Below are 848,783 nucleotides of genomic sequence, written 5' to 3' on the forward strand. Positions count from 1 at the left end.
CATGAGCGAAAAAGGGCGCAGGGGATTTGCAAGACCGCTGGGTAGCGTATACGCAGTAGTAGTGGTACCTGAGGTACGGGGTTCACCTCGGGGCTTGTTTGTTCCATGGATAGATGGATGGATTCATGACATCTAGGCAGCGCCGACACCTCCAAATCAAGGTCACGTTGCCGGTATCCCATCCCGTTTGCCATTCCTTTTTTTTTTCTTTTTCCTTCTTCCACCGTGCGGTGCGGCGTACGACGCAGCGAGTACTACTGCGTACTGCGTACTGCGTATACACAGGAGCATCTGGTTGTAAAGGTTCCATGGATGCATGGATAAGCATCGCGGCAGAAAAGGGAGGGGGCTGTTGCTTTGATAAAAAAAAAAATAAATAAAAACCCCGTCGGAGTGTTTGTTTGATTTGTTTTGGCGGCAGAGAGGTTTGACTCGAGAAAGCCCGGCGCGGGCGTGAGGGATTTCGCCTCACCGCTGGTTTCGGTTGCTGAGCTGAATCGTGTTGACCATGGGGGCGGGAAGGGGGTCCGGCAAACACCCTGGTGGATGGATGGCGAGAGGGGAAAGGCTCTGACGGAATCATGGCGGCGCGACTCCGACAAGACCAAGGCTGATTTTGATTCCGCCTTGTTGGAGTGGGAGCGGATGGATGGGGGGGACGTTCAGCGCGCCGCCATGGCCAACGAAGAGAAGGAAGTGCACATGCATGCTCCTTTCTTTTTTTTCTCTTTTTTTCTGTCACTCGGGTTGTTGTCCCTTGCGATACTTTTGTTTTTCGGGTCACCGTCCCGGAAAGACGGTTTTCGGTACCTGGATGTCCAGGCATAACTCCCCGATTTGGACGCCATCTGGAACATGCGATGCACCCAGGCGGGCTCGATATGCGTCGCAGGGACCAACCAACGTTTGTCGCAAGCCAGCGTTCGCATTCAAGGCCAAGCCTCCTCCCCCCCACCCATGGATATCAGACTTTGTTTGAGCCTCGCCTAGCTGCCCTGAGGAGAAGCTCAGCTGGCAAGACGAAAGGCGCAGGCGACCTACCTAGCGTATAATAGCGCGAACGTGCTAGCCTTGTGAGTGCGGTTGTGCACCCGCGCCACTTGACGAGGGCGCGACGGCGAAGAAGACCTGCCAGCCCGGCATCGTGGACTCGGCCTGGAACCCGCCGGCGGGTCCGGGACGATCCTTTAACGTTGGGGGAAAGAGAAGAAGTCATGTAAGGCTATAGACGTCCAGGGCTCGGTGGATCATGACGTGAAACCCTTCCTACCAACAAAAAAGACAGAGCGCAGCCATGCAAGATACTATGTACTACGCAGTATTAGTGCAGAGAGTACCGAGCAACGGCTCTCTCTCTCGATCTTTCTGCGTGTGTGATCGGGAAGACGACCGGCTGCCTCATGCGGCTGGGGGCTTGGGCTGAAAGAGAAGACATGGATGCCTCTCAGCTACGCAGCACGGCGTGGTGGTAAGGAAGGGATGCTGGCAAATGGTGGCGGCGGTGGTGGTGAAGTGCGGGATGGCCGTTTTTGTCTTCAGCTTTCGAGCCCGTCGGCGGCGATTGGGTGGGAAGCAGGAGGGCCTCGACTGGTCTAACCGAAGCCACAAGATGCCAAGACGCATCAGCACCCAAGACGATGGCAGACACGACCTAGCTACCGAAGCAGAGGGAGGTAGGTAGGTAGGTAGGTAGGTAGCCATCGTGATCCGTGTGTACTCGGTAGGTTGTTTTTGAGAAAGGTCGGGTTGCGGCTGGTTAGTTTGTTTTGCCGGGCCTCTCATATGGAAGGAACTGAGCCGCGGCGCTCGCTGCGGGGAGAGCGAGAGCGACCCGACGCAGGGCGGAGCCAGTGCAGCGCAGCGCCTGCCAACCCGTCCCCCAGACCCGGAACCTGTGGCCCCATGTGCAATCGACGCATTTGGGTTTCGCCGCCGGCCTGTGATTGGCCGGAGAGACCGCAGGGTGGACTGGGTGGATTGCATTTTGTTCCCACTTCACTCTCTGGCGAACTTCCTTCTCAATCTCTAACTCCGAATTCCCCATCCCCGTTCAGTCGTGTGACATGCCAGATGGCTGGTTGTTTTCAACCCACAGTCTCTGCACTCCTTTCCATCCCGAACCCATCTCCGGCCACGTCCCCCTCCGCCACCACATCCACCTTCACAACCGCACCCACGCCCGTTCTGGTTCCATCCTCGCTCGTTCCCGTGTCATTGCCAGGCCAGCATCATCTGCCCGGAATGCCGCAGCATCACCCACCGCAGTCCCGTTCCTACTAACCCTCCCCCCCACCGTTCGCTTTCTTTTTGTCCTGTCTTGACTCCAGCGTCTTGACGCCGCCGCCGCCGCCGCCCCCCCCCGTCTTCGCGTGGGTAGCCGAGGCCACTTCCTTTCGTCGAGCCTTGTCCTCGCCACCGTCGGCCTCGCGATCCCGCGGCATGGACGGGAACGCCCGCGCCAACTCCCGAGAAGCCCTGCGGGACCGGATCGAGACCATCGAGTTGCAGAGCCAGACTTCGGCCAGTCCCTCCCAAGCCACGCCATCGTCATCATCATCATTATCACCGCTTCCACCAGCACCACCAACCCCTGCCCACGATGGCGACCCCCATGTAACGCAGGCCCGCCCGAGGCTGTCCCTCCACCTGGCCCGGGATGGCGAATACCTGCGATCTCGCAGCTACGACGGCGGCACGCGCTCCTCCGCCTCGCGCCGCTTCCAGCCGTCCCCGTCCTTCGGCGCCGGCGATCTCCGCGGGTCCGGCTCGGCGAATCGCACCCCGTCGCCCAGGAAGGACGGGCCCTCGACGCCGGCCGCCGCCCGCCTCCGCCGCGAGGCCGAACCTCGAGTCTCTCTAACCCTGCCGCGCCAGACCTTTGACGAGCGCCGCGACAGCACCGTGCTCATCGCCGACCCCGTCGAAAAGTCGGAAGCGGTCTTGCCGGCGCCCCTTGGCGGCCTTGCGCGCCGCAAGAGCAGCCGAGCGTGGCTCCCCGCCGAAAAGTGGGACAAGCTCCAAGCGTCGGCCCAGGGTGCCTACAAGCGCTTCATCATCGAAGGCCTGCTGCGCCAGAAGCCGTTGCCGCCCAGCCAGGACGGCAGGCACATACCGCTGAAGCCCGGGCTGGTGCGCCGGAAACCCCTCAAGGATGAGCGCACCGGCCACCCCTACGTGTCCAACTTCATCCGCTCGAGCCGCTACACCCTCTGGAACTTCCTCCCGAAGCAGCTCTTCTTCCAGTTCAGCAAGCTGGCCAACTTTTACTTTCTCGTCATCGGTATCCTGCAGATGATACCGGGCCTGAGCACCACGGGCACCTACACCACCATCGGCCCGCTCATCTTTTTTGTGGCCCTCAGCATGGCCAAGGAAGGCTACGACGACTACCGCCGCTACCGGCTCGACAAGCTCGAGAACCGAAGCCTGGTCTCGGTGCTGGACCCGGAGGGCACGGTGAAGCGCGCCCCGGGCGAGGGCCGCCGACGCGCCCGGTCCATGTTCGGCCGAGAAAAGCCGCCCGTGGGCGACCAGGCCACCGAGATGGGGCAGGTGGGCGGGGCGGGCATCGTCGAGGACGCCCGGTGGGCCAAGGTGGAGTGGCAGGACCTGAGGGTGGGCGACATCATCCGCCTGGAGCGCGACGAGAACGTCCCCGCCGACATCATCCTGCTCCACGCCACGGGGCTCAACGGCGTCGCCTACATCGAGACCATGGCGCTCGACGGCGAGACCAACCTCAAGAGCAAGCAGGCCTGCCCCCTGCTGGCCAAGCGGTGCGCCTCGATCGAGACCATGGCGGCGTGCGATGCCGAGGTCGTGTCGGAGGATCCCAACATCGACCTGTACAACTACGAGGGCAGGGCCACCGTCAACGGCGAGACCATGCCCCTGACCCTCAACGAGATCGTCTACCGCGGCTCCATCCTGCGCAACACGACACACGCCGTCGGCCTGGTCGTCAACACGGGCGAGGAGTGCAAGATCCGCATGAACGCCAACAAGAACGTGCGCGCCAAGGCCCCCGAGATGCAGTACGCCGTCAACCGCATCGTCGTCATGCTCGTCTTCTTCGTCGTCATCCTCAGCGTCGGCTGCACGGTCGGCTACATCATCTGGCGCGGCCGGTACGAATCGCGCGCCTGGTACCTGTACCGCGGCAGTGTGACCCTCACCCAGATCTTCGTCGCCTTCATCATCGCCTACAACACCCTGATCCCCCTGTCCCTCTACGTCAGCCTCGAGATCGTCAAGCTCGGCCAGCTGTACCTGCTCAACGACGTCGAGATGTACGACCCGGACACCGACACCAAGTTCGTCGCCAACACCACCACCATCCTCGAAAACCTCGGCCAGGTGAGCTACGTCTTTTCCGACAAGACGGGCACCCTGACCGAGAACATGATGAAGTTTCGCAAGATGACGGTGGCCGGCACCGCCTTCCTGCACGACATGGACCTCCAGCGCGAGGCCGCCAAGAAGGGGGAGCCGGATCCGACCGCCAAGCACGCGGCTTCGGCGGCCGCCGCCGCCACCCGCGCCGCCGATCCCGAAACGAAGGAGGAGCCTCTGGTCGGAGCGCACCCGGTCGACGCCGGCCACCGCGCGCCGAGGGCGAGCACGGCGTCGAGGTGGAAGTCGCCGGTCCATCCCACGCGCCCCCAGCTCGAGCTCAAGACCGAAGACCTCCTCCGCTACCTCGCCAACCACCCGCACTCCAACTTCACGCGCAAGACGCGCCAGTTCATCATGTGCATGGCCCTGTGCCACACGTGCCTTCCCGAGGTTCGCGGCGACGGCGAGATGTCCTTCCAGGCGGCCTCGCCCGACGAGCTGGCGCTGGTCGAGGCCGCCCGGGACCTGGGCTACCTGCTGGTCGAGCGCTCCGCCCAGTCCATGACGCTGCAGACGCGCGCCGCCAACGGCGCGACCATCACCGAGGTGTACGAGATCCTCGACGTCATCGAGTTCAGCAGCAAGCGCAAGCGCATGTCCATCGTCCTCCGCATGCCCGACGGCCGCATCTGCATCTTCATCAAGGGCGCCGACAGCGTCATCCTGCCGCGCCTCAAGCAGAAGCAGCTCGCCCTCCAGACCGCCTCGGCCGTCGAGCGCCGCGCCAGCATGCGCCGGAGCGTCGAGCAGGAGAAGGCCCTCCGCCGGCTGAGCCTGCAGAGCCCCAAGCGCGACAGCATGACGCTCCGCCGGGCCCTCGAGCGCAAGGACAACGGCTTCCGCCGGTCCATGGCCCTGACGGACGAGGTGGACCAGTGGCTCTCGCGCCGCGAGGCCGACGTGCTGGGGGAGCAGGCCGACGACCCCGACGCCTACCTGGCGGCGCCCCGCCGCTCCATGGCCGGCGGGGGCCGGTCGCTCGAGCTCGCGCGCCTCGCCGATCCGGTCGAGGCCGCCGTGGACGAGTCGCACTCGCTCGGCGAGGCGGCCCTCTTCGAGCGCTGCTTCCAGCACGTCGAGGAGTTCGCCACCGAGGGCCTGCGCACGCTCATCTTTGCCTACCGCCACCTGGACGAGGACGAGTACCGCCGGTGGAAGGAGATCTACCTCAAGGCGACGACGAGCCTGGTAAAGCGCCAGGAGCGCATCGAGGAGGCGGCCGAGCTGATCGAGCAGGACTTTGACCTCGCGGGCGCCACGGCCATCGAAGACAAGCTGCAAGCGGGCGTGCCCGAGACCATCGACAAGCTGCGGCGGGCCAACATCAAGGTGTGGATGCTCACGGGCGACAAGCGCGAGACGGCCATCAACGTGGCGCACTCGGCGCGCATCTGCAAGCCGTTTTCCGAGGTGTACATCTTGGACGTGACGCTCGGCGACCTGCGCGACCGCCTGGCCATGACCCTGACCGACATCTGCCGGGGGATGGTGCCGCACTCGGTCGCCGTCATCGACGGCCATACGCTCGCCGTCGTCGAGGGCGACGAGACGCTCCGCGTCCTCTTCTTCGACCTGGTCGCCAGGGTCGACTCGGTCATTTGCTGCCGCGCGTCGCCCTCGCAAAAGGCCAACCTTGTCCGCTGCATCCGCAAGCAGGTGCCCTCGGCCGTCACGCTCGCCATCGGCGACGGCGCCAACGACATCTCGATGATCCAGACGGCCCACGTGGGCGTCGGCATCTCGGGCCGCGAAGGCCTGCAGGCGGCTCGCATCTCGGACTACTCGATCGCCCAGTTCCGCTTCCTGCAGCGCCTGCTGTTCGTCCACGGCCGCTGGAACTATATCCGCAGCGGCAAGTACATCTTGGGCACCTTTTGGAAGGAGGTGGTCTTCTACCTCGTCCAGGCCCACTACCAGCGCTACAACGGCTACACGGGCACCTCGCTGTACGAGTCGACCGCGCTGACCGTCTTCAACACCATCTTCACGTCGCTGCCCGTCATCATCCCGGGCATCTTCGAGCGCGACCTGTCGGCCGAGACCCTGCTGGCCGTGCCCGAGCTGTACGCCTTCGGCCAAAAGAACCGCGGGTTTCACTTTTTGCAGTATCTGGGGTGGATGTTTATGGGTGTTGTCGAATCGGGGCTCATCTTTTATCTCGTCTACTACATCTACGCCGCCACCTCGCACTTCCCCGTCCCGACGGACCTCTACGCCGTCGGCACCCTGGCCTTCTCCCTGGCCGTGGTCTTCATCAACATCAAGCTCATGTTCTTGGAGGTGCACGACCGCACGGCCATCATCCTCGGCGCCATGTTCCTCTCGCTGCTGGGCTGGTGGCTGTGGAACATCCTCATCAGCCTCTTGTACCCGGCCCGGCTGGGGCTGTACGTCATCCACGAGACGTTCCTCAAGGAGTTCGGCCGGGCACCCATGTGGTGGCTGGTGCATATCGTGGTGCTGTCGGCGCTGATCGTGTTCGAGCTGGGGGTCACGGCGGCGAGGAAGAGCCTCTGGCCCACGGATCGGGATCTCATGCAGGAGATGGAGCACATCCAGGGGGTGAAGGAGGTGCTGAGGGAGCACGCCAAGGGCGGCGGCGGCGGCGGCAACGTTTTCCTTGACCTCGAGGCCGCCGCGGAGGGCGCTGGTAACGCGAACGGCGAGACGGGCGCCGCCGCCGCCGCCGCCGCCGCCGGCGGCGGGACGACGGGAAGAAACCGCGGCGCAGGGGACGCCGCGTCGCTCAAGACGGTCACGTCGGCGTCAGCGTCCACGTCGGCGGCCGCTCCGCTACCGGGATGGCAGCGGTGGGAAAGCAGCAGCGCCGCTGCCGCCGCCACCAACAACGGCAATCTCTCGCCGTATGGTCACGGGTCGGGGTCCGTCACGCCGAGGCGGTTAACGTCGGAGTATCCGCGGCATCGGCCTTTTACGCCGCCCGAGGAGGAGAGGGAGAAGGATGGAGCGGAAGGGGAGGAGGATCACGACAAGAACGCCAAGAGCGGCAACGGCGTTGACGAGATCCCCGGGGAGCAAAAGAGTGCGGTGGAGGTGACGATCAAGGGGATCGCGCCCTCGGGGGGATCATGAAGCGAAATGGGTCATGTCTGTATTTGCTGTAGATATGGGAGAAGGGGGGCATTTATAAGGGCACACGCATGATGGCGCAACGGAGTTTTGGGTGGAGAGGAAACGGTTTGTTGCTTTGCTTTGCTTTGCTTTTTTTTTTTTTTTTTTTTTTTTTTTTTTTTTTGTCGGGGCGGGTTGGTTGCTTTGTGCCCGGATTGAATGGGTCAACGCTGCGGGCTGGGTTTCACACACTCTCTTGTTTCTTCACATATATATAACTACACGCAGACGCGCACACGTATACGCACCACGCACACACACGCACACACGCACACGCACGCACAGACACGCATATGGTTTTGCATAGATACGGAGGTGGATTGGGAAGCTTTGGGTGCCGACTACCTACCTACCTAGCTTTGGGTACAAAAAGAAATACAATTTCAGTGTTGCACCCCAGACGTTGATGGATACCGGTTTCAGGAGAGGGTTGGTCTTGTGCGAATCCGATCGCCACGCTCAACCGCCATGCATGCCTCTTGACTTTGTTCTCGCCTACAAGGTGCCTTCGATCCGCTGCTTGACAGCGTCAGGCCAGAGCTACCGCATTTGGCGAGTTATGCCGGCGAGCAACCAATAAATGGATCAAGGCCCGCCCTTGGGCCAACTCGGGGACGGACGGTTGATGCGTAAAAAGAAAATAAGAAAAATAAAAAAAAGAGAATCCAATCATGGGAGACACGAGGCGCGCAAAAAAAGAAAATGAATAAATAATAAAGAAATAAATCAAAAAAGGCCGAAGGGTATTACGACAGTGTGGGCTAAACGCATCGCTATCTGACAGGGCCAACGCTCTTTTTTCTCTCTTTTTTCGCTCTAGCTTCACCGCGTACCACCACCACCACCACCAGTAGCTAGCAAGCACGACTTGGACATCCGTGGGGGGCCTCAGCTCGAAGCGGCCGCGTTCTGGGCCGGAGCCGACGGCGTCGGCTCGACCTTGAGCTGGGCCATCTTCTCATCCACCTCGGAGACCTCGGCGTCGGTCGCCGCGGCCGAGTCGCCTGCCGTTGCCTTTGTCGTGGTCGCCGTCGTTGCCGGCGGCTCCGCGGCCGGAGCGGGGGCTTCGGAAGCCGGGGCCGGGCCGGGGCCGGGCCGGGGCCGGAGCGGGCGCGAGCGGGCCGGCGACGCCGACCTCGGTGGCGCCGGCCAGGTAATCCTCGGACTCGCCGACGTGGCCTCCGGCGGCGAGCCAGCGCTTCCAGCGGGACTCGCGGCGCTCCTCGCACAGCTTGTGCAGGGCGGGCCAGTAGACGGCGTGGTCGTACTCAAAGTCGAGCCTTCCGCTGCTGAACTCGGACCACATCTGCTCCTGGGGCACGTAGTTGGCCATGTCCTCGTTGAACTTGAGCTTCTCGCGGGTGAGGGGGTCGATGAAGGGGGTGATGAGCTTGAAGAAGCCCGTGACGATCCAGGGCATGTTGATGATGAGGGCGCGGCCGAGGCGCTCCGGGTAGTGGTGCTGCAGGATGTGGAGCACCTCGCGGGCGATGCCGATGCCGGGGGCCGTGTTGGAGCGCGACTTGCTCTGCTTGAAGTTGATGAGCAGGGCGAGGGTCTCCTGCCCGGGGGGCATGAGGTCGATGACGCGCTCGACCATGTAGACGAGGTGCTGGACCTGGCGCGGGGACGGGTCCGTGTTTTGGCGGCCCGGGTTGAGGTAGTGGCAGACGCGGCACTCCTTGTCGTAGCCGAGGATGATTTGCTTGCCCGTCTCGTTCTCGGGGGAGATGTGGTCGGCGGTGAGCTGGTCGACGCCGTACTCGCGGCGCCAGGCCAGGGTCTCGAGGAGGCGGGCCTCGGCGTCCTTTTCGTGCCACTTGGTGGCGCGCAGGTAGCGGAACAGGCACTCGCGGGTGAGCCAGAACTTTTCGCGCTCCGTGAGGGGGCCGGCGTGGCCCTTGGCCGAGGGCACCTCGGGCCAGCCCTTGGCCTGGGCGAGCAGCCAGTCGTACTTTTGCTGCTGCTCAGGGGTCAAGACGGGGCGGTCCTTGGGGCGGCTATCCGCGGTGGGAGAAGGCAGAGGCACCTTGAGCACGCCGGCCCCGGGTTGAGCAGCAGCAGCAGCAGCAGCAGGAGTTGGTGTTGACATGTTTTCTTTTTTGGATGGCTCCCGTGAGAAGGGTGGTTGGGGGGTTGTATCTTTAGAGGAGGAGGAGGAGGAGGAGGCGGAAGAGGAGGGGCAGGTTAGCACGATGGGGTGGGTGGATGCAGAGAGATTTACTTTGATAGAGTTTTGGGTTGTTTGGTTACAAAGAAGGGGGGGAAGGGGGTGAATGGGTGAGAGTGAAGCCTTACCCTTGGCTGTGTTTTGTGTGTTTGTCCCGTCAAGGTACGAAGTGGAACTCGATGTTGAGCCCAGAGAGTGAAAGAAGGAAAGAAAGGAGAAAAAGAAAGAGAGCGAGAGAGAGAGAGAGTGTGTGTGTGTGTACTGCGTATGTGTATGTGTATGTGTGTATGTGTGTGTTTAAGGAGAGATTCAACCAGGAGGAACGTCGTTGGTTGGAATCCAAAGAAATCCCAAGAAGTCCAGCGGCAGATAAGACACACGCCCAACCAACCAAGATGAATCAATACCTCAAGGTAGAGAGATAGATAGATAGATAAACTAGATGGATACTTTCACCGCGTAGCTCTCTGGCTCCTCGGCGCTCCTCTGGGTACGCAATGCCCGCTGTTATCCTCTTTTTTCCAGGGGGCGGGAATCCAAGGGTTCCAAGAGACCGAATGGCATTTGGCATGTTGGGGGGGGGATTGGGGAGGGAGGGGGGGAAAACAGCGCTGAGCGACCGCATCCAGCTCGGCGGATCTGCGCGCTAGTCCTGATACGGCTTGGCGTTAACAGGCACGAAAAGAGGGAGGGAGGCTATTGGACAGTCGAGAACCCACCCGGGCGGATCCTTTTTTGGCAAGGAGGGAAGAAGTCTTGGCGCGATGGCCCGCGTATAGTAAAGTGCAAGTGCCGTGGGGCTTTTGGTTTTCTCGTTAGGCGCGTCTCACGCGTCGTCGCTGTCGTTGTCGTTCCCGTCACAAAGCGAAAGATTCCTGTTTCCCAGTTTCCCATGACATCCCATGACATGTAATTTACACCTCCAACTAGGACCATTCTCCTTCTTCCAAACATCCTCTCCAAGTCCTCTGGCCTCATCTTCGCTTGTTCCCCCCCAAAACTTCACTTACACTCGACGCAAATGCAGACCTGAACCGACCAACGACGACAACCGACCGACGTCATGGCCGCCGAATCCAACGAAACCCTCGCCGAGCTCAGGCAGCGCTTCGCCCCGGCCTCGGGCCAGCTCGAGCCCGACGTCGCCGCCGAGCTCCAGTCCATCATGCGCATGCACCAGCTCTCGGTCCAGGACCTCTACTTCAAGTGGGAGTCGTACGGCATCAAGATGGGCATGGACGACTTCAAGGCCTCCATCGACACCCTCCGCGCCTTCAAGCAGACCCTCCAGGACGATCTCGAGAGGTCCGCCCGCTCCCACCCCGCCGTCAAGTCGGAAAGGCGCTCCGCCCCGACCCCGCGCGTCGCAAAGTCCGGCGGCGATGTCTTTGGCATGCTCGACGGCCTCACCACCCCCGGCCCCGGCCGCGGCGCCAGGCCCGGCCCCAAAAAGACCCCCGCCTCCCGCGCCCGCGTCGGCGTCGGCGTCGGCGCCGAACCTCCCAGCTCCTCCCCCATGAAGGTCGAGGACCACTTGAACGCCATGGGCGCCATCCCGTACGCCTTCTCTACCCTCTCCTCTCTCTCTCTCTCTCTCTCTCGCTGCATGCTGACGCTTGCTTCCAACTTGCTTCTTCTTCTAGTCCTTCCTCCTTCGCCGACAGAGCCAACCCGGGCGAGGTCCTCGAGGTCTTCAACGAGAAGCTCGACCCCGCCGAACCTCCCATCGCCCCCTTCCCCGAGCCCCGCATCAAGCTTACCGCCACCTCGGACCAGAGGAAGCTCGCCTACAAGGGCCTCGCCATGAAGCTCTCGGAAGCCTCCGAGATCCTCGACGACCGGATAGACGACTTCACGGCCCTCGTGGCCCAGCACCACAAGCTCGACGACTCGGCCTTTGGCAACCCCGCCAGCCAGGGCACCACCGAGATCGTCGCCGTCGGCCGCATCGCCTCCGACTCCCCCGAGGGCAAGCTCAACGCCGCCTCCCTGGTCCTCGAGACCTCCCGCGCCACGGGCAACGGCCTGCGCGTGCCCCTGAACCTGTCCCGCCTCCCGACCTACCACTTCTTCCCCGGCCAGATGGTGGCCCTGCGCGGCGTCAACTCGTCCGGCCGCGACTTCACCGTCCACCAGATCCTCCAGGTCCCGCCCCTCCCCTGCGCCGCCTCGCCTCCGGACGTGCTCGCTTCCCACCTCGAGCGCCTGCGCGGCGGGCCGGACGTCATGGACGACGACGACGCCCCCCCGCCCGCCCCGCTGACCCTCCTCTTCGCCTCGGGCCCCTACACCGCCGACGACAACCTCGACTTTGAGCCCCTGCACGCCCTCTGCAGCGACGCCGCCGACCAGCTCGTCGACGTGCTCGTTCTCGCGGGGCCCTTCCTCGACGCCGAGCACCCCCTGCTCGCCTCGGGCGACTTCGACCTGCCCCCCGACGCCGTCCACGACCCGGACACGGCCACCATGGCCACCGTGTTCCGCCACCTCGTGGCGCCCGCCCTGCAGCGCGTCGCCGCCGCCAACCCGGCCGCCACCATCCTCCTCGTGCCCTCGGTGCGCGACCTCGTCGACAAGCACGTCGCCTGGCCCCAGGACGTGTTCCCCCGCAAGGAGCTCGGCCTGCCCCGCTCCGCCCGCGTCGTCGGCAACCCCATGACCCTCAACATCAACGAGATGGTGCTCGGCGTCAGCGCGCAGGACGCGCTGTGGGAGCTGCGCCACGAGGAGCTGGTCGGCGGCGGCGTCGGCGGCGCCGACGCGCTCACCCGCGTGAGCCGCTACCTCATCGAGCAGCGGCATTACTTCCCGCTGTTCCCGCCCACGGACCGGAGGAAGCTGCCCAAGACGGGCGTGGCCGCCGAGATTGGCGGCGGCGGCGTCCCGCCGGGCGCCATGCTCGACGTGAGCTACCTCAAGCTAGGCGAGATGGTGAACGTGAGGCCGGACGTGTTGGTGGTGCCGAGCGCGTTACCACCGTTTGCCAAGGTGAGCTTTTTCTCTCTTTCTCTCTCTCTCTCTTTCTCTCTCTTTCTCTCTCTTTCTCTCTCTCTCTCTCTCTCTCTCTCCCTTTTTATTTCTTCCTCACCGCCCTCTCCCCCCTCCCTGGGGAACACGTGCTGTGTTGCGTGGGACTCTGCAAGCTGACGCGGCGAGGATTCAGGTCGTCGACAGCGTCCTGGTCATCAACCCGGGCTACCTCTCCAAACGAAAGGCCGCGGGGACGTACGCCAAGATGACGTTGTATCCGCCGTCGCAGGAGGCTCTCGCCAAGGTGGAAGAAGGCATGGTGGCGCACAGGATATTCGACAGGGCAAGGGTCGAGATTACGAGGATTTAACTAGTCAAGAGGTTTCATGATGATGAAAATGGATAATGCAGGAAAGAAGAGGAGGGGGGCTGGAAATCCACGTCACGTCACGTCATCGGGTCGGATCGGCCAACAAAGAACGAAACACGTTGGGTATGCAGGTGTGTATGCGCGTGTACCTATGTTGTGCGCATTGGAGGGGAGGCCGCCGGCCGCAGGTCCTTTCCTATCATCTGGCGTCCACCCGCCGCCGCTTGTCGCCCTCGTACCCATGCCCATCTCCTCCTCCGCGCTCCCGGGACGGAGACCGTTTCCGCCGGTCCGAGCGCGGCGACCGAGACCGGGAGCGCGACCTTCTTGGCCTGTCGCGGCCGTCGTCGCGCCGCCGGTACGAGGCGTCGTCCCTGCGCCCGTCCCGGCTCCGGCTGCCGTCTCTGTGCCGATCCCTGTCTCTGTCCCTGTCCCTCCGCTCCCCCAGCGGTATGGCGTTGGCCCCCTTGGCGCCATCGCCTCCCTCCCGCCGGCGCCGGAAATCGTCGTCGGGCCGGAACCGCTCGTCCACGTCCCTCGGGGCCCTGTCCCACCCGCCGCCGCCGCTTCTCCTGCCGTCCGCCAGGCCGCCCCACTGGCCCGTGTCCTCGCTCTTGAGATCGCGATACTTGGTGGCGCCCTTCTTGCCAATCTTGGACAGGTCGCGCATCTGGAGGGCCTTGGGCAGCAGGGAGCGGTCGACGTCGTCGGCGAAGCGGGCGCCGACGACGTCGCGCTTGTCGAGCCCCATCTCGGCGGCCTGGTCCGTGTAGAAGGCGCCGCGGTGGAAGTACCGCTGCATGTAGGCCATCTTGCCGCGGCCCTCCTTCTCGTCGCGCTGGGCGGCGAGGCGGGCCTCGTCCTCGGCGCGGCGCTCCTCCTCGGTCAGGCCCCGGCGGCGCTCCAGCTCGGCGCGCTCCCGCTCGCGCGCCTCGATGGCGTCGCGCTCGCGCCGCAGCCGCTTGAGCTCGCGCAGCTTCCACGCCGCGTGCTCGGCCTCGGGGTCGACGTCATCCGTGTCGTCCACCTCGGCCTCGGCGTCGGACCCGGACGCCGACGACGACTCCCAGTGCTTTTTCCCGGAGCGGCGCGCCGCCAGGTCCTTGCGGATCTGCTCCTCGACGAGCTCGTCGGCGGCGCGGCGGCGGGCTTCCGTGTCCTCGGCGCCGCCGGCGGGTTGGGCCGAGGAATGGACGGTCGGGGCGACAGCGGCGGCGGTGGCAGGAGTAGTAGTAGTAGTAGAAGCGGCGGTGCCGGCGCCGCCGGCTTGGGCTTGGGCTTGTCGCTGGCTTTTGGGGATGAACTTGGGTCGCATCATCAACCGACGGGGGGCTTCTTCTTCTTCCGATTCGGACTCGTCGGACTCGGACTCTTGTTCGGACCCGCTTCCCGACGCTTCGCTCCCGTCCTCTTCCTCGTCGTCGTCGTCGTCGTCGTCTTCCTCCGTCACGAACCCCTCCTCCCTCGCTTTCCGCTCGGCCTCTTCCCTCGCTTTCCTCGCCGCCTGCCGTCGCGCCTCGTCGTCGGCCCGGTCCGTCCCTCCCAGCCCGACGCCGGCCAGGTTGATCTTGGCCCCGTCGCCGCGGGAAATCACGCGTCCCGGTCCCGCCGAGGTGGCGAATCGCGGCGGCGGCGCGGCCCGGCGCGGAGGCGCCTTTTTCGTCTCTTCGCGGTCCGAGGCGGCGTTGTCGTCGTTGTCGTCGTCGGAATCGGAGTCGGAGGAGGATTCGGGGCCGACCGCCTTGCCGGCGCGGTGGCGGGCGGGACGGGCCGGATTGGCCGTCATGCGTTTTTGGGTGGGAGGCGGTGGCATGTTGGATATCTGGGGGGGAGGAGGAGGAGGAGGAGGAGGAGGAGGAGGATGAGGATGAAAGGAAGAAAGTTTCCTCGCGGGTTTGTTTTTTTTTTTTTTTGTCGGTGATGAAATGGCCTGGAAGAAGTCCAAGTGCAGGAATAAGCCAAGAAATGCTGTTGACATGGGGGATGCGGTCATGGGGCTTGGCACGAGACAACGTCCGCCTTTCGCCTCCCTCTCTCTCTCTCTCCCTCCCTCTCTCGGGTACGGTACCTGAGCGAGAGGGCCGGCATTTCTTTGTCATTAACGGAAACGTGGGGTAGAACAGAGCTGCTGGTTCCCTGAGAGTGTGTTTGTAGCATTACATAGGCTGTTATTCTTTGTTGTTGAAGGTCCTGCTCTATACGACCGCCCTCCATGGATGCTTGACAACTCGTCCATCTACTTGGACACAGCTTGGACACACGCAAAACACGCCAACCAAAAAAACGGGCGCTGAGCATGTCGAGACATCGGGTCGCTCTGCTTGTCGGGTATCCTCCCATCCTTCTATCCAACCTCTCTCCTCCTTCCCCCACCGCCTTGGCGCATCACGACGCCTTGGAACCCCCCAGCTGCAACCCCCCAAACGCCCTGTCCAGCTGCTCCCCCGTGTCCGGCGCCTCCATCTCGCTCAGCCCCGACGTTGCATCCCCGTAGCCGTTCCCCGTTGACCATCCCTGCACCAGCTGATGCTGCTCGCCGGCGCCGACCCCCAACCCCAACCCCAACCCCAACCCCACGCCCGATCCCGATCCCGACCCCGATCCCGACCCCGATCCCGACCCCGATCCCGACCCGGCTGCTCCCGTCGCCGTCGCGCTCCCCGCTGGCCTCTCGGGCTCCAGCAGCCTCGCGTCGCTGTCCAGCCACCCCGGCGCGACCCGCCGCTTCTCGGCCAGCTCCCGGGCGCGGATGCGCTCGTCGGCGGCGGTCAGGTCGCGCTCGGCCTGGGCGACGAGGCGGGCGACGTGCTCGTGCAGGGCGCGGCACGAGGCGAGAATGTCGTCCGGGTGGGCGGCCTGGCCCGAGGGAGAGGTGACGTATCTGGGCTTGTTGCTCGGCGCGCCGTTGCCTCCGTTGCCTGCAGCAGCGGCGGCAGCGGCGGTGAGAGGGTCGGCGGGGTTGGTGATGGTGGTGGTGGTGGTGGTGGAAGAAGAGGCTTGGGTGTCTGCGTCTGCGACGACGGCGGAGAAACTGCCGAGGATGGATGGCGGGAGGGTGGAGGGCATGGGCTTGTAACGGTAGGGGAGGGTGGTGGCGGTGGGCAGGTTGACAAAGGGGGAGACGGTCAGGGGGATTTGTTGGAGGAAGGGATGAGTGCCTGGGAACGACGGCAGGTTAGTTCGGGATCTGGAGAGGGCGCAAAAAGACGGAGCTGGTGCTTACGGTCGTCGTGCATTGTGTCGGCGATCGAGCGGCAGTGGCAGAGGGTTCGGTGATTGTCGGGAGGGAAAAGAATAGGGAGGAATCCCGGTGACAGGATGCCATCGAGGTTGGGACCGTTCGTGGTACGGAATACCGTGGATCTTGTTCCGGCCCGTTTCCCAGCGTCGCGGGCCTATAACGTTAGTACATAATTAACTACCTAGGTGGTAGGTACCTTATCTACTGCGTAGTTACGGTGTACGGTGCACTAGTGAACCATGTACCATGAGCCGCGAGCAAGCGGGGGGAGGGGGGTTGGCGATAAGATAAAACTCTGCCCCACATCCGTTTACGACAGCAATACGCAGTAGGTAATTATACTGTGTAGTAGCTAGCTAGCAGGCGCAAGCTCCTCCTGGTCAGGTCCTCTGCTCTCCAGGTGGAAGCTGCAGGCTGCAAGGGTCCCCACGTCGATTCTGCTTCTTTCCTCAGGTCCAGCCAAAAACAGTCGAAACAGTTGCTCGACGTTCCCATTTCTGTTCTCCCTCCTCCAACACTTGTGCGCATCATTGTCGCCTGGGTCACCCCGATCCGACCAGACAGCATCTCCCTGCCAAAGATGAGCCTCCAAACCGTCCGGCGCCCCTTCGCCGTCGACGACTACACCCCTCTCTCCCAGCACCTGGAGCAGACCCCCGAGAGCTTCTTCGACGGCAAGCCCGTTCTCTTCTACCATGCCGCCGGCGCCAAGGCCTGGATTCCCAAGTCGCAGCGCGACAAGCTGCCCTTCTTCCCCGCCGACCTCTCGTCCGAGCCCACCGCCCCAGAAAGCTCGGCCCTCGCCGACCAGGCCGAGGAGCCCGTGGAGCAAAACGTCGACGTGTTTGTCAACTCTCGGTAAGCTTCTTCTTCTTCTTCTTCTTTTACCTTTTGGCTCACCTTTCCTCTTCTCCCTTAGCGACCTCTCCCTCTTCTCCCCCGCGGCCGAATGCGGCGTCTCGATCCCCTACCAGCAAATCACCATCCACGCCATCAAGAAGCTCCGCAGCTCCGACGGCGGCGTCGTCTTCCCCGCCGTATACCTCCAGCTGGACCTCGCCGACGGGGGCGCCGGCGACGACGACTTTGACACCATCGAGCTGACGCTGATCCCGCCGGCCCCAGCGACCAACACCACCACCGCTGCTGCCAACGGTGCCAACGGTGCTAACGGTGCTGGCGCTGCTGGCGCTGCCACCGCCGCCGCCGCCTCCGCCTCCGCAACAACAGACGGCGACGACGCCAGGTCCGCGGAAGCGACGCGTCTCTTCGAGGCCATCTCGGAGTGTTCCAACCTGAACCCGGACCCCGTGCAGGACGGCGAGGACGCGGACGACGCCGGCGACGCGCAGATTCTGTTCGAGGGCGATTACGAGCCCATCGAGGGCCTGCCCGGCGCGTTTGCGGGGTCGGGGACCGGGGGGTTACCGCCGCCGTTGCCGGGCAGCGGGGGGTGGATTACGGCGGAGAACGTGCACGAGTACTTTGACGAAGAAGGGAACTGGATCGGCGGGGACGGAGAGGAAGAAGAAGAAGCGCAGGAGGGGGCGGTGAGCGGAGAGTTGGGGGAGGGTGCCGGCGCGGTGCACCCCCGGGAAGAGGACGGCAAGGAGCCGAATGGGACAGGAGAGGAGGTGGAGGTCAAGAGGCCGAGGAGGGAATGATAAGAGGGAACCTACCTACTAAGTTCCCTAGCTAGGCAGGCACCTTGGATGCAGGTGCGTAAAAGGACGGGAACAGCCACAGCAACAGCAACAGCAGGACAGCCCAGCCCGAGCCATGGCTCGAGGTCCCATGTGGTGTTGATGTTGATGTCGGATGCATGAGTGGACCATCCACCCTAACCCTACAGTGGACGCTTTGGGGGCCTCGGATAACCATGTAGAAGACGAGGTGCGAGAGCCTGGCACCCTGATATACCTACCACCTGGCCAGGGGCTTCGAATGTAGAACCCAAGCCACCCGCCCTTTTCCTGCAGCCATGGCTGGATCCAGGGAAAAGACGCTGTTTGTCTAGACATTTCTTTGGGAGTCCTATTGTGAGGTGAGGCCCCATGATGCGGAGGTGCCTGTGTGGATGACCGTTACGTAACATTTCGTTACGTGACCTGCTGTTGTTACACAACCCGACGCTCGCTGGATAACTACGATTACGCTGGACCACAAAGCTTCGCTAGCTTGGTGGCTGGCCGAAGACCCCCCAATTCCCCCCCTGACCGCCAACCGCCGACCTCCTACCGCTGGCCACTGACCACCGACCATGGACACGGCCGCCGAGACCTCAGGTACCTGAGTGGATCAACCAACCCCAACCCCAACCCCCCTAACCCCCGGGTCGGGCGGTCTTGCATTCATCAACCACCCCCAGAGATCCAGTCACAGCTCGACCTACCAGGTCAACCCCCCCCCCCCCCCAAAAAAAAAAAAAAAAAAAAAAAAAATCGAGGTTTCTTTTCCCTTCCACACCACCTCCATCTTCACCGGCCGTCGGAACCGCCATGACCGCCACATCCATCGACTGGAACCGCGTGGGCATGGGCCCCCAGCCGGCGCGCCTCCGGCCGCGAAGCCGCAGGAAACTACGGTGGCTCCCGGGCCGGCCGGCGGTGGGTCTCGGCTTGGCGGCGGCGGTCGTGCTGCTGCTCTGGGCCTTGCTGCCCTACGACAACACGCTGCGCCTCGCCGTTTGGTGGAACGCGAAGCGGCTCCGCGAGGCCCTGCTGCCGGCGCCGAGCGAGCGCTGGGCCCACGACGACGCGCCGCCGCGCCACCCGCTCGACGTCGGCCGCGACGTCCTCGTCATCGTCAAGACGGGCTACGGCACCCGCGACCGGGTCCCGGCCTGGCTCGAGGCCCTGCCCGAGGCGAGCCGGTTCCGCGACATCATGGTCATCGCCGACTCGGAAGGGGACGTCATGTTCGCGGCGCCGGGCGCCCCCGAGGAGCAAAAGCTCCACGTGTACGACGCCGTCGGGCACTCGATCCGCCAGCACCTCGCCGCGTTCCGCGGGCACCCTCGCGTCCGCAAGTACCAGCAGCTGGCCGAGGCCATCTACCGCGGAGACGAGGCCCTGGCGCTGCAGCACTGCCGCGCGTTTGGGTGGGAGCTGGACGCCATGAAGGTACGTAGTTTTCCTCTCTCCCTCTCCCTCTTTCTCTCTTTTTTTCCCCCCCCTCGGGTGAGCCCGTCCTAGAGCTTTTTGTTTTCCTTCTCTTTCTCGTCCCTAGTTCCTCTCGGGCCTCGAAATGGCCTACCAAAAGTACCCGGACAAGCAGTGGTACCTGCTGGTCGACGACGACACGTACCTGGTGCAGCCGACGCTCTTCCGGCTGCTGCAGCACCTCGACCCGCGGCGGCCGCGGTACCTGGGCAACCCGGTCGGCGACTTCCGCGCCCGGTTCGCGCACGGCGGCTCGGGCATCGCGCTGTCGCGGGCCGCCGTGGCGCGGCTCGTGGGCGACCGGCGCGGGCTCGCGGCGCTCCACGCCGCCTCGCTCGACGAGACGTGGGGCGACCGCCTGCTGGCCCGCGCCCTCCTGCGCCTCGGCGTCCACCTCGACGAGACGTACGCCCGCTGGTTCAACGGCGAGCCCCCGGCCCTCGCCCGCGTCCGCGCCGACCGCGTGTGCGCGCCCCTCGCGTCGTTCCACAAGTTCCCGTCCCCGGACGCCATGCGCGACGTCGGCCGCCGGTTCCGGGACCTGCCCGTCGACGGCGAGGCTCTGGTGTGGGGCCGGCTGTGGGAGATGCACGGCCGGCCGGCGCCGTGGGCGGTCCCCGACGGCGAAGCGGCCGACGGGTGGGACTACGTGGGCCTGCCGGACGAGTCGATGCTCACGCTCGGGGGCGTCGGCGCCGCCGCCGCGTGCCGGCGGCACTGCGAGCGGCGGTCGCGGGCGTGCATGGCGTGGTCGTGGGACGCGGCGGCCGGCCTGTGCCACGTCAGCGCGTGGATGACGGTGGGCGAGCCGGCCCCGGGGAAGGTGTCCGGGGTGAACGTGCCGAGGGCGAAGCGGCTGGCGGCCGAGTGCGGGCTGTGAAGGAGGAGGGCCACCAGCACGTACCGAGGCACATTGTTGTGTGGGGTGGAGGGGGTATTGAGAGGCTGGGTGTGCGTAGGGGCCATTTACAAGACAAGTGCTTGCGGATCGAACAACGGGATGGATGGGCAGAGGGTAATTCACTTGTTTTCACCTCGAATGTAGGAGGATCATTTTTTGGGTGTATTAGACCTGGATAGAGATGGGATGTTTTGCTGTTCCTCTCGGGTACTGCGTATGTAGGGTCGGATCTACTGAGTTACACGGACATTCTTCAAGAGATGGATGGTCCTCATCTTTGTCCCTTTTTTTGGGGGGGTTTGTTCTTAAGAACAGCTCCTAGATGACCTGCTGAGGACAGCAAGCAGTCAGTGTACCGAGTATGTAATAGCTCATTAGCAGACGTGCAACGGCACTCGGAGTCGAGCAGGTCCCCGGTCTCCGATGTCCCCCTTGCATGCCAAGGATTTCCGACCGGGAATGCCCGTGGCGCGTAAGCTATCTTCGTTAGCGTATCGAAGCCCGAGTGAACTTCCAACACCCACGTCACCTCTCGGCTTCTGGTTGCACGCTGCGCATAAGAATCAACGTTCTCATCGGCCCCGTCCGAGCTGCCCATCAGCTCCCCCCCGCCGGTCGAGCCTACCGCCAGCCGCACTTGGTGAGACCTGTCCCGCCTGTGGGCGTCGGAGCTGCGAGCTTATACGACGACGTCCATTATTCCGGCTGTGCCGCCCGATGAGTATGATGACGTAGTGTAACGTTATTTTTTTTTATGCGCACATCTCCCTGTTAACGGTAACGAACCGCGCGTGCTGTTTGGATGCCACGTGAGGGACAAAAGCAACGCGTCGGGGAGGTTGGCGCAAGCTGGCGAGCGGGAGGGCCGGTCTGAAAGACGGCAATTCATGAACTCGCCTTGCCCTGCCAAGCACCGACCGTATTGCACCTGGCCTACCTAAGATGCCAAGGTGAGTAGGAAACGATCAGGCCATTCGGTCCGTGTCGGGGCTCCGGTTGTCTCCCGTCTTCCGTCTTTTGGAATTTGCTGCTCTTTCTCTCGCCCAGAGCTTCCCGTTCCCGTCGATGAGGGCCCTACAGGCAGCCATGACAGGAACGATCCGGGTTCCTACCTACCTACGTACCTGAGGCAAGATAGGTTGTCTGGTTCAGGCATCCACGGCAGGTACAGTGCTTGCCGAATCCAGTCACGTCTACACCGTATTACCTGTGTAACGCTGTATACACGGTACGAACGCGCGTCCAAGCGGGAAAGACCAAGGCGCCGCCTACCCAGCGCAAAAAGGAAGCTCCACGCGCCCCAGTAGTTCGGAGGGAAACAAGGGCCCGAATTGTTGCCCACCGCTTCGTTTCGTCAGGCGGGACGGACCCCAACCCGAAGCCCCACTTGGACAGCCCGCCCCGGGGCAGTGACGTGCCACAAGCCTGTCTCATCGTTAATACTGCGTAGTTGCGTATGGAAGGCGGCCTTGTCGGTACGCGGCCTTGGAATGCTGGCTTGCTCCCAGGTGGCTCTTCCGATCCATAACTACGGTACCAAGGTACCCGGACGTACGTGGAACCCTTGTCCAGCAACAAAAGACGGCACACCGTCCTCGGCATCTTTCCGTCTCACGTTTCCTTTGCCTCCCCCCCACCAACACACACACACACACACACACAGGGAGAGAGAGAGAGAGAGAGAGAGAGAGAGAGAGAGAGACCTACCTCTTGTAAAGGTCATAACCATCTCCAGGCAACCGGCCATGAGGATCCCCTTGCGGATAGCGTCATCGCTGGCCGTGGGCGGCATCGCGCTGCTGGCGCTGCTCGCCCACGTCATTTCGAGGCTGCTCTTCTTCCGGAACCTCTTCTACGACCACGCCGGCATACGGCTCACCCAGCCCGAGATCGCCGCCGCCTTTGCCGAGAATGTTGCCCGCAACCGCACCCAGCACGTCCCCAAGATCGTCCACCACGTCTTCCACAACTGGCGCCAGCCCGGCAACGACACGCTCCCTGCCGACTGGGCCGCTCTTCGCGCCGAGTGCATCGACTTGAACCCGGACTTTGAGTTCAAGGTGGGTCCCCTTCTCGATCGATACCTCCCGTCCGTCAGGCCGTGTCGTAAAGAACCAAAGCTCATAGGCCTTGCCACCCCGCTCTCCCGTCCTCTCCGCGTAGCTCTGGGGTGAAAAGGCGTCTCGAGACTTCATCGAAACAGAGTACCCCTGGTTCCTCCGCACCTACGACGGCTACAAGTACCCCGTCCAGCGCGTCGACGCCGTCCGGTACTTTTTGATGCTTCACTACGGCGGCATCTACATGGACCTCGACAACGTAAGCACGCATCTTCTTCCCTCCTTCCCCCCGCCCGACGCACCGCTCTCCCATCTCCAACGTCTGTACAACGCATCTGCCGACACGTTCCACATCAGGGCTGCAAAACCTCGCTCGCTCCGCTCCTCTACTACCCCGTCTGGCTCACGGACGGCGGCCGCGGCGCGCTGAGCAACAACATACTCGCCGCCCGCCCCCACCACCCCTTTTGGCAGCACCTCACGCTGGCCCTGCTGCGCTACGACTGGCGCTGGCCCCTGCCCTACGCGCGCATCATGTACGCGAGCGGGCAGTGGTTCGTGACGGCCGCCTGGGAGGAGTACCACGCGCTGCTGCCCCCGCCCCCGCCCCCGCCGGCGTCCGGAGAGGGACACGAGGAAAAGCACGAGCACGAGCACCGCCTCTACCGCGTCATGATGGACGGGCGGCCCGGCGCCGACGAGTGGACGTTTTTCAGCGACCAGCCCGGCGGCGGCGGCACGTGGAACAACTGGGACAACCGCCTGTTCGACGCCATCGGGGAGCACCTGGTATTGTTTCTCTTGGTCCTGGCCGGGGGGTCGGCGCTGGCGGCGTGGACGGCCTCGCGGTGCGTGCAGAGGTGCTGCCGAAAGGGCGCCGGCGGGTACAAGTACCGGGCGCTCGAGACGAGGGTGGTGTAGTGTACCTCCGGAAGAAGAGGGGGGAGGGGGGGGGGGGGGGGGGGTGTGTGATGTTGGCCGTTTGCTTGTTTGAGTTGGGCCAGGACGTACAGTATCGGTTGCTACGTTGGTGTTTGGCGTTAAGGGGGGATTGGGCTGGTTTGATTTCATCGGGGTGGGTGGGCTCAGGAAGAAGGCATCATTGTGTATTGGTGCCCCGTCGTCCATAACAGAGCAAAAGAGCCATCACGGAGTTGCAGACCGGGGTGCTGATGAGCTCGTGAGGTGAGATGGAACATGGCTCCCATTTGGAACTCTCTCATGGAACGATCAAACGCGACATGCGCACTCTCCTTGCCATGGACCCGGAACGCTGAATGCCATGCCTCCACCCTGTGCCTCGTTGCTTCTTGGCCTTTTGCTTGCTCTTGTCGCGGCGCATGCGGTGGCGGAGCCGCGGTCTTCCGACGTGCCGTTCGCGTTCACCCTTCCAGACCCGACCGGGCGCCTTGGCTACCTAGCCGGTCCAAACCGGCGGGCCCGGCATCCTGTACTCGTCGTTCTTTCCGACGTAGGCGTTCCACCACAGGCCCGTGTGGTTCTTGGAATACCCCTGGTTGATGTCGAAGCGCTGCGGCGGCGCCGCCGTCCCGGACCCGGCGACCTCGAGCTGCGCGCAGCTCGGGTAGAACTCGGGCCCGCGGCCCGGGCCGGGCCTGTCGGCCATGTGCAGCGCGATGATCTCCTGGCGCACGAGGTAGCGGCCGGGCCTCAGCGGCGCGGGGAGCGCAAACTCGACCCAGCCGCCGCCGGCGATGAGCGTGCGGCGCGTGGCCCACCCCCGCGGGCCGCGTCCCAGCCGTCCTCGTGGATCTTTGTCCACCGCGCCCCCGCGCCGGGCCCGTCCGTGTAGGCCGCGATCCAGGTGACGAGGACGCCGAGGTGCGACGGGTCGAGCCCCGCGTGCGCGTCCCGCGCCGGGTCCGGGTCCGCGTGGTACCACCGAAAGGCGACGCGGTCGCCGGCGGCGGCGCGCGCGAACGCCGGCGCCGGCGGGGTCGGGCGGCCGCGCATCTGGTTGCAGACGAGCTCCGGCCGGCCGACCTGCGACCACCGCACGGGGGCGTTGGTCTCGGGCGAGCGCAGGTACCGGAAGCGCCCGTCGCCCTGGTGCCGGCCGTTGATGCGCAGGCCGAAGACCTGGGCGTGCGCCGACGCGGCGCCGGCGAGGGCGAGCGCCGCGGCGGCGATGCCGAGGAGGGTCATCCAGAAAAGCAACCGGCGGCGGTTAGGCGGTGAGGTTTGCTGAAACGTGCGTCGGGGGGGCTCTACGAGTTGAGGTTTGTTGACGGAGAACAGGACGAGGACGCTGGAATGCCAAGGCCTCGAGGGAAGCGTGCGACGACCAGAGGTGGGAGGGGCGAGGTCGGTATTATAAGCCATTCAAGGGAGACCAAGCATGAGAAATGTGCTGCATTCGAAAAGTCTCACGGCGAGCTCTGGAACGCGTTGGGAATCCGTCGCGCCACCGGCCGCGACCTTCGGGCCTCCCTTTTCATTCCGGTTCAAGACCTTGGGAGGGGTAAGGTCGGGGAGGAGGAGGAGGGAGGTGGACGGCCCAGCGACGGTTCCCAGAGGCCTTTCCTACGTGAAGCATGCGGGGTGCGTCGGACGTAGGTACCCGGCAAACGATGCAGGCGATGGCGTCGCCCGGCCGGCCGGTGACCACCCCGAGCCCCTCGCGGGCAAACGACCGCCGGTCGGTGCGGGGCCGCGGGTTTCGGCCGGCGACCCGGGACCCGGCTCCGGGTGGGGCCGCTGAGCCAAACGCCAAACCAAGAAGCCGGCCGGCGCCCGGTCTTGCGGCCCAGCGGGGGCTTGACAAAGCTCCCGCGTCGCATCAGCCATGGAAAAGCGTCCAGCCTCGCCGGCCGCCTTTTGGCGCATCGTCGCCGCAAGCACGGCGATTCGCCGAACGTCGAGGCATGGGCGCTCGTCCACCATTCCCTTGTATACTTCATTACAAATGCCCAGACTCTCCATGCCCCGAGATGCCTTTGGGTGCGCTTCCCCTCTCTCCAGGCCACCATGGCAAGGCCAGGCCCGGACGATTCAAACCCGTCTCGGGTGTTTGAAGGTACGAGTAGACGGGATCATCGGATGCAGACCCTCTATGGTCTCTCCCGGCCTTGGAGCCAACACACCAGACCTGCCGACCTACCTACACAGTAGGCTGCTCTGGTTACCCCTTGGCGGCGTTGGCTTGCGAGGAAAGCATGCCTCCACGTTGTCTCGGCGCCAAGATCCGGGGAGCAGGGAGAAGAGCGAAGGGCCCGGCCGCCTCCCTTCCGAGCCTCCTCCAACAGGACGCTGGCCGTGGATAACGCAAACGTTGTCCCTCCATGACAGCGGCCCGGGGTTCTGGGATCCGAGCTGCTTGGCGTCAATAGTGAGCTTCGTCCCCACGAACCGTTCGGGATGCCCGGAGAGCCTTTCCGCCACCAGAGAAGTACTGTGTATGTGTGCGTGTGTGCGCGCGCGTGTGTGTGTGGCTATGCGCATGTCTCTGGAGCCATGATCTTCTGGCATGCTATGCGCATTTCAGGATCGTCCAAACGTAAACGTAATGCATCAAACAGAAAAAAAAAAAAAGAAAAAAAAAATAGGCGATCCCAGGCATGGCTTGTGCCGTGGCCCTGACAATCTCGTTGACGGCCCAACGCTGTGCCTTTTTTCCTTGTTTGGGGTGCCATGTGATTCAGGTTGGTGGAGTTGGGCCTTGCTCGTTTGGGCTCGTTTGGGCTCGTTGGGGCTCGCTGGGGCTCGTTCAGGTCTCTTTTCGGCACCGCCGCCATGGTCGTTGCTGGCCTTGGCAAGCGACGCCCTGAAGCAGATGACGGCACGTGAGCGATTCGGCCACGACCTGCAAGGTTTGTCGTGCCGACTTTCCGACACACCCTCCTTCCATGTCACCGCACAGATCTCCTGGAGCAAGAGCCCGTGGGCGTTGGGCGTTGGGCGTTGAGCTAGTGTAAGGGGTTTGTCAGCACTGGAGAAACGGCGACGGCGCTTCCTTCCCCTTTCGAGCATCAGAACCATGAGGGGGGAAGGACCAACCCACGTGCTGCTGTGGAGGATCAGCACCTGCGCCTGCGCTTGCGCCCGGGCCCCTGCCAAATCTGCAGCGTTCCTTTCCCCTTGGAGTCTTATGCTTCTTTTTTTTTTTTCCCGTTGGCGGTCGTCGTCATGTCGATCCCAACCGAGCCATGTACCGGTAGAGTGCCTACATGCTACGCTCACCTATGTACATACGCTAGTCTCCTTGCCCTCCCCCCTTCAAGTCACACTCGGATCCCCAACCGAGCCGCATTCCTCATCCACCCTCAATGCCGAACCGCTGCACGACGGCCTTCGCATGAACAAGCGACCTCGGTGACAGCTCGCCATCCTCGGTGTCGGGTCGCCCTAAATGCGATCTTCATCTACGCAGGGCTCGCCGGCGCTCGCGGGGAGCAGGCCTTGCGAGTCGACTCACGGGCTTTGACAAGTTTTGCCTGAAATGCCGCGTTGCATCGCGGCCATGGCCGGCCTCGTCGGGCTCCAGCATGGAAGGGGCCTCCGTTGCCTCAACGTTGCATTTCCCCACAAGCCCGCCGGCGCATTGCCCAAGCCAGATCGGAAGAGGCTCCGTGTTGCCCGATGCGGCATGGCCTCGTCTGGGGGGACCCCCGGATGCCACAACGGCTTGGTCCTGGCCTGACCCCGGACTTTCCAAGACGCACCAAGACGGGAGCGAGGCCGACGCCGCCGGCTCGGCCTCGCTCGTGGATCTCCGGATGCGAAGCACTGCCCTCCACGCCAAAGAATGGAAGCTTTTGGAAAGGCTTGGCCCTGGGTCCTGGGTCAGATGCGTCGCTTGGAACTCGCCCCTGGGCCCGTCTTGAGGAAATCACGTCGTCTTCTCCACACTTTGGACGTTGCATGCCGAGACGGACTCACGGTCCTGAAGGGCTCCCTCCATGGAGCAACTCACCCTCCTTCATGCTTGCCAACCCCCACACCCCCTCCCCCTAGGCCTAGGGGGAGGGGACCATCACCATGGATCATCGAGCCAGGGAACCGCCAGTGACCAAGAAAGGACTCCGTCCTGTCACCTCTCGGCACCCTCCCTCGAAGGATATATAAGAGCATCGTCGATCCCAACCTCTCCGTCCCATCTCTCCCCAGAGTCGACAAGCCTCTGACCTCGCCAGCCAACTTGACAGGACAGCCGCTTCTCTTGCTCGCCATTCCTTCTTTTTGATCTTGTTCACCACCATGGCTCCCAAGACCTCGTCGTTCCTTGCCCTCACGGGCGCCGCTCTCGTGGCCGCCCACGGCCATGTCAGCCACATCATTGTCAACGGCGTCCAGTACCGCAACTACATCCCCACGACCGACTTCTACTCGCCCAACCCCCCGGTCGTCATGGGCTGGTCGGCTCTGAACCAGGACAACGGCTTCGTCGAGCCCAACGACTTCGGCACCAGCGACATCATCTGCCACAAGTCGGCCAAGCCCGGCGGCGCCCACGTCACCGTTGCCGCCGGTGACAAGGTCACCTTCTTCTGGAACGACTGGCCCGAGTCCCACGTCGGCCCGGTCATCGACTACCTCGCCGCCTGCAACGGCAACTGCGAGACGGTCAACCCGGGCTCGCTCCGCTTCTTCAAGATCAGCGGCGCCGGCTACGACCAGGCCGCCCGCCAGTGGGCCGCCGACGTCCTGCGCGCCAACGGCAACAGCTGGACCGTCCAGATCCCCAGCGACCTCAAGGCGGGCAACTACGTCCTCCGCCACGAGATCATCGCCCTCCACGGCGCCGCCAACCCCAACGGCGCCCAGGCCTACCCCCAGTGCATCAACATCCGCGTCACCGGCGGTGGCAACAACCTCCCCAGCGGTGTCGCCGGCACCCAGCTCTACAGGGCCAACGACGCCGGCATCCTCTTCAACCCCCACGTTGGCAACCCCAACTACCCCGTCCCCGGCCCTGCCCTCATCCCCGGCGCCGTGAGCTCCGTCCCCCAGAGCCGCGTCACCGCCACGGCCACGGGCACCGCCACCCGCCCCGGCAACGACGTTGACGTCCCCGCCCCCACTCCTACCGCGGCCCCGTCGTCGTCGTCGTCGACCCGCCCCGCCGTCACCACCACCTTCCAGACCGCCACCACCGCCAACCCGCCCCCGTCGGCTGCCACCCAGAGCAAGTACGGCCAGTGCGGCGGCAACGGCTACACCGGCCCTACCCTCTGCGCTGCCGGCTCCAGCTGCTCGCGCCTCAACGAGTGGTACTCTCAGTGCCTCTAAGCGCATGAGCAGTGGCGTCCAGGGGTGGAACGAGATGTACGATGACACGATCAATGGTCATGACGGCTAGCATGGCATGTGTGTCGGAGTGGCATCTCTGGAGACATTTTTCGCTGTATATATAGTTGGTATTTTTGGGACTTTTTGTTCCTGTGAATACTTTGATACCATTTGGCATCTTTCTCACGTTTTGGCTCCTCCCCCGTGACTCTTGGTGAAAGTGATTTTGAAGTATCATGTGGAGGTTGGGTTCCTGTCCTACATGCTCCCGTAGACCATGGGATTCTTTTGCCCATCCCGCGCTCCTACACGAAAAAAAACAAGTCCAGATGCCCGCGCGAGCTTGATGTCGTCCTCCCTTCTTGGCTTCTGCTTGGATCTATCGGAACCTTTTCCCCGCCCGACATCTTTCGTCTTCTTCCACCGCCGTCTCTCCTGCGTATGAGTTGGGACCACAGAATCAACGGTGGTCATTGAATTGATCTAGGCGAACACCATCCGGGCCCGGAGAGACTTTGGGCTGTGCTTTTCACGGGGCACGCGTGAACCCAATGATTGACCAGAGGGATACGACATCTGGAACGTTGGGCATGGGTTGGGTTGTCGGAGAGGCCCCCTTCCGAATATCGCCTCCTCTCGCTTTTTTCTCATTTCTTTCTTTCTTTTTTTTTTTTTATTTTTTTTCCTGTCTCCGTATTGAAACAAAACGCCGTTTGTCCCTCCCACCCCCCTAAATGACGTCTCACCCACCAAGACATTGGAACGCTCTATAATTACCTTCGTGGTAAGGAAGCGTGTTGGGACGGATGAGCGGACCATGCACGCCTGGAAAAGAAGAGGCCTTGTTCGCAAGCCTACATGGTTTGTATGTATACCTATCTATTAGGATGGTACCCAAGAGAGGGGGAGAGAGAGCATCTTTCATACATCATGAGCGGGGAATCTCGGAGCGAAAAGAAACGGGGGAGGCTGAGAAAAGAACAAGAAAAAAAACAAAAAAGATGTCCCCGCACCACCGAACCAACAAACGCCCAAAAGAATCTTTTTGTTGTACGTGTTCAACCCCCTTTTGCCCTCTCCTGTCCGTCCCATCCACGTCGAGACCACGAGAGCCCTTTGCTTTTTTTTGGTTTCTTCCCCAGAGGGGAGACCCAGCGACACAAAACGATTCACCGTTTTTGTGCTTTTATGCAAGTATCGTACGCCGGTCAATCCGGGCCCGCCCCGTCTCTCACCCTCACCGCCACGGGTGGGAACGGAAACCCTCGTGCAGCCTGCGCATATGTGCATTCGCAAGCCGCACACTCTCCATATCCCCACGCTCGCTTGCTCAACGCCCGACCGAGCGGCTTGTCGTCTCTACCCTCTCGGCGCCGCGAGAGGTGACGCAAGACGGCCAGGTTGGCGGGAATGAGGCTTGTTGAGGGGAACAGCGGCGGAGGAGAGAGAGACTGACCGACTGGTCTTGGCCACTCTCAAAACTCGCCATCGCCGCCTCCTCCCACCACGCCGGCAGCCCACAACCCGACCAAGCCCCACCAGCTCACCTTCCAGCCCCTCCACAGGCCATCCCAGCCCTGACCTCGGCGGTACACCGTCTCCGCGACGCCGGCGCGGTCGGCGCCGCGGTCGGCGCCGGCACCTTTTCCTTTCCGCCCCGCCGACGAACCGGCGGTTTTGGCGGGAGCGGCGGCGCGAGGCGGGTGAGGAACGGCGTGGGACCCCTCCTCGTTGACGATGCTGTACATGGTCCCAAACAGCCCCCGGTACCGGCCCAGAGGCACGATGGTCTCGAGCTGCGGGGCCTTGTCCGCCTCCGCCTCCTCGGCCGACGCTTCCGCCGACTCTTCCTCGTCCGAGTCGAACGGGTACCGCCGGCCGCCGTGCCGCGGCCTGTGCTGCGGCTTCTGCTGCTGCTTCGAAGGGGCGGCGGCTCCCTCGATGGCGCGCGCGTACTCGGGGCTGGCGAGCACCGCGGCCTGACCCCTGCGCAGGACGGTCTCGAGGGGCAGCTTGACGAACAGCGCGACGGTGGACGAGAAGAAGCGGGCGAGGGAGAAGGTGGTCGGGGCCATGTCGCGGTCAATCATGAACTGGGTGCGGAGGACGAGGGGCGCCGAGAGGGTCAGGAGCGGGTGCACGAGCGAGTGCAGGATGGTGGGGAGGACGAGGGGCGCGGGGCAGAAGTAGGACGGGAGGCTGCGGAGGGTGGAGAGGGTGCGGCGCGCGTGGGAGGCGGTGGAGGTGATGATCAATCTTGGTTCTCGGGTTAGCGCAACGTGGCATGGGGTCGGAGGGAGCAAAAGACGAACCGTGTGCGGACCAGGTCCAGCGGTGACAGGGTCAGGCCGGTGATGACGGCGGCGGCGGCGGCGACGAAGAGCGAAGCCCACGGGTAGGGGGAGGCGATGTCGACGAGGCGATCCATGTCGCTCTTGACGCCAATGTCGGGCACGTTGAACAGGGCGCTGAGGAGGCTCCGCGACCAGTTTTCGAGCAGCGACTGCAGCACCGAGTAGACAAAGGTGGCGTGGGAGCCCTTCCACACGCCCCAGGTGCCCTCCTTGTGCCACAGCTGGGCGATGACCTCGAGGACCGAGTCCGGGGTGCGGATGGCGAGCTGATGCGGCAGCACGGGCCTGGCCGCTGCTGCTGCTGCTGTTGCTGGAGCGGCCGATGACCTGGGCGACTGATGTCCCGAGCGCTTGGGCGGCCGCGAGACGACAGGCGAGGATGACCGCGGCGTGTGGGCGGTGGTGAAGAGAACCGACTCGTCATCCGAATCTACTTCGGAATGCACCTCCTGGGGAGAGAGAGAGAGGTGAATTAGCGCATGTCTGATATGAGAGCCAAGGAAAAAAAAAAAAAAGTACCTGGTCCTGCATTTGTATCCTCTGGCTCTCACGCCTCTGCCTGGCCTCCTCGGCAGCGGCGGCGGCGGCCTCGAGGCCACCCGGGTCGTCCTGGGCGCGGATCTGCATGATGGTCTTGGCCACCTCGAAGGGCTGGGCCATGAGGACCGACATGTACTTCCATAGCAGGTCGTCGAGCAGCTCCTTGACGGTCTGCACGACCGAGGGCGAGGGCTCGGCAATGTAGTCCTTGTAGTCGAGGTCGGAGAAGATGTCGCGGGCCTTGGTGGCGTAGCGGCCGGCGGGGGGTGGTTGGGCGGCGAAGGGTTTGGGCCCGGGGGTGGGGAGGGGTTCGGGAGCTTCGCGGATGGAAGGGGGGATGTAGTAAGGGCGAAGGGGATTGACCCCGTCGCTGGTGTGGTGAGCCATCACGTCGGTGCGAGGGGCTGGACCATGGCACGCTGGCGGCGGTAGGGAGGTGAGCGAGGAAGAAAGTTGAGGGGAGGGGATTGTAAGCTACCCGACCCAGGCAAGAAAGAGGTTCTTCAGGGACGGGGATGGTGGGGCAGGCGCAGGTGCAGGTGGGCTGCGGACCCGCATCAGAGATAACGACGATTTTGAGAAGCTAGCGCCATGTGCAAACAATCAACGGCGGCCCTGTTGCCCTGTGGCCCTGCTGGAACCTGGTGCTGCGTACTGTGCATGTGTAACGAGTACGCTGTAGTTATACTGTGTACTACTGTGGCGCTCGGCGTGACGCTCTTGGCAACCCGAACCCAGCCGAGCATCGTTGAATCGGGTACTTTTGGACTGGTGTTTCGTCAACTATTCTTGTACTGCGTATGCAATACCGACATCCCCAAAGAGCACCACCACCAAAAGTTTCCCCCATCGCTCACGCCTGCGCATTGCGCATTGGAGAGAGGCCCCGAACCGCTGCACATTCACCGCAGTGCAGACCATCCCCTGCACCAGGTCCCGGCCATTGGGAGCAGCTCGAGAGGGGTGCGCTGACTACTTTCCTGGGGTCCTGCCCGTTCTTCTCTTTTTTTTTTTTTTTCTGCTTTCTTTTTTTTTTTTTTTCGCATCTTTGTTCGCTTTCTCTTCTCCCTCCTCGCTCGGCCCTCGGCGCTTCTTCAACAATTCTCCCCTTCTACCGCCCACCTCCGACCCAAGCCACCGCGATGCTTCCGAGGTTGCTGCCCACGGCGACACGCTCGGTCCGCCTGGCCGGCCAGTCCGTCCGGCGATACACCAAGCCTAGCGCTGCGGCCCCGCTGCTCCGGGCGGCTCGGAGCCGATCCGGCCCGGCCCCCGCCCGCTCGACAACCAAGCCCGCCGTTCCCCAGGCCCAGACCCGGTCGTTTTCCGCCACGGCCGCCGTCTCCCACGGCCACATTGATCCCCCCAAGCCTGGCGAAGAGTACTGGACCTCCCCCCCTCTCTCCTTTCTCTCTCTCTCTCTCCCTCTCTCTCTCTAACCGGCCATCGCGTAGGCTCTACGTAACCTTCATCGACAAGGAAGGCGGCGAGCACAAGCTGGCCGTCTCCAAGGGGGACAATCTCCTCGACATCGCGCAGGCGCACGACCTCGAGATGGAGGGCGCCTGCGGCGGGTCCTGCGCCTGCTCGACCTGCCACGTCATCGTGCTCGACCAGGAGTACTACGACCGCATGCCCGAGCCCGACGACGACGAGAACGACATGCTCGACCTGGCCTTTGGCCTGCAGGAGACGAGCCGCCTGGGGTGCCAGGTCGCCATGACGCCCGAGCTGGACGGGTTGCGGGTCAAGCTGCCGAGCATGACAAGGAACCTGCAGTCGAAAGACTTTAACTGAGAGGGGAGAAGGGGAGACGAGCCTCTTCTTTTTTTGCCCAAAAAAAAAAAAAAAAAGAAACACAAAAAAGAGGACGTGATGTTGGGCGTTATCTTCTTTGATGCATGGCGCGTGGACATGCAGGCCGGCCGGTCGGCACGCCGGCAGGTAGGCAGGCAGGCAGGCTGGTGGGTATGGAAAGCGCGCGCTGTTTGAGATACCAACAGGATGATGATGATGACGACGACGACGATGACGGGGAGCATCAAACACGTCCAGGTCAGCACGGCGACAGCTTGAACCAACTTGAAACACGGCATGCTGGATATGGCGGCTTGTGGGTGGTATGCCCCTCGTGGTTGGTTCCGCCAACCCTGGCGACAACAGGTAGTCTGTATATGTACTTGTATCTGTACAAATAGTGGGCACCTCAAGAAACAAAGAGATTCGGTGCCGTATAGATAGACCGCCACAACAAACAACCCCAAGGGGGTATTTCTTTTCCTCTCGAGGCGACACAAACAAGACACATACACATATGCACACAAGAAGAAACAAGAGAGACACAGCTCCTCCCATGCGACCGAATCCTCCTTGGACATAAACCCCCCCCCCCCCCAACCCCTACCCGCCCAACGCTAGGCCTCCTCCAGCCCGCCCTTCTTCAACCCGCCGCCGCCGCTCGCAATCAGATCCAGGAACCCCTTCCGGCTCATCTCGGTCACCTTTTCCTCCTTGCGCTTCATGCCGACGATGCCCTCCCTCCGCGCCGCGCGCTCGGCCTCGTGCGCCTTGACCTGGGCCGCCCGCACCGCGTTGAAGAGCTTGACCACGCCCCGCTGCGCCACCTTGCGCAGCCGCTTCTCCTGGGCCAGGATCTCGGCCGTCGTCGCCGGCTCCCCGCCGCGCGCCGCCTCCTCGTCGGGCACCTCGACGACCTCGCCCGTCTCGAGGTTCAGCGTGCGCCGCGTGCTCGCCACGAGCACGTCGCGCACCCGGCCCTTTTCCAGGGCCAGCCGCCGCTGCTCGCGCAGCCGCTTGCGCGCCTTGGCCTCGAGCGCCGAGTCGGCCGCCTGCCGCGCGCGCTCGGCCGCCGCGGCGCTGCGCGCCACGATGGGGTCGGCGCGCCGCGAGGCGGGGAGCTTGGACGAGAGCATCTTGGACATGGACTCGGCAAAGGCCGAAGGGTCGTTGCGTTTCGACTTGGGCGGGCGCCGCGGGCGGTCGCCGTCGCCGTCGCCGCTCGCGGCGTCGGAGAGGTAGTTGTCGTCGTCGTCGTCGTCGTCGTCGGCATCGTCGGCATCGTCGTCGTCGTCGTCGGCGGAGGAGGCGTCGGACGAAGAGTCGGGCGCGTCCTTGGCGACAAAGGGTTTCGGGGTTTGTTTTTGCGCTTGCTTCTTCTTGTCGGATGGCTGGGGCGGCTTCGGACGCGTTGGCCTGGCGGGCTCGGACGCGGAGCCCGAGTCCGAGTCGGAGCCGGATCCGGACTCGGCGGTGGATGCGCCGTCGTCAACCTCGATGTTGTCGAGGTCCTCATCGTCGGAATCGAGCAGGTTGGCAGGAATGGGAGCTCCCCCGTCGTCGTCATCGTTGTCGCTGCTGGCCGAGCCGTCGGAGCTGCTGTGGTACTCGACCACTCTCCGGGGCTTCTTGGCCGGCCGGCCGGCGCGGCCCTTGGGGGCGTCGCTGAAGGAGCGCTTCTTTATTGATGAGCCCATGGCGATGCGTGGTTGCGTGGGTGGGAATGCAAGTCGCACAAAAGGTTGCTCGGAACGGACGGAGCCTCTTTGGCAGCTTGCAGCAGGACGGCATGGAACGTCGTCTGGACCCGAAATTTTTGGCGGTGAGAGCCGGCAGTTCCCAGGGCCCCGCTATTATGCCGATTTGGCATCCGGCGAACGAACCCTAACCCGATCGTCCTGAGTAGGTGCCGGGTCCCGTACACAGTACACCCGCCGGCCGAGTGGGGCCGCCGTCGGGCCGGCCTCCTGCGGATTGCGTATGTACATGCGTAACTTACACAGTACACCGTATGAATAAGGCGGGAGGGAATGCCTTGCTTGGCAGGGTTGCCATGTCAGCCCTCTGCCATGAACCGCCATCGTCTTGCCGAGCTGGAGGAACCTCACGGGCAGGCGGTCGGTGAGCCTCGCGGATGCGCTGAATCCCTGTTCTTGGTTCGGCGAAACGAGAATGCTTCTCATATGCTAACCAAGTACCTGCGTACAGCTATGGTGGAATAGGTGATCAAGGCATTGGTAGTAGCATCTTGGGTCTGGCTCGGAGTGCTTCTGGTTGCATAGGATGCTTGATGGATTCAACCTGGAATTCATGGCGGCTAGGTAGGCTCGGCAGTTGGATTTTTGTTTCATCCGGCAGCGAGCGTGCCTTGCGGAGAGGATGTCGTCATCTTCTTGGTGATGGTCTCGAAGGAGATAGGCCTGCAGAGGATACGATACGTCCGTGTACCTAAGCAGTCGGAACCACTCCACGACACTCAACCACTGCGTCTCCGATATATCTCGTCAACCCAAGGGACACAAGACGGCAAATCTCCGACTGGCTCTCTCTCCCCTGGCAATGTATCAAGAGTGTGTGCTTGCCCGGCCGCTCTCACAACCGCGACTTTACCCACCGCAAAAGCCCGGCAGTTCCAGGGGCAGCAATTACAGCGAAACGCGCACGCCGTCCCGGCAAAAGACGCATAGCATGCAATCTCCATCATCAGCAGGCCCATCGGCCGTGAAGAACATGCAGTGACGATATATTCGGCCGTCTCCGCCGAGCCACCCCCACCTTCTCCCTCGTCTTCCGCGACCTTGCAGCGTTCGGTACGGACCTGAGTTGCTTCGCCGCCGTGATTGAACCCTTGGCCACGATGCCGCCCTTCACCAGGACCGTGGCCGCCGCCCTTCTGCTGGCCGGCCTGGCCGCCGCCCAGACGCCCCCCGGCTTCGTGCCTGAGGTCAACGAGAAGCTCGAGATCGTCTTTGGGGACAAGGTGGTTCAGACGCCCGGCGAGAGCCTCGCCAGAGCGGGTACGCCGCCACGGGCCGCCGCGGGCCGCAAGGCCAGCCAGCCAGGCCTTTCCCCCGGGCTTGCAGGAGCCGAGCAAAACGCTGACGCCGTCCTTGGCCGCCGCCCTCAGAAACCGCCAGACAGCCTACGCTCGGCACCCGCGATGCGCCCCTGGCCGGCGAGTCGTACCTCTGGGTCATGATCGGTGAGCTACCATCCCGCGAGCCTTGCAACCTCGGCTCAAGAAGCCAAACACCAGCACGGACGCTGACGCCATGAAACCATGCAGATCTTGACGTGTAAGCCCCGCTGCTCCTCACCCCCCTTCACCCTGTCCATCATCCCTCCCACCAGCCTCTCACTCACTCACTCATTCACTCACTCACTCACCGACGAACAAATAATTAAATCAATAAAAAGGCCAGGCAACTTCCAAAACCCCTCCTCGGCGCCGCGCCGCACCAACCTCCACGCCCTCATCACCGGCCTCGTCCCCTCCGCCGCCGCCCACCCCGACGCCAACGGCATCTACCCGCTCGTGCCGGCCTCCCCCTCGCCCGGCCCCGTCGCCTACGTCGGCCCGGGCCCGCCGCCCGAGACCCCGCCGCACCCGCACAAGTACGTCAGCCTGCTCTACGAGACGGCGCCCGGGTTCGCCGTGACGCGCGAGCAGGTGGGCCCGACGTTCGGGTTCGACCTGGCGGCGTTTGTCGAGCGGGTCGGCATCGCGGAGGCGCCGGTGAGGGCGGGATACTTTAACGTGACGGGCTGACCCATAATAATCATCACGATCATGATGATGCTGGTAATGTTGAGGGCGGTGGGATAAGCTCGGTGACAGGTGCAAGCGGAACTTCTTTTTGTCTTTGGTACCTTGGCCTGGAGGACGCAAGGAACCCCATGCCCCCCAAGGCCAAGGCAACAAAAACATGTCACTTATCAAAGGCTATCCAAGAGACGTCCATACCCATCTCACAATGCTCGAGTGTCAAAAAGAGACCGCAGAATCCAAACCCCTGGCGGTGGGAGTAGTAGCGGTAGTGGTAGTGGTAGTGGTAGTGGTAGTAGTAGGGGTAGTAGTAATAATAATAGAGGAGGTGTACCGAGTCCAAGTCGATGGAGATGCCTAGGTAGCAAAACAAGCACCAAAAAAAAAAATAAAAAATAAAACAAGACCCAACCCCGCCGCCGCCATTCCGCTAGAGATCACACAAAGCAAAAACTCCCAGACTCCCTCCCATCCCAAAGATAGTAACCAATGATAACCCAATTGGCCCTCATAAACACATGTGTTTCAGAACAAGCTTCTCGCCGCAGCCGCCCCCCCCCCCCCCCTTTCCCTGTCTTGCTCTCCTTGTTTTTGTTTCTTTTTTTTTTTTTCCTCCACTGCATCTCATTTCGCCTTGGATCCGTCCAGAACACCCTTTCCTCCCCCATGTTCCCATGCTGACAAACGCCATCGAACCGCCGCCGCACCCAGGACACATGGGACGCATACGCATACCTTCAAGGCCATACGCTCGGTCCGAACGTCTCGCCGGGAGGCAGGCGGATTTGCACCGCGTCGGCCTTCATGTCGAGCGTCTGCAGGACCTGGTCGTTGCCGAACCACGAGGGGCCCTTGTTCCCGCCCATGTACAGGGCGAAGAAGATGACAAGGGTCGAGAGGATGAGGCCGCAGTCGAGGGCCGACGAGGTGACGTAGTTGTAGTGCAGCCACCAGCCCGTGCGGCGGCGGCGGATAAAGTAGTTGAAGATGGTGCCGACGATGCCCCAGCAGTAGTATATGAAGGGCGTCGCGGGCGGGAGCATGCCGCACCCGCCAAAGACGAGGGGCATGTTGACGTAGCGCCAAAAGCCCCGGCGGTACCTGCGGGCGATGAGCCAGGTGGCGACGGGGGCGAGGGCGCCGACGAGCCAGAACCACTGCAGCGAGCTGTAGAGGGCCTCGCCCGAGAACATGCGGGCGGGTCCGATGGCGCCCCAGATGATGGAGGCCGTGTAAAAGACGCGGGCGCCGGGGCAGTTCCAGAGGTGCTCCTGGGTCTCGGAGCAGACGTCCGGGATGACGGCGAGGGCCCAGTTCATGACGGCGATCTGGACGACGGCCGACCAGAGGGAGGCGATGAGCTGCGACCAAAACATGGTGCGCGGCGGCACCTTCATGTAGTGGCCGAGCTTGAGGTCCTGGACGAAGTAGAGGGCCTGCGACATGCACATGTAGCCGTAGTTTTTGAACATCATCATGGCGATGGGGCGGCCGGGGAGCATGTAGCCGACAATGTACTCGGTCAGGACGTTGAGGCCGAGCTGCTGGTTCGTGATGGCCTGGACGATGCCGATGGGGACGGTCCAGATGACGGGGATCAGGATGCACACGATGTAGGCCCACCAGGTGAGGGTGGTGGGCCAGGCGCAGACCACAACGAACGACAGGCCGACCATGACGGCGAAGAGCAGCGCGTACCACCAGTCCGGGGCGTCGCGGTACTTCTTCATGAGGCGCATGTGCACGTCGTCCTCCTGGGAGCGGGCGAGCTTCCACTGGGCCCAGATCTCGGGGCCGTGGTAGAGGAGGACGTGGGTGATGACGGCGGCGACGGCGGCGAACGACAGGCCGTACGAGAGGGCGAACTGGGTCGGCAGGTAGAGCGGCGAGTAGGCGTGGTACTTGGCCTCGTCGAACTGCAGGTCGTCGCCCAGGATGGCCGTCACGTTGTAGATGTGGCCCCTGTTGTCGTAGGCGTGGGCGTTGCTGACGGGCAGGTAGTCGGCGTACCATGTTCCCGAGTAGTGAACGCCGATGGAGACGATGACGAAGAAGATGGTCAAGCCGCTGACGACGTTGGCGATGGCGTGGAACGGCGGGATGAGCGGCGACAGGAGGTAGCCCGTGATGATGCTCCAGTCCTGCGGCGGGGGGGCGTCAGCCAAGAGCACGAGGAGGAGAGAGAGAGAGAGCGTGCGGGGAGCGGGCAACGGGAGGGCTTACAAAGGTCATGGGGAACAAGCCGTAGCCGCTGTAACCGCCAAAGAGCTGGTTGACAATGACGTTGTCGGGCCAGATCCACGTGATCCAGCAGAACCACGACAGGCCCTGGAACAGGTAGCCGGGGAACCAGTACCACAAGAAGGAGCCGGCAAAGACGAGCAAGAACCACTTGTAGCGGCTGATGCTCCAGCCGTTGGCGCGGGACGGGTCGGTGGGCGAGTGGTCGTGGAGGGTGTAGAAGAGGGCGCAGTTGACGAGGTCCGTGGGCCAGATCATGGCGGCGGGCCAGACGAGGAAGCGGCGCACCAGGCCGGCCAGGCCGTAGCCGGTACACATGGTGGTGATGCCAAACAGCAGCTGCCACAGCCAGCCAAAGTTTTGGTTGTACCACATGCGCTGGGAGATGATGACGTCGGTGGCGTAGAGGGCGCCGCCGCCATACGCCGCCTGGATGCCCCCCCGGAGAGGGGGGGAGGTCGTCAGCGATACGCAAGAGCCGGTTGGGGGACGCACGAGGGGAGGCAGCAACCCACGTTGGACATGACCACGATGACGACGTGCTCCTTGAAGTTGAAGGGCCCCGGCTTCAAGTTGAACTTGACGCCCCAGACGTTGAACTCGCGGTCCGGGAACACCCTGTCCCAGAGGAGCCCCAAGGGATAGGCGATGAGCTGAATCACAAAGGTGGTGAGCAAGATGCTCGGGTTCCGGAGCGAGAGGATCATGTTGACGGCGGAGCCGATGGTGCACAGGAGCATGCCGATGGTCCAGGCGCGGATGGTGTTGACGGGCATGTCGACGTCAAAGTTTCGGACGGTGGCGCGCACCTCGGGGTAGGGCGAGTTGTCCTCGGCGAGGATCTGCTCGATCTCTGCGCTCTTTGCGGGATCCGACGTGTTGAGGGCGACGTCGACCTCTTCGAGCTCGTCGAGCGGCAGGTTCGGATCGAAGCGGTGCATCTTTTCGAACTGCTTGAGCGACGCGAACCCCGTCGAGTCCCCCTCCATCGACGCCGTCGACCCTTCCACGTCCGCCATCACGTCGTCATCCTTGCGTCGCCGGAGCGACCTCTTCAGGTGCCCCCGCACCATTCTCCCGGCGGTGCGCACCCCAGTCGCCGGGGCGCTCTGAGGGGCTGGGTGGGTTTGTATTCGCACGTGTCGTCGCCGTCGTCGTCGTCGTCGCGGCGGCGAGGCCGGGAGGGCGTAGAGAGGCTCAGCGTCCCGGCACCCTCTGAACCGCCGAAAGCGCTGCTCGGTCGTGTGTCGTGTGTCGTGTGCCGTGCGTCGAGTGCTCTCTCTTTGTCAAACTCACCACAAAGGAGGAAGAGAGAGGGAGAGAGAGAGGGAGGGAGGAGCGAGGAAAGGAGGTGAGAGCGTGTGTAAGTGAGTGAGCGAGCGAAGGAGTGTGTGTATGTGTGTGTGCGTGTATGTGTGTGTATGCGTGCGTGAGAGATGGTTCCCGGGCCGAATCGGAGGAGAGAGGAGGGTGTCAACGAGGCACAGGCGCCGGCAGCCACAGGCACTGGCACTGGCAATGGGAGGCAAGGCAAGGCAAGGCAAGGCGCAGCTAAGACGATGCCGGGGAATGTCTGCTGAAGGGAGGAGTCATTGCTGGCCGTGTCGAGGTTGGGAAGACAGGCGGTTCCAACTCGGCCGCTGAGAGCCACGCAATCCGTGAGGGATTGGAATGCAGATGGCAAGATGCGGTTGGAGGAATGGTGGTTTGTGGTGGTGATGTGTGTGTGGCAGCAAGACAGAGAGAGAGAGTCTCCAGAGAACAGACACACCCTCGTCGCTGCTCGGCTGCGGACTTTTGGGACCTGGGACAACCCGGCAGGAGCGAACCTTAACGGTTTTGCCGACTTGACGGTCTTGACGGTCTTGACGGGGTCGGACGGTCTTGACGGACTCAGGGTAGAAGGGGGTTCCAAGCAACGACCGTCGCGGGCCCTGGGAGTGACACCAAACGCTGGCTCGCTTTTCTCGGCCGCTCTGCGGAGAGTGGAGGGTGGAGGTGCCGGTCCTGACAGTAACGGACGGTGGTAGGTAGGGAGGTAGGTCTTTTGGCAGGGTCGCGTCAAGTGAACTCTGCCAGAGGGAACATCATTTCTTCCGGGGGGGGGGGGGGGATGAGGAGAGATGCCCTGTTCCCCCCCAGTCCCGGCCGGGTCCCAGACCCATCCAACCCTTCCAACCCACCTGGCCAAACCTCCATTCCATGGCCACAATCACACGCTGAGCCACCCTTTTCCCCTATGAGGCCGGGCCAGACAGATCACGGAACATGCCTTGCAGCTCGCATCAAAAAACGTTAAATTATCGACCTGCCTAAATTGGTCTGACGACTTGGCTGCAGCGGGTGGGGACCCGGCCCTCCGTTCCCATCCGTGGGCAGGGGCAAAAAGCGGGGGCTAACCCCGTTGAAAAGTGGAGCCGCAGGCACGCGACCGTTTGCGTGCCTGGGGGCTAAGCTGGCCGATAAGCGATGCGGTAGGCTCTCTCTCTCCCCCCCCAGGGCTGATGCGGGCCTAGCGCCTGGGCAGCGCCCGATATCTCGGACGGGACGGCGCCTTAATCGGTCGGCGAGACGGGAAACCACCTAACGCCCACCGTGTGCACACACGTTAGGTCGGGTCCCCTGTCGCAAGGCATGATGAGCCCATCAACATGCAAAAAAACAGAAAAAAAAAAGAGTGAAAATTTGGTTCACTGAAGGAACTGCTTTCTGGAAGCCCCATGGAATCAACACACAACACAACACACACAAGCAGCCCAGGCATGACGGTGGACGGACCGAATGGACGGCTGCGCCCTGAGCTCAGCAGCCGCAAACGGAGGCGGCGGCCAACACCGTCGCTCCCCACAAGGCCTGTTACGTTGTTGCGATCGCTGGGTCGGGTCGCTGGGTCGCTGAGCCCCGTCGCTGAGTCCCGTTGCTGAGTCGCCGGGTCGCGCTGAGTCGCTGAGCCGTCGCCGCCAAGCGTACGGCCGTCGTGATCGGGACGCCTGCATGACAATGTCTCGGCGCCATCGACGAGCCACCATGGATGCTTCCAGCCTGTGTGCCTCCCCGAGCCCTCTCCGATTCCTGGTTCTTGAATCAAGTCTCAACACTGCTTGGGTCAAAAGGAAACCCACCACACACAGCCGGAATGCGTCTAGAGGAACCCAGAGAAACTGCAGACAACTTGTCTTCAGCGTGGGTTAACGATCAGGACCCAAAGACCAATCCCCCCCCCCCCCTCCGGGATGTCGTCCTCCATGAGCTACTTAAGCAAGGACTAGCTGGCTTTCGGAGCAGAAATGCCCGAAAAAGAAACGCCACACCGTTACGTAACGGACGGGAAGCCAGGGAGAGGGGATACCTGCTATACTGAGGGACCGGTGTGGGCCGGCGCCAACGTCTGGGCTTCCAGAGCTACTGAAGCTGCTCATCTCTCAAGAATCCACACTCTTATCAACGTCAACTGAAGATGCGCAATTCCATGAGAAAGAGGGAGAAACACAGTTGCCATGTGACAATCGTTCCCGGCCTCCCCCCTCCCTCCCACCCCCCGGCCCCTGGCTTCCAATGTTCCAAAGACTCTTGAGTCTCTTTTGCATCCTTCAACTAGGTAGTTCGCTCTTGAACCCCCGGAACAGCGATTGTCAATGATTGGTCTTGCAGACAGGACCTGTCATTATCACCCCGACTCTGGCGCAACGTCGGATCAATGCAACCCCAGACTTTTGTCTAGCGAATGGCATCGCTGATGGCTGACCGAGACAAAAGAGGTTTAGCTGGCCAAGCTTACAGTACCTATACTATAGCAGAGCACACACAAACACAATCCCCCCCCCCCCTCTCTCTCTCTCTCTCTCTTTTCTCTCGCAACCCCAGACAAGAACTGGCTCAGAAGCTTCCAAGACTCTCGAGCAGGCCTTTCGACCATGGTATCACACCATCCCTTGCATCTGCGATCGACCATGCTTCGCACGCCTGCGTCGGACATGCATCCTTTCTTGGTTGCCCAGACCTGCCTAGAAGCCTTGGGAGGTGGGCGGGCTGCGAGCTGGCATCCACGCATGGACAGCCAAGTCTGCCCGTTGTCTCAAGGAGGGTGAAGAATGGTGGCTTGTGGGCAACGAAAAAAAATAATGGGAAGAGACAAGGCAAACGAGATGTGGAAAGACGAGGATTCTATCTGGTCTCGAGCCATCGGTAAGCAGACGAGGGTGCATCTTCCCGGGGTTCCCAAGCCTACCATACATACGCCCACGCTAAAGGCTCGCTCGACCGCTTCCCTCACAAGGCCTCGAATTATCGACATCCCCGTAGAGATCGTATCCGTATGTCTTCTGCCTAGGTACATACACGCAAGAGCTCTGCTGCCGCGGTACACAGGCGGCTTCCAGCAGGGGAATTCGTCCTCACGGGAGCCAGCCATACCGGCATGTGCTGTTATGCCACGGGAACTCACACCAATACATACTCGGTACTTACTGTGCACGCAGGATGTATTATACTGCGTAGTCAGGTAGGCTCATTCAGCGTGTCTTTGCGGTCGCGGAATGGAAGATGGAACAAAAGAAACAAACCAAAAAAAAAGACAAAAAGCAATACGAAACAGCGTGACGGCGATTTTTGACATGAGCACAGCGGGCGGTAACCCTTCCGTCTCCGTATCGTCAAAGAGTCTCTCTCTCCCTTTCCCATCTGGGAAACGGACCCGGAACGACAAAATCCTGGATCCCCACCAAAATAGCAGCGCATAGATTAGGTCACCTCCCGGCTATTTGCGCGATACAAGCTTGGCCCGCTACGAGGCTCTCACCTCACACCACCCCATCCAGTAGCACCACCGGTTTCGCGCCCACATAACACAACATGGACGCCATGACCAGACGTGCGGGAACAGAGCAGAGGCGCAAGGGAACAACAACCGCCCCTCTCCCCCCCCCCCCCCCCCCCAAAAAAGCCGGGTCCGACAAGGGGAGGGCTTCGCAGCTGTAGCGTATGTACTATACACAGTAACACTACTGTGTGATTAGTGCACATACGTATCGCCCGCAGAACAAATCGAAAAAAAAAAAAAAAAAAAAAACAAGGCCTTCAATAGAACCTTATCATGGGCTGGAGCAAGGATGCTAACTTGGCCGTGCTGCGCGAGAGAGAGAGGGGGAGAGAAAGGGAGAGAAGAGAGAGAGGGAGAGAGAGAGAGAGAGAGAGAGACCGGGGAGCCGATCGGGTCATTCCCGACCCCAGGTCCAAACAGTCGTGAAGGGCTAGTTTGAGGCGCCGGCCTCGCTTGGAAACGATCTGCAGCCAAGACAAGATCCCTCCCATCGCTCGCGCTCGCGAACACACACACACACACACACACACACACACACTCTCTCTCTCTCTCTCTCTCTCTCTCTAGTGTATTTCTCACTCACTTCCAGCGTTGGAAATGAGTCGCTTTGCTCCCTGCGGGGTGGGTGGGTTGGATGGTACTGTATGTATGAGGGTTTCCAATAACGTTTGCGCCCAGGACGTCTGCATCCCGTAAGGCTCGCGGGACGGTGCTCAGGGTGGACTGAGGAGGCGTTGTCGGCCGTTGTTTTTCTTGGGGGTTTTTTTATTTTTTTTTTTTTCCTGATGGACTTGATTAAAAAAAAAAAAAGGAATTCCACCTCGGCGACGTCAATGGGGACATCGGATGACCCTGCAAAGAACGAACTTCAGCTCCAAGTCAAGAAGAAAGAGAACAAAAATAGAAACAAAGAAGGGGCCAACGCAGGTAAAGAGTCAGGCAAAGACAAGGAACACTGTCGATCAACAGCCCCCGCCCAAAAAAAAAAAAAAAAGAAACGAAGGGGGGGGACAAAAATGCAAAAGAGAAACGGAACGTGGAGGGGCTTGGCCGGGGATCGAACCCGGGACCTCTCGCAGGAGATGTTCAGGGTGAGCCCTAAGCGAGAATCATACCACTAGACCACCAAGCCAATCAGGTGTTATCTGACCGATTCCAAGCCAAGCGTTATCACGAGCCTGACCGAGCATCACCAACATCTGCTGAATATGGGTTCCTAGGGCTGGTGGTGAGAGCAACAAAAACACCGAACCCCATCGGTTCTTCAACAGAGGTTGCTACGTATGTATGTTGTATGTATGTATGTATGGATGAATGGATTTATGGATGGATGGATGTATGCGTATACACCGTATGTACTTCTTTCCTCCATCAAAACGCCATGTACAAATCGCTCACTTTCGTTGCTTCACACTTCACCTCCCCTGCCCCTCCACCCCAGGCACCGCCTTCTCCCACCCCTCCCTCCTCAGCGCCCACCTCACCGCGGCGACGACGTCGTCCGCGATGGTGCGCGGCGCGAACTCGCCGCGGAGCGCCTTCTCCCCGCCGTGCCAGCCCTCGCTCCACACCCCCGTCCGCACCAGCACCGACACCCACTCGGTCCCGTGCTCGCTGGTGTGCCCGTTGGCGCCCGCGATGTCGCTCTCCGGGTTGTCGCCGACCATGTAGACGGTGCGGAGCGGCGCCACGGCCCCGGGCTCGTGCTGCCGCGGCGCCTGGCCGCTCTCCCCGGTCCTGCCCTGCGCCATCCGCCGCAGCACCTCGTGCCGGTGCGAGGCCAGCACGCGCTCCGCGAACCGGTACGTCTCGCCGTAGGGCTTGCCGATGCACGTCCTGCGCAGCTCGTGGCCCCCCGTGATGCGGCGCCACAGGCCCGCGAGGGCGGCCTGAAACGCGCCCTGCCCGAGGCGCGGGAGCGGGTAGTTGGCGCTCCAAAATAGGTCGGCGTTGCTGAAGTAGAGGGGTGGCTGCCCGCCTTCCTGCCAGCCGCAGTTGGGCAGGGCCGGGTCGCCGTTGCGCGGCGAGTAGGTGCCCGGGTGGCCGCCCTCGCTCAGGAGCAGGTCCGTCATGATCTGTACGTCGAGGGCCCAGTCGCGCGGGTCGTTGAGCACGAACATGGCGTCGACCTTGAAGTGCGTCGGCAGCGGGGCGGGGACGCCGGCGGTGGCGGGGTTGAAGAGCGGCTTGGGGAGCGGGCGGGACGGCGCCTTGTAGGACGCGGCGGCCTGGAAGGGGAAGATGGTGGGGTCGGCGGCGTAGATGTCGGCGGGGGTGACGACGTGGTTGAAGCCGTAGCTGCGAGCCGGGTGAGCATCGCTGTCACAGCAGAGCGCGTACGAGCCGCCTTTTTTTCCAAAAAAAAAAAAAAAAAAAAATTAGAGGGAGGGCCTACTGTCCAAAAATCTGCCGGCACTTCTCATAGTCCGATCCCGTCACCAGCACCGTCTTGTCACGCAGGCTGTCGGGGCCCTCAAGGAGCTCGCGGAACGGCGTGTGCGACTGGACAAAGTTGTCCGTCGACAAGGGTACGCCCAGCCGCTCCGAGAGGTCTCGGACGCGCTCCGTCTCGGGCTTGCCGCCGCCGTTGGTGAGCAGGATAAAGGGGATGTTGTGGTCGTTGAGGAATTTCAGAACCTGCGGCGCCCCAGGGATCGGCTTGGCCACGTGCAGGAGGACGCCGTCGATGCTGGAGGAGCGTTGCGCGGTTAACAAACCTCGTCTCTCTGGATGATGATGATGTCTCGATGGCGGGGTGGGCGGGGGCAGAGGATGGAAGCTCACTCGAAAGCGAAGGCGAACGAAGGCGGCTCCGGTCCTAGCTCTGACCTCAGGCCTGCCAAATCCTGCGAGAAGAATCTTGCCTGGCCATATTTGCAGAGCCTTCTCCGCAGCTCGTAACTGCTGCTGCTGCTGCCGCCGCCGCCGCCGCCGTCGCCATGACCAAGAACCCGAGCTCGCCTCGGCTCGAAAGGCACGGCATTTGCAAAGGAGGATAGGCACCTCGACGTCCCGAACGCCGCCTGGCGAGCCGAAGCCCTGGCTGCTGCAAGTCTCACTCCCAAAGGGGCCCGCAAAGCTGCGAGAGAAGTCCTATGGGAACGCGTCAGTGAAACATTCCAGCCCTTCCCCGAGGGTGGGTATCAGCGATGGCCGGTGCCTCACCTGCACATCAACGCCGTAACGCCAGCCATTTTCTCCGATGGACCGCTCCTCTGCTCCTCTCTCTCTCTCTCTCTCTCTCTCTACTGCTTCCTCTTGTTGTTTTCGGCTTCCGGTTCCCTGCCTCGCTCTCCGTGTCAATACGTTGGATCAAAGATGCCAAAGGCCAAAGGCCAAAGCTGGCTGCGAGGTTTGCCACGTCCAAAGTTGCATCGTTTCCTCCAAGGATAAGAGGCTTAACGAGAAAACAAGCCAAGGTTGAGAAAATAACCGACCTCTTGAAGAATCAAGCAAGCGGCTGAGTTTCACCCAGTGCCCGTTTCTTATGGTAGGTTGGTGCAGCGAAAGGTGTTGCAACGCAGCGAGGTTTGTGCCTGGTATGAGTTGTGTGTTGGTCGTTGCCAAGAGGAATCATCCGCTGGGGGTCAAGGTCGCTCCCGAGTCATTCAAACAAGCGGGCCGCGCGAGGAAACGGGCTGGCTCCGTCAACTCATCATCGTCATCGTCTTCATCATTATTCAAGATGACCCATTGCATGACAAAAAAAAAAAAGGAAGTTAGGAACGTACAGACACAACCCCCTGCTTATTCGAGTGCAACAAGGCTTCTACGAGCAGTCGCAGAGTTCTAGCATGTTTCCACTCCCTCGGCGCTTTTTTTTCCAAGCATCTCGGCATTCGGGTCACCCATTCGCACCGTGCACACAGCATTGGCCTCTCAGCTTTCACACCTGTCGCTCACGCTAGAATACTCTCCCACACCATCACATCAAACAAGTCAAGAGCGCTAACGAAGCCGCCAGCTGGAATGTGGCAAACACGCCGATGAGGGCAACCAACCTCTGCAAATCAGGTAAAGATCGTATATTTCTCCCGTATGCTTCATTCCAAAACACCTCCCCTACAATTACAAAAAGGACATCCCCTCTCTCCCGCCCGTCTGGCACACACGCTCACAAACACCCACCCACCCACCACCCACCACCCTGAACTTCACACCAACTTGCTTCCCTCATCTCCCTCGCTTGCGAAGAATGCTCGAAGCCCGGCCCTCCTCATTACGATTACCACCTGGCACCTCTCCTTCCGCCCCCTCCTTTGCCAAGGCCAGCGCTTCATCGCTCGCGAAGAAGAGAGGTAAAGGGGCAAAGGATGCATGCCTCCCGTCCGGTCAGGGAAACAAAGTCGCTTGCCAGATGGGGAGCGGTGTGTGTGCCGGTGTAAGTGAGCGTGCGCGGGTTCCGAGAGGTGGGATGCGAAGAAAAACAAATGTAAGGACATGCCAAACGCTCTGCCGTAAACCGAGATTCGTCTATCGCCATTAACGTCCCAGTCATGAAAATGAAACAAGAACAAAAACAAAAAACGCAACGACTTCACCTGCCATGACCCTCCCCTGTTGACAAAAACCACAACAAAATCCATGCCGAACATGCAACAGATATTCTTTTTCAAAACCCATCTCCCTGGCTCCCTGGCGGCCGAGTCTCAACAACATGAAGCCCTCCCGCAAGGAGGAGCCCAAACCAAGCGGGGGCTTGATGCCAGCAAACAGATCGACGCCGGGGGGGAGCCAGGCAAGATGGATCAAGATCGAGAAGGAAGGGCAAAAATAAACAAGAGTAAGCGAAATGCTTCCTCCTCCCGGTTTCCAACCCCTTTCTTTTTCTCTTGACGGAGAGACAACAGAGAGATGCTCGAACCAGGGAGAGGGATTGATCAGAGGCAAAAGTACCATGCCGCGAGAAAAAAATGCGTCGAAATCGTATCCACAGAAAGCGTCGTCGTCCGTCGTTTTCATCTTTGTCATGCGCGTCGCGTCGTCTCCGAGATGTGGTCGTGGGGGTGGGGGGCGGTTGGGTGAGCGTTCCCCATGCGATGGTCGTTCCAAAAGCCGCTTGTCGTTGAAAATGTCATGCCATGGAAGGCGGGAATGCAGCGGAGGGCGGGGACGCCATGAGGGAAGATCAGGTGAGTCGTGACCAACGGCATCCTTGGTCTGTTGTTGTCACGCACCCCGGGGCTGACGATCGGGGGGGAGGGACCGCAGCCGGAGTTTTGCTCAGACTCGGCTCACCGAGGCCCGGCTCCTCTCATCTTCCTCCATCACATCGCTCAACCGCGTCGGATGGTGATGTCTTGGCATGGTCTCCCACCCAGGCGCCGTGTAGCTTTGACCGCCGCCGTACTCAGCAGCGCTTCCGCCCGTGGTGGTCGTATATCCCCCCCCTCCTCCTCCTCCTGCTCCGGCTGTCGCCCACTGGGAGCTCGACGGCGGGTAGCTGGTGGCGGGCACCTGCGATGACGATGCAGGATTGTCGTAGTCGTCTAGCGCGAAATCGTCAGCCCGTCGTCCTCGCGTCGTGCGGCTCGGCGAAGCGGAGGGGCTGTGGAACGGGATGCGGTTCCCGTCCTCGTCCCTCAGGTAGTTTCCTCGGCTATCGACCATGTACTCACCATCGCTGTTGTACCCGGCCTCGGAACCGCGGCGGTGGTCGCCGGCGCCGGAAGCGGGGTCTTCAGGTTGTTGGCGGTAGTACCCAGGGCCCGGGTCTCCCGGTGGGTTGGTTGACGATGTCGAAGGACCGGCGGCTGACCCGTAGGCGGAAGCGTAGGGGCTTGGCTGCGCGGCTACGTACTCGGACGTGTCGACGGCGTGGCTTTGCGACCGCTGGTGCCGACCGGCGCCGCGCGCCGCGGCGCTGTGAGCCATCGGGACGACCTGGACGCCGCCGACCAGCGTCGGCTGGCCCTGCTGCAGCGACAGGGTGCGGTCGCGCTCTTCCTGCTCGCGGCGGCCCAGCTCCTCCCACGCGCGGCGGGCTTCCTCCTTGGAGATGAGCAGCTCGCGACGCATCTCGGTCACCATCTTTTGAAGCTTGGCGTTCTCGGCCTCCTGCTGCGCGGCCTTGCGGGCGGCATCGGCTCTCGCCTGCCGTTCTTGTTCGAGCTGGGCCTCCAGCATGGCGTTGACCTCTTGGTGCCGCTCGAGTTCGGATCGCGTCTCGAAGAACCACCGCTGGAACTTGCGCTCCGAGCTCGCGCGGAGGCGCTGCAGCTCGACGACGGCGTGGAAGAGGTTCGCTCCGGCCGCCGACAGGTCGGCGACCTGCCGCGAGAGCTGGGTGGATATCGGGTTGCGCTCGGCCTCGTCCGTGTTTTCTTGCAGCCGCCGCAGCCAGAAGCTCGTCATGCCTTCCCAGTGCGCCGAAAGAGCCTCCCACCGCTCGAAGGCGTGCGGGAAGGTATTCCTGAGGCGCGTGGCGCCGGAAGCACCCTGGGCCGACGTCTCCCCCCCTGTCTGGGACGGCGCGCAGGCGGGGATGTTGGCGCCGGACGGGGCGCTCGTGATGAGGCTTTGGCTTGCGGGCTGAACGCGCCCGGTGCGCAAGGGCAGCACGTTCGCCGACGGCTGCGGCGTGGAAGCGCTGCCGGGGACGCGGGAAGACGAGGCCTGGGCTTCCTGGGCGCGTTGCTGGCGGCGCTGGGTGGCCGGGTCCGAAGGCGGCGCGTCGGCGGCCGGGGTGGCCGACGGCTGCCTCTGCTCGAGGAGGCGAGCCTCTTCTTCGGCGCGGGCGCGCTCCATCTGCTCGCGCTCCGCTCGCTGCCGGGCCTCTCGCTCGGCACGCTCGCGCATGATCATGCGGGGGCCCCGGATGACTTGCTGCGGGGACCCCGCCTGGGCCGGCGAGGCGGTAGGCCGGGACGACGATGCGACGTTGCCATTGGTGGTGGCGGGGCCGCCGGCGAGGAGGTCCGCCATGGGAGCGTTCTCCTCGATGAGGTCGGGAGAAAAGGGATGGGGTTTTCGGAGTGCCTCCTCGAGCGCCCAGAGGATGGCGCTCCTTGTATGCTTGGAAACGCGGACGGCGGGATGCGGCGGGGGCGGCCTGGGAGGAGAGCGAGAGAGCGGGCCGTCTTGGCGGAAGGTCTCGCGGCTGCTTGCGGCCGAAGGCTCTTCGTCCTCGTCGTCGGTGACGTCGTTGCTGTTGCTCAGCTCCTGGGAGAGGTGGTGCCGGAAGGACCCGTAGACGTGTCTGGCCGGTCGGGGCTGGCTGGCGTCCTCTGGAACGGAGGGGATGGGCCGCGGGATGTGACCCAGGGAGGCTGACAGGCGCGACGGGGTGATGGAGAAGACGCGGGGGCTGGGGCTGGGGCCGGCACCGGGAACCGGGCTGGGGGTGGCGGAGAAGCGGGGGGTGCGGCGGAGGGTCCGGTGGGAAGAGGCGGTGGGGGGGCGGTCTTCTTGCGGGGGGGTAAAGCGGTGGTGGTCCGGCGATCCAAGGGTGGACCGCAGGCGCAGCGGAGTTGGGATCGGGGACGGGGTGCGCGACTTGTTCTCGTACAACTCGCTGGGGAATCGAGGGGACGCTTCTTGACTGCCAGCAGCAACGCCTCCCAAAACACCAGCGGGAACTGGTGTGGTCGACAAGGCGAACAGGTCACCACTGGGCGTGGTGACGAGCCTCTGCTGCTAAAGGACGGGTGCTGTATTTCATGCAGGTCTCAGTTAGCAGCCGTTGTCGCAGCCAGCCGGCACGCACTGTGGAGGGTGAGGGGGCCGGGGGGGGGGGGGGGGTTGGTTGGGACGGAAAGACGGTGTGGATGAGTGGGAAGGTGTGGAAAGGGGGAGTGAGTAACTATGGAACCGTGGCGATGTGTGTAGGGTAGGTGTGTGTGTGTGTGTGTGTGTAGGGTAGGTGTGTGTGTGTGTGTGTGTGTGTGTGTGTGTGTGCAGGCTGCCATGCACGCAGCGACATGGACACGGCACGGAAAAGGGAGCAACAAGCAGCACGGTGTTTTGCATGGGGGACCGACTCACCCTGGGAGGAGATGGAGGGGCGGAAGGATCCAGGGAAAGGAACTCTGAGAGGTGCCTCAGAGCAGAGGAAGCAATGGCTGCGAAAAAGAGCGAAAGAAGGGAAAAAGAGAAGAGCCGGCTCTTGAGCATGGGCCGGAGGGCATCCGACAGCCAACGGCTTGGAAGGGGGCCAGCTAGCTGTGCTGGAAGCGCCCGGCGTGGCTGGCAGCGATGGGGTTTGGCGGAAAATGCGGGAGGCGGGTGAAGTCGAAAAGTGCGTGGCTGGCAACCCGGCGCATGCAGCAACAGCGCGGGGAGGTCGGCGGATCGGAATTGAAAACGGGCTAGCACCGCCGCTGGAGCAGCATTCGATTGCCAGTCAATCAAAAAAAAAAATTAGGATTAAAACGAGCCGTCTCTCCCGTTCCCTTTTGATCCTGCAGATTTGGGCATCCAGCACCCGAGAGCAAAGATAAAAAACGAGGGTGAGCGTCGGTGGTTGACCTGACGGTGGTGTATGGTGTTTGTTGTCTAGGTAAGGGAGGTCTTTTTTTCTTTCCCCAGGGGGGGGTCGAGTCTTGTGGTCAGCAATGACACGGCCTGCTGGTTGTGGTATTTTGGCTGCTGCCCGACCAGTTTTGGCGGCCATGCGAGGCTGCAGAAGCCCCAAGCAAGCCGAGCCCGAAGCTCTCAAAAATCTGGAGGGAGACACCCAGTGCGTTGCGTCGCAGGTAGGTCAGGTACACTCACCGCTCTCACAAGACCGCGACCGAGTCTGTTTGCTGGCGGCAAAAACGAAGGGCGTGGACTCTAGGAGCCGTCTCCTGGCAAGACAGAGCAGCTCGGAATCCAATGGCTGGGTAACGAGTGTGCAATTAGGTTGGCCCGTTGAGGTGGGGGGCGGGGTATCAACAGGTTTGCTGGCGCTGTTGAGGTTGGAGCGAATGAGTGAGTGACTTGACTGCCGTCAAATGAGCGTATGGGTCGGGTCGGTCTCTGATGTTGTGTTTTGGGGGGGTGGACGGGAGCGGGAAGCGAGAGTTTGAGAGGAAGAGAGCGTGACGGAAGATCGGGATCGCCTGAAGAGTCAAGAAGCGAAAGGGCGGATTGTAGCTGCCCGGACAGGGGAAACAAGCTAAGCTTAGCGGGGTGCACGGGCCAAAAAGAGGTGAGTTGTTTCCCGTTTTGGGCTTTTTCCCCAGAGGTCGGTGAAGCGTGTTTGTGCTGTTTGGGCAGGAGCGATGTTGTGTTGTTCTCTCTCTTTTTTTCCTCTTCTTGTGGTTCTCAATGTTTGTTGATTTCCCTTCCTGGGATGCTTCGTCCAAGCACAGCAACAGAAGCCCACCACAAAGGGTTTCAAATTGCGTGCCTATGAGAGAGAGAGAGAGAGAGAGAGGAACAGAGCCCAAAATGCATTTGGCCGGCCGCTTTCGATACATATACATACATAGTACATAGGTAGGCACACAGCGCTGAACTAGTTCGTTTCCTGCTGCCGCTTGCATAACTTGTTCCCCTCGACCGCCCTGGCCGCTGGGCAGATAGGGGGGGGGGGGGGGAAGATATGCAAGTCAGGGCCTCACCGACGGCCGTCTCCCCTCGACGATGCAGGCCGCGTCAGGGAAATAACGCGATCATAGGACCTTGCAATCTTGCATGCGTCGTCGATTGATGCTCAACAGCCCAATCGAACCCTTCGGCTTCTTGGGAGCACCCTCGGCGTCAGCTCCGGCGGGTTCCCGTTACGGTGCGGCTCCACATGGTTGCTGCCCTCGGTGGATCGTCTCCCCAACCTCAATCCTTACCTCCACGAATCGATCAGCGCCGGTCCCCTGGGCCGACCAGCACACGAAGCTCGCGGACGGGGACGGCGGATGCCATGGCATTCCAGTAGCGCACGCCGTCGCGCCAACCCTTGGGCTCTAAGATGAGGGGTAGCTCTGAGCTGGCAGCGTCGTGCGGCCACGAGGACGGCCGCGCCGACCGCTTTTCCGGCCAACCGACGGCCCAAAGCCCGAAAGCCACCCATCCCGAGGGGATGGCTTTGACCGATTGCCTGGCGCACACACCCATCTTCTGATGCTTTCTTTGTAAGTGCATGTACATAGTAGTCTGTACGAGGCGCATACTACTACTAGCACACAGCAGAGGCGGGGGGCTGGAGGAACGAGGCGAGTGTCAGCCCCAGCCACATCAGCTGCCTTTACGCTTCCTGGGCATCGTCTGTCGATCACGTTGCAACATACAAGAAAGAGGATAATACTGTGTATTACTGCGTAGTTATGGGATAAAAATACACCGCTGAATAGGAACCCCCGCTGGCCGAGCCAGGTAGAATTATCCACGGAATCCAAGGATAACCCTGCGGATGAATCCAGCCATCCATCACCCTTCCCCAGCCCTGGATTCCCATCAGGGACGATGGAGATTCCATCGTACTGTGTGCCGCAGTATGCCGCAACTCGCCTCTGGCAGGAGAAGGAAAAACATCGCTGCCATGCAACCTGGCAGTTTCTGGTGCCGTTTCCCAGCATTCCGGTTCCCAGACCCGATGCCACAGAGATGATCAGTCTCTTGCAGGGCAGGGGGGGGAGGGGAGGGGCCCTCAGCCAGCCATCACAGTTTCGCAAGCCACCTCCGTAGGTACACAGGGTACATACACAGTAGTACATAGCACCCAGGGATGGAGGCTCCTAGTACGGCTTGCTGTGTATGGCTATAACAAGGGGGGTGGTGCTGTACAATGCTGCCGATCACCAGCCAGTTGCTCCATGTCGCTGGGTCGAACAGTCGTCACCCTGGACAGCCAACAGCCATCATTCTTCCCACCTCTTTGCCCCCAATGCGGCAATTGATCCGTTTACAGCCAGCAAAATGGTCAATGCGTGTGTTCAGCTCCGTGTAGAACCTCCCCCCAGGCAGCAAGCCCAGCGAAGTGCGGCGATCGACCGGGCTTCACGGAACCGGAGGCTTAGATCCGGAGGAATGCTTGCTCGGCTTCTTCCAACCATCGAACCAACGGAGGGCTGTCCTCCCCCTCCATCCAGGTCTTCACGGTAAGGTGTCGATATTCCTTGCTACGTACCCCGTGCCTGCGGACAAACCCTGTCGATGAGCCCCCTTCCCACTTCGCCGTGCTCTAGGCTACGCAAGCGCGCATCTGAGCCAGAAGAGAGAACGAGCGTATGGCCCGGGGACCAGCCACGATTTCAACGCATGCTTCAAGTAACAAGAGAAAGCAAAACTAGGCGCAGCGACGCGAAGTTGACGAACCACAAAAAAAGAAAGAAAAAAAGAGGCATCATGGAGGTGGTGACAAAGCAAGCCAGGGTGAGAGACGGTCGTTGTAACAGTTCTCTCCCTCTCCCTCTCCCTCTGCCTCTCCCTCTTACTCTCATCCTACCTCTACCTCTTGTTACACTCTCGTCTTCTTCGATTGGCCTACGCTCGTTCGTTCACTCTACCACCTCTGTCATTACCTAACCGTCATCACAGCTCGCCGTTCTTTGAGGAAAAAGAAAAAAAAAAAATGACAAACTAGGGGGAACTGTGCACTGCATCAAGTCGGCCCATAATAATATATCCTATCCAACCCACCGTTCCTCAGGCCAACATGGGAAAGAAGACAACAAGGAAAGCAAAAGCGCCATGGGACATACATCCCTGCCGAGCACCGGCATGCGATCGCTGTCGTGGACCCGTTCGGCCGAGCCCCTGACTGCAGGTACCGGGCGTGCGTTGGGTCTCGTCATCGTCTCGTTCGGAAATGTCTCCAGCCATCGTGGCATGCGTCCTGCGCCGATACGCCGCGCGCATGCCGCCAGGGCTCCGTCTCAGCAAGCGAGCTGGAGAGAGACACGAAAAGATCTCCCCGTCGCTGCTCTTCCTCCAGCGGCCGCCCGAGCGCGCACGCAACCCGGCTGCTGCGTCCTATGGTATAGTATACACGGCACGTACACGGTTGGTGTTGGGAAGGGCCGGTGGCTTCCGTGCGGATGCGCGGCATGTCCTCCTCGCTCTCTCTCTCTCTCTCTCTCTCTCCCCTCCGGGCGTCTGCAACGTCGTTGACGAACGTACTGGCGTTGGCAGCACCTTTGCTGGCGGCCCTCCCGACTCTACCTACTTTCTACGTTGTCCGCGCCCGATTTCCCCCTTCCGCCTCGAAGTCGACGGACCATCATTACCCCTCCCACCCTGCCCATGGAGCCGTGGTCGCTCGGCCGCCTTTTTGGTTTCCCCCGTGTCTTGGAGACCATGGGCATTCACCGCCCGTACAGACCTTTTATGACCCCGACCTGGAGGTTGGGAGGGGGCGGGAGAGGGGGAAAAGGGGGGGGGGTGTCATTGAAACCAAGATCCCCCGTGGTTGTAACGGCCGAAGCCGCCGGGGCGGGCTTCCCGCGTCCGTCGTCCGCGACCAGCTCTGGACCCAATCCCGCGAGTGGAATTCCTGTGCGGCGGGAGGGAGAGGAGAGGAGGGGAGGCACCGGGTGGTTGGCACGCTCGCAACGACGCCCGGGCGGACGAAAGCAGAAAGTAGAATCAGACCACGATGCTGGATCATGATGGCTCATGATGGATCATGATGGCGATGGCCACCCACGGGGGCCGCGTGGCGCGCCGAGAGGAGCACCACGCACGCGCATAGAGGGTCGCTCTCCGAGGCGAATATGCTCGTTGTCCTGAAAATAGAACCGAGCGTGGGAGAACAAGGAGGCCGCGGCGGATGCGGCGGATACGGCGGAAACGGCGGTACCCAGGAGGTGGCCTGCCTTTGTTTGCCTTTGACCCGACCTGTCCTGCCTCAACCCGAGCTGTCCAGATCCGACCTGGACGGACTGACCAGCAGACCCGACCTGACCGCAGCTGACTTGACCTGAGGCAACGGGTGGTTTGGAAGCGTTACACAACAGGGAATCTTCCGCAGGTACGTCGGCCTGGTGTAACGGAACCTCTCGACTGGCTCTGTTTCCAGTAGAACATGCAGAATCGGCACCGTCATGTATCACGCACCATGGTTCCAACGCGATTCGACGTGATTCGGTGGGGAGGGAGGGAGGGAGGGGGGGATGTTCGCAGCTGTTGCGACGTTGCACTGAGAGGGTGTGCACTGTGTACGCAGTACGCACGACGGCGGCGCGCCTACATGCCTGGGACTCTTCTCACCTGACGATGCGCATACGCGAACGCGGCTGACAGGGAGCTGCGCACACAGCCTGAGACGAGGGTGTTCTGGGGAGACCAGGGGAGGGAGACCGGGGGGGGGGGGGGGGGGGAGGGAGGAGGCAAGACCGCGAGGCGGGGATATGAGTCCAATTTCCCGCCATCTGGCCGGCGGGCGTGGCCTTCGGGGCGAAGAGGGAGCTGCAGCATGGCGCAAGGGACTACTGGTATAGTACATAGCATGTATAGTAGAAGAGCGCCGGCGGTTCCGGAGCCAGCGCCGTACATGAAAGAAAGTCGGCGACGCGTTGCTGGGCCTCGAGACCCGGAGACGCGGTGAGGGCAGCGCATGCGAAGAAGAGCGGTCAGCGTCCCGGCTTTCACCCAGGGAACGATCACCACTCCACCTTGTGGGGGAGCCTCTGAGCTGAAAAAAGCCGTAGGTAGCGTACCCGAAGCCAAAAAGCCACACGAGATGCATCGGAACCCTGAAGAGCTCATTTCTTTTGAAGGATTCCGGAAGAACTCCGTAAGGCTCCGTGGGTTTCTTGGATCCAGAGACAGGCATCGAAAACCCAGAGACGTCTTATGCGCCTCTTTCTTTTCGTCGTGCATCTCGGCGTCATTGGCTTTGCCCCCCCCCCTGGAGGGAGAGTCTCGGTCTTGAGAAGGCGAGTTCGTCATTGATCCATGGGCGACATAGGAAGGCAGACACATGGCATTGGTTTCAGTTTCGAGAGACAGACAGCGAAACAGACAGCCACGCAGATATAGCTAATTCCATCCAGGTAGACAGACAGATGGACGGTCTGTCAGTCGGTTGGTCCGTCCGCCAGTCGCTCAGAAAGACAGACAGGCACGCAGAGAGAGACACGAGACGCACGGACACGCGCACCAACCGGCAGATCTACATAGCTAGGGAGAGAGAGAGAGAGACACGCAGACAGGCAAACAGATAGACAGACACACGCACATACACAGGTACGTAGACAGATTCTATGGACAGGTGGTTAGACAGACAAAAGAATCTTGACCCTTCGCCCCCGTCCACATGGAACAGAGCAGCCATGCGTCCTGGGGCAGGCGGCCGAGCTTGTTGTACTAATATAGTAAAGCGCTGTTGTCAAAAGGTAGCCGCCCGGGAGAATAATAACTTAGACGGCACTATACTGCGTAATAGACGGTAAGCCTCCCACCTGAACCGCCATGGACGATATATCCCGGCGCAACGGGTCCCACATGGGACCGACAGGACTCGGGGCGCTCTGTAAGCCAATGGCCTGCCGCGTACTGCGTACACGTCGCCCGGCACGGCACGCGTGCATCCGCGGGGGGGGGGGGGGGCCCACGTTTCGGCTTCTGCGCCCTTGTCCCACCGCGCTGATGAGATCCGATTGGCGACGTGCAGATCCGCCTCTTGGCCCTGCCGAAGCCCTTTTGCAGGGACCCGGCGGAAATCGAGATGGGAGAGATGGGAATGCAGGCGACAGACATACAGACAGACAGACAGACAGAGAGAGAGAGAGAGGGAGAGAGAGACAGACAGACAGGCAGGTAGACAGACAGACAGACACACACACACACACACACACACACACAGAGAGAGAGAGAGAGAGAGAGAGAGAGAGAGAGAGAGAGAGAGACAGAGAAACCCGCCCGCCCTGGCAGGCCTGCCCTGGGCTGCAGGGACCACCACAGCCAGGGGCTCTTTTTTTTTCCCGGGTTTGGACAACCCAGGGACCCGAAGAGATCTCGATTCTTCTTCCCTTTTGTCCCCCCCCCCCCCCCTCCCACCCTGCCTGCCACACCCACCCCCCCCTTGTCTCGGGCATTTGGGACCGCTCCCGCGGACGAGCTGCTGTTGAAGGAAAAGGTCATGATGAATGCTCCCTTGGATGCCGATTTGGCTGTTCCCCCTTCGTTCTCGTGGGGCCCATCCCTAGGTATCCCCCCCCCCCCTGGGAGGGTTCTCTCTGTCTTCTGCCCTCCGCCCTCCGCCCTGCGGTGGTTGGGCCTCCCTCCCTGCGTTCGTTCTACCTTACACCCCGAGGATGCTTTGAGCCTTTGCGTCCGACAGCAGGAGCAGCAGCAGCAGGAGCAGCGGCGGCGGCGGCGGCGGCGGCGTCTTTTCATCCAAGGCGCTAGTTAGTTGCCTTACATATCTCATTGCATACGCATGCAGGAACGGAGCTCCTGGCCCTCCCTCCGCTCAGCTTCTGGCTGGCTGGCTGGCGGATCTCGGTGCCTCGTTGCGCTGCGCGCCCTCGGCGTTGAGCCCTCCACCCCGGTTCGGCGGCGCGCTCCTCGGGTGAGGATTGGAGCGAGCCGTTGTTGCTTTTGGCAGGCCAACGAAGCCATCGGGAGTGGGTTGCGCCCCGGCGGCTCTGATACGTCATTGCCAGCCCTTGGCAGCTTGCTGCGTACTGGTCCCCCCCAGCAAAGTAGTGTAGTACTGCGTAGTACGCAGCATGTACAACATGCCCATGTGGAAGGTTGGGGTCCTCGTGCACGCTACGCGAAGCACACATCTTGCGGCCACGGCTGTCCCCGACATGACGATGGTTGGGAGCAAGGCCACATGTTCCAGGGCCGGCAATCTCGGTGCTTTACGAAAGCATGCCTGCCCGCCCGCCAGCCTGCCTGCCAGCCCGCCAGTCTGGAGAGATCGTCGATCGATCCCATCCCCCTCCATCTCGTCCTCTCCCCTTCCACCCCCCCCCCCTCCCCCTCCTTTTCGCCGCTCGATGGCCACCCCCCCTCCGTTTCAGGAGCACATGGGAAAGGGCGGAGAGGGCTGCACCACGGATAGAGGCTGATGGACGCAGCGCTCCATACGGAGCCCTTGGTGCGGATCACATAAATATAGCGTGTCGGTGACGCTGCGCTCAGCGCGCATATTTGGCTGCCCTCCCCTCCCCCGTGCCGCCTTTCATCGGCTCGCTTCTTTTAAGAAAAAGGGCCTTTCTGGCACATCAGGTCCCTAGACCTTTTTTCGACAGCTCCTTACTTCTTCCCGGCTCTTCAAACGCACCGTTCCTCATTGGACACATTGTCTTGCCGCAATGTGGACGAAGAAAGGGCGCGCGGCGGGAACCGATCCCGAGGCGGCCCAGCTCCAGTGCGACGCCGCCGCCGCCGCCGCCGCCGCCGCCTCTGCAGCAACAGGACTATCTCAGCAGGTGGCTAACTTTTCCTATCCCCGGACCGACTTTGTGCATCTGTATCAGGACCGGGAACGGCCGTCGACCCGGGACTCGGACGCCTCGGAATACTCCACCCCGGACGTGATGGAATACTGCGGGTCCGACGTCTCGTTGGACGAGGATCGCCTCTACGTCCCTTCGCAAGCCACCCCCCCGAGGGAGACGTCTCGCGGGAAGCGCCTCGGCGAGGTCATGGCGAGCAGGTTTGATACCCCGGAGCGCCGAGACGTGTCCGAGTCGGAGGTTTCCCTGGCCTGGGACGACTGGCCCGTCACGGACCTCTCGTCCGCTTCGGCAGGGCAGCCCGTCCAAGCGGCCGCCGAGGCCGCGCAAAGCCGGCGAGGGGTCGTCTCGCCCGCCGAGCCGTCTCCTCCCGGCTTCCCCAAGCTGCCCCCCAAGGCCTCCTACTCCCTCTTCCCGCCGGCCCGCGCCCGGCAGCCGTCGCCTCTGCCCCGCACGACACCGCCGACGCTACCATCGCTGCCGTCGCTGCCGTCGCTACCGTCGCTGCCGTCGCTACCGTCGCTGCCGTCGCTATCGTCGCTGCAGCAGCAGCGCGGCCCTCTGGCCTCGGCGCCGGCCTTGTCTTTGTCGAGGCGCATGTCCAAGAAGTCGTCCAGCCAGCTCAGGGTCTCGGTCAGCTGGCAGACGAGCAGCTCCCAGGACCAGGACCCCTCGGCCGGCTCGCCCAGCGCCGCCGCCGCGCCTTCGGCGTGGGACAGCTCCCTGGCCGCCAGCTCGACCGACTCCCTCCCCTCCTTTCTCCGGAGCCCCGCCTCGACGCCCCCGGACTCCCCCCCCAGCTCGTCAGGCTCGTTGCCCGCCGCTCGGTTGCCCCTCGCGTCGCCTCCTCAAGAAAGCGAGCGAGACCTCTGCGCCGGGATGCCAACGTTCCCGCCTCCTCCTCCTCCGCCGCCGCCGCCGCCGCCCGCCCCCAAAGGAACCACGACGACGCCGGCGGCCACCCCCGGCCACCTGGCGCCGCCGCCGGCGATGCCGCTTCCGCCCGTGCCGGCGTCCCTGCTCATCCGCCCTCCCGCGCCGCTTTGCAAGCCCGCCGCCCGGCGGCCCTCGTCCCCGACGCTGCCCCCCCTCATGTCCGTGTTCGAGGTCGACTCGGACAGCGAGGAAGGCCCCAGCAAGATCCGCCGCCAAGGCACCAAGGCGTCCCCCGGCGGCGGCACGGACCGGCGGCGGAGCCTTGTGCGCCGCTTCCTGCACAGCTTTGCCCGCCCCTATCTGTACCGCCACGATCAGCAGCAGCAGCAGCAGCAGCAAAAGCCCATCGAGGAGAAGCATCGCGGACGCGAACGAGCAGCAGCGGCGGGAGAAGAAGAAGGAGGAGGGAGAGGAGGAAGCGAAGCCCCAACCGCGGGAAGCGCGGACGGGAAGCAGGACCAGCACAAGCGCAGCGTCAGCGACCAATGCCCGCCGGTGGTGAGAGCCCGCGGCGGCGGCAAGGGCGGCATGGTGCGGACGCTCAACGCCGCGTCGCGGCACCCTTGCACCCCCTGGTGGCGCGAGGGTCGGAGCCACGACGACGACGACGAGGAGCCCGTGCTGGCGCGGGTCGTCGTCAGCATGGAGTGGCCTCGCTACACGGGGCTGCTGCGGGAGCAGATGCGGGGCACGGTGCGCGAGGAAGAAGGGTCGGGGTGGTTGGGCCGGCTGAGGAAGAAGAGCTGAGCCTTTCTCTCCCCCGTCTCTCCCGTCTCTCTCTCTCTCTCTCTCTCTGTCTCTCTCTGCCATGCTCGCTTTCTATATCCTCCTTATATGCTTTTCCACACACTGTCATGTGAACGGATTTCCTTTGTCAGGGGGGAATGAACACGGTTATGACTAGGGGTATGACGTTTATGATTCTTCTTTTTTCCTTCCTTCTTTTTCCTTTTTCCGTTTTCTCTTCTTCACTACATAAAAGGGTATGATGGCTGGGTGCAATGAAAAACGAAAAAATGCTACTGGTATATGGGATACAACCAAAAACATGATTACCGGGATAGAGCGGCTGGGGGTTGTATTACAGGAGAGGGGGTGGGGGGGGGGGCACGTCAGAAAAGGGTTCACGATGGTTTGCATGACGGCGGGAAACGGGGCTTATACATCCAGAAGAGAGAGATAGAAAGACGATCTGGAAGGGAGGGGGGGGTGGTTGGGAAGGGGGAGGGGGGAACGGGCACATGGTCATGATCAGGAGCCCTGACGAGTGCCAGGTATTGAATCCCTTGGCCCCCCTCCCTCCCCCTCCCAGTGTTACGCCGAGATGCAGTGGCAAAGAAGAGGGGAGAGAGAGAGAGAGAAGCTTTGCCCTTTTGCTTTTCAGGAAAACCCCAACCTGTGGCTGGCCCACGGAACTTTGATCCATGCTCCCCGGGGCTTTTGAGGGTCTTTTTTCGCATGAAGCACCACGTCTGTACGTATTGGTACCCAGCTACCCGCTCATGTTCTCCTTTGAATGTGTCTAGGCTGTCGTTTAAGTCATTATTGCGTAGCCATGCGTCTTATAGACCTGGTATGGTATCCAATCCATGCCAGCCAAAGTTTGTTGAGCCTGCCGGTGAAGGACCCTTCTTCCTCTCTATGAGACTGCTGAGCTGCTGAGCATCAAACTATATAGGTACGTACGACAAGCCTGCCTATCTTTTGTATTCGTTGCCGCTTCAGTCCAGGCTCAGCATCATCCGATGGTTCACGGATCACAAACCAAAGATGGCCAGCCAGCCCAGGAAGAGGAGAGGGGGGGATCGGAATAATGTGTTGGTTTTCTTTCTCCGGTTGTATGCTTTATGTATTGTAATCATTTGGGTTTCGCCGTTTTCATCCCAAACATAGCAAGACCTAGGAGTAGTTAGCTAGCTACATACTACATTGACATACATGCACACAATGTCCATCATATCCCTCCTCAACTTCCACGCCCGACACAAACCACCGCCATCCCCTTGCCCCTTGACCTAACCATGCCACGATGCCCATTACTTCATCTTTGGTGAGATGCTTGAGAGGGAAAAAAACAAAAAAAAACCAGGACGCCTCTTTTCAACTCCAGAGCCCATGGCAACGCAATACATGGTAACACGCCAGCAAAACAGAGAACACGGCAAACTCCCCTCCAACCCCTCCCCCCCCCATTTCTTTGTTTTTCTCCTCCCATAGTCAACAAACATCAAGATACCAATACACCGTTATTTGGTAATCATCATCTCATCATCGTCATCAACATCATCATCATCGCCGTCATCAATCACCGACCTCATCCCAGCTTCGGCCTCATGATCTGGCTCTTCCTCACCCTCTCGGTAAACCTCCGGACCCTCCTCACCCCAAGCTCCATATCCCCGACCCCCACCTCTCCGCTCGGCCTCCCGCCGGCGCCGGCGGCGCCGCCGGCCGTCGCCCCGTCCCCGAACCCAAACGCCCACCAGCTCTGCGACTCGGCCGGCAGGCCCTTGCCGACGCCGAGGCGCGCCGTCATCTCGGAGCGGGCGACGCAGCGCTTGAAGGCCGGCTCCTCGCGCATCTCGGCGGCGACCAGGTACCCGACCACCTCGGCCAGGCAGGTGACGGGGTGGGGCATGCGCAGGGCGGCGCGGCGCGGCAGCAGGGCGGCGAGGCCGAGGGCGTAGAGGACGAGCAGCCCGAGCAGGATCCCGTAGGCCGGCATGTTGGCGTACATGCGCACCTCCTCCTCCTCCTGGCCAGCGGCGGCGGTGGTGGTGACGGTAACGGTCAGGGCCATGAAGCAGCCGCCGGCGAGGACGGGGATGAGAACAAACAGGGCGGCCAGCAGCGAGACGGCGGCGGCGCGCCAGTGGCGGCGGCGCAGGGCGCTCAGGGCGGCCTGGCCCGGGGCGCAGGCGGCGTAGTCGGCCAGGAGGGAGCGGTCGGCGGGGGCGCCGCGCGGGTCCGAGAGGGCGGCCCAGGGCTGGAGGACGCGCAGGTGCAGGTCGAGGGACTGGAAGGCGAGGAAGGCGAGGACGCCGGCGAGGGAGGGGGCGAAGCTGTAGACAAAGTCGGCGGGCGAGAAGGCGCCCGGCCGCGGGGCCGAGGGGATGCCGGGGCGGAAGCCGTCGGCCAGGCGGGTCGCCGGGTGGAAGGTGACGACGAAGAGGGCGACGACGAGGGCGAGGGCGACGAGGACGAACCAGAGCAGCGGCGAGGTGCGCAGGGGGAAGGGGAGGTAGGGCGGGGCGCGCGGGCGGCGTGCTCGAGGTCGTGGTCCGGGTCGCGGCCGTGGTCGGCGTCCGGGGGGCTGTGGAGCAGGGGCACCCCCGCGGGGCCGGCCTTGCTGCTCTTGTCGTCGAGGCGCTGCATGCGCTCGCCGCCGGCGGCCGTCAGGCCGCGGAGCGGCATCAGGTTGGGCTCGTCCATGGGGCTGCCGAGCGCGTGCCAGACGCCCGGGCGGCCGTCCTTCCAGGTCCAGTAGCCCAGGCGGTCGGCGGCGCGGCGGCGCAGGGCGAAGCGGATGCCGTCGCGGCTGCGGGCGAGCTGGGTGCCGCGGTAGTCCTCGGCCGCGTTGGTCTCGGAGACGAGGGCGGCCGCGTCGGCGAGCGACCGCGGGTCCCAGGCCAGGCCCGTGCGCTCCAGGCCCGCCCAGAACCGCCACACCAGCACGGTCGAGGCCAGCAGGGCGAGGTACAGGGCCACGAGCGTCCAGGCGACGCCCTGCACCGTGGCCCACGTCCACGTGCGCCCGTCGACCAGGATGACGGAGAAGAGGGAGCTCTGCAGCGGGATGGTGAAGGCCGTGAGCCAGGTGACGACGGCGGGCACCCACGCCTTCCAGGGGCCGATGAGGCGCGGCCAGAGGAAGGACGGGTACATGTCCTGGAAGAGGGCGCCCTCGCGGTCCTCGCGCGCCTCGGCGGCCAGGCGGGCGAAGGGGAGCGTGCGCAGCATGGTGGCCAAGACGAACTGCGCGTAGAGCAGGATGCCGGCGGCGACGAGCTGCGGCAGGAAGCGAAAGGCAAAGTAGCGGCCGCCGTAGAGGCCGTTCCACGGGACCAAGCCCTGGCGGAGGTGCGAAAAGACGGCCGAGAAGGCGAGGGCGGCGATCATGAGCACGCAGGCGGCCATGAGGCCGAACAGCGGGCCCGGGCGCAGGGGCCACGGCCGGAAGGTCAAGGGCGGCAGGGCGCGGCCGTCGGCGACGAGCTCGTCGTCGCCGACCGGCCTCCACTCGTGCGGCAGAGGGCGCGGGCCCTTCTTGAGCAGGGTCTCGGCGAGCGAGTGGGCCGACTCCCGGGGGCCCGGGATGACGCCGGGCAGCGGGAGAGGCTGGCCGGCGGGAGGATGCTGTTGTTGTGATTGTTGTTGTTGCTGTTGCTGCTGCTGCTGCTGCTGCTGCTGCTGCTGCGATGGGTCCGCCGGCCTTCGTTGGGAACCTGCGGCGGCGGATGATGATGACGAGGGGTCCATGGCGGGGTTGGGATTCAGGAGGAGGCCGGAGGAGGGGCCCCCGGTGCCGGAGGCGGGGGCCGGGAGGCCCGAGTCGGCATCGCGGCCGCGGGTGAGAGCCTCGATGGCGTACTGGATATAGGGGGTGTTGTCGACGCCCGGGGTGATGACGCCGTCGAGACGGGCCAGCTCGTCCCGGAAGTCGGTGGCCATGGCCGGGTTCATGGCGGAGAGGCGCCAATCGGGCTCGGAGAGGGCGGCGGCGGGCCACGAGGGAACGTCCGAGACGCGGCGCAACGGGCCCTCGACGATGACGGAAGGCCCGTGGGAGCGGGCCGCCGAGGCCGGGGCTACGCTGAGGGGCTGGGGGATGTCCGGATCCGGATCGTCGGACGGCGCAGGGGAGTAGGAATGGGAGAAGCGATGGTGAGGAGGAGGAGGGTGGCGGCTCGCGTTGTTCATGCTTCCGGGACCCAACAAAACCGGGCGAAGGGGGAGGCGGGATGACGACGACGCAGGAACCCAGGCCGTAGCCGGTACCTACTCTAGGGAAGCACAGCGAGCTGGACGACTACTGGACCGCCTTGCAGGACCGCTCCACCGCTCTCAAGCAAAGAATGGTCACAACGCTCGGCCGACGGCCCAAACCGATCTCAGAGCGCAACCAAAGAAGGAGGAGGAGGAGGAGGATGCATGAAGGATGCAGGCGGCATGCGGCCGTCGTTTGGTGGGGGGCACATCCAGGTTGGGAATGAATGAAATACGGACGAACCAAGGGGGGGGGAGGGGGGATCACCGAGGGAGGGAGGGAGGGAGGTTGGGAAATAGCCGGTTCTGCAGCTCTGCAGCTCTGCTGTTCTGCTGTTCTGCTGTTCTGCGGTTCTGCGGTGTGGTTTGCGTTGTGTTGTGTGCTGGGCGTGCGTGGTTGGTAGCTTCGCCCAGCCACCGCTTTTTTGTTGACTTGCAGACGGATGTTTGGTCGTTGCCCCTGATTTGCTCCAACAAATGGCCGGGCAACCCAGACGGTGGTTCGCAGCACCGCCGGATGGATGGCGCCAACGCACCCAAACTAGAGACAAAACAAAGGCACGAGCTGGCTGTCCACCTATTGACGGTCCTCCGACCATGGAGATAGGAACGCTCTTTTTTTCTTTTCTTTTTTTTTTTTTGGGGGGGGGGGGTTGGTGGGGGGGCATCAATCAACACGGCCGGGAAAAAACAGAGGAGTCCCGGAGAGGAGGGACTTGCACGGTACAAGCAGACGCCACCCACCACCCGCCACCGGGGAGCGTGGGGCCGGAATGCGGGGCTTCGGAGCTCTGTTCGCTGCTGTGCGCTCTCAAGTTCAGCGGGCACGGACCACTCCGCCTCGCCGACGAGGTTCAGGATTGCTTCCGCTGCCTTGCTTCCGCTGCTTTGCTCGCGCTGCTTTGCTCGCGCTGTACGGTGCACCATTGCCTCCGCTGCAGAGCGTTGGCTCTTGGCTTTTCCAGCGCAATGTCTCGGCGTCGGCTTCAGGAGACACACCTCCTCCCTCCCAAGTATAGTAAACACGCACGTTTCCGAGACAACGCCTGGACGGTGGAGTTACCCAACCGCCGTGCCCGCACACGCATGCAGACCGATCGAACGGCACCCGAGACGACTGTCGCAGCCCTTCATTCGATAATACTGTGCTATTACTATACAGAGGCATTCGCAGAGGTCACGGCCATGGTTTGAGTCGCTGACGACCCCCCCCCCCCCTGGTTGACCACCCAGCCAGCGGGGCTCTGGCGGCCGCTTCGGCCGGACAGGTGGAAAGATAGCTAGGTCACGAATACCTAGGATGCTGAGCGAAGTGCCATAGATAATTACACCACACCGGGTTCAAGGTGGACCACCATGCCTTCTCAGGGGCCACCGGCCCCAGGCAGCCTCTACATACGTACATATAGTACACGCAATACACAGACAGACATGTCAGCATGTCAGGATCTACTCGTCTATTCCCATATTCCCATGATGCATGCATATCTATCTAAGGTCCTCCATCCATGATAGCTCAGCATCACCAACGAGAGAGACGCCGCGAGGGTATCAATGTGAAGAACCCAAATATGCAATCTGCTGACCCAAACCCGCCCCCCAAACTCCCGCACCGACATGACGAACCCAGTCTCTCACTGCCATTCCTTCTCCTCGGCCAAAAAAAAAAAAAGAAAAAAAAAAAAAAAAAAACCTCCACGGCTTTGCTGTTCGTTATGGAAACCTAACCCTCCACCCACCTGTCTCAGCCTCAGCACTCGACATACTTCAGATGCTTCCTCACCCCCTCCCCAAGCTCCTCCTCCGTAACCAACCCCAGAAGCACGCAATCCCCCAGGAAAAAGTACGCCCTCTCCTGCGCGTACGAGAGGTAGTCAAACTCTTCTTCTTCTTCTTCTTCCACTTCCTCCTCGGCGGCCTCTTCACGCTCCTTCTCCTCCTTCCTTCCCACCATCCCGGGCACCTTGGCCTGCACGATCCCCCAGGCAATCCACTGCGCGCTGTTGGCCGTCCGCCACAGCCGCGCCTCGTCCGCAAGCGCCTTGATGCGGCGCTCCACCTCCTCCGCGCGCCGCTGCTCGGCTTCCTTCCACCCGCCCGGCGGCGGCGGCGCGTCCAGGTCAAACTCGCCGGCGACGGCGCTGCTTGGCACTGGTTCGTCACCGTTCTTGGGCGCCAGCCCGACGGTCGCCGCTGCTGATGATGATGCCGCCTCGGAACCGTTCGCCGGCGTGCCGGGCGCCGTCGCGGGATTCGACGCGCCCGCGGAGACGTACGGGACCTGCGGCCGGTGCTCGACGTACGCGCGAAGGAAGCGGTGCTGTTCCTCGGGCGTGGGGTAGCGGGACGTGTCGCAGGCGTAGGACCGGACCGGGTCGTGGTAGTTGTAGGTCCACTCGGAGAAGTGGTTGGCGAACTCGAGCCCGCGGACGTTGGCGCCGGCGTACTCAAAGTCGATGACGACGAGCTGCTTGTGCTCGTTGGACGGGTGAAGAAGCGGGGATTTGTGGTCGTCGGGCCGGAAACGTAGGATGTTGCCGTATTGAGTCTATGAGCTCTCGGTTAGACGGAGGTAGGGAGGTAGGTAGATCGGTGAGGGGGGCGGGAAGGGAGAGGAGAGAGAGAGAGAGAGAGAGGGCAAAAGGAATGCTCACATCATTGTGAGCAAAGACCAAGCTGTCGCGAATGGCCTTTGCGTCGCCGTAAGAAGCGCGGAGGTGCTCGCGGTACTTTTCGACGAGCGCCTTAAAGACCGACCAGGGCACGCCGCAGACGTAGCCGCGGGCCTTCCAGGCCCCGCCGGGCAGCGCCTGAGGCCGGGCCAACACCTCCTTGTCGAGGTATTGAACCGTCTTCTCGACCTGGACGAGCCATCTGTCCCAGTTCTTCCACACGGCGGGGCCCTGCTCCCGTTCCTCCGCGAGCAGCTCGACGCCGTCGTGCAGCTCGCGCATGCGCTTGGCGATCTGCTTCGAGGTGGTGGGATCCCGCATCAACGTCGGGGTCAGCGGCGTCGCGTTCAGGTACTGCTCGAACCGGCCGTTGAGGAACGTTCCCAGAAGGCGGGGCCCGATCTTCTTCCGGGCGAGCCGACAGAGCACGTTCAGCTCGTTCTCCCGGTCGATCAGGTGCTCCACCTGAGGCCCGTAGATGCGCAGCAGCACCTTGGACGGATGGCTCTTGCCGCGCTCCCGGGGCAGCACCGACTCGGGCGGCGGCGACACGACGTAGACGGCGTTGGTGAGCGCGCCGCTGAGGCGCTCGACCGAGATGGTGTCGCCGCTGTTGAGAGGCACGCGCCGCCAGCCCTTGAGGCGCAGGGTGTGGGCCATGCGAATGATTTCGTTCTTGAAGGCGAGCCAGTTCTGCCTGTCCTTGTCTCGGCGGCCGGGGGCGGGTGCCGCCGGGTCGTCGGCGCCCGACTGGCCGCCCGCGTAGGCGAGCGCCTTGGAGTTGTCGAGGACGGCCTCGCAGCTGGGCACCACGACGTCGTCGTCCACCCATTCCGTGTCGGACGAGGCGGCCCTGGCGTGGTTCTTGAGCGACCTCTTGCTGCGCTTGCGGGCGAGCTGGGGTCCGGCGCCGGGCTTCAGGCCGAGCGTGGCCATGTTGTCGTCGAGGATCTTTTGGAGCCGGTCGAGGGATACGCCGCTCGAGGCCGAGGCGACCGAGTCGGCCGAGTCGCCGCTGGTCCGGGCGGCGTCGGGAGGAGACCCGGGCTGGCCGTTGCCGGCCGGGTCTTGTCGCGAGCGAGGCTGATGCCGAGGCTTCCTGCGGTCCTTCTTGGCCTTCTCGCGCTGCAGCCAGTCGGACACCTGGGCCAAGATCCTCTCGGCGGCGCGGGGGAGGTAGCGGGGATGGCTCTGCGAGGCGTAGGATCCTTCGGAGAGGCCGCTCGGCGTGGCGCTGGTCGAGTCGAGAGGGCCGTCCATGCTGGACTGGCTGAGGGTCGAAGGCCGCGACGGCGTGACGGAGGGAGGCGGGCGCGCGATCAGTCGGCGACCCAGGCCGGCTGAAAAACGCTTCCTCACGGGCGGCTCATCCGGGCCGGGAGACTCGGGCTCGGCGATCTGCACAGCTTCGAGGGCTTGTTAGATGGAGCAGGCGCAAAAAAAAAAAAAAAAAAAAAAAAAAAAAAAAAAAAGAAAAGAAAAACAGCCTCTGGGCCAAGCCGATGACGCGTCTCCCCCCCTCTTCTCTCCCTCTCCTCCCTCCCTCTCGGGCTGTTCTGACCGTGGCTTGCAGCCCTCAAGCAGCACAAGCCAACGTGGGCTGCATGAGGAGGGAGGGGGGGGGGGGGGGGACGAAAACGGCGGCGACCCGCCCGACGACCTGGGGATGGAAAGCACGGTACCTTTGGCGGGCGCGCTCGCGAGAGTGTTTTTCTCGCTTTCGCCGTCCGTCTTCAACGCGGAGCGCCTCGGGGTAGGGGTTTCGGAATCCGGGGTAGGCATCGTGGCAAACGAGAAGGATGCTGTTTGTGGTTGGGGGAGGGGATCGATCTCTTTGTACTCTGGATGGGTACTGCGCCTCTCGGGCCCCTGGCTCTTGAAAGATAACAGCAGCCAAGCTCAAGGTCTCCAACAACGGGGTGTGAGGTCAGGAGGACGGTTCGAGGAGACAGGGTCGAGGGGGGACAAGGTCGAGGGAGGACAAGGTCGAGGGGGGGGACAGGGTCGAGGGTTCCCCTCCGCGTGATCAACGTTAGTCCACGATAAGGGTTCGATGAGGAGGCGACGCGGGCGGCGTGGGAGTTGGTTGAGGTTGATTAATAGAGGACAGAGGGGGGGGGGGGGAATGCGATGGTGGCGAGAGGCAGGAGAAAAGAAGACAACAAAAAAAAAGCGGGAAACTAGACAGTGTCTAGAGAGGTACAAAAGATAGCATCAAACAGTGACGTGATTGATCACCAACGTTGTTGACAAGAGCTGGCAGTCATTCCATGTCTCAGCTTGGAAAATGGGACGGGGGACACGTGCAAATGAGACGAAGCTTCCGCCAGTTTCGTTCCGAGCGCTCGGCTCTTCTTTGGTGGGGGTGGGGCCGCCCGCGGCGGTTCCAGGGTTTCAGTGGAGGGTTCCCGTGGAGGGTTCCCGTGGAGAGATCCAGTGGAGGGTTCCGGTTCCCTACGGAACTCGCAGCGAACGGTGGGGCTGGCGACGGCTTCTCCAGGGTGGCCCAGCGCCCGGCGGATGACGTAGGTTCGCTTCCCAAGCATCCAGGGAGGTCGGATCTGGATCGCCCGGCTGCAGCACGACTTAGGTCTACCCCGGGTCCCAACCTAATGCCCCCAAAGTGGGCCGCGGTTGACGTCGGTCTGCAGATCAACAAGAGGTGGATTTTCCACATGCTGCTGCTTGTTCATGGCAAACCCCTCGTGATGCGATAGCCAAGGTCCCCAGGACGGCTTCCCGGCCCCCCTGCATGGCCCTGGTTCGCCGGTCCGCCCGTGCATACCGTGCATACGAACAAGCGCTGAACATCCCGGGTCCGGTTCATCATCACCAACGGCCGGAGGCCATGAGCAGCGGAGAATAGGTGCCTATGATACATGGTTTCGCTGTGTGTTGCTGTTGCTGTTGCTGTTGATTTTTTGTTGTGTACACGGTACATGAGGCATCAGCCACCTTCTTTTTTTTTCCCTTCTTTTCTTTCGGGTCCACGCGGCGAGACCTCACGTCCTCGGCCCTCAGTTCGCCGTCCTCCACTTCCCCCGCCAGTCTTTCATGTGGTCCAGGATGATCTTGGCACCCTGCTCCGGCGAGTGCTGCCGCCCGAGGGCCTCGACAAAGTCGCCCTCCGGGTCCATCAGGTAGAAATATATGCTGTGGTCCACCAGGTAGTCCTGGCCCGGTTTCACGTGGCTCGGCGTGCTGAAGTAGACCCGGTACGCCTTGCACATGGCCTTGATCTGCTCGTACGTGCCCGTCAGGCCCAAGAACTTGGGATGGAACTCGACCAGGTAGTCCTTGAGCTCCTGGGGCCCGTCGCGCGCCGGGTCGCACGTGACAAACACCGGCGTCAGGGCGCCCCGCCGCTGCGCCTCCACCAGGTCGAACATGCGCGCCATCTTGTCCAGCTCGTCGGGGCAGATGTCGGGGCAGTGCGTGAAGCCAAAGTAGACCTGTTCGCGCCGCATCGTCAGCACACAAGGAACGCATGGCGCGGCCGCAAACGGGGAGAATCCATCCGCCGGGGCCAACCCACCAGCGAATACCGTCCCTTCAGATCCTGCTCCGTCACCTTGTTGCCGTTCTGGTCCATCAGCTCAAACGGCCCGCCCACCTTGGGCTTGCCCACGCCCTTGGTCGACTCGGCGACGCGCTTCCGCTGCATCCGCTTCTTCTCGTTCTCAAAGTACCACACGAGCCCGCAGCCCGTCAAGACGAAGAGGATGCCGGCTTTCCACGAAAAGGGCTGCGCGTGGCGTGATCCCACGTGCCGTTAGCGAAGCTCTCACGAGAACAAAAGAAGCGGTCCAGCAACCACGGGGTTGCTCTCGCCGGCGGCGCAACATACCCCTGACCGATACCTGCTCTTGGCCTCCTCGACCGTCTTGAAGCCTCGCGCCTGCACCAGCGGCCGCGGCCGGCATGCTTGTGAGAGCGGAGGGGCCGCCGGCCTCTTGGGCAGTCCGCCCCGCGCTGTCGAGAGGGACCGAGCGCATGGGCGGGGCGCCGTCCTGGCAAGGGCGTTGAGCGCAACGCGCGCTGTCGCAAGAGATTGTGACATGGTGCCGTGGCGTAGGCGTTTCGAGATGGAAGAGGGCTTCCAAGTCGCGACCTGGGACGCTCGGTGGGTGGGTAGGTGGGTATGTCCGGAAAGCTCTAGGTCGAGCCTGTAGCCGAAGCTCAAACGATAAAATCGCGATAATGATCCGATGCATGCTTATCGGCAGAAACGCTGTCTGCAATACCGTGTACATGCATGCCAAGCCCCGAGGAAGTGTGGGGCTCGGCGCTCTCTCCATTCTCTTTCTCTCTCTCTGGGCTCCCGTCGTGTTCCCTTCGGCAACAACCTGGACCTGGAGACGCGTCGACCAACCCTCCGACACGGCAAACATAACAAGACCCGGCGTGCAATCCGTGCTGGCGCGGCGCTTGGAGGGACAAGAATTGTGCCATGTGCCCTTGCATACCTCCACCACAGCGCAACGCGGGCCCGGCCTGTCACGGATGATGGCCTTCTCGTCGTCCTTGTTCGTCCCGGACTTGGCAGCGGACGCCTCTGCAGCCACGGCTCCGGCTTCCAAGAAGGATTCGCCCAACTCGCAAACGCACCACCCAGAGGCCAACGGCGCTGCATCGCTTGCCAGCATGTCTCAGGCCGAGTCAGCTCCATCCGCCCCCGACGCGACCGCCATGGATCACGACATGGCCGACGACGTCAGCGTCAACGGGACCACGACCCCGTCCGCCTCCAAAGCTTCGGCCGCCTCGGCCGCGTCCAAGAAAAAAAAGGGAACGGCGTCCGCCGTCAAGCCCACCCCGAAGCGCACCCGTCCCGGCCCCGGCGGCGCGAAAAAGACCAAGAGCGGCCCGTCCAAAAGGACGAGACCCTCCGGCGCGACCAGGCCGAACGGCGACCCCGACGGCGGAAACTCGACCGACTCGGACAACGGCCCCTACTGCCTCTGCCGCGGGCCCGACGACCACCGCTTCATGATCGCCTGCGACCGCTGCGAGGACTGGTTCCACGGCGAGTGCATCGGCATGGACAAGCACACGGGCGAGAACCTGGTGCAGCGGTACATCTGCCCCAACTGCTCCGAGGGGGGCCGCTACACCACCCGCTACAAAAAGATGTGCTCGCTCGCCGGCTGCATGAACCCCGCGCGCATCTACGACCCCGTCCGCCCCAGCATCTTTTGCTCGCCCGACCACTGCCAGGCCTGGTGGGAGCAGCTCATCGCGACGCTGCCGCGGACCAAGGACGCCGCGCCCCCCGACGTCTCCGACTGGCTCACGCAGGACGAGCTCATCGGCCTCCTCGACGCTCCCGCCCAACCGCCCCCCGCCAAGGACGAGCACGACCTCCCTCCGACCACCCCCTGGCGCCTCGGCCAGAAACCCTTCGCCACGCCTCCCGACTTTTGGGACTCCCCCGCCTCCGCGCGCGCCTTGACGGCCGAGGAGCACGAGCTCCTCACCACCTCGGCCGCGGCCCGCCACCGGCTCGGCGAGGAGATCGTCCTCTGCAAGAAGATGCTCCAGCTCATCGACATGGCCCTGAAGCAGCGCGAGGCCGCCATCGCCGCGGGCAAGGGCACCGCCAAGGACCTGTGTGGCTACGACTCGCGGCTCGACACGGTCGGCGCCACCCACCAGTTCGCCCGGTTCCTTCAGTCCCCGCAGGCCGAAGCCATCTTTGCGGCCGGCCGTCTCGACGGGCCTCTTCTTGTTCCTCCTCCGCCAACCGGCACCGAGACCGGGACCGAGCCTGCCATCCACGGAACCAACGGGACCAACGGGACCAACGGGACGCACGGAACCTCTCCTCCTCTTCCTCCTGACGGCGACGGCGCAGGCGCGGGCGCAGGCGCAGGCGCGGCGAACGGGACCCTGGGCGACCCCCCCGACGACACCTTTCCGCACATGTGCACCAAGAAGAAGTGCAAGCCGCACAACGGCTGGAGCGCCATCCTGACCAAGGCCGTTCGGCACGACATGAAGGAGCTGGCGGCGCAGGCCAAGGAGATGCTCGACGCCGAGCAGCGCGTGCGCGACGGCGCGGCGGGGCGGTTCCAGCGGCGCCTCAAGGAGAGGAACCGCGTCGTCGTCGTGGGTGCGCCGGCCGCTGCGGAGGCGGAGGCGAAGGCGGGGGCGGGTGTGCTCGGGGTATGATCACGGGAGCGATGCGGAGGGAACCTTTTTTTTTTTTTTTTTTTTTGCTGTGAGGAGAAGGGGAAGGGGAAAGTATTCGTGGAGTTTGTTGCGGTAGGTGGATGGTTAGTTTTCAAGATCTTTTTTGGAAGGGAGTTTTGGTGTTCGGCTTGGGACTTTTCGGGTACACTGCTTTCTTCGCTGCCACCAGAGAGGGTAGAGGCAGGAACTGGCATAGAGAAACAGCAATCAAGAGGCAATAATACCTAGGTTCTTGCTCCAAGGGGAGCATCACGGCACGCATCCCGTAGGAGTCCCGCCCTGGCAAGCTGGAGAAAACGATGGCGGCCGGTCCTATCAACACGCCGCTCCTTACGGAGAGAAACCCCTTCCATTCGTCCTCCAAACAGGGAAGAGGGAATGTGCCGTCAGGAGCACAGATGCTTCCTCGAGCCTCTCGGATTGCACACCATCATTGGAAACGTAGCCAACTCTGCTTCCCCCACGTATATAGAGGCATCGGTCATGTCAAGGGAAACAAGGAGAAAACATCAGAGACAACAAACATGTCTGACAGAGCCATGGTAAAAACGTATAACACAAAACATGGGGGATTCATGGATCCCGGAGAAACAAGACGGAACCCCCCTGAGCGAGACCAAGCCGTACAACAAACAACTCCTTCCATCCATTTAAAAAAAAGAAAAAAAAAAAAAAAAAAAAGTGAAATACTCCATCGATTGAGGCCGCGAGGCCAGTTGTGTCTTACTTGCTGGTTTTGTTGCCGGTGTCTTGGCGCCGCGAGGCTCATGAAACCCTTTTTACCCAGAGACGTCATGGTATCGTCACGGTCGTTGGAATCGTCCAGCCCTTTTTCTGGCCGGTCCATCATTAAGTGAAGTTTGTACCGAGCTCGGGTCGGTGGCCGAAAAGCATGTTCGAAATGTCATGGTATCGCGTCCCGGACCGGACCGGACCGGGCCCGTGATTCTCCGAGGTTGCCGTTCCCCACGTCGGTGAGGAAGCCTGCCATCCTCTTGCACATATTTCTTGCGCGTATGCCGGTTCCGTCTCCCCGGCGCGCGCGCGCGTGTGTTTTCCAAGGGCTTGCGGTTTCCTAGGCCGGAGAGAACCGTCGGCTCGCTTCTCCGCCCCGGCGACGCTCACCGGCGTCTCCCGGACCCGCTCGAGTGGCCGTGGCTCCGGCGCGACGAGTGGCCGTGCCGCTCCCTTCTCGACGAGCTCCCACCGCCGGAGCGCTCCAGCTCGCGCTCCAGCTCCTCGGCCCGCTGGCGGAAGCCGCGAACAATGTCGCGGATGGCGGCGATGCGGTCAAAATCGAGCTCGAGCTCGTCGATCTGGGCCATGATGTCGTGGTAGCGGGCAATCTCGGCGTCGGCGTTGTCAATGAGGTTCCCCGCGCGGTCGTAGATGCTGAGCGTCACGATCTGCGACTGCTGCATCAGGTGCTCGAGGCGCTGCTGGATCGACTGCATGACGCGGTCAAAGTGGCGGCCCAGCGCCGTCAGCGACGAGCTGTCCATCAGCAGCAGGCCCTGGGAGGAGGCCCGGCTCGCGGCGCGCGACGAGCTCGACCCGGGCGCCGCCGCCGCCGCCGCCGCCGCCACGGCTTGCTGTCCATGGCGCAGGAGCTGGATCTGATCCTCGGTCAGGCCGAGCTCCGTGTCCGGGACGGCGTTCTCGGTCGCGTCGGGCCCCTGCTGCCCCTGCGACGACGACGGCAACGACATGGCGGGCGTCGCGCGAAACGGGGGCCCTTGCGAGGGCTCCTGCGGACCTCAGAGGCTGTTCGGGCGGGTTGGGCCGCGAGAGGATGTGGTGAGGCGACGGGCGGCGGGAGGAAACGGTGGCGACACGGGTAGCTCGAACGTCTGTGACGTCGTGGGCTCGTACGGCGTCATTGTTCCGCTGCAGTGCTGATCACTGCCGTGGTGCCATGGCAGGTCGGCAAGCAAAAGGATGGGCGCAATCGTGGCGGTCGTGAGGGCGGCGGTGCACGAGGTCAGCAGCGAGGGGGAGCCGTGGCTGGAGTGCTCGCAAAGGATGGAGACGGCGTCCGCGACGGTTGGACGCGCCGGTGTGATCCGTCCGTGGAAAGTATCGGGTCTGGAATCGCATTCATCGAGGCACGGTCCCTCCGCCGTCCGTACGCGGGTTGTGTTTGGTGGTGTCTTGTCGAGACTCTTGACGTGTGTCCCCTCTGTGTCTTTTTGGTGGTTTGTGCGATCCCCCTCTCCTCTCGCCTTCCGTGGCCCAAAGGTTCTTGGACTCTCCCCAACCTCGGGGAAGCAGTTATCGTGTCTGAGGTGTGTCGCGCATTCCGATTCGAAAGCGGGAAGATCAACGGCCGACAAAGGTCCCTGGGGAGGGCAGGTGCGGGCTGCTCTGACCGCCTTTCCGCGTCGGGAAAGAAGGACGTCGTGTAACCTTATCGGGTATCGGGTAACTGCGTTTTTGTTTGGATCTTGCACCCTTTCCGTAACTAATTACATAGTATATTCGTCCTCAGTAACTACGGGACGTTGTTAGGACTACGAATCGAGCCATTGACCTCAAAAAACAATTCGAATCCTTTGTTTTTTCTATTTTTCTGTCTTTCCTTGGCGCAACCCAGGGGATCCTCCACCATCAAACCTGCAAAGTGTGCATGATAACCCCCTGATCTTGCACAATCCTCAAAGTTGCATGCAGCGCCGTTACCAGCGTCGTCTCTGATGGACTTGGCACGATGCCCCACCACCACCGGCTCGGGACGGTCTTGAGGGCTCTTATAACGCGGCCAGCTGTGATTCTTTTGATCAGTGCCCACCCAGCACGGCTGCAGCCCGGGCCCTGGGGACGCATCGGACAGCGGAATGGTTTCTTCCGCACAGCAAGGGGAGGAAGCGGGAGGGCAGCCACGCCAACATCCATCCACCGGCCCGGCAGCGTTACGTCTTCCAGCAGGTCGTCTGCGGAGCGGCGTTCGGCTTCTCGTCTGTTCCTGCGTCCTCGGGGGGTTGCTGCAGCATCGCTGCAATGTCAACCCGCCCAAGTCGGTGGGCTCTCTCGTTGCGCAGTTTTCGCACCAATCGAGATGAAAACAGCCTTTCTAGGATACAATGCCATCAAGTCCTGCCCCCAGTCCGAGGCTCAAGATTGCCCCCTCGCCTCGCCCAGGTGCCATTGGCGAGAATATCCCGCAGTGCCGTCCTGGCGCCTGGAAATGCGGGATGAAACGCATCGAAGATCCATCTATATCCGTACCATGACGATAGCAGTATAAAAGAGTCGCTAGCCACGGCCAGGTTTCACTCCAATCTCCGGTCGGCAGTCCCCGTGCCTCAACCTCGGACGCAGTGTCTCAGACGCCGTGTCACCTCCACCATGCCGTCGCTGTTGAGCCTGGCCGCTCTTGGCCTCGCCTTCGTCTCTCCGGCTGCGGCCGTCATCCTGCAGAACGGCCAGGTCAGGGAGACAAACTTCCCTAACACGCGCATTGACCCGTCGGCCTACACGTTCAAGACATATCCGGCCGATGCGCCAGAAATCTCGTACAAGGGACGGTGGGATTCGAAGCACGTCTCATGGTGGTCGTAAGGAACCTATCCGTCGGCATAGCTCGTGGACCCTAGCCACCCCTTCCTGACGAGGTTGTGCTGTGCATATTAGAGCCCCCGGCATCAAGTTTGGCTACACGGGCCAAACCGTAGCCATCACCTTCGGCAACCTGACCAGCGATGGCGTCTTGGTCGGCTACCGCATCGGCGGGCTCGACTGGATGTTTACCAACATCACCGCCGGCGCCACCCACCTGCTCGTGAGCCCGGACACCCCTGGGGCCAACCTGACGGGACCCATCTACCCGTGGACCTTTGAGCTGCGCGTCACCAACTGGGCCTACGGCGTTCAGATACGCTCCGTCCACGTGGCTGCCGGCGAAAGGCTTGTCAAGATCCCCGACTACCCCCGCCGCATCGAGGTGATCGGTGACAGCCTCGCCGCAGGCATGTACACAAGCTATGAAGGGTTGTCCAGTTGGGCCTAGTACGTGGTCATGTCTTGTCCCCTCCCTCCTTCCCTCTCTCTTGTTTCTTTCCGGCCTTGTTTTCAACGCAATGGAGCGAGGCTCACACGAGAATGTACCTAGCGGGCTCGGCGCCGGTCTGGGTGATACCGAGTACTCCATCACGGCATACCCGGGCATCTGCGTTGCGGACCAGGACTGCTGGGGGAACCCCCGGGGACAGGTCCATCAGTGGTTCTACACGTCGGACACGAGCTACCGCGCCTCGGTGATCCACGGAGGTGGGTGAAGCTTCCCGTCTGCTTGGGCCGCGACGTTGTTGGGGCGGGTTGCCATCGCTGACGACGTACGGCGCAGACAATCCTGAGCCCTGGGACTTTAGCAAGCATCCGCCTGCAGACATTGTCGTTATCAACATCGGAACCAACGACAACAACGAGCACAACAATGTCTCAACAGAAGCGTACATCGATGCCTACACCAAGCTCATCCAGGGCGTCCACGGCAAGTGGCCCAAAGCTCAGGTGATTGTCATGGTAGGCTCCCCCCGAGGGGTCCTTCATTCCTGGTCCGCGAGGATGCTGACCGAGCTACAGTCCCTCTGGCTGGGCTTCTACCAGTCGGGCAATACCTACCTCCCCGGTGCTCCAGGAGGCTGGGTAAAGGAGATCTACGACATGGTTCAGTGGTGCGTAGCCATGCTTCTCCCGCCTCCTTCTCACCTCCTTCCCCCAAGGGGGTGGTACAACCCACCGCTAACACCCGCTCCTCTCCGTCGGGATATCCCCAGGTTCAACTCGGACGCCTACCTTCGCAACCCCACCGTCTACGACGGCGTGACCAAGAAGACCGCCCGGACAGGTCGCCGCGCGAAGCCCTTCGTCCACTACTTCAACACGACCGGCATCCTCCAGCACAACGACATCGCCCCGCAGTGGCACCCCACCGACGTCGGCGCCATCAAGGTCGCCAGCCACCTGCAGCAGTACATCCGCCTCAAGCTGGGCTGGGATCTTGCGGCGACGGGGCCCGAGTAAGCTGCCCTCTTGTTCCGTCTTTGCTACGCTCCAAGCTGATGTGACGGCGGTCAGGGTGTATCACGAGACGCTGTACTGGAATGACGAGTCCGGGTACTAGGCCGGGCGACGCATGGTATGACCGGAACCCCGGCCTGGACCTCCTCCTCCTCCTCTCGGACGTATCGCCCGTACAACAACACGGGCATCAGATGCATGTGGTAATACCTGAGAGGTCAAGGCGCTGAAGAAACCCGTCGTGCACGACCCGCCGCGCTGTCCGGTTCATGTTTTCCCTTGGCTTTGCCAGCCGTAGCGTTTCTGTTAGTCAATACGCTCTTGACCAACGCTATCGATGGCGACAGCACGCTGGAATATGGGTCCGCCCATCGCCAGCCCTTTTTTTTTTTTTTTTTTTTCTTTTCTTCTGTAGCACTTAGCGTGGCCGTGCGTGCGCTCTGGGCATCCACGGGGGGTGACGAAGCGCTACGCTCAGGACGACAGGACTCAAGGGAGATCCCAACTAGCTTTGGTGGACACCGTACAAAGTTGCTTCGAGCAGCTCTGAAGGAATGCTCGACAGTGCCAGGGTCTCTAGGCATCATACCATCTCGCTCAGACCCCCGCCAGGAGCGACTGGATGCTCAAGGGCTAAACAAACAGGGCAGCGGGGTCGCAAAGGGCCTGCAGTGTTCGCCCGCCTCCTTGCTGATGACATGCGATTCGCATCGGCCCTGCGTTTGTTGTTCCCACGGGGGACCGAGGCTGGACCGCACACGCATCACAAGGCGGCCCCGTCCAGGCTGGCGCGCCTGAACCCAAGGAAATGAGATCGGCAAAACGACAAGGTCGCGGGCTCGCCGTCGGCTTGCTGAGCTGACGATACGCCCACCGCTTGGTACATGGATTATATTAACTACACGCATCGGAGCCGCCGTGGATTTGTCTGTCCACCCTCCATGGTCCAGCATGTACATTCGCGCATGCAGCTGCAAAGGGCAGGTAGCGAGGTAGTTTAGCTCATAGCCTCTTGGCTCTTCCATGCGCGCCGCGCAGGGCTGACGAGCTTTGACATGCAAACGTTTATGCGTGCCCCTGGGCCCTGAGCCTGCGGGCGTTGGCGATCTTTGCTGGGGCGCATAACGAGACGGCAATCGCAGGCTCGCGTCTCGGGGAGTTCCGGAGCAGCAGGGATGCATTTCACGTGTCTCGGCTGCCAGAGCGCGCGCGCGCCGCGGAGGCTGTCTGCGTGTCTCTCTGCGTGTCTCTCTTTCTCTACACTGTACCAAGCAGTCATGTACTAGTAAGCGTGCGACATGCTGGACCGAGGCCTCTCACGTAGAATACACAGTAACTATCAGCATGTACACACCACGAGGGTCCCGCCTCTCCATGAGGTACGCAGCCGGCAAGAGGAACTTTTGCTGCATCGTTAGCGAAGACGGCATAACTAGGTCGTTATCGGACACCCGAAGGGATAGCAGCCGCGCCGCGTTTGCCCCTGTTGTTTGCTCGAGCTCTCGTCACCCGGCCCTCGAGGCGGAACCGGCGCGTCAAAGACAAACCGTTTTGGCTTGGCCATGCATCCTCTGAAACGCTCAGCCCGGCGCCTCCCCAATCCTGCCATCTTCTAAAAAAAAGAGAAAAAGAAAAAAAAAAAAAAAGAGAGAGAGACAGAGAGAGAGACGGCTGCGCAGCCGAACTGTTTCTCGCACCCTGGCGCACACGGGAACTTTTCTACTGTACACCGTACACACCTAGCCGGCCCAGAAGCATCCCCCCCCCCTCCCCCAACGGCCGTGCGTGCAACAAAAAAGCAAGCACCGGTTCTCGACCGACGTTAGTTGGTTAGTGAGCATACAAGTAACTACACAAAGCGGAGGGCCAACCAAAAGCAGCGTAGAACGAGGCTACCAGCTAGCCTCGCCAAGAGGGAGAGGCGCACGGAGAGAGCCGGGCTCGCTTCCTAAGAGGCAAGGTGAGACATCAAGGGGGGGGGGGGGGGGGGGGGAGTGGAGGGGAGGGGAAGGGAGGAATGAACTTTGCGTCTCCTCCTCCTCCCCCTCCCCCTTCCACCCCCCTTCCATCATCGGAACCTCTGCTATCCGGTCTACCGAGGCAAGCTAGAGCGCTGGCGAGGACATTTGTTGAACCCGGGCAAAGCGCAGGCATCCTGCTCAATTTCCACACCCGTCGGTGGCATCACAATGTGGCTGGTGTGACGATGCGGCTAGGGAGGGGACATCCCGGGGGGGAACCCCTCGGTGTATTTGCGTTTTTATTTTTTATTTTGTGTCTTGTTGTATTGTTGTATATAGTAGTAGGTACCTAGGTACCTTGGTCGGAGGAAAGAGAACCAACAAAAGGCGATCGGATGTTGGTTGGGGGGGGATTGCCGTTTGCCGTGGTGGTTTGCGAGACCGAGTGAGGCTTTTGAAGCGGCTGGCGTTCCAAGCCATGCAAAAAGGCGGCTCAAGCAGCAAGCCACAACAGGCAAGCCGGGCCCAATTTTCGTCATGTAGGTCTCAGATGGACATGCAGCCGCATGCATGCAGGCGACGAGGGAACACCGTTCTCCTCGCTGAGGAGCGGGGCGTTTCTGTGCGACCAACGAAGCCAGCACAGAAACGCCTTCCCGAACCCTCGTTTCCTTGGCCGGCCTGCCCCGATCGCCAGCTTGCACACGCAAAGCATGAATCGTTATCATTATTGTATCATCCTCATTATAGTTATTATAAAAATCTCAACGTCCGAGCCCGAGCACGGGGTGGGCTGGTGGGTTTGGCTGGGCCCGCTGGTCAAGATCTGGATCCGTCGGGGTTGCTCCGGCATTTGTGAGGAGATGACAGAGACAAAACAAAACAAAAGGATGGATGACACGCCGTTCGAGAAAGGAGGCTGTGGTGGTGCTTGTTCAGGGTTGAACGTTGAACCCAAGAGACCCGACGATACGGATCCAAGTGCCTTATCCCAACGTTAGCCTTGCAGCACGCGACCGGACGGGAGATTGCCGTCGGTGCGCGTGCTGATCAATACCGCAGCAGAACAGGAGTTCGCTTGCCCCAGCGGAAGGTTGGGGTGGGGTGAGAAGGACGAGGACGAGGACGAGGAGGACCTAGGAGGAGGAAAGGTGGGGTGGGGAGGGGGGGTCAAGGCGACGCTAAGGACGAGCTAGCGTCATGATCTGCGCCCAGCCATTCAGCGCCACGCGAAACGCCGTGGTTTCAGCCCCTGTTGCGACCCCGCTGGTACACCCCCCAGGGCCCCCCCTTGCCGAAGATCCCTGACGAGATGCCAGATGCGGGTGATCGCGAGATCTTCCCGGGGTGGTGGGAGAGAAGAAAAAAGTTGGGGAGCTGTCCCCTTTCCCCTCCCCCTCTGTTTGGTAACTACAGCACAGCACGCTAGCGTATGTATGTACTGAGTACACTTTCAACCATCATCCGTCAGAAGCAAAAGAGCGTGGCGCTGCGCTATCACATCCCGGGGTGATGGGGGCTTGCTTGCGGGTTTTCTTTTGCTCCCGTTAGCGTCCCGGACGACGACGAGGACCCTGGTGGCTCGGTCGGATCGTTGCGAGGAGGCGGATGGGGCCGGTGGGCCCGCGTCTGGGGACCTGTTGACATCGGAAAAGGAGACAAACAAGAAATTTGCAAGAGGAAATCCCATGTTTGTCTCCTTTCTTTTCGACCGGCGGCCTGGATGGGCACCCTGGCGCAAGCCCATCCGATCCATCAGGCCCAGCCAGCAAGCAACCAAAGCAACCAAGCAAAACGGCAGGCCCCCCCAAAGCCGCCTTGCTTCGACGGCAGATGCCGCGGCAGTTCATGAGCTGCGCCACGTGTGAGCGCCTCGCCACGTTCCGTCCGGCTGGGTTGCGCGTGCGTGCGTGCCTGCCTGCCTGCGCGCGCGCGTACGTCTCCGGATTCCCTCCGCGGTGTCGAGTCGTGGCCCCCCCCCCCCCCCCGAGTCGGGGCCGTCGTCCTATGCATACTGTGTATAGTAGGTGTTCATCCCGCCCCGTCCCTCGGGTGGACAAGACAAAGACCTGCTATATGCGATTGCCCACGCCGACGGAATACCGGATTTGTCCAACGTGACACAAAATGTGCATGGTGCCCGGCACGCATCTGTGCATGTACATACGCGGTACATACGCGAGGCGACCTCTGAAACAAATACTTTGGAAGCTATGGTGCGCCACGGCGTCATGGGGGCTGGCCCGATGGCCTGATGTCTGCAGCTCGCTGCCGAGAGCGTGGTACTAACTAGTACATACACAGTAGTTAACCCAACACGGTGGGCGGGCGGGCCGTCGTTGTAATGCCCCAGAGAAACAAAGAAAAAAAAGCAACAAGGAGCAACAAGGTAGCAGCAGCAGCGTGCTGTATCATATACATACTTACACAGTAACAGTAGTGAGTAGGTTTGAGATGCCGATGGCCCGCTCGGCTTTGCGTTTCTGTTGTGCGGCTAGGTTGTCCAGGATGCGATGAGCCTCCGTAAGGATTCCTCGAGACATGGCGGAGCCAGGCCTGGAGCCAAGTCGGAGCTTTTGCGCGAGCTGCGCTGAACCGGCGCGAGAGCGGGCGTGCGCGGGAGGCGATCACTCCGCGGAAATCGGAAAACCACAGTGCGGGCAGGGCAGTTCGTGGCCCTTCCGCCGTGGACAGCCCCCCAACATGAACCCCCCCCTTCTCTCCCCCCCGGAAGCGGATCGACAAACCTCCAAAAAAATAATGGCCAGGGGAACCGACGGGCGGGATGGATCGGCGTAGGATCTCACCGCCTGCCGAATGGGACTCCAACTCATCACTGTGCTGGATGCACGCACACCAGTGAATACGCCCGAGTGGACGCTGCTAAGCCACGGCCGGATTAGACGGGAGGCGGGCTAAACCTGACTGGGAGCTAGCGTTGGCGAAGAACCGACATCTTGTCAGCTCCAGCTTAGCGAAGGAGAGGGTAAACGCCAGAAGCGCGCTAGAAGCTTTCGATCCATTGGGAAGGGGGAGGGGGCACAGGCCGGCCTGGATTCCTGGGATGGCAGGACGTGCGAAGATCCTCATTCCAGGTTGCGATAGGCGTTGGCCTCATGGTTCCCGATGATCAGGACAATCAGCATCAAGGTATGGAGGAGACTAGCGGGAGACAGTAACGTTCATGTTGAGACACGTATCCCTGGGCTGATGATAGCGCGAAGAGAGAGCCAGGGCTTGGCTTCCAGATGCATCCAAAGTTCCAGCCAGTCGCATCGACGAGGACTGGGATCATCTATGTACATAGCATTGCTCCAAGCTATCTTTGTCGTCTACAAAGTCCCAGGCCGAGTTGACCTAAGAGGCTGTATTATGTATTGTACTTGGGTACATAGGTGCATAACTATGTGGTACATCTACTAGTATGTACTCAGTATGTACTGCGTAGTCGGCGAGGTGTGCAGCCAGCCTTCCATGTGAAAGAAGGAAAAAAAAAAAAAAATAACCAAAAAAGGCGGCGGTCAAGGCGCCAAGCTCCTGTGGGGTCCCGAACGCCCCACAGTTCTCCGGCTCGGTTCTCCGGGGATCTGCGATGATCCCTGTCCGGTCAAGGGGGGGTGCCCGGATTGGTCGCCCGTCGCACCACGGGAGTCCGTACGGTTCGGTCGGTGGCCCGAGTGCTGGACTAGCGAGCCAAAAAGTCGTGACGTGACCCTGCGGCACCCCGCGCAGAAAGTTTAAACAACAAATGCCAAGCGGGCGACGAACATCGCTACGTGACCAGACCGGTTGAGGAATGCGTGGGCGGCCCGGGCAAAAGGCGGTCTGGCGGGGGACGGCGGGATTCCATGCTCTGCCTAGTGTATGTAGGTCCCAAGCCTACCTTACCTAGGTCGGTACGCTGCGAGACGACCAACAAACTAACGAGAGGAGGCGTCCCTGGGCAGGAAATATGCTGTTGCTAAAAGAGACGTTGGGCATCCCTACGCCCTCTAAAAGATGGACAGAAAAAAAAAAACTGGCTACCTAACCTGGTCGATCCTTGAAAAAAAAAAAGAGAGGCCCATGGATCACCGATTCATCATGTCGTTGTAGCACAGACATCTGCAGGGCAGCTCCTGGGAGGTGGATGGGAGCGGGATGTCCGTGCCAGGCACCGATGCGCAGAGCACTCCAGCTCCCACGTGTGCTGCTGCTGTGTACGCATGAAACGCTAATTTACCTCAGCCTAAACATCCATCGCCCGCTGCGCGGCAGAGAAACACACGACAGGGACCGCCTGGCCAGCCAGCGAACACCTGGACGTTCTGGAACGATGCCAATCGCTTCTGCGCTCCGGCAGTCTGGAACAGGGAGCAAGGAATCTTTGGACAGCTCACCGCCATGGAAGCTTGCAGGATAGCGCATGCCTACGTACACCACCGTTCATGCTTCGTGTATTCTTGAGCTCTTTAGCGCAAACTCCGCCGCGCTTGGTGTGGGCATGACTCTTGTCCGCCTCCTCGTCGCGCCACCCGCTTTTCCCCCCACCAAAGTGGCTACCAACAACACCTGCTAGTCCAGTGTACGTAGTTGTCCTGCATGTGCATACCACTCGGCGTTAGGTTGTTGGTAACCCCCATCCATGTGTGGGACAACAACAACAACGCTGACCCGAGACACCTCGACATAACACACATCCAACGCACATCCTCTGCGAATCACGTAGGGAAGGGAAGGGGAAAAAACGCCCGTGTAAATGCTTCATGTTACTGCCTGTCCTAAACCACCCCGCCCCCCTCCCCTAGGAAAAAACCGCTCACTCCCCATGGATATCAAGAGGGTATCAATGTCCCCAGTGATTTTGCCCTTCAGACCTCCGACCACCGTTGTTGTTCCCCATGCGCCAAAAGCCCTTGCAGATGATCCGCCCGCCGCCAATCCGTAAACTCCGCCCCGTAACCCGTTCCCCAAGCAGCCATCCCGAAGTGGATGGGAGGAAAAATGATTAAGAACTAAAAAATACCGATTTGCTGAGTCCGTCATGGGTCGCATAATAAAAAAAAAAAAACCGTACCGCCAGGGTGCCGGATTGAGCTGTTGATGCTGTGTGTGGGGGGTATCGGTCTATCGGTGGGTTGTTATTGTTGTTGCGATGGTAAGTCGACATTAAGAGTGCAAACACTAGTGTTGTTTTATTTATGCGTGTGCGCGCCTGAGAGACTAGACCAGGGGCCGGCTCGGTCCAGTGCTCGTCGTGGTGGTGGTGGTAGCGGCAGCGGGGGCAGGGGTGCCGCTGGCGCTAGAGCTGTCGTAGTTGTGGCAGCCGCGCTCGTGACGCTTCATGTTGCTGCGGACGCTGAAGGCCTTGCCGCAGCCGGGGAACGGGCACTTGAAAGGCTTCTCGCCCGTGTGCGAGTGCGTGTGGATGCGGAGAGAGCTGGGCCGGGAAAAGGCCTTGTGGCACGTTTTGCAGATGTACCGGTCCTGGCTCTGGGGGAAGGAAGTCGACGCCGACGGCGCGATGTAGTGGTGGTGCTGCCAAGGGTTGCCAGCCGCCGGCGGCATGCCGACCGACAGAGACATGGGAGGGAAGACCTGCTGCATGGTTAGGAACCGTCGTGTTCGCTTCCGCATCCGTCTTCGTCCTCCTAGGAGAGGCTCGCGACTCACCTGAGGGAGCGGCCGCTGGTAGTAGAGACCCGACACCTGGGGCTGCGTCGCGGCGGCGGTCTGCATGGGAGGGTAATACGACGACATGGACGGCGGGCTCATGTATGCCGAGCTGCCGAATTGAGGCGGGTAGGTTGAGGCGTTTTGGACGGGGACCCGCGGGACGGCGCTCGAGGCGTTCATCGGCCGCGAGTCCTCGACCTGGAGCGGCGGCGTGGACTCATAGTAGTAGTTGGAGCCGTTGGAGACCTGGCTCAGCGGCCGGCTCGGCGGCGAGTTGAACCCCTCGAACGACGCCTCCGATGTCGTGGGCGGGCTGGGCGGCAGGCCCCCCCGGATCAGCGCGGGGTTGGTGTTGTACTGAGAGTCGGACCGCGAGTCGGGCTTGTAGGAGGGTGCTAGGGCTGGGTTAGTATTCTTTCCGTATCCGAGGTCCAACCAAGAGTCGGTCATACATTGTTGCTGCGACTGCTGCTGCTGCTGCTGCTGCTGCTGTGACTGAGGAGATGTCTCCGAAGTAGGTGACCCTTGATCCGCCAGGCCGAGGAGGTTCGAGATGGACGGGAGCGAGCACTTTGTTGTCTCATCCATGGGCGGTGATGGTGGCGGCATGTAGCCGTAATGTTGAGGAGTGTAGTGGGTGGTGACCATTGTGGATGCCATAGCGTGGCCGTTGTGGTGGTGTGTGTTTCGAACACCGAGGAGTGGATTGGGCGGTGTTGTTATCGTTGTCTTGTCTGACTGTCAGATTCAGATACAGCCCCTGTCTTGTCTCTGCGCGTATGCGTATGTATGTGTATTGTGTGTGGTGTTGTACTGTCTTGCTGTCTGAGTCTTTTTTGCGGGGGGATCCGGGCTGTCTGAGGAATGGAGATACGTCAAGAGCGAAGCTTCGTCGGCTTTCAGACGATCTGGGTGGGAGAACCGGGGCGTTTTGTACCATCAGATCTACCCGACGAGCATCCTTGAAGGAGATGTGGGTGATCAAAGCGGAAACCCACTAAGAACCCACAGTGCTGATCCCCGGGACCAAGCCGGCCGGGCAAGTGATGTCGCAAATTGAGGTGGGTCTGACCAGTGATGTGGTTTGGGGGTTGACCCGAGGACCCATGGCCGGGGGTGAGGCGTGTGGGTTTCCAGGTCGCCTACGGTACACCCCCTTACCTACTGAGTAGGTAGGTACCTACACAGTAGGTCTCTCCGCGCCCCCCCACCCACCCCTCCCCTCCTCCCTGCTTGGGCACCCCTCCTTAGGTGCCTCCCACCCTTCTCATCTGTCTCCATCCATCATTACGCCTCGCATGTGTACATACAACCATACAACCATACAACCGCACTCTTAGCACGTCGCCCCCTGCCAGTGTTCGAGGCACTGTTCGCAGGACGCACATACTATAGCTTATAACCTGACACCTCGACGTGCACATACATACGGTCCACGACTTGACGCCTCCGCACCGTCAGAGAATTACGTCCTGATTTGACGCTCCAGCCCGGGGCCCAGACCCACGGCCACCTCGAGCCGATGTCACAGAGATATGGGTACGTAGATGTCCTTTGCTATGTGCAGTGTGGCCGGACTTTCCCCAGGCCGGGCACCCGGCCAGCAGGAACTCGGCAGTGGGCACCCATGAGTGGTCCGCCCCTCACGGGTCGCTGTTATGATCGCCATGGATCTGCCGAGTCCAAAACGCCTGTGAGGCTCTTATGACAGCATTGACATGTCGGCTTTGACAAGCGTCAAACTTCCGATGCAAAACTCGACGGGCCGGCGCCGCCATCGTTGTCGCCGGTGAGACAGAAGGCTTCTGCAATGCGGGGCAGAAGACGAGGCTGCCGCCGGGCCAAATGGACGCTAGAACACACAATCAGAGCGATGGAGGAGGCGCCTCGCCTCCGCGCTAGCTCGCCCTCGGTGACACACATGCCCTGCAGTTTTGGTCGCTGCCGGTTTGCTGGGATCCTCGTAGCCACACGGGCCACTTACCCAAAACAGGGGGTTCGCCGGCCCGTGGCTTGGCCGGCGTGGCTCCCGTCAACAGGATGATCAGTGTCGAGGGTCGAGGGAGCGGGAGGGGGGCCATCATTGAATCACTGGAGCAGTTACGTACCCAGCCCGCTGCAACCTTGGGGTGCATCAAGGCACAAAACGTCGACATGCTTGCCACGGCACGCAGCACGCTTTGGGGCATTCCCTCCGGCATGGGAGACCCCTGAGCCGGACACACAGACACACGGACTTGCAAACTTGAGACGAGCATCGAAACCGCCAGGCGCCCCCCCCCCCCCCCCTCGCAGCATGTCACTGCTTGGATCGACAACAGGTGACAAGGTCGCCAAGGGGCTCGTGCTGCGACCGGATCGCAAAGCTGATCTCATGCCGTGCATCGCGCCAACATGCAAACGGTCATATCCGGGCAACGACTGCCACAAGCTAGTGTGTATAGTAGTTAGTCTACTCTCTTTGACAAGCTCACCGAACCGCCTACATACCCGGCAGTGGATCTTAGCTCCCTCCCTCCCTCTCTCTCTCTTTCTCTGACTCCCTTGGGCAGGTTGGGATATCGGCGCATAGCATGATCGTGCGATTCTCCCGGATGTACGACGGGGCCGCCGCATCTCTCGCGCATCCCCGTCCATCACATCGATTCAGCACCCGGGAAAGCTCGCACCCTCCCCCGTAACGCACGAATATCTGGAGCGAGCGTGCGCACGGAGTCGTGGATAAAAGAGAGCCTGGTGGTTCCAGGCACCTGGGAACATGCAGGGGGTTGGGCCAGAGCAACACCAGACGCCGTAAACGACACTTCGGACATTTCTCCCTTCAGCACGGCGCTACCACATTCGGACAGCACAGGCCGGCATTTGCGCAGGTTGGGTCAGCGTTCTCTCCCGGAAAGGTAAACAGGATCGCTGCTGGCATCACATCGCGCACCGGCTGGAACGTGATGGGAAGGCTCCCGTACGGCTTCGCCTCATCATTTCCCTCCTCCCCCCCCCCGGTGCGTTGTTTCGTCGCATGGTGGTCGTCGGAACAATCCTACCGTTACGATCGCTTAGTAGCTCCTTGACGCCCTAGGTCTGGGCGTCCTTACCGGAACTGATTCTCGCCGGCGGCTCCTGCCACCCCTCCAAGGGACCAGGGGGGGAAACTCGACAATGGGACAGAGCCCGTGGCATGACGGGGTCAGTTAGTCAGCGTTGAGTGATGGTCTTGGCTCTGCCCCAGCAAGGCCGCGCGATGTCACCTCACCGTTCCAACGACAAACGATAGGGCCTGGCCCTGGCGCAGGGGAGCTTCATGCGTCGGCAGGGCTGTTGCCGCTCCAGAAGCGTCGCCCGTGCTTCTCCAGCCAAGCGGGATGCGCGACGAAGGAAACAAACCTGGCGGTGTGGGAGGGGCAAATCTCGGAAACAACGGCTAAATACCAAGAGATCAGCTCGGTGCTGCCTCTTTGATCAACAGCAAGCGAGAGGGCTCTCTTGTCGATGGGCGCGCGCAGGGGGGGGGGTTTCCTTGATCGTCCGGCGATGCGTGAACATCTTGTCGTTGGCCCCCCTCTCTCTGCCCTCCTCGTCGTCGAATCCGGGCCTCGCGGCCCAGCTGTCTACTGTAGTATCTTCCCTTGAGCCCTGCGTTTGATGTGCGGCAGGGGCCGGCGGGAAGAGATCTCGCAAATCCGGAGGCCCGTACGGGTGACGGATGATGCGCTCTGCCACCTACCCCCCCAAAGCACACCCTTTTGGCCCGTGGAGGACGGCAGAGCGACGCAGGCGAGCATCGTAGGTGGTAAGGAGGACGGCAGATGGGCCTTGCTGTGCCGCATCCGTGCCACACACGCCCTGCTGTCCGTTCCCCAGGCCATCGGGGTCGAGATCTTGGGACCAGCGAGGCGGGGTGCAGTCGCGTGTCTCAGGAGAGAGAATCCTCCAGCATCGTCCATCATCATCATCATCGTCGTCGTTGAGCATCACCAGCCCTACGAGGCAGACGACGGCATGACACACAAACAACCGGGCAAATGGATTCGCCAACTTCCCGTTTTCCTCGCTTCCGCTGGCCCGGGCCATGTCTACTTGTAACAACTTGAGATGAATCAGAGATCCGTGCGGACCTTGGGTACCTAGGTCCCTTAGCTACTAGTACCTCTGTTCGGGTCCTAGGCCCCAAGGCTGTCGCAAGCTGGCCCGAGAGCTAGCTACCTAGACACAGTGTGAAGGCGATGCCTCCGGAAACAACCGCTGAAACATGCGAATCCTGCTTCACCATGGTGTTCGCCACTTGCTCGTGGCCTGCTAGCAGTTGGTTACCCGGGCGCCGAACACTGAGAGGCAAACAAACGAGCGCATGCTTGGGGCTTGATCGGAACCTGAAGCCTGCAACGTATCGTCCGAGTTCCGACCTCTGCGGACCACCCGGAAGCGGCCGGTGGCTGATGCACCTTGAAGCTTGGAAGATGCTTACCCATTGCTGACGTATTCTTGTCCTCCCGGCGTAGAGATGACCGCATAATCCAGGCAAAACGGAGCCACACCTTGCTACGCCTGGAGAGGTGCTTGCCGATCGACGTCGATATCATGCTGGGCAAGCGAAAACCCGGCAGCGCAGCTCTTGGAAAAGAAAAGCCGGGATTCGCGTCGGGGACTCGTCCGCTCTTTGCCTCTCAACGATGCGCCACCATCTTGTACATCGCTCGCTCCCAAACTCCGATACCTCGCTGTGCGTTTCAATTTCTGGCGATCAGGATAACTATCCACCAACCACCCACCCGGAGGTCCGCCATCGCCTCATACCGCAAATCCAAACCTATGGCTCTGTTTTTTTTCCCCTTCTCTCTTCGTTGTCGTGTCCCGGCTACCTCCGGCCCCCACCGCCTCCGAGCACCCCTGCCGCTTTCCACCCGGGCCCCGACCACTCGGTCGGCGGACCGGCCGGGTCCCCGCTCCGGGCCAGAACCCCGCGGAAATTCCGTTCCGCACGGCGGCCGAAAGGCAGCGCACCGCACCACGTATCTCCGCACCGTGCTCGTAGATGCGCCACGCCGTCGGCAGCCCAAGGCAAGCCGACGTTCCAGGCCTCTTTGCCCGGCCAACTCTGCGGCAACCTGCGGCGCAGCCGCTTGGCTCTTTTGCCGGGGAACCGCGTTGCCAAGTGCAAGTGCAAGACGCAACAGGGGAGAATGACGCATCATGCAGTTTTTTGCCCACCAAATATCACCGGCCCGGCCAGGACCGGCGCGCCGAAAAGAGCACACGGTTGCAGCCATCTCCGATGGCGTGCGGCTCCGTCACAATCCAAACCACCGGTCACGCCAAAAAGCAACAGAATGCAACGCCCAGCGGTCTCCCAGGGCTTGTTTGGGGCTGGCATTCCAAACCAAGTGCCGGGGGACTGAGTGGTCGGCTGTCGCCTGCCTACATACCGTGGTACATCAAACAAGAAAAAGCGTTCGACGGGGTTGGCGAATGATTCATGGCTCGTCCTCGCTGCTGGCCCATGGTTCTGATCCCCAGCGACCTTTTCTTCTCTGGTCGTGTACTACACTGTGTATGCGTGTGCCGCCGCCACCGCCACCACCACCACCACCACCACAGCACAGAGACACCACTGCCACAGACACCGTACAGTACTGTGTGTGGTAACCATGCGCTCATACACATACATACATACATACACAGTACGTACACGCCACACTCCCACCGGTGCTGCACGCGCGCGCGGGTTGGCAGCGGCTGTATCTCGGAGTCTCTCTGATTGCCATCTATAACAAGGGCTCTTATACCCTCCCCCTTCCCCCTTCCCACCCCAGCGGCCGGCTCCCCCCTCCTTGGCTGGCACACAGACGTATCCTGCTTCTGGGCTCTGCCACAGCGTCGCATTCGAGCATTTCGTGGTTGCCCGCCGCCCTCCATCTTCTTCCCCTGGACCCGGGCGGCGACGGCGGCGGCGGCGGCGGCGGCGGTGGGTGGTGGTGGTAGCGTGGTGGCAGGCAATACCGGGACTTCCCAAAGGGTGATTGCCCACGCCCGCATGCGATCGACGTGGCGTTGGGCTAGCGGCGATTCGCTTAGCTTTTAACGTTAGAGCCCCGACCACACCCAAGGGGATTGGTTCCTGTTCTGGAATGGTTCGTGGATCGTCGACCGTTTTCACGTCGCGTCTGGTTGGGGTTCGGGAAATATTCTACGCTACGACACGACGCTACCCTGTGGCCCCCCCCCCCCCCCCATCCCCTTCTGGGTTCCGTCAAAGTGTCATCCGCCCATCCAAGCAGGTCCGGCACCTTCTTCTTTGGGATAGTTAGTTAAGTGACCCTTCGCTCGGCGGATGATGAGACGTGCATCGTTCGCCCGACCCGTTCCGTAGCGTGGTGGTTTGTGCGGGCGGTGCGCTGTGCGAGAGCTAGCTCGTTACCTTACTTAGTGCAGTGTCATCGGCGGGAAGACATCGCAGGATCGTATCTAGGACGCTTGACAGATTGCAAACGCAGGCCGCGGAGCCCGATGCCCGTTGAGCGTTTCCCCCGGGCTCGTGGCCCGGTTTTCTTTTCTTTTTTTTTTTTTTTTTTTTCCTTCTTTCTTTCATATGAAACCGAGGGGACGTCGCGTGCAGGGGTAATTACGCTAGACTAGGGAATAGTTACACGGCACAATCGCATGAGACGGCGCGAAATACCCAAACAGGACACCTGAGAGGAATCAAGCTCAATCTTTTGCCAGCAGCGACACGAGCGTGGCCGGCCACGGTCTCATTTGCCAGCCTGGCGGGTTCCCTTTTTGGCGGCATTGACCAAGAAAAAGAAGAAAGTCATGCTTCCATCTCGCGGGTCTGATGTAACCCACGGCCCTGGCAGAGCCAATCCCAAAGAAAATTGACGCACCAGCGCGGCAGCAGAGAGGCCCAGACAGGACAAGGCCAAGGCCAGCAGACAAGGGAGGGGGGGGGGGAGGGAACTGCCACCCCCGGCCCCAGCAGATCCAATGCAACCAAGGTGATCTTCGCGCATGAGCAAAGAGGAATAGAGTTGTGTGGACCACGCCGATCTGCGCAGCAGCGGCGATCTCTCTTGCTGGTTGGTTGTCGCGTGGCCTCGCTCGTTGATAGTTACGGCTTGGGAGCCAGGTGGTGGTGGTGGTGGTGGTGGTGGTGGTGGTGGTGGTGGTGGTGGTGGTGATGATGATGATGTCCTGTTTGCCGGTCCGGTCGAACAAGGAAAAAAAAAAACCATGCCCAACTCGTTAACTATACGTCAGGTTGCCACCGCGGCGCGCATGGCACCGGTGCTCGAGGACGGCTTGCACAATTTTGCCTTGCTTAACGTTCATATTCGGAGCCCCCCATCACTAACGTTCTGGTCCTGCTAGCGGAACGCTGCCCCAGCGACTATCGCAATGTGACATCGTCCGGCGTTATTCCGTCCACGGGATACGCAGGGCATGGCGGCATCTCAAACGAAATTGGTCTCAACTGCTGCGTCCCCGCAAGACGTGTTAACACGCCTCTTCTGGTTTGCTGGCCCCTCAAGGGAAGATCAGAAAGAAAAAAAAAAAAAAAAAAACCCGTATGCTCGTCGAGAGGCTGTCTCTCGGGTTGTATCTATCCCCTTCTCGTATTGTTCAGTTCAGGTGGGGGGAGGAGGGGGGGAGCCCATTTCAGCACAGCCTACTACTACCACAGTAGTGTTTTTGCCCAGACAGTGGGAGGACGACCTCATGTCGATACGAGCCTTGGTATCCTGCCTGTTACGCGTTTCGAACCGGGTGCCGTACGTCCTGCTCCTCCTCCTCCTCCTCCTCCTTGTCGTCGTCGCCAGGCTTTTTTGCCCATGTATGTACACAGTACGTACAAGTACATACTAACTAGTTACTGCGTACGCGTCCGCCGCTGCCTCCTCCTCCTCATCATTACCCAACCGCCAGGCACAGCCCCGATTCGGCCTGGGCAGCGACCGCTACCGGCCAGCAGGGTGCCATTATCGACGCTGGTTCCGGCGCTCTGGCTTCCTGGCTTCCCCCCAGTGTAACGCTCCCGCCACTACTGACTTGCGCTAGCGGAATGTGGCGAGCGCACATCCGACGCGCTGGACAAGTCATTTTTTGGGCTGAACGACCGACCCGTTCGTGGTAGTTATGTGTGTGTGTGTGTGTGGAGCTTGGTGATGATGATGAAAGACGGGGCGTGCATACACCACCGGGCGGCATGCCGGCTTGGTAAGTTCTCGGGTCTCGCAGCGAGCCTATCCTGTTTGACCACCTGGTAACCGACCCGGCTGGTCGGTGGCGTTTTGCTCGTGATGGGTCATGCTAGGCGCGGCGTGGGGAGGATCGCAGGCGAAGTCATTTGGTCATCACATGAGGGTTCGGTTCCAACAAGGGGGGGGGGGGGGGGAAGGGGGTTCGGTTCTCGGAATTCAGCCGTTGGGGCCCGTTGCGCCCGCTGGAGTCTGGAGTCTGCTGTTTGACTATTGAAGAGCGCTACTACTATACTCAAGCAAAAGAAAAAAAAAGCAATGGACGGGCCGAAAGCAGTTCAGCTGTGACCAGCGAGGAGATGAGCTTGTGTTGTCCGTTAGATGATGAGAACGCGAGGGCCATCGGCGCCGGAGAGGCGACGATCGGTCGGGTCCAGGACGCAATACCATCAGCAAGCACGGCAATGTTGTTGCCATGATCGATCAGGGCCTCCGTAACGTGTGGGAAGCCCCTATTCGGAACCAGGGATTCCACACACGTTTTGTAAACCCGTGGACCACGCGGGCCGGATCAGGAAGCTGGTAAAGAAGAACCTTTCCAGGGCATGGCAAACACTGGCTCACAATGTCCGAACGAGCTCACCGACCGTCGCTACACGGCGCTTGACCGCGAAGCACAGGCGGCATTGCATAACGTTGTGAGAGGTTTGTGGGGGGGGGGGGGGGGGATGTGCTGTGTAGATGCCTGAGCCGGCCGCGGAATGACGCCTTGGAGTAGCGGCAAAAGAAAAAAGGAGGGTGGCCAACGGGAGTGTTCACGCGGCCCGCCAGATCCTTCTTCAGGGGGCGGAGGGGGAGGGAGGGGGGGGAGAAGGGGCATTGCACAGTAGATGAACACGCCATGGGTGGCAGTGCAGCGGAAACTCGAGTGTTGCCTTTTTGATTGCCATCCATCCATCTCGCCGGGAGCAACGTCGCCCGGAATTCTAGAGGGAATCCTGTCCAGTCCTGCATTGGCTTGCCACCCTACATGGGCAGGTTTTATGAAGGGCGGGGGACGAATGGCGATCATTGACGCCGGAAGCAAGGTTGCTTCCAAGGCTGACTGCCGGCGCTGTGTGTCTGCCCACGGCCTTGGGGACCTGTCATCGCTGAGTGACCTTTCAAGTTTGCGGGGCTCCGGATGATCATGGCACGCTGGAGTTGCAGCCAAGACTGGGTGCTGACAACCCGGCCGTCCTCGCTGGCGGGACGGGAATCTTGGACATCCACGTAGCTCAGGAACGAGCGCATTCGGCTTGACAATTCTTGCGTGCGCCATGGTGAGCGTGACCAGCAGGGGAAAAGCGGCCGAGATGTGTCTGGCTGGTGGTGGGTAGGATCCGTCGACGGCGTTGAGATCAGAATATGGAAACTGAGCCGGCCGTGATGTTCCATCCCTTTCCAGAAGAAAAAAAAAAAAAAAAGAAAAAGTTCCTGGATGGCCGGCGTCGCGGACGAGAAGCTCGGGCAAAGAAAACACCGTGCTGGTCCTTTCAGCTTCTCAGGTCCCAGCCTTCTCGGATGCTCGATGCCGATAACTAGGCCAGCGTGACGAGGAAGGGGATGCTGGTGCTTCTCATGCCAGACGTGTCTCCCTCCCGTTCCTTTTGCCAGTGAGCGCCCTTCCCGTCGTTGGGCTCACCTCGAAGGTGGAACCTATCGCGACCGTCTGAAGGAAACATGGGCACATGGTGGAGGTTATGACGGGCAAGCATCTCGAACGCTCATTCATAGCTGGCCTCGGCGTTCGCTGCACGCACGGATGTACGCCCTGCAGGTCCGGAACCGCACGGGGCCGGCATCGGCACCTCCCCATAGCAGCCATGGCAACCTGGGAGACTGTCCAGGGCATCTCGTCAGGAGTTGAGACCTTCTGCGGGTGTTGAAACCCATTCCCGTTCGCAAACATTCGCCGCCACAGAGTTCCCCGCGCGCCAGAAACCCATCCAACAGACAGGCCCGAGCCGACGTTGACTTGTACATTGCTTCAAAGACGACAACAGTGTTAACCCCGTGCCTTCAAGCCCTCAACGATCATGATCATGATGGTCGTAGCGGTGGTTGTGTTGACGACGGAACCGACGACGTTCCGACACCTCAGCCTCTAACCATCCTCTCAGCGCCACCCCGGTTTTCATTGGACAAGGCATCGCCCCCGTTTCGCGACCGTTGTGACAATGTCTCACCTTATTTTCAAGCGCTTTTCCGCACTGGTAAGCTGGTAAGCGAGACGATACAGTCGCTGGGCTGACATCCCTGTCCTGTCAACAATGGCTACTGCGTACACGGTATGTATGTAGTTACACGTGAGCGCCGTGGCCATGCGCCGGTGGACGGCAGCATGGTGTGTGTTCTCGCATGGCTTGCGCCTTGGCGTCAAGCGTGTCGCCAATTTCACCGGGCGCGTGCATACAAGCACATACGGAGCAACTAATATAGTACAGTATTGTCGCGTACCGTGTGTGTGGATGTGTGTGTGTGTGTGTGTGTGTGTGTGTGTGTGTGTGCAACTCTTCTGATTGTCGAGTCCCCAGAAGAGACCGGGCCTGGTCGCGATCTCAAACCCCCCCCCCCTCGGTGGCGCTCGCGCTAAACCGCCAACGTGAACGCCACAGCCGAGAATCGTTCGATAAATGCAGGTTGCTGGGGGCCTTCCAAGGCTTTCTGAAATCCCAGCCAAGCAAAAGGCGTGCGCCGCACCAATCAAGCCACACGTCACATCCGCTCTTCGCCGTTGATGGCCGAGGGTTGACGCAACCGTCCAGCCCTTCCGAGCTCCCCGAGACGGCCAGCGATCAGAAACTTGAGATCGCAACCGAGACGCGGAGGAAGATTGTGATTCCCAAGAAGAATCCTGGGACCGGAGCTCTGGCGGGGTCGCAGCTCGGCTGAACGACGGCATCCCAAGCTGACGGCATGTCCATGTGTACTGTGTACCAGGAATCCACGGGTCGAAGCGATCCAGGGGTAGCAGCAGCATCTGCCATAGTATAGTTCTGAATGGATCACGGACTCGGACCGCCCCAGCCTGCCCTGCAGCCCGGCGCCGGCACCACCTCCGGAACGGGGGGATACCCCTCGCACCGGAGGGACATTTTATCCCGATTTGACCTCCTTCGAGTCTGCCAGCGTGGCGCTCTCGAGAGGCCTTGCTTTTGCTTATTTTCGTCTTGACTCTTACGCATGTCGTGGATGCTATGCAGCTCCTGGTCGCATCTCAAGACAAAACGATCCTGCTGGGCATGTATCCCGCCTGCCGTTGGCGATCCGCAAAAGGCCGGATTTACCAACGGCCATGCTGCCTTGAGGAACCAGCTCGCCGTGGCGGCGCTTGTGCCAAGCGATCAGAATCCCGGGCGCAGACGGTCCAGGCACGCAAGCAAGCAGACGAAAGGACCAAATCACCAGGAGGGAGACGCCCGCATCCGAGTCACGATGGCGGCGCTAACTATATCTCGGGACGAAACTCGGGGCACGCGGCAGATCGACGGAAGCTTCCCCGCTGGCTGACAGCGAGGCCGCGACAGTGACAAATCGGCGAGAGAAAAACGCCATCACGCATGGATCGGAAGAGGGGGGAGGAGAAGGAAGTCGGTAGCATGTACGTACTGTGGTATGTGCGGCTTCAACAAATAACATCCATGACTGTGTATCACAGCAGCATGCAGAGGCCAAACCCCTACACTGCTCGCCAGCATGTTGCAACAAGCCATTACTGGGTCTTCATATGTACTGTGTAGGAGAAAGCTGGGTAACTTGGAGGGGGGGGGGCGGAAGGGGCGCAAGGAGGGGTCAATGACAACACCCTTACACCCTTCGCGTGTTGTCAACAAGCCCTCTCATCCGCTCTGGCGGGCCACCACTCCCGCGGAACGTACGTACGTGCTGTGTAGTAGTACATATACATGCGCTAGTTATCCCCCACACACATCACGTCCCCATGCTGCTGTTCTCCGCGTTAACGTTATCCCCATCCATCCATCCATCCCCCCCTTCCCCCTCTTCGCTGCCGGGGTCGATGATCAGAAAGCTTGGGCCCTCCCTCGCTTGGACCCGACCTATCGGGTTCCGGATCCACCCATCCGAAACCATGGTTGAGGGATGGAAACAAGGGGGGGGGGGGGGCGATCGTAATCGGGACCATAACGATGTGAGCACCAAGACCGCCAGCTTGCAGAAGGAGGCGTCTGCAGGCGTCTGACTAGCCAACCATCACCCCACGATGCGTAACCATATCCTCGTTCGCACCAGACAGCACCGCAAACAGTGCACATATGGGCTGCGTAGTGAGGGCGGTCCTACTGTGAGTCTCGTGTATCAGCCCCGGGGGGATGGGGGATGTGCCAGAGTACATTAGTTACCTGGCGGTGTGAGCATAACGAATCGGACGTGCATAGAGTAGTCAGAGAGTGTTCTCGGGTCCATTGCAGAGTATTAGTATGTAGTGTCCGTACGGATCGCAACGTGTACATACACACGTGCACACGCCGTAGCTACACAGCACCATTCGTTCGGTGTGATACTGTACCTCATGCTTGGTTTGGTACCCCGGGGACCGGTCAAGGAGGGCAGACAGGCAGACCGATGAACCATCCTGGGCCGCTCCGCCGTTGGCAAGGGCGCGGGTGTTCTTCTCGGTGAGCCAGCTGACAGCGCTGACAGCACAACATGCATTCCGCGGGCTAATTCCGCCTCGCCCTTGGATGGCGCAAGGCTGGGGGATACCGATGAGAGCATCCTGGTCATCGTCACCTCCACAGCACTACCCCACGTCGGTTTGTGCCTGAGAGAGCGAAATCTGATGCTTGGCCGGCAAGACAAGACCTTGTCTAGCCCCCTTTGACCGAGATGGCGGCCCTCAAGATGGAGATGGTCTCTGCCTCCGAGGCATCGCATCGGAGGGGTAGGACACGTCATTGGCTTCCAGTCAGGAGAAGCCGACCAGCCTGGTAAATATCCATCAGCAACTTTCGGTCAGGAGGAGCCAACCAGCCACATAAATCAATCAGACAAGAGCAGAGAGACGCATCACCTAAGAGGTGACAACACACCACACACCATAGACACACACCACCACCAACTCCCCCAGGGGGAAAGAAAAAAAAAGGAAAAAAGATCAGGCGATATGCTATTATAATAAACCAAACAAAAAGCCTACAGCAGGACGTGAAGAAAAAAACAAGCAACAAAGCACCGTCCATCCAGTCGCCTACCCGTTCATACCGAAAAGTAGCCCTCTCCCCTCCCCCCCCCTGACCCGAACGCCTCGAACCCCACAGCGCCGACCCTCCGTGTCTTTGCTCTCTCCCCCTTGTCCATCCGTACGTCCGATATGTGTTCGACAAAGGAAAGAAATCTCCCTTGCTCTCTTTCTCTCTCGGGTGTCTTCGCCAAGAAAGGAGCGAGCGGGGAGTTTTGTTTTTTGATTCCGAGATGGGGGTGGTGATGATGATGACGACGACGATGATGGAGTCGATGATGGCGATTATGAAGAGATGAAGGAGAGCTTGTAGTGGTAGTGGTAGTAGTTGTTGTTGTTGCTGTTGTGGGTGATGGCGATGGTGGATGCCTCCGTCCTCCCCTCGTCTTCGTAGCCAGAGAACGAGAGAAGTCAGGGTCGGTCCCCAGGAGAGCCAGAGCCGATGTCGAGGGGAGAACCGTGAGCGGTGAAAGGCCGTAAATAACCATCCAAACAACCAGAGCTTTTTCCACCTGTCCATCCATATTCTTTCTCGGTTGGCCTTCCTCCGCTGCTGCTCCCTCTCCAAGCTCACAAGGCCATCCATCAGCCGACTGGCGGTCGGGCTGCTTCCCTCCGCTGGCCTGGGTCATATATATCATGAAGAAAAACAGAACCAACCCCCCTCCCAAACAGACCAGAACAAAACAAAACAAAACAAAAACAGACACAAAGGAAAACCTCGAACAAAGGAAAGGTGTAGTGTAACCAAACGAGTGGCACCCCAAACAATGCATCCGAATGGGTATCGTGTGTCGTCATGGTGATCATCATCATCATCATCATCATCAGCCATTGTTCTTTCTCCATCCAGCCATACGTCCATCCAACATGCTCAAATCTTCTTCACCTCCTCAAGCGCTCCCCCTGTCCACCCCCCGCATCCCGACGGCAAGCCCCATCTCGATCTGCTTGGACCTGATCAGGAACGGGCTCGGCATCTCGTCCTTGGTCGGGTCGTAGCGGGCCGGGTCGCCGTACGCCGCCGAGACGTAGCCGCGGTTCGCGGCGGTGGCGTGCTCGCGGAAGGTGCGCACGGGACTAGCGTTGCCGCTGGCGAGCCCCGAGGCGACCGCCTGGTGGTGGGCGTGGTTGTAGTCGCTGGCGTAGACGTTGCTCAGCGGCCGCTGCCCGCCGGTGACGCCGGCGCGCTCCTGCTGGAGCTCGACGAGGGTGCGGCCGCGGATGTTGCTGTTGCTCTTGAACTTGGCGGCGGCGGCGGCGAGCTGCTGCTGCTGGGCCGTCAGCTCTGGCTGCGCCAGGCCGTCGCTGCTCGAGTCCTTCTTGGATGGCTTGCGGCTCAGGGCTTGCTGAGACGAGATCGAGTCGCTGCTCGCGGCGGTGCCGTTGGTCTTCAGGTTGACGCTCGAAGGCATCTTGCTGAGCAAGCGCCGGCTGGGGCTGCTGCTGCGCTCCTGGAGGGCGCTGCTGCTGGGGTTGGAGCGAAGAGCCGCGGCGCCCTGAAGATCGGGGGTCGAGGCGGCGACGCCGATGGTCTTGCCCTGTTGCTGCTGCTGCTGCTGCTGCTGCTGCTGCTGTTGTTGTTGTTGTTGCAGCGCCTGGGATTGCTTAGATTGCAGGCGGTGCGTGGTGGGCAGGGACTTTTGGGCGTGCAGCTGGGGACGGCCCTTGGCGTGGAAAGGGTTCTTGCGAGAAGACTTGACCATGCGCGTCGGGGACGGGCAGTCGGGCACGGGGAGGTCGTCGTCGCTGTCGAGCTCGAAATCCTTCTCCGGGTCGAAGACGCGGGACTCCTGGGAGGCGTTGGCGGCGAAGATGTTGCCGTGGTGCAGGGTAGGCGGCTTCGAGATGACGTTGCGGCGCGGCGAGAGCGAGAGGGACGCGATGGTCATCGGGGACGGCGACGCCATCTCGATATCCATGGGCGTGCCGGCCGGCACCATGGCGAACATGGTCTGCGCGCGGGCGAAGGGGGTGCGGGCCGTCTTCTTGAGCGGGTGCATCGACGCGTCGGGCGACTCGACAGACAGCTCCGTCATGTCGGTCATGGAGGTCATGGACGAAAGCTCGCCGGCCTCGTGGCTGCCGACCGACGAGCCGGGGAAGTCCGACTTGGTGCTGGTCGTGGCCGACGACGCCAGGTCGATGCGCGACGACTCTTCCTCCTCGCGCCGCCGCTGGAGCTCCGCCTCCACGCGCAGCTGCACCTCCTGCTCGAACTTTCTCCGCAGCTGCTCGATCTCCACCGCCACCAGCCTGTCGATCTCGAGGCGGGCCTTGACTTCCCACTCCCGCCGCAGCTGGGCGTCGATCTCCTGGCGCATCGCCTGCCTCTCGGCCTCGAGGGCGGCCGCCTTTTGCTCCAGCTCGCGCACCTTGCGGCTGAGCGACTCCTCCTTCTGCTTGAGCGACTTGTGGAAGTCCGACACCTCCTTCTCCTTGCGCATCAGACGCACCACGGGCAGGTTCAAGAGCATGGCCGTGTCGGGCCGCTTATCCGGGTTGACGCGCAGGCAATCCTTGATGATAGCAAAGAGCTCTGCCGAGTAGATGGGCGGCAGCGGTGCGATCTTGCCCTCCTTGATCTTTTGGACGAGCTGGTAGTGCGACTTGGCGTTGAACGGGGGCTCGCGCGTGCAGAGCTCGTAGATGATGCAGCCGAGGGACCAGATGTCGGACTTGAGCGTGTACTTTTCGGCGGCGCAAATCTCGGGCGACATGTAGAAGGGAGTGCCGACGTAGGTGGACGCGAAGTCGTGCGATTGCATGACCTTGGAGAGGCCAAAGTCGCCCAGCTTGACCGAGTTGTCCTCGCCGAGGAACACTGGTAGGAAGGGCTTGGTTAGCCTCATCATCATCATCATCATATCTAGAAACAGAGGGCAGGCACAGCAACCTACCATTCTCGGGCTTGAGGTCGCGGTGGAGGATGGTCATGCCGCCCGGGGGTGGCTTCGGCTTCGCGGTAGAGCCCAACCCCAGGACGGACTTGCCAACCTCGGGGGGGTCGACGCCATAGTGACACCGGTACAGGGCCGTGACCAGCTGGGCAAAGATGCTCCAAACGAACGACTCCTCGGCGTACTGGTTCTTGTCGGCGAGGTTCCGGATCACGCGGCCGAGATCGCCGTTGCCGCAGTACTCCATGTAGAGGTGAAGGTCCTGGGTCGCCTTGAGGTGCTCGCGGTGGTAGTAGCCGACGATGTTGGGGTGCCGGAGGGTGGAGAGGATCTGGAACTCGGCGTGGAGCTGCTCGCGCTCCTTTTGGGACATCTTGAGGTAGCTGATCTCTTTCCGGCAGAGGATCATGCCGTCGGCCTTGCGGCGGACTTTGCGGATGACGCCAAACGAGCCATGGCCTGTATGCACACAAGACGTGGGCGGTTAGCCAGGAAAGGCGGGTCCGGCACGAGGACGATCCCCCCCGACGGGTGGACGCAGGGCACGGAGGAGGCGTACCGATCTTCTCTAGCACTTCGTACTTGTCGCTTTCCGACATGGTGGTGGTCGTGTCGAAATGCACTTAGGGAGATGAGGGAGGACTTAGTAGGAAACGGCACGCTCCATAAGCAACGGTCGCTGGGCAAAGTTTAGCGGATTCCAAGGGGATGATGGTCGTGGTTGTGGGTGTTAGTGTCGGTGTAGCGGTGTGCTGCTGCTAGCTGCTTCTGCTGCTGCCGCCGCCGCTGCTGCTGCTGCTGCTGCTGAGGGTTAGTTAGTAGTACAGATCTCGGACCGCCCCGGGTGGTTGGAGAAATGTGCAGGATCTGGAAGCAGGGAGGGTTAAAAAGGATTGACAAAACAAGGACGGCGTGCAGGTTTGCTGCAGGTGAAGCGAGTGCATGTTCCATGAGCGGAGGAAGCGTGGCCGCCTCTGAAGGGGGGAGAAGCTGGTTCGTCCGTCAACAAACCATTCGCTGCCTGGGCAACCGTCCCGATTGGGATGGGCCGGCCCCACTCTGGGATTCCGACCCAAGGCTTGGCAGGCCCAGAATGGAATTCTCGAGAACGGGGTTTCAAGATGGAGGAGCATGATGAGAATGATGGCCTGTGCTTCCTTGATGACAGACGATGCCGACCAAAACCAGAGGTGACCATCGGTACGGAGTGCAAAGCAGCCACTGCATCCACTCATCAACTCGTTCACTGGTGGGTGTGGTGCGCCGAGGACCGAACGACGACCTGAGGACGGACGGCGACGAGACGAGACTTGGCACTGTGCGTCCATCCGTATCCATCTCCGATCTTGACCCATCCCGGCCGAACGCCACTTGATGAGTTTGAGATCCTCACGACAGCGTTTGACACTCCTTTTAGAAATCGACTTGTTCATCCGTCCTCGCCGTAGATTTGCATGTTTGTTGGAAGCGCATCGCATCTTTATGAATCTCTTCAGGAGCCTGGTTCTTGTTTCGAGTCTTCGTTGTTTTGTTTCTCGGCATCGGGTTGTGAAACATGGTCATCCGCAAGTTTGAGCTCGAGGCCAAGCTCAAGGATGAGAACCAACGCATCCGCGCAGGGCAGCTCCGAAACGACCACCCCCTGGACTCGTCTCCCGAGTTCACCGAGTTCCTCGAGGCATGCCGTCGCGGCGATCTTGCCCGCTGTCAAGAGCTGATATCGGCAGGCGTCAACATCAACGCCAAAGATCGGTTCGATTATACCCCGCTTGTCGTGGTGAGTGGCTGCTCCATGCCTCCATGCTAGGGCATCATCAACCCCCCGCCTCCCCTCTCCTCCTCCGGCAAAGGCATGCCTCATGGCTGACACGACGACAGGCGAGCTTGTGTGGCCACTTTGAGCTGGTCCAGCTCCTCCTTGATTCGGGTGCGTTTTGGGCTCTGCGCCGGACCCTAACCTCAACGCTCGCTTGCCCCTTGCTGACCGGCCTCAGGGGCCCTGGCCGATCCCGACTCGTTCGAACGGGAACGTGCCGTCTACAACGCCCTCAACAACAAGATCCGGAACCTGCTGCTGTCGTACGACTATACCAAGGCCGCCGACCCCTTGCAGCCATGGTCCTCCCACATCACCTCGCTGCTGGTCCGCGACCGGCCGCCAACCTCAGACATTATCCTCTCGGCTCCGAGCGAGGACTACCACCTGCACAAGTTCCTGCTGTCGGCTAGGTCGCCGTACTTTATGCGCAAGCTCGCCGAAGCCCCGGAGACGGTGACGTGGAGGCTGCCGCACGCCATCCCGGTCGAGGCCTTCCACATCGTGCTGCGCTACCTCTACCTCGGCAACCTTCCCCACGACCTTGTGCGCCCGGGCGGCGACGCGACCGAGGAAGAAGTCTTTCACGGCATCGACAAGCTGTGCCGGCAGCTCGAGCTGGACCGCTTGTGGGAGGCCGTCTTGTCCATCAACGACCGTCGCCTGGCCCGCCAGCGCCAGCAGGACGAGGTGCAGCGCGCCCAGGCGGAGATCGAGGCCTTCTTCCGAGACACCGTGCTCAAGCATCGCGTCGAGATCGAGACGAACAAGGTCGATGAGGTGAAGTGGCCGCGCTACAACGCCATCTTTGCAGACTGTCTGCTCCGGGCGGACGAGGAGGTGCCGGACGACGAAGCCGCGTCCCGGCCCAACGGCAACGGCGGTCCCAACGGCAGCCGCAGACGCTCCGTCCTGTTCCCGGCGCACAAGCTCTTCCTCATCCGCAGCCCCTACTTCGAGACCATGTTCTCGTCCGAGTTCCTCGAGGCGCGCGACGCCGAACATTTGCACGTCATCAAAATGGACTGCACCCCCGCGGTCCTGCAGCTGGTGCTGCGCTTTCTCTACACGGAGAAGGTCGACTGCCCGCTCGAACATGCCCTGGATCTGCTCTACACAGCCGACATGTTGCTGCTCGAAAAGCTCAAGACCAAGGCCGCCGTCGCCATCTCGACGCTGGGAAGCGGAACCAGCAACGCGCTCGTCGACCGCACCCACCGGGCAGCACGGAACAAACAAAAGAAGCAAGCGCCATCACCGTCGTCATCATCATCATCATCATCATCATCTCCACCACCGGCAGCAGAATCAACACCCGCCTCCTCTTCCACCCCATCATCATCATCATCATCATCATCATCATCATCGTCACCGCCGCCGCCGCCACTACCGACAGAACCAAACACAAGGACAGAAACCGACGATGCCGACGACGACGAAGAGCCCGAAGTGGAGCCCATCAACGTCTACGACGTGATCCACGCAGCTTGGGACCTCAAGATCCAACGGCTCGAGGAGTTCGCGGCGCGGTACCTGGCCGGCCGGCTGGAGGATTACATTGACGACGACGAGTTCGCCGAGCTGATCCGCGAGAGCGCGTCGCGGGTGCGCGACCGCCACGAGATCGACACCATCGAGCTGCTCGACGACATCCGGTACTACCTCGGGGAGCGGTTCAAGTTCCGGTTCGAGGGCAGCGGGCTCGACGAGCTGTTGCGCACCGGGGAGGTGGGAGGCGGGGACAAGGAAGGAGGAGGAGCGGGGGAGGGGGCTGCATCTCCTTCTTCTTCTTCTTCGTCTTTCTCTGGGGAAGAGGGTGGCGGGCTCAAGACGCTGGATGGGCAGATCGCGGAGGACGAGTTCTCGTCGGATGCGGTCAACTATCACGTGTTGATGGACAAGATTGATCGCATGCTGGAGAGGTTGAAGCTGAATGCATGATGGTCGGTCAAGAGACATATATGCTTAGAGACGGGGCTGATGGTTTGGCTCAGAGGTTTGCATTTTTATACACTGCATGCATGCTACACCACCACCCTCCGATGACGGCGCGATGCTGCTCGCTCCCTCCAGATACCTGCTTCGTATCGGCCGACGTAGCCCGTCCGACCCTCCCAGAGCGACACCGAACGGAACAGAGGATACACGGCTGGAAAAAAAAAAACGCAAACGCTCCTCCCACACACAAAACATTAGCTTTGCTGCGCCAACAAACCCTACGCCAGCTCGACCTCGTTCTGCCTCCCGTGCACAAGCAGCCCGCCGCCCCTCGCCTTCTCCTTGGCAAACCCAACCTCCTCCAAAGGCAGCGCGGGCGCCGCCTCCTTGGCGACCTCGCCCGCGGCCTCGCCGAGGAGGTACCGCCGGTGCCACGGCCCGACAAACAAGCCGTCGGGATCCACCTCGTCCCGCACGCGGCGGAACTCGCGCCAGCTCTCGCCGTACCACGCCTCAAACTCGGCCGGCGACACCTCGAACGACTTGGCCCAGTGCGGCTTCCCGCCCAGGTCGCGCATCAGCCACTCAAAGGCCTTGTAGTAGCGCTCCGTCGCCTCGCGGGACGGGTCGCGGTAGTAGGGGCGGTACATGGTCGCGTTGAGGTACAGGGCCGGGCCGTCGGCGGGGGTGGGGTCGAGGAACGGGCGGGTGCCCTCCTCGGCGCTGGTGCGCACCGTCGCGTCGCTGACCCGCACCTCGACGGGGGAGTGCACCCACAGCCCCTCGGCGCTGAAGGGGATGCCGTGGTCGACGTAGCCCGGGTCCCCCGGCTGGAGGCGGTGCAGCCAGGCGGCGAGCCGCCGGAGCGCCTCGGGGCCGCGGTGCAGGGGGATGGCCCACTCGTTGACGAACTGGCTGTAGAGGCAGTTGAGGAGAAAGGCGCGGTGCGACGCGTCGCAGCCGCTGACGCGCGTGGCCTCGCCGTTCTTGAAGCCGTAGTTGAGGCCAAAGACGAACCACTCGATCCACGGGGTGATGCGGGGCACCCAGCGGGCCAGGGCGAGGAGGTTGTGGTAGAGGAAGTAGCCGAGGCCCGTGTCGAGGAAGGCCGGGCGGGCGGGCCCGCCGTACTGGCGGGTCGAGGCCTCGGTGCTGGGGACCTTGTGGGCGCTCCAGACCACGGCGCGGCGCATGTAGGGGAACCACCAGACGCGGACGAACTCGGCCTGCGTCCACAGCGGGCCGTCCCAGGCCTCGAGGAGGCGCGAGTCCGCGTCGATGGTCTGCGACCAGGCCAGCGAGAAGGCGGGCACGGCGCGCAGCGTCACCTCGGCGACCACGCCCACGGCGCCGAGGGAGAGCAGGGCGGCGCGGAACAGGTCCGGGCGCTCGGCGGCGGAGCACTCGTACGTCTTGCCGTCGGCGAGGGTGATCTTGATGGCCACGATGGACTCGCTCACGAGGCCGTGGCGCAGGCTGCTGCCGTGGGTTCCCGTGGAGATGGCGCCGGCGATGCTCTGCTCGTTGATGCTCCCGAGGCTGGGCAGGGCGAGGCCGGCCGCGTCGAGGGCGGCGCTGAGCTGGTGCAGGCGGATGCCGGCCTCGACGGTGGTCAGCCCGGTGGCCGGGTCGCAGGCGAGGACGCGGGAGAAGCGGTCGAGGTTGAGCATCCAGGAAGAGGTGCAGGTGAGGTCCGAGGGGGAATGGCCCGAGCCGACCGTGACGAGGCGGCGGCGGCAGCGGCGGGCCAGGGTCACGACCTTTTCGATCTCGGCCAGGGACTCGGGCTGGATGAAGAGCTCCGGCAGCGAGCTGTAGGTCCGGGCCCACGTGCGGTGGGTGTAGCCGGCGCGCGCCCGGAAGGGGATGCCGTCGGCATGGGCGGCGATGGTCGTCCGCACGTGGGCCGGGAGGGTTGGTGGGAGTTCTGTCTCCGCCATCGCTGCCTTATGTCATGCGCTGCCGACGGTGTTCCCGGTCGTTCATGGAATGACACAGCCCAAGACTGAGGACAGGACGGATGACGGAGCCGTCGGCAAAGATGGCCCCCGAGGAGGTTGCGGGCAATGAAGAGATGATCAGGTCCTCGAGAGGGGGTTTCCTGATCATGGGAGCCACTCCCCCTTGACGCCAGACAAAACGTCACCTCTGGCTGGGAGGTGTAGACGCTACTATGTAGCCCGGAGATGGGTTAGGCACTGATGTTGGATCTCGCCTCGACTTGTGTCTGTACGAGACGCGGAGGGTTGGGGGTGGGGCTGGGCGGATGTCCATGGCGGGGCATATCGATAACGTCGGATCGAGACGTGGGATCGAGACATGATTGGTCAATTCCCCTTGCAGGGAACCCCACAGCCCCTCCATGGCCTGGGAACCCCGGGCAGTCGGCCCAAGATCCGTTTGTTATCCCCCTGTCGCTTCTTCAACACCCAAACATCACGTCATCTGGCCGACCGATGCCGACTTCACTGCGCATCTGGATCCATCCAACGCCGCGCGTGGAGGGACTGTGTGCACCTCCGTAGATTCGTCAGCCTCGTAACCTCACATGAACGGCTGCCGTCCGTTGCATGTCTTGTGGACCGACCGTATTGTCTCTCGAGGCTGGCCTCTAGGGGATCTAGTGCACGGGAACCAAGACATGGAGATGGCTGCCCGCTGCAAGCTAGAGATCCCGGAATGGTGCATCGGATTCAAATGGCTCGGAGGCTTGCTGACCTGCAAACGGCTCGAGTCCCGGGTTCGTGCTGGGGTCTTGCCAGCGGGCTTCCCGTTTGGCCCATCGTTTTGTGGTGTTTTCTACCCCTGAATGTGTCAATCACCCGAGGAAGAAGCTGGAGAAGCTCCCAAAGGTCCTGGAAGATCTTGTTCAGAATATCCGTCATCGAAGGGTTCCAAAGAGAACTGGGGAGCCAGCCAAGGAACAGGAGAAGAGTCAAGCTAATATCGAAATCAAAAGCACTTACAGCTTGAGTCTGGGCGGCCAGGGGGTCAAGTGAGGAATGCAGTTATATGTTTAGATTGTGAGGAAGGTTGACTTTGAAAAAGTCCCTTGAGTTCAAGAGTGTTGTTTCTGTGTCTTATCTAACTGTAATAGTTATAAAACAAAAGAACGAGCCCTGAGAAAGTGCAGTCGACCTGGCTCGCCCCCGCCTGCCCTCGAGAAGGTCTTGTAACCTGTAAGATGGATTGGCGGCGTTTCTTCACTAAAAAAGAGAAAGAAAAAAAAAAAGGCCAACGTACTCCCAACCTTTCAAGTCCAGGCCGCTACCTAATTCCTCCCATCTCCCTCATCTTTTCTCTTCCAACATTTTCCTTCCGTGTCAACGCCGAATTTCTCGTCGACACCTCCGCCACCACTCGACAACCTTCAGCCAAAGAACCTCCAACTCTCGACAACCCATAACCCCCTCCCACAGGCAACCCCTGAACTCCTCAATATTCTTCACTCTGTTCTCATGTTGAAGGCTCAAACGGCACTCCAATCTATTGTTCCCCCCCATCTTACCCCTATGTGATCGAATCATCGTCATCACTCCCCAAGTTGGCCATCATTTCTGGACAAACGCCATGTTCTACAGCCACGAAAGCATGTTGGGCCCGTCTCCCACCAGCCTTGAAACACGATTCTGACAAGGCCGTTTAGTTCTTACAAGTCAGGCGTACGGCGTGTCCACCGTCTGGTAAGACAGATCTTGTGTTTCCGACGACAACGCTCAAGCATGTCGCTGACCGATCTCCGTACAGGCTCGTCTCTACCATCGGCCTCAGATCAAGCACCAAGAAGATATCACGAAAGGCCATTCAAGAGGTGAACGTTCAGAAGGCATGCGAGACCATCCTGCAGCCGGGGGCTCCGATGGCCCTGCGTCTGCAGGGCACTCTGCTTTACGGCCTCTCGAGGGTCTATTCACAGCAGTGCCACTACGTCCTCACGGATGCCGAGAGGGTTCAGGCTCACATGCGAGCCGTCTACAATGCGTTGGGTGGTAGCAACAATGCTCTCGATCCGCAGGCAGGAAAGGCAAAGCATGTTGCCTTATAGATGAATGGGCTCAAACGTTTCCATGGTCATCGAGGTGCTGACCTTCAACCTTTGCAGGCCCAAGGACTTGATCCTGGAAGACGACCCCGAATTTGACCTCAATCCTGACCTTCCTGTTTTCCACATCGACGACGACGGCAACTTGGCTGTGCCCCAGGTTTTCAGCCAGACCTCGCGCAAGACCTCGTCTCAACTCTCCCCTCTGCAACCGGACTTGTCCGTCTCCAGCTCCAATCGATCAATTCTCGCCGCCTTCGACCTCTCGCAGTCGCCGTTTGGCAGCAGGCGCTCGGCCATTCCAGAGGCGTTCGGCATCGGGACCATGACTCCCAGCAAGAACGATCTCAATTTTCTGCACACCGGGGACGAGGAGAGGGAGTTGCAAGCCCTCGATGACTGGGGAATTGAGATCGACGCCGATGGAAATATCATCACGGGCGCGCAGGAGCCTCGGCTGCCTCAACTCCCACAGGCCAAGGACCCTAGCTTCGTGAACCCCGCTGATGGAGAGCCTGCGTTGCAATTTGATGCGGACGGCGACGTGTTCATGAGCGGTGCTCTTCCCGTTTTTCACTCCGACCCGCCGGCCCCTTTCGGGCAGCAGCAGGAAATCCGGAATCCGCCGGAGCACGAGGAAGAACAGCCGCACGAAAATCCAGAAGACAAGGAAGTGATGAGAGAACCCAAAGACAGCGCTGGGCAAGCCCCCGTGCGTGCCCAGCGCAAACGGCGCCGTGCCACCGTGGTCCCCGACAACCAAACCAGAGTCTCCCGGCAAGAATTGAAGTCCTGGGTTACCAACTACCTCGTCAACGCCGGGCGCGCAACTCGCCCCCGCCATGGCACCACGCTGGCCGAGGCACGCAAAAACGCCTTCAACCTCGTCTTCGGCTGCGGCGTTGCCGGCGTCGGGCTCCCCACCGGCCTTCCGGGCTTCCCTCACCCTCTCGCGTCCGAGTTCGCCGGCGAAGGCCTCCAGGCTCGTCTACTCGGAATCGTCATCACGCCTCGGGATCAACCCTCCCGCGGCCGTCGCCGCACCGCCCTCGAAGCTATCGAGCTTGAGCAAGACGGCGCCGAGCGCCGCGTCCGCCGCCGCATCGGCGAAGAGAACGAAGACCATCAAGACGCCCAGCCGAAGCTCCCGCTTCACGACGACGGCGATGACGCCGACCTCCCTCCCGTCGAAGTCGGTCGCCGCGCGGGATCCGCCCTCCCCGATATCCCTTCGGACGCCCCCTGGAACCGCCCCTCCTCTCAGATCCCCAGCTCCTCCATCAAGGCCGGCGGCAGCAAGCCGCCTAGCCGTCACGTTAGCGCCAGCCCGCTGCACGGCCGCGGCCATCTCGCGCTGCCGGGCCCGGAGATCGAGCGCTTCAGCGACAACCAGCCCGTCCTCGGCTCTGACAGCGTTTTTGGATCAGAGGGCTTTGCCCTTCTCCCTTATTCCCAAGGCGGTGGCGGCGGCAGCTGCATCAGCGGCAGCGGCGGCATCAAGGACTCGCCGCCCCTCCCCGGCGTCGACACGCAGTCCACCTCGCAGCTCATGCAGGCCGCGCTTGACCGCGAAGGGCGCAACTTCTTGAGCTATGTGCTGTCTGTCGCCGAAGAAAAGGGGTACCATCGCCACCCCGGTCCTGCCCGCCGTGCCAACCCGCCGGACAACGAGACGACCGCGGCGCGCTGGGTGGATTTCGACATGCTCTTCGGCGCCGAGGATCAGAGCCGCGCCATCGTGGCCCAGGCCTTTTATCACGTCCTGTCCCTCGCAACGAAGAACGTGATTCGCGTCGCGCAGGATGGGCAGGGCACGGCGCAGCCGCACGGAACGATTCGGATCGGGGTTAGCGGGACCTTGGTCGTTTGAAAAGAGGCTGGCTTCCTGATAGCTACAAGGAAACGGATGGAGCGGAGAGATGCATACGCGGCGAGCGACATAGAGACGAACCACGTGAGAGAAGGATGGAAGGCGACAGGAGGCGATAGGAGATGGTGGTTGCAATCGGGAAGATCAGAACACACAAGTAGAGAACGGCGTGGCTAGGCTCCCGAGGAACGCATCGGCTGGCTCGACGGCGTTGCTCAAAATGTCCCATTCAACGGAGGATGGCAGTCGGGGACCTGACATGTGTGCCTGTCCACGGAGACAGCGCACTATTGGCTGGCACTTCTTTCATCGGGAAAATGGGAGTTGAACGGGACTTGGTGGAGGGAGAGAAAACGGGCACAGCATGTCACACATGGAACGGCGATCTTGCCTGCCACACACGTCTTAGCACATTCATGGAACTCGATTCGTATTTGATGAACCTGCTATCTGCATGCCTAGGCACGTTCACGTCAGATCATAAGTCATGTCTGTTACTGCTCATAAACATCATCATCATCGTCCGCAGCACCCTCTCGGTCAGAAAAGGTCAGATATTCGTCATCGACGGCTTCATCACCAAGAATCTTCTTCCAAGCGCTACGGATGGGATCCAGGACGGAGTCGCTGAACGCGATGGAAGGGGTTGTGGCTTGGAAGGTCAAGATGGGACCTTGGGTGATCAAAACGGAGCTGCCACCTGAGCCTTGTTCATACTCGAGCTTCGTCAGAACGCGCACCTCCTGTTGAGCCGAAGGTTTTGCCGCGTCCAGGAAGGCATCTAGAGCTCGACCGAGCAGTTCCTGAGCATCGGGTGATGCGTTGGTTGTCAAGTACAGCACGCCTGTTTGCCACGGGTTAGCCCAGAGTTTTGTCATGCCAGCGTAAGAACAAAAGCGCATGCAGAGAGGGCAAGAGCATCAGACTGTCAGAGGTATGGTTACGTCAAAGCCGTAGCTCAGACAATGTAGATAAGTATTCGTATGGAAATCATCATGTGCTCTGTGGGGGGGGGGATGTTGAAAAAGAAACTCCAGGTGGACTTACTCTGACCAGCAGGGCACTCTCCGGTTTCGCTGGAATGAGCAGACAGATAGACCGGGTGCTCGGATGCCTTTCCGGCGGCGGTGGAGAGCGAGCCTGCCGGGTAGGCGATGATGGCGACGGCAGGCCTGGGAGCCCCCTCGACGGCGGGCTCGAACAAAGAGTCAAACGACGAGTTTGTCACGGCAACCAGGCGTCGGATGACCGGCATGCCGCTGGCTGCGTCCTCGCTGGCGCGTACGAGCAGGCGCGTCCGGATGGCGTCGCCACTCGTCAGCTCGAGCTTGACGCCACCCTCGACAACTTCCGTGCTCTGAATGCCCGTCCCGAGCATGTAGACGCCGCCGCCGACGGCACAGGCGCGGCACGAGACCTGGGCGATCTCGGAAAGGCCGCCCCACTTGGGGTAGATGGCAGCAAAGCCGGGGCCGTAGACTCCCATGGACGAGATATGGCGACGGATAACAGCCAGCCCGTCCTTGGTGTTGATTCCGGGGTTTAGCGAGAGGGTGAGGGTGTAGATCAACTTCTGCAGCTCCTCGCCCATGTTGAACGCTTCACTCAAGAGCGCCGACAGAGGCTTCTCGGCATAGGGGTGCCACGTCTCCTGCTGCGGCGAGCTGTCGTGATCCAGGACAAACTTGAGGAACTTCATGAGCAGCCTCTTTTCCTTGGTCGAGACGGCCGTGGTAGAGAAGACCTCCTCGCGAGTGGATGGGATGCGGACCAGGGCGGCTGGCTGCGTTGGCTCGGAGGCGGGCTTGAAAACGTACGAGGACCCGACGGCCAGGAACTCGACCTGGCGGTAGGCGCGCGAGGAGACCAGCTGCTCCAGCAGACGCGAGCGAGCGTGGACCACCTGAGGCGCGAGGGCCAGGTAATACTGCCGAGACGCCGCCAGGCCGGTAGAATCCTCGGGCCGCCAAATGGCCGCGGACTTTAAGAGGCCGCCGCCGCCGCCGGCCTCGATACGAGACACCCAAGACGCCGCATCTTGCAACCCGAGAGATGCCTCGGTGCCGCCGTAGAAGTCGTTGGAGTCTATGTGGAGGATCTTCTTGCCGGAGCGAGAAAGCGCTCTTCAAGGTGAAAAGAAGCTAAGTCAGTCAGACGGGCAAGGCGATGATGACGCGTCGGGGTCGGGTGAAAGCTTACAGGGCAAGAAGCGACTGTTGCAAACCGGTACCGCTGATGACGACATCCCAATGGATGTCGCTCAGAGACTCCATGTTTACATGGAGGAAGGCAGGCTCCTGCGTCGAGCGCGGGAAGCCAATGGGGGGAGGGGAGGGGGGATGGTGTTGAAGAGGTGATTGGGTTGAGAAGCAAGGGGGAAAAAAATGTCGAGGAAGCAGGAAGCAAAAAATTTGGAGCAGCTTGGGGTTGGGCTTGAGGTCCACCGCAGCTGCTGGAGCTTGAGGTGGGGCCGGAGGTGGAGCATCGCACGGACCACCCGACGGGGAGCCCAAAAACCTCTCTGCCTGCTGGCGAAATTTTGGCGGTTTCCCTTTTGAAACCCCAGCGCTCAACAGCCACGCAACTGCTGCTTTGCACCAAGGCATTGCGAACGGTCAAGGGACCTTTCATTAGGACCTCTTACGTTGAGCGACAGATCAAACTCTGTCCTCCCGTATCTACCGCTTTGGAATTCACCTGTAAAAGCGGTTCGAAGGGTGTGATACATGCCTACGCCTGCGTCTGCCGTCCAGACAGGCCCATGAAAGAGAGATGCTTGCCCGCAGCGAGCGGCGCCCTTGGATGACCATGATCAACCGATGATGGGAACAAGATAGAGAGGACCTGAGATGAGATTGTGCCATGGAGGTGACCTTGATGTGCTGGCGATGAAGAGATGCCAGCCCATACGACGTTTGAGGTCCGCCGGCCGCTGGAGCCCGCCTCGCGAGGCGGTACCAGATTGGAGGTTTTGCGTTGTGCCTTGTGACTCGCAGCAGACCGGAGATATCCAAGAAGCCTCCGCTTGAGCTACGGGTATCGAAGAGATGGCGAGCTTGCCAGGCCAACAGGCCGGGGTTCCGTCTTGGAGAGCGTTCCCTCCCGCCACCAACCTTCGTCCCATGGCCGGCGAGCACCTCTCTGCTCTGTTCTCGTGCGTGACGACAAGGGGGCGCCCTGGCCAAGTGGGTAGCGTCCAAGAAAGTTGGTTTGCTATGTCCAGCTCCTTGCAGCCCCGATCCAGGCCCGCCGGATATCTAGGTAGCAAGCGTCCATTGCTTCAATGTTCCAAGATGATGCCGGGCCGGCCGCTCCAGCCCTCTCGGGCCTTGCGATCCCCCACCCCGTGACCCTACATCGGGTATCACAATCCTCCCTTTTTTTTTCCCCTCATGCCTTCAACACCTCCTTGACCTCCCTCCACCTCTTCTCGGCGACTCCCACAAACCCGCGCATCAGCTCTCTCCCAATGACCGTCCCGCCGTGCTTCTCGATGCTCTTGATTCTCGTCTCGCCATCGCTGCAGTCCACAACCACCGTAACCACCTCCCGGCACAGGGTCTCCTCCGACCGGTCCGGATCCATGAGCAGCCAGTGCCTCCCCTCGGCGGCATCCGCTCCGGACTCGCTCAGCTCCTTCTCCAGGAACACGGCCGCGCTGCACGCGACGGGCAGGCCGCGTATGTTCAGCCGCCGCTTGTCAGCGGGCGAGCACACCAGGATCTCCCGGTCCGGATCCCACCGCGCGGCAGGCAGCTGCGTGTCCCGGAGCGCCGCCACCACGGCCGCCCACGCCGCGTCGAACGGGTTCCCGTCAAACGACACGAACAGCAGGTCGATGTAGAGCACCCAGTACGCCACCACCCGCTCCGGCTCCTCTTCCTGTCCTTCCGCGTCGTGCGCCCCTTCCGTCGTCATCGTCACGTCGCCATCGCCGCTGCTGTCGCCGCCGCCGGCCCCGCCGGGCTTGTACCACACCCGCAGGTCCTCCACGTCCACCATCCTCGTCGAGTGCAGCAGCGAGCACACCCGCGTCGAGAGGGTCTGCGCCAGCGTCGTGGGCGGCACGCCGGGGAGGAACTGCGGCGCGGAGCCCGTCGCGAGCTCGATGTTGGGGACGAGCAGGTCGTAGTCCTTGAGCTCGCCGCGTCCGATCGCCGCCCCCCCCGCGGCGGCCGCTGCGTCGGGTATCGTCTGCGGCCCGTCATCTCCCGTTGCCGCGGCGGCCGTGGCAGATCGCGGCGGGAGCGGTCGGAACTGGGGGATGCGATCGACGGGCAGCAGCTCTCCGCGCACGCCGCAGACGACGGTGGTGTCGCCGGCGCGGACGAGGGCGCTGCCGTGGGCGTGGGAGAGGGAAGAAGGGTTGGCGCGGAGGGGCCGCGTCTCGGCGGGGGTGCGGCCGTTGGTGCGTAGAGGCTTCGCGCCGGGCTCGCTCGGGCGGAGGGTGCGGAGGAGGAAGGGGTGCGGGGTGAGTTTGGCGAAGATGGGTGCCGAGAGGGAGACGGTCGGCGGTGTTGGCGCTGACATTATTATTTTGTTTTTTTGGTAGACCGTTCTCGGAAGGCTTGCAAAGTTCTAGGGTGATTGACCCTGTCGTGGGTCACCGTCTCGGGTGAGAACCGGGTGTTGTGGTGGTGACGAAAGGTACTAATGGTGGTTGCTGGCGACGTTGGAAGATGGATGCCCTGCAGTCGATAGGTTTTCTTTTCTCAGCCTTGCAGAAGGCTCAAGTTGCGCTAGTCAGGGCCACCAATGGGGTTCTTTAGCAGCCTGGCGCGGCTCTTGCGGTGGGCCTGCAGGGGGGGGGGGGGGCCTGGAAGTGCCTAGGCAGGCTGTCACGCCCGGTTAGGCCATGAAGACCTAGCATACCTAGGTACCTGGTACCATACCTAGGTACTTCGTAGTACCAGCTCTCCTTGGAATAAGAGAAGAGCTTCAGGTACCTACTAGGTACCGTATGTCGTACTATCATCATTCATTTCCCCTTCATCTGCCAATTTTCACTCGTCTACGAACCAGTGACCACCTAGAACGAGTATGCCTTGTTTTTCCTCCCTTTAGGTATTACAACAACCAATCATGAGGTACATACTATGAACCAGGCGTCGCAGCCTCATGAAGCAGCGCCTTCGCCTTGCGTTCGCTTCCAAAATGCCGACACGACGCGCGCAATGTCCTCGGCCTTGGTCATGACCAGCTCATGGCCGGCGTCCAGCACCACGGCCTCGAAGCCGTCCTCGCCGAGCACGGCCGTGGCGTCGTGTATCAGCTCCTCCTTCAACACCACGGGATCCGATTCCCCCAAAATCACGAGGATCTTGCCTCCCCTCAGCCCCGGCAGCTCCGGCCTCTCTCTCCTCTCGCTGAGATGCTGCCCCAGCGCCAGCCAGTCCTCGGTCTGCTCGTAGATGGGCGCGTGCCGGATGCTGCTCACAAACGCCGGGATGAACCCCTCGTGATGCCGCAGCTGCCAGTCCATCACCGACGACACGGTGTGCTCCGGCCGCCGCGCCAGGAGCACGGCGTTGTCAAAGTCATTGCCGCCGCTCACGTCGGCGTTCTTGTGCCAGCACCCCTTCCCCGCCCCGTTGACGTTGCCGCTGCCCACCACCTCGGCCGCCATCTTCGTCTCCGTCTTCCCGCCGCCGCCGCCGCCGCCGCCGCCATCTGCCCCTCCCCCGGGAGGCATCAGCCTCCTGCGGACCAGCCAATGCACCAGCCCGTCCGGCAGCCACCCCTTCTTCCCGTACAGCATCCTGCTCCGCCACCCGACGTGGTGCTTCCTCACCAGCCCCCCGCCGGCGATCACCACGACCGACCTCACCATCCGCGCAAAGTAGCGCGCGAACCCCACCGCCAGCCCCCCGCCGAGCGAGTACCCGACCAGGTGGAACGCGTCGTCCCCCGTCCACGCCGCGGGGCTCGACGCCAGCGCCAGCAGGATCTGCGCCGCGTACAGGCGCAGGTCGTAGTCGACCTCGGCCGGCGGCGGCGCGTCCGAGTACCCGCGGCCAAACAGGTCAAAGAGCATGACGCGGCACCCGCGCGCCGCGAGCGCCTCGGCGAGCGAGGCGAGGGAGATGCAGGGCGTGCTGATGCCGGGCAGGAGCAGGACCTTGGGCCCGCCGAGGGGGCCGAGCTCGAAGACGTGGATCGTGCCGTACGGGGTGGGCACGGAGCGCGCCCCGGGGAGGACGTCGGGCGGGTAGGGCAGGGCGGAGCGCTCCGAGGGTGCGAGGTGGGGGAGGTGGGTGGTCAGTGGGGAGGGGATGGCGCCGGCCGGCGTCTTTGCTCGTCGCGTCTTCTTGTGCTTCTTCTTTCCGGCCCTGGCGCCGTAGGTGTTGTGATCACCATCGTCGTCGTCGTTGATCGTGCTGAGGATGAGCGCGGCCGACGCGCCCAGCGTCGCGGCGCCCAGGGCGAGGCACCAGAGGGGTGTCGGTGAAGGCCCGCCGGGGCCCGGCGGCTGCAGCCGAAGAGCCCAGAACGACATTGAGCGGCCGTGGACAAGCGTGATGGAAGGCCTACGCTGGGCTGGGTCGGTGTGTTTCTTTTGGCTTCACGGGAGACAGCCGGGAGGGGCCGAGGTCCCATGACAGTAGCACTCACCCTCCCCTCCCTCGGGCGCCGCACCTGAAGTTCGCGGACGGCGGGGCCCCGGAAATTGTAAATGCGGTGGCAGCCCCACTTCGGCAATCTCGGCGGTCAGCGTCTAGGGAGCCGCCGCAACCATGTGGCTCGGACGTAGGGGTCCGGAGCCGTTGACGATGGGTGAAGCTTGGTGTTGTCATGCAGCACGCATCACGGTGATGGTTGGAGGTGGGCTATGTATCGTCCGGTTCTTGCTGGCTGTCCCCCTTTGTAGCGAATATTGCGTCTCTCCCCCGCTTGGTCCAGGGAGAGAGCGCCTGGAAAGCGTTCTTTGTTCCTGAATAGGATCTGTCGTGTAAGACGATGGATGGTCCCCCTACTGGATCCCAGGACCCTCCCAATCGATTCCGTCCTTGGTGCGATCTAAGTTACACAGCACGGTACATGGCTGCCATTGTGCCTATTTCCCACGCTTCACAGCACTCGTCTCAGCAAAGCTTGAGTCCAGACGTGCCATCCCGACGACGCAAAAGCCCGAATGTCCTCGGGTACAGGGCCGAACGGCAGTTGCATAGCTGCAAAACGAGATGCATGGACGGTTGAGCCTCGCTCCCATGTATAGGCGTGATGGTGTCGTATGCACGTCCGGGCCAAGCAGAGCGTTGATTCATACGGTGACGCTTTGTTCCATCCTTGGCCGGGGAAATCGGCGTTGATCTTTATCGTGCAGCATTGGTGGACGACCCGCAATGGTATCATATCCTCGTCGCGTGGACGCTGCAGTTATCGCGGATGCTGATGTGGATGGGGATCCGGTTCATCGATCTTCCGTGTGGGAGGGGTCGGCAGGTCGACTGGATGCGGGCTTGGCACACGTCGGTTCCTGGGTAACCCGCACCTCGGCCCTTCTCCCGCGGCGGACTCGGGAGCGAAGGCTGGTTCATCGGCGGAACGCGACGGTGGGCTTGTCTTTCCCAGTCGTCAAGTCGAGTTCGAGGATGTACTATAGCAGCTTGGACCGTAGCGAAGGCGTTTCGTCGCGGCTCATCATCCCCGGATCAGAGCTTGGGCCAACCCCACGTTCCCCCCGCGACGCCGTCACTTCTCTTTCCGATAGAGCTCCTTGAGCCTCGCAATCTGCCGCCTCACGATCCCACCCGCCTTGCCCCCTTCTGTATCGCTGCCGTCCGACAGCTCGAAGGAAAAGGAGGGCCGCCCCGCGCCGTTCATGCTGCTGTCCTTGTCCTTGACCAGCTTCCGCGGCGGGGGCCTGTCGGGTCCGGTCCATGAGGGATGGCGCTCTGCTGCGTTCCACCACGGGCGAGCATGGTAGGGGTCCACGACGAAGGCGGCGGCAGTCTCGGGAGAGCTTAGCTGTCGGGTTTCGGCTTGATCGTCATCGCCGGGCTCGTGGTATTCCTGCTCTTCTGCTGCAAGGGTGGTGGGGCCGAGGAGCGATGAGTACCCTGACGGGTCAAACGGGCGTTTGGGCGCGGAATACCGGCGGCTGCGAAATATTTTGGACATGGTTTACCTGAGAGAATGCTGGACAATCCAATCCAGATCGAGTGTTTGCGGAATTCAAATAGGTTTTCGGGAGGCGAGGGGGAGCCCAGGCGGTCAGCAGCGAACGTGGTTCACCTGTTCAACCCGGGGCTCTTGAATGGCGGCTACGGTGAAAAGAGGGTTAGGGTGTGGCGTGGCAAAGCGTCTTTGTTTGCCCAATTGCCCGTTCTTGGGAGGCTGATACAAACATGGCCGCCCGCTCAGGGAGCCAATAAGTGCCCAAGATCCAAGGATATTCACCTAGCGCAGAGCCCCGTGATTGCCATCGATTGGCGTCCGTGTCACGATGCTCCCTTGACACGAAAATGGCCGATCTTGGCTTGTCCAGTCGCACCCCCTCTTCGGCTCGATGTTGGGAACGGAGGATAGGAGCATTGCGATCCTAACAGGGCAAAGGCTGACGCCCTCGCTTTCAATCCACAGGTGCGCAAAACTTTGCAATGAGTCCAGGCCGGCATTGGAACGGTGAAGGTTGGGCGGATCTGTAGCGATGTTTGGGCCGTAGGTATGTACAGCTTCTTCCCTGTGAACACGCCGCTTCGCCCACAGGGGCACCAAGCCTCTCCGCTCCGTCCCTTCTTACTCCTTGACCAGCTTCGTTACCGCGTCCTCGATCTGCTTGTCGGACAGCCCTAAGACACAGCCATCAATCAGCCTTTCGCTCCCGTCGGAAGTCCTCGGACGCCGCCGCCTACCTTCTAATGATTCGCTCTTCTCCTTGCCAAACTCTGCCGTGGACATCAGCACGCCTGCGACCAAAGCTCGTGTATCCTGAGGACGGAGATCACCGACCATAACGGGCGTAGACCTTGGGGAGGGTGCCCTGCGCTTCGCGCAGCAGGATGGGGATCGCGGGGTTGTTCTTCTTCATGATCGGGTAGGCGCGCGTGAGGAACGACCTGTCACACCCACCAAAAAACCCTTGTTAGCACGGGGGACATTCTGCCGCTCGTCCGAGCAGCTGAGGAGGGGCGTGCGGGATGGACAGACCTCGTGGCGGCGCTGTGGTCGCCCGTCTGGCAGAAAAGGAAGCGAAGCTCCTTCAGCCCTTTGGCGAACGCATATCGGCCAGACATGATGGCTGTTCGTCGACAAGCTCGGCCGGCGAGGGAGGGGGGGGAGGTGGTGGTCAATGGGTCGTCGACGACGTCGTTGCGTGGGACCGAGGGGAATTCGAGATGGAGCTTGGCTTGCTCACAACGGCCGCACCTGAGGCTGATGAAATGGATTGCGGCTGGAGCAGAGGCTTGACCGGCTGTAGCGTTAACCCTGGAACTCCTCTTCCCCCCCGAACCCTGAGAATGCATCGGCCCGCACGGACCACCGGGCCGTAATCTGTGCTTCCCAAGCCCAGTTACACAGTATATGTACTAGTTAGTTATCGGGCTTCAGGTCATCCCGTCAAAACCAAGAAAGACCCACCACTCCCCTGCACATCGATTCTCCCAACGTCTGTGAAAAGCGTCATCTTTGGAAACCATCCTCAGAGCAGATTTGGCGGTTCTTGGCAGCATCGCAGATTTCTACCAGCAGGAATCCCGTCGCAACCACGAGGCTCTGCGTCATCTCATTGTACGTTCTCTGTCCCAAAATTTTTTCCCACCGGTTCAAGCGCCGACTCTTTTATCCAAAGGTCTTTTCCTCCTCCGTCCTGAAGCTGCCGTGCCCTGCTCGGGGTGTCCGACAACCGGAGCTCTCGTAGCCTTTCCCTCGCCAAAATCCTGAGCACAGTGGTCGCATAGCCATCTCTCTCCCAACCGACCAAGAACCCCCTCTCCATACCCACCGCTCAAGCAGCCATGTCGCCAGCCAGCAACCTCTTCCGCGCGGCTCGCCCGGCCTTCCGCGCCCGTGCCTTCTTCCGTCCCAAGCCGCAGACCGGCGCCCGCTTCCAGAGCACCGCCGCCAACGGCCCGGCGTCCGAGTCGTGGTTCAAGCGCATGTGGGACAGCCCGGTCGGTCTGAAGACGGTGCATTTCTGGTAAGGAAACCCGCCCTCCGATAGACCCTCCGGCACGGTCTCTATCCAAAGAATCAAAAGGAGGAGGAAGGAGAAGAAGGAAGCGGCCGTTCCGCCGGGGCTGACTCCGAGCTTCTCCAGGGCTCCCTGCATGAAGTGGGCTCTCGTGCTCGCCGGCATCTCCGACTTTGCGCGCCCCGCCGAGAAGCTCTCCGCCACGCAGAACGGCGCCCTGACCGCCACCGGCCTGATCTGGACGCGGTGGTGCCTCATCATCAAGCCCAAGAACTACTTGTACGTGGCCCCCTCCCCTCTGCCTCACCCTCCCGTTTGCAACGGAGGCACGCGAACGCTAACAAGCCGCCTCCTCTTCCCGCAAACAGCCTCGCCGCGGTCAACTTCTTCCTCGGCATGGTCGGCATCGTCCAGGTCTCCCGCATCGCCCTGTACCACCAGAAGCAAAAACGCCTGGCCGCCGAGGCCAACGCCGAGGCCGTCAAGCAATAAGCTGCCCGCACCTTGCTCGGGTAGCATCCATGCCTACCTAGGCAGCCGCCTGCCCCGTACCTGATTTGGCTATTTTTTTTAGAGCGCGGTTCGATGGCGACTACGGGGATAGGGGATCCAATGGTGTGTGAGGGGAACAAAATTGAACATATCTGGGAAAGGCCGAGGATCCATTGGGACGCCGTGCTGTGTGTCTCATTGCCTCGCCTTCCTCTCGACACTCATACGCGGTGATTTTGGACGGAGACGCAAGCAGACTGAGGTGGGTTGGGGAGTGGGCACGCGGGGTATAAGCATTGGGTTGGGGGCCTGAGAATGGATGAAGGGGGAGGGGGGGTCGGGGAAACGATTCGGGTTTTGGCGTATATCGGTTTTAATTCGTGCTGTTGTTGCAATTGTCCCGTTTTCACACACACTTGATGTCTGATCTCCGATGCATACGATACCTACCTTTGTTGAGGGCGCCAACGTCTCACAAGCAAACATGCAAGCCAAGCAACGAGAGCAAGCGCGAGAAGGGGAGTTGTACGGTTGGTCATGACATTGGTTGGCCAAGGTGAAGAAGAGGAATATGCTGCACTTGTCTTCCATAACATGCTACTCCCAGATGTACACCTGCCAACAACAACCCGCAAGATACGCCGCGCCCATTCTCAACCTCACAAATGCTCAATGGGGACCTGATCAGGCATAAAGTGCAAGTGAAGTGATATCAATGCTTTGCGGCCAAGCTTCTAAACCGGAATCTATCCAGCAAAGTGGTATCCATGAAAACCAAAACGTCAGAGAAACCAAGGCAAAAATCAACAGAAAGCCACCGCTTTACCGTGAAATGCTTCCGCTGACAAAAAGAGAACAAGATCAACGCACATGCCCACGAAAAAAAAAAAAAAAAAAAAGAAAAAGCACTCCCCAAAACCGTCCGAAATGAAGCGTGGAGAAGAAAAGAGGAATGCGACCAAGAATCCGGCAAGCCAAGGCTGCATGCACCACCATCACCACCACCAACCCAAAACAAGAGAGCAAACGCCAGCCAACATCGCTCGCTACTCGGCCCCGGAAGCCCCATTTACCAAAGGCTTCTTCACCTCGAGTGAGGTGTCAACGGGAGCCGCCGCCGCCGCTGCCGCCGCCGAGGCAGCAGCATCGGACTCCTTCCCCGCCCTCCCGGCACGCATCCTCAGCTCAAAGGGGACCATCTCGTCAAAGCTGCCCCTGCGCCCCCAGTTCTTGGGCTGCCTCTTGAGGAAGGCCCCCACGGCGCCTAGGTAGCCCTCGTGGCGCAGGAAGTAGGCCTGCTTGGCGCCCTTGGACCAGAACTTGATGGCGTAGCTGAGCGTGTTCATGGTGCGCGGGTGGCCGCGGATGAAGGAGCCGCCAAAGTAGATGTGCGAGAGGTTGTGGATCTGGCTCTGCAGGAAGGCGATCTGACCAATGTTGTTGGAAATGGCGTACAGGAGGGAGACGGAGATGTCGGCGGCGGTGAAGGGGCGGGGTTCCTCGTGGGGGAACGCATCGTCGCAGTGGCTGTCGCCCACCGAGGACGCGGCGGGGGAGGGCAGCGGGCCGTCCTCCAGCTGGCCCGAGCGACGGCGGTGGTCCAGGGGATCGTACTGGTGGTCCTTGTGCCGCTGTCCGCCCGTGTCTTCGGCCTCCTGCTCGGCCTTGCGCATGGTCCGAAACACCTTGCCGAAAGAGCTGGCGATGGTGGTGCTCTTGAGGCCGATCTTGTTGTAGTCGGTGCCGTAGATGTCGCCGACGAGCATGTCCACCTTGGCGTTGTCGCCGTGCGACGCCAGCTCCAGCATCTCGTCGTAGGTGCGCGCGCCCGTGAGCAGCGTGAGCAGGCCCCAGAGGGTGCCGCCGCCCAGGGAGGTGCCGCCAACGCGCTCGTACTGCCGCGGCCCAGAGACCTTGAGGAAGGAGACGCCAGAGCCGATGTTGACGAGAAGATAGGGGTAGGCGTTTTCCGAGGGTTCGACAAAGTGCATGGGGTCCGTCTCGGAGTAGGTAAAGACCTCGCGAGGAATCTCGGTGATGAAGAAATCGATGCCGATGATGAGGCACTCCATCTCGTCTTCCTTGATCACGTCGACGCCGAGGGCGTCGCGGATCTTGTCGTAGAACCTGTACGCTCCTCCGCCCGTCGCCATGACGCACAGGTCGCTGCTCGACCGGGCGGACGAGCCGCGGCCGTTGGGGGACCCGGTGAGCTCTTCGTGCTTGTGCTTGAGACGGCGCATAAACTCGAGGCATTCCTCGATGCGTTCCGTCTCAAACGTGACAAAGTTGAGCCGGCCGCCCGGTTCTGTTGAGTGCGCTTCCCGGGAGAAGTAGACAAGCTTGGCAAGGGAACCACCAATCTGCAGGGTGAGGTCAGCACGCAGCGCCGCAACGGGTAACGGCACGATGACATCATCGGCCGAGCGAGCACAGAGCCGCGGCAAGGGGAAATGGGGACTGCATACGTCAATCGCGATGTGGCTGACCACGGCCGTGTGGTATGGCAGGCGAATATCCGTCGTTTCGTGGCGTCCGGGCGAGCTGCTGCGCTCGTCGGGGGTGCTGGGTGTCGAGGCATCCTGGTCGACGATGAAGGCACCCTTGACGTTGATGCGGACCGCGCCCGGATGGCTCAAGGCCTCGTCAATCTCGGCCGTGTCGGCGCCGGCGCGCAGGCGGCCATTGACGGGCTGGGGCCGGGAGGAACCCAACTCCGAAGGCCGGCGGCCCCGAGGGTGGTGCTCCCGAGCCTCCTCCGGCAGAGGCCGGTGCGTAGGCTCGGCGGTGGGCATGTCACTCGGCATGGGGTCGGGGAATCCGGGGTCTGGGGTAGGGGTTATGGGGGAGGCAAATCAAAGCAATCCGGGGCAGGTGAGCTCGCTGATGCTTGGCTCATGGAGGTCTCGTAGAAATGTCCATTAGGGGTGGAGACTCGGCCTTTCGTCAGCCGAGTGCACGTCGACCCTTATAAAAACTGGGAATGCTCAGATTTACATTGTAGAACTCATCCCGAGTCAGGATGCGGTTTCCTCAAGCGGCGGAAATGGGGCGAAACCAGGGCCCCAAAGAGAGCCAAGTGCAGCGCCAGCCGGTTATCGATAAGTAGCCGTGGTCCGAGGTTGGACGTATTGTGTGACCCACCGCAGCCCTCCGACAGCCATCGGCTGACTCAGTCTTGACATCCGCTGACAAAGTCGGGCTCTTTCCACTGCGTCGTCGGGGGGCTTGTGAGGGCACGACACTTTGTTAGACGAGGCATGCATCGAGCAGGAGACAACAAATACTCGAAAAAAAAGACATGTCACGTTAAGGTCGGGTCTTTTTTTCATGAGAACATCATCCGGTCTCCTTTGACTCGTGGAGGCTGCGCTTGTTGCCGTACAGCCGATGCTGCTCCGGTCGAGGCTCCGGCGCAGCAAAGCCGAGGAAGGCCTCCGGCAGATGCGGCCAATTGCGGACTTTTTCTCAATGCAGCCGGGCAAGCGCATTTATTAGACGAGACACGGCCTGCCTCTAACACGTTGGCCTGGGTTGAGCAAGCAAGCGGCCCTCAGCACTCTGCGAAAGGTCTGATGGAATATCCTGTTCTAATCCGGCAGACCCGGGCATCCTCCCGGACGGGTGTTTTTATTGCCTCGCCGGGGCTCCGCGTCCGTCCCCGGATCGGCGCTGAGCCCCACCGGTTGATGGCCGGCCAAGGTCAGGATGGGTATCTGCTGGCCGCCGTCCACGGGTGTCTTGTCTCCAGCAGTTCTCCACCCAGTGTTTCTAAAGTTACCTCCCGAATGGCCTGCTGAATAAGCTTTCTGACTTGGTCAATGTCAGCGAAGGGCGCGCTCTCCGCGTCATTCGAGCGGAGCCGGTCCGAGTCACCGCTTTCTGCGTCTTGATGATTGTGCTGCCTCAATTGATATATCCCATCTCCGTACACCTTGTGTTTTTTCGGGGGTTCAAGAGTAGCTTGCACCAGAGGAACCATGACGACGGAATCAAAGCCCCCCTTTCCCCCCTTCACGTGGGAGACGGCCCTATCCAAGGTCAAGACCGCACAGGCTGCCTGGAACTCCAAGTCAGTATCTAGACGATTCTTTGTGGCATCGCCGAGTGCTTTGGTCTGGGTTGCTCTTGGGTTCTGACGATGCGCCAGGGATCCTGAGCTTGTCAAGTTCGCTTACACTCCAGATTCGATCTGGAGGAACCGCGACACCTTCCTCCAGGGCCGCGACGAGATTGTCCAGTTCCTCCGGCAAAAATGGGCCAAAGAGAATGACTACCGCTTGCGAAAAGAACTTTTTGCATTCACGGATAACAAGGTCGGTCTACCAAGCACTGATCCAAAAACAAGAATGAGACGCACGGTCGGGGGGAGGGCGAAGAGCCGGCCTCCTGGGGTTGTGGAAAGCGTCCGCTTGGACGGCAACCCCACAACAAACGGCCTAGGTCGCTTATGGTCCCCGTATCTTTCCAATCGCAGTTGCACGTTTCCAAGAACATCAACCGCTCAACCAACCCTCCCCCCAAGTCCACCCATCATTGGATCTGCCCCCGCTTTCGAAGGCGTTGCCTTTGGTTCCCAAAGCGACCGTCTGATAGAAAGGAGAGAGAGGCTGACAATCCGACACAGATCGCGGTGCAATTCTGGTACGAATGGCGTGACGAGACGGGCCAGTGGTGGCGGACGTACGGGCTTGAAGACTGGACGTTTGCGGAAAACGGATTGATGAAGAAGCGGCAGATGAGCGCCAACGATGTCAAGATTGAGGAAGGCGAGCGGTGGTTCAAGGACGGGGTGGATGTTGACTCGGTGGACATCAGCGAGAGACATTGGTAGTCCCGGGCAGGAGGAGAAGAAACCAATGCGGTCCGCCAATCCTCGGGTCTCCGACTCCCTAGGGCCGCGCCCGGAGCCGGCCGGGGGGTTCGGAAGCCGTGGTGGGCGGTGGGTGGGGGCCAGCTCCGGGCCACCCTCGTGGCTCGGAGGCCGGAGGACACGGAACCTTCCTCCCCACCCATCACATCGCAGCCAGCCACAATAGCCACGAGAGATCGAAGCAGCACACAGAACAGATAGACCGAAACGGCCTCTCGCGATGACAAATCGCAGGCTGAGCAATGGAAAGAGTTACATTCTCAAGACAAGAGACCAAGGATGAAGCGATTCGAGCCAGCTTGCTCGGAGTTACTCATCTTGGCGATGGATGGCGCAATGCACAATTTACACTCAACACCGAGCTTTATCTCCGGGTTCGCGCTGAGCTTGGCCTGTCTAGATGGTGTCGCTCAGCCTCTCATATGACTGACCCGACCCTGGAGGGTTCTAGTTTGTCAATGCGTGTACCTTCGTGCAGCAACGCGCAAATGGTGCTCCGCTGCGAGGCGAGAGGCTGGATTCCATGTCCAGTCGACCAGTCCGAGCGAGAGCGGACGGGGATCCACCTGAAGCAACCCCTCAACGGGGGGCGAGCACACACCCCGCGCTATAAACAGCTCGTTCCCCGAGCATCACGACATTGGTTGGAAGAGCTGATCCAACGTGCCATATCCATATCGCTCTGGTCAAAACAAACCCACACCACCACCAAACCCCTCCCCAAACAATGGCCCCTCTCACCCCCGGCTCCGACTTCCCCCAGGGAGTCACCTTCACTTACATCGCCCCGACGGGCTCCCTCGACCTGACGGCCTGCGGCCTGCCCATCCAGTACGACGCCAGCAAGGGTATGTCATTAGCTCCCCCCTCCCGCCCCCTTTTCGCTCCAACCGATACCCTCAAGCTCCTGGATCCCTTCTCGCTGACATTGGCTCGCCTCGCCTTGCCTCGCCCGACCCAAGAGTTCCAAACCGGCAAGACCGTCCTGGTCGCCGTGCCGGGCGCCTTCACGCCGACCTGCCAGGAGAAGCACATCACCTCGTACCTGGCCAGCCTGGAGCAGCTGCGCGCCAAGGGCGTCGCTCGCGTCATCTTCATCGCGTCCAACGACGCCTTTGTCATGTCGGCCTGGGGCAAGGCCAACGGCGTCAAGGATGAGTCGATTGTGCGTTGTCACCCCCCGGGAGCTAGCGAGGAGGAGGAAGGAGACGGAGGAGGGGAACCCCCACCCTTGCTAACGGACCTACAGCTCTTCATGTCTGATCCCAAGGCCCAATTCAGCCACAGCATTGGCTGGGCCAACGATGACAGGACGGGCAGGTATGCCATTGTCGTCGACAACGGCAAGGTCGTCTACGCCGCGGCCGACACGGTGCGCGGCAGCATCGACAACTCGGGGGCCGCGGGGGTTCTGGCCAAGCTCTAAAAGCACCATCTTTTGCATTGGACGGGGAGAGAGAGAGAAAGAGAGAAAGCAAGGAACGACATCCACGTGGAGGGGGTATGGGGTTCAGGGAAGAAAGTCATTGGAATTGGTTGTAGTACCGCTGGAGTTGGGTGGTGGTAGACGAGGAGGGCTGCTCTTCCATCATCAACCAGGCAGACGAAAAAAAAAAGACGTCAGTCAGGTCGTTTGACGGTCCGCACCGGTTTCCCCAGTTCTCGCCCTGTGGTGTGCTCTCTGGCATGCTGCTCTGCATTCCCATGAGCTACCTACCTACCCATGCAAACCGTCCCATCATGCCCGCGTCGTAGTTGTGTCACCCAGGATTCCACGCACCACCGGTTCCCCTCAGACGACAAGTGTTTTTTTTGGTCTTGTCCACTTGTTTTCGAGAGTCAGAACTCCCTCTCCTATCAAGAGAGTTGAGCAGGCGAGAAAAAGAGAAACCGAGTTACCGACCGACCGACTCCAGCGATGTTCCCTTCCGGCCAACAGGCGAGACCCCGAAAAGATAAAACCCATTTCATCTATGGCGTTCCTCTCATGTGTGAGATCTCGAGCCTCCCGCTGCCTCCGAAAGAAGAATGTGCGAATCCCCGACTTGCATCCCTTTGCACTCCCAACCCGCGCGACCGCCGAACCCAAAAAGACACGGAATTTAACGGCTCTTGGCAGCCACCTTGACCGGCGCGCCCTTCGCCCCCTGCTTGCCAACGATGCGTCCCTGGGCCTGGCCCTTGGCCGCGGCGGCGGCGCTCTTAGCCTTCTCGGCCTTCTTGGCCGCCTGGGCGGCAGCCTTCTTCTCCTTGCTCTCCTTGATGGCGGCGAGGCGGGCGGCGCTCCGGGCCTCAGGGCGCATCGAGCGGCGCTCCTTGATCACCTCGAGGGACGCACCGACGATGGCACGCTGCGACTTGACGGTGCGGCGGGTGCGCTTCTTGGCGACTTCCTGTGAGGGGAGTCAGCAACGCCGTTTCCTGGCTCGAGTGTGTGTGCGCATGTGCGTGCCCCGTTCCAAATGCCATCCTCTCTCCTCCTCTCCTCCGGAGTGTCGTCATCTTCCCCAATCCCCTTCTCTTCTCCGTCCCTTCCTCCCCGTCCTCGTCCTCCTCCTCTTGTCCTCGTTTCCGGCTCCCCAGGGTGCGCGGCAAGAAAGCGGAGAATATCGTACCTCGGAGATACCCTTGCGGTGTTGCCTCCGGTAGAGGACAGTCCAGGCGATGCGGCGGGGGTTCTTGCGCTGGAGGAAGAGCGACTCGGACTTGCCGTTCTGGAAGCGGAAGAACTTGCTGTCGCCGCGGACGAACAGCTTACCCTGTGATGGAAGACTCGGTCAGAATCGTTTGTCTTCCGGTCGAATCAAACTCCCGCATTGTCCAGTCTATCGTCCCATCGACGAATCCCCCACCCCGGTCCTCGTCGGCGGTCGTTCAACTCGGAGAGCCGCTGTCGCGTCGTCGGTTTCGGGGACTCGGGAGGTGGGGAATTCGTCGTCGGTTCGTTCTCGCAAAAAGGGTTCAGGTGCGTACCTTGCCGGGGTAAATCCGCTGGCCGGAGAAGGAATCGTCGTAGGTCCTCATTTTGGCGGTGGTTGTCGATTGTCGTTGTCGGGGGTTGGTTTCCGCTGAGGTTCGAGGTTGGTTCCCGGCTCGATTTTGGCCAAATTCTTTGGTGCAGTTGTGGGATAGGGCTGCAATGTGATAGGCTGCGGGAGAGAGGTGGGGCGTCTTTTTCCAGATGTGGCGGTGCTGAATCGCGTCACAGCCGTGGCGCGTTCGTTGCACAAGCCACATTCCAGGACTTCGGGGCTCTCAGCGCGGTGGGAGCTTTCCCTTTCAACCTGGGAAAGACGCCGAAATTTGGTCCGAGAGAAGAGACACATTCGTAGGTCACCTGAGAGCATGGACGTATAAGCCATACATCATCCGTTGTAGGTACCGTAAACAGACGCCCTTGCTCGCCCACGGCGAGCATGTATGTAGATGTCACGGACATGGTCAACCCTAACCCTAGCTATCGGACCAACATCCCCTCTCTCATTCTCCTCTCCCTGAGACCGTTGTTCCTCAGGTCTGGCGCGTGAAAGTCGGCGAGAGATTGAGGGAGAGCTGTACCATGGCGAGCGAAGCAGACGACATAGCCCAGGCCGTCCTGGATCAGTTCCGAAAGCTCCCGGCCAAGCGCAAGCCGGCGGTTCGGGACAATGGCCTCCGGGAGTGGGTGCCCCTGAGCGGCATCGTGGTCAGAGGTACACGCAGCGGCCCAAGTTCCGTTCCATTCTGTTGTCCTCAAGACCATCCTGACCGCGTGATCCGACTTTAGGCCCGAACTTTTTCAAATGCGTAGCCCTGGCGTGAGTGGTGAGCCTTACGCTCTTTACGGACACCCCTCGCTGACGCCCGTCGTACGTAGAACTGGCATGAAATGCCTCCCGGCCGCGAAGCTCTCCCAGGCCAACGGCGTCGCGATTCACGACTGGCATGCCGAGGTGCTCGTGATTCGCGCCTTCAACCGTTTTCTGCTCGACGAGTGCCGCCGCCTGGCCCAGGATCCGGCCGCCGAGTCTGAGTTCCTCCGCCGCCGGGTCGCGGCCGAGCTTTCTCCAACAATCTCGGCTGCTGAGCCGTGGCACGGCCAGCCCTTTGCGTGGCGCGACGAGCTTACCTTGCACATGTACTGCTCTGAGGCTCCATGTACGTTCGCCCCCCATTTTGATGACAACATCGACTTTTCCTGGAGTAAGTTCCCGCGGGAGCACTAACACATGATCCAGGCGGCGACGCCTCCATGGAGCTGATCATGTCCTCCCAAGAGGATGCCACGCCGTGGGAAAATCCTCCCACTTTTTCATCACCGTCACCTTCTCCCCACCACCACCACCATCAACAACAACAACAACCACTACAGCAGCAGCAGCAGCAGCAGCAGCAGCAGGGACAACGACCATCTCAAGAGGAAGAGGCCCACCTCCTTCTCGGCCGGGGTTACTTTTCCCACCTGGGCATCGTCCGGCGCAAGCCCGCCCGCGCCGACGCCCCTCCAACCCTCTCCAAGTCCTGCAGCGACAAGCTTGCCCTACGGCAGTGCGTCTCGCTGCTTTCGAGCCCCACCGCGCTGCTCGTCTCGCCCCGCGGCGTCTACTTGTCGACGCTGGTGCTGCCTGCGTCGCAGCATGTGGAGGGGGCTTGCGTGAGGTGCTTCTCCGGGAACGATGGCGGCGGTGGCGAAAGCAGTGGCGGGAGCGGGAGCGGCAGCGACGGGAGGATAGCGGGACGGATGGCCCCCCTCCGGGGCAAGACGTGGCAAGGCACAGGCTACGAGTTTCGCGAGATGAGCATCTCGGCCACCGAGAGGGAGTTTGAGTACTCCCGGCGGAGGATCCTCGCGGCGGCGGCGGCCGCCGCCGCCGCCACCGGCGGAGAAGAAGAAGAGGCCGTAGCCAAGGTCAAGCTAGCGGCGAGCAACCTCGCGGTGGCCTGGACCAAGGACGGGGAGGTCGACGAAGGGCTGGTCGGCGGGGTTCTGCAGGGCCGCAAGGCGTTTGACCTGCGGGGGGCGAGCGCAGCGTCGCGAAGGCGGCTGTGGAGCAGGGCGGCCGAGGTGGCGGCGCTGTTGGGGCCGGAGCACGCCGAGATACGCGGCGCGCTGGCCAAGGCAACGTATGGCGAGGTGAAGGAGAGCGAAGCGCTGGAGGGGAGGAGGAGGGTGAAGGAGGAGGTGAGACGGGAGGCCCTGAAGGGGTGGGTGAGAAACACGGGGGATGAGGGGTTCTCTTTGGTCAATCAGGCAGCATCTGCCGTGTGTGGCAGGCATTCCCTGACAGCCCGGCATCGGCACGACCGTGAGTCTCAGCAAGCGGCGTAACGTCTTGGGATTCCATGTGTTTCCTCTCGTCACTCTCCGCGGGCGGTCGGTCTGGATTGCGGCCGTATGACAAGAACATGAATAATAGAAAGACCTCTCTGTTTTGTTCCGTTCGTCCCGATAACGAACAGCCCGTTTTATGTCTCCGTCCTCACGTTGACCCCTTACAACACACCAAAGGGAAACCACAATGACGGTTATGATGATGATGAGGAGGAGGAGGAGGAGGACAACGACTGACAACAAAAATCAAGAGCCTGGTTTGCGGCACAAGTTGTATTTTCCAGAGGTTCAAGCTGTTTACTCGGCCTTCTCCTCGGCCTTCTCCTCAGCCTTCTCCTCAGCCTTCTCCTCGGTCTTCTTCTCCTCGGCCTTCTCGGCCTTCTCCTCGAAGTTCTCGCCGGCAACGAGGTCAGGGATATCATCATCGTCCGCCTCCTTCTCACCCTTCTGCATGTTCTGGTAGCTCTCGGCCAGCTTGCGGAGCGAGGCAAGCGAGTCGGGGCCGAGCTGGTTCAGGATGCCGGGGACGAGCTCGGTCAGCTCCTTCTCCTCGCCGTTGCCGTAGATGGCAAAGGTGTTGGCCGGGACGGCGGCGTGGACTAGAGGGTTTCGTTCCGTCAGCAAGCCTGTCACTCCCTTTCTTTTCACCGTCTTTCACCCCTTCCTTTTCTTCCTCCTCTTCCTCCTTCTTCCTTCTCCATAAAAGCCGCGCGGGAAAAAAAAAGGACATGATACGCACCCTTGGGGGCGGCGAAGTGGATGACATTGCCATCGCTCTTGAACATGTTGACCTCCTCGATGGCCTGGATGGGCTGGACATTGAGCTTCTTCAGGGTCTGCTGAAGCTTCTTGTCATCGCCGGCGGACCGCGCCGGGGCGCGCTTGACCTTCCTCCGGGGAGTACCCTTGCCGCTGTTGGTCGACACCCAGTTAGACACGGAAACGCAAAGGCCGGTCGGCCTGGGAGAAGGTTGTCGTCGTCGTGCATCGTCTCGAGGTCAACGAATCACAAACGTACCCTGTAGGCACAAGGTGGGTTAGTCTTTGGGCGGGTTCTCAGGTGCGGGGAAGCGACCGCGACCAAGGGGGGGAAACGGCGGCGACGTACCAATGCGAGCAGAAGCGCCGAGCTTCTTGAGCCTTTCCTGAACGTCCGCCATGGTGGGCTGTGTTGGAGGTTGTTGTAAGAAGATTGTTCGGCGGAGAGGGGGGGGGGGGGGGGTCTAGAGGCTTGAGGTCGGGGAGGCGACTTCGGTGAGGTCTCGAGCTTCGGTTGGTTCGATGCGTCAGCCTAGGGCAGCTTCGGTGGATTGCACACACGCACACACGCACAACACGCAATAAACACCCTGAACAGAGAGACGGTTGAGACACTGCAGCCCCCTGCTTGCGACTGCAAACACGGCCACTGCGGACAGAAAACAACAGAGAGAAACGTACTCTATCAATTGACGATTATTTCGGTCGCGAAATCACCTGGAGGATCGGGATAAGCCCGCGATGTCGGATCCGTAACGTTCAATGGTGGGAGAAATTGTGTGCGCCTAGGCCCTGATTTTTTTCGCGGGTTTACCCCACTTTCACAGAGCCACACCGAGACTCACCGAGGGTTTACCGTGATCAGCGATTTCCCCCCCCCCCTCCCCCGCCCCTCTTTGGACGGGACGCCGGGTTCAGCGGGCTGACCGACGGATTCCCGTCCCGTCCGCCCAACGTCAGCCAAGACGGAGCCACAAACCATCCATGGAGATGAAGAAGAGCCAGTTGACACACTTACAAAAAAATGATACAGCATGAGCCTAACAGTTGACACTTTTTTTTCCCTCCAGATCCCACCTGGTTTGTGTTTGTGCCGGCCTGTGCTGGCCCTGAACCATTGCAATGACATCAATGAACCCATGACCATGAATCCTCCGTCCCCTCGGATGGCACTCCTTCTCTCGTCGAGACCGCTGTAGTTTTCGTACATGCACATATATATCCTACAACCACGCAGGATGGCCGCCGAGAGCTTTGCGCGTCTTGTTGGCTTCCCCGCTACCGGCTCCCCTCCGAGTCGACCGGCAGCCCGGCCTCCTTCCGGAGAGCATCCCTCCTGGCCTTGACCTCCTCGGCCAGCTTGAGCGCCTCCTCTGCCTTTTTTTTCCTGGCCTTTTCCTTTTCGGCCTCTTCCATCACGATCCATACTGTTCAGAGCAAAGGATTTGGCGTCAGCATGTCCCCTCTTGCAATTTCCTGCCCCCTTGTCTAGCACAAGCCGTGACGGACTCCTCCTCCTCCTCGACGCCCCCCCGGAGACGACGGGTACTACATACTTGGCTTGTCCGATTTGGAGTACTCCTTCAGCTTCGTCACAAAGTCGTCAAACTCTTGCGCCCGCTGCGCGCGGCCCTCGAGGCTCCGCTTCTGCAGCTCCGGGTTGTAGCGCTGGAAGAGCTCCTCCTCGGTGGGCATGACGTAGCGGACGAGGGCCGGTCCGCCCCAAATGATGCCGCCGCCACTAGCGTTGGTTGGGCACGAGCGTCAGCGAGGGGATTCGTCGGTCGTGTGGGTTTGGGAACGGAGGCATCGGCTCTTTCTTACACGGCGAGCATCTTGGTCCACAACCACCAGTTGAAGGGTTTTTTGGGCATGGTGAGAACTGCTTAGGAGGCAATGGGGTACCGCAGATACACGGTAAGGGTATCTTCCGGACGATTCAGCGTCGGTATGAGGCCGGCTTTTTGAGACTGAAGCCGAGTTGCTCTTTTTTTTTTTTTTCCTTTATTTCTCTCGAGCGTTCTCATACATGATCCTGACCTTTCTTTCCACACGTTTTGCTGGCGAGCCGAGTGCGATGAGGTCAGTCTGTTTGGAGCGGACGGAAGAGCGCTGACAAACGGGGGCCGGCTGGCCACAGCTGTCATGGCCCGTTTCACCTCGGGCGCGAGGTAACGTACCTGTGGTACTGTACTTGGGTAATGTTACGCGCGCCGGTTGCCGAGGATCCATTCATGCAGCCCTGGGGGGCTGGCTCCACCGGACCGTTGACCACTCCAGGTCTTCAACGGCTCAGACCTAGCTTCTACCTCTCGACCTGACTGGGTACCTACCTACCTCCAGGTATGGAGAGCAAATGCCTGGGGCGACCGGGAATCCGAGTTTCGCTTTGTTGCGCTTTCTTTGGGTGCCCTTTTCGGACCAAGGTCCAATGGATTTGAGTTTACCCACGCTCTTGGAGTGGCTGACGCGACGCTCAGCCTGGTGGCGCTCAGCGCCCCAACCAAGCACTGCCTGGACACTTTGGGGGTGATCAACACAACGTGGCCCTCAAAGTCATATTTTTGCTCGTCAGAGTTTGCGGACTTGATCCGCCCAGGTCTTTCTTCGTCTGAAAAAGCCCGGCATCGAGTCAAGCCAAGCTTCGGCGCACAGTCATGCCGAGTTCCCCGATGTGCTGATGACGTGCTTACGCGGTGATGCGTTCTCGCTCGACCAAGGCAGGATCGGAGGAGCGGCTGTTTCCGCCGAGGCTGCAGCTGAAGGGGATGCATGTCACGGGAGGGCATTTCTCCGAGCGTTTTTCCCCTGGATGGGATGGGTGGTGCGTGGGCTGTCAATTGCTGCGGTGCAACACTGCGACCATGTTTCTGGCGCCCGCCAACAACAACAGCAACAACAGCAACAACAACAGCAACAGCACAAGCAGCACCGGCATCGCTGGCACGGCCTGGGAGCCGGCCAAAGCCAATGGGTTGGAGGCCGAGCCTGTCTTCTGATACATGCACCCCATGACCAGAGGACAACACCGAGGGCCCCGCCTGACCGGGGCTGGGAACTGAAGACATGCTCTGCGACTCGAAAGAAGCCTGGGTGTTCCTGTTCCGGAAGCCTTCCATAGGCGCATCGTTCCAAACAGACGCCGGGCAGAAAGCAGCCGAGGTTCATAGACGGGACAAGGTCTGCCTGAGGTGCCTTGCAGTGGCGGATCATGGAATAGTACAGTACGCAGTATGCACTGGGGTGGTGCAAGTACCTGACATGGACAGACATCAGGGGGTGTGTAACGTGTGATGGATTTCCTTTTGGCATGGAATTATAGCCTAGTTGGCGTGTATGTACGCAGCACAGCAACTATTACCTGCACAGTATGTAGAGAGCTTCCAGGAAGACATGTATCCATCCAGCCCTTCATCCGCTAAGGCCTCCCATTCGCATCCCATGGCATCCCTCCCATAAGTGCCACCTGATCGCATGCCAGGCTCCCAGGCTCCCAGGCTCCCTGAGAGATGCCGTCATTGTTACGTTACAGGCCCAAGCCGCCCAAAGGCCCTGTGTCCGGGCTCCATGGTGTGTGTCAGCCAAGGCTTGGCATTTCACGCTGGGTGGTAAACCGGTGCCGCCCCCCCCTGCGCTGTGTAACGCCCCTAAAAAGGATTCCTTGGACCCCTGACCACCTAGGCTCACCCCTCGCCCACTCCCCCCCCAACCAAACCAAATCCGAACCCAAACCCAAACCTAAACCCACCCATTGACGATTGACGGCCGGCGTCCCCCCCCCTTCTCCCCGTCAAATTCGAGCATAGCATCGGCTGCATCGGCCGCAGAAGCACCCGCAAAAAAAAAAAGACACAATGCTCCCCTAGGCCCCGGCGGCTTGTCCTTTTTTTGTTTTTTTTTGTTTATTTTATATTTTCTTCTACTTTTCCTCCTTATCCTCTCAGCCCCTGCACGGCTTCGTCGTCGAAATCTAAATTCCCACTATTACCCGCGCTCTTTTTTGCGACCACGGGGCACGCCCAATAACTAGGTACCTCGCCTGTAATTCTTCTCTGCAACCCCTCTTTCTTTTCACCCAGCGAGCAAGGAGCAAGCCTGCGCCAGCGCCACCCCGAGGCAACCGCCCGAAACCCTGCCTACGCGCCCGAGACCCCGACCCGCGACCCCGACCCGCGACCCTGCATTCTCGGCCAAGGCTGCGAACTCGAACTCGACTCCGGCACGCAGATAGGCCATGCAGCAAACCTAAGCTCTCCGCCTTGATATCATCACCTCCACGAGGCCAACAGAGAGCGCTTGGTGAGGGAGTGGGAACCGACGGTGGAAAAAACAAAATCGCCGTTTGTTCACAGGGATAGAAGAGGAAGAAACCCGGCGAGAAGCGACATCGACGATACAGGAACCCATCGTCCCTCGGGGACCTCGGCAGGAAGGACCTGGCATCATGGCATACAACGGGCAGTACGATGCCGGCCCCGGCCCGCGCCCCTACGGCGGAGGACCCGGTCCCGGACCCGGCCCCCAGCGCCCGCCTCCCCAACGAGTGTACACGCCTGGCCCCGGAGGTCCTCCGCGCTCGTACAACAGCCCCCCTCCGCCCCAGCAGTACAACCAGGGGTACGGCGGCTATGACGGTTACGACAACGGCTACGGCAACGGCTACGATCAAGGCTACGATCAAGGCTACGGCGCACCCGCGCCCGGACCTGGACCCTACGACGACAGGGGCTACGGCCGAGGCGGCCCGCCGCAGGACTACTACGACCCGGGCCCAAACGGCCCTCCTGGCAGAGGTGGAGGAGGGCCCATGCCCATGAGACCGCCCCCCGGCGATGCCGGCCGCGGAGGTCCGTACCCTCCGCGCGGCGGAGGCTATCCGCAAGGCCCCGGCGGCGGTCGGGGTTACCCGCCTGCAGGCCGCGGCGGGAGACCGGGTCCTCCCGAACGCACGGCGACCATGGATCCAGGCAGTGAGTCGGTCAGCGTTTGTGAGGCTCTCTCCGTGCATGCTAAGACTTTCCAGTGAATCGGCCTCCCATGGCGCAAGGTCCCGGCCAAGGCTACGGCGGCCCGTTCCCCGCGTTCCCCGGCGCCCACCACAGGTCGGATCTAGAACAGGAGCACGAGATTACGGCGCAGATGGCGGGCATGGACATTGGAGGCCAGAGGCCTGGTCCGCCAAGGGGCCCGCCCAACGGTCCGCCCAACGGTCCGCTGCCGCAGCGCGGCCCGCCGATGCGCCCTCCTCCGAACGGCTACGGCGGACCGGGAGGACCGGGAGGACCTGGAGGCCCCGGCCCCATGGGTCCTCCGCGCGGCCCGCCCCAGCCTTACTTCGATCCGAGACGCGGCCCTCCTCCTCCTCCGCCTCCCGACCAACAAGGGTACGACCCGCATGGCGGATATCCCGAGGAGAACTTCGGCCCTCCCTCGAGAAGCATGACGATGCCGGCGAGAGACCAACCGGACATGGCCCCTCCTCCTCTTCCCGGCGCTCTCCAGCGCAGCGATAGCGCTCCCTACAACGGCCCCATCGGCCGCGCGATGCCCCCGAGACCGGCCACGGCGCAGGGCATGCGTCAGCCCCCGCCGAGGATCCAACCTCCGAACAACGGCAACAACGGGCCCCCTCCCCCGGTCGAGGAATACCAGCCACCTCCGCAGAGCAACGAATCCGACCCGGCCAACCCGCAGGATCGTCGGTCGTCCATTGACAACTTCTACGACTACTACAGCACGAACGACAGCTATCCGGCCGAGAATCCCCCGTCGGCCGCATCCGAGCTCCCCGACTTCGACGCCGTGGCGTCCAGGCGGCCGCGAGACTCGTTCGACGCTCACATGCAGGCCGGCCCGCCGGCGGAGCAGGCTCATCGCGGCCCCGGCCGCTACCCCGAGGTCAGCAAGGCCAAGTCGCAGCCGAACCTGCGCAACTCGGAGACGGCCGTCTTCGAAATGGCAGGCGACATCCCCCCGATGCCAACGCAGCAGCCCGGCCAGCCAACCTACGGCAACGGCCCACCGCAACCCTACCCAGGCCAGGGCCCACCGGACGGGCCCCCTCGGGGGCCTGGATTGCCTGCCGGGCCCGCGCCGTACCGGCCTGGCATGCAATCCCCGCCCCACGCCGGTCCTGGCCCCGGCCCGGGACCCAACTCCGACAACCTCCCTTCTCACCCTGCGCCGGTGCGTCCCGGCCTCATGCCTGGCTCGCTCGTCAACCTCAACGACCGCCCGCCGCCCGTGCGGAACTACAGCGGCGGCCCGCCCATGGCCGGAGGACCTGGCGGCTACGGACAGCAAGGCCCTCCTCCGCCGGGCCCTCAGCAGCCAATGGGCGGCGCCCCTGGCGGTCCGCAACAGCAGCCGCCCCCGCCCGAGGCCCCCGTCACCGTCGAAGAGCTCGAGCAGCTGCGCGCCATCATCAAAAACGACCCCAACGACCAAGCCAGCGCCCTCCAGCTCGCCAAGCGCCTCGTCGAAGCCTCCGACGTGCTCGTCCCCAACGTCCCCGACCCCAAGGCGCGCGCGAGATCCCGCGAACGCTACCTCGTCGACGCCCACAAGATCCTGCGCAAGCTCGAGAAGGCGGCGAACCCGGATGCCATGTTCTTCCTGGCCGACTGCCTCGGGAGGGGCCTGTTCGGGTCGGAGCCGGATCACGCCCACGCCTTTTCGCTGTACCAGTCCGCGGCCAAGCTGGGCCACGCCGCCGCCGCGTACAGAACGGCCGTGTGCTGCGAGATTGGCAACGACGAGGGCGGCGGGACGAGGAAGGACCCGCTCAAGGCGATGCAGTGGTACAAGCGCGCCGCCACGCTGGGGGACACGCCGGCCATGTACAAGGTCGGCATGATACTGCTCAAGGGCCTGCTGGGCCAGCCGAGGAACCCCCGCGAGGCCATCAGCTGGCTCAAGCGCGCCGCCGAGCGGGCCACGGCGGAGAACCCGCACGCCCTGCACGAGCTGGCGCTGCTCTACGAGTCGGCCGAGCCCAACGACGTCATCATCCGCGACGAGGCGTACGCGTTCCAGCTGTTCAAGCAGGCGGCGGAGCTGGGCTACAAGTTCAGCCAGTTCCGCCTCGGGTGCTGCTACGAGTACGGCCTGCTCGGGTGCCCCATCGATCCGCGGCTGTCCATCATGTGGTACAGCCGCGCCGCCATGCAGGAGGAGCACCAGAGCGAGCTGGCGCTCTCGGGCTGGTATCTGACGGGCAGCGAGGGCGTCCTGCAGCAGAGCGACACCGAGGCGTACCTCTGGGCGAGGAAGGCGGCCATGGCGGGGCTGAGCAAGGCCGAGTATGCCATGGGCTACTTCACCGAGGTAGGAATCGGCGTGCCGGCCGATTTGGAGGCGGCCAAGAGGTGGTATTGGAGAGCTGCCGGTAAGCCGTCTTTTTTTTTTTTTTTTGTGGTCTTTGGTCATGTTTTTCTTTTTCCACGCCTGGATGACGGACAGCGTTCTAACCCATCTCCATCAACAGCCCAGGACTTCCCCAAGGCGAGAGAACGCCTCGAAGAGCTCAAGCGCTCCGGCAAGAGCGGGCCGCGCACCCGCGAGAGGATATCCCGCAGCAAGGTCGGGAAGCAGCAGGAGGGCGAGTGCTTGGTCATGTAAGCGGAAATGTCATGGACGATCTCTCTATGATGGGCATGGGATGGGAGAAGGCTTTTTGGGCAACGTGTGGAAACAAATAAGGACCTGGCGCCAAAATAGAAGCATCTTGGCACGGAGCTCGAGGGCCTGGAGGCGAAGCAACTCAGCTACGCCCGGTCATAATGATGTCTTTATTTATTTTATTTTTTTCTTTTTTTGCGTTGCGCAGCTCGGGCAGGACACCGGCTGGACGGGAGACGACAAGATGATGGTCATGGATAATGGGGTCCAAGGGAGCGAATACGGAGGGGGAAATCCAGGACTGTTTCATGGGGCAGGATACTTGTTTTGCGCGTGCTATTGGTGTGTTGGTATATATACTGTTGACGCTTCGGTTGTCCGTAGAACCATCTGTCGAAGGAGGGAGGGAGGGAGACCGGTGAGGCAGACAACGAACAGACCGCGGTAGAATCAGTCCTTCACCTGCGTGACCTCTGGCTGAGGGAGATCGACGATGCACAAAGCACCTCGACAGAGTGAACCCTCCGAGGAGAAGGAACGCGAAGAAGGCTGCGACGAAGAGAGACCTCCGGCCTGGTTCTTGGTTATCCCATCTCAAACACCGGGCCACGACAGCTAGGATAATGTGCTCTGAGGCGTCCGAGCGCGGTGATGAGAGCGATAACGACTGTGCGGCAACCATGGCGGGCAAAGCTTCTGAATTGATCCTGTCCTTACTCTGCTTCTGATTCTGCTTCTGCTTCTGCTGGTTCTTACTGTTCTTGCAAGCCTAGCTCTGCTCCTCTTGGGGCTGCTTCTGCCCGGCCTGCGCTACCAGAACATGCCAGCCACGCCATTACCATCCAACGCTCCTTGCCCCTGCTCTCCCCTCTCTCAGTCCCTTCCTCCCTACAAGAAGCAGCAGTTACATTATCACCACATCGTATCTCAGCATCAGATCATCAGATCCAACCTCCGCCCCGGGCCGTGACCCTCCCCCCGTTCAATTCTCCCCTCTTCCCAACCCAAACTCATCAAGGCCCTACTCCTGCGCCCTGTTCTGGCCCACGTCTCGCCTTGTTTGCGTGTCTGCCAGCACCACCCCCAATCGCCGGCGTAAGCTCCAGCACGTCCTTCACCTCCCGCCATCACGTCCGATCCCAAACACATCCCGCACGTCAGGCCTCGGCTGCCGGACGCCAATCACAAAACCAGGGCCACCGCCCCCGGCACCGCCGCCTCGACGGCGGTTGCGAGGGATGCGGAGCGACCCACCCGCGTTGGCGCGGTAGCCGGTGCTGCGGGTATTGTTGGGCACGGGGCGGGCGGCGGCGGTGGCTGTGTCGAAGCGGTTGCCGTCCGCATTGTCGGCATTGCGACAAGCCCCGGCGCCGCCGGGGCATGGCAGGACCGGCCGCGGGCGCGGCGGCGGCGGCGGTATTCCTGCCTGCCTTGTCCCCGGCGGGCGCAGCGGCAGCCGACTCCGAAGCCGGAGAGGGGTCGAGGCTGCTCTCGGCGCCGATGCCGTTCGCGTTTCTCTCTTCGCCGCCGCCAACGCTGCGGATCTTGCTGTTGCGCTTGCGTCCGTCGCAGCCGCGAGCTTTCTAAGTCACAGCGCGGTCGGAAGACGCCGAGGCGGACACGGGCGCGGGCGCCGTTTCGTACGGAGGTGCGCTCTTCGGAGCCGGCGCAGTCGGCGCGTGCTCCGGCGCTTTGCCCTTCTTGTGTTTTTTGTTGCCCCTGCGGTGCTTGGGATGAGCATCCTGACCCAGGCCATCCTTGCCGTCGTCTTGCTCCTGGCGACGGTCATGGCTCCCTGTTTTACCATCGAGCACAACACCAGCAGGACGCCCGCGATGCCGAGGCTCCGCGGCCGCCTGCTTCAGGGTCTCGTCGCGGTCCTTCCGGTTCCTCGGTGGGCTTGAATTGTAGAGATCGTCCCAGCTCATCGATTCGCGGCCGATCGTGACAGATGACGTGGTCGCCGGGGTCCCGGGAGCAGCAGTTACTCCATCGTCTGCGGGCGCAGCCAGCTGGGGAGCAGCAGCCTCCGGGCGCGGGTCGGAATTGTAGCCAGCGCCGTTATTGACGATAATCGGCTCGGCCTGTGCAATAGACGTCGCAGGCCGGGATCCTCCCTTGTTCCCGTTCCTGCCCTTGTCAGCCTTTCTCATCCTGCACCGCTCCCCACCGGACGGTGGCTGAACGGTTCCTCCGGGCAGGCCATGCCCAGGAGGAAACTCGGGCGGTGAAACCCTGTGGCCCGGGAAGGGTCCCATAGGGACCGAGACCCTATAGCCGTTCCATCCATGGGCCGGTAAGAACCGGTCCCATGGCTGCTGTTGAGAGGTGGGCAGGCCGTGAGGTGGGAACCACTGTCCCGGCCCCTCGGCGCCCTTCCCGTGCTGTCCCTGCGACGGGAAGGAGAACCAGCCGCCCCTGGCCGGCTGCCACGCGCCCGAACCCAAGTTTGAGGCCGAAGCCCCATTGCTGCTGCGGCTGCCGTGGCTGCCGTGGCTGTCGTTGCTGTCCCGACGCTCACCGCCGGCCCAGGGGACACGGCCATGCTGGGGCCGGGGACGGCGACGGATGACGGTGCCATGAAACTCGGGCTCCAGCCGGACGTCCCCAGAGATCCGACGACTTGCGATCTGGTCGAGCTGCCAGCTAAAGGCGTCCTGCTCCGGCGGCGTCCTGCTTTCGTCCGAATCGACATGAGCCGCCGTTCCCGCGTCAGGCGCGTAGCCGTCCGATGCGTTCTGCGGCGGAGTCGCGCGCTGCTCTCCGCCGTTGGCGGCGGCATCGGATGAAGCATGCCCCGGTGAGACTGCAGGCTTCACAATCACCGGAGGGTGCGCGACGATGTTGGCGGGCTTCTTGTCGATGGGCTGAACGACGGGGGTGGCGGCCGGGGATTCGTGCTCCTGGGCAACAAAGTCCCCAAACGTGATGCGGCGGACGGGGCTGTGTATGGGAATGCTGCTGTGCACGGGGAGCTGGACCTGGGCCGCCAGTGTCACGGTCGGCAAACGAACGCGGATGGTTGCGCCGGCCTCGGGGCTGCCTGTGATGGACGACGACACCTTGCAGGCACCGTTGAAAATGGACTCATCGGCAGGCGGCTTGGTCTGGGCTGGCGACTCGAGCGGGCGGGCGTCATTCCCAGTCGCGCTATCATTGCGAACGCCATCGTGAACGGCTGCCGGGGCCGCCGCAGCAGACTCTGTGAATGCTGGAGCTGCCTGAGGCCCCTGAGCCGGCGTCGGAACGGGCGGCGGCACACCAGGGCAAGCCGAGAAAGCGTGGCGATTCACGGTCGGAGGATTCACGGCGGGAGGGAGGAAGTACCGGGCACCTTGGTGCGGTGCGTTGATGCTCGGATGGAAATGCCCAGGCGCGGGAATCCGTGCTGGAAGAAACGGGGGCGGCGGCATCATGGGGAAGTTCATCGCGGGGCAGCCGCCCATTGGGAATCGGGCACCCCAGTGCATGGGACCAGGAGGCGGACCCATAGGCTTGTTCCGAGAGGGTGACGCATGATTCCAAGGCATGGGGTGAGCCATGCTCTGAGCCATGCTCTGAGCCCGGGGGTGCGGAGGGGCTGAGGTGTAAAGCCGTTGCGAGCGTGCCGAGCCTGGGCGAGGTTGCTTGCTCGGAGACATGCGAGGAGGGCCACGGGGCGTGAAAGGAGGCTGTCTAACCTCCGCCGCCCGGCCATCGCGACTTGCACAACTGCTGGAGGTCTGGCCCGAGCTCCCACTTCCCGATGACGGGCGGCTGATGTCACTCCCACGGCGAGCAGTGGGCGGTTTCTGAGCCATGTGCCTCGAGAAGGAGGCGTGGCAGACGCTCGCACCGACCAAGAGGGGATGCTGAGCCCTCTTGGAGTTCCTGATAACACCCCTGATCGCCGCTGGGGGGGCCTCGGTGCTTGCAAAGCGGATCAGAGCGTTGTGGTAACGGTTGTTGGACCTCTTGACTTCACAGCTCTGGACATAGCCCCACTGGGAAAAGTAGTCGACCAGGATCTTCTCTGCCTCGGTCGTAGAAACAAACAAGGTGATGCGGGAAATGTGGACGGAGCGGGTCTGCCGCTCGCAGCGGTCGCAGTAGCAAAGCTCATAAGGCCCGCGTGGAATGCCGGGGTTGATGTGGCTGTTCCGGCACGGATAACGAGGGCGGTGGTTCTGGTACGTCCAGGCCTGATCCGCAGCCCGCCTGGATGGTGTGTTAGGCTTGAAAGGAGGCCCGGCCGGGGCGGTATGGAGCATGTTCTGCCGGTGCGCCGCATGAGGACGGAACGGCATGGCTGTAGCAGACATGCCTGACGTCTGGTAAGGGAGGGGGGGAAGACGAGAGGGACCTGGCCCGTAGACACCAGGGGCACCGGGAACAAAGGACCTGCTGATGGGAATCACGTGGGCAGGGCCGGGCCTGGGAGGCTGGTGCTTTTTCCACGCCGTGTTGTTGTCGGCTTGTTGCCTCTTTCCACCCGCCCGCTTTTCCGCCATGTACTGTTCAAGCGAGAACTTGAACCGGCTGTTCGCGTTGTAGTTGGTGCCGTTGACGATGATGATGGCAGGGTTGGCTTTGTACACGAAGGGCTCCTCGGCGGCTTCGGCCTTGGTTACGAGCGAGGGATCCGTCGGCAGCGACGTGGAATGGCGTCGTCGGGCACAGCCATGAAGGCCCTGAAGGGGAAGGCCAGCTAGAGCGAAAACGGGCTCTAGGTTGTCCGGGATACCATGGTCTGCCAGACAAGTCAACCAATGCACTGCACACGAGCAGGGGCAGAAAAGTAAACGAGTCAAAAACGCTTACCATCCAAGGTACGAATGGGTGGCGGAAGCTGGACGTCTGGGCCGATGTACCCTTCATCGTTGCCGGTGTCCTTGCCAAGGAAGTCAACGGGCGATGAATCCTTTTCCTTGACTTCGTCGTACCGCTTGGACAGCTCGAATCGAAGAATGGCCAGGGCTTGAACGGGCGACCCGGCCAGATTCTCCCGGTCCTTGGCCGACATGAGCGTCAAGATGTCCGATTTCCGGTTCCAGGCGCGGAGCTTGCTACGGTTCTCGGGATCCGTGCACCAGGCGTAGGCCCAGCTCATGACCTCGTAGGTGTAATCGGGGTCCAAGTGAAAGGGAGGGGGGCTGGCCGCGTTCTCATCGCACATGAGGTGGATGAGACGCCAGAGGTTCCATGCGCCACGGGTCCACAGATCCACGGCGTCGAAGTACCGGTAGAGGTCCTCCCAGATCCGCGGGCGAACCATGGACCTGGTCTTGTCGCCGTGGAGGCGGCGAAGGATGGTGCTGGTAGCACGGAGGTGGTCGTCATGCCACGCAAAGTGACGGCGCGGCGGCACATCCAATCGGCTATACGTACGAGGCGCCGTGACGCTGCCGTGAAGGGACAAGACGCACGGCGCATCGGCCGGCATTCTCCAGTAGAAGACCATGTTGGGCTGGGGCATCCTTTTCCGGTTGGCAGCCATGCCAAACTGCCAGGCGATGGCCGACTTGGCTGGCAGAGGTGCCTCCTTGATGGGCTCCTTGGCAGCCTCCATCGTGACCTCTTGCACCATTTGGCTATACTAAGTCACGGTTCGCTTGTCAGCTTTCCAAGAAACTTCAGCTTGTGTCATGTTGCGGACGGTACCGCTGACCGGCTCGTCCTTGAGGGTCAGAGGTTGACTCACCTTGGGAGGCAAACAATGAGACTATAGCTGGGGTGTTGACAATGAGGTGCCAATGTCTGAATAATGCCTGGAGGGATTTCACAAAGTAAGAGATCGGCCTCTGCGACAGAGAACGAAATCGGTCTCAACAACGTGACGGGGAATCGGTCGTGGCGACCAGATGAGAGATGAGGGCGGGAGATCGATCTGAACACCGCGTTAAGAGAGCGGTCTCAACGAGTTTCCGAGGAATCGATTTGAGTAACACCGCAATTGGGGTGAGAAATTGTTCTTGGTGGCGCAGTGAGAAAGCGGTCTCAACGACGTGGAGAGAAGTCGAGGTGAGAAATCGATCTCGGCTGTGCTAGAGAGCCTTGATCGAAAAAGAAAGTCCTCGCTCAGAGAGCGAGCAATGACAAAATACGCCAGCAGCGAAACCTGGCGGAAGTAGAAAGGAAGTGTTTTGCAGAATATGACGCGTGAAGAAGGTGTTTGAAGGGGAAGTCGGTAGGTTTCTGTTTACCAAAGGGAAGAAGAGTATGTGGGTTTTGACGGAGAAGGGAAAAAGAGCTTTGTGTGCATACGTGCAACCGAATGTTTGTTTTGGTTGAAAGAGTGTATGGGAGTGAGGGTTCGGAAAGAAAAGAATGTGGGCGAGAAAAAGAACAGCCCTGTGGGAGGATTTAATGTTTGTGTCGTGATGGGAGTGAATGGGACAAGGGCGACGAGGTCAGATGAAAGCCCTTATTGACGGTACACTAGAAGAAAGGGGACCAGTCAACGGTATTCTCAACCCGCGACGAAACAAGAATCAGGAAGAAAAGAAACCTGAAAAGAAAAAGGACAATGGGATGGAGGGGTCGAAAAGACCCGAGGAAGAAAACAACAGCCCACCGATGCGTACCAGTCTTCGTTGAGCTGACCAAAGGAACATGTAAACAAGCCTTGCTTCATGCCCTATACCGAATTCCCAAGAGAAAGAGGGAGAATACAGTGAGTACGAAGGCATCAAGAGGCCTCAGAAAGCGTAGGGGAGGAGTCATGTTGACGATTGCCAGGGGAGAGTCGAGTGTTTCCCTGCCATACAGCCGACGCGAAGACAATGCCGATGGCAATGCTAGACTTCAGCTCCCAGATTTCCTTGACAAAACCCTCTTGTGGCGCTTCTAAGACCCCTATTCACGGCTCGTTTCATCCCAGTCATCTCCGTAATCCCACAAGCTCGTTGATCCGATCGATGGAAATCCTTGAATACAGGGTGACAAGAGGGTATTTACAAAATGTGCTTCCCGGCCAGGTCATGACAGCGGTGGAAACAAGCATAGATAATACGCACAAAAGAAATCAGAATCATCTACAAAAGAAGAAACATGGTCGTAGGTAATGTAGGTAATAGTACAGAGAGTGGTGATGCTGCAGTGGCAAAGGTAGCCCCATGTTGTTGTTTTTATTGTCTTTTTTCCGCTTTCGGGAAAGAAACATTCAGGAGGACTGCAGAACGATTATTTCGGCAGGGCATTGAGCATCTTGAGAATCTCAGACTCATTCTCCCCAGCGACCGCCTTGCCGTTGTTCCAGTCGACGACCTGGGCCAGCAGTTAGTAAATGGGCACGGGGTAAAATCGTGAGTCAGAGACCGACGGATGACAGATCCGAGCAAGCGCGCAATTGAACCCTCAAAAAAACAAGGCAAGCCAGCCAAAGCACCGCAACAGAGAACAGCTCCAACGACAAAAGCAACCAAGAAAAAGGAAAGCCTAGGCAAAACATACCACCGGCCGCTGGAAGTTCTCCACATTCTCCTTAAACTTCTTCATGGCTTCGGCCTCGTCGCTGGCACCCTTGACGACCGACGGAATCTTTTGGCGGCCGATGTAGCCCAGGATGATCTGCAGCTGGTCTGGGGTGGGGGGTTCCTCGGTGATGTCGAGCTTGAACTCGGCCGCGCTGCCCTTGTTGGCGGCGGCGGCTTCTGCGGCGGCGGTCGACGCCTTTTGCAGCGCGGCGGCCACCCTCACCGAGGCGGGCGAGCTGGCCTTGTGGAAGAGGGTGATGATGTCGAGAGACTTGTTCTGTGGGTAAGAAGGGAGGGGTTAGGAGGTTGACGTCGTAAGGTTGCTGTGAACAAAGGTTTGGTGATGAAGGGGAGAGAGGTGTAGTTAAGTGCTAAGTTTGGGGTGCTGGATGGCGTACAAAACGGAACATCTTGATCGCTTGGTATCCTTGCGAGAAGAACAACAGTTTCTTGAGGCTTGGGGCTTCTTGAAAAGCTGGTGGTGATCTTTTGGATCTTTTGTTTTCCTGTCAAGGTAGTTGTGAGTTTCTAATGAAAAGTGACAGCATTCTCGGCCGAATGATGGGCCCAGGGTTAAGCGCCAAGATGAGTGAGGACAGTGAGGACGACCCAGTGAAGTTGCTGTTTGGCGGGAATTTCCGAAGCTCGTTGCAGGGAGCGTACATGATTGGCTGACGGGGAACTGGAGAGGAGAGCAGAGAACGAGGCCCGAGGGAGCTTGGGCCAACAACGGTGCTGTCCCAACATGCCTACCTAATGCGAGTTACTTCGTACTGCCAGCAAGCAGCTCCAGCTACAAAACCCCCACCTTAACCCGCCCTTCCCCTACCAATCCACCTCACCCTGTTCTCTGACACACTGTAATTCTCATATGACGGGATTCTCAGTGAGTTGGCTCCAATGAACTGTATGCTGCCTCTTGTATCGGTGATATAGCTACTTGCCTATGTGCCTGCTCTTGCTTTCTCTTCCCCGTCCAGATCTTGCCATGTGACACGGCAGAACCCGCAGCCTACGAGGCTCAACGCAACTCGACGGCTTCTTGGATACGCTCACCGCTTGACGCGTTTCACTTCTTTATATTGGCCAACACGGGACCCGAGCCGTAGCCGCAAGGATCATTCAGGCATGATTTCTTGGGTGCCACGAATCGGCCGCGGCACTGGCCATCAAGGTGCATGCCGAGACCACAGCATCCAGACCCGCCAAACATAACAACACAGCCTGATTTTCTCTGATGAAGCAGTCCGGACCCAAAGCTGCCATGCCCTGATTCGCTATTTTGAGACATTGATCTGCAAGAGAGACTCTCAACGTCATTCCATACCTACCTGACCTTGGACGCCCGGTTGCTGCTAGATCCGATGACGGCCAAACGACTACGCCTGCTTCAAGACCACCAACAACAAGAACAAAAACAACCAGGGCTGCCGATGAATATCCCACGGGCATCGGCGGAGCTTGTTGCTGATGGCAAAGAAGATTCCGACTCCTCGCCAGACTCCCAGGATACACCCCGATCCCTTACCCCCTCCATCGACGACGGAAACCCAGCCATGACCTTCTTCGTGCACACCTCCCTCCTGTTCGACCCCAAGGGAAAGGTCTTTCTGAGCAACGTTTCTATCGAGGTCAACCCCCAGACCGGCGCCATCGTTCGTCTGCACCCCCGCAAGAGCCCCGAGCTCGACGGGCCCTCGCGGCCAGGCGACATCGACCTCCGCGGAAAGGTGGTTCTCCCAGGCCTGGTGGATGCCCACACCCACATCTTTCTGCACTCAGACAGGTCTGTCATCATGGCCCGGCCCCTCTCCGAGAAGGCCTGCTCATCCCGAGACACAGAGAGCGTTTCCACTCCCACCAGATGCGCGATGAGTCGCACGTCGAGCGTATCGTCCGCGCCACCAACCACGCCCGCGCCGCCTTGCTGGCCGGCTACACGACGTACCGCGACCTGGGCACCGAGGCCCTCGGCTGCGCCGACGCCAGCCTGCGCGACTGCATCAACCGCGGCCTGACCCCCGGCCCGCGCCTCTTCGTCGCCACCGAGGCCCTCGCTTCCACGGGCGGCTACGAGCTGCGCTCCGAGAACCGCCTGGCCCGCGCCGGCGCCCCGGCCCTGAACCCCACCCTCCCCCGCGCCTCCGACGCGGCCGACGGCGTCGTCGGCGTCACGGCCGCCGTGCGCAGGCGCGTCGCCGACGGCGCGGACGTCATCAAAATCTACGCCGACTACCGCCGCCGCGCCCTGCGTTTCCCCACCGACGTGCCCGGGCCCGGCGGCACCATGCTGTTCCCGCCCGACCGGCGGCCGCGGAACCAGGTGACGCTGCTCTTCTCGCCGGCCGAGCTGGAGGCCATCGTTGCGGAGGCGAAGAGGGCCGGCATGCCCGTGGCGGCGCACGCGGGGGAGGCGAGCACGGCGCTCCTGGCGGCGCGCGCCGGGGTCACCACCGTGGAGCACGTGTTTGAGGACTCGGCAGGCGTCATGCAGGACCTGGTGGACGAGATGGGCCGCCGCGGGACGATCTGGGTGCCAACCCTGGCGACGGCCGAAGAGTATTTTGACGAGGAAAAGTACGCGCGGTGCAAGGCGGCCGTCAAGGCGGCGTTCGACCGGGGCGTGCGCATCGCGGCCGGCGGCGATACCGGCGTGTTCAACCACGGCGGCAATGCCAGGGAGGTGGAGATTCTGATCGAAGCAGGCATCCCCGTCGTTGATGCCCTGGTTTCGGCCACCTTGTTCGGGTGGATGGCCTGCGGAGGCGATGATTGCGGATACCGGTTCGGCTGGTGGGACGAGGGGAACCGGGCAGATATTACCGCGCTGGATGCGGATCCTCGCGTCGACCCGAAGGCGCTACGCAAGGTGAATTTCGTAATGAAGGACGGGCGCGTGTGGAAGCGCGACGGTCAGCCTGTGGGCATGGTCCACGTGGAAGGCTGGTCGGGAGCAGCGGGACAGAGTCAATAACAACATGTCAACACGGCTATTCTATTCGCTCTTCAGCGTGTCCCTGAGAGGCCCAAGCGTGTCATCCAGGACGGCACAGCAAGCTCAATGGACCGTCTGGAAGACTGATGACGTCAATATATTGTGCTGAATTGGGAGCTGCCTGCCTAGCCATATATGAGTTTACCTAGGTAGCCTGCCTTTGAGAAAGTTGATCAAGATGTTGTCAGGCCGTCGTTGCTGCTGAGAAATGCTCTGTATCCTTGGACCATGTACATGCACTCGGTGCAGGACCAGAAAAAAAGACTGAGAGAAACACAAAAACATACAGCACCCGGCATTCGCTGGTCGTCACCGACCCAACTACTACTCGGGCCCTCACAAGCTTAACTAGGGGAGAGCGGACGGGATCCCGTGCTTTCTTGTGGGTATGGCCGTATGTACTAGGCATCTCGGACGCAGAGTCCTCTTGAATGCAAAAACTCTGATCCCAGAGGGCGGTGCTTGCGCCATCTAGCTCGGGCTCTCTTCTAGACCCGGCTTCTGGTCTGGCCAGGTCGGCCCCCCTTTTCACTTCTCTGACCAGTCCCCTAAGTTATCTTCTCCCCGCAAAACCGTCGCTCGCTATGGAGCTCGTTTCTCAACATATCCAAAGGGCCCGCTTTCTTGGGATCTAATTTTGGTCCTCCCCACCACCCTCATCGGCCTCGGAGTAACATTTTCCTCCTTTCGACCTTTGTCCCCTTGCTGCTAGCCAACCACACGCCAGCACAGATCCACAACATCACCGACCCTACCTATAATCGCCGTCTTCTAAAAATGACCCCTGGAGTTTCTCAAGCCCACCGACATACCCCCCCCCCCTCCCTCAACAAAACCCACATCGCCTGGGGCAACTGCTCCATCTTCTTCCGACCGAGCGCTCCATACTCTTCAGCGTAGAGGCCCACATTCTGCGTTGGGTGGCGCGCTTGAGAAGATGCGCTCGGCGGGGCTGAGCGCTGTATCCTTGAAGACCGCGCAAAGAAGATTTGCCTGAGGGTGCGCTGGACGCGTTTCTGTTTGAGAAAGAAGCTGAAAGATCATGTTCTTGCATCATCACATGCTAGGCGCCTGAACGAGTTTTTCTTGTATCTATGCGTTCTTGCTTTTCTTTGTCTATTGCGCACAATGAAAGCCATAGAGGTTTTGTCTAGGTTCTATAGTTATACGGCGGTACTCCGTTTCTTGTGTGAATGAATGGCTGGCATACTAGTGGCTGTATCCCGCCTCCTATGTATAGTAGGTGTAGTTCCACCCAATGTCTCAGGCTACGCTGCCACAACAATCTCATACGATACCCAAGAGAAATTGCATGATGGGAGTGCATCGGGGCGTTTTTGGCTCCCCGCAAACCGTGGCTGCATCTGCAGCACGACCGCCGCCGCCATCACCAGCCCCGAAAAGCAAACGGAGACGACAAATGTCCGGCTCGGGCCCGACCGGAGCAAGCCACAAGGCTCTCGGCTTCCCAGTTTCATCGGCCGCATTAGGCCCACACACGTCGTTTCCGGTGCCCGAAAGCATCCTCCACTGCCGCGGCGCAACGCCATCGCCGCCGCTCTCTGGCCAACATTGTAGCTCGATGGAGCACGCCTCCTGCGGCTGTCTCCCTCATTCAGTACCAGCACATCCGTTCTGGCCAGCCGGTGCCCGGTAGGTACGACGAACCAAAGTCGATGTGCTGGCGAAGGCCGAGATGAAGGTGGGGTATGCGTATCCGCATTGGTCAGGTCGCTCGGAGCTCCTCTTGGCCGGGTTTTCATCGTTTGTTGACCTTCACGTTGCCGGTGTTACGTTAACGCTTCTAGGCTAGCGCTGGTGGATGACTTTGCTGCTTGCTCCGGCTACAAGCCCCCACACCCGTGCCTGAGCCAGCGCTCAGCGTGGTGAGGGGATTTTCATCCATCCCGTGCCCTAAGAGAGGAACAGGGCTAGCTGCCGCCTCTGTCACCCTCCGCAGCCGGTCTTTTGCGGTCACTTGACCCTCCTCACGTCTCATAGCCTGGGCTCGTCACTTTTTTTCGACGTCATCACGACCCCCCCCTCGCCCCTGGGTACCGGTCCTTCGGAACTCGTGTTTCGGCACGCCTCGTCAATGGGTCGTAGTGGGTGGCTTGTCTGTACGCCTGACCTTGTGTGATGATGAGTCGAAACGTTCCATGGTCTTTTTGTTCCATGGGGTGGTCAGCTGCAGCGTGGCATTTGTCATCTTCCTCTCAGCAAATGCCGAAGCCGCCGGGGTAACGCGTGGTCTAGTGTAGACAGGGGGGGGGGGTGGGTGTTCAGCCTGCCTGGCCAGGCTCGGAGAGACTCGGTGACAAGTTTGGGTGAACAAACGCCACGCGAGCTATGATTGACCGCCCTCTGCAGGTGCGGGATCAACAAAAAGCGTCCCGCAACAACAAGATGAGATGATTACTTTTGATGGTTGTCTCGGGGCGTTCAGCGAAGAAAGAAGCTTTGGGGGCTGAGGCTGATGAACAAAATTAGATGATGAACCGAATCGCTGGGTTGTGTGGCTCCGAACCGGTTCGCCCTGTGTTCCTGTTTCACTCCTCGGTCTCACCGCCAAACCTATTGTTAGCTGAACCCAAAGGGCTGGATGCAACCCTGGCCCAGAGTTGGATGGGGCTGCAGGACTCCAACAGGGTTTGAGATTTTGACAGTGTGATGCACGCGTTTGGCTGAAGATTCCTCAGCTTCTAGCATATCAACCGAAGCCTCTTCTTTAGGCATGCTATCGAAGTATGTAAAACAAACACCTCATCGGGGAAGGAGTTGGCCAAGAGGATGGACTGCAAATGCTTCCGGCGCTGGCGCTGGCGATGACAATAACGAGCAGCAATCCTTCTCTCAGCAAGGCTGGGTGCGCCACGACTCATGCTTGTTCGTAATTTCGCAAACGTGTCGCTCGTGACCATGCTCCCCAGGTTTCTCTGGAAAATGCAACGTGATGACGAAAGGATTACCAGAGGAGAGCAAGGGCACCGCAAGGGATGGGAATGCGGACCTGAATGCCACGTGGGTGTGGGTCCGATCGGCTTGGCTAGATTGGGAAATTCCGATTTCCGGGCCTTTCCTCTCCGGGGTTTCTGGTCGTGAGAAAAGAGGCGCCGTATCCAGAGCTGGACCGAATTCGGAAACAGGAACACCATGTTAGGCACGGATGCAAGCAGCTCAGGCAGTGTCCCAAGGTCAACTGGGACACCAAGCCTCCCCTGTCTGGAAGGGGCATGGATTGGCGATCACTGCAGAGAGTCAGGCGCAGAGGGGAAAAACGGCCTGAAATGCGGGGAGAAAAATGAGGGGCGGGAGTAGACGGCCCGGTGAAAATGTCAAGGCTGGATGGAGCCCAAAGTACAGTCCACCCTAGACGAGAGTTATCGAGTCATCTGAATGACATACGGGTTAACATCGCACGGTGAAGGAATGATGCGGGTGGGCTTCCAAGGCTATGAATATTCACACTTCATCACCAACCATAAGTTATTTAAATGCACTTCAAGTGAGCTCCAAATCCATGGCTTGATTTTCTTGCTGCGGATACTATATGAAAGCTCTTCATCGCCGGACCGTGTTGGCCCAGGCTAGTCCATTGAGGGTATTTCCATCTCCATCCCGAGTGTTTCCCAAGACAACCAGAACTCCATCGATATGCTGATCCCATGACAAAAGAAATATGTGTCTGTCTGTGTCTGTGTGTGTGTGTGTGCATGTTGCACAGTTGCGCCCATTTTGCCCGTGTTTTTTCCTGCCCATTCCCACCCAGCCCAGCCGCGAAAATGAAAACGCCGTGACCATGATGATGATGTTCCAACGCCGGCTATGCAAATGCCGTGCAACCGCACCAGCATCCCCATGAGGGTCCGTCCCTCCCTTGCCCGATTGAATGATTAAAAAAGAACCCATAAGAAGAAATACGAGTCAAGAAGGGAAAGTAAAGAGCGATGGTAACTCAAAACTCAAACGTCTCTTCCTCGTCCGCGAGCTTGTACTCGGCGGGGGTAACAAAGACGATCCCGCGCCTCTTCCACGCGCCGCGGCGGAGGAAGTACTCAGCATCATCCTCCTTGAGGCCGGCAGCCGACGGGCGAGGCCGAGGCCGGGGCCGGGGGGTTGGGGCGGGAGCAAGCCCGACCGGCTCCTGATCATCGGCGTACTCATCGATCAAGGACGAGTCATACGACAACCCGCTGAGCGCGAGGCTGCATTCGCTGCTGGCGTCGCTCGGGGCCGGCGATGGTGCCCGGTAGGCGGAGGTAGCCGACGCGGCGGGGGCGAGGTGGGCGGTAGGCGTGGCCGTGCGGCTGAGAACTGGTGTTGGGGTGTGGCTGTGACTGAAGCCAAAGTCGAAGCCGCCGTAGATGATGGTGTTGGTCGGGGCTTTTTGCCGCGGTGGGTGAGTGGGGAAGGATGCCGACATTGGGGTTGGTGGCATGCTGTAAAGGGTGATGCCGGAGGGCGACTGCGGGGGCGTCGGGAAGTGCTCTGAGAGCCTCTCGGTCATGGCGGGGTCCGGGAGAGGAGGTGCCGGTCCTTGGGTGTTGGATGGGTGAAGACGTAGAGGGTCCCAGTCGATTGACATGGTGGACTTGATGCTGCTGGTCGAGGGTCGGCGGCCCGAGTCCACCTGCACCGGCTCGGAGCTCTTGCTGGGGCGCTTGCGGCACATGGCGTCTTGGTTGCTGTCGGCGAGGTTCTTGTGATTCCAGAGGCGAGGAATGCCACAAAGCATGTTCTGTAAAATGCTGATCAAGCTTAGGTACGCGCGTCCGAGGTTGAGTCGGAAGATAGTGGAGAGGAGAGCATGGGCCTGACGGGAATGCTCCGTGATCGATGATGTCCAAGTTGGATATGGCGAGACCCAGACAGCAGGGAGGGGGGAAGGAGGGGAATTATAAGCATCACAAGCCCCCAAAACGCACAGGGTCCCGGGGGCTGGATGGATCTCCATCGCCAAGCCAGGACACCTCGGACATGTTAGCGAACCTGTGGGGTACCCGTTCATGTTGATAAATCGACTAGGTAGCGGGACAAACCAGCCACCCAAGCTCCAGAGCTTGGCGTCAAACCACGTCGCTTATATACTCAGGTCTCTCGATGCGCAGAGAAGGGAGAAACAAAAAGTTGAACAAAAAGGAACCGGAAAAAAAAGAGAGAAAATTAGAACCGATGAGACAAGGGAAGGGAAGAGGAGAAGCAAAACGAAAAGAGGTCGAACAGGAAGAAGGGAGGGTTCCCAAAAAAAAAAAAAAAAAAGGTAAAATCGATGGAGGCAAGACAGAGGTGAGGTGGGACTCAAGACAGTAGTTACTGTGTAGACTTGTCAAGATGCATAGTCCATTTATTAACGTTAGTGCCCGGACTTGCGCGAGGCAAAGGATCCCTGACCAGCTGGTCGCCTCTGAGGGCTTCCGGCTGTCTTTGCTCGTTCAGGCAAAGCGCAGATCGGAAAGCGAGCGACCTAGCCGACGGCTCATCACGATCAGCGTGAACCAGTGAACAGATCCCTCTACACAGTGAACGCTGAAAAACTTAGCAGAGGAAAAACACACCCCACCCCCGTGGATCGCCGGGTGCTCAGATTCAACGGGCGCCGGTCGAGATCTCAGGAGAGCACTGCACTACGTAGGGCGCCAGCCAGCGCCCGCCCGGACCTGTCCGATTACCGAGTGTTCGCAAGCGTGCCTCTCAAAAGGACCGCTTCCGTCGGTCCCGATACCGTTCAGTTCCCGTAGGCTCCCGTCGTGTATGTACATGCTCCGTACGTACCGAGTTCATCGGTGCACACCCCTCACCGCTGCCAGTCACCGCCAGTCTCAAACCCAAGTTGATAACAACCTAGTGAACAGTCTGCCTGCATCAGGAGCGTTTGCACCATCTTCCTAGACTCCCGCAAAGGGGCAAAACACACCACCAACGGTGCAAAAGTTGCGTGGCATCTGCTCATGGGATCCCACGTCCAAGCTAAGCCCCCCCTTCTCTGCCCCGATATGCACAACATGAGCCATCTTGTAGCCATGATTGGGCCAAAGTTTGGCTGACCCAAAGTTTGGCGGTCAGCCGAATGCAGCCCTTCGCAACGCTAACGTTACGTAGTTGATCAACGCATACTATACACCTACCACCCCTACCCCCCCCTGCTGGTACCAGCTGCGCGGGTGCGGTTGATCAACAAGACGATTTGCCCTGGTGCCCGCCCTCCACCCCGCCCAGGCAAAACCTGCTTGGGAGTTCGCTTGGCAGGGCCGATTTTTTGGGGTTTGTGGAGCCATGTCAAAGTTGAGCTCCGCGGCACACCGAGAGCCAAGCCGCCGTCAGGCGCAGCTCATCGCGCTGCTCTCAGCAGGGCGCAGGGCACGGCCCTCCTAGACACAATAGTGCTCAGCATCGCCGTCGCCGTCGCTGTCGCCGTCGCCGTCACCGTCGGGCACCGGGATTCGTGTTGCCCGAAATCCGGTGCCTGAGCTGCGTGCGGCTGGAAAAATACGGGAGACTGGCATGCGAGTTTCGGAGCACAGCTCCATGGAAAAACAAACCCTTCATCACCACCGCAGCAGACGGTACCTCTCCCGTTGCCTCCCAGCGGTCGCCCGCCGTCGTGGGGTCTCTGGGGCCTTTGACAACCCTATGCGATGCTGTGTGACACACATTTATCTGCAACGCATCGGCTCTCCGCCCACTGTCAGCAGCAGTTTCGGGAGCCCAACTATGTGCAGCGGAGCCGCAGATGGAGAAGCTCGGTCTCAGATTGATACGGACACACCCATCACAACACAACCCCTCCACTCCCATCAGAACTAGGCCTTGATGCCGTGGTAGGTATTGTGGGAGATCGGAATCATAGCAATGGCATGGGCTTCGGAGAGAAAAAAGCCTGGACCGACATTAAACCGGGTCTTTCGGGATGCTCGCCACTCGGGCGAGAGAACGGCTAGGATCCAAGTTTCAGCGCCGCCAATCACCGCGCTCGGACGGCCGGTCACTTGGATGTAAATCCTCTCAGGGAAAAGGCATCAACGCTGTGAACCGACGCGGAGCACATTGACGCTTGCCACAGCGTCAAATGCTAGGCCGTTTGGAGACGTCGGTAACCCGAGGATCGGGATCACATCCACGGGCAAAAAAAGACATCTCTGGAGGGCCCCCGGAGGGCCCCTGGACATGTGCTTAAACACTTTGAGTCAGTTCACACGTTTCCAAGCTCTAGCGCTGACATTGATATGCTCATCTTTTCGTCTCTTGTTCTGCATCGTCTGATCTACCATCTCATCATGTAACATGGGTAATGAAAGCATTAGTTAGTGAATGAGTCGAACATTGTGTCAAGATGCCACCATGGCCCGAGAAATGAGGTGTCTTGTCCTCGGATCGCCCCGATACCGACCGTTGTAAGCCCGAGCCAAGATTGAAGGAGATGTCCCAAAGGTTGTGTGTGACATCTCGCTGATAGCAACGTCGTCGAGGCCGTTGAAGCCGTTGAGACGTTGTACATGAGCTCTCCACATCCGCCCCCCCCCCCCCCTCTATCTAGCGGAACCATCCCGCATCCCAGAAGTTGCCTCGCTGCACCCACCAGCCGGTTCATAGCTTCGTGTCCACTGCGGCGACTAATCTCATCCCCACGCAGCGTTGACGACGTCGCGCAGGGAAGAGGGGTAGGGTGAAAGGCGATTGCCATCACCCATTTGATTGGGCTACGCAGCGCGTGAGTTGCGTCGATCTTGCATCGGTAGACATCGAGTCATCCAAGGAGCTGGGAAGCTGCTCTAAGGGGTCCCCTTGGGGCTCACAGCCTTGATCCTTGGAGGAGGCGTAGAGACCGAGCGGTCTCCGTAGGGACCAGGACGACACGGAACCGGACGGACGGCACCTGCACACAAATGGCGGGGTAGTAGGGCGGCAAATATGATCTGGAATGCGGTACTTCGCCAGCTCATGATATTTGCCTTCGAGCATCGGAATCTTAGAGAATCCCATCGGACTCGCCCTTGAGGCGCTTGACTCGCTTCTGCTCCCAGTTGTCGAGATCTTTGGCGGCCAGTCTCTGTTGGATATCCACAGGTTAGCGGCCCGAAAAGGATGGGGAAGGAAAAAAAAAATTCATTACATGGCCCACGCCGATGGGGTAGCCCAGGGTGAAAGCATCTGCCAAAGGGGGGAGGGGAGGGAGGGGGGACAGGAACGAGTTGTCACAAAACGGAACAGATACTTGACAGGCAAAGAGGCAAAACAGCAAGCCAAGCAGGGGGGAAACGCACGTAGTACTCCTCCCGGATATCAACTTTTCTCCCAGACTTGCCCACGCCCAGCTCCTCGTCGCGCGTCATCTGGCGCACCTTCCGGTCATGCCGCTCGTACCGGATCGCCGTGGCCGGCGTCAACACGAATGACGCGCCCACGATGACGCTCATGAACGGCAAGCCGAAGAGCAGAAATGGGCGTTTGGCCAGGAGTGCACGGTACCGCGCCCCGAACGTGTTGGCCGCCGCCGCGGACCGGTACTTCTTGCTTTGGAAGACAGCCATGATGGCGGTTCTCGGGGGGGGGGGCTGCCTGTCTGTCCCTCTGCGCGTTTAGACGGCTGCGATGCAGTGGACAAGTTGATTGACCGTATTGGCTGAGGTAATCGTGGGGCAGCCGAGAGAGCTTCTCTGCGGGCTTATGGTGTTGTAAGGTGCGCTGGTAAAGTGAGGTAAGGTGAGGTTTACCATGAGGTGATGCATTCATCAATGTTTGCCGGTGACGAGAAGTTCCGGAGTGAGCTGAGTCAGGGTTAGGGTTGAAGTCATTTGAATCCAGGGGTTAGGGTTCTACTGTGTATAACCCAACCTCAGGGGCAGCGAGCAAATCATCCAGTCTCCCATGATAACAAGTTGTACTGCCAGCCGTTTTATGCCAAGAGCATGACTTTTGGGGCTTTACGGAATTCTTAATTGATCTCTGATGGATTGAGGAATGGAAGAGATTGACAGAGTGACGCAGTGAGAGAAGGGGAGCACAGGATTTGTGGTTGCCGTACTTGAGATCCAGATCTGGAAGAGAGATTGAGCTGGGCAGCTAGGGAAACCGTTGAAGCTGAAATGTAGCATGTAACAATTCATAGCATGCTGTTATTTGTCCCATGAAACGCAATGCTGGCTTTCGCGCCATGGTGCCCATGGCCAGGTGCGGTGTGATGTCGGACCTAATGGTCTCAGAAGACTTTGGCTGGCTCCCTATTTCGATATCTGGTATCCATATTGATGTGGTTACGGACAAGTCTTGAAGCCTCTATGCTCTCAAACGCAGCTTCTGATGAGATGTCGCAAGTACCTGGCATTTACAGAAACCCATTGCCCTCTGCAACATCGTGACCATGGCTACTTCTTGAACGATTAAGCATGTATGCTGCTCCTAGTGCTAGGGAATGGTGGCCAACGAGCCTGGCAACCGAGCATAGCGGATGTTATGCTTAGAATATTTCTGCGAATCACCACAGATGCTGAAGACTTGCGTTTATCGAACAAACTACGAGCGAATTGCAGATGGCTCCCACACCAGGACAACCTGAGATACCATGACAGCAACCCCCCTTGTTTTTCTCGGCCAGATATCTCACAACGACCTGAACTTGGCAACCTTCACCTCCGTACGAGAATCCGAAGGTACCAAACATCAACAAGAGGGCCATGGAGATTTGTTTGCCTGAAACGGCACATCGGGCAGCCGGCCTCCCCCACCCAGCCGAGGCACTGTACAGACCAACTGGGGTGTGGCAAGGCTTTGTTGGTGCCTCTGGGATCCTCTGAAAAAGGTCGTTGGCCATCCATCGAGCGCGGGACCAACGGCTTGAACCAAACTGGTGCTGAAGAGCGCACACAAGAGCGACAATACCGCGAGAAACTTATCTCCATGAAGTGGTGAATCCGGCTAGGCGACACTTCAGTCCTCATGACAGCCTCAGAACATCAAGATCACGCTGGTAGTCTAGAATTGATCCTCTCCATGAAACAAGGCGACGGAAAAGATATTCAGGTTTCTGAACAACGAGCAGGATGAGACACCCATTATCGTGCTGCTTACGCACCCTATTCCCTGTATGCGAACAGGTGCACAACTCCCGAACACAAAATACTACCGGCCTCAACAAGAGAAAGGTAGAAAGCCACCAAGGTTCACAAGAAATGTACCGAGGAGTTCTCTTGCCCCATGCCCACCAACCTTGCGGAAGTTACTCGAGAGCGAGCGGACATGGGGCCTTCTATCTCGGACAAAGTCCCAAAGGACAAAGTTGATCTTCCAACGTTCCGTTAAGAGACATTCCCTGGGCTGGGTCAATGCTCCTGCTGTCGTAAGTGACAGCATCGTTGGGTGGGTGAGCGGCAGTGTAAAAAGCACCGCGCCAGATACGAACCCACGAGGCCAAAGGAAGTGAATGGGCCACGGGAAGGTTCCGGGGCAGCCTCTTCGGCATGCCGCACGAAACGGCGGGAAAACGCCGATGAGGCAGAAGTCGCAGACCCAACGGGATGCCAGAACCGACGACTGATTGAGACCGATTGGTATTCTCCCCAGCTGCGAAGGACCGCCCCCCGCCTTTTTAGCGCTCGGGCTATCTACAATGCTAGAGTACAGGAAGGAAAACCGGGTAGCCCGTGGCAGCGTAAGAAATCGTTTATAGCACCGAGAGATCGCCGAACCTCTCCTGTAAGCCACATTGTCAGCAAGAACCGCCCAGCCATGGCAAAAACGGCTCCGAGTGGGGGCCACGAGACGACGCACCTTGTACCCCGGCACGGACCAGCGGCCCTTGGAAACGAGCTTGGAGGTCTTCTCGTCGATGCTCGGCTCGGCAGCGGCGACGTCGTCGACGGTGAGCTCGTCGAAGGGGCGAGCCTCCTCGATGTTGCGCAGGGTCTTCTCGAGGTCCTTGAGCTCGAGGTCGACCTTCTCCTTGGTGGCCTCGGCGTTCTTGACGGCCTCAACCTCGAAGGCCTCGATGGCCTTGAGCTGGCGGTTCAGGTCGTAGGTGGCGGGCTGGAAGGCGTTGAAGCGCTTCTCGATCTCGTCGACGATGGCCTGGTTCTTGAGCACCGAGCGGTAGTGGGCGAAGTCGACCGTCGTCGGCTGCTCCGACAGCAGCTGCAGCTTGCGGCGCACGTTGTCGTTGCGCTGCTTGAAGGCCTGAAGGCTGGCCGCCGTCTGGCCGCGCAGGCCGAGCGACGTGGTGATCTTGGCCCAGTCGATCTTAAGAGCTGCGCTTCGCTGTTGATTTTTGCGGACGAGGGCGGACGCGCGGGCATGAAATTAGCTCAGCTGTTCTCAACCCCAAACCATTCCTGCGGCATCGGCGCTTCGCGCCGCGCCCCAATCCCACCAGAAATCATCCCCTAGCCAGCAAAGACATCCATTCCAAGAGGGGAAACTTACTGCGGCCATTTTTGCTGTGGTTGTGAGGTGGTCGGGGGAGTGGGGAGTTCAATGATTGCCGGGGCTCGAGTTTGCCGGCTCCAAGCAATACCGGCGTGGACCTCAGTCACGTGACTCACGGAATGAACCGGCCCTGAAATGGCTTGCTGGCCCCGGTCTTGGCCCCGGGAATGCTTTACAGCGTCAACATCACAGCTCTTCGCGCGTTCCAACAAATTGAACCTCTCAGATGGGGATGTCGCTGCTTGCTTTGATCAGGATATCGGTGCCCTACAATAGAAGCGTTCTAACGAGGGCTCCCGATTCCTCCCGATGTCCTCTTCACATGGAGAGACGACAAGACGACAAACGGTCACAAGCAAGCCACGACAGAAGCGTCATGGATTACAATTTCAGCCACGCGTTTGCAACGGAGGATGCCATTCAACCAGCAACGGCGGACGACGCCTGAATTCTGGTGGTCTTTGTTTTGCAGGGACTGTGCTTCTCTGTGCACTGTGTACTCGAAAAAACCATAACCTCCCCCTTCACAGCCTAGCGCTCAACCCGCGGCGAAAGCTAGACACTCAATGCCATGATTGAGTTGACTATGTCGTTGTCGTTCTCTTTGAGCGCCTTGATCGCCTTCTTCCGGGAGACGTTGGCCTGGGTCATGACAAGCTCGATATCCTTGTCCTCGATGCCGGTAGCATCGACCTCCTCGCCGTCGTCCTCCTCTTCCTCCTCCTTGGCCGCCTCGTGCTTGTGGTCGTGGGCGTGGCCGGCGTGGTCGTGCTCAGCCTGCTGGCTGGCGAGCTGCTGAGCAGCGGCAGCCTGGGCGGTGGCGTTGAGGTCCTCAATCTTGGCCTCGCCGAACACGCTGTGGAGGAGGGGTTAGCTTCCGGGACCGCTCTGGAGCGTCGGGACCAAGCCGCAGCAGAATGGCACCTACATGTACGTGTTGCTGTTGGGGGACTTGTAGACCTCGGGGTTGTTGATGACGAAGAGGATCTGTGCGGCCGGTCAGCATGCTGGTCCCTCCCGAGGAAACCCCGTGCCCCGATAACCCCTCCATGCCCCGCACCGCCGCCGGTCCTCCCCCGGCCCCTCCGTTCCCCTTCCCTTCCCCTTCCTTTCCTTTGGTGGTCGCACTCACGTTCTTGGGACGGCGCAGCGTGACGCGGGTAATGCCCTGCACGCGGGTGAGGTGCAGCTTCTCGAGAGCCTTGCGGGCCTTCTTCTCGTTGCGCGAGTGGATCACGGCAGTCGAGCCAACGGGGACGCTGGTCTCGCCGGCCTCAGCCTCGGACTCGGAGCTGGAGGAATCATCGAGATCCTCGACGGTCGGCTTCTGGTTCTCCTGAGGAGCGTCTTCAACACGGGTCTCGGCCATCTTGACAAAAGCTGCGACGCAAAACGTGACATGGGTCAGCGCCCCGCCACCACACACACACACGCACACAAGATGCAATTGCTTGGTCCATTGCTGGTGCTGCAACCGCAACGAGGGGGGTTCCCCCGGCGAAAAACACAGCGGTCAGGATGACAAAATGGACAATGCTTGGGCAATACTCACATTGAGGTTAGAACTGCCACGAAGATCGATATGCGGGGATTCGAAGGAGCTCGGATGGACCGTGGTGGGAGAAATGTTCGGGGTCCAAATTTCAGGTAGGGCTTGTTCCACCACCACAAAGGTTCATGCGCTAAACCCAATTAGGCAATCACCGGCTCTCACCTCACCCATCGCCATCCATCGCAGCGTCTCTCAGGAACGGCCAAGGGAGGGGGGGCCTTTCTGAAGGTACTAAACGATCCAGAGGACAAGTCTCAACTCATTCACCAGTGGCCCATGCGTGTTCTTTCAGAGAGACGTAGATTAGAGCGGAAGGATTTGCCGTCACGGCGCTTCCAGAGGTTGGTAGGGTATTTCTGACGCTCATGCATCCAGTGCCTGCGCTCCATGGCGCTGAGCCGGCGGCATGGGCAACAGCCCGTCGGGTATTGACTGTTTTTTTTGGCTCAATTTCGCATTTTCCTTATGACGCCGGTCACCTTGATGATGTGACATACAGGCCTTCCGAAAGCGACGCAAATAGAAACCCCAGCATCCCGATTGCTGTGTTCATGCAAACCCTTCCAGAATACCCTTCCTTCGCCCCTCCGGTGAAAGCCATGCCCAACCCAGCACTCCCCCCGTTCTAAAGCAGCAACTCTCCCCCTTCTCCGTTCTCTTTACGCCGAAGCCTTGATCTTGGCCAGAGCCTTGCGCTCCTCAAAACGCCTCTGCTTCTTCAGGCGCATAACCTTGAACCGGTCGAAGTCGGTAAGGGAAGCGCGGCGCTCCTGGATGAGCTGCTTCTTGGCCCAGTTGGTCTCGGCCCACTTGGCATCGACGCCGGCGGCCTCCCACGCCTTCTTGACGGCGGGTGTCCGCGCGCCGCGGGGGAGCTTGGGGATGACGATCGAGGTGAGGAGCGACCGGGACAGCTGGGCGATGCCGCGGGGGGTGGCGAGCTTCGGGTCGGAGGACGGGCCGTCGACGAGAACCTGATCCCAACGGTTTAGTTTCTGCCTTCAGACATTTTTGTCTCGCGATCTCCAGAGCGGTCTCGGCAGGCTTCAGGTCGCACGTACACGCTTGTGGTCAATGATCTCGACGATGGCGGCCAGGGAACCGCTCTCGAGGCGGATCACACGGCCGACCTCGACGCGCCGCCACTTTGTCGCACCGATATCGATCGAAGCCATCTTTGATCGAGGTTCTGGAGGTTCGGCGTGTTAGTGATGGGGTCAAGCGGGGCGTCGAGGACGTCGAGGTCGTCAAGCAAGGCGGATGGCGGAAAGAAAGGCGTCTTCGTCGTTTGGGGATTGCAGGAGGGAGAGTGGGAAACCCGGGGATGGGTCGGCGTACCTTTGATGCTGTTTGATGCCGTCAAAGAATCCGTGTCACTGCCGTTCACCGAAATCGAGATCGATTTTGTGCGCGTCTTGGTAATTGGCAGGGCACGGCCAAAATTTGCGGAATGGCTGGCCCCGGTTCCGGGTTTGGCGCGGCCCAGCCACGTGCGAGGCTGGAAAAGCGGGGCTTTTTGTGGCTGGTGACGGCTCGAAGGAAAGGCCCCGCAGAGGACTTCGAAACCTAACTGGATCCGGCTCCATTTCTCCAGATCACCCAAGGACCTAACCCCCGGGCCGTCAAACTCCACCTCAAGCCGTGCCTCGTTTCAAACTGCTCGCGCCCCATTTAGTATGCAAGGTAGCTGGAGTCTTTGATCCAGCAGGCATCACAACATCACCACCGCCAGCTTCCGTTCCCAGTGGCTTCGTGGAGCCCTCCCTCTATCGGACGCTCGCCAGCATCCTCCACACGGCCAAGGACCGACAAGATCACATGATACTGCGGTTTGATGAAGCCATTGGAGACCCGGGACCAGCTACACCCGTGGGGGGCGGCCTTGCAGGTTTCCCTACTTTACGCTACGTAATGCCCTGCCCTGGTATTGGTACGCTGTAGTGGGCTGAGCAGGAGCCGAAGCATGTAGGACCGAAATCAACACATTGGAATGCATCCAAAAGTCCTCCAGCCTCGTCTGCTGCCCAGCCAGCCTCAGAAGCCAGCATGGAGGCTCGGCCGGCCTTCGTAAATATGGCGCTATCCCATTCATCGTGAAAGCGAACGAACAACCAGCTCCAAATCATGCCACAGGCGGACCAACGCCCCAAGATCGTCTGACAATCAGTCTTGTTGCTTGCGTGGACCTAACTTTGCTGCCTCGATCGATCCATGGCTATTGCGTTCCCTGTCTTACCTGTCCACGGACCGAGTCTCTAGCGGGACCCGAGAAGGTGCTGGAATCTCCAAACAAAATAACCGGAAACCATCAACCAACTCTCCATCCCATCCACAATGCCCATGTATATTGTAGGAGGCCAAGGGGTTCTCTCAGGGTCCACTCGGTTTCTTACATCTGCACCCCCACCCCACATCTTGGGTTCCCCCTTTGAGAGCCCAACCTCAAACCAGCAAGGTGAAACTACTCCTCGACTGCTGAACGCGACAAACGTTCAGGGAGCGTCGACCGAAATGGCACAACCCCTAGGACTTACCGCTTCGGACGTGGTCTTTGACGAGGCCACGCCCGAGCAGCGGCTCCTGGCATGGGAGCTCTGCGCCCAGAGCTGGGCCAAGCCCATGTCGGTGGCCGACTACATCGAGCGAGAGCGCCGGCTGGCGGAGCACGACCTGAACCGAGACGGCGGCTGCCGGCACTGGGTGCTGTACCTGAAGGGCTACCCTAGGCTTCTCATCGCCAGCTGCGAGAGCACGCGGAGGCCGGTGCTCATCTCCGACGGCTCTGGGAAGCCGTGCCGCGAGGCCTACGGGTACGCCGTGACCAACGTGTACACGGCGCCGAGCTACCGCCGGCAGGGCTACGCCGCCTACCTTTTGCGCTGCATACAGAAGCGCATGGACGCCGAGGGCGAGTTCAGCGTGCTCTACAGCGACAGCGGTAGGAGATATTACGCCGGGCTCGGCTGGATCCCCTTCGCCGCTCGCCAGGCCACCATCACGCTCCTCACGCCGCAATCCCCCCCGCAGCTGCAGGTCCCAGGACGCCTCTTTGCCCCCGTGAGAGTGAAAACCCGGCCGCTCCAAGCGGAGGAGCTACCCGCGCTCTGCGAAGCAGACTGCCGCCATCTCGCCGCCAAAGCCTTCTCCCCCCTCGGCGCAGCCGCCGGCAGCAATGACGATAGGATCCGCATCGCCTTCCTGCCCACCCACGCCCTCGTCTCCTGGCACCTCGCCAGCGCCGAGTTCGACGCAGCGAAAATGTTCCCCGCTCCCTCGCCCGCGTCCAAGCCCGTCCCGGGCGCCATCGTCACCCCGAGCCACCGGGCGTGGGCCTGCTGGGCGCACGACTGGCGAGGGAGACGGCTGCGGGTGCTGCGGATCGCGCACGCCGCTGCCGCCGCCGCCGACGATCCCGGGTCCGACGAAGGCGGTTCTCCGCCGCGGACAGCCGGAGGAGCGACCGCAACGGCCACGGCCGTGGCCGACGTGGCGGCGCTGCTGGAGGCGGCGGTCGACGAGGCGAGGCGATGCGGGCTGCGCAGCGTGACGGTGTGGAACCCCGACGACGTGGTGCGCGCGGGGTGTAAGGGTGTGGGCAATGCGCTTGAGGGCGAGGTCAAGGTGGTGTTTGAAGAACGGGTGGATGGAGGGATCCCCAGCTTAAGGTGGAAGGGTGGAGTGAGGGTGAGGGGAGTGGTGTGGGAGGAGCATTTTGGGTACTGCTGGTGTTAAGGGTAGAGGAGTTGGGGGTGTTTCTTTCTTTCTTTTTTTGGATGTGATTACGTCGTTTACTCGTCTCCATACCCATTTCTTGTTCCTATCTATCGTGCTTATAATGTTGGGGTATGCTGCGTGTGAGCTAAGGCCTGGGTGTGTGAGGTTGGTCTGGGAGCATTTCAAGGCATGTCAAGCTTGGGCAACCTGGAACGATATTCTATGTGGTGAGGGTGTAGCCAAAGTAAAGAAATTCGGGGCGAGATCATGTGCAACAATTGTATCTTTGATTGCTCTTCGCATCCTTGTTGCTGTGGCATTATGTTGGGTTTTGCTACATACATCAGTGTTGGGTGTATGTATATAATACTCTGTGACTTGTAACGAGATTTCTATCTTGGCAACAATTGTCCTCACTTTGATCGCCGATTCTCGCATTGGCTTGTCGGAAGAGCAGAGCCGACCCGGACCCACCAATCATATGCCGGCGACGCTGGGGCCGTTCCCGGGGTAGGTTGTTATCGCAGACCCCCCGTCGTCAATCAACGTCAGCGGCCTGACTCTGGCAATCCACCACCAACTCTCCCTGCCCTTCTCGCGGTCCGATCGTTCTTCTGAAATGGTGGACTAACAGTTCCACCACAAAGAGGCTTCGAGAACCCGTCGTCCACCCAACGAGCGGCCGGAAACGCCAAAAACATCATGCCTCCTCTCCAGCCGCTGACGATACACACGCCCGCCGGGGCCGGGGGTCGCCCAGATCCCTCCGCGCTCCTCTCGCCGGCCGAGTACGACGCCGATGCCATCTCGATTCGGAGCGACCAGGATACCGATAGCGAGGACGATGAGCGCCAGCTGCGCGCCCGCAACAGCCGCGAGCTCCGCGCCCACGACCGACTTGTGCTGATGGAAGAGGAGGAGCTCGAGGAGATGGTCGCCGAGGCCCGCCGGAAGCAGGAGCGCCAGCGTAGGGGATCCGGCCTGCCAATACCCAACCCTCTACGCCTATTGACGAGGCGCCTGAGCGATGCCTCGCCGCTGCCGTCGCCTTCGACATCGCGGAGTCCGTCGGCGCATCTTCGCTCGTCGGATGAGGATCTCGTGCTGGAAAAGAGGCGCGCGCGGCGAGAGAGGAGGCGGAGGAAGCGGGACCGGTTGCTGGCCGAAGCGCAGCATGGCGAGGACGGCGAGCTGATGTACGAGATGGAGGAGGGTGGCATGAAGTCCGGCAGTTCGACGGGCGAGAGCAGCGAGCGCGACGACAGCGACGAAGTTGACCGGAAACACCTGCTCCATGTCACGGCTCTCGAGGCCAAGAGGAAGCGCAGCTGTAGGCGGTGGACGCTGATCTACGGCGGCATTGCTATTGCGTTTGCGATCCTTGCAGGGGTGGCATGGAAGTTGTCACAGAACCGGGGAAGCTCGAGGCACGCCAACCAGGCGCTGGTCAGCAACGGCACTGCCTTGTTTGCTCCAACCACCATCATCATCAGCCTGGACGGTTTCCGCGCGGACTTCCTCAACATGGGTCTGACGCCGAGGCTCAGCGCCATGATCAAGGAAGGAGTGTCGCCGCTCTACATGCGGCCCTCGTTCCCTAGCGTCACGTTTCCCAATCACCACACGATCGCGACCGGGCTGTACCCAGAGTCTCATGGCATCGTGGGGAACGCATTTTTCGACCCGGCGCTGCAAGACTTGTTTACCTACGGCCAGCCGGCCAAGGCTATGGATCCCAAGTGGTGGCAAGGCGAGCCGTTTTGGGTTACGGCCCAGAAGCAAGGCCTCAAGACGGCCATTCATATGTGGCCCGGCAGCGAAGCCCACATTCTCGGCATAACCCCTACGTACATTGATAATTACAACGGCAAGGAGCTGTTGACCAACAAGGTTGACCGGATCCTTGGCTTCCTCGACATGCCCGACGACCATCGCCCGCAAATCATCGCCGCCTACGTGCCGAACGTCGACTCCGACGGGCACAACTACGGCCCGAACAGCACCGAAGTCCGATTCACGATCCAAAAGGTGGACAAGATGCTCGACCTCATGTTTACGGGCTTGGACAAGCGGAACCTCACGAATCTTGTCAACGTCATCGTGGTGTCAGATCACGGCATGGCTACCACCGATGTCACTCGGCTGATCCAGCTGGAGGATCTCGTGGACCTTGACAAGATCGAGCATACGGACGGTTGGCCGCTGATCGGGTTGCGGCCGAAGAACCCCAACGACCTCGAGGACATCTACCGGGGGGTGCTCGAAAAGACCAAGGGAAATGCGAACGTCGAGGTCTACCTCCGCGATGTGAACATGCCCGAGCGCTACCATTTCTCCAAGAACCCGCGCATCGCCCCGTTGTGGATCATCCCCAAGGCCGGCTGGGCCATCGTCAAGAAGGACGAGATGGATGTTAAGAAGGCGCAGGCGGAGGGTGCCGTCTACAGCCCGCGCGGCCTGCACGGTTACGATCATGAACATCCCTTGATGCGGGCGATCTTCATCGCCCGCGGCCCGGCCTTCCAGCATCCGCCCAATAGCCGACTTGAGGTCTTCCGTAAGTCGGCCAAGCTCAGCCCCAATCGCGGACCGAAATCGTGTGCTAACTAGACGGCGCCAGAAAACATCGAGGTGTACAACCTTCTCTGCGACTCCGTGGGCATCACGCCCGCCCCCAACAACGGCACCCTCCGGCTGCCGCTCAAAACGATCGGAATTCACAATGACCCGGCCGACACGCCGGCGGACCCTCCAGAAAGCCACGTGCTGTCCGCAACCTCCTCGAGCTCGAGCTCGCCAACGCCCAAGCCGACGCCAACAACGACGAAGCATGTCCAGGTCAACCCCGTCACGACGAGCAGCAGCAGCAGCAGCAGCGCGACGACAGCGCCGACGAATTCTATCGGCGTCGACGAGCCGGCACCGCCGCCGCCGCCGGGATCTGGCGATGGCGACGATGGCGATAGCGATGGTGATGGCGATGGCTCGACCCTCGACAAGATCGGGTCAGGAGTCAAGGACTTCTGGGACTGGTTCAGCGGCAAGGTGAATGAATGGTGGGGGAAGGTGACGGGACATGGTAAGGGGAAGGGCGAAGAGGGGAGTGAGGCTGGTGACGGCGAGGTGGGGAATTCTCCGGCGTAGGAATCGATACAGAGGAGGACCTAAGACTGGATACTGATTCGCCTGTCTTTGATGGGGGCTTGCACGGAACTTCTTTTTTTTTTTTTTTTTTCGTTTTTTTTTTTTTTTTTTGTTCTTGGTATTCTTTGTAACTTATTAGGCGGCGAGGCGTCTTGGGCTGTGTCAAAGGGTTTCGATTTCGAGCATTGGGTACAGAGTATCAGGAACAAGAATACTGCTTTTGCCTCCTTTTCCATGCAGCCAGGGATCTTCCATTGTTGGTGTTAAAGAGTTCCATCTCGCCCTTGGGTGGGGATGGATACCGCTTCAATGCGCGTTTGGTCCATCGGATGTTGAGGTTGTGGGGCGCTGACGACAGTCGGGCGTCATGCTACTGTGTAGACAGGGGCGACAAAAAAGGTGTTGTTGCACATTCCGGTCGGAGTAAAGCTTGTTTACCGGTGAACATCGTGAATGGTTTCACCGAGTACAAAAGCCAAACCTAGTATTTGTATCCGTTGCTGTAGGCCTCAATTCCCGGACCGTGCCTCTTACTCAGGCCCTGGAGTGACGTCCAGCAGGACACCAAAGCGAGACCTGAGCCGGTCGGTGTCGTTTCAGCGTTGACGGGAATCTGACCAATCTGAGCTGCAGCCTTGCCAAGAAGTCGCCCGCCCTGCTTCGGTACCGCGTGCCTGGACCGGGGTGGGGCTGAGGTTGCCCGATTGAGAAACAGCGTTTAGCTTTTGGGACCCAGGGATGACCCACTCTCATCTCCTTCCAGAGTCTCGACCTACGCGTTCCAACCAAACAAGCGCCAAAGGGCCAAAAGCCAGGGTTTGTATGGATATTATTCTATTTTTCTTCGGCAGCGGCATCTCGACACGGCCGGAGTACTCAATTCAATTTTCCCCCCTCCTCCGATGACAGCGGAGCTGTAAACTGGACCGATTGCGGTTGCGGTTGATGAGCGCGCAACCTAGGCTTTGTTTCACCCGTCGTCGGGCTCTGAAGCCAACGCAATGGAGTCACCCAGCTCAGCCTCGTCGGGCGGTCCTGCCAACAGGCTTTCCGCAGCCGACGTTGAACAGCTCGAGGACGAGCTAATCACCCAGCGCGCAATCCTGGCCTCCCTCCACGACCTACCCTACTCTGTCTCCCGAGACGAAGAGATCAAATCAGTGAGACTCGGCATCCTCAAGATCCATCGCCAGCTCGCCCAAGCGAAGAATAAAGGTGGGGCTCACCTTTGGCTGCCTACCTACTTAATCCCACTTCCGGATCGCCGTCGTCCTCGTCTATGATTCCTGCTGACACGACTTTCGCTTCCCCCCCTCCGATCAGGCCCCTCTATGAGTGCCAGTATGGACAGGAACCGGGATGATCGGCCCGGAGGCGCGTCATCGTTCGCCTCCTCCAGCAGCGGGACGTCTCGGCCCAACAGCTCAACAACAACTCCAGGTGGAGACCGGGGCTCGTTGGGTTCCTTGGGACAGCGGAAGCGGTACCTCGAGGATGCGCATCTGAACTCCAACGCATCGAGCCGCGGCACCAGCAAGTCACGGCGCGCCTCGCCGAGCTCGGGCATCGGGACTCCCGGTTCCGCCTCTCACAACACGTTCGACAACGCCATGGCCGTCGAGGTGATTGATCTGACCGGGTAGGAAGCCTTCCCCTCCTGGCCTTCCGTTTGCCAAAACCCCTGGGGCTGATGCCCTGTTTCCGGTGCTGACCATGCATGCAGTGATGATGACGAGGAATGGCAAGCTACGCTGAGGAGGCAGCACGAGGCCATGGCCGAAGCGGCCCGCCGCAAGGCTGCCCAAGACAGAGATGCGGCTTTGGCCAGGCAGCTGGAAGGCCGCGGCTCGCTGTCCCCTGACGGACCAGCTTCTCACTCATCTTCTCAGTCGGCTCCGAGCATTGACAGGACCTTGGGTCATTGGCGAAACCCCGTTGCCTCGAGGCCGCCGTCGACTTCGTCTCAGCCTGGTCCAACGTCGCTTTCGGGGGATCCTTCCCAGGCTAGAATTGTTGGACCGCCGTCCTCGCACAGACGTGTTGGATTGCCGTTGCCGGGCAGGGGTAGTAAACAACCGTTGTCGGTACCGTTGTCCTCATCAGCGTCGCCGTCGCCGTCGCCGTCGTCCTCGTCGTGGCAGCCCACCCTTCCCAGCTTTTCCCGCCTTTCGGGAATATCAGGCACCAAGTCGGAAGTCGAGCCAAAGGTAGAGAAGCCCTGGCCGCGTATACCAGGCCTCTTTGATAACCTTCTTGATCAGGTCGAACCGTTAGAGCCCGCTCCCCGCCAAACCTTGCCTTCTCCGGAGCCTTGGTGGGCCACTCCGTCTTCTTCGGATCCCTTGTTCCCTTCGCTTCCAACGACGAGCTCGCGACCCTTCCAACCAGCTCTACCGCTTCCGGTGCCCCACAACACGCCGCCGGCATCTGGTTGCATTGGCCCTCTCCCCCCGCCGAGATTCGGCGTCTCTAGCTGGCCCAACCCTCCCCCAGCACACAACCCTGGATATTCCGGCAGCTGGTCCAGCAGGATGTCGCAAGGACCAGGCCAGGTGTTGCAGGGCCCAAGCCAGCCAGGCTACGTGACAAACGGAAGCTACTATTCCCCACCTTCAAGGCCTGCTGGACTAGGCACATCAAGTCTCGCCGAGACCATTCGTCGTGTCAGCGGGTATAACTTTGACTTCATGCTGGACCAGAACGGGGATTCATTCAATCCGCGCCTCCGCAGCTTCCTCTCCGGCAACTTGGACGACGACCCCGTAGACACCAAGGAAGAAATCAAACAGCTCCTGTCGAACATCCGCCCCGACATGGATGTTCCCGAAATGGAGCGTGGCGAGACCCCCGAAGCCATCAAGTACCCGCTCTATCCCCACCAGCAGCTCGCCCTGAAGTGGATGACGGATATGGAGGAGGGTACCAACAAGGGCGGCATCCTAGCCGACGAGATGGGCCTTGGAAAGACCATTTCAACCCTTTCTCTCGTGGTATCCCGGCAGGCTCCGAGCGGCGTGAAGGTGCGTGACGCTTCTCGACTGCAATGGGTGGCAATCGATGCTGACAACCGACAGACCAACCTCATCATTGGCCCTGTTGCTCTCATCAAGCAGTGGGAGCTTGAAATCAAGGGCAAGATAAAACCTTCCCATAGCCTGAAAGTCCTCCTCCTGCACTCCAAGAAGAGAACCTACAGCGAGCTCAAGGAGTTCGATGTCGTGCTCACCACGTACGGGCAGCTTGCTTCGGAGTGGCGGCGCTACCAAAATCACGTCGAACAACGGAAGGAGTCGGCTTGGTACATGGAAGAAGAGGATGCAGAACTCGCCGACAAATGCCCTCTGATACACCCGCGCAGCAAGTTCCATCGCATCATCCTCGATGAGGCTCAGTGCATCAACAACAAGGACACCCAGGCTTCCAAGGCAGCGCACCAGATCAATGCTACCTACCGGTGGTGCCTCACCGGCACCCCAATGATGAACGGCGTGTCTGAACTCTTCTCCCTGATTCGATTTCTGAGGATTCGGCCGTACAACAACTTTACCAAGTTTCAACAGGTAGGTCTCCTTTCTCCGGGGCCGCTCCTCTGAGGCGCGCCACCGCTAAACAAGCCCCTTAGGACTTTCGGTGCTTGAGCCCGAGGAGCAACAAGAACGATTCGGTCCGCAGTACTGCCATGCGCAAGCTCCAGGCTGTCCTAAAGGCCATCATGCTGCGGCGGACAAAGACCTCGACGATTGACGGCCAACCCATTCTGCGGCTTCCTCCCAAGACGGAAGAGTCGACAAGCGTTGTCTTCTCCGACGATGAGCGGGCGTTTTACCGAGCCCTCGAGTCGCGGTACCAGGTCCTGTTCAACAAGTACGTTCGTGCGGGCACGGTCGGCAAGCATTACTCCAGCATCCTTGTCCTCTTGTTGCGCCTCCGGCAGACCTGCTGCCATCCCCACCTGACCGAGTTCGACGCGACGGCTGCAGATTCCATGTCGGACGACCACATGATCGACCTGGCCAAGTCTCTGGACCCCGGGGTGGTCGAACGCATCAAAGCCATCGAGGCGTTTGAGTGCCCCATCTGCTACGATGGAGTGCAGGATCCTGTCCTCGCCATTCCCTGCGGCCACGACACGTGCACAGAGTGTTTCGCCTCGCTCACGGAGACCAGCGCCCAGAGGAACTTTGGCGACGAGGGCCGCACCCTCGCCAAGTGTCCGGTGTGCCGCGGGCCCGTGGATCCTGCCAAGGTGATCACGCTGACGGCCTTCCGGAAGGCGCATGCCCCGGAATTGATCGAGAAAGCCGACGGTGGCGCGGCGGAGGGACCGGAGGATGACTCAGGCACTGATGGGTCCTCGACGTATGAAGAGACGGAAGGCGAGGAGTCTGACGCGGACAACGACGGGAATCTGGCCGGCTTCGTGGTGCCAGACGATGCGGGCGACAATAGCCTTGATGACGACGCTATCGACGCCGAAATCGCCGCGGCGCGTCGGGCCCTTGCCGCAAAGAAATCTCGGAACCCTGAAGGATCCAGCAAGCCCATCAAGCAGGACAAGAGGGAGAAGAAAGACGAAAAGAAGCGCGACAAAAAGGGCAAGTCCCGACAGAAGCTCAAGGCCACCACCCCGGCCAACCTCAAGGCCCTCCGTGCAGAGGCGGACAAAAGCAAGGACGCCCGTCGCGCCTACATGCGCTACCTCCGTGACAACTGGCAAGACTCGGCCAAGGTCACCGAGGCCATCAAGCTCCTCCGTGAGGTCCGCGACGACACGGACGAGAAGGTCATTGTGTTCTCTCAATGGACCGGCCTCCTTGACCTCATCGAGTGCCAGATCAAGGACAAGCTCCCCGGGCTCCACTACTGCCGCTACACGGGCAAGATGTCGCGCACCCAGCGCGACGAGGCGATCCAAGCCTTCACCACCGATGCGCGCGCCAGAGTCCTGCTCGTGTCGCTGCGGGCCGGGAACGCGGGCTTGAACCTGACGGCGGCGAGCCGGGTCATCATTTGCGACCCCTCGTGGAACCCCTTCATCGAGGCCCAGGCCGTGGATCGGGCGCACCGGATTGGGCAGCGTCGCGAGGTCAAGGTCCACCGGCTCCTGGTGGAGGATACCGTGGAGGACCGGATCCTGGCGCTGCAGGAGAGGAAGCGCGAGCTCGTGGAGGCGGCGCTGGACGAAGGCGGCAGCAAGAGCGTCGGCCGGCTTAGCGTGCGCGAGCTGGCGTACTTGTTTGGCGTTGAGCCCGAGCCGAACGGGTCGAGACCTGGCGGATCTGGGTCGAATGGGAGGTAAGTTTGGGGGGGGAGGTGGAGTGCTTGTGAGAGTTGTGGGTGGGCGTACAGTAGTACCCAAGGCGCTCTTTTGGTTGGTGTCGGGTGGTTTTGCTGTTCTGTTTCTGTTGCCTTTTTTTTTTTTTTTTTTTTTTTTTTTTTTTTTTTTTTTTTGTGGTTTGGTGGTTTCCGGGCCGGGAGATGTGATGATAATGATGATGATGGCGATGATGGTATACCTGATGGCATGAGGGATGGGGGATGCTATGGGACCTGGGATCTGAGTCTGTGTCATGGGTATGGGTTCTGCTCGCTGTCGTACTTCTCTTTCGAGGGGGCTTGGCTAGATCGGCGTCTGCTTTGCTGCTTGGGCTTGTTGTGGGTATGGCTGAGGAATCTTCAAAAAGCAGTTCCCCTGGCCGGCGGTGGGCATGGAGCAAGGGCGAAGGCATCGGCTGATGCACAAGAGAGATCGCAGCTGTTCGGTCTCCCGGCTTTCGCGATGGTCAGAATAGCCGCGGGCATCCGGGTGATCAGCGTGTTGGACCTGCTGAGAAGCTATAGCACGAGAATAGAACGAGAGCACCTCATCGAACAAAAACACTCGCATTCGGATGAATTGTGGAGGGGGTATATGACGATAATCCATTACGAGCATGACGCTCATTCTCCCGATCCCAACTCCCATCACACACACACACTCTCTCTCCCTTGCCTCGTGTCTTGTTCCTCTTCTCATGGCTTCCCCGGCGACTTCTCTTGCTCGGCCCTCTCCCCCCCGTGCCCTGGCTGCTGTGGCTGTCCCTGCTGCTTCGGGCCATCCGCCACCAGCTCATGCAAGCGCTCGTTCCCAGGCAGCTCGTAAATCGGCTTGGGGGTGCAGTCCAGCTCGGACCGCGGGTTCGAGTCGAGCTGGTGGCTGAGCGGTTCCGTCGGCAGCTGGCTCGGCTTGTCGTCGGGCGTCCAGCCCTGGGCGGACGCGCCGTACGCCTGGTACGGGGTGCCGGCTTCGAGGGTGGTGGATCCGTCGGCCGGGTACGGGTCGGAGGGGGGCTGGTGTTCTTGTTCGGCGAGGGCCTTCTCCTTCTTCTTGCGGTGGAGGAGGACGAGCACGGCGATGATGGCGCCGATGGAGATGGCGCCGAGGGAGACGCCGATGCCGATGCCCACCTTGGCGCCGGTGGAGAGGCCGCTGTCCTCGCCGGCGCCGTCGGGGGTCGGCGCGGTGGTGGCGATCGGGTCCGGGGCCTCGACGACCGAGTATGGCTTCCACTCGTCGTCCTGGTAACGGACCTCGGCGAGCTTGCCCTTGACGAAGTAGTAGATGCGAACCACGCTGCTGTCGATGAGGTGGGTGACGGCGAGGTCGGCGTTGGGCTTGTCGGCCTTGGGCCAGAATTCCTCGGTTTGGTTCTCGCGTATGCCCCACGTCCAGTTCATGTTGGTGACCAGGTGGAGGTTGCTGTCGTGGCCGATGTACCAGATGTGGCGCGTGTAGTCAGCATTGATGCTGGCACCGAGGGAGCGGGCCATGCCGTCCCAGGCGGGCAGGGTAAAGTTATAAGGGGCCGTGCTGTTCACGGTGATATTTTGCCTATCCACCTCCTTGGTCGTGTACCCGCCTTCGAGCGGGCGGGGCATGGAAGCTGTGGCGGACGTCAGCATCTCGAGAAACGAAGGGGTCGCCGTCGACGATGGGCATAGAAACGTACTGTGAAACCATGTCTCATCCTTGTTCCACCGCGTCACGCCGATGGTTTCTGCATCGCGGGCCGCGACGACGGTGATGTTTTCGGCGTTGCTGAAGGCGGCTCCGAGGGCGGGCGGGGAGCCGATGTCCTTGGAGATGGGGCCCCGGTACCTCCACAGGTTGTTGTAGTAGGCAAGCTCATTGACGGCGCCGTCCTCATCGTGGTAGTAGACGCGGTAACCGGCCTCTGCTCCGAGGTTCAACACGGCGAGCCCCGAGCTGTTATGGATGCTGGGAACGTCATCGCTCACGATCCAGTTGCCCTGCGGCAGGAAGAAGCCGGTGGTCATGTTGCAATGGAAGATGGCATTGGCGATCCTGTTGCTCTCGGTGATGTAGAAGACGGAAGCACTTGGGAGGTGGCTTGTTAGCGAAGCGCGATCTCGAAGCCTTGGGGGGGGGATGGGACGGCATACATGGTGGTGATCTCATTCCACCAGCCGGACCCGGCCAAGGGCGTCCCATTCTTGGGCTTGTAGGTGAGCGATAAAACGTTGGGATCGGTGTAGGAGTACCGGGCCTCATCGTATGTGTTGCAGGCGCTGTAGCGTAGATGGCCTGTTGTCTCATTCTGGAGGACGATCTGGGGCCCGTTCTCAGTCGACCAAGCAGCGATGGCAGCCCTCGCCGGGCCGACAACAGCTCCGAGGAGGACGAAACTTGACCAAGCTAAGCCGACCATGGTCGCGTCCTATGTAGACAGGTGCACACGTCGTCGCCCCAGAGTGAGTTCCGACACTTCCAGCTCCCTCGGCGACGTCGCCTAGTAGCGGCAGCTGGACAGCTAGGCCCCGCGGTAGGTGGAGCGACTTGAGGGACGGGGGGACGGGGGGGAGGGTTCGGTATCCGTCTAAGACGGAGTCGGAGCGTGCTGTCCAGGCGTGTTATCCACCGTCGTTGACGTGGTGTAGTTACAGCCGATGGTTGAAAAAAAAAAGAGACAAGAAGAGGAACCAACAACAGCAGGGACCCCTACGGGTGCGTGCGCGAAGTGAATTACAAGCACGTGGGAGAGAGACAGACAAGGCCGGGGGAGAGGATGAAAAGAGGCCGATCGGCTTGGGCCGGGGAAAGCCGCGGGAAAGGTCTCATCTCCTCTTCGCCAACGCCATGGTGCTCACTCTTCTGGGCGCCGGCGAGGGTGGGTGTCCAGGGCATGCAGTGTGTCTCACGTAGGTACGTTGCCATATCCCACCATGACGCTGCATGGGGGGGGGAGGGTGCTGCGCTACCGGGATTGCGGCCACCCGGGGGGAGGGGGGTCCCCAATGGACGGTTGCAAGGTTTCATTGGGACAGGTCGCCAATTTTTTCTCTCCCGTCTGACGGACATCCAGACGCCCAACGAGGCAGAGGAAACAAAGATGGTGAACATAGACGACGCTCTCGACCCGCGACAAGAACGAGCAGGGGATGGGCCGTGGAAAGCTCCGTTGAAGGTGGCTTGGCGGGAGAAGAAAGCAGGGTTGCGGAAGAAAAAAAAAGCCACAATTGACGACCCCTCCTTCCCTCCCATGAACCGGCAGCCTGCCAGCTTTCTCCACCATTGCCCAATGTGGTGCAGCCCAAGGTTGCTCTCGCCAATTGGGAGCTTATGGCGGTCTGCAGGGAAGGAGGGCGTCCCGAACGCCATTCGTTAGCATACCGACTGACTTGCCTTGGTGCTGGGGGCATACTATGTACAGTATTGGTTGTATTACACAGTACATTACGCCACATGAACACCTCAGGTACCTTAGGCAGCACTTCTCATGCTTATGCGCTTCAGCCAGTCCAATCTCCGGTGTGGAAAAAGCGGCAGTTTCCATCTCATATGCCGTCAGGTTGTTGTCACCAAAGCCCCTCTCGTCCCATAAGCCTGAGCTCTCGAGGCCCTACACTACCGAACGTTTATTCGTTCGTTACCTGACGTTAGTTATACCAAACGTCACACAAAGCCCATAGCGTTGGTGCCTGGAACATGGGAGCGCCCCTGACAACTAGCGTAGCCACCAGCTTTCCCCAGCAGGTGAGCTAGTTAGCTCGCCAAGGCCACCCGCTGGCGGCTGATGCCCGATGCCCGACTTGGCTGAGGTCCCCTTGCTGTTCCTGGGCTTCCGAGATAAGTTACCCTTCGTTACAGAGTACGAGAATGCCTATCACAGAAAACCCCCAAACACAGAAGAATGTCCTTCCGTCATCTCGTCCGCGCCGCTTCGTGGGATCGGTCTCTCCCGCTGACAGCGTTTCATTGATCGGTATTTCCGTCATCCTCCTCTCCGGGATGCCACGCGGCTGCGTTTGAGGTTGGAACATCGTACCACGCGCGCCATAGGACATGGGCATGCCGCCGTACCGACAACAGGCAAGGCGTTGTTTCTTCGACCGCCCACCGACCTGGCCTGCATAAGATGCCAAGCCTGTCGCTTACTGAGCGCCGCCTGCCATTTTCAAAGAAAAAAAATAAAAACAAACACACATGGGAGAGTCAGAAGAGAGGTGAGAAAAAGGGCTCGTTGCGCTGACCGACTCCCAAATGAGAGAAGAACGCCCTGCCAATCATTCGCTAGTCAGCTTCCAGGAACAAGCCCGGAACGAATGGGCGAGGTCGTCGACGCCAGCCCTGTGGGTTGGATTGCAGGCTGGGCCGGAAGTGGAACAAAAAGGCCGCCGCTGTTGCATAGTACAGTACGCAGTAGGTACTGGGTAGTTGTGGTGGCCAGATAACCACCTGATTGCCCAGCGGCGATGGTTCATTGGCGTGGGAGTGTTCTACTATGATACTTGTAGTTCCACCAAACACTCATGGTGTACAAGCAGAACGAACCCCTTGGGGGGGTCTCCTCGTAAGGCTGACCAACGAAACATCCCCAACCAACATCCACAGTCCCGCAACATCGGCAGAGAACCGCGCCAGTGCCGCCGCACAGCATCGACTTTTTTTTTCCTCCTGTGATACAAGACGCGACGTGGGCGCAATGCAGTGGCAATGGATCGGGTGCGGAATAAGACAATGTGGGACATCGCCGAGGGCAACAAGGCTTGGTGCTACGCACCTTCTATCTAGCCTCACCCCCCCCCCCAAATCCCATCCCCATCCGCCGACCCCTTTGTCCTGGATGGTTCTGAGATCTCGGGACCTCGATCAAGGGCGATAGTGTGATGGGTATGGGGCTGTTAAGCTGTCAAGGAGGGCCCGTGAAAAAGGGGCCACGCAGGTCCCGTAAAGCGGTGTAGGTACACAAACGCACGGATCTACCCGTAGACGCTCTGAACCTTGAGGGGAGGGATCCCCATAGGGAGGACAGACGAGGCCGCAGATCTCTATCCCACGTCATCTTCGGAGGCCCCTCCGGGCAAATTGAAATGACTTGATGCTCTAGGAGAAAAAAAAAGAATCCGATTCGACGCAATCCGAGTTGCAAATCAGCAAAGAGAAAAAAAAATCTCCCTGATCCCTCTCGCCCTCTTCCATCTTGCTCTCATATCTCATATCCCGACCTGGGATGCTTCTACCGTTCTCGTTGACTCTGACACTTGCAATGTGCGGTACCGTGGCATCCACTTGAACAAAAAAAAAAAAAAAAAAAAAAAAAAAAAAAAAAAAAGACCAACATGCCCGTCCCTCTCATCCATGAGACGGCGCCCGCCTGGCAACGACACTGCGAGGGGAAGAAGAGTAGCAAAAACAGAGCATAGCGCAGAAAACGAAAAAGAACAAAAACCCACGCAAAGAACCGGGACCAAGGCAGCAAAACAGCATGATAACTCTACCAGGGACCCAGGACAAAAAGCCAATCAAAAAAGACAACAAAGTATGACATAGCCTCCCTGGACCAAGAGGAGGGAGGATTCACCCGCCATGCGTGTCCCGAAACACCATCTCCGTCGATCTAGAAAAAAGATCCCACACCTCACCCACACTCCCCGGGGAACCCCCCTTGCCTTTTTTTTTCTTTCTTAGGAAAAAGAAAAAGAAAGCCTCTCTTCTTTCCAGGACCCGGAGCCCGTTTAGTCGTAATCCTCAATTCCCCTCTTCACATCCTTCGCCTTCCTCCCCGTCAGCAACGGCTCCTGCGGCACGAACTTGGGCCTTGCGGACAAGATGTTCACAATGTCCTTCATGCCCACCCAGAAGGCCGACTTGGGCCTCCGGTTGGGCCAGTCCGTCTCCTCCTCTTCCACCTTCTGCACGGGCGAAAAGACCACGCTGGCGCCCTTGATGCCAATGACGGTCGCGCTCATGGGGTCGTTCTTGACGCGGTTGGGCACGCCGCGGCCGTACTGCTCCAGGTGCTGGATGCAACGGATCGCGAGCCGGACGGCGCGGCAGCGGTCCATGGGGGAGGGGACGCCGCCCTGCTGCATGTGGCCGGGGATGCCCTCGCGGCTCTCGAAGCGGCCGTGGGCCTCCTCGCGGAGGATCTCGGCGATCAGGCGCGCGTTGTACACCTTGCTGGCGCGCTCGTTGATGAGGATCAGCCTGCCGGCGCGGGACTGGCCCTTGTCCCGGGCGAAAACCTCCTTGAGGTGGCGCACGTCGGCCGCGAGCATGTCGAGCGTGACGCCCTCCTCCGGGGTGTAGACGGCCGAGGCGCCGACGCTGAGGCCGCCGAGCGTGGCCACGTAGCCCGAGCGGCCGCCCTGGGTCTCGACGACGAACACGCGGCGGCGCGTGGCCGAGGCGGATTGCTTGATCTTGTCGCAGTACTCAACCAGCTCGTTGAGGCACGTGTCGGAGCCCAGGGAGTACTCGGTTCCCGGCACGTTGTTGGAGATGGTGGCGGGCAAGAGGGTCATGGGGATGCAGAGCGACGGGTATTGGTCGCGGGCCTTGCGCAGCTGGCAGACGGCGTGGAAGGCCTCGAACCCGCCGACGAGGAAGAGGGCGTCGAACTTGTACGTTTCGATCAGGTTGGCGATGTGCTCCATGCCGGACTCGCTGGGCAGCTCGCGGTTCGTGCCTATCTCCGACCCGCCCTTGCTCGCCCACCCGTCCACCTCGAGCCAGTCGAAAGGCCGCACCGCGCCCAGCGGCGCGTCACCGTGGTGACGCGCGAAGCCGGCAAAGCCGTTGTAGATGGCGACGGGCTCGTGGCCGCGCGACAGGCAGTAAGCCACGCCCGCGCGGACCGCCGCGTTCATCCCGCCGGCCGGGGCACCGACGTTGATGAAGCCGATCCTCATGCGCTGGGAACGTTGTCAGCGCCCGTTTTTTTATGGAGCCGCCAGGGTTTCGCGGTCGTCAGCACGTACCTCTCTCTCGGGAAGCAGCATCTCGTGGTTGATCTGCACCGCCGTGGTCATGAGGAACGACTTGTACTGCTCCGAGAACTCGGTATCACGCAGCGCCATGGCCTCGTCCCAGTCCTGGCGTTTGATGGCCTGGGCCACCTTCTTGGTGGCCTGGACGGCCTCCATGAGCGGCTTCCGGACGATCTTGTTCTCGTTGATGGTGATGACCCAGGTGGGGGTGTCGGGAGTCGCCTCCAGCACGGCCTTGACGGCCTCGACGCCCTGCAGGGTCGCGAGCATGCGGTCGTAGGCAACGGCCGTGCCTCCGCGCTGGACGTGGCCGAGCGTGGTGATGCGCGTGTCGAGGCCGAGGCCCTTCGGGTCGGCGAGCAGGTCCTTGACCATCTCCGGGGAAATCCGGTTGCCCTGCCGGTCGATGGCGCCCTCGGCGAGAATGACGATGGTCTTGCGCTTTCCCAGCTTCCGGTGCTGTTGCGGGCGCGGTCAGCCAGCCGTACGCAGGAGCTCGGCATGCCGGAGAAGCAAGGCGTGCCACCTACATGTTCGACGACGCTGCACATCTCTTCCCTCCAGTTATCGGGCCTGGGCCTTTCGGGAATGAAGATGAAATCGGCGCCCGTGGCCACGCCGGCCATCAGAGCCAGCCAGCCGCAGTGCCTCCCCATGACCTCGACGACGAAGGCACGCGAGTGGGAGTAGGCGGTCGCCTCGATGAGATCGATGCACTGGCAGATGCGGGCGAGAGCCGAGTAGCAGCCAATGGTAGCATCCGTGCCCGAGAGGTCGTTGTCAATGGAGCCCACCAGGCCCACGATGTTGAGGTGGCGGTAGGGCTCGAGCTGGGCCGCGGTGAACTCGCCGTTCTCCTCGAGCTCCTTGAGCAGGGACGGCCATTCGGCGCGGAAGCGGTCGGCGCCCGTGAGCGAGCCATCGCCGCCGCAGATAATCACGGCGTCGATGCCCTGGGCGACCAGGTTCCGGGCGGCGGCCAGGCGACCGGAACGCTCGTAGAAGGCCATGCAGCGGGCGGTGCCGATGAGGGTGCCGCCCTCGGACAGCCAGCCGCGCACGTCCTGCCACTCCATCTTGCGTATCAGGTCCCCACCGCGGACCAGGCCCTCGTAGCCCTCGTAGATGCAGTAGGCGTCACAGCCCAGGTGGATGGCCATGCGAACGCAAGCGCGGACGACGCCGTTCATGCCGGGCGAGTCGCCGCCCGAGGTCATGATGGCAATCTTCTTTTTGGTCGCCATTTTGCCGGTTGCTTTGCGCGACTGGGGGGTCGAGGAGGCGTGCAAGGCGAGCAATCGGGAGGTGGTACGGTAGAGAAGAGTGGTGACGGGGATCGACAGCAGGACAAAGGCGACGAGGACCCGGAACGGAGAGGCGAGGGCGGAAGCAGGCCGTAGGGTGAAGTTGAGGCCGGCCAATGGCATACTCTGGCGAAAGCGGCCTCGGTGGAAGGAGGATCACGCCGAAGACCGATGCAGAGGAGGGGGAGAGGGGAGGGGAGGGGGGTTGTTGGTACCTAGGTAGCGAAGGGAAGTTGGAAGATCGGGGCCAGGAGAGTGTCCCCTCTACGAAGGAATTGGCTTTCACTTGACAAAAGCTGAAATAAAAGGAAAAACCGGAAGTCGAGTCGAGTCGAGCCGAGTGTGCAAGGGAAAGGGCCGCGCATCGGCCTCCCCACTGCCCGCGTCTCGAGGTGGGAGGGATGGAGCTCTTATCTTATCGAGCAGCGCGGGGCTCAAGGTCGACAGCCGGACGTTGGATGGCCGAAAATGAGCCCCAAGAAATGTGCAGTCGCCGTGTCGTTCGATACGCCGCGGGCTTGGTTCTGGCACGGCCAAGTCGGCCCAATTATGGTCAGACGGTGGGTTGCTTTCCCCCCATGAGCTTCTTGAGCCATTGCAGGTCTGGCGAACCCCAGAAAAAAAATAAAAAAAAAAAATTCTACTGAGCCGTCCGGATGCAGAACCAGGCCGGCAGCGGTGTTGACAGCAGTGGGGATTGGCGTTGGCGTTGAGGGGTTTTTTACGGAGCCAGCACGCCCGATAGAGCTCGCAGCCGGGTTGTGTACTGTAATGACATTCAGCGATGGATATGTCATCGTGGGGACTCGGGTGGACCGGGCGCATCGCGGCGTGTCATTCGCGAAGGCGGCTTCTGTCAGACGGTTGAGGCCGAGAAGGGTTTCCATCAGGCCATTGGTTGGATCATATGAGGCTTGATGGGTAGTTATAGGACCTATGCGTTGGCTGCCCCTTTCTTTCTTGAAGATGCATTCCTAGGTATATCGACCGAGTCTCTTTCTGAAGTGGGTAGGTGTGTTTACATGTTTTCTGAGGTCTCCCGTCAACCCCACCTTTCCCTCCTGCCTCCCACTTTCAATCACGTCGCTTGCCAGCCCCCCGCCCTTTCCCTCTTCTCTACCCGCCGACCTGCCCCCCACTGCAGCTTAAAAAGTGGAGCTCTCCGACCCGAGCAAGCTACTGTGTAGGTCCGGCCCCACTCCGATCCGCAACGTAAAAAGTGGAGACCTGGGACCTGCAGGCGGGGATACGTTGACTTCCATCCCGATCTCCAATTGGAATCTCTGGCTGCTCTTCATCCCACCCGACCGACCAACCGACCGACCAACCGACCGACCAACCAACCGACCGATCGCCCGCCTGCCACAACGCTCCCTCTTGTGCCTTGCTCGCGACAAGCCGCCATGGATGACCGGCCGTTTTCTCTCCAGCTGCAGTCGGCTAGGCGCCAGGGGCCGCAGTCCATCTCCGAGTTCATTCGACGCGTCAACGCCGAGCCGGGCGGTTTCCGCGGCCTCAACGCTGCCGACCTTCGCCGCCAAGTCGATGCCCAAGCCAACGGCGGCCAGGCCGACCCGAACGACCAAGATGTCGACATGACGGCCGATGCCTCCGACTCTGGCGTCGACGAGGCCGATGCCCAAGACATTGCTGCTGCTCGCGAGGGGCTTCTCCGCGCCATCTTCCAGACCCACCAGACGTCCATGTTCGCCCTCGACTTCGTGTCCCTGCTGCTGTCCAAGGAGAATCCGGCCCAGGCCGTCACCACCTTCAGCCCCGGTCTTCGCGACATGGTCGGCGTCGGCACCCTCGGCGCCACGATGCTCGACGCGCCCACCACGCTCGCCCGCAGCCGCATCCCCGACAACAGAATGGTCGCCATCGGGAAGCGTCTGATGGATCTCAACAAGGCCGCCGACGCCGCCCTCGCGGCATCGAAGCGGCTCAACAAGGAAATCGACTTTGAGACCCAGTACTGGTCCGAGGTGCTGGGCGTCGGCGAGGCCGGCTGGCAGACCTTCCGCCTGCCTCACGAGCCCCAGACCCTGGCCGTCCAGTTTGGCTTCTCCAACACCTCCCCCGCCTTTAAGAACAGCGGCATCGCCTCCTTGCGTAGGGCCAAGGACGGCTCCGTCAACCTGGAGCACGGCGACATGAGCGGCGGCTCCAAGCGCCTGCAGGTTCGCATCGTCGAGAACGGAAAGGTCGTCGGCGCCTCGACGCTGCCCAAGCCTCTGCCCTCCGACGCCCCCCTGCAAGACCGCGTCAAGGAGGCCCGCGACACCGTGTTCTCCCGGGAGCTCTGGCACGAGATCAACCGCGAAGCCCGCACCGAGCTCGATCACGTCGTCCGCATCTCCGCCTCCGCCGTCGCCTACGACCTGGACGCTACGAGGAGCGTCTCGCTCCACCTCGTCACTCCTGGCAGCGAGGACTCCGTCGCGGCCGACCAGCCCGGCATCCTTGACGACATCGCCGACGAGGTGTGCGCGCTGATCAGCCTGCTGTTGATGAATGCCCACCGCGAGAATGCCGTCCGGCGCTCGGAGCCCACTACCGCCAAGAGCGCCCTCCCTCCGTACTCCCTGCTGCGACCCATGATCGCCTACACCACCTACCACGGCACCATCCAGCAGTGCGCCCGCTCGCTCGAGACGGTCGCGTCGGTCCTCCGCTCTGCCGGCCTGCCCTCGGCCGTGGTCATGAAGGAGCCCGTGCTCCCCACCACCCTGCCCGGCGCGCGCACCGCCCCCTCCAGCGCCATGGCCAACCTCTTCATCCACCCTCCCCCCGTCGAGTTCGACCTGACCATCACCCCGACCTCGCGTCTGCGCGTCCTGCTCAAACCAACCGCCCGCCTGCCCGGCGCCGCCTACTCGGTCACCTTCCTCCCGCCGTTGGAGAGCACCACCCCGCATCCGATCCCCCACATCTCGTACGTCCCCCCCGGCGCCGCCAACCCGCTCGTCGCCCTCTGCCCGCCGGCCGCCGACGGCTACGCCACCCTCGACGACCTGCTCGCCTACCTCTGCGGCGCCGTCCCCATCGCCGTGACGGCCGCGTTCGCCGACCTGGCGCGCACGTTCCCCCTCGCCGGACCGCCCGCGCAGATGGCGACGATGCCGCTGCCGAACGCCGGCAGCAAGGACGGCGAGCCCGACCAGGACGCCGACGGCAACGGCGCCGGCAACCCGTGGGCCGTCGCCGCCGACCTGCGCAGCCTCGTCGACCGCGACACGGGCGGCGAGTACGGCGCGCGGTTCGACCTCGTGCGCGACGCCGCGGCGGGCACGCTGGAGCTGGTGCTCACGGGCGACTACCTCGGGGGTGAGGAAGGGGGCGGCGCGAAGGAGGAGCACGACAGCGGCGACGAGGACGAGGACGAGGACGAGGAGATGGCGGACGGCGCCGGCGGCAACCACGGCCCTAAGGGGGCGGACGGCCAGAGGAAGAAGAAGGTCCATCGGGTCTGGAAGTGGCCTGGCGAGCAGGATGCCGATGTCGTCATGGCGGTGAGCTACATCCTCGGCCACGGACCCGGCTCCGTTTGAGCTACGTTTCCGCGAGGGGAGGGCGAGCTAGGACGTGGAAGCCGAACGGGGGTTTCCTTCATGTCATTGTGAATGGGAAGTGGGGGGAGGCACGAATTTGTCTGGTTGTCTGCATGGTTTTTTTTTTTTTTTTTTCTTCCTTTCCGAGCATACATGGGAAAAGTGCGGGTTACGGATGGCGTTCATGGGCCCTGGATCATGGCGGCGATGATGAGATACCCACACCCGATTTGTTTGCATTGGGACGTTGTTGGGCAGATCATGGGCATGGATGGATGAATGGATGGGTGGATGGATGGATGGTGGGAAGATGCATTGTTCTGGACCTGGGTCTTGTTCGACGGACATGGCGAGTCTTGTGTAGGGATAGGTCGTTTCTCGGCTTGGGGTTTTGCACACGAGCCTAGAGGGCTTGAGGAGGGGGATTTTCTGGTTGCCTTCTCTCGGGCCGGGATCGGGAAGACGCTGCTTGCGGGGAAGCACCAAGCCAGGCGTCATGCCGTCTCCCTCGAGGAGGGAACTGGGGGATCAGCCCGGTCGCGGCGACGCGGAGTATCACCGCGATATTACATGTCTGTCCAATTGAATGCCTGTCAGGCTCTGTATTCAGGAACCGTCCCATTCTTGCTTGCCAACCATGACTCTGGCGGGTAAGGGATGGGTCTCGGGGTGTCCAAGGGATGGCTGAGCCATCAAGAACAGAGCAAACAGCTCTGACAGATGAGCACAAACCTCAATGAAACGGTTCGCTCAGCAATCATTATCATCAACCACCGTAACTGTCACAAAAAAAGAAAGCAAACAGACATCCGGCGCTTCACATTTTGTATATATGTCATCAACGGTCGTGAGAGGAACATGACAGAGAACATGGAAACAAACATAGCCTGATCCAAATCCAACCCCTCCTCCACCCATGCCATGGACCCAAGGGGAGTGACAATAGGCTCATTAGAGAGAAGACATGAGAATAAGAACCAGACCAAGAACCAAAGGAAAAAAGAAAAACCAAGATCAAAAACGAACAAAATAAATGCAAAACAATCCATCACATCATCATCGTCGTCGTCGTCGTCATCCCGTTCCCCCTCCCCGATCTCAACATGATGCGGTAGGTTCCAGTCTAAACAAGCAGATACACATCGGCCGCCATCACATTATAACCTTGAGAAAGCAGACGCGGTAATCGATCGCGCAAGCAAACGGCACAAAGCCGGGCATCCAACAGGCCGAGCCGTGCTCAAGAAAGCAGAGGACGAAGGCCAGAGAGGGCAGAGGGCAAGCAGGTGGAGCTCCGTCGGGGCCTCTCAGTACCGGGGATCGTGGCTCCTCTTCTCCCAGGTCACCTCGTGCTCCACCACGCGGTTGTCGCTCGCGTAATCCACCCCGAAGCGGTGGCGGCTGCGGCTGCGGTGTTGATGGTGGTGGTCGTGGTAGTCGCGCCATTCGCGCTCGTAGGCGAGCTCGCGGGCGCGGTGGGCGCGGGCGGAGCGGTGGGCGCGGATGCGGTCCGAGAGGTCGACAAGGCGGACGACGTCCTCCTGGAAAGCGAAAGGAAAGAGGGCGTGTTAACCACCGCAAATGTCCGTGATTACGATGCGGAGGGGGGGGGGGGGGGGGAAGGAAGCTTACATGGCTCAAATACTCGACAATGTAGTAAAACCACTCCGTCTCCTCGTACTCGTACCCGAGCTGCTCGATCGCCTCGCGGCAGACCAGGTCCTTGGTGATCTCGGTCCACGTCTCGGCCGTGCGGCGGGCGGGGCTCCGGCCACGCTCCTCCTTCACGACGTGCACGCTGAGCCTTCTTTCGCGCTCGGCCGGCGGGCGCAGGTCGGACAGGCTTGTCGAGGCGCTGGTCGTCACGGTGCTCGCCCTGTCGTCCCGGTCGGGGATGAACTTTGTGCGGCGCACGCCGCTGTACTTCTGCCACGTCACCTCGGCCGCCGCGCCGCCGGCGCCGTCCATGCGCACCCGCTCCGTTCCGGGGGGCACGTCGACGATGGTCCAGTCGCGGGTGGCGCCGTTGCGGGCCTCGCCCATGCGGCCGCGAGAGTCGATGGTCGTGGTGATGTACTCGGCCTCGGAGTCGTCGTAGTCAGTGGCCGGCGGAGCCGCCGAGTGGGCGCGGCGGCCCGTCACCTGGGAGACGCTCCGCCGCCGGCCGGCGGTGATGTCGACGTGCAAGTGCTTGCGGTCGTTCTGGACAACCACGTCGTCGTCGTAGCTGTAGACGGGGCGGCGGACGGGGCGCTCACGAGAGACGGAGCGGACGCGGTCGCGGCGAACATCAACCTCGGTGCGGCCGCGGGAGGTGTAGATGTCGATCTCCGTGTCGCGCTGGCGGGCAGGCGGAGGAGAGGGGGGACGGGCCGGGACCGTGCCTGGAAGAATCGGGTTAGGGGTTTTGGTCCAACAGGGGGAACCGGGCCGGGAATGGTACCGAGACCGAGACTCACCATGGTCGATGCTCCGGTAGTGCGTGATGACCTCCCGCTCAATGGTCGGGCCCTTGATGACCTTGGGGGTCGGAGGGCGCGGGGCCGGGCTCGGGACGCGCTCCTCCTTCCTCTGAACGATGCGGATCCGGTCTATGTCAGGAGAGGACGAGCGGGAGCGGGAGCGAGAGCGAGAGCGAGAGCGGGCACGGGGAGCGACGATGCGAACGCCGGCCGGGGGACGGCTGGAATCCCGGACATGGACCCTCCTCGGCGGGGGGCTGGGGCTCCTGCGCTCTTCCCGGAAGATGCGAACCTGGCTGGGAGACCTCGGGACCGGCACTCTCTCGACCGTCTCGAGCTCTCGTGATCGGAGCACCAGCTCTCTTCCCTCGCCGACCCGGGACCTGTCCTCACGCACCCACAAGGGCGCGTTCCCGCGTTCCCGCGAACGCTCGCGGATGCGAACGTCAACGTCATCGTACTCTCGACCGCGACGGTCTTCGTACTCGAACCTTCTTGCCATGTTGGGGAGATGAGAAGGAGATGTGTGAGGCGGTTCTGGTGGTGCCCAGAGACCCTAGGTAGCAACACGTCCAAAGGGTAGGCCCAAGGAGGGAAGGGTTTGAAGCGTCGCAGAGCAGAGCAGAGAAGAGCAGAGCAGAGCAAAGCAGAGCAAGATCGGCGCAGCGTAGATCAAAGGCGGGCGCAAGACTTGGGGGGGAGAGGGAGAGCAAAGAAGGCAAGACGGGATGGTCTTGAGGGAGGTCCTCTATAGCCGGAGGGCAGGCTCTGGAGAGTGGATGTTGGCGGGGAGCAGAAAATTCGCGGCAGAGGGAGGGGGGAGGGGGAAAACCAAGTGTAACTTCAGCCTGGCCGGCCTGGCCCGGTTGGATGACCTGGAAAGAAGAGGGAGGGGTCTGACGGAGGGGCTAGGGGTGGCAGTGACGTTGGTCAGGTCGGCGCATGCAGGTCGTGAGCGGGAGCCAAGGCGGGGCAAAGCCAATGTGACCAACGGACCACGGCAGCCTCCTACCGCAGCGCTCCAGCCGGGCGGATGCCGGCCTCGCTTGTTGCTGCGCGCGCTCTCTGGTTTCTTGGAAGAGGGTCGAATCGTCTCGGTATGTCCGTTGGCGTTCAGAAGGCCCGTCATGGGCAAGTCAAGAAGGAACCTGAGAGAGGCACCGGGGAGGATCCCGGCCAGCCGGGACAAGGGCATGTTGGCCAGCCCTGGGGAGGGGGGGAGGTTGGCGATACGCTGAAGAGCACGTCTTGAGGGTTCTGGAAACCCGCAGCAGGTTTCATCATCATGCTGGAGCGCAGGGTGGACCAATTGTTCTTCGCCATCGTCATGGTGAGCTGGAACCCACGCCGCAATCCTGCCGCCGCCGCCGCCGCCGCTGCCGCCTCGCTTGCGGGCCGCGCTTCAGAGCCCCCTACACGCTACACAGCAAGCAGTGTACTATAGCCCGGCTCCGGTGCCTGCAAAGAGGTGCGGTGTCGTGTCCTGATCACGCTTAGTCCTTCTGACTGTTGGCTCGTGCCCTGCCCTCATAGCGTCGGACGAACAAAAGAAAACCAGGCCATGAGATGGATCCATCCGGGGGGGGGGGAATGGGATGAACTGTGCTACTGCGTAGAGCCAAGAGGTCCCGTTCTGCAACAAAAACATGGTGGGCAGGCTACGAGTGGAGCTTGCTCAAGGCAGCAGCGCCGAATGTGGAATGACGGCACCGTGCGAGCCGACCGGCTGTTGGGTGCTTTGCTCGGGGTTCTGCACTGTCTTCCCACTGTCCTCACCCTCCAAAGGCCTGGAAAGCAAGCACAGAGCAAGCCTTGCAACCAAGTGGGCGAGTGAGGTGAAGAGAGAGAGACAGAGAGAGAGAGGGTGGCAGGTGACGGTTCGAGATGAGCAACCTGACCCGGGCAAACATGAACAGCGACGGCCTTGTGCGACATCCATCAGCTGGACGGAGGCTTGACGCCAAAATCAAAACAAAAAAAATAAACACGCTAGCATCCAGCATCCAGTTGTTGCGTCTTTAAGACAAGCGGGGTCTTTTCTTCCTTTTCCTCGAGCTCTCATCGCCTCCCTCAAGCTGAGACCTAGTACATGGTCTAAGGTAGTTACTATTAGTATCTGTTGTTATTTTTTATTACTTTTTTTTGGTTCCATTTCCTAGACGACTCTGCGGTTCTAAAATGGATGGGAATTACATCATCGTTGTTCTCTCGCCGGCATGGCCAGCCTCGTAAACTTGTTCAGGCCGCTGCGCAAAGAATGCCGCTGGTAGGATGACGCTGCCACCCGATGCCGGCGAACCGTCGTTTGGTTGCATTCTCGGGTCTTGCTCGGCATGCGAAGTCCAAGAGGCTTTGTCATTTGAAACAGCTTTGTCAGTTGGGCGCTCGCTGGTGCCGCTCAAGGCGCGTGTGCGCATCCCTTGGCCAAGACCAATGAGCGGCACCAAAAGCTGTCGTCGCCATCGGGTGCTCGAGGCGTGCGGTGGGTTGCTCATGTTGATTTCACGACCCGCGGATAGGGGTTGATACACCTGCCATAACCCCTTCTTCAGAACCTAGACCTCTGGGTGGCTTGGCCGGCTTGACCAAACCAGCCTCGACAACCCGAGGCTCAGATCACCAGGCCGCCTGCTGGCAGGCGAGAAAGAAGCCGGAGATCTGGTGCTGCCTACGCCCCGGCTGTATCCGCGCATCACCAGTCACTCGGGAACCTGCGAGATGCCGTCGCCTGCTTGCAGCCTCGTCGGCACTTGTTGTCCCTGCGTCCCACAAGAACAGCAGGGATGAAGTCATGGCTTCGGAGCTACGCGAGCCCAAGAAAGCAGCCCGGGCCCCAAGCGACCCCGGTGACGCAATCGTGCATAGAAGGCTCGAGAGTCTCCGCCGAACCCGAAGACTCGAGGACGTCGACGGAGCTTCCATGGACTGTCCTTCTTCACCGTGTTCCAAACACCGAGCAGCGGCTGGGAAGCCCTCCGAGGCGCTCTCTTCCGCTCGACAGGCTCTGACTCGGGCATCCACCAAGCCACACAGCCAGACCGAGAGGATGAAAACCGACCAGGTCAGGTCAACAACACAGGTCAACGCAAAACAAACGAAGCCCATCCTCCCTTCCCCATATTTTCTGCTGCTGCTGCTGCGGCTGTTGTTGTTGTTGTGAGACGTGCCGCCTTCGCCGCTGTTGCCACCACGCCAGCGTGTGCTACCAAGTACCAGCCCAGCCACGGCCAACAATGGGCGGGCGGCACAGAAATGACCGGATAGCACAGGAATCGATCGATCGAATCCATCAAACCAATTCCCCGGGTCGCTACCCACCGTCCCGGGTCAACACGTTCTCCTGATCACCTATGTTGAGTAGGTGGCTTCAAGAGCCAACTCGGAAGAGACCCCTGGGAGCCAGCGCCTCTCTCACGTATGGCCTTCGCGGCCCTGTTTCTTTTCCCCCGATACGCAGGCAGGGGCCGAGGTATGGTATCGAGGGCGAAGCAAAGCCTGGTGGGTGTGTTTGGCTCGCTCTTCCAGCCCCTCTTCATGCCAACGAGTCGTAGAAACCCCCTTTGTGGTATTTGAGCGCCAAAAATAGGGCGAAAGGGTTTGTGAGCAGTCATGCACCTGTGCTGCGTATGTAGAGCAAGGACATCATCGCGGCTCAAGTGGCCGGAAATCTCAGATAGGCGTCCATGTCAAAGGATCTAACAGCACGGCGGCTCCGCTGCGGGCAGCTTGGAAGAAGCAAGCAGCTGCCGCCGTACTTCTACACCGGCTCCGTCAATCCCCTGGATCTCTATCCATCATGGTGGATGTCTTGCTCCTTAGGTCTCCTCCTCCTCGCGGCCACATTCTGGCCAGATTAGGTCCCATAGTATGTACACGGGGACAGCTTTCCCGGGAAACCGAGCGCCAACAGCGGGACAGAAACTCTGCAAAACACAGTAATAATGAACACACTGGAACCTTGGAGAAATTCAAGACCACGCCCCAAGGGCCATGAGCTCGAGCGAGCGGGAGAAAGATAGAGCAGACAAAAGGGCCTATCGTGGAAGGACCAGGCACTTCCTGTTTCTCAAACCCTCCCCGCACCTTCGGGCGGGCCGGGATACCCGTTGCTTAGGCAGCCCTAGAGTCACCAACCTAGTCACCGCATCTCCCTCCAACCCGACTTGCAAAGAGCACTTACGCCTTCCGGCCCCGACCCTTCGTAGCGGTCTTGCCAGGCTTGCTCGCTGCCGCAGCCTTGCGACCCTTCTTGGGCTTGGGAGCGGGCTCCTCCTCCTCCTTCTCCTCCTCGTCATCCTCGGCCTCGGCTTCCGACTTCGCCTCGGACTCGGGCTCCGGAGACGGCTCCTTCTTCGCCTTCTTTGCCCGCGCGGCCTTCTTCTTGGGGACCTCGGGGGCCGTAATGGCTGCCTCGTCGTCGGACTCTGCCTTCTTGGCGGCGGAGGCCTTGGCGTCGCGCTTGCCTGCGGCTGCCTTCTTGGGCTTCTCCGGAGCCTGCTCCGGCTCGGGCTCGGACTCGGGCTCGGACTGGGGCTCAGCCTCCTTGACCTTGTGGTTGTTCTCTTCCTCCTTGACGGTGGCGGCCTTCTTTTTTCCCTGCTTGGCCTTGGGCTTGACCTCGGGCTGGGGCTCTTCGGCGGCGGCAGCCTTCTTGCCACGCCGGCCCTTGGCAGGGGCGGGCCTGAGCTGCTCGTCGTCGCTCTCGTTCTTGACGTCCTCGACAGCAGCCGCCTTCTTGCCGCGCTTGCCCTTGGCCAGGGCGGGTTTGGCCTCCTCAGCCTCGGGCTCAGGCTCTGCCTTGACCTTCGTGCCGCGCTTGGTTTTCTTCGCGGGCGGCTCTGCATCGTCGGCCGCCTTCTTTCCGCGGCCACGCTTGCCCTTGGCTTTCCTGGACGTCTCCTCTTCATCAGACACGTCTTTGGCTGCGACCTTGGTCGCCCTCTCCTCGTCCGACTCGTCTTCGGCTGCCGCATCGGCCGCGAGCTTCTCTTTCTCGAGCTTCGCCTTGGCGCCCTTGGAGAGACGGATGCCCCTTTGGCCGGGTATGTTCATTTCAGGGTCCTAGAGGACATGAGGGTCAGCGAATGCGTCCTTCACACACGGCGGCACGTCGTCGGAGACCGAACGAGTCAAAACAAGGGGTAACCCACGCCATTAAAATCCTCCGGGTCGATGTGGCCCTGGATGATGACTCGCTTGATCTTGTCCTGGATTTCGGGGAAATCCCTTCAAGACCACCTCCGTCAGCGCCATGTTCAACCGACACGAAGAGCAAGCCAGCCAACCAGCTAGCCAAAGGTTCTGCACTCACTCCAGGTCCTCCCACCCGTCGATCCAATCCCACTCGTACTGGCCATCCGCCGACTTGCTGAGCTTGTCCTGCCAGTGGGAGATTGTTTCGCCAGAAACGCAGCCCCTGTGAGCGGCACGCCGAAGACGAGCGTCGTGTCAGCAAGCAGACTCCATCGCGCCGATGGGGAGGCGAAGCCAAGGAGGTACGTACCAGTGTCTCCAGCGCCATGCCTGGCGGTCCTCGCCGAAGGCGAGCCATACGCCGAACCGCAGCTCTCCCTGCTTGATCTTCTGCTTCTCCTTCTTGCAGACGCTATCTTGGCAGATGGCCCTGCTGGTGGGCGAGATCTCTGCGAAAGAGGTGCGTGAGCCAAGATGTCTGGACAGGTGAGGAACTTTGGCAAGAAAGATAGATATAGGCGGTCGCGTGGAAAGGCCCCGGGCCAAGCTCTCCAACCGCCCCAGCGCGAAGGCCCGAGGTCTGAAGACAAAACAAAACAAGTGTCCATCCAGGGTTGCCAATCAATTGACTTACCAACGCGATAGTCGGGCATGGTGACGTAGAATTCTGTCAAGACTTGGCTCGTGATAAGGTCCAACGAACAATAAGGATTGAAGTGAGTGACGTCGAAGCTGTTTTGGTATGACCGTGTCAGTCGGCGCAAGCCTCGCAGCAGCCCAGGGTTGTTGCGAGGCTGGAGTGGAGGCTGTGGCGCGTCGCGTGGTCGGGGAAGTTCTTCACAAGTTCCCTTGAACGATGTGGTCAGTCGGAAACAGTGCAGATGTCAATTGACTTTTGAGGTTTTACTCATTCAATCGGAAGAAAAAAAAGGCAGCAGCCGAAACTTTTAGTGAAAAAAAAAAAAAAAAAAAAAAGCTGGCGGGTGAGATGAGAGGGAGTAATACTGTAATACCTAGAGTTAGGCAGGGGGCCAGGTGGTTGAACCAAAGTCCAATTTCCAAAACCGGACTCCCTGAATTTCAGTGGATGTCGCTGGCTTTGTCCCAGGGGAGGGGGAGGGCCTTCAGCGCTGCTGGTGTCCCAGCCATTCCCAGCAATCAGTTAAATATCAACTTCGTTGTTGCTCCAACATAAGGTTCTCTATCAACAGGAAGAAGAGGACGCATCGCCAATTTTCAATAAAACAAGTTACCGTTCATTCAAAGGAAACAGACCTGCAGGACATTGTCGTCTCGTCAATACAATTCGGGGGGTTATATTCAGACTCTACGGTGCCTACTAGTACCTACCTTCGGTACCTATCTTCAGGGATCTTTCAGTGTTAAGATGCATAACCTATATTAACTAAACAACCTGACCTACATACCAACAGCGCCCATGTCCATCTCCAGAAACAGATACCTTTACACCATCAGGTAGGTACTCCAGCACCGCCCAACTCCCCGGCCACCAACCCAGACTCCTGATTCCCTCAAAAAGTCCATCCATCCCCCCTCCTTTTACAAGAACGGACACCATCCAATGTACATGGCCGCCAGGTTCTTGGGGTTCACCGCCTGCTTGATCAGCTCCTCCACCTGCCCCTCCACCCCGAGCGGGATGCTCTCGTCCGGCAGCAGACCCCTCACCTTCCTCCGGATGCTCTCCACCACGCTCGCCGGGTCCAGCTTCACCGCCTCGTTGCGCCGCTTCTTGCCCTGCAGGTCCAGCGTCGGGTCGTAGATGAAGGCCTCGAGGATGCTCATGAGCGTCTCCTCCTGCTGCCGCAGCACCCGCAGCGTCAGCTCGCTGCAGTGCCGAAAGGGCCCCTCGTAGCCGTAGATGCCCATGGCGGCCACCATGTTGTGCGTCAGCCGGAACGGCACGCGCTCGGGCAGCTGGAAGGTGAGGCCCTTGTCGAACAAGCAGTTGAAATCGACGTGGAAGACGCCGCCGTTGCCCTCCTCGACGAGCACGTTCTCGCCGTGGCGGTCGCCCAGCCCGAGGATGGTCCCGACCATGGACATGACGGCGCAGGACCGGGCCCAGCGCAGCCGCGCCGCGAACCACGCCGACGGGTTCGGGAACTGCGCCATGAACCAGGCCGGCAGCACGGGCGGGAACTGCGCGAGCACCTCGTCGGTGAAGATGCGCGTGTTGGCGTCCGACTGGCAGGCCAGCTTCATGAGCCGCGCCACCTCGTGGTAGTTGGGCACGATGCCGTGCTGGTGCTTGTAGATGTTGAGCAGTATGTCGCGCAGCGTCTTGAGGCCGTCGACCCACTCGATGATGCCGCACTCCTCGTTGAGCGGCGTCACGGCGTACGTGCGCACGTACAGCTGGCGCCGGGACGCCTCGGCGTCGCGCTTGAGCGAGCGGTTGATGAGCCCGTTGAACTCCATCAGCCGCTGGTCCGTCCGCAGGTCGTCCTTGGGCTTGACCAGCAGGCCGTACAGCCGGCCGTCGGACCCGCGCGCCGTCAGCTTGCGCGGCTTGGCCAGCGAGTTGAGCACCAGCACCTGGTCGAGGAAGGAATGGATGGTGATGACGTCGCGCGAGAAGGCCTTGTGCTTGCGCACGTTGTCGGTGAGCGTCGGCAGCGTCGCCGTCAGGCACGCCTCGACGGGCACCACCAGCGGGCAGGGCGTGCACTTGTGGTTGAAGCAGAGATCGCGCGTGATGCTGGCGTACGTGGTGCGGTTGCTCTGGAAGTTGCCGTTGTTGCAGGCCACGAGCAGCTGCTCGGCCAGCTTCTCGCCCATGCGCAGCAGCTGCCGCAGCTCGAGCCCGCCGGCGGCAGGCTTGTTGATGCCGCGTACCGACTGGAGCACCATGGCCCCTCGGGCCCGCCGCTCGGGCGACACCTTGGTCGCCGTCATGAGCGGGAAAAGGCACCAGATGGCTTGCTGGGGGTGAGCCTCCACCACCTTCATGATCATCTGCTCCAGGATCTTGAACACGTCCAGGTTGGGGTGCGCGATCCTCGCCACGATCTGGGGCAGCACCGTGTACCAGATGTAGGCCGGCAGCCGCTGGAGATGCTTTTGGAAGTGCCTGTAGATTTCGTGAAGAATGTACTTTCGGCGGTCGTGCAGCTCTCGGGACAGCGAGACCTTGCCGCTGGGCGGCTTGTCGACCTGGGCGCCGAGCTCGAGGAACAGCGTGAGGATGCGAGGCAGCGTCTGCGACAGGTACTTGGTCCCAAAGTTGAGCGACCGCAGGTAGTTCTCGATCACCAGCTTGGCCGTCTCGCCCGTCAGGTACTCGTCCGACTGGTCATCCGGGCTGAGCGCCTTCTCCGACTCGAGGACCTTCTTGTAGTGACGGCCGAGGTAGTAGTGACCCTTCTCCCACTGCGGGTCGATCTTGGCCGCCAGCTGGAACTGCGACCGGAGCGCGCTGGCGTGCGTCTGACCCGTGGAGTCGAGCCACTTGGCCAGGAGGAGGTGAGCCCGCGCCGTCAGCTGCGCGCGCTGCGCCTCGGGCCCCTTGCTGGACGTGGGCGGGACGCCCATGGTGACCGAGCCGTCGCCGATGAACGAGTTGGTGGCGATGGCGAACTGCAGCGTTTGGATCGCCTTGCGATGGTGCCCGTCCTTGTACAGCAGCCTGGCGTTCTCGATGAGCGCCGTGCCGTCCCCGAGCCGCTGAGCATGCAGCACGGCGTTGAAGGACTGGTGCGTGGACCCGTACTTTCTGGCGAGCCGCGCGCTCGACAGCCACTGCGAAGAGATGTCTTCGTTGCCAAACTTGGGCCTGAGCAAGGGTCAGCACGCATTGGCAACAAACATGGCATGACGCAGCAGCTCGGGGGAGTGAAAACCTACCGCATGAGCTCCATCGCCGCCCGCCGGATTCCGAGGAGGTACTGCTTGTCGCCGACGTAGGCGCCCAGCACCTCGAGGCGTCGGTGAAGCGTTCTGAGGATGCCCTGTTGCTGGTCGCCGCTCTCGCCTCTGGCCTTCTCGTCCGCGATCATCTCCAGCTCGCTCAACACGTGGCACTTGAGCATGGCGTCGTGAGACGCGCGGAGCGACGACGTCGTGGAGTACGTCATGGAGCTGGCCACCTTCTCGCGCAGCATGCGGACGTGCTCCTTAAACTTCTCCACGTTGCCGTCGCGGAGGCAGAGCAGCGCCTGCCCCACGCCGAGGTTAAACACCTCGGAGACGTCCCCGGCGTTGTACATGCGGAGGTGCTTCTCGAGGGTTTGCCACCGGCCCGTGGCCCACGACGCCTCCACGGCGAAGGGCGCGATCCGGTTGGCCGTGCTGGGGGTCATCCCCTCGACGTAGTTAAGCAGGACATCTGAAGAAACCCGTCAGCATCCCATCGCGACGCCGCCCGAGAACCGAGAAGCATCACTCACCATGCTGCCCAGACTCCTTCAAGCACGTCAGGAGATCGATCTGAATGTCCGCGTCGTCGGGACACTCGGCGAGGCGAATCTCGTACCACGTCTGCGCGGCGGTCCAGCGGCCCGCCTTGCGGTGGTTGAGCGCCTGCTGGTCCAGCGTGACGTGCTGCAGGTGTGCCGAGACGCCCTCCAGGCCGTCCGGGTCGTCGACCTGGGTGTAGATGCTCTGCAGCGATTGCAGCAGCCGGTCCTTCTCCTCCTTGTCGGCCTTCTTTTCCCGGCTCTGGATGTGCGGCTCCAGAAAAAACAGCGCCCGCGCGTACTCGTTGCAGTCCACGGCTCGCTGGGAGATGAGCTCGGGATCCAGAGAGCTGATGAGCCCCTCGACCCACCGGATCCATTTCAGGTCTCTTTCTTTCAGCCCTTGCTGCGACCGCTTGACCTGAAGCCAGCGCATGCAGTAGTCGATGATGCGGAACACGGCCTGAGCCGCCGATCAGCCGTCGTCTTGGTGCAATCCAAAGGAGAGAGAGGGAGAGAGAGATGCCTTACCTGGTAGAACTGCTTCGCCTCTTCCTTTTCGATATACGAGGCGGTCTCCGCGGGCTGGTACTTGATGATGGCCGCCAGCTCGGCCGAGATCTTGGTCCTGAACTCGTCCTTCTGCTCCTGGCCCACGACGACGTGCAGCACCGCGTAGGGCAGCAGGAACTCGGCCACCGACAAATCCTTGACCTTGATCAGCCTGCACAGCGGCTCAAATATGGCCTCGCTAAACATGTTCTGGCCGTGCCGGAGGAGATCAAAGACGAGCGTCTTGAGCCAGATGGCGTAGGACCGGCCCGGCCTGAACACCGGGTATTCCGTCTTTTGCGGCGGCATGGGCGCAACGATGAAGCGCGAAGACAGGAACGGCGTCAGCACCTCGCGCGTGTTGTCCGAGAAGGCGAGCCACTTGCGGTAGATGGCCTCGTGGTCGCGCTGGCCCTGCTCGGTGCAGGCGAACTTGAAGTCGGTCCTCTCCAGCAGCTCCTGCATGGCGTACGACAGGAAGCCCAGGAACTTGGTGTCGGTGGTCGACAGGAAGGCCTTGACCAGCACGTTTTCGAGGATGAAGGCGACGAAGTCGGTCGTCTCGGAGGCGTCTTCAAAGTTCTTGACCACCACGAACTGCTTCTCCTCGCGCACCGTCTCGATGCGGTTCGAGTCCAAGCACCCGATGAGGCCGATGGCCTGGGCGCAGAGGCGGGCGACGTCGCCGTGCCAGCCGTTGTACTTGGCCGAGCAGTCGAGCAAGGCGCGCATGAGCCGGGCCACCACCGAGTCCGGGTGCTCGCTGATGGCCGACGTCTGGATGTAGTCCTGGTTTTGGTCGAGGTACGCGTTGAGCTCGACCAGGGCCTGCTCGACGACGCCCGGGTTCTCGTGGCCCAGGCGCTCGGAAAACACGGCAAACGTCTCTCGGTGGTCCAACGGGCGCTTGAGAGCGTCCACGGCTTGACACACGGGCGCCAGGTCAGGCACGTGGCCGAGGGACGGCAGCTTGTGGGCGTACAGCTTGAGGATGGGCTCGTGGTCCTTGAACAACGTCCCCAGCAGGCTCGCCGCCTTGTCCCTGGTCGCGTGATCGAATCCGCCCCAGTAGCACCCGATGAGGAAGAAGGTCGTCTCGATGAGCGCCTCCACGTCCGCCTCCTCCATGTGGGTGAGCATGGCTTCCCAGCAGGAGAAGGCCGCGGGGCGCAGCTCGTCGGACGCCAGGGCCGAGATGAGACAGGCCGAGATCTGGGGGCGCGCGATGCACACGTACGAGTTGCAGATGCGAATCATCTCCTCCATGGCGCCGAGGCATCGCTTCTGTTCCGAAACCGGGGGGCGGAGCAGCCAGGGGTCGGTGATGACCTCGCTCAGCTGCGCCGTCAGGCCGAGCGCGTACTGCTGAAGCCAGCGACCCACGACGTTGGCCTTCTTGATCTTCTTGTCCTTTTGATCTGCGAGGAGAAGGGTGGCCATGGTCGTGAGCGCCGCGCGCACCCTCGCCCTGCGTTGCTCGTTCCCCTCGGCGGCCGCCTTGAACAGCTCCAGGGCGATGCTGATGGGATCCGTCCGCAGCAGATCGGCCAGGTTGAACCTGTCCATCCGCTCCGAGACGTGGCCCAGCAGCGACATGGCATGCGAGGGGATGTCCGGGGCCTCCTGCAGGAGCAGAAGCGCCAGGATCGACGGCAGGTTGGCCGTGTCCATGCAGGCCTCCCACATTTCGGCGTCGCCGCGCGCCTCGGCGATCTTCTTGATCACGTCGCGCTTCTTGGTCAGGACGAGCCAGGGCAGCGCGTGCTTTTGCAGCCTCAGCAAGAGATCCGGCACGCCGATCTGCATCAGGTCGGCGACCAGACGGGCGGTCTGCGGCTTGGACACCAGGTCCTTGACGACGGAGAAGGCGAGGTTGGCCCAGAAGGGCTGGAACAGCTGCGCCGGCGTCTCGCCCCGGGACTCGGCCAGGTTGAGGATCTCGTTGAACGCGAAGCTCGACACCATCATGCTGCGATGCCCCAGATACTCGACGAGCTTGATGACGACCAGGTTGAGCCCGTCCTCCGAAACGGCCTTGCCCACCTGCGCCCACGCCATGATGCACGTCTCGTAAAGGTTCGGGGCGCCTTTGTCTGACAAGGACTTCAGCAGGCTCAGGACGGTGCTTCGGTTCTTCTTGAGGACCTCGGGATCGAAGCCCGGCGCCGGGGGCTCCGCAACGAAGACGGCGAGCGCCCGGCCCGCGGCGATGCGGAGCTCTCGGACGGAGCTTTGGAGGGATTGGAGACACCACTGCCCAGGGCCGGACTTCTCCAGGTCCCAGAGCTCCTGGGCGGTCGAGTGTCTCGCGATACGCCGAAGGGCCATCATGGCCACCACGCGGGTACGCCTCGACTCCAAGAAGCTGGGGAGCTTGATGATGCTGCCAAACATGGAGATCCCTCGGCTCTTGTTCTCCTCGTTGCATGGCTGAGACGGCAGGCCGTTTGGCTTCGCATCGGAGCAAACGCTGCACCGGAACTGCGACGTGGACGACCTCGGCTCCAGCTTCAGCGTATGATCCGATGTGCACACGATACGAGAAATGAGATCGATCAGGAGGCACCGCTCCTGCTCCGTCATGTGGGGAAAACGCTCGCTGGTACACGGATTAGTCTCTTCTTCTCTCGCACGCCGCCTGAATTTCAACGTACATGGCACGAGGCTCCAGTTCGTCGATGGGGCTAGAGAGATGGGCTCCGATCACACGGCATAGTCGGTTCGCCAGCTCCAGTGAAGCTGCGTCATCGTCATCGTTGTCATCATCATCATCATCATCATCATGATCATTATCCTCTTTCTCAGCATTGAGCCTCCTACGCTTCCCCTCTCGGGCCTTCACCCGGTTTAACGCGAGGCGGCCCATCAACTTCTGGGCCTGGCGGAGCAGCTTGGCATCGGCGAACGCGGCCGGCTCTATCTCCTCCCTCGGGACTTCCTGCGGATTCGAAGCCACCTCTGCCAAGAGACGCGCTGCTTTCTATGCGAACGTCAGCCAGAGATTCGGAATGCAGAGCTCGGTGGAGGTTGAGCCCGTCCTACCCAAACATCCGTCCCCTCCCCGACCACGGAATTCTCGGCGACCAGCCGCTGGACGAGCGGACCGATCGCGGAGGTGACCATGTTGCACGTGGGAGCGTGGTTCGCCGACGCTTCGGCGAGCTGGACCAAGGCCGTGGCGAGAGCCTGCCTGAGCGAAACGCCATCCTCGTCCTCGGCCAGGAGCGGCTGGGGGTGGTGCAGGAATTCGGAGCACACCAAAGCCAGAGCGATGCTGGGCTTGTCGGCAACGGCTGGGTTGGGGACAGGCAATCGGGCCCGAGCAGCGGCCACGTCAACGGCTATTTGCAAAGCTGGTACCAGACCAGCAGCGCCGAGGGGGGTCGGCCAAGTGACGGCGACAGAGCTCAAGAAAGGCAGCGTATCCAGGAGCCAGACGAGATGCTGGCCGTAGAACGATGCGACCTGCGCATCCTCCCCTCCCACCACCACGCCCTTTATGATCGACGCCATGCTAAGCGCGTGTCGGAGCGCGTGCTCCTCCTCTGTGATGGTAAACGAGCATCCGCGGGGAGGGCCGTCCGGGAGCGATTCGAGAAGCGTCCTCGGCGGCAGCTTGAGGTCGACCGGCCGGTCTCGCGAGGCCGGAGGGCTCGACTTGAAGCGCGCAAGAATGGCTGCCACACGGGGACGTCGAGTCAGCGAACCCGCCCCGCGCATCGTTCGCGACGGCCGATGGGACGGCCAACCGTTCAGGGCACACACTCACCGGCCAGGTTGGCCCTGAAATACTCCATCACCGCCCTCCCCAGATCCCACAGCGCCGGGTTCCCCGCGGCCAGCCGCAGCACGAGGCGGCACAGCTCCTCGATCTCGCCCGAGATGGTCAGGCAGCGCCGATGGCCCAGCATGCGCAACAGCCGCGGCAGGATCCAGGCCCACAGCGGCTCGGGGCCCCGCGCGAGAAACGTCTTGCCGTCCGTCGTGCGCTCGAGCACGGTCGGGGTCTCGGTGATGGTGACGCGCAAAAAGTTGACCGCCTTCAGCGCGTCCGCGCGCAGCTTGTCGCGGTCCGCAAAGGCGTCGTCCAGCTTGAGGCTGTCGAGGAACACGCCGCCGCAGACGTAGATGAGCAGGTGGTTGTGCTCGACCCGCTCTGCGTCGGTTTTGAGGCATGCCGGGTCGTTCTTGACGCGCTCTATGGCGGCGAAGAGGCGCTTGAGCTCGGTCGTCTCGTCCGGGCGCGACGATTTCTGGGCCGAGGGGGAGATGGTCTGGACGAGCTGGGCAGCGAGGGTGGAGGGGGGTGCCATGTTGGAGGCGTCAGCAGTCGAAGCAGCAGTAGCAGCAGCGATGTGGGCCTGTTGGCCGAGACGGCCATGTTTGGCGTGCAAGTCGGACGCCATTGGGTGCTCGCATCGTCGGGATGGCGACAGGGAGCGAAAGAGAGGGGAGAGGGGAGAGTGGAGGGGGGGGGGGTGGGTTGACAAACGCGAGAACCAGCCAAAAAGGCTGTGAAGCCAGGACGTGACGCGCTTCGCGGGGCCAGAACCAGGAACAAGTGGCACGAGTGCACGTGAGCCATTTCGCCAGCTGCCAAGGAGGTAAACCCTAACCCTGACAACAAAGGGTAAACGAAACCTGCCCCTGATTTGCCTTTGGAGAGCTACACAGTAAGTATCCCGCCCTAGCCAAGGAGCCCCCCCCCACCCCCAAAGCATATGGGTTAGGTAGTCGGTCACGAATATCAATAATAAAAGGCTTGTCGAGAAGAATGGCGAGAGAGCTCATCACCGTTGTCATATGTTCGCATTACGTAGAATCCAACAGCTATCCTGAGCGTCCAACCCCCTATGTATCAGTCTATCCCTATGTCTCGTGATCGCCCCCCCCCCCGCTGTCCCATTACGCGCTGCTCAGCAGCTTCTCAACCGCCCACTTGACCGAAAAGTTCCTCAGGTCCGAGTAGTGCTGGCCAACGCCGACGAACAAGACGGGCACGTTGGTGGCATGCACGATGCTGACCAGCGTGCCGACCATGTCGCCCACCGTGTCGCACTTGGAGATGATGAAGCCGTCCAGCGACCGGCCTGACCCAAAGGCCGCGTTGAAGTTGCGGGCCTGGGCAACCGAGTCGGTGCCGACGAGCGCCTGTTCCCGGGGTTAGCACGCGCACGGCCTAGGCACGCCGGAGCCCTCGGCGCGGGGAGAGGAGAGGAGGGGCTCCGGGAAACGAAAAGGGCGAACGAGAGAAAGCGGCATACCTCGCCAACCATCAGGATCTTGTCGGGCTGGGCAAACTTGGCAAACTTTTCGAGCGACGACATGAGGCGCTGGTCATTGTGCCTGCGGCCGGCCGTGTCGATCAGCACCACGTCAAAGTCTTCCTGCACGGCGAACGCCACGGCGTCCTTGGCGACCGCCGCCGCATCCTTGCCGTAGCCCTTTTGGTACAGCTCGACGCGGCCGCCCTCGCGGGCCGTCAGCTCCTTGAGGTTGCGCACGTGCACGGCAAGCTGCTCGACGGCGCCGGAGCGGAACGTGTCGCCGGCGGCGATGAGCACCTTGTACTGGTTCTGCAGGAGGAAGTAGCAGATCTTGGACAGGTTGGTGGACTTGCCGACGCCGTTGACGCCGACGATGGAGATGACGTAGGGGCGGCGCCGGCGCAGCGAGGTGGCGGGCGGCGACGTGACGGCGTCGATCTCGCGGAGGAGGTCGAGCGACGAGGTCGGGGTGAGCATCTTGGTGAGGGAGGCTTCCATGGCTTTTTGTATCCTCGCGTTGATGCCTGGCGGCCGTCACGTTAGCATCCCAGGCGACGTCAGACAAAGGAGGAGAACCACCCACTTTCGAAGCTGCCCGTCTTGACGCCGATCAGCTCCTTCTCCACGCCCTCGCAGAGCCGCAGCGCAGCCTCGCGCGCGACGTTCTTCTTGAGGAGGTGCTCTTCCATGCCCTTCATGGCCTTGTCGAGGTCCTCCTTGGTCAGCACCTTCCCGCCGACCACGTTCCTGAACAACCCCCCGATGGCGCCGAGGCTGGACCCGAGGAGGCCCGTCGACGAGGATCCGGCCTTGGCCGCGGCGGCCTGCTTCTTGGCCTCGGCGTCGGCCAGGATCGAATGGACCTCGTCGCCCAGGTCCTTGAGCACGAACTTGCCCTTGGTCCTGGAGCCCCACGTCGACGCGTCCACCTCTTCGACCGACCCCCGCTTCTCGGCCTCGCTGTCGCTCGTCGCGGCGGGGGCCGAATAGTCCAGCTGGACGTCGTCGCTCTCGTCGGCCAGCCCGTCGGCGTCCCATTTCCTCCCGCGCTTCACCTGCTTGCCCTGCCTCCCCTTCTTCGCCGGGCCCTCGTCGCCCGAGGAGGGCGGCGCCGAGCTGCTGTTCTGGAGCTTCCTTGCGCGCCTGGACATCCGGCCGCCAGGTCCCGTCTTGGCGGCCAGCAGATGACCCGCGCTGGGGGTGGACGGCCGCGAGACATTGGGGCTCGGGACGGGCGACGACTCGGGCGACGACTTGGCCGGGGCCTTTTCGACGAGAACCGACGGCACGGGGGGCGGCTCCTGGGTGTCGTTTCCGAAGGCGCGTGCCTCGGCCCGCGCGCCGCCCTGCTCGAGCTCGTGCAGCTGTTGGTCAAAGTACTCGTCGAAGCTGATGCACTCGATAAGGGTGGTGTTGGGCTTCTTGAGCTGGTCTCCGTAGAGGCTGACAAAGATGGCCTTGATGTTGTCGACGAGCTTGTCGATCCAGGGCAGGTGGAGGAGGGACCGGTAGACGGCGACGAAGATGATGCCGAGCTCCTTGCTCAACGTCCATCGGAGGCTGTGCTGGTCGTGCTTGTAGGGGGGGTTCACGGAAGCGGAGGCGCCGTCCTTGGCGCCCGCGGCGGCGCTCTTTTCCTCGATGAAGACATCCGAGATGAAGCTGTTGATGACCGAGGGGCTGACGGCAGCGTACGTCCTGGACCAGAGGACCACCCCGGAGGTGCTGATGATTTCAAAGGCGTCCAGCATCGTGGGGTATCGGTCGCACGCCGGTAAGATGTGGATGGCGACCGGTGGGTGAGCGACAAAGCCTTCGGTGCGCGGGTGGTTTGGCCAGATCCAGATTTCGGCCTGGAACCTTGGAAGAAAATCGCCTTGTTGTACTGTGTAAGGGTTGGTAGTTTCCAAGTGAAGGGAGGCCCCCTTGTCCGAGGACCCAGCGGGACGGCGCCACTGATGCGCGGCCCCGTCGCTGACCCAGGGAATGGCGGCCCGTCATTGGCTGGCGCAGCTGTCGCAACTCTGGCTTGTTCCTCGCCTACCGAACTTGCGCAGGGCAGTTGGGGGGGGAGGATGGAATTGAACCAAGCATCTGAGAACACACCTAGCTAAGCTAGTAGTGATCCCCAAATCCATCTAACCAGCTACTGTACACTCCCGTGCACTACACACCGTTGCCATAATCTCTTGGATTTACTGGGCCACCCAGCTCCGAACCGACCTCCACACCGGCCTTGGCGATACCGTTCGCGTCCATACCCCTTCTCCTACGCCTTTGACCCCATCGATCGGTTCATCCTCCCAACGCCGCTCACCCGCCCATCCACGATGCAGCGAACAGCGTACGGCCGCACCCCTCCCCTTCACCATCCGGTGCCCCAGCACGTCTCGACCGTCCCCCAGCTCCGTTCCCCCCCGCCTCCGGCCTCCCAACCACAGAGCGGCTACGATGGCAGCCCGTATCCGCAGCAGCCGCCCGTCGGCGCGCAGGCGGGAATGCACAACATGTTCGGCCCCTACGGCAACTTCATCAACGACCCGGCCGCGCAGCTCGCGACCCAGTTCGGCCAGACGGCCTTCCGCCAGGGCCAAGAATACATCGAGCAGAACGTAAGGGCGGCCGCAGCCTCGTGTCCTCCGGTCGTGAGGCGAAAACAGACCAAGAGACCGCCGCTGACATGACCGCTTTTTGTTGTTCTTTTGCCTCCCAGGTCAACCGCTTCGTCAACGTCTCCGCCCTCAAGCACTACTTCATCGTCACCAACTCCTACGTAATAAACAAGCTCTTCCTGGTCCTCTTCCCCTGGCGGCACAAGCCGTGGACGCGGCGGCAGGCGACGGGCCCCAACGGGCAGGACGCCTGGTATCTCCCTCCGCGCGACGACGTCAACAGCCCGGACATGTACATCCCCGTCATGTCGTTCGTGACGTACATCTTCCTCCAGGCGCTCATCTCGGGCCTCAAGGGCCAGTTCCAGCCCGAGCTGTTTGGCTACATCGCGACCATCGCCCTGGTGGCGGTGGTGGTTGAGATCCTGGGCCTGAAGCTCGGCTGCTACCTGCTGAGCATCTCCAACGAGTCGCAGCTGCTGGACCTGGTCGCCTACTCCGGCTACAAGTTCGTGGGCGTCATTGTCACCATCAGCGTCGCCGAGATCGTGAACGGGGGCAAGGGCACCGGCGGCTGGATCGGCTGGGCCGTGTTTATCTACACCTTCCTGGCCAACTCGCTGTTTCTGGTCAGTGATACAAACACCGCTCTCGTTGGCCCGGTTGTTTTGAGACGGAGCTTGGAGCTGACCATGATGCCCGCCGCAGATGCGCTCGCTCAAATACGTGCTCCTGCCCGAGAACAACAACGACAGCCGCGGGCCCATGCAGACCATGCACCCGCTGGACTCGCGGGCCAAGAGGAACCAGCGCACCCAGTTCCTCTTCTTTTACTCGTATCCCGTTCAGCTCTTCTTCATGTGGCTCCTTTGCCGGTCATAAACGGCTGCCTTTTGTGTTTCCTTTGGCTCGGCCTGGGGGGAAGGGGGGGCGAGGGGGGTTGTCCAAACGGAGGGAAGCCGACCATGTGACGGAGCCTGCAGAAGAGCGAGCGCAGCAAGGTGGACGAGGTCGGCCAGCGATTGGCATGTTGGGAGTTGGCATGTACTACAACGGTTCGGAAAAACACAGGAGCTGTCCCTTGGTGCGATTCTGATCATCCGCCCGAGGTCACATACAGAGGACATGTGGCCATTGTTCTGCGTAGTGTGTAGCCCACCACCCGGTGGTGAGCCCCGGCTCGCTTCTCCCGCCGCCGCCTCTCTCAGGATGTTCTGCTCCTGCCACAGCAGTCGGTGTAGCCGGCAGGAGATCCGGGAAACCCAGGTACTCCATGGGCCCGTCGTGCACGTCCGAGAGATTCTTCCCTCTTTCAGCGAAGCGCACACCCGCTACCAGGGGAACCGGTTGCCAACGCGGGGGTGAAAGTGGGCCCTCCCGCGGGCTTGCATGCTCGTGAACCCGATACGCTGGCACCACCGGTTTGAAGAAAATATAAACACTAATACTTTGGCCCTCCTCTCACACAGCTGGTTCCGAATTTTTGCTCTTGCTTTTATATCGGTGTTACAAGACGTGGGTTGTCCTGTTTTTGGAGGGTTGTATCTTGACCGTTTGCGTCACTTTCGTCTCAACCATGGCGCCGCCTATCGTGACGGCCACGGTGCAAGCCACCATCCTCTCCATCATCTCCAACCTTCTCGCCCAGGCCATCACGGCTCACCAGTCCAATGTACTTCCAACCTTCTCCGTGACTTTTTTTTTTTTTCTCAATTTTCTCTTTACCCGCATATTCATTCCTATCCCCCCTTTCCCGAGATGCTACCCCGGCTAACCTCCCACGCCAGACCCCCTTGACCATCGACTGGATCACCGTCTTCCAGTACTCCTTCTTCGCCGCCCTCTCCACGCCCCCCAACTTCGCCTGGCAGGGATTCCTCGAGTCCACGTTCCCCGCCTTCCCGACCCCGCCTCCCCCGTCTTCCAAGCCCAACGGCGGCGGCGCCGACGGGGACGCCGCCAAACCCGCCAAGCAGGAGGAGCCCCGCCTCAGCAAGCGCAACACCGCCCTCAAGCTCCTCCTCGACCAGACCGCCGGCGCCACCTTCAACACGGTCGCCTTCAGCCTGTTCATCCACTCGTTCCGCCAGGCCACGGCGCATCTTTACTCCCCTGCCGCCGCCTCGGCGGGGCTCTTCCGCCCCGGCGCCGTCGCGTGGGCCCCGACCTGGGCCGCGGCGCGCGCCGAGTTCTGGCCCCTCGTCCGCGCCGGGTGGCGCTTTTGGCCGTGGGTCGCCCTGGGCAACTACGTGTTCCTGACGAGCGTCGAGGCGAGGACCTTGGCCGGCGCGCTGGCCGGGTTGGCTTGGGGCGTCTACATCAGCTTGGCAACGGCGGCCAAGTGATGGTTGTGAGACGGCGAGGAGGACTGGAGAGGAGGGGATGCGGGGGTCTCGGAGTAAGGGAGGCGTCTAGGAGTTGAGTTCGTTTGTGCGCGTTTGTAGAGCAAGATGTGTGATGTGTGTACAGGTTGACGGGGTAGGCCTTCGCAGGCCAATCAAGATCGTCTTGGTTAGATGTCCTATTGGGGTTGAGTCCAACATCTGCTACGCGCCTATCGTTGACAAATGGAGACGGGCAAATGACATATCATACCCCACGAACTCGTTATGCTCTTGGGAATCGTTTGAGTTTCACTCTGGGCCAAGTGGCTTCGAAGACTGTTGACGAGGGGATCTCAAACTCCCCTCTGGGTACATCACAGCCTCCTAGGCATGTCATGCCCAGCACCCTCAAGAACGTGTCAATTTTGAAGAAGGGTTGGAGTGTTCACCGAGCACGCGCACAACAAGCATCATCTCTCATTCAGCGACATCGGTCTAACACTACAAAGTACAGCCAAAATGCTCTCGAGGACCACAGGCCCCAAAGAGCGAGAAAGAATAGGTAATAACAACAAGAAAAGAAGAAGAAGAAAAAGAAGAAGAAGAAAAAAAGAAGATAGACAGCGATCAAACAACCTCATAACCAAAATCCTATCCGATTCCAAGTATGACTTGCTTATTCGCAAGTCCCCTTCGCCCCTCCACCTCCTCCTACATCCCCCCCTTTCTTGCCCACTCTTCCCAGACACCTGAAATAAAGTAAACGAACCAATCAACGAACCAACGAACCAACCAAACCAAACCAAACCACGAGAAAACATACCCCCTAAGCGTATCTGATGGTCAAGGAAACGAACCAAGAGGAACGAGTATAGCGTAATGACAAGCTCAGTCAGTCCAAGGTACTGCGCACTGCTGCTTCTGGCACTGCCCGTTGACACCTTTCCCTGCTTACATTGCGTTTTCTATCACCTTTCCATTGCATCCAGACATCTGAGCGACCAAAAACAACAAGCCTGCGAAGAACGCACGGGGTAAACCCGGCCACTTGAGAGAAGACGGAAACGTTGAAAGAAAACTGACATCATCAACGCGGGGCAGTTTGGCCAGGAGTAGTGAACAAGACAAAGAGAATACGAAAAAAAAAAAAAAAAAAAAAAAAAGATCATCTCCACAACCCACAACAAGAATCGAAAACCCTGGCCGTCCAGAAGACGCACGTAAAAAATAAGACATTACAGAAAAAGAGCCCTCCGCTTCATTACCATCACTTCCCCTTCCTCCATCCGTCTCTCTCTCCACTCGCGGGTATACCAAAAAAGGGGGAATAAAATCATCAATCCAAACCCAACCGGCCCTCACCACCCTACCCTTGTATTCCCACATATCATTTCCCAGAAGCGCCGCCGTCCGCCCCCCTCTCATCCATCTTCTTCCTCCAATCCGCCAGGCTCTCGCTCAGCCCGGCAGCGGCCCCCTCGTCCTTCTTGCCTAGGATGGCGGGCGACGCCGCCGGGTTGGTGTCGAAATCAAACGTCGTGCTGAGCCGGTAGTTCTTGTTGGTCGCCTCCCACTGGCTGCGCAGCGTCTCGAGCTCGTTGGCCAGGCTGTCCAGCGCGGCGCTGTCGCGAGCGTTGCCGCCGAACGCGCCGCCGCCCACGGTAAGGCTGTCCCTAGCCGTGGCGCCCACGGTAAGGCTGTCCCTAGCCGTGGCGCCCACGCCGTACAGGCTCTCCGAGTCGCTCGCGGCGGACCCCTGTCGCATGTGCCCTGGGATGAGCTGGCCGTTGCCGCCCGCAGCGCCGGCGCCGTTGGGACCCGCCGGGAGCGGGCTGGCGAGGTTGAGCGATTCCGAGACCATGCTGGGAACCTGGTGGCGGGAGCGGCGGCGGTAGTTGTCGACCGACATCTCGACTTGGTCGAGGAGGGTGCTGACCTTCTGCTCGGCATCCTGGGCGCGGCGCTCGAGCAGCGCGTTTTCGGCCTGCAGCTGCTCGAGGTCGCTGCGGAGGGTGTTGAGGCGGGCGTTGGTTTCTTCGGAGGTCTTGCGAGCCAGGTCGCGCTCCTGTTGGGTTTCTGCGAGATCCTGCCGAACGGCCTTGACCTGCTGTTCGAGGCTAGAGGCGGTTTCGCGTAGCTCGGCCTGCAGGCGGTCGACCTCGGCCTGGAGGGACTTCTGCCGGGCCTCCCAATCGCTCGGGGCCTGCTGCGGCTGGTCCTTGGACGCCGCGTCGCCCGCCTCGGCGACCTTGTCCTCCAGCTCGACCACCTGTTCCTTGAGCCGCGTGTTCTCGGTCTTGTACTTTGTCAGCTGCTCCTTGAGCTGCTTGAGCATCTTCTCGGTGCCCTTGACGTAGTGCACGGCCGACTGGTAGTCGTTCTCGAGCTGTGCGAGCTTCTCACGGTACGCCGACTCGGACTCCTGGGCCTTCTGGGCGGCCTGCGACCTCGTCTCCTCGAGCGCCGCCTGGGCAGCGGTGAGCTGCTGCTCCAGCTCGCGCAGCCGCAGCTGCTCCGGAGAGCCGCCGCGAGGGCTGCTGCGCGGGCTGCTCCGAGGGCGGGAGGAGGCCGATGTCGGCGAGATGCCCCGCTCGCTGAGAATGTCCTTGAGGGCGTTGTGCTGAACGAGCAGAGCGTTGGCCTCGAGCTGCTGCCTTTCGAGCTGCTGCTTAAGCTCCGAGTTGGCCGCCTGAAGCGATTGCGTCTCGCGGAGCGCGTTTTGCAGCTGGCGGCGGATGGACACGCCCTCGCGGCTCGCTTGCTCTTGGTACGCCTCGAGGCCGGCGATGCGCTCCTCGGCGCCCCGCAGCCTGTCGGCCGCGCTGTCGGCCTCCTGCTGATACTTGCGGACGAGGGCGTTGGCGGCGTCCACCTGCGCCTGGAGGGCGCGGACCCGCTCGCTCTCGTTCTTGTCCGACTTGGAAGCGTCCCGGAGCGAGATCTTTTCGAGACCTGCCAGTACAGCTTCGCGGTGCAGGCGCGCCTCGTTGGCGTGCTGCTCGGCAAGCTCCTCGGCATCCCGGAGGCGCTGCGTGGTGGTGACGAGCTCGGCGGTGCGCGCCTCGTGCTCGGCCTTGAGCTTGTTGAGCTTCGTCTCGACCGTTTCTCGGAGAGCCCTTTCCTCGTCCAGCTTCCGTTCGAGCAGCGCCTTGGTCTCGATGGAGGCGGCCACGGCCTTCTGCAGGCTCTCGAACGTCGCGCTGTGCTCGTCGGAGCTCGACAAGGCCTCGGCGTACTTCTTCTCCAGCTCCTCCTTCTCGGCACGGAGCATCTGGGCCGCCGAGGCGGCTTCCGTCGCAGCGACCAACTTCTCCCGCGCCTCGCGCTGGGCCATGTGCAGCTCCGCCTTGAGCTGTTCGAGCTCCGAGGCGCTCTGTTGCTTGTAGGTCTCGAGCTCTGTCATCCGCTTCTGAGCAGCATTGGCCGTATCGTCGGCGAGCTTGCGGGCCTTCCTCTCCGCCTCGTACTCGGCGCTGAGCCGGTCCAGTTGATCCCGGAGCTCCTTTTGGGCGTTCAGCGCGTACGCGAGCTTCTTTCCAATCTCGGACGACCGATCATCCGCGTCCCTGTCGCTGTCCAGCTGCGGCGTGCTGCTGGTGCTCCCTGCAGCCCGCGCCGCGAGCTTGGCCTTGGCGTAGACGGCTTCCTGAATGGCGGCGTCGCGTTGCTTCTCGGCCGCGGCGATCTGCTTCGCCGCGATCACGGCCTGCTTGTCGATGGACGCTTGGACGTTGGCGAGCTCGGCGCGCATGGCCAGCAGGGCCTCGATGAGCGGCTTGTCATCTTCATCGAACGCATCCATGGCCTGGCCGGACAAGACCGGGCTGAGCGATGCGCTGGGGACGTAACCCGCCCGGCGGGCTAGCTCCAGCTCCGACGCGTACCAAGCGTTGCGGTTCCGGGCGGCGTCGAGCTCCTTCAGGAGGGCGACGGTTTGCGAGTTCCGCATGGACGACCGCCTGGTGACAGGGTTGCTGCTTTGCTTCGTCGGGGGCGGAGGCGAGGACGGCCGGGTGCTGGTCTGCGGCTGCGTAAGCGACGCTTCTGTCGCGCTGTCGACCGGCTCCTGACTCTTTCCTTGCTTGACCGGCTTCGACCTGGGCGTGTCAGTAGGCTGCGACTCGGCCTGCCTCGAAGCCGAGCGCGGCGGGTTTTGCGTTGGCGGGGTGCGCCTCCCGTTGGCAGCGAGGCTTTCCGCTTCCTTCAGAGCCGCCACTTGCTGCGGCACCGGCGACGTGACCCCTCTGGGGGAGTTGAGAGGTTGTTCTTGCCGTTCCAGCGACGCGGTCCGCGAGCGCGGCGGAGCGTTGTTGAGCGACGGCTTAGGGGCCTGTCCTTGGGGAGGCGGGCCGGAGGGCCCCGTTGGACCCGCCGGCCGTGGCGCCCGAGCCGCGCCGGGCTGATTGTTGGGAGCCCCGGGCTCGTTGGTCGGCGAACGGTAGCCGTTCGCTTGGGCGGGAGGCTGCCCCCTGCCATCGGACGGGCCTCTCGAGCCGTCGCGCGTCGGGGCGTTGCGTGCGGAGTTGCTCTGCGTCACATCGCTGGGCCGCCGGCTCCGCGAGCTGTTGGCGCCGGAGTCGTTCGGGTATCGGATCTTGGTCGTATCCAGGCAGTAAACGAGCGCCAGGTCGTTGACGGCGGTAGCGGCCGAGCTGGGCTCGCCACCGAGCACCACGATGGTTTTGCCGACGGAGGTCATGCTGTGCCCCGAGCGGGGCGAGGGCGACGGGCCCATGTTCTGAAAGGTGTACCAACGCCGGGTGGTGATCCTAAAGGCCGCCAGGTCGCCGAGGTCGCTGCCGTCCTCCTTGCGGCCGCCAAAAACGTACATGACGTCGTCCACGAGGGCCGCGGCGTGTCCTTCGCGCGGCGACGGAATGTAGCCGATGCAGTCCAGCTGAGTCCAGGCATTCGTCACGGGGTCATAACTCCAAACATCATTAAACCACTGGAAGCCGTTCGTGCCACCGAACCTGTGCTGCGTGTCAGCGCCGGGGGATCGCGCTTCCCCGTGATTTGGCAGCTACTCACAGGTACAGCTTGTCGTTAAACGTCACCATCGTATGGTTCGTTCGCGCGGCGGGCAGCCTCCCCTGGGGCGGGGTGGAGCCGTCGCTGCCGGGAGTGAGAATCTCCCAGCGGTTGTTGGGCATCTGCAGCTGGTTCAGGTCAAAGGCGCACAAGTCGTTCATGAAATAGCCCTCCACCTGACCACCAAACACGTAGAGCTTGGAGCCCAGGATGTTCAGGGTATGGCCGTAGCGGCCCGTAGGCCGCGGGCCTGCCGGCAGCGCTCGAGACCATTGCCGGGTCGCTGATCCCTGCGTTAGCGCACCATCGCGAAGGGGAGCAAAACCAGGGCCGGCTCACAGGTATTCAGCAGATAGAGGGTCTCGTCGAGCACGTCCGTCTCTTCGATCTTGGTGTCTCCGCCAAACACGATGAAGGCGTTCCCGACGAGCAAGCTCGCATGGCCCACCCTTGCGCCAGGCCCTTCGGCCGTGGTGGCGAGCGGGTAGCAGGCCATGTTCGCGCCGGCCTCGATCAGCCACAGGTCACCCTTGACGGTCGAGCTGTTGATCAAGCCGCCCATGACGTAAATGTCGCCCTCCTTGGAGGAGACGGCGTTGACCGCGGCGCCATACCGCGGAAAAGGAGGCGGTTGGGACGAGGTATAGGTCAGCCTCCGCTGCGACCAGGGGTACAGCGAGGCGTTGGGGTTGTTCGTCATTGGTGCTGAGGCGCCATTTCGATACTGGGTGGGCTACTATTAGCGGGTCAAGCCAACGCGGCGGCGTGCGACGAGGGACCGAGGAGGCCACGTAGTGGCGAGGGGATCGGATGGAGGATGCCTACCGGCTGTTCGGACGAATACTGGGCTGGAGGAGAGGACTGGTCTAGGCTCTGGCCGCGCTGGCGGGGATACGTCTGCTCTGGGCTGCCGTCGTTATCGATGGAATGAAGGCTACCGGTGGGCGTGGAGCGGGTGCCCTTCTCGTCCCTCATGCGGCCGGCGGCGCTCCCTATGGGCGCCGGGCCCTGCGATCCATCCCGACTCGGAAGGCCGCGGTCCTGGTGCTTCTTTGACTTGAAGAGAAATGCCATGACGATGTCGCGGGCGGTGTCGCCCTCTGATGAACCCCGCTCGGATGGAGATCGAACACGGAGGCGACTCGGGGGGGTTGATGATGTATCGCCGCGTATTTGGGGGGGGATGAGCGTGTCTGGATCCAGGAGACCGACGTCGTGAGGCGCAGACGGGAGGCTGCAGCGGCCAATGGCGACGTCGGCGGGGGAAGAAACCAGAGGTGGCGGCTACAAGAACCGAGAGGCACGTGTACACGTAGGGGAATCGGGTGTTGGAGTCGAAGCTCGAGAGACCCGATGGCTCGAGGGCATCTGTTTGACGGTGGAGTCGTCGAAGCAACCTAGGCAGTTCGGGTTTTGGTGTTGGACCTCCTGCTTTCTTTGATGAGAAGGGGTTCCCCTGGTCAGCAACCCGCCTGCTCCCCTCCCCGAAACGGATAGCGGCTTTGATGGAGGCTCTGGAGGAACCCAGGAGCAAATCATACCTGGATACCTGGCTGGCTGACTATGATGCCGCAATGTTATGGTGGGAATGCGGATACCGTGTAACGTTTCGACGCCGGGGAGGGAGGGCGAGGAACGGCGATCATGTACTCTCGGTACAGATACAAAACAACGTCAAGGGGAACGTAACTGTGCAAGCGAAGGCAACGAAGAGCAACAGAAGAAAGAAAAAAAAGGGTTCAATGCGGGCAGCCCTGGCCAAGCTGGGCTGGGGGAGGGAACGGGAAGAGGTGGACGCGCGAAGACGCTAAGCAGGCTGATGAACCCCAGAGGTATGGGTGCAGTGGGAACTCGGGACAGGGACATGGACGTGGAAACGGCAAAAGAGATCCATCCGTCATTTTTTTGCCTGGGGCCTGCGAGAAAACTGGCAGCGCCGTCGAGCCCCACCCACCACAGCACTTCGCGCAGCGCGCCTCGCAGAGACGGGCCCCCACCGGCCAATCATGTGGCTCGGCCTGCCCTCCCTTTCCAAGTTTGGGAACCCCCCCTGGCACTGCGGAAAAGGGGAAAGAGCGCATTCAGGGGGCGCCGTTCCAGCGACCGACGCACATCTCTCCAGTTCGCAACGCACCTCTCAGACACGGCCAGCTCGCTGCAAAGCAACGAAGCGGCGCTGACGAGAGAAATCTGACGGCTGTGACCCGGGACAGCTCCGCTTGTGACCACACCTGCAATCACACTTTCTTGTGGTGGCACACTCCAGCGCGCAGCCAAGGTAAAGGTAGGCGGCAAGCCGAGAAAAGCCTCATGTACTATACACCTATACGAAGCATGGACTTCTTCGGCCTTGGTGAAGAGCCAGTGATCGGCGTGCGGACGCTCGGGGCATCTCTGGCAGCCTGGCCTGCATGTGGGAGAGCCCGAGATCTGCGTCGACATACGCTACCCACTAGTTACCGAATAGGTAGTGTCGGGTACGAGACCTTCTTCTCCCTGTACGTACGGCCGGTGCCTCTACATAGTATACGCAGCCAAAAAGGCGCCGGGTCCATATGCCAGACATGTTCAGGGCAAGCGACCTGAACGCTGCAGCCGAACGCCGCCCTTTCTTCATCTGAACGGCATGCGTTGCCATGCCACTGCGCAGGCGAAGTGATCCAGGATGGGCTCTGGGGTGGTATGCAGACGGGAATGGGTCCACAGCATGCAAATCATCACCGGGCAGCCCTGAAGGCCCTGAGAAATTCCACCCCGACCCATGGACCCATGGGCTGGGGAATCTGAAGCCGGCGGGGCAGGGCAGTCCGAAAAAGGATGCTGATTGTGCTTGGGGCACGATTCCAGGGAAAATGCACATGGCTACGGAGTACTGCGTACGTAGTTACTGCGTATGTAGAAACTTGGACCATCAAGCGGTCCGGCCCGTTCTCGAGGTGTTCACAACAAACATCCATCGACATGCAATACCTACCTGTTTTCCTCTGAAACCGCGTGGGTGGAAACTCAAGCCGGCATCGATCGGCTCGCCTCATTACCCTCCCATGCACCTCTGCATCGTGTTCCGAGCAAGGTGGCATCGAGCACTCTCGACCCCCAGCTTGCCATGTTTCATGTTTTTTTCTTGGCGACACAGGCTGTTTTGCCTGGTTGGCGATGTCACGCGGCGCGATGACGCCCGCCTTCTTCCATGGGAGTTCCTGCGACGCTACGTATCGAGAAATACGGGGTGCATACTATGTAGGTAGTACATTAATAGTACATGTACTTGTAGACTCTGTGCCTAGTGTGGTAGGCATGGACAGCAAAGACCGCCACGCGTAGCGTTGGGGGATTCAGTTATGGATACACATAAATCATGTGCCTTGGTCGGCCTTCTGAGCATTTCCTTGGCTTATTTGGGGGGGGGGGGGACTACCAAACGGTACCATGGGAGAATCTGACCGGGCGGCTTCTCGGCCTCGCAGGCGGGGGCAAGCTGGCCGTCCCCCAAGCTCGATTGAACAGTAGGTACCTTACCTTCAGTGCCTTGGACATCAACTCTCTCCCCAGCGGTAGAGTGGATGATGACAACAAATCGCACATCCTTGACGGGGATCGACCCTGTAGACTCCAAAGTATTGCTTGTGGGAAGTTGTCTTGCAATTCCGAGTCCACACCTGAGCGAGGAGAGCTCCACGTGTTTTCGTTTTGTGGGCGTCAATCACGAGCCTGGGATGCCCAGAGGCTGCTGGTGGTGGATGAGGTGGACTGTTCCAGGCTCCAGGCTCCAAGCTCCATGCTTCAGGTTGCTGCGCATTCGACTGCCACGCCTCCTGTCCCCTCTTTTTTGTTGTCTTCTTCAGAGCTTCAGCTTCTCAGGGAGGTGCTGTAGAGAATACCTAACACTAGATACCTCGCATGTGAATCTTCCATCTGCACATGTATGTCCAGTGCTCCGTGCTCCGTGCTCAACCTGAAAGTGCTCCATCGTAGGCAGATGCAGTTCTTGTGATGCTGGCACGATTCAAACCAATAGGAAAGGTCGGTCGCGTGGGATGCGTACGTCCAGGCCGGTGATTCGATGAAAGCACAACAGACGTAACAGACGTACCACGTATGATTCCAGGTTCGGATTCGGACAGTGAAGGTGGGCGAAGCCGAAGCTGAGGCTCCTCCTGCCTCTGCCGTGTGCTGTGTACGCAGTACGCAGTAGTTATACACAGTACGCTTGGTAGGTGCGGTACGCTAGCCGGCCGTCCGAACTCTTGCCCACCCGACTCAGTGGCGGGAACAGCCCGCCAGCCGGTCTAGAGCCCGCCCCACATGTTCCAAGCCTGACGGCTGACGGACGGCTTACCCGGGCGGCTGCAGGGTGCCAAGATCCGTCGCGCACGGCTGCCAGTCCTCGTGGCCGACCAGTTCCACCGGCACCTCAACGACGTCAAACTAAACGTTATCGACGGTTTCCAAGCCGACCAAGCCATCTCCCAAATCCCGAGAAACACGCCACGCCACCCTTTGCGATCCTGTTCCCGGGCTTGGAAAAGGCCGGGCTTCCTTCGAAGCGGCGCAGCCACTCCAGCCATTCTTTTCTCGCCTTGCTTCGCCCTCCATCTTCGCAGCGATTCGCGACGACATTCCTCGCTCGTGTTGAACGACCGTGGTCGCAAACCCAAGGCCGCCGGCATCTGACGTCCCCAAGGCCGACCTCAACTCATCCGCGCAAACCTTTCAGCCGGGCCGCCGAGTTCAAGACACGCGAGTCCACCCCCCACCATCGTGTCTGCTTCGTTTTGAAGCAAGGATCATGCACAAGCCCTCGGTCTAGCCCACCATGACGGCAATTTCTCTCGACGTGCCGCCGTCTTCCCAGTCCGGCCGACACCAGGTCTCGGCTCAGTTCGCCCGGAACGCCGCTCTCGCCGGCCCATCCATCGCCGCTTCTCCTCTGCGCCATCCCGGCTCCTTCGCCCGCCAAACGACCCACGCCGTATCGCATCTCCAGGCGCAGTACGCCGAGGTGTCGGGGGCCGCGGCAGCCCAAACGCATGGGTTTGCTACCGCGCAACCAACGTGGAACCCGCCGCTGCACCAACAATGGCCCCAGCGACAAGAACAGAACCGCGAGGCCAACCAGCAAAGCTCACTACCTCACGCCCCTCCGGCACGGCGTCCGTCGAGCGCCCCCGACCCCGAACGAACCGCCGCCGCGGCGAGTCAGTCCGTTGGTGAGGAGACGGATGAGGACGGTCTTGCCATCGTCGCCGCGCCCAAAAGGCCGCCCTTGACGCGGCCGAGGAGCGAACGGGGAGCACGCAATGCCGACGAAGACTACGACATGGGTGCCCGCCATGGCTTTGACGACCACTACCTGTCCGAGGACGTCATCGCCCACCTGGCGAATGTGAGTGGCTCCTGGTGAACGCGGGTGCTCACGTCAAAGGTCTCTCTTATGCTAACCCTTGCAGAACTGGTACATGTACTTTACCGACAAGCGCCACGAAACCTCCGGAAAGCCCAAGACGCCCGCCTTCGAGCTCCAGGACTGGCGCATGCGCGACCGGCTCAAGACCGTCTCGGCTGCCATCGCCGTGTGCCTCAACATAGGCGTTGAGCCACCGGACCAGCTGCGCACGACCCCCGGAGCCAAGCTCGAGGCATGGCAAGATCCGAACGTGCCCCCCGTTGGCAAGGCCCTCGAGAACATCGGCAAGGCGCTCGAGGCTCAGTATGTGACGCTCGCTCTGCGTACACGTTACAAGCAGTACCTGGACCCGTCCATCGAAGAGACCAAAAAGTTTTGCGTTTCCCTGCGCCGAAATGCAAAGGACGAGCGCGTGCTCTTCCACTACAATGGCCACGGCGTCCCCAAGCCGACGGCGTCGGGCGAGATCTGGGTGTTCAACAAAAACTACACGCAATACATCCCCGTGTCGCTGTACGACCTGCAACAGTGGCTCCAGGCGCCCACCATCTTCGTCTGGGACTGCTCCGAGGCTGGAAACATCCTCAAGAACTACGGCAAGTTCGTCGAGAAGCATGAGATCGAAGAGGAGGAGCAGGCCGCCCAGGATCCCAATCACGAAAAGGTCAACTTTCGGCCCTACATTCATCTGGCCGCCTGCGACTCCAAGCAGAACCTCCCGACGAACCCCCAACTCCCGGCCGATCTCTTCACCTGCTGCCTGACCACCCCGATCGAGATGGCCCTCTGGTTCTTTGTCCTGCAGAATCCTCTGCATTCAGACATCACCCCCGAGAGGGCGAGGAAGCTCCCCGGCCGCCTTCAGGAGCGGCGCACCCCCCTGGGAGAGCTGAACTGGATCTTTACCGCCATCACCGACACCATCGCCTGGACCACGCTCCCGAGGCCGCTCTTCCGGAAGTTCTTCCGGCAGGACTTGATGGGTAGGTTGCTTTTTTCCCCCTCACCGGTGCCTGGGGGTTTTTTTTTTTTTTTTTTTCTGACGCAAACGACAAGACATGCTGACATTGTGTCCAGTGGCGGCTTTGTTTCGCAATTTCCTCCTTGCTCAACGCATCATGCCCGTCTACGGATGCACGCCCATGTCATACCCCGAGCTGCCCGACACCCGGCGGCATCCCCTTTGGGAGAGCTGGGATCTTGCCGTCGACATGGCCCTGGCCCAGCTCCCCATGCTCGAGAAGCGGGAGACCGAAGGCATCCCCTACGAATACCAACCCTCCACCTTCTTCACGGAGCAGCTCACGGCCTTTGAGATCTACCTCACCAGGGGTGACGCCGCCTCGCAAAAGCCTCCTGAGCAGCTCCCTGTGGTTCTTCAAGTGCTCCTGAGCCAGCAGCACCGGCTCCGGGCTCTCATCCTCCTGGGCAGGTTCCTGGATCTCGGCCCGTGGGCCGTGCAGCTGGCCCTCAGCATCGGCATCTTCCCTTATGTGTTGAAGCTGCTGCAGTCCGCCGCCCAGGAGCTGAAGCCCATCATGGTCTTCATCTGGACGCGCGTGCTGGCCGTCGACATCTCGTGCCAGCAGGACCTGATCAAGGACAACGGCTACACATACTTCGCTTCCATCATGAAGCCGCAGGAGATCTTCCCGGTCGTCGCCCCCTGGGTCCTCGACGAGCACAAGGCCATGTGCGCCTTCATCCTGGCCATGCTGTGCAAGGGCTTCAAGCCCGGCCAGATCGTCTGCAACTCGACGGACATCATGACGTACTGCCTGCACCACATCGAGCATCCCGAGAACCCCCTGCTGCGCCAGTGGTCGGCCCTCTGCATCAGCCAGCTGTGGAGCGAGCTCCCGGACGCCAAGTGGAGAGGCATCCGCGAGAATGCCCACCACAAGCTGGCCTACCTCATCAAGGATCCCTGCCCCGAGGTGCGCGCGGCCGTGGCCCATGCCATGACCACGTTCCTCGGCATTCCCGACCTCACGGACGAGGTGGCCCGGATCGAAGAGAGCATCGCCTGGGCCACGCTGGAGCTGGCCACGGACGGCAGCCCGATCGTGCGCAAGGAGCTCCTGGTCTTCCTCTCTCACTTTGCCCTGCGCTACGAGAACAAGTTCCTCGTGGCCGCCTACGAGCACCTCCTGGAGGAGAGGGAATACGAGCTGTTCCCTCCCCCCGAAGACGGCCTGGACCACAAGATGGGGCTGCACTACGCGAGGAGCGAGAACCGCGAGAAGGACGGCACCATCAAGCCGTCGGTGTTTGGCGTGGCGCACGACTCGGTGTTCGCGGCGTGCTGGAAGCGCATCAACATCATGAGCGTCGATCCGCACCCGGAGGTCCAGCGGGACGCGACCGTCATCCTCGACTACGTCCACCACGCGCTTCTGCACTCCCCCGTCGGCGCCCAGGCGCAGTCGCTCATGGACGAGATCCTGCGACGCTCCAGAAAGGTGTCGCGGGGCGACATGAGCCAGCGCACGAGCGTTGCCGGCACCCGCACGGCCGCCGCGCAGCCCATGCCATCGCCCGGCCTGCTGAAGCGCACGGCCAGCTACCTCTTTGGCCCGCTGCTCGGGACGCTGGATCCTTCGTCGGCCGCGCCGTCTCCCCCGCTGACGCCGAGCGGGTCGCAGAGGACGCTTTCGCAGCGGAGCCGGAAGCTGCCGGGCCTAGAGAACGCGCCGCCGGAGCAGCACGACCAGAGCGCGCCGCCGTCCGATTATCACGTCGCCAACGAGCCTTCGTGCCCGGGCTACAAGGAGCGGAATCCCAAGGAGGTGCCGACGCTGCCTTTGGTCAGCACCTTCTTGGACTACTCGACCGAGTACTTCCGCGAGCCCCAGATGAAGGCGCCCGAGGCCGAGGAGCCCGGCAGCGACGAGTACAACAAGCGCTTGTGGCGGCGGTCGCGCAACGAGGCCGTCCTCCGGGAGACGCAGCCGCAAAAGGCGTACTCGCGCATGCACAAGTGGAACGTGCCCGCGGGGGTCATCGTCACGGGCTCCCAGCCGGCCAAGATGACGTTTCACCAGTTCGAGAACCACATGGCCGTCGCCGACGACGGCAACACGGTCACGGTCTGGGACTGGAAGACCAACACGCGCCTGAGCCGCTTCTCCAACGGCAACCCGGAGGGGTCCAAGATCTCGGACATGCGCTTCATCAACGAGGACGACCAGGCGCTGCTCATGACGGGGTCCTCGGACGGCGTGATCCGCATCTACCACCGCTACGACAGCGGCTTGGACGTGGAGCTCGCCTCGTCCTGGCGCGCCCTGACGCACATGGTGCCGAGCAACGTCAACTCGGGCATGGTGTTTGAGTGGCAGCAGGTCAACGGCCAGGTGCTCGTGGCGGGCGACGAGCGCGTCATCCGCATCTGGAACGCGGGGCAGGAGATGTGCACGCACGAGATCCCCGCGCGCTCCGGGTCGTGCGTCACGTCGCTGACGTCGGACCAGCTGACGGGCAACATCTTCGTGGCCGGGTTCGGCGACGGCGCCGTGCGCGTCTTTGACACGCGCGTCCGGCCGCAGGAGAGCATGGTGCGCAAGTGGAAGGACGAGTCGCGCCAGTGGGTGCGTTCGGTGCACATGCAGCGCGGCGGCCAGCGCGAGCTCCTGAGCGCGAGCCGCAACGGCCGCGTCCACCTCTGGGACATTCGCATGGACCAGCCGCTCAAGACGTTCCAGACGACGAGAGACGTGCTGAGGACGGCGAGCACGCATGAGCATTTGCCCGTGTTTGCGGTGTAAGTTTTTTTTTTTTTTTTTCTATCTTGGTTTGATCGTGATGTGATAGGATTGCTGACCCTCCTCTCCCTCCTTCGCAGCGGCACCTCGGCCCATCTGGTCAAGGTCTTTGACTTTGACGGCCACGAAATCACCCGCCTCGAGCCGTACTCGGGCTTCTCCCTTCAGGGCAAGGCCACCACCCCGCTGGCCTCGACCGCGTTCCACCCGCACCGTATGCTCCTGGGATGTGCCGCGCGGGGCGACCACCAGGTGAGCCTATTTACGTGCGGCAACGAGAGGGTCGGCTCGTAAGGCTTCGAACGGAGCGGCGAGGCTCGTTTCGTGGCGCGTGAGGGACGGTTTCGTCCTGAGATTGGCATGCATGGGTGGTTTCACCCCTTCTTCTTCTTCTTTTTTCTTCTTCTCGCTGTCCCTTGTCTTTCGTATTGTTTATTTTCCCTCTCGCATTTCCAAGTATTGCTTCGCACGGCGTTTGATTTGGCTGTGGTTTTTCGTTTTGGTCGCGAACGGTACATCTGGATGGAGGGAGGAGGTATTTTATGGGCGGTACGTTATAGCGTAGCCAGGAGGCGGGTGAAATAGGCGATGGATATAGTAGCCTTTGCAGCTTTCTTCACTGCTCGTACGGACGTTGGAGGACGGGTCGTTATTCCCGGGAAGATCGAGGCGCGTCGGCGGTCACGAGGGCGCTTCTTAGAGTAATCTAATCCAATACTCCAATACCCCCCCTTGATGAGTTCCAGGCTACCTTGGGTCTGGAACCTTGTTGGTCAGGTACGCCGAGGTGGTTCTCTTTGCATGTTTCATGTCCGTGTCAACGCCGTTGGTGGAACTTGTTGGGTCGTTTGCAACAAGATATCATCAGAGCGAAGCACCGCAGCATTGAAACCGAACTTGATCATCCTGAACTCTCGCCAGTCTTGCCACGGAAAAGCCGGTATTCGATACGCTTGGGATGTTGAGGTTTCCATATATCTATATGACTTTGCAGCTATCTTGAGTCTAGTACGGGGTAGCGTCATCCACTTCGTATGTATATACATTTGTCTACCTAAGACATATATATGCCTGACGCGACCTCGGTCGGTAGGGAGGCACAGGGAGGCATACCGGCATGCGGTAGAAGTATCCTTCCTTTGTTCTCTGATGGCCCATCTGGCGAGCACTCAAAGCCCCGTTCACCTCGCCCCCCCGGGTGGCCAGAAAGGCCGCTTGATACCCCTGGCATCTCCATCGCCTGGACCATTGCGGTTCGTCAACGATGGCGCGATGGGTGGGTTGAAGATATGTTCCTCGGGCAGGGCTTCACGCATCGGCCTCCGACGTTATCATTTCCCCTTAGGGGTGCTGACCGTGGCAGAGAGGCGTCCCCGCCCCCTCCCCCGCTTCCAAGATTCCCACGGGTTCGGTGTGACATCACCATCTTCTCATGGTGACGCGGTGTTGTTGGGCACACGCCGCCGGGGGGAGGGGTAGGGGGGAGGGGGCAACGCCGCACCGGCCGAATGACTCACTCAACGCGTCTCGCCGCATGACATGCCCGACCCGGCCGCTGCCTCAGTCCCAATCGTCATCGTCCTCGTCCTGCTTGCCCCGGCCCGCCTTCCCGCTCTTCACGCTCACGCGAATGCCGCTGGCCGGCTTCTCCTCCTCGGCGTCCTCAGCCTCGCGCCTCCGCTTGAGCACGCGCATGTCGTTGTCCTTGACGGCCCCCACCTCCACCAGGATCTTATCCAGGTCGAGCATGCTCATGCGCACGCCGCCCACGAGCGCCAGCGTCACCACCTGCTTCACGATGTCGCCCTTGCTATAAACAAGAATGGTGGGGCAGTTCTTCTCCGGGTACCCCTCGATGGCCTGGTCGGCGCGCATCTCGCAGAACTTGACGTCGGCGTACTCGCGGGCGGCCTGGCGCCAGAGCGCCGACAGGACGCGGGACTCGACGTTGCCGGCCTGGGACGAGGTCAGGTTGACGAGCACGGGCCCGGCCTGGGACGCCTCGGTCACCTCGCGGGCCCACTCGGGCTTGGAGATGGGGTAGACGGAGCCGTGGGCGGAGCGCTCGCGCAGGGCGGCGAGCTCGCGGAGGCGCTTCTGGCGGTACTGCTCGAGGAAGGCCTCGTCCTCGTCGTCTTCGAGCTCGTCGAGGTCCGAGAGGTCCTTGCCCTCGAGGCGGTTCTCGTGGGCGATGCGCCGCGCCTCGAGCATCGCCTCCTCGATGAGGGGCGTGGGCGAGGGGGGCTTCTCAGGGATGATGCCGTGCTTGCGGAGTATGTCGTTCCATTCCGTGTCGGCGTTGGGGTCGTCGATGGGGACCGCGATTCGTTGGTCGGCCGGGGCGGCCATTTTGGCTGAAAGGAGGGGAGGACCAGGGGCTGGGGGGCGTCAGGATGTTCCCGTAGGACTTGGTTGTTCTCTCAAGTGCAAGCCTCAGGGAGGTAGGGAAGATAGAGCGTGACTGTTTGGCTTTTTTTTTTGGTACGCGCTCAACAAAAGTGCAAGCCAGGTCGTGCGTCGCCGGTGTGCCTGGTGAGATGCTGATGGCATCCAATGCTCCGTCAGGTTGTCTTGTCGATACCAGGTCCAACCAAGGTGGGCGCCCGATGGCTCATTCGGGGAGATGCGATCCTCCACTGGGAGTTGCTAGTACACGTAAGGTACGCTGTATAGTACCTACTGTGTAACGATTACCCCACCCCACATTACGTAGCAACCTGGAACCCCGCGGCGGCCAAGCCGAAGTCGAACCTGCCTTAAGCCCGGGCCAACTGCAGCCCCACCCGACCTTGGAATCTCCGGGCCCTGATTGGCCGCACAGGCAAGCCCTAAGAGTCGCCCGAATTTTCGCCTTTTGCTCCTCACAGACCCCGAAACAGATTTTGCCTTCTTGGAACGCTTTTGAGGTTTCCGCCGGTTCACATCACCCAAGGCCATCCACGAGCAAGAATCTGCCCTCAACGTCATCCAGATTTCATCCACCAAACGACTGCTCGTCCTTGTCACTATTCGATATAGTCGATCAAGATGGTAAGCAGCCGAACCTATGCCACTTTTCGTGCACGCCCCGCCCGACAACGTCCGCACCGTCCGATCGATCGAGTTTTGCGCATCGTCCTGCCATCTGTCATCCCCGCCCGATTGAACGACGTGGAATTGTGGAGGCTTGCTCGAAGCAACGCATGGGGGTCGTCCGAGCGGTTTGGAATCGATGTGCAGATGCAGGGCTCGACTCTACGGGACGAACATGATGATGCTGGGAGGCGGCGTCGGGCGGGCAGCAACGCACGAAAAGGAGAACGAAAAAAAAAATAAACAAAGCGACGGCGATAAGGAAGGCAAATGCTGACTGATGGTTTTCAAGGTTCTCGCCGTTGACCTCCTCAACCCCAGCCCGGCCACTGAGGCCCGCAAGCACAAGCTCAAGGTACGCCGAGATATGATGATTCTTGAGCCTCCTGGCCTCAACGACAACGACGACGACGCTGACAGATGCCCCCTGGCAGACCCTTGTGCCTGCTCCCCGCTCCTTCTTCATGGACGTCAAGTGCCCCGGCTGCTTCACCATCACCACCGTCTTCTCCCACGCCCAGACCGTCGTCGTCTGCCCCGGCTGCGCGACCTTCCTCTGCCAGCCCACTGGTGGCAAGGCCCGTCTGACCGAGGGCTGCTCGTTCCGGAGGAAGTAAACAGCACAACGGTGTGACTGTGTTTGTTTCTTTCGGTTTTCTGGGCATCATGGGGTGGTAATGGGATCATCATGGCATCTTGGTCACCGGTTCGGGCTGGCGTCTAGACATCCCTCTGGGTCGCCAAAAATACATCTGCGGATAGAGGATGGATTCGCCAAAAATCATCCCGCGCAAGTCTGGGAGGGCGTTTGGGGTCCGGATATCTAGCATCATCGTCGACTTCTCTCTCTCACGACCGTTTCCCTCGACCTCTCTCTCTCTCTTTCTCTTTTGGACCACCCGATTGAGATTTCTCTTGTGCATTGCTGGGGAGCGAGGAGTTTTGCTGGCGGAGGCGCGTTCACGAGCGACGGGCTGCTTTGCCATTAGGCGGGTGGCAAGGCCTCTCTCTCAACTGCGAGGACGTGGATGGCCGAGGAACGCCGAGGGTAGATGATGTGCAATGGAAAACGGAAGAACGGTGTTTACGACAAATTGAGATCCCATCGCCGCATCCCAAACGTGCGCCCTGTTCTGTGCAATGCGGCGCAGCTGTGCTGTTGATTTCTGTCGGATTCCAGGCAGGTCCTTTGCAAAGGACGGCATGGCATGGAACGGAGCCGTCGGACGGATGGCTGTGACAAGCGTGACAAGCAATGGGCGACGAGTGCTCCACAACGCACGTCATGGATATTGGAAAGTTGACACACGATCACCTACCTTGTTGGGCTCCTGACAAGTGGTTGTTTCGCATGACTTGAGGCCAACACCCGGCCAACCTCCTCCGCTGATGCTTGCTGACAGGTGCGTGACACGGCAGGGAGCCTCTGTGCCGTAGGCCATCCGAGTTCATGTTTCAAGCAGACACCCCCGAAGGAGTTTTGGACCACTGACAGAGAGGCATGTTTCTCTCATATTGACCCCAACCACAAGAATACAAGGAAAACGCCCGATGGGGAGTTTGTTTCAGCATGATCTGGAGAGCAGAGGTAAAGCAAGCATGGAAAATGATGGAAAATGATCCATAGAAAGGTGGAAATGTACCCTGCTGCGTCCACAGTAGGGGCCTACTATAGCGCGAGTTCCCTGGATTCACGTGATTTCGCCGTTCTCCACGACGGCCGGCGTCCATTTAAACTCAAACGCGTCAAGACACGCTTGGCGCGACCACTTCGCGACATCCAAGTTCCCCACATATAATTGCCCGAACCGGAGGGCTCGGTCCAGACCCCTTTGGGCAACTCATCTTACAGGGCAGCGCTGCAACCCCAGCCTTTCTTTTCTTTTGTTCCTCTCCCCCCCCCCAATTGCGCTTTCAAGTCCCCCCCGTCCATCCCGTCCATCCCCTCCATCCACATACCACCATCTGCATCGTCCGCACGCCCGCTGCATCCCGCCGAAACAAAAGTCTAAGACACGGAGAATTCCAAAAAAGTAAACACGATGAGGGGCCCTCGCACCAAGCGCCAGTTCGCCGGCGCCGCCAGCGATCCGTCGCAGCGTTCTATCACCTCCTTCTTCAAGACCACGTCGTCCACTTCCGCCTGCGATGCTGCTGCGCTCAAGCCTTCCAAGCCGGCCGCCCTCAACGGCCCGGCCCTCCCCCCGCAGGTCCAAACCGACCTCCTGACCGTCGGCATGCGCGTGCGCAAAGCCGTTCCGGAAGGCTACAAGACGGGCAGCACCTACAGCGGCTTCGCCCTCTGGTCCGAGGAGAACCACCACCACCACCGCGGCCACCACAAGAACACCGCCACCACCGCGGCCAACAGCAACGACTGGCGCGCGACCGCGCCCGTCCCGGCGGCGAGGACGTGCTCGTCGGTGCGCGAGCTCGAGCCGTTCTGCGGCATCAACAAGATCGGCGGCCTCGCCTTCCAGCCGGCCCACCCTCCCAGCGACGCGCACGGCGGCCGCTACAACAACAGCGACGACGACGACGATCTGCCTCTGGACATGCTGGACGCCGTCCCCGGCCTGACGAGCAGCCAGGATACCGTCGCCAGCGCCGCCTCGCTCGCCTCCCTCCCCCAGGGGACAGCGGCGACCGGAACGACGACGCGCAAGCGCGGCTTCGACACCGAGGAAGAAGACCCCGAAGGGTCCGCCGCGGCGGCGTCCTTCCTGGCGCCCCTTCCGTACCGCGGGCCCGTCCGCCGCGCCGGCGACAGCCCCGAGAGCTGGCTCGTCGACGAGATCTCGCCGTGCAGCCTGGGCCCGCCGGCCGGGCTGTGGGAGAACGCGCGCGTGCTGGCCGTGCCCCGCCGGCCCAAGTCGTCGATGCCCAAGGCGGCGTTCGCGCCCTCGTCGGTCGGGTCGTTGGCGGCCGGCCAGGAGGAGAACGTCATGGTGGCGCCCGCCCGCGGGATCGACGGGAACGACTTTGAGGAGGCGAGCTTTCTGGATTACGGGCTCGTCGGCGGGGAGTCCAGGATGGAGATGGACTGAGTGGATTGATGGATAGATGGAGGGAGGGAGGGAGGGTCCGAGAAAGGGTGAATATGGTAGCTGACGTTGTGGAGCCATCAAAAAGGCAACATGCGGGCACGCGGGAGAGGGAGGGAGGTAACCGTGGTGGGAAACATTCTTGAACTCTTGATCCACGGTGTTTATGGCGTTTATGGGTATGGGAAGCATCATATGGGCAGGCGACAATGCCCTTATACCATGAGTATGGGATTGGGAGGCTAGTGTTTTTAGGGTTTTTTTTTTTTTTTTTTTTTTTTTTTTTTTTTTTTGGGCTGGGGGGTTTCCGGGGACTGTACATCATTTACATTCTGGCGTCTTTAGCACCAGGTTCCTTTTCGTTTCCTCCCGGGAAGGGAGGATCCCAGAGGGGGATGGGAGGAGGTCTAGAAGACACACGTTGTCTTGTCCCAAGCACAGCATCAATATATTGTGATTAGCAGCAGCGACTCGAGACGAGGCCAAGTTGATCCTGGTCGGGTTGCTCCGGCTATGGGCGCAAAAAGTCATCTCTGCATGTTGCGCGTCGACCATCGGCTTTTGTCCCGTGAGCCCCTTTCGCCTTTCTATCGAGTGATTCCGTAAATAGAAAACTCCCATCTTGCATCCTCGCCATGGGCACTCAGAGACATGCTGCTTCTCCCGAGAAGCAGCACTTGTAGCTTGGGTTTACTCAATACAAGAGGAGAGAGAGAGAGCCGCTGACATGCCCGACCGCAGGATGCGAATTACTTTACATCCAAGTAGGTACTAGAAGACGACAACTATCTGATTACAAACTAAAGTGTCTCTCTCGAGGTCTCCGGGATTCGTCTTACATGATGACGATGCCTTCCTATCGACGATGCACAACGTAGCTTACCTGTCTTAGCTCCCGACAGATCCTTATACACACTGTCTCTCGCTGTTCGCCTCGCTCAGGCGGCAGGGAAGGGGTCGCGAAACTCCAGCAGGTCTCTCTGCCCGTAGAACTCACCGGCGACGGTCAGGATCATATTGAGCGTGGCTCGCATGTTGATGCGCGCTCTCTCCTCGGCGGACATGGCTGCCGCCTTTCCTTCCCCCCGTGACCCGCCAGCGTTGTCTCCAGGAGACTGTGCATCCTCGAGCTGCGCTAGCAGTCGGGCCTTGGCCGCGGCGAGGTCCGCAGCCGCAGCTGCGGCGGCGGCATCTTTGCCGTTCGCGGTAGCGGGCATGCTGTCCTCATCGGTGATCTCTCCATCGTCAATGTCCATGTCCATCTCTCCTCCGTCTTCATCAACGGCCGAGGACGTCGGTTCGGAGGCAGGGGCATTCGCTGAGCGTGGCTGCGTGGTGGCCTCCTCGATGGGCTGTCCGGCTTCCACGCCCTTCGGCGCCGCAGCAAAAACACCCGTCTCATCCTCGTCAACAGCCACATCCTCATCCTGCCCGGCCCCTTCCCCTCCGTCGTCCTCTGCACAGCCTTCCTCTCCCTCGTCCTCAACCACATCCCCCTCCAAGCCATCCACCTCCTCCCTCAACGCGTCCATCTGCGCCATGCTCACCATCATCAGCACCGCCCTCTTTCCCAGCTCTCTCACCCAACCCACCTCCGCATAATCCAGCTCTCCCCGGTCGGGCAACCGCGCGAGCAGAGCCCACAGCCAGCGGCTCGTGCGCTCGCGCAGCTCGCACCCGCGCCTCAGGAACTTCCCGCCGAGAATCACGCGCAGCACGCGCAGCACCGCGTGGCGGTCCATGGCGGCCACTTGCGCCGGCAAGGGGTCCGTGGTGCGGAGGCGGCGCGACCAAATCCGGAAGGTGGAGGAGTTCTGGCCGAAGGGGGGAACGCAGGCGTCATGCGTCGAGGGAAGGGCGTCGACGGCGGGCTGTGGAGGGGTCTTGTGGAGGAGGGAGCGGAGGCGCTCGAAGCGGGCGGTCAGAGAGGCGTAGTAGGCACGTCGCAAGGCGGCGTTGCGCAAGGCGACCCGGTCGGGGGAGGTCAGGTCGCCGGAGTCGTCATAGTCGACCTCGGCGCCGTCGATGGACGAGGCAGCGGAGAAGGCGTCCGGGTCGGGAGCGGCGGTGTACGCGCCATCGTGGTAATATCCGCGCGAGTCGCCGACGCCGTCGTCGTAAATGGACCGGTCGAGGCCGGCGGAATCGGGATCGCTGGGCTGCAGGTGGGCGGGCAGCTGGGGCCCGGCCTTGGGAGCGACGAGGACGTGCGGGACACTGTGGGCTTCTTGTCTGTCACGCACTTACCATTAGCTTACCATGTCTTTGTTTGCGTGCACGTGTGGAATGTGTGTGTCTGTGTCTGTGTCGTGGTTCAGGGCCGGCTGGGGAAGTGGGAGGACAGGTTTTAGCAGCTGTTGGGCCATGGTGGATGGAGGGAGATGGCTCGGGGAATGAAAAGGGCAGGCTTACCGGACAGCTCTGAGATAGGCTAAGGCGTCGGCAGACTCCTCAAACTCCAGGTCATCGTCCAGAGGCACGGGATCGTCGCCGTCGAGGCCTGGAAAAGCGGCTCGCTGGCCGTAGGTGGGATCGGGCTTGGGTGCCTCGACGGGCTGCTCACGCCGCCGCTTGTGGGATGTTGCGACAGGCTCATCATAGTCATCAACCGCCAGGGCATCGCAGTTCCGCTTCGCCATGATGCTCGAGGTCTGCCGAACGCGTTCGGGTTGGAAGAGACGCGATTGAAGAAAGCTGCAGTGGAGACGCTTGGATCAGCTCCAAGACCCGTTCATCAACAAGCGACAGGGTGCTTCGATAACGCTAACCGCGATAACTAGTTCATTATCAATTCTTGAATCGGGACTTTGCTTTTTTCGGGGGACGCTTCCGCTTCCGCTTCCGTGTTCATGGGTGATGTATTCTCAGGAGCCCACGCCAGGGGCTTCCCTCTCTGAACTTTTGCCGCTCCAAGAAAATTTCATCATCATCATTATCCTCCTCCTCCCAGATCTTCCGGGGTCATTTGGGGTTAGGATGAACCATCACGAGTTTGAAAGGGTTGGATCCAGGGTTAGGGTCCATGAAACAAGGTGTGGGGTGACACCGGCGACACCCGATAAGAAACAGGATCCAATTGCCCCTCCATTGCCCCGCCGAAAAGATGTTGCATGTTCCTGAACGTCCCGTGAGTCAGGATCAGAACACAAGCCGTTGCCTAGAAACGCCAGCCTCGCCCGAGGGATTGGAAGCCTGATCGTCCTCCATTCCATCTCACAGCAGCAGAGCTCCTTTCCCAACACCATCCCATACTCGCTCCCTAGCTCCATCAACATGTCCGAGCCCTCGAACCCTGCCCCGCCTCCTGCCGAAGCTCCGGCTGAGGCTCCCGCCGCGGGTGCCGCTGCCCCGGCCGGCGAGGGCACCGTCTCCAAGAAGGCGGCCAAGAAGGCCGAGGCCAAGGCCAAGAAGGAAGCCGAGAAGGCTCGTCGCGCCGCCGAGCAGGCTGCTGCCCAGGCTGCCGCCGCGAAGGCAGCGGAAGCCGAAGATCTCGCCCGCGACAACTACGGCGCGGAAACCCACGAGACCAAGTTCTCGGACGACGCCATCGATGTCAGCCTCAAGAACCTGACCGATGAGCACGTGGGCAAGAAGATTCAGCTGCGCGCTTGGATCCAGAACGCCCGCATGCAGGGCGCCAAGATGGCCTTCGTCGAGCTGCGCGAGGAGGGTACCTGGTCCATCCAGGGCGTCGTTGCCGCCAATCCCGAGGGCACCCCCGTCAGCCGGCCCATGGTCAAGTGGGTTGGCGCCATCAACCCGGAAAGCTTCGTCGTTGTCGAGGGCACCATCGAGAAGCCTGCCGTTCCCGTCAAGAGCTGCCGCGTCTCCAACTACGAGCTGCACATCACCAAGTGCTTCCTCCACGCCGCCGCCCCGACCGTCTTGGGCATGACCCTCGCCGCCGCGAACCGCCCGATCGCCAACTTCAGCGATGAGGAGCCCCCGGTGGAGCAGGCTGTCGAGAAGCTCAGCGTCGCCGAGACGGCCGCCACTCCGGCCGCCACCATGCTCACCCACCTCGACAACATCGTCATGCACAAGCGCTCGTTCGTGCAGCAGGCCATTGCCGACATCCGCGCCGAGATGAAGGAGCTGTATCGGTCATACCTTCGGGCCCACGGCTTCAAGGAGTTTGAGCCGCCGTGCCTGATCGGCGCGGCGTCTGAGGGTGGCGCCAACGTGTTCCGCCTTCCTTACTTCGAGAAGGAGGCCTTCCTTGCGCAGTCGCCGCAGTTCTACAAGCAGATCGAGATCGCCGGTGGCCGCAAGCGCGTGTACAGCGCCGGCCCCGTGTTCCGCGCTGAGAACTCCAACACCCCGAGGCACATGACCGAGTTCACGGGTCTCGATCTGGAGATGGAGATCAAGAGGGACTACCACGAGGTTCTGGTACGTAATCCCCCCCGATGCACCCCCCATTGACATTTATGTCGTTTTCTGACCGCTTCTAGGACATCCTCGAGGGCGTCCTGCTGCATATCTTCCGCAACATCCGGGAGCGTTGCGCCGACGAGATCGCCCTCGTCCGCTCCGTGTACCCCTGCGAAGAGTTCCTCCTTCCCGAGCCCGGCAAGGAGGTGCGCCTGACCTTTGCCGAAGGCCAGAAGCTTCTCCGTGAGGAGGGGCCGGAGGAATTCCGCAACGTCAGCGACGACGAGGACATGAGCACCCCTCAAGAAAAGGCTCTCGGCGCCATCATTCGCAAGAAGTACGGCACCGACTTTTACGTCCTCGACAAGTTCCCCGAGTCGGCCCGTCCCTTCTACGCCAAGGAGGACCCCACCAACCCCAAGGTCACCAACGCTTATGACCTGTTCATGCGCGGCCAGGAGATTTGCTCGGGTGGCCAGCGTATCCACGACCCTGTCGAGCTCGAGGCTCGCATTCGCAAGAAGGGCATCGACCCTGCCAGCCCGGGCATCAAGGAGTACGTGGATATCTTCAAGCAGGCCGGTGTTCCTGCTCATGGTGGCGGTGGTATCGGTCTGGACCGTGTTGTCGCGTGGTATCTCAACCTGCCGAGCGTGCATCTCGCGGCATTCTACCCCAGGACGCCCAGGAGGCTGTTGCCGTAAGGGAGAAGCCGGCGGGATGGTTGAAAAAAAAGGGGGTCATGGGAACCGCTCTGTTGTTGGGTTTCTGGTTGCGGTTTAGCGTTCTCGATAGAAGATTTCAATAGAATCTTGCGTGCTGTGTAATGACGGTCAGTCTTCTTTGACTCAGCATCAGCATGAAGTACTCCAGAACTTTCTCATTGTCTTTGCTGCGCGAGACTGTTTCAGGGAGAGTTATGTCAAGGCCTGCCCATCGGCGTGATCATCTTGTGTCTGGCTGCATAGTAATAAGTCCCCTCATCAAGTGGTGCCTCTACCTCCTCACTGAGCATCCGCAAACCATCAACCCGTTACCCCTGAATAGCTGGGTCCCTGGTGAAGCGTCTCCTTTCAAGGAGATATGGCCTTAAAAACTATTCCTCTCCGTATCTGGTGAGTTGGACTTTGGGGTTCCGGGGAGACGGGCCCCGAGGATTCATCTCGAACCCGGGCTGGTCCGATCCTGCTCGGTGCTTCCGGCCTGGAGTTAAGTTGCTGAATCGGCGACATTCGGCCTCAAAAGTCGTCCATCAGTGGTTTTCCTGCCAGTGTAGATTTATCATTTTTTTTTTCATCCGGTCCTCTCTTTGGGTAGCGTCCTTGTTCTCCTTGAGCAACAGCTACACAACCACCAGGAATCCACCTCACCAGCCACAACCACAAGTACAGCGTTTGGGGTGAAAGCCCACTCGATGGCTCCTCGCAAAATGGGGAGTAATTGTACAATGGAAAAAAAATATTATCTTCTTCTCTGGGTGTCATCTTGCGTTTTGCTTTAAAGATTTTCATTCCCGACATCTCATGGTGGCGAGTCTTTCCTCTCTCCTTTCTTTCGTTCTTCACCCTTCTACCCCTTTATCTTTTCTTCGCTAGGCTCTCTCTACACCTACCTGATATTTTCCCTGCCCATTCAACAGCCTTTCCAGTCCCCAGCCCATGGCTGATGGCCTCGGCGTGCCTGATCTCCCATGTTCGACGGCCTGGATTAAGGTTTGATATCATATGCGCGCCTTCAAAATTTCCTTCTTCCCGGAAACAAGTTCGAGTGTCAATATTTCGGCCTCGGAAGTTTTTTTCGAGAAGAAAACATTTCTTCCTAAACAATCACTTTCAACCAACGCTTTACATTCTCCAAGAATAGCCGAGGCTTTCAACGACTATTTCTTTCGCAATATACACGACATCATAGCCAACCGGCGGACTCTTTCTTTAGAGATGCCGAAAGAGATGACTCCTTCGACCACCAGCAGACTGGTTGATCCCAAGAACTCAGTCAACAGAGCTGTTGACAAGAGGAAAGACGATAAGAAGAATGATGACAAGGAGAATAAAGGGGAGAGGCCTCGGCTTCCAAACAAGGTCCCAGATCTGATACCTGCTCCTTCCAGCCGTCCTAGCCATCATCGCGGTCGTCCCAAGACAATAGCACCTGGGGATGGGTCAACCATGTACAAATATGGACAATGCCCCAAGTGCGGCGTAGGTCACCGCGTTCGGGCCTTCAGCGTGGTGAACAAGAGACTCGGCACTCGGAAATTCAGGTTCCTCTGCAGCCGTCGGCGCGATGACACGAGATGTGATTACGTCGAACACCTGGCTTCGGACCCTGCCGACGGTCCCGCACTACATCAGCCCATGGGCTTTGACGAGGACGAGAGCAACCCTCATCCAGACGATGACACCGACCCGGATGGTGAGGATGAAGATGACATCGGCCGCCGGGTCCCTGTCCACGCCAGGGGCGGTCGCAACAGGCCCAAGCCAACCTATACTCAGCTTGCGCCCATGAGATCAACGAAGACAAAGCCCGCGGCAGCCACGCCAACGCAGAGCAACACCAAGCCTAACGATGCGCCGCAGAGGCGTGGTTGTCCGAAGTGCCTGACTGGGCGGCTGGAGAAGAAGACGCATCCGTTTCATCCAGACAAGTGGTGTCTGGTCTGCGCAGGAGTCGATGAACAAAACAGCAAGAGCCCAGGCTGCGGATATTTGTTGAACCTCGATGATGACACGGCGCCGTTTTCGGAGGACGGTGGATCGGATGCCGTTCTTCAGACCCGCACCGGACCGGCCCGCTACCCGGCTCCTCACCCGGCCTCCGGGCTTGGCAGCTTCGGGGGACCTCACCCGCCGGCACCGGCTTCCGGCTTCTTCCCCATCCACGGCAATTTGCATGGTCACGGGTGCGGCACGTATGGTGCTGGGCCTGTCCGCGGGCCGGACCACATCCCGAGGTTCCACGCCCCGTCATCGTTCTTTGGTCCTTTCGTTCAAGGGCCCGGGGTCTACACCCACCCTGCCGGCCCCAGTTATCCGCCTGGCCCCGGATTTGCTCCTTCGTTTTCTCATCCGCATGGGTACGGTTTCGGTCCTGCTCACTACTCGAGCTTTGGCCCGGCTCATCCCATGGGCCACCCTGGCGCCAACCCTGACCTCGTCGCGAAACCTGCGGCCATGACCGCCATCGAGGCGAATATGACAAAGAGGGCAGTGGTCGACCTCACAGACGGGAGGGATGATGAGCCGGTCTACCAGAAGCTTGAGGGATCGCCGTCCTCGGCGGCCACAATTGCCTCCGTCCCGCCTCCCGACGCCCTCGTCGCCTCCGCCGCTCCCACCAGCGCGGTCGGCGGGCACTCCGTGGCGCCAGTCGTGGTCCTGGAGGAAAGCGACGATGACGGCGAGGGGTCTGCTGCCGCTGGCTCCATAGCCGCTGCCGTTCGGGGTGTTCGCGCCGCCCGCCCTGCTGCCTCCACCGCCGCCGCTGGCAAAAAGCGCGCCGCGTCCCCGTCGCCCGCTGCTCCTCGCGGGGAGGCCAAGAAGCAAAAGCAGGGTTCTCACGACACCAGGAACCACGAGGAGCTCAACTCGAGCGAGGAGCGCGAGCTGATGAATCTCGCTGACCAGGTGAGCTCGCAGATCAGCAGCTCCCAGGCGCAGACACAGCAAGAGCAGGATCTGCAGCACCGGCAGACGGAGCAGCAGAAGCAACAGCGGACCGCTCGGCGCCGTCCTGCCGGTCGTAACAACAACCATAGCGGCAAAACTACCACCGCCGCAGACAAAGGTTTGCGCTTGAGGCGGCGTTAGACATTGCAGGCTCAAGATCGGGAGATGGCTGAAGAGAGGACGGAACGAACGCGTCAGGGACATTTGGTTCTCCGCTTCTACTGATGATGAAGTGTTTCCTAAAGGACAGGGGAGGTTATGCTGACGTTGGGAGGAGCGGGGTGGGATAGGGTGGTTCGTCTTTGTGGTTTTGGGAGGGTTTAGACGGACCAGGAAGTTCACTGATCGCTAGGGCGAGGGCATATAGTCACAAAGAACCTGGCCTCTTTCTTTTTCTTTGGGCTCTGGTGGCTAGATCGGATGGGCTCACGCGACGGAGCCGATCGCATGTAGGGAAATATAATAATTATTATACTTCAGGTCAGTCTGGTCACAGACGGCTTTGATGGATTCGTGGCTAGCATCTCTTGCATGGGAGCCTGTCCATCATCCGTCTTGCTAAATCCCAGCCAGCGTTCTTTGAATGGACTTGGGTTTGTAGCCACCCATGCTGCCTTCTTGCTTCATTCCCAGCATGCGAGGCATAGTTTCACTCATGAGACAAGAATTTCTGATTCTGCCCCAGACCGGAAGATCCATGTCTCCTTCGATTCTGGTCATAAAAGTATCACCGCCGCCATTGTTATCGTGTTGGGCCATCGGAGAATCTCTGTGCTTCACCAACATCTTGGTACTCTTCATCGCCATGCTTCCAAATCGGGAAACTCTGCAAACTTGCAGACAAACAGACCGGGGACAGCTCAACCCCAGTTTCTCATATAGTTTCTATCAAAAGAGCAGATACTCATCCTGTATTCTCATGCTGCCTTTCATTGCTTTCATCGCCATTTTCTATTTGGTTTGGATCGATAAGAAACAGGAGCTGGTTCTTCTTGAAGAGGCCAAGCCTCGAGCATCGCAACAAGTTGTTACGGAGTTCGGGTATTCCCAGCAGTCTGGAACCCGGAACCCCGATCCGGATCACGTGGAGTCCCAGAGCCTATCACGTCCATTTGTGGGGTTCAGAGACACGCTAAGATCAATTCGGCAGGGGACCAGGGGCTCGGGTGGGTCGCTTGACGAAATCGGTGGGGTACGCGTTTGGACTTGGAGGGGGGGGGGGACGCGATCCGACGACGACGCGTGTAACACACATCTCTCGGGTCTCTTACAACGTACTGTCACTCTTGTTTTTGTTCTCCCATCTTTCCACCGTGCCGCTGGTTTTCGTCAACTCTGTCATCTAAGCCGTCATCATTTCGAAATTGAATCACATTCAGAGTCATTTTCCGCCCCGAGCGTGGCGTGGTCCCGGACGCAAACAGTGACGCACGACGGATGTGGCGTGCCCGGCCGTAACATAAAAAAAGCTCTCGTCACCCCTTGGGGCCTCTCGTTTCTTTTCCCACCCAACATCCATTGCCATCGCAGCTGCGTGAGGGGTAGACTTCCGGCTCGTCCCCAGAATTTCCCAGAATTTCCCAGAATTTCCCAGGATATCATCAAATAGCATCGCGCGGTCAGTCATGGATGAACCCACGTTGCCCGAGATCCCTGCAGGCCGCATGGCGGCCACGCGCAAGCGTGCCCGAGACATTGCGCCCCCGCCTGAGCATTCTTCGACCTCGAGTGACCCCGCGGTTTTCTCGAGTGACGATGATCCTGCCCTCGACAACTACCAGGGCCACACCCGTCGTAAGCGGCGTTACGTGGGCGCCTGGTTTGATCAGCACCCTGCATCCTCCGACTCGGCTTTCGAGGACGACTCGTCTCCGCGCTTCCTGCAGCCCCGTCGCGTCCGCGGCCCCCATGCCCAGCAACCCGGGCAGAAGCGCGAGTTCAAGCGCCACCTCGACAGCGGCGTCTGGATGGGCACCGACGGCTCCCTGACGGACAGCGATGACGTGTTCGAGCTGGAGCCGGCCACCGCAAAGCTGCCGCTCCCGCCACCCCAGCTTCCGCCGTTGATTCCGTTACCACCGGCACGCCCACGGCTCACGCCGGGGGAGCTGGAGGTGCAGAGCATGATTCGCCAGTGCGTAGAGAATGGCACCGAGCGGGTCGATCTTAGGTAAGAAACGCACGCACCCCATGGGCTCCCCTTGTCGGAGCGGCGCGGATCCTGACCCTCGTGCAGTGGGCTCGACCTGGAGACGATCTCTGACGGGCTGCTCGACCCGATTTCCGACATCGAGCCCATTCCCAACGTGGCCAAGGATGTCGAATTTGAGAAGAGGGACCCGCGCCTTCAAGTCTTTCTGTTCAACAACCGTCTCCGGAGCTTCCCCGCCTCCCTCTTCAATGCCGAGCACCTCACGGTGCTCAGCCTGCGAGCGAACCAGCTCACCACGATCCCGCCCGCCATCGGAAAGCTCAAGAACCTCGAAGCCCTCAACGTTGCCCAAAATTACCTCAACTACCTCCCCGGCGAGCTGCTTCACCTCCTTCACAAGGGCAAGCTCCGCTCCTTCAACTTCCAGCCCAACCGGTTCTGGAAGCCCGACACGGCCTCCTTCCCGCCCACCATGCCCGGCGCCCCCGAAAAGTATGAGCTCCTCACCTTTGGGAACCCTTCCGCCGCCGACCGCCAGCCTGGCTGGATGGGGCTTACCACCAAGCTCCGCTTCCGCAGCCCCGTCCAGTTCTCGGACGGGGCGCGGAACACCTACTCGGCCTTCAAGCTGCCCCCGGTCAGCAGGCACCCGCAGGAGCCGGCGCGCGAGGGCGACGACAACGTCGAGGTCGAGCTGGAGCCCTTTACCCAGGTCGCCATGCCCAAGGAGGTCACCCGCGAGCTCTCCTCGGCACGGCTCCCCACCAGCCTTATGGCCGCCCCCAGGGGGGCGAGGTCCCTCTTCGAGCTCGCCCTCCGCGCGTGCGCCACGTCGGCCCAGGCGGACCGCATCGCCGGCTGGCTGCGCGAGGACGCGGCCGAGTTCCCCTGGCCGGCACACCTGGCGCCGGCGGTGGAGAGGGCCGTCGAGACGCATCGCGAAGGCGGCCTGTGGTGCTCGGTGTGCGGCAGGGAGACGCTGTTGCCGCTCGCGCAGTGGCTCGAGTTCAGGCACGTTCGGCTGCAGTACGTGATGGAGGGGGTTGAGTCGGATGTGGCGGAGCTGGGACAGGAGCCGGTGCCGTTCCTCAGGGTAGGGTGCTCGTGGAAGTGCGTGCCGGCGAAGGTGGAGGCGGAGGGGGAGGAGAAGGAGGAGGGGAAAGAGGAGGAGTGAGGGTGAGGGGATGAGGTGGACGGTGATGGGAGCGGTGCATGGAGGAAACACAAACGAAGAATATTGTCGGCGGTGTCCGATTTTGGAATCATGGAAGCACAGGCAAGCCCGGTTTGATACCCGAACGGAGGATCTGGCGTCTGTTTGGCGGCAATCGTGGTGGTGAACAAAAGAAGGGGGGGAAGGGGAAAATCTGTACATGAAGCTCTTGATGGAATGGATCCATGTAGCCGAAGAGATGCAAACAGAGCAGGAGAGGAAAAGAATGCACAAGGAGAGAGGGTGCTGGTACCCCGCCCTCGTTGGTGTCTGTATGGTGCCCAATTTGCCTAAGCTGCTTCGTTTCATGTTGAGTTGTTCGTGGCGCTGGACGTTGAGGTTGATTCCTTCATGTCGACAGCATGTAATAACCAACCATTACATAGTTACAACAATGCAGCGAGGTTCCCAATGCCAAGATTTTGCAGACAGGGGCCCAGAGGTAGGTAACTCTACTAGTATGTACTGTGTACCATGGTACACAGTACCTGAACCTGAGTAGCTAGTGCAGCTCAGGGATGTGGGTCCAACTGGTTTCCAGCTTGTCCCATCCCAAAACGTCACCTCCAGGCCCAAGCTCCCATCGCAACCATTCCCACACTTCACAACACCTCACCGAGCTCTCGTTCCCATTTCCATACCTCGGCGGGAGAACAAACGCCTCGACAAGAGGTCCACTAGGCTTTACGACCCAAGGTTCCCTATTTGCTCAACTTCACCAATGGACCGCATCTAGTCGACGTTGCAACAAAACGGCCTAGGTGAACCGACCCCCAACGCGACCCGTCCTTCGACAACCGGGCGCCGTGCCCCTCGCGCCGGCACGATCCTCCTTTTCAACCCCCGAAACAAGATACGTATAAGAAAGAGGAGGAATTTCTCAGGACCCCAAACAAAATGCACACACCAAGCACGGTCCTCCGCACCGTCCTCCCGTCCCTCCTCCTCCTCCCCCTCCTCCCCTCCCCCGCCGCCGCCGTCTTCCGCGACGAGGTCGGCCACATCGACTACCACCACCGTCTCCTCGGCCTCCCCCAGCGCGAGACCACCTTCTTCCACCGCCCGCGCCGCGATGACCGCGCCAGCCTGCTCTACACCCTCACCGACGCCGCCGTCGTTGGCGCCGTCAACCCGGGCACCGGGGAGGTGGTGTGGCGCCAGCCGCTGACGGCCTTCTCGTCCTCGGGGAACGCCTCGGCTGCCGGGGCCGGCGATGGCGCCGGGGGGTTCTTGAGAGCGGCGGAGGGCGAGGGGTGGGTTGTCAGCGCGTACGGAGACGCGGTGCACGCGTGGGACGCCATCAGCGGGAGGAGCCGGTTCCAGTCGGCGCTGGGCGGCACGGGAGGGCGCGTGGTGGATCTGGAGGTGATGGAAATGACGGAGAGCGGGGAGGCGAGGAAGGACGTGCTGGCGCTGTTTGAGGAGGCGGCGGCGGCGGCGGGGTCGACGGTGCTGCGGCGGCTGAGCGCCGCGGACGGCTCGGTCGTGTGGGAGTTCCGCGAGGTCACCCGCGACGTGCCGCTGCAGGTGAGCACCAACCTGGACAAGGTGTTCCTGGTCAGCCTCCGGGGCACGCCGGGGGCGTATAGCCTCAAGGTGGGCATCTTGGATCCCGTGACGGGCAAGAAGGTGGACGAGGTGGTGCTCGGCGGCAAGGGCGAGGATCTGGCCGGCAAGGAGGATGTGGTGCTGGTCGGGGCCAACTCGGCGGCTCCCATCGTCGGGTGGACCGACGCCGCCAAGAAGACGCTCTGGGTCAACGTCCTCGGCTCCAAGACGCGGCACCCGTTCCCCCTGGCCGACGACACCGTCTCCGTCGAGATCCACGCGCCGCACCTCGTCCAGTCGCGCCCGCACTTCCTGGTCCACACCCGCACGGCCACCGGCCACCGCGGCCAGGTCTTCCACATCGACCTCAAGACGCACACCGTGACCCAGGCGTACGGCCTTCCGCACCTCGCCGGCCCGGGGGCGTTCTCCACCAGCTCCGACGGCGCCAACGTCTACTTCACGCGCATCACCGAGGACGAGGTGATCCTGCTCTCGTCGCAGTCCCACGGCGTGCTCGCCCGCTGGCCGCTCAAGGCGAAAGGGGACGCCGCCCTGCACGGCGTTTCCGAGGTGCTCAGGAAGCCCGGCGCCGAGGACAGCTACGCGGTGCGGGCGGCGGCCGTCACGGACGCCGACGACTGGGTCCTGATCCGCAACGGCGAGACGGCGTGGACGCGCCCCGAGGGGCTGTCGGGCGCCGTGGCCGCCGCCTTTGCCGAGATCCCCGAGGACGAAGACCTCGCCAGGTCGCTCGAGCACGAGGCGCACGGCAACCCCTGGGAGGCGTACCTCCACCGCGTGCGGCGCCACCTCAACGACCTCCGGTACCTGCCGGCCTGGCTCGAAAGCATCCCCGCGAGGTTCATGAGCAGCGTGCTGGGCGCCGACGTGGCCCCGGCCGCTGCCGGCGGCAAGCTCGTGCGCGACAGCTTTGGCTTCCGCAAGCTGGCCATCCTCGCCACGCGCCGCGGCATGGTCTACGGGCTCGACGTCGGCAACAAGGGCGGGATCCTGTGGCGCACGCGGGCCTTCAAGATGCCGCGCGGCCTCCGGTGGGATGTGAAGGGCATTCAGGTTCACGACGGCACGGCCCGGGCCACCCTCCTCGGCGCCCACAACGACTTCGTCGTGCTGCGGGTTGACACAGGCGAGATCCTCGAAGCCAAGGGGCCGAGCCCCCAGGCGACGACCCAGGCGACGGCGCTCGTCAACACCGCCTCGGGCACACGGCTGATCCGGATCGGCCGCGGCGGAAAGATCGGCGAGCTCCCCGCCGACCAGGCTCCGCGCCAAACCGTCGTCACGCGCGGGCCGGACGGAGAGCTGCGCGGCGTGGTGTTCGTCGCCGACGGCGCCACCGCCCGCGAGACGACGTCCTGGACCTTCTCCCCTCCCGCGGGCTACCGCATCGTCCACGTTGCCACCCGCTCGGCGCACGAGGCCGTCGCGTCCATCGGGCGCGTGCTCGGCGACCGCACCGTGCTGTACAAGTACCTCAACCCCAACACGCTGGTTGCCGCGGCCGTCAACGACGCCACCCGCACCCTCGCCGTCTACCTGCTCGACACGGTGTCGGGCCAGATCCTCGCCTCGGCCCGCCACCCCGGCGTCGACCCCTCCAAGGCCATCGAGTGCGCCCTGTCCGAGAACTGGTTCGCCTGCACCTTCTTCGGCCGCTACCCGCTCCGCGACGACCCGGCCCAGTCCCTGCAGGGCTACCAGATCGTCGTGTCGGACCTGTACGAGAGCGACGTGCCCAACGACCGCGGCCCGCTCGGCGACCCGGCCTCGTCCCGATCCGCCGGCTACTCCGCCGTCGGCCCCGTCGACGACCCGACCGGCCGCGTGCCCCTCCCCGCCGTCGTGTCGCAGGCGTACATCCTCAGCGCCCCCCTCGCCGCCCTCCAGACCACCCAGACCCGCCAGGGCATCGCCTCGCGCCAGCTCCTGGCGTACCTGCCCGAGACGCGCGGCCTGGCGGCGATCCCCCGCGTGGTGCTCGACCCGCGCAGGCCCGTGGGACGCGACCCGACCCCGGCCGAGGTGGAGGAAGGGCTGATCAGGTACCACCCGGCGCTCGAGATCGATCCCCGCAGCGTGGTGTCGCACGAGTGGGACGTGCTGGGGGTGGACAAGATCGAGACGGTGCCGGCCGTGGTGGAAAGCACGTGCCTCGTGCTGGCGTACGGCAGCGTGGATGTCTTTGGGACGAGGGTGACGCCGAGCTTCCTGTTCGATATCCTGGGCAAGGGGTTCAACAAGGCGAGCTTGGTGACGACGGTGGCGGCGTTGGGCGTGGGCGTGGTGCTGCTTGCTCCGATGGTAGGCGATCTCCTCCGTCTGCATCTCTCATCTCTTTTCAACGATTCAAAACAGGGATTTGCTAACCGCGTCTGTGCTACAGGTCAGGAGGAAGCAGATCAATATGCGCTGGAAGGCGCCCTTGTAATCATGGCACGGATGCTACGATATGCGCGGTGTTTTTTTTGTTTCTACGTATCTAGATAGAGCATTGGAATTCCATGTCGTCCTGGTCTCTCATCGTAGTTCTTGGTCATGTCATTGTCGTTACTACTGCTGGCGAATGCCTGGTGGCAACGAAGTGAGCGAAGGTATGCACCTCCGTTCACGACCCCTGATCCAAAGCCCCCAACGAAAGGCCTTGGGTTAACTTTGAGCCTCGCTGGTTCAGCCTGGCAAACGCATCCTGCTAATAGGGAGCCAATGAGTCTCGGCTATATCTTCCTTGTCAGAAACGAAGCAGTAGTTATAGGAGTCGGACGGGGGTCGGGGGGTTCACCGAGCCCGACCCGGAACCCTCCCCCGCCCCCGGCCCCCCGGCCCCCAAACCCGTCTCCACAATTCATCAGCTAACTCGTTAGTTCATAACAACTAACTTCCGAGCCCGCTCGGAGGCCAAGACTCTCTCGCCTCCCCGCTCTTCCGTTCGCGTCGGAGACTCTACATATCCTCTCCACAAGGTCCCGGGCAGGTTCAGCTTTGCTTCGCCGCCAGACCGGCCCTCGTTGGGCTCATTCGCTGCACCTGAACCTTTTCGACTTTTGCTTGCTCCTACGACTCCTCCCTACCTACCTACCAAGGAGGGAGGGGTGGGGGGCCGGCTGATGCGGCGCGGCTTTGCGCTAGCTACCTCGACCGTCCGGTCTTTTGCGAGACACGACAGACCAACCCGCTCTTCTCATTCAGACACGAGGCCCAAGGTACCGGCGTGATGAACCCGACAGAGCCGCCACCTTCCACCGCCGGGGCAATCGCCGGGGCAATCGCCGGGGCCCCCAACCCTCGAGCCCCGCGGGTCACCAACGCGTGCGAGGCCTGCAGAGCGGCCAAGGTGAAGTGCCAGACGAGCAGGCAGCTCGGGATATGCAAGAGGTATGGTGTAAACTATGTGGGGGTGTGGGTGTATATGTGTGTGCGTGTGTGTGTGTATGTATGTATGTGTGTGTGTGTGTGTGTGTGTGTGTGTATGTGTGTGTGCCGTGTCTCTGGGGGCGATTTCCTGCGTCCTGGGACCTACCTACTGCAGGACAGCGTAGCCATGCTACGAGGACCTGCAGCCCCAGGTTGGGAACCGGGCTCGGGGAGGAAGGCTTGTTGTGGCTGGCAAGGGGGATATTCGATTCCCCGTGAAGACTCGGCCACACTGCGGGCACCGTGGATGCCCACCTCCCCCTTGTGCCCTTGTGGTCACCCGTGCCGGCGCGATTGTGCTCTTACACGCTCTATTGACTCGCTCACACCCTTCTTGACAGATGTCTCGAATCCAAGCGAGAGTGCATTTTCAAGACAGGCCCTCGCACCCGACGGCGCCGACAGCCGAGGCGGTAAGAAACCTAGGTTGATCATTGTTCTCACGGATGCTCTGCCCGTTCCGTCATCTATTTATGCCCCTCGTCTCTCCTACCCCCCCATCCTCTCGTGCCAGGCGCCGGCGTTTCCGTCCTCGTATGTTGACCTGGCCACCGTCCCTCGAAGAAATCTCAACACAGCCACCTCCACCACACCAGCCTCTGGCTCTCCTTCGTCCTCCAACCTGCAACCACCCAACCCTCGCCACAACTGCCCGCCTCCGCCGGGCCCTTCCAAAACCTTCACCATCGACATTCCCATGGCCGCCGGGGATGACTACGACACCGACCTGGCGGGTCCTCTCGAGGCCCTGCGACTGACGCACGAGCGCACCCTGGACCTGATCGTGCCGCACGTTTCCGAGGGGGAGGAGGACTGGGAGGTGGAGAACGGGGAAAGGGATGAGGCGATGGGGGAAGAGGAGGAGGAGGAGGAGGAGGAGGAGGCCGAAGACGATGGCGAGGGGGCCGACCAAGCTTCGGCCTCGTGCGCGGGCTCGTCGACGCACTCGCACGCCTCGTCCCTGCCGGTGGGCGCCTCGGCGCTGTCGACGCCGCCGAGCGGGCTCGGCTTGATGGCGGCGGCGGCGGCGGCGACGGGGCCCTCTGCGACGGGGGCCGGCAGCGGCGCCCGCCCGACGAGGATGCTGGCCTCGATGCGTCTGCAGCCGCAGTTCAACCTGGACTCGGCGCAGGAACTGCTCAGGCGGTTCCGCGAGGCCATGCTGGGCCACTTTCACTGCGTCGTGGTGGGCGAGGAGGACACCGTCTCGTCCATGGCGCGCGAGCGGCCGTTTGTGCTGCTGGCCGTGCTGGCCGCCGCCAGCGGGAGCGCCACGCTGCAGGGGCATAGCCTGTACGACGAGGAGTTCCGCAAGGTGCTGGGCCTAAAGTTCGTGGCCGGGGGCGAGAGGACCAAGGAGCTGTTGCAAGGCCTGGTGATTTACGTTTCATGGTGGGTGCTTTTGTTCTTGTTGGGGTTCGTGGGCTGAGAGCGCTGAGATCATCGCGGGGTTCAGGTATCCGTTCCATCTCCGACCCAAGAACCGGCAGGCGGTGCAGTACATCCGCATGGTCGTCGACATCCTGACGGACCTGGAGCTGGACCAGGACCCGGGCACCGACTCGATGGACGTGCCGACGACCCCGGAACGCCTCGACGAAATCCGGCTGTATCTGGCAAGCTACCACCTCGCGTCCTAGTACGTGCCATCGCCGTTCGCTCCGGGCGTGTGTTTCTCGCTCTGATCTGACAAGCCACAGCTTCGCGTCCACCTGGAGCCGCACGCCAGCGCTCACCTTTACCGAGTACACTTCGCGGTGCTGCGACCTCGTGCAGCGGCACAGCCCTCTGCACGGCGACCGCGTCTTGGCTTGGCAGCTGCGGCTTCAGCGGCTGATTGAGGAAACCAGCGAGCTCCGTCGCACCCAGCGCGGCCACTCCCAGAGCGAGTACCAGACCGAGCTGATGGTCCGCGGCATGGAAACCCAGCTCGCCGAGTGGGAGGCGCGTTTGGACCCGGTCATTTCCGCCGCCGTCCCGATCCGCATCGCCGTCCGCTTCGCCCGCGTGTTCCTGTCGGGGGCGCCGCTGCTCAAGTTCCCGTCCGCCAAGCTGAAGCCGCGCTCGACGCCCGACGCGGCGAGCAGTATGCTCCGCGCCGATGCGCAACGCCTCGTCTCGGCGATCCCCGCCCTGCACGACCTGTACGAGCTGTTCCTGTCTCTCGGCCCGGCCGACATCAACGCCTTCTCCGGGGCCGAGTGGAGCGTGCTCATCTTGTCCATCATCCTCGGATTTCGCATGTCCTTCCCGCTCGTGGCCTGTCCGGACTGGGACGACGTCGCGGCGCGGTCCGCGGTGCGATTTGGCGACTACATTGAGCGGTTCTGTCGTATGGGAGGAGCGGGGAGCCAACACGCGGCGGACATCCGCGCGAGCCTGGCCTCGGCAGCGACGGCGAGCAAGGACGGCGCCGCGCAAAAGCAGCCGCCCAGGAGCATGGACGTGCTCAGCGCGAGCAAGGTCGTTCTCGAGATGGTCAAGACGAAGTTCTGGAGGCGGGTGGCCCGGCTGGAAGGGGGCAGTGCAAGCGAGGCCCAGAGACGATATCAGGCGCAGCAAGAGCAGCAGCAGCAGCAGCAACAACAACGACGACAACCATATCCCCAACAAACATACCAGTATCCAGTAGACCTACACGGAGCTACAGCAATAACAACAACAACAACAACACCAGCTGCCGCTTACCCACCACCCATGACCTCCATTATCGCTCCCTGGTCGACCGTACCACTACCAACGCCGCCGCCGCCGCCTCCTTCTACATGTCCGAGCTACCTCGACCGCTCCAGCACCGGCTGTCCCATGATGGACGGCAGCCTCGAGAGTTTCTTCCCTTACTGGGATGAGACCTTTACGAGCCACCACCCCGCCGGAACCGGGAAAGGAGCCCGAGGGCCCGAGCCCGGAGTCATGTTCGGCGGGAGTAGTGGTGGTGGTGGTGGTGGTGGTAGCGGGTACGAGAACCAGATGGGATCCTCTGGCTCGGCATGGTGGGGCCTGCCGCCCAATGATCTATGGGCGGCTATGACGATGGGGTGGGCACAGGGCAGCGCTGGTGGTGATGACGGAGGCAGGCTTGGGGCGTCATCGTCGTCGTCGTCGCCGCCGCCGCCGCCAGGGGCTCCAGGGGCTCCAGGGGCTGGCTGAGGGGCCGCAGCTTGCAAAAGGAGAAAAAGACGATGACACAACTCTGTCGTCATGGAGCGGCAGGCCAACGATCCACTTTTCCCCGTCATTCTACGCTGGTGGGATGGAGACGACCACGCCACGGCGTCCAGGAACGGGACGCAGGGCCCCTCGTCGCCCGCGAGATGGGATCGCCAGGCAAGGTTACCTACGGCGTAGGCAGGTCTACTATAGGTGTTTAGATACCTATCTTCGTCATGCACCGCGGGCTCGGATGCTACCGTCTGTTTTTCTCGTCTCATTATGAGCGTGGTCTCATATGACGGGTACCGTCGGGTGACCGACCGACGGGGACGGCGGCCGTCTTGTGATGGTGCGGCTGGGCCCGTCAACCCCGGGGCTAGTCCGACGCTGGTCTGTAACGTCAAAAGCTCGAGAGGGCACACCGCGGTCTCCACCGTAAGAGCCGTAAGAGACCGAGCAATATACCTAGCACATAGGATCATAATTTCTGAGAAGCGCGGCCGACCGGCCCCTTGCGCCCCCTCCCCCCCCTCCCCCCTCCCAGCCGAGAGATCCAAACACGACGTTGTCTGAATGTGGTGTTTGTTGGTGGTGGCTTTGGGAACGGACGAGAATGACTCCATCGCGAACGACGCTGATTGGCTGAGAAAAACGGCCAATCACGATAACCATCCGCACGCGGAAAGCGGGGGGGCAAGCCAAGCTCTGAGCGGATCCGCTGGTGCACGGTGGGGCCAGCCCGGAAGCTCCGCGGTGCGATGGGACTGGTGGACTCGACGGCAGGGAGCATCCCTGCGCGGCGCGTTTCGCACCGTCTTTCTTTTCTGTTTCTTCCCTGCGGCCTTCGGCGCTGGTGCATCGAGGGATGAAGGAGCCTACTATAAGGTACCTGCTGCGTGCTATTATAGAGAGGTACTCCGTGGCAGCCGTCATGAGGCCCGAGGTTCTTGCATTTTGCTGTATCTGTGCACGCAGCATGCGCCGTATAGCATGCGGCTGTTTGGCTCTCAAAGCGGGCCTTGGGCCCTTGGGGGCACAACTGGTGGTCGATGCAGTAGTACGCAGTACACGACGAACCCATCGCTGCTAGGATGCTAGCGGAGCACCCGGTTGTTGGAGACGATTCCAGCCTTCGATGGGGAGGAAGCCGTACCCGGGGGCCGACCTACGGAGGCGACAAGCATCCCAAAAGCTCACACGAAATGGATCCGGACCAGGAACCTCGCAAACGCAACGCGTTTAGGGGTTGGGGTTGTGACAAATACTCTGGGAATCGCGACGCCGCATTTACGCAGTACGGCTTTGCGAAGCTGATTTCAACGCCCGGGAGACGATCAAGCAGGAGTCAGCGGTCTCGCCGAGCACACAAGCCCGTGTCCAGATTTAGATACCTACCACCTCCCAGAGCAGGTACCCAGGGCGCATGCATGGGAAGGAAACGGGATCTTTGGGCGGCAAACTGCAATTCTCATCCGGGCTTTCGTTTCCCCCATCCTCGACGGCACCTGTGGCCGTGTGTGTCTGTGTGTGTGTGTGTGTGTGGCATTGGTGCCCCCCTCCCTTCAGGGGTGTCTTTCGAACGGTTATGCAGGCTTCCAAATGCCGGGACCAGAGAGAGGCGGCGATCTCCCTCCTCGTTGGTCGATATCGAATGTGATGTGCGCGGCCGTGCAGCTGCTTGCACCAACCTGGATCATCAAGATCATGTGATGCGCAGGTTTGAGGGATGATGGCCCTTTCGTCGAAGGATCTAGGCCTCGATACCCATCTTTGGAGGGAGGGAGGAGAGTGTAGAGTATACGCAGTAGTAGAGCAGCTCATCCTCCAGTTGGCTTGGATAGCTGGATAGCAAACCCTCTTCCCCACCCACGGATCGTCGGCGCGTGATCAAAAGGATGACGATGATGGTTTGCCATCAGGCAGCACGGCAAATGTTGATCCAAAGTGGCTGCCGTGCACGGCTCCTTTACGGTGCGGGCTCTGTGTCATTGGCGGTTGAGCCGGGCGGCGCTGGGCTGCCTTGAGGGATGGAGATCTTCGAGTCATCCATGGCAGTTTCGGGGGGGGGTGCAGGACACCCGAGGGTAGGTACTACTAGGTAGGTAGATACTGTGTACTGTGGTAGGTAGGTTGGTGCGGGTTGCGTGTGACCATCAGACCTGCGGGTACGACAAGCCGGCAAGGCTACGTAGCCAGAGACCACCCCTGAGGTAGACGTTACTGTGTAGAGAGGAATGAGACAAAGAGGCAGCCGACTGCAACACAACCAACGGGCCTCTTGTTCTTGACTTGCGGCCGGGGGAGTGACGGAGAGAACGAATGCAAAACGGTTCCCAGCCCGGATCCTGTTTCAGAAGGTCCATTGGGGGGAGGGGACGGCAAGCGGTTGAGATGGCCCCCCCATCGAATCATCAAAAGGTCGATCCGTTGTCTGGCACCGAGGGTTTCCGCCTAATCTGGCGGCCCTTGGAATTCCGGGCTCCGTTCGGATCGAGCGATCCTGATTCTGCCGGGTGTTGCATGGAAGCGTCGTAGCCAAGGATGCGATGCGTTGAATCGTGACAAGATAACCTAAGGCGATACTTTGTACATACACCCACCCCCCGTAACCAAACGCAAGGCAAAGATGGGAATTTTTCAATGACGTGCGAACGGGCGAGGTAGGTTCATGCGCCGGCCGTCCGCGGCCTGGGGTTGGTCGTGTGCAAGATAAGATGAACTCTTCAAACGGGAGGGGCACGACAGCTACTGTGTACCTCGGGTTCTGTAATAATGGAAGTCAACACGAACCAACGTCTTCACGAGGTAACAGCGTTGATCATTTATGCTGGAAAGACATGTCCACCCAAGCTTCTAGACCCCTTCTCTCCGACGTCTAGCGTGTCGCCGAGAGCTGGTGGCCGTCGGCGTTGGTGTTTCGGATCAGCACCACGCCGCTCCAACCGACAAAGAGCGACTCGATCCCTCCCCCCCCCCCCCCTTGCAGGCCCAGCACCCAGAGCTGCGGGATTTGACAAACGGACAGCAGGGTCACATAGCGCACGCGATTGCATGGCCATGGGGGACTCAAGAGCCTTCGAGAGCCTTTCCGCCAGCATCGGCGTGCTGCGTGTCCCGCCCGCCGCCGCCGCTGCCGCCGCCGCTGGTCGGTTGAGCCCAGCCCCGGCACCACTTGAGGGAATCACGCTTCCTGCAGGTTTTCTCCGGCGGAGCCAATGGCCCATGTTCTCAGGACACCCCCTTCCCCCGGCGGCAGATGCAGCCGGGCTCGACGCACTCCCTTCTCCCGGCTTCTCGACTTTTACATACTCGAGGCCGCGTTGGTGGGTGGGCGGCCGAAGGGGGGGGGGGGTTGTGTTGGGTTGGTGAGCAACGGGCTCTCTGCGCCCTGTTCAGGGCCGTTCACCGGTCCCCCCGCCTTGGGAATGCCTCGAGCACACCACTACGCAGTATGTACCCCTCTCCGGCCGTATCTCTCGCCTTTCCCCGTGAACGCAAAAGTCGGTGGTTATCATCGGAGACTAGGATGCGCCTTTCTCCCCCTCCCCCTCTTTCCCCCCCCGGGCGTCCCTCGCACTCACACCACTCCCTCGCGCGTTTGCGCGGCGCCAAGAGAGGACGCAGCCCTCCCGGACTGCAAGGAAGGCTGCAAGATTGGCTGCGTTTCCTGACGGAGCCAAAAAATCTGTTGTGTCTGGACAAGGGCCGAGACACATGCAGGCTGATCAGAAACATTGGACGCGACAGGGGGGGTGGTGTGGTGTGGTGGTGTTCGATGACGGACGGTGTGGGTTGCATTGGGTGGGCGTCCGGGTGAAAGCGAGATGCCCTTGGTCCCTCTTGGTCCGGTTTCCCCATCCTTCGAGGGTTGCGCCAACTGCAACCGGTGAGCCTCCTGCTCATTTGGCCTGCATAAACCCCGGAGACAGCCCTTTACGGCGATGGTTTTGGTTAGGTAGCGATGATGGTGCTGCTGCTGCTGCTGTGGTGGTGGTGGTGGTGGTGGTGGTGGTGGTAGTGATGATGATGGTGAGCCGCCAACGATGGTACGGCACGGGACTCGATGGCTTCGAGGTGGTTGATAACAGCAGCCGTGGTCATGTTTGCTGCCCCGTCAAAGCTGGAACACAACGCTCTTACAGTGTAGCGTAGTTCACTTTAGTTATTTGTTACCTTACCTTACCGAGCTAGGAAGGGGAGCTCAGGGAAGAGATTTTCTGACTCGGCTGCGGCGGGGCAGGGAAACGTGCGAACGTGCGATGCTGAGATGGACACTGTGGGGGAGCCCCGCTCTGCTACGTCCCTCTTAGGACTAGCCTCACCAGCCTTGCAAGCTGAGGTGCGAGCCGCGTTGCAGGTACCTGGCCCCGGCGTGTTTTTGTCGGGCGCTGCCGCACGGCAGTCACGGAAAAATACCGGACCTGATCGTTACTGTACGCGGTGCGCGCCGCGTGTGAGCAAGGGGGACCAACAAAAAATTCCTCGGCGGGTTTCACTTCAGATGGTCATTTGTCGTGCAAGACGCCTGAAAAATAATGTCTCTGGTGCCTTTGGCATGGACCCATGGACCCGGCAAGGCCCTCTGTAGAAGGGACTTTGGGGTGCCTTGTCAAGCAAGCAAGCTGAGGGCTGGATGGGGATGGGAGTCTGGAAAAAAAGAGGCATGTTTCCGCCTAACGTTATCTTTTTTCCCACCGGGTGCAGTGCCCAGAGGCTGGATACCTACACAGTCGGTAGGGGGGCGGGTCATCAGCCAAGGTTTTTTTTTTTTTTTCTGCGGCGGCGCAGAGGATGACGGCGCTGCACTGGCCGTCTGCCCCCCCAGAAGTACACTATGTACACCATGTTCACAACCTCACCCCCAAGGGAAAAAAAAGAAGGCAGAAAAAACACCTGACTCGGCATCCGAAGTCGAGCAGCTTTCCCATCGGTGATGTTGACAGCTCGCTCCGATTAAGGTAGACGATCATGCCCAGGTTCAGAGCACGCGAATCCGGGGAACGGACGACAACCGTTCCTTACACTGTACTGACACCGTAGCGTATAAAGGGATGTGACACAACCCCGGCCTGTCCCTTGGGGCGCCCGCCCTTCGTTCCCTCGTTCTTTATCTCTCACCATCCACGTTCCAAACCACCGCTCGGCTCGGCCACCGAAGCAGCACACCACCTTCGAATCCCATCCTGGGCCATCTTGATCCATCCAGAACCCCACGACCCCGCAGCCCCGTGGCCAGGCCAGCTCCCCAGCCCTTCGGCGCTCAGAGGTAAGCAGTTCCTTGCATTCTTTCTTCCTTTGCGTTTCCTCGGCGGATCAAGCGAAATATTGGCCTGCAGTGGTCGGGTTCTGGGCTGGAGCCAAGGCTTCCAAGGCTTTGGAGGAAGAGGAGGGGGGGCGGGGCAGGGGAGGGAGGGATCCCGAACTGCGGGCATCCTCGTCGCTCCGTGTACGGTACCATTGACCAGGGCGCGTCAGGTTCTAGGCTCCTTTCGCAAGCAGCGAATGGTGCGGAAGGGAAGTGACAGCCAATACGGTACCTTACATGGTGCGTACAGTATCCCACACTGCGCAGCCGGACGCTGTTTTTCCCCATGGAAATGCCCCAATGATGAGGTGCTCTGGGAAGCTTCCCATTGATTGGCAAATACCAATCCCAAGGGCCCGAGGCTCTTCCCCCTTCCCCCCCAGGCCCCCCCCCCCCGGGCCAGGCAGCCCCCCCAGAGCGCCAGCAGCTTTCCCTTGGTTTTGCTCACCAGAGCCGATCCCGCGTCTCTCTCTCGTCGCAACTTTTTCGCGTCCGCGGTCGGGGTTTTCGCTCCTGCGCTGCAGTGGCGCACTGCTCAAGCCTTCCAGCTCTTTCGCTCCTCCGGGCCCCTCCCCTCCAGCTCTCTCTCTTTCTCTCGTTCTCGTTCTCTCTCTCCCTCTCCCTCCCTCTCTCTCTCTCGCGTCATCCCTCCCGTCTCGTCTTCCATTTCCAAGTGCCAAGTGCCTCTTTCAAACTTAACCTACCCACCCCGAATCTTCCGCTCCCGCCCCCCTTCGGGACCCCCCCGACCCCCAACTTTTCTCCCCCTCCAACCCTCCAACCCTCCAACCCTCCAACCCTCCAACCCTCCAACCCTCCAACCCTCCAACCCTCCAACCCTCCAACCCTCCAACCCTCCAACCCTCCAACCCTCCAACCCTCCAACCCCCCCGGGTCGGCCTTGTCGCTCGTCGTCGCAGCCGCCATAATCTGTACCTGCACCTCACTCACCCTTCCGCTGTCTTATTGCACACACCCTCGGCGCTGTCATTTCTGACCATTTTTTCCCCCAACTTTTGTCAACCCCCAAGTGGTTGTCGCGCGTCTCGTTTTTGACTCGAACAAAACACCACCACCATCACCAAAACCACCACCGCCTTGCGGCTCCAAATCGCAAAGCAGTTTGCACAAGCCAACTTTCGCACACAAATCGCATCGCATAGCATAGCATCGCATCGCATCGCATCGCATCGCATCGCGTCTCAGTACCGTCTTGTACTCGTACCTGACCACTTCTCCACTAGCCGTCGCTCGCGCACCCCGTAACCCTGTGCGCCTGCCAACCCCTTCTCGCCACCCGACGAGGAGCGCGCCAACCGTCGCCCTTGGCCCTTTTCACGTCTTGCTTTTCCTGCGTCGCAACGTTGCACACCTAGGTACATTGCGAGGCATGACCGGCAGCCCTGATACTTCGAGTTCGCCTTCTGGCGCTTCCGCCAGCAGCGCCTTTTCCAGCCTTCCCACGACCCGCCCCGGCCCCTTTCCTGCGACCACGACCGCCGCCACGACCCAGGCCACCATGACCGCCGCCCGCGCCTACGTCTCCTCGCGCTCCGGTTACCGGCCGGTCGCCACCTCCCAGCCCGGCTTTGCGTCGCCCGTCCCCGCCGCGACGTCTTCGTTCGATCGCGACACCCAGAAGCCGATCGGCACGCCGTCGTCCACGACGCCGCCCACCCTGTCGTCGGCGCGCATTCGCAACCTCCCGCTGAACACATCGGAGGAGTCGCTGCGCCTCATGCTGGTCTTCTCCGAAGACCTGGTGGATGTCGAGGTGCTTCCCGCCGAGCAGTCTCCCGACAAGGGCTTCCGGTCGGCCATTCTCAAGTTCAAGACCCCGGCCGGCGCGCTGGAAGCGAAGAGGATCCTCCACGGCAAGTCCAACATCTCCAACGACGCGGAGCTGATGGTCGAGATCCTGGGAAACTCGAGCCCCACGGCCCGCAGCGCGTTTCCCGGCGACTCCATCCTTTCGGGAGGCGCGTCGGGCGCGTCCGTCACCGCGGCTCCCTCGGCCCTGTCGTCAAGGTCCACGTCGCGATTCAACGGGACGTTCCAGAGCCTCGACAAGATCTCGCCCCCGCTCAACGGCAGCCCGTACGGGGACCGGGCCGCCCAGGACGCGGGCCCGTCCTTCCAGACCCTGTTCGGGCCGCAGTCGCCCATCGGAAACCGCCTCGCAAACGGCGCCACCAAGGTCACGAGCAAGACTCTCATCGACGCTATGGAAGACGACGAGACCAAAGAGCTCCTGAAGGACCCCGTCGGCTTCGCCGAAAACGGCCTCCAGCGGCGCCAGACCGCACCCCAGCTGCCCATCGCGCGCATGGCAGGCCTGTCGCTGAACACGTCTCCGAGCGCCGCCGGCGTGCCCGCTCCGATGCCGTACTACGCCCACACGCCCACGCCTTCGCTGTCGGGTCTGCCCAACGCCATGTCGCCGACCTCGATGCCCGGCCCCGCCGCCGTCTACAGCTCGCCCATGCCCCGGATGCACCATTACCCGCCGGCCAACCCGGCCGACCAGAACCCGCCGTGCAACACGCTCTACGTCGGCAACCTGCCCATCGACACGAGCGAGGAGGAGCTCAAGGCCATGTTCTCGAAGCAGCGCGGCTACAAGCGCCTGTGCTTCCGGACCAAGCAGAACGGGCCCATGTGCTTTGTCGAGTTTGAGGACATCACCGCCGCCACCCGCGCCCTGAAGGAGCTCTACGGCCAGCCGCTCCACAACAGCACCAAGGGCGGCATCCGCCTCAGCTTCTCCAAGAACCCGCTCGGCGTGCGCTCCAACCAAAACCAGCAAACCGGCGCCATGGCCAACGGCATGCACTCCAACTCGGGCTTCACCACGGCCAGCGGACCCCCGCCAGGACTGGCTCCCCCGGGCCTCGGTGCTGGCCGCGGCATGATGATGGCCCCGCCGGGTCTTGGCGGCAGCGCGAACGGCATGAACGGCGTCTATGCGTCCGGCGGCCCTTCCATGAATCCGTGGGGTGGCATGTACAACGGCGCCGGTTACATGACGGCCGGCACTCCCTCGTCCTACCCTGCTTATATGATGGGCCGCTAATTGGTGTACTGCGTGACCCATCATCATCATCATCATCATCATCATCAACATCCATCTTTTCTTGATTTTTGTTTTTTTTTCTTTTACGTTTTCTTATATTTTATTCCCCCTTTTGCTCATTCCTGCTTGAAATCCGTTTTCTGTTGGCCAACCTTGGGCGTTCGGGGCGCAGCGAACGGGCTCCGTGTGTGCGGGCACCTCTCTCGGCTCAGGAGTCCCTCGGATCTCTTCCCCGGTCATCTCGGATGCCTCTGGTGGAGCGCTTCCCAGGCTTCCGTTGTGGCACCACGCCCTGTTCGCATGCTTCCCTGATCGTCAGCAGGTTGAGCAGTTGATGCCGTTCACAATGATTCCCCGGGATTATGATGTTTTGTTGGGTTTCGGATGTTGCATTGGTCGGCCGCCTGGCTGGGTTCTTTTTTTTTTTTTTTTTTTTTTTTTTTTTTTTTTGCGGCTAGCAGGAATTTTTTTTCCTTTTGTTAGATCGGGCTTTGGATCTCTCTCTGGGCGTTGGGGGAGAACACTCACTTCCGGTGTCTGGGACCAAATGGAGGAACCATGTTTGGGTTTACGCACATACACGTCATGGCAAGAATGGGCGCAAGGCATGTGGAAGAGGCGAAAAGGGGGGCGTGCGGGGATGGGAAATCATGTCGGGCTCATGACGCCGCATCGGATCGACATCGTCTTGACATCATTAACGGGATACCCGAGCGAGCATCAGGGCAACGAAAGGGCGTCACTTTTTCCGGGGTATAACGAGGTTCATAGGAGTTTCGGAAGAGGCAGGCGCCACGGTTTTCCAACGGGCTGATCATGGGCTGGACCGGGAGGAGTTTATTGTTGTTGTTGTTGCTGCTGCTGCTGCTGCTGCGAGATCGCGGATGAGCACGCTCACGGGTTCGCTGGCGTTTTTGGAAGAGACGAAGCACGCCTGCGAAGGCAAACAGTGCCTGTCCGGCCTCGACCCGACTTCTCCGATGCGCTACGCTATCGGCGGACTTCCAGACAGCAAAAAGAAGGTCGGGACTACTCTCAAGCACACAGGCTCAACATCATGGAAACGGTCTTACACCATACACCTGGGATACCAAGGACTTTTGGAATTGGGAAAGGAGGGGGATTTGATACACCGCATCGACGCTCCGCGCACGCACGAACACGTACACGCACGCACACCATTTGGGATTGGGATTGCATATCATATGGCACACGTGAATCGGATTTTTTTTAATTGTTCTGCTTTTTTCACTGGATTTGGAATGGCTTCGCATTTGGACGCTCGTCTACACACCTTTCTGTGTCGTCGTCATTCTTTTTTTACCCATTCTTTCTGCCACCAAACGCGTTGCTTTCTCTGCCGCTGCACGTCACCTTCCTCTCGAGGTGGTGGTAGTATTTTGCTTTTTTTTTTCTCTTCCCCCTCCAGCGTCGACCTGATGATTTTCCAACACTCGTTGATACAGGCCTGTCTTTGGCAAAGCAGAGATGGCTCGGGCCGACCGACTTATCTATCACCTGCGCCGTCAGCAAGACCGCTTCTGGGGGTTTTATTTTCTTGGGTCCCGTCCACTGGTGACCCCTGGCCGGGTCCGTTTTTTTTCTTGTGGCCTGGCATGTCATTCCTTCGTTGTGGCTGTTGTGGACGAGGTTTCTTTTTCATAAAAACGGGGTCAAGGATTGGTTCGGGATACGATACCTCTGGGACGTTGGAGCTGTTTGGTGTTGGGGGGGACATGTCTGCAGCGGGTTCTTGTTTTGTTTTTGTCCTTGGGAGGAGGAAAGGGAGTCGGAGTTGCTTGGTTTTGCTGGGCTTCTATTTCTTGGTGCTTACTCGTGCTCACCTGTTTCCCGCCTGTGGACAATATCTGGTGACCTTTTATATCTCCTTGGCGTGGTCTCTGGCGATGCTGTTTTGAGGATCGAGACGGCGGGGAAAGGTTGGTCCGATACCTACACGGTATGTTATTTAGTTAGATAGATTTCGAAGGGATATGTTGTTGAAACCCTTCTCTCTCTCTGTCTCTCTCTCTGTCTCTCTCTCTGTCTCACTCTCTCTCGGGTCCTGTCTGGCTGGCTCTGGAGATCACCCTCAAGGAATAGATCTGTCATTTGTGGTTCGATTTTATTTTCCATTCTCTATACGAAAAAGAAAAAAAAAAAAAAAAGGCAGACGAAGGTTTTCTCTTTCTCTCAAACAGCACAGGGTATTATTATTGCCTGGCTGGCTTCTCGGCGCATGGCGTAACATTAGGTATCCGGGATACATGGTAGAACGGCCGCTTCAATGCCTGGCACTGTGTCTATTCTGTGCCCTTCTCATCGCTGCCTAGATTGAGCGCACACCTGCCGTACTCTCCACGCGTCATCAAACCGTTCCGTTATCCTACGAGAAGAGAAACCCCCGAGTCGGAGTAGGGATGAACCATAGCTGGCCTGTGTAACGCGACGGATCCCTGCTCGCCTCTACCTACTCGGACGTTATGGAAACGGAGTGGCTGACTTTCGAGATATTGCAAAAGAGCCTCCCATCTATCTATCCGTATCTATCCAATACCTCCGTTCTTTGTCTTTTTTTTTTTTTTTCTTCGTTTTCTTCTACCCCCGCCGGCTCCCCGCCCCTCCAAAACAGATGCCCAAAATATCCTTCACAATCCCGACCCAACCCCTCAGCCCGGACATGAGATTCAACGCGGCAAGGTAGCGCCAGATAAAGGCCTCGACGCGCTGATAGTCGTGCCCGTACACCTCCCAGACCGCCTGCCTCCGCTCCGGCCTCCCCGGCACGGCGGGCTCGCCCTCCACGATGCGGACCGTCTCGCCGTACTCGTCGCCCTCGGTCACGTCCACGACGCGCATCTTGGGCCCGACGACCAGCGCGCGGCCCCGGATCCCGTCGTCGGCCATGAGCCGCGTCGCCGCGTCCACCACGTCCTCGACCTCGCCGAGGGCCGCGCCCGCGAGGAGCGCCTTGGTGGCGGCCGTGAGGATCGGGGTCGCGACGAAGTACGGGCAGAGCACGTTGACGCGGAGCGGCACGTCCTCGTCGTCGTCGTTGTCGCCGCCGCCGCCGCTGCCGGCGGCCTTGGACGCCGGGCGGTTGAAGAGCCCCGCGGCGGCCCGCAGGGCACGGAACACGCCCATGACGGCGTGCTTCGAGGCCGTGTACTCGGTCTGGCCCGGGAGGCCGTGGAGGCCGGCGATGGAGGAGATGAGGAGGAGGTGCCTGTCCCTCTTGGCGCTGCCGGCGGCGGGCTTGTCCTGAGCGAGGTAGTGCAGGGCGAGGTGGGTCGTGTACATGACGCCGGTGAGGTTGACGCCGAGGACGCGGAGGGGCGGCGGGGGCGGGATGGCGGACTCGTCGTCGAGGTTCTGGGGCTTGTCGAACGAGGCGGTGGCGTCGGCGATGCCGGCGCCCGCGACCACGGCGTCGATCCGCTTGGTCGGGGAGCCGGCGGCGGCGGCGCGGAAGAGGCGGACCTGGTCCGCCCACGAGGTCACGTCGCAGCGCTGGTACGCGATGAACTGGTCCGGGCGGGCGGTGGGGGAGGTCCGCAGCTCGGCGACCAGGGCCTCGCCCAGGGCGTCGTTGACGTCGCCGACGACGATGTGGGCGCCGTGGGCCGCCCAGTGGCGGGCAAAGGCTGCGCCGAAGCCGGACGCGCCGCCCGTGATGAGGATGGTTTTGCCGGCGAGGGAAGCCGGGTCGTAGGTCTTGGAGAGGTCGACGGGGCCCGAGAGGTTGGTCATGTGGACGATGCTCCACGGATCGTCGATGGACGGCGCGGACATGGCGGGCAGGGAGATGGCCGTCTGAGGTGCTGCGTTAGCCTGGGAGTGGAGGGGCGTATTTCTTGGGGGGGAAGATGGTGGAATGGATGAGAGGGGAGACGAGAGGCAAGTCCATCGTAAAGCTTGGGTGTATATGCAGGCGCGGGACGTCGCGCCGTTGGTTCTCCGCACACGAATCGGTGCTCTTGGCTGGCCCGGCTGTTTTCATCATCCCCATCTGCCGCCCTCCTGCGTACCAAGTTGTTGTCTGTATGAAACGGTGACTTGAAACCTCGATTCCACAGCAACACTCACCGGGTCAAACTGAAAGGCACAAGAACAAAACACGATTCGGCTCGAACGATACAATAAAAAGAATTGACGCAGCAGACCAAGGAGCTGCCGTTGTAGATGCAGGCCAGCGTTTCACCAAGAACCAAGGAGGAAGAAAAAAAAGATCACGAAGCCTCTGGGCGCCAGAGTTTGTTGGGCTGCGGGCAGTATCTCTTCATGAACCATGTGAAGATCCCTGCCTACATCTATCGGGCCTGGCTGCCAGGGGCTCCAGCTGAAAGGCGTGTTGCATTGGGCGCTTTGGCGGGCGGACGATTGAGACGCCACGGCGCTGCTTGACAAGAGCGTCTCCTGGAACGCGAGATGCGGGACAAGAAGAAGAAGAAGACGAGGGACGATGGGGAGATTGGCTTCCTATCCATTGACCGTCGGGGACAGTTCATTGTCTGCACATGCACCAGGCCCTATACGGAGGTCTTCAAAGACTGACAGAAACCCCCGCCGGCCTGGGAGAAAATCGAAGTTTTTACCGAGTCCTCCCAAGATTGCCGGGTCATAAAGAAGGGGAAAAAAAAAGAAGGGTACACGTTGGCACTTGGTTCCAATGGCTGGCTTGGCTTGGCGGTTGGAAGCATGTGTTTTACACGACTCGTCAAAAAAAGATGACGGTTAAGCGATGGGGAAGCTGATGAAACCAAAGCGAAGGATAAAAGCCCATGGCCCGGGCAGCCGATCGGTAGGTACCTCGTAGATGTTGTGAGCTCGTGGCCAACCCAAGGTAACTAGCAGCGTCGCTGGATGCACTCTCCGAGCAAGTACCTATGTCATGTAGTACTAAAGTACCTAAGACAGGTAACTAGGTGTCTCCGGTAGGTAGCCATGTATGGCTCAGGTCGCTTTCTTCACCAAGCTCCCCACATCCCCACGTCGTCATGTCCGCTGCTTCTTTTCCCACCAGCCCTATGAGATGTCACATCCTGCCCCTCATCTCTACGAGTGTGAAAAGCGGTGGAGTCTGGTGATGGAGTGGAGCTTGTCATGTCATCCCGGTTCCCGGCATGCGAGACCCCACGGTCCACGGCTCCGATCTCCTGTCTCCGGTTGCGGGGCACGGCGGGGCAATTGGGCGCATTCATTCGATGGCGAACAAAAAAAAGTTGTTAAATGTTCAACCGGCCGGCAGCACCGTCACGAGATTGACTCACCTTGGTTACCTTACCGGGCCATTTCATTTGCTTCAAGTCGGCCGTCCCCATTTCCCCCTCCACGAGCCCCTGGAACTTTGCTCTGTGAGTGAGTCCCAAGACACCACACACGCACACACACACGCACACGCACACACGCACACGCACACACGCCCGGCACATCATGTCTCAACTACCCACAAGGAACGTCGGTACGTTTCCCTGCCCCTCTTTGCCCTTTTCATGGACTCGAAGCACCTCGGAACCCAGAGCCAAACGCATGCGTGGATCCGGCCAGATACGGCAGCTAACCAAGCCTCTCTCCAGGCGTCCTGGGCTGCACCGGATCGGTCGGCCAGCGCTTCATCCTCCTCCTCCAGGACCACCCCTCCCTCCGCCTCGTGGCCGTGGGCGCCTCGTCGCGGTCGGCCGGCAAGAAATACCGCGATGCCGTGCGGTGGAAGCAGGCCAAGCCCATAAAGCCCGAGGTGGCCGAGCTGGTCGTGCGCGAGTGCAAGGCCAGCGAGTTCGCCGACTGCGACATTGTCTTTAGCGGCCTGGACGCCGACGTGGCCGGCGACATCGAGAAGGAGTTCCAGCTCGCCGACAAGGCCGTCTTCAGCAACGCCAAAAACTACCGCCGCGACCCGCTGGTCCCCCTCGTCGTGCCCACCGTCAACCTCGACCACTTTGCGCTCATCCCGCACCAGCGCCGCACGCAGAACCTCGGCAAGGGCTTCCTCGTCTGCAACAGCAACTGCGCCGTCATCGGCCTCGTCATCCCCTTCGCCGCCCTGCAGGCCCGCTTCGGCCCCATCGACGCCGTCTCCGTCGTCACCATGCAGGCCGTCTCGGGCGCCGGCTACCCGGGCGTCAGCAGCATGGACATCGTCGACAACGTGGTCCCCTACATCGCCGGCGAGGAGGACAAGCTCGAGTGGGAGGCGCAAAAGATCCTGGGCACCGTCAACGCCGACGCCACGGGCTTCGAGCTGCAGAGCACCCTGCGCGTCTCGGCGGCCTGCAACCGCGTGCCCGTCCTGGACGGCCACACGGCGTGCGTGTCGCTGCGCTTCGCCAAGCGGCCGCCGCCGTCGGCCGACGAGGTCAAGGACGCCCTGAGGCAGTACGTGTCGGAGGCGCAGAAGCTCGGATGCCCCTCGGCGCCCAACCCCCCCATCCTCGTCTTTGACGAGCCCGACAGGCCCCAGCCCCGGCTGGATCGGGAGCTGTCCAACGGCTACACGGTCAGCGTCGGCCGCGTGCGCGCCGACGAGAGCGGCATCTTTGACATCAAGTTTGTTGCGCTGAGCCATAATAGTGAGTTTCTCTCTCGGCTGCTCTGCTGCCCCTTCTGACCCATGCTAACCACGGCCGCAGCCGTCATCGGAGCCGCCGGCTCTTCCATCCTCAATGCCGAAGCCGCCATCCTCAAGGGCCTCATCTAAGAAGCAGCAGCTAGCTCCGTAGGCGGGCCTTGTTGGCGGGAGCGGGCGAGGCAAACGGTCTGGCGGGGATGAAGCGTCCCAGCGTCCCAGCGGCCCAGCGGCCACTCCCCTGGGTGGCGGAGAAGGCCAGGAAAGAAAAAAAAAAAAATCTAATCTATTATACCCACATCTTACCAGGGATGGTTCGGTCAGAGACATCGTCATGTGTGGCATGCACAAATGCATCCGTTCCGTGACCTTGCTCGTTCGAGGAGGAGAATGTGAGGACCTGACCTGCAGAGAACGGGCAGGCCGAGGGACAAGGCTGAGGTCAAGAAGGAAAGCCGGTTTTTCATGGCATGTGCGGTTGACCTCGGAGCTTGCCCCTGAACCCATCCTTCTTTACGGCAACTCGTAGTTGGGGGTAAGGGGGGGGGGGGTGTGGTGGTGGGGGGTATGTCATCCACGGGGCCGCAACCGCCTAGCTTCGGCTGTCAAAAGACGACGCGAGTGCTTGATCGACATCCGGGGGTGACCACGTAAAACCGGGATGCAGATGTGGCCGGCCACGGGAACCCAACAAAGTCCATTCATTCTTCTCATCTGCCCCGAGAGGGGGAAATTTGGATGGAAAGCTGGCGGTTTGCCGTTGGAGCGCGGATGCGTGCCCCCTGTTTGCCTTGTGATGCGATGCGTGCAGTGCCAATGCCTCCTGCGCGGAACGCCAACCATGCGATGCGTGACCGCACCCCCCTGCGGGGGGGTTCCTCTCTGCTGGTCTCAGCCATGCCGCCCATGTTTTACATACGACATGTTCTTTGAAGCGGCTTGCTGAGTTCGGTACGTATAGTATAGTAGAAGCTTGGACTCGCTCGGGGGGGAATTGGCAGCACGAGGGGATCGTCTGTGCGGTGGTGGGATGAAATGGGATCCATTGCAGCGTTGGGAGATGTTTGGATATGGTAGGCACAGAGATGGAAACGAACAGGTGGAAAGCGTCCAAGTGTTCGTTTCCATGTTTTTTTCCTTGTTCTTTTTGTTCCTGACGTTCCCCCTTCTGGCAAATTCAGGTGTCCAGATTCTTGGGACTTTCCCTGCTGCTGCTGCTGCGCTTGGTTGGAATCCCGTCTCCCCTCCCCTCCTTCCGCTTCGCCTCCCCATGCCGCGCGGCCCCACGCCCCCGGGATTGGCCGCGCTAACTTGACGGTCCCTCCCCCCCCAACTCCATGTAAACTAACCAACGTCTGTACCAAACACCATCACCACTCCCTCCCCCCCTCCTCGCCGGAAGTCTATGTTGCCTGCGTCCGCGTCCGTCCATTCCCACGTAGACCCTTTCGCCAGCTCGCATCGAACCCCCCGATCCTCGCAGGACTCCCGCCAGATATCAGCGCCGGCCGTTTGACATCCCGCCATCATGGCGACGGCAGACACAACGGCTCCCCCGCCGGAGCATGGAGCCGTGCAACCATCGAGACCGAGCGACGAAGTCCGAAGCCAGGTCCAAGATGTCCTCTCGTCAGAGGTGCGCACATGTCGCCATTCGCCTTCTCCACCCCCTTCGACTCCGCGCATGTGCTGATGTACCGCTAGATTGGCATTCCGGTGATGCTCAACCGGCTCAAACAGAGCATCGCTTCGGCCAAGGCAAGCCATCGGAACCTCGCCTCCTCCCCCTTTTCATGGTCGTGTGTTAACCACCTCCGCCCCCGCCCCAGGAATTTGCCCAATTCCTCAAGAAGCGCTCGATTCTCGAAGATGAACACGCAAACTCGCTCAAAAAGCTTTGCCGGTCGTCGTCCGAGAACATGCAGCGGCCTGAACACCGCGGCGGCACCTTCGGCCGGGCCTACGAGGAGATGATGCTGGTCCACGAGCGCATGGCCGACAACGGCCTCCAATTTGCCATGTCGCTGCAGCAGATGGCCGAGGACCTGGCCGAGCTCGTGGCCATCGCCGACAAGTCGCGCAAGGGCTGGAAGCAGAGCGGCCTGGCCGCGGAGCAACGCGTCGCCGAGCTCGAGGCGGCCATGCGCAAGTCCAAGGCCAAGTACGACGGCCTCGCCGAGGAGTACGACCGCGCACGCACCGGAGACACCACCGGCCGCCAGGGCGGCAAGATGTTCGGCTTCAAGGGCCACAAGACGGGCGCCGCCCACGAGGAGGATCTGCTCCGCAAGGCCCAGGTCGCCGATCAGGACTACCAGGGCAAGGTCCAGGCCGCCTCTGCCGAGAGGACCGAGCTGGAGACCAAGACCAGGCCAGAGACCGTCCAAGCCCTGCAGGACATTGTGAGGGAGTGCGACTCCGGGCTGGCGCTGCAGATGCAAAAGTTTGGTACGTCGTTGCGCTCGGGAGGGCGGGAGAGGCTCTGGCGCGGACGGTGGGATGGCTGACACGAACGCGCAGCTTCCTTCAACGAAAAGCTGGTGCTGAGCAACGGCCTAAGCCTCAGCCCGCTCAAGCAGACCCCCGAGTCCCGGAGCCTGCGCGAGACGGTTCTCTCCATCGACAACGAGAAGGACCTGAGCGACTACCTGTGCGGCCAGTACGTCAAGCTTCCTCCGAGGACAGGGCCCCCCAAATACGAGCGGAATCACGTATGTACCTGCATTGCCTCCGTACCAGGGGAGCTGTTTGATCTGACGTGCGCAGCTCCTCGAGCCTGCCAACCGGGCACCAGCAGCAGCCGCGCCACCGCCCCAGCCCCAGCAACCACCCCAACCACTTGCCCAGCAACCTCCTCCGCCGCCGCCTGCCGTCTTCTCTTCAAACGCCCGCTCCAACACCTTCACGGAACCGGTCTCGTCGCCGCAACACCAACCCCCCATGGGCCACAGCTACAACCAAAGCATGGGCTCCCTGCCGCTGCTCGGCGGCCCTCCGCCGCCGCCGTCTCAACCGCAGCACGAACGGAGCTTCAGCCACGGAAGCGCCGTCGCTCAAACAGGCCCGACGGGCCAACCCTTCTGGGGGCCGAATCAGCAGCAGCACCCGCCGCAGCCATCCGGCCCGCGCTTTACGCCGGCCAGCGCCCAAGGCCCGCCGCAGCTCGGCGCCCTGCCGTTCCAGTCCGCACCCTCCCAGCCGTCACAGCCTGCGCCATATGCACCGCTGCCGCCGCCGGCTGCTGCTGCCGGCCCTGCGACGACGCCGGCCAGCAAGCAGCTGCCGCCAACCGCGCCGCAGCTCGCCCCGTCGCGGCCGGTGTTCGGCGTCAGCCTGCAGAAGCTCTACGAGCGCGACGGCCTGGCCGTGCCCATGGTGGTCTACCAGTGCATCCAGGCGGTGGATCTTTTCGGGCTGAACGTCGAGGGCATCTACCGCTTGTCCGGGTCGCTACCCCACGTCAACAAGCTCAAGAATCTGTTCGACACAGACTCTTCGTCGGGCAACCTCGACTTCCGCAACCCCGAGAACTTTTTCCACGACGTCAACAGCGTCGCCGGGCTGCTCAAGCAGTTCTTCCGCGACCTGCCTGATCCCCTCATGACGCGGGACAATTATTCCGCGTTTATCGAGGCAGCCAGTACGTGCTCCCCGCGCCCCCTCCCTCCCCTCTCCGTGGGGAATGGTTATCATTGCATGGAGCTAACCGTTCTCCCTGTAGAAAACGAAGATGATATCGTACGGCGCGACTCGCTGCACGCCATCATCAACAACTTGCCCGATCCCAACTACGCCACCCTCCGCGCCTTGACCTTGCACCTGCACCGCGTCATCGAGAACTCGTCGTCCAACCGCATGAGCTCGCAGAACCTGGCCATTGTGTTTGGGCCCACCTTGATGGGCACGGCGCCAGGTTCCAACATCTCAGATGCGGGGTGGCAGGTTCGGGTTGTCGACACGATTTTGCAGAATACGTACCAGATTTTTGACGATGATGATTGAACGGGTGTTGGGTGATGGGGTTGGCTTTCGGGGTTCGGTTGGTTTCTGTGTGTGTTATATACCGAGCACGCGGGGAGTTGGGTGGGAAAATGCGCGCCATCAAAGATTCGAGAAAGATGTTCCTCAAAGGAGGTGGTTTGCGGCCTTGGGATTCTTCATTGTCCAAAGAACTGTTTCGGTACCTCTCTGTATTGTATATATATCATGTTGCACCATGCATAGCAAGCGGTCGAAATCAATCGGGTCTTTCCCCCTCGGACGACGGTCGAGGTTTGTTTTCACCATGGCTCTCTCTCCCATCTCTCGGTCCAATGTTGTGAATATCGATGCGACGATGGTTTTTGTTGTGCACCTGCCGAGCAAAAAAAAAAAAAAAAAAATATGACTCCCAGGGAAAACCATTTCTTATGGGAACGCATGCATAGGGAAAAATGTCAAAAAGATGCTCCTCCAGGAAGGCTCGAACTTCCAACCTCCTGATTGCTTCCTTTGGTAACAGTCAGACGCGCTAGCCAATTGCGCCATGGAGGATTTGTTCCCATGGGACGATGCTCGGTTGGCCCCACAGCGGCATTATCATCGTCGCACCTGTGGGTCGTTCCGATCCCCCCACAGCGGCTTGGACCGGAGCAAGACGGGACCGCGGGAAGATAATTCTGAGAATGCTGAACCATCAACGGCAAGAGATTGGAAATGTTGTGTCGTTTGGTTTGGTTTATACGGGTGCAGGACGGCTTCGACAACGACGTTTGGTTCACCGCGAAGACGCCGAGACAGGGCAGGGTGTGGTGTGGTGCGTTGCTTGTTGTAGTTGGTTAGTCATCACCCTGTCAAACAAGCCAACAGTGATCCAAGTTCCACACGGCTTTCCATAACTATTATATATCAAATGCTATACACGGCCAAGAGAACACACGCTGTTCCTACCAACATAACCCGCTTGACATTCGTCTCGAACAAAGCCAGGGCACAGCCCCAAGCCTCATTCATGAGCTCGTGTCCATCTTGCCGCTTATACAACCCGTCAAACCCCCACCAAGGAGCAAGTGAGCTACAAGAGAAACTCACAAGCACACGGAGTCAAAAACCCAGTGAGCCAAACATCAACGGTGCATCCGTCTTTCTCCAATCCAAGCATCAAGTCATCATGTTCTCAGCGCGCCAACCTCCCACGATGGCCCCTTTCCCACGGCCCCCGCGTTTCAAGAGTCCTTTTCCTCCGCGAACCTGACCACCTCGCAAAGCGCCCGGATCAGCACGTCCTTCACTCCGTCCTCCTCCTCTTCCTCTTCCTCCTCCTCCTCCTCTTCCTCCTCCTTCTCTTCCTTCTCTGCCCCGGCGCCTCCCTTGTCCAGGGTCTCCTCCTTGGCGAGGGCCGCCGAGAGCAGCACCGAGAACAGCTCCTCCTCGGCGTCGTCCCCGCCGTACCCGCAGTCCCGCCCCGCCGCCAGGCCGTCCTCCGCCATCCCCCGCGCCATCGTCGCCGCGCGGATCAGGATCGCGATGCACCGCGCCAGCCCGGCGCGCAGGTCCTGCCACGACGAGAGCGGGCCGTCGGCGGGGACGGCGCCGCCGGCGGGCGCCGCGTCGTTGGTCGGGGGGGACTTGAGAGGGGCCTCGTCGCCTTCGTCGCCATCCATGCTGCTGTTACTGTTGCTTCTGCTTCTGCTGCTTCTGCTTCTGCTTCTGCTTCTGCTTCTGCTTCTGCTGCTGCTGCTGCTGCCGCCGCTGCTGCTGCTGCTGATCGTATCGACCTGGTTCATCCCGGCCGCGTCGTTGCTGGGGGGCGCGGGGGGCGGACGCGACGGCGGCGAGGGGCGCTCCGCAGAGGGGAGCGGGAAGGCGGCGCCTGCGCGGGTGGCGGCTCCAGGAGGGCCGGCGTGGAGGCGGAGGGATGCGGCTTGCCGCTCGTGGGCTTCTCGAGCTGGGTGCTGGACAGGGGGGCAGGCAGCCTATTGTTGTTGCGCTGCTGGGCAGGCGGGCGCGAAGGGTCGATTTTGCCGAGGAGGTTGCGGAGGTGTGTCTGGATCTTCCGGCAGCTTGGATCCGGCGGTTGCTTGCCGTGGCGCGCTGCGTGGATGGGCAAGGGCTTGTCCATGGCGTCCGCGACGATGCCCAGGAACATGGCGGCCTTGGTGGGCACGTGGGACATCGGCGTGCCTGGCCGGCGAGCGTTGGCCGCGACGTCGTCGTCTGCCTCCCCGCTGTCGTTTGGCTGTCCCTCTGCAGGGTCGGGCCTCGCCGTCCGCGTCGCTTCGGGGGAGGGCTGCTGATGGTCCTGGAGCAGAGAGAGTCGCCGGTGCCGAAGCGGCGGGTTCTTGGCTTGCGGCGTTCCGAGCAGCTGATGTTCCCCGGAAGGCCGCGGCCCTGAAGGGCAGTGCGAGCAGACGTAGTTGTACGCGAGCAGGTGTGCGTAGAGCGCATCGCAGAGGCGTGCCGGCGCGGACGGGAAGACGTTGGCGACGGCGGCCCAGGGGGACGGGGTCTTCAGCCACGACGGCATACGGCCCGTGATGGGGCACTGGAGAACCCGCGAGAGCTTGACGTGGGAAAGAGACTTGGCCAGGCGGGTGGCATGCGACCATTGCTGGACTTGCTGCTGCTGCTGTTTTTCGGCGGCCATGTTGTTGCAGCGCCGGGAGGGGTCGAACCAATCGGCCATGTTCCACCGCCTCGAATGCTTCGGGGAGCTCGACGAGTAGGCCGAGTCGGTATCGGACTCGGGGTCTCGGAACTGGCGGTCCATGAGGCTCCGGCGCCGGAGCTTCTTGGAGTAGGCACGGATGGTCTCGATGGAGAGGCTCGAGGTGAGCAGCATCGTCTCGGGGAAGCACGAGATGGATGCCCTCAGAGACTCGATTACGTTGGGGGGCAGCGGGAGGCTGGCGAGCGAGCTATTCGTCGGGTACCGGGTCAGATGTGAATGAGCAGGAGCCAGGGCGTCCGGGAAAGCGTCCGGGCAGGCGTCCGGGCAAGCGTCGGCCTCGAGCGAGCGCTTGGTGACGGAAGGCTTCGGATCCGCCAGGTCTGCGGAGGGGGCCTTCTCCAATTCCAGCGCTTCTGAGATCCCGTCCTCTTCATCAGAGCCCTCGCTGTCGTCGTCTTGGCTTCGCCCCGCCAGAGGAATGCACGGGGGCGTGGATACGTCGATGATGGTTCGGCCGTTAACGAGCTCCAGCAACGACGGTCCCGTGCCCAGCTCTCCTGACAGGTTGCTTTCGGTGGACAGTTGCCTCCGATGCCTCACCATGCCGACAGAGCCGGCCGACGCCGAGGATGCCGCGCGATCCCGGGCGTTTGCGGGACCAAGCTCTGGCGAAACCCGGCTGGGATGTGAAGGGAGCGCTTTGCCCTTGCCCGCGGCAGGTGGCGGGATTTCGATGATACGCGGCTTTTCGAAATGCACGGGGAGCGGCACGGAGAATTGCTTGCTCAGCGGGGCGAGGTCTAACGGGGAATTTGGTGCAGCAGCCTTGTCGTCGGCCGGGTCCCGCGTTTCGTCCAGGCCTCCCAGGGTTGCGAGCGAAGTCCTTGCCGTAAAGATGTAGTTCTCGGTTCCCTCTTGGGGTGTCTCGGGCTCATCGTCGAACCATGTGCCGTCCAGGCTGTCTTCTCGATTGGATGAGCACGGCGTGAGGTCAAGCAAGGCGGGCAGAGGCATGCTGCTCAAGGAGGGCGAAGAAGAGCTGGGCGACACTGGCGTAGCCTCGGTGATGATGGCGGAGAGCTGGTCGGTTCGGACAGAAACAAGACCGTCAGCCAGCTTCTGGGAAGCGGATAGCAGGTCGGGAGAGCTTCTCCCGGACCCTGACGGTCCGTTCTCATAGCCATGCGTCTTCTCAACCTCCTCCAACCACGGCCCCTTATCGAGGCCGCTGGCCATGCTGAGGACCCCGTTGGGCTCAGGCGCAGCAAGGCCTGGGCACGGGGAACCGGCCGTCATGTCTTTGGACAAAAAGATATCTCTTGATCGTTCCAGGTCCCTCGCCAGCAGCTCGGGAAAGGTGCAGTCGACAAGAAGGTTTTCGTAGCTCAGCGTATCGCCCAGAGAGGGCGCGAAGTCAGCCCGGGAGGCCATAACAGGCATATAAGATACCTGGTGGCAACGACAGGGTCGAAATAATCACGTCCTCGTCTGACTCGGGTGGCGAGCGATCCTAGGGTAGATCGTGCCAAGTAAACGATGTCTTTCTGGGGCTAACTAGTTGGACGCAGAAGAGACGATATGCTATAACAGGGCTTCTGGGCGCGATTCCGGGGCGATAAGAGCACAGAACAAGGAGTAGCGAGGCGGCAAACAGCTCACGGATAAGCAACAGAGCACAAGCCGTTGAACGTGAAGGAGGGCTAGGCCATGCCGATGAAGGGCAGAGGGGCCAGGGGCTTGAATAAGTCCCTTGTTCCTTGATGACCTTCTCCAAGGCATCGGAACAGAAGCAGGGATGCCGAACACGCGGCACGACTGTCTCTCATGTTGTGACGCCTCGATTTGGCAACGCTGCTCGGCGGAAAGGGAGGGGCGCTTGTGCTTCCCAAGAGCCCATATGCCTTGTGCGCCACAAGGATACACAGCTGGCAGAGAGACCCCGTCAAGCCACCAGGCCGGGAGCGAGGCGACTGATTCAAGATGCCGGGATCACGGAAGGATGCTGGAACGCGTCGTGCCGCACCCTGGGCTGGGATGCCGACGGTCTCTTGTTTCTCTGCTCGAGATCCACGACGGCAGGGTTTCGAAACAACAAGGCCGGGTTGAACGCTAGAGGAGCGTCCATTGTATGGCCGGTCGACTTGGCCTACCTAGGCTCTCGTGTCGGGGACGCAAGGGATCCGGGAGGACGGATAGGTGCATTGCGGTACCGGTACACACAAGTGAGCTTACGAATGAAGCTCGCCGTGGCCGCGAAAGCCGCGCAGCCGACGAGGCAAGGTCATGCCGGAGGAACAGGGGGGGAGGGGAAAGTCCTCGGTGTATGTAGTAGTATTATTAGTGACGGGCCAACGTTTTTTTGTTTTGACCGGGAAGGTCAGCCGGTGTGCCCCCCTGAGCCCTGCACAGGACTGCTGCGGAAATCCGATGTGACTGCTTGAACTTTGCCCGCCTCCGAGAGCCGGTTGCTGCGAGGAACCGTGGACGTGCACGGTACGCCTGAACACCTGCGTCTCGGACAAGCCCCGAGGTCGAGGTTGAGAGGGTTGCATGGGGACACCCGAATCCGTGATAGCGGGTTGGACTGCAAAAACCGAGAGGTGACAGAGCTGCGGCCTCTTCATGCATGACAGAGCACTACGCCGTCCACCGTGGGATGGAACGGGTGTGACGTGGAAGAATCGTGCAGCCGGACGATCCAAATGGATTGGATTGGCGCGTCGTGCGGTAAGATGCTAGGGATGAACTCGAATGAAGAAGCTCGGCGCCGTTCCAAACCCTGGGAGCATGAACACGGCAGTCAGCGAGCCATTAACGTTGAGGTGAGGGTTGGCTTGACGTCGGGGTCTGGCCTTGTCCTGGGTGGCGTGGGGGTGGGGCAGCTGAGCCGCTTTTGGGGTCTTTTGGGGGGAGCGCTATCCGGACCTGCAGGGATGGGCCAAGAAGCGCCGAGGGAGAGGTGGACCCCGAAAGTTGCCTTCCCGCTGGGATTGAGGTGGCATCGGACTCGAGACCCGCCCCGGCCGTTGGCGCTCCAAACGCAGCCAATCACGGGCGCTGTCGTGCAGGAAAAGGGAAAGAAAACTTTCTCCCCAGCTTTGTTGCATTGTTCGGACGCTACGCTCCCTCACTCACTTCACGGTCTTGCACAAAACGAACACACCTGACAACCCGTTCACCTTCACTTTGGTCATCTCGCCACAAGTTCTCACCATTTGACACCACCGCCGCAGGAACGCGCTAGCTCCCTCAACCCAACGCCGCCATTTGTTCAGCCACCTGCCGGCCTCGGTCGGGATTGGACTTTTTTTTGCGACCAGCGGATCAGAAACGGGTCCCTAACCGCGTGCTGTGATTGGCGGCGAGTCGGCATCCTGTGTCGACGGCATCAACGCAAGGGAGAGGGGGAGAGGGAGAGAGGGAGAGAGAGGGAGAGGGGGCAACAGCCTGGTCGGGTCAGATAACACGGCTCGCTGCGGGGGTTTTCGCAGCTCCCAACGGCCAACCATGCTCTCCGAGGAGTTCATGTCGGCCATCTGTGGGCCACCCCTCAGTTCCAACACGGCGATCGCCAAAGATGTGGGCATCTACTGCCACAGCCTCAGTCCCGCTTACTCAGTCAAGTCGACCTTCAAGAAGAGCTCGGCCCCGCCCAGCTGCCTGGCGGTGAGCGAGGCCCACGTCTTTGCTGCCCAGCAGGACAAAGCCTACGTGCACGTCTATTCCAGGCTGCGCGGGAACCAGGAGGCGTTTGTGGCGTTCCCGGAGAGGATACGCTGCGTGGCGCTCGTCGAGGATGTCCTCGTCTTGGGCACGGTCGAGGGCCGGCTGATGCTATGGGAGGTGAGATGAGATGCTACGGGGAGGATGGACTTGGGGCCCCGGTGTTTCTTCTGCGCACCCACAAAGCGCTCACATTCCGTCGCAGACATGCACAGGCCGCCTCCTATCGACCCCGGCTCGCCACGTCCAGGCCGTGTCATGCGTCGCTGCCACGCCGTACCACATCCTCACGGGGTCGGACGACTCAGACATCCACGTGTGGTCCCTGCCCCAGCTGCTCGAGCTGGACACGCCGGCCGGCGCCGAGTTCGAGCCGCAGCGGAGCCTCTCTAACCATCGCGCCGCCATCACCGGCCTCGCCGTCAGCCCCAGCGTCAGCAGCGACACCAGCTTTTGCGTGTCCGCCAGCAAGGACAAGTCGTGCATCATCTGGAACTATCAGACCGGCGACGCCCTGCGCACCCTGCTCTTCCCGAGCGCTCCGTTATGCGTCTCCCTCGAGCCGGCCGCCCGGGCCTTTTGCGTCTCATGCGAGGACGGCTCGCTGCAGCTGGCGGAGCTGTACGGGCCCAAGCCCCTGCTGGGCCCCGGGTCCGAAGACCCCGCGACGGCGGTGCAGGCGCCGTCGGTGCCGTTTGGCTCCGCCCATGCCGACGCCGGCCCGGCGACGTGCGTCGCCTGGAGCTACGACGGTACGATGCTCCTGACGGGCCACCCCCGGGGCCAGATCCTGCGGTGGGACGTTGCCGAGAACAAGTCTCCTGTCGAGCTGGCCAACCTGAACGCCGCCGTCACCAACGTCGTCTTTGTCTCGCCCTTCCCCGAGAGGAAGCCTACCAAGACGGTCAACATTGTCAAGCCGTCGCAAGCCGAGCGCTCGTACACGTTTGCCGCGCAGTTTGAGCAGCTGCCCGAGGCGACGGCCGGCTCGGCCACGTTCGACTCGCTGCTGGCTACGCCTGGGTTTCCGCAGGACACCATGGAGGCGGCCATCGCTGCGTTCTACCAGCCCGTGGGCGGCGGCGATTCGGCCGGAGATGCGGAGCTGCAGAGGCAGAACGAGGAGCTGTGGGAGCTCATCAATGAGCAGAGGGCTCTGCAAAAGGAAACGCTGCAGCGTTATGTTCAAGCCAAGTCGAGCCAGTAATTGAGGTATCGGGGGACTTGGATACGGTTGATTTGTCGCCATTTCCCGCAATTCTACCCACGTAAAAAGGCTTGTGAAGAGGCTTGACAACTCGAGTTGGATTACGGACGTTAGTAGCATATACCCAGGAACTTAGAGCAACCATTGTAGGTTGGTAGGGATGTGATCAAAAAAAGAATAGAAATGTACCGGCCTGTTCTTTCTACTTCTTTTTTGGGTTTGTTTCTAAGAACATGCATCATTATCGCTTCCGGTCCGCTATGAGTGCCTTTGAGAATCTCATGATTGTATGACCTCACCTTGTTCGGTTGTTGGATAACTCGTGAGGCTATGGCTAAGCCAATTCCTGGACTTGTCTGCTCGTGGAGATAAGGTAGTACATAGTAAGATAATGTAGTTTTTCTTTTCTCCCGTTATGTTTCTACTCTTTTTTCTGTCAATTCATTTTGATTGAGATGCTCTTGTTTTTGGCATTTCTTTTTTTTTTTTCTCCCTCGCTCATGACCTCATTTCTCAGTGTCCCAAGAGGTCCTGGGTATCCATTGTGGGACGATGACGATGCCAAGATCTCGGTTGCCGCTAGTTAGGTCCATCGTAGGCCATGAGGTCCAGTGATGGACGGGGGGGCGGGAGCTCCAATTCGTGCGGGGCGCCAAGGCCAGCTTCTGCACTGGCGCATCTCTTTTTCAACGTCGAGGGGGCTCCGCGGCGACCTCGAGCTCGATATCGTCATCGCCACCCCTCCGCTTCCCTGGGCGGAAAACGAGCCCTTCAGCATTGCAAAAACCGCCAACGCACCTGTCCATTAGCGATATGACTTCCACACTGGCACGCTTGCAGATGCAAATGCGCTGAGCTCCCACATCGCCTGCGTTCTGGCCCCTCAGCAGCCCCTCAGCTCGCCATGCGGTCACGTCTCCTTCTCGTCCGGCGCGCCGGACACTTGAAGCTGCAGCGCAGCTTCACTCAGAGCACCGTCGCTCGCATCGACTTTGGCGGCCGGCCGCGTCTTCCCTTCCTCGCCGTTCCGACCACTCACGCCGGCCTCGTCCGCTACCTCACCACCGACCGCACCGCCAGGCTCAAGTACGAAATCAAGACCGGCATCAAGTACACAGGCTATGTCTGGATCGCCGGCATCTCCCTTCTCGCCGCCTACTTTGCCATCGCTCAGGAGAGCCTTGAGCGCAGCTATCCGACCCCTCATGAATGGTCCTTCAGGACCCGCATGAACTTCCGCGGCGGCAACTGCGCGCGCTACGAGCCGCCCGAAGGCAAAGTCACCGACTGGCTGCAGGTTGCGTGGTGGTTCGAGCAGACCATCAACCGCCTTCACGATGCCGCCATTGATGGAAAGGACGTCAAGGACGCCGGACACGAGTACCCGCCGGGGACCAAGGACGTCACGGCGAAATCCGAGGAGTGGCGGAGGGGGTATTTCATGACCCTGATGGGCTACGCCAAGGCCGTCGAGCACATGGATGGCTGGGTGCTGGACAAGTCGAGAAACATCTGCTTCCCGCCGGGGACCATGATCGGCCCCTCGAACCCCTACCCCAAACCCCTTCCGCCAGGATTCAAGGGCGCTCCCCGCGAAGAGGACTGCGTGCCGCGCTTCGAATCGCCCGACGACATCTACATGCGCATCCTGTCCACGCCGGGCTTCACCAACCGCCAGCGCATCGAGGCCGGCCTCGCCTACGCCTCCTGGCTCGAGTACAAAGGCATCGCCGGCCCGGCCGGCATCGTGTTCGAGGACGCCGTGCGCCTGGCGGCGGCGGAGCGGCCCGGCCTCCCTGCGGCGCCCCTCGACGGCAGGACCTACGTCCTCAACGACGCCGCCGGCCCGCCGTCCGAGAACCTCCTCACCACCCTCACCGCCTACGCCACCTTCCGCGCCCGCCAAGGCGACGTCTCCTCCGCCCTCCCCATCCTCGTCTCCCTGCTCAAGGCCCGCCGCGCCCTCCCCGCCGCGCCGCCCGTCTCCCTCGCCGCCTCCCTGGCCTCCGACAAGCCCAAGAACGAAGGGCCCTTCGCCAAGCTCGCCGGCTTCCTCGCCCCGCCCCCCTACCCCCGCCCCCGCCGGACGGCACCGCCCCGCCGGCCGGCAACGACGCCCTCAACGCGTGCCAGCAGGCCGCCCTGTCCATGCACATCGGCGAGATCATGTTCGCCACGGCGCGCGGCAACCGCGAGGACGGCCTCGCCTGGACGCGCGACGCCGTCGACGTGGCCGAGGAGCTGCTCCACGGCCTCCCGCAGGCGGCCCGCGCCGCGCTCGACGACCCGGCGCGCGTCGCGTGCAAGGAGTGCCTTGCGGCGGGGCTGGGGAACTGGCAGGCCATGGTGGCGAAGCTCGCGAGAGAGGAGGAGGAGAGGCGGACGAAGCAGCAGCGGACCAGCGAGGCGAGGAGCGGGTGGCTGAGCGGGCTGTGGAGCCGCGCCGCGCCGCACGACGAGGAGGTGAATCGGTGGGCGGCGGAGCAAAAGGTGATTGAAGAGAGGCAGAGGAGGGCAAGGGATTTGCTAGAGGACATGAGACCGCCGTCGAGGGGGATCTTGTCGTTCGTTCAGGCGTGAGCGAGCCGGATGGGCGATGCGGACGGGGTGGCGGGATGGCGGGATGGCGGATGGCGAAAGGCTGTTTTGTATTGTAAGGGGTGCTTGGGATGGCTGCATTGATCCCCGATAGCTGGATCAGATGCACAGCATGTGTGTGTATGTCCCTCTGATGGTGTATACGAAAGCAGATCGTGGTACTGTACAATATGTATGGAAAGGGCGGATACGGGGAAGGGCGACATGGTCGGAATAGATAACACTTCTGAAACCGGGCTTGAAACAACAAAATAGTTAGGTATGCACGGCACCAAAGAAACGAGGCACGCCAAGAGAACCATAAAATTGAGAAACCATGCTTTAAGTTTGGCAGGATGCGATGTGTCACCCTTGTTGAAGAAATCCCCCGTGTCACGACCGACCTTCGGGGGGGCTGCTTGTCCTACCACCAGCGCCAGCAAGAACGGTCCGTCCATCGACCACCTAGCTCGCAACCGATACCATCGCACCAACTGCCCTGGCTAATGCTCGATCTTGAGATTTTCCACCTCCTCCACCAGTTCTTTCATCTCCTCAGCGCCCGGACCATCGCCCACCGAGACATTCTCCAACCTTGCCTCTCCAGCCGTTTCACCTGTGCTGGGAGGCTTACTGTTCTCCACGGGCCTTACCGTAGCGCCGTTGGTCTTGCCAGCGTTGTCATTCGGGTCTTCAGCAGTCGGCTTAGGTCCAGACTTCTCAACGCTGTTCTCAACTGCATCTTGGAGCGAGTCAGTCGTAGCATGCGCCGTACCAACGGTTCGCTTGCACTCTTCCATAGCCTTCTTGCGTAGATACGAATCCCAGGTGCCGTCATCCTCTTCGGCCTCGCCGATAATTTCGACATCTTCGTTCCTGTAAGCATCTCCCCTCGCCGCCACCTTCTGGGTCCAGTCCAAGATTGCCGACTGTGCTTCGATCAGCATCGTTTCGACGTAGCGCGCATTGGGACCGGCGCTGTACACCGGACATCCGTATGACGTGAAACCCCCCGCAGCCGGATTCCCCGATGGCCCGGCCACGATGCTATCCAGGGGTGTGTCATGCAGGATGTATGCGCGGCCCCGCTGGAAGTTGTCAGTATTGGGGACTGTTGAACCGGGGCAGGCAGGACTCAATCTCGAGCGCTTACCTCTTTCACGAACTGCCTGAAGCGCTCCGTTTTGAAGTCGTTCGAGCTGTAGGTCCCTCCAACGATCACAATGGAGCTGAGCCGGCCGCCGAACCGGTCCAGCACAGCGTCATCATCGAGGTACTTCTCTACCGCCTCGGCGGTATCCCCCACGACGATGATATCCACCTTGGCATCCTCCTTGACGAACCCCTTCCCAAGGACCACGCTCTCGAAGACGCTCCTCACATGCTCGTCCACGTTCCTGTTGCCCGGGATCTCGTTCACCTGCGGTACATGATAACGCGCATGGACTGCGCTGGACATGGGGATGCGGTGGCGATCAGTCTGAGTCAGGCCGCGCTGGCCCTCAGGCCACCACCATAGCTCACCTGGATTGGCAATTATGAGACCTGGCGGGGCTGGATCGATGGTGGAGCAGCGCTGTTGCTGTGTCGACTTGATGAAGCTGAGCACCGAGCCGCGGTTGACGCCACCGCGGCCGCTAATAACGCGGTTCGCAAAACGCCCAAGGGCCTGGCATGTTTCGCCAAACAAGACGATCACGCGGCCTGCGATTGCGGCGTTGGCGGAGGTGAGGATAGGCACGTGAGGTTCCGTGGTCGGTAGTCCCAGAGGCAAAGGAACGGTGGTGAAACCGGCATCGGCGAGACGGGATTTGAGGACCTTCTGGATGGCTTCTGGAGGGACGAGTTAGCAAGTTGAAGGTGAAGGTGGTTCGAATGGCGAGAGCACCTTGGGAGGGACGTACGATGGAAAGCAAACCCATGACGCTCGTTCCACCGTGTGTTCTTGCTGATGAAGTATTTGAAGTAGTAGTCGGGGTCTTCGATGGAACGAATCTCGTCGACGTCGTTGATAAAATACCTTGTTCTCGAGCTCAGTATACTGGTGAACATGCGCAAAGACAATTTGTTGGCAACAGAATACCTACCCAAGACCCTTCAAGTCGTCGGGAAACGTTGGATCGGCCGGGAGGCCGGACCAGTGCCGACGAAACATGTTGTTCTTGGAGAGGAGTGTCAAGAAGCCAGGCGATGAGAATGTCTGTCAGGCAAGATCTTTGTACGATTCCAACTAGGTGAGTTGGAAGTTAACTCGAGAAGATCAAAGATTGTAGGCTCCTAGTTTCTGACCCAAGAACATAGACGAAAAAGCCCAAGGGAACAAAGAAACCGAATCTTACGTTCGTTCTTCGGGCGAGCTTCCCTTCTCTGTCTCGCGAGCCGGGAGAACAGCTTGTCGATGGAAAGATGAAATGGCCAACCTAGGTCGAAAGGGAAGGAAGGCGTTGCTCTTCCGGATGCCAGGTAAGGTATGTGGAATTTGACAGAGGCCAGGAAGCACAGGAAGCTCACGACGTTGCTCGTCAACCCTTACAACCCAAACTGCTGGTTTGAAGTCTGTCTGCGTTTGCTTAGAGATGGGCTGGTGTTTGCCAGGGACGGCCTCGCCCAGATGCTTCTGCAGCTTCCCGATCATTTCCGTACCGATATCCAAAGTATCAAGTGGACGAGAATAACACAGCAAACATGATCACCACAGGACCTTCTGTACATTACCCAGACAAGAAAAGAATCTACCTTAGTTCATACATGTTCGGTTTATCGTCCTTCCGCGAGCTCAATGGCCCAAGCTGGGGCATTCAAATGCTTGTCCTCGATGGCCCCAACTGATAGAATAAAACAAGCTCGAGTTGCTGGCAGTGTGGCATATATTTATTTGTATTGGCTGACCTGCAGGAAGCAAGGCAGCTGCCAAGCTTCTCGTTGTAAGTCGTGGATGGTGGTGATCGACGACTTGTGATCGAACCCGTGATCCGTCGAGGACAAACCAAGAAACCCTGTCATGGAGAACGCTTCAGCCCTGACATCCTTCCCTCGTTCTTCACACGCTCACAGAAGAGCGCCAAGATGAGCTTGGTTGGAATAGAAGTTGTAGGATGGCGAACTTTGGGGTTGTCGGCTTGGAAAGTACCAGACTAGAAAACTAGCGGCATCGACCTTCGGTCACCAGGGCACGACGACGACAGTATGACGACGCGGTGAGCAGTTTTCGGCTGATCAGATAGGAACGAGGTTCATATTCATTTATCCGCCAGGCTCTCCTGCTGTCGCCAGAATGTTGATACGCGAAATGCCAACGTGCGGTTTGGGCAGCAGCCAACGCGAAAGGTGGGCAAGCAGGCTGCCCAACTCGGCGACAGAATCGCTCAAAGTCCACGCACAAAGCAGAAAACAGGGCCGCCGTCATCACATCACGTTCTTCCAACAGGTCTTCTTCGTCACATCCAGAGCAAGCCCCAGACTGCAATGAAAAAGGTGTTCGCGTCGTCCGGAGGCAGTGTAATACCGGAGACACTAGCCCAGCGACATGGACAAGTCCAGAGGTCGACCGGGCGGTGACAAAAATTGATTTAATCCATAAATCTACTCCGTAGAGTAGTTTCAGAGATTAAACTGAAAAGAACAGATACTACACTTGATCTAAGCCAAAAGGCAAAGAGAGCTGGAAAAGAAAGAAGAAAAAGATTCTAAAATTCTGGGAGGCTCAGGCAGGTTTTATAGGAAGCAAACTGGCCTGTGCACACATGCAGGTGGCCCGTGCATGAATGAGGACTGTCGTGGGTCCGCTCCAACGCTTCAGCCCCAATCCCAATCGACGCCACACCTCCATTTCCACCTCTCAGAGTTGGCGTGTGGCGCGTGGCCGATTGGCGGGGGCCCACAGGACCCGCAACGCCGGGAGAAAGATCTCAAATCCACTCTGCAAGTGGGAGACGACGACGACGACGACACCTCGAGGAGATCGCCGAACCGCCACACCGCCAAGATGTCGATGTTTAGGGCAAAGAAGCTCGATCTCGGGTGCTTCACCAACGTCCGGATCCTCCGCGACCACTCCAAGCGCAAGGCCTTCGAAGCCGCGGAGCCCGAGAGGTAACCATCCTCCCCCTCTGTCGAGCCTCCGACTGGCGAACCCCGAACCCGAGGCGACCTCGAAATTTCCTCTAGATCTACGTGGCCTGCAAGGTACCAGCGGGATGGCGCTAACACGGTGGTTTCTTCCGCTCATAGGCAAGCCCTCCGCTACATCATCCGCAACACCTTGCTCCCCGCCCGCACGCGCGCCATTGCCCAGCTCCAGCTCACCCAGATGCACTGCTACACCCGCCCGACGCAGATCCGGAACCGGTGTATTCTCGGCGGCAAGGGGCGGGGTATCCTGCGGGACTTCAAGATGTCGCGGGTGCGTGGTCCTCCCCTACAAGTTTCCCTCGTGATGGCAACCAGGAGCGCTGACAGCCGGCGCAGTACAACTTCCGCATGCAAGCGCTGGAGGGAAATCTTCCAGGTGTCAAGAAGGCGAGTTGGTAGGCGAGGTCTGCGGCGTTGGGCTGGTGGCAGCGGTGGCGGTGGTGGTTGTGGCTGGGATGTCTCTGGGAGACAAACAAAGAGATTCATTTTACAACGGCACGGCGTGGGGGGTCTCTCGGCTGCAAGGGGCCTCGTATGCCGAATGGATCTCCATGTACAATCTTGTCATATTACAGTGTAAATGCATCATGATAGAATACCCCCTCCAGAAACGCCCTCCTCCGGTGATGATGTGAACGCCCAACCCGAGTCTATACCGCGTGAATGGGGTGTGAAACGCCATCCCTACAATGTTGAACCCGCCTTGCCAACCAGCGAACCAAACCAATCCTCGTCAGTCCACCCATCACCTCACTGAGACGAACCGCTTGTCTCGGCGGTGGTTGAAATCGCCGGGCCGAGGTTCTGGGTTGATATGGCGGCCGCCTTCTCGCTGGCCCGCTTCCGGAGAACGTTCTCAATGAACGCCTCGCCGGCCTTGTACGACGAGCGAACCAACGGCCCGCTGGCGCAGTACAGGAAACCCATGTCGAGAGCACGCTGCCGCCATACATCGAACTCAGCGGGCGTGACATAGCGCTCGACCTTGAGATGCCACTTGGTCGGCTGCATGTATTGACCAAACGTGACGACGTCGACGTCGGCCTTTCTCAGCTCTGCGGGAGGGTCAGCGGCTGCTTTGGATGAGGCAGGACGACCAAAAAAAAGTGACAACGTACCCTTTAGAGCATCCCAGATCTCCTCTTCCTGCTCACCCAGACCCAGCATGAGGCTCGTCTTGGTGATGATGCCTTCCTTCCCCTTCACCGCCTTCACATGCTCCAGCACCTTGAGGCTCTGCCGGAACGTCGCGCGGCGGTCGCGCACGTACGGCGTCAACGCCTCCACCGTCTCAACGTTGTGCGCGTACACGTCCAGCCCGCTCTCGGCCACGATCTTCACGCAGTCCAAATCCCCCGCAAAGTCCCCCGTCAGCGCCTCGACGAGCATGGTCGGCTTCTTCGCCTTGATCCGCCTGATCGTCTCGGCAAAGTGCCTCGCCCCGCCGTCCGCCAGGTCGTCCCGGTCGACGCTCGTCAGGACCACGTACCCCAAGCCCCACCGCGCCAACGCCTCCGCCGTGTTCTCGGGCTCGTGCGGGTCCAGCGGCGGCGGCCTCCGGCTCGTCTTGACGCTGCAGAACCTGCACCCGCGCGTGCACGTGTCGCCCATGAGCATGATGGTGGCGGTGGCCGCCGCGCGGCTCGAGCCGCCCCAGCACTCGCCGATGTTGGGGCAGCGGGCCTCCTCGCAGACCGTGTGCAGGCCGAGGCCGCGGAGATCGGACTTGATGCGGCCGTAGTTGGGGTTGGCTCCGGGGGCCGGGATGGGCGTTTTGAGCCATTCCGGGAGGCGGGTGATGGTGCGCTTGCGGCCCTCGGGCCCGACGACGGCGGTGCGTGGCGTGTATTCTTCGTTGGAAGGGAGGAAGTCGGAGAGGGAGCCAAGAGTGGTGTTTTTGAAGTAGGTCGGGCGTGGCTTCGGGGTGGACGGCGACTCGCCCGTTGGCTGCTGCTCCTGTTGCGCCTGGGTTTGCGCCGGATGATCGACGGCCGATCCGGTCGGCACGGTGGCGTAGGCACGGGACGGGAGGACGGCGGTGCGTGCCAGGGACCGCCGTAGCGGTGCCTGTATCCTTTGGAGCGGCATCGCGGAGGCCATTGCTGGTGGTGATGCCGTCTTCTCTTGGAGACGGGATCTGTTGGGGAGCTCAAAAATTGTTGTCGGCTACAGGCGGCGGTTGACGCAAAACGGAGCGATCCGGCAAAGGCCGAAGGGTTTGCCTCGCGGCGTCATTGTTGTTAGGGTTGGGGTTGGAGGTGAAGATGGAGATGGCCATTCATGGTCATGCGCATCGGACACCCACCAATGTACTGCGTACTGTGTACACTGGGTTCGAGCTGTCGTCAAGTAACCAAGGTACACTTTGAACCCTTGCCATCTTCAAGTCTCCTTTCGCAGGGGTTGCCAGAACCGAAGACGTGGTTGTGCAGAGCATCCGACAGCATTCGACATCTTGGCGTGCGAAACATCCTCGTCCCTCCAGGGAGGTTCTTTCATCTCGCAATCCGCAACCGAACTTGGTATGCAGCGTAGGCCTGCGGGAGCTTGCACAGCAGTGATTGCATGACACAGCCGAATTGCCAGCTCTTAGTTCCCGAGAGGGGGATGGTCGGATCATGGAATGCGCCCCTTTCAGGTCCTGCTTTGTGCACGTAGTGCAATCTGTCCCTCACTTCCCGCCCGGTTGTTCGGTAGGAGGTGTGGCTTCATGAAACGAACCTGTAACGAGCCCACGGATGTTCTCCCATGCCTTCGGTAGCATTATGGAGCGAGAGGCCTGGAGATCCAAAGTGCCGCATCTTCCTGCCCAAATCTGCGGCTGTGCCCGTTTTTGGTTGGCCTCCGTTTTCATGTGGCAACGGGAAGAGCGGCTTGGCAGGTTGGGAAGCAGCAGCAGCCTGACGGACGGACGGACGGGGTTCGCTGGGGTGACCTTTGTGGGCATGTGGATGGAGTGGGGTCTCACATAGTGCACTAACTGGGAAACAAGAAACTATGGCGGTAGATAGTTAAGAGGCTAACGGTAACGGTCTCCAGTTTCTGTTGACCGACTGACGTTAGCCATCTCCAGGGTCCCCTGGCTCGTGCTGACCGTCTGCTGGCGTGTGTGGTCGGCCGCAGCACAAAACAGGTTGCTGGGCCACAGCCTCTTTCAAGCGCGACAACATCGCTTGTTCGCATTTGCATCTCCACCATCTTCGACAACACCACACCACATCTCCATCGCTCTAACCCACACGCTGAAAGTCCAAGTCGATCCGGTTGATCCGCTTCGCATTCCGAACTCTTTCGCTTTCCTTTCAACCGACATCTCCAGCTTCTGCTCGAGCGACCGCCGCTGTTGGACGGCAACGTCATCATGGCTACCGAACCGTACGATCCCTACGTGCCGAGCTCGAAGAACTCGCCGTATGCCCCCAACGACACACCCTATGCCGGCGGCCCTAGCGGCAGCCCGGGCGCATCGCGTCCCGGCCAGGGCTCGACGACGGAGGCGATCCAAGAGGTGGGTCGATTGTTTTCCTCCCTTCGGGCGCAAGCTGCTGTGTCGCATCGCCCGGCCAACCAACCTTCTGCACGGGGTTTTGCACGGGATTCATCAAAGGAGCGCCACGGGAAGTCCTATATGGGTTGAGTCTCTCGGGGAGCGCAGCTGTCGGTGAGGGGGAGGGGGAGGGGGTAACAGGCTGAGAGACGAAGGACGGCATTCGTTGATGCCTGCGCGGCGCGGGGGAAAGGAATCACACGCTGACAGACCATCGCAGAACCTGAACAAGGCCTTTGAGGCCATGGAGGACAATGTCCGCATGGTGCAGCAGCGTGGTGTCCGCTTGGAAGACCTCCAAAACAAGACAGACGACCTGGCCACATCAGCCCAGGGCTTCCGTCGCGGCGCCAACCAGGTTCGCAAGAAGATGTGGTGGAAGGTAAGAAAGCACTACCGGAGCCTCATTCTTACGGCCCCGCGATGCATGCTGACGGTTTGCCGCAGGACATGAAGATGAAGATCTGGATCGCCATCGGTATCATAGTTCTGCTCTGCATCATCATCATTCCACCAGGTATGTTGGTCTGGCAAGGCTCTTGGTTTGAGACACACACTAACAAAGCCGCAGTCGTCACGTCGCAAAAGTAATTGGTTACTTGCTTCAACAACAGCGATGATGGCATCATGCACGACGAGGCCGCCGAGCGCTCTAGAGGCATCCGCCACCGATCAAAGATGCGTCAGGAACGGGACATGTGGTTTTTATTTTGGACGTTTGTTATTATGGGTGCTTGTTTTTCTTCTGATTTGCGGTCCCGTGGCTTGTCCACGAACCGCTCGGCGTTGTTGGGATTCACCCAGGGGCGATGAACACTCCCGATCGAGCCTATAGTTACGATGATTGCAAGGGCTCGGTCCCTAGATACGGTTAATCGACATGGTAGCCATGATCCTTGTACCGCGTAGACTTGTCAGCCCAGACCGCGCGGTGTCGCGGTTGGCTGCTGGCTATCGAATCCTACCCGTGACGGCCTCATGAGGTCAAAGAGTGCAGACTCTGGAGCTCGACCCGACCTCCGTGTGACATGATCTGAATGACGTTGGACTCACTCAAATATGTACTTGGGTCACTTCCCCATAGCTCTTGCATGCATGATCCGAATTCCGCGTGCCCATTCTGCAGGACGAGAAATCATGGCATGCGTTATTTCGCGGGCCCATCTCTTTGGAGAGTTGGAGTTGAACTGCCCGCTGCCTGCCCGTATGAGCCATCGGGCCGGGTAGGGGAGGGAGGGAGCACCTGATTCCCGCAGTCCCAACGGTAAGCCGTTCCCGCAGTTGCATTGGACCTTGGAAATTGGTTGAGTTGCAGCCGAAGTCGCTCCACTATCGGTTGCCACCCCCGTCTCAAACTGGAAGAAGCGGCATCAATTGGCACCCCTCAGCAGCGGTTTCGGTCGCAATTTTTTTCCCCAGTGCCCCTCCACGACGCCATCCTTGGTTAACACTTGGCACGCAAACATAAAAAAATAAAAATAAAAACAAGTCACCACCCTTCCTTGGGACCCGGACAGCCCCGATTCCGGCTTCTTTCCTTTCCGGCCTCGACCTCGTGCTGTCACCATCCCGGTGTCGACCCTCGTTCCCGTGCTCGCCTGACTTCTCCCCAGTTGTCAAGGGTCGGTGGTGCACACTCAATTGACTCATCCGAGGTCTTGTTGGCGACCTGCCCAAGCCAAGTCCCTTTCCTTGCGAGCCAGTATCCCCAGTGGAGGTCACCACCGCCTTCTTCCTTGCACGTTCTCGGTTGTGCCGGTCACCCAGGTTCAAGGGGAAATCCCTCCTTCCACGCGTCCGTTCCCCGTCTGGACTGCTTTCGTCTTCCTGACAACCGCGCCGTTTTCGTTTTGCCCATCCGGCCACGAGCCTTCGTCCGTCTCTTTTCCCTCCTTCGACAATGCTCTCCGCGTGCCCTGTCGCCCTCCGGGCCGGCGCCCGCCGCGTCATCCGCCGGCTTCCTGTCCGGTCTCGCGCCGTCGCCGTCCCCCCCGCCCTGCGCCGTGCCCGCCCCTTCTCGTCGTCCGCCTCCCGCCGCACCGATCTCAGCACCCGGGGCATGATCGTGCAGACCCTCTCGTCGGTCGGCTCCAAGCGTGAGGTCCAACAGTACCTCTCGCTCTTCACTTCCGTCTCCTCGCAGCGCTTCGCCGTCATCAAGGTCGGCGGCGCCATCCTGACCGACTACCTCGAGGAGCTGTGCTCCAGCCTTGCCTTCCTCTATACCGTTGGCCTTTACCCCGTCATTGTCCATGGCGCCGGGCCGCAGCTCAATAACCTGCTCGAGCAGGCGGGCGTCGAGCCTCAGTTTGAGGAGGGCATCCGTGTGACGGACGCCAAGACCCTCCGGGTCGCCCGCGATCTGTTCCTCCAGGAGAACCTCAAGCTGGTCAACAAGCTCGAGGAGAAGGGCGTCCACGCGCAGCCGCTGACCACCGGCATGTTCCGCGCCGAGTACCTTAACAAGGACAAGTGGGGTCTCGTTGGCAAGATCACGGCCGTCAACAAGCAGCCCATCGAGAGCGCCATCAACAATGGCTACCTGCCAATCCTCACCTCTATGGCCGAGACCGAGGACGGCCAGATCCTCAACGTCAACGCCGACGTCGCTGCCGCCGAGTTGGCCCGCGCCCTCGAGCCCCTGAAGGTCGTGTACCTGTCCGAGAAGGGCGGGCTTTTCGACGCTGCCGGCCAGAAGATCTCGGCCATCAACCTGGATCAGGAGTACGACCACCTCATGTCCCAGGAGTGGGTCAGGTACGGCACCAGGTTAAAGATCAAGGAGATCAAGGAGCTGCTCGACACGCTGCCGCGTGCCACCAGCGTCGCCATCATCCACCCTGGCGACCTCCAGAAGGAGCTGTTCACGGACTCGGGCGCCGGCACCCTCATCCGTCGTGGCAACAAGCTCCTCTCGGCCACCAGCCTGTCCGAGTTCAAGGACCTCGATGCCCTCAAGTCGGCGCTCATCCGGGACCGCGAGGGCCCCGACGCCGAAGCCACCGTCGACAAGTATCTCGAGTTCCTCGGCCAGAACAAGTTCAAGGCTTACTACGACGAGCCCATGAACGCCCTTGCCATCGTCCTGCCGGAGAGCAACGGCCCGGAGACTCTTACGACCCTCACAATCACCAGGTCGGGGTGGCTTACCAACGTTGCCGACAACATCTTCACCACCCTCCGCAAGGAGCATCCCAAGCTCGTCTGGACCGTCCGCGAGGATGACGAGAACCTCGGCTGGTTCTTCGACAAGGCCGAGGGCAGCTTGACGCGGAACGGCAGCGTCTTGTTCTGGTACGGCATCGAGGACAGCCAGGAGGTGTCGAAGTTGATGAAGGACTTCAGCGAGAACAGCAGGGCCACGTTGCGCAACTCCAACCTGGAGTCGCGCCTCTACCCCGCCGCGAAGACCGCGCCGCGGTTCGCGGCTCAGCAGGCCCGTGGCTTCTCGACCCTGGCTCGCCGCCCGGTTCTCCCCGAGTTTTCCATCAAGCGGGCCAGCTCAAGGACCTACGTCACCCAGACGAACCCGAACCCTCCGGTCGGCAAGAGGAACGCGTCGAACTCGCAGCCTGCCAGGGTAGCGCTCATCGGCGCCCGTGGCTTCACGGGCCAGGAGCTCATCCGCCTGCTCGACGCCCACCCCAACATGGATCTGTGCCACGTCTCGTCCCGCGAGCTTGCGGGAACCAAGCTGGAAGGCTACACCAAGCGCGAGGTCATCTATGAGAACCTCAGCCCTGAGGACGTCCGGGACATGGAGCGTCGGGGCGAGATCGACTGCTGGGTCATGGCCCTGCCCAACGGCGTGTGCAAGCCCTTCGTCGAGGCTGTCTACGAAGGCCGCAAGGCGTCCAGCCACAAGAGCGTCATCGTCGACCTCTCGGCCGACTACCGATTCGACAGCGCGTGGACCTATGGTCTTCCCGAGCTGGTCCCCCGGTCCAACATCATCCAGGCCACCGAGATCGCCAACCCTGGCTGCTATGCCACGGCCGCGCAGCTCGGTATCGCCCCGTTGGTCGAGCACCTCGGCGGCATGCCGCACGTGTTTGGCGTGTCGGGCTACTCGGGCGCGGGAACCAAGCCGTCGCCCAAGAACGACGTCAGCCTGCTCACCGACAATATCATGCCCTACAGCCTGACGGGCCACATCCACGAGCGCGAGGTCAGCACGCAGCTGGGCGCCCAGGTCGCCTTCATTCCGCACGTCGCCGTTTGGTTCCGCGGCATCCACCACACCATCTCCATCCCGCTCAACAAGACCATGACCTCGCGTGATATTCGCCAGATCTACCAGGACCGGTATGCCGGTGAGAAGCTGGTCAAGGTGGTCGGCGAGGCTCCCCTGGTGAAGAACATCAGCGGCAAGCATGGTGTTGAGATCGGTGGGTTCGAGGTTGACAAGGCCGGCCGCCGTGTGGTTGTTTGCGCCACGATCGATAACCTGCTCAAGGGCGCTGCCACCCAATGCCTGCGTAAGCTTCCTCTCGTTTTTTTCTTGGGTCTTGCCTGCGTCGTGGGGTTTGGAACTAACGTTGATGACAGAGAACATGAACCTCGCCCTGGGCTATGCCGAGTACGAGGGCATCCCCGTCATGTAAACGCTCCTAGACTGTGCGGAACGACACGGAGTATGTCACGCCGGGCGCCGGTCCATCGGCTTGTGCATACGCCACATCTAGCCGTGGACTCGGTTCAATCATGTCAGACAGGTCTGGGCTCGGGATATGTTCTAGATTTATCCTTCGTCTTATTCTTTTCCATTCATTGGTTCTCATCTAAGGAGTTTGGCCGGGATACTTTGCTTCAGAAAACAAAAACTGGTCTCATATCGGGACGCGCGGAGAAACTGGGATGGACGACATCAATGGAAGGATGGGTGGTTTCTTTTGTATATACGCTATGCGGGAGGTACAGAAGGATGATCGGGTGGATCGCGCTAGATACGATGAGTTGTAGACATGCTCGCGGTCGGCTGCTTCTCATGGTATCTCTTGCTATTCATGTCACATGCATTTTCTCCCTTGCTGTTTTGTGTTCGGAAGGGGGGAGGTGGGGGGGAGGGGGGATCGATCTCGATGGACAGTATCAAGGCGAGGAGAAGGGCTGTTCAAGACAACCGCCAGTGGTTGATCACGACAGAATGTTCATGGTAACCCCCTCCCCCGGCGTGAAGAGGTGTACTATGGAAGTAAACTCGCTAGCGAGAGGGTTGGGATATGGCGGTGGATATCAAGTCCGTCGGCAGGAAACGCACGCGCTCATTCCACGGAATCCGCCAGAGGAAGAGATGAGATCGGTTTGGAGGGAGGGGAGGGAGGGGGTTAATCATTTTTTCATGTCTTCTATTTCGTCTCCAGGATGTGTGTACCACCTCCCCTTCCCGGTTCCGTCTCTTTTCGGGGAACTTTTCTCAGGGCAATGTAGGGGGCGGGTTCTGGGTCATGTGGAAATACTTCACGTCTATAATTGTGTAATGTTAATATGTAAGAGTGCTGATCCGTAACTGTGCTCTTTGGTCGTTGCGTTGTCACAGGGCGATTTCTAGCCAGCTTTGGGTACCTAAGGTGGTTGATAGGGAGGAAACCATCTCTGGCGACTTTGGATAATCTAGGTTCCATCCCCATCACTTCTGCTCCACGGCCACTACATCCGTTATTGGCATCACTTCTCTTTTTTTTTTTTTTTTCTCCTTAGTCATAGTACTTCCCAGCTCTGTCCTAGTTTTCACCTTTTCTGTTTCCTCTGGGTTTCATTTCTCTCTCTTCGTGGCTACTGTCTGTTCAGTAATGGTACCCTCCAACAGCCCAACCTCAAATATCCAAAACATCCCACAAACCCTGGATATCCAACGCCATCCTTCCCTTCTATTCGGCACCTGGCTAGCCAGAGTCGACCGCCTCGCCAAACATGCTGAACTGCGCACCGGCACCGACCCAAACGATGCGCCTATCCGCGATCGCCCTGTGCACCAGCATGGTTGGGTCCCTGACCTCCTCGCTCCTCTGGCCGATCTGCTTTGTCAGATTGAGACCCCACGTGTAGACCTCCCCGTCAGCCGTGACGGCAAGGCTGTGCTCACTTGCAGCCGACACGCCAGAGACAGGAGGGAGATCTCTGAGGATCGTTGGAACGACGAGCGAGCTCGGTTTCCCTCGCGAATCGAAGGTGACGGATGTGGGAGGCAGACCGCTGACTCTGTGGCCCGTGGCGAAGGAGCAGAGGCGGCCCCAGGCAAAAACGTGGCCGTCGATGGTCACGGCGAGGCTGTGGAAGTCGCCGCCCGTGATGTGCTTGATGCGCGGGAGGTCTGACAGACCCTCGACGAGGCGGGGGAGGGGGATGGCCACGTCGAAGCCGTCAGGTTCGATGGGCTTTTCGGGGAGGCTGATGACGCCCGTTTGGCCGGCGTTGTTGAAGCCCCAGGAATAGACCCTGCCGGCGCGGTCAATGGCGAAGGAGTGGTTGGCGCCGGTGCCGATTTCGACAATGTCCTTCAGCCCGGCCGCCTTCTGGGGGATCAGGCCGTCCTTGAGCAAGCTCGCCACGCGGGGGGAATGGCGGCGACCGAGCTGTCCTTCGGTACCCCTGCCCCATGTGTAGACGCTGTGGTCAGCCGCGAGGGCCACAACGTGGTTGCTTCCGCAACAGATCTTTGCGACGTTCTTGATGGGCGCAATGAGGGCTGGTCTGGATTGCACGCTGACGGCCGGGGAAAAGGAGAGATTTCCATCCTCAGACTGCGTGAGGTGGTTAGCATGTCACGAGACGGCGCTTATCACAACCATCATAGCTGCACTCGCGTGCTCACCTTGAATGCTCCCCATCCGTACACCCGGCCGGTGCTCGTCAAGACAAATGTGGCATTGTCCGTGGCCGCAACCTGAGTAAACTCGGTGTCTGCGGGTGCCAAACTCATGTCCACCGGTAATGGAACGCATTCGTGGGGATTCAGCCGGGCACCGTCGTCGTCGTGGCTGTCGGCAGCGTCGATATCGACAAAGCTGCCTTCCCAGGACGTGTCGCGGCCCAAGGCGCCGTGGTCGTTCACGCCCCAGGTGAGGATCTGATTGTCAGCAGTCAGGGCGACGCCATGCATGGCGCCGAGCGAGACCTGGACGACGCCGACGCTGCCAGAGAGATAGGGGTTCAGGCGAGACCTGCCCACGGTGCCGGATTTGACGTCGGGACCAAGACCTAGCTCGCCGCCGCTGTTGGCACCAACAACATAGACATTGAGGCGCTGGGTAGGCCGTCTACTGAGCGGAACGAGGGCTTTCGATACGGATGCGGCTTTCTTTGGGCGCTTGGTTGCGGCATCGTGAGTTGAATCGGTATCACGCATCCGCTTGGCCGGCGCTGGTCTTCTCGGGGCCATGGCGTCGAAGAGTGAGTTTCCATCAGTTGGTCATGGGCCACTTGGAATTATGAATTGGTGCAGTATATGTCTCCCGATGGCTCTTAATGACGAGCCCGGTTTTCCGTGAGGCATGGCTAGAGTCTTGCATTGTGAGATGTTGAGATGTGGTCTTTGTATGTTGACTACCTTGGCCATCCTCCCTCTCTGCTGCCTTGGACGTTCCAAGGGGTTGTTTCTATGCTTGCGAGAAGCCTTTGATGTGTCCTCTATCAAGATTGAAAGTAGGATTGTCGAAGCTGCCCTCCAAGTTTCACAATGGGAATGCTCAAACGAGAGACCAGAGCCAGGTTGAGGACATTCCCGGTTGCAAGCGGTGTATGCGGAGGATGTCTGCGTAACGAAGGTACGTAACGTTACTGTAAATACATCCAGTCTCCACTCTCCACCCGAGCAGCACATGCTCCTCAAATTTGCCCCTCGTCTCCGTCCCGTCCCAGCCCCGGGCCGAGCTACCCCGCCACCGGGCCGTCAGGATGCGTCACAAACCGCCGCAGTCGACGCTCGCCCTCAAAGGCGCAATGACACGACCGTGACACAACGGCAGGAAGGAAACGTCGTTCGTTCAACCCGTCAGCCATTGAGCTCCCCCTCAACCGCCAACCATGATTGAGCTCCCCCTGGACCACGGCTCGCTGGAGCATCTGCTTCCCGTGTCGTGGAAGACCCAAATCACAGCCTGGCTCGCCGAGGACACACCATCCTTTGACGTGGGCGGTTTCGTCGTGGGCGACCACCCGCGCACCGCTACGCTCTGGGGCAAGCAGTCGGGCATCCTGGCCGGCGTGCCCTTCTTCAACGAGGTCTTCGCCCAGTGCGGCTGCACCGTGGAGTGGCACGTTCGCGAGGGCTCGCACGTCGAGACGCACGGCGGCAAGACGGCGCTGGCCACCGTCTCCGGCCCGGCGCGAGGCCTGCTTGAGGGCGAGCGCGTCGCGCTTAACATCCTCGCCCGTTGCTCCGGCATCGCCAGCACCACCCGCCGCCTGCTCGTCAACCTGCGCAGCGCCGGCTACCGCGGCACTCTGGCCGGCACCCGCAAGACCACCCCGGGCTTCCGGCTTGTCGAGAAGTACGGCATGCTGGTCGGCGGCGCCGACACCCACCGGATGGACCTGAGCACCATGACGATGCTCAAGGACAACCACGTCTGGAGCCGCGGGAGCATCACCCAGGCCGTCCGCGCTGCCAAGGCTGCCGGGGGGTTCAGCCTCAAGGTTGAGGTGGAGGTGCAAAGCGAAGAGGAGGCGGACGAGGCCATCGCTGCCGGCGCCGACGTCATTATGCTTGACAACTTCACCGGCGAGGGCGTCAAGGTCGCGTCGCGCAGCCTCAAGGAAAAGTGGAAGGGCAAGCGCGAGTTCCTGCTCGAGGTCTCGGGCGGTCTCACAGAGGAGAACGCAGCAACCTATATCTGCAACGGTAGGTCTCTTTTATTTATCTTTTTTTTTATTTACCTCTATCCCATAAGGCAGGGAGAGCTAACGAGGTTCCAGATGTGGATATCCTTTCAACAAGCTCGATTCATCAGGGCGTCCGGCACGTTGACTTTTCGCTCAAGATCAATGTCGAGAAGGGGACCGGGGCCGAGGGGTCAAGTTGAGCCGGGCAAGGAGGGGAGTGGGCGAACCACATTCTCGGGAAATAGGAACTCGGAAAATGAGGGGGCAGCGAGAGCAAGGAGAGAATATCAGAGTCGTTCGCATACCGCGAGCGCTCATCCAGCAGGTTTGACTGCGTGTTGGCGAGTCCCTCTCTCTGCTCACAAGTTTCTGGAGGTGGCGGCCAGGGTGTGGTATCCATGTCACTCAACAGGTGTAATTAACCCGAACTGCATCCTCCTGGTCGTCGCTTCGTTTCTTATTCTCGCCATCACCATCGCAATGAGCACGGTAACAGTGAACCGCCAGCCGGGAAGCTCACCGGACCATCCAGCAACGATTCTACGCACAAGAAACCAAGTTGGGATCCTGGTGGCGATCCTAAGATGGGCCTCACTAGGTAGGGACTTTGACATGGCGCTGTACGAACTGCTAACGCTCGGCTCCCCTCGCAGCAAGATCATCACTCCGTCGAATGAACACAACATGATCTCCAAGCATGGCGTTCTTGACCGTGAAGGAGATTTTGCCGAGCCTGGCCTGCACAAGCACCGTGACCTTTGACTGCCTGGAGGTGGTCGACATCGGGAAGCTTCGCGGCCTCCTCATTGCTGACCCGTTCGACCCTGGGAGACCCTTTCAACACTCATGAGCCAATTGTCACCGGAAGGCTGGACTTCATAGTTCCAAGCCCTGACCCCTACGCCAATGTAGAGACGAGTATCGATGGCTGAGGTACTCAGCGTGCCATTGATCGGTTTTCAATCCCATGGTTTAGCATCCTCAAGTTCATTTACCTCTAGACGTACACAAGAGCCTCTTTTCCTTTGAGGGGGGTTCAAAATCGAACCACCGTAACGGCCGGTTTGCGACTTTCTCCTTCGTTTACTTTTTCCTCTTGTTCTCCTTTTACACCAACCGCAGTATAGTCTCGGCATGAAGCGAGCGAGGAGTTAACAGGGAACCAGTTGGCAAAGGCTCGCCCTTGCTACCTGTTGGTCGTCTGGATGTCATGGGTCTGGGGATATCGAACCTTGGATGCCCACGTTGGCGCAGACCCCTGTTTAACCCCTTTGGTCGCCTGTGCACAGGCCTTTTGGTTCTCGGGACTTTGTTTCAAACCCCAATAGCGCTGCAGATGCATGGTCATGCTGATGTCCTCGAGGTTGCCGTCAAAAAGGAACCATGACCCTCCGGGACGGCCCAGTCAGCAGTTACGGCATCTGCGCCAGACCCTGTCTCTGTCTTGCTTGCATGACGATTCCTCGCGGCTTCACAGCCCAACGTGAGGCCCTCGCGGTTGGGTCCCACGAGTTGGGAAAATCTTACGCGCCACTTCTTGCAGGGTTCTTTTTACGGTATCCGCCAATCTCGACGTACCCGAGGAATACTGCGTAGTGTCAGGAACGCATGCGAGAGCTGGGCCCGGGCCGCAGGGAACATGGGCCCCATGCTGTTTGCGGGCGAGTGATGTGCTGGATATGAACACCAGTCGGGCCCGCGCCTGAATGGCATCCGGAACCCAGGAGCCGTGTCGATCATCGCTCCCACGCGGCAATGTGGCCGTTGGAACCAGAGTCAAACCATGCGCAGCGGCCGCTCGGACCTGGACGGTGACGGAAGTGGGGGAGAGCGCCAGGGGGTGACCGCCGTTTGTCGTGAGATAAGCCGACCCAATTCCTTGGACAAGACGAGTGTTTGAACGGCCAGCAATGGTAGCTAGGCAGTCACTACGTCTTCATTCATTGTTTTCTTGTCCTTCTCTTCTATTTTCTTTCTTTTCTGTGCCTTTTTTTGGGGGGGGGTATTTCCTTTGTTCCATCCCACTAGGATGGGATGCGAGCTGTGAGGCGCCAAGACAATCGGCTTGTCAACAAACAGTTCGTGGACGGTCAGCTTATCGCCATCGGTTTTGATCGCCATTCCCACGTGGCAGCCTTGTTAGTCACCTAGCGCGCACGCGGGAATGGCAGGGGGGACAGGAGACGCCGCTCGGACTCGGCCAGGCCGTCCCCAGCCGGGGTGACGTGCACGAATCCACATCGATGAGCGGAACGCCAGCCTGATCCCCAATCCATTGTTGTCCTCCGCCTGGGTGAAAGCTGAAGCACGCCATAGAGCGGTCTCGGTTGCGAAGCATGCTGACAGGCAACACTCCAACCAGCATGCCTTCGCAGGGACTTACAAGCCTCAAGTTACCATGCATACGACCTCGAGAAAGGGCGGGCCTGTAAAAGTAAGGCTCAAATTGAGTACGATCGGCCGCAAATGTTGAGATGAAGCCATCACAAGTTTCAGGTGGCATCTGAACGGAGCTGTCTGTGCTGTCCATGTGTTGTCGAGCAGATGGCGACCGGCAATGCTAGCTCCCCTTCGCTACCTAGGCACCTTACCAATCCAGGGCAGCATCCGAGAAGTACGGAACATCTCCTCTCAATGAATTGCTGCTCGTTTCATACCCCTCCCGCACATATATGCAAGTCCTTCACCCTGCCCCGCCCCCCGCTGCTGGCTGTTGTAGAGGAACATGAGGCGCAACGTCGCCTCAGCCTCCTTACCAACTGGGCATGCATACTGACCGCATCCCAAGGAATCTGCTTGTTTGGGATACGCCCGCTTCACTCGGGTGTCTACGTAAGATGCGTGCTCTGGACAGACAAGCTGTAACGCCTCCTTTAATCCAGATAAGGTAGCTCTGAACGAAAAAGAAGGGTTTTGGCATATTTGCTGGACGTCAATGCCGATCTCAGCTGAGGCGGTGAGTTTCAGATCATTTCCAGGCTCAAGACATCAGAACGATTATTTCTTTCTCTGTGCAGTACCGAGTATTCTTTACCTGACTGACCTGGCCGTCGGGGATTGCCGTGGGAACAGCCATCCCGCTCGCAAGTTCGGGGAGCGGGGCGCACGAGAGCCAGACAGATGTCCGGACGGGACCTCAGGGATGGCAGGACGCGGGATGTGCATGGAGAAGGTGGGCCAGAGTCTTCCATTAACTATTGGCAGAAAGTGTGGTCCCCGGGCATCAACAGATTCGCAGGCGTGGCAACGCAACAACAAATCTTTGATAAAACAGGCGATTGATTCTTAGAAGAAAAGGTCCTCGAAGAGAACGCAGTGCAAGGTCCTATAAATACAGGGGTCCTGCAGTATGACTAAGCCAATGCTTCCTGACGCTACTGCCCATTATCTTCCTGATGCTCCTGCCATACCATCTTCCTGGCGGTCTTGCCAGACCATTGGCTGCGGGCAGGGTTTGATCACGCATCTATCCCTGTGCCATGTGGCCGACAGGGATCAGGAGAGCCAGGTCAAGAACGCCACCCAGCCTTGCAGATATCCTCTATTCCCTATTCAATCTCTTCGACGCGTCTTGAGCCGCAAGCTGCCGTGCATGAATACCGGGGGCGGTGGGTGTGTGCAACAAGCAAGACGTTTCGAAGCTAGTCGCTCGCTACCCATGACCCATCAAGAGCCGCACAGAAGACTACCGCAGCAGATTGGTTCGTGTCTAGGAACGGCTTCCTAAATTGAACTGCAGGCAGGTGAGGCATCAGGCCGGCAGGCCCGCAAACTGGCTTTCCGCCCAAACCCCCGGCCATGATAGCCCATCGGGACTGCTTAGATTGGTCGGGGGCCAATCCAAGACGGAGCGCCCCTGTCGCTGCTTTGCACCCTCGTGGACTTACGAGCACGTTTCCCGGCCGTGTCTCGCGGTGAGGTGCGAGGCGCGGGACACGGGAAGAGACTTGATGGCAACGGTGCTTTCTCCGTCACAACAACGGGCCCCAGCCTGGCTGCAGGAGGCAGGGCGGTTGTATATCGCCAGATACAAATAGAGATGCATGCCCCCAGAACATTGCGTATCCTGTCTGCCTCAATCACGCACAGTCTGACAATCACTTGTGGGCTCCTTAAGCTGGCCTGAGCACACTGCCTCGCCGATCTCTCTTGTTTACCCCCTCTCCAGCTCGCTCCCACCAGGACTGGATACCCAACCTCGCTCGTTACACGCCTGCCCTGGTTACGTATCGTTGTTCGCGGTCTTGTCGTTCAGCCTCGCCAATGTCCGACGAGCACGTCGTTGGAAGAGTGGATCGGCTCTTCTCCTTTGTCGAGGCTGCTCAAGCCGACAGGGAGCGGCGTGAGAACCACACAGAGGACGTATGGCGCGCGGTATGCCAATACACGGCCGCCGCAGATCGCAAGATCGCCGACGCCCTCGGGGCCGAGGCGGACTCGTTGCTCCCGAACTCCAGGAGTAGGACCGGGTCGTTGACAACGACGCAACAACGAAGACCAACACATCGCCCAGAGTCTCAAGCCCGCTAGTCTTGCTTAGCTACTGCTGCAGGAGGTTTGCGTCGGGGAGGGGGAAGGGTGGAGTCACCGGGCTTTTGGTTGTACGATACAGTAAGTAATCTTTTCTTTTCCATCCGGAGATAGTCGTTCGGTTTCATTTGGTTTAAAGGTGTTGCTGACTTGTTGATGTCGTCAAGGGTCGTCATATATACTATACGATAAAAGAGAAATGGCATGCCACCTCGGCTGAGGACGTGGACTAGGACGGTCGCTGGGCATTGACCATGGGTCATGGGCTGGTGTTTCCCCGTTAGAACACTTCGAAAAGCAGTACAAAAACACATTCAAATGTTCCTATCAATAGACGACCACGTCGACTCTTTATGAAGGCAACAAGGCTTTTGTGAAACGTCATCCACCTACCTGTCCCCTCAAGGATCTACCTCCTATGACATATCAAAGCACAAAAGTGCGAGCCCCGCAAGTACTGACTTCGGGTTCCTCGTAGATAGAGCTAGCTTATCGAACCGGATACCCAAACCGAGCTCCCACCGACCAAGGCGTCATACCACCATGTCAAACTCCACAAGGGCAGGCCGAAGAGCACCACCACCCCATGGGGATCGGCAGCTAGCCGCATCACATTGCAGCAGCCATGAGGCGGTGTGTCTGGGGCACCTGGCAGACTTCACTTTCACTTTGAACGCCCTCAACGTCATGACCAAATCTGATATGTGACATTAGGCCCAAGGGGTCACGGACGAGGCGTGATTGGACTCGAAAACATCGGGTGCTTGCAGGAGCCGGTGAGCTGGTCCTGCCACCTGTCACTTGGATCGGTTTTATCATTCTTTGGGGTTTGAGGAGTAGCCGCTGCATTTGAGGGTGACCCGGAAATGCGGGTGATGGTTGCTACATTGTCATTGTGCTCGTGGAGCTTGGTGATGTTGGATTGGTATACATCCAACGGAAATCTGGACGGGAGGAATGGAATTTCCGGTTGCCGGACTACAGCACCATGCACGCTTCACATCGCACGTCTAGATTTTCAGCTCCTTCGAATATCACCACTGTCTCCAATGTCTACCAACAATGCTCTTGTTGCCGGATGTATCGCGCGAGCCTTGAGGTGTGAAGACTATTCCGGCCCTGCTCTCGGCCGACATGTCGCTCCGGGGGCATTTCTGCGAAACCGGTGTGCTTTTCTTTCATGCAGGTTTCCTGGCGGTAGGCGGCCGCAAACGCTGACGCGGGGTCCGAGTGTCAATGATAGGGACCTTTGGAGGACCTTCCATGAGTTGTATGTCTAGCCCATCTCTAGGAGAAGAAGCCGAGGGGTACAAGTAAGGCACCGAATCCAAATCCACCGCAGGAACAATGGCAGATAGTTCTCCTTGATACAACACCCGGAGTGTAAAACGGCACCGAGGCGACCAGCGTGGACCATTTTTGTTCAAATTGTTCCCTTGCCGACCATTATGACGCCCTCCCACAACCCGGCCGCAGACGGGTCCATCCATCAAGGCGGCCCCTCCAAAGAACCCCAGAAATCCACCTTTGAGGAAACGTCCGCATCCATGAATGAGGATGCAAGCACCACATCGTGTGGCCTGCGCGACGTCCTGGGTCTGGATCCAAACCAGACGTACACCACCAACGCGAAATCCCCTCCCATTCTCACTGACCTCTCAGCCGGGGACTCTGAAGATCCGATCTATATCTTCATCCCTTCCAAGTGCGCCACCCTCTTTTCTTTTCGCTTGGCATGCTGACACCCCGCCGGTGGACGGTCCACGCTCTCTTTGTCAAGGTAGCTTGATGGTGCACTAACCAGCGACATCACCACCAGTGCTACGGCGACCCATGACACTCACCATACCAACCGGACCGATCGCCATCACAAGCGCGCAAAGCCAGACTGTGCAGCGTCTATTCCCCGTGGAGGCTGCAAACCCTGGGAAGAGGAGGGAGTGGGCAGATGGAACCCCAGGGGTCCCCACCGTTGGTTCTGGGGCGGCGAGGAGGCTGCGTATGCTCCGTACCCGCTGCCAGCGAGTAGGCACAATCCATTGAGGGATTCCCAGTCCAGGCCTAGGTCTGGATCGGGCTAGGGATCCAGAGTTGCTACGAGGAATGGGACAGAGCTGCTTCCAGGATGTTACCTCCCCAGGGAGGCTGTCTGAGAGCGTTCTGGGTTTGGCTGTTGGGATTGGATTGCCGGTTGAGGATTGATGGACAGCTGTGAGCAAGGCTTAGTAGGACTTTGTGATGTTTGGCGTGGTTGTCGGTCAGCGACAGCTTTCTTATCTGGAATCTGCCTGGAACACTCGGCATCCCATCTCCTACCGACTCTTGTTGTGCACCGACATGTTTGTATGCTGACCAGCGGTACCCCTGCAAGTGCAAACCAAGAATGCCTGATCCGGTAAATCATCTGCGCTGCAGTTAGCCATGCACCCGAGGTGATGAAATTCAATGATGCACTGTGGATCAGATCTGGCATCCTCAGCTTGGCTCAGGCTGGTGGTTGGCTGTCCGGGTCATCCGCCGCGTGACTCAAACGCCGATCGTCAGCTGCAGCTGCAGGCCGTTACGAGAGAAACGGTCAACGAGAATTGCCAGGCATAATTACAATGTGAGAGCATTGACTTCATGGGCACGGGTATACCTGCCCGCTGGCATTCTGAGTGCCAACTTTAAAATCTCCCGTCCCCGTTAACCACTTAGCACGTAATACTCAAAAGCCAGCTCACCAGGCAAACTGATGTCGAAACAAACAAGAGAAACCTAAGAGAAATCTCGACTCCCTGAACAGAGGAGAGCCTTGGTCATTCCTTTCTGGGCTTTGTAAGCTGCACTTGGTTGTTCGGTGGCTATTCGCTACGTTCTTCTAGCTAGACCAACCCTGACCGTGCTGGCCTCACACGTCGTACCTGCCTGTTTACTTTTAGATTCCTCGACCTGTGCACTCTCACACACTCTCAAATCTCAACCAAACACGGCTCTCAGCAAAAGCCCTTTTCCCACTCCAACCTTGGACTTCTTGGAAGACAAAGTCGCATAAGATTACAATTTTCACAACCGACCAACTGTACCGACCTCTAGGTAAGGGTTCGATATGCCCGCCTGCACCTTTCCGTGCACGATCTTTAATACGAGTCGCGTTTGCCTGCTTACGCACAGTCTCGATAATAGTTAGTGCCAGGAGATCCAAGCAACCCAGCCCAGGCGCGGTGTCCTCGCACAAAAGTCGCATCATGAGAAGAAATACACAGCCCACGATGCAAAGAAAGAAGACGCCCATCATCGAACTGGACGGCCAAACAGGCGAAGGCGGCGGGCAACTGGTGCGGATTGCCTGTGCTCTCGCCGCCGTCGCGACCCAGCCAGTTCGTATCATAAATGTGCGGGGCAACCGTGGTGACGGTCCTCGAGGCGGAGGTATGTACCGCGTCTCCATTCACTTCTAGATATCTTTCTCATGACGCTACCTCGTTCACCGAACAACCCTTCCTCACCATCTTACACCGAGATGCTCGCTGTTCACCCCGCTCACAAAAGCCCAACCCAAACCAGGGCTCAAATCCCAACACGTCACCGCCATCGACTACCTCGCCAAAGCCACAGGTGCCGACGTAGACGGCCTTTCCATCGGCAGCCGAACCCTCGAGTTCCGCCCTCAGCTTCGTCCGTCCTCCCTCGCAGGCGGCCGCAATATCAAGATCGCCGCCGACTCGCCCGCCGCGTCAACCATGCTCATCTTCCAGGCCCTGTTCCCCTTCCTCCTCTTCGCAGGGAACGACAAGAACGAGCCCATCACCCTCGACATCTCGGGCGGCACCAACGTGTCCTTTTCCCTTTCCTACGAGTACCTGGACCAGGTCTTGCTGCCGGCGCTCCAGGACGGGTTTGGGGTTCAGGTCGAGCGCAAGCTGCTCGCCCGCGGCTGGAGCCTCGGAAGGCAACAGCGGGGGCGCGTGCAGTTCAAATTCAAGCCGCTTAAGCCGGGGGAGGCTTTGACGCCGCGGGAGGGGTACGCTTTCGCAAGAGAGGGCCCGGTGCCCGTGGTGGAGGACGTGGAGCGGATCGACGTGTCCATGATCGTGCCGGGGCATATGCTCGACCTGATGCGCGACGCGTTGGTTGGGGATCTGGACCAGCTCTTCCCGGAGGTGGACGTCGAGTTCAAGGTTGAGGAGGACAGCGGGGCCGAGTCGCGCATCTACGTGCTCCTGGTGGCTCATGCGGGAAATGTCAGGTGGGGGAGGGATGTGTTGACATCAAGGTCCAAGAAGCCGGCGTCGAGGAAGGGCGGAAGCGGCGGGGCGCAAACGGCCATTTCGTTGTGTGCCACCCTGTCACGGAAGTTGGTCAAGGAGTTGTATGAGGAGATTTCGACGGGCGGAGTGGTCGATGAACACCTCCAGGATCAGCTCGTCGTGTTCCAGGCCCTGGCCGAGGGGCGGACATCGTTTCCTCGAGGTGACGCTAAGGACGGCCTTGAGTTCAAGATGGAGAGGCTGGACATCGCCGGGAATGGAAACGGGACGATGCGCAAGGAAAAGGCCGATAAGCCGTTCGGGGATGGAAGCATGCACACCACAACGGCTCGGTGGGTGACGGCGCAGGTGCTGCCCGCCGGCGTCGCGTGGTATAATAAGGGTGCCATCTGCGAAGGGGTCGGGATGCGCATGGAGAAGGAAGCGTGAATGAAGCGGCAGGCCAGGGCAGAGAGGCGATGCGCTGTATTATGGAAGGCTGCACTCTTTCCTTTTTTAGTTTCGTCTTCTTTTATTTTTCGGACTGGCCGACATGGGGCTATTTATTGGGCCAAGGGATACTCGGCGTATGAGGTATAAGACTCTGCTTCGGAAATGTTAGCTACTGATACCCGGCGGACAGCATGGGAATAGAAAGACAATCGATGCGATGCTCAGACGAGGAGTGACGGCGTCCAGGAGAAGATAAGCTCATATCGATGGCCTTGGACAACAATGGATCCTGGGGACTCACAAACATGTACAAGTACGCAGGATCTGGAGGTCAGGGACACACATGGTTACCGAAAGCGCTCATATGCCTCGGCCTCCTTCTGGTACGCCTCAACCCGCTCGATCACTTCCTGGGCGTAGAGGTCCTCGAGCTTCTTGTCGCCATGAAGCACCTCCTTCTGGTGCCTCACGGCCTCCTCCTTGGTCATGCACACGAGGTCGCGCAGGCGGAGGTCGGACGACTTTTGCTCATCCTTGCTGCCCTGCTCGCCGACGCGCACCAGCGTCGACCGCTCGGGCTTCTTCCACCGGATCAGCATCAGCTTGGTCGGGATGCCCGTCACAGCGCTCCGCCCACGGAACGCCTCCTCGACCACGAAAGCAATGTCGCCAGGCGTGATGGGGACCTTGAGCCCGATGCACACGTCCGTGGGCCCGCCCTCGAACATGCGAATCAGCTTCTCTTCCGAGGCCTGGACGTAGGCGAGGATGGATTCGTACATCTTGTCGCGCGCCTTGGCGGGCTGGTAGTCCATCGGGTAGCCTGCTGGGGTGTTAGCATGCAGCGTTCGCCCGTTTCAGAGGCAGCAACGAACCTGTCAGCTTGAGAATGACGTGGTTTGCCACCGTGTAGCCAAACACGGCAGGCATGGTACCCAGGACAGGAAGAATGCGCACGCGGAAATCCGGGAGCACGCCCAGCTCGCCGACGGCGCCCTTCTGGAACTCCTCCTCGGGCAGCGGCAGCAGCGCGGCCTTGCCCTCGGTCATCTTCTCGGTGGAGTAGACGACGGGAATGCCGCTGCTCACGCCCTGCAGCTTGAGCCGCCGCCGCGTGGCCCGCGACAGCGGATCCTCGAAGCTCGCTCCGATGTCCCCCACCATGACCCGCGTCGGGTCGCTCTTGGTCCCAGCCCCCATGGCGGAGATGACGGGAAGCCCGTGGTCATGGCAGTACTTGAGCAGCTCGACCTTGCTTTCAATGTTGTCAATGGCGTCAATGACAAAGTCGGGCCGCCGACGGGCGGACTCGCCCTCCTCCAGCCAGTCCCCCAGCAGGTCGTCGGCCACGGACCCGTCAAACTTTTGCAGGCGAAGGTCGAAGCGTACCCAAGGCGTGACGGCCATGAGGCGGCGCTGCAGGCACTGGACCTTGGGCAAGCCGACGTCGGCAAGGGTGGCGACGGCATGCCGGTTCAAGCTGCTGAGGGTCACCTGGTCAAAGTCGATGAGGCGCAGACGGCTCACGCCTGAGCGGGCGAGCGCGGCGCATGCGTGCGAGCCCACCCCGCCGCAGCCGACGACGATGATGAAGGCCTCACGCAGCTTGGCCAGGCCGGCGTCGCTCAGGAACACGCGGTTGCGCGCCAGCTGTTCGAGGATCAGCTCGTCGTCGAAGTCGCCGTTTTGCGCGCGGTGGGCGAGGGCTTGGTTGTGCTCATCCTCCTTGTCGGGGCGCGGGAGCGGGCCCACGCGAGTCACGGACTGCAGCGCAAGATCATCGCCCAGGGAGTTGGAGGTAGGTGTAGATTGCTTGCGGCGGGAAGGGCGGTCGTCTTGCTGCAGACGTTGGAGGGTGAGGACGGCCCCGGCAGCCACGGCGGCGGAGACGACGGCGGTGGCGGCGAGTTGAAGCTTGGGATGAGAGGTAATGGATGCCATGTCGGGCGAACAAAGTCTATGGGAAGGGTATTACAAAGCTGTTATACAGACCCTACGGCCGCATCGTTCCACCTCTGCCGCGCAATGGAGTCGTGATGCAGGCCGACAAGGTCAATGAGATCCAACCAACAAAATCCGGAAGTTTTGGTGCGGCCTTGCCACCACCGGGCAGGGGTAGCTACCAACGCCTTATTACCTGTTACGGATTAGCGCGGGGCAATCCTTAACCCCCCCCCCCCCTCCCCCCACTTCTCCATAACGTACGTTACTTTACGCTAGTGACCTCTGGGACCCCGCTATTATTCCCTGGCTTCACGCCTGGCCTCGCCTCGCGATGCGTCAGGTGGCGGGTCGTTCCACTGAAAATTGTGTACCTTTCTCTCGGCGGCGCCCGGCACGCACAACCCGGGTAGCCTGATCTTGGGACGAACCTAGCCACCAACAGGAGATCCTCGAGCGGATTCGCGTTGACAATTGCGTCTCGCATCCGAACCTCTGGAAAGCCGGCCAGAGTCAATGGATATAATATGGTGACTGAAGCGAAAGCGTGCCAAGAATAGCTCCTACGAACAAACGCCGCCCCGCTTCTTCCAGCTGTTAGCCATCCTCTGCGTCTCAATAAGCAGCGAAGATGCGGTTACACATGTCCATATGTTAAGCCATTGGAACTTTGGTTCGCATTTGTGTTCGAGATTCAACCCGAATCCGAGTCATCCGCCCCCGGAGCTCGCATTCGGACATGGCCTGCCAGTTCTATTCCTGTTGCTGGACCCATGTTGCACCAGCGTCTATGCTACCCCACAACACGAGTGTTCGTTGAACCCACGTTGACCCGGGGCTCGGTGGACACCTTTTATACGCGGTGTCTCCCGGCCTCGCCAGTCCCCGATGGATTCCTCTCAGACTTGGGAGCAGACCTACCAGCCATATAATAATTGCTAAAGCCGTCCTCCGCAGGGCAGCATCCAGCGAGAACGAACACCCGGCAGCTCAACTGCGATACTCCACCCTCGTCTCCAACATGGGCAAGACGGTTCTCGTGACCGGCGCCGCTGGCGGCCTCGGCAAGGCCATCGCCACCGCCTTTCTCGACGCCGGCGACAACGTCGTCATCTGCGATGTGAACCCGGAGCGGATCGCTTCGGTCGAGGACGAGTGGGCCAAGCCTTACGCCGGCCGCTTCCTCACCAAGCAGGCCGACGTGACGGATGAGGCGTCCGTGCAGAGCCTCATCGAGGCTGCCGCGTCCCAGTTCGGCCGCCTTGACGTGCTCGTCAACAACGCCGGCATAATGGACGGTTTCGAGCCGGTTGGTGCTGTCTCCAAGGAGAAGTGGGACCGCGTGCTCAACGTCAACCTCAACGGGCCCTTCTTGACCACCCGTGCCGCTGTCGCCCAGTTTGAGAAGCAGGAGCCGGCCGGTGGCGTTATCATCAACATTGGTTCCATTGCCAGCATCCATGGCTTCAATAGCGGCGTTGCCTACGCCGCGTCCAAGGCTGCCCTGGTCGCCTTGACAAAGAACACGGCCGGCTATTACGGCGACAAGGGCATTTACTGCATGGCCCTGCTGCTGGGCGGTAAGTCGATGTCGGGCATGCTTGTGAACAATTGGCGCGCTAACAATCGGCCAAAGGCATGGAGACCAACATCATGGATGCCTTCGCCCAGGGATTGCACATGGAAATGTTCCAAAAGGTCCAGGCATCGCACACGCCCTTCACGCCGGAGCGCAACGTCCCTGTCGCGTCGGTAGCCAAGTACTGCCAGTTCCTGACCGACCCGGACATTGCACCATCGGCCAACGGCTCATGCATCCTCTTCAACAAGAACTGGCCAGAAGCGTAACGGGGAGAGGAACAGATGCTCGGTCGAAACCTGGACTTGGATATGCCGGGATGTGATTGTAGAGGCCAGTTCAATACATAGTACCAGCAGTGTCACCGATACCCCGGCGTGTAATAGAAAAGCACCAATTAGCTTCCGGCATCCCCTGCCCGTCCATTCGCTTGCTTCCGCGACCACCGCTAACTAGTTAACTACCTTGCGTACTTGCATGATCTACCGACCTCCGGCTGGAGATGTGGAGACCTCAAGTACAATAACTACCGAGTCGAGAAGGGAAGCTACCAAGAGATGGTGAGGCGGAGGCCAGCCAGCCAACCCAAGCAAACCCCACGTAATAACCAAAAACATCGAACCACTCCCACAAAAGCAATCTGTAGAGAGACAAGACAAAGGAGACCAGAGAAAAAGAAATATCTGGAAACGGGGGCCCTTCCTCCTCTTGTCGTAACGCAAGACATTGTCCGGTATTGTCAAGCCCTATTTCGTGCCGTTCCGTTCTCCTGCCCCCTGGTCCCGAGCGTCTCCAATCATTGAACCACTTTGCGCAGAAGAACGGATGCTCTCTCTCTCTCTCTCCACTGCCCCCCCTCCGCTGCTGCTTAGATGCAGTAAGGGCTGCCGTTGTAGTGGTTGAAGCGGCACCAGGTGCCCGAGGGGCAGCTGCCAGCCCACTATAGGTACCCAAGCTCGTCAGCATCTATCACGGGGCGTCACGGAGATGTTCTTGCACGTCATGCTTACCACCCAGTTGCCAAATGTGTCACAGACACGCCAGCCCTTGTAGTTGCTGGTGCATGAGTAAGCACCCGGCGTGCAGCGCGGCGGCGGCGGCGGCGGCGGCGGGGGAGGAGGAGGCGGCGGCGGAGGAGGCGGCGGCGGAGGGGAGGGTGAGGGGATGAGGGTGGAAATGAGCATGAGGCGGATCAGGGTTACGGGCTTCGATGCGAGCGTCCACCTCCTTGCGTGCGGCGTGCTCGACGGGGGCCACGGCGGCGAGGGCGGCCGTCGCGAGGGCGACGATGCTGAGGAGCTTCATGGTCGCTTTGGCGGAGGCTCGCTTGCAGATGATGGATGGTGTATTGTTCACTTGCTCGCTTGTTGAGCTAGGAGATATTATGAGAGAGAGAGGGGTGGAGATGGCTGTGAGAGTGTGCTCTGGGGAGAGAGCAAGTCCGACAGGTTCTGGCGGATGAGGGACGTCCTTTATAGCGTTTGTCGGCTCACAGATGAGGTATATTCAGGGAGCTTTGAGGGCAAAACGTCGTCATTGTTGTTGTTGTACCTGTCAACTATGGAGTCCATCCCTTCATTCCTCATCGGGGTCGTTGCGGCCTAGTGATGGCCAGGGCGTTGGCACTCGCGGTGTCTTAGATGCCCTTGGGCCAAGCGAACCGCCCTCGCTTCATGCCTCGTTACGCATCCAAAGCTGACGAGCTACATTGCAGAGAAGAAAGGGCCGCTGGGAGGAAACGCGGTGTCGAGTCATCAGATGAATGTCCATCATGCCATCGGGCCTTTGAACCCAGACGAGGTATGCCGAGGGGGGCTCCCAAGCTATGTTCTGTGGGACGATGTCAAACACATCATTCCGATAATCGCTATGCCTCCGATGCTGGCTCGTTCAGATCCAAGAACGCACAACGCCGTAACCGCCTAACCAACTTCCCCCCTTTCCACCAACTCCTTCGCCAAAACCCGCAGCTTGAACTTCTGAATCTTCCCGCTCGCCGTCTTGGGGTACTCCGAAGTAAACCACACGTGCTTGGGCACGAGGTGGTTGGAGAGGTTCTTGCGTACCCATTCCCTTATGCTCTCCCTGGTCAGCACCTCGTCCCCTTTGGCATTCTCCCCGCTCTCCGTCGCCACGTCGGCACGCGCAATGACGAACACCCCGACACTCTCCCCGTACCTCTCATCCGGCACTCCAACCACGCTCGCCTCGGCCACCAACGGATGCTTGAACAGGCAGTTCTCAATCTCCAACGGGTGAATATTCTCCCCGCCACGAATGATCAAGTCCTTGATCCGCCCGGTAATCGAAACATACCCCTCCTCATCCATCACCGCCTCATCTCCGGTATACATCCACACCGTCTCCCCCTTTCCGTCCTCATCCGGCTCCGACCTCCTCACCTCTAGCGTCCGCTCCTCATCCCCCCAATACCCCTTCATGATCAAGTACCCCGCCGAAGCTAGTTCTCCCCTCTCCCCTCTCGGCACAATTCTTGTCCTGTCGGCCGGGTCGACGATCTTCACCTTGGTATGCGGCATTGCCTTTCCGACGCTTCCCACGCGCTTCTCCAGCGGGTCGGTGGGGGAGGTCATGCAGCTGACGGGGCTGGTCTCGGTCATGCCGTAGCAGATGACGAGGTTGCTGAGGCCGAGGGAGGCGTGGACGCGGCGCATGAGCTCGATGGGGACGCAGCTTCCGGCGGCGATGCCTTTGCGCAGGTGAGCGGGGAGAGCCGCGGCCTCGGTTGGGGACAGCACTGGCGGTGGATGCGCGGGAGCGCTGCTGGAGCCGGCATGATGGCCGGGGCCGTGGAGGAGCTCGAGCATCGACACAAACATGGTGCTGACGCCGTAGAGGCCCGTGGCGCGATGGTCGGCGGCCATGCGTAAAGTAGCGCGGGGGTCGAAGGCGGGAGAGGGGAAGAGAATCGCAGCGCCCGTCGTGGCGGTGGCCATGTACCCGAGGACGGAGCCGAAGCAGTGGAACAGCGGGGGCGGGCAGACGATGAGGTCGGCAGGGGTCAGGCACATGCGGTGGGCGATGAGTGCTCCGTTGTTGAGGATGTTTGTGTGCGAGAGCATGGCGGCTTTGGGGTGGCTCGTTGTGCCGCTGGTAAATTGGATGTTGATCTGGGGGCGGTTAGCTGGGCTTGGTAACGCTCTGCGTAGAAGCTGCAAGGAATGGCAAGAAGCTAACCGTCTCATCTGGTGACAGCGGCGAGTCAGGGACTACAGATGGCGCAGCGTGGTCCCTGAGACCGACCAAATCCGGCACCAGCGAGCTAAAGGGGATCAACGAGCGCAGCTCATCCAACCTTGGAAACCCACTCCCCGGATGGCTCGCCGAGTTATCCACCACCACCACTTTCCTCAACGACGGAACCTCGGGGGACTCCACTCTCCCCGATCGCAGGTCCGGCACGAGATGCTCCAGCAACGGCAAGTTACTCCGCCCCCGACAAGGCTTGTACGCGAGATCCGTAACCGCCCCAACGATGAGCAACTCCACCGCGAGGTGGTTCAGCGCAGCGCTGACCTGGGAGGCGTTGAAGCCAGGGTTCAGAGGGACCAGGATAGCGCCCAGCTTGAAGCTGGCATAGGTCAGCGCGGCGAACTCGGCCGTGTTGCCCAGGCTGACGGCCACGCGGTCACCCTTCTTGACGCCGAGCGACTGCAGAGAACGGGCGAGGGCATTGGAGGCGAGGTCAAGCTGGGAGTAGCTCAGCAATATCTCAGAGGCCGACGGGCCGGTGGTGATGCCGGCGAAAAGGTCACGGGGAAAGGCGTCTTTGCTGGCCGTTGGCGTCCGACAGATGACGGCGGGTCGGTCACCGTACCGGGAGACAACTGAGGCGAAGTGCTCGGGTATGGTGTTGGGGAGGAGCAATGGCTGTCCGGTTCTTGAGGGTTAGCATTGTGACGTTTGTGTGGTCCGGTTTGTCTTTACCTCAAAGGGTCCTTGAGAAATGCTCCGAGACGAGGTGCCGAGTCCTCTCCTGGCTGAACCTGCTTGTCTCCTGTAATCATTTCCAAGAGGTTTCCATGTCCAACAACGTGCTGAGATTGGGGGCTTCCTATGACGGGGTCCATATGTGTGGCATAGGGAGCCCGCAGCCAGCGTTGCTGACGGCACATGTGACCGCATCATCACAATGAGCTCTGGGGTTGTCAGCACACCGAACAAATGCAGTACAGATCAGCTTGAAGGGCGCTGTTGTCATCACTGTGCATGTGCATGCCCTCGTCAGATCAAAGGTTCTTTGGTGGGTGAAGTGTCACGAGAAAGACTCCTGCCCAGCCCCCCCCCCCCCCCCCCCCCTCCCTTTGGCTACCATACCGCGTCCCTTGCCCGGTCCGCATGTCGATCCCGAGGCATCTCGATCAACAAGGCAGGTCAGTCATGGGGAACATGTCCTTGGCATTTGGGGAAATGCGGGGTGTGGTGGACCGTCCGGAGGTCCCCCGCAATTCAGTAAGTCAGGGATGCCAGGCCTCCCTCCACCGAGATGTTGGAGTGCCTTGGAAGTTGTACTCCGTACGAAGTATGTATAGTAAACGTCTTATCGACTTGAAAACATCTATTCACTCAACCACCGACATCCAGCTGGCGGGAACTCTGTTTTATTTCATTGACCCCTCATGATCTTGTGCATGAGATCAAGGTTTCAGGAACCCAAGTGTTCGGCGATATCTTCTCTGCTGGGGTTCCATCCCTCCGTATACTATACTACACAGTAGTAGCTGTGGGCATGGTCACCGCCGTTCTCCACCCCCCATGCAACTCACGATATCGGTGAGCAAACTGTTTCAGGCAACTTGTGGACACGATGGCGTTCGGGGTTTCGCATGACGGGCGCTGTGCACAACAGGGCCGTGGCCGTACTCTGGGTATGTACCATCGAAAGAAGAGAAATGGATGGCTTAGCTCTCGCCTCAGGTATCCTTCGCTGTTCCCCGGACGACGTTCTTGCTGCCCTGCCGCGCTGTATGGCCTCCCTCCACTAGCGACTGATGCAGAATTAAGCATTCCTATAGCTCGTCATCTATGATCCCCGCCAGGCTTTCGTGAAGAGGGCCAAGAAACCTACACGTTTGAAGACGTATACCTCCAGCCGCTGACCGTGTCACCGTCCAAATTCTCACAACGCCTCCTGGGGTATTTCACAGCCTTTCCCTGACCCACCTTATAAACGCCGAAACCTGCACAAGGTAGGAAAGCAAATCAAGAAAAACTACAACAAGGCACCAGTCATAGCGGTGGAACTAAGCGCCGCAGCAAGGGAAGGCAGAAATGAAGCGAAGATAAAAAAAAAAAAAAAAAAAAAAGGGACCAAGACCGTCATGACGCATCCTCCTTGCCGATATGTCGTTCGTTCTGAGGTTTCCACGACCCTGGGCCAGGGGTCAGCATTTGACACGATTGATGAATGCACGAAAAGTCCCTTGTGAACATACCTTCAAAATTGTGCTGAACAAATGCCATCGGGTCATCGGTGTCCTTGGCACCCATTTGCCGCACGCCGGGCGAGAAACTCGTGATGGGCAGCACGATCACATCGCCAACCCGGCGCGGGGTCTCCATGCCCGTAAAATTACGCCAATCGATGGGGCCCACGGAGCGTGACAAGTCAAAGAATCGCGGATCGTTAAAATAGTCAAAGATGGCATCCGTCCAGGGCGCCGGACCCGTAAACTCGATCACGGCGCCGTCATTGATCGCAGCCAGGGACCCGGCCCTCTTCAGCCGCAAAGCATGCTCGGTAATCCGCGTCACCACGTCGCGCAACACCGGGTGGCCCGGCTTGGCCTGGATCGTCCACTGGCAGAACTGGATGCGGCGGCTGTACCAGTCCTGCCAGTCCGGGCGGTCCGGGTCGGCTTCGATGCCGATGACGAGGCCGACCTCGTCGCGGGGCACCGAGGAGGGGATCCATTCCAGAGCGCTGCGGATCGCCGACGTATCGATATCGGCGTAGATGCCGCCGCGAGCCAGAAGGATCAGGTAGCGAAAGAAGTCGGCCTTCAGCACGGGCAGCGGCAGCGCGTCGTAGGCCTCGACTATTTCCGGGGTCGCAGGGCCATACAGCATGCGCACGAACTGGGACGCGACCGTGTCGGTGACGACCTCATGGACGAAACCAGGGTGCAGCTCGGTCCAGGATGCCTCTTGCTCGCGGAAATTGAACTCGCCGTGGGCTGGGGTCCATTTCCAGGTCTGCCAGATGTAGGCGGGAAACTTGGCTTCGACGTCGTAGGGGTATTGGCGGGCGAGGCGGTCGTATAGAGGGAGCGTCAGAAACTTGCCCTGCATCGGATGTTGGTGGTGCTGTCCATGCGGGCCCGGTCGGCCCCGCACCCCGGTGCCGTCGCTACCACCCACCGCGGCATTGAGATCGGGCTGGGTTGTATCGGGCTCGGCCTGAGCCTTGGCATACTCGGCGGCCAGGGTCTCGGAGGGTGGTGAGGTTGACCAGGTAATGAAGAAGAGCACGGTGATGAAAAGAGCCGCGGCGACGAGGGCGCGGCGGAAGTTAAGCATCTTTCTGGATTCGGCCCGGGCTCGTCCCGATGATGCTGATTCCTCAGGTGATGTTGGCTACTGAAGGGGGATGCCGCCGAGAATAATAGCGCTTTGGGAATCCCCGGGTTGCAAGGTTCGGGCTGGGCAGCGGGGCTCGAAGGTCAATCTAAGCCAAGGAGGATCGCGAAAGGTTGGATGCGAACGAATGAGGGCGAGATTAGACGCTGGTTGGAGGGCAAAGTGCTTGAAATGGCCCAACAAGAAGATAGATAAAAAGGTAAAAGAAGGTGGTTGTATCAGGGCATCCCAATCAACAGACTGCTGACGCTTCGGCGGTGTTTGGCGAATCGACGGCCTTGCGCGAGGAAAAGCAGATCTAGTGGTGAGGAGGGAGGCAGATCCCGTCTGTCTGTTTGGTGATGAGTTCTCCCTTTGCGAAACAAAACGTGAGAGGAGGGATGGACTGTGAAGACGGAGGGCTGGGAGAAGAGAAAAGCCAAGAACCTTCTCGTGGTCGAGGGATGCCGTCCCATCGATCCCTGTCCGGTTCATTCACCGTCGCCCCAAACACAGTGCGGCCATGAGGTACCTTATGCACAAACACATCGTCCCATCTTCTTATTTGGAGCACCTTAAGCCCCGAAGAGACCTTCCCCTTTTCCAAGCATGACCCCCAAGTCATAGATCTCAAGAAACACAACATGTGAGACCAGATACGCGTTAATATGGGGGCATGACGCTAGGTCAACGTGCTCCGCTAAGATTGTGGGCCCAGTGCGGGAGCGCGATGTGGGGCCAAGTCAAGTCCCGTCGCTCCCTCCAAGATGCGCCGTAAACAATGACATTGGGTAACGTCGTCACGTAACGATCCTATTTCTTTGATCCTTCAGCAAGTGCATAATTAGGTTTCGGGCTGAGCATGGCCAGTAGAAAGCCCGGGATTACTTCTCGATCCCAGAATCAAGAAAATGTTCGTTTTATATAACACCACATTCAAGGAGCTGCTCCGTTTCTTAGAGAATAAACACCGACCCGACATTCCCGGGTAGTGAATGGGCATCTTGATGCTACCATGTACATAGTCTTATAGTTACTAAAGGTACTTTGTTGCTACTATTATAAGTTTAGTTAAGTAAACAAGTGGGAGAAACTTGACAGCGCCCTAAGGATAGCTCTATGTTATATACCTGAGTTAGAGCAAGAATGTTACCGAAATAAATGCTGTGTAAACACTACGCTATCATTACAGTGAGTTGCTGGACTGTCTGGTGGTGGGTGGTACTGTCCAAGACCATCTCACCAGGGGCCGCATCTGAGAAGGATACTGACACGACATGCTGACAACCTTCCCGAAACTTTGCGTTACACCGCCGTCTCGTCCAACTTATAAATGTGCACCGTTGCACACAGTTTCTGGGTACATGAGACGCGATTTCTTCTATCCAGGCATCCCTGGAACCACCCATGACGGTCCGGTATCTGGCAGATGCGATTGGGCTCATTAGTACACAGTAGCAGCTCATGTTTTGCTGGAAACCCTGTGTTTGAGTAGTGCCGATGTCTTTCCATCAAAGAAAGCCATCAAGTGAGATAAAACTTGGCCAAGCATCCCTTGTGCAGTCGAGTATCGTAGGGAGGGCGAGGGCGAGCATTGACCCAGTGTCACCGAGCAGAACAGTTGCCGATTGACTTTGGTTGTCGCGGTTACAAGCGGGTCACAAGGCATCTGATATTACCCCTGATGTAGACTGGCCGGAGCTCAGAAGGCGGGTTGCGATGCAGTAACTCCGGGCCTTGTATTGGTGTACAGGTCTTACTCTCTGACGAATTGCTCAAACGGAGCAGGTCGAGCCTACATGCTTTAAACCCCCCTATCAGCGTTTGGAAGCATGCGCGCTTGTGAAAGAGTGTGATCCCTCCTTGCCACCTATACACTCTCCTAGCAGTAGGACCTTGTCCGGAATGCCTAATGTCAGGTATTCGGGGGTGTTTGTATATGAACACCGTCTATGGGATGTAACACTGGACCCATGGATATGTGCCCAAAGGAGGCGGGCAAAGAGAACGGGTCGGATTGGGTGTTGGTGACATGGTCGAATTATACTATGCCGAAATCCTTCTTGGAACGCTCGCAGCGGCACCATAGTGGAGGGAACGGATTCTGTATGTGCCTGGAAATCGACACTTGCATATGGCCCACGATACAACCCAACCTGGGACGAGCGTCAAACAATGAACGAACCAAGTGCCTTGTGTCACGGTGGCACAGCTGGCTGCTAGAAGACCCGAACCAGCCCCCGTGCTTTAGCAAGGTGTCAAGAAACGGCATGTTGTCCCAGCATACTTTATGCAGGTGAGGGGGAAAGGGACGACATGTCCTGCACAAGATAAGAGAGATGGGGTATCTAACTTAGGTCGACCCCGCCTCATTTGGGGCTAGGTCATTTCATTAACTTTTTTTTCAATTTTTTTGTGTTTCTAATTTATTTTGAGGAAGGGGGGGCCGAAAAAACAACAACAGATATAGCTTGGGACATGAGAGCCTCAAAAGCAGAATGATGAAAGCGAGATACCATCTAGGTACCAGAAGGTAGGAGATAGGACGGGCTACCTCAGGTACCCGGGGCAGAAATTAAGGAAGTGGCAAAGAAAACCCAAACTACCTAAGGAAAAGAGGTGACTGCAGCCAGATATGAGTTTGAGGCGGTGAGAATTAAGATATGAGGAAAAGTCAGCCGACACTTGCAGAGTGGCAAAATTGAAATCAAAACAGGGGGCACGCAAACAACAAGTGCCAATCGAGATTAATACAGATAACCAGCTTGCAACCAAGGCTCTGTCCCTATAACATTCATGTCTCGTTCACCATTCGGTCGACTAGCAAAGAAAACGACAAAGGAGAATGGGCCGCACTTCCTACCTCACGACAGCACCTCATCTCGGGATCTTTCCGCCCTCCGCTCTCCACCTAGGATGGCGTAGCAGGATCGCTCATCGACCACACCTATCTCCTATGGCCATGACGATGATGCCTCTTTCAATGCGACCTGTGCCATCGGTCGTTGCTCCTTTCGTCGCGCCGTTCGGGCGAGGCTTCGAGGCCTGCCGAACCCTCCAGGTCGCGAGGCGCAATTTCTGGGTTGTATGGGTAATCAACCCCCGGCTGGCCGAGCGGAGATCCGTCGGGAGAAATGCCGTGGTAGCCGCCACCGCCATCACCATGGTGTCCATGGTAATGTTGATCCATTTCATATGTCGTTCTCTCCCCACGCTCCATACCGGAAACTTCCGTGGCCGGCGGGATATCGCCACGCGTGTCAGAAACCGACTCTTCGCGCCAGTCCAACGTCTCAGAGGCATCTGCCGGGCCTGATCTCCTGTTGGTGTGATAGAAGAAGACAAAAGTCAGCGATGCTCACCTGAAGAAAGTTGTTGCCAGTGAGTACCGGCAGCAGACGGATCCGGATTGACATTTGCTGTACTTACGGCCGGGCAGTTGACTCCGATATTGCCTGCGTGGCTGTTTCGTCTTCGGAGATTGTGGGTGGTCTCTGGGGCACTTCCACATGCGTGGACCACGACATGCTGGGGTCGCTGTGTTGTTGGGACATCCCAACATCCGTGGGCCGCGACATGCTGGGGCCGCTGTGTGGTTGGGACATCCCAACATCCGTGGGCGGCATGTGGTGTTGAAGGTCCAGTTGCTCAGGCCTGGCACGGCGCGGGGTCTGGCCGACAAAGCGTACGTTGGCAGGAACCTCTGGGTCGTGATAGTCACCGGCTCTGCCACGGTTAGCATCTTGATACCTCGTGGCCTGGGCTGGATGTTCCTACTCTGCATCAGAGGCCGACCCAAACGAGAGGACCTCAGAGCCCCAGTCAGAACCGAAGCTGGCGTTGCTCGGGACATTGTAGTAGGATTCGGTCTCGCTGACCGATCTATCCGATTGCGACCCTTGAGGGGGATAAAAGGAGCTGTTGTTTTCCATTCCCGGCGCGATAGAGCAACTTGTCAGAGTTGTTTCGATGATACTGGGTGAGTTGGGATGAAGGTTGACAAGGAGAACAATGGTGGAAATGGGCAGGAGAGAGAGAGGGGCGAGAGGAAGGGCGAGGGCTCATTTACCTTACCAAGATGAGGCTCTGCAACGACACGATCGGGATCCGTCCTGGAGTGGATCATCCCCGGGCGGTGAGAAGGAACTCTGTCTATCCCCTGGCTCTCTCAAGGAACTGCTGGGCCTGTTCCACAAGACGCTGATTCTAAAAGCACAGGGTTCATGGTCGTCGCGGTCGTCTTGGCCTTTCTGGGTCGGAATACGACTGAAGGGATCTCCAGCCATGTTGGCTGTCAGAGAGCCATGTGGCAGCTCCAAGTCCTATCAATTCAGCCCTTTGAAGCCATCCTCGTCGGGCCTTATGCCCAGCATGTTGTCAGCGGCGGAATTCGGCCCGCCTCGGCGAGAGGCGGGCCTGCCAGCGCATAGGCCGAGGGGTACGGGACAAAACGTCCCCTGCGATCGACAGAGTGGAGGTTGGAGTGCGATACCTAAAAGGGGTTTTGAAGCCACCGTGCGGCAGGTTTCTCCGTCTAAATGAACTAGCTCGTCTCGAGGAAGCAACGACTTGTCTTGTAAGATTTGGGATGTGGGTGTCTGGGGAGGGAAGCGGGGGAATGGAACCGGGCAGACGGTAGACTTGGAAAGGGCTGGGGCTTGGGTTGATAGGTATGACGGGAGCCTCAGCACATAAGGAGAGTCATCCTCTTCCCCGCGCACACGAGAGACCTGCGTGACGCAGTCTGGTTGATGGAAGTGCCGATGCATGTTGCACACGCCGATGGTCGCTGAGTACCGTGTTCGGAGTGGGAGGCGCAAACGCGTTTGATCTCTAATGTCACTCAGGTTGAACAGCCCGGGCCTATTCCAAAATGACTCGAGCCGGGGGATCTACCATCCTTGCTGCGGTCAAAACGCTGTTTGTCGGTGGTGGTAAATAGTGGCTGCCTCTCGGCAAAATTGACAAAGTGGCCATCCATGTACCGGTACCTGTGTAGGTACTTCAGGTGGGCACGGAAAGGATCCTGTTGGCAGATACAATCCTTGACAGATACTTGTTACCTACGGTAGGTACCTTACAGTACCGATGGAGCTACTACGAGGTCTTTTCATTGTTTACTAGCTGCGGCCTGCTGTCGACTATGTGTTGGCACGACCGCGTCCCCACCTCTGTGGCGTGTATGCCGGCGTAATGCAGAGCACACAAGATTCTCCTGTATGTCCTGTGACGACTCCCGACTCTGGGATGCACTTTAGGATCCATAGTGCCACATTTGAGCCACCTCACTTTTGATTGCGTTACAAAGCTCGAATACGTAGCATGGGAGAAACTCTAAACATCGCAGAGCCGCCCGCTGGAAGGCTCCGTTTGTGTCTGCCTGGACGTTTACAATCATTAACCAATACCCCTGTTCTTTGAATCAGTCCTCACAGCGTAGAAACCGGGGCAAAGTTTCCACGAGTTTATGCCATGAAGCTTGCTGCCAAGGTACGAATTCCATCCAGATGCGACAGAAGGTTGCTACATTCTAGCCGTGCATCCACTACCTTCGCGTTCATTTCCCCGCTGGCAGGATGCCCAGCCCGTCGAATTTTCACGCCGCGCATACAGAGCCTGGTTGAATTTGAAAACGCGCGTTTGCCGCCGAGCTGTGTGCCGCTCTGATGTGCAGCCGGCCGTCTTTGGATCTGGCGTTGGCACCCTTCCAGACGCCACTAACGACGCGGCGTCAAAGCGGCGCCGCCGGACCCTCACTCGGCGCTACAGCGGCCTTTCCCTGACGTTAGGAGTAACATTTTCCTCCATTAGGTATCATGGAAAACCACTGGCGGGAGCGGGCTTGATGATGCGATCAAAAAGCCCAACCTCAGCTGCCTCTCTAAGAAAGTCAAGAGGGTTGCTATGGTGTTCTCGGATGAATGGTGCCACTGCTTCGATATCAAGGAGTTGGTGGAGAGCTGCACGATGCCATGCCCGGGGGGGGGGGGGGGGGGGTATGATGGAGGGGCTCAGACCTTGGCGCTGTTCGTGTGACATGAGTTGATGTGAGGCAGCCTCGTGCCTTCCCACCACGGCCAGAGCTTCAGCCCAACGCCAAATATATAAGCCTCCTCCCCTACCCCCCCCCCCCCCCGGCCCCCATTTAGTCTACAGTCTAACACAGGAAAGATCTCACCTGGATGTTGTTTTATCAAGCAACTGAGCACCATCTTATTTGCTTGTTCTTGTCAGGTACGCCCATTTTTTTGGTGCCACTTGGCCTTCTATCGATCTTACTGATCACTGGTTGGAAAACAGGCCCTCCCCAAGAAAGCGTTCGGAGGCGAAGAAACCCAACGCCACCCCGCTGCTAGTGTGGATAATTTAACCCGACAATCTCGTTCGCACTTTGCCCACCGCGAGACCACGATGGCAAATAGCTATAGACTTCGACCATCAAGACTATACGCCGCAGTTGACGGGACGGAATAAGAACAGTCGTCTTGCGAGAAGGCTGGTGGCGACGTTGACTGGTCTGCTAACCCTGACGTTACAAGGGAAAATTTCGCGTGACGAACGTCAATCTCGGCCTATGCCCGACCGGGTCTGAGAAGCTTGGGAGTCACGGCATTAATTTCCCCAAGCGTCGAGAAAGGCGATTTGATTCGAGGTGGCGGTGTGCGACGAATTCAGTCCCTTCCCCATCCCCCAAGCACGGCCCAGTCAGCAGCGGAGTTAAGTTGGGGTGAAGTCAAATTAAGCATTGGCATTACCTCAGACAGATCCACCATGTGCGGTGGAGAACGGGACGGCCCGCGAGGATCGCATCGCGAGCCGTCCTACCTTGGATCGTGGCAACCGCCCCCTTCAAAAGGCCGATGCGTTGACGCCTTGGCTCGGCCTCTAGCCCTAGTGGCGAGCCGACAGGGCCGACTCAGGACCGAAGCCTTGATGCCATAGGAATGAGCGAATGGGGCTTGGACGGGCACAGGGGTGTAAGTACGCGTGGGGTGAGCTGCCGCATGCATCAAGCAGGGCCCCAACGCACCTACGCAGATTGTGAGTTTACGGCGAACATGCTTCGGTTGGCTGGAACCAGGCGCGATCATCAATTGGAGGAAGAGAGTGAGTCAGAGAGCAAGCCGTCCCGAGATTTGAGCATCGGACTGTCTCTGCTGACAGCCGATCGAAGCCAATGGCTCGACAAGACTGTCGTTTCGCATAAGATTTAGCCTTCCACTATGCCCGAAGCATCACAGCCGCCCCCGACGCCCAAAGTTCCAATTCTTTACACCATCGTCCGATACAATCGACATTAGTGGTTGGGGGATGACGGATGTTGCAGATAAGCACAGGCCAAAGGCTGCCGACATCATGGAAGTAGGCGAGCTGCTCTGGATTGCTGTCAAACCCGGAGCGGTGGATTGGCTAGGTGTGGCCAGAAAGCGCACATTAGGCCGGGTAAGTTGGCCATAGATTACATCCATCGACGGTGGACGTATATCTTCCATCTGTCCATTCTCTGTTACAGTCATGTTTTTATTTTCTTCATGTCTTTCATCTCTTGTGAAAAAAAAAAAAAAAAGAAAAAGGAAAAAAAAAGGAAAGAAAAGTGGGTCGACCCACTCTGAACCAGCGTAGGTTCCGTTGGTCCGGGTCCACCAGACCAGAGCCTTGGGTTCCCTGCAAACTGGTATGGTCCTCCCAACCACCACATAAACACGACAGTAAGGTAAGGGGATACGGTGCCTGAAAGCAGAAACTCACTGGACCTGTGGGCAAGGTACCTATTGAAGTGCCCAATCTGTGAAACCAATAGTCACGCAAGAGTATCTTCACAGCAAGGTCCTTGAAGGCATCTCGGTCTTCCATTACCAAGACGGTTTTCGAGGGAGCATTCCCAACGTCGTCTTCACTTTCACTGACAATAGTAAGCAGCGAAAGACATGTTATACCAAAGGAGGAAATTTCCAATCTGACTGGGTACAAAATAGCGGAGTCCTGGGGTTTGGATGGATGGACTATTACCATCACGACTCTATCTCCACACCGGCGGCTGCGTCAGGCGGAGACAGTACCAGGACTAACAAAATGACAGCAAAACTTCCAGAGAGTAGCATATGAAACTTGAAGTACCGCGCCAGAGACATGCGGCTCTGTCACCGTGTATAACTAACGTATTCCGTCAACTGCCAGTGCATCACACGGCAGATCTCATCGGCTCCTCCGCCAATCATAATGAGGACGACCCCCCCTCTTCCCCTAACGGATTCAAGACATTGACTGCCGATCTTAGGCTGGGAGATCCGCGGCCTGGTCGGGTACCTGAGCCATGAGAACGTAAGTCGGTGAATGTGGCTGCTGGCTCTTTCGTTCCGTTGGGTTGGAGGAAGGTTAGGCGTGGAGGGCGAGTCCAGGATCAGCGCGAGAAGGGGGCATTGAAGCGTCTTTGACCATTCCACGGACCGGTGCCGTAGCACTGGTCCTTGACCCAGGTCTCGGTCTGGCAACGAGGCGGGGTGTCATCGCTAGGACCGGTGTTGCCGCTGTCGCTCCTGTTGTTTGGTTGGGCAAGTGAATCCGTTACCTTCTGGTCAAGAGCTTGGTACGGTATGATGAAGGGTATTGAAGGTATGCGGTGATTCATGTTTCTTGCTTTCCCTGCGTGCATCTGTGCTTTGGCTAAGACGAAGAAAGAAAAACGACTTACGTGTTGAACATTCTGGGAGGGAGCGACGGCGAATCGGCAGAGCGAACGCCAGGTCTATCGCCTTTGTCGGCTCTGGTCTCCTTCTTGTGGTCGATGCCAATGCCGTGGCTGCGATAGTAAACTGGGTCGGTGCTCTTGGGAAGGACGTCATGACCGGCATTGTAATCATCGCCGTGGATCAAGATGCCGAAGTCCGGCATGATGGTGTGGTGATGCATCTGGTTGCCGTCATTACCCATGCCCGAAAGGGCGAGCTGGGAACCGATGCCGTATATTTCATGGCCTGGGAGGGTCAAGTCGGCATGGATGACGCTGAACCCAGTATCGTGAATCTGATCGGCATGGTCGGTCATGGAGGCATGGGAGATGTCGGAACCGCGGTTGTTGTCGGGCGTGGGGGTGACTCGGGAGCTGGTGCTGGCCATAGCTCCAGTGGCGGAGACAGAGTTAGGCAGAATAGGAGAAGGCTGTCCGTTGACCTCTGCAGCGACTGTTGGCTCCCAGCTTGAAGGGCGCAAGGGAGCAGGAGTGTCACGGAGCAAAGCAAAAGGAGTGTGAAATTCTAACGGGGTAGATCAGGGGATGCTTCGCCTTTTAGCTTATGGCACAGGTGCGCTTCGTGATGACCCGAGCAGCACACCGCAGCTTTCCGGGGTATGTCCAGTGTGCGTGGGGGGAGGAGTGTGGTGTGGCAAACCTCTCCTCGCCTGGAGACGGGACTGATGCAACTGCAGCCCTAAACCGGCGGTGTTCCGAGGCAGCGGATCGCCTATCGATCTGGGAACGCATGGCATGATTCTATCTGATCACTACGTAACTGAGATATAGACGACCAGGATGTTGTGGGATGTGCATTGAGCCCGGCGTTGCATGTGGCTTAGCAGGGAATTTTGCTTCGCTGGTAACGGAAATACAGCTCGGCTTGAATTGAGCATCCGGCGAACACATTTCACAGCCGAACACTGCAGGTCGGAACGCCTCTGGAGACCTGGGGATCTTTGGCCTGTTCCGTGTTGACATTCGGCACGGGCGCCATGGGCATCACTGGTGACGGGACATTGGGCGCCCTCGCGCCGTGGACTACAGCAACATTCCAAGTCCATAGCCTCTTGACAAGCCTGGAGGCGTATGCATCATGTTTTGTACACTTCCCACCCCTGACTTGTGCTGCGTCTTATTGCCGCCTCAAGCCGCTCAGCAGAGATTGGAGGTCATGTCTGATGGTTCCGAGTGGGAGTCTCATGCCCGCCCGTGCTGAACAAGAAAACCGATTCAATCTTGGCTCCAACCCTTCATTGATGCGAGTCTCTTGTGTGAAAGCATAACTGACCGCACCTACCTGTACAACTTTTCGGTCACTAACGACCTTCCACTCCACTTTCTGTTCGCAAACTGACACGCATTAGCTGCGACAAGACGTTGACTGCACACCGCAAGTAGCTCCTATTCTGAGGGACACCTCCAAGCTGGCACATGGTTTCCAGAGGCAACTCAGGTACCACCTCTTGCCTACCTAAGCAATCCGGCATCTAGTTTCCAGCGCTTCGGCAGCCCATTGTTTTACCCGTGATTCCGCTTGTCGGTTCGTTGTTGTTTTTCTTGGGCTCATGTGACTTGCGTTCGCTGCAATGCGGGTGGTGGCATCGATCCGGCAGCAGTCAGCCCATAAAAGTGAGGCCTGTGGTGGGAGTGTATCTAGCGTTGCAAGCCTTTCCCGGATTGCGGGAGGGATGCACGTTTCGCCGTCATATCGCGTTGTACTAGGTACGCCATTGGAACCTTCTCGACCCAGGAGAGTAGACCCCGGTGCCAGGCCGAATGACTCTTCGCGTCCATCACAGGTACATACTCGAATAATACCGCGGCAGTGACAGGTCATTCTGATCAGCTGAAGTTACATCCACGCGCCTCATTCCTGCTGGTATATATTCGATATCTCCTAATGCCGTTCATTGTTCGATGCGGAAAACTCTTAAACGTGTAGGAAATTGCATGCAATAGAAAGTTGGCAGTATTATCCTGTAATTTTGCCCTCATTTCAGTCACAGGCGACTCTGTATGTCCATCTCACCCCTGTCAAGTTGGGAATTGTGTTCCTGAAAGTGCGGATTGCTTCTACTGTGTAGGCCCCTGAACATAACATACCGCCCAGGCAACATTCCACTGATAACACACACCACGCAGGAGCACGGCAGACGCATTGACGAAACTGGATGAGAGAATCGAAAGTGCATAGTCTGCTCCACCAGAAACACATAGCTCCAAGATATCTCCACCCCCTAGCGAGCCACGACCGTTCGTGCATCCACCTCCTTGCTTCTCTTGACCAGCCCCGACCCCTTTGATGCCTTGTCACAGTCAACACGGTCAAGTACATGGCAACCGGCGCCCAATGAATTGGCGACAAGGCGACGACTTGAGCAGGCGACCGGGTTCAAGGACATCAGGACAGGGTATGGTGGTGAGGGGTTCGGGGAAGAGTGAGGTGGATGACGTCAGTACATAATGGCCAAGGGGTGCCATTATTTGGTCAGCCGGATTGCAGGCCAGCTGCGACAAAGCAAGCCGAGTCGGCTTGACGCACATCCAGAGACAGTCCTGTTCGCTAGCCCACCCCTTGCTACCGTCAGCGAAGGTCCTCCAAGAAGCGGTCCAGATGCGAACTGCTTGGTTGCCTGAACTTGCCTCGGAATTCAGTTCGCGAATCACAGGCTTGCAGGACCGGCGCCTCATCCCGTGAGGTTTCCATAATCCGGCGTTTTCTGTGACCACGGGGTCCGAGCCTGGTGCCCAACTTCAACCCAATCACAAATCAATGACAGAGGACCTGGGCCGTCGGAGAGAGAAATGATGCGATAACCTTCCGAGCGAACACGTAAGGGGAAGGTATACAACCTGAAGCTGAAAGGGGAACAGAGTAGACGCAGGCATCAGGCCTGCTCCTGACAAGAAACCGTACTCGCACAAAGAGTCACAGCCATATTCGGCTAAGGGAACCAAGCAAAACGCGTCAACAGGTCTTGGATTTCAAGGAATTATTACCAAGTGGTCTTGAGTTTACCAGATCTCACAGCTTCGGTGTAACTAGAGACCCTGGACGGGGTGCAGTAGGCTGTAGGTCCCGGTCAGAATTCGCGGTCTCTGTCAAACCAGAAGTTACGGTACCTGCTTTAGATAGTTACAGGAGTCATCGAATGGAGACCGACTCGCCGACCTACCCAGCTGGAAGGTCGAGATATCCTGAGCGCAACAAGGAAAAAACATGTCAGGGGCTAGCACGCTAAGAACACTCTCTACCATGAGATCTCGGATGACGTATTGTAAATCCCTCGGAAGATATTGCGCGAAAGGTTGTTGATTGAGGCACGGCACAAAGGATGAAATTTCCTCGGTGAATTGAGGAAAGGAGACCCAAACCGTTGCGGGTATCTTATACAATCGTAAATCGGCATTAGACGCACCTTTCGCGACCTAAAAGTTCCCACACATCCATATGGCGAGACTCCTCAGCACCATCAGGAACCTGAAACCTTGACTAACCTTGTCTTGTAATTAATTCGGGCATTGGTCAGCATTATCCCTCTCCCCCCATCTCACTTGTTTGACAACCTTCGCCGCATTTTCAATGCCACCCGAAAGAATGGACGACAGCTTACCAGGGCGCGAGGCGTTCCACAACGGGGCTCAAGTCGGAATCGAGGTTGCATGGTCGCCAAAGCACTGGTCCCCTAGTTGCCTTGGATCGTTACCCGGTTGGCGAGGACATGAGAGAAAGTGCAAAAGCTTTGTTGTCATCAATGCCATCGGGCATGCGGCCGATGCTGCCCAAGGGATATGATGTCGGTCTGGAACGTTCGGTTTGGCGCAGAGAAAAGGGTACTTTTGAAGGCAACCTTTGCCTTCAGGGCAAAGATCCATTCCCTGCATGAAAGCCGCCGAATCAACTAGGCTGGCTTGACCGAAAAGCAGCAAAGTGACAAGGACCCATGGGTGAGCGGTGAGCGACAAGCAGTCGTCCTGTGTGCGACAGTTGCAACGCAACGGGCAGGTGAACTTGAAAGCGACTCGGCCTTGTGGTCGGCAGACGTGCTGCTGGCCATTTCTCCACACAGTCCAGCGCCCTGAAGGACAGTGCTGGCGGCTCGCGCTCTTTGTTTTTTTTTTTTTTTTTTTTTTTTTTTTAGGAGGGGGAGGCGGCACACTTCTGCAGCACTGCATCAGCCTCGAGGGAAAGACGGGCATTTGCCCCAACGATTGGCCCACTGGAAGGCCAGAGCCGCAGTCTGCTGGCAAGGCAACTAGCGCTAATCCTGTTAATACGAGGAGCCGACGCTGGGGCGCGGAGCGGCGGGCCTGACCTGCCCGGCCTTACAGGGCCAAACATTCCATACTACTACAAGTCGCTGCGGGCTGATTAAAAATCGAAGCGAAGCCGCGTTTCGCTTCGATTATGCTGTTGAATTTTCAATCAGATGATAATAACGACAGGGTACAAAGATGTAAAGAGCCACAAACAGATGCTTTTTGTTGGTTTCAACCAGACGGTCTAACTCATTCATTGGCAACCGAAGTGTTGTTGCCGGAATGTGGCAGCGAATGTAGAATGTAATTAGATACGGAACCTTGCTCGAACCGCTGGGCGTATTAAACTGACCAGGAGCTGGTCAGAACGCCTGGAATTGGTACCTCCAACTAGGCAGGACAGCCTCACGATATGAGGTTCACGAGATATGGCCTCAGATCTCACCACACAACCTTCGCTGTCCACATAATAGCACTTCAACGGCGGCCATGGCTTTTGGTTTCTTATCGCACAGCTGTGACAGGGCTATGGGATTGAGCCTGGTCCTGGGCACCCGTATGCGGGCGGTGTGCCTGCTTTCCTGGGTTCTCATCAAACGTTATATTAAGCACTCCCCAGAAAGGGCCATTGTCATTTTTCTTCTTCCAGCACACAAACTGTTCCGGACCACCCTGACCTTCTCTACCTACTCTCATTTTATACTCGGTTTGTCAGGACAGCATTAGACCCAGCGGTGGTATGGCAGGCAACGAAGATCTTGGGTGTGTTGGTTGCCTCAACTACTGGGTATCAATCTAAGGTGGAGTTTCTTCTGCTCGAGACAGCACAGACACGGGAGGAAGAGGTTACCAAATCTTTACCCAAAGGGCTTCCAAGTGTGAGCATTCTGATGCCGAGGGCCCAGGACAAGATACCTGAAGGGATCTAAGGTAGGAGGAACATTTCACCACTTTACCCAAGCTTCACTATACATGATAGATCTGCCATCTAGAGGCATTACTTTCGTCCTTGCACGCCTTATGCCGTGCTCGTGTATAAATCCTCACCGCAGACGTCTAGGCTGGCGACGATACCATGCGATACAAGGCCCCAACAGCAACACGTCTACCACCATGAATGCATTCAAGCAGACAGAAACACATCTTCCTAGCAGACAAAACAGCGGCATGAACGCCGCATAGCAATGGTGGATGACTTCAAGAAGTCAGCTTAAGGCTTTTGAGATGGCTCTTAAACGCCCGAAGGATCTTTTAGTCAACAAGTTGCTGTGTTATAGCTCTTGAGTTGGCAGAGATACTTACCCACCACGTTCGACGTGTACCTATGACATATATGCGGCGCCTACAAGAAGATACCTCCTCTAAGCGCCCCCTGAGATGATGCACAAAGTCCCTTGGCTTGCGCAGAGCTAGAGCATAAAAGTTGGTGACGTCTGTTCGGCTCCCATATATTTGCCCACGCATGAAGACTCTTTCAATCTTGACACTTGGATCAAAACCTGCCCACGAAGCTACGTACGACTGGCGTTGACTGGTCCGCCTGGACAGGGAACCTCCTCATCTTTCTGGCCAAATCAAATCTATCCCCTTCATCTTTCCCCCGGCTTTCCTTTACCCACCCCATATCCTCTACTCAACACCCAACAAGAGACCACGCTCACACAACCAACGAAAAGTGACACCCCTTGTGACCCACCTAGGGAGCATAGCCCTTGCTCCCGGTCTGGGTAGCACCTCGGCCTTTACAGCTTCTCTAACCACTGTTTACTTGTGCTGCGCATAGCGAGTCATCCCTAGCAACAGGCACCAGCAGCTAATATCGCTCTGCCGTGGAAGAGGGGCCCAAGCCTGACCGGTTCGTCATCCTCGACCACGCGTGTACCACCCTGGCCAGCGACGTTGGGAAAGACAAGAAACGGAAGTCGTACAAGGTTGAGAAGAGTGGGTGGCAGAGGCATGTTGGTTCGGGGCCGCATATGAGTATGCTTTCTCTCCTTGCAAGATTCATAATCTAGCCCCCTGAAATTTTGCTATATGCTATTTTGCCCTGAGGGTATCTCTATGTTCCCCAAGCTGCACGCCGTTCGCCGCCCAACCCGTATACGCCAGCCACATCATAACACCGACCATGCCCCAAGCCTGAGTAGGTAACCAAACATCCCACGCCGAGTAAATGACCGAAGATCCAGACCCAAGTATGTGAAAGAAACCCACGAGCAGTCAGAAGCACCGCAGCCTTCCCCTCCCCCTTACCCCAAGCCTATTCCTCCATCGCATCCCCCCGATGCTGAACCTGGATGCCCTGCGCCTCAAGAATCTTAACCATGTTCCCCATAGCCCGCTTCCACAACTCGGCCTCGAAGTCCTTCTCTACCGTGCTGCTGGCCAAGTTCAGTTGTCCAACCTCAAGCTGACCGTACCGGCCCATTCCATCCGGCTCCAACGTGACCGGCAGGGTAGGGGCAGCAGCGCCTTTGGTCTGCTGTTGCTGCGGTTGCTGAAGCGGGAGCGCCTCCGCCCCCGTCGCCTGAGGCTGTTGCTCAGTGGCATTGCGCAGCGTCACAATTCCCGCCTCCTCGAGCGCCAGGATCTGACGGGTGAGCTGCTTGTCGATGCGGTCGACGGTGGTGAAGAAGGCAGACTGGGCAGTCTGGAAGGCCTCGAGCGGGGGGAGCACCTCGGCGTCCGGAATCTCGACGTCGTTGCTGTCGTCCGGGTAGATGCTGCGTGCGGCAGGCTGGACGGAGGTTGAAGGAGGTGTCGCGAGGGCGCGTAGCGCGGAAGAGAGATGGATGAGGAGAGAAGCGATGTCCTGTTGGTGAAGGGTGAGGCGACGGTTAGTAGATCGGTTGGTTGGGATGCAGGATTAAGGAATGCGTGGCGATCGGCTTGTGTCGTTCGAGACGAAGTTGTGAGTTGAGAAAAATAAAACACACCTTGTCAACGGCGCTGAGTTGTTGGATTCGCTGACCCCGGGTGAAGGGCTCGTGGATGTCGATTCTGCCGGTCGTCGGGGAGGGGGTATTTTGGTCGGGGGGCAGCATCGGGGCGTCCATGGTGGTAGATGTCTGTTTTGGAATGGCCCGCAGAGGGATGCGGTTGACGCAGCACACAACGAGTCGTGCCAATCTGTGGCGATGGATTTGAGGTTGGAGAGTCTCGCGACTCGACAAGATTGCAAGTTGAACCCTCGCAAGTGGCAAGTTTCTGTAGTAGGGACGCTCCGCTTGTGATGACGCCGTGATTGGGGAGGTAGGAGGGTTTTGCGTCAAGTGAGGTTGGTGCCCCGCGGTCAGGGCGACGTTGACATGAAGTTGGTCGCGACGGTCAAGCTCGAGCTCCACTGCTCTGTTGACCAAACGAGCGGGCAGCTTGAGGCTTGAGGAAGTGGGGCTACCGGGGAACGGGACAGGGGTACGCGGCAAGTTGAGGTCGAGGCACTCCCATCGGAAAACTCCGTCATCTGCCATCATCGTTTTGATCCATCTCATCAACTTCCAGGATGCATCCTGTCTGTTCGATGCCGTCCATCCTTTCCATCAACGAAACATCATCGAACTCATTCGCATCTTCTCCGTCTTGTGCTGTCGAGGAACACTGATCATCGTGGCAACCTCTCTTGGTCACCGTTTCGCAGCCTGGGATATACAGCATTCACACACGCGTGTCCACACACGCTTGAGCTGGACTCAAAGTTGAGTGTGAACATCAGGAGACACGCGCTGGATTGAATCTTCCACTTCCCGCGACAAACGGCGGAGACTGTCACACGCTTGCACGACAAAAAGAGTACCCATACCCGATCCGACGCGCACGAGCTCCAGCATGTCGAATCAGGCTCCTCAAGGTGCCGTCCCAATGTCATCGGGGGGCTATGGCCAACCCCCAGCGGCGGCTGGTGTAGGAAACACGGCACCGCCGCCGACAACGACGACGAACAATCCGCCATCGGCGCAGAATCTTAACCAGATTGTAAGTCCATCTGTTTCCATGCTCCCGCCCATCGTTTTTGTTCCTGTCAATTGCTTGCGCCTCGAGTTGGACTTTCATGGACAACCCGCCCCGTCCTCCTCCCCCAATCCATGGCCACGCAACAAACGTTCTTGGGGTTGTTATGACACGTCTTCTGCTGCTGCTACTTTGAGCTACCCACCATGTTCATTCCCATACACCCAGGATTCATGGGTTGAAATTACATCACATGGCTTTCTCACACCCGGAGCTGCCCTCATTTAGCCACCCATTTGTTTTCTTTTCCAATGACAGGCTGTCTGCCTTCCCTATCCTCACAATCGCATTCCCACAACAACCAATGTTCCATCATGTCGTCTCGGCCTCGACCCTTCGTTCCGGCTTTTCCGCGGCCGCTGCGGTCCGCCTTTTCGAATGGTAACTTACGCATCATTTCCAGGTCACCGATTATCTTAAGAAGAAAGGATTCACTAAGACAGAGGCAGTCTTCCGGCAAGAAACGGCCTACCTGGGTCCCGACGGGCGGCCTGCTCATCGCAATGATGATCCTGGTCCAAAGAAGTACCTGAAGGCCTTTCTGCTGCTGAAGACGTGGATTGAGAACAATCTTGACATCTACAAAGTGAGCAGTTTCCCGACTCGGCATTGTGGTGCAGCCCGCTAATTTCCCCCAAAGTTCGAACTCAAAAAGCTGGTCTGGCCGGTGTTTGTATACTCGTACCTCGAGCTGGTCGCCCAAGGCTATACGGATGATGCCAAACACTTCCTAGAGACGCTGCGACCACATCTGGACGCCGCCTACCAAGAGGCTCTCGGGGTGCTGGCCACTGTCACTCTGCCTCAGCACGTCAAGGAGAACCAAACTGCCCAGCTCTACCGCGGGAACAAATACCGAATCCCGCTGAACCAGTCGCTGTCAGGCAACCTCTTCCACTTTCTAGAGCGCGAGGCCGATGAGGGCGGATCCACCATCACGTACATCCTCCAGACGCACTGCATCGTCGAGACAAGCGCCCGCGGGCCTATCGAACCATACAGCTTCGAGGCCATCTACCGGCGCGCCCAGAACTTGGATTTGGACGAGGTTGATGCGCAGGAGGGCATTCCGGGCGTTTTCACGGGCGTGACCAACCGCGATGTTCTCGACACGAGCGCCAAGCTCAAGCTCGGCCCGCTGCCCATGGAGCCGGAATTGAAGGAGGACGTGCGAGCCGAGCTGGAGGAAGAGGATCAAAGGTACCCGCCGGCGGATGGTCGGCCGACGCTGGTCGAGGAGTTTGACAGGCGCATCAAGCGTGAGGAGAGCGCCGACGCGCCATCTCGGGCTGACCTACCCCTCCCCCCCTCGCGCGCCAGAGATGTGGTCATGGAGATGCAAAAGGTCCGCGAGAACCGAGACAGATTCGTCATCGAGGGTCGTACTGGTGGCATTGGCATCCCGGTATCCGCTTGCATGTTCACGTTGCACAATACCCTGGGAAGGTATGCTCCCTCCTGGTTTGCCTCTTGTGGTCCGGCCTTGTCTAACCACTGTCTTTAGCGTTTCGTGCATGGACTTCTCGAACGATCACCAGCTCGTAGCTGTCGGCACGATGGACTCATACATCCGGGTCTGGTCTCTGGACGGAAAGCCGCTCAAGACCAGCCTGGAGAACGAGAAGGATCTCAAGGTGAACAACCGTAAGCTCATTGGGCATTCGGGCCCCGTCTACGGCGTTTCCTTTTCGGACTCCATTACCAACCTCAACCGCAACATTTACGGCGAAGGAAGCGATAAGAAGCCTGACACGAGCACCAAGCTGCTGCTGTCCTGCTCGGCCGACGGCCAGGTTCGGCTGTGGTCCCTCGACGTTTGGGCATGCTTGTGCATCTACAAGGCTCACGACGGGCCGGTGTTCCGCGTGCTCTGGGGCCCTCACGGGCACTACTTCGCCACGGCGGGGTGGGACAAGACGGTGCGTGTCTTTACGCAGGACCACGCCTCGGCCCAGCGGCTCCTGGTGGGTCACGACACGAGCATCTCGGCCCTCGCGTGGCACCCCAACGGCACCTACGTTTTCTCGGCGTCGGATGAGATGGACAAGTCGATCCGCATGTGGTCCATCATCACGGGCAACTGCGTGCGCATCTTCACCGGACATACCCACTACATCAGCGCGCTTCAGTGTGCTGGCAACGGCCGCATCCTCGCCAGCGCCGACGCCGGCGGAAACATCTTCCTGTGGGACATTGAGAAGGGCACGCGCATTAAGCGAATGCGTGGCCACGGCAAGGGGGGCATCCCGTCGCTAAGCTTCAGCGCCGAGTCCAACGTGCTCGTGTCGGGCGGCCTGGACGGCACAGTGCGTGTCTGGGACGTGGAGCTGCCGGCGGATCCAAGCAAGGCAAACCCGCTTGCCAGCGTGGCGGCCCAGACAGGCCAGGGAGGAGATGGTGCCGGTGCGGCCGGTGACACCATCGCCGTGGCGGGCTCCTCCGACGGCCGTAGCATCACGGTCGGGGGACAGGCGGCGCAGGGAGCGGGCGCGACGAGCGCCTCGGGAGCGACCGTTGGCACATCAGGGACGGGCGGCGGAAAAAAGAAGACCAAGGAGGTGCAGGTCACGCCAGACCAGATCAGCGCGTTTGCCACCAAGAAGACGCCCGTCATGAAGGTGCAATTCACGCGGATGAACCTGATTGTGGCTGGTGGCTGTTACGACCCCGAGCGCTAGGCGTGTGAGGGGTCTACCAACACCACCTTGGCTGGATTTTGCACGGAGGGCCCAGTTTCGAGGAAGAGAATGACGAAGGAGGTTCCTGCGGCGAGGAAGAAGAGGAAGTACACGAGGAAACAACGGGGGTGAGGTCTGATGGAATGGTTGGTGCATGGCTTCCGCGGCGTTGGAGGGGGGCAAGGGAGTTTGGCATGGTCATAGGTAGTTACTGCAAACAGCGGAGCGTGTAATCGGCTAGATATCCAAGCCGTAATTAGGTACGCTTGCTTTAATTTTTGGAGTTTACCTATCTTTGCTGTAAATCCAACCCTGAACGCAATGATGGTGATCGCCTTTGGAGGGGTCCTGTGCTCCTGAGATTCGTGGTCGAGCTCAACCCCACAAGCGCCAAGAACGGCTTAGCTGAGCCAGCACCGGCCGACGCTGGCGGTACGTAACGCCAGGCGCAGCAGCAAGCAACCGGGACCTCCTTACTGCTCCTCCCATTCTTGCGACATCCCCTCTTTCTTCCCAAGAGCCGAGGCCGAGTAGTCACAGCGCGGGACTGCAAAATCATCAAATCACTGCCTCTGGACCATTGAACCGACACACGGTGCTCAACTCCTCCTTTCAAGCCCCTTCTCAAAATGGAAGATCCGTGGGCCGACTCGGCCCCAAGCTCCAACCCTCTCGGCTCCTCGCAGCAGGGCGCCGATGACGATGACGCCACCACCGCCCTTCTCTCTACGACCACCGCTGCTGCGGCGGCCCCATCCGGTGCCGGTTCTTCTGCCGCTGGAGCCTCCGCCGCCCCATCGTCGTCATCCTCCGCGCGCCCCTCCCGCATCACCCCGCGCCGCATCGTCGCCCAGCCCACCCGCCTCGAGGCCGTCGAGGACGACCCGCTGGGCCGCTCGGCGCGCCCACACCCGCCGCCAGCAGCGATGCCGCTTCGGCGTCAGACGGGCCGCCCGTGCCGCCGCTCAAGGAACCCTCGTCGCATTCCCTCCCTCTGCGAACCACCATGCCGCCTGCGCCGGGTCGGAAACAGATAGCGGGGCCGCCGGATCCGCATCGGATCCTTGATGATGAGGACGATACCGACGTTGGGGGGTTGAGGAGGGCGAGGCCGCCGCCACCTGTCCAGCCGGCGCTGCCGAGCCCGGTGCAGACCACGACGCATCCGAGCGTGAGTCTGGAACAGGCGGCCAGGCCGAGCTTTCACATCACGGTCGGCGATCCGTGTAAGGTGGGGGATTTGACGAGCAGCCACATTGTGTATTCGGTGAGGACCAAGGTATGCACTTCCCGCTCTTGTTGCAGGGGTTTGGTTGGGAATGAATGCCCGAGATGGAGCCATGGCGCTGACAATGACGCGCCAACCAGACGACGTCCAAGGCCTACAAGCAGCCCGAGTTCGAAGTCCGCCGGCGCTACCGCGACTTCCTGTGGCTGTATAACACGCTGCATGCCAACAATCCGGGTGTGGTGGTGCCGCCGCCGCCCGAGAAGCAGGCGGTGGGCCGCTTCGAGAGCAACTTTGTCGAGTCGCGCCGCGCGGCCCTCGAGAAGATGCTCAACAAGATTGCCGCCCACCCGACTCTGCAGCTGGATGCCGACCTTAAGCTGTTTCTTGAGAGCGAGGCGTTCAATGTCGACGTCAAGCACAAAGAGAGGAAAGAGCCGAATCTGGGGGAGAGCAAGAGTGTGCTGGGATCGCTGGGGTTCGGAGTGGGCGGAGGGAACAAGTTTGTTGAGCACGATGATGTGAGCTGTTGTCCTTCGGTGTTATGCTGCACCCGGATGGCGTTCGTACTGACCTTTTCAGTGGTTCCATGACCGCAGGGTATACCTCGACGCGCTCGAGAACCAGCTCAAGGCCCTGTACAAGGCCATGGAGAGCATGGTGGCGCAGCGCAAGGCCATGGCTGAGGCTGCGGCCGACTTCTCGGCCTCTCTTCACGCCTTGTCCACCGTGGAGCTGTCCCCGACGCTGTCCGGCCCGCTCGACGCACTCTCCGAGCTTCAGCTCACCATCCGCGATGTGTACGAGCGCCAGGCCCAACAAGACATCCTCACCTTCGGCATCATCATCGACGAGTACATCCGGCTCATCGGCAGCGTGAAGCAGGCCTTCCAGCAGCGCCAAAAGGCCTTCCATAGCTGGCACGCAGCCGAGTCGGAGCTCGCCAAGCGCAAAGCCGCCCAGGACAAGCTGCTGCGCCAGGGCCGGAGCCAGCAGGACCGGCTGAACCAGGTCAATGCCGAGGTGATGGACGCGGAGCGCAAGGTGCATCAGACCCGGCTGTTGTTTGAGGACATGGGTCGCTTGATGCGCGCCGAGCTGGACCGGTTTGAGAAGGAGAAGGTGGAGGATTTCAAATCCGGCGTCGAGACATTCTTGGAGAGCGCCGTGGAGGCGCAGAAGGAGGTATGCATTCCCGCTCTATCCCGCTTCCGCTCTTGCAGAGGCTAACCACACCGTCTCCGCGCAGTTGATCGAGAAGTGGGAGACATTCCTCATGCAGCTCGACGCTGAGGATGACGAGACGGTGTTTTACCGCCCGCCCGTCGTGCAGACAAACAAGCCGGCGGGCAACACGGCCGTCGACCGGGCCCGAGCCACGATCCATGAGGACTCGGACTAGATGTTTGCAAACCGAGATGGGTCTTGTGATTGGTTGTAAGGGCTAGGAGGATGGCTGTCAAAGGGGAAGGGTTCGCGCCGATATTCGGACGGCCAGATTTCTATAGGGCTTTATCGTTTCCCCCCCCTCCTCCTGCTCCTCCTCCTCCTCCTCCTCCTCCTCGTCCCCCTCCTCCTCCGCGATTGTATTATTACAAGACCGCGCTCATTTCTGATGGCGGGCGATGACTGTCTCCCGTTTTCCGTGCCTCCCTTCTTTGTTGTCTTAGAGAGGGACAGGCTTGCCGGTCTGAAGGCGACGTCCAAGCACAACGGGGTTTCTTTTTTCTTTTCTATGATACAGAATACAAGTGCCCCTGACATTGGCATCTCTTTTCCCGAGATCGATCAAGGCTCCTCGTTTCATCCGTCCGCTTCTTCCAACCGCACCCGCCCACCCTCGTACGTGCCGGCCTTTTATCTCCGCTTGCCGCTCTTGTCCAGCTTCGCCTGGGCCTTCGCGCTGATGCCACCCTTCACGCTGTTATCCACCGTCGCAAACGCGCTGATAAGATCAACCAGCGAGTCGTGCTGCTCTTCCTCCGCGGGGGCGGCGGCGTCCTTGGCATCTCCCTTCTGGGCCGCCGCATCCTTGTCGCCGCCGGCAGGAGCCGCCGCCTTTCCGCCAGCCCCGCCGTCCAAGTCCCACGCGGTACCGTACCGTTCGCGGAAGGCAGCCAGCTTTCCGGCCTCGTCCACCTCGACGTTGCGCAGTGACGCCTCGCTCGGGTTCCAGAGGATGTGGTTGCGGCTGTCCTTGTCGGAGCGGTAGAGGGCTTGCGGGGACGTGGTACGCACCGTAAAGGTGGAGCCGTCGCTGAGCTGGACGAGCTGGGTGAACTGGTAGGGACGGCGGTGGCGGGGGATGAAGGTGGCGTGGCGGACTTGTGTTGGCCTTAATGTGGGCAGCGGTGTTGTGCTGGTGGCGGCGGGTGATGGTATTGACGGCGCGAGAGGCGTGTGTGTGAAACCGGGCGAGGTCGTGGGGAGGCGGCCGGTCAGGCAGGGCCGCCGGAGGAGCGTCGAGGGGAGTTTCCCCATGGTGTACGGCGTCTTGGGTAGGAGGTTGTTGGCGTTTCAATAAGCTCGTTCGGGTTCACCACTCGGAAGTGGGCGGAACGGACCCGGGGGGGGGGGGGGGGTCCGGTGTCGTCGTCAAAGCCGCCGGGGAAAAAATTCTAAGAGCAATTGGAGAGCCTGAGGCTTTCGCACGCTCCGTCGCGACGTCGTGGTTGAGACGCTGGGAGTGTCTTGCCGAGGGGCTGTCGTTCGTCGCCGAGATCGAATCGTCGAAATTTTGGAAGAGAATGACCGCGGGCCTAACCCTGGCGCCCGGTGGTGTTGCGCAAAGCTCAGGGTTCTTATCGTTGGTTATCGCGGTCCCGGTTGCACCCACCGTCGCTTCCGGACCGGTTCTGGGTCGCAACAAAAGTTATCGACCGCTGGAAGCCGATCCCCCCCTGTCCGAACGCTAGATTCAGCACCCCGATTACCGCTTTCACCAGCTGGCCGGCTTTCTTTTGCAGGCCATTGGCATCTATGGACTTGAGATGAGCAGCCCCCGCGCTCTGGTGGGTTTGGCCGCCAAACGCGCCCTTCCCCGTCCATTCGCCATCCGGCATCACCTTCGCCATGCCGCCGCCCTCTCGGTCCTCGCCGGGAGGCGCCCGGTAATCAACTCGACGCTGTCGCAGGGGCCAATCTTCCGCAGGGAACTCTCCCACGGGAACCGTACGTCTGGGCGCTAGCACTCTTGCGATTATGACTACCTTCCCTAATCCTCCAACCAGTCTCCGACTCCTGTCGCCTCCTCCACACCACTTCGCGAGCTTCGCGCGATCCCCAGCAGCAGCAGCAGCAGCAGCCGTCAAAACCAAAGCGCCCTCGCCGACCGCGAACCTTCCACCTCACCCCGCCTCAGCCCCCTTCCGTCCACCCCCACTCCTCCACCGAGCCCACCACGACGCTCCCGCTCTCAGAACAGCTCCGCACCGTCATGCGCCTGCTCAGCCATTCGGTGGTCGTCTGCACGGCCACCCACCCCGGCGCGGGCGAGAGCACGGCACCGGCAATTCAACACTCAGCCGCCTCCTCCTCCTCCTCCTCCGCTTCTCCCTCCCTTCCAAGCCACCCGACGCCCCGCGCAATGACAATGTCCTCCTTCACCTCGCTCGCCCTCGCACCGACCCCGCTCGTCAGCTTCAACATCGCCGTGCCAAGCCGCACGCTCGACGCCGTGGCGACGAGCAAGAGGTTCAACGTGCATGTGCTGGCAGACGATGCGGCGGGGGCAAGCCTGGCGGACTGGTTTGCTGGGGGCAACGCCGATCCAGATACGGATCCGGACCTGGACGTTGCTGGCAACATGGACGGTGCTGGCGCGGGGCCCAGGAGAAAGCTAGGTGTGTTTGACAGGTTGGTTATGGAAGGCGCAGTGCGGGTTGTGAATGGTTGCGGGGCTTCCAAGTCGGAAGGGGATCCCTCAGCAGCAGCCGCGCCCATCTTGGAAGGGGACGGAGTGCTGTATGTCTTGCGATGTCGTTTGCTCGAGGACGGGCCGAGTGGGGGCTTGGTGAGGGTGAGGGACCATGTGATTGTGCTGGGGGAGGTTCTCGAAATCATTGAGGGGACGGGGGCACATAAGGAAACAGACAAGTTCGGGCTGCTGTATGCGGATAGACGGTACCGACAACTGGGCCAGTGTATTGCACCTAAAACGGAATGAAGGTTCGAAAGCTCTAGACCGGCGCTGGTATCGCTCAGGATTCCTACGGCAATGACGTTGTGCGAGACGGTTTACAAGGCATATAGAAAGATCCGTGGACAATTCACAAACGTGGTACTCTTGGGGTGCATCAGAGATGTGAACGATCACGTCGTGTATTGGGGTTTCGATGAACCCTCCCGAGTCCGAGTCCTTCAAGTCCTCCGATGGAGCGCGTTCACCTCACTCATGGCAACCCAATCGCATCCCGCTTTCGAATCCCCCCGTTGCTTCCACCAGCTTAGTTGATGGACACCAGCTCCGTCTCGAAGAAGAGAACGCAGTTGGGCGGGATGACGCCGCCGGCACCGCGGGAGCCGTAGCCAAGGTGCGGTTGGATGATCAGCTTGCGCTTCTCGCCGATCTTCATGCCAAGAAGGCCCTCATCCCAGCCCTTGATGACCTGGCCGGCGCCAACCTGGAACTTGAGCGGATTGCCGCGGTCCAAGCTCGAATCGAACTTCGTGCCGTCGAGGAACGTGCCGGTGTAGTGCACGTTGATGCTATCGCCTGTTTGAGAAGGAAATCCGTTAGCTAGGTTCATCAAAGGCCAGGACATGTGCGGTGGGAAAGGTAGGTGGGAAGTCGTAGATAGAAGAGCTGGCTTCGCGGGGTGCCTGCAGTGTAGCCGTGCAAGGGCGGGGTAATTTCGAGAGCAAACTCACCCCGCTGGGTCTCGCGGGACCCGGTACCCTCGCGGAGCACCTCGATCTGAAGACCGTCAAGTTGGGGAATGGTCATCTTGGCGATTGTATTGAGGTATTTGGCGGCAAGCCGAGGTCAATTGATCGGTTTGTAGCGAAGGTGGTTGATCTGTGTGTTGCAAGAGGGAGGGGTTTGGGAGAGAGAGCAGAGCTGAGGGCGAAGCTTCTTAAGTGTGGGGCCGGGGAATGTGACGCAATCGGAAAGAGGGGATCAGGAACATCAACTTCCCGCGCTACCTGACTCTGTTGACCCAGTCGTCCAATGAACGAGAGCACATGTATTCAGGGCTGCCCCTTTTTTAGGGAAGGAACCCGGGTACGTGGTCCTCTCCTGGCAATTGATTGGCATTGAGAATGCAGTTGTGAAACAAAGATTGCGTGGCCTTTGTCTACTCGATGTTGCGGTCTGTGTGCAAAGGAGCACAATGATGAGTGGGAATCGCATGGAACCATGGGTCTTGTTCAAGTGAGCGTGCTGTGGAATTGGGAGTGCGAGCCGACCTTGGTCCTCCAGATGCCCTTTGTCTGAGGGGACGTTCCAATTGAAGATGGTTCAGGCTGGGCCTAGACAGCTTCCAAGTTGGTTTCCAATTAGCTACTGGTCCATGCCACCCGTCCAGATTCCGGGGTATGCGTGGGCTCAGTTCCTACGATATCTTTTCAATGACCCCCAGATGCCACGGACAGTAGCGAGATCGATGCAGGCAAACGGCTCTAGCCGTGCTGGGGAGTGTAAAAGCTGCCCTGGAAGATCCGAGTCCCGTCATGGATGCGTTCGCAGTGACGGATTCCACACTTTGCATTGTCCCGTCTCGAAGCTGTCGACGCCGAGACATCGCGTATTTACACAGACGAGGCCTCTCCTGGTTCTCTGATCCCTGGGATAGTATTCCAGAGCCCTGTTGACTTCTGGGAATACCTAAGCAAAGACCATTCGTTCTTCCCGCCTGCATCCGCGCGAAAGAGACGAGGTGATCAGCGTGGGGCATGACTCTGCTAGGTCCGGCTTCAACAGCAGGACTGAAAAACTACCGCATGAACAATCGGTTATCGGTGAAAGTTCAAAGAGTCGAATGGCTAGCTAGGAATTATCATATGCCCTCAGTTCCAAACAGGTATTTAATACCCAAGCCTAGGGCGCCGTCGATGTTGATCCTTCATCTTTTGTAAGGCGTTGACCACGACTGGCCGAGGTGGGGAAGGTCGCAGCCTGCCCCGCGCTATCTCATGGCAGCCCGACAACACAAGGCAGGGCGACACCGCACTCGGCCTGATTGAGTCCTGAGGCCCCTCATCATAGACTACCTTAACTACGGCGCTTAAGGGCCTGAGTGGAGGATTCTTCAAATTAAACTTCGGTTCCATGCCTCAGCCACATTTTATTATTGCAAGATGCAACACCAATGCATTCCCAACATTTGGGACCAAGTTTTTGCCTTCGAGAAAGTCTCTGCAAAGCGGTCTTCGCCGTCGCCACCGCCAACTGCGGGGCACCCTGGCAAGGGGCAGCCTCGTTTCAGCCTCGCAGGCGGGGTGTTGAGTAGGTTCTCCATGGTCCAGACGCCTCGACGCTTCCAGAAAGCTGGTCTGTGGCCTCTGCCTCCTCGGGGACAAACTGCATCTGAATCTTGGCAGAAGGCTCTACCTCTACGCTACTGAGGACAGTATTCCTGATCTACCTAGGGTTCTAGGGAATCCAAGCTTCGCTGAAGCTTCTGGCATAATCCGCCCCTCTGGCTCTTTGGCGGGGAGCTGCGATCGCAGCCTCAGGTGGGTCTCTGCCTGGCAAAGCCTGGCCAAACCGGCCAATTATAGCGCCTCGTTGGTTGCTGTGGAGGCGGGGCAGAATCCATTCAGCAGAACGCCGTAGAATTTTGGGCGATAGAAACCCGTGGAAGCTCTCAGGGCACTGGCAAGAGCGCAGCCTGGAAAGCCATTTTAGCTCCCACGGCTCCTCCCTCAACCTGAACCTTCTTCTCTCCTCCATCTTTCAACCAACTCAATCCTCGAACCACCCACTCCCTCCCTTTCTCAGAATCTCTCCAGGGCTTCCGAGCTGCAGTCAATCGGCAACCCCCCATACCCGTCTTCCTTTTGGTAAGCCTTGCCCCGCAGCGAACCGACTTGGACGCTCTTCCTCAGCCTCGCCCATTCATTGTTCTCTGTGCCCAATTTCCTGGCAACCGGCCTCCATCAGGGGTTTTCGCAGACTCGGACAAAATCGCCAATCACCAGCTCAAGTGGTGGACTGGTTGCTTTTGTCGATTCCGCCCCTCTTGTGACGCCACAACCCACCCCGCATTCTGCCCCGCGCCAGCTGATCTTCCACGCCACTCCCGCCTGGCAGACACATACTGACCGCAACCATCAGATACCCCATCCGCCACATAGATACCCTCAAGATGTCTGAGACGTTCGAGTTCCAGGCTGAGATTTCTCAGCTTCTCTCGCTCATTATCAACACCGTCTACTCCAACAAGGAGATCTTCCTGCGCGAGCTTGTCTCCAACGCCTCCGATGCCCTTGACAAGATCCGCTATGAGTCCCTGTCGGCTCCTGAGAAGCTCGACACGGGCAAGGACCTGCGCATCGACATCATTCCCGACAAGGAGAGCAAGACGCTCACCATCCGGGATACCGGTATCGGCATGACCAAGGCTGTAAGTCTTCTTTTGCCCGCTTCAGTGCCGACCCGTGTCAAAATGGCCCCCGGCTAACATGATGCCAGGACCTTGTCAACAACCTCGGCACCATCGCCCGCTCCGGCACCAAGCAGTTCATGGAGGCCCTCACGGCCGGCGCCGACATCTCCATGATCGGCCAGTTCGGTGTTGGTTTCTACTCGGCCTACCTGGTCGCCGACAAGGTCACTGTTGTCTCCAAGAACAACGATGACGAGCAGTACATTTGGGAGTCGAGCGCCGGCGGTACCTTCTCCATCACCCCCGATACCGAGGGCGAGCCTCTTGGCCGCGGTACCAAGATCATCCTCCACCTCAAGGACGAGCAGCAGGATTACCTCAACGAGAGCCGCATCAAGGAGGTGATCAAGAAGCACTCCGAGTTCATCTCATACCCCATCTACCTTCACGTCAAGAAGGAGACCGAGAAGGAGGTGCCTGACGAGGAGGCCGAGGTCGAGGAGGTCAAGGAGGAGGGTGACGACAAGAAGCCCAAGATCGAGGAGGTGGATGAGGAGGAGGAGAAGAAGAAGGAGGAGAAGAAGAAGACCAAGAAGATCAAGGAGACCAAGATTGAGGAGGAGGAGCTCAACAAGCAGAAGCCCATCTGGACCCGCAACCCGCAGGACATCACCCAGGAGGAGTACGCTTCCTTCTACAAGTCGCTCTCGAACGACTGGGAGGACCACCTCGCCGTCAAGCACTTCTCGGTGGAGGGTCAGCTCGAGTTCCGCGCCATCCTCTTCGTCCCTAAGCGCGCCCCGTTCGACCTCTTCGAGACCAAGAAGACCAAGAACAACATCAAGCTTTACGTCCGCCGCGTCTTCATCACCGACGATGCCACCGACCTCGTCCCCGAGTGGCTTGGCTTCATCAAGGGCGTGGTCGACTCGGAGGACCTGCCGCTCAACCTGTCGCGTGAGACGCTCCAGCAGAACAAGATCATGAAGGTGATCAAGAAGAACATCGTCAAGAAGTCCCTGGAGCTCTTCCAGGAGATCGCCGAGGACAAGGAGCAGTTCGACAAGTTCTACAGCGCCTTTTCCAAGAACATCAAGCTCGGCATCCACGAGGACTCGCAGAACCGCGCCACCCTTGCCAAGCTGCTGCGCTTCAACTCGACCAAGTCGGGCGATGAGATGACCTCTCTCACCGACTACGTCACCCGCATGCCCGAGCACCAGAAGAACATCTACTACATCACGGGCGAGTCCATCAAGGCTGTCGCCAAGTCTCCGTTCCTCGACTCGCTCAAGGAGAAGGGCTTCGAGGTGCTCTTCCTGGTCGATCCCATTGACGAGTATGCCATGACGCAGCTCAAGGAGTTCGAGAACAAGAAGCTCGTTGATATCACCAAGGACTTCGAGCTGGAGGAGACCGAGGAGGAGAAGAAGCAGCGCGAGGCTGAGGAGAAGGAGTATGAGGGTCTCGCCAAGGCCCTCAAGAACGTCCTCGGCGACAAGGTCGAGAAGGTGGTTGTCAGCCACAAGCTGGTTGGCTCGCCCTGCGCCATCCGCACCGGCCAGTTCGGCTGGTCTGCCAACATGGAGCGTATCATGAAGGCCCAGGCCCTCCGTGACACCTCCATGAGCAGCTACATGGCCTCCAAGAAGACCTTCGAGATCTCGCCCAAGAGCCCCATCATCCGCGAGCTCAAGAAGAAGGTCGAGGCTGACGGCGAGAACGACAAGACTGTCAAGTCGATTGTCCAGCTGCTCTTTGAGACCTCGCTGCTTGTCTCTGGCTTCACCATCGAGGAGCCCGCCAGCTTCGCTGAGCGCATCCACAAGCTCGTCTCGCTCGGCCTCAACCTCGACGAGGAGCCCGAGGCTGCCGCGGACGCCCCGGCCGCTGATGCCGGCGCCGCCGCCGCCGAGACCGGCGACAGCGCCATGGAGGAGGTCGACTAAACGAGTCATGACGTGGTAAAAGGGGGAAAAAGAGGACACAACGGTCTTGGTAAATCGGAGTTGGACGGGTTTGCTTTTTTTCTTTCTTTAGTCGCCCCATCTGCACATCAGTTTCTGGGCCTCGGCCTACTGCCAGCCTTGCTGCTCTGTAACACTTAGTCTCGGATGAGGATGCGGGTCATGATTGTGACGTAGACATGAAATACACTGTTTAGATGGACAACTTGCGGGTTCCCTTTGCGTGTGTGCCTGTGATGTGTGATGAGTTTTGTCTTGATGCGGTGGATATCGTTGAATGAGGCTTGCGTGCGGCCTCTCATCCATCTTATGAGTCTTGTTCACCCCTCGATCCTCCTCTCATGAGCCGACCTCGGATTTCAACGGCAACATTTGGAATTGGCCCATTGGCGGATGTTTCCTCGACTGGATCACGGCTGTGCTTCTCGTCGTCTGTGGAACTTCATTCCGACTAACAAAAGGCAATCCCCGAGAGATATGCTCATTACCACACACTGTAAACAACCATTTGCTGTGAGTTACCATAGCCAATGGCATGTAAAACAACACACATCCGCAAGGATGAACGATACTTACCTTGTTTCCAGGCGTCTTGGTATTTTAACGTCCGCTGCTCTCTTTTTTCCTCTTTTTTTGGTTTTTTTTTTGTTAAAAAAAAGGTCTCTTGTTGTATCGGTTCTTTCTGTACCTAGGTAACGTGCTGGAGCACGTCGGAAGTAGGTTGGCGAGACAAAGACATCAACCAGCTGCGCAAAACAATCGTCTTTGTACATGCATTCCCTCCCCCTCCCATCATCCATCCGCCCAACCAACAAAACCGACCGCCCCAAGATCCCAGCCATTCCTTGCAAAACAAACCTCGTGCGAGGAAAAGAAAAAAAAAAAAAAACGACAGCCCGTTCTTGATCGCGCCGTTTCCCGTAACACGCCAATGCTAAGTAAAAGATAAAGGATGATAAGTTCACAGAGACGTTACCCCTCTTCCTTCCGACATCGATCCATTCGTCTCCACCATACCCATCGGCATGTCCTCTCCTTCCCATGACTGCCTTTTCTATCCGTGAATCAATGAAAAATGATCGGTCGACAGGACGATTTCGTCGCCCTTCCACCCCATCAACCCATCGCATCATATCCATACGTAGGTAGATGCTATAATAGCCTCGTCCATGCACTGGCGCTTGCTGCTGTCTCCTTGGCAGAGACATGAGACAGGCGGCGGCTCGCAGACAACGCAACCCACCTCCACGACCCAAAGCCTGCGCCAGCCAGTCCGCGGTATGATCAAAGAGGGGAGAATGAAGAAGAAAAAAAAAAAGACGAGAAGAGAGCGCGGCGGCAAGAAGAAAAAGCTTGCGGGCACACCCATCCCCGAAAATGCGCCCCTGGCCCGGCCCTGATCACACCTCTTCCCCCTCCTCCTCGTCCCTGAACCGTATCCCCCCGGCAACCGCTATCCCCTTCTGGACCCATTCCAACTCTGCCACTCTGACCAGCGGCCACCTGCTTCTCGCGCGCTTGAGCAAGGCCTCCACAGCCTCCATGGCACCGAGCAAGCCCTTCTCGCCAAACTTTTTCGGATCCGCCTCGTGGTCGCCCTCCCCTTCTTGCCCCTCCGCCGCTCCGTACTCGTACCAGCGCCACTCGACGCGTGCAATGCGATGGCTCGTCCGGCTGCGCATGCGCATCTGCATGGCGTGATCCAGACCTTGGGGGCCCGGGCAGGGAGGCGGGTCGAAGGGGAGGCGGGACTCGAGCAACGCGTAAAGCAGGACGCCAAGGGACCAGGCGTCGGTGGCGCGGCCGTCGTATGGTTGACCCATGATGACCTCGGGGGCGGCGTAGTCGTCGGAGCCGCAGCGCGTCTCGAGCTTCTCGTCCGGCGCAACGCGCCGTGAGAGGCCGAGATCGGTGAGGGTTGTGACCGAGTGCGGGTAGGCGGTCCAATCGATGTCGGACGAGAGCTCCGAGGGCGGGAGGTTGACGAGGACGTCTGATGGACGGGAGGGGTTAGAGGGACAAATGGGCAGAAGCAGCAGCAGCAAGCAAGCACGGCTCGGGACCTACTCTCGAGCTTAATGTCCCGGTGGACAATGTTTTGGCCGTGCAGATACGTGACGGCGCCGACAAGCTCCGAGAACATGCGGCGTATGAGAGCGGGGGTGAGGAGGGGGCGGTGGCGGGTTGCCACGTCGAACAGATCTCCGCCGGGGCAATAGCTGAGGACGAGGATGGCGCGGGTTTGCTCGATGCTCCAGGCCTTAAGGTTCACAATCGAGGGGTGCCGCACCGAACGCATGATCTCGAGCTCCCGCTTCAGGCTCATCTCAATGCGCTCCTCGGATGCACCACCGCGGGGCCCGTGCTCGCAGATCTTGACGGCCACGAGGGATCGGCGATCGTGTGCTGACTCGGAGCTCGGAGGGCGAGCGCCTGGGCTGTCGTCGTCCTCGTCGGAAGACGGCGTGCTGAGCTGACTCGTGGCCAAGTGCACTTTGCTGAAAGTGCCCTGGCCCAGCACCCTCACGGCCCGCCAGCGACGCCGCTTCTGGTCGTGGCGGCCGTACGCTTCAAAGAAGACGGCATTGGATGGCGGCTTCCTGCCTATGCGACCCCCGGGCGCGGCGGTCAGGGACAGGTCCGTGGTGCTGAGGGATGACTCGCTCGGAGGCGGGGTCGGAGGCTTCTCGATGGGCGTGATGCCTCTTGCTTCGGAAAGATGGCGTTCTCGGCGCAGGTGCTGTCCGTCGATGGCGGCCCGCGGCTCGGGCTTTGTGCGTATGCCGGAAACCGTCGACATGCGCTTCGGGATTAACATGGGGTCCGGAATGTACTCGCTGATGCTTCGATTCCTAGTGTGCTGCGTCGGCGGCTGGGCAAGCCGGGCCGCATGGTCGGTAGGCGCGGGGCATTGCGTGAGCCCCTCGTAGGGCTTCCTCTCTCTCTTGGGCAAAGGGGTCGAGGGGTCGTTGGCGTCGACGGACTCGGGAACCGGCGGGAAGCTGACCGAATCATGCGACGCTCGCGAAAGCAGCTGCTTCCAGGGCCCTGGCGAGCCGTTCGCCATCAGCGGCGAAGGAAGAGGTGTGAGGTCGCCCATAGCGGATATGACGGGGCTTGCGACGGTAGAGCTGGCGGCCGAGGCGGATCCGAAAGCGCCGTAGGCGCCGGCCCTGAGACTCGGCGTCCTCGAGACGGGCCGGAGCGATTGGGCCGAGGGCTGGCTTCTGAGGGACCGGCCTGAGCGGCGACCCGGACGGACTGGGGTTGTGCAGTGCGAGGAAGACGGGACGTCTGTCTGCGGATGCAATGCCGACGGCTCGAGAGCCTGAGGGAGGTGTTCGGGAGAGTGGGCGAGAAGGCTCGAATCGTCCACCAGAACCAGGGCTGCGGACGACGAGGCCGCCTCGGGCCGGTGCGCAGAGCCCGATATGGGTGGCGACGGAGCAATGGTGTAGGAGCGGAACTGGATGGGGTGTGCAGGCGTTGTAACGCTTGGTGCGCCGGGCGTGTCAGACGCCGGGAGGGTAGCAGCTTCGCGGGCGAGGCCGGGGGCGGCGGCGGCAGCGGCGGCAGCGGCGGCAGCGGCGGCAGCAGCGGTGGCAAGAGGAACCCGGCGATCGGAGCCTTCTTGTATGGCTATCGACGGATCCAAAGATTGCGCATTATCACCACTTGACTCATCGGGCGAGGCATCCGAAGAAGAAAGCGGTTCCGGAGGGGTGGGAGACATGGATTGCGTGGGCAAGCCCAGCGATCAACGGGCGTGGGAAAACTAGGTGGGAAGCCGCAGAGGTGACGAGGGAGGGCGCGTTGGCCAAGGATGCGGGAATCCGTATCGCAGTTCCAGGGTGGTGTTGAGGGGCGGCGGGGATGAAGCGGCGTGCAGAGGGTTGTGGTGGTGGTTGTGGTGGGTGGGACGGGAGACGGGATGTGTGCGGGTGGGCACGACGCCCACTGAACGCACTGGTTGCGGGACACTGAGCATTTCAGTCAGTGGATAAGATCAGCGATGCTTCTGCGCCGTGAAAGTGGGTCGGGGGCTCCCGCTCAGGGCAGTTGGAGGTGCTCGTCCGGTGGCCGAGGCTGCTGAGACTCGTGGACGGGGCGGGGGCGGCACTGTGGGCGGCAAGTGGGGCCAGCCGGGGCAAAAAGTTGGGTGGTCATGCCTACTGTTCACGAGCCCACCCACCCATGGATGGCGGCGTCATGTTGCTGCGCTTGCAGGGGCCAGAAATGGACATCCAACCTCTCGTGCCGCGCCCTGGGATGGATACCAATGCTGCAATAAATTGGCCCGTTGCTGGGTCCCGTACATACGACGACATCCTGGCGAGAAGAAGAAAGCACACGGCGGCTCGATCGGCGTCGCCTGGAATGCACGGCTAGGTTCTGGGCTCGCTTGAATCCCGCATGGACAGGAACAGAGAAGGCCGGAAAAAGAAGACGACGCCGGGCTTCGGCAGAGCCCACGCCATTTGGCGAACCATGGAAGCTTGGAACGGGCCGTTGAATGGGGCAGCAGCAAGGGGGGGAAAAACAAGCCCAACCCACGATTGGTGGTGCGATAACGTGCAATCGGAGAGCCGGAGAGAACAAACAGAAAAAGGAGACGCTGGTATCTCTTGCCTGAACGTTGCCCGATAAGCGAAGCGGCACGACCTGTGGTGCAGCTCCGATGGTTGGGTGCTGGAAGAGCGGCCAAGCACAGGACCGAAGTCGGCTTGATATCGACGCGAGCAGCGAGACCAAGAGGATGGGAGATAGGAATCAAAATTAGGAGGCTGACTTTTGCTGCAGCAATGTTTCAAGCTTTCAAGGTTCTGCATGCAGGACGGACCAGCCTTGTCAAATCCAGCCTGCGACGGACCGGCTGGGGACCAGGGACGTGGTTCACGACCGGGGTGCTGTCAGCGTCGCACGCTGTCGAAGTGACCGTGGCTGGTTGCGTGTCAGTCGTGATGTCGAATGTTAGGTGGCTCGACCACAGCGTGGGATCGGCAGAGATCTAGTGGGTGGGCCTGCGCCGCATTCTTGTGTCGAAAGAGGGCCTTAGGGTGGATTGGGTGGGTGACAAGAGGATTTCGGAATGCAATAGTGAGAGGATTCGAAGTGGGACAATGGGGATCATGGAAACGGCATCTACAAAAGATGGACGATCGACGTCACCGTCACCACGCTTCGTGAGACGTCGTTGGTGAAACAACACGCCAAGAGTCAAGCAGGAACAAAAACGACATGGATCCTGGCGGGACATTCTCCCATCACGCGTCAATAAATCGACCGCAATGCTGACACAGCAACCTGGCCGCATCACGTGGGGACAAAAGATCCGGCAAAAGAAACAAGAGAAAAGACGAAAACGAACAAGAAGAGAAAAAAGAAAATGTCAAGGAAAGCAAGGTGAGGGGGAAAGGGCGAAGAAAAGAGAAGAACGGTAAAAAAAAAAAAAAAAAAAAAACCAGATGACAAAAAAGACAGAGAAAGAGAGGGAATCAAGACAAAAGACAAAAGACAAGGTATTAGGCCAGCGAGAATGCGACGAGGCCCCAAGGGTGTATTACTGCGTATGGTTTGAACACATATCAGATGTGTGTGTACCCAGGGGTTAGGGTTGGTACGGCAAAGGGGAAGCGCCAGGGCCTGGAGTCCAGATGAACCACCGCCTCCAGGAACCACGACAGTGCCCATCTATATTATACGAAGCGCTGGTATACACAGTATGTTATGAATGCCAAGACGATAAAACGTTTCGTCAAAGTATCATTTCTGGTCGATCCTCTTCGCGTCATGTTTAGATAGACGCGCCGAAGCCCAGCAGAAGCAGAGTGATTGTAGATGGAGGATGCGCTGGGCCTGGGCACCTCGGATTGATCCTCTGTTTGCAACTCGAAGCATTGGAGCTTAGCAGGCAGTTACGCTTGACGTCTTGGCTTGGTGTTGGTAGCCCACAGCCACAATGAGAATTGCAGTCCAGGGCATGTCGGGCATCCTCGGCTCATGCAAGACACCATATAATAATAGGTGGTTTCCCATCGGTTGCAGATGGCTATCCTTTGACCCGCCGATTCCGTCAATGGCTCCCGGGCTCTAGGCAACAGAACAAAGAACCATCCGGGGGCCTGTCGGGTGACGTAACGCCGGGCGTTGGTGCTGCGAGGGGCAGCTTGGCACTCGATGGTCTGCCAATGGAGGCCAGCGGTCGCTCACTTTGGCGTTTTGCGCAGCCTTTGGATGGGTCTCGACCACGGAGCGGGCCCCGGGCCGCCCGGGAGCTACGGTGCAATTAACGAACTATAGTACGTGGACGTGGGTAGCCAGGACATGGTCTTGGAGCCGTTGAAGATAGGAATGGGGATTGAACCTTGCACAACAGAGGAGACGAAGAAGCGTCAAAAGGTCCATGACTCTGCGACAAGCGGGTGAGACGGACGATGTATTGCTTGCTGAAAACGCCGACGGTAAAGTCTCCCTTGCCTTGTCCAACCCGCTCGGTCTCGCTCTCCTGTGCTGCGCCTCGTTCAAGGTAACCAAAGAGCCGGACCGCTCATCCGCGCAGCGTCGACGATGGATCGATGGACATGGAACTCGCAGTATTGAAGGAGCGAATCTTTGCGGTCCCTAGTCCAGATCTTGTTCTCTATTTCCATGTGGTCGTCCTCGTAAAGGTTGACCGGTGGCTCCCCCATGTGAGAAGCACATCCCTTGACGCTGGGGAACATGCAGAGGGATGTTCCATCCATGCGATATAGATGTGACCTACCTCCTATAATAAGGCGGGGACGGAAACTGTCAGCGTCAGCAATCCCAATTTCAGGATCCGCCGTTCCTGTGCAAATACCCCTCGTTCGCTCAGCTACTTCATCTGCCGTGCTCGCATCGAAAGCGTGGGGTCCGGTCCCTTCAACCACGCTCGTTGAGCACACGCTCGTTTTTCCTCACCTCAGTCGCTCGTTTCACACCGCTTGATCAAGCATGCGCCTTTTTCGATACGGGGCCGGCGCCCTCGCAGGGGCTGCCGTGGCGAACGCCGCGTACAGCATCAAAACAACCGGTGCGTTCCATGATCCTCCCTCGCGGCTCTTCCTGGCTGACGACGCTGCGCGCAGCCGATATCAAAACGACAGCCGCAACGGTCGCCTGGGACCTCATGCAATACTACCGTGGCAACGAGACCGGACAAACGCCCGGCATCCTGCCGGGCCCTCCTCCCGCGGGGGACTACTACTGGTGGGAGGCCGGCGCCATGTGGGGGACGTTGATCGAGTACTGGAAGTATACGGGCGACGACTCGTACAACGCCGTCATCACTCAAGCCATGCTGCACCAGGTCGGCCCCAACCGCGACTACATGCCGCCTAACGTGTCGGCCTCGCTCGGCAACGACGATCAAGGCTTCTGGGGCATGTCGGCCATGCTGGCCGCCGAGCTGGGCTTCCCGGACCCGCCCGAGGAGGAGCCGCAGTGGCTGGCTCTTGCTCAGGCCGTCTTCAACACGCAGGCCAGCCCAGACCGTCACGATGAAACGTGCAACGGGGGCTTGAGATGGCAGATCCCCTGGTCGAATAACGGATATGACTACAAGAACAGTGAGCCAGGGCCTCCTGTACCTCGGGGCTGGAGATAGGGGTTGCTGACAAGCACCAGCCATCGCCAACGGCTGCTTCTTCAATCTCGGTGCCCGCCTGGCCCGCTACACCAACAACAAGACGTACGCCGAGTGGGCCGAGAAGACGTGGGATTGGGTGGAGGGCGTTGGTTACATCGCCGACAACTACAACGTCTACGACGGAGGGCATGTGCAGCACAACTGTACCGACACCAACACCGCTCAATTCTCGTACAACAGCGCCATATTCCTCCTCGGGTCCGCCTACATGTACAACTATGTATGCAGGCCCCCGGCCCCTCCCCCGGACCCTGCTTGGACACGGATGCGCTAACCTTTCCGCCCCGCGCTGTCAGACCAACGGCAGCACCAAGTGGCGCGACCGCGTCGACGGCCTCGTCGACGCCACGATCCGAAACTTCTTCCCGGGCGGCGTGGCCTACGAGGTACCCTGCGAGAAGCACATGACGTGCACGACCGACATGCTCAGCTTCAAGGGGTACCTGCACCGGTGGATGGCGACGGCGACGCAGGTGGCGCCCTTCATCGCGCCCAAGGTGCTGCCCGTCCTGCGGAGCTCGGCCGAGGCGGCCATCGCCACGTGCACGGGCGAGGAGGACGGGCGGACCTGCGGGTTCCGCTGGTCGCTGAGAAGGTACGACGGGAGCAAGGGCGCGGGCCAGCAGATGAACGTTCTCGGGGCCGTGTCGTCGCTGCTGGTCGAGCATGTGCCGCCGCCGCTCACGAACGAGACGGGGGGGACGAGCAAAGGAGATCCGAATGCGGGCTCAAAGTCGGACACCTTCCGGCATGATCCGAAGCCCATTACGGCGGGGGATAAGGCCGGCGCAAGCATTGCCACCGCGTTCATCGTGCTCTCGGCGGTGGGTGCGTTTGTGTGGATGAGCGCTGGACAAGAATAACAAGGAGGTGTATTGGTGTATTTTCGGGCGAAAAAAAGGGTGCAAAGAACGAAGGTCGGGTGGGTTGGGTTCTTTCGGAGCAAGGTATCCTGGCGTTGGTGTATTAGGGGCTGGAGTTTCCTAAGAGGGCATCTCGATGCTGCTCACCTGTTTCTATGACTCTTGAAGATGGTATCGTCGACCCTCGGTCTACGCCGGCGTTGGTCTTCAGCTGGCGGCTCACGGCCAGATGGAGCGGATCGCCTTGATGACCTTGCAGTCGGCCTTGTGACCATCGTTCCACGCCTTGATCTGGCATTCCTATCCCCGGTGTAAGCCATCATCGTCACCGTCGACAACCCCGAAGCGATCTTCAAGGGGTTTACCAGAGCATAAACCCACCTTGGAGCAATACTCGACTTCCCCACACCCTGTACATTTCTTCAGCCCCTTCGCCTCTTCGTTTTGTTCGTGACAGCTCTCGCACTTCTTCCCCCTCCCCTCTGCCCGCTGCAGATCCCTGCCGCTCAACCACCCCCCCAAAGCCACGACCTTGTCCAACCCCGCCGGGATGGCCCGCACCCTTCCCTCCTCCACCCGCGAGACCACCACGTGGCCTTGCTTCCCGCTGCTTTCCCCCTCCCCCTCTTTCGAAGGAGGCAATCCGCGCCTCGCGCCTCGCAGGCAAAGCGTCGCGCCAGGCTTGAGGCCCATGCTCCGCAGGTTGAGCGTTTCGGGCCCGGCGCCGGGGCGGGAGTCAAAGACCAGCGCGAAGGTGGCGGAGGTGGAGTCGGTGAGGATGAGGGTGGGCTTGGTAAGGGTCATGTCTTGGGAGATTTGGGCCAGGAGGTAGTAGTCATCAGCGCCGCCATCGTTGCTTTCTTTGCTGCTTGATTTGAAGGGGAGCGCGGCGAAAGGGGGGAAGGTAGTAGAGGAGGTGAAGTCTGGGAGGGGCATCTTCTCTTTCTTTGCACCTCTTTTTATCGTTAGGGTGATACTGGAGGGTGGTGGCGAATAGTGAATGGTGAAGGTTGGAAATGGGAGGTGAGGAGAGGTTGGAGATGTATGTATGTACGTGGTGTTTAGCTTCATGTTGGAGACTGAATGGGCACTGGGGCGCCCCGCTTGGCTTGGCAACGCTCCAAGGCCAGCAGGCATTTCTTGAGCTTGGTTCATCGAGGATGGGGAGAGGAATTGAGTGATTACACTCCGCATATAGTCAGTTGGCGATCCCTTCAAATATCCCACTGACGAAGAAGGTGAACTGGAACATTCGAGTCTTGATTTCTCGTGGTATCATATACTGATCCATCCTCCGCTCAACTCCTCGATCGTTGTCACTCATCCTCGTCGTCGTCATCATCCTCCTTCTCACGTTTACTTTTATCCAACATGTCTCTGTACTCGTACAAAATGTCTGTACGAACGCTGTACTTGATCCCCTTCAACACGGGGTCACCAGAGTGCAGAATATTTCGATGCTGGAAGATGAGCACGCGCCCGGCCTTGGGATGGATGTCGATCTTGCGCGCCTCGTCGAACGAGAAGAACGTCGTTGCGCCGCCAACCAACTGTGCATCCGGGACCTCCGCTTTGGAGTCGTTGAGGTACAGATGAATGGTGAAGATGGTGTGCAGCGTCTTGCTCGGATCCGTCGTGTCGGCGTACACCGCGTCGCAGTGGGCTGCTGGGAGTCAGCTCTCTGTCTGTCCACGAATAATCCATCGCGCCCCGAGAAAGAAGGGGAAAGAAAAAACTCACGTTTAAAGAAGCCACCCTTGCCATACTTCAAGAACCTCATTCTCTCATTTACCCTGTCAAACACCCATCTATCCGCCGGCCTCTCCCCCCTCACTCTGTGAACCACATTCGTCTCCTGACTCCCCACCTCGGCCAGCCGCCTCTTCATCGTTGTGGCCGGCCCATCTTCCCCATCATCCGGCACGCTCATCATCCTCGCCCACAACCGAGCCACCACCTCCCGCTGGTCCCAAATAATCCTATCGCTCCGTCGATACTGAGGATCCAGCACCTCGTAACCCCCGCCGATGTTGACAAGCGCCGGGCCCCAGGGATCGTGCTCGCTGTTCCGCGGCACGATGGCCACGTCCGGGCCGTTCGCCGCGGCGGTGTCCGGCGGCGGGGGAGGAGGCACGCTCGCCTCCGCCAGGCGCAGCAGCTCGGCGCATTCGGACGGGGAGAGCACGTGGTCGAGCACGACGGCGTAGCGGCCGTGGTACTCGGGAAGAACGGTTTTGCGGAAGTCGATGGGGTTGACGATGATGGGGCGGGCATCTGGAGGCGAGGTGACGAGGAATCCCTCCGGGATGGGCACGTCGACGGAGTGGTAAGCTGTACGGATGGGCCTGTTCGGGGGGGCCTTTGGGACGGCACCAAAGGTGACCGGGGTGGGGGAGGAGTCGGAGACTTTAGCCTTGAGATCGGCAAGGAGGCGAGCAAAAACGTTGGACATTTTTGAGGTTCAGTTGGCTCCGCTCGGTTTGGGTTGTTTGTTTTGAAGTGAGGAGGCCGGGGGTGAACAGCGGTGAGGTGAGATAGCAACGCGGGGTGATGGGGACGCCGGGAGTCGGGAGGCTTAAGCATGAAGACGCAGGCCTGGCGAGTCCGGACATAGAAGCCATGAAATGAAATAATCGTCGTGTTCACAAGGTGGAAAATGGACCCGTGTCATTCTTGAGTCCTCCAGCGGACAGGGGGTGCGCGTCGACGAATGGGGGGGGCGGTGCCCGGCTGCTGTTGACGCGCAAGGCTGACGAGTTGATGCGCTAGCATCGCCGTCATTGGCCGCCAAGAAGTGCCTAGCCGCAGGCATCAACACTGCCATCCCCTGGCGGCGGCTTTTGGTGGTCCGCCCCCCAGAACCAAGGCAGGGGTGCCAACGGCAGCCCCAAGAGGGCATCTCTCGCGAAAAAGTTGAATTCCTGGGTCATGAGCTCAACGCCAAAGACGCTCAGGTGTCTATCTCTCTATGACAACCCGCCCAGTTCTATGCGAAAGCCAAACAGACGCCGGATGCGGATCCACAGCTCAAACAATTCCAGCTTGATGCCCACCCGCAGATACCCAATCCAGGCCCTGAGCGCATACACAGCATTGGGCGGCCACAGCATCGACCCGCGACGGCGGATCTCGTCGAGCTGCTCATAAAAGACCGTCCGCATGCAATAGCGGGCGAGGATCATAAACTGGCGGGCCGGCCCCTGGCGCGTCTGGAGGCTCTCGTCGAGGCTCCGGGTGAGGTCGTTGGTCTTCAGGATGAGCAGGATGATGCGCGGCACCTGGCCGAGCATCTGGACCAGGTCGACGAGCAGGCCCTCCTGCAGCGCGTCGCTCAGGAGCTTCTGCTCGGTATCCTCGCGAGGCGTCGTGATGGAGGAGCTGACGACGCTGAAGTCGCGGCCCGTGATGGCTGATGCGAACAGCGGGAACTTGTCCTCGCCGACTCCCGCCACTTCGTTCACGTACTTCTTCATGCGCTCCACGTCGCCGTCCATGATGGCGAGCCACATTTTGGCGTATGACCGCCGCAGCGACTGCGGGATGTCGCGATACAGCCCGTGGTCGTACAGGACGAGGTCGAAGTTGGCACCGCCGCGCCGCGCATGGTTCGGGCGGATGGCGATGTTGCCGCCGTGGGGATCGCAGTGAAGCGGGGCGCCGTCGCCAAAGATCATCTCGTTGAAGATGCGGGCCAGCGTTGCCGACACCTCGTCCCGGTCGATGCCGTTGGCGTCGAGGTAGGCAAGGTCGTCGAGGCGACGGCCCGTCTCGCACGCCATGACGATGATGCGTTTCTTGGCCCACAGGACGTCCGGGATCACGAGAGGCAGCTCGGGAATGCGCGCAAAGTACTCCTTGGTGCGCTGCGCATTGGCCGCCTCGCACTGGAAATTCAGCTCGATGGGCAGCGACACCTCGATCTCGGACGACAGCCACTCGAGGTCGTACTCTGGGAAAAAGCGCTTCAGCGTCGAAAAGGTGAAGCTCGTGAGCGACATGTCTAGCTTGGCCCACTGCTCCAGGCTCGGGTGCTGGACCTTGACCGCCACCTTCTGTCCCGTCTCTTTGACCGTCGCCAGGTGAACCTGAGCGAGCGACGCGGCGCCGATGGGCTCGGGCGAGAATTCGGAGAAATAATCCCACAGCTCCTGCCCCGTGTCTTTCTTGAACATCTCCTGGATCGATTCGAACGAGGACACGGGGCACTTGTCTTGGAGCGGTATGAAGGTTGTCGTCCACTCGGGGGGGAGGAGGTAGTTCATGGCGCTCTGGGGGGGTTGATCTTGTCAGAAGGGGAAATCTCTCCAGAAAACATCGGCAGGGGACGTACCAGATGCTGTCCAAGCTTGATGAAGATGCCGCCATTCTTCTCGAGCACCTTCAGTGTCCTAACCGCGCACCGCTTATGGCAAGCCTTCAGGAGTTCTTCCCTCACTTGTGGGTCGTCGAGCTTGTCCCGCTGGTTCAGCGTGGTCCGGTAGCTGTTGCCGTCTCAGCATCCCCTCGAAACGCTTAGCCCGGAGAGGTGCGCTCACTCGTTGATGCATAGAATCAGGGTCGACGCCACGCGCCCTGTCCGCTCCATCGCTTCGTAAGTCCCCTTGATGTCGTCCCCGACCGAAAGGAGCATGGCCGTGGCCCCTCCTCCGGCAGTTGCCAGGAGTATGGCCGTACGGCGCCTCGGCCTAGCCTTTGCTTTTGGCTGCGGGAAAGATCGAGGAAAGCTTCCATACTGGCGGGTGAAGGGGGCGGCGACGGCATGGTCCGGTCTCGGGAGCCGGTTGCGACAGCGCGCGCAGGTCCACCCTGCGCCGCCGAGTCGCTTCGCAAAGAGCGACGAAAAAGTTGATTTCAGCATCGCGCTCGGCCGGCCTGGATCATCGCGGGGTGTGGATTGACATGGCAGTAGGACAACAAGTGATTCTGGCGCCGAAGCCGAGAGTCGTCGGTGAAGGCAAGGAGCAACGAACCGCCGACTTTGGCCGACTTTGGACCCTCCACCCCCCCTTGCCAGAAAAATCAAGTTTCCTCGGCGCGCTGCTGAAGATTCCGGCTCGGGGCGGCCCGGAGGTCAGGGGGTGGCGTGAAGGGTTAGGGTTAGAACTGACGCGCCACGATCGAAGCGACCATGACAATGGCATGATGTTGCGCATGACCAGAGCATTTCTCGTGGCCTGTTCCGACTTCCGGACACCATGTCTGCGTCATAAAGAAGTATATGCTGCGTAACTACCAGTTCCTTCATGCTTTGGCAGGGGCCTCCATTGTAGAGAACCAATCCATCAGAACGTTTTGCTGAGCTGTTCCCAATAACTGGCATGGACAACTCGTTGACCCACTCATTTGGGACCCCAGGTGGTCCTACATGACAAAGAACGTGCTAAATCCCATTATTACGGGTGCGTGTTGGCTGTTGACATAGCCATTGGAGGGGGCTTCATCTGACTATTTCTTTGCACTCTGGCACGTACGTGTAAGGCACTGCAGTCTGCCAACCTGGAGGGCCTGATGACGTGAAGGACACGCCCGCCAACGACTCCAACAGAGATGCCGTGATGCACAGAGGTGAGTGCGTTGAGGATAAGTATAAAAGCCTGGTGGCCCCTGGGTTACCACTCACGGCTTTCCAAGCACTCGTCACCTTCTTCATTACCAATACCTTTGCACGAACGGCAGCTTAATCACACCAACAACTCGCAAAATAAAGTCAAGCATTCAGCAACAGTGCTCTCAACACCCATCCAGTGAGCCTCTTCCTTCTGCCTCAGGTTCCGGCTGCAAAGTGCTAAGCCAATCAGACATGTCGGACGCTCCCAAGGATACCAAACCCGTCGTGGGCCCTGCTCCTCCCACCCATCCTGACGAGTCCAAGAAGAAGGGTTCCAAGGAGTCTAAGGACATTGAAGAGCCCAAGGATGCCACGGAAACCACGGAAACCAAGGAGTCGAAGTAAACAGCATCAGCTGTCAGGGGCAAAGATGGGCTAGCAGGACGAGGCATCTTGGAATATCACAGCGATAGTTGCAAGGGAGTTGATGGAGCCAGGAATGCAACGCGTTCATAATCACAAAGTCGGCTTCAACAACCAGCGTCGCTTTTTGTCCACCAGGCAAACAAGGGCCGTGCTGTGCAGACGCTATGCACTAATTAGATAGTCGTAGATAGAAACAATGTCGTGTTGACTTAGCATTCTTATGGTGTCGAGGGTCATGTGTATTATTCCTTGCAAAATGCGGGTTCCTGCGACTATCGAGAAGCTTTTGCTCGGGATTCGCTCGGGCCGCACCCTCAACAGGAAGATGTGTCTGACAACAGCTGGGGCGCAATTCTCTCCGTCTTCCAAAACAGAGTCAAGCTTGACTCCAGAACAAAATTATAAAAAAGATCCTTTGCTCTTTGATTGCTTGTCAGGCGATCTGCCTGGCCTGGTTCTTCGCTAGGTACCCAGGCGGTGCGTGTAAGTGACCAGGCACGGATGCGCACGGACCATATCAAATTACCCCTGGACAAAGTAACGCTACCCCTGAATCCACGGCGGAAGTAAACAAACGACCCGTCTAAGGACACTACAGAGCAACAGTTGTCTGTCACTATTATTCCTACTAAGGAATCAGATTTCTTGTGAAAGATGCTTCTTTTGATTGCAGTAGCGGAAATTGGATGGTAAAGATTCGTAATCTTCGTATGCAACTCCACGAGTGGTGTTCCCTCTTCAACCTAGGCCATGCGCCCAAGGGCCGTCACCGTCCTCAGAGCTTCTGTGATGAATTCATCTAGTCTGCCCTGGCTCTATAGTTTCATTTTTGAAGCTTTGTGAGGCCGTGCCGCATTCTCCACGCCTCCTGCAGAGAAACATATCCTCATCGTCATTCCTTCCTTCGCCTCACCCTTCCCCCCGAAGCTCAGGCCGCAGGGCACCGCTTTACAGACCCCTCTCCGCATCTCGCGGAGAAACAACTACCAGTAGAAACTCAAGTTCAAATGGCCCACGTTCTGGGTCCATCTTGTCTGCGGGTGGATGCGATTTCTGTTTTCAAAGCTGACATGGGGAACGTGGAGAACTTCCCCTTCCTCCTGTTCTTCCTCCTCGTCTTCCTCCTTCTCTTTTCCCACCTCAACTCGAGCTTCTAAACCACATTTCTGCATTCCGAATCTTCCAAGACCGCCACAATATTCAAAAAAGAAACTTGGCCTTGATGCTTACCCAAAATCCGTCAACTGCTGCTTCCCGGTCTCAGGGCGTTGTGGAGAGCCTGACTTGACCTGGAGCACTGGAAAAGGTACCTTACTTTCTTCCTTCCTCTTGTTTTTTTTCAGTTTTCTACACCTGACCACAAATCAACCGATTTCGTCCATTTCGATCCTTTTCTTTTTCCATCCTTTTCCGCCTCAAAGACTTCTTTCTGACTGTGTCCTTCAGCCTCGAAAGTCATCGCGGCCATTATTCAAATCTCCCACCAAACCCACCTTCTCTACTATATCTTGGTAGGTTTCCGTTGTTGGTTTCCGGTTTCTCTCTTCCTCCTCACCAGATTTCGGAATACCAGTTGGGCTCTGAATCACGTCGCACCAGGTTGGCGAGAGCTGCTTGCTGCACCATTCTTACCACAGCCCACATCCTGACGGGATGTATCAAAGGGGATCCTGACCTTGAAGATCTACCCTAGCTTCCCGCAGATGACGATTGTCTCTTTCTTCTGAGAAATCCAGATGGTCCAGCCCTTCCTTCATCTTTCATTCGGGTCCTATTAGTCATTTTTCCTCAGCGCTGACAGGCACTTACTTGCCACAGCCTTTCAAGCTCCCCTCTTAGCATCAGTCAGAAAGCTCTCTCCCAGTACCCGACTTCGGGGCAATTCCATCTCGACAGGGCATCTCTCTAATCTCCATCCATCCAAGCCTTGTTCTGGAGATCACCATGCCTGACGCCAACCAGCCGGCCCATCGATTGGGCACGACGGAGAACCTTGACCCTGTCTTGGCAGCCATGCTGGTAGGTTCCCACGGTGGGCCATCTACCGACAAGACTTCACTGACAGCACCAGGATGACTTGGGCATTGGCCGTGTCGACCAGCTGCCTCTTAATGAAAGTCACTCTGGAGGGAGAAAGAGCCATCATGGACCTGCCAGCTCCCACAACGATCGCCATTCCAGTGCGGTTGGTAATCGCATGGCTAGTACCGCTGCCCCTGGTCTTTGGTCTGCCTGGAATGGTGCGTTCTGCTGCACGATATAGTACACGCACGATACTATGCTGACTCTGCTGGGTCGTACTAGATGCCGTTGCCGCTGGAGAGTTCAACGACGACGACGCAGAGGCAGTCAAAGGCCTAGATGACCTTGGTGGTGGCCGCATCTATCAAAACACCACTACTCAGGTCGCTGCCAAGACGTTCAAAATTCTGAATCACCAGAAGAAGTCCGTTGCTTCCCTAACCGAGTGGCGCGAACAAATGCTGACTTTGAAAAAGATCCCGTGGAAAACAGCCAAAGCAACTTGCGCCGACCAACAATGTTCCCGCGAGCTCACCTCATGTTCCTAGGAAGCTTGCATCGCCCAGGCCGTCTGCCAGCTTGCCATCCAACATCTCCCGGTCCCAAAAGAGCACTTCCATTGTCGCCAAGGGTCCTGCGGGCAGCGTGACCGAGTTGAAGACCATCACCAAATCGCCCACTCAACCCGTTCAGAATGGCGCGTCGAAAAGAGTCAAGGAAACCAAGCCGAAGCAGCAACCGGCTCGCACAAGCTTTGCTTCTTCATGGGCGCCTACGAACGTTCCCGAGGCCTTGCAACTTCTACCAGCTGAGGAAAGGGTTGATGACCTGCGATTCAAAGTGGAACACATCGTGTTCAACCCTCTGATCGCAGTCCAGGCGCTGCTTGTGAAGCAAGGTCTGACCCCCCTGGCCGGGATTATCGCCGTCAACACGGGATTGTTTGCGTTTTCTGCGTACAACAAGACGTTCTGCAAGTATCCCGTCTCTGAATGGGATGATTACTTCACGGAAAACAGTAATGTCCTCCATTTGACTTTCATGAATGGAGAGAACGTCGTCCGCGGATACGAATTCATCCTCCGGCATGAGACCGATGTGGAGTCAGTCATTTCAACGCTCTCATCGCTTTGCCAGGACAAAAGCTCGGCTCTGAAGCCAACCACGCCAACAAGACTCTTGGGGCATTCAGTTCCTCAACTCATGCAGGCCGCAGAGACCGGCGCCAGTCAGGCCAGTGTGCTTATCGACATCGACGGTTCTGAACAAGACAGAGCCAGTCCGGTCGGTGCGCCTATCGACGTCGACGGCTTGGAACCGATCAGCGAGGCCAGTGGCGAACTTGCGTCCGAGACTGCTGGTCAGCTGTCGACACTCGAGCCCTGGGGGACAACGACCAGGGTCAGTGACAAGGGCACTATGTCCATGTCCCCGGAGGAGGTCCTTCTCATGGCACGCAGTTTGTTCCAGTTTTTCTTCTTCGAGGGGGCCAGTAGCAACGCCATGACGGCCCTTCAATTGGATCAGACAGCCGATGGAGTCAAGCAAGGCTTGCTAGCTCACATTATCAGTGAGGCTAAAGCCAACGGCCACGGCAATGAGGTCGTCGAAAATATCAAGAACAAGTTCAAGAGCTTGTTCGACTCCGAGGTTAAGCAGCAGTTGGCCGCCAAATGTGGCCAGACAGAGGACCAAGTCAAGTTGCATGGTCATGTCCAGTACACCGCGGACGAGCTGCTAGCTCTGAGAAATGCTGCAGCTCCTCCGCCCGCCTTTGAGAATCACGGGCTGGTCCCGAAGCCTGGCGACCGCACATCATACACAGGCACTCGAAATCAGATGACCCAGTCTCAGGTTCAGAAGTCTGCAAGGGCCATCAAATGGGTGATGGGCGAGACGGATGATCTGGGTTTCGGCTCGGCGAAGCCTGGCCAGGATGCCGGGTTGCAGAGCTCTCGTTGGGCCTCTGGCACGCCAGAGATCAAGAACATCAACTTCTTCACTGGACCGAGATACGAGAAGGCCTGGTCCAAGCTGCAGTATCTGCAGGAGCTCCCGGCACTGGATCCCGACACCAAGGTGGATGTGGGAGCCGAAGACCTGACGGACTTCTACTTTCCCATGTCGGGCGCCAACAGGCCCCGTCGTGAGTCTCCATCCACCACCCAGACTGCGGCTGCTTCTAAGCCAGCGACTGCTCGCAATGTCAACCTGTCTGCTACAACCACTCTTTGTCGGGATCAGATGGAACGTCTGAGCACTGACATGGCTCGTCTCGCCATTTCGCGCAAATCGGAGAAGACGGCACATCAGGCCCAGATCTCGTCGCAACCTCGCCTCAAGGTGCGTGGCCTGGGAGCGTCGAGGCATAGTTCCGGCACTGGCCCGTCAAGCGCGGGACACTTCGACTTCCACCTTCCTCGGTCTGCTCATACGTGACTGAGCGACCGCCGTTTCTCCTGATGCAGCTGCCTGTTGGCAGGCGGCTGTTTGGTGATTGAGTGTTGCAAAGCAGGTACACCAGAATCCGGGCGTTTGTTTCCGGGTTGTGAACGTATCCTGGTTTAGGGAGTGGCGAGGATCTTGGCCTTGATGGAGAGGTCGGATGGACATCTATCGGATCTCTCAAGCGGCGATCTTGGGCTATTTTCTGTTTGTTTCCGTTCGGGGTGGTTGCTGGTTCTCTGGCTTTGGAAGTTGACATGACGGTGGAGGTTTCGGTTATGGCCCTTCTCGCAGCCTCTTGACACTTGGTTGGAGACACTGGTTAGAGTGCTTCATGGCATTATGAATGGCTGTGACAGAACGAGGGACGCCGGGAGTGATTGATGCAGGATGTACTGGACTGAGAGGAAATGTGGTTGTTAGAGTAGGACATCATAGGAGATAGACAGCCTTTCTCCTCTAAATTTCTCCGTCGTTCTTCTCAAACATGACCCATGACGGCGGCGAAGCTCTGGTTACGGGGGTCACGAGGGAGTAGGCATCATCTGAACGCGAATCGAGCCAGCCTCATGGCGACCAGGCCTGGGATGAAGACCACGGCCGAGCCGAACAGGCAAGAAGCCGGCAAACCCCACGCTGGGGGTGGCCGTCCGAAGGTAGCCGAGATGGTTCATGTCAGCTTTGGGAGGATGTGATGTGATGGGCGGTGAAAAACGCCCGAGAATGACGGAGGTGACCGAGTGCGAGGCGGCGGTGGCGTTTGATAAGCAACGTGGGACGCAGCGATGCTGTGAATTGGTGGAAGTTTTACCTCGGTGGTTGATTAATTCAAACATTAGAGATCTTGGGTGCATTGGTCAACCCAACCTCTCGGGCGGTCGCCGCGTATGGCAACTCCATCCCACATGATGGCTGGGCGAGGTCTCAATCCTGGCAGCCGTGCGGCGTCTCTCAGGTCTTCGTGGGGGGCGAGGGTATTGATGTTGATTTTATCATGGCCTTCTTATCCAATTCAAATCAATTGATTCACGTCGACGAAGCAGCTCATTAGTAATGACCCAGCAGCAAACCCTTGGGCAGCCAACGCATCGTCAACATCACGGGACGTCCTTGTGCACTTTGAGGATTTCCCCCCGGGGCGGGATCTCGGGTCTAGCCTCTCACAGAACGCGTCGCGCCCCCCATGCCCCCACACGCATCCCTCGTCGCCGTTAAGGTTTTCTTGACGATCAGAAGGCCCTGTTGCAGACCGAGACTGCATCGACATGTCTCACGTGCCCACGTCAAACGACGTCACAGCCCTTCACCCCAGACGGCTGGCTGGCTGCAGCTGTCCCTTTTCTGCTTCTAGCTCCTTGTCCTCCCCCCCCGTTTAGGCAAAGCTTGGTGTGGGGAATCGCAACGTTGGAACACCAATCAGCCCGGACCCCGACATCGGAATGCGCAGGGACAGGACACCTTTGTCGAGTGTCTGCGCCTACGGCGTACGGGTACGTACTGGGCATCCCGCAAGGTACGATGGCGGGCGTCCGGTGCAAGTAACCACTACGTACCTTGCCTTCCCCCGCAAAAAAAAAATCCGCGCCCGTATCAAAGAGACATGCAGATCCAGGAAAGGTATCAGATCAGTTCCCATCCCCCTGGAGGCGAAACGCGATTTCAGCGCGGCGGGCCAACAGGTGCAAGGCGATAGGCCATCAAAGACTTATAAAATAATGACCCCTTGGGCCTTGTTCCTGGGGTCATGCCGACCATCCCAACCCTGAGGATCCCCGAGTCAAAAGTTTCCAAATTTTGCCGCCGTCGGGGGTTCCTGGGGACGGAGCCTCCATCCGACGTTTTGACCGTGCCGAGAAATCGGCCGCCTCACAAAATTTCCAGTTTGAGACGTGTGACTCCTACTGTCTTCCCTGGTCGGAGAGCCCTAGTCGGGGAGTTCAAAAAGCGAAATCTCCTTCTCCTCTTCTCCTCCTTGCTCCGTCTTCCTTACCTGCGAGCCACCGTGTCGTCGTTTTTGGGGCGTTTTTTTTTCCCGTGGAGTATTGCGCTGTCGCTTCGTGCACCCCGCGCCACGCCGAGCGTTGAGACGTCCGAACCCCCCTGCTTGTCCGGCTCCGGAACTCCGCTGTGTCTTGCGCCCGCGACGCCATCTTCCCTCGACTGCTTGACTCATTTCCTTCCACCTACTTCGCCCATACCACGGTCAATTCGCCCTACGACCCCCCCGAGGAAGCCATCAAGATGTGTGGCATTTTCGCCTGCCATAAGTGAGTTGCGCTTCTGGCTTGTCCAATTCCTCCCAAGGCGCGGGGCGCCAAAAAAGCACATGCGCCGGATCCCTTGGGATGGAGGGGCAAAACTCGATTGCCCCGCTATCGCAACCGCCACGATAACTTTTTTTTTGTCGAGAGCCTTTGAGGCATACGGCTAACCCGGCATACGCAGCCACCCCGATGTGGTCAAGTTCAAGCCGACGGCCTTGAAGCTGTCCAAGGCGTACGTATCCCGAAATTAATTCCTGTCGAGATCTACAAATCGACGCCGAGACTGACCTCGCTTATCTGACAGCATTCGGCACCGCGGTCCCGATTGGAGTACGTCCTTGTGTCCCTCCGTCTCGACGCCTTCGAGTCGCACGGGCGGATAGTGGCTGACACACGACACCCGCACAGGCGGCAGCATCATTAGCCACAACACAAGTAAGAAGCCGCGGGAAGGGGTGACAACAGTTCATGGATACGGCCTTGCTAACACGAGCCCGCAGTTCTTTGCCACGAACGTCTCAGCATCGTCGGCGTGGGTGCGTCTGGATACCCCGCAACAACAGCACCGCTCAGGGTGATTGTGAGGTCTAACGGGAGAATAGAGAGCGGAGCTCAGCCACTTACCAATGCCGATGAGAGCATTATCCTGGCCGTCAACGGCGAGATCTATAACCACCGTCTCATTAGGAAGACCCTGAAGGAGCCCTATCACTTCAAGACCACGTCCGACTGCGAGGTCGTCATTCCTCTGGTGAGTGCGGCTGGACCATTGGGGGGAGGGGGGGGGGGAAGGGGCTCAGATGAGCGGGCGCGAGGCTAATGGGTGACCGACAGTACATGCAATATGGCCTCGACGCGCCCAAGCACCTCGACGGTATGTTCTCGTGGGTCCTGTACGACAAGAACCAGGACCGCATCGTCGCTGCTCGCGACCCCATTGGCATCACGACCCTGTACCAGGGCTGGTCCTCCAAGGAGCCCGGAACCGTCTACTTCGCGTCGGAGCTCAAGTCCCTGCACCCCGTCTGCGACAAGATCGAGTCGTTCCCTCCTGGGCACATCTATGACAGCAAGACCGGCGAGCGGACCCGGTACTTCCAGCCGACGTGGTGGGATGGCTCAAGGATCCCTGAGAAGCCGGTGGACCTGAAGCTGCTGCGCGAGACGCTCGAGAAGTCTGTCAGGAAACGCCTCATGGCCGAGGTCCCCTACGGCGTGCTCCTCTCGGGAGGTCTGGACTCCAGCCTGGTCGCGTCCATCGCCCAGCGGGAAACCCTGCGCCTGAAGAAGCTGGCCGAGGCCAACAGCGTCGCCTCGGATTCGGTCAACCCGGACACGGGCGATGGCCTCGTCGGCATCGACGACGAGAACAGGCTTTCGACCATGACCTTCCTTCCGCAGCTCAACTCCTTCTCGATTGGTCTCCCCGGGGCTCCGGACAACCAGGCCGCGCTGGAAGTGGCCAAGTTCCTGGGCACCAAGCACCACGTCATGACCTTCACCATCGAGGACGGCCTCAACGCGCTGTCGGACGTCATCTACCACCTTGAGACGTACGACGTGACCACGATCCGCGCCTCGACCCCCATGTACCTGCTCTCGCGTAAGATCAAGGCCATGGGCATCAAGATGGTGCTCAGCGGCGAGGGTTCCGACGAAATCTTTGGCGGCTACCTGTACTTCCACGGCGCCCCCGACAAGGCCGCCTTCCACGAGGAGTGCGTGCGCCGCGTCAAGAACCTGCACCTTGCCGACTGCCTGCGCGCCAACAAGTCGACCTCGGCTTGGGGTCTCGAGGCGCGCGTGCCGTTCCTGGACAAGGAGGTGAGCTGCCGGCCTGTTCCCGAGACGTTGCAAGCTCCGCTAACCCGTGGCCGTGCTAGTTCCTCGAGGTCGCCATGAACATCGACCCTCAGGAGAAGATGATCAAGGGCGAGCGGATCGAAAAGTACATCCTCCGCAAGGCGTTCGACACGAGCGACGAGCCCGAGACAGAGCCGTACCTGCCCGACAACATACTCTGGCGCCAGAAGGAGCAGTTCTCGGACGGCGTCGGCTACGGCTGGATCGACGCGCTCAAGGACACCGCCGAGAAGCACGTCACGGACGAGATGATGAAGAACCCCAAGCCCGAGTGGGGCGATGATATCCCGGATACCAAGGAGGCGTATGTTGAACCTCGTTGCCCACGGGCCGCGGGCGGTGATGGAGGCTGACAACTGCGAATACAGGTACTGGTACCGCCTCATGTTCGACGAGCACTTCCCGCCGTCGTGCGCCTCGACCGTCATGCGGTGGACGCCCAAGTGGTCCAAGCAAACCGACCCCAGCGGCAGGTGAGTGGGCTTTGTTTGGGATTTCTTGCGGAGCTCGAGACATATTGCTGACACTGGATGCGCAGGGCGATTGCGATCCACAAGGCCAAGTACCAGGACGCTTGAAGGAAAAGAAAAAAAAAAGAAAACCGGCCGTCACTGTATATAGATGGGCAGCCCGGATGTTTGCGTCATCTTGGGTGTCTTTTCTTTTTCCGTCCTATGCTTGAAATTACACGGGGCTTTTGAATCGAATTTCGTTGAGCTGGTGCAGTGCGTGGTGTTGCCGGATCCTTTTTCCCGGTCGTGACCAGTCCCATTCAGGGTCATGGTTTATGCGTGGGGATGTTGTTGACTGCACTGCAGACAGCAGCAGCCCTGGCCGTTCTTGGGCTCGGCATTGGTGTGTAGCTATTAGTGGAAACAGAAACAGTCAGGTAGGGCTGAGCCGGCAGTCATCCGTTTTGATAGGGCGGAAAGTCGAAATAAGACATGGGGTTCTGGTTGTCGGCGTGAGACGATCTTTGTTCCAGATGGATGGTCGTCAGCGTTGAAGATCGCCGTCTTGAAGGTCTTGAAGGCGTTGAAGATTGAGAAACAAAAAGAGAAACACCAAACCTCACTCAACAAGCAGCTAGTTAGTTACCTAAGACAGGGTTAGGGAACGGTATGCGATCTTGGCACGGGCGCACCTGACCATGGACGTTTCAAGATCCATTGAAATGGCCGGAGCCGTGCAGGGACAACGGTTGCCGAGGCGCCAATCAGAAGAGCTCGAGGAAATTCTCGTTGCATTCCATGCTGGTCCCTCCCGGACCTTGCCCTGCCCGCCTTCCCAACAAAACCCTCGGGAGAACCGCTTTAAGTACCTAAGCTAGCCTTCGCTTTGGGACGGCTTCTTCTCCGTCTTTCCACCACCCACCTTTGCACCACCATCCCACCTCAGAGCTCCCCCTCGCCAAAACAAACCATCACCATGGGCGTCCCGGCTTTCTCGGACATCGCCAAGGCGGCGAACGATGTAGGTCGACATGCGATGCTGCGATGCTGCGATGCTGGCGGGCTCGGGACGAGCGGCATTTCTCTGGATTCCCTCCCCTCCCGGCCCGTGCTTGCAGCCCGATGCTTGGTGGTGACGGCGGCGGTGATGCGGATGGGCTGACAACCACGTCTGCAGCTCCTGAACAAGGACTTCTACCACCTCTCGGCCGGCACCATCGAGGTCAAGAGCAACACCCCGAACAATGTCGCCTTCAAGGTGACGGGCAAGAGCACCCACGACAAGGCCACCAGCGGCACGGTAAGTCTGGAGCTCCGGAACCTACGGACGCGGCAAGAGGGGACAGCGCTGACACGGCCCGACGCGGCTCCAGATCGAGGGGAAATACTCTGACAAGCCCAATGGTGAATCCGCCCGCTCCTCCTGCCGCAGCGCGCGCAAGCCATCGCCCCAAGCCGCGCAGCCGGCCGGGCTCAGCTTCGACATGTCGCTGGGCCGCATCCGGGGCCCGACGCTGCTCAACGCCCCCGCCTAGCTAGCGGTGGCGACGCGCGTGCCCGGGCCAGCAGCACTGATACTAATGCGATGGAGTCGCGCAGGCCTGACCCTCACCCAGACGTGGAACACGGCCAACACCCTCGAGACCAAGGTCGAGATGGCCGACAACATCGCCAAGGGCCTCAAGGCCGAGGGTATCTTCAGCTTCCTGCCCGCCACCCAGGCCTACGGCACCAAGTTCAACCTGCACTTCCAGCAGTCCAACTTCCACGGCCGCGCCTTCTTCGACCTGCTCAAGGGCCCCACCGCCAGCATCGACGCCATCGTCGGCCGCGACGGCTTCCTCGCCGGCGCCTCGGCCGGCTACGACGTTGCCAAGGCCAAGATCACCGGCTACAGCGCCGCCATCGGCTACCACGCCCCGACCTACCGCGCCGCCATCACCGCCACCGACAACCTCAGCGTCTTCGCGGCCAGCTACTACCACAAGGTCAACAGCCAGGTCGAGGCCGGCTCCAAGGCCACCTGGAACTCCAAGAGCGGCAACGCCGTCGGCCTCGAGGTCGCCGCCAAGTACCGCCTGGACCCCGTCTCGTTCGTCAAGGTGCGTAGGGGGCGGGCTCGGCCTGGCGCTCGCGCGTTGAGGATGCTGACCTCTGCCCCAGGCCAAGATCAACGACCGCGGCGTCGCCGCCGTCGCCTACAACGTCCTCCTCCGCGAGGGCGTCACTCTCGGCGTCGGCGCTTCGTTCGACACCCAGAAGCTCGACCAGGCCACCCACAAGGTGAGATGGCTTTTCTGCTCGGCCCATCCGGCGGAATCCGCAACCAGATGCTAACCCCGCATGGCAGGTCGGCACCAGCTTCACCTTCGAGTCGTAAGCATGTCCCGCAATGCTGGGAGGCACCCGGACGTAGCCCTGGACCACCGAGCTTGTTGTCCTCACAAGTCTCGGTGCGCTATGTGTATGTACCCACCGAGAAGTGCGCTGCTTGCTGCACATGCAGTCGGAATACCGGCGTTGTTCGGCATGTGCCAGGCGTATCAAGCACTGCTTGCTTGCGAATATACAACAAAAAATCATTGTGATTTCGTCGCCGCTCGTCATCGTATCATTAAGACCGTCTACGTAGACAACGTCCTGTCCTGTCCATCTTTCTGCGTCGGGGCGGGGGCTGAAAGCAACGCGATGTTACAGCCCGCCGGGTGTTTGTCCGTTCCCCATGGTAGTTTTGATTCTTCCTCGCCAAGCTCTCTAGGTTTCCTTGCCCGTCCCGTGCTGCCCGTTCGCCGCGGGCGTGCTCGTCTTGGGCGGCGTCCCGTTCGCGCCCGGCCCCGGCCCGGCCCCCTTCTTTGTCCGTTGCGAAGGCGGGGCTCGGTCCGCCAGCCAAAACGTCGCAAACACCACGATGGAGAGGATGCCCGCCATGCCAAAAAAGCTGAGGTTCGTCGGCGTGTCGTACGCGTCAATGTTGACCCCGCGCTGCTGCGCCATGCGGTGCGCCCGCCGCGAGTCGCTGCGTCGCTGCGCTCGCTCGTGCGCCTCCCGGTCAAAGTGGGGCACCTCCCGGTCGTGGAAGGGGTCTTGGCCGGGCCCATGCCCCCCGTGCCCCAGCCGCCTCCCGCCGCACCGCCGGGGTGTTGAAGCCGCCTCCGGGCGGCGCGCCGTCGGCGGTGCCGCCGCTGCCGCCGCTGCCGTGCGGCGCGTGCGTCCCGAACCCGGCCCCCATCCCCGTGCTCTCCTCGTGCGCGGCCCTCCGCTTGGCCGCGTGGGCGCCCCATCCGCCGGAGCGGTAGAAGCTGGGCGGCGGGCCCTGGTAGGTGCCTCGGCGGCGGCTGAGGCCCGAGGCGGGGCGGCCGCCGGCGGGGCCGGTGCTGTGGTAGGACGCGCCGCTCGTGGTGGCGCTGCCGGCGGTGGAAGAGTGGTGGCCGCCGCGACGGGAGAAGTAGCGGCTCATGACGTCGCGGTCGTAGCGGGCGCGCTTTTCGGCGTGGGACAGGGTGGCGTAGGCCTCGCTGATGCGCATGAAGCGGGCCGGCGCGTGGGGGTCGGAGGGGTTGACGTCGGGGTGGTGGCGCTTGGAGAGGAGGTAGAAGGATCTGGCGTGCTCGTGCATTCATTCATTAACCGTTGTCCTCGGAGCGGGGCAAGGGGGGGCAATGGCGGCGACGGACTTTTTGATCTCGGCCAGCGAGGCGTCTGGCGGCACGTTGAGCGTCTCGTAGTGGTTGGAACCGCCGCCGTGGTGGGCATCAAGCCGGTGCCGGGGCGGCGAGGCATGGAAGAAGCGGCAACCGCTCCATGACGCCGTCGCGCGAGCGGTCAAATGGGCGGCGGATCGCGCCGCGCCGGTGGGATTGTAATATAGCGGCATACCGCATCCTAGTTTGGGCCGTCATATATTCCGGGGGGAGGCGGGGTGGGAGGAGGAGGAGGATGGAGCGGAGCGATGGGGCTCTGTGTCCGCCAGGGATCAAGGCGACGGGATCGGCGTCCCAGACCAAGGCGGGCGGGACATGTCGGAGGGGTCCACTTTTCGATGGAGCCCCTCGTGCTTGGTGATGAAAGCGGGAAAAAAAAAGGTTGTTGCAGCCTCCTGCTCAGCCACACGTGCCGCCCCCCTTCATCTCTAACTAACCCCCACCCCTGTTCGTGTGGCAATCGGGAAGCTCTCCCGTTTGGGCCCCCCATTCCGTCATGGCCGCTCCAATGCCAGCCCCGCGCCGCAAAAAAAGTTCCAAAAGGCTGCATGCGGCGGGGCAAAAGGGAACCATAAGGGATCCCGTCCGGACCATCAAAAGAAATCCAACGGCGGCTCAACCCGCACCGTCCCTTCGTTTCCACCGCATCTCCAAACCTGTTCAAGATGGCGGCGCAAGCACCTACAGAAGACCTCAGCAAGCCGGCTGGTATGGGCCTTGGAGCTGTTCGTGGAGGGACCATCTTCATGGCTAACGGTTACAGTCCAGGACGCCGGCGCCAAGCCGGATGCCCCGGCCGCCAACAACATCAAGGACGAGGACGGCGACGACTCCGAGGATGACGCCGAGGGGGCTGCGCCCGCCGCTGGCACGGGCGCGGCCAAGAAGAAGAAGAAGAGAAAGCCCAAGAAGAAGAAAAAGAACCCGACGCAGCAGTCCGACCCGCCGCGCGTCCTCCTCTCGCAGCTGTTCCCGGACAAGAAGTACCCCAAGGGCGAGGAGGTCGAGTACGTGGATGAGAACCGGTACCGCACGACCAGCGAGGAGAAGCGCCACCTCGACAACCTCAAGAGCGAATGGCTCAACGACTACCGCCACGGCGCCGAGGTGCACCGGCAGGTGCGGCAGTGGGCGCAAAAGACGATCAAGCCGGGCATGGCGCTGACGGACATCGCCAACGGCATCGAGGACTCGGTGCGCGCCCTCGTCGGGCACCCGGGCCTCGAGGAGGGCGACGCGCTCGTCGCCGGCATGGGCTTCCCGACCGGCCTGAGCATCAACCACTGCGCGGCGCATTACACGCCCAACGCGGGCAACAAGATGGTGCTGCAGGAGGACGACGTCCTCAAGGTCGACTTTGGCGTGCACGTCAACGGCAACATCGTCGACAGCGCCTTCACCATGGCGTGGAACCCGCGCTACGACCCGCTGCTCGAGGCCGTCAAGGCGGCGACCAACGCGGGCATCAAGGAGGCCGGCATCGACGCCCGCCTCGGCGAGGTCGGCGGGGTCATCCAGGAGGTCATGGAGAGCTACGAGGTGGAAATCAACGGCACCACGTACCCGGTCAAGTCGATCCGCAACCTCAACGGGCACACCATCCTGCCCTACAGCATCCACGGCACCAAGAGCGTGCCCATCGTCAAGACCAACGACCAGACAAAGATGGAGGAGGGCGACGTGTTCGCCATCGAGACGTTCGGCAGCACCGGCCAAGGCTACGTGCATGAGGACGGCGAGGTGTCTCACTACGCCAAGCGCGGCGACGCCAACAAGGTCGACCTGCGCCTGTCCTCGGCCAAGTCGCTCCTCAACGTCATCAACAAGAACTTTGGCACCCTACCGTTTTGCAGGCGGTACCTGGACCGCCTGGGCCAGGAGAAGTACCTGTTGGGGGTCAGTCGCCTTTCTAATTTTTTTTTTTTTTTTTTTTGTTGTCTTGGTTACATTGGACGCCCCGTCGCTGACAAGTCCAATAGCTGAACTCGCTTGTTGCCAACGGCATCGTCGAGGACTACCCGCCGCTGGTTGATAAGAAGGGCTCTTACACCGCCCAGTTCGAGCATGTGAGTATCCGGCGCCGATCCTGGAACACACGTTACACGAGCGTCATGCTGACGTTGGACAGACGATCCTCATCCGGCCTACCGTAAAGGAGGTGATCAGCCGGGGAGACGACTATTAAGAGGAAAATCAAGGCTGCTCAGTCGCCAACGTCACTGGAAACCCTGTGAACTGTAACGAGGCCGGGCTGTCCCCCGCCCCCCCAGATCCTCGGCTCGCGCTTGGCATTAGATGACGATTCGGTTGTGTTGCTTGTCACAAGCTTGGAAGAGTGATGTAGAGAAGAGGGGCCCCACGTCCGAGAGCCGGGACCCAGTCCGACCGAGCGCCGAGGCGGCCGGGAAGCGCAAGACGGTGCTTTCGGGCGGGGGATTGGGGCCGACGCCGAGCCTCCAGCTGCTTCGCTCTCAGGGACCCGGGTAGGCCGTGATGTGTGGCAATAAAGAACAATAAAAAATAAAAAAAGGTTCGCTGCTCCGAACAAGAGATGACTCCTTGCAAGGTCCGGGGGTCAAAGAAGGATTTCGCGGGGTTGGGTTGGGGGGGATTGCGGTGAAGTGAAGGCCAGATCCATGGGCGATGGCGAAAGCGTTTGCGGGACGCAGGTTTCACCAGCCTTCGGCGGGCTTCTCGGCCTGCCATTGGGCGGTTGGGTCCATGGCGTTCCCGACTCCTGATTCTTCCGACCGGCGCCCCACATAATTGTCCGCCTTGGGAGGGCCGTGCCGGGGTTGGCAAGCGCAGACAGTGACGCCCAAAGTGGCGACCCGCCCGCTAACTTGTTAGATAAGACCCCTCGCAGAAAAAAAAAAAAAAAGTCTCATCTGAAAATCCCAGCTCAAGTCCCCCCTCGGCGCCCAAAGGCAGCTTTGGCTTGCATCGCTTTGCATGTGCACGGCGAGTTGATATTCGCTCACTTTCCCTTAGCATTTGTGTTTTGTTTCCACCACCACATTCGACAACGCGAAGGACGATTGTCGACGGCGAGGACCCAACTTGCTGGATTGCAGATTCGGTTTGAACTGGGCATCTTTTCTTTTCGACTTGCCCATCCCTTCCCAATTTCTTGCTCCTCGGTTGGCACGTGCCCGCAACACGGAGATCCGGACGACCGGTTTTCTTCAACCACCACCACCACCACCACCACCTTCCCCCCCCCCCCCCCCCCTTCAAATCCTCCCCGGACACATCACACCTGCACGTCGTGTCACCCGCGCCCGTCAGTCACCATGAAGGTCTTTTCCAACACCGAGACGTTCAACTACTCCTGGGAGGAGGTGTCGACGGCCAACTGGCGCAAGTACTGCCCATGGAACCAAAAGTCGACGCACGTCGTGGCCGTCGACACCCTCAGCCGCACCGTCGACCCGGAGACGGGCATCCTGCGGACCGAACGCCTCATCACCTGCCGGCAGAGCGCCCCCGACTGGCTCAAGAAGATGATCGGCGGCAACATTGAGGACTCGCACGTCTTTGAGACGTCCTACGTCGACCCGCGCTCCAAGACGGTCACCATGGTGTCGAGCAACCTCACCTGGAACAACCTCATCAGCGTGCAGGAGACGGTCGTCTACCGCCCCTTCAACGAGCACCAGACGCGCTTCGAGCAGACCGCCCAGATCACGGCCCTCTGCGGCGGCTGGCAGCGCATCAAGAGCAGCATCGAGGACACCCTCGTCAAGCGCTTCCACGAGAACGCCGTCAAGGGCAAGGAGGGCTTCGAGGCCGTCCTCGCCATGAGCCGCCGCGTCTTCGCCGAGGAGCGCGAGCGCGAGAAGATGATGATGCTCCAGTCCCAGGCCGCCAACATCCGCCTGGCCGCCTAGGCAGCGTGAGGTGACCATATCCTTGGGTGCCCCCATGGCGGGATCCCCAAAAGGGCCGCGACCCCACAGCAACAACGACAAATACGACAACAACACCCCAACGTTGCGAGTCATAACAGACTGGAGGACAAAAGAATCCTTGCTGAGAACGCACAACGACAACGAATGTTGGGCGCTCCTTGTCCCGACATAACCGGGCCCTGCAGCAACGACGGGCGCATCGCCATGATGCATGCCCCCCTCTCTCTCTTTCTCTCTACATCAACGAACCACAATTTCAACACGGTTTAGTTTCATGTTTTTTTTTTTTTTTTTTTTTTTTCGGACGGGCCGGCCTGCACGCGCCGAAACGCCCCGCAGGGCCGGACAAGGGACAAAAAAAGGGGAACCGGGTTCATCGAAAACGGCGGCATAGAAAAAGGGCGGCGGCGTATCGGATCATAGCATGGCGTCACGGTTGGCTTTTTTTTTTCGGCGTTTTTTTCTTCTTTTCTTCATCCGTCGTTTGCCGCGTCCAAACATGGCAGTCGAATTCATTGCGTGGAGTCTGGGAGATTTATACCCCATAGATAGATAGGTACCGAGGGGGACGCGCACCGTTGTGACAACCTTGGCGGCCCTCTCGGCCGGTCTGCTGCATTTAAGAGAGGCTGATAGACGAGGAAAGACGGGGGGCGGCTACCTGGTCTTGGTGGCGTATGGCCTCGGGGTCTGAGGGGTCGTGGCTACTTTCCCGCCAGCTAGCAGGAGGTAGCTACAGCGGTTCATGGAGGCTAGATGTAATCCTACAGAGCACCCACTCCACTGCACAACTCGGCGATCCATTTCTCCCGGCGCGTTTTGTGCTTGTTGCCCTGGCTTGTGACCGTTGTGTTCCTTGTCTGCCCTGTGCAGGGATCGGCCCCCCCCCCCCCCCCCCCGACGATCCCCACACGGCTCGGTGATCCAACTCAATCTCCAACTCGGCAAGGTACGACGACTCCCTAGCAACAGCTCACTTCTCTCTGTGGCCCATCTGGCGCTTCCCTCGCCCGTGCCAGGCACCGCCGCAGGTAATACCGCAGCAGCCTCCTCGTCTCAGCGTCGATGGTCGAGCTTGGTTCCTTCTTCCCGGTTGCACGCTCCCTGTCGTCCTGCACCCCGTCACCATCACCATTCCCGCTAGCACCGCGATCCCTTTTGCCTCCCCCTGCGCCTGGCCCCTCGTTGGTGTCCTTCTTTGGGCCACTTTCGAGACCGTCCTCCCCCTCTTCCTGCCCAAGAACGCCCCGCAGAAACTCCACCGCAGCTTCGTACCGCTTGAAGAAGTACAGCTCCTCAACAGCGTGCAGCAGGGCTTGGGCTTCGGGTTTGGTAAGGGGGGTGGCTGTTGTTGTCGTTGTTGTTGTTGTAGCTGTTGTTGATGATGATGATGCTCCTGCTGCGGATGCCGATGCTGATTCTGGGTTATGAGTGTTGTAATGGAGCGGAAGGGGAACGGATTGGTAGAGCTGGGCTTGTCAACGCGGGGTCTGCTCGCCAGGAGCACAAACGTCCCAACGAGGAAAGAAAGAAGAAAAAAAAGGCCACAACATCGTGGGGGTACCTACATCGCCATTCTCAACCTTTGGCCGGTACGTCCGTTTCAGCTCCTGAAAAGCCTCTTCGGACAAGGCGGTCCGCTCGGCGCGGGTAAGCGAGGCGGAGCCTGAGGCGGCCGTGGCTGGCGCGGCGGCTTCGTCGGGCTCCGAGTCAGAGAGGTTGAGCGAGAGTAGGAGGAGGTTTGGGTCGCTGGCCTCGAGATCCATGGTTGTCATAGTGTTGTCGGCAGTGAAGCGGGTTGGGGCTGTGAGGTTTACGAGGAGGGCCGGGGCAAGAGGGGTTGCGAAAATGTTTGTCCCTAGCTCTCTCTAGACGAAAGCACACAAAGGAAAATGCGCTAGTGCCCTGGTCCAGCAGATGAGAGACTTCTAACGACCCAGAGATTCTTGGATATTAACTCAGCTTGGAGCCGTGTTTTGTGTTTGATGTTGCCTTCAGGACGTTAAAAAGGGTGCGGTCGTCAAGTGTGGTGGGTCCGATAGCCGGCCCCACCTCTCGGCCCTCCCCCGTCTCCGCTCCGTCCCCCGCTCCGTCCCCGACGGTTGGTAGCACCCCGGCCATCTACATACCAAAATGGCCGTGAAGGAAGGTTTGATTGTTTCAGCTTGGAGGCGCTAGCACAACCTCCTCAGCCCCTGCGCCGCTTCGCTCATTTACTTGAACAGCCGGCCCTCCTCAAACGAGCCGCCTTTCCTTTCAGTCGTGGTATCACTTGTTTGACCTTGGACCACTAGTCTTGAAAGTTTCCGACCCCCAGCCATAATGGATAACACCCTGAACAACCTGGTCGACAAGATCTGGACCAGATTTCTTGCTGCCCCTCAGGACCGACGCTTCTGTAAGTCAACATCCTGTACCGGCCACAAATAGGGCATGATGGCTTAGCTGAACCGACGCCACCCGCAGTAATCGCTATCGCTGGCATCCCCGGCTCTGGTACGTCTTGATCCCTTCATGAGGCGGCTAACCCTTCCCCTGGCCCTGCCCCTGACATTCAAGCCCCTAGGCAAAACGACGCTGTCCCAACGCCTCACCGCCGCCCTCAACGCCCGCCATGCCGCCTCCGGCCCAGATGCAGCAGCCAACCCAGCACGGCCCCTGGCTATCTTTGTCCCGATGGACGGGTTCCACCTCACGCGAGCGCAACTCGACCGCATGCCGGACCCGGTCCTGGCTCACGCACGGCGGGGAGCCGAGTGGACGTTTGACGGCGCGGGTTTCTCGCGGTTGGTCGAGCGGCTCGCCGCGCCCGCGCAGGGCGCGTTTCCGGCCGTCTCGGCGCCCTCGTTCGATCACGCCCTCAAGGACCCAAAGGACGATGATATCGTCGTGGAGGAGTGGCATCGAATCGTCGTGCTGGAGGGCAATTGTGAGCGCCCACGCCTCCCTAAGCGTTCCCAAGCTTCTTATAAGCGTTAACGAATAGGCAGACCTCCTCCTCTCCACCCCTCCCTGGTCGAGCTGCATCCCTCACTACTCGCACAAAGTCTTTGTCCGCTGCCCGCCGCCGACCGCCCGGGTACGCCTTGCAGCGAGGCACCTGGCGGCGGGCATCGTGGACACTCCGGAAGAGGCGGACCGCCGCGCGGTTGAGAATGACCTGCCCAACGGCGATGAGGTGCTGCGGCTGCTAAGGGAGCAGGATGTGGATGACGTTGTTGAAAGCGTGGAGGATGGTGGGTGGAGAGTTTTGTAGCTCATCTGTTTGGCGTCTTAGAGCATCCGAGAAAAACTTGTGTTCGTTCTCTCTGAAATCCTAGGCATTTTCTTTGCCTGCGTTGACTAGTTCCGTAATAGTGCAGAGTCAGTACTCTGTCCGTTTGGTTCAAGCTTGTGGTGCTGGCATATTTGCCGTGAAACAGGATGGAACAAGAAAAGAAAGGAAAAGAAAGAAACGAAACGTGGAGGGCACAAAAACATGAAGAAGGCAAAGAAGAAAGAAAACAGGGAACAGAACCGGAGAAAAATGGCAAAGGCGGAAAAAGAACAAAGACAAGGAAAATAAACCCGCTGGGTCAGGATAGATGTTTTTGGCATAATTACGCCAGGGGATATCAGCCAACATTTTCCGACGCACCATATAAACTAGTTAGCAGTGTAGCCACGAATACGTTCATGCCTCAGCTCATCAAACGGCCTTATTGCAAGGACAATGGCATAGGATATGGCACCCATGGCCTCATATCTCTCAATTTGCGACTACGAATGTTCCAAGCACCCAACATCATGCTAGCATCCATGCAATCAAAAGGCTCAACCGCACCTCATCCGTCTGATTAGAAATAGTCGAGGCAAACGCGGCGTCGACAAGTAACGTCATCTCTCACGTTCCGTTTGGCACCGCCACCAGCAGCCGGCTCATCGCATCCACCGTGAATCTCTTGCTCACGCCGTAACTTATCCCTGAAATAGAATCAAATCATCAGAGGGTATCTTACAAAAGGTTGAGCAACCTAACGGCGGTGATTGTCGAATCTATTGGGTCATAGAAGGCTGCGCTAGACTTCTGTACGCGATGGCCGAGGGCCAATATACGGTTGACTCCGTGGGCGCCAACCTAATCGTATTCCAGATTTTCCTAGGAATTGCCCTTTCGCAGGTGTAGAGAACAAGGAGAACATGAAAACCCATGGAAGATCAAGTCAAAACCCCGTGGGTACCGTCACGTTGGGGCCTTACGAGATTCCAAACAGATGCCCCACACTCCTGTCATCATGTATTATGCAGCTCGTCAGGCTGCCAACTACGCGGTAGGCAACCCCCAACAGCCGTGCCTTCCCTGCTCACTGAGCCGTGTGCCCCTCCACCGATATTAGCGATTCGTCTGGATCCAACCATGCCGAGCCGCACACTTCCACCTCCCACACCCAGTACAACATAACTATCCAGCCAACGTCCTCCACCTCTCCGCACGGATCAGTCTGGGCAGGATTTCTCGAGTCCCTAGTTTCGGGGTTCCGTCTCCGCTCACACGGACAAAGACCGCCTCGAGGCTTGCTCCATGGACAGCGTGGAGACGCTGTACTTCAGTCCGGACCACCCTGAGATTGCCCGCCGGGCTCGAGAAAGCGCCTGGACCCGTGCTTGCTGATGCTCGGGTTTATTGGGGGGTTAAGGCCGCTGTATATAATCACAGGCTTATCTTCGCCTACGGCTTGTATGACATTAGAGAGAATAGGAAGTGGCGAAATGGTCGAGGAGAGGGGGATGGTGAGGGTGATGTGAGCCTCGATATCCAGCTAAATTGGTCCAAAGCGGCGTTCTTGGGCGAGGCTCTGACGCAAGAGGAAGATACCAAGGTGGAAGTTGCTGGTCCTATGGGGGCGGAAGATGTGCAGGCTTTTGATGATGAGTTGCATGTGAACATCGCACATGCCGACGAGGGAATCTAAACGCTTCGATTGTCTAGCTATCCTTTGACTTGAACTAGAATCTCACGGCTGCCTCAGGCAGCATCAAACATACCAAGGTACCAAGTAGGGGATGGAGGGCCTAGCAAACCCCTGCTTCGGTTGGCCAGGTTAATCAAAGGTAAATTCCTCGTTCCCGCCGTCAACGACGACCCAAGTCACTTTTCGTTGTCTCTTGACTTAGCACCGAAACCAATCGACCGTGTATGATCCGAATCTCTCCGATTACCAACCATGAACAAACTCCCGGATGAACTCTGGGTTGAGATCATCAAGCAGGCCATCCACAAGCCGCATGGCCAGTACTTCACTCTTGAAGAGACAGATGAGGCTGCGAGCTCTTCGCGGCGAACTCTGCTCTCGCTCATGGGAACCTGTCGGAAGATGAACGCCATTGGGAGTCGGTTCTTTTATCACACCATCCGAATCCCCGACTTTCGCACCATGGACGCCATCACCGCAAGGCTGCTCGAATCACCTCATCTGGCCGACTTCGTGCGAGAGCTTGACATTTCCGTGGATCTGGAATTTGATAACTGGCTCGCCGAGAACATTGCCCAAGTGCTGAGGTCCAACCTCAACGCCTTGTGCACATGCCGTCGTGTTCTAGAGCCGTCCCGCTTGCGCCCCATGATCGAAATGGTCGTCGCAGATGATGCAAGTCCCGAGGAAGGGTTTGGAGAGGCAGTTTGCGCACTGCTGCTGCTCCTCGTACCTAGCCTCCACAGCATTCGCGTAACCTTCCCGACCGACCAAGAGTACGACTATGAGCTCTTGCTACGCGGTTTGAATTCACACGGAGGCGCTCTGCCACATCTACAACGGCTGCACCTCTCCTCAGATCCGGATATGCATTTCATGATGCTCCCACAGTCGGTCATCGAGGCGTTCATGAGAGGCGGAAAAGTCACATACGTTCAACTTGATAAAGCGAGTCTTGAGAAGATCGACTTTTCTCCACAGGCGTGGGCAAAGGTCGACACAATACGGTTCAAAGGAATCACCTTGGGAGCATGGTGGTATATGCTTTTTATGGAGGCTCAACCACCGCTTCGGCTGCTCGAGATCACGCCTTCTGTATTCATGGACCTCTGGGTCAAAGATATAAACAGTCCGGGACTCAACGAGGCTTTAGGTTTCTGCACCAACACTCTGAAAAGTCTGCAGCTGCAGCTAAACAACTGGTCATTGGACTGCGAGCCCTCCCTCGGGCCACATGGAAAGCTCACGTGCCTTCGCTCTATGAAGGTCCTCAGCGACCTGCGCATCGAGGCACAGCTTCTCTTCAGCTCGCTCGACGACATGAAAAACGCCAATATCTGCGACAGGCTGCCAGCATCGCTTCAACGACTACACTTTGGCCCAGAGTGCTTGTCGACGCGCAACCCCTGGGCGCGTTCCGGCAGACAGGACGATCAAACGCCCCCAGATGGCCCGACATACAGCCATCTAGTAAAGCGAGCCTTGTTGCAGCTCGCCTTTGATAGCTCAGTCTCGCTTCCCCATCTAGAAAAGGTTTCTCTCCAAGGATCCCCAGTGTACACATCCACGTGGGTAGGGAGAGAACCCTGGAACATTGGCCCCGAGTTTGACGGCGAGTATAATGATTGGACCTTGGACTTCTTTGAGGATGATGCGACAGTGAGATTTGAGATTAAGAGATAAGAAAAGGGGGGTTAAGTAATGTCTGATAGGAATTGAAGATTCATCAAGTACGGCAATATGTTACCTTGGAATCGTGTGTGCTTAGCATTGTAGAAACATCTCGGGAGAATCAGGTACGGGACGTTGAACCCTCGAGCAACCAAAGACACAAACTCCCTTCTTCAAATTCCCCATAAAAGAGCAGTCTCTGGAATCCTTGCGTGAACGGCTGGAACTGTGGCCCCTCCGTCCTCCGGGCACTCCCCGGTGTAGTTCCGAAAGTGGGGCCGGGTAGTGGGGCCGTGTCCGACGTCAAGCCCCGTCCCGGTCCCCTGATTCTTCCGCACAACTCGGCGGCTCCTTGAACCAACAGACGCAAAAATCTGGGAAGAGATTTTGGCTCCGATATCATTGAAGGTGCTCGCTTACCAGAATACCAAACAGGCGACTACCTGTTGTTCGAAAGCCCTTTGATACGGGCCACCAGGATGCAAACTCGCGATCCACCGTCCCGGGCTTCCCTTCGGTTTGTAGCGTTTATCTCTTTTCATCCTTGATTCCTGCCGCGTCGATAAATGAGGAGTTATTTCTCCGCACCGTGTTTAGCATGTTTTCCTGTTTCTGCCTCCCTTCAATCGTTTTATTTCGCTACACTTGCGTTCCACTTCGTCATCACATCATTTCTTGACCGGCTACATAGAAAAGAAGAGATCATTCCCAGCAAGTCCCCCGTCCATTCCTGTTCAACTCTCCCTGGTCTTCACCTAGTACAGGATCTACCGGTGACGAGAAAGGAAGCATGGACACAAGGCCTCTGAGGGCCAGGCTCCGAAGATTCTGAAATGCCACAACCGCAAAGAACTCGCCCATTCCACCCACAAGTGTCCAAAGCGGTCGGCCTGTGGGTCGGATTCTCATCACACAAAGTGCTGTCCTCGCACAACGCGCTGTCGAAAGTGCAGGGAGCATGGTCATGCCGTCAAAAATTGGCCCAACAAGATATGGCTCCATCTGCTAAGCGTATGACCATCCGGACAGGACCTGTCCGAACGCGGCGGTCGAAGAGGGCACCGCGATTTTCCCCGTCAAGAATGAGGTTCCAGTGTGGCATCGACGTGAAGTCCATACGCAGAAAGCCCCCGGGGGGCGGCTCTTCGGGCGGCTAGGAGCGAAATGAGCGTCCAGGAGGCCTCTGGGTCGTCTGAAAGCAGTCCGGATCAAACCAGCGGAGAGTCTCCTCGGATGATGCGGCTCAGAACGGCCGGCCTCGGTCTGGAGATATGGGGAATGAGAACGGCTGGTCGACGTGGACGACGTAGCCGGATTGATGAGACTGTAGGGAAATGGGGTCAGATATGTTTGATGTACTGTAGCTTTCTTTAACCTGGTCTGGTTTGCGCGGGCAAGGACAACTGGTGCGCCGGGACTCATGTGGTCGATGGAGGTTTTCCTCCAGTTTTCCTCCAGTTTTCCTGTAAGCTTTGCGTCTTTCTTCCTGATTCTTTTCTTTCCCTTTTCTCTCTCTCTCTCTCTCTTTATTTTCTTTCTCTTTTTTCTCTTTTGGTTCCCATGGGTAATGTGAGATTTCTGCAGCCCCCATGGCCAGTGAGCTCTTGTGGAGGAAGGGTAGACCTAGATGCATAGCATGTCCCCCCCTTGCTTGTCTCCTTTCCTTCCAACACCCTTCCCGCGACCCTGCTCTGAGTGAGGTTAACAGTTGGAACGTCGACGTGACTTGAGTTCGGGGGCGAGAGGGCGAGGCCGCGAAAGCTGCGTGCAGGGTGACCAGTTGGCGATCGCGCTCAGACAGGCACAGGACCCAAGCCACATCTCGGTCGCCGCCCTTGACGGAGAACCAAAGCCTGACGTGCGAATCCAGAAGCACAATCCCATTGCCTTGCTATCAGCCTACCACAGTGGACTATGCCATATCTGCCCATAAACGCCTTGGTATCACGTAAACTCCTATGAAGCAGAATCCCAATCATTTCGTCCCTCAGTGGTGTCCTATCCCGCCTACGGCGCCTGGTTCTCCCGGACAATCTGCCGGATCCTCCTCTCATACTGCGCACGGTCTTTCTTATACATGTTGTACGCTTCGGCCTGAGCTGGGGACTCGGGGTTGGGATCGTCGAGGAGATCCTGGACGCCCAGCAGGATCTGCTTGATGGTGATGGCCGGCTTCCACGCCTCCTCCTCGTTCAAAATCGAAAGGCAGACGGTGCCCGAGGGGTACACATTGGGATGGAACAGCGGCGGGACGAATTTACCTAGATGGGAGGTGACATGTTAGTCGTGCGTCGCTGCTAGAGTAGGACAAACCCCTGCCGGCCGAGCTCAACCCACACTTTGGAGGCTTTGTAGGATATTCTGCAAAAGGCGGTTAGCGGCCATCGTCTTGAAGCTAGAAATCCGAGACTCTGTATCGCATACCATCAGGAAAGGTGACGATCAGCTTGAAGAGGCCGCCCTCCCAAATGGTCTTCTCCTTGCCGGGAATCCCGCACTCCCAGACCTTTAGGTCAAGCACGCCCTGGGCATTCTTTTGGGGCTTCGCGTAGAACCCAAACGGGTGGTCCTTGCGCCACTGCTTCCTGGAGGGGCGAAAGACGGTCAGCAGGGCTGTCTCGGGATCGCCAGCCGGCGGCCGCCGACCGCGGCGTTGTTGGACGTACCGCTCCTCCTGTAGGCGATTCTGGCACAGCGACATCTTGTTGTGAGGGATTGAAATCTGAGGGGTTTGGAGATGAACTTGGAAGGATAGGTAGGTGGCCGGGCGCCGCTCGGGGCTGTGTCGTCGGTGGATTCGAAGGTCGCGGGGAGGATTTGCGTGGGAAATCGGGCAGAACGCAAGAGCCTCGGGGAAAGGATTCAAGAGGAAGATCCAACAGGTCTTCCAAAAGAAAAAACCCCCAAGATTTTTGTATGGAGGTGTTCCTGAACTGTCGTGACGAAGCAAAGCGAGACTTCAAGGCTGCCGCAATGGCGTCAAGGTGCGCCTTGTTGATGGGTCTTGGGCAGGTCGTTAAAGGCGCACGGGCCATTCCGCTCGTCACACCCTGGTCGGCGGTGGGGCCAGAGAGCCGGGCCGCAGCCTGCGGTGGTGGTGCGGGATACCCACACCTGCAGGTTCCCGTCGGTCCTTTACCTTACACTACCTATGTACGTTCATGTACTTGTAGCGATCCCAGGACGGGGTTGTATGCTACTCCTTCGACGGAGGATTTCGCATGGCACCCAATCAGAAGGCAAAGAAGGTGGACAAGGACTCTAGGAATGTTCTAGCCGCTTAGGTTGACAGGCAACCTAAGGGCCGTAGGGGAGATGCACGAGGTTCAGCACTGATGAACCATGAAACAAGATAAATGCCTAGATAGATTGCCTGATATGCAACTGAACATAGTCAGCTGCCTCCAGACACCATAGTGCTGTTCCCGGCCGTGGAATGCACAGGGGGGCACCGGGTGGTTGTTCTTCCCGGGGGGTTGTCGCGTGCACGACGTCAAACACGTGAAAGTCACCCCCCCTCCCCCCAAACGGGGCAGTGGAGCTCCACCCGGCGGGATGGGCACAGTGCGGGACAGCCCCTCGGTGGGGCTACTTCGTGGCACATGGCCCGAGGGCACCTCTACGACAACAGGAGTCACGTCGATGGCTTGAACACCCAACCCGACACTGATGACGACTGTCGGAGAGCACCTCTCTTCTTTCAAACGCTATTGACGCACAGCCCACCCGATCTCCATCCAGAAAGCTCCGAAGCCCATCCCCAACCCAGCCGGCGGTGAAGCAAACAACTCGAGGATTACCTCGGCTCAAAAACACACCAGAAGCTCCCCCCCTCTCTCTCTTGACACCCCGACCGGGAACACTCCGAGCGACAGAAACAACGGAATCATGTCTGCGACGGCACCCACCGCCGGCGGCCCTCCCAACGAGGAGCCTCCTGCGAACGCGGGCGCGCCGAAGCCCGCGACCGTCGAGGACTTTGAAGACGTGCCCGACCCAGACGAGGATGATCTTGACGACCTGGATGGCAAGTCGGCCCGCAGCGCCTCCGCATGCGCGGCCTCCGGCTTTGGGGTGTTCTCGCGATCCTAACGGCTCTTCCAGACATGCTCAACGACTTCTCGACCGTCCAGCTCGAACCTCCAAAGCTGACACCGCCGACGGCGCAACCACCGAGCGGGGCCAGCGCCGCAGCCCCCTCCGAAGACGAGCCCGTCCTCTCCGACGAGGAGTTCGCCAAGCAGCTGCAGGCCGGCATGGCAGATCTTCTCGGAGAACTGGAGAAATCGGTACGCGACGGGTCCCCGCGGCCGACCCCAGCCTGGTTGCGACGGTGAGCGCTAACGTCGCACAGCCCGAGATGCAGGCCCAGTTTGAAAGCATATTCAAGGAGCTGAGCTCGGCAGCAGCGGCGAGCACAGAGCAGGCCTCCGCCCCGACCGCGGAGCCAAGCGCCGCCGCCGGCCCCTCCTCGACGACCCCGCCCGCCGCCGGGCCCGCGCCGTCGTTCCAGGAAACCATCCGGCGCACGATGGAGCGGATGCAGACGTCGGGCGAGCAAGCGACAGCCGCCGCCGCCGCGGACGGGGCGTCGGACGACTTCCTGGCGGAGCTGCTCCGGCAGATGCAGAGCGGCGGGCTGGACGGGGCGGGCAGCGAGGAGGACTTCTCCAAGATGCTCATGGGCATGATGGAGCAGCTGACCAACAAGGAGATTCTGTACGAGCCCATGAAGGAGCTCGACGACAAGTTCCCCGAGTGGATGGACAAGAACCGCGAAAAGACGTCGGCCGAGGACATGAAGCGGTACGAGGAGCAGCGGACGCTGGTGCGCGAGATTGTGCTCAAGTTTGAGGAGGCGACGTACTCGGATGCGAACCCCGCCGATCGCGAGTACATCATCGATCGCATGCAGAAGGTATGCATAGGAGGGGAGAAGAGATCTACTGATGGCTTTCGTGGCCAGACCAACAGCGCTAACCGCACGATGCGAAACAGATGCAAGCCACCGGGTCCCCACCGTCCGACCTCGTCGGCGACATGCCCTCGGCCCAGGACGTCCTCAACATGCCCGAGGACTCCTGCAACCCGCAATAAAGCTTGCCACATATATAGACAGCCCCATAGACCCAGAATGGTTCTTAATACAAATACCTTATCGATGCCAGGAAAAAAAAAAAATAAGCTCAAGCCCAAATCTGATCCCCACAGCCCGTAGCCCAGCCTGTTGACTGTTGCCCCGTCTCCCCTGACGCCTAGAACTCCGACCGATGCGTGCCTACCCGTTGCTGTACAGCGCGTACCCATTCAGACCGACACCCGCTTCTCAGCGTGCACCTAGGGAGGTGTCACGACATTTCAACATCCTGCGAATCAGCCGCCATCTGACTCTGGCTCTCCTCCTGGTGTATCAAATCCATAAACACGTCATCATAGTCATCGTCAGAAAACAGCTGCTGCTGCTGCTGTTGTTGTTGTCGTGGTTGCTCTTGGGCCGGAGCTCGCCCTCCGCTTTCTAACGCCTCGAGCAAGGCCTGCATCTCAGCTTCCTCTTGCTGCGCGATGACGTCGGCCATCATCGCGTCGAGGTCGCGGTCATGAGGGTTGGGAGCGGACGTAAGCATCTGCCGTTGCTGCTGCATCCAGCGCAGCTCCTCCTCCTCCTCGCGCGCCGCAAGGTCGATGTCAAACTGGGCGAACTCGGCTTCGAGAGCTTGCTGGCGCTCGCGGCTCAGGCGCTGCCATTCGAGTTTGAGAAGCTGATGCACGAGAGCATGTCAGCGAGATGCCTCTGGGAGGTTCACGGGAGACGCAAGCATAGGACAGAGAACGACGCCCGGGCAAAACAAGACACAAACGAGACGAGCAAACAAGAAGATACAGAAAAAGAAAAAAAAATCCTACCTCATCCTCCCCACCGCGCATCTCCCACCTCCTATCCTCCTGCCTCTGCCGCACGTTCTGCAAAAACAGCCGCCTCCGGCTCTCCTGGGCGTCCTCGCGCCGCCTCAGCACGGGGTTCGGCCGCGAGGAGCGCGACGCGAAGCGGAACTTGGGGTTGGTCCCGTAGCCGAACCCTGCGGCGTTCTGGTCGGTCGCCGGCGTTGTCGGGCTGGTCAAGCCGGTCCGGCTGGGGAAGATGGGCGAGGACTGCGTGTGTTGCGGGCGAGCGTTGGAGGTGTTGGGGCCCCACGGGGTAAGGGGCTGGTTGGGGTTGGGTTGTTGCTCCTGCATCTTGTCCCCTGGAGGCGGCGGCGATGGTGACGAAGCCCGGATGGGCGACGACGAGAGCGGCGACGAGAAGGCCGGCCGATGAAGGTGGTGGTGGACCTCGGCGCCGGAGCCGAAGGAGAACCGCGGAGGGGTTTGGGGCAATATGGAATACATTGTTTGTTCTGACGATGGGTTCAAAATCCAACAGGAGAAGGTCGCTACGCTTTTGGGGGAGAGGAGGGGTTCGGAGTGGCAATGGTGACGTCGTGAAGCAAGCGGTATGGATTGAGTTTTTGTGTCTGATGGTGGGATACGGATAGGCGGCGGCGGCCAGTGTTTCAATGTCGCGAATGTGGGACATGGGGACGCGGCGCGCTACCGCAACGCGCCCCGGTCACGCGCCGTGTCTGTTGATTGATTGCACTGACAGAAAATGGCGTAATTACTGCGTACGCCGGTGCCGTCTCGGGGTTACACAGAACCGCACGCTTGGCGCAGCCGACCCACCTGATCCCCGTAGCCCCACTTCGCCCATGTCCCCAGGGTTATCTATAGTAAGAAGTCGGCCTTCAACCTCTTTCATCTCTCATCTCACGCCCCGGGGCCGTCTTCGCGGCCATGTTGTCGAAAGGGCAATGTGAACGATGATGGTGTCTATGGAAGTTTGTCGCAGTGACCATCACCAGTCATCATGGTGCCGCCTGCAGTGAGTGTTTCGGGAGCTGTCAGGTCCTCAAGAGACATTGGAACTGACCGCGGGCCTGGCAGACTCCCGCTCCGCCGCGGTTCGTGATCAAGAGACCCAGCGCGCAGCAGTCTCAGGGCCAAACGCCCAACCCGTCCCTGGCCCGGGGATCCGGCCAGTTTCAGGCCACCCCGCGGTTTGCCGTGTCCACACCGCGGCCGACGCCAGGTCCGGGAGGGCTTGCCATCACCACGCCCGCCCTGGCCTTCAAGCCCTCCACCATCCGACGAGCTCGCGCGACGCAGGAGATCATCGAGGATAGCTCCCCCGTCACTCCTGAAGATGGCTCGCCATCGGCGTCACCCATCACCCGGCGCTCTCTCCCGGAGCCCATCGAGCCCGACTCCTCTCTCGTCCCGCCGTCATCGGGAGAGACGCCCCGTGAGGGTCGCTCGCCCAAACGCAGACGCATCTCGATGGCTTCTGATGCGGAAACGGACCCGATAGCCAGCTCGCAGCCGCCCGAGGCATCGGATCTCGGCGTGCTGCCGGACGCTCCCGGGGAGAACATGGCCGCGTACCATACCGAGTCGGAAGACGGCGCCAGCGCGGGCAACAACGACGACGATGACGGCGATGCTCGCAGCGCGGCGGACTTGTCACCCATCCGGTCCATACCGTCGCCTCGACGTCATCACGACGGCCACGAAGGCTCGTCGTGGACACATTCCGACGACCACGACCACGACGGTCACGGCGACGGCGACGGCGACGACGAACTCGTCGTGACACGGTCCAAAAGACACCGGTCCATCCCCGCCTTCCGCATCCCAGCCCCCGCTGTTGCACCTGACCACCGCACACCGCGGTTCCTCAAACGCCACGACCTGGCGAGCGAATCGATTCCCGGCCCCGACGCAGCGAGCGCTGCAGCGGTCGCCTACCTGACGGCCGAGCTCTTCTCCCCGCCGCGGCCCAAACGACGGCACAAGGCGGGCCCAGCAGACCGGTACCTCGCGGGCGGCCTGGCTGCGGAGCTGCGGGACTGGCTGGTCGAGGCCAAGGGGGGCGTGGACGAGGAGGGCGAGGTTTGGGCCGCTTCCCAGGTGCTGGGGATTGCTTCCCCTGCCTCGGGGGTTGCAAAGGTTGTGGTGGACGAGGTCTCGGCGGGCGGGCTCGGGCTAACGTTGGTGGTGGGGCGGTTGGTGGTGCCGGAGGGTTCCGCCGCGGGAAGCTTGGTCAGGGTGATGCTGACCGGGGATGGTGAAGCGGATGGGCCCGGCGGGGGTGCTGGTGGAGGAGAACCGGATCGAATTCGACCCGGGGCGTTGGTAGCGGTGGCACCGCCAGTGTGGGACGTCGAGCTCGGCGAACGTTGGGCGGTAGCGTCCCGATGGGAAATCGTCAGGGCATGCTAGGTAGGTAACTACATGCATACTACTACGTACACAGTACATACGTATGAAGAGGGGACCAAAGAAAGCGAGCTCCGGCGTTGGGCTCGGCAAAATGTCAATCAATGGCTCTCAACATGAAAGCCAACGCTATCCCTCACGTCGAAGCTTTTTACTCCCCTTTTTTTTTTTTTTTTCTTTCCTGCGATGGACTTTTTCCTCCGCCTGCGTTGCATGCTCAGCTCCTGCTGGGCATCAATCACCACGACCGTGGAACGCAAATCCGGCTAGCAAAGCCGGTCAGCTCGACGCAGAAAATGTTGCGATTTGCCGGGCATTCGGGACTTTGCAAGCTGAGGTACGATACATGAGTACATGTGGACGCATGAGTGCATTGATCTCTGGTGATGTTGGTTCTTCCCCCCCCTGGTTCCGTGAGGCTTCAACGGAAGGACCTGTGCGTTGCCAATTTCGTTATCAACTCAGCTGGGCTCAGCAGACAAGGCTAACGCCCAGGGGGATGCCAAGCTAAGCAATGGGAAGCACGGCGCTATTGAAGCCTCGCTGCGCGGTCCAGGGGCTTCCACACAGGGCTGGGCCAACAAGACGATCGCCGCAGGACAAATCAGGCAAGATGTGGTTCCATTCCCAGCCGACTGAACGGGTGGGGGGCCCACGCTGAGAACCCAGGTTCCGGCGCGATGGAACTTCTCTTGATCAATCTTCACCCCCGTCGACAGCCAGGGTCGATAGTTCGTCCCGAGCGCCACGCCGAAGGTCTACGCTGTAACGTTGTCGACTGAGCGCCGCCGAACCATGCCGTCGACTCAAAAGTCTCGGGACGCCCGCCGTCCATGGGATTCTGTGGTCCCCTCCTCCCTCTTCGCGTAACGATCATCCCGTGGATTCCTTCCCCCAAGGCCGTCTCAGCCAGGGCAGTCATTCGTTTCCAACCCAACGGCGTGTCTCGTTTCTCGCTCCCTCCCTCGCTCCCTTGCTCCCTCCCGCCATCATGGCCGTCCGTCGCTCCAACGCGCGGCTCCTGCCGCTTGCGGCTCTCTTCCTGTCCACGGGCTCTGCCCTGCCCAGCTCCGTGCTCAACGCGGCGCGGGACGCCGAGGCGACCCTGACCTACGAGCCGCTCGGCTGCTACGCCGACAACCAGTACCGCGTCCTGCCGCACAAGATCATCAGCGCCCCCGACATGACGGCCGCGAAGTGCGCTGCGCACTGCGAGGGCTATGATTATTTCGGCACGCAGTTCGGGTCCGAATGCCACTGCGGCACGATCGCGCCGCCCTTGGGGGCCGACGAGTCCGAGTGCAGCATGCCCTGCTCCGGCAACCCCGACGAGACGTGCGGAGGCCCGATGAGGCTCAACGTCTACTACTTCGACTCGGCCTGCGACGCCGAGCAACCCGCCGTCCCGGGCTTCGAGTACGTCGGCTGCTACACCGACAACCTGCCGCACCGCGCCCTGTCGGGTCACGTCGTGAGGGAGCACGGCATGACGCTCGAGAAGTGCGCCCAGGCCTGCACCACCGCCGGGTACTCGTGGTTCGGCGTCGAGTACGAGACCGAGTGCTTCTGCGGCACGGCCCTGGACGCGGCCAGCGCCGAGGTCCCCGAGAGCGAGTGCGAAATGTGGTGCAGCGGCGACAAGACGCAGCACTGCGGCAGCCCTGACCGCCTCAACGTCTACCGCTCGACCGGAGAGCCCACCGGCCTCCCCGGCAGCCCCGAGGTCGCCGGCGAGTTCGCCTACGTGTCGTGCTGGACCGACAAGGTCAACGACCGCTCGCTCAAGGATCACAGCACCCACTCCTCCGCCATGACGGTCGAGGTCTGCGCCGAGGAGTGCAAGGACTACGCTTACTTTGGCGTCGAGTACGGCCAAGAGTGCTTCTGCGGCAACGAGCTCGGCGGCGAGGCGGCCCCTGCGGCCGAGTGCGGCATGCTTTGCTCCGGTGCTTTCGACCAGTTCTGCGGCGGCCCCGACAGGATGAACGTGTACGCCAAGCCCGCCGCGGCGTCGGCTTGAGAAAGAAAAAACACGTCCAACCGAGCAGCAACGTCGGCGTCTCATGCGCTGCACCCTATCATCCCCGAGAAGCCGGTCCCAACACGAGCACACCAACATAGGGTGCTCTCTCTTGGCGTGGTGCTTGGGTTTGGATAGACGGTTGCCATTCAGGGGAACGGGCGTTGTTGCGATTTCACACTCCTTTTTTTTTTTCTTCGCCTTTGGTTGGCATACTTGTTGCAGTGACTCTTCGCTTCAAGTACCTTTTAAATTTATATACCATTTGACAATCCATTTCGCCATGTTCCCATCTCTTGTGTCTCCGTGGTCAAATTGCTGAGGTGGTGAAGACGGGACGGCACATGCGTGTCACCGCGTGTAAGTGAGCGTAAATTACGGTTGCTCTGCGAAAGATGACATGGTTTGTACCGCTCAGTTTCCGTCAGGAACGTATTTTCTCCCTCGGTTCATGGAGCTCCCCGGTCAAAAACTCCACCGTTCCTCCAACCCAAAACCCCTTCCATGCCCACCGTTGAAACGGGAATCGAAACAATAAGACCCAACCATCCGGTATTAGTATCCCTTCCACCACCGGGAGCCCCTTCTGTAGGCCTCGATGAGTTGACCCACAAGAAAACGCCCTCCAAAACTCGTGCAGGCGACAAAAGCAACATCAATGCTGCTCGTTATCAACAGAGGTCGCCTTGCGAGCTCTGCCTGCCTCTCGCAGGCCAAGCTCCGGCCCGGCGAGGCTCTGCTGCGGCCGTTACAGAGGAGGGTCGCCTCGGCAAGTACTGATAGCATACGATCGTACAGCAACAGCAGCCCGTCATCGTGGCAGCGGCCCTGCTCAGACCCGCTCAGGATCCTCTTCTGCGGCTCGGACCACTTTAGCTGCGCTTCGCTGCGTGCCTTGCACAAGGAGCTGCGCCAGGGATCTGATCAAGATGGCGGGGGCCTGATTCGGTCCATTGATGTCGTCGTCCGGCCTGCAAAGCCCACGGGGCGAGGGTACAAGGTCCTCAGGGAAGGTAGGCAACATGGAGTCGAGAGAGAAAGCGAAGAGCTGGAAGGTGTCTGGAGATGATGAGCATTACCTGGGTAGTTTTTCTGTCTGGTCATCTACCTCCCCCCTTACCTCTGTCTTATTCGTCTGTGGGATTTTCATGCTTGCCGCCCCCCCTCCTCCTCCTCCTCCTCGACACGCATTCCTCTCAAACCGGGACTGACACATACATAACCGCCTAGTCCCCCTCCGCATCCTGGCCGATGAGCTCGGCTTCCCTGTCCACGAGCGAGACACGTTTCGAGGGTGGGATGTGAGTTCCAACCGTCTCTCCCCATTCCCCACGGCCTTTTCCTGGGAAGCAAGAGGAGGCTAGCCAGCGCTTCTCGTCACGGTGCTGACCTCGCCCTCTAGATGCCCCGACCCGATGGCGACCCCATCAACCTCATCATCGCCGTCTCGTTCGGTCTGTTCGTCCCGCCACGCCTCATCCACGCGGCCAAGTACGGCGGGCTCAACGTCCACCCGTCATTCCTCCCAGAGTGCGTTCCCCCTCTCCCACCGCAGCCCTCTCATTTCTTGCTCATCGATGCTTCCAATCTTGCCCTCTTACCGTGACCGCTACCCGTTGTCAGTCCCCCTTTTCCCTCCACCCCCCCTCCTCCTTCAACTCTAACCGTTTTCCACAGCCTCCGCGGCCCAGCCCCAATCCACCACGCCTTCCTGCTCGGCCGCCCCCACACAGGCGTCACCATCCAAACCCTCTCCCCGGCCTCCTTCGATGCCGGCGTCCCGCTCATGCAGACCCCTCGTCCGGGAATCCCGGTGCCCGACCTTCTCGACTTGCCAGGAGGTAACCAAGCAGGAGGTGAAGGAGGAGGAGGAGCCCACCCCTTTGAAACCCTCCACAACCAGCTCGCGGCCGAAGGGGCGCGCATGCTCGTCGAGACCCTGAAGCGGGGCCTGCACGTCCCTCCCTACCGGAGCTGCCTCCCCGGCGCCGACGAGCAGAACCGCGCAAGGGGCGACTTCCGCTCCTACGCCCACGCCCCCAAGATCACCCCGGCCGACAAGCAGCTGCCGCTCGTGCGGTCCGTCCTCCCGGCCGAGCCCGAGCCCGAGCCCGAGCCCGCCCCGAAAATCGCCCCCGAAGAAGGCTCCGCGGGGACGACGGGCCGACGACGGGCCGGGCTGACGCGCGCAGCCTCGCGCGCGCCGCGGCGGTGCGGTCGCGCGTTCTGGGCCCGCTGTGGGCTCGCGCCCGCGTGCGCAAGGAAGCGCGGGGCAAGAAGAAAAAGGGCGGCCAGGGGCGCGAGGGCGCACCGGACGGCGAGGGGGCCCGGCCGTCGAGCGCCGTCGTCGAGACGAAGCGGGTCATCTTTGAGGACCTGGAGCCTGCGGCGCCGCGTCCAGAGCCCGCCAAGGAGGGCCGGGTGAGGTGGGTGGTTCAGAAACGGCCCGGATCCGAAGGCGGCGAGGCTGCCTGCGACGAGGAGTACCTCGGACGGTACCTGCCCGGCCCGGACAAGACGTCGGCGCTGGTGCAGCTGCACGACGGCTCGTGGCTCCGTGTCGGGCGGATCAAAGTCGAGGGGTCGACATCGCAGCCGGCGCTCAGCGTCCTCGAGAGCTTGCGGGCGCCGGAGGAGTAAGTTGGACCTGTTTACACACGACATCCAAACGCCAGCGCTGGACGTCCTCAGACACCTGCCCGCAACGGAGCGAATCGACAATCATGCTCTTGCATACAATGGAAATGCGTGCCTGGCTGAGCAGCAACACGCCCGTGCCGCCATCTCAAGCCAGGTAGTTTCCCATCCGGGCCGAAGGTGGTGTGTCAAGCCATCAAATTGGTGTCATAAACGTGCCTACCATACATAACAATTATAGTACAAGTGACATTATCATGCCGAGCCGTGTTGTCCGAAACCGAAGCACCACGTCCCAGGTGCGGCAGTCAGATAGAAGGCACTCCGTGCTAGATCCACCAGCCGTGCACGCCTTCCGCCAGATGCTAGTTGGATTCCCGCAGCACTGCGCGGGTGACTGCCCTCACCCAAAAGACCCTCCCCAGGTCTACAAGCCCTTGTGAGACTTGTTCTCGTCGACGCTGGTGGCCGTCGATGAGCTCTCGGCCCGCTCCTCTTCCTCGGGCCCCATCACCTCCTCAAAGACAGGTTCGGGCTCGTTGATCTCGAACTTTGTCTTGAAGTGCTCGACGTTGGCCGAGTGCGTGCTGCTGTTGGAGCGGCGGCGGGCATTGAAGTAGTTGAAGTCCTCGTCAAGAATGTCATCGTCGATGCGCCCCCTGGGACCAGCGTCAGCCATCCTGGCTCTAAGCACACGGTACGGGAGGACAGGGGACTACATACCAGTTGGCCCGGCCGGCGCCGTTCTTCTTGGTCTTGTTCGGGTCGGTGTCCGGGAAGCCATGCTTGCCAAAGTATTTTGGCAGGGTCTCATGGGGAACGGCCGTGCCCTCCGCCAGGCCGGCATGGTCCTTGTCGTTGAACTTGCGCGACCGAGTCACTGCAGCGCAGCCGATGGTTAGCTCCTGAGAGAGAAGCCCGTGTCGTTGGGGGGGAAGGGAGTCAGCAGGATAAACTTACTGTTGGCGGCTTGTGGACTGTGTTGGATACGAAGGAGGAGGTTGATCGTCTGGATGCGGTTGATCGTCTGGCGGTCGTGGTCAGCGTCGCACAAGGCAATGCGGGGTTGGGCTTGTTTGCCTGCGAAGGGAAGGGGAAACATACAGCTTGATGTCAGGAAGACGCGGATTGTCCCTCGGATGAAGTAGATGATTTAGACGGAGCGCAGCCACCTAGATGGTTCTCTTGGTTGGGTGTGCTGATGTGTGTTGTCAAGGAAGTTGGAATCCCGGCGAGAGGGGATGGAAGCGGTCGTTTTGATGATGGGAGTTGGAAGTCGTCTCTGATGAGCAGAAAGGATTACGAGGTAGAGAAGGGGGTCGAACGGTCCTTTAAGAAGACGTTGGGGGGAGCTCCTGGAAAGCGAGCGACTCCTGTCAACGCCTGGCAATGGACCGCCAATGGATGCAAGCTTGGAGCAGGTTGCCTTGGCATCAACCAGTCACACAAACGATCGGATCTGATCAGGCGAGCATCCCCAACGGGCAATAGCAAGGGGCATCGGGGCGGGACACGGGTAGTGGTGGGGAGCCGGAGAGTCTTGGAGGCGGTGGTAGGAGGTCGCGTGATATGGTGTAAGCGGCTGCTTCTCGTAGGATGAGCCTGGGTCGACTTTCCTGCGGCTTCCATGTCCCCGGTCCCCGGCCCCGCCGGTTGCCCAATTCGGCAGGAAAACGTAACCCAGCGACGGGGAATGACTCTGATTCACCTGGGCTGCAATTTGCGCGGCTTGGGCTCGCCAATTGATGCCGACATCGAGCTACGCAGCCTTCTTTGAGGCCGCCATTGTCATGGCCAACGCTGGCATGCATGCTGGAGACGGGGGAGCATGCCCATGAGGTGTGTGACATCAGCTTCTCCACCTCGGGTCGCAGGGAGAGACTCTCTGGACCTGCCAGCTGCACGACCCCCCGGTATTTTGCGGGGTAGCGCGGCGCCATGCCGCTCCTGGGTTAGTGGGGCCTTGCCAACCGGATCCCGTCTGCCGGTTGCCGCCCCAGAGAGGGCGTGCAAGCGAAGGCCTGGACGCCTCTTTTCACGACGGTTGGAATCGGTGGTTCTGTGCTTAGGCCTCGGAGAATTCCATTTGGACGGGACTCCCGTCGGGCAGCTCTGCAAAAGACAACGGCGGGATCCAGATTCGCCTCAGGGGCATGCTCCATGGGTGGCGTGGTCCAGAGTAGTACCATTGTCGACCGCGTCTCAGGCCAAACGCTCGGCGCTGCCACCATCAGGCCAGCCCCATCCCGGCACCGCCCGAAGCCGTCCGCTGCGAAGGGTTCCATCACGCAACGCGCGGGCGGGCTCCAGGCGGCTGTTTCCAGCCACACCAGAAGCCTCCAGAACGGTCACGCTCCCGCTGGAATCGCAGCAGTGCGCTCTGTGCCAACACGCCCAGCACGTATCGCGTGCTCCGCGTCGCACGGGGAAAAGCTTGTATAGTATGAAGCTACCTGCTAGGTACCGACGACCGACTTGCACGGTCTGTTGTTGAGTCAATCCACCCCAGCTAGGTCGTGCAGACCTACCTCATCAATCTTCCGTATGCTGTGTACCGTGCATTCCTTGGAATAGTGGATCTGCCGCGTCCATGTTTACTGTGGTACGTGCATTGGATGGACATTTATTTGGCCTGGCGGAGCGGGCAGTTCTGCACAGGGACTCGTCTGAGTTGATTTCCCCGTTCCCCTGATTCAGCCAACGAGCATGTGTTGGTTGCTCTGTCTACGTAGACTTGCTCCATGCATCATGATGCTTGGCCGTTGACAGCGTTTCAGGTGATAAAACGAAGCCCATTGTGCAACGGATGCCATGAGGTGACTCCGAAGTCGGCATATTGCGTCACTCGATCCAGCGCTGAGGTCGCCTGCCGCCCCCACGTGCCAAAATTGGGGGGCAGCGCTCTACTATAGGCATTCACCAAGCCGGCCCCAGACAGATATCGAAACCGTCACCGCAGTACGCGACGTCGAGTACCGAATGACTGGTTCTACGCTTTCAAGCCCCTTGGCGTGGCTGTAGAATTTTTTTTTTTTTTTTCGGATGGTCCTCCTCTCGGTTCGGCCTTCTCCTGTGTCCCTCCAACAAGTTTCTTACGAGGTTTCGCCTTGCAGCCGGTGGCAAAGGTTTGGCTTCAGGAAGGGTTGGTAATCCTAGTGACTTGCTTGGCAGCCCGCTAGTTAGTTATCTCCGCCCCAGACCCAACGCCTCCACGGAAATCTTGATCATTACCAATCACTATCAGCCAACCCTCGTCAACCCATCCCGCACTTATCGCGGCGGGCCCACGATTCAAAGCCGCACGCATCGCCCTCGCTTGCGCTCACTCCCTCTGTCGCATCCTCCAAGAATCACCCTTTCAACCATCAAAGGCCACCTCTCACCATCTTGTCGCCACCGCCAAAATGCCGCCCGCGCTGGATCTAACCCCCGACTTCCACCCCACCATGCCCGCACAGACGACAGCCACGGCCGGGTCAAGACGCACCCTCCTCCTCGCCCCTCCCTCGCTCGCCTCGCGCGAGGACCGTCTTAGCGCCCTCTTCGCCGCCCACCCGCGCGCCTCGACCGACCTGCACATGCTCGACCGCCTCGCCGCCGGGCTCGTCTCCCTGCCCCCGTCCACCTATGACCTCGTGCTCGTCCTGACCGACCCCGACGGCTCGCGCCGGGGCGAGGCCGCCGCGCTCCTGGCCGACCGCGCTGTCTGGTCCCGCCTCGTGCCGGCGATCGCGTCCGGGGGGCGGCTTCAAGGCGAGGTCCCGGGCTTCGGCCAAGACGCGGGCTCGGAGAAGGAGGCGGCCGTGCGCAAGGAGGCGGTGCTGGCCGGCTTGGTGGCCGCCGCCGGGGGCGCGGAAGGGTTCGTGAAGCCCGAGTATGCCGAGGAGGTGGTGGTGCCGCTCAAGCTGGGGTTCGGGAAGAAGAACAAGGCGGCGACGGGAGCCAACAACAAGAAGGAGCCCACCACGGCGGCGCCGGCGGGGGTGGGGTTCGTCGACTTTAGCGACGACCTGGACCTGGACGCCGAGGACGACGACAACGTGATCGACGAGGAGACGCTGCTCACGGAGGAAGACATGAGGAGGCCGATCCAGCAGCCGCCAGAGTGCGCGCCGCAGCCGGGGAAGAAGCGGCGGGCGTGCAAGGACTGGTATGTGGAATCCCTGGCAGAGAGCTCGCTCTCGGGGTAGCTCGGGATGACTAACCCCTCTTCCTGAACAGCACATGCGGCCTCGCGGAGCGACTGGAAGCCGAGGAGAAGGCGCGGCGGGCCAAGGCCGACGACCAGCTGAGCGCGCTCAAGCTCAAGTCCGAGGAGCTGACCGAGCTCGACTTCACCGTCCAGGGCAAGACAGGGTCATGCGGGAGCTGCTACCTCGGCGACGCCTTCAGGTGTTCGGACTGCCCATACATCGGGCTGCCGCCATTCGTACGTTCTCTTCCCCCCCGGCGCTGGATGGATCCGCTTGCTGACAGCCGACTTCGAGCAGAAACCCGGCGAGGAGGTCAAGATTCTGAACAATGCGGTTCAGCTCTGAACCACGGCGCCGTGGCTCAGTGAGGATATGCGAGGCAGGGAACAGCACCATGCAGGGCGGTGGAGGAAGGTTTTGCACATGATACCACAAGAGCGTGGGGTTCTGGCCGCCGTGCTGAAGGCATGCCGGCGGCTAGGCCCAACCGAGGACTGGCGGGCGTGGCACAACCCTCATGGATCAGGGTGTGTTGGATGCCGATGTTAGAGCCGTTATGATGTCGTTTTATGGGCGCAAGGCTAGGAGGAAAAGTACGGAGAGCAGTCGAATCAGCTCGCTGGTTTTGCAGATAGACCACCCTTCGGGTACCGGCGCAGCTGAATGAAGGATGACGGGCCCACCGTGGCCCGGATGACAATGGTCGCATCAGGAACGCAAGCAAGATAGAATCGCAATACATCTGATCAACAACTCGTCCAGGATTTCATGGTCTGGACATCGCTAGTCATTATCACGCCAACGCCATACCCTCATGTACACCTCGCCGAAGCCCTTTATGCCATTCCCCGTTGAGCATGAAAAAGAAAATCCCGAGTAACCCTTCGTGTATGCCTCTCAGCCGCCCACTTGGCCGTCTGCCTCTCACTGCCCTGATGACCCCGTGCTGCTCGCGCTCGATGGCCTCGGCGGGATGGGCATCATGACGGGTCCTCCATCCTCCCTCTGCACCGGCACACCTCCTGCACCCATGCCCTGCCCTAACGCCGGCGGCGCAGGCGCCTCGGGAAGCAGCTCCCCATCCTCCGCGCCCCCGCCCCCCATGATATCCCCCAGCTCCGCCGCCGCGGCCAGCTGCTGCTCGGCGGCCAGCCTGTTCAGCTCCTCGAGCCGCTTCTTCTCTGCGGGGTCCACCAAGTCATCATCGTCGCTCCAGTAGGGATCGTCGTCGGGCAGGTGCGGCATGGCCATGCGCTTCCAAAACCGCAGCTCCTGCCGCACGGCGCGGCTCTCGACGCGCTTCTCCCAGCGCGCCGCGTCCTCGTCGTAGCGCTGCCGGAAGCGGCGGAGCATCTCGTTGGCCCGGGCGGCGCGCGCCTGCATCTCCCACATTTGCTCGCGCAGCCGCGAGTTCTCGGCGCGCGCCTCGGCGAGCTGGGCGCGGTAGCTGCGGTGCCAGGCGGCCACGTCGGCGACGTGGCGGGATTTGTACTCGTGGAACTGCTTGAGCATGGTGGCGAGGACGGCGGCGTACTGGGAGAGGAGGGCGGCGTTGGCGTCGCGGGAGAACTTGGCCTTGTCGAGCGCTTCCGAGAGGATCGAGATGAGGGTGTCGAGGTTGGGCTCTTGGGCTGTGCGGGAAGCGTGTCAGCGAGGCGGGTTCGGGACAAGAGAGGATCGGTTGGAGCTGAGGGGGGGTGGAACAACGAAACCTTTGATCTCGTCGCCCGCGGCCTCGATGAGCTCGTCGTTACCCAGCGACTGCGCCCTGGCGCGGCTCCGGACGCGGCCCACGCCGGCCACCACCTCCTCGAGAGTGCGCTGGTTCTCGGCCAGCTGGCGGCTCAGCTCCTCGACCATCCCGTAGATGTAGTTGAGTTCGGCCTGGTGGCCGGCGGGTACGGGGAACGGCGGCATGCCCCCGGGCATGTTGCCGCCGTTGATGCCGTTCATGGCGGCGGTAGGGTCGGTGATGCGGTTGGCGTATCTGCCTACGAGGGCCTTGGAGCAAGTCGGGTATGCACCGTCACGGCGTGACGGACCTGGCGGCGCGGGGTTGCTGATGATGTGGGTTGGTTGAGGTGGAAGCTCTGATGAATCCCAGGAGCTGCGAAACGCCGTAACGTCAAAGATCCCTGCCGTCAGCCCCAGGAGGCCGACAATGGTCCTCTGGCATTCCAAAGGGTCCCGATGTTCTTGATGCTTGCCAACCCGGAAAGCCCCTTTGCAAAAAATGGCTTCGATCGTTCTCCAGAGATTCGGTTTGCACGGTTCACCGAGCAATCCAGAACATGGACTGGCTGGTCTGGTGGAAGGATGTCGAGGACTTGGAGCATCGAGGCGCATGTACCATGGTACCGGTGCTGGTACCGTTCACGGTAATCTGGTAACGTTACAACGAGGGATCGAGGGTTAGGGTTGTCGCGTGGCTTTCTGCTTGTTCTGCAACCTCGGAAACGACCCAAGGGTGGTTGCACACCATAACACAACAACAAGCTCATTGACCCCAGATACCGGCCGCTGTGAAGCAGAACTGATCACGGTACAGATCCATCAACAAACGAGGGCGTAAATTCTGTAGAACTCCAACCTCGACTTCTCGGCCTCGCCCCTCGCGTTCCCGGTCCTCCCTTTTTCGCTACCACAGAGCTCGGGGCTCATCGCTGTCTTCTGCCATGACATGCTCACACACCAACGTGCGATAAATGAGAGCGCCGCATCTCTCACATCACGTTGACCTCCTGCCACCCGGTTCATCACGATGTCAACCCCGCGCGGATTGCCCCTGTCGCAGCAGGGCAGGACGCCCTCACAAACGCACCATGGCGCGGCGGCGACACCCGCGGCGTCCACCCCCTTCTCCATCACCCAGGCCGCTTTCTCCCCTCACGGCCCGCGGTCGTCGCCCCAGCAGGTGAAGAAATCGCCCGCTACGATGGCCACCCTGGGCCGCGGATCGATCGGGCCCGTGAACTTTGACAGCCCATCCGTTTCGGCGGCCCTCGACGCTTTGGGCATCAACCCGGCCGCCGACTCGGTCCTCGACGGGTTTCCCGACTTGAGCCTATCCAGCGAGGAGGACAAGGCGATGCGATTGGACTGGGTCATTTCCACCTTAAGCGTACGTTTTGCGCCCTCGCGAGGCTCACACAAGGAGGGCGGCGACTAACACGCGCCGCTGAAGCGAAGCAAAGGCCTGGTGAGCGAGGCCGGCCTCGAGAGGCTAGCAAAGAAGCTCGAGCTCGAGTTCATGTGGGAAAAGGGAATCGGCAGCGATGACAAGAAGACGTTGATCATCGCCGGGTCTGCGCTCGAGCTGCTGATCGAGTTCTCCAACAACGTCGTCCAGCTGGTCACCCTGAGCTTTCCCGACTCGACCGAGATCGTCAACAAGCACGCCGGCGCCGCCAGCGAGATCCTCTCCAAGGGCCTGCAGCTGGTCGAGGGCCAGAGCCCCTTGACCAAGTCGCTGGACCGCTTCGCGGCCAACTTTGAGCGCTTGGCCATGCTTGACAAGCTGAGCATCAACCCCGGTCTTAACATGTTCGAGGCTGTAGCTGGCATCTACGAGAGCCTCTGCCGCCTCCACGCATGGGAGCTGCAGCGCGCCCGCAGCGAGCACCCTGCCGTGGCCGAAAAGGGCGACAAGCACCTGACGAATCTTGTCATGTGCACCAAGAGCGGCAAGCCCGCCATGAACGAGAGGGGCCGCGTCGGAATGGCCATCGACTACTGGAAGGAAGAAAGGTTTCTGGTGCTGGACGGCGCGCTGGCCACGCGGGCAGCAGACAAGGACCGGATATGGACCATCCTGATCGGATGCGCCCGCCTCGGGGGCCTGGATGTCAGCCCCGTCCGCATCTCCGAATCGTGGATCGGGCCCGACGTCGTCAAGGTGCCGCTGGAGGGCGAGCTGGAAACGGAGGGCCCCATCATCGACTGGATGGAGCCCGAGGCCACTTTCGTTCCTGCGTCAGAACAGGCAAAGGCCGACCCCATGCAGGACTCGCCCCTCCTCGGGCACCGTCTCCCCGACGCCGCGTTCCAAGCCATCTTCGACCCGCCCGTCCCGATGCCGTCGGATTTGTGGTTTGGCATCCGGCGGCTTGGGTGCGTCCTGACGCCGGATCTGCCGAAGGAGAACGCGACGTTCGACAGCCTGGTCCTCGCCGGCCGCAACCTCCCACCGTTGCAGGAATCCAAAACCATCTCGCACAAGAAGATGACGTCGTACGTGGCGGCCGGAGAGACAAAGATCTCGCTGGCGAGCCACGCCTACACGCTCCACGTGGACGACGCCGTGTTCGGCCGGACTGTCTCGGAGATTCTCTTCTCCCACCCCCAGCAGCTCATCACCATTCTTCCGTACCTTCGACAGTACATCTTCCTGGCCACGCTGCTCAAGCGCAGCTTCCAAGAAACCTCCGACCCGTCAGACCTGCTCGGCCCGGCCGAGAAACAATCCTCCGCCTCGCCCGGCACGCCGCAGCCCACGACAACGACGAAGACGGTGACCACCAACGCCTCCGACTACGAGTCCCTCATGTCTGACGATCCCGCCACCCCAACCTTCAACGCGGCCGACGGCGCCAACAGCGAGGGCTCTGCCCTGCCCATCGACGTCGACCTATCCATCACCCCCGATGGCCCGTCCCTGCGGGTGGTCTTCCCATTCCGCGACAGCCAAACGGCGCACGTCACGTTAGAGATAGAGCAGAACGGCCACGTGCGGGTCGCGGCGCAGGACGTGCTGGACGAGCGCAACGCGACGGCCCCCGGCGGACGACAGCGCACGCCGGAGGATTTGGGGGCGTTGTTGGAGAGGCTGGAGGATTTGGGGAAGTGGGTGGAGTTTGTCAGGACGAGGTGGGCTTGACGGCGATGCACAGCGATGCACGGGGTAGCAACAGAGAAATGAAACGAAGGATGGATATGGACAAGGAGCAATGTGAAGAGTCATCGTGGCAGCTTAACACTTGGCAGCACCATGCTTCCTTGGGTCCGAGATTGGTATCGCTCTGGGCCTAGTAGACCGTGGTCAAAGTCGATAGGTCAATCTAGGAGATAACGATCTTGATTCACGTGAGACTCGTCAATAACGGAGCGTGAAGATGCATAAGCATCAGCCGGTGAGATAGGAAGAAGTAGGTGCTGTCTTTTCTCCAGCAGTCTGCCAAACCAACCAAGAAAAAAAAAAAAAAAAAAAAAAAAAAGAGAGAGAGAGAGAGAGAGGCAGAAAAAAAGAACAAGAAAAATAAGAAAAGAAAAATAAAAAGGCACAACCCCGTATAAGCTCGTTTACCGTTCTTGCCATGGTTCATGGTTGGTTTTTGTCTTTTTCATCTCTAAGACTTTTTTATCAAATGATTATTTTTTGTCATGAGCGCAGACATTCTCGCGCCGCCATAAACAATCAGCACCACGCATCTAGATATTATGAGATGGTAGGCATTGGCTCTATAATTCATCACCGTTCTTCTTGGGCCCACCATACATCCACGCATCCATGTCCAGGTTGCCGGACTCCCACAGCAACCTCTAATTAAACTTTGAGGTTGCAACCTGATACATCTTCACATAGGACCATACGCAGGGCGCCAAATCCGCCTGAACCCTGGCTGCCTCACGATGCCGACGGGCTTGTTCGATGATCGGGCACGAACGCGGAAGAGCATAAGAGCGTCGACAGAGACACGAGGGGTCTGTTTGGTTCTTTTGCTAGACACAGCCAGAAATTCGATGATATGATGATGATGATGCATCCAAGCACAACAAAATGTCTTGAAGCCGGTCTAGATTCTCTTCCACCACCTCGGCACCTTGGGCCGGCAACTCATTGGATGCTTTTCGTACCGCATCTTATCGGTGAATCAGCCCAACGCATGCCCCTCGCTTCTGCAGCGACGCTGCATGAAATGTCTCGCTTAGCCGCCAACCTTATTCTGAACGACATGCAGGCCCAGAAACAATGGCAGGGAACCTACATATGCACACATGTGCCGCTATTGCTGCGAGATGGGCCGCTTGGCTCCTCCAGCACCGGGTTGAACAGGGGGGGGGGGGGGGTGGTAAACCGCCGTCCTCTCGATCGCGATCGAACACACACCAAGATGCAAGATTCCCACGTGGGGGAGGGGGGACACGATCGGACGATTGGGGCCATCCACCACGCCCGAACCCGCAGCCATCGTTGCCCGGTCATCACGGCATTTTTGTATAGTACAAAGAGGACCGGGCGGAAACCCCATCGGCGCTACTCGTCGGGAGGATGGTACGATGGGCTGGCTCCCGTCCCGCATCTTGCTTAGGTGGGCGGGGGGAGGAGCTGGGCGAGAGAAGGGCCCTTCGCGAAGGAGCCGTCGCGCCGCGCCGCGGCTGGGCGCGGATCCGTTATCCACCCAGCCCACGACGGCACGGACGATCGGGGGTGGTTTGGAGGATCGGGAACAGCGCCGTGCATGACGCCGTCGCAGCCAAGTGCGGCGCGGGCACGGCATTCACTCTTGACGCATCGGAGCCGATCTGGCCGTCGGCACCTTGGGTGGTTTGCTTGGCCAAGCCTTGTGGTTGATAGTTCGTTCCAGCGCGGCTGGCGCGTGGGGTGGAGTGGATATGATCAGGCAGGACGTGCTGGCGACGATGGGTAATCGCATGGATGAATGCTGGTCAGAACGGGCTGCAGATGTCAGGAGAGGAGGCCCTTTGGTCTTCAACTCGCGTGTTCTGCAGCAATAACGTTATGTGGATATCATCATGAGCGGAAGGCATAACGTAAACAAAGCTATCACGACGACAAATCCGAGGGCCGCATGGCGAGCTCTACTCCATCCACTTCCATGTTCTTCGAACCATGAATCCTCCCCCAAACCCCACCAACAACCGCCTAGTACTAGTTACTACTACTACTACTACTACTAGATCTAGGGCCCAAAATCGATCCCGCTATAGGTGGGAAACGTGCGGCGGCGGGATCTGCAGTCGGTCCCCTGGGCGGCTCCGCCGAGAAAAAGGGGGGAGGTGGAGCGTTTCCTTGGAGCTTGTGACGAAAGAGGGGAGCTCTCTCAACGAGCGAGCATGTTCGGGACCAGGCAGGGGGTTGGGGGGAGAAGAGAGAGGGGGGGGGGGGGGGTGCGAGGGAGGGGCAAAGGAAAGTCCGGGATGACCAACGATGACGCCACGATGATATTGCTTCCTTGGTGCACTGAGTCAGAGCCGATGGAGCAAACGACCACGACTCCAGCCCGTGATACGAGAACTTTTGATGAACCACCCGAGATGCGCAGCCAAAGTCTCGGGACGGACGGGTAATGGTGGCTGATGCGACGGCGATTTTGCCACATCTCGGACGATCATCGTGGTGAACTTTGAAGGTGGTGGCGTCGATGGTGAGCACGTGAATGCTGCTGCCACTCCTCCTCCTCCTCCTGCTGCTGCTGCCGCTGCTGCTGCCTGGGTTGGGCTATTTGGCACGGCCGCTCATTGCTTGATGCATATGGTAGTACATAGGTATCGAGGCTGGGCGGAAGAGGGAAGGGGAACCATGGCAGCGGATACACGTGCGCCGGGTGGAGCCTCCCTCTGGTATGTGAACGACCACCACACCATCACGTCTCAAATCGGCGACCAAGTCTTGCATTACTCGCGCGAGAATGCCTGCGTATTGGAAAGATTCTCCGGGACATTCTGCTGATCCTCGTGGGAGAGGTGGCATGGGATCTGCCCGACGTCACAGTAGCGCAACGCCTTTGCAGCAGCTTGTTCGTGTGTTTTTTTTCCGGCCTAGATTGAGACGCGGACGCGTTTCGCGGCGGATTTTGTCCAGATGCCGGGCTGGCATTGACTTGGCGGCTTTCGGTTCATGCACCCCACAATCACCACATCCCCTGGTCACGCGGGCCTCGATTGGCTCCAAGGAAGCCCCAGCGAGGACGAAAAGCACAGACCCAGAGCCATGCAAGTGCAACTGCCTACCTATGGACCTGACCCGGAAAATTCACCGCCCCAGATTTCGGAGCACGCACCACACCGCATCGCGAGATCTTCTAGCTGGGTACTCTACCTTGGCTACCTAGGTGTACGTACTGCGTAGGTAGTCTAGAAGGAGCTCGGGAGCCATATCGATCAGATGGACGGCGTGCCCATGGGATCCAGGTTTCTGTGATGTATTCTGGGACATTGCAGGGCCAGAATAGAGGACGGGCATCCACATGTTGCCCTCAATTGTCTTCAGTCCTGACTCGTTGACGTCCTAGTTCCGCTGGGTTTGGCTGGCCGCGACCCTCTAGTCCCGTCTGACCGGCCCGGTTGGGGAGAAGGCGATGGGTTGCGGTCGCGCCTGGGCAGGCGTCGGATTTCCTTCCTCGGGCGTTTCCGCGCTGTTGATCTTGGGCCCTGCACCACGCCACCCCTGGCCATGGGTGGGTGGGGCCCGGCCGGCGCTAGCTCCAGGCACAACAGGGCCCCCTGGCCGCAACGCGCCGCAACGCGAAAGACGCGTCAAATCAGCCCGGTAAACAAGAGGGACGCCCGCCCTCCTTCGTGCCCCCCCCCCCTCGGTCGCAATTGTTCGCGCCTCTTTGCGTTTTCCCTCCCTCGCCTCTGGCCCTGGATGTGATCGCTCAGCCTTTGTCCCTCGACTCGTCGCTTGATCACTCTCGTCACCAACATTCCAGAGCGTCTATTCAGGAGAAACAAAGTTGCTCGAGAGCAACCCAACAACCCCGCCGATCGCATCGTCAACTGGAATTCCACATTTTCCCCCCCCCCACCAACTAGGGCGCGCAACCTAGGTACGACACAACGAAAGGAAGTCAAGGACGTCGAGACCCGCCATCCTCTGTCGACGCTGCCCGCTCGAGACCTTGCGTGGCGAGTTTTCTTTTGAGATCCGAGGGAGTCACAGCTCGTCCCTGCCCAAAAAAAAAAAACTCTTTAGGCAGCCGCGAGCGTTATCGACCATGTTCGACGGCCATCTATGATTTTCCCGCTTCGCATCTTCGACTCGACCCCAAGAAAAAACGAAAAAAAAAAGACCCACGAACAACGCCTGAACCTTTCGCCGCTCGCCTAACTCCCGACTCTCTTTCCACCTTCGAGCGACGACCGGCTTCGGCGCTGCCAAAGACCCGAGTCCCTCCTCTCTTGGTTTCATCGCTGCTTTGACGTCGGCGAACCAACTGGAATTCACGGGATTTTGAGACCTTTGGCCTGGTTGCTGTCGCATTTTCGTTCTTTTTGTGCCTCTTGAACGAGGGCGCTCCTGTCTGGTCCAAGCAGGCGGCCGCTCGGCAGCTCGTGCGCTGCCGACTGATCAACCCCCTCTGAATCGCAAGCTGTTGCTTCCGGGACCAACGCACCAAAAGCGACCATGCCGTTCTCCAATGGAGGTGGGGGAACTCTGACGCTACCCTCGCCTACTCACGTCCACAACGTCGACGTGACGGCTACCGTCCGCTCTCTCCGGAGATCCCTCTCGCGATCCCCTTCCAAGTTCCGGCTCTCCGGGCTCACCTCTCCCGCCCCGCAGAACCCGCCAGCGACGACACAATTATCACAGACGTTGGGGCAAGCAACAGCGGCAGCCCCTTCGACGCCGGCCTTCGCAGCCGGGCCGTTCACGCCCATCGCCAACTCCGCGCCTCCCCAGCTTCACGCGACAACGGCGACCCCGTTTCGTCCCAACAACCTCAAGCTATCTGTGCGCTCCACCCGCCCAAAGACGGTCAACAGGCCGCTATCCCGAACCCGCCTCTCGCCAAAGAGCCCCCTGAAGCGAGTCTTTGGCCCCTCCCCCGACTCTGGCAACCAGCTGCCTCCCTCTTCTGCCGCCGAGGTCCAGGGCCTGGAAAACGCCTCCATCCCCGACGTCAGCGCCGCGGTGAGCACCCCCGCGACGCGCCGCAGCTTCGAGCGCCCATCCCGTCTCGCGCACCCCGACAGCTCTTCGACCACGAAGCTCGGGCTCTTCAAGCTGCCCGAGCCCAAAGGCGATCCTTTCCCCTCCATCTCGGTCAGCCCAATGAAGCGGAGCGAAGGGGTCGTGGGCCACGGCGAGCCCAGCTCGGGGAGCCCCGTTGCGAAGCGCCGGAGTCTCCACGGCATCGCGGCGGCCGCCAACGACCTCTCGGTCTTCGACCAGCCGCCCATGTTGCCTCAGGGCTTCGAGATCCACGACGACAGCAACCGCGAGTACCAGCTGACGGGGTCCAGCACCTCGCCCGTCGACGACGTGCCTGCTTCCCCGGCCTCTGCCTCCGTGCCCAAGCGCACATCTTCCTTGCGCAGGAGCACCCTGCAGCAGCGCCACGGCACAAGCCAAGCTTCCATGGGCCGACGGGCCGGCGAGAGGCAGCTGGCGCTGTTTGCGACCGAGCCGGGCACCCCCGTCCCGGCCCCCCGGAGCAGGCCGAGGTTGTCTCTGGACCAATATGTCCCGCCCGACGAGCGGCCGAGCTTGTTTTCCCAGGCCCAACAGTCCGCTTCGCGGCCCATCAGCCAGCCCCACCCGCTGTCGCGCGTCGTCCAGCCATCCTCGGAAAGCTCGAGCCGCATGGATGGCGAGTTTCCCGCCCAAAGACCGCTGCTCCCGCAAGTCCTGTCGAGGTCTCTCCCGCCCGGCTCCCGCCCGCCGCTGGACGACTCGGAGGGCACCTCGACGCCCGACTACAAAGGGGCCAAGCCGCTGCAGTCCGCCTTCAGGTCGACGGGGCTCGTCTCCAAGATGAAGGGCAAGGGCGACGATGCTTTTGATCTGCCTTCAGCAAAGGTCGCCCCGATGCCCGACACTCCCTGCAAGAAACAGCCTTACTACTCGGCCACCTACCCCCCTCGGAGCGGCGGGGGCAGCAGCGGTCGGCGACGCCGCATCTCTTTGGGCAGCCCGTCGTCGCCGTTCAGCGCGGTCGCGCCCCCGGTCCGTGGTGACCTGTTTGGCACCCAGGACAAACCGGGCAACCGGCTTTTCAAGCAGCTCCGTGCCGGCCACGCCAGGCAAGGAAGCATGCTGAGCCTGGACTGCGAGGAGGCCATCGACACCACCGAGGCCAGCGAATCTCTTCCCCCGACCCCGACCAAGAACCTGTTTACCAAGTCGCACACGACGCCTGCGGAAGACGTGGCGACGCCCGATGACAATCGCTCCTTCGCCGCCCGCTCTCGCCTGTTTGCCCCTGGCACCGGTCTTCGCGCCACCAATGCGCAGGCGAAGCTGGCTCTGGACACCCAGCCGGACGACCCTGTGAACCCGCTCGACGCCATTAGCCGCCCGTCGACCCCCTACACCAGCGAGTCGCCTTGCGTGGGCCTTTCCTTCGCGGCGCGGGCCGAGAGCGGCGCCCATCCCGCTCTGTTCGCCACGCCCGCTCCGGTGCGTACTTCGACGGGCCTGTTCATGGCCCGGAACCGCGCCTCGCAGCGGCGGACGTCCATTGGGCTTAGTCCGACGGAGGCCGAAACCCCCGGACCTCACACTCCGCAAGAGACGGTCGGCGGCTCCATGACGCCTCCCGATCCGAGCAGCCTGTCGATTTCCAACCCTCCGGATACGCGCAACAGCGCGTCCCACACCCCGGCTACCCCCAGCCACACCCAGTCGAGGTCCTTGTTCTCCAGCCTCGCCAGCCGGCGGGCGAGCATCACGCCTCAGAATGCCCACGTCCCGACCGACGTTGACGAGTCGCTGGTGGCACGGTTCGACAAGGCCGAGGTCATCGGCCATGGCGAGTTCTCCCAGGTATACCGCGTGGTCAAGGCCTCGGCCCCTTTCTCGTTCATGCTGGGGTATTCCACCACCCCGCGAACGCCCTCAAGCCCCAGATCCGAGCAGGTGTACGCCGTCAAGAGGCTCAAGATGCCATTCCATGGAGCCAAGGGTCGCAAAGCCCGGCTTCGGGAAGTGTCCATCCTGCAGTCCCTGCGCCACTCCAGCAAGGTGGTGCAGCTGATCGACAGCTGGGAGCACCAGGGCCACCTCTACATCCAGACCGAGTTCTGCGCCGAAGGCAACCTTGCCGTCTTCCTCAAGACCGTGGGAGAGCGGGGTCGCCTTGACGACTTTAGGATCTGGAAGATCCTATTGGAGACGGCTCAGGTACGTGTTTTTCCAGCTGACAGGCGCTCCGCGTGGCCGTATCTCTAACGCACACGACAGGGCTTGGCCGCGATCCACGAGGCCGGCTTCATCCACCTCGACATCAAGCCCGCCAACATCTTGATCACGTTTGACGGCTACCTCAAGATTGGCGATTTCGGGCTCGCCACCTCGTGGCCCGCAGCCAAGGGCATCGAGGGCGAAGGCGACCGCGCCTATCTTGCACCCGAGATCCTCAACGGCCAGTACGACAAGCCGGCCGACGTCTTCTCGTTGGGTCTCATGATCCTCGAGGTGGCCTGCAACGTCTTCCTTCCCGAGAATGGCGCGGCCTGGTCCGCTCTCCGAGTCGCGGACTTCAGCGGCGTTCCGTACCTGACCTCCGGAGAGGCCGGTGCCCTTGCCCGCGACGCCAACGGCCTCCCCCTCGACAACGATTCCGGCGTTGATATTACCAGCGACTCTTCGTTTTTCGGATCCATGACGTATGACGCCAAGAACCTCTTCGGGGCGCCGAAGCGCGCCGAGCTGCAGCGCCCGCCCAGCTTCATGCTGGATCCGCTGGATCCAAACTCCCTCGACAACCTCATCCTCTGGATCCTCCAGCCGAACCCCGCCGACCGCCCGACCGCCGAGCAGATCCTGGCCTTTGAGTCGGTGGCGTGGATCTCGGCCCGCCGAGCTGCCGGCGCCACCGTCTTTGAGGGCAACTGGGGTCCTCAGGTCGGTCCTTCTGGGGCAGAGGAACTTGTCGATACGGAGATGACGGATGCCTAAACGGGGCCGACGTCGACTCCCAGCATCTTTGGCCTCGGAGCCATGGTTCCTGGATATGCCGGCGCTTTCAAGGCGTGGCTGTTCAGGAAAGCTTGTTTGAGTACCACGTGTTGATCTGGACCAATCCATCTTTGGGTCCGTCGCGTGTCTTGTATGCGCGCCGACCTTGGTCTGTTTCAACGATTAGCGATTGTTTTGGAGCAGAACAGCTCTGCTCACGACTTGCTCGTCGACGCACAGGGCGACATTTTCCTTACTCTTTGTGTTCCATTTCGATGGCTTTCGTTCCCGTTGCCTGTCATTCCTTTGCGTTTTGCTCGGTGGTGGTGTGGAAGGGATCGGGTCGACGGTTTCCCGCTGGGATCTTTTGTTGGAACTGGAGGAAACGAAAACATTGCCGGGCGAAAGGATTCATATCGGAACGACGGCGTTGGTTGGGCGGCGGCCTTTGCGTTTTAACACCTGACATGAGCGGGCGTTTTTTTCAACGGCGGTCTGTCGGACACACAGGATACCCCTCCGGATCGGCGACGTGCATCATGAGGAGGACCATCGCATCGCCATGCATCCGTGTATAGGCTACGGGCAGGCGGGCGGGTTAGCATTGCCGGGCGCTGGGAAACTGGAGGTGGGATTTGCTCCTTGGACTGGATGGGTGGGCGGTTTTTGGCGCTCTCTGTCTGCTGCTTCTGCATCTTACTTTTATCTTTTTCTTTTCCTTTGTCGTTTCTGTCTGTTTGGAAGGGATATTCATCAGTGGCCACGAGCTCGCTGGGAGGAGGAATCATGAACGAGGCATGATGCGAATGACACGACGATTTACGCATAGCAGAGAAGGAGGTCTGCCTCACCTTGTATTTTTTGTGTACCACCATTAGCTCTGTAGCTAATCATTTCCTTTGTCGATCAAGAGACTTGCGAGTCGAGATTGTGCTTGGCAGTGATGGTGTGATAGTGACGGCGCGATGAGCGACGCGAAGGAAGGACACGACGGTGCCGCGCCTGGTGAGCGCCCGAATTTTGTCTTTTCTCTCCGAGACGGATGGACAGCGAGGTCCATGGTACAATAGGTACGTATGCTGTTGAGCGTGCCGTCGTCGGTCGCCGTGCGCTTCAAGGGTTCGAGGGCGTCTGCGCCAGACACTTGCCATGCCGTTGGCCCTTGGGAGAAGAAACGCGGAGGAGGCGTTGGCCGCGTAGCTCTCGCGTTTGAGAAATCCAGGGGGAGGAAAAGAAGCAGTTGAGTCCGGTCGACGCACGTTGAAATGAACGCTTGCGTTGGGAAAAGCGTGGTTGCCCCGGCAAAGCGACTAACTAGCTAGTTAGGCAAGGGAACGGCAGAGCGGCGGCGTTGACGAGGTGGTCTTGGTGAGCGAAGCTTTGGACAAGGGGTCGGCGGGGGGACGAGGACCGTCCTTGGTTAGCGCGCGCGCGCGCGCGCGCGACAAGAAGAAGGACGGGACACTTGGATGACGACAAGGCGGGTGAGTTGCGTGCGTGCGCGCGCGTCGGGATGCTGGCCGCTGAGGACGGCGCGGGCGTGTTGCGGGGGGTGAGACCGTCCCGGGACGAAAGCCCGTCGTGGGGAGCTTGGGGATGGCAGAGGCAGAGAGAGGGATGGATATGGATATGGATATGGATGGATGCATGTGATGTGATGGATAGGCTGAGAGAGGGCCCTAGCGGACATGGACGTGTCTTGTCTTGTGCCGTATCACCTTCTCGCTCTCGCTCTCGCCGCATCGATGTTTGGATCGCTCGCGCGTGGTGTAAGCCTCATCGCCGACCTCGCAAGAATGCAAGCGGGACACCATGGTCGATTCTCGATGGCAGGGTGGAGGCACGCCGCACCGCATACGTGTGCTGAGGGTGTAGTTCGACGCTCAAGACAAGCCGAGGCCATCCCTCTAGGTTTCCTGGATCTGCTCAAGTCACCATGCGAGAGACCGGTGGGACACGTCTGCTGGGTAGCTGCTCTACTTCTAAGCAACGGCAGCTCACCATGGCTTGGCCTGGCTACGGGATAGCAGCCACCGCGAACAAGGTGCGACACAGGAAGCAATTTCCGCTTGATCATGTCGTTGTCGTTGTCATGTTGCTTTTCTGATCAACTACCCTCACCGTCTTACTCAACAAGGTGAATGAAGAAAACAAAAAGGCGAAATTTCACACGCCAGACAGAAATGCCGGATCCCCAACCCCCAAGAAAACCGCCCATCCAAATCCATAGACCAGACACCATGAACGCCTGTCCACCCTAGCCCGCTGACATGGTGTTGTTGTTGACGCATGCGCACACGCAAGGTACTAGCACACGAGAGAGTAAAAGAAACGAAACGAGGGAACATCACTCAAAAGACCCGGCCCCAAACAGCCCGCCAACAATCTTGACCCGGCCCTCGGCTCCCTTGACCTTCTTGGCCTCCCTGCGCCTCTCGGCCTCGGCCAGCGCTGCCCGCCGCTCCGTCTCGCGAGCGAGGTAGCTGATGCCGCACCGCTTGCCGGCGGGCTTGCGGATGCGCATCCCGTCCGCGGCGGCGGCGGCTCCGCTCGTCGTGGGCCTGAACGTGTTTCCTCCTCCGGTGGTCGCGGTCGGGGTCGTGGTCCCCGAGGACGACGAGGAGGAGGAGCCGGAAGAGGCGGAGAGGAGGGAGTTGGTCGTCGCGCGGCGGAGGAGGGCGGGGACCTTGAACCCGCTTCCGCTGGCGCTGGCGCTGGCGCTGGCGCTCCCGGCTTCGCCGACCGAAGGGGACGACCCGGTCGCAAAGGCGAGCTTGCTGGCGCCGCCGACGCTCGAGGCCGAGGAGGCGCTGCGCTTGAGCGAGATGCGGTCGACGATCTCGGCGGGCGCGTGCTTGGCCCCCGGACGGCTGCGACGCGGGTTGCGGTTCTCCTTGTTGCTGCTGGTGCCGCTGCCGCTGCCTGCGCTGTGGGAGGACTGCGGACGAGCGTCGTCCTGGCCGTCTTTCTCATCCTCCTCCTCCTCCTCGTTGTCAGAAGAGCCGAACTCGGTGGCGGGGATGATGGAGGACGAGGTCTGGAAAGGCTCGTCGAGCAGGTTGGAGAGCGACGCGCGGATCTCGCTGAGGTTGGCGGGCTTCTTGCCGCCGACGGTGCGGCGCGGGTTCTTACCCGCCGGGGCAGGAAGAGCAGCCGCAGCATCAGCATCAGCATCGGCAGCAGCAGCAGCAGCAGCAGCAGGCTGGGGCTGGCTGTTAGGCACGACGTCGCTCTGGCCCGAGGTCGAAGCCTGGCTCTCCAGCCCCGGGACCGGCGGCGGCGGAGCAAAGATGAAGTCCATGTCGTCGTCGCTGCCGTGGTCCTCGATGGTGCGCAGGAAGGCCTGGTTGCGGGGGTTCTCGGCCACCTTGCTGATGCGCTCGTCGGCGAAGAGGGCGCGCTGCATCTTTGCGAACTGACGGCGCTTCATCCGGCGGCGGGCCTCGCCTCTGTCGTCCGAGTCGGAGAGCTCGTCCCAGTTGCCGGCGCGCTTGCGCCGCAGCATGCCCGTCGTGATGTCGTGGAAGAGCTTCTCGACTTGCTTCTCATCGGCAGCGCGCTCGCGGTCGCTATCATGATGGATCCTTTGTCAGCAAGCGCCAAGTCACGTAAGCAGCACCTCGGCTCGATCCATCACTTACGCGTAAAAGGCCGCCAGCTTCCTCTCCTCATCCTTGTCCGCCTTCGTCTCGTCGTCGATCATGTCCTTGACCGACTGATCATCGTCTTCGTCCTCGCTATCCTCGCCATCGGCGCCGCCGAGCCCGGCATACTCATCTTCGGACTCCTCGGCCTGCTCCTCGACCATCTCGCGCGCCTTGCTCTTCTTCTTGTCAAAGGCCTCCTTGCGCCTCTTCTCCTTGAGCGCGGCCTTCTTCATGGCGGAGAAGGCGTCGTTCTTGCGCACGGTGCCGAAGCCGAACTCGTCGGTCTCGGCGCCGTCGGGCTCGCCGTCGTCTTGGTCGGCGGCGGCGGCGGCCGAACGCCGGCTCGGCGACGCGGGGGCGAGGTCGACCTTGCGCCTCAGCTTCCCGGTCCGGCGCACCAGGGGCGACTCGCCCTGCTCGTCCGCCTGGGTGCGGCTGACGGGGACGGTCTGGACGGTCGAGTGAGGCGGGTCGACGAAGCGCTGGCGGAGAGGCGAGAAGTTGTGGAACCCCTCGTCCTGGGTCGCCTGGATGAACTCGGAGGACTGGGTTTGCGAGAGGTTCTGGCTCTGCTGGAGGAAGGGGTCGAAGCCGTGGGCCTGGGACTGCAGGAAGCCGAGCTGCACGCCCTGGGTCTCGGCCTGCTGCGTCTCGCGCGCCGGCTGGCTGTCGAGGATCATGTCGTCGCCACCCACCTCCTGGGCGGTCTGGGAGAAGTTGGAGTCGGGGAAGGCCGTCACGTCAAAGGTGGGCCGCGGCTGGGATGGCGAGGCTTGAGAAAGGCCAGGGCTCGTCTGGCTGTCGTCCATGGTGCCGGCGAAGATCTGAGTCAAGCCGAGCCCAGCAGGGCCGGCGACTGGGAGGCCGGGGATGAAGGTCTTGGTGGCGGAGCGCAGCACCGACGTGGGGACGCTGGGAGGGTCGGCGGTGCGGGCCGAGGGCGAACCAGGGACGCGCGCCTTGGGCTGAGGGGTGGCCTTGACCGTCGGCTCCGCCTCCTCCTCGTCGTCCGTGACGATGGCGGTGGTGGCTTGCTTTCTCAGCCTGCGGCGAGCCTGCTTGGGACCGGGAAGATCCTCGTCATCGGAAGCTTCGCCTTCGACCTTCTCGGCCTCGCCCGACTCTGACACTTCGGCAGCGTCATCCACCAGTTTGCCTTTGGCATCATCGTCATCATCATCTTCTCCCTCCTCCTCCTCCTCTTCTTCTTCCTCCCCTTCCTCCTCTTCCTCCTCGGACCCGGAGAGCTCGATTTCCTTTTCGTCCGCATCGCCCTCAAACTCCTCATCATCGCTGTCGTCCCAGCCAAGAGGATCCTCCTCATCCTCCTCGCCCAGCCTCTTCTTCCTCCTCCTCTCGGCCTTTGCGTCCTCCCTCTCGCGCGCCATGATCTCCTCGGCCTCCTTCCTTGCCTTCTCGACGATGTCCTCGACCTCCTGCAGCTCCCGCTCGCGCTCCTCGGCCGTCTGGACGTGGATGCCCTTGGCGCGCAGCTCCTCGATCTGGCGGTCGCGCTCGAGCCGGGCCTGCTGGCGGGCGCGCTGGAGAAGCGTCGCCTGCAGCTCGGCGGCGGACATGACGGTCTCCTGGTGGTTCTGCGGGTTGCCGAGCTTGCTGCTGGCGGCGCGCGAGGGCGGGGCGGGCAGCCTGTCGGGGTCGTCGAGGTTGGCGAGGCGGCGGAGGCGCTGGAGGGCCTGCGCCTCCTTGGCCTGGTGGAGAGGGACGCGGTCGAAGATGGCGTCGATCCTGGACTTGCGGGTGGGCACGACCTGGAGGTCGTCCTCGTCGTCGAGGCTGAGGGTGGCGGTGTGGACGGGGATGGACGGGAGCTTGACCCGGAAATTGCGTTTCTGGGGAAGAGCGGACTTGGAGGGTTCCTCCAGGTCCGCGGCCGTCGCTTTGCCTTTGCCCTTGTCCGAGGCAGCAGCGGCTTGCGGGGCATCTTGAGAAGCCTCCGTCTCGGTCGGGGCGGTGGCAACGGTCTTCTCGGCCTTGTCCTCGTCGGCAGCCGCTCCTACCGGCGGCGAGCTAGGCGGCGTGTCGCCATCGTCCTTCATCTCCACATCGCTCGGGTGCCCTGACGGGGGCGTCGGCGGGCGGCTTGAGCTCGGAGCCGGAGCCGGAGCCGGAGCCGGAGCCGGAGCCGGAGCCTCGGCGGGCTTGTCGACCGAAGCTGCGCTCGCGCTGTTGGGCCTGAAGTTGAACCTCTCAAACAGGGTGTCCTTGGTGATCTTCTTTTTGACCTTGGCCTCGTGAGCGAGCTGCAAGCTGCGGGCCAGCCGCTGGGTCTCGCGGTTCATCTCCTCGAGGGCCTTCTTGCTGGCCTTGCGGGGGGCGCGGGCGGGAGCGTCCTGGGTCAGCTTGCGCCCGGCGTCGTCGTCCGTCATGTTGTTGTCATGGTTGTCCTCGTCTTCGTCGTCGATGGACATGATGCTCTCCTCCATGGCCTTGCGGCGCTCGGCTTGTTTCCGGGCCTCCTCGGCTTCCCGGGCGAGCCGTTCCCGGCGCTTCTTCTCGACGAGGGCGGCAAAGCGGGGGTTCTTCAGGCCAGGCAGGTTGCTGTCATCGTTGTCGTCGTCGTCGCCGTCATCGCTGTGGTCTCCCGAGCGATATTGGGGCTTGGAAGGCGAGACAAAGAGGCCTGGTGAGCCCGGGCCGTCCTTTTGGGGCGAGATGAAGAGGCCCGGCGAGAAGGCCGCGGCCGGGGGAGCGGCGGTGTCGGGGGTTGGGCTGCGCTGGCGGCGAGAAACGAGCTTTCGTGGACGGGCGGGGCGAACCTCATCTTCGCTCCCATCGTCGCTATGGGCGACGTTCTGGGCCGGCTTGAACGAGCCGGGGCGTGCGGTGGTCGGGGCGTCGTCGTCGTCGTCTTCTTCGGACGCTTCCTCTTGTTGTACCGCGTTGCGGGCGAGCATGCGGGCAGCCATCTTGCCCCTGGGGCGCAGGATCTCGTCCTCGCCGTCGGAGCTGCCGTCGGAGAGAGCATCCATGCGGCTCTGCATGATCAAACGCGTGGTGGCGGTGGTGGGCGACACGCTGCGGGAGCGGCGCGAAGAGGGCGACGATGACGGGGAGGACGCCATGGTGCCCGCTTGGAAAGTTGACCTCGGTCGGTCGGAGGGAAATGAACAACCAAACACAAAAACAAAGAAAACAAAAAAAAAAAAAAATTAGACAGCTGGATTTCCTCTGAGGACAGAATCCCGAGATCTGTCTCCTCAGTTTGGAGTCAAGGTCAAGAAAGAGGATGGAGGTGTTGGCGGTGCATGGGGAAATGGAAATGGAAAAGGCAGGGCTCCGTGTCCCAATTCCTTCAATTGTCCAGTCATGCTAACGTTGGCGGGGAGGACGCGCCGAGACGCGTTCGTTTGGTGGAAATGAAAGCTTCTGGCGCGTTGAGGCGCGCCATCCCTGTTTGTGCACCCCCAATACGGCAACTTACACAGTAGTTACACAGTACTAATTCCCGTACCATTTCTGTGCCATGCCCCGGCCATGCCCGTACCGTACCGTATCGCAACATAGATCCTACCCGTCCAAGTCCACGACGATGATGATCATCATGACGACGATGATTGATGCTCCACTTCCTGCTCAGACGCAGAGGGAGACATTCAACTCGCCTACCTCACCGAGGTGCCTCAGCTACCTCGCCGCTTCACCTTTGCAAAGCCGTGCAGATGGGACACAACCCACCTTGCTACCTCTGGGGTACGCATGGCCTCTTGATTCCCAGATCCAAGCCAAGGAAGGACCTGCTAGGTATAAGTACTGACAGGACAGCAGGCCGTGTTGTTCCAACTACTGTGTACCTGGATACATAGGTACGTACCAACCACCACCCGCTTCTTTTTCCATCCCAGAGGGCCCGTCGGGTATCGTTTTCTAGAAAAAGACAGCACAAATGCCCTCTCCAAGCCAACACCACACAACACCCTTTCTCCTCCTCCTCCTCCTCCTCCTCTTCTTCTTCTTCCTCCTCCTCTCCATCTCCCCCTCCTCTTCCTCCTTCCCTCCTCCATCGATGCCAAAACAAAACATGCGCCGTCCCCATCTGACGATATACAGGGCCCCGCTTTGATCGCCCCAAGATGATCCAGAAAACCGCATAGAGGACGAGTGTCAATGCAATGCCCCGTGAGCAAAGACGGTCGCCGCCGCCAACCCCGCAAACCCACGGTGAACGCCGTTCTCCAAAACACCCCTGAAACCCCGTTGGGATATACGTGACAGACAAAAGGAACAACAAAAACTCGTACGAAGCGAGCCAGCAAGAAAAGGGTAGAAGATGAAAAATGGGGGGCCAAAGAAGAAGACAACCAAAAAAAAAAAAAAAAACCATACTCAGCCGGTGGCCAGGCACGAATCCAGCACGCCGTTGAGAAACTCTCCGTCCTGGGCGGCGGCGCCTTCCCACCACAGGTCGTCGTCAATCTCCATGGGCTCGCCGTGGACCCCGTTGGCGAGCGGCGGCTCGCCCTTGGCCTCGGCGGCCGAGGAGGCGGCGCCTGGTTTGCTCGTTCCGTTGACGCCGACGCCGACGCCGACGCTGACGGTGATGCTGACGCCGCCCATCTCAACGTCCCTGTCGACCGTGACGCTCCGCTCGCGGCCGTCGACGTACGTGTAGTCGTCCCAGTTCTCGAGCTCGCCCTCGCGCCAGTCGTAGATGACCGACTTGGTAATGATGGGGAAGTTGGCCAGGCCGCAGTCGCCCATCTCGAGGGCCAGGCGCATGTCGGCGAGGCCCAGGGGCCCGCGCTCGCTGGCCGCCTTGGCCTCGACGGGCAGCAGACCCGACTTGTCGCGCGTGATCTCGCCGCGCTGGAACGCCTCCTCCTCGCGCGCCAGCTGCTTGCGGTACTTGTGCGTCTGGATCCACTGCGTGCTGCTGGCCCCGAACCCGGCGCTGCCCGAGTCGCCGGGGGCGTTGCTCCGCGTGCGGCTGAAGATGGACGACAGCACCTCCTTGATGAAGGTCTCGGTCGCCACCGACATGAACTGCGCCGCGTCGGGCGCGTGCCCGGACACGAGGCCGGCCTCGTAGCACAGGGGGAGCATCCGCGCCTCGATGTTGCTGACGTCGGGGAACTCGCCCGATTCGATGGCCAGCGGTTGCGCGTAGCGTTTTCGGATTTCGAGATCGAGATCTATCATCACGCACACGTGTCATGTCAGCCCAACTAACGACCACCCAAAAACAAGGCCAAAAGGGGGGGGAGCGTAGAAAGGCGCCTACTCCTGCTGAGGCCAGCCCCGCCCGCGCTGGCCGGCACCTCGCCGGCGGCCGACTTGGCGGGGCGCATGCGGGCGTGCTCGGTAAAGACATTGGCGAGAGACTCGTATGGGTCGTACTGCCAAGGGAGAAAAGAAGAAAAAAAAAACAACAACAGGTCAGCATGCGTATGTTTTTTTTTTTTTAAACCCGGCGGCTTGCACACACGTACGTCGTTATGAGCGAGGTCCTTGATTCGCCTCCGGTCGCGGGCCGGGAGCTGCATGACCTCGCCTTTTAACCTCCGTTCCGCGGCATCCGCCGACACGGGCTTGCTCCCGGCCGCGCTCGACGGCTTGTCGTTGGCGCTGACCCAAGGCGCCAGGCCCGGATCGGGCATCTCGCGGGTGACATTGCCGTAGATGGCGGCGATGAGCTGGTTGTGAAGGTGTTCTCGGGAGCCGTCGGGCGACGCGAGGATGGGGTCGACGATGGAGCTGAACTCGGCCTGGTTGAGCTTGCCTGCGCCCATCATGTCCCGGTCAGCGAACCGATACAACCACCACCCCAAGGGAAAACGAGGTGCCATCCATTGGCAACCCCGCGACGACGGGGACGGCATCGGGGCGCATTACCGAGCAAGAAGCCGGTGATGGCTTCCGTGTACGTGGGCCATTTCTCGGAGCCAATGCTGGCCTTGAGTCCTGTGTAGATGGGTTCGAGGTCGATGCGAGGGGGGATCAGCTGGCTCGTCTTGGGGGCTTTTGATATTGACGACGAAACCGAGACGTTGATGGACTGCTTGGCGAGCACGGGCGTCGAGATGCTGATGGACGGCCTGCTCAGGGCCGCCGGGTTGATGTCTACCATGGCGAAGGGGGCGGGGCGGGGGGGAGGAGGGCCGGTCGCTAACGGGTTGGCGTTGACGATGAGGGACGTCGTCGCGGAGGAGCGTGACTTGGCGAGAGGCCAGGCGCGCAAGGCGCAGAAGGCGAGGGCTCGTCGGAGGAGTCGCGCGCGAAATTCGGCCCAGCGGGAGGGAAAGCCGTGGTCATTGGCGCGCCGAAAGGAAGCAAGGACTCATGCGATCTCAATTCCGCAATCAGAATGATGGATCGGGCATGGTGTCGTGGTCAAAGTTGATGGCATTCGAGGGGGGGGGGGGGGGGATCAGGAGGGATGGCTGAGGTGGTTTGCGCCGCGGATTTTTGGTTGTCGTTGGGTGAGGTTGGATGGAGCCTTTCTGCTTGGTTTCGGGGTTGAGGTGCGCTGAGGTTTCAGAGGGACTCTACCTACCTACCAGGTAAGACCCCCAGGTCGTGCGCTGTAGGTTTCAGCGGGCTCAGCAGGTTCAGTGGGCTCAGCAGGCTCAGCAGGCTCAGCAGGCTCAGCAGGCTCAGCGGGCTCAGCGGGCTCAGCGGGCTCAGCGCTGTGGGCATTGAGAAGACCCGGGGCCCCAGCGAAGACCAGGTGAAGTCATGCGAGCTACATTCGTTACAGGTGTCCGCGGTGGTCTGACGGCCCGGGGTGACCTGGAGGTCAGGGACCTTAGGAGGTGGGTAGGTAAGGTAAGGTAGGTACTTGGCTTCCCAGCCAAACTCGGTGGGTAACGAAGTACCTTATCTTACCTTACATTACCTTACCGCACAGTCCCTACCTCCCGTGGGGTCCTTGCCTGCGTCTCCAAGGATCTTGGCGCTTCTCATGTCCATGATAAGGTAAGGTACATTACCTACCGTACCTAGAATGGAACATGACTTTGTACTATACCTTACCGCAGGTACCAACTACGGTATCACTGGACAACAGCATCGCGTCCAGGGCGCGTCCCCCGCCTCCAAGTCCAACAAGTCACACAGCCAACCCTCCCCGTCTCAACCTCAACCATCAAAATCATGAAAGGAACATGCCGGGTATGTCACTAAGGTGCATACACACATGAGACCACACAACATCCCCGCCACCACCGCTACCACAGAAATAACCACAACAACAACAACAACCCTCCGCCACCCACCATGCAGTAAATTAATTCTCCTTTCATAAGCCCCCAACGTGACGACGAATCCCCACGACCATGCAACCATGGCCAGCCATCAGCGAAACCGAGTCACAGCCGCCATCGACAGCTTGATCGCCCACCTCGTGCCCCCTTTCCCCGGCGACGACGAGCTGACGGCCCAGGCACGCCACGACGACTCGTTTGAGCTCGTGCGGAGCATCCTCGAGCGGTGGGACTTTTTTCTTTCTTTTGTCCTTCATCTTACATACATGCTAACCCTCGCCTAGCCATGGCTCCCCCGCCGTCTCATCCGACGTCAACCATGCCGCCGACCTCATCAAGCGCAAGCTCATCCAGAGAAACCCTAGCCAGGCCCTGCGCTTCTCCAACCTCTACACCCGCCTGCTCTCCCTGCCCGTTCTCAACCAAAAGTGGGCCATCCTCTCTCTCCTCTATCAGCTCTCAGACTCCCCCGATCCCAACGAGCCTCCGCCCTTGAGCCCGCCAAAGCCTCCTCCTCCTCCTCCTCCTCCTGCTCCTGCTCCTGCTCCTCTTCCTCCTTCTCCTCCTCCTCTCCAGCGACCGCCGGCTCCCCCGCCCGCCGACAAGGACTGGCGCTCCAGGCCGCCGCCCGCGCACCCGGCAGCTCCCGAGCCGAACGCCGAGGAGGATGCCGTGCGCGATGCCTTTTCTCCGGCCGGCCTCAAGACGCTGCCCTCGGACCGGCCGGCCAAACGCAGCCAGCCCGAGGAGCGCCCGCCGAGCCGGGTCGCGGCCGACGACGCCCCCAAGAAGCCGGCGCGCGACGTGTCGATCAAGTCGACGCTGCTGGCCGACAGCTCCAACGTCTTTGAGCCGTCCGAAATGGCCCTGCTGCGAGACCTGCCCTACACCCTCCAGGGGCTGTCGTCGGCCACCATGCCCTTCCCGCGAGACGCGGCTCTCAAGCTGCCCTCGACGCTGCCCTCCCCCATCGTCTCGCTGCTGCACACGCTGGCCGAGCCCTCGCTCCTCTACCGGGGGCTCGCCGCCTTCGTCAAGTCGCCGGCCAAGGGCCTGCTCGGCCAGAGCCTGCGGGCCGCCATCAGCAACGAGATCCGCTCATACCTCACCCTCGTCGCCACCCTCGAGGCCCAGATCCGCCGGGCCCTCTCGTCCGTCGACGAGTCGGCCCCGCGCGGCGGCATCGGCAAGGCCGGCGTGACGCTCAAGCGCTGCGTCGTGTGGACCCGCGAGGCGACCATGGGCCTGCGCCTCATGTCGCTCATCGCCGAGGAGAGCAAGTCCCGGCACGGCGGCCAGCTCATCAGCCTGATCCACGGCTTCTCCACCTCGCACGGCGACCCCGTGGTCGCCGCCTTCGCCGAGCGCCTGCTCGCCGACGTGACGCGCCCCTTCTACGACATCCTCCGCCGCTGGATCTACGACGGCGAGCTGTCGGACCCGCACCTCGAGTTCTTTGTGCGCGAGCAGCAGGCCCCCCACGGCGCCGCCGACGACCGCAAAGATGCCAAGGCCAAGGGCCACGCCAGCGTCTGGAACTCCAAGTACGAGGTCGTCGACGCCATGGTGCCGAGCATCATGACGGCCGACTTTGCGCAAAAGGTGTTTCTGATCGGCAAGTCGCTCAACTTCATCCGCCACAGCTGCGGCGATAGCGGCTGGGTCGACGCCTACAGCAAGACGTCGTCCAAGCCGCTCGGCTACGGCGACACGGCCGCCCTCGAAACGTCCATCGACGACGCCTACAAGACCACCATGCGCCGCCTCATGCACCTCATGAACCACCGCTTCCACGTCTTTGACCACCTGCAGGCCCTCAAGAACTACATCCTGCTGGGCCAGGGCGACTTCATCGCCCTCCTCATGGAGTCGCTCGCCGCCAACCTCGACCGCCCGGCCTTTGCCCAGTACCGCCACACCCTGACGGCCCAGCTCGAGCACGCCATCCGCGGCTCCAACGCCCAGTACGACAGCGACGAGGTCCTCCGCCGCCTCGACGCCCGCATGCTGCAGCTCAGCCACGGCGACATCGGCTGGGACTGCTTCACCCTCGAGTACAAGATCGACGCCCCCGTCGACGTGGTCGTGACCGAGTGGGGCAACCGCCAGTACCTCAAGGTCTTCAACTTTTTGTGGCGCGTCAAGCGCGTCGAGTTTGCCCTCTCGTCCGCCTGGCGCAAGTGCATGACGGGCGCCCGCGGCGTCCTCCAGACCCACGACGAGCACGTCCTGCAGCTGTGGAAGAGCACCCGCGGCATCCTCGCCGAGATGGTCCACTTTGTCGGCCAGCTGCAGTACTACATCCTCTTTGAGGTCATCGAGTCGAGCTGGACCGAGCTCCAAAAGGCCATCCGCCGCGACGACTGCACCCTCGACGACCTCATCACCGCCCACACAAACTACCTCACCGCCATCACCCACAAGGGCCTCCTCGGCGCCCGCCGCCGGCAGTTCCACGACCAGCTGCGGGAAGCCGCGCAGCAGCAGCAGCAGCAGCAGCAGCAGCAGCACCAAGGCTCCGCCGCGGCCGGCGGCGGCGGCGGCGGCAGCGGCGACGGGAACGCCTCGGGAAGCGCCGGCGGCGGCGGCGCGGCCGCCGCCTCGGCCCCCGTCGAGGACCGCAACTCGTACATGGCGCAGCTCAGCGAGCTCCTGCACGTCATGCTCGCCTTCCGCGACTGCGTCGACGGCCTCTACAGCTGGTCCGTCGCCGACTTTACGCGGCGGCAGGAGGCCGACGCGGCCGGGCTCGTCATGCGCCCCAGCAAGAAGGCCAAGCTCTCGGCCACCTCGTCCTCGGCCACCCACAAGGCGTACGGCAGCACCGGCGGCGGCGCGGCGGACCTGGACGACCCGTTCCTGTCGTCGTCGGCGACGGCCTCGGACGGCGGCAGCCACGCCCACCTCAGGTCGGAGCTGCCGGCCCTGCAGGAGCGGCTCAAGCAGCTCGGCGTCGCCTTTAAGTCGCGCCTGCAGGTCCTCCTCGGCGACCTGGCCTACCAGCCGGACGTGGACATGCGGTTCCTGGGCGTGAGCATGAACTTTAACGACGTGTATCAGCCCGTGAAGAGGAAGAAGCATGCTTCTGCTTCGGGAGGCGCGGGGTCGGGGTCGGGGTCGGGGTCGGGGTCGGGAACGCAACATCAACAACAACAACAGCAACAACAGCAGCAGCAGCAGGGTCAGCCGGTCGTTGGAGGGGGCAGTTTCTCGCGGTGATAAAGCTCACGTAGGTGGGGAATACCTATCAACGGACATGGGGTTCCGGGCGTGACGCAAGGTGTTTGTTTTACGGGTTGATAGGGGTTTCCACGGGATGCTGGAGGAAACTGGCGTACCGTTTCATAGGTGCTGGGTGACGAGGCATGATAGTCCACGAAGCGAGCTCACGATACCATCTTGGTACATAACGAAGCAACAACCCTCTTTGTTTTTTTTTTTCTCTGAACGGGCCTCTTGACTCCATCAGCGTACGAAAAGAAACTTGACCCTGTCCCTTCGCTGGCGGAAGGACGTTCTGAAACCTCACGGCTCAGTCATGTTTTTCTGCGTGGTATTCCCGGACTCCTGTCTAATCTACACCCAAGCATTTCTTTTCTTTTTTTTTTTTTTTTCTTTGCAATGCCATGTCGGCCTTTGACTTTGACATATCCCCCCCCCTTTTTTGGGCGGGTGGATGGGGGCGGCGAGGGGTTCCCTTTTCCTCCCCTTCTCACACTTCCCGGCCCATCCCAATCACAACCACTCGACGCCCCACGTCTCCTCGCCGGCGCGGAAGGGCACAATCTCGACGCTGCCCTCGTCGCCCTCGTACCGCAGCGCCTCGGCGATGCGCGCCGCGCCGCGCGTCAGGCGGACCTGCCGCGCCGCGGCGGGCAGGCCGTAGAAGCGCCGGCCGTAGCCCGACAGGAAGCCCGCCAGGGCGGCCTCGGTGGCGGCCTCGGCGGGGAGGTCGCCGCGGAGGATGCCCTCCTCGAGCGCCGTCAGGACGTAGCCGAGGGCGTGCGGCTGGGTGAAGACGCCGGCGGCGTGGTTGCCCTTGCCGGGCTTCTTGGACTTGATGTCGTGGGCTGCGGAGGGGAGGGTTGGGTCGGTAACGTGTCAGGCGGAACGTTGTCACGGAGGAGGCAGGGGAACAAAAAAAAAAAACAAAACAAAAAGTCAAGAAAATAGGGAAAAAAAAAAAAAAGAAAAGACGTACGGGCGCTGTCGGTGCCGAGGAAGAACTTGCCGTTGCTCGTGACAACGGCGTTGAGCAGGGCGCGGCGGTCCTCGGGCGTCTTGGCCGAGGGCTTGCAGTAGTGGTGCTGTTGTTGTTTTCCCCCCGACGTTAGGTTGAACACGCATGCTCGACTCGCAGAATAGCAACGGGGCCACGGAGAAGAGCGGAACAAGGTTGACGCACCACGTTGGCAGACCAGTCGTCCACCAGCAACGACAGGTGATGAGCCGTCTACAGACATCCAACCCGTCAGCAACAAGCGGCCCGCGCAGGCAGCAGAGCTTCGGCTCCCTCGCTTTCTTCCCCCCCTCCGTTTCGTTGCGGCCGGGAAAACTCACAATGGTGCCGACGACGTTCTCCCCGAGCTCCCGGACCGCCTCCACCGCGTCCGCCGTGGTGCAGTGCTCCAGCACGATCTTGAGCTTGGGGTACTTGGCCGCGAGCTCGCGCAGGACGGGGAGGAAGCGGGCCTCGCCGTTCATGACGGTGACGCCCTCGGCGGCGTTGCTGGGGACCTCGCCGTGCAGGTTCAGCACGACGCCCTCCTCCTCCATGGCCGCGAGCACGTCGTGGAAGGGCTCGAACGAGACGACGCCCCACTGCGAGTTGGTGGTGGCGCCGCGCGGGTAGGCCTTGACGCCAAACACGCCCGCCTGCTTGGCCCGCCGGATCTCGTCCGCCGTCACGCTCTCGTGCAGGTACAGGCTCATGAGGTACTCGACGCCGGGCTCGATCTCGAGCAGCGCCTGCTTGTACGCCACCGCCTCGTCCACCGATGTGACGGGCTTGGGCGCCAGGTTGGGCATGACAAACACCGTGTCGACGCCGCCCTGGCGGATGGTGGGCGTCACCAGCCTCGCGATGGCGCCGCCCGGGGCGTTGCGCAGGTGCACGTGCATGTCGGCCGCGGCGGGGAGGGTGTAAACGTCTTGAAGGGGCGCCATTTTCGACGGCGTGGCGGGATGCCTCCTTGAAAGATCTGGGGTTGGGTGTTGTAAGTCGGTTCCTTTGCTGGTTATGGTTTTCCCCGTGCCGCACGGTGCTGCTGGGTATACAACGTCCAATGGCTCGCCGCGCTCACAACCATCCATCTCATGGAGGGGTCGGATGGTGTTGAGGGGTTGCATCGCGAAGATTTCCCACCAGAGACATAGTAGAAGGGTTAGGGTTCAAGGTGGCAAATGGACCCGCCATCTCCATCTCGACATCCATCAGGGCGAAACGATATAATAGCTATTACATCCTCCGGCCCTTCGAGGAAAGGCTGCGGGACGTTCCATGAATCTGAGATTAAATTCCTCAAACAACGTCATATCACCGGCATCTGGGAAAAGAAAAAAATACAAAGTGTACAGGACAGGACTCATGAAAGAGAGAGGCTCTCTCTCTGGGGCGCTCTTCTCACCACCGCCCCAACGCGACTCTGCCAAAACCCGATCCGTCACCGGGGTATCCTGGCTACCAAGCCTGCTTGCTATAATTAAGTACAGCACACATACCTATATATACGTCTCGTTACAATGTCCAAAAAGTTCCCATCAAGAACCATCATGCCACGACACTCGGACGATATCACCTTGTACCCTCCATCTTGAATTTGTAAGGCCAACCCCGGAAGAGGGCCGACCGCGCCCATACCACTCATGAGCTCGGCGCTCCATTCAAAAAAAAGTCCAACTCGTTCCCGGCTCCCATAAAAGGCTCGTTCCGTTCCGCCAGCTGCTCCAGCAAGCTGAGGAACGGGTCCTTTTCATCCCCGGTTCCGGTCGTCGCCGCGCTGTCGCCCGGGCTCGTATCTTTGGGCGTTGACCCGACGCCGCTCGCCCCGTTGCCGCCGGCGTCGTTCGGCCCGTTGCTCCCATGCCACGCCGCGGGAGCCGAAAAGGCATTCGTCGGCATTGCGCTGTACATGGAGCTAAAGCTCTGCGGCCCACCGCTGCCGACGCCCGGCGGCGGCGGGGGCAGCGGCGGGGGTGGAGGCTGCTCTGGCTGCGGCGGGTTCGGCAATTGTTGGGAGTAGACGTACGAGTCGCCAAACGAGTTGTTGCTCATTCCTGGGAACCCGTGGGCGAGGTCGCTCGGCGGGTTGCTGGCTCCGTTGCTGAGCGGGAACCCGGGGATGCCGTCACCTCCTCCCCCACCCGCTGCGGAGCCGTGAGGCATGCTCATGCGTCGGGCCTGCTGGAGACGGTCGTGGGGCGAGGCGAGAGACGTTGGCGTTTGGATCATGCCTGGCGATGGCTGAGGATGCAGCGGTCCCGGGGAGAAAACGGGGCGCGTTGTCGACGTCGGCGTAGAAAGCGACGGGGCTGGAGGCAGGTTCATGCTGTTGAGCGACAGCAACGGCCTGGGCCGCCCGGATGGCGCCGTATTCTTGCGCTTGAGACTCGGTCGAGGAGGGCCGGTGTCCAAGGGATTGGCTCGCGGTGCGAGCATGCTCGGCCGTCCCGGGTTGGCGTCCGCTGCCGCCAGGTCCACCACCACATCGGCAAGACACAGGTTGGCCGAGTCGAAGCTAAAGCTCTGCCCTCCTGGGCCGCCAATGTTGGAATACCGGTCAAAGAAGTCCTCCAGCGTGAAGACGGGGGAGTAACGCATGGGGCTCTGGGTGAGGCTCTTGACGAGCTCCGAGTGCGCATTGTAGATGCTCTGCAGCGTCTCCCTCTGGTGCTGCACGCTGGCCCACGCGTACCGCAGCTCGCTCAAGAGCTGCATCTCCCGCGACAAAAAGTCATCCGATGAGCTGAAGACGTTCATATCCCCCGCGGCGCCGAGCCGGCTGTAATGGGCGCCGTGAATGTGGACGGTGCCGGCCGTGGCGATGCAGTAGCCAACAAAGGCAGGCCACTCCACCGACGGCGTCTGCCGGCCGAGATCCACCAGCTCTGCGATGGCGTTGGCGTGCAGAAAGCAGAGGTTGGTAGCCTCGATCTGCCATGACTGGTGCTGGCCAGAACCCGCCAGCTCGGCGAGGTCGATGGGGAGGAACGGGCGGTAGATGAGGCAGTGGATAAGATGGTATATGAGCTTGGCGAGGACCAGCGTGGTCGAGTCGGAACGGCCAAACAGGGCATCGACGCTTGAGAGGAGGTCCTCGGTCCCCGACGCCCAAACATCGAGGTCCTGGCGGATCTTGGAGAGGTTCGAGAGAGAGTGCCAGGGAAAGTGAGAGTCGCCCTTGACGCCGCCGGCCGCCAGGTACTGGTTCGTCGTGCCGAGGATCCGACAGATGTCAATGAGCATGGCGCTGCTCCCTTGGGACTTCCTGCCCCCTCCTTGCAGGTGCTGCAGGTTCGTGTAGCTCTGAAAGAAGTCGCCCTCCAAAGGCAGCGAGGCTGGGTTCGGATACCAGCACGGCAATCGCAGGAGGATGGCGCGGTCCGAAATCAAGCAGGGCCGTTTTGAGCCGCAGGCGAGGAAACGGTCCAGCAGGTAGCACGTCCAGAAGAGCCGACGACGGGTTTCACGTTCGATCGACGTTACGCGCGCGTTGACGTCCAGCTCCCGGTGCAACTCGAGCGCCATGGCCATTCCCACGGCATTTGCTGCGAGCGTGGTCAGCCTTGCTTCCTAGAACCTTTTCTCCGCGCTGGAACCGGAGGATAACATACTCAGCAGCATATATGCCTTCTTGCCCTTCCCCGAAGCCGTAAAAGCCGTCACGAGGAGCAAGAGAGCCTGCAGGGCGTCCACCGATGGCTCATCCGTGTCGAGCTCCTTTCGCGCCATGGCGGCGTGCTCCTCGCTGAGCTTGACGGCGGCCTGAAAGCCTCCTGGATGCTGGGCATAGCGTGCAGCGACGGCACAGATGGCGCATACCAGGTAGTTGGGCACCTGGTGCAGCTGGAGCCGTTGCCGCAAGGAAGACTCGTCGAAAATGTGAAAGGGCTTGTCGTGAAACCGGGAAAAGTAGATATCAAGCAGGACTTCGGGGCGGACCTCAGGCGGTTGATCGCTGCGTCCGGTCAGACCCATCCGGAAGGCGCAACGAGAAGGATGAACGATGCCCACCTATCTGCAGGAGGAAATACTCGTGCCTCCAGAAGCTCCCGGCCGATTTCCGCGCGCACACCGGCCAGCGCGTTGGACGTGGATTGGACGGCCGAGGGGGCTTCGGTGGCCTTTCCCGCGGCGGTCTGGGACCCGGAAGGCCCCGACTCGGCTTTTTGCCCCTTGAGGCGTGCTTCCAACCCATCAACGCGCTTTAGCAGGGCTTCCAGGACGTCCGTCTTGGGGCCTCTCTTTTTCGGAACGGCGTCTGACCTCTGTCAGCACATGCGGGCGGAGGAAAAGAAGCGACCGGGCCGGCGTACCGTATATGCACGGGCATTGGAAGATTTGGCATGCTTCGCACGCGGGACGGAGGCGATTGCACTTGATCTAGAGGCATGTCGTCAGCGCGAGGCACAACGGCGAGCAACAACCCGGGGCTCGTCCGCGAGACGGCGAGGCGGCATCCACGCACACACCTTGCGCTTCCGACATGACTTGCAGTTCATCGACTCTCTGGGCTCGTTGCTCAGCCGTCGCGTCGGGAGGCGCTCGATGCTGACCTGTCCCCGAGGCATGGGCGCCGGAGGAACCGGAGGAACCGGAGGAACCGGAGGCACCGGAGGCACCGAGGGGGGTGGTGGGGGTGGCGGAGGGCCCAGTCGCTGAGCCATTGTATCCCCGAGTTCAAAGGCTCTCGCCGCTGGCGGTCTTCCTTGCTTGCAAAGCTGTGGCGGCCGCTGTCACCCTTCGTTTCGAAGCATGGCGCCTGGGGTGTGTCGGTTCCAGCCGCGTAGGGTGCTGGGGGTCTTCGCCAACAACCGAGAAAGGGAAGCAGCAGCGAATCGACGAGCCGGAAGCCGGGTCTCTTCTTCGCCTATGATACAATTGTCGACCGCGGCGGATACGCAAAATGCCGAGCCGAGGAAGAAATTCTGGCCGTCTCCTGGGCTGTCACCGGTGGAAGAGCTCAAGAACTTTGTCTTTTCTCCGACCCGTGGGCGACCTGAGAGAAGAACGGATTAACGTCTGTGGGCAGGCCGGATTCTTGCAAAGACACGGGCCCGACGGCCACGTCCGGGTCCGGCTCGGCCAAGACGCCTTTTGCGGCCGTTGCTGGTGCACGGGGCGAACAATGGCCAGTCTCAGCCGTGTTGGAGAAGACGAGGCAGAAGACACCGAAGACAGAAGGCGGTTTCGCTCCGTGGCGTATCCGAGATGGAACGAGAATGGGACCCAGGGCCCTTTTGGGGGCAATTCGCGCACAGCGTCCGGGCAGACGCAATCAACCCCCTTCCTTTCCTTCCGCCTACGCCAGACCGGGCGGTTTATGGTCGAAGAGAAGCAAAGGAATAGAATGTATGTCCACGCGCAATCGGTACCGTACCTCTCACCAGGCCGCTGAAAGCCAGGGCGGGAAGCCGAGAAGCCAAAGGGTTGCAAGCGTTTTCTAGAGACCAAGCGGTTGTCGCGACCGGCGGGGCAGGGCGCGAGAATGATCGGCTTCTCAGTTCTGGGCAGTTGAAGACCACAGGGGGCCGTGCCAAGCCATGTTGAAGATGCAAAGGACGGTGACGGGTCGGTGAGGGTGCGCGAGGTGAAAGACAGCAGCAATGCAGAGGACGGGACGCAGACAAGGCGGAGTGGACGGCGTGCGATGGTGGCCCTAAGAGCGAAAGCGTTGCGGAGAAGCAAGGGCCATGGGCCGCAATCCGCCCATGCTGTCGACACTCTGTGGTTCCTGAGCGGCAAGGTACCGAGTATAAGCCCGCGGCAGATGGCGGATGCAATCCCGGGAACCGTTGAACGACCGGGATGGGTGGGTTCCAGCGCAGGGACGGGGACTGGACGGTTGATGTCCTGGGATGAAAAAAAGTGTGGGGTTTTGTGGAGGTGACTGTGCACCACAGCGGGGCCGCTGCAGCGGATGGACGTTGAAGAAGGTTCAACGGCAGGGACCTGCAACAACAGGCCTGTCCGGCAGGAAAAGGAAGGCCAGGACGGGCAGAGGAGAGCCTGCTGCTGCTGCCTCTGATTCCATTTCAGGCCCTGAGCCCCTTTTGCCCCCCCGGAAGCAGGAGCCATGGTTCAGATGGATCAGACAGATCAAACGCGCTTGGAAAGGCCCCCGACCCCAGCGTCCATCTCCCTCTCTCTCTCCCTCTCTCTCTCTCTCTCTCTCCCTCCCTCCCCATATTAGCTACTCACGGGCCGGTAGGTCGTTCATCTGGCTCGACGAAACGCTTCCAGCTTGGCATGGCTGTGCATGGCCGTTGGCACCAGGAAGCCCTTCCCGTCCAAGACCTGCCTCTTCCCCAGATTTCACAAGCCTCGAGGCGAGACGACGCTCCAAGGCAACGCCACCCAGGCCTCGGCCTTTGGAAGGCGGGCGATGCATAAACGAGGGCAGGTCGGTTCGCTTTGCCCCACCCTCGGTCATCCACAGGCAGGCAGAGGGCCTTTGAGGGTCACAAAACAACATACACCAAAACCTGGAATCTGGACGCCCCGCGCCAATATGGAGAGGCTTGGAAAAGGAATATCATCCTGTCTCTTCGCCGCCAGCAGTCGACATGCAGTCTGAGCGAGCGAGCACTATACGCAAACTCCCGCTCCAATAACAAGCCGGGGGAGGAGGAGGGGGGCTCACGACGGGTCGATATCCCGGCTGGTGGTTGACGGACAAGTTCCGGTCCAGGCCCCAATTGGGAAATCTTCGATGCCTTAGAACGCCAAGGCCATGTACATATGTGCTGCGTAGTATGCTCCATGACATGACCTTCTCTGTGGTGTGACTGAGAGCCCGCCCCCCCTCCAAAGCCACCCTTATGCTTGCTTCTGGTTTTGCTACCGGGCCTGGACCTAGCGGCACCGGGGGTTGCTGGTCAAGGCCATGGCGAAAGAAAAATGCGACGGCATCGACGACCTTCGGGAACCATCCGTCCATCATGCTGTTGAGACATCAGCGCCCGTTGCGGCCGGCTTTGGCGGTCCATGCTCCTCGCTTCGGTGCCCTGATGCAACCAGAGGTGCGCACCCCGCAAATCTCGGACTACCAGGAGCCGAATTCTCAGCAGCAGATCATCCCTGGCATCTGCGATCCATGGATCCTGCCAACAAGACACGCTGTGCGCCCCGGATGAACCCTGGCTGCTTTGGCCAATTCCGCGCTAGTCACCTCGGGGGCAGCGAGCCCGTCAAAACAAGCCACCAACTCCGGACACGAAAGAAACCGTAGGGGACTGACCGATTCGTTCGGGTTCACAAAATCCCCCGACATCAACAGCTCTGCGCCAGAGAGCAGTGCGGCGGCGCAAAGCCAACACGTAGCTTTATAGTTATTGCTTCCATGTGGAAAGCACCAGCCTTACAACATGCGCCACCGCAGCGGCGCAGGGTGGAAACAACGGCGACCTAGGCAACGGATGGGTCCGCCGTCCCAGGGTTCAAATGCCGGACGTTTGCGTTGGCGCTGAGAAGCTCATGGCTGGACCTCTCTGTAATATGTACATACATACACGAACTAACTAGCACGGCTAGCCTACCCAGGGCAAGCTTCTTCCCCAAACATGTCTCCACGGTTTTTGTGTGGAGGCCGCCCCGCCAAACGCTATCGGACCGAAGCTTTGCTGCTGGGGGGAGGGGGGCTCGATCCCGACTTGCATGGGAGCCGCACCGGGAGCCGGCTCATCGGGTTCATCTCCGGCAGGCCATGGTCCTCTCCAGCCTCCAGCTCTCTCGGTGAGGGACCGGAACATACCGACCTCGTACTCGGGTCTTGACGTTGAAACCGAGACGATGGATTGACAGAACCGCACCCATGGCGCCCTTCCAAGTCGACACTCTTATGGATGGATGGCCGGCTTTGCGCGTCTCGAGCGATGCGAACCGGCGAAGTACTGTGTAGTCGCTGTGCCAGAGATATCAGACCCATGAGCCGAGCCGGGCTGCACATGTTTCCCGCGGCGGAAGGCCCTGTCACCCTTGGTTTTGTTTCATCTTTCGTCATCATCCCCAGGAAGGAATTTCCACCTCGGCGACCAAAGTTTGTCGAGGCTCATCTTCCTCCCCGTTGCTCGATCAACCCGGCGATCCCAGGGGTAGAGGCGGCATGGCAGAGCAGGAGTTTCTGTGCGCGTTCAGTAAAATATACCATCACGGCCAGCGAGCGCATTCCCAAGCCATCATCACCCCGGGTGGGCGGAAGGAGACCCCGATGGGGCATGTGGGATGGGGGATGGCTGCAACATCAAGCTCTGTCTACTGTGTACTACTACCGAGCATGCAACCTTGGCAAACGCTAAGTTGGAGCTTGTATCCTATCTCGCCCTGAGGAAATGACCCCGACGTCAAGCATGCCGTATCCTCCCGACCCTCCCGAGCCCGGAGACAAGCCTCGCCGGGACCCGTCAGAGGCAAGCCGAGACCAGAAGCGCGTCCGCGTGGAGGGCCTGCAGATAAAAGCCCTCTCTCTGCCTCTCCCCGCCCCGCCCCTCGGCCTCCTTCTCCGCCCCCTCCTCCTTCTCCTCCTGAGTGGACTTCTCGTCACCTACGTCCTTGGTAACTCCTCTGGAACGCACATCAACGAGGCTCTCCGTGGGACCTCGCACCGCCCTGCCCAAGACAGCGGGGTGCGAGAATCCTGCTGGATATGCCAGGGCCTCCTCCGGCCGTGCCTTGTACGCGGCATATCCCGCTCGGAGATGCTAGCTGCGCATCTCTTCTGGGCCGCGGAAGCCGGAGCGAGGTCCAACGTCAAGCCGTCATCTGCCAAGCACCATCTAGCCATGAGGCCCCGGGGGAGGGGGGGTCCGGCAAGCAGAGAAAGCCTCGAGGTAGGCCTTCTTCCGGTCCCATGTTCTCCCATGTTCAGCCATCCACGAGGAGGATCTCCCTTGGGCCCTCGGCCAAGCTCCACAGACTGAACGAGCCCAGCAAGCACCAGGGATTATTGCACTCTGATACGGGTTTGAGGCGGGTAACTACTACCTACCTATGTTAGAGTAATGCGGGCTACCTTGTAAGGTAAGGCGCTTAGGTAAGGCAGTCAGGTAATAGTTATCCATTTCTCATTGTGCTTGGATGCTCACTCATCTCACAACCCCTCCAAACTCCAGTCCTTGCCCTCTCTACTTGCCTTTCTCTCTCGCCTTCGCGCTCTCTCCTCTCTCTATCTCACCCACGCTTTTCTCCCATGGGTAGCTGTTCGATTCCTCTTCCCAGACAAAACATTGAAAGAAAAGCCCAATGAACCAATGTCCCTCCCGGTGCTGTGTATCGTTTCTCATTCCCGTGCATGCAATAATGAAGACAGACGAAAGGAGAAACAGAGAAAAAAAAAAGGGGGGGGAAGGAAAAGAAAACTAGTCAAATAGCAGATGACCCCAGACATACCCTCGCCTTCCAACATTCTCGGCTGTGAAGAAAAAAAGAACAAAATGAAAAAGAAAAAAAAAAAAAACCAAATCGGCCAGAAAGAAAGTAAGAGAGCAAGAGGGAAATGGACGGAAAGGCGTCCTAGAAGCCCTGATGGTTGAATGGCAGCCCACAAGTATGGTCCAGCAGAATCATTGTTCGTCCCTCGGCTTCAGGTTCTCGCCTCTCGCTGCGCACCGCCGCCTTTTCCGCTCTTTTTATATCCTATCCCACCGATCCATGGCTGCCTGATCAACGACAGGTCTTTCCGTTGTCCTTGTTATCATTAACGTCGTTGCCGTGATAGTGATGATTCACTAGCGTTGGGGAAAAAAAAAAACAACCCCCATTCCTCCGGCAATAGAACCGACCCGTGGACATTCCCGAACAAGGTGTAGAGCGGGACCTGGACGGGACGGGGCCGCGGATCTCTCGACAACCGACCCTCTCACAGTGGAAATCCGCCGTTGTCGCCCATGGTAGCGGGTGAAGTTCGGTGACGATACCTATCCGAGCCGCCGAGCAGGACCGGACCCGACCCGACGCCATGCTCCATAGGAAGTCCGCCGAACCCTGGCCTCGATCCGTTCCAGGCTTCCTCGCATTTTTTATGCATATATGTTTTGTCTCGCGCCTCCTCGGGAGGCCGGGCCGTCCCTCCCGCATCGCCTCAAAACAACGTCCTCCCGCTCGCCAGCCTCACAAAGCTGTACGGCACGTTCTGCCCGACCAGCAGGCGGAGCGTCTCGACCGTCGTGAACGCCGCGACGTCGGCGGCGCCGTAGGCGGCGAACCCGCACTGCTCGGCCACCCGGGCCGGGTCGCCCGACGCGCCGCCCTTGATCGAGGAGCCCAGCCCGGACCGGTCCGCGAGGTCGAGAAACACGCGCCGCGTCGACCGGTTGTTGTTGTGGTTGTGGTTGTGGTTGTTGCCGCCGCTGTTGTTGACCAAGGCGCTTTCCGGCCCCGTCCCGCCCGTCGAGCGAGACCCAAACAGCCGCACGAGCATGCAGACGAGCGTGGTCTTTTCCGGCCCCAGGGCGCTCACCACCAAGAACGGCGCGCCCGTGCTGACGTCGGCGCCGCCGTGGGAGCCGTCGGCCCCGGAGCCACCGCCGCCGCCGCCGCCGCCGCCGCTGCTGCTGCTGCTAACGGTCTGCGCGCGGCGGATGCTCTCGAGGCTGGTGAAGGGCTCGATGATGAGGTCCTTGCCGATGGCCGGCGGCGTCTTGAAGCCGACCGTGTACACCTTGCCGACCTTGAGGGCCTTGAGGGCGAACAGGACGCTGGCGGCATCCTCGGCCGAGGCAGCGAGCACGACGGCGGCGCACCCAAAGTACGCCGACGGCGCGAGGTCGCGGGTGAGCGTGCTCAGGATTCCCTTCCACGACGCGTTGTCGAGGACGAGCGTCGTGTTGGGCGGCAGCCCGGATTGCGCCGAGGCCCCCGCGAGGCCGCCGAACGAGTCGCCGTTTCGCTGGTGCGGAGGGCTGGACGGGATGGACGCCGGAGCGGACGCCGCCGCCGCCGCCGCGGCGGGTGCGCAGGGGCGGACGACGATGGTGTCGACGACCCCGATGAGGCGGGCGGCTTCGCTGACGGTCGGGCCGGCGCCGTTGTTGAGGGACGAGAGGAAGCCGCTGTGGGCGACGAGGCGGCTGTAGGAAACGGCCGGGTTGAAGTAGGCGCCGCCAAAGTTCTTTTGGTTGCACCAGGTGCCGAGGCAGATGGACCCCTTGGGCTGCCACTCGACGACGGCGAACTGGTGAGGCAGGCCCAGCTCGTTGAAGCACTTTTCGTAAAAGGGCGCCTGCGGGGTGGCGCTGCGCATGGCCGGGCTCGTGATGCCGTAAAAGTTCTTCTTGGGGAGCTGCCCCAGCAGGGCGAGGGCTTGGTTCATCTCGGCGACGCTCATCTGGCCGGGAGCCGCGATGGTGGGAAGGAGGGGGTGCGTGGTCGGCGTGAAGAACTTGTTCAGCAGGCGCGAGAACTGGCCCGTCTCGCCCATGTTGACGGCCGAGAAGGGCAGGGAGTTGGGGTACTTGCTCTGGACCTTGGACCGGAAGTACTCGAGCTCAAAGTTCTCGTTGTGGTCGCGAATGACGGTGATCATCTTGAAGCAGTCGGAGTGGCGTTGGGATTCGACGTAGATGGTCTCGGCCTCCTCCGAGACCCAGCGGAACGTGCCGGTGAAGTCGTGGAAGGCCGAAAAGACGCGGCTGTTGCCTCGCTGCTCGTACAGCTTCTTGCGGATGCTCTCGGGGAGCCAGAGCTCGACGTCGATGTACTCGACGCCCCACTGGAGGGCGCGGTAGAGGTAGTCGTAGTACAGGCCGGGGTTGTCCATGGGGAACTTTCCGTTTTCCTTGGTGCAGCGCGTGGTGAAGATGATGGGCAGCTCGGTCCGTTGCCGCAGCAGCATCACCTGCTCGCCGACGTAGCTGAGGCTGGGTATCTCGGAGTAGGAGCCGTTGGGCAGGGGTTCTTTGAGGAGGTCGACGCGTATCTCGATGGCGTCGGCGCCCACGGTCAGGATGTCGATGTTGGGCAGGGCGGCGCGCACGTCGGGGAAGGTGGTCGAGATCATAAAGGTCCGCGGCTTGGTGATGAGCGCCTGGTGGCGCGAGATCTGCCCGAGGACGTGCGACGTGAAGCGGGCAAGATCCCGGCGGAAGAAGGGCGCCGCGGTGTACAGAAACTCGTAGTCGCACTGGGCCGAGAGGTAGATATCTGGCGGCATGCCCAGGCCCGTGCAGTGGGCGTGGATCGAGACGACCAGGCCGCGGTCCCGCGTGGCGATGTCGTCTTTGGCCGTCTCGGTCGGGAGCCCCACGACAAAGTCCCGATCCTCTTCGGTGATGTCTTCGAAGCGGCGCTTCATCCTCGACGCCTTCCCGAGCACTTCGGCAAACACGCCGACGATGACCTCCTGGCCGAGCCCGTACATGATGACGACGACCCTGTCGTCCCCTCTCCGTGGCTCGCTGCATAACGGCGGCGCCTGCGGAGGGGGCGGCGTGGCGTTCATGCCGGCAGCGTCTTGAGCAAAGGCGCTGCCGTTGAGGCTCTGGGGTCGCGCCGGCGCTGGCGGCGGCACGGGCTCAAATTGCTGCACCGCAGCCATGGCCCCTCTCCCTGTTTCCCTTCCTTCCTTTCTCAACCGGGATCGTAACCAGCTCGGACCAACGTAGCGGCGGCCGTTGGCCTTGGGTGGGAGCGTCTTCGTGGGGCTGAAGAGGGTCGATGGTGGGTGCTGTCAGCTCCCCACCCCCTGGGCGACGCTTCAACTTCGGCCGGGGACACAGAAGCGAAAGGTGTCAGTCAGGGCAGCGAGGTGCGCATTGGCTTCCTTCTGTCCCGACGGCCCAGGCCAGGACTCGGCGCAGCGACTCCGCCAGGCACGGCGATGGATCCGGGGTGAGGGGGTTGTAGCGCGGAGGGCGAGCGACCAGGAAAAGACGACGAGCGTTTCCTTGGGGGCTTCGCCCCGCGACGAGGGCCTCTCTGCCGCCGTTATCTGGGCTTGGCGAGCGTGGAGGTTCGCAGGATGACGTCCGGGCGTCTCCGAGACCCAAGCCGATGCTGTGTGGTGTTGCCGAAAAGCGAAAGGCGCGCCAGGGTGTGTGTGTATGTGTGTGTGTATCTGTCTCTGTCTCTCTCTCCCTCTCTCTCTCTCTCTCTCTCTCTCTCTCTCTGTGTGTGTGTGTGTGTGTGTGTGTGTGTGTGTGTGCGTGTGTCCGCAGATTAAGCGCACACGCGGCCTAGAAGGGTGAGATGGGATTCTCAGAGCGGCTATGACGGCCAATTCTGGAGCAGCGACCAGGTTGCCTTTCAGTAAGGCCTATTGGTGCATAATCCCGGCATCAGAGCCTCACAAAAACTGCCGGGGGACACGCGGCCGGAAAAAGAAGGAGGAGGGACGAAACGGAGCGGCGGGCCAGGTCAACAGGCGAGGGTGCAGATGCGGCGATAACAGGTTAACAGGCGTATGTGCGTATGTGTGAGATAGAGAGAGAGTGTGTGTGTGCATGTATGTGTGTGCTGTATGCATGAACGAGCACCCCGGACTCGCGGCGGTATCCTCCCACCTCAGGAAGCAGGACAAGGAAGCCAGGTCGTGTCGTAAGAGCAGGAAATGCCGGGAATCACCGTGGGCTGACTGTCTGTCAGGCACGTCGTACCGGACGGAGGAAGGGAGGGAGGGAGGGAGGGCTGTTGTCAGGCACGCGAGAGTGCGGTGCGTCATATGCTGCTGTTTGACTTGGTAGATGAGCCGAGATGGCGCGGGCGTGGGTTGGTGGTAGTTGTTGCGCCAAGCGGGCCTGTTTGAAATTTGGCCGAACTTGGTACGAAGCTTTGCGTCGGCGCCGGGATGCCGGGGACGGGCGGCATGCGACCGGACCCAGAGGGTGCGCATAAAACAAGGTTGACGGTGCGCCGGTGGCCGCCGCGCGCCTAAGTACACCCACGGGCCGCTGGGAGACGTCGAGGGAATGGAGCTAGCGTCAGCGCCGAGCCGAGCTGTCGATATCGCTCTTGCTCTTGGGTGCAGGCAACGAGAGCGGGTCACGATCGATGCTGATGTTGATGCTGGGCTGAGCAGCGCTGGGCTGGCTCGGCTCTGCGCTGTGCTGCACTGCGCTGCGTGCCGTCTGGCGTCTCCCAGGAACCAACCATGGGATGGAGGGTACGCAGCACAACGAGACTGGACGTCTTGCCAGGCACGCTCCACGATGCGAACCACGAACCCCATCGGCTTTGAGATGCAGTCCAGCCGGCCCGGGTCCAGGTACGCACATACTGTGTAGGTACTTTGCAGAAGTGAAGTTACAGTTCCGACGGAGCACAGTCCGGGGGGGTTTCCATCAGGCCCGAGGTGCTCCCAAATGACGGGATGGTCGTCCATCGAATCGGGTAAGTGGTGGAGGCCCAGGCCAGCGAAGCTCGCGCTGTGATTGACGCGCCTGTGTCCCAGCAAGGTTCCAAGGTTGATGATGTTTCGGTGCTAGCGGGAGCCCAGCGACGGAAACGGGCCAGGTGGTACTGTACATCCTGGTACATACAGGTTGGGCAGTCCACAGGGCAGTAGGCGGTCACTAACTAGGTAGTTACTAGGTAGCTAGGTCGTTGCCTAGGGCGCACGCGTCGACGAGACGGGCCAGGCCGGGTCGTTGCATTTTGGAAGGGGGGGCAGCAGATGGAAGGGGAAGCACCACCGAACCACCTACAGGCGGGACCCCGCCTCGACCCGTGTGGAACCCTTGGAGGTTGGACGGGACATCTCCACAATTTCTCCGGGCAGGACCTGGAGAATTCGGCTGCCAAAGTCCGCCAATAAGTGAAGACGGTGACAAACCACACCACCTCACGGCTCGGCCCCAAGAGACCCAAGGGCGACGGGGGCCGTTGACGGCATTGAATATCGGCTCGGAGTGCGTGGGATGGATGCCGGCATGCCAAGCGCATGCACTTCGTTTCGCGGCATTAGGGCTTGCTGTCTCAAGAGCCTGCCCGCTGGCCCTTTGCCATTGGCATATTATGTGTTCGTGTTGTTGGTAGGTTGCTGAAGGAGGGAGAGCCCATCACACCCCCCACGCCACGGCATTCAGGTCAGTCGCCATGGTGGGATGGAGGACCTAACCTGGAAGTGTTTTTGACCTGGAATCTTCCATCTCTGGTACGAATAGCCAACACCCGCCAGACAATCGCACTCATACTACTACATATCTCCCACCTACGCACCACACACTCACACACACACGCTCTCTCACACAGACGCACACACATTCTCTCTCTCTGTCTCTCTCTCTCTCTCACTCACTCACACATACACACACACATACCTACCACCCTAACGCTCGTCCAATCCGTTCTTCTTTTTTTTTTTTTTTTTTTTTTCCGGCGCAGTTGACCGCCGCTTTCCGTCTAGAAAACGTAGCCTTACACACCGGCCGTTTTTCTCTCTTTCTCTCTCTCTTACTTTGTCGAGCTCGCCCCCCCTGCGAGCATTCCGGCGCTCGATTACCACGCTCTGCTTTCAGCCTGAATGCGATCCGAAATTTCCCATCCGCGTCCGTCAACAGCACCAAGACCAGACGGCGGGGACTAGCTTCGATACGAGCCCATGGCAGGCCAAACCATGCCGCCTGGGCTCACTTCTAGAAGGATTCAACCGCCAAGAGAGACAGACGGGGAGGGTAGCAGCACCAACCGGGAGTGATGCCCCAAGAAACAGCTACTACCCGGTTATCATCAGGTTTGGGACGAACCATTCTCCCGTTGCCTTTTTTTGGACGGTGGTGATGGGGGCATGAACAGCCCTGCTGCTTGATGACGCAAGCACGGCGCTAGCGACAGCAACCTCAATATTTTCCGACCCGCTACCACCAACCAACTTTCGCCGAGGTGGCGGGTTCGATCCATACCACCACCACCACCACCGCGACACACCACCAAGGGGCCCGACAGAAAAAAAAAACACACCATGCCAGGTGCTACGTCAAACCCACATCCCTCCACATCCCTCCGCATCCACCCGCCCCCTCAACTTCCCTCTGAAGACAACTATAGTAGGCCAGGTAAGGTCCCGGAGAGTAGGCACAGTACAGTACGTACGTACGTACGTACATACAGACGATACGTATGAACACATGCGCAGCGAGCGCATCTTACCACTTGCCCTCCAGCCCCGCCTCCACCTCCCGGAACACATCCACCCCTCGCAGCCCCAGCCCCGTCGCCAAACCCACCACGTCCGCCCCGGCCGCGCGCATCCTTCGGTATCCCGCCGCATCCGCCACCCCGCCGACGCCGACGACCGCCACCCGGCGCCCCAGGGCCGGAGCCCGTTCGTCGAGCAGCCGCCGCAGCGTCGCCACGTTCCCCAGCGCGAGCGGGTGCAGCGGCGCCCCGGCCATGCCGCCCGTTCCGAGGGACGATGACGACGACGACGACGACGACGCCTCGGGGCCGTCGTGAGGGAGGACCGGAGCCGGTACGAAGGGCGGGGCGTCTGCGGACGACGGATTGGAAAACGACGACGACGACGACAAGAGCAGGCAGGACCCGAGGGTGTTGGTCGCGGTGAGGAAGCTCACGGGGCACGACCCTCCCTCCGAGGCCTGGGTCGCGCTTTCCAAAGCGTCGAGCAGGGCGAGGAACTGCGTCGCGTACGTGTACGGCGGGGTCTTGAGGCCGACGGGGATGGGGACGGCGGCGGCGGCGGCATGGGCTTCGGTGATGGCGCGCCGGAGCGGGGCGAGGTAGGCCACGAGGGCGTCGCGCTCGTAGGCGGGCGGCGGGCGGCCCGGGATGTTGGGGCAGCTGAGGTTGATTTCCATGGCCAGCGGGAAGCGGAGGCGCGGGGCGGCGGCGGCGAGCAGCGCGTAGCTGGCCGCGACGTCCTCGGGAGACCCGGTGACGGACACGATGAAACCCTTGGCGGCGGGCGCGGGTCCGGCCGACGGCGGGGCTTCGTCCGAGAGGGTCTGGATGAAGTCGAGGTAGGTGGCGAGGGGGACGGGGCTGTAGCCGAGCGAGTTGACGCTTGCGTTGAGAGGGGCCGAGGCAGGGTCCTCCGCCGCGGCGCGGGCTGCGTCGAAAAAGACGAACTGGTGTTTGTCTGGGTCGTGGCCAAACCCTTGGATCAGCGAGGTCCGCGTCGTTACGGCCCCCGTCGAGGGGCAGGCGTAGAGCCGGCGGAGGTCCTCGAGCGTGGTGGCCCAGGGACAGGCCGAGTTGACCAGGGGCGGGTGGATATCAAAGAGCGGAGGCGTCTTGACCATGATGAGAGCACCGAGCGAACCCAGAGATCTTGGCTCTCGCAGTGGATGCCAACAAGCACGAGATCTTCTCGCCAACACGCCGTAAGAGTTTTCTTTTTTGTATTCTGGGTATCACGGATCACGACGGCAACGGAGCGGATGCGCAATCCGTCCGGGGTCTAAGATAGGCACCTAGGTAGGTACTGCGTAGGTAGGTAGGTAGGTAAGGAGATAAGATAAGGTGAGGGGGAGGAGGGAGAGAGAGAGGAGGGGGGGGGGAGGGGCGGCGCTTCATACCCCGCATGACACCTTTGGGGGCACATGGAAGCTGATTTCCATTCATAACAAGCTCATGATTCCCGTGAGGCCAATGTACCCCAGGCGGGAAGCCCTCAAAACAAATCGTCAATGGCCTTGTCCGAGTCTTTCCTGATCAACTCCACCATGCCCTAGGGCGTGTCAGCGAAACCCTCAGAGACAGACCTTTCCGGGGGTGGTTCGGGGTTCACGGCTCGAAATCTCACCTCGGGCATGATGGGCTTCCCTTCGTCATCCTTGACGTAGCGGAACGGCATCTCGGTGCTCTCGTGCTCGTTGAACTTGAGCTCTGGGAAGTCGACGTAGGGTATATCATGCAGGGGAGCTGGCCCGAACGTCAGTCCCTGGACCCTCGGATCCGACCTGAACAGGCGGCCTCGCCGAGGCCTCGCATGGAAACACTCACTCTTTCCCTGAACCACCAAACGGGTGACGCGGACGGCCGTGTCGGTGGTCATTTGGACGGGGCCCAGCCTCCGGCCTTCGAAGCCCTTCTTGCGCAGCTCCGACGTCCGGTCCCGCGGGGGGTCATCGCCTGGACGGGATGTGTCAGAAAACCAGGGACGCGGGGGATAGCTGGTCTAACACAGCGGGCAAGCAGACGAGCAAAGACGCAAGGGGCAAGCTAAGCAGCCAGGCAGGGACGGAGGATATGTCTTTGTTATTTTTCCGAGAAGAAGAAGAAGAAAGAAGAAGAAGAAGCATACCAAGAATGCCGCCAAACAAAAACGCATCAAACTTGTCACCGTCCTCGGGCGACAAGTCCTTGGCCGCCGAGGGGTCCAGCAGGCACACGCGGGACTTGTCGGCGGCGTAGAGCTCCTCGACGCCGCGGTTCTCGGCGCGGAAGGCCGGCACGGCGCTCAGGGCCTCGGGGACCCGGAAGCCGGCCGGCAGGGACGACAGGCAGAAGGCGGCGCCGGCGGCCTGCGACTCGCGGGCGATGGCGAGGTACTCGAGCTCGGACCACGGGCCGAGCTCCGGGTCGAGGTGCTCGACGATGTAGGCCTTGGGGGTCGCGTCGTTGGCAGCCATGGCGAAGGGGCCGCGGGGTTCTTTTGGGGGACTCGGGCGTGTGTGTTGGCCCCCGGAATCAAAAGACCGGATGTGATGTGTGACGGGCCCTTTTTTGTTTTTTTTTTTTTTGGCTGGTTTCGGGGCTGAATGAGAAATCCAGAGGACGTCGGTCGGGTCTTGGCGTCCCGGCGCCGGCAGTCGGCCGGAGCCCCACCGAAAACCACATGGCCTGGCTTGTAGAGTGCTGACTTGTATACTGCGTAGTAAATACCCTGCCTGGTTCGTCAGGGCCATGGACGCTACAAGCAGTGAACTACCGTGGACGCCAATGTTGGCGTTTGTGCACTCCGGTGTAATGTAGGTAGGTACACACTACCTATGGTATACGCCAAGGTGCCTTGCGGACGGAAGTGGGCTAGGCCCGGTAGACCCTGGGCCAAACCCGACGTTGGATGGCCGTCCGGAGCACCTCGCCTCTCTCCAGCGTGGAAAAGATGCATCGCATCAACGACGACTTAAGGTACTGCGTATACCACGGTGCTCACATGATTCGTGCGCCAGCCGCTGGAGCGTCAGAAGCCGATCGCGGCCCTGCAACAAAACCCGAACCGTTCCAATTGTGACTTATTCAGGCCTGTTTCCGGAAAGGGAGGGGATCGCCTCGAGCCCCGGGCCCACAAGGGCGGTCCCTCCGGGGCCCAGAAGGGCGAGCATGAAACGCGCAGTCCCGACAGGAAAGCTGGACGGTCAGGTATTACTGTGTACTGCGTCGTTATAGCAGCGAAACAGCAGTTGGTGTGATCTCCCAGCACGTTTCCACCCTCGACTCTTCAGGTTCTCTTAGAACTGCACCTATACCCTGTACCTACCCACCTAGGTAGGTAACAAAGGTACTGCACTGCGTATGTAGGTACGCAGCAAGCCAACAGCGGCAGCCTTTCTGCCCATGGAAGATTGGGGTTTCAGCGGTACATACACTCCACTAATACCGACCTAGCAGCACCTCCTGTTCTGAAACCAACCCACCAACCAAACAACAATAAACCGGCCCCCCCCCCCCCCCCCCCCTTCTCCCGGCTTGGGAATTCCAGTTGAGTTGTTTGTTTCGGGTTTAGTCAGTCAGTGCCAAGACGGCTGCATTCGCAAGCCCACCCTGTCCGTCCACCCTGTCGGGGCTTTGGACACATCTGTCCCAAACCATCCAGGAAGCAGCAGCAACGTACTACCTACTGACTACAGCTAGCTACCTACCTACCTACCTACCTAACGTCGGTTATCGACAAAGCGCATCCCTTTCGTCTTGTTCGCCAACCTCGCACACTCTCCTCCTCCACCAACCCACCCTCCTTGTCCGCCGCATCCGAACTTCCGCCCAGGCCCAACCGCCTCGATGAGTGGAATTGGGGACTCCCGGTAGTTCTTCATACCCCGTTTTCCGTTTTCCCTTTTCCCTCGGGTCTTCCTTTTTTGTTGTCGCCGTCGGGTTGTCTGGCGTCCAGCACCCGCCGCGCAACAAAAACGGGGCACGCCAAAACAAACAACGAAAAAGAGCTGCTGCCGGCCATGGCTCGTGCTTCGTTCTCGTCGTCGTCGTCGTCGATGACGACACCATGGCGGCGCCTGTCCGCCCTGGTCGCCGCCCTCTCCCTCTCCCTCTCGTGGGCCGTTGCTCCCGTCGCCGCCGACAAGGCGGCCGCCGACTACTTCGTCCACTCCCTCCCCGGCGCCCCAGAGGGTCCGCTGGTCAAGATGCATGCCGGGTACGGCGACGCTTCCTTTCCTTCTGTCTTGTCGCTTCCGGCAAACGCTGACGACGTGCGTCGCGCAGGCACATCGAGGTCACCCCCGAGCACAATGGCAACCTCTTCTTCTGGCACTTCCAAAACAAGCACATCGCCAACAAGCAGCGCACCGTCATCTGGCTCAACGGCGGGCCCGGGTGCAGCTCCGAGGACGGCGCCCTCATGGAGATCGGGCCCTTCCGCCTCAAGGACGACAAGACCCTCGTCTACAACGACGGCGCCTGGAACGAGTTTGCCAACGTCCTGTTCGTCGACAACCCCGTCGGCACCGGCTTTAGCTACGTCGACACGAATGCCTACGTGCGAGAGCTTGAAGACATGGCCAACCAGTTCGTCATCTTCCTCGAAAAGTGGTACAACCTGTTCCCCGAGTACGAGCATGACGATGTGAGTTTTCCTTCTTGTTCTTGTTCTTCCCTCTTGCTAACCCTCTCCCGCGTGGGTCCTTGGCAGCTCTACCTGGCCGGAGAGTCGTACGCCGGCCAGCACATCCCCTACATCGCGAGGCGCATCCTCGACCGCAACAAGGACCCCGACACGCGCACCAAGTGGAACCTGGCCGGCCTGCTGATCGGAAACGGCTGGATCTCCCCGCCCGAGCAGTACGAGTCGTACCTCCAGTACGTCTTGCAAAAGGGCCTGATCCAAAAGGGCAGCGACGTGGCCAACAAGCTCGAGGTCCAGCTCCGCATCTGCCAGAAGCAGCTCGCCATCGGATCCTCCGTCATCGACAACCACGACTGCGAAAGGATCCTGCAGGACTTTCTCAAGTACACGGCCACCCGCAAGGACGGCAAGATCGAGTGCTACAACATGTACGACATCCGCCTCCGCGACACGTACCCGTCGTGCGGCATGAACTGGCCGCCCGACCTCAGCCGCGTCACCCCGTACCTGCGCCGCAAGGAGGTGGTCGAGGCCCTGCACGTCAACTCCAACAAGGTGACGGGCTGGGTCGAGTGCGACGGCCAGGTCAGCGCCAACTTCCGCCCCACAAAGTCCAAGCCCTCGGTCGACCTCCTGCCCGGCATCCTCGCCGAGGTGCCCGTCCTGCTCTTCTCGGGCGCCGAGGACCTCATCTGCAACCACCTCGGCACCGAGGCCCTCATCAGCAACCTGGCCTGGAACGGCGGCCGCGGCTTCGAGCTGTCCCCCGGCACCTGGGCGCCGCGCCGCGAGTGGACCTTTGAGGGCGAGCCGGCCGGCTTCTGGCAGGAGGCCCGCAACCTGACCTACGTCGTCTTTTACAACGCCAGCCACATGGTGCCCTTTGACCACCCGCGCCGCAGCCGCGACATGCTCGACCGCTTCATGAAGGTGGACATCAGCTCCATCGGCGGCAAGCCCTACGACAGCCGCCTCGACGGCGAGAAGGGGCCCGAGACCACCGTCGGCGGCGCCGCCGGCAACGGCACCGCCGACAAGGACGCCGATAAGGCCAAGCTCGACGCCGCCAAGTGGGAGGCCTACCGCCGCTCCGGCGAGATCGTCCTCTTCGTCGTCATCGTCGCCGCCGGCGTCTGGGGCTACTTTGTCTGGCGCGACCGCCGCAAGCGCGCCGGGTACCGCGGCCTGGCGGGCGGCGGCCCTGGCGGCCCCGGCGGCGGCGGCGATCTCTCGGGCTCGGGCTTCCGGAGGCTTGCGCGCCGCGGCGGCGGCCGGGACGTGGAGGCGGGCGACTTTGACGAGACGCAGCTGGATTCCTTGACGGTGCGGTCGCCCGCCGAGGGGCACCACGATCCGCGCTACAGCTTGGGCGGCGAGAGCGACGAGTCGGACGACGACGAGCTCGCGTCGGATGCCAAGAAGGGGAACGGCGTCGGGGCCAAGGACAAGGGGAAAGGCGTCGCGAGGCATCACGGCGCGCTAGGGTCGTCATGATGGGGGGGCTGGCCGGCTGATGGATTCCTGGTTCTCATGATCGACGGTGGGATGCGAGAACGAGAGACAATGCATGAGTGTGTGTGTGTGTGCGTATGCGTGTGCGTAAGCATACCGGTAGGGTGGTGGTTCTTTTTTTCTTCGGTTTGCTGGGTTGTTGGGCGGCGATCAGGTTCGGTTCCAAGGGGGGGGGGGTTGAGTTACCATGTATCCACACGCACACACACATACACGCATACACGCATACATACACGCATGCAACTTACAGAGCAGAGTCAAAGCAGGCATATCGTTTAGCCATGTGTAAGGCGTTTTCAGCGGCGTCGCTGAACGGATTTCCGTCCACCCAGCGCATCATATCACGGTAACGCGTCCTGTGACTTGTTTGAGGAACCGGCTAGTTGTTGGATGCGGGTATGCAGGTGGTTGTTCTTGTAGGAGGAGGAGGAGGAGGAGGAGCAGTGATGGAATCAATGGTCTAGGTAGGTATGCAACAGAAGCAGGTGGGTATTCCGAGGTGCCGTAGGTCGCTCAGCAACCTAACCATGGGCCCAAATAATAACCAATGTGCTTCCGCTTCCAGGCCTGCATTCTTTTCCAAGCAACGAGGTGTGTGTGTGTGTGTGTGTGTGAAGAGAAGGAAGGGTGGCTAGGTAAAAGCAGGGGAGAGCAGAGGAGCAGAGGAAATGGAGAGGGACGAGGTACGAGGTACTACTACTACATACTTCGCCAACCCTCCCAACTCGAGAAATCTCCCCTGCGTATTATATAGGTAGGTAGGTAGGTAGGTAGGTTAGATAGGTAGGTAGGCTGGCTAGGCACTTCTATCCTCCTTCTTCTCTCCTCTCTCTCTCTCTCTTACCCCCTTCTTCTCCCCATCCCCGCATTCACCTCTCAACCCTTCTTCTCGACATCCTCAACATGTCCATCACGGTCTTTCCCTCCCTCTCCTCCCTCTCCTCCTTTCTCCTCCTCTTCTCATCCTTCTCATCCTCCTCATCCCTCTCAGGCTCCCGGCGTCTCTCCGTCCCGCTGCTCCAACCCGACGCTGGCGCCGGCAGCGGCGTTCATCCTCGCCATCTCCTGGCTCTCGACGAACCCGCGCCAGTGCGTCGGGTCCGCCTCGCGCAGCCTCGCCGAGATCTCGGCCCGGTGCTCCTTGAACACGGCCACGACGCCCCTTTCGGCCACCTCGCGCCTCCGCCGCGCGTCGTACCAGCACCGCCCTTCCTCGCCGCCCAGCTCCTCCAGGAGCTCGTGCAGCAGGCGCGCGTGGTTCGGGTCCGCGCCCACCATCTCCACCCCGGACGCCAGAAGCGCGTAGTGCTCCGGGCCGGGCTGCGTTTTCCCACCGCCGCCGCCGCCGCCGCCGCCGCCGCTGCTGCTGCTGCTGCTGCTGCTGTTTCTGTTGCTGCCGCCGCTATCGCTGCCGCCGTCGCCGTCGCCGTCGTGACGGCCCTGCTGGCCGGGAAGATGGGGATCGGCAAGGGAATCGCCCGCGACGGCCACGCCGGCGCGGAACTTGTGGCCGGCGCGGAGGATGCGGCCTTCCTCGTCGGCGAGGGCCTTGGAGCTGAACGACATGAGCGAGTTGGAGCGAGACAGCGCGGGCGCGCGGATAATGGCGCTGTCCGGGTCGTCGGGGTCGGCATCGTTGTCCGAGGCCATCTGGTGGGCCGCGGCGGCGTCGTGGGCGGGGACGGCAAGGGAAGGATCCGAGGCCGCGCTGGGGCGGCGGCGGCGGCGGCGGCGGCGGCGTTGGGCGGTTGCGAGGACAAGCTCGCCTCCGTCTTGTCGCCGGAGCCGTCCGCGTCGTCCTTGGGAAGATCGATGGCGCCATCCGGGGCGGGCGAGAGGCGGGTGTCGGGGAACTCGTCCTCGAAACGCTTGATGATGCCTTCGAGCGTGTTGGAGAGGAACATGAGCCGGTCTGGCCTGTTGTTAGCATGTGCGTCTCGTACTAGCCAATCGGCCAAGAGATGCTCACAGTAATTGTGCGAATCGCTCGCCGTCGCCCTCGCCTTGTCGATCGCAGGCTGCAGCCTCAGCCGGATCTTGCGCGCGCTCAGGAGGAGGTGCTTCGACATCTCCTTGGCCTTGGCGCCGCTCCCGTTGCCGCTCCCGCTGCCGCTCCCAGCCCCGCTGCCTCCTGCGATCGGCGTGATGCCGTTCTCCACGTCCCGGATGAACTCCCCCGACGGCCGTCCGCCCTCGGCGTCATCCACGCCGCGGTTCTTCAAGCAGCACGCCAGCGCGCGCACGACGCCCGTGCCGCCGATGACGTAGTCCTCATCCGGCGCGGCGTCCACGTCGGCATCCAGATCCAACGCCGACGTCACGTCGTGGCCGACAAGGCGCTGCAGCGCTTGAGGGTACTGAAGCTCGGGCTTGGTCGCGGCCGCTGCCGCTGCCGCTCCTCCCTCGGGAAGCGCTGTCGTCGTCGTTGTTACGGCCGTCGCCAGCTCCATGTTGCGCAGGCAGTAGGCGACGACCTGCTTCGCTAGGGCCTTGACGAGATCGCTCGACTGCTCGCTGGGGACCTCGATGTCGATGGCCACGAGGCTCGGGGACACGCGGGCGGCGGCGAGCAGCGACGCGAACAGCGCGCAGGCCTCTTCCTGGGTCTCGTTGGTGGTGGCGTTGGTGGCCAGCTCGACGAGCTGCGGGTTCTCGAGGAAGCTGACGTGCGCGAGGCCCGGCACCTCGGGCAGGATCTCGGCGATGGCCATGACCTGCTCGGGGGACATGGCGCAGTCGACGAGGTGGATGCGTTTGAGACAGGCCATTTTGGGGAGGTATCTAGAAGTTTGAAGAGTTAGACGCGAGATGAAGAAAAAAAAAAAAAAAGGAGCTTCTCTCGAGCGGACGCAACACAACTCACCTCCTCAGCACGCAGACGGCGCTCGGATCCGACTCAAACAACCCCCGGTTCTTTGACAAATCCAGGAACCGGAAATCCTCCAGCTTCGCCAGCGCCGGCAACAACTTGCACAGCGCGGGCGGGGTCAGCTGGCAATCCGCCAGCGTCAGCGACGTCAGCGGGCACTTCCCGCTCGACGATGACGACGACGATAAAGACAGAGCATCGGCGAGGGTGACGACCCCCTCTCGGAGGTCGTTGCCGGCGAGATCCAGCCCTTCGCAGAAGCTGGTCCGCAAGAACCTTGCGACGTGCGCCAGGCCGGCGGCGTCCAGCTCGTTCCCGGCCAGTCCCAGCCGCTTGACGCCGCCGCGGATGGCGCCGTCGACGACGCAGCCCAGCTGCTCGGCGGTCATGCCCGTCTGGTTGAGGAGGAGCATGCTCAGCGTGGCCCCGCCGAGACGCTCGGCCAGGGATCTGCTCAGCAGCTGGGCGACGCTCTGCAGCGGGGACTGGGGCTGAGGAGGAGGAGGTGGTGGCGGTGGCTGTTGTTGTTGTTTTTGTTGTTGCTGCTGCTGCGACGATGGGCCATTTGGCTGCGGGGTCGGGGTGCCCGGGACGGACTCGGGCGCTGCAGGCGGCGTGTGCAGGATGGCCTGTCGCGGGAACGGTATCCCCGACAGGTCCAAGCTCTTGAGCGTGCGGCACATGTGGATGAAAAGGCAGATATGCTTCCACCCCTCGACGCCGAGCTTGTTGTTCTTGAGCACAAGACGCTCAACGACGCCGCCCTGTTCGGGTGCTGGCGCCGCTGGTGCTAGTTGTGGCGGCGGTGGTGTTGGCGATGGTGGTGGTGGTGGTTGTGATGGCGGTGCGGTGCTTGATCCGGTGCCGTTGCTGGCGGGAGCAACGGCACCGGCGCTCACCGTCGGCCTCCTGCGTTTCGGCGCGCGGGACCTCCGCACGGCCAGCAGGCCGGCCAGGATGACGCGGACGCCCTCGTCGGTCAGGCCGCAGCCGTCGAGGATGACTTCGCGGACGGGGACGACGGCGAGGTAGTCGCCGAGGGTGACGAGGTCGGAGAACTGCATCCAGTAGCCCGTCAGGTCGAGCTTCTCGACGAAGCTGGGGTCGGCGGCGGAGGCGTTGACCGGGTCGGACAGCTGCTCCGTGATCTTGCGCAGGATGGGCGTCTCGCGCAGCTGGCAGCAGCGGCGGTAGATGCGGACCGGGTTGGTGGTGGGGAGGGGCTTGGAGGCGGAGCGGCTCGGGGTTTCGGGGCGCGGGGCGGTGCCGCTGGACGACGTGTCGCTGTCGTAGCGAAGCTCCATGGGGATGGTGCCGTTGGCCTCGGCCTGCCGGCGTCGCTTCTCCTTGCGGGCCTTGCGCTCCTCCTCGCTCTTCTTTTTCTTTTCCCGCTTCTTCTCCGACATGGTCATGGGGCGGCCGCTCGAGGTCGACTTCAGCTCGCCGACCGAAGGCGGCTCGGGAGACGCCTTGTTGGCCGCGTCCTCCCCGGCCGCGTTGCCGTCCTGCTGGAGGAGCCCGCCGCCGTTCTTTTCCTTGCCCTTCTTCTTGTCCTTGTCCTTGCCCTTGCTCTTCTTGTCGTCGAGGAGGTACTTGGGCATCGGGGCGATCTCGACGTCGACGCAAAAGGCGACGCGACGCAGCTTGGCCTGGCTCAGGCCGTCGATCCGGCAGCGCTCGCGATGGCGGTCGACGTTGAGGATGCGACGCTCGACGAGGCCGTGGTTGTGCGCCTTGGGGGCCGCGTTGAGGGCGCCGTTGGAGGACGACAGGCGGCGGAGGACCTGCAGCAGGCCGGTCGGGGAGGATTTCGGGGGCGCGGGGGTGTAGGGAGCGTCGCCGTCGGGCCTTGCGGCGTGCTGCAGGACGGCGTTTTTGGCCGGGTTGGCGCGGGGCACCGAGAGCTCGGCGGGCTTGGGGGAGGTGGTGTTGGTCTGGGCGGGGCTCCGGTCGGCGGCGGCGCCGCCCGAGGTGAACTTGGACGAGATGGACGAGAACCACGAGTTTCGTCGTTGAGGCGGCGAAGGGCTGGGCACGGACAGCTTCTTGTCATCGGCGGCGGCGGCGGCGGCGGCGGCGGCGGCGGTTTTGGCGGAGCTCGCGCGGAAGAGCAGGGGCCTCGGGGGTTCCGCATGGTTGCCGTTGACCGAGGAGGCGACGGAAGCGAGGGCGGCTGGCGACGGGGGGTCGGGGGCCGTGGTTGGACCGGCGGCAGCGGCGGCGGCGGCGGGGGGGATTGGTGGTTGATTCCTCGCCGTCTTGTCTGCGACGGGCGGCGTCATTGTGAGTCTTGCACCATCAGAGAAACGGGACGGGGAGGAGACCAACCCTTGGCATGGCCGGTGGCCATCCAGCTCACGTCCAGGCCCGGTAGGTGATCCATGGCGGTTGGGGTGAAAGCGGGCGCGGCGCCGACGAGAACCAGCTCGCGATGCGCTGCCGTCGCGGTGGCGCGTAGGGCGTAAGGAAAAGGAGAGGGAGAGGGTGGGTGAGATGGGGACGGGGACACGACGCAGCGATGCGACGCAGCGATGCAACGCCGTCGTTCCTCGAGGGCGGGGCGAACAAGACGACAAGGCTGCCGGGGAACGGGGGAAGACGGGCGACCCCAAGAGAGAGCTGGCGGATGATCAAGGAGAAGAATCGCGAATGAGGGCTCCGTCAGCCGAGCAGGTTGCCTCTTCTAGGCGAACGTTATGCGCAATCCGCACGAGGTGGTGGTTATCCAAGTCGACAGACGATGGCCGGTCCGGACCGTTTTGTCAGCCCAACGTCGAGATTCCGTCACTGCTGCCCTGAACCGCTGGCGTCGATGAAAGCCATGGCCACGGTCAACCGTGTCGTGTATTAGGTATCGCCGGGAAAAACACAAAAAAAAAAAAAAATGTGCGGTAGCAGGCGGATGTATGGCAGAGGCGAGTCGCAGAGGGAAATGAGCAGGTTGGACGGCGAGGTAGAGAGGCAGAGAAGGTGGAGGTGAAGGAGGAGGAAGAAGAGAGATGCGGTCGCACAGGCTGGAAAACGGCAACGGTCAGGTTTCGGGTGGTGTCGTTCGTTGGTCGAGTCGGCGAGACGGCGAGTCGGCGAGTCGGCGAGACGGATGTGTGTGTGTGTGTGTGTGTGTGTGTGTGTGTGTGTGTGTGTGTGTGTGTGTACTGCGTAGTTGTGTGTGTGTGCGAGTGCGCGAATGCGCGAGTGTGCGAGTGCGCCAAACGGTGCAGAAGATCAGCCAAGTTGGGTAACGTTACCGTGAACGTTCTCGTCTCTGTCTCTCTTTCTCTCTCTGTGTCTCTCTCTTTTCTTCCTTTTTCTTTCTTTTTCGGAAACGATGACGAAGCAGCAGCGGCGGCAGCGGCGGCGGTGGCTGACTCTTGTCTCTCCTGCACGAGGCGTACGCAGTATTGTAACAACTGCGTATCCACGCTAAGGTAGTTACCGTATCCACGGCCAGGATCCCGTCGGCTGGAGGGGGGGGGGGGGGGGTGGAAGGAATCGTGCACCACCAGTATGTACTAGCACCAGCACCAGCACCAGCGTGAGGGTCCGGGTGAGGGTGAGGGTGAGGGTGAGGGTGGCGGTGTTGGCGTTTGGCGGTGGTGTGTGGGCTGTTGTTCCCTTGGGTGGTGTTCGTGGTTGAGCGTCTCGTTGTGATGGTGCAAGTTCCAGGTCAAGCCGGGCAACAAGGCTGCAGCGGGTTCGGTTGGATGGTTTGTTGAATCGGGAAAATTGCCACCACAGCCTCTCTACTTCTCGCTCACGCTCTCTCTACCTCCCATGGTCTCCATCCGACCTGGGGCTCCGACGCGAGTTCGGGCGTTGCAACAATCGCCGGCGCTACCCACGGCCACGACCACGACCACGGCACGGTGGACTCGCACCACCCCCCCAGAACAGAATGGTTGGCTGGACTGCCGGATGGGGCTTTGAGTTTCTTTGACCAGTCTTGACCCCGTCTTGCCCGGTTCTGCCCAGAAGCCAAGGCCCGATGATCCCATGGCGCCGGTCGGCTTTCGTGCAGACGAAGGCGCCGGGCGACGGGATGCTCGATTGGGATTGGTCGCTCGGGAATCGGAAATTGGGGAAGGAAACGTAAATACCCCGGTCCCGCCCCCTGGCCGTTTTCGAGAAACCAACCTGGACGTCCACTGAACGGGCAGCTCCAGGTGAGCCGCCGCGATAACGACCACGGGATCCATGTGGACGCTGGTTAGTGTGCTGTAGTAGAGTAAGTATGCATGATGTCCCCAATGTGTGTGTGCATTGCGCCGCATCTCGGTAGTTACGGCTCATCGCCCACGACGAATGGAATTCTCCCAACGCCATGAACACGCCCCTTACCTAGTTCGCCTCTCTTGTGATCTACTATCTCGGGAGGGAGGGATCCTTGAGATGGAGAGATGTCCGTCATCCCCCCCCCTTGTTCTCCGGGCACCCCGGACAACACTCCCCACCCCCCTAAACCTCTCATCATCCGGCAAAGTCACATGCTCCCCGGCCGGCTCATGCGGACGGGGGGCGGTTGAGTTCTTGGACGCGGTGGTTTGCTTTCGTCATCACCACCTCAGGTACCTACCCGATTCGTCCTGTTTGTGTTTCTCTGTCAGAGACAAAATTACACCAAGGTACCCGAGTTATCTTTCATAAAAGAAAACAAGAGAAAGAATAAAAGAAAGAATAAAAGAAAGAATAAAAGAAAGAATAAAAGAAAGAATAAAAGAAAGAATAAAAGAGAGAAAAAAAAAAGAGAAAGAAACTTTCACATGGACTCGAGATTTTGATACATTCTCCAAACGCTCAACAGCTCAACAAAGGCCCGCCACCCCCCCCCCCCTTCTCCCCACCACCGTCCAGTGTCGCAGACCATCACCACCACCACCACCATTGGGCATCTCTAAGAAAAAAAAAATCTAAACTACTGGAAGCTCCCCCCCTTTTTCTTTTTCTTTCTTTTTTTTTTTTTTTTTGGTTTTATCCGTAGAAACCAAGGCCAAGGCCAACCCCCTCCCCCTGGCACGGCAAACGACCCGCGACATTGGTTCATTTACTCAATCACCCTCCCCGTTTCTCTCGTATCTACATAATCTACCATGTACTTATAGTAGTATACATAATGATCTCCCGTAGATGAGCCGTCAACCTTTTCCGAGATGACGACTTGACCTCCAGGGAAGCGCCGCCTTCGCATGGGCCTGCCCGAGGAAGCCACTCTGCTTTATGTATGTACACGACGGAATGGGATAGTTATTATACGATGGATACGAACGGAGCATCACACACAGCACCTCCTATCGACCAGCCTCGACAAACGGCACATGGTCACAACAACGCACAACGCACAAGCCACAAGCTCTCGTCGCACGCAAATCATGCCATTCGTTCATGGGGCCAGCCGGCAGCTCACGTCAGAGGAGAATTCATCATGGTGGGAAATCATCAGGACACGCCCCGAGCGCGCTTGTTTTTGGTGAACCCTGGTCCTGGTCATTGAAGAACCCCATGTGCCATGTCCGAACCGCGCATGTGTCCCAGAAACTCCTAAAAACAAAGCAGCAACCCCGAGTCCCGACGACCATGATGATGCAACCCGCCTCCGAAAAAAAAGACAACCGACAACCCGCGTTTCCTTCTTTTTTCACCCAACCACCGCCGCTTAAAGCTCCTCGCGCAGCTGGGCAATCTTCTCCTGGACGCGAGCCTTGCGCTCCTCCAGGGACAGCTTGGACTTGCGGTACTTGAGAGACTCCTGCTTCCACTCCTCCTTGGTCTTCTTGGGAGCGTCGCTGACGTACTTCTTGAAGGGGTCCTCGCGGATGGCCTTGTGGGCCTCGGCGTACAGGTCCTCGAGGGCGTCCGCCTCGACGTCGTCCTCAATGTACTTGACGAACTGGCTCTTGTAGCGCTCCTCGTCGTCGTCGGCCAGGGTCTCCATGTACTCGGCGACGTGGCCGCCAAAGATGTACTTCTTGAGAACCTCGGCGTCGAGCTCCTCCGACTCAATGTCGAAGCCGGGGAAGCGGTTCTCCGAGTGGGGGATCAGGATGCCGCCGTCCGAGGCGCCCTTCATGACGCCGAAGACGCGGGCGCCCGTCGAGGTGCACACCAGGCCCACGTCGAGGTTGGCCTTGAAGGGGCGGCGCTCCTCGCCGTCCTCGCCCTCGGCGGCCTCGGTGAGGGTGTACTCGCCATCGGGCTCCTCGACGCCGACGAACTGCTTGTCGAGGCCGAGCTTGCTGAGGACGCGGCGGGCGAGCAGGAGGCCGGTGGCGTAGGCGGCGGCCCAGTTGGTCAGGCCGTGCTCAATGCCGTAGGCGCGCAGCTCGTGCGAGTAGGCCGCCGCGAACACCTTGTCGCCGTTGATCTCGGACGTCACGATCTGGGTGATGATGTCGCGGTTGGTGAAGCGCACCACCAGGCGGTACTTGGGCGCATTGTACTTGTTCTTGGCCTGGGTGATGAGGCGCTTGCGGGCATAGTAGTCGGTCTTGCCCTGCCTCCTGCGCTTGTACTTGGTCTGGAAGCGGCTGCCGAGGGGGGTCAGTCGATGGGCCTTTTTTTATTTTTTCCAAGAGGCGTCGAGGAGAAGAACCAACTCACCTGTAGTAGGCGCTGTTCTTGACCAGCTTGTGGAAGGCCTGGTGGTTTGTCGCAAATCCCCGAGTCAGCAATTTGCGCTTCAGAATCCCCCTCTCCGAAGCATCTTGCGTTGACTCTCTCTACTCCTCCATGGATGACGACCGTAAAAAGGCCGAGCAGCAGCAGCAGCAGCAGCTATTCAACTCACCATTTTTGCGGTTGTCGGTGGGCGACGGTTGAGGTATGGGCTGTCGACACGCGGGTGGTTTGGAAGGGGAGAAGCCAGAGAGAAAGAAGTTCTCTTTCCGGCAAAATATTTCGTGGGCCAAAATTTCACCCCACAACCCTAAGCTGGCGGCTGCCCTGGCTGAGGTGCTGCTGCTGCACTGTGGTGGGGGACGAGGGGGACCCGTGGGCCAAGGGGACCCGCCCCAGGAAAGGCGGTGAAGCAAGGCAGATGACCGACCCAAAAAAGTAGGGTTAGGGTTACTCTCCGAGAGGCTGATTATGTCAGCACGCCGACGCTGGGACGGCTCGGCCGGGTTCCGAGCCGAGGTTCTTGGTTCCGCCAACCTCCCACGCCCGAGTCCCCCGGGCCGGAGGTCTCCACCTTCGGACCTATGAAAGGAGACGCGACCTACAGCCAGCTCTCGCGACATCCAACATGATCTGGTCTCGGATCCCCCATGACGTGAGATGCGTTGGATGCTTCGTGGCGCCGGATGCTCCCTGAGAACCTGTTCCCCGTGGAAGTGATTCTAGACGCCTTCGACGAAATGGCCAAGCCGCAGTCCCAGCCCCAGCCCCAGCCCCCGTCACCGCCGCCGAGGCGGCCCAAGGTCATCCTCTTCGACATTGGCGGCGTCTGCGTATGTCTGACGAACCCCTCCCCGCCCCCGTCCCCCCGAGGAGAGCATGGCGCCCGGGCCGGGCCGGGCGCGGGCCGGCTGGATCTAACCATGGTCTCTTGCAGGTCATCTCGCCCTTCCAGGCCATCCTCGACTACGAGCTGAGCCTGGGCATCCCGCCCGGCTGGGTCAACTACTCCATCTCCCAGACCAAGCCCTCGGGCTTCTGGCACCGCCTCGAGACGGGCAGCATCCCCCTGGACGACGCCTGGTACGAGGGCTTCAACCGCGACCTGCACCACGAGGGCCGGTGGAAGGCCTTCTACCAGGCCCAGCAGGCCAAGAACCCCTCGCTGCCGCGCGAGATCCCGCCCATGCCGCGCATCGACGGCCGGCGCCTCTTCCACGACATGATGGGCGGCGCCCGTGCCCCGGACCCGTGGATGTTCCCGGCCCTCCGGGCCCTCAAGGCCAGCGGCCGCTACATCGTCGCCGCCCTGAGCAACACCGTCATCTTCCCGCCGGACCACGAGTTTTCCAAGCCCGACGACTTCATCATCGGCCAGCTGCACGCCCAGTTCGACGTGTTCGTGTCGTCGGCGCACGTCGGCCTGCGCAAGCCCGACCCCCGCATCTACGAGCTGGCCCGGCAAAAGGCGGACGAGTTTGCCCGCGCCAACGCCGGCTCGGACCGCGGCCGCGCCCTGGGCTGGGCCGAGGGCGTGCGGGCCGACGAGATTGTCTTTCTCGACGACATCGGCGAGAACCTCAAGGCGGCCAAGATGGCCGGGTTCGGGACCATCAAGGTGCACCTCGGCCGGGCCTACGAGGCCGTCGACGAGCTCGAAAAGGTGACGGGCCTGAAGCTGGCGGGCGACCATCCCCGGATCCCCATCAAGCCCGTGATCCGCAAGGCCAAGATGTGATCGGAGGGTTCCTCTTGTAGCTACCTTAGGCGCCTAATGAGAAATGAAGAACGCCTCGACGAGCATTGGTCATCCGTCTTCCCCCATCTGTCGGGTCTCCTGGCCTGTGTCCAGCTCCGAGGAAACCAACCGGGGTTAATAGGGGACGGATTTCTTTCGATATGCCCTTTTCTTTCTTTTTTTTTTTTTTTTTTGGTTTCTTTCGGAAAGCTAGGCTCTAAATGAATAGAGATTACAACCCGAGAGCCACCACAAGACCGCATCGCATCACCAACTCGGCGGTATCCTATACTCCTTCCAATCCCACCACCCCTCCTCCTCCTCCTCTTCTTTGTCCTCCCTCTGAACCCCATGCACAAAATCCTCCAGCCCCCCCTCCACCCCCTCCGCTCCCACCGTCCAAACCCCCCTCTCCACCAGCCCCGCCCACAGCTCCAGCACCCTCTCCAGCCTCTGCGCCCGATGACTCTCCCCGCCGAAGCTCCTGTACCCGTGCTGGAACAGCTCGGCCGCCGCCGCGTCCGCCGGCCAGCCGTCGCTCCGCCTCGGGCCCCGCCCGCCTCCGGGTCCTCCTCCGGGCGCGGCCGGTGGTCGCGCGTGTGCCAGGTCCGCCCGAACGCGCGGAGGCTAGGGCACGCGGGGAGCAGCAGGCGGAACCCTTCCTCGGCGACGTCGTAGGACCGCCGGTCGACGCCCTCCGAGTAGAGCCCCGCGGGGACGTGGCGCGACGGCGGCGGCGGCGGCGGCGTGGCGACGGCCGGGCCGAACTCGTCGCTGAAAAAGGCGAAGAAGGGGTTGCGCGAGCCGGACGGGTGGGAGAGGTCGACGTGCGGCATGGCGGCCGCGATGGCGGATGCCGCGGCGGCCGCGCATCCTCCTGCGGCCGGGCGGGGGCAGGACGCGGATCGGTCCGCCGCGGCGGGGAAGAGCAAGACGGGGGGCACGGGGTAGGCGGAGGCCCCCTCCGAGGTGGGTACCGAGCCGTCCGGGTTGCGGGCGTGGGCGAAGCGCGGGGTGAAGGGTTGCAGCGAGGCAAAGACGGCCGCGTCGGCCGGCGGGAGGACGAGCCCCGGGGCGGGGCGGTGGAAGGCGGCGGGCCGGCGGGCGCGGGAGAGGAACGAGTGGGCGAAGGAGGGAGAGTGCACGCGGGCGGCCTGGAGGGCGGCTTCGGTCATGAGGGGCTGCGGAGCGGCAGGAGAGCAAAGGGCACGGCCCGTCAGCGGCGGCGCAAGCTTGGCCTCGACGGCGGCGCACAGCCTGTCCCACGCCTTGACGCACGCGTCGACCTGCGCCTCCGAGTACGGCCGCCACTCCCACGGCCCCATCTTTTCGCTGTCGTACCGGGCCGGGACGTCTCTCGGAGCGGCCACCACCTTTCCCAGGCGGATCAGCTCGATCCAGTTCGACAGGATCGTCTCGAGCGGGTGCCAAAGCTCCGGGTGGCGCTCCGCAGGCATGGCAAAGTCGTGGTCCCACATGTCCATAAACACGGCGGCGCGGTGAAGGCGCTGGTGGTAATACACCCCGCCGCCGGCCCGGCCCATCGTGAGGGAGTAGAGGCATACCAGGGTGTCCGGGGGCTCGTCGTAGAGATCGGCCGTGTCGTTGTCAAGGAGGTAGTCCGGCTGGCTGATGCCCGAGGCAAACCAAAAGAGCGGCGGAGCGGCGTCCTCGTGCCGGGCGTCTTCGCGGGGCGGCGGCGCCACCATGACGGCGTCGAGGAACGCGTTGAGAGACGGGTGGAGGCGCGGGCGAAGAGCCTCGGCGGCGGCGCCCGAAGCAGCAAAGAAGCCGGCGTGGTTCTCGCGGAGGGCAGAGAGCGAACGACCCTCGGCACGCCAGGCGTACGCTACGAGGTAGTTGTGGAGGGCCGCGCAGCGGGCGTGGTCCATGCCGTCCAGGTCGGTCCGGGCCGGATGGTCCGGGGTGACGAGCTGGTCGTCGATGCTGAGCATCTCGGAGGGGTCCTGGGGGGGTTGCGGTTGGCGGCGTAAAGCGATGAGGGTGTCATCCAAGAAGAAAAGGATTCGACGCAGCGGCGAGGCAAAGCCCAGCAGGACGAGGCCGATCGAAAGGCTCAGGACTACGAGGCCGGTGCTCACCCAGCCCGGTCTTCTCATCCCCAAAGTCTTGGACGATGGCCGTCACCGACCATGCCTCATCGCTCATCAATAAAAAGAGCTGAAAACGTTTCCTGCAGGCAGCTTTGAAATAAGCTGCATTAGCGCCGTGTTCAAAAAAAGCAGAGGCTGGAGTTCAGCTCGAGCCCCAGTCAATCCATCCCCCCTTATCCCAGCCAACATTGGCGCCCCCTATCCACAGACCTACTAGTACACAGTACTGTGTAATACACTCGAGACGAGTAACTACTAGCGCGCATCATGTCGTAGAGGGAGTAGCCATACATCTTGATAGAGGAGCCTGTCAAACAAGCGATAGGTGAGGCACCAAGCCGCCTCGTCGTGTTTCTCGTGATTCCTAGAAGGCGGCCTGCTGAACAAATGCCAGAACGAACCCAACGAGAGCTCCTGCGATGCGCGAAAGACCTTGATGTCAAGATGCAGAACAAGCAGCAAGATGGCCGGCATGTTGGACGACAGCAAGCCCATCAACCCTACCAAGATGCCGGGCGCACGTCCGGGCAGGGCGTGATGAGGTTGTCGAGTTTTGTGGCAAGCTGCAGGAGATACGCAGTATATGAAGCCGGGCTGGAGAGTACCATGGCAAGGCTCGGGGAACGATGAAGAAGGCGACGACAACACAGAATCCCTCTCTACCACCCTGTGCCATGGGTCGCTCAGTCAACCCCTTTTTGCACCGGGGAGCCGTAGGCTTTGTCAAAGGATGAAACGTTGGATCAACTTGATGATCGTGATGTGTTCTATCCAGCTCGTTATCCTGAGCGGACAAGGATGCAACACGCATTCATGGTTCCCCCAACACCATTTCCTTTCATCACCCAACCTATAAGAAAAAAAAAACTGCCTTTCCTTATCCACCGACGTACAATCCACAACAACCGATGCCGCATCATAAAAATCATGTCATTAACGTCAAAAGTATCATCATCAAACACCCCGCATGGAGATACCTTTACGCCGCGACGGCCCCAACCCTTCCGCCCCTCCCGCGACCCTGATTCTGCCCCTGGCTCCTCGCCCCGCTCCCGCCGGGCCTGCTGAGCGTGTACTTGGCAAACGCCCTCGCCAGCGCCTTCTTGCAGCTGACCTTTTGGCTTCCCACAAAGCTGTCGACGGCCACGGCGATGGCGCGGTCGATATCCTGGGAGGAGCAGTACTCGGAGAGGCGCATCCGGCAAAAGGCCTCGCTGATGCGGATGATGGCTTCGAGGTGACGGACCTGTTATGCTCGGTTAGCCATGTTTCGTTTCGGGGGCTTGTGAGTTGAAAGAGGGTTTTTTTTTTTTTTGTCAGAAAGGAAACGTACCGTGATGGGATAGGCTCCCGTCGCCAGGCTCTCGCGGCGCATGTCGGCAAACAAACGCGCAATCTTCTCCTCGTCGATGTGGTACAGCTTAGGATGGCAGCGCTCGCGGGCGTACAGGATGTACTTGCGCAGAAGCTCCTGAGGGATCTCGCCCTCGCTAGAGCGCTCCGTACCGGCTTGTTGTTGTTGTTGCTGCTGCTGCTGCTGCTGCGTCTCCGCCGGCTCGACCTCCATCGAGTCGCCGTTCCCGCCAGCCGCCTGGGTATCCGCGCCAGCGCCGCTGGTCATGGGATGGCTGCGGCTGTGGGACCCAACGATGAACCTCGCCAGGCGCTCGTCCTCCTCGGGCTCGACTGTGTCGCGGATGACGCAGAGGATGTCGAAACGCGACAGGATGGGCTCGGTCAGCTCCACGTTGGCGGAGAAGGGGATGGTGGAGTTGTAGCGGCCGCCGATGGGGTTGGCGGCGGCGATGATGCCGCAGCGGGCCTGCAGGGTGGTGACGATGCCGGCCTTGGAGATGGAAATGGTCTGCTGCTCCATGGCCTCGTGGATCGACGTGCGGTCCTGGTCGTTCATCTTGTCGAACTCGTCAATCAGGCAGGTGCCCTTGTCGGCGAGCACCAGCGCGCCGCCCTCGAGCGTCCACTCGCTCGTCAGGGGGTCTCGCCGGACGCTAGCCGTGAGACCGACGGCGCTGGCGCCCTGGCCGGTGGCGAAGACGGCGCGGTGCGCCGTCTTCTCGACGTACTTGAGCACCTGCGACTTGGCGGTACCAGGGTCGCCGAGCAGCAGGACGTTGATGTCGCCGCGGATGTGGTGCACGCCGCGGGTGGTCTTGGCAACGCCGCCAAACAGCGACAGGGCGACGGCGGTCTTGACGTCGGTGTGGCCGTAGATGCTGGGGGCGATGGAGTTGATGATCTTGTCGACGATGTGCGGGTCCTTGGACAGCTGGCGGATGCGGTGCTCGTCCTCCTCGGTCATGCGGAAGCCGGCGAGCTGGTCGTGGGCCTTGACGATGTTGTTGGCCTCGAGGATGGTGGCGAAGACGGGGAAGCCGTTGCGGTTGTTGAGCTGGGCATCGTAGTTGTTCTGGTAGATGCCCGTCACCTCGATCTCCTCGCCGGGCTTGGCCTTGTCGATCAGGTCCCACAGGAGAATGACCTCGCGGTGGCGGGGCAGGCGGCCGGCGGGCACGGTACCGGGCGACTCCTGCAGGGTGATCTTTTGGTAGTTGCGGTAGACCGTCTTTTCCGAGTTGAGGGTGAAGGGGCCGCGCGATTGGCAGCTCTGGCAAAAGGTGATCTTGACCTCGACGTTGGCCTCCTGCTGGAAGGGCCCGAGGGTGACGCCGCACTTTGTGCAGTCGAACTTGACGTACTTGAGCTGGGGGAAGACGCCGGTGCGGCGGGTGACGACGCCGCTGACGCGGACGAGGCAGTTGAGGTGGGACTGGCGGAGCTGGCGCAGGGTGTAGTGGACGGGGAGGTCGAAGATGCGCACGTGGATCTCGGAGTGGATGCGCTCGTAGTCGGGGTAGTGCAGCAGGACGACGTCCATGGCCACCTCGTCGAAGAGCTTGAGCATCTCGCGCGGGGCGTTGGCCAAAAAGTAGGCCAGGATGGCCTTGGACGTCGACAGGTGCTCGTACGAGACCTCGAGCGACTCGGCGTTGACCTCGCCGAGGGTGCGGATGCGGTTGCCGTAGACCGAGATGCCGTTCTCGTCCGTGTACTCGGTCAGGAACGCCTTGAACTCGCGCTTGATGGTGCGCTGGACGGCGGGCTGGGCGACCCACTCGGTCAGGCTCGAGGCCTTGACGTCGTGCAGGGCTTCGAGCGAGAGCTCCTCGTCCATGATGTCGCCGTCCATGTCGGCGTCCGGGTCCTCGTTGTAGAACTGGTGACGCCGGCGGCGAGGCTGGGCGGTCAGGTCGACCGAGGCGGCATCGTCGTCTCCTGTGAGGAAGGCGGCTGGAATCCGCTGGCGACGGGCAAGCTCGCGGTCCCGATGGGCGAGCTTGGCCTCGAGGCGGCGACGCTCGCCCAGGTCCAGGGCCTCGTAGTCGCCTTCGTCGTCAATGTCGATATCCTCGTAGCGGTCATCGGGCCGCTCGCGGTAGTCGTTTTCGAAACCCTCGCGGAACAGGTCGACGTCGTCCTCGGCCTGCTCGTCCAGATCGTCGATATCATCCTGAATCTCGGCGCCGTCCTCCTCAATGTCGTCGTCGTCATCGGCACCGTGTGCGATGTTGAAGGCTGGCGGGGACGACGGCATGACGGGGCTCGACGCGGCCACCGAGGATGCGGCGTCGTCGCCATCGTTGCGAGCCCTCTTCCTGCCGGCCGCCCGGGAGGGGGCGCCTCGGTTCGCCGACGACGGGTGTTCGCGGAGGGGAGAACTGGCCCGGGTTAGCGGTGTGTTCTCTTTTGCTGCTGGTTCCCCTGCCCTCCTGGGTTTTTCAGGCTTCCCGGTCCAAAGAAAACAGACCTACCTCATTGTTCTTTTTTTTTTTTTTTTTTTTTGCCTGATCTTCTTTTTCTCGTCCGACTGGGGTGAGGGTTGTCGGCGACGAGGGAATGTCGGAATGAAGGGAGAAAAGGGTAGAAGGTAAGGTACCTTAAGTTCGTTGAATGGTTCAGGTTTCCTCCCTTCTGCACGGGACGGCGGGAAGAAACCCAAGACCCAACCAATCTCAGGGTTTCAGGGTTTCACCGGGTGGGCTGCACCTCCCCCCCCTTGTTTGTCGCGTCGCAAGAGGGGCCCGAGACGCGTTAACGCGATGCGCTAGACCTGATTGGGCCCGACGCGTAAAGTGGTTGCACGAGGAAGCAAGCTCCGATAAGATAAGGCCGGCCTCAACCCGCGCGCTGACCTGGGTTATCCAGGTCGCAAACATCAGCAGCGACGGCGCATCATCCTTCACGAGTTTCCTTGCATTTTCCCCCCATCACGAAAACGAAAACGGGGATTTGGGTTCTTAGACTCAACTTGATCGTCTTGCTCCCTCTTTTCATTTTCACCCTCGTGATAACCCCGTCTTGGTTTTTTCTCCCCGATCGGTCTTCGTGTCGCCATGGGGTCCACCAACGGCGATGCGCCCGGTGTGCGCTCCAGGGCGCGCAGCGACAGCATCTCGAATAAATCCGACGACTCACAAACGGCCGCCGAGTATGCTCCGACTGTGGTTCCACCCCAATGACCTGGCGCAATGCAAACTGACCGTGGCGACGCAGCTTCCTCCGCGAGCAGATGCAGCTTGAGGCCGAGGCCCGCGAGGCTCTGCCCTACGTACGTCTTCGCCCTTGTGATCCCTTTCTTTCTCCTGCCTGAACGCTAACCGACCCATGTGCAGAGCATCGAACACTGCACCAACCCGCTCGGCCCTCTCCGCCAGAATGTCTTCGCCTGTCTGACCTGCAATCCCCCGCCCGAGGACCCTTCCGCCCCCTACCGCGCCGCCGGTGTCTGCTACGCCTGCTCGGTCCAATGCCACGGAGAGCACACGTTGGTCGAGATCTTTGCCAAGCGCAACTTCACCTGCGATTGCGGCACCGCCCGCTTCCCAGAGTCGAGCCCGTGCAACCTGCGCATCAACCCTGCCACCAGCACGAAAGGCGGCGTCCACTCGGAGGAGCCCAACCCCAACAACAAGTACAACCAGAACTTCCGCAACCGCTTCTGCGGCTGCGAGTGCGACTATGACCCCTTCCAGCAGAAGGGGACCATGTTCCAGTGCCTCGGCCTGGGCACTCACGAAACTGGCGGTTGCGGCGAGGACTGGTGGCACCCGGGCTGCGTCGTCGGTCTCGGGCCAAAGTGGTTTGAGAATATGCCCGACGGAAAGAAGGCAAAAACGGAGGCGAAGGAGCCTGCGACGACGAACAGCTCGCTGCCTACCATCTCGGAGGACGCCGAGGCGCCGGATCAAACGGACGATGCCGCAGCCAACGGCGACGGTGACGGCGACGGCGACGGCGACGATGAGGAAGACGACGACCCGCCTCCTCCACCTGGCTTCCCCGCCGAGGACGAGTTCGAGGCCTTCCTCTGCTACAAGTGCGTCGAGGCCCATCCTTGGATCAAGCGCTACGCCGGAACGCCCGGCTTCCTGCCCGCGGTGTACTCCAAGCCTACCGAGACGGCCGAGCCTGCGCCCGTCCCAGGAATCTCGGTTGAAAGCGCACCCAACGGCGACTCCAAGAAGCGCAAGGCCTCGCCCGACTCCGACATCGAATCACAAACCTCCAAGCGCCCGCGCAGCGAGCTCGCCCCCTCTCCCGAGCCACCCTCTACATCCGCTGCCACCACCACCACCAGTACCACCACCACCACCACCGCTACTAAACCCTGCAAACTCGCCACCCTCCCGCCCGCGCCATCCACCACCACCAACCCCTTCTCCCTCTTCCTCAAGGCCGACTTCCGCGACCACCTCTGCCACTGCCCGTCGTGCTTCCCCCTCCTCGCGCCCCACCCGCAGCTCCTCGAGGAGGAAGAGACCTACGAGCCGCCCGTCTCCGAGGACGGCGACGGCGGCGATAACGGGTCCCTGCCGGGCGGCGGCGGCGGCGGCGGCTCGAGCACCGGCGGCGGCGGCTCCCTGTACGAGCGGGGCGAGTCGGCCCTGCGCAACGTGGACCGCGTGCGCGCCATCGAAGGCGTCATGGCGTACCAGCACCTCAAGGACAAGCTCATGCCCTTCTTTCAGCAGTTCGCCGAGAGCAAGCAGGTGATTAGCGCCGAGGACGTCAAGGCCTACTTTGCGAAGCTGAGGGGCGACGATGAGGCGATTCGGGAGGCGGCGGCGAGGGCGGAGAGGGAAGGCAGCGGCAGCGGTGGAGGTGCGGAGGGGAGCGATTCGAGAAAGGAAGAGAGGGGCTGTTAGCACCGCTGCCGGGCTGGTCCGAGTCTGGACAGGCAGAGCTGTACGATGAAATACGTGGTTGCGTGTTGTAATGACTGGGTTCAGAATGTGAGGGCGGGATGGATTCTCGGGCTTATGGATGGGTGGGGTTGGACAGGTCAACGTTTTGTCGGGGTGGGAAATACGAAAAAAAAAAAAAAAAATGATAGGATGGTTGACTTGGGGAACGACTTGAGTTTTTGTTACTTCCAGGGATATCTCCGTGTTTGGCAATGAGAATGAGTCCGGCTCTCAGGATGGGAACAGTCAGATGACCAGACCTTCATGGAGAGCACCATCTCAGACGCTCGTCCATCGCCTCGTTGTATCTGGATCTTTGTGCAATCCCACACACTTCCCATTAGTTCGCTGCATCGAAGAACTACAAAACTCTCATATTCTTTGCTAATGCAAGCATCCGCATCGGCACAGTACGTACCATCATGAAAGACACCACCATCATCCTAAGCGACGCTGAAGGCTGGTCTCTTCCAGCTCCGCTAATCCCATCATCCCAACACCCAGCCTGGGTTGCATGTCATGCAATCTCAAAGGTCTAGACACAGAAATACTCCTATACTCCGACGTCGTCTTTGTGTGCGTGTGATAATACAAACCCCTTCCCTCCTCTTTTTTCCTCCTGTATTCCCAAGAATCAAAACACACACAAAAAAAAAAAAAAAAAAAAAAAACGCCCAACGTCGAATGTGTCTCGTACACGCATGTTAGACATAAACCCGTCACTGTCCAGCCTATCTTCCCTTCCACCGGCCGCCGCCACAAATCTAGTCATACACGACCGATGCCTGCTCGCGCCGTCACCCACCTCCCCAACCGGTAGCCCGTACCCAAACGCGAAAGTTCATGAAATTAAATCGGCCCTTGCGGCGTCGTGTGTCTCGTCCAGGGGAGGGGCTCGACACAAGAAAAGTAGAGGAGGGGATCTCGCCCCAAATGGAGGAAGAACGGTCGGAGAAAGCAGAAGGAGGCGTCTAATGGGAAGAAGAGCAAGAAGCGAAGGAAAAGAATTCGACGCTCGACGCTCGACGCTCGACGCTCGACGCTCGACGCTCAACTCCCGAGGATTGCATGCCAAGAGCCCGGAGGCTGCGTGAGAATGCCATCGGAAATACACAGGCCCGAAGTGGCGGCTTAGAGATTGCCGCCCTTCTCCTGGGTGTCGATGTGCCACACGACATAGTTGGGCAAGCCGTAGACGCCATAGCCGGCGCGTTTCGCCATCTTGGCGAAACCCTCCGTCTCGGCCTGGTTCTCGAAGGCGTAGCAGGGAAAGTTGATGCCTACCGAGCCAGGTGTTAGCTTATGATGATGATGATAATGATGGCGATGATGTCATGTCTTGGGTATGCCCCTTGGCGCTACGTACCGGACCGGTGCACATCAGCCTTGACGATGATGTTGACGCCGCCAATGCCATCCAGCTCAATCTCCTTGTCCTTGTCTTCCCGCCAGTCGCCCATCAGGGCCATATACGTCCGCCCGGTCTTGAACTGCTTGTAGCCTGCCCACGAGGTTAGCTGAGGAGCCAGCAGAGCGCATCGCGTGTGGAGCGGTACCTTCAACGAGGATGACGTCCTTGTCCAACTTGGCAGCCAGCTTACGGGCTTGGTCAGAGTCGATCCAAGAGTTGTAGTCGACTGTGATATGCGTCAGCCAAGCCCTGATAGTTCCCCTCCTTGCGGATCGGACTCACATCTGCCCTCGATGTCTTTGCCGTTCTCGTAGCGGTGAAACCAAATGTCTGGAAGAAAAAAAAAAAAAAGATCAGCTCAAGGTCCACAGAGGCGAACCTAGGAAGAGAAGTTCCTACTGGGGACGAGGATGTCGCGATCGTGAGCGATGAAATCCTCGATGATCCTGGGGGGGCTCTCAACAATGTCGGCGTCCCGCCAGTAGACCCACGAGTGCTCCGGCTTGAGGGCGGTGGCCAGGAGGTAGTTGCGAGCCCTGGCCATGGCCTTGCGGCGCGGGGCCTGGGCCTCGAAGCCGTGGCGGTCCTCGACCTCCTGGCTCAGGGAGAAGCCAAAATCCTTCTGGATGATGGTGGCGCTGCGGAAGGCGACGCCGTCGGTGCGCTTCTGGATGCGCTCCAGCTCTGCCGACAGGACGGCAATGGTGTCGTCGGTAGTGTCGCTGATGAGGAAGGCGAGGTCGATGAGGTCGTGGGGGTAGGTGAGCTTGAGGAGGAGCTCAAAGTACTTGGAGAGGTATCTGGAGGCGTCCTTGAGCGGCGTCAGGAGGAGGACACGCTCCTTGTTTTGCAGGGCCTTTGTCGTGGACTTGATGGGGTTGAGGTCCACGAATTGGATGGTTGAAGAGTTGACCTCGAGGGGGGTGTGTTTGTTGAAGATGACGGGAGTCGGGAGGTGCGCAGCCCACTCGGCCTGCTCCTTGGGCGACATTTGCATGGGCGATTTTGCTGGTCCCCAGCAGTAGAACCTGCGGCGGCCATGTTAGCAGCGCGTTTCTCTGCCGGCGGGGAACCGAAAGCCTCGCGGCGACTGGCGAGGTGCTGCGACGGACATACCTCTGCATGCCGAGGGCCGAAGACTTGATGCCTCTCCATAGCAATATTAAGCCGACGATGGCAAGGAGAACGAGAAGACGGGACCTGGTCAGCCAGGACCGTATCGTTCGTGTGGCGGGCAAGCTTGACCTCGCCGTCTTCCAGCTGACGCCGTACTTGGGAAGCAACATGTTGATGTATGGGCTTTCGTGCCCAGAGACAACAGGGCAGGGTTGCCGAGGTGGTACGAGGGCTCAATCCCGTCGCCGGTCGGCGTTGTGAGGCGAAGCAGAGAGCACGCCGCAGATCAGCCGGTGCAGGCTTGTTTGGGAGATTGATGCAGTCTGACGACGGGCTCGCGGAGCGGGGGACGTTGGTTTCCTGCCACCGAGGACTCGCGAGCCAAGGTCACCGTGGCATTGAGGAGCCGGGCGGTGCGGAACAGCAACGGGCGCGCAGAATCGGACGGGCGAAGTAGAGGGCTGACGTGCTCGTCTTTGCCGTCGCCTTTGCTGTCGTCGTGATCGTCGGGCTATACCTTTCCAGGTGTGGGTGTATAGGAGGTGTGCGTGGGTGTTGTTGAGTGTGGGCAAAGGAATGCTGGCGGTTTGGTGTTGTGGGTGCGTTCGACATGAGAGGCGGTCCAGAACTTCGAGCCCAAAAGACCGACCTGCACCGTTCTCGCTTGTGATTAACTAGCGCGATCGCAGGGAACCGATAACGTTAAAGTGCAGGGGTTGGGGGGTTTTCACTTGCGTCGGAAGCGACCTGGGCCCACCTTCCAGGACCTGCACCCGCGATCCAACATGCTTCAAAAGAAAAAAAAAAAAAGAGAGAAAAAAAAAAAAAAAAAACAACAACAACAATAATAACAATAACAACAACAACAGCACCCGTGGACCTGCATGAGATAAAATACCCTCCATCACCCGACGGGACATTGCCTTCTGCAAGATCTTGGCCGTGGGATTCTACTTGAGGTAACGCCGAGCTCGGGTCCTTTTGCCTACTATATGCCTCCATGTCGCCTGCGAGACTCTCTGACCGGAAGCAACCCTTTGGGAAGTGTTGCATACCCGTCCTGCGCTAAGCACACCATCCCTTGCAGCATTCCGCTTGACAGTTTTCCCATTCCTCCGGATCACCGGCTCCCACCACCTCTAGGGGCGAATCCCAGACCCGCAGGTGGGCTGCGCCGCAGCCGTGCATGGGATCAGAAGCTTGTCAGGAACCGCCCCGATGAGAGGGCTTGGAGCTCAACACAACAGCGGGCCGAGGCGATGCGTCCCACGGTTGGCTCAGGCGAATCACCGATGGGATACCTAGGTGGTATTCATTCTTCCCCCCCGTTTTGCAAGCCCAAAGGCTCATGGGCCTGCAGGCCGGTCGCATCTCCAACACGAGATTGTCATGCAGACGGTTGCAACGTAGACGGCGTTGGCCGCCACCACCACCACGGGGAAGTTGTCGCCAGCCCTGACGCACAATGTCCTTGCATATGCAAGGCCAAGGTGGGATGAGGTGCGAAGGGATCGCGGTTGTTCCTCGCGCCATCAGGATGGGGTGACACTCCGAGGTGGGTGGTGTGGCCACCTGGGAATGCGTCTCGTGTGCGTTTCCAGCACTTGAATCAACAGCCCAGGTGCAAATAAAAGAGCGACATGAGTACCACTGAGACAGCATTGAGAGCATTGTCCGTTATCCGTAGCACGTGAGCTGGCGACAGAAGCGCGAGAAATGGTCCATGAAAGGGCGTGTGTCAGCATGCTGGAACGCGCTGCTCTGAGTGGCCGCCCGTGTAGACTTGTACCGTCGGAACCGACTCTAACCCCGAGCTGAACCTTGCAAGCGTCAACACCCGTTTCGTGTTTCTTCGGAGGAGACTCTCCATTTTCTGAAATGGCCTTGCTGCTTTGACCGTCTTCATCCTCGGCCTCTGTTCGAGCCAAGGTACCTACTGAATTCCAAGGCGTGTACTAGTATTCTTGATCCTCGCAGCCCCTCGGCTGCATCTTGCTCCTTGCCTCTGCTACCCCGAGCCATCAGGATGGCGGCTCGCCGTTCCGCTCGCCTGGCTGCCCTGGCCACCGGCACCACCAAAGCTCCGGCTCCTCCTGCACCGTCGGCGCCTGCATCGGCGCCATCGCGCAAACGTAAAGGGGCAATCGAGGTACCCGCCACGAACGGGTCCCATCCGAGCCCGGCCGCCCCGTCGACTCCTCGGAAGCGCCGAGCCCGCGAGGCCGACCCCGGCGGCCCGCCCAGCACCCCCACCCCGGCCGCCGCTAGCCTCCTCGCCGAGCCGGTGCAGACCCCGAGCGGGCGGCGGCCTCGACACGCGGCGGTGGCCCGCCTGGCTGACCCGACCCGCACCAATGCGCTGCTCCGATCGCCCAAGACGTCGCGGATCATCGCGCCAGAGCCGGCGCCCGAGCCGGCGGCGGCGGCGAAGGCCCCTTCCGCTCCGTCGGCCGCAGGCGGAGAGGGAGGGGTCGCGGGAGCGGCAGGCTACGTCACAACGTCGGCAACGATCCTCTCCGAGGCGCTTGCTCACCTCATCCGCGTCGACCCGCGCATGAAGCCGCTCATCAACCGGCACCACTGCCGCCTCTTCTCCCCGGAAGGGCTGGCCGAGCAGATCGACCCGTTCGAGGCGCTCTGCAGCAGCATCATCTCGCAGCAGGTCAGCGGGGCGGCGGCGAAGAGCATCAAGGCGAGGTTTGTGGCCTTGTTTAACGACGATGGTAAAGAAGGCGGCGGCGGCGGCGGCGGCGGTGGTGGTATTGACATTGGTCCCGATATCATCAACCCCAACCCCGACAACAACAACAGCGATAGCGACGGCAACCCACGATTCCCAACCCCCGAACAGGTGGCCGCCACGCCTCTCGACCGCCTGCGCACCGCCGGCCTCTCCCAGCGCAAAGCCGAGTACCTGGTGGGCCTGGCCCAGGAGTTCGCCGCGGGCCGGCTCACCGCGCAGGCCCTTGCCGAGGCGCCCTACGAGGGGCTCGTCGAGCGCCTGACGGCGGTGCGCGGCCTGGGCCGGTGGACGGTCGAAATGTTTGCCATGTTCGCGCTGAAGCGGCTGGACGTGTTCTCGACGGGGGATCTCGGGGTTCAGAGGGGCATGGCGGCGTTTGTGGGGAGGGATGTGGCCAAGCTGAGGAACGGGGGCGGCGGGGGGAAGGGAGGGGGGAAGTGGAGGTATATGAGCGAGAAGGAGATGCTCGAGATTAGCGAGCGGTTCAAGCCGTACCGGAGCGTGTTTATGTGTAAGCGTTCTTCGTTTCCTTTTTCCCCCCCCCTTCTTTCTGACGATGCGCGCCCTGGTGAGATGCGAGGGTCTCGTACGGGCAGGCAACACGGCTGACTTGGTTTGCTTCTCAGGGTACATGTGGCGGGTCGAGGAGACTGATATCAGCACCCTGGAGTCTTAATCCCACGAGCCATGCGAGGCCTTCGGCACGACATGATCGGGGTTTGATGGCCCGGAACTCCCCCCGTGGCGGGCTATGCCGCCGTGTGTCTGGAACACACCGCAGCCTCCCCGCGGGGCGCCCTGTTGGATGCCTCAATGGTTTGCCCTTGGGCGAGTCTTGTGTGCCCTGATCCGGGCCGTTGTTACACAACACCATCCCTCCGGGCCCGGTGTTACGGCGCACAACTTGTATCGTCCATTCCTCAACCTTTGGCCAGTCCGTGCCGGTGTAGCTGGGGCGAACAGCTCACGGTGGTTTCTTTCCACGGGTTACACATGGCAACAGCATCAACAAAGCCTCTAGGACCCACTGACAAGCTGCACGCACTTCCGTGCTCCGCCAGTAAGGAGTCGTCTCGGGACCGTCATGCGATATGTGGATATGTGGTAGCACAAGGCATAACGTTACCCTCCACCAAAGGGTTCTATAGTACAGTCGCATCGTCGACGCCACTGCAACGGTCGACACAGTACGTGTACTATAGTATACGCAGACGGCAACAACACATGCCCTGATCGCATCTACATACGCCGCTTGTTGGTGTGTTGAGCAGCAGCCAGAAAACGTGTCAACACAACAAGATGGAGCGCTGCCAGGTAGAGCGACTCTTCACGTTGGCTTTCCTGCCCATTGCCCAATCATCCATCGCGGGAAACCAGGTGCTCCATGTTGACGTCGTCGTTGTCAGCTGAGCTGTGGACATTGTGTGCACCGCCACTGGAACTGTGGTTTCCGCCCTTTTCCATGCTATCGAGGGCGTCGATGCTTTCCATGGTTGGGATCGACGTCATCCTCTGGACGCAGGAAGAGAAAACAGGGAGGGAGAGCCGAGGACGGAACACGTGAAGTGGGTCAACCAGGCTTTGCATTGCTCATTCTGCAGGCCGCAAATCCTCGTCGCATCCAGATTGCATCGCCAACGGCCGGGCCGCGCGCACCTTTGCAGGCCTCTACAGACCAGTAACGAGTTAACGTTATCTGCAGCGCGCGCAACACGAACTGCGCCCGAGGCTAATCGCACGCGGCGAGCTCCGATGGTCATGCGTGGGGAGAGTTCCAACGTTAGTGCTTCAATCTTTGCAAAGCATTTGCCGTTGCCCCAGCGAATGAACACGAGACGCAACAAGAAAAAATGTTTTTTTTTTTTTTCGTCTCCAATGCTCCATCCAGTGCGCCCATGCACCGAGGACAAGGCGCCGTCCGCCACCCCTGGGCATCCCTGGCAGCGGCAGCCAAGAGGGCTCCGCCGTTTCCGCCATTGACGTCGGCTTTGTCGAGACGGAGACGGCGTGGGCACGGTCCAAGGAACGGGGCATCCCAGGGGCAGCCTTTGCCTTTCCAAGAAATCCCGGCCTGCTGCCGTGTCACGTTGGGCCTGGGGCTCACGCTAACACGATACGGGCGCCGCCTCATCTCGCCAAGCTCGGACGCATTGGACGGGGACCTTCACTTGTGCTGCCGCGTTTGTTCTTCGCGATGCCGCCGAGGGTTTGTGTTTTGTGGTGTTGATGCTGCGTTTGAAGGCAACCTCTGTTCGGTCCAGCGGCTGGACTGTGTAACTAGTTACTGTGTAGCCAAGACCGTGTCTCCCTGAATGAAGAGGCTGGTTGGGATTGACAAAGCCCCGAATCCACCTGGGCCCAGGGAACGGAGCTGGACACGGCATCGGTTGGCTTCCCAGGCCGGGGGTTTGGCGTCGTGTTTTTCGCGATCACCGCAGTGGCAATCACAGGCCCCTGAGAAGCTGATGAGACACGATGCTGGAGGAGACGAGTGGCACCTCGGACGAGATCTGGACCAGTGATAGAGAAGAGCTCCCGCCAACTGCCAGGGGGAGTGACCGTAGCAATCGGACCCACCGGCAATAAACCAATCCACGTCCGATTCGCCCTCTCCTGGCAGGTTCCTGGCCGTCCCTGGCCCGGGCTCAGCGTGCGTTCCTGCTTTTCCAGGGTTTTCGGGGTGGCTCCCCCCCTTTGGCCAGGGAACCGACCGACTTCTTTCTAACTACCACACCACCACCACACATTCGTTCATTCCTCTCTCTCCTTCTCTCCTTTCCGTTTCACCTTTTCTCCTCCATCCCCCTTCTTCCCGCCTCTCGTCAGCAAGTTCTTTTGCTTCGATACACTCGTTTCCCGCCCGTTGCGCCTCCGAGAACATCAGAGGTTCGACCGCGACTTCTCAACCACGGTAATCTTTCTTCGTTTCTTTCTCATTCCCTCGCTCTCTCACTTCCCGCAATCTTCAAAGGTACGTGCCATCCCGACCGTCAATTGGAACTCTGCAGGATCCCAGGTGCAACGAGACGCCCGCCGTGCTCCCCATCGTCGTTGCATTTGCCTCCCCCTTCGCCACCAACAAGCCGTCCCTTCTCCACCGTCACCAGCCACGAGTTTCAACCAAACCTCGTCTGCGACGAGTCAGTCGAGTCGTTGCCCCGTGGAACCGTCCCGCCTTGTTGAAACCGCCAGCCACCCGTATCACCCGTGCTCGTTCCCTTCCCACGAACCCAACCCGAGCATCCACGCAGACGGAAACAACCAGAGCATCTCAAGCTTCTCTTTCCACACGAGTGTCTTGCAGGTGTCGTCTGACCGCGACCGTCCGTGGCCGTGTCCCGCCAGTCTCTCTACACCAGCAGCAACCTGGCGCGGTGGATCGGCTCCTCCCGAAGTTGCACCGCCTGCCACGAACCCAACCCTCCCGCGCCGCTCCGCCATCGTCTTGTTGCACCTGGGACCGCGTTGTCCAACTGCGGATCTTGCCATTCGCCAGCCGGCACGCCCGTTTTCTAACATAGCTCAACTTTTGCAGACTTGGACAAAATGCTCGTCAAGTATCTCGTCCCCGCCCTCGCGGCCTTCGGCTCCGCCGCTGGTGAGTAATCCTGGAGTCGCTCGCCCCTACGGCGCGATGACGATGTGGATGGTGGACTAATCCGCCTTGCCCTCCAGCCCAAGCCGGCACGTGCACCGTCTCCGGCGGAACCACGACCGTCAACAGCCAGGCCGAGGCGACCAAGCTCGCGAGCTGCCGGACCGTGAGGGGCTCGGTCGTGCTGGGCAAGCAGACCGGCGCTGCTATCGACATCTCGGGTCCTCAGCAGATCACCGGCGACCTCCGCGTCGAGGACAACGGCGACCTCGAGACCCTCTCCAGCAGCACCCTCACCAGCGTTGGCGGCGCCTTCGTCCTCAAGAACGTGACCAAGATCAACGCCATCAACTTCAGCAAGCTCACCTCGGTCCGCGCCCTCCAGTGGCAGTCGCTCAGCCTGCTGAGCTCCATCACCCTCGGCCCGCTCTCGAGCGCCGACGAGGTCACCATCAGCGACACGGTGCTTCAGTCCCTCGAGGGCATTGACCTCACCAACGTCAAAAAGTTCAACATCAACAACAACCGCCGCCTGCAGCAGTTCTCGTCCAAGCTGGCCACCCTCGACGAGGAGCTCATCATCCAGGCCAACGGCATCGGTCTCGGCCTCACCGTCGACCTCCCCAACCTCGTCTGGGCCGCCAACATGGCCATTGCCAACGTGACCAAGTTCTCGGTGCCCTCGCTCAAGGTGGTTAACGGCTCGGCCCGCTTCGACTCCAACTTCTTCGAGAGCTTCAGCGCCCCCAACCTCACCCATACCGAGAAGGGCGACATCTCCTTCGTCGGCAACGCCGCCCTCAACAACCTGACCTTCCCTCGGCTTACCGTCATCGGCGGCGGCCTGCTCGTCGCCAACAACACCGCCCTCGACGAGATCAACGCCTTCAGCAAGCTGGAGCGCGTTGGTGGTGCCATCAAGCTTCGTGGCAACTTCACCGAGTACGGCTCTCTCTCTAGGTCCCCTTCGCTTTGTTTGTAGCACCCGCGCTAACATATGAACCAGGGTCGAGTTCCCCGCTCTCAACACCGTCGAGGGTGCTGTCGATATCTCCAGCACGGCTGATATCCGCGACACCTGCGAGGAGCTGTCCAAGTTCGCGCCGGCGAACCAGGGTGGCGACGGTACCATTGCTGGCGTCTTCTCCTGCACTGCTAACAACGCCAACGCCAACGATGACATTGATGGTGACACCTCGGACTCGGGCAACATTGACGGCAAGGATGATGAGAACTCGGCTGCTGGCATGGCCTTCAACTCGGCTCTCTTGGGCCTGGTGGCTGTTGCCGGCTTCGCTGCCGCTCTCTAAGGGGGAAATGAATAATGGGCTGGTAATTTAAAGGGAAATAATAACTTGGGCCTTGGTGTCTTTCCTTGGGAATGCGCGGTCTCTCGGTTGATTTAATTTTTGTTTGAACTCTGGGCATACCCCCCGTCGTCGTTGCGCCGAACCATCGAGCCAAGGCCGGCTACATCCTACATGCTGGACCTGCTAGAGAGGAGTAATAATGTCGATAGAGAAGAGCCAGGATTTGTTTTTTCTGAACAGTGGGTTCCCCTTGGGTTGTATTGTCGGCGTGGTCTCGCCAAGCGTCTGTCATGTGGGGGGCGGATACCCGCGGGAGGCTCTTGAGAGCGAGCACACGACGATGGGGGATGTAGCGGAGTTTGGATGGAAGGCGACAAGGTGTTGAATCAACGGGGAGACAGGCATATCATGACAAGTCAAGCCAGGGAAAGGCCAGGCGGAGGGAAAGAGGTGGGTTAGGGTGTGGGGAGGACTGGGACAAGAAAGACAAGGAGAGTAGGTGGTGTTGCTGCGCCGGGCCTGTCCCATGTGTCGCTCATTTTCCATGTTCTTGTTGTACGTTTGAGGTGCCTTTTTCGTAGTGGACTTTTTTTAATACGAGCATTCAGCTATATGTCCTGGTTGCAATGGGTGGTTGTCCGTCATGAATGTTGGTATCTGTTGATGTGTAATTACCCAAAAGGATTCTCATTTTCTCGGTTTCTCTCCGAATGCTCCGGGGTATCTTTACGCTTTCTACAGCCCAGCTCCCTCGGGTAGGTAGGTAGGCGAGCCAGTTTCAGCGGTGGCACAACAGCCGCCGGGATGGTGGCCTTTGGTGGTCAGGTTCCTTGGAGGTCTTTGGGTTCTGGCGTCGCGCTCCATCTTCGGTCCCATCAGCCATCGTAGACGCCCTCCTCAAACTTGTCCTCGTCGTAGAAGCGTGCGACGATGGCGTTGCCGTTAAAGATACGTCCCTCGAGGGCGTTGACGGCCTGGGAAAGGAGGGAGAGAGAGAGAGGGGGGGAGGTTAGCTTTCGGTCTGGATGGCGTTTCTCTTACGAAAAGAAAGCAAGACTGAAAAAGAAAAAAAAAAAAAAAAGACTCACCCTCAAGGCCGAAACGACCTCGACAAACTTGATAAATACCCTTCTCCCCTCCACATCCACCACGATCCTCTCCACCCTCCCGTATCTCTCGCCGCATTCCTCGCCAATCTCCTGCCCCAACCCGACCTCCACCTCGGCCTCCACGTCCGGCATGTTGTCCAGCATGCGATCCAGCACCACCACGACCGACATTCGGCCGAACTTTCCGTCTCCTCCTCCTCCTCCTCCTCCTCCTCCTGCCGCCGACCCCCCCTCGGCACCGCCCTCCCCCTCCTGCTGCTGTTGCTGCTGCGAGGGTTTCGCCTTGGGCATCTTGGGTGCGATGATCCTCCCCCTCCCACCGGGCTCGGCAAACCCGCCCCCTTCGGCGTCGGGCCTCCGCCTCCGCCGCTCCACCTGCACGCGGAGGGCGGTGGTGATGCCGGACCCGTGAGCGCCCAGGCCGCTGCCCCGCGTCCAGCCGTACTTGGCCATGAGGCGCTGGGCAAAGGCCTTGCCTTTCTGCGCGGGGCGGGGGCCCGGCTGCTGGTCGGCGTCGGCGTCGGCGGTGGGCGCTGTCGTCGGCGGGGGGAGAGGGATGGCCGAGTAGTCCACCTCCGGGTCGTAGTCGTCTTCCTTGTCGTCGAGGTCCATGGCGTCGCCCGGCGGGGAGTAGCGAACGGGGGCGCGGGAGATGGTGTCGGAGTCGGTTGGAGGGGAGGGTCCTGAAGGAGGAGGAGGTGGTGGTGGAGGTGGCGGCGGCGGCGGTGGCGGCGCCATGCCAGAGAGTGCCAGCCGGCGGGCGTATGCGTCGTCGCCGGTCGCATCGGCCATAACGGCGGCGGCCACGACGGAGGCGGAAGCGCGGGGGGGCGACGCGGGCGGCGGCGCAAACGTGAGCGAGGGAGGGGGCGCGAAGCGCTCGTCGCGGGCTCCGCCGTCCTCGTCCCCCTCGCTCCTGTCCTCGTCGCTATCCCTCCTCCGGCGATGGGCATACAGAATGGCCTTCCACTCGCGCACCTCGCGAACGCGCTCCTCGCTGCGCAGGTACTCCTCGACATTGGTGGGGCGCGACGGGTCGTACAGCTCGTCCCAGTCGGTCTCGCGGACCTCGTCGAGCTGCTTCTTTTTCTTCTTGCGGCGGCCGCCGCGCTGGCGCTTCTCGCCGGCGTAGCCGTAAAAGTACTCGTCGTCCTCGGTGGCGGCCCAGTCGGCGAGGGTGCTCCGCGGTGGGGCGGGGGCTGCTGGTGTTGCGGCGGCGGCGGTAGTGGTGGTGGTGGTGGTAGTCGTCGTCGTCGTAGAAACGGATGGGGGGACGGCGGGAGGAGCCTTGGGGAAGGCAGGTTTTGGCTTTGCCGGGGCTTTGGCCTGCGGACGGCGGATCGGTTGGAAACGGAGGGCTGGGTTTACGGGAGGTTTCTTGGGGTCGGGAGAGGCGCTGTCTTTGTTGTCCTTGAAGAGCACCGGGTCTCGAGAGATGGAAGCGGAGCTGTCAGCCTCGAGCAGGTTGGCGTACAGCGACATGGCGCCGCGAGCCGGAGGAGGCTGCGGTGGGGGTGGAGGCGACGCCATGCTAAACGGTGATTTTCCGGGTGTGAGGGAGGAAGACGGGACTGCGGGAAAGACGGCAGAGGGTTGAGGTTAAGATTGAGGTTGAGGTTGAGGTTGAGGTTGGGATGGAACTGGGAAGTCGGCAGCCAAGTGCCGCCGATGGCCGATGATGGAGAGCTTGGGGCTCGGCCCGTCAGCCTTGCAGGCGCTACACCCGCTGTACTTTTAGTGGGGCTCTGCCAAAGCTTGGCCAAGCTTTGGCGCTAACCAACGAACTACGGTACCTAACACCGCATTGGACGGGAGCATGGTCTTCCACCTCATGGGCTCAGCACGAATGAATGGAGCCGTCAACCTGAAGCAGAATTACGGTAAAACCTCTAGGTCCACTCCATGGATGGAAGCAAACCTGAAAGTACACCTATGCATGGAACGTTAAGAGATGCTTCATTGGATCTTGGACATAATTGATGCTCATTGAGCCGAGTTCACCGAACAAGTCAGCGCTGGTTCCCCACGTATAACTGACTACTACGTAGTTAATGACAAGTTCCCAGCCAGGTGACGGGAGGTCTGATCCATCGAACCACTTCGCCGGAAACGCTCCTAGCGAATCCCGGTGTTTGCCGGCAACCAAACCAAACTTCATCATCCAAGGCTCGAAAACAAAAATCCTGGGTCAGAATCACGCGTTCGTCTTCCAACGCAATCCGTCGTCATCTCGTCTTCCCAGCGAGACACGCGAGCCCATTTTCGGCCTGGTGTACCACGAACCAGACTCTGCGTACCAGCATTCCATTTCTCGAGGACGAGTCCAGCGCAGCAGCAACCACGACAAACATGGTGAAAATCAACGCCAAGGTGAGCAGCCTCTCTTGTTACTCACTCACTCACCCTCTCTCTCTCTTTTTTTTTTTTTTTTTTTTTTTTTTGGTTTTTTTTGTCTAGAAAAAAACAAGTTAATAGATGGCTCGTTGCTAATCCGACTCGGCAGACAATCATGGCGCCGGCCGCGGCGTTCACCATGGCCTGCCTCTTGTTTACGTGAGTAATAGCAACCCAGACCCGTGGTTTCGCCCCTCGGACGAAACCAGAGGGGGTTGGCGCCGTCGAGCAGATTGGCTCCAAGATGGCATGGCATGACATGCTGATGCGGAAACATGGGTTGGGGCGACAGGTACACGAGGTCGTCGATTCGGGCTGCAAGGACAAATGCGGTGAGCTGCTCTACATCCTATCCTACATGTTTTTCATCTTGGACCCTTTTTCATCACCTAAAATCCAATGCTTGTCCGAGAGAAGAAAAAAGAAAGAGAAAAAAAAGGCCCACTAACTCGCCGCAGCAAAATCAACGGGATGCCCACAAGCACCAGTCACGGTACTCGGGCTCAACAGGAGAGGGAAAGGAGTGAAAAAAAGGGGGGCAGCGAGGCGAACAATTCAACTTGAAAAACTCCCATTTGACCGCTATCAAGAGAAAAAAAAAGCAAAAAAGAAACCAAGGACTTAGTATACACGCGTGCTCCCCGTACATTACAGTTTGTTTTTGCCTTCCAACCTAGAAAGCCAGTGGAAGTCCACTGAAGGCGACAAGACCAAGACGAGGGGCTCGTCCACCCGGTAGTTGTCATGCTTGAATCTCCCTTACTCTTTCTTTTCCTCCTCCTTCTTTTCCTCCTCCTTCTTTTCCTCCTTCTTCTTTTCCTCCTCCTTCTTTTCCTCCTCCTCCTCCTTCTCCTCTTCCTTCTCCTCCTCCTTCTTTTCCTCCTCCTTCTTTTCCTCCTTCTTTTCCTCCTCCTCCTCCTTCTCCTCTTCCTTCTCCTCCTCCTTCTTTTCCTCTTCCTCCTTCTTGTCCTCCTTTGCCTCTCCGTTTCCGTTCGTTACGGCAGCGCTCTCCCCATTCTTGGCCGGCGGCGCATCCTCCATAGGCACATCCCCGTTCTCATCAGCCTTCTTTTCCTCCTCCTTCTTTTCCTCTTCCTTCTTGTCCGCCTCCTTCTTTTCCTCCTCCTTCTCTTCCTTCTTCTCCTCCCCCTCTTTCTTGTCCTCCTTGACCTCTTCCTCCTTCTCCTCCCCGCTGGCCTCCTCCTTCTTGCTCTCCTTGCCCTCCTCCGACCGCACCAGCTCCAGCACGGCGTCCACGGTCACCTTGGGCCCGCCCGCCAGCGCCACGAGGACCTTGCCCGACTTGTCAATGACGACGACGCCGCGGGTGGTGCCGGAGCCGCGGCCGCCGGGGGCCTTCTTGAGCCCCAGGGCGCCGATGAGCGCCGCGTCCTGGTCGCAGATCAGCGGGTAGGGCAGATTCTGCTTGGTCTGGAAGGTGGTGTTGGCCTTGGGCGAGTCGGTCGACAGGCCGTAGATGGAGATGCCGTGCTCGGCGGTGAGAACGGCGCGGTTGTCGCGGAAGAGGCAGGCTTGTTGGGTGCCTAGGTCAGCGGGCGCATGCGCGTGTGAGCCTTGAGCCTTGTTCTGGGCATGCTTGGTTGCGACGAATCTGGAAGGGGGTGGGAGAAGGAAAAGGAAAAAGGGAAAGGGGGGGATATCCCCAAAGAGGCAGAGATGGGATGGCTTACATCCTGGCGTAGAAGCCCTCGGATACGTGAAGATGGCAACGCCGGCCTTGCTCTGGTCGACCAGGGCCTTGAGGGTGGTCGTGGTGCCGTCGTTGAGGGTGAGATGGCCGCCGAGGCCGTCGAGCGAAAGGACGGTGCCGACGGCCGGCAGGCCAGAGGCCGGGGCGGAGCCATTGGTGCTGCTGGCCTTGTCCGAGGAGGCGGCCTTGGTCGCCTTGGTCGTCTTGTTCGTCGCCGCCTTCTTGGCCGTCGGGGCGGGCGCGGCGGGAGCCGGCGGAGCCTTGCGCTTGCGCAGTTCCATGGGCATGATGGGCAATGGGAGGGGGTTCGGCGCTTTGCGGGCGCACGTACGGCTTACAGATTACAAGAGGGAAAGCAGGGCTAAGAGAAAGGCGCACGGATGGGGGGAGAGCGCAATGAGGAGGTGAGAGGGTACGACTACAGAGAGGTGGTCGCCAACAGGTTGCGACCAAAAATCATACAGAGCGCTGGGCTGGAAAGGAGGGCTAAGGAGAGAGAGAAAAAAAAAAAAGAGAGAGAGAGAGAGAGGGAAGAAAGACGGAAGCAAGACGAGGTCGGCGAGCTGGGGTGGTTAAAGGGTAAACAGGACGTTCACTTGGTTGCGCATGAGCTGGCCAATCAGAGAAGGGCGCGACCCCATGGGAGACCCCCCAGAAAGGCTCCGCTGCTGGGGAAGCACGAGCATAATAAAAAGAAAACCTGGAACCTCAGGCAAAGAAAGCTCCGGGCAGGGAAAAAGATCGGTCCCAACCCGGAAGTGCCATGCCCGTGGCTGGGGCGGGGGGAGACACACACACCTCACCTTGTTCAGCTTTCCTCGGCCGAGTGGGTTGACAGTTGTGAGACTCCACTCAGGGCATGCTGATGTTGACATGCGTTAAGCATTGGTGAAACCGGATGTTGCAAGGAGGAGGGTAGCGAGGCAAACCCCAAAGGTACTATGCTAAAGCACCGGTAGTAGGTGTGTGAAGCTGCACGTATGTACTGTGTGTGTGGTATGTACCTAGGATGGAGCTACGCTAAGTAGATACATGCACAAGCGTGCAGTGGGTTTTGTGCTGCGGACTCGTGGGTTAGGTAGGTGGGTGGTCCGACAATGGGACACAATGGCTAATACTGCGCAGGTTAGTTCGGTGAGGACGGGAGGAGACGAGGAAGAAGGCTTCCCATGGACGTCTTGCTGCAATTTCGGCGCGTCCGGGTGGCCGGCCACGCATCCGTCCGTCCCTCCCTTAGGGGGGGGGGGGAGGGGGGCGGCGAGGGTTGCTTCGAGACAGCACGAAGCCGGGCAGGTGAGGTGATCCATGCCAACCCTGCACCATGCAGCTCACGCATCCCATCCCATCCCATACGCATCCACAGCTTAAAGCGTGCTCACGTCAAACCGCCGGTCGGAGAGTTGGCCCATGCGTCGTGGTCGTGGTTCAGTTCTGAGACCCACAGGCGCGGCGGAGAAAAGGTAGCTGGGGGACGGAGAAACCCCGGCTGGCTTGGCCGGCTTGGCTGGGCTGGCTGGGCTGGCTGGTGGGTGGCTGGTGGGTGGCTGGTGGCTGGTGGCTGGCTTCTGCTGACCGACGCTGAGGTGTGGCGCCATGGCACTGGCAGCCGGCTGGCAGCCAAGCATCGTGCGGGTTGCCAGGCCGGCCGAGCAACGAACCCCGGGAACCGCCTCAATCTCGAGCCTGCTCCAATTGACGACCAACCGATCGATCGATCGACCGACCGACCGACCGACCGACCGACCACCTCACCTCCTCCACAAAGCTGCCGTCATGGCGTCCAACGCGGTAGCCAAGGCCGCCGCCGGCGGCGTCGTCAGCATCACCAAGGTGGGAACCCCTGTCCCCTTCGCATCCCGACCGGAGAGCTCCTCCTCCTTCTCCTCGCTACCTTGCAACCACGGCCAGCCATGCTGACTAGGTCACTTGCTTCTTCTCCGTTGTTTTCTCCCCTCAGAAATACACGGTCCAATCCGTCGGCATCTGGGAGCGCATCCGCCGCGCCGTGGCCATCGACCCGAACCGCTCCAACGGCGTGCCCCTCAACCCCTACAACCGCAACCCCGCCCCGGGCCAGCTCGACCCCCTCTCGTACGACGACCCCGTGACGGCCCCGGCCGGCGACATCGCCGACAACCCGTACTGGAAGCGCGACGCCCGCCGCAACTACCCCCGCCTCAGCGTGGTGCGCCAGCCGCAGCAGGTCGCCCTGCTCACCGTCGGCAGCGCCGCGCAGCCGCGGGCCGAGCTGATCGGCGAGGCCGGCAGCAAGGCCATCGTCGCGGCCGAGGAGGCGGGCCAGGAGAAGGGCATCGCCGGGTTCCTGGAGCAGGAGGGCGCCGCCGCCGCCAAGCGCGTGCTCGACGCCACGGGCGGGCTGCCGCCCCTGCCGAGCGGGCAGAGCTTGACGACGGGCAAGTGGGACGTGCACAAGTACGAGTTGAACGAGGAGCAGAGTTACGGCGACGGGTGAGTGTATCCTATCTTTTTTTTTGTGTGTGTGTGTGTGTTTTCATCAGGCAACGCTAACTGATCAGGTCCAGCTACCCTTGCCGGACGTTTGCATAGGCGAACTCGGGGCGACGGAGCAAAAAATGAATGAGCGGCGGAGGAGGAATCGGGGTGTGTACATATCCCTTATCCGAGAGGTATAGACGTGGTTTCTTGTTTTACCTCGCGGGGCCTGCTGCCATGCCATGCCAGACGAGGGTGTCATGTACTACCATCCCGGCACGTCTTGACAATCTTGGAAGTCCGGCAGCATCTTTTCAGATGTCTCTCTCCCCCCCCACCCCCCTGAGCCACTGCGATCCTCATGATCCACCCGCAGCCCTTGCCTCCTCACTCTTCCCCTCCACCGCTGGATCCTCCTCCTCGTTCTTCCCACCACCATCACCGGCAGCAGCAGCAGCAGCACCCTCCTTTTGTTCCCGGCTCGTACCCGGCGCGCCGGTCCCGCCTCCCACCTCGCCCACGATGCGCTCAATGACCTTGACCCTTCCCCTCGCCCTCCGGAGCCGATCGTCAAACTCATCCACGGCCTCGTCCGTGTTCTCGGTCGACAGCGTCTCCGTGTCGACGAGCGCGTGCAGCGTAGAGATGTGGCGCGCCAGGCGCGGGTTGTCGGGGAGCGGGGGCAGCCGGCATGCTTGGGGTGGTTCTTGTGATGGACCGCCTTCTCCTTGGTTTCCTTTTGTGGGCTGTCCCTCCTGCCGATTGTCCCAATCCGAGGTAGATCGTTGTGGCTGTGGTTGTTGTTGTTGTGGTTGTTGTTGTTGGTTTTGTCGTTGCAGCTGTTGCTGTTGCGATGGTGGTGGTGGTGGTGGTGGTGGTGGTGGTGGTGGATGTTGTTGTTGATGTTGTGAATGTTGATGCTGCCGGAGCTGCTGCTGTCGCCACCGGTTGGCCCACACGATGGCTCTTCCGCGCAGCCGGCCGCTCTCGGCGAAGCGCAGGAACCCGCGCTCCAGCCCCAGCTGGCGGCCCTCGACGCGCCCGGCCGTTTCGCCGTCGGCGAGCCCTTCGTTGTAGCCGGCTGTGTAGTACTGGTCTTCGAGGGTGAGGAGGGCGTCAAAGGGGTCGTCGTCTTCTGCCGCCAAGGGTCTTGTTGTTGCTGCAGCGGCGGCGGCGGCAGGGGCAGCGGCGGGTGCTGCTTGTAAGGATGGTGGTGCTGTTGCGTTGGCCATTGCGTGGGCTTGGGGCCGGTATGGCGGAACGGCTGAAAAGGGGAAAAAAAAAGATCTGGAGATGCAAGACTTTCTCTTTTGGTTTGTCTACTCTATCTTAGGTGGGTGTCCAACGTTGGTGGCGTTTTCCTTTTTTTTCGTGGTCGTGAAACAGATTCTCTGGGGTTGACCGTTGCAGGTTGGCCGCTGGCGATAACGGAGCTCTATCGACGCGGGGCAATTTTTGGGCCCCGCATTCCCCGACGTTTGGCGCGCATTGGCAGTAACTCACTAGTTAATAGTTATTCACCAGTAACTACCTCCACCTCAGGTAGTCAACCACCAAACGTACCAGGTGCCGTGCCTGGGCACTTACACACAGGAGGGCTTTTTTTTGGAGGGGGGTCACCAAAAGCCGTTGAAGAAACGGAAAGTCTGGCACGCCAGCCAGTTACGTTTCCTTGGACCTGGCATTGGATGGATCCAAAGCCACCGATTATTACCGTCCATGCTGGTTTGTCTACACGGTATTATTACCTATCCCTTGGGGGAGACAATCTCCACTGGAATGGAGCTGTTTGATTGAAATTCATCCATGACGTACACCACAGACATGAAGAGCATGCGCTTGTTCTTTTTTTATTTGTTTATTTATTTTTTGAGAGAGAGAAGGAGAGAAAGAGAGAGAGAAACCAGGAAACCCTGCACGAGGCCTTTGACAAAAGCCAAGGTACCGAGGTAGCCAAGGTGGCCAAGTACCTCAGGTACACAGAACTCGACGAGGAAAACAGGCCACAACGCGCCACCCAATGAGCCGCTCCTCTTGCGACCCCGACGACGGCGCCCTTCTTTTACTGCATAATCATGCCTCCGTTGGCGCACACGACCTGCCCCGTGCACCACCCGGCCTCCTCGCCGCACAGCATGCCCACGATGCCCGCCACCTCGCGGGTGTAGGCCGGCCTCCCGCCGCTGGCCCTCGCGTCGCGCACCACGTCGTCCGGGTCCACGCCCTCGCGGGCGCGCATCAGGGGCGTGCGCAGCACCCAGCCGTGGATGTCGTTGAGGAACTCGGGCGGGTTGGCGGCGTACATGGGGCCCTCGACGGGGCCCGGGTTGACGGCGTTGACGGTGGCGCGCTCGGCGAGCTCGCGGGCCCAGGTGCGCGTCATGGCCTCGAGGGCGGCCTTGGTGCCGCCGTAGACGGACTGGGTCACGAAGCCGGCCTGCGACGAGACGGACGAGATGTTGACGATGCGGCCGGACCGGTCGCGCGGGAGGTGCGGCTCGGCGGCCTGCGTCACGAGCAGCGGGCCGAGCACGTTGACGCGGTACGTCGCCTCAAAGTCCTCGACCGTCACGCGCGGGAGCAGGTTGTTGCGCGCGATGCCGGCGTTGTTGACGAGAATGTCGATCTGGAACCGGCCGGCCGCGTCGGTGAAGTGCTGCCGGGCCGACTCGATCAGGGAGGCGGCCCCCTCGGGGGTGCCGACGTCGGCCTGGACGGCCACGGCGCGGATGCCGTGGGCCGAGGAGAGCCGGCCGGCCAGGGCGTTGGCCGCGTCGGTCGAGGACGACGACGTGTAGTTGAGCACGAGCTGGCACCCCTTGGAGGCGAGGTTCTCGGCGATGGCGGCGCCAATGCCTGCCGCCGGCCTGTCAGCCCAGAGATCAACAGGAAGCGGTACGTTGAGCCGTAGGGGGACCACCTACCCCGTGACGAGCCCGTCACGATGCCGAGCTTCCCCTCGAGAGGCCTGGTCATGTTGGAGCGCCGTGGTACAAGCCTGCTTCTCTCCGTAGAGGTCTCAGGAGCTGGGACGGGGCGGCACACTGATCCAAGAAGACGCCACCACCGTAGGTATTGTGTATCTGTGTAGACACCACCAGCGGAGGGACAAGCAAGACAGGACAAACCAACAAGATGCTCGACGGAGCCGGATCAACGGATGAAAACAAAAAAAAGGGTACCTATTTATTTCCCCATGTATTCTAAGGGGGACGCCATGTGACATCCGGCAGTTTCTTCCGAGCCATTTATTATTCCCGTCCCTTGGATCTAGCCTCGTAATCCCTCCCCCTCCTCCCCCCAACTTGAAAGCGCACTCTGCCCACGCTTTCTTTTTTTCCCGTGACAACCTGGAAGTTTAAGGTGACGATTCTGTTCTGGGGGTACTTCCAATGCCCCGCCATTTGCGCGGCTACAGAACCCCTCGCTCGGCCCCACGTTTCCCACTTTTGGGGGGGGGGGGGGGGGGGGGTTAGCGTAGAGGGGTTTCGGGGTTTAGTGTAGAGGGGGCTCAGAGGGGCTTCAGAGGGGTGCAGAGGGGGGGGTTAGAGGGGGACTCCAGGGTTGGGGTTCACAGGGAGGTCAACCTGGAGACCTACCGGTACACAGTTATTACTGTGTAGTTACCTAACTGGTAGTTAGTTACCTAGTTACCGTAATTATGCACGCACACAAGAGGTGGACGGCCCTGCCCCACTGCACACTGCCACTGCGCTATCCAATGCTTGCTGCACTGTGCTACCACAGCTGCACCGCACTGGACCCACACAGTTCCGTTCCGTTCGTCTTCCGCTGCGCCTCCGACGACCTCACCTCAACACCAAAAACACGGCCAAACCAAACCATCACCACTGCCGCCACCACCACCGCCACCGCCGCCACCACCCCTTCTCCCAATTCGGCCGGCCGTCTTTTCGCCCGCCGTCCCATCCCGGCTCCTCCAACTCTGCACACAGAAAAAAGTCCTTGGCAGAGCCCCGGTCATCACCGTCGGCCCCCCCCCCCCCCCTCCCCCCACCGTCGCCATGGATATCCGACTCCTTCGAGCTTCCGATATCCCGCTGATCCAGCATGCCAACCTCGAAAACCTCCCCGAGAACTACTTCCTCAAGTACTACCTGTACCATGCCCTGTCCTGGCCCCAGCTGTCCTACGTCGCCGTAGACGTCTCGCGCCCGCCCAAGACCCCCTACGACCACCCCAAGATTGTCGGCTATGTGCTGGCCAAGATGGAGGAGGAGCCCGCCGACGGCGTTCAGCACGGCCACATCACCAGCCTGTCTGTCATGCGCACCCACCGCCGGTTGGGCATCGCCGAGAAGCTGATGCGTCAGAGCCGTACGTTGTTTTGTTTCTTCTTCTTCTCACCGCCGTGTCATCCGTTGGGCACCGCTGACTCTCCTTCTCCTCCTCCGCAGAGCTCGCCATGGTCGAAACCTTTGGCGCCCACTACGTCTCGCTGCACGTGCGCGTGTCCAACAAGGCCGCCATCCACCTGTACCGCGACACCCTGGGCTTCAAGACGGAAAAGACCGAGAGCAAGTACTACGCCGACGGCGAGGACGCCTACTGCATGCGCCTGGACCTGAGCTTCCTGCGGGAGCAGCTGCGCGAGGCCGAGGAGGAGCAGAAGGAGAAGAACGGCACCGAGGGCGTCGACGAGGGCGAGCCGGTGGGCGACGTCGGGAGGGACCCGGCCGCGGCCAAGAGCAGCGAGCCAAAGATCAAGGTCAAGGTCGGGAGGGCGTTAGGCGTGGGCGACTTGGTAGAGAAGGTGGAGAGTAAAGCCAGCTAAGGTGGTAAGGGGGAAAAGACAAAAAAGGATGAGAAAATAAACAGGAGGGTGTCGGCAGAGGTCTTGGGAAGAAAGAGAGAAAAAAAAAAAAACATCCAACGCAAAGCTTGAAGAGAAACATTTCACAAAGAAAAAAAAAAAGATATGTATTCTGGGTGGTGTGTGTGGTTTACATCGGGCTCGACCCGCGTCCAGGAAGGACACTCGAGTCAGTCTCTCTAAGGTAATACCCAAGGCATCTAGGCCTCTCTACGTAGTAGTACCGACAAGGAAGCAGAGAGATCCCGCCTCGCCCTTCAGCTGCCGACATGCTGTTCCATCTCCCCAGTCGTACCCCAAGGGCAGAGAAAAAAAAAAAAAAAAACCCCATGACCCTCCTCCTCCCAAGTTACCTTCGCCACCAGCTCCGCCTCCCCGCCCGGCTCTGCTCCTCCTCCTGCGCCAGCTCCCTCGCGTACTCCTCGTCCGCCTCGATCCTCGCCCGCTCCATCTCCCGGACCAGCTCCTCCAGCTCCCGCTGCACCGCCTGCGCCTTCGCCTCCAGCTTGAGCGCCCCAGCCTTTTCGTCGCCCCCGCCGTCGCGCTCCGGCGCCGACGCCGCCAGCGAGAGCGCCTCGTACAGCCGCAGCAGCTCCTCCTCCTTGTCCACCACGCGCGCCTCGGCCTCCCACGCCGCGCGGAGCTTGGGCCCGGCCAAGGGCGCGCCCTCGGGTCCGGCGACGGCGCGGTACGGCGGGGCCGACCGGCCGGATCCGCCGGGCGCCGCGGACGCGTAGCTTGGCGGAGGCGCTTCTGATGCTGCCGCTGCTGCCGTGCCGGAACCCTCGTGACGAGGGGAGCGAGGTTGTGGTGGCGGAGGAGGAGGAGGCGGAGGCGGCGACGGCGGTGGCGGCGGAGGACCGGCGCCCCGGCATGCCTCCCTCTTGGCCTCGCGGGCGGCCCGCTTCGCTTCGCGCGCGACGCGCTTCATCTCCCGCCTGGCCCGGCGGCGCTCCTTCTTCTCGGCGCGCTTGGCCCGGCGGAGCTGCTTCCTGAGGTGCCGGCGCGCCCGCCGGTGCTCCCGCCGGACGACCTTCCAGCTGCGCGAGAGGGAGCGGACCTCGTGGCGGAGGGCCGCGGTGACGGCCGCGGCGACGGCCGGGTCGGCGGCCGGGTCGGCGGCCGGGTCGGCGGCCGGGCTCGGCGGCGGGGCCCCGCGCCCGGCGGCGCGCAGGTCGTCCCGGAGCCGCCGCACGTCGTCCCTGGTCACGGGCTGGTCCGGGTGGCTCAGCCAGGCCTCGAGGTGCCGCTTGGCGACGGGCAGCTGGGCGTCGCGGAGCTCGTCGAGGTCCGAGTCGAGGGACCGGAGAGACGACGTCGAGCACGACGAGACGCTCGAGATGCGGGAGCTCGAGCTCGAGCTCGAGCTGGTGCTCGAGGCGGAGCGGGAGCGCGAGCGCCGCCGGCGAGGCCGCGACGTCCCGTCCCGGCCCCGGCCCCGGCCCCGGCCCGGCGAGCGGCCGCGCGGCGCGTCCTCCTCGGGACCGCCCGGCCCCGCGCCTCGGCGGCGAGGAGGGTCTCCCGGGCCCCAAGGACCGGGCGGGGCAGCCGGAGGATGCCAGCCCTGGCCGTTCCAGAACCCGCCGCGCGAGCTGCCTCCAAAGGGCCCGCCGCCGCCGCCGCCGCCGCCGCGCGCGTTCCACCCGCCGCTCCATCCTCCGCTCCATGCTCCCCCCACCCTCCACCGCGTCCGCCCCAGCCGCCGCACGGTCCACCCCCCACGGGCGAGGCGGACGCGTTGAACAAGGGCTGGCCGTTGATCCTGATGCCGGTGGGATCGGCCGTGATGCCTCCGATGCGCACCGACCCGGTGCGGCCGTCGGCGACGAAGGCGTCTCCGATGCTGACGCGGTCGTTTTCGATGTTGATGCCTCCGAACCGGAACCCGCCCCGGCCCGCCGCCGCGCCTCCCCGTCCGGCGCTTCCCTGCCCGCCGCCGCGGCCCGAGAAGGGGAAGAAAGACCCCAGGCCGCGGCAGGGTTGATTCGCGTCCTGTGCCCCCCGGTTCTGGGTCTCCGCCGGCTTGGAGGAGGAGGAGGAGGAGGAGGAGGAGGAGGAGGAGGAGGAGGAGGCGGCGGCGACGGCGACGGCGGCGGCGGAGGAAGTAACAGAAGAAGAGTGCGGGTCAAACGCCGCGTCCCAGGCCCCCGGCATGCGCGGAGAGCCGTCCTCGTGCAGCGGCTGGGGAGGGAGGTGGGTCAGGCCCGGCTCGAGGTCGAGGCGGATCGAGATGCGCCGCGGGGCAAAGAAGCCGTCGTTCCACTCGCGCACCGTCGCCTCGACGCTCTCGCGGCTCGGCGCCGGCGAGGTGGTCCCGCGGGGCGACCGGATGCGGCTCAGCTGTGCTTCGGCATGCGAGACGACCCCGGACGACTGCGAGCGGGCGTCGGCGTTGCTTTCGTCGTCGTTGTTGCTGTTGCCGCGGCCGTTGCCGTGGCCGTTGCTGTTGTTGTTGCCGGCCCCCTCGGCCGAGGTGGGAATCGCCGTCATGGCTTCGGCCCGCAGCTTGCGGTCGATCACCTCCTCGTTGGACGCGGCCGGGTGGTGGGGCAGCAGGTAGTTCACAAAGGTGAGCCAGTCGTCGGGGCGCACGTCGCGGGCGGCCAGGTCGGCGGGGTAAGGCAGCGAGTCGGGCGTGGACGACTCGGTCAGGGTGATGGCGTGGACGACAAAGGGGAAATGGCCCAGGGGCGGCGCCGGACGAGTCTCAAAGTAGGCGGCGGCGGGGGAGGGGTCGACGTCGTCGATCGCCAGGCTGGCCAGGCTCGGCCGGTGCGACGATTGGGGAGTCAGCGGGGGCGTATAAATCACATCGGCGCCGGTGCTCGCCGTGGAGTGGCCAGTGTCGTCAGCAGCGTACGCGTCCCTCGCCGAGCATGAGTAAATGTCCGTCTCGGAGTAAGGGGGAGGAGGCACGTCGTTGATGGGCCGTGAGGTCATGATGTGACATGGGTTCGTTTTGGCCTAGCTACCGTAGCATGAACCTGTCTGTCTGTCTGTGTCTAGAGGCCGGCCGACTATGTAACGAAAAAGCAAGCATCAAAGAGGCGACCAAGCTCCGTGCCCTTGTTGCGCACGGATTCGTACAAATACATGCGTCCCCCTTCAACAGACCACGTCTCGTCCGCCCATCAAGACCAAAAAAACAAAAGGGCGGGGAGCCCCGTTCATAGGAGGTGGCAGACGACGTGTCACAGCATCCCTCTGACGCATTCATCATGCAAGCTTGCAGCCCATCCCGAGGCGTTACCTTTGGCGGAGCGTTAGCGGCCATCCACGCTCGGGCACCCTCTTCTCATTGGCCACAGCTCTCGCTCGCGCGCCCTTTGCGGATGCTACCCTGCGCTTGTTGGCTGACATCGCCTCCTTGGACCTGCTCTTCTCGTGCGGGGACGCACCCACTTCCGCGCAAGCCAGCCGCCTCATGATGACGCGGCCCCATGATGAGGCATCCTTCAACGGCTGGAGGGCGGTCAACCACCAGGCATCTTGCTGCGCAATGTGGAACCTGTTCCAGCCGGATGGGGAGTTCCAGACTTGGTGTCCTGGTGCGTTGCATGGCGTGGGCGGCCTCAACCGACCAGGCGGGTGGTGGTGATGCTCTGGCAACGGCGGGTGCTGGTGGTGCGTGGTTGGCTAGCCTTACGAGTCCTCGTCAAACTGCAACGAGAATGCAATGTCCTCTGTCTTGTAGTGATCGGCCAGGATGCTGGCCAAATGGTGCCGGGTCTGCGGGCCGCTATCCAACAAAATCAGCACGTGCGCCCATGACGTCTGCGGTGCGTGGCCAGCCCCTCTCTCTGATCAAACAAGACTACAAGAAAAAACTTACAGATTCGTCAGGTACACATCGACAAGCTCCGGCGGGATGTAGTCGGTCACGGTGTTTTCAATGTCGAGCAGGTCGACGGCCGGGCCGTTGGCATAGCTCACGTAGCTGGACGGGTCGCCGAGCTCGCCTCTAACGACCTCGTTCGACGGGTCCTCGGGGGTGAACTTGTACACGGGACACAGGGCGATGACGGGCTTGAGGTACTCGTGCGCCGCCTGGGCCGCGACGCAGCAGCCGCTATCCACCAGCAGGCCGCCGTTCTGGTAGACGGCCTTGGCGCCAAAGATGACCTTGTTGACCCGGGGGATGTAGGCCATCAAGCCGTTGCTAGCCAGGTTGATGGTCTGCACGCCCGCGGCGGCCAGCCTCTTGCGCAGGGCGGCGTAGGGGGGCTCGGCCGAGGGGTCGGGGACCTGGAGGCCAGCGAGGAGGAGGGTGAAGCGGCGCTTGGAGGCGGCCTTGATCAGGAACCGCTCGACGGTCTTGGTGGGCTGGTAGGCCAGCACGTAGTCGCCGGGGTGGATCTGGATGTCGGCGAAGCCGGCGATCTGGTCGTCGGCCTGGTTGATCTCGTCGAGGATCTCCTCGATGCCGTCCATGACCTCGGACCGCAGGGCGTGCACGCTGGCGTGCAGGGCCGAAGACATGGGGGTCGAGGCGCCGGTGAGGGGGCTGCCCAGGGGCTCGGCCACGGAGAGGAGGTTGAACATGGAGTTGGAGACGAGCAGGCCCGACGTGATGGACCCCAGCGTGGGACGGACCGGAGACGCCGTCGTCGCGCGCTGCAGCGGTTGCGGGGGCGGGGCGCCCGGAGCCAGGCTCTGGATGTCTTGGATGTCGGAGGCCGTCTCGCTGGCCACGTCATCGGCGTTCCTGTCTTCGGCGGCTTCGTCTCGGATGAGGCCCAGCACCCGGCGCACCACGTTGCCAATGACGGGCTCGAGGGGAGCGGCCTGGGCGAGCCGGGTCCCGTAGCTCCGAACCTGCTCGATGAGGTGGTTGACGCTGGTCCACTTGGATTTGGCGACGACGTGGCGGAGGAAGTGGGCCGTGGCTTTGGCGCAGTCATCGCCCTTGATCTGCCGACGCTTGAGCAGGCTGCGGTCGCGCTGGGTTAGTCACCTGCGAAGCTGTTGGGGAGGCGGTCGGGTGTGCCGGCCGAGGGTTCGCCTACAAGATGAGAGAGTCCATCGAGGCCTCTAGGGGCAGGTCATTGAAGGACTTGATGAGGTTGTCGAGGGTTGGCACGTGGCCTGCTTGTGAGGGCGCCATCGTGGCAGCGTGGCAGCGTGGTTGTCTTTCTTGTTGTTCTCGGCCAAGTCGAGATCTGCGATGCGTCCCTCTGGCGACAGGAACACACAACCCAGCGGGCTAGGCTCGCAGGTGGTGATGGATCGATGGTCCTTTTGGATCGAGAATGGGTCTTGGATAGCACGGTGGGAATCCGGGGCTTCGAGGTGGATATCGACTTTTTGTCGGCTTGCGTACGGGAGGATTTCCTTGTTTGCGCGCAAGCAGTGAGTCAATCGTGAAGACGGGTTGGGGAGAGCTTGCACCTGGAGAAATTATGGCGGGGCAGGCGTCGAGAAGCGCTTGTGCCCCGCCATGACCCACTTTCTTTTCTTTGCTATTGTGCCTACACGCGCTTGCTATGAAGGCGTACTACCGTACCTCAATATACGGACAATACACAAAATACGGTAACGTTCTGTTGGGTGCCGCTTGGATCCCATCCGCCTTTGTGGCTGGTCGGGTTGCTCAACGCATTGGCCAGCATCAATTGCCTTATCTCTTTATGTTTTTTCTTTTTTTTAATTTCCAAAGCTTGCCTATAATGGCATTTCTTTCAATGGTCTCCAAAAATTCTATCACGTCTTCTTTGCATCTTCGGACCCAATGTAGACTCAATACAGAGTGTGCAGTGTGCATGCTCTGCTCCGTGTGATAACAGTGTGTAGACATTGCCACACTGGGTACCTTCTTATCCAGCCAATCAGCATCGACCTGCTGCGATAGGCCGGCCTTCAAAATTTGGTTCTCTTTTCTCGACCAGAAAATCCAATTGACCAGCCAGACCGCGCGACCTCGACCGACCGACTGCCCTTTTGCCATCTACCCTCCGGCGAAGTCAACCCCCCCCCTCCTCCTCCCCCAAAACAAAAAGATAGGCAAAAAGGCCCTATCCAGCAGCCCGCTCATTCTGCCATTCAAAGTCTTGGACCGACAAAGCGAACACAATGGCTGCCACCGACAAGGTCGACATTGTCGACGACAAGAAGGCCAAGAAGGACAAGAAGGAGAAGAAGGACAAGAGCGACAAGAAGGACAAGTCGGACAAGAAGGACAAGAAGCGCGTTGACGACGGCGGCATCCGCAAGGACAAGAAGGACAAGAAGAAGGACAAGGCCAAGCAGGACAAGCTCGCCCGCGCTCTCGATGCCCACCTGCAGGCCGACGCTGCCGCCCAGGAGGAGAAGGCTTCCATCGCCGCCAAGGCCGACGACGACGTCAGCATCGCCGATGCCGATCCCGAGGATATCATCAAGCCCGCCGAGGAGCTGGTGCCGTTCGCGCTGCCTCTTGCCGACGACAAGACCCACAAGAAGATCTACAAGCTGATCAAGAAGGGTACGTCTCCTTCTCTCTCAAGAAAGCAAGGGAGCGAAAAGAGCCCCAACAGCACCCAGCCAACCGCCATCGTTGTCTTTTTTTTTGTGTGTTTTTTTTTTTTTTTTACTGACCTTGGATGCGTCCCCATTTAGGCGCCAAGCTCAAGTCGATCCACCGCGGCGTCAAGGAGTGCGAGAAGGCCATCAAGAAGTGCCCCGTCAAGACGGCCGCCAAGGCGGTGGACGGCCCGGCCCCCGGCCTCGTCATCATCGCCGGCGACATCTCGCCCATGGACGTCATCATGCACTTCCCCATCCTGTGCGAGGAGCACGGCGTGCCCTACCTCTACGTCAAGTCGCGCGCCGACCTGGGCGTCGCGGCCTGCACCAAGCGCGCCACCAGCGTCGTCATGCTCAAGCCCGAGGGCAAGAAGCCGAACGGCGGCGACAAGAAGAAGGACGACGACAAGGACGACGACGCCGACATGTCCCGCGACGAGTACCTCGCGGCGTGGAAGGAGCTCGTCAGCGCGGCCGAGAAGGAGTGGAAGACGCAGGTCCAGCCGTGGGTCAAGGGCACGCACCCCCTGCAGGTGGCCGCGCGCGAGGAGGCGAGGCGGGCGGCCCTCGCTTGAGCTACCATCGTTGGCTGCAAGGAACGTCGTGCTTGATTTTCTTTTTGATGGCTGCGAGGCGGCAGCATGGGCGGCGCCAGGTCTGGGCGTGCTTCGGTTCCTCGAGAGATCGAATCATCCCCTCGATAACATTCAAAACACACACAAAAAAAAAAAAAAACCACCCAACAAGCCGCTCCACGAGGTTGTTGGATTACCGGTAGCGATGGCTGCATGACAGCATGACAGCCACAGGCCGCGTTTATCGGCGTAATGACGGGCTTGTTTGTGTCGCGGGACGGCGTTGAGGTTTGGCAGTTGCACGGTTTGACGGAGGGTCTGCAACAAGGGGGCTCTTGATCGTACATACATACACACACACACAATCTAAAATCAAGGCTGGGTTTTTGTTTCACCGTCTTTTTTTGGTCTCTTTTCTCTCCGAGAGCGATGAGTGTGCATGTTGTCAAATCCATGGGGACAAGAATGTTGTTAATGATTCCATCACAAGACGCTTCTAGGGATAGGTACGATTACATCGTAGCAGCAGAGAAGAAAAATGGACACCCAACCACCACCACCACCACTCCCACCGCCACTACGACCACCACCGCCGCCGCCTTAGGGTCGCCACCCATTGAGTTTCCAAGGCTGCTCTCACGTCACCCATCTAGGGTATGGAGCGAAAGACAAAGCCTCCCTCTTCCGTCACGATGCTAAACAATTCCATTCCTTTACTCTGACCGGAAGGGGCTCCGGCTCAGAGGAGTACCGCCAATGCCGGAACTACCAAATAGATCATCTCCGTTAGCCTCGTCCATGACGTCCCCTCGCGCCCGGCAGGATGAAAACCATCAGGTAAAAGCTTACTGCTCAAAGGGGTTGGTCCTCGTGCCCCACCACGTGAGCACGAGCGACAGGCCGACCGTCTCGACCAGCTTGGCCAGCACGTTGAGCCCGACCTGCTCCCAGGCGCGCTTCTCGACGAGCCACTGCCCGAGGAAGGACGGGGCGCTCGTGGCGGCGAAGATGAGGCCGCCGAGGTAGGCGGCGCCGCGGTAGCTCAGGGTGCCCGTGGCGTTGATGAGCGCGCCGACGCCGTAGGCCTGCAGCGCGGACCCGACGAGCGCGGTGCCCCACGCCACGGCGGCACCCGCGGCCTCGCGGGACCGCGCAAACTCCTCCTTGGTGGACGAGACCTTGGCGCGCTGCCAGGCCGTGCCGAAGAGCGGCGAGAGGACGGCGAGCTCGGCGGTGTGGTTGAAGATGGTGCCCAGGGCGATGGCCGAAGGCTTCACCGCGGGGAGGTCTGTGTGGATGGGGAATCCCGGCGGGTTAGCGGGTGCTGGGTGCTGGGGAGTGCGTCCGTGTTGGAAATGCATAATACGGAGCGATGATGGCGATGATGATGATGATGATGATGATGATGAGAATGAGAAGAATGACGGGCCGAGTGGCTCGTGACGGCCCGATTCGGGACCCTTCACAGACGTCAGGTCAGGCTCACGCGGAACCTGACCCATTTTCTTACCAGGTCATGGGTTCGTGATTGAGTTTATGGTGGTGAGGGGGGGGGGGGGGGGGGGGGGGGGAGGGGTAGAGCAGAGACGTGGCAGCGGGCGGAGAGATGACTCACAGTGCAGAGACATGATGGCGAGTAGTGGTGAGGGTACTTTGCTGGAGGAAGAGGAGGAGGTTGTAAAGATGAGACCGGGCTCGATGGTGACGACGGCAAGCTGGTGATGAGGCGGTTGCGAAGGATCCAGCGGATGCGTTCAGCGGATGGGTGGCGAGCGCAAAAACTTCGGAGGAGGTGAACGGTGATCCAACGATGCCCGTCTCTTGAGGGGTCGCCCGGCTTTAATAGTACCTGCGCGAGAGCCGTGGATGCCACATGAATAATGACGGAACCAGCCTCCAGCTCGGTCGCCTGCCAGGTTTCTCCATGGCCTCGCCATTTTCGCCTCGAGTCGACACGTCCTCTTCCCTGCTTGGTGGTGCGTCACCACGGCAGCCATGGCAGAATACGCGCCTCCACTCGGGCAGGCGATCCACCCGCTCCAGGCCGGGGGGAAATCAGCTCCGATGGGCCTGGGACGCATAACATCATCGCCATCGACAAAATACTGTGTACACAGCAGATGGACGGGAGAATTGGACGGCTATGATTCGCAACTGCGCAATGACGTCACGCTGGTCGAGGCTACAACCCTGGAACCCCTGGCTCCTGTAGCGTAACGGGTGCTGGCCCGCGGAATGCCCCACCTTGGCGCCGAAGCAAGCCGCCTTTTCGCAACCGCCTGCCTTTTGACCTGACTCGACCACACACTACGGCGAGCACGTTGAACCTACCTGCCCGCGGTACAGGCCAAAAAAAAAAAAAAAAAAAAAAGGCTGTAACCCAGCTCCAGGTTCTCCATTGTCAGATTGTCCGATGACGGGAGCCGAAACCAAAAGACCGGAAAACCTTGTCCCGTTCTGGAGTTGCAATTGGCCCAATACCGCAGAGTTAACCCCCCCCCCTTCGATTCCTCCACGGAGGTCTGGTAGCTAGCTAGGTACCTACCACCTTAGGTAGCTTTGGTTGTCGTCCGTTTGACCGATGGCGCAACCAACCTACCCACCTACCTACCGTAACTCAACGTACTCGCAACCATGAACCGCCCGCTGCTGGCCTATCCACCGCTCAGCAATCCACCGTGGTAGACAACAATGCTACCCCTGGAAAGCATGCACAATACTATGGATGCTCGTCGAGTCGAGGCCCCCCTCATTGACTCAGCCAACGAAATTACATACACCGTTCCGAGGTGCTCTCCCTCGGTCGACCTGCCTACGGTGTGTTACAAGGAGGCATGACATCTCCCCATGGTACCGGCCCGGGGACCGGCCTGGTCAGGCTGGCTGTCTTTCTTTTCTCGACAATATCTCACAAGGGTTACCCCAGAACCCGCACCACCATCGAGGCCCGGCATTGATTGTCTCGCTTGTTTTGACGGCATTGTTTTGGTGGACGTAGCCATGGGAGACGTGAGTAAAAGTAAAGATTCAACAGCATTACCGTGTGGATAGTCCATGATTCGTCGTTTCTTCATCTCGACTCCCGCTTCCACCGTCGGTGTTCTAGCCCACGCTCGCTGGTCCATACCTTCCCGTGTAGGCAGTGTATTATACTAGCAGGCCTCGATAGCATCAGAAACATGATACGGAGCACGGAGCACGCAGCAACGTCAGTCATTCCCCGAAGGGCCTCGATTCTCTTTCCGCCTCTTCCGGCCCCGCTCTCTTACACCCATCTCCCTCTCCCCGCGCTTGTTCTCTTGATACATGCTCCGTACAGTACTTCGTACCGACCTAGGTACCATAGGTATTACCTTATACTACCTACCCAGGCAACCAAGAGATAACCCTGTCAGAAGCCATGAGTTCCAAGTCAACAAAAAGCATTCAAGCTCCCTCAATCCCCCAGCCAACAGAGAGGGAGGATGGTACTAACGACAATAACAGCAACAACAAACAGCACCAACAACAACAACAACAACGGCAATGCCGGTGATGCTGATGCTGCTGCTGCTGCTGCTGATGATGATGCCACAAGCTCCTTGCACTGACCCCTCGTATCCCCAACACGCAATGCACCTCCTCCCTCCACAGGACACACGCCCAAACAAGACACACATCTACTGTGTACAGCAACAGCAGCAACACCACCAACAACAATCATAACAACAACAAACAACACGACACCATCCGCCCGTCCACCATGACAACAGCCGGCCCGATGACTCTCTCGTTTCTCCTTCACCGAATAATGTATTATTACTTTCGTATAGCAAAAACAGAAAAAAAAAAAAAAAGCTTCAGAGGCCACCTGCTCCACAAAAGCCCAGCCACGTCCCACACCCACCCATGCAGCCATCCAACGTCACACCGTGTCATGCAATCATGTGCTGGCCGTCCTCGCCGCCGCGGAGGGCCAGGAGCGCCCGCACGTCCGACACGTACTGCAAGCCCTCGAGGAAGGGGATCAGGTACATGAGGTCGCTGTCGGTCGGGTCGCTGATCCAGCCTTGTATGGGGATCGCGTTGTCTATATGGAGGGGGGAGAGCAGCAAGACAAAAATAAAACGTTAGCGAGTCTGGTGAACACTCTAAAGATGGAGAGAGACAGAGAGACAGACAGAGAGAAAGAGAGAGAGAGAGAGAGAGAGAGAGAGAGAGAGAGAGAGAGAGAGAGAGAGAGAAAGAGAGAAAACGCACCTTGATGAAACATGTAGCTCAGCGGGCTGTTGTCCAGAATCATGACCTTGCTCAGGTCCGGCTCGACCGAGCTCAGGTCCTTGATGAAGGCCCCGTGCCGAAAGGTGCAGTGCTGCCGGTAGTACCGCGCCGAAAAGTACTTGCGCTCCGCCTCGAGCCAGTCGATGACCGGGTCGGCGTACTCCTGCACCGACGCCGTGAAGATGACGAGGTTGTACCACTTGCTCACCCGCCGCAGGAACTCGTCGCAGTGCGGCCGCTTGTGCACGTAGTACAGGATCGGGTGCTGCGGCCCCAGCTGCTGCCCGCCCGCCCCCGGGTACGGCGTGTTGAGGCGCACCTCGACCATGTGGCCCGAGCTCATGCGCCCGCCCTTGGACAGGCTGTGGATCAGCGTCTCGTCGAGGTCCAGGATCAGCGTCTTTTGATGCTTGACGTCGGTCGCCTCGGCGTGCTTGTTGATGTAGGACGGCTGCCGCCGCGGGATGAGCGGCCGCGGCGGCGCCGGCGTCCGCGGGTACTTGGTGAGGGCCCCCGCCGGCGACGTCGGGGACTTGAGCTGCGCCGAGATGTCGGCCGCGTTGCTGCCGCTGCCGCTGCCGCTGCCGCCACCGTCGCCGCCGCCGCCGCCGCCGCCCTCGGCGCCCGCCCCGCCGCGGGCCGCCGACTGGGCCGCCTTGCGTTGCTTCCGCTGCCGCAGCTCGTCCGAGCTGAGCTTGATGCGGATGGATCGTTGCTGATGCGGCGGCGGCGGCGGCGACGACGAGGGGGAGGAGGAGAGGAGGCCTTGCCCGTCCGGCGCCGCGCCGTCCGCGGCCTGGTGCTGCTGCTGCGCCTTGGGCCTCGGGTGCTGCTTGCTCGAGGACCCGCGGAGGCTCCGCCGCTTCCGGTCCGGGTCCGAGTCCGACTCGGTCGACAGGCCCGACGACGACCCGAGACGCTGCGCCCGCGACGCCCTGACGCTGCCGGTATTGCTGCCTCGCCTTCGCCGGTCGGCAGCGGCGCCGCGGCGCTTCTTCTCGGACGCGGCGATGCCCTCGTGGTACTCGAGCGCCATGCGCTTCGCGTCGCCCCCGTAGAAGCCAAACAGCTTGGTCAGCTGCTGGAACGGCGCAAAGCTGCCGGTCTCGTCGCAGAAGCACGCGTACAGGTACACGCCGGGCGCCGCCAGCGTGGCCAGGATCCACCGGATCGAGTCGACAAAGGCGTTGGCGATGCGCTTCGGGTAGAGCACCCACGCGGCGCCGCCCTTGGCGTCTCCGGCCCCGAGCTCTCCGTGCAGCAGGCTGTGGTATTCCTTGGGCTCCGGGTCCGGCTCCAGGTCCGGGTCCGCGGCCGGGCCGCTCGCGGCGGACCTCGCGGCGGACCTCGCGGCGGACCTCGCGTCGTCGAGGGTCGGCTCGTCGCCTTCGGCGTCGTCGCTTCGGAGGCCGTACGCGCCCAGCGAGAGGACGGAGCCGGCGTCTGAGGGGGACCGCCCGCGGCCGTCTCGGAATCGCCGCGGCTCGTCCAGGCCGTCCGGCTCGGCGGTCAGCAGGGCGGCGCCGGCATCATCGGCGTCTGCGTCGCTCAGCAGGCACTCGGGCTCGTCGGCGGTCGGGCGCGGGGGCTTTTTGGCGGCCAGGCTGAGGGCGCTGAGGGAGTTGGAGCGGCTGGGCGACGGGCTCGGCGGGGGGGACACGCGGGCCGAGATGATGTTGAGCGAGTTCATCTTGTTGTCGCCGTCGACGACATGGAGAAGGCCATGAAGCGGGCGCGCTATGGGGATACGATGGTGTTGGGGGAGAGGTGGGGAGGGAGGGAGGGAGGGAGGTGTGGTTTTGTTGAGCTGGGCCTCGCGCCGCGCGATCACACACCTCCCAAAGGTTCGACGTTTGGTGGTCGTGTCGTAGGGTTCTCGGCGAAGACGAGCTGGCTCGAAAGCTGGAAGCCGAGGGCAAGAGACGCGTGGCCGGATGGCCCGAAAGCAACGAGGGATGCGCGCACTTTGACGGCGTCGCAGGTTCGGGGCAGACGGCGATCTCTTCTTGTTTGGTGAGGATGGTTAAAAAAAAAAAGAGGGCGGATCCGGAGTCCCGGGTGTGGAAAGACGATGCCGAGAAAATGGTTGAGGATAGCCGGGTCGCTTTTGTTGCGTCTCGGCTCAGCCCGGGGTGACGTTGTTACAGTAAGATACCTGACAGGGAAAAACAACACCACCTCCCAGCCTCGGTTCCTGATGACGGGAGGTGGGCAAAAACAAGAGGGACAAAAAAAGAGAGATGGCCCAGGTCAGGTCAGGTCAGGTCACCCAGGTGTGCAGGCGACAGGCACGAGATCCCACGGGTTTGACGTTTTGACCAAGATAGTTACCAGGCAGAGCTTGTGAGGTGGCGTTTGGCGCTGGTTAGAGCAATCAAGGGCTCTCTGGTCTGGCGTCTTGGTGGTCTCTGCCGTGGTTGAGCCGTCTAGGGTTCCCAGTGTTCTCGAACCAACAACGGTTCGCAGGGCGGTTTGGGGGAAACATGCGACGCTAATGTACGCACGTCTCGCGCGAACGGCACCCCCCCAACAAAAGGGGATGCTGAACCGCCCCAGAAACCTCCACTTGGATCGTTCACGTGCCAAAACCATGGGGGTACGAGGAGAGAGCCAAGCCCGGACGCCTTGTCAGAAGCTTCGAAAAACCATTCTCGTAGGTGGAGGGGGGGGCGGGCGGGGCGCGGGTTACGGGGTGTTACAGCGCCGCTCTTAGAGGCTGGCAAATTACGTCGCCTGGAACGTCTGCATGCCGTCTGTACTGTAACCTCAACAACCTCAAGACCAAAAGTCGCCGTCTCGGACCCGCGGACCCTGCTGTCCGGAAGAAACAGCCGGCAGCGCTCAGGGACGTCCATGTACGTAGGCCAGGTAGGCATCCTGAACAAGGAAAAATGGATGCATTGTACGATACTATAGAACGTTACCTACCTAGCTTACCGCTTGGTTGTAGCCACGCAAAGCGGTGAAGGGAACGCCTTTTTTTGGTCATATCGAACTGGGGGGGATGTTTGTACGATCTGGAAACCCGCCCAACGTCGCCCGTGCATTTTCGTACCGTCTTCCATTCCAACACCAGCACATACGGACGTCATAGCTTGCTTGGCCTTGGAGTTGGGCCATGAAAAAAACCTATGCCAAGGGCAATTCCGAATTCCTGCTACATTTCTTCTACAGCAGGATGGGTTCGTTGTTTACTTTTCCTACCTTTGATACAAACAAGAAAGATTCCTTATAATTAGGCAAGATAGGCGGTCAGCCCTCGTTCGCTCGACTTGTTGTACCTACAGGGCTCCTGGCTTTCCACCATGTCCCGCCAAGGATTTTAGGAACAGAGAAACATTGGATCCGATTCTGCCTCTCCCGCCGCAAGAAGCATCACTATTTCGTCCACGGTCTTGAGCAGGCTGAAAAGGAGCATACATGGCTGCTGGCCACTAGGTCCAAGAACCAGCATCATATCCATGGTGACCATGGACCTGTCTTGAGGGGTTGGGGCCAGTGAAGACGTCAGCCCCCGCCCCGTTCTCATCCCTCCGTTCCGATCCGATCCGCTCCCGGGGTGGCGAGGTGACCTGCCACAAAGAGGAAGGATTCGAGAACGGTCTTGGAAGCCCACGTTCCGTCGAATAGGCACCACCAAGTGTATCACACGAGAACAAAAACATATAACCTCTGCTGTCTCCCCGCATGTCCAGGAGCCTCCTATCAAGCTCTCCATGCGAGCGCTCAGCATCGGGTAGGTCTCTTTCTGCCAGGTGTGAAACATCCAGCCCAACGGGAGAGTGAGCAGGATGCCAAAATTTCACGCCGCGAACGGCGTGAACTGGCAATCGACAAAACATGAAAAGTTCTCGGGCAATCGAGGGAGGAAGATGGACGGGGCAGATCAGGGGACGATTCTGTCGGCTTCTGGCGGTCCACGAAACCGAGCCATGCCCTGCGTGTGTGGTGAACCAAGGAACGTCATAAGGAATGGCAACCGCGTCTATCGACTCCGCCAAGCTGTGATGTACAAGTTTGTCGTCTCTTCCTCGCACACTACCCTGCTCGCCTCACTCTGCTTCATCGTAACCGCCCCTCGCTTACTCCTCCTCGCCAAACTCGGCACGGCCCGCCTTCGAGTTGAGGTAGTGGTTCCTGTCGTCTGTCAGCACACGCCGGTTTTTTCCCTTCTCTAGCCCGATCCGGGCCAGGAGCATTGGAGCGGTCGAGGGACAAAAAACACCAGGATGAGAAGAGGGAGAGAGAGAGGGAGAGAGAGAGAGGGAGGGGGAGGGAGGGAGAGAGAGAGAGAGGGAGGGAGGGAGAGAGAAAGAGAGAGAAAGAGAGGAAAAAGAGAGAAAAAAAGAGAGAAAAAAAAGAGAAGGAAAAAAGAGAGAAAGAAAAAAGAGAAAAAAAAAAAAAGAGCATACCGCTCAACGGCCCAGTTGATGAGATAGTAGCCAGCGAGGGCGGGGGTGGCCCAGTAGAACACCTGGGCGCTGAAGCGCCTCCACGTGTTGAAGATGGCGTCGTGGAAGGCACCGGCCAGGGGCTGCTGGCGGTTGGGAGCGATGCCGTACGAGACGATGCCCTTCTGCTTGAGGCCGCCTGTGAGAGGAAGAGTCGAGTTAGAACAGGGACTTTTCTTTTTTCCGTCGTTCTCTCCTAGCACTCGCGGAGGGTTTGGTTTGGGTGTTGAGGTCTCCATCGTCGTCATCATCGTCGTCGTCTTCGTCGTCGTCGTCGCCGTCGTCCTCGAGGCATCGGGCTCCGGGGCATCCCGTCGAGTCCCGTTGTCCTTGCCGTACCATCCGCCCCTCCTCCTCCTCCTCCTCCTCCTCCTCCTCCTCTTCCTCCACCATCGTTCGGGGATCCAGGGATGGTTTTGTAGCGGGGGGGCGTCGTCACTCACCAAAGTTACCCCAGCCGCCGAGGTACCTATGCGAACAGGTCAGCTCGATGCCTTGCAAGATGAATTGACATGCAATGCGCTCCGCCCTCCACCCCGGCCGCCCGGTTCCAGGCGGACCCGGGAAAAAGCGCACCGCACCACCAAAACCAGCCGAACATCACCCGGGGGAGACGAACACTCCGTGCTTGCCGACCTGGCCGTGGCCGCCGCCGCCGAGAAGAGTCTGAGTCGGGCGCATCGTGAATCGTGTGTTGTGTTGAGGAGGCGGGGGGGGGCGACGCGTTGGGGGTGTAGAAACCAGATCGTGGGGTTTGTCTTTTGGGTCGTCGGAGTCGTCGTCGGAAGAGCTCGCGCAAGTCGACTTGCTGTGCGAAAACCGTCAGTCCACAGAAAAGCCGAGAATGAACCGCCGGATCGGGTTTAGTGGGGCTTGGCTTTGGGTGGCACACCCGGGGAGGGGGGGGGAGAGAACGAAACTGGCCGGCCGCCCGCGAGCTTGCGTGCCCCACTTTTGCGGGAAGCTCAAGCCTGGCAGAGAAAGAAAGCTGGGAAACATCATCATCCTCCTCCTCTTCTCCAGGTCCAACGACACGGCAAGACGGCAGCCCCGGGCGAGACATCCGCACTCCCTCCCGAAAAGAACATCTCGTATCGGAACCCCAACATGGCGGCACGGGGTCTCAACTTCCTCTACGCGGCGGCGGTGCCGACGGCGGTGGGCGTCGGCCTGCTCCAGTCGGCCATGTACGACGTCAAGGGCGGCACGCGGGCCGTCATCTTCGACCGGCTGTCGGGCGTCAAGGAGACCGTGGTCAACGAGGGCACGCACTTTCTGATCCCCTGGCTGCAAAAGGCCATCATCTTTGACGTGCGCACCAAGCCGCGCATCATCGGCACCACGACGGGCAGCAAGGATCTCCAGATGGTCAGCCTCACGTTGCGGGTGCTGCACAGGCCTGACGTGCAGGCCTTGCCCAAGATCTACCAGGTCGGTGGTTTTTTTGGTTTTGTTTTACATGTCGGCATGCTGGAGCGGGGTCTAACCTGTTGGTGTGCGTGACCAGTCCCTCGGCCCGGATTACGACGAGCGCGTGCTCCCCTCCATCGGCAACGAAGTGCTCAAGGCCATCGTCGCCCAGTTCGACGCGGCCGAGCTCATCACGCAGCGCGAGGCCGTGTCGCAGCGGATCCGGCAGGACCTGATGAAGCGGGCGCGCGAGTTCCACATTGCGCTCGAGGACGTGTCCATCACGCACATGACGTTCGGCAAGGAGTTCACCAAGGCGGTCGAGCAGAAGCAGATTGCGCAGCAGGACGCCGAGCGCGCCCGCTTCATTGTCGAGCGGGCCGAGCAGGAGCGTCAGGCCAACGTCATCCGCGCCGAGGGCGAGGCCGAGAGCGCAGAGACCATCAGCCGGGCCATTGCCAAGGCCGGAGACGGGCTGGTCCAGATCCGCAAGATCGAGGCCAGCCGCGAGATTGCCCAGACCCTGGCCGCGAACCCCAACGTGGCGTACATCCCGGGCGGCGCCAAGGGGACGAACCTGCTGCTGAATGCCGGGAGGGCGTGAGGGGGATACTATAGTGTGTATGGCGAAAGAAAAGGAGGATGGCAGGACAGGCCTGGCCTGTGATGAGAGGATGAGAGGGTAAGAGGGGACAACTAGGATCGGGATGCATGTGTATCATTAGTGTTCTTGTTGCATTTTACGACATGACGGCTGTACCTTATTCCCCGCTTCGGATTTGTTTTTTTTCTGTCAACAAAAAGACCCAAAATTTCACAGGTAGCCAACCCACACTGGAATCTCAGGTGCCGTGCAATGATTTGTCCTCTCTGCGAAGCATCACTTGAAACTTGTTGCTGTTGGGCCGTAGTCGAAGAGGCTCTTTCCTCCCACCTTCTCTACCAGATATAGGTCTCTCTCTTGCCGATAGCCAGCTCCACTCGCTCGAAGCTGCCGGGCCCCGGCGGACCTGGCATCCCCGGCTGGGTCCCACCGTCTTGGCAGGCCCTCGGCGTTTCCCGTGGTAGGCTGGTTTCAGCCTCCAGCACTGGCCGTCGCCTGCAGCCCCTACCTACCTACCTAGCCTGCGGTGACAGGCAGGGACGTCATCCCTCCGTCTCACCTACCACAGCATAGCTAGCCTCCTCCCCGCTGGACCTATAAGCTTCAGCTTCCGCTTCCACGGGAACACGCCAACAAAGCAACGTCCGCCTACTGCGCTTTGGTTGGTCTCGACGTGTCCCCGCCCTTTCTTGTTCCTCTTCTTCCTCGTCTTCAACCTTTGCATGCGACTTTGGGTTTCGAGGTTTTGTTGCCCATCTTGAACTTCCAGTCTTGCATTCTGTTTCCTCTCCTCTTCTTTCTTTCCTTCTCACCAATTGTAGTGCTAACGAGCCCCCCCTGGCTGGGTTCTTCTTGGAACTCCTCTGTGACCTCGCGGCTCTCGTTTCTTGTCGACCGCATCTCCAAGCCTGGCCCATTCTCCCTCCTGTCCATTCCGTCGTTGCCCGGGACCCGGGGCTTTTTGTGGATTCCTTTCACCCTTCGTCCTTTGCTGTCAAGCCTCGATGAGACGGTCAGGCAACAACACTTCACCCCGGTGATCGGCGTCAACGCTCCTTGTACTTCGGAGGCTCTCTCGCCCATTGGGTATCGCAACATCCGGCGTCTTCTTTGGCTCCAGCTGCCATCGTACGCCTTCTCCGGCCCTCGTCTCCCTCGTTGCCCGCAGGCCGCCCGGAGCTCCTGCGTCTGTGCTGCTTTCTTACGGCCGGCCGGTCATTGGGAGAAATCACGACCTTCTTTGAAGCCGGCCGCGAGCTTTCTTTCTCTCTCTCTCTCTCTCTCTCTCTCTCTCTCTCTCTCTCTCTGCCTCCCATTCGTCCTTCTCGGTCCTACCTCGTCGTCGTCATTATCCTCTCTCGGCGGGCATCTTAGCATCCGCACTCTTCATCTCGGCTGCTTTCCTCGGGCGAGCCGCAACGACGAGGCTCGCTCCTCAGAACCCACGCCGTCATGAGCGCCATGGAGGCTGTGCTCCGCAACTTCAAGCTGATTCCGTGTCCAACGGGGGACAGCTGCAACAAGGCCAACTGTCCATGGAAACACCTTCGGGATGACAAACCCCCGCCACCCCAGCCGTCACAGCCCCAGACGCAACCTCCAGCTGGCCAGCTACCTGGCGGAGCACAGGATGACGAAGATGGGCCACGAAAACGTCGAAAGCTCTCTTCAGAGCCTGCTCCGGCTCCGGCTCCCCGCGCCGCGCCGCCCGCTGAGAAGCCCGTCTCGTCCCAGCGCCCGATTTCCCCGCCGCCGCTGAAGCGGAAGCCCTCTCCTGGTCCGAACCCGCCGGACCGCACCCCCGGACCTGCCCGGCCTTCGAGCCGTTCCGCCTCAGGCTCCGGACCAGCTGTCACCGTGCCATCGCCAGCTCCCTCTCGAAGCAGCGCCACGCCGTCCGCCAAAGCCCAATCGCTGCCCGCCACGCCGAAAAGCACGCCGAAAGGCACTCCCCCGCGAAAGCCGGAAACTCTCAACCCCCGGCACCTCAAAGCGGCTCCCGCACCCCATGACTTTCGTTACAAGGCGGTGAAGATGCTCCATGAGCAGTACCAGCGCCTGAACAACGAGATCGTCAAGGATGCAAGCGAGCAAGAAGGCAAGCTGGTCCTCTCTCCGCAAGAGCTCATCTGGCTGGTCCTGGACGAGGAGCAGCGCATCGCGGCCGACAAGCCGTCGCTTTACACCAACCTTATCAAGCACCGCATCATGGCCACCAAGCGCATGACGCCGGCCGAGTGGAAGAAGGAGCGTCTCGCCGCGGTAAAGAAGGAAGAAGAAGCCCGCGCCAACGAGTCGAGCTTCAACACGCCCACCCGAAAGCCGGTCCTAGGCCCTCCCAAGGTGATCGAAACAGGCCTGACGCCGGAGCAGGAGGTGGCGTTCCTCGCCCACCTGCGCACCCCCATCGAAGGCCTGGCGCAATATGGCTACGTCTCGGCACCGCCGTCCGAGGACGAGATTAGGAAGGCACGCGAAGGCGAGGCGGCGTCGCTCGGATGGGAGGTGTGCGACCGCTGCACCACCCGCTTCCAGGTTTTCCCGGGCCGCCGCCCCGAGGATGGCGCCCTGACGTCGGGCGGCAAATGCGTCCATCACCCGGGCCGTCCCTACTTCCCGGAGCGGGCCGTCGGCGACAAGGACAAGCCTCAAAGGAGGTATCGATGCTGCAACCAGGTGGTGGGCGAGTCGGTGGGCTGCGTTTCCGGCAATACCCATGTCTTCAAGACGTCGTCTCCTGCCCGCCTGGCCGCCCTGATCCCCTTCGCCGAGACGCCGCCCAACCCCAACGTGCCCAAGGACCGCGCCGTCTGCTTCGACTGCGAGATGGGCTACACGGTCCACGGCCTGGAGCTGATCCGCCTGACGGCCACCAGCTGGCCCGACGGCAAGGAGCTGCTCGACGTCCTCGTCCGCCCCGTGGGAGAGATTCTCGATCTGAATTCGCGCTACTCGGGCGTGTGGCCTGAAGACATTGTCAACGCGGAGCCGTGGTCGGCCAAGACGGCCACCGCCAGCAGCGATAGCAACAGCAGCAACAGCAGTGGCGGCGACATTACCAAGGACACCATCCCCTCTACCTCTTCTTCGGACGGAACCGGCCGCAGGCCCCGTAAGCGCATGAAGATCGTGCCCTCCCCCGTCGCCGCGCGCGACCTGCTTTTCTCCCTGCTCGGCCCCGACACCCCTCTCATCGGCCACGGCCTCGAAAACGATCTCAACGCGGTGCGCATCATCCACCCGACCCTGATCGACACCATCCTCCTCTTCCCTCATCGTCGCGGCCTGCCCATGCGCCACGGCCTCAAGATGCTCATGGAAACGCGCCTCAACCGTGCCATCCAGGTCGAAGACGCCGAAGAGGACCCGACGGGCCATGACAGCGCCGAGGATGCGCGGGCGGCGGGGGAGCTGGTGAGGTTGAAGGTGATGGAGAAGTGGAAGGAGATGAAGGCCGAGGGGTGGAAGCTCGCGGAGGGAAAGTTTGTGCCGCCGGGGGGCGAGGGTGGTGCGAGTGCGCGAGGGTTGCTGACGGTCGAGTTACTCGAGGGACGGTGAGGAGAGGGAGGTGGTGGTGGCAGGGTGATGAGGGGGGATGGAACGAATCCGTGCTTCAACCTGGTCTTGTCTTGCTCTTTAGTTTCGGCGCGGTGCTTGAACGAGGAATATCCACATCTACGTCGGCGTTGGCGCGAGCGTGGTGGACGGGATCATGGACGTGCTTTGGCTCTTGCAACTTGGAAGAGGGAACCAAAAGCCCTGTCGTGTCGTAGGGACGACGCATCGCATTGCTTCTGCTTACGTTAGTGATACAGCTAGGTACCGTTAGATCGGTATTCATAATGATACCTGCGTTATCAGCGAGGCATCGCTTGACGGTGTGATGGCGGGCATGCTTGCTTGTGGTTGATTGTTCTTTTTGAGTCTGTCCGACCGCCGCCTCGCCTCAACCCATGACATGGCATCGCCAAAGTAGCATTCTACCTCGGGAGCCATCCCGGCACATGCTCTGGCGACTCTGGTGCCGGGATGGAGAGAGGGGCGCGGAACAGCCAGGATGGAAGGAATGAAAATCAGCTTTTTTTTTGATCTGTTTTCTCGTCTACGCCATACGTGCTCGTTGTTTCCGCCTCGCTCTCTTCCTCTATCAATGGGTACACTTTAGAACCGTGATGGCGTCATACCAATCATCATGGGCCTCCCATGAGCATCGACGGGTCCTTCGTGGTCGTTGTATGTATGCATTCCACCACCTAGGCCAACCCTCCCATCCCCATCCCGTTCTCGCCCCTCTCCCCGTTCCCTCCCCTGATAGAGGGGGCTGGCCATGCTGGACGAGCAAAAAGTCCTCCTTTCCCGCCCTCCTTCTCCTGTGCCTGTCCAAAGTGGCCCTCATCTTGGCGGCCCAGCCCCGCCGGCCGGCTGTCTCGCCCGACGCACAACACAAATACACCACAAAGATAACATGACATCATGAACACATCACCCATCAGCCAGCAAGCCGGCCCACTTCACCTCCTACTACCAGGGAAAAGGCAGGCGGGGGTTAGAGCAGGACAGGGAGGACAGGAGGGTGCGATCTTCCTTCTCGATGCTTCATTGTGTATTCTCTTTCTCCCCACTAGGAAACATGCCAGCCGCGCTGCCATCACCACCGCCGCCGGCCGGCCGCCGAAAACAACAACACCGAGCCATCCAAGCTCCTTCCTGGGACTGGCTGCCAGTCGGTGGGCTCGCTGTTGGACTGGAGATGTCTTTGTGGGTTGACCTCGCCTTTGGGATATCCACGGGGAAGGAAGAGAACGGGAGGCGGGGATAGGAGGAAAACAAAGTGATAAAAAAAAAAGGTCTTGGCGGCGCCAGGAGATGGATGTGAAGAGCCAAAGGGCCGGATAACGTGGAGGTGAGGTGGAGGAACGGTCGGGTGAGAGGTGCTAACCAAGGTACGTAGGTAGATCGATGCGGAGGATACAGGTTGGATCGGGGTTCAAGAGGTAGGGTCAAGTCGGGTAGTCGTCGGTCGGGTGGGATGAATGCCAAAGCCGATGTTGGCAAGGTCTGTTTGGGCGAGATATATGCGTGGCCTGTTGTGTCCCCGTCGCCCCGCAGGGAACAATTCTGGCGTCGTGCCCCTTCCTTGGGGCGCGCGTGCTACACCTCTAGAGCAGCACGTGACGCATAGGTAGTGATTCCAAAGGTTGGAAGCCCCGGCTTGGAGGGGCTGGGGCACGGAAGCTTTATTCCAACAAAACGCCCCTGTCAGGCTGCTGCTCTCCTAGCCGTGGTCGTGATGTACCGGTACACCGCAAACCAAGCGTATGTCAGATGCGTTGGTAGAACAGCAGGTAGGCGACCTTGTTGTCCTTGATGCTGTCTCCCCTGAGCTGCGGCTTGGGCTTGTGGCCGTTGGTCAGAGCCGCTCCGTTGACGACGCTGCTCCACTTCTTGCCGCCGGCCGCCTGCTTCCAGCCGTCGTCATCGCCGGCATCCTCGTTGTTCATGCCCAGGAAGCGGTTGCCCGAGGCGGCGCCTGACAGGTCTTTACGGGCGTCCGCCTTGCCAGCGTCTTCCTCGGCGCCGGCCTCGGCCACATCCTCGTCGCGCACGCGCCGGATGACCGTGTCGTCGATGCGGATCCACTCACGGCCGTCCTGGCGCCGCACATCCGCCGTGTAGTGGCCGCCGCTGGCGTTCTTGCCGTGATGGTAGACGACGGCGATGAGCCGGTACCGCGGAGCGCCCGAGTTCTCGGACAGCATCGTGTTGCGGGTCTGGCGGGACAAGACCTCGCGCGGGAACTCAAACTCGAGCGGATAGCCAACCTTCTTCCAGATCTTGACGGTGCCGTGGCCCTCGGCGTCGAACTGGAAGCGCTTCAGGTGCAGGATCAGGACCGGCGGCACGGACTCGATGAAGACCTGCTTCGTCGCCCGGACGTCCTTGCCGTGCGGCGAATTGAAGTCGCCGTGGATGACCTCGGGACGGGTCAGGCCCCTGAGCGCGTCGACGATGTTGCGCACCTCGGGCGACCCGATGTCGAGCTGCAGCGGCTGGTAAGGCTCGAGCGTCACAGAGTTCTTGTTGCCCGGGACGCGCAGTTCCGACCGGAGCTGCCCGCCAAAGATCTTGGTGATGGGAGTCTGGGTGTGCGAGTGTCCGGAAGACCTCGTGACGGCCGGGCGCTGTCGGCGGCCGACCTCGAGCCAATCGTCGGCGCCTTCGCCGGCGTTGGCAACGGTCGGGGACGGGAGCGACGAGCTGGGAGCCGTCGAGGCGGTCGAAGCGGGCGCCTGGCCAATGACGCGGGCGCACTCGTCGTGAAGACCCTCCAGGAGGAAGCCGAGGAACTCCTGAGCATCCTGCTGGTGTCCACGCTGCGGTTTGTCAGCCGTGTTGGCGGTGGGATGATGCAAAGGGAAACTCCAAAACTCACCCTCATGCTGGCAAAACGAGGCAACGTCCGGATGGCATCGTAGACGAACTCCGGGGTGAAAGGTTCGCCGTACTTCTCGTACACCTCGGGCTTGATGCGCTTCTGGAGCTGTTCGGCCGAGGCGGCGGTTTCGAGCAGCTTGAACTCGCGCATGAACATGACCCTGTCGCCTTCAGCACCGACTCGGACGTAGCAAGGCCGTGGGACAACTCACATGGCATCCACCAGGGGCGTTTCGCTCTTGAAGCTGTGAGCAGCCTTCTTGCCAACCTGATCCAAGAAGTCGTAGAAAGGAACGCAGAAGAGGAGAGCTTGCAACACCTAGGAGGGAGAAAACATGTTAGAAGGCCTTACGTGTTCAAACGCTGGGGGGGGGGGGGGGGACGGGGTTTCGTACAGAGTTCATGTAGCACATGTTACCGGTATTCACCAGACCTCTAGGCTCCAAAAAGGCCAGCTTGTCGGGCGACGCGGCGCGGTAGGCCTGCAGGGCCTGGGCAAGGGACGTCGCATTCATCTTGGTGAAGGCCCCAGCCCCGAGCACGCCGGAGCCGTCCGCATGGCCATTGGTCGAAGCCTGGGCAGAGGCACCCGTCGAGCTGGAGCTGGCTGAGGCGGCCGACTTGGAAAAGAGCCCGGTCCAGAGCTTGGGCTTGGCCGGGGCGGCAGCGGGGGCGAGGGCCGGCTTCGGGGCCTCCTCCGCTTCAGGTTCGACGGGTGCCGGTTGGGCGGGCTCGGCCTGCGGCTCGCTGGGGGCGGCCGCGGCAGGCTTGGCGTCGGGCAACGTCTTCTCGGCGCTCGCCGCCGGCTTGGCGCTGGCCTTGGGCAGGGCAGGGACCACCGGAACTGCAAGAATGGCCGGGGCGACCGTCTTGGGCGCAGACGGAGCGCTCGCCGCCTTGGATGGCTGGACCGAACTGCTCGGCGTGGTCGGGATGCTCGAGACGTTGGTACCTTCGGTTGGCGGATCCTGGGTGGACGGCGTTTCGGAGCGGGAAGGCGTGGCAGCCGCCTTGAGCTCCTCCGGCTTGGGGTCGGCGGCGGGCTGTTCAACGGCGGGCGACGGCTCTTTCTCGGCCAGCCCCTTCCCCTGTGCCTTGTCAGCGGTCTCCGCGCCGGGAGCGTGCTGGCCCGGCAGCTCCAGCCGTTCGGCGTTGGCACCCAGGGCCTTCTTTTTCCTCCGAAGCTTCGAGGTGCGCTGTGGGAAGGGCACGCCGGGGTTGGAGAGCCAGGGAAGCTGGCGGAGGCATTAGCAGAGAACGAAACGGGGGACGTGATGGTCAAAGAGGCCTACCGGAGGGCGGAAAGGCGGCCGCTTAGGCTCGGAGGAGGAGACAACGGACGACGGCTTGGCCTGAGGCTTGGGAGAGGGTTCGGGGCGAGAAACCTCGGGGGGCGAGGCAGGCTGCGGGGCTGCCTGCGCCTCGGGCTGCTGAGGCTCTGGTTGCTGCGGCGGCTGGGAGGCGGGCGCGGGGGCCGGGGCGGCTACCGGGGCGGCTACCGGGGCGGCTACCGGGGCGGCTACCGGGTGGACGGGAGCCTGGGTAGCGGCGACGGCAACGTCATGGACCTGCGGCTGAACCGGGGGGTCATAGGCGGGGGCGGGACGACGTGCGAGTGCGTCGAGGAGGGCGTGTGCGGCAGAGGCGGAACGACGGGGGCGGCCACGGCCGGGGGTGGGTGATAGGGAGACGAGACGATGGGGGAGTGTTGAGGGTGGCGAGGATAGGTAGGCACGAAGTGCGGCATGGCGGGAGGCGAGCGGACATACGGGGCGCTGTGATAGGGCATGTAGGCGGCCGGGGCGGGGATGGCGCCGTTCTGGTAGGGGGGCGGGACGTAGTAGTGGCCGGCGGCGTAGGGGTTGGCCATGTAGTTGGCGGGATACATGGGCTGGGCAGCGACATGCTGGTGGTGGTGGCCGTGATGATGATAGCTGTGGGTGGGCTGGTAATGCTGGGGACGGCCGCCGCGGCGAGGCGGCGGGCCGCCCGAGGGCGCCGGGCCCATGTCGGCCACTGCCTGCACCTGCTGCCCAGCCGGCAGATGCCCACGATTGTTCATCATGCCGGCGTGGGGTGGACGGTGCTGTTGTTGATGCGGTAGCTTCTCACCCGATGTGAGGGCCACCGCGGCGAGGCAAGGTGGTTCGAGAGCCCAGCAGACGCCAGGATGAAGACCGGGTCAACTCGACGGGGAGTTGGGGAGGGAAAGGGGCACCTAGGGAAGATGGAGGCGCCGGTGGAGGGTTGCGTTTGTCGAGCGGGTCGGAGGGGGGCCCAAAGACCGCTCTCTCTCTGTCTCTCTCTCTCTCTCTTTCTCTCTCGGGCTTGAACGGCAGGGGGGAGGGGGACGGGGAGGGGGGTTGTCGTCGAGCAAGCGAAGACGTCAAGGCACAAGGTGGCTGCCGGAAGGCGGGGGACCTAGCGAGACGCCTGTGAGGTCTACTAGCGTCCGTGAGGTGTTGCTGCTTCTGCTGCTGCTGTTGTTGTCGTCGTTGACGTCGTCGTCGTCGTCGTCGTCGTCGTTGATGCTTCTTCCTTCTTTCTTGGTTGCTTTGTTCTCTCCTGGTTCTGCTTGCTCAGGCCACCGCTGCCTGCCCGGCTGTTGATGCGGTGGGTCTAGGATGATTATTATCGAGATGGAGGATCTGTGATGGCGAATGCAACTGTTGTTTGCTGGCGGTGTCGCTGCACAGGCATCTGTTTCTGCTTTCTGTTGCAGCTGCTCCTTTTTCTTCGTCCTTTTTGTTCTTTTTGTTTCTGTTGCTTCTCGAGTCGGCCGCTGCCCCCTTCGGCTCGCTCGTTATCTCCGTCGATGGCCCTTGCTCGGTGGCAGGATCGAGGTGTGCGAGCGCATAAACGGGAGCCCGACGAGAAGGCGGGAGGTTGAGGTTAGGTTAGGTTAGGGAGGACAGGGTTAAGTTCCCGGAGTTGTTTGCAACGCGTGGTGGTACGCCAAGAAAGTCCGGCGATGGGCGTTAGGATCTGGATGGTTGATGGGAAGCTGAAAAGGGTTTGGATGTACGAAGTAACTACAGTGACATGGGAAAAAAAAACGGGGCTTGCGGGGGGGGGGGGGGGGTGGTTGCTGCCCACCTGGCTGACAAAATTTATGCCAGGGCCCTGGCCTCTTGTGCTCACTGTTCCCTGTCTCTCTGCAGGCCCTCCACCAGTCCAGCTTGTGTCAAACGCCGGCATGAGAGCCCAAAACCGCCGCCGCCGCAAAAAAAAAAAAAAAAAAAAAAAAATACGAAGGAGGAAGCGGCGAAGTCGGACGGCGCTTGGGCCACTCGGGGCGGCATTCTTCAGGGTTGGCTATTGGGCCAAGACAACGCGTGGGTCCCCGCAAAACCCCGCGGTTGGCGGGCGAGGGTTGCATGTTGCACGTCGGGTTGCACCACGGCCCGCTCCCGTGCCCGAAAGGTCCTTGATGAACTGGTGGACTGTGTATCATGTCTCTGGCCAAAGAACCGCTCCCACCACGCTCCCTACCTTATTAGGTAGCGGTGGGAGCCGTACTCTAGCGAAGCTGGCACCTCATCAGGCCCTTCGATATATGCATGTCTGTTCTAAAGATATGTACTGTGTATTGATTGATGTTCAACTGCCCGGAAACACACCGAAACCTCCTGGCATTCCGAATGGTTCTGGCTTCATCTCGCAGGTCCCCTCTCCCCCCCCCCCCCCTCCCCCGTCCTGTCGTTCTCCTCCAACAACTAGGTCTCACTCGTCCCTGAAAAGCCACCTTCCTCCCCGAATCGCCTCCCGCCGCCTATCCTCAACAATCCTCCTCTCCACCTCCTCTGTCTCTTTCTTGTTTTGCTCAATCTCCTGCGTGTTGGGAAAATCCGGGTTCCAGTACCCTGGCGGCGACGACCTCCGGTGGAACCGATGTCGATGCCTGCCGTACCGATCCGCCAAGTCCTGGACCTTGGCCTTCAGCCACGTCTCTCGTCGTTCCTCCGGGGTCATGGCGGCTAGCCGGTAGGCTTCCGACCCGAGATACTCCTCTACCATTTGGACGTCAGCCGGCCGCTCGAGGACCGCCATCCCGCCAGCGCTGAGCTCCGACTCCGCCATCAGCCGCCACTGCCGCCCGCAGCACTTGGGATCCGTGCACCCGGCCAGCCCTGCCCGCTCGTCCCTGCTGCGGACGACCTCGTCGTAGGCGAACCAGTGCCCGTTGTTCATTTTGGGGTTGACCTTGAAGTCTTCGGGCCGTAGCTGGTCGAGCGGCTTGTCCCGGAGCCGGACCGTTTTGGATGCGGTGGCCCGGGCTGCTGTTCCACGGGGGGGAGCAGCTGGAGAAGTAAAGGCAGCCGGAGCCGGTCTAGCCGGGGCGTCGCGGGGTCGCTTAGGCTGTCGTTCCGACACGCTGCCCCGGTTCTCCTTGTCCAGGTCGAAATCGAGGTTGCCAAACAGCTTCGAAGGGGTGATTGTTTCTGCCCAGGATCTTCTCTTCAAAGCCGAGCTACGGATGGGAGGCAGCCTCGATGGGGTGCTCGTCCCCGTCGCCGGCTTTTGGTTCAGAAGAGAATGCAGCCGGCTCTGTGCAGGAGCTTGTAGCGGTTCCTTTTCCGTCCGCCGCGACGCGGGGGCGTACAGCGGCCCGGGAGTCTCCTCGGCGACATCCGCGATAGCCCTGGTCCACGCTTGCTCGGCGGACGGATGCATGTCTCCGCCTGCTTTGGAGGGGCCCTTGGGGGGTGAGCTTGGCCAGTCCAGAGAATGGTCAGGCTCCCCCGTCCGGCCAAGGGCCGTGTCCCATGGCCGAGGAGGTTCAGGGTCATTCGCGGTGATGGACTCGTCTTCATCCTCCAAAAGCCGCTGCTCCGCGGGACGCTGCTTCCTGGGTGTGGGGATCCGGTTGCCCTCACCGTCGAGGTCGATGCTCTCGTGCGGGGAGAACACCCGAGCCTCGCCCAAGATTGCAAACGGGCTGCTGCTCGGCTCGCATTTGACCCTGCAAAGCGATGCTGCACCTCCCGTGTCTTCGTCTCTGGTCTTGCGTTTCCGCACCTCTCTCTCGGACACCACGACGGGGATGTCTGAGGATGGCTCCTGTTTGATAAAGACGGGCCGCTTAGACTCGGCATGGTCGCCGGAGGGCTTGGCGGGCAGCTCATCGGCGCCATCACTTTCGCCTTGAGTCTCATCTTCCCCAGGCAGCCCTGCCGTGCGTGATGCGAACGGACTCGACGCAGCATGCCGGGCTCCTTCGTTCATTCCTCTGGTGTCGCCCTGGGAGGCCTCGGGCGTCGGTGAACGCGGGCGCCGCACCGCGCTTGTTTCACGGGGCACTGGGCCAACAGTAGGCGTCTTGGTGCCAGTCTCCAAGTCCGCTGGTTCAGCGCTGCTGCGACCCGAAGCTCCGTTGCGAATCATCCTGCTCTGCAGTTGCTGGACCTTGGCCTGAAGAGACTCGGCATAGAGCTTCCAGCTGTCGCGGGATTTCTGATAGGCCTTTGTCTGGTAACGCAGCTGGTCATACTGTTCTCGGAGTGCCGTAAACCGACGGCGCCACATGGTGTACTTTTCTTTCCAATCCTGGTCTTCCTCTGGGTCGGATGCCGAGGGGGCGATAGCTGTTGAGAGCAGTCCATGGTTGCAAGATGATTCGGCCCACGGCGGGACTGGCTCTGGCTGAGGAGAATGCCGGGCGGTGGACGATGGCTCTGGGTCCTTCAGGCTGGGCAGCGGCGCGCGTTGCCGGAGCTGGCTGAGCTCTTCGACCAGGGCATGGTTCTCCCTCTCCAGCCTGTCTACTTTTTCCGCAACCGCCTTGAGTCGATCAATTTCCTCCAAAAGAAGCGCATGTTGATCGTTAATTTGCTGTTGGATCTCTACAAAGATCTTTTCTCAGCCAATGCATCCTCATCAACTCCAAAACGCCTAGATGTCACCTACCTGACGCGAGATCGGTCTCGACCGATTCGCACGCCGCTTGGAGCGCGGCAAGGATGGCCTTCTTCCCTCTTTGAGACCAGTAGTCCATTCTAACGGACAGATCCGGCGATCTTGGACTCTCGAGGCCCTGGAAGCCGTGTGACGACAAGATAGGTCTAGGGTTGTACAAAGCTGGACGAGGGTGCCTAAATAGGGAGAGACGCGTAGAGCGCGCCCCGGGCGCCGGTCTGCACGCGCCATATCACGTGACAGCATCCACGGCCATCAACCTCATTCCCTTCCTGGAAGCGCCGCAATTGCCGATCCTGTCAACGTATTCTCGCAGTACTAACTACTGTGTATTATTTCCAAAACCTGACCGGCCCTGCTGCAGACCGTACGGCACCGTCCTCCGGGCCAACCCGGCCTCCCCTGTCCACCAGCTTCAATGCCGTTGAGGGGTAGGCATCGACCTAGATATCTCGATGCCCTTTCGTAGGGTGCCTTGCCGTTGCTGTTCTTCCATGGGCCAATGGCGTCCCGCGCGGACCACAGACTTCTGGTTCACAAGAAAGTCACCCTTCGATACACTGCGCGCATGGTTCTACATCCTGAACCAGGGACTCGGTCGGGGCAATGTGACAGTTGTGCCACGCAGCCAAGAGATTTCGGAATCGGGTCATCTTGATACAATTCGATACAAGCCCCAGAGACCGACCATTGCCATTTCCAGATTTAGAACCACGGTTTGGCCTCTCTCTCGACTCGAGCCTCTCCTTGCCACTACACCCCCGCCTTTGGGCTGAAGGGTTGCGACGAGGTTGGCTGGTGACACGGCGGCAAATCGGGCAATTGGACAAAATGAAAACGCGGCGGCCAAGAAGGCATCTGCTGTGGACTGCGCACAAACATGCTTCCATTGGGGTTCCAGAACATATCGCAATAGGGAAGGGGGGGGGGGGGGGCGCGGGGAAAGGGAATGATAGACGTTGACAAGCAACCCTGAAAGATGAGCGCTTTCGTCACAGAGCAACGAGCAACATGACGAGTCTCGACAAATTAGGGGCAGCCGACACACACACAACCTGCGTACCGAATCTGGGTAGGGCACCAAGCGTCCTGCGAGCAGAGGTGAGGATGGACCGGGTGCCCCGGACAAGCCGGAAAGGGAATCCGAGCATGGCAACAACACCTCATACTGCAGCCCTGATACCACAGCACTTCCAGGCGGGCGGGATGGGCCAGCAAGCTCGTCTTGATGCCGAGGTTCGCCTCGCGAGGTACAGGAAGAAGAGGCGGAGGAGGAAGCAGGGATCAAGAAGGGCAGAGCGTGTTGCAGGGCTTCATGTATGTTTCCATTGGGCGCAGCAGATGCATTCAACCGAAACCAGCCCCCATCGGACAGCCGGTTTCCATGTGGCGTCCGAGAATCTGTTGAGCCTGGGCGCAGCGAGGTAACGCAGGACGAGGGCCCAGGGAGCCTCCAATGCCGCGTCAGGTGGTGAATGTCTTGATGTCAAAACACCCACGAGCTTCAAAACCGATGGGCTCTGTGTGACTGTCGATTGGACCCTCGACATCCGCTGACTGCAGGGATGCCCCACGCAAAATCTGTTCGATGCTAGAAAAAAAATTCAATCGCAGGCTGCCTGGAACCCACACGCCGGCAACCATCCATGCCGCTCCAGCTTGTTTCTCGCCTCTCTACCTATCGCCCTGCGCTGCCTGCCGAATTGAGAGAGAACCCGGCCCAACTCGGAAGTCTGGCCTAGAGTACTTTTAGTCCTCGGCGCCCCTCCCGCCGCTCGCTGTTTTCCCTTCCGACACAAAACAAAAGAAAGCCTTGGAGCAATAGCAAGAAGAAGACCAAGAAGAAGCACTTCATCGTCGACCGAGGTTTGTTGATTTACACTTTTCTTTTTGTTTGCCCTTGCTCTTCAATCATTTACACCAGTCCCACATTTTCGCTGCCCCATCGCCCTCTTCCAGCTTTGCCTTTACGTTTGGTCGGGTCACAGGAGTGGAAAATTCAGGACCCCACCTTGAGATCTCCCGTCCCCCCCGCCCCCCCTCTCCCCCACCTTTTTTTTGCCCTGTGTGCTGTCCTTCCAAGGCGAAAAAAAAAGCAAACGCTCAGATCTGCGAACCAACCTCCTGGGACTTGCCATTTACAACAAGAAACTGACCTGGTAACCACCAAACGCTCAGAACCTCCTCCAACAAAAACAACAATCACCACCCTCCCTTGGTCAATCCATCCACCGGCAACACCATCCACCATGGACTTCCAGACTCAGAACCGGGCCTGCTTCACTTGTGAGTTGCCCGTCGCAGTTCCCTCGCTCTGGTTTATGTTTGCCCCGCGGCCCTGAGCGCCCGTGTTGCCGTCACCCCTCCACATCGGAATTCTTTTTGGGTACGGTCGCGCATGAAGATGTGTGCGCATCGCATCCCTCTGGCCCGGAAACATTGCTCAGTCCAACGGCCAGTCGGAACGAATCCACGATTCTGCGCGCGAGCGGCGGTGCATGCACCACTTTCAAACCCATCCACTTGGCAACACCAACCTGAACGCCTTCGAACGCGCATCGAGCCTTGAAACAGTGGCCATGTTTCGGCTCGATGTCGTGTCGATGCCGGTGCCAGTGCCTCGCGCTGGCACCTTCGGCTTCGCATTTTTTTGCGACGCTACGACGCTACGGCGGGCATCGGGGGAGCAAAAAGAACGAGACCCGACAAAATCCTTTGTTGGGGTCGGCCATTCTGGTTTTCAGATGTCCGAAATTGGGGCGCACACAAATAAAAAAAAAAAAAAAAAAAGCCTGTCTTCGTCCACCGAGTGTCGCCTGTTCGCGCTCAGAGGCCGCTGCTTGTTCACACATTCCAATGCCTGCCTCCACAGGCCTGCACTGCTTGAGTTGGCGAAACAGAGAGAGAGAGAGAGAGACATCTGACATGAGAGATACTTAGGCGGCGACACCACTCACCAGGTACGGCCACTATCGGCGGGGCGCGGAGAGAGACCGGTCTTGAGGGAGGGGAGTATCGCATTGTTCCGTTGCAGCCACTGACTCGGCTTCTCTAGGCCCGTGACTGCCCGAACAAGGCTGCGGCTAAGTGGTACGTCGAAAAGCTATTTCCCATGTCTCTTGGGCGCGTGCATGATGGCTGATGAGTGGTGTACAGCTACAACTGCGGTAGTAAGTATCGTTGGCTTTTCGTCCCGTTTTGAGCCGACAGATGACTGACAGACAACTCCCCCGTTCTCAGACGAGGGTCACATGAGTGAGTTTACACCCTTCACGTCGGTACCACCAGCCTTGCATTCTGACATGTCCCAGGCCGCGAGTGCCCCGATGGTCCCAAGGACACCAAGATCTGCTACCGCTGCTCGCAGCCCGGCCACATTCTCCGCGACTGCCCTCAGGGCCCCGTCGGCGGCGGCCAGGCCGGTGTTGAGTGCTACAAGGTGAGCTGCGCTTCCGCGCGTGCGGGCGATGCCGTTTCTTTTTTGCTAATTCTTGTCACTCCAACAGTGCGGCGAGCTCGGCCACATTGCCCGCAACTGCCCCAAGGGTGGCTTTGGCGGCCAGGGCTTCGGCGGCGGCTACGGCGGCGGCTACGGCGGCCCTGGCCCCAAGACCTGCTACTCGTGCGGCGGCATTGGCCATCTCTCTCGTGAGTCTCGACGGCGTCCTTGAGACGTCCCTCTCGTTGCATGGAGCGGCGACTAACTCGTCGGCACAGGCGACTGCGTGAACGGCAGCAAGTGCTACAACTGCGGCGAGACGGGCCACATGTCCCGCGACTGCACCAAGGAGTCGGCTGGCGGCGAGAAGATCTGCTACAAGTGCCAGCAGCCCGGCCACATCCAGTCCCAGTGCCCCAACAACTAAGTCGGTGACGTGAGGCGCCACAGCCGCCTTGGATGGACGCGGAGGTTTCGTCCAGATCAGACTGTCTCCGGTGATTTTCCGAGGCTTTCTGTCGACGATGGAAAGCATGGGAGGAGCGGGGGGTTGGTGATCGAAGGTGGCGGGCTAATGGGAGGTTGACAAACACGCGGATGCGCATGGCAAACACTACATCTCTGGGGGGAAGTTCGGTCTTGCGTTTAGAGCGCGCGACGAAGCTCTATGGGGCATGGGGTTGGAATGCTGGTATCTCGGTGGCCTGGATACCCCTCGGACTGGGACGACTCGGGCCTCTCCGTCATGACTTTTTCTTTGCCTCTTCTTTTTTTTCCTTTTCTTTTCCTTCACTGTCATGCCCTGGCATTCTACGGGATAAAAACAACAAAGCAAGGGAGAGCACCATATGGAATGGAACGCAGCATTCGGGAGACATGACGAACCGGCAACAACAGGGGAAGTACCACCGGCGAAAACGGGAAAAAGGTTCCAGGTTGAGAGTGTATGTGAACCATGTTTTTGGCGTTTCGGGGGGCGGGCGAGCTATCTGGTATTTAGGTACCTTTATGATGATGGCAGGTCTGCATTCCAACAAGCCTCTTTGTTTCTTCTCCTGCATCGAGGGAGGGTGTGCGCTGGGTTGGGCGACTATCGGCTTGCCTATGAGGAACTTGGTCTCTTGTCTTTTTTTTTTTTTTCCCCTTTCTTTTGGGAGGGATGAGGGGGGTTATCCACTACCTAGTTAGTTAACTACGTCCCACGGCCCCAAGAGAGTGGAACATGGAGCAGAGCGGGCTGTTCCACGAGGGGTCGCCTCAAGGATTCTCGCAGCAAGCATGACAGCATGACAATCCATCCACCAAGCTTTCTGACATGGAGAGGTTGACAGGGCACTGCCAGTGCACGCTGCCGTGACTTGATGCGACAACACAACCCAACGTGACATGCGAATGGAGGAAACAAGGCTTCCCATTGTATTGATTTCTAACCCTGATGGAGGCGCGCTGCTGCCATCCATGAGCCGACCCTAGGGATATTGACCACCGCACCCATGCAAAAAGAAAAAAAAAAAAAAAGGAAAATTTCATGCGAGTATATACAGCAGGTAATGGCCATTAAACCAAAACCATGGTCCCTCTCACCATCCACTTGCCCCTCCTCCCTCCATCACGCGCCGCTCAGAGCACGGCCTTGGGCATGAACTTCATGGCCTGCCTGACGCCCAGGTCGCCCAGGATCTCCTCGGCGCCGCCCAGGATGGCGTCGAACTTGTAGGTGCGGTTGAAGTTCTCAATGATGCGGCCCATGCCGGTCTGGGTGAGGCCGCGGCCGCCCCAGATCTGGACGGCCTCGTCGGCGATCTCGTGGGCGGCGCGGGTGGCGCTCATCTTGAGCAGGGCGATGGGCCCGCCGAGGTGCTTGCTCTGCTCGGCGTACGACATGTTGCACATCTGGTACGTGATCTGCTCGAGCCAGGCCTGGTGCGACTCGACGAGGGCGATCATCTTGGCGAGCTTCTGGCGGATGACGGGCTGGTCGATGAGGCGCTTGCCAAAGACGAGGCGCTGGTGGGCCCACTTGAGGCACTCCTCGACGACGAGGCGCGAGTTGCGGATGACGCCGCAGCACATGGTCCAGCGCTCGTGGTTGAAGTTGGAGAGGATGACGTAGATGCCCTTGTTCTCCTCGCCGAGCAGGTTCTCGACGGGCACCTTGACGTTGTCAAAGGTGACGTAGGCGGTGCCGGCGGCGGTCGAGTACGACGTCTTGATCTGCTTGGTCTCGACGCCCTCGCCGCGCTCGATGAGCAGGACGGAGAGGCCCTTGCCCGTGTTGACGCCCGTCACAAAGTAGTCGCAGAAGACGCCGTTGGTGATCCACTTCTTGGTGCCGTTGACGATGTAGTGCTTGCCGTCGGGGGTCTTGGTGGCGGTGCAGCGCAGGCCGGCGACGTCGGAGCCGGCAAAGGCCTCGGTGATGGCCAGGCAGATCTTCTTGCGGCCCGAAAAGACGTCGTCCTCGACGCGCTTCTTGAGGGCCGGGTTGTGGTGGCAGTAGTTGAGGATGCACGTCAGGCCGATGACCATGCCGCCCATGGTGCCGTCCTGGAAGCCGCGGCAGCCGGTGCGGGCGCCCTCCTGGGAGCACACCAGGTCGTGGAAGTAGTCAAACTCCTTGCCGTCGACCACGCCGCCCAGCAGCTCGACGCCGTGCAGGTGCTTGCCGGGGCCCATGCGCATGTGCAGCACGCCCGTCTTGGCCATGCGGTCGATGAGCTCCTGGCTGATGTACTGGCCGTCGCGCTCGCGCTCCTGCGCCTCGGGGGTGATGTACTTGTCGGTGAACTCGCGCATGGCGCGCTGCAGGCGGCGGTGGCTGTCCTTGTAGTAGGGCGACTTGAACTCGGGCCTCAGCCAGAGGGGCTCGGCGTAGGGCACGGGCGACAGCTCGCCGAGGACGGGGGCGATGATGGACGGCTTCTCGCCCTCGATGCTGCCGATGGCCAGGTCCGCGTACTTTTCGAGCACCTCGTGGCGGTGGAGGTTGTAGAAGGCCACGGTGGCGTCGGTGCCGGCGACCTGGCGCAGCACGGCCTCGCCGCCGGGGTGGGCGTCGAGGAACTCGGACGCATCGTAGACGACCGTGTCGATGATGAACCAGACGCTATCCTCGGTGTTGTGCTTGGCCACCTCGGCGCGGGTGAAGGTCTTGGCGGGGACTTGGACAGGCATGGTGGGCGGTCTTCTCGTTTGTTTTGTTTTGGTCGTGTATCGTCGGATGTGTGGTGTTGGGAGGAGGGAGAAAGGGGAGCTCAATGCAAGTCACAAAGGAGCCGCAGACGAGGGAGGGAGGGAGGGAGGGAGGGAGGAAGGGTATCACGACAAGGAACCTGTACAACACGGCGCAAAGACAAGGAACAAGAAGGACGGTAGGACAGGAAGGGAGGTCTGGCACGTCGCAACTCTTATCAATTGGTGCTTCTGGCGGCGGCCTGGGCGATCCAGGGGCTTGCCGAGGATTGCCCCCGGCTGATCGGTCGTCGGACTCTTTCTGACAAGATGCTTCGGCTCCCCGATGTGGTGCTTTGCCGTGAGACAGCCTCGGCTTGCCGGCGCATTCTGGGGACATTCTGGGGACGTTCTGGGGGTTGGCACGGCGAATTGTGGGGATGCTGACCCCAGCCGCATTACGTGCTCGGTGATTGGTCGCCCAAACCGACCCCCCGGTCTGCCTGGCGCCAGCCGTTTGTGCCTGGCGTTGCATGTGATCCTAGCATCCTTGCTTTCTTTTTCTCTCTTTTCCATGGTGCTGGGCCCCCGGGTCCGTCTGTGTGTCTACTATACTGCGCAAGTACCAACGGTACACTACTAACCCCCTACTACATATATGTACTACGTATATACTGCGTAGTACACAGTACACAGAGGGTTACTCCAGGCCTTCAAGGAATGCCGGTCTTTGTTCCCGTGCCAGGTTGTTGCCGTGCCATTGTCCAGGAATCATTGAACAGCTCCAGGAGTGGTTCCGATCCGAGAGCTGACTCGAGATGCTTTCTGACGGTGCGCCTGCTTGTACTCAGTACACTACCGGTATGCAGCCACTGTTGACTTTCAATGGCTCTTGAGAAGCCGGGACCCAAAGGCACAGAGGCCTGGGGCAGCTTGGGCTTGCGTTGAGCCTGGAAGCCAGGGCGTCGTGGGCTGAGAGGCGAGGTCAGCCACGCTCCTCAGAGAGGAATCGAGAGGAATGTGGCCACTCCTTCCCCCCCCCCCCCCCCCCCACTCCCAGGCTAGATACCAAAGACCATACGACCTCCGGCACTTCGAAGACACGCACAAACACTCTCATGGGTCCATTGCGTGGGACATGACAGTGAGACAAACCCCAGGTTTGTGTCGTTCTGACTCGGGCGTCTTGCAAGCTACCTTGCTTGGGTGGCAGGGTGCCGGCTCCAGCAAAAGTCGGCAGCTCGGGATCCCCTCACAGCAATGCGCTGGCTACCCCGCGGCCAAGGCGGGGCTTCCGGTTCGCTGAGCCAGGGATCTTGAACACCGTTGCCCACTTTCGCTTCGAGGACGACAGGACGTATGTACGCAGTATTATAACAAATGCATCCGCCTCTCCCTCGTGCGCCGTATGCAGACAGAGACGCCCTGCTGTTCCAGGCTGCTTGCGATGGTAGGCCGGTGGTCTTGAACCGAACCGCCGTCCGTCCCGGTCTTGAAACCGCACTCTCGATCAGATGCACGCAAAGCCGCACTTCTCCCGTTGTTTGTGTGTTTTGTGTCCAACCAAGCACTTACACCGTGTGCACATTCCTCATCCATGGCGCATGTCCCTGGCCTAGCCTGACCCCACACATGGTGGTGACCTACTGCGTAGGTAGCCGGCCGGTTGACGGAAGTGGGGATCTGTTGTTTGGGGGTTCGGGTTCCGCAGCGCATCCGTGACGATCGGCCCACGATACCAGCAACATGTCAACCAACCAGCTCACCTCGTGGCGGCGGAGAAGCCAGCGGAGCTGGGCAGGCGCATGAACATCCAGTCACTCTTCCGGACTTTGGTACGTTTTTCATTTCCCATTCTCTCTTTCGCCTGTACCGCCCCAGGGCTCGTTGGTCAGATGCCCGCAGGACAGCCCCGCCAGTTGGCCATGCGCGCAGGGCACGCGGCAAGACGGGACCAAGTGGTCCAGCCCGTCTGGTCGGCGGACAAGTCACCGCCGCCGATACACCGTCGTTGTCGCATATCTCGTCCTGCCGAATTTGCCAAAATCGAGGCTGTGTTCCCTCTTCTCCCGACGTCCCGGACAAGGGGCTTGCCAGAACGCGCACGAGCTCCTGAACAGGACTCCCCCCGGCCGAGACCGGCCAGCCCAACACACACCGAGTCCAAACTCACAAGGGCTGCCGCTGAAACATCCATGGACATGTCGGCTCCTGCGGAAGGGAGCGCCCCGTGCTGCTGCAGCACGTCGAGGAGGAGGTCCACCGCTACTCCGCCACCGTCTCCTTGCCTCCTCCTGTCTTACACGTTTGTTGGCGTTGCGTAGCCTGTTCGGGGGACCGCCGCTAGCTTATCTCTCCATCCGGGCCTTGCCGGTACAGCCACCTGCACCCGCGCCCGCGCCCGCACCCGCGCCCGCCGGAACGCCATCACGAATGCTTCCTCAGGGGCGAATTGCGGTGGACGAGACGGGCTTTTTTTTTCTCCCATGTCTCTGCTTTGTGGTCAAACCCGTCCTCACAGGACCGGGCCTTGTCCGTTGGAGGGCACCATGAACCGTGGCGACCAGGCCTTTCCCTAGCCACCGCCGAAAGGACCCCCAGGGAGTTTCGGTCCCTCAGCGACCGCCTGCCTTTCCATCCATCTCATTTATTTGCCGCGTCTTGCCGGGTGGGAGCCTCAGCTTGATAATGTCCCAAGGTTGATACCATTTTCCTTGCGGGCTTTGGCAAGGCTACCGCCTCGCTTCAACCTCTTTGAACCTCCATTTACACCGCCGGCTCTGACCGTTGGTATTACGGCCTGGCAACCCCGCCTCACCTTGAACCACCGAATTGCTTTTCATTCTCGGAGCCCGCTTCTTTCTTTCCATTTTCCTTTTTTGTTTTTTTCTTCTCTTCATAGAAACGTTTTCACGGTTACGATCGCAAAGATGGATGCTCACTCCATGTCGGTGTCGAGCGCCTCGTGGAAAAAGACGTCGAGGATATACCAGGACCTACGACTCACCCGGCCCGGCATCGGATCTCCGAGAACGATGAGCATCATGGATAGAGTCCTGCAGGTACATTGTGCCCGGCCCCAAGAGCACCTCCTTCGTAGGCATGCAAAAAGACCTCGCGATTCCGTGTGTCCTGGGCCATCCGTTCCAGCCGCCCTCCTACCCAGACGGACCTGCTGTCGCCCCGCGTAAGCGACAACCAACATGTTTCCGTACATGGTGCTCACTCTGGCTTTCTGTAGCTCGAAACCCTCAGCCCGAGCAGGAGACCGCATATCGGCATCATCGGCGCCGGCTTTGCCGGGCTCCGGTGCGCCGACGTGCTGCTCCGGAACGGTTTCCGCGTAACGATTCTCGAGGGGAGGAACCGCCTCGGCGGCAGGGTGTGGCAGGAGAGATTGCCAAACGGCCACCTCGTCGACGTGGGCGCCAACTGGATCCACGGAACCGCCGGCAACCCCATCATGGATCTGGTCCGCGAGACCAAAACCCAAGTCGGCGACTGGGACGCCCACTCGTATGCCTTTGACGAGGATGGCCAGCTGCTGCCCAAGGAGGAAGGGGAGAAGTACTCGACCCTGATGTGGGACATCATCCAGGACGCCTTTGAGTACTCCAACAAGTACGGCGCGGAGATCGATCCGGACCGGTCGCTGCTGGACTTTTTCCAAAAGAGCGTCGTCGACAAGATACCGGCCAGCGAGGAGGGGTTCGAGAGGAAGAGAAAGCTGCTCCTCCAGATGGCCGAGCTGTGGGGGAACTTTGTCGGGAGCCCGCTAAGCACCCAGAGCCTAAAGTTCTTTTGGCTGGAGGAGTGCATCGAAGGCGGTAAGTGGGCTGCGGATCGAGCATCCAATTCACGAGAACCTCCCGTTCTAACCCCCCCGCCCAAGAGAATCTGTTCTGCGCAGGGACGTACAGCAAGGTGCTCGAAAGGGTCGCACAACCCGCCATCGACGGCGCCGACATACGCTACCAGGCTCGCGTGGTCCAGATCCGCGGCAAGTCCATCGGCCAGACGGGCACGGTCCAGGTGCAGACCGCCGACGGGCAGGTGTTTGAGTTTGACGAGGTGGTCGTGACATGCCCGCTCGGCTGGCTCAAGCAGAACCAGCAGGCATTCTCCCCGCCCCTGCCGGACCGCCTGAGCAAGGCGATTCAGGCCATCGGATACGGGAACCTCGAGAAGGTCTACATCTCCTTCCCCACCGCCTACTGGCTCACCCCGTCCTCCTCCTCCTCCTCCGGCCGCACCGTCCAAGGCTTCTGCCAGTGGCTTGCGCCCAAGTACGCCCCCGACACCAACCCTCGACGATGGCTGGCCGAGGTCGTCGAGCTGGGCTCGCTGGGCTCCGGGAACAACGGCCACCCGACCCTCCTCTTCTACATGTTTGGCGACCAGTCTCGCCACCTCACCGCCACCCTCCGCTCCCTGCCCACCCAAAAGGACCGCGAGGCCTTTCTCTTTGACTACTTCCGCCCGTACTTTTCCCGCCTGCCGTCGTACGACCCCGCCAGCCCGGCCTGCCAGCCCACGGCGGCGCTCGCGACGGACTGGTCCGGCGACGATCTCTCGGGGAACGGCAGCTACGCCAACTTCCAGGTCCGGCTGCGCGAGGGGGACAAGGACATCGAGGCCATGCGGCGGGGCGTGCCGGCCGAAGGGATATGGCTGGCGGGGGAGCACACGGCGCCGTTTGTTGCGCTGGGGACGGTGACGGGGGCGTATTGGAGCGGAGAGCAGGTGGCCAGCGGGCTGTGTAGACGCTTCGCGATCGGGGCCGGGCCCGGGGCCGGGGCTGGGACCGGGGGGAGGAAACCGTCTTGGGAGGGCGGCCCGGAGGAGAAGGCGGCGTTGGGTTGAGTGAAGCGCTCGACGTCCCGTTGCTTGCCTGGCTGGGCCGGCTGCCCGCTTCCTGGCCCGCTTCAAGACGCTACCGATAGGCACTTTCAGGTGGTGCAGCAATGACATTGGCCGAAAGCGTTCCCTTCCAAAGCCGTCTTGGCATTGTTCGTGCCAACGGACCACCCGACGTTCGTCTCTCCTCTTCCCTTGACCTTGGCTGAGGTGTTTCACAACGGCCATTTTGGTGTCCGACTAGGGGGCCAGCCTTGGGTCATCTGACATGTGATGCCCTTGGAGCACAAGGTTGCTGGCCCGGGCCAAGATGGAAACGGAAGGCTAAGGGGGAACGTCTTCGCCGTGCTCCCGCCACCTGCATTTTTGGGGGGGGGGAGGGGGGTATGCTTTAGAGTACATTTCATAGTTTATCCATGATAACATTCCATCTGACGATTGCGATGACGATGTCGGAGAGGCAACAGCCATTGACACCCAATCAAGTAGTTATCAATTTTGTTCTGTTTTGTGCATTGGTTGCCTACTATAGTATACACAGTACTGTGTATGCTGGAACAGAGGCTCCCGTCAGAGGGATAACTCCCGTCTCTGATCCACCATGGCTTACTCGCTCGTACCCAGCAGGCAGCTTTCTGGCTACCTACTTACACCGTACCTATGCAGTGGGTTGCTGCAGCGCCCGTGCAACGGCACATGGACCTCCGGTCGGCGGCCAAAGAGTCATTCTTATTCATCCAGTGGTTGATGCATGAGCGCCACCAAAAGGGTACTGTGTAAATACGCCGTGTCTGGCTGGATGCTCTGGCGGCTGCAAGCTTCCAAGGCTGCGGCAGGATGCCCGGGGAGTGGGGTTGACACCCCCCCCCTCCCCCAACCCCTGCTCGTACCCCACATAGCGGAGCCACAGGGTACCGATAAGGCAATCAAGTGATTGGATTCCCTGCCCGCCCAACACTGACGGCGTCTTGTCGTCACGAGCATCCAGTTCCCTCCGTCCCATCCCGGGCCTCCCGTCTGGTCGCTCCCCCAGCGCTGACCTTGTCCGCCCGGTTGCGCCATGCTGCATGGTTGGCACCGCTCCCACTTCCTCTGCAGCTCGGCTTGGGACGTTGGATACCTAGGTCTGCCGCTGCTTGAGCCATCCGGGCAACCACCGCAACGCCCCGCCGTCTCTCTCCCCGGACCGGCTGCGAAGGAACCCGACAAACGCGAGCGGCCCCCCCCCCCCCCCCCCCCCCCGTCTCCCCCGACCGTTGATCCCCATCGCCTCCTGATAACTAGTTAGTTACCCACGTAATCCTGCAGCCGTGCGCCTGCCCGGGCCCAGCCACACCTCACCTCCCGTCTCCCGTCTCCCGCCTCCCGCCTCCCGCCTTGCGTTCTGGTAACGTCTGGCTGTACAACGAGCTCTGCATCTTGTGTTTAGGTTGTCTGCTGCTCTTGGCCATCCACGGTTCTCTCTGGCTTTCTTGTCATCTCCTCTTTTTTTTTTTTTTTTCCGCATCCTACCTCCTTGTCAAACCCGTCAAACTCTCTTGCCGTCTGCCCTGTCCTGGATCCCCTCCCTCTCCAGAGGAGCGCCGTACCATCACGCCGGGTCCCCTTTGAACGTGACCGAATCCGCCCGCCGAGCCTCCGCTTCCTCGAACGACATGCCCATCTCAACATGATCTCTGCCGCCGGGTTCTTCCATCTCCCACTCTCCGCCCTGGTGGACGACTAATCGACAACCCCGCCTGCTTCACGCCGTCCCTCTCCTCCCTACCAAGCGACGCCGTCTCAACCCGCCTGCATCCTCGAGCGATCCCGCCGCCCGCTCCCGCGCGCTTCCAACCCCGAGCACCGCTTCTTATACCGGCCTATACAATATACGCGACCTCGTCTTTCCCTCCATCTCTCCCCGTCTCCCTCCCTCCCTCTCTCCGTCTCCCTCTCTCTACCGTCGCGGTAGCGGAACCAATACAAGATGGCGTCTTTCTTCCAGTCCTTCCGGAGCTCGTCCATGTCGAAGCAGCTGCTCCGTTTCGCCCTGTCGAAGCTCGATCTCCTGGATTCCGAAGCCCTGGACCTTGATAACCTCGACTTTGCCCTCGGCCGGAACACGGTCCTGGAGTTTCGTGATGTCGGGTTGGTGCTTCCGGTACGTGGCTTGTCACCTTGCCTTCCGGTTCCGTTGGCCGGGCCGTTGGTTGTATATACGTAGGTGCGCCATGGGTGCAGGGGTTGCTGACAAGCCGTGCAGAAACTCGAAAAGCTGCTGGGGCTCCCCCCAGACCTTGCCCTTCGACGGGCCAAGGTGCTGCTGCTACGCGTGACGATCCCGATGGATTTCTATACGAGCCCGATTACAGCCGAAGTCGATGGCGTTGATATCCGCCTCAAGGTGTCATCCCAGAAGAGGCGTGGCGACAAGGACGGCGGCGAGCAAGAAGCCGATACGGAGGATGAGGTGGTGCCAAGCGCCCGGGACCTGGCCAAGTCCTTCCTCGAGACGCAGCCGGTCGCCGACAAGATGGAGCTTGAGGAAGCCCTCGCCGCCGAGAATCAAGACCTTGCCGCTTCCGTGGCCACGAGCTCGTCTTGGAGCGACGACGAATCCACGATCGGCACCGGCCAGGTCCTCACGCTGCCGACGTTCCTGACCAACTTCCTCCAAGGCATCGTGGACAGGCTCCAGGTCCGCGTGCGCGGGGTCACCGCCCAGGTCGACGTCGAGGTGCCGGTGGACCCCAGCTCGACGACCCCCGAGTGCGTCACCGTCGAGCTTTCGCTCGAGAAGCTCAACGTGGAAGGCGTCACCTCGGCCGGGCCGTCAGATGACGACGGCCCTTCCATCGTGCCCAAGGAAGGCAAGCGACACGTCATCCTGGAAAACATACGCGCCGCCCTGATCTCCGAAACCACCCTGTTCGCCTCTCTAGCGCGGTCCCCGTCGATGCCGTCATCCATAGCTTCGCGGTCGCCCGTCGGGACCGACGAGCCCGCCTCCCAGCCGAGGAGCCTTGCAGCGAGCCTCAGCTCCGGCTATGCCCCGAGCGTAGAGGCTTGGCCTCAGAGCCGGCATCAGATGGGCGACAGCGAGGCGGCGTTCAACATCCCGTACGAGCTCGACAACACCGGCGAAGCGGGCCGGGCGGTCGAACCGACATCGTCCCTTTCCACGCCGAGGGCGTCCATCTACTTAGACTCCCCACCCCCAGGGCCCCGAGATCCGGCGCGGTCAGAAGTCGTGGGACCAGCCCACCCAACTTGGGAGAGCCTGGCTCGCGCGGCGCGGTCCGAGCCGTTTCTTCGTCCGACGGCGGATCTTCCCCCGCCCCGTACCCCCTCCCCCGCGGGCTCGGCCCATTCCGAGCCGCAGAGCACATGCTCGGGGGACACAGGAGTCGACGAACTGGCGCAATCGCGCGTGTTTAGCCACGAGGAGGCTGAGAGCATGTACATGAGCGCATTCTCGCAAGCGGAGTCTGTGAGGCTGCGTTCTGGGATGCCGGGCGCGTGGGATTCCTCGGAAGACGTGCAAAAGAAGGATGAGACGCCGGCGGCCCCAGCAGCTCCGGAAGCCCCGACGACGTCGACGACGTCGACTTCTGCCGCTCCCCAATCAGAGGATCACGACGAAAGCGAGCCTGCACAGGAGGAGGCCGTGCCTGAAATCATCCCCAAGGCTTTCTCCCAGGCTTTCGACTGTGAGACGGACGAGCCCGAAGAGGAACCCGTCCCAGAGGAACCTCTCCCAGAGGAACCCGTTTCGGACGAACAATCACCAGAGGATACAGCCACGCCTCGGGGTGCCACTCGGCTGGTCAAGGAAATTCTTACGCTGAGCTCCATCTCGGTGTATCTGCCCTCCAGCCACACGGATGTTGCTGCTGCCGCTGCTCCTGCTGCCGCCGCCGCCGCCGCCGCCGCCGACCTCGGGAAGTCGACCCCGGATCTCCCTGGAGCGTTCTCCGTCCATGCGTCGGGCCAGAGCTCCAGGCTCATCCCTTCCAAAGACCAGCCGACAACACGCACTCCCGTGGACTCATCCATCGAGATCGACCTGAAACCGATCGAGATCCGCTTCGATGCCTCGATCGGATTTTTGCTGGCCATGGTGGTATCGCGGCTCCTCGAGGCGATTCAAAGCACCGCGGCCGAGAGCGTCGCGCCAGCCAACGAAAAGCCCAGCGCGGGAATGCCGGACATCAAGGTTGCCGTGGAACAGCTGTCGGTTGTGTTTTTGGAGAAGCTTGCCGGTGTCGCCGACGTCCCCAAGAGGATGTTTGAAAGGAGCACAAGCGACTTCGGCTCCGATGTGCTGCTCCAACTGCAGCTGACAGATCTCAGGGGCTCCCTGTCAGGCGGGCGCGCCGGACGAGAGGCGGCGTTCAGCATTGAAAAGATGACGTTCGGATACGCCAATGACGACATCATCTCGTTCGACCGTTCCGTCCTGATGTTCGAATCCGTGGCGACCACGTTCCCCTCGGCCGGGCAAGACGTGTCCATCAAGGCGACCCTGACTCCCGAGGAGTCGCGCATCGAGATCAACACGCTGCCGCTTCACGTAAAGCTCGACCTCCAAAGATTGGACGAGACCTTTGGCTGGTTCGGCGGGCTCAGCAGCTTCCTTCACATGGGGGCTTCTATCACGTCGAGCCAGGCCGTGTCACAAAAGGGCCCGGCCAAGCAAAGCCCAAAGCCCTCCAAGGGTGTCCGGTTTGACGAGCCGGCCCCGCCCGACGACCCCAGCGGGCCCGAAACCAAGATCGACCTTCGCGTCAACGGCGTGCGGGTCGACGTTGTGGGACGAGAGTGCAGCGTCGCGGTGAACACCAGCGCGCTGAAACTTGTGTGCAGAGAAGAGGGCGTCGGAATCCACTTCAGCAGGATACGGCTGTCCGGGCCGCATCTGAAGAGGTCCGGCGCGAGCGCACCGGTCATGGCCGAGGTCTTGGATACCAGGATCGAATACCGCTCGGTGCCGCGGACGAAGGATCTTGAGAGGCTGCTGGAGCTCATCACCCCGTCCAAGATCCGGTTTGATGAGAACGAGGACGAGATCATGGTGGACACGCTGCTCAGGCAGCGGAGAAAGGGCCCGGTGCTATGCGTGACCGTTTCCACGGTTCGCGTCGACGCCAGCGAGCTCCAGCAGCTCGGCTGCCTTCCCGGGCTGGCTGAGGATCTGGCCAAGCTCGGAACCGTCGCCAAATATCTCCCCGAGGACGACCGGCCCGGGCTCTTGACGCTCTGTCGCCTGAAGAACATCGACACCCGCGTGGACGTTGGCGGGCGCTTCGGCGCGGTCCAGGCCGCGCTGGCGGAGCTGGAGGTGGCGCACATCTCGGTCCCAGAACTGGTGGCTGTCGCCCTCGGAGAGGTATCGGTCAGCCGGAACACGACCGAGAAGCTCATCACGACCTTGCCGGCGCCCAAGGCCGGCAGCTCTTCGGCCGAGAAGCCGCCGGCCCTCATGATGCGGCTTATCGACGACATCCAGCCGGTCGTCAAGCTGAAGGTGATGGGCTTGAACGTCGAGTACCGCGTGCCGACCGTCATGGACCTGCTGGGTCTTGCGGAGGGCACCGCGCCCGAGGATTACGAAGCCAGCCTGGCAGCGTCCGTCGCCAACCTGGGCGACCAGGCTCATGCCGCCATCAAGAGGCAACCGTCCGACGTGGTTTCCTCGGCGGAGCGGACCAAGCCGCCGACGAAGCCGCTCAAGCTGGATATTGGCTTTCAGGACTGCCTCGTGGGGCTCAACCCGCTCGGCCTGACGTCCAAGATGCTGATCGTTCTCACGGATGCCCACCTCGACATGCCTCCCGTGGGCGACGCCATGACGGCCGTGGCGAGCCTGAGGCGCGCGGCCATCTTGCTGATTGACGACGTCTCGATCCTCGACGCGCCGGGGGCTCCGTTTGCCGCGACGCGGCGTCCGCGGGCGGCCCCCTCCCCGCAGGTCACGGAGCTGTGCGCCAAGGGGTACGTCAACATCTGCCAGATTTCATCGGCCAAGGCCACCGTGGCGGCGTCCAAGGATGCCGATGGCGAGATGCAGCTCGAGGTGGAGCTGCGCGATGATCTGCTGGTGCTCGAGACGTGCGCCGACTCGACCCAGACGCTCATCGGCATCGCCAACGCGCTGACGCCGCCCACGCCGCCGAGCAAGGAGATCAAGTTCCGGACGTCGGTCGTGCCCATCCAGGACCTGCTGGCATCGATCAGCGCCGAGACGTTTGGCCAAGCCGAGGGCGAGTACGACTTTGACAAGGACTTTGCCCTGGCGCGGGAGCTGGACGGCGCCGACGCGGACAGCGAGGCCGACTTTGGCCGCGCCGCCGACAGCCCGCTCCCCCTCGAGCCGCAGTTTTACGAGGACGCGGTGCAGGAGGAGCTGTTTGACGCGACGTCGAGCTCCGTCCTCGCGGGCAGCACGAGGATCGAGGACACGCGGGACGGCGTCCTGCTGAGCACCGCCAGCCTGGGCAGGCAGAGCAGCCGCGGCAACGAGAGCAGCAGCGATGACCTGTCGGTCAAGGAAGACTACTTCGCGGGCGCCTCGTCGGCCCGCGGCACGGCGCACCGCTGGGACTCGCGGGCGAACAAGTACGAGCAGCACACGGACCTCCGGAGCGAGCGCGCCCCGCTCAAGGTGTCGGTCCGCGACGTGCACGTCATCTGGCACCTGTTTGACGGCTACGACTGGGCCCGCACCCGCGAGGTCATCGCCAAGGCGGTCCAGGAGGTCGAGGCCAAGGCGTACGAGCGCCGCGCCGATCGCGGCCACGATGCGGACCTGGACGAGGACGAGGTGATCGGGGACTGCCTGTTCAACTCGATCTACATTGGCATCCCGGCCAACCGCGACCCGAGGGAGCTGACGCAGGCCATCAACCACGGCCTGCAGGACTTTGGCGACACGGAATCCATCGCCACGTCGGCCGTCACGACGACCACGTACCGCGCCGCGGGCCAGCACCGCCGGCCCAAGGGCCTGAAGCTGAGCCGCAGCCGGCGCCACAAGATCACGTTTGAGCTCAAGGGCGTCAACGTGGACTTTGTCATGTTCCCGCCGGGCTCGGGGGAGACGCTCAACTCGATCGACGTGCGGGTTCGCGACCTCGACATTTTCGACCACGTCCCCACCTCGACGTGGAAGAAGTTTGCCATGTACGACATTGACGCCGGCGAGCGGGAGCTGGGCGCCGACATGGTGCACCTGGAGGTGATCACGACGAGGCTGGTGGACACGCCGGCGACGGAGCTGGTCATCGGCGCCAAGGTGCTGCCGCTCCGGCTGCACGTGGACCAGGACGCGCTCGACTTCATCACGCGCTTCTTCGGCTTCAAGGACGACGCGGCGCCCGTGCACGCCTCGCCCGCCGACGTGCCCTTCATCCAGCGCATCGCCGTCGACAACATACCCGTGCGGCTCGACTTCAAGCCCAAGCGCGTCGACTACGCCGGCCTCCGCTCCGGCAAGACGACCGAGTTTATGAACTTTATGATACTCGAGGACGCGCGCATGGTGCTCCGCCGCGTCATCCTGTACGGCGTGAGCGGGTTCGACCGGCTGGGGGAGCAGCTCAACGACATCTGGATGGCCGACGTGAAGAAGAACCAGCTCCCCGGGGTGCTGGCGGGCCTCGCCTCGGTGCGGTCCATCGTCACGGCGGGGTCCGGGTTCCGCGAGCTCGTCGAGATACCCATCCGCGAGTACCGCAAGGACGGCCGGCTCGTGCGGTCCCTCAAGAAGGGCGCCCGCGCGTTCGCCCGGACGACGGGGACCGAGGTGGTCAAGCTCGGCGCCAAGCTCGCCATCGGCACGCAGTACGCGCTGCAAAACGCCGAGGGCCTGCTCACGGCGGGCGGCGCGGGCGCGGGCGCGGGCGCGGGCGGCGAAGGGCGGGCAACCCCGGCGGCGCCGGCCACGGGTCGCCGGCGGCGCTCGCCGAGATACTGGGCGACGAGTGGGACGAGGAGGAGTACGAGGAGGACGCGCGGCGCCAGGTGAGCCTTTACGCCGATCAGCCCCTGGGCATCCTGCAGGGGGTGAGGTCGGCGTACGGCAGCCTCGCCCGCGACCTGGCGGTGGCGCGCGACGCCATCATCGCGGTGCCGGCCGAGATCATGGAGAGCGGCAGCGCGCAGGGGGCGGCGACGGCGGTGCTCAAGAAGGCGCCGACCATCATTTTGAGGCCGGCGATCGGGGCGACCAAGGCGATCGGGCAGACGCTGCTGGGGGCGACCAACTCGTTGGATCCGATGCAGAGGAGGAGGGTGGAAAACGTAAGTTTTTTTTTCCCTTATTTTCCCTGCGCTGTGGTTTGGCGGGCAGGAGGGGAGGGGATCAAGGTGAATGGGATGTGCTGCGTAAGGAACGGTGGCTGACTGGCACGGTGCAGAAATACAAGAGCCACTAGGTTTCCTCCTCGCCCTGAGGGGATGCTCGCTCGATCAGGACTCGACAAGAGAGGGCGGTGTCTTGGGGGGGTTTGGAAGACAGGGGATGGGTGGATGTGGTTTGGCTCCGGGCGGACCGTGGAATGGGAGGAGTTTCCTTGCCGGCATCCTTTCTTGGCTTGGTGTTTTGGTCTCGGGGGAGTTTGGTTTCGGGGAGAGGATACGCATTCTCTCTCTCTCTCTCTCTCTCTCTCTCTCTCTCTCTCCTTTTTTTTTCTTTCTTTGGTATGGATTTTGATGATGGTGGTGGTGATTCCATGGCTTCAGAATCTGCTTCGGTCGGTGTTGGGACGGGGGGGATGATGACTTGCCTACCTACCCAGGGAGGAGGAGGAGGAGGAGAAGGAGGAGGAGGAGAGATCGAGGTTGTAATTACTCGTTGCTTGTTGTCTTTTTTCCTTTTGTTTTGCATCCATGCGTCACTGGGGTTAACGAGGTGAGTTTGCATCTAGATTGGAGCGCTACGGGACAAAGGACTGGCACCGGAGGGGGGGGGGGGTTCAGGTGTAGGAAAGGCTGCTTTTTCCATGCTTTTCAGGTCTTCGCGGTAGATACCTAGATACCGGTAGATGCTGTTTATTTTCTTGGGAGGGGGGTGTTGTTGGCTTGTGCTCTCGAGCATGTGAGGCCCGTGAGAAATTGACATGACATGGACATGGCCACGGACACGGACGGGACAGCCCGACGGGGACTCTTCAGCAGTGAGCTGCCGTGCCGCTTCTGCCGGCGAACGGAAGTGCACGACACGACGCGCACGACGCAGCGGTGCTGCTGTACGACGGATGACGGACGCAGTTCTTGGATCCCGACCGACCATGGGGAAAAAAAAAAACGGGCACGAGAGCCGGGGTTTGGATGCCGAGGGGTGAGGAAACCCCGGCTGGGGTTAGTTCTCCAGAAAGAGATACATCACGCCGCCTCGTCCGGGTGTTGTTGAACGGCCGGGTACGGATTCCTTTTTTTTTTTTCTCTCTCTTCGTTTTCGTGGCACCATGCTTCGATCGAGCGTTGTCTTGCCTTTTCCCACCCTGTTTCTCCTCGCAAGCTTGATACAAGTACAGGATACAGGATGTCGCCGTGGCGCCATCCACCCAGACCCCTCCCAACCCCATTCGTGGCTCCGTTTCCTCCCAGCGCCTCCAGCTTCGCTTCCCGTCTTCTCCCATTCTCCCATCCCCTCTTGTCCATCCTACACCTTGAAACTTGACTCCACCCTCCTCTCCGGAGCCAGGGCGGCGTGGCGTGGGGTGGCGTGGCGTAGCATGGCGTGGTGCGGAGGGACGTGTCGAGCCCGACCCGGACCGATGGATGGGAGGAGCTCTATCCCCCGGGTCGCGTCACCTCCTGCTCCTCCTGCTCCTCCTGCTCCTCCTCCCCCCTCCTCGCAAAAGGAGGAGGGGCGTTTAGTGCTTCTTGAGCACGCCGAGGGTGTCGAGCTGGTCGCGCTCCTTCTCCTCGGCGGCGAGGCGCTCGATGATGGGGCTCAGGTAGGGCGTGTCCTCCTCGGGCTTGGTCCACTCGTTGCGCGGCAGGATCTTTTGCTGCAGGGACAGCTGGGTGGCGCGGCGGATGCGGTAGATGCGGTCGTAGGCCTCCTTGGGGGGCAGGCGGGAGAGGGCCTGGAGGTTGCGCTCGTTGTCCTCGGGGATGAGGTCGTCGGCCCTGTAGATTTTTTTTTTTTCCCTCCCAAGGGAAGGGGGTTCGTGTCAGAGGCGTTTGTTGGTTGGTTGGGGGGTGAGAGAGGATGGGAGGATGGGAGGATGGGAGGATGGGCGCCAATTGGAGAGGCGTTGAGGGGTGCCATTGGCGGAGGGTGGTGGTTCGTTGCCATGTCGTGGGTTGGGAGAGGAAAAGAACAAGACTCACCGGAGACCCAACTGGCGATAGCCGGCGGCGTTGCCGTACCAGCTGGCCAGAGGCGTGAGAGCCTTCTTGAGCCAGGGGCGCTTGGCGACGAACTCGATGAGGGAGGGGCCGGCGGCGGACATGGTGGGCAGATTGGGTGGTGGTGAAGCAGTCAAGTGGTGAAGTGGTCAAGCGGTCGAGAGTCGGCCGGGGGGGGGGACGTTGGTGGTTGTGTGTCGTCGATCACCAAAAAGCTTGGCTGCGCGAAATCAGACGGCGGACCGAGATGGAGGTGAAGCCCCAGCCAGCGCCTGCCAAAGCAGCTTACGGCAGCAGGGTCTTTCCGGGAATTACCGTTGTTGCCGTTGGTGGGAGGTGGATGCCTGGGATTCCAGGCAGCACCACAAATCCACCGAGTCCACCGCGGGGCGTATCGGTTGTGTACGACAACGTTACCGTTACCGTCATCGCGCCACTTTCCGTGACTTCAACCCACATGCACCCTACCTGCTGTGTACATACCATGAGGTACGTACAAGTACCTTGGTTGTTGTCCTGTGTATAGCACACACATCCAGACCACATCCAGGTCATTTGGTCCACCCACAGCACAGCAGTCTTGCAGGTCTTTTTTTTTTCCTTTTTTTTTTTTTTTTTTTTTTTTTTTAAAAAAGAGCTACCATTGTGTCGGCATGTTTGCCATGGATGGACAAGGTCGTTTTGCATGGGCCGGCTCGTCTTCAGATGCTCCGGCGAGCCCCAACGTCTGCCAAACACCCACACCTCGGCAGTTTGGCCCATCGGCCAAGGACCTCGTGCTACCGACGTATAGTACAAGCATGCACAGCGGCAAGCCGTAGCCTTGGGTGGTAGATCGGGCCAAGCTGCAAAGAATCAAGCCACCCAAGACGGGACCCGAAACGAAGGGGGGGTTTGTTGTTGTTGTTGCCGTTGCAGGCTGATACGCGAACAACATCCAACCACGTACAACAACGTCCAACAACGTACGATGTGTGGGCTTTTGTTTGCGCATGTCTTACCCTTTCCCCGTCTTCCCCCCCCAAGGCTCGGACTGAGCCGAGTAGAGACCTCTGTGTAGGGGAATCCAGCACTAGGTAGGTTGCGGAGCCGTGCCGTTCTCAAGAAAGCACGCGGTACTTGTAACCACGGTACCCGTAACCAAGGCACCTGCAACCTAGGTAGGTATCTTACCAGGTAGTTAGGTATCGTTCGGCTTACCGGCGCTGGCCCGCCGACCCAGCCAGTCACTGGTACCTACTGCGTAGTTAGCGACCAGAGTTAGTTACCTGACTCCCCGGGTTGGGTAGGTGGTTCCAAGTTAACTCTCCCCCCACCCCACCTTGGGATCCGCTCGGCTGCCATTGGATCTCGGTCCCCACCACTCACCACTCGCTGCCCGCCAAGGGAATTTCCCTTTCAAGACGCCCGCTGCCGCTGCTCGCTCTCTTGCATGGAATCCAGACATTGCAGTTTCCAGTTCCCGGCCTCCCGATACCGATATCTCTGCTCCGACAATCCGACCGACAATCCGTCCGACCATCCGACCATCCGACCATCCAACCATCCAACGATTCCTCCTCCTCCTCCTCCTCCTCCTCCTCCTCCTCCTCCTCCTCTGCCAGTCCAAAGAAAAAAAAAGAACAAAGAAAAAACAACACCGGGTTCCTCTGCAGCCACCCCAACGCCCTCCCCTCCTCCTCCCACCCCCCACCCCCCACCCCCCCCTCGACAGCCAGAGAGAGAGAAACCAAGCAACCTGGAATTCCATGAGACGTGACAGCCCTTGAGTGCCGTCCCGATCCCGTGCCTGTCTGTGCGGGCTTACTCCCCCCTCCCCGCGCAACGGCAATCCAAGGGATCGCAGACGCTACCGGCCGCTCACAACCATCTCCCGCCTCCCCGGCGGCGGACCACCACCTCCACCTCGCTCCGGATCGGTCCGCCTTGGGACCCTCATCAGAGACTTAGATGAAGCCGCCTATGAGACCTCGCACTCCTCCTCCGACCCATGACATCCACGCCGCCGCCGGGCCAGCCGCACCTATCTCCCCGAACAACATCGCCAACCACCGCCGCCGTACCCCTCGGTCCGCCCTCTCCCGCCTCTCCCGCCTCTCCTGCCTCCCCGTCTCGCCCTCTCTGCTATAGCGGCCCTCCCGAAGGCGGCATGTCGCACGACCAGCTCTCCCCCGACGTCCCTGCCGCGTCCGCGTCCGCGTCGCCACCCGACTATGGCGTGTCGCTGACCAAGCCCCAGCTCTCGCTGTCCCGAGCTCCGGAAGCCCCCCCGCCCCAGGGGCTCGATGCCTCCAGGCTGCCGCCGGGCGCCGACATGCCCGACCGCTCCCGGCTCACCCTCCCGGAGCGATGGGCCGTCAATGCCTCGAGCTCCCAGTTCAACGCCCTCGCCGGCGCCATCGGCGGCTTCGCCTCGGGCATCGTCACCTGCCCCCTCGACGTCATCAAGACCAAGCTCCAGGCCCAAGGCGGCTTCTCCACCCAGCACGGAACCGCCCAGGCCAGGGTCTACAAGGGCCTGGTCGGCACCGCCAGCGTCATCTGGCGCGAGGAAGGCCTGAGGGGCATGTACCGCGGCCTCGGCCCCATCATCATGGGCTACCTGCCCACCTGGGCCGTGTGGTTCACCGTCTACAACAAGACAAAGTCCATCCTGGGCGAACGCTACCGTACGTGGCCCCGCCGTCCCGCGCCCTCCGTGTCCGGCCCGCCGCCGAAACCGTGCTGACATGGCAGCGTCTCGCTCCGCAGACAACACCTTTTTCGTGAACCTCTGGTCGTCCATCATCGCCGGCGGCAGCAGCACCATCGTCACGAACCCCATCTGGGTCATCAAGACCCGCCTCATGTCCCAATCCTGCCACCACCGCGACCCCGCCGCGCTGCCCCCGCACCCCAAGAGCGCCAACACCCCGACCTCGCGCCCGACGCTCGACCCCCGCTGGCACTACCGGTCAACGTGGGACGCGGCGCGCAAAATGTACACCACCGAAGGCATCCTCTCCTTCTACTCGGGGCTCACCCCGGCCCTGCTGGGCCTCACCCACGTCGCCGTGCAGTTCCCCGCCTACGAGTACCTCAAGGTCAGGTTCACCGGCCGCCCCATGGGCGCCGCGGCCACCGCAGGCCAGGACGACAAGGCTCACTGGTTCGGCATCCTCGCCGCCTCCATCCTGTCCAAGATCCTTGCCAGCAGCGCCACCTACCCGCACGAGGTGATACGCACGCGCCTGCAGACCCAGCGCCGGCCCATGCCCGGCTACGAGTACATGGAAGGCCTCGGAGGCGTGCAGCCCGGCGTCGCCGGCAACGGCGTCAGCGGCTCCGCCTGCCCGCCCGTCCCCCGCGGTCCCAAGTACCGCGGCATCGTGTCCACCGTTCGGACCATGCTGCGCGAGGAAGGCTGGAGGGCGTTTTACGCGGGCATGGGCACCAACATGATGCGTGCCGTGCCCGCCGCCACCGTCACCATGCTCACGTACGAGTCCGTCATGCGACGCCTGAACCGGGTGAGAGCGGGCGGCGAGGAAAAGCTGCGGCTGCAGCGGTGGCAGCAGCAGCAGCAGCAGCAGCAGCAGCAGCAGCGGGAGAGGGGGGAGTTTTCGAGCTCGTAATAAGAACGGGGAGGGGGCTTCTTAGACACCCCTACGGATACATACTACGCACTCGACCCGAGGTGGCCTGGCCTCGCATGGCTGGGTCTGGTCGGTACCTAGAACAATCGATGCAAATCACCCACCAAACAACCAACCTACACCTACACCTACCTTCGCTCACCTCCACATGGTCATCTCTTCCTCCCCGGGCGATCCCGTGATGCTGGAGTCGGAACCGCATCTCCAACACAAGCCCGGCAAGCGACCCGTCCGGGCCCCGAAAGGATGCGCAACCCATCCGATCCACGCTTACCCGTCTGCCGTCGTCCGTCTCGGTCGCTGGCACGGCATCGGCACCGACACCACGGCGCATCCTACACCGCCTGTACTCTTTTACTTTTCCCTCTTCGCCTTGTCTCAACAATAACGTCTCATGCTGCATCTTGCTCCTTATCTCTTTGGTACACCCAGGTCAGGGTCTGGTTGGAGGACGGGGGGCGGGGGCCGGGTTTGTTCCGTTCTTCTTGTCATTTTCTCTCTCATCCATTCGAGGTTAAAACACCGGCGATGGGGCAGGCAACTCTGGCGGGCGGATATATCATCATGCGTCTTTTTTGTCTTTTTTGTTGTGCTTGTATGTGTTTTTTTTTGCCGTCTTGGTTGTTGCTGGTTTGTCTTTTTTTATTTTCCGCATTGGATGTATTTTCCTTGTCCCCTCCCCCTTCCCCCCCCCCCTCCCCCGATCTCTGGACACGCCATCTAGGCGTTTGGGGGAAGGCTAGGTCAAGGCAGAGAGATAGACGTGTAGTACAGCACTCTGGGCCTTTTGCCATGTGTATATATATAGGTACAAAAATACATACATACATGCGTACATGCACACACACCCATGCGTCGTGGAGATTGTGCGTTGCATGCATCGGCTTCTCTCATGGCCGACAGCTTTTGATACCTTGGAAAAACCAATCTTTAAAGTGCTTGCTTCTCCCAATGCTACCTGATGCCCCCTTGGTTCTTGTTCCCAATCGCTAATACCACCACCATAACGCCCAAACTCCAAACCCCCTTCTCCGCCGATAGGCAGGCACATAGGTTTCCATGGCATAGTATCCAACCGTGCAAAGCCACCGGGAGGCTCCTCGACATATTCTCGTACGGGGAGCGTGCTCCTCCGTTTTTTTTTTTTTTTTTTTTTTTTTTTTCCCTCGCGGTTTACCCTCTCTGCTTGGGCATCTTCTTGCCCTTGAGCCCGTCCACGTCCTTCTTGTCGTAATAGTGCCCGCCAAACTCCTCGAGCCAGGCCGGGTCCACGGGGATCACGGAGCGCGCAAACTCCCTCGACGTGACGACGAGCTCGTGGTAGATGATGACGCGCGGGGGCGGGTCCATGCCCTTGACGACGCTGCTCGGGTGCACGTAGACGGACACGTTGTTCTTGAGGGTGCGGTACCCGTCGCCGGCGCGGTTGAGGCGGGCCGCGTTGAGGAAGAAGGCGGCCGTCAGGGCGCGCAGGACGGGCTGCGGGTTGGACACGCCGCCGCACGACGACGCCGAGCCGTCGAGGACGCGCTCGCACAGCTTGGCGAGCTGGTCGCGCACGTCGCGCGCGCGCGTCAGGGAGCGCTGCGTCAAAAAGTTTTCGCGCGCCCACACGGGCGAGTAGTCGGCGTCGGCCCACTGGTTGTACACGTTGAGCAGCGTCAGGTGGTCGCCGCCGTCGCGCACCGTGAAGCGCGCGCGCGCGCTGTCGGCGTGCACCTTTTTGTCCTTGGGCCGGAAGAAGAGCGTCGCCACCTCGCCGAGCATGGACACGATGGTGAGCATCTCGTCGACGCAGCCCTCGGCCGTCGCCGCGATGAGCGCCTTGGAGAGCATGGGCTCGGCGGGGAACTCGCCCATCTGCCGGCCGATGCGGGTCAGGGCGCCCTCGCTGTTGAGCGCGCCCAGGGCGTAGAGCATGTTGAGCGACTTGATGAGGAGCTCGGTCGGCGGCGGGTCGAGGAAGTCGAAGCCGAGCAGGTCGTCGATGCCGAGCGCCTTGAGCTGCAGCACCACGCTCGAGAGCGAGGTGCGCTGGATCTCGGGCGTCGGGGACTCGTCCATCTCGGAAAAGTAGGCAAACTTGGTGTAGAGGCGGAAGCACTTGCCGGGGCGGACGCGGCCGGCGCGGCCCATGCGCTGGTTCGCGGCGGCGCGCGAGCAGGGGACGACGGCGAGGGTCGACTGGCCCGTGGTGCCGACGGGGCTAAACGTGTTCTCCTTGACGTAGCCGCAGTCAATGACGTAGACGATGCCGTCGATGGTGAGCGACGTCTCGGCGATGTTGGTCGAGAAGACGACCTTGCGGACGCCGGGCGGCGTCGGCTCAAAGATCTTGGCCTGCAGCTCGGACGGCATGTTGGCGTAGATGGGCAGGGCGACGATTTCGGGCACGCGGCTGCCCAGCTTGCGCTTGATCTCCTCGACGCGCTCGCAGGCGCGGTCGATCTCCTCCTGGCCGGTGAGGAACACGAGGATGCCGCCCTCGGGCTGCGTGGCGTGGATCTGGAACACGGTCACGAGGCTGGCCTCGAGGTAGTTGGCCTCGGGGGCCGAGGTGTAGTAGACGTCGACGGGGTGGACGCGGCCGGGCACGTTGAAGACCGGGGCGTTGCCAAAGTACTCGCTGAACTTGATGGCGTTGAGCGTGGCCGACGAGATGATGAGGCGGAGCTCGGGCCGCTGGCGCGTGAGGTCCTTGATGAGGGCCAGCAGGATGTCGGTGTGCACCGTCCGCTCGTGGGCCTCGTCGATCATGATGGCCGCGTACTCGTCGAGGCTGGGCGACGTCACCATCTCGCGGAGCAGCATGCCGTCCGTCATGTACTTGAGCATGGTCTTTTCGCTGGTGCAGTCCTCGAAGCGGATCGAGTAGCCCACCTCGCGGCCCAGCTTGACGCCCATCTCGTCCGACACGCGGGCCGCGACGCTCATGGCGGCGACGCGACGGGGCTGGGTGCAGGCGATCTTCATGCCGTGCTTGGTGTAGCCGGCCTCGTGGAGGTACTGCGGGATCTGGGTGGTCTTGCCGGAGCCCGTCTCGCCGACCAGGATGAGCACCTGGTGCTCCTTGACGGCGGCCAGGAACTCGTCGCGGTAGGCGTAGACGGGCAGGCTCTGGCGCACCTCCTGGATGGTCTTGGCCGCGCGCTCGGCGGCCTCGATCTTGTCGAGCAGGCTGCGCTGCTCCTGGCTCAGGCCGTCGTCGGGCGGCTGGTTCAGCTTGGAAGGGTCGCGCACAAAGCTGATGGCGTCCTCGTCGAGGAGAAAGTCGTATTCGCCCTCGTCCTGGCGCTCGGCGAGCCTGATCTGGGCCTTGGCCTTGACCGTCTGCTCGCGCTCCCACTCCTCGTACTCGGTCACCATCTTCTCGCGGCCAAACTCGTCGCGGTCGACGTGGCGCTTGTACAGAGCCTCCTCCTTCTTTTTGCTGTCGACGCCGTACTGGTCGGGCAGGCGGTAGCCGTCCTGGTAGTCGTCGATGCGGGCGCGCTCCTCGGCGAGGCGCAGGATCTCGCGGTTCTTTGCAAACTCGGCCTTTTCGCGCTCGCTCAGCTTGGCCCCGGACCGCAGCTCGGCCGTCTCCTCGGCGACCTGCTTGCGGAGGAGGGCCAGCTTCTCGGCCTCGCGCTTGGCCAGGTACGCCTGCCGCGATTTGAGCCGGAGCTCCGACAGGTCGGGCCGGGAGGATTCGGGCTTGGAGGCATCGTGGCGGCTGGCGCGAGGGGACGGAGAGCGGCGGCGCGGCGAGGCCGAATCGTCGCGGCGGCGGCTCTTGTGCCTCGCGGGAGATCGGGAGCGGCGGCGCGGCTGGGATCGCGATGGCGATGGCGATCGTGATCGTGATCGTGATCGTGATCGGCGAGGCGAGTAGGAACGGTCGCGTTTTCTCCTCTTTCGCTCTCGATCTCTATCTCGGTCCCGATCTCTGCCTCGATCTCGGTCTCGGGAGCGGTCTCTGTCTCTTTCTTTTCTGTCCCGTCGATCCTGAGCTGGTGGTGGGGGGTCGTCGTCGTCCATGGGGACGAAAGCGTAGCGTTTCGATGACATGGTGGGATCGCACAAGTCGGTCGTGGGTTTGGAGGGAGCGAGCGTGGGGAGGTGGACGATGCTCCCAGGGAGGAAGAAGAAGAAAACAATGAATGGATTGTCGAAAGCTGAGGTTGCATTCGATGATGCACTGGCGCCTGCGCTGGACCTCCCCCGAATCCCTTATCGATACGGGGCCTGTTCCCAAGAGACGGGACGATCCCAAAGGAGCAAGAGCTGGGCGTGACACGGTATGTACGTTACGTTACTTGTGCTCGAGGGTGCAAGCATGGTACGGTACATGGTGTCCGTAAAGAATGTAAGGTAAGGCACGTACATACACGGTACGGTGTACGCAGGAACTGTGTACGCAGTAGTTACACTGAAGCCCCACCGGTTGCCGAGGCCGGGACCTGCTGGGATCCACTTGTGGGGCTCCGTCATGACGCAAGGGTCGATGGCACAATCGAGTCTTTTGCTCCGAAGCCGCCAACGCGCCAATGGCCGTTTCGCGGTTGCAAGTCCATTGTTACATGGTTTCCGGCATTCTTTGCTTCGCAACCCCCGAAACGGTTTAGAAGTGTACACTGCGCTACCCTGACCCAAGACCGGCACTCCTTTGGCATCCTGGTTGATCCCGGACGGGCGCTCTTGTTGCTACACGCTTAGAAACGTATCCTTTCTTTCTTGTAGACTTCTTGCTCGTTCCTTGGTTTCAAGCTGGTTGTTGAATCGAGTTATCTCTTGGACCTTGCGTCCTGTCCTGTCGTGCTCCAGGTCTCTCCGTCTTCCTTGCTTCTCCTGTCTCACCCCCTTAGGTCGCCGTACCTCGGGGAACAACAACAACAACATCAAAATACATCTCGTGATCCTCCGACCCGGCCGTGTAGCACCCTCATCTTGAACAGCGACAACGCTACCTGCATCATGTCCCCCTCCGGCCTCACCCTCCAATCCGCCATCCGCGGCTCCCCCGATTCCGTCGCCGTCATCGTCCCCGCCCGCCCCGATGCCGACGCCCTGACCGTCACCTATCGCAGCCTCGTGACCGACGTGGCCACCTTCCAGCGCAAGCTGGCCGCCCTCGGCATCGCCCGCGCCGCCCCCGTGTCCATCGCTCTCGTCAACTCGTACGAGTTCATCGTCGCCTTCCTGGCCGCCTCGTGGCAACGCGCCATCGCCGCCCCCCTGAACCCGGCCTACAAGCAGGGCGAGTTCGAGTTCTACATCGACGATGTGCGCTCCGCCGTCGTCCTCGTCCCCCACGGCGCCCACGCCGCCGACAGCGCCGCCGTGCGCGCCGCCCGCAAGTTCGGCGCCGCCATCGCCGAGTGCTACTGGGACCCCGTCGTCCGCGAGGTCGCCCTCGACGTCAAGGAGCCCGGCCGCCTCGGCGACGCCTCGCCCCAGCCCGTCCTCGCCCCCGAGCCCGAGGACGTCGCCCTCATCCTGCACACCAGCGGCACCACCTCGCGCCCCAAGGTCGTCCCGCTGTCGCACCGCAACCTGACCCGCACCATGCACAACATCCAGCAGACGTACCAGCTCACCCCTCGCGACCGCACCATGCTCGTCATGCCGCTCTTCCACGTCCACGGCCTCGTCTGCGGCCTCCTGGCGCCCCTGCTCTCGGGCGGCTCGCTGGTCGTGCCCCCGCGCTTCTCCGCCACCGACTTTTGGCGCGACTTTGTCACCCACCGCGCCAACTGGTACACGGCCGTGCCCACCATCCACCAGATCCTCCTCCGCCACCCGGCCCCGGACCCGCTGCCGTCCATCCGCTTCATCCGCTCCTGCTCCTCCCCGCTGTCGCCGACCGTGCTGCAGGCCCTCGAGGCCACGTACCGCGCCCCCGTCCTCGAGGCCTACGCCATGACCGAGGCGGCCCACCAGATGACCTCGAACCCGCTCCCCTCGGTCGGCCCCCACAAGCCGGGCACCGTCGGCGTCGGCCAGGGCGTCGAGGTGACCATCCTCGACGACGCCGGCGCCCCCGTGCCCCGCGGCGGCGAGGGCGAGATCTGCGTCCGCGGCGACAACGTGACGCGGGGCTACCAAAACAACGACGCCGCCAACGCGTCCGCCTTTACGCGCGACGGCTGGTTCCGCACCGGCGACCAGGGCAGGCTGGACGAGGACGGCTACCTCGTCATCACGGGCCGCATCAAGGAGCTCATCAACAAGGGCGGCGAAAAGATCTCGCCCATCGAGCTCGACAACGCCCTCTCGCGGCACCCCGCCGTCGCCGAGGCCGTCAGCTTCGCCATCCCCGACGACGTGTACGGCCAGGAGGTGGCCGTCGCCATCGTGGTCAAGCCCGGCCAGGCGCTCCGCGAGGAGGGCCTGAAGAAGTGGGCCGCCGAGAGGCTGGCCAAGTTCAAGGTGCCCAAGAAGGTCTACTTTACCGACGTCATGCCCAAGACGGCCACGGGCAAGGTGCAGAGGAGGATCGTGGCCGAGGCCATGGCCAAGCTGGACGGCAAGGCCAAGTTGTAAAGGCGGTCCCGTGGAGCGGTAGGGTTAGCGCGTTGGGGCGCGACGGGGGCGAGACGCCTTGAGAGGGGGGGGCCGGTGGCTATCAGGCATAGCAAGCAGGGTGTACGAATAAGAGATGCTCCCGAGACGATGCATCATGGCAGAAATAAATTCCGTCTCCTACCCTCTCCTCGCATGTCCTTCGTCGCACCGGCCAGGTGAGACAGACAGGGATAGGGTAATAATAATCCACACACAACACCAGTTCCTCAACGCCGCTACCAAGAGCGAAATACAAGACGCATGGGATAAAATACAAAGACACCCCTCGGTGCGCAGTAGCAGCCTGCTCTTTCTGGCTTGTCCTTCTGGGAACTCTCAAGACCCAACGACAGCAGAACAGCTCCCGGCTCAAAAATGCATCCTGTGTATGCACCTTCACCCCCTCCGCTTCCCCCTCCCTTCCCCCTTTCTCGCACGCCGCCTCCTCCTCTCTTCTGCCTCGTCTCTTGATCCGCACGACACAAGCCGTCATGTTCCAAACTTCCCTGTCGTCCCTTCCTTCGGCCAATCGGCCGGCCAGTATTACCATCCACGTCTATCCATCTCCCTCGATCCATCCATCCATCCGTGACCAACCGCAAGAACAGGCAAAACCAAGGCAACGCAAAACACGACCCCTCTCACCATCTCCTCCGCATCCACCTCCATCTCCTCCTCGGCACCGCACACACATCCCCCCATCATGACCACCATCACAACAGCGGCGTTCTCCTACCCCTCGATCCTCGGCAGCCGCCGGGCTTAAAAGAAAAAGTACGCCAGCAGGAAACTAACCAAGCAGAGCAGAGCCACCACCTGGACAGGCACGCCCTCGGTCGGCCGCGGCGCCTGCGCGAGCTGCTGCGCCGCCGCGCCCGTCTCCTTCTCGTTCTCGGCCCCGCCTCCCGTCGCCTTGCGCTGCCTGAGCCCGGACCCGCTGGCAATCTCGCTCCGCAGCGACGCGATGACGGCCTCGGCCTTGGCGATCTGCTGCTTGAGGTCCTCGTAGGATTCGCCCGAGGCGCCGGCGGTCGTCGAGGTCGCCGAGTTGGCGGCGGCGTGAGGAGTCGGCGGGGACGGCGGCGCCGGGGGTTCGACAACGATGCGCGGCTCCGAGGGCTGCTGCGCCACGAAGCTGCTGTCGTCCAGAAGGGTGGTGTCGCCATCGCGCGGGGAGGAGTAGGCGGGGCCGACGGTATCGGGGGTGGCCTCGATTTGCTGTGGGGGGGAGGAGAGCACAAATGGCATGTTAGCGGTTCCTCTGGAAGAAAGCAAAACAAAAAAAAAAAAAAAAAAAAAAAAAAAAAGGGGGGGCGGGGCGTTAGCGGTGGAAGACGAACCCCATTGGCAACGCCTGAGCGAACCGGCGTCGCGACGGGCGGAGGAGCGTCAACGACGCCGTTGTTAAGGTGAGTGGTGGGGAGCCACGCCACGCGAATCTTCTTCTCTTGGATGTCCGATTTTTGCACCGTCTCCCACTAGATCGGGTCTGTTAGCAGGGCAAGGTCCGCGGGTCGCAAGCGATTCGGAGAGGCGGCGGACGCAAACGCACAATCTTGGCCATGGTCTCGCGCTCGCGATCCATGGTGACGAGGACGGACTGGACGAGGAACTTGTCGCGGCATCTGGCATCGAGGGGCGGTTCGATCTTCATGGCCTGCAGCAGGACTGCCGAGGGTCAGCTCTCTTGGCCCGCAAAAGGAGGGAGGGGGGGCGGATCGGAGACGTACCAGACACCTCGACGCTGCTACCGGGCTCGATGCGGCCCGAGTTCGGTCGCACGCAGTACCTGGGAGGGGCAAGAATCAGCACGTGGGAGGTCCGCTGGAGACGAAGCGCGCCGTGACGTACTGCTTGGGGGCTGTGGTTTTGACCTGCGGCTGTCAGCAACGAGAAGCAGGCGAGGCGGGCGGGCAGGCGTAGCGTGGGGCGCGGATCGGCTCACCTTGAAGTAGACGGGGAGCGTGTTGGGGTTCGAGATCCTGAGGGTCTCGGCGACCTCGACCGTAAAGGGTCCTGTCGAGGTCAGAAGGGATCGGTCTGAACAAGACGAGTCTGGGATGACGTACGGCGGAACCCGAGCTCTAGAGGGTCGATCTCGACAGACATGGTGACGGCCGGCGGTAGCACGTGGGCTGGATCCGATGAATGGATGTTGGCGGTTCTGGGTAGTTGGTTATTCGTTTGGTTGTAAGGGGCGACAAGCAACCACGGCCCTTCTGGAAGGTGTGATTTCGAAGGCGGGGAGGCGGGTTGTTTGGGGAGGGAAAAGGGAAAAAAAAAGAAGAAAAGGTGTCGGTAGCGCCAGGAAACCAAAGCAAGCCGACGCGATCGATGTGCAAGCTGGTTAGGGAGATCGGGTGTGGAAGTTGGCCGGGGGGGGGGGGGGGGGGTTGCTGATCAAGGGAAGTTGGCTTTCGCAGATTCCCAGGGGATCCACAGGCCACACAGACGGGAAACGAGACGGATGGACAGCGCCACTGGCCAAATGACCACTTGGCAACCTGCACAGGGAACAGCGGATGGGTCCCTATCCGTACCTACAACCCTAACCCTTAGCCGAGGTCAGGGGAGCTGGGACGGCCATGACGTGCGTTAGGCCGGCGCTGGCTTCACGTCGGTGCCTTGGGCCAGGCTGCTTGCTCCCTCCGGTGGGGTGGGGGCCTTTGAGGTTGGGGAAGGGGGGAGGGCGGGGGGCGGAGGAGGCCTGAGAGTAAGGTAAGAGATGGCCTACGGTAAGTACACAGTACGCAATCAAGCCTAATAAGCCGGGAAGAGGTTTCATCAGGTGTCTTATGCTTCCATCCAATGTCAAGGTCCAGTGTACTGCGTATGACAAGAAGAGAAAAAAAATAGAAACCGTCACAAAGAAACAGAGACTCATCCTGCACTGCGGTTTCGAATACGTTACCGCACCGGGCATCCCTGATGGCCCGCACCCTCTGGGCTGGTCTGCCCTTGCTTTCTGTCGGGTTGCCCCTCTGTCTGCCAGTCCAAAGAAGACAGACAACACGTCGATCCGGGCCCCCCGTCCAGTGGTGACAGACGGCTGATGTTTGCCCCGCCGGGCAGCTTGCAACTCACCTCACCCTCACCCTCCACATCACAAACAAACAGCATCCACCTTGCAACGCCCATTCTATTCCAGCAAGTTCGACGCCGCAAACTCCCAGCGTTCTCTCAAGGAACCATCACAGCCTGCCAAGATGACAAAATCCGACCTGGACCTGCTGCTCGAGATGGGCTTCGAGCAAGCCCGCGCCGAGCTCGCCGTCAAGAAGACTGGCGGCCGTGAGTTTCTCCACAACCATCACAATCACAACGTCATGATGCATGCTTTCTCACACCCACGCAGTGCAAGAGGCCCTCACCTGGCTCGAGGAAACCCAAGACAAGCCGTTGGAGGAACTGCAGGCCGCCCAGGCGACCGCCGGCGGGGCTGCGGAGGAGGAGGAGGAGGGTGCTGCCGGCCCCTCGATCCCCTCGGGCCAGCACGCCGCATCTCTCGTTTGCAACGACTGCGGCAAGAGATTCCGCAGCCATGCCGAGGCGTCTTTTCACGCCTCCAAGACGTACGTGGCGATTCGGCTTGGGTAGGTTACGCGCTGCTTACATGCCGCACCACAGAGATCACACCGACTTTAGCGAGTCCACAGAGGAGATCGCTCCTTTGACCGAGGAAGAAAAGAAGGCGAAGCTTGCCGAGCTCCGCGAGAAGCTCAAGGCCAAGCGGGAAGCCCAGGCGGCGCGCGAGAAGGAAGAGTCCAAGCGGAACGAGGTAAGCCCAAAACACCACCCATGGGTTTCTCTTCCCACGGCCGTCCCAAGCCCGGAGCCCAACGCTGACTTGGCCCCCTTCCAAAGCAAATCCGCCAAAAGGCCACCAAGGAGGCCCAGGACATCAAGGAGGAGCTGCAGCGCAAGGAGCAGCTCAAGATCGCCGCCAAGAAGCGCCAGGAGAAGCTCGAGGACCTCGAGGCCAAGAAGCGCATCAAGGCCAAGATCGAGGCCGACCGCCTAGAGCGCAAGCGCCGCGACGAGGAGGCCAAGGCTTTGCGGGAGGGCCGGCTGCCGGGCCAGGTCGCGCCGCCCGCCGCCGCCCCGACCGCGGCGCCCTCGGCGTCTTCGGGCGCCGCGGCCGCCACCGCCCGCCTGAGGCTGCAGACCAAGAACGGCAACCTCGTCAAGTCGTTCCCGAGCGAGACGACCCTGTTCGAGGTGGCGCAGCAGATCGAGGAGGAGGCCGGGGGTCCGGTGCTGAAGTTCTCGACAACCTTCCCCAAGAAGACGTTCGAGGCGGGGGTGGATTTTGGGCAGACGCTGGCCGAGGCCGGGCTGGCGCCGAGCGCCGTGTTGATTGTGAACTAGGGGAAGCGGCGGGAGACGGAGGGGCTGCTGCCGTTGGATCCGGCCGAGCTGGTGTCTCCCGGCTCGGAGGCTGCTGGAGCGGCCATCTGCCCTGGAGAGGATCCTGAGCCTCTTGCAAAAGCCCAGCAACGTACAAAGCCATGAAGTTCGGGACCTTTTTCGCATCGTGCACATCGGGAAGGGCGTGTGCGTGCCGGAACGCGAATTCCGCCACGCCTTTCCCTCGACATTTTACATCATTTACATAATACACTGGCTCGGGGGGAAACCCAACCCCGGAACACCTTGATGACCCGGGAAACGCACCCCGCATTCCCCAATGGAACCAAGTACAGGGGTGTAACGAACTGCTCCAGCGTAGCCCCCCGTTCAAACATGAGCCGTCCCGTATGGCTAGGTTATCACCCCATTCCCGGCCCCCCCTGGCCGTGTGTTTTCTTGCCCGTTCCTGGTCCGTCAATTGCCGCCGCTCCCGCTGACTGTGCAACCGTCCTCTCCACTCGGCGCTGGGATCGGCCGCTCTTGGGTGTTGCAGCAACGGGACCGACCATGGCCTCATCTCTTCGCTGCTTCTCTCTTCGAGCATACACCACCAGCACCACCAGCACCGCCGCCGCCGCCGCCGCCGTTTCGGCATCTTCCTCTTCCCTCTTCTCCAAGACGCCCACGGCTCTCGGCGTCGCTGCGCCATCTCGGTTCCTACACCACCCCTCTTACAACATCCACCGACCCCACCACCGCTATTACCCCTCGCTCGCACAACGCCGCACCATGTCCACCACGGCCGCCGCCTCCGAGGCCCCCAAGAAGATTGAGTGGCTGGTGGTCATCCCCGACCGGCCCGGGGCGCACGAGAAGAGGCTCGAGGTTCGCCCGTAAGTCGCACGCCAGGATACAAACACGCCCTTGCCCACGCATGCTTTTCGCATCGCTTCCTTCACTCCTTCATGCCGCGTGCTGTCACCGGCATGGCCCCTCCTCCTCCTCCTCCTCCTCATACATGTACGGGTGCATGCCTCCCTGAGCCCGGCTAGCTGACAGACATTGCCACCTTTCTGTGCCTTTCCAACAAGCGCAGTCAGCACTTTGTCGGCATCCAAGCGGCCAAGGAGTCGGGCCTCTACCAGCTGGGCGGCGCCATCCTCAACGACCCGCCCGCCTCGGACGACCCGTCCACCTTCTCCTTTGCCGGCAGCACCATTGTCATCCGGGCCTCGAGCCGCGAAGAGATCCTGGAGAACCTGCGCAGCGACATCTACGCCGTGAGCGGAGTGTGGGACGTGGAGAAGGTGAGTTCCTCCCCGGTCCCTCCGTCCATCGCCCTCGGGGCCTGCCTGTCTGCCAAAAGCATTCGTGGCTGACATTTTGATGCCTGCTCCTTGCTTTCTTCACGCCTTCCAGGCTCAAATGTGGCCTCTCCTTTGCGCGTTCCGCACCCAGAAATAGGACTAGGACCTGGGACTAGCGCGAAGAAGAAAAAAAAAAAAAAAAGACTCGTCGCAACTCTTTCAGGACCCTGTTGGGCGAGGCGAGTTCAGGAAACAAGAGGGGATGGCATCGCCAATTCAAAAACCATGCGCGGTGGTATCTCTCGGTGGCCTGGTAGTGTTTCATGGATGGTCATGAAGCAAAGATCGTCAGGGTCCATGCGAAATGAGCAAATCCCTCAATGAAACAACTTGGTGAACCCAGAAGCAGGACCGCCTCTCCGGTAATAGCTCGATGACTACACATTAGATGATGGCTCTTCCTTGTACAATGTCCCCCCACCATGGCGCCCTTGAGCCGTTCCCCATATCCCGTCGTCCCAGACGCCATGTAAGATAGTCACCGCCGTGTATTCCCGTAAGAGCACCGCCCCCCCCCCCCCCCCCCCCCCCCGCCTTTCCAATGTTACCACACTACAACCCGAGACCAACAGCACAAGTGAAAAAATACATGAAAGAGAAACCGTTCTAGAAAGGGCTTTGCAAAGCGCAGGCTACGCCTCAGGATTGTCCCTCTTCCCCCCCGGCCCCGGCCTCCGCCTGCTGCCGCTCCTCCAGCTCCTCGGCGGCCAGGCGCAGCTCGTAGTTGAGGTCGTAGCACTCCGCCAGAAGCTGGCACACGCTGCCCTGGCCCTCGGGAATGTCGTCGCCCACCATGAACTTGCCGTCGACACGCATGTTGTCGAGCGAGTTGAGCTGAAAGCACGCGCACGTATCAGCGGACCCGGTTCGGTAGAGAGAGCGGGGGATCAAGACACAGCAAATAAGAAGAGGGAGCAGGGAGGAAAAGCCTACCTTCATGCTATACGGATACAGCTCCCGCACCGACCCCACGCCGCCCGAGTTTTTCACCTCGACCAGACACCTTTTCAGCGTCTGCAGCTGGTTGTACACAGGCAGCAGCGCCTCCGACACGGGCTCGGACGAGACCATGAGGTAGTAAATGTACCCGTAACTGCGGCGGATGAGGTAGAGCAGCGTGCGCTGGACGTAGAGCTCGGCCGGCCGCCCCTCAGCGTCGAGCCAGTTGCCGTTGACGCGCTCCTCGTCGATCTTGTCGAGCTGCCGCTGGAAGTCGTACAGGTCCGTCTCGCGCAGCGCCCAGGCCTGCGTGATGGACAGCTTTTCGAGCTCGTTGCGGATGTTGATGAGGACGTTGTACTTGTCGCGGAAGGCTTCCGGGATGGCGCCGCGCCTGTGAGAGCGAGAGAAGAAAAAAAAAAGAAACGGGCGGTCAGCGCGTGCCCGGCTTGTTTGTGTAAGACGCCCATTGGGGCAAGAATGACGTTACCTCTCCAGCACAATCTCGCACCACGCGAGGCACTGCTTCAGCAGGTTTGCCACGACGTCGCTTCCGCGGACTTCTTTCCCCTCGGCGTCCACAAACTTGCCGTCCACCATCGTGTTGGCGATCTCGGTAAGGCTCCCCTGGAGCCTCTTGACTTCTGTCGTCGAGAACTATGGTCGTCCCTTTTGTCAGCACCAACAGGCCCCCCCCCCCCCTCTATATCCCCCCCTGGCCAGCTCCCGAATCTTACCTTCGTTTTTGTGTTCGCCAGCGACATAGACCGCATGATCGAAATCAGCTTCTGATAGATGGCCTGCAGGGTCTCGTCGAGCTGCTCAAGCCTTTCGCGCAGGCGGCCGAGCATGGACTTGCAGAGGGCCTCGCGCTTGGCGAGCAGCTCGACGAGGTAGGGCGAGTGAGGGCCGTTGGTTGCGTCCTGGTTCAGGATCCCGTCGAGCTTGCCGAGCGTGGTCGCGATGCTGTCGAGGTCCTTGGGCGAGAAGAGGTTGGCCTCGGTCAGGTGGTCGAGCAGCCGCTTGATGGTCGAGGTGAGGGCGTAGGCGGCGGGGACCTCATGGGTGCGGCCGATGGTCATGAAGAAAAGCGAGATGAGCTGGAAGCAGGACTCGAGGACCTTGTCCACTGTCAAGACGCTCGTTGTGAGCAGGTGGCCCGCGAGAGCATGGGAACCGCGGCGGCATAGGCCCGGAAGGGGTCCCGGGGCGAAACCCCCGGAGGGAGGACGGTGGGTGTCACGCACATCGGTTCTCGGCGGGATGAGTGCCCTTCCGGATCTCATTCAGGAGCTTCACCTGGTCTACTACTTGATCATGAAGCTGCATGACGTCCTGGGTCCGGATGTACTTTGTCCGGTCCTTCTTGAGGAGCAGCAGCTTGTCCCGGATGAGCGTGAGCTCGTCCAGGATTCGCTGCTCCCTCTCATCTTTGGGTAATGGGATGGCTGGTGTGTCCATGGCGATGTCGGGTGACGTATCGAGTAAGGGGAGGCTGCTGGAGGCGGATGTCTGGAGATTTAAATGGGCGGCAACGCGACCAGCGCGAGGCAACTTGAAGGCTCCCGGGTTTGCCGACTTGGGGTGTGTGTGTGTGTCAGATGCTGCCCGCGTGACGATCAGAGGGCCGATTGGCTTAGACCGTCCCTTGCCACCCCGGATGTCTTCTGCGAGCACCGAGCAGAGCGACGGTATTTAGAAATAACCTTTGGGTTTCCTCACCAGGCGGCATAAGAAGTCGACACTGGCTTGTCATTCGCCAATGCATGCGCTGGAGGGGGGGGAGGGGGCGGTTGCTAAGCTGGGCACCGGGCTGCTCCTTGAGGCTGCCCGTCTTCTTTGACAACCTCACGTCAGTGGCGGGGTAGCTGAGGCCGGTGGGGTGTCCCTCCATATGAGATCAAACCGGTGGATCCAGGCGAGTCGAGGCTCCAGGTCGCATGTGGATCGCCGACCGGGCTCCCGGCCAAACCGGCCGCCGGAGCCCTGGAGGCCGCGAGCCAATCACCGTCGTGGATGCCTGAGGCTGATCAGGGATGGGCAGAGGAAAGTCGGCAGGCGCGCAACGGACCGGCAAGCACCCGCCAGCTGTAGGGCCAAGCTATTCCGTTTTCGTCAACCCACAACTCAATTATTTTCCTCTTCGTGAAATCCCAAAGAGTGCAGTCTCAACATCCAATCCCCCACGTCAACAAGCCCATTCCGAGTCCCGAGCAGTTTCGCGCGCCTCGACAACATCAGTCAAAATGTCCAACGCTGAGCTGGCCACTTCCTACGCGGCGCTGATCCTCGCCGACGACGGCGTCGAGATCACCGTAAGCCGACGAACCCTCTCCCCCCCGCGGTGCTCGCCGGTGCATGCAAGCGCCGGGCGGGCAGCCGCCACCTCAGCCGGCCGGATCCCTCGAGAGGAAGAGAGGTTGGCAACGAACAGCGCTGACAATTCTCGTCCCTACAGGCCGACAAGATCCAGGCCATCATCAAGGCCGCCAACATCATCGACGTTGAGCCGATCTGGGCGTCACTATTCGCCAAGGTACGCCGCGCGAGACCCGACCAGAATTTTCCCTTCCCCCTCCCTCGGCGATCGAGTTCGGTGTTGTCCGCGCAATGACCAGGTGACTGACGGGCGACGTTTCTTTTCTACGCTGCAGGCTCTCGAGGGCAAGGATGTGAAGGAGCTCCTGTCGGCCGTCGGCTCGGGCGGTGGCGCCGCTGCCCCGGCGGCCGGCGGTGCTGCTGCTGCCGCTGGCGGTGCTGCCGCCGAGGAGGTCAAGGAGGAGGCCAAGGAGGAGGGTGAGTTATCGTCCCCCGCGCGCCAAGGAGTTTGCCCGTATGAGCAGGTTGCTGACCACCCGGGACCACAGAGAAGGAGGAGTCGGACGAGGACATGGGTTTCGGTCTCTTCGACTAAGCTGCTGGCTTCGACATCTCGGGCAGGGTGTGGCGTTGACTCCTCGGATTCCCTTTGTTCTTCCGACATCTGCATGGATTTGCGGCGGCGGTATCTCAGAAAAATTGCCGCGGGGCTGGGGGCTTTGGTATCAGGGATCCTGGTTCATGGGCGTAGCTTACAGGGAATTTGAAGATGCGCTTTTGAGCAACCGTGGCGGAATCATGGCCGGCGTGAGCTGGCTGCTGCTGCGCCCGCGACGCCGATGGCGAGCGCCCGGGCGGGGTCCGCATCCCGGGCCCCGGGTCCGGGCGGGTGAGGCCTGTCTTGTGAGATGGGCATCCCGAAGGGTAGTTCAAGAGACTCTACGTCTTGGGCCGGCAACGGCAGGCAGGATTGATACCTGGGTTCCGCCCAACGCTGCGCACACCGTGACCCCAATGTCCCTCCCGCCTGGTCCGTATGATCCTAGGTTGGCTCTCGCAGGTGCCCGGTTTCCGCCCCTCCTGCGACAAGCCGGAGCCGGCGATGGTGGTGGGATGGTGAGAAACCATCATGATGTTACCTTGTCCTCAGCGTACCTGATAGTGCCAGCCCCGGAGCATGCATATACGTACCCTCAGGGCAATTCCAAGGCGTGACGGGCATGTCGAGCACGACAGGCGCAAACTGCCGTATTTGTCATGAGCGGCCCCATGTATGTATGCAAGATTCCTGACCCCAAGCTTTTCCCTCGCCTGTGATTCACCATGGCATACGTCACCGGGAATGTTCTAGTTATAGTTCCCCTCGGTCGTGCCCACGAACCGTCGTATAGTTCCCTTTCCGAGCTCCGTCTCATTCAGCGTTCGGTGCTCAACGGGGCCAGGGTTCGGGATGTCCGAGGCTTGGCACGGGCCGCTGCGCACCGAGTGGGTGGGTCCCGATGACGAAATGGCGCTGCTTCTGGCCTTGATCAGCGACGGCAAGAGGGGTAGCTTTGCGTGCGCTGCAAACAGCTTCACTCGGCACGCCGAGCACCCCAAGGTAGCGGTGACAACGATGGCGGCATAATGGATCATCTGCCGATTTGCGCCTGATGGTGCGAGTCCATCGAGGCCCTCCTTGCAGCCCTACTACCTATGTACACGCACCCCGGCAAAGATTCCATGATGCTCCCAAAAGAGGGCAAGCCGCGGGGGAGGGGTAATGTCCGACCCTAGCTTCAGCCCACATATTGGTTAACTACCTGCTTGGTGCGGTGGCAGTGGTTGGAGACACCACAGCCACCACAAGACGCAGGTTGACTGCTGGGCATTCTCAAGCCCGCCGAGTCTCCTCAGCCTTTTTCGGTCCCTCTTCCGACCCATTCTCAACCTGGGAAATCGCTTCTTGCAAAAGTAATGAAATTAGTGGGCCAAGACTTGATCCCGAGACCGGAACGCAGAACCTGTTAGAGCTCACCAGACTCCAAGGACAGCGTGACCACCATGGGGTCACAAGGCTGCGCAAATGCTGCCATCCCCGAATGTCCGGTCCAGGCCACACGTGGGGGGTGGCCAACCACCATGCCCACCAGCCGGGCGCTATGGTGGGGCCAACGGCGGGCGCGGCCACCAGCATCGAGGTCACCCACAGCTTTTCACCAGCTTGGCGCGTGGACTGGGTCGTCCTTCTGCTACTGTGTTCACAATTTGCAAAGAACACGCCAGTGCCCCCGAGTTTCGGACCATCTGTTGAGAGAAGCTCCCGGTCGGATGCCCTGGCCTCTGAGGTCTGGTTTTGTGGCCTGGCAACTAACTAGTTAGTGCCATGTCAGCCAGCAGGTCACCCAGCCCTGGTCTCCTGATGGGCGCAGCCGGCCAACCGTTGCATCGCATCGCTTTCAGCAAGGGCAGCTAAGGTTCTGGAAGCCGAAGCCGCTTCTGCAACCGGGCCTTCGCTGCGGAATGCTCGGCATGGCAGCTCGCACTCTGGTCATGGCAACATCTTCGACGTTTCGTTCAGCCGTCATCCATGGAGCCATGTTTGCCACTGGTCTCGGGGCGCGCCGGCTCCGTCGAGCTCAGATTGGATCCTCCCGTCAACAAGGGTCAACGCCTCAGACAGGCGTGGCAGTAGGCAAATTGTCTGAAGCTCCGTGCCGCCCTCGCTGACAAAGCTGCGCCGCCAGGCCAGCATGGCCGGCCCAGTGATGAATGTTCGGCTCTTGAGACGCAGGGTAACGGTAAACGTTGGACGATGCCGCTGCCCGGCCGTGGAAAACAATCGAACTAACCAGTTGGGAGCTCGGGTGACTTGTGGCAACCGTGGTTGAACCAGGCTGCCGCTACGAGGCGGGCTGTGTGAGGATGCGGCTGTGCCGCAGGTGGAAGTGGTTGGGGCGCATCCGGATCCCACGAAGTAACGGTTGGAAAGTTGTGAGGTGTCGGTTCCCCGGCGTGCTGTCTTCCCCAAAGGGTCCGTCGAGGTTGTGTAGGATGGGAGGAGTAAGGCAGCGAGGAATCACGGAACCCAAGGGGAAAAGGTACCTGAACGAATACACAAGCACAACCCAAAAGGCCGAGGTGAGATCGAGGGCGCCCGGCCAAGCAGGTTGTCAGGCGCCGGCAGCAAGGACGGGACCCAACGCGCATGCGCCCTTGCGGGTTACACTTGCGCCCAGGGCCATGGTCAGTGTTCCGTGACTGCCCTGCTGCACACCATCATCGCTTCCTGCCTTCCCACTCTCATGCATCATCGCGGTCCACACGCCTTCCCATCCCCCCGGCCCCGCCTTCCTGCTGCCCCTCCCCTCTCTCGTCTTATACCGTGGTTGCCTTACTCACACACCCTTCGCTCCCTTTCTCTTTCCCCCATCCCGAAACGCTGACGCTTTTTGACACGCTTTCATCCTTCCAACTTTCTTCTTCTTCTTTTTTTATTCTCGGACTGTCGAGGATACCCACATCAAGCTTCAAGCTTCCACCCTTGGCCCATCGTCTCCCATCTCGGCTTGACCATTGAATACGACTGCAATACGAGCGACTTGGGCCAACACTTTGCACCAATCAACACCAAGACCTCGCTACACCACCTACCCTTAGCTGTCTTCCACAGCACCAAGTGTGCCAAGTGTGACGAGTGACGGACAGACACCAACCGCCATGCCCGAATACCGCGAAACCCGCTACATGCGGGAGCGGGATACATCCCCATCTGACGATGAGGGGTACAAGCGCACCACGGTGCGCCGTTACAAGGTGACGCCAGACCGTGTCGAAAAGGTCATCGAGCGCGACGTTGAGGTGATCGAGGAGGAGCGCCGCAGCCGCTACGCTCCCGCTCGCCGCTCGAGCCGGGACGACGCCGTGGATGCTGAGTACCGCCGGGTCGAGCACTTGCACATCCCGGATCGCTCCCGCGCCTACTACGATGGCTCGCCTCACAGCGCTCACAGCGCCACCTATGTCGAGCGCCAGGTCATCGAGTCGGATCGTGACCGGGACTGGGATCGCGGTCGCGAACCCAGGGACGAGCAGTACACCCGGGTTGACCGCGTTGAGTATGACCAGCGGGGCGCCGTCGTGGAGAAGGAGCGCGTGGAGCGTCTCGAGCGTGAGGAACGTGTGGATCGCGACTGGGACCGCCGATCGCGCCGGGACGACGGGAGGGACACCGATGTTCGCGTCGAGGAGCGCATCGAGCGCCGTGACAACGGCGAGGTGGTGGTCGAGCGCCGCATAGAGGAGCGCCGTGACGATGGCCTGCCCCCCATCGGGTCCGACATTGAGCGCTGGCACAAGGAGACCGAGTACTACCAGCCCGCTCCTGCCCCCATCGTCATCCGCCAGCGCGCCCCCGAGCAAAAGATCATCCTCCAGGAGGCCCCGCCCACGACCCTCGTCATCCGCGAGCGGGGAGGCGACGGCGAGTATTACTATCGTCGCGAGTCCCACGAGGTCACCCCCTTCCGGGGCGAGCGCCGCGAGGAGGAGTACACGGTGACTCGCCACGAGGACGAGCGCCGCCACCGCCACCATCACCACCACCATCACCACGCCCATAGCGAGGGTGAGTCGGATGGCGGTTACCGCCGTCGGCGTTCTGCCTCTCGCAGGGCCCGGAGCCGGAGCTCATCCAGCAGCCCTCACCGGAAGCGCCACCTTGCCGAGGGTGCCCTGGCCGGTGCCGGCCTCTCGGCCATCCTGACCTCCAGACGCGACTCCAACGGCGAGCTGCCCCAGCGCCGCGGTCGCAAGGTGCTGGCGGGTGCGGCCGTGGGCGCTCTCGGTACCGAGATCGCGCGTCGCGCACACAGCGCCTACCAGGAACGCCACGCCGATGACGATGACAGGCGATCGCGGTCGCGGTCCCGCTCGCGGTCCCGCTCGCGCCCGCCGCACTCCAAGCTGAAGACAGGCCTTGGCATCGCTGCCGTGGCCCTCGCCGCTGCCGGCGCTGCCAAGTACTACCAGAGCAGCAAGATCGAAAAGGAGGAGCTGAACCGCGGCCGTGCCCTCCGTCGTTACAGCAGTGCCAGCGCCTCCTCGCGATCCACTAGCCGGAAGAGGTCCAAGAGCCGCGCATCTTCCGTGGCCAAGGCCGGGTTGGGCACCGCTGCCGCCGTTGGCCTGGTCCAGCACTACCGCAATAAGAGGAGCAAGTCGAGGGACGGCAAGAGCCGTTCGCGCTCACGCCTCCGCACCGGTGCCGAGATCGTCGCAGCCGGCCTCGCCGGTGCCAGTGCCAAGAAGCTGTACGACCGCCACAAAGATAAGAAGGAGGCCGAAGACGACGAGAGAGAGCGGGATCGCTATCGCGAACGTGAGTTCAGCGACGACGACCGTGACTACTACGATCGTGATTATGCCCGTCGCCGCAGCAGAAGCAGAAGCGTGACTCGGTCCGGACCCACGTACCCCGACGGTGACTCTTCCTTTGCTGATCCTGAACTAGGCATGGTTGAGTACGGGGCCCACCCCCTTTATGTCGAACCGCACCGTCAACCGGACGACTCGGGGCGGTCGGCGTCGGGGTACGACTCGGCGGCCGAGGAGAGCCGTCGACAGAGGCGAAGGAAGGGCCAGAGAGCGAGGACAGAGAGCGATGGTTATGCCTCTGACAGCGAGCCGGACGAGAAGGCGGCCCAGAAGAAGCGCAGCGGTAGTCGGTTGCGTCAGCTCGCTGCCGGCGCTGCGGCGGCTGGAGCGGCTGCTCTCGGGATCAGGAAGTTTGCCGATTCGAAGAAAGAAAAAGAAAAGGAAAAGGAAAAAGAGCGGGATAGAGATCGGGACCGGGACAGCGAGAGGGAGGGGGGGAGAGAGAGGTCAGAGGAAAGGGACAGAGAACGCGATCGGGAGAGGGAGAGAGAAAGGAGAGAAAGGGAACGTGAGAAGGGCAAGGAAAGGGACCGCAGGCGTGAGTGAGCTGGGTTCTCGAACCATGCCAAACATGCATGCTGACGGGGTCTCAAGGTTACGAGGAGGAAGCCGGTGCGGCTCATGAGTACGCGTACGGTGGCTACCGGGCCCCATCGCCTCCCCACGCATCCGGCGGCTATTACAACCCCCCTCCGCCGGCGGCTGCTCCGGGTACCGCTCCTACGGGCGCAGCCGCGAGCTACTATAACCCTCCTACACCCGCCCCGGCTCCGGGTACCGCTGCTACGGGCGCAGCCGCGAGCTACTACAACCCCTCTCCGCCCGCCCCGGCTCCGGGTACCGCTCTGCCCAGCGACTTCACCCATCATCACAATGTAGCCAGCACCAACCTCGACCAGCAGCACTACGCGCCGTACCCGGGTGAGGCGGCCTACCCGCCGCCCAACACGGGAGCCGCACCGGTCGCTGTGGCTCCGCCGGGGCAGAACCAGCCTGGCCCTGAACATGTGAGTGAAACTTCTCGTCTTGGTCGTTCCACTCCGGCGCCGGAATCTGCCGTCCGCTCCGTCGATGGCGACAACAAGGGTGCGTCCTCTCTCCACGGTGTCCGCTGAGGGATCCGTGGCCAGCCTCGCACCATCACGCATCAGCAATCGACATGCTGACCACACACGTTGTCTCTTGCAGATGGTGTGATGACTCCGTCGACCGACCCCGATGCCGCTCCTATGCCCGCCTCGTCGGACGCTGAGCCGCCTGACACGCCACGCACTGCCAAATCCGTCGTCTTCATCCCGCTTTCACCTAAATCATCAGCCACGCTGCGCCGCCATCACGAAGAACAAGCCGCCCGGTCCGAGAACGAGTGTTCGGCCGGTGAGCGCGATGGTGACAGCGGCAGCCGCTCGCGCCGTCGTCGAAGCAACTCAGACCCGTCTTCGGACCGGCGTCTCGTCTCTGGACGCCGCTCAGATGATTCCAAGACCCCGACGACCTCTGATGACGATGATGAAGACGTAATCGAGCTCCTTCCGGACCGTTTTGATGCTCAAGGTCGTCCACTCGATGGCTCTGACCCGCCCGGTCGCGGTGCCTCGTCCTGGCATAGCCGGCGAGGCGATTTTGAGTATCGCAGCCCGCGTAGCCTTGGGGGTTTACACGCGCTAGGGGAATGGGGGGTCGCGGGCTCTGATGCAGAAATGGTGGAGCGGGTTGTGCAAGAAGTGACGGACGTGCTGGAGGGCAAGAGGAGCTGGATGGGGTTGATTGGTGGATTGTTGAGCGGGAGTTTGCTTCAAGGACCCGGCGAAGGACAAGAGAAAATTGAGGATGCAGGTGAGAGGGGTGAGGGGGGTGAGAGGAAGCGCAGGAGCCGGAGCTCTCGACGAGATAAGGACAGGAGCGATGACAAGTACGACGAGGGTTACAAACGACGCGGAGACTCGGAGGAGGATGAGGATTACCGGAAAAGGGGAGACGACGGCCGGAGAAGGCGACATGGTGAGCGTGGGGAGAGCAGCCGGGGGGCAAGGCGGGAGAGCAAAAGGTATGATGATGACGACCCCTATTATGACCAGGACAGGAGGCGGCGCAGGAGGAGAAACGACGAGTATGACTGAAGGCTTAGAACGGAAAGTGGAGGGTATGACGCGATTTCATGACTGACGACTGACGAGTTTTGTGTCTTTGCTTAATTTTCTTTTTTTTTTTATGCGTCTGTCACTAGTTCGTTTTATCTTTCCTATGATGTCCACGCCGTTTAGATATGATGATGGTTTTGTATGTTTGTTGCTTGACCGATTGGCTGATCATCTACTTAATATCATGAGAACGATTGATGCCCGATGGCTGCGCTCTTTTTTTTTTTTTTTTTCTTTTTTTTTTTGGCTTTCTTGGAACATGGTACTGGGTGGTCGTTGACAGGGAGACGACAACTTCCTGGGAGCTTACGTGGATCAAAAAGGATATCTATTTCTTCTATCCGTGGTATACATTCAAAAAAGAAGCGCAAAACCACCTCCCACCCCCGGCCACGTACGCCATCATCATAACTCATCATGATTTTCCTGCTCGCTCTTGATGACGGGCTTGTCGGGCCTGCCGCTGTCCTTGTGCAGGTCGACGCCCTTCTTGGCCCTCCACTTTTGAAACAGCTGCCACAGCTCCTTCTCCATGCCGCTCTCCATCTGGTCCGGCAGCACCACCGTGTACTCGACGTAGAGGTTGCCGTACTCGGTCTTGTGGTACACGTCGTCGCCGTCCTCGTGCCACACGGGCATGCCCTCGCCGACGACCGTCTCGACGTGGCCGGGCTGCACCACCTGGCCGCGGGGCCTGCCGAGCCGCACGATGTGGCCGTCGAGGTGCGTGACGTTGCGGGTCCAGTCGCCGAGCAGCGCCTCGCGGAGCGACAGCACCTCGCGCCAAAAGAGGTCGTTGCCGCGGCGGCGGAAGAAGACGCCGTCGACGCGGTCCGGGTTGGCCTCGTCGCCCTCGAGCGCGGGCTCCTTTTCGTAGACGGTGACGATGAGGTCGCCGGCGACGTAGTCCGGGTGGGCGTCGGCCTCGTTCTCGTAGGCGACGCGGGCGCCGTCGGCCATGCCGCGCTGCACGTTGAGCGTCACGGTCGCGGGCTTGCGCACGACGCGCTCGCCGTTGCACGCGCTGCAGCGGTGCTTGATGGCCTTGCCGCGGCCGCCGCACGCGTCGCACTGCATCTGCACCTGCGTCACCATGCCCGGCGCGAGCTGCTGGCGGACCGTCCGGACGCCGCGGCCGCCGCACACGGGGCAGCTGTGCACCACCTTGTCGGCGGCGCCCGTGCCGGCGCACACCTCGCAGATCTCCTGCTTGTTCCACTGGAACTCGGTGACGCGGCCGTTGTAAAAGTCGCGCAGCGGGATGCCGACCTTGACCTCGACGTTGGGCCCGCGGCGCTGGCCGGGCTGGTTGGAGAAGTGGCCGCCGCCGCCGAAGAAGCGCGAGAAGAGGTCAAAGGGGTCGTGGTGGCCGCCCCCGGCGCCGCCTTGCTGCTTGTGCTGCTTGAGGCCGTCATGGCCGTGCTGGTCGTAGATGCGCCGCGATTCGGGGTCCGAGAGGGCTTCGTAGGCTTCCGAGACGAGGACGAACTTGTCGTGGGCGGTTGGGTCGTTGCTAGGCGACGAGAAAAAGGGAGGAGCGTTAGGGAAGGGGGGCGCGGAGGAGGAGGGAAAAACAAGGGGGGGGACGGAAGCGAGTTGTGTACGTACGGGTTCTTGTCCGGGTGGTACTTCTTGCTTAGCTGGCGGTAGGCCGACTTGATCTGCTTCTCGGTGGCATCTCGGTTGAGGCCGAGGACCTGGGGAGCCAGCAAGCCGCTGTGTTAGTTGGGACGGGCGAATAAGCGAGCGGGCAAGACGGACGAGGGCGACGGAGAGAAACAAGAAAGGGAGAAGAACAAGCCTCGAACCTTGTAATAGTCCTCGGCGCACAACGCTAGCTGCGCAAGCGTCAAGAGCCCCAGCAAAAGGGTCCTGAGCAGCCTCATGGTGTACCACGCAGGCGCCGCGGCCCGAAAGCCAGCCAGGAAAAGAAAAAAAAAAACAAAAGGAGGTCCGGGGGTGGTTGAATTGGCCGGTCGAGGAATGGTGTGAGTGGGGAGAAGCAGCCCGGGAACGAGCGACGGATGGGTGAGTTGGAAAGGGGGGGGGGGGGGGGGGGGGGGGGGGAGACCTCTGGGGCTGTGAAGTTGGTGGGAGTGCCGACTTGAAGATGGGATTTGACTTACATAGTAGACGGCGATGTTGCAGCCAGCGTGGTCACAGCGAACGCATGGCAATCTGCAACTCTGCGTGGCTTATCGTTACCCACGAGTTAGTTAGCCTTCAACCTTATCGAAGGGAAGCTCGTGATTGGCTGCCTTGCCGGCGGGGCATCTCCGTGCCAAGAGTTGCTTGTCAAGGCAGGCGGCGAAGCTGGAGGGTGAGATGGGTGGCGTTTCTCTCTCTCTCTCTCTTTCGATGCTCCTACGAAACATACCTACTACGTAATTCAAAGTTATTAACCCTAACCCCGTCCTTAACCCGGCTATCGGTGCCGTGTCAGGCCGCGGAGCTCGGGATAGGCGGGCGATGCTGATACGCAGTTATATAACTATGCTCTCTGCGCTGAGCGCCGAACCCACCTGTTTCCACGAATGATGGCCGAGGGGCGAGATTTTACAGAGTAATACTCCTGTATCAAATAACTACTTGGAGTTACCGCCGGCGAATGGGATCTTAGAAATTCTTGCTGCTTTTTTTTTCTTTTGCTGCCCTGCGACACGCAGCTAGTTCCATGACTGCCGGTAAGTATCCTACCTCACCAACCCCCGTTTTCGCCTCGCCTTCACGAACTATGATTAATACGTAGTACTGTAGTTGCTTTGCCCCCTCCCTGCCTAACAACCTCTTCCTAAGGCACCCGTCCTCGCCTCATCACCAAACGCTCCGAAAGAAGGGACAGGCAGAGCTGAACCCAAAATGTCACTCGAGGCCCTCGGATCGCTCGTCGAGCCCTTTTGGTTCATGGGCCTCGCCCTCACCTATCTCCCGGGCACCATCCTCGTCTGCCTCCGCGCGGGCGACCTCGGCACGCTCCTGTCCCCCGGACGCCTTCGCGAGCTATGGTTCGCCCGCTTCTGGGCCTCCGTCGGGCCGGGCCTCCGTGACATGGGCTCCAAGAACGTCGTCCCCCTGGTGCAGGGCCGGGTGACGCATGGTGTCGTCCCGCCTGCGGCTCTCGCCGGCGACGACCAACGGGGCCAACCGCACCCTCACCCGGCCGTGAGCGGGACGGTGCTCGAGGTTGGGCCCGGCTCGGGCCTGTGGGTGTCGCTCTTCTCTCCCTCGAGCCTGCCCGGGGTGAGCAAGGTGTACGGGGTCGAGCCCAACCCGAGCCTGCACCCGGCGCTGAGGCAGAGGATCTCCGAGGCCGGCCTGGACGAGAGCGGGACGTACGAGATTGTGCCCGTGGGGATTGAGGACTTGGAAAGCTCTGGGCGCGTGGCAGCCGAGAGCGTCGATTGTGAGTTCAGGAGGCAAGCGGGAGCCGCTGACAAGCTGGACGAAAGCTGACGCTTCACCCAGGCATCATCACGTTAAAGTGCCTCTGCAGCATCCCCTCCCCCGAGCACAACATCCGCCAGCTCTACCGCTATCTCAAGCCCGGCGGTCGGTGGTACGTCTATGAGCACGTCCGCTGCTTCCCCGAGCAAGGCATCGCCATGCGCGTGTACCAATGTAAGCCCTGCCTCCCCAACAAGATGCGAGCCACCAGGAAGCTCCATGACTGACCTCACCAGACCTCCTCGGCTTCGTCTGGCCTCGCATCATTGGCGGCTGCCAAATAACCCGCGACACGGGACGTTATCTGCGCGAGGCCGGCCCCTGGAGCCACGTTGATCTGCACCCGCTGGCGGGCGAGCAGTGGTTCTTCACCCTGCCCAGCATCATCGGCGTGCTCACCAAGTAAACCTCGCCGACATGGAGAGCGGATCGCATCATTCATCGCAGCAGAGCATCGCACGCTTCAACGTTCCATTTACCAGCGGGCATCTCCCCCTGCCTGGCTTGTCTTGCTATGTATCTAGAGCTCCGCGTCCATGCACTTGTTTGTCTACCACATCGTACCGGCTCCGCACAATGTTCAGATACACTGAAACAACGCGCCGTCCCTCCCGAGAAACCTCGGTCCGCTTGACCCGTGAGATAGCCACTCGTCAACGATAGCCGAGATTACCAGGTAGCCGGCCCATTGGCGCCGGCGGCCGGAACCTCCCAGCCGCCGGTACCGGCGTTGCCACCATCGGCGCCGCCCTCCCAGCCAGACGAGGACCCGTTGGCATTGTTGCCCGAGCCCCAATAGCTGTCATTTCTGTTGGCAACGCCCGAGTTCCAGCCTTGGCCGTCACCGCCGTCGACCTCGGCATTGGTGCACTGGCGCTCAAAGTGGCCGGATTCACCGCACTTGTTGCACTTGACGCGCGACACTGTGTCCAATGGGTGAGCAAACCGGCCATCTCGCCACGCCTCATCCAAAGCACTCACTGTCGCGGGGCTTGGGGCAGTCCTTGGCCCGGTGGCCGAGCTCGCCGCAGTTGCGGCACTCGACGTCGTCCGTGGACCGCGGCTTGGGGCAGTCGGCGACCTTGTGGCCAGATTCGCTGTCGACGTGTTAGCTTCCTCCTCTTATTTCAAGGCCCAACGCAAGGGATGGACGCACCCGCAGTTCTTGCAGGCAAACCTGTCAACCCGGGGAACGGGGCCTGCGTGTCGTTAGCATCAAGTCCCTGCAACCCGCCAACATCGGATGACTAACAGTCGCGAACGCGGTGGCCGGTCTCGTTGCAGTTGTAGCAACGAATCTCGCTCGTGTTGGGCTTCTCCAACTTCTCCTGCGGGCAGGACCTCGCACCGTGGCCCACCTCGCCGCAATTGCTGCATTTGGGAACCATGCGATCAGTGGGCTCGCCAGCATTCTTGAGGCGCTCCAAGTTCTCATCGACGTCCTTGGGCCACAGCAGACGCTCGCTGGGGCGGGTGGCGTTCCACTGGGTCCGATACGTGACCTTGTATTTCTTGTTCAGGTTTCCCTGAAGGTCCATGAGGGTCAACGTCGGCAGGAGCTCCCGCTCGATGGCAATGAGCCAGATAGGGATCTCCTGGTCACGGAAGAGGCGCTCCAGGTCGACATAAGTGGTCTCGGGGGATGCCTTGACGTAAATCTGAATGGCCTCCTTGATGTCGTCAATGTCGCGGGTCTTGGCCACCTGCTTGATCTTCTCCCAGGCCTCGTCCTTGGCCATGTCAGGCACGTCCGAGCGGTCGATCTTCCGAGCCTCGGTGCACTGCGAAACAGTGTGTCCTGTGTTCGACAACAGTCAGCATTGAGAACCCCCCTCCCCCTGCTTCGGGACGATCCATCAACAGCTCACCAGCGTTGCCGCAGTTCTTGCAGATGCGGTTCGGGCAGTCCTTGGCCAGGTGCTCGATGGACTGGCACTCGTGGCACTCGGGAGGGGGGGCGTTGGGGCAATCCTTGCTCATGTGGCCCTCCTGATTGCAACGACGGCAGGCACCGTTAAAGGCGCGAGGCTTGGGGCAGTCGGCCTTGCGATGGCTAGGCCAGCGTCAGATGTCTCCTGGATGGTAGCAAGGGGGGGGGGGGGGGGGGGGGCAAGACGTACCCGGTCTCGCCACAATTGAAGCAGGCTAGGTCGGCACCGCCATCGCCTCCAAAGGTGTTGTGATCTCCACCGCCTCCCAACTCGACACTGGCGTCATTGGCGCCGCCATTCCAGCCAGAAGCGTTACCCGCATCGTTCCAAGGGTCGTCAACGGTGCTGTTGCTACCATTGTTCCACTCAGAAACCTCGAACTCGTTCTGGCCGCCGCCCCAGCCAGGGCCGGTGATGTTGTCGGACATGTTGGATGCTGATCTTTTTGGTCTGGAGGTTGAATGTCAGAATGCCCTGGATGCCTCGGTCCTTCAGTGTAGTCTTGAATGAAATAGACCCAGAAACTGCAGGGAAATTGGCCGAGTCAACCCGGCAGGTCCGAACGTGCAATGACTGGCCTGAATGACTGAACCTCGGTTGATCAGGGATGAAAAGAGCCAGCGTTGTCAAAGCTTGTATCTCAGGAAGTGCTATAATAGACAACAGGAAGAAAAAAAATCAAAGGTTGAGGACACAGTGATTGCTTGTAGAAGCACCAAAGAGGAATCTTGCCAAAGACTTCACCTGGTGGATGGTGACTCGAGAGGTGATGAGCTGTCGAGGAACTGACTCGGCGAGGTGGAGGATGTACCTGCGAGAGGGGGGATAAGTGACAACGGCAAAGTACATCGGAGTAGAAGAGACTGTCGTGGTAGACAGGGAAAAAAAAAAGAAAAAAGGAAACTTGACAGAAAACTGCGACTTCCAAGTCGGCTCTTGACCTCGAATTCCCCGATACTTCCTTACCTGGTCGATGATGGCTTGAGATTTGAGCCGCTGCTGGAGGCCCAAGTTGGTGGTGTCGGGACTGTTGTTGGGAGAGAAAGAAGAAGAGAAAGGAGAAAGACTTTGGAGAAGAGGAGGGGAAGAGGGTCGCAAAAAGGACTGCCGATTTTTGCCCCAAGGGTTTCACCCGCGGAGCCTGAATTTCTAGGTTGAGGCTTGTGATGGTGAACAGCGGAAAGCACAGCCGCTTTTTCTTCTCCGCTTTTGCCAGGAACACGCGAGACGCGGGTCTCGAGGGGTTCGTACCTGTTGATCTCGACGGTCTCAAGTGATCGAAGGAGGGCGGGCCCGACGGGACTTGAGGGCGAGTCGAATCAAGAAAAACACGGCGCTCCATCCTCACAAAATCAAGGTGATCTTCCTCCTTGAGGGTGGCCGTGGATATAGCGGTGAATTCTCGTGATGTTTGTTTCTTGGTGTTTTCAAGGGAGCGTCCTGGAAAAGGGGGCAAGTAAACAACCTATCTCAGGGGCTTACAACGGTGCACGGACCACCAGCAGCGCGCACCCTGAAAACATATAAAAACATAGGACGAGTTGAAACTCCAAGAATCAGACCGAGGTCGTTTACAGTGAGAACTATGGATGGGATAAATTTGGTAGTTGGGAGCTACGGCAAAATGCTTGGAGTGGGTTCTTGTCCTCAACCTTTACATCTGGATGTTTTCGAGCTGGGAGGTTGGTAGGCGAACATCATCCTTCCCTAGCTAGGTACCAGGGTGCACCAGAATCACCGAGGTCTTCGTAGGTAATAGTGTTGCTTATTCTTCGTATACAGTTGGCACAGAGTATCCATTCTTCACAAAGCTCCATGTATTTTTGTTTATGGCGACTTTCGACGCTAACAAGGCAGGCCAGGAACGTGTGGAATGAATCGCAGGACCAGCCTACCTAGTTATGTCCAACGAGCCCCGACGCTTTCAGAAGCCCGACTTCTACTTACAACATCACTCCAGCAAAAAGCAACAGGCTCAGCGTTAGGTACGAAACAAAGCATTGAACAGTAGCATTGGGGCATGCAAGAGTGTTGGAATCTTTGTCGAAGAATCAAACCTATTCCATGACGAGCCAACAGAACTCAAGTCATCGTTATCCATTCTGCGTCCTGCCTGTGTATGTACATAATCATGTTGTGACAGGATCTATGGGGACTCATACCCCGGTCCTGAACCCCAGCAGTCATTCTGCCTGCTCAGACCGCCATTCTGGGCATCCATCGTGTATATAAGGAGCCTCCAGGAGAGGCACATCAGATAGTTGTTTTCTTCCTTTGAATAACAGCTTCCAACCACTCCTTTCCGTCGTATGCACTCTCACAGGTCCGGGCCATCACACATGTAGCAGCCCTGGCGCCTATTGGTGCTGGTCCCCCCCCCTATTGTGACGGCCGGGGGTGGCCAGGCCCTCGACAGCTGGAACCCCCACATGCTCTCAAAGCATGGACCTGCAGGTAACTAGTTGGTTATCCGAACTCTGGTAGGTGGCCTCCCTGGAACAAAATCCACACGGTAACTTGAGCATTGAAATGGAAATCATGGTGGAACTGCCAGTGTTTGTTTCGGGAGTCCTGTTGAGGGCCCGATCCAACAAACCCCTACCCAGACCTAGAAAAGCCAGACTTATTGTTGAACCAAGATAGAAAACAGGTTACCTCAAGGTACCGTGAGAATCAGATGATGTGGGCAAACGACAGCCCACCGCGACGGGCTTCTGGAGCCATGCCCAGGCACTTGCCGCCCCTGATTGGTCCCAGGGCCAGGAACCCCCGCTCGGTTGCAGAACCCCCTGCCCTGGCCCAGGGCGGTGTGAAATTCAGGGACCTCCTAACTTGAGTTTGCAACCTTCCATTTCTTGGGCTCAACCTCGAGCCTCCCTTTCACCTCCACGCCGCCGTCGCCTCGAGGACTCGGTGGGTTCAGCTTCTCAAAATCGCCATGGCTCGCTCCGCTACCGCCTCCAAGAGAGGCTCGTCCACCAAGACGGTGCCCGCCGTCGATCCCAAGGCCGGCGACTCCGCTGCCGACCACGGCGTTGATGATGCAACCTACCGCGACTTCTTCTGGACCTACACCGAGGAGCCGCACCGGACGCGGCGCCTGGCCATCATCAAGGCCCACCCCGAGGTGAGTCTGTCCGCAGACGCGAGCTCGCAAGGGCTCTCCGGAGCGTTGGCTGACCTGCCTTCTCTTTCTCCAGGTCACCAAGCTGTGCGGCCCCGAGCCCTTGACCAAGTACGTGGTCGCCGGCGTGGTCGGTCTCCAAATCCTGCTCGCCCACCTCCTGCGCAACACGCCCTTCTGGTCCTGGAAGTTCTGGGCCGTCGCCTACGTCTTCGGAGCCACCGCCAACCAGAACCTGTTCCTGGCCATCCACGAGATCTCGCATAACCTCGCCTTCCGCTCGCCGCTGGCCAACCGTCTTTTTGCCATTTTTGCGAACCTCCCCATCGCCGTGCCTTACAGCGCCTCGTTCCGGGTAAATAGCCTTCACCCTGCCTGCCTGCCTGCTTGTTTGCTTGCTTGCTAACGTTTCTATCCGTCTGGCGTCCAGCCCTACCACCTCACCCACCACAAGTCTCTCGGGGTCGACGGCCTCGACACCGACCTCCCCACCGCCTTGGAAGCCGTCTTCCTCGACTCGATCCTCGGCAAGGCCTTCTTCTGCACCTTCCAGATCTTCTTCTACGCCCTCCGCCCCATCACCGTCTACCGCGTGCCCTTTACCTGGGTGCACTGGGTCAACCTCGCCGTCCAGCTGGCCTTCGACTACGTCGTGGCCTGCCGCCTCCCGGGGCTTTTCACGCCGCACTCGCTGCTCTACCTGCTGCTGTCCTCCTTCCTGGCCGGCTCCCTCCACCCGACCGCGGGCCACTTCATCGCCGAGCACTACGTCTACGAGAAGGTCGCGCCCGAGGCTCGCGACCCCAACAACAAGATCCCCATCCCCGAGACGTTCAGCTACTACGGCCCGCTCAACTTCTTCACGTACAACGTCGGCCTGCACAATGAGCATCACGATTTCCCCGCTGTGCCGTGGACCCGCCTGCCCGAGCTGAACCGCATCGCGAGGGAGTTTTACGATACCCTCCCCCAGCATCGCAGCTGGATCTATGTCTTGTGGCGGTTCATCTTTGATGATGAGGTGGGCATGCGCAGCCGCGTGAAGCGGAAGACGGGCGGTCGCGTCGTGGGCGGCGGGAATGCCACGGTTGCCAAGGAGGCGAACTGGAAGGAGGACGAGCTGGAGGCGTGAAGCGGTCGCCAAGGCGCAGCAGCTTGGCCGTGCGGGCGCGAGTTTCTCTTTTTTTCTTGACCTCTTTGTCGTGTGCCCGCATAGCGCCGGCATCCCGTGGCGAGAGACATGATGAGATACAGGTTTTGTAATGTGAATGTTTTTTGTGTGCTCTTTTAGAGTCGCGCCAGAGATAGAACGCTGCATGGGTAGTTGGGATAGATAGCATGAGCGAACCTTGATAACATGATAGGCTTTGGTTATTGTAAGAGAGCAAGAGCATGACTAATGGATACAAGTTGTTCCCTCCGGAGAGCTGCAGGATAGTCGAGCTTTATGGTGTTCCTCGCCAATGAGGGCGCTTTTGGCAATATTTCGAGAGCCGCATGACGACGGGTGGCTATTCACACTGTAATCGGGCGCGACAGCTGGAATGCAACATTGGGTAACAGTGGGAGTCGGATTCAGGGGAGCGCCAGGTTGGTTTCCTCGAGGTTGCCGTCGGAAGCGGCCGGTGATACTATTGAGCAAGTCATCTGGAACTTCTCCTCACCTCCTGTGCCCTTGACAATCGTCCTGTGTGCCAATGGCTTGAGAGTGCAGCGCATGTCGAAAGAAGGAGGAGTCATGCGCCTGGGAATTCAAAGCAAAGGAAAAACAAACACGGCTGTGGTAATCAATGAACCAAACGGCCAGAATCGACCGTCAGCAGGGCATTGTTGAATGATGTCTCTTACGCCCAAAATCAAATCAAAATGGAGGTAAGAATCCTACCCGTGTGTCAGAGCCGGGGCTCTTGGGGGGGGGGGGGGGGGGGGTGGGGGGTACCTATGGACTACGAGGCCGTCACGCAGTGGGTGCGATGGGACCAAGTGAGAGGGGGGTAAGATAGTGTCTTGAGCTCTGCTCGCCTCGAATACAATGCCTATTGCCTCCTCTTTTATCTTGATCCTCCAACCTTCAGCCCTCACCTCACAGGCTAGCCCGTGCCCCCTGCAATCGGCCCCACCTCCGATCATCGGCCTACTTTGCATCCGGGCCACGTACCCGACGGCCCTGACACCGCGCGTCATAAAAGAGAAAAGGGGCGGTGGGATGGAGCAGGAAAGCTAAGAATTAGTTCATCTTCTAGTGTTCATACGGCCCGTCCCTGAGACTACACTATACCTATCACATAGGAAAAGTATAATTTAAGAGCGTATTTCATCAACTCATGATCCGTGAGAAGGCCAGCCACGTTGAAGTCGGACTTCCACATCAGCATCCGATATATCCTCCCGGGCATACCTCTTTCGTCTCTTGGGACGGGTGCATGGGCAATGAGGGGGGGGGAGGAGTTAAGGGCGGTGGTATAATAAGTACGGCATTCGGGTTGTCGAGGATGCTGGTCACGTCGTGACCGCCGTTTTACGATGTCGCGCGTTCGGCAAGGTCGCTTGGGCCGAAGCCGACGGCCAGCGACCAAGCATCGTCGTGGGGGGCGCCGGAAGGTCGGCGGCGGTCGGGTTCGGCTCGGGCAACGTCAAGGTTTTCTGTCATGATGGTTAATAGAGCGCCGAGGCAAGGACTAGGGAAACCACGCGGCGAAGGGCGTGAGGGAAACGGCCTTACCATGCCGCATCAGCGCCGTGGCTAGCAGGCCGTCGTCCTGTTGGGATGGGCTTCCCGACGGCCGCCGGGCGTGGGCGAGCAGAGCTTCAGGCTCGACGTCAAGCTCGGCTTCCGCCTGCGCAGCTCTTTCGGCTTGCCGGCATCCATCGCAACGGCCACAGCTCCGGTGCATGCCTGACAGGAGGAGCTCGACGTTCTGGTCGGTAGGGCTTCCGGCTTGTCGGGGCGGCATGATGTTTGCGGCGGTGGAAGCGGCAGAGATGGAGGTGAGATGGGATGCCTTAGGGGTGCAGCAAGCTTGGGTATAATAGGGCCGTTGGGGGTTGCCCAACGCCGATCCGGGATGCGGTTGTATCCTGTACCCGTTATGATTCTTAGGGACCTGGTAGCACGGATAAGAGGAAAGCAACCTAGCAATGGAACATGGGAAGAGAAGAGAAGAGCACACCACCCGCTTGTTCCTCGGACTGAAATGCCTTTATATATAGGTATTGTGTCCGAGGATTCAACAGCTGGACTGCTGAGCAATGTCTACGCCCCTATGACGAGTGAGCTGTACGTAACTCCCAGAACATAACCTCAACTCTGATAGGGGCTATGCACACTGTGAAGTGTCTCTACTGCGTATAGTATGCTCGTTTGACCCACTCGACACGCTGTCCACGCCAGGGGGGTGGCGGGTCGGGCGAAGAGGGCCTGCGGACTCTGCGTACAGCGGCTTTGGCGCTATCCACATACACGAGATCGTTGGACTCCGAGAGAGACGCAAGCATGCTCTGCCAACAAGGCGAGCATAATGGGCTTGGACGTTTTGTTTCCATACCGGATCAAACCACTTATCCCCTTGCTTCGCAGAGTTGGACGTCAAAGTTGCCCAAGGTTTCCGCTTGAGTCTCAGTAGGCCCTGCAGAACTGGGCAGGATAACTCCGGTCACAGTGGCGAAGTTACGGTAGCGAAGGTATACAAGTGCACCTTCATCGATTCGGCGGTCATGATTGGATGCGTATGAGGGGTCTCCGTGTCTATTTCTATAAGGTATGTAGAGCCTCACTCCTGATCACCCCCCCCCCCCCCCCCCTTCCACCCAACCCCCCACCAAGGTACAGATGGAAACCACTTCCAGATTGGGAAACGAGTCCTCCACTTACACAGCGAAATGTTATCACGGCACCGCTGTTACGCTCGAATCAGGGCTGATTCCCAGCAGGAGAAGCTATTCGCATCAAGAGATCCCCTCATCAACACTACGAGATTCCCGCCGCAAAATGTATGTGTATGTATATATATATATATATGTGTGTGTGTGTGTGTGTGTATTTAAAAGCTCGGGTGCCGCGCAAAGCAAGCCGTCACGTCACCCATAGAATAGTACGCTCAGCGTTGGGTAGTGGCGGTATTGAGGCATCATCGCCCCCTCCCCGACGTAAATACCCCAAATGGCCGCTGAACCGCCCCTCTCCCGCAAGCTGCAAAGTAGGCAGACAACGTCCGCGCCGGTACAAAACGCCACAAGCACTATGCTGCATATGCACAAGACGTCAAATGACGCTGACGACGACCTGCAAGGCGAAACCCGCAGGGGGTATCGTTGGCGTATAGCCTAAAAGGCGGCTCGACGCGTAGGTACTCGTTACACAGCACATACCATACCTTACATGGCTGCGAGCGGCGATGGGATAACCGCCAAGCCTAAGGCAGGTATATATGCACTAGGTACTTATTTGCATGGCACCGAGACTCCAGGACGAGCACTCATGCAAAATATCGGAAATTGGACCTTTTTTGCCCCGTTTGCCTGTTTCGCAATGTTGGAACATTATTATTGGTCTGCCCTCTCAGCGGTACGGTCCAGTGCCCTTCTTCAAACCGGATCAGATCGTTTATAATTGGGCCGCGTGGTCACCTGCTGCAGTCAAGATGCAGGCAGGTACAAATGTCATGGCTCGGGACGCGCAGCCCCCATCGCGAAGGGCGCATCCAGAGGTGCCTGTTGGTGATGCTTGCAAAGTGGCGGGAGGTCTGCTCGCTTCGCGCGTCTAGCTCTTCATATTCCTCCCCGGCCCAGCTTGACCAGGGCTGCCCGCATTGAACCCTTTTTTTTTTTTTTTTTTCCATTCTTCCTTCTGTTGCTCTTCGTTGTCTTTGCTTCACCTTCCGACCGGTCCCCTAAGTAGTATTAACATGCATCTTGAACGGCGCTAGGCCTTGCTGAGCTAGCCCGGCCAAGTGAGGCTGTGCAAGGAAACTCCGAGGGTTCAGGTGCATCAGTCCACAAATAAGAACGTTGGCTGCCGAGTTATCACCGCTCGCAGGGACATCGACGCCGGTCAGACCGCCGGCTGACTAGATTTTTTCCTGCTACTATTACTATATGTAGTATCTATCTGTATATGGAGATGTGTAAACCATAATTATACATGTATTCATGCAAGATGAATGTGTATATGCACGTCTGTCTCCCGCTCCCTCTCTCTCTCTCTGGGTGTGGGGTGCATGTCTGCATTGCATGTGTAACCATAACGAGGCAAGCACACATATTTCAAGGTTGGCGAATGATCAAAGCGAAGCGGAAGCTTCGCTTTAATTTTGACGGTACACAGTGCGACTGTGTAGCAAGAAAACCAACATCACAGGAGGCTCTAGTATGTAGTCGTTTGTGGAAATGAGAGTGAGCAAGCATAAGTTCAGGAAACCGTTGTAAGTGAAGTGATCATTTGACTGCGTTTACACAGATTTGTTGTGGGGAGGGGGGGAGCTCTGAGCTATCCATGCGTCTAGTTTTCATATGCCTTCCATGACCTTATGTCCCTTCGTTATTATGGCTACCCATCTACCTATCGAGATACACATCACCGCGTCTTGCCTTTTCCCGTATTCTATGAAAACAATCAGTCCAATGTACCAAGCCCTAGTTATCCTGCTCAACAAACCAAGCCCACCAGACGCCGCCGACAAACACCATCCCGTCTTGCCCCTCTAGAATATAACGTCATGGCCGGCCCGTCGGTCCCTCCAGAGCTCCGAGTCCCGGCAGAACCAGCACCCTATTTCTTTCGTCTCACTTCATGTGCAGTGGGGTAAGTAGGGGGCAGGGAGACATATGTATGTAGTAAGCATGTGGGAAGAAAACCGGTAAAAGAAAACAAAAAAGGAAAAGTGTATTGGTCAGTGAACTCAGTGGGTAGTAGGTACTGGACGCCATCGAAGGCCTTAGGAAAGTGGTAGTGTAGTGTGTGTCTTCTTTTGGTCCTGAATGCCGCCCACCCAAAGTCAACCCAAGCCAAACAGAAACCACAGAAACCAACTGAACCATCCTAGCAAGCAAATCAACCAGCCGGGCAAACCAGAAATAGAAGAACGAGAAAAACAACCCACCACGCCATGCCATGCAACAACGACAACGACGACAACGACAACAACAGCACGCCCATCCCCTTGCACCAGCGACCGAGCTGGAAGCCATCCACCCAGCAGTCCACACCATGTATACACAAGATGAAAAATGTGAAGAAAAAAAAAAGAAACCGTAGCCAGAAAGTCTATGTTCCATCTCCCGACCGCCTCGAGATAGCGTGGGCATCAATAGTACTAATAGTAATAGTGGTAGTAGTAGTAGTAGTAGTAGTAGCGTAGTAGTAGTAGCAGTGTAGGAAAAGGTCGTGGTCGTGGAAGTCGTATCGTGGAAAAGAAAGAGAAAAGGGGATGGAAAGGGAAGGGTTACAGACAAGAAAAGTAGCAGAAACAAAAATAAAAAAAAAAAAAGAGAGAACAAGGAAAGGGGGGTACGTCGGTGGAACGCAGAGTCGTCGTCATCCCAACCCTCCCTGCCCATCCAGACCATCCATCCCGATGGACCGGAATGGTCGACGAGAGAGAGAGAGAGAGGGAAAAAGACCGAACCCTGCAATATTCGGTAGGGTGACCGGTAGAAAGGATCGAGCCCCTCCCAGCGCCAGAACCAAGCTGGCCTGTTGAGGCCATCCAACCCCAACGAACCGATCCAAGAGTCGAAACGCCCGACTCAAACATCCTCCTCCTTCCCCTCCTCGGCACCGACCATCACCACCTCAACGGTCGTCCCGGCCGGCTTCTTCACCGGCACTTCGGGATCCGTAACCGGGGGGTCGTTTGCCGCGTTGGGCTTCACCAGGGTCTTGCCCGAGATGGTCGCCGTCCTGACCCTCTGGCTCAGCGGCAGCGTGTACTTGAGCACGCCCTTGAGGATGAGCGTAAACTCTTCCTCCATGATCCTTTCCCACCGCTCCTGCCCGCCGTAGGTTCCATTCCCGGGGTTCTGAAGCCGCACCTCGCCGGACGAGTACGAGATGCCCTTGTGGAAGAAGGAGCCCTCAAAGGAGAGGGCGCTTTCGAAGCCCGTGATGGTTCCCAGGCGCATGTTGGGGGCCGAGTCGTCGGGCGCGGACGGGTCCGGGTTGGCGTCGGTGGTGCGCAGGCTGCGCTGCTCATCTTGCTGCCGCCCGCGCTCCATCTTGCGCGGCGGCGGCGGCGGCGGCGAGGGTCCCGTCTCGCCGGGGTGGGAGCGGTACCACCAGTCCGAGTCGGAGCCGGCGTGGGGCGATTTGGCAAAGACCTCGATGTCGGCCGAGTCGACGACGACGACGACGACGTTGGGGTTGTGCGCCTTGATGGTGAGGTCGAGCATCAGCTCCTGCGGGCTGGCCACGACGTGGTCCATGGCGACGAGCTGGATGTCGGTGAGGGGCTGGGACGTGGCGAACATGAAGCCGATGGCGCCGGACACGACGAGCAGGATCATGACGGTCAGCACGAGGCAGCTCGCGAAGCGGTTGAGCACCGAGGGCGCCGAGCCGCGGTAGGTCTGGGCCTCGAGAGACCGCAGCGAAGGCGCGCCCCGGCGGTTGCGGCCCGAGCGCGAGGAACGGATCGTGCCCGAGATCAAGGGGGTCCTCTCGTCGTCGGCGCCCGTGGTGGTGTCGTCAAAGTCGTAGCCGGCGGAGAGGGGGGTGCCGCGTTTTCCGCTAAAGCGGTGGCTGTGAAGGTAGCGCGGGCTCGGGGGTTGGGACGACTGGCGGGGGCCGACGGCGCCCTGGCCCAGCGCCCCGCCGAAGGGGGAATGCTCGGCGAACAAGGACGGATGGCCGTTGCCGTTGCCGCTGCGGCCCCAGCGGCCAAAGTGGTGGGGCTGGTGGCGGGAGGTGCCGCGGGCGGAGCCGGCGGCGCTCCGGCTCGTGCCTCTGCCGTCGTCGTCAAGGAAGAGGCCCTCGCCGTTGCCGTTGGTGGTGGAGGTGTTGACGAACTTCATGTTCTTCTTGACGGGGACCGGAGGCAGGGCGCTCTCCAGGACGGAGTGGATGGAGCGCAGGCCGGCACGATCGAGCTGGCTCGCCATGGAGGTGGTGCTCGGGGTGCGCGAGTGGCGAAAACGCATCGGGCGGTCGCGGCTGTCGGGCGGGTTGGAATCGTAGACGAAGGTCTCTTCCGAGTCGGAGGATTGAGCCTCCTCGACGGCGCTCGCCACCTTGGCCTCGAAAATGTCCGCCTTGGACGACGCTGCGCGACTCCTGGTTAGCAAGCTGCCCACATTGTACACGGTGGTCCTGCTCTGCCTGTGACCGTAGGGCCCGCGGGGACGACTATCCGCCGCGGCCGCCTCATCAGAGGAATACACGTGGTGATGATGATGATGATGATGATGGTGGTGCTGGTGCTGGTGATGGTGATGGTGATGGTGAAGAAGGTGGTGCAAATGAGGCTTGGTCGGCGACGCTGCCTCGTGGCTGCCGTGAGACGACGGGACGACTGGTCCCGCCGACCGGTAGTGACGCAGCCCGGGGAGCAGAGCTGGGAACCCTGGCGATGTTAGAGTTGGCTCACCGTTGCCAGCCATCACGGTGGGTTGCTTCCGTGAGTGCCTCCTCCTCTCCTTCTTGGGACGGATCGTCTCGATGCTGGCTTGGGTGCGCAGGCTCGCGGCGGGGCCCTGGGCGCCGGCGCCCGGGATGAGCGGCGCCTGAGGGATGGACGTGACCGTCTCGGTCTCGACCGTCATGCTCTGGAGGGACGGCTCGCGCGTCTTGCTCTTGCCGGCAACGCCCTGCATGACGAAGGTGCTCGAATGGCGGGTCGTCAGAGAGGCGGTGCTCAGAGCGCCGCTCTGGCGCGGGGTATGGTCCGTCTCGCTGCCGCTGTCGTTGGCGCTGCTCCGGCCCGACGAGTCCCTGGGGTAGCCGAGGCTCAGCGAGTCGGCCTGGGACGCCTCGGAGAGGATGCCGCTGTCCTGAAGCCTCTCGTCGACCGACTCGTCGCCGCCGACGACCCGGGGCGATCCGATCGGGCTGGCCTCTTGCACCGTCTCCAGGGCCGGTCCGGGAGCGGCGCCGGGGCGCGGCGGGTTCTTGGGCGCCATGGTCAGGGGGATGTCCTCGCCGTCGGTTTCGGACGGGGCGTCAGAGGCGGGCGGCACCGGGGGGGTGGCGCGCTGGACGTGGATCAGCGGGGGTTCGGGCTGCTGTTGCTGCTCGGGCCTCCTCGGCAGGCCGATGTTGGGGCGGTTCAGCATGGGCGGGGGCGATCGTAGCCTCGGGGAGACGGGCCATCGGGGCGAGTCGCGCAGGTGTTCCATGGTAGACGGCGACCTGACCGAAGGGCCGGCATACGCGTCGGGATCGGACCCGGACAGCAGAAGCGCCGGCGGCTTGCCGGACGAGCGGGTTTTGGACGTCGGGGCGGGCGCGCGGACCGTCGAACGACCGGTGCGCGTGGAGGTTGGGTCCTGGCGGCTGCTTTGACGCGATCGGGGGCCCTTGTTCGCGGACGAGGTGCGTAAGGCAGCGGTACGCAAGGACGGTGTCGTCGGAGAGGGTTCGCGGGAGGCGCTGGCGGAGGATGAGAAGGAAGCGGCCGAGGCCTGAGAGGCGAGCCTGGAGGGGCCCGGTTCGACGGCCGTTGGGGTGATGGTCATGGTGCTCGCCGAGGAGTTGGGCGAGGACGCGGGGTCGGATGCACCAGCCGACGTGCTTGGAGACGGGGGCATGTCTGCATGCGACGGAGACGACGGGGAGGAAACGGTAGGGCAGCGCGGCGGACGGTGGCGCACATGCCACGCTCTGGCGATGGCGGGCGGTTGAGCGAGGGAATGGGCCGAGTGCCGTGTGGTGGAGCGATTGGAGCCCGCCCGGGGCGAGACGGGGACGGGGACCTGGACGGGGACGGGGACTGGACGGCGCTGACTGTCGTGGGGTGAAACCAAAGAATTCGACGGCCGGGGTGAGACAGATTAACGGCTGTGCTGTGCGACGTGGTTGTCTCGGCGTCGAACAGAGGGAGGGAGCGAAGCCTGCGGCAGGTACACGGTAGATGGGCGCTGGCCGCGTGGATCGTGTGAAACGGAACCGTTTTGCTGGAGAAGATGAAGTCCCGTCGGGTGTTCTGTCCAAGGCCAGCAGCTCGTTGTTGGAGCGATGGCGACGACCGGGACCGACGACCCTTGGCTGGACAGGACAGGAACCCCCAAGACAAAACCTCGACCACCCAAGCCAACTAACTGCCCCGGATGCCGGACGGAAGAGAGAGAGGGGGTGAGACAAGCTAGAAGGGGGGGGGGAGGGAAGGCTCCGTCACGTCACGGCACGGCAACGACTGATTGATGGGGGAGGGGGGGGAGGGAGGGCGGCGCTATCAAGGAGCTCCCATTTGTCAGGTTGGATAGTTGCTGGCTGGCAGCTCAAAAAAAAGAAAAGAAAAGCAACAAGGACAGGTCGAGGTGTTGTGAGATGGTTGGTTGTATGTGTTTGTGTGTCTGGCCTTGTGTTGTGTGGGTTTCCAAGTTGCGGGATGAACAAAAGCGGCTTGGAGTTCAATACGGCGAACCTCAGTCAAGGAATGGGGTGTGGGACCAAGGTTGCGGGAAGAGTTGAGCTTTGCATGGAGCCCATGCATCCCGTCATAGGTCCCCGTGGTGGGCGGATGGATGGGATGGGTGCATGGTTGGTCGGCCGTGGGAAAAGGCCTAAACCTGCTGGCTCGGCGCCCGTGAGACAGGTTGTGATTGGGCCCTGGGCCCCAACAGAGGGCCGAGTCCAGCCCAGTGCTTTGGGCGGTGGGGCCAGAAATCCAGAAATCCCCACTGTGCGCTGTCCCTGCCCCTTCCAGTCGAGGTTCGCCCTTATTGGGTCTGGCTGGGCGGCACGCTTGCTGGCTGCCCGGTTCCTTTTTTTTTTTTTTTTTTTTTTTTTTTTTTTGCCTGCCTTTTGTCACATCAACAGCGAATCAACGATTATCTGGGTACCTGGGTACATACTATACTGTAGCAACACTCGACTGACGACTCGACGGAGCCTTCGCTCCGTCAATATCTCTGACTCTACTCTTCTCTCTCCTATACTACTGTGTACATACCTTTCTCTCCCTCTCCCCATCCCTCCATTCTCTACGTCGAGCCTAGCGGCATAGCCATCCATCCACCCACCCACCCACCCATCCATCCATCCATCCATCCATCCCGTTAGGCATCGATCGACTGGTCCTGGTCTCCCCCCCCGGGGCAAATTTTTCATGCTCCCGTCATCAACGACGGAATCGTTGACGCGTGGCACGATACCCGAGGCGGATGCCGTGGTAGGGACCAGCAATTAGGCGTCGTTTTTTTCTCCCTCTGATCAGCTCAAGAAGCACAAAAAAACCAACAACGATGAGAGAAAGGAGGGCCAGCGTGATCAGGTACCCGAAAGCAGGTAGCTGGCGCCGCTTCACCGCAAGTCGGATGGTTCCCTGCGATCAAATGGAACCCGACCCACGCGACGTCTCTGGATTCCAGAAACTTTTTTCCCCGCCATTTCCAAGACAGCCAGCGGCCTTGGTTACGTAGACCCCTTCCGGGGCCGCACGGCGGTGGCCGGTGGTGTATGTACGTCGAGCGAGCAACCTAGGTAGAGAGCGAGGACAAGGGGCTCCGGTTCCGTCCTCGATGTTACCGACCCAGTATGTACAGACGCACTCGGCGACCCATCTTGCAAAAACCCAGCTCACCGTTTCCCTTTCCCTGGTTTCTCTTGCATATGCAGCGTCTGCAGGACGGGAAGCTTCGGGACACGGCGGCAGTGGCTGTCGGGGCTGTCGGGCACACCTCGAGCCGTGCTTTGTTGTTGACCGAGCAGCGTACAGCACGCAGCACAACACATTCAGGCAACTAATATCCAAGTGCTGCAGGACTATGTGAATGGATGCACGCCCAGCAGCGTTACATTGGTGCTCCGAACCCATCTCTGGAGGAACTGAACGGTGGGTAGGACGGAAGGGACCGAATCTGCCGGGCAGGGCCGGATCTGCATCGCCATCTTTCTCCCGGCGAACAATGTTCGGCACGGTTTCGGCCGCAAAGCCCATTCTTGATGGATGGCTCGGAGTGGGCAACGATATCGCTAGAGCGATGCCAAGGAGGGGCCCAACTTCGCCGTACCTACTGCCCGTCGTATGCCCACAGTTTCGGCTCTTCTTGCTCCTTGTTTTGTGTGTGTGTCCGGGTGTGGGTGTGTTTGAGTCTCACTCCGCATGGCACACGAAATCCTTCCCGGTTTGGCCGGCACTGTGCGACCAGAATGCTGACGGATCGTTCCTTGACGTCTCTGCTTTTGCGTTTCTTAACACCCCCCCCCCCCCCCCCCCCTCCTCCAACCCCCGCCGGGAAGAAGAAACGCCGTTTGGGGAGAGGGGATCCCGCCGAGCCCTGACAACCCGGAATCTTCGGCAGGGGCCGAAGCGAACCCCACTCTCGCCGAGGAGGGGAATGCAAGGGGTTTGTCAGATCCTCACGCCTCCGGGAGGGGAGGGGAGTGTGCCTAGGTACGTAGTTTGGGTTCCTGACATACCTTCGTATCTCGAGATGGGTGTCTCGTTTGCCAGGTGGCAGATGCCCTCCGTCTCGAAAACGCCGTGAGAAAAAAACAATAGCGAGCAGGTAGATGAACGGCCTTGTAGGCCCCGTACAAAGAGGGAGCTCCGAAAGTGCAAACCAAAACCAACCAGCGATGAGGTGATGCGTTGTCCATCCAAGTAACCCCCCCCTTTCGGCTCGATCAGGACTCGGCTTTCCCAAGGTTACCAACAGCCGTGTGACACGTGGTTCGGCGTGGAAACAGATTTTTCCCATCCCGTGGCACGGCGCCGCACCAATCCCCAATCGACAAGCTCCCTCCCGAAACCAAAAAAAGAGAGAAAAAAAAGCCCAAAGCCCAAGCCCAGAGGAAAGAGTGTCAGGGTTGGGGGGCTTTCCCGTGAGGCTGTGCAACTGGTGGGGCTGGACTCGGCTGGGTCGGTTCTTCAGTCCGGTGCCGTATTAGTTACTGTGTACGCAGTAAGGTTGTCTGGAACAAGAGGGGGGTCATCAACAACCGGAACCTGGAACCTTTTCGGGGCCTGCACACAACACCCACACCACGCAGTCGCTCACTGCAGTCTTGTTGGGGGTCAACCCACCTCCTCCTCCTCCTGTCGCGGCTGCAGGTGGATAGCGGCCCCAACACCTCTCAAACGCAACCCTCATTCGCGTTTGTCTTTGCATTACCCCTTCACATCCCCCCCTTCCTTCCTATCGCCGGGCTGTTATCGACACGCACGGGAACCTGTACGTAGGTAGCTGACAACCGGCTTGGTGCCGCCGCCGCAAACCGCTCGCCTCTGCCCGCCGCGGCCCTGCATCTTGTGCAGCTCGGCGTGGGGCTGAGTCCCTTCTCCAGCTTCTCTTCCCCCTCCTCCCCGTCTCACATCCCGCGGAGATGGGGAGGAGATGCGGCCAAAGCAGACCGGCGGCTCTGAGGCGAGGGGGGGCGGGGACGAGCTGACGCTGATTCTGCGCCGTAGGCTCCGTAACATGGCTGATATCTATATGTCAGCCAAAAGTGTCGTCCGTGCTACGCGTAGGGGCTTGGCTTCGGCAGCCAAGACCAGCTCGGGCTACCAGAATTCGGGCTGTACGTAGTAGTTATGCCGATCCTATTCCCCAGGGCATGAAGCGTGCGACATCATGACCAACGGATGTCGGCCAGGTTCCCAAGTCTCCCAGTGCACTCTTTCCGATCATGCTCTCTTCAACCTGGCGAAACCGCAGAGGCGATGACAGACCAGAAAAAGAAAAACGCCGAGTGTACCTATGACTAGACATGTATACGTAGACAAAAAGCCAGATGTCCATATCCATGAGACATTCCTGATCTTAAGGCCATCAGCCTGATGATGATTTGCTGTAGGTCTGTGGTTCCGAGCCGCCACCATCTGCCGAGGGCTCGTTGATTGATGGAGAGACATGTTAGATGTTGTTTTGTGTTTCCAATATTCAACAAGAAACACAACAGCAAAGAAACGAACAAACCAAGCATCAGCAAGAGACGAGAAAGAAACCGACATCTTGGTTTCGTCTGACCTTGGTGGCTACACAAGCGTGTGTGTCCACGTCTCCCAGGGCCCCGGGTCCTTGTTCAACCACCAAGACCACCAACGGGAGCGAGAGCCGCAAGGATCTAATTCTCTGACAAGAGTCTCAGCAGACACCCAGACGGGAGAGAGACGGGAGGAAGGCTTCTTTCTGGTGCTGATGTCATGATACGACAGGCTTATCATAGACCGTCGCCTCGAAGGGGGGCGGGCAGGACAGAGAATGTGAGGACCAGGGTACGGAGAAAACCTGACAGTTGAAGACGTGCTTGCTCTCTGGGATACGTGATACGTACCAAGCTAGATACCTACACGTGGTGGTGGTGGTGGTGGTGGTGGTCGCGGCGGCGACGGCGGCGGCGGCGGCTGCTCTTCGGCGATGAGCCTCTCAGGATTTACGTTTGGCTAGTTACAACTTCCATGCATCAAGATACCTACGTCCATCATCAGGCAGGCCAGCAGACATGGTGTAGTAGTGCTCCAACGAGCAAAAAGACAGACACGTACAACCTAGGTTTTTGTTGTCTTTTTTTTAAAAAAAATATAAAGTATAAATATCATTCTAAAAAAAAAACGTACTAACATAATAAGCTTGTTCATCTCATCAAGGCCTCCATATCATCTATCCATCAAAATCGTGCATGCATGGATCCCCCCTCCCCTCCGCTATCCAGCCAGCCAGACAGAAAGAAAAAAAAAACAAGAGAAAGAATCGTCTTCATGGGTCGTCCGTGGTGAATGGCCCGTGATATACCAAGACGTAGTAGGTGGTCATCGGGCCGGGGTGTCGTCGCATAAGCATCCATCCGAAACCGCACCGGCTTGGGCCTCACTCGCTCGCTTGCTCGCTTGCTCGCTCACCCATCCGGTCCCCCCCCCTTCATGCATGCACACCACCACCGCAGCCAACCAACCCACCCATCTATCCATCCGATATCTATCCATCCATCCATCTTACTCTTTGACTCACATAGCTCTTACCTTCCAAGCGCCCGTTGCCCGTCCTCCTCCCCTCTTGACACTCTAGGAGAGCAGAGCAAGGGAAAAGAATACTTTCTTTTCTCTCCCTCCCCTCTCCAGGTCCTCCAGCTTACCCGCCGACTGTATTACCGCTCGCCCATCTCCCGTTCCAAGCCCACTTCAATTCCCTCCCAACCACCTTCTCTCTCTTTTTTTCTTTTCCTGCAAGTTCGTTTATTGTCCATCACCGCCCCCCACGCTCCCGCTCACGCTCCTGTTACCGCCTCCGAACGCGCTGCCCATCCACCCGACCCAGCTCTGCCGCTTGTTCTGCGCGGCCGTGGCCTCGGCGTTCTCCTGCACCAGCCGCAGCGGGCGTGGCTTGTTGCCCGCGAACGTGGTCGTGCTGCTCTTGCTGCCCTCGCCGTGGCCGTGGTGGGAGCGCGGCGGGCTCGCCTGGCTCGGCGGCGTGCTGCCGCCGTCGCCGCCGGTCCCGGACTCGCCGCTGGCGATGCTGCTCGCGTCGGACCGCACGGTCCCCGGGAAGTTGCCCCCGCCGGGGCCGCCGCCCGAGCTGGACCGGTTCCCGGCGCCCGTGGGCAGGAAGAAGGTCTGGCTGGTGCGGAGGGACGGGGACAGCGGGCCGTCGGCGCCCGAGGGGCCCCGGTAGATGGCGTTGACGATGCTCGCGGCGGTTCCCGGGGCGGTCGTGTACTGATCGCTCATGGGCCGGGTGCGGCGGACGCTGGTCGTGCGGCCGATGGGGATGCTCGGGGCGGTGTCGGGGTTGCTGATGACGGAGCTGGTCGAGCTGGGCATGAAGGTCATGGGACGGGCTTTGGGGCGGGCGGTGGTGGGGCTCGCAGGCGTGTTGGCGGGGTTGGGGCTGGGCGGGGCGGTTGCGGCTGCGGCGGCGGCCGCGGCCGGGGCGGTGCCGCCGCCGGCGATGACCGTCTTTGCGCGCTGCAGCAGCGACGGGCCCGAAGATGGCTTGGGCGGCGGCGGCGGCGGCAGGTCCTTGTTGGTGTTGGCGGGCTTGGCGTCGTTGGACTGGTCGAGGATGTGCTCAAAGCCTTGGTGCTGCAGCAGGCGCTCGATGATCTTGTTAATGTACAGGGTCAGAGCCTTGTTCTGGTCCTTCACCTGGCGCAGCTCCGCCTCGAGGCGACGCTGCGTCTCGGCGTCGTGCTCGCCCTCTCCGGCGCCTGACAGCTCGTCGGCAAGGCTGGTGCCGGGCTGGTCCGCGCTGCGGCCCTCGAGGGCGGCCAGGGCATCTTGGTTGGCGGACGCGCCGCCGACAAAGTCGCTCGAGAAATCGCCCTTGAGGGTGCGCTCCTGCAGCAGCAGCTGGTAGCTCTCGTTGTCCTCCATGAGGCGGGCGTTGGCGATGCGGGCCTCCACCAGCTGGCGCTCGACTTCCTGGAGGCGCCCGCCGTCCTGGTTCTGCGACTCGACCAGCTTGATCTGGGCCTCGGCGAGCTCGAGGCGCAGCGACTCGATCAGCTTGTCCTTTTGCAGCAGCAGCTTGGAGTTGTTGCGAGAGTCGCTGCGGTGGATGGACGACGGCGGAGCGAAGCTGCCGTTGTCGGCGCTGGGCGAAGTGGTGTCTAGAGAGAGGAGAAAACGAACAAGCGTCAGCTCGCGAGCGCAACACACACACACGCACGCAAAGAAAGGAAACCTTGGGCGCGCCCGATTCCCCGGGGGCTCCACGTACTCTGCCTCGAGGGGCGGTCCTCGTCGTTCCGCTGGGCCAGCGTGTCCTTGAGGCGCTGGATGACAAGCTGCATCTCCTCCTCGCGGTTGGCCATCTCCTCCTTCTCCTTCATCATGGCGCTGCGCTCGGCCTCGTAGATGGTCTCCATCTCGCGCATCTGGCGAGCGGCGTCGCGCTTCTCGTTGGTCAGGGCCTCGATCTGCTCCTCGCTCTCGTGGACGCGCTCCTCGAGGCGGGCCTGCTCCTTGAGGGCGTCGTCGAGCTTGCTCTGCAAGACGTCAACCTGGCGCTTGTACGACTCGGCGCTGGCCTCGGCCTGGGACAGGCGCTCCTTGAGGTCGTCGATGATGGCCATGGACTCGGCGCGGATGACCTCCTCGCGGTCCAGGTCGGGCGAGGCGGCGCCGCGGCCGTTGATGCCGGCGCCGTTGCTCATGAGGGACTGGCGGCGTTCGTGGGCCGCGGCGCGGGCGGACACGGGGGTGGCGGCGCGGGCGGGACGAAGGCGGGACGCGTTGGCGGAGCCGGAGCCGGCGCCGGTGCCGGCGCCGGCCGGGCTGCTCGTGCCGGACGAGACGGAGGTGGAGGAGGACTTGGGGCCGGAGCGCTGAGGGGTCCCGGTGGGAGACTCGCGGCCGCTGGTTGCCGGCGGCCTCTTGACGGTGCTAACCATGGCTGTAGCGGCGGCTCGTTCGGCGTGGTTTCTGCAGTTGACACGGACGTGCGGGAAGGGTGTTTGCAAGGTGGGTGGCTTGTACAAGAGAGCCGCGAAGCCGCGAAGCCGCGAGGAATCGATCTACCGACCGACCGAGAAAGAGACCGGACGGGAGGGAGGGACGGGAGGGGGTGGGAGGGGCTTGTTGTGGCACGGCAGAGTTCGTCGGAGATGAAGCGGTCTCTCTACCGTCGTCCACGAAAGAGCCAGCCAACGGCAGGCCGGTTCCAAGTCGTCGAGAAACAAGCCAACGGAAAACCCTGAAGGGGAGGTAGGCGATAGGTTCGGTGAATGACGGGATGTTGTGGTCTCTTTCTTTTCAGGACTTGGGACGAGATTGGCTTTGGCTTTGTGCTTTCCAGGTTGCTTTGCTTTGCTGCCCGCTGGAACCCGAGTCGAGGCGGCCCAGACGTTAGGTAACGGGCGCCGTTCGGTCCCCCCCCCCAGCGCCAAAGAAAAAGTGGCGCCTCTAGGGGGGCAGGGGGGGTGCTCCAGCAACCAGCATCGCTGTTCGGCCCCCTCTGCAGCCTCTGGAGATGCGCCAATCAGCGGCCTGCAAACCCGTCGACCCAACGCTGAGGTGACCCACCCGCAAGCCCCAAACGTCCAAGTCGAAGGAGTCGAGCACTCCCCGTCATCGATGTTCGGGTATGGAGGGTCATGGATGGAGCACCGTTCATTCCTTCATCCATCCATCCATCCATCCATCCATCCACCCATCCACCCATGGATGGCACTTCCCGTCATGCCCGTCCCTTCGCCATGGACGTTGTCGGTACTTAGGCCCGGTCCATGCTTGCTTGCATGCTTGCACCTTGCACCCAGGCCCCTTTCCACTCTCCTGCACCCCCCCCCCCCCTTCTCCCTTCGCTTCATGCTCGATCCGGGCACCTAGGTCAGGTCCCCCGGCATAGGTACGAGGTAGGTCTCGCTCGACCTCCCGCCCACCGAGGAGAGTTATGTTCCAGCTCTTTGTGAAACACACAAGTGGACAGCTCGGCCCCGAAGGGTGGAAACGGTCTGCGAGACAACTCGGGCGTTGCTCCCTACCTACTTGGGTCAGGTAGGTATCAGCGAGTAGGTAGGTAGGTAGGTATACGTAGCCTGGACCCCACCGTCGTGTCTGGCCCGAGGTGTTGTTTGTTCAACGGATTCCAGCCTGGCTGAGGTGGCATGGAACCTGAAGTTCTCCTGGCAACGCACCCCATGCCCGCCGCATGCATGCCATCGTCGGTCGCATCGCCCTTTCAACGCCAAGGCTGGACTGCAGATGGCAATCCCCAAGGGCCCGTTTCGTTTCCTCGTTGACCGCCTCGCCGATGGGGTTCAGAGCGCCATGGTTGCATCGGCCGCCGAGCGGTCCCGTGCAACTCCAAGCGCGCGGCAGCTCTACTTGTACCCCCCCCCCCCCACCACCACCACAAAAGCCAGACCGGGAGGCCGGAGGTCGCATGAAGATGCCATGCCGATTTGACCGTTCGCCGAGATCCACCGCCGAACTCGAAAAGGCATCTCGGGGATCCCCGAATTCTAGCGTTTGTGCTCTGTACTATACACGCACACCTAGTGAACAACCTAGCAACAACCATTGGGGGCCGGTTGGGAATGCGGTTCTTGTTGCCGTGTTCACGGCGCGTTTGACTCGAACCAAGAGCAGCTCTCACGAGCCAACATGGGTGGCGATCCCGGGATCCCGGCTGCGGCGCCGTTGCATGGCGATCATTTGGTCGTCAATGCGAGCCCCCCCCATCATCTCGCCACCGAGCGACAACCCTTTCCAAACATGCGCACATGACATTCACCACCGCTTTCATAGGAACACGATCGGGATAACACGGCAAACGTCAGGCGGCGACCGTTCGACCAACTCGGCATGCTGTCTACCTAGTAGATTCGAGTCTACAAGTGCCCGGCCCCGCCCACTGCAGGCGAGAGAATCCGGGCCGTCATAGTCAAGAGAGGCTGACCACGACCATGCAGGCAACCTCCCTCCCCGGGCGCTTTCCTGTCCTGGCGCCACCCGGGTGGTGTCGAAGATGGCTAGCAAATCCAGTGCTCCTCGCCGCCGGGTATCGTCAAGTCATGCATCCGTTTGAATTTTTGTATCCGCCCGATCCCAGACCCGAACGCCGTGCCGTGTCAACGCCAAACAGGCCGCCGCTCCCGTGCCCGTCATCCCTCACCCTTGGCTTGACATTTAAGCCTGGGTCTCGTTGAGGATATCCGAGTCACCGGCATCGAGGATGGCCATGGCCGAGCAGCGGAAGAGCTTACCGCAGGCGGTGCCGAGCTCAATCTGAAAAGAGGGGGGAAACGAGTAAGCATGCGAACGGTACCCTCCAAAGCCTGCTACGAGACTTCTTCTCTGGGTAGACCACGGAGGCGCGACGTCTCCGGGCAGAGATGCGAGCTGAGGCTGCGGTTCGGAGAGGGGGAACTTACGTTGGTGCCGCTGTAGTGGTGGACCGAGGTCTTGGACATCATGGCGTAGCTGTTGATCCCACGTTAGCGGCGTGTTCTCGTCGATTTTGCGTTGGGTCTCGTCCTGTTGGCCTGGGACGAGACAGACGCAGCCGGGATGCCACCTACTACTCGAGCTCGGACTTGCGGAGAGGAGGAGTGTTGGCCGAGATGAGAATGAGCTTCGCCTTGCCGCTGCGCAGGGCCTTGAGGGTGCTGCGGTAGCCAAGGACGACCTTGCCCGACTTGATGACGAGGGCAAGCTGTTGTTATCCCGGGTTAGCATCCAAGAAGCCCCCGGAGCACCACATCGAATCCCACGCACCTTGGCACCGATCGACTGAGTGTCGGACTTGGACTTCTTGGGGGCCATGGCGAAAGTTTGTGCGGGTTGCTGGGACGGCGAAGGTTGGTCGGTCCTGGCGGTGATGTCCTCGAGGTCAGGTCGGCTGGGAGGTTTGTCGCTTGAAGCAAAAAAAAAGCCAAAATCTCCAAGGTTCCAAATTCCTCCGGCGTTGGGCAATTGTTCATTTGCCGTGGTGGCGCTGTGGCCCCGCAATTTTGTGATTGGTCGACGGTGCGGTGCGCGTGGGCTCTTCGAAACCCTAAGAGCCCCACTTTCCTGCCCGTTCCTTCCCAGCTTGTGTCATCGTGACTCTTGATTGGTAATCCAACGGGCGAATTTGATTCTGGTCAAAAGCGAAGAGGCCGTCCCTCTCCCAACGCCCCCCCCCAGACCACGACAACACCCCCAGTTTCGTGACATCGCAGAAAGTCAGTCACAATGGCGCGCCGTCCCGCTCGTTGCTACCGGTACTGCAAGAACAAGGTGAGAAACTCTGCTTGACCGTTGGGAGATGCTGTCGCACAGTTTTTTTTTCCGGTCGGGAAACGGATCAAAATGGCAAAATCGCTGGGTGAACGAAGGGGAGCGAGCGATGGAGGGGGCCAGAACCCGGGAAGAAAAGAGGAGGAAAAAAAACCTGCGTCGGGAGTCATCTCCTGCACGAGCGCCATCGGAAAACGCAGTCGCTGACCCAGATTTTCTCTGTCTCTAGCCGTACCCCAAGTCGCGGTTCAACCGTGGTGTGCCGGACCCCAAGATCAGGATCTTCGATCTGGGCCGCAAGCGTGCCGGTGTCGACGACTTCCCGCTCTGCATCCACCTGGTCTCGAACGAGTATGAGCAGCTGAGCTCCGAGGCCCTCGAGGCCGCCCGCATTTGCGCCAACAAGTACCTCGTCAAGACCTGCGGTAAGGAGGGTTTCCACCTCCGCGTCCGCGCCCACCCCTTCCACGTCATCCGCATCAACAAGATGCTTTCGTGCGCCGGCGCCGATCGTCTGCAGACGGGTATGCGTGGTGCCTGGGGCAAGCCCGCCGGTACCGTCGCCCGTGTCAACATCGGCCAGATCCTCATGTCGGTCCGCACTCGTGATTCCAGTAAGTTGCTCCCGCGAAAAAACAAAGAGAGGAGAGAGAAGGAAGACAAAGCAGGGCGCATGCTGACTCTTGACGCAAGACCGCGATCACGCCCTGGAGGCTTTCCGCCGCTCCCAGTACAAGTTCCCTGGCCGGCAAAAGATCATCATCTCCAAGAACTGGGGCTTCACGCCTCTGCGCCGCGAGGAGTACCTCGAGAAGAAGGCCGCCGGTCGCATTCTCAACGATGGTGCCTACGTCCAGTTCCTGACCAACTACGGCAACCTCGAGACCAACATGAAGCGCTTCCCGGATGCCTTCAGCGCTTAAACGCGCTGCGAAGGGGGGCTCCGCGGGAGTGGAAGGGTGAAAGGGGTTGACGGAGGGAATGGTTATCTGGCTTCGGGGTGGGCGTCAACGGTCATTTTCGGGCTGAAACGAGAGCATGTCAATTAAGCATCATGGTCTTGATCCGGGCACAGCCAATGGAACCATTTCACCAGAAGAGTCAAGGAGGGAGCAGGTTCGCCATCCGGCAACCGCCTCGGATCGTGTGCATGTGAAACAACGGTTCATGTTGACATGACCTCGGGAATTGATACGCTTGAGGAGTGAACACCGACGGGGGGGAAGAGGAAGGAAGATGGGCGTGTCTGATATCTATCGGGTGAAACCGGACGTTGCGGCCGGCGTAGATACACGTGCAAGTTGCTCCCTACCTAGGTATCTTTTCTTTACCTAGGTACCTACCTACAGAGCAGCAGATGGTTTTCTGAGTGGGAGCTAACTCGTGGCCGCTTCTCCTGGATCGGATGGTGCATCTCTTCCCGGCCCCCCCTCTGACATCATGGCTCTCCAGGACTGCCGAGTTACCGATCGGATGACACCGATCTCTCCGGTGGCACCGCTGCACGCTAAATCGACATAGCTATTTGGGGTGTCAAGATAAAATCGAATGAGTGTCTAGACGCTATAGCCGTCATCTGGTCGTTGGGAAGAAACGCAACGAGGGGGGAGTCCGACGATGGCTGCCAAACAACACGCCATGGATGCAGCGACGAGCCTCCCGGATGGGGAGAGTGCCATACGGATGGTGCTCATGACAAATGGGACTGCACTGGACACGCTGCAGCCTGGCAAGGTGCGCAGCTTGCTGACCCCTAGAGGAGGAGTTAGGGGGACACCTTCTTTGGCTCCCCCCCTTTTCGGCCTCCTTTTGGGCCTTCTTTTGGCCCCCTTTCTCCGGTGCTTCCGATATCCGCTGGCGTCGATTTGAACTCGGGCCGGCGGGGAGAAGGCAGCGCGGGTTCGCCGGGTTCGCCGTGAGCACCAACATGATGCCAAGAGGGGGGTGCGGGCGCTGCCCAGTTGCACATGGCGCTGAGGGGAGAGACCGGGCTCGTTAGAGGGTGGGCTCGGTGGAGAAGGCTGATCTTGTGGAGCGTGTGATGACGATGACGACCTGGTCTGGAGGTGGCTGTCATGGCAGCGCGAACCGCAGGTCAGAGAGAGGGGAGAGAGAGAGAGAGAGAAAGACTCTTGGCATCTGACGCCTTGCCTGCAGGCGGGATCTGGCCACATCTCACCGCTGAACGCATCATGTAGGCATGTATGCACAATGGAAGCGCTGGATGCTGCGAGAGACAGAGAGACGCAGAGAGAGACAGCGAATCTGAGACCTCATGGTTCTCCAGAGCCCCAGGCCCCAAGGTACCGAAGGTAGACCCCCCTCATCCTCTGCCGACCTGAGACTGGTGAGTCCTAGCCATCCAAAGGCCATCTGTCAGCCAGAAGAAACTCACTACCCGGAAAAGGCGGGCAGACACGCGATGCATGCGGTAACGAAAACTCGCGGCAAATCACGTTAGCGGTCAGAGAGAGGCGGGCTAAACCCAACAGAGGCTTCGGATGAGCCCAGGAGAAGCATCCCGCGTGGCCCCCTCCGCCCCAGCGAGGCCAAGGAGCCACCCAGAACGACGGGATGCCCTGTACATATAGTACACTGGACCGTAATAGGTAACTAGTGCATGTACGTGTAAACTGCGAGCGCGGGTAGCTAGTAGTGCGGGTGCACAACCTGAGCGCAGAAACAGCTGTGGCTTCTGGTTCGTAGGTGCGTAGGTGAAGCACATGAAATGACCCCTGCGTATGTAGGTACCTTACGGCAGGTAAGTAAGGTAACCCGCATCCAACAAACCTGGGGGCAGGGCCCTGGGTTGGCCCCCTCACCTGGCAGCCGACGACGGACCCCCAATCTCGAATCCGACATCTCACGTCAATCACTGAGAACCCCCCCCCCCCCCCCCGACCGAACCCCGACCCCATCCCGCCTCCTACTTTGTAGCTACTAACACCCCGCTATTATCCTCCCGTCCTGACAGCCAGCGCATCCCCCCCGGCCCGGCCTCTCTGTGTTTGTCTTCTTCTTGTTCCTTTCTTTTCTATTTTTACAGCACAAGAAAAAAAATCTGTTTTCCGTGTGCATACAATTTTTTCTCAGCTTCTCACCCACATCTTCACCGTCTTCGCAATCAATTCAAGACGTTGCTAGAAAGGAAAAATAAAGGGCTGGCCGAGTTGGGGAATCCGAGTTTCGCTGACGTCGGACGAACCGATAAGGTCGAAACGCCCGCTGGTTGTTATGGTTTGATAACTGGACCGGCGCCTTTTGGCTGAACTGCACAACAAACAAACCGCCCTCCCCCCCCCTTTCAACACCAACCTCCCGAACAACAAACCACAACCCCCCGACCCAGTCGACTCACCGCTTCCACAAGGCTGGAGGGCTCCCCTGTATATTGCAGAAGAAACACATTTCCATCGGCCCGTGAACTCGTCACAACGGACTATTACTACCGCGGATTGTTTGCTCCGGATCTAGGCGCTCCCCTTCGACGTCATTGAGCGATCCACCACCGCGTCCCCCCCTCCCCACCCGGGTCTTAGCCACCGCAAACCCTCGCGACGTTCCACGCTCGACCACCGCTTTTGAACCTGCTGGAGTGCCCATCATGGCATTCCAGCAACCGACACGGCAACAGCAACACGCGCCGCGGCTGACCCATGCGGGCTCCTCCCACGGAGGGTCCGTCATCGCGGCGCCGACCCAGGCGGGGCCCTCCGAGTCCCAAACATGGGTGCTCTTCACCCCCGGCACCGACGCCGGCACGACCGCCTCGTACCTCAGCTCTACCCAGGATGACGGCCAGCACACCCCGGGCCGGTCCCAGGTTAGCGACCTGGGCAGCCTGGGCACCGCCGCCCCGTCCGACCTGCTGAACGCGCCTCGGCAGCCTACCTTCCACCGCGCCCCGGCCTCCGAGTCGCTGATGCTCGACGAAAGCATCGCCGCGACCGAGGACGACGCCGAGCTCGACAGCCTCGACAGCCACCTCCCCGACTTTCGCACCACCTCGAGCCCCTACGTCGTCCCGCACGACATGGTCCCCTCCTCCCCGCAGCCGCAGCAGCCGCAGCAGCAGCCGCAGCCGCAGCAGCAACACGCCGCGACGATACAGTTCCCGAGCCACGACGGACTGGGCTCGTTTCGCTTCGAGGCGCCCGTGGGCATGACGGCCGAGGCCCAGGAGCGGCTGTACGCCTTTGAGCGGTACAACCCGAACCGCATCCTGCCGGCGGCGCTCGGCCCCGGCAGGGCCGAGAGCTTCAGCCTGGCGCAGCTGGAGCCCGAGACGGAGGAGGCGCAGGAGATGGAGCGCATGAAGCGCATCGAGGTTTGGAGGCTCGAGCAGAGCCGGTTGCTGCTCGAGGACATCCGCAAGGAGACGAGAAGGAGGAGAATGTCGGAGGCATCGACGCGGCAGGCCACGCTGCCGAAGAGGGCGAGCCTCGGCGGAGAGGCGGCGGCCGAGCAGGCTGCCGTGGCGAGGAGCGTGGCCGACGAGGAGGCGGCCGAGGTCAATCTCAGCGCCAACGACTGGCACGACCATGACGAGCCGCGGTCGGGCGACGCGACCCAGCAACTGCAACAACAACAACAGCAGCAGCAGCAGCCTGGATTGCTGAGCCGGATCGCGCGCAAGGTGATCTGCGACCTGATCGGCATCGACGAGAAGGTGCTCTCCATGCTCTTTGGGGACGCAGCGCCCGACGACAAGCTGGCCGCGGCGCTGGAGGCCGAACGGCAATCCTGCGCCACGTCCGAGTCGGACTGGCAGCTGCGCATGTTGGAACGCATCTCGCGCGAGCTGGGAATGCTCGTTCACCAGATGTCTACGCACCCGCCGGGCGCCTTTTCGACGTACACGCGGGTGCAGCAGACGACGCTGCCGTACGCGGGGCTGCCCGTGATTCCCGAGGCAGCGGCCGAGGTGGCGGCGAGCGACGCCTCGCCACGGACGTCGGCAGGGATGGGCGACAGCGCGCCATTGCTGCCTCAGTTCAAGCCCACGGTTGCGGCGGCAGCAGCAGCAGCAGCAGCCGCTCGCACCGCCGTTTCGGCGCCATCGGTCCGCGAAGCGGCCACGACGGCAGCATCATCATCATCGACGACCAAAGCAGGCGATTCAACGCACCAACACTCGTTCACGCAGCAAGAGTGGGAACAAGACCTCGACATCCGCCTCGTGTTCCGCTACCTGCGGTCCCGCTTCGTCACGTCGCGGCAGCCGCCGCCTTCGCCGACATCGACGTCCCCCCATCTCCACGGCACATCCTCCTCGGGCTCGCTGCAGCCCCAGGATGTGGCCGCCAAGGCGGCTCGCATCCGGCAGCATCACCCGCTCGTCTCGCACGCGCACGGCTATCATCACCACCTGCACCACCACCACCACCATCACCATCTTCACCATCACCACCATCTCCACCACCACCGGCCGCGCCCGGTGGAGAGGCGGTCGTTCAAGACGACCGCCTCGGGCGCGAGCGCCAACGCCGGAGGGGCGAGCTCGTCCGGGGCGGCGGCGGCGGCGGCGGCGGCGTCGCCGGCCGTGCCGCGGTTCGCGCCGGGGCCGGGCAGCTGCGCCAGCCAGAGCACGCGCCGGTCGGCGAGGCGGAGCAGCATCTCGTCGAGGCACTCGTCGCGGCATTATTGGGACATTGGCGGGAGCGTGGCGGGGACGGGGAGCGTGATTGCCAGCGGCGGCGGGGTGATGGGGAGCTGGGGAGAGGTTTGAGCCGCCCGGGGCTTTCTTCTTGAGTCGGCAGACAGGCCTTGGGGAACTTTTCTTTCTTTCTTTTTCTGAGGTACGGATTGTGAAGGGATTCGGATGATTGGGATGATGGGAATTGGGATTGTGGGTAAACTCGCATCTCTTGGCTTTCTTCTTCTAGGTTGCTCACGGGAGACATGTCATGTCGCATCTTTTGTTTCTTGTCTTGTTGGGTCATGCATGAACGGGGGTCGTGGATCTTGGGTTTGTCACTACCATAGGTATTGGGGTGCATTGTATGTCTACTTGTAGATGAAGGTTTATGAGCATGGGCACTTGCTGGTTCTCTCTCTGCATACGCCTCTAGGCGTCGTGCAACTGGTTTGGGGAATCCATGAAACTTGTGGGATGTTTACCCCCACGGTCCCTCTCGCCCTGGATTCGCATCCATTGGAGAGACATGTCTCGCCGTTGAATCTGCCTCGAAGCGCCGTCCGGCCGCCTCGCACCTCAGCTGTACATGGCGCACAGCCGCCGCATACGGGGGCTTATCAGGGAGCTACCCAGTTCGCCTTGCGTCGAATGATGCCTAGGCACCGCGAGGATGGTTCGTTTGCAGTGCAGACGGGTCAGGTCAAGTCAAGCTTTCGCCGGGCAATGCCGGGCCGGGTAGGTAGGTCGGTAGGCAGGCCTGTCGGCACCGTTGATCGCCAAGCATTCTGCAATCGTGCTCTGCCATCGTGTCCGCAGTACGCAGTAGTGGCCCCTCCCGTCCGTAAAGCCCAAACAGTCACCACCTCGGCGTGTCATGCGATGCCGCTAGGTGGCTAGCGCGCAATCCCTCAGGACAGGCCGTATTTTTGGCAGGGAAGAGAAACGGTGTGGACTCGCTGGACTCGCCACGTGAAGCCCACGGCCTTTGTTCCCCCCCCCCCCCCCCTTTCCCTTCCCTTTCCCCCTCCCCCGCTTCGCCCTTTAGCGACGCGAACCGACGCGTGTAACTGCAGCCAGCTAAAGTGGCTTCGCACCAATCAGAGCAGGGCTGGCGGCCTGCGAGGTGGGATCGACAGGGATGCCGTACACGTTACGAAAGGGAGCCGCCAATGAGGCGAGGGCGGGGCCTCAAGGTGACTGAGGTGACTCGGGGCTGTCGAGCCACGAGAGGGCGGGAACGTTACAAGCGGTTGGTTGGGAACCTGACCTGGAATGGAAAGATGGACGGGACGGTCGGCCACCGCACAAGACGGCCAGGTCGGTACTTTACCTAGGTCCCCATACCTTAGGTAGGTAAGGTACCTCACTCAGCTCTCGGGTACGTACCTAGCTGGCAACAATCACCTGGATGGAAGACGGGGACCACCACAATCACAACATGGAACCTACCTACCTACCAGGTACCTACAACCCTGGAACAACCACCCTGCCTGGAACGGACAAACCACCATGTATCTAACGAGTGTACATTGTCCATGAAACCCCGAGCAAAACAAGACAAAACAAAAGAGAGAAAAAAAAAATGCCTCGAGGCCGCTAACGAGGTGAGCCATCGCCACCGCACTCCCTGCTCCGCCGGTGTTGGCGCCCAACGGGGAGCCGCAACGTCACCCTCCATCATGGGTAATCTGGAACTAGTACCTATCCATGTGGACAAGAGTCACCTGCCTGCTCCCACCTGATACCTCAGGTAGGTATGGTTCGGGTACTTTTTGTACTATACAGGACGGACCTGACAAGACAACGTTCAACGTCTTTTTTTTTTTTTTCTTTTTTTTATTGTTCACGCTTGGACCGAGCCTACATGGTACCGATGGGAGCCTCTCGTGGCTTTTTTTGGCTGGACCGTTCCGGGGTGGCGTGTATTGTACATGGTGGATGGACGTTGCAGAGAGTCTTGGAGAGGACCTGGGAGAGGGTAGGTTGGCTGCCTGAGTTGCTGCATGACTGCCCCGCACCGAAAGTTTCCCTTGCCGCCCTCCGGATCCCCGCTCGCGCTTCTGTTCTTTTGGTTCCGTTCCAGCATCCGTCCCACATCCGTCCCAGCGTCCGTCCCAGCATCCGTCCAGCTCCCCGAAAACCCTGCACCCATTTCCATTTCCATTTCCATTCCTTCCATTCCACCTATCCGCTCCCGCCCTTGCAGCCATCTACACAGTATAGTACCTCCCGTACCGACCTGAAGATTCGCGTCATCATACCAAGGAACTGCTCCGTACCATACATTACCCGGTACCGAGTACATTACCAGGACCTTGGCTTACCTAACGTAACTGAGGGCCGGGCCGGGTTTCCTTTCGTAGAAACGTACCTTACCACCTGGAACACCTGGAACCTCCCGTCTCCCCCCGTCGTGTGCCCAACCACACCTATTTTCCATCAAGGTGCTCATCCATTCACACTCGCACTCGCACACTCGCACACTCACGCTCTTACTCTCTCACGCTCTCACACCCTCGCACACCCGTGCACTGACGGGAACGGGAACGGTGGTGCATTGCCGTGCACTGTGCACTGTGCACTCTTTTTTTTTTTTTTTTTCCCTTCACCTTTTCCCTCCAGGGACGGGGAGCTAGACGAGAACCTGGACCAGAACCTGGACCAGAACCTGAACCAGAACCAGAACCCCGTCACCCGTTTCGTGTACTTTGTACTTCGCAGCTCGGTTCGTTTCGTCACTTGTCACCAAGTCACCACCGCATTCCTGCACTCCCGCAATTCTGCAACACCACCCACCACCACCCACCACCACCACTTCTCCTCGGCCAATGCTGCCTGCGCCTCACTTTGATTCGAACCTTTTCGCGAACCCGACAAACCCTCCGAGCGACCACGTCCAATCCTTGGCCGCGCTTTTCGCCTTGGATTGTCGAATGAGCTCTCGTCTGCCTTGAGCCGAAATCGTATACCTACCCGTTGCAAAAGTCCGTCGGCGCCCTAGCTCTGCCTGCCATAGATTCCCTTTTCGCGCATCGCTAGCGACCGCCCTCGTTGCCGCGCGCGCGCCCTTGCGTCCCAGCCCCAGGGCAGGTCGCAACCCTGGGCGCATCGCATCCCCTCCGGACCCCAACTGACCCTCTGCGATGCCTAGGAGCCCGCCGGATCATGAACTAGAAAGCCCCGTCCGTCCACTCTGCTCTCGAGAGCGGCCTGGCTTCCCTGCTGCCGGGTCGCATCCCCCAAAGCCTTCCTTTCTCCCTCCTTCTCCTTCTCCGACCGATCCATCGGGCAACCGAGCGACCCAGCGACCCAGCGACCCAGCGACCCAGCGACCCGGCGACCGAGCGCAGGGAGCGCTTTCGCCTCCTCCCTGGCGCCTACGCGACCCGACTCACACCGCCATAGCCCTCCAAGTCCCTCGGAGTGCCTCGCTCCGGGAGATGTTCCCTCGGCGCCCCGATGGCCACGGCACCCTTCGACATGGCTGCGCCGGGCGGTTCCTACGCATTCGACATGTACCAGTACCCTCAGGCGTCCCGACCCCCGCCGCCCGTCCTGCCCGGCGGGCCCTGCAACTACACCGACCAGGCCCTCCCGCGGTGCGGCTGCCGCCGCTTCTGGAGCCGCGCCGCCTTCTCCTCCGGCGCCCTTCAGGACTCCTCCTCGTCCAACCCGGCCGAGATCTGCATGTGCTCTCATCATGCCTGCTTCCACGAGGATGGCGCCCCTGGACAGCCGACGGATCCCCAGCAGCAGCAGCAGCAGCAGCAGCAGCAGCAGCAGCAGCAACAGCCTGCCGCCGGACCCTCGGGAGGACTGGAGATCCAACCCCCTAGGACCGGCCGCGAGCCCTACACCCAGGTTCCCCTCCCGTCGCTGCACCAGCCCGCCAGCTTAGGCACCACCTTTGACTTTGGCCTGCTGGACTTCCACGCCCCGGCTTCGGCTTCGGTTTCGGCTTCGGCTTTGGCCCCCCGCCTGGACCTCCCCGAGGATCACCCCCCAGGACAGGATAGCCCCATCCCGGATACCATTGTGGACCACTGGTCGGAACTGGCCCGCTTCCACCACGGATCCCACGGCAGCGCGCATCGGCTGGCCCCCATGGGTCCGCCCTCCGTCGTGTCTCCGCCGCCCCCGCCGCCTTCGACGACCGCCTCGAGCCAGGCCCGGTACCTCCGGCCCTTTGCCGGCAAGGGGCTCCAGACGCTAAGTGGCGTCGCCGCCCCGAGGCCCGATTCGCGCCTGACCGAGCGCGGCGCCCCGGACGAGGCCGCAGGCCCGGACGAGCCGCCGGCGCGCGAGGCCAGCGGCGCCCCCGGCGGCGCCGCGTCCGCGGCCCTGTCGCCCTCGGACCTCCTCCCCTCGCAGGACCGCTCGGCGTTTGCTCCCGACGCCGCTCTGCAGAAGCTCGCCGACAAGCTCGACAGCCACGAGCACCGCCTCGAGCGCATCGAGGCCACCTCGTTCTCGGTCGCCGGCCACGACGACTGCTCCGAACGCCACGAAGGCCTGGACCTCCGCGTCACGGAGCTCGAGTCCCGCGTGGACGAGGTCGAAAAGATCCTCAACGACTGCGGGAGCGTCGTCGGCGGCGTCGGCGGCGTCGGCGGCCGGCGCGGGAGAGGCACGGCCGCCACCGACGATGCCACGGCCAGCGTGGCGTCGGTCTCGACCGACGCCACCGCCCTGCCGCGGAGCCGCGCCGAGGTGTACGCCCAGCTCCAGCAGCTCCAGGCCCAGCTCAACCAGCTGCAGGCCTGCGTCCCGCCCACCTACGCCAAGCCCTGGGAGCTCGAGGTCGTCTTCCTGCCCTTCCCGCTCAAGGGCATCTGGATCGAGGCCCGCGAGTTCGCCAACCACCAGCGCCGCTCCGTCGGCCCCGGCGCCGAGGGCTGGACCCAGCTGCCCAACACCATCAGCAGGGCCACCCCGGACCCCCAGTCGCCGAGCCTGCACCACCAGGAATGGCCCGGCCAGACCACCGACTCGAGCTGGCTGCTGCCGCGCGCCTTCGCCGCCGGCCGCGTCATCGACCAGCGCCTCCGCAGCCGCGGCCTCGCCAAGACGGTGCTCGTCCGCGGCGCCGACGCCCGCAGCGTCCACCTCGCCATCCACGACGCCTTCGAGGACGTCCTGCGCATCTCGGCCAGCGGCCCCGACGCCTGGGCCCGCCTCGCCCACGAGCACCCCTACGCCGACCTCCTGGGCCTGCGCCACGCCTGGGTCCCGCTGCGCAAGCTGCACAAGGACTCGCGCCTCCGCTTCCTGTCGCCCGCCGAGATGGCCACCCCGGCCCTCTGGGACTTCACCTTCCTCTTCTCGAGCGTCGTCATGAAGGCCTCGGGCATCCAGCGCCTGTACATCACCCAGCCCGAGGCCTACCTCCAGGACCACCCCATCGGCCACCGCGCCCTCGAGTCGGGCTGGTCCTGGCCCAAGCTGCGCCAGCTGGGCCGCGTCTACCCGGACTCGCAGGGCACCGCCGAGGTGCCCGAAGCCGACGCCCTCGAGGAGTGCTGGGCCTTCCACGACCGCCTCGACGAGCCGCCCGCCGTGCCTCCCTCCGTCGTGGCCAGCCTCAGGCACGCCAGCCTCCAGCGCTCCATGCTGAGCCGTTCTTCGACCGAGCCGTCCGGGGTGTTTTACACGGGCGTGCAGTCGCCTATCCTCTCGACCTCCGGGCCCGGGCCCAGCCGCTCGCGCGCCGGGTCCCCCGCCGTCGCCCTCCAGCGCGACCGCAAGGAGTCGTGGCCGCCGCGCATCCGCACGGGCTCGCTGCCCCCGGTCGCGCCGGGCATGCCCTCGCCGGCCCAGTCGCGCCGCCGCATCTCGTCGCACGCCGCCACCCCCTACGACCGTCGCACCTCGCCCTTCATCGGCCGCAACACCCCCCGGCCGAGCCCCCGGCTAAGCAACATCCACCAGATCAACATCCCCGCCGCGGCCCCTTCGGCGACGGCCGCCCACGCCCACGCCGGAAAGCGCCGCTTCTCGCGCTCGCCCAGCGTCATGCCGCGGAACACGCCCCGCTGGAGCCGGACCAGCATGAGCCGCTCGCCGTCCCTCGCCCCCGGCGGACCCCTGGCCTACCCCGCCGCCGCCGACGACGCCGGACGTGGCCAGCGCACGACGACGCCCTTCTACTACGCCACCCCTCACAGCGAGGCCGTGCCCGAGTATGGGTACAATCGCGCGGGCAGCCGGGCCCCCTCGGCGGCCCCTAGCGGTGTGCTCCTGCTCCGGAATAGCCGGTTCATGGAGGAGGACGACGAGGACGATGAGGATATGGGGATGAGCTCGGATCTGTATGAGGACGACGAGGATGACGATGAGGAAGAGGAGGACGACGAGGAGGATCGCATTGATGATGACGAGGATGAGGACGTGGAGAATGATCAGGATGGCGACAGCGAGATGATCGGCTCGCCGCACGGGCGGCGGCGGCGTCATCAGCGGCGACTGAGCCAGCGGGAAAGGAAACGCCGACGGTCGACGCCTCGTCCGGGGAGCGGCACCAGCAACTACCGGCACAGGCAGCCCGCCGGCTCGTTTGGCTTTGCCCCGGACGCGGCAGATCTCGATCTGGACATTGACGTGTACGAAGATGAGAACGGGGAGGACGATCTTGACGCCATCGACACGGATGTCGGTGGCAATGCGGCGGCGACGGCGGCGGAGGGCGTGTGGCGTGGGTTTGGCGAGCGGCCGGGGTCGCATCCGCAACACCATATCGGCGGCGGCGGCAGCAGCAGCCACCACCACGGACGGCATCGCCGGGCGAACTCACGAACCAGCCAGCGGTTCTACGGGTCCCATCTTCACCATCATCCGTACGGTCACCATCACCACCACCACCACCACCACCAACACCACCACCACCCCCATCACAATCAGCATCATCACCAACCGCCTCTCCGGCCAGAAGATATCCCCTGGCAAGGCATCGAAGACACCACCGCCTCGACCGGAGTCCCCCTCGTCGGCCCCCTCGCAGCCCATCCCATCTCTTCGTCCCCGGCGCGCCACTCAAGGACCACCACTTCCTCCTCCTCCAACACCAACACCGCCTCCTCGTCGGGGAGCGGTGGCGGGCTGGACGAGGAGGGCGACAGCAACATGTCGGACGGCGAGAACATCGACCCGACCACGACGGGCTCGTCGCTGTCGTCGTCGGCGGCCTCGTCGTTTGCGAGGTCGTTCTCGAGGCAGGTGGAGGAGAACGACGACGGCGAGGACGAGATTCGGATCCACCAGGACGAGGACGTCGAGTTTGAGGATGCCGAGGACGTGGAGAACGCCGTCCCGGTGGCTCCCCCCCTCCCGATCGCGGGGGCTGCCGGCGCGAGTGCCGTTCACCACCGCCACGCCCTCCACCATCACCACCATCGCCACCATCAACAACAACAACAACAACAACAACAACAGCAGCAGCAGCAGCAGCAGCAGCAGCAGCAGCACGACGACAACGCCAACGACGGCGACGAAGAATCCAACAGCACCACCCGCAGCAGCAGCGAGGCTCCTTCCGAGTACTCGAGCAGGCCGCCGCCGGGGGCGTGGCAGATCATCCCGTCGGCGCCTGCTCCGCTGAACGCGACAACGTTGCTACCAACAGCCACGGCAGCGACAACAACAACCACAACGGCAGCAGCAGCAGCAGCAACAATAACGACGGCCGCCACCACCAGCTCCACCACGAGTGCTACCGGGGGCTTGGCGGGGACGGACGCCACCACCGCTGGGAGCGGTCAAGGCGCCTCGACCTCGCCTTCCTCGGTCATGACGTCGGCGGCGTCATCGGCCGCGCCGTCCCCGCACAAGAGGCTGAGCAAGGAGCTGATGATGCGGGCGGGGCTGCTGGATGCTCCGTGGTGAGCCGGGCCGGTCGAGGGTGGTTGGGTTGGGTGGGTTTCCTTTGTGCTTTTCTCCATCTCTACTTTCTCTATTTCTGCTCTCTTGGCTGTGATATCATCTTTTCCGTCTTGTTTCTTTTTGGCTAGACATGGGGTTGGTTCGTTGGAAAGTTGGAAGGATGGGACGGACGGACGGACGGATGGATGGATGGATGGATGGATGGATGGATGGATGGATGGACTGATGGGTTGGTTGGTTGATTTTGGTTGTGATTGTTTGGTTTGGGTTTGGTCTGGTTCATCGTCTCATCTCGCTCCCTTTGTTTCATCGTCTGGGCAAACCTCTCTCTCTCTCTCTCTCTCTATCTCTCTCTCTCTGTCTTTCTGTCTGTCTGTCTCGGATAATTCGTGGGTAGGTGTAGGAGCATCCCGTCTCGCGTCTGGGTCCTTTGGCTGCTTTTGTGCTTGGGTTTGGAATGGGCATGCACTCGGGGTTCTGCGTACTGCTGCTGGGCCAGACCGGGGTCGGTCACGGATGATGGACGGCGTGATGGCATATATACTCTCTGGCTGTTTTAGGCGCATATACCTTGTGTTTTGGGTACATGGCAGGCCCCTCCCCCCTTCCCCCGATGGCTTTGGTTATTACCTATGCATACCCCCTCTTTCTCCCTCTCTCTCTCTCTCTCTCTCTCTCTCTCTCTCTCGGCGATGCCGAAGCAGCGGCCGGAGTGGGTGTTGGGCGACGACGGCGATGGTCGGCAGGCAAAAACGGTCCGGTGGTGAATATTAATCTTGGCGATGATGATGTTCACGATGATGCACGAGGATCATGATGACAAAGGGCTGGACGCATCTCACCGCATGACCCATCATGTTACTTCCTCTCTACCGGCTGACGTATCAGACCAAGAGAGTCCAATACGTTTCCCATCGAGGCCAGCGGGTCATGGTGAGAGAGAGGATAGACAGCACCAGCATAGCATGGCTCACCACGGCTTCGGTTGCCATGGAAGCGAGAAAAGAAAAATAGCATCGCCTCTGCTCAGATCGCCTGGATATTTCCCACAGCTGCCCACGCCAAACGCCGCAACGCCATCACGTCCCCGTCTGTCCTGATTTTTTTTTTTTTTTTACCCGCCGCCCATCGTTGCTTAGGAAAAGTGGATACCCTCTTCGTGGAACGCTACAGGAGCCTCGTTAGCCTCACGCCTCATCCCTTCCACGTGTATGCTTCTTCCTCCCCCGTAGGGGCCGTAGGGACTCACCCAAAAGCAGCTTCAAAAAGTCGTTTTGATCGCACTGCCTCGCGCGCTTCTCGCCCAGCTTGGTGGCCGTCAACACCTTGTTCACCTTGGCACGAACCACCAGGGCGACCTTGGACTTGGGGTTGCGGGCCGGGGTCTTGGAGGCAGCCTTGGCATCATCGACGGCCTTGAGCTCCTTGAAGAAGGCGGGCATATCGTCGTCGTCGTCGTCTTCGTTGCCATCTTGGTCGCCATCGTTGTCGTTATCGTCATCGTCCTTGTCGTCGGCGTTGTCATCCTCCATATCGACGTCCATGCCGTCATCGGCGTCGTCGGCCCCAGCGTCCTCGGCAACGGACTCGTCGATGGGGATGTTGTTGAGGGAGCAGTACACCTTGTAGTTCTGGAAGGGGTTAGCCAGGATGCAGCCGTGGCGTGGGGGCGGACAGAATGCGGCTGACCCTCTCGCACAGAGCCAGCACCTCCTTTATGCTAAAGGCGGCGCGCAACGTCTTGTTCTTGCGGTTGCTAGGCGGGGTTAGCAGGATGTGTCTCGAGGGGCGTGGGCGAAGCTGGAACGCACAATGCGATGCGGAGCAGGCCGTCAAACTCCTGGACCCAAGTCAGCGAGCGTTCATCGTCGCAAAGGCGCCGCGGAGAACTCGCCTCGAAAGCAATGTTGGGTCGCGCAGATCCGATCTGGAGAACAAGCTTGTCAGGAGGCATCCGGGGCCCGGTCGATGGCAGGGCGGCGTACCAAGGGTTCTATCCTGACGACTGCGCGAGGTCAGCGGGCGATTCCTACAAGGCACGATCGAGGGGGTTGGAGGGCTCACCATCGCTCTCCACCTTGGGGGGTGGCTTGAAGTTTTGCTTGCCGACTTTCTAGGCGGTGTTAGGGCGGGCGTTGCTGACAAGATCTTTCTCTCCTCCTGGTCTTACCATGATGTGCTTGCACGTGGCCCAAAAGTTGACATTGACGCTCAGCCGCGAGTACAAGGCATCGCCGGGACGGGCGACCAGCCTCTTTGCGAATTCTCGTTGAAACTAATGGCGCCCAGTCAGGCGGATGCGAAGCGAGCCGGGAGGGAGAGGGGGGTCGGACGCACCATGAGCACGGCGACGCGCGGGGGGTTGGGCATGGACAGCATCTTGAAGATGAGAGGGCTGCTGATCTGGTAGGGAGTGTTGGAGATGAGGGCGTCGCATGGCGGGATCTGAGGCATCTTGATGACGTCGCCGAGGATGAGCTCGAGCTTCTTGGCCATGGGGGTGCCCTGGACGCGCTTGGTGACTTCGGCGCCCATTCGCGGGTCGAGTTCGACTAGAGGAGGGTGTTGTCAGGGGGGGAGGGAATGTCGGAGAAGACGCCCACCGGGTGGACGGGGTAAGGGATGAGGAACAAAGCATCGTGGCGTACTGGCTATGACCTTCTTTGCCTTTTCAAGGGCGCGGACGGTGACTGTCGCGGGCTGTCAGCACGGCAGAGCAGAGCAGAACAACCAGGAGCCGAGGGAGGGGGACAAGACTCACTGTTTCCGGTACCCGGACCGACTTCGACCACGACGTCGGTGGGCTTGAGGAACGCCTTTTCGACAATGGCGTCGCTGATGCCGGGGTTCTTGAGGATGTGCTGGCCATAGTCCTTGTCGAAGCGGAAGATGTTTGTGCTGCCCGAGGACTTGGAGCCTTTGCGGTCGTAGGGCCCGCTGGCCGCGTTCTTTTTTTGCTTGGCGGCCTTGGGCATTGTTGTGATGACGTGCAGCAAGCGAGGTGAGCGAGCGAGTGGAGCGAGGAGGGCCTTGGTTGGATCGCGTCGGATCGTCGATTCGTGTCGTGATGGCCACGGTGCTGGCGGTTGATGGCGGTGCTGGACCTGGACGAAGTTCGCTTGGGGGGATTTCTTCACCGCCGCCAATATTTTTGGGCCGGCAGAATGCCCCGCCATGAGCTGATAAGATAGTCCGGTTCGGGCAGGCGGTGAGATGACACACGGGGGAACCCAGGGCCGCGGGTCCACTTCACTACCAGTAATACCCGTAATTCCTCAACCATCCACGGCTGGAGCGGCTGTCTCAGGCACGTACTACACAGTACACAGTCTACCTTGGCGGGCAGTGCAGTACTGCACTACTGTGTATGCACAACACCGTGTACTAGTACATGCCCTACCGTAAGGTACCTGGGGTGATGGGGTTGCACAGCGTCGGCAGCTTGGGAGACACACCCACGCGTCGATCGTCCGCTATGCACAGTATATAGCTAGAATCAACAACAATTGCATTGGGAGGAGACGAGGCCGTCTCGACAGTGCCACTCCAATTTGGCGTCGTTCTTCTTCATGCCTGTGATTGGTTTACAATACCAAACTACAAGCACTTTCACGGCTTCGCATGGAAATGACGGATCCCCTTGGTCCCAAAGCGGAAACTTTGGCCGTTGCCGCCGTCTGAATGGACGAGACGAGACTGACGTAATGCGCCGCGCCATCTTTTGCGGCGAAGCTCCCTCCCTTGCTCAATGAACCTGACCCGGACCACCATATACGCAGTAAACAACAACAACAACAACTATAACAACCACAACAGCAACTCCCCGGAGAAGGATACTACCACCAATTCAAGAGCCAGCCAACGCCTTCTTCTCCTTGCCCTTTCTCCTTGTGGTTTCTTGTTTGCTTGATCAGGCACCGTCGCTCGGGTGATCGGGTGGTTGGAAGTGCTTCCTTGTCTCTCTCCTCCTCCTCTTCCTCCTCCTCCTCCTCCTCCTCCTCACCACCACCACCACGACCATGTCCATACGAATCGTCCTCGAGAACCCCCCCGAGTTCTACACCAACCTCGATATCGTCCGCGGCGTTGTCATCCTCAACCTCTCCCGCCCCGAAAATGTTGGCGCCATCGTCGTCAAGCTCGAGGGCGAGTCCCGCACCTCCCTCATCGCCCCCTACGACAACCCCAGCCACAACCGCGACCGCGGCCACGGCGACACCCTCCTCGAGAACCACAAGATCCTCTACAAGGTCGGCCAGGTGTTCCCGGACGAGTCCTCCCGCGCTCCCGGCCCCTACCTCCTCAACCCCGGCCAGCACCGCTTCCCCTTCCAGTTCAAGCTCCCGTTCAACAACATCTGCGGGAACCCCGACGCCATGGCCCGCATAGGCGGCATCCTTTCTCCCTCGGGCTCTCTCGGCCTGGGCTTTCGCGTCATGGACGGCTCGCGCCAGCTCCTGTACCGCCACGTCACAAAGACCCTGCCCCCGAGCTTCACCGGCTTCCCGGGCCAGGCCGAGATCCGCTACTACCTCAAGGTCACGGTTCAGCGCCCAAGCCTGTTTCGAGAGAACTGGCGCTACCAGATGGGCTTCAAGTTCCTGCCCATTGAGCCGCCCCGCCCCGCAAAGACGAACCAGGAAGCCTACGCCCGCCGCCCCTTTGCCTTCCACCCTCGCCCCCAGCCCTCGGCGGTCCCGCAGCAGCAGCAGCGGCAGCAGCGGCAGCCAAAGAAGCGCTCGGGCTTCCTGGACATGCTGTCCCCCTCCCAGCCGCCGACCATGCCCCCGCGACCCGAAGAGCCTCCGATACCCCCTCCCTCCGTCGAGATATCGGCCCGCCTGCCGCATCCGGCCATCTTGACCTGCCACAAGCCCATCCCTCTGCGCTTGATCGCCAAGAAGCTGGCCCCTGTCCAGGCAGAGGTGTATTTGATAGCCCTCCAGGTCGACCTCATCGGCAAGACCGTCGTCCGTTGCCATAATCTGGTCAACACCGAAGTCACCCGCTGGGTCATCACCTCCCGGACGGGCCTGAACGTTCTTGTTTCGCGTCCGGACGACGCTGTCGGGACCGATTTCGTCGTCCCAGACAGCCTCTGGAGCGGCTTTGCCCTTCCCAACACCGTTATGCCGAGCTTCGTGACGTGCAACCTCCGGTAGGTTCCCCCTCTTTCGTTCTCGCCCGTTGCCCCTGTGCATCCAAGCAAGGCGCCTAGGCCTCTTTGCTCACGACCCTCCCCCCCTCGCAGCCGCGACTACGAGCTCGAACTCAAGCTCGGCCTCGCCTGGCAGCTACCAGGCACCTCTCCCCAGCCCTCCAACAGCTCCTCCTTCTTCTCCAGCAGAAACCGCGTCCAGCCAGCTCCCTTGCGCCAGGAACTCCATCTCCCTCTGCACTTCAGCTCCGTCCAGGTCTTTTCCGGCCTCACCCCGCCCGCCGCCCTCGTCGAGGCTACGCTGCAAGGCCGCCGTCCGGCGTCCGACGCCAACCAAAGACCCTCGGCACCAACCTCCACGCCCCAGCGACCTCCAGACCTACCCCCGCGCCCCTCTCCGCAGCCCTCCGCTGCTACCGCTGCTCCTCCCGCTGCTGCTACTGCTACCACCACCACGGCAACGACTTCGTCTCGGCCATCGTTCCCCGACGAGCCCCCCTACGACGACGCTCCACCCACGTACGAGGAGGCCATGGCGGAGATGATGACGGGGCCCGTGTTCCCTCCCACCGGAGAAGGCAGGCCGGCGTACAGTGGTGTTACGGACGAGAACGGGCCGAGCAGCCTGCCCGAGGGACGCGGTGTCGGAGGGGCAGGGGCCGGCAGCAGCAGCAGCAGCAGCAGCAGGCAGAATGGGGCCGCGAATGCCTCTGGGAGTAGAAAGAGGTGACGAAGCGGGGTTTCAAAGTCAACGTTCCCGCTGGGCATGGTGGAGGACAAGGGTTGAACAATGTTTTTCTTTTTTTCTTTTTTTTTTTTTTTTTTGGCCTGAACATCCATGGTTCATCATCATGGAGAAGAGAAGATGGGTTGGCTGGCTCCACGGTTGCACATGGCACCATGCTCTCCACACGTCTTCCGTCCTCCCCTCTCGGCAAATGCTGGTATATTACCTACCGTAATACGGCCATGCCGGTCCAGGGCTGGCCCATCAGCCGGCTTTGGCGTCATCCTAGTCATGAAATACTTGCGCACAGCAATGGCTAGATAGCAGAGGCCTGTTCGGGTCGGGTAGGTCGGTCACCTAGAATGGCGTGTACCTCCCTCCTCGCGTGGCGCCCCTGCTTGTCAGCGCCTGGGTGGTTCTCTCGGCCAGGTTTCATCCCGTCATCGATCTGGTGTTGAAACGGGGAGCACCAACGGCGGAAGCGAGGGCGAGGCGCTCGCTGGCGGGCTCCGTGTCCCTTCCTTCTCTTCAAGGGCCCGAGCAGCAGCATCAGCAGCAGCAGCAGCAGCAGCAGGAACTCGTTCGCTGGGTTGGTGACGACCACGGGATGCCCAGTGCTGCAGGTTCTCTATATTATAGCCATTGTTGCTGCTTCTTATTGTTGCTTCATCGTCCCCCGCTCTGCTTGGGTTCGCATCAACTCTTTGGATTCCTTTTTTGGGAATTCAGCTTGGTGGGTTGATGATGAACATTATTACACCGTAATACGCGGCCCCAAGGGGGTTTGACGACCAGCCCAACTTGTCAAGCACAACTCCAACACAAAGCAAACCAACACAGCGCCATCCTTCCTCCATGTGCATATCGAAGATGCCTTTTGCAGATGTAAACTTTCCTGGGTCATGCCATGCCGTGCTTGTGTTTGCGTGTCGGCCCGGCTCACCCAAACCGAATCCCCCCCAACCCGTGAACCCACCCTCCCAACCACAATCCAGTCCAGCCCAAACGCCCATGTCATGCTATGCGATCCCGATGCCATGGAAAATAAATCATCTCACCCCTCCTGTAAAGTCCATCCCATCCCGTCCATGCCTCTCCATCCATCCATCCATCCATCTTTGCTGTCCGGGAAAAAAAAGGAAAAAAAAAAAAAAGAAAATTACAAGGAGCCCAATGAGCACCATAGCCATAAACCAAACACCTCTTGACATCCGACATGATTAAAAAAAAAATGAAATGACAAAAAGCAAAAGGATAGCAAACGAGACCCGCCCCCCCAATCAAACGTAGCAGAGGGAACACGTCTCTCTCTGGTCTTCGCGGCGAGACCAAGTCCATTCCCGTTTCACGAGCCAGAAGCCACGACACCTCCCGCCGATCCAGGGCGCCGCGTTTGGGTCTCGAGAGCCAGCAACCGCGCTCCAGGCTAGTCCAGCTCGATCACCTCGATCACCTTCCCCCCTCCCTTACCGACCAGCTTTCCACCGCCCGGACCGCCGACAAAAGCATCCCTCTTGCTCTTCGTGCCGGTTCCATTCCCATTCACCCCTCTCTTCTTTGCCTCGTTCTCCTCCTCCTTCTCCTCCGCCTCGTCGTCGTCCTCGTCGTCCTCTTCTTCCAGCTCCACCTCCCACTTCCCCTCCTTATCCACCCTCAGCTTTTTCGCCTTGTTCGCCTTGCCCTCCCGCTCCAGCTTCTGGCGGCACTCGAGCAAGAACGCGTCGATCCTCAGGCTCTCCGGCCTCGCGTCCCCCAGGCAGATCGGGCATCTCCACTTGTCCGGGTTGCTCGGCTGCGGCGGGGGCGGCGGGCAGTTGCACGCCACGTGCTTGTGCGGGCAGCCGGCCGCGCTCTTGTCGCCGGGCGAGGGGTTCGCGGGGCGCGTCGAGAGCCAGCGGTCGAGGTCGAAGCACTCCATGTGGGTGCACGATGCGCCGCGGGCCGGCGTGGTGAAGATGGTGGCGCTGAAGGGGTCGGCCAGGTCGATGGCCAGGTCCGAGGCCTCAACGCAAATGTCGTCTTCGCTGACGCCGGCGAGGGAGGAGGGGTTAAGGCGGCGCTTGATGGTGTCAAGGGTCTGCTCGGCCGGGATGACGCCCGAAGCCCAGAGGGCGGCCGTGATGGCCGAATGGCGCTGCGTGCGCAGCAGCTCGACGGCGAGGTGGCGGACGCTGGCCTTGGCGTCGTGGGGAGCGTCGTGCACGGCGATGAGCAGCACGTTGGTCCCGCATTGGATCTTGTCGGTCACGTCGGCCGGGAGGTCTTTGCCGTTGTGCGTCTTGCGGCGCACGTCGAGGGGCTTGTCGTTGAGCGTCATGTGGATGTAGGGCGGCCAGCTGGTGTCGAGCGTGACCCACTGCGACTCCGAGGGGGCCTCGCCCGAGCGCGGCCCCGCGCAGCAGCGCACCCGCCAGCGCAACGCGCCATCAAAGTGCTTGACGACCGGCAGCCTGGCTCCGATGAGCTCCGGGCGCAGGGCCGCTCGGGCCAGCTGCTCCTCCGTCACCTCGAACCGCAGCTCGCACATGGTCTTCTTCGGAGGCACGGCGACGGGCCCGAGCGCGAGGCGCTGCACCGACTCGTAGAGGCGCTCCGTCTCGCCCTCCTGGGCGACCCGCGTCGGGCTGCGGACGTGGGCCTGATGCAGCGACATGAGCACTGATCTCTGCTCGGAGGGGGCGTGCGGCCACTCGGACGGCGGGATCTGGCGGTGGGGAGTAGGAATCAGCATGTCCTGGGCCGTTGAATCTCGTGGTCGCTGGGAAGAAGCCCGGAGCGTCGGCTGCGCTGCTGCGGTGGGGCTGATGATGGACGGTGACAGCGAGCCTGGATAGCGATGGAAGAAGCTCAGACCCTGGGGAGACGGTGCTTGCTGGGTCGCGAGGGCGAGTCGGGGGAGCGGAAGCGGCGGCATTGTGTTCGGCGGGTGAGCTGCCATGTTGCCGAGGGGCCGGGCGTTCCACGGATGCCGCTCCTGGTTGTGCCGTTGTTCCATCGCCGGTGACAGCTGCGCGTGATGGAGCTGATGATGATTCTGATGCTGCTGGTGCTGCTGCTGCTGCTGGTACTGCCACATCTGACGGGCTTGCTGGGTTTGTTGGGCCAGCTGTTCGCGGTGCTGTTGGTACTGCTGTTGGCGCATCTGCTCTTGGAGCTGCTGCTGCTGAGCAAAATAATCCAATACATGCGGTAAAGAGCTCATGGAACCGCTGCTGCGAACCCCCCGAGGTTGCTGAGGCGGAGGCTGAGCTGGCGGCATGGCCTGCTGGGACCTCGCAGAAGCAGCAGCAGCAGCAGCAGCAGGAGCAGGAGCAGGAGCAGGAGTCCTGAGGGGTGGTAGCGGCGGCAGGACCGGCGCGGTGCTTGGGAGCATGGCCTGCACGTTCATGGTCGCGACGGACGGCGACGGCACCAGCGAGGCAGGCGGCGCGGCCGAGAAGAAGGGAAACGCGGGACTCGTCAAGACGGGGCTCGGCGCCGCCGAGGAGGAAGGTGCCGGCTGGAGCGGCGGGGGCCGATCGCGGGCGGTCAAGGACGGCGAAGGCTCCGCGACGGGCGTGCCGGGTATCGAAGGGAGGCGCAGGCCGTGCTGGTTCGACGACCTCGGGTCCGTGACGGCAAGCTCGACGCATCTTCGGTAAAAGGCGATCAGGGACTGGGCTCGTTGTTCCTCCTGGTCCATGGGCAACGCGACAAGGAGGCCGGTGATGGGGTCCCGGTGCCGGTTGAGGTCGTCATGGAACGCCCTCTCCATCCGCAAGCTAACTTCATTCTCGGCCACGCCCAGCCTTCTGCGGCAGGCGTTGAAGAGGATGAGCTGCAGGGTGGGGGACTGGCATTGCAGATACGCGATCAGCTCGCTCACCAGGAATGGGTACTTTCTCTGCATTGCCCTGTTGACCAAGCCGGCGTGCTCGCGGACCAGCGCGTAGAGGAACATGGCGACCCGGCTCCGCATGTCGTAGCTTCCGATGGGGCCCTTGCCGAACTGGCCGGCGGCCACGGGGAACCGCGAGAACCATTTCAAGAGACCGGGAGGCAGGAGGTCGTTCCTCTTGAGCAGCTCCGCGAGGATGGAAAAGGCCGGGATGGCAATGTCCTGGCTCAGCGGGAGGTCCCTGTACACCTCTGCCGGGTTGATAGACCAGAGGCAGAACAGCTGGTGGGCAATCAGGAAGAATTCGTCCCCGTCGCGGCAGGCTCGTTTGAGCAGGGCGAATCGCGGGCGCGCCACGGACTCCTCGAGCGCCGGGTAACCTCCGATGGACTGGAGGTAGTGTTCTACCGCCGGCACTAGCGAAACGCAGGGGTTCGCGTTGGTCACGGCAGGGCTACAAGAACCACGAGTCAGTCTCTCTTGTGCATCACGACCATGGCGGCATGCCACTCACTCCGTGCGTCGTCTCTTGGACGGCGGCGGGCCCAAAGATCCGGAGGCCGCGGGCGCGGGGCGGCCTCCTTCCATGCGACGGGGCCTGGGCAGGGTTGCAGCATGCGGCGGCTCCGCGGGCGCAGCAGGCTCGGTGGCGGAAGGCTCGTAGTAGACGAAACGGGCGTTGGTGACAGGAAGGGAGGCGGTCGAGGAGGGTACGCTCGTGGTGGCGGTGGTGGAGGCGATGGCGGTGTCGGAGGCGAGGGGCGGCGCGGGCCTGGGGCTATCGAGATGGACGGACAAGGCAGGGCTCGGTTCGTCGCTCGGGGTAGGTGAAGGGAGGACCAAGGGCCTTTGTGCCAGAGGCGCGTGTCAGCCAGTCAGGTTTAGGCAGCGTGGGTGGGTGAACAGCGCAGCAGGAGAGAAAGGTTGGCCAGGCAGCGACCCAAGGGGGCGGAGGGGGGGCAGGGCGTACGCATGTTGCTTTTGTTGAGGGGGTGGCCGTTGCTGTTGTTGTTGCTGTTGTTGTTGCTGTTGTTGCGACTGCTGCTGCTGCGGCGGCGGTTGAGGTGGAGGTTGCACAGGCTGCGCTGAGGACGACGATGATGTCGATGTCGACGTCAACGTCGGCGTCGGGAAGGACGGTCCAGAGATGCTTTGACGGGAGACGGGTCGTCGGGTGGTTGTGTTGGTGGATGCGGAGGCGGCCGCCGCGCCGCCTGTCATCCATGCCGGCTGCCGGCTACGGAGAAAACAGTTGGCTGCGGCGTTGGAGTTGGCAATCTGCTGGTGATAGGCGGCGGAGGCGGCGGCGGCGGCGGCGGCGTTCGAGGCAGGGCCAGGCTGGACGGGCGGCATCGTCACCGTGTCTTATCTTCCTTGCGGGCGCCTGGTCGCAGGGCGGATCCGGGTATTGAGAGACTGCAGGTCGACCAGAGAGCCGTGTCAGCGGCATAGAACGCGCAAACGGGAGGCAAGACGCGCCCGGCAAACGGTCGGCGTCGAGCGAGACGAAGCGCGACAAAACAAAGCGAGGGGAAAGGATGCGACGGACCATTGAGTGGCGGCGGTGCTGTTGGTTTCGCCCGAGGCGGTTGGCAGGTCGGCGTCGCAAACGATTAGGCTGCGGGCACGAAAGGCAGAATCGCGCCGTCGGCCATAGCCATCGCGTGAGCTCGACGTTCAATGGAACCTCGAAAACGTCAGGTCAGGCTGTCCGGGTTGCCCACGTTGCCCAGCTGGCCCGGGTTGCGCTTTGATGGGAGGGAAGGCAAAGGGAACAAGAAGCGAGAAAAGAAATGGTAAGGCTAAGAGCAAGGAGGTGAGGCTGTAGCGCAGCCTAGGGTGAAACGATGACGTTTCTAGAACAGGCAAAGGTGGTGAGCAGAGGGTCTGGGAATCGAGGTCGCCGAGATAAGACAAAGACGACGGTGCCCGGGGCTGGATAAGGGACACCTCGGGCTTGGTTCGTTGGGCTCCTGGGACGAAAACCCCCACGAAAGCCGTCGTCAGCGCCGGGGTTAACGTTGACTAACTAGTAGTTAGTTAGCGTCCATACGAAGTCCACCAATTCGTTATTGCTGAATGGGGCCCCGAGTCCATCTGCGACAATGGAATTGGAACAACCCGCACTGCACACCGACCTGACCGAGGGGAACCACGGAAAAGGAAGGTGTCTTTTTTTTTTTTTTTTATAAAAAAAAAAAGGAGGATAATAAGAGAGGACCAAGACCAAAAGGAAGAAAAGAGAGAGAGCGAGAGAGAGAGCGAGAAGAGCGGAACGAAAAAATGAGAATAAGAAAAAGAAAACTACATTGCCTGGGGCGTCATGCAGAGCACCCGACAGTGCAGTACGTATAGTAAGGTACAAAAACAGAAAGGACAGTAAAACATCAGGCCCCAAGAGCTCAACATGCATGCGGTGCCCACTTGGACGACCTATTCAAGCCGTCCTCATGACCACAAATGGTAGTTAGGTACAAGATGTGTTCCAAGGTACAAGTACTGCGTACAGCTGTACCAGTAGACCTCCGGCAGGGGGGGGGTTGGCTGGATGTCTGATGGGATGTCTGGTAGCCAACTCCCGACAAACCGGCTCGCCACGGGACGATGATGCTGTTGGCCGTCTTGTGTTACTTGGTTACTTGGGGCACAAAGACATCGAACTAGGACGACACAAAAGAAACCATGCGGGCGAAGGAGGGTTTGGACCAAGCCAGCTGAGGTGACACATTTTCCTGGAGAAAAAGAGCGTGCATGCACCGAGGAAAGCATGGAGCATGGTTCCGGGTTGCATCGTTCGTGTTGATTCGCAAGACGAAAAAAAAACTCATGGGCACAAAGCAAGTGGTCGGATTGAAATCCGAGAGACCTGCCTGGATTGGAGGCGTTGGATGCATTGGATGCACCGTGGTTCCCGGACGTCCGCCGGTGCATGCATACTGCGTAGGTGGTTCAAGACTTGACGCAATATTTCTTGGTCTGCAGCCGGGTAGGGAAGGTTGGCAGGCTGTCGGGGCTGTCAGCGCGTCAGCACAGCATTCGGCGCCTTCCAGTGTGGTCTCCAGCTGAGGTGTGCCTCAGGCATTCGTGGGGGACCTTCCTGTACGGTAGTGTTTGACAGCCCGTGCAACTGTCCACGGGTGTACTACGGTAGTATGTACTGTAGTAGAGTGTACTGCGGTACGTACCTACCTAGGTACCTAGGTACCTTGGCTGAGTTACTGTGTACACAGTAGGCGTAGCTGAGGGTCAGCGTCGGGTACCTTAGGTATGCATCACCACCACCCGAGATTTCCACCGGGCAGGCAGGTTGACCTGAGCTGACCTGGACCCGACCCTGGACCGATGGACGGGACGCGGAGGGATTGGATGAGATGGAGGGATGGATGGATGGATGGACGGGACTTTGTTGACCGGACGGCATGCCAGCCCACAGGGCTCCACACCTCACCCGGTAAAAAGCCAAGACCCAGAGAGACCCACCGGCCAGCCGGGCCTTGTGGAGCCCGGACCGCCGACCGCAAAAAAAGTTTCGAGGGGATCGGGAAGCTGTCTTGATTCGCACGCGCAAACCAACGAAGCCGCTGCCATCCTCCAGCGACCACCATCGATCGCATCACAGCCTTCGAAACCACAAAAGAAAAAAAGAAGGAAACTCCAAACCACTACGGGATCACGGGCCAGCCCTCAGAGGAGAAAACAAAAAAAAAAAGACTTGCGATCCGTCGACCCGATTTCACAACGATGGCGGCCGAAGTGCTGCCCCTCGCGCAGCTCAAGCTGCCATCCGGGCCTAGTCCCGTCACCCCCGAGCAGCGATACTGGAAGTCGTTCAAGAACCAAAAGTCTCACACGTCGACCGCCTCGTGGCCCATCTCGCACATCAGCTTCCCCGCGGGCAACGCCAACCCCTCGGTCCTGTCCACCTCCTTCGTCGCCGCCGCCAAGGCCAACGACCTCTTCGCCGTGACCTCGGGCCCGAGAATCGACCTCTTCTCCATCCGGAAGCGCGAGCTCCTCAAAACCATCGGCCGCTTCGACAGCGAGGCCCACTGCGGCGAGATCCGTCCCGATGGCCGCGTCCTCGTCGCCGGCGAAGACACGGGCCGCATGCAGGTCTTTGACGTGGCGGGCGGCTCCCGCGCCGTCATCCTCAAGACCTGGCACGTGCACAAGCAGCCCGTCTGGGTCACCAAGTGGTCCCCCGCCGACCTGACCACCCTCATGAGCGCCAGCGACGACAAGACGGTCCGCCTCTGGGACCTGCCCTCCAACGACCCCACCCACGTCTTCGCCGGCCACTCCGACTACGTCCGCAGCGGCGCCTTCATCCCCAACGCCAACGGCAACCTGCTCGTCTCGGGCTCCTACGACGAAACCGTCCGCGTCTGGGACGCCCGCGCCCCCGGCGCCGCCGTCATGACCTTCAAGCACGCCGACCCCATCGAGGACGTCCTGCCGCTCCCCTCGGGCACTACCCTCCTCGCCGCCGCCGGCAACGCCATCTCGGTCCTCGACCTCGTCGCCGCCAAGCCCCTCCGCCTCATCACGAACCACCAAAAGACGGTCACGTCCCTCGCCCTGGCCTCCCACGGCCGCCGCCTCGTCAGCGGCAGCCTCGACGGCCACGTCAAGGTGTTTGAGACGTCGGGCTGGAACGTCGTCGCCGGCTCCAAGTACCCCAGCCCCATCCTGTCCCTGTCCGTCATCACCGCCGGCGCCGGCCAGGAGGACCGCCACCTCGCCGTGGGCATGCAGTCCGGCGTGCTCTCCCTGCGCACCCGCCTGACCGGCCCCGCCGCCGAGCGCGCCCGCGCCGCCGCCGCCGTCGAGGCCGCCCTCGACAAGGGCTCCCAGGCCGTCGACCGCCTCGACGCGCAGCGCGCCCGGCGCAAGCGCGCCGCCGTCACCAACAAGGCCATGGACCTGCTCGGCGAGTCGGTCGACGTGGTGATCCCCTCGGACCTGTCGGGCCGCCGCAAGCAAAAGCTCAAGCCCTGGCAGCGCCACTTCCGCAGCGGCCGCTACGCCGCGGCGCTCGACGACGTCGTCGACATGGCCGCGCCCGGCTACCAGCCCGTCACGGCCCTGACGCTGCTCGTGGCCCTCCGCCACCGCTCCGCCCTCCGCGAGGCCCTCGAGGGCCGCGACGAGGTGTCGGTCCTGCCCCTGCTGCGGTGGGCCGCCAAGTACATGCCCGACCCCCGCTACCGGCCCGTCTGCGTCGACGTGGCGCTGCACCTGCTCGACCTGTACGGCGAGCACGTCGGCGCCAGCGCCGAGCTGGCCGCCCAGTTCCAGGCCCTGCTGGGCAAGGTGAGCAAGGAGGTGGAGAAGGCCCAGATGGCCATCCAGACCGGCGGCATGGTCGAGAGCTTGATGCTGGGGATGCAATAGTGCTACCGTGTCTACCGTGTCTACCTACCTACGGCGTATGGGAGCGTGATGGGCTAATCTTGTTTGCATGGCGTTGGCGTTGGGGGGAGGGAGGGGTACCCTAAGGAGAAGGAGAAGACAAAAACATGCATTTGGGTTTAATCTTGGTTGAGGGCATTTTTGGACTTGCGGGATGGTTGTTTCCAGCAAAAGAAAAACAAAAAGATACCTACCTATCTGTACCTACCCGTGTCTTGTATTACCGAAACAGCTCCCTGTCGAGTTGGCTTTCTCCATGTCCTCTGAACGTACCTGGGCCGTCTGTTTCCTGTGTGTTCCCATCTTTCGAACGACCTGATCGCCTGGGAGAAAGCAACGATGGATTGGATGGCAAACAACCAGAACCAGAACCTGTTGACGAGAACCGGAGAGCCCACTATCACGACTCGCTACTATACGGAAAATACAGAGAAAAAAAAAGAAACCCCGGCGCAACAACAGCCGGATAGGTACCTGAACCGTTGTTGTTGTTGTTGTTGTTGTTGTTGTAACCAAAGCCTTACCGTCTCGGCGCCTCAAACCGCGTCCAATACTCCCGATAGGCCCAGCAGAGCTTTTCAAACGCTTCCGTCTTCCTCTCCTTCTTCTTCTTTCTCTGTCTCTGTCTCTGTCTCCGCTGACCGCCTATGCTCGCGCTGTCTTCCAACGTGACATCTTCCCGCTCTTCCACCTCAACATCGCTCCCGCTCCCGCTCCCGCTCTCGCTCCCGCCGTCGCTCTCGCTCTCGCCGTCCCCCAGGCGACCCTCATCGTCCAAAGAACCCGATCCGGAAAACACCACAGCCCGCACCTCGGAACCCAACCCATCTCGATCCTCCTCCGTGCCTTGCCACCGAGCCAGCCGTCGCCAGAAGCGCATGTACGTTTCCCACCGGGACTCGTCCCAGTCGCGCTCCCTGCCCAGCCAGCGCAGCCGCCTGCGCGTGACGGGTCGCGGACGAGGAAAAAGCGGATATTGCGGCTGTGGTTGTTGTTGTTGTTGTTGTTGTTGTTGTTGCTGCTGCTGCTGCTGCTGCTTGTTCTTGTTCTTGTTCTCCCAGGATAACGACGAAAGGGGGCCGTCCTGCCGCCGCCGCCGCCGCCGCCGCCTCTGCTGCTGCTGCTGCTGCTGCTGCTGCTGCCCCCAGCCCCCGCGCAAGCAAGCCCGAAGCGTCGCGGAGACGCCCGCTCCTTACCGGCCTCCCAGCTCCGCCTCCAGGCCCTGCACGTGCGCCCCGTACTCCTCCGGGCGCGGATCGCCCTCGCGCCACTGCTGGGGGTTCCCGTCGGCCGGGATGGGCACCTGGCCCGGCACCTGCGCCTGCAGGCTGTGGTGCGGGCCGGCCCCGGGCACGGTCCTCACGAGCTGGCGGAAGCGGAACACCTCCTCGAGGATCATCTTGCGCATCTCGTTGACGTCGTCGATCACCTCAAAGTCAAAGTTGAAGGTGGATGGGCAGTCGGGCTCGTCGGACGGGTCGTGCCAGATGGCGAGGTAGGGGTGGGCCAGGGCCTCCTCGACCGAGATGCGGCGGGTCGGGTCGAAGGCGAGCATGCGGTCGAGGAGGTCCAGGGCGTCCGGGTTGGCGTTGGGGAAGAGCGAGTGGAACGACTTCTTGGCCATGAAGGGCAGGTTGCGCACGTACTCCTGGGCGCGCGGCGAGCCGATGCGCGAGAGGGTTTCCTCGTTGGGCGTGCCGAGGATGTGGAGGATCTGGTTGAGCTGGTCGACGTAGTCGCGGCCCTTGAAGAAGGGACGGCCGCCGAGGAGCTCGGCCAGGATGCAACCGACGGACCAGACGTCGACTGGAAGTGGTGAAGGGGGAGGTTAGAGAGGTTAGCAAAAAGGGGGGATAAAGAAAAAACAAAAAGAAGGGAATACGAACTGGCTTTGGTGTAGTTCTGGAAGCTGAGCATGATCTCGGGCGCGCGGTACCATCTCGTCGCGACGTACTCGGTCATGTACCCGGCGTTCTCTTCCGGGTCGATCGAGAAGCCGCGGGCCAGGCCGAAATCACAAATCTTGAGCTCGCAGTCGGCGTTGACGAGCAGGTTGCCCGGCTTGAGGTCGCGGTGCAGCACGTTGGCCGAGTGGATATACTTGAGGCCGCAGAGGATCTGGTAGATGAAGGACTGGAAGTGGGCGTCGGTCAGGGGCTGGCCCGACCGGATGATGGCCGCCAGGTCGCACTCCATGAGCTCTGCGGGCCGGAGCACGGTTTGTCAGCGGGGGGAGGGGGAGGATTCTCGGGGAGACGGAGAGGGAAGGGCCGGTTGCGCGCGTACCCTCGTAGAGATACGTCTCGTTAAAGTTGTCGGGCCTAGGAATGTCCATGTCGTACAGGCAAGTGATCTGCACGGCGGGCCTCGGGTCAGCGTCGAGTTACGACCAACACGTTTCCAATCTTGGACAAGAAGAACCGCGGCGCGTCTTACGTTGCGATGACCCCGGAAGTGCTGAAGGAGCTTGATTTCGCGCAGAGCGCGCTTGGCGAGGATCTTCTTGCTGAAGACATTGGTGACCTTTTTGATGGCCACGCCCTCGTTGGTCTGGGTGTTGACGGCGGCGCTTTGGAGGGGGGAGAGGGGAAAAAAAGTCAGCGGCTGGGCGCATCTCGACGGTGTCGTCGACACGAGGGAAAGAATGGGCAAACATACCAGACAATGCCGTAGGCGCCCTGGCCGAGCTCCTTGGTCACCGTGTACCGCTCGTCGACGATGAAGTCTTGGTTGAAGACCTTGAAGATCTTCCGGCCCTGCAGATCAGCCATGGTGGTCAAAGGATGCCGTTGTCGTCGTTTGCCGAAGCTGGGGTCCGCGTTGGAGAGATTTCGAGCCGAGCTGCCTTTGCTCTGTTACGACGTTATGTGCAAGGACGCGATCGTCGCGGCGGAGGAGGGATCCCCTTGATGGTGAACGCGGGGTGGATTCTGTATTCTACCCAAAAGGAGGGGCAGACAAGGGAGTCAGGACCGAAAGTGGCGGCAGCAAAAGCGGGAGTGCGGGGCGAGCGAGAGGGGGCCCAAGGCACGGCTGAAGAGGATGACCAAAGGACGCGAGTCGAAGGCGGGGGGAAGAGGGAGAGAGGGGGCTGAGCTGGGTCCGGATGCCAGGCCAAGCACAAGGCTGCGGGAGAGCAAAGAACGGATGCTCAAGCAGAGCAAAGAGGACGGTTTTACAACGCAACAAGGCAGCCTGATGCGTGTGATGTGTGATTCCAGAACAATGAGCTGCCAGGAGCTAGAGCAAGCTTGGTCTTTAATAAGGGTCCGGCAGCAAGCATCCAGGGGCTGAGGCACGGGGCCAGGCGTGTGGGCTCTTTGCTGGTGCTGCTGATGCCGCTGGTGCTGGTGCTGCTGGAGCCGCTGCCGCTGCCGCTACTAGGTAGTTACAGCGTACGCGGCGCGGGGCCATGCAATGGGGGTGTGGATGCAACCCTGGCCCGCCCGGGTCAGGTCGTCAGCGAGAGCTAGGTACCTACACAGTAGGTAGGTAGCTGGGCCTTTGTTGGTGGTGGGACCGGGTGACGGGAGGTGTGACAAAGAAGGAGAGTGGATGCGCAATGTGCAGGGGGACCGAGCTTAGTAGCACATAGACCCGACTCCCTTTCACCCATGTTTGTTTTTCACCAGTCTCCCGTCTGCCACAGAAAGCAAGCCATCCAGCCCGCAGGAAGCCGGACAGCCTGGAAAGAGGGGAGCTACCTCGTTACCCGCCGGAACAGGCCAGGCGGAGGAGAGTTGGAGGGACCCACTTCCGCGGGCCAAGCCATGATTGGCTCGACTCGTGCTGATGGCACCTAGGCGCAAGGTTGGTTACGCGCGCGACAAAACCGGCACCATGCCCAACGCTGCAAGAGGCGAAATGCAGTTGGGAAGAGCTCAGGGGATCCGTGGAGTTTGGCGGTTCCCAAGCCGGGGGGGGAAGGGGAACCGAAAATGACGTTGGGTCCAATCGGCCGTTGCGCTGATGGGGGGAGCATGAGCATTGGCTGGCTTGTCATCAAACTGGGAATCCATTCGGTGGAGTTCATCGTTGATGAGTTATTTGCGGCCTGAGCAACAAAGGATTCCAGCTTCGGGTTCCGGGAGATCCGCCGCCTCAGCCTGGAACCCTGGGCGACCAAACTGCCGGCCCTCGTGCCTCCCGGGCCGCCAAAGTTGGCCGTAAGGCTGAGGCGGGCGGGGCACCCATGGAACCTCCATCCAACCTTTGTTCTTCAGCTCGGGGGGGGGACGGCCAAGAAGAAGCTGCGTCTGCACACTGCCACCGCCTTCGATACGTGCCCATGGTGTACACAGTATGTATTAGCGCAGCTTTCTCCCAGCCCAAGCAAAAGCATTGAGCTTGGCCGATCCAGGATCCAAGTCCACGCCAAGGAGCTCGATCCATGCCGTACACCAGAGGCAGTTCACTCGGCTGCGCCGCAAGGATTCCAAGACACCACCCTCTCTAACTCTTTCTTTCCACTGGGCCCCCCCAAATCGGCGCCAACACGGGGTATCGATTCCATCTAGGCTGTACCACCTAACGCCCGCTCATCCTCCGTCCCCCTCCCCCACCCCCCACCACACCCTCATCGCGCCCTCACCTCGTCTTATTTTGCCTCCTCTCGCCACCTACCTAGGCGGCTCGATATCCGGAAACACCTCCTTCAAAAAGTTGAGCGAAAACCTCGTCGCCTGCTCATACGCCTTCTCAAACCCCTGCCTCCCGCCGTAGTACGGGTCGCTGATGACCTCGGCCTTGCCCGTGCCCGAGTACTCGCCAAAGAGCATCACCTTGGCCTTGGAGCTGGGCTTCCGCCGCTGCTGGAGCCGCTGCAGGTCTTCGAGGTTGCTCCGGTCCATGGCGAAGACGTAGTCAAACCTGTCAAAGTCGGAGGCGTCGACCTGTGGGGGGTGAGCCGGGTTAGGTACGTTACGGCCTCGGCAGAACGTGACTTGTGGTTTTGGGGGGGAAGGGAGGGGGGGGGGGGTTGAGCGGTGATGAGAGATCTACCTTGCGGGCGTAGTGCACGTAGTCGGTGATGCCGTGGCTCTTGAGGGTTGCAAGGGTCCGGTCGTCGGGTTCCTCGCCAACGTGATAGCCACCTGTACCGGGTGTCAGCCAGTCCATGGAGCGACAGAAGGAGAGAGAGAGAGAGAGAGAGAGAGAGAGAGAGAGAGAGAGAGAGAGAGAGAGAGAGAGAGAGAGAGGTCTTCCGCCTTTCTCTTACCTGTCCCGCAAGAGTCAATCTCCCCGATGAGACCCTCGTAGGGAGGCTTCCTCGCCAGCGACTGAAAGACACCCTCGGCCATGGTCGACCGGCAGATGTTGCCGAGACAGACGAAGAGAACGGAGAGAGGTTGTGAGTCGGCCATGGCTACCTAAGGCTGGGGAAGAAGTGAGCAAGCCAAACAGCACGAAGAATGCAAGAATAAGTGGATCTTCTTCGTCTGAAGTGGTGTAAATGGGTAAAAGCTCAGGGCCGACATCCAGTCTGTTGGGACAAGGCTAAAGGTACGATGGGTGGGGGGGCCGCCCTGAGGGCGGAGGGGTCCTGGAAGCGTGGCGGGGCAATCGATAAGCTGCTGGAAACCTGAGCTCGATAACGGTCAGGGTTAGGGTTTTTTGGGTGTCGCCGGCCGCTTGGTCTGTGCGTGCACGCAACCCCCGGGGGCCAGCTGCGGGTGTGCACAGACCACCCAAGTCGGTCTATATATTGCTGCCCGCCCTCCCCAATTCTTAGGATTTTCTTCTCTCTCTTCTTTCTTCATACTTACCTTGATTGGGTACACCTGGATCAAGAAGCAGGGGTACCAGGGCGATAGGCCTGCATTGCACAGCGCGGAGCATGTCGTCCTGAATTGTCCTTCGGGGCCGTTCCGGTCGTAATTTTTGATGTCCAACCCTCTTTTTTCGCTGTGAGCTCGGCCTTGGGTCGGGTCATGGAGAAGAAAAGGAACCAACCTGCAACTGTTTACCGAGATGTGATTGCGTCTGGGTTCTCCGTATGATTTTCGTGGCGTGTGGGGGGGACACTGGGGAGGGGCATATGCGCGTCATGCCCTGCCTGACTTCGTACTTAATGCGCCCACCAGCTCGATTCGGTTTCGCGTCGCCACCCGGAGCCGTTGGGAACCTGCGTAGCGCACCACAAGTCAGGTAGTTCGTCGGACTCGCCCATTCATCCACCCGAGCCTTCTTGTGCGTTGGGTCCTTGTTGACGCACCGTTATCGTCCACGATGTGGAATCGCGTTTCTTGGAGTTTCAGCGCCCCCCGAAACTCCGGGGTCCCGTTGGCTCAATCTAGCGTCAATCACGCAAAGTTGCGCCATGTAAGGGGAGGATTGTTGCGGGCGCACAAAGATGCACGTCGGACGCACGCCGCACGCGAATTTGCGGGGTACTGAGACATCAACGACTTGTATTGTTAGATCTGATTCCTCATCAGCCACCTCATGGATCCCCTTCCGAGATGCCGATTCCACACCAGCGGCGAACGCAACGCCGATAACTCCGCTCCGTCCGCAGCATGCCGCCGGACATCCCCCGCAGGACATGTCTTGGACACATGGCCTTCGTCCACGTCTCGCCCTCGGTGGTGATGCTTCGGCTACGGCTTGGAGTGACCGTTTCGCCGCCCACCACGCAGGTCTTGCCTTTCCCCGCGGCATAGGTAGAGAGAAAGGAAAGGCGCGCAGCAGTGGAACGCACGCCGGCATGAGGGAATAAGCAGTCCACGAAGCTCGGGAGCTTTCCGCTCTGTATCAACCACCCGCGCCGCCCCCCCAACCCCCCCTAACTAAAAAAAAACACCCCCAATGCCGCCGCATTCCGTCATCAGCAAGCTGCTCCTCATAAATGGGTCCCGAAACAACCTCGATGCTCGGCGTGGAGGTGCTTCTGAGAATCGATGGAGCCCCCTTCGCGTCCATTGGTACAAGAACCAGGTTACAGCCGGATTTTCCCTGACCGACTTGGTCCGCAGATCTCCCATCGTAATACGGACCGTCTTGTCGATACGGAGCATCTGAGACCCGACGCTTCAGATCGAAACCCCAAAAGCGGGTTCATCGGGCTTCTCGTGGACCTGACTGAAGTCATCGGGTGAGCCCGGAGACTGGGATCTGTGGCAAAGTGACGAGATCCAACGTTCGCCTTGAATATCTGCCATTTGGGATACACCCTGCGGCACATGCCCGAGCGTGTTTGCATTTTCGTTTTAATTTCGTTCCAACCTCGGCCGTTTTTGCCAGCGTCTGCTTCAACAAGTCTCGGATCAACCAGAAGTCAAGCCGTCCAAGAGCGCAAATCGTCTGGCTCCGGACGACGGCCGACCCTATACCATTTCTGGTCGCCATCGCACACGCACACCGCACCAACTGGTCCCTCTCGTATCTCGGCCGAAACGACGACAATCTTGTCGATCCACAAGCCAAGACAGCAAAGATGGTCCAGCACTGCCCGCCACTGCGGCCTCCGGCTGTTCAGAGCAGCGACGTCTACGTCCGCCGCCCCGGCCCCTGCTTCTCTCCTGCCTCGCCCCCGTCGCCTCCCTCGCCCATCACCCCCGCCGACGACGACGACGACGACGGCGGCGGCGGCGGCGGCTCGGCCATGATCCTCAAGCCCCACGCTCTCCTCTCCCAACCGTCCCTCAGCGCCTGCGACAAGAAGCTCGCTCTCGAGTCGCGCCTCTCCAGCGCCGTCCACGTCCTCGCCACCGAGGCGGCCGCCCTGCAGGCCGTGACGGAGCTGTACGCGACCGACCGCCTGGCCCGCGACGGCTTCACGCGGGCCGTCGAGGCCGTCCTCCGCTGCCAGTCCCCGCACCGGCGCGGCAAGGTCGTCGTCCTCGGCGTCGGCAAGTCCGGGCACATCGCCCGCAAGCTCGTGGCGACGCTCAACAGCGTCTCGGTGCGGGCCGTCTTCCTGCACCCCACCGAGGCCCTGCACGGCGACCTCGGCCTCGTCTCCCCGCACGACACCCTCCTGCTCGTCACCTTCTCCGGCCGCACCCCGGAGCTCCTCGCCCTGCTCCCGCACCTCGACCCCGCCTTGCCCCTCATCCTCCTGACCGGCCACGACCGCCCGGACACGTGCGACCTGCTCCGCCGCCGGCCCGGCGCCATCCTCCTGCCCGCCCCCATCCACGAGGACGAGACCCGCTCCTTTGGCGTCGCGGCACCGACCACGTCCACCACCGTCGCCTTGGCGGTCGCGGATGCGCTCGCGCTCGTCGTGGCCGCGGAGCTGCACGAGGGAGGCGTCGAGAGCGTGTTCAAGAGGAATCACCCGGGGGGTGCCATCGGGGCGGCGTTTTTGAGCGGGACGGGACACGCGGCGGCAGCGACAACGACGACAGCGTCGGCAAAAAGGGATCTGAGGTCCGTGATGGTCCGGCTGGAGGAGGTGCCGAGGGTGGACGGAAAGGCCCCGACGGGCCTGGACGTTTTGCGCGCCGCGTACGCTAGCCCCAAGGGGTGGGTGAGGGTCTCGCCTTTGGCCACGGCGGCATCCGACGCCGCCTCCGACGCGGCCGGCGGCGAGCCCTGACGGTCCTCGCCCCGCACAAGATCCGGCGCATCCCCGCCTCCGCCATGGCGCGCCCGCTCGGCGATCCCGAGCTCGCGTGGCTGGCCACCCCGGAAGCCGACCTCGTCCGCGTCGCGGCGGGCGAGGAGGTCGGGACCGTGGCCGACTGGCTCAAGGGGCTGAGGGCGTCGGCCTCTGCCTCGCCGTCCCTGTCGTCCTCGTCGTCCTGTTCCGATTTCGGCCTGGGTCTTGGGATCGACGGCGGCCATCGCCAAGAGGCAAGGAGCGAGGAAGGGCCCTACGGCGACGAGGCGGTCATCGCCGTCGTGGAAAAGGGCCAGGTGCTGGGGTTCCTGGAGGTGGGGACGCTGTTGGAGCTGGCTTCCGGTGACATCTAATTCCGCGGTCCTTGTGCGCCCTTTCCCGCTTGCTCCCGCTGGGGTTTCGCCCGAGGATGATGGGACGGAAGGGATGAGGCGAATGATTTTGGGATGGCACTGGGGCGGCGGTGTGGCTGGTGTGTGCTTCTCTGTTCCGGCGGAGGCTGGGGTGGCTTTTTCTGCTTACTGGGCTGCATTTAGCACGGCGTTCTTGGGTGATGCTCGGCGGTGCTCTTTTTTTTTTTTTTTTTTTTTTTTTGGTTCTTTTCTGGATAACATGAGATGACGAGGCTTGGCAAGCGCGCTGGGTGTCAATCGTCATTCCATCCATGGGTGGCAGCAATGGGTTGAGCAAAGAGACCATGACGATTGCATGGACGGTATGGGAGGATATTGCTGTTTAGCAAGGCTTCCCCGTCGTGGGATTAATACATCATCACGCATGATGTACTCCGTCGCTCAAGGTTGGGTTCCGGATTCAATTATCGGATCATTATGTCCAACAACGACCTTGATTTGATACACAGAAATGTGCGTAATTCTTTTCCTGGCTGCAGAACGCGAGGTAGCCAACCCCTAATCTTCACTACTGCTACTGCTCGCCGAGCTCTCGTCCTCGGTCTCGCCCCCTTCTTCCGTCTCAGACTCCGCGTCCGACGATTCCGACGACGAGCTGCTGCTCGAGCTCGACGTCTCGGCGACAGGGCCGTTGCAATCCACATCCATCATCTCCTTGTCCTCCGACCCGTCGCTCTCACCGCTGGAGCTGCTGCTGCTGCTGCTGCTACTGCTGCTGGCAGCACTTTCTGCGTCGCTCTCCGAGTCGCTGTCATTGGACTCTGAGCCAGCATCATCCGAATCCGAATCCGAGTCGGATTCGGACTCGGACTCGGACTCGCTGCTGCTGCTACTGCTACTGCTGCTACTGCTGCTGCTGCTGTCGTCGTCATCGTCATCCACCGCCGTGCGCCGGTTCCGCAACCTGCGCCGCTTGGCGGGGCGTTGAGAACCGTCGTCGTGCCGTTGCGCACGGCTGTCGGCGCCGTTTGTCAAGGTAGGCGACGATCTTCCTGCCGTGGCGGAAGAGTCCGTGGTCGTCGTCGTGGTTGTCGTCACCGTAGCGCTGCTCTCCTCGCTATCTGAGAGCTCGCGCAGCACCCTCTCGGCGCGGATTCTCCGAAGCAGGCGATGCTTGACCTCGGGGGTCGCGATGCGGATCACGTACTCCACCTCGTCGAGGGAGCGCTTGCCATTGGCGTTCTTGGGGCTCTTCCCCGTTGGCGCGTCGCTGTGCTGCTGCAGATCCCGCAGGAACCGGGATATCGTCTCGTCGTACTCTTGCTGCCGGGCCTCCTTCTCCGGGAGGGCGGCGGGGAACGCTCCCGCGCCGGCCTCCATGTCGGTCTTGCGGATCTCGGCGGCCGTGTCCCGCAGGCGGGTCCGCACGAAGCCTTTGAGGTCGCGGATGTACTCGTAGAAGAGGGGGATGTCGGCCGAGGGGACGCGCTCGCCGTCGAAGACGTACTTGATGAGCAGGGTCTGGTGGTTCTTGTTGAACTTCCAGGCGTCGCGGGCGGTGTGCCACTGGCGGAGGTAGCTGAGCGACGGCTCAAGGTTGGTCTCGGACTTTGCGGCGGCGGCGGCGGCGGCAGCCTGCTTGCTGGCCTTCTTCTTCGCCTTCTTCTTGGCCTTCTTTTTGGCCGCGGCCTCCTTCTTCCGCTCGGCGCTGTCTTTGGTGTCGGGCGCAAAGGACACGGATTTCTTGTGGGACGACGGCGTCTCCGGGTTGGCCGACGTCGGCTCCCCTCGGCGAGGCTTCTTATTCGGGGTTTGCGCTTGTACCGCGTTGGCGCCGGAGGATGGCACGCCCGGTTGTTTCCTCTTGAGAGCGCTGGCCGGGCTCGCGACGGGACGGGTCGGCGGTGCGCGGGCGGCGTGCGACTGGGCAGGGTTTGGCGCAGAATTGGAAGAGGTCGCCGCGGGATTGGCCTCGCCAGACGCCGGGCCCTTGAGCTTCAAGCCCAATCGCTTCCACGCGGGGACGTGAGCAGACATGATGGCGGCAGGAGACCGCGGGAAAGAGGACGTAGGGCAGACGGGGATGGACCGGCCCTAAAGCAAGCAGAAAAACTCGGATCGCTAATGGACGGATGTGGTTGACGTGGATTGGCTGGGAGGGACCGTGGGAAAAAGGTGAAATGCCACACAGCGGCAGCGAGCCGGGAACAGCCAAGCCGAGTGGTCAATGGGTTTATACGGAGTACGGCTAGTGGGAAATACTGGGGCTCGGGAAGCAGATCCGTTTGCTGATTGCGACCTCGAGTCTCGAGTTCACGGAGCTTCCCCCCCAATGCCGCTTGTGCGGTTTTCTGTTGTGTCGCGCTGCAGATCGGCAGCAGCAAACAAATTTCTGTCCACCCATCTTATCGCCGGCAGCAGGGGTCCTGATAAGATCCGAGGTGGGGTCATGTTAGGTGGCTGCTAGGCGGGGCCATAGGTGGGTCTGCCAAGAGCACCTCAGGTCGGGTCCAGCGTCAGGTTCCGCCCCGTGTACTGTGTAACTACAGCTTGGTGCCTGAAATTGCACCCTAACATCCAAGGCAGCAAAGCCTCAGCTTCTTCAGCCTTGCCTGCCTACTTGTGGCTCCAGGCAAACCACGGCAACGCGTCAATGGCTGGGCACAGGTGGGAGCTCCAACAGACGAACCGAACCTCCGCTGCAACTCGAACCTAAGCTCTACTGCCCTTCCCGACCCAAACGCACGACACCACATCCTCCCCCCCCGCCTCCCCCAACGACAAGAAACAGAATCGAAGCCGCCCTTTGCGCATATCGTACAAACACAAACAATTCCTAATTTCTTCTTGTCCGCTCGCTGCCCATCAAAATGGCGGGTGAGTCCCCTCCTCCCCAGCTGTTGCTGCGACAGCTCCCAAAGCTCCACCCGACGCCGCTAACACATGGAACACCAGGCAACGCTGGCTACGACAGGCACATTACCATCTTCTCGGAGCAGGGCAGGCTGTACCAAGTCGGTATGTCGAACGAACCCCGGACGCAGCATGGCAGAATCGGTACGGTCGCCAGGGTGAGCGGGGAAGCTGATGCGGCTTGTCAGAATATGCCTTCAAGGCCATCACGGCGGCGAACATCATGTCGATTGGTGTGCGGGGAAAGGACTGCGCCGTTGTCCTGTCGCAAAAGAAGGTTCCGGTATGACGTGCCCGTGGGAGTTGCTCCCCCCTCCCCCGGGAACCACGCCATGGGCTGACGAGCGCCCCAGGATAAACTCATCGACCCCTCCTCCGTCTCCCACATCTTCCAGATCTCGCCGTCGGTCGGCTGCGTCATGACGGGATCCATCGCCGATGCCCGCGCCTTTTCACAGCGCGCCCAGTCCGAGGCCGCCGAGTTCAAGTACAAGTACGGCTACGAGATGCCATGCGACGCCCTGGCCAAGCGCCTGGCCAACATCAGCCAAGTCTACACCCAGAGGGTACGTAGCGGCGCCATCTTGTTCCTTGCTTTTCCCCCTCTAGCGTCCTCGTCCTGACCGTTCCAGGCGTACATGCGCCCCTACGGCGTCGCCACCACCTTGATATCTCTCGACTCCGAGTTCGGCCCGCAGCTGTTCAAGTGCGACCCGGCCGGCTACTACATCGGCTACAAGGGCACCGCTGCGGGGCCCAAGCAGCAGGAGGCCATCAACCACCTCGAGAAGAAGCTCAAGAACAAGGACTGCGCCCCGGGCGACTGGAAGGAGGTCGTGGAGCTTGCCATCACGACCCTCAGCACCGTGCTGAGCATGGACTTCAAGAAGACCGAGATCGAGATCGGCATCGTCGGCGGTCCCCACCCAGACGGCAAGGAGGGCACGTACCCGGGGTTCAGGAAGCTGACCGAGGACGAGATCGATGAGAGGTTACAAGCCATCGCCGAGAAGGATTGAGAGGGCGCCAAAGGCCAGCGCTGCAAGATGCCCAAAGAGTATACAGCTCGGTGCGTCGAAGTGGAGGGAGGGCATAGTGGGGGGACGTCATGCCACGGGTGAGGTTCATATTCCTCCCTCCCCCCTGAATAGTATGGAACGGCGTTTGCTTCCCGCTGTGCTGTCCGCGCACGATGATGAATCCGGAATAGAGCAAGCATGTCATGACCTTCCCATGCAGCTCCATGTACTCCATGTAGCCGAAGGTTTACGGAATGATGAGCAAGTTTCTTCGAGAGCCAGTGATCTGGCTCTTTTCTCAACCCTGTCCAGAAATGACCAGCCTGGCAAGGCAGACCGGAGCGACCAGGCGCCTTGTCAAAGGTGACGTGAAGCCGCTTGCAGGCTCTAAGAACCCGGCACGGTGGATCGGGTTGGGCACGGGCTTCGACGGGGGAATGTCGAGCGCCAATCCGGTTCACGGGACGGTGGTTGGGCGAGATGCAACGGCGGAGCTGACAGTTTGTTCCAGAAGCCGGCGCAGCCTCTCAGAAGTCGCGGGGGGGGGGGGGGGGGGGGGGGGGAAGCTTTGATGGACCCCTCCCGGCTGGGTAACTACCGAATAACTTTCCGAGACGGATGCATGCGGCTTAGGACGGACTCGTCGTTGTGCTGTGTATGTAGGGGGAGGGGGAGGAGGAGGAGGCCGTTCAACGCTTCGTCAACCACTCTCGAGAGACCCAGCCGAAGGCCAAAACGGTAGGGCGCGTGGGCACGACATGTCTGAAATGGCACGCTATCGTCTTCAGCCCCTGCAAAGACAGACAACCGCTGCAAGGTGAGTTCCACAGAGCTTTGCTCAAGGGCGCGGCACGGCTTGTCATTGGGTGCCGGGGCGTTGGAGGCTATCGCGCGGTGGTTGACGCTGCGGAGTGGCTGCGCGGAGCCCTGTGGCTGCCTCCCGACGGTGTCCTGACCTAGGCTACGATCGAACCGACCAGGCTGCGAGAGGGTTCCAAGCCGCCAAGCAATGTGGCCGGCTGTAGAACCGGGGGTTTTCCGCATCGGGCGACGCCATGCTGCCGGCGCACGGCTGAAACCTCGTCTAGGCTTCCCGATCGGTGACCCCCTGGTTCGAAACAAACCTCTCCTCGAGCCACATCGCGACCGACGGTTACCCAAGAGAGGGGAGCTATCAGTCGCTGCCACTCTGTGCTGCGCTTGCACAGTATGCTGAGCCCCCGATTAGTGATGAAGAGGAAGGTGATTCATGAGCTGCGAGCTAGTTAGACCGCTCCTCCTGTAGTTAGTCCTCGTCGCCCTCGCAACCGAGTCCCGGCTGCGCGTCTTGGCTGCAGTGCGGCAGCGGAGGTGTCTGGTATGCTCGGGGAACAACGCAGCGTCGTGTGGTGTGGATGACATGAAGCCTCCCAGAAGGCTTTGGGCGCTCGACCGCGCGACGGCGCGGCGGCAGCCCTGTGGCGTTAGCGTTCGGCTTCCTCGTGCTGTCTTGGGGGCCGGTCACCATTCGCCAGCCCCACGTATCTCAACCTTGGACGGTCAAAAGGTATCCCCCCCGCCGCGTCGTTCATTGGGCGCCGTCTCATGAAGCAGCGGGTTCACGGGATGCAGCGGGTATATTCCGAGCACCGTCGACAAGGCTGGCTCTGGACGTTCTTTGGCTGCCCGCTCACGGCGCCGGGCTGCTAGCGGCTTGACGCCGATGCAGGAACCCACGCATCGCCTTATTTTCTCTCCCAGTGCAACGTGGAAGGGAGACCCAAAGAGCCGTCTAGAACGGCTTTCCGTGCCGTTCGGACTTCCCTCCGCTGCCTTATCCGGGGACCGTCCACACCCTCCGTCTGCGAATCATGGGCGAGCATCGTCCACCAGGTAGGCCTCAACGTCGACGTAACGCAGAGTGCAGAACCCCACAGGGAAGGACTCCCGGTGCTCGACGGTACTCTGGGCGATGTTTGAGTGTGTCATCCCTCCACCGCCATGGACGACTACTCCCACACCCGCGCAGATACACGCCTCCTGGGCCTAGTCGCCAGGTCCCTACGGTTCCCGTTCCTGGAGAGAGGAGCGTGAGCTCGGGTTCGCGTCTATGGGAGTCCTCACCAACTCCCTCCCCCCTATCCCCCCTCCTTTGATGATGACATGTCGTGAGTTTCCCCCATGCTCATGCCGGTCGTCGTCGGCGATGGCAAATCTACAAAAGCCTCCCCCATCGCCGGCGTCCATGGTCCGGCTTGTCCTCGCCACCACCAAGCCAGCATCACCACCAACAGGCTCTCTCAGAGACCGATCCTCTCTCTTGACTTCAGCCTCCTTGCTTCGCTTCCGCATAGACTGCGTCTTGCCACCACCACACAGTCTCTCCTTCTCGCTCTTTGCCTGCCTTGCTTCGTCTCCGCTGCGGCGACTAGTTACCTACCTTCCTTCTGTTGGCTCCACCGCTACGACATCACGAACGCCCTTGGGGTACCGGGACAGACTAGACAGTCTCTCTTCGACGACGCTCTCTACCAACCGATAGACCCTAATTCCTAATATCCGTCTTTCTTTTCTCCATCGTCACGTCACCACCAACATGGACGGCCGTATGTTCTTGGCACCTTTCAACCTACCCCAACCTTTCTCACTTACACCCCCCCCCCCCCCCCCCCCCCCCCCTTCTTCCCCACCCGTTTCCCGGCCTGTCATGGCAGAACCCCATGCTAGCCAGCCCTGTCACACCCGACATGACGATGGCTCCGTCTGGACGGTATCCACGTGTGAGGCCCTATGTACAGAGTTGTAGGAGACCCAGGCGCCACCGTGAGGTCCCAAGCCAGCCTTCATCTCCATCCTACCACAGACACCCAACTTCTTCAACACAGCACAGTGCTCCACACCTTCTTCAGCCACCCTCGCTAACGCACATACTCTCTCTCTCTCTCTTATTTTCATGTCTACAGTCAACGAGTACCGCACGGCTCGCGTGGCCGAGCTCCTGGAGGACTTCCGCACCCTGCAGTATTACATCGCGGCCGTGTCCTGCGATCCAGCCGACATGGACGACTACTACACCGAAGGCTGGGCGGCTCTGCGTCAGTGTGCCATTGATGGCCAGCATATCCTGAACTGTGGGGCGGACATCACCGTCCCGCGTGCGACGGGCGGCCCGGAGGAGCAGGCGAAGGCGGAGCTGAAGCAGTACGTTTGTTCTTTTTCCCCTGCCCTGCCTTCTCTCTTGTTCGGCTTCGTCTCCTTCTCCGTCATTCCTCCAATTCTCCCCGCCCACACCTTTATACCCCCCTCTCTTACCCAACTACGCTGCTAAACTCTTTCTCTTCCCGCCACAGGGTCCTTCTCGACGCCTACGCTCGCCGCCACGAAGGTCAAAAGATCTATCTCCGCCAGGCGGCTTGCCAGCGCTGGATCGAGCTGCGCAACCAAATCCTGCAGGGCGGCCGGCCGCATGCGGGTAACGAAGCCATGCTGAGGGCGTGCGATCAACAGCTGCGAGCGGTGCGTGGGTCCTCGCTTTCGGATACAGAAAATCTTCTTGCTGACTTTTTTCTTCTTGTCTCTCTCCAGGAACTCGTAGACATTACGGACGAATACGTGTACTCGGAGCTGCAGACGTCGGATCTCTCGATGGGCCGCTGGACGGCTGAGGATCCGAGCCTGCGGGCGGTGCAGCGCTGGGTGCGCACGCGGAGGTGCTGAGCTCCTCCCTCCTACGTCTCAAACGCCTCGATTCTTTGGGAGGGGGTATTAATACAAAACAAGCCTGAAGTGTGCATGGGATTGGCCCCTTTTCATTATTCGGTCTTTGGTTCTCCTTTTCTTTTCTTCATGGATCATGGAACCTTTTTTTTAGGTTCCTCATTGCCTATTGCATTCAAGGACGCTTAGACTTTTCTCCCTCCTCTTCCCCCCTCGTTTTCTTTTTTTCTATTTTTTCTTCTCTTTTCTTTTGCCAGATTCTTTTTTCTTCCCGCTGCAGTTTGCGGTCACTTTTCACCTTTCTTTTCCACTGGACGTCTTCCTTTCCCATCTTTTCCTTGACCTCCCCCTAACATATTGATACCACCGGCACGGACATACATCAGCACAATCAAGGACACCACAGCACTGGGCGGGGTGGGCAAAAAAGTCACATGTCTTTTTTTTCTTTTCGGGGACGCGGGGCGCCCATTTGCGCATACATATATGCCTGGAGGCTTGGTTCAACGGGGTTTCATTTCTTCACACGTATCAGGGGAAGGGAAATCGAGGCAGTTGACAACACCAGTGTGGATGTTTGAAGGGTTATTATGAAAGGGATATGGGAAATCTGCCTGGAGCAGGAGGGATGATAATGAATTGCAAAATTACAATGATGGGAATACGCAGATGAATTTCGCTATGATTGTGGTTGCAAAATCGACTGTGACATGCCAGGTACTTATGCCCAGCGAAGGTAGAACCCGGCTTACACTATTCCCATCGATAGGCCACGCCAAACGGCAAATCTTCAGCTGACATTCTTGCTGTGCACGCACAAGGCAATGCCCGCCACCGACAGCAGCATCCCGAGCATGGTATCTGTCCGCCCCGTCAGTCATGAACTCCTTTTTCCTCTGCGCCGTTCCCTCAGGAGCAGCAACCTACCGCGACTGATCACCTTCCCCTCCACCCACCACTCCCCGAGGACGGTGAACAAGAAAGCGACCGTGTTGACAATGGGCACGGTCAGGCTCAGCTCTGTCGCGTCATGCATCCTGTCAGCGAGACTCACAACACAACACCAGGGCCTAGCACCTCCGGGGGCGGGGAAAAGAAAAGAAACAAGGCACGTACCGGCCTTTCCAACCAGTAAAAAGAACCACACGCTACCCGACAGGTTTAACACCAGCGGGATGGCATATCGCGGGTTGCGCAGCAAGTCGACGGCGGCAGCGGCCCCGCGGCCGATCAACCCCGTGATGCGTCCCCACCAGGTGGTTGGTTCGTTCTTGGCCGCATCGTCGGGTTTCACAGAAGCGGCGGCGGCGGCAGCAGCAGCAGCGTCTCGGTCCTGGGCGGCGCGGCGGATGAAGGGGGTGGTGAAGCCCCAGGCGAGGCCGACGAGGAGGAACGAGAGGATAAAGTTGATGGTTGGGGGTTGGGTGTCAGGGATTGGTGTTGTCATGTTGTCAGCTGTGTTTTATGCCACTGTCCATCCAAAGGTGATGATGGCGGATGGTGATTGGATGTTGGTAAGTCGACGTCGTTGGATGAGGTTCAGGGATTCGGGGCGGGAAACGAGCGTACCTCGAGGTACAAGATTACAAAGGGAAATTTCGGTGCATCATTACGCACGATACGCCAACATCCCAGGCTCGTTACAAGTTGGTTACACCGCACCGTTCACCGCACCGTTCACCGCACCGTTCACCGCACCGTTCACCGCACCGCTCCCCCGTTCGACGCTCGTCGGCGTCGGTGTCGAGCTCACATCACAAAACCGCGGACACAGCACGCAAAGCCCTCTTGATCAGGACATGCGCATCAACACCGCTCCGTCTTTTGTTAGACTCCCTGCGCGACTGCCAGCAAAGGGTATTTCTTCTCTATCACCCTTGTTCTGGCCTGCTCAGATCCCAGGGATTGGAAGCTGAACGCCAACGTTTCATGCAGGGTACCATAGCCTCCAACCGGAAGAAGGCCGTTGCTGACCTCTACCACGCAGCTTCGCCAGGCCCCACGAAACGGCGGATTCGCTGGTGATAAGCCGACATGTCCTGTTGGCGGAGGGAATAGGGAGCAGGGACCCGAGAGTGGAGACAACTTCCGACCAGATCGGCTTCGGCCCCGGGTCCCGGACTCCGCTCCACGTCGCCCTGGTTCCGGATCGGCAACGGTGCCGGCCACAGACCCACCGAAGATGCCACCATTGGCGTACGTATGTGCTCCGTATGTAGATGCCTTGGCTTAGCGATCCCGTGGACCTTTACCGCAGGCGGCGCATGCGAAGTAACTACTGTGCCCAGCCGTGCACCTAGGCAAGACTCGGCGGCTGTATAGTAGGCATGTTTGGTGTAGCAGCTGACTCTGGTCGCCTACCGAGCACGGATTCCCCTGGATGTTTCGTCAAGGGATAGAGGCTCAGCAGGGCACCCCGCCTGCACACGCGGCACATGGCGTGTTGGCCAGCGCAAAAGCTCGGAGGCGTGGCAAAGGGGTGGACTGAACCCGAATGCATCGGGTCAGGTGGGTGGGTGTGCAACGGCTCTGGTAGATCATTTTTGTTTCGGCTGGGCGTCTTCTGCTCCTCCGGGGGTTGCTCGTACATGGTCCATTCGGTGCGGGTTTGCCGTAGAGTCCCGAAGCAGGTCCCAAGACCACGCTCCACTCGGTCGTCCGCATGGATGTATTAGTGCACGCTACCCATGGCGTTGGCAGCTCGCATCAGCTTGCCTGCCTGAGGTAACATCGGAGATTTGAAGCAAGCTTAAGCTAAGGTTTGCTCGGCGCCTTGGGATTTTACGGCGCCAACAGTGAGGGGTGGGGGTAGCATCCGTCCCTTCCCAAGGCCCCAAGCTGCCAGCCACCGATTTCTCAGCTTCTGATTTGATCAGCAAGGAACAGCAGGAACCCCAGCCACTTGCAGCCGTCGCAGCTGCGGTGCGGACGCGGCACTGGGCCCCACTTTTTGTGGCTTTTTCGGGCAACGGCAATGGCCGGGTGGGAGGTAAGGTGAGGTGAGATGCAGCCAGCTCCTTCTGCATTCCCTGCATTCCCGGGTTCAGCAGGGAAGAAGGACAGAAGGACGGAAGGGCCGAGGGGGGCAGGTTGGAAACTGCAAAACCGCACTGCATCTTTTCCATGTGCCTGGTTCAACGTCCTTTCAACGTCCTTTTTGGCTTCCCACCTCCCGTCGCTTCACCTTTGGCGTTTTTTATCCTCTCCAGCTCCACATCCAAACTCTTCCTCCTTACCTAGGTGCCCCAGGGTCGTTGACGAGGATCCGTCTCCAGCGTTGGCGGGGTCGATCCCATTCCAAGGCTTGGGATTTGCCCGACTCGATCCAAAGTAAACAACGCCGCCCAAGCAACCAGCAGCAACACCGCTCACCATCCACCACTCACTGTTGTTCACCGTTCACCGTTCACCACTCACCTCTCGCTCCACTCTTTTCTTGTCACCGTCGTCGTCCGTCGACATTGCCCAGGTCATGGTCCACGCCCGAGCCACCACAACGGCGATACCATGACAACCAAAACCAAGGCCCTCGCCCTCAATGGGCCGCCCGCCGCCGGCATATTCTCCGACATGTCGGTCGATGGCCCCGAGATTGGCACCCTCGTCATGGTCGTCGACCGGGCCAAGAACCTGCCGAACCGCAAGACCATTGGCAAGCAAGATCCTTACTGCGCCGCCCGTCTGGGAAAGGAAGCCAAAAAGACGACCACCGACATCCGCGGCGGCCAGACGCCCAAGTGGTAAGCTTCTTCTTCTTTTCTTGCCATGCCTCCCGCCCGAGATCTCTCCCTTTGCACCATCATCCATCTAACACCTCTCCAAGGGACCAAGAACTCCGCTTCACCGTTCACGACTCGCCAGACTACTACCAGGTCAAGGTGTCGGTCTTCAACGACGATAAAAAGGCAGAGATGATTGGCGAGGCCTGGATCGACCTGCGCGGCATCGTGGTCCCCGGCGGAGGCCAAAGCGACCAGTGGCACCAGCTCAACTACAAGGGCAAGTATGCCGGCGAGGTTCGCATTGAGATCACCTACTACGACTCCCGTCCGAAGCCCGAAAAGCCGGCCATCAAGGCCAAGCCCCAGACGCAGGCGACCCCGCCAGACCAGGACCCTGCCGCCTCCTCCCTCCCTGCTCCGGGCCCTATCGCCGGTCCGCGCGGCGTTCCCAAGCGTCGTCCTTTGCCGTCCGACCCCCTTGCTGGGAAGCCTCCTCAGCCTCCAGCCGCTCCCGACCAAGCAGACACCCCGCCCTCGAGGCCACCGCCAAATCCCATTCCCGCCCAGCAACCTCCGCCCCAGGCTGACTATGGCCAGTCCGACTATGGCCAGTCCGACTACGGCCAGTCCGACTATGGGCAGTCCGACTACGGCCAGCCCGACTACGGCCAGGCAGACTACAGCCAGGTAGAGTACGGACAGTCTGACTACGGGCAGCCTGACTACGGGCAGCCTGACTATGGGCAGCCTGAGTACGGTCGGCCTCAGCCGCAGGCGCCTCCGCAGGCGCCTCCACAGGCGCCTCCGCACGCGCAACCGCCGGCCCAATACTATCCGCCATCCGACCCCAGCAGAGATGCCGGCACGCCGCGCCGCGCGGACCAGCAGATCCAGTACTGGACCCCCGATCGCGCCGAGCCGTATGTCATCCAGCAGGAACCAGTATACACGCCTATCTACCAGCCGCCTCGTCGTAACTCATACGATCCGTCCTTTGAGGAAGATCGTCCGCCTCCGCCGCCCGTCCATCGCACCAGGACCGGCAGCAACCCGGGCATGGCACCGGGCTTCCCGGGGTCGCCCGCCACGATGCGTCAGGACGTGTTGCGGAACGAGGCCCATCGCAATGCCAACGACTCGGCCAACTACCCTGGACGGCCTACGTACAAGGCTTCCTATGACCCTACCCCAAGCCCCCAGTATGCCAACACGGACCCGATGCGGCATCCGTCCTACGATGCCGGCTACGAGCCGCACAACCGGACCATGCAGGCCACGGTTGAGGACGTTCCCGAGTCTCCCGATGTCATGCATGACCCTCGGAGGGGGCCCGCGAACCGCTGGCCCGTGCCGCCATCCCAGCCTCAAGCCCTGCCTCAGCCCCAGCACCAGCCTGCTCAGTTTGACTCGGGCTACGATCTTGCCGCCAGCCCCGCGCCGCTGAGCCTTCCGAGCAGAAGCAACACCGAGCTTAGTCGCTTTTCGCATGACTCGAGATATCAGACAGCCAACGGCCACTCGCCAGGAGCCGAGTTTCCACGCAGGGAGTCGCCCGAGTACTCGCCCGCCTACGGCCGACACTCGGAGCCTGCCCTGCCCACGCCCCATTCAGAGCCGCTAGCCTTGACCTATCGCGGCGAGTTGGATGATACGTCGACGGGATACTCGGTACCGCCCGTGCCGGCGTCCTTGGTTCCTGGAATCGACCCCAACATTGCCCAGGACATTTCTGAGCGCATCAACCAGGACCGGAGGCAGCAGGCGGTGCAGCAGTCCATGCAGCCGGCACCGGCACCGGCACCGGCACCGGCACCGCCGGCGCGGAGCTACACGTCGCAGGCCCTCGTTGAAGCGCCCTCTAGGGGTAGGCCCATCGAGCCCCGCTATGCCCACGATGCTCCTCCCGCGACATACCCAAATACCCCTTCTCGTGCTCGGGCCATCACTTATACCAACGGCCCGTCAACGTCGAGCGTCAACGTGGTTATTAAGTCTCGCGGTTACTCGCCGAACCCTCCCCGCGATCCGAGCCCGAACCCTCGGTCCCAGCACACCATCCGTCGCAAGTCAGTCAGCCCGCGGCCGCTTGCCGACGCGGATCGCAGCATGTCGATGCCTTTCAGCCCGGACTCGTACGAGTCTCTGAATCCCAACGCGTCGGCCGTCGTCCGCCAGGATACGCCCGCCGCTCGAGCCGACTACCGCGAAGACACAGGCAAGATCATTACGCACGACGGCCGCGAGGTCGATCCATCGGATCACCTGCCCATGGAGAGCTGGGCCCCCGAACCCGAGCCCAAGCAGCCGCAGCAGCAGCAATCCTCCTCGTCCTCGTCTCGGCCTACCCCGTCCGGTCGTCGGCCATTGCGTGTTTCCGGCCGTCCGCAGTCCATGCAGCCTGTTTCCTCGGGCGTTTCGTTCTCGTCGTCCTCCGACCACGTCACAAACGCTCCTTCCCAATCCTCCGCGGCAGCGCGCGCGCGCCTCCAGAAGAAGATGACCTACCGCCAGTCCACCACGGCTATCGTCCCGATCATGTCGGGCGCCAACGGGCCGGGGTCGTCTCCGCGCCCGACCTCCAGCGGCAACGCGGGCCCGCATGATGACTTCACCCCGCCGCGGCACCTATCACGCGCCTCAACGTTTGACTACGCTGCTGGTGTCAGCTCGGGCGGGGATGCTTACTCGCCGCATCGCGGCGGTGGCGGAACAGACGTGTACGGCACCTCTCCGGGGAGCGTGCGGTATGGACACAGCCCGGGGCAGCACGGCCACAGCCCGGGACACGGGCACAGCTACAGTTACAGCACTAGCCCGGGCAGCGGTCACGGGATGGGTTACCAAAGTCACCACCAGCACAGCAGAAGCGCCGGCGCTTCTCCGGGTGGCACACCAGGAAACGGCCCACCGCCCCCGGCCAAGGTCCCCCTCGCCCTTCCCTCACCAGCCGATGTGAACGGCGGTGGCGGTAACGCAAACAACATGTCTGGGGCGTTGCAGCTGCACAGCAGCAGCGTTGCGCGCAGGCAGGGGCAGGGGATGGATGACTATGACGACTACGGCTACTCTTCTACGAATGGTGCCGGGCCGGGGATGGAGAGCAATGGTGGTGGTGGTGGTGGTGGCGGCGGCGGCGGCGGCGGCGGAGGGACGCTTTCTCTGGAGGAGGAGCTGAGGCAGATTGATATTGGTACAGGGCGGTCGAGCCGGAGAAACCAACAGTCTTCTCAGGGGTATGGAAGAGGGCCTAATGGCTATGGCAGCGTGGGGTATGGGCACGGAAACGAGAGTGGCTACGGGTATGCGAATGGCGGGGGTCATCAGGGAGGGTATGGAGCTGGGTATTAGGAATCGTGGGCCTTGGCGTTGGGGATTGGGTTGGGTGTGGGTTGACTGTGCGGTGATGAGGGATGAGGGTTTCCAAGGATGGACAGGGTCGGATACGTAGAGGGAAAAGGTAATGCAGGAAAACCAGGCCTGGGATAAGAGGGCAGGATACTTTGGGTAAGCATGTTTTTGGCCCTTGTTATGGAATTGGGATACAGGATGGATGGGTAGGAATCTAGGTAGGTTCGGATCAGGGCCGCGGCATTTGTGCTTGACCAAAGTGGTCATTCTCCTTTTCCGTCTTCTTTCTTTTCTTGATCTTCTTCCCCTCTCTTTTTTGTTTTTTTTCTTCACAATCATCGCGCGATGGAAGAAGATCTAGGACACTTTGACATCTCCGTTGTATTCCTCATGCTGGCATGACTTGCGGGCTTCGGGGCCCGGGTGGAAGACGGGATGTGGTGTCGTCTATCTGTCGCTTGGCATTGAAACCAGCAGTTAGGACTAGACAACCACGGTAGTTGATCGAAAATGGTGCTTGTTCCATGGAGGTTGTATTGTTGTCGTTGTGGTTGAGACTCTTGGGTCGTCAAGCTTGGCTTTGTTCTTTTACGGCCTCCTATTCTCCTTGGGGAAAGGCGGCAGAGAGCGCTCGGGTCGACGCCTCCTCCCAAGATATCACGGAGAGCCAGTGGAACAAAGAGATAGGTACATTGGCTAACGCCGTAGATGATAACCTCAATTAGACATTGGCTAGACTAGATACCTAACCCAAGCTGGCTTCTTCCCCCTGGACCGTTTATGCGCCGCCGCCCATAACCATCCTTGAAAAAAAAGCAACCGCAAGAAAGAATAAAGAAGAACAGAAAGAAGCCCAAAAAGGGCATGCCATGGTACATGACGCAAAGATTCTTTGCGTCCTTGAGATAGACGGTGTAGGAAGGCACCATGACTTCCCCCTTTGCACCACCGTATCCTGCCATCACATGCCATACCATGCCATCATCAACCGTGTAAGAAGAGGGGTATATCCAAGCCGAGACAGCCATCCCCGAAGTGAAAACCAAAAGGTATGTATGGATGGGGGAAGTAAATAAGAATAGATGGAGTAAAAGAGAAAAATGGAAAGCCCCAAGAAGAACCAAACGATGCATGTGCGGGTGTGTGTGTGTGCGTGTGTGTGTGTGTGTGTGTGTGTGTGTGTGTGTGTGTGTATGCAAATATATATATAAATGTGCGCGGTGGGTAGGGGTAGTTAGGTGGGTGGTCATGCTGCATGATGACCCGACGGAGCGGTTGGCGGATATAAATACCACCCACTCCTGCCCCGTCATCCGTCATCCGGGTGGGTGGGATGATTAGCCAATCACCCATAAAACCAATAATACGTCGCGTACGGCACGCTCTGGGTCCCCTCGCCCACGCTGCCGCACGCCTGCGGGTTGCCGCCGGCCGTCACGACGCGAAACACCGTCGCCAGGCCCTTGGACCGCCCCTTGCCGTTGTCGTCCAGCTTGAGCCACGCGACCGCGCCCGTGCCGAGCGGGCCCTTGTCGGCGTCCGCCGGCGCGGGGACGCCGGCGTCCTTCTTGACCGCCGCCTGCAAGCCCGCCTCGGCGAGGTCGAACACGGGCACGCCGGCGGCGTCGAAGAAGTGATGGCCCAAGAACTTGGCGGCGGCGTCCGGGACGGCGAGGTCCGCGGGGGCGGGGAAGGGCGTCGACGCGTCGGCGCCGAACTGGCTGCCCTCGAGGACGTTGAGGGGCAATGCCTGGCCGTGGAGGACGGTGGATGGGAGCGCGTCCCAGGCTTGCTGAGAGACACCTGTCCGGCGGGTGCCCGGGAAGAGAGATGTGACGTCGTAGAGGACGGCGAGGGCGCCGGTGGCGGCGGGTTCGGCGTCGGGCGAGGCGCAGGTGTAGTTTTGGATGCCGTGGCCGAGGGCGATCTTTTTGACGCGGAGGTTGGTGGCGGGTGCAGGGAGCTGGGTGTCTGGGAGAGTTGCGTTGTTAGCGGGAGGGAACTCTGGAAACGGGTCCGCGGACGGTGCGGTAGGGGACTCACCTCCTCCAACCTTGGGGAGGATCAAAGCAGGAGGCGCTTTGCATGCCCGGGGCGCTGCTGAAGCCACTGCCGCCAGAGCAGCGAGGATGAGAGACGACGAGACCATGATGTCGATGCGAGAAGAACGAAGTATGCCCGAGAACAAGAAACCCTGACTGGACCCCTGAGGAAGCAAAGTAGAACGGGAAAGAGAAGATGAGATCTATGACGATGTATGTGGGAGAAGGAGGAGAATGATGATGATGATGATGAGATGCAATGGACGGAGAAACCGGTGGTGGGACGACGTCTTTAAATGTCATGGAGGATCGGAAGGGTCCATGGATCTGATGAAGGCGCTCCCAACGGCCATGTCGTGAGAGCTCGCTCACCTGCAGCAGCCAGCCTACGGCACTGCATGCAGAAAGGACAACAAGGAGGTCGGAGGCTGACCAGGAGGGGGTGAGGTTGAGACCAAGAAAGAAGCAATCCCGGAACCATAGAGATCCTGAGGGGGGGTGTGTGTACGTGTTGTGTGATGTGTACGTAGTAGTAGTATAACTATGTGGGATGCCCTCATCTTGCAGATGGGAAGGAGGACCGGGTACCTGACCGGGGACCTCTGCATGTGTGGGTGTACGTACGGAGTACGTATGGATGGAAAACATGATGAGGCGTTTCCATATCACGAGAGACAGGCGGATGATGGCATATGGAGGACAGCCACCCCGGCGTACCGGTGGCACGGGAGTGACCCTCCGGAGAGAGCGCCACGAGCCCGTAGCGTGTTAGACACAGCTTACCGGGGCTCCCTGGTCCCGAGCGCAGCCGCAGGGGAGATCGGGTTGCTGAATCGGGAACAAAGATGGAAGGGTGGTGGGATGGCCGGGGCGGCTGCAGGGTTGTGCGGGTTGTGCAGGACGGGGCTTTGTGAAGTAACCTAGAGGTCTGTCCGTTTGCTTTTTCCGTGCGGATGGGACGTGTTGGAGCATCTGCACGTCCGAGCCGGCTTGTTTGAAGGGGATAAGATGCAGTGGAGGATGCAGAACCCCACGTGTAATAGACGAGGACGACACACGGTACGTATAGGTATCTAGGGAGCGTGTTGCGAGATGGCTACCGACCTTGCATTACTGTACGTTGTTTGAAAAGCCCCGGGCGTGTCCGTGAAACCAAGTACCTTCCTATACGGCAAGAGATTGGGGGCAAAGAGTTTGGATTTCACTTTGGTGCAGCGGCCATGCTGGAGGGTGGTGCTGCAGACGCCTGGCCTCTGGAATGGGCCTTCGGCAGGGCACCAGCGGCTGCGCGCATGCGGCACCGAAACGACGAGGGTGTGGCTGGCGAACGACCTATGGGCGGTAAGACCCCGATCCGTCCTAACAGGAAGCTCACCCGGGTCTGACGTTGCCGTCTTCTGATATGATTCAGACAGAGGAAGCGTGCTGGCTCCTTTGGACAGGATGGGTACCTGAACGTTGACGATCCTGCCCGGCATGACAATCTTGGTTCGGCCATCTTGGGGATCTTCGCTTGGTGAGCGGTTACGGCGGGGCAATCCATCTCACTTGGCAGCTTGGCAGCTTGACGTCTATCCACTGGCGAAAGCCCAGCTGGAGACTTGTTTCTTCAGCGAGGCTGGGCAATGTTGTCCGGTCTGGAGCGACCACGAATGTTGAAGCGCGCTTCCAGGTTCGGGCCCAATGCCTTGTCTTGCGTTCCGTCTCATTGCCCCTCTTTTTCAGCGAGCTAGCTTGATACGTTTTGCTTCTTTTTTGTTGTTGATGCATGTACCTGACTTCCAGGTTGAGCAGGGTGCCTCAGTTGGGATGCTGTTTTGGAGGTGGTCTGTGCTGCTGACAGGAGGAAGACGAGTTGCGTTAGCGCATGTACGGTGTGTCCATAGGCCCGCCCGGGGTCCTGAAACTCCCGTTGTGGGGTGTGGGGCCACCAACGGTTCCATCCTACTGTGTACTATACACACAGGACTAGTACCTGGTACCTACCACTTACCTATAATACTCAGCACTACCTGAGGTATGTAATTAGAGGCTGTCAACCTCAGCTCTACCAACCATCATCATCGTCATCGTCATCATCATAAAATAGGAATCTCACACGAAAGAAAACCATTGCCATTGACCCTCTCACAGGTCGTCATTGACATGGACATTGCAATGGCACCCGCTCCAGATTACCCGAGATCTCGGGCCCCATGTTCCTTCGTTTCACACTTCATGACGTGCAGAGCCCGGCTCACCTGGAAAAAAACCAACGTTGCAATTTTGACGCGAACAACTCCTCTCTTGTGCCCCGCCCCTCGGTCGTCGATCGACAGCGTTGGCATCGCTCACGGCAGGCCCTTCGAAACATCTGTCAAATCCCTCAACCGTGTCAATCCTACCTACCTACTAGTCTGTGTGTTGTTTCGTTTCAAGTCTTTGGGAGGGTCACTGTCCGTGGGTCTGTGCTTCGTGTGTTTGGACCCCCCCCAACGGACGGCAAATCACACAGACCCTACACACTTGCATACTACAGTACATGTCTACAAGGTTCAAATCAGAGGCTCGGCTCGCCATAACTTTGTGGGAGAAGAAGCAAAGATGGATACGACCTTCTCAACTGGATAGGAATTCCCGAGACCCCGCCGTATGGACCGAGCTGGACCAGTCCGGGGGAACCGTAGTGTCCTTCCGCTCCGGTCCGCTTCCTGCGACCCCCCAACACGACCAACCCCCCCTTCAACTGTGCCGCATGCCGACAGCGATCGGACTTAACGATGTACTATACTTTGAACGCTCAGAAGGTTGTGTCAGATGAGAATCCTTTGCGACAAAGCGGTGTTTTGATGGATACTCATGCTGCCAACAGGCCGCGTCTCTCTGACTCTTCGTTTCATGAAGGGGGATGAACTCCTCCTCGTGCCTTACCAAGCCATCACAAACACCCACACCAAGCAACGAGACGCACACTGTTCTACATGCGCTCTCCTCCCTTCGCCAAAATTTGACAGAGGCCAGAGTGGCACCGACCTGCCTTTCAAAAGCGCCCGAAAACGGCGGCCTGCATCCTCCGGCCATGCTCTCGCGCACAATCACCAAGACACGCGAGAGCCAGGCCAACCGGAACAATTTACGCATCCGTGGCTTAGGCAGACCTCTCCCCGTACTATACACAGTACACCGTACAGCGTCCTCCCTGACCTTCTGTTTCTTTTCTGTGCGTGTAACGATCCGCGTGGCGCAAAATGGCCCAATCGATCTCGACGCCCGCTGCGCCTCGGGCGCTTAGAAAGCGCGGGGGATGCAACCTCGCAGGTCACGCCAACACCGCCCGTTCGCGCTGCTCCGCCATCCGCTGCCCACCGCCATGCCTCAACGAACAAATTAATGTCTGAGCAACGCTTGCTGCTAAGTACACAGTACTACTGGTAGCACAGCACTGCGGTCTAGATGTAGGGGTATCGGATCCTCGACGAACCGGGCGGAGCTCCTCCATCCGACACATCCTCGATATCAACAAGCCACCCACCCAACCTCCGCATCCGCGGCAAGAGAGGAGAGCCATTGGACGGATTGCCGTGGCCAGGTAGCGAACGCGATAGCCGATCCTTCCTCTGGCTGCTTGCATTTCCTGGGTTTGCTGACCATCCATCTCGCGTCTAATTCCGATGATGCACGTGCGAGGTGGTGGGAAGCCGAAAGTTCCATGCTTTCTGCAGTCGGGGGTTTCTTGCCTGTCTCTCCATCAGCATGGCCGCTAGCGGTCAGATTTCACCGATTCCCTCTTGGATCCTACGGGCGATCCTCGAGCTGGTTCATCCCGTCTTGGTTGCCCTCGTCGAGCTCCCATGGGTGGCTTGCTTTCTGCGGCTCGCGGGCGCTGCGACATGGTCAGCTGATTCTTCCGAGCACCTGGTTCTGTGATATCGGAGGAGGAGCCCATCCTGTACAACAGAACGCGTACGTGTGGAGAGCGGGTTCATCTCGCTCTCGACACGGTCAGCGCCGACTCCGTCCTGGCTTCGAATCAAAGGTTCAGTGCAACCAGCGCGCCAGCTCCGCTTCTGTCCGGCCTTCCTCGGAAGGGCAATCATTCGCTTCTCGAGCTTGGAGATTGGGCGCTCCCAGAAATCAGCATCGATGCCGCGTCCATCGCACCGGCATCCTCTGCGGGCGCGTTTACTGTGTACTCCCCGACACCTGGTGCCGCCATGCATCCACCCCATTGCCCCATTTGGCCTGTGGGTAGACCGGCTTTGCAGCAGATCCTTCGCCTTCTTTGTCAAGTCAACCTACAAGCTCTTGCCGTTCGTGGTGCAGATCCAGCCTGGAGTACATAGGCGACAATGCGGGGGTTGGGGTCCCTCCGACGGGCTGTGAAACATGGACTGGCGGTGGAACCGGCCCCGGTTCTTCAGGCACGGCATCTGAACAAACAAACCGAGGAGAAACAGCGGTGTGTTGATCACGACAGCGGATGATGGGCGAAAGGGGGGGGGGGGGGGGGTGTGGGATGTGTCCGTGTGGACGGCGCGCGTGCATATCTCGTCTCTCCTCATGAAGCGGGCAGGCATGGGGATTGTCTCGCTGCCTTCCCCCCTCTCAGGAGGTAAAAAAAGCAAGGTGCTTACTTTGGAGCATTGCGTCATCAACCATCCAGGTCCCAGCCAACAAGGTCCTGACGAATGCCATGATTCCTTCTTTGCTCCATCCCTTGATACTCTAGAGGATTATAGTGTTCTATTTGAGGGACCCATTTTCCCGTTGAGACCGTGTCAGCTGTCCGAGTTGGAGGTGTACGCGGTAAGGCTGCAGCAGGGAAGAAGGCTGAAGCCCGCAACGCGTCCATGGAGCTAGCATGTTTCTATCAATGAGGCACAAAAGGCTTACATCATATGGGAGATTCTCAAGCGCCATAATGAAGCTCGTCTCATTTCGCCGCAGCTGCCAATGCTCAATATGTTTCCGAGCCCCAGAGCTGGGTGACCTGTGGGGGGGCATGAGACGACTTTATTTCGGCAACTTGAGAAAAGGCAAAGAGAAAACGGCTGGGGGGCCCGGGAGAGGCCTTGGAAACACCAAGATTGGCTCGCATACCCGATGAAATGATGTGTTTGTGTTTAGTTGCTCTGAAGCAACCCCTGATGGCGAGAAAGGGGGAGGCGATGCTTCAGGGGCATTGTTTACTTGGTGTTGCGCCGGCAATAACCCTAACCCTCGACTTCACTGCATCGCCCCAACCTGGTTCCCTAGTGTAACTACGCATTACATACACAGTAACTAAGCCATCACCCATCAATGGATGACCAGGGGCTAGCCTCTCCAGTCGGAGCACGGATTTCTCCGTTCAAAATGGAGAATTGGCATTCTCAACAATGCAGATTCTGTTTTGCCCCTGGTCGGGAAACGGAGAACGGTCTATCTGAAGGCCGAACCTCGGCTCAAGAACTGCCCACCCTGCAGGGATCCTGGATCCTGGATGCAACGTTGGGAACGAATCGGGCCTCGCGGATCGGGCTTCGAAACCAAGAACCTCCAAGCAAGGCTGTGCTTGCGATAGATGAGAAAAAAAATTGCGCGAGATGAGAGGCGAACTGGCTCTCACGACGAGTTTGAATGTTCAGTGTCGACGAGGCAGCGCATGATATTGTACTAATACATGGCAGTTTGTGGGAACCAGCGAACCCTGAGAGGGACCATTTTCAATCCAGTCCGACCTGCGGGATCTTCAACGATCCCACGTGAAAATGCCAGATAAGGAAGTGGGTCCGAGCCTGCGGCTGCTGGACGGTGGGGCCGGGCCCGGCTCAGGTCGCTCAGGTCCCCCCAATTTCTGCTTGTCCGGGCCCCGGACGCTATTAACGTTAGCTCGGCTGTGCCTGAAGGGAAGCATCCGCCGAATCTTGACCTTCTCCACCCCCAACAATCCGGTATTTTGACGCGAAGCGCGCGAGACCATGGCGATATAAGCGCCCCCCCCCTGCCAATCGGGCGTCATGGTCGTCTTGGATATCGCAAAGTGTGGCAGCACCCTCGTTTGCTTTGGACGCAGCGCTCTGCTCTGGCTTGTCGTGCTCGTCGTCGTCCTGGTTGGCGCTCTGCGGAATCGCCTCGTTCCAGCTGCCCGTCGCGGCGCAGAGACGCCCAAATCTTGATTCCCATCCGTCGAATCCGCCGTCTTCCCCTTCTCCCTCTCCTTCGTTGAGCTTCCGCGACCAGACAAGATGGCTGTCGGAACGCTCTCGCTCTTTTACCCCGTCTTCGTGCCCATGGGCACGGCGGCTCTGGCCTACGCCGGCCACCGGGCGTACCAGCTCGATTGGCGCTCCATCTTGATCAAGTTCCTGACCGGGCCGGGCCGCACCAGCCGCATCTTGCTCCTGTTCTTTCTGATCCTCAACTGGAAGAGCCTGCCTCTGGCATGGACCGTACGCTCTCCCCTCCCCCCTCCCTCTGCCTCTCTCTCTCTCTCTCTCTTCCTTGCGGGGTAACTCGCTGGCTAACCGATTCCTCCAGGTCCGCGTCTTCCATTCCATCGCTTACCACATCGTGATCCGCCGCCGCAAGCCCCTCCCTGAGCGGGCCCTCTTCCACTACGCCATCACGACCTCGCGCACCTCGCTCCTGGAAACCGACTACAACATCCACAAGAGCAACTCGACCTACTTCTCCGACCTCGACGTCAGCCGCTCCCACCTGGCCACCCACCTCCTGGCCACGGGCATGCACATCATCGGCGACAACGCAAAGTACCAGCGCGTCCGCGACAAGGAGGGGAAACTCATCAAGGGCAGCTTTGGCATCGGCCTGGGCGCCGTCTTTTGCAGCTTCCGCCGCGAGATTGCGCCCCTGCAAAAGTACGAGATGTGGACCCGCATCCTGGCCTGGGACCGCAAGTGGATGTACTTTGTCACGCACTTTGTCGAGAAGGGCAAGGTCCGCCCGACCCGCTGGGACGGGCGCCGCATGGGCCCGACGAGGAACAAGTTCGTCCAGGTCGGCGGCAGCGGCGAGGCGCAGGAGGCGGACTTTAGCAAGCACGTCATCGCCACGGCCGTGAGCAAGTACGTGTTCAAGCTCGGGAGGTTCACGGTGCACCCGGCGCTCATGATCGACGCGTCCGGGCTGCTGCCCGAGAGGCCCGGCGGCGTCGACGCGTGGATGGGGGGAGAGTCGGGCACGGGCGCGCCGGTGGACCTGGGCGAGCTGGACGAGGACGGACCGTGGGACTGGCGCCGCGTCGAGGCCGAGCGGAGGAAGGGCCTGCAGTACGCCGAGCACTTTGCCGCGCTCGACGGTACGAATTCGCTCTTTGACGGGGGTGAGGACGGCGCGGTTGGCAAGTTCCCCCTGGGCTAGAGGGGAATTGGGAGAGAAGGGGTTTCGGTCTGGGAGTATCAAGCTATGTAGATCTGGCGCAATAGACTTTCTCTCTTTCCAGAAATGTCCTCTTTTGGGGGTGATGCTCAACGCACGCCGGGGCTTCGGATCCGTTTCCTCCCCCGGGAAGCAAGCGCATGTCATGGACCCTAGAGCTCATGGATGCGTGCTCATGGCCGGTCCATGACATCACGCTGGCGAGCGGACACGGGGTTCGGAGAGTCCTACTTCCCGGCCGTTGAGCGCATCGGAGAGTGGATCAGGAGGCCGAATGGGCCAGAGCCTATTGAGCTAACGTTAGGTACCCCTGGCGCGCTAGTTTCCTGGAGCGGCATTTCCTTGGGTACCGTTGAGCTTAGTTGCTCGTGGCATACTCTGCAATGAGATTGACTAGTGCCAGGTAAATTCGGCTTGTTTGCGAGTTGGTTCGCCGAACGAGGGCGTTCACTAATCATGCTTTGAAGAAGCCTGAGTCATCTCGAAGCCATGCTGAGTAATCTTTCCTCTGCTTGCATATGATGCAATCAAGCCCGAGGTTCTCTTCTTCTTTTTTTAAGTCTCGGTTTTCTGTTTTGTTGGTCGATGGATGGAGAGCAAGAGGTCAAAGATCGGTATGAGGGCATCACCACTTACACCCCTTTACCCGTGCATGCAACTACCGAATGCCGGACATGCCTCGGTTGGATCCGACGATACCGGCGATTCGGCCCCTTGAGGACCCATTCGCCTCCGTTCATCTCAGAAAAACCACGGCTCCACCCTCCCGGTAGTCGAACCCCCTGGCCCGTTGCATTGGAACAGCAAAGAACAAACTCACATGGTTTCGCTGTTTTCTTTTCCAACCAGCATGTCCAGGGACAAGCTCGATCTCTCCAACACTCTGTGGCTTGTCATGACAGGTTTCGCTCTCTCAACAAGCAGCCTCAACAGCTTCGTAGCCCCTTGAAGCATTTCTCCGTTTCCTTGACACGCACCCCAATTCCACGCCAGGGCCTTCTCGTGTACTCTCCCACCTACCGCCATGTCTCCAAGCTCTTCCAAGCCCTCGCCCGGCCTGTGGCAGCCCAATCCCTACGCCAACTTCCCGGGGCCAGATCACACCGCCTTCCTCGCCAGCGCCGCCGCGGCCACCGGGGAGGATGAATCCGACCCTGTCCTCGCCGAGGCCAACGCCCGCGCCACGGAACGCCAAATTGCCTTCTTCCGCTCCATCCCGTGGTGCGCCGCCCTCCTGGACCGTCCCGGTCTCACCGTTGCGCAATCCGAATCGCGCCGGCTGAACCGCACCGCTCTCGATGCGCTCTGCTCGCGCACGCTCAACCAGCCCGGCGCCATCCCGGCGTACATCATCTTCTATGATGCCAACGAGGGGCTGCCACCATCATCATCATCATCATCGTCGTCGTCGTCGTCGTCATCTCAACCGAACGACGAGCCCCTGCCGCTGATCACGCAAATATATTCCCTCGTCGCCCTGGGCCCGCTCGTCAACGGCTGGACGGGCATCTGCCACGGCGGCATCATCGCGACGCTGCTCGACGAGACGCTGGGTCAGATCTTTGCCGCCAACGGGCGGCACGGGAGGCTGCCGGGCACGAAGGCGTCCGCGGTGCCCGTCATGACGGGGTACCTCAACGTCAAGTTTGTGAAGCCCGTGAGGACCGGCACGGTGGAGAACCCGAGGGTGATTCTGATCTCGTCGAGGATCGTCAAGACCGAGGGGAGGAAGTTCTTTATGAAGGCGGATGTCAAGGACGAGCAAGGGACCGTGCTGGCCGAGGCGGATTCGTTGTTTGTGATGCTCAAGGCGAAGCTGTGAGAGGGGATAGGGATGGGGATGAGGAGGGTCATTCTTTTTTGTTTTTCATCTTGGGTTGGACTTGGGTAGGGGGCGGTGCGGAGTTGGAGGTTGGACTAGGTTTTCGGGGTGGTTCCATAGACTGCGAGGAGTTGGTTGGCGTGTTAAAGGAGGTTCGGTGGTGATTAAGAACATAATTCGTTGAGTCCAGTCCATCAGCAGGTTCAAGCGGGCCTATCTGCATACCTAGCTACCTCCCTTCCTACCTACCTACCTACCTGCCTACCTATACAAGATAAGAACCTTCGCTGGTCATACATAATACCAGAATGTTTGTGGCCGAGCTGGCATGACCCGGGAGATCTCGCAACCTCAACACAGCAACGACAAGAAACAATGACGTGCATCTAAGCTAACGAAAAAAAAAAAAAAGCAAAAAGAAGTCGAGGTCTTACCCGGAAATCGCCTGCCATTTGTCTGGCTCACGTTGCCAACGTGGCTCCGGCACCCAGGTAGACGATGGTTGCAGAATTACCCCAGAACTACACCACCTACTATAGACAATGCCTGATGTGGGCACCTTGCCGTTGTTGCCGTGGGGGACGTCCGACAACGGTTGATCTGATTGGGACGCTACTCGCAAACACGCGGGAAGACGCTGCTTGTATATGACCCCCTGATCATGTTCCATGCCCAGACGGGACCATGGTGGCCGAGTGCAACGCTTCGCGACGTTTCCCCGTCAAGCAACTCCCGAATGCCACTCCGATCTCATGCACCCCAGAGCCAAGCACGGACGCAAACGAAACGGTCACGGTGGTCTGGGCAATTCGGGGAGGCCCCCGGAAATGAAGCCCCGGCGGTCAGAATTTCCACGAATCCAGGTGATAGCAGAAGAACTGCGGAGCGGGCGGTGCTCGGAAGGGGAAGGTGGCGGCAATCAAGGGACGGAAGAGGGGTTATTCTGCATGGTGGTATCTATAAAGGATCGAAAGGAGGCGTCTCTCCCTCCGCTTGGTAGTTAGCGGACCTCTCTCTGAGCTCAGGACTCTTGGGTCTTCAAGCACCTGAACCCCTCCCGCCCCCACGTACCCGTCCTTTTTGTTCCATACCGGTGGCCGCTCGGGAGCCAAGCCGTCAGCCATGCGCACCATCCTCACGCTTCTCTGGGTGTTCACCGCCCTGGCCTCGGCCGCCCTCACCTACCAGGTCCAGCGCGCCCACAACCCGACCAGCGACCAGAACGACGCCTACTGGCGCATCGAGGACGCCATGCGCAAGGCCGTGGCGCGCTACAACCGCCTCGCGCCGCGCGCCAACAAGCACATCACGGTGCAGTACGTGCCGTCGGTGCAGACGGCCGACGGCAACTTCAACGGCAACATCCGCTTCGGCGCGAACCGCTCCTACATGACGGAGCGCACGGCGCTGCACGAGATTGCCCACACGCTCGGCGTCGGCACGACCAACCAGTTCAACACGCGCTGCGCCAACAACAACTGGCCGACCGCGACGGCGCTGCTGCGCTCGTGGGACGGGCCCAACGCCAAGATCAACTGCGGCGGCGGGCACTTTTGGCCGTACGGGCTCAACTACGAGAACGAGTGGAGCGAGACCAACGCCGAGAGGCACTGCTTGCTGGTGAACGCCATGCTGGCGGACGGGATGGCGTGGTAGGCGAGGAGGATGAAAGGGACGTGTGGGAGAGTTGAGGCTCCAAAAGAATTTGTGATTCCAGAGAGAGAGAGAGAGAGAGAGTGGGAGGGACGGTTTGGTGGGGGAGGTGTTCTGGGGGGGTAAGGGAGGAGGAGGGCAGGCTTCGTTGTATATATTGCATATGTTGATAGTGGAAGGAAACGAACAAGATGTTCGTGAAACCAAGCACCTGGTTATGCCGGCGTTGCCGTCCTCGGGGATGAAAGTGGTTCACGCTCACACTTGTCGGATGGCGGAGGAGCCTGGGGGGGACTCCGGAGGCATGTTCATGTCACCCTCTGATCGGTCTGATCGGAAGGAAGACCTATTCGTATGGCCATCATGCAGTCACCCAAGTCGCTCACTTGGACTTTATCCACACTCACCAACAGCAGAGGAAAAGGGTCTCAACAGAACGGAAATGTCGAAAGCAAGTTTGAAATGACCGCAACTACCAGGGGTACTTGTGTACTTTTTTGCCCAGAGAAAACCACCCACCCAGTTTCCCTTCTTCCCTTCCCTTCTATATCCCGTCTATCTCTAGCTCAGAGAAGCCATATCAACGCCTCAGCACGCCATTCCCGTCCCACGATGCGTTGTTTCATTTTTCCCTTCTTTTCACTTTTCCCTTCCTTCTTTTGTTTTTTGTTCTTCAAGGAAAAAAAAAAAACCACCCATGTCCAGCAGCACCACCTCCTTTTTTTTTCATCTTCGACGCCAGCCATCCCCTCGCCTCCCCCTCTTGCTTAACCCTTCACCCTCGCCACGATAACCGAGTTTACGACCTGGCCATACGGGTGCACCACCACGCAACACTCGAGCCGATCCCTGAGCCCTTCGGTGGCCAGGTCCACCTCCGGGTAGAGGCACGTCCGCATCCCCCAGCTGCTGCGCGCCACCAGCAGCGCTCCGGGGCGCATGCGCTCGGCGATGCGGCGCACGATGCGCTCCTTGTCCGGCTGCGACATGCCGACCAGGGCGGCCATGTAGACGAGGTCAAACTCGGCGAGGTCGCGGGTGGTGGGAGGGTCCGCGGCGAGGGTGGAAGAGGCGGGAAGGATCGGCGCGGTGGCCTCGGCGCAGACAAACTCCATGCCGCGGGCGGCGTCGCCGAGGGCCAGGCACAGGGTCAGCGAGGCCGCGATGGCGGAGGCGTCGCAGTCGATGTTGAGGACGACCGGGTCCGGGTCGGACAGCGGCGTCGACTCCGAGTCCGAGTCCGAGCCCGAGACCGAAGCCGGGTCCGGGCAAGAGAGACGGGCCAGCTGGGCATCGCGCTTCAGGGCTTGCAACAGGCAGAGCGAGGTCAGAGGCAGCGGGCCGGAGCCGATGAAGGCGACGCGGCGGGGAGCGGATTTGGTGGCGGACAGGATGGCGCACAGCTCGAGGCGGGTCAGCTCCTCGTAGTTGTCGTAGTAGGGAAAGGAGCGGAGGCGGGAGAGGACGTCGTCGGGGCTGCTGGGTCCGCCGGTAACGATGTGCTCGGCCCAGTGCAGCTCGAGGCAGGCCTCGGCCTGGGCGCAGATCTGGCGCAGCGAGGGGAGGATGGCGTTCACCTCGGGGTGAGAGAGAACCTTTGGAGGATGGATCAGCACCGGGGCTCAGGCCAAGAGGAGGAGCTGGCTTACCGCGTCGACGACCTCCCGGTCGTAGATGTCGGAGCACACGGCGACGAGGTCTCCCAGCAGCTTGTTGATGATCTTGCCCGGGCGGAGGTGGGGCAGGCGAACGAGGTTGGAGTGGGTGTCGACGATGCGGCGCACGAGGCTCTGGGCCTGGGAGGCGCGCTCCTCGGCCTTTTGGTCACGCAGAATGTCCTCCTTCTCGACCATGTCGATGGAGTCGTGGGAGACGCAGGGACAGGGCTCCATCTTCTTGGTAGGGCTGCCCAGGCGCAGCCACGAGGGAAGCAGGGACATGCTGGCGAGGCGTGGCTTGGGGCTCGGAGCGGTGCCACAACGGAAGGGTTGGAAAGGCCTTTGGCGGTGGGGATTCGATCGAGTCCGGCCGCTACAGCTGCTCCGGCGGTGGTTCCCTGCTGGCGGCGCCCTGGTTCTGAGGTTGTTGTTGTGGTTGTTGCTGCTGGGGGGTGGGGTGGGGGGGTTTCACGGCGTGGATGGCACAGCTCTCGAGTCGACAACCCAGCTTCTTGGCCGCAAGGTACGGTTGATTCATCGAAGGGAGGCAAGGAAAAGAAAAAGGATCCTCGGTCGGTTCCGTTCGCAGTAGTTAAGCTCCCTTTAGCGCCCGCTGTGTCTCTACGTGTAGGCACCTCAGCCTGCCTGCCGATCATCAACGGTTTTTTCTTTTCCCCCCTCTTTCTGTTCCCGTCGCCATGCAACCGTCGCTGCATGGGAGGCGGCACAGATTGGCCATCAAGGTGCTCAAAGCGGCCATTAGGGTGCTCAATGGGTCTCCGGGGGGCCCGTTTTACCGCAGGATACTACCTTACAGAGGGTGGAGGCAATTGGAAGCGGCACGGCGCTTCATTCATGGTCCTCCCTCCTCCCAACACTGACGGATGCCGTGGTGAAGGGCTTGGCTCTCGTTTTCTTCAACACTACGTGCTTCAGCAAACCTGGTGCCAGCTCCATGTCCTTGTCCCGTGCTCTGGTCTTTGATGGAGCCGGAGGGGCAGCCGATCTCATCCCTGTCTTCAGAGGAAACGCTGAGGACCAGGGCCTTCATCAAGGTTATCAGATCCTAAGCGATAATCAACGGTAACGTTAGCTACCGTTGATCGGCCGGGACTGGGAATGGTGGAACCTTGGTAGCCGAACGGATCTACTATAGGGCCGTTTGGATGGCCATCAAGGTTCTCAACCACCCCCTATCGGTTGCTGCTGACCGATGCCGCACGTCGCCTCCTTTGGCCGTCTTCCCGCCTCAGACAGGACAGGGCAGGGCAGGGTGGGATCCGTGCCGGGCGGGCACACAGCCCTTCTGCGCCTTCGGCTGTTGTTGTTGTTGTGTGAGGCGAGGGGGGTGGATTTATTTTCTCGCGGCTGCGGCGTTAGGTCTTCACGGCCGCCGAGAAGCCGAATCGCCTCTCGGCGTCTTCCCACTTCTTGATCACCGCTCTTCCCCAGGTGGCAGGTTGCTTTCTTTTCTTTTTCACCTCCGGACACCTCCACACACACCGACTCACTCGGACACGGGACAACACCTCGCGACTGTGGTCGACCTGGAACCTGGAACCCGGTCCAGCAAAACCCCGGATTTCCAGACCCAACTTCCATCGTGGAGGTCCTCTCGTCGTGATAAGCGAGCCCCTTCAAAAATAACACCTTTTCATTCCTTCCGTCGTTTCCACCTCCTTTTCACTTCGACATTCGATCCAACCTTCGATCCAACCTTGAACTTGGCCATCGCTCGCTCAACCCTCCTCCATAGCGAGTTGGCAGAACCCACCACCCCATCCGCTGGCCAAGGTCCTCGCTGCAATGGCCATCGGGCTGCTGCCGGGTCAACCCGCCGGTCGAGTCTGCAACATGGCTCTTGATTCGGATACCGTCTCCATGTCGTCGGCCATGAACACCCCGCCTTCACCTCTGTCTACGGTCATCCAGGGTATGCCTCCCGATGGTCCTGCTCTGCTTGCCAGCCCGTTTGCGTTGCTGACGACAGCAGGCCCGACCAGCCAAACCCGTCCCTTCATCTGGGAGCTCGTTCCTCTGGGCGATCTGTACTCGGTCGCTCACCTGATCCTGCTCCCGGGCTCGCTGCGGCTCCTGTCATGTCTTTCACCGCAACATGACGAGACAGCGACCGACGGGAGCCAGAGCCAACACCAGCCACGTTTCATGGACATCCTCGCGGCTTTGGGCCTCGGAGCCGTCAGCTCGGCCCAGGAGGGCATTTCCGTCTTTACCGCCGTCCTTCCCTTGACAGACGGCTACGTCAGCCGCTCCGACTTCCTGCAAATGCGTCTCCAAGACTTTCCCTTCCCCATCTCCAAGATCCAGGACTGCCTGGGCCCGCTCCGACGATACACCGCCTGCCAGCTGCCGCGGTCACGGTCCGAAGACGACCTGGCCGCCCTGTTCGAGAGCGCCGCGGCGGTCATCCAGTGGGGCGATCTCGACTCTTCCGTCTCGTTCCTCTCCCTCCAGCGCTACCTGCTGGACCTGACCCACGAGCTCCAGTGTCGGCTCCGCGACGCCCCCTGGCTGGTCCCCCACCCCATCGCCCGCAAGCGCGTCGCCCTCCTCCGCGGCCGACCCAACCTCGCCGCGGGCGGGCCCATCTACCGCGCGGCCCGCGCCCTGGGGCTCGACCTGGTCATCGTCGACGACGAGGGCCACTGGCTGCAGCCCGACACCGACGAGAACCGCATGCACCGCGAGGCGTTCCTGGCGACCGACATGACCGAGGACGAGGGCGTCGTCGACCGGATCGTGGCGTCGCTGCGCCGGTACCCGCTGCCGATCCACGGCGTGTTCACCGTGTCGGACAACTTCTTCGTCACGTGCGCCCGCGTCGCGGCGGCGCTCGGCCTCCCGACGAACCCCGTCTCGGCGTTCGAGATCTCGGTCGACAAGCACCGCTCCCGCCTCCTCCAGGACGCCCCCGGCCACACGGCGCGCGTGTCCAGCGTCGAGGAGCTCGACGCCCTTCTCGCGGCGGCGGCCGGCGCCAGGTTCACGCCGACGTACCCCCTCATCGTCAAGCCCACCAAGGGCTGGTCGTCCGAGTGCGTCAGCAAGGTGTCGGACCCGGCCGACCTGGCGGCGGCGGTGCGCAAGGCGACGGCGCGGCACGGCAGCGCGGCCGTCATCGAGCCCTTCTTTGACGGGCCCGAGATCGACGCCAACTTTGTCCTGCTCGACGGGGAGGTGCTCTTCAGCGAGATCGCGGACGAGCCGCCCTGCGACGCCGACGCCGCGGGCGCGAGCGTCGAGGCGACCTTCAGCCCGGAGGCGCTGATCATGCCTTCGGCCCTGCCGGCCGAGGAGCAGAGAGTCGTCAGGGACACGCTGCCGGGGCTGCTGGCCAAGGCAGGGTTCCAGACGGGGGTGTTTCACGTCGAGGCCCGCGTGGTGAATTCGAGGCGTCGGTATCGTCGCGACGGCGACGGGCAGGACGGCGTCTTGGACCTCCTACCCCACGAGAGCGGCGGCGGAGCGCTCAGCGGCGAGCCGGCGTGCAAGCTGATCGAGATCAACGCCCGCCCGCCGGGGTACCGCGTCAGCGTCCCCGTCCGCCACACCTACGGCGTGGATTACTTTGCCGTGCACATGCTCGCCGCCGTGGGAGATAAGGAGCGGCTGCGGCTTGCAGCCAGGCCGTTTGCGTTTACCTCCCCTTCCTCCCCACCCCTGTCGCCTTCTTCCGTCGCCACGCATGCCAGCAGCCGAGACTCCGTGTCTCCTTGCCGCGCCCCCGGAGCGCAGTACTGGTCCCGCCTCGTCTACGTGCCCGCTCCCGCCGCCGGCGTGGTGCGGTGGCGCTCCGGCATGTCGCCGTGCGAGGAGCTCAAGCGCCGTCGGCCGGACCTGCGCGAGCGCATCGTCGTGGCGGTGGATTACTGCACGCCGGGCGACCGCGTGGCCTTGTACACGGACGGCGCGAGGACGTACGTGGCACACCTGCTCGTCTGCAGCAGGGTGAGCAGAAACGATGCGATTCGGATCGGGGAGGAGGTGTTGAGGGAGATTCGGGTGGAGGTGGATGAACAGTGAGGAAGGGAGGAGGGATGAGCGTTGATGGGGAAGGGCATGGCGTTGGGCGAGGCGTTTGTTCGGTCTCGGCGTTGATAGCTTTTTGTCTGCAGTCTGTGTGTTTTGTTGCCTTCCCGTATAGATTCATTAATGAGTGAGATTTGCATTACGTCATGTCATGGCCGGCTTGGTTGCTGGCGCATCCGAAGGCGTCGGTGGTTCGCATTGCCCGTTCATCGGAGCTTTTCCTCGCTGCTCCTCGAGCTGCTCCTGTCGTATCCTCGCGTCGCACATCCCCGGATACGCACACTCGCAGCGGCCGATCGTGTCGAACTCTACGGTGCGCATCGTGAGCGAGTACCGCCCGCGCCGAGGGACCGTCACCACGGCCTCGTCGCTGTCTTCGGCCAGCTCCGTTTTGGAAAGGCCGTCCTTCCCGGCGCCGCTGCCCTCCTCCGCCACGGGACCCAGCCCGCTCACTCCGAGCCGCCTGTATGGCTCGAGCATCCGGACCGGGACCAGGTCCGTCTTGCGAGCGCGGATGCCATGCACGTACCCGTATCGCGAGGGGCCCGTCATGACGAGAAGGGACCGCGGAGGGAGCATCAGGTCCCACGTTGGCAGATCTTCCTCTTCCTCTGGCTTTGGTGTCCCGGACGATGACGACGATGACGCCGACGCCGACGCCGACGCTGATGATGATGGCTCAGGCGAGCCAGCGGCCGTCGACGCCGTCAACGACCGCTTGGGCAGCCGCATCTTCCTCGCGTCGTTGGGCCCCGCCGGACGGAACTGCATGGGCACGGCGCTGCCGTACGACAGGCTGTACAGGGCCTCGCCAAAGGCCGAGTGCGTGTCGACATGAGGCGGGATGCCCGACCCGGGAGGGTAGTACTGCACCGTCAGCTGGTCCGGGAGGCGGAACGGCTTCTCCGGGAGGACCTGCGGCAGGCGAGGCAGCAGGGACGCGATGCAGTCCGGGATCGGGGTGTATCTGTCAGGGGCGGCCGAGAAGGTGGTGTAGTCAAAGCTGTAGCCAAAGTGCTGGCTGATGCGCTTCTTGGAGTGGGCGAGCGGCTGGGGCTTTGGGCTCTTGTGCTCGTGGGCGTGAAAGCCTGCGATCAAGGCGGCCTCTTCGGCCTCGGTGATGAAGTCGTGGATGAGCGTCAAGCCGATGTCTTCCCAGCGCCAGACGCGGGGGTTGGCAGGGTCGATGGTGGGGGGAGGGGGTGGCCGGAGCGCCATGGTTCCATCGAAAACGCTGGAAGCCCAAACCCGACGGCCACCTGGGGACAGCAGCACCAATGCGTTGAAGTGAGGTCCGCGTGTGGTGATCCCGCGTGGTGAGCGTGATAATGAAGCACGGCAAAGGGCGAGCTCAAAGGACGAGGTGGAAAATTCGAAGGGGGTTAGGGTTTAGAGTACATGCTGTAGACGGGTGGCTTCTGCCTTGGAGCTGGTCGTGTTGCAGCCTGCCGCCCTAGGCACCGACCTACTATGTAGGTATCGGATGTTTCTTCCTTCAGACTCTCCCACTTGTACTTCCCTCCCTTGAACGTGAACATCCCCTGACGAAGTAGGTATTGAAAAGGTACCTACCTACCTACCTACCTAACCTACCTAGCTTGCCTACCTGCAGGTGATGCAAGATTGGCACGGACATTCACCAAGCGAGCGTTCTGTTCCCCGTGGTTCTCACTGAGGAATACCAAGATGGCCACCATCGACAGCCTGCCGCTTGAGATGCTTGAGTTGATTGTTGATTGCTTCCGTCACAATCCGACCGAGGACGATGTCTTGAACCATATCGTTCCCAACTTCCGCTTCGTAACGATCCATGACTCGAATCCATACGTAAAGCGGGCGACGCTCGCGGCTCTTTGTCAAACGTCGCGCCGATTCAACGCGGTTGCGACGCGCTGCCTCTATTCCCACCTCGACGGCCGCCGCTGGTGGCTCCTCATGCGTACTTTGATTGCCCGACCGGACCTTGCCCGCCACGCACGAAGCCTGCACCTCGTTTGCGACAGGAGACCGTTCAGGAAGGAGATTCGCGGCGCCGTTCGGAAGCACTTGCTCGCCCGCCGCCATCGCCAGTGTCTGAGCCGGTTGGGGCCTCCCCCCGGGACCCGTTACAGCGAGCGCCTCGAGATCCTTCGGATGCGTTCCCAACGCATCACCTTCCGCCGTGCCGAAAGCTACGACTGCGTCACATCGGCCGCCCTCGACGGGCTCCTTAGCCTTGTGCCGCAGATCGAATCTCTCGGCTTCATGCCGCCCGACTATCGGGTCCTGGTCAACTTCGCCTCCCCTCTTGCCGCCCTTCGACACCTCTCCGTGGCCAATGCCGACTGGTTGCATTGTTTCGGCGATACCCCCGTTGCGAACGCCGCCAGGGAGATCCTATCCAGCCTTTCTCTGGTGTTTTGCCGAGAGGACAGCTTCCATCTTCCCCGCGACGGACACAAACTGTGCTTCCCCCGCCTCACTCGGCTGGACTGCCGGAGGAGCATAATGGATGCGACAGGGCTCCGGATGTTTCTCTGTGCATGTCAACAGCTCGAGTCTTTTCGATACCAACTGGCCACTGACCTAATGGTGACCGACCTGCAATTCGGATTGGCTGCTGCGGGAGACCTGATCTTGAGCCTCGCTCCCCGGATGCAGGAGTTTTGTCTCGATGTGAGCCTGAATCGCAGCTGGCGCAAGTTCTGGGGGCAAGAGGAGATCCAAAAGCTGGGCTTCAGGTTAGCAGAGCGCGGCATCCGCTTCGAAGTTATCAATGCGAAGAAACGCTGGGGCTTGGCTCCAGACCCAGCTGAGAAGCTTGAAGCTTTGCGCTTGAGGTTTCGGGGCTCTTCGTCACAGGAACAGACCGGCCACTAAGACCGGGCATGTAAGGTACCCTAGGCTGGGTCAGCTTGGGTTTCTTGCCAACGAAGTTCAGGTCAGGTACCTGACGGTATCATTTTTGCTTCGCTTTCCCGGGAATGTCTCGGCTACCTACCTGTCCTTCAGGTAATAGCAATGATGCTGCAGAAACATGTATTTCATGGATAGGGACGATCTACTGTGTATGTATATACAGGACCCTGCAGTCCCCGATCACCCCCCCTGAACGAGATATACACCATGGGAACCCTTTTCTCCCGGTGACCGTCATGAGTTGCAAAACAGCCTCTGGTACGATTTTTGAGGCGGACCTATGCAGCTTTGTTGAAGCGCACACCTTATTATGTGCCGAACGATGTCATGACTGCGAGAGAGGGTTCGGGTTATGTATGGGAGATGTGGGCTCAACAAAGAGTGGGGCACGACGTTGGCGTTCGAGACGAGAAGAGTAGTTAGCTAACGACCTATCAACCAACGCGTCGCCCGACATTCCCACAGCCGCGACAAACCGCGACAAGCTCAAGCCTCGACGCTTGACAGCAGCCTGACAGCAGCTTGACCCGCAGGCCAAACCGGGCCATTCTCACAAGATCCATACCCAAACGTTCAAGAGAGAGGCGCATACCTCGCCGCCACAATGTCGTCCCGCCGGCCCCCGAGGGGCGAGTACATCGAGACCGACACCGGCAACAAGGTAGCACGCAAGGCCACGCTTGTCGGCACCCAGAACATCATGCTCGGCGGAAAGACCGTCATCCAGCCCGACGCCATCATCCGCGGCGACCTCGTCCGCACCATCCATCCTTCGTCGCAGTCTGGCGGCAACGCTGCGCCGCAGAACAACACGGCCATCTCCATCGGCCGGTACTGCTTCTTGAGCCGTAACTGTTGCCTGCGCCCGCCGGGGAGGCTGTACAAGGGGTGAGCCTTTTTTTTCTTTTTTGTTGGCCTCTCCCTCCTCTTTGTCAACGGGCCATCGCGCTGACCAGGGTTGCCACCCATGTTCCAGAGCCTTTACCTATATGCCCCTCCGTATGGGCGATCACGTCTTCATCGGCGCCGGCTCCGTCGTCCAGGCCGCCTCGATCGGAAGCCACGTGCACATCGGCGCCGGGTCGGTAATTGGGGAGTTTGCCATCATCAAGGACTACGTGCGCATCCTCGACGGCACCGTGGTGCCCCCCAACATGGTCATCCCGAGCTTCAGCATCGTTGCAGGCCAGCCGGCGCGCGTGATCGGCGAGGTGCCCGAGGGTGGACACGAGGCGTTTGAGCTGCGGGATTTGTACAAGACGGTGGGGAATAATCCGCAGCCGGCGCCGCATTGAGCCGGGGGGGCAGGTTGGCGGTGACGATACAAGGACGCTCGCTGTCACACCGACGATTCGCGCTTACGATAAGGCGGGACTGCGCTGCCCGAGCACCTGTTGTATACAGCAAAGACGCCGGGGATGATGACGACGATGTTTTCACCTGCGAACGAAAAAAAAAACAACCGACCACCCACGGCTGACGCCGCACCCCGATTTTCCCTCGGCAAGAGGATGTCGGTATGCTCGGCAGGAGAGGTAGCCCGGTCGGGTCTTGCTCGCATCCGGCGCGAGCGCCGGCCGGATGAAAGGGATCCTCCAAGATCTGGGGTAATACGCAGGGGGGCTGGCAAGCATAACTACCCACGACAGAGTGAAACATCGCGCCAAGGGGGGGGATGAGGGTGGCCCTGGTGATGGTGTGTATGACACTTGATGGCCGGAAAAAACCCATCAATGGCCCGTTTCTGTTTGTTAGGCTTCGGAAATCTGAGACCAACACCGGGAAACCATGCTGAAGAGCGTTAACAATCCGGCAGAAGTCTCAACCCCCGGGTCTGTTTCAGGCCGTCGCCGCACCTCAGGGCTGTCCTGGAGCCCAGTGGGTGGGACTATCACGGGCTTGAGAGCATTCGCAAGAGTCTTGGGTCCAAGTTCATACGAACAAGCGCCATTTTTTTTTTTTTTTTTTTTTTTTGTGATTCCATGTACTGTCTTGGTAGCTAAAGAACATCCGATTTGCAACAACATCCTGGCGGTTTCATTGACTGTCTCTACTTCTCGAACTCAACTCTTAGGAACGCTCTTCTCCCACACGGCAGCGTCATAGCCGTCCATCCACTCAACAAACTCAGGACCCGCCGCCGCCCACCCTTTGATGCCCCCGGCGAGCGCCAGGCTCTGCATCTCCTTGTCGCCCACACTCGCGATATGGTCGGCCATCCAGCCTGTAGCGCGGCTGCCTCGGCCGGTGGATGAGCCTGTGATGCATGAGGAATTAGGTCCGTGAAGCTATCTAAGCCATGCTGGGGAGGATCACAGCCGACGGATACCTTGCTCGGAATGGGTTGACGTCCCAGCAACAGCCAGCCACCAAACCATTCCCAGCAAACGAGCAATAATAACCACTCATCAGGAGCCGACCTACCACAGTACCAAATCACCTTCCTCACGCCAGCCGCTTTGAACAGCTCGTACACCGACGGCAAGGTCAACGGCAAGCTCTGCGCCGGCAGGTTGACCGAACCGCGGATGGTGCCACCCTCAAAGTCGTTGCGGCGCAGGTCGATGAGCACAAAGTCTCGCTTTCCTTGTGCCGACTCAGAAGATGATGATGCTGAAGAAGAAGCGGCCGTCTTGAGCAGCGAGAGGACCTCGTCGCGCGAGATGGTGACGACTTCGGACTTGGGGGCGGGGTAGGCCGCGTACCACGGCTGTTGCTGAGCCGGAGCCGGAACCGGAGCCGGGGCCGGGGCGGCGGGCGTAGTTGTTTCGGCGGGCATTGCCGTTGGGCTTGTTCTGCTTCTCCCAAACGCGGCCGTGCGTGCTGTCTGGGACGCCGGGCAGCAGTGTAGCAGCCGGGTTATTGTGGTGGATCGTCGTTGGAAAGACGCCCACCTCGGAACCATGGCCGAGATGATCATCGCAAAGGTCTGCTCCGCTCCGCAAAACAAGCCATTCGGATGGAACCGTGCGGGAGCACAGAGGCCGCGGAATTGGCATCGGACGATGCAGGCCAAGACCTGAGATTGCCGGCTGCCGCCCGGCTGCCGACGCCACGCTTTTGAATGGGCCGGCGGGGGCTGGGGTTTCGCGATGGGGATTGACAAGACACAAGGCGAGGAGCAACCCACCGGGCCTCGCAGAGCTTGTTCACAGTGTCGTGTTTGCTTCCTAAAGAGCTATACGATGATGTCATTTCCCGTGTCAGAACTACGTAGGTTTGTATGTCCATCCCCCAGGGCCAGCGGTTGGAGGTTGTCGCGGAGCGCGTGTTTGGTCCATCGGGCTATTCAATCAACCTGCTTTGTCAAGATGCGCGAACATGGCGATGGGGACAAGGCATCGGGAACTCAACAGGCCATTCCGTAGAGCCGCCATCTGTCTCTCGGAACGCTCGCTGCGATAAGCTTTGCTCCCGTCCATGCCCCGAAAATTAAGGTAGTGGGCGTTTGGAAAGACACTCTTCGCCTGGCTATTATTCCACGGCAGCTATCTGCTTCTTCTCTCCAGCTCGAGCATTGATTGTGCTTTGAATTCCATTGTGGACCGCTGACGACGCCATCAAGGCCCGGCGCATAGCATCACGGCCAGCCGTTGCGGGCAATACCGACGAAGCGTGGTTCGATGTTTTGTATCGTCGATATTGCAGACCCGATCCTCCTAGGAGGCGAGCTGCTGCTGTGCGACAGGGTATGACAAAGCACCACGATCTGCGATGTCGAGCCCCTTGAACACAACGGAGCCAGCAGTCTTGTACACATGACAGCCCCAGAGGGCGTCCATGGACCGAAACGTCAAGTTGCTTCCGGGCCAATTGCGTCGCGCCGAATGCAAGTCGTCGTCAGCAGTGATATACTAGGTCCCATCCGAGAATGATGGCGGAACCTCGCAGCCTCGTCTAGCTGCGGCCGAGCGTCGGTTCACCTGCCCGGCTGGACGCCGCCTTCTTAACTGTCCCACTATCATGGGCACCTAACTTTGAATACACCTTTTTACCCGCCGCCGTTGTGGCGAAGCTGACTGCATGGTACGCACTACGTAGTGCAAACACCACGTCAATATCGACGGATCCTGGAACGGGAAAGGCGAAGAAAAGGAGTGGGACGAGAGGATCTCTTCCGCCGTCCACGATTGGCAAGATAGCTCGGCGCCATGGATCGGGGGTGGGAAACAAGCAGCAGCAAGCTCAACAAGCGATCGGAACTCGGCAATGAGAGCTGCCCAGTTGGGCATCTTTGGCCGGGATCCAGGGTGGTAGCATCCTGCAAAGGGTCGAGAAGAGCAGCGCAACGCCAGCAAGGCCGGCGGCCGGGGAAATGGACTGTCCAGCGAACCGGAGGGTTCCTATCGGCTGCTAACGAGACCCAACTGCCGAGAACGGCGGCTCGCAAGCCGCCATCTAGATGACGCCGCGCCGCTCAAGCCTTTGGATAATACCCAGGGTACAGTGGAAGCCGGGGGGGGGGGGAGGGGAGTAGTCGTCATGCTGGGCGAGCGTTGCAACGGCAACACGTCGGGCAATATACCGCGGAATGCCATCGTAGCAGTCCCACCGTCTTCCTGCACGGTACCAGGGTTTTCAGGGCCGGTTCGGATTTGCAGAAGAGGGCGGTTGGACGGTGGGCGACATGCCCTGTTTCACTCTGTTCCACCAGCTCTTTGTTTTAACCGGCGTTTAAAACGGCCGTGCTTCGCCGGACGACCCGATTCGCCACCGGCACCTCGCACCCTTACACATAGATTGAAATCCGGGGAAACGGTCTTGGCGGCACGGCGCCGAGGGCACGCACGCCGGGGGGTTCTGACGCATCGAGGCCAATCAGCTCCGCGGCGATTCAGGGACGACGTTGGCGCCATATGCAAGCGGGGCGGCAACGTGTGGTTTCTACGCCGCCCAGACAGTATACTACAGGCTCGTACATGCTTGTACATGCTCCTCAAAACAATCCGGCCTAGAGGGGAGGGCGGTAACGACGCGTCTTTTCGCTTTTCACCTGGCCAGGGAGTATACCCCCCCTCACAACCCGCCCCCCAAACCCCCCCTTGCCTTCACCCGGGCCCGACAGGGCCACCTGCCCTCGGGTGAATTGCCATGATGCGACCCGGATATTGATCGAGGTTTCCACTGGGGGGGGGGGGGGGGGGCCTCGGAGGCCAGAGCCGGGAGACCATGTGGCGGATGGGGCAACCAGTGTCGCATGTCGCGGGTGTGCAAAGTGAAGTGCTGCGTAAGCTCGGTTGCCGGGGTTGAAAGGAATGGCAACGGAAGAGCAGGAGGAGGAAGAGGAGGAGGAGGAGGAGAAGGAGAGAGGGGCAGGCTGCAAGGTAAATAAACCGTCCCTCCCCTCCTGTTCCGAGCGGCGTCCTTCCCCCCTCTTGATCTTGGTCTGCAACCGCGCGCATCTAACTCCTCGTGAGCCTCCCCGACATCAAGCCAGAGTCAGAGAGAGAGAGAGAGAGAGAGAGCCAGGACGCCATGTCGCTCAAGAACATCCTCGCGAGCGCTCTGCTCGCCGCCGCCCCGGCCGTTGCCCACCCGGGCCACAAGGATGTCGTCCCTCAGGGTCCGCTCTACAGGCGCAACCTCGACCACTGCGCCGGCAAGTTCCAGGAGCCCGAGTTCATCAAGCGCACCGTCGAGATCCACGGTTCCGAGCTCGCCCGGCTGCGGCGGTCGCTGGGCATCGTCGAGAAGTGAGTGGCTCCAAGAGGAAACGGTGTGCGACGACAGGCGTGCCTAACACGAGCGTTTCTTCTCCAGGGCCAAGATCAGCCCGCGTGACTACCTCTCGGTCTCGCGCATCGACCACAAGAGCAACAAGACGGTGACCAAGGGCATGGATCTTAGCACGCTCTTCTCCGACTCGGGCACTTGCGTTCTCACCCCCACCGTCGACCTTGGCCCGCTCTACGTCAAGGGCGAGGAGATCCGCAAGGACATCACCAACGGCGAGCGCGGTGTGCCCATGACCCTGGCCATTCAGGTCATCGACTACCGCACCTGCCAGGTCGTGCCCAACGCCTGGGTCGACATCTGGAGCTCCAACTCGACGGTGAGTCCATCCTCCTAAAACGGGACGGCCGCTGTGGTGGTGGGCTTGCCCATGCTGACATTGAACCTCTTCCAGGGTATCTACGTCGGTGTCCAGGGCTACCCCGGCATGGGTGACCCCAACGATGCCTCCATCCTCCAGGGCACCACCCTCCGTGGCGTGCAGCCGACCGACAACCACGGCATTGCTTCTTTTGACTCGCTCTTCCCGGGTCACTACGACGGCCGTGCCACCCACATCCACAGTACGAGACTCCCCCTTTCGCTCCCCCCGACTCCCAAGCAACCCGGAAACAAACAATTAGCTAACCCTTTCCCAGCCGTCGTCTACATTGGCGCCACTCGCCAGCCCAACAACACCATCACCGGCGGCCGCGCCGCTCAGATCGGCCAGATCTACTTCGACCAGTCGCTCATCAGCGCCGTCGAGTCCCTGCCCCCCTACAACACCAACCGCATGCCCATCGTCCAGAACGTCAACGACTTCCTCTTCCGCCAGGGCGCTAACGGCGACGACCCGATTCTGCGCTACGCCTACATCAACCCCAACAACCTGGCCGACGGCATCTTCGCCTGGATCCGTTTCGGTGTCGACGTCAACGCCAACAAGCCCGTCAACCCGGCCGCTTTCTGGACTGAGAATGGCGGTGTCATGAACCCCACCGGCCCCGTTCAGCCCGGCGGCGGCTTCTTCCCTGGCTTCCCTGGCTTCCCCGGCGGTGGCTGGCCCTGGCCTTGGGGCCGCAGGAGGGCGGCGCGTGCGGCGGGTGCTCAGTAAATACAAGATTGAGGCGATTCCGGAAAACAAGGATGGATCAGGGGTGAAGGAGGAAATGGTGTGACGACGAGGCCATAGAGCGAGTATGGTAGGAATAGTGGTAGTGACAGTCTCCAACACAGTTGATTGTTCCAAGTGACATCGCGTGGAATGAGCTTTGGGCCCGTTGTGCGAGTGCTTTGCGTGCCAAGAGTGACGACGACGGAGCGTCGTCGGCCGCAAATGTGTAATATCATGAATACAATGCGGCGATAGGAATGTGACGAGTCATGTGCATTCTTGGTCGACTTGACATCTCGCGCTAGCCTTGTCCATATTACTTGGTGTTGGAGCCGGGACTCGGAGGGAAATACAACGATGGAATCCGGAGCGATGGCATCAACTAATAATTAACTATTAGTTAATAGTTCTCATGCGACCCGCCCACTGCCACTCAGTCTTGTCTTGATCTGTTCCTTAATACGTCACACCTTGTAGGTGCACAAACTTTGAAGTCTCTCGGATATTCCAATGGCAAGTATTAGGCGTGCCAAACACCCGATAATTAATCTGTTCACTTGTGACAGCAAAAACGGATCCGCTAATGCTGCCATTAGCTAGTGCACCATATATACCTGCTACTGCAACATCACTTCTCTCAGGCCTCATCCTTTTCAACCCCCAGCCTTTTTGCCATCGCCTTTTCCCTAATTCCCTAATCGCTATGAAACATTGGCTCTAAGGTGATCTGTGACAAAGAAAAAGAACAGCCAAGCCAGAACCACCATCAGCCATCTCAACGACAACATCTGCGCATCTAGGGTCGCGGGAATGGCCTCGTATGCTTGATTGATTTGGGAGGGGGGGGGGGGGGGGGGCGGGGCGGAGGGCGGGGCTGAATAAATATAGGAGCAGCGCTTGTGAGACATTATGAACTCTTTCTGCATACCTGCTAGTCGCTAGTCCCACGGCACCCATTTGGCTTCCACGCCATCATCACCATGTTTCCCCTCTACGACCTCCCCAACGAGCTTCTCGAGGCCATCGTCGCCGCCATCTGTCGCGATCGCAACCCCGACTTAGACCGATCGACCTGCCTCGACCGCAACTCCTGCGACTGCCCGCCGGCGCCACCCCTAGGGCAAAACGCTCCACCATGCCACCGCCGTCTCAAGGCCACCCTAACGGCCCTCTGCCTCACGTCGCGCCGCCTTTCCGCCGTGGCGACCCGCCACCTCTACCACCACCTGGAGCAGCCGTACCTCTGGATGAAGCTCGTGCCCACGCTGGCCACGCGCCCCGACCTGGCCCGCCACGTCCGTTCGCTGCGCTGGGTCAACGCTGGCGCTCGCTTCATAAACGGCTCTGATTACGGCTTTTCCGGAGACAACGCCATCCTCGTAGAGCTGTTTGAGAAGCGTAGGGCGCAGTACCTCGCCGCGTGTCCTAGTTACGGTGAGACGAGGGACCAGGCGGCCCGTGAAGTCACGTTTGAGCAGCTGTTCTTCAGAGACAGCGACCTGGTGTTGAGCTTGATCGCCAGCATGCTCCCGAACCTCGAGGCGCTCGCCATCCATCCGGCTGGTAGTCAGGATCTCCGCTTCAACAAGCCCGGGTCGCTGCCTCGGCTGCGGCATCTTCATTTGGGCGCATGCTTTTGGATGACTGACGCGGAGAGGGTGTTTGCCGCCGCGGGCCATAACCTTGAGACGGTGGTGTTGGAAATGGAGTATTACTATGAAAGCTCGTCCGGCAGAGAGCGTCTCCAGATCTATGCGCCCGAGATGGAGACAGGACCCCAGCTGCAGGGGGAGGAGGGAGCAGAGGAGGGGGCCCAAGAGTTGGAAGATCAACCGGCGCCCCGGCACGTTGAAGGGTTCGGGGTCGACTTCGCCGTTCCGAGTGTCACGCACCTCACCGTCAGAGACAGCGAGCTCCACCCGGATCTCATGGTGGATTTCTTTGTTGCTTTCCCGCATCTCACCCACCTCCACTTCCGGCTCGGCGGGCCTTCGGGCTTGAGTTGGACCGACTCATGGGAGGAGCATGTTCAAGAATACGAACAGGAAAAGCCAGCGCTATCCGAGATTGTCTCGTTGTTTCGCTCGCGCAAGCCGAAGGGCTTCCCCAGGCTCAGGTCCTTTGTTCTGGAGATCACGGGCAACCCCACGGACTGGGACTGGAAACGGTGGTGGGACGTAAAGGAAGCAAGAAAGCTCCGGCGGGAGATGGAAGAACGCGGGGTGAACTTTGAGGTTTGGGCACCAATGCCGGAGAATTGAGCTGGAGCGACGGGCATTGAAGGGTATTCAAGGTGGCCTTAAGCCCATGGCCCTCTGTGAATGACAGCATCGGCTCAAACTCTGGATACCTAGAAAGGGAGAAGGATCATGTCGCGATATGTCACTCAACATCTCAACAGCGCTACGCTGGAACAGGTGAGGCTCTGGGACGAGTGACAACCTACCTTCAGGGACCAAACTAAAATGGACAAGGGGAACGAGATAGAGACAGGCCACAAACACACAACAGCGGGAGAGGAGGCACCCCCCCACCCACAAGGAGACGGCTAAGCAATACTGAACATTGAATTGAAGCTTCAAGGAACGCTACCGAGCAGTAGCGATCCCGGCGCATTGTACCCTATCAAACCACCATCCTTCCTAAACTCATTGACAAGAAAAAGCCAGGCAAGCCAGGCGGAATCTCAGGGACCAAGCTCCAACCCTCTTCCAAACCAAAACCTGGCGCATTCCCCCCCAAATCCTTTTTTTCCATTTGGTCGAGAACCAGAGCAGGACGTGCGCACCCCCTCTCATACCAAGACGGCCGAGAACAAGATGCGGGCCTGTCTGCATTGCCCTCCCCGAAACACCACCTCCAAGATCCCATTTGCTCATTGGCCCAAACCTAAAACCCATGGTTCAACCGCCAGTGGTCTGAGCTTGGACAACCCGTTTCCAGAACCCGAGACCAATTCCCGCTCTTTACCAGGCGTCAGAGCAGGTTAGGTTGCCATAGGCGTGATAAAGGACCATCAAGAAATGAAGCGCGTAGGAGAGCCTCGCAAGAAGACGGTCGACAAAGAGCGTCGACGTCATGAAAAGAATCGAAAGCGAAGATCAAAGCACGGCTCCCAGAAATGCAACCCAAACGACCCGTGTCATGGTGCGCACAAAAAAAATAAAAAAGAACAAATCAAGGACTCCTCCAACGTGACCGATTGTTGACCATCCGGTCCCGGTCATCGCCGCAAGAGTCGAAATGAACCAGCAAAAGAGGTCATAAAAGAGCCAGGCCGAAAAGGCCTCAGGGACGAGGAGCGCAGCAACTCAATCCAAGGAGCCCGCAGCCGGATGAAGAGATGGAAAAAGAAAAGGCATAATCGTGAAAAGGGGCATCAAGACGAACCACCGCATCTTGGTCCATCCAAGGCTTATCTGCCGCGGTTGAGAGCCGTCTAGGCCGCGACCCGGCGCTTCTCTGCGCTGGTAAGGACGAGGCGGGCTGCCTTACGCTGGACCTCGGCCTCGGCCTTGGAAACACGGTTGTTGTTCTTGAGCAGGCTGGCAAAGCTGCCAGGCTCCCGCGGGTTCTCCGAGTCCGAAGACGCGTTGGTGTCGACGCTCGAGCGGTGAGCCTTCTGGCGAGAGCTGGGACGGTCGGAGCCGATGGCGCCCCAGCTGCCGGTGCTCGTCCTCGAGCTAGGCAGACTGCACTCATCACGGTCGATCAAGCTGCCAGACCCACTACGGCCCGAGTCGCTCTCGTTGTCGGTAGCGGGGGTCTCGATGGCCTCCTCAGTGCTCTCCGAGATAGGACTGATGCTGCCGGAGCTGCTGCGGCCCTCCTTGCGCCTCTCGAGGCCAGCCCGGACCAAGTTGTCGACAGCGGAACGGCGCGTGCGGGTGAGGAAATTCTTGCTGCCTTCGTGCTTGGCCGTCGGCTTGGCCTTGAGCTCATCGAGCGAGGGGGGGTTCCGGGGCTGACGGATGGGATGCTCGCCAGCACGTGCCTGGCCGGGACCGTAGCCCGACGTCATAGGCATGAGGGGGAACGAGGCTGTCTTAGGACCTGCCGACTTGAGAGGCTCGTCATTGGTCGTAATCGACAGCTGATTCTTGCCGGAAGTCGAAACGGACGGCGTCTTCTTGTGGCCGCGACGGAAAGCGTTGGCAGAAGGCGGCGGCAGAGGTGTGTGAGTCTCGGCCGGTGAGTCATAGCGCCGCGGCGGGGACGGGACGCGCTGGCCAGCGCTCGTGGGAGGCGGGGACACTTGGACGCGTGGGGTCGGGACAACAGGCTGCTGCTGCTGCTGCTGCTGCTGCTGGGCACTGGCGTAGGCGTTGGCGAGCTGGGCGTTCAACTGGGCATGGAGCTGTGCGTTGAGAGCCTGAGCCTGATCCATGTACAGGGTCTGGCCCGAAGCCTGGTCATAGACGGCATAGATGCCAGACTGGGCAGCCGCCTGAGCCATCATGGCCTGGGACGCCTGCATTTGTTGCTGGTACATGGCTGGGTAGCTCTGCTGCATCGCTGGCGCCTGGCCGCCGAGACTCAATCCCTGGAACTGCTGAGCAGCGGCCTGCAGAGCTCTCAGCTGCTGCTGAAGGCGTTGCTGCTGCTCCGTCAGATAAGCATTGGTGTACAGAAGCTGGGCGTGAAGAGTTGGGTCGATCTGGTCGCGGACCTCATCGAGCTGGATCTGGGGAGGCGCCAGCACCTGGTCTGCCGTGTACTGCTGGGCGAAGGGGAGAGTCGGGTTGTACATCTGCTGCTGCTGCTGCTGCTGCGGTTGCTGCTGCTGAGGGAGCTGTTGCTGGCTAGCGAACCGGGGAATTGAAGTCTTGGGGCCGTAGAGGTTGGTATTGTCGTAGGCTCCAGCGGCCATCGAGTTGCGGTTCCGAGCCTGAGGCCCGAGCGTGGTCGGCGATGGAAGGTTCGGGAAGTTGGACACGGCAGCCGACTTCGGAGCGGTGCGCAGACCAGCAAGCAGATGAGAACGGCTGGTACGGGGAGTAGGCAGGCCGTTGTCAGGAGTGCCCGTCTTCAGGCCGTCAAAAGAGAGCGGCTTAATGTTCTGGCCACCCCTGCGAGAGGCAAGACCCGAGCCCATGGCCGGCAGGCCGTGGCCCTGGTTGAAGGGAGCGGGAGACATGTGAGCAAGACTGCCAGCGTCCATTGCGATTGTTTTTTCTTTTTGATTGTGCGTGAAAGAGGCAAGCAGAGTGTTGAGGACTGGCTGGTGCCTTGGATATCGATGACTGTGAACAGGACGTTGCCGTAGGACGAAGTATTAAAAGTTGCGTTATGTCGAACGCCTCGTCAAGCGTCGAGTTGGCGGCAGAGTCTATCTGATGTTTCGGAGTCGCGAAAAAAAACGATGATGGGCAAAAATGCTGCAGAGAAAAGTCGAAGAAAGCGTGCTAAGACGGCGGATGGCAATAACGCGATGCGGCGCTAAAAGATTGTGCGGTAGTGAGAGAGAGAATGCGTGAGCCTATGTGCTATGTGTGCAAGCTCAGGTTGACCTGATGACGGCAGAATGACGAGGGAGCTGAAATGCGGTTTCCTGGTTCAAGACACGCAGTGGCGATACGGAGGAGTCGAAAACCAGCGGGAATGGGCTGAGGTGCCGAGTCGAAAGCAAAATAATGGTTGTCGTCAAAGCAGCGCCTGCAGCGGGATTCGGAACCGGGCTCTTTTAGGTCGTGGAAACACAAAGCGGTTTTACCCAGCGATGCGGTCAATGCTCCTCGGGCAAGTGAGGTGGTCGTCGGTCGCGTAGCAACGCACTTTCGGCTGTTGAAGAAATTAAGGGCAAATCGCGCGAGTGCGTCGAGGGCAAGTCGCGATCGAAGAAAGTCGAGAACAGAAACAGCGGGCAACGAAGCAGATGGTATGTGCGTGAGAAAGAAAAAAAATAAAATAAAATACAAGATTAGAAGCGATGGCTTTGTGGCAAGTCTTCCAAATGCCTCCCTTTTTTTGTGTGTCGAGTTTCGGTTGCGTCTGGTCGAGTTGTGAGTTGTGTGTGTGTGTGTGTGTGTGTGTGCAAGTGGGTCGAGAGAGAGCGCGACGAGAGTTGAATTTTTTTTTTTTTTTTTGAGTTTGTCAAAGCAAAGGAATTATCGACTTTGGTAGCAACGGACAAAACGACACGAGACGCACCACGAAGACGGGAAGAGGGAAAGGGCGAAAAGGAAGGGTGGTGTGTTGATGGACGAAAAGGAAGACGAAGAGGGGGAGGAGAGGAGAGGAAAGAAGAGGAGCAGAGATGGGAGTGGGACTTCGGAAGCGAGCAAAACAGGAAGACTCGCGCACACAAGTGGGGAAGGCCGTCGGTTGACAACGTGACTGGTCAGGGGGGCAAGGGGATGAGCGGCAGGGGAAGCTTGTCGCAGCCAGGGAGCGGATGGCGGCCCAGTGATTGAACGGATGCCCTGTGGATGCCCCGGGTCAACACGTGAGACGGGCCAATCAAAGAGGCCTCTGATGCGCCCACCACCTGAATGACATAAGCGGCACTGCCATTCAGAGACAAAGCGACCAAGGAATATTTTTGCTCTTTCTTAGCAAAAAGGCTCACATGTTACCAATATTCTCGTTAGCAACCTGGCTCTCGTTGCTACGGCGGCTGGTGACTCGGAGCTCAGCTTTGACCACTTGCTCACCTGCTCCCTCGCCTGTCCCAACCTGGCGAGGTGCTGGCGTCTCCTGGCCAATAGGCGCCCGCGACGCCCAGCATTCGAGGATCAGGAGAGCCGAGGGCGAATCCCACCATCCGGCGCAGCTCGGCTTCGTCTTTTGCGGTGCATGCATCTCGCGTGGGCGATGCACACTGGACCGACATCAAACTGCTGTGGCAAGCATCGATACCGGCGTTGAGTGTGGCGACATCAAGCCGCCATCCATTGACTGCGAACAAGGGACGCGTCTCCATGAGGGGTGCAAAGCCAACGAGGATCCTGGGCCGGGCTGTGATGGATCTCTGTCGCAGGGGCCCTTCCGCTGCCACTGCATTGTCTCACATTCGCTCTGGCATTGCGTCGCTCTGCACCTCTTGTCCAGATCGCAAGGCCCATCCGCTCCCTCGACGGTACCCGCATGCATGGAGACGGACTTCTTTCCATATTGCGATTCCATGCGCTCGGAAGGGTGTCTGGAATCCTCCGCGAGGATTTGCGCAGGGAATTCCTGGTTTGCTGAAGAAAAGAACAGCACAGCATCCGCCTTGGCGGCGACAAGGCCCGTCTCCCGAAGCGAGGAGCAAGGGGTCACAGCTAAAGAAGCCAACTTCGGCATGTCCGTTTCGGATCGGGAAGCCTGCGCAAAAACAACGGCTTTGGGACCCCACGATGGGATCTGAAACAGCACCATTCAACGATAGTGTAGTGTAGCGTAGTGAAGGGGGGGGGGGGACATCGTAGTCCAACATCGTGCTCAGTTTCAACAGTGAGCATCTCAATGTCCATCAGATTTGGGCCTCGGGTGGGAGCCATGGCCTCAGGTTTGGGCCATCTGCTGGCCTGCATGTGCCCCTGAGTCCTTCGCACGGGGTTGCATCGTGTGGCTGCGGGTGCCCTGTTTCGGTGGTCGGCTGCAAGAGCCATCCATCGCCGACACGAGGAATCCCACCAGACGACCCATTGGAAAAGACAAACCGATCCATCATCTCACTTGCTTTCAGCCCTTCACGATCGGTGAGGCCTTGTGTTTGGGTACCGCAGTCTGACGCCCAACTCATTCGGCCCAGTTGAGCCGGGCTCGATGGGTTCCCTCAACCAACGTTATTAATAGCTCCACCAGGGCTGGGCGGTGTTCATCATGAAACACGCTCGGCGGGCCTGTCTTACCTCCGCACGAACCCTAGCCTCAGCCCACTCCGCTGCAACCATGGTGACCTTGCTGCTCGGACCGGAGGATCAACACGGGGGGGGGCAAGTGGTTGCGACGTGAAGAGCCACGCACCAACTCGCGCCGAGACTTCTCAACGGTTTTTGCCAGGTGCTCTTTTTTTATTTTTTTACCTTTCAATCTCAATTCTTCGGAGCATGGAGCTGCGCGGTGGAGACAAGAACGGAAAGGTTCCAGAAGACGTGGAATTCGACGAGGTCCCAAATCAGCCGCGCTGCACCGCCATATCCCTGGCAACCGACGAGATCCGCTCTCAAGCCCCATACCACCCTTGCTTGGTCGAGGGCTCATCCCCGCCAGTGGAATTCGGTCCAGATCGTGCTGAAGAATCCTAAGGAGGCTGAGGATGAACCATGCAGAGCGGCCACACGGGATGAAATGACAGCACTCTTGGTTTTTCAACCACGTCGTAACAGACGCATCAACTCAATCCGCCTTCCTCCAACCGGCGTGTCCGGACGCTGACGTCCCGTTGATTACATAGCAACCCTTCAGTGCGCGGGACGGCTCAAAGAGGAACGTCGTCTGGCGTCCGAAGCTGAGGACAACCTTCCAGAAACCTTCCGTCTCCAGTTGTGAGGGCGAGCCCCCCTTCCCACACCCAAACCATGGCGACTGGCGACGGAATTTGTGTCTCTTCCATGTGTGGGCCCAGCCGTTCCTCGCACCATCGCACCATGGCTCAGTGCCTAGGTACCTCTCCGTCCCGTGACCACGCGCGTTGTTCCCGCTACCTTGACGGTGTCCGCACAAGTAAATATATCCTAGCTGAGCGGGACCCGAGCAGACGGACTTCATCTCCGCCGCTGCCGCTGCCGCGACCGCATCACCCGCCTGTTCGGGCTGCATGACTCGCGCAAGGGTTGCCACCTGGACCAGTGTGGATTGTCGTTCTCTGCTGTGGGCTCGGTGGGCTGAAGAGAGACCCGCCTGCTTGGATGGCATGACTCGCGCGATCCAAATGCCATTACTATACACGGTATAATGTCTTCTGTTCTTGTGTAATGATCCTAGATCTGGGCTTCCACAGTAGGAATGTTGACAACTGTTAATTAGCTCGCAAGACAATTTGCTACCCCCTTTTCTCGACTTGGACTCTCTTCGAGCTCCGGCTTCTCGACCACCTACTTTTTCAAGATTGGAAATCGGGGCAGTAAATTTGCCTTGGGCTGACCTCAAGGCTGAAATATGATTAGACCATCTTGCCTGAATGGTGTAGTCCTACTATAGTCCAAGGGCTGTTGCAAGATGTTTGACATCGAAGGCTACCTACCTAGGTACTTAAGTGTTACTGAGTCTCGTGTAACACCCGTAGCGTTTTCTGACAAACCAAGCTCTGAACCACGAGACCCTGCGTCTTGGTAATCTACTCCCTCAACGTCAGGGCACGTTATAACGAATTATAAGAGGGCGCCCATATTACAGGAGACAACGGATCAAGTCAGGCGCCCACGTGATGAATAAAACATATCAGCCTCGAGGATTCCGGGGATGCCATGGCTATACTCACCGGCCTGCGTCAGAGCCCATCAATCCCACGCAAGACGAACCGCTGCTTCAGCGAAAAAAAGCACAGGAATTAGATGGCTGTACGGCAAGCTCGTCAAGCATAAAAGGGCTCTGTAAGGGATATATCACCGTGACTCGATGAGCACTCGGCGCCTGTGACGGCCGCGCTAAGCTACACGGTAGCGTCTTTGAATTAGCTGTTCATATTGCCATGTCTTGCTAGGCACTGAGTCCGGGTTAAGGTGCTCCGACAGTGCGACGTACCTTGGCCGTGGCACAGCGACCGGTAAAGCGCGACACGGAAACATGAAATGCCCGACGGCGATGACGCCCAAGCAGCGCCACGCCTGGGGAGAGCAGCTTCGAGGTGTCCCCTTTTGTCTACAGAACGATAACACGACTGGCCACTCAGCTGGGGCCGTCATCCATGTACCCGTCATTAGTCCGCCCAAGATAATCTGACCTCCTCGAGAACTGAGGTGGTTACTTTCCTTGAACAACGCTTCCATGCCACTCCAACCCTGCCATTTCAGCATCGTACTGGGCTCTGTGACTGTGTTTTCAAAGACAGTTATACATGAGGACCAAAAGAAAACGGCTCCCACGTCGTACCACGCTTCAACCGCCGAACCTCGAGCCTCCTCTGATTTTCGACGGCTCCATAGTCCGAGCCAGACGGACTCATCTAGTCTGCGGCCATCTTATAATTACACTGGGCATGCATATCAACAAGATCGGGCCAACGAAATCGCCGTTATTGCCATTGTACACATGCGGGATCGGGGGTGTCGCGTCTGCTAACTGTTCCGCACAGTTCCGGCAAGCCATCTACGAGATGCCTGCTACCTCCATGTCCAGACCGGTTGGGCGCTCGAAGCGTAAGTTTTGGATCTCAGAGTTCTGATTGCAGGTGTCAACAACGTCGTGCGGACATTCTCTGCCTCACCGTCACCATTACAGACTCTGTCTCCGACTAGTTGGTGATGGAGTTCATCAGGAAACGAGAAACCCGGGTTGGTTAGACGGCTTCAGGGTTTCAGCTGGTTCGGCTGCTGGAAGTGCCACCGTGGGGGCCTCTCTCGGGTATTCCCCGACGTATGTGGATGTGTATTCAGCGCCCGGGTACATTGAAGATTTTTGTGGCATCAAGGGGCCCACGGCGACGCCGCACAAGCACAAGAGTCGGCCGTTAATTCTCTGTCTGTGAGTTACTAGGCATCAGCGTCGAGGATTCATCGACGGTGACGACTTCCGGACGCTCCCCCTCGCCAACCCGGAATTAACCTGCTCTTTCGGCCACTCTAACAACCCGATACACAAGCTGGGGCTCCATCTCGAGGTTGACTTTCAGCTCAAGATAGCCTCCACTTTGTCGGGAACGCAATCCAATGCATTTTTGGGTCTTTGGGTCAATACCCTCTCCTGATCCGCCTCAGCGCATGGCTATCGAAGACGCGAAACGGGCCCCGGGGTCCCACCAAGCTCGACAAGGTGGTACTTCAAGGGTATTTCAGAGACGTTTCGTTCAAGTCATGGAATATCGTCGGGTTCAAAATCTTCGAAACAGACCTGACCAGGCCAAGGTGACGTTGGAGCGTAAGAGATGTGCGAGGTGAGGAAGGAATAAGTACAACGACAGAATTCGGGAGCAGAAGAACAACCAGGCCCGTTGAAAGGCGGAGACGCCGCGGCTGATTGGCAAGAGGGATGCGTCATGGGGGGGACGACATGAGGGGGACGACCTGAGGGGGACGACCTGAGCAAACGGGAGGCTGCGGAGGAGAGCTGGTCACAGAGATCAAAGTCAGAGCCAGCTCGAAAGAAAAAAGCGTTCGCTGTCGACGAGCTGCTGCTACTGGAGATGACCGCGGCCTAGCTGGGGCAGGACCTGTGTGTGTCGTGTAGAGTGGGCGCCGAGGCAGGACGCACATGTCTTGTATAATGGATCGGAGACGATAGGGTTGGCGGCCCAATAGGCAGGGCTCTCGGGGAACAGGAGCGCCCTTGGCCTTGTAGCGAAGGGAGGTTGCTCCCCCCATCTTGGAGCCGAGCTCGGACTGCATGCAACGGGACGGGCCATCTTGATCGCGGATTGATGAGATGGATGCCGTTTCGCGACCGTTTAGCCATAACAACTATCCCCCATAGGCAGACAAGCCCCTCACAAGCTTCACTAGGGGAGGGCAAACAGGATCCCGTGCTTTCTGTTGTGAGCATCACTGTATGTGCCAACATGCTGCAGAACGGCTGCTTAATTATACCATACGTCACGCAACTTCTAGGCTACGGCACTTTGTCTTGGCTGTCTCCGGCGGTCTGGATGGTACATGAAACGCCATACTCCCTACACACCCCACGTATCAAATTGGTCGGCTTTTCTCTCATTACCACTATGTCTCTGATGTTATTTATCTTGACTAATACCTCCGGTCTTCCAACGGCACCGTGGCCCCATAAACCCCCCCCGCCGAGTCTCCATCCCTCTGCCTCGCCGCCGCACAGGCCAGGCACGGACCGCCTCCTCCGTACACGCGCGTGTGCCTTGTCCAGCCGTGTCCAGACCCGTCCACCACCGACACAATCTCCCCTTGCAGGTTGACCATCTCGTGCTGGGCAAGCATGACACCGGGTCCGCCTGGTCCGCCAACAGGGACGTAACCTGGCGGCGGCGGTGGTGGTGGTGGTGGTGATGGGGGGAGGAAGCGGGCGGTAGGCGGGTAGCTCGAGGACAAAAAGATGGGCGAGTTAAAGCTGCTCCTGGAGCTGCCAGGGATGGAGATGAGCTGAGACGGGGAAGAAGCGGATGCAGAAGCGGGAGGCTCGGAAGAGGTGGTTGGCAGGGGCATGCCGATGGGAACAGTCCTCGTGTAAGATCTTCGACGAGGCAACGGGCCGGCGCTTGGAGGGTCCGGGCTGGCCGCATGGGCCGAGGTGGAGTAGGCGCCGCCGGAGTCTGGGTTGGGCTGGTGGATGAAACTCATATCCAGAGCTGGTGGGATGGACACGGTGGAGCTTGGCCGTCTGTTTTCGAAAGGGATGATGGCAGCGGTGCTCAAAACCGGGGGCGTCAGGGGCGGTGGGGGAGGCGGCCGTTGAAAATGTCTAGCTATCCTCGCGTTTCTGCCATGGGACGGATCGAGCCCTGGCTGGTTGCTCTCCTCAGACGATGAAAATGCCGGTTCCGCGTCCCCACCGGGTCTCCCGACTCCTGCCATGGGATGGGTGCTGCGATGCGCGGTGGATGGGCTCGAGGCTGCCGCCGCGTGACCGCAGCGGCGGTAGGGCGCGACCGAGGTGGAGTGCGGACCGACGTCTCCCGAGTCTCCTGACGACGGCGCGGGCGAACTTGGGCCTGAGCGCGGAGCATCGTACGGCGGCGTCCCGGGGCTCCGGCTCACAGCACGTGATGACGCCGGCTCTGGCCACCGATAATGCTCTTTCACGGTCCCCCCCTGCTCTCCATCCATGACAGGGAACCGTTTCAGGGGCGTGAACTGACTGGGGACGGTGCTCAGGGGTACGAACCCCCCAACTGGGCCTGGTCGCAGTCCCTGTGGTCTCGGTCTGCTCGCTGCCCCCGATGCTGGCCGTTTCTGCTTTTCGGGAAAGATACGAGGCGGTTGAGGTTCCGGGCGTTTCTCTAAGACCCCAGATTCCGACTGCCGTCCCGGCGCGGGGCGGAAGAGACGAACCAGAAGCCGGCCTAGAAGCAGAATTGCCAGAGCGGCGACGCCAAGATACACCGTGGTCGTGGCAGGAGGACAAGGACCGTTGCTGGAAGAAGCCTCCCAGACAACGCCGGGGCGCTGGCTAGGGCTAAAGGCAGGCATCGGAGCAGCGGTGGGCCGGAGAGGGGGCTTAATTTCCGCTGCGTGGTGGGCCGTCAGCGCGTCAGCTTGCGCTGGAGCTCGGGGCCTCGGCAGGTGGCCGGCGCGGGTCAGTCAGCTTGGGGAGCGTTCGGGAGGGGCCCGGATGCTCGAGGGTGGCGCAGGACTTGGGGGTGGGCTGCGTGTGCACAATAAGGGACGTGACCCCACGGGCCTGGTCGAGCGTTAGGACGGCTGACGTTTAGGCAGTCACATACCCTGACCAACCTACTTCCTGGGCATCCAATGGAGGCCGGGACGATCTGCAGGATTGGAAGCTGGCAGGCGAGGCTGACTTTGGACCGATCTCTTGGGAGAGTGTCAGGGCGGTCTCTGGTTGGCCTTGAAAAGGCGCGGGGAGGCGATGGGGTCGGCATTTGCGCGTATCGTCCAATGACCACACGGCGCTCGGGAAGGACGAAGCACTTACACGCAGGGCTGAGGAAAACAAGCCTTGGACGGATCGCAGCTCTTGGTCACAGGGTGGAAAGGGGACGAGGGCCAAAAGTCAACGGTGATGCCAAGGCATGGCGGGAGAGAGACCTGTCGCGAGGGAACGGGTGGATGGATGGCCGCCGTTCACGACGAATGCAGAGAGGCAGGATGAGGTCGCTCTCACATCAGACCAGGAGACGAGGGGACGGCAGCCCTGGAGCGCTATATAGTCAAACCGGGAACACCACCGCGCGATGGCCACGGAGGTCCCATGCATTCTGTTGGACGCGGCGTGGGCAGCGGTACCTCGGCGGGCAAGGAAAGACGGAGATCGGATCAAGCAGGGGGGGGGGGGGCGCGAGCGTGGACGGTTGGGGCTAGCTCTTCCGGGATAGCGCCGCTCTTTCAGGCCTGTCGGCTTGGGACTTCAGCTCTGTCCAAGAACGCCGTCTCAGACAAGGACCAATCTGCGGCGCTTCTCGGGGCAGCCCATGAGGGGTCATGGGATAACGACACTCCTGAAAAAAAAAAGGGCTTGTTCACACGCCTTGCTGTCTCGGTTTCCCTTCATGGCAACTGGCGGGTTGAAACATTGGCTGCCGATTGCGTGGCCGGTGCGTGCGTCTTGTGTTTGCCGCCGTGCTTGGCGTGGTGGGGAGCAGGCAGCCCAATTGCGCGCCGTGTCGCAGGGCCAGGATCCCCGAAGGCCACCGGGGAGGAGGGGTCGCATGTGGTAGGGCTGGGCCTGACCACCCCCTGTCTCCAGCTTCCATGCAGCATGACCCTAGCTCGCTACCAGCTGGCCCCCAAGCCATGCCTGGCGGGCTACCTAGCGGGGCGAATGCGCCGAGTGACGGGCATGGTGATAAACGGGCGAGCTGAACTCGGCGCCCGGCATTGCGAGTGGGCGCCTCGGATTCCCAGACGGGATCGCTCCCCCCCTCCACAAAGGAGGACAAGGATTCGCCGCCGTTGAGGCTTCATGGGGCGGAGGGTTCCAGTCGGCGGGGAAACGAGGCCTGATTTCCCGTCCGGTGTGAAAGCGTCCCTGGTCCGCAGGCCGAACTCGGCCTAGCATGGTTGCCGACCTCCATCTCCGTACGGCCAGCACGGACCGATCGTCATGGAGAGGTGGTTGCGGAAATTAGGCGGACCATGCTGTGGATGCGTGATGAGATTGGCCATCTGCAGGACCCTGGGAGGGGTATCATGGCCTGGTCCGTGGTTGAGGGGGGTGGAAGCTGGCAACGAAAAAGGAGGTTGAGGTGTGTTCCAGGTGTGTGTGCCTGTGTGTGTGTGAGAGAGAGAGTGAGTCCCCGATGTCAGCTCGCGGCCTCGGCGGGCTGCAACTCCAGGTCCGACAGCTCATGGTCCTCATATTGGCCGCGTGAGCCGTAGGGCAGACGGCGCTAATGCTCGTGTGTTGCAACGTTCAAACCGAAACGGGGAACGGTGAGTGGGGGATTCGTGCATGCATGTGCGTGTAGTAAGTAGCTGCAGGACGGGCGCCAGGCCCAATGCAAAATGCAAGCGGTTGAAATTAGGAGGTTGGCATTGGGCCAGGATGATAACAATATCAATGGTGATGATTACGATGATGATGATGATGTCGATGACGGGAGAGAGATTTCGGATCAAGAAGCCGGGAGGAATGTTGGGGGCTGGCGACGGTGTCGGGACGTCGGGAGTGTGTGGGCAAGGTAGCATCAACGCAAGATGGATCAAGGTCTGGGCAGAATAGCATGAAAGTACGGGTTGATCTCCACTGGAAGCGAGCTTGGAAGTCGTCGCCATTCTCATTCCCGATCCCCGGGAACTTCCTGGATCGGCGCAAGCTTTAGGATCCCATGATACAACCCGAGAGCTGCGAGACTGAGGCTTGCTCAACCTCATCTTCGACCTCAACCTCCCACAACCTCTCAACACCCGTCTGCCGGCATGGCCTGCGTCGGCAACACATCTCTCATCCCGCAACGGCATGTCAGACACCTAGGTAACCGGTAGGTAGGATCCCCGCACCGCGAATTTCGGACGTTGAAGCATGGCTCTTGTTATCCCTGTCATGCCATGTCCGACGCCGGCATCCGCTGTCACCTTGAGCGGCTCCGACGATATCGCGCCACCGGGCCGTCGCATTCTGGACCAGCCCTTTCAGGGACCATTCTGGGTGGATGCTGGTCTTGTCCAGCGGGGATGGTGGTTGGTGAGGGTATTCTGGGTTGCCGCTGACACGAACCCGTCAGCCCCTCCCGACCACCCACCCTGCTTCCGTCCTTCTTCAGCCCTACGAGCCAACCCCTGCTCGTTTGGATGTCACCCTGGTGCCCCCCTCCGAAGATCTCGGCTCGCCACAGCGCTGCAGGATCCCCGATAGGAGCCGGCGCAGACGCAACACAACAAGAGCCTGCCTGCATCCTGCTGCAAAGCGAAGTGGCATGGTTTAAAACACCCAACACAAAAGACTTACAGAATCCTTCCGTCGCTTGCTCGCCATTCAGCTCGCCAACCATGGCCTTCGGGCTGGTCACTTGATCTGGGTGCCGCCCAGCGGCGAACATCCTCCACCCCCCCAGCTCCGGTGCGACGCTGCTCTGAGAAGACCCACCCGCTAATGTTAACCAAACGCGACCCTACTACTAGTGTGGCGGCATCAGGCTACCGTTAAACGACATGGACATTTTTCGAGCCTTGTCACTGGAACGCAAGGAACCTGTCGGTAGGGCCCCGGGATTCAAGATTGACCGCCATTATGTGGTTCTGCGGCATTGCGCCGGCACCTTGAGCTTGAGCGCCTCGCCTGGGATCTTCCGAGATCCCCTTGGATGTTGTTGGAGTCCTTCCAATGGTTCGGCCGCGGGGCGAGACCGCCGTTGAGGGAGCTTGCATCTTCTCTGAAATGGTTGGTCGGCGCGGATGCGTCGCCTCAGCTCTGGTCGCACCGCAGCGCCACAACGGCCTCCAAAGCATCGTGTCTGCGCTCGCCACCAACTACCTCTGCCACGAACAGCCCTTCGTGTTCAAGTTTGTCCTTGACATGGACGCGCTTCTGACTTTGCCGCCACCGTCGAATTCCACGCCGAGAGCTGGGAGAAACCCAGCGCCATGAGCGTTAGTATATGCACACACATGACACTTTGCGGGCCCGGCTCTTGCCATACATTCCTACCCTCGACATGCCGCTTGAGCGTGGCCTCGCATCAGAACATTGGTATGCCAATGGATTGATCAATATCACCGAGACGGTGCAGCTTTGTCTCCGGCAAAGGCATGAATGGCCAGAATACGGCGCCGTTGTGTTGCCATGCCTCCAAGGCTTGCGAACCCGGCCTCACGCTGGTCGCCCGGCTTGGCCGGTCTTCTGAGCCTCAAGGTTGAGCTCCACCCAGGTAGTACAATGACGAACTGGCGATGGGCTATACCAAATTGGAGTCTCATGCCATGCCTTGCCGTTCGCAAGGCAGATTTGGATGATATGGCGGGAAGTTCTTTGCCGATCAATCGAGTTGCTAGCGCTGCGATGATGGCTTTGGACCGGACGACACCTCCTCCCACCCCACCCCGTCCTACCCTGCGCACGACCACCACCGCGGTCCCAAACCGCGTCGCGAAGCCATCATCCAGGACATCGCCGCGACGAGATGCCACGTACGCGGCCGCATGGGTTCTGTGCGGCTTGGTGGCTAGCCAACCTGTCGGATCGAGCCCGAGGCGACGACAAGCTGCCGCGGAAGATCCACGGTGGCGGACCAAGCCGCAGACCACCCCATCTCTCAAGGCTATTGGTCCCTGTGTTTTCCCTCGACCATCCAGTCAAGGGAGAGAGCAAAGCAAAGCCGTCGCGGAAGGCCGAGTCATCTGAGCCTGATCACATATCCCCTCGTCCTCGGGATGCCAGCGGGCGGGGGGTGGGTATGCGGCCGCAAACGATGAGGTCTGGACGGGACGCCTCCAGGCATGAGCGACGATGCACGCACGCCAACGCGTCCGTGACATCGACAAAGGCTTGAGCCCTGCCTTGCCTTGTTGACCGCCGCAATAGCAAATCCAGCCCCCGCCCCCCCCCCCCCCCCCTCCCTTCCCCACCACGGCTCGTCACAGAACTGCAGAAAGCAATGGGGCTCGTCTCTGCAGGCGCCGTCGACGAAGCATGGCCATCATAAGCGCTAGGCTTTGTCGCTAGGATGATCCTCTTCCCGTCAGCTGACGCATCCCCCCCCCCCCCCCCCCCGGCCGTCCCGCTCACGCTCGTCGAGGATGGAGAGGCTCCCATGCCCACACAAGCAGGGCATTCACGCTGCAGAAGAGCATTGACGCTGCTGTGCGGCTTCGCCATCGGTATCATAACCAGCGACGGTGCAGGATGCCAAGCCAGGCTCGTAAGAGACACACAACGGACGATCTCCGTGTACTGTACCCATCCACGCGGGCAAGGCCAGAAATCGTTTGAACTTGTTGCGACAGCAGGGGTAGCTGACCACGACTGCTGCGTGGTCGATCGCAAAACCGCCTGAGCCCACCCGTTGACCGAGGAGGCATGACTGGCTGGCTGTTCGTCAGCGGACGGGGTGGCTGAGTAAGCAGTTGATGAACAGACGCGCATGAAAGTGTGGCCCTGAACGTCGAACCTTCTCAATCACCTCCTCATGAGCACATCTGATGCGTTAGGCAAGTGTCGCTGACGATGGCACGCGGGGGAGGGGGAGTCGGCGGTCATATCCGCGGAACGGTGACGAAAAGGGTCTTCCAGATGACCAAGACCACAGAAACACGCCGGAGCTGACGAAGATGTTGCCTTCCATTTGTCTGGCCCTGGGTGAGAAGCATCTCTGAATCCGTCCCCTTCTCCCCTAGGGCTCTCGAGTACAAAAGCAGGCTGGAAAGGCTGCCGGACCCGACTGGTGGGAGTCCTTCCAAGGGCACAGAACGAATTCCGAGTAGACAGAAACGCAACAAAGGAGAGCGACGGTAAACAGACATAGCAAAACACCTCCATCCATATACCGGGATACTGTAGTGTACCGAGTGCTATCGAAACCGACCACAAACGCCTAATCCCGTTCCAAGTAGTAGTAGTGGTAGCGGTGGTGGCAGCAGGAGCGGTGCCACAAGTGATAGTCAAGGAAGGATGGTTAGATGGACCGGTCCACCAAAGCCCAAACATCATAACACCCCAAAGTGAGAGAGAGGCAAAGACAACAATTCGAATCAAAAGCCCGCACAACCAGCGCCCAACACCAAACGTTCCAAGCGACGACAGGATCCCGACCCCGGAGCCACCTCGCACCTACGCTCGCCCTGCTATGGCACTGGGCCCGACACGGGCAAGGACACACCCAACCCCGCTGCCGGTCTGCCGGCCGCATCAGTGACCGCCGCCTCTGCTGCTGACGGCCCGCCAAGATCCGCCTCGTCCTCCATCATCTTGATCAGATCGTCCAGATTCTCGTCCAGCATCTCGTGATCTTCTGGCGGCAGGCACGACCTCAACAGGCGTGTGTACCGGTCAATCTTGTCGCCCGTGCCCGTCAGGCCGCGGGCTTCGACGTAGTCTGCCTCCGCGCGGCGCTGGTCCTCCAGCAACTCACGCAGCTCGGCAGCAAGGCGGAGGCGCTCGGCAGGGCTGTCGGAGGAGGCGCCGTTGGCGTCGGCGGGGTGGGCGGCTGCGTCATGGGGTGGCTGGTCGGTGCCGTTGGGCCTGCTGTCGTGGGCGGCCTCGGGGTTGGAGGAGGACGCGCCGTCGCCGTTGACAGCGGCAAGCTGCTTGGCCACGGCGTCCTGGACGACGATGCGATTCTGGTGAGTGAGGTAAGCGAGGACGCGTTTGGAGAGCTCCGAGGCTTCGACCTCGGTCTTTGCGGCGAGATCGTCGGCCTCGAGGCGCGACTCGATGTCGGCGACGGCGGCGCGCAGGTTGGCGAGCTCGGCTTGCGTGTTGAGAAGGATGCGGCGGGCCTCCTTTTCGGCTTCGTCTTTCTCGTCAAGTTCGTTCTCGTAGCTCTGGGCGAGGTCTTGGAATTTCTGCAGGACGAGGGGCGTGATGCGCGACTGGACCGTGTTGGCCGCTTCGCTGCGGAAGCTGACCTGCGCGAGCTTCGCCTCTGAGTCGCCGAGGGCGTCACGGAAGGCGTTGTGGCGCTGTGAGTCGGGGGCAAACGGACTAGAAGACCGTTGAGGAGGGCCGCGGGCGGCCTTGCTGCTCCTCGAGGTGTTGAGCTCGCGGATCAGGTCCTCGGCACGCATACCCTCGTTGTTGGGGATGTCCGTAGAAGCGCCGCGGCCAAGCAGGGCGCGGATGCACTTGCGCGCGTTGGCCATGGCGGCCAGGTGCACGGCGGTGTTACCATCCTTGTCCTGGGCGTCGATCAAGCGCTGAACCTCATCGGCCGAGCGCGTCTCCTGGAGCTTGTTGAGGATGTTGTCAAGATAATAGCGAGAGCACGAATGGCTGGCGACGCGACCGCCCTTCATGGTAGCGGCGTGGTGGATGACAGTACAGCCGTCATCGTCGCGCTCGTCCACGGTGCTGAACAATTCCTTCATGACCAGCGGGAAGGTCTGCTTTTCGTAGCAGTTGGTGAAGCTGACGGCGCGCATGAAGGGGGTCTCGCCGCGGATGTTGCGCGAGGCGAGGTTGCAGTTGAAGCGCTTGAGCTGCTTGATGACGTCGACGTCACCCATGGCCGAAGCCCAATGCAGGGCGGTATGGCGTTCCGAGTCGATGGGCCAGTCGGGCTGGAAGTTGGTCGGGGGGTCGGGGCGGATGGCAGGCTGCTCGTTCCTAGAGAGCAAGAAGTAGTCCAACAGCTCGTCGCCGTAGACGGCGTGTTGCTGCTCTGTCAGATCCTGCAACATTTCCTCGCGTTTGCGCTTGCGGTGACCCGTGGAGAAGTGTGACATGTCGTAGCGGTCATCCTCCGCCATGTACGACGCCGACGCGACGGTCAGGTTATCCGGGGTATCATCCTCGTTCATCTGGCTGGCATTTTCGTATTCGTCGTGGACAGCGGCACCTTGGGCGGAGCTGTGTGAGAAGGCGGCGGGTTTCGACAGATGGGGATGTCTGCCGGTCGACTTACTGCCCCATTTTGGAACAGCAGGCCTGGCTTTGGGGGCCTTGGGCTTGCTGGCATGCCTCGGCGCAGGCGGGGGGCTCTGATCGCCCGGTTGGAACTCGAAGATGGGCCGGAGGCGCTCATAGATATTGTTCCGGTGGGCGAGGGCTTCGCCGGCCTCGAGTGGGATCCACGTTCCTGAACGAGTCAGCAAGGACACGGGGGGAGAAGGCGGGAGTGCTGGACAGATGGCGCACCTTGGTACTTTCCGTAACCGCCCTGGATCTTTTCGTGGATATCCTTTTGGACGTCACGCTCGAGGATGCGGGTGCGGGCGGGTTTATCGAAGCCGGCGGCTTTGAGGATGTGGGTGGCATTGATCCAGTTGTCTTCGCGACGGCGCATAACATGTTCCTTCAGGTCAGGACCGAACTGGTACTCGTAGACGGGGATCTGGAGAGGCGCATGGCTCGGTTAGCGCGGGCAAGATGGTCCGGGGGCAAGAGAGGAACAGGGCGGAAAGATGAGCGTGGGGAAATACTGACGCCGCTGTATGTAGCGCTGTATATCCCCGCTTTGGGGTGGTCGGCAGCCATGTTGGTGTGGTGGGCGCTAGCTGGTCCGATGGTGGTTGATATCGGGAGTTTTGACGATGGGCTCAACCTCAACAACGACGGCGTTTCCAGGAGGGGATAGCAGTCGAGCGACGGGGAGGATTGGCACTGAATCTCAGAGTCGGGAAGATGTCGCGGAGGGATGCGGCCTATCCGCTGGCCAAGGCAGGGTTGATTGGCGTCGGGATGAGGCGCTTGCTGTGATGCTTGGTTCGTCGTCGTTTTGCGTCGGCGACCGTCTTGCGTGCGGCACACAAGGCTGACAAGAGATTCGTCGGGCCAGCATCCAATGGGGTGCGGCAGACAAGAGGGTGGCACTGTGGTCGGCTGGAGGGCAGGCCGGCGCGCAGTCGCGAAAAAGACGCGTGAGGTCAGTTCGTGGTCAACCTGGCCCGAGGAGAGAGACGCGACTGACGCGAATCTCTTTAATTGAGCTCCACGTGACGCACGGGCCAGGCGTTGATGGTGGGCCTGAAGCAGCGGTTAGGGATAGGGTTAACATTACCGGTCACCCCAGGCTCCAGGAAGACAGAAGATGCAAGTTAGGCCAGTCAGCCAGTTACCAAGTACCAATACGGAGTATTACCTAACTAACTAGTTCCCGACAATGGGGCAAGCCAGTCCCGTAGCTCGGGAGACACGGCTGTTGAAGTTACGTTGGAGAGGTTTGTGGCTGTCTATAGGTATTAGTAGAGCTTCCAGGTTTCCAGGCTGTCCGGGTCCCGTCATGATCCACCCAACCTCCTTCAAAGCTCCGTGACCCTTTGGCTTGTTCCCGTCCTGCCCGAGAGCACCCCTTCCCGTGGGCCGCCTGCAGCACGGAGACAGAAACGGCTTTTGGGAAGCTCATGTGATGCCCCGCAGCACCGCCAATCAACCAACTGGAATCCAACCAACCAGCCCCAGCGATTTGACAGCGAATGGCAGATCCCCCGGATCCGAAGTCGCCGCTTGTGGACCGAAATGATGAATGTCCCTCTGCCGAGTCCCGGTCACCATGCGGACGGTTCAGGGATCCCCGGATCAACCTCTAGCAGCATCCGCACGTCTCTTGAATCGCAACATTGCTCCTGGCGGTTGCGAGTTTAGCATCATTCCGTGAACCATCCCCTTTTTTTTTTCTTGGAGAAAAGCCATCCTTTGCAGTTACGTATTCACTGGGCCTGCTTTGATGGCGCTTGACGTCACACGACGCTTCCATCGCACCCGAATCCCTCGGAACATCCTTGACAAGCCGTCCTGAAACGCTGGCATCAAGGGCCAGCCCCCAAGCGACCTTGCCAACCTGGACCAGAGGCGGACCCGGAAATTCGGATCAGCTTCGTCGGTCGCCTGACGAACTACCGCGGACCTTAAGACGAGGCTGCGGCTAAATCATGCTCTCACCCCACGACGACGCTCGTTCGGTCGATCCTTTGCTTACCAGACGCGACGACAACGATTGCCACGACCGCCGCTCCGACGCACATCGCGGTCGTCCCTTGTACCGCACCTCCAGCCGCCGCGCCAGCCCGCTCCGTGACTCCGAGTCTACCTCTCCCGCGTCCTCAATGCAGCCGATGAGCCGCATGGCTAGCCGAACCACCACCGGCGGCAGCAGCGGGCTGCTTCGCTCGCGCAGCCCGCCCCGGGTGACCGCTGCCGCCGCCCGCGCCGACGCCCGGCAACGCTACGCCTACGCCGCCTTCTTCCTGACCACTTCCCTCATCTCCTTCACCGTCCAGACCATGCTCGCCTCCCACATTCAACACGACCTCGGCTGGGACAAGGCCTACTGCATGCTGTTCTTGACCCACAGTTCGTGGGTGTTCTTGTGGCCGACCCAGTTCGTGCTCCTGCGGTTCCTCGACAAACGGAAACGGAAGCGACGCATCGCCGAGGCGGGGCACTCCTCATGGCGCCGCTTTTGGGATGAGCACTGGAGGATGCTTAGGGGGATCGCCCTGGCCGTCGAGACGCGGGACGTTCGCGCGGCCAAAGTGGCTGGCAGCCAAGGCGGGCTGCTCGAATATGGCCACTCCCCCTGGCCGTACCTGGCCAAGATCACCGCCGTGGTCACCTCGGCCTTGACCGTGGCCGGCCTCAGCTGGTACCTGGCCGTGAGCATGACCACGCCGAGCGATCTGACGGCCATCTACAACTGCAGCGCCTTCTTCGCCTACGCCTTTTCGGTGCCCCTGCTCGGGGAACGCCTGCGTGGGGACAAGATGCTGGCCGTCGTGGTCGCCATCGCCGGCGTCCTGATCGTGGCGTACGGCGAGGGTGCGGGATCCTCCTCCGAAGCGACATCCTCGGCAGCCCGGGCCGAACCCGACGGTGGAGAGCCAGGCCAGATCGATCCCGCCAGACGGTTCGCCGGCAACATGATCATCGGCGTTGGGTCGGTCCTCTACGGCCTCTATGAGGTGCTCTACAAGCGGTACGCCTGTCCGCCCGAAGGCCTGGACGCCACTCGCGGCGTCATCTTCGCCAATACCTTTGGCAGCCTGATGGGCGCCTTCACCCTCTTGGTGCTGTGGATTCCGCTGCCGCTGCTGCACGTGCTTGGCTGGGAGACATTTGAGGTTCCCACGGGCCGCACCGCCTGGTTGCTTTTTATCAGCGTGGTGATGAACATGGTCTTTTCGGGCTCGTTTCTCACGCTGATTTCCCTAACCAGCCCCGTTCTGAGCTCTGTCGCCGCGCTGCTCACCATCTTCATCGTTGCGATCGCGGATTGGTGGTTTACCGGGGTGCCTCTGAGCCCGGCGGCCCTGATGGGCTGCACGCTGATTATTGCGGCGTTTGGAATGCTGAGTTGGAGCACCTGGCGCGAGATGAACGAAGAGGCTCAACGCAAACAGGAGGATCTGAGCAGCGACGAGGAGGATTAGGCCTGAAGCGCCTGGCCAGGACGGCGGGGCAGGATAGGAGCCCTTGTTCCCCTAGATGTCACATAGACGATAGATTCGCTTTCGCGAGGTCGTGTTGCAAGGTCTCTTACAAACGGCGCAGACCGCTGTGTCGCCCTTGCAGTGTTGGTTCCAGTTGCTCGCTCCGGGCTTGTCTTCCTGGTTAGCCAAACCCAAAGATAGGTGCCGCTTCTTCGGTCTGGCCCGCCCAAGACCAGACCTTGGATGTGAGGGAGGCACAGCATAAAACACTACAACCTCCAACCAATTGAGCCCGCCAATATTACACGGACAGGGATGCGTCCGGGCCGTTCCACTGTTTCGCGGCTGTGCTTGAAATCACTAGATCAAAGCCGGCTCAGGGATAACCGGGACTCGGGAGTGATGCGGCTGAATCGAACCTGTGTCGCAACATAACAATCCTAGAAGTTGGGGTCCAACTTCTCAGGCCATGTGGCACAACAGCCCCCCTTGATATATTTTATTTGTGAGGCGTGCTGCAGTGAATGCGACGCGGCCATGGCATTTCCTTGCACCAAAACACAAACAGAGGCCTCGTCATATCTCAGAACTCGGGTGGTGCCAGAACAATAAGGCGACGGTTGGACAGGTCTCTCATTGTCCTATGCTAAGTGTTCAACCTTGGTTCGGACCCCACGCTCAGCCTCCGGCGGGGAACCGGATTGATGGATCTGAGTGGTTGGAAATACCGGCCTGGTCGAGTCGTACGAGGTCGCTCCTAGTTCGGATGCTCAGCGTGGCCAGGCCTGGCCGACACATGGCTGACTACCCCTTCGTCTTGTACTGCCAGAAACCAGCCAAAGCCTCAGACGATAAGAGAAGCCCATCCCATGGGCGAGATCCTCACGTTAACTCAGCTTCCATCAGTGTCAGAACACACCCTGAACATTACAACCATCGCCCGACATCCCAACCCAGTCACACAACATGGCCCAACCGCAGCAAGCCTGCTCGCTCGTCGTTAGCAAGCTGCGGTATCCCCAGCCCCAGACCATCATCGTGAAGGAATGGGGCGATTCATTCAAAGTGTCACTCGGCAGCAATACCGTTCTGCAAGTCCAACGCCGGGGAGTGCTTGGCGGCTTCACGGATTTCGGCAAGCAACTCAAGGAACTCTACTGGGGCAATACCAAACTCTTGACAATCACCCATGACCGTGCTTGGATTGGACGCCCCACGATCAGCATCAAAAAGACCACCGGTCTCGAGGGCGACGACGGCACAATAATCATGAAGGCCAAGCCGGGCCGAGCTATGTGTATGTCATTCTATTCCTATTCCGACCGGGCATTTGTTGTTCACATCCGCTAATCGTCGTGGCTCAGGGCTCGGCCGGCGCAAGATGACCGTGAAGCTCACACCCCCCGGCGGCGAGCCGGCCAAGGTAACGCTGAAGACAAGGGTTTTCAACTCCGCCAAGGGAAGGATCGTCAACACAGCATCCAACCAGGTCTTGGCCACGATCGAGCGCAAGAGGCTGAGCCTGAAGGAGATGCTGGCAAATCAACAGACGTATACCGTCATTGTCCAACCGTATGTAGATATGGCCGTGGTTTCTGCCATGGTGGTGTGCTTTGATGAGTTCTTCTATGAAGGGAAGTAACGGCGGCCATGGGGGCTGGGTGGCCGATGCAACTGTCGCTGAATATTCATATCGCTGTTTTTCTTTTCTTATCCAGCATCAGGTTGAATTCGATTCGCCTTGGACATTCCCTGGCCTCCTTGGTTTCGATGGACGTGCTGAGTTGATGCCTCTGTCTGCTGGGCTCTTTGAGCCTCTTGGTGATGCTGGACGTCTCTGGGGCAAGCCGCGTGACTGGCCTTCCGTCTCGGTGAGGGAATTGGCCTAGTCTGTCATGTTACGATGTCTATCGGCCATCATCTTCCGTCCATCAAGATCATCCCGCAGGTCACGGGATCATAACCCAATGTGAGACCGACAGGGTAAGGAGTACGTTTCTTTATCATGATCGACCAACACGGCAGGCAGACATGGTCCGAGCCGGTGATGTGAACCATGATCATCAGGGGCGAGCTGCACGATAACTAACAGACCGCGATTGGGTTCCTGATTTGGGAGCAAAGTGGCCGCCGTCGACAATGGAACCGATCCCAAAAGCTCTACCTAGAGATCAGAAACTCCCACCGCATCCTGGCCCGCGATGGATGGTGATTATTAGGCATCACATGCGAAGAGCACGCAAGGGACTTCGCGCCGGTATCGCTCATACAAGAGTTCCAATGTCCCACAATTTGCCCGGCCGACGTATCCTCGGCGTATCCTCCAGACGGACTACCATGTTACACGGTTTGACCCTCGGATCTTATCCTTACCTACCGCCTTCCGAGTCTCCTGCCTACCAAAGCTTGGTGGTGCTTGGCGCGGCGGGATGACGCGCGGAGGTAGCCAAGAATGAACCTTACCATTGACGCTTGGTGCCTCACTAACTAGCTGCCCGATCAGGAATGTCGCATCGGCCGGCCGGAGCACCCACTCTGTCATGCCCGCCAACCGACACGCTTCGGCAGTGAAGCTTGGCGTCCACGACCCGGACCCCCTGAAACACGCAGGGTCTCTCTGGCTGGCGGCATTGACAACGCAACAGCAGCGACCTGGTACCCGGCATCCGATGCTGGGATTGACAGTCATTCCCCGGTTCAACCACGACGCTTGGTTGCCCGACCCCAGATTGAAGGATCCAAAAGTCCCTGGTCGGGATGTCACACGAAACCCAAGGAGGTGGCAAAGGCCGAACGGGGTATTAACCAGCTGCAGGAACAGCTCAACACCCATAAACGGTAAAACAATAGGCTTATCTCGTAGATCCCCCCCGCGTCCTCACCGAAGACCGTAAGGTCAGCGGCGGGCACGAGGCCTCGTGGCTGGATGGAGATGCCATTCGCACCAAGGGACGTTGAGGGCTTTGCTGCGCTGGCGAACGGTGGGGAGTCCGATCAGGAAGGAAGCCAAGCAATATGATCGCCACGATAGCGTAACCTCCGTGCCGGGCTCCATTGCGGACCCAAACGTGGGGAGCGACCTTCCGAAAGTTGTCATGGTCACCGGGAGCGCACGCGGGAGACGCATGGAGCTCAACCCACGATCCCGCGCCGCATCGGACCGGGGAACCGTTGCGCTGGATGGCCAAGGATGACATGGACTTGGTATATATAGAACACCGTCGCCGGCCAGGCGGTTGAGTTCAAACCAGGGAACACACGGGTCTCTTCACTACTCACCCGACAGTCCTGCCTTGGCTTCCGTCTTTGCCCCTGGCAGCCCTCCTTGACATCTCGTCGCCGTCTCTTCCGGTCGTCCACCATGCGCTTCACCCTCGCGTTCGCCGCCGCCGCGGTCCAGGGCGTCCTGGCCGCTCCTCGCCCGTCAGACCCCAACGGCGCGTTCGGCTGTGGTGCCCCGGAGCCTGATGCCGAGAGCCTTGCTGCGCACAAGCTCTTCGCCATTCAGGAGGCCGCCGTGGCCGCCTCTGGCAACATGTCGATCATGGCCACGACCACCATCGATACCTACTTCCACGTCGTGGCCGCCTCGACCTCGCTCAGCGATGGCTACGTCCCTGTATGATCTCCTTGCCTCGTTTACTGTGTCCTCAGGCTCGAGGTGGCAGCAAGCTAACGCTTCCTAGGACTCGGCTCTCTACAAGCAGCTGGACGTTCTGAACGAGGCCTATGCCCCCCACGGCTACCAGTTCAACCTCAAGGAGATCACCCGCACCATCAACAGGCAGTGGGCTGTTGATGGCAACGGCTACGAGATGACCATGAAGCGTGCGCTCCGCAAGGGCAGCTACGCGGCTCTCAACGTCTACTTCCTCAAGGACCTCGGCTCCAACCTGGGCTACTGCTACTTCCCGACCTCGGGCGCCGGTGCCGGCACCACCACTCGCATCAAAGACGGTTGCACCGTGCTCTACAGCACCGTCCCGGGCGGCTCCAACGCCAAGTTCAACCTCGGCCACACGACGACCCACGAGGTCGGCCACTGGATGGGTCTCTACCACACCTTCCAGGGCGGCTGCAACGGCGTCGGCGACTCCGTCTCCGACACTCCCGCCCAGGCCAGCGCCTCCAGCGGCTGCCCCATCGGCCGTGACTCGTGCCCGAACCAGCCCGGTGTTGACCCCATCCACAACTACATGGACTACTCCCAGGATTCCTGCTACGAGGAGTTCACCCCTGGCCAGCGCGCTCGCATGCAGAGCTTCTGGCAGGCCTACCGCGCCGGCAAATAAGCGGCCATCTTCCTGGGCCGTGCCGCTCCGTGTTTAGGGGAGGTAATTACCAGAACGAACGGGTGCCATGGGCGGAGGTCAGGTGCTCAAGGGGACGTCGGTATGGGCGGGACCGGCCAACCCGCCCATGTGCGGTACGACGGGAGATGAGTGATGAGACGAGCGATGACGGACTGCATGTTTCTTCTTGATAGATGATCTTTTCGGCATTTGCCAATATTTAAGGTGTTTCTATTTGAGCTTTCCATGTAAATACTTCGCTTCACGCCTTGTGACCGCCATGCGGTTGTTGTGTAGCTAGGACGCAATACCTTGGCTAGGTACCTCCCTGCCTATCTGGTACCCAAGGACCTACGCAGGTACTACCTCAATAAAGGTGGTATTGCACCTATTATCTCTAGTACACCTCGCCTCCGAGGTTCTGGTGCTTAATTTAGGCACTCTGCGCAAGGTGGGTACCTAGGTAGATACGGTAATTAGGCACCTCATCAGGCAAGGCACCCAACTCGTCGTATGACGTTGGGTTGGTCGTACCCCGCCCGCCCCCGTGTGTATGAAGGCTAGAACCTGTTGAAGATGGATGCTTGCGGGTACCTGGCGATAGTTGCCTTGGCGGCAGGTCTCGTACGACTGCGCCATGGGTTGCGAGGGTGAGGTGGTTGATTGAGGACAGAAGACGGCAGGACCCGATCATTCCGTCATCACGACCTATGAGCCGTCCGGGTTCCAGCCCACCTCGGAAGCCAGCAGTGCGCTTCTCATCCATGCCTTTCAGGATACGGAACGGGGAGACGCCAAAGAGAGATCTATTCTCGCGGCACAGAATTCTCAGTCGAGACGATCAGCATCACCACGTCAGCCGAGTCTCTGTCTACGGTATCATGTCTGACGGCACTCTCGGGACAACAATCTAGTGTCTTGAATCCGCTGTTCCTATTGCCGTTTTGCGCATCCTCGAACGCGCGAACCCAAGACAATGTCCGGTATGCATTGGAGATATACGTCTCTTTTCTGAACACAGGACGTTCAAGTACTCTCGGGTATCAGAAATGCAGGATCACTTCGATACGAAGCCTGCAGTGTGCGTTGGGGATCGGAGATGGAAGTGGCAACATCCAATGTGTATATAGGTGGAGCTGAAGGATCTCAGCCACTTCGAAAATCATGTTGTGATGGTACATAGGGAAATACTGATAAAGATCCGGACTTGACCTTGGCCTCTGACGTCCGCCTGGCGACCAAGCGACGGTAATTTCTTCCCCTTCTCTTGTTGCCGCCACCGTGCCTAAATTGACTCGGGTTCTGTCACTGCAGCAGAACGACGACGGAAACGAGTGCGCGAAATGAGGCCCAGTGAGGCTGAACGTCGGTGGTCGGTTGCGGCTGTGGAACGTGGCAAATCACAGCTCGGCCCGCTTCAGCGTGTCCAACGGTGGCCAGCGCCATGCCACGGATCGTTGCGTTCTTATAGTAAAGGATCGGCGGTGCTCCACGTGGTGTACCATTGGAGCCAGGGTCAGGGGCGATAAACATATCCAAGTCAAGGGACAACATCGCCTCAAACCTTCAAGTGGTTTCTTTGGAAAGTGTCTTTGTGTGTGCAAGGGATTCAATTCCACCGTTGGGGCATTTCATCTTCGAACGAGTTACGCACCTCAAGTACCTAGCATCCATACAAGACAACCTTCCAACCTGGGGAGAGCTAGGGACCCATGCCAGACGGTTTGAGTCGCAACATTACCATCAGCCCTCACCAGTATGACAAGATAGGGAAACAAACACGCCATAAAAACGCACGCATGACCCAGGGGGTATCTACCACAATCGCTGCACATAACACTTCAACTCGGGCTGGCAGGTATCCAAAGACAAATTGAATACTAACACAGGCAGGTTCGCGAAGAATCGAAAGTACGCATAACTATGCTACCATCCACCCCCTGTATAATACTTGTTGGCCTGGTCCTCGTCCAACACGCACGCACGTACACAAGCAAAGAAAGACAGGGAGAGGAAGGATATTAGGGAAAAAGACTAGAGCACCTCCAAGATCCGGAGCTGGCTCAACGGCCGCATCGATCCATCTTCATCCGCATTACATCACCAACGCAGCAACAAAAGCAGCAACCATAGCCATCACACTACCGCCCACAACCTTGCCCGCGCCAGCCGTCACAACGGGCGGCAGCACCGGCGTTGTCGGGGTGCTCGGGAGGTTGCTGGCGCTGGTAATCGGAACCGCAAGCGTCGGCGTCACGAAGGAGGGCGAAAAGCTACCGCTGTAGCCCGGAGGACCCGTCTGCTCAGGCTCCTCGGGCTCCTCGGGTGTCTCAGGAACCTCAGGAATCTCCGGGGTCTCAGGCTCCTCAGGTGTCTCAGGAACCTCAGGAATCTCCGGGGTCTCGGGCTTATCGGTCGGCACGGGGACCGTGACAAGCGACGACGTATCCTTAGCGGTGGTCAGGGTACGCAGAGTAGTGGTCAACTCATCAGCAGGGCAAATCGTCGTGCCGATAGCAATCGTGCTCGTCGTCACCTGAGCCGGGCAGCTTGTGGTAATGCTTGGCGGGCAGGAGGTCACGGTCAGGGTGGTCGTCGAATAAATCGTAGAAATAATCCAACCATCAGGCAAGGAAGAGGTCGAGGGGCTAGCCGTAGGCTCGGCGCTGTCCGTGGTTACGGGGCAGAGCGTAGTGCCGATCGAGATCACGGTAGTGATTGTGCGCGCAGAGCAGCTTGTAACGGCGGGCGCGCAGGAGGTGATGGTCGACGTGATGGTCTGGTAGATGGTGGAAGTCGACCAGCTCTGGGTGCTCGTAGGGACGAAGGAACCACCAGTCTCAGTAGGGGCGAAGGAGCCGGTTTCCTCCGGAGTGAAAGAGCTAGTCTCGGCGGGGAACGAGTGGGTGAAGGAGCCAGTGGGCTCGGTATCCTCATCTTCTTCGCACTCTTCATCTTCCTCGCCATCGTCCTCGTCATCCTCGTCATTCTCGCCGTCCTCGCCGTCCTCGCCGTCCTCGTTGTCCTCGGGGCAGTCGGTCTCCTCGGGCTCGTCAGGAATGGTGGACGTCGGTAGGCTGGGGGTGGTCTCCTCAGGGAACGAGGTGACGCTCGGCGCAATGTCCGAAGTCGTGGTCGTCACCTCGGAGGTCGGCTCGGCGGGCTCAGCCGTGGACTCCGTGGTCGACGGCTCGGTGGGCTCGGTCGTGGACTCCGTGGTCGACAGCTCGGTGGGCTCAACCGTGGGCTCCGTGGTCGATGGCTCGGTGGGCTCGGCCGAGGGCTCCGTGGTCGTGGGCGGCTGGACATCCTCGAGCTCAAACACCTTGATGCTCTTGACCTTCCAGTACGTGTCGACGTAGGCCTGCGGGTTATTCTGGACGTAATCCTTGCACGTGGCCTCCCCCGTCACGGTGGCGCACTCGCCCCAGTTGTTGGCAGCCGCGTCACCGCAGAAGTTGATGTTGAGGACGATGCGCATGTCCTTGAAGGCCTTCTCGACGTTGCACATGTTGCCGCCGGCTGAGAAGCTCGGCTTGCCCCACTGCGACGGATCGGGGCTGTCGCTGAGAACGTTGGCGGGAACGCTGTCCTGCGGCCAGCTCCAGACACGGACGACATCACCAGTCCACTCGAAGGCGTCTGCGAGACATGTATCAGTCATGGCCCTGAGTTAAACAGAGGTCAGGGCGGGCGGAGAACTTACAGACACCGCCGGCCGGGTTGCCATAGAGGCCGTTGGGCTCGTCCACGGCGCAGCCGGCGTTAGGGGGCTGGCCGTTGGCGCGGATGTAGCAGTTCTTGAAAACAGTGGAAGAGGTGTAGTCATCCGGGTTGAGCTCGCAGCTGCCAACGACGTCGGGGTGGTCGAGGTGGAGCACGACCTTGTTGTCGCGGTTTAGGTTCCAACCCTCGTAGATGTCGATCTCGCCGTCGGTAGGCCAGTTGGGGCCAACCATCCAAAAGGCCGGCCAGGCGCCGCAGGCGGCCTTGGGAAAGTGGGAAAAGTCGGCAATGAACAACCCCTTGTTATAGGTGTTGTGGCTCTCGAGCCGAACGCTGCTGCGGCCCTCGTCGCCAGGGATCGTTGTGGAGTCGACACGGAGCGTTACTTCGTCCGAGGTCGCCTCGATGAGCCCGAGATCCTGAGCATCCTCCTGGGTCCGATACTTGATATAGCCATGGTTGAGGTCCGGGCCCGAGATGAAGTTGAACTTGTCGAAGAAGTTGGACGGGTCGTAAGACTCCTTGAGTTGGTAGGCCTCGATGGCCGCGGCGCTCGTGGCGCAGGCCAGGGCGGCAGCGCCCAGGCGAAGCATGGACGGAGCCATGATAAAATTCAAAAGAGAGTGACTGGGAATTCCCAAGGTAAAGAACGAAGTGTCGACGTACGATACGTCAGAGGACGAGCACAAAATATGCTCAGGTGTTGCCGGAGAGGCAGCGTGGACCGGGTGGCAGGAGGACCATCAGAGGAAAAGCCACTTTGGTGCTCTCGGGGGCTTATGTATGTATGATATGCTTCTGGACAGTAACGATCTCTTTCCGCAGTACCCAGGCACCCCCACCATCGTGACCGTGTGGCCGGCGATACCTGTGTGCCCTGCCCCCTCCACCCTCCTACGTCCGGGGGGGGGGGGGGGGGTGTCAGCGGTGGCACACTAACATGTTGACGAAGGATCCGTCGAGGGATCCTTGATGGGCCGTTAGTCAACCATACGGGCCAATAGCCAACGCCCGGGTGACGGGTTGGTCGATCCAGAGCTCGTGTCGACCCTTGGCGTCGGTGGATGTGACGGGGGGCGCTTGCGAACCTCCTCAGGAACGGGCCAGGCTCATTGGCCGGGGACTGTAAGAGTCCGGCATGGACTTTGTGCAAGCCGGGGCCGTGCGTGTTTTCCCCTTTTTACCGTTCCATCAAAGGTGGAGCCTGTCAGCACACATGCGCAGGCCGGTTTTGCGAAGAGCACCGTGAAAACCAAAAACAGCACAATGTGTCCGTGTCCTGCGTGTGCAGCATGCTGGTGAGCTTCAAGGATCGAGCATGCCGCTTGCTTATCACCGTCGGGGGCCCGTTGCCCGTACGTTGGTGCCGTTGGTGCCGCGATGCTGCTGTCATGTGCCGCTTCGGTCGCGGTGAGGTACCCTCAAGATCGAACGTCTGAGCGACCCGGTTCCTGGTCTTAGCGCACCCGAGCACCGAGCGCCCACCTGGTCCACGAGGCGAGCCGGAGCAACCAGAGGGGGGGGGGGGGGGGGGGTGAGATGAGGCTCTGTCGACATGGCCCTGCGGGTCTGGAGACATCCGAGTCCAGTGTTGGTGCAAGTTGCGAGACGAAAACAGATCAAAGAGCACCGCCATTGGGAGATAGCGTCAACGTTGCAGGACGAGCGAAGAAAACCACAACATGGGAAGTCATGTCCGTGCATCTGGTCCCCACTGGAAGGAGACAAGCCTGATTTGGGAAATTGCCAAGTGATTGGTATCCTCCACTCGCATCACTTCACAGAAACGGTGGGACTTGGAAAAGGTTGCCTTTCCATCTGTTGGTTGCAACTCGTATTACCTCAGGCACCCTGAAGGCATTTCTGATTGGGAAGCTCTCGTCTCCTTTCTCTCGGACATGTTGCTCCTCCCATCCCCCCTAGCGCTCCGACACTCTGATGGCTCTGCGTCACGTTTCGCTCATGAAAAGAAGACACAGAAAAGCGCTTTGTTTATGCAGTTGATTGATGTACGCAGCGAAGATTGATTTCCACCTTGTGGCTCCCGTATCCGATACACAGTACTGCGTGCTTGCTGAGAGTTTCTTCCATGCTTCGTGGTGACTCAGGGGTAGCCCGGCGACTCCAAGATCGGGCATGGAATCTTGCTCCCCTTTCGTCGGCAATGTCTCTTCAAGGGAGGGAGGTAAGGGGTGGGGGGGGGGGGGGGGCTCCCTGTGAGGCCAATCTTCTGGGCCCTCCAGGCTTCTGTCGTGGGAATCTTCGGCATCCTCAGGCCCACTTAGATCTTCCAACCTCCCGTTTCAACACAACTGCCGACTCTGCTGGGTCCTCCGGAGCCTTCCAGCCCTCCAGACGTTTTTCGCCCCGCCAGAGCCTTCTTTGAATACCTAGGTACCTACCTATTCACCTCCAAGCCACCGTTGTCTGCGCGTTTTTCAGACCTCGGGATCTTGATCTGAAGCTTTCCCATTTCAAATGCGCTGGGTTGGTATCTTCCAGCCTCCTTTCTCTTTTGGGTGCTCGGGACCTGAGTCCCCTCCCAAGCCTGACCCTCTCCGACCCCCCACTCCCCCCTCCCAGTCCTTGTAAGAAATCATTCCAGCCACTTGTGGCGGTCCTTTTTTTTTCTTCTTCTTTTCCTTTCTCCACCGCGCCATGATGGCGACAACCCGGACAGTATACTGTGCTCCCCAACCCCCGGGTGCTTGGCGACATGTATGATTCTCCGTTCTCTTCGCTCAGATGAGAACGAACTCGCTTCTGTTCAACCTCTGTTTCTCCAAGTCGGATTGCTGCTTTCGTTTCCGTTGCACCATGTGATGACAGCTGTCGCAATGACAGACGGCACTGCTACCGCTATCGCTAACCCGACGGCTACGGGCGTGCTGATGCCCGAGCCGCCGTCATGGTTGTCCGACTTTATTAACTGTGCATGGCTTCAGTATTAGTTTCGGTAAGAGGAGTAAAAAGAAAGGGGTAAGTGATAAGCAGCCTACCGAAGACGATGAAAACCACGACGCGGGTGTAGCTTCTGGTACCAGCTTGGACATAGTAAAGGAAAGTAGCCTGGCCAACAGCGGTACGCCAGGGCCGTCCCCGTTCGCCAGCCCAGGCTTAAGCTGTTGTACTCCGTCCTGGATCTAGAGTAGCGGTTATACACCCCGAAATACTGTACATTTACCATTCACAACCCGCTGACCTCTGTGCTCCTCCGCCGTTCTGTCGCCTCCTGAGCTTTTGACTCTGGAAGGCTATTTGGGCACAGAAACCGTCATGGCGGACTGTAACTCATCACCACGGGCCGATACCCCGCAAGCTTTACTTCCCCGGCAACCCCAAGATCTTCCACCTCGACGAAAAAGCGGTTCGCATCCTCGCGAGCAACTGCCCCTGCCTTGAAGACTTGCACCTGTCCATCCGGCGTCGACGTGACCAAGTCCCAGAAGCTGACATTTATCGTGCTCTGGCTCGCTTTCCGCGGCTGCGCCGCGCCCAACCCATCTCTGACTGCCTCGCCGAGTACGACAAGTATGCGGTCGCTTCATTAGGTTTGGACGCGAATGCGAGACCTGTGACGCGGGAAGCAGCTATTAATTCTATCCAAAACACCACGTAGAACTTCGCCGTGGACGAAGAGCGGGCCTGGGGGATATGGGAGGTCATCACGAAGCAAAGAACAAAGTCGAGCATGCGCAAAATAATCATCGCCGCGGTGCCGGTCGAGAAACTCACCGTCGAACCGGATGTGGTCTCCTGGATGTGGGAGGAGTGGGGAGAGTACTTCTACTCGGTAGGTGTTTGGGCAGAGTAGGTTGCGACGACGTTGTAGTGCACGAGAAGCCACCAGTCTGTGAGAGGAGCCCGGATCCGCATGAGAGAGGTCAAGAACGGCGAGAGGATCGTTGTGTGGAGCAGCATTTGGCCGTCGAGAGGGGGGGATTGGATGGATGAATGGCAAAGCTCCGGCCTGGATATGGAGAGAGATGTTCTGGGCGACCTTATGAGGAGGGTGCATGCCGGCACACCTACCCGAGGTTTCCGTCCACATTCTAAATTGTGAGAATGAAGTAGAGGAGGATCCCGCTTTTTGGCTCTAAATTTCACAATACTTAGAGCTAGGTGATATGTGGCTAGTTGTGCAAGTGACGAGTACCTAATCATGCGTTTCGGGCGCAATATTGGAGAATAATTAGTGTGGCGAGGACCAGTCTCGTCTGGAAAAATTCCAAGATTCTACTACCTTAGGTACCTTATGACTGAGATAACTGTCCTGCTCAGGTGTAGGAACCTTTTCTAGGTTGTGATTGATTCTATCCTTCCACGAGTGTCTTGAATTACTATGGGAAGTCCCTTCAGCTGCTTAGATTGTCTCGTCCCCGACAGAATTGTGTACCCGAAGCTCGAAACTGGCCCCACGCTCTTCCATCTCCCATCGAAGTTCTTTGGCTGCCTCATCGCTAAGACACCATTCCCGATATTCGTAAGGGCGCGTGGCCTCGAAGATGAAAGATTGGAGGTTCAATCCTGTGGAAGAGCGTCTGCGGAAAAAATCCGCTATCTCGGAAAGTTCAGACCACTGGTGGTAGAGGAAACCGTCGTAGAGAGAATACATTTCATTCCGCTTAGGCCCATGTACTTGAACATGCAAGTGTGTGACGCTGGGAAAGGAGGTGAGCATGTGCCACAGAAGGCTTTTGTGGAGGGTCCAGTCGATGACAGTCAGCCGGGTGACGCCGGGGCAGGTGAAGTTGTACGGCCCGCCGGAGGGGTAGTCCCCGTCCTCGCCTCCGTCGCTCTCCTCTCCGTTGTTCTCGTCTTCCTCTTGCTGTCCCGTCGCCCGCCACGGCCCTCCATTCTGCGAACCCCCCTCCTCTCCTTCCGAATCCTCTTCCTGGGCCTCCTCTTGCCCGGACTCTTGCCTCGCCAGAAACATGATCCGCTTCTCGCAGCTTGGCCTGGAAATCCAGGGCCCGCTGGGCCGGATAGACCCTACCATTCCAGCTGGAATGCTCGCTGCAGTACTCGAGAATGACGTTCTCAAGGCTCTCGTTCACCGCGGCGAAAAGCCGTTGCAAAGTCCGGCGTACATCAATCGTCCACTGACGCCTGTTGGGAGACAGATGGATATTTCGCAGTCGGGGCAGCGACCCAGGCTTGTTGAAGCGGAACGCCACAGCAAACCCCACCGTTGCAACGAGGGTTTCGAGGTTGGGAAGCATGCTGGTTAGCAAAGACAAGGCCAAGTTGTGATCCATGTCGAAGCAATGCTCAAACTCGGTCATGCGCCTTGCGTCGTCTTTTTGCTCGTATCCGTCCTCCCAGGCCGGCCCGAACGCTGGCTCGTCCAGCTCGTCCGGACACGCCTCCAGGTACTCGGCCCGGCGCACCTCGTACAGAGGTCGTAGAATGGGGTCCTCCCATACCCAGGACTCAACATCATGCGGCGGCTGATCTTCGTCATCCAAACGCAGGGAGCGGACACAGGACGCCAGGTGTGGGTGAATGGCCAGCGTTTGCACCAGCCGCCACCAGTTCGAGGATGGTTGGAGATGGTGATAAAGGTGGGGGAGCGCCACGGCGTAGATGCGGCGTGAAGTCAAGCAGAGGGATCTGAGAGATGCCTGGCGCTGGCGATCGCAAAGCACCGGCGGCTGCTCTTCAACAGGGGTGTCTTCATACCAACTGTGGACGCAGCAGGTTATGGGGTGCTCCTGGGGTTCATTGTCGCCACAAAGGGCGGTCACAATGGCGTCGAGAAGTTCTGTAGGGAGGTCGGAAAGGGCCAACATGGTGGCGGCGAGTTGTGAAGGTGGAATGCTCGGGCGGGTGGGAGCGTGAGCGACAAGGACATCCTGATGCCTCAGAAAACCGACGTTTAAAAGGGTTTAATACACAACAGGTCGCATGCGCGACGTGAGGTTCGGTCCCGGGGACGCGTTTCAAGTTGCCGGATGACTCTATCTGGGGGCCGAGCCCGGCGTTGTGACCCATCTTAGGTGTTTTGGGTTGCACTTTGGTCCTTGTTGGTGGGGGCTGAACGCTGCCAATCTCTCACCCAGGACCATGCGAAGGGCTACACACTAAAGCAGTCTACACAGTTGGTGCGAATGGGATGCGATCCATCGACCCTTAAGGTCCGTTGAGCCACCAATCTCGCCGTGTTGAAATCCGTTGGAGAGGAACGACATAGAACACACGTTGGAGTTGTGATTTTAAGGGGCGAGGGGACGGCGGTGCACGGGCGCAAGGCGCAACTAATTTTACCTGCGAGCCTCCTCCATGTAATCCACCATACCTACCGGTACCGTACTTTTCCTCCCCTAACCCCAAGGATGACGGTGTCAAGGACTGGGAGGCAGTTCCAAAACACTTACTTACCTGAATACTTCTCGGACTGATCGGGAACCGGGCTTTCGGTGAGACCCTCTTTCGACGGGTCGGTTTTGTTCTCGACCACGAAGTTGAAATTGTGGGAAATTGCGTCTGATGTTTTCTTCTACTTTTTTTTTTTTTTTTTTTTTTTTTTTTTTTTTTGGACACGGCGTCTCGTAGGACACAGTGTCTCTATAATTTGTGGTATGAATGATTACTCGCGGCACCAAGTCATTGGCAAAAGGGCAAGTCACCATCGCTTGACCAGATGATGTTGGTAATTGATGCCTCTTTGACCTGTTGACTGGTAACTAGTTAAATGCGAGGAACTTGTTCCATTCTTGGAATGCTACATAACACAGTACATCCCCTCTGTCCTTCTGCATGTGCCAAGCTAGGGTCTCGCACCTCCTCGAGACTGACAGGAATGATGTAACGAAGATCCTCTCTGCGACCGTCCAACTTTCCCCGAAACGAGCCTGACAGCGATCTGCGCGGCTGCGGTACAGCACAGACAGCGCCTAGAAAATCACACCACGCCAAGGCAAGCCTCGACTTGACTACCTAGGACCTGGTATCACCGTTCAGGAACCCACGCCGACATGCTTCTCAGAGGAGTAACCCGAGAGCACTAATAATATATGGTTATTACAGATTTAACATTCTCTGTAGGGTATTGTCTCACCTCAATTCCTTTCTTTACGCTTGGTCGTGGATTCATCGACACAGCATGGATCCTGGATGATGCTGAAGGCACCTTGTGGATAGGCAGGGGATATCCGCACCTACAATTACTGCACAGAGACAAACCCACAGTCAGATGGTCGAGCAAGATGCGTTGCATCGGTCCCGCGGGCAACGGTACAACCCGGTCTACCCCCTGAACCAACGGCATGGACTGCAGCCAATATGATTGCAAAGATCAAGCTGACTGCAGCGTGCTTCACACGTAGTTAACGATGGAAAGCACGAGAATATTACGAGCAGAGCGGACACGAGGCATTCGGACCATGCTTCCGGCACACACTATTAGCCCCGTCTGGGCAGCAAAATAGGCAATAGCTGCGCCTCGGGCCCTCCCGACCCGTCGGCTCCGTCTGAGTCGGGGGGCCTCCCGAGGGAGGTTTGTCATCTTTAAATCGCCATCGTGTTCCCAGGAAGGCCAACCGTGACACACACCTTTTGGTATCTTGAGGACGTTTTGTAGCCTGGACGACACGACACGATGCACCTCACGATGCGTGCCAGTGTATTAAGACTTGGATCCCTCGTCGCCCTGACCGGCGCGGCGGGAGCCCACTGCCGGTGCACCCAGACCATCACCCGTGACGTCGCCATCATCGGCGGGGGTGCGTCGGGTACCCATGCTGCCATCTGGTTGCGCGATCATGGTCATAGCGTGGTCGTCGTTGAGAAGGCGAACCAATTGGTTAGTCACGGTACATGTTCTGGGAGGCTTGTGTCCCGAGTGCTAACCCCTTCACAGGGCGGCCACACCGCGGCCTTCAAGGACCCGGCGACGGGCAAGGACATCAATGTTGGCGTGCAGACGTGGATAGAGTATGGGAATTCGTTTGACTTCCCCGCGCGCATGAACGTGTCGACGAGCGGCGCCATGCAATTCACCCCCAATACACCCAACTTCGTTGACATGAAGACGGGTCGCCGCGTGGCTGGCTACGAGCCGCCCGCGGACGGGGCCAAGTACCCAGCGATCCAGCGCTACATAGACGCCATCTCTCAATACGAGGACATCATGCTGCCGGGTTTCTTCAATTTCCCCGACAAGATCCCCGAGGAACTGGTCATGCCCTTTGGCAAGTTTGTTGAGAAGTACAACCTTTACGACGCGGTCCCACAGCTCTGGGACTCGACGGTTCAAGGTGTCGGCGATCCGATGAACGTGCCGACCTTCTTCATCATCCAGGCCTCGGCGGTTCCAATGGCACGAGCGCTTGTGGGCACCGCCGCCGCTGCCGTCCCTGCCTCCGGCCGCCTGTACGACCTCTACGAGAGCATCGCCCGCTTTCTTGGCAACGACGTGTTGTATGCGAGCACAGTGATCCGGTCTACGCGGACCAACTCCGGCGTCTCTCTCACCGTGTCCGGCCCCCGGGGCAAGCAGACATGCATCCAAGCCAAGCGCCTGTTGATCGCCATTCAGCCGACCCCCAGAAACATGGCGCCCTTCAGCCTGGACCGCGAAGAGCGAGACGTTTTGGGCCGCTTCCGCTTCCCGACTGTGTACGCCGGCATCATACGCCATCCTGCGCTGCCAAAGCTAAACGCCTATTCGAACCGATCCCCTTCGCCCGGGGGACTGAACCACACCATCTTCCCCGTGGCGTCGCAGGTCGGCCACATTGGCTACATCGGCGGCACCGAGGATCTGTTCCAGTTCACCGCGGTTGGGACGCAGCAGGAAACAGCGTCAAGCATGAAGCTGCACATTGGGAAGGCCATTGATGCTATGATCGCTGCGGGCACGATTGAACGTCCGAAGCTGCAGCCCGGAGTCAAGCCTCAGGTCACCTTCTCGGCGTTTGGTGATCACGGACACATGCATGCTCAGGTCAGTGCTGCTGATCTGCGGAATGGGTTTATTAAGAGGTTGTACGGGCTGCAAGGAAAGCGGAACACCTGGTACACGGGCGCGGCCTTCTCAAGCGGGTTTTCCACGATTCTGTGGGAGTATAATAAAGTGTTGCTGCCGAAGGTTGTTGAGGGGTTGTAGACAGGGGAATATCCAACATTCGCTGCTTGTGGAGGCCAGGCTGAAATGTGTTCTTTGACTCAACTGCCTAGCTAGGGACCTCAGGTACTCCGCATATATCTGGATGATATTTACCAAGCCGCTAGCCTCAAGGTCTAATGCACGTTCAATTACCAAATGGCCTGTCATAGCTCCGGCTGATCAGGCTTAAGCTTGCCCAGGGTGACTTGCTCCGTGCTCCGTGTGTGAGTCAGTTGCTTAAGGTTGTCCTCACCGTCGCCGCGGTTCTGTTTGGTGCAGTTACCGGTCACTATCCTCCGGCGTATGCGAAGGCTACCGAATGGGCTCAAGTAAGGAACCATGACTTGGGTCACGAAGGCATGGTAAGTCGACTAAGTTTAGGCTGTGTACCTAGCCGTGAAGTGCAAGTGCAGCAGGCCAAGAGGTAGACACAATCCTCTCTTGGACGTTGATGCGTGTGGATGTTGGTTGAAACTTGAAAATTCCAAGCAGACTTAGCTATTCTAAAAGGGCAGCTATTAATAAACATTATTTATCCAAAAATCCTCTCTCCCTTGATCATCCCAGATACGTTATGCTGCTTTCAAACCCCTCCTGCTTCATCCTTGAGACACTTTGACCCTCTCTTTCCTGCACATGGTTACTTATGAATGAACGAACGACAGAAATGTTGTCTGATTGCAACTTACTCGATAGGCTCACCGGGCTCCATTGGGGGAGGGATCTGGCGACGACGGCTTGGGTTGACATGGCTTCTCGTACGCCCCTCGCCTCTGGGGGACACCACAAACGGGTGCTTTCGAGGGCTGAGCTGTGATCGCCATCTCGCGGAGGCGCACGCGTCACAGAAGACCAATTGATTTGGAGGCTGTGAGAATAAGGGATGAGGTCTGTATACTGAGTTGGTTGTACAGGAGCAACGGAGGTTCGGCGGCTTGTTACAATCTTGTTGAGACCTTGACGTTGTGGAGACTTTAGCAACATGTTGATCTCCCTCTGTATCTATACCCCTTCTCAAATATCATGCTTTCTACAATTCACCTGGTTGTCTAATTATCCAGAACTTCGGTAATGCCGATGAAAGAACCATGGACAAAGCTGTGGAATATTCTGCCACACCTCCTGTCCCTCGTTCTGTCATTTGCCTCGGCGTTCAATGGCCGTGAAACGCTTTGTCACTCATCAGATCTGTCATTCCTGCCCCCCCAGCCAACCGAGAACGGCCATCATCCAGCTGCGGCTCTACGCGCAATATTGGATTTCTGGAATCCTTACCAGCCTTCCAATGTCGGGAACTGACAGCAGGCAAACCTCGCGGATGCTTGTCGCGTTTTCCGAGCATACCTAAAAAGAGTAAGTTCCACGGGCTGCTCTTTCTAGTGTTCTCGAAGAATTCCATCATATTCCGACAGTCGGTTTAGACACGCCATGTTTCGGATGTGAGCTTTCAGGGTGGCGTTGGATGACCCAAGACAAAGAAACCGCGCCGATTAGGTATGGAGCTCAACCGGGAACGCAGTCCGGGATATCACATATCATTATCGTGTTTCTTGAAGCTGAGAAGACGAATCAGAGTCCCCATTGGGGCAACAGGAGTGGGATGGTTTGGAGATTGAGGGAGGTGGATCAGGAAGGATGTAAGACTGTACCAGAGAGCCAGGAATCGTACCAATGAAACAGCACTGCGGTCTGCCGAACAGCAAGAGAAGATTCGACGAACGTTACGACACTTTGCAGCCTCTTACTGGTACCAGGTTCCACTATTTCACGAAGCGTTTTCCACGACCGTCGTTTTCAGTATTCAAGGTCAAGGGATAAGCAGGAACTTTGGGAAGTGTTTAATTAGGGAATGAAGAATATCATTCTGTGTCTGGAACTAGGATATTCAGAACGCACCAGTAATTATGTTGCTACAACCATGCTAAGGTAGTACATGAGCGGTACCTTTCCAACACTACGCCTACCGGCCATCTGATCTCATGTTGGGTCTAATCTAACGAGTCAGATAACACCAGAAACGGCGGCATCCAAGCACAAACCGACACCGCCAGCAGTGCGGTCGAACAGGCTTCTTATGAGCAGGGACATGGGTGGGGAAGCGGTGGTAATGGGGAGGAGGGGAGATGTGGTGGCGCGGCCGGCGATTCTGGGGCTTCGTTGTCATCGCGGGCAAATAATGCCGCAGAGGACAACGAGGTTGCCAGATCCTTTAGGTCCGCTCAGCCTGTTGCTCCAAGAACTGGTAAATCGATGGCCTTGTGTGTGGTTTTGTGTTCTTGTACAACGTTATTTGCGGTGTCTGGGTATCACCGCGAGAGGTTGAATGCCAGGTTGGTTGATGAAGAGGAACATGTAGAAATCTGAAGTAGGGCATATTTATACCTTCAGAGGCACGGAGACCGCTCTTAACTCGGCTCAAGGTGGTTTGGAGTTAGCTGTTATGTTCCCCAGACTAGAAGATTGTTCGTCAACCAAAAACCCAGGAACGACAGAACTTTGTCCCGTCTAGCCTCACAAGGTCAGAATGTCTTCCGATGCCTCTCCGTTGACAAGTATAGAACTATTCGGCGGACAAGCTCATTGTCTGGTTCACCCCTATCTTGGATAGTGTAGATACGCCGAGGAAGAATTACATGCCCAGTAGGTCCGGCCTGTACCATTCCTTCTGTCGCCTCTTAGGGAACCTCTCTTCGACCCACTCCATGTCCGATGCGAAGATTACCACCCGCCGGGTCAGCCTGTGGTCAACACCAAACACCGGATGAGCCTTGAGGTGGTCCACGAGAGAGTTTGTCAGTTTGACTGCCTCGTCCACGCGGTGCTGAACGTATAAGCGGCGCGCAATGTTGGCAATATCATAGTAGAACTCAGTCGGACGTTCCTCATCTTCTTGAAGGTGCCCTATCACTGCACTGATCATCTTTTCTCGGGAGGGATCTCTATTGCCCTCCTCTTGCGAAGCCTCCTTCAGCAAATCATCAAGAAGCGAGGGGGGGTTGAGTTCTGGCACGGGTATCGTCTTGGCCATGATCTCCATCCCGCGGGCGAGGATAGTGCCTTCGGCGGAGAACTTTTGCTGCTTTGCCAAGCACTGTGATAGCATGTAATGGAAGTGGCCAAATAGGCTGTAGGCGAGCCAGCTGAGACAGTTTTCCGGGAACTTCTCGACAGTAGCCACCATCTCACGCAGGAAGGGCTCGGCCTCGACCGGAGCGCAGCCCTCCAACATCTTGAGCGCGATACTCGCGCAGATGTTGATCACCTGCATGTGCAGATGGTTGTCGCTGGCCGAGGCCCAGTTTGCTTCCAGCAGTGTGATGACAATGGCGTGAGCCTCGTCCCAGCGACCCATAGACGCCAAAACGTTGGCGTGGTTGGCGCGGCTCCAGAGGGTGTCGATGGAGCGGTCTCCCAAATCGGCCTCGCGTTGGGCTAGCAGCTCGCGAGTCACCCGCTCCGCGTCCTCAAGACTCCCTTGTTTTGTGAGATACCGGGCATAGTTTAGCCGCGATTCCTTGATCACCCACTTCCCGTCCTTATCGGCGTCTTCCTCTCGCGCTAGAAGTTCCTCCCACGCCTCACACGCGCGCTCGTGCTCCCTGCACCCGTGGAGAGCTTGTGCTACCCGGTCGAGACATATCAGTGTCAGCTTGTCATACGGGCCGAGCGTACGCTCAGAAACTTGGAGGATCTTCTCGCCGAGTTTGAGCTCGCTCTGTCTGAATGCGTCACTGTGGTTGATGATCGGGTGGATGTTGTGTGCGGATGAGTAGACGAAGTGAGCGAGGATAACCCACAAACGGGTGGTCAGGGGTTCGCTTGGCTCCTCGGTAAGAATGGGTGTGAGGTGTGGGATCAGGCCCATGTGCGAGCGGCCGCTGGCGAGGGGGGCCTCCAGGTTCTGTACCATGACCAAGTAGAAGCGCTGGCGCCAGAGATCGCGTGCGCTGGATTGCGCAAGCCAGAGCTGAGTGCAGTGCCGCACCAAGGGGTGCATTTTGAGCATGCCGCGTGCCGTGGGTATCAGCAAGCTGTACGCAAACAATGCCTCGAGGTCACGCTCCAGCTCATCCTCGGCGTAGTGCGAGGATAGCGTCGTGGCGGAAGGGGAGAACGGGGTCCCAGGGGTGCCTGTGGAACCTAGAGATCCAGGGGTATACGGGCTATCCGGGGTAGAAGGGGATGAGGAAGACTTGTTCTTCTTGAAGAAGGACAGCCTTGACGGCTTTGAGGGCTTGGGAGTGCCGTTTCCTGGGGTCGGCGTAGTAGGGGTTTTGGGTGCGGTTCCCTCGCGCAGCAGGAAACCCCAAGCTTCGAGCTTCTTCTCCGGATCGGAGGTTGTCGTGACTTTTTGCTTCCCCTTGAGTGAAGCCATGAGCGATGAGAATGACGACAGACCTGTTCTGACCGGAACACTGGGCATCTGACTCGGGTCTGGGCTATACCAGGGTCGCAAAGCCCACTCTGGGATGGACTGGGGGTCGAAAAAGCTCAACAGGCAAAGCAGGTCAACAGCCGCAGGGCGCTCACTTTGTATCTGTTTGAAGGTAATGGACCAAGTGCCGAGGACGGTGTCCGAAGAGCCATCATGGCGGCGCAAGTCCTTGTTCTCGGCACCGCCTAGCAGCGAAGCCCGACGGTCGTCGTCTTCCTCGAATATCCGCACATAGTCGGCCGCGGATGCACGGGGAGCCTTCCGGTTGATGTAAGCAGCGGCCTGTGCAATAGCCAGCGGCAGTCCGCCGAGGATGCGCACGAGGCGTTTCGCATCTTCTCCTGGTGCCGGCTGGCGCAGCTTGGTTTGGAACAGCCGAATTGAATCCTCCTCGGACATGGGCTCGATGGCGTATGCGTTCTTCGTCCCGCCCACCAGCAGGTCAGCTCCTTGAACGGAGCGTGAGGTTATTATAGTGAAGCCATGATTTGCCTGTGGCAGGGCTTTCAACAGCCGTGGGTCATCCTCCATCAACACCGAGGGGTCATCCAAGTTGTCAAGGATGACTGTCCAGCGCCCGTTTGACTCATCAGCGAGCCATTTTCCAACCTGATTGAGCACGCTTTCTTGCTTTCCGTCCAAAGACAACTTCAGCCGCTCGGCCACTGCACGGAATGATTCTTCAAGAGTAGCCCGCGTGGCTGCGCTCAGCCAGAAGACGTGCGACCGGTCACGCACGGAGTGAGCAAACTGGATAGCCAGCTGTGACTTGCCGATCCCGCCGAGGCCGACAAGCGCCGCACGCGCGCCCGGCACTTTTGATTTCTCATGGAGCCACTCGGAAATGTCCGGTCGTTCCACAAAATCCGGGTCAGGGGGGAACGGGACGAGCCATTCCGGCTTCTGGAAGCCGGCACCCCCGAGGTCGCGCCGGTCTGCAACCGGGACTAGGGACATGATGGCCTTGGCAACGGCGGCAGCGGTGCCGGCGGCATAGCGTTGCCACTTTTTGTTCTTGTGGCTGTCGGCATAGTCGCAGACTCCCTTGATGACGAGGCTCGGGACGTGCTCCCATATGCCGGCACCTTCCATCTCAAACGCGATGACCTCCTCGGTTACTGCGATAAGGTCGCGTGTTACGCCGGATTTCATGACAGTGTCGCCAGAGGCCACCCGCCCAATGTGGATGGCAGGTTCGAGAGCAGCTGAGATGGCCTCCTCCCTGTCTTCTGCAGTGTCAGGGTCCGATAGCTTTGCGAACGCCGCGATCCTTTCCTCGAGGTGCCTTCGCGGCAGAAGAAATTCATCCCCGCAGCCGAGACTGTCACAAGAGCTCTCCATGGCTTTCTCGCACACTGGGTCCGTCTCCTGGGAGTGTTCGCGACAAAGACACTCCACATCCGGGGCCTGATGCTTGTGGCGGTAATCGGCGCGATACACGCGGTCGGTAGCCGGGTCAGGTACGGAATAAAGGTCTGGATTGCCCTGCTGAAGAGCGCGCAGGTTGGCCATAGTACGCTCGCGCAGTGTCTTCCGCTGCAGCTCTGTGTTCTGTAGCATGTTGATGAGGCCCGAAAGCTCCCGGCCTAAGCCAGCGAGGTTGTCGGAGGCGCCACTTTTGCGTAAAAACCCGTCTGGATATCTTCTTCCAAAGTCTTCAGGTCGTTAGCATTCTGAGTAAGCGGGTGCGTTAAAATGAGCAAAGACGTACCATACTGCACGAGCGAGCTGCTGATGACCACATCACCGAGAACTATTTCCGTATCCCCTCCGGGTAACGGAACGCCGCCACAAATGCCTACCAGCAGAGCCATGCGAACGTTGGGATAGCTGTGACGTAGGTCCGAAGCAGAGATGGCGGCGCTGACTTTCCCCATTCTCGTGGCCAGCAGTACGAGCACAACGTTGTGACCGCCGATGCGGCCGTTGACATAGGTGTTCAGGTCGCTGCGCGCCTTGCCCAAGGCAGGTCCTCCAGATGTATCCCAGACCTCGTCCAGCACCGATACTGCGGCGTCAAACTCGAGCGGCAGGGCGCAAACGATTGCGACATCAAAGTCCTCGCGGGACGAAGGGGGCTTGTGGGATGCCATGGTGACTATTCTCTTAAGCGCTCAGTCTCGGACGCCACGGCAGGTGAACAAGAAGAGGAAAAAACAGAAGCAAATCCCCAAGAACACATATACAGTACGGCGAAGACGGGAAGAGGCGAGTTTTTAAGGATGCAAACTTTCGGACCCCTCGTGGTGGCACGCTGACCTGGGCTAGTGTCTGATGGAGCTGGGAAGCAAAGGATACATCATGCATGGGCAGTGCCATGCAGCCGGCTCCTTTAGCGAGTAGCAAACGACGACTACTGCCCGTCCACGGCGCAGCAGGATTGGGGGCCGCGGCACCTGCGGCAACTCGATATGGACTTTTTCGGACACTTCAGCCGTAGGGAGCAGAATGAGTAAACCCCGATGGGTTGAACGTGAATGAAGCAAAACGCGGTGGCCAAAAGGCCCAACATGTAGGTATCCTAAGCAATATTATCCAAAATCCAGCGAAAAACCAGACAACCCAGCAACCAGGCTGAAACTCCTCTACCGAAGGTTTCGATCAACGGCCACCAACCTGCCCCTTGGGAATGGGCGGCACCCAGAGGACCAGCAAGTTCAAAGCAATGTGCATGATCCCCGACACCCAGAACCCCTTGGCATAGTTCTTACCGCCATCCATGAAGCGGAAGATGATGGAAAAGACCACGCCGCCCAGGTTCCCGCCCGCGCCCGTCAAACCCGACAACAGACCGTTCGCGTGAGGATACACGTGCGGGATGAGAGCAAAGTTCGCCCCATTTCCTGCCTCGTGGAACACCGCCATAACCACCACCAGCCCGACCATCACGCCCAGGTTATGCGGATCCAGCATGCCGATTACAACAAGCAACGCCCCCGTAAGCAGTCCACAGAGGTGAATCCAGCCCTTCTTCCACCACAAGTTGTTCCCCGACGCACGATAAACGATATCCCCGATAACCCCGCCAAGCGGACGCGTGATGAAATTAAGAAACCCAAAGATGGCCGCAAAGTTGCTCGCCTGCGTCTGGCCGAGATCGGGGAAGTTTTTGAGGTAGTAGGCGCCCAGGATCGAGTTGATGGCCAGCTCGCCGCCGAAGCTGCAGGAGTAGGTGGCCACGTGGAAGAGGGCGTGCCAGGAGAAGATGATGGGGAGGGAGGCCGCAAGGGTAGGGGCCGTGACCATCTCGCCGCGAACAGCGGCGGTAGTAGCTTCATCGAGCACAAGGGTCGAGGTGGCGGGGATGCCTTTCTTTTCGACATCAGAGTCCCCGCCAGCCGGAGTGGTGGTGCCGGTAGGGCTGCGGTCGGCGATGGCGCCGGGGATCGTGACGATCTTGTCAGCAGAGCGGCTGGGGCAGCTGGAGATGAGGTTTTCAACGTGCTGATGGCGGTCGCTCCTGGATGCGTGTCAACGTTTGGTTTGGCTGCTAAGCTGGGAAAGGAGCCAGCGATTAGGAAGGGGGGCAAAACATACCACTTGCCCGTCGGCGTGTCCTCGCACAGCAGCAGAAGCGCCACACCACAGAGGATGAGGCAAATCAGGGGCACGACAAAGGTAATCCTCCACGCTTCGCTGGCCGAACGTCCCCAGCGATGAACGAGGGAATCATATACAGCAGGCATGATGAAGTAGGTGATTCCACCACCTGCGTTACCCCAGCCGCCGGAGAGGCCGTTGGCCGAGCCGACAACGTTCTTGTCGAACCAACCCGTGCACCAGACCTGGCAAGGCACAAAGGTGCCGCCGAGAATACCAATGAAAAAGCGGACGGCGTACAGGCCAGTGACATCTTTGACAAGGGGGGCCAGCCCGACGGGGACGGCACCGAGGAGGATCATGCCGCCAAAAACTCGGCGCGGGCCGTACAAGTCGCAGAGAGGACCCGCGAGGAAACGCACAAACAACGTCGCCACGAGGGAGATGATGTTAGAGTTGGCCACCTCCTCAGAGGTCAGGCCAAGATCCGCCTTGATGGTAACTGAGAGCTAGGCAGAGGCATCAGCATGCGTTACGGGGAAATGGAGTTGCAGGTGGTATTCCATGGACATACCAGAGGCGGGAATGTGTACCAAGCCCAAAAGGCGAGCATAAAGCCCATCCACGAAAAAAAGAAGACACGGCCATGCCGGTCGAGTGGATTGAGGACGGGGATGCTGCGGGCTTTCTTGTTGATGGGGTTAAGTTCTGGCGTGCGCCAGAGGTCGGCTAACCGGACGCCCATGACTGGTTACCTATATTGGATGCCGCCTTTGGGGTGTTTGATCACGGTATTTGCGTCGTCCCAGGGAAATGTGAGGGTGAAAAGAAGCGCCCAATCAAAATGTAGGCCTTGTCTTTTCCTGCAAGCGTGGATGTCACCTCGGCCAGTGACTCTTCGTCAATATCAGCAGAGAGCCTGGACTGCAGAGCGTCCAGGTCCGTTGTAGATATAGTCCGATCCCGATGGATTAGTGCTTTTTCCTCGAAAGGTTGATGTGCGCTCGATCGACGATGACTCGTTGTCAATGCTGACCCAGAACCCCTGGATTCTGAAGCGTCCAGGTTAACGGTAGATATACAAGTAGCCGGAACTCGTCCATCACCAGCGCGTCCCGGAGCCAGGAAACCCACCACGGCGCTGGCGTTGATACGGAGCTCCGCCGAGGAGTTGATGTTGAGAACCGGAAGTGCGGAGTTGAGATTTCGTTCGGGCACCGCACGTCTGTCCATCCCATCTCCTGCTGCTCAGGTCAAGCATCCCACCTGGGAAAAGCGCCGACGTTCCCTTGCCCCCGCCTCCCGATTCGTCTCCCATGACTCTCTGCGTCAGCCTCCCGCAAGCCACAACCCTCTGCTGGGCATCCGTTCATCTCGTCCAACCGCTGTCAAGACCCATCGAGTTGCCATGAAATTCTTTGTCTGAAACAACGGGCCATCCCACGCCGCGGAGGGGCTTCCCGTCCTCGGTACCCCCACACAGGCCAACAAACATGGCACGAACTAAACCGCGAGCCGCGGCTGCTGATCCTGAATCCCGGGTTCTTGGCACGGCCGCCGAACGCTTGGCTTGAGGACAAAGCAGCGTACCTACATCGGCTCCATGGCTCTCCGGATCTCGCCGCGTATCTAAACTGTTAAGCTGGGCCGCCTACATATTAAACCTTTATCTTGCAGAAATGCCCCTGACAGCCCTGCGAACTCGGCGCATTGCGTTGATAACGGTATCAAGAGATGGAAATCTCCGCGGGGATAAATTTCGCGGCCTGCTCACTCCATTCTTGACGGCTTTTGCCTTAGAGCCTGTGCTTTTCCCCTTCGCTTCTGGTCCTTCATGGAGGCCAGGCCAGACGCGGAACGGATAAGTGTTGGTAGGCCGCCACCGTCACACGAGCGGGAGCCCGTCCAGACGCTGCCGTCCTTATCGTCAAGTTTCATTCTAACCACAGGTGCCGGTGATCGAAGACACGTCGAGCCGATCGTGTTTTGGACCTGGCGGGGAGGCGGGGAGACGCCGAGACATGGTTTCTCTTTCTCCACTGCTCACCAAACAACGCCCGGATGCGTGTTGGAAAGGTGGGATAAGATGGCGGTAAGATGGGGAGGCGACAAGACAGTTGGCGTGTTTCTGTCGTGGACCGTTCCCTCCAAAGCAACAAACAAGGTTCGTGGGACGTCGCAGCAGGCAAAGTGGTAATCACGTTGCCCGGTTACAGCTGCGACATCGTCATGTGCCGCTCGAGGCTGCATTCTCAAACTTGGACCTGCCCTATCCGTACCCGATCGTGTCCAAGAAATCCTTTTGTGTGATACTGATGGCATCTCAACGCAAGGGGTCAAGCTTCAGGTCTGCACCCATTCCACAACACATTCCGCACCGTGTCCTGCTGCATGAACCACCTGAATCTGCCTGAGCTTCGGGCCTCCAAACCCAAGCCCTCCGCGAAATCGTCATTATAGACAACGTCTCACCCCGCCATATCGTAGCGGGGCAAGTCATATGCACCGGACAGGGCCGGCGACGGAGCCTCAGCGATCCCTACGCGACCTCGGCGGCGCATTACATACTGTGTAGGGCACAAACACTAAGACAGCAGAACTGACAACCGACATCGAAATCTGAGAAGGCTGGCAATATACGAAGTATGCTGAAGGGACTTTTTTGCGTGTCTTGGACAATGAGCCCGATGCCAAACACAGTGGCTGGGACGTCGAAACGGTGGGCTGGTGCATGGGGATCAAACAGGACTGTTGTTCCTTAAAGTGTGCGGCAGATGATGCAGGAATGATACGCACGCATATCCGTTGTACCCAGACATCTCTGAAAGACGGGATCAGCCCGAGGAAGTGTTGTGTTGTTTGTTGTGTTGAGGGCGTCCTCGAGTGTCGTGCGCCCTCGTCGGCTGCCTGGCTAGGGGACAAGAACATTCGAACGCCGTGCTCCGAACTCGTGCAAAGCGGCTGCAGCCCGGGCACACGACGTGGTGGATTCTCAGTCGTCTATCATTCCTCGTCTTTGGCCATATGTACACACCAGCATCCTGGTTTGCTCAGTTGCTCCGCACCCCGCCCTTGGCCTCCCTGAGCTCGTTCATCTTGGCCACGCGCTTCTTGAACTCGAGATATTGGCATTTCTCGTAGCTGTGACGCTCGGTCTGTGTGTTGAGGGATTGTCCGTCAGCTAGGCCTATTCCCGTCACCTCATCTACCCACTCCTGCTGCGCAGGACCGACATCCGGCCGGCAACATTGCTTTCTCGGTCAAGGCGGTCGTGGCCGGACGGTGTCAAAACTCGGGCTCAGGTGCTGGCTCACCTCGCACTTCCATGGCAGGTAGTATGTCTCGAAGCGGCACCGGTTGAGGGGAATGAGGAGGTCGGCACAGCTGTCGCGGTAGGCCAGCGGAACCTTGGCGTCGCGCATCTCCTCGCGGGAGACCTCTGGAGAGTGGTCAGCGGGACTATCGTCGAGAAAGATTCTGGGGCTCTGCAATCATACGCCGGCGGGGGACTTCTTCCAGTGTCATGGTGGGCTGCACGGTTGGCTGGCGCAACGAGAATGGCGATTCGGTGGTTGCGCTTTGGAACGGTGGTTTCGGCGGGCATGGATTGAGCAGGTGGAGCTGGGGTATCTGGTATCACGTGATGCTAACGTAAGGGTTAGGGTTGTCACCCGCTCCATCCCGGGGTGCACTTGCCACACGATGATGGATGTTGTTCGATCCTAGCTGACACATGCATGCACGCGCACCACATAATACCTGAAAGCGCATTTAGACCAGCGACAATTTCGAACTTACCTAGCTCCCTAATCCCTGCCTCTCCATTGGGCTTCTTATGCCCGGTGTTACTCATGTATTTCGCCGCCGACCGTTGAGTTATTACGCTCTCCTGCACCCCGATCAATCGACACCGGGCTCCCGTTCAACCCTATGCTTGCTCGGCAAGATGCCATGTTTGGGAAAGGGACAACCTGGAAAGTGACCATCCATCAGGACTTCCGAAAAGACGAGACACCGATCCCTCCGGGCACGGTGCGCGCTCCCCCTCTCTCTTTCGTTGGGTTATCCCGCGCTTCCTTTTCCCACTCTGCCATCGAAGGTTACCTGTCTTTGGCCTTGCATCGTTAACAGTGTGAAGAGCTCCGCAACTCGGTTATAAGTAGGACAGAGGACAGCCAATTTAGGTGCTAATTAAAGCACGTTCCATTCAATTACCGGTCCATAATCGCGAAACCTCTCTTTCCATGGTCTCTTCGTGCCCCCGAGTTGGATTCCGTCGTCAGGACGCTGATGCTTTGCTAAACTCTATTCACAGTATCACATCCTGGCAGAAAGCCAAAAGTTTGACCTATGTATCCGACGACAGCTTGGTGGCACCATAGCAAAACTAAAGAGCGGTCGGAAGAGTAGTCCCGCAGTCTACCGGGGACATGTTCACTCTGGGAGACAGGCGGCCAGAGAATGAAGAAAGCCAGGTAGACTCTGACCTTGGCTAGGATATGAAGAACCAGCCGGGTAATGTAGTGCTTAATTAAGCAGAGATAAGGCAAATATAGTCTTAAGTATAGACAATACATCCGTGTTCTCTTCATCAAGCTGCCATTCGTGTCTTGTTTCATCTTGATTTACGGTTTGGCTCTGTATGGTAGACAGGTACGGACCACCACTGACACTAGGCACTCGCATAATTTTTCAAGGCTTGATACCAACTACACCAGAGACCTAAATCGCTATTCTTGATATCAATTCCGCCTTCTTAATGATATCTAGCGGGAAAGTACCCATGGTCACAAACAGGTATACGATGGTTGTATATGCCTCCTCAGCACGTCATCTGAAACGTTCCACCTGGGATGACCATTCAGACACCCCCAGACGGTAAACAACAGGTTAACATCTGTGGTATGTATTCCTGGCACCTGTCAGGTGTATGCCCACCGGCAGCCGTCCTGTCGGCCGGGATAACCAGAACCCCCGGTCATGGACCAAGTGCAAAGGCCGCAGGAGGATCGGGCTACAGAAGCAGGACAAGAACTGCGTCTCTCTGAGGCCTCCTTTAAGGTCCAAACTTGGAAATAGCCCGGTTGACAAGGCACAGACAGCCACAACGGCTGTCGTTTCATCATCAACTTCAGGCTCGCAGTGTATGGCTCGCGTTTGACGTTGCGTTGGGCTGGGACATGTTCCTTGTGTGGCGCGGAATGGCCAGAAACACCCAGCCAATCGGGACTGCAGCGGGCCGACAGAAGCGCGGGAGTAGACGCAGAAGCTAGGGAGGGGGTATTTTTGGATCGCTACTGGGGCCAATCGCGGGTGATCTGCTCCAACGTGCCGCCCAACAGCCGATTTTAAGTCTCTGTTTCTATTTCCCTTTCTTCGGGAGGCTTGCATGGTTGTTGGCTGTTGCATCATAGTGGCACGCCGCGCTTCGCTCGGCCCGTGTGTACTTGTAGCTAATCTCGGCCGGCAGCAACCACCCGAGAGAGTTGCCTTGCATGGCCTAGTGATTGCGTTTTAACAGAATGCAAGGGTAGTGTTTTATTTGCCACCAACTTGCTTGAAGCTATCCGAAGCTCTTGGGAACGTTGTTGACAGGTCGCTGGCAGCAGGGCGTCTCGACCCCATTCCTTGTGTCGATCCAGATCCAGCCCGTCTCGCGTACCCAAAGCTGCTGGCCCTTGGTCTTCGTTGCAACTTTAACTTCCCTGCCTTGCAGATATCGGCACGTGAAAGTCATCTACAGGCCGTGTCCCCAAATATCCTGGATCTGCGCAAGGCCGATCACCATACGGCCGCCCTGGCCAAGACCAACTTAATCCCCAAACTAAGGCGTAGGTAAACATTAGCTAAACATCTGGACTGCATGCGTGGAATGTTCGAACTTTCCTATCCCATGGGTGGTCGCCTCAACGCTCTACGCCTCACCAGAGCTGTGCCGCCTCGGCTCAGTTGCCATGCGCGTTCCCCCCCTCCTCACCCCCCCTGGTTTCGAGCCTACCAGACCGAAGCGACGGCATCCGAGCCTTGGCTATTACCTTGTCGGCGGCTACTCCCCAGACTATGACGCTATTTACGGCTTTTGGTATGACATCCCCGGTCTGTCTGGTAAACACTGCGAGGCATATCGCCCGGTTGAGGTTCTGGATCGTTCCCTGTCGTGCTCAGGAGAAGTGGAATGGCAGCTTCAGAGAGACTCGTGTCATGTCCTTCGTTCCCGAAGCCGGTTCTATTCCAAGCGCATGGGTTGCATCCATGATAGTTTGGCCTTCTTGAAGCGTATAAGTTGACCTCATGCCGTCATGATGTCTTGCCCATTACACCAGCACTGGCCACGCCCACATACAACCTTTTACCACAGCCGGTCAACTACACTCTCTGCTGTGGTCACCATGACAACATCACCACGCCTCCTCCCTCCGCCTCCCACGCGGCAAAACCGCTCCCCCAGTCCCAAATATCCTCTCTCCAGTCACCCCCCTCCTCAGTTCCGGACGGCCAGGCCTGCCCCAATTACCGGTGTTCCGCCGCTCTTTCGCCCACACCTTGTTGCCGAGCTTACCCACCCTCCCCACGCCCCTGTGGTCGCGGAGCAATACGATGAGGTCACCGACTGTGAGTCCGAGTGTAGTGACGACGACGAGCAACCTATCGTTTCAAGCCCCCGCGCCGGCTCGGTCCGCCAGCCGCGTGACATCGAAGCCCAGCCCCGGCCGGCAAGATCCTCAGCCTCTCTCAACTCCACCGCATCCACCCTCGCTGCCACCGGCACCCCAACTTTCGATTCCAAAGCATTCGCCCACCCCCTGCCACCAACACCGTTCTCAGCAGTCAGCAGCGACCTCTTCACCCGCCACGGCCTGCCCTCCTCCCCCTTGCCGCCGAAGAACGGCCCACGCCTCTACCGCTACCTCCGCTGGAACTTTGGCTCGGTGTACCGCCGCCTCTTTGCCATCGTCTACCTTGCCAACATCGCCGCCATGACGGTTCTGGCTGCGAGTCGCATCACCTCCGGCGACCCGCGCAGCTTTACCAGAGATGATGCTGCAACGGCTGCCACGGCTAACGTCCTCCTCGCGATCCTTGTCCGCAACGAGCACGTCGTGAATGCGCTCTTCCGGATGGTGTGCAACCCTTGGATGCGCGGCCTACCGCTCCGTGCTCGCACCTTGGCGGCGAAGGTGTATTCCTACGGAGGGATCCACAGCGGCGGTGCGGTGGCGGCGACCTCTTGGTATGTCGCGTTTGTTGTATTGCTCACAATCGACTGGACCAAAGAAGACCGGGACCCTGGGGTGCTGCGCGGGTATGTCTACCTCGCGAGCTATCTCGTGCTAGTGTTGTTGGTGTGCATGCTCATCTCAGCGCATCCGAGCATCCGGAGAGCGATGCACAACTGGTTTGAGGGGATCCATCGGTTCATGGGCTGGTTGGCAGTGATTCTCCTGTGGGCTCAACTGCTACTGCTCGCTGCGGACGCGGGGATGTCTCAAGGGGCAACATCCTCCTTTGGTGAAGCGCTGGTCCGCTCGCCAACGTTCTGGATGCTCATCGCCATAACGCTGTTGATCATCTACCCCTGGACGAGGCTCCGGCTGCGCGAGGTCCACGCCGAGGTCCTCTCGGGGCACTGCCTCAAGCTGACCTTCCGCAACACGGGATTCAAGGTGGATTACGGCCAGGCCTTTCGCATCACCGACGCGCCGCTGAGGGAAACGCACGCGTTTGGCGTTATTCCCTTGCCATCGTCCGCAGAAACAGCACATCACTGCCCCGGGTGCACATGTACACGAACGCCTGCGCTGCTGGGCGAGAAGCAAGCTCCTGTCATGGACCAAACATCTGGCCAGTCCACCGACTTCTCCCTACTCATTGCCAAGGCAGGCGACTGGACCTCCAACCTCATCGCCAACCCTCCTCGTCGCCTCTACACGCGTGGCGTGCCGCAATTCGGCGTCCTCCGCATCGCCGGCCTCTTTTCTCCCGTCGTGGTCGTCGCCACAGGTGCTGGCATCGCACCCATCCTCGGTCTCTTACAATCACCAGATTGCCAGTCCGGCGCTGTGCGCGTGCGCGTGGTGTGGGCGGCGAGAGCGCCGGCAAAGACATTTGGCGAGGATGTGATCAGAACGGTGTACAGGGCGGATCCGGAGGCCGTGATCGTGGATACGGAGGAAGAGGACAAAAGGAGGAAAATGAACGGTGGTAAAGGGAGCCGGCCGGATTTGGTGGGGCTGACATACCGAGTCTGGGAGGATGGGAGGGAAGTGGTGAAGGGGGAGAAGAAAAGGAGAGCCGAGGCGGTGGTGATCATTTCGAACCAGAAGGTGACGCAGAAGGTTGTGTATGGACTAGAAAGTCGGGGGGTGCCGGCTTTTGGGGCAATTTTTGATTCTTGAGTGGAACCGGGTCTTTTTTTACTTCCGTTGCTTCTCTTCTCACCCCCTATTGATGTATCTTTTCCTCCACTTTTGCCTATTTTTTTTCTTCGTCTTATTCTTTTTGTCTTACGGAAATGTGAGGCATGGCAGGATCCATGGGCGAGGGTTGAAGGGCAAGGGATGGTAGATCTAGACCGAAGTGCCTGTTTCCTACTTGGCTTTGTTATGAGACAATGAAACAAGAGTACTCGGAAAGATATAAGGGATATCCATCCTCTTTGTATCTGCGCAGCATATCCCAAGGGTGCATGATGGATCACACGCGAAGGACCGAGTTCTTTGTTGAAACTGTTGTGGATTGGAAGCAATACACGCCCGAACATATGAGGCGTAAGACGTTTCCGGATGAAGGCTTCGAGGGTTATGCAAGCGGTTGTCAGGCCGAAGCCGAGATCAAACAAAGGACAAAGCCCCCTCATAAACCTCCGCTCTTGGGACCGCCGAAGGAGGTAGGGGCCATATTCTCCGATCCAAAAGGGATCTATGGACTCCATTGATCCCAGCTTTTCCTCCCATCCCTCACACATCACCTACCATGGCAACACAAGTGACCAAAGTCCCGGCGCAGGCTACAGTCCAGCCACGCGAGTATAGCCATCACACCCTCTTCTTCAACCCCAGGCTCAACATAGAGCTCGGCGATCGAACAAAGCTCAGCTACGGCAATCAGTCGCAACAGTTCCTTCAGAAACACCGGGCAGGCTTCATATTCCTGAGGTGGCTCCAAAACAACGAGAAGAAGCCGGATGAGGTTGTCGGGCTCTTCGCTACAGTCAACCGACCTCAAGAGCTCGTTGTTATCAAGAAGATCACAAAGTTCCAACGCACCAAGGTGGCAGCGGACGCTAACAGGCCGACCCCGGCAGAGCTGGAGCAGTCCACCTTATTCGACGTGGATGATTACGTCCAACGACAGCTGCCACTGTACCATCCAGGCTTTGGTGGCCGCAGCCCATTCCCTCAGATGTTCGCGTGTCAAGTGCACAACATGAGCTGGAATTCTCGTGGCGATGGCGGAGATGTCACTCTGTTTTACAAGTACTACAATGGCGGGACCCTCTGGGACTTTCTGGAAGCCTTCGCCGAAAGGGAGGAGACCATTCCAGAGGGGTTCATCTGGCACTTCCTCGCAGAAGTGCTCCGAGCCCTCTCATGGATGCACCTTGGAGCGGTACAGCCACGATCGGCCAATCTCCAACCTGATGTTGACCCAAAAACTGTACAAGCACCTCCCCGAGCGCCCAACTGGGATCCCATCATCCACCACGACCTACATTCCAACAATATCTGGCTGCATTACCCGACGGACGAGGAGAAGAGGATCGACCCTACCCTGTCGCGCTTCGACGATTACTTTCCTCAGATCATTGTCGGCGATTTCGGCTATTCCTTCCAACTCAGCAAAGACCGAACCAAGCAGGTCGGACCCTTCCCGCCGTTTCGCGATAGGGAGGGAGTGCGAGACAAAGGCTTCTTGGCCTCCAGCCTCCGAGATCTTATCGCCACAAATACAAATCACACCGCCCACCTCAATGACAAAGACCATACCAAAAGGCTCGAAGAGCTGCGCAGAAGGTGCAGGATCCAGGATTGTTTTCGCCAGAACGGTTATAGCCAAGACCTCAGGAATGTCTGGGATAGGTTTTACGACCTCGCCGTCGTCTCCGACTTCTACGCGGACTGGTTCTGGTTGCGTAGCCGGATCAGACAAAACCCCGGGCGATACTATGCGCATGCCTTCCCAGACAACAACTACACGTACGGCAGTCTGCTTGCCCTGGCGGACATCAAAGTGGCCGAATATGCCCAGAGCCCTGACAAACAGCCGGTGCGCTGGTCGCAGCCCCTCAACGCATGTATGCCGTACCGGAGCCAAGAAGGTGACCCCCGATGGCACCGCGCGGACTGGCGTGCCGTCGAGAGGCACTTGAATGTTTTGACATTCCGCGACGCCCGTACATACCTTAGCCCGGAGGACCCAGCCGTCGGAATTCGCAGAGTCTTCTATGACACACGTGGACAGCATCGCACCAAGGTCTTCGGTACGTTCACATCGCTTGGCGACCTCGACAACAGCACCGGCGTGCCCACAGATGAAACAATGAACAACTTGCAAAAAACGCTCCAGGATAAGAAGGCATCGCACGATAAAGCAGAAAAGAGAGCCGAGGCCGCGAAGGAGTCCGCAATTCCCGGGACGGAGAATGAAGTTGAGCTGGTCGAGCTGACCGAACGCCGCCTCAAGGCAGATTGTGACTGCCTAGCACGAGTAGTTGATGAGGCACAAGCCGCCCAGAGATTAAACGAAGCCAATGCGCTGATGCTTCGCGCATGGGCGGATCTGGAAGAATCCGAGAGCCACCCTGACTGGGTGGGTCCTAACGAGGAGGAGGAGGCGGGAAGGAGGGCCGTGTACCAGGCCGCCAGAGACGCGGCGAAGCACGCACGGAAAGACTGGAACAAGGCGCGGAAAATGCGACTAGCAGCAGAACGCAATTACCAAGAGCTGGTGAAGAAGGAGAATGCACAGCTGGATCTGGTACAATCAAAGCTGAAGGTGGACGTCAAGGAACTTCTAGATGGCGGGGCATACACCATGTCTCAGGCACAAAAAGCAGCGGTCGATGATCAGTCAGCTCCAGGGATACAGACTCAGCCGCGGGGGCAAGACGCGAACCCTGAAGCTGCGGGGGACCAGGCGCCGCCAAATTCAGCGCGAGGCATGACGGACGCCGGTGACCAATCTGTCAAAGACGCCGGCGATCAGCCTGCCAAGGATGAGACGGAATTGGCGACAGACAAAGTCGGCAGTAAACCTGCAGATGATCAACCGGTGGGAACCGAGACAGAGGCGGAGAGCTCGTCAGAGGACTACGGCCCACTCATCGTGGATACTTCTAAACCCGCCTGGTCTCGGGTGCGGAAGCGGACTTCCCCTCGGGCAGCGGCGAAGCGAGCCCTGTTGAAGCTTTTGGAACTGCCAATCGCCACGCCAAAGTCGCCGGCGCCTATGCGAAGGGCCGCGGCAACTAGGCTGAGGGTTGCTGAGGAGTTCTACCGCAAGGCATGTGAAGCCGCGGAATTGGAAGAGCAGAAGAGTGGCTGAGGGGAGGTAAGGCTGTGCTTGGGAGTTTGAGGCTTTGATGGCCAGTAAGGGTGCGTAAGGTGGTTTTCAGGGGAATGTTGTCACAGACGCTTCAGGGGCGAAAAATAATGAGGATTGTTGCAAATGAAAAAAGATGCCTACTACAGGAATCGAACCTGTGATCTTTGCATGTGTCGATAAGATACAAGTGCAACGCATTAGCCACTATGCTAAGCAGGCTGTTTGGTTGCTGCATCGCAGCACATACGACCTTATTAAATGAATATGAGAGCTTCTTGAGGGGGTCTAGCCTGCGCAATTCCAAGTCCCGGGAAGCCAACAATCCATAAGTTGACGTTAAGTCGAGTGGGAAACTGGTTAACCCTACCTCATGATATCTCTTTTGGTGCTTCAATGATAATGGAGATGCAGAAACATGGGTGGTCTACTGTGTATATGTGTTCTTCAGCGGAGAGGTGCCACAGCAGCCCCCGTTCTATGTCATGATTATCTGTTGGCATGTCTATCACAGCGGTACTGCGACGTTCGCTTCCGCCATTACACGCTCGACTTTTTCGGTAATCACCAGGCCTGTGGCTGGTCACCCGCAATTGAACTGGAACCTTGCTCAAGAGGCAGCCACCAACAGCCCCAGCATTGCACAGCCACTGACTTCTGCAGGGGGGTCAAGAAGATGGAACGCACCGCAAAGCGTACGCTGCAGAATATTGGACGAGGGTGCTTCAGCCATTCGCCTCTCACTGGCTCCCTCTCGGCTCAAGAGAGAGCTCGCACCCCGCCCACCATCATTGGCATACCTCGCGATGAAGGGTTCCGGTGCTTCCGGGCTCAGATTCCAAGCTCCCCTGAAAACGACTCACATTATCTCCACTACTCCCCAGACGGAAAGTTGACAATATTCTTGACAAGGTCGAGATCTCTAGAGGATCCTCCCTCCCAGACAGGATCAGAATCCTATATAACTCTCCCGATGCCGCCATAGACATGTTTCGTGCACGCCCTCACCGAGAATCAAGCAAAGCTTGGACCATCCCTGGGCACCGGCTGCCGTAGCCGCAGGTGCACCTCCCTGAGAAACCCCTCAGGACTCGCATCCTTACGTAAAGGACAGAGTGATGAGTCCACGAGACGGAGATTTCAACTAAACTTTTGTGCAGTGTGTTATTGTCGTCTTCGTCATCACTGTCTTGGGGACTGGAATCGGACTCCGATAGCCCGCCGTCGTTTTGGTTCCGATCGCTTCAAGGTGTTGTGAAACGGACGCCAGTGGAGGCAAGGTGGTGTAAAACTCTGTGAGCCAGCCGTAGTTTGTTTAAGAGTGATTGGTTTTGAACGGCAGGATTGGTAAGACAAGAAGAGCCATGGCGGCAGTTTGTTATCTTCGCCGGTGGTTTGAAGGGGGCAAATGTGATAAGCCCCACGAGGACATGAGGTGTGCAGGTTCGAAGTGGTTCGATGAGCTGTCTCGGGGCAATGCTTAGTGTTGGCTGGCGTACCATGAGACACGACAAAATCGTAGTCTGTTTCTATTGGTGATGGAGTGGACATCACGATTGCCCGGCGTGGGAGTCGCATAGGTACGTTGGGGGGGTTTCGTGGTTGTTGCATAGGGTCAACCATCCCCTGTATAGCAATCACGGTTCCCCCCACCTGTCATGGTCAGGTTGCACGGCGGTTAGGTAGGTACCGTCGATATGTGAGTAACGAGTGTCTTCTCTTCTATTCATTACCCCGCACCAGTCATTAATATGTACTTAATCTCTAAATGTAATGTACCCGCCAAACCCCGTCATGCATAAGAAGGTCCAAATCGCCATCAATGCCGTATCTCATGTACTCGCGTGTTCATAAGGATCGTGAACGTATGCCTTCAAGGCATGCTATCTGCGGACCGACCGTCGCCTCTCTCTCGCCCTCTCTTTCTCCCCGGATGATTTATGCACAGCTCGGTTCGCTTAGATGTCGATCCAGCGAGCCATCCACTTATTGACAGCTGCCTTGGCCTCATCAACAAGGCCGAGGTCAAGGAGCAGCTGCACGGAGCCACGGATGCCAGACTCGAGGGCGGCGGCAATCCAGGCGTGGGTGTAAGAGGTGTGCTCGCCGACGAAGATAAGCTGCTGCGAGTTAGCAGGCTGAAGAAAAACTCCAACAGGCAACAAACACTTACCCCATTGTAAGTCTTGAAGTACTCCGGAATGTACATCTGATGCTGCCCAATCGTTGGGTTGGCCCAGGCACCGGCCTGGAGAGGATCATGGTTCCAGCACCGGCGGTCGTAGCGGCCGGTGAAGAGCTTGCGGGTCTCCTCGCCGTGAATCTCAGTGATGGCGTCCAGAATGTACTTGACATGTTCCTCTTCGCTCAGAGACTCGACCCACCCGACCTGGGTGTAGGAAGCCAGGAGGGAGGCGGGGCCGGTGCCGTTGAAGTTGTAGCTGGGGTAGCAGATGCTGCCCACGCCGGGGATGTCCGTGCTGGTACTGCAGCGGCCGAAGCTGTTTTGATATGTCAGGAGCTGTTCACCCTGATTGTGTGTGGGATCTAGGAATACTCACATCTCATACGGAGCCTTCTCCCAGAAGCGCTCGCTGTACTCAAGAGCAACCTTGCAGGCACCCTGGTACGGCAGACGGTTGATGGCGTTGGTGATGGGAGTCGGGAGAGAAGGCAGACGCCAGCTGCGGACAACGGAAAAGGGAGCACCAACGATCGCGTAGTTGAAGGTGGCGTTCTTTAGATCACGGCTAGTGTCGAGGCCAACGCTCTTGACGGGGCGTGCGCTGACATCGCGCCAAATAAGCTGCACCTTGGAGTCGTTGGTGTACTTGATCTGCTCGATCTTCCGGCTCATGTAGGTGGCCTTGGCGACGTGGGGGCCGAAGGCGAGAGGCAGGCGGTCGAGGCCGCCATCGATGGTGACCCAGTCAGCGGCGCTGAAGTAGAGACCGTCGTAGAGCTCGGCCCAAATGGAGCCGTGGCTGCTCAGAGCACCAAGGGCATCGACGTCTTTTAGAGTGGCGTTGAGATGGTACGTGAGGTAGGCGAACTCGGACCAGGCATCGCCGCCAAGACCATTGAGGCCGTTCTCGGTCCACTCCTTGTGAGCCTTGAACATGTTCTTGGCGATGAGAGTGTAGAAGCTCTCATCAGGCATGGCCTTCTCCAGCTCCTCGGACAGAGCCTTAACCGACGCATCCTGAGGCTTGGCCGGGGTGCTCAGGGAGGGATCGGAACGGATCTGCTGAACCGTCGGGGGCAGACCGGAAGACAGCTTGAAGCCGTTCCTGTAGACCAAACCCTTGGTGTTACTCTGCACCCACTTGATGAACTCAACCGTCAGGTTCTTATCGTGGCCGTTCAGGTTGTTGAGCTCCTCGGCCAGCTGGAAGACGAGCTGGTGGTCGGTGATGTTGATCTTCTCCTTGGTCTCGGGTTCCTGGTAGGTGACAGGGAAGCGCATGGGACCCATCTCCTGGTAGGAGTAGTCGGAGGGGCCGCCGCTGAGGTACTCGGTGCGCACACGGCCACCCAGGCGTTGGCTGGCCTCAAGGATGGTCACGTTCTTCAAACCGGCCTGGGTCAGCACCAGGTAGCTCATCAGACCAGACATGTCGGCGCCGACAATGGCGATCTGCTTGCTCTTGGCCACCTCGACGTCAACAGGGCCAGGCTCCTTGTTTTTCAAGGCGGCAACGCCGTCGAACCAAGGCCCGAGGGTCTCAACGCCCGTGCTACTGTCCATGTGGATGCTCTCTACGGGTTTGTCAGCCCTGTGACACGGATGCCAGGGCAGATTCTCGACGTACCAGCACGCTTCTGGGCGCGGCGCAGATGACGGTTCTCCAGCTCCTGAGGCGCGCTCCTGCCAACCAGAGTGCCGGTGGAACTCCAGGCCGACAAGCAACCGCCCGTCTCGGCGATCTCGGGGAGCACCCAGACCAGACGCTTGGCGCAGCCCTTGGAGATCTCGGCCTCGCCCACGACGTGGTGAGCATCCCGGAGAGAGGACGATGAGCAAGAGCCATAGCTGATGGTGACAGGACCATCGACGGACCGCTCGGCACTGTAGTGGACGTTGGCGAGGCGAGAGGTGACCGGAGAGCGAGTCTCAAGCTTGACGGGGAGACCAACAGAGGCGGCAGAGGCGGCAGCGGCGTAGCCGCCGATGAGCAGGAATGGCTTCAAGCCGGTCAGGACAGTCATGGTGAAGGCTTTGCGAGAGGGTGAGAGAACTGTCGAAGTCGAAGCCTGGCTTGGAAAATCTTGCCCGCCGAGCGGGCAGGACTCTGATCTTATAAGCAACGAGGTGAAGGTCGTGAACAGGTCTCAGTCGGTACTCCTATGACCAGCCTGGCACCCAACATTGCTTCCCGATCCTCCTCCCACCTCCACCAACTGAACCCGACAGGCTGGCGCCCCCGTAGGGTTCATACTGATAACACTAGCTGTCCGTCTTCGTTATCGTCGTAAGCCATTGACAAATGGTAACGGTGGTGTCGGTCGTCGACATCCACGCCTGGCGTCGGGATCGGAGATACGCCACTGAGACATGAGGGGTATACGTATTCGGGCTAAGTAGCCTGGGATCTATAGTACGTAGTCGTCGCCGGGATAGGTAATCGCCGTAGTAGTCGGGTGGAATCCTATCCACGAACAGTCCTACCGATGCAGGTTTCGGCCATCAAGTGAATAGAGGGGTGGGGGAGGTACGGGTAAAGTGTCGATTGCATAGAAACGTCGAACACGTATACAGTAGGTACAACAAGTCAAGCACACTGGTTCCAAAACATCCTATACCCCTCTACCCACCATATATAACCCTAAGCACCAGAGCGGCCCGGTTGACTTAAGAGCTTAAAAAGCTTAAGAGGCTTCAGACGGGAGGCTTGCCGGCCCCGGCTGAATCTATCCCCTTACAGAAGGTGTTAAGTTATAATAGGTATTATAGGTAGGCTCTGCTTAGGCCTGGCTCCGCTGTCTTACCGTAGACGAACCGGATAGTCGGGCGCAACATCCCCGTCAGACCTTCCGATAAGTAGGCTAGTCGGATTAGGGCGGCCCGATTACGACTTACCGAATACGTTAACTACGCCTCGGTCTATACGGGCGCCCGAGACTAGGAAAGCTTAACTACCAGTTATCTCTTCTTCGGACCCGAGCTATAAGAGCGGAATAATCCGGCCCTAACACACGAGCGACGGGTAATAGATCTCCGTACTAGCGATAGAGGTAGCTTTGCAACTAGCGCTAAGCTTATCCCGGGCTATCCTCGTTAGTACTCCTATATAGCCCTCGAGAAACCCGAGCTAGAACTAAACCCTCGGCAGTAAAGTCTATTCTTATTAATTGTCTTATCATTATATATACGCGCTATCGCTAGCTTATAGAACAGCTAACAAACGGCTGTATCTCTGTTAGGGTTACTACCCGAGTCTTAATACGCTTAAGGGTCCGTATACCGAACGTATTAAGCGTACCGAATTCTTTAAAGATAATAAGTTGCTAAACGTTTACTTTTACCTTAGGTAGCTTAGCTGCGTATTATAATTGCTCTCAATTAGAAATGCTATCGCTTTATCGCCGATTAGTAATCGAAACTTAGCACCAATAGAAAGAAAATATAATAATCAATCGTATACTTCGCTTTACACTACCCGAGAGGAGGCTTATATCTTATCTTAGATCTGTATACTCTGCGGATTATACACCACTAGTATATACGAAATCGCGGATGCCCAGAGGCCCCAGATACTTCAATCCAGCTATATACCGTACAACAAATCACCGCGTAATAAGTAATCTCTGATATATCTAGACTTCCCGGAAAATATTACCAATATACGTTCTAAAAGGCTCCCCTCCCCTAAGCGGCTATTACACGGTACTAGTTCCAACGCGCTGAATTTAATAGGCTTCTGATCTTCTTTCCAGTACTATATCCATAAAGGCCTGTCAAGTCGAGGAGTGCAATCAATCACATTGCTCCCCTTCGCCTTTTTAGGTATTGTAGTAGCAGGTATATATAGTATACTAGCTGATGGCAGCATCAGCGGATCCGTTTTTGCTATCACAGTTATAAGCCCGGTCCTCTTCTGTTTACGCAGCGGTATATTAATAGTGCTACCTGCACTGTAAAAGTCATATACAATGAGAAGGCTCTAAGTTCGAAACCTGTGTTTGCACACCTGACACAAAGGACGTTTTCAGGGTAGCGTCTGATAAATAAACACCCGGGCACCCCTCGGGGGTACGATGGAGGATAGAGATGAAATTTCCTCTAACTCCAAGTCAGGATAAATAAGTACACCAGGGAACTCAGACCTCGACTAATCGCCTCGGTCTGGGGGGTGTGTTGCAGTAGCAGGTATATATGGTGCACTAGCTGATGGCAGCATCAGCGGATCCGTTTTTGCTGTCACATCAGGTAAACAGACAGCCCTCTTGGTCCGTCTGAACAACCTTGCTCAGGTCCGTACCAAGGAGCCCGGCCCTCCGAATCCAAGCCTGTGACATGCCATTAGCTTGCGATTCTTTGTGTGATTAATCAAAAGCTTTTTTTTTTCGGGTGGACATACGTCAATCTTCTCCTGGCCCGGGTGCTGCTCGCGGCTCAGGATGAACAAAGTCGAGAAGTTGTTGGATTGCACAAGCGAAAAATCGCCCGTGTAGTCTGCCATAGTGTCAGAGATTTGGATATTGGCCATCGTATGGGGCAGATCCATGAGAGCCATTCGCAAGGCTTTCACAACATACCTTGCACAATGTAGTTTGGCCCGGGGCAGTCCGGAGGGCGTTCGCCGGGGAACTGCACCTGGAAGACGCCCGTAGCTCCGTACTTGGGATCCACAGGCGTGGCAGCGCCGAGAATGCTGACGGCTCTCGTTCCGGCCTGGCAGGTGTTGTTCACCTGGACCGAGCCGTCATCCTGAACACGCCAAGCTGGTTAGAGTTGAAAAGTCATGTAGCGGAGCCGAGTTCGTGGGCTTGGGTTCAGATCACTCACGTTAAGCGCATACTGGGCAAAGATGCACTTGCAGTTGGCCGTGTACGGAGCGATGGTGCCGGCAACCTGGTACCAGCGACCGAGGTACGTGCTGAGATCGAAGCCAATGTCGGGCTGAGGATAGTAGCAGCTGCCATCCCACTGAGCTGGCACAGCGTTGGCGGCTGCCGCGGCGGACGCGAGAGCAAGAACGGTGAATGGGATCATCATGAGTGGGTGAGAGGAGAGTTGAGAAGTTCTGAGCGAGGTGTGTTGGGGAACGATGGGCTTGAGTTTGTGGTAGGTCCAGAGAACATAGGCTTGCGACGGCTGGCTTCTTATACCAATCTTCAAGATCAGAGCAGAATACGACCGCCTACTAAGATTTGGAATCTTGCTTTCCCGTTACGGATTGCTTTAGACCATCGCCTTGTTTACCTAGAGGCTGCTTCCCCGCCATCGACCCATAATGCTGCTGTGTTGCGCAGTGAAGTTGGCTTACAAGATTATCAACGACGTCATCTTTTGCTGACAAGCGAGGAAAAAGCATAGGAAACTCTGTACCTCAAGGTGCCAAGCCGGTAAGCGAGCACGGTGAAGGGGCAATGCAAGTCTTGGGTCCACTGCGACCGTTGCTTGAGCACTCCCGATATATTGCTACAGCGGGTCGAGTGCCGCGATCGAGATCCACCCCTGGTCTCGATCGTTCTGCTTTAGGGGAGCTGATCGACATTATGCGGGCCAAACGGGCTGGGATTTTGGTTCCTGACCGTGTACACGTGTGGAATACGAAAAACAGAGGAGCTGCGACGAACGGTTTACCAGAAGACGACTTCAAGATCTGCAGGAGAGCACCAACAGCCATCGATCGCCGTTCTCCCGACCGCTGCCATCATACAATGCAATGCCACTCAAATACCCTGTCCCAGCATGCCCCCAAGCATCAATCCTCCCGCCAGTGGCATTATCATCGGAAAGCCAAACCCTCCTCCAAACCCTGGCCCAAGCCTACGATTGTATGGCAGAGCCGGTCTATCCCACCTCCCACCAGCCCACCTCCCACAGCCGTAACCTCCATACCCCATTCCATACATCTCCGCCTCTGGCCTCAGATACCTCCCATGCGGCCCTGGCCTCGGCCCATCCACATCATAAACCACCTCGCTTAGGTACGGGCCCAGCCGCTTCACGTCAACCACGCCAGGGAAAGTATGCCCCGGAGGTTCGAGGAAGAGGTGCACCCGGTTCGCGTCGCGGCCGATCGACACCGGCTTGGCAGTGCGCATCGCTTCGAGCATGGCGCGCCGGAGGATGCAGTGCTGGCGGTACAGTTCCCGTTCGGCGGCTGCGCGGCGGATGCGCTCGGCGGAGCGTTGCTCATGGGTTGTGCCGGTGAGACGGTCTTTAAGCTTGCGGCCTAGACCCCGGGCTATGGCTGATACATTGTGCTCTTGAGATTGCTGGGGGTTGGGCCGTCGTTGCGGGGCGGGAATGCCGTCCGGGCCGGGCGCTTCATCCGCGTCCGAGTCCGCGTCGCTGTCGGTATCCTCGGCTGCGATGTCCGCAGCGCTGGGTCTGCGGGCCAAGCCGGAATGCATACGCCGGATCTCTTCTCGTTCGTTGGCAGGGAGAGAGCTCAGATACATGTCATCGTCGTAAGGGTGGTGCCAGACGGATCGCGGCGGGGTGGACAAGGTGTCGACGAAGAACTGGTGCTGAGTCTCCGGATCAAACTCGCGTACCCAGCCTGTCGGCAGCGGCCGCATTTCATCCTCCATGCTGCGACGCGCGTGCAGGGGAATGCCGTTGCGCGGCTCTTGGGGGAGCGAGTTCGGGCCCCCGTAGATGGCTTCCTCGTACGAGGGCGGAGCGTCACTAGTTGAACTCATGATGCCAAGGGGGCGGTTTCATCCTTGTTACAACAGCTCTGGTTGAGAGTTGATGGTCCACTTCAGTAACATGAAGCGAAAAAGAAGGGCATGCTGCACCGTCGAGTGTGATCTCACGGTTCGTATCGTGGGTACTTGGGGAGCATGGAGTTTTTGGGTGGTTGAACGATCAGCCAATACGTCATCGCCCTTGTCGAGCGCCTGGTGCATTGCATATGGGACTAAGTGGTGGCAAAAGGCCTCTCCGCAACTCTGCATAATGAAGGACTGCCACGTTATTGTCATCAACCCTACATCATTATTCTGCCTGAGTTTATAGCTTTTCCAACTCTCGACTGTTGAGTAGCACACAGTAAGAACTGCCATCCTACCATTTCAGGATCCAAGACCTTTCATTTTTCGTTCGTTTCTCGGTTACTCCAGGGCGGTGCCTGAGAAAAGAAGGAAAAGAAACTAGCAAAGATGCGCAGACGGGAGATGAGGTAAAAGGCTACAGCCACTGAGCGAACCCATGCCTGAAATGGCAAACTTTTGAGCTGTATCAAGGACTCACTGACACCGGGCCAGTATCGCGCGTATCTCTCCGATGCTATATCATGGTCATGACTTTTAACTCATCTTCACTTATGCCCTATGCCGACATACGCGTACTGTTGTATGCCATGTCAATGCAGCCAAGAGCCTGACTCTCCGAATTACCACCCACCTTCCGTCTCGGACCCGCTGAACGCTGGCTCATCCACCATCCTCCCGGCATACCTCGAGAAGTACTTCCGCCGGCCGACCGGCGCTCCCCCATCACCGGCATCATTCCTGCGCTCCCACCGCACCCTCATCCTATCCCTATCCAGCCCGCTTCCATACCCTGACCCTGTCCCCGAGTCGGGGCCGGTCCCAGAAACAGGAGACACATACCGCACCCCAACCTGCGGGGCCAACCTATACGCCCCAGTCGTCTCACACTCGGCACAAAGCTCCCACGTCGGCGGCACCCCTCTGCGCCGTCGACAGTTTCGGCAGAGCGAACCGGCACCTCCCACCCCCGGCCGTGCTCCGTCCGCATCCATCAACACGGTCCTCCCCGCCGGTCCGCGAGAGCGCGACCTCGACCTCTCCGCCGACCCAACGGCCCCAGACCCGCCCCGGGACCGAGACGGAGCCCTCGCGCGAGAAGATGAAACGGTGCGCGCAGACCTGCTACTACCCCTGCTACGGGTCGTGCTCGTGAGGGGTGCGTCCAGATCCGTCGAGACGGACGACAACGACGCGGACGATGACGACGACAAGGGGGAGGAAGCTCGCGGCGAGGAAAAGGTCGTGACGGTGGAGTGTGTGTTGCCTGAGTAGGAGAAGGAGGACGTGGACGAGGGGGTGGTTGCTTCTGGGGAGGAGACGAGGATGGTTGTTCTTCGTCGCGGGTTGTGTCGCAGGTCTGGGTCTGGCTCTGCGGGGCCTCGGGATGGAGCCCGGGCGGGGCGACGGAGGATGGAACGGAGCGGGGGTGGTCCGGATGGTGGTGGTGGTGGTGGTGGTGGCGGCGGTGGGTTCGAAAGGAGATGTGGGGCGGTAGGAGCTACCGGAGGTGGAGGTGGAGGGGGGAGATACGGCCGGCGGATAGACGGGGGTGGTGGATCAGGAGGAGGGAAGAATGCATTGGGCGAATAGTGGTAGCTTATGCTTGGTCGTCGACCCGGGGCGGTGCTTGGTCGGGAGTGGGGACCTCGGCCGCGACGAGGGCTGGGGTCGGGATAGTCGAGCGGGTCGTCCCCGTGCGGACATGGACCGGCGCAACCGCAGACGTGGTGGATGTGCACGGGGCCGTAGTTGAAGTTGACGTTGACAGGTCGGTCCGGGTGCTCTGCAATAATACCGTTCACAATGCGCACCTCAGCGGCCGCGGTGCCACCGCGGCCTGCTGCCCGTACCCGGCTGCGGCTCCGGCTGCGGGCTCGGACGTCTCGGACACCGTTGTTGTCCCCGTCCCGAACACGGACCTCACGACTCTGGCGCGACGCAGGACGACCGAGCGAAGGGCCGCGGATGTGCGCCAGAGGGGCCGGGTCGCGGATGTTGTCCAGGTAGTCGAAGCCATAACCGCCATAACCGCTGTAGCGTGACATGTTGGCGAGGGAGTCGCAGACTGACAGACTGGTGGACTGGCGGACGGGCCCTCGACTGTTACCAACTCATGTCGAAACATGTGTTGGAGCTCAGATGGCTGGGGGCTTGGAATGGACAGGACTTCGCGTCGAAGCGGACGGGAGATGTCGATCTTGGAGCCTCATGAGGCGCAGAGCGGTGGAGGTGCCCAAAGACGCCCGACACCTGTGTCGGAACTCCACGTGTAAAATCCTGATGCATGCTGCCCCGCGGGGCAAGCTGCAGTTGGACCCGCGTCGCGTAGGGCCAAACGATGTCACCTACGAGGGCCGGCTCGCAGCGTCTTGGCGCAGAGCGCTGGTGGCAGGCTCATCAGCAGATGCGAGCATCCGTTCTCACGAAGTCGTTGTGATGCTTTGCTACCTCAGACTAGGTAAACGAATCTCAGGGTCACAGATGATTGGGTTACGGGGCAACTTGGCAATCCAGTTTTATGATCTCACTCCTCATTAATTACAATGGCTATCACAACCTATCAACACAGAAGCCGAATCACAACAAGACAGGCACAACCATATCCTAAGGTACATTTGCTTGCTGCCACCCACTCAATGCAGTTCTTCCTTCAATCAAACTCCTGTGAGGTCCCGAAAGTTACGAAATCGTAATTTTCTTGGTGCCGCGGCGCTGGGTTTTGGGCACCTTGATCTCTAGGACGCCGTCGCGGAACTTGGCCTGGACGTTGTCCTGGTCGACGGCCGAGGGGAAGCTGAAGACGCGCGAGAACTCGCCGTACGAGCGCTCGCTCAGCCAGTAGCGGGGCTTGGACTTGGCTTCCTCTCCAGGCTTGTCGTTGCTTGCGGCTGTCTCCTCCTTCTTGCCCTCGATCTTCTGAGTCTCCTGGGGAGCCTCGAGCAGGGCCTGGTCGCCCTCGGTGTGGGTGCGCTCGTGGCTGCCGCGGACAACAAGCGTCTGCTCGTCGGTGAACTCAATCTCAACGTTCTCGGGCGATACGCCGGGCAGCTCGCCCTGCAGAACGTATTCCTTGTCGTGCTCGGCGACGTCGAACTTGGGCGAGAAGGAGGCGACGTTGCCAGTGACCGAACCCAACTGCTGGGAGGCATAGCGGTCAAAGTCGTCGAGCATGCGGAAGAGGGACGAGAAACCCGGGGTGGTATGAGAAAAGCGCGGGTACTGCCAGAGAGACATGGTGTTGACGTGCTTTCGAGGAGTGTAGCTTGTTGATAGTGCTGATTTTAGCAGAAGCTGAGGCTTGCGTGCGGTGTGTCGTAGCAGCAGAGGAGTGGTTCGCGAAGTCAGTGTTCTTGATGCTTGCATTGTGTTGTCGTCAAGCCGAGGCGATGCGAGATGGCGTCGGGGCTTGTTATATGCTTGTCTGCCTGAGACCTGTGCGTCGTCAACGCCTTATCCGCCGTCATCGATAGTCATCGTCCGATGTAACTAGAACACTCGAGATGCATCATCGTCGATCCACCAACAAGGTGAAACAGCGATTCCCGGACGTATATTAGTGGTTGAAGAGCCTCGAAAGCCCGAGATCATACGAGAGCGATGTCATTCATTGCCACTGCTCTGGACCATAGCAGAGCTCATTTCGAAGTCATACAGTACATCGCGTACGGTCAGCCGAATTCACGATGATAAGTTGTCTTTGGACGGCTCCCAAACCCAAGGCTGAAAGGGTGATGGCGCAAAATGTTGGTTCCATCTCGTGGTCTGAGACGGCTTCGGGATTCAAAGCGCAGCTAGAAGTAAGATCGAGCTGTTGCCTGAGGGTGCTGGAACCTGGAACTTTATATACAGCCCCACTTTCTCGAAACGGCTAGAACTCGAGGATCCACCGATATACTGTGTCCTGTCTAACTAGTTAGTCAGCAGAGCGGAGAGTTCCATCCGGGCCTTGTTTCCAGAACATAACTACTGTGTATGTACAAGACACACGGGCACTAATAGTGCGTAGTGCAGTGTTGGAAAAGCCGACCTCGTTAAAGAAAAAAAAAAAGAAACCTCAAAATTGAATATCAGCTATTCAGATAATCTTGAAAATTATAGCATCAGCAATCTGCTGCACCACTCTTGCAACATCCATTCCACGCCTCGGTGCACAAGGGTCGTCGTCTCTGTTAGTCCAGTCCCCTACGGTCCGCGGAGTCGCACCGTCGACGGTTGAGGCGCCAAACCCGAAACGGCAAAAATAAGACGGCATGACGTCATGAGCACACACCCTGCCAGCCGCGCAACGAAAAGAAGAGGGTCAGCAGCCGACGAGTTGATCCCTCAAAGACGTGGGATTTTCCCGATCTGGCGATGGACGCAACGCTGAATATGGTTACGGATGTAGCCCCCCTGCTTCTTTGGATCGATGAACATGTGGCGTTGGACGCATGGAGAGGTTCTTCGTGTGATTCTTCGATCGCCACCCTCTGTCCATCCGTTTCCCCCAACCAACCCGTCATCGAGCTAGAAGAAACCGCCCAGAAGTCAACCCTCTACTCATTCCGCCTCGTCCAGGAACAGACAATGCTGAATGTACTGTCCGACCATTGGCATCCAGACCAGGCCGTTGTTTCTGGCTAGGGATGCCGTGGATCTAATTTCGAGCTCATTCCCATTGACCGTACATTCCCGCGCTTGACCCGTCAGCATCGCCTGTCTGAGCATCCTCATTGCCTCTGGAACCTCGCGTTGGTCCCCAACTCGGGATCGGCCGAGAAGACACAAGTCAAGGTCGTCTCTGACGCCCGAGAGCCCAGGCCTGGGTGGTTCGGCTCGGCTCAGTCCCCTCCTCTCACGCGCCGAACCGGAAACGATGCGCCCCCCAAGGGCATCGAGCCCCGGCATCGCAGGGCCCGATATTGACCTCATCTTCGACCTCGCTCCGCTCGCCCTGTTGGTCCTGTCGCCAGCATGGCGCATCACCAGAGCCTCGGCTCGCTTCTTGGCTGAATGGCGAGTTTCGGCCGATGACTGCATCGCGCATGAGCTGCTCTCGTTTGTCGAGCGTCACCTTCACCCAACCCGTCCTACGTATCTCGCAAACCTCGCCGCCTGCGTTGACGACGCCCTTGCCGCCCGCGCGCCCCGAACGAGTCGGCCTATCAACACCCGCTATGGGGTCTCATGGAAGGCCCGCGTCATCCCCGTCTTTGATGGAGACGAGCTTCTCTCTTTAGTGCTCGAGTGGCAGGAAGGGCCCCTGGACAACTCAGATTTCGAGTCGACCGAGCCAGGCCTCACGACCGACGATGCCTTCCGTATCCTTGTCCAGGCCGTCAAGGACTACGCCATTTTCCTGCTGGACCCCAAAGGTCGCATAGCCACGTGGAACGCGGGCGCCGAAGTGCTCAAGGGGTACACGCGGGAGGAGATTCTCGGCAAGCACTTCTCCTTGTTTTACAGCAAGGAGGACGTTGACATTGGGAAGCCCGAGATGGAGCTTGAGCTATGTTTGCGCAACGGCCGCGTGGAGGACGAGGGCTGGCGCTACCGCAAAGATGGTTCCCGCTTTTGGGCCAACGTCATCATCACGGCCGTCTACCGCGATGGCGAGCACGTTGGCTTCGGCAAGGTGACCCGAGACCTGACGGAGCGCAAGTCGACCGAGTCGCGCCTCATCGCCGCCTACGAGGAGAGCGAGAAGCTCAAGTCGGATTTCCTTGCCAACATGAGCCACGAGCTTCGCACCCCAATGCATGGAATGCTGTCCGCCTGTACCCTCTTGCTTGACACACAGCTATCCCCGCGCCAGCGCGACATGGTTAGCATTATGGAAGAGTCGGGCCAGGTCTTGCTTCAGGTTATCAACGACATCCTCGACTACTCCAAACTCAGCTCGGGCAGCTTCTCCATCCACTCCGACATCGTCGGCATTACGAGCATCGTCACCTCGGTTGTCCGCGCCATACAACCCTCCCTGCCGCCCGAGGTCCACTTCGAACTCTTCCTGTCTCCGGACCTCCCGCGCTCTGTTCGCGGCGACCCCCTGCGCTACCGTCAGATACTGCAGAATGTTATCGGCAATGCCGCCAAATTTACCGACAAGGGAGCGATCCGCGTCCACACCTCCGTCGAGTGTGAGGACAACGAAACGTGCACCATTCTGACGGAGGTGACCGATACAGGTATCGGCATCCCTGACACGTCAGCGGCCAACCTCTTCACTCCATTTGTCCAGTTCGACGCTACCACGACCAAGTCTTATAAAGGCACCGGCCTGGGCTTGTCCATTGCCAAGTCGCTGGCCGAGCTGATGGGCGGCCGCATCGGCTATCGCCCAAACCCAGATCGCCACGGCAGCGTATTCTGGTTCACGGCCCGCTTCGACAAGATCAAATGCTTAAGTGACATACGTGGCTGGAGCCGCTTTGGCGCCATCCGCGATATCAACGCGGCGCCGGTCAAGCAGCCCCATGCCGCGCCGTCCCCCAGCAGCAGCGTTGACATCAACGAAATGCTCAAAGAGCTGCGCATTGTCTCTCCTGTCAAAAACATGCTCCTCGTTGAGGATAACCTCATAAACCAGAAAGTCATGTTGGGGATGCTGCGCGCCATGGGGTTCAAGAATGTCGCCCTCGCCTCTAATGGCGCCGAGGCCGTCAGTCTGGTCCGCGGCAAGCCCGCCGCATACGACCTGGTGCTCATGGACATCAACATGCCCGTCATGGATGGTCACCAAGCTACCCACGACATACGCGCCGCTGGGATTCTCGTGCCCATCGTGGCCATGACCGCCTACGCCCTCAAGGGCGATCAGGAGCGGTGTCTCGAGACCGGCATGAATGACTACATCGCTAAGCCGGTTGATAAGAAGCGTCTCATTCGCGTCCTCGGCAAATGGCTTTTGCACATGAAAGACTACCGGAAGACGGTTGACGAGCGTTTGGACGAACCGAGGCGCCGTCCCGATGCCTTGTGCCAGCCAACCCCGAGCGTCGAGGCGGATAACCCTCTCGAGTTGTTGACCGGCAATCCTGTGGTACCATCAACGGAGGCTAGTGAAGGAGGCAAGGAACACTCAATCGACAAACCACTGCCGGCCTCTCTGAGCATCCGCCCACGTCATGGGCCTGAAAAGGTTACCGGTGCTCTAGACCCTTTGAACAACGATGAGAATTCTTGTTCAAAGCCAATCCCTGTATGGAATCCGGAATCCGCCCATGAGGATTCCAGGGATAATGATGATGGTCTATCCCGAGAGCACAAGGCAGAAGAGCAGACGGATGTGAATCACCTCCTCCATGGCAAATGCCCTACATCTATAGGTTTGCCATTGGTAAATAGGGGCAGACCACCACCTCCTTCACAAAACCAAGAAGCCTTCGCCAAGTGAGCAGGTCAGCAGGCATGATATCATGACTGCTATGCCGGATTCATCAATACGCATCGCTCTCGCTCGTCCTTCTGCTTCCTCCTCATTTAAAGGTCAACAATGTATGTCTTCCTGGATCAGTCTGTTCCGGGATTGTTTTGCAAATACCAGCTTGGTGTTATCTCTGTGTTTAAGGCGTGGTTTAGCTCACCATGGGGTATTTAGAGCACTTGGGGTGGTCACAGAAAGTACGCAGGGTAGACGGATGACGCAGATGAGAAAGGGGTGGCGGCCATTTTGATGTTTTCACGTTCCGTAACCTTGTAACGACTGATCCGAGGCTATTACACGGAAGACAAAGAACGAATTAAGCATGGGCGACCGTGTTTTCCAATTACTTGAGATGGTTCTCGAAGGCGTTGAGCAATCTGGCGTCCAACAGATCAGGCCCAGCTACAGCTTCACCTTGGACCTCTCCAGCTGGGCGACCACCTCGGGATACCTCTCGTACGCATCTCTTTCAGCATCAAAGTGGAGCAGCCATGGCTCCCTGACCAAGTGTATCAGCTCCGGACTCTGCCACACTTTGTTCCAGTCCGCCTTGTGCCAACGCTCTCGCGTCTTTGGGCCCATGGCCTGTGCCTTGTGCACACGCTCGTACCGCAGTTTCTCGTACGCTCGCAACGCCCGCGGGATATTGTCTCGTCCGCCAAGCTCGAGGCACGTCGCCAGGACCACGCCGTCCTCGATCGATTGGCTCGCCCCCTGGATCGACGTTGGCAGAAAGGGATGCGCAGCGTCGCCTATCAAGCATATGCGACCCAGGGGGGAGATGAAGGTCGGCAAGGGGTCTCGATACACCAGCTTATGGTCGATCAGCCGTCCCTCGGGTGTCGCCTTTACCAGTTCGCGGACGACGGGGCACCACCCTTCGAGATACCGGAGCGCCTCCTCCGGCTTGCCCGGGAATTGCCACGATTCTTCGATATTTCCGTCGTCGATGTGCGTGAACACCCAGTTCACCTCGGACCCGTTCTTGAGGCTCGATGCGAGGAAGTGGATATCCGGGCCGATGAAGCCTTGGTGCGTGTCGCCGTTGCCCACGATGTGGCGCACAATGGGGTTGTCCCGGATGCGCTCCGCCGAGTACCAGGCACGATAAACAGCGTAGCCTGAAGATTTGGGGTTCTCATCAAAGCCAAGAACGATCTTCCTCCCGCGCGAACGCACCCCTTCGGCGGCGATGACGACATCGGCGGTCAAGCGCTCTCCCGTCCCCGCCAGAGCAACACCGGCCTGCGGCGGGTCGTCCATCTCGAAGTAGTCTTCCACCCGACACCCCAGCCGCACGTTGATCCCCCTCGCCACCGCGTGCCGGTAGATAATGTTGTGCAACTCTCCCCGATGACCATTGATCCTTCTCCCCCAGACCCTCTCGTGGGCAAATGACTGGCGCGTGACAAAGGCGCCCTCGTGGTGGTATAGGTCCAGCCATGTCGTCTGGCGCGCTACCGCCTCCATCGCGTCCACGACCCCTGGCCAGCGTTCGAAGGCTTTGGAGCCGTTCGGGTCGAAGCTGATAATATCGCCTATGCGCATGATCTCGTCCATGTCGGACAGCTTTTCGATGAGGGTTACAGAATGGCCTTTTCGGTCGCACTCGATGGCGGCGGATAAACCGGCGAAACCGGCACCCACAACGATGACTTTGATTCCAGAGGGGGGGAGTCGCGGGAAGGCGGAAGCCATGGAGGCTGGTGGTTGGTCAGGGGTTCCTGACATCGTGGTGTTGTTGGTGAAGAGGTGGTCGGGTCACACAGTACGACGTCTTGGGATAAGGGTAAAGCAAGAGCCTGTCGACGACTTCACAAGTTTCTCAGAGACCTCCTGGCGGCGTGATTGAAGGGCATTTTGTTTGTCTCTATCTATTATTCTCGCCGCGGTGCTTAATTTAGCTCCGATCCGGCAAATGTCATCACCCTCGGCTCAACCCATCGTACCAACTGGTCCTGTTGGTTGATTTCACCAAGGTTCCGGCAGGAATAAAATCCACCAATAGTTCTTTTCACGCATAGTTTGGCAGCACTCCCCATCATATAATTAGGGGCTGGGACTACATAGTAGGTAATACAGGGATCGTACCCACTCCTGAATCCCGACACTTTGGGACGCTAGGGACGCCCGTTACGCCAGCTTGATCGTAGCCAGGATGTTCAAGGATGCCTAGGACGACCAAACAGGTACATGGAATATGTGTAGCTCAGATAATATTCCGGGGGAAAGCTGGTCAGTGTCCAAGGCAGTCGGTACATCTCAAAGGTGGGACGACCGAGCGTGAGCATAGATATCTTGCTGGCCGAATCGCAGGCAACTGGAATGGCTGCCGTCTGATAAGCACACAGGCACTTGGACAAAAATCAACTTGAAAGCATTTAGGTGCCGAAAAGCCATCAATTTGTACTGCAACCATAGGCATCCGGATGCAAGGGGACAAGATATGTACATGAATACCAGGACAGAAACCTAAGCCCTTCGCCTCATCGCATCACCGCTCGCTGTTAGCTTACAGGCACTGCGAGTACCACTGGTTCTGGGCACGGCAGGTAGCGCCGTCCTGGCAGCAAGTCGGGCCGTTCCAGCCCTGACCACCGCACTGGCCCCAGCGAGGAGAGCACTGCAGGGAAGCATTGTCAGCAAGGAGATTCGCTCTTCGGTGTGGGTAGGCTAGGTAAGAAGACTCACGTTGCCGCCGCCGGGCTGGCCGCCAGGGTTGCCGCCAGGGTTGCCGCCAGGGTTGCCGCCAGGGTTGCCGCCGCCAGGGTTGCCGCCGCCAGGGCTGGGAGCGCCGCCGCCAACATTGATGCGAGCCGAGCCGCTCGAGAAGTAACCCTCGGTGGCCACGATCTGGTAGTCGTGGGTGCCGAGTTGGAGGCCGGACTGCCGCCAGGCGTTGAAGTGGGCGTTCATGTCAACCGAGCCGCCGGTGCGCTTGTTGACGCGGACGGACCAGTACTGGTCGAAGGAGCGGGTGCCCTCGATCGAAGGAGCGTTGGTGCGGCGCGTGCGGTAGATGTTGTAGGTCGAGCCATCGACGTTGATGCTGCCGAGACGCTGGGCGCCAGTCGAGGGGTCGTACGTGCCGAAGTTCTCGACAACGTAATACTCAACCAGCGGGTTGCGCGTCCAGCCGTAGATGGCCAGATACGAGTTGCCGTTGGGCTGGTAGGTGCCAGTGTAGTTGATGGTACTTCAAGACGGTCAGCGTGAGGGTTCGTGGGTATCAACTGTGAAACCCCAGGTTTACACTTACCGAGCGGCGCCCGGGTTCCAACCCTTGCCACCGACCCAGTTGCCGTTGCCGGACCAGGAGACGCTGTACTGGCCACCGGCCTCGTTGGTATAGCGAACGTTCGGGCCACCATCAGTCCAGAAGGAGAAGTAGTAGCCGTCGTGCGTGCCCGTGGCGCTGCTGGTCAGGGTCTGGCGCTTGTGCATGCCGGGCAGCTCGCCAGGGGCGGCGAGCGCCGTGACGGCAGCCGAGGCGGCAAGGAAGAGGGAAGAGAAGGCAACCATTTTGACAGACAGCTAGCTGGTGCTTGATCCGCTGGGATTGCTGGCTGGTGGAGGAAGCAACGAGGGTTCGCGTCAGGAGGCGGGAGGTGGGATCTTGGTTATATACACACCGACCACGCAGCGAGCGCTTCGCCGCCGTCGTCGACCCCCATCCGGTTCGGAGACAGCCCCCCCCCCCCTCAAATTCCTTCTTGGGTGCTATTCTTAGGCCGTTTCTGCCATGCTCAGTTTCCCACCCCCTTTCATCAAGTGAAGGGAGGCGGTACGCATGGCTCCGCCGTTGGTAACCCTCGTTGCATCCATGGGATCTTGCTTCTTGCCCCCTGGGTGTCTCATGCAACGCTCCCCGCCCTTGGCAACCAGGTGGCACGTTGGTTTCGGCGTCAATGCCGATGCACACACGGGCTGCCTTCGAGAACTTTTTCTTTCCCGCTCGGATCCACCCTGCTCCTTGCTGCTCGAGGTACGAAGTGATATGCTTTTCCAACATGCACTATGTATGTACCACGGGCTTTCAATTGCGGCATACCGGAGCAGAAGTCTACGGATAGCCGCGCCCCTAGCGGGAAGCGCAATCATCGTGTCCCGACGAAAACGCAGGACACCCCTGTGCCCCACATTCAACGGCTGTCCATCGTAGATTTCTTCAAAGGCGAAGCCGGGGTCTTCTCCGCGCCAAGGACATCTGGGGGTGGTCCGAATGGAACCCCGAAGCGCTGCCACGGCTAACAACGCCCATCGCCTTTTGGCAAGTGAGAAGGTGAAGGCCCTCACGCGCCTGGACCTTCGGCAACACGCAACCATGGCGCGTCGTTGGGGTGTGTCATCGGGCCACATGAGCCGCACGCCCTGCTGCAGCCCCGTTCTTGGGCTGGGGTTACCGGGTTAGGCATTCATGCTCAGCGGCTCAGCCAAATGACAGGGGGCGTGCAGTCAACCATGCTTGAAACTCTGCGGAGCCGGCTGGGCAGGGCACCATGGCAACGTCTTGCTCCGCAGCCCTCGTCTGGGAAAAAGTGAGCATGGCTCCAACTGCCGATTTAACCGCCGGCTAAAGCGCTCTTTCTGTCACCCAAGCCCGGGGAAGCCGTTGAATTCCCCAGCTTGTCGCTCACGGGATCTGGGGATGCGGACTTCTTTGGGCCTTCGACAGGGGCTCACCGCTTACCTGTCTGGGCAATTGCGGCCCTCGCCCCCCGAGCGCGCTGGTTCCGCAAACAGGGGAAAGCTTGCGGCGGTCACAAGACCCTCCAACACGCTGGCGCATTTGCTCCTACTTGTATATACATACTATACATAGTATGTACATACGCAGTAGTAGAAACAGGATGAAGGAATCAGCGGTGGAGAATATCAACGGGGTTTGACCATGGATGACGGGATAGAAGGGTAGAAGCTAGACTGATGATGAAGCCACCATCGAGGATGGAGGCTATGGGAAGACCGCCTCGCGTCTTTCTAGGCCCTGAAAGACCACGCCTCAGTCCCTGTCCAGGTAGGCTTCACATCAAACCAGCATCTCGTCAATAAGGACGGTGGTATTCGTTCTTCTCCGGTCCAACTAAGCCGTTTACATCCGGCGTCTTCTCGGTCTAGTGTACATACAGCAGGCCGACCAACAACTTCATCACGGTGCCTACACGTACACGACTGGAGCAATATCCACAGAAAGCGCCACGCCTGCCCACATCGCCGTCACAATTCGAGCGGCTCCGCGGGGTGACTTTTAGGCTATTTCGATCGCCAGCGTCCGATGCAACACCCCGGGTCGGACTAACACCTGGCAGCGGCATCCACGTTGGCCACCGCAAAACAGCCTGATATCTGACATAGCAGGGCCCATAGCGATGCCTTGGGTGCCGTCGGAAGCACCAGGGTCAAGGTTTGCAGCCCACGACCAGGGCCATCGCGGTAATGAAATCAATCAACGCCAGCCGGGTAGCCGGATCAAGAGCACCCATCAGAATTAGGGGACACTTTGTGAGCCGTCGAGCGCGCGCAAAAAATCTGGTCGATATTGAGGGTTTTCCTGGTCAGTGAAGTGTCTTGGTATTCAACATTGTATGGTGACCCTGGCATCCCGGTTTATACGTGATTGCGCGGATAGTGGCAGACAGGTCGACCGGGGACACGGGAACCAGCTGTGGAGGCTTGAGCGGGTAGGAAGTGTCTCCGATAGGGACAGCATGCATGGGCTCTGCTCAGTTACCCTTGCTGTTTACTTGAACTATACGGTACGTTGATGGTGATGTCGAAAATCCTCCGAATGGTAGGAAAAACCTGACGGAGCACGGGGCGTTGAGCGGCTAGAATGGGTCACACCCGATGGATAATCGAGGGTAGCCGAGGCGCAGCGATGTAGCTCCGTTCGCACAGTTAGTTGCCTCGTACGCGTCAATAGCTCCTACATACATGTAGGCCGAGGCTTTTGCACCCAAGCGCGACGATGTACGGCAGTGACACCGGGCCAGCAAGCCCCTGCTGTCTATTATCGTGCACAATAATGGAATACCGTATATGCATGCACCTATGTTCGTGCTCTGGAGAGCTAGCGAGTCTGGATGATGTGAAGGCGAATCCAGTCCAACGTCAAGCCCGCGGTTTGGCGGTTTGTGATGGCTTTGCCGGCGGAACCAAGCTGGCATGGAATGTGGCTTGTCCGTGCGCTGTGATTGTGAGTGGTGTGGACCAAGATCAGTGTAGGGCGTGGATGTAGTCGTATTATTAACCCGATCAAATGCCGATCATGAGCAAGCCACCTGCACCGAGCATCGTCTTCCCGGGCACAGCAACCTAGCATGGAAGAAAAAATGGGATAGGGATGGGCGAAGGCTTGACCAAGGCTGTTTGGAAAGCGGACTCAGCGGGAAACCGCATCGAGAAGAGAGCTCGACGAGGCGATACACGGGAATAGGGGCTGCAACACGAAAGGAGATCGGCTTACACTACGCCGTCATGTCGAGTAGGTCTCTATCAATAGGGCTCTCCGCGCCGACAGGTCAGGGTCACTTTTGCTCCCATTCAGAGGGGCAATCTGGGACAGCAATATTAGAGTCAACAAAGGCGAAGAGGGCAAGTCAAGACATGAGATGTCTTTTTGGTTTTATATTCGCTGACAATGGAAAAAGATGTCAGAAACAGCGCTAAAGAAGGAACTACGCCATGCTCTATCGTCACTGAAACCAAAAAAGCTGCATTGACCAGCCGAATGCATCCTCTATACCCCATGAATCCGTTCCCTCCTTCATGCCTCAAGACCAATGCATAAACAAAATATATCCTAAACCCAGACACCACGACAAGAAGAAAAAAAGACGAGCCAAGATATGAGGGTATCACGTCGCAAAATCACCCATCCAGCACTCTACCCCGTCGATGACCCTCCTCCCGCTCGCAAACGTGATCGGGCATCACACGGGCACACCATCTAGTACCAACTCAGCTTCTTACCTGCCTCGATGCTGTCAACAATGGTGCATTTTTCCGTCTGGCACACCCGCCTACGCTCGAGGAACTTGTCCTTGGGCCCCCGCGGGCCTGTGATGTAGTGGTACTCGCCAAAGAGCCGCCACTGGCGCTGGTCGCTGAGCGGGTAGATATCATCGCCCCAGTAGCCCTCGAAGTGGAACCACGAGGTAGGCAGGTCTGGATTGCACGCTGCAGGCCGCAGACTGGTTGGAGCCTCGGTGCCGTTGGCGCGTTCCTCGCGATCCAGTTCAGGGTCGTACCAGTAGGCGTAGTTATTGAGGGCGGGATCCCAGAGCGGCCCGCGGTCTGTAACGTCCTTGAGAAGTTTGAAGGGCAGCACGTAAGGATGCATACCAGGTGTGGCGTACATGGCGTGGCTGCCGACAGCGGAGTAGATGACGGGACGCGGAGGCTTGTCGTCCTTTTGATGACGCTTCTCGAGCGCCTTCCACAGGTACGCCTTGCCGCCTGCATGCTCGCTCAGAAACATGGCGCGAGGTACGCCGTGCTGGAAGCGCACCATGCAGTGTTCCCAGTCGCCAACATGATTTCCAAAGCGGATTTTGAGCACCGTCTGGCCCAGGTTATAACTGTAAAAGAAGAACCAGAAGGCGTCCAGGATGCCCGCGCCCTTGTCGACGAGGATGAGAATGGCTGGCGCTCGCGAGTAGCCTGGTGAAGCCGTGGGATCCTGCTTGTCGCCTGGAGGGTGTCCCACGAGTGGGCGCTGTTCTTTAGAAAGTAGCTGTCTCCGCCGCAGGCTGACATGCCTTTGCAAAGCTTCTCTCGGCGGAGCGATGCGGTGGGGTGGACGTTTTGGGGTAAGATCCTGCCACGACTCGTCGCCATCATCGTGGTCGTCATCAGGCGGCTGAGATGGATCGTCGGGTTGAGAACCTTGGTCGTCATCCTCGAACGGGGTCGGAATACCGTCCCGACTGTGCAGCCACAAGGGCCGTGACTCGACATCCGCTTCACTCGTCAAGAAGACGTCATCGCCAACCGCGTTGAAGGTACCAAGAGTATCGGGGTTGACCGGGTGAGTCCAGTTCAGCTCGGTGCCGTTGACAAATGGGAGCATATGCCGAAGATGCTCGGCGATGTCGGACGGCCAAAAATGTTCCCCAGAGTAGAGGTGGACTAGCGGGGCATGGTCGAGCACGTACTGCGGCACGTTGTCGTCATGGATGCGAGCCGCTCTGGGGGTGTGCGACTGGACGTCGTTTTCCAATTCGCCGGTTGGAGCGACTTCCCAGCCGCTTACACCCTCCTTTTCGCCATAAGTCCATGAGGTGCTGAGGGTAAGAGCTAGGGATTTCAGCTCGTCCAGCGTTGACGGCTCGTTGGAGTCGGCGAGGGTCGGTGCATCCCAGCGAATGTGAAGCAGGCCGCAGACGCCGAGCCAGCGGCATGCTTGACGATCGAGCCAACTCGGCGAAGTGCTGACCCAGTGTTTATCTCGTTCGCGCTCTTCGTGGTCGGGTGGCGTCGGATTCAGGTATTGCGGGAGAAAGGTGACAAGCAAGAGGAAAGCGGTCGACAATGACGAGGCGATCGCCACCCTACGGCGGTTCAAGACGCGAAAGGCCATGGTGATGGGTGAGAGAAAGAAATGGCCTGTCGGCGATGCTTTGGATCAAGGGCGGGACATCAGGCGGCTTGTGGTGAGGCAGAAGAGCAGGGACAATGGGAGATTGGGTTTCGGCGGTGAGGCCCGTATTGGGCGTTTGCGAAGTTCCAAGGCTGAAGAGAAGTGGGGAGAAGGCGCTCCGGCGGCTTGGGGGGGGGGGGGGGGGGGGAGATGATGGATATGCAGTAGCTTTGACGGAGGCGTGTGTCGCAGAGAGAGAATAAATATGAGCGATCAGGGGATCTTGGTCGATGTCAAGGAGGGAAATCGATTCTTTTCCGCAGCATCCGAAGATGCATGCGTCAAGCACCTGAAACGTTCGTTGAAGATGTCCACGTCAGCCAAGAAGTACTTGGGACGTCGGTCCCGCCAACAAAATGCGGGGATCGAATGTACCAAGACCCAACACCATCGGAGCCGTCGCCCGCGCCTCGCCAACTCTCCAGATTCCGCGAGCCAATGAGACCCCGACTCTCGTTCCCAGCACATGGCATCGCATCCGCTTTATCGCAGCCGTCCCGAGCCGTTGTGCGGCGTTGCAGTGGGGTTGTCGCTCCGATTGCCGGCATGACCGACTCTGGTTTTGCGCAGACAACCTGGAAGATGGGCAAACCCCTGCTGATTGCACGATGCGCCTGGGTTTTCAGCCCCACAACGGGGCGTCAGAAAGCAAGCATTCACCCTTCCTTCTGTGGTGTCTCCGAGCAGCTGTCGTTTGCCCCCAGGTCGTCCCACTGTGCCGGTGTAGGAGTTGAGTGGCCGTCGCGCAAGTCCCGAGTTGTTGCCGCAAAGCGCGAGATGGGTCCGCTATCTCGTCGGATCAGGGAGGCACGGCGCGCCCTCTTCGGCCATCTTCCAGCGCGTGTTCGCGGGACGTAGCTCCTTTCCGGCGATCCAAGCCCAAGCTCGCGGTCCTCCTTCCTCTTTTCCCGCCACCGTGCGTTCCGCGCATGGTCGAGCCGGACCTTGCGACGCCGGCGCTCCTCCTCCTCGTCCTCCACCATGAGCTTGTTTTGCCGCGTTTCCAAGGGCTGAACCGTGACCTCGTCGGTCTCGCCCCGCCTGCGCTTCAGCGCGATGAGATCCTCGAGGAAGTGCGCTTGAGGCTGACGATGACCAGTCTTGTCACCACCGACGTGGATGTACACGCCTCCGTTGCGACGATACCGCTCCGGTATGTCTTCCTCCGTATAGCCGTATCCTAAAAACGGTTTGTCCAGGACCTCTTGCTCGCCCTTGGGCACCAACACAGCTTCTCGAAAGTTGATTCTTGTGGAGCTCGCCGCGAGCAGGTCCATGTTGTTTGGCAGCTGACGGAGCACCGGGAGCGGGTCGTTGTCGTCGTGTGGAGTGAAGATCATTTCCGTGCCAATGTTTTCGCACCATGAACCGCGAAATAAGTGGTTGCGGTACGAAACGAGGGGCTCTTTGGAGTGCAGATCCAGGATCTGAATCTCTTCCGCGGGTTTGTCGCGTCGATCGGATGGACCGTCTCGGTCGTCGGCTGATTCGAGAAGGGGGTCAATTGGCTGCTTCGCAACTTTGTGCGGCGGCGGCATTCCGAGCGTGTCCAGGTCCACATCTTCACGCTCGGGCAGCTCTTCGTCGTCGGCGTCCTTGTCGTCAAGGAGATCCGATTGGGACGCCTGCGGCTCGTGGGCTCCAAAGAGAGGGTTGTACCAGACGCGGTAGCCGGTGCGAGTCGTGTGGGCGGGATCCTGGGTTCTGCGTTCCAGAAAGTCGCGGACTGACAGATCGAGCGTGATGTAGAAGACTTCGGTCTCAGTCGTCGAGTACTCGTATTCCCACTCGTCGTCGTCGTCGGGGAACGCGGGCGCCGGCGCCTGCGCGTTCAGCGAGGCCATTCTGTCGGGGATGCGTCAATAAATTGGCTATGCCTGGAAGTGCCACGGCGAATGGGTCGCTGGAGAAGGCGGGACAGTCCGTAGTTGATACGAGAGTCCAACTTGGTAACGAAGAATGGAGGTTGATCGAGGTGGACGTTGATGAGGACGGGAGCCATGAACGACAGCTGAGCCTCGGCGTGCTGGCCCGAAATCTTAGCGGTCATTAGCGGCAGAAACGTGGAGATTAGCGAGACCCACTGGTGGGGGAGCCCTGTCTCCGATGGCGGGGCCGGCGAGGTGCCCCGCCAAAGTTTCCTGTGAGTATGACTCCAAGCCGGCGAGGATTTCAGGAACGCAGGTCCGGTGGTGGCCAACAAGGTTGTTGACTCACTTCTCCCCTGAATGCCCTCCTCGTCGACGACCCTGTATTGCGTACGGCCCCCTCCAGCTTAGCCTCACCGAAAATGCCCAAGGTTCATCTGCTCGACTATGTCGCCGGCAACGTGCGAAGTCTCGTCAACGCCATCGAGAAGATTGGCTACGAGGTAGAATGGGTCCGCTCGCCAGACGAGGTCGCGCAGGCTGAGGTATGGACTAGACCTCTCCGCTCCGCCTGATCATGGGATTCGGAGAACAAGCACACGCAATCTAACCTTGTCCGTGCTCAGAAACTCATCCTGCCCGGCGTCGGCCACTTCGGTCACTGCCTGTCGCAGCTCGCCAAGGCTGGCTACCTCCCCGCGCTGCGCGCCCACATCGACGCCGGCAAGCCCTTTATGGGCATCTGCGTCGGTCTGCAAGCTCTCTTTGCCAACTCCGCCGAGGACCCCTCCTGCCCCGGGCTGGGCGTTATCCCGGGAGCCCTCAACCGGTTCGACGACTCTGCAAAGTCGGTCCCGCACATCGGCTGGAACAACGCCTTGTGCGCGTCCCGCCCGACCCTCTACGGCCTCAAGCCCGACTCCAAATACTACTATGTCCACTCGTACAAGTATCCATACACGGCTGGGGAGCTGGAGGCTCTCGGCTGGGCCGTCGCGACAGGGACATATGGCGGAGAGACATTTGTCGGCGCCTTGGCCAAGGGCAATGTCTTTGCAACCCAGTTCCACCCGGAGAAGAGCGGCGTGGCAGGGTTGCGGGTAATCCGGGCGTTCCTGAACGGGTCAGGGGCAAGGGAGCTGGCCGAGACGCCGGCAGAGGCTGTCAGCACGGAGGCGAGGAACGCCGCGATTGCGCAAGAGGGCCTGACCCGGCGCGTCATCGCGTGCCTCGACGTGCGCACCAACGACCAAGGCGACTTGGTGGTGACCAAGGGGGACCAGTACGACGTGCGTGAAAAGTCTGCGGACCGGTCGGTGCGCAACCTCGGCAAGCCCGTCGACATGGCCAAGCGATACTACGAGCAGGGCGCCGACGAGGTGACCTTCCTCAACATCACATCGTTCCGCGACTGCCCCGTCGCGGATTTGCCCATGCTTGAGATCCTGAGGCGCACGTCGGAAACCGTTTTCGTGCCGCTCACCATCGGCGGCGGCATTCGCGACACGGTCGACCCGGACGGCACCCGCGTGTCTGCGCTTGAGATTGCCGCCATGTACTTCAAGAGCGGCGCTGACAAGGTGTCCATCGGCAGCGATGCCGTGATCGCCGCCGAAGATTACTACAATGCCGGCTGCGCTCTGTCAGGAGGGACGGCCATCGAGCAGATCAGCAAGGCGTACGGCAACCAGGCGGTCGTGGTGAGCGTCGACCCGAAGCGGGTCTATGTCGCCGACCCTTCCGCCACCAAGCACGCCACCATCAAGACAGCCACTCCCGGCCCCAATGGCGAGGAGTACTGCTGGTACGCATGCACCATCAAGGGCGGGCGGGAAACGCGCGATCTGGATGTGGTGCAGCTGACGCAGGCTGTCGAGGCCATGGGCGCCGGCGAGATCCTGCTCAACTGCATTGATAAGGACGGAACCAACAGCGGTTTCGACCTGGAGCTGATTCGGCAGGTCAAGGCCGCCATCAAAATTCCCGTTATTGCCAGCAGCGGCGCCGGTAACCCGGGTCACTTCCACGAGGTCTTTGAGCAAACCACCACGGATGCCGCGCTGGGCGCCGGCATGTTCCACCGCGGCGAGTACACGGTGCAGCAGGTCAAGGACTATCTCAACGAAAAGGGGTTGGTGGTGAGGAAGTTTGAAGGCGAGCTGTAAGGGAGTATCGGCGCAGAAGCAGGTGGGGGCACCAGATGAGTGGGAGATGCTGCCTGAAAACCTAGATGTAGATACCAAATAGACCAACTATCTGACTACCAAACAATGCCACTATGCTGACAGATTCTTGTGTTCCCCAGAATGCGTTGGCGACATGATGAACTCGACAAGACTCCACAAGCGAGAGCGGAACGAAATGAACAACCCAGCGTCATGTGCAACAATGCAGACCCGCTTTCAACAACCAAAGACCTGTGATAAACCCAAATTCAGTAAAATGCTCCCTGCGCCTACAGCTCCATTCCCAGAAATATCCACCGATCACTGAGGACGTCGAACCCCTTGGACCAGAAGTCCATGGTGGTGAGCGAGAAGCCGGCCCACTGGAGCCCCCGGGTCAAACCCTTGGATTCCTCTTCGGGTATCGACCGCTCAACGCAGATGACCATGTGCGAGCAAGCAAGAGGGCCCTCGGCTAGTTCGATCAACGCGACGAGACTGCGGCGCCAAGTCAGCAAGACCTCCCCAAGACAGAAAAGACCAAGAGATGAAAGCGAAGCAGGGGAAACGTACGCTTGCTTGAGATCCCGCGAAACGGAGTGGGCGTCGAAAAAGATAAACATGGTCTTGGCATCCCGGTTGGTATCTTCCGCAACGAAGCCACGGAAGCTGGAACCACCAGCGTAGTCCCAGATTTCCAACCAGCCGAGGACCGAACCGGCGGTGCGGACTCCAGCCCGGCGGCCGTAGGCCATGACGGTTTCATCCGCGATGGGAAAGTCGTCGGGCGGTGTCAGCTGGCCGTGGTGTTGAGCGGCCTGGGATCGACCGTCGAACGGGCTGACGGCGGAGGAGTCGGACGAAGAATCGGATGCAAATGAGTCGTGGCGTTGTTGTTGAGGTTGATGATGATTGTCGGAAAAAACACTGGTCAGGCCGGAGTTCTGCGGTGCCGGTTTCCTCTCACCCAGAAACGTGGCATGCAGCGTCTCGCAGAAGAACCTCTCACATTCTTCCCTGATGCGCAGTGCTGCCCCCCCTCGACGGCGCTGCCAGGCGGAGCTTCCGCTGGCGTCCGGCGAGCCACGACGACCGGCGCGCAATGGTGATGACCTCGCCTTAGGGGTCAGCGCGAGCTGGTTCGTCGTCGTGATGGCCGCGAGGGGGGGGCTTGATGGCGGCGATGGAAGTCCCGTTGAAGGGACCTCAGGAATACCACTCGGCCCCTGCGAGACCCGTAGTGCAGTAGTGAAGGCCCTTCAAGGTCGCAGTGGCCGAGTCGACCAGGTAGCAGCTGGCGAGGATATTGGCCTGGCGGACAATGTCCTCGCCATAATTACTACTGGAGTAATTGGATTTCGGTGATTTCATGGGCGCCATGGTTGCTGGATGCCAGGGTGCCAACTGGAAGACGACGAGATGCTGGTTCGGTTTCGGGGAGACGGCGTTGATGGCGGACGTTTGGATGCAAACGTGGTGTTTGGTAGCGTTCGCTCTTGTTTTGAAACTGGTCGGTGGGTTTGGCTGTGGTGGAGGCCAATTTAAAGTTGGGTTGCAGAAGAAGCGCAGGATTCTGCTGATTGGGATGCGAAGTCAGTTGGGTTGGGCCGGTCGGTGAACATGAGAGAAAATCCAAGTGGCAAAAGCGGGCAAGAAAAGTGGGGTTGCGGGATGAAATCATGTCACGTGCCGAGAGCCGGGATCTTGGCGCAAAGCGAAGCCGCGAAGCCAACCAACAGTTCGGCACGGCCAGCGTTTCACTTGCGCGGTGGAACGCGGCGGAGGACCTTAAGAGGCAAAGGATGAACGTTCGAGAAACTCGAGGAAGGCAATGACTTGCTGTACTGTGTAGCTACCATACAGTAGTAAATGGATGCTTGCTTCCTTCTCCTGATCTTTACTTCTGAAATCGCCATCACAAGCTGTCGATTGGTTCCGGACAGATCCAGGGCCCGGAACTCTAGGTAGTTCTCTCGCCAGAACATTGCCGTTTTAGCACACAGAGAGCCTAGCACGTCATGGAAGGTGCCGGCGAACGTTGGAAAGCACCGTCAACATAACCAACTCAGAGCAGATACCTACCGAGATGTCCAACCCAGAGAGGTCGGTGTCTGAGGTGGCGATAAGGCCACAATGACTGGAACCTACAACGCCCGTTCGTTACCCTGTTTGGGTAGGACTTGGCTCTGCGCATCGGAGATGGGTTTCAGCGCGATATATACAACACGTGGGTATCAGGCACCTGAAAACAACGACTTCTCGCTCCTCCAGTTTACACGAGGACAAGCCAGTTCTTCCAATGAGGAGCCGGGGCTGTGGCCACGAGTGTCATACATGTTCAGTTGCGCCGTCAAAACACAGCTTGCTTGGGCATGGACTATTGCGCTTCGCATCCATGCACCGCGATTAGGTCCGTGGATAAGCGCGAAGGGACGGGTGCTGCTGGGATGTCAAAACCACATTGTTGGCGCGGGTTGGCTTCGAATGCTATAGGTTCCTCTGGATGTTTTGCGATGCTTCGATTTACATACGGGAGCGTTGGCTGCATCGAAGGGTCGACAGCGCTTGTTGACAATGCTCAACGAATCAGTGCCGGGGCTGTGGACGCGGCCTGGCGACGCCAGGATGCGCGCCATCCTCAAAAAGGAGGCAGCGTAGAGAGAGAACAGGCAATATGCAGTCACCGCACAGCGATCCGGACGTCCCATGTGGACCGACCAGGGGTAGTTATTCGATTCGGTTGTCGAGCAAGATGGGCGCACGCCGCTGGGCGATCCCGTCATGGGATGACCCCGCACCTCCCGGGCAGGCAGCAAACAATGCGGGGTGAAATCATGTGTCCATCCCCAGTCGGAAAGCTAACGTCATAACATCTATCAGATGCATCCGATTTGACATAGAGAGCTGGGCCAATGGCGTTTGCTGGCGTTTGAGTGGAGGGTTTCGCCGCCCCATTCCGATTCGGGCGCCATGTGTGATGCACACCACCTGGTGGTTGATGCGAGGTGCTGACCAACTGATGCCGGGCTTCCGGGCTGGGTTCTATTCCTTCCGCTTCGATAGGGGGGGCTTTCCGATCATCCCGATCACGGGAATTGCATAGGCACCTAGCTGTCGTCTCCCTCGGATATGGCTTCTTCAACAACCCCTGCTCCTGCGGCTCGTCCGTCGCGGGACGACATAACCCAAGAGACGGAGAGGCTTGTGGCAATGCTCTCACAGCTTATGACGGCCGTCCGGGGCCTCAACACAGCGCCGGCCCCGCCCCCGCGGAGCACGCCAAACTTCCCCCGCTATCTGCTTCCCGCCTTGCGCATCCCGTTCCGGCGACATCATGTTTCGGAGCCAGGCAACGCCCCGTCGTCGACGTTGTCGCCATCTTCTCCCTCCTCCGAACCTCCCTCCCTCTGCACCTCCCCGACCTCGCCAAGCTCCCCGCAAGCTCCCCCTCACCGTCTCTCCAGCACCCCCTGCCCCATAACCCTCCGCTGCGCTGGCTGCTCTGCCGACATTGCCTACCAGGCCCAAATCCTAAGCAAAGCCTTCTTCGGCCGCCACGGTCGCGCTTACCTGGTCTCTCCCTTGCCCGCGCCAGGCCACCCTCCCCCTCCGTCCTGGTGGCCCGCCTCTACGCATGCCCCTATCGTCCCTGCTCCAGGCCCTTCCGACCTCAAAGCAGACCAGCAGCCGGTGCCCAACCTGCTTAACACCCGCATCTGCGCGCCCGAGAGCCGCATGCTCGCCACAGGCCGCCACACGGTAGCCGACATCGAATGCCTCGTGTGCGGTGCCTACATCGGGTGGAAATATCTGGCCGCAAACAACCCCTCGCAGCAATACAAGGTGGGAAAGTTTATTCTCGAGGCGGGGCGGGTGGTGAAGCATCAAACCTGGGAGGACGAGGCGGTAGCTCGGGAGAGCGGGTTGATGGAGGGAAGAAAGACAAGGGTGAGTTACGTGGAGGCGAGAAGACGGTCGTCAGCGGTGATACGTGGATACGATAATGATCATGCTCATGATGTGGAGTTGGACAATGGGAGGTATGCGCCACCGATGGGATCGGACGAGGATGCCAGCGACGGCGATGACGACGTGGTGGTGTTCGATTCGGAAGACGACGAGGAGTGTGAGGAGATCTTTGCCGGCGTGTGGGATCCCACAGTGGTCGCAAAGCGCCGGAGAAGCAGGGCCGGGAGCGCGAGAGACGGCGTCTGATGATCACGGTTGATACGCCCGTCACCTAGCAGAAGGTGCCGGACTGGATGGTGTGTGCTTTCCTTTACCTTTGCGCTCGCAGATCGAGCGCAGGGCAACCTTCTTCTCGTTCTCTTTCTTCCGCATGGTTTGATCGTAGGTCTTGGTTTTTTTGTTTTTGCCTTTTCTCTTCTTTTTCTTTCATGCTTTTATGGGATATCATATCGCTGTGACTGGCGCGTGGCGCGGGAGATGCCACACCGGAATGGAGGCGGAGAAAGCATGTCAGCCCCATAGGCCGGGGGGACAACACAACAGAGAAAGCAAGTTATCGTACAAGCAGCCATCTCACACGCTCCTTGAGCACAGCTATCTTGCAGATCACCCGGCCATGTCGAACTCTGTGCAGCTCACGCGTGATCATTTGGAGGGAACATATTTCAGCGCTGATGAGTTTATATTATCATAAATACACAGAAGGTCCTAATCCCCAAGAGACGGTGGTTGGCCAACACCAGCCGCCTCATAAAGCCCATTTTCAAAATACACAGTCAACCCCCGGACTCTGGCTTTCACTCAAAGTCCCTGTCAAGAGAACCTCCCTCTGTTCAGTGACCCTTGCCCCTGATCACCTCGAGAGAGAGCGCCCCATTCTTGCTACCATCCCGATGCCAAGGTCTTTGCCATCCCAGTCCTCGCCGTAAGAGCGAACTTAGGCAGCCGAGGGGTTGCCGTTGAAGGCAAGCTTGTTGGTGGTGCCGCTGGGCAGGCCGGTGAGGACGCCGCTGTGGGCGGTGTTCTTGATATAGTTGCACAGCTCAGCGGGGCTCTTCTTGCCCTGCAGGGCGAGGAGGTAGGCGCCAAGACCAGCAATGTGAGGGGAGGCCATCGAGGTGCCCGAGATGGTGTTCTGTCGCCTGTCAGTACCTTGTTCAACTCTGTCATGTTTGGGTTCAACGTACGGTCCTGGTGGTGCCGCCAATCCAGGTGCTCAGGATGCTGGTGCCAGGAGCGAAGACGTCAATGACGGTGCCGTAGTTGGAGAACGACGACTTCCTGTCGTTGCTGTCGGTGGCGCCGACGGTGCAGACAGAGGCCTCCGAGGCAGGCGAGTAGTTCCTGGCATCCTTGTTGTCGTTGCCAGCGGCGACGGCCAGGAACACGCCAGCGTTGACGAGAGCCTTGGCGGCGTTGTTGATGGAGGCCGAGTAGCTGCCGCCCAGAGACATGTTGGCGACGGTGCCGTTGGGGCAGTTGCGCTTGGGGAAATCGCTGGCAACGAAGTTGATGCCAGCAACGACGCCTGAGGTGCTGCCCGAGCCGCTGGCGCTGAGCACCTTGACCGCGTACAGAGTCGTCTTCTTAGCAACACCGTAAGTCTTGCCACCAATAGTACCAGCCACGTGCGTGCCGTGGCCGTTGCCATCCGAGTTCGAGCTGTCCACAAAGTTACCACCCCAGAAGGCACGGCCCTCGAAGTCCTTGTTTGGAGGGGGGAGGGTCAGCATCGTAGACATAAATTGCAGCAGGTGATGCTGGGCAAAAGACATACCGAGTGAGCCGTGTAGATGCCCGTGTCAATCACGTACGAGCAGGTACCGGCACCAGCACTGGTGTCATAAACATAGCTGTTCTTGCCCCTGGTCTTAGAGGAAAGGCGAGCCAGACCCCAGGGAGCGCTCGACTGGGTGGTGTAGGCGTTGATGGTGAAGATGGCCTCCTCCTCAACGTACTCGACCTACAATGCTGGTGAGTAATATGCAACCAACCCATGACGCGGAGACCGTGTCTTACCTCGGGGAGATTACGAATCTCGTCCAGAGTAGCGTCGTCGATCTTGCCAGCGAAGCCCTTGAAGCCCCTGTTGCGGTAGATGTGGTCGGCCTTCCTGCCCTTGCGGGTGACCTTGCTGAGAGCAGCATCCAGAGCATCGGTGCTGGCGCTCTCCTTCAGCTTGACGATGTACTTTCCGGGCACAACGTCGCCGGCGCGGGCCTGGATGAGCGGGGCGCGCTTGTCGATGGGGCCGGCGGCCGGGGCGGCCATGGTGGCGGGCACGAGGGCCAGGAGGGCGAGCGAGAAGTGCATCGTGGTGGTTGACTTGGAGGGATCTGACCGGAAGACTGGGCTGGGGAGGCTGGGCTTTGGATGCTTGACCTTGGGCGGGCTGGTGGGATGAAGAACCAAACATCACGGCCGGGAACTTGGATGGTATTTATCCTCAACATCGTTGACATTGATGCCCTGGAGGTCTTGAGCATCTCCGCGCTCGAGATGACCGGGGTCGACTCATTCTCTGGATTGCATCCATTCAGACCTGCCCAATTCGATGGATGCCATGTTGTGGGTGCGTATGTTCGCCTGGCCCGCAGCCACGCCCACCGTAGGATTACCAGGACGATGCGCGGCGGGCCCCTGGTGGTTTCGCCCACGCGCGCGATAACGTCCGATAGACCCAGGGGTGAATGTGTAAGAGAGGCCTCGGTGCCAAACTGGCTATGGCGGAAGACAAGACAAGACACCTTCCCAGTTCGGCTTCTCAACCGGTCGTGGTTAGGGTCCCGCGCGACCAGCGGATGCTCCCGCCTCACTCAAAGGGTCTCACCTCAGCTCCTAACTTTCGCAGCCTAGCAGTACCGGCACGTCGAATCCGCCAAGCATTCGCAACGCTGGGTCACCTAACGTATTAGGTTAGGGGTTGAGTGTGGGGACTTCGGAGTGCCATTGTAATCGCACCTTTGTGCCGTCAACCGCCTCTCTCTGTGCGAGAGATGTCCCGGGTTGCTGATGTGACATACGCCGACAAGCGTGGACACTACGCGGGGTGCTAAGCATCAGGAACGTCTCCTTGAGGAGCATGTGAACGCCGATGGAACAAGACTCAATCGCCAAGTCTGCCAGCTTGCCCAGCGGAAGTGTGTACGAAGTACAGGAGGCCGCAAGCAGCTTCGCCACTTACAATCGTTCTTGTGGAACATCCGGCGATACCGGTCTGGGATAACCTTGGGTACGGTAAGGTAAGGTTGAAGTGACCGACCAGGCAGGCAATGATCCCTTTTCGATCGTAACGGCTTCGCACGTAATGCACCGCGCGCTCGGGTGACACAGTCTGAGACCTTTCACACATGTTTATCCAGGTGCGCTGAAACCACATGGCATCAACAAAGACAGCCAAATTCCCCACGATGTGATTCATGCAGGCCATAACTACATTACGCAGTAACTATCTCAATGCAACCTAAGCAGGGGTTGGGCTGCTATGCCTGCATTGACGGTGAGGCGAACCCGATAAATCGACTGTGACAGAGATACCATACCATCTTCCCAGAGAGAGCCGAAAAAAAAAGGAGAAAAGGAAACAGGAATAAAAGAGGGAAAGTGAAAAGTCAAGAAACACAGAGAGAAAAAGCAATGTATGATGGCTTGGCTGCTGCGAAACCGTTCGATTTGTCAGTGTATGGCATAACGTTAGTTGATTTGGTTAAATTACCGGGGCTACCTCTCGTACGTATGGCAAGGGTGTGGGGAGTGTTAACGGTTCCTACGTCCACTACAGGAGACGACCTGAATGAGCAAGGCCCCTCGGCAAGAATGCCGATCGGCGACTTCGAGGGGTTTCTTGAGGCCCTGCCAGCAGTCAGGTTGTTACGTTACGCTCCCCGCGGTGTCATGGTGAACAATGGGCAGGTGGTAGTGTCGGGTTTCAAGCTTTCCCCAGATGATGGATGGGATGGCTCCTCGGCCAACCCTCGCTCGCTACCACTATCGGATAGCACTCGCGTGCTTCGCTTGAGCGGCCAAGGTGGGCGCCAATGGTAGCGCTCCATGGTAACGGCTACTCAATCTGAGCTTGTTTGACAAATGCCGTTCCCCTAAACCAGGTTTTCTGGACAGCATATGCAGAAACCAAGAAACGAAAGCGAGAAAATAGGCTGTGATGGCTTCTTTTGCCATAGTCACCGTCAGGCTGTCGATCATCTCGATCCACGCTCGCCGAACCTGGGTTCATCGTGGGCCTGGCGCCCGGCAGTTCAACGCTGTTTTGTTCTCGGCAACGGCTCCGCCGTTCCGACGAAGGTCCTCCGCTCTGCCACTGTTCCATCCAGCATGGGTCATATGCCGCGTCTTATCTGACGGCCTTCCGGATTGAGAAATGGTCCTAGTCGCATTCAGACCCTCGGGTCTCTCGCCGTTGGACATGCACGCGCCCTGACATGTTGACTGGTCCTCGGTGAGATTGACGCCCCAAGGCCGGTCGGGGATTCGAGCTCGGACCCTGAGTACTGGTATCACTACGGCACCTGCCCGAGCCGTTACGATGCTGATTTGTAGTGTATGACCAAACCTCTCGAGTTCGGGTTGAGATCCCACGTCCAAGGACCTCTCTGGCCGATTGCCCCTCAACGTCTCCAATCGCCTACAACGTGCAACCAGCTGCCCAATCTAGAAAGCATTGCCCGCGTTTGCACAACGACGCCATCTAGCCTGGGCCTGACGCCTTCATGAACTGGTTCTTCCAGCTATCTGAACCGGCCTCTGCGTGGTCGCTTCTGTTGTGTGATCCAGGTGCTGAAAAGAATGTTGAAAAGAATGGGGCGGCACTAACTGCATAGAAAAAAGCAATGACTTTCATGTCGGGGCAGACCCGTTGAAATCGCGTTGCAGTAATCAAATGCGAACTTCCGCCTTCTTACTGCGATGCTTCTCATTGGGGCCCTGGCATTGAACACTATGATTCCACTGACAGTTGACGTTTCTTCCAAGTGCCATGATTAACTCGAATAGGAGAACTTACTGACGTCATCCAGCTGCGAGCCGAATGACAGTACTGCGGTAGGTATCCGAACGATGTGCAATCCATATATAGAATGTACCTAGGTAGTGTACCTGACAACATGGTGACAGAATCATGTTGCATCGACCCAGTCACACCTTGATCAATTGCCTGAGTAGCTACCACACCTGCAGTAACAGGCCTAGTTGATGAACATGAATCTGGAGATCAGCAGTCGCCTCTAGTCACCTCGGTGACCAGATTGAGCACTAGGCCATGCCATGCGATGGCATCAACGGTCTCTAAGCCAACATAGGCCCCCGACTACACAAGACGCATCATCATTATCTTCCCACATCATAGTTGTCCGATACGAATACACCATCCCGCTCCAGCCACCGCGAGCTGTATTCCAAAAGCAGTCCTGTCTGCCGATGATCCGCAAAGCATAGTAAAAGACATGCGGAGATCTGCCCGAGGCGGCAGGACCGTGCCGTACCTGAATGCAAGATCGGGAACTAGAATCAGGTACAGGGTCTTGATGGGGGTGTCGATCTTGGGCGTGCGTGAATCGAGGGGATCGCAGCGAGGGGGGGGGGGGGGGGGGGGGGGGGGGGGCGGACGGGGGACGGATAAGCCCATTGTGATTCTGTCCGAGGTCGTATCGGGGCGTGGCAGTTGTGTGTGCGGGTCCACGTTGGGCTTGCCAGACAGGTTCACGGAGGGGTGTGAACGTGCCTGGCCTGGGTGTGGCCTTCTCCGGTGGTGATGACGAGAGCATCTGAGCTCTTGCAGGCCGGCCGGGCTCGGTTGTTGTCGGCCTTGATGATATCCCCCGCGTGGGTGAACGATCATGGGCACTGCATCGCCGGTGTCGTGATCAGAGGATGAATCGCGCGAGCCCCATGGGCGGAGCACAGAGGGGTCGGGTCCTTGAATCGTGGTCAAATCGTTCATACAACGCTTTGTGGAATGTGTTCTCCAGCTCGTCCCTCGATGTCTGCGTTATCTTGATGATTCAGAAGGAACCGGGTCGAGTTTCTGAAGGACTTGCCATTGAAGCCTTCAACATCCCGGAATCTTGCTTCAGCCAAACGACTGAAGTTTTGGTGAGTGACGCGTCACTGCTGTGCCACCTTCATAGTTCTTGCACTTCATGAAGTTGCGGAGCTATCATCACATCCTAGTCAGCTCATGTCATAGTGAGCGTGTCGGTAATCGTTGCCGTCTGGCGGACGCAACTTTCGACCGAAACACGCACAGACTTTCCACCATCTTCTTCTTGCTTGGGCCTCTGCTAGATCGATCTTAAAGGGGAGGTGGCGGCAAGCCGAAGGGGCTGGAGCAGCGTCATCACCTGCGGAAGCCTTCGCTGGCTCTGAGGATCGCGCCTCGACACATCGGGTGGTCGGAGCCGGAGCGACAGGCCAGGAGAGATGACACCGCGAGGTGAGAGGTTCGTGTCCCACCGTTGCCCAGTCAATTGAGAATCTGATGGATGAAATGGAGCCGGCGCGCGACGTGCTGGGAGTGAGAGCAGCAAAGCTCAAGCCATCGAAGGCCCGATGGTGGGGAGAGAACTGCCCAGACGACGAAAGTGGTGAGCATCCTCCGAATCAGTCAGGTCTGTCACCCGACTCCCATTCCCATGGGAACCAACAGAGGCTCCAAGTGCGTACTAACCTCTTCGTACTGGACAGGATGAATTTCGACCTTTAGTTAGTCAGGGCAAGCTGTTGACCCGTTCGCACTGAACCTTCATCCTGATCGCGAGCCGCGAGGCAAAAACAGCATCGCCCAGGCTGTCCACAGTGAACCAGTCCTTGCCATTCCAACACTCGGCTTCCTCCTCTTACTCGGCAACCCGTGCTTCCCAAGTCCTGAACCCGAGCCTCGAACATCCCCTCCCTATCTACCAGCCCTTCTCCGCTGCTCACCAACGGCACCCTGCTGACCAGCATCTCTCTTCAAAATGATGCTTCTCCACGTCCCACGTCTCCATCGAGGAAAATTTGCTGTGGGTTTCTTCTTGTTCTCGTCGAGAAGCTCCTGATTGGTGGTGCTGCAGGGCTGGAGCGCGCTGCGGGAAACTCGCGATTTCGTCGCTCAGTTACAGTGCGCGTTGGGACGATCGCTGTGTTGGGCAGGCTGCGGCCGGGCGGCGCAAAAACTGTGCGCGATATCGGGTCGCTCATGGCGAAAGAAGCGGATCAGATAATCACGGGGTGGGCTTGCTGACTCTCCTCGTAGCAGATTCGATCACTATGGCGGGGCCCGGGTCGTCATCGTGGTCATCGTCGTCGTCGTCATCGTCGTCGTCGTCATCGTCGTCGTCGTCATCGTCGTCGTCGTCATCGTCGTCGTCAAATCCGATCGGGGCGTCACGGAAGATTTCCAAAGATCCAATGGAGCCATGAAACCGGCCTTCTGCACAAGACCTAGGGCCTAAGTCAAGACAGGTTGAATGATGGGTGAGCGGACAGATCTGCAACGTGGACGAGGACAGCAAACACGAGGATGGAGCCCGCTGGCAGCAGCCTTCCTCCTGGTCCACGTTACTCTCGCGGCGGACAAGTTCTCGGTCGATTCCACGCAGGCCCGGGTACGTTTCCCGGGATTTTCACTCTGGTCAGGCGCCACCAGCCTTGTCCTCAAACTGCGAACAGCCGTGCTTTACACGTCCTCGTAGGCTGCAGCGCAGCGGTCGCACATGCCGTGACCCGTCGAAAGATCGCGATGAGGGGAATCGAGTCGCTACCTCGGAGCGCCCAGATATCGTGCAATCATCCAGGTGTCCCAGAGTTGGCGTCAACATTCCCGGCCACCCTTACCAGGTGTCTGGGCTGCGTTCTCGTGCATGCGCGGATCGTTGCCGGCGGTCATTGATATTAGTCGTGGAGCTTCAACCATGTTGCGGATCGGCGTCCATTGGTCACCCGGGTCCCAGCATCGTGGCTGTCGGTTCGTCCCACCCGAGGTTGATGCTGAATGTTGCCAATTCCGCTCCCGGGCCGTCGATTGAATCAATTGTACTGGACGACAACGAGTTCAGGAGGTTTGGGACGACAGCCTGCCCCTTATTAGAGAAACACGAGGAAAAAAGGCTGGAATTAATTAACAAGGTACACAGACTGAATGCCGTGTCTAGCCGACGACCTTCCATTCTCGGAGAACCCTAACCCTGATACCAGGTTGACCCCAAGCTGAAAAGCAGGTAGCGCTCTCTTCCGGTAACTAATACTGTGTATGTAGTTAGCAACATCCTCAACTTATCTGAACCGGCACCCTTGAAGTACGAGACCGAAAAGAGTAATGTTCCAGAAACTCTCCAACTTTGGTGTTCGTTGTTCGTTGTTCGTTGTATAATCCTCACGCTGGTGTTTGACAAGTCGAACTCCGGGTGCAAACTGACTGCGGTGGAACCTGGTTGATGCAGCCAACCTGCCGGATTGAGATCAGCCAGTCCCGGAGTGGGTCAGAGAGCTGCCATTTCGGGCTTGCAACTGTCGGTCGGCTGTGGGTTCGCGGCGGCCGACCGAAGAACGGTCCATGTGCCCCTCCTCCTCCAAACTTGAAGCGTGTTGGCCAGCGATCCGTCGTACAGATGCCCCGCACTTACCTTTTCCTCCCGCCTAAGTCGACCTTGACAGGTCATCGCCTCTTTTTCTCATCGAGACGGTTGCTACTTGTTGATCGTCGTGCTTCGTGTCGGCAGCTTGTCGCCATCCCCAGGTTGCGTCTTTCAAACTCCGTTCCTTTTCCCAATACCCCGCCGTCCTCCAAGCTTCCCTCGACCACCCGCCCGTACCTCACCGACGCAATCCGCGCCCACCAAGCCCGCAAAATGGCGCCCCAACTGGACGGCTACTTCCAGAAGGTCGATGAGCTCTCGGACAAGTTCATCGACCGCCTGCGCCAGGCCGTTGCCATCCCGTCCGTCTCAGCCGAGGCTGCCCGCCGCCCTGATGTCGTGCGTATGGGCCAGTTCCTCGCCGACGAGCTGACCAAGCTTGGCGCCTCGGTCGAGCTGCGCCAGCTTGGCAAGCAGGAGGGTACCGACCTTGACCTGCCCCCCGTCGTGCTGGCCCGCTACGGCAACGACAAGAGCAAGCGCACCATTCTCGTCTACGGCCACTACGATGTGCAGCCCGCCCAAAAGAGCGACGGCTGGGACACGGAGCCCTTTGAGCTCGTCATCAAGGAGGACGGCCGGATGTGCGGGCGTGGTTCTACTGACGACAAGGGCCCCGTGCTGGGCTGGCTCAATGCCATCGAGGCCCACCAGGTCGCCGGCATTGACTTCCCTGTCAATCTGCTCATGTGCTTCGAGGGGATGGAGGAGTATGGGTCGGATGGCCTAGACGACCTCGTCTACGCCGAGGGCAAGGGCTTCTTCGCCGATGCCGATGCTGTATGCATCAGCGACAACTACTGGCTTGGCACGGAGAAGCCCTGCCTGACCTACGGCCTGCGCGGCGTGAACTACTACAACATCGAGGTATCCGGACCTGGCGCCGATTTGCACAGCGGCGTTTTTGGCGGCACCGCCCAGGAACCCATGACGGATCTGGTGCGCATCATGGCGTCGCTGGTCGACAGCGAGGGCCGTATTCTGATCCCGGGCATCGCCGAGCAGGTCGCCCCTGTCACACCAGATGAGGAGGGTCTCTACGACGGCATCTCCTTCTCCATGGAAACGCTGTACGAGTCTCTGGGTAGCAAGACCACCATCTTCGACGACAAGAAGCGCACCCTTATGGCCCGCTGGCGGTTCCCCTCGCTCTCTCTGCACGGCATTGAGGGCGCCTTTTCAGGTTCGGGCGCCAAGACGGTCATCCCCGCCAAGGTGATTGGGAAGTTCTCGATCCGCACCGTGCCCAACATGGAAATCGAAAAGACCAACGAGGCCGTCGTTCGCTACGTCGAGGAAGTGTTCAGCAAGCTCGGCTCCAAGAACACCCTCAAGGTCTACCCGCAGCACTGCGGCCGGTGGTGGGTCGCGAGCCCCAACCACTGGAACTTCTCGGCCGCGGCCAAGGCGACGGAGCGCGTCTGGGGCGTGAAGCCCGACTTCACGCGCGAGGGCGGCAGCATCCCCGTCACACTCACCTTCGAGCAGGCCACGGGCAAGAACGTGTTGCTTCTCCCCATGGGAAGCAGCACCGATGGAGCGCACTCCATCAATGAAAAGCTCGACAAGCGCAACTACATAGAGGGCATCAAGTTGCTCGGCGCCTATCTGCACTACGTGGCGGAGGAGCCGATGAACTGAGCCTTATTGGGTGGTTGATGTAGATATGCCATGGTAGTCGTGGGGTCATCGCCTAAATAAACAATGTATCATGATCACAAGTAGCCGATCACGGCCTGGGTAGCTCGAAGAGTTCAATATTAAGAGGTTTTAGGTGGTTATAGAAAGAACCTAGGCGTGAAATCTCCTGCAGGTCAGAATGGAGCCCCCAATTCCCCCAGTCTCACCACCGTTGGCTATACCTAACCATGCCCTTGAATTTCCCTGAAGTTAAGGTCGACGGTATGAACAGAGGGTTCTAAACTTTTCTTGATAAACAAGGTATATAGATATAGATCTAGGAATGATAAAGGATGGGCTCAAAGTGCCATTTTTGTATGTGTGAATTGATCTTCGGTGCAAATGTGGGCTCATCTGGTTGATCAGTTGGCTGATTTGCTTGCTGGTGAAGGGCCGTCAGTGAAAGAGGTGGAATGAGCCACCAGATCATGAAGATGAGCCATTTCCCTGGGTCTAGCATAACAAGATGAAGGGAAATCAGTAGCACAGAGTGGTCGTACTGTTCAGCCAGTAAACTCGATTGTTTAAAACTATGGACAAGAAGAGAACCCCTACTATCACACAGCCCAGCCTCCCATCTACCAGAACTTGAAGATGGACTTGTCAGCGTGCTGGACGAGCATCTGGGCATACTCGTCAAACCACGCGCCGGCCCTCGGGGCACCCTCCATGCCGCACTCGCCGTCGCTCTCACCACCGGGCTTGATCCACACAAGGGCATCCACCACGGTGTTGTTAGTGTTGGTGGTCGGCTTAGAGCCAAAGCCCGAAGGCACAACATTGCACCACTCACCCCTGCGAGTCATTCTGGTCAGCAAACAAGAAAGTTCCAAGACTGCCTAAGGGTCAAGAAAAACTTACCACTCCTCGCGGGCGCCAGGGAGGTGGACGCGGCCCTGGTCGACGATGAAGTGGGCGGGCAGACCCTCGGCCTCGAGGAAGGGGGCCAGGGACGAGGCATAGTGAGACTCATCCCACGAGTTGCTCCACTCGGTATAGTTCTCGCGGACGAGGGCGTTGAAGGGGTTGTAGTTGGACACGTTGGTGGCAAAGCCACGGATCTTCTTGCCCTCGCCGGCAAGCTTGAGGACGGTGGCAAACTCCTTGGCGGCGAGAGGCAGGTTATCGTCCCAGCCGAGCCAGCCACCGTGGGCAGCGTCGATATAGAGATGGACGTGGTCGTATTGGAGGGCCGAGATGGCGTGGGCAATACCCTCGCGGTAGACATCGGCGGCGCGGGCGCAGAGCGGGATGCCCAAGTTGGTGACGAGGTTGGCCAGCGAATCGGGCTCCAGCACGACGGCGAAGGTCAGGTCCTTGGCGGCGGCCAGCTTCTCAGCGTAGGGCTTGATGAAGGTGTCCTTGTACAGCTGGAGGCCGTCCTGGGTGCTGTCGAGCTCGCCGGCGCTCTCGCCGGCGCTGCAGTCGCGGTCGGGCAGGTTGTAGAGGACCAGACCGACGATCTGCTTCTTGCCCGTGAGCTTCTGGGCCTTGCGCGCGGCAGCAATGGCGTTATCGATGTTAACCAGCTCAGAGCGGCGCGAGACCCAGACGAAGGTGCTCATCTGCTGGACGCGAAGGGTCTTGGCCCAGTTGAGGAGATCACCCCTCTTGAGGAAGGCCTTGGCGGTCTGGCCCAGCTTGCCCGTCCACTCGGGGTTGACGAAGAACGACTTGCCCTCAAAGGGGTTCACATCACCCTTCGCGTCCGGCTCCGGGGCCTTAGGGCTCGGAGCGGCCGCCACGAGGCTGCCGGTGGCGAGGGCTGCGACCAGGGACGAGACACGCATCTTGAGAGTGGCGGACGAGAAGAGTCTAGTCGTTCAGAGTAGGCGTTGGACGAGAGGCAAGACCGAGGGCCGGAGATCCTGGGACCTTGGAAACCAGAGCTCGACGAGAAACTCCCATCTTATACTCGCACTCGAGTCCCAACATAAATCGGCACTTGACCCTCCGCGAACGGGTCGGGAGGGCCGGGAGGACCGTTGCTCGTCCCTTGACGTCAATGGCTCGGAGGGTCTTGGACATGTCACCTACAGGGGCAGCGCGGCTTGACGAGGCTCACGGGAGATTACACGCCCGACATCCAAGGCGTTGCAGGCCAGGACCCGCCCGGAACGGCACCGTACGTTGGCATGCTAAGACCTTGGCCCCAAGACGGCTCCGGATTATGCGTCCGAAGATCCGCAGAGCCGCTGGCCGAAAGGAGAAAGGCACCAAATCTCCGCGTGGTGCCAAGAGCCACGTTCTTTCCGAACTTCATGCCGTTCCGAGAAACGTCAATTGCATCAAGTGGTAGCAGCTGTCGTTATGTTCCATGAACATCACTAACACCCAAGCTTTCGGCAGCCCGGTTCTTGAAGGACAAACCGCCTCCGATCCACAGACAAGACACTTCGGCACCAAACCCTCGATGATCGCGCAAGCAAGAAGGGAGCGGCACTTGATGAAGTCAATCAATTCTCAAGTTCCGTGATGCTGAACTCGGCGGACGATGGACCGTGGCACCCACTTCTGAGAGCCTTGGGTGAGGAGCAGCCTGGAATCGAGAAATCGGGTGTAGACGTTGCCATTAACAACCATCGGATGAACGGCCGGATTCATGCCCACCAGCTCTTTCATTCTCTCTTTTTCTTCTCTTTTGCCTCTTCTTTTCCTTTTCACCTCTCGCTATTTTTTTTTTTTTTTTTTTTTTGGGTTGATTGGTTGGTTGGTTGAAGGGGGGCTGTCTTTTTTCTTTTTTCTTTTTTCCTTCTTTTTTCCTTCTTTTTTTTTCTTCTTTTTTTCTTCTTTTTTTCTTCTTCTCTTCTTCTTTTTTCCTTCTTCTCTTCTTCTTCTCTTCTTCTCTTCTTCGCTTCTTGTTCTATTTTTCTTCTATTTTCCCTCTCTTCTCCTTTTTTCTTTCTTGACTTCTTTTTTTTTCGTTTTTGGTTGACTTCTTTTTTTTTTCTTGCCTTTTTTTTCAATAGGCACTAGGATGCTCAATATAATCAAGGCATAGGGCCGCCTGCATCGGCGCCGTCCATGAAGGCGCTCAAATGAGCGGGCATATCAATTCGCATTTCTCAGGATGGCTGAGCGCTGACAAAATACGTTTGGGCATGTTTCCTGGAAGCTTCCGTGATCTGCAAATTGCGTGGGCGGGGGGGGATGACTGATCCCTACGCAGGTTCGTCACGTAATCTCGCATCTGAACCTGACTGAAGTGCCTCGGCGCGGGAGAAGGGGGGGGGGGCAAATGCGGGGCAGAATGGGGTGTTTTAGTGGGGCCCCTTCCAGAAACAACCCCGAGCGAAACCCGCAGCTCCGGCCTGCCTGCCGAACATCGCCGCCACCTTTCGAATTCCCTGACCCCCCGTCTCGTCCTGGTCCTAACATTCAAGATCGCAATCCAGCTCCACGTCAACCATTCGATTCCCCCGTGTTTCATTGTTGAACAAGCGACTTGGACAAAGGAAGTGCAACCTGACCTGCCAGGGTACCGAACTCCCCAACCATTGGAACCCTCGCCCGGGCCGAAGCCCTGATTGCGCCGAGCCAAGCAGCAGCGTTCGCAGCTGACGTCCTGTCGAGATGCCCGCCTCCGAACTCGACCAACCGCCCTTTGACGGCTCTGTGTTCCCGCCGTTCTATTCACCCAGACCGGATGCGCGCGGGGGAAACAGGGACATCGATGATGTCGATTTCTCACTGGCCGAGGGCAAGACATCCCCATCCAACTCAGAGCGAGCCAATGCGACGCAGGATGCGCTTGCGCCATCGCCTGCCTCGTTAGCACAGCCACCACCGCCATCTCTCCTCTCACCAGCCTTTACACCGCCGTCTACGCCCGGGACCGCCACCCCGCGGAGCGCCACGCTCACCGAGCCACGCGGTATCCCTGTTGACAGCTCGATTCCCACAGGAGGGTGCGGCACCAAACACCCGCGGTTGCTAGAGACGCTTCCAGAGGTCGAGTGCATCGTGCGCGCGCGGATACCTACGACCACCGGTGCAGAGATGTTCCTCCATCTCTACAAGAACAATGTGGATAACAAAGAGCATCTAGCCATTGTCTTTGGCGGGAACATCCGAAGCAAGTCGTTGGATGCGGTGAGAGAGGGTGAGACGGAAATGGATCGGCTGGTGCGAGGTGCATATACAGGCCGCCTGTACCCAGGGAGGACGACGAGTGGCATTCTCGAAGGTTCGGCAGACACGCCGTCGCCCGTGTCACAGGGCCCACCACTGGTTCGGATACACAGCGAATGTTATACGGGCGAGACGGTCTGGTCGGCTCGCTGCGATTGCGGGGAGCAGCTGGATGAGGCAGCCCGGCTCATGTCACTGCCGAGTAACACGGCCGGCGGCATCATCATCTATCTCAGGCAGGAGGGCCGCGGGATTGGGTTGGGAGAGAAGCTCAAGGCGTACAACTTGCAGGATCTAGGATCCGACACGGTCGAGGCAAACCTTCTCCTTCGCCATCCCGCCGATGCTCGGAGTTATGGCCTGGCAACCGCCATCCTGCTTGACTTGGGTCAAAAGGAAATTCGGCTTCTGACCAACAACCCCGACAAGATCCGTGCTGTCGAAGGTCCTCATCGGGAGATCGTTGTCACAGAAAGGGTGGCCATGGTGCCGCTATCCTGGAAGGGGAAGGGCGGGTTCAGAGCGCCGGAGGTGGAGGGATACTTGAAGACAAAGGTACCTGAAACAACCCGTCAATGCCCCAGCCTGCCATGCAGCGAAGTGCTGACCTTGAGCCTCCTCTTAGATCGAGAAGATGGGCCATCTCCTAGACCTGGCAAGCTTACCGCGCCAGGATTCGAATCAATGACGTGGCGATTGTAATGTACCTGTATTTGCATATAGATACCATTTGCATATCTACCTGGCCTAGACCTACATCCCTTCGGTGGTGTTTGATGTAATGCGGGTGCATGCAAGATGCATGTGATTCAGCAACATGGATGTCCGTTGGTGGTTGGGAGCACACTGTCTTGAGAACTGAGATCCTTTTTTGCAGAATAGTTTCAATCAATAACTATTGCATGTTACCAGATCATGGGAGAGATTGTTGGAACACTGCCACATCGATTGGTGAATCGCCTTGCGGTACGCTTCTGTCTAGGTTTCTTCAACCTAGAGATTGGAACATGGATGACGTTGAGGTAGCTCCACTTTTTTTTCCGGCGCGACGCCGCTCCGGGCTCGACATCAAATTGTTGGTGGACCTCGCGTTGCATGGTGCGCGTCGTCGATGATTTTCACGCGACCGAAGGCATCCAACTTATCCCCTCCACCGCTTGATGATTCGGAAGGCAACTTTCTTCTCAGTGTGGATTGCTGAGAATCAGCAGCTCACCTTTTCTTCCATCGCTCGTTCACCCGTAATTCCGTTCTGAAAATGAAAGACCGCAACATTCTTCGCCTGCGGCTGGTGGTCCGGCGCCATGCGCTCCCCGAAGTTCGAGTCGTTTTCCCCATCCGGCTGGACACAGAGCCCACCATCGCCAACCTCTTGGAGCAAATCAACGAGGTCATCCCTTTGGAAAGCAATGACTGGGGCTTGGAAGACTATGCGGTCGAGCTGCGTGACTCCAACGGGAGTGGCTTCGAGTGCCTGCACTTTCAGCATGTGTCAGTCACATTAAACGATGACGAAGAGGTCCAGTAAGTGTTCTCAATCATGTTGTACCTGAAGCACATCATCTTAACGACGTTGTCCCTCTGCAGCATTCGGCCTCTCGACACCGGTGACCGACGCAAGCGCCGCTTGAGCGGTCGATACCAAATCTCTCGAGACGGCAAACGCCTAATTGACGGCATTGCATTCGGCCGCCCCCGACTCAAGGCCCCGCGGGACCGTCCCGCTGTCGATATCCCTCCGCTCAAGCGCCCGAGGATCGCATATGATGCCGACGAAGAGCAGTACCAGGAGGATGAGGAGGCACCAAGGTTGCTTCTCACGGAGCATGGCGAGAGTCCCAGAGGGGGCTCACGCGTCCGCAAACGGGTCAGATTCAACAATTACGGCGGCAGCCACCTGGATGAAGACTATTATGACGACGAAGAAGAAGAAGACGACGATTTCGATGATGGAGACCATGCCGACAAGAGCGACGGTGACTCGGACACGGAAGACGAGCCCAACGACTCCGAGATTGAAGATGAACTTCAGGCTCTTCGAGCCGAGAACGGACAAACCAACTACGAGATTGAAGACGAGCTTCAAGGTCTTCAGGCCGATAATGAACGCTCTCAACCCGAGTCGTCTGCTCAAATCCCAGCGCTGGATTTGCAAACGATCGACAAGATCTCGGCGCTCCGGCTTGCGTTCCCAACTGCTGAAGTTGCTGCCTGCGAGAGAGCCCTCGCGACGCATGATGGTGACGTCAAATCGGCCTATTACGCTCTGCAATCTAAGCATCGCACTTCGACGACCCTCGGCACTGTACTCGCATATGTTGCTCCATCACCCTCCAGGGACGGCAACGACATCGTACCCAGAGTTCTCGATGATGACGAAGCCAGCGATGCGGAATCTGTAGCCACTGTGGTCAAACACTACGACCAGCATGGCTTTCCGAGCGGCTCCATTCTGGACGGAACTGCTTCCACCCAGGTCGTCGAGGCCATGAGGAAGTCCGGCCTCCCCGTGAAGCGTCCTGTTCATACCAAATTTGATAACAATACCAACACCGAGGCGGCTGGAGCGTCTCAACAGTCTCCTGGCCAGGAGACGGATAAGAGCATGATCGACAGCCCACCTAGCGATGACAGCGGAAGCGACACTCACACCGACAACGACGGCAGTGACGAGAGCTACGAAAGTGACGAGAGCGATGATAGCGATGATAGCGGGCCGGAGGTTGCGTCCTCGAAACTGCCTATCACCCCTGCCAGTCTCAAGCTTCCCTCTTCGAAACAACCCACTTCGATCGGGATCGATGAGAGCGCAGTGGAAAGCACGAGCGATAGCGACAGCTCCAGCTTGGTCGGGGAGAGCGATGGCGATGAGAGCAGTGACGATGAGGACAACAGCTCTGGCAGTCATGAGTCTGAGAGCTCCGACGATGATTCTGACAGCGATTCAAGCGTCAGCTCCGGCAGCGGTGTGGATGCTAGCACCGGCGTTCAAGACGATACCGACAGCGACAGTAGTGCCGATACCTCAGGCAGCGACTCCGAAAGCGAAGACGGTGAAGATGGGTCCGACTCCTCCAGCAGTGATGACTCGTCCGAGGCCGAGGCCGACGCTGACACCAAATCTTCTTCTGTTCAAAATGAGGCACAGGCCTCGCACGTAGTGCAGTCAACGCCACCTATCGCCCCAGGCACTGCGAATAACGTCCGCATGCCCGTCCCCCCTGGTCAGGGTAAGACAGCAACGCAAAAGCGGAACGCGCGGAGGCGAGCAGCTCTACAGGCGAAAAAAGCTGCCGCCGCCCAGGAAGCTACAATGCAACTTCAAGATTCCAAAAACTTGGTTGCCGACAAGAAGGCGGAGCTTCTCCTACGCCTCAACCTTGTGCCAAGTGTCTCCCCTGAGGATACGACCGTCACCAACAACATCGAGGTCAAGTTCCACAAAGGCTCTCCTGAGACTCAGCCTCAACCAGCTGAAGAAACTCAGCACGTGCAAAGCGATCCGGATGCCTGGCGGGATAAAATCTTATACCGTGCGGTGGAGTGCGTTGAGAGCGGCGTTGAGCTCAGTGAACCACCATTCCCCTTTGTCCAGAGATGGGACCCCCAGCAAAAGAGACGCGGAGGCCGCTCCAAGCGGAAACAACGTGATCAGGACCAATACCTTGACGACAGCAGCTGGTCCAGCGCGAAGAGGCACAGGCATGGCACAAGCCTTGGCGACCATGATGCTTATGAGGCGTCATATTCCGGCCATCACGACGCGGGAGCTCTGGACGAGTCTGCTCTGAACTACGATGACGAAGTCCCAATGGATGAGGAACATTCGAAGCAGCCAGGGCTCCAAGGCGTTGGCGAGGACGATGACATGCCGGCCCTTCCAGAAGACGTCTCCTCTCTTCCCATCTTTGAACCCGACAAGGCTGTGCCTGGCATGATTCTCACATGGAAGCAGCTGCTGTTGTCCAAATCCACCAACTGGCAGCCGCAAGTATGGCAGCTCACTGGAGAGATCATCAGTGTCTTGGATGACAACACCCTGAAACTCCGCTTGGCGAAGCGAGATTGGAACCGGGATCGCAACGAGAAGGTCTACGATGAAGACGGGAATCGCGTGTACGACAAATTTGAGCTTCCAGCCATGGATGAAGAGGGCGAAGATGGGGAGGAAGATGGGTTTCGTACCCTGGATTTGGCTGACATGATGGAATCTCGCATCCTCCGGGGCAGTTCGAGACACACCTCCATGGATCAACCCAAACATCCATCTGTCCTTGCGTCTCCTGACGCAACCGTGGGCCGGCCGCGTCAGAGGCCAGGATCAGCACTCCATGACGAAACCGTCGCGTCCGAGCTGGCACGTTCAAATCAACCGCGTGAAGCTGCGGGCGATCCAAGCAACGGCACGCAGGGCGCTGAGCAGTCAAAGACCACCTCTGAGACTCTGGCTGCTGCTCCTAAAATCGCCGGCGCTCAAAATTGCTGAGGACGATGGCGTGAAATCAGCCTCCCTTATCAACGATGCCGGCTTCCGCAACGATATCGACCCTTCAGTCATGGAGAAGCCGCGCCTCGATCTCAGCAATCCATTTCGCCATCCCGAGGAAACGTCCCACGAAGCCGCCAGCCATGACATCCGGTCCCAGAGGGCATATCAGCAGCCCGCAGCTGCCTTCGGAAATGACGAACAACATCGACTCGCGCCAATCATTCTCGAACAGTTCCACGGTTTCTCGGATGCCATTTCTGAGCCGCGTGCTGAAGGCCCCGTCGCTTACCCGCAGTTGAATGCTGTGCCGTCAGAAGCCACCAGCTGCGCAAGTGGAAGGCGTGTTAACCCCGACTTCAGCATCGAGCTTGGCGCGGAGCTGCCGCAAGACCTCGACGATCCTGCCACCGTCTCGTATTCGACGCTTGGCCGCCGCAGTGAGGACGGGTGAGTCCTGCGAGACGATTTCCAAGAGGACCCTGCGGAGAATTCTTAAGGGGGCACGTCGGGCTCCTCGTTGCCATTTTTGAGTGACCTATGGAGATCGACCTCGAGCATCGCCTTCAAAAATCCCCCAATAAGCAAGCCACTGCGGCAGCGATCAAGGCACAAAAGTCAGAGGTTGCGTGGAACCTTGAGTACGAGACAGCGATGCGGCGTATTGACGAGGGCAATGACACACCCGGAGGACGAAACCCGCGCCGACGTCTCCCAGCTCGCCAAGAAACTGGTCGAGAAACCCATGGAGAAGCTGGCTCCAAACAAACCGGTGCATAAGGAAGCGACTTTCAAGCCTTCGGGGGCCCCACTCATCAAGACGCAGCGCGAAACGGCCCCGCCAGCCAATCGCACCAAGCCCGTCCACAATGCCCGCGTAAGCAGGTCGCCCTTTGTCATTCCCGAGGGGTCTCATGTCGTATCGCTCGCGTCCAGCAGCCCAGAGCCCGAGCTTGAGGAGCACTACGCCGAAGATAGCATCGACAAGACGTACCACGAGCCTGGCATGCCCGGCGGCCCCGGCTAGGTCGCTAAGAAGACGCATCCTCGCCGCGGGGTCAGCGTCTCGCCGCAACAAGTCAATGAGGACACCGTTCCCAAGCGGTTTGCGTCGTTGCAGTCGAAACAGGGGGGCGGAGAAACGATCGAGTCTGGGGTTGGGTTCCCTGCCCCGGGGCAAAAAGGGGTCATTGCCTGGAGTGTTTTGATGGGAGTGGTATGATCTTGGTCTTGCAACGACTCCCAATGTTACATAGTACTGTAATTTACCAGCGTTACCCAAGCATGACGACGTCTTGTGTAAATCGCTGCTTGACTGAACTCATGGCCTCACCTTTTGCCGTTAACAGCAGCAGTGCCAGCCACCGCCTATTTTCGTTAGTGAATGGGAAACAGTTAGGTACTCTTCGCCCGGTGATTCAACGTTACGCAGACGATCCTTTGAACGGGGGGACCTAATCTCATAATCGTTTGCATGTTAGGAGGTACGTGCCTTCTCTCCTCGTTTTGGGACATCTCTGCTCGTAGTGTGTTCTCAAGGGTGACGAACGTTTGCCCATCCGGAGCCGCAGACCCGCTCGTTACGGGGTCCTGGGCTCAAGCGGAGGATTCGGGGAGGAGCTAGTCAAAATGCTCAAAAGGGACAGGACCGGACCATCTTTGAACAGGCAATCATGAGGACAAAACTTCTGTATGCTTGAAGTACCCAAGCGCTCCAAGGGTTCTCTCTATATCACGGACCAAGACCTGGTTCTGGAGAATAGGTATACAATATGGTGCTGGCTCGGTGAAGATGGAGCTCTTGATGTGACAATCGAGATCCGTTAGCAAAGCATCGGAGCGCCCATGTCATCATGGCATCAAATATCCTGCTTCGTCATACGTGATGGACAGACCCTTAGACCTGTCTTCAGGGGTCTCTCATCGTCGAACACCCAATCCCCAGCTTGACTTAGGTAGCTAATGTTGTAGACGCAAGCAACGGGCCGTCGACAGATCACTCGGAAACGGGCCCTATTCGTGCGGCAATGGCGCAGAGCGTGGCGTGGCCTGTTGGTGAGGCAGCCCGGGCTTGGTAACCGACGACGCCATGTATTTTGAATGCTATGGGTTTGCCAGAACCATCGTAACCCCGACCATCACGCCTCCCGTCATGTCGCGCTGTCGCATGTCTCGCGGCGTAAACTGTGCCGGATGCAACAAGCGGCGCGGGGATATAATGCACAAAGCCACAGCCATCGTCCCTTCCATGATTCCCGGTACCGTAGACGACGCCAAAACAGAAACGCCAACCGTTTATTTCTCCTTCTTCGCCTTGGCACCCTTGACCTTCGCCGTGCCGCGCAGAGTCTTCTGCCTGTTCTTGCGCTGCTTGCCTGTGAGGGGGGGAAAGACCCAGCGTCAGCATCATGCTGCCATCCGCTACTTCACGCGACGGCCCGAGCTTCGTGTCGAAAGGGGACGTACGCTGCTGCCTGCTGGCCCGCTCGGCCTTGGTGGCCAGGCCGACACGGACCAGCCTGTACTGGGGCTCGAACTTCTTCATGGCCTCGGGGGAATCATAGATGAGGGCGAAGCCGGTGGTCTTGCCGCCACCGAACTGGGTCCGGAGACCGAAGACGCTGATCTGGTCCTTCTGGGCCTTGTACATGGTGGCCAGCTTGTCGCGGAGCTCATCCTTGGAGATGTTGGCACGGTTGGGGTGGAGGATGTCACTGCGAGACAAAACAACCACGGTCAGCCGCTGTGAACTTTGCACCAAGCCCCTCCCACCAAGAACACATCCACCAAGTCAAATCCCCAACGCGCCCCAGTTCGATCCGTTTCGCAGTTTGTGCGATCGCCATGTCCGTTGCATACGGCAGTGCTTTTCGCCCGGTCGCTCACGGGAATCGATTGGGTCATCGGGTCGAGCCTGGGGTTGAGCCTGGGGTTGGAAGGCAAGAGGGCGACGCGAATGGAGGACACTCACACGACCATCTGCTTCCGGCCAAGCAGAGGGTTGCGAATGAACTTGCGCGTGCGCAGCGTGACGGGGGAGTCGGAGTCAGCCATCTTGGGCGGTTGATGGATGGCGGTCGGATTGTTGTCGATGCTTCCACACGATCTCGAGGCCGGAGGGTTTGAAGTGGGATTTTCCTCGCCGTGTTGATTTTTGCTGGGTGCTGCGCCGAGAGTGGAGCTTCGAAAATTCTGGGTCCCGGTTGGCTGAAATTGTGTGCGAGCCCTAATTGCTTGGATAGCCTGAAATTCCAGGCAAACTAGTGCGGGTCGAGCGGACCTTGCGGTGGACCCACTCCCAAACCAGCACCTGCCCGGGCAGCGGGGTAGTGACGCGCCACCTCTGCCATCAACGTCAGGTTCCTTGGTCCCCGTCAAGCACCTGATTGAACGCTCATGCGAAACCCATGTGAAAGGCCGTCTGTTTCCTTAAACTATATCCTCAGTTTGCATATATGTATTGGGCTTGCATCGCTGTAGAACGGCCCGTTCTGCTCGCTCCTTGGAGGCACAGGGAACGGCTCATGGCTCACTTTGAATCCCCGTTTCTCGCAGACCTCAAGAAACCTCTCGAAGGTCGCCCTGTTCCGCTCTGTTGCGGCAATCAACACCGAGAGACCCGGAAACTGCCTCGCCATGTCATCAATGGTAGCAACTAGGGCCGAGATCACGCTGACGTCGTACGTAATGTCGGCGCCCAGGACCGTGTCCACTCCCTCCTCCGTCCAGTTCGCACCAACAAAAGAATGTCCCCATTGCAGCTGCGTTGCTGAGACTGCTGGGGATTCCTGTAAGCCGTTGAGAAAAAAGCTGTCGGACAAGCGGTTGACCACTTCATCTGACCCGTCCGTGGCGATAACCCGGCTCGACCCGAGATATTTGGCGCACAGCACGGCAAGATAGCCCGTCCCACTGCCCAGCTCGAGAACACGCCGGTTGGCAACGAGGGACCGGTTGGTGCAGAGGTACTGGCCAAGATGAAGAGCGGCTTCCCATGTCCGCAAGCCAGTAGTGCCGGCCGCCGCGATCAGCGAGCGGGACTCGAGCAGGTTGATGCGCGGTATGGTGCGGCTGAGCTCTAGCTGTTCTCGAAGGAGCGAGAGGTGGTACACAACGTATTCTCTTTGCTGTGCCGCCTCCGTTTCTGTGGGCAACGGCTGAGACAGCAAGCTTGACAAGGCCAGCGTCAGGTTGTCCGAGATGCCCTGCCCACATGGTCCATCAGCCGTGGGGTTTGCGAAATGTCCCACGACAGGCACTTACATGCTGATCCCAGTCCTCAATGGCGGCCTCGATCCTGGATATCAGCTGCTTCAAGATCCTAGCTCTATACCGTGTCGGCGGACGTAACGGCAGCTCGTCGCTGAAGACATGTTCGTAGATGAACTCCTGCACTGCCTCTTGGCGAAGCAGTTCAACACCTGGTATCTCAGGCGTGGGTTCTCCTTGTAGGCTCTGCAAGCAGAATCGGACGACTTGTGGGTGATCCATCGCCGTCATGCGGTGGCCTGGTGCTCAATTTAAATCTGTGTCAACCACGCCCCACACAGGACCGTATTTGAAGGGACTTGCTCGATCTGTTTGAGATGGAAAGTAGGTGCCTACGATAATACCCCTGGTGGATGAATTACGTGAACACCCGTCCTCTCTCGAGGTAAAAATGGGCGAGCGAGCGTGGTGAGCATGGAATGCAAGGGAAGCCTGACCTCCCCTGGTCTTCGGGGTTGAGAACCGCCGTTCCGGCTTACGTAGCTCAACCTCGCGGGCGTGTCGGTGACGCGACAAGGACGCCAATACAACAACACCTGACATGGAAAAACTGTCTATGACGCACGGGTTTTCGCATGTTATGCTCCATTTGCTCGTTATACTGAATCTTGTTTAATAACAACACACACATTTGCATTATTCCATGACCGTCTCTTGTGCACCGACGTTGCCGGTTTCTGCGGCCAGCCCCCCGTTTCCAATCACGTGGTGGGGTTAGGCGGTACCGAGCATTGAAGGCACTCAGGTAGTTATTAAGTTGACTCCGTCTGTCAAACGTGTTTGGCTGGTGCATTAAGAAATATGAGAACAACCTTAACTGCTGCAGACCAGCAAGGCCAAAAACACACCACCTGAACACCGCCCTCATGTCCAGTGTTGACTCTCCGAAGAATATCTATGTTTGATCGCATGAAATCAGGAATGTTGGGAGAAAATATTGAGCCACACAGTGCCACCCGCACACTCAACTACTTTGCCCACCGAATTAGTTACTTGACGGAACAACGAACTGAGCGCATCGAGTTTCCAATCATCCATGGAAGCTGTCCAACAAGCCACTGGCTAGCATCAGGAATACCATGGGACAAAAATGTGTGTAGGCGGGTGCAAGGTGGGCAAATGAGCATGGTGGAACGAGCATCGTCCGTGGTTTCAGAGAAGCGTGACTTCACGACCAAAGCCGTGTTCAACTGAGGGGCTCGACGCTCAGTAAGCCGTCGAGTCTTCCATCTGCGGTTAGACGGACGTTAAGGAAGTTCGCACCTGCGAGTGCTGTCGCCATTCTAACGTCAACGGCGGCCAGCCAGAGACCCTGACCGGTCATCCATATGAGTACTTTGTCCGCCGGTGCTGCTGCGACCTGTTGTGAGCACGTGCAAGGTCGGCAAGCCGTGAGACGAGTTCACGGGGCTTCCTTGGCTCAGCACTGTGGTGTCTCTCATGTAGGCCGAGCCCGGAGTGACCAGGTGACCCTGGTGGTGAGAAGCGGAGTGGTGTTGTTGGTGGCTCTGCGCTTCATGGATGCTGGAGTCAGATGCATAGGATCCCGCCCCGCGTGCAGACAACATTCCTTCTTCAGCGGCGCCCCCTCCGCTGTCAGCAGCCGAGCTGCGCCCGGGTGAAGTCGTGTACCCGTTCATGTCGAAGGCCGGGCCCTGGCTCTGCAGGCCGCGGTCCTGGTCGCTGAAGATGTTGTCGGTAGTTGAGTAGGAAGCATTCGGATTTTCCTGAGATGATGATGGGTTGCTCGGCATGTTGCTGCTCGTGACCGAGGGGAATGGAAGGCCGGGGGTCTCGAATCCGCCGGCGTAGGTAGCAGCCGAGGCGGCAACCTCGGCGAGAGTGCTGGCCGCGGAGGTCGAGGACTGCGCCAGCGTTTTGCCTGCTCCTGCCGGGCCCGGCGCATATTGCACCGTGGACGAACGACCGACGGGGTTCGGCAAGAGCCTCTCTGGTAGGGAGGCGGCAACGCCCGAAAAAGAAAAGCTGGACGTGTCCGAACTGACAGTTTGAGATCGGTGCAATAGACTGGCACTACTATAACTGCTGTAAGACCCGTCAGGGTCCACGTAAATGTTGCTATAAGGCGCAGGCTTGGGACGTGATGCTGAACCCCACTGGCTTGGCATGATGGTGACGGGTTCTGGGCAAGTATTCAAGGATGCCGTCGCATGAGCCGGCACGCTGAGGGTAAATTCAAAGTCCTCCGAGTAAGGGGTGCCATAGGCGTGCATGGCAGGGAAGTACGTCGAGGCTTTGGGAGCAGGGGTGTAGGTGTAGGATGAGCCGCCGCCGCGATAAGAGAGCATGTCGCCTGAGCCCAACGTAGGAAGTTCGTGCGTGTATGCCAGTCCGACAGCAGCTTTATGGGCATACATTCTGGCGTCTGGAAGGCTGTATCCGAATTCAACAGCATCGGGACGTAGAGGAGCTTCGCGGGACGATACCTAGTAGTGTATCAGTCAGAGGTAGATCAGGACACACAGGGAGATCATAGCGTCTCTTGGGCGTAATTACTCGCAAGAATTGGCATTGGTCAACACCGGCGTTCTTGCAGTTGGAACATGGCTGGCCTTGGCCGGGATTCCCGCTGCAACGAATCTTTCTCTTGCGGCAACGACCACACTAGTCAAATCCAGTCAGCAGGAATGTTGTAAAAAACGTTAGGCTGCAATGATTCGGAAGTGTGAGCCGTATGGCGACGGGTTCAACAAAGGATTACCACCCTCAAGCGAAGGGAAGGAAGCACACAACTTGGATCACCGAGGGCGTTTAAGACATACCGCTACAGCAATGCGCTTTCTCTGGGGCGCGGAGTCTGGCTCAAGCTGATCGGTCATGTTGACAGTCCGAGAATCATGCGATGGGATGGGGAACCGTCTTTCTGCGGGTGACGGATAGTACACCGGAGTGTATGGACGGCTACCAGGAAACCTTCTTCCGTCGTTGGAGTCGTAGCAGTCCTTGGAGACCATTGTCCAGCCAACCGCCGCGGAACTTGGTAGGAGTCAAGTGCACAGCTCGCCTTGGCTGTCAAACAGGTACAGACAGTGATCTGAGTGGGCTTCGGCGCCTTGTGCTGACTGCCAAACCAGAGAACATCGAATGGACGGGGTTAAACAAACAAATGGGGTTGTTGATTGCACCTCGTGGCCGGGCAGGGCTGGAGAAGTGTGGCTCGGATCGGATGGCCAGGGGAGGGAGCCGAATGTACTCTGGAATGTTTGACTCAACACAAGCCTGGTCATCGTACAATGTGATCAGCCGTCCTGTCTGATACGTGAGGCGTGACCATGGCTCCTCCGTGTACCCCCTGCGGGTTTGACCCCATCGGTCTTGGAACCGGTCTGCTTGACATGGCTGGCGAACCGAGACAGTGCACAAGCTGTTGGTCAACATCAAATGGGGAGGATTGAGGCATACCGGACTTCTAAGAACCTGGAGAAACCATTTAACACGTTCCTGATCGGTTGTGGAGTGTCTTTCTCTCCAAAGCGTCGTTGACTTTTAGCCAGCCTGGGTCGAGTGCTGTGACCAACCGATCGAGTCAGGCAGCGGCCCTTTCATATGGCGAATCCTTCTTGCGCCGGCGAATGGGAATATAGAAGTGAAAGGAACAGGGTACACTCGATGTGCCCCTAAAGTTGCACACTGTTCCGGTCAAACCAGAGGCCCTTTTCCCGGTCTCCAGAGCGATGGCCTGGAGTTGGATGAAAGACAGAGACAGAGAAATAGAGCAAAACTTTGGGTGTACTGGCGTCTCCCGTGATATATCAGCGAGACCGCATGGCTTCATACCCCATGGAGTGTGGCTACCAGCGTCAAGGTGCCGATAACTGCAACGCCCATACCAGGTCTGTTCTGTTTGCATGGGTATTTCGAGCGTTCGCCCGCCAATTTAAAAGTGTGGGAAAGCACGACATTCACCAGCCAGGTTCATCTGTGCACTGGATCGCTCATGAAGAAGAGGTAAACGTCACACAGGGGTAGAGAACAGGTCCTTGCAACGCCTGGGAATGAGGTGGGCGAGGTTGACTTTTACCTCGCAAACGCAAAGGCCAGGACAAGGGTACTTCTTCAGCTGCATGCTTCCGTTTTCTAGATCTCGAAGAGATGAAGCATATCTACCGCGGTACCCTTAATTGGGCTAGGTTCTGACCACTCGTGTTGGGATGAGGGGAAACAAAGAGCCAACACAGTCAGGGCTTTCGGTAATTCGCCGTTTGATGAGTTGGCAGTATTCCGCCTGGCATCTGGTCACAACCCCGCTTCCTGGGAGAGGTTTTCTTTTCACTATATGCTTGCTGCTAAGCACTTGTAGTATTTTCACACATCTATACAGTTGGAAGTACGCCTGGGAACACTATGAAGGTGGCAATCCAGCTACGGCTAGGCTTCTGGATTCTTGGTGCTGGGGTCGGACGGCGCCACCACGCTAAGAGCAAACGAAACGCTTCGACCTTCCGTTATGGTTATCAAGACGATGTGCTTTTCCGGCGGTGTCTGTGTTTGTGCATGCTTGTGGCTGGGGCCATAGCGAATCAGACTGGTTATCTCACCTCGAACCAGTCTCTGGAGGGGGCGTGAACCGGTTTAGAAAGAGTTGCTACCCAGGGCCCTATCGATCATACCACCAACCACACCGGTTCTTGTCATCCCATCATTAATGCTGTCCATGAGAAAGACTGAACACACACTTCATGTTATGGCAATAGAGATGTGCCGCTGAAGAGCTATGACCTACCTGCTTCCTAGAATGTACAGAGATTGTCTGCAATCCAATTTTGCATGACACTTGATTCGGACACTAGGAGCTGAAGGATGCCACGGACCACAGCGTTTGTAGAACAGTAAGTAACGTCCTACAATTTCGCTCTGTGGAACTCCGCATGAATATACTTGCTGCACACTTGCCCGGAAACGCCCCGAACGAAAACGATCATGCTTATAATCCCGACCCTTCCTCTCCTGCGTACGCCAAGGCGTCCCAGAGAATGCAAGAATGTGCATATAGCAAGCCATATGAAGGGATTTTAGCCCTCTCCTACCGAAAGCCAGTAGGCTTATGAACGCTGAACGCCCCTGTACTGTTTCCCAAGCCTTGTATTGTTCTTTGCACATAGGTAGCTACATCCTATCAGGCACGACTGGACGAGAGCTTCCCGTTCCCTCTTATCCATTCGTTTTGGCTGCGGCGGCTTTCTTACGGGGATTACATCAGCTTCGATGGCAGGGGAATTCTGACCAGGAATGACAAACGGAGGATCTTTCGAGAGGTTAAAGCAGGTCTCGTGCACGAAGCTAACGTTAGCGCAGCTATTACCTCATCGCGTTTTTACAAGGAATCGGATGCGTATGTGTGTGTGCTTCTGATAGCACTCTTGAGGCGAAGCCCAACCGTGAAACACACCTTCATTTTCGGCAGCTGCGGCGGCATCCCGGTCCTCGTTCAGACTGGCGTCTACTATGTTTTATTAATGTACTTTGTATAATTCATGGAGCATCTCTAGGATCATGGCGGGGAGCCCATATTCTCAACGTATCCCTCAACCTTAAACACCTACGCCCTGTTATGTAAGAACGCACCATGACGTTCTGGGTGTCTGGGTGTATATGCTCCGAGTTGGTGGTTGCTGCCTTCCCTTGGCCGACACAGAAAGCATAATCCACCCAAACGAAACCGCCACTGTCAAGATCCCAGCTCTCGCGATGCTGTTAGCCTCTGGAAAACAGCAGGACAAGAGCCAGGTAAGTAGCACACGGATGACCTTACCCAATGGACAACAATGCACTGTCTACGGCCAATCTGTAGGTTTGTAGCATGTTTGAGTGGCTACCGGACCCGGCCGCCGCGTCCAGCCGCAGGTTGGAAGACGTTAAATGAAGCGCCAGCCTGCCCATCAGTGGAATTTTGCCAGCTTCGCTTATCCCTGATGACGACTAAGAAGGAAGCTTGCCAGGCATGTATGGCATGGAGCTTCTGGAGCGCCGTCTCTCCAGTCATCACTTAGTCGCTCCGTCCGACAGACCCAAAACGCGTCGTCACGGAGGATTTAGGCCCGGATACGCGCAGGTCATGGATGACAAGACGTGCTGTCAATCGTTCACTGTTACCACAGCCATGCATCTTTCCGAAAGGTCAAACTTAAGTGCTTATGCAGGGCAAACGCACACGGGACAGGGAGACGTTTCAACTCGAATCAGTTTACTGCAGCGCTTGTGTCGTGTTCAGGGGGGGCACCGGCGTCCGATGTTTGTCAGGTGGCCCTCCCACAAGGCTACCAATGAATTGGTCTACCAGGCGTAGGGCTCTGAAAACGGATGACGGACAGAAACACCCTAGTTCGGGACAAAAACCTCGGCAGCTGGCGACGCCGGAAGCCTATACTCAAGAGAGACAGGTTAATCGACGTCTTGGTTGGCCATTGTCCCCTGCCCGACGGGATCCCATAGGGCAGGCCTGGGGTTTAGATCTGCGGCGATTCCTAGGGCACACAAATGACGAAGCCGGTTGCAAAGCAGGTTCCGTGTGGCCATCGCCGACATACACTGGCCTTGAGCAGGGTGTTGCACACGGACCGAGTGGTGGAGATCTGACTAGTGGAGTGGCAACCATGACCGGTCTGGTCTGTCAACGCCACCAGCCGAACTCAAGAGGCCATGAGGGAAGGGCGCCAAGCTGCGTAGTACCATGGTCGTGACGCTGGGGCCCTACTTTGACCGTATCCAAGTCAGATCCAATGGTTGACAGCAGCGGGAAGCCGTTGAGTCCATGCCTGCCAGTGTCACTCACTCACTCTGCGGGGTCTGGGACACGAGAAGGGTGGAGAAGCGAGCTAAGAAAGACTCCAAGGATGGGCGCATACGGACTATGGAGCCATAATCATCCAGATGACCTCCCCCTCTTTCCGTGAACTTCACAGCTCGAAGGCGCGCGCTCTTTGTTGTTTCTTTTGGACTGCCTGCAGCATTTGATGTTGCGACATGTATCGGGGCACAGACGAGGGCCTCCCATTGCCCGCCCTGTAGATCTTCCCAAGCCACTCGGGCAAGCCCGCAAGGGGCTAGCGTGCTATGTGCGGTATGTGAGGGAGCACAGCAGCGGACTACACTGCAACTCTGCGGAAAGACGCCATCGCGGCGAGATTACGATGCGATAATTGGTATTTCCCCACGCGGGATCTGCTCGGCCGAGAGCCACGCTGCCCCCGCGATACGGCCCGGGCCCGGCAGTAGATAACGAATTAGAGTCGTAGATACTCTTGGAAACATCGAAGGCTTCATGCGCAGAGTCGCAGGCTCGAAGTCCCGCAATGTTATGGCGATGGGGCGCGATGCGATCGAGTAGGGCTGGGGCCTGAGAAGACGGGAACCATGAAACGTTTGTTTCCAGGTTATCTGCAATGGGCCGAGAGGGCAAGTACCTGGCCATTGCCAGAGCCCAAGGCCACACTTACTCGGCGCTTCATGCAGATATTGACCTCGTATCGCCTGGGTGCGGAGCCCAGCCAGTGAAGGGCATACGCTGTCACGACTCACAGTATCCGAGCTTAGCGGATCCAATGGCGCGGTGCCAATGAAGGGCGCGCTTTGGGCTGAAGCTAGTTGTCGCCTTCGCGTTGGAACGTGGAGGGGATGGAGGGGCAGGCTAACAGAGGCTGTTTGACATGGCGCTCTTGATATTGCAGATAAAGCGCAGCACAAGGTGAGTGACATGGGCCCACCCTCCACCTCGATCTATGTCGTTAACCGTTGCGCATGTCTTTGGAACGGCGGCGACAAAGGTGGCATTCACAGAGCCAGCCGAGGACACAGGACGCGGGACACACCTACATGAAACCTGCGTGCTCCAGGTGCTGGAGTAGAGCCGCTTCTGGTGACCATGGCGATTGGTCTGGAGTTGCTTGGATGGGCCACCGGAGCAACCAGCCCAGCTGGTGTCTGCATTTGCGCTGTGGAAGGTCGAGCCGATAGGACCGGGGTTTGGTGCTGCGCGACCTCGATCAAGAGCGTCGAACAGGGCACTCCAGAAAATGGCTTTGCCACAAGGCGCAGCAGAATAATCCCAACAATCATCTGCGCCTGGAGTCGTCGAAACCCCGGTACCTGTCCCGGTTCCTATCGCGATCACGTTCTCTGTCCCGCTCACAATCTCTTCCCCGATCGCGATCCCAGTCGTGGCCGCCTCGACCTCTGCGGTCCCTTCCTCGATCATCCCGACCCCTCCCACCCTCTCTTGAGTGGTCGCGGCGAGCAACCCGTCCGCGATCCCTCCTGGGGGTCAGGCTCCGCCGCCTAGTGTCACCCTTCCTGTCATCGCGCCTCTGCTGGCGTTCATCAGACCCATCTCTATCGCGCTGCGCATCCCGCGCGTGACGCCCGCGCAGATCGTCCATTCCGTGCACCATCTGGTACTTCGTATCATGATCAGACTCAACATATTCATTGCGATATTGTCGCCGCTTTTCCAGCTCCTGGACACCTCCCCATCCACCGCGTGCCTTGTTCGCGGCCTCTGCCCTTCTCCTGTCATTTGTCTCCTTACGCCATGCCTCGCTTAAGCGGCTGACACTCTGGCAGAAGTCGACGTGGATGCGGCGGTCGTCGATGAGGACGTTATCCATCTTCGAGTACGCCTCCTCGCAGCTTTTCTGTTCTTCAAACTCGATGAAGGCGTACTGAAGGCTGTCACCTGTTTTCTTGTCGCGGATTACCTCACAACTAAGGATCTTGCCGAAGCGGCTAAAGATCAACTCGAGGTCTTCGTCGGTAGTGACGGGGTTGAGTTGGCAGACGAAAAGCACGTTTTCGGGCGGTTTCACTTCGGCGAACGGCAGGTCCCCCATCATCTCGAGCGTGAGAGCCTGAGCAGCAGCCTCGCGTTCCTTCCGTTTCCGTTCCGCCTCGGCGGCGGCTTTTTCGTCGGCCTCCGGGTCCAGAAGCTCCTCGTCCTCGGCGATGCGGACGGTTGCGAGCTGAGCCTTGGTAGGAGGTGGAGAGCTGCTAGGCTCGCGCAAACCGGCAGGGTCGGGATAGGGGTCGTCGAGCACGACGGTGTGCTTGATGCGGATATCGACCAGAGGATGGCCGCGGTCATCGACAATGGCGTCGTTGATCTTTTCGAGGACATCAAAACCCTCGACAACCTTGCCAAAGATGGCGGCCTTTCCGTCTAGATAGTCCGTGTTGTCTCCCAACGTAATGATGAACTGAGACCCCGCGAGGCGCTGGTCTGGATCAGAGGGGTGCGGTGCGGTGGCCATACTGACGGTGCCCCTTTCGAGGTGCTTGAGCTTGGGGTGGAAGAGCGCAGTAAAGGTCTTGTCGGCTGGGTCGCCGGAGATCAGGCCCCAGATGGAGGTGCCGCCGTCAGACTGCAGAGACAAAGGACCGAGCGGGTCGCCGGTCTGGAAGGAGAAGGACTTTTGGATGGAGTGGATGGGCGAGAAGTTGTAGTATTTGACCTTGCAGAGCTTAAGAAAGCTAACAGAGGCGAGCAGCAAGTCAGCGCGGGCTTCACAAGTGGCGTATGCCTCCAATCGCAACGAGGGGAGAGGAGGAACACGTACTTCTCGCACATCTTAGGCACGTAGTCGACCAGCAGGTCGATGACAATGTCGCCTGCACTTGTTTCGATGAGGACAGACATGTTGATGATTGGACTATGCCTTTCGCATGATCGGTAACAGTCTGGACTTTAGGGTGTCTGACAGAAATGTCCTTTACGTGGGAAGGCAAAAAGAAAATACGACGCTTGCTCTTGATTCTGGACTTTCGTCGTTGTTTGGACGTCACACGGAGCTCGGCACCCTGGACCTGGAAGCTCAGGTAATTGCCAGTGGAACTTCCGGGTCGCGTCCAAGGTTGCCAGCGCCACAATTGAGTGATCCCGGGCCAACCAATCCGGGCATCCATCAGCCAGGTGCCCCACAAGGCCTATCAAAGTCACGAGTGCAGTGTGAGGCAGGTCGGGTCCTCCTGTCTGTTCTTACAGACGAAATGAACGCACCGGCAGTTGGCATAGAGAGGAAGAGACGGGACAGAGTTGAATTCCCAGGCCATCGACAACACAAACTCCCAGCTCCAGCATAATCCATTTGTCACACACTGCGCCACTCTCTCATGATCGCAGGTAAAGCTTGGTAGATTGATGAAATATTTTCCCACCAGTACTTTTCTAACTCGTTGCAGATGTTACCAATCCGAATCCCAACTCGTTGATTACAAAGAGCCGCACGGCGCCCTGCACCCGTGACGCTATTCCAAAAGACGGGTTAAAACCAGAAGAAGAAAATCCCAAGTCCCTATGTAGACTCTGATCCTTTAACCCCTACCCCTCAAAACGCCACGCCCGTTAGGTCAGTCAGGATGGAGCGCTGCGTCGCCGCCGACCGCTGCGCAACTCCCGCTCCGTGTCCATGAGACGGCACTGTACCCACGTACGAAAGGCAGCGTCGGCGCGTACCGTTTCACAATTGAGCAGCTCTGTGAGGGCCCTCTTCATGCCCTCGTTGACATTACAGAGTTTGGCCTCCTCGAGAGCAACCTCCTCATCCAGGTTCAAGCCGTGGCCGTCGTTATCCCGATGGACAGTGGCACGGTAGGCGGCCTTGAAGCTGACGCTGCTACCACCGTCGCCGCCGCGGCTGCTGCTGTTGTGTTGTGTCCGCTGGCGCGGGATCGCCGGGGTGTCGGAGGAGCACGAGGTGCGGCGTGTTGGCGATGCGGCGGGGCTGGGCGAGACTGGCGTGCAGATGGAAGCCTGGCGCGACGGGCGCAACTCGTCGAGATGTTGGCGCAGGAACTCGTGCTGCTCATGCAGGAGAAGATACTTGTGGAGCGCCAAGTCGCGGCTATGATGTGGGTGGAAGGGCACCGACGACGTCGGCGGTTCTAGGAGGTTGTCCATGGTGTCGGAATGCTCAATTGCACAATGAGTGATCTTGTGCGGGCTCATGTTCCTGGTTGAAGAATGTAGTAGTGTCGTTGGAGCGCGTGTTGCTGTCGGCTGGACACCTCTCCAAGTTGAAGCATTGGAATACAGGACGGCTGAGTCTTGAGGGTGATGTCTCAGGCTGTCGAGGTTACAAGCGCAAGAGGATGACAGCTCTAGACGATTCTTGGTGGGCTTTCGTAGCCGAAGTGTCTCAGAAAAGCCGCCGAGGATACGACCAGGCAGATGAAATCCTCCCGGTCAAGTCAAGAGTTGGCCAAAGGAGGGGCGAAGGCGCTCGTCCGTTGGTCTGACGATGGTGTTCGCTGTTGCTCATGCACGATGCTGGAGTCCCGTGAGATGACGTCGTGACGCAATGTGTTGGAAACGTTGTGTCCGGAACGCTGCAGGCGGGTAGGTATCGCGAAAAAATGGACAGCAGAAAGCAGCGACCTGGGCAAGTTTTCGGCCTTAAATCCAAGAAGCGGCGAGTCGCAGCAATAGAACTGGGATATGCGGCCCCTCCAAAAGGGTCCGTGATCGTCAGATCGCCGTCGGGTGTCGTCACTCGACCCGGGAGACAATGCGCTGGTGGGGACGGGCGCTGGGGATAATGCCCTCGCCGTGGATGATTCGACTTGGCCCGAGCGACGGCAAAATCGACATTGGAGATGCTGTAGCCCTTGTCTGAAACAATCGAACGAGCCGACCGGCCAAGATAAAAGACAGTGGGCGCTCTCGAGAGAATGGGAGCAACCTATGTATTCCGCTCTCAGCCGGCTCTCAGCTGGGAGATATGGGCGCCTCCTCTCCCAGAAAGGTGGGAGGGGGCTGAGATATTGGGTATCTTTGTGGAAATTATCGGTTCCCCCCTTTACGCATTGGGGCATTACCATGGGCAAGGCGACGCGCTCCAGCCAAGGTTGGCCTTGATTGTGCAACCGGGCCCATGCCATTTCCATCGCTTCCATGTCATTTTACGCAACTGTTTTTTCCTCACGCAAGAGCCTGCCGGCTCAGCTGCAACCACGCCATGCCTTGATGCGTTGGTGTTGCTCCTGAACGGCCGTCCCGATGGAGCGAGCTAGCAAACGTCAAGGCGCAGCCAAGAACTCCCGAGCGCAAAGATTCAGCCCGGCCCGACCATGTCAAGGTCCAGCCCAGACCCAAAGGTTGGTGGAGCTCCAAGCAATTCCAGAACGACACGTACAAATCTGAAACTTCGGTGAATCCATCATCGTGCACCTGGGAGGGGCAGTGGTCATGAGAGACCCCGATGAATCCCCTATGACACTTCCCCAACCAATGCCGACAGAATCCGTCACAACCGTTTGCCCAAAGATGCCGAAACTCTCGAGTTTCTGGCGGAGAAGAACGTCGGCTCCGGCCCATGAGCCCGGGCTCGTGATTGCGTTGGGGCATCCGTACCCGATTCCTACCAGGCCCAATCGGAACTTGGAGAGAAAGAAGGATCACGTCACTGGGTGGGACAAAACAAAGGGAAACTGGTTGGTGAGATCTGCAGTGCACATCATCAGAGGGTCTAGGCCCCAAATCAACGGACAAAAAAAACGGGCCCGCTGGAACAAGTCGGCAAATATGCTGGCATTCGGGGTTCAGAGAACGTCTTGTGCACCGCATTAACTACCCGATGATCAGGTTGTTCATTCTTCCCGTCGCCAACAACCGGGCCATTGCACGCCCCTCACCATATCCATCATAGGTAGTAGGTACTTGCAGGTTCCTTAGGTACCGACCTGACTTTCAAGCAGGTCCTGGCTTCCGTCAGGTAGATACTGTGCCTGAGGGGAGGTCACATTTCAGTCCTCTACGGAACCCTGTCTCCGAGCTCATACGCTTCCATCGTCCAGCTGCCCAACAGCCCAACCGCTTCCCCACATCATCAAACCAAACCGCCCCTCCTCCCCTCACTGCTCTTGCTAACCCCATATCCTCCTCGTTCAGGTTGTTTAAGGTCGGGTGTTGCCCGGGCCGTGTTGCTCACGGTCTTGGCGACGACAAACCGCCAGCGCCCAAACTTAGGCCCCAGGCTCCACCATGTCCATGCGTTGCAGGCAGTTGTACACAGATTCGGGCGGGATGTAGGCCCTGTAGGCTTGTGTCCACCAGGCGGCGAAGGTCTTCGGCTTGGGCCACGGCGAGTATGTGATCTTGTCCGAGGTCAGCATGGCCACCTCCTGGCCAGTCGGACCGTCGAGGGCCTCCTTGCCGCGCACCTCGCCGAAGCCAAGCAGTTCCAGCACCCAGGCTCCCAGCATGTCGGCGAGCACTCCCGCCGAGATGATGGCAATGAAACCGTCCAGCGACTCTGGGTGGCGTCGCGGGAACGCAAACGCAGCGTCGGCCTCGGCGGTTGCTCGGTCGAGTGCCTCCTGCATTGCCGCGCCCATGCCGCTGTGCCGTCCGCGTTCAACGTACTCGATGACGTTGTCCAGACATTCTTCTACCAGCTTGCGCGTCCAACGCCGCTCTGGGCCTATCGCTGCCGAAATCTCCGCCTGTAGCTCATCGTCGTTCCATTCCGCCCGCCACAGCAGCCGCGCCACCTCGCGCGCAACATCCTCAACGCTGCGTGTGTCCTGGGGCGCCGGGCCGCTCGTGTGGTATGTCGGCAGGTATGCAGCCGGGCATTGATATCCAATGGCTTCGTCTGCATCTGGACCGGCGTAGGAGGAGATGTAGCCCATGGAATCTGATGAACAATACGGCTTGTCGTCCGTGTACGGTTCCACCATCTTCTCGTCGTACACGAGTTCCGTGTATCCTTCCTTCTCCGTCCGGTGGCCCATGATGCACCAGAGCATTGAACGAATTCCCATCGTCACTAGCTTAGTTGGGTATGGATAATACAATCGATAGGGAAGGCCGGTGTCGACGTCGCTGGCGCCAAGGAGCAAGCTCGAAGAGTGGAATCGATGCTTTGGGCGTTTTCACGAAAGACATCAAAAAACTGGCTTCTTGGGTTGACAGAAACAAGAAGGCGATTATGGAGCTGGGTTGCCCACGGTACCGATTTATTCTTTATATGAGAATGGAACTTGCACTCTATACGCATTCCTTTTTTTTGGGATCAAGGTAGGTACCTTCATGGCTGAGCAAACAGGCCGCACATGTTCAGGCCCGGGAGCAAGCGGCCAGTCGGTGGCGGGGCTGGAGAGATCGAGGTACTCATGCGGCGTGGTCGTGCAAACCGGCCTCGGCCGCGTTCTTGGGGAAGTTATCATTCCCTGCTTAACGACAAGTCATGGAAGATTGCTTGTCATCATGTTTGCTAAGTATACTGAGTATGGAGCGGACTCTCAAACGTTTTGTCATGTGCCTGAACGGAACACAGATGGCATGTAGTGTTTGCTGATCCTCGTCCTCAACAGTTTTGCCATGACTACCTTGGGGCAAACTGTGCTGCTGATCTTGAGCATGCAGCTGCCAAAGGCAGGACATGTGGATAATGACTGATGTTCACAACCATCTGCTCACAATGCTCGAGGACTTTTGGCGTCCTTGAACGACAACATGCTCGGGGGCGGAGTTACCCGGGATAAAAGAGTTGCGGCTCGCCGAGAAACGAGACTTTCTCTCCTCGGTGGCAGCAACTTTGATCTATTATCTTTGCTCCGTGGGCAGTGATGGACCACCCACATCGGAGTACATGCAGCTAGACCAGAACCCTTCGCTGAAACACCAAACACCATGCCCATGTGATATATGTTTACCCCATCATCGTGAGCGCCCTCCCGTGCGAGCCCCGTCAATGTTGCAAGACAGGCACCACCGCTCAACGGAATGGGCTGCGTGCCGAACGGCATGACGACGGGGAGGAGGAGAATTGGCGTGTCAGGCCAGACCACACCTAGTCATCGGGCGTGCCCGGGCGACTGCCCTTGTACAGGACCGCCCGCTGCCCGTCGTCCTCTTCTTGGCTCTCCCGCCCGAACCTGGTCATGCTGAACTCGGGGACACGCCGCGACAATGGCCTCAGCAGGCCGTTGGGGTTCTGCCTGGAACGGCGAGCTCGCTCCATCTCGCGCTCCTGAGCCGTCAGCGCGCGCTCCGCCTCGTCGTCCAAGCAGGTTCCCTCGATGCTCAGGTAGCCGTAGTCACCAGCCAGGCCCACGTCAAAGTTTTTGATGCGGAACCGCAGCTTGCCCGCCACCTTCTTCCCGGTTTCGTTGACCCAGTACCCCGTCGTGTGGATCTGCTCCACGACTTGGAGCTCTTCCCCATCCAACGAGTCCTCTCCGTCCCGGCTCGCCTTGTCCCCTTCCTCCTCACCGGACGGCGGGGTTGTGTTCGGCTTTGCGCCAGCCTTGGCCAAGTCGACCCATTTCCAGCCCTTGGGTAAACGCTTGGACTCGATGCTAGCATTGAAGCGGTTCCAGCAGACCACTCCCACGTGCCCCTCGCTCTGCAGCTGCACCACACCCTCCATCCATTTGCCTCGCGAAGGCACAAATAACTGCGCGTCGAAGGTGAGCCAACCGAACCCGACAGCATACTCATCAACCGAGTGTAGCAATGCGGGAGTCTGATCGGAAGGCGGATGGATAACGCTGGCAGCGACCGGCCGATCGGCGAGGTTGAGGTTGGAGTACCCAAGGAGGACTCCGCGAAGGGTGGGCGAGTAATGGTTGAGGAGAGGCTCGAGGTGCTGAGATGCGATGTTGGTGAGGGGTTTGTCGAACCCGACCGGGTAGAAAGGGACGTAAAGCGAGATGGTTTGGTTGTAGAAGGGGAATTCCGCGCCTATGGGCAAGTCCGCGGTCGACTGCTGGGTTGCCGAGGGCTCTTCTGAGGCTGTCGCGAGGGCACTCGAGCTCTCCCGATCCTTGTCCTTGCTCTTTCGCTTCTTCTTCTTTTGTCCTTGATCCCCGTCGTCTTCGTCTGCCGAGGATCCTGCTGCGCGATCGGCGCCTTCTGACTTTTGTTTCTTAGACTTTTTCTCCTTGCGCTTCTTGTCCGGTTTAGCCTCTGCCGCGTCGGCACCGTCTGGCGGGTCGACGTCCATGGGCTCTGCGAGGGACTGCCCAGCGTCCGTCTCACTCTTGCCTGACTTCTTCCGCTCCTTCTTGGCCTCGTCTGCCGACTGGGCTGGTGGTGTGTCCTGGGAATCTTCGGCATCCTTGTCCCGCCGTTTCTCCTTCTTCTTCTTCTTCGGCGACTCCTCTACGCGACCCGGTAGGTCAACTGGAGCCGCGGCGTCACTGTCGGCATCCTTGTTCCTGTTCTTCTTCGACTTGCGCGGGGTTTCTGGAACTGCTGCAGTGTCGTCATCATCCCGGGGACGCTTTTTGGTGTGATCCGACTTGGAGCGCTTGTGTTTTTTCTCCGATTTGTAACTCTCAACAACCGTCGCGTCCTGCGAGGGTTCGCCGTTGGACGAAGACATTGCGAACTGGGGACGGCTCAAACTGTCGGGGTTGCGCTTCCTGGAGTGTTCCAATCTGGAAGTTTTCCGTGCAAACAGACGGTTGATCGCAAAAAATTGTCGACAGGCCTCTGACAAGATGCGGAATTGACCAATGAAGTCGGTTGTTTCGATAAGCATTCGACTCCACTCGGGTGCAGCCTGCCATGGACCTGGTGGTATGGACAGGACCCGACCTTGTCCCGTGGTTCTCTCGGTGCACTGGCCTCAACCCCACTTACCTTGTTGACTTCCAAGTGGATTGGGTCAGGTTTCTGCGACAAGCTTACTATACAGACCTGACTGCCCCAGCACGGGATGGGTCACAAATGGTCCCATCTGTTGCGGCTTCTACTTCAGCAACCCAAGAAGCTTATGACCGAGGTTTGTTCTTCCAGGTTGGAATGCGTAGTTACTTATCGGGCGCTACGCAGTATCAAGAACAGCAACCCTTCGTGACGTCATTTGGCTCGATCTGCTAGCCAAGTCAACAACTGCTGAGTGAGCTTCCCTCCAGCCCCGCAGTGTCCCGCGATTCCGAGGTTGGATGTCCTAATATTTGTGAGGTGTCACCCACTTCCCGAGTAAAGGCAAGAAGCCATTTGGTGTCTATGTTCGTAGAGTAGCCGCGGATGACCGTCATCGTATGCTCGTGACAAGGAAGCTCTTATGTTACCGGTTCCAGCAGGCTTCGGCCTGCCCAAGGGGCTGGATGCCAGCCTACCTTCATATCGTCCAACTGATCCCGCTTGTTGGAGGTGGGATGGAGCCCCTTCTTGGTGCGCCCTTCATTGGTGCTGCATCTTGACATGGCCAAGCATGATGTCGTGATTATGCCAGCGTCTTCCGTTGGCCTGCCAATGAACATTTGCGCACCCGTCAGCACGTTTGAATCGGCTTGCTGGATCCGCCCTTGACGACATAAAGCCTCAATCCCCCCTCTTCTCCTTAAAGCTCACATCACAACATCCAACCGCCTATCTTGTCCAGTCTATCACCTGTACATCACCACGCACCTGCCTACCCGACTCCAGTATGTCTTCCTTCACGGCGTCCAGAATTCTCATCTTTGGTGGCACGGGAACTATTGGGCGGTACATCACGTCTGCTTTGCTGCGGGCCAAACCTGCCTTTCAACAAGTTGTCCTGTTCACATCACCCAAGAGCGCCCAGGAAAAAGCCGCGCAGTTGAACGAGTGGAAAGCCCAGGGATTGTCTGTCATCGTCGGCGATCTCACGTCCGAGGCCGATGTTACGGCAGCGTACAAGGGCGTCGACACCGTCATTTCGGCGGTGGGACGCGGCGGTCTGCAGCACCAATTCGAGCTCCTGCGCCTTGCGGAGGCCTCGGAGAGCGTCCAGTGGTTCCTCCCATCCGAGTTCGGCACCGACATCGAGCACAACGACAAGAGTCCCAATGAACGCCCCCACCAGGTGAAGCTGCAGGTCCGCAAGTACATACGCGAGAACCTGAAGCGTCTCAAGGTCACATATGTTGTGACAGGCCCCTATTTTGATATGTGGGTCAACGCAGTCCCGGACTTTGAAGTGGCTGGTGGGTTCCTTCCGGACCAGAAGAAGGCATACGTAATTGAGGACGGCAATGGAAAGGTTGGCTTCTGCACCATGTCGGAGTAAGTCACCCAGCTCCTGCCAAGTCTCTCCAGAACCGAGCCGCTCACGCAATTGGCAGCGTTGGAAAGTTCGTGGCGGCCACCCTCAAGGCCCCCCAGGAATCTTTCGGCAAGGCTCTCAAGGTCCAGAGTTTCGTTGTCACGCCCAACGAGGTTTTGGCCGAGTACGAGCGGCAGACAGGCGCCAAGTGGGAAGTGGTAAAGACGCTGTTGGATGAAATCAGGGCCTTTGAGACGAAGAAGTGGGAAGAGGGGCATCCCCTCGCGACACTGGTCACTTTAAGACGTATCTGGGCAGAGGGCGGTACTCTGTATGCCCAGAATGACAATCACATCCTCGGGTTGGGACCCGAGGCTCTGGACTCGCTCGAGGCAGCCGTGAAGAAGGCTCTGGCAGCAAGACGCTAAAACGAGGCGGATACCTGATTATCGGGGTACTGGTCAGGGGTTAATGTCCTTAGATGCATCCAATCCTTCAAACCGGGGACTTGCCTACTTGGGAATTAGCCGAGTAGGATCGCCCGAGACGCTGACTCCTCCATTCGGGTCATGCCAGCAGAACGTTCGACTTGCGTTGCACATTCCACGTTGTTCGATTGCTTCCTCAATTGTCCCACGCCTTGGGCCCGGGTTCCTGTCGACAGCGCGCCTTTCTGGCCATGAAACCAAACCGACAGCTCCGTAGCGAATAGAGCATCCCGTCACAATGTCTCCGATACTCGCAGACGTTACGCCATACCTGATAGCCCTCGTAGCGATCACGACCATCGGGCCTCTTCAGTTTGGCTACCACCTGGTGAGACGGCGCAAATGCGATGGTGTCTGCACTGCAGCGGCTGTTCTAACATAATTTTCCTCTTCTAGGCCGAGCTGAATGCCCCTCAAGATGTCATCACCTGCCGTCACTCGTCACCCGGCAATGCTTTGAAGCAGGCCCTCAAGCTCCTGGCGCCCGACAAGGAGTGGGGGAAGGGCATCGACTGCATACCCATGACCCCGGCTGACTTCGCCGCCATCTCTGCCATTTTCACCGTCGGCGGTCTCGTCGGTGCCCTGGGAGCCGGTCCGCTGACATCACGCTGCGGCCGGCGGTTCTGCATGCTGGCGACGGCCGCTCTGTACCTCTTCGGGTCAGCCATCGAGACCTTTGCCAAGTCCGTCGCCGCCATCCTCATCGCTCGCATCCTGACCGGTACCGGGGCCGGCGCCAGCACCGTCATTGTTCCGTTGTACATCAGCGAGGTGGCGCCGCCGACCAAGAGGGGCTTCTTCGGCGCCTTCACCCAGGTCAGCATCAACACGGGCATCTTGTTCACACAGACCCTCGGCTTCTTCCTGAGCCATGACAGCGCGTGGAGGTGGATCTTCGGAGTCGGGGTTATCCTTGCGCTCGCCCATGCCGCCGGCCTTTTGCTGGTGGTTCCAGAGAGCCCAGCCTGGACGGCCACCGTAAAAGGCGACGTTGCCGAGGCTCGCCGCACGCTGCAGCGCATTCGTGGCAGGCTCATCAACATCGACGAAGAAGCCGAGTCCTGGGGCGCTGGCGATATCAAACCCCCCACCGAACGGGAGCGGCTCCTGGCCGAGGAGGGCACCGAGCCCGAAGGCAGCGCGGGCGTTCTGGCGCCTGCTGTGGGCGGCTTGCGGCAGTCGAAACCGCATCTCGGCTTCGTCCAGGTTGTGCAGGATCCGTTGTACCGACCGGCCATCATCGCTGTCGTGGGCATCATGTTCGCGCAGCAGCTCTGCGGCATCAACTCGATTGTCATGTACTCGGTGTCCCTGTTGAAGGATCTGCTCCCCATCAGCTCGGGAGTGCTGACCATTATCATCTCCATCATCAACCTCATCACCACCATCGCGTCGTCGCCTCTGCCGGACCGCTATGGCCGCAAGAAGTGCATCCTCTACTCCATCCTCGGCCAAGGCTCAAGCTCCCTGATTCTTGCGCTGTCCATCCGGTTTGGTCTCAAGATCTTCTCAGCCATCGCTGTCCTCTTGTTTGTCGCCTGCTTTGCGCTCGGCCTTGGACCTGTCCCTTTCATCCTGGCGTCGGAGCTGGTGGGTCCCGAGGCGGTGAGCGCGACACAGTCATGGGCACTCGCGGCCAGCTACATTGCCACGTTCCTTGTCGCATACCTGTTCCCGATCGTCAACGAGGCGTTGAATAACAAGCTGGGAGGTGCAGGATGGGTCTATTTCATCTTCGCGGGCTTTGCTGCTCTCTGGGCGCTCTTTGTTGCAAGGAACGTCCCGGAGACGAAGGGGAAGAAGGATGCTGACGAGGTCTGGGGTCGCGCCCGGCGGGTGGATTGACGATCAACAGTGGAATTGGATGCTCTAGCTTCTTGCTAAATAGGTACTTAGTGTAGCTCGCCTCATCGATAATGTTAATGATTACGGTGGTCTTTGAAACGCCCGTCTATTGCGCACCATCTGTTCCAACAGGCCGATTCCTGCTCGCACGCCGTCGACAACAAACAGATCCGCTGCCTGCTCTGGGCCGCACAACTCAGCTGCAGTCGACCTGATGACCTTCTCTAAGCCAGTCATGCCTGCGCAGCCCATGATTACGCACTCCACGTCCTTATCGGTGAGGAGCCTCGCTGTAGCGTTCTGCAATGCCTGCCGCACCACTTCAGGGTCTACACCATCGTGGAAGTCGCTGGCGTTAAGCCCTGTCGTTTCGACCCCTGCGAACCTGTCATTTTTCGCCTGATCTCCGAATGTTCCCAAGAATCTTTTCGCGCCCTCTACCAGATGTTGCTCCCAATACTTGCCCGTCGTCACGATCCCCCACTTCTTCCCCGGCCGTATCAATGACAATGCCGTCAGGATGCTTGCTTCAAAAATGCCCATCACGGAGAGCCTGGCGAACTCGCCGTCCTGCTCAGCCAGCCAACCCACGAGGGGGTGCGCACTGAAACAGGCCACCAGGATCGCATCGTACTGTTGCAGGAGCTGCGTCTTGGTGAGGTCGTCCTCCACCACGCGGGCGCTGACCTCGACGTCCTCGCCGTTGTTGATGCTTGTAGGACTCTTTTGAGGCGCCGTGTAAGCGTCGACTTCGGTGGACTGGCCATGTTAGTGTGCCGTTATTGGCCCCTGTAGGTGGTCGCGCATACTGAAGAGAGCTCCATGCTTCGAATGGATTGCTGCAAGGTGTGGGTCATCTCCTGGGATGAGTTGGGATTGAGGACCAGGATCCTCGTCGTGCGGCGAACGGCGCGTTTTGTTGGCATCTTAATTCTTGTGCTGAAGCTACGATGAAAGTTTCAAACGCTGTCAGGTTGCCCAGAAAATGGAACGATAGCTCTTCCCTAAAATATTTCATATGGAACCTGGAAGATGGTGCTGATCCCTTGAGGCTTTTCCCCTTCGTCTCAATGATGGTGGTCTTGCGGAGTATCACGTGGCAGCCCAGCCTCAACCCTGACACGACAGCTGATGCAGCTTCAGGAGGAGCTGCCAGGGTTTGCTGGGTACGAGCAGGTAGGTACCCATTGCTAGGCCGCAACCCCACCATCACCTCTCCCTAAGCAACCATCAACCACATCAACCACATCCGAACCACTCCAAGCTTCCCTGATCGCCATCTCCTTACCGCTCGCCGGGCGTCTTCGTTTCGAATCAAAAGCCGTTACTTTGAAGCCACCATGTCGAACCCGCCACCCATAGGTGAGCTTGATTGACGATTTACAGCGTGCTCAGGGGCTTGCCTTTATCGGAGCTCCCGTTCGCACCCGCAGCCACGGCACCACTAGCTAACGGTTCGCACTCGTCCCCATAGTCCTCGATGGCGGCACCGGCTTTCTCAAGGTCGGCTATGCCGGCCAAAACTTCCCCGAGTTCCAGTACCCTTCGATCGTCGGCCGGCCGATCCTGCGCACCGAGGAGAAGGGCGGCAGCGACATGGTGATCAAGGACATCATGTGCGGCGACGAGGCCGCGGCGGCGCGCACCATGCTCCAGATCAGCTACCCAATGGAGAACGGCATCGTCAAAAAGTGGGATGACATGCAACACCTGTGGGACTTCACTTTCTTTGAGAAGCTCAAGGTCGACCCGCGCGGTCGCAAGATCCTCCTGACCGAGCCGCCCCTCAACCCGGTCAGCAACCGCGAGAAGATGTGCGAAGTCATGTTTGAGCGTTATGGATTTGGCGGTGTCTACGTCGCCATCCAAGCCGTGCTGGCGCTGTACGCTCAAGGTAGGTTCTTTCACGTTCTGACGAAGGCTTGACGGCCGAGGGCTGACGGTGGTGCTTCCCATAGGTCTCAGCTCTGGCGTGGTGGTCGACTCGGGCGACGGCGTGACGCACATCGTGCCCGTCTACGAGTCGGTGGTCCTCAACCACCTTACGCGGCGCCTCGACGTTGCCGGCCGCGACGTGACGCGCAACCTGATCGCCTTGCTCCTTCGCCGGGGCTACGCGCTGAACCGGACGGCCGACTTCGAGACGGTGCGCCAGATCAAAGAGAAGTTGTGCTACGTGTCGTACGACCTGGAGCTGGACAAGCGGCTAAGCGAGGATACGACGGTGCTGGTGGAGAGCTACACGCTGCCGGACGGGCGGGTGATCCGCGTCGGGTCAGAGAGGTTCGAGGCGCCCGAGTGCCTGTTCCAGCCACACCTGGTCGATTGTGATCAGCCAGGCATCGCCGAGTTCCTCTTCAACACCATTCAATCGGCCGATGTCGACGTGCGCGCATCGCTGTTCAAGGCCATCGTGCTGTCGGGCGGCAGCAGCATGTACCCAGGCCTGCCGTCTCGCCTCGAGAAGGAGCTGAAGCAGCTGTGGCTGACGCGAGTGCTGGGCGGCAACCCGGAGCGGTTGAGCAAGTTTAAGGTCAGGATAGAAGACCCGCCGCGGAGACGGCACATGGTGTTCCTGGGCGGTGCTGTCTTGGCCAACATCATGGCCGACAACGAAAGCATGTGGATTTCGAAGCAGGAGTGGGAGGAACAGGGGCCCCGTATCCTGGAAAAGCTGGGTCCGAGATAGCTAACCGGGGGAGCGGTCGCGATGGATGGAGTGGGCGTAGTAAGCATCGTAGCACATATACATGACCAATACAGGGGCAGCAACCGAATGATTCTCGTTTCCAATGGTATGGGTCCCCCATTTGCTCTGTTGATTCTTGGGAGACCTGGACTCCCAGATTTGTGGATGTCAAGTCCTGACAAACGAGCCAGTTCCTCCATGGAAGACATCCCCGGTTGACACACCATTCATGCTTCTGCTTATAGTAGTTATCTAAGTTTCCCTGCTCTGCTTCAGACGGTTTAATGCGTGGATACCGTTCTCTCAGCAGGGACTCGTTGGTCGCGTTGGGACGGCCCCATAGGCGCGCGCCGAAGGTCCGCAGCGTACCGTACCCATGAGAACGTTACGGTAAGTACCGTAATTTATTAATTGCCTAACGCCTTCGCGCCAACGTGCTGCGTCAGGTGAACTGCGGTCGTCATGTGGTTCGTTGATGAACAAAACCATCCGTGGACCCGAAGAGCTGTCCATCAGACGTGTTTAGGCTTGATGCACCGGAAACCGCGTGTTTTCCACAATCTTAGCCATGGCAGCGCAACAGGCCTAACGTTATCAATTTCGCTAGGCGTGTGCGTTACTCGATTCCAGCCTTTTCTGGACGCTCTGAGCGAATCGGCAACCACTGGGAACCTGGAAATCTCCGCCCGCCAAAGGGCTGCTGACTCGCCTCGTTCGGTAACCCCGACCCTGACGCGTCCACTCCCCGTCCTGGCTTAGGCCCAGCCAGCCCTCTAGGCGCCTCCGGCCTTGTTCCCTGACCGCTTGCCCACTGGTTCCCCATGCAGCAAATGAGTCTCACTAATCCATCGTCTGCCGCTCCTGTTCCCGGCCCTGAGTCCGTCTCTGCTGTGCGATCCCAGTCTCTCAACTTGAAGAGGAGTGTGCAGGCCGTCCTTGAAGGTAAGCTCCCACCGAGGTCTGATGGCGATGGATCCCGCTTGATCCGACGTCCCCTTTGCCCTTGCATTCCACCGTCCCTGAGTCGCCGCCGGCCCCGTTTGGTAACGGGACCCTGTGGCCACCCGAAGAGTCCGCCGGGCTTAGTCAAGCTCCGACCCGGCCCTCGCCTCATGCCAGTCGTCCTGCCCTTTAAGGCCGGGTCGTCATCCCTTTGGCGGGACCCTTCTTAAGCTTTGTTGGCCGTTGGTCTGTCGGGTTTGCCGGGGCTGCAACATGCGGTGCCGTTGACAGGAGACCGACACTTGGCTCAAAGATAGATGGAGAACTGGCACCATCAGGATGCTCCACTGCGCCGGGCTGGCGGTGACCTCACTTGGTCGGCCGTCTCGTCATCCAGCTCATCCGGCCTGGGATATCCGACGCAACCTCCTGGCTCCTTTCCCCTTTCCTTCCCATTCCTGGGCTTCGCAGAACCAACACCGGCCGTTACCATGAACCAGGCCAAACGCCTGCGTGTTGAAGTCGGCTTCAAGCCGCCGCCGGCTCGTTGTCAGTCATGATTGTTCTGCTTTCGCTCGATAGGGGACAAGCAAGAAGCACTGAACCGCCCTTCACACGAGAGCTAACTCGCAGGCGCAGACTCGGCGGACCGCACCACCGGCTCCATGGGTTACCAGAGCAAGGTGCGCGTGACAGACAAGTACAAGGTCATCGGGTTCATCAGCAGCGGTACCTATGGCCGCGTGTACAAGGCCCTGGGCCCCCACGGCCAGACTGGCGTGTTTGCCATCAAGAAGTTCAAGCCCGACAAGGAGGGCGAGCAGGCCACCTACACTGGCATCTCGCAGTCGGCGGTGCGTGAAATGGCGCTGTGCACGGAGCTGAGCCACGAGAACGTCATCAAGCTCGTCGAGATTATCCTCGAGGACAAGTGCATTTTCATGGTGTTTGAGTACGCCGAGCACGACCTTCTTCAGATCATCCATCACCACACGCAGCAGCCACGTCACCCGATCCCGGCGACCACCATCAAGAGCATCATGTTCCAGTTGCTGAACGGCTGCCAGTACTTGCATACCAACTGGGTGCTTCACCGCGACCTTAAGCCGGCAAACATCATGGTCACGTCGGCGGGCGAGGTCAAGATCGGAGACCTGGGCCTCGCTCGCCTGGCGTACAAGCCGCTGCACAGCCTCTACAGCGGCGACAAGGTCGTCGTGACCATCTGGTACCGCGCGCCCGAGTTGCTGCTGGGTAGCCGGCACTACACGCCCGCCATCGACATGTGGGCTGTGGGTTGCATTTTTGCCGAGCTGCTCTCGCTGCGCCCGATCTTCAAGGGCGAGGAGGCAAAGATGGACTCCAAGAAGACGGTCCCCTTCCAGCGCAACCAGATGCAAAAGATTGTCGACATCATGGGGATGCCCACCAAGGAGCGCTGGCCGCTCTTGACGAGTACTCCTGAGTACAGCCAGCTCTCGCTGCTGCAACCGCCGCCTAGCCACGGGGCCCATCACCATCAGCATCACGGAGGTGGCAGCCACCACTACGCATCCCAGCGGCTGTCTGCGGGCGCATCCGGCGCTGGCGTGAGCCACTTGGAAAAGTGGTACTATAACACCATCAACCAGCAGACGAGCGGAACGGCACACGGGGCGGGGACAGCGCCCCTCGCAAGTCTCGGGGCTGAGGGGTACCGCTTGCTCGCCGGCCTGCTCGAGTACGACCCGGAGCGGCGGCTCACGGCGGCGGCGGCGCTGCAGCACCCCTTCTTCAGCACGGGCGACCCCGTCAGCACCAACTGTTTTGAGGGTCTCAAGACCGAGTACCCGCATCGTCGCGTCAGCCAGGACGACAATGATATCCGCACCAGTTCGCTCCCGGGCACAAAGCGCAGCGGCCTGCCCGACGACTCGCTAGTGCGGCCGGGAAAGAGGATCAAAGAGGGCTAATAGGGGCTGTGTGACGTGATGTGCGGAGGTTCCTGGTCTTGGATAATACAGTATGATGTGGCGTTCTGGTTGGGGTGCGGATGTCCTCACAGGCGTTAGGGTCAGTCTTCATCTGCGTTGGGTTCCGGTCGAGGTGACAGGTATAATTGGTTCATGGGGGAGTTAGAATATCTATCATATCCATCCATCCACAAATTTCGAGTTTAGATCACGTCATCCTCTCGTTCCGTGTCAGGTCCAAGTTGGATTTCCCTCTGGGGGACATCATGTTTCACGTCACAGAGTCACGCAGCTCATATCTTTGATATATGGTATTCGAGAAACTCCGCTACCGTTGCTCCCTCCCGCCTCGCTCCTGGGTATAGACAGTGCTCGTCGCCGACAAAAATGGCGAGATGAATGAAAGACAAGAAGAGGGACCGCGTGTGACAGCCCCGACATTAAGACAACTAGGAAATAAGTCGTGAGGTGGATGTTGCCAATCACAAAGACGGCAGCTGGTGATGGGGGACATTGCAGGGCACAAAAACAGAAGGAAAAATATAACAAGACAAGATGCCTCCCCCTCTTTTCTCCGTGAGTCGCTGGTCTTGAGGACAGGCGAGTAAGGAGATCCGATCTTGCCTGTCCTTGGCGCCTCGCATGGCTTGCCGGGCGGGCGATGTTGGTGGGTGTCCAGGATGGACGTTGCTGATGCTGTTGATGGCTCTCTGAGGGCACGTTGCGAGTCCTGGCCATTCATTGCTCGGTCCCATCCCTCTTCCCCATCTCGGAACGGCGGGAAACGCTACAGCGAGAGGACACTGGACAAGCCCAGACACCCCAGTCACCAAAGCGCACGAGAGGCGGTCGTGGGCGCATCATTTTCCGCTGTACTTGGGCGTCTTCTTGATATTGTCGGAGAGCCAGCCGAAGCCCTCAGTCAAGCCTTCGCCTTCGATAGCGATGGCGGGCTGCACGAACCACGGCCGTTCCTTCAGCTTGGAAAGCTCGAGCTTCTCGGTGATCGTCTGAGGGTCCATGGCTGTGGGTAGAAGCAGAGTTAGCAGGGTATGCTTGGTGGGAGTGGGATCAGCAATGCGATGCCGTGCAAGTTGAGACGTACCGCCGTCGAGATCCTGCTTGTTGGCGAACACGAGAAGGAGACAGTCGGACATTTCCAGGTCGTTGAGGATTCGGTGCAGTTCCGTCTTGGCCTCATCGATGCGCGCATGATCTGACGAGTCGACGACGAAGACAAGGCCCTGCGTGCCTACAGTGATGCACTTCAATCAGCCCTGCACCAGCATCAAATCACATCCTTCACACCCCCATTCCTTACCGCTGTAGTAATGCCTCCAGAGAGGCCGGATCTTGTCCTGTCCACCGACGTCCCACATGTTGAACTTGATGTTCTTGTAGGTGAAGTTCTCGACGTTGAATCCGACTGTCGGGATAGTGGTCATGGTCTGGTTCAGCTTGAGCTTGTAGAGAATGGTCGTCTTGCCCGCTGCGTCAAGACCCAGCATCAGGATGCGCACTTCCTTCGACCCGAAGAGCTTCCCGAAGAGGGTCGAAATGGACATAGAGGCGCCCATCTTGTCAGCGGTGTTGTCGACCTCGCCGGACTCAGTTCTTCTCTCGGCTCGGCTCGCGGAAGGGTGCGGGTTTGGCGGAAGACGCGACGGGGCGGTCGGGTGGTGGACGCGGCTCACGATGATGGCCGTGCGATTTCCGGCGCGCTTCGGTGGCTGGGACGAGAGATGATGGGCGTATTATTAACCAGGAGATGGGGCCTTTGGACAGGAAAACAAGTCAGCAAATATGGCGACACCACTCTGGGTTCGAGGAGGAGGGAGATAAGAAAGAGGATCACAGGCCAACAAGCGGCGGAATGTGCAGGATTAGGTCTCGAGGATAACAATACATCCAATACGTTGCGAAGTACGTACCTGGCGCGCTAATAACAACCTGGGGTCCAAGCGATTGGGAGTGGAGCGACAACGCAATGATACCAAGTAAGCACAAAAATTGAGATGTACAAATTTGTTCCCTGCGGGTGTCTCGTGGCTGGCTGGAGATGTCGCTTGCCCGGGACTTGGACGAGATGTTGGCGTTGTCCACGCGGAGCCGCAGCGCGTTTTCTTCCCCAATCTCCCCTGGAAAGTCGGTGCATGGCCCTGGCTCCAGAAAAGTGGGGGGCTCCAATCGTTACCCCTGAATCCTCCGTCCAATCGACCGTGGGCAATCTCCGGAGGACGGGAGTTGTGATGGTGGTCTGTGCTTGTGGATGCTTCCAGGCCGACGGTCTCTCGGCAGGGGATGCAGCGAGCCCAGTTGCCGACGACGAGATGGTGGGTGAACTTGCTTTGTCATCCATGGTCCGACCGGGAAATCCAAACATCTACGTTCCATGTTTTCATCCCAATGCTTGATCGATGATGACATGCTGAAAGGAAGGATAGCCGCTTTCTCTGTACCCGACTCCCATTGTTCCCCAGCCCCTAACTCCTGTATTCCACAACAAACCGCCGCTCGACCAGCTGCAGCGTGACATTGTTTTCCTCTCCCTCGAACCGCAACCTGACCTTTCCGGTTCCTGGGTCGGTCCCCATGACCTCAGCCTTGTAAAATGTGGTGCTATCGGGGTACAATGCTAGGACAGTCTTGCCTTTCTCCAAGTCCGGTAGCTCAGCACCGGCCGCGGGGATCGGAATCATGCTGCTGGCGCTCGTGCGGTATTCAACACGCTGGTCGGGAGGCAGGTCAGGATCGGCGTCCTGCACCTTGTACCGTCGAGTCTTGCCGTCGCCCAGGATCTGTTGCACTTTGCCGAGCATCCATTCTGTGCTCTCCGTCGTGGTGGTCGGCTTGGGCTTGAAAACAACGTCCTGACCCTTGAAAAATGTGACTTTGGCTCTCTGTGCCATTGTGCCAGCGAGTCCACTCCCTTCCGGAGGGACGCTGTCGGCCTTGCCCGGCGTTTCGCGCTCTCCGCCCCGCGGAGGGACGCTATCCCGGTTGGCGGACCGGTCACTTCCTGCACCGGCGCTTCCTCCGAGCTTCCTCCCCACCGGCGATGGTACTGGTGAGTCGCCTGAAGCGTCAAACTCGTAAACGGAGCCGGGATCCCTATCACGGTCCCGTTCCCGTTCTCGCTCCCGCTCCCGCTCCCTCTCGCGCTCTTTCTCGCGAGCACTCGCCCCGCGCATCGACCCGGCTCTCCCTGTGGCGGACAGGAACCCACCTGTCCTCTCACGTCCGCCCAGGCCCGACGAGCCAGCCGTCTGGGCCTCGGCGTCCTCCCTCGCCTTCACTAGGGCTCTCAGAACGGTGACGTGTTCGATGAGGGCGTCAATCTGCTGCTTGGATGTGTCGGAGCCCTTGACACCGCTGCGTAGCAGAGAGTCAAGCTTTTGCTCCTCGGAAGCCACATCGATGCTGCTCTTGTTCTTGGCAATGTGGCTGTCCTGGGCGAGGATGGCGCGGAGCGCGTCGTTACTGCTGTTGACGCCATCAATCATGGCCCGGATGTCGTCCTTGATCTGGCTCCATAGATGCGCCTCCTCTCCTTGTGTGGTACCGCTGTTGCGGTTTGGGCCACGCGCGTTACGATTGCGCGCCGACATGGCAGCAGCAGCGGGCGTATCGGTGTGCGTGGCTCACCAGGGAGCGCGTTGTTGTGCTGAAAATGTTTCACAGCGGCCGCTGAGCGTGAGTGATTCGCGTGTTGCAAGAACAGAAGCGGCGCCCCAGCGCTTTTCTCTCAGCGCTGGAAATCCAGATCTGTTGTATCTTGACGCCTTTGAAAAACTTGCTGATCGTTCGAGGAACAGGCTTTGTTTGTTAGATGGAACACCAAGAAGGTTGTTCGTGAGCATGCCATACCGGGAATGTATGCGTAATGTATGGGAGGTCAGCCTGAGTGTTTGCACAGACGGTCGGAGTTCCAGCCTTCTTGTGATGATCGCGGTGGGCAATTGACTAGACGAAGGCTCTGCTGGGGATTACAGCCGAAGGTATATTTACAAATGATTGACTGCTAATGAGCAAGTCTGTGAAAAGGACGGCAATTCTCAAGCCCCGATACTGTCGGTCTTCAGCATGGAATGTAAGGGGCCTGCTATCCTGGACGATCTCTGGCAAATTCCAGTTGGGGAGGGCTGAAGATGGCTCGGTCTGCTTCACAGTGTGTCCAGATTGGAAAACTGTGACTCTTGTGACGACTCGAGCTCTCAACCGTAATAAAGCGGCGCCCAGCCGCACAGTATGAATACACCACAAGTACCCTCTCCACCTCCCAGACTCTTGACGGGCTGACCCCAGATTTAAGCCTGCGACCCCACGCTGTGGTGTGTTCCAAACGAACCTGTTAAAGTGACGTTCCACGCCTGGGATTAACTCCACTAGGTGCGCTGCCCCTCACCGCCTGAAGCCCAACTGCCCGCCCGACAGCTCGAGTTTAGATCGAGAGTCCCGTCCCTCGCTCCCATTCCACGGAACCCCCAACGTTGGTCCCTAGCGGCCCTGGCACTTTCCCCTTCATTCCCTCTCATCGCCTGCCTCCTTTTTATCGTCCCTTGTTTCTGTCAGCACAGTTCTCGAACAATGCAGGTTCCGCTGATTCGTCTCCAATGCGGGGCCAACTCATATGAGTGGGGGAAGAAGGGTCACGACTCGGCCGTTGCTCGGTATGCGGCTGCGACGCCGTCATCAGACTTCACCATCCAGGATGATAAGCCATACGCCGAAGTACGCTACTGCCCAGACGTCGCTCTCGGTGCGGTCGGTCGAAGCCAGGACATGCTGACAGACGTGATGACAGCTCTGGATGGGGACCCATCCCTCTAACCCTTCCAAGGACTTGACAACAGGCCGCACCCTCCTCGACCTCGTTCAAGACAACCAGGCCTTGATTTCTCAGCCGGTGGCGTCCCGGTTCGGCAACCAAGTTCCCTTCCTCTTCAAGGTGCTGTCAGTCAACAAGGCCCTCTCGATCCAAGCCCATCCGAACAAGAAGCTTGCCGAACAGCTGCACGCCAGAGACCCCAAGAACTATCCGGATGACAACCACAAGCCTGAGATGGCCATTGCCATCACCCCGTTTGAGGGGCTATGCGGATTCCGGCCTCTGGATGAGATTGCCCACTTCCTCGAGACGGTCGCTCCCCTGCGCCAGCTCGTGGGTGAGGACAATGCCAAGGAGTTCATCGACGTTGTGGGACAAACCAAGGGTGACGAGTTGGAGGAGGCAGTGGCGCGGAACAAGGCCGTCCTGAAAAAGGCCTTTGCTGCTGTCATGTCGTCGTCCGAGAGCGACATGGCCGCCGCGGCCGAGTTGCTGGTCGAGTCCGCCGCGAGTGCTGGAGCTGACTTCGCGGGGGGCGGCGTCCCTGCCACTTCCGGGTCGACCCTTGCCGAGCTTGTCACGAGGTTGTACGGCCAATTCGGCGCCGACTACGGCCTTTTTGTTCTTTTCTTCCTCAACTTTGTCACCCTGAAGCCTGGCGAGGCTCTTTTCCTACAGGCCGACGACATTCACGCCTACGTGAGCGGCGACATCATCGAGTGCATGGCCAGCAGCGACAACGTAGTGCGCGCCGGCTTCACGCCAAAGTTCAAGGATGTCGACACCCTTGTCAGCATGCTTACCTACAAGTACGCTCCCATCGACGAACAGAAGATGCAGCCTGGGGAGTACCCCTACGCTACACTCAACCGGACAGCCTACAGCTCCGGCTCCTCCGTGACCCTGTACGACCCGCCCATCGACGAGTTCAGCGTGGTCCGTACGGCTCTCCGGGGCAGCGGGTCCAAGGCAACCTTCGACCCGATCGAAGGGCCGAGCATTGTCATTTGCACCAGCGGCAAGGGCAAGATCTCGGTCGGCCCGACTGTGCAAGAGGTAAAGGAGGGCTATGTGTTTTTCTTGGGCGCAACGGCTGAGTGCGTCCTCGAGTCGGAGGGCGAGACTGACGACGAGTTCGTCACGTTCAAGGCGTTTGTGGAGGTGGATAGTCACAACCATGCGACGTCATAGAAAAGAGGTAACTCATTCTGGAGTTAGAACATCACAAATGTTAATACACATTTCGAGCGTTGCCGGTGGCTGACCCGAGGGCCATCTGCTACGCCTTGGGCTTTCTGAATTTTCTGAATCGCCTACGACCAAGTCTGAGGAGCTCTTGCGTTTATCCTGACGTGCATGTTCGCTGTAACCGGCAGGATGGCTGAGAGTGGTCTTTTTCTTGCCGACCCTGGAGACGGTTCGCAAATGAGTTCGAATTGGGCTGCAGTCGGAACCGAACCACGTGGACATTTGGAAGGTTATAAGTATCCAATTGTGTAGTTCCTTGCATCACAAGTGAGCGCAATATTTATTAACTACATCTTTGTTACGGTCGCTGACCAGTTCTAATTGGGCGGCATTCGCAAGAACGAGGGAGTCCCATCGAAACGTTTGCCTTAGGCTGAGCTACCTGTCGAACCCGAATCATGGGACTTAGACAAACTTGAGGTTGCCGTTGTCGTTGCCTATCCTCTCGTCCAGAGCAATGGATGCCGACACCCAGTCGCCACCGCGGCGCAGCTCAGCCTCGAGCCGGCGACCGCCGTCGGCAAGTCGCACGTTGCGGGCCGAGGCACCGAAGTTGCCTCCAGAGCCACTGGAGCTGTGGCCGCCCTTCTGCGGGATATTGAAGACCTGACCTGGGAAAATGAGGTCGGGATTCTGGATGCCGTTGAGCTGCGCGAGCTCCTGGTACGTGGTGCCGTAGCGGCTGGCGATGTCCCGCAGAGTGTCGCCGGATTGAACCGTGTAGGTCTGAGCGGCGCTGTGGCCGCCGCCGCCGCCGCCCGAGACCCAGCGGAAGGAGCCGTTGTCGTTCTCGAGCAGCCTGTTGAGACTGATACTGCTGTTCTGGTAGGAACCGTCGCCGCGCCGGCACGAGGCGTGCAGCACGAAGTCGCCGTGGGCATCGAGCCGGATGTCGCGGGCCGAGCCGCTGAAGTTGCCCCGGAAGTTGCCACCACCACTGTGCTGAGCCGGGCGATTCTTCTCCTCGCGCCGCCGCTTCTCTTCCTCCTCACGCCTCTCCTCCTCCTCCTCCTCACGCTTCTTCTTCTCCTCCTCCTCCTTCTTGCTTTCCCTCCAGTCAGACACGCCGTCCTGGAGCTTGTGGCCAGCAACAGCGCCAGCGATCATGCCGAGCACAGCTGTACCCCAAGTGCGTTAGTCCACGATCGCGGGCAAGTGTGGTAAGGAAATGTGCAGCGTGGCTACGTACTGCCAGTCTTGCTATGGCCTGCCTTCTTGCCAGCAAAGTTGCCGCCGACACCGCCAGCCACGGCACCGCCGATGGCGCCAAGCACACCTCGCTCGCCGGTCGGTCCATCCTCGGGTGATGCGGAGCGGCGGTTCCGGTCGTCGTCTTGGTTGCCGCCAGCAGCCGCGTAGTACGAGGCAGCAGCGCCCTGGTTGTAGTTGGTCATCTTGGAAGAGTGTGGGTGGCGGTGATTGCACTAAGTGAAAGGTGTCTAGGGTATTGAAGAGGAATAAGTTGCCATCTACGTGGAGAGGGGCAGAGGTACGCTTATATACCCCCTTTGGCTGGGCTGACGGACAGCTCAGGCCTCCAACCTGCCAGGTGTTGGTAGGATCCGTGGACACCTTTCTGGAGCCCAAGTGGCACCCGTCCTCTATTGTCGTCCATGTCCACCGCGCACGCCACTCGTGTCGCAGCTCGAGTTGGTCAACAAGGTCCCGAGCCCCACAGAGCCCACTGCGTTGTCCCACTTGGGCTCGACAAGACGACGGCAACTTCTCGGTTTCTGTTCTAGACTGTGGCGATTGGGGACACCGCCGCACATACCGCGACTTAGCATGGCCTTGGCTTGTCCAGTCGTCGCGCCGGTCGTAGATGTCGTGTTGGTGAATGATGCGCGGTTGGGGTTTGCTTGCGCAACCCGAGGGCTTTGGTGGTGCCCGATCTCCAACACTGCCCCGCGGATGGTGTGGAGATCGCCTCAGGGGTTCTTCAGGTGGCCCCACGGAACCGCGGGGTTCAGCTGGGATAAGCCGACACGCCTCCTTGAACATCGTGCTGTGGAGCCCGCGCTTTGTGAACCACCCCCCCCCCCCCCGGAACGGGTTTCTTCAACCTGTGGCGTGGCAAAAATCTCAACACGAATCGGAGGCCTGCAGAGCATGTACTGCATAGAGTTTCACAACCGCTGGTCCCAAGATCTAAGCGCTCCCGCGCCCAAGGTCAAACCAGGCGAGGGACCAGGAGGCTGCTTAGTGATGGGCCGCGACAGTTTGGCGGGGCAAAGCGTCTTGTTTTTGGATACGACTTGTTGGTTCCGCAAGGCAGTGAGTGGTGTGAGACTGACGAAGAACGTCCTGTGAAATGGTGGCAGCCGTTATTCCAACTGAGGTGCTCATCGCCATTGGCGTTCTCGACCCTTTGTATGGTGGTCACCTTTTCTGGGAGTAAATTGAAGCAAAAGCGGCCGATGTGGATAGCAATCACTTCCGGCTGATTACGCTTGATTGAGTTGTCCCACGTTCTCACCAAGGGTACGCAGCGGTCTGGTGCGCGTGCAATCCGGGTTTCCGGGTAAGTCGAGTCTACCTATAAATAACTTCATCGAGCGGGACGATATCTCGATCGAGGCATGCCTTCAATCATCTTTCTGGAATGCATAGCACACTCAATATGCGAACCACGAGCTAGGCCGCTGCGAGTTTATTATCATGGCCCTTGCCAGGACCTCAATTCTGCGCGGGCGCTCGCTTCTGTGAGCGGGGATTAATATGTTTCGACGCGGGAACCCGGGTTCTGGATAAGTAGGAACTGGACCGGCCCTTGAACCCGGGAAGCGGGCTGGGGAAGGGGGGTTCCTGCAGGACGAACGACTTGGGACTAGAATCCAGATATTAGACCCTTCCATGGCCCGCCCGAGTACTTGGGACTCCTCCCTAGGCTATCCAAAGGACCTTGACCTACAGCCAACACGCATCTCTCTTCTCACAAGGCCGTCCGGATTCGTCATGTTCAAGCCACTGTTCTTTGCATGCTGCCTTCTCGGAACGGCCACCGCACAAGTCTGGCCTCCGCCCCCCCCTTGGTGGCCTCCGCAAGAGCCGCCTGCTCCGACGACAACCTCGTCCACGCGTACTTCAACAACGCAGGTCCTACCGCCCGGGGCAACTCAGTCGCTTTGGGGTCAATGTATGGCGAATCTGGACCATCGTTTTCAAGTCGAATACGGGCAGTGTCGCTGACGATGTTGTTAACCTAGGCGGTGGATTGAACTACGAGGGGCCGAGACGATGCCCGATCGGCGCGTATTGCAAGAATGATGGAAAGTAAGCCACTGAGAGTCTACATGGGTCCGTCCTCTCATCGATAAGAGGTAGCTAATGCATATGTCTTAGTATGTGGTATGAGCAGTGCGTGCCCATTGAAACCGGGACTGCGCCACCCGCAACTACGAGGACGACGACTGTGGTCACTTCGGGGCCGGTTGTGATCACAACGTACATTACCTACCTCACTCCCACGACGACAACGCCGCCACCTAGGACATCTATCGTTACCGTCACGCTGCGCCCTGACGAGCCCTGTGATCATCCATTTTTGTGCTGAGAGTCGGGTTGGTAGAGGTGCAGGGTGGGGGTGGCAGCGGTTTGCTAGAGTGGACACTTAGGTTTACGCTTAATAGGGGTTTTTCTTCAAATAAGGAGCTTTGATTTCATCTCAGCTTTGCATCATCGGTAACATGAAAGGTTCCGGATTCATCTAAAGTGACTGGCCAGACAATGATATAAGCACTCGACTCAACGCTCAAAGTGTACTGGCCCGTCAGCATCTCAGGCTCTCGATGACGGGTCAAGGCTCCAGTGGTGCTGCTTCAAGAACTAGAATGGTATATTTGTGTGCGACGTCGTGCAGCCCAGCTACTCCAACAGACGTCATAGTAATTGATACATGGCTGTATGACAATAGACGCTGACAGTACTTTGTACCAAGCGTGAGAATCACCTAGACGAGGATTTGCCGTGATGACACAACCTACCGGCGTCTGACTAGTAATTACACGGCCGAACTGCGTCAAAGCGCCGTCACTAGCTGGGAAGCTATTCCAGTTTGATCACAGGACCTATTGCTCAGATCTTCAGGTACCCAGGTACCCAGGTACCAGGTAGGTAGGTACGGTACCTCAGGTACCTAGGTAGTTAAGCTTGTTTTTCACTTCCCCTGGCGAGTGTCCCCTGACTGACTTGGTAAGAGCAGCGCATGTTAGGTACTTCCCTCTAAGGTAGGTCGTCCATGATGCCTCCAGTCTCAACCTGGTGGAACAATCGCCAAGTCTGAGTAGAATGCGGGGAACCCTGGGTCTTCGGAGCATCCCCGGAAGCGGAGCATTGCACCAGGGCCAACGCGCCGCGCCAGGCTCAAGACGGGCGTGCCTCTCATCGCCCATTGGCCCTTGGTGACAGCGCCATGACATCCCAAAGCGTTGCTGTGTCCTGCCTCGACTGTCTAACCTGTCTTTTCCCGATCACTTTGTCCTCGTGCTTTGCATTGACGTTGTGCGTCGGTGGTCATGACTGCGCTTAGTGACCTTCCCCTCATTCACCAAGTCTTCGGGAACACAGAGTAGTAACAAAGCGTCTCATTGTTCCCCAAAGTGGCATGCAACTCGGTTCGCTTCGCCTAAGCCTACCAGGGGGATGACACCCGGCACTTTATCAACCACCCCGTTCCACGAAACACCATGATGGCCGCCCAAGCTCCATGCAGGTCTTGTCTCAGTTGCAACCGCGCAACAGGAAGGAAGCGACCTGGCCACGACATAGGAAATCATCGCAGAAAACTCGTTCTTGGATGATTTGACCCTTATTATAATTTCGTGGAAAATGGTCCCTCTTCCCGTTGCGGCGGCCAGCGTGGTCGCCGGAGCAGCGTACCTCAACGCGCGCTTCTCGCTTCCGCACGACCTGCTCTTCTTTCGCATCTCTACCGCCACTTTGCTTAGCCTGATACGTGCCCGACGCGCAGACAATATCAACCTCTTCTACGTGCTGGAGAAACATGCCCGCGACAAAGCGACGGCCGCCCGGCCCCTCATCCTCTTTGAGGGCCGCTCTCACACCTACGCAGAAACGTACGACCGAGTGCTGCGTTACAGCTCGTGGCTTCGTGAGCGACTCGGCGTCCGCGAGCACGACGTCGTTGCTCTCGACTATCAGAACTCGGACGACTTTATCTTTCTGTGGTTCGCCCTGTGGGCTATCGGCGCAAAGCCTGCATTTATCAACCACAATCTGCAAGGCTCGGCCCTCGCCCACTGCTTGCGTGTCTCGTCGGCCCGCCTCGCCATTGTTGACCCGCGTGTCGCGCATTCCCTGACCGATGATGTCCGTCGCTCCCTCCCTGGCATGGAGTTCGTGGTGTTCTCGCCCACCGTCGAAGCCCAGGCTTTGCGGCAGGAGCCTGTGCGGTACCCGGATGCCGTGCGCTCAGAGAGTGACTACATCAACATGGCCCTGCTTATCTACACATCAGGAACAACGGGCATGCCCAAGCCCGCGGTGGTTTCGTGGGCCAAGATCTATATGGCGTCCAACATGTCTGCAAAGGGGACGAATGCCACCCGTGACGACATTTTTTACACAGTAAGTCGGCGGATGGCTCACACGCTAGAGAGCAGCGGGAAGTCTAACCCTTGTGTGTCACGAAGTGCATGCCTCTCTACCATAGCGCCGCATCTTGCCTTGCTTTCTGCAGCGCTCTCTGCCTCGGGGCTACCGGAGCTATTGGCCGCCGCTTCTCGACGAAGACCTTTTGGAAAGAGGTCCGCGAGACTCAAGCGACTGTCATCCAGTACGTTGGCGAGACATGCCGCTACTTGACGGTAGCACCGCCCGAGATTGACCCCGTGACGGGCGAGAACCTCGACAAGAAGCACCGCGTGCGCGCTGCCATGGGCAACGGTCTACGGCCTGACGTGTGGGACCGCTTTAAAGACCGGTTTGGTATTGACGTGAGTTCTATGTGTTCAACTTGCCGTCGGCTTCGGGCACGTCTGACATTGCCAGACAATCTACGAGATCTACGCTGCCACGGAGGGTGCCGCAGGCCTTTGGAATGTTTCACGTAATTCGTTTGGAAAGGGCGCCATCGGCCGATTCGGCTTGGTTTCGGGTGCCGTGGTTGGGCGACGGTCAACGCTGGTGCGAGTAGACAACGAGACGGAGCAGCCGTGGCGTGATCCAGAGACGGGCTTTTGCCAGAGATCTAAGGCTGGCGAGCCCGGCGAGTTCATCACCCGTTTGCCGGCCGAGGATATCAAGCAGCGCTTCCAGGGATACTATGGTAATGAAGCTGCAACCAATTCCAAGATCTTGCGCGACGTTTTCGAGAAAGGGGATGCCTGGTAAGCGCTTAGCTCTTGACGATCGGAGGCCTCGTCGAGTCATTGCGGTCGGCTGACCGAAAAATCACAGGTTTCGTTCCGGCGATGTTCTCCGGTGGGATAAGGACGGCCGGATATACTTTCACGACCGCATCGGCGACACATACCGCTGGAAGAGCGAAAACGTGTCCACTGCTGAGGTGGCTCAGATCTTGGGGTTGCACGCTGCCGTCCAAGAGGCAAACGTATATGGCGTGCAATTGCCACACCATGACGGCCGGGCTGGATGCGCCGCACTCGTCCTGGATAAAGCATCCGGCCTTCCGGAGAAAAAGGTCTTGGACAGTCTGGCAGCGCATGCAAGGGCTAGCCTTCCTCGCTACGCGGTGCCCCTTTTCGTGCGTCTTATTAAGGAGGTCGGCACCCAAACCACAAGCACCAACAAGCAGCAGAAGCAGGTGTTGCGGGAGCAGAGTGTCGACCCGGCAAAGGTTCAAGGTGATCCAGTGTTTTGGCTCAAGGATGGGACGTACGTTCCTTTCGGGAGGGACGAGTGGAGGGCTCTGCAGCGCGGAGATGTCAAGCTGTAAAGGGTTGTGGTGGTCAATATGGCTCGCAAAGGATAATAAAGGCTTCCCTCACGACTCGGAGTCTCAATGCGTGCACGTCGAATCCTTCGTTGCTCATAGCGTAATCGATCAGACCGGTGCAATCAAGTGCTAGACGTTTTCAAACATGCTTGCTGTCCTTCTAATGGCCTGCCCAGCAAGAGTCGTTGGATGAGGAATAAGATCCTGATGAGACTTTGGCGGCCTGCCGTGATAACGACCAATGGCTTTTTCAGAACGTTCCCCGCACTTGGCGACGGTTGTTACCGGCCAATTGTCCGTTGAAAATGGATGATATGGACCGTCACAGACCAACCTGCACGATGTCGACAGGGATCTGGAAACATAAATAAGAGAGGTATGTTAAAATGGTTAGTACATTTCGAAACGATGGGCAAAGTCATGATCAGTAGACCCGTCGGCCTATATCATACGGTGTTGACATTTGCGCCTGTGCGCTGTTCTATTCATCCGCCACTCAAGCCTCTGCCAGCCCGGCATGCAGAAGGCGAAAGCGATGGCTTTATTTGGATAAGCGAACCATGGTTGTTTTCGACAACTGCGGATCGTTGCTACCGTTGTGTTTACCCAAGGTTCCCCACCCATGGTTCGTAGAAGCTAGGTTAAGTTGGTCGCAACGCGACCTTCAGCCCACTACAAGTACGAATCCAACATGTGATGTGGAAAGTCGGTCATGGTCCTACATGGGGTTTGCTAGGTCAAGGGCTCATGGTTGGGCTGCGGTGATAAGGTCGACGACGTGCATCGCTAGGTTTGCTAGATTCGGGAGCTGCAAATGCCATGCACCCAGAATACGGAATGTCCTTCAGCTGCTGGGCTCGGTTCACTTGCTCAACATTGGGAGCGTGGCGTGGTCGAAGGTCTTTGCCACCTCCGCTTGAAGTAAGCCATATGCCAGGTAAGAACCGGAAGGTGTTTTTTGCCTTTACGTTCTGGGCCACGATACCAATTACGAACGTTAGCGTACACAGTAAACGTTGTGTTGTTGATATTTATAGCTTTATGCTGGCTAAATTCCTGGTTCAACGCGCGGGTGCAATTCGCCTATGTATATTGACCCCACGGAGGATGCAACGCGGTTCCAGGGGGTTTCGCAACGTCAACGTTGTGAGCGTAACGTCCCGCGTTCCGACCCGGGCCACAGAGCACCATCAACGGTCAAATATAGCTCAAAATGCGCTTGGCTTTGGTTCTCGAAGCGAACACCAAACTCTCGCGGTCCCAGGAACCAAAAGGCCAAGGGCGTCAGCCCACTCCAATGGACCATCACCGGCTTGTTTTTTCTGCTTAAGGCATCGGTAGCACAGGAGAGCATGCTCCGCGATATACAACATCAATATACTCGATGCTACTCAAGGGCATGTCCAAGCTCATCGTCAACATGTCCCTTCAAGACGAGGATCCGGGGAACCTCGGGGATAGTGCAAGATAAATGACCTCGAGTCTCCCCGATATTGCGTGCAGAGAAGGCAGGAATCCGCAAGCCGAACGCCGTCCCAAGCGAAGCCGACCGTCGAAAGCCAAGTCCAGCAATTTTCCGAGTCTTTGTGACTTTCAATTCAACTTAGCTACTCACAAACTTCAAGATGCTCTACTCGCAGCTCGTGGCTTTCCTCGGTCTGGCCAGGTATGCTTGCTTTTTGCTTTAACGGTGACAAGTTACCCAAGACAAGACACAATGGCTGACAGATAGCAGCGCCGCGCTTGGCCAGATCACGCTCACCCCGACGACGGTCCTGACCGGCCGGCCGGGACTGCCGACCTACACAGTGACCGAGACCGTCACTGACACCCAGACGGTCACCGCCACGGTTACCAAGACTGAGACGTACCTCAGCCAGACGACCGTCACCAAGACGTCGACCGTCATCAGCACCAGCCTGCGTACCGTCACCGAGACCAGGACGTCGACCAGGACGTCGACCCTGACCTCGACCACGACCGCGACGACCACCAAGTCGGCCACCATCACCGCTCCCTGCAGCACCAGGAGCGTCAGCTGCCCGACGCTTACCAGCACCCAGACGGCTTGCGCCACTTGCTTCGTCCCCCAGTGCACCACTACCGTCGCCGTCACCAAGTCTTGCGGTTGCGCCGCTCTTCCCACCTTCACCACCGCCTTCCCTTGCAACGCCGCGGACTCCTGCAACAAGATCGGCTGCAAGACTGTCTATGACATCAAGACCCAAGCATGCTAAGTGGTTGACGGCTGAAGGGCCGCGGTTGTTCGGGGATAGGGGTCGGCAGGAGCGGGTGGTATGAAACGGCTTGATTGGCATTGTAGCTAGATACTTTTTTGCACTTCAAATTCATCTTTAGTATTAATAAAAAGACTCGCTCCAAGTGACAGCATCAAGCAACCGACTGTGATAAGACGGCGAGGCCCCTGCGGCTTCAGCGATGCTCCACGTGTTCGCCAAGGGTTCCTGCCCGGAAGATCCAACGTGCCAGCGCATGAAACGAAGGATCCTGCCTTTTCCGTTTTAACCGACGACTGGCAGCTCTACTACAGTAGTAGCTCCCACAGCACGTGCTGTCGAGTCAATCTCGAGGTCGAAGTACCACAGTATGCACAGCCCCCTTTGACGATCCAAACATAGACATATTTTTGGTAACTTGAGCAAGGGTAACGTGAGCGGTGAGGGATGCGGTGGCTTGAACCGAGAGTGTTCGGGCTGTTGGGCTAAGATCTTTGGAGCGACCCTTGCAGTGAGTACGAGGTCTGTCACTGGGACATGCTGCTGATTAGAGACCTAGCTGAATACCGCGAACAGAGGGCAGCAGGTGAAACAAGGAATAGTAAGCTTGACCAGTGATAAACCCTGCGTTTCAGCGTGGCGCTGGCGCTTTCCTCAAAAATAGGCATGTCTCCTAGCACAGCCAAGCTAAGCCAGGTTACCTTCTCTTACGGTTGTCAGTTTGAATCTTAATGCGCTGGCTGGGACATGGTCCCAGAGAGTTCGTGTGAGCTCCAAGTACCTGCATAGCATAGCCACAGAGACAGGGAAATATTGCAGCACGCAGCTAGAACGCCGTGGATATCCATGCACACCACACGACACCAATACGCACCGCGTGCTGCGATGGGCTACTCGGCCCGGGGCAGTGGAATCGCGGTCGGTTCCGACCCTCAAGTGGAGCTTGTAGCACCCTCGTGGTAGGTACAGCGCGATGCCTATCTATCTATGTACATCCGTTCAAGTAGTGTAGGTTCCACCACACCAGCGACACCGCCAGGTGTTGTGTCATCAATTATCCCTGGTGTGTGCAATCCCCTCACAGTGCAACAAACCTTTTGAAGACATTTGGTTGGTGAGAAGGATTGAGCAAAGATGTTGAGGGACACCGGGATCTCCTAAAACCACCATGACGGAACCCACCCCAGGCTACGGCTACGACACGCCTTGCCAAGCCTGCAATGCCTAGCAACGGGACTTGGTGCGCCATGTCATTTAGTTGCATGAAGGCGTCGACGGCGTGACTTGTGTGACACGAGAATGAACACTAGCTCCCTGCGGTTCCTATCAAAGCATCCTGAACGGGCCCTGTTCTGGGCGCTTCTCGTTGAGGCTCCAAGGCACACCCAATCAACGGAGATCACGCTTTGACCAACACTCGAAACAACCACTTAGAGTTGAGCCCAATGAGGCGGAGGGTGACAGACGACTTGCAGCTTCGAATGTCTCGTGGCATCACAGCCCAACGGGCCCAGGGCACCGGTGAAGGTCGAACAAGTGTCAGGATGAGGTTAATGAATGATTTGTCGTTCGGCATCTAGGCATCATCAATACTTAAAGAATCTCATCATCCCCCGAGGTCTCCGGGTCTTCTCATTCTACTCACCCGCCATCCCCGCGACAATCCTTTGAGCCCGGTCTATATACTCATAGCACACTAATATGTCTACAAGACAATCTCTTATGTTCAATATGGCGTCGCCGGATGGCTCTCTTCCTGCACACCTTACGCCTCCTCCTTCCGCTTCCGAGGCCCGAGGGGTACCATTCTTTGCATCCCACAAGAAGTCGAACCCCAACAAACACGCCACCGGCAAGCAAACCTCCGCGACCATACCACCTGGTGTGAAACGATCATCGGGACACTTCCGGTTCCGTCGGTCCAGCGGCGCCAAGGGGTTGTCGACCATCCCTCCGCCTGCGCACACCTCAGTCGCACAGTCCCAAGCGCCCCCGGCTCCGGAACACGTTGACAGCATAGACGATGTCATCTTGTTCCCCCGCGCGTATGAAGACGCATGGGGAGTCGCGGAGGCAACCCGCACCGAGTTGGAGCGGGCACGCAGGTTTCTTCTGCACGTCGCAGTCCCGGCCGTTGAAATAGGCCCTCACTGCTACGCCGTTGGCAACAAGCTGCTTGACGGCAAGGCAGCTGCGACAGTCCTGCGGGCTATCATCAGCGATGAAAAGAACCGAGCAGTACCGACTATTGGGTGGGCCATTCAAATGAGTCTATACGGCTCCCGCCACGCCTCGTTCGCTCCTACTCCGCTGACGCAGGCTGTGCGCTTTATGCTCATCAAGGCCGGCGTGCCTTGGAAGGCCTCCTGCAAGCGGACGCGCGCTATGCTTGACTTTTTCTTTGACCCGACGCTCCATCGCAATCTGGATATGCTGCCCCCAGGGACGGAGGTTGTCAAGTACCCTTACCCAGCGGGTCGGCTTCGCGTTTGCATTATAGGCGGTGGACCTACCGGCTTGGCAACTGCCATCACACTCGCCGAGAAGGGCCGCGGCCGCGTCGAGATCCATGTGTGGGAGCGTCGTTGGGTCGTGAACGAGTCGGGCATGATCGACTACCCGCCAGAGGCCCGGAGGCGTGATCAGGTTGTGACGCTCCAGGACACGGTGACATCGCTGCTGAGCTCGGGCACCTTCGATGCCCTATTTGAGGGTCGCCCTGAGCGCGTCTGGCCCGGATCTGCCAACATCCAAATTCGCAAAGTCGAGGATCGCCTGCTGAGCCGCTGTCAGACGGATGAGTTTCACGGCCTTATCTACCTGCATGCCGAGGGGGTTACGCGAGAGGAGCTCGCTGCCGGGAAGTGCGGTGACTTCCACGTGCTCCTAGGTACCGATGGTGCCGCATCATGGGTGAGGCAGAGCTACTTTCAGGGCTACGAGAACGAGCGTGGCCGTAGCTACGCGCTGGGGCTTGCCTTCGACCGCGGCCCGAAGGCCGGCCTCCCGTGGAGCCAACCTCTCAACATGTTTCTAAGTAAGCGTTCCTAGCTCATCCCTCTCGAACGATCATTTTAACTCGTTTTTCTTCAGCCCTCGGACAAACAAGATACTTGCTAAACGCCAGCGACCACGACGGCCGCGGCTACCTCAACATGCAGTTGACCGAGGAGGAGTGGCACAAGATGGTTGGCGTCGACGGGCAGCCGATCCACTTCGGAAGCCCGGGGTGCCTGCGGCGGGCCGACGGCAGCTTGCCGCCTGGGTTTGAGCCAGGCCGCGTGTTCGCCCCTTCCGAGGACCGGTCATCTCCGATCTGGAGGTCCATTGAGGATGGCCTCAAGCTGTTTGGTTTCAAGGAGGACGAGGTGATGAACGTGGTCCGGATCCCCATCGTTGTGCAGGCTGTACGCGAAGGCGTTCAAGTGCTACCACCCGAGGATTCCCGCAGCGTGGCACGCCCGCACGCCCTCGTGGCCCTGGCTGGCGACGCGGCCATGACCGTCCACTTCTGGCCGGGGCGCGGACTGAATAGCGGTATCAAGGCCGGCATTGCCCTGGGCGACGAGATCTGCCACGCGTTCCATGGTGGGCGCTTTGCAGGCCTCCCCCTGTCCGCTATGCGCGAGTACAATGACTTCATCATGAAGCTGCAGGGCCGGGAGCATGATAAACGCAGCATCCCCATCTTGAACCAGTCTGGGACTCCCGAGCTGTTGACATGGTTGCTGGAGCAGGCGCCGGCCGTGCCCGAGGAGGTGGCGGTAGAGTGGTGAGTACCCACCGTTGCTGGTGGATCCCTTACCTACCTTGCCATCTCTGACATAGTTCCAGGCTTGTCGGTGCAATGACGCAGCTTGCCGATCGTCTAGAACGGCGAGATGACTGGTACTTCCCTCATGAGGCCAATGTCGAAGGCCAGGTGCGCATCATCCTTCGCCAGCTGAACAGCTTGACGCTGCGCGAAATGGCCGTCAGCTTCCCTTGGCCGACCCGCGAGATGACGGGTGCCGAGGTCCTACCCGTGCGCTCGACGTGTCCTAACGAGGAGAAACGCCGCTGGTTGCAGCAGCTGTGGTCGATGCTATCATCCGACAAGGAAACTTCAACTCGCGGCCGCGATCGTGCACCATCCAGCTCGGCGTCCAATGCACGCTTTGAGGCTCCACGTCTGCGCTCCAGGTCTCCTCTGCCCGCGCGTGGCCAGTCCCAAGTTCCGCTGTCAGCCACGCCACCCCAACCCAGATCACAGTTCCTAATGCCGACACCTCCCTTGAGCGGCGGTCGTAGGATGACTCGAAATTTCAGCTCCCCGGAGCCAGGAACTGGACACATTGCCTTGCGTGCTCCCCCGCATGGTAGCAATGTCTACTCTCCATCACCATCCCCTATACCTGTGCCCTCTCCCCCATCCACGCCAGGCTCGCTTCGTCGAAGCAATGCAACCTCCCAGAGCGGGCGACAAGCGGCGCGTTCTCCTCCGCGGACGCCCCCTACGCAGACCGGCATCAACCCTCCTCGCCTCCTCGGTGCAGCGACTTCAAGCCGAACGAACAGTCCTATCCCTACGGACTATTACAGCCGCCGCTCAACCAACTCGCGAACCCTGGCTGTTACTATGCCAGTCCCGGTCACCATCCCAGTTCAAACGGGCTCGTCTGCTCCCATGTCACTGTCAGGCGCATATTCCTACAGTCCAGGCCCGAGTCACGACTACGATTACCCCCAATACCAACCTCAGTACCAACAGTCATACCAGTACCTCGACCAAAATACCCAATATCGGCCATCGTACCAGCTTCAGTGCCAACCCCCATATTTGCCCTGTCCAGTAACAGGAGATTGTGATGGCGAGGACTGGATTAGCAACATCGGTGACGAACGGCTGTCCAACTGGCTCCAGACATCGGGTCCTGATCTAGGTTTGGCAGAGTCTGCCAGCTCTGTATATTCTGACTCTGGCGCGAGCTCAACACCAGGGCTATCGTCAACCAGTGAGGCGGCAGAGAGCAGGAGCACGGGAAGAAGCATTAGCAGTAACGCTGGTAGCTCAGAAGCGAAGCATAGTTTGGGGGATAGCGGGCTAACACGGCTGCTAAGTGTTAAGCGGCCGAACGACAGGGTACTTGCAGATGCCATGTCCTTGGCGCTGTTCCGTGTTAGTAATGAGTAAAAGGGAGAAAGCTGTTGTATAGGAACAGGAGGAACAGTCAGAGAAGATTTAGGACAAGACTTTGAAACAAGAATCCATGTCTCCTATTCCGTCCTTGAATACAACAGTTGAAACAAGGTGCTGTGATACTTGCGGGTATGGACTAATTAATTAGTGGTTTGGTCCAGGTAAGGAGTTTCAAATGCGACAGTCTGTGCAGTCTATCCAACTGAATCTCTGGATCAATAATGTAACTGGCCTTGATTTGCTAAGAAGGTTAGTTGAACCGGCTTATAGTATATAGGGGCGTATTAAATCATAGTTTACTGTTCTAACCAAATTCTTTCATACAGTTACGCGGAAAGGACTTTTCTTCTCTACATACCTGTACTTTTATATTCCAAACCCATATGAAGTATAAGTCGACTTCGCAGCTTGTGGAACACTCCCCTCTTGACACACCCTGAATGACCTAGACTAAAAGTGCAACCCTCTCAATTCACACCACTACTGGTCAATTATTTACAACAACTATAATACATTTAGTCACTGTAATGCGAGAAAAAGTGAGTCCGAGGACCAAGAACCTACCTGTGGCTGCAGGAGCCTCCTTGTAGCTTTGGCCTCTTCGATACGCTTTCTTATCACGGGCTTTAACCACACTCCATGTACATACTCCAACACTGCCCTGCGCAACAGGGCTCTCCCTCTTTATAACCAACGAATTTAACGCCATGTTCTGCAGTCTCCGGAGTATCACCCCTCCAAGAACACGTCTCGCGCACAACCCTGTCTCACCTGGCGCGCTCGGATATCTCATGGTTTTAACCCTGGCATATTCCTAGGGTTAGGGTTAGGGTTAGGGTTAGGGTTAGGGTTAGGGTTAGGGTTAGGGTTAGGGTTAGGGTTAGGGTTAGG

At 60.0% G+C, this 848,783-nt stretch overlaps 267 protein-coding genes and 3 non-coding genes across 270 annotated transcripts; 128 read left to right on the forward strand and 142 right to left on the reverse strand.

Moving 5' to 3' along the window:
• Positions 1-2,439: 2,439 nt before the first annotated feature.
• Positions 2,440-7,488, forward strand: VTJ83DRAFT_3847 (uncharacterized protein; the record flags this gene model as incomplete). The annotated part of the gene is made up of 1 exon (XM_071010270.1): positions 2,440-7,488. One exon carries the CDS (start codon positions 2,440-2,442, stop codon positions 7,486-7,488), a length of 5,049 nt encoding a protein of 1,682 aa, XP_070867725.1.
• Positions 7,489-8,485: 997 nt separating this feature from the next.
• On the reverse strand, positions 8,486-9,619 carry VTJ83DRAFT_3848 (uncharacterized protein; the record flags this gene model as incomplete). Its single annotated transcript, XM_071010271.1, has 1 exon — positions 8,486-9,619. The coding sequence occupies one exon, from the start codon at positions 9,617-9,619 to the stop codon at positions 8,486-8,488; it is 1,134 nt and encodes a 377-aa protein (XP_070867726.1).
• A 1,141-nt stretch (positions 9,620-10,760) lies between these two features.
• VTJ83DRAFT_3849 (uncharacterized protein) lies at positions 10,761-13,037 on the forward strand (the record flags this gene model as incomplete). The annotated part of the gene is made up of 3 exons (XM_071010272.1): positions 10,761-11,254; positions 11,341-12,685; positions 12,861-13,037. 3 exons carry the CDS (start codon positions 10,761-10,763, stop codon positions 13,035-13,037), a joined length of 2,016 nt encoding a protein of 671 aa, XP_070867727.1.
• A 199-nt stretch (positions 13,038-13,236) lies between these two features.
• Positions 13,237-14,850, reverse strand: VTJ83DRAFT_3850 (uncharacterized protein; the record flags this gene model as incomplete). Its single annotated transcript, XM_071010274.1, has 1 exon — positions 13,237-14,850. One exon carries the CDS (start codon positions 14,848-14,850, stop codon positions 13,237-13,239), a length of 1,614 nt encoding a protein of 537 aa, XP_070867728.1.
• A 572-nt stretch (positions 14,851-15,422) lies between these two features.
• Positions 15,423-16,273, reverse strand: VTJ83DRAFT_3851 (uncharacterized protein; the record flags this gene model as incomplete). The annotated part of the gene is made up of 2 exons (XM_071010275.1): positions 15,423-16,195; positions 16,261-16,273. The coding sequence occupies 2 exons, from the start codon at positions 16,271-16,273 to the stop codon at positions 15,423-15,425; spliced, it is 786 nt and encodes a 261-aa protein (XP_070867729.1).
• A 585-nt stretch (positions 16,274-16,858) lies between these two features.
• VTJ83DRAFT_3852 (uncharacterized protein) lies at positions 16,859-17,942 on the forward strand (the record flags this gene model as incomplete). Its single annotated transcript, XM_071010276.1, has 2 exons — positions 16,859-17,136; positions 17,198-17,942. 2 exons carry the CDS (start codon positions 16,859-16,861, stop codon positions 17,940-17,942), a joined length of 1,023 nt encoding a protein of 340 aa, XP_070867730.1.
• An 834-nt stretch (positions 17,943-18,776) lies between these two features.
• Positions 18,777-20,319, forward strand: VTJ83DRAFT_3853 (uncharacterized protein; the record flags this gene model as incomplete). Its single annotated transcript, XM_071010277.1, has 2 exons — positions 18,777-19,400; positions 19,507-20,319. The coding sequence occupies 2 exons, from the start codon at positions 18,777-18,779 to the stop codon at positions 20,317-20,319; spliced, it is 1,437 nt and encodes a 478-aa protein (XP_070867731.1).
• A 1,766-nt stretch (positions 20,320-22,085) lies between these two features.
• On the forward strand, positions 22,086-23,321 carry VTJ83DRAFT_3854 (uncharacterized protein; the record flags this gene model as incomplete). The annotated part of the gene is made up of 3 exons (XM_071010278.1): positions 22,086-22,400; positions 22,504-22,659; positions 22,758-23,321. The coding sequence occupies 3 exons, from the start codon at positions 22,086-22,088 to the stop codon at positions 23,319-23,321; spliced, it is 1,035 nt and encodes a 344-aa protein (XP_070867732.1).
• A 496-nt stretch (positions 23,322-23,817) lies between these two features.
• Positions 23,818-24,566, reverse strand: VTJ83DRAFT_3855 (uncharacterized protein; the record flags this gene model as incomplete). The annotated part of the gene is made up of 2 exons (XM_071010279.1): positions 23,818-24,070; positions 24,100-24,566. The coding sequence occupies 2 exons, from the start codon at positions 24,564-24,566 to the stop codon at positions 23,818-23,820; spliced, it is 720 nt and encodes a 239-aa protein (XP_070867733.1).
• Positions 24,567-27,617: 3,051 nt separating this feature from the next.
• VTJ83DRAFT_3856 (uncharacterized protein) lies at positions 27,618-28,649 on the forward strand (the record flags this gene model as incomplete). Its single annotated transcript, XM_071010280.1, has 1 exon — positions 27,618-28,649. One exon carries the CDS (start codon positions 27,618-27,620, stop codon positions 28,647-28,649), a length of 1,032 nt encoding a protein of 343 aa, XP_070867734.1.
• Positions 28,650-30,124: 1,475 nt separating this feature from the next.
• On the reverse strand, positions 30,125-31,930 carry VTJ83DRAFT_3857 (uncharacterized protein; the record flags this gene model as incomplete). Its single annotated transcript, XM_071010281.1, has 3 exons — positions 30,125-30,905; positions 30,962-31,452; positions 31,523-31,930. The coding sequence occupies 3 exons, from the start codon at positions 31,928-31,930 to the stop codon at positions 30,125-30,127; spliced, it is 1,680 nt and encodes a 559-aa protein (XP_070867735.1).
• Positions 31,931-32,685: 755 nt separating this feature from the next.
• VTJ83DRAFT_3858 (uncharacterized protein) lies at positions 32,686-33,340 on the forward strand (the record flags this gene model as incomplete). The annotated part of the gene is made up of 2 exons (XM_071010282.1): positions 32,686-32,924; positions 32,998-33,340. The coding sequence occupies 2 exons, from the start codon at positions 32,686-32,688 to the stop codon at positions 33,338-33,340; spliced, it is 582 nt and encodes a 193-aa protein (XP_070867736.1).
• A 617-nt stretch (positions 33,341-33,957) lies between these two features.
• Positions 33,958-35,037, reverse strand: VTJ83DRAFT_3859 (uncharacterized protein; the record flags this gene model as incomplete). The annotated part of the gene is made up of 1 exon (XM_071010283.1): positions 33,958-35,037. One exon carries the CDS (start codon positions 35,035-35,037, stop codon positions 33,958-33,960), a length of 1,080 nt encoding a protein of 359 aa, XP_070867737.1.
• Positions 35,038-36,197: 1,160 nt separating this feature from the next.
• Positions 36,198-37,109, forward strand: VTJ83DRAFT_3860 (uncharacterized protein; the record flags this gene model as incomplete). The annotated part of the gene is made up of 4 exons (XM_071010285.1): positions 36,198-36,357; positions 36,468-36,542; positions 36,627-36,636; positions 36,758-37,109. The coding sequence occupies 4 exons, from the start codon at positions 36,198-36,200 to the stop codon at positions 37,107-37,109; spliced, it is 597 nt and encodes a 198-aa protein (XP_070867738.1).
• A 734-nt stretch (positions 37,110-37,843) lies between these two features.
• Positions 37,844-40,420, reverse strand: VTJ83DRAFT_3861 (uncharacterized protein; the record flags this gene model as incomplete). Its single annotated transcript, XM_071010286.1, has 3 exons — positions 37,844-39,247; positions 39,330-39,776; positions 39,863-40,420. 3 exons carry the CDS (start codon positions 40,418-40,420, stop codon positions 37,844-37,846), a joined length of 2,409 nt encoding a protein of 802 aa, XP_070867739.1.
• Positions 40,421-43,438: 3,018 nt separating this feature from the next.
• Positions 43,439-43,852, forward strand: VTJ83DRAFT_3862 (uncharacterized protein; the record flags this gene model as incomplete). Its single annotated transcript, XM_071010287.1, has 1 exon — positions 43,439-43,852. One exon carries the CDS (start codon positions 43,439-43,441, stop codon positions 43,850-43,852), a length of 414 nt encoding a protein of 137 aa, XP_070867740.1.
• Positions 43,853-45,208: 1,356 nt separating this feature from the next.
• VTJ83DRAFT_t70 lies at positions 45,209-45,298 on the reverse strand. Its single transcript has one exon. It is a non-coding gene; the product is annotated as a tRNA-Pro (tRNA).
• Positions 45,299-45,581: 283 nt separating this feature from the next.
• VTJ83DRAFT_3863 (uncharacterized protein) lies at positions 45,582-47,360 on the reverse strand (the record flags this gene model as incomplete). The annotated part of the gene is made up of 4 exons (XM_071010288.1): positions 45,582-46,464; positions 46,562-46,855; positions 46,951-47,259; positions 47,332-47,360. 4 exons carry the CDS (start codon positions 47,358-47,360, stop codon positions 45,582-45,584), a joined length of 1,515 nt encoding a protein of 504 aa, XP_070867741.1.
• Positions 47,361-49,389: 2,029 nt separating this feature from the next.
• VTJ83DRAFT_3864 (uncharacterized protein) lies at positions 49,390-52,278 on the reverse strand (the record flags this gene model as incomplete). Its single annotated transcript, XM_071010289.1, has 4 exons — positions 49,390-49,655; positions 49,785-51,390; positions 51,492-51,815; positions 52,150-52,278. 4 exons carry the CDS (start codon positions 52,276-52,278, stop codon positions 49,390-49,392), a joined length of 2,325 nt encoding a protein of 774 aa, XP_070867742.1.
• Positions 52,279-60,353: 8,075 nt separating this feature from the next.
• Positions 60,354-62,180, forward strand: VTJ83DRAFT_3865 (uncharacterized protein; the record flags this gene model as incomplete). The annotated part of the gene is made up of 1 exon (XM_071010290.1): positions 60,354-62,180. The coding sequence occupies one exon, from the start codon at positions 60,354-60,356 to the stop codon at positions 62,178-62,180; it is 1,827 nt and encodes a 608-aa protein (XP_070867743.1).
• Positions 62,181-63,747: 1,567 nt separating this feature from the next.
• On the reverse strand, positions 63,748-66,353 carry VTJ83DRAFT_3866 (uncharacterized protein; the record flags this gene model as incomplete). Its single annotated transcript, XM_071010291.1, has 2 exons — positions 63,748-64,495; positions 64,600-66,353. The coding sequence occupies 2 exons, from the start codon at positions 66,351-66,353 to the stop codon at positions 63,748-63,750; spliced, it is 2,502 nt and encodes an 833-aa protein (XP_070867744.1).
• Positions 66,354-68,169: 1,816 nt separating this feature from the next.
• VTJ83DRAFT_3867 (uncharacterized protein) lies at positions 68,170-70,873 on the reverse strand (the record flags this gene model as incomplete). Its single annotated transcript, XM_071010292.1, has 3 exons — positions 68,170-68,967; positions 69,074-70,497; positions 70,774-70,873. The coding sequence occupies 3 exons, from the start codon at positions 70,871-70,873 to the stop codon at positions 68,170-68,172; spliced, it is 2,322 nt and encodes a 773-aa protein (XP_070867745.1).
• Positions 70,874-72,108: 1,235 nt separating this feature from the next.
• Positions 72,109-73,151, reverse strand: VTJ83DRAFT_3868 (uncharacterized protein; the record flags this gene model as incomplete). The annotated part of the gene is made up of 3 exons (XM_071010293.1): positions 72,109-72,543; positions 72,627-72,836; positions 72,939-73,151. The coding sequence occupies 3 exons, from the start codon at positions 73,149-73,151 to the stop codon at positions 72,109-72,111; spliced, it is 858 nt and encodes a 285-aa protein (XP_070867746.1).
• A 443-nt stretch (positions 73,152-73,594) lies between these two features.
• On the forward strand, positions 73,595-75,262 carry VTJ83DRAFT_3869 (uncharacterized protein; the record flags this gene model as incomplete). Its single annotated transcript, XM_071010294.1, has 1 exon — positions 73,595-75,262. One exon carries the CDS (start codon positions 73,595-73,597, stop codon positions 75,260-75,262), a length of 1,668 nt encoding a protein of 555 aa, XP_070867747.1.
• Positions 75,263-76,404: 1,142 nt separating this feature from the next.
• Positions 76,405-76,992, reverse strand: VTJ83DRAFT_3870 (uncharacterized protein; the record flags this gene model as incomplete). Its single annotated transcript, XM_071010296.1, has 1 exon — positions 76,405-76,992. One exon carries the CDS (start codon positions 76,990-76,992, stop codon positions 76,405-76,407), a length of 588 nt encoding a protein of 195 aa, XP_070867748.1.
• A 1,636-nt stretch (positions 76,993-78,628) lies between these two features.
• VTJ83DRAFT_3871 (uncharacterized protein) lies at positions 78,629-80,405 on the forward strand (the record flags this gene model as incomplete). The annotated part of the gene is made up of 7 exons (XM_071010297.1): positions 78,629-78,837; positions 78,914-79,288; positions 79,392-79,549; positions 79,626-79,804; positions 79,865-79,956; positions 80,059-80,301; positions 80,360-80,405. The coding sequence occupies 7 exons, from the start codon at positions 78,629-78,631 to the stop codon at positions 80,403-80,405; spliced, it is 1,302 nt and encodes a 433-aa protein (XP_070867749.1).
• A 7,060-nt stretch (positions 80,406-87,465) lies between these two features.
• Positions 87,466-88,566, reverse strand: VTJ83DRAFT_3872 (uncharacterized protein; the record flags this gene model as incomplete). The annotated part of the gene is made up of 3 exons (XM_071010298.1): positions 87,466-87,840; positions 87,916-88,313; positions 88,371-88,566. The coding sequence occupies 3 exons, from the start codon at positions 88,564-88,566 to the stop codon at positions 87,466-87,468; spliced, it is 969 nt and encodes a 322-aa protein (XP_070867750.1).
• A 13,676-nt stretch (positions 88,567-102,242) lies between these two features.
• On the reverse strand, positions 102,243-104,848 carry VTJ83DRAFT_3873 (uncharacterized protein; the record flags this gene model as incomplete). The annotated part of the gene is made up of 3 exons (XM_071010299.1): positions 102,243-104,173; positions 104,250-104,708; positions 104,809-104,848. The coding sequence occupies 3 exons, from the start codon at positions 104,846-104,848 to the stop codon at positions 102,243-102,245; spliced, it is 2,430 nt and encodes an 809-aa protein (XP_070867751.1).
• Positions 104,849-105,804: 956 nt separating this feature from the next.
• On the forward strand, positions 105,805-108,006 carry VTJ83DRAFT_3874 (uncharacterized protein; the record flags this gene model as incomplete). The annotated part of the gene is made up of 3 exons (XM_071010300.1): positions 105,805-106,026; positions 106,128-106,176; positions 106,244-108,006. 3 exons carry the CDS (start codon positions 105,805-105,807, stop codon positions 108,004-108,006), a joined length of 2,034 nt encoding a protein of 677 aa, XP_070867752.1.
• Positions 108,007-108,281: 275 nt separating this feature from the next.
• VTJ83DRAFT_3875 (uncharacterized protein) lies at positions 108,282-109,943 on the reverse strand (the record flags this gene model as incomplete). The annotated part of the gene is made up of 1 exon (XM_071010301.1): positions 108,282-109,943. The coding sequence occupies one exon, from the start codon at positions 109,941-109,943 to the stop codon at positions 108,282-108,284; it is 1,662 nt and encodes a 553-aa protein (XP_070867753.1).
• A 1,630-nt stretch (positions 109,944-111,573) lies between these two features.
• On the forward strand, positions 111,574-113,915 carry VTJ83DRAFT_3876 (uncharacterized protein; the record flags this gene model as incomplete). The annotated part of the gene is made up of 4 exons (XM_071010302.1): positions 111,574-111,596; positions 111,660-111,686; positions 111,751-111,984; positions 112,106-113,915. The coding sequence occupies 4 exons, from the start codon at positions 111,574-111,576 to the stop codon at positions 113,913-113,915; spliced, it is 2,094 nt and encodes a 697-aa protein (XP_070867754.1).
• A 494-nt stretch (positions 113,916-114,409) lies between these two features.
• On the reverse strand, positions 114,410-116,188 carry VTJ83DRAFT_3877 (uncharacterized protein; the record flags this gene model as incomplete). Its single annotated transcript, XM_071010303.1, has 3 exons — positions 114,410-114,759; positions 114,963-116,038; positions 116,115-116,188. The coding sequence occupies 3 exons, from the start codon at positions 116,186-116,188 to the stop codon at positions 114,410-114,412; spliced, it is 1,500 nt and encodes a 499-aa protein (XP_070867755.1).
• Positions 116,189-117,305: 1,117 nt separating this feature from the next.
• Positions 117,306-118,445, reverse strand: VTJ83DRAFT_3878 (uncharacterized protein; the record flags this gene model as incomplete). Its single annotated transcript, XM_071010304.1, has 1 exon — positions 117,306-118,445. One exon carries the CDS (start codon positions 118,443-118,445, stop codon positions 117,306-117,308), a length of 1,140 nt encoding a protein of 379 aa, XP_070867756.1.
• A 586-nt stretch (positions 118,446-119,031) lies between these two features.
• Positions 119,032-120,411, reverse strand: VTJ83DRAFT_3879 (uncharacterized protein; the record flags this gene model as incomplete). The annotated part of the gene is made up of 1 exon (XM_071010305.1): positions 119,032-120,411. The coding sequence occupies one exon, from the start codon at positions 120,409-120,411 to the stop codon at positions 119,032-119,034; it is 1,380 nt and encodes a 459-aa protein (XP_070867757.1).
• A 1,196-nt stretch (positions 120,412-121,607) lies between these two features.
• VTJ83DRAFT_3880 (uncharacterized protein) lies at positions 121,608-122,036 on the reverse strand (the record flags this gene model as incomplete). Its single annotated transcript, XM_071010307.1, has 1 exon — positions 121,608-122,036. The coding sequence occupies one exon, from the start codon at positions 122,034-122,036 to the stop codon at positions 121,608-121,610; it is 429 nt and encodes a 142-aa protein (XP_070867758.1).
• Positions 122,037-122,654: 618 nt separating this feature from the next.
• On the reverse strand, positions 122,655-123,151 carry VTJ83DRAFT_3881 (uncharacterized protein; the record flags this gene model as incomplete). Its single annotated transcript, XM_071010308.1, has 4 exons — positions 122,655-122,707; positions 122,771-122,803; positions 122,868-122,974; positions 123,066-123,151. 4 exons carry the CDS (start codon positions 123,149-123,151, stop codon positions 122,655-122,657), a joined length of 279 nt encoding a protein of 92 aa, XP_070867759.1.
• A 723-nt stretch (positions 123,152-123,874) lies between these two features.
• VTJ83DRAFT_3882 (uncharacterized protein) lies at positions 123,875-124,542 on the forward strand (the record flags this gene model as incomplete). The annotated part of the gene is made up of 3 exons (XM_071010309.1): positions 123,875-124,056; positions 124,177-124,329; positions 124,419-124,542. The coding sequence occupies 3 exons, from the start codon at positions 123,875-123,877 to the stop codon at positions 124,540-124,542; spliced, it is 459 nt and encodes a 152-aa protein (XP_070867760.1).
• Positions 124,543-125,588: 1,046 nt separating this feature from the next.
• VTJ83DRAFT_3883 (uncharacterized protein) lies at positions 125,589-127,349 on the reverse strand (the record flags this gene model as incomplete). The annotated part of the gene is made up of 2 exons (XM_071010310.1): positions 125,589-126,905; positions 127,011-127,349. The coding sequence occupies 2 exons, from the start codon at positions 127,347-127,349 to the stop codon at positions 125,589-125,591; spliced, it is 1,656 nt and encodes a 551-aa protein (XP_070867761.1).
• A 1,173-nt stretch (positions 127,350-128,522) lies between these two features.
• On the forward strand, positions 128,523-129,376 carry VTJ83DRAFT_3884 (uncharacterized protein; the record flags this gene model as incomplete). The annotated part of the gene is made up of 3 exons (XM_071010311.1): positions 128,523-128,614; positions 128,693-128,858; positions 129,170-129,376. 3 exons carry the CDS (start codon positions 128,523-128,525, stop codon positions 129,374-129,376), a joined length of 465 nt encoding a protein of 154 aa, XP_070867762.1.
• Positions 129,377-130,142: 766 nt separating this feature from the next.
• On the forward strand, positions 130,143-130,841 carry VTJ83DRAFT_3885 (uncharacterized protein; the record flags this gene model as incomplete). The annotated part of the gene is made up of 3 exons (XM_071010312.1): positions 130,143-130,263; positions 130,378-130,580; positions 130,665-130,841. The coding sequence occupies 3 exons, from the start codon at positions 130,143-130,145 to the stop codon at positions 130,839-130,841; spliced, it is 501 nt and encodes a 166-aa protein (XP_070867763.1).
• A 676-nt stretch (positions 130,842-131,517) lies between these two features.
• Positions 131,518-132,439, reverse strand: VTJ83DRAFT_3886 (60S ribosomal protein eL24; the record flags this gene model as incomplete). The annotated part of the gene is made up of 3 exons (XM_071010313.1): positions 131,518-131,808; positions 132,031-132,174; positions 132,389-132,439. 3 exons carry the CDS (start codon positions 132,437-132,439, stop codon positions 131,518-131,520), a joined length of 486 nt encoding a protein of 161 aa, XP_070867764.1.
• A 535-nt stretch (positions 132,440-132,974) lies between these two features.
• On the forward strand, positions 132,975-134,723 carry VTJ83DRAFT_3887 (uncharacterized protein; the record flags this gene model as incomplete). The annotated part of the gene is made up of 4 exons (XM_071010314.1): positions 132,975-133,107; positions 133,182-133,212; positions 133,272-133,552; positions 133,633-134,723. The coding sequence occupies 4 exons, from the start codon at positions 132,975-132,977 to the stop codon at positions 134,721-134,723; spliced, it is 1,536 nt and encodes a 511-aa protein (XP_070867765.1).
• Positions 134,724-135,023: 300 nt separating this feature from the next.
• On the reverse strand, positions 135,024-135,886 carry VTJ83DRAFT_3888 (uncharacterized protein; the record flags this gene model as incomplete). Its single annotated transcript, XM_071010315.1, has 4 exons — positions 135,024-135,325; positions 135,466-135,638; positions 135,730-135,745; positions 135,835-135,886. 4 exons carry the CDS (start codon positions 135,884-135,886, stop codon positions 135,024-135,026), a joined length of 543 nt encoding a protein of 180 aa, XP_070867766.1.
• An 877-nt stretch (positions 135,887-136,763) lies between these two features.
• On the reverse strand, positions 136,764-137,359 carry VTJ83DRAFT_3889 (uncharacterized protein; the record flags this gene model as incomplete). The annotated part of the gene is made up of 3 exons (XM_071010316.1): positions 136,764-136,912; positions 137,042-137,226; positions 137,310-137,359. The coding sequence occupies 3 exons, from the start codon at positions 137,357-137,359 to the stop codon at positions 136,764-136,766; spliced, it is 384 nt and encodes a 127-aa protein (XP_070867767.1).
• A 2,570-nt stretch (positions 137,360-139,929) lies between these two features.
• Positions 139,930-143,105, forward strand: VTJ83DRAFT_3890 (uncharacterized protein; the record flags this gene model as incomplete). The annotated part of the gene is made up of 3 exons (XM_071010318.1): positions 139,930-140,455; positions 140,509-142,872; positions 142,972-143,105. The coding sequence occupies 3 exons, from the start codon at positions 139,930-139,932 to the stop codon at positions 143,103-143,105; spliced, it is 3,024 nt and encodes a 1,007-aa protein (XP_070867768.1).
• A 1,583-nt stretch (positions 143,106-144,688) lies between these two features.
• On the reverse strand, positions 144,689-148,671 carry VTJ83DRAFT_3891 (uncharacterized protein; the record flags this gene model as incomplete). The annotated part of the gene is made up of 4 exons (XM_071010319.1): positions 144,689-146,439; positions 146,786-146,861; positions 146,945-147,834; positions 147,906-148,671. The coding sequence occupies 4 exons, from the start codon at positions 148,669-148,671 to the stop codon at positions 144,689-144,691; spliced, it is 3,483 nt and encodes a 1,160-aa protein (XP_070867769.1).
• A 1,595-nt stretch (positions 148,672-150,266) lies between these two features.
• VTJ83DRAFT_3892 (uncharacterized protein) lies at positions 150,267-150,969 on the reverse strand (the record flags this gene model as incomplete). The annotated part of the gene is made up of 3 exons (XM_071010320.1): positions 150,267-150,350; positions 150,537-150,836; positions 150,958-150,969. 3 exons carry the CDS (start codon positions 150,967-150,969, stop codon positions 150,267-150,269), a joined length of 396 nt encoding a protein of 131 aa, XP_070867770.1.
• A 954-nt stretch (positions 150,970-151,923) lies between these two features.
• On the forward strand, positions 151,924-153,533 carry VTJ83DRAFT_3893 (uncharacterized protein; the record flags this gene model as incomplete). Its single annotated transcript, XM_071010321.1, has 2 exons — positions 151,924-152,345; positions 152,402-153,533. The coding sequence occupies 2 exons, from the start codon at positions 151,924-151,926 to the stop codon at positions 153,531-153,533; spliced, it is 1,554 nt and encodes a 517-aa protein (XP_070867771.1).
• Positions 153,534-157,509: 3,976 nt separating this feature from the next.
• On the reverse strand, positions 157,510-158,289 carry VTJ83DRAFT_3894 (uncharacterized protein; the record flags this gene model as incomplete). Its single annotated transcript, XM_071010322.1, has 1 exon — positions 157,510-158,289. One exon carries the CDS (start codon positions 158,287-158,289, stop codon positions 157,510-157,512), a length of 780 nt encoding a protein of 259 aa, XP_070867772.1.
• Positions 158,290-161,520: 3,231 nt separating this feature from the next.
• On the reverse strand, positions 161,521-162,082 carry VTJ83DRAFT_3895 (uncharacterized protein; the record flags this gene model as incomplete). Its single annotated transcript, XM_071010323.1, has 2 exons — positions 161,521-161,601; positions 161,816-162,082. 2 exons carry the CDS (start codon positions 162,080-162,082, stop codon positions 161,521-161,523), a joined length of 348 nt encoding a protein of 115 aa, XP_070867773.1.
• A 2,129-nt stretch (positions 162,083-164,211) lies between these two features.
• VTJ83DRAFT_3896 (uncharacterized protein) lies at positions 164,212-164,975 on the reverse strand (the record flags this gene model as incomplete). Its single annotated transcript, XM_071010324.1, has 3 exons — positions 164,212-164,241; positions 164,319-164,801; positions 164,967-164,975. 3 exons carry the CDS (start codon positions 164,973-164,975, stop codon positions 164,212-164,214), a joined length of 522 nt encoding a protein of 173 aa, XP_070867774.1.
• Positions 164,976-165,524: 549 nt separating this feature from the next.
• On the reverse strand, positions 165,525-166,338 carry VTJ83DRAFT_3897 (uncharacterized protein; the record flags this gene model as incomplete). The annotated part of the gene is made up of 3 exons (XM_071010325.1): positions 165,525-165,825; positions 165,898-165,956; positions 166,102-166,338. 3 exons carry the CDS (start codon positions 166,336-166,338, stop codon positions 165,525-165,527), a joined length of 597 nt encoding a protein of 198 aa, XP_070867775.1.
• A 72-nt stretch (positions 166,339-166,410) lies between these two features.
• VTJ83DRAFT_3898 (uncharacterized protein) lies at positions 166,411-166,747 on the forward strand (the record flags this gene model as incomplete). Its single annotated transcript, XM_071010326.1, has 3 exons — positions 166,411-166,481; positions 166,533-166,616; positions 166,666-166,747. The coding sequence occupies 3 exons, from the start codon at positions 166,411-166,413 to the stop codon at positions 166,745-166,747; spliced, it is 237 nt and encodes a 78-aa protein (XP_070867776.1).
• Positions 166,748-167,180: 433 nt separating this feature from the next.
• VTJ83DRAFT_3899 (60S ribosomal eL14 domain-containing protein) lies at positions 167,181-168,107 on the reverse strand (the record flags this gene model as incomplete). Its single annotated transcript, XM_071010327.1, has 4 exons — positions 167,181-167,495; positions 167,583-167,710; positions 167,860-168,019; positions 168,093-168,107. The coding sequence occupies 4 exons, from the start codon at positions 168,105-168,107 to the stop codon at positions 167,181-167,183; spliced, it is 618 nt and encodes a 205-aa protein (XP_070867777.1).
• A 748-nt stretch (positions 168,108-168,855) lies between these two features.
• Positions 168,856-170,253, forward strand: VTJ83DRAFT_3900 (uncharacterized protein; the record flags this gene model as incomplete). Its single annotated transcript, XM_071010330.1, has 1 exon — positions 168,856-170,253. The coding sequence occupies one exon, from the start codon at positions 168,856-168,858 to the stop codon at positions 170,251-170,253; it is 1,398 nt and encodes a 465-aa protein (XP_070867778.1).
• Positions 170,254-170,937: 684 nt separating this feature from the next.
• Positions 170,938-173,379, forward strand: VTJ83DRAFT_3901 (uncharacterized protein; the record flags this gene model as incomplete). The annotated part of the gene is made up of 2 exons (XM_071010331.1): positions 170,938-172,792; positions 172,856-173,379. The coding sequence occupies 2 exons, from the start codon at positions 170,938-170,940 to the stop codon at positions 173,377-173,379; spliced, it is 2,379 nt and encodes a 792-aa protein (XP_070867779.1).
• Positions 173,380-174,380: 1,001 nt separating this feature from the next.
• VTJ83DRAFT_3902 (uncharacterized protein) lies at positions 174,381-178,678 on the forward strand (the record flags this gene model as incomplete). The annotated part of the gene is made up of 7 exons (XM_071010332.1): positions 174,381-174,594; positions 174,703-175,018; positions 175,103-175,296; positions 175,483-175,586; positions 175,641-176,399; positions 176,454-176,939; positions 177,002-178,678. 7 exons carry the CDS (start codon positions 174,381-174,383, stop codon positions 178,676-178,678), a joined length of 3,750 nt encoding a protein of 1,249 aa, XP_070867780.1.
• A 713-nt stretch (positions 178,679-179,391) lies between these two features.
• VTJ83DRAFT_3903 (uncharacterized protein) lies at positions 179,392-181,088 on the reverse strand (the record flags this gene model as incomplete). The annotated part of the gene is made up of 3 exons (XM_071010333.1): positions 179,392-180,302; positions 180,369-180,757; positions 180,823-181,088. The coding sequence occupies 3 exons, from the start codon at positions 181,086-181,088 to the stop codon at positions 179,392-179,394; spliced, it is 1,566 nt and encodes a 521-aa protein (XP_070867781.1).
• A 3,307-nt stretch (positions 181,089-184,395) lies between these two features.
• On the reverse strand, positions 184,396-187,076 carry VTJ83DRAFT_3904 (uncharacterized protein; the record flags this gene model as incomplete). Its single annotated transcript, XM_071010334.1, has 3 exons — positions 184,396-185,574; positions 185,641-186,108; positions 186,180-187,076. The coding sequence occupies 3 exons, from the start codon at positions 187,074-187,076 to the stop codon at positions 184,396-184,398; spliced, it is 2,544 nt and encodes an 847-aa protein (XP_070867782.1).
• A 1,280-nt stretch (positions 187,077-188,356) lies between these two features.
• On the forward strand, positions 188,357-190,504 carry VTJ83DRAFT_3905 (uncharacterized protein; the record flags this gene model as incomplete). The annotated part of the gene is made up of 1 exon (XM_071010335.1): positions 188,357-190,504. The coding sequence occupies one exon, from the start codon at positions 188,357-188,359 to the stop codon at positions 190,502-190,504; it is 2,148 nt and encodes a 715-aa protein (XP_070867783.1).
• Positions 190,505-191,811: 1,307 nt separating this feature from the next.
• On the reverse strand, positions 191,812-193,468 carry VTJ83DRAFT_3906 (uncharacterized protein; the record flags this gene model as incomplete). Its single annotated transcript, XM_071010336.1, has 3 exons — positions 191,812-192,045; positions 192,137-192,888; positions 192,964-193,468. 3 exons carry the CDS (start codon positions 193,466-193,468, stop codon positions 191,812-191,814), a joined length of 1,491 nt encoding a protein of 496 aa, XP_070867784.1.
• A 3,674-nt stretch (positions 193,469-197,142) lies between these two features.
• Positions 197,143-198,812, reverse strand: VTJ83DRAFT_3907 (uncharacterized protein; the record flags this gene model as incomplete). The annotated part of the gene is made up of 5 exons (XM_071010337.1): positions 197,143-198,027; positions 198,117-198,192; positions 198,278-198,382; positions 198,470-198,608; positions 198,794-198,812. The coding sequence occupies 5 exons, from the start codon at positions 198,810-198,812 to the stop codon at positions 197,143-197,145; spliced, it is 1,224 nt and encodes a 407-aa protein (XP_070867785.1).
• A 907-nt stretch (positions 198,813-199,719) lies between these two features.
• Positions 199,720-207,442, reverse strand: VTJ83DRAFT_3908 (uncharacterized protein; the record flags this gene model as incomplete). The annotated part of the gene is made up of 7 exons (XM_071010338.1): positions 199,720-201,955; positions 202,027-202,507; positions 202,569-203,040; positions 203,109-205,728; positions 205,784-206,109; positions 206,172-206,806; positions 206,899-207,442. The coding sequence occupies 7 exons, from the start codon at positions 207,440-207,442 to the stop codon at positions 199,720-199,722; spliced, it is 7,314 nt and encodes a 2,437-aa protein (XP_070867786.1).
• Positions 207,443-208,034: 592 nt separating this feature from the next.
• Positions 208,035-210,147, reverse strand: VTJ83DRAFT_3909 (uncharacterized protein; the record flags this gene model as incomplete). Its single annotated transcript, XM_071010339.1, has 3 exons — positions 208,035-208,280; positions 208,394-208,920; positions 208,980-210,147. The coding sequence occupies 3 exons, from the start codon at positions 210,145-210,147 to the stop codon at positions 208,035-208,037; spliced, it is 1,941 nt and encodes a 646-aa protein (XP_070867787.1).
• A 579-nt stretch (positions 210,148-210,726) lies between these two features.
• Positions 210,727-211,890, forward strand: VTJ83DRAFT_3910 (uncharacterized protein; the record flags this gene model as incomplete). The annotated part of the gene is made up of 3 exons (XM_071010341.1): positions 210,727-211,008; positions 211,110-211,637; positions 211,717-211,890. The coding sequence occupies 3 exons, from the start codon at positions 210,727-210,729 to the stop codon at positions 211,888-211,890; spliced, it is 984 nt and encodes a 327-aa protein (XP_070867788.1).
• A 694-nt stretch (positions 211,891-212,584) lies between these two features.
• VTJ83DRAFT_3911 (uncharacterized protein) lies at positions 212,585-213,353 on the forward strand (the record flags this gene model as incomplete). The annotated part of the gene is made up of 2 exons (XM_071010342.1): positions 212,585-212,680; positions 212,796-213,353. The coding sequence occupies 2 exons, from the start codon at positions 212,585-212,587 to the stop codon at positions 213,351-213,353; spliced, it is 654 nt and encodes a 217-aa protein (XP_070867789.1).
• A 1,366-nt stretch (positions 213,354-214,719) lies between these two features.
• On the reverse strand, positions 214,720-219,437 carry VTJ83DRAFT_3912 (uncharacterized protein; the record flags this gene model as incomplete). The annotated part of the gene is made up of 4 exons (XM_071010343.1): positions 214,720-218,305; positions 218,364-218,646; positions 218,703-219,087; positions 219,189-219,437. The coding sequence occupies 4 exons, from the start codon at positions 219,435-219,437 to the stop codon at positions 214,720-214,722; spliced, it is 4,503 nt and encodes a 1,500-aa protein (XP_070867790.1).
• Positions 219,438-223,179: 3,742 nt separating this feature from the next.
• Positions 223,180-227,828, forward strand: VTJ83DRAFT_3913 (uncharacterized protein; the record flags this gene model as incomplete). The annotated part of the gene is made up of 4 exons (XM_071010344.1): positions 223,180-223,749; positions 223,814-224,753; positions 224,848-227,533; positions 227,615-227,828. 4 exons carry the CDS (start codon positions 223,180-223,182, stop codon positions 227,826-227,828), a joined length of 4,410 nt encoding a protein of 1,469 aa, XP_070867791.1.
• A 1,266-nt stretch (positions 227,829-229,094) lies between these two features.
• VTJ83DRAFT_3914 (uncharacterized protein) lies at positions 229,095-229,883 on the reverse strand (the record flags this gene model as incomplete). Its single annotated transcript, XM_071010345.1, has 1 exon — positions 229,095-229,883. The coding sequence occupies one exon, from the start codon at positions 229,881-229,883 to the stop codon at positions 229,095-229,097; it is 789 nt and encodes a 262-aa protein (XP_070867792.1).
• Positions 229,884-230,561: 678 nt separating this feature from the next.
• VTJ83DRAFT_3915 (40S ribosomal protein eS27) lies at positions 230,562-231,223 on the forward strand (the record flags this gene model as incomplete). The annotated part of the gene is made up of 3 exons (XM_071010346.1): positions 230,562-230,564; positions 230,899-230,961; positions 231,041-231,223. The coding sequence occupies 3 exons, from the start codon at positions 230,562-230,564 to the stop codon at positions 231,221-231,223; spliced, it is 249 nt and encodes an 82-aa protein (XP_070867793.1).
• A 1,425-nt stretch (positions 231,224-232,648) lies between these two features.
• On the forward strand, positions 232,649-233,653 carry VTJ83DRAFT_3916 (uncharacterized protein; the record flags this gene model as incomplete). Its single annotated transcript, XM_071010347.1, has 1 exon — positions 232,649-233,653. The coding sequence occupies one exon, from the start codon at positions 232,649-232,651 to the stop codon at positions 233,651-233,653; it is 1,005 nt and encodes a 334-aa protein (XP_070867794.1).
• A 935-nt stretch (positions 233,654-234,588) lies between these two features.
• Positions 234,589-236,289, reverse strand: VTJ83DRAFT_3917 (uncharacterized protein; the record flags this gene model as incomplete). Its single annotated transcript, XM_071010348.1, has 2 exons — positions 234,589-235,882; positions 236,063-236,289. The coding sequence occupies 2 exons, from the start codon at positions 236,287-236,289 to the stop codon at positions 234,589-234,591; spliced, it is 1,521 nt and encodes a 506-aa protein (XP_070867795.1).
• A 634-nt stretch (positions 236,290-236,923) lies between these two features.
• Positions 236,924-238,728, forward strand: VTJ83DRAFT_3918 (uncharacterized protein; the record flags this gene model as incomplete). The annotated part of the gene is made up of 2 exons (XM_071010349.1): positions 236,924-238,042; positions 238,105-238,728. The coding sequence occupies 2 exons, from the start codon at positions 236,924-236,926 to the stop codon at positions 238,726-238,728; spliced, it is 1,743 nt and encodes a 580-aa protein (XP_070867796.1).
• Positions 238,729-241,152: 2,424 nt separating this feature from the next.
• On the forward strand, positions 241,153-241,836 carry VTJ83DRAFT_3919 (uncharacterized protein; the record flags this gene model as incomplete). Its single annotated transcript, XM_071010350.1, has 1 exon — positions 241,153-241,836. The coding sequence occupies one exon, from the start codon at positions 241,153-241,155 to the stop codon at positions 241,834-241,836; it is 684 nt and encodes a 227-aa protein (XP_070867797.1).
• Positions 241,837-243,320: 1,484 nt separating this feature from the next.
• VTJ83DRAFT_3920 (uncharacterized protein) lies at positions 243,321-245,021 on the forward strand (the record flags this gene model as incomplete). Its single annotated transcript, XM_071010352.1, has 2 exons — positions 243,321-243,865; positions 243,932-245,021. The coding sequence occupies 2 exons, from the start codon at positions 243,321-243,323 to the stop codon at positions 245,019-245,021; spliced, it is 1,635 nt and encodes a 544-aa protein (XP_070867798.1).
• Positions 245,022-245,957: 936 nt separating this feature from the next.
• VTJ83DRAFT_3921 (uncharacterized protein) lies at positions 245,958-249,060 on the forward strand (the record flags this gene model as incomplete). Its single annotated transcript, XM_071010353.1, has 2 exons — positions 245,958-248,933; positions 249,016-249,060. The coding sequence occupies 2 exons, from the start codon at positions 245,958-245,960 to the stop codon at positions 249,058-249,060; spliced, it is 3,021 nt and encodes a 1,006-aa protein (XP_070867799.1).
• Positions 249,061-249,843: 783 nt separating this feature from the next.
• VTJ83DRAFT_3922 (uncharacterized protein) lies at positions 249,844-253,193 on the forward strand (the record flags this gene model as incomplete). Its single annotated transcript, XM_071010354.1, has 5 exons — positions 249,844-250,004; positions 250,385-250,456; positions 250,608-251,435; positions 251,500-251,682; positions 251,744-253,193. The coding sequence occupies 5 exons, from the start codon at positions 249,844-249,846 to the stop codon at positions 253,191-253,193; spliced, it is 2,694 nt and encodes an 897-aa protein (XP_070867800.1).
• Positions 253,194-259,891: 6,698 nt separating this feature from the next.
• Positions 259,892-261,574, forward strand: VTJ83DRAFT_3923 (uncharacterized protein; the record flags this gene model as incomplete). The annotated part of the gene is made up of 1 exon (XM_071010355.1): positions 259,892-261,574. One exon carries the CDS (start codon positions 259,892-259,894, stop codon positions 261,572-261,574), a length of 1,683 nt encoding a protein of 560 aa, XP_070867801.1.
• A 334-nt stretch (positions 261,575-261,908) lies between these two features.
• On the forward strand, positions 261,909-262,388 carry VTJ83DRAFT_3924 (uncharacterized protein; the record flags this gene model as incomplete). The annotated part of the gene is made up of 1 exon (XM_071010356.1): positions 261,909-262,388. The coding sequence occupies one exon, from the start codon at positions 261,909-261,911 to the stop codon at positions 262,386-262,388; it is 480 nt and encodes a 159-aa protein (XP_070867802.1).
• A 70-nt stretch (positions 262,389-262,458) lies between these two features.
• Positions 262,459-263,493, forward strand: VTJ83DRAFT_3925 (uncharacterized protein; the record flags this gene model as incomplete). The annotated part of the gene is made up of 1 exon (XM_071010357.1): positions 262,459-263,493. The coding sequence occupies one exon, from the start codon at positions 262,459-262,461 to the stop codon at positions 263,491-263,493; it is 1,035 nt and encodes a 344-aa protein (XP_070867803.1).
• Positions 263,494-264,172: 679 nt separating this feature from the next.
• On the reverse strand, positions 264,173-265,366 carry VTJ83DRAFT_3926 (uncharacterized protein; the record flags this gene model as incomplete). Its single annotated transcript, XM_071010358.1, has 1 exon — positions 264,173-265,366. One exon carries the CDS (start codon positions 265,364-265,366, stop codon positions 264,173-264,175), a length of 1,194 nt encoding a protein of 397 aa, XP_070867804.1.
• Positions 265,367-267,007: 1,641 nt separating this feature from the next.
• On the forward strand, positions 267,008-268,271 carry VTJ83DRAFT_3927 (uncharacterized protein; the record flags this gene model as incomplete). The annotated part of the gene is made up of 3 exons (XM_071010359.1): positions 267,008-267,035; positions 267,151-268,143; positions 268,204-268,271. 3 exons carry the CDS (start codon positions 267,008-267,010, stop codon positions 268,269-268,271), a joined length of 1,089 nt encoding a protein of 362 aa, XP_070867805.1.
• Positions 268,272-269,667: 1,396 nt separating this feature from the next.
• On the forward strand, positions 269,668-272,141 carry VTJ83DRAFT_3928 (uncharacterized protein; the record flags this gene model as incomplete). The annotated part of the gene is made up of 6 exons (XM_071010360.1): positions 269,668-269,775; positions 269,844-269,897; positions 269,969-270,587; positions 270,660-270,850; positions 270,906-271,779; positions 271,861-272,141. The coding sequence occupies 6 exons, from the start codon at positions 269,668-269,670 to the stop codon at positions 272,139-272,141; spliced, it is 2,127 nt and encodes a 708-aa protein (XP_070867806.1).
• A 445-nt stretch (positions 272,142-272,586) lies between these two features.
• VTJ83DRAFT_t69 lies at positions 272,587-272,672 on the reverse strand. The gene has a single exon. It is a non-coding gene; the product is annotated as a tRNA-Asn (tRNA).
• A 1,228-nt stretch (positions 272,673-273,900) lies between these two features.
• VTJ83DRAFT_3929 (uncharacterized protein) lies at positions 273,901-276,219 on the reverse strand (the record flags this gene model as incomplete). The annotated part of the gene is made up of 1 exon (XM_071010361.1): positions 273,901-276,219. The coding sequence occupies one exon, from the start codon at positions 276,217-276,219 to the stop codon at positions 273,901-273,903; it is 2,319 nt and encodes a 772-aa protein (XP_070867807.1).
• A 2,076-nt stretch (positions 276,220-278,295) lies between these two features.
• On the forward strand, positions 278,296-279,718 carry VTJ83DRAFT_3930 (uncharacterized protein; the record flags this gene model as incomplete). Its single annotated transcript, XM_071010363.1, has 2 exons — positions 278,296-278,631; positions 278,717-279,718. 2 exons carry the CDS (start codon positions 278,296-278,298, stop codon positions 279,716-279,718), a joined length of 1,338 nt encoding a protein of 445 aa, XP_070867808.1.
• A 904-nt stretch (positions 279,719-280,622) lies between these two features.
• On the forward strand, positions 280,623-282,143 carry VTJ83DRAFT_3931 (uncharacterized protein; the record flags this gene model as incomplete). The annotated part of the gene is made up of 1 exon (XM_071010364.1): positions 280,623-282,143. The coding sequence occupies one exon, from the start codon at positions 280,623-280,625 to the stop codon at positions 282,141-282,143; it is 1,521 nt and encodes a 506-aa protein (XP_070867809.1).
• Positions 282,144-283,027: 884 nt separating this feature from the next.
• On the reverse strand, positions 283,028-284,347 carry VTJ83DRAFT_3932 (uncharacterized protein; the record flags this gene model as incomplete). Its single annotated transcript, XM_071010365.1, has 4 exons — positions 283,028-283,031; positions 283,115-283,383; positions 283,449-284,128; positions 284,200-284,347. 4 exons carry the CDS (start codon positions 284,345-284,347, stop codon positions 283,028-283,030), a joined length of 1,101 nt encoding a protein of 366 aa, XP_070867810.1.
• A 1,933-nt stretch (positions 284,348-286,280) lies between these two features.
• VTJ83DRAFT_3933 (mitochondrial 37S ribosomal protein uS14m) lies at positions 286,281-286,825 on the forward strand (the record flags this gene model as incomplete). Its single annotated transcript, XM_071010366.1, has 3 exons — positions 286,281-286,387; positions 286,526-286,697; positions 286,763-286,825. 3 exons carry the CDS (start codon positions 286,281-286,283, stop codon positions 286,823-286,825), a joined length of 342 nt encoding a protein of 113 aa, XP_070867811.1.
• Positions 286,826-287,176: 351 nt separating this feature from the next.
• VTJ83DRAFT_3934 (uncharacterized protein) lies at positions 287,177-288,526 on the reverse strand (the record flags this gene model as incomplete). The annotated part of the gene is made up of 2 exons (XM_071010367.1): positions 287,177-287,481; positions 287,545-288,526. The coding sequence occupies 2 exons, from the start codon at positions 288,524-288,526 to the stop codon at positions 287,177-287,179; spliced, it is 1,287 nt and encodes a 428-aa protein (XP_070867812.1).
• Positions 288,527-289,839: 1,313 nt separating this feature from the next.
• Positions 289,840-290,808, forward strand: VTJ83DRAFT_3935 (uncharacterized protein; the record flags this gene model as incomplete). Its single annotated transcript, XM_071010368.1, has 4 exons — positions 289,840-289,932; positions 290,194-290,353; positions 290,421-290,488; positions 290,545-290,808. The coding sequence occupies 4 exons, from the start codon at positions 289,840-289,842 to the stop codon at positions 290,806-290,808; spliced, it is 585 nt and encodes a 194-aa protein (XP_070867813.1).
• A 1,065-nt stretch (positions 290,809-291,873) lies between these two features.
• VTJ83DRAFT_3936 (uncharacterized protein) lies at positions 291,874-294,577 on the forward strand (the record flags this gene model as incomplete). The annotated part of the gene is made up of 2 exons (XM_071010369.1): positions 291,874-294,451; positions 294,522-294,577. 2 exons carry the CDS (start codon positions 291,874-291,876, stop codon positions 294,575-294,577), a joined length of 2,634 nt encoding a protein of 877 aa, XP_070867814.1.
• A 1,281-nt stretch (positions 294,578-295,858) lies between these two features.
• Positions 295,859-297,354, reverse strand: VTJ83DRAFT_3937 (uncharacterized protein; the record flags this gene model as incomplete). Its single annotated transcript, XM_071010370.1, has 2 exons — positions 295,859-296,716; positions 296,788-297,354. 2 exons carry the CDS (start codon positions 297,352-297,354, stop codon positions 295,859-295,861), a joined length of 1,425 nt encoding a protein of 474 aa, XP_070867815.1.
• A 644-nt stretch (positions 297,355-297,998) lies between these two features.
• VTJ83DRAFT_3938 (uncharacterized protein) lies at positions 297,999-298,996 on the forward strand (the record flags this gene model as incomplete). The annotated part of the gene is made up of 2 exons (XM_071010371.1): positions 297,999-298,815; positions 298,890-298,996. The coding sequence occupies 2 exons, from the start codon at positions 297,999-298,001 to the stop codon at positions 298,994-298,996; spliced, it is 924 nt and encodes a 307-aa protein (XP_070867816.1).
• Positions 298,997-303,059: 4,063 nt separating this feature from the next.
• Positions 303,060-303,559, forward strand: VTJ83DRAFT_3939 (uncharacterized protein; the record flags this gene model as incomplete). Its single annotated transcript, XM_071010372.1, has 3 exons — positions 303,060-303,255; positions 303,337-303,407; positions 303,494-303,559. 3 exons carry the CDS (start codon positions 303,060-303,062, stop codon positions 303,557-303,559), a joined length of 333 nt encoding a protein of 110 aa, XP_070867817.1.
• A 3,018-nt stretch (positions 303,560-306,577) lies between these two features.
• VTJ83DRAFT_3940 (uncharacterized protein) lies at positions 306,578-308,005 on the forward strand (the record flags this gene model as incomplete). The annotated part of the gene is made up of 2 exons (XM_071010374.1): positions 306,578-306,737; positions 306,873-308,005. 2 exons carry the CDS (start codon positions 306,578-306,580, stop codon positions 308,003-308,005), a joined length of 1,293 nt encoding a protein of 430 aa, XP_070867818.1.
• Positions 308,006-308,355: 350 nt separating this feature from the next.
• Positions 308,356-309,949, reverse strand: VTJ83DRAFT_3941 (uncharacterized protein; the record flags this gene model as incomplete). Its single annotated transcript, XM_071010375.1, has 2 exons — positions 308,356-308,831; positions 308,884-309,949. The coding sequence occupies 2 exons, from the start codon at positions 309,947-309,949 to the stop codon at positions 308,356-308,358; spliced, it is 1,542 nt and encodes a 513-aa protein (XP_070867819.1).
• A 1,021-nt stretch (positions 309,950-310,970) lies between these two features.
• Positions 310,971-311,797, forward strand: VTJ83DRAFT_3942 (uncharacterized protein; the record flags this gene model as incomplete). The annotated part of the gene is made up of 2 exons (XM_071010376.1): positions 310,971-311,529; positions 311,586-311,797. 2 exons carry the CDS (start codon positions 310,971-310,973, stop codon positions 311,795-311,797), a joined length of 771 nt encoding a protein of 256 aa, XP_070867820.1.
• A 599-nt stretch (positions 311,798-312,396) lies between these two features.
• Positions 312,397-312,833, reverse strand: VTJ83DRAFT_3943 (uncharacterized protein; the record flags this gene model as incomplete). Its single annotated transcript, XM_071010377.1, has 2 exons — positions 312,397-312,457; positions 312,604-312,833. 2 exons carry the CDS (start codon positions 312,831-312,833, stop codon positions 312,397-312,399), a joined length of 291 nt encoding a protein of 96 aa, XP_070867821.1.
• Positions 312,834-313,450: 617 nt separating this feature from the next.
• VTJ83DRAFT_3944 (uncharacterized protein) lies at positions 313,451-315,677 on the reverse strand (the record flags this gene model as incomplete). The annotated part of the gene is made up of 3 exons (XM_071010378.1): positions 313,451-314,659; positions 314,727-315,419; positions 315,477-315,677. 3 exons carry the CDS (start codon positions 315,675-315,677, stop codon positions 313,451-313,453), a joined length of 2,103 nt encoding a protein of 700 aa, XP_070867822.1.
• A 1,191-nt stretch (positions 315,678-316,868) lies between these two features.
• VTJ83DRAFT_3945 (uncharacterized protein) lies at positions 316,869-318,068 on the reverse strand (the record flags this gene model as incomplete). The annotated part of the gene is made up of 2 exons (XM_071010379.1): positions 316,869-316,921; positions 316,985-318,068. The coding sequence occupies 2 exons, from the start codon at positions 318,066-318,068 to the stop codon at positions 316,869-316,871; spliced, it is 1,137 nt and encodes a 378-aa protein (XP_070867823.1).
• An 8,440-nt stretch (positions 318,069-326,508) lies between these two features.
• Positions 326,509-327,224, reverse strand: VTJ83DRAFT_3946 (uncharacterized protein; the record flags this gene model as incomplete). The annotated part of the gene is made up of 2 exons (XM_071010380.1): positions 326,509-326,644; positions 326,800-327,224. 2 exons carry the CDS (start codon positions 327,222-327,224, stop codon positions 326,509-326,511), a joined length of 561 nt encoding a protein of 186 aa, XP_070867824.1.
• A 6,137-nt stretch (positions 327,225-333,361) lies between these two features.
• VTJ83DRAFT_3947 (uncharacterized protein) lies at positions 333,362-334,157 on the reverse strand (the record flags this gene model as incomplete). Its single annotated transcript, XM_071010381.1, has 2 exons — positions 333,362-333,913; positions 334,038-334,157. 2 exons carry the CDS (start codon positions 334,155-334,157, stop codon positions 333,362-333,364), a joined length of 672 nt encoding a protein of 223 aa, XP_070867825.1.
• A 769-nt stretch (positions 334,158-334,926) lies between these two features.
• VTJ83DRAFT_3948 (uncharacterized protein) lies at positions 334,927-337,787 on the forward strand (the record flags this gene model as incomplete). Its single annotated transcript, XM_071010382.1, has 4 exons — positions 334,927-335,073; positions 335,513-335,695; positions 335,750-336,555; positions 336,614-337,787. 4 exons carry the CDS (start codon positions 334,927-334,929, stop codon positions 337,785-337,787), a joined length of 2,310 nt encoding a protein of 769 aa, XP_070867826.1.
• A 629-nt stretch (positions 337,788-338,416) lies between these two features.
• VTJ83DRAFT_3949 (uncharacterized protein) lies at positions 338,417-340,417 on the forward strand (the record flags this gene model as incomplete). Its single annotated transcript, XM_071010383.1, has 5 exons — positions 338,417-338,726; positions 338,825-339,066; positions 339,156-339,536; positions 339,598-340,200; positions 340,265-340,417. 5 exons carry the CDS (start codon positions 338,417-338,419, stop codon positions 340,415-340,417), a joined length of 1,689 nt encoding a protein of 562 aa, XP_070867827.1.
• A 455-nt stretch (positions 340,418-340,872) lies between these two features.
• VTJ83DRAFT_3950 (mitochondrial 54S ribosomal protein bL31m) lies at positions 340,873-341,496 on the reverse strand (the record flags this gene model as incomplete). Its single annotated transcript, XM_071010385.1, has 1 exon — positions 340,873-341,496. The coding sequence occupies one exon, from the start codon at positions 341,494-341,496 to the stop codon at positions 340,873-340,875; it is 624 nt and encodes a 207-aa protein (XP_070867828.1).
• Positions 341,497-342,005: 509 nt separating this feature from the next.
• Positions 342,006-343,180, forward strand: VTJ83DRAFT_3951 (uncharacterized protein; the record flags this gene model as incomplete). The annotated part of the gene is made up of 2 exons (XM_071010386.1): positions 342,006-342,186; positions 342,246-343,180. 2 exons carry the CDS (start codon positions 342,006-342,008, stop codon positions 343,178-343,180), a joined length of 1,116 nt encoding a protein of 371 aa, XP_070867829.1.
• Positions 343,181-343,460: 280 nt separating this feature from the next.
• VTJ83DRAFT_3952 (uncharacterized protein) lies at positions 343,461-343,960 on the reverse strand (the record flags this gene model as incomplete). The annotated part of the gene is made up of 2 exons (XM_071010387.1): positions 343,461-343,729; positions 343,885-343,960. The coding sequence occupies 2 exons, from the start codon at positions 343,958-343,960 to the stop codon at positions 343,461-343,463; spliced, it is 345 nt and encodes a 114-aa protein (XP_070867830.1).
• A 2,365-nt stretch (positions 343,961-346,325) lies between these two features.
• Positions 346,326-348,514, forward strand: VTJ83DRAFT_3953 (uncharacterized protein; the record flags this gene model as incomplete). Its single annotated transcript, XM_071010388.1, has 2 exons — positions 346,326-346,583; positions 346,652-348,514. The coding sequence occupies 2 exons, from the start codon at positions 346,326-346,328 to the stop codon at positions 348,512-348,514; spliced, it is 2,121 nt and encodes a 706-aa protein (XP_070867831.1).
• Positions 348,515-349,932: 1,418 nt separating this feature from the next.
• VTJ83DRAFT_3954 (uncharacterized protein) lies at positions 349,933-352,265 on the reverse strand (the record flags this gene model as incomplete). Its single annotated transcript, XM_071010389.1, has 2 exons — positions 349,933-350,525; positions 350,600-352,265. The coding sequence occupies 2 exons, from the start codon at positions 352,263-352,265 to the stop codon at positions 349,933-349,935; spliced, it is 2,259 nt and encodes a 752-aa protein (XP_070867832.1).
• Positions 352,266-355,507: 3,242 nt separating this feature from the next.
• VTJ83DRAFT_3955 (uncharacterized protein) lies at positions 355,508-357,064 on the forward strand (the record flags this gene model as incomplete). The annotated part of the gene is made up of 4 exons (XM_071010390.1): positions 355,508-355,586; positions 355,642-356,121; positions 356,180-356,421; positions 356,498-357,064. The coding sequence occupies 4 exons, from the start codon at positions 355,508-355,510 to the stop codon at positions 357,062-357,064; spliced, it is 1,368 nt and encodes a 455-aa protein (XP_070867833.1).
• Positions 356,930-358,000, reverse strand: VTJ83DRAFT_3956 (uncharacterized protein; the record flags this gene model as incomplete). The annotated part of the gene is made up of 4 exons (XM_071010391.1): positions 356,930-357,153; positions 357,212-357,225; positions 357,288-357,364; positions 357,446-358,000. 4 exons carry the CDS (start codon positions 357,998-358,000, stop codon positions 356,930-356,932), a joined length of 870 nt encoding a protein of 289 aa, XP_070867834.1.
• A 380-nt stretch (positions 358,001-358,380) lies between these two features.
• On the reverse strand, positions 358,381-359,516 carry VTJ83DRAFT_3957 (uncharacterized protein; the record flags this gene model as incomplete). The annotated part of the gene is made up of 2 exons (XM_071010392.1): positions 358,381-358,727; positions 358,805-359,516. The coding sequence occupies 2 exons, from the start codon at positions 359,514-359,516 to the stop codon at positions 358,381-358,383; spliced, it is 1,059 nt and encodes a 352-aa protein (XP_070867835.1).
• A 514-nt stretch (positions 359,517-360,030) lies between these two features.
• On the reverse strand, positions 360,031-361,922 carry VTJ83DRAFT_3958 (uncharacterized protein; the record flags this gene model as incomplete). Its single annotated transcript, XM_071010393.1, has 3 exons — positions 360,031-361,332; positions 361,395-361,545; positions 361,600-361,922. 3 exons carry the CDS (start codon positions 361,920-361,922, stop codon positions 360,031-360,033), a joined length of 1,776 nt encoding a protein of 591 aa, XP_070867836.1.
• Positions 361,923-366,563: 4,641 nt separating this feature from the next.
• On the forward strand, positions 366,564-367,499 carry VTJ83DRAFT_3959 (uncharacterized protein; the record flags this gene model as incomplete). Its single annotated transcript, XM_071010394.1, has 1 exon — positions 366,564-367,499. The coding sequence occupies one exon, from the start codon at positions 366,564-366,566 to the stop codon at positions 367,497-367,499; it is 936 nt and encodes a 311-aa protein (XP_070867837.1).
• Positions 367,500-369,746: 2,247 nt separating this feature from the next.
• VTJ83DRAFT_3960 (uncharacterized protein) lies at positions 369,747-372,210 on the forward strand (the record flags this gene model as incomplete). Its single annotated transcript, XM_071010396.1, has 10 exons — positions 369,747-369,772; positions 369,951-370,001; positions 370,074-370,099; positions 370,178-370,204; positions 370,270-370,305; positions 370,372-370,520; positions 370,604-371,593; positions 371,653-371,936; positions 372,001-372,105; positions 372,171-372,210. 10 exons carry the CDS (start codon positions 369,747-369,749, stop codon positions 372,208-372,210), a joined length of 1,734 nt encoding a protein of 577 aa, XP_070867838.1.
• Positions 372,211-373,060: 850 nt separating this feature from the next.
• On the forward strand, positions 373,061-374,464 carry VTJ83DRAFT_3961 (uncharacterized protein; the record flags this gene model as incomplete). Its single annotated transcript, XM_071010397.1, has 6 exons — positions 373,061-373,105; positions 373,262-373,384; positions 373,458-373,488; positions 373,684-374,186; positions 374,248-374,367; positions 374,435-374,464. 6 exons carry the CDS (start codon positions 373,061-373,063, stop codon positions 374,462-374,464), a joined length of 852 nt encoding a protein of 283 aa, XP_070867839.1.
• A 374-nt stretch (positions 374,465-374,838) lies between these two features.
• Positions 374,839-375,958, reverse strand: VTJ83DRAFT_3962 (uncharacterized protein; the record flags this gene model as incomplete). The annotated part of the gene is made up of 3 exons (XM_071010398.1): positions 374,839-375,108; positions 375,215-375,683; positions 375,759-375,958. 3 exons carry the CDS (start codon positions 375,956-375,958, stop codon positions 374,839-374,841), a joined length of 939 nt encoding a protein of 312 aa, XP_070867840.1.
• A 492-nt stretch (positions 375,959-376,450) lies between these two features.
• On the forward strand, positions 376,451-377,970 carry VTJ83DRAFT_3963 (uncharacterized protein; the record flags this gene model as incomplete). The annotated part of the gene is made up of 4 exons (XM_071010399.1): positions 376,451-376,493; positions 376,549-377,681; positions 377,765-377,851; positions 377,914-377,970. The coding sequence occupies 4 exons, from the start codon at positions 376,451-376,453 to the stop codon at positions 377,968-377,970; spliced, it is 1,320 nt and encodes a 439-aa protein (XP_070867841.1).
• A 1,108-nt stretch (positions 377,971-379,078) lies between these two features.
• Positions 379,079-379,675, forward strand: VTJ83DRAFT_3964 (uncharacterized protein; the record flags this gene model as incomplete). Its single annotated transcript, XM_071010400.1, has 1 exon — positions 379,079-379,675. The coding sequence occupies one exon, from the start codon at positions 379,079-379,081 to the stop codon at positions 379,673-379,675; it is 597 nt and encodes a 198-aa protein (XP_070867842.1).
• Positions 379,676-380,658: 983 nt separating this feature from the next.
• VTJ83DRAFT_3965 (uncharacterized protein) lies at positions 380,659-381,471 on the reverse strand (the record flags this gene model as incomplete). Its single annotated transcript, XM_071010401.1, has 2 exons — positions 380,659-381,165; positions 381,265-381,471. The coding sequence occupies 2 exons, from the start codon at positions 381,469-381,471 to the stop codon at positions 380,659-380,661; spliced, it is 714 nt and encodes a 237-aa protein (XP_070867843.1).
• Positions 381,472-382,018: 547 nt separating this feature from the next.
• VTJ83DRAFT_3966 (uncharacterized protein) lies at positions 382,019-382,952 on the forward strand (the record flags this gene model as incomplete). Its single annotated transcript, XM_071010402.1, has 4 exons — positions 382,019-382,094; positions 382,163-382,192; positions 382,263-382,625; positions 382,687-382,952. The coding sequence occupies 4 exons, from the start codon at positions 382,019-382,021 to the stop codon at positions 382,950-382,952; spliced, it is 735 nt and encodes a 244-aa protein (XP_070867844.1).
• A 5,374-nt stretch (positions 382,953-388,326) lies between these two features.
• On the reverse strand, positions 388,327-389,020 carry VTJ83DRAFT_3967 (uncharacterized protein; the record flags this gene model as incomplete). Its single annotated transcript, XM_071010403.1, has 4 exons — positions 388,327-388,580; positions 388,657-388,680; positions 388,744-388,904; positions 388,986-389,020. The coding sequence occupies 4 exons, from the start codon at positions 389,018-389,020 to the stop codon at positions 388,327-388,329; spliced, it is 474 nt and encodes a 157-aa protein (XP_070867845.1).
• Positions 389,021-390,207: 1,187 nt separating this feature from the next.
• VTJ83DRAFT_3968 (uncharacterized protein) lies at positions 390,208-391,416 on the forward strand (the record flags this gene model as incomplete). Its single annotated transcript, XM_071010404.1, has 4 exons — positions 390,208-390,346; positions 390,424-390,608; positions 390,674-391,237; positions 391,318-391,416. 4 exons carry the CDS (start codon positions 390,208-390,210, stop codon positions 391,414-391,416), a joined length of 987 nt encoding a protein of 328 aa, XP_070867846.1.
• Positions 391,417-391,667: 251 nt separating this feature from the next.
• VTJ83DRAFT_3969 (uncharacterized protein) lies at positions 391,668-392,706 on the reverse strand (the record flags this gene model as incomplete). Its single annotated transcript, XM_071010405.1, has 2 exons — positions 391,668-392,078; positions 392,224-392,706. 2 exons carry the CDS (start codon positions 392,704-392,706, stop codon positions 391,668-391,670), a joined length of 894 nt encoding a protein of 297 aa, XP_070867847.1.
• A 517-nt stretch (positions 392,707-393,223) lies between these two features.
• On the forward strand, positions 393,224-394,635 carry VTJ83DRAFT_3970 (uncharacterized protein; the record flags this gene model as incomplete). Its single annotated transcript, XM_071010407.1, has 2 exons — positions 393,224-393,238; positions 393,301-394,635. 2 exons carry the CDS (start codon positions 393,224-393,226, stop codon positions 394,633-394,635), a joined length of 1,350 nt encoding a protein of 449 aa, XP_070867848.1.
• Positions 394,636-395,623: 988 nt separating this feature from the next.
• On the forward strand, positions 395,624-396,652 carry VTJ83DRAFT_3971 (uncharacterized protein; the record flags this gene model as incomplete). The annotated part of the gene is made up of 1 exon (XM_071010408.1): positions 395,624-396,652. One exon carries the CDS (start codon positions 395,624-395,626, stop codon positions 396,650-396,652), a length of 1,029 nt encoding a protein of 342 aa, XP_070867849.1.
• A 658-nt stretch (positions 396,653-397,310) lies between these two features.
• On the forward strand, positions 397,311-399,292 carry VTJ83DRAFT_3972 (uncharacterized protein; the record flags this gene model as incomplete). The annotated part of the gene is made up of 5 exons (XM_071010409.1): positions 397,311-397,665; positions 397,883-397,953; positions 398,055-398,182; positions 398,330-398,731; positions 398,845-399,292. 5 exons carry the CDS (start codon positions 397,311-397,313, stop codon positions 399,290-399,292), a joined length of 1,404 nt encoding a protein of 467 aa, XP_070867850.1.
• Positions 399,293-399,716: 424 nt separating this feature from the next.
• On the reverse strand, positions 399,717-400,391 carry VTJ83DRAFT_3973 (uncharacterized protein; the record flags this gene model as incomplete). Its single annotated transcript, XM_071010410.1, has 3 exons — positions 399,717-399,948; positions 400,013-400,169; positions 400,250-400,391. 3 exons carry the CDS (start codon positions 400,389-400,391, stop codon positions 399,717-399,719), a joined length of 531 nt encoding a protein of 176 aa, XP_070867851.1.
• Positions 400,392-402,693: 2,302 nt separating this feature from the next.
• On the forward strand, positions 402,694-403,827 carry VTJ83DRAFT_3974 (uncharacterized protein; the record flags this gene model as incomplete). The annotated part of the gene is made up of 3 exons (XM_071010411.1): positions 402,694-403,439; positions 403,511-403,718; positions 403,780-403,827. 3 exons carry the CDS (start codon positions 402,694-402,696, stop codon positions 403,825-403,827), a joined length of 1,002 nt encoding a protein of 333 aa, XP_070867852.1.
• Positions 403,828-404,406: 579 nt separating this feature from the next.
• Positions 404,407-405,435, reverse strand: VTJ83DRAFT_3975 (uncharacterized protein; the record flags this gene model as incomplete). Its single annotated transcript, XM_071010412.1, has 2 exons — positions 404,407-405,113; positions 405,195-405,435. 2 exons carry the CDS (start codon positions 405,433-405,435, stop codon positions 404,407-404,409), a joined length of 948 nt encoding a protein of 315 aa, XP_070867853.1.
• Positions 405,436-406,243: 808 nt separating this feature from the next.
• Positions 406,244-408,358, forward strand: VTJ83DRAFT_3976 (uncharacterized protein; the record flags this gene model as incomplete). The annotated part of the gene is made up of 2 exons (XM_071010413.1): positions 406,244-406,603; positions 406,667-408,358. 2 exons carry the CDS (start codon positions 406,244-406,246, stop codon positions 408,356-408,358), a joined length of 2,052 nt encoding a protein of 683 aa, XP_070867854.1.
• Positions 408,359-412,849: 4,491 nt separating this feature from the next.
• On the forward strand, positions 412,850-416,347 carry VTJ83DRAFT_3977 (uncharacterized protein; the record flags this gene model as incomplete). The annotated part of the gene is made up of 2 exons (XM_071010414.1): positions 412,850-415,570; positions 415,631-416,347. The coding sequence occupies 2 exons, from the start codon at positions 412,850-412,852 to the stop codon at positions 416,345-416,347; spliced, it is 3,438 nt and encodes a 1,145-aa protein (XP_070867855.1).
• Positions 416,348-418,694: 2,347 nt separating this feature from the next.
• VTJ83DRAFT_3978 (uncharacterized protein) lies at positions 418,695-423,077 on the reverse strand (the record flags this gene model as incomplete). Its single annotated transcript, XM_071010415.1, has 2 exons — positions 418,695-419,916; positions 419,989-423,077. 2 exons carry the CDS (start codon positions 423,075-423,077, stop codon positions 418,695-418,697), a joined length of 4,311 nt encoding a protein of 1,436 aa, XP_070867856.1.
• A 1,261-nt stretch (positions 423,078-424,338) lies between these two features.
• Positions 424,339-426,079, reverse strand: VTJ83DRAFT_3979 (uncharacterized protein; the record flags this gene model as incomplete). The annotated part of the gene is made up of 4 exons (XM_071010416.1): positions 424,339-425,144; positions 425,234-425,348; positions 425,442-425,731; positions 425,845-426,079. 4 exons carry the CDS (start codon positions 426,077-426,079, stop codon positions 424,339-424,341), a joined length of 1,446 nt encoding a protein of 481 aa, XP_070867857.1.
• A 1,215-nt stretch (positions 426,080-427,294) lies between these two features.
• On the forward strand, positions 427,295-430,433 carry VTJ83DRAFT_3980 (uncharacterized protein; the record flags this gene model as incomplete). Its single annotated transcript, XM_071010418.1, has 2 exons — positions 427,295-427,440; positions 427,499-430,433. 2 exons carry the CDS (start codon positions 427,295-427,297, stop codon positions 430,431-430,433), a joined length of 3,081 nt encoding a protein of 1,026 aa, XP_070867858.1.
• Positions 430,434-430,949: 516 nt separating this feature from the next.
• On the reverse strand, positions 430,950-432,380 carry VTJ83DRAFT_3981 (uncharacterized protein; the record flags this gene model as incomplete). Its single annotated transcript, XM_071010419.1, has 4 exons — positions 430,950-431,284; positions 431,416-431,521; positions 431,620-431,667; positions 431,775-432,380. The coding sequence occupies 4 exons, from the start codon at positions 432,378-432,380 to the stop codon at positions 430,950-430,952; spliced, it is 1,095 nt and encodes a 364-aa protein (XP_070867859.1).
• Positions 432,381-433,077: 697 nt separating this feature from the next.
• Positions 433,078-436,100, reverse strand: VTJ83DRAFT_3982 (uncharacterized protein; the record flags this gene model as incomplete). The annotated part of the gene is made up of 5 exons (XM_071010420.1): positions 433,078-434,981; positions 435,048-435,391; positions 435,448-435,694; positions 435,750-435,816; positions 435,906-436,100. 5 exons carry the CDS (start codon positions 436,098-436,100, stop codon positions 433,078-433,080), a joined length of 2,757 nt encoding a protein of 918 aa, XP_070867860.1.
• A 5,411-nt stretch (positions 436,101-441,511) lies between these two features.
• Positions 441,512-443,965, reverse strand: VTJ83DRAFT_3983 (uncharacterized protein; the record flags this gene model as incomplete). The annotated part of the gene is made up of 1 exon (XM_071010421.1): positions 441,512-443,965. One exon carries the CDS (start codon positions 443,963-443,965, stop codon positions 441,512-441,514), a length of 2,454 nt encoding a protein of 817 aa, XP_070867861.1.
• Positions 443,966-447,509: 3,544 nt separating this feature from the next.
• VTJ83DRAFT_3984 (uncharacterized protein) lies at positions 447,510-448,625 on the reverse strand (the record flags this gene model as incomplete). Its single annotated transcript, XM_071010422.1, has 1 exon — positions 447,510-448,625. The coding sequence occupies one exon, from the start codon at positions 448,623-448,625 to the stop codon at positions 447,510-447,512; it is 1,116 nt and encodes a 371-aa protein (XP_070867862.1).
• Positions 448,626-448,996: 371 nt separating this feature from the next.
• On the reverse strand, positions 448,997-449,957 carry VTJ83DRAFT_3985 (uncharacterized protein; the record flags this gene model as incomplete). The annotated part of the gene is made up of 4 exons (XM_071010423.1): positions 448,997-449,053; positions 449,129-449,247; positions 449,329-449,457; positions 449,630-449,957. 4 exons carry the CDS (start codon positions 449,955-449,957, stop codon positions 448,997-448,999), a joined length of 633 nt encoding a protein of 210 aa, XP_070867863.1.
• A 1,581-nt stretch (positions 449,958-451,538) lies between these two features.
• Positions 451,539-453,622, forward strand: VTJ83DRAFT_3986 (uncharacterized protein; the record flags this gene model as incomplete). Its single annotated transcript, XM_071010424.1, has 3 exons — positions 451,539-451,699; positions 451,768-452,128; positions 452,195-453,622. The coding sequence occupies 3 exons, from the start codon at positions 451,539-451,541 to the stop codon at positions 453,620-453,622; spliced, it is 1,950 nt and encodes a 649-aa protein (XP_070867864.1).
• Positions 453,623-454,689: 1,067 nt separating this feature from the next.
• VTJ83DRAFT_3987 (uncharacterized protein) lies at positions 454,690-458,892 on the reverse strand (the record flags this gene model as incomplete). Its single annotated transcript, XM_071010425.1, has 4 exons — positions 454,690-455,552; positions 455,610-456,421; positions 456,504-458,772; positions 458,838-458,892. The coding sequence occupies 4 exons, from the start codon at positions 458,890-458,892 to the stop codon at positions 454,690-454,692; spliced, it is 3,999 nt and encodes a 1,332-aa protein (XP_070867865.1).
• A 3,267-nt stretch (positions 458,893-462,159) lies between these two features.
• Positions 462,160-463,293, reverse strand: VTJ83DRAFT_3988 (60S ribosomal protein uL18; the record flags this gene model as incomplete). Its single annotated transcript, XM_071010426.1, has 3 exons — positions 462,160-463,030; positions 463,104-463,141; positions 463,291-463,293. 3 exons carry the CDS (start codon positions 463,291-463,293, stop codon positions 462,160-462,162), a joined length of 912 nt encoding a protein of 303 aa, XP_070867866.1.
• A 511-nt stretch (positions 463,294-463,804) lies between these two features.
• On the forward strand, positions 463,805-464,856 carry VTJ83DRAFT_3989 (uncharacterized protein; the record flags this gene model as incomplete). The annotated part of the gene is made up of 2 exons (XM_071010427.1): positions 463,805-463,951; positions 464,056-464,856. 2 exons carry the CDS (start codon positions 463,805-463,807, stop codon positions 464,854-464,856), a joined length of 948 nt encoding a protein of 315 aa, XP_070867867.1.
• Positions 464,857-464,876: 20 nt separating this feature from the next.
• Positions 464,877-466,976, reverse strand: VTJ83DRAFT_3990 (uncharacterized protein; the record flags this gene model as incomplete). The annotated part of the gene is made up of 1 exon (XM_071010429.1): positions 464,877-466,976. The coding sequence occupies one exon, from the start codon at positions 466,974-466,976 to the stop codon at positions 464,877-464,879; it is 2,100 nt and encodes a 699-aa protein (XP_070867868.1).
• Positions 466,977-467,949: 973 nt separating this feature from the next.
• On the reverse strand, positions 467,950-470,805 carry VTJ83DRAFT_3991 (uncharacterized protein; the record flags this gene model as incomplete). The annotated part of the gene is made up of 3 exons (XM_071010430.1): positions 467,950-468,216; positions 468,304-470,707; positions 470,801-470,805. The coding sequence occupies 3 exons, from the start codon at positions 470,803-470,805 to the stop codon at positions 467,950-467,952; spliced, it is 2,676 nt and encodes an 891-aa protein (XP_070867869.1).
• Positions 470,806-471,382: 577 nt separating this feature from the next.
• VTJ83DRAFT_3992 (uncharacterized protein) lies at positions 471,383-473,194 on the forward strand (the record flags this gene model as incomplete). The annotated part of the gene is made up of 3 exons (XM_071010431.1): positions 471,383-471,477; positions 471,543-471,597; positions 471,662-473,194. The coding sequence occupies 3 exons, from the start codon at positions 471,383-471,385 to the stop codon at positions 473,192-473,194; spliced, it is 1,683 nt and encodes a 560-aa protein (XP_070867870.1).
• Positions 473,195-474,364: 1,170 nt separating this feature from the next.
• Positions 474,365-475,930, reverse strand: VTJ83DRAFT_3993 (uncharacterized protein; the record flags this gene model as incomplete). The annotated part of the gene is made up of 6 exons (XM_071010432.1): positions 474,365-474,513; positions 474,600-474,734; positions 474,790-474,870; positions 474,927-474,974; positions 475,044-475,672; positions 475,761-475,930. 6 exons carry the CDS (start codon positions 475,928-475,930, stop codon positions 474,365-474,367), a joined length of 1,212 nt encoding a protein of 403 aa, XP_070867871.1.
• Positions 475,931-477,786: 1,856 nt separating this feature from the next.
• On the forward strand, positions 477,787-479,179 carry VTJ83DRAFT_3994 (uncharacterized protein; the record flags this gene model as incomplete). Its single annotated transcript, XM_071010433.1, has 2 exons — positions 477,787-479,014; positions 479,130-479,179. The coding sequence occupies 2 exons, from the start codon at positions 477,787-477,789 to the stop codon at positions 479,177-479,179; spliced, it is 1,278 nt and encodes a 425-aa protein (XP_070867872.1).
• A 2,870-nt stretch (positions 479,180-482,049) lies between these two features.
• On the forward strand, positions 482,050-483,408 carry VTJ83DRAFT_3995 (uncharacterized protein; the record flags this gene model as incomplete). Its single annotated transcript, XM_071010434.1, has 3 exons — positions 482,050-482,101; positions 482,179-483,040; positions 483,105-483,408. The coding sequence occupies 3 exons, from the start codon at positions 482,050-482,052 to the stop codon at positions 483,406-483,408; spliced, it is 1,218 nt and encodes a 405-aa protein (XP_070867873.1).
• Positions 483,409-484,283: 875 nt separating this feature from the next.
• Positions 484,284-486,047, reverse strand: VTJ83DRAFT_3996 (uncharacterized protein; the record flags this gene model as incomplete). The annotated part of the gene is made up of 2 exons (XM_071010435.1): positions 484,284-484,382; positions 484,497-486,047. 2 exons carry the CDS (start codon positions 486,045-486,047, stop codon positions 484,284-484,286), a joined length of 1,650 nt encoding a protein of 549 aa, XP_070867874.1.
• An 819-nt stretch (positions 486,048-486,866) lies between these two features.
• VTJ83DRAFT_3997 (uncharacterized protein) lies at positions 486,867-487,650 on the forward strand (the record flags this gene model as incomplete). The annotated part of the gene is made up of 5 exons (XM_071010436.1): positions 486,867-486,887; positions 487,021-487,070; positions 487,204-487,243; positions 487,370-487,404; positions 487,593-487,650. 5 exons carry the CDS (start codon positions 486,867-486,869, stop codon positions 487,648-487,650), a joined length of 204 nt encoding a protein of 67 aa, XP_070867875.1.
• A 20-nt stretch (positions 487,651-487,670) lies between these two features.
• Positions 487,671-488,909, reverse strand: VTJ83DRAFT_3998 (uncharacterized protein; the record flags this gene model as incomplete). The annotated part of the gene is made up of 2 exons (XM_071010437.1): positions 487,671-488,455; positions 488,603-488,909. 2 exons carry the CDS (start codon positions 488,907-488,909, stop codon positions 487,671-487,673), a joined length of 1,092 nt encoding a protein of 363 aa, XP_070867876.1.
• Positions 488,910-490,395: 1,486 nt separating this feature from the next.
• On the forward strand, positions 490,396-491,190 carry VTJ83DRAFT_3999 (uncharacterized protein; the record flags this gene model as incomplete). Its single annotated transcript, XM_071010438.1, has 3 exons — positions 490,396-490,452; positions 490,580-491,091; positions 491,160-491,190. 3 exons carry the CDS (start codon positions 490,396-490,398, stop codon positions 491,188-491,190), a joined length of 600 nt encoding a protein of 199 aa, XP_070867877.1.
• A 245-nt stretch (positions 491,191-491,435) lies between these two features.
• On the reverse strand, positions 491,436-492,308 carry VTJ83DRAFT_4000 (uncharacterized protein; the record flags this gene model as incomplete). Its single annotated transcript, XM_071010442.1, has 1 exon — positions 491,436-492,308. One exon carries the CDS (start codon positions 492,306-492,308, stop codon positions 491,436-491,438), a length of 873 nt encoding a protein of 290 aa, XP_070867878.1.
• Positions 492,309-493,138: 830 nt separating this feature from the next.
• On the reverse strand, positions 493,139-494,052 carry VTJ83DRAFT_4001 (uncharacterized protein; the record flags this gene model as incomplete). Its single annotated transcript, XM_071010443.1, has 2 exons — positions 493,139-493,932; positions 494,001-494,052. 2 exons carry the CDS (start codon positions 494,050-494,052, stop codon positions 493,139-493,141), a joined length of 846 nt encoding a protein of 281 aa, XP_070867879.1.
• A 1,049-nt stretch (positions 494,053-495,101) lies between these two features.
• VTJ83DRAFT_4002 (uncharacterized protein) lies at positions 495,102-495,871 on the forward strand (the record flags this gene model as incomplete). Its single annotated transcript, XM_071010444.1, has 2 exons — positions 495,102-495,414; positions 495,495-495,871. The coding sequence occupies 2 exons, from the start codon at positions 495,102-495,104 to the stop codon at positions 495,869-495,871; spliced, it is 690 nt and encodes a 229-aa protein (XP_070867880.1).
• Positions 495,872-496,259: 388 nt separating this feature from the next.
• On the reverse strand, positions 496,260-496,841 carry VTJ83DRAFT_4003 (uncharacterized protein; the record flags this gene model as incomplete). The annotated part of the gene is made up of 1 exon (XM_071010445.1): positions 496,260-496,841. The coding sequence occupies one exon, from the start codon at positions 496,839-496,841 to the stop codon at positions 496,260-496,262; it is 582 nt and encodes a 193-aa protein (XP_070867881.1).
• Positions 496,842-497,575: 734 nt separating this feature from the next.
• On the forward strand, positions 497,576-498,790 carry VTJ83DRAFT_4004 (uncharacterized protein; the record flags this gene model as incomplete). Its single annotated transcript, XM_071010446.1, has 1 exon — positions 497,576-498,790. One exon carries the CDS (start codon positions 497,576-497,578, stop codon positions 498,788-498,790), a length of 1,215 nt encoding a protein of 404 aa, XP_070867882.1.
• A 762-nt stretch (positions 498,791-499,552) lies between these two features.
• VTJ83DRAFT_4005 (uncharacterized protein) lies at positions 499,553-501,014 on the reverse strand (the record flags this gene model as incomplete). Its single annotated transcript, XM_071010447.1, has 3 exons — positions 499,553-499,649; positions 499,743-500,840; positions 500,917-501,014. 3 exons carry the CDS (start codon positions 501,012-501,014, stop codon positions 499,553-499,555), a joined length of 1,293 nt encoding a protein of 430 aa, XP_070867883.1.
• Positions 501,015-501,979: 965 nt separating this feature from the next.
• VTJ83DRAFT_4006 (uncharacterized protein) lies at positions 501,980-502,986 on the forward strand (the record flags this gene model as incomplete). Its single annotated transcript, XM_071010448.1, has 2 exons — positions 501,980-502,370; positions 502,505-502,986. 2 exons carry the CDS (start codon positions 501,980-501,982, stop codon positions 502,984-502,986), a joined length of 873 nt encoding a protein of 290 aa, XP_070867884.1.
• Positions 502,987-503,699: 713 nt separating this feature from the next.
• Positions 503,700-504,614, reverse strand: VTJ83DRAFT_4007 (uncharacterized protein; the record flags this gene model as incomplete). Its single annotated transcript, XM_071010449.1, has 3 exons — positions 503,700-503,751; positions 503,836-504,274; positions 504,602-504,614. The coding sequence occupies 3 exons, from the start codon at positions 504,612-504,614 to the stop codon at positions 503,700-503,702; spliced, it is 504 nt and encodes a 167-aa protein (XP_070867885.1).
• A 2,286-nt stretch (positions 504,615-506,900) lies between these two features.
• Positions 506,901-508,936, reverse strand: VTJ83DRAFT_4008 (uncharacterized protein; the record flags this gene model as incomplete). Its single annotated transcript, XM_071010450.1, has 2 exons — positions 506,901-507,055; positions 507,226-508,936. 2 exons carry the CDS (start codon positions 508,934-508,936, stop codon positions 506,901-506,903), a joined length of 1,866 nt encoding a protein of 621 aa, XP_070867886.1.
• Positions 508,937-511,328: 2,392 nt separating this feature from the next.
• VTJ83DRAFT_4009 (uncharacterized protein) lies at positions 511,329-512,378 on the reverse strand (the record flags this gene model as incomplete). The annotated part of the gene is made up of 4 exons (XM_071010451.1): positions 511,329-511,383; positions 511,659-511,836; positions 512,141-512,166; positions 512,317-512,378. 4 exons carry the CDS (start codon positions 512,376-512,378, stop codon positions 511,329-511,331), a joined length of 321 nt encoding a protein of 106 aa, XP_070867887.1.
• Positions 512,379-512,804: 426 nt separating this feature from the next.
• VTJ83DRAFT_4010 (uncharacterized protein) lies at positions 512,805-513,711 on the forward strand (the record flags this gene model as incomplete). Its single annotated transcript, XM_071010453.1, has 2 exons — positions 512,805-513,128; positions 513,205-513,711. 2 exons carry the CDS (start codon positions 512,805-512,807, stop codon positions 513,709-513,711), a joined length of 831 nt encoding a protein of 276 aa, XP_070867888.1.
• Positions 513,712-515,163: 1,452 nt separating this feature from the next.
• VTJ83DRAFT_4011 (uncharacterized protein) lies at positions 515,164-517,269 on the forward strand (the record flags this gene model as incomplete). Its single annotated transcript, XM_071010454.1, has 1 exon — positions 515,164-517,269. One exon carries the CDS (start codon positions 515,164-515,166, stop codon positions 517,267-517,269), a length of 2,106 nt encoding a protein of 701 aa, XP_070867889.1.
• A 1,763-nt stretch (positions 517,270-519,032) lies between these two features.
• On the reverse strand, positions 519,033-522,211 carry VTJ83DRAFT_4012 (uncharacterized protein; the record flags this gene model as incomplete). Its single annotated transcript, XM_071010455.1, has 6 exons — positions 519,033-520,085; positions 520,145-520,307; positions 520,359-520,465; positions 520,542-521,381; positions 521,439-521,720; positions 521,882-522,211. 6 exons carry the CDS (start codon positions 522,209-522,211, stop codon positions 519,033-519,035), a joined length of 2,775 nt encoding a protein of 924 aa, XP_070867890.1.
• Positions 522,212-523,869: 1,658 nt separating this feature from the next.
• VTJ83DRAFT_4013 (uncharacterized protein) lies at positions 523,870-526,141 on the reverse strand (the record flags this gene model as incomplete). Its single annotated transcript, XM_071010456.1, has 2 exons — positions 523,870-525,989; positions 526,054-526,141. The coding sequence occupies 2 exons, from the start codon at positions 526,139-526,141 to the stop codon at positions 523,870-523,872; spliced, it is 2,208 nt and encodes a 735-aa protein (XP_070867891.1).
• A 2,170-nt stretch (positions 526,142-528,311) lies between these two features.
• Positions 528,312-529,928, forward strand: VTJ83DRAFT_4014 (uncharacterized protein; the record flags this gene model as incomplete). The annotated part of the gene is made up of 8 exons (XM_071010457.1): positions 528,312-528,348; positions 529,003-529,022; positions 529,118-529,152; positions 529,219-529,232; positions 529,303-529,317; positions 529,374-529,501; positions 529,569-529,710; positions 529,780-529,928. The coding sequence occupies 8 exons, from the start codon at positions 528,312-528,314 to the stop codon at positions 529,926-529,928; spliced, it is 540 nt and encodes a 179-aa protein (XP_070867892.1).
• A 1,193-nt stretch (positions 529,929-531,121) lies between these two features.
• Positions 531,122-532,675, reverse strand: VTJ83DRAFT_4015 (uncharacterized protein; the record flags this gene model as incomplete). Its single annotated transcript, XM_071010458.1, has 1 exon — positions 531,122-532,675. The coding sequence occupies one exon, from the start codon at positions 532,673-532,675 to the stop codon at positions 531,122-531,124; it is 1,554 nt and encodes a 517-aa protein (XP_070867893.1).
• Positions 532,676-535,707: 3,032 nt separating this feature from the next.
• On the forward strand, positions 535,708-537,535 carry VTJ83DRAFT_4016 (uncharacterized protein; the record flags this gene model as incomplete). The annotated part of the gene is made up of 3 exons (XM_071010459.1): positions 535,708-535,734; positions 535,914-536,499; positions 536,565-537,535. 3 exons carry the CDS (start codon positions 535,708-535,710, stop codon positions 537,533-537,535), a joined length of 1,584 nt encoding a protein of 527 aa, XP_070867894.1.
• Positions 537,536-539,498: 1,963 nt separating this feature from the next.
• On the forward strand, positions 539,499-545,946 carry VTJ83DRAFT_4017 (uncharacterized protein; the record flags this gene model as incomplete). The annotated part of the gene is made up of 4 exons (XM_071010460.1): positions 539,499-539,672; positions 539,775-545,353; positions 545,428-545,812; positions 545,929-545,946. 4 exons carry the CDS (start codon positions 539,499-539,501, stop codon positions 545,944-545,946), a joined length of 6,156 nt encoding a protein of 2,051 aa, XP_070867895.1.
• A 1,443-nt stretch (positions 545,947-547,389) lies between these two features.
• VTJ83DRAFT_4018 (uncharacterized protein) lies at positions 547,390-547,974 on the reverse strand (the record flags this gene model as incomplete). The annotated part of the gene is made up of 2 exons (XM_071010461.1): positions 547,390-547,648; positions 547,853-547,974. 2 exons carry the CDS (start codon positions 547,972-547,974, stop codon positions 547,390-547,392), a joined length of 381 nt encoding a protein of 126 aa, XP_070867896.1.
• Positions 547,975-549,860: 1,886 nt separating this feature from the next.
• On the forward strand, positions 549,861-551,484 carry VTJ83DRAFT_4019 (uncharacterized protein; the record flags this gene model as incomplete). The annotated part of the gene is made up of 2 exons (XM_071010462.1): positions 549,861-550,539; positions 550,622-551,484. The coding sequence occupies 2 exons, from the start codon at positions 549,861-549,863 to the stop codon at positions 551,482-551,484; spliced, it is 1,542 nt and encodes a 513-aa protein (XP_070867897.1).
• Positions 551,485-552,678: 1,194 nt separating this feature from the next.
• On the reverse strand, positions 552,679-555,555 carry VTJ83DRAFT_4020 (uncharacterized protein; the record flags this gene model as incomplete). The annotated part of the gene is made up of 1 exon (XM_071010464.1): positions 552,679-555,555. The coding sequence occupies one exon, from the start codon at positions 555,553-555,555 to the stop codon at positions 552,679-552,681; it is 2,877 nt and encodes a 958-aa protein (XP_070867898.1).
• Positions 555,556-556,461: 906 nt separating this feature from the next.
• Positions 556,462-558,030, forward strand: VTJ83DRAFT_4021 (uncharacterized protein; the record flags this gene model as incomplete). Its single annotated transcript, XM_071010465.1, has 1 exon — positions 556,462-558,030. One exon carries the CDS (start codon positions 556,462-556,464, stop codon positions 558,028-558,030), a length of 1,569 nt encoding a protein of 522 aa, XP_070867899.1.
• A 783-nt stretch (positions 558,031-558,813) lies between these two features.
• Positions 558,814-560,160, reverse strand: VTJ83DRAFT_4022 (uncharacterized protein; the record flags this gene model as incomplete). Its single annotated transcript, XM_071010466.1, has 7 exons — positions 558,814-559,269; positions 559,392-559,529; positions 559,604-559,719; positions 559,782-559,840; positions 559,903-559,925; positions 559,997-560,067; positions 560,121-560,160. 7 exons carry the CDS (start codon positions 560,158-560,160, stop codon positions 558,814-558,816), a joined length of 903 nt encoding a protein of 300 aa, XP_070867900.1.
• Positions 560,161-561,257: 1,097 nt separating this feature from the next.
• VTJ83DRAFT_4023 (uncharacterized protein) lies at positions 561,258-562,419 on the forward strand (the record flags this gene model as incomplete). Its single annotated transcript, XM_071010467.1, has 4 exons — positions 561,258-561,342; positions 561,407-561,623; positions 561,679-561,829; positions 561,916-562,419. The coding sequence occupies 4 exons, from the start codon at positions 561,258-561,260 to the stop codon at positions 562,417-562,419; spliced, it is 957 nt and encodes a 318-aa protein (XP_070867901.1).
• Positions 562,420-563,190: 771 nt separating this feature from the next.
• VTJ83DRAFT_4024 (uncharacterized protein) lies at positions 563,191-563,865 on the forward strand (the record flags this gene model as incomplete). The annotated part of the gene is made up of 3 exons (XM_071010468.1): positions 563,191-563,294; positions 563,498-563,708; positions 563,821-563,865. 3 exons carry the CDS (start codon positions 563,191-563,193, stop codon positions 563,863-563,865), a joined length of 360 nt encoding a protein of 119 aa, XP_070867902.1.
• Positions 563,866-564,407: 542 nt separating this feature from the next.
• VTJ83DRAFT_4025 (uncharacterized protein) lies at positions 564,408-566,168 on the reverse strand (the record flags this gene model as incomplete). The annotated part of the gene is made up of 5 exons (XM_071010469.1): positions 564,408-564,602; positions 564,702-565,101; positions 565,198-565,364; positions 565,445-565,836; positions 565,955-566,168. 5 exons carry the CDS (start codon positions 566,166-566,168, stop codon positions 564,408-564,410), a joined length of 1,368 nt encoding a protein of 455 aa, XP_070867903.1.
• Positions 566,169-566,953: 785 nt separating this feature from the next.
• Positions 566,954-567,621, forward strand: VTJ83DRAFT_4026 (ribosomal protein P1; the record flags this gene model as incomplete). Its single annotated transcript, XM_071010470.1, has 4 exons — positions 566,954-567,022; positions 567,166-567,243; positions 567,362-567,503; positions 567,575-567,621. 4 exons carry the CDS (start codon positions 566,954-566,956, stop codon positions 567,619-567,621), a joined length of 336 nt encoding a protein of 111 aa, XP_070867904.1.
• Positions 567,622-570,725: 3,104 nt separating this feature from the next.
• On the forward strand, positions 570,726-574,561 carry VTJ83DRAFT_4027 (uncharacterized protein; the record flags this gene model as incomplete). The annotated part of the gene is made up of 3 exons (XM_071010471.1): positions 570,726-572,979; positions 573,036-573,527; positions 573,630-574,561. 3 exons carry the CDS (start codon positions 570,726-570,728, stop codon positions 574,559-574,561), a joined length of 3,678 nt encoding a protein of 1,225 aa, XP_070867905.1.
• A 426-nt stretch (positions 574,562-574,987) lies between these two features.
• Positions 574,988-576,468, reverse strand: VTJ83DRAFT_4028 (uncharacterized protein; the record flags this gene model as incomplete). Its single annotated transcript, XM_071010472.1, has 3 exons — positions 574,988-576,095; positions 576,191-576,279; positions 576,391-576,468. The coding sequence occupies 3 exons, from the start codon at positions 576,466-576,468 to the stop codon at positions 574,988-574,990; spliced, it is 1,275 nt and encodes a 424-aa protein (XP_070867906.1).
• Positions 576,469-577,441: 973 nt separating this feature from the next.
• Positions 577,442-578,432, forward strand: VTJ83DRAFT_4029 (uncharacterized protein; the record flags this gene model as incomplete). Its single annotated transcript, XM_071010473.1, has 3 exons — positions 577,442-577,985; positions 578,048-578,200; positions 578,263-578,432. 3 exons carry the CDS (start codon positions 577,442-577,444, stop codon positions 578,430-578,432), a joined length of 867 nt encoding a protein of 288 aa, XP_070867907.1.
• A 263-nt stretch (positions 578,433-578,695) lies between these two features.
• Positions 578,696-580,385, reverse strand: VTJ83DRAFT_4030 (uncharacterized protein; the record flags this gene model as incomplete). The annotated part of the gene is made up of 6 exons (XM_071010475.1): positions 578,696-578,949; positions 579,008-579,123; positions 579,183-579,225; positions 579,279-579,824; positions 579,895-580,079; positions 580,147-580,385. 6 exons carry the CDS (start codon positions 580,383-580,385, stop codon positions 578,696-578,698), a joined length of 1,383 nt encoding a protein of 460 aa, XP_070867908.1.
• A 2,510-nt stretch (positions 580,386-582,895) lies between these two features.
• On the forward strand, positions 582,896-584,213 carry VTJ83DRAFT_4031 (uncharacterized protein; the record flags this gene model as incomplete). Its single annotated transcript, XM_071010476.1, has 3 exons — positions 582,896-583,084; positions 583,158-583,436; positions 583,512-584,213. 3 exons carry the CDS (start codon positions 582,896-582,898, stop codon positions 584,211-584,213), a joined length of 1,170 nt encoding a protein of 389 aa, XP_070867909.1.
• Positions 584,214-589,825: 5,612 nt separating this feature from the next.
• VTJ83DRAFT_4032 (uncharacterized protein) lies at positions 589,826-592,819 on the reverse strand (the record flags this gene model as incomplete). The annotated part of the gene is made up of 2 exons (XM_071010477.1): positions 589,826-591,336; positions 591,661-592,819. 2 exons carry the CDS (start codon positions 592,817-592,819, stop codon positions 589,826-589,828), a joined length of 2,670 nt encoding a protein of 889 aa, XP_070867910.1.
• Positions 592,820-598,407: 5,588 nt separating this feature from the next.
• Positions 598,408-600,563, reverse strand: VTJ83DRAFT_4033 (uncharacterized protein; the record flags this gene model as incomplete). Its single annotated transcript, XM_071010478.1, has 2 exons — positions 598,408-599,780; positions 599,891-600,563. The coding sequence occupies 2 exons, from the start codon at positions 600,561-600,563 to the stop codon at positions 598,408-598,410; spliced, it is 2,046 nt and encodes a 681-aa protein (XP_070867911.1).
• A 2,239-nt stretch (positions 600,564-602,802) lies between these two features.
• VTJ83DRAFT_4034 (60S ribosomal protein eL30) lies at positions 602,803-603,438 on the reverse strand (the record flags this gene model as incomplete). The annotated part of the gene is made up of 4 exons (XM_071010479.1): positions 602,803-602,901; positions 603,048-603,096; positions 603,195-603,328; positions 603,391-603,438. The coding sequence occupies 4 exons, from the start codon at positions 603,436-603,438 to the stop codon at positions 602,803-602,805; spliced, it is 330 nt and encodes a 109-aa protein (XP_070867912.1).
• Positions 603,439-603,849: 411 nt separating this feature from the next.
• VTJ83DRAFT_4035 (60S ribosomal protein uL16) lies at positions 603,850-604,817 on the forward strand (the record flags this gene model as incomplete). Its single annotated transcript, XM_071010480.1, has 3 exons — positions 603,850-603,894; positions 604,124-604,508; positions 604,588-604,817. 3 exons carry the CDS (start codon positions 603,850-603,852, stop codon positions 604,815-604,817), a joined length of 660 nt encoding a protein of 219 aa, XP_070867913.1.
• A 2,681-nt stretch (positions 604,818-607,498) lies between these two features.
• VTJ83DRAFT_4036 (uncharacterized protein) lies at positions 607,499-609,622 on the forward strand (the record flags this gene model as incomplete). Its single annotated transcript, XM_071010481.1, has 1 exon — positions 607,499-609,622. One exon carries the CDS (start codon positions 607,499-607,501, stop codon positions 609,620-609,622), a length of 2,124 nt encoding a protein of 707 aa, XP_070867914.1.
• An 8,920-nt stretch (positions 609,623-618,542) lies between these two features.
• On the reverse strand, positions 618,543-620,382 carry VTJ83DRAFT_4037 (uncharacterized protein; the record flags this gene model as incomplete). The annotated part of the gene is made up of 11 exons (XM_071010482.1): positions 618,543-618,574; positions 618,657-619,038; positions 619,097-619,163; positions 619,219-619,247; positions 619,302-619,334; positions 619,393-619,412; positions 619,472-619,520; positions 619,578-619,682; positions 619,745-619,959; positions 620,056-620,097; positions 620,169-620,382. The coding sequence occupies 11 exons, from the start codon at positions 620,380-620,382 to the stop codon at positions 618,543-618,545; spliced, it is 1,188 nt and encodes a 395-aa protein (XP_070867915.1).
• A 1,044-nt stretch (positions 620,383-621,426) lies between these two features.
• VTJ83DRAFT_4038 (uncharacterized protein) lies at positions 621,427-623,295 on the forward strand (the record flags this gene model as incomplete). The annotated part of the gene is made up of 2 exons (XM_071010483.1): positions 621,427-622,565; positions 622,659-623,295. 2 exons carry the CDS (start codon positions 621,427-621,429, stop codon positions 623,293-623,295), a joined length of 1,776 nt encoding a protein of 591 aa, XP_070867916.1.
• Positions 623,296-624,718: 1,423 nt separating this feature from the next.
• On the reverse strand, positions 624,719-628,721 carry VTJ83DRAFT_4039 (uncharacterized protein; the record flags this gene model as incomplete). Its single annotated transcript, XM_071010484.1, has 4 exons — positions 624,719-627,623; positions 627,684-628,016; positions 628,140-628,507; positions 628,719-628,721. The coding sequence occupies 4 exons, from the start codon at positions 628,719-628,721 to the stop codon at positions 624,719-624,721; spliced, it is 3,609 nt and encodes a 1,202-aa protein (XP_070867917.1).
• A 2,189-nt stretch (positions 628,722-630,910) lies between these two features.
• VTJ83DRAFT_4040 (uncharacterized protein) lies at positions 630,911-632,563 on the forward strand (the record flags this gene model as incomplete). Its single annotated transcript, XM_071010486.1, has 1 exon — positions 630,911-632,563. The coding sequence occupies one exon, from the start codon at positions 630,911-630,913 to the stop codon at positions 632,561-632,563; it is 1,653 nt and encodes a 550-aa protein (XP_070867918.1).
• A 1,210-nt stretch (positions 632,564-633,773) lies between these two features.
• On the reverse strand, positions 633,774-635,352 carry VTJ83DRAFT_4041 (uncharacterized protein; the record flags this gene model as incomplete). The annotated part of the gene is made up of 5 exons (XM_071010487.1): positions 633,774-634,387; positions 634,468-634,782; positions 634,868-634,934; positions 635,018-635,150; positions 635,240-635,352. 5 exons carry the CDS (start codon positions 635,350-635,352, stop codon positions 633,774-633,776), a joined length of 1,242 nt encoding a protein of 413 aa, XP_070867919.1.
• Positions 635,353-637,200: 1,848 nt separating this feature from the next.
• Positions 637,201-637,944, reverse strand: VTJ83DRAFT_4042 (uncharacterized protein; the record flags this gene model as incomplete). The annotated part of the gene is made up of 3 exons (XM_071010488.1): positions 637,201-637,473; positions 637,583-637,674; positions 637,800-637,944. The coding sequence occupies 3 exons, from the start codon at positions 637,942-637,944 to the stop codon at positions 637,201-637,203; spliced, it is 510 nt and encodes a 169-aa protein (XP_070867920.1).
• A 2,072-nt stretch (positions 637,945-640,016) lies between these two features.
• On the forward strand, positions 640,017-641,123 carry VTJ83DRAFT_4043 (uncharacterized protein; the record flags this gene model as incomplete). Its single annotated transcript, XM_071010489.1, has 1 exon — positions 640,017-641,123. The coding sequence occupies one exon, from the start codon at positions 640,017-640,019 to the stop codon at positions 641,121-641,123; it is 1,107 nt and encodes a 368-aa protein (XP_070867921.1).
• Positions 641,124-642,058: 935 nt separating this feature from the next.
• Positions 642,059-643,537, reverse strand: VTJ83DRAFT_4044 (uncharacterized protein; the record flags this gene model as incomplete). The annotated part of the gene is made up of 1 exon (XM_071010490.1): positions 642,059-643,537. One exon carries the CDS (start codon positions 643,535-643,537, stop codon positions 642,059-642,061), a length of 1,479 nt encoding a protein of 492 aa, XP_070867922.1.
• Positions 643,538-644,370: 833 nt separating this feature from the next.
• On the forward strand, positions 644,371-645,432 carry VTJ83DRAFT_4045 (uncharacterized protein; the record flags this gene model as incomplete). Its single annotated transcript, XM_071010491.1, has 5 exons — positions 644,371-644,377; positions 644,456-644,518; positions 644,602-644,696; positions 644,767-644,979; positions 645,046-645,432. 5 exons carry the CDS (start codon positions 644,371-644,373, stop codon positions 645,430-645,432), a joined length of 765 nt encoding a protein of 254 aa, XP_070867923.1.
• Positions 645,433-648,007: 2,575 nt separating this feature from the next.
• VTJ83DRAFT_4046 (uncharacterized protein) lies at positions 648,008-649,128 on the forward strand (the record flags this gene model as incomplete). The annotated part of the gene is made up of 4 exons (XM_071010492.1): positions 648,008-648,017; positions 648,375-648,612; positions 648,762-648,927; positions 648,997-649,128. 4 exons carry the CDS (start codon positions 648,008-648,010, stop codon positions 649,126-649,128), a joined length of 546 nt encoding a protein of 181 aa, XP_070867924.1.
• Positions 649,129-649,918: 790 nt separating this feature from the next.
• On the reverse strand, positions 649,919-650,575 carry VTJ83DRAFT_4047 (uncharacterized protein; the record flags this gene model as incomplete). The annotated part of the gene is made up of 3 exons (XM_071010493.1): positions 649,919-649,989; positions 650,056-650,148; positions 650,245-650,575. The coding sequence occupies 3 exons, from the start codon at positions 650,573-650,575 to the stop codon at positions 649,919-649,921; spliced, it is 495 nt and encodes a 164-aa protein (XP_070867925.1).
• Positions 650,576-652,635: 2,060 nt separating this feature from the next.
• Positions 652,636-656,198, forward strand: VTJ83DRAFT_4048 (uncharacterized protein; the record flags this gene model as incomplete). The annotated part of the gene is made up of 2 exons (XM_071010494.1): positions 652,636-652,868; positions 652,952-656,198. 2 exons carry the CDS (start codon positions 652,636-652,638, stop codon positions 656,196-656,198), a joined length of 3,480 nt encoding a protein of 1,159 aa, XP_070867926.1.
• A 1,345-nt stretch (positions 656,199-657,543) lies between these two features.
• Positions 657,544-658,347, reverse strand: VTJ83DRAFT_4049 (uncharacterized protein; the record flags this gene model as incomplete). The annotated part of the gene is made up of 2 exons (XM_071010495.1): positions 657,544-658,169; positions 658,242-658,347. 2 exons carry the CDS (start codon positions 658,345-658,347, stop codon positions 657,544-657,546), a joined length of 732 nt encoding a protein of 243 aa, XP_070867927.1.
• Positions 658,348-664,446: 6,099 nt separating this feature from the next.
• Positions 664,447-665,581, forward strand: VTJ83DRAFT_4050 (uncharacterized protein; the record flags this gene model as incomplete). The annotated part of the gene is made up of 2 exons (XM_071010497.1): positions 664,447-664,650; positions 664,739-665,581. The coding sequence occupies 2 exons, from the start codon at positions 664,447-664,449 to the stop codon at positions 665,579-665,581; spliced, it is 1,047 nt and encodes a 348-aa protein (XP_070867928.1).
• A 1,042-nt stretch (positions 665,582-666,623) lies between these two features.
• Positions 666,624-667,421, forward strand: VTJ83DRAFT_4051 (uncharacterized protein; the record flags this gene model as incomplete). Its single annotated transcript, XM_071010498.1, has 1 exon — positions 666,624-667,421. The coding sequence occupies one exon, from the start codon at positions 666,624-666,626 to the stop codon at positions 667,419-667,421; it is 798 nt and encodes a 265-aa protein (XP_070867929.1).
• A 1,122-nt stretch (positions 667,422-668,543) lies between these two features.
• VTJ83DRAFT_4052 (uncharacterized protein) lies at positions 668,544-669,077 on the forward strand (the record flags this gene model as incomplete). The annotated part of the gene is made up of 1 exon (XM_071010499.1): positions 668,544-669,077. One exon carries the CDS (start codon positions 668,544-668,546, stop codon positions 669,075-669,077), a length of 534 nt encoding a protein of 177 aa, XP_070867930.1.
• A 764-nt stretch (positions 669,078-669,841) lies between these two features.
• Positions 669,842-671,014, reverse strand: VTJ83DRAFT_4053 (uncharacterized protein; the record flags this gene model as incomplete). Its single annotated transcript, XM_071010500.1, has 2 exons — positions 669,842-670,669; positions 670,724-671,014. The coding sequence occupies 2 exons, from the start codon at positions 671,012-671,014 to the stop codon at positions 669,842-669,844; spliced, it is 1,119 nt and encodes a 372-aa protein (XP_070867931.1).
• A 1,572-nt stretch (positions 671,015-672,586) lies between these two features.
• On the forward strand, positions 672,587-674,776 carry VTJ83DRAFT_4054 (uncharacterized protein; the record flags this gene model as incomplete). The annotated part of the gene is made up of 2 exons (XM_071010501.1): positions 672,587-672,665; positions 672,726-674,776. The coding sequence occupies 2 exons, from the start codon at positions 672,587-672,589 to the stop codon at positions 674,774-674,776; spliced, it is 2,130 nt and encodes a 709-aa protein (XP_070867932.1).
• Positions 674,777-674,926: 150 nt separating this feature from the next.
• VTJ83DRAFT_4055 (uncharacterized protein) lies at positions 674,927-676,000 on the reverse strand (the record flags this gene model as incomplete). The annotated part of the gene is made up of 1 exon (XM_071010502.1): positions 674,927-676,000. The coding sequence occupies one exon, from the start codon at positions 675,998-676,000 to the stop codon at positions 674,927-674,929; it is 1,074 nt and encodes a 357-aa protein (XP_070867933.1).
• Positions 676,001-678,284: 2,284 nt separating this feature from the next.
• On the forward strand, positions 678,285-678,975 carry VTJ83DRAFT_4056 (uncharacterized protein; the record flags this gene model as incomplete). The annotated part of the gene is made up of 2 exons (XM_071010503.1): positions 678,285-678,568; positions 678,657-678,975. 2 exons carry the CDS (start codon positions 678,285-678,287, stop codon positions 678,973-678,975), a joined length of 603 nt encoding a protein of 200 aa, XP_070867934.1.
• A 768-nt stretch (positions 678,976-679,743) lies between these two features.
• VTJ83DRAFT_4057 (uncharacterized protein) lies at positions 679,744-680,459 on the reverse strand (the record flags this gene model as incomplete). The annotated part of the gene is made up of 2 exons (XM_071010504.1): positions 679,744-679,937; positions 680,105-680,459. 2 exons carry the CDS (start codon positions 680,457-680,459, stop codon positions 679,744-679,746), a joined length of 549 nt encoding a protein of 182 aa, XP_070867935.1.
• A 2,696-nt stretch (positions 680,460-683,155) lies between these two features.
• Positions 683,156-684,509, forward strand: VTJ83DRAFT_4058 (uncharacterized protein; the record flags this gene model as incomplete). Its single annotated transcript, XM_071010505.1, has 4 exons — positions 683,156-683,373; positions 683,441-683,732; positions 683,808-683,976; positions 684,052-684,509. The coding sequence occupies 4 exons, from the start codon at positions 683,156-683,158 to the stop codon at positions 684,507-684,509; spliced, it is 1,137 nt and encodes a 378-aa protein (XP_070867936.1).
• Positions 684,510-685,489: 980 nt separating this feature from the next.
• Positions 685,490-686,770, forward strand: VTJ83DRAFT_4059 (uncharacterized protein; the record flags this gene model as incomplete). Its single annotated transcript, XM_071010506.1, has 1 exon — positions 685,490-686,770. One exon carries the CDS (start codon positions 685,490-685,492, stop codon positions 686,768-686,770), a length of 1,281 nt encoding a protein of 426 aa, XP_070867937.1.
• A 1,178-nt stretch (positions 686,771-687,948) lies between these two features.
• Positions 687,949-689,670, reverse strand: VTJ83DRAFT_4060 (uncharacterized protein; the record flags this gene model as incomplete). The annotated part of the gene is made up of 1 exon (XM_071010508.1): positions 687,949-689,670. One exon carries the CDS (start codon positions 689,668-689,670, stop codon positions 687,949-687,951), a length of 1,722 nt encoding a protein of 573 aa, XP_070867938.1.
• A 3,582-nt stretch (positions 689,671-693,252) lies between these two features.
• VTJ83DRAFT_4061 (uncharacterized protein) lies at positions 693,253-693,578 on the forward strand (the record flags this gene model as incomplete). The annotated part of the gene is made up of 2 exons (XM_071010509.1): positions 693,253-693,384; positions 693,462-693,578. 2 exons carry the CDS (start codon positions 693,253-693,255, stop codon positions 693,576-693,578), a joined length of 249 nt encoding a protein of 82 aa, XP_070867939.1.
• Positions 693,579-696,331: 2,753 nt separating this feature from the next.
• Positions 696,332-697,744, reverse strand: VTJ83DRAFT_4062 (uncharacterized protein; the record flags this gene model as incomplete). The annotated part of the gene is made up of 1 exon (XM_071010510.1): positions 696,332-697,744. The coding sequence occupies one exon, from the start codon at positions 697,742-697,744 to the stop codon at positions 696,332-696,334; it is 1,413 nt and encodes a 470-aa protein (XP_070867940.1).
• A 5,769-nt stretch (positions 697,745-703,513) lies between these two features.
• Positions 703,514-705,863, reverse strand: VTJ83DRAFT_4063 (uncharacterized protein; the record flags this gene model as incomplete). Its single annotated transcript, XM_071010511.1, has 3 exons — positions 703,514-705,465; positions 705,525-705,720; positions 705,813-705,863. The coding sequence occupies 3 exons, from the start codon at positions 705,861-705,863 to the stop codon at positions 703,514-703,516; spliced, it is 2,199 nt and encodes a 732-aa protein (XP_070867941.1).
• A 1,394-nt stretch (positions 705,864-707,257) lies between these two features.
• On the forward strand, positions 707,258-708,754 carry VTJ83DRAFT_4064 (uncharacterized protein; the record flags this gene model as incomplete). The annotated part of the gene is made up of 1 exon (XM_071010512.1): positions 707,258-708,754. One exon carries the CDS (start codon positions 707,258-707,260, stop codon positions 708,752-708,754), a length of 1,497 nt encoding a protein of 498 aa, XP_070867942.1.
• A 966-nt stretch (positions 708,755-709,720) lies between these two features.
• VTJ83DRAFT_4065 (uncharacterized protein) lies at positions 709,721-710,396 on the forward strand (the record flags this gene model as incomplete). Its single annotated transcript, XM_071010513.1, has 2 exons — positions 709,721-710,051; positions 710,119-710,396. The coding sequence occupies 2 exons, from the start codon at positions 709,721-709,723 to the stop codon at positions 710,394-710,396; spliced, it is 609 nt and encodes a 202-aa protein (XP_070867943.1).
• Positions 710,397-712,115: 1,719 nt separating this feature from the next.
• VTJ83DRAFT_4066 (uncharacterized protein) lies at positions 712,116-713,046 on the forward strand (the record flags this gene model as incomplete). The annotated part of the gene is made up of 2 exons (XM_071010514.1): positions 712,116-712,373; positions 712,441-713,046. 2 exons carry the CDS (start codon positions 712,116-712,118, stop codon positions 713,044-713,046), a joined length of 864 nt encoding a protein of 287 aa, XP_070867944.1.
• A 2,095-nt stretch (positions 713,047-715,141) lies between these two features.
• On the reverse strand, positions 715,142-717,377 carry VTJ83DRAFT_4067 (uncharacterized protein; the record flags this gene model as incomplete). Its single annotated transcript, XM_071010515.1, has 2 exons — positions 715,142-716,688; positions 716,753-717,377. 2 exons carry the CDS (start codon positions 717,375-717,377, stop codon positions 715,142-715,144), a joined length of 2,172 nt encoding a protein of 723 aa, XP_070867945.1.
• Positions 717,378-721,397: 4,020 nt separating this feature from the next.
• Positions 721,398-722,564, reverse strand: VTJ83DRAFT_4068 (uncharacterized protein; the record flags this gene model as incomplete). The annotated part of the gene is made up of 1 exon (XM_071010516.1): positions 721,398-722,564. One exon carries the CDS (start codon positions 722,562-722,564, stop codon positions 721,398-721,400), a length of 1,167 nt encoding a protein of 388 aa, XP_070867946.1.
• Positions 722,565-724,384: 1,820 nt separating this feature from the next.
• On the forward strand, positions 724,385-725,881 carry VTJ83DRAFT_4069 (uncharacterized protein; the record flags this gene model as incomplete). Its single annotated transcript, XM_071010517.1, has 2 exons — positions 724,385-724,576; positions 724,634-725,881. The coding sequence occupies 2 exons, from the start codon at positions 724,385-724,387 to the stop codon at positions 725,879-725,881; spliced, it is 1,440 nt and encodes a 479-aa protein (XP_070867947.1).
• Positions 725,882-728,510: 2,629 nt separating this feature from the next.
• Positions 728,511-732,409, reverse strand: VTJ83DRAFT_4070 (uncharacterized protein; the record flags this gene model as incomplete). Its single annotated transcript, XM_071010519.1, has 2 exons — positions 728,511-731,971; positions 732,028-732,409. The coding sequence occupies 2 exons, from the start codon at positions 732,407-732,409 to the stop codon at positions 728,511-728,513; spliced, it is 3,843 nt and encodes a 1,280-aa protein (XP_070867948.1).
• A 508-nt stretch (positions 732,410-732,917) lies between these two features.
• Positions 732,918-734,601, reverse strand: VTJ83DRAFT_4071 (uncharacterized protein; the record flags this gene model as incomplete). The annotated part of the gene is made up of 3 exons (XM_071010520.1): positions 732,918-733,776; positions 733,854-734,365; positions 734,431-734,601. 3 exons carry the CDS (start codon positions 734,599-734,601, stop codon positions 732,918-732,920), a joined length of 1,542 nt encoding a protein of 513 aa, XP_070867949.1.
• A 2,305-nt stretch (positions 734,602-736,906) lies between these two features.
• On the reverse strand, positions 736,907-737,381 carry VTJ83DRAFT_4072 (uncharacterized protein; the record flags this gene model as incomplete). The annotated part of the gene is made up of 3 exons (XM_071010521.1): positions 736,907-737,011; positions 737,171-737,295; positions 737,354-737,381. 3 exons carry the CDS (start codon positions 737,379-737,381, stop codon positions 736,907-736,909), a joined length of 258 nt encoding a protein of 85 aa, XP_070867950.1.
• Positions 737,382-740,453: 3,072 nt separating this feature from the next.
• On the forward strand, positions 740,454-742,013 carry VTJ83DRAFT_4073 (uncharacterized protein; the record flags this gene model as incomplete). Its single annotated transcript, XM_071010522.1, has 3 exons — positions 740,454-740,468; positions 740,540-741,857; positions 741,994-742,013. 3 exons carry the CDS (start codon positions 740,454-740,456, stop codon positions 742,011-742,013), a joined length of 1,353 nt encoding a protein of 450 aa, XP_070867951.1.
• Positions 742,014-743,564: 1,551 nt separating this feature from the next.
• On the reverse strand, positions 743,565-744,320 carry VTJ83DRAFT_4074 (uncharacterized protein; the record flags this gene model as incomplete). The annotated part of the gene is made up of 1 exon (XM_071010523.1): positions 743,565-744,320. One exon carries the CDS (start codon positions 744,318-744,320, stop codon positions 743,565-743,567), a length of 756 nt encoding a protein of 251 aa, XP_070867952.1.
• A 1,214-nt stretch (positions 744,321-745,534) lies between these two features.
• Positions 745,535-745,619, reverse strand: VTJ83DRAFT_t68. Its single transcript has one exon. It is a non-coding gene; the product is annotated as a tRNA-Thr (tRNA).
• Positions 745,620-747,355: 1,736 nt separating this feature from the next.
• Positions 747,356-749,606, reverse strand: VTJ83DRAFT_4075 (uncharacterized protein; the record flags this gene model as incomplete). The annotated part of the gene is made up of 4 exons (XM_071010524.1): positions 747,356-747,517; positions 747,571-747,898; positions 747,959-749,156; positions 749,210-749,606. 4 exons carry the CDS (start codon positions 749,604-749,606, stop codon positions 747,356-747,358), a joined length of 2,085 nt encoding a protein of 694 aa, XP_070867953.1.
• A 2,217-nt stretch (positions 749,607-751,823) lies between these two features.
• VTJ83DRAFT_4076 (uncharacterized protein) lies at positions 751,824-752,613 on the reverse strand (the record flags this gene model as incomplete). The annotated part of the gene is made up of 4 exons (XM_071010525.1): positions 751,824-751,907; positions 751,979-752,073; positions 752,157-752,328; positions 752,407-752,613. The coding sequence occupies 4 exons, from the start codon at positions 752,611-752,613 to the stop codon at positions 751,824-751,826; spliced, it is 558 nt and encodes a 185-aa protein (XP_070867954.1).
• A 683-nt stretch (positions 752,614-753,296) lies between these two features.
• VTJ83DRAFT_4077 (uncharacterized protein) lies at positions 753,297-754,274 on the reverse strand (the record flags this gene model as incomplete). The annotated part of the gene is made up of 1 exon (XM_071010526.1): positions 753,297-754,274. The coding sequence occupies one exon, from the start codon at positions 754,272-754,274 to the stop codon at positions 753,297-753,299; it is 978 nt and encodes a 325-aa protein (XP_070867955.1).
• A 695-nt stretch (positions 754,275-754,969) lies between these two features.
• VTJ83DRAFT_4078 (uncharacterized protein) lies at positions 754,970-756,394 on the reverse strand (the record flags this gene model as incomplete). Its single annotated transcript, XM_071010527.1, has 1 exon — positions 754,970-756,394. One exon carries the CDS (start codon positions 756,392-756,394, stop codon positions 754,970-754,972), a length of 1,425 nt encoding a protein of 474 aa, XP_070867956.1.
• A 634-nt stretch (positions 756,395-757,028) lies between these two features.
• VTJ83DRAFT_4079 (uncharacterized protein) lies at positions 757,029-757,583 on the reverse strand (the record flags this gene model as incomplete). Its single annotated transcript, XM_071010528.1, has 1 exon — positions 757,029-757,583. One exon carries the CDS (start codon positions 757,581-757,583, stop codon positions 757,029-757,031), a length of 555 nt encoding a protein of 184 aa, XP_070867957.1.
• A 1,621-nt stretch (positions 757,584-759,204) lies between these two features.
• Positions 759,205-761,724, forward strand: VTJ83DRAFT_4080 (uncharacterized protein; the record flags this gene model as incomplete). Its single annotated transcript, XM_071010530.1, has 1 exon — positions 759,205-761,724. The coding sequence occupies one exon, from the start codon at positions 759,205-759,207 to the stop codon at positions 761,722-761,724; it is 2,520 nt and encodes an 839-aa protein (XP_070867958.1).
• A 432-nt stretch (positions 761,725-762,156) lies between these two features.
• On the reverse strand, positions 762,157-763,452 carry VTJ83DRAFT_4081 (uncharacterized protein; the record flags this gene model as incomplete). Its single annotated transcript, XM_071010531.1, has 1 exon — positions 762,157-763,452. The coding sequence occupies one exon, from the start codon at positions 763,450-763,452 to the stop codon at positions 762,157-762,159; it is 1,296 nt and encodes a 431-aa protein (XP_070867959.1).
• An 814-nt stretch (positions 763,453-764,266) lies between these two features.
• On the reverse strand, positions 764,267-765,276 carry VTJ83DRAFT_4082 (uncharacterized protein; the record flags this gene model as incomplete). The annotated part of the gene is made up of 3 exons (XM_071010532.1): positions 764,267-764,377; positions 764,446-764,950; positions 765,014-765,276. The coding sequence occupies 3 exons, from the start codon at positions 765,274-765,276 to the stop codon at positions 764,267-764,269; spliced, it is 879 nt and encodes a 292-aa protein (XP_070867960.1).
• Positions 765,277-768,703: 3,427 nt separating this feature from the next.
• Positions 768,704-770,335, reverse strand: VTJ83DRAFT_4083 (uncharacterized protein; the record flags this gene model as incomplete). The annotated part of the gene is made up of 1 exon (XM_071010533.1): positions 768,704-770,335. One exon carries the CDS (start codon positions 770,333-770,335, stop codon positions 768,704-768,706), a length of 1,632 nt encoding a protein of 543 aa, XP_070867961.1.
• Positions 770,336-771,051: 716 nt separating this feature from the next.
• On the reverse strand, positions 771,052-772,239 carry VTJ83DRAFT_4084 (uncharacterized protein; the record flags this gene model as incomplete). The annotated part of the gene is made up of 1 exon (XM_071010534.1): positions 771,052-772,239. One exon carries the CDS (start codon positions 772,237-772,239, stop codon positions 771,052-771,054), a length of 1,188 nt encoding a protein of 395 aa, XP_070867962.1.
• A 446-nt stretch (positions 772,240-772,685) lies between these two features.
• Positions 772,686-774,428, forward strand: VTJ83DRAFT_4085 (uncharacterized protein; the record flags this gene model as incomplete). The annotated part of the gene is made up of 2 exons (XM_071010535.1): positions 772,686-772,808; positions 772,890-774,428. The coding sequence occupies 2 exons, from the start codon at positions 772,686-772,688 to the stop codon at positions 774,426-774,428; spliced, it is 1,662 nt and encodes a 553-aa protein (XP_070867963.1).
• Positions 774,429-774,718: 290 nt separating this feature from the next.
• Positions 774,719-775,808, reverse strand: VTJ83DRAFT_4086 (uncharacterized protein; the record flags this gene model as incomplete). Its single annotated transcript, XM_071010536.1, has 3 exons — positions 774,719-774,926; positions 775,002-775,598; positions 775,645-775,808. The coding sequence occupies 3 exons, from the start codon at positions 775,806-775,808 to the stop codon at positions 774,719-774,721; spliced, it is 969 nt and encodes a 322-aa protein (XP_070867964.1).
• A 1,830-nt stretch (positions 775,809-777,638) lies between these two features.
• VTJ83DRAFT_4087 (uncharacterized protein) lies at positions 777,639-778,643 on the forward strand (the record flags this gene model as incomplete). Its single annotated transcript, XM_071010537.1, has 1 exon — positions 777,639-778,643. One exon carries the CDS (start codon positions 777,639-777,641, stop codon positions 778,641-778,643), a length of 1,005 nt encoding a protein of 334 aa, XP_070867965.1.
• A 691-nt stretch (positions 778,644-779,334) lies between these two features.
• VTJ83DRAFT_4088 (uncharacterized protein) lies at positions 779,335-780,710 on the reverse strand (the record flags this gene model as incomplete). Its single annotated transcript, XM_071010538.1, has 4 exons — positions 779,335-779,532; positions 779,585-780,103; positions 780,175-780,360; positions 780,417-780,710. The coding sequence occupies 4 exons, from the start codon at positions 780,708-780,710 to the stop codon at positions 779,335-779,337; spliced, it is 1,197 nt and encodes a 398-aa protein (XP_070867966.1).
• Positions 780,711-784,583: 3,873 nt separating this feature from the next.
• VTJ83DRAFT_4089 (uncharacterized protein) lies at positions 784,584-785,591 on the reverse strand (the record flags this gene model as incomplete). Its single annotated transcript, XM_071010539.1, has 4 exons — positions 784,584-784,976; positions 785,138-785,247; positions 785,313-785,466; positions 785,511-785,591. The coding sequence occupies 4 exons, from the start codon at positions 785,589-785,591 to the stop codon at positions 784,584-784,586; spliced, it is 738 nt and encodes a 245-aa protein (XP_070867967.1).
• Positions 785,592-785,860: 269 nt separating this feature from the next.
• VTJ83DRAFT_4090 (uncharacterized protein) lies at positions 785,861-786,575 on the forward strand (the record flags this gene model as incomplete). Its single annotated transcript, XM_071010541.1, has 2 exons — positions 785,861-786,043; positions 786,093-786,575. The coding sequence occupies 2 exons, from the start codon at positions 785,861-785,863 to the stop codon at positions 786,573-786,575; spliced, it is 666 nt and encodes a 221-aa protein (XP_070867968.1).
• A 665-nt stretch (positions 786,576-787,240) lies between these two features.
• On the forward strand, positions 787,241-788,668 carry VTJ83DRAFT_4091 (uncharacterized protein; the record flags this gene model as incomplete). Its single annotated transcript, XM_071010542.1, has 1 exon — positions 787,241-788,668. One exon carries the CDS (start codon positions 787,241-787,243, stop codon positions 788,666-788,668), a length of 1,428 nt encoding a protein of 475 aa, XP_070867969.1.
• A 617-nt stretch (positions 788,669-789,285) lies between these two features.
• Positions 789,286-790,497, reverse strand: VTJ83DRAFT_4092 (uncharacterized protein; the record flags this gene model as incomplete). The annotated part of the gene is made up of 2 exons (XM_071010543.1): positions 789,286-789,502; positions 789,569-790,497. The coding sequence occupies 2 exons, from the start codon at positions 790,495-790,497 to the stop codon at positions 789,286-789,288; spliced, it is 1,146 nt and encodes a 381-aa protein (XP_070867970.1).
• Positions 790,498-792,280: 1,783 nt separating this feature from the next.
• VTJ83DRAFT_4093 (uncharacterized protein) lies at positions 792,281-793,526 on the forward strand (the record flags this gene model as incomplete). The annotated part of the gene is made up of 2 exons (XM_071010544.1): positions 792,281-793,393; positions 793,464-793,526. 2 exons carry the CDS (start codon positions 792,281-792,283, stop codon positions 793,524-793,526), a joined length of 1,176 nt encoding a protein of 391 aa, XP_070867971.1.
• A 570-nt stretch (positions 793,527-794,096) lies between these two features.
• VTJ83DRAFT_4094 (uncharacterized protein) lies at positions 794,097-797,324 on the forward strand (the record flags this gene model as incomplete). The annotated part of the gene is made up of 2 exons (XM_071010545.1): positions 794,097-794,362; positions 794,426-797,324. 2 exons carry the CDS (start codon positions 794,097-794,099, stop codon positions 797,322-797,324), a joined length of 3,165 nt encoding a protein of 1,054 aa, XP_070867972.1.
• Positions 797,325-799,619: 2,295 nt separating this feature from the next.
• VTJ83DRAFT_4095 (40S ribosomal protein eS24) lies at positions 799,620-800,378 on the reverse strand (the record flags this gene model as incomplete). The annotated part of the gene is made up of 3 exons (XM_071010546.1): positions 799,620-799,699; positions 799,791-800,038; positions 800,296-800,378. 3 exons carry the CDS (start codon positions 800,376-800,378, stop codon positions 799,620-799,622), a joined length of 411 nt encoding a protein of 136 aa, XP_070867973.1.
• Positions 800,379-800,758: 380 nt separating this feature from the next.
• On the reverse strand, positions 800,759-801,824 carry VTJ83DRAFT_4096 (uncharacterized protein; the record flags this gene model as incomplete). The annotated part of the gene is made up of 2 exons (XM_071010547.1): positions 800,759-801,529; positions 801,588-801,824. 2 exons carry the CDS (start codon positions 801,822-801,824, stop codon positions 800,759-800,761), a joined length of 1,008 nt encoding a protein of 335 aa, XP_070867974.1.
• A 7,841-nt stretch (positions 801,825-809,665) lies between these two features.
• VTJ83DRAFT_4097 (uncharacterized protein) lies at positions 809,666-811,242 on the reverse strand (the record flags this gene model as incomplete). Its single annotated transcript, XM_071010548.1, has 2 exons — positions 809,666-811,076; positions 811,163-811,242. 2 exons carry the CDS (start codon positions 811,240-811,242, stop codon positions 809,666-809,668), a joined length of 1,491 nt encoding a protein of 496 aa, XP_070867975.1.
• A 714-nt stretch (positions 811,243-811,956) lies between these two features.
• VTJ83DRAFT_4098 (uncharacterized protein) lies at positions 811,957-812,550 on the reverse strand (the record flags this gene model as incomplete). The annotated part of the gene is made up of 1 exon (XM_071010549.1): positions 811,957-812,550. One exon carries the CDS (start codon positions 812,548-812,550, stop codon positions 811,957-811,959), a length of 594 nt encoding a protein of 197 aa, XP_070867976.1.
• A 2,015-nt stretch (positions 812,551-814,565) lies between these two features.
• On the reverse strand, positions 814,566-815,366 carry VTJ83DRAFT_4099 (uncharacterized protein; the record flags this gene model as incomplete). The annotated part of the gene is made up of 1 exon (XM_071010550.1): positions 814,566-815,366. One exon carries the CDS (start codon positions 815,364-815,366, stop codon positions 814,566-814,568), a length of 801 nt encoding a protein of 266 aa, XP_070867977.1.
• A 1,031-nt stretch (positions 815,367-816,397) lies between these two features.
• On the reverse strand, positions 816,398-817,933 carry VTJ83DRAFT_4100 (uncharacterized protein; the record flags this gene model as incomplete). Its single annotated transcript, XM_071010553.1, has 1 exon — positions 816,398-817,933. The coding sequence occupies one exon, from the start codon at positions 817,931-817,933 to the stop codon at positions 816,398-816,400; it is 1,536 nt and encodes a 511-aa protein (XP_070867978.1).
• A 1,053-nt stretch (positions 817,934-818,986) lies between these two features.
• Positions 818,987-819,993, forward strand: VTJ83DRAFT_4101 (uncharacterized protein; the record flags this gene model as incomplete). Its single annotated transcript, XM_071010554.1, has 2 exons — positions 818,987-819,585; positions 819,645-819,993. 2 exons carry the CDS (start codon positions 818,987-818,989, stop codon positions 819,991-819,993), a joined length of 948 nt encoding a protein of 315 aa, XP_070867979.1.
• Positions 819,994-820,291: 298 nt separating this feature from the next.
• On the forward strand, positions 820,292-821,901 carry VTJ83DRAFT_4102 (uncharacterized protein; the record flags this gene model as incomplete). Its single annotated transcript, XM_071010555.1, has 2 exons — positions 820,292-820,381; positions 820,450-821,901. The coding sequence occupies 2 exons, from the start codon at positions 820,292-820,294 to the stop codon at positions 821,899-821,901; spliced, it is 1,542 nt and encodes a 513-aa protein (XP_070867980.1).
• An 81-nt stretch (positions 821,902-821,982) lies between these two features.
• On the reverse strand, positions 821,983-822,827 carry VTJ83DRAFT_4103 (uncharacterized protein; the record flags this gene model as incomplete). The annotated part of the gene is made up of 2 exons (XM_071010556.1): positions 821,983-822,660; positions 822,711-822,827. 2 exons carry the CDS (start codon positions 822,825-822,827, stop codon positions 821,983-821,985), a joined length of 795 nt encoding a protein of 264 aa, XP_070867981.1.
• A 414-nt stretch (positions 822,828-823,241) lies between these two features.
• Positions 823,242-824,590, forward strand: VTJ83DRAFT_4104 (uncharacterized protein; the record flags this gene model as incomplete). Its single annotated transcript, XM_071010557.1, has 3 exons — positions 823,242-823,263; positions 823,376-823,795; positions 823,860-824,590. The coding sequence occupies 3 exons, from the start codon at positions 823,242-823,244 to the stop codon at positions 824,588-824,590; spliced, it is 1,173 nt and encodes a 390-aa protein (XP_070867982.1).
• A 1,433-nt stretch (positions 824,591-826,023) lies between these two features.
• On the forward strand, positions 826,024-827,484 carry VTJ83DRAFT_4105 (uncharacterized protein; the record flags this gene model as incomplete). The annotated part of the gene is made up of 2 exons (XM_071010558.1): positions 826,024-826,081; positions 826,172-827,484. 2 exons carry the CDS (start codon positions 826,024-826,026, stop codon positions 827,482-827,484), a joined length of 1,371 nt encoding a protein of 456 aa, XP_070867983.1.
• Positions 827,485-828,344: 860 nt separating this feature from the next.
• Positions 828,345-829,061, reverse strand: VTJ83DRAFT_4106 (uncharacterized protein; the record flags this gene model as incomplete). Its single annotated transcript, XM_071010559.1, has 3 exons — positions 828,345-828,508; positions 828,590-828,736; positions 828,806-829,061. 3 exons carry the CDS (start codon positions 829,059-829,061, stop codon positions 828,345-828,347), a joined length of 567 nt encoding a protein of 188 aa, XP_070867984.1.
• Positions 829,062-829,967: 906 nt separating this feature from the next.
• VTJ83DRAFT_4107 (uncharacterized protein) lies at positions 829,968-831,092 on the reverse strand (the record flags this gene model as incomplete). Its single annotated transcript, XM_071010560.1, has 1 exon — positions 829,968-831,092. The coding sequence occupies one exon, from the start codon at positions 831,090-831,092 to the stop codon at positions 829,968-829,970; it is 1,125 nt and encodes a 374-aa protein (XP_070867985.1).
• Positions 831,093-832,071: 979 nt separating this feature from the next.
• VTJ83DRAFT_4108 (uncharacterized protein) lies at positions 832,072-833,503 on the forward strand (the record flags this gene model as incomplete). The annotated part of the gene is made up of 2 exons (XM_071010561.1): positions 832,072-832,215; positions 832,289-833,503. 2 exons carry the CDS (start codon positions 832,072-832,074, stop codon positions 833,501-833,503), a joined length of 1,359 nt encoding a protein of 452 aa, XP_070867986.1.
• A 462-nt stretch (positions 833,504-833,965) lies between these two features.
• On the reverse strand, positions 833,966-834,954 carry VTJ83DRAFT_4109 (uncharacterized protein; the record flags this gene model as incomplete). The annotated part of the gene is made up of 2 exons (XM_071010562.1): positions 833,966-834,678; positions 834,750-834,954. The coding sequence occupies 2 exons, from the start codon at positions 834,952-834,954 to the stop codon at positions 833,966-833,968; spliced, it is 918 nt and encodes a 305-aa protein (XP_070867987.1).
• A 1,459-nt stretch (positions 834,955-836,413) lies between these two features.
• Positions 836,414-837,113, forward strand: VTJ83DRAFT_4110 (uncharacterized protein; the record flags this gene model as incomplete). Its single annotated transcript, XM_071010564.1, has 3 exons — positions 836,414-836,696; positions 836,767-836,833; positions 836,903-837,113. 3 exons carry the CDS (start codon positions 836,414-836,416, stop codon positions 837,111-837,113), a joined length of 561 nt encoding a protein of 186 aa, XP_070867988.1.
• Positions 837,114-838,387: 1,274 nt separating this feature from the next.
• On the forward strand, positions 838,388-840,476 carry VTJ83DRAFT_4111 (uncharacterized protein; the record flags this gene model as incomplete). The annotated part of the gene is made up of 4 exons (XM_071010565.1): positions 838,388-839,146; positions 839,212-839,514; positions 839,570-839,907; positions 839,978-840,476. 4 exons carry the CDS (start codon positions 838,388-838,390, stop codon positions 840,474-840,476), a joined length of 1,899 nt encoding a protein of 632 aa, XP_070867989.1.
• A 1,625-nt stretch (positions 840,477-842,101) lies between these two features.
• VTJ83DRAFT_4112 (uncharacterized protein) lies at positions 842,102-842,713 on the forward strand (the record flags this gene model as incomplete). Its single annotated transcript, XM_071010566.1, has 2 exons — positions 842,102-842,142; positions 842,212-842,713. 2 exons carry the CDS (start codon positions 842,102-842,104, stop codon positions 842,711-842,713), a joined length of 543 nt encoding a protein of 180 aa, XP_070867990.1.
• Positions 842,714-844,414: 1,701 nt separating this feature from the next.
• On the forward strand, positions 844,415-846,972 carry VTJ83DRAFT_4113 (uncharacterized protein; the record flags this gene model as incomplete). Its single annotated transcript, XM_071010567.1, has 4 exons — positions 844,415-845,750; positions 845,807-846,485; positions 846,548-846,882; positions 846,959-846,972. 4 exons carry the CDS (start codon positions 844,415-844,417, stop codon positions 846,970-846,972), a joined length of 2,364 nt encoding a protein of 787 aa, XP_070867991.1.
• Between the last annotated feature and the right edge of the window lie 1,811 nt (positions 846,973-848,783).

Source organism: Remersonia thermophila, chromosome 3 (assembly GCF_042764415.1).
Source record: "Remersonia thermophila strain ATCC 22073 chromosome 3, whole genome shotgun sequence".
In the NCBI taxonomy this organism is placed as follows: domain Eukaryota; kingdom Fungi; phylum Ascomycota; class Sordariomycetes; order Sordariales; family Chaetomiaceae; genus Remersonia; species Remersonia thermophila.